At 45.4% G+C, this 1,114,355-nt stretch overlaps 21 protein-coding genes and 2 pseudogenes across 21 annotated transcripts; 16 read left to right on the top strand and 7 right to left on the bottom strand.

Moving 5' to 3' along the window:
• Positions 1 to 9,565: 9,565 nt before the first annotated feature.
• Positions 9,566 to 652,756, bottom strand: LOC148515423 (3',5'-cyclic-AMP phosphodiesterase 4B-like; the record flags this gene model as incomplete). The annotated part of the gene is made up of 7 exons (XM_088479880.1): positions 652,683 to 652,756; positions 521,465 to 521,694; positions 26,993 to 27,178; positions 21,604 to 21,640; positions 15,238 to 15,308; positions 10,637 to 10,686; positions 9,566 to 9,678 (listed from the first exon to the last, which is right to left on the bottom strand). Coding segments are annotated over exons 1-7 (732 nt in total), but the record flags the coding sequence as incomplete, so codon positions are not given.
• A 243,485-nt stretch (positions 652,757 to 896,241) lies between these two features.
• On the top strand, positions 896,242 to 933,437 carry CDC37 (cell division cycle 37, HSP90 cochaperone). Its single transcript, XM_088479903.1, has 9 exons — positions 896,242 to 896,515; positions 901,557 to 901,678; positions 906,054 to 906,329; positions 914,353 to 914,458; positions 915,812 to 915,927; positions 916,447 to 916,569; positions 927,418 to 927,600; positions 930,572 to 930,643; positions 932,745 to 933,437. The coding sequence occupies exons 2-9, from the start codon at positions 901,577 to 901,579 to the stop codon at positions 932,874 to 932,876; spliced, it is 1,110 nt and encodes a 369-aa protein (XP_088336029.1). The 5' UTR covers positions 896,242 to 896,515; positions 901,557 to 901,576; the 3' UTR covers positions 932,877 to 933,437.
• A 24,271-nt stretch (positions 933,438 to 957,708) lies between these two features.
• On the top strand, positions 957,709 to 1,031,083 carry TYK2 (tyrosine kinase 2). The gene is made up of 25 exons (XM_088479859.1): positions 957,709 to 957,897; positions 969,955 to 970,134; positions 970,711 to 970,834; positions 973,879 to 974,032; positions 985,539 to 985,702; positions 986,213 to 986,588; positions 987,779 to 987,976; positions 989,269 to 989,426; positions 989,989 to 990,106; positions 990,490 to 990,670; positions 998,727 to 998,845; positions 999,273 to 999,443; positions 1,007,261 to 1,007,348; positions 1,007,453 to 1,007,580; positions 1,008,809 to 1,008,944; positions 1,009,039 to 1,009,190; positions 1,009,559 to 1,009,709; positions 1,009,929 to 1,010,026; positions 1,010,406 to 1,010,598; positions 1,010,694 to 1,010,812; positions 1,010,905 to 1,011,077; positions 1,011,540 to 1,011,657; positions 1,011,957 to 1,012,067; positions 1,019,895 to 1,020,036; positions 1,030,241 to 1,031,083. The coding sequence occupies exons 2-24, from the start codon at positions 969,957 to 969,959 to the stop codon at positions 1,020,027 to 1,020,029; spliced, it is 3,543 nt and encodes a 1,180-aa protein (XP_088335985.1). The 5' UTR covers positions 957,709 to 957,897; positions 969,955 to 969,956; the 3' UTR covers positions 1,020,030 to 1,020,036; positions 1,030,241 to 1,031,083.
• Positions 1,031,084 to 1,041,542: 10,459 nt separating this feature from the next.
• On the top strand, positions 1,041,543 to 1,041,940 carry LOC148515426 (histone H4). The gene has a single exon (XM_088479904.1). The coding sequence runs from the start codon at positions 1,041,572 to 1,041,574 to the stop codon at positions 1,041,881 to 1,041,883; it is 312 nt and encodes a 103-aa protein (XP_088336030.1). The 5' UTR covers positions 1,041,543 to 1,041,571; the 3' UTR covers positions 1,041,884 to 1,041,940.
• A 2,067-nt stretch (positions 1,041,941 to 1,044,007) lies between these two features.
• Positions 1,044,008 to 1,044,530, top strand: LOC148515427 (histone H3). Its single transcript, XM_088479905.1, has one exon. The coding sequence runs from the start codon at positions 1,044,017 to 1,044,019 to the stop codon at positions 1,044,425 to 1,044,427; it is 411 nt and encodes a 136-aa protein (XP_088336031.1). The 5' UTR covers positions 1,044,008 to 1,044,016; the 3' UTR covers positions 1,044,428 to 1,044,530.
• Positions 1,044,531 to 1,044,598: 68 nt separating this feature from the next.
• Positions 1,044,599 to 1,045,417, bottom strand: LOC148515428 (histone H2A type 1-like). Its single transcript, XM_088479906.1, has one exon. It carries the CDS (start codon positions 1,045,408 to 1,045,410, stop codon positions 1,045,018 to 1,045,020), a length of 393 nt encoding a protein of 130 aa, XP_088336032.1. The 5' UTR covers positions 1,045,411 to 1,045,417; the 3' UTR covers positions 1,044,599 to 1,045,017.
• Positions 1,045,418 to 1,045,735: 318 nt separating this feature from the next.
• LOC148515429 (histone H2B 1.1-like) lies at positions 1,045,736 to 1,046,220 on the top strand. The gene has a single exon (XM_088479907.1). It carries the CDS (start codon positions 1,045,750 to 1,045,752, stop codon positions 1,046,128 to 1,046,130), a length of 381 nt encoding a protein of 126 aa, XP_088336033.1. The 5' UTR covers positions 1,045,736 to 1,045,749; the 3' UTR covers positions 1,046,131 to 1,046,220.
• Positions 1,046,221 to 1,058,480: 12,260 nt separating this feature from the next.
• Positions 1,058,481 to 1,059,198, top strand: LOC148515430 (histone H4). Its single transcript, XM_088479908.1, has one exon. The coding sequence runs from the start codon at positions 1,058,605 to 1,058,607 to the stop codon at positions 1,058,914 to 1,058,916; it is 312 nt and encodes a 103-aa protein (XP_088336034.1). The 5' UTR covers positions 1,058,481 to 1,058,604; the 3' UTR covers positions 1,058,917 to 1,059,198.
• Positions 1,059,199 to 1,061,034: 1,836 nt separating this feature from the next.
• LOC148515431 (histone H3) lies at positions 1,061,035 to 1,061,521 on the top strand. Its single transcript, XM_088479909.1, has one exon. It carries the CDS (start codon positions 1,061,051 to 1,061,053, stop codon positions 1,061,459 to 1,061,461), a length of 411 nt encoding a protein of 136 aa, XP_088336035.1. The 5' UTR covers positions 1,061,035 to 1,061,050; the 3' UTR covers positions 1,061,462 to 1,061,521.
• Positions 1,061,522 to 1,063,488: 1,967 nt separating this feature from the next.
• LOC148515432 (histone H4) lies at positions 1,063,489 to 1,063,878 on the top strand. The gene has a single exon (XM_088479910.1). The coding sequence runs from the start codon at positions 1,063,508 to 1,063,510 to the stop codon at positions 1,063,817 to 1,063,819; it is 312 nt and encodes a 103-aa protein (XP_088336036.1). The 5' UTR covers positions 1,063,489 to 1,063,507; the 3' UTR covers positions 1,063,820 to 1,063,878.
• Positions 1,063,879 to 1,064,289: 411 nt separating this feature from the next.
• LOC148515433 (histone H1-like) lies at positions 1,064,290 to 1,065,332 on the bottom strand. The gene has a single exon (XM_088479911.1). The coding sequence runs from the start codon at positions 1,065,314 to 1,065,316 to the stop codon at positions 1,064,684 to 1,064,686; it is 633 nt and encodes a 210-aa protein (XP_088336037.1). The 5' UTR covers positions 1,065,317 to 1,065,332; the 3' UTR covers positions 1,064,290 to 1,064,683.
• Positions 1,065,333 to 1,067,907: 2,575 nt separating this feature from the next.
• On the top strand, positions 1,067,908 to 1,068,380 carry LOC148515434 (histone H3). The gene has a single exon (XM_088479912.1). The coding sequence runs from the start codon at positions 1,067,935 to 1,067,937 to the stop codon at positions 1,068,343 to 1,068,345; it is 411 nt and encodes a 136-aa protein (XP_088336038.1). The 5' UTR covers positions 1,067,908 to 1,067,934; the 3' UTR covers positions 1,068,346 to 1,068,380.
• Positions 1,068,381 to 1,068,516: 136 nt separating this feature from the next.
• On the bottom strand, positions 1,068,517 to 1,069,364 carry LOC148515435 (histone H2A type 1-like). Its single transcript, XM_088479913.1, has one exon. The coding sequence runs from the start codon at positions 1,069,326 to 1,069,328 to the stop codon at positions 1,068,936 to 1,068,938; it is 393 nt and encodes a 130-aa protein (XP_088336039.1). The 5' UTR covers positions 1,069,329 to 1,069,364; the 3' UTR covers positions 1,068,517 to 1,068,935.
• A 289-nt stretch (positions 1,069,365 to 1,069,653) lies between these two features.
• LOC148515436 (histone H2B 1.1-like) lies at positions 1,069,654 to 1,070,063 on the top strand. The gene has a single exon (XM_088479914.1). It carries the CDS (start codon positions 1,069,668 to 1,069,670, stop codon positions 1,070,046 to 1,070,048), a length of 381 nt encoding a protein of 126 aa, XP_088336040.1. The 5' UTR covers positions 1,069,654 to 1,069,667; the 3' UTR covers positions 1,070,049 to 1,070,063.
• Positions 1,070,064 to 1,082,525: 12,462 nt separating this feature from the next.
• On the top strand, positions 1,082,526 to 1,083,105 carry LOC148515437 (histone H4). The gene has a single exon (XM_088479915.1). It carries the CDS (start codon positions 1,082,554 to 1,082,556, stop codon positions 1,082,863 to 1,082,865), a length of 312 nt encoding a protein of 103 aa, XP_088336041.1. The 5' UTR covers positions 1,082,526 to 1,082,553; the 3' UTR covers positions 1,082,866 to 1,083,105.
• A 1,896-nt stretch (positions 1,083,106 to 1,085,001) lies between these two features.
• LOC148515438 (histone H3) lies at positions 1,085,002 to 1,085,412 on the top strand. Its single transcript, XM_088479916.1, has one exon. The coding sequence runs from the start codon at positions 1,085,002 to 1,085,004 to the stop codon at positions 1,085,410 to 1,085,412; it is 411 nt and encodes a 136-aa protein (XP_088336042.1).
• A 1,051-nt stretch (positions 1,085,413 to 1,086,463) lies between these two features.
• On the bottom strand, positions 1,086,464 to 1,086,966 carry LOC148515439 (histone H2A type 1-like). The gene has a single exon (XM_088479917.1). It carries the CDS (start codon positions 1,086,925 to 1,086,927, stop codon positions 1,086,535 to 1,086,537), a length of 393 nt encoding a protein of 130 aa, XP_088336043.1. The 5' UTR covers positions 1,086,928 to 1,086,966; the 3' UTR covers positions 1,086,464 to 1,086,534.
• A 260-nt stretch (positions 1,086,967 to 1,087,226) lies between these two features.
• Positions 1,087,227 to 1,087,665, top strand: LOC148515440 (histone H2B 1.1-like). The gene has a single exon (XM_088479918.1). It carries the CDS (start codon positions 1,087,256 to 1,087,258, stop codon positions 1,087,634 to 1,087,636), a length of 381 nt encoding a protein of 126 aa, XP_088336044.1. The 5' UTR covers positions 1,087,227 to 1,087,255; the 3' UTR covers positions 1,087,637 to 1,087,665.
• Positions 1,087,666 to 1,088,963: 1,298 nt separating this feature from the next.
• On the top strand, positions 1,088,964 to 1,089,370 carry LOC148515441 (histone H4). Its single transcript, XM_088479919.1, has one exon. The coding sequence runs from the start codon at positions 1,088,979 to 1,088,981 to the stop codon at positions 1,089,288 to 1,089,290; it is 312 nt and encodes a 103-aa protein (XP_088336045.1). The 5' UTR covers positions 1,088,964 to 1,088,978; the 3' UTR covers positions 1,089,291 to 1,089,370.
• A 746-nt stretch (positions 1,089,371 to 1,090,116) lies between these two features.
• On the bottom strand, positions 1,090,117 to 1,090,836 carry LOC148515442 (histone H1 pseudogene; annotated as a pseudogene).
• Positions 1,090,837 to 1,093,470: 2,634 nt separating this feature from the next.
• Positions 1,093,471 to 1,093,850, top strand: LOC148515443 (histone H3-like; annotated as a pseudogene).
• Positions 1,093,851 to 1,094,224: 374 nt separating this feature from the next.
• Positions 1,094,225 to 1,094,869, bottom strand: LOC148515444 (histone H2A type 1-like). Its single transcript, XM_088479920.1, has one exon. The coding sequence runs from the start codon at positions 1,094,831 to 1,094,833 to the stop codon at positions 1,094,441 to 1,094,443; it is 393 nt and encodes a 130-aa protein (XP_088336046.1). The 5' UTR covers positions 1,094,834 to 1,094,869; the 3' UTR covers positions 1,094,225 to 1,094,440.
• Positions 1,094,870 to 1,095,156: 287 nt separating this feature from the next.
• LOC148515445 (histone H2B 1.1-like) lies at positions 1,095,157 to 1,095,553 on the top strand. Its single transcript, XM_088479921.1, has one exon. The coding sequence runs from the start codon at positions 1,095,173 to 1,095,175 to the stop codon at positions 1,095,551 to 1,095,553; it is 381 nt and encodes a 126-aa protein (XP_088336047.1). The 5' UTR covers positions 1,095,157 to 1,095,172.
• Positions 1,095,554 to 1,114,355: the final 18,802 nt, after the last annotated feature.

The raw sequence follows: 1,114,355 nt of genomic DNA on the forward strand, positions 1-1,114,355 counted from the left end.
CCCAGTAATAACTGTGTATTATACACCTCCTCTCTATACAGTATACACAGCACAGACACCTCTGGGGGGAGATCCCAGTAATATCTGTGTATTATACAGCTCCTCTCTATTACACTATACACAGTGCAGGCACCTCTAGGGGAAGATCCCGGTAATATCTGTATATTATACATCTCCTCTCTATTACACCATACACAGCACAGACACCTCTGGGGGGGGGGGAGATCCCAGTAATATCTTTGTATTATACATCTCCTCTCTATTACATTATACACAGCGCAGACACCTCTGGGGGGAGATCCCAGTAATATCTGTGTATTATACAGCTCCTCTCTATACAGTATACACAGTGCAGACACCTCTGGGGGAGATCCCAGTAATATCTGTGTATTATACATCTCCTCTCTATTATACTATACACAGCACAGACACCTCTGGGGGGAGATCCCAGTAATATCTGTGTATTATACAGCTCCTCTCTATTACACTATACACAGCGCAGGCACCTCTGGGGGGAGATCCCGGTAATATCTGTGTATTATACAGCTACTCTCTATTACACTATAGACAGCGCAGACACCTCTGGGGGAGATCCCAGTAATATCTGTGTATTATACACCTCCTCTCTATACAGTATACACAGCGCAGACACCTCTGGGGGGAGATCCCAGTAATATCTGCGTATTATACATCTCCTCTCTATTACAGTATACACAGCACAGACACCTCTGGGGGGAGATCCCAGTAATATCTGCGTATTATATATCTCCTCTCTATTACACAGCGCAGACACCTCTCTGGGGGGAGATCCCGGTAATATCTGTGTATTATACGGCTCCTCTCTATTACACTATACACAGCGCAGACACCTCTGGGGGAGATCCCAGTAATATCTGTGTATTATACAGCTCCTCTCTATTACACTATACACAGCGCAGACACCTCTGGGCGGAGATCCCAGTAATATCTGTGTATTATACAGCTCCCCTCTATTACACTATACACAGCGCAGACACCTCTGGGGGAGATCCTGGTAATATCTGTGTATTATACAGCTCCTCTCTATTACACTATACACAGCACAGACACCTCTGGGGGAGATCCCAGTAATATCTGTGTATTATACAGCTCCCCTCTATTACACTATACACAGCACAGACACCTCTGGGGGAGATTCTGATAATATCTGTGTATTATACAGCTCCTCTCTATTACACTATACACACCGCAGGCACCTCTGGGAGGGGGGGGGGGGGAGGTCCCGGTAATATCTGTGTATTATACAGCTCCTCTCTATTACACTATACACAGCGCAGACACCTCTGGGGGGAGATCCTGGTAATATCTGTGTATTATACAGCTCCTCTCTATTACACTATACACAGCGCAGACACCTCTGGGGGGAGATCCTGGTAATATCTGTGTATTATACAGCTCCTCTCTATTACACTATACACAGCGCAGACACCTCTGGGGGGAGATCCTGGTAATATCTGTGTATTATACGGCTCCTCTCTATTACATTATACACAGTGCAGACACCTCTGGGGGGAAAATCTCTGTAGAATCTGAGTATTGCTGTATATGCACCCGTTCATGTGTATATTATTTTTGCTTCTCAGTGCTGGAGAAAGCAGCAGTAGAAACAGGTCAGCGCTCAGAGTAAGTGACATATTGAGGAACGTGTGGGAATTTTCAGGCTTTTGTGGCCTCTCTGACGTATCATAGAATGAATCAGCCCCTGACAAGTTTTGTTTGGCTGAAATATGTCTGGATAGGGGGAAAAGTGAGGAAATTGGAGAGAAAAAGATGTGAAAAATCAAGTTTTGTATCCAACTGTCTGCAGCCCCCAGGCCCTCAGGTGCTTGTACCTTTGTGGAGATGCTGCTGGATATTCGGGAACTGCATGTTACACCACTCTCTTACTGGAAGGGCATGCTAGGTCATGCAAATCACAATAGTAAGAGAAAACCGAAATCAAGGATCTCTGACTGATCTCTCCCCAACTCACAGCTTCAATAAATAATACATTTCTATGAGTTGCATCATAGTAACACACATACCGGTTTTCAGCACTACAATTGCTATTCTACGCCTCTTAGATTGTAAGCTCACTTGCTCAGGTCCACATGTAACTTCTGTTTTATGTCATTCTATTTATTGGTACCATGATCCCATCATCATACAGATATTAGGTGGAGATTGGGCTATTTAGGCTACCCTAATGCTTTAAATGGGCTATTGAGACAGATGAGAAGAACTGTGCCGCTTGCGTTGGAAGACACTTTTACGCGGGTGTGGATGTGACCAGCGCATACAAATGGCCAAGAGACCAACACTGGAAAAGAGATTTCATTTAATCAGTAGTTTTGCCAAGGTCACTAGACCATGACGCTGATTTTGGCGGAAGACATTAATCGGAAGTAGTTGCTTTTACTTTTAAGGCTTTTATTTAATAACTAAAAGTTTTTTTTTATTATTTTCTTATTGTAATAAAATATACCTGAATTATGAACTAAGAGCTTTTATCTGTCTTTTTATTTTTTTATACAGCCCTGGCCGGTCTGAGGGGCATTCTATACGGATGCGGAATAATCCTATAGGGTAAAGCTTGTGGGCGGTATGTGTCAACCCTAACAATCATACTTGATGACTTTGTAAATCTCCTCTATGGAAGAAGCCGGGAGAGGAGACGCATTTGGCCACTTCGAGGGTGGCTCCTATGTCATTAGGTCCCACTCCATCAAGGCAAATTGCTGCGAATAACTGGACGTGTAGGGGTTGGGGCTAAATGACGTGTGTTTGCCGAGAATACCGGCAATTATCTCCCTATCCTGTCCACTTTACTAGGAAGTGGATGGTATGCGGGAGATTTGGACATTCTTCCGGGTGGCAACCCGAAAATTTGGGAGCCTCCTGCAACTTCCGGGAGAGTAGGTAAATATGCAAAAAATGCAGTCAAACCTCCGAAAACTGGCACTTTTGGAGGTTTGCCGTAAATCCTATATGCATAAACGTGGTCCACTGGCTCTACTGTCCCCATAGAATGCTCTGGGGTTGTGATGTGCTGGTATGCACCAAGCTCCAGAAGTGAAACTTTCCAGAGCTTGTTTGCAATAGGCAACGCCATCTTTAGATGGCATTGCCTATAATAGCCTATGGGGCCTGTTGATGATTAAAGTAATCATCTCGCTGCGAGGGATACCTAAGTATCTAACTCGAAGCGGGGGAAACGTGATACCGGAGCAATTCATCAATTCTCCGGTGTGGAGACAGCGGCTCCGAAAAGCAGATGTAGCTGCGTTACTTACCTCCTCCCAGTCGACCTGGCTACGCATGCGTGTCCTCGGATCACGTATGCGCACAGCCGCCGGGGACGTACTGAGGAGGCGGCGGAGGATCCCTCTTTGCATCCCCGAATCCAAGAACAAGTGGTGTCTGAAGATGGCGCTTGTTCTCGCAAGCAAAGTCCGAAAACTTTCAGTTGATGAATATGCCCCTATGTGTATTTTACTGCAGAATTCCCCAGAGGGAACCCCGCGGCTTGCACACGTGCAATAGGACTCCCGGGTCATAAATCCGGAAGTCCTCACAACGCAAAAAACATCTGTTATTGGGAGAGCTGTCCTTTTACGTTTGTAATCTCATTTACTCATGCATACGGTGTTAATAAACGCTGCTATGCATGCGACAAGTGGCTATATGATTGTGTGCAATATGTGACGTATGATACATCCTGCCCTGAGCATTTAGCGTACTGGATGAGGAAAAATACTGTAGGAAGCAATAGCAGAACTGTGGGTTTAGCTACATCTGTCTTGCCTGCTGTTATGCTTATAGAGAATAAGGGCCACATGGCATGTATTGTGAGAAGGGAAGGAGGCGTGTCCAGTGCTGTGTGGGTGTGGCCAGTGCCATGTGTGCGTGTACACCCCTACACTATCAGCCCTAATGTTTCCATAAATATGTGAAAGTAGTAAAATAGCATAATTTTGTGAGAAAAATAGAAATACAATTTTAACATTAATATTTACAGCCGACCGAGAGTTGACTGGTCATCACCATACGGTCATCATGATGGGCCAATTTTATGTGGAGGCCTGGGGCTGTAGTCCCTTCCGTCTGATTGTTAATCTGGGCCCGATAAGCCGCCTGCCAGAGGGATGTAGTTATCATACCCACAGCCGGCATCCTGGCTGACAAAATCCTGGCGCCGGAATGCCAATGCACGGCCAGAAGACCGGTGCCAGAATACCGACAGTAGTGGACATCCCGACGCCGGAATCCCAACAGCCGGGATGCCGACCGTAAATATAGCGGGGCTTGTTAGGTCTTAACTGCGGGGGAGGGGGGTGAGATTAGGTTTAGGCATCACAAGGGGGGGTTAGGCTAGGGGAGGGGGAAGTTATGGATAGGCATTAATGGGGAGGGTTCAGTTTAGGCTCTAACGGGGAGGGTTAGTGTTAGGATGCAGGAAATGAGGATTAGGGGGAGAAGAGGGGAGGGTTACTATACTTACTCGACCCTTGTCGGGATCCTGAGCATCGGGATGCCGCTGACGTTATATTGACAACAGGCATCCTGATTCCCTACCAGATGCCTTGTGTCCAGAACAGTATATAATCAATGGACAGAGGAGAATAATGTTTATCGCAGGTCACACCAACTTTGTGACTAAGATTTGACAGTAGAGGACCCAGACATTAAAAGCACGACACCACCCGATGTTGTACCATCTTCCATAGCTACAAGCACATATACACCCACACACACACACACACACACACACACACACACACACACACACACACACACACACAATACAGTATACAATGTCTAAAGGCATTCATAAGGTCAACAAGGGCACAATAATCTGGCACAAACTACAAGACTGGGAAGTTCATGGGTAGTAACAGAATTATAATCACATAGCCAAGGCCAGGGATCAGAGATAGGGGCTGAGGAGGGCCTCCCCTTACATGAGATACCATGGACTGTGGCTGATACAGCCGTGTAAATCATTATAGTGACATTACACAGGAATAGACGAACGACTAATGCCGACTTGCAGCAATTCTTTAGCCACCCTTTTCTGGAGTTGTCAGGATGCCCTCTATGATAATAGCAATGTTCTTGTCCGGTAAACACATAGAGACACAGGTAAACTAACATTATCTACTACTAACAATGCAGCTGATTTTCTCATCAACCACTTTCAAGACAGACTTTTTACAGAAATATGGCAGTGTGCAGAGAACAACTTCTAAAACGATTTCCTGTCATGAAAGAAGAGGCATGTTCCCACAAATTCACTTTTTACAACAAAGACAATTAATAGGCTAAGGCATTTAGGAGCCAGACATCATGTTGTAATTATGGACAGCTGGCACTTAGAATTTGCCCATGTCTCTCCAAACAAAATATGTGATGACAGGACACAGCTAAAAATGAAAGACAACACCATACTACAGCCTCCACTACACAAGGTGGTGGCAGTCATTTTGTGGGATGAGCCACTGTTCACCTCATGCCTCAGTGAAGTCACTGGTTCCCAGTGAAGCGATTAGTTACATTCCCATGAACATTGGTTCACCCACAATATGGCCGCCTCCGCTGTGTGCAGGTGGGAGGCCTGCTTTCAGAAATGTGACAGTTATCTTTATGCGTAACATTCACCTGGTCCCACCATCCAACCAGCCAAGGTCTGGAGCATGTCTCACAAAAGAAGTCGACTAAGGGCATTTTTCAATCCTAGCTGGATATATCCAAAGGAATCCAGTCCGCGGGGCGACGATGGAAAAGACAAACACAGCTGCAAAATGTTCCAGAAATTGTTGCGATATCCTTAGTAACTTGGAGACCAAAACCTTTGTTTCCACTGTAACATTTTGGGGGAAAAATAAATCTTCAGACCAGGAGCGAAAAATAAATATTTTTGAAAAAATATACCATGCCTCAAACTTTTGCAATCCACAAAAAAAAGGAGGGAAAAACCATGTGTGGGTGGCAGTAGTGGGGGGGGGGGGGGGGGAGTTGGGGGGGCTTTAACGTTATCCTTTAGAGTTTCCAGTACAATAAATCGGTGGACTCGGGTGATGTTTTCAGTCCATAAAGTTATGAGCAAAGTTCATGAGATTCTGAGGATCAGTTATCGGTTTACACGTGACAAGAAATGGCTACCGGACTCCGAGCGTCGTCCCCAGGCGAGGGGTTAGCTGCGGATGTAAGGTGGTGCAGGATGCCCCAAATTGTTAGAGGTGACCAGATGTCCATCGCTGGATACAGGAAAGCATACAGCCATGAGACTTGCTATCTGCCTACTCCTCCTCCACAGGATTATACACACAGGCCCCCAATCCTAGTCATTTTCCTGGGCCCTGCAGACATAAAAGGAGGTTTCCCCCATGGCAGAATCTCCCCAAAATAATCATGTAAACAGCAAAAAAATGCAGCTAGGCCATTGCTTTTAACCCATCATGAACAGAATGTAAATATTGCAGGTTAGCAGATATTTCGGGGGGTGTTACATCTTTAAAGCTTTTACTTAATCCCCTGTGCAACCCTTCCCTCCCCCCCTCCCCCCCACCCTGACCCCTTGTCGTCCTCTTCTTCCCCCTCCGTGTCTCGATGTGGGGGGAAGAAAACAAGTCAGGGTTGCGGAGGGCCTAAGAAACTGCAAGATAAGGCCTCTTCCTGCATCCTTAAGGGGAGAAGAGGAGGAGGTAGCAATATCACAGCAGCATCCTTCCTGGGTACCAGATCGTACATGCAGCCTGGGCGGAAAGAAGGCGATCAGCTGCTAGCACATGGATAGAATAACTGGGGTGAGAGATGAATGTGAATCTGTTATCCGGGCAGCCGAAGCTGCCTCCTGTAGGGCTGTTTGTCTGCTAATATCCTCCGTTATTCCTACATCTAGCATACTGCAGTAGGGGAGAGTGTGATGTAAAATGGGGAGGGGAGGAAAGAGAGTCACAGGGAGGAGGGGATGAGGGAGGGAGGAGAGCAGCCGTGCTTCTAGGCATGAGAACCAGCCAGTGTAGGCTCCTTGTCCTAATTTATATATGCTTAAAATGATTATTTTCACTATGTGTTATTTCACCATTTACACGTTCCTACTGCCTCGGAGATAAAAAGCTGCGCTCGTTTTCCAATCACTGATAATGAACAATACCATCTTTTTTTTTTGTCATTGTAGCTGGCTCAGAAAGCAAGGACATAGGTGTTTGTTTACCTGGTATAAATAAAAGGATTATGGTTTAACCCCAAACCTTCTGAGGACTTAGATAATAATATGTAGCAATTCTCCAAATCCTCTTTAATGGCAATAATTCTGATAATTAGGTGATTAGGGGCTGAAGAGATTAGAAATATGCTTTGTATATAGAAAGTTTGACTTTAATGACACAGGCTCTCCCAACATATTACTAAAGGGTATTTGAATTAACAACCAGTAAATGCCGCTGATATGGGCATATATGGACAATCTCAAACTGGGTGCCATCTGTGACAAAGACCCATAGACTCCAGTTTGAATCCTAGTGTCAGCTATATGTGACCTTGGAAACGCTACTGTTCCATGTACCATTCTATTACATAGACTACACACGCACATACCTTGGACAAAGAAAATACAACCAGGGGTCATGACCTATTCTGCATTCTATATCACTGTGGTGTGTACTTCTCAGCAAGGATTATTAATCCCTATGCCGGAGGATGCTGCTGCTGTATCCACCACGAAGATGAATGCAGCTCGGACACACAGGTACCCCATACAGGTATGAATGCAGCATAGATGTATTGCATCATGTGACTTTGGCTGAGTTGAGTGAGGCTGTGTTTACCTTGTTAGTAAATACTGAACACTATAGATCAGGGTCCAGACTGCCTTGGGCTCAAGTTTTGGAGCACATCCACGGACCACCATACAACAATGAGTGAATGGTTTACAGGCACTGCACACCGCTCAAGTCCCTGCTCCAAGTCTGCATGGGAATCATGTCATGGGCCTGTAGACACGCAATTCCAGGAACAAAGTACTATTACATGTTGCTTCCATGTTCTGTCTATGGGGTAAATGTAATAGGCTGCGGCTTTGTGTCACACAATGAACATCTTCTTCTATCTGTACGGACAGCGGTAAATCACTATGTGCACATGCTCTGATGACACCGCCAGGAAAGCCACCAATAGGAAACTAGAATTTTTCCTTTCCTAAAAGGTCACATACAGATAACCAAATGCTTAATGCAATACTGTGATGTTTGTCATACACTGATCTACCCCCAGCAGTGCATTTATTTCACATTTACACCCTCATCTGTCACATCACATAAGTCTAAACAATGCACATTGCTATTACAGACCTCATCAAACTCTATAAACAAATCATGACCCCTCCAATCGCAATAAAACTTCTCTTATAAATCTCTGTCTCACTACACTATGAGGAAGGGGCTCAGCTTGTCCTATCAGCAGTTACCTGCTAACTGGCAAAAAAGAATAACGCATTTCGCCATTCTGCGGAGATTGAAATGAGAGAGGCTGTGAGGTAAAGGGGGGAGAGGCAGGATTGGTAAAACGAGTGATAGTAGTTGGGAGGGTGAAGGGGAGGACTAGAAGTTATCGGTAAGGGAACTCCATGAGTGTGCACTCACCAGCTGTCATGCAGAAGGACACACAGTAAGCTTGCACCAGGATGCAGTATAACATGCTTTGAATCATACAGCTGTTATTTGACGACACATAATTCCCACTTCCGCCGCCATTGGAGTTTCAGCATATAGCTAATGAAACTCTATAAGACTAATAATCCACTTATTGATCCACATCTCAGCTTCAAATGAGATTTATTCTCCACATGATGTTTTTATTTTTCACCTCCCTGTGATAGCTCTTACACCATTCCTGTTGGATCTTCGCTGTTAACTTAATAGAACATGGCCCTGGGTCCTGGGGACATCTGCTGGCCAGCTGATGTATTCACTTCTGGATGCTGGGGGAGGGAGGGATCCAATTTAGGGCTAGAAATGATGGTCAGCTCCTGATTTGTTCAGCACTCCGGCCATCTACTCCAGGGGCAGGTAATTAAATCTAGTCCTACACCAGATCCTCCAGGGACCACTGTGCAGACTGGCCAGCTCAGGCTTCCACTAAGCACCAGACCCTACTGAACTGAGGAAACAATGTTTGTGACAGGGGAGTGGATCCGACCAAAGAACAAGTGTGTGGCATGGTGCAAGTGTTCTAAAGTATATTCTAGGAAGGTTTCACTTCCTTACTCTTGGCTACAAGGATTGTGTTTGATTATAGCAGTGATGGAATTTAGGTACCTGTATAAAATGATACTGAACCATATTCATACTGTCACTTACAGTGGCAGTGACCATTTTGTGAGCAGGACCAATAGACATGAGAATACGACCTACCACATTTTCACCAGTTCCTAGTGAATGGGTCAGCTACATCCTCATGGACATTGCTCTGGCCCATAGAATGGTCACAGACTGGGATACGATGAACCCCAATAAAAGACAAAGGCAGAGAGGTCCAAAGGTCCTACCTTGGTGGAAGCCATATCACTGACAGAGCGATACGTCTGTACGGTCTCCAGTTGATCTAGACACCAGTCCAACTCCTCTAAGGTCTCTTTGGCTAGCTGCTGATACGTCTCCTCTGTGGGCACAAGACATGACAAGAATGAGGTAAGGAATCTGGAAATATACCAAAATATTAAGAGGAAATGGAGAAAACCTCCTTGTGCTAGTAAGAAACACTGTGTCACACATCCCTGCACAACTCCCGTCTACCCAACGCTCCTCACTGGCTCACAAGCTACTCCCGACCAGCACAGGGCAGGTGATGATCACATGAGTGAGCAGCAGGATGCTGTCTAAACATTTCCTTGTCATATTATAAGTGAACATTACTATAGTTTGTCATTTCGATTTGTACAGATGTGTCCACATACATCTACCCTTGGTGCGCTACACATAACGCAGGAGCTCCGTGTGACTCGGTAACACTGTCTTTTCCACTTCAAATATGTCTTATTCGCACAGCGATGCGAATATGACGTGCAAGCAGCTTCTGCTGATTAAAATGATATGCGGCATTCCTATGTTCTATGTGAGACTGCGGCTGTATCTGCATGTGAAACACTATATTACAGGGTCAGCAGCTGTGACACTGTAACATAGCGTTGTGCATGCAGACACAGCCGCAGTTGCACACAGAACAGGCATGCCGCATATCATTTTAATCAGCAGAAGCTGCTTGCGTGTCCTATTTGAAAAGACGATCGGCGCTACAGAGTCACGCCGCGGCATGGCACAACTAGAAGGGTTGCATAACACGCAGAGAGGACACATCTGTATATTATTATATTTGTGTATGGTGTTACTTAAAAGTATTTGCGCATCTATTCAATGAGCTTAGATGCTTATAGTCTTTAAAAAAAAAAAATGGTCATCACTCAACAGCCTCAGTGAGATACTAACGATAAATTAAGAGGTGAGAAATCCTAGAAAATGACAGAATCTGATTGGTTACTACGGGCAACAGCGCCGCTTTTCATTTTAGAAGCTTTAATAAAACTACCCCCTAGTCTTTGTATAACGGAACACACACTTACCTGAGAGAGTTGCTTTACAGACTGTCTGCTGAGGCATGACTGGGGAACGTCTAATCAAAGAGAGGGGTAACATAGGTCATAAACAAATATATATATATATACATATACAAAAGATCAATACAATAACACAGAGTAAAACACATCAACAGATTCCCAACATATGACTCCGGTGTAACCCTGCTAATTCTATGTAATAGAAACTTGGCGAAGTCATGTACATACAAAGGGCCTGATGCAGACCCGCTCGCTAGATGCGTATGGAAATTCAGCCAAGTGACGTCACGGCAGCCGCTCGCACAACAAAGCATAAGCATGCCCACTATGTCTTGGCGAGCGATCACTTTGTGTTGACAGCCGCCCACCAGTGTACGTCATCTCCAGGAAGTATATACAACCATCGGTACATCGGGAAGCATCGTAACTGACTGCAGCGCTTGCGGTTGACTGTACCCTACCGCAAGCACTTCGAGCAGTTCAGTGTAAAAATCAACCAGGTGACGTGTACTATGACGCTGCCTGTTAATTATGCATGCCTCTGAAATGGCGTTGAAACACTCTGGCACGCCTGCGTCTGCAACTCCACTCCCCCGTTACAACTGCCCTGCCCCTGTTACCACCCACAAACGGCCTCTTCTGTCACTCATTCCACTGGGCTGTCATTGCAGGGCGAGAGAGCACATTCCGATCGTTTGTTCTAGTTTGTGCACGCGCACTGCAAACTACACGCATGCGCACATTAGTGAACATCGTCTGCAACGAGCGGCCGCTTGCTAGCGAGCGTGTCTGAATCAGGCCCAAAGTGTCAAGTTATATACATTAGAGTTAATAATAATTATTTTATTTATATATCGCTTTTCTCCCGTAGGACTCAAAGTCGCTTTACAGACATCAGAAAACATGGTACATTGTACAAGGATTTGGAATTGCAGAAAATAGAAAACTACACAGAGATAATTATAAACAACCGAAACCCAGAAAGCACAATAAGCATATTGCAGGGTTGGTGCAGACATTTTGGGAGATAAGAATTGGCGATATTTAATTATTAGATGCAATAGGTAACTTATGGCAGTCTGGGGACACTAGGCCTGATTCAGCAGTCTGCTGCCATTTGCGGGCGAGGAGGGGGCGGGTCGCCGCTGTTGCGGGGGAGGGAAGAAGCCAGGATCTCAGTCGGCTGACAGAGATTTCCTGGTCTCTTCCTCTAAACTGCGGCGGTGGCTGCGGGTCCCCTTGGGTCACCACAGCCGGCCGATGTTACGCAGATTATCCGATGCTGCGTTGTACAATGCAGCTCGGATACGTAATGCAACAGGATTAGTGATGCCTCCTGCTGCATTAACATAACTGCAAGGATCGCAATTGCAAAGCTGCCTGCGTGCACTACACACTACAGTATAAGCCTGCGTGCCCTACACACTACAGTATATGCCTGCGTGCCCTACACACTACAGTATATGCCTGCGTGCCCTACACACTACAGTATATGCCAGCGTGCCCTACACACTACAGTATATGCCTGCGAGCACTACACACTACAGTATATGCCTGCGTGCACTACACACTGCAGTATATGCCTGCGTGCACTACACACTGCAGTATATGCCTGCGTGCACTACACACTACAGTATATGTCTGCGTGCCCTACACACTACAGTATATGCCTGCGTGCACTACACACTACAGTATATGTCTGCGTGCACTACACACTACAGTATATGCCTGCGTGCCCTACACACTACAGTATATGCCTGCGTGCACTACACACTACAGTATAAGCCTGCGTGCCCTACACACTACAGTATATGCCTGCGTGCCCTACACACTACAGTATATGCCTGCGTGCCCTACACACTACAGTATATGCCTGCGTGCACTACACACTACAGTATATGCCAGCGTGCCCTACACACTACAGTATATGCCTGCGTGCCCTACACACTACAGTATATGCCTGCGTGCACTACACACTGCAGTATATGCCTGCGTGCACTACACACTGCAGTATATGCCTGCGTGCACTACACACTACAGTATATGCCTGCGTGCACTACACACTACAGTATATGCCTGCGTGCACTACACACTACAGTATTTGAAAAAAAACATGTGTGATGCCCTGTGGATGGTCCTTGGCTGGAATTTTTTGGGGTACCTTGCTTCTCGGACGTGAACCCCTTAATGTTAGGGACGCCAGTATAGAGGAGCCTTGACAATTGGCCTGGCGCTTATTCAAATATTTGTAAATGTATTTAACTAATACCTCTGAATCTCTATTATTATGTAGGATTTAAGTATTTTTTTATTTTGCTACAGTGTGCTGGAGGGCAAATCCCTTTTTACTGTGTTCAGTGTAAACCTCGCCCTTCACAAGCACCTGTGCTATGTCATTAAGCTGATCTGAGCAACCACCATATTTTTTTGCAGTCTGGAGAAGCATGAAGGAAGTCAGCATCAGGAGGATGTGCTGGTCCTTATAGTGCCATGTGGAGATTTCTGGGGTACCTCCAAGGTGAGTTAGCTCTCAGCTTATACATGTGCTGTTATCATGCAGTACACTCATTTGTAATTATATGACCCAGAGTGGGTGCTACTATTATGTATCAATAATTATTTTGGGATGAGCATTTGGGAGTGGGGCCTCCGGAGTTGTTCTGGCTGGACCTTTTTCAGGGCATCACCACTTAATGCACATAGAATATTTTCATCAGTTTTCTAATTGTTTGTTTATTATTTGTCATTTTAATTCTTTCACATTTCATTAACACTTATTGATTTATCCTTACACATCTATCCTTTTCACTTCATTATCACCTTTTTTCCCCTTTTCGTGTGATGCCCTGGGGATGGTCCTTGGCTGGAATTTTTTGGGGTACCCTCCTTCTCGGACGTGAACCCCTTAATGTTAGGGACTACAGTATAGGAGGAGCCTTGACGATTGGCCTGGCGCTTATTCATATATTTGCAAATGTATGTAACTAATACCTCTGAATCTCTATTATTATGTAGGATTTAAGTATTTTTTTGATTTTGCTACAGTGTGCTGGAGGGAAAAATCCCTTTTTTTCTGTGTACACTACAGTATATGCCTGCGTGCCCTACACACTACAGTATATGCCTGCGTGCCCTACACACTACAGTATATGCCTGCGTGCCCTACACACTACAGTATATGCCTGCGTGCCCTACATACTACAGTATATGCCTGCGTGCCCTACACACTACAGTATATGCCTGCGTGCACTACACACTACAGTATATGTCTGCGTGCACTACACACTACAGTATATGTCTGCACTACACACTACAGTATATGCCTGCGTGCCCTACACACTACAGTATATGCGTGCGTGCCCTACACACTACAGTATATGCCTGCGTGCCCTACACACTACAGTATATGCGTGCGTGCCCTACACACTACAGTATATGCCTGCGTGCCCTACACACTACAGTATATGCCTGCGTGCCCTACACACTACAGTATATGCCTGCGTGCCCTACATACTACAGTATATGCCTGCGTGCCCTACACACTACAGTATATGCCTGCGTGCACTACACACTACAGTATATGTCTGCGTGCCCTACACACTACAGTATATGCGTGCGTGCAGCTTTGAAATTACGATCCTTGCAGAATCAGGCCCACAATGCAAGACAATGGAAGGGCATTTGTTAGTCTATTCAGCCATTATATATATATGTGTATGATATCTCGTGATACAACTGGATAAAATGGAGAACAATTGGCTATTGCCCGTGCTCTATGTACACTTGTTATAGAAGCGTATAATGCAGAATCCCATTGTCCAAACACAGTTCAGAGTGATTAAGTGGCATCGGGGAACCCTCAGACTCCAGAATGCCCCAATAAACGAGTCATTGACCCCTGAGGAAGCCTATATTGGTGAAACGCGTAGGGCATTGATGACCCTCTGCTACAACTACCACTACTTACCTGCTGTGTTCCTACAGGTCCCTCCTGCAAGACCAGCCACCACCCCTTTCAGATAAGCAAATTTTTAAATTTTAAACCGTATGTAATATTTGTGTTTCACATTTATATGAATAAAACTGGCTGCTAATTACATCACGTTGTGGACACCATTCACTCATAAGGGTGCTGTCCATGGGAAGATGTGGGGCGTCCTGGAGTCTGAGAGTCCCCCGAGGCCGCTTCGTCACTCTGAACTGTGTTTGGATAATGGGATTGTGCATTATATGCTTATATAGCAAGCATACATAGGGTACAGGCAAGAGCCTATTGTTCTCCATTTTATCCAATTGTATCACGAGATACCACACTATTGGGCGCTTGTCCTTTCTTTGTTACTTTATCCCCGGATTATACCGCCCAACCTACCGGTGACTAGGACTGAGCTGCCACTTCTGATAAGAAGGATTCTAATGTGAAATACTAATTGTATTGGAATACGAAACCGGAATATATTATAATATATATATATATATATATATATATATATATATATATATAAAAATTTTTAATAAATCTAATGAATTTTTACCAATCCCTCCTCCCTACAAGTGGCAGGCCCGCGATGGTGTATATTCTAGCGCTAGGTGAGGCCGATACTCACTTGTTGGTAGGCGTGGTGACGTTGGCGAGGATGGTGAAATTGTTCCGGACACTGCGCAGGCTGGCCAGCACCTAGGGGAACACATATAGGGTTATGGACGGCTGAGGAACAACGCTCTAACATCTATGGTCCATTCTGCCATTACATTTCCCCTTCCTGTACATGACGCAAACCTTTATTCAAATCAGCACTGTCTGTGGCAGAGTGTAAATCAAGTGAACCGCCATGTGTATAAGATTGTACTCCTTTGCCATAAATGCCATCACTGCATATTGGGAAGAGTAAATTCATTAGAAGGTGGTCTGGTAGTTACAGCATCCAGCCAGCTGGTGTCACTGTTCCCATGCACTACAAGGTGGTAAGATCATTTCCTACAAGCCTGTGACTCATGCAGCCGCCCACCTCCAGCCCTGACCTCCTCTCCCCTCTCCACACCCTCTCAATGCACTGGGGATCCTGCACCCCAAGTGTGTAGATCGTATGGAAGCCTGTTTATATGTCAGCTTAAAGCATATGCACTATTGTATATTTCAGATATACATGCCAGGCACAGCCAGGATAGGCAACCAACCAATGGTCACTGATGGGTCCAGATCACTTTAACCCAGGATTTTTTTTCTTACCATTGGAGGGGGTAAGTGGATACAGTATGTTATCCAGGTATTATAAGCCCTTTATCCGTTTTAACGGCAGGTAAAATTGTACACGTTTTATTCTTTTCTCAATGTCTGGCATTACGGTATGTGCTAAATTTCCACTGTTACACAAGGGCGGAAGGAATAAATACATTTGTCCTGGCTTCCTATTGGCTAAAGGAACAAATGTGATGCAACTGATTAAGACCAATTGAATCCCAGCATTAAGTGGGTAAAGGTGCATACACGCTGGGCGATAAAGTGGACGACTGAACGATAACGATATCGTTATCGTTCAGTCGTCCACTTTGTCGTCCATTTTTAAGCCCAAAACGATGAACGATAACGACGACGCGTGTTCCCGCGGGTCGTTCGTCATCATCGTTCATCGGGCTGACATGCAGGCCAACCTGACGATCTCGTCAGGTTGCTGCATGTCAGGGAATGGGGGAGAGAGCCCGGCGCTGAACGATATCGTTAATGATATCGTTCAGCAGCTGTGCTCAATGTCATGAACGACATTGAGCACAGCCTGCCGGGGACACACTACACGATATCGCTCAGGGAGCATATCGTCTAGTGTGTATGCACCTTTACTGTCGATGGGTTCTCCCGGAGTTATCCGGCTATTTGTAAACAGATCCCCATCTTTGAACCACCTGCTCGCTATAACATAGGTTTGACCTATAATTACAGATGTGTCATAAAGCTGGAGCACTACACATACATATTTTAGCTCATACCTTGCTATGATTAGAATTGGGGGCCATATACAAACAAAAAAAAATGATTGTATCAATACACACCTGTAACACAATTAAAGGGAAACACAGAACTGTGACAGATGGCGCCAGCCTTCATGCCCCATTCTGCACTGTCTTACAGAACATGTATTTATATGACACGAGCAGTATTTTATGAAAAAGAAAAGTTAAAACTAAGGTTTTGGGCCAAATGAGTTATAACTTTTACAGCAGTGCCCATTTCAGTAAGGGGCTAAAAATCCATGAGATGCTGCGCAGAGCGTCAGCTGAAATAGACCAACGCAGGAAGGGTATTGGCGCATATACAGATGCGCCCACATTCATCGGCACCAACGTGCCCGCGAATCGCGCTGCGCTCTGGCGTGTCCCCGTCAAGGACGTGCGTCTCCATTCAATCCTATGGAGACGTGAAAGCGCGTCCCCGATCGTGGGTGTGCATCTCCCATTATATCCTATGGGGACGCAAATGCGTGTCTCCGATATAGCGGGAGTCCGTCTCGCGCCACGCAGAGCGTGATTCGCTGCGCTATGGACAACAATGTAGCTGGGCAGATCTGTATGTGTGTGTTGTGCACAGGTGGTAATGCATCTGGAGAAAAACAATACTTTGCGCCCCTATTTTTTTTCTTGGTCATAAATAACAACCAGGGTCTCTACACATCTCTGCAATATGTAATGTAATAAGCATCAGAGACAAAACACAGGTGTCTCCTAGTGTTTGCTACATAGTAAAAGCCTTTGGGGCCCATTTATTAATGATCGCATTTTGCAATGCGATCAGGGCTACCGCTCATGATCGCATTGCAAAATGCGATCATAGCGGCCGAATGTATCATCCGGCACATGCGATGTGGCCGGAGGCTGCTGCGCATTCGCAGTCCTGCGGACTGCACATGAGCAGCGCCCATTGCTGGCGGAGGGATCTGGAAGATCCCTCCGCCGGCTGACATGCGGTAAGTCCCCATAGGCTACAGCGGCCAACTCTATATTGATACATTTGGCAGCATTGTATCCCCCATAGAAACCTATGGGGGAGGCGGCAGCCAGCGGCAATGGAGGGATCGCAGCAGGTATCCCAGGGATACTTAGTATTTGAGGTAAACCCCCCAAAACAGGTGTTTTCTGGGAATTTACCTCAAATTCCCTTTGATAAATGGGCCCCTTTGTGTTTTATTAGTAGTAAGTGGACAGCATTACCCATAGCTCAGGTAGCCTGAGCCGCTGTGCAGGGCTCTTGTGGAGACACTGTGGAGCTACACAGTAATTCAAATTGAATAAAACATGAAAATACAACTGTGAAGTTTGCATAGACACTACCTGATTACGTGGGACACTACCTGATTTAATTGGAATTTAAAATATACATGTAATCCTATGCCCCTTAAAATGCTGTATTTTTTTAAGACAGCGATTCAATATAAATTAAAGTACTATCATAATATATATATATATATATATATATATATATATAGCCATTCCGTGTCAAACCAGCACTTTTTGTTAAAATTTTACCTCACCAGGTCAGATTTTGTTCAAATTTTGTATATGGAGGACATATACAGTATGTAGTCTAAGAAAAATACTAAATTTTATTTAATTATCTCATGCCGCTTCCAAAATGTAAAGTTTTCAAAAATAGTTCAAAACATTTCTGGAAATAGTCTATAATAAATAGTCTATACGAATCTTAAATGGTGTCAAAATTATTAAAAGATATTATATATTCTCACATGTAGAGATTGTCAAAAACTAATTTAGAGAATTTACAAAAATTCAAATATTTTAGGCCAAATTATAAAAGTTCCTATATGACTAACTAAAAACAATGAATAATGCTTGCAAGAAAATAAATAATTATCTTCAATAATGTTAATGCATTGTTTATGAATCATGCTCATGAATCATTGTTCTCATGAATCAATGGTCAGGAATCATGCTCAGTATTGCAGGCCACCGCGGATGGAAAAGGCACCTGTGATGGAGTTGGTGGCACAGTCAAGAGACTGGCAGCTAGAGGCAGCCTACAACGTACATATGAGAACCAAGTCCTCACGCCTCTCCAACTTTATCAATGGGCAGTAGAAAATATATCTGGAATTATATTGAGTCTGAAACATTTTTGAATGATCGTTTCAGCCAGTCAGTAACTATTCAGGGAACACAACAGCATCATGCTTTTATACCTGTTGATTTAAATTTCATCTCCCTTTACTCTCCTGTCTGCCCTCTTCGTTCAACAAATGCACACCGCCTCTCATGCCAACTGATTACTACCACCCACTCCCGCCTCCAAGACTTTGCCCGTGTTGCTCCCCACCTCTGGAACTCTCTCCCTCTCCCCACCAGACTCTCCACCTCCCTACCATCCTTCAAACGGGCTCTCAAGACTCACTACTTCATCAATGCTTTCCAGCTCTCATCCTAACTTGCTACTACATGCTCCCTCCTCCCTGTCTTCCCCATCTCTATCATGCCCGTCTATCTGCCTCTCCCCTTGAGAATGTAAGCTCTTGCGAGCAGGGCCCTCTGCCCTCTTGTGCTTCTCCTTACTTTATGTTCATCTACTTCTTACTCACAACTAGGACACCTAACACTTGGTGCCTATGCTTTGTTGCTTAATTGGGTGTTATGGCCACCTATGTATCAATATATATTATCTATGTCCTTGTCCTTCATTGTACTGTATTTTACTGTAAGTCACTTTTTGGTTATGTACCTTGTAAGGCGCTGTGGAACATTTGTGGCGCCATATAAACAAATGATAATAATAATTTCAATATCAAAAATATCTGTGAAAACCTTATCTAAGGCTACAACATCATCTACAGTAATTGTTACAAAATCTCTAGACGAACTCCAGTTGACACACAAAAATGGCTATATATCCGTTGTGTATAACAAGAAATGGAGGCTTGCTTATGTAACGGACAAGAATGAAGATGAAGACGAATTACAAGTGACCTTCTTTCACCCATCTAGACCTTCTCCATCATTCTTCTATCCAAGGAAGCCTGATGCACTATGGATACCTCTAATAGATGTCTTATGCAAAATCGCCCCTATAACTCCAACTGGAAGAATTTATGTCATGTCTGCTGATGACACTTTAAAAACCACTGAGACATTGTCAAACTACAGTATCTTCAGCTAACATTGTTGACTGACTAATACAATGTCAAGTATTCTATTCAACTTAATTTATATAATTAAACTAATGAAGCCATCAAATCTATTATTATTACCTATTACAGATTGAGTCTCCCATATCCAAAATGCTTGGGACCAGGGATATTTTGGATAACGGAATATTCCGTATTTTGGAATATTTGCATATCATAATGAGATATCTTGGGAATGGGACCCAAATATACACACAGAATACATTTATGTGTTATATACACCTTATACACATAGCCTGCAGGTAATTTTATAAATTATTTTCAATAATTTTGTGGATCAAGCAAACTTTGTGTACAGAAGTGAAATTAATTTATGTTTCATATACACCTTATACACACAGCCTGAAGGTACATTTTATACAATATTTTTAATAATTTGTGCCTTATGGAGCATACACACGGTCAGATTTGTCAGATGAACGATTTGAACGATTTTACCAAAGTTTTGAACGATTGAACGATTTTTGACTGCATTAAAATGAATGGAATCGTCCAAGTCTGACTGCAAACACATCAGATGTCAGATATCGTTATCTGACAAACGGGAACGCGCATTGTAAATCGTCCATCGTTCAGGCATGTCAGATATGTCAGATTTTCCTTCAGATATGAACGACTGAACGATTTTAAATCGTTATCGTTCATATCTGAAGGAAAAATCTGACCGTGTGTATGCACCAATAGACAAAGTTTGTGTGCATTGAAACATCAAAAATCAAAGGTTTCATTATCTCAGTCATGCCAAAATAATTCTGTATTTCGGAATATTTGGATATGGGAGACTCAACCTGTACTACTTGTAATACACCCTGCTTTTTTTTAATAAACTACCTTGCTTTAAAATTATTTTTAACTGTGAACCTGTTATCCTTCCACTTTAAAATTTTGACAAAACTTTAGCATTAGTATAGACTATTTCCAGAAATTTTTTTTACTTTTTTGTTGACGCACTTTTTTAGATAATGATTAAAAATTTCAGTTAGAATTTCACAAAGCCTATTGTGTTGTACAGTATATCATAGGAAAGGGCATACAAAACACAGTACAATGGCACCACTCCCACCTCTCTCTCTAGCTTAATTAGGAGAGCTGCTATGGTGATTTGAAAATATGCTGGTTGTGCTTTTGTGACAGATTTTTTAAACTTTGCATAGCCATACTTTGGAAACTGCATGATATATTTAAATAATATTTTGTATTTTTCTTAGACTACATATATACTCTCCATATACCACATTTGATCAAAATCTGTGCTGGGGAGGTAAAATCAGTGTGTTGATTTGACACGGAATGACCCTATATACACATATACATACATATACACACACACACACACACACACATAGTTACATTCACTGTTTATATCTATTTTAAACATAAGTAAACTTTTCCCATTGGCTAAACCCATCCATGATAATAAAAAAATGATGTCAAACTATAAGTATGTAATTCTATGATAAGTATGACATTCTAATACAACAATTAATAAAGTAAGTAAGTAAAACTAAAAAGTATATATCATGAGTAAGTATAACTTTTGTAAATTACACAGCCATATAGCAGAGACTGCAGTACATTCAGTGAAATTCTATAGATGAATATGTCAGAGAGAGTACATCAGATCACAGGGAACACTGCATGGCTGACCTTACAGGTTCCAGATGTATGAGATCTGCCCATGGGAGCCTTGTATCAGAATATCTACACAGATGTCAGCACAATGCCTGTGTTATTACAGTCCCCAGTACACTGTACTGGTGCACAGGTACGAACACTTCACATACGTACCTGAGCAAACGGCGTAACAATGAGGTCTTCAGCGTGCCTGTAATACAACAATAGAAGACTTATTAGAGTAGGAATACAAAGTTAAGGTGTTTTAAGAATGAACGTTCTATGCTTGATATAATTATAACTTGCCGTGTATAGGTACTAGGGCTCAGGGATAGATTTACAAAGCCCAGTGTGTTTTGCACTTATTATTAGTGCCGCTTCAATGTTTGAGGTCAAACCGCCGCTTCATAAATATACACCCATCAATATCATTATACAGAGCTGTGTAATGATTATCAGTATATAGATACCCTGTAACATTATACAGCCTAGTGTGATCACTATCAGTGTATAGATACTCAGTGATCACACTGCGCTGTATAATTATACTATCAGTGTATAGATACTCATTTATCATTATACAGTGCAGTGTGCTCACTATCAGTGTATAGATACTCAGTATCATTATACAGTGCAGTGTGCTCACTATCAGTGTATAGTTATACTCAGTATCATTATACAGCGCAGTGTGATCACTATCAGTGTATAGTTATACTCGGTATCATTATACAGTGCAGTGTGATCACTATCAGTGTATACATACTCAGTATCATTATACAGTGCAGTGTGATCACTATCAGTGTATAGTTATACTCAGTATCATTATACAGTGCAGTGTGATCACTATCAGTGTATAGATACTCAGTATCATTATACAGTGCAGTGTGATCACTATCAGTGTATAGATACTCAGTATCATTATACAGTGCAGTGTGCTCACTATCAGTGTATAGTTATACTCAGTATCATTATACAGCGCAGTGTGATCACTATCAGTGTATAGTTATACTCGGTATCATTATACAGTGCAGTGTGATCACTATCAGTGTATACATACTCAGTATCATTATACAGTGCAGTGTGATCACTATCAGTGTATACATACTCAGTAACATTATACAGTGCAGTGTGATCACTATCAGTGTATATATACTCAGTATCATTATACAGTGCAGTGTGATCACTATCAGTGTATACATACTCAGTAACATTATACAGTGCAGTGTGATCATTATCAGTGTATATATACTCAGTATTATTATACAGTGCAGTGTTATCACTATCAGTGTATAGATACTCAGTATCATTATACAGTGCAGTGTGATCACTATCAGTGTATAGATACTCGGTATCATTATACAGTGCAGTGTGATCACTATCAGTGTATACATACTCAGTATCATTATACAGTGCAGTGTGATCACTATCAGTGTATACATACTCAGTAACATTATACAGTGCAGTGTGATCATTATCAGTGTATATATACTCAGTATTATTATACAGTGCAGTGTGATCACTATCAGTGTATAGATACTCAGTATCATTATACAGTGCAGTGTGATCACTATCAGTGTATAGATACTCGGTATCATTATACAGTGCAGTGTGATCACTATCAGTGTATACATACTCAGTATCATTATACAGTGCAGTGTGATCACTATCAGTGTATAGATACTCAGTATCATTATACAGTGCAGTGTGATCACTATCAGTGTATAGTTATACTCAGTATCATTATACAGTGCAGTGTGATCACTATCAGTGTATAGATACTCAGTATCATTATACAGTGCAGTGTGATCACTATCAGTGTATAGTTATACTCAATGATCACACTGCGCTGTATAATGATACTGAGTATAACTATACACTGATAGTATCATTATACAGTGCAGTGTGATCACTATCAGTGTATAGTTATACTCAGTATCATTATACAGTGCAGTGTGATCACTGAGTATCTATACACTGATAGTGATCACACTGCACTGTATAATGATACTGAGTATAACTATGCACAGGTAATGATCACACTGCACTGTATAATGATACTGAGTATAACTATACACTGATAGTATTATTATACAGTGCAGTGTGATTACTATCAGTGTATAGTTATACTCAGTATTATTATACAGTGCAGTGTGATCACTATCAGTGTATATATACTCAGTATTATTATACAGTGCAGTGTGATCACTATCAGTGTATATATACTCAGTATTATTATACAGTGCAGTGTGATCACTATCGGTGTATAGATACTCAGTATTATTATACAGTGCAGTGTGATTACTGAGTATCTATATACCGATAGTGATCACACTGCACTGTATAATGATACTGAGTATCTATACACTGATAGTGATCACACTGCACTGTATAATGATACTGAGTATCTATACACTGATAGTGATCACACTGCACTGTATAATGATACTGAGTATATATACACTAATAGTGATCACACTGCACTGTATAATGATACCGAGTATAACTATACACTGATAGTGATCACACTGCGCTGTATAATGATACCGAGTATAACTATACACTGATAGTGATCACACTGCACTGTATAATGTTACTGAGTATAACTATACACTGATAGTGATCACACTGCACTGTATAATGATACTGAGTATCTATACACTGATAGTGATCACACTGCACTGTATAATAATACTGAGTATGTATACACTGATAATGATCACACTGCGCTGTATAATGATACTATCAGTGTATACATACTCAGTATTATACAGTGCAGTGTGATCACTATCAGTGTATAGATACTCAGTATCATTATACAGTGCAGTGTGATCACTATCAGTGTATAGTTATACTCAGTAACATTATACAGTGCAGTGTGATCACTATCAGTGTATAGTTATACTCGGTATCATTATACAGTGCAGTGTGATCACTATCAGTGTATAGTTATACTCAGTATCATTATACAGTGCAGTGTGATCACTATCAGTGTATATATACTCAGTATCATTATACAGTGCAGTGTGATCACTATCAGTGTATACATACTCAGTAACATTATACAGTGCAGTGTGATCATTATCAGTGTATATATACTCAGTATTATTATACAGTGCAGTGTGATCACTATCAGTGTATAGATACTCAGTATCATTATACAGTGCAGTGTGATCACTATCAGTGTATAGATACTCGGTATCATTATACAGTGCAGTGTGATCACTATCAGTGTATACATACTCAGTATCATTATACAGTGCAGTGTGATCACTATCAGTGTATAGATACTCAGTATCATTATACAGTGCAGTGTGATCACTATCAGTGTATAGTTATACTCAGTATCATTATACAGTGCAGTGTGATCACTATCAGTGTATAGATACTCAGTATCATTATACAGTGCAGTGTGATCACTATCAGTGTATAGTTATACTCAATGATCACACTGCGCTGTATAATGATACTGAGTATAACTATACACTGATAGTGATCACACTGCACTGTATAATGATACTGAGTATCTATACACTGATAGTGATCACACTGCACTGTATAATGATACTGAGTATAACTATGCACAGGTAATGATCACACTGCACTGTATAATGATACTGAGTATAACTATACACTGATAGTATTATTATACAGTGCAGTGTGATTACTATCAGTGTATAGTTATACTCAGTATCATTATACAGTGCAGTGTGATCACTATCAGTGTATATATACTCAGTATTATTATACAGTGCAGTGTGATCACTATCAGTGTATATATACTCAGTATTATTATACAGTGCAGTGTGATCACTATCAGTGTATATATACTCAGTATTATTATACAGTGCAGTGTGATCACTATCGGTGTATAGATACTCAGTATTATTATACAGTGCAGTGTGATTACTGAGTATCTATACACCGATAGTGATCACACTGCACTGTATAATGATACTGAGTATCTATACACTGATAGTGATCACACTGCACTGTATAATGATACTGAGTATATATACACTAATAGTGATCACACTGCACTGTATAATGATACCGAGTATAACTATACACTGATAGTGATCACACTGCGCTGTATAATGATACCGAGTATAACTATACACTGATAGTGATCACACTGCACTGTATAATGTTACTGAGTATAACTATACACTGATAGTGATCACACTGCACTGTATAATGATACTGAGTATCTATACACTGATAGTGATCACACTGCACTGTATAATAATACTGAGTATGTATACACTGATAATGATCACACTGCGCTGTATAATGATACTATCAGTGTATACATACTCAGTATTATTATACAGTGCAGTGTGATCACTATCAGTGTATAGATACTCAGTATCATTATACAGTGCAGTGTGATCACTATCAGTGTATAGTTATACTCAGTAACATTATACAGTGCAGTGTGATCACTATCAGTGTATAGTTATACTCGGTATCATTATACAGCGCAGTGTGATCACTATCAGTGTATAGTTATACTCGGTATCATTATACAGTGCAGTGTGATCACTATTAGTGTATATATACTCAGTATCATTATACAGTGCAGTGTGATCACTATCAGTGTATAGATACTCAGTATCATTATACAGTGCAGTGTGATCACTATCAGTGTATAGATACTCAGTATCATTATACAGTGCAGTGTGATCACTATCAGTGTATATATACTCAGTATTATTATACAGTGCAGTGTGATCACTATCGGTGTATAGATACTCAGTAATCACACTGCACTGTATAATAATACTGAGTATCTATACACCGATAGTGATCACACTGCACTGTATAATAATACTGAGTATATATACACTGATAGTGATCACACTGCACTGTATAATAATACTGAGTATATATACACTGATAGTGATCACACTGCACTGTATAATAATACTGAGTATATATACACTGATAGTGATCACACTGCACTGTATAATGATACTGAGTATAACTATACACTGATAGTATTATTATACAGTGCAGTGTGATTACTATCAGTGTATAGTTATACTCAGTATCATTATACAGTGCAGTGTGATCATTACCTGTGCATAGTTATACTCAGTATCATTATACAGTGCAGTGTGATCACTATCAGTGTATAGATACTCAGTATTATTATACAGTGCAGTGTGATCACTATCAGTGTATAGATACTCAGTATTATTATACAGTGCAGTGTGATCACTATCAGTGTATAGATACTCAGTATTATAATACAGTGCAGTGTGATCATTACAGTAGCACAGCATCACAGATTTTCCTGTGTACCTGTATGGGGTGAGAGGAAAGATCTGTGATGATGCTGGCAACTCGCTGTCATTGTTCCGAATTGAATATCCTCCTTAATGTCTAATAAAGTGCTGATGGTATTGATGGGGCAGTTATAGAGCCCCTGACTACAATTGGGGACACAGACAGTAATATGGGGCAGACATTGCAATGTGCATGGCAGTGTAACAGAGAAACATTCGGCATCGCTATGCAGACCCTCCCTATGTAATACGCCAGTAAGATTAGTGACACTCACGCTTCGCTGGTGACAGAGGAGTTTCGGGACATGGTTTTGGGGGACATGTCGTAATCGCTGTCAGAGCGGTACAGGAACGACTCCCTCCTCTGGCTCTGTGGGAAGCTGGGGTGCAGCACCAGCCCTGGACTCGCCTGCGAATCGATCGGGCTGCGACCTGGAGAAGGCCCATTTTCCACATCGAAGCTGTAGAGAAGACAAAACAGAGATCCAGTTACTGGTTGCTGCCAAAGTACGTCATCGTCAGAGCACCCAGGGGAATACATACAAACTCTGCACAGTGCTGTGAGGCAGCAATACTAACCACTCCACCACACGTCAGCAAGGCTTACAGTAGAATTCATTACACTGACGTATTCCTCAGAGTAACTGCTCATCAGACCTATAGGTCTCTTATTGAACACTAATCCTAAACACAGCTTTGTCGGGATAAATGCACAAGTTCACTGCTCTCCCTATGTACCGGCTATTTGGGTAATGAGATCAGGGACCCCTAACTTCAGGCGAAGCAGCTTTACTAAATTACAGTTGCAACATCTGGAGCGTGTGCTCACGTCATAGGGGCAGCTGTGTTGAGAAGGGGGATTAAGCGGAAAAGAAGGGACAAAAGGTCAAAGGAGGGAAAGGCGAAGGAATAATAGGGGATTCATTCATTATGCTGATGGGTTTTCTTTTATAAGTGAGCTGTGCGTCCGCTCATTGCTTGTAGGTCAGGTTCATGCAACACACTGGCTTTCCACCTTATTTGGGACTGTATGGCTGGGCCTATAACTAGGGTCACTTACCTCTGCCTCCTTGGCTGTAGATGCCGGACCGGGAACATAAATATTACACAGAGGCACACGTCTCCCTGTTAGTGTTTGTTCTGTGTGTGGAAATCTCCTGCCTGTCAAGGGGCCAGATTGCGGGTGATAAGAAGTGACAGATTACTGTCACATGGGTAGGGAGAGGGGGGGGGGCACACTACAGCGGTGACATAACAAAACGCCCAATACGCAGCAGCACCCACTCTGTGCATTGCTATGAAAGTGACCTACTGTATGTTACAGGTATCCTAGATATGAGGAGTTCCCTGACCAAGAGCAGGTAGAGTACATTACTGTGCATGGTTACAGGAGAGCTGCTATTAAAAAACAATATGGCACATGCCTCGTAAAATTAAATGCTGTCAAACACAGCTATATATTTAATTATTCATTTATTGCAAGGCTTGGATGAAATTTAGGGGCAGATGTATCAAACACTGTAAAGACTGGAGAAGAAGAGGGCAAGTGCAGAAGTTGCCCATAGCAACCAACATTTTATAGCATGCACTTAATCAATGCTACCTTGTAGCTGATTGGTTGCTATGGCACCTCTTAAAGCTGGGCACACACAGGAGCGGTGTCGGCCGATTTGTTGTTACATCGCTCAGTGTGTACCGGCAGTTGTGTGCTCCCGCGGTCGCTAGCGACAGTTGCTAAGTTTAATGTGCTGCACATCAAGCCTAGCGATATTGCTAGCGACCTGTAGGAAGTAAATGAAGGACGGAACAGTGATCGTTTCATCGTTCATTAACTCGTTCCAGTGTGTACGGGCAGTCCCCGATCAAGGGCATTCATTCTAGTGTCGGAACGAATGGCCATCGCTCCAGTGTGTACCCAGCTTTACACTGCTTGATACATCTCCTCCTTAGTACTTAACTTGCTAAAATGTTTTCAAAAAGTCTCAGAAATTGTTGTTTTTTATGTTTGAATTATGCCAACAACATCTATTTAGAACACTAAAGGTGCCTACACACTTGGCGATTTTTTAGACGATTTGCCCAATTCCGACAAATCGTGACGAAAAATCACGATGCCGATGCCCAAATCACGATGCTGATGCCCAAATCACGATGCTGATGCGCGTACCCCCTGGTCGTACATCGCATCTTCAGATCTGCCGTGCTGTAGGGCAGATCTGACAATCTCAGTCAGGATGCACTGGAATAGTTAGGAGGCACGATATATCATTTGTCACATTGGACAGTTTTTTAACACCAAATCGTGCCGACGACTGCCGGGGGGCTGGGGAGAGTTCAAGGGGAAATCGGACATATCGTCGGATCGTGAGCACATTGCCAAGTGTGTAGGCACCTTAACAGTCCAGGTTTTAAAGGATAGTTATACTTGAGCACAGGTGTGTTAATTAGAACCTTACTTATTTTGATTTAACCATCTGTGCTCAAGCATGGATAACACTAAAACCTGAATTGTTAGTGTGCCTTGAGCAGGGCCGTAACTAGGGTGGTGAGACCTGTTCCATGGCACAGGGCACCGCAGGGCAGGGGGCGCTGTTTGGGCCTGTCAATTTTCCTGTTTATTATCATTATCAGTTGCAGCTTCCTCTTAATTTATCCCCAGCATCTCCTGGTCTCCCTATCTCTTCCCTGGCCCTTCCCCATGAGGCATTGGCCCCGTTTTGGGTGCACTATCTTATGTCCCTATTTGAAAAATGAGGGGGGGTGCTAATGCTCTTTCTGGAACGGGGCACCAAAAAGTCTAGTTACGGCTCTGGCCTTGGGGACCGGGGTTGGGAAACACTTATTTAGAAGTTATCCAACAATATTTTATTAAAAATATATTTTTTCAGTCACAGTGTACCATAGACAGACATTTTTATGGTTTACTGCACATGAACTTGATACTATTTAACCATCCCTAATCGGCGTTCCCATATCAATATTCTTGACTGATACCGGATCGTCATAATCAAAAGACACAAGAAATCAGTCATAGGGCCATATTCAATTAGGGAGCGAAAAGTCCGTGCTGGACTTTTCGCTCCACATCAGAGCATTCTGGGGATAAAGTATTGGGCGCGTACCCGCTTTATCCCCGTATTCAATTAGGAAGCTACGAAAACGGGAGCCGGCGGAAAGGTAAGTATCGCAAAAAATTGGGGAATTTTCGGGAAATGTCCCTGGGTTCCCCCCTAAAGATGTCCAGACATGGGGGTTCACTATGGGTACCCCCATTCAAGCCTGCTGAAGGAAGTCGGGGATTGTAATAGCTGCGGCTATTGAAGAATTGGTGAGGAATAGCACTTAGGTTTTTTGGGGGGGGGAAATAACTTGTCCCATCATATTTGGGGTACATGAAAATGGGTGCAAGCATATTTTAAAGTCCCTAAAATGATTTTTAAAAATTCTTCAAAAATGCACCTGCCGCTACTCCTGCAATGAAGAAAACACCTGCCGCATATAAGGGAGCCCCTCTGGATTTAATTTGGCTTTTTTATAAGTGTGTTCTGTATATTTTTTTTTTCACCCCAAATTTAAAGTTCATTTTTTGGGGTGTCCTGATTTATTTTTTTTTACACATCTTTTTTAGGGGACATTCCCAGGGGTGCAGGCTATTTTTTCTTAAGCCTGCACTCCTAAACCCCAATTCTGCACTTTTTTTCGCCAGCAAAAGGCTGGTGAAAACTTATCCCCGTTTTTTACATTGACTTTTCGCACCGGCGAAAAGTCAATGTAATTGAATACGGGGATAATTGAAATAGGTGAAAAGGACGCCATCGGCGGTAAATCATCGCCGATTCCGGCATTTCGCCTCAAATTGAATACGGCCCATAGTATTAAAAGAAATGTTTATGAATATTAATATTTTCCAATATATCATTAAAACGATATATGGGAGATTGTGACGCGCAGGACAGTAGATGCTCCGCTATATTTATATGTCCCCAGGGGCTGCTCCTCTCTGCATCCGTCTGGTATACACTGAGGGGCTGAGGGCTGCTGCATATACATTGCCCTGGCGGCTGCAGAGCTAAGGAGCCATCGGGGAAATGTAAATGCAGCTGCCCTCAGTGGCAGGTGCCAATGGGCTGGCGTGGTTTCATCTGATGCACCCTCTCCTAGTTACATCTTTGACTTAAACTCGCTTAGCACTCCTGCCTGCTCACTTCGCTCCACAAATGAACGCTGCCTATCCTCCAAACTGATTACTTCCTCCTTCTCCAGCCTCCAACATGTTGCCCGTGTTGCTCCCTACCACTGGAACTTTATCCCTCTCCCCATCAGACTCTCCACCTCTACAAAGCTTCAAATGGGCTCTCAAGGCACACTACTTTACCAAAGCCTTCCCGCTCTCATTCTAACCCACTGCTCCATTCCCCCCTCCTCACTGTCTGCCCCATCTGTGTCACCCCTGTCTGTCTGCCCCTACCCTTTGGATTGTAAGCTCTCACAAGAAGGGGCTTTCTTCCCTCATGTGCTTCCCTCCCTTATATCATAATCTCCTCCCACTGTCACCAACGGAACCAAACCTTTGTGTTCAGCTGTCCTGCTGCCTTTTTGGGTATTAGAACTGCTGAGGTAGTAATGGTTATATACTTTGTACATGTCCTGCAGTGTTTTGTACAGTAAGTAACTTTTTATTTGTTTTGTTCATACCATTTCTGTACTTTTTAAAGCGCGGCGAACCCCTTGTGGCGCCATATAGTTAAAGTATAATTCCTTTGCCACAAAATACTAATTCTAAGTACCTAGCACACTATAAGCAAAGTAAGATGCAAAGTTGTGAAAAAAATAACAAGAGTATGTAGCATGGGAATGGCTACCAAATGGTCGTGCCAGGCGTCTTGCACCATATAGTGCAAAAAGGATACCTCTGTAGGCATGTCTTTCATCATGAGTAATGAAGTAGATCACAGGGACTGTCACCAATTTCGTGGTCGTAGATCGGTGAACACGTGTTTGATGAGATGCACGGGTTTTACCTTACAATGTATGTCTATAAAGCATGTATGCATGAACAAATTTATATATGTATGCCAGTGGGTGATTGTGATACATGTATAGGGAATTATTATGGTGGCCGGAAGGAACCGGTTCTACACTCTTATAAATAGAAAGTCAGGTGAGGTAACGTCTGTATACCTTATTTCACAGTCTGATGAATATTGTGACAACGCATGACGCTACTATAATATGCACCTAAATAAGTCATGTTATCAAGCAGTGATAAGGACTCATTAGACATCTCTATGTGATTAGGTCGTACAACTTCCCAAGCTGGATTTATACACATAATCCATTAAACACGTCAGTAAGGTCGAGCATCTACCAAATGTCACCTGACAACTCGCCCTCCTCGCTACGCCAGGCTTGTTGTGTTTACTGTCCAGCCCCTCGTGTCTCCATAGCTCTACGACTATACATACATGGCAAACACTTACATTGATTAATTAACAAGGAGTAGAATTATTAACTTTGTAATACATTACTCTCTCCCATTCACATGTGTTTACACAAGAACACGGCGTCCTTGCTGGTGAGATAGTCATCTACAGACATCAATACCGGAAAATGTCCACAACTGATTGTAGAGGGGGAATTGCTTTCCTGTCTGGAGATATCAGAAGTCTCCAATAGGTTCTGTGGTCAACTGGATGCATAAAGCTTGTATCGTACGCCGATGGACACCTACTGCCCCTGATGCCTAGTTGGATGTTTGGATTATACATATATAACATAACATTTCCTAAGGTTCCTTATTGTACACGTGTGTCCACATACATCTATCCTCTTTGCGCTACAAGTTACATTACGCATAATGTGTGAGTGCAGTGTGACTCGGTAGCGCTGAGCTTCTGTTTGTGGACTTTTTACCTTCAGATGAGTCTTATTCACACAGTGATGGTGATGCAATTAGAATACACAAGCAGCTTCTGCTGATTAAAATGATATGCGACTTGCCTATGTTCCATGTGCAACTGCGGGTGTATCTGCATGCAAAATGCTACGTTACAGTGTCAGCAGCTGTGACACTGTAACATAGAACATAGCATTTCGCATGAAGAAACACCAGCAGTTGCACACAGAACATAGGCATGTCGCATATCATTTTAATCAGCAGAAGCTGCTTGTGCGTTCTAAACACGCTCGGCGCTACAGTCATGCCAAGGTATGGCGCGACTAGAAGGGCTGTTTAATGCGCAAGGAGTCTAGATCTATGTGGACACATCTTTAGCTAGAAAGCTTTCCCTTTGGAGATCAGCAACAAAAGTAGCAGCAATAAATAAAACCGTCAGTACCCAGTTCAGGTCATGCCAGCAATTTGTTTTTATTTTTCAAAAAGTGTCAATTGTCTCAAAATGTACCGAGACTATTATACAATATAAAAGTGTCATAATAAATACAGAAAGCGTGCTTGTAATACAATCGCTGAGCCATAATAGCCAACATAAACACAATGATGTAACGCGACTTATTGCCAAAAAAAAAATTGCTGTAATAAGCAACATGTGCTCAGACCCTAAAAATCAATGGTTGAGTCACGGGCTGCGAAACCACAGAAAGTGCTGGTGCAAATAGATGTAAACCAGAAACCTCCCCTCCTGAACGTCAATAAAACTGTAACAGGAGATAAATCTAATGCAAATAGTGCAAATGCATCTAATGCAAAGCGCAACCTTAAAGAACGTTAGCATCAGAATGGGCGGTCTAAATTATATTCCTGTAGGTGAAATGTTGTAATAAAATCCACTCACTGCAGTGATCAGGCAGGACAAAGTGCCGACACACAGCACGGGCAGGAAATGGTTACAGGTGCCGGACACCCTGCAACAAGGTTAACAACGAGACACATAATTGACTGTAACAGCTGAACACACAGGCCTGCGTCATTGGGAAGGGATTTCGGGGAGGGAAAAGATCCCTCTTACGTTTCAGTGACATAATAAAATTACGAAGGTAATAGGATTGGCTGGTTGTCCTGCATAAATCTTATAGGATTCCCCTAACACACAAGTCTCCTCCCACTTGAGATTGCTTTGTAAAGGTAATGCCAAGTAGGACCGCAGCCTCATCCCTGTACAAACTGAGATTAATCAGGTCCTGCGTTACATACGATGAAAACATCCATTATGCAAATGTTTAAACTGGAAGTAAATGGCGAAAAATAAATAAATCACAAAAAACAAACAACACACATCCACTATATATTTATTACTCACTGTAAACAGCATTCACACCTGTAAAACAAATAAACAAGGATTTTACACTGATTTAGGGGTCTATTCAGCAATGATTTTTATTACATAAAAAATACGGAAGCTATAATTTCCGCATTTTTTAGTAAATCCCCTACTCAGCAATGGGATAATGGAGAAGATAATGCAATTATCTTCTCCATTAATTCCCTGCTCGCAGAATACCACACTGTAGGGATCAGCCATTGATCTCTACAGTGGTTTAACACTTTATATAACGTATACTTGCCGACATTGGAGTGTTCTTCCCTGGGAGAAGCCCGGGGAGGAGAAGCAGGTGGGAGGTGTTGGGGGCATAGGCAAACGCAGGGGGGGTTTCCACTTGCCTCGGGGCCAGGCAGGTTGCAATATTAACCCTGTTCCCTTGTGACAATTTGACGTGAACAGCACTTATCTAAATAAGGGACGGGGCCAAAATGACACGATTCTCATACAATCGTGTCTTTAGGCCGTGCCCCCTACTCGCGGACCCGCCGGTCTTCAAGAAAATTCTCCCCACTTTACTAGGAAGTGGGCAGAATGCGGGAGAAGTGCCTACCCTTCCTGGGGTGCGGGGGGGTTACCCGAAAAATCGGGAGCTTCCCGCAACTTCCGGGAGGGTAGGCATGTATGATAGAATGCAATCAGAATGGCGTTGTGACCGGACGCCTTTCGCCTAGGCAGTCACTGGTCACGGGTTAGCGCTTTTGGACTCCCACTCACCGTCAGTGACCGCCTGTCACTGACCCCGCCCACTGCGCCGTGGGCGTTTAACGATGCTGCCACCACCAAACTCTACCATCGGCGTTTGGAACCGCTTATTAGGTACACTCAGGCTCCTGCCTCGGAACCTGGAACCGCTTCTGCTGCGTATGCGTTTGACTAACTGCAGACACACCTCCTGGTTGGTGTCGGCTGTTCCCACCTGATCCCTCGCAATGGACCAGGTCTGCACGGTAGCTTGGCAGAGGGCTTGAACTTGGAGACACGGAGCTCTTACCCAGAACAGCAGGAGAACGGAATAGCGTTTTGGCGCAATTCTGTTGGTCGCAAGATTGAGGCAATTGGTAAAGGCAAACAGTGTTTATTTGCTCAATGTCTTAAAGAAGACCTTCCCTTCCGTCTGAAGGGGATATCACACAGAAATCAAACAGCAATTCTCCACAAAGGATTTTCAAAGATGTACCACATACAGGAATCTTATCAGCAGGTCTCCTCCACACAGAAGTTACAGGGTTGTACACATACAGGGCTCACAGTCCCTCTTTTTATGTCATTCTTACACACAACATCACAGGGGGGCAAATCCACCCTGTGTTCCCTCTAGCCAATCAGGCTATTTCAGAAAACATAAATTAACAACATATTACATTTCAAAGGAGTCTCTCAATATCCTCCTTCCTAATCCACCAACACAAACTGATTTATCATACATTATACTGTCTCCTATAATGTTGGTATAACATGTCACAGGAAATGGTAAATGACATTGATCCTTATCAGTGTGGCATTTCCAACCATAACACATTCAGCTTTTAGAAGTGGCATCCACAAGGATCTTCTTAAAAACAAATTAATTGTCTTCTCAAAAGTAAGTTCTGTATGTGAAGTGTTTGGCTATATGACACCATTCACACAGTAACCTTCCAGCCAGAGGTCACTTGGAATGCACTTCAAAGAAAGCTTTGTTACACAATGGGTCTGACCACTATCATACTGTAGGTCAGGATGATTAACATATCACTTCCTATGTCAGGAGGTGAGAAGGTCTCATAACCATTTCACTTAACTGTTACAGCCTTCTAACACAAACAACTTATACATTCCTTATAAGTGCATTTTCTCTACAAAATATACATTTAAACCATATAGTGCATAGCCTATTAAATATACTCTGCATCATGCACTAATGCATTGCAGATCAGCTGCAGTGCATTACAGCAATACATATATACTTTAATACAGTTTATTATAAACCATGTGCAGTGTGCTTTTACACTGTCCTTTTAAAAATGACGGCACAGCACGGGGGTTAACCCCTTCACTGCTGTGGCAGCCATTAACCCCGTGTGGCCTGCCTCCGGCCACAGGCGCTATATGAGAAAATACTTAATATCCTGAAAACTGCAGGGGCAGAGGGAATTTTCCCATAAGTCCCTGCAGCATCTTGTAAGTACGCCCAATCTCTGTCCCTGCTTTCTGGTGACCGCCGACAAGTAAGTCCACCTAGAGCATGTCAGACCTGCCTAAATTGATTGACATGTGTATACAGGTTTTATACTAGCCTGTATACATTTATATTTATGTGCGATTATATTTAACATTTATATATAAACGTTAAATATAAAAATCACATAAATATACATGTATACAGACTAATATAAAGCCTTTATACACATGTCAATTTGGACAGGCTGCAGATGTACTTACCCCGTCGGCGGTCACCGCAAGTAGAACAAACAGAAGGTATTGTTTTCAGAATCCCCAAAACAATGCCTTCTGTGACATCGCAGGGACAGCGTGTTACCGCATCCGTTGTCCCTGCAGAAAATATTGTTGAATAGCAGCAATAAATTATCATAATTGATAAAAAACTCGTGACGATGTTGCCCGATAATATTCTGGGCAACATTGTTACTCTTGCTGGATAGACCCCTTAATAATGATTTTATTATATTGTGCTTCTGAAAAGGACTCAAGGTTGTATGGTTCATTACAGGATGGAAAGCTCTGCTTTATGCTTCTCCTGTGTGTTCAGATTCGCCATCTCAGGATACCGTAATCTGACCACCGTCACGAAGCTGGCAGGGAAGTTACTTGCCTCCCTGTCTTCTGCCCGCAGTGCCCGGCACCAGGTGCTAGCTCTGCCCCCTTGATGTCTCAGCAGCCACTGCTGCCTCCCCTGAGCTCAGCCGCCACATGCGCAGGAAGGACCTGCCATCGCCTTCTGGCTACTCACCCTGCCGCCGAAGGCAGGACCGCCAGACCCCTGGATTGCATTGCCGGAAAGGTAAGCATAGTATACATGAATAGCTACTTAACAAAGCTATATATCGCATCGAAACAATGATATATAGGAGTCTATTCATGTAGCAGAGAAGAACCCTGTCTAGCTGAAATCAGGGCTCTTCTCTGCTTTGTGCTATTCATGGGGCAAGTTTACTGTGGAGTAGTGTATTGCTCATCCAGCAGCCCCCTTGCTCCATGCCTGCATCACATCACCATACTATTGTATGGTGAGTGCGATTCATGAAGGAACAGAAAGCTCAGCTTTCCGCTCCTCTCCTGCGGTATAGATTAGTCAGCTGAGGATGGCTTATCTGTACCGCAAGCCAAACAGAGCAGGGAAGCTGCATACATCCCTGCTGTCTATCCTGCACCTGTTGCTGGCTCCACCCCCTTTTCCTAGTGTCATTTGCCGCAGGTCTGACGTGACCCGCTGCTCTCAGACACCAGCGCATGCACAGTAAGAATACAAGCATCAGGATATGTCTGTCTTCTCACTGCATACAGGGATCGCGGAGGGGCCGGACAGCGCCCGAAGACGCCGGATAAGTAAGTGTACATGAATGGCTACTTCACTATATATCGCATCGATGTGATGCGATATATAGTGATATCTTTTAGTAGCCACTTCATGTTCTACATGAATAGATCCAATAGTGATAACAATTCAGTTTTCATTTTCTTTAAGAATAGACCCCTTGTTTCGAAACTCACTGTAAGAGGTACGAATTCATGCGATGCCTACACTCAAGCTCAAGAATAGTAAGCTATGCACACTTACTAATCGGCTGCTCGATGTGTCTGGGCTGATATCACAACTGGGTGAGCATTTAAATTTGCCTAGCCAGTTGAGATGTCAGTGTCAGCGGTCCCTGCGGAAAGTGTATGTACAGTCGGCGGGTTGGCATTACACACAGCCACCTGTGCCGATATATCTGCAAGATTTATTGTCATCAGCTGTGCTGATATGTCTGTGAACTCTGTCTTTCACAGACATATCGGGTGTACACACTGGCCGATCCACTACTAATATGTTTGTTCGTTGAAGGAACGAGCGGTCTATCCACTAGTGTGTACAGTCATGGCCAAAAGTATTGAGAATTACACAAATATTGATTTTCACAAAGTTTACTGCTTCAGCCAAGGTTGCTTCTCAGCCAAGGGAGTGGGATCACTCACAATTTTGAAGAACACAGCCATGAATAAAGAATGGTACCAAAACATCCTCCAGGAGCAACTTCTCCCAACCATCCAAAAACAGTTTGGTGATGAACAATGCCTTTTCCAGCATGGAGCACCTTGCCATAAGGCAACAGTGATAACTAAGTGGCTCGGGGAACAAAACATCAACATTTTGGGTCCATGGCAAACTCCCCAGACCTTAATCCCATCGAGAACTTGTGGTCAATCCTCAAGAGGCGGATGGACAAACAAAAACCCACAAATTCTGACAAACTCCAAGCATTTGGCCCAGAAGATGATTGACAGCATGCCAGGGAGAGTTGCAGAGGTCTTGAAAAAAAAAAAAAACTGCAAATATTGACTCTGCATAAACTTAATGTAATTGTCAATAAAAGCCTTTAACACTTATTAAATGCTTGTAATGTTACTTCAGTATATCATAGTGACATCTGACAAAAAGGTCTAAAACACTGAAGCAGCAAACTTTGTGAAAACCAATACTTATGTCATTCTCAAAACTTTTGGCCATGGCTGTACTCCGGCCTTAGGGGCATATTCAATTAGGTGCGAAAAGTCCTGGACTTTTCGCATGCCACACTTTTCACCGACTTCGCGAGTTTTTGCAACTTTTCGTTTGCGTGCCCCTGCTATTCGCCGTATTCAATCCCAAAGGATGCGAAAACGCGTCCCGTCGAATCTCAAACAGGCGAAAAGTGCTGCCAGTTTTGGGGAAATCAGCCTGACAGCCCCCAAAAGCTGCACTAACATTGGAGATCAGTATAGATGTCCCCGATTAGCCCCCCTGGAGCTATCTGGGGTACTTAAGTGCTTTCAATTGCCTGTATATAGCATCTTTGCACAAGTGGTGAAGAATAGCATTTAGCAGGTTTTTTTTGGAGAAAATAACTAGTTCCAGCAAATTTGGGGTACATGAAAATGGGTGCAAGCATGGTTAAAAAACGCAAAAGTGAAGTCTTAAAAAGCGTTAAAAACGCACCTGCAATAATAATAAAAAGAAAAAACCACCTCCCCCATACTTGCAGATCCCCCAAAAGCTTATTTCACTAGTTTTTAAGTTTGTACCCCAACTTTGTACTTTTTCACCTCGATTTTCAAAATGTTTTTTTGGGGTGTCCCTCTTTTTTTTTTTTGCGGTTTTTTGAGACAGTTTTCCTTTGGGGGTCTGTCCTTTATTCCGCCGGGTATTCATAGGCGAAACTTTTTTGCCTATTACATTGCATTGACTTTCCGTGTACGTGAAAAGTCTTTGCAATTGAATACGGCGAAAAGTTTCCACCTGGAGAAATGATGTCACCTGCAAAGCTTTTTAGCAGATTACGGCTTTTCGACGCTAATTGAATACGGCCCTTAGACTTATTTTTCTGGCACTAGTGTCCGGACACTGAACAAAATGAATTGTAAAAAGAAGTGTACAAGCGTCTCAACACCTTGGGAAATTTACTAAGCTCTGGAAAGTGATAAATTGGAGAGTGATAAACTACCAGCCATTCTGCTCCTAACTGTTAAATGTTACAGGCTGTGTTTGAAAAATTACAGTTAGGTGCTGATTAGTACATCTGCCCCTGAGTATGGACAGTTTGACTGAGGCTGTGGCACCTTACAGTCATCATGCTTCCTTGCCTGCTTGTCTATCTGTCATCAATCAGATCTTCAGAATGTCCTCAGCAGCACCAAGTGTGGCAGAGAGCTGTATACTAGTTGGCCTACTGCAAACGAAATACTTCGCACTACGGAATGATAATTGTCACATTTGCAGAGAGCGAGCGAAAACATTGACGGTAACGGATAATTCTCTCATTATGTTCCCGTCCCAGAAATCACCTACAGTAACAGGCTCAAGAACAAAATATCCATAGGAAGCAGAGACCAGCAGCTACAGGGGAATAGGAACTAAGTAACACAGCAACAGAGAGACACTTGGACATCACCCTTGTGGTGCACAGAGAAGGGATGACGTCTGTCCCCATGGGGTGGCCTGTCACATCCTGGTCCCCGCGGGCTCCCTCCCACTGATGGTGACAGTATTGACGTAAGGTGTGCAGGCCAGGACAAACACTTCATTGTAAAAGTGAGGACTGGGAGCAGCAGGGCAACGGTAATTGTAGTCCACAACCCCCCATAGGGATATCCAGCAACAAACACTGGCAGGGACGGTGCTTATATGTATAACATATGGTAATGAGAGCGTACAAAGTCCAAATGAATAGCGAGACTGCTCAGCTGTGCAACACTTTATATAACAATAGCAGCAATAAGAAGAACTATAGGTTTTCTATTTAAATTTAATGGAACAGAAGACAAATATATTTCAGACAAAGCATAAAAATGGTCAGAAAATCCCAAAAGAACATGTAATTTATCATATTAACAAACAGAAATTGTGACAATGAAAGTCTTAACTGTGTTAACCGACAAGAAATTCACCATTATCATAATCACTTGTTTCATAGCAGGAGCATATGCAGCAGCGCTGTACAGTCACAGAATGAAACACTGTCACATCACTTCCTGCCCCAGTGGAGCTTGCAATCTAATTTACCTGATGCTAGGACACTCACACAGCAGGGTAAAAGTAAGTCAGAAGCCATCGGTGACGGCACATGCCAGCTCAGTCCAAGGCTCTGGTATGGCGCTATATCAGGGAACTGGGGACCTCCAGCTGTTGTGGAACTATGCATGCCATGCTGTGACCTGCTGTTCCACAAACGTTAGTTCTAAGTTACAATATTGCATTGATTTTAAAATAAGGCAAAGTGTTAAAGCCTATTTTAACAGAGGATATGAAATTTGCCAAAAAAATTGATAACTTTAAAATAAAATAAACAGAAATGTAGATTCAATAGCGATAAAATGAGTGTGGATGGGAATCTAAACTTTCATCCCTTCCAGCACAGATTTCTGTGAAGGACACAGCTACAAGCCACAATAAGCAGACATTTCAAATTCCTCTCGTCTAGTTAGCAAGGTTAACGTTGCTATGGGCTTACACGTTCCACTTAAGATTTCATTTATTCCGTCATCCTGCAACTGTCTATAACTGTACTCTGGAGAACAAGATTCCCTTCACTTACTAGTTTGTCTCTGTATTACATCAGTGGCCTCTGCAACTCTTCTCTATCGCTCTCTTGTATTTGTGTCCCCTGTTTATTAAAGTGTAAGCTTTGCAGGGAAAGGGTCCCATGTAACTCAGCAGATAGTCCTCATTCTGTCCTTTGTATATATTTCTGTGTGAAAAATAGTTCATGCTCTCCGTGTTGTAGCTCTGTACATTGCATATTGGAGTGCAAGCTCTGCAGGTCAGGATTCCCCTCTTTCAATACTTACTGCTCTCTGTATTGTAGCTCTGTACAATGCAAACTACAGTACATGCTCTGCAGGGCAGGAATCCTTTTTATAAATAATTACTGCTCTATGTATGCACTTTGTATATTAAAGTGCAAGCTCTTCAGGATTCCTTTCCATCAATAGGTACGCTCTCTGTATTGGGATTCTACACACTGTTTAGGAGTGCAAGCTCTTTGGGTCAGGATTATTTTTAATATTTACTGCCCTCTTTAATGCATCTCTACACATTGCATATTAGAGTGCAAACTCTGCTGTGGAGGATTACTTTCAATGGTTGCTGGTCTCTGTATTGTAGCTCAGCATGCTGTATATTAGAGTGCAAGTTCTACAGGGCAGGATTTCTTCGGCCAGCAGTTCCTTGTGTCCCTTATTGTACCAGTGTCCTTTGTGTATTTTAGTGTCAGCATTGCACAACTTGAATTTCTTCCTGCAACAATCTGTGATCTCTATGTAGCATGGTGTAAATACATATTTATTTATATACATACACATACACACATTAAATAGAGTGTACTTCCATCTCTGTATAACATATAATCTGCTTCTCCTACATATGCAGTTTCAGTTACCTCTCAGTGACATCTCCCTGCCCAATAGACCCCCCCATGGTTTGCAATAGTCTGTGTTTGGCAAAGGATTCCCAGTCACTCTGCATCACTCACCTCCCTCCCAGTTATAATCAATGTTTATTGTCAAATGTCCTTTGCCACCATTGATCTAATTACATCATAAGCGTTAATCAGGGCACAGCACACGGTGGATGCACACAGCCTGTGGTGAAGAGACCAAGCAGCATGTACACAGCACTATGGTATTACTGTACATGTGTATGGGCTACTGCAGGGCTGGCCAATCATTCAGAGGCAAAGATACCAAAAATATCTGCAGATATGTGATAGAGCCGAGATGGGCGTGACCTTGTGCCAGCTAGGCCACACCCCTGGCATGACGTTTGTAGGAGTGTCTACAATAAAGTCATCGTGGTTCTTTGCGCTCCCTGGGGTATTTCTCGTGTTATTTTCCAATTATGTGCGTTCGAAATCCAAATCCTTTATTAATGTCCGTGGGATGGGATTTTATAATGCAAATATAACCGTACTCTTACTTTCTGATGTTATACTTTCAATAATTCTCCATTAAACGGTTGATATATATAAAAAAGGAAAGAAATGGGGTATATATAGTGAAGTACCATTTTATTCAATCCAAAATACACATTAAGACATGGACACAAAATGATATATGCAGTCCCATATCAGATAATGTGGGGTACCTGTTTAGCGCACCCAAATTTGCCTCTGTATGATTATAGCAATAGCCCGGGTTCAAATGCTAGAACATCAGATACTTATCAGAGTGCAATAAGGACCTGCACAAATTCCTCTGCTGGACTCTTTGCCCCCATAGATTTCACCACCAACGCGTTTCTGCGTTTTTATCCTAATTCCTTAAATGATACTTATATGAGTTTCTTCCAGATGTTCAGGACTACCCATAGTGATCCTCTCCATCCATGATATATCCTAAAAGGTCCTAAAATAGCGAGGAATAGCCGCGTTTACTTATGTATTCCACACATGGAACGCATGGCGCTTCCGGTTTGCGTCATCACTTACTTTCCGCAAACCCGGAAGTCACCTCACGGACCTCCATATGCGTTCCAACTCTACTCTACGTGGAACACATCCACTTCCTCCAATGCTTTAAGTAGAAGGGCGCTTCCCGCTGGTAGCGGTAATCCTCATGGATGCGTTCCACGTAGAGTAGAGTTGGAACGTATATGGAGGTCTTACCTAGCTGCAGGTTCAGTCTCCCGTTTGACGTCACACCGCTGCTGTACATGCCTCCGGAGCGTAGCTGACTGCTACAAAGGAGGAGCCTCCTCTGAACAGCTGTCCTATCAGAGGAGGCAGTCTGTGTCAGCCAGGGGAGCCCCATCAGAAGAATGGAGCCGCATGCGGCTCAAGAGCCATGGGTTGGCCACAGCTGGTCTCAGTGGCGGAACTCCCGGAGACAATGGAGTCAGTTGCCGCCGGGCGCCAGCCCTGAAGGGGGCATCTGGCTCCATAGTCTCCAGGGTCCCGGCTGTTCCACCTGCACCTACCGCTGGTTTCATTCTAACTATGGTAAAAAGAAAGCCAGAGGAGCCGCTGAGCGCCAATCAGCATCAGCGGCGCTCCTCCTCTGGCTCCAGTCCACTCTGTGGGCTTGGCGCCGGCGTCACGTATCATGTGACCGCCCACGACCTCACCCTGTGCCTGCGCCTTCTGTCTGATGAGCCTTCGACGACACTGCACCTGCGGCTGAATCCGGACCAGAGTGGAGAGTGGCCGGGACCGGGAGAGAGAGGATGCCGCTAGCCAAGGGGAGCGGTACTCACGCAGCACTGCAGCTTCCCAACTCACACCGCCAGGGATCTCATGGCCTGGATGAAGTTGTTCCAACAATAGGCGGGGGCTGGACCTGGGGTTTCTTCATTGAGCCCGACCAAAACAGCTGCTATCTGAACAGCCACATACAGGTGAGCCACCTCTCTCTAAATGCTGTGTGTGCGCTGCTGTGCTTGCCACCCCTGGCCTCCCTGTGTCTGTATGTCACTCCTTGTGTGTGATCCTTCCCTGCTGCCTTGTGTGTGCTGTGCTGTATGTAGTGTGTGTGATCCTTCCCTGCTGCCATGTGTGGTGTGCTGTATGTAGTGTGTGCGCTCCCTGCTGCCTTGTGTGTGCTGTGCTGTATGTAGTGTGTGTGATCCTTCCCTGCTGCCATGTGTGTGCTGTGCTGTATGTAGTGTGTGTGATCCTTCCCTGCTGCCATGTGTGTGCTGTGCTGTATGTAGTGTGTGTGATCCTTCCCTGCTGCCATGTGTGTGCTGTGCTGTATGTAGTGTGTGTGATCCTTCCTTGCTGCCATGTGTGTGCTGTGCTGTATGTAGTGTGTGCGCTCCCTGCTGCCTTGTGTGCGCTGTGCTGTATGTAGTGTGTGCGCTCCCTGCTGCCTTGTGTGTGCTGTGCTGTATGTAGTGTGTGTGATCCTTCCCTGCTGCCATGTGTGTGCTGTGCTATATGTAGTGTGTGCGCTCCCTGCTGCCTTGTGTGCGCTGTGCTGTATGTAGTGTGTGCGCTCCCTGCTGCCTTGTGTGTGCTGTGCTGTATGTAGTGTGTGTGATCCTTACCTGCTGCCATGTGTGTGCTGTGCTGTATGTAGTGTGTGCGCTCCCTGCTGCCTTGTGTGCGCTGTGCTGTATGTAGTGTGTGCGCTCCCTGCTGCCTTGTGTGTGCTGTGGGGTTCTGGCTAGAGAGAAACTCAGGGATGGCTGGAGCTAGATACACACGGGGGCTGGAGCAAGCCAAAGCCTACGGGGGGAGGGGGGGGCACCACCACTTATTTTGCCTCCGGGCACCTGGCATAAACTTACGCCACTGGCTGGTCTACTGAATGAATCCTGCATGTATGCAGCAAAGGGTGAATAATCCAGAAATGTCTATAAAAAATAACTACTACTAACATTTACAAATATGTATGTAAAAGTTTTGTAGTTTATCAGAAGTAATGAAAATAAAGCATAAGGTGTAAAACTGGGTACACGCTCTGCGTTTCTCAGCCCACCGCAGCTAGATCTGCCAGCTCGGCCCCAGGAATTGTGCAGTGTGTGGGTCTGATCGGCTCCTGACATATTGTACACTGATCTTGGACCAGGCAGTCGGATCAGCTGCTGCACACGCTATGTCGATCCTGTCGTTTTGGTATCGTTCAGAAAGTGCAGTGTGTACGGACTTCGGCCCGATGTTTATCGTAAATCAGCTAAGTGACGTCCCGCAGCTCGTCAGCAGACAAACAAACGTTATGGCAATAGCGCTGGGGAATGCAGTGTGCGCCACCCCATTTGCTGTGGCATGTGTAATTCCACGGCAGATGAAGTGCAGCATGTGGTCAACTCCTGTTGCAGCCCTTGCAGGTGGCAGGAGTGATAATGTGCCATCTACATCACTCACCTGTGTCCAAGTATTGCTGTCATTAGCTCATGCTTGCCTACTTTTGAAAAAGCATTTCAGGGAGATTGTGAAAGCAGCACCTATGAGCGTGGCGGTAAAGTGGGCGTGTACTGCTACATCTGAGAGGCGTGTCATAAAATTGATTTACATCCACATGTAAATGAGCCCCAAAGCAGTTAGTAAGATCTACTTGTTGATGAAAACACACTGATACTTCTCAGAAAATACATGTAACCATAGGGATCATTGTGCCTTATAACCAATGCAGGGAAATGATACTAATGATCCCATTTGAATGTATATATCTCTGATTTTTTCTTTTATATAACAGTGTCATAAGGGGGTATGGTGAAATGAGGGAGATTGCTAGACTCTTCAGGGAGACAGGGAGATTGCTGCTATTTCAGGGAGTCTCCCTGACAATGAGGGAGAGTTGGCAAGTATGCATTAGCTTCACCTGGCATCAGTAGCATCCCTCTTCTCTTCACCTGTGTTCAAGTATGCTTGTCATTTGCTTCACCAGGCACATTTAGCATTCGCCTTCTCTTCACCTGTGTTCAAGTATGCCTGTCACTTGTTTCACAACAGTGGCAAACGCAGGATTTCTAGAGGGGGGTTTCCAAATTCCTGATTTTAGAGTGTTGCCAGTCCATGAAGAGGACATAATTACCACTTATCCAGCTTTAATACGCATCATACAAAGTGTATTGTGTATCATAATTCCAGCATATATAGGATCAGTGATCATAATAAGTCATTAAATGCGGCAGTAGGGCCATCCTGTCTGAGCTGAATGTATATATTTTAGATGTGGGCACCATTCTAGAGTATTAGAGCAAGTCCGGGAGTCTGGGGGAGCAGCAGAAGAACCTAGCACTGCCCTGGACACATATTGGTCTCTATAGCAGCACATTCCTGACAGTGAATGTTTTCCAGATCTCCTAGTTGGTGCACAGGTTATTTATTACTGACTGATACATGTTAAAAGATCCACAGGTGGTGCTAATTATTTAATTTGTGATACTGTGAAGAACATGCAGCACTAGTAAAATTCTATTTCATTACTATTTCTATTGTGGTCATGGTGTGGGCTGGGGAGGGGGGTTTCCAGGCAGACGGAACCCCCCCCCTGCGTTTGCCTATGCACAATGCACATTTAGCATTCCCCTTCTCTTCACCTGTGTTCAAGTATGCCTTGCGTTTGCTTAACTAGGCACATGTAGCATTCCCCTTCTCTCCTCCTTCTCCCTGTGATAGTGTGCCTACTCCAGCCCCCATATGAGTGCAGACCCCTGTGCACAAGTATTAGTGTCATTTGCTCTTCCTGTGTTGTCTGTTCAGTTCTGCCCATTATTATTATTAGAGTTTTACAGCCTGAAAGCACAATTATACGACAGGGTGTACTGAGACACTAAATCAGCGAGACAATTTGGAATCAAAAGGATCTTTTGGAACTAAACAGTTATTGAGCAGTGTGCACGCTGTATGTCGGACGTTTTCTGGGTCGTTTTGGTCAGTGAGAATCGTTCGAATCGTTAGCATCATCGGGAAATAACTTATAGTGTGTACCCAGCTTCAGAGGAAGAATTACTTTTAAGGAACATCAAAAGCCTGACAAACTGATCATACATCTGTTGACATTGGTCTGCAGGGGTGTATCTAAGGGTCCGAGCGCCCCTGGCAAACTAAGGGATTGGCGCCCCCCTCCAATGACTGCTTCTACTAAAAAGAAAAAAAAAAACACTGGGAGTAGTTTAATTCACACATGTGAAGAAATAGGGAGAGTATAATTTTTATTTCTCTTTGTAATATATATATATATATATCTTTTATAGAACTTACTCCATTGCAAACCACTATATATAAATTTATTTATGCAAAACAAAACACAGGAACAGCTTAAATACATTGAATCAAAAACAAACAAAATGCGTTATGGGTAACATAATTTACATATATTCAAATTGGGATATCTATACTGCATTACGCTTTTTAACAATTGATACCTACACTCCACCTTTAATTTACTGGGATGATTGCTCTTTCATATTTTCCCACATAAGAATGAAGAGAGTCCATTAGTGAGTGGTGATTGTTATGTGTTGGGTATTGTGGGGGATGAAATATATTAGGGATAAAAATAAAAAAAATTTACTCTTCCTAATTTTAAATGTTTCTGATATAAAGGGACATATAAGAAGGCTAATATATAGTAGCAATGAATGGAGAACACTTGTAAGAGCAGAGGAGACAGAAGGAGAACAGTGATCTTTGCTGCAGCTGACTGCAGGACACTGCTAAGAGCAGAGGAGACAGGAGATCATGTGATAGTGATGTCGGGCTGAAACAGCGCCCCCCCTCGGCCGGCGCCCCTGGCAAGGGCCATCCAGGCCAATAGGAAGATACGCCCCTGTTGGTCTGTCAAACTGGTCAGAGTGTGGTATAAAATGTCGACAGTACAAAGTTAGACATTCAGACGGTCGATTGGTTCTGAATGTCAACAATGTTAAATTGGTCAGAACATTAAAAGGGTTGACATTTTACATGTTGACACAAAAGTTTTGACTGTTTTTGGTTATTTTAGCCTAACGATAACAATCATGTCTACATTTTACTGTCAACATGTTAAATGTCTACCTTTTGAATGTGTCGACCATTTTACCATGTCGAACTAAATACATGTCTACAGAATGATGGTCAACATAATGACTATGTCGACCTTTTGACTGTACATTCTGAATGTCAACCTTTTTATTGTCAACCTAATGATCGGTCTTCACCTTTCATACATCTGTTGATATCGGTCTGACAAACTGGTAGCACAGCTATTGATATCGGTCTGACAAACTGGTACAGGTTGAGTCTCCCATATTCAAATATTCCGAAATACGGAATATTCCGAATTACGGAATAATTTTGGCATGACTGAGATAATAAAACCTTTGATTTTTGATGGTTCAATGTACACAAACTTTGTCTAAGGCACAAATTATTAAAAATATGGTATAAAATTACCTTCAGGCTGTGTGTATAGGGTGTAAATGAAACATAAATTTATTTCATGTATGTACACAAACTTTGCTTGAGCCACAAAATTATTGAAAATATTGTATAAAATGAGCTGCAGGCTATGTGTATAAGGTGCATATAACACATATATACATTCTGTGTGTATATTGGGGTCCCATTCCCAAGATATTTCATTATGATATGCAATTATTCCAAAATACGGAATATTCCGTTATCCAAAATACCCCTGGTCCCAAGCATTTTGGATATGAGAGACTCAACCTGTAGTACATCTGTTGATATCGGTCTGACAAACTGGTAGCACAGCTATTGATATCGGTCTGACAAACTGGTAGTACATCTGTTGATATCTGTGAATCCTTGGGATTTTGCTTCTACGGGGGAACACACCAGAAGTTGTGCAGCTGCAATACTCCAAGAGGTAGTAGACACGAACTACCCTGAGGTGTTTAACACAGTAGGCACATATGCCAAAAGGTACAGTTGAGTACACAAAGTGTGGGATTGTGGTAGTGTGCCACATGTTACATTGATAAGTTGGCACAGTTTGTACAGTGTATACTATGCAATAGGGTACACGGTGGTAATAGTGCTGGTTGATCAGTGTGTAGCATGCAACAAGGTACACAGAAGTGTTGGCGCTGTTTGTACAACGCATAAGGGCGCGTAGTGCTCCACCGGACTTCACCAGGAATGCTCGCAAGAGGATACAGACTTTACTCAGTGAAGACCCAGGTCGCGACCCAGTATATTTATGTCCCAGCGTGAAGGCAACAGAGCTGGTACGAGGACTCTGGGCTTGATTCAGCAGTGCACTAGGAACGCAGATTCCCAATGATCGGGAATCTGCGCAGGTGCCTGACTTGTTCTGCAGGAGGATTCAAGGAGAGGCCAGGATCTTCCCTCCTGGCCTCTCTCTCTCTCATCTGCAGGGGCTGGCTTGCGTGACCACATGGGTCACTTAGACACCCGATGTTCCCGCAGATTATCCAATGCAGAGTTGTACAACGCAGCTCGGATATGTAATGCATGCAGGATGCGTGATGCCACCCGCTGCATCACCATAATTGCAAGGACGGAATTGCAAAATTGCTTGCGTGCAGCTTTGGAATTTCATCCTAAGCTGAATCAGGTCGCCTGCCTGGAAACACCGCCAATGGAAATGCTGGTATGGATGTGCTACTGTCGAGGAAATCGAACAGCTGAGTTTAAAACAACACTGGAAGAAAACTATACTGGAGAGTGTAGTTCTGGAGCTGGAGCATCTATGTAGAACACAATTGATACTCAGACACTGGAGGAGCGCACTGGGAAAGTTCTTATAATGGCAGGCTAATGGGTAATTCCCCAAAATGAGTCATCGGTGCTGGAGGTTAGTGATAACACATGAGAGAATTGTTATGTCATCTCTAGCCTGAGGCTGAGACCAGCTGTGTTCTGTTAAGGATTCTAATTGGGAAGGCAATCAGTGACCCGGTGAGTGTTAGAGCAGGTCAGCGGTATACATGACTGCGGGTACAGGCAATGTCAACCTGACAAACTGGCCATACATCTGTTGATATCAGTCTGACAAATTGATCATATATCTCTTGATACTTGATACTGGTCTGAAAAACTTGGCTTCCACTGATTACCAGAGACAGCCTAGAATGACAATTTTTCCTCTCCCCTTCCCTCGTGTACTCTTCCTTTCCATACCTACGCCATCATTTCCTCCCCATGGTATTCTATATGCAATCAGTGACACTGAACTCATCTGCTGCATCCATTAATTACAGTACAGGTTCATATAGCGACGATATTCAATGTTCTAGGGACTATGGGCCTCATACAGCAAGGAATGCAGTTCCTTATATGCATGCAATCGGCCGATTGTTGCGTTCTGCCCATGCATCGCAGTGTGCGAACCAGTCATTGCGATCGGGACTGTAGTGACTACGCAGACCCATTGCAGAGTGATTGACAGGAAGTGCAGTTTGTGGGTGGTTAGGCAAATGCAGGCGTGCCAGTGCGTTTCTACGCCGTTGCATGGGCGTGCAGAAGTTATCCACTGCGATACCATACGCAGCCTGAGACCTCATAGCCTGCACTGAAGTGACAAATTCCTGAGTAAGGTCTGACCTGCCTTAACTGTGCGTATGGGTCCGATGGTACTCGATTGTACCAATGTTTTTTCAGTCTTGCTAAACACTACGGATGTGCGTGTAGGTGAAGTGGGCATCCTTATGTAGTGGTGCAGCGGCATAGTGATCGCTATGAATTAGCATATATTTGTAGTAAAACTGCGTGTGTACGCTATATTGCGATCCTTGCTGAATCAGGCCCTGTAACTGCATTAGTTATTGACGGTTTATGATGTACGGTTTAAATAATTTTTCTTCCATTATGTGTGTATTGTACCTTTGTATGCTGCTGATCCCTTGAGGTGCCCTATGAAAAAAAAGAGTAGTAATAATAATAATACTTTGTGATTAAGGCGATAGGTATGCTTAAAATCGGAAGGCAATTGTGGTCCTTCTGTTATGGTTAGAGACCAATCCAACAACATTCAGTCACTTTGGATACGGCAAACAGAGCAGCCCATTAAGCCACCGGGACAATGTACGGAGAGTAATTCTATACCCCTAGTTCCCTCCTCTCAGTACAATAGCGCTTATTCTACGCTTCTTTCATAAGTACGTCAATTATTTGTGACATTAATGTTTCAATAACAGTATTTATTGCCATTAATAGGAGCATGCAGAAAATCACTTTCTGCATGACCCTATAAGTTGGAATAAACACACTCTGTTAAATACCAATTGTTTAGAAAAAAAAAATGTCCCTGTGACAGAGCCAGCAAAAGCATAAAAAAGAAATAATACAAATCTCCAAGGCTAGCATAAAATATGACCTTTGGCGTACAGACTTCACATTTTTCCAAGGCATTAACACACCTCCCCCGACCCCAATAATAATAATAATAATATAAATGAAATACCTATAATACCTAATATACAGGATTTATACCACCATGCTCCATACATATAGTAAGTATGTCACATTAGCCCCCCTACATCCAAAGAGACTTATTACGTCATTCCTAATACAAAAGACACAGACTTGGGTTTGGTACATTTTGTTGAAATTGACCATTGTCGACACTGATAAATTGTCAACATGATTAGAATGTCGACAAAACGTTTCTGATGGTCCTGCCGTGACTTACCTTGTTCGTTTGCTCCAGCTGTGTCTTCTGGGTCTGGCAGTCAGCCGACGGTGAGTTCTGGCTGATTTTCTGATGGTTCCGGCGGTAACACTAACCCCTAACACTCTCGCAGGCCTGGCCAACCTGTGGCTCTCTAGCTGCTGTGAAACTACAAGTCCCAGCATGATTTACCAAGTGATCGGTGGAAGGGTATGCTGGGACTTGTAGTTTCACAACAGCTGGGAGAGCCACAGGTTGGCCAGGCATGGGCTAGTGCCCAATCCTAACCTCCCCTTCCACAGCCTAACACTAACCTCCCCTCGTGCAACCTAAAGATGGGTACACTTGCCGATGTGTACCCCGACGGGCTAACATATCGTACCGCATGTACACATTGAGCGATATGAAGAACGACAGAACAATCCCTCATTCCGTCCTTCATTACCTGCAATGGCGCTGCATGCGATATGGTTCCACGTCCCTGTGCAGTACAGCCGACTGGTCAATACTGCATGTGACCGCAGGAGCGCACAGATAGTCCATACACACTACGTGATCCGCACGAACTGTCGTTCCGATCCGCATCAGAATGATAGATCGTTCAATGGATCGCATGGCGTGTACCCAGCACAACCCTGTCAGCATTCTGAGAACATCAGCGCTTCAGATGTCAACATTGTAAATATTCCTACATCATAACTATCGACATGAGGACTGTGGACGTTATTCAGAGTCGGTCGCGAGCACCTACCTTTTGTGGGCGGCCGCACTGACATCATCAGTGATGTCAGTGGGGAGCTTCCTGCTCCATAAGAGCAGGAAGCTCCCTGGGGCTTACGAGTGCCCAGACCCAACCTTAGGGTCTGGTCGTAAGCCCCGATGGTCACCATCAACCTGGTCGGTCGTTAAGCTGTGGGTGGCAACCCACAGCTTAACGATCGACAAGGAGGCAGCCGTTCAGGATGCAAGCGGTCGCCCTGATTCTGTGCGACCACTTGCATCTAACGACCGCCTCTGAATGAGGTCCTGTATCCCCACAGATCTCACAAGTCCCGTCCTCATAGTGCACCAGAAACGCCATCATATCTATCAAATTGCAAAAAAGCCCTATGGCCAGGGATACATAATGCGGGTAAGAGGACACGTAATGCTGGTAGTTACCAGTCAGCCAGTATCACAGCAGCACAACTCTGTACGGGCTGCAAGCAGGACCCCCCTGGCCCCCAAATGTATCCAGCATCACAATAATCAAATGTTTCTACTGTAAATGTTAATCCACTCACATTTTTATTTAGTAACACTGTTTTACATACTGTAACACTTCCATATTACGCAGCGCTTTATAGAGAATATTCATTCTCTGTGAATATGGGGAGGAGACAGGTCTGTGTACTGATGTCTGTGTATTAGACCTCTCTCCTCCTCCTACACAGACATCAGGACACACTGACCTCTTCCCTCTTCCTAATACACAGACATCTTTGCACATACCTCTATCCTTAAACACAGGCCACAGACCGCTCTTCTCCTCCTCATACACAGACATCAGGACACACAGACCTCTCCCCACCTCCTAATACACAGACATTAGGGCACAGACCTCTCTCCTAATACACAGACATCAGGACACACTGGGGGTCATTCAGACCCACTTGCGAGCGGCAGTACGCTCGCAAGTGGGTCGATGTTCCCCACTGCGCATGGGTACGACGGAGGGAGCTCCATCGTGCGCATGCGCGAGACCCAGGGAGCGACGAGTGGCCATGAGGCAGCATGCGCGAGACCCACAGCTATGCGAGCGGCCAGGCGGCCGCTCCATTTTCATGGTCGAGGGTCCTGATTCAGAGCGAGCGCTCTGGTCAGAGCGTCCAGCTCTGAATCAGGCCCACTGACCTCTCCCCACCTCTTAATACACAGACATCAGGGCACAGACCGCTCTCCTAATACACAGATATCAGGGCACAGACCTCTCTCCTAATACACAGACATCAGGACACGGACCTCTTTCCTAATACACAGACATCAGGACACACTGACCTCTCCCCACCTCTTAATACACAGATATCAGGGCACAGACCGCTCTCCTAATACACAGATATCAGGGCACAGACCTCTCTCCTAATACACAGACATCAGGGCACGGACCTCTCCTCTCATAGCATTTACAGATTGGTCAGGCGATTTCATTGTCACAGTGCAATAAAACACAGAAAGACAAACAGTTGTTAAAGTTAACAAACCATACAGGTGTCAGGAAAGTGTGGAAAACGTATTCAACAAGCAAAGCGTGTGCTATACTGGTCATACATGCTGTCCTATAGCGCGTGTATGACTTGAAAATGACAGTAATGCCTAGCAACGTTCCTATCCGATCTATAGGATGATTATCGGGCATGTCTGTAAAGGAGATGGAAAGGGGACTATGGCCGACCTCTTTGGGCATTGACTATGGAATCAGCGTTGCTTCTTACTGGGTATGAATCAGACACATGTCTACCTATTTATACACCCATGTGCAAAATCCAAATTATGTCAATTAGTCTTCATTCTAGCACCCTGCACCTGTCACAACCCTTGCAGTTCCCCTTTCCTGTCTGGGGTGTCACTCTATGCTCTGTTGCCTCTTGCCTGAGCGCTTGCAACCGGGTCGATATTAAGGCCCAGCGCGTGCAATGGCCGCACTGTGCGTGCGCAAGCTCCGGATCGAGAGAGAAATTCTCTCGCTCCGGAGCTCACTGCAAAAGGACCGGCCGTCGATGTTGATCGACAGCTCGGTCCGTTTTGTTGGCGTGGCGGGAGGGGTGGTTTCACAAACGGAACGTCTTCCGTTTTGTGGGCGACCGCACTGACAGCAGTGATGTCAGTGGGGAGCTTCCTGCTCGATCAGAGCAAGTAGCTCCCTGGGGCTTGCGGTTGCCGAGACCAAACGTTAGGGTCTCGTCACAAGCCCCGATGGTTGTGATGGTCTTGACCATCGCGACCATCAACCTGGTCGGTCGCTAAAGCTGTGGGTGGTAACCCACAGCTTAGTTAGCAACCAGGAGGCCGCACTTAAATATACAAGCGGCCGCCCTCATTCAGAACAAGCGCTCGCTTCTTGCGAACGCCTCTGAATGAGGGCCATTGTCCTATATATGGGATGCCCTGTGCACTCCTATGCGTTTTATAGGGAACACATGTTTTTAGGCCAACTCCAAGCATTGCTATAAAATCACTGGAATGTAGAAAAGGGACATATATAATGGGCCGTATTCAATTGCCGGTGAAAAGTCGTTCTCGGCAAAAAGTTTTCGCCGATGACGTCATTTCGCCTGTTAGAAACTTTCCGGCCAATTCAAATGCAATGACTTTTCGCCTAAGCGGAAAGTCAATGCATTCAGATAGGCAGAAAAGATTTGTCTCTGAAAGGAGGCGGAAAAAAGTGCAGTTTTGGGGTGCAAAGTTACGGGAACCCACGTGCAGTGCTAGGACAGTCCCCCAAAGGTGAGAGTCTTGCAGCAGGTGGTTTTTCCATGTTTTTAAAACTTCACTGTAGCAACTTTTAAATATGCTAGCCCACATTTTCAAGTACCCCAGATTTGCTGGGACTAGTTATTTTGATAAAAAAAAATATTGCTAAATGCTATTCTGCACCCCATATGCAAATAGCACCTATTGAGACCATTTAAGTACCCCAAATACCTTCAGCAGGGCTATTCGGGGGTATCCATAGTGATCCCCCATGTCAGTGCATTTTTTGGGGGGTGTCAGGCTGATTTCTCAAAAACTGACAGGACTTTTCGCTGATCTAAGTTTCGTCAGGACGCGTTCTCGCGTCCTTTGCAATTGAATAGGGCGAATCGCGGGGACGCAATACTTTTCCGGAGGCAAAACTGGCGATGATGGCGAAAAGTCAGGCATGCGAAAAGTCCGGGACTTTTCGCCGGCAATTGAATACGGGCCAATAAAGAGAAGCAGATTGTCCCCTCATTCATTAGTAATTTATGCTATAGCGGTTACCTTAGGAGAAAAGTGGAAGAGTTTCTAATATTAATGGGGACTGTCCTAAATACATTAGACTGGACCACACAGCGCATTTGACAATATGTTACAGGCGTGCCTATGTGCACAGGAATGTAAACTATTTGGGAAGATGCCGTCTTCATCCTATAAAAGACTGGGAAAGTATAATAAAACTATACCAGACAAGAGGACAAACACTTCACATTGTATTAATATGACAGTTCAAACCTTGCTAACAATGTTCCAGATGTTTTATCTAAATGGTAAATAATAGTTTTGTATAAACAGGAACCTCAGGGCAATGTATCTCTCCATTTCCTTCCTTAAGGAACCGTGTTATTACATGATATCACCGCTGCAATTAGCTGCAGGTGCTGCAATACGAGGGCTTCTATCGGCGCACTAGCACAGACCTTTACTCATTCCTATGTTGTTAATGGAGGTTCTATAAAAAAAATCAGACTGGCTGAGACTCCTTTAGAATGTGCAAAGATCATGGGCTTGCAATGTCTTATTAGTATTACTGATGTACAGCGGGATGCCGAAACACGCGTCCTGTTATAAATATGGAGATAAGGTTGAGTTTTCAACAGAGAACACAATAATGACTGTGGGAAGGAAAAAAGTTGTATGGTTCCTCCATAAACGTGCCATCTCTGTGCCCACCAACACATTACAATTATCCCACTCTGCAATATGACATTTATTTTTTCTGTGTTGGTTACATTTTCTGCACCCTCAGAGCCACAGGCAATGCCATCATGGTATAACCAGAATAAATGCCATAGTATGGCAGAAGGGAAGGCAGGCAAATTCTAAAAGGTGTCTATAATGGAGGCAGCCGTTTGTAACTTAAGCCACCATTCATGACAATGCAATTCACTCAGAACCAGTGACACCACTGAGACATGTTTTTGCCTTGTGTCTCAGTGACGTCTCTAGTTTTGGCCACGAGCTGGCTAGCTCCAGTGTCCGCAGGTGACAGATGCTCTAAAAGTGGTAAAGGTTATTGCGCCTTTGTGCAGTGTACATGTGGTGTGGAAGTTGAGAGTAGAAGTGTGTTTGGTGTTGATCTCTAATGTCTAAACGTGCATACACACGTAACGATTTCTTTAACGATTTGTCGATAACGACGTTGTTATCGTTAAATCGTTCAAAAAAATCGTTCAGTTTATGAGTTATAACGATGAACGATAATCACATATGCGCACCCCTGTTTGTAGTTATCGTCCATTTCAGACTGTCCAATGATTTTCATTAATGGAAGGAACGTTCATCGTTCAAAAAATCGTTCATTACACTTCAAAAAATCGTTCACTTTTTCAAGGGAAAATCTGACAGAAAATCGTTGGTTACAAAATCGTTACGTGTGTATGCAGCTTAATGAAGGTGACAATACCGGATATAATGCAGTCTCTATATTCGCTATACTACTATGGTAAATAAAACACTGGATGGAAGATCAAGCAGCCTTTGAGCGCTGTCACCATAGGCCTAGTATGATCGTTCTATATGTCAAATAATAATCTGCCGATTTGTAATTCATCACTGCTAAAGTGTCAGATGCAGATTCATTCATGAGGGAGGACACATGCGCGGCTGCTTCATTAACCCTCGAGGAATGTAAATGAGACATTGGGTGTAGATAGCCGAGGGTACTGTACCAACAGTTCCACACAAAACCTCATCTACTGTCTAATCAGGTCAATGGGCATGATCGGCTGTAGATACACTATCTGCTACTCAGGAGGGAGACACAGGGCTGGGGGCTACAGACCAAATGACATGACCTCCCTGGAGCCAAGAAACTGCAGTTCCCAGAGAACTACCGGGGAAAGTTTGTTAGTTACTTTCCAGGGAACGCTATGCCTCAGCCTGGGAACTGCAGATTACATTTCTAAATTTAAGCAACTGACCAGTATATACAGAGGTCTATTGTGCAAAGTATGTAAGTCATCTGACCGGCCAGGTGATAGAAGCACAATATGAGAAAAGGAAGCAGCTAGAACGTACAAGCGACAACATCGGTGGAAATGAGATGAGTGATATCTATGCAGTGGTCAGCATCACTTGGCGACAGGTAGATGTCACTGCAGCGCAATATCATAAATAATGCTTTATTAAAGCCATATGGCTATAATAAAATAGTGAGAACACGCTCAGTGAAACAAAATGAGCACTGTAGGATAGAACCATCTCAGCTGAGATGTTTTATCACAAGATGACAGAGCACACATATGACAGGTGTAGATTGCCCTTACTAATGGCTGACAGTGGGTATGAGAGATACAGGTCCTTACTAATGACTGACAGTGAGTACAGTATGTGAGGTACATATTGCCTTAACTAATGGCTGACAGTGGGTATGAGAGATACAGGTCCTTACTAATGACAGTGGGTATGAGAGATACAGGTCCTTACTAATGGCTGACAGTGGGTATGAGAGATACAGGTCCTTACTAATGGCTGACAGTGAGTACAGTATGTGAGGTACATATTGCCTTAACTAATGGCTGACAGTGGGTATGAGAGATACAGGTCCTTACTAATGGCTGACAGTGAGTACAGTATGTGAGGTACATATTGCCTTAACTAATGGCTGACAGTGGGTATGAGAGATACAGGTCCTTACTAATGGCTGACAGTGGGTACAGTATGTGAGGTACATATTGCCTTAACTAATGGCTGACAGTGGGTATGAGAGATACAGGTCCTTACTAATGGCTGACAGTGGGTATGAGAGATACAGGTCCTTACTAATGACTGACAGTGAGTACAGTATGTGAGGTACATATTGCCTTAACTAATGGCTGACAGTGGGTATGAGAGATACAGGTCCTTACTAATGGCTGACAGTGGGTATGAGAGATACAGGTCCTTACTAATGACTGACAGTGGGTATGAGAGATACAGGTCCTTACTAATGGCTGACAGTGGGTACAGTATGTGAGGTACATATTGCCTTAACTAATGGATGACAGTGGGTATGAAAGGTACAGGTTACTCCTACTAATGTTTGAGAGAGAGTATGAGAGATACATTTTACCTTTACTAATGGCTGATAATGATTATGAGAGGTACAGGTTGCCCTTACTAATGACTGACAGAATGAGTATACTTATTCTGACAGTCATTAATAAGGGCAACCTGTACCTCTCATAAGCTCTATGTCAGTCATTTGTAAGGAAAACCTGCACCTTTCATTAGAGGCAGGGCCACCATCAGGAGGGGACTGCTGGTACTGGAGTCCCAGGCCGAGACAGATAATGGGGACCACCCCTGGCTCCTACCACCCAGGGCCATGGGGAGCTCGAGATGGCTGGTGACATAAAAGGGGGTCTGGCTGGTGACATAATGGGGTTGCTGGCTGGGGAGACAGAAGGGGGTGCCGGCTGGAGAGACAGAAGGGGGTGCTGGCTGGAGAGACAGAAAGGGGGTGCTTGCTGGAGAGACAGAAAGGGGGTGCTGGCTGGAGAGACAGAAAGGGGGTGCTGGCTGGAGAGACAGAAAGGGGGTGCTGGCTGGAGAGACAGAAAGGGGGTGCTGGCTGGAGAGACAGAAGGGAGTGCTGGCTGGAGAGACAGAAAGGGGGTGCCGGCTGGAGAGACAGAAGGGGGTGCCGGCTGGAGAGACAGAAAGGGGGTGCTGGCTGGAGAGACAGAAGGGGGTGCTGGCTGGAGAGACAGAAGGGGGTGCTGGCTGGAGAGACAGAAGGGGGTGCTGGCTGGAGAGACAGAAGGGGGTGCTGGCTGGAGACAGAAAGGGGGTGCTGGCTGGAGAGACAGAAGGGAGTGCTGGCTGGAGAGACAGAAAGGGGGTGCTGGCTGGAGAGACAGAAGGGAGTGCTGGCTGGAGAGACAGAAGGGGGTGCTGGCTGGAGAGGCAGAAGGTGCTGCTAGCTGGGGAGACAGAATGGGGATGGCTTGAGAAAGTGCAGGGCTGGAGTTGCCGAAACACGGGTGGGTTTAGGGGCCCTGCCTATTTGTCAGTCCGGGGCCTCACGATTTCTGATGGCAGTCCTGATTAGAGATACTGGTTGCGTCTAATAATGGCTGACCTAGAGGGTATGGGAGGTACATGTTGATCTGACTGACAGAGGGTATGAGAGGTATAGGTGGCCTTTACTAATGGCTGACAAGAGTTGGCATGACTGCTACATACTGCCATTATGGATAACAGAGCAGGTATGATGAGCACTGATTTCCCCTACATATGGCTGACAGAATGGGTATCTTCCCCTAAACCAAGGATTCTCCTTCTGTGCCAAGTGCCACCTCAGAAGGCAAATTCACATGATACTTTGGGGTGTTAAATATAACTAGACATAGCAGAGTACTGTATTTAATAATAATTAAAACACAATAAATCATAGAGGGCATTCATTAAACACGTATAGCTGTACTATGTAAACATTTAGAGACACTAGCGGGGCAGTCTGTTAACATTTAGAGACATAAGTAAACATTTATGTTATATAAGTGCTCATACACACTTTGCCTGCAGTGTTATATGCGTGTTGAATATACTAGTAAGCTCTATGGTAAGCCATTTGTATAGGAATAGGAACGCTGCATGTTTTTTTTTAAATCTATGCTGTTTACCTAGTGTTCATTTAAAATGCCCATATGCATCTGTATGACATAGTGGGCATGCTGCCCTATTGTCGATGGATCCTCTATACAGGTTCTGTGGCACAGTGGATAAGTGCTCCTTTATGGGTTAAATCTTGGCACGGGGAAGCAGTCCCCTGATTGGGCCAGCTGAAGTCACACTCTCCCTGTGAGACAGTGTCAGACATGAAGGTTGTTTAAAGGTTCTTAAATCAAGAATTGATCTAGGTTATGTACTGTGCAAATACTACTGGTTTACTACATAAATGTACTTAATCCTTATACACACAGTGTATAACAACGATCTCACATACAATGAATAAAAAATATCTGCAAAGTCACAAAAACCTGCCTATCCACCCCGAGATAAAGACATTTCTAGACTAAATGTATACAAGAGTCGCCTGGAGAACCATGTATACACGCCTCTGTGTGCGACTGAAAATAAATATATTTAGCTGGGTTTATTTGCACCGTCACCTTTCCACACTCAGAATGAAAAGTGTATATACATACTGTACCCAAAATCCCTATTAACAAGCAGTCACCCTTTTGTATATATATACATAGCAAAGCACAGATCCTCCTTGGAATATATTAACCCCTTCTTTCCAATCCCTATTTTTGCTTTCATAAATTATTGAGCCTATTACAACAGTATTGATCCAGACAATCTCAGTCTGCTAGAGTGCAAGCTCTGCTGGGCATAACATGTAATTATACAAAGTTAAGGTGCCCACACACTAGGCAATATTTTACACGATCAGCCCGATTCCGACGCATCGGGACGACAGATCGTGTAAAATATGTCCTAATCGTGAGTCTCTACTCACGATTACGATGCGGATGCGCGTACCCGCTGGTCGTACATCGCATCTCCAGATCTTGCCTGCTGCAGGCAAGATCTGACAATCTAATTACAATGCACTGGAATAGTATTGGATGCACTATAGATTGTGGGTCAATTTGGATTGTTTTTAACACAAAATCGTGCCCACGACTGCAGGGGGCGAAATCGGACGCGATATCGGATCGTGACCTGAACGCCTAGTGTGTGGGCACCTTTACACACAGGGCAGAGGATATTCGGATGTAACATTGCCTCCTACCTCTGTAATAGTGGTACATGGTAAATACACATTATGACTGACTGCTCCAGCGAATGGGCTGTGTGTCCTCACTGGGTGCTCTTGTCACAGGAGGGGAAACATATCATTAGAATGGAGACAGCAGATCCACCCCGTCTGTTACTATGCCCACCTGTGGTGCCAACACACAGACCCTGGGCAACTCTCCCTGGGCTTTGACACAATCCTCATTCCATCACTTAACCACAAGCTGCCAGCGACACTTTCACACAGTCACCGTGACAGTTGTACACGTCTCCCCTGGCACACAAACCCAGAGACAGGCACTATCCCCTGTAATTACAGCACTCCAGACTCTGCTCAGACTACTCCTTGCACTAATTTGGAGTCACACCAAGTGGACAGCACTAACCTCACAGACTTCACCAACCGGTGTTTCTTGATGTCCTCCTCACTGAAGGAAAAATGCATTCTGGGTGTCCTTGGAACCCGCAGGGTACCCCGGCTTCTGGAGGGCATAGAGGGTATAGGGTCCTCCGCGGGATCCCCGGGGACAGAGGTATAAATGAAGGGAGAAAGTTGTTTCTCCTGCAGTCACACAGATTGTACTGGCAAAGTCCTAGCAGTGGGAGGCATGCACACACACACACCCGGGCTGTACACACCCACTCCGGACAGTAGGGGATAGAAGTCCTGGAAATGGATTAGGCTGGAGGGCGGAGGTCCTATTACATAAGAAAGTTACTCCAGAATGATTAACCCCTTGGCTACGGCGGGAGGTCGGGTGTGTTTCACTGCCAGAGGATTATAAAACATATCAAGAATATTGTAATGTTCTGTGATGTGAGACGTGCAGGCACCTGCACAACATCCATGCAGCTGGGTACACATCATACGATGGTGCGATGTAGTCTAACGATACATCGAGTGCATAATCCGACGTACAACCGCACAATGTATTGTTAGATGCTTCATGTAACTAACATACAATGCATCGCCCCATCTGACGTACAGGACAGCTGATGGGATAATATATAGTACGATGGAACGTATAGTGTGAACGATGTAACAAACGATGTGACGGTCATTCTAATTTCACTGATCCCAGAACGCACGATACCTAGTGCACACACTATGCAATCTTCTAAACGACGGCACAATATATTGTGTCGGGGGATTGTATACAATTAATCGTTGCTCCTGTACACTATGAGCCTGATTCAGAGATGTACGCTATGCCGATGTTTTTGTAGTTGAACGATTATCGGTAAACTGTGTATGCTTCTAAGTTGGACTGCGCAATCATCGAAACTTTACCATAGTCGCTTGCTGCAACTTTTTACCAGAGCTTCTGCACTGCGGGCTTGATTCAGAGATGTACGCTATGCCGATGTTTTTGCAGTTGAGTGATAATCGGCAATCTGCGCATGCGTCCCAGTCGCACTGTGCATGATTCAAGGTACATGACTGTAGTCGCTTGCAGCGACTTTTTACTTGCAGTGTCAGTCTGCGCAATCATAGGGGTACTCAGGAGGCCGATTATTGGAGGACGTGCGACAACGGGTGCATCTTTGTATGCAGATGCTTGGATTTGCCTAGCGCCGGTGGGCGTCTCAATACAATTCTAGGTGTTTGCGACATTTGCATATTTTCACACATTCACTGTGTACACAGACGCGGCAGCGGCCGCGGCATTTCACATACAACTCATTCCATCCACCCATCTGACGTGCAGCAACAATGCGATGAGCCACCTGTATAAATGACAGACTGGGTGTACACGCTATACGATGGTCGTGCATATTGGCAGTACGCTCGCAAGTGGGTCGATGGTCCCCACTGCGCATGCGCATGCGCGAGACCCGGCGAGCGAAGGACTTTCCATCGCTCCGGGTCTCGCACCAAAGGGGGCGTGCTGTCGATGTTGATTGACAGCACGCCCCCTTTGGTGGGCGTGCCGGGGGCATGCCTGCCAAACGGAGGCGTTCCCATGGGAACGCCTACCGTCTCAAGCCGGCCCCACTGATAGAGCCAAAATCACTCCAGGGCTTGTGGTTGAGAAACCCGACCACAGGGTTTCACTCGCAAGTCCGATGGTCGCGATGGTCAAGACCATCGCGACCATCTTGTTGCACGCTCGTATATGCTGTGGGTGGTGACCCACAGCTATACGAGCGTCCAGGAGGATGCTCCATATTAATGGAGGAGGGCCCTGATTCAGAGCGAGCGCTCTGGTCAGAGCGTCCGGCTCTGAATCAAGGCCAAAGTATGGTGTACAGTATATCGTATATTGTGTGTAACCAGCTTAAGATATGCAATAGCCACCCGACCAATGCAGGTGCACATTACTTATGTATATTTACACAGCGGTGAGGAAATCTGGTCAAAATTATGCACCATAAGTACCTCACTGCAATGCTGGGCACGTAACTCTGGGCCTGATTCATCATGGATCGCAATTACAACCGTGCACGCAGATCAGCCAATGGTGCGAACTGCGCATGCATCCCATCAAAGCCATTGACGACAGAGGGACGGGACGTCAGCATTTGGGGGTGGTGACGGGGGAGTGGTTGGAGAAACACAGGCGTGTCTGTCCGTTTAAACGCCATTTCCTGGGTGTGGATACATTATCCATTGCGACAGCACACACAGGTTGTGTACTCACTGTGTGCGACGAGGTTAGCAATTTCTGAGTAAGGTCAGACCTGTTGTAATTGTGTGTGAGGGGCCGATGTTACTCAATGTTCCCGATGTATACACAGGATTGAAAGGTACTACAGACGTGCAAAAGCGGTATTGGGCGTCTCTATAATAGTTTTGTGATTGCAGTCATTAGCATACTTTCGCAACAGACCTGCGTGTTTGATCGCAGCTGTGATCACAATAGCGATCCGTAGTGAATCAGGCCCTCCGTTCCTTAAACACCTCTATCACACACCTCAGACAGGCCTGCAACCTTAATAGAGGCAGATACAACACAACCACCATAATAAAATAAAACTGACGCCATCGCAGCAAACAAACAGCCAAATTCCATTCACTCTCCCAGGCTACACACTGTTTTGCTTCCTACGGGACCATTTTGTTATAGGAGTCCAATACGCACATTGGGCCCCATTACTTTCCCATTAGTCATTGCTTTTATATTGGTTATGACCAGTGCTTAAAGTGGTCCTAGAGAAGTGGTGGAACTCACTCCACCCCCCTTCTTCCCTCAGCGCTTTTTGGAAAAAAAAGGGAACGTGGTCTCAAAAGAAAGAGGGTGGTCACACAATAGTATTCCCAATTCAAATTACACAACACAGTAGCACAATCTTGATTCACCTGATTCACATTACAACAAATAGTAGTGTCCCTTATTAATGTATGACACACAGCAGTCCCCCTTTTACACAATGCCCACAGTAGTAGTGCCCCTTATGCAAATGCAATGTCCATTGTAGTGGTGCCCCTGATGCAATGCCCACAGTAGTGGTAGTGCCCCTTATGCAGTGGCCCCAGTAGTGGTAGAGCCCCTTATGCAGTGGCCCCAGTAGTGGTAGTGCCCCTTATGCAGTGCCCCCAGTAGTGGTAGAGCCCCTTATGCAGTGGCCCCAGTAGTTGTAGTGCCCCTTATGCAGTGCCCCTAGTAGTGGTAGAGCCCCTTATGCAGTGGCCCCAGTAGTGGTAGTGCCCCTTATGCAGTGGCCCCAGTAGTGGTAGTGCCCCTTATGCACTGGCCCTAGTAGTGGTAGTTCCCCTTATGCAGTGCCCTCAGTAGTGGTAGTGCCCCCATTAGTGGTAGTGCCCCTTATGCATTGCCCCCAGTAGTGGTAGAGCCCCTTATGCAGTGCCCACAGTGATAGTGCCCCTTATACAGTGCCCCCAGTAGTGTGAACCTTATGCAGTGGCCAGGGCTCAAGAGTGAACTCCAGCCCCCGGATGCCGCTGCGGGGAAGGAGTCGGGCACCCGCTGGTAACAAAACCTCAGCGGCCGCCCGGCAAATGGAGCCTCCCTGTTGTGCTGGGCTATGGTGGATCGGAGAAGGCAGAACGCTGTTCTGCCCCGTTCCGGCCCACTTTAACCCCTGGTTATGACAGTTTTATTAACTTTTTAAACTTTTTGAAGTCATTTGAAACTTTTAATTTGGCATAATATTCCTGTGGAAAAATACTAGGCAGTGACTTTACGCTGTTGTTAATTCCTCTATATAATAATATTCAGTCTCTGTACAAGTGGATGCTTCCTGGCAAGTTTGGCTTTTTGTAAGTGGGTGGCATGAAGATTTGTGTTAGCAAAGCAGTATGTGGCGTAAGTAACTACCAGGTTAATGGGAGATAGAGATACGCTGATAAGAAAGGTGAGCAAACAGCCTCATTGATAGTAACAGTCGCTCCCCGCTCCCAGTCTGTGCAGTAATGCAGAGTACCACATTAGGTAGTGCCATGCACAAAGCACAGGTGTGGCCAGCTATTGAGCTCAGCGTTTATGTATCAGCTGTCGGACACTTATTTTGTAATGGGATCCACACATCAGAATGTAAGATTCACTGATTCTGTGTTTTCACCCCAAATTGAACAATTCTCCAATCCACCAATATGTGCCAATACATTGCTGATATTTTTCATTGATTTGCAGTATTTTCATCCAAAGATTGGATGTGCAAATTATGAAAGTGCCCATATATCATCTCAAAGGGTAATCAATTTACATTGGCGAAAAGGTCGGCAAATCGGCTGATTGTTACCATACACTAGCAATCTACAGCCCCGATTGGTCACCGAAATCCAACATGTTGAACAACTGGATTCACCGATTCCGATCACTTTATGGTCGGAATCAGTAATCGGAGAACTCCATACATTGGAGATATTTTAACACAATAATCTGAAAAATGCAGAATTGCCCCAATTTATACCTGATGTATGGGCCAGCTAATAATGTACTTGCATAGTGTTTTTCAGGCTAGTTTGTGACAGTGGCATCAGCGATGAGGAACTTTATTCAACATGCATAAAAAATAGGTGGCCTGCTTGGCAGTCCCTTCTGTGATAGGTGAACTGTCAATGGGTCACACTTAGGGGTCAATTCATTTAGGTACGAGTTGTGTCTTGCGAGCCTTGCCCATGGTGAACTCGCACCACGAAATTTAATTCCAAAGTCGCATAGCTTTCGCTGAGGACATTTACGTTTCTTTCGTGAGCATCCCTCTGAGCAGGAGAAAAGGGAGGACAAATCTTGATTTTGAGGTAAAAATGTAGGGACACATGGCCTGATTCAGTTGTACACTAATGTCACCGCTGCTGTGAATGTGTATGTAGCTGCGATGTGAAAATATGCAAATGTCGCAGGTAACGGCAGAGGTATGGAGACGCCCACCTGTGGCTTTTCAAATCCAAGTATCTGCATAAGATGTCACAGCATCTGTGTACAAAGACGCAGCATCGGTCGCAGATCATTCGATTGTGGTAGTCCTGAATACGTCTATGGTCCTGCAGAATTTCAGTGGGAACTGAGGGCCCGATTCAGACCCGCTCGCTAGATGCATTCCCACACTGCCAAATTGTGCGATCCCGTTTGGTCATCAGCCGCATCCTCAGGTCTATACATACAGCTTAACCTGAAGATGCGGCTGGTGACCCCATGCAGCGGGATGCAGCAGGGGCCGACATATTGGGCAGTCGGGCACTGGATCATCTAGTGCAGTGGTTCTCAAATTCGGTCCTCAGGACCCACACAGGTCACGTTTTGCAGGTCACCTAGGATCGATGGTTACACACGTTGTCTAACGTGTACCCAGCTTTAGACTAACGTACAGGTGTGTCCTCATACACTGTGGCTTCAGTCGTGCCAAACAGTCCTTCTCGGCGTGCCAGCTCTCAGACGAATCTGCTGCGTCAAGCATCTTTTTTCGCTCAAAATGTGCATATCATTCGCACAAATAAAACAGCTGGAAGCTGTAAAACTACTTTGCTAGATTGCACCGATCAATTGATGTGTGACACTTGTACACCTGTGTGTGACTGAGTCTGTATCTGTGTAAGAAGTGCTACAATGCAGCACCTGTGGCTTTTTCTCACTCCAAATTACCTTGTGCTTCATCTGCAATTTTGTATGTGTTTAAAACTAATTCCTGTGCAGTTAAAGTAGCAGCGTCTCTAGTTTCAAGAAAAAGGACAGTACTCTGCACGTCTGGGAGCGGCTCATTCGCGCCAGAAGTCTTGTGTCTGTATGGCATATAGACGCTAAGTGTAGGATTGAATCCATTAACAATCCGACAGTCCCCACAAACAGGACCACCATGACTGTAATGTCCTGCAAATGATTCCTCAAGATTTGGGTTGAAAATTATTTTTTTAACCCAAAAAAGCAATACTTCCTTAGTGTAAACGCATTGCATGTGTGTGTTTGTTACATGTATACAACATAAGGGCATTATTGTCTATAGTATATTTCCATTGCATGAATAATAGATAATCAAACCCGTCACTTCCAGGTTGCTTCCTTATCACTTCCAGGTAAGTTCCTATGTAGGCCGTTAGGTGGCTGTACTATATCACAATGATATCATCACTGGCATAATGGTTGGGTCCAAGACACTTTCTCTATGTAAATGGAAAAAATGCAGTGTAGAGGAGAAGGACAACACTACACTTAATCTGATACATTCCGATATGGCTGCCAGCTCCTTCCTGCTCCTGTCAGGTATGGTACAGGAAGGTGAGTAGCATTATACTCCATACCTCCCAACATGACCCTCTCCAGGAGGGACACAATGCTCTGGTCCTGGACTTAGATGGTAATTTATGATTGGTGGAGGCTCCAGAGGTGGGGCCGCAGAACATTCCAAAATTCAAATAGGGGAGTCACACCAACTGCCAGTGAGTCCCAGCCAGTGATGTTGGGCAGTGTGTGAGATGACAGTTGGTGTGGCTCCCCTATTTGACTTTTGAACTGTGCTGCAGCCCCGCCTCTTACCAGGGAAGTCCAGGACCAGAGCATTGTGTCCCTCCTGGAGAGGGTCATGTTGGGAGGTATGATACTCTGTGGACTTGGGGCCTGATTCAGACCCGCTCGAGAGTGCGTAGCGCTCGCAAGCGGGTTGATGTTTGGCCCCTGTGCATGTGCCACCTCCGGTGTATGCATGCGCGAGCCCCAGCGAACGACGGCAGCTCCGTTGCTCCGGGGCTCACTACAAGACGGGGCGGCTGTCGATGTTGATTGACAGCTTGCCCCGTTTTGTAGGCGGGGAGGGGGGGTGGCTGTACAAACGCATGCATTCCCTTAGGAACGCCTGACATTTGTGGGCGGCCCTACTGACATCACTTGTGATGTCAGTAGTGGACTTCCTGCTCTATTAGAGCAGGAAGTCCACTCGGGCTTGCGGGAGCCGAGACCCTCCCGCAGGGTCTCGCCACAAGCCCGATGGTTGCGATAATCCCGACCATCGGTAGGCCGCTCACACAAGTTGCGAGCGGCCTGGAGGCGGTAACTAAAAAAAAACGCAAAAACACCTTGATTCAGAGCGAGCGCACGCAAATAGCGTGCGCCTCTGAATCATGCCCTTGGTCCTGGTAAGCGGATAAGCAGCACTGGAGTGGTGAAAATATAAAGATCCTCAGGATGGATCGTGATTCATAAAGCCAAAATCCCTAGGTGAAATATATGGGGCAGTACATAAGGATACAAATGTCCCTGTAGGTGTGACTGAGCAGCTGTACCCCAGCCAAGCTACAGTAAAAGCACAATCCTGCTGGGCAGGCAGGCACCATGGGTATTGGTTCTCGAGCAGGAGCCGCACCACAAGAATATAACAGGAATAAAACTAGGATGGGTGTAGCTAGAACCAGCCACTGTAGTGAGAAGTGCAGAGGGTCTATGCGTTGGCCTGGTCAGTTTCCGAGAAATGCCTCAACTGAGTGGAGTTCACGGCATCCGCTGCCATGGGTATCACTCCAGACCTCAACAGGGAAGGTGTCACCTATCTCGGGGTAAAGGCTGTACCTCCGGATATTTTGCATTGCATTTTTAAAAATTTGCCAAATAAATACGAAATAACCCCAGGCAACGCCGGCCACATTAGCTTTACAGAGTATGGTGAGAAAACACTGATAGAATAAGAACACAGGGCCTGATTAAGCTGCGGACGCAGCACAGTTTTTTTACGCAGAATGACAGTCTGCTGCAGTTTCGGGGAAGGGTCGTCAATGGTCTGTTTCTCAAAATGGAGTCATGTTGCCACCATTGGGGAGAGTGGAGAGGCCAGGATCTCTGTTGGCTGATGGAGATTTCCTGGCCTCTTTTCAGCATCTGTGGCGGTCGGCTTGATTGACCCCATGGGTTTCTTAGCCGGCCAATATGATCACAAATGATCTGATGTTGCGTTCTAGGACACAACTCAGATCAGTAATACATGCAGGAGGTGTGACGCCTCCTGCTACATTACCATATTACAGCTATCGCAGCTGCTACCATTTTATCAGCTGTGACAGCTAGTGCGTCCGCAGCTGATCAGGCCCACAGACACTATTATCGATGTGTATTCAAAGAACCTTTCTGGTACAATGCTTTTTTTGTAAAAAAAATTTTTTTGAAATCACAGAGGCCTCTTCATTCAGGTGAACAGGTCTGTTACATATGCTAAAACATTAGTTCATTATTAGTAGCCGAGATGGCCACTGCTATGGCCGAAGGCCCAGCCCACATGGTAAAGATGGCGGCTACGGCACCGAAGGGGTTAATTCCTTGTGCTGCAGCGCCATTTTCATATGAATTATCGGTGCTAGGTACCATGTATTGTACATGTATATGTAATAATATGTTTTAACATGTTATATATTAATGCGCTGTGTGCGGCTGTAAAAAAATGCATTTTTCTTACATTTTTAGACCATGCGCTTGTAGCAATGTGTTTCCAGAGTATTTAGTTGTATAAGGAATTTCCATCCCGACATAGGAAGTGATATGGTAATTACCCTTGCCTAGCAGTGGGGTTTGGTGTTGACTCACTAGACATCAAGCAATAAAGATCTTGCCTTTAAGATGACTCATCCGCTGTATCCTGTGACCAACAGAATGGCGTTCTCTGGCTGTTCTGGATTGAGCCCAGTGTCTCCAAACTAAAGCCCTCTGCCAGCTACCCTGCAGCGACTCGTCCATGGTGAGGGACCGGTGGGAATTTGTCAATACCAACCAGCAGGTGTTTCAGTAGCGTGTCCGCGCATACCCAAAAGTAGCAGTTCTAAGTGTTGGTGTAGGAGTTTGGTGGTGGAGGCAAGTTACCCGCTCAATGCGCAGTGAATGAAGTAAGTAACAGGCGTTTATAGATGTCATCAGGGAATTCATAATACTCCAAGTCAGTAGATCAAAAATATCTCACCTGGCGAAGTCATCCAATCACAACGCATATTCATCAAGCTCCGAAAATGTAACGTTTTTGGAGTTTGATTAAGAGAACTGAAGCATGGGTTCCTGGACTCCCGCTACTTCTTTCCATTCGGACCATCTCACCTCCTCCGGCCCTTTTTGTGTGCAGGTGTGAGCTTAGGGGGTCATTCAGACCCGCTCGTGAGCGGCAGTACTCTCGCAAGCGGGTCGATGTTCCCCCACTGCGCATGCGCACGACAGAGGGAGCTCCATCGTGCGCATGCGTGAGACCCGGCGAGCGACGGGCTCTCCATCGCTCCGGGTCTCGCACCAAAGGGGGCATGCTGTCGATGTTGATTGACAGCACGCCCTCTTTGGTGGGCGTGCCGGGGGCGTGCCTGCCAGACGGAGGCGTTCCCATGGGAACGCCTACCGTCTCAAGCCGACCCCACTGACATCACTAGTGATGTCAGTGGGAGTGATTTTGGCTCTGATAGAGCCAAAATCACTCCAGGGCTTGCGGCAGCGAGACCCTACCGCAGGGTCTCCGTCGCAAGCCCGATGGTCGCGATGGTCAAGACCATCGCGACCATCATCATGGACGCTCGCTATAGCTGTGGGTGGTAACCTTGCTACCTGCTACCTTCAACACCCTAAAAGCCTTTTCTGCCCCAGGATTCCTCTTATCCATTACTGATTGTTTACTCTAGGTAAGGTCAGTCAAAGGCGTTTCCCAAGGTTCTGTTCTTGGACCGCTCCTATTCTCCCTATATACATCCTCTTTAGGTGAACTCATCAACTCTTTGACCTCCAATATCATCTCTATGCTGATGATACTCAGATCTACCTTTCCTCCCCTGACCTCTCCCTCTCTCTACCTCCGCATCTCCAACTGTCTCTCTGCTATCTCTCCCTGGACATCCCATTGCTTTCTTAAACTTAACATGTCTAAGACTGAGCTGATCGTCTTCCCACCCTCCCACATAACCTAACTTCCCCCAATTTCATTATCTATGGATGGCACAACTATCCCCTCTAGCCCCAAAGTGCGCTGTCTTGGAGTTATCATGGACTCCTCCCTCTCCTTTAAACCACACATTCAGCACCTCTCACAGTCCTGCCGTTTTCATCTCAAAAATATTTCTAGGATTAGACCGATTTTCTCACCTTGGATGCTACTAAAACCCTCATCCACTCATTGGTCATCTCCAGATTGGACTACTGTAACCTCCTCCTATCTGGCCTCCCCAAATCCCATCTCTCTCCATTTAAATCTGTCCTCAAAGCTGCTGCTCGGCTCATCTTCCTCTCAAACGTTCTACATCTGCCTCCCCTCTCTTTCAAGCCCGAATGCAGCATGGCACCCGCCATGGCAATGTTGCTCCCGATACCACCGCTGGTCCCATCACTAACTAGACTGTGCTCGTTAAATGTGTACCCAGCATTAACGCTACAAATGCTGCAATACTGCTTGGTGCACCTTTAGATGCCACCATTGCTTATGCCATCAAAACTTGCACCAACCATATGCAAGTTGCATTTCATCAGTATGGCCTTCAACTTAATCGATTCAGAATCTCTGTATGCAACTATATATATATATATATATATATATATATATATACACAGGCATACACATACACAGTATTTAGCAAGTAGATGGGCAGCACTTAGGTTGTATGTGTGTGTATATATATATATATATACATACATATAGTATACACACACACAGTATATATATATGTATATATATATATATATATATACACACAGTGTGTGTAAACAGTATATATATATATATATATATATATATATATATTCAGGCAGGCAGACATATATTAGATATAAATCATATAGATTACTTACTGACTGTAACAATTGGTCTGTAGGCTGTCGGCACCTGTGTGCAGGATGTTCCGTGCGTGTGTGTACATTGATTGCACTGCCGGCGTGTACATAGATTGTCCTTGGGGCGCCGAGGTAAGCCGCAGACAGCCTGGAGGCGGTGCTGTCAGAAGTGACAGGCATCCACAAAGGTTTATGGGGGAGTTGCAGCATCTGGGCATGCGCAGCAGCTCCCGGTCTGCCATTTTTGTTAAAGTTCAGACAGTTGTAACACTGAACTCAGATCGTGGCAGATGGGCTGTTAAAGCAGAAGGGTGGGTGAGGAATGGGCGGTTGCCGGCATGTGCGGAAGCTGTAATGCTGCACGATCGGAGCTGAGATCCGATCGCGGCAACTGGAAGCTGGGCCAAGAGAGGGGTGGGTGAGGGAAGGGCTGCCGCCAGCCCCTAAAGATATAATAAAAGACCGACCCAGAGGGAAACGGCCCGGCTTCCCGGTGGCCCAATCCCCCCCTGTAAAAGACTTTAGGGTTCATTGACTGTTTAAAATAAAAAGAACCATAACTTAATTGTTGTACAGTCAGAGTCAAGTGTTACATGCTGGGGGTGCTGACAAAGTGCATTATGGGCCATATTCAGACCCGGTCGCAAGCGCTGAGTGCTCGCAACCAGGTCAATGGTGGCCCAAAGCGCATGCGCATGACTGTGCCGGCTCCGTCGTGCACATGCGCGAGACCCGGATAGCAACGGGCAATCCGTCACTCCGGGTCTCATACCAAAGGGGGCGTGCTGTCGATGTTGAGTGACAGCACTCCCCCTTTGGTGGGCGGGCCGGGGGGGTGGCTGCCCAGACAGAGGCGTTCCCATGAGAACGCCTACAGTCTGGGGGTGGCCCCACTGACATCACAAGTGATGTCAGTGGAGAGCTTCCGGCTCAGTTTGAGCCGACCTCTCTGGGGCTTGCGGCCACGAGACCCTACCACAAGGGTCTCGTCGCAAGCCCAATGGTCACGATGGTCTTGACCATCATCATGGCCGCTCGCTATAGCTGTGGGTGGTCACCCACAGCTATGCGGGCGGCCAGGAGGCTGTTCTAAAAAAAAAAAAAGACTGGCCCTGATTCAGAGCGGGCGCTCTCTGTCAGAGTGTCCGGCTCTGAATCAGGGCCTGTGTTACTAGATCCAGGCTCCCAGCTCGCCACATGCACAGACATGGCATAGCTCGAAGGATGGTAAGTAGTGTGCTGGCTGCAGGTGGTTCTAGTGTGTGTGAGTGTGTGACAAAAGTGTGTGTATAAGTACAAGTTTATGTAAGTAACACATAAGCATTAAGTGTATAATAAGTGTAATAAAAGTGTATGAGCCTGTAACAAGTGTACCTGTGCAAGTGTATGCAAATAACACATGTGTAACAAATGGTTTGTATCAAGTAAATGCGTGTGTTACAATTGTATGTGTGTAAGTGTACATGTATATATAAATAACGTGTAACACATTAATGTCTAACAAACGTAAGACTGTTTATTAATGTGTAACAAACTTATGAGTGTGTAAGAAGTCTATTAATGAGTGTACCAGGTTTATAAATGTTTAAGAAGTGTATAAGGGCCTGATTCATTACGGATCGCAGCTGCGATTACGCACGCAGACCCACTGTAAAAAAATATGCTAATGTTTGAAATCGCAATGCCGTCGCAGCCCAACATAAATACACCCACATTCCCCTTACTCACATTTGTAATAACGTGCAAGTGTGCGAAACCATCGGTAACATCAAGTAACATCGGAGCTTCACTCACAATTACACCAGGTCTCACCTTACTCAGAAATTACTAACCTCATCACATGCAGTGACAGCCCAAGCTGTGTATGGCATCGGCTAATTTATGCACGCCCCTGTACACACCTGCGTTTCCCCAACCACCCCCCCATCAGCACCCCTGAATGCTCACTCTGTTATGGGTCTGCATTGTCGCTGCGATCGCAGTGATGCCTACGCGCACGCGCACTGTGATGCATACGCATGCACAGTACGCAACAATAGCAATCCTTGCTGCATCAGGCCCTAAGTGTGTAACAAGTGTATACAGAACTGCTATGTATTGCCGGCGGACTAAATACTGACGCTGGAAGCCTGAACCGCCAAGATCCCGACTGGGGTTGGTAAGTACCTCAACCCTCCCCTCGCCCCCCCAACCCTCCCTTAGTGGTGCCTAACCCTAAACTCCCCCTGGTGGTGCCTAACCCTAACCTCCCCCCCCCTGGTGACGCCTAAACCTAACCCCCCTTCCCGAACCCTAAACCTCCCAGGTGGTGCCTAACCCTAACCTCCCCCAGTGGTGCCTAACCCTAACCCCCCTCCCCACACCCTAAACCTAATCCTCCTGGGGTGGTGCCTACCCCTAAACCCCCCCCCCCCGCTCCCCACACCCTAAACCTAACCCTCCCGGGGTGGTGCCTACCCCTAAACCCCCCCACCTCCCCGCAACCTAAACCTAGCTCTCCCAGGGTGGTACCTAACCCTAAGCCCCCCCCCCTCCCCGCAACCTAAACCTAGCCCTCCAGGGGTGGTGCCTAACCCTAACCCCCCTCCCAACACCCTAAACCTAACCCTCCCGGGATGGTGCCTACCCCTAAGCCCCCCCACCTCCCCGCAACCTAAACCTAGCTCTCCTGGGGTGGTGCCTAACCCTAAGCCCCCCACCTTCCAGCCCCCTAAACCTAACCCTCCCAGGGTGGTGCCTAACCCTACGCCCCCCACCCTCACCACACCCTAAACCTAACCCTTTCGGGGTGTTGCCTACCCCTAAGCCCTACCCCCCTCCCCGCGACCTAAACCTAACCCTCCCGGGGTGGTGCCTAACCCTAATTCCGTCCGGGGGTTTCCCAACCTAACTCTCCCCCCTGCGGCTAAGCGCTAACCTTCGTTCGGGAAGCAGACTGACTATATTTTGACACCGGGATTTAGTCAGACGGCGTTCTGGCCATCAGTATTTTTACTGCATCCCGTGTATACAAAGGATATTCATTTGTAACGAGTGTATGAGTGTCTAAAAAGTATACAAGTGTATAACAAGTGTATAAGTGTGTAATAAGTGTACTGGTATAAAAGGTTTATTAATGTGTAACAAGTGTACATATGTGTATAAGTGAATATAAATAACTTGAATGACAGGTTTACTAATGTACCAAATATTAATGTGTAACAGGTGTATCGGTGTGCAAAAAGTGTATAAATGTAGCAGGCATATGTGTAACATGTATTAATATGTACAAGTGTATCAGTGTGCAACAAGTGTATGATTCTAACAACAGTATTAATATGTACAAGTGTATGATTCTATCAACAGTATTAATATGTACAAATGTATCAGTGTGCAACAAGTGTATGATTCTAACAACAGTATTAATATGTACAAGTGTATCAGTGTGCAATAAGTGTATGATTCTAACAACAGTATTAATATGTACAAGTGTATCAGTGTGCAACAAGTGTATGATTCTAACAACAGTATTAATATGTACAAGTGTATGATTCTATCAACAGTATTAATATGTACAAATGTATCAGTGTGCAACAAGTGTATGATTCTAACAACAGTATTAATATGTACAAGTGTATCAGTGTGCAACAAGTGTATGATTCGAACAACAGTATTAATATGTACAAATGTATCAGTGTGCAACAAGTGTATGATTCTAACAGTATTAATATGTACAAGTGTATCCGTGTGCAACAAGTGTATGATTCTAACAACAGTATTAATATGTACAAGTGTATCAGTGTGCAACAAGTGTATGATTCTATCAACAGTATTAATATGTATAAGTGTATCAGTGTGCAATAAGTGTATGATTCTAACAGTATTAATATGTAAAGTGTATCAGTGTGCAACAAGTGTATGATTCTAACAGTATTAATATGTACAAATGTATCAGTGTGCAACAAGTGTATGATTCTAACAACCGTATTAATATGTACAAGTGTATCAGTGTGCAACAAGTGTATGATTCTAACAACAGTATTAATATGTACAAGTGTATCAGTGTGCAACAAGCGTATGATTCTAACAACAGTATTAATATGTACAAGTGTATCAGTGTGCAACAAGTGTATGATTCTAACAACCGTATTAATATGTACAAGTGTATCAGTGTGCAACAAGTGTATGATTCTAACAACAGTATTAATATGTACAAGTGTATCAGTGTGCAACAAGTGTATGATTCTAACAACAGTATTAATATGTACAAGTGTATCAGTGTGCAACAAGTGTATGATTCTAACAGTATTAATATGTACAAATGTATCAGTGTGCAACAAGTGTATGATTCTAACAACCGTATTAATATGTACAAGTGTATCAGTGTGCAACAAGTGTATGATTCTAACAACAGTATTAATATGTACAAGTGTATCAGTGTGCAACAAGTGTATGATTCTAACAACAGTATTAATATGTACAAGTGTATCAGTGTGCAACAAGTGTATGATTCTATCAACAGTATTAATATGTACAAATGTATCAGTGTGCAACAAGTGTATGATTCTAACAACAGTATTAATATGTACAAGTGTATCAGTGTGCAACAAGTGTATGATTCTAACAACAGTATTAATATGTACAAATGTATCAGTGTGCAACAAGTGTATGATTCTATCAACAGTATTAATATGTACAAATGTATCAGTGTGCAACAAGTGTATGATTCTAACAACAGTATTAATATGTACAAGTGTATCAGTGTGCAACAAGTGTATGATTCTAACAACAGTATTAATATGTACAAATGTATCAGTGTGCAACAAGTGTATGATTCTAACAACCGTATTAATATGTACAAGTGTATCAGTGTGCAACAAGTGTATGATTCTAACAACAGTATTAATATGTACAAGTGTATCAGTGTGCAACAAGCGTATGATTCTAACAGTATTAATATTTACAAGTGTATCAGTGTGCAACAAGTGTATGATTCTAACAACAGTATTAATATGTACAAGTGTATCAGTGTGCAACAAGTGTATGAATCTAACAACAGTATTAATATGTACAAGTGTATCAGTGTGCAACAAGTGTATGATTCTAACAACAGTATTAATATGTACAAGTGTATCAGTGTGCAACAAGTGTATGATTCTAACAGTATTAATATGTACAAGTGTATCAGTATGCAACAAGTGTATGATTCTAACAACAGTATTAATATGTACAAGTGTATCAGTGTGCAACAAGTGTATGATTCTAACAACAGTATTAATATGTACAAATGTATCAGTGTGCAACAAGTGTATGATTCTGTCAACAGTATTAATATGTACAAATGTATCAGTGTGCAACAAGTGTATGATTCTATCAACAGTATTAATATGTACAAATGTATCAGTGTGCAACAAGTGTATGATTCTATCAACAGTATTAATATGTACAAGTGTATCAGTGTGCAATAAGTGTATGATTCTAACAACAGTATTAATATGTACAAGTGTATCAGTGTGCAACAAGTGTATGATTCTAACAACAGTATTAATATGTACAAGTGTATCAGTGTGCAACAAGTGTATGATTCTAACAACAGTATTAATATGTACAAGTGTATCAGTGTGCAACAAGTGTATGATTCTAACAACAGTATTAATATGTACAAATGTATCAGTGTGCAACAAGTGTATGATTCTAACAACAGTATTAATATGTACAAGTGTATCAGTGTGCAACAAGCGTATGATTCTAACAGTATTAATATGTACAAGTGTATCAGTGTGCAACAAGTGTATGATTCTAACAGTATTAATATGTACAAGTGTATCAGTGTGCAACAAGTGTATGATTCTAACAACAGTATTAATATGTACAAGTGTATCAGTGTGCAACAAGTGTATGATTCTAACAACAGTATTAATATGTACAAGTGTATCAGTGTGCAACAAGTGTTTGAGTGTACAAAAAGTAATTGATATGTAAAAAGTACGTGTGTAATGAGTGTAATACATGTATGATTGTGAAGCAAGGGTATTAATGTACAAAGTATATTAGTGTGTAACAAGTGTGGCAGTATGTAACAAGTTTACGAGTGTATAACAAGTATGTAATTGATGAACAAGTGTGTAGCAACTGCAAGTGTATTAATGTGTAAGAAGTATATGAATATGTAACAAGTATGAGTGTGTAAGAAGAGTGTGAATGTATAATGAGTATATCCTATATATATCTTTGTTGTAACACGTCTATTAGTGTGTAATGCATGTATGGGTGTGTAAGGAGCATGTGAAACTACAGTACATATTGCAGAGGTTCCCAAACTTGGCCCTCAAGGCACCCTAGCATTCCAGGTTTTTAAGGGTATCCATGGTTGACCACAGGTGACTTATTAGTACTAAGTCAATTTGATTTAACACCTGTGCTCAACCATGGATATCTCTAAAACCTGAGCTGTTGGGGAGCCTTGAGGAACGCATTTGGGAACCTCTGGGCTATTGTGAAAGCACAACAAGACGTGCAGGCTCCTGCCTCGTGCATGTTCCTGGCTTGCTGCAAGACTCCAGTGTCCAAGTTTTACTCCCAGCCAGAGATTGGGTGGGGTTTATATGCTGTGGCTCCGCCCATAGTCACACGGTGCATTGGAAGTGTGGAGCGCAGCTGTCAGAAGAGTTGAGAGAAAGCTTAGCTTGTAGCTACAGAACGGGAATACACCTACAATAAATAAAACACTACACTTCTAGTGTGTAAATCGCTGCTAGACATAAATGTACGCTCCTCTACTCCAAAAACTTACTGGTAGGTTAGCTGGAGTCTGACAAAATGAATACTAATATGTATGTGGGTGGTATGATAGACTTTAGACTGTAAGCTCCAAAGAGGTAGGAACCAAAATAAATGGCATATATTCTCACAGTACCATGCTGCGTAAATTAGTGGCCGTATATAAACAATAATTATAATGTACTAAAGGGTCTATTCACTAAGCCTGGGAGAGAGATAAATTGGAGAAAGACAAGTACCAGCCAATCAGCTCCAAACTGTTTACAGGCTGTGTTTAAAAAATGAGTTAGGAGCTGATTGGCTGGGACATATCTTTCTTCATTTTATCTCTCTCCAAGGCTTAGTGAATAGACCCTAAGGCGCTATAGTATAGACCAGTGACAGGCAACCTAAGCGGTCCTCTAACATTCAAAGGGGCCGCACATTTCTCTTATTCTCACCAGCAAGTTAAATTGAAACCTTTAATCAATGTAAGAGACACCTATCTGTAATAGCATATCAGTAGGCATTTTATACAAGCTTTATATACCGATCAGCCGTAACATTGTTTATCTCGTTACATTGGCACCTTTCAATGGGTGGGCTTTATTAGGCAGCAAGTGAACAATCAGTTATTGAAGCTGATGTGTTGTGATGGCTAGACGTATGGGTCAGAGCATCTCCAAAACAGCAGGTCTAGTGGAGTGTATTTTCTTTTATATCATGTGGATGGCCGGGTGCGTCGTTTACCTGGGGAAGAGATGGCACCAGGATACACTATGGAAGAAGACAAGCTGGCAGAGGCAGTGTGATGCTCTGGGCAATGTTCTGCTGGAAAACCTTGGGGCCTGGCATTCACAAGTGGATGCTACTTTGACACGTACCACCTACCTAAACATTACTGCAGACCAAGTACACCCCTTCATGGCAACGGTGTGCCCTGCCACACTGCAAAGATTGTTCAGGAATGGTTTGAGGAACATGACAAAGAGTTCAAGGTGTTGACTTGGCCTCCAAATTCCCCAAATTTCAATCTGATGGAGCATCTATGGGATGTGCTAGAAAAACAAGGCCGAGCAACTTACAGGACTTAAAGGATCTGCTACGAACTTCTTGGTGCCAGATATCACAGGACACCTACAGAGGTTTTGTGGAGTCCATGCCTCAATGGGTCAGAGCTGTTTTGACGACACAAGGGAGATCTAAACAAAATTAGGTGGGTGGCTTTAATGTTATGGCTGATCCGTGTAAGTAATAACAATTTTGACAACAAAGTAAGGAGCTGGAGGCTGCTAGTGAACATCTGGAGGGCCACTTGCGGACCCAGGGCTGCCTTTTGCCCATCACTAGTATAGACAGAGCAGTCAGCACATTACATGTCTGTGTTACTGAATGATTCAACTACTGCAACATTTGTGCTTTAAATCTGGTACATGATCATTTGAAATAGAATGCAAGTGACTGGACAGTACACACACACTTTCTGACAAGCTGTCACTTCTCATTATGTTAAAGCTCGTTATCATGCACTGTAGCTATATGGGAGCGCTCATTAAGCACATGCTACACTCTGCAGGATAGAGGCTTTGAGAATGCGCCTCTAACATTCTGCAAAACGTGAGCACATAGTACGCCGTCCACGTGTATGAGCCCTACCTGAAAACAAAATCATGCTGGAAATACAGAGAGAATGAACCTTTTTAAAAGCAATTTGCAAACTGATGAAATAGAAAGAGTACAATGGCACCATCTAGTGGAGAAATTAGATATAGCTTATTTTCACTTCGGTAACTTTCAACACTTATCAAGGGGAGAAAAGTCATACTGCTTGCAAAAAAGTGATAGGGGTTTTTCTTGCGTTATAAATGTATTAATATGTGCTACACAGCAGTGACTGAAAGTACAATACACAACCCTATAATACAGATTCTGGCACACACTTTAAGCACTAATAGCATTATTGTACTCAATGTAATAAATTATTACACTCAATGTAATAAAAATTTCCAAACACGCAAATCCGGCTTAATAACATTATGGGGCACGTGATGTGTGTATTGTTCTAGACATTATATTCCTTAACATCTGTCGGTAAATTTGGAAATTAACACAACACTATAAAGATGTCATCACAAAGATGTTTATGCTGAATTTTGTAGCTAGGTAAGATATATTGTGATGCATATCAATCCAGATGAGGAGTTTCGAGATGAAAAGTCCATCCGGCCTGCATGTTTACAGAAGATGCTCAGACACGGATGGAGGAGGTGCAGCTGTGAGACAACGGAAGGTGAGAGCTTATAGTTTAGAGCCGTGGTTCTCAAGCTGAGGCACTGGTACACCCAGAGGTACTCGCTGTGACAGTCAGGAGAACTTGTCACATTTTCCTTAATGTTGGGGCAGGAAATCCCGGTGATAGAGGTCCCAGGGATCTCTAGCCCAATGCAGCACAGTAGGACCCTGATCACAGAGTGATAGAGTCTATCCCTGTGTCCGTGTAATGGGAGCTGTAGTTTTATTGTCAAATTAAACATTAATATTAAATCGTAATATGTGAGAATTACATATGTACAATTCATTCTGACCTTGTATATATTTTTTTTCCTGTTTATAGAAACTAGCTGCTGCCCGCGGCTTCGCTCACAATGAAATCGCTTCTGACATTTTCCTTAGTTGATGCGTTCCAGTTGTATTGCTTTGCATAGGGGCCCTGTCACAGCAGTGACCAAGTAATCAGAAGCGCTATACTGACTGGTGGCAGCAGCACCATCACCCACTACTGACACTAATGTCACTGTGTGCCCTGTGCACAGACAAGTGAACACAGGCCCAAAGAGCCTTCCCCCCGCCCCTTGCACATGGTGCCACACCTATCTCTTGCATTGATGATGACAATACATTTTGTTTCTGTTATTGCTCAGCTTTAACTTAACAGATCGAGATGAAACAAAGTGCAGATAATTTCTAGGAGTTTCCGCTACAAAATGAAAATTGGTTCAGTAGTTTTTGTGCCAATGCGGAACAGAGAAGACAGACACAACGTTCATATATATATATATATATATATATATATATATATATTTATATATATGGCTTTTACATATAGTACTCCCTTAAATGTAATTAATAAATGATGGAGGTACCAATAATGCAAATGGGTTGCCAAGGGGTAAGTACATGGAAAATCATTGAGAAACACTGGCTTAGAGGATGAGGGCAATGGGTGATCAGTGTAGAGTTTGTATGATCTCCCAATGTTTGCGTTGTCACAGCCGCCGACACTGTAACGTAGCATTTTGCATGCAGATACACCCGCAGTCACACATAGAATATAGGCATGCCACATATCATTTTAATTTTAATCACTTTGCGAATAAGACACATTTGAAGGTTAAAGATCACATGAAAAAGAAGCTCTGTGCTACCGAGTCGCACAGATCTCACGTATTAAGTTTAATGTGACTTGTAGCGCACAGAGGTAAGATGTATGTGGACACATCTCTATATTATCAATAAGGAGAACAATAAAAGTGTACTTATAAAGCAAGCTACACTCCTACAAATGTTCACGCCCCCCTCCCCCGTGTTCTCCTGATTGGTTAGGGAATACTGTGTTCCTAGGTCTCTTGTTTACATCTGTCATTTGCAACATAAATCTTACAGCAGAATGTGGTTCTCACACAAACACGCTCAAACATAATGTATTAAATTAGCATGCACAGAATGGCAATGTTCCGTGTGGCTTCTACCTCTGTGTGTAACTTAGAAAAGACTATTGTCAAAGATTCTTAATAAACTGAGAGACTTTTATCAGCCTTTGTCAGGATGTATGATTATTTCAGGCTGCAAAACATGTTATTAAATAGCATTTTAGCTAAAAGCACTCTGAATCAAAACATATTTGTAAATGTTGAAGAACATCGTCACTGTACTGCATTGACTTTCCTATAAGACTGCTATTTATCCAGAAATACATTCAGAGGTTGCTCAATGCTTGCTGACATATTAATGGGAATGTCCACATCCCTAGCAACTAGCTTAGACCATTAACCTTCCCTGATAGCAGCAAAGCTAGAGTACTGCCCCAGTTTTGTAGGTGTCCCAAGGCCAGGGTCTGTGTCTTCCGATGCAGATTTCCTGGCCCATGCAAAGGAGTCCCAGGGGACATCCTGAGTAAGTTTAGGCTACTCAAATGGCTGAGACCATCGCGACCGTCTTCGGACGCAGCACTCGGATCTGCAATGCCGACAGGAGGCGTCTTCAGGCGCTTCCTGCAACATTACTATACTTTCGCAGTGCTGCTGCATCTAAAGACTCGGCAGCAATGCGATCAGCGTACAGCTCTTAATCACCCCCTACGTTTGATACCAATTAAAATTTGACGGGATCCGTGTCTATCTGTGAGGGGAGAAAACCAGTTGTCATTGGTTCCTTTGAGCCCTGTGTGTTTGGGCCACCCACAGAAGAACCATATCTGTACAATTTGGTTGCTATGGTTATATGACAATTATATAAAAGTTGTGATCTGTTACTTACAACCTTGGCCTAAGCGACGCATTCATCACAAAGGCACATATTTGTGTTGTATATTACAGTATGTATGGGGTATAAAGTATCCTAATGCTGTCACACTCACTAGAGCAGGAATTCAGTCTAATAACCCTCTCAGTATAACAGAAACTGAATACAGAAAGATGCCTCACTCATTATAGAAGATAACCACCCATGTGTAACGGCAGCAAGCTTCATGCAAGCCATTTCCTGCTGATAGTACAGCAAGACATACCATGTAAATACCTCTGCCATTATTTTTTCCTTGTACTGCACAGGGTCATTAATATCGGCATCTTTGCGTAACGATCTTCACACTACGGCATCACATTACACCTAATAGTGTGCCCCTGAGACAGGCCTGCTATACAGCGCGCAGCAGCAGAGGACGGGAGTGATATACTAACCTGGTAATAATTCTCTGCTGCCTGAAGAATTTTTCAGCATACACTAAAGAAGTGGTAAATTGATGGAAGCCAACAAAGTGCAGAAGAACTAGCAATCAAATCTTGAATCTTGTAAAATAACCACTAAACCACTACAAAACACATACATACATACATACATGTGGTTATGCATGCATAGCGGTGAGTGGGTGCATAAATAAACACTACTCAAGTCCACACGGCAAATGAGTAGGTAATTTTCCTCTCTGGGGGTGTAAGTAATGCACTAACACACCGTGCAAACTAGAATAACTTAAGCACAAAATCTGCATCAGAAGATAGATCAACTACTGTATGACGGACACAGACCTTACCCTGCAGCATGTCCTGCTAGGACCACCATACAGAGGGACAGAATGGGGAACAATGCTCTGCAGAGCTTACAATCTAGTATACAGGGAACATAAACATATGGAAAGGAGAACTGCTACATGGTGCGTTCAACGGGCATCTAGGTGCACGCCTACCCACCAGCCCTCGGGGACGTCTTCTGCTAATAAAAGCGGAGGATGCCATAATGGCGCTGCAGCCCTGTAAGGGGGAGGGGCGCGAGGTGGCCCGCGGGCCAGCGGCGCAAAAACGGTGGGGACGGGCTAGTTTAACACATAGCAAGGCATACTGACCAGTAGGGGCAGCGTGGTCAGGTTAGGGGGTGGGGAGACAACAGGAGCAATATAAAGGCAGGTAGAAGGGGAGGGGGCAGTGTACTTGTGGGAAGAAGTTACCCACCCACCCAGGCCGAAGGTGAGTTGCAAGGTTTGCGAGGGCAGGCTACATTGTAATTTAGAGATGTTGTGTACCGTTTCTTTTTCGTAGGTGAAAGTATATGGTTGTTAGTGTGAAATTGAAGGAAAAAATAAATAAATATATAAAAAAATTAAAATATATATAAATAAATGATTCATAAATACAGAAAGAAAACGAAAAAAATAAATAAAATAAAAACATAAATAAATAAAAGGTCAATGTGTGGCCAAGGAAAGAAATAGCTTTAAGGCTGAAGCGGCGGGATAGCCAGTTCAGCCATTGTCACAGTCAATGTAAGGTCGTATGGTGGAAGGAGATGGTGAGCAAGGTATGTAGGGGGATTTCAGAGGGCCAGGCATACTCGCCAGTAAATAGGCCGCACACCTGGCGCCAGCTTGAGACGGCTGGGCCATACGGGAGGCGTGCCAAGCAAAAGGGGGTATGCGCATGGTAGCTGGTACCCAGGTTGAGAAAGGGGATGCGGCTTGATGCGGCCTCCAAGGTGGGGCCGAGCACGCCCCCCGTGAGAAGGGTGTGCGGTTTGTTTCGGCGTAAAAGGTTGGGCCGAACACGCCCCCCATGTGGTGGAAAGGAGGTGCGGCTTGCTGCTGCCTCCAAGGTGGGGCCGAGCACGCCCCCCGTGAGAAGGGGGTGCGGTTTGTTCAGGCGTAAAAGGTCGGGCCGGACACGCCCCCGGTGCACGTACGGACGTGCAATTTTTAGGCCTTGCTCATCAACTCTCCATGTCCAGTGATATTTGTTGTGTGTTTTAAGTGTGCTGTGATTTAATAAAAACTGTGACCGTTTGCCCAAAACAAATGCTTGGTCTAAGTTATTGCGTAGCGCAAGGTAAAAGCGGGGCCACCGGATAGTCGGCCTCTCCCCCTTACAGGCGCATGGAGGGAAGAAAAACTCTCAAGAGGTGACAGATGGGAATGTCCTACTGTATCTAAGCCTCCATCACAGAGAATCAAACATGAGTACAAAACAGCATTTATATAACATACTCTAGATTCATGGAGTAATAGGAGGAGATATAGGGAGAGGTTATATGGAGTAATAGGAGGAGATATAGGGAGAGGTTATATGGAGTAATAGGAGGAGATATAGGGAGATGTTATATGGAGTAATAGGAGATATAGGGAGAGGTTATGTGGAGTAATAGGAGGAGATATAGGGAGAGGTTATATGGAGTAATAGGAGGAGATATAGGGAGAGGGTATATGGAGTAATAGGAGGAGATATAGGGAGAGATTATATGGAGTAATAGGAGGAGATATAGGGAGAGGGTATATGGAGTAATAGGAGGAGATATCGGGAGAGGTTATATGGAGTAATAGGAGGAGATACAGTCAGGTGCATAAATATTGGGACATTGACAGAATTTTCATATTTTGGCCTCTATTCACCACCACAATGGCTTTGAAATGAAAAAATCAAGATGTACTTTAACTGCAGACTTTCAGATTTAATTTGAGGGTAATTACATCCAAATCAGGTGAACGGTGTAGGAATTACAACGGTTTCTATATGTGCCTCCCACTTTTTAAGGGGCCAAAAGTAATGGGACTATCAACTCAAAAGCTATTTCATGGACAGGTGTGGGCTATTCCCTCGTTATTTCATTATCAATTAAGCAGGTAAAAGGTCTGGAGTTGATTCTAGGTGTGACATTTGCATTTGGAATCAGTTGCAGTTGACTCTCAACATGAGATCCAAAGAGCTGTCACTATCAGTGAAGCAAGCCATCATTAGGATGAAAAATCAAAACAAACCCATCAGAGCGATAGCAAAAACATTAGCTGTGGCCAAATCAACTGTTTGGAACATTCTTAAAAAGAAAGAACGCACAGGAGAGCTCAGCAACATCAAAAGACCCGGAAGACCACGGAAAACAACTGTGGTGGATGACAGAAGAATTATTTCCCTGGTGAAGAAAAACCCCTTCACAACAGTTGGCCAAATCAAAAACACTCTCCAGGAGGTAGGTGTATATGTGTCAAAGTCAACAATCAAGAGAAGACTTCACAAGAGTGAATATAGAGGGTTCACCACTAGATGTAAACCATTGGTGAGCCACAAAAACAGGAAGACCAGATTAGAGTTTGCCATACAACATCTAAAAAAGCTATTACAGTTCTGGAACAACATCCTATGGACAGATGAGACAAAGATCAACTTGTACCAGAGTGATGGGAAGAGAAGAGTATGGAGAAGGAAAGGAACTGCTCATGATCCAAAACATACCACCTCATCAATGAAGCATGGTGGTGGTAGTGTCATGGCGTGGGCATGTATGGCTGCCAATGGAACTGGTTCCCTTGTATTTATTGATGATGTGACTGCTGACAAAAGCAGCAGAATGAATTCTGAAGTATTTCGGGCAATATTATATGCTCATATTCAGTCAAATGCTTCAGAACTCATTGGACGGCGCTTCACAGTGCAGATGGACAATGACCCGAAGCATAATGCAAAAGCAACCAGAGTTTTTTTAAGGCTAAAAAGTGGAATGTTAAGCAATGGCCAAGTCAATCCCCTGACCTGAATCCGATTGAGCATGCATTTCACTTGATGAAGACAAAACTGAAGGGAAAATGCCCCAAGAACAAGCAGGAACTGAAGACATTTGCAGTAGAGGCCTGGCAGAGCATCACCAGGGATGAAACCCAGCATCTGGTGATGTCTATGCGTTCCAGACTTCAGGCTGTAATTGCCTGCAAAGGATTTGCAACAAAGTATTAAAAAGTGAAAGTTAGATTTAGGATTGTTTAGTTTGTCCCATTACTTTTGGCCCCTTAAAAAGCGGGAGACACATATAGAAATCGTTGTAATTCCTACACCGTTCACCTGATTTGGATGTAATTACCCTCAAATTAAATCTGAAAGTCTGCAGTTAAAGCACATCTTGTTTGTTTCATTTCAAAGCCATTGTGGTGGTGAATAGAGGAAAAAATATGAAAATTCTGTCAATGTCCCAATATTTATGCACCTGACTGTATAGGGAGAGGTTATATGGAGTAATAGGAGGAGATATATGGAGAGGTTATATGGAGTAATAGGAGGAGTTATAGGGAGAGGTTATATGGAGTAATATGAGGAGTTATAGGGAGAGGTTATATGGAGTAATAGGAGGAGTTATAGGGAGAGGTTATATGGAGTAATAGAAGGAGATATAGGGAGAAGTTATATGGAGTAATAGGAGGAGATATAGGGAAAGGTTATATGGAGTGATAGGAGGAGGTATAGGGAGAGGTCATATGGAGTAATAGAAGGAGTTATAGGGAGAGGTTATATGGAGTAATAGGAGGAGTTATAGGGAGAGGTTATATGGAGTAATAGGAGGAGTTATAGGGAGTAATAGGAGGAGATATAGGGAGAGGTTACATGGAGTAATAGGAGGAGATTTAGGGAGAGGTTATATGGAGTATTAGGAGTTGATTTAGGGAGAGGTTATATGGAGTAATAGGAGGAGATATAGGGAGAGGTTATATGGAGTAATAGGAGGAGATATAGGGAGAGGTTATAAGGAGTAATGGGAAGGGTTACATGGAGTATTGGCTGCAGTTACAGCTAGGGGTTATATGTAGTAACTGGAAGCTATATAGAAATTACATACAGCAACAAGAAGAAACATAATGTAACAAGAGGCGCTATTAGGATGAGTGGAATGGTTAGCACAATATTCTCACCAGAACTGGAGACTCCGGTGTTTGCGGAATTCCCGAATACTCCTATTTACTCTTAGTTTCTTCAGGTAACTTGGGGAGGAACAGGGGAAAAAGATGGGGGATTGGGGATTTCTCTCTTGGAGCTTTGATCTCTGCACTAGGGGTTCCACACTTGCTGGGAGAAAGGCATCATCCTCATGTATTTTCAGTCTGGATCCCAGCTCTGGGATAGTGGGTAATACCCCTGCATTCTGCCCCGGGGCAGGCTTTAGCTCTGGCTTCTCCATAAAAGGGTAAAAGAGGAAATAATTACCTAGCTGTTTGTATATATGTAAACATACACACAACTCAGGAGATACTGCGGACGATTAAATGAAGCTTTTGAGTGAAATCAGACGGTTGTGGCAAAGACAAGACTGTACTGTTTGTATCCAACAGGCCCCTGTTAAGAAAATCTGACTCCTATTCCTCCGCAGGTTAAATCCTTTGAGTTCAGGGACTAAGGAACATACTGCTGCTCCCTAGGCAAACCGGCACATAAATAGCTGTGGAAAATTGCTAGGAAGAGAACGTGATCAGAAGCGGGAGAAGTGCTATTAAGGCATCTTGCAAGATAAATATATTCTTCCCTGTTTTCTGTGTCTCCCTCTTTTTCCACTTCTTCTGCTCCTGGAGCTATCCGTGGGATGTGGTGGGTTAAGTGAAGCTCGTTCTCCGCTCTACTCTGCAAGACTCAACAGGTAACCCAGGCAGTAGAGCGGGCTCTAATTCCTCACTGGGCACACTCTGCGTGAGATGACAGCAAACTTTGTGTTCTATTTAATTAGAAAACTATAGGAAGTCAGTGTGCTTATAATCCTAGATTGAAGGAAGATTAAAAAAGTTATTGGTCGGTTACTCATTCGTCGTCTGTCTGACCACGCTTCTTCCGTCTGCGAAAAAGCAGAAGCTATAGGAGAGACAGATAAGTGAGAGCTGAGAGGGAGGGGGAAGGGGATACAGAAAGAGAGAATGAGGAAGGAGAGAGAGAAGTGAGAGAGGGAAGAGAGGGAGAGTGGTCACACAAAAAGTGAGAGCTGGAAGGAGAGAATGGTGTCAGGAAGAAAGAGAGTGAGCGAAAGGAGAGTAGATAGAGTGGGAGAGAGAGAAAAGAGTGTCAGAGAGATGTAAAGAGAAAAAGGAGAGTCAGGCTGAATTGGAGAGGAGAGAAAGGAGAGGCAGGGAGAAACAGAGAAAAAGAGAGAGAGGGAGAGTCAGGGATTGAGAGGGAGAGGAGGATCCAGAGAGAGGAAGTGGAAGAAAGTAGAGCCAGAGAGGAGAGAAGCAGTCAGAGACAGTGCATATGTACAAAAAAAGAACTTTTTTGTGTATAAACTGGTCCTGTAAATGTGTGCAACTACATATGTGCATTTCAAAACAAAACAAGTGATACAATTGCTGACAAGGACAGTGGAACATGCTATTGTGGTACTGTAGAGCATTTAGCCTATAAAGAAGCACAGGGAGATGTTGGAGCTGAGATAAAAACAGACAAGAAAAGGTAGGTTATAGAAGACGAATCTATCTATCTATCTATCTATCTATCTATCTATCTATCTATCTATCTATCTATCGATCTGTATATTTTCCTCAGAGCTTCTCTAGAATTAGAATGAGTGACTCATATCTGATAACAGTTCATCAGAAAAGCTCATTCTTGGTCAGACTTCCTTTGGGGCACACATTGCAACATGAGAAAACACAGAGCAGCGCTGCCGACATCTGGCAGTGGCCAGACTATTCTGACAGGTGACAGATGCAGTACACTCTCTGATATACAAATCAGACAAAATATACACTGGGAGGAATGGTCCCATAATTGTTTACAACCACTGCTAATGTGTCACCCTGTGGTAGGAGGGACAGACCCCATGTCACATAGCTCCCTCCTGTCTGTGTCACCCTGTGGTGGGAGGGACAGACCCCATGTCACATAGCTCCCTCCTGTCTGTGTCACCCTGTGGTGGGAGGGACAGACTCCATGTCACATAGCTCCCTCCTGTCTGTGTCGCCCTGTGGTGGGAGGGACAGACCCCATGTCACATAGCTCCCTCCTGTCTGTGTCACCCTGTGGTGGGAGGGACAGATCCCATGTCACATAGCTCCCTCCTGTCTGTCACCCTGCGGTGGGAGGGACATACTCTGTCACATAGCTCCCTCCTGTCTGTGTCACCCTGTGGTGGGAGGGACAGACTCCATGTCATATAGCTCCCTCCTGTCTGTGTCACCCTGTGGTGGGAGGGACAGACTCCATGTCACATAGCTCCATCCTGTCTGTGTCACCCTGTGGTGGGAGGGACAGACCCCATGTCACATGGCTCCATCCTGTCTGTGTCACCCTGTGGTGGGAGGGACAGACCCCATGTCACATAGCTCCCTCCTGTGTGTGTCACCCTGTGGTGGGAGGGACAGACTCCATGTCACATAGCTGCCTCCTGTCTGTGTCACCCTGTGGTGGGAGGGACAGACCCCATGTCACTTAGCTGCCTCCTGTCTGTGTCACCCTGTGGTGAGAGGGACAGACCCCATGTCACATAGCTCCCTCCTGTCTGTGTCACCCTGTGGTGGGAGGGACAGACCCCATGTCACATAGTTCCATCCTGTCTGTGTCACCCTGTGGTGGGAGGGACAGACTCCATGTCACATAGCTCCCTCCTGTCTGTGTCACCCTGTGGTGGGAGGGACAGACTCCATGTCACATAGCTCCCTCCTGTCTGTGTCACCCTGTGGTGGGAGGGACAGACTCCATGTCACATAGCTCCCTCCTGTCTGTGTCACCCTGTGGTGGGAGGGACAGACTCCATGTCACATAGCTCCCTCCTGTCTGTGTCACCCTGTGGTGGGAGGGACAGACTCCATGTCACATAGCTCCCTCCTGTCTGTGTCACCCTGTGGTGGGAGGGACAGACTCCATGTCACATAGCTCCCTCCTGTCTGTGTCACCCTGTGGTGGGAGGGACAGACTCCATGTCACATAGCTCCCTCCTGTCTGTGTCACCCTGTGGTGGGAGGGACAGACTCCATGTCACATAGCTCCCTCCTGTCTGTGTCACCCTGTGGTGGGAGGGACAGACTCCATGTCACATAGCTCCCTCCTGTCTGTGTCACCCTGTGGTGGGAGGGACAGACTCCATGTCACATAGCTCCCTCCTGTCTGTGTCACCCTGTGGTGGGAGGGACAGACTCCATGTCACATAGCTCCCTCCTGTCTGTGTCACCCTGTGGTGGGAGGGACAGACTCCATGTCATATAGCTCCCTCCTGTCTGTGTCACCCTGTGGTGATAGGGACAGACTCCATGGAAATTTAACTGGGAGAATACAAGGGATAACCTGTTTGCTGGATCATACGAATGGTGGAACTATACGGAACATTAGGCTGTTTTGGCATTACAGACTTAAGACAATAAGGGCTGAATTACAGTATATTTGGGGTGCAGTGAGTGCGGCTAAACAGCCCATCCCCCTATATGGATTATTATTTATTACTTTTTTATTTTAGAACACATTTTTTTCTGATTAATTTGAATTTATATTTATTATTTTATCCTGCATTTGTATTATCTCTGTTTGTGCTTAGTGTTTCCCACTTATTTGTTCTTTAAAATGTTTCAGAAAGCTATTTAGGGACTACCCTCTTACACTTATTAGCAGCAACTGCTTTGACGCGCAGGTTCCTAAATCTTTTTTGTCTAGATATTTACTTGTTCCTCCTGTATTTGCTCCAGGCCTAACATTTACTCTATTAGTGCATATGTGTTATTGGATGCTTTCAGTTCTTTAGACACAATATAATAAGAGAGAAAGGGAACCAAAGTGAACAAGTAACACTTTCTCTGCTAATTTAATGTAAAAGAATTTTAGTCAATACAAATTAGCACGGTGTGAAAATGAACTACCCCTTGGGTTCGGTATGACTTACCGCTGGCCGGGTGGAATAAGGCAGCTGAACGTTAGCTGGGCACAATTGTTCATCTCAAGTTAAGACCAAAAGAGAGCAAAATTGTATGTAAAATGTGGAGACAGTGCATTTATAGGGACATTGCCTGGTATTTAGGCAGACACAGAGCAAGAGAGTACACGCTGGACTAACCCCCTGTGCTAAATGCTGCCATACAGTCTGTGGATCTCTGCCATATAGCTCTATCCACTCTATGTCACCCTATGGTGAGAAGGGCAAAATCAATTAATGGTTTTGCAACCATTTGCCATACTGCCTCCTATTGCCCCTTAAATAGGGTCAATTAATCTTATGCGGGCCATGCATGTAAGTGGCAATTCCCCAATTCCCTAATGTAGACCTGATGAGCGTCGTTCCAATGGTCGTCGGAATCCGATGGACTAAATTCAACACATTCAAAAATTCCGGCTCGCCGATTCTGATCATATTTAGGTCGGAATAGGCAAAGTGAGATTAACCTACACAGTTGTGAGAGGCTCACAAATTTCCGGGTAGCCCCCAAGCGCTCCCAGGAGAGTGTCTGGATTTTCCGCATCCCGCACACTTCCTATTGAAGTGGGCAGGTTGGGAAGATGCTTGCCGGGAATCGGCGCTCCGTATGAAGGGGGCGGGGCTAAATGGCACAAAGATAGGGCCTAATGACATAGGAGCCCCGAAGTGGCCAGCTGCGTCTCCTCTCAGAGCTTCTCCCGGAGAGGAGATATAAAAAGTCATTAAGTATGCACCCAATCCAGGCAACGTCTGAACGTGAAATTGCCCCCAATTATTTGTTGTTGTATGGGCCCCATAAGTCATAATTAGATTAAAACCGGATTTGAAAGCAGAACTTGTAAAGAAGGCACAGTGACAGAAACATTATGCAATACAAGCCAACTGTGGGAATGAAGAACATAAAACACAGCTCTCCCTCCCTTTCAGGGCTGTGTTTTGGCAACAGAGAAAAATTACTACTGAGTTAACTCCTATTGGTGATACAGGGTGAGCACAGCACTACCTGACACAAACATCTAATACAGCACTGGGCATCAAGTGCTGTAATCCAACATTTCAAAACTCTTTTTAGAGCATGATGCTGCACACCTTATTATATATTCTATATTTAAGACTAGCATTCCCGCTAGGCTGTTTTAGCGGGGCACGGCGCCCTGCCGTCCTTCTGGAGGGCAAAAAGTGCCCTGCCCTCACAGCCTGCGGGTGGGGAAATGTGCGGTGACCCAGTCACCGCCGGAGAATAGACGCCGGGCGCATGCGTCCAGCATCTATTCTCCCTGTCTACAGCGCTTGGGGGCTGCCCGGCGTGTCCATAAGTGCCGGGCACGCCCCTAAGAGTGACGAAAAGGGGACACGTCTTATAGACACGCCCCCTTTTCAATGGCCACACCCCCTTTTCGGGCGGACGTGCTTGGAAGTGCCCTCTATAGCTCCGGGACCCTGCCTGCCGCCGGAGCTAGAGTGAACACTATAAGTCTATAAGGCACCACTGTCCAACTGGCAACCAGGGGCGTATCTAACCCTTGGCCAGAATGGCATTCGCCAGGGGCGCTGGCCAAGGGGGGGCGGCGCTGCCCAGCGGTGCCAGTTAGAGAAACATGCACCTACGGCGGCAGCTAAACTTTCCCCGACACTGGCTGAGCTTAACAGCTGCACAGGGAGGAGATTCTGGCCCCGTCCCATTCCACGGGTAACACACACTGCCATCGGTTTGCGGCATGGCTCAAACTACAGGGAGCGATGTGTGATTGGCTTCCTGCCCTAGGCTCTTCTGTGCAGGGCCAGTGGCCCGTTCCAGCTGAGAGGCCGAGGACCGACTGACAGGCCTTGTTGAATCCTCAACTCCATCCGCCAGCAGTGAGTAGATGTAAGTGCCTCCGCGTCATTTATTGCCTTGCCCTGCACAGCAATAGCTGGACCCAGGCACCTCTGTTATCGTTGTGAGGCCATCATATAGAAATGCAGAAGTGTGAGTGGACTTCAGTGTGCAGGGTAAGCGGGTGCCTTTCACCTGGCTGGGAAGGTAGGAGGAGGAGGCATCTGTACTTGGGCATCCGGTAGGAGGAGTGGGCATTCGTACTTGGGCATCTCATTCTATGTTGTTCTATTGGCTGGCAGGCAGGAGAGGATAGCGGCACTAGCGGTGGGGAGGGGAGAGGGATGATATATGTCTGGGCTATTGTTATTATAGGAGGTCGGTATCATTGTGTGATGGCACATAATCTTGAGGGACCCTGCTCAACTAGGCTGGCTGCTCTCAGAGTGGGGCCACTCATGTATGCTGGGCATGTACCTGTCTCCATATGGGTGACATCTAGCACTGGGCTGCTCATGCATATAATATAATAGTGTTCTGCAGTGATTAAGGGCCTGATTCAGGGATGTACTCTAACCCGATGGTCAGCGCACATCTCTGATGATGGGAGGACTGTGCATGTGCACAATGTGTACAGTGCACGTGCAGCCCTCCATCTTCAAGCCTGATTGACAGTCTGCAGCATTTGGGAGGCGGAGGTGGGGCGTTCCTGGGTATTGCCCCCATTTTCCCGGAAGGGATGAGGCCAAGGTCTGCGTTCATGGACACAGGCTACATGGCATCGCAAGCCGCCAGGGCCCGGTCAGGTTGCAGCAAGCTTCAGCTACCGCAGCCTGGCTAGAGGGACAACAATCGTGACCGATGCTCGCGATTGTTCCGATGGTGATCCCAGGCTGCAACCTCGGTCGCAGCACTGGGATCACACATATCCAGCAAGGAGGTGTCTGTGCAATTCTGTACATCTCTGAATCAGACCCAAGTCACTGAGGCTGCAGCATTTTCACAGTTGAGGGCGAGGAAGTATCTGGGAGCTCCTCGCGCTCTCTTCTGCTAAAGAGCAGGTCAGGTCAATTAATGTGTGTTTTATATGTTTTATATTTTTTCTGTGTGTGCCAATGTGTTTGTTTTTTATTACCTGTGGAAGCCAATATGTACATAGGTAATTGTATAATGCTCGCCTCTGGAAAGCAATCAGGCACACGGGAGGGGGGGCAGCAACATGGAGGTGCTGGAGTTCCACAGGGTAGCCTGGACTGACATGAGGGGGTGCCAGTTCCTTACTTTGCCAGGGGCGCTCGGACCCCTAGATACACCCCTGCTGACAACTCCTCTAAGTGGACTATATACCAATGCCCTTGTAAACGGGAACACATTTTTTATATTGTTCTCTCCATAATTAGGCTGCAACATATCATTTCTGCATCTCAATGGCATGCTGGGTAGCGACGCTCTTGGTACCTTTGACAACAAAGCAAGTGCATCTACAGTACACCTATGCTGACATGGAAATCTAATGTGCCAAGCCAAAATAAGGTGGAAAAATTTATTGGTTATTTTTTTTTACTTTGACAATTACTGTGCCGAAAATCCCCTACGCCTTCCCTATGCCCATTGGGTTCTCGTCATTGTATTTAGCCTGATTTTGGCATCACCCATCACCAATGCCTCCACCAGTCGCTCATCGTGTTTCTCCGCGGCAAGGGAGAATAGACGCAGCTGCTGTGGCTGCGCGGCGACTGTTCAGTGGAGGACTGGTCACAAAGCAAAAGCTCCTTTACTGCTGTACAGCACATAGGCGGCTCCTTCTATAGCAAACTCTATGTAATGAGATCTCGCTTTAGGCTATAGAGAGTTTCAGTATAGGTAGTGCAACTGTAGCACTGCAACCAATCACAAGCCGATTACTAATAAGCAATATCATCATGGAGTCAGCAGGGGGCAGTATTGTCTGGATATGGAGCCATGGTGGCACTATGGGTATATATGTTGCATTATAGGGCAATATCCAATCTTTGCCAATTCATTGTGCCTTCCATTCTGCAGTACAAGTTATACTAATCCTATATTTAAGCAGATTTTAATAGTCATGACATCATAGGGGGAGATTCTCACTCGCGGCTGTGAGTCATGTGTGCCTGATGGAGCATTCAATTACTGCTCCGTTCGGATACGAATGCAGCGGGTGGACACATTTCTGCTCGCACCCTCCTGAGCTGGCAAGCAGCAAATGTGCTAAAAGTCCCAGGTTTGGGGCCCAAACTGCTGTTTGGGCATGCTAACCAGGACTTTAGATGGGTTTAGCCATTTTTACGCCAGTCTATTTTAGAGCGATAGTAACCCAGAAAGATGTCCATTGTGTATATATCTATATGCATATATTGTTTTTAATCAGGTACAGATATTTAATTGAATACATTTTAATTTGAGTCATGTACTGCCCCCTTTCTTTATATTTATCCCATTCATTTATTTACCTTCTCTTTTTACTGGTTTGCCTCCTTTCTTCCGAGTTTATCTCACAATCTCCTTCAATTACTTTATTCACTCCCTAAGTATTCAGGTGCACCCCTCTAATCCCAAATTTTTCTCTATCCAATCACATAGTCCTCTCTCCCTCGCCAATCTCATCGCCCCACTGACAACAAATGGTCACATTGGGGCCGATTCTGAAAAGGATGGGTCTCTGGTCACAGACGCATGCAGTGAGTTTTTGCAAACTGAGGATTCGCATTAACCACTGTTTCGTATCCTGTGACGGACGGAACCTGGCTGGATCTGTGAAATTGGTAGTTCCTGGGCGGCAACAATGGGAGTACACAGAGCCGCCCTGTTTTGTGGGAGTGTAGCCAACGCTCGGTGTGATTATGCGTCACAGAAGGGAAGCCTGTTTTTGGCGGATCTCTTGCATGGGGCTTGTGGAAGTGCCAATAGGGATGGTGAGAGGTGCAGCGGTTGGCACACAATGCATGAGTGGCCCGGAATTTTTGCTTGCAGATGCACAGACCCCGGCATTAGCCCTACGGATGTTTACATTAGCACGAGGTAGTATATCAGGCTTCCACCACATTGCATGCAACTCAGAACCAGCCCCATTGTTTTGATGATATACCATGATGAACACAAACAGTTACTGGGGCGAGATAAAGTATATTCTAGTGTGAGAGGACAAAGAAGAGACGGATTCCCAAGAGAAACATCTGACAGAAGCAGAATGGGCCGTTTCAGTGGAAATTTGGGTGATCAAAGTCTAGTTTTTCCATTTCGCAAAACATGAAGGTGTGATTACAAGGTTTGGTGGAAGTCACATTTCACAGAATTAAATTACAGAAATAAATCACAAGCGTAGTTCTGGACTGACAGAATAGATGCTAAATATAGAGGGATAAACATAATTCAATACATACACACTGAGCAATAAGCTACAAGAATGTTTTTTTTTTCCAAAATATCATCTGAATTGTTTCTTTTTTAAAGTAATTAAGTTATGATATTTGAAACAATTGTATTTAAATGTACAATCTCTCACGCTAACCCAACAGCTACAATTACTGTTTAATTTACAATCCCCACAGTATCGGTAAAGAGTATCCATAATCTACACCAGTGGTTCCCAAACTGTGTGCCGTGGCACCCTGGGGTGCCTAAGGACACTTACAGGGGTGCCTCAGGACACTTACTGGGGTACCTCAGGACACTTACAGGGGTGCCTCAGGACACTTACTGGGGTGCCTCAGGACACTTACTGGGGTGCCTCAGGACACTTACAGGGGTGCCTCAGGACACTTACTGGGGTGCCTCAGGACACTTACAGGGGTGCCTCAGGACACTTACTGGGGTGCCTCAGGACACTTACAGGGGTGCCTCAGGACACTTACTGGGGTGCCTCAGGACACTTACTGGGGTGCCTCAGGACACTTACAGGGGTGCCTCAGGACACTTACTGGGGTGCCTCAGGACACTTACAGGGGTGCCTCAGGACACTTACAGGGGTGCCTCAGGACACTTACTGGGGTGCCTCAGGACACTTACAGGAGTGCCTCAGGACACTTACAGGGTTGCCTCAGGACACTTACAGGAATGCCTCAGGACACTTACAGGGGTGCCTCAGGACACTTACAGGGGTGCCTCAGGACACTTACTGGGGTGCCTCCGGACACTTACTGGGGTGCCTCCGGACACTTACTGGGGTGCCTCAGGACACTTACTGGGGTGCCTCCGGACACTTACAGGAGTGCCTCAGGACACTTACAGGGGTGCCTCAGGACACTTACAGAGGTGCCTAAGGACACTTACAGGGGTGCCTCAGGACACTTACAGGAGTGCCTCAGGACACTTACAGGGGTGCCTCAGGACACTTACAGGGGTGCCTCAGGACACTTACAGGGGTGCCTCAGGACACTTACAGGAGTGCCTCAGGACACTTACAGGGCTGCCTCAGGACACTTACAGGGGTGCCTCAGGACACTTACAGGGGTGCCTCAGGACACTTACAAGGATGCCTCAGGACACTTACAGGAATGCCTCAGGACACTTATAGGGGTGCCTCAGGACACTTATAGGGGTGCCTCAGGACACTTATAGGGGTGCCTCAGGACACTTATAGGGGTGCCTCAGGACACTTATAAGGGTGCCGTTTCAATATTATTGTGTACTAGAGGCAGACAATATATACAGCAAAATAATTAAAATGTTATGGAAAAAGGTAGATTTCTGGTGTTTTCATATATATATGTCTCATTAAATAGCAGTTTTATTAGTATCAAACTGCACTCCCAGGTCCTTTTTCATACCAATAAGGTCTGTCTGACCTGAGGCCCGTTAGCTGATGTGAAACTACAAGTATCAGAATGGCTGGCTAGCCTGGACCTTGTAAATCCCTGTATAGCCATCTCTAATTAAGTGTATGTTATCCCAGCAGCATTACACATTCATGGCAATCAAACTATGTAGTAAAAATCTGATTTCCAACTGTGCAGCGTTCCAGAAATGCTGACATCTGTATCGCTGTGGTATAATTGGTATTTATGAAGAGCTGGTCACCAATTAGCAGCCTTGGAGTTATGCGTCTATAAAGTGTGGAATAAATCTGTATCTTGCTGGCCATAGGCCAACAATGCATTGTTGTTATGAAATGTGATTGCAAAACTGTAGTTGGGGGGTGGGGGGCTGATAACCCAGTAACATTCTTTGTCTGTTAATTAGAATTAATTAACATTGGGAGACGACGAATCTCCATGGGGTGAGGAGTATAATCTGACAGGCTTTGATTACTTTGCAGGTGTGGGGAGAATTTGTGCGTCTAATAATTGTATTTTCTCCATGTAATGAAGGCAGCAGCAGGTGGGGAAGGTCACCTTGGGGAACTAGGACTATCCAATAAAGATATGCAAGTGGAACTTGGTTTTCTGCACATTTATATAAGGCTAGAAGAGGAAGAGGCCTGTGAGCGCTTTTCACGTGGCAGAGCTGGACACGTCTTACTGGGACAACGGTAAAGGTGCCCAAGGAGAGAATAATTACCTTAGAATACAGCAGCTGTAGCCAGGGCTGCACTGTAAGTGTAATTTACCTTTATGAATAAATACAGGAGAAAATAGTAAATATACAGCCAACAACATCTCACATTTCTATCTTCTCTGCCATGGCTGTAAAGAAAAGTATAGTTAATCAGAAAACAACACTTTCGCCCCAATATAGTGCAGCCTCAGGCTGGTACCTCATGGACTCTGAATGCCAACGTCAGACCTGGCTAAGGCAGGGATACCAAGGCTGAATACTGCTACTTATTCTCCACAATTACAGGTAATAAACTCTACAAGGATTTGACACTGTGACATGTCATCTCCCCTGGGAGAAGCCTCAGCCAGACCGGCTTACATTTACCCTCACCGACAGGAAGCCTGAGCAGTGCTGGGAGAAACCACACCAGGAGGAATAAAGGTGCCTGCTGAGGTTATATCTATACACTGGCTTACAGTAGGCAGCAAATACAGTATACACCGCTCTGATAAAACACCGTCATGCTGAATGGCAACTAAACTTGTTAATCTACTGGTAAGTGCACTCATTGTGCCGCCCATTTCCTCTGGGCACAATGGCCCCCATTCAGAGGCGGTCGCAAGAAGCCAGCGCTCGTTCTGAATGAGGGCGGCCACTAATATTTTTTAGTGCGGCCTCCTGGTTGCTAGCTAAGCTGTGGGTTACCACCCACAGCTTTAGCGACCGACCAGGTTGATGGACGCGATGGTCAAGACAATCACGACCATCGGGGCTTGCGACGAGACACTAAGGTTGGTTCTCGGCAACCGCGAGCCCCAGGGAGCTTCCTGCTCTGATCGAGCAGGAAGCTCCCCACTGACATCATTGCTGATGTCAGTGCGGCTGCCCACAAAACGTTTGTGTAGCCACCCCCCGCCCCGCCTACAAAACGGGGCGAACTGTCGATCAACATCGACAGCCGTCCCTTTTGTAGTGAGCTCTGGAGGGAGAGAATTTCTCTCTCGCTCCAAGGCTTGCGCACGCGCAGTGCGGCCGCTGCGTGTGCGCAGGGCCTTAACATCAACCCGATTGCGAGCGCTCAGCGCTTGCAACCGGGTTTGAATAAGGCCCAATAAGTGCAGTCAGTTAATGACCACAGAAATGCAGGACTGGAGGTTGCTGTTTGTGAGTCGTAAAGGGAACAACTGCAGCCAGACAACCTCAGGGAGCACTACAGACAGTAGGGAAGATGGACAGAGGAACATGACAAAAAGCATTACGTGTGCATAAGTGAACTACATACTGTATGTAGTTATATGTCTTAAGGCCCCCATACATCAGAGATTGATTGCAGCAATCGTGCAATTCGCAATCGATTGTGTATAAAAATCTTTCCCTTTTTCAATCGACTGCAGATTGCAGAATTGCCACAATCGATTGAAAACGGGCAAGATTTTTATACACAATCGATTGCAAATTGCACGATTGCTGCAATCAATCTCTGATGTATGGGGGCCTTTAGAGCAAGTCACACATGGATCAAACCTTCTGCAGAAGACAAGTGGAAAATCTACCCATAGCAGCCAATCAGCTTCTACCTATCATTTAGCAAGTCCATTCTTTAAAATGAGAGCTAATCTGATTGGTTTGCTACGGGCAACGTCTCCACCTGTCCTCTTTAGAAGATTTGACACAACTCCCCCTAAAGATCATTACTGGTGTTGGATGATAGACAATCCCATATCAATGACAATCAGGTGGTATGGCTGGGACTGGCATAGCAGCATATGAAGCAAATGGGTGTAGTAGGTATTACCGCCGGCCGCATGGGATGGTTCAAATCCCGACAGCGGCAGCCCGACAAGGGTGAAAACCCCGATCGTCCTAAAGGTAAGTATAAACTAACCTAATTTAACCCCTGTGACCGGACGCCTTTCGTCTAGGCCGTCACTGGTCACGGGTTAGCTCTTTTGGACTCCCACTCACTGTCAGTGACCGCCTGTCACTGACTCCGCCCACTGCGCCGTGGGCGTGTAACGATGCTGCCACCACCAAACTCTACCATCGGTGTTTGGAACCGCTTTTTAGGTACCCTCAGGCTCCTGCCTAGGCACCTGGTACCACTTCTGCTGCGTATGCATTTGACCAACTGCGGACACACCTCCTGTTTGGTGTTGGCTGTTCCCACCTGATCCCTTGCAATGGACCAGGTCTGCATGGTAGCTTGGTCAGGGGGCTTGAACTTGGAGACGCTGAGCTCTTACCCAGAACAGCAGGAGAACGGAATAGCGTTTTGCGCAATTCTGTTGGCCGCAGGATTGAGATACAATTGAATTCAGGCAAGATGTTTATTGCTCAAAGTCTTAAAGAAGACCTTCCCTTCCGTCTGAAGGGGATATCACACGGAAATCAAACAGCAATTCTCCACAAAGGATTTTCAAAGATGTACCACATACAGGAATCTTATCAGCAGCTCTTCTCCTCAAAGAAGTTACAGGGTTGTACACATACAGGGCTCACAGTCCCTCTTTTTATGTCATTCTTACACACAACATCACAGGAGGGCAAATCCACCCTGTGTTCCTTCTAGCCAATCAGGCTATTTCAGAAAACATCAATTAACAACATATAAAATTTCAAAGGAGTCTCTCAATATCCTCCTTCCTAATCCACCATCCAAACTTTAGACACAAACTGATTTATCATACATTATACTGTCTCCTAAAATGTTGATATAACATGTCACAGGAAATGGTAAATGACATTCATCCTTATCAATCAGTTTGGCATTTCCAACCTTAACACATTCAGTTTTTAGAAGTGGCATCCAAAAGGATCTTCTTAAAAACAAATTGTCTTTTCAAAAGGAAGTTCTGTATCTGAAGTGTTTGGCTATATTACACCATTCACACCTTCACACAGTAACCTCCCAGCCAGAGGTCACTGACCACAACAGGTCTTCCTATTCATCAGACCTCCTGCTAGTTTCTGCAGCCACAGAGGCTGGTCATGTCATATTCAGGCATATATTCAAGAAGTGCATTTTCTCTACAAAATATACATTTAAACCATATAGTGCATAGCCTATTAAACATACGTTGCTTCATGCACTAATGCATTGCAGATCAGCTGCAGTGCATTACAGCAATACTTTAATGGTTTATAATAAACTTTAATACAGTTTATTATAAACCATATGCAGTGTGCTTTTACACTGTCCTTTTAAAAATGGCGCAACGGCATGAGGGTTAATCCCCTCAATGCCTTGGCAGCCATTTTAATCACGTGTGGTCGGCCTCCGGCCACAACCCCCTAATCCTAACCCTCCTTTAGGGTGCCTAACCCTAACCCCCCATTCCCCTAGCCTAAACCTAACTATCCCGGGGGGGTGCCTAACCCAAATCCCCCCGGGAGCCCTAAACCTACTCCCCCCCCCGCGGCGGTCCGCGCCCGGCTTACCTTCATTCGGTATGCCGGGCGTCAGTCTTCCGGCGTCTGGTTAATGACAGGCGTTGAGTTTTCGATGCCTGTCATTAGTACCACACCGGGATTAAAAAGTCTGGAAGCCAGCGGGCGGCATTTAGACCGTCGGCTTCCAAACTACATTCCGAAGCAAATACATTAGTTGCTCAGAAACAAACAGAAACTGAGGGCCTGATTCATTACGGATCGCAGCTGCGATTACGCTCGCAGGCTGACTGCGAAAATATGCTAATGATTGCTATCGCAATGTCGTCGAAGCCAAACATAAGGACGCCCACTTTACCTTACACACAGCCGTAATACTGTGCAAGTCTGCAAAACCATCGGTAACATCGAGTATCATCGGAGCCTCACACACACTTATACAAGGTCTGACCTTACTCAGAAATTACTAACCTCATCACACGCAGTGACAGCCTAAGCTGCGTTTGGCATCGCAGTGGCTAATTTATTCACGCCCCTGTAACGGTGTTCAAACGCACTGGCACACCTGTGTTTCGCAGACCACCCCCCGTCACCACCCCAAACGGTCACTTCCTGTCAATCACTCTGCGATGGGTCTGTGTAGTCACTGCGATCGCAGTCCAATTGCAGTGGAGCCTTCGTGCATGCACACAGCGATGCATACACATGCGCAGTACACAACAATCGGCCGATTGTGTGCGTAATCACAGCTGCAATCAGTAATGAATCAGGCCCTGAGTTTGCAGCAAGCAATGGCCCACTCCCCAACATTTACAACGGAAAAACGAGGGACAATGTACTGGGGCAAAATAAAACCCGACCCGACTGACCGAACCCATACTTGCCGACATTCAGCTCCCTGCATACAGCGAGGGGCGCCTCCTCTTCACACTGCCTAAATCAACGGCATTGTGAAGCAGCTGAATCGCATCACCACCTCCCCCGCTGCATGGGTTCTCTATCATTATTGTAGAGGGGGCCGGAGGTGCCGCCGGTAGGCTTGCCTACCTTTCCTGGGGTCCGGAAGCGGCACACGATATTTGGGAGGCTCCCGGCCAGATCGGGAGGGTAGGCAAGCCTGACCGAACAATGCTATAACCCACCTCAACCATACCCACATTTAATTGAGGCCACTATTAGGGAACAAATCGCTCGCTGGTTAGTCTCCTGCAAAGGCTTTCAACAAGGAGGAGGACTATATTTCAGTGCACACACCAGACTTCCTGTCAGTAACACCAATGAGCAGCACTACAGTCATTTACTGCTGACAATTCTTCCCACCACTAGAAGCTATTACCCAAGGACCTGCCAGTGGCCTGAACACTGTTAAGGGCAGAGAGGTTTTGACAGAGTAAAAATAGTATATGTCACTGATTCACCTAAACCTGACGCTGCGTTACTACACACATGTCCAATACAATATCATATGCTCTAACTCCTGTCATAGCCATATCTGTGACTACTGCAGCTGCTGTATATAAGATTACTTTACACTTTGTCCATCAAATGTCCAGTAAAGAGATGAAGCAGTGACTTTCATAGTTCCTTCCTACAGGCCCCTGGGGTAAAGCACACCCACAGAACACTTGCTGCATCTGCAAGTCTGGGTCTGGCTTATTTCAACATCATCCAGCCAAATTCATCAGGCACATTTTGACACGTTCCACAACACGTATAGAACATTACATAATCTTTCTTCTTGTATAAATAGATTCTGCTGCAGTATTAGAACAGAGGATATCTTCCAAATATATCTGACAATTTGGCTGTACGCAAAACACAAGCCATATACTGTAAGTCTCCAACTATGTCTGTAGGAAGAATAGGGGCAACGCAGTGTAATCATTTACTGTCACAGTCGTCACAGATATATCTCTTTCCTCAGCTCTATTTACCCCCAGCTCCCTCTATTTACCTCCTGCTCTATTTACCCCCAGCTCCCTCTATTTACCTCCTGCTCTATTTACCCCCAGCTCCCTCTATTTCTCTCCTGCACTATTTACCCCCAGCTCCCTCTATTTACCTCCTGCTCTATTTACCCCCAGCTCCCTCTATTTACCTCCTGCTCTATTTACCCCTAGCTCCCTCTATTTACCCCCAGCTCCCTCTATTTATCTCCTACTCTATTTACCCCCAGCTCCCTCTACTTACCCCCAGCTCCCTCTATTTACCTCCTGCTCTATTTACCCCTAGCTCCCTCTATTTCTCTCCTGCTCTATTTACCCCCAGCTCCCTCTATTTACCTCCTGCTCTATTTACCCCCAGCTCCCTCTATTTATCTCCTACTCTATTTACCCCCAGCTCCCTCTACTTACCCCAGCTCCCTCTATTTACCTCCTGCTCTATTTACCCCTAGCTCCCTCTATTTCTCTCCTGCTCTATTTACCCCCAGCTCCCTCTATTTACCTCCTGCTCTATTAACCCCCAGCTCCCTCTATTTACCTCCTGCTCTATTTACCCCCAGCTCCCTCTATTTACCTCCTGCTCTATTTACCCCCAGCTCCCTCTATTTACCTCCTGCTCTATTTACCCCCAGCTCCCTCTATTTACCTCTGCTCTATTTACCCCCAGCTCCCTCTATTTACCTTCTGCTCTATTTACCCCCAGCTCTCTCTATTTACCCCAGCTCCCTCTATTTACCTCCTTCTCTATTTACCCCCAGCTCCCTCTATTTACCTTTGCTCTATTTACCCCCAGCTCCCTCTATTTACCCCCAGCTCCCTCTATTTCTCCCCAGCTCTACAGGGTTGAGTATGGAATCCCGGCGGTCGGGATGCTGCTGGTCAAAATACTGCATACTTGCCGACATTCAGTTCCCTCCCGGAAGCCTGTGTATAGCGGGGGTCATGGGCGGACAATGACTAAGTATGCCAAAATTAAAGGCATTGTGAAGCAGGGGGCAGTGCCACGATGACGTGATTCAGCGCGGAGGCTTGTCTGCCTTTCCCGATATTCGGGAGGCTCCCTGCCAAATGGCAAGGGTAGGCAAGCTTGAAATACCGACAGCGGTATCCCGACAGTGAGAATCCAAACAGCACAAGGTAAGAGAACCTAACACATGGCCTGATTCAGCAAGGACCGCAATTGCTAAGCTGCACGTAGATATATACTGTAGTGTGTAGTGCACGCAGGCTGGGACCCACGTAGAGGAGCCGCTCATTGGCTAAGCCCAGGTGGGTTACAGCCAATGAGCGGACGCTAATATTAGCCACCGCTGATTGGACGGCGGCCCAACGAGCAGACAGCAGCGCAGTGTAACAGCATGCAGTAACATGCTGCTACACTGTATTCGGGGCCCGTCTTGGATTTCTGCGGAGAACATTGTGGGACATAAAGGTGAGTATTGGATTTTTTTTACAGGTAAATCGTGGGGATACTTTACGTTGACAAGTGGACGTGAACATCTGGAAACAGGTGAGTATGTATGTGTATGTATGTATGCATTAAAGCTTTATTATCACGGTGTGTTGTGTTTTTTTAACCATTTCTGAACTACAGGTACCAGTGGGCCCTTAATGCCCCGCATGCTGGTACTTGTGATTCTCCAAGTACCAGCATGCGGGGGAGGCTTGCTGGGACCTGTAGTTCCACTATAAAGACAATGTTGAAAAACCTATTTTTTACACTAGATCTAACACAATCAACCCGCCACCCACCACCCAGGGGTGGCGGGGATAGCCCCGCGCTATCAGCCTAGGCCAGGAGTGCCATGGAGAGGGTGACCCCTTTATTGGGGGGTCACCAACTGACTAGCCTGGGCTGACTAACGGTCAGGGCTGATGCTGCGGCTGGGGGGCCTGGTGAAAGGGTACCTCTGGCTGTGGCATCAGTCCCCCGTTAGAAAGGGTCCAGGGCTAATTTTAAATATACGGTGGAACTCACATCATTTTTTTTTTCCGTCTATTTAAAACCAGCTCTGTCCCTGCAGCCTTGTGCTGGTTCTTACATTACAGGGGATACCTACACATTTTTTTCCCTATAATGTTAAGAACCTGGACAGGCTAGCAAGCCCGGGGCTGGTTAGTGTTTTGGGGGGAGACCTCACGTAATTTTTTTTAAAGACATTTTTCTAATTTTTACAAGGGGAAACAAACAAGCAGCAAGCACATATCTCACTGATATGTGCTGGCTGCTAGCTCGGGAGAGATTTGCAGAGAGAAAACACTGCAATCTTGGTGAGTAATATCCTGCAAAACGAGTTACTCGGGAGAGATATCTCGTTCTGCTTCACCATCGGCAAACTCGTTTAGCCTCAAATCGCCTGTTGGTAAAACAAAAGGGATTAAATCACCCTAATTTTGGCGAATTCCAGCGAGATAAATCACTTTGAAAATCGGGACCATCTCGAATCTTAGTAAATTTACTCCTCAGTATCATTATAAAGCGCAGTGTGATCACTATCAGTGTATAGATACTCAGTATCATTATACAGTGCAGTGTGATCAGTATCAGTGTATAGATACTCAGTATCATTATACAGTGCAGTGTGATCACTATCAGTGTATAGATACTCAGGATCTCATTTAGAGTCGGTCGAAGCAGCCGCACGGTCGTACGGAAAAAGGGTCCGGATATTCAAATGATTCCCTCGCAAGTTGCGTCCCTAAGTTCGGATCGGTAGTTGGCCGACCAAGGGGAGGAAGCGGTCGGAAGCCAAAAAAATACGCCCCCTTCTCGTACGCATTGCACGTCATCTCCGGGCATATAAGGATTAATCGAGACCATTGGGAACCATCGGCACTGGTCATAGAGCTTAAGTTTGACCATACCCTCTCTTAAGCTCTACGATCATGTCAGTGTAAAAACCTCCCATGTCACATGTGCCATGACGCTATTTTGTTAATTATGCACTCCCATAATCCGTATGCACTCCCATAAAACACTGTTGGCATAATTAGGCACGCCTGCGTTCGGATTTCCACTCCCCCGTTTTCAAGCACCTTCCGCTGTTACCACCCACAAACGCCTCAATCTGTCACTCAAAGAACCGACCTGGCTGTGTTCAAGGAGAGAGAAATTTCTGATCATAGCGGCTAGTTTGCGCACGCGCATTGCAAACTTTACGCATGCGCAGTCTAGCGAACATCGGTGGCGTACGACCGTGCGGCCGCTTCGACCGACTCTGAATGAGGTCCTCAGTATCATTAGACAGTGCAGTGTGATCACTATCAGTGTATAGATACTCAGTATTATTATACAGCGCACTGTGATCACTATCAGTGTATAGATACTCAGTTTCATTATACAGTGCAGTGTGATCATTATCAGTGAATATACACTAAGTAACATTAAACAGTGCAGTGTGATCACTATCAGTGTATAGATACTTAGTATTACTTAGTATTACTCTGAACTTTATTCATTCATCATATTTAAATGTATGTGATCTCCACCCTCCTGCAATCATACTCTGAACTTTATTCATTCATCATATTTAAATGTATGTGATATTTTAAATTGTTGCAATAGTCATTTCCTATTTTTGTGATGTTGTTGTTAGTGAAGCATAGTTTATGATGGCAAACTGGGCTGTTGTTTACATAGTCAAACACAAGGCAATTTAACACCTTAGGTCAGCTGGACATGTCTCAGATGTAGCCTATGTTAATCAGCCACAATATATCTTACTAGTCAAATCTAGAGAGCTGGGCTTGATTGAGCTGGGCATCCTATGCATGAAGTATCAAAATGAACAGTTAAAAAACAGTTGAACAAACATTGAAAAACATCATAAAGCAGGTAATTTCTAAATGCAAACAATAAGTATTTGTATTCTACGGATTTTCTCTTTTTATTCTAAACCATCATGTACCAAACATTATTCATTCTTATTTCACTCCATGGCATGTTCTCTAAGGCTATTGCATCCTTTATTCTCCCTGCAGCTCACCCCTCTGTACACATTGCAGCCTCAATAATCTACTCCCCTCTTATGAACACACATGAGCTATTTACTTATCTTTCTAAATTGACCATAACATCCACAACCTGTTGCCATAAAAAACTTTCATACAAAACACAGAACTATATTTATGTCTCTCTCCTTCTACTTCTCTTAGCTGGTGACATATCACCAAATCCAGGCCCTACACACATGCCCTACTCACGGAATATAAATCCAGCAAACCTCAGACACATCACATGCCTCCCATCACCCTCCAAAACACTGAAATGTGCCTTATGGAATGCACGCTCTGTCTGCAACAAACTAACATCCATCCATGACCTCTTTATTTCTAATAACCTCAATCTTCTGGCATTAACAGAAACATGGCTCACACAAACAGACACTGCCTCCCCTGCAGCGCTCCCACATGGTGGTCTACACTTCACACACACCTCCAGGCCTGGTAATAGTAAAGGAGGTGGAGTAGGAATACTACTGTCCCAATCTTTTACATACACAGTTATTCCACAGGTACTATCCCTTACATTTACATCATTTGAAGTACATTCTATTAGGACTTTCACTCCTTTCTCTCTGCGCATTGCTGCTATCTATCGTCCACCTGGACCACCCAATCAATTTCTGGAACATTTTTCTGCCTGGCTCCCTCACTTCCTATCCTCTGACATCTCCACCATCATCATGGGTGATTTCAATATCCCCATTGACAGTCCACAATCCCCTCATGCCTCCAAACTTCTCTCCTTAACATCCTCTCTTGGCCTCTCCCAATGGACTGACTCCTCTACTCATCAAGATGGCCACTGCCTTGATCTTGTATTTACCAGACTATGCTCAGTCTCTGATTTCACTAATTCTCCTTTCCCTCTCTCAGATCATAACCTTATCACCTGCACACTCTCCTCCATTACATCAGCCTCAATGCCAAGCAAATCAACCAAACCTCCTCAAACCCGCAGAGATATTAATGCTATTAATTTTGAACAACTATCCACCTCTCTGCAACAATCACTCTTACCTATTTCTACTTTCACTTCTCCTGAGACTGCTGTATCACACCTGAACCAGACCCTAGAACTAGCCCTTGATGAAGTAGCTCCAGCTACCCATCACATTCCGCGTAGACTTAGACGTCAGCCGTGGCATTCCAAATTCACAAGACACCTACAAAAACTCTCACGTAAAGTAGAACGTCAGTGGCGAAAGTCTCATACTCCAAGTGACTTCCTCACATATAAGACAATCTACCACTCTTATCGTAATGCACTGGATAATGCCAAACAGATATATTTCCAATCTGTTATCTCTGCCCAAGGCTCTAACCCCAAGCGACTTTTTAATACATTTAAATCACTTCTTAACCCTCCATCACCCAACCCACCTGCTACTATCAGTGCGCAAGATCTTGCTTCCTATTTCAAAAACAAGATTGATAATATCCGAAATGAAATGGTATGCACTTCCTCAGCCAGGGTCTTGTTCAATTCCCTACCTGAACCCAATGGCACGTTCTCATCATTTGACCCCACTAATGAAGATGAAGTAGCTACACTCTTCTCATCCTCCTACTCTACTACCTCTCCTCTTGATCCTATACCCTCACAAATCAGTAAAGCTCTGTCTCCTGTGCTCATTCCACACTTAACTAAAATCTGTAATCTCTCTTTCTCTACTGGTATCTTTCCATCACTGTTCAAGCATGCAGTGATCACTCCCATTTTGAAAAAACAAAATTCTGACCCTAACTCTCTCTCAAATTACCGTCCTATCTCCCAGCTACCTTGCCCCTCCAAGCTACTGGAGAGACTTGCCTACACTCGCCTCACACACTTTCTTAACACCCACAACTTATTGGATCCACTTCAGTCAGGCTTTCGTTCCCAACACTCCACTGAGACAGCACTGGCTAAGGTAGTAAATGATCTGGTCACTGCCAAGGCTAAAGGCCATTATTCACTTCTAATTTTTCTAGATCTCTCAGCTGCCTTTGACACTGTTGACCACTCTCTTCTCATACAAACACTACAATCCATAGGTCTTCAAGACACAGCCCTTTCTTGGTTCTCATCTTACCTATCTAATCGCTCTTTCACTGTTCGCTTTTCTGATTCTACCTCCACTTCGCTACCTCTATCAGTTGGAGTACCACAAGGTTCAGTATTAGGTCCTCTGCTTTTCTCAATATATACCACCTCTCTTGGCAAACTAATCAGCTCTTTTGGTTTTCAGTATCATCTGTACGCGGACGATACTCAAATTTACCTATCCTCCCCAGATTTGTCACCATCTGTGCTGGTCCGTGTCACTGAATGTCTCTCTGCCATTTCATCTTGGATGTCATCTCGCCACCTCAAACTTAATATATCCAAAACAGAATTAATTATATTTCCACCAGCCAATAGCAGTTACCAACCTGAAATCTCTATTACTGTTGACAACTCGACAATCTACCCCACCCCACAAGCTCGCTGCCTAGGTGTCATCCTTGACTCTGAACTGTCTTTTGTTCCTCACATTCAATCTGTCTCTAAATCCTGTTACATACATCTAAGAAACATAGCCAAAATTCGATCATATCTTACGCAAGACACTGCAAAAACTCTTATACACGCACTCATAATTTCCCGCATTGACTATTGCAATAGTCTCCTTATTGGTCTTCCCAAAAACAGGCTCTCCCCACTACAATCCATTTTGAATGCAGCTGCGAGGTTGATCTTTCTCACCAAACGTTCAGTGTCTGCTGATCCACTCTGTCAGTCCCTCCATTGGCTGCCGGTCTTCTACCATATTCAATTTAAAATACTTACACTCACACATAAAGCTATTAACCAAACCACACCAACATACATCTCCTCACTTATCTCAAAATATCTTCCAACCCAACATCTCCGTTCTGCACAAGATCTGCGTCTCTCATCCCCGCGCATTACTTGTTCCCATGCACGGTTACAGGACTTTTTTCGGGCTGCACCCACCCTGTGGAATGCCCTCCCATGCACAATAATACTTTCCACTAGTTTCCAAACATTCAAGCGTTCTCTGAAAACTCACCTCTTTAGACAAGCTTATCAGATTCCAGGACCGCCCACCTAACCTTTTATAGCTCCCTATCTAACTCTCTTCTTATAGTAAACACCTATCACATCTTCTCTTTCTTCAATTGAACATCCTCCTAACCCTAGGCCAACTTTCCAGTGTGACTGGATTATACAGCCCACCAAGAATATCTGCAATTTGGCTGGACCAATTTGCAATAGCACCTCTCCTTGTGTATCAACACATATTTCCCTATAGATTGTAAGCTTGTGAGCAGGGCCCTCTTACCCTTATGTATGTCATGTATGTATGTCTTTTACAACCCAGTATAATGTTAATCTTGATTCAAATTGTAAAGCGCAACGGAATTTGCTGCGCTATATAAGAAACTGTTAATAAATAAATAAATACATAATTATTCTACAGCACAGTGTGATCACTATCAGTGTATAGATACTCAGTATCATTATACAGTGCAGTGTGATCACTATCAGTGTATAGTTATACTCAGTATCATTATACAGCACAGTGTGATCACTATCAGTGTATAGATACTCAGTATCATTATACAGTGCAGTGTGATCACTATCAGTGTATAGTTATACTCAGTATCATTATACAGCACAGTGTGATCACTATCAGTGTATAGATACTCAGTATCATTATACAGTGCAGTGTGATCACTATCAGTGTATATATACTCAGTATCATTATACAGTGCAGTGTGATCATTATTAGTGTATAGACACTGAGAGGGGAATTCAATTAGACGCGATAAAACGAAAAAGTTAACGTTGGAGAAGTTTTCGCACACTAGGGGATAAATTTACTAAAGTGAGAGTTTTTAGAAGTGAGTTTTAAAAGTGATGTTGCCCATAGCTACCAATCAGATTCTATTTAACTAGCACCTTCTAGAAGTTAATAGATAGAATCTGATTGGTTGCTATGGGCAACATCACTTTTAAAACTCACTTCTAAAACTCACTTTAGTAAATTTACCCCTTTGTCTGTTTTGGTGTAATATTTCCCTGTCTTTTCTCTATGCGTTCTCCCGTTTTTCGCACTATCCAATTACAAAAGATGCAAAAAAACATTTGCGCAAAAACTGTTGGAGTAACCTGCAAAAAGTACAGGTGAATTTGGGGAAGTCTGTCTGTACCCTTTTAAAATAGGTAACTGACATAGGAAAACAATAGTGTATTAGTGGCCCTAATGAAAGTATTTGGGATTCTAAAATTGTGTCAAATGGCTGTTATATGCATATTTGTATAAGTGTAGGAAAATGATAAAAAGCCAAGACATTTTGTTTGGAGAAAATAATTGCTGCGGTTACATTAGGGGTCCATTAAAATGGGTGCAAGAATATTTTTAAGTCCAAAAAGTGCACTTTTAAATATTTTTATAAATACACCAGATGCAGCCATCTGCAATGTCCCATTGATACAGCCCCCCAAAAATACCTGACCCACTACTTTAAACCCACTTTCTAACACTTTTCATGTTTTTCACCCCAAAAATGACATGTCATTATTGGTCAAATTAAAATAATAAAAAACTTATTTTTGCCTAATTTGTCATTCGGGGAGGTGTCCAGTGGGGTCTGCACCAAACCTCCAAATATTTTCACCTGCTCTGAGATGATGAAAACAGTTCACCGAATTTTGTCTATGGATGATTTGCACGTGTGGCAACGTTGACAATAGGATTGCATGTGGGCAAAGTTGGCATGTGTGAATACTCATCATCACAATATATAGCAGGTACTAAGCATTACTGTACAGTGTGGCAGAGCTATGTCTCAGAAGCTGGCGGGTGTCCTACAAGTGTAGACTGTGCACAGTTAGAACAACAATTAAAGAAGCAGCAATTAGTGTAATGAAGACAGATTTACATGCTCCGCTTAGTAGGAGGTGAATTTTAGATTGCAGACTTATAATTCACACAGGAGCCATCTCCTGACCACACTGCACTGTATAATGATACTGAGTATAACTATGCACAGGTAATGACCACACTGCACTATATAATGATACTGAGTATAACTATGCACAGGTAATGACCACACTGCACTATATAATGATACTGAGTATAACTATGCACAGCTAATGATCACACTGTACTGTATAATGATACTGAGTATAACTATGCACAGGTAATAATCGCACTGTACTGTATAATGATACTGAGTATAACTATGCACAGGTAATGACCACACTGCACTATATAATGATACTGAGTATAACTATGCACAGGTAATGATCGCACTGCACTATATAATGATACTGAGTATAACTATACACAGGTAATGACCACACTGCACTATATAATGATACTGAGTATAACTATGCACAGGTAATGATCGCACTGCGCTGTATAATGATACTGAGTATAACTATGCACAGGTAATGATCGCACTGTACTGTATAATGATACTGAGTATAACTATGCACAGGTAATGATCGCACTGTACTGTATAATGATACTGAGTATAACTATGCACAGGTAATGACCACACTGCACTATATAATGATACTGAGTATAACTATACACAGGTAATGACCACACTGCACTATATAATGATACTGAGTATAACTATGCACAGGTAATGATCGCACTGCGCTGTATAATGATACTGAGTATAACTATGCACAGGTAATGACCACACTGCACTATATAATGATACTGAGTATAACTATGCACAGGTAATGATCACACTGTACTGTATAATGATACTGAGTATAACTATGCACAGGTAATGACCACACTGCACTATATAATGATACTGAGTATAACTATGCACAGGTAATGATCGCACTGCACTATATAATGATACTGAGTATAACTATACAAAGGAAATGACCACACTGCACTATATAATGATACTGAGTATAACTATGCACAGGTAATGATCGCACTGCGCTGTATAATGATACTGAGTATAACTATGCACAGGTAATGATCGCACTGTACTGTATAATGATACTGAGTATAACTATGCACAGGTAATGATCACACTGTACTGTATAATGATACTGAGTATAACTATGCACAGGTAATGATCGCACTGCACTGTATAATGATACTGAGTATAATTATGCACAGGTAATGATCGCACTGCGCTGTATAATGATACTGAGTATAACTATGCACAGGTAATGATCGCACTGTACTGTATAATGATACTGAGTATAACTATGCACAGGTAATGATCGCACTGCACTGTATAATGATACTGAGTATAACTATGCACAGGTAATGATCGCACTGTACTGTATAATGATACTGAGTATAACTATGCACAGGTAATGACCACACTGCACTGTATAATGATACTGAGTATAACTATGCTCAGGTAATGATCGCACTGCACTGTATAATGATACTGAGTATAATTATGCACAGGTAATGATCGCACTGCGCTGTATAATGATACTGAGTATAACTATGCACAGGTAATGATCGCACTGTACTGTATAATGATACTAAGTATAACTATGCACAGGTAATGATCGCACTGCACTGTATAATGATACTGAGTATAACTATGCACAGGTAAAGATCGCACTGTACTGTATAATGATACTGAGTATAACTATGCACAGGTAATGATCACACTGTACTGTATAATGATACTGAGTATAACTATGCACAGGTAATGATCGCACTGCACTATATAATGATACTGAGTAAAACTATGCACAGGTAATGATCACACAGGTAATGATCGCACTGCACTATATAATGATACTGAGTATAACTATGCACAGGTAATGATCGCACTGCACTATATAATGATACTGAGTATAACTATGCACAGGTAATGATCACACTATACTGTATAATAATACTGAGTATAACTATGCACAGGTAATGATCGCACTGTACTGTATAATAATACTGAGTATAACTATGCACAGGTAATTATCGCACTGCACTGTATAATGATACTGAGTATAACTATACACAGGTAATGATTGCACTGCGCTGTATAATGATACTGAGTATAACTATGCACAGGTAATGATCGCACTGCACTGTATAATAATACTGAGTATAACTATGCACAGGTAATGATCGCACTGTACTGTATAATGATACTGAGTATAATTATGCACAGGTAATGATTGCAATGTACTGTATAATGATACTGAGTATAATTATACACAGGTAATGATCGCACTGCACTATATAATGATACTGAGTATAACTATGCACAGGTAATGATCGCACTGCACTGTATAATGATACTGAGTATAACTATGCACAGGTAATGATCGCACTGCACTATATAATGATACTGAGTATAACTATGCACAGGTAATGATCGCACTGTATAATGATACTGAGTATAACTATGCACAGGTAAAGATCGCACTGTACTGTATAATGATACTGAGTATAACTATGCACAGGTAATGATCGCACTGTACTATATAATGATACTGAGTAAAACTATGCACAGGTAATGATCACACAGGTAATGATCGCACTGCACTATATAATGATACTGAGTATAACTATGCACAGGTAATGATCGCACTGCACTATATAATGATACTGAGTATAACTATGAACAGGTAATGATCGCACTGCACTATATAATGATACTGAGTATAACTATGCACAGGTAATGATCACACTGTACTGTATAATAATACTGAGTATAACTATGCACAGGTAATGATCGCACTGTACTGTATAATAATACAGAGTATAACTATGCACAGGTAATGATCGCACTGCACTGTATAATGATACTGAGTATAACTATACACAGGTAATGATCGCACTGCGCTGTATAATGATACTGAGTATAACTATGCACAGGTAATGATCGCACTGCACTGTATAATAATACTGAGTATAACTATGCACAGGTAATAATCGCACTGTACTGTATAATGATACTGAGTATAACTATGCACAGGTAATGATCGCACTGTACTGTATAATGATACTGAGTATAACTATACACAGGTAATGATCGCACTGCACTATATAATGATACTGAGTATAACTATGCACAGGTAATGATCACACTGTACTGTATAATGATACTGAGTATAACTATGCACAGGTAATAATCGCAATGGACTGTATAATGATACTGAGTAAAACTATGCACAGGTAATGATCGCACTGTACTGTATAATGATACTAAGTATAACTATACACAGGTAATGACCACACTGCACTATATAATGATACTGAGTATAACTATGCACAGGTAATGATCACACTGTACTGTATAATGATACTGAGTATAACTATGCACAGGTAATAATCGCACTGTACTGTATAATGATACTGAGTATAACTATGCACAGGTAATGACCACACTGCACTATATAATGATACTGAGTATAACTATGCACAGGTAATGATCGCACTGCACTATATAATGATACTGAGTATAACTATACACAGGTAATGACCACACTGCACTATATAATGATACTGAGTATAACTATGCACAGGTAATGATCGCACTGCGCTGTATAATGATACTGAGTATAACTATGCACAGGTAATGATCGCACTGTACTGTATAATGATACTGAGTATAACTATGCACAGGTAATGATCACACTGTACTGTATAATGATACTGAGTATAACTATACACAGGTAATGATCGCACTGCACTATATAATGATACTGAGTATAACTATGCACAGGTAATGATCGCACTGTACTGTATAATGATACTGAGAATAACTATGCACAGGTAAAGATCGCACTGTACTGTATAATGATACTGAGTATAACTATGCACAGGTAATGATCGCACTGTACTATATAATGATACTGAGTATAACTATGCACAGGTAATGATCGCACTGCACTATATAATGATACTGAGTATAACTATGCACAGGTAATGATCGCACTGTACTGTATAATAATACAGAGTATAACTATGCACAGGTAATGATCGCACTGCACTGTATAATGATACTGAGTATAACTATACACAGGTAATGATCGCACTGCGCTGTATAATGATACTGAGTATAACTATGCACAGGTAATGATCGCACTGCACTGTATAATAATACTGAGTATAACTATGCACAGGTAATAATCGCACTGTACTGTATAATGATACTGAGTATAACTATGCACAGGTAATGATCGCACTGTACTGTATAATGATACTGAGTATAACTATACACAGGTAATGATCGCACTGCACTATATAATGATACTGAGTATAACTATGCACAGGTATTGATCGCACTGCACTGTATAATGATACTGAGTATAAGTATGCACAGGTAATGATCGCACTGCACTATATAATGATACTGAGTATAACTATGCACAGGTAATGACCACACTGCACTGTATAATGATACTGAGTATAACTATGCACAGGTAATGACCACACTGCACTGTATAATGATACTGAGTATAACTATGCACAGGTAATGATCGCACTGCACTGTATAATGATACTGAGTATAATTATGCACAGGTAATGATCGCACTGCACTGTATAATGATACTGAGTATAACTATACACAGGTAATGACCACACTGCACTATATAATGATACTGAGTATAACTATGCACAGGTAATGATCGCACTGCGCTGTATAATGATACTGAGTATAACTATGCACAGGTAATGATCGCACTGTACTGTATAATGATACTGAGTATAACTATGCACAGGTAATGATCACACTGTACTGTATAATGATACTGAGTATAACTATGCACAGGTAATGATCGCACTGCACTGTATAATGATACTGAGTATAATTATGCACAGGTAATGATTGCACTGCGCTGTATAATGATACTGAGTATAACTATGCACAGGTAGTGATCGCACTGTACTGTATAATGATACTGAGTATAACTATGCACAGGTAATGATCGCACTGCACTGTATAATGATACTGAGTATAACTATGCACAGGTAATGATCGCACTGTACTGTATAATGATACTGAGTATAACTATGCACAGGTAATGATCGCACTGCACTATATAATGATACTGAGTATAACTATACACAGGTAATGACCACACTGCACTATATAATGATACTGAGTATAACTATGCACAGGTAATGATCGCACTGCGCTGTATAATGATACTGAGTATAACTATGCACAGGTAATGATCGCACTGTACTGTATAATGATACTGAGTATAACTATGCACAGGTAATGATCACACTGTACTGTATAATGATACTGAGTATAACTATACACAGGTAATGATCGCACTGCGCTGTATAATGATACTGAGTATAACTATGCACAGGTAATAATCGCACTGTACTGTATAATGATACTGAGTATAACTATGCACAGGTAATGATCGCACTGTACTGTATAATGATACTGAGTATAACTATACACAGGTAATGATCGCACTGCACTATATAATGATACTGAGTATAACTATGCACAGGTAATGATCACACTGTACTGTATAATGATACTGAGTATAACTATGCACAGGTAATAATCGCAATGGACTGTATAATGATACTGAGTAAAACTATGCACAGGTAATGATCGCACTGTACTGTATAATGATACTAAGTATAACTATACACAGGTAATGACCACACTGCACTATATAATGATACTGAGTATAACTATGCACAGGTAATGATCACACTGTACTGTATAATGATACTGAGTATAACTATGCACAGGTAATAATCGCACTGTACTGTATAATGATACTGAGTATAACTATGCACAGGTAATGACCACACTGCACTATATAATGATACTGAGTATAACTATGCACAGGTAATGATCGCACTGCACTATATAATGATACTGAGTATAACTATACACAGGTAATGACCACACTGCACTATATAATGATACTGAGTATAACTATGCACAGGTAATGATCGCACTGCGCTGTATAATGATACTGAGTATAACTATGCACAGGTAATGATCGCACTGTACTGTATAATGATACTGAGTATAACTATGCACAGGTAATGATCACACTGTACTGTATAATGATACTGAGTATAACTATACACAGGTAATGATCGCACTGCACTATATAATGATACTGAGTATAACTATGCACAGGTAATGATCGCACTGTACTGTATAATGATACTGAGAATAACTATGCACAGGTAAAGATCGCACTGTACTGTATAATGATACTGAGTATAACTATGCACAGGTAATGATCGCACTGTACTATATAATGATACTGAGTATAACTATGCACAGGTAATGATCGCACTGCACTATATAATGATACTGAGTATAACTATGCACAGGTAATGATCGCACTGTACTGTATAATAATACAGAGTATAACTATGCACAGGTAATGATCGCACTGCACTGTATAATGATACTGAGTATAACTATACACAGGTAATGATCGCACTGCGCTGTATAATGATACTGAGTATAACTATGCACAGGTAATGATCGCACTGCACTGTATAATAATACTGAGTATAACTATGCACAGGTAATAATCGCACTGTACTGTATAATGATACTGAGTATAACTATGCACAGGTAATGATCGCACTGTACTGTATAATGATACTGAGTATAACTATACACAGGTAATGATCGCACTGCACTATATAATGATACTGAGTATAACTATGCACAGGTATTGATCGCACTGCACTGTATAATGATACTGAGTATAAGTATGCACAGGTAATGATCGCACTGCACTATATAATGATACTGAGTATAACTATGCACAGGTAATGACCACACTGCACTGTATAATGATACTGAGTATAACTATGCACAGGTAATGACCACACTGCACTGTATAATGATACTGAGTATAACTATGCACAGGTAATGATCGCACTGCACTGTATAATGATACTGAGTATAATTATGCACAGATAATGATCGCACTGCACTGTATAATGATACTGAGTATAACTATGCACAGGTAATGACCACACTGCACTATATAATGATACTGAGTATAACTATGCACAGGTAATGATCGCACTGCACTGTATAATGATACTGAGTATAATTATGCACAGGTAATGATCGCACTGCACTGTATAATGATACTGAGTATAACTATACACAGGTAATGACCACACTGCACTATATAATGATACTGAGTATAACTATGCACAGGTAATGATCGCACTGCGCTGTATAATGATACTGAGTATAACTATGCACAGGTAATGATCGCACTGTACTGTATAATGATACTGAGTATAACTATGCACAGGTAATGATCACACTGTACTGTATAATGATACTGAGTATAACTATGCACAGGTAATGATCGCACTGCACTGTATAATGATACTGAGTATAATTATGCACAGGTAATGATTGCACTGCGCTGTATAATGATACTGAGTATAACTATGCACAGGTAGTGATCGCACTGTACTGTATAATGATACTGAGTATAACTATGCACAGGTAATGATCGCACTGCACTGTATAATGATACTGAGTATAACTATGCACAGGTAATGATCGCACTGTACTGTATAATGATACTGAGTATAACTATGCACAGGTAATGATCGCACTGCACTATATAATGATACTGAGTATAACTATACACAGGTAATGACCACACTGCACTATATAATGATACTGAGTATAACTATGCACAGGTAATGATCGCACTGCGCTGTATAATGATACTGAGTATAACTATGCACAGGTAATGATCGCACTGTACTGTATAATGATACTGAGTATAACTATGCACAGGTAATGATCACACTGTACTGTATAATGATACTGAGTATAACTATACACAGGTAATGATCGCACTGCACTATATAATGATACTGAGTATAACTATGCACAGGTAATGATCGCACTGCACTGTATAATGATACTGAGTATAACTATGCACAGGTAAAGATCGCACTGTACTGTATAATGATACTGAGTATAACTATGCACAGGTAATGATCGCACTGTACTATATAATGATACTGAGTAAAACTATGCACAGGTAATGATCACACAGGTAATGATCGCACTGCACTATATAATGATACTGAGTATAACTATGCACAGGTAATGATCGCACTGCACTATATAATGATACTGAGTATAACTATGCACAGGTAATGATCGCACTGTACTGTATAATAATACAGAGTATAACTATGCACAGGTAATGATCGCACTGCACTGTATAATGATACTGAGTATAACTATACACAGGTAATGATCGCACTGCGCTGTATAATGATACTGAGTATAACTATGCACAGGTAATGATCGCACTGCACTGTATAATAATACTGAGTATAACTATGCACAGGTAATAATCGCACTGTACTGTATAATGATACTGAGTATAACTATGCACAGGTAATGATCGCACTGTACTGTATAATGATACTGAGTATAACTATACACAGGTAATGATAACACTGCACTATATAATGATACTGAGTATAACTATGCACAGGTATTGATCGCACTGCACTGTATAATGATACTGAGTATAAGTATGCACAGGTAATGATCGCACTGCACTATATAATGATACTGAGTATAACTATGCACAGGTAATGACCACACTGCACTGTATAATGATACTGAGTATAACTATGCACAGGTAGTGACCACACTGCACTGTATAATGATACTGAGTATAACTATGCACAGGTAATGATCGCACTGCACTGTATAATGATACTGAGTATAATTATGCACAGGTAATGATCGCACTGCACTGTATAATGATACTGAGTATAACTATGCACAGGTAATGACCACACTGCACTATATAATGATACTGAGTATAACTATGCACAGGTAATGATCGCACTGCACTGTATAATGATACTGAGTATAATTATGCACAGGTAATAATCGCACTGCACTGTATAATGATACTGAGTATAACTATACACAGGTAATGACCACACTGCACTATATAATGATACTGAGTATAACTATGCACAGGTAATGATCGCACTGCGCTGTATAATGATACTGAGTATAACTATGCACAGGTAATGATCGCACTGTACTGTATAATGATACTGAGTATAACTATGCACAGGTAATGATCACACTGTACTGTATAATGATACTGAGTATAACTATGCACAGGTAATGATCGCACTGCACTGTATAATGATACTGAGTATAATTATGCACAGGTAATGATCGCACTGCGCTGTATAATGATACTGAGTATAACTATGCACAGGTAGTGATCGCACTGTACTGTATAATGATACTGAGTATAACTATGCACAGGTAATGATCGCACTGCACTGTATAATGATACTGAGTATAACTATGCACAGGTAATGATCGCACTGTACTGTATAATGATACTGAGTATAACTATGCACAGGTAATGACCACACTGCACTGTATAATGATACTGAGTATAACTATGCACAGGTAATGATCGCACTGCACTGTATAATGATACTGAGTATAATTATGCACAGGTAATGATCGCACTGCGCTGTATAATGATACTGAGTATAACTATGCACAGGTAATGATCGCACTGTACTGTATAATGATACTGAGTATAACTATGCACAGGTAATGATCGCACTGCACTGTATAATGATACTGAGTATAACTATGCACAGGTAATGATCGCACTGTACTGTATAATGATACTGAGTATAACTATGCACAGGTAATGATCACACTGTACTGTATAATGATACTGAGTATAACTATGCACAGGTAATGATCGCACTGCACTATATAATGATACTGAGTATAACTATGCACAGGTAATGATCGCACTGCACTATATAATGATACTGAGTATAACTATGCACAGGTAATGATCGCACTGCACTATATAATGATACTGAGTATAACTATGCACAGGTAAGGATCGCACTGCACTATATAATGATACTGAGTATAACTATGCACAGGTAATGATCACACTGTACTGTATAATAATACTGAGTATAACTATGCACAGGTAATGATCGCACTGTACTGTATAATAATACTGAGTATAACTATGCACAGGTAATGATCGCACTGCACTGTATAATGATACTGAGTATAACTATACACAGGTAATGATCGCACTGCGCTGTATAATGATACTGAGTATAACTATGCACAGGTAATGATCGCACTGCACTGTATAATAATACTGAGTATAACTATGCACAGGTAATGATCGCACTGTACTGTATAATGATACTGAGTATAACTATGCACAGGTAATGATTGCACTGTACTGGATAATGATACTGAGTATAACTATACACAGGTAATGATCGCACTGCACTATATAATGATACTGAGTATAACTATGCACAGGTAATGATCGCACTGCACTGTATAATGATACTGAGTATAACTATGCACAGGTAATGATCGCACTGCACTATATAATGATACTGAGTATAACTATGCACAGGTAATGATCGCACTGCACTGTATAATGATACTGAGTATAACTATGCACAGCTAATGATCGCACTGTACTGTATAATGATACTGAGTATAACTATGCACAGGTAATGATCGCACTGCACTATATAATGATACTGAGTAAAACTATGCACAGGTAATGATCACACAGGTAATGATCGCACTGCACTATATAATGATACTGAGTATAACTATGCACAGGTAATAATCGCACTGCACTGTATAATGATACTGAGTATAACTATGAACAGGTAATGATCGCACTGTACTGTATAATGATACTGAGTATAACTATACACAGGTAATGATCGCACTGCACTATATAATGATACTGAGTATAACTATGCACAGGTATTGATCGCACTGCACTGTATAATGATACTGAGTATAAGTATGCACAGGTAATGATCGCACTGCACTATATAATGATACTGAGTATAACTATGCACAGGTAATGATCGCACTGCACTGTATAATAATACTGAGTATAACTATACACAGGTAATGATCGCACTGCACTGTATAATGATACTGAGTATAACTATGCACAGGTAATAATCGCACTGCACTGTATAATGATACTGAGTATAACTATGCACAGGTAATGATTGTACTGTACTGTATAATGATACTGAGTATAACTATGCACAGGTAATGATCGGACTGTACTGTATAATGATACTGAGTATAACGATACACAGGTAATGATAACACTGCACTATATAATGATACTGAGTATAACTATGCACAGGTAATGATCGCACTGCACTATATAATGATACTGAGTATAACTATGCACAGGTAATGATCGCACTGTACTGTATAATGATACTGAGTATAACTATGCACAGGTAATGATCGCACTGCACTGTATAATGATACTGAGTATAACTATGCACAGGTAATGATCGCACTGCACTGTATAATGATACTGAGTATAACTATGCACAGGTAATGATCGCACTGCACTGTATAATGATACTGAGTATAACTATGCACAGGTAATGATCGCACTGCACTGTATAATGATACTGAGTATAACTATGCACAGGTAATGATCACACTGTACTGTATAAGGATACTGAGTATAACTATGCACAGGTAATGATCGCAACGCACTGTATAATGATACTGAGTATAACTATGCACAGGTAATGATCGCACTGCACTGTATAATGATACTGAGTATAACTATGCACAGGTAATGATCGCACTGTACTGTATAATGATACTGGGTATAACTATGCACAGGTAATGATCACACTGCACTGTATAACGATACTGAGTATAACTATGCACAGGTAATGATCGCACTGTACTGTATAATGATACTGAGTATAACTATGCACAGGTAATGATCGCACTGCACTATATAATGATACTGAGTAAAACTATGCACAGGTAATGATCGCACAGGTAATGATCGCACTGCACTATATAATAATACTGAGTATAACTATGCACAGGTAATGATCGCACTGCACAATATAATGATACTGAGTATAACTATGCACAGGTAATGATCAAACTGTACTGTATAATAATACTGAGTATAACTATGCACAGGTAATGATCGCACTGTACTGTATAATAATACTGAGTATAACTATGCACAGGTAATGATCGCACTGCACTGAATAATTATACTGAGTATAACTATACACAGGTAATGATCGCACTGCGCTGTATAATGATACTGAGTATAACTATGCACAGGTAATGATCGCACTGCACTGTATAATAATACTGAGTATAACTATGCACAGGTAATGATCGCACTGTACTGTATAATGATACTGAGTATAACTATACACAGGTAATGATCGCACTGCACTATATAATGATACTTAGTATAACTATGCACAGGTAATGATCGCACTGCACTATATAATGATACTGAGTATAACTATGCACAGGTAATGATCGCACAGTACTGTATAATGATACGGAGTATAACTATGCACAGGTAATGATCGCACTGCACTGTATAATGATACTGAGTATAACTATGCACAGGTCATGATCGCACTGCACTGTATAATGATACTGAGTATAACTATGCTCAGGTAATGATCGCACTGCACTGTATAATGATACTGAGTATAACTATGCACAGGTAATGATCGCACTGCACTATATAATAATACTGAGTATAACTATGCACAGGTAATGATCGCACTGCACTATATAATGATACTGAGTATAACTATGCACAGGTAATGATCACACTGTACTGTATAATAATACTGAGTATAACTAAGCACAGGTAATGATCACACTGCACTGTATAATGATACTGAGTATAACTATGCACAGGTAATGATCGCACTGTACTGTATAATGATACTGAGTATAACTATACACAGGTAATGATCGCACTGCACTATATAATGATACTGAGTATAACTATGCACAGGTAATGATCGCACTGCAGTATATAATGATACTGAGTATAACTATGCACAGGTAATGATCGCACAGTACTGTATAATGATACGGAGTATAACTATGCATAGGTAATGATCGCACTGCACTGTATAATGATACTGAGTATAACTATGCACAGGTCATGATCGCACTGCACTGTATAATGATACTGAGTATAACTATGCTCAGGTAATGATCGCACTGCACTGTATAATGATACTGAGTATAACTATGCACAGGTAATAATCGCACAGGTAATGATCGCACTGCACTATATAATGATACTGAGTATAACTATGCACTGGTAATGATCACACTGTACTGTATAATAAAACTGAGTATAACCATGCACAGGTAATGATCGCACTGCACTGTATAATGATACTGAGTAGAACGATACACTGATAGTGATCACACTGTACTGTATAATAATACTGAGTATAACTATGCACTGATAGTGATCACACTGTACTGTATAATGATACTGAGTATAACTATACACAGGTAATGATCACACTGCGCTGTATAATGATATTGAGTATAACTATGCACAGGTAATGATCACACTGTACTGTATAATGATACTGAGTATAACTATGCACAGGTAATGATCGCACTGTACTGTATAATGATACTGAGTATAACTATGCACAGGTAATGATCACACTGCACTGTATAATGATACTGAGTATAACTATGCACAGGTAATGATCACACTGTACTGTATAATGATACTGAGTATAACTATGCACAGGTAATGATCGCATTGCACTGTATAATGATACTGAGTATAACAATGCACAGGTAATGATTACAATGCACTGTATAATGATACTGAGTATAACTAAGCACAGGTAATGATCGCACTGTACTGTATAATGATACTGAGTATAACTATGCACAGGTAATGATCGCACTGCACTGTATAATGATACTGAGTATAACTATGCACAGGTAATGATCGCACTGCTCTGTATAATGATACTGAGTATAACTATGCACAGGTAATGATCACAATGCACTGTATAATGATACTGAGTATAACTATGCACAGGTAATGATCACACTGTACTGTATAATGATACTGAGTATAACTATGCACAGGTAATGATCACACTGTACTGTATAATGATACTGAGTATAACTATGCACAGGTAATGATCGCACTGCACTGTATAATGATACTGAGTATAACTATGCACAGGTAATGATCACAATGCACTGTATAATGACACTGAGTATAACTATGCACAGGTAATGATCGCACTGCACTATATAATGATACTGAGTATAACTATGCACAGGTAATGATCGCACTGCAGTATATAATGATACTGAGTATAACTATGCACAGGTAATGATCGCACAGTACTGTATAATGATACGGAGTATAACTATGCATAGGTAATGATCGCACTGCACTGTATAATGATACTGAGTATAACTATGCACAGGTCATGATCGCACTGCACTGTATAATGATACTGAGTATAACTATGCTCAGGTAATGATCGCACTGCACTGTATAATGATACTGAGTATAACTATGCACAGGTAATAATCGCACAGGTAATGATCGCACTGCACTATATAATGATACTGAGTATAACTATGCACTGGTAATGATCACACTGTACTGTATAATAAAACTGAGTATAACCATGCACAGGTAATGATCGCACTGCACTGTATAATGATACTGAGTAGAACGATACACTGATAGTGATCACACTGTACTGTATAATAATACTGAGTATAACTATGCACTGATAGTGATCACACTGTACTGTATAATGATACTGAGTATAACTATACACAGGTAATGATCACACTGCGCTGTATAATGATATTGAGTATAACTATGCACAGGTAATGATCACACTGTACTGTATAATGATACTGAGTATAACTATGCACAGGTAATGATCGCACTGTACTGTATAATGATACTGAGTATAACTATGCACAGGTAATGATCACACTGCACTGTATAATGATACTGAGTATAACTATGCACAGGTAATGATCACACTGTACTGTATAATGATACTGAGTATAACTATGCACAGGTAATGATCGCATTGCACTGTATAATGATACTGAGTATAACAATGCACAGGTAATGATTACAATGCACTGTATAATGATACTGAGTATAACTAAGCACAGGTAATGATCGCACTGTACTGTATAATGATACTGAGTATAACTATGCACAGGTAATGATCGCACTGCACTGTATAATGATACTGAGTATAACTATGCACAGGTAATGATCGCACTGCTCTGTATAATGATACTGAGTATAACTATGCACAGGTAATGATCACAATGCACTGTATAATGATACTGAGTATAACTATGCACAGGTAATGATCACACTGTACTGTATAATGATACTGAGTATAACTATGCACAGGTAATGATCACACTGTACTGTATAATGATACTGAGTATAACTATGCACAGGTAATGATCGCACTGCACTGTATAATGATACTGAGTATAACTATGCACAGGTAATGATCACAATGCACTGTATAATGACACTGAGTATAACTATGCACAGGTAATGATCACACTGTACTGTATAATGATACTGAGTATAACTATGCACAGGTAATGATCACACTGTACTGTATAATGATACTGAGTATAACTATGCACAGGTAATGATCGCACTGCACTCTATAATGATACTGAGTATAACTATGCACAGGTAATGATCACACTGTACTGTATGATACTGAGTATAATTATGCACAGGTAATGATCACACTGCACTATATAATGATACTGAGTATAACTATGCACAGGTAATGATCGCACTGCGCTGTATAATGATACTGAGTATAACTATGCACAGGTAATGATCGCACTGCACTGTATAATAATACTGAGTATAACTATGCACAGGTAATGATCGCACTGTACTGTATAATGATACTGAGTATAACTATGCACAGGTAATGATTGCACTGTACTGGATAATGATACTGAGTATAACTATACACAGGTAATGATCGCACTGCACTATATAATGATACTGAGTATAACTATGCACAGGTAATGATCGCACTGCACTGTATAATGATACTGAGTATAACTATGCACAGGTAATGATCGCACTGCACTATATAATGATACTGAGTATAACTATGCACAGGTAATGATCGCACTGCACTGTATAATGATACTGAGTATAACTATGCACAGCTAATGATCGCACTGTACTGTATAATGATACTGAGTATAACTATGCACAGGTAATGATCGCACTGCACTATATAATGATACTGAGTAAAACTATGCACAGGTAATGATCACACAGGTAATGATCGCACTGCACTATATAATGATACTGAGTATAACTATGCACAGGTAATAATCGCACTGCACTGTATAATGATACTGAGTATAACTATGAACAGGTAATGATCGCACTGTACTGTATAATGATACTGAGTATAACTATACACAGGTAATGATCGCACTGCACTATATAATGATACTGAGTATAACTATGCACAGGTATTGATCGCACTGCACTGTATAATGATACTGAGTATAAGTATGCACAGGTAATGATCGCACTGCACTATATAATGATACTGAGTATAACTATGCACAGGTAATGATCGCACTGCACTGTATAATAATACTGAGTATAACTATACACAGGTAATGATCGCACTGCACTGTATAATGATACTGAGTATAACTATGCACAGGTAATAATCGCACTGCACTGTATAATGATACTGAGTATAACTATGCACAGGTAATGATTGTACTGTACTGTATAATGATACTGAGTATAACTATGCACAGGTAATGATCGCACTGTACTGTATAATGATACTGAGTATAACTATACACAGGTAATGATAACACTGCACTATATAATGATACTGAGTATAACTATGCACAGGTAATGATCGCACTGCACTATATAATGATACTGAGTATAACTATGCACAGGTAATGATCGCACTGTACTGTATAATGATACTGAGTATAACTATGCACAGGTAATGATCGCACTGCACTGTATAATGATACTGAGTATAACTATGCACAGGTAATGATCGCACTGCACTGTATAATGATACTGAGTATAACTATGCACAGGTAATGATCGCACTGCACTGTATAATGATACTGAGTATAACTATGCACAGGTAATGATCGCACTGCACTGTATAATGATACTGAGTATAACTATGCACAGGTAATGATCACACTGTACTGTATAATGATACTGAGTATAACTATGCACAGGTAATGATCGCAACGCACTGTATAATGATACTGAGTATAACTATGCACAGGTAATGATCGCACTGCACTGTATAATGATACTGAGTATAACTATGCACAGGTAATGATCGCACTGTACTGTATAATGATACTGGGTATAACTATGCACAGGTAATGATCACACTGCACTGTATAACGATACTGAGTATAACTATGCACAGGTAATGATCGCACTGTACTGTATAATGATACTGAGTATAACTATGCACAGGTAATGATCGCACTGCACTATATAATGATACTGAGTAAAACTATGCACAGGTAATGATCGCACAGGTAATGATCGCACTGCACTATATAATAATACTGAGTATAACTATGCACAGGTAATGATCGCACTGCACTATATAATGATACTGAGTATAACTATGCACAGGTAATGATCAAACTGTACTGTATAATAATACTGAGTATAACTATGCACAGGTAATGATCGCACTGTACTGTATAATAATACTGAGTATAACTATGCACAGGTAATGATCGCACTGCACTGTATAATTATACTGAGTATAACTATACACAGGTAATGATCGCACTGCGCTGTATAATGATACTGAGTATAACTATGCACAGGTAATGATCGCACTGCACTGTATAATAATACTGAGTATAACTATGCACAGGTAATGATCGCACTGTACTGTATAATGATACTGAGTATAACTATACACAGGTAATGATCGCACTGCACTATATAATGATACTGAGTATAACTATGCACAGGTAATGATCGCACTGCACTATATAAAGATACTGAGTATAACTATGCACAGGTAATGATCGCACAGTACTGTATAATGATACGGAGTATAGCTATGCACAGGTAATGATCGCACTGCACTGTATAATGATACTGAGTATAACTATGCACAGGTCATGATCGCACTGCACTGTATAATGATACTGAGTATAACTATGCTCAGGTAATGATCGCACTGCACTGTATAATGATACTGAGTATAACTATGCACAGGTAATGATCGCACTGCACTATATAATAATACTGAGTATAACTATGCACAGGTAATGATCGCACTGCACTATATAATGATACTGAGTATAACTATGCACAGGTAATGATCACACTGTACTGTATAATAATACTGAGTATAACTATGCACAGGTAATGATCGCACTGTACTGTATAATAATACTGAGTATAACTATGCACAGGTAATGATCACACTGCACTGTATAATGATACTGAGTATAACTATGCACAGGTAATGATCGCACTGTACTGTATAATGATACTGAGTATAACTATACACAGGTAATGATCGCACTGCACTATATAATGATACTGAGTATAACTATGCACAGGTAATGATCGCACTGCAGTATATAATGATACTGAGTATAACTATGCACAGGTAATGATCGCACAGTACTGTATAATGATACGGAGTATAACTATGCACAGGTAATGATCGCACTGCACTGTATAATGATGCTGAGTATAACTATGCACAGGTCATGATCGCACTGCACTGTATAATGATACTGAGTATAACTATGCTCAGGTAATGATCGCACTGCACTGTATAATGATACTGAGTATAACTATGCACAGGTAATGATCGCACAGGTAATGATCGCACTGCACTATATAATGATACTGAGTATAACTATGCACAGGTAATGATCACACTGTACTGTATAATAAAACTGAGTATAACCATGCACAGGTAATGATCGCACTGCACTGTATAATGATACTGAGTAGAACGATACACTGATAGTGATCACACTGTACTGTATAATAATACTGAGTATAACTATGCACTGATAGTGATCACACTGTACTGTATAATGATACTGAGTATAACTATACACAGGTAATGATCACACTGCGCTGTATAATGATATTGAGTATAACTATGCACAGGTAATGATCACACTGTACTGTATAATGATACTGAGTATAACTATGCACAGGTAATGATCGCACTGTACTGTATAATGATACTGAGTATAACTATGCACAGGTAATGATCACACTGCACTGTATAATGATACTGAGTATAACTATGCACAGGTAATGATCACACTGTACTGTATAATGATACTGAGTATAACTATGCACAGGTAATGATCGCATTGCACTGTATAATGATACTGAGTATAACAATGCACAGGTAATGATTACAATGCACTGTATAATGATACTGAGTATAACTAAGCACAGGTAATGATCGCACTGTACTGTATAATGATACTGAGTATAACTATGCACAGGTAATGATCGCACTGCACTGTATAATGATACTGAGTATAACTATGCACAGGTAATGATCGCACTGCTCTGTATAATGATACTGAGTATAACTATGCACAGGTAATGATCACAATGCACTGTATAATGATACTGAGTATAACTATGCACAGGTAATGATCACAATGTACTGTATAATGATACTGAGTATAACTATGCACAGGTAATGATCACACTGTACTGTATAATGATACTGAGTATAACTATGCACAGGTAATGATCGCACTGCACTGTATAATGATACTGAGTATAACTATGCACAGGTAATGATCACAATGCACTGTATAATGACACTGAGTATAACTATGCACAGGTAATGATCACACTGTACTGTATAATGATACTGAGTATAACTATGCACAGGTAATGATCACACTGTACTGTATAATGATACTGAGTATAACTATGCACAGGTAATGATCGCACTGCACTCTATAATGATACTGAGTATAACTATGCACAGGTAATGATCACACTGTACTGTATGATACTGAGTATAATTATGCACAGGTAATGATCACACTGCACTATATAATGATACTGAGTATAACTATGCACAGGTAATGATCGCACTACACTGTATAATGATACTGAGTATAACTATGCACAGGTAATGATCACAATGCACTGTATAATGACACTGAGTATAACTATGCACAGGTAATGATCACACTGTACTGTATAATGATACTGAGTATAACTATACACAGGTAATGATCGCACTGCACTATATAATGATACTGAGTATAACTATGCACAGGTATTGATCGCACTGCACTGTATAATGATACTGAGTATAAGTATGCACAGGTAATGATCGCACTGCACTATATAATGATACTGAGTATAACTATGCACAGGTAATGATCGCACTGCACTGTATAATAATACTGAGTATAACTATACACAGGTAATGATCGCACTGCACTGTATAATGATACTGAGTATAACTATGCACAGGTAATGATCGCACTGCACTGTATAATGATACTGAGTATAACTATGCACAGGTAATGATTGTACTGTACTGTATAATGATACTGAGTATAACTATGCACAGGTAATGATCGCACTGTACTGTATAATGATACTGAGTATAACTATACACAGGTAATGATAACACTGCACTATATAATGATACTGAGTATAACTATGCACAGGTAATGATCGCACTGCACTATATAATGATACTGAGTATAACTATGCACAGGTAATGATCGCACTGTACTGTATAATGATACTGAGTATAACTATGCACAGGTAATGATCGCACTGCACTGTATAATGATACTGAGTATAACTATGCACAGGTAATGATCGCACTGCACTGTATAATGATACTGAGTATAACTATGCACAGGTAATGATCGCACTGCACTGTATAATGATACTGAGTATAACTATGCACAGGTAATGATCGCACTGCACTGTATAATGATACTGAGTATAACTATGCACAGGTAATGATCACACTGTACTGTATAATGATACTGAGTATAACTATGCACAGGTAATGATCGCAACGCACTGTATAATGATACTGAGTATAACTATGCACAGGTAATGATCGCACTGCACTGTATAATGATACTGAGTATAACTATGCACAGGTAATGATCGCACTGTACTGTATAATGATACTGGGTATAACTATGCACAGGTAATGATCACACTGCACTGTATAACGATACTGAGTATAACTATGCACAGGTAATGATCGCACTGTACTGTATAATGATACTGAGTATAACTATGCACAGGTAATGATCGCACTGCACTATATAATAATACTGAGTATAACTATGCACAGGTAATGATCGCACTGCACTATATAATGATACTGAGTATAACTATGCACAGGTAATGATCAAACTGTACTGTATAATAATACTGAGTATAACTATGCACAGGTAATGATCGCACTGTACTGTATAATAATACTGAGTATAACTATGCACAGGTAATGATCGCACTGCACTGTATAATTATACGGAGTATAACTATACACAGGTAATGATCGCACTGCGCTGTATAATGATACTGAGTATAACTATGCACAGGTAATGATCGCACTGCACTGTATAATAATACTGAGTATAACTATGCACAGGTAATGATCGCACTGTACTGTATAATGATACTGAGTATAACTATACACAGGTAATGATCGCACTGCACTATATAATGATACTGAGTATTACTATGCACAGGTAATGATCGCACTGCACAGTATAATGATACTGAGTATAACTATGCACAGGTAATGATCGCACTGCACTATATAATGATACTGAGTATAACTATGCACAGGTAATGATCGCACTGCACTGTATAATGATACTGAGTATAACTATACACAGGTAATGATCGCACTGCACTGTATAATGACACTGAGTATAACTATGCACAGGTAATGATCGCACTGCACTGTATAATGATACTGAGTATAACTATGCACAGGTAATGATCGCACTGTACTGTATAATGATACAGAGTATAACTATGCACAGGTAATGATCGCACTGTACTGTATAATGATACTGAGTATAACTATACACAGGGAATGATCGCACTGCACTATATAATGATACTGAGTATAACTATGCACAGGTAATGATCGCACTGCACTATATAATGATACTGAGTATAACTATGCACAGGTAATGATCGCACAGTACTGTATAATGATACGGAGTATAACTATGCACAGGTAATGATCGCACTGCACTGTATAATGATACTGAGTATAACTATGCACAGGTCATGATCGCACTGCACTGTATAATGATACTGAGTATAACTATGCTCAGGTAATGATCGCACTGCACTGTATAATGATACTGAGTATAACTATGCACAGGTAATGATCGCACTGTACTGTATAATGATACTGAGTATAACTATACACAGGTAATGATAACACTGCACTATATAATGATACTGAGTATAACTATGCACAGGTAATGATCGCACTGCACTATATAATGATACTGAGTATAACTATGCACAGGTAATGATCGCACTGTACTGTATAATGATACTGAGTATAACTATGCACAGGTAATGATCGCACTGCACTGTATAATGATACTGAGTATAACTATGCACAGGTAATGATCGCACTGCACTGTATAATGATACTGAGTATAACTATGCACAGGTAATGATCGCACTGCACTGTATAATGATACTGAGTATAACTATGCACAGGTAATGATCGCACTGCACTGTATAATGATACTGAGTATAACTATGCACAGGTAATGATCACACTGTACTGTATAATGATACTGAGTATAACTATGGACAGGTAATGATCGCAACGCACTGTATAATGATACTGAGTATAACTATGCACAGGTAATGTTCGCACTGCACTGTATAATGATACTGAGTATAACTATGCACAGGTAATGATCGCACTGTACTGTATAATGATACTGGGTATAACTATGCACAGGTAATGATCACACTGCACTGTATAACGATACTGAGTATAACTATGCACAGGTAATGATCGCACTGTACTGTATAATGATACTGAGTATAACTATGCACAGGTAATGATCGCACTGCACTATATAATGATACTGAGTAAAACTATGCACAGGTAATGATCGCACTGCACTATATAATAATACTGAGTATAACTATGCACAGGTAATGATCGCACTGCACTATATAATGATACTGAGTATAACTATGCACAGGTAATGATCAAACTGTACTGTATAATAATACTGAGTATAACTATGCACAGGTAATGATCGCACTGTACTGTATAATAATACTGAGTATAACTATGCACAGGTAATGATCGCACTGCACTGTATAATGATACTGAGTATAACTATACACAGGTAATGATCGCACTGCGCTGTATAATGATACTGAGTATAACTATGCACAGGTAATGATCGCACTGCACTGTATAATAATACTGAGTATAACTATGCACAGGTAATGATCGCACTGTACTGTATAATGATACTGAGTATAACTATACACAGGTAATGATCGCACTGCACTATATAATGATACTGAGTATAACTATGCACAGGTAATGATCGCACTGCACAGTATAATGATACTGAGTATAACTATGCACAGGTAATGATCGCACTGCACTATATAATGATACTGAGTATAACTATGCACAGGTAATGATCGCACTGCACTGTATAATGATACTGAGTATAACTATACACAGGTAATGATCGCACTGCACTGTATAATGACACTGAGTATAACTATGCACAGGTAATGATCGCACTGCACTGTATAATGATACTGAGTATAACTATGCACAGGTAATGATCGCACTGTACTGTATAATGATACAGAGTATAACTATGCACAGGTAATGATCGCACTGTACTGTATAATGATACTGAGTATAACTATACACAGGGAATGATCGCACTGCACTATATAATGATACTGAGTATAACTATGCACAGGTAATGATCGCACTGCACTATATAATGATACTGAGTATAACTATGCACAGGTAATGATCGCACAGTACTGTATAATGATACGGAGTATAACTATGCACAGGTAATGATCGCACTGCACTGTATAATGATACTGAGTATAACTATGCACAGGTCATGATCGCACTGCACTGTATAATGATACTGAGTATAACTATGCTCAGGTAATGATCGCACTGCACTGTATAATGATACTGAGTATAACTATGCACAGGTAATGATCGCACTGCACTATATAATAATACTGAGTATAACTATGCACAGGTAATGATCGCACTGCACTATATAATGATACTGAGTATAACTATGCACAGGTAATGATCACACTGTACTGTATAATAATACTGAGTATAACTATGCACAGGTAATGATCGCACTGTACTGTATAATAATACTGAGTATAACTATGCACAGGTAATGATCACACTGCACTGTATAATGATACTGAGTATAACTATGGACAGGTAATGATCGCACTGTACTGTATAATGATACTGAGTATAACTATACACAGGTAATGATCGCACTGCACTATATAATGATACTGAGTATAACTATGCACAGGTAATGATCGCACTGCAGTATATAATGATACTGAGTATAACTATGCACAGGTAATGATCGCACAGTACTGTATAATGATACGGAGTATAACTATGCACAGGTAATGATCGCACTGCACTGTATAATGATACTGAGTATAACTATGCACAGGTCATGATCGCACTGCACTGTATAATGATACTGAGTATAACTATGCTCAGGTAATGATCGCACTGCACTGTATAATGATACTGAGTATAACTATGCACAGGTAATGATCGCACAGGTAATGATCGCACTGCACTATATAATGATACTGAGTATAACTATGCACAGGTAATGATCACACTGTACTGTATAATAAAACTGAGTATAACCATGCACAGGTAATGATCGCACTGCACTGTATAATGATACTGAGTAGAACGATACACTGATAGTGATCACACTGTACTGTATAATAATACTGAGTATAACTATGCACTGATAGTGATCACACTGTACTGTATAATGATACTGAGTATAACTATACACAGGTAATGATCACACTGCGCTGTATAATGATATTGAGTATAACTATGCACAGGTAATGATCACACTGTACTGTATAATGATACTGAGTATAACTATGCACAGGTAATGATCGCACTGTACTGTATAATGATACTGAGTATAACTATGCACAGGTAATGATCACACTGCACTGTATAATGATACTGAGTATAACTATGCACAGGTAATGATCACACTGTACTGTATAATGATACTGAGTATAACTATGCACAGGTAATGATCGCATTGCACTGTATAATGATACTGAGTATAACAATGCACAGGTAATGATTACAATGCACTGTATAATGATACTGAGTATAACTAAGCACAGGTAATGATCGCACTGTACTGTATAATGATACTGAGTATAACTATGCACAGGTAATGATCGCACTGCACTGTATAATGATACTGAGTATAACTATGCACAGGTAATGATCGCACTGCTCTGTATAATGATACTGAGTATAACTATGCACAGGTAATGATCACAATGCACTGTATAATGATACTGAGTATAACTATGCACAGGTAATGATCACACTGTACTGTATAATGATACTGAGTATAACTATGCACAGGTAATGATCACACTGTACTGTATAATGATACTGAGTATAACTATGCACAGGTAATGATCGCACTGCACTGTATAATGATACTGAGTATAACTATGCACAGGTAATGATCACAATGCACTGTATAATGACACTGAGTATAACTATGCACAGGTAATGATCACACTGTACTGTATAATGATACTGAGTATAACTATGCACAGGTAATGATCACACTGTACTGTATAATGATACTGAGTATAACTATGCACAGGTAATGATCGCACTGCACTCTATAATGATACTGAGTATAACTATGCACAGGTAATGATCACACTGTACTGTATGATACTGAGTATAATTATGCACAGGTAATGATCACACTGCACTATATAATGATACTGAGTATAACTATGCACAGGTAATGATCGCACTACACTGTATAATGATACTGAGTATAACTATGCACAGGCAATGATCGCACTGCACTGTGTAATGATACTGAGTATAACTATGCACAGGTAATGATCACACTGTACTGTATAATGATACTGAGTATAACTATGCACAGGTAATGATCGCACTGCACTGTATAATGATACTGAGTATAACTATACACTGATAGTGATCACACTGTACTGTATAATAATACTGAGTATAACTATACACTGATAGTGATCACACTGTACTGTATAATAAAACTGAGTATAACCATGCACAGGTAATGATCGCACTGCACTGTAAAATGATACTGAGTATAACGATACACTGATAGTGATCACACTGTACTGTATAATAATACTGAGTATAACTATGCACAGGTAATTATCACACTGTACTGTATAATAATACTGAGTATAACTATACACTGATAGTGATCACACTGCACTGTATAATAATACTGAGTATATATACACTGATAGTGATCACACTGTACTGTATAATGATACTGAGTATAACTATACACAGGTAATGATCACACTGCGCTGTATAATGATACTGAGTATAACTATGCACAGGTAATGATCACACTGTACTGTATAATGATACTGAGTATAACTATGCACAGGTAATGATCGCACTGTACTGTATAATGATAATGAGTATAACTATGCACAGGTAATGATCACACTGCACTGTATAATGATACTGAGTATAACTATGCACAGGTAATGATCACACTGTACTGTATAATGATACTGAGTATAACTATGCACAGGTAATGATCGCACTGCACTGTATAATGATACTGAGTATAACTATGCACAGGTAATGATTACAATGCACTGTATAATGATACTGAGTATAACTATACACAGGTAATGATCACACTGTACTGTATAATGATACTGAGTATAACTATGCACAGGTAATGATCGCACTGCACTGTGTAATGATACTGAGTATAACTATGCACAGGTAATGATCGCACTGTACTGTATAATGATACTGAGTATAACTATGCACAGGTAATGATCACACTGTACTGTATAATGATACTGAGTATAACTATGCACAGGTAATGATCGCACTGCACTGTATAATGATACTGAGTATAACTATGCACAGGTAATGATCACACTGTACTGTATAATGATACTGAGTATAACTATGCACAGGTAATGATCGCACTGCACTGTATAATGATACTGAGTATAACTATGCACAGGTAATGATCGCACTGCACTGTATAATGATACTGAGTATAACTATGCACAGGTAATGATCGCACTGCACTGTATAATGATACTGAGTATAACTATGCACAGGTAATGATCACACTGTACTGTATAATGATACTGAGTATAACTATGCACAGGTAATGATCACACTGTACTGTATAATGATACTGAGTATAACTATGCACAGGTAATGATCGCACTGCACTGTATAATGATACTGAGTATAACTATGCACAGGTAATGATCGCACTGCACTGTATAATGATACTGAGTATAACTATGCACAGGTAATGATCGCACTGCACTGTATAATGATACTGAGTATAACTATGCACAGGTAATGATCACACTGTACTGTATAATGATACTGAGTATAACTATGCACAGGTAATGATCACACTGTACTGTATAATGATACTGAGTATAACTATGCACAGGTAATGATCGCACTGCACTGTATAATGATACTGAGTATAACTATGCACAGGTAATGATCGCACTGCACTGTATAATGATACTGAGTATAACTATGCACAGGTAATGATCACAATGCTCTGTATAATGATACTGAGTATAACTATGCACAGGTAATGATCACACTGTACTGTATAATGATACTGAGTATAACTATGCACAGGTAAGTATTATAATGAACATCATATTTCTGTAGCAATGTAATGTGCTGATAGTGTTGGTAAAACAGTATAATTGATGCTCTCATTGTGTTATGTCAGCTTGTGACTGAGTCATCCTGACCTTTCTCTAGGACAGAAGTGTCAGCTCAATGGAGTAGCCATGATATAGGCTCAGTGCAGTCATTTCTGTACATGACTGAGGACTTATATTGGGTAGCTCTTTATGGAGCTGGATAAACACACAGTGATGATTATGGCCAAGCCAGGGGGCATCGCTTACCCAGTGTCCTTCAGTGTTTGCATGTATGTGCCAACTTGTATATGTGCAGTGGACATAAAAAAGACCAGATTGAGGCAGTCAATAGGACAGTGGTACAACGTCTCCTTTCACCGATGAAAACCGCTATCTTCGACCTTTGATAATTCAGTGTCTCTCTGCATGATTGTCATTCCAGATGGAAGCTGCTCACTTCCCAAATTCTATTATCCATTTTCCCCTGCAGTAAAAGTGGTGCACCACTAGAGGGCAACATTTATGTTTAATAGTTATTTGACTTTATTATTGAAATGTCACTAGTTCTTTACTTAAGTGACCCGAGTTGTCCTAGAATTGACCTTAAGCAAAGGAACAGAAATGATCGTAAAAGACTTTTTTCTACCATACAAATTCCTTATTTCGATCCGCTCTTACTTTATGTATTAACCTAACCTTTTATAGCTCCCTATCTAACTCTTTTCTAATAGTAAACACCTATCACATCTTCTCTTTCTTCAATTTAACATCCTCCTAACCCTAGGCCAACTTTCCAGTGTAATTGGATTATACAGCCCACCAAGAACATCTGCAAGCTTGCCGACATTTAGCTCCCTCCTTCCGGGAGGGAGCTGTCGGGCTTACAGGGCTGGGGGCGTGACGCAGCCAAAGGGGGCGGGGCCCGGCACATGACGCGGCATTTGGGGTGGACCATGGGGGCGTGACAGCACGATCGCGTCATCGTGGCTCCGCCCCCTCTTCACAATGCCGTGATTAATGGCATTGTGCAGCCGGGGGCTGAGCCACGATGACGCGATTCAGCGCGAATCGCGTCACCGGCCCCCTGCTGCCGGAGTTTGTACTTAAAAGCGCGGGGGGGTGCGGACACATCGCCGGGGGCCGGGAGGATTTCCTGCCTTCCCGGGAGGTCGGGAGCGGCACCCGATTTTCGGGAGGCTCCCGACCAAATCGGGAGGGTGGGCAAGTATGCATCTGCAATCGGGCTGGACCAATTTGCAATATGTAGCACCTCTCCATGTGTACCAACACCTATTTCCCTATAGATTGTAAGCTTGCGAGCAGGGCCCTCTTACCCTTATGTATGTCTTTTATGTATGTATGTATGTATGTCTTTTACAACCCAGTATAATGTTAATGTTGATTCAAATTGTAAAGCGCGACGGAATTTGCTGCGCTATATAAGAAACTGTTAATAAATAAAAAAATAATAATTTGCAGGTACTAGTTTACTAATAATAATAATAAAAATGCTATTTATATAGCACTTTTCTCCCAATAGGACTCAATGTGCTATACAATTTTACTTAAAATACACAAGATACAAAATAGGCTTAACAGGAAATAGAACTAGCACGTCTACAGATATATGCAGAGCATTGCTCCGTTTCATCTACTCCTTGGTTGATACATATTCATCCATTTTGCAGAACATCTCGTACTTGTCCATGACACACGTAGGACCGGCAGCCATTCCACAATAATTACAATTGTCACAGCTAATTGATCATATTTCATGATGTAGAAGAACCAATTAAAAGTCATTGTATTAGTACAACATTAGCATATGCACTGAAATCCTAATTAATGTGCCCCATCTACCAGCCTGTGCATGATGCCAAGTAATTGTGTTATTCAGTAAGCCAAAAGCGGGGACTGATGCGGGACTGCTTTTCCCAGCAGTGACTGACACAGCGTTAGCAAGGACGCCGAGAGGGGGGACAAGTGGGTACAATGTACCCGTCCTCTGCCTGTCTGGGAACTCAGGCTGCCAATGAGACACAGCCACACCAACCAAGATGTTGCAACCACACCCCCTTCAGCAAGCAGCAATGAGGGCCCCAGTATTCACACTGGGCTGTGGTCATGCCCCCAAACTTGGCCACACCCCCTAGTACTGGGGCTCAATAGCCTGTAGACTCATCAGCTGCACCTTCATTTCACTTTTGTACCGTATACAACTGTGGATACGCACGCAATCTGCCGATTGTTTCACACTGCGCATGTGTATGCACCACAGTGCGCGAACCGGCCGCTGCGATGACCCATGGCAGAGTGATTGACAGGAAGTGCCATTTGTGGGTGGTAACGGGGGGGGGGGGGAGGGTAGTCAGGGAAATGCAGGTGTGCCAATGCGTTCGCAAGCCTTTGCAGGGGCGTGCACAAAGTAGCCACAGTGATGCCATACGCAGTGAGGTCTCATAGCATGCGTGGGAGTTAGCAATTTCTGAGTAAGGTCTGGGCTTGTGCAAGTGTGCGCATGGGTCCGATGATACTCAATATTACCGATTATTTTGTTATGTAGCTAAAGTATACGGATGTGAGTAAGGGGACGTGGGCGTCCTCATGTCAGGCTGCGAATGCAATAATTTGCATATCACCGCTGATATTAGCATCTGCGTTGCGTGCGTATTAGCAGAATAGCGATCCGTAGTGAATCACGCCCTTTGTCTGTTAATGCACAATATTAAAGTGTTTTGTTCCCAATTGTAAAGCGCGTCTTGAGCAAGCTGTCACTATACAAGTGAAGGGTAACAACTGTAGTAATGATACTGCAAATACAGAATTTCTGCAAATTTACAATGCATACAATACCTAGATCTGAGCTTATCTATAATCGTATCCAATGGTGACTAAGATAACACCTGTATGGAAGATGAAGTTGTCAGAATGTGTATTACCCCTTTAATAAGCCAAGTCAAAAAAAGATGCATCTTGTTACCATTCGTGCTTCTTGGTATTGTCACATGCTGCTGCTCCGTATGTCTGGTATGTTATGCCATGTCTGTTCTGGGAAATGTCTTATGCTGTAATGCCATGTACAGTCACACGATGCCATGTACAGTCACACAATGCCATGTACAGTCACACGATGCCATGTACAGTCACAATGCATGTACAGTCACACGATGCCATGTACAGTCACACGATGCCATGTACAGTCACACGATGCCATGTACAGTCACAATGCATGTACAGTCACACGATGCCATGTACAGTCACACAATGCATGTACAGTCACACGATGCCATGTACAGTCACACTGCCATGTACAGTCACACAATGCCATGTACAGTCACATGATGCCATGTACAGTCACACAATGCCATGTACAGACACTGCCATGTACAGTCACACAATGCCATGTACAGTCACACAATGCATGTACAGTCACACAATGCCATGTACAGTCACACGATGCCATGTACAGTCACACAATGCATGTACAGTCACACGATGCCATGTACAGTCACACTGCCATGTACAGTCACACAATGCCATGTACAGTTACATGATGCCATGTACAGTCACACAATGCCATGTACAGACACTGCCATGTACAGTCACAATGCATGTACAGTCACACAATGCCATGTACAGTCACACAATGCATGTACAGTCACACGATGCCATGTACAGTCACAATGCATGTACAGTCACACAATGCCATGTACAGTCACACAATGCCATGTAGTCACACGATGCCATGTACAGTCACACTGCCATGTACAGTCACACAATGCCATGTACAGTCACATGATGCCATGTACAGTCACACAATGCCATGTACAGACACTGCCATGTACAGTCACAATGCATGTACAGTCACACAATGCCATGTACAGACACACGATGCCATGTACAGTCACAATGCATGTACAGTCACACAATGCCATGTACAGTCACACGATGCCATGTACAGTCACACAATGCCATGTACAGTCACACTGCCATGTACAGTCACACAATGCCATGTACAGTCACACTGCCATGTACAGTCACACAATGCATGTACAGTCACACGATGCCATGTACAGTCACACGATGCCATGTACAGTCACACAATGCATGTACAGTCACACAATGCCATATACAGTCACACAATGCCATGTACAGTCACACAATGCATGTACAGTCACACAATGCCATGTACAGTCACACGATGCCATGTACAGTCACAATGCATGTACAGTCACACAATGCCATGTACAGTCACACAATGCATGTACAGTCACACAATGCCATGTACAGTCACACGATGCCATGTACAGTCACACAATGCCATGTACAGTCACACGATGCCATGTACAGTCACAGGCCATGTACAGTCACACAATGCCATATACAGTCACACAATGCCATGTACAGTCACACAATGCATGTACAGTCACACAATGCCATGTACAGTCACACGATGCCATGTACAGTCACACAATGCCATGTACAGTCACACAATGCATGTACAGTCACACAATGCCATGTACAGTCACACAATGCATGTACAGTCACACAATGCCATGTACAGTCACACAATGCATGTACAGTCACACAATGCATGTACAGTCACACAATGCCATATACAGTCACACAATGTGACTGTACACGATGCCATGTACAGTGACACAATGCCATATACTGTCACACAATGCCATGTACAGTCACACAATGCCATGTACCATAGCCCTTGAAGTTGGTTAAATTGGACAAGGTGCGCTCACAAGAAGGGTATGTGACCAGTGGGACTTGGGCACAAGTAAAGCTCCACTAGGGCTGTGTCTAGTGCCTGGGCACCTCTAGCCCCCTCCACAACACTTATACAATTCTGTGCACCAGAGGCAGGTGGTGTAGCCCCCGGTCACTGCTGCTATGCTGTGCGGATACCCTCTCTCATCAGCGGTGCCACTCAATAGTCTGGCGTGGTTACGTGCGACGCTGACAGTGCCACTACACTACAGCAAAATACACTGCACCAGCACACTTGAAGAATTAAATATAAATAATAATTAACAAAACCTCTGGCTACTCAGCACTGTATGGAGTTACGGAGACACAATGTGGTAGAGGCATGAAACACCTGGTTACTACGCAATGTTGTCATCTCTGGTAACCACTGTGCATTCCAGCCCTGGCTGCTAAAGAAACTAATGGAAGGCAGATTACTGACCAGCAGGTTGTCAGTCACCGATCATCAGCAGCTTTGAACCATAAATGAAGAATGGCAACAGATATATACAGTATGCTAAGTCAGGCTGGGAGGGCATTTATTTCTGTTTCCATTTTAAGACTATTACAGGAGGGAACGATGACCAGCCCAAAGTGCAGGCTCAGGACAGGGGTGACAAATGGCGCAGAAGGTATTAAACACAGGCGCAATACTATGCAAGTAGGGTGAGCGCTGTAGAGTTGTGTTTCTGGTTCCTTACCTCTCATTACGTTTTATAGTACATTCTGAGTAATGCAATGCTAAGATACTAAGGGCATCTTTGTGCTAATGTGCGGTGGGCCCCCGGATATTAACAATCCTTATTGACACATATCACGGCAATAAAGATTCCTTTTCCGCTCAAATGTATCCATTTAAATTGGCAGGACGCCAAAAGGATCCCGTCCCGCCGTCCAGAAGGTAAAATGATCCCATATGCAATCACTTTCGGATCCATGGCTACTGCTCATGCACAGCTTTCCTGCTACACATGCAGAAAGGGCCCTGATGTGCTTAGAGAATTCATGCAGGCCACTGGAGAGGTATTGGAGGAAGATCCCTCTCCGGCAGGGCTGCCCCATTGCAGTCATTGAGCTAACAACATCAGAAGATGGCATTAGTCCACACAGGTAAGATCTGTAAAATTAAATACTGTCCCACCAGAAAACTATGGGTACAGCTGAGCTGATGCGAGAGCTGGCGGACAGAAAGCAGGAGAGATCACCAATATCACCTATTGTTACATATGAGTGACACTTCATTTGGACATTAAACATGCGGAAACAGCAGTTTCTGCATATTTGAAGGGCAGAATTGATGAATACATAGGCCCCCAAAGCAGAATTGTCCCCTACAAGCTGAACACTAAATAGAACAGTATCTGAGCAGACAGCCTCAATCAGCATATGTCACAATTACTGTTTGTATTTAGTGTTGAATATAGACCGACGATACCATATGCAACATCCACTAAATATGAGCTACCTGTTCAGATATGTTTATGTGGGTTGGGAACACAATCCCGGCGGTCAGAATCTCAACGCGGCATCCCAAGTGGGTTACATGGCTGCCACCTGCAAGTATACCAACACCAAGCCTTAAAGCTGGCCACACACTAGACCAACTTACATCCAAATAGTTGATTGGTTGGAATGAAAATCTGGTAAGGGATGAAAGCAAATGACAATCAGCAATTTGTCCCAAACACCGGAAAATGGACAAAAACTTTTGTTTGAACAAATTGTTTAAATCAAACATTTAACAAACTTGTCTGACCGACTATTTTCATCTGTTTTCTGGCATTTAGGAGCAAATTGCTGATCATCAGTTACTCCCATACGTTACCAGATTTTCATTCCAACCAATCAACTAGTTGGCTGGTTGGACAGATAATCTTTAGATGTGTGGCCAGCTTTAGTCTACCGCTAAACTTAACCTTCCCACTCCACAGCCTAAACCTAACCCTCCCCCCACAGCCTAAACCTAACCCACCCCCTAGTGCCTAACCCTAACCCTCCCCCTAGTGCCTAACCCTAACCCTACCCGTCTCGGGATGACAGCGATCAGGATGTTGGCACCGGGATTCTGACTGGTGTCGGGATTCCGGCTCCAGCACTCTGAGCGTCGACATACCAACAGCCGGGATATGACCTACATCCCATTTGAGGTGATTTGCTCAGGCCTGAAAAAAAAAAAAAGAGCCACCACACTCCATCATGATGTGGCGACATCCCGTACATGCACAGTATGGATCGGCCATGCTCCCTTCATACCAGGGCCCGACCCCTCTCTCAGCATCCCTGACACTTGTTTGTACAGTAGGTTACATCCACTGACAATTTTTTTGTTTGACTATCTAAAATAACGTAAAAATCCCCCCTAGAAACATATTAACCTTTTAATGTGCTTTATGACAAAGAGGCAGGGACCTGTCCAATCATCTGACTATGTTGGGGAGGATGGTGCTGCCATGTGTGTTGTGAGGAGGGGAACGGAAGCCATAGGAATCCTCAGACTGTAAATTTGATATTTGAAATAGAAGCCTCCCCCCACCAACATGCAGTAGGTGTGATCTGATGTCCTTGTACAACTAATGTGAGAACATTGCGGCATCAAACACAATTGTGTATGAAGCTAGTTCTTACTGTACATACAACTTGTATTTTAAACATTGCACAGCAACTTCCTTCACTAGAGCAGGAGAACAGTTATCCACAATGGCCACTAGATGGCTCTGCGAGCACAGACTGTAAGCCTACTGAAAGTTTAGTTATATGGAAAATTAACCACATTCTAAATTGTTATTTTATTCCCCCCCCTTTCCGTTCAGTGCGTGTTTTGGTTTGCATTTCTCTATGTGTTACAGCAGATGTGCAGTGGGCTGTATCGTCATTTTGTCTCACTGGGAGATTCTTTGTGCATGATTTTTCCTGTTTCATGGACTTTGTTTATGACTGGGAAGCTGAAAGCCATATGTGCGGCATCCGTACTGTCTGCACCAATGCACAGCGGGATCCCCTTCACCCACACCATGAATACATGAGATAGCGCAGCACTGACCAAACATACTGTAATCACCAGATCCCTCGGCCAATGTGCATGCAGGATTTTACTTTCATTTCCAGGGTTACTTTGCTGATGCAGTGTTCTCCCCAAGCTGTTTTTTGCGGGTGCACCACCCGGCACTTTGGGAGCCTGCAAGTGGGGACAGTATCTGGGAGCTGTATAAAGAACCAGATCCTACAGACTTTGCAGTTTTTTCATAATCAGACTGGGCCTCTAATAAGAGGAGAATATAGAAAATGTTATTTCAAATCATTATAAAGTCAAAATTTAAAACCAGTTGTTGCCAAGGCCCCCACCCGGCTACTTCTTGATGCCACCCGGCTGTAAAAATTTTCTGGGGAGAACACTGTGATGGGAAGGTCCACACAGGGACAGTTGGTAACGCATGCAAAATATGAGCCCCAAAACCATGCAATACCATGCCTGCAAGCTAGAACGTAACGGAGTTACTTCCATCTCTGGTACTTTACCATCACTGCATTTTCTAATATAAATATTATGCATAATGAATAAAGCATGGCAAAGGCCACACACGGGGCTTATTCTGAGGTGCAAGCAAAGTGGCTGTAGTGACGGGCAACTGCGTCTTATGCTAATGCGAGAGTCCGTAGGGCTAAGGCGGAGGTCCATTCGCCTGCAAAGGGAAAGCCGTGCTGCGCACTGTTTTACGCCAGCCGCCATCATTAGTATCTGCACTTGCACCAGCCTCATGCTAGGCGAAAGAGAAACAGGCCTCCCTTCTGCGTGCGCACGACTCAGAATCACCCATGACAGTCCCAAAAGAAAGGGTGGTTTCGTGCGCTCGCACTGTCGGCGCCCTGATATACACAATGTCACAGACAGACAGATCCGCCCATCTCAGAATAGGGCAAACCAGGGAAGTCAGCCAGCTCTGCCTGATGTGAGCAGATACAAAATACAAACAAGTCACTTTCTTTGCACAGAATGACTAATGCGCTGATAAAGTAATAGTGCGTTTTACTGACAGGAATGTATATGTTTTACCGTAATTCTCTAACCTGAATATAAGACACACACAAAGGAAATAGAACCACTTTCTAATATTCCTTAAAGCAGAGCTTCTCAAACTCCGTCATTACAGTCCAGGTGTTAAGGATATTAAGTGACTTAGGGCCTGATTCAGAGCCGCTCGTAAGCGGCCGCTCGTTCGCTCCGAGCGATGTTTGCCCAACTGCACATGCGTATGGATCGTTATACGCATGCGCGAAACAGTCAGTGCGGTCGAAATTCATGTGCTCGCAAAATAGCGAATGCCTGATAATTTGAGTGACAGAGGCGTATGTGGGTGGTAACAGGGGAAGGTGCTTGAAAACGGGGAGTGGAGATCCGATCGCAGGCGTGCTTAAAGGTCAAAACGGGCGTTTTATGGGTGTGCATAATTAAAACAGCAGCGTCATTGACCACGTCACTGGGTTATTTTATAGCCAGAACTGCTCGCAAAATTGTGGTAGCAAAAACCAACCACAAGAATAGCGAGCAGCTCATACCCTGGTCGATGTACTTGATTAATCTAATAAATAGCGGACATGACGTAGGATGCGAGCGGCCAGGGGGCGTAGTTTCCCCAAAAAAACGACCGCAAGTTTTGTTCGCTCGTTCAGACCTAGAGGCGTGAACAGACCGCAAACAGCGAACAGTTCATTTGAATAGCCACCCCTATTTTCGGGACGAGCGAGCGCTAATTGCGTCTGGCTCTGAATCAGGCCCTTAATTACTAAACATCTGCACTCCAAGCATGGATTTCCTTAAAACCTGGACTGTAACAGCGGAACGCTGTTGTAATTACACCCACTCTGTGTGTCCCCCTGCTATATTGTCAACACCCATCTGGTTCAGCCTAGAGTTGGTTATTGGTTTTTATCCCCTATTAGAGGCCCGGGCTGGTATAGATTTGGGAGGAGGACCCCACACATTTTTTTAATCTATTTTGAATTATTTATAAATATTTTCAGCAAACAAAACCTGCACAGATCTTAGTGATCTGTGCAAGGCTTCCAGTCTACAGATGATGGTCATAGCCGAGCCATAGTACATGATGGTTTTTAAGACTGCAATCTGACATTGATAACAGTCTGTTTCAATCTGATGGCAGATCCGATCTTTAGTAAATGTCTAGAATTGATCATTTTTAATAGAACAGGATGGGTATGCCGATTATAAATTTACATACCGACAATCAGCTCACCCGCCAGTACTGAGGATGTGTGACGTTAACAGAGACTCCTTTTGAAATGATAAATGTACAAACATTGAGATGGCTGCACAGATGTCAGAGAGCTGAGCATTTTCATTTTATTACAGTAATGTTATAATCCGATAAGTGGGCACAAGAAGATTATACGCAAATGAAGGGAGCAGGCTCTGTAAATGGCTACTTTTATAAACACAGAGTCAGTCGAGTAATAGGATTAACACATACCACCGCGGACTCCGTGAAGACCCCCATATTCTGTTTAGTGGTCATGGGGAGTGGAAACAAATTTAACCAAATGCAGGAGAATTGGGAAACAGTGGCAGAGAATACTGGCAGGGGGAATGCCAGGAGTCGGGCTGCTGGTTCACTGCGGAGGGTCCGGACAGCCGGACCAGGACCATGTGCACTGTGCGCCGTGCCTGCTTTCCCTGCAGCCATGAGCGGCATCCGCCGCACGGTACTCTCTAGCTCTGCTGGGGAGATCAATGCTCAGTCCCGCTACCAGCTACTGGCTCCTGCTTCACTTACCTGCACTTGTCCTCACAGATTGGCGCTGCTTCACGGTGTCAACGCTAGCTTCTCCAGTCCATGGGTGCAGCCATCTTGGTCTGGTCACCTGATCCTGCCAATCCTGTTCATCTCTTGGGTCAGCTGAGTGTAATTGTCCAACCAGCAACAGACACTGGGTATATAAATCCTCCTTGGACTCTCAATCAGTGTTTGTGCAACGTCTCCTAAAGGATTCCTTTTGGCTCCTGACGGATCCACGTTTGTTCCTGACCTAGTACACCTAGTTGTCTATTTACTGAACCCGGTTCAGTACTTCAAAGCCAGCTTTCAAGCCATCGTTTTACTAAGCTTGCTCAGCACCATTGCTCTAAGAACTTTGCTATCATTTAACAGAGTCTGTCTCAGTAAGGACTTTGCCTTCATACCTGGGCTCAACCCAGTGCTCCAGTAAACAGTCCTCAGTCTCCAGTACCATTCGCAGATCAATATTCCCAGCATCTATCTAGTACAGTGGTTCTTAAACTCGGTCCTCAGGACCCCACACAGTTCACTTTTTCCAGGTAGCCTAGCAGGTGCACAGGTGTATTTGTTACTCACCAACATGTTTTAAAAGATCAACAAGTGCAGCTAACTATTTCACTTGTAACTATGTGAGGAGACCTGCAAAACATGCACTGTTTGGGGTCATGAGGACTGAGGGCCTGATTCAGAGCCGGACGCTCTGACCAGAGCGCTCGCTCTGAATCAGGGCCCTCCTACCTAAACTTGGAGCGGCCTCTTGGACGCTCGCATAGCTGTGGGTTACCACCCACAGCTTATGCGAGCGTCCCTGCGGTAGGGTCTCGGTGACCGCAAGCCCTGGAGTGATTTTGGCTCTATCAGAGCAAAAATCACTCCCACTGACATCACTAGTGATGTCAGTGGGAGCCGGACCCAGACGGTTCCCATCATGGGAACGCCTCCGTCTGGCAGCCACGCCCCCGGCACGCCCACCAAAGGGGGCGTTTTGTCAGTCACCATCGACAGCACGCCCCCTTTGGTGCGAGACCCGGAGCGACAGCTTGGCTGTCGCTGTCCGGGTCTCGCGCATGCGCACGACGGAGCTCCCTCCGTCGTGCGCATGCGCACTGGGGTAACATCGACCCGCTTGCGAGCGTCCTGCGCTCGCGAGCGGGTCTGAATGACCCCCTCAGACAGATAGTATCCTACATCGATGTCCCCCACTAATCTCACAGACAGATAGTACCCTACATCAATATCTCCCACTAATCTCAGACAGATAGTACCCTACATCAATATCCCCCATTAATCTCACACAGATAGTATCCTACATCAATATCCCCCATTAATCTCATAGACAGATAGTATCCTACATCAATACCCCCCACTAATCTCACAGACAGATAGTATCCTACATCACTATCCCCCACTAATCTCACAGACAGATAGTACCCTACATCAATATCTTCCACTAATCTCAGACAGATAGTACCCTACATCAATATCCCCCATTAATCTCACAGACAGATAGTACCCTACATCAATATCCCCCACTAATCTCACAGACAGTTAGTACCCTACATCAATATCCCCCACTAATCTCACACACATGATACCCTACATCAATATCCCCCACTAATCTCACTTACAGATAGTACCCTACATCACTATCCCCCACTAATCTCACAGATAGTATCCTACATCAATATCCCCCACTAATCTCAGACAGAGAGTACCCTACATCAATATCCCCCACTAAACTCAGACAGACAGTATCCTACATCAATACCCCCCATAAATCTCACAGACAGATAGTATCCTACATTAATACCCCCCACTAATCTCACAGACAGACAGATAGTATCCTACATCAATACCCACCAATAATCTCACAGACAGATAGAATCCTACATCGATATCCCCCACTAATCTCACAGACAGATAGTACCCTACATCAATATCTACCACTAATCTCAGACAGCTAGTACCCTACATCAATATCCCCCATTAATGTCACAGACAGATAGTATCCTACATCAATATCACCCACTAATCTCACAGACAGATAGTATCCTACATCACTATCCCCCACTAATCTCACAGATAGTATCCTACATCAATATCCCCCACTAATCTCAGACAGAGAGTACCCTACATCAATATCCCCCACTAATCTCAGACAGAGAGTACCCTACATCAATATCCCACACTAATCTCAGACAGACAGTATCCTACATCAATACCCCCCATAAATCTCACAGACAGATAGTATCCTACATTAATACCCCCCACTAATCTCACAGACAGACAGATAGTATCCTACATCAATACCCACCAATAATCTCAGACAGATAGTATCCTACATCGATATCCCCCACTAATCTCACAGACAGATAGTACCCTACATCAATAACTCCCAATGATCTCAGACAGATAGTACCCTACATCAATATCCCCCATTAATGTCACAGACAGATAGTATCCTAAATCAATATCACCCACTAATCTCACAGACAGATAGTATCCTACACCACTATCCCCCACTAATCTCACAGACAGATAGTACACTACATCAATATCTCCCACTAATCTTACAGACAGATAGTACCCTACATAAATATCCCCCACTAATCTCACTTACAGATAGTATCCTACATCACTATCCCCCACTAATCTCACAGACAGATAGGACCCTACATCAATATCCCCCATTAATCTCACAGAGACAAGTCAGCACTCTATAGAAAGACCGTCATTACACTAATAAATTAAAAAAAAAAAATAAAACTCATTAATTTAAGGTTTCAACTTCCCGTTCCATTATAAATAGAATTGTTATACTATATCTACTACTCCTCCCCATATATTTTTCCTGCTCATTGTGCAATAGCAATAGATCCAGCATATCTAACATTTCATCTTTATAAACTATCACTATCAGCGAAAAAGCATTTCACACCTTGAACTGTCTATCTGATAGATTCTTCCACTAAGTCCCAACAGCCCCATTGACTAGAACGCTCCTCTGCTCGCCAGCCCGCCTCCAGGCCGTTCACCATGCTTATGTACATCTTTGGAATATTCACAAATGACTGGAGTCTGCTGTATAAATCTTATGGAACAACTACCTCTAAGCTCCCTGCTCATTGCAATGTACATATATTATACTGCCTACTGCCAGCTAAATCCATGATACTTTGCTCTGTGAAAGTTGTAATTCTTCCTTATCATGGTTCATGATAAATGGATAAAACACCTTTCTGCTTTTTGCCCCTCTACCTTTGAAAGTTAGGGGAATTCCTAATTCTCTGTTCCTTCCCTTTATTTGGATATTTTATCTTAATAGAGTAGCACATGGATTTTCCTGCAGAGACGCTGGCGCCTGCGAGAGCAGAAAAGATTGTGCCCTCAGCTGGGAGGAGACTGGCACATTCCTTGCAGTGTAGTCACAAAAATTACATTTTATTTTTAGGGACAGCATAATTTTTATGAGCTAAAGGGATAGAGAGAGCATGTTTACATGGACATGACCTGATTTGCTGGAGGGCAAAACAGCCTTTTCAATTAGCGCAGCATGTGAATTTTCTGGTACCTATGAGGTGAGGATATCGTTTTTAACCCCTATACTTACAGTATAATAGGACACATTCTGCACCTGTCAGTCCAGGACACTACATTTCTTGGTGCTCTCCAAGTGATATAATATAACGCACCAAATACACAAAAATTATACATGTACTAAGATCATTTCTAATAAAAAAAAAATGAGGATAAAACTATTGCAATTAATATAATCATCTTTCCATCTCCCAACAACAACAAAATATGTTGCTGGATTTTCTAGAACCCCTCACTGATTCTGAAAAAGCTCTGCCTCAGTTATGACAAAGCCCAGCTTCCCTTACTCTAACACCCCTTCTACGTCGCAAAAATAACCCGGGATATTGCCGGGGTCAACCCGGATCGAGGCGCAGTGTGAACACGCCACTTGAAAAATTCCCGAGTCGATCAACCCGGCATTTCAACCCTGCAATCGAGCAGGGTTAAACTTGGAAACAAGCCGGGTTGAAGTGCAGTGTGAACGGGCCCTACAAAAGCTCAACCTCTCTTGTTCTGAAAAAGCTTAGCCTCCCTTACAGTGGAACAGCTCAGGCATCCTGTTCTTAAAAATCTCAGACCTCCTTTGCTCTGTAAAAGCTCATTCTCCCTTGCTGTATAAAAGTCAGTGTCCCTTGTGCTCAGAGCCTCCATTGCTCTGAAAAAGATCCGCCTCTTTTGCCCTGAAAAAGCTCAGTCCACATATTATGAAAAAGCTCATTGCCCATTGTGCTGAAAAAGCTCAGCCTCTCTTGCATTGAAAAAGCTTAGATTCCCATGCGCTGGAAAATCTCAGCTTCCTTTCGGTCTGGAAACACTCTGCCTCCCTTGTGCAGGAAAAGCTTACACCCCTTTGCTCTGAAAAAGCTCAGTCTGCCTTGCTCTGAAAAAGCTTGGCACGGCTTAAGAACAGAAATGTCTTGTACTACCTTTTATTCTTGCATGGCTAAGTAACCAAAACATTTTCTTTGTGAGTTGACATTATAAGAACCACATCACAGGAATAGATCCAGCAAGATGAACTCTAGAATTTCATATTGCTGTCATACACTGAGCGGCCTCTCCTGTGAAATATACTCACTCGACGCTTGACTTTAATCTGATGGATCTTTTTCTTGCTGCTCCCCATGGATTCACATGAGTGTCATGAAATCAATAGAGTGAAGAGGAATGCACATCAGATGGCTTTAAATCAAATGCTCCGGAGCAGACCATACATTTGTGAGCACGGATCTGTCTGTGATCAATAAATATATTATCTATTGTTTTTATTTTAGGGCTGATCGCTCATTTATCCCTCTCGGCACATATGAATCATGAATGGGGAAAGTACATTTCTTTTGGTGGATCAAACATGCACCTCTATTATAGGAAGTGGCGCGTGCGTGAAAAATTCAACAGTTCCTCAGGAACATATCTAAGGGGCCTGAAGCACTGGAACAAGCACATGTGCTAACGGTAAGCAGGGTATTGAAGGGGCATCTCTGAGTGGTACCTATGGGATGTACCTCCCTTCTGTCCTGGAATAGGAACAAATCTCCTGCTTCCTGGGGGTCTGGACCAGTCTCCTGCAATTGGGACTGCTCTGCCTAACCTGGGACAATTGGGAGGAACGTAATACAGGTTGAGTCTCCCATATCCGTTATTCCAAAAAACGAAATATTCCAAAAACCGGAATATTTCGGTGCATATGTGACGTCATGACGTGACCTGACGTCATGCCGTCACTAGTATCAGCGGCCAATGACTAGCGGCCTGAGCGTGGTCCACAAGCCAGGCCACTCCCCGCATCACCCTCCGGATCCCCAACGGCAGCCGCAGCACCCGCCGGACCCTTCCACCTTACCTGCCGGACCCTTCTGCCTCAGTCACCGGACCCCTCACGAAACCCGCCGGACACCTGTAGCACTCGCCGGACCACCGCAACACCCGCGCGACACCTTCCGGACCCACCCGCCGGGCCCTCCCCAGGTATTCCGAAAACCGGAATAATCCAAAATCCGAAATGCTCCTGGTCCCGAGCATTTCGGATATGGGAGACTCAACCTGTAGGTCATCTAGAGGGTTTTATGTAAGACAGTGTAGGCAATTTAGGAGAACAAAAAAGACACATGAAATGAATATAGCAGGAGATCCTTAATAGGCAGCAGGCAGTACTACTGACATTTAGAATTTTAAAAGCCTTCCTACAGCATTTTTATTTGGGCACTTGCAGATTGGGAAGGAGGGGGTCACTTGTGTATGCACTCGGTGGGCAGATTACCCCCCAAATGAAATGTGCGGCTCTTCTGCATATTCAGCAATCAGTAAATGAGTTTTACTATCGTCCTCAGACAACTGCAGCAGTTAATGGTTTCCACTGTGATAAACAAATAAATTTCTACACTATAGGCATCATCTTTCCAACGTTTTACACCGTGGAAATTAGAGATAAGACGCCGACGTCCAGGGGATCTGTACATGCTGCAATCATGCCTACATGGATATAGATTTAGACAAGTCATGTATCTGAGCTACTCTGCACTCTCTATATATACTGTACATGTCTATATATATCATCACCCAGAGCTCATCCTCAGGACAGCTATATACAGAGGAGTAATCTGACAGAGCCCTATAATCATTGCGCACAACTCTGTCATTATCAAGGCAGGGGATGGGGTTCGGCAGTGGTATAGCTTTAACCCCTACATCACTGCTCCCGTGCATTATACACGTTATTAATCTGCCAGTACAGAGACAAGATGTACACAGCAAAATTGTAAGTGTTTAATCCCATTTGTCATTGATTTATTAGGGGCCGCAGGATCCTGTAGGGTGACCGGTCATCATTGATATCCACTGCCGGAATCCCACAACCTCAGCCTTTGTGGGTACAGGAAGCTGGAGAGAGGGTTAACCCCTATATAACACTCCTTTTGTATAGGTTGTATTCTTTGCTAATAAGTGCAATGTTATTTTGAGTCATATCTAACAGACTGAAGCCCCTTAATTTGTCACTAAACCTCTTTGATCATTATCCCACACAATGCCTAGCTGGCTAATTATCTGGGATAGAGGGATGACTGAGCGGGCATGCGGAAGGCAGGAATGATTTGTAGAACTTTCCCAGAAATGAAAATTGATGTCAGGCGTCCGTGCTGTGATGGTGGGAAGTTGAGATGTAAAAAGTATTTTGGAGAGCAGAGGGAAGTTATTCAGCCATGTCACATCGCGGCAATTTGCAGAGCAGACGTAACTGACAGATCCTTCTCGGTGGCTCCTGTCATGCTCTCTCCATCTGTCACCGGTAAGTAACCCGCTGATGCTTGAAATCCCCAGGCGGAAAGAGGGGGGTTGGGGGGGGACGCACTAAGGAATATACAGGATGAAAAGTTCAAGGGCGACAGAAGGGCATTGCGTACGGTTTACTGATGGCGTAGGACACTAAGTGGCCCCATGCCACAGACAGGTCAATGGGTCCTCAATAGACCTGTCTAATTCTTGGCCACCCTCCCTCATATAAGTTCTGCAAGTCATTTATTCTCCTCTTTATTTTTGAAAGGAATTTCATATACGTGAGACTAGCAAGCCCGGACCTGTCAGAGGAAATCATGGCAGGGGCCTTTGACGGCAATAACCGGTGCCACAATTACCAAGGCACTATGGGGTCTATTTACTAAGCAGTGTTAGGAGACAGAGTAAAAAGTGATAAGAAAGTGATAAGGTGCCAGCCAATCAGCTCCCAACTGCCATCTCACAGGCTGTGTTTGAAAAATGACAGTTGGGAGCTGACTGGCTGGCACCTTATCACCTTCTTAATGCACAACACAAGGAAAACCATATATGGGTTTGGACTCTCTTGGAGCAAAGGACTTTTAGGGGGAAATTCAATTTGGTGCGAGCTGGGTACTGTGAGCCGTTGTCGTGGAGAATTGGACTGTGAATATCAGGTACAATTCAACTAAAAAACTCACATTTCGGTTTCAGAAGAAATTCACGTTTTTCTGTGCTTATCTCCCTGAGCAGGAGGAAAATCTGTATCTTGTCAGGACACAGTGCACATCATCTCGTACAACCCACCCAATGCTAAGTCACACGGTGGGGAATAAATAGCATTATGGGGCCGATAGAGACATCTCAGCTTTCAGGTCAATTTCTTCCAAAAGCTCAATAATGGGTAAAATGATGTACCACAGGTATGTGGAGGTGTAAGTGATGGCGGACAGGTATGTGGAGGTGTAAGTGATGGGGGACAGCCAAGTGGAGGTGTAAATGATGGGGGACAGGTACATGGAGGTGTAAGTGATGTGGGACAAATATGTGGAGGTGAAAATTATGTAGGACAGGTATGGGGAGGTGTAAATGTAGTGGGACAGGTACGTGGAATTGTAACTGATGTGGGACAGGTACGTAAAGGTGTTAATGATGTAGGACAGGTATGTGGAGGTGGAAATGATGTTGGACAGGTATGAGGTGTAAATGATGTAGGACAGGTATGTGGAGGTGTAAATGATGTAGGACAGGTGTGTGGAGGTGTAAATGATGTGGGACAGGTACGTAAAGGTGTAAATGATGTGGGACAGATATGGGAGGTGTTAATGATGTGGGACAGATATGGGGAGGTGTAAATGATGTAGGACAGGTATGGGGAGGTGTAAATGATGTAGACAGGTATGGGGATGTGTAAGTGATGTAGGACAGGTATGTGGAGGTGTTAATGATGTAGGACAGGTATGGGGAGGTGTAAATGATGTGGGACAGGTATGGGGAGGTGTAAGTGATGTAGGACAGGTATGTGGAGGTGTAAATGATGTGGGACAGGTATGAGGAGGTGTAAATGATGTGGGACAGGTATGAGGTGTAAATGATGTGGGATAGGTATGCGGAGGTGTAAATGATGTGGGACAGGTATGGGGAGGTGTAAGTGATGTAGGACAGGTATGTGGAGGTGTAAATGATGTGGGACAGGTATGGGGAGGTGTAAATGATGTGGGACAGGTATGGGGAGGTATAAATGATGGGGGACAGGTATGTGGAGGTATAAATGATGTGGGACAGGTATGAGGAGGTGTAAATGATGTAGGACAGGTATGTGGAGGTGTAAATGATGCGGGACAGGTATGGGGAGGTGTAAATGATGTGGGACAGGTATGGGGAGGTATAAATGATGGGGGACAGGTATGTGGAGGTATAAATGATGTGGGACAGGTATGAGGAGGTGTAAATGATGTGGGACAGGTATGAGGAGGTGTTGTATTGATGGAAGAGGGGTTTATTGCCACTCATTACAAACTTGTAAAAAAATAATGCAAAATCAGTGTACAAGCATTTCCTGTAACCCAAATCCTGGAAAGACTATAATTTGATGAAAAACACATCCTTTGTATAATTTATCAATCATTAATAAATAGTGCAAAAATCATCCATTTGACACCATTTAAGAGCCTCCAGTATTTTCCTTATGGCCACCAGCAGTCTCTATATGGTCCTGTTGGCTCAGTTGTCACATTTTTGGTTCCTCTCCTCTTTCATGTACTTCTCCCAGTTTGCTTTCTGTACAAAATTTGCGCACGATCGAGAATTGGCACGTTTAATTGGAATGCGCGTTTCGCGGGTAATCGCATTAGCACGGAGTGTGCGATTTCATAGAACAAACCTCGGATTCTCAGACTCGCACCTAAATGAATTCCCCCCTTAGTGTCCTATCTGTTTATATACGTTTAAAGAAAACAATTGAAATTACTCAACACACATCAAAAGTGGTGATATATACTTAAAGAAATGTAGTGTCAGGAGCTGAGCCATTGAAGCAGGTGGGCACAACGGAAAACACAAAGCCTTTCTTTGTGTGTGTGTGTGTCTTCCTCAACATAAGTGTAAGCTTTGCAGGTTGTTCTTAATATTCTTTTGAACATGTACTTGGTGCATTATATCAGGGATGGGGAACCTCAGGCCCGGAGGCTGTACAAGGCCCTCAGAATCATTTGCTCTGGCCCTCTGAGCTTTTTTCTGCTAGCCACATTTGGCTAGCAGGGTTTCTAGAATGGCTCCCTGCAGCCAGAACCTATGCAGCAGTGCCACCTGGAGCATCCTTAGGACGCTTCAGATGGTCACACCGGTGCCCTTACAGCTCCCCGGAGCATCCTCAGGATGCTCTGGGCATTGCTGTAATCACTGCCGATTGTGGCCCCGTCCTCGTGTGACATCACACAGAGGGGGCGTGGCCTGCACCAGGCTCGCAAATAATGTTATATATATCAAAATGGCCCTCGGCAGAAAAAAGGTTCCCCACCCCTGCATTATATTGTCATTTAGTAGAACATCACTTTTCCCTAATCTTTCATCCTCTCCCTGTACTATATTCAGTACGTCCCTTGTGTATAGTACAGAGATCCCTTCTCCCATAAGTTTATTGTTTCCTACACTGGATCTGAGTATGGCAAAGTGCTGGGTCTCAGTCTCTGCCTAGCAACTTTATCATAGTCTACCAGGGATAGCTATGCCCTTCATACAGGATACAGGAATATGAGCTCTATAGTCAGATTATGTTTATCCCACTCCTATTATTACATGCTGGCCCCTTACTGTATTGGAGTGTAAGCTCTGTTGCAGAGGATTAGTATAGCCTCTGTCTGTACTCTGACTGACACTAACTCTATGCTTGCATTGTAAAGCATTGCTTATTTAAGGATATAAAGGATTTGCTTCTCTCCCCAGCGAGTAGGGGATTTGTTATATGACAATGACAGTGCGAGAAGAACTAAAATGAAGAATGGGGCACATCATAAATGCAGAGGAATACGAGGGTGATGGCGACAAGCAGGAGTGGAGATAAATCCGGGAAGGTTGGTGGATCGGGGAAATGGGAAGGAGAATGAATGTCGGCGAAAAGATAAGAATAAGGGTAAGAATAATTGGATAAGGGAAAGAGAGAGAACAGACTGGAGAGGAGGGAGGGTGAGTGAGAGGAGAAGCTGAAGAGAGTGGGAGGAAGACGGGAGCAGTGATCTAAGGAGAAAGAGAGAGAGAGAGAGAGTGTGTAAGAGAGATCCAGGATGGCTAAGATACCCAGCTGAGGGGCTGAGTCACCAGGATTAATTTTAGAATCTACTAAAAAACATATTCTTCACCATTCCTGCAAAGCCCATGCCCCCTCCCAAATAGAAACAAGCATAGAACATGTCAGTATGTGTGTGTGTATGTATGAATATATATATATTAGGGATGAGCGGGTTCGGTTCCCTGAGAACCGAACCCACCCGAACTTCGGGGATCCGGGGCGATCCGAGCCCAAGCTCGGATCTCCCTGTCTGCCCCGGATCCCTCTCCCGAGGCAAAACCTCGAGATCTGCTGTCGGATCTCGAGGTTTTGCCTCGAGCGGCCATTTAAAAAAAAATGCCTTTGCCTTTAATGGGCAAAGTGCTGATTGGCTGACAGAGCCGTCTGTCACGGCTCTCAGCCAATCAGCATTATGGTGCTCATTTGCATGTAGCACGGACTCGTGAGATCCGTGCTACATGCATCTGTGTGATTGACAGTGACACAGAGCACAGATGGGTCAGTGAGACCCGTCTGTGCTGCTGTGTATTTCAATGACACAGATGCACGCACGGACCAGGAGATCCGTGCTACTTGCATCTGTGTCATTGACACAGAGCACTAACGGGTCCGTGAGACCCGTCTGTGCTGCTGTGGTAAATAAAAAAAAAAAAACCTGTGTAAAAAGAGAAAAAAATGGCGTCCTCCCCCCCCAAAAAAGAGCAACCAGCCCCGGGCATTAGTGACCCAGTGCTGGGTGTGCTTAAATACAGGGGACAAACGACATAGGGGTCCCCTGTACTTAAACACAACCAGCACCGGGCTAGTCAGAACCAGAGCTGGTTGCCAAAATACGGGGGACAAACGACGTAGGGGTCCCCCGTATTCTGCGCAACCAGCTCTGGGCTCTGATCCGGTCCTGGTTCTGGAAATACAGGGGAAAAAAATGAGTAGGGTTCCCCTGTATGTTCCAGAACCAGCACTGGACTTTTTCTAGCGGGGGGCTGATGCCACAGCCAGGGGAGCCCTTTCACCGGGCCCCCCAGCCGCAGCATCAGCCCTGACCGCTAGTCAGCCCAGGCCGGGGATCCCTGGAGAGCTGGGGACCCCCCCAATAAAGGGGTCACCCTCTCCAGGGCACCCCAGGCCCAGGCTGATAGCCCGGGGCTATCCCCGCCACCCCTGGTGGCGGTGGGTGGCGGGTTGATTGTGTGGTGTGGTGTAAATAAAGAATATCAAACATTGTCTTTACAAGTAGAACTGCAAGTCCCAGCAAGCCTGCCCCGCATGCTGGTACTTGGAGAACCACAAGTACCAGCATGCAGGGCATTAAGGGCCCACTAGTACCTGTAGTTCACCTGTAAAAAAATGTTTAAAAAAAACACAGGACACACACACCGTGACAGTATAAGTTTATTAAACATACACACACACACATGTACACATACTCACCTATGTAACCCTGTAGCATCGGTCCACTTGTCCGGTAAAGTATCCCTAGGGGACCTGTGAAAAAAAACATACTCACCATCTCCTATGCGAGGTTCTGTCCTCTTCGTTCCAAAGTAGGCATCCCCGGACTTGGCAAAAAAAAAAAACGAAAACGCGATCCACGAACTTAGTACCGTTCTATAGAACGGTACTTCCCGAATGAGAGCTTAGCGGCGGGGTATCACCATGGAAACCCCGCTGCTAAGCGTTCATTGGCTGAGAGAGGTCATCTCCCGTCTCTCAGCCAATGAACGGCTCCCTCCATTGTAGTCAATGCTGGGAGCCGCAAGGTTATTAAAGTTTACCCTGCGGTTCCCACCATTGACTACAATGGAGGGAGCCGTTCATTGGCTGAGAGACGGGAGATGACCTCTCTCAGCCAATGAACGCTTAGCAGCGGGGTTTCCATGGTGATACCCCGCCGCTAAGCTCTCATTCGGGAAGTACCGTTCTATAGAACGGTACTAAGTTCGTGGATCGCTTTTTCGTTTTTTTTTTTTGCCAAGTCCGGGGATGCCTACTTTGGAACGAAGAGGACAGAACCTCGCATAGGAGATGGTGAGTATGTTTTTTTTCACAGGTCCCCTAGGGATACTTTACCGGACAAGTGGACCGATGCTACAGGTTACATAGGTGAGTATGTGTACATGTGTGTGTGTGTATGTATGTTTAATAAACTTATACTGTCACGGTGTGTGTGTCCTGTGTTTTTTTAAACATTTTTTTTACAGGTGAACTACAGGTACTAGTGGGCCCTTAATGCCCTGCATGCTGGTACTTGTGGTTCTCCAAGTACCAGCATGCGGGGCAGGCTAGCTGGGACTTGCAGTTCTACTTGTAAAGACAATGTTTGATATTCTTTATTTACACCACACCACACAATCAACCCGCCACCCACCGCCACCAGGGGTGGCGGGGATAGCCCCGGGCTATCAGCCTGGGCCTGGGGTGCCCTGGAGAGGGTGACCCCTTTATTGGGGGGGTCCCCAGCTCTCCAGGGATCCCCGGCCTGGGCTGACTAGCGGTCAGGGTTGATGCTGCGGCTGGGGGGCCCGGTGAAAGGGCTCCCCTGGCTGTGGCATCAGCCCCCCGCTAGAAAAAGTCCAGTGCTGGTTCTGGAACATACAGGGGAACCCTACTCATTTTTTGTCCCCTATATTTCCAGAACCAGGACCGGATCAGAGCCCAGAGCTGGTTGCGCAGAATACAGGGGACCCCTACGTCGTTTGTCCCCCGTATTTTGGCAACCAGCGCTGGTTCTGACTAGCCCGGTGCTGGTTGTGCTTAAGTACAGGGGACCCCTACGTCGTTTGTCCCCTGTATTTAAGCACACCCAGCACTGGGTTACTAATGCCCGGGGCTGGTTGCTCTTTTTTGGGGGGGTGCACGCCATTTTTTTCTTTTTTTACACAGGTTTTTTTTTTTTACCACAGCAGCACAGACGGGTCTCACGGACCTGTCATTGCTCTGTGCCAATCACACAGATGCATGTAGCACGGATCTCCCGGGTTCGTGCTACATGCAAATGGGCACCATAACGCTGATTGGCTTCCTGTCTGCCACTGCAGTGCCACTCCTAGATGGGCCACGTGTTTGTGCCGCCCCCTTGTGTCGCTTAGCATAGTCATCCAGCTTCCTCGGTACAACCTTTTGGCCTAAAAACAATATTGTGAGGTGTGAGGTGTTCAGAATAGAGTGGAAATGAGTGGAAATTAATGTTATTGGGGTTATTAATAGCGTAGGAACAAAAAAAGGCCCATTTATGTGATTTTAGCGGGTTTTTTTTATTTTTTAAGAAAAAATCCAGATCCAAAACACAAAACCCAGAACCCAAAACACGGAAGGGTGGTTTTGGCAAAACCAATCCAGATCCAAAACACGAAGAAAGATCCAGATCCAAAACCAAAACACAAAACACGAAAAGTGTCCGGTGCACACCCCTAATATATATATATATATATATATATAGTTATATACACACACACACACACAGTATACACATGATATATGATTACTTCTGAAATGGCTTCAAATTCACATCATGCATCTCTCTATTGAAGCTCATTGTCAGAATATGCCCTGCAACGGTCTTAGGGAAAGGAAAGGGAGACGCAGGCTGACAGTATACTACCAATATTGCTACCAAGGTCCAGGAGAGCATGGAGGCTATGGAGATGTATCAAAGCTTGGAGAGATAAAATACCACCCAATCAGCTCCTGTCATTTTGACAGTTAGGAGCTGATTGGTTGGCTCCAATTTATCTCTCTCCAAAAAACAACACTTACCTGTATCCAGGGACCGGTGATCCGGTGATGTCCTCTGTGACCCCAGTCAGCTGCTCTATGCCGGCATCTCAGGTTTACAGCATAGAGCAGCTGACCGGGGACACAGTGCAGGAGCCCGGAGACAAGGTGACCGGAGTCCCAGAGGACTTCACCAGAGACCGATCACCGGGCAGGTAAGTGTAAGCTGAGCGAGGGGGATCGTGGGGAGGGGGGCCGTTGGGGGCCTGTGGTCGAGGAGGGGTTGCACATGCTGGGTATCCGCAAAAATACCCTGAAAAGTGTGGATAGGGGGATTCGCAGAGACAGAGCTTTCTTATAAGCTCTGGGCCTGATTCAGAGCCGGACCCTATTTGCGCTCGCTCGTTCAGAAAAAGGGGCCGGCTATTTAAATTAAGCGCTCGCTCTTTGCCGGCTGTTGACGCCTCTATGTCTGAGCGAGCGAACAAAACATGCGCTTGCTATTTTGTAAAGACGCCCCCTGGCCGCTCGCATCATACGTCATCTCCGCTATTTATTAGATTAATCGAGTACGTCGAAAGGCATCTGAACTACTCGCAGTGCTTGTGGTTGGACTTTCCTACCGCAATCATGCGAACAGTTCAGGCTAAGAAACAACCAAGTGACGTGGTCGATAACGCTGCTTTGTTAATTATGCACACCCTTAAAACACCCGTTTTGACCGTTTGGCACGCCTGCGTTCGGATCTCCACTCCCCGTTTTCAAGCACCTTCCCCTGTTACCACCCACAAACGCCTCATCCTGTCACTCAAATTAGCAGGCACTCGCAATTTTGCGAACACACGTTTTCCGACCGCACTGACTGGTTGGCGCATGCGCATTACGACCCATACGCATGCACAGATGTGCGAACATCGCTCGGAGCGAACGAGCTGCCACTTATGAGCGGCTCTGAATCAGGCCCTCTGTCCTTTTATGCGATATCTGATACATCCTGTGATATATCAGATATGGCAATGCAAATTTGGTTGATATCACAACCTATCCACATCTTAGATGCAGATTGTGATAAATAGAGCCCCAAGGCTTTGTACATCTAACCTTTTATTTCTCTCCACTTTATCTTTTTCTTTAATGTATCTCCCTCCATGTTTAATGAGTACAAAGCTTCCCTGTGTTCCAATCTCGGAATAGGAGAGCATTGTTGCCAGGTCATTTAGACTTACAGCCAAATTTATTGATGGAATCTATATAGGTTCAAAGCCATTAATGTAAGTGATACATTCTGCATCCTGCTACTTTTTTTGTGGCAGAGCTCTTACTACAGTACCTACTTGCGCTCTACCAAGTGGTGCTGAAAACTGGGACTAACCATTCAACGCTAACCAATCACAAGTGGTTTCCTACAATGGCTGCTTGTAATTGGCTGGTAGCGGGGTGGAGTCCTTGGACCCCCAAGTGTTGATCATTTTGTTTTGGTCATGTGTAGCATATGGACTGTAATATTTTTGGGTTGTGTGAATTGTTTTTATTTTCCCCATTTGGACTATGGTGGGTCAAGAAAGGATAAAATAAAATTTTATATTTAATAACGATGTGAATAAGGGATTTTGTTTTAATAGGTATATAATAGCATCGACCCTCCACCTCCCCACTCACACGACCAGAAGCCCCAGCACAGAACTAACCAGATGTAGAGCCAAACGTAATAGCCAGCGATTTGCATGAGACAGAGCGATTCCGGCAAGATAGTCACTAAATTTATAGTGCTAATTAGAACCCTCTAAACTAATTGCCGCTTTAAATCCATTGACTGACTATCACTGTGTTTTATAACTCATATCACAGGTAATACAAATATTCTTGATGCATGGTTGCACAGCAGTTTCCATTGCTGCATCACAGCACTGGGGTCATAAATTCAATTCCTGGCCAGGACCCAATCTGTGTGGAGTTTATATGTTCACCTCGGTTGAAATAGGTTTCCTCTAGATCAGAGGTTCTCAAACTGGGTCCTCAGGACCCCATTCAGGTCACGTTTTTCATTTCACCTAGCAGTTGCACAGGTGTTTTCATTACTCACTGACACATTTTAAAAGTCTCACAGGTGAACCTAATTATTTAACTTGTGATTCTGTGAGGAGATTTGGAAAACATGACCTGTTTGGGGTCCTGAGGACCGAGTTTGAGAACCTGTGCTCTAGATGTTCCGATTTCCAAAAAAAATAAAAATTCTGCTAAATTAACTGGATGACAAATGAATCCTAGAACATGTGGTAGAGAATTTAGGGGGCGATTCAATTCAGCGGGTGTTGAATAGCACCAGGAAGTTGGTCCTGGAGCTATTCAATTCATGTTTAGACTGACACAAGTTAAGTTGGATAATGCCGGCTCTCGCAATTTAACCTGTGTGTTTAGTCGCGAGAACGACATTCTCCGACTAAAGTGCTGGTCCTCGAGGCTGTTAGCGTCGCGCTAAGCTGGTAAACAGCCTTGCGGCCGGCACTTTAGTCGGTTTTCTCCTTAATGGTAGGGTGGTTGTAATGTAGTAGGAGGGTAGACATTGATGTGACTTTCGCACAATGAACCTCTTGATATTCTAGTTTGCACAGACTGGTCCCAGAGATTAGTCATGGACTTTGGTGTGCGCTGGCTGGACTACCAAGGCCCTCTGGTCCAAACCCAAGGTGAGCTTCATACATGAGTTTACAGTCAGTCTGAATGGAAAGACGCTGGGCAAAATAATTGCAACTTCCTTTATTTAATGCAGTCATTTGGTCATCAGGGTTATTCCGTCCCCACTCCCCAAACATATCAGTGCATGCAAATTGCTTTAAGAAGACTATAATCTGCACGTGTGTTGCCAGAATTTGAAATAAAAATAAAAAATATAAAAATACTGTATAGAAGGAAATATAAATCAGAGAACCCGCTAACAGTATCGATGTATACAAACTTATTTCCTATATGTCACTGTTACATCTTTTAACTCCTTCACGCAATGGGGTTAGATTACAGCTTCATCAATCTTTAATTTATGGCACTGACAATACCTCGGAATGTCACAGGGAGGTCACACAGGAACATGCCTCTGAGCCTCCTTATCTAAATGAAGATAGAGGGATGATCCCATGCCAGCCACTTTACCCAGAGATGAATGCCGCTGCCTCTGTCTTAATTACTGTATCGGCTTTCTCCGATCTGCACACCAATCCGTGTGGATCCTCTGGTGGCATTATACAGTATGCCTGGAAATAAACAGTTTTTGAAACCTAAAGATTTTGCCGTGCAACAGGGGAGAGAGATGTTAATCCGAGAAAGAATACAAAAAGGATAAAAATAAGCATTTAGCTTGACGTCACTTTGCTGCCAACAGACCTATGAATAGAAAGGACAGGAGGGAGGTAATAGGAAGCTATGTATCAGGACATACATGAGCACTGCATGCACAAACTGTACAGTTTATGTACACGGTGGTCACCACCATCAGCAACACCAAACCACTCACCAATACCACAGTTCTACATTACTGCCTGCTAAAGGCTAAGGTCACATTTATCTACATTTAAAAGGATAGGTATATATTTTATAATATAATGATATAATATTTTTCTATGTCAGTTATCTGACAGCCACTGATGATTCAAATCTAGTAGTAGTATATAGGTTTCCTCATAGATATGTGTAACATGGACCAGTGGCTTTCTGCAGTCACATAAATCTTTGTTGTTTAGTCTAATAGGACCAAGTAGGGTATAGTAGTATCTCCAATTATCGTCCACTTGCTGATACTTTCCATTTGGGTCACTGGAGCCATTACGCACCCACAGTAAACAAACGAGCAAGAGAGGGACTTTACCGGGATCCGGGTACATTCCTCCAGCCGACAAGCCTGGGTGGATTAGTCCAAACTTCTAGGAAGACACTAGACCCCCAGCTTTATTGGGAGGACTTTTTCTTTGATATGAACATACAGTTGATGGTCACTTTAAACCACAGAAAACTTAAAAAAAGAACAACATCAGCCGTACACTGGCCTAAGATCTAATTATTCACTTTTACATAACATTAAACACACAAACTGCAGCGCACAATCTAAACTTTCAGCTTCCTCCTTCAGTTCAAAAACACACGGGCGAATTAATAGGCCTCTAACATATTTCAACCATAGGGTGCGTGTGGGGTAAAGAACTTTGGCTGTGAGCTCCACTGAATGACTACATATGCTCTGCATAATATGATTGGCATTAAATACATAATAAGAATAAGAATAATAATACTCTGAAAACTACAGAAAACGAAACATTTAAACATGAGGTGCATGACACTTTCATAGAGCTTTGCGGAAATCCCTCTTAATGACATAAAAAAAAAAAAAAAAAAATTTGGTGGATAATGGTCTGAGTGGGGTCATGGACAAAGTCAAACAATATAAGCACCTGGAGTGACCAGCTACATACATATGCATAGAGATGCTCTAAATAATGGTCTACATGTATTAGCTGAGTACTCATAACCTGGACATACAACATAAATATCTGATTATTCTGTGCTGAATAAATGCGGAGCGCTGCTGACAGCTTATTGCTGAATCCTCTCCATGTTGATATCATACAAACTGAGCTTATAGAGGTTATCAGGGAAAAGCCCTGATGGGCCTCAGTCATATATTTACCAGTGACCTGGCTGAGGCCATTCTAGCTACCGATAGTACATAAGCCATGTTGGGACAGGGCTAGCTGGCGCCTCCAAGCGATGCTCATATAGCTCGGTGCATAATAGGTGACGTGAAGCCAAACAGACTAATAGGGCTTCCAGCAGGGTGCACAAATGCTGTCACTGTGCACATATCACATGTTCATTTTTTGTTTCTATGTTTCCCAGACAGAGAGAGCCATGTACTCAAGGACAGGCATAGGCACTGAGCATCCAGGGGCATCTATCAGCACTATGGAGCTGATTCAGAGCCGCGCGCTAGATGCGATCCCTCGCACGATGTGTATGCAAATTGTGTAGGCACAGCTACCGCACAGCAATGCATTAGCACGCTCAGCATTTCTTAGAGAGCGATCACATAGTGTATGCAGGCACCCACCAGCCTGTTTTAAGACGACCACTTGTGCACGTCATGTCCAGGAAGTGTATGCAACCATCGGTACATCGGATGCTATTGCAGCGCTTGAAGTTGACCATACCCTACCGCAAGCACTGCGAGCACTTCAGTGTAAAAACCAGCCAGGTGACATGTACTATGATGCTGTCTTATATTATGCACACCTCTAACACACCGCTGAGATGCTCAGGCACGCCTGCGTTTGCACCTCCACTCCCCGTTTTTAATGGCCAGCCCGTTACCACCTACAAACGGCTTCCCGTCACTCACTCTGCTGGGCTGTCTATGCGCAGCGAGCGAATACATTGTGAACTTTCGCTAAGGTATGCGCATGCACACTGGAATTCATACACATGCGCACAAAGCATACACACTGCATACCATCCGCAATAGCGAGCGTTTGCATCTTATCGAGCGGGTCTGAATGAGCTTCTATGTTCCCAGGGGCAGCTATCACTATTGGGCTACTTAGCATTGACCACCGAAGTGCCATTATCAGCACTATGTACCCAGGTGCAGATATCCGTATTGGGCACCCAGTAGTAGTTTTCAGCTCTGTAAACCTAGCGACAACGATCAGCACTGGGCACCCAGGGGCAGCGACCAGCACTGGGCACCCAGGGGCAGTGATCAGCACTGGGCACCCAGGGGCAGCGATCAGCACTGGGCACCAAGGGGCAGGGATCAGCACTGGGCACCCAGGGGGTACATTTACTAAAGTGAGAGTTTTAGAAGTGGTGATGTTGCCCATAGCAACCAATCAGAATCTAGCTATTATCTTCTAGAAGGTGCTAGATAGATGTTAAGTAGAATCTGATTGGTTGCTATGGGCAACATCTCCACTTAAAAAAATTCTCACTTTAGTAAATATACCCCCTAGTGTCAGTGATCAGCACTGAGCACCCAAGAAGCTACCAGCACAAGCAAGTCAGCCAGAAGCAGCTAATAGCACTGGGCACTCAGGGGCAGCTATCAGTGCTGGGCTCACAGGGGCAGCTATCAGTGCTGGGCTCACAGGGGCAGCTATCAGTGCTGGGCTCACAGGGGCAGCTATCAGTGCTGGGCTCACAGGGGCAGCTATCAGTGCTGGGCTCCCAGGGGCAGCTATAGCTTCTGAGCACTCAGGGGCAACAACAAGCACTAATCACTCAGGGCAGATAAGGACTAGGCACCCAGGGGCGGCAAACAGCACTGAACAACTAGTAGCACTGGGCAACCAGGGGCAGTTATCAGCACTGGGTACCCAGAGACCGTTCTCAGCACTGGGTACCTAGAAAGCGATCAGCACTGGGCACTATTCATACAGAGTACCAAGGAGCAGCTATCAGCACTGAGCACACAGACAGTATTAACTATTATTCTCAGCAACATACATTCAGTCCTGAAAATGAACGAGTAAATAATGTGCGTGCAGTAGATTATATATATTGTACATAAATTCAGTGCAAGGGCCTAGACCTGGGACATGATCAGAAAGTGAATACTCCGCACACTGGCTGATAAGTGATGAGGTGTCTCCTGGCTGAGTCTTAGTGAGAATACTAAACAGGATGAGGGAGATGTGCTAAAGCAGAGCCGGGCTATCCCTCACACACTGCTCACATACACAGTACACACGAAGGATGGATATAATACCCCATATACATATACAGGCACAGAGCAGGGCTATCCCTCACACACTGCTCACATACACAGTACACACGAAGGATGGATATAATACCCCATATACATATACAGGCACAGAGCAGGGCTATCCCTCACACACTGCTCACATACACAGTACACACTGAGGATGGATATAATACCCCATATACATATACAGGCACAGAGCAGGGCTATCCCTCACACACTACTCACATACACAGTACACACTGAGGATGGATATATTACCCCATATACATATACAGGGCATAGAGCAGGACTATCCCTCACATGCTACTCACATACACAGTACACACTGAGGATGGATATAATACCCCATATACATATACAGGGCACAGAGCAGGACTATCCCTCACATGCTACTCACATACACAGTACACACTGAGGATGGATATAATACCCCATATACATATACAGGCACAGAGCAGGGCTATCCCTCACACACTACTCACATACACAGTACACACTGAGGATGGATATATTACCCCATATACATATACAGGGCATAGAGCAGGACTATCCCTCACATGCTACTCACATACACAGTACACACTGAGGATGGATATAATACCCCATATACATATACAGGGCACAGAGCAGGACTATCCCTCACACACTACTCACATACACAGTACACACTGAGGATGGATATATTACCCCATATACATATACAGGGCATAGAGCAGGACTATCCCTCACACACTACTCACATACACAGTACACACTGAGGATGGATATATTACCCCATATACATATACAGGGCATAGAGCCGGGCTATCCCTCACATGCTACTCACATACACAGTACACACTGAGGATGGATATAATACCCCATATATATATACAGGGCACAGAGCAGGACTATCCCTCACACACTGCTCACATACACAGTACACACTGAGGATGGATATAATACCCCATATACATATACAGGCACAGAGCAGGACTATCCCTCACACACTGCTCACATACACAGTACACACTGAGGATGGATATATTACCCCATATACATATACAGGGCACACTGAGGATGGATATAATACCCCATATACATATACAGGCACAGAGCAGGACTATCCCTCACACACTGCTCACATACACAGTACACACTGAGGATGGATATATTACCCCATATACATATACAGGGCATAGAGCAGGACTATCCCTCACATGCTACTCACATAAACAATACACACACTGTGGATGGATATATTACCCCATATACATATACAGGGCACAGAGCAGGACTATCCCTCACATGCTACTCACATAAACAATACACACACTGTGGATGGATATAATACCTAATATAACAGATAAACCACACAAACCGTTAAACTACGGATAATGTGTAAGAGTAGCAATTATCGTTGCAAACTATTGCCCACTCCCCTTCAATGCCACCATCATGGCTCACAAATCCACACTGCAGATTTTTATGTTTGCAGTCTGTAAAGATCCCTTATTATATATACAGTACACTAATGCACAGTACTGCACCCCACCAATCAGCATACAGCACACATGTAGTGTATCGTTATATAAGGTGCATACACACGGTCAGATTTTTCCTTCAGATCTGAACGATAACGATTTAAAAATCTTTCAGTCGTTCATATCTGAGGGAAAATCTGACATATCTGACATGCCTGAACGATGGACGATGAACGATGCGCGTTCCAGTTTGTCAGATAACGATATCTGACATCTGATGGGTTTGCAGTCAGACTTGGACGATTCCATTCATTTTAATGCAGGCAAAAATCGTTCAATCGTTCAAAACTTTGGTAAAATCGTTCAAATCGTTCATCTGACAAATCTGACCGTGTGTATGCTCCAATAGTGTATGGTTATTGGTATACCCTTCTAAGACTCGAGTGCATCTATGTGAGGAATATACAGTATGAGCAATCTGTTGCAAGGCAGGATACAGGGAGAAAATAGCTCCAGAATTTATGCAGTAGCTTCTGGGAAATAGGAGGGAGGAGGCGATTAGAGGGGTATCGATCACTGGGACCCCCTCTCATGAGGAAGAATGTCCCCGAAGTGTTCTTAGATGTTGGCACAAGGCGTTTGTGTTGTTAAACGGTATATGTAGTCTCTGAATAAGCTATAGTCATCCTGGAGAGTTTGGCCCTGACTCAGACCAGCTCGCAGCCGCTGGCCGCTCGCTGGGTCTGTGGGCGTTTTTTTTTTTCTCCGGCCACTCGCAAAGCTGTGGGAGACCACCCACAGCTTGTGCGAGCGGCCAGGAGACCATCATGATAATCGCGACCATCGGCCTTGCGAAGAGACCCTGCGGTAGGGTCTAGGCTGCCGCAAGGCCGAGTGGACTCCCTGCTCTAATAGAGTAGGAAGTCCACTACTGACATCAGTAGTGATGTCAGTAACCCCTCCCAACAAACGCCAGGCGTTCCTAAGGGAACGCCTGCGTTAATCCAGCCACCCCCCCCTACCCACCCACAAAACGGTGCGAGCTGTCACTCACCATCAATAGCCACCCCATCTTGTGGCGAGCCCCATAGCGACTGAACTTCAGTCGCTCAGCGGGGCTCGCGCACGCTGGACGCGGCAAATGCACAGTGCTGCAGCATCAGGCCGCTGGCGAGCGTGCAGCGCTCGCGAGCGGCTCTGAATGAGCTCCTTTGTACACTAGGGACTTTAATGGAGCAACTTTATTCTAGATGTGACTTTCTGCCTTGCTGACCCCGAACCTAAATTAACCACTACGATGCCATACGCAGCTTGAGCTCTTACTGCATACAGGAAGGTTAGCAATTTCTGAATAAGGTCTGACCTTGTGTAATTGTGCGTGAGGCTCCGATGTTACTTTATGGTACCGATGTTTCATAGACTTGCAAGGTATTACAGATGTGAGTAAGGGGAAGTGGGTGTCTTTATGTTTGCCGGCGACGGCATTGAGATTGCAAACATTTGCATATTTTCACAGCGGGTTTGCGTGCGTAATCGCAGCTGCGATCACAATAGCGATCCGTAATGAATCATGGTCATTGTCCACTGACAGCAGTGTGACATTTGGGCTTCATTACTGCCTGGCTCGGAGAGATCACTTGCTGCTGAATCTGAGAACTTGTGCCTATAAATGTATGCACAGGGTGGTATAATATATTCATTTCATGTGATAATATAATGTACAGAAATGTATATTCTCTCTTTTCAAATGTTGGGTGGTATGTACGTGGTATGTACAATTGTCAGTGTATTTACCCTGAAGGGTTCTGGGCACTAGAAGCGAGTCCAGTAGGGAACTAGATGTAATGTTAGATGATGTGGTGCTGTTATTTATATACAAGTATCCTTCTGCGCTCTATGGACATGAGGAGGTCTGATACACAGTGTACTGTACAGTAAGTGGAGAGCAAGTGCAGAATGACAGAATCAATGATATAAAGAGTGCAGGGGGGAAACCTTATCAAGAAGAATGTTTGTACACAGAGCACATAGAAATGATATACACCTCATGCTCCCTACTCCTGCCGGCCGAAACTTATTACACAGTCATTAGTCAGCAGGGAAATAATACACTTCCCAATACACACTTCAGGACCGCTCATTACTGTCACGTATCGTTCTCCTGTCTCCTATCTGTTTCTGTCGCACATGCTTAGATTTTCCCTTCCTCGAACCAATGATGTAAAATGTTATGCAAAATGCAGGACAATTCTGCTTGTCGGGTTGAAGCTCCAATAATCCCTGGAGTATTTTTAGCCGGGCCATTGAAAATGAGATCCATTACTAAGTGACAATAGTGTAAGCGGAGACACAGCTCAGATTTCAATAGCATCGGACTGGGAAATCCGGACTCGTGTCATCAACAGCGTGTTGTGCTGTACAGGCATGCTGACCTTATCCTTGGCCACCGCTGCTATACAGACACGCTGACCTTGTGGCTGGCTGTGACTGCTAGGGGTCTATGTACTAAGCAGTGTTAGGAGACAGAGTGATAAGGTGCCAGTCAATCAGCTCCTAACTGTCATCTCACAGGCTGTGTTTGAAAAATGACAGTTAGGAGCTGATTGGCCGGTACCTTATCACTTTTCACTCTGTCTCCTAACACTGCTTAGTAACTAGACCCCTAGAGAGATAAGAGGAGATGTACCGTGTAATGACCACTCTGCACAGTGTGATTGGGTAGTGTATACACTGATAATTACCACCGTACCATGATATAGTTTTATGTGGACAGCTTACCTTTTCTACAGAGGCATCTATTTATGGTCTTTACTTTATATACGTCAAAGATTTACTATATTGACAGACATTATTAAGATCACCATGCCGACCAACTTTGAATCCCCAGGAATCAGGACAGGTGGATATGGTGATCATGTCGCAGTGGGGTGTACCTAGCACTCTTGAAGTGTTAAGCTGGCCCGGACCCCCATCCCCCCTAAACACCCATTTAATTGCCCTATGTATCAACACCCCATTCACCGCTACTCTACAGAGCAACAATTGAGATAATTTCCAACTTTCACAAACTTTCCAGCCGGCAAGGCTCATTGGGACAGCAGCACGGACACCTCAGGTAGTAATGTGACCTCTCGTGAGCAGGACAGTTCAGCCTCCTGTTTTTTTTTTCCACCATATAAATTGTGGCTGTAATTATGTATTTATACAAAATCTCCACCACTGCCATTTGGTTATATAATTGTGTTAATGGTTATCCTACACGCTTTTGCCAAGTTTATATAATTTTGTTATCACTGCATAGAGGACACCTTGTAGCGCCCTATAAACAAAAGTTCATAATATAAATGAGAGATAATAAAATTGTGGAACCATTGAATAATAATAATTACCAGCTTAGTCCACGATGCGATTTATATTTACAGGGCAATTGGCATGTTGTTGCAATTAAAAACTACTGTGAGCCCATATATGTTGTCGTAAATAAATAACCCTAAAAACATGAGACTACAGTCACTTGAGCTGCTGTTACATCACTGAGCTGTGCTTGAACCCACTAATTCATTCTGTTCATCCCGCAGTACAAGTCTCAAAGATGGCCAGTCACTGTCTGCCTGGCTAGTCAGACAAGCACCTACCTAACCTTTGGCTGAGGAATGAGATATGGCATGAGGGACACATTTAGTTAATTATAAAAAACCTTTGATAAAGGGTAGTGTCAAATAATGGCATTATTTATTCTTATAGTCACATGTACAGATTATATATTTGTGCTTTCCGTGTCTATGGTAGCATCACATAAACCAGATGACAGATTTATAAGGTGGAGGAGCACCCGTAAAGCCATTGTCATGATTTAGTACTGCGGACCATGACAGGTTTCAGTTGTGACATACCTCAATTCATTGTTTTGTCTGCTATGAGTCTGCCTAATGTTTATGAGAACACTGACATTTTGACATCTCATCTAACCCCCCACTTCTTGTAACACATCAAACTTAGATCTGCAACAACACGCAACTGTGTGATAAGACCACGGCCATAAATCAGGGCTCAGCCTGACATCTATGAGGTTTGGTAACTACCTCCCAGGAACTGGGATTAGATGGGACTTTTGATCCTCACTGAAGAAGCTGAGGCACCCTGGCCTGGCAGCACATGCAGTACTTAGAATACAATGGTCCATTTTGATAAATGTCTAATTAGGAATATTTGATTTACCAACTGTTTTGGCTACAATAATTCTTTGTGATCACAATGGAAGACGACATGAATGCAAAAAGTCCTATTGACAATACAAACAGTAAAGCTGGCCACACATCTAAAGATTATCTGTCCAACCAGCCAACTAGTTGATTGGTTGGAATGAAAATCTGGTAAGGAATACAATCAACAATTTGCTCCCAAACGCTGGAAAATGGACCAAAACTGTTGTTTGAACAAATAGTTTAGATCAAACATTTAACAAACTTGTCTGAAGTCCATTTTCATCTGTTTTCTGGCATTTAGGAGCAAATTGCTGATCATCAGTTACTCCCATACTTTACCAGATTTTCATTCCAACCAATCAACAAGTTGGCTGGTTGGATGTAAGTTGGTCTAGTGTGTGGCCATCTTAAGAGGTACTGGACACACAGCTTCACCCGAGGGATTGCCAACTGCTGATGATTAATAAAGATGTGCGCGGCCTACAGGTGAGCTGGAGATGGAGAGAGATAGGCGGGCCTGTTTAATAGTACTTGTCTGAGAACAATGTAGAATAATACTGCTGTAACAAATATTTGAGCCATGTAGAACAGACCACAAAGGTAGAATTTTCAGGCCCCATTTTCCGGTGGCATGAGGAGTAGTTCGGCCATGTCAGTGATGGGCTGCTTGCATCATAATGCCATACTTGCCTACTTTGAAAAAGTATTTCAGGGAGATTGTGAAAGCAACATCTATGAACGTGGCGGCATACTTACCAACATTTGGCCAGCCCCATCCGAAAAGGGGCTGCCAGATTGATGCAAAAGGGCGGGTGGGGATGGTTTAGGCAGGCGGAGCGGGGTTACGATGATGCAATTCAGCATGAATCGTGTCACCGCAACCCCGGACCGCCAACTTTCGCAGGAATCGCAGGGGGGGGGGGGGGCATGGGGACTGGCCGCCATTCCGGGGGACTTGTCTACTCTTGCGGGGGTTCCCGACAGTCCCGGGAGCGTAGGCAAGTATGCATGGCGGTAAAGTGGGCGTGTACTGCTACATCTGAGGGGCGTCATACATGTGATAGGTGTGTACTGCTACATCTGAAGGGAATCATACATGTGATAGGTATGTACTGCTACATCTAAGAGGCGTGTCATAACATAAAATTGTCTTTCATCCAAATGTAAATGAGCCCCAAAGCAGTTACTAAGATCTAATTGGTGATGAAAACTCACTGATACTTTTCAGAAAATACATGTAGCTATAAGGATCATTGTGCCTTATACCCAATGCAGGGAAATTATACTAATGATCCCATTTGAATGTATACATCTCTTTTTATATGTATAACAGTGTCATAATGGGGGTAAGGTGCAATCAGGGAGATTGCTAGACTCTACATGGAGAGAGGGAGATTGCTATTATTTCAGAAAGTCTCCCTGACAATCAGGGAGAGTTGGCAAGTAATTCACCACCAACCAAAGTGCAAACCGCGTCATCACGTTGGGTCCTTAGCATGTCAGAATCTCTTAGGAATATTGGGGGGGGGAGGGGGAATAGATAAAATCATTCAATATTTTGGGAGTTTCTTAAACATTCTGCAAAACACGGAACAGACTATACTATATAAGGCTTGTGACAATGATAGGAATGCTAGTTTATTGAGCAAGCAGAATTACAAGCACGTTAAATCAGATTTCAAATTTAGCCAAGTCCAGAACCTGTAGGTTGGAGAACTGTAAGTCTCACCATTCCCTACTGGCCACTGTAATATACAGACCATCAGGTACTGGATCAATACATTCCCAAACAGCATTAAAAATAAACATCATGGAAGTATAGTCAATAATTTCAATATAACCATAACCACCCATCATGATCGGAAGACATAAAGCCTTCCAGTACGCTCATATGTGCATCTCCTTATTTTGGACATAGGGCAATTATTTATTTATTAACAGTTTCTTATATAGCGCAGCATATTCCGTTCAGGAGCGGATCTAGACTCTTGCTTTAGGGGGGCAGTGTGTGTGTGTATATGCAGTGGTGGCAAGGATGTGCTTACCACCACGTCGGCAATCTGTCCATCATCATGGATCCCAATGGGGGCCCAGGGAATGAGGTACGTGTCGCCTGGGTCCTCAGACTCCTCATTAATCCGGTTTTAGTCACCTGTAGAAGGGGGACCTTGAGTGTCATAACAGAGACAGGCTAGACCAAGTAGAGCCCCGGGGCGAAAATTCGTTTTGGTGCCCCACTTAAAAGGACTAAAAAATGTATACTGTATTTGTGTGTACTAAATAAAAACTCACCTTACCTATATGGTGGTTTCTTGGCAATGGGGAACCTCAGAAAAAATTGATCCTCTGTGGGCAGACAATGGGTCTCATTCAGACCCGGTCGCAAGCGCTGAGCGCTCGCAACCGGGTCGATGTTAAGGCCCCGCGCACACGCAGCGGCCAAGCCCCGGAGCGAGAGAGAAACTCTCTTGCTCTGGAGCTCACTACAAAAGGGGCGGCTGTCGATGGTGATACAAAAGGCGGGGTGTGGGAGTGGCTACACAAACGGAGGCTTCCCAAGCGAACGCCTGCCGTTTTGTGGGAGGCCACACTGACATCAGCAGTGATGTCAGTGGGGAGCTTCCTGCTCGATCAGCCGAGACCCAACCTTAGGGTCTCGTCGCAAGCCCCGATGGTCGCATGGTCTTGACCATCGCGACCATCACCCTGGTTGGTCGCTAAGCTGTGGGTGGTAACCCACAGCTTAGCTAGCGACCAGGAGGCCGCACTTAAACAAACAAGCGGCCATCCTCATTCAGAGAGAGCGATCGCTTCTTGCGACTGCCTCTGAACTCTGAATGAGGGCCAATGTCCTCAATCAGTAGTCACTATTCACGTTGAAGATCACTTGGTCTGGAAGATGCCTGTTTGTGTAGGAATATAACCAATGTCATCATCGTACAACAGAAGTTCAACCAGAAATGTGCCCCCTGTGTCCCCTCCAGCCTCCTGCCCCATGTTCCATCCAGCTTCCAGCCCTCTATGTCCCCTCCAGTCCCCTGTCATTCCAGCCTCCAGTCCTCTGTGTACCCTCTAGACCCCCATTCTTCCAGCCTCCAACCACTTGTCATTCCAGCCTTCAGCCATGTGTCCCCTCCAGCCTCCTGTCCCCTTCAGTCCCTCATCATTCAAGCCTTCAGCCCTCTGTGTCCCCTCCTGCCACATGTCATTCCAGCCTCCTGTCCCCTCATCATTCCAGCCTTGAGTCCTCTGTGTCCCCTCCAGCCCCCTGTCATTCAGGTTTCAGCCAGCTGTAACCCCTCCAGCCACCTGTCACTCCAGCCTCCAGCCCCGTGTCCCTTGCAGTCTCACATCATTCCGGCTTCCTGTCTCCCCTCCAGGCCCCTGTCATTCCAGCCTCCAGCCCCGAGTAACCTCAACAACCAACCAGCTCCCCGGCCTCCTCCAACTTACTTTCATTTCGACAGCTGGACTGCTCCTTTTTGTTTGAGTTCGGCGTCCTGCTGCTCCAACCACAGCAGAAAGTGTAGTGTGTGCTGCCTGCTCCTCAGGCTCTTCCTCTTCCTGAGCACTTGTCCCTGCAGAGAGCCGGCTGGATCGAGGGGGCGTGGCCTAATCGCGGTCCGTGGCCACGCCCCCTTATGGGGAATTTTTTTTTTTTTAAGTAGTGTTACAGGGGGCGAACGCCCGGATGCCCCCCCCTGGATCCGCCACTGATTCCGTTATGCTTTACAATTTGAATCAACATTAATAGAACAAGACTGGGTTGTAAAAGACAGACATAAAGGTAAGAGGGCCCTGCTCGCAAGTTTACAATCTATAGGGAATTAGGTGTTGATACACAAGGATAGGTGCTACATATTGCAAATTGGTCCAGCCAGATTGCAGAGGTTATTGGTGGCCTGTATAATCCAGTCACACTGGAAAGATGGTCTAGGGTCAGGAGGATGTGAAACTGAAGAGAGAGAAAATGTGATATGTGAAAACTATAAGAAGGGAGTTAGATAGGGAAGCTATAAAAGGTTACGTGGGCGGTTCTGGAATAAGCTTGTCTGAAGAGGTGAGTTTTCAGAGACCACTTAACGGATCCAATTAACGGATATTGGAACAAACACTTTTTTACGATGGCTTTGGATTCTGAATGGTCGTTTCATCACTACGCATATAACAAATAAATGTCCAATTAGAGATGAAAATGACTGTACAGATAAATTACATCTATGTTTCTCCTTTCTCTACAGCTTCAGGCCACTCAAAGAACCAATCAGGTTGGGAACTTTGGGCCTGATTCAGAGCCGGACGCTATTTGTGCTCGCTCGTCCAGAAAAAGGGGCCGGCTATTTAAATTGACCGTTCGCTCTTTGCGGTCTGTTGACGCCTCTATGTCTGAATGAGCGAACAAAACATGCGGACGTTTTTATGTAAATAACGCCCCCTGGTCGCTCGCATCATACGTCATCTCCGCTATTTATTAGATTAATCGAGTACATCGAAAGGCGAATGAACTGCTCGCAGTGCTTGTGGTTGGATTTTCCTACCGCAAACATGCGAGCAGTTCTGGCTAAAAGACACCCAACTGACGTGGTCGATGACGCTGCTTTGTTAATTATGCACACCCTTAAAGCGCCCGTTTTGACCGTTTGGCACGCCTGCGTTCAGATCGCCACTCCCCGTTTTCAAGCACCTTCCCCTGTTACCACCTACAAACGCCTCATCCTGTCACTCAAATTACCAGGCATTCGCTATTTTGCGACCACACAAATTTCGACCGCACTGACTGGTTCGCGCATGCATACTAAAACCCATACGCATGCGCAGATGTGCGAACATCGCTCGGAGCGAACGAGCGGCCGCTTACGAGCGGCTCTGAATCAGGCCCTTTGGTCACAATCTACTGTCGTTATCACTTGTGTAGGACCAAAACATTCCAGAACAATGACAATCTGATAAGGACGTTTATCAGACATGTTGGAACTGATAGCCGAGGTGCAGATTGTTCTTAGTATGGAAATAAAACAGCGGACTGGGGCGTTGTTTGCCAAATGCAGGCTGGGAAGTGCCTTACTCTGTGCCCACATGCTAAAGAAGATGGTGAAATGAGCTTAATGGGGTGGAAATTAACATTTAGTGAGGTGGCCGAAGAGCGTTTCCCTCAAGGAAAAAAAAAAACAACCTAATTCTTAGACATCTCAGAGACGGAAGAGATGAAGCGTGACCACATGGCACCCTCTGCACCCCAGGTCCTGGAAAGCACACTTCTTTCTGTTCCAATATTGCTAGAATACAGACATTGAAGCGTACAAATGGAATCCATGGAAAAAGGACACAATGGCCCTCATTCAGAGCCGTACGCTCTGAGCAGAGCGCACGCTCTGAATGAGGGCCGGGCTCCATTTTCATGGAGCGTCCTCCTGGACGCTCGTATAGCTGTGGGTCACCACCCACAGGCTATACGAGCGTGCATTTTGATGGCCGCGATGGTCGTGACCATCGCGACCATCGAAATTGCGAGCCGGAGCCTGCGGTTGAGGTTTTCAACCGCAAGCTCCGGAGTGATTTTGGCTCTATCAGAGCCAAAATCACTCCCACTGACATCACTAGTGATGTCAGTGGGCCGGCTTCTGACGGGAGGCGTTCCCGTGGGAACGCCCCCGTCAGGGAGGCACGCCCCCGGCACGCCCACCAAAGGGGGCGGGCTGTCAATCAACATTGACAGCACGCCCCCTTTGATCGGACACAACGAGCGAAGGAAAGTCCTTCGCTCGTCGTGTCTGGCGCATGCGCACGACGGAGCTCCCTCCGTCGTGCGCATGCTCAGTGCAGACCATCGACCCACTTGCGAGCGGACAGCCGCTCGCGAGTGGGTCTGAATCAGGCCCAATGTCCCCTCATATTCTATCATCCCACAGGCAGGAGCTTTAACGTGAGGCTGTTTTTTCTGCCAGAATGTGTATTCCTATCTCAGACCACATTCCTGCAAATGGCCACACAAAAAGCTTTTGCACAGGGGCACTTCCGAAAAGCTAATGTGGGTGTGCACAGAGGGCCTGATTCAGACCGGCTCGCAAGCGGGTCGATGGTGGCCCAGTGCGCATGCGCGGCGTGAGTGAGCGCTAAAAGCACTCGCTCCATGGCTCACTACAAAAGAGGCGGCTGTCGATGTTGATTGACAGCTCACCCCGTTTTGTAGGCGTGGCGGAGCGGTGGCTTCACAAACGGAGGCGTTCCCAAGCGAACGCCTGCCATTTGTGGGCAGCCCCACTGACATCACCAGTGATGTCAGTTGGAGAGCTTCCGGCTCTATTAGAGCCAGTAGCTCTCTGGGCTTGCGGCCACGAGACCCTACCACAAGGGTCTCGTCGCAAGCCCGATGGTCACCAACAGCTATGCGAGCAGCCAGGAGGCTGCTCAAAAAAAAACCCCGCCCTGATTCAGAGCGAGCGTTCTTTCAGAGCGTCCGGCTCTGAATCAGGCCCAGAGTACAACCTGGTGCAATTGTACAAAATAAGAAAAATAAAACTAAACGTGCACTTGGCGTCTACATTTTTAAGCTTTTTTGAATGATTCTCAGTGACCACTATCTGTGCCCTGTCTGATCGGCTAGGCAAATGTTGTTCGGCTACCATACATGGCCCTATTGGATGCACATTGAGCCATTTGAAAATTAAGCTGTCATCTAACCATGTAGGATCCACATTTCACAGTGGACTAGGGAATCTGTGATCAGCAGTGAACTTGCGTTCACTGTTGAATCAGGCCCTGATTATCGGGAACCTGCGCATGCCCAGGACCCATTCTGCGAGTGTGCAGAATAGGTCCTGCAAAGTCGCACGCAAAATGCCTCTGCCTGATTGCCAGGCAGAGGCATTTAAGGGGCGGGGCGGAGGCGGAAGCCATTCCCGGAAACAGGAGCGTGTACGCCCCATTTTCCGGGAGTGGCTAGCCCAGGAACTGCGTTAATCAACGCAGTGTTCTGGGCTCGCAAGCCAGCCAGCCTGAGTAAGCTGAGACTTACTCAGCTGGCCGGAGGCCCGGCCCCGTCCACCATCGCGACCATCAACCAGCCTGCGACCTCCGTTGCAGTGCTGGGATCGCAAATGCAGCAGGGGGTGTTATACGTATATGTGTATATGCCTACGTGCAGCTTTGTAATTGCGGTCCTTGCTGAATCAGGCCCTAAAATACATACAAGAAACAGATCCAAAAATTAAAACCTTCGATAAAACGTCTAGAAAATTAGAAAGAGCGGAACAAAGCCTGGGAGTAATATTTTGTGCAATATCCAAAAAAGATACAATATATTTCTGTGTTCATTATTTGGCTGCAAGGACATCCAGACTTCAGAACTGACCTCCGTCCTACACCAATGTGATGACCAGTAACCCTGTAATCCGCCTCCCTCCTTGAGATGACCTCGCGCACAGTCCCTGAACTGCTTATTACAGGTCCTACATTAACACCAAATTACTGCAGGCCGCAGTGGGAGCAAAGCATGTAATCCGGTAATTACTCACTACCACAATATATGTGTAACCATACTTAACTAAAATTCACTGCAAACCTTAACCCCTTCACTTACTGCAAAGTACTTCTCCATCTGCTGGGAGTAGAACAGTGTATATATTGTGCTCAGCGCCCCTCTGCTAACTCTACGTCTGCTCCTGAAAATTAGAAGCCGTTAGCACTGTTGGGTTGGCATCAGCAGCCCAACTACAGCTACAGGCAGGTAGTAGACCCCTAACATTAATATAACGCAGATGCATGGGAAACTGAATCAGAAAATCCTGTTCCTCCAAAGAGTAATTAAACAAAACTCCTGTGTTCACACTAAAATAAACCGTTTTATCCAACCTTGAAAAAAAAAACCTTCCAGGCGGCTGTAACCTGCAATCCGCTTCTCCGTGCAACTGTGCTTGGGAGATCGTGCATTAATGGGTTCTTTGTTTTATGTTTTTAGCTTTTTTTTAAATTTAAAGGCTTAAATTCCTCTCCTTGCTTAGCGAGAGGTTTCTATTCATGTTCCTCAGCCAAGCATAAAGCCCTAAGCTGGCGGAAAATGTCTCCGTTATCATGTTAGTTACTAGCAGGGTGCACTCGGAAATGTGCCAAAATAACGCCTCCTGCTATCTTGCAGTGGGTTCGCGGATAAGAAAACACTATACCCAGTAACAGACATCCCACATTATGACTTGTGCCAGTGCCAATCATCAACATAAAGATATAGAATAGCACAGCTGGGCGACGCATAGCAGCGCTCCCTTCAATCACAGTCCTTTCTCCATCCAAATCCCAATGTTTTACAGTCATAATAACTGAATAGACTGGAAGCTTGTTCTAAGCATCTGTTAGAAGTAAAAGTACAGTAAAGAAAGCAGAGGCATGAGGCACACTAAGAGGCACGTCATTAATAGATGAGTTGAATGTTTTTTCAACTCACAAAGAACTGCCTTTGCCATCTTAGAGGTAAATTGATTAGAGTTTTGTCGATATGACAATCTCGGGTGAGTTTAGCCATGTTTTGCATCTCGCAAATTTACTAAAGATAAACTTTGATGAGTTTGGAAGCGATTTCTTTATTCTTACTCGTAAAACTCGGGCGAGATCGCAAACTCAAAACAAGTCGCCATGGGGCAAACTCAGAAGTACTTTTCATGTAAGAAATACAACTCGCAAATTTACAAAGAATCCAGATTAAAATCATGTGTGAGATTGTAGCAAACTCGCAGAGAAAATGAAGTTTCAAACACTCCACCTCCTGAGCTGTGAGTTTGCCAGATACATACACAGATCAGTGTGATTTGTGTATGTTTCTACATGTGTAATTAATGTAAAGTGTCCCCGCCCCCCCCCCCAAAGCATAACCAGCCAGCCAGCCAGTCCCGGTTCCAAAAATGACGGGGAACAAAACGAGTATAGTTCCACCGTAATTTAGTAACCAGCACCTGGCTGTGGGGCCAGTACTGGATTTAAATATAGGGGGTAAAAAATTGAGTAGTGGTCCCCCTATATTTAAAACCATCACCGGACCCAAACCGACCAGGGTGTAATGCCACAGCCAGGAGACCCTATTACCAGGTCTCCATGGCCAAAGCATTCGCACCCCAAACCGGACAGCCCAAGCCGGGGTTCTCAGGGGAGGTGGGGACCCCCACAAGAAGGGGTCTCCATTCTCCCGAAACCCCAGGCTTGGTCTGAAGCCCGGGGCTCTTCCCCGCACCCCTGGGCTGTGGATAATGTGTTAAATAGTTATAAACTATTGTATTTTACAGTGGAACTACAGGTGGCAGCATGCCTGCCTTTTTGCACTTGTGGAACTACAAGTGCCAACAGGCGGCCAGCATCCATACCTCCACTGTAAAATAGTTAAAAAAAGACAGTACACAGACCGTCTAAAGTAAAAATTTTTTACACACCTACCTCACTCACACATACTTACCATAGCTGGACCCGTTTTTGCGGCCGATTTCGCCAACGACGGCGAAAAACCACTTTTTCGCCTGAAAACTGGAGAAATCTTTTCTCCAGCCAAGGGCAGGTGAAAAAATTAGCAAAATCCCTATTTTTGGGTAAAAATGTGGGGATTTCTTACAGTACCCTTTGGACAGCCCCCTAATGACAATTTAGCGGAAAAAAAATCCTAAGTGGTGGTGAAAAACTGAAAAATGCGTCTAACGTATTGGGGCTGGTATTTCGGAGGTCCACAAGGATGTGCCAATTGTTTTAAACATCGCACGTTGCTGGCGCAGGTGGTTTATTATAACCACTAAGAAAACGCCTGCGCCAGCCACGTGCGATGTTTAGAACACTTAACACATCCTTATGGCTCTCTGAAATACCAGCCCCGATACGTTAAAAACATTTTTCACGAAAAAAAAATAAAAATTTGACCGAAATTTCAGCGGTTGTTTTTCGCCAAAGTACGCAACTTACGATTTTTTTTTCAATAAAGTATCATTAGGGGTGGTGTCCAATTGCGTTTTCGCCTGATTTTTGGTGAAAATCGTCCGTTTTTAAAAAACGTCCGTTTTCGCTGCTAATTGAATACGACCCATAGTGTCAGAGGGTCACAAAATTCAGTGTTATGTGATTTAATCTTTGTGACCAACCAGCAAGTTACATGTCATAGATAAATGACAGTAACAATTCCATTAAAGATTAGACAAGCACAGTGGGACTGCTCCTTTGAAGTCAGGGCCTATTTACAGTCACACCTCGTTGCCCACATTGTAAATAGCGACCTCTGTTTACTAAAGCTTTGTCATTAGTCACAGGCCGACAGAAGAAACAAGAGTGCTATTTGCAAGATGGGGAGGTGCACATTGGAACATTCCGTCTTGGGATGCATGTAAATACTGCGTCCTTCAAACTTAACCAACGTCCTCCAACGAGAGTCTCATAACTCAAACTGGTCAGACAACAAAACAGATGAGCTCCAGTGACTGGTGCAACATTGAAAAAGGGGCTGCATGTGATAAACCCTTTCTCCTTATAATTGTCCTTCACCCAGTATCATTGGGGTTGCACAGCTTGATGTCAGCACTGTGGGTCAGTCTGGTCCGGACTTTTAAATATGCTGGGAATGCACCTGCTCAGGCTAGAGCCATGACTATCCGATCTAGTGCCCAATCCATGACAATCATCCCCTTATAATTGCCTATGTTATGTAGGATGGGTCCTGCCCTACAACACTCTCGCCCCTATCTACTTATCACAGTGGTCGGAACAGGTGAACAGAGGCAGAACTACCTGAAAGGAGCTATGTAATGGGAAATGTGGGTACCCCAAAGTTGATGACCCCCCTTTAAAATACATTTGTGTTTAATCCAGTATCCTGAAGAAAGCCCCAGGACCATTGTCACAGGGGAAAGGGTTAAGCTGACACTATGTTTTCATAATTCAATCAATCAAAACTATACAAAAAATATATATATTACACTAGGTCTATTCAGTTCAAAAAAGCCACCGGTTCCCTCTGTCCCTGTAATGTAGGTACCAGGGATTTGTGCTGTAGAAAAATAATCGCTCTGAATTAACCTTCGGTGAAATATGTGGGGTGTCATGTACCCCAGCAAGATTTAAACTTTTATAACTTTTTAAAGAATATTGTGCGGACATCTCATATCCCACCTGGTTCGGCATCTGCCTTGATGTCAACTTAAGTTTTACTAACAATTCAAACGTGTTCCAAAGATATTTTGAAAAACGTTGTTACTAGAAGCTCGGAAAAAAATTGTTTTATTTTCTTGTTTTAATAGATTGACAAGTTTTTTCCCTCTTTATTATTTTGTTTTATTTTTAGACTTTAAGGGACAAGAAGGTTAAATGTGTTTTGAACCTTCAAATTACTGTTCTGTACATATTTATATGTGCCCTCCTGCGACTTTTATGAAAAGAAAATCCAGTAAACACACAAAAGTGACACAGGTAATAAAGCCAGACCATAGGGCCTGATTCAGACCCACTCGCGAGCGGCTGTCCGCTCGCAAGTGGGTCGATGGTGTGCACTGCGCATGCGCACGACGGCGGGAGCTCCGTCGTGCGCATGCGCCAGACGCGACGATCGAAGGACTTTCCTTCGCTCGTTGTGTCTGATCAAAGGGGGCTTGCTGTCGATGTTGATTGACAGCACGCCCCCTTTGGTGGGCGTGCCTCCCAGACGGGAGGCAAGGGAACGCCTACCGTCAGAAGCCGGCCCACTGACATCACTAGTGATGTCAGTGGGAGTGATTTTGGCTCTGATAGAGCCAAAATCACTCCGGGCCCTGCAGTTGAGAAACTCAACCGCAGGCTCCGGCTCGCAGTGGCGATGGTCGCGATGGTCAAGACCATCGCGGCATCAACCTGCACGCTCGTATAGGCTGTGGGTGGTGACCCACAGCTATACGAGCGTCCAGGAGGACGCTCCATAATTATGGAGGACGGCCCTCATTCAGAGCGTGCGCTCTGCTCAGAGCGTACGGCTCTGAATGAGGCCCATAGTCTCCTCATTCACAATTAGTTTAAGACGTAAATGAGCAGAAGTTTAGGAGAGGTACAAATACAGGTTGAATCTCCCATATCCAAATATTCCAAAATACGGAATTTTTTTAGCATGACTGAGATAGTGAAACCTTTGCTTTTTGATGGTTCTATGTACACAAACTTTATTTGAGGCACAAAATTCTTAAAAATAAAGTATAAAGTTACCTTCAGGCTTTAAGTATAAGGTGTATATGAAACATAAATGAATTAAATGTATGTGCACAAACTTTGTTTGAGCCACAAAATTATTAATAAAATGATCTGCCGGCTGTGTGTAAGGTATATATAAAATATAAATGCATTCTGTGTTTAGATTTGGGTCCCATTCCCAAGATATTTCATTATTATATGCAAATATTCCAAAATACGGAATATTCCGATATCCAAAATACCCCTGGTCCCAAGCATTTTGGATATGGGAGACTCAATTGTATATATGAATAAAGGGGCATTTCCTGGAGTGGTACTAGGTTGGTCTTTAATGGGACATTTCACCTGTTTCCATCATACGCCTTTTCTACCCGAGTAAAACGTGTAGGTGGAAACTGATTTTTACAGGAGGGTGTTTTCCATGGACATTCAGAAAGATGGGGGCCCGTGTTTTCTGTGTGACATAAAGGAGTCTTATAGTATCAATCTTTTTGCCAATTCAAAGACCATTAAAATGAAATGACCCTTTATGATATAAAAATAGAACTACAAAAGCAAATGGAAAATATAAATAAAAAGCAATTTATTTAGTAAAAGTTACCAGAGGGCACATAAAAGCCAATACATTAAAGTAAGAAAAAAAATTTCTGCAAGTGGCCCTGGATTGCTCCTAGGCCGGTAGTGCTGTATACAGTAAGTAAGGACGGGATGTAATCATAATATCGACAGTTATGATGTCATCATGATGTCACCGCTGGACAATACAAGTTATTTACTAGACCACCAGGGAAGTTTTAGCAACATTCTAATAATGATGACATGATCAATTTGACATGCTCCATTATGAATGCCAATGTGATGAATTTCAAGTTTATGTACCACACACGGGTAGGACATGCCCCCGTTATTTGCACCTTTCTCCTGTCCGTCTGTGCTCCATCCCATCAGTACTCAGAGGTAACACACAAGCCTGCCCTGTGTTTTATTCCAGCTATGACAGATGCTGCAGAGTTCAGCTTCTCCTGAACGAGCCCCAGACGGCAGAAATCTCCGACGTGCAGTGAGTGAACAGATCCTCGTTGCACCAGTCTAGACCAATTTCCAATTCACTTAGAGGCCCCTCGCAACAGATTCCAGTGATAATAACATGCAGACAAATTGCCTATTATTATATCGGGAGAAGGGAGAATTATTACAGAAAGAAAACTGAAGGGGAATTTATCATTTCCACCAGATAGAAACTGTATGTGCAATGTTCTAGCTTAGCCTTTTCTCATGGGGGGGCTACACAATGGGGAGTGTTCTCATTACGATGAAACAATAGGACTTGGAAATAGCATCAATTTATCACTTCAAGCCAGACATTAAACTACACTTCCCTTGAAGGATTTTTAGCTCAAGTGCTCAGGATCTCTCCACACATAGGAGGTTCCTGTAAGAAAAACAAGAATAATTGCAGGAATAAGACCTGCAGACGTCCAGCAAGGAAACTGACCAAAATAAATGCAGCTTTGGGTCTCTTACTGGTTCGGAAGTAGGAAAAACATTGTTATATCACAGGGACACTGAGAAAGTTACAGAAGCTCAGCAGAGCACAATAATTCATTGACTATTAGTACAAGAAGTTAATGGGTTCTCTGCTAAAGTGTAATTATACAGTCTTGGAAAGTTCACAGCTATAGGCCAGTCCTAAATTCTACAAGTTCACATGTCGGCCGGGGATGGTACAAGTTTATAGTCAGCCGGGGGTGGTACAAGTTTAAAAGTTGCCCAAGGATGGAACAATTTTACAGGTTGGGCAGGGCTGGCATAAATTTACAGATCAGCCGGGGTTGGCACAAGTTCACAGGTCATCCAGGGGTGGCACAAGTTTACAGGTTATCCAGGGGTGGCACAAGTTTACAGATAAGCCAGGGGTGGCACAAGTTTACAGGTCAGCCAGGGTTGGAACAAGTTTACAGGTGAGCCAGGGGTGACACAAGTGTACAGGTCAGCCAGGGGTGGCACAAGTGTACAGGTCAGCCAGGGTTGACACAAGTTCACACTTCAGCCAGGAGAGGTACAAGTTTATAGGCCAGCAAGGAGTGGCACAAATCTAGGAGCTGGTGGGCGATGGTACAAGTTTAGGGGTCAGCTGAGGATGGATGTCATCATTTACGGCCAATAATGGCACAAGATTAAAAGTTTGAAGAGGATGGTACAAATTTAGAAGTCGACCAGGAATTGTTCGAGTTTACAAGTTAGCCGAGGATGGAACAAGTTTACATTTTAGCTGGCGAAAGCACAAGTTTATAAGGTGTAGTACAAGTTTACAAGTTGGCCAAGGATAGTACAAAGTTATATATTGGCCAGGGTTGGTACAAGTTGGTCGGGGATGGCACTAGTATATGGGTCAGTTGGGGGTGGCATGAGTTTAGGGGTGTGCTGGGACAAATTTTAGGGGTCAGACTTGAATGGCGCAAGTTAGAGGTCAGTTGACATCATCATTTGAAATTTTGGGAACACTTTCTGATAGTAAATCTTCAGTATATCTAATGTAAACTAAATATTCAATTGTACTTTGTTCTTTGCATAATGCTGTCCCCATACACGTGACATGTTAGAAAATCCTCCTGTAACACAAGCCAGTTTATCTTCTCAATGGCAATGGTACTACAAGTTCTAAGAACAGAGCACATGATGTCCAGCCCATCACGATGAAATAAATAGTCCAATAAAGATTCACGATAAGTAAAAGAATGTGAGGACTAAACCAGGGCACCATGAAGTATACACCAAAACAAATACATGGGATCCATGCCCAGAAAAGTATATGCCCAAACTTGAAGGTGGAGGTCAGCCAGCAGCCACAAATGGTAATCTGACTGGTCCATCTATTTGTTAGAACAAAGCATATTTCCTGGTGGGGAAATCTGGATATGTTTATTAAAGCTCTGGGTCGTAAATCTAAAAACCTACAGCTTGAATAATTCTGCCTAATAAATCATCATCTACAGTACCTGGAATCAGGAAGTGTCCAATGTCGAAATACATACAGTAGTGCACCAACATTGTAGAAAATCTGTAGATCAAACATGGAACCTCCCAAAACATGAGATTTAGCCACTGAGCCAGAATGATTCCCTGTGAACAACCAAGTTGAACAGAGGATTATAAATCACACTAATACATACAAACAAGGTAGACTCTTAAGCACAGAGAAGGAATAAACTGCTATAGCTAAAACAGGTACCCAAACATCTACTGCAGATTACATATGGAACTTAACACTATGGAATCTTCTGGAGATTGTATCAGTAATGTCCCACAACAAGAGTAAAGCATAGAAGAAGGATGATACATCTCTCTGACCTGGGAACATTTATTATCAAGGGATGGAAAAAAACACAAACATCAAATCCACGGCTGAGATCAATTCAGGAACAAACTGGGACTTGCACACAAGTTACACTGCTGTACACAGGCCAGCACTCCAGAACATACGGGCACCAGTCCAGCACTCCAGAGCATATGGGCTACAGCCCAGCACTACAGGTCAGTGGGCAACACGCCAGCACTCCAAAGCATACAGGCTACAGGCCAGCACTAAAGGACAATGGGCAACAGACCAGCACTCCGAAGCATACGGGCAACATGCCAGCACTACATGACAATGGGCAACAGACCAGCACTCCAAAACATCCTGGCAACAGGCTAGCACTCCAGAGCATACTGGCAACAGGCAAACACTCCAGAGCATACAGGCTACAGGCCAGCACTCCGAAATCCAGAGCATATGGGCTACAGGCCAATGGGCAACAGACCAGCACTCCAAAGCATACTGGCAGTGCTGCCGAAAGCGCTGCCAGGCCCCGTTACTGGGAGGGGGCATGGCCAACTTGCGGAGGTGTGGCCAGCCCTCCTCCTTACAAGGACTGAAAAATAAAAAAGGATTTGCATAGGGAGAGAGCACTGACTGCTGCTGCAGAAGCCTCTCTCCCCAGCCCAGCGCATACTGTAGCTGTGTGGGCCTCCCATTCTGATGGCCCTGATTATTCTCACCGTTATTGCATATGGGGCTTGTGCATTGTGAGAAGCTCACACTGTGAATAAGGCCCTGTCTGCGACATTAATGCAAGCAATAATATACTGTACTGTAAGCCGTTAGGGGATATGTTAGCATTTAACTAGAGTACAAGTCTCATCATGAAAATCTAATTTTATTAAAAACTGCCCGTGTATCATATTAGCATCCACGTTTGTGACTTTTTTTTTATTATAATTATTTAATTTTTTTATTTGAACATCACATCAATATACAATAATCAAACATGATATAATACAATAAAGGATATATAAGTGCGCAAATATATATGTCCACAATCACACACAATAGAATACAAAATTACATAGATACATATTGGTATGAATAACTAAACAGCAGTTCTCCTGGAGACATAGGAACAGGCCTAACAATTCAGTAAATGTTCTAAAAATGTATTTTATCCAGGATCACCTTAGAGACAGGGTAAGCCATGGAGAATTCAAGATCAATAAATAAGTATCTTATGAAATAAAAGCTAGTTCTCTAGCAATATGGGAGGGTCATCCAATAGAGTTCTGGTTATGTACCATTCTGGGTGGTGGAGTGAAGGCTTGCAGAAACAAACCCTATGCACTGCTGCAATGGTGGTTTGCCACACTCTATATCTGCAACTGTATAGTGGCTACGTCCACGAGCAGTATGCCTGTCAGGGCTTGCCATCCACAGCTATTGTATTCCGTTCTGTAGTTGTAATCAGTGGAGCACTGGCCACCCAGCGGTTAAGGTGTGTATTGCATGCCATGGATTCAGTCGCGTCTCACTGCGCTCTTCCACAGTGCCAGACGGCAGTGAAATATTGTCGGGCGGACTAGCCAGAAATATACCATGGGGAGAACACTGCATTGCTTAAATATTTATTACTGGCTCAATTTCTATGGGGTAACTCTTAGAGATCCTATTGGGTTTACCCATTTCCTGACCATTTAAAAGTGAATTCCGCATGTTGCGCACCTGGAATTAGTCACATGACTGAGGCCCAAGTGATCGCACTAGATGATAGTAACTTTATAGGCGGAGTTCAATAACAGTAGAACAGCCCAAAGAATGGCTGCTTCTACCACTGAAAGGTGCACTGTAATAGGTCAAGCTGATAACAGGAATATATGTATGCATAAATCTATCATTATAAAATTGTTCCTTGATCTAAATTAGGTCATCACACACATTTGTGTGATGACCTAATTGCAGCTGTGGCATGTGCACGTCCTCCTAATGCACACAGCCCGTACCCCAGCTCCTACTGCTCGTGCCGAAGCCACAAGTGAGAAGAGGAACGGGAGGTGGTAAGTATTACAGGTTGGGAGGGACAGATTTAGGTGTGTATTGCATGCCGTGGATTCAGTCGCGTCTCACTGCGCTCTTCCACAATATTTTCATAACGCGACTAAGACATCTGTATGACGCAGTCTGATCAACAACGAGGAAGGACACATCTGTACTTTATTTTATAATGTGCTTGTTCCCATTATTGTAAAGTGCTACTTACATTCTACAAATTTTATTTCCATACACCAGGAATTCCAAATATATGTGTTTCGGAACACTGATCAGCACAACGCGAAACACCCCGTGATACTGAAAAGGCGGCCACTGTAGGGTGTTTTCTTAACTACAAATAAAAAAAAAAACCAGACAATATGAGATATGGTAAGAACTTACCCTTGTTATCTCTATTTCTACGAAGTCCATAGGGTTCCACAGGATACCTTGGGGTATAGGTGTGACGTCAGTCGCAGGGCACCAAAGAGTTAAGCTTTCAGCCTCCCAGGATGCACTAGGTCCCCCTCCTATACCCCGCTCCCGGGCCAAGGCACCTCAGTTAGTTACCAAGCCATAGGCCGGAGGAGGAGAAGGAAGAGAGAGAACAAAGATCTGGACACATATAAGAATCACATTCTCACCAGAGGGAGACGGAAAACCGGTGACCAGAGCAAAGCCCATCTGCAGCACAGGTGCTACAGGGCGGGAGTCCTGTGGAACCCTATGGACTTCGTAGAAATAGAGATAACAAGGGTAAGTTCTTACCATATCTCATATTTTCTACTTCAGGGTCCATAGGGTATCCACAGGATACCTTGGGGATGTCCCAAAGCAGTATCCTTTAAGGGTGGGGACGCTCCTGTGCAGAAAGGAGAATCCGCCGCCCGAAGGAAGCATCCTGAGAGGCGAAGGTGTCAAACCTGTAATACCTCACGAAGGTATGGACAGAAGACCACGTAGCAGCCTTGCAGATCTGAACTGCCGAGGCACCACGTCGAGCTGCCCACGAAGGACCCACAGACCTAGTGGAATGAGCCTTCAGAGAAGGAGGGACCGGTAGGCCTTCATGAAGATAAGCTTCAGAAATAGCCATACGGATCCAGGCTGCCAAAGTTTGCTTTGAAGCAGGCCAACCCTTTTTACAGAAGCCATAGAGGACAACAAAGCGTCCGACTTCCTAAACAAAGAAGTGCGGTCAACATAAGTCCTTAAGGCCCGCACAACATCCAAAGAGGCCTCACCCACGGAAAGACCCGGTGAGTTAAAGGCCGGAACAACTATTTCCTCGTTAACATGAAACTGGGAAACAACTTTGGGAAGAAACTCGGGCCAAGTGCGGAGCACTGCCCTGTTCCCATGAAAAACCAAGAAAGGGGGTCTACAAGAAAGAGCCCCTAACTCAGAAACACGTCTGGCTGAAGCAACGGCCAGAAGGAAAACAGTCTTAGCTGTTAGCCATTTAATATCCACTGAGCCCAGTGGTTCAAACGGCGGTCCTTGGAGAGCCCTCAGGACCACAGCCAAATCCCAAGGCGCCACAGGTGGAACAAAGGGCGGCTGAATACGGAGAACACCTTGCATAAAGGTGCGCACATCCGGGATTGTAGCAATCCTACGGTGAAACCAGACAGATAGGGCCGAAACCTGTACCTTCAAAGAAGCAAGGCGAAGCCCATGATCTAGTCCCGCTTGTAGGAAGGCGAGAATCCGAGACAGACGAAACTCCCGCGGTGCATAACCTCTCGGTCGACACCACTGGAAGAACGTATGCCACACGCGATGGTATATCCTCGCGGAAGACGGTTTCCGAGCTCGTAACATGGTACGCACCACAGAGCTGGAAAACCCCCAGGACCTCAGCATGGCCGTCTCAACAGCCACGCCGCCAAAGACAGCCGAGTCAGGTCCGGGTGAAGACAAGGACCCTGAGACAGAAGGTCCAGTCGTAGCGGCAACCGCAGAGGACTGTCCACGGACAGACCCTGAAGGTCTGAGAACCAATGCCGTCTGGGCCACGCGGGAGCTATCAACAGGAGCGTCCCTCCTTCCTGTTTGAATTTCCGGATTACCCGTGGAAGAAGGGAGACCGGAGGGAACAGGTATGCGAACCTGAACGTCCACCGGACGGACAGAGCATCCACCAGAGACGCCCCTTCGTCTCTTGTGCGAGACCCGTACACCGGCAACTTGTTGTTGTGCCGGGACGCCATGAGGTCGATTTCTGGAAGACCCCACCTGTCCACCAGTAGTTGAAAAACGTCCGGGTGCAGGGACCATTCCCCTGGATGAACGTCCTGGCGACTTAGAAAGTCCGCCTCCCAATTTAGCACTCCCGGGATGAAGACCGCTGATATGGCCGGAAGATTGCGCTCCGCCCAAACCAGGATCCGAGAGACCTCTACGAGAGCCGCCCGACTGCGAGTTCCTCCTTGCCTGTTTATGTAGGCCACGGTGGTAGCATTGTCCGACTGGACCTGCACCGGGTGACCCTGGAGAAACCGCTGTGCCTGCAGGAGAGCATTGAAGACCGCACGGAGTTCCAAGATATTTATTGGAAGCTCCGCTTCTGTCGGCGTCCACCTGCCCTGGAACAAGTGTGGACCCGAAACTGCTCCCCAGCCCCGAAGACTGGCGTCCATTGTCAACAGGACCCAATTTGGAACCCAGAACGGACGTCCCTTGTTGAGGTGGGTCGTCTTTAACCACCACGCAAGGGACAGGCGAACCTCCGGGGTGAGCACAATCATCTGGAACTTCAGAGACTGAGGCAGCCCGTTCCACTTGGACAGGATCAGGTGCTGCAGAGGTCTGGAGTGAAACTGGGCGTATTCCACCATGTCGAACACCGACACCATGGAGCCCAGTAACCTCATCGCCGAGTGTAAGGACACCCGGCGGCTGTGCAGACAACTGCGCACCCTTGACTGTAAAGCAGAGATCTTGTCCTCCGTCACGAAGATCCTTTGCTGTCCCGAGTCCAATAAGGCTCCAAGATGCAGAATCCTCCGAGACGGGATTAGAGTGGACTTCTGCCAGTTGATTAGCCAGCCGTGCCGTTGCAGCAGTGCAATGGTCAGGTCCAAGTGGTGTAACAGGAGCTCTGGAGATCCTGCCACCAATAACAGGTCGTCCAAGTACGGCAACATGCGGACTCCTTGCAGCCGCAGAGAAGCCGCCATGACCGCCATAGCGTCCTGTATGTCCAATGACACCATGTAGTCCCCAGGTTCCAGCGCCAGAATGATGGACCGTAGGGTCTCCATCCGAAACTTCGGGACCCGCAAAGACTTGTTGAGTGCTTTGAGGTTGAGAATCGGACGATATGACCCATTGGGTTTCTGTACCAAAAATAGATTTGAATAGAAACCCTGGCCCCTCTGGGAGAATGGAACAGGCACTATAACTCCAGCCTGGAGCATAGTGTGCAATACCTTCCGCAGCTCCGTAGCCTTGTTCCGGTCTGATGGTAGACCCGTGGTGAAGAATCGAGCCGGGGGTCTGTGCCGGAAGGAGAGGGCGTACCCGTGAGAGACCACCTCCAGAACCCAAGTGTCTGTCGTAGTGAACGACCAACACCGGGAGAACTGCAGCAGGCGGCCTCCCACCCTGGGATCCCCCAAGGGGAGACCCGGACCGTCAGGCCGCAGGCTTGTCATGTGGCTTGGGGGCCGGACGTCTGGTACTCCATGCCTGTTTCCGGGGCTTGACCGATTTCTTAGGGCCAGCCTGTCGAGGAAACGACTGTGGTTTGGGCCTGCCCTGGGCCCTAGATGACCGAAAGGACGATGGTCCAGAACCAGAAGGAGCAGCGGCCGACGGGAGACAAGCAGATTTGGCTGCCGCCAGCGTGGCCACAATCTTATCCAGATCCGGACCGAAGAGAACTTCTCCGGTAAACGGCAACGCTTCCAGACCTTTCTTGGATCTGCGTCCGCCTTCCAGGATCGCAGCCACAAGGTGCGACGAGCAGCTACCGCTGCTGAAGAAATTCTAGACACCAGAGTACTAATGTCTAGAGCCGCCTCGTTGATGTAGGTGGCCGAATCACGGAGATTGCCAATCAACTCCGCCTGTTCGGCCGGACAGTCGGATTCAAAAGAAGCCTCTAATGAATCCGCCCAGCGCTCCATCGCTCTGGCAACCCAGCAAATGGCCATAGCCGGCCGTGCTGCCCCCCCTGCAAGGGAATAAGTGGACTTCAGGCAGATTTCTACCTTGCGGTCCGTAGCATCCTTAAGGGAGGACATGGATGGCATCGGCAATGTGGCACTACGGACAAGACGGGTCACGTGAGAATCCACCTGTGGAGGGGATTCCCACTTAGCAAAATAATTATCCGCGAACGGATAAGCCACCGCCAGGCGTCTCTGCGGCTGGTATCTTTTGCCAGGTTGTTTCCACGCCTCCTCTAAATGGTCCACCAACTGACCCGAAAGAGGAAAGACTGTGGCATCGCCCTTCACATCTTTGAAAAAGGCATACTTAGATTTAGCCGCTGGGGGAACTTCGTCCTCAATCACCAAGGCTGTGCGGACCGCCCGAATAAGTCCAGGAATATATACTTTGGACTTAGCATCAGCGTCCTTAGTATGGAGAGGTTCCTGATCGTAAGGATCCAGAATCTCCCCATCATCAGACGTCCCTTCGTCATCCTCATAAGGAGCGGACAGAGACGCCACCGGCCTTTTATGAGGCCGCATCACAGACTCCCCTTGCAACACATCCGACAAGTGCTGTACAGAACTCGTCAGGGAGTTAACCCACGCTGGCTCCTGAGAACCCGGGAGCGGGGAAATAGGGAGACTGTGGGGTACCACCAATTGTCGTGGGAACCCCTGCATGGGTGACGACACCACAGACTGCTGGGACAAACCCATCGGAGTAAACGCGGGCTGCGGAGCTAACTGGCCCACTAAAGCTGTTAACGCCTGAGCGAAACAAGCCCAGGGCGGCTCCTGTACCGGTGCTGTAACCGTAATAGGCCGCGCCATGGACAAACACTGCCGGCAAAGGCCCTCCGCGCTACCCTCCCCCTCCGCTAACGGTACTTTGCACGTGGTACACTGTAGCCGGAGGGGAAAATCACTTTCAGACATGATGGCACCATGTATGTGACCTCTCTCACCAATTAAGTATTAAATAGGCGAGAGACCACCCTGCAGCACCGCACCGCAAGGGCTTTAGCAGAAAGAACAGGGACAGTAATAAAGCTGACAGTTTAGAGAAGAAAAGTTACAGGCAGCGCTAGCACAGTCACATACAATGCAGAGAAATAACAATTCCTGCACTAACAGCGCTGATCACTCAACTACACAGACACAGGGCCTGGTAGGACACAGCGCTGCATACACAGACCTGAGCCACAGCGGAGGAGAGGTATGCGGGGGGACCCAGACCACGATGCTTCCTTCCAGACTTCCAGCAGCGTTCACCATGCGTTGCAGAGAAGATGGCCGCCGAGGAGCAGAGAGAAGCTGGCCTGGGGGAGGAGCGCTGACACAGGACCAGTCAGCACAGTGCAGAGAGGGCTGTGTGCAGCGGGGGAGGCGCCGGCTGTGAGACAGGGAAGGCGCGCTCCCCTGGCATGCATTTAACCCCTGGGACGCCGCAGCGCTACCGCTCTGCTACGGTCCGCTGTCCCAGGGGGTAGTGGAAGCGCAGGTTGGTCGCCTGGCTCCACGCTGCAGCCAGTCCCCAGGGAGCCCCCTGCCTGGGGACTTAGGACCATGTGATCAGCGGGGACCCACCGCGGGACCCCGCTGCTTACCTCTGTCCCCCTTGAATCCGGCCATGGTCCGGAGCATCTGGGGTCACCGCTAGCTGTGACCCCAGACGCCCACCAGCATCCCCGGATCAGTACCGGCGTTCTGGTACCGGCGGGGTGTAGGGAAGACAGCATGGACGTCAGGACTGACTGTCCATGCTGTTCATCCAGATGTGCAGCCACCGCTGCATGAAGAAAAAGCTTCAGGGGCTCTTCTAGCCCCCACTCCAACAGGTGCACCCGACTCCGGCCGGGCACCAAACTAAACTGAGGTGCCTTGGCCCGGGGGCGGGGTATAGGAGGGGGACCTAGTGCATCCTGGGAGGCTGAAAGCTTAACTCTTTGGTGCCCTGCGACTGACGTCACACCTATACCCCAAGGTATCCTGTGGATACCCTATGGACCCTGAAGTAGAAAATAAGAATTTCCCGAATGTTGGCAAGAGACACCTAAAAAAAAAAAAACTGCTGCAATCAGCTGTCTTTACAGTTCACGGAATTAATTGGAGTTCACCTCTGCACGGATAATATGAGATATGGTAAGAACTTACCCTTGTTATCTCTATTTCTACGAAGTCCATAGGGTTCCACAGGATACCTTGGGGTATAGGTGTGACGTCAGTCGCAGGGCACCAAAGAGTTAAGCTTTCAGCCTCCCAGGATGCACTAGGTCCCCCTCCTATACCCCGCCCCCGGGCCAAGGCACCTCAGTTAGTTACCAAGCCATAGGCCGGAGGAGGAGAAGGAAGAGAGAGAACAAAGATCTGGACACATACAAGAATCACATTCTCACCAGAGGGAGACGGAAAACCGGTGACCAGAGCAAAGCCCATCTGCAGCACAGGTGCGACAGGGCGGGAGTCCTGTGGAACCCTATGGACTTCGTAGAAATAGAGATAACAAGGGTAAGTTCTTACCATATCTCATATTTTCTACTTCAGGGTCCATAGGGTATCCACAGGATACCTTGGGGATGTCCCAAAGCAGTATCCTTTAAGGGTGGGGACGCTCCTGTGCAGAAAGGAGAATCCGCCGCCCGAAGGAAGCATCCTGAGAGGCGAAGGTGTCAAACCTGTAATACCTCACGAAGGTATGGACAGAAGACCACGTAGCAGCCTTGCAGATCTGAACTGCCGAGGCACCACGTCGAGCTGCCCACGAAGGACCCACAGACCTAGTGGAATGAGCCTTCAGAGAAGGAGGGACCGGTAGGCCTTCATGAAGATAAGCTTCAGAAATAGCCATACGGATCCAGGCTGCCAAAGTTTGCTTTGAAGCAGGCCAACCCTTTTTACGGAAGCCAAAGAGGACAAACAAAGCGTCCGACTTCCTAAACGAAGAAGTGCGGTCAACATAAGTCCTTAAGGCCCGCACAACATCCAAAGAGGCCTCACCCACGGAAAGACCCGGTGAGTTAAAGGCCGGAACAACTATTTCCTCGTTAATATGAAACTGGGAAATAACTTTGGGAAGAAACTCGGGCCGAGTGCGGAGCACTGCCCTGTTCCCATAAAAAACCAAGAAAGGGGGTCTACAAGAAAGAGCCCCTAACTCAGAAACACGTCTGGCCGAAGCAATGGCCAGAAGGAAAACAGTCTTAGCTGTTAGCCATTTAAGATCCACTGAGCCCAGTGGTTCAAACGGCGGTCCTTGGAGAGCCCTCAGGACCACAGCCAAATCCCAAGGCGCCACAGGTGGAACAAAGGGCGGCTGAATGCGGAGAACACCCTGCATAAAGGTGCGCACATCCGGGATTGTAGCAATCCTACGGTGAAACCAGACAGATAGGGCCGAAACCTGTACCTTCAAAGAAGCAAGGCGAAGCCCATGATCTAGTCCCGCTTGCAGGAAGGCGAGAATCCGAGACAGACGAAACTCCCGCGGTGCATAACCTCTCGGTCGACACCACTGGAAGAACGTATGCCACACGCGATGGTATATCCTCGCGGAAGACGGTTTCCGAGCTCGTAACATGGTACGCACCACAGAGCTGGAAAACCCCCGGGACCTCAGCATGGCCGTCTCAACAGCCACGCCGTCAAAGACAGCCGAGTCAGGTCCGGGTGAAGGCAAGGACCCTGAGACAGAAGGTCCGGTCGTAGCGGCAACCGCAGAGGAATGTCCACGGACAGACCCTGAAGGTCTGAGAACCAGTGCCGTCTGGGCCACGCGGGAGCTATCAACAGGAGCGTCCCTCCTTCCTGTTTGAATTTCCGGATTACCCGTGGAAGAAGGGAGACCGGAGGGAACAGGTATGCGAACCGGAACGTCCACCGGACGGACAGAGCATCCACCAGAGACGCCCCTTCGTCTCTTGTGCGAGACCCGTACACCGGCAACTTGTTGTTGTGCCGGGACGCCATGAGGTCGATTTCTGGAAGACCCCACCTGTCCACCAGTAGTTGAAAAACGTCCGGGTGCAGGGACCATTCCCCCGGATGAACGTCCTGGCGACTTAGAAAGTCCGCCTCCCAATTGAGCACTCCCGGGATGAAGACCGCTGATATGGCCGGAAGATTGCGCTCCGCCCAAACCAGGATCCGAGAGACCTCTACGAGAGCCGCCCGACTGCGAGTTCCTCCTTGCCTGTTTATGTAGGCCACGGTGGTAGCGTTGTCCGACTGGACCTGCACCGGGCGACCCTGGAGAAACCGCTGTGCCTGCTGGAGAGCATTGAAGACCGCACGGAGTTCCAAGATATTTATTGGAAGCTCCGCTTCTGTCGGCGTCCACCTGCCCTGGAACAAGTGTGGACCCGAAACTGCTCCCCAGCCCCGAAGACTGGCGTCCGTTGTCAACAGGACCCAATTTGGAACCCAGAACGGACGTCCCTTGTTGAGGTGGGTCGTCTGTAACCACCACGTAAGGGACAGGCGAACCTCCTGGGTGAGCACAATCGTCTGGGACTTCAGAGACTGAGTCAGCCCGTTCCACTTGGACAGGATCAGGTGCTGCAGAGGTCTGGAGTGAAACTGGGCGTATTCCACCATGTCGAACACCGACACCATGGAGCCCAGTAACCTCATCGCCGAGTGTAAGGACACCCGGCGGCTGTGCAGACAACTGCGCACCCTTGACTGTAAAGCAGAGATCTTGTCCTCCGTTACGAAGATCCTTTGCTGTCCCGAGTCCAATAAGGCTCCAAGATGCAGAATCCTCCGAGACGGGATTAGAGTGGACTTCTGCCAGTTGATTAGCCAGCCGTGCCGTTGCAGCAGTGCAATGGTCAGGTCCAAGTGGCGTAACAGGAGCTCTGGAGATCCTGCCACCAATAACAGGTCGTCCAAATACGGCAACATGCGGACTCCCTGCAGCCGCAGAGAAGCCGCCATGACCGCCATCACCTTGGTGAAAACACGTGGTGCTGTTGCCAGGCCAAAAGGTAACGCCCGAAACTGGAAGTGGTCGCTGCTGATTGCAAACCTGAGGAACTGTTGATGGCGCCAAAGAATAGGGACATGCAGGTAAGCGTCCTGTATGTCCAATGACACCAAGTAGTCCCCAGGTTCCAGCGCCAGAATGATGGACCGTAGGGTCTCCATCCGAAACTTCGGGACCCGCAAAGACTTGTTGAGTGCTTTGAGGTTGAGAATCGGACGATATGACCCATTGGGTTTCTGTACCAAAAATAGATTTGAATAGAAACCCTGGCCCCTCTGGGAGAATGGAACCGCCACTATAACTCCAGCCTGGAGCATAGTGTGCAATACCTTCCGCAGCTCCGTAGCCTTGTTCCGGTCTGATGGGAGACCCGTGGTGAAGAAGCGAGCCGGGGGTCTGTGCCGGAAGGAGAGGGCGTATCCGTGGGAAACCACCTCCAGAACCCAAGTGTCTGTCGTAGTGGTCGACCAACACTGGGCGAACTGTAGCAGGCGGCCTCCCACCCTGGGATCCCCCAAAGGGAGGCCCGGACCGTCAGGCCGCAGGCTTGCCATCTGGCTTGGGGGCCGGACGTCTGGTACTCCATGCCTGCTTCCGGGGCTTGACCGATTTCTTAGGGCCAGCCTGTCGAGGAAACGACTGTGGTTTGGGCCTGCCCTGGGCCCTAGATGACCGAAAGGACGATGGTCCCGAACCAGAAGGAGCAGCGGCCGACGGGAGACAGGCAGATTTGGCTGCCGCCAGCGTGGCCACAATCTTATCCAGATCCGGACCGAAGAGAACTTCTCCGGTAAACGGCAACGCTTCCAGACCTTTCTTGGAATCTGCGTCCGCCTTCCAGGATCGCAGCCACAAGGTGCGACGAGCAGCTACCGCTGCTGAAGAAATTCTAGACACCAGAGTACTAATGTCTAGAGCCGCCTCGTTGATGTAGGTGGCCGAATCACGGAGATTGCCAATCAACTCCGCCTGATCGGCCGGACAGTCGGATTCAAAAGAAGCCTCTAATGAATCCGCCCAGCGCTCCATCGCTCTGGCAACCCAGCAAATGGCCATAGCCGGCCGTGCTGCCCCCCCAGCAAGGGAATAAGCGGACTTCAGGCAGATTTCTACCTTGCGGTCCGTAGCATCCTTAAGGGAGGACATGGATGGCATCGGCAATGTGGCACTACGGACAAGACGGGTGACGTGAGAATCCACCTGTGGAGGGGATTCCCACTTCGCAAAATAATTATCCGCGAACGGATAAGCCACCGCCAGGCGTCTCTGCGGCTGGTATCTTTTGCCAGGTTGTTTCCACGCCTCCTCTAAATGGTCCACCAACTGACCCGAAAGAGGAAAGACTGTGGCATCGCCCTTCACATCTTTGAAAAAGGCATACTTAGATTTAGCCGCTGGGGGAACTTCGTCCTCAATCACCAAGGCTGTGCGGACCGCCCGAATAAGTCCAGGAATATATACTTTGGACTTAGCATCAGCGTCCTTAGTATGGAGAGGTTCCTGATCGTAAGGATCTAGAATCTCCCCATCATCAGACGTCCCTTCGTCATCCTCATAAGGAGCGGACAGAGACGCCACCGGCCTTTTATGAGACCGCATCACAGACTCCCCTTGCAACACATCCGACAAGTGCTGTACAGAACTCGTCAGGGAGTTAACCCACGCTGGCTCCTGAGAACCCGGGAGCGGGGAAATAGGGAGACTGTGGGGTACCACCAATTGTCGTGGGAACCCCTGCATGGGTGACGACACCACAGACTGCTGGGACAAACCCATCGGAGTAAACGCGGGCTGCGGAGCTAACTGGCCCACTAAAGCTGTTAACGCCTGAGCGAAACAAGCCCAGGGCGGCTCCTGTACCGGTGCTGTAACCGTAATAGGCCGCGCCATGGACAAACACTGCCGGCAAAGGCCCTCCGCGCTACCCTCCCCCTCCGCTAACGGTACTTTGCACGTGGTACACTGTAGCCGGAGGGGAAAATCACTTTCAGACATGATGGCACCACGTATGTGACCTCTCTCACCAATTAAGTATTAAATAGGCGAGAGACCACCCTGCAGCACCGCACCGCAAGGGCTTTAGCAGAAAGAACAGGGACAGTAATAAAGCTGACAGTTTAGAGAAGAAAAGATTACAGGCAGCAGCGCTAGCACAGTCACATACAATGCAGAAAAATAACAATTCCTGCACTAACAGCGCTGATCACTCAACTACACAGACACAGGGCCTGGTAGGACACAGCGCTGCATACACAGACCTGACCACAGCGGAGGAGAGGTATGCGGGGGGACCCAGACCACGATGCTTCCGTCCAGCGCTTCCAGCAGCGTTCACCATGCGTTCTGGAGAAGATGGCCGCCGAGGAGCAGAGAGGAGGCTGGCCTGGGGGAGGAGCGCTGCCACAGGACCAGTCGGCAGCATGCAGAGAGGGCTGTGTGCAGCGGGGGAGGCGCCGGCTGTGAGACAGGGAAGGCGCGCTCCCCTGGCATGCATTTAACCCCTGGGACGCCGCAGCGCTACCGCTCTGCTGCGGTCCGCTGTCCCAGGGGGTAGTGGAAGCGCAGGTTGGTCGCCTGGCTCCACGCTGCAGCCAGTCCCCAGGGAGCCCCCTGCCTGGGGACTTAGGACCATGTGATCAGCGGGGACCCACCGCGGGACCCCGCTGCTTACCTCTGTCCCCCTTGAATCCGGCCATGGTCCGGAGCATCTGGGGTCACCGCTAGCTGTGACCCCAGACGCCCACCAGCATCCCCGGATCAGTACCGGCGTTCTGGTACCGGCGGGGTGTAGGGAAGACAGCATGGACGTCAGGACTGACTGTCCATGCTGTTCATCCAGATGTGCAGCCACAGCTGCATGAAGAATAAGCTTCAGGGGCTCTTCTAGCCCCCACTCCAACAGGTGCACCCGACTCCGGCCGGGCACCAAACTAAACTGGGGTGCCTTGGCCCGGGGGCGGGGTATAGGAGGGGGACCTAGTGCATCCTGGGAGGCTGAAAGCTTAACTCTTTGGTGCCCTGCGACTGACGTCACACCTATACCCCAAGGTATCCTGTGGATACCCTATGGACCCTGAAGTAGAAAAATGTATTTAAATATAAATGCACCTGTCTAAGAGAGGTTCAAAGCAGATCTAAGAAAAAATTGTTGAAATGCGCCAGCGAAGGGACGATGATATTATTTCAAAGACTTTAGATGTATCCTCTGGAGCACTGTCAAGTCCATCATACAGAAAGGGGGGAAGTTCATCTGGACTAGGCCATTCTCCATATCTGAGAACCCAGAGTGAGGACTAAAGAGGCCACCACGAGGACTACAGGAACTCTGATGAGTGACTGTCTTCTATGGTAGAGATGGGACAACAGCAGCCTCCACTTCACAAATCTCTGCTTTACAAGAGGGCAGCAAGAAGAAAAGAGGTTGATAAATTAAACCACTGGGAAATGTTTGTAAGCAGGCAGGGGGGAGGCCGACATAGCAAGAGGAGGTAGATTCCATGGTTTGAACAAGTCAACGTTTAGGCCTCGACTGCAGAAAGAACATTAGAGATATGAGAGGCAGACAGACAGATAGAAAGGCAGACGGACAGCTAATTAATGCTGGTAAGTAGGCTGGCAGCTGGGGGCATGGCCTGCAGTAGCTGTGGTCTCCTCGTGGCTGTGTGCTGGTAAGCTCTGGTGGTGTGCTAGCCACCATCATCTTGCCACTGATTTCCCTCCTGGCTGCTACTCAGGTTTTCCTGCCTTGCTGAGACTATTATACCTGTGGCTACGTACCTCAAAGACGGCTAGTTCTATGCAGCAAATTATCCAGGCTATTCATGCCTTTACTTTAGGGCTTCTTACCAAGCTTGAAGATGTGATGATTATGTCGCTGAGTTCTGCAGCTGCTGTCAGCATGTCTCCTGCAACCGAGCTGGATGTACCCTGTCCAAGGTCTGTGTTTACTTCTGATTCTGATGCCCTCTCTTATTACAGAGATCCGTTCTTCACTTCCACCAGACAAGTTGAAGTTCCAGGACTTATCCTTAAAGTACTTCATGACCCTTTTTATTTACTCTCAGATGGCAGAAAGCTTACAGAAGTTATTGCTTCCATACTCTATGGCAGGGATGGGGAACCTCAGGCCTAGGGGCCGTATAAGGTCAAAGGAATCATTTGGTCTGGCCCTCGGAGCTTTTCTCTGCTAGCCTCATCTGGCTAGAAAGCTGCCTAGAATGTCACCCTGCAGCCAGAATCTATGCAGCAGTGCCGCCTGGAGCATCCTTAGGACACTTAAGACGGTTACACCGCCGCCCTTACATCTCCCCAGAACATCTTCAGGATGCACCAGGCATTGCTGTAATCACCGGCGATTGTGGCCCCGCCCCATGTGACATCACACGGAGTGGCATAGCCTGCGCCAGGCCCGCGAATAATGTTATATATATCAGAGTGGCCCTTGGCAGAAAAAAGGTTCCCCACCCCTGCTCTATGGTGTGTCCTTGGGGAGATGGAGATGGGACTATTTCTGTAATCCTACAAGTGGCTGAGGCCTGGCTACATCAAGATTAATATTTTGAAACCTAATATTTTGTTCAAAAGTCTTTGGACATTTCCTTTTTGTTTATTAGTACTATCCAGTTGTCTGAAATATTTAATTAATTTGTTTATTCGGTTATTATATACAGTATACTATATAAGTATAATGCAAAGTATTTTATATGGAAGAAACACCATTTCTTTATAATGTGGGAGAGCTGGGCTGGACCTAGCTTAGGGTCATTAGTCTGTTGCTCTCATCAGATACATGGGTTTCTGTTATCCTATATTTATGTGGATGGAGGGAGGTGAAGTTTAGGTAGTTTAGTGTAGAATGGGGAAGGGAATTAGGGATCTAGGTATACCCAGGTTGGGGTTAGGTTATACAGGGTGGGGGGATTATGGGGTGGATTGTTTTGTTTTTGTTTTCTTTTCATTCTTTATCTTTTGTGAGTAGTTTTGATATCCGGGGAGATCTGGGAGTTTTTCCCCTTTTTCCTCTTATATTTGACACTCTATAATGTTAGATATGCAATCATTATATCTAGAATGTGAGCCTGAAAGGCGCCTTCGGGATCTTACTATCTTCTGCATATGGGTTGTAGACTATGATGTATATTCTGTTTCTGATATAATGCCAGTTGCTTGTGTAAAATGTCCTATGCTAATATATATTGTGTATCGTGTCCGTTTTCTCACATCTGCCATGTTATATATGTCATCTTGTAATTTTTTACTATGTTGCATCCAATTTTAAAATCAATAAAAAATTATTGAATTAAAAAAAAAAAAAGTAGGCTGACAGCTCTAATCACAGCTACAGGTGGATAATTAATCATTAGTTTAAGGCAGCTATTTGTAATTACAAAAAAGTATTGGTGTATTTGTGTTGAATACTGAATAAATCCCTATTGAATCCATGACGTATGAAAAGAGTGAAAAATTCCAAAAGGTGGGGAATATTTTTTATATTTTGTTTTATATATAGATGTGCGTGTGTTTTCCATATCCCCTGCAGTTCTGAGAGGGCGACGGATGAAGCTGGGCACAAACGCAATCCCTGTAATTGGAGGCATTAATAAATGATAAGAAATGCAAATACAGACATTAAGAGGTAGGTGTTTTCCAGTGTCACATCAGTTACAGATGCGTGGGCTGATAGAAACATGTTTAATATTCTGCAAGGATTGCCCCTTTGACAGAAGTGAACCTGCGTCTGGAATATAATATTAGTGTCTATTATCTGCCTGGAAGTATTACAAAACACAGCAAAAAAGATGTAACCTCGGTGTATCCGGAAATAGGGCATATGAAAGAGGGGTATGGTGGTCAATATTACATTTTGAGGGTCCGCCGTGTGGGCTCCCAATATCTCCATAGGGACGCACAATCTGTTATACTATATCTATATACACGTGCAAATATCTATCTATATTATCTATATTATGTGTTTGATCACATTGTATGTACTGTATTGTGGGTAAGCCGTGCTTAAACATGGGGATAAAACATTGTGTATTTTACAACGTGCAGCCTCTCTACTCCCGAAGTTCTGTGGTAAGCAATTCCTGACTGACTTACAGTACTGCCGATACCTGTGCATCCCTACTAATCCCTATCCCTACTTATCTCCATATTCAATTGCAAACACTTTTCGCTTACAAGAAAACACAATGTAATGTAATAGGTGAAAAAGAGTCGCCTATGAACAGGTGGAGAAAAAAAGTGCAAAATCGCTGTTTTGGGGTGCAAAGGTGGGGAAACCACTGTGCACCCTTGGAACAGCCGCCGCAAAGGATAACTGTGTCAAAAAAAAAACTAAAAGAAATTGGGGAACACCCCAAAAAAGCACTTTGAAAATGGGTGCAAAAAAGTGCAAAGTGGGGGTATAAACACTAGTGAAATAGACTTTTGGGGGGTCTGCAAGTAGGGGGGAGGTGTTTCTTGATTGCAGGTAATTGCTGAAGGTGCATTTTTTACGTTTCTTATAACTTCATTTTAGCAACTTTTAAATATGCTTACACCCATTTTCAGATACCCCAAATATGACAGGACTACTTATTTTCTCATAAAAATACAGCTTTATGCCATTCTTCACCACTTGTGCAAAGACGGTAATTAGTGGCAATTGTGCGAACTTAAGTACCTCAGACTGTTTCATTAGGGCTAATCTGGCACTACTACATTGATCCCCAAAGTTTCCACATCTTTTGGGGGAGTTCAGCATGATTTCCCAGATTCAGACACCACTTTTCGCCTGTTCTGACTTTGCGTGTCTCCGTTTTCGCGTCTTTTGGAACTGAATAGGGCGAATCACGGGTATGCGCCCGATAATTTTCCGCGGCTAAAATATGCGTTGTAGGCCAAAACTCCGGCAGGCGAAACTTTATCGCGTACACGAAACTAATTGAATACGGGCCTTAATATATAAAAATGAAATGTATGCTTGTTTCTCAATCTCGGCCAAACCTTTGAAACGACTGACTCGACAATTCGCATAGGAATAGTTTACAGGCCAGCTTAGAACATACGCTATGTGGTTTCCATACCTCCCACTCACATTCACTTTTATTAGGTACTGACATACTAACGCCTATGCACATGCATGGCATGGAACTCGCCATGCAGAGCACATAATAGGGATACTCCATTCCAAGTTCTGTTGTAAGCATATTTTGTTATGTATATGTATTTAATTGTATCTTGTATATGTAGGATTAAATGTGCATTATATGTCAAATGAGCTATTTGGGGAGAACTACAGATCTCCCTATTATGTGCTCTGCATGGTGGGCTCCTGGCCGTGATTGTGCAACTACGTTTCATTTTTCTATATTAGCAGGCAGATACACAGTATATATACAGGTTGAGTCTTCCATATCCAAATAATCCGAAATACGGATGTTTTTTTAGCATGACTGAGAAAGGCACAAAATTACTACAATAATTGTATAAATGTACCTTCAGGCTGTGTATAAGGTGTATATGAAATGTGATCGCACTGCGATTACGGATGCAATCAGGAAGTCATCGCAGAGTGAGTGACAGGCTGTGAGCGTTTGGGGGTGGTGACGGGGAAGTGGTCATAAAAACACAGGTGTGCCTGTCCATTTAACGCCGTGGCATGAGCGTGCATAAATTAGCCACCACGATTGCATACACAGCTTGAGTACTCGCTGCGTGCGATAAGACTTGCAGTTTCTGTGGCTGGTCAGACCTGCTGTAAATGTACGTGACTGGCCCATGTGCCTCGATGGTACCGATGTTTATGCTTTGGCAGGCATTAGCATATTTTTAGCGATCCTTACTGAGTCAGGCCTTTAATCCGTATTTCAGCTCTCACTGTGCAGATACTGTTGGTGAGTGAATCCCAGTGAACAGACCACAGGAAGGGGATGTGAGAGGACCAAACAGGAGAGTGTGAGCCGTGGGGGGGACAGCCTACCGAGCAGTGTGTGTGGTAGACAATAGGGGCAGGATGATATGATGAGGGGGACAGGAGAGCAATAGTGACGAAAGGGGGACAGTAGGATGGAGAGGGCAACTGATTCTGAGGTAGGGGGTGAAAAGGAGCACAGAGAATGGACTTGATAGGGGGAGTAATAGAGGCGTGAAATTAAGAAGATTGTGGTGGAGGTAGAAGGGAATAGGGTACAGTCGGGTTGGGTATGATATATCCCGATGGTCATAATCCTGGCACCATAATCCCAACACGGACTAAATACCGACAATCAGCATACCGACAGTCAGCATACCTACAGTCAGCATACCGACAGTCAGCATACCGACAGTCAGCATACCGACAGTCAGCATACCGACAATCAGCATACCTACAGTCGGCATACCGACAGTCGGCATACCGACAGTCAGCACACCGACAGTCAGCATACCGACAGTCAGCACACCGACAGTCAGCACACCGACAGTAAGCACACCGACAGTCAGCATACCTACAGTGAGTATACCTACAGTCAGCATACCGACAGTCAGCATACCGACAGTCAGCATACCTACAGTCAGCATACCGACAATCAGCATACCTACAGTCAGCATACCGACAATCAGCATACCGACAGTCAGCATACCGACAGTCAAAATACTGTTAGGGACATAAGCTAGAAATTGATAAAATCCTGAAAATCAAAATACAGACATGTCACATACCGACATGGACAAAATCCCAACATGTTCCAAATCCTGATACATCAAAGTCCCGGCAAGGACAAAAGCCTGACAATCAAAATCCCAACAACGTATTTACACTCCATATGGGTGGCAATGGTGCAACAAAAGAAATAAAAATACCTACAGATGTGTCCTTATAATGGCATATTTCAGCAGATAGCGTCAATTACTGTGAATATGGGTGTATATAAAAAGGTTTGCAAATTTGCCTGGTTCCTGATACTTATATATCAGTTTATGCCATAATAGAGGTACAAGGGATAGAACCAACTAACAGCAAGGCATAATAAAATAAACAAAATAAAATAAAAATCTATTTTACTCTGGGTTCAGTTGAACTAATTACAGCCATAACTTCCGACCTGATGTCAGCTAAGTAAGCTTCGGCAGCGACAGTACTGGGCTCTCGGACATGAAGTCTTGTCATGGGGCAAATACCTGCTCTGTGTCAATGCTATGACCCGCACTGCCCCGCAAGTAGTAGGTTTTATTCCTGTCCCTGCCCGCTGCTAGATGTGACCTGCTGCGATGATACACTCTGCACTTTTATCTACACATATGAATCGTTAAACATTTCATACTCTGAATAATGATTAATGCATGGCGCAGTACCACTCTGAGGTTCGGTGTGGTCAGTGTATGTATTTGGAGCAACATTATAAAGGAGGGAAGGCCGATGGTGAGCGGCGGAGATGTCTCTATTGATCCATTGGCATCTCGATGATCTGTAGCCTCAGCTGCTGGAGATCCCCTACTCCGTCACAAGCCGACTGAATAATCCAAGCTGAATCAGTGTTCAGAAGCCCGTGCTGCTGGTAAGCGCCCTGTGGGGGAGAACGTATAAACCATGTCTGGGGAGCCCCGAATGTTAACCCTTCAACAGACAGAATATCTTCTATTAACAGCCTATAGTAATCCAACATTGCTGTCATGATAAACAACAGATTATTATAGGGCTGAAGCAGAAATCAATGTGTACCTGTTTATGGATCGTATCTTATGTATTACTGCACTGCACGTGCCAGATGTGTCCTGCACATAGCCTAATATCTACACTAGTTATAGTACATATGTAAGAGTCATCGATTATCAATAGTCTATCTATACAAATAAACGTTGACTGTCTTACACAATGCAATATTGTCTGACAGCCTGTTTCGCTGTAGGAAATACAGGACCTCATACACAAAGTGACTAGGATGAGCCCCGTAAAACACTAGGGTACTGCAATGAGGAACATAGGGGGTCATTCAGACCCACTCGCGAGCGGCAGTACGCTCGCAAGTGGGTCGATGTTCCCCACTGCGCATGACGGAGGGAGCTCCGTCGTGCGCATGCGCGAGACCCGGCGAGTGACGGGCTTTCCATCACTCGGGGTCTCGCACCAAAGGGGGCGTTCTGTCGATGTTGATTGACAGCACGCCCCCTTTGGTGGGCGTGCCTGCCAGACGGAGGCGGCCCCACTGACATCACTAGTGATGTCAGTGGGAGTGATTTTGGCTCTGATAGAGCCAAAATCACTCCAGGGCTTGTGGCTGGGAAACCCGACCGCAGGGTTTCCCTCGCAAGTCCGATGGTCGCGATGGTCAAGACCATCGCGACCATCTTTTTGCACGCTCGTATATGCTGTGGGTGGTAACCCACAGCTATACGAGCGTCCAGGAGGACGCTCCATTTTAATGGAGGAGGGCCCTGATTCAGAGCGAGCGCTCTGGTCAGAGCGTCCGGCTCTGAATCAGGCCCATAATGGGCACATAGAGCATATCGGTACACACCTTCCCTCCACGCTCAAAAGATGGCTGAAATGTATCATCAGATTGAGGTGAAATTAGTATCATGAGGATGTAAAGTGTACCCCAAAAATTGCTACACCCCTCTGCACATTAAGGGATACCTCCTGACAATGGGCCTGATTCAGAGCCGTTCGCTATTTGCGGTCGTTCGTTCAAAAACAAGGGGTGGCTATTCAAATGATCAGTTCGCAAATTGCAGTCTGTTCACACCTCTAAGTCTGAATGAGCGAGCAAAACATACGCTCGTTTATTTGTTAAAAACGCCCCCTGGCCGCACGCACCATACGTCATGTCCGCTATTTATTAGATTAATCGAGTACATCAACCAGCGTATGAACTGCTCGCTATTCTTGTGGTTGGTTTTTGCTACCACAATCTTGCGAGCAGTTCTGGCTATAAAATAACCCAGTGACGTGGTCAATGACGCTGCTGTATTAATTATGCACACCCATAAAACGCCTGTTTTGACCTTTAAGCACGCCTGCGTTCGGATCTCCACTCCCCATTTTCAAGCACCTTCCCCTGTTACCACCCACATACGCCTCATTCTGTCACTCAAAATAGCAGGCATTCGCTATATTGCGAGCACATGAATTTCGGCCGCACTGACTGGTTCGCGCATGCGTATAACGATCCGTACGCATGCGCAGATGTGCAAACATCGCTCGGAACGAGCGTACTGCCGCTAGCGAGTGGCTCTGAATGAGGGCCAATGTGCCTATTTCCTTGTCTGAGTGATCTTGTTCTGGAAAATCAAATCTCATTTCTTGCACTGCTCTCGTCTTAGAACACTGTCATCTGCTTTGAAGTTGCTTTTGAATATGCAAGCCAGGTGCAGCAATTTAACACCAATGGGTAACTGGCCTGACGGTAAGTTGGTAAGCTGGCAGTAAGGCGGGGCAACATCAGGTGATGATTGGACATTTTGTTTTCCTCATCAATAGTCATTAATCCCAGTAAAGTGACACATTAAGCATAAGAACATCACTAATTGGGCATGCAGGGAGGTCAATCACAACGACTTGTTGTCAAGGTGATATTTTCAGAGAAGCTTGACCTTAAGATGTGAAAGGTGCTCCAGTGAGAGTTCAGCCACTTCAGTCCACGCAGACACTTAAGTCCCTGAACTAACGCTGGGAAGAACAGACGTCTAAAGCCTTAGGCACAACCCTGCATCTTAATTCTATTTTATTTTTGTAATAATACTGGTAATATTTATCCGTATAAAAGTACAGACAATTGTATACAGAATAGTCTATTCATGGTGTTGCTGCCCACCTCAGAAGCTGGTACCTGGAGATAAAGTGATCTCAGGACCGCTGTGAGTCTCCAATCGGAATAGTTTTATTAATGGTGCTTTTAATGGGACATTCCAATGTAACAACGCCTCGTGCAAACAGCTTTTCTTCTTAAGTAAATTAACGTAACTCATATCTGACAGATATTTTGTTCCAAAGTCACTGCATGTTACATACAACTGACCACACTGACATGGAACATTAGAGAATGATTCTCAGCAAGGTAAGATAACGAGAGAAGGCAATCTGTACATGAGACCTGTACCCCTCCGCCTGGCACCCGGGTTTCAGTAAATGTTCACGAAAGTGGGGAAAAAAAAATGTCATATGCAAAATAAACCCTGGACTGTTTAATGCATTGGCAGCTATGATCTGACATCAAATATAAAGCTGGTGAAGGATCTGACACCTCTTTATGTGGATGTGATTTATCTTCTACATCCCTGTTCTCTTGCTCTGAAATGCATGGGCGATTGGGGATAATATGAATAGGGGTTATTGCCACCAGCATGGTGCGATGAGGGGATGAGGAGAGGAGAGAGAGACGTGGCTAGAGAGAGAAAAAGAGATGGGGCGAGAGAGAGAGAGAGAGAGAGAGAGAGAGAGAAAAAAGGGAAGAGAGAAAAAGGGGGAGGAAAAAAAGCGGAGAGTGGGCAAGACAGGGGAGAGAGAGAGAAGGAGAGAAAAGAGGGGGAGAGGAAGGGGGGAGAGAGAAGAGACAAAGAGAGGGAGTGGAGGATGGGACAGAGAGGAAGACAGAGGAGAGAGAGAAGAGACAGAAGAGAAAGAGGAGAGAGGCAGAGCTCGAGAGAATTCAAAACGCAAGAGACCGGCAGAGAGCAAAATGCAGGGAGAGCGCAAGAGAAAGGGAGAGGAAGACAGGGAGAGAGAAAGAGGCAGAGAGAGAGAGAGAGAGGATAAAGAGTGAAATAAAGAAAGACGGGATGTATAAAGCGGTATGCGGTCAGGAAGCCGGTAGTCAAAATGCCAACTGCCGGCTTCCTAACTGTGAAATACCGGCATGGGACTAATTATAGGTGTCGAAATCCCGACGCCTATCATTATTCACCGGCCGAAATCCCGACGCCCAGCATACCGAACGAAGGTAAGCTGGGTGTTGGGAGCGGATAGCTGCAGCGGGGAGGGTTAGGATTAGGGGCTCCCGGGGGGACTTAGGGTTAGGCACCCCCTCGGGAAGGTTAGGGTTAGGCTAGGGGAAGGGGGGGATAGGGTTAGGCACCCCCGGGGGGAATGTTAGGAGTTAGGCATCCCCCCTGAGAGGGTTAGGTTTAGGGTTCGGGGAGGGGGTGCTAGGTTTAGGCACCACTGAGGGGAGCTTAGGGTTAGGCACTGGGGGGGTGGGGAGGTTAGGGTTAGGAACCCCTAAATGAGGGTTAGGGGTAGTTAAAATACTTACTGTCGGGATCTTCAGTCTTCTGCCTTCTGCATCGTAATTACATCCGCTGGGCATAAGCAACTCATACCGATTCCGTACTAAGCATCCCATCTGCGATGCAATCCATCCCGTCTGGTCCTTCGCGGTATTCTAGGTACATACCGCGGCAATCAACCACGGTATGTACCCGAAGACACTTTCCCTATAAGAGCCGTCTTTGCAATGGTTTCGCATAATGGTTTGCAAAAGTCCCTCTGGCGTCTTTCTGTGCATGCGCATAAGGAATGGGACCGTGGAGGGTGATGGGAGGGACAAGATTGGATCACTCTCATGAGAGGTGACCCAAAAAGAAGTCCATAAGCTTCTACTGGGAAATGCCACCTGAAGATGGTGCTATCCATCGGGACAAAGAGATGCATTCCGGTGCTTTGTACATATGGGGAATGCGGTAAAACCCCCCGAAAACTGCATTTTCCCTTTTAGTACATTCTGTTCAAAGTGAGGAGAGAGAGAGAAGAGAAAGAAGACAGAGCAAGAAGAGAGAAGAGAGAGAGAAAGGCAGAGCGAGAAACATTCATAGAAGCAGAGGGAAAGCAGAAGGGTGATTGGAAATCAGAGAGTTAAGCAAGGTACACACGTAAAGACATACGAGAGACGATAGGAGGTCGGGAATGCAGGACCCTCTGAGTAAATTACGGATTCTCTATCAGCTAAAAGAGCATTTGAATGTACGGGTTTATTTATGTAATGCCACAGAATGTACACAGCGTCGTATGACATACCACAAATCAGTAGCAGTTTCATACACAACCAGAGATTATAAAAAGCAGAAGCAGAAATATGTATATTGCTCTGTGATGTCACTGGCCTATTTCCACATTACCATGCTAGGGTGATAAGTAAGCGTCTGGCTAAACACACGTGTGCAGGGTAGGCAGTCATGTAGCCTGCTTAAGACATGTTACAGTGATGTTCCCTGACACATTTATCTGACAACCTGACATTTAGCACCAGTGTTACCATAATACGCCTTCATTACAGACATGACTCTGGGTCGTTCATGTGACCTGGCCGACTGATGCTTCCTCTTTATAACGTCACCCTTCCTTATGTCTTATGGGGTCTTCTCTTAATGCCATCTCAGTGTGGCGTTAGAAGAAGGGACCACTGACCAAAAGCATTTGTTAATAAATTAAATTATTTTTTCTTTAAAATGAATGAGGCGATTGCACAGCCACCAGGAAAATAATTGCAATAACGTCTCTGTGGAAGACAATCAAATAGTAATAAATTAGGACCAGTGGCAGCTCCAGAGCTGCAGTACAGTCCACAATTCAGATAGAGGATGGCACACCTCCTGCCAGTGAGTCCCGGCTGGCGATGTTTGGCAGTGTTGGGGTGGCAGCCCCACCTTTGGAGCCACCACTGAGTAGGACACTAGCAGATCATGGATGATCAGAGCACTGGGGCGAGAAGTGCAAATCAATTACTGGCACAAAACTGGGAGGCAAAAGACAAGTAGTGTCTCGTCCTACTGAGGATATAACGAGAACAAGGCGTAAAGGGAGTGGTCTGCTTAAGACTGTGGGGTCTATTTACTAAGCAGTTTTAGGAGACAGAGTGAAAAGTAATAAGAAAGTGATAAGGTGTCAGCCAATCAGCTCCCATCTGTCATTTTTCAAACACAGCCTATGAGAGGGCAGTTAGGAGCTGATTGGCTGGCACCTTATCACTTTCTTATCACTTTTCACTCTGTCTCCTAACACTGCTTAGTAAATAGACCCCTGTGCTACAAAGCATCAGTGCTGTGTGGCACCAAGTACACCTGCACCTCATTCACAATTAGCATGGACTAAAAAAAAAAAGCGCGCACACACCTGTGCTTGGAGCCAGATTTACCATGCAAATTCTCCCTAATGCATTCATGGCTACATAGCCCCAGAGATGAAAGAGAAACTGAGAGGAGAGACAGGATTAAGGCAGAGAGACAGAGGAATGGAGGGACTGCAGAAAAGGGTGGGGAATTGCAATGCCCGCTCTTGTGATGAGAGCAGGGGGCAATGACTGGAAGGCCAGAGAACTATCCTGCTCAGCTGTGACCCCAGAGGCAGCGTGTATGGGGAATACCAGGGCTGAGTAAAGATAAGCTGCAGAGACACTGGGAAACACAGGGGACCAGGGAGAGATGGGGAGAGGGGATACAACTAGTTGTGGAGAGAAGGAAAGGAGGAGGGAGCTCTTCCCAGCTCAGCGTGTTCACAGCCGGCTCCCTGCTAATCCCAGCACTGGGAGCAGTGGGTGAGCCGAGTACTGGGCAACAGAGCAGCGTCCTGTGGACTGAGAGCAGGCAGAGGAGGGAGGAGGCTGTCAGACACATAACAGCACAAACTACAAAGAGCTGATGGCAGGGATAGACTTAACTCCTCATAGGAAAAGTATTATACAGGTGTCTATCACTGTGTTATTAACGCACTATAATGTAACGTATGGTGCTATATAGATGCGTCACTGTACTATCACTATGCTATGAGGGAACGTATAGGGGCCCATTTTCTCAACAATCGCATTTGCAATGCGATCTAGGTGCATTATTTTGAATGCCCATGATCACATTGCAGGATGCGATCTTAGCGATGGCATGTATCAAACAGCCCCCGCAGGCACTGGGGCTCTGAAAGGAGCCCGTCCCTGCGAGGTGCTCGGAGTGAAGAGACCGTCTCCTGTGCCAGGCTCCTGTGCATGCGTGGTCTATACACCATGCATAAGCGGTGGCCATTGCCTGGGAAGAACCCTCTCATGGTTAGTTGAGCTCCCGCGGCCTATGGGCTACACATTGCAAAACACCATCTTCAGATACAAAGCATTCCAGAGCTTGGGAAATCTGACAGAATTGCATCCTCTATAGAAACCTATGGGGTTTGTGGCTGCTATAGAAAAAAAGAGAGACCGCAGCATATATCGGAGATACACTTTGCAGGGTTACTAAATATTTGTGGACATCCCCCGAAAGTGGGTATTTTCTGAGAGTATGCCGCAAATAGTTAAAGATAAATGGGCCCCATAGTGCTATATACTGTAGGTGTGTCTCACTGGGAATCAGTATGATTTACCAGACAGCGGAAACCCAGCAGGGGTGAAAATCCCGAAGCTACAAAAGGTAAGTATTAACTAACCTTTTTTTTACCCCCTAACCCTCCTTTAGGGGTGCCTAATCCTAACCCCCCTTCCCCGCAGCCTAAACCTAAGTCTCCCGGGGGGGTGCCTAACCCTAACCCTCCCTTCCCCTAGCCTAACCCTAACCTCCCGGGGCCTCACATTCTGAGGGAACATATAGTGCTCAGTAGGTGAGTGTCACTGTACTATTACTGCACTATGAGGGAACATATAGTGCTCTATAGGTGAGTGTCACTGTACTATTACTGCACTATGAGGAACATATAGTGCTCTCTAGGTGAGTGTCACTGTACTATTACTGCACTATGAGGAACATATAGTGCTCTATAGGTGAGTGTCACTGTACTATTACTGCACTATGAGGGAACATATAGTGCTCTATAGGGGAGTGTCACTGAACTATTACAGCACTATGAGGGAACATATAGTGCTCTATAGGTGAGTGTCACTGTACTATCACCGCACTATGAGGGAACATATAGTGCTCTATAGGTGAGTGTCACTGTACTATTGCCACATTCTGAGGGAACATATAGTGCTCTATAGGTGAGTGTCACTGTACTATCACTGCACTATGAGGGAACATATAGTGCTCTATAGGTGAGTGTCACTGTACTATTACTGCACTATGAGGGAACATATAGTGCTCAGTAGGTGAGAGTCACTATACTATTACCACACTATGAGGGAACATATACTGCTCTATAGGTGAGTGTCACTGTACTATCACCGCACTATGAGGGAACATACTGTATACTGCTCTATAGGTGAGTGTCACTGTACTATCACCACTATGAGGGAACATATAGTGCTCAGTAGGTGAGTGTCACTGTACTATTACCACACTATGAGGGAACATATAGTGCTCTATAGGTGAGTGTCACTGTACTATCACCGCACTATGAGGAACATATAGTGCTCTCTAGGTGTCACTGTACTATTGCCACATTCTGAGGGAACATATAGTGCTCTATAGGTGAGTGTCACTGTACTATTACTGCACTATGAGGGAACATATAGTGCTCTATAGGTGAGTGTCGCTGTACTATTACTGCACTATGAGGGAACATATAGTGCTCAGTAGGTGAGTGTCACTGTACTATTACTGCACTATGAGGGAACATATAGTGCTCTATAGGTGAGTGTCACTGTACTATTACTGCACTATGAGGGAACATATAGTGCTCAGTAGGTGAGTGTCACTGTACTATTACTGCACTATGAGGGAACATATAGTGCTCTATAGGTGAGTGTCACTGTACTATTACTGCACTATGAGGAACATATAGTGCTCTATAGGTGAGTGTCACTGTACTATTACTGCACTATGAGGAACATATAGTGATCTCTAGGTGAGTGTCACTGTACTATTACTGCACTATGAGGGAACATATAGTGCTCTATAGGTGAGTGTCACTGTACTATTACTGCACTATGAGGGAACATATAGTGCTCTATAGGTGAGTGTCGCTGTACTATTACTGCACTATGAGGGAACATATACTGCTCTATAGGTGAGTGTCACCGTACTATCACCGCACTATGAGGGAACATACTGTATACTGCTCTATAGGTGAGTGTCACTGTACTATCACCACACTATGAGGTAACATATAGTGCTCTATAGGTGTGTGTCACTGTACTATCACCACACTATGAGGGAACATATAGTGCTCTATAGGTGAGTGTCACTGTACTATTACTGCACTATGAGGGAACATATAGTGCTCTATAGGTGAGTGTCACTGTACTATTACTGCACTATGAGGGAACATATAGTGCTCTATAGGTGAGTGTCACTGTACTATTACTGCACTATGAGGGAACATATAGTGCTCTATAGGTGAGTGTCACTGTACTATCACCACACTATGAGGGAACATATACTGCTCTATAGGTGAGTGTCACTGTAGTATCATCGCACTATGAGTGAACATACTGTATACTGCTCTATAGGTGAGAGTCACTGTACTATCACCGCACTATGAGGTAACATATAGTGCTCTATAGGTGTGTGTCACTGTACTATCACCACACTATGAGGGAACATATAGTGCTCTATAGGTGAGTGTCACTGTACTATTGCCGCACTATGAGGGAACATATAGTGCTCTATAGGTGAGTGTCACTGTACTATTGCCACATTATGAGGGAACATATAGTGCTCTATAGGTGAGTGTCACTGTACTATCACCACACTATGAGGAAACATATAGTGCTCCATAGGCGAGTGTCACTGTACTATTACCGCACTATGGGCCTGAATCAGAGATGGACGCAGCTACTGTACTAAAATATGCTAATGTCTGCAGGAGGCGTCTGAAGGTAAAAGATGCCTCCAGCCGATATCGCAGATCTAATGCGGTGTCTTTGGATGCAACACTTGGATCAACATCGCAACCATCTTAATCAGACTGGTCGCCTTCTGCCACTAGCAAGGCTAGGAAATCTGCCTGCTCTGACCCTGGCCTCGTTTCCAGGAACACAAGCTGGTGACACCGACCCCAAACGGTGCCTGCGGCTGGGGGGCAACTGTGTGCCAACATATAAGACTTGTTCTATACACGTGCAGAACGAGTCTGGAAATGTACATATACCATTGGGCTTACGTACACCTCTGAATCAGGCCGTATGAGGGAACACAGTACTCTATGCGTGTGTCACTATACTATTACCGTACTGTGGAGCATATAGTGATATATGGGTGCTACTACAGTGCTATGATGTAATGTATAGTGCACTATGGTGTGTACTATTACGGTAATATGTTGTGTAGTGATTTATACAGTAGGTGCCACTGTACCATTACTGTGCCATGATGTGTCATATAGTGATATATAGGTGCCCCTGTACCATTACTGTGCCATGATGTGTCATATAGGGGCTACTGTACCATTACCGTGCTACTATGTATCGTATAGTGATGTTTAGGTGCCACTGTACCATTACCGTGCCATCATGTGTTATATAGTGATATATAGGTGCCACTTTACCAGTACCATGCTACTATGTATCGTATAGTGATGTTTAGGTGCCACTGTACCATTACCATGCTGTGATGTGACGCTTTATATATTGTTACTGCTATTTTCCTTATTTTAGGCAGGATGGGATAGCTAAAGGTAACAGCAGTATGATGTCATTGTGCAATGTTTAATTTATTTTATTTGCAATAAACTATCAGAAATCAGATCCTGACCCAGCCACCATAGGTAACCCTCTCCTGCCCTCACCAGTCTCATCAGATATCAGTAACTGGTTAGTCCACATTGCTTGAACATTTAATAAGAATAATGTACTTTATTTCAGGGCGTCACAGCTTATTAAGTGAGAATAGCAGCTTCAATACTGGCCACGTTTTTCCCAGGCCATTGCAAACCACTGCAAAGGCTGCTGCAAGATATAGCAACAGTGACCTAGAAAAACGTGTGTGATCATGGAACATGTGTGACTAAAATAACACAAGCACACCCCCATAAATAAGTTGTGTTACTGAAAAGTTTTGGTTTCCTCACTCATTTATTACTACTACTATCAGTGAGGACTCAATTAAGGTAAAAGTCACCTTCACACCTCAAAAACAGCTGGAATATCATTCATTAGAAAGCAGCATTTGTGCCTCGTGCCTCAGTGACATTGCCGAATGCTTGAACACTGTTCAGCCCACAAAGTGTGTCAATTTAAATGTATTTTTGAGTATTTAACCTGAATAATGTCAGTCTGGATAGTTGTGCCTAGTACTGGGGTAATACTCCTGGCAGCGGACCTCATGTGTCCGTCATTCATAGATATCTCTGTAGTACAGTACAGATGGTGATGGTCCAGGAATACGCTGAGTCATTTCCATAGGACTGACAAGGCTCACTATAATTTAATGGTTAATGCAGGTCTGTTACACTTTTTTATTATGTTTATATCATTTATCTCCGGATTGGCGTTTAATTAATTCTCCTCCTTACAGCTTCACATTCCTGGTAATTAAATTCTCACTTTCTAGGCCTTAATTTTTTTTTGTTTCAGGGGAAACACAGGACAGATATGATACTATACGTCTTCACTGGAGCTGCGATGGCATGAATATTTATTACTGTATATTACTCTCCTTGTAATGAGAAAAACTTGAAATATTTCCCATGCCGAGTTTCATAGGCAAAAAGTGCAATTCTACTAGAAGATACAGAAATAATTTGCAAATACAGAGCCAGATATATCCATTGCCGGAGTAAATTTCCAGCTCTCTCAGGTGAGCTGGGAGTATAATAAGCATCTTGTCTGTAGTGTGGTATGATGTGGAGGTGGGAGAAAGGTTGCTATAACAATGCAGATAGGAAAGGTCGAGAACTCACAAAACTACCAATACTGTGACTGTCGGGATCATGTATTTGGGGGCGATTCACTTCATAAACGGGAATTTAGCTATCAGGCTATGTAGTTCCCACGACTAGCCCGAGGCTGCACTTATAGCGGTTAAAAAGCGTTGATCGGATAGAGAATGGCAAACTTATGGTCATCCCTGGTAGGCTTCTCCCAGGACATGAAAACTCATAAGTCATATTAAACCTCAGACCTGTGAACCTTTATGATGATGACCTGGAGACTGTCACAACTCTCTAATTGCTGGGTACACACTATACGTTCCATTGAACGATCTATCATTTCGGCATGGATCGCAACGGCAGATCGTGCGAATAGCATAGTTTCTACGTGCTGTCTGCACACTCCTGCGGGCGCTTTCGATATCGACCGGTCGGCCATGCTGCATGGCCAACCGAGCGATATTACTGGCGGCGCTGTTGCAGGCAATGAATGACGGAACAAGGGATCCTTCAGTCGTTCATTACATCGCTCAATGTGCATCCGTGGTACGATATGTCGGCCTGTCGGCAAGTGCGTACCCAGCTTAACTGCAGTGACAGGTTGCACCCCCCACCCCACCCATAGGAATCTTGCATTCCTGCAAATGCAATTTTTATTAACTACACATTTAGGTAAAGTATTATGTGATTTCATATCTAGAGTCTCGATTGATGGACTATGGACTGATATTAATTTAGAAAAGAAATCCCACTTTTGTGTCATAAACGGGCGAAGGATTATGATTTCAAGTACTAGGCTCTCTATTTTATGAGAAGGCCAGTCAATTGAACCAGCCAGTGAATGGCAGAGAAAGGGGCCAATGAGGCGCGATGCTCTTGCATAATATCCCATATCAGACACACAGGACCAGCCTGTTATATCTGGGCGAGGGGTCAGCAATCACTGCAATGCAGAACAGTTTTTAGGTGGCACAGCAAAGGTTCAATAGGTTTGCCAGCTAGGACCAATATGTAAATTCCAGACTTAATTTTAGCCTTATTATAATTAAAAGAGCAATTTCTTTATTTATTCAATCAATTGCAGGTAGATAACAATATTAATAAGCCTAAACCATATAATTAACCTATAAATGTTGGTTGGCGTATTGGTCTTGCTGGCTGCCACCAACTGTTTGACCTACTGCTCTCACTACTTATTTTACTTTATAGCCATGTAGTTTGGAATGTATAACATATTTCTATCATTCAAAATGTGTAATGTTAATTAGTTGGTAAGTTTGTTAATTTGGGGATACTATTATAATTAATGAATCATTACACATATACAGTATATAATATATATTCTAAATGTAGCACACTGATAGCAATAGATTGCCGTCCCCTGTTGTAAAGGTGCCTACACACTTGGCGATGTGCTCACGATCCAACATTGTGTCGGATTTCCCCTTGAACTCTCCCCAGCAGCTCCCCGACAGTCGTGGGCACAATTTGGTGTTAAAAACTGTCCAATGTGACAAACGATCTAACGTGCCTCCTAACTATTCCAGTGCATCATGACTGAGATTGTCAGATCTGCCCTACAGCACGGCAGATTTGAAGATGCGATGTACGACCTGCGGGGACACGCATCGGCATCATGATCGTGAGTGGACACTCACGAACTGGGCATATTTTACACGACCTGTTGTCACGATGTGTCGAAATCAGGCAAATCGTGTAAATTATCGCTAAGTGTGTAGGCACCTTAAGAGGTCAAATGAATATTGAGTTTTGATCATCCCATTCTGGTAGCAACTTATTATTATCCTTTATTTATATGGCGCCACAAGGGGTTTGCAGCACCTTAAAAAGTACAAAAACAGTATGAACAAAAAGAGGAACAAAAGTGAAATATAAATCAGAACATGATCATTGTTTATAAATATTGCTGCATCAGCATTCATAATGGGTGCCGTTGTAGGTAGTGGGCAGGATATGGTGGAAGAGAGGAAAGGAAAAGCATATGCGGTACGAGGCCCTGCTTAAGGTCTAAAGGAGGGGGGCAGTCAGACAGGGGTGACAAAGATGGGGGGAGACAATGAGCAAGAAACATGGGGCAGTGGGTTAGGATGAGAACTGGATGGCTTTAATGAAGAAGTGGGTCTCGAGAGCCAGTTAGTAGACAGGTGGAGAGTCTTATGGGGAGAGGTAGAGAGTTCCAGAGGTAGGGAGCAGCAAGGGCAAAATCTTGAAAGTGGGAGGAAGTAATGTATGTAAAGTATAGTGCTGTATAGGTGTGTGTCATAGTACTATTACTATTATATGATGTAACGTATAGTGCTGTATAGGTGTGTGTCATAGTACTATTACTATTATATGATGTAACGTATAGTGCTGTATAGGTCTGTGTCATAGTACTATTACTATTATATGATGTAACGTATAGTGCTGTATAGGTGTGTGTCATAGTACTATTACTATGCTATGATGTAACGTATAGTGCTGTATAGGTCTGTGTCATAGTACTATTACTATTATATGATGGAACGTATAGTGCTGTATAGGTGTGTGTCATAGTACTATTACTATTATATGATGTAACGTATAGTGCTGTATAGGTGTGTGTCATAGTACTATTACTATTATATGATGTAACGTATAGTGCTGTATAGGTGTGTGTCATAGTACTATTACTATGCTATGATGTTATATATAGTGCTGTATAGGTGTGTGTCATAGTACTATTACTATGCTATGATGTAACGTATAGTGCTGTATAGGTGTGTGTCATAGTACTATTACTATGCTATGATGTGACGTATAGTGCTGTATAGGTGTGTGTCATAGTACTATTACTATTATATGATGTAACGTATAGTGCTGTATAGGTCTGTGTCATAGTACTATTACTATTATATGATGTAACGTATAGTGCTGTATAGGTGTGTGTCATAGTACTATTACTATGCTATGATGTAACGTATAGTGCTGTATAGGTGTGTGTCATAGTACTATTACTATGCTATGATGTAACGTATAGTGCTGTATAGGTGTGTGTCATAGTACTATTACTATTATATGATGTAACGTATAGTGCTGTATAGGTGTGTGTCATAGTACTATTACTATGCTGTGATGTAACGTATAGTGCTGTATAGGTGTGTGTCATAGTACTATTACTATGCTATGATGTAACGTATAGTGCTGTATAGGTGTGTGTCATAGTACTATTACTATTATATGATGTGATGTATAGTGCTGTATATGTGTGTGTCATAGTACTATTACTATGCTATGATGTAACGTATAGTGCTGTATAGGTGTGTGTCATAGTACTATTACTATGCTATGATGTGACGTATAGTGCTGTATAGGTGTGTGTCATAGTACTATTACTATTATATGATGTGACGTATAGTGCTGTATAGGTGTGTGTCATAGTACTATTACTATGCTATGATGTTATATATAGTGCTGTATAGGTGTGTGTCATAGTACTATTACTATGCTATGATGTGACGTATAGTGCTGTATAGGTGTGTGTCATAGTACTATTACTATGCTATGATGTAACGTATAGTGCTGTATAGGTGTGTGTCATAGTACTATTACTATTATATGATGTAACGTATAGTGCTGTATAGGTCTGTGTCATAGTACTATTACTATTATATGATGTAACGTATAGTGCTGTATAGGTCTGTGTCATAGTACTATTACTATTATATGATGGAACGTATAGTGCTGTATAGGTGTGTGTCATAGTACTATTACTATTATATGATGTACCGTATAGTGCTGTATAGGTCTGTGTCATAGTACTATTACTATTATATGATGTAACGTATAGTGCTGTATAGGTGTGTGTCATAGTACTATTACTATTATATGATGTAACGTATAGTGCTGTATAGGTCTGTGTCATAGTACTATTACTATTATATGATGTAATGTATAGTGCTGTATAGGTGTGTGTCATAGTACTATTACTATGCTATGATGTAACGTATAGTGCTGTATAGGTGTGTTATAGTACTATTACTATGCTATGATGTAACGTATAGTGCTGTATAGGTGTGTGTCATAGTACTATTACTATGCTGTGATGTAACGTATAGTGCTGTATAGGTGTGTGTCATAGTACTATTACTATGCTATGATGTAACGTATAGTGCTGTATAGGTGTGTGTCATAGTACTATTACTATTATATGATGTGACGTATAGTGCTGTATATGTGTGTGTCATAGTACTATTACTATGCTATGATGTAACGTATAGTGCTGTATAGGTGTGTGTCATAGTACTATTACTATGCTATGATGTAACGTATAGTGCTGTATAGGTGTGTGTCATAGTACTATTACTATGCTATGATGTGACGTATAGTGCTGTATAGGTGTGTGTCATAGTACTATTACTATTATATGATGTAACGTATAGTGCTGTATATGTGTGTGTCATAGTACTATTACTATTATATGATGTAACGTATAGTGCTGTATAGGTGTGTGTCATAGTACTATTACTATGCTATGATGTTATATATAGTGCTGTATAGGTGTGTGTCATAGTACTATTACTATGCTATGATGTGACGTATAGTGCTGTATAGGTGTGTGTCATAGTACTATTACTATGCTATGATGTAACGTATAGTGCTGTATAGGTGTGTGTCATAGTACTATTACTATTATATGATGTAACGTATAGTGCTGTATAGGTGTGTGTCATAGTACTATTACTATTATATGATGTAACGTATAGTGCTGTATAGGTGTGTGTCATAGTACTATTACTATGCTATGATGTAACGTATAGTGCTGTATAGGTGTGTGTCATAGTACTATTACTATGCTATGATGTAACGTATAGTGCTGTATAGGTGTGTGTCATAGTACTATTACTATTATATGATGTGACGTATAGTGCTGTATATGTGTGTGTCATAGTACTATTACTATGCTATGATGTAACGTATAGTGCTGTATAGGTGTGTGTCATAGTACTATTACTATGCTATGATGTAACGTATAGTGCTGTATAGGTGTGTGTCATAGTACTATTACTATGCTATGATGTGACGTATAGTGCTGTATAGGTGTGTGTCATAGTACTATTACTATTATATGATGTGACGTATAGTGCTGTATATGTGTGTGTCATAGTACTATTACTATGCTATGATGTTATATATAGTGCTGTATAGGTGTGTGTCATAGTACTATTACTATGCTATGATGTGACGTATAGTGCTGTATAGGTGTGTGTCATAGTACTATTACTATGCTATGATGTAACGTATAGTGCTGTATAGGTGTGTGTCATAGTACTATTACTATTATATGATGTAACGTATAGTGCTGTATAGGTCTGTGTCATAGTACTATTACTATTATATGATGTAACGTATAGTGCTGTATAGGTCTGTGTCATAGTACTATTACTATGCTGTGATGTAACGTATAGTGCTGTATAGGTGTGTGTCATAGTACTATTACTATGCTATGATGTAACGTATAGTGCTGTATAGGTGTGTTATAGTACTATTACTATGCTATGATGTAACGTATAGTGCTGTATAGGTGTGTGTCATAGTACTATTACTATGCTGTGATGTAACGTATAGTGCTGTATAGGTGTGTGTCATAGTACTATTACTATGCTATGATGTAACGTATAGTGCTGTATAGGTGTGTGTCATAGTACTATTACTATGCTATGATGTAACGTATAGTGCTGTATAGGTGTGTGTCATAGTACTATTACTATTATATGATGTAACGTATAGTGCTGTATAGGTCTGTGTCATAGTACTATTACTATTATATGATGTAACGTATAGTGCTGTATATGTGTGTGTCATAGTACTATTACTATTATATGATGTAACGTATAGTGCTGTATAGGTGTGTGTCATAGTACTATTACTATGCTATGATGTTATATATAGTGCTGTATAGGTGTGTGTCATAGTACTATTACTATGCTATGATGTGACGTATAGTGCTGTATAGGTGTGTGTCATAGTACTATTACTATGCTATGATGTAACGTATAGTGCTGTATAGGTGTGTGTCATAGTACTATTACTATGCTATGATGTAACATATAGTGCTGTATAGGTGTGTGTCATAGTACTATTACTATGCTATGATGTGACGTATAGTGCTGTATAGGTGTGTGTCATAGTACTATTACTATTATATGATGTGACGTATAGTGCTGTATATGTGTGTGTCATAGTACTATTACTATTATATGATGTAACGTATAGTGCTGTATAGGTGTGTGTCATAGTACTATTACTATGCTATGATGTTATATATAGTGCTGTATAGGTGTGTGTCATAGTACTATTACTATGCTATGATGTGACGTATAGTGCTGTATAGGTGTGTGTCATAGTACTATTACTATGCTATGATGTGACGTATAGTGCTGTATAGGTGTGTGTCATAGTACTATTACTATTATATGATGTGACGTTAAGTGCTGTATAGGTGTGTGTCATAGTACTATTACTATTATATGATGTAACGTATAGTGCTGTATAGGTGTGTGTCATAGTACTATTACTATGCTATGATGTTATATATAGTGCTGTATAGGTGTGTGTCATAGTACTATTACTATGCTATGATGTGACGTATAGTGCTGTATAGGTGTGTGTCATAGTACTATTACTATGCTATGATGTAACGTATAGTGCTGTATAGGTGTGTTATAGTACTATTACTATGCTATGATGTAACGTATAGTGCTGTATAGGTGTGTTATAGTACTATTACTATGCTATGATGTAACGTATAGTGCTGTATAGGTGTGTGTCATAGTACTATTACTATGCTGTGATGTAACGTATAGTGCTGTATAGGTGTGTGTCATAGTACTATTACTATGCTATGATGTAACGTATAGTGCTGTATAGGTGTGTGTCATAGTACTATTACTATGCTATGATGTAACGTATAGTGCTGTATAGGTGTGTGTCATAGTACTATTACTATTATATGATGTAACGTATAGTGCTGTATAGGTCTGTGTCATAGTACTATTACTATTATATGATGTAACGTATAGTGCTGTATATGTGTGTGTCATAGTACTATTACTATTATATGATGTAACGTATAGTGCTGTATAGGTGTGTGTCATAGTACTATTACTATGCTATGATGTTATATATAGTGCTGTATAGGTGTGTGTCATAGTACTATTACTATGCTATGATGTGACGTATAGTGCTGTATAGGTGTGTGTCATAGTACTATTACTATGCTATGATGTAACGTATAGTGCTGTATAGGTGTGTGTCATAGTACTATTACTATGCTATGATGTAACATATAGTGCTGTATAGGTGTGTGTCATAGTACTATTACTATGCTATGATGTGACGTATAGTGCTGTATAGGTGTGTGTCATAGTACTATTACTATTATATGATGTGACGTATAGTGCTGTATATGTGTGTGTCATAGTACTATTACTATTATATGATGTAACGTATAGTGCTGTATAGGTGTGTGTCATAGTACTATGTACTATTACTATGCTATGATGTTATATATAGTGCTGTATAGGTGTGTGTCATAGTACTATTACTATGCTATGATGTTATATATAGTGCTGTATAGGTGTGTGTCATAGTACTATTACTATGCTATGATGTGACGTATAGTGCTGTATAGGTGTGTGTCATAGTACTATTACTATGCTATGATGTGACGTATAGTGCTGTATAGGTGTGTGTCATAGTACTATTACTATTATATGATGTGACGTTAAGTGCTGTATAGGTGTGTGTCATAGTACTATTACTATTATATGATGTAACGTATAGTGCTGTATAGGTGTGTGTCATAGTACTATTACTATGCTATGATGTTATATATAGTGCTGTATAGGTGTGTGTCATAGTACTATTACTATGCTATGATGTGACGTATAGTGCTGTATAGGTGTGTGTCATAGTACTATTACTATGCTATGATGTGACGTATAGTGCTGTATAGGTGTGTGTCATAGTACTATTACTATGCTATGATGTAACGTATAGTGCTGTATAGGTGTGTGTCATAGTACTATTACTATTATATGATGTAACGTATAGTGCTGTATAGGTGTGTGTCATAGTACTATTACTATTATATGATGTAACGTATAGTGCTGTATAGGTCTGTGTCATAGTACTATTACTATTATATGATGTAACGTATAGTGCTGTATAGGTGTGTGTCATAGTACTATTACTATGCTATGATGTAACGTATAGTGCTGTATAGGTGTGTGTCATAGTACTATTACTATGCTATGATGTAACGTATAGTGCTGTATAGGTGTGTGTCATAGTACTATTACTATTATATGATGTAACATATAGTGCTGTATAGGTGTGTGTCATAGTACTATTACTATGCTATGATGTAACGTATAGTGCTGTATAGGTGTGTGTCATAGTACTATTACTATGCTATGATGTGACGTATAGTGCTGTATAGGTGTGTGTCATAGTACTATTACTATTATATGATGTAACGTATAGTGCTGTATATGTGTGTGTCATAGTACTATTACTATTATATGATGTAACGTATAGTGCTGTATAGGTGTGTGTCATAGTACTATTACTATGCTATGATGTTATATATAGTGCTGTATAGGTGTGTGTCATAGTACTATTACTATGCTATGATGTGACGTATAGTGCTGTATAGGTGTGTGTCATAGTACTATTACTATGCTATGATGTAACGTATAGTGCTGTATAGGTGTGTGTCATAGTACTATTACTATTATATGATGTAACGTATAGTGCTGTATAGGTGTGTGTCATAGTACTATTACTATTATATGATGTAACGTATAGTGCTGTATAGGTGTGTGTCATAGTACTATTACTATGCTATGATGTAACGTATAGTGCTGTATAGGTGTGTGTCATAGTACTATTACTATGCTGTGATGTAACGTATAGTGCTGTATAGGTGTGTGTCATAGTACTATTACTATGCTATGATGTAACGTATAGTGCTGTATAGGTGTGTGTCATAGTACTATTACTATTATATGATGTGACGTATAGTGCTGTATATGTGTGTGTCATAGTACTATTACTATGCTATGATGTAACGTATAGTGCTGTATAGGTGTGTGTCATAGTACTATTACTATGCTATGATGTAACGTATAGTGCTGTATAGGTGTGTGTCATAGTACTATTACTATGCTATGATGTGACGTATAGTGCTGTATAGGTGTGTGTCATAGTACTATTACTATTATATGATGTGACGTATAGTGCTGTATATGTGTGTGTCATAGTACTATTACTATGCTATGATGTAACGTATAGTGCTGTATAGGTGTGTGTCATAGTACTATTACTATGCTATGATGTAACGTATAGTGCTGTATAGGTGTGTGTCATAGTACTATTACTATTATATGATGTAACATATAGTGCTGTATAGGTGTGTGTCATAGTACTATTACTATTATATGATGTAACGTATAGTGCTGTATAGGTGTGTGTCATAGTACTATTACTATGCTATGATGTAACGTATAGTGCTGTATAGGTCTGTGTCATAGTACTATTACTATTATATGATGGAACGTATAGTGCTGTATAGGTGTGTGTCATAGTACTATTACTATTATATGATGTAACGTATAGTGCTGTATAGGTCTGTGTCATAGTACTATTACTATTATATGATGTAACGTATAGTGCTGTATAGGTGTGTGTCATAGTACTATTACTATTATATGATGTAACGTATAGTGCTGTATAGGTCTGTGTCATAGTACTATTACTATTATATGATGTAATGTATAGTGCTGTATAGGTGTGTGTCATAGTACTATTACTATGCTATGATGTAACGTATAGTGCTGTATAGGTGTGTTATAGTACTATTACTATGCTATGATGTAACGTATAGTGCTGTATAGGTGTGTGTCATAGTACTATTACTATGCTGTGATGTAACGTATAGTGCTGTATAGGTGTGTGTCATAGTACTATTACTATGCTATGATGTAACGTATAGTGCTGTATAGGTGTGTGTCATAGTACTATTACTATTATATGATGTGACGTATAGTGCTGTATATGTGTGTGTCATAGTACTATTACTATGCTATGATGTAACGTATAGTGCTGTATAGGTGTGTGTCATAGTACTATTACTATGCTATGATGTAACGTATAGTGCTGTATAGGTGTGTGTCATAGTACTATTACTATGCTATGATGTGACGTATAGTGCTGTATAGGTGTGTGTCATAGTACTATTACTATTATATGATGTAACGTATAGTGCTGTATATGTGTGTGTCATAGTACTATTACTATTATATGATGTAACGTATAGTGCTGTATAGGTGTGTGTCATAGTACTATTACTATGCTATGATGTTATATATAGTGCTGTATAGGTGTGTGTCATAGTACTATTACTATGCTATGATGTGACGTATAGTGCTGTATAGGTGTGTGTCATAGTACTATTACTATGCTATGATGTAACGTATAGTGCTGTATAGGTGTGTGTCATAGTACTATTACTATTATATGATGTAACGTATAGTGCTGTATAGGTGTGTGTCATAGTACTATTACTATTATATGATGTAACGTATAGTGCTGTATAGGTGTGTGTCATAGTACTATTACTATGCTATGATGTAACGTATAGTGCTGTATAGGTGTGTGTCATAGTACTATTACTATGCTATGATGTAACGTATAGTGCTGTATAGGTGTGTGTCATAGTACTATTACTATTATATGATGTGACGTATAGTGCTGTATATGTGTGTGTCATAGTACTATTACTATGCTATGATGTAACGTATAGTGCTGTATAGGTGTGTGTCATAGTACTATTACTATGCTATGATGTAACGTATAGTGCTGTATAGGTGTGTGTCATAGTACTATTACTATGCTATGATGTGACGTATAGTGCTGTATAGGTGTGTGTCATAGTACTATTACTATTATATGATGTGACGTATAGTGCTGTATATGTGTGTGTCATAGTACTATTACTATGCTATGATGTTATATATAGTGCTGTATAGGTGTGTGTCATAGTACTATTACTATGCTATGATGTGACGTATAGTGCTGTATAGGTGTGTGTCATAGTACTATTACTATGCTATGATGTAACGTATAGTGCTGTATAGGTGTGTGTCATAGTACTATTACTATTATATGATGTAACGTATAGTGCTGTATAGGTCTGTGTCATAGTACTATTACTATTATATGATGTAACGTATAGTGCTGTATAGGTCTGTGTCATAGTACTATTACTATGCTGTGATGTAACGTATAGTGCTGTATAGGTGTGTGTCATAGTACTATTACTATGCTATGATGTAACGTATAGTGCTGTATAGGTGTGTTATAGTACTATTACTATGCTATGATGTAACGTATAGTGCTGTATAGGTGTGTGTCATAGTACTATTACTATGCTGTGATGTAACGTATAGTGCTGTATAGGTGTGTGTCATAGTACTATTACTATGCTATGATGTAACGTATAGTGCTGTATAGGTGTGTGTCATAGTACTATTACTATGCTATGATGTAACGTATAGTGCTGTATAGGTGTGTGTCATAGTACTATTACTATTATATGATGTAACGTATAGTGCTGTATAGGTCTGTGTCATAGTACTATTACTATTATATGATGTAACGTATAGTGCTGTATATGTGTGTGTCATAGTACTATTACTATTATATGATGTAACGTATAGTGCTGTATAGGTGTGTGTCATAGTACTATTACTATGCTATGATGTTATATATAGTGCTGTATAGGTGTGTGTCATAGTACTATTACTATGCTATGATGTGACGTATAGTGCTGTATAGGTGTGTGTCATAGTACTATTACTATGCTATGATGTAACGTATAGTGCTGTATAGGTGTGTGTCATAGTACTATTACTATGCTATGATGTAACATATAGTGCTGTATAGGTGTGTGTCATAGTACTATTACTATGCTATGATGTGACGTATAGTGCTGTATAGGTGTGTGTCATAGTACTATTACTATTATATGATGTGACGTATAGTGCTGTATATGTGTGTGTCATAGTACTATTACTATTATATGATGTAACGTATAGTGCTGTATAGGTGTGTGTCATAGTACTATTACTATGCTATGATGTTATATATAGTGCTGTATAGGTGTGTGTCATAGTACTATTACTATGCTATGATGTGACGTATAGTGCTGTATAGGTGTGTGTCATAGTACTATTACTATGCTATGATGTGACGTATAGTGCTGTATAGGTGTGTGTCATAGTACTATTACTATTATATGATGTGACGTTAAGTGCTGTATAGGTGTGTGTCATAGTACTATTACTATTATATGATGTAACGTATAGTGCTGTATAGGTGTGTGTCATAGTACTATTACTATGCTATGATGTTATATATAGTGCTGTATAGGTGTGTGTCATAGTACTATTACTATGCTATGATGTGACGTATAGTGCTGTATAGGTGTGTGTCATAGTACTATTACTATGCTATGATGTGACGTATAGTGCTGTATAGGTGTGTGTCATAGTACTATTACTATGCTATGATGTAACGTATAGTGCTGTATAGGTGTGTGTCATAGTACTATTACTATTATATGATGTAACGTATAGTGCTGTATAGGTGTGTGTCATAGTACTATTACTATTATATGATGTAACGTATAGTGCTGTATAGGTCTGTGTCATAGTACTATTACTATTATATGATGTAACGTATAGTGCTGTATAGGTGTGTGTCATAGTACTATTACTATGCTATGATGTAACGTATAGTGCTGTATAGGTGTGTGTCATAGTACTATTACTATGCTATGATGTAACGTATAGTGCTGTATAGGTGTGTGTCATAGTACTATTACTATTATATGATGTAACATATAGTGCTGTATAGGTGTGTGTCATAGTACTATTACTATTATATGATGTAACGTATAGTGCTGTATAGGTGTGTGTCATAGTACTATTACTATGCTATGATGTTATATATAGTGCTGTATAGGTGTGTGTCATAGTACTATTACTATGCTATGATGTGACGTATAGTGCTGTATAGGTGTGTGTCATAGTACTATTACTATGCTATGATGTAACGTATAGTGCTGTATAGGTGTGTGTCATAGTACTATTACTATGCTATGATGTAACATATAGTGCTGTATAGGTGTGTGTCATAGTACTATTACTATGCTATGATGTGACGTATAGTGCTGTATAGGTGTGTGTCATAGTACTATTACTATTATATGATGTGACGAATAGTGCTGTATATGTGTGTGTCATAGTACTATTACTATTATATGATGTAACGTATAGTGCTGTATAGGTGTGTGTCATAGTACTATTACTATGCTATGATGTTATATATAGTGCTGTATAGGTGTGTGTCATAGTACTATTACTATGCTATGATGTAACGTATAGTGCTGTATAGGTGTGTGTCATAGTACTATTACTATTATATGATGTAACGTATAGTGCTGTATAGGTGTGTGTCATAGTACTATTACTATTATATGATGTAACGTATAGTGCTGTATAGGTGTGTGTCATAGTACTATTACTATGCTATAACGTATAGTGCTGTATAGGTGTGTGTCATAGTACTATTACTATGCAATGAAGTAATGTATAGTGCTGTATAGGTGTGTGTCATAGTACTATTACTATGCTATGATGTAACATATAGTGCTGTATAAGTGTGTGTCATAGTACTATTACTATGCTATGAAGTAACATATAGTGCTGTATAGGTGTGTGTCATAGTACTATTACTATGCTATGAAGTAATGTATAGTGCTGTATAGGTGTGTGTCATAGTACTATTACTATGCTATGAAGTAATGTATAGTGCTGTATAGGTGTGTGTCATAGTACTATTACTAAGCTATGATGTAACATATAGTGCTGTATAGGTGTGTGTCATAGTACTATTACTATGCTATGAAGTAACGTATAGTGCTGTATAGGTGTGTGTCATAGTACTATTACTATGCTATGAAGTAATGTATAGTGCTGTATAGGTGTGTGTCATAGTACTATTACTATGCTATGATGTAACGTATAGTGCTGTATAGGTGTGTGTCATAGTACTATTACTATGCTATGAAGTAACGTATAGTGCTGTATAGGTGTGTGTCATAGTACTATTACTATGCTATGAAGTAACGTATAGTGCTGTATAGGTGTGTGTCATAGTACTATTACTATGCTATGATGTAACGTATAGTGCTGTATAGGTGTGTGTCATAGTACTATTACTATGCTATGAAGTAACATATAGTGCTGTATAGGTGTGTGTCATAGTACTATTACTATGCTATGAAGTAACATATAGTGCTGTATAGGTGTGTGTCATAGTACTATTACTATGCTATGATGTAACATATAGTGCTGTATAGGTGTGTGTCATAGTACTATTACTATGCTATGAAGTAACATATAGTGCTGTATAGGTGTGTGTCATAGTACTATTACTATGCTATGAAGTAATGTATAGTGCTGTATAGGTGTGTGTCATAGACTATTACTATGCTATGATGTAACGTATAGTGCTGTATTACTATGATATGAATAAACTTATAAAAGCTGTACATATATATCAGTAGAAACCAAATATTGTTATGCTGAACTGTAGATGGCGAGTAACATTGTACTTTATATCAAGTAAAACTACAACCAACACAAAAAAAGTGGTTATGTATTACAAGCAATCTGACTGCCATTGTCAGGATGTAAAGTGGAATTATGTATTTAATACTTAATGAGGGGGGGGGGGGCGCAGCACTGACACAGTAAGCAAATTAGGCAAATAAGCCACAATTAATCGGCAGCATGCATCTGGATAATGCCATTTACATGAAATTGCCTGGAGACAATGTGTATTGCAGTATGCAAATAAAGCAATGAAAAGAATAATAGATTTCCGGGTAATGCCTTCACCCCCTGGTTCAGAATATCAACTACATTATGAAGTGTGGCATGATGGTGGTGAAGGAAGGGGGGGGGGTGTTGCTTTTAAATGAGACATAATATTTTTACAGCTTAAAACTTTTGTTCCGTTCCCAACATTTACTTTATTCCTTCTCGTTCCACCTCAGTGCAAACAATAATTAACACAACAACCAATACAGACAAATTAAAGCTGAATCTTGTATCCAGAAAACAAACCCAGACATGAGCTCCCAAGGGAAACACGTGACTGGTTCTCAACTCCGCTAGAACCCCAGGAGCTTCGCTTCTAATTGCGGCGGGTGCCTGGTATAAATGTTGTTCAAACACACAGCGAGGATCTTCACCATGTCCCCACTCTTTCATCATCGCATATCAAAGCGGAGTTAAGCTGAGAAATTATCTCCCATTTATTTTTTTTTATAATACTTTATATAATTGATTTAACTCTTCTGCAGATCTGTCCCACTTTCACTGTCCTAAATATCTTCCCCTGCTTCTGTAACACTTTATATTATACACAAATTCTATAACATTGCAATGTGACAACTGCACGTATGAAGAAACAAAATGTTCCCTTGGAAGCCTTACATGATGCCAGCAGCTGTCTCACACCATATAAGAAAATACCGGGAACGCAGATGTTACGGATCTGGTATTACAGAATGAATACAGTTGCCAGAATGGACTGTACCGGGAAAAGCCTAACGTCAGGGAAGGCAGAAGTGGAGGGTAGTTAAACGGGATGCAGTCATATTGCCGGCGGACAGAATGCCGGGCATCGATATACCGCCGCCCGAATCCTGTCGACTGGCAATATGCTGATGCCGATATCCCAAAGGTGAACAGGATACCAACGTCGGCATCTCGAAGCGCTGCAATCCCGATCGCCTGGACGGTTAAGTAACAGCTGTGTCCCCAGGAAAGGGGAGGGTTAGGTTTAGCCACCCCTAGGGGGAGATTAGGGTTAGGCACCCACCAGGGAGGGTTAGGTTAGGGGATGGGGGGGGGTTAGGATTAGGCATCCCGGGGGGGAGGTTAGGGTTAGGCACTTGGGGGGGGAAGGTTAAGGTTAGCCACCCCTAAGGGAGGGTTAAGGAGAAGGGGTAGGTTAGAGTACTTACCATCCGCTGTCGGCATTTTGTACCATACGGGTTTCTACTGGCGGGATTTCAGCCACCGGCATATAATACCGATTCCAGTTAAACAAGAAGGAAGTCTGTACACAGGTAGGCGGACAGAGACATAGGGCCGTATTCAATTAGTTTTGCATCAGCGAGAAAATTCCGCCTGCCTGACTTTTCGCCGCCTTCGCGTGTTTTGGATGCAAAAAGTTTTCGTGCGCACTCCCGATTTACTCTATTCAATTGCCAAACAGGCGAAATCGGAACCCGGCAAATGTGAAACAGGCGAAAAGTACAAGTCGAATTGAGGGAATAACTCTGTACCCCTGAAAAAGATGGGCTGACTTCGGAAATCATTATGGTAGTTTAGTATTAGCCCTAATTGAATAGTTAGGGTACGTAAGTGGTGGTAATTGCTTGCTATTAGCGTCTTGGTAAAAGTGGTAAAGAATGGCATAAAGCAGTGTTTTCTGGAGCAAATAAGTAGTTCCATCAAATTTGGGGAGCTTGAAAATGGGTACAGTACTAGCATATTTTATAGTCTCTAACAGTGAAGTTTTAAAAAAAAATGTAATTCCTCCGTCATACAAGCACCTGCAATCCCCAAAACACTTGGCCCCTTCTTACAGCACCTCCAGAAGCTTATTTCGCTAATTTTTTAAGTTGTCCCCCCACTTTTTCCATTTTCGACCCAAATTTCAAATGCATTTTTTGGGGTGTTACTGGAATTTTTTAATTCTTTTTTTTGGATGAATTGTCCTTTAGGGGGGTGTACCAAGAGTTCTGAGTGGTTTCCCAACATCTGCACCCCAAAACATAGATTTTGCACTTCTTTTCTCCTGCTATTCTGTGGAGAAAAAGTTCCGCCTATATCAGTGCACTTGACTTTTCGCACAGGCGAAAACGGACTGGAATTGAATATGGAGATAAATTTTGAGGCAAAATTTTCACCAAAAACCATACGAAAACGGCTTTTCGCTCCGAATTCAATATTGCCCGTAGTCGAGGAGAAGCTGAATCCGCATGCAGATAGCATAACAAAGAACAACAGCAAATAAAAAAGGAACATCAAATTAATATAACTGGTAAAAACCACAACGGTCAGACAGGGGACACAGAAGGATTATGGGTAAACATATCCCAGTGTTTTCTGATTGGCTGTTTAAGAATGAGTGAAATAATTAAACCCTGGGAACAGTCTTAAACTGCTGATTAAAATAATGTGGCGGAATATAAACCTCAAGGCTGGGACAGGTTGTGTGCTGAAAATGTCATTACTTTGGTTACTTATTATAGGATTGTGGCATGGTGCCAGATTGTTCAGCCTATAGCTGTGTGCTAGGCGGAGACTGGTTGTGTCTAAACATGTGATCTCTTTTTTTGTTCCTGGATTTCCCTCACTTACAATTTTTCTGGGATGTCTTTTGCCGGCTTTTGAGTTGTTGGCAGGAAAGAACAGCAGTTAAGTAGCCATCTTGCTGCACTGGTGAGGTGCGCTCCCCTTCAATACATAGGGTGGGCTGATTTCATCCTACTGGGGTCAGCAGCTCACCTCTACGGGTGGGCTTTGGGTGTGTATATGGTATGGGAGTCGAAGCCCTCTCACTTTTCTGCCGTTGTTGTTAGAGCGATTGGCCCGTGTAGACGTTTGAAGTGAACCTGCATTAAGTCAAGTGGCTCCACTGATTATCTGGCCATTCTTTCTTCCGACACCATACTGTTTTTATGTTAATGAAGTAAAAAGGTGACCGATTGCACCTCACTTATGCCTCATGTCATTATTTATAATTATATATGTTTATATAATGTTTATGGTTATGCACTATGACTTTGGAGCAGAAGCTGTCATCAGTCGCTGTAGCGTTTATAGATAACGGTCGGAGTGGGTGGCGAGAAAAGCAATGTGGTGAGAAACTGCACGATCAGGGCCAGAGATTCGGAATGAGATAACAAATGTAATGAGGAATACAGTGCTATCCTCCCTTTGCACCTGTTCAAACAAATGCATCACGTTGGTACACTTAAGGCAAAACATTTGTGCTGGCTTGGCATCAAACAGGGAATTCAGGTTCATGGAGCATCTAAGGAGTCTGTAGCTGGGGATCCCCATTCCTTCTGCTGTAATGCACCATACAAGAAATAGTTATACAGTACATACAACTGCCAAATGACAGCACTGTCCCACAGCCACAGTAGAGCTCACCATTGAGTCTCATTTTATAAGCATCATAACTCACCCTAGCCCAACTGGCTGGGATTTCACCAATCTCACCTGCCAGAAGCATCTCCTTTCTATCAGAGGTTTTCACTTGATAAAGTTGGTGGTTTGTCTTCTTGATATGTAAAACATTTGGAGGGGCGAAGAAGCCTCATGGAGCCTTCTAAACTGGTAGTTTGGCCTTTAATAAATGCAGCGGTTGAAAAATTGCTGGCAAAAACAAAAAGGGGTAGCTTTACTAAGACTTTTAAAAATGAAAAACGGTGGTGTTTCCCATACTAACCAATCAGATTCTGCCTATGATTTCCTAGGATGCAATAGAGAAATGATAGCTACAATCTGATTGGGTGCTGTGGGCAACACCATCAGTTTTCTTTTTAGAAGCTTTAGAAAATCTACCCCCAAAAGCTGTCAAATTACACAAACCACCCTTTAGTGAATTTACCCCATGAGTATATGTGGCAAACTTTGTCAAGGTATGGAATACAGAGACAATTTAGCCGTTGGCCAAAGACTATATGTAAGTAGGCTGAGAGCTTTTATCAGATTAATGGCTGACAGGCTGATACTTTCATGGCGGAAGCACGGTAACCCTTTGAGTCCACTGCTGTATGTTGTTACTGTAGACCTACTCTCAGGTCAATATAAGATAATGGATTAAGGCTGGGTACACACTAGACGTTGTGTACCTAGACCGACACCTCCAGTGACGAGACCCGGCGGGGGAGTCGGCATTGGCAAGAGCAAACACACTCGTCGATGTGGGCAGCGACCGCGGGGGTCATACTGCATTCGGCAGCATGGCCTTCGCTAACGCGATACCCCGTTGGCCTTACATGTAGGGCCGACGGAGAATGTCGCCGACGACCCACGGGAGCGCACATTGTCAGTAAATAGCGAGTACACATTAGACAATGTGCCCGATATGTCGATCCGATGAATCAGATGGCATATCGTCTAGTGTGTACCCAGCATAACGCCTCTCGAAACTGCGTCCCACAAAATCCCTCTGTCTGTAGTCACGTGTGAGGAAGGTGTAATTGTAGTAGTGCGAGAATCACATGGGCTGCCCGACAAAGGAGGAAAACCTGATCGTATTAAAGGTAAGTATAAACTAATCTAATTCTACCCCCTAACCCTAACACTCCTTTAGGGTGCCTAACCTTAACCTCCCCCCCGTGCCTAACCCTAACCCCCCCTCTAAGTGCCTAAACCTAACCCCGCCTTCCCCGCTGCCTAAAACTAAGTCCCCCAGGGGGTGCCTAACCCTGACCTCCTCCCAGGGGGGTGCCTAACCCTAAGTCCCCCCCGGGAGCCCTAAACCTAACCCCCCCGCCTGCGTCTGTCCGCTGCGGTGCCCAGCATCCGCTCGATCAGGATGCCGGGCGCCGGTCTCCCGACGTCGGTCACATGACATGCGTCTACATTTAGATGACTGTCATTCGTCCCTAGTCGGGATTACAGTGCCTGGAAGCCGGCGGTCGGCATTTAGACCATCAGCTTCCGGACTACATCCCTCGCATGGGGGAAAATATTATGTGTTACCATTACAGTGTATTCAGAGGCCTCCAGGTCTATCGAAAAGAGTGACGTTTCCTAGATATTGCAAGTTCACCCGGATATTGAACTGCTCGAAGTTTGCAGAAGCCGCCTGTACAGGTGGACAGGACAATGAGCAGAGGGTCTTTTGTAAGAACACAGGTGCTAAAGCTGGAAAGTAAGATACTGCCATATGAAATTGTGAGGAACGTTGGGAATCAAAAGCCTAAAGATTCAGCGTTGGAAGAAGTGGAGGCGGATGTACAAAGAAAGGATTAAAATGATACATACTTAACTAGTGTGTGAGTCTTTAGTACAGTATGCTGCTGTAATATTTCCTTTGCCAGAATATTTTACAGCTAGGCTGTTTCATCTGAATCTAATAAAGAGAGGGATATCACGTACCCACAAAGAAAACAATGTGGTTTGGTTATTTTTAATACAAGGGTTGGATTTCACTCCTTTTATCTAAGAATAGGTTTTGGGCACATGGACTGAAACAATGGCTCCCCGTAGTTATATGCATCAGGAGTTGGATAGTGCCTTTTGCAAAATCCTGGCTGCGAGCTACGTAGTACTCTCTATAGCGGGAGTGCTGATATCAGCTGCAGGAAAGTGTAACAGCTCCTGTATGGGCCAATGTTTCCAGCAAGATTTATCTCAAAGGTGAATTCAAATTCTTATGGAGCGTACACACGGTCAGATTTGTCAGACTTGTCAGATGAACGACTGAACGATTAAACGATTTGAACGATTTGGACGATTTGACCAAAGTTTTGAACGATTTGAACGATTTGAACGATTGAACGATTTTTGACTGCATTAAAATGAATGGAATCGTCCAAGTCTGACTGCAAACCCATCAGATGTCAGATATCGTTATCTGACAAACGGGAACGCGCATCGTTGATCGTCCATCGTTCAGGCATGTCAGATATGAACGATTTTCCTTCAGATATGAACGACTGAACGATTTTTAAATCGTTATCGTCCATATCTGAAGAAAAAATCTGATCGTGTGTATGCACCATTAAGTGTGTCGACAGGAAAGGTTCTCCTGGTTGGTGGAGGAAACGGTCAAATGTTTTAAAAGTGATAAATGTTAGGGAAGCAAAAAAAATTAAAAAGCTGAAAAAGGTTAAAGTTTCACAAATACTCAGATATAACTATAATATGTTTTTTTTACGTGTAATGTTAACTGGTACACACCTTCTTATATCTCTTCCTATTACTCCATATAATCTCTCTATATAATGCCTCTTATTACATATGGCTTATATTTTTCTGTGGGGGGCCATCCAATGTTTTTTTTTTTTTTGTGGGGAGCAATGTGGTTTAGATTTACTCTGTGTGGCTTGCCAATGTGATTATTATTCCTGAGGGGAGCAATGTGTTTTTTGTTTTGTTTTTCCTGTGGGGGCCAGCCAATGTTATTTTTTTCTGTGGGGGCCAATGTATGTGCATTTTATTACTCTATATAACCTCTCCCTATATCCCCTACTATTACTCCATATAACCTCTCCCTATATCTCCTCCTATTACTCCATATAACCTCTCCTTATATCTCCTCCTATTACTCCATATAACCTCTCCCTATAGCTCCTCCTATTACTCCATTTAACCTCTCCCTATACCTCCTCCTATTACTCCATATAACCTCTCCCTATATCCCCTCCTATTACTCCATATAACCTCTCCCTATATCTCCTCCTATTACTCCATATAACCTCTCCCTATATCTCCTCCTGTTACTCCATATAACTTCTCCTTATATCTCCTCCTGTTACTCCATATAACCTCTCCCTATATATCCTCCTATTACTCCATATAGCCTCTCCCTATATCTCCTCCTGTTACTCCATATAACCTCTCCCTATATATCCTCCTATTACTCCATATAACCTCTCCCCTATAACTCCTCCTATCACTCCATATAACCTCTCCCTATATATCCTCCTATCACCATATAACCTCTCCCTATATATCCTCCTATTACTCCATATAACCTCTCCCCTATAACTCTTCCTATTACTCCATATAACCTCTCCCTATATCTCCTCCCATTACTCCATCTAACCTCTCCCTATATCTCCTCCTATCACTCGATATAACCTCTCCCTATATCTCCTCCTATTACTCATATAACCTCTCCCTATATCATCTCTTATTACTCCGCTGTGAACTATGTATGAACCATTGCTTGATATTTCAGTATCACGTCAACCACAAAAATTCACAAAGCTGCTAAAAACAGTAATAAAATGAATATAGAGAAGTGTGAGCAGCAATGTGACAAATACACTGTATTTTGAATTAGTCATACATCCTTTATCTAGTGAGACATTACGCAGTGCTGAACAATGACTCTGCTTCCAAGAGCTTACAACCTAAATACTCCCTAATCACAGATGACAAGTAGAATTCAGGCAATGAAGGAGGTAAGCTTTCCCTATCCACTTTCATTGGGAAATCACCTGTAGACTAGGTGACCCATTCATGGAGCACGCTGTTCACACAGGGACACAGGATGTGACATGTGTGTAACCCAGGCATGAGCCTATAATGGGCCAACTTGAGGCAGCTGTCTTAGGCTTCAAGATTTTGGGGATGCAAAATGGAATGGAATTAAGAAATACAAATGTTCATGCTACAAAAGTCTATGGAGGCAGTTTATAACCTCGTCCGCCATTAACAGTCTTGAATGTACTGTGAGGCGATGTATCTTCAATCGTTTTTCCTGGCACCCATGCCAGAGGTGGACAGGACAATGAGCAAAGAGTCTTTTTGCATTGCTGATAGATGTAACCACCATCCCATCCCCAACTGAATGGCGGGCATCCGAGGATGGTCACTGCTCATAGAAACTACAGTAAGTTATGCTCCTTTGGTTTACAAAGTGCACGCCACTGCCCTGCAGTGCCACAGGCTCTATAACCCATTGCACATGAGACTGTCTGACGCTACCCTCGTTCTTACACTGCACGGATCACATCTCCACAGCTAACAAGCTAATTAGTCTTCACCTACACTGTGTGTCTCCTCACCTCTCCCCTCACAGGCTGCTACCTTACTCATTGTCTCTTGGCTGTAATCAGTGTAGAGAGTGGAGAGTGCAGCCAGCCTCCTCTCCGGCATTGTCATTACATGGCCTGGGTGCAGAGAACGGATATGGAAAACAGATCGCGTAAGCAGCATATCTGCCAAAATAATTGGTGCCTCTACCGCTAATTAACTAAGATGGCCACACTTAAAATAAAATTATTAGCTTTGTTATTTATTTCTAAAATAAAATTATTAGCTTTGTTATTTATTTCTAAAATAAAATTATTAGCTTTGTTATTTATTTCTAAAATAAAATTACAGGTTGAGTCTCCCATATCCAAAATGCTTGGGACCAGGGGTATTTTGGATAACGGAATATTCCATATTTTGGAATATATGCATATCATAATGAGGTATCTTGGGAATGGGACCCAAATCTAAACACAGAATGCATTTATGTGTTATATACACCTTATACACATAGCCTGCAGGTCATTCTATACAATATTTTCAATATTTTTGTGGCTCAAGCAAAGTTTGTGTACATACATGAAATTCATTTATGTTTCATATACACCTTATGCACACAGCCTGAAGGTAATTTCATTCAATATTTTTAAGAATTTGTGCCTTAGACAAAGTTTGTGTACATTGAACCATCAAAAATCAAAGGTTTCATTATCTCAGTCATGCCAAAATTATTCCGTATTTCGGAATATTCCGTATTTCGGAATATTTGGATATGGGAGACTCAACCTGTATTAGCTTTGTTATTTATTTCTAAAATAAAATTATTAGCTTTGTTATTTATTTCATAAATAATATTGGCTACTCAACATTCATCAACATTATATTGCCTGGAAAACTACATTAAAAATACTACTACTAATAATAATGTATTAATTATTTGGCACAATATTACATTAATTTAATATGAATATATTGGGGGGGGATTCAATTAGAAACAAGGGGATGTAGTTCCCAGGACGAGTGCCCAGAGTTATTCAACTGTAAACCTACTTAAGTCAGACGATGCAGACTGCCGCAATTAATGGCTGGGTTTAGTGTCAGACGCGATGGTGATACTGCTCACGGTAACACCTACGACTAGTCAGAGCTCAGGAGGGTGCAAGCACAAGTCAGTTAGTTGATGGATAACAGAGCGGGCAATTCAAATAGTTCTGGGCACTCATCCTCTCGCTTCTAATTGATTTTCTCCCATTTAATCATTGTTTGGAACCCTTGTTAATTAGTGACAGTTAAATACATGTTTAATGTGCCTCTGTATTATGTACATCGCTCATGTAGAGGGCTGAACCAATATTCACCAGAAAGCAGCCTGTCATTGGCCAGTGACCTCACTGATGCAAGAGGCTGCATTCTCTGGAAACAATGTGAGTGTATAAACTACTTGATTTTGGTCCTGAACTGTTACAGATCGCAACTGCGATTACGCACGCAGACGGTCAATTGTTGCGTACTGCACATGCATTGCAGTGCGCCTGCGCAAAGGAACCACTGCAATCGCAGAGACCACGCAGACCCATCGGAGAGAGATTGACAAGAAGTGAGCGTTTGGAGGTGTTGGGGTCAGTGAAATGCAGGCGTGCCAGTGCGATTGAATGGCGTTACAGGGGCGTGCATAAATTATCCACTGTGATGGCATCAATGCTTGAGCTCTCACTGCGTACAGGAAGGTTAGCAATTTCAGAGTAAGGTCTGACCTGTGACCCTGTAACTGTGCGTGAGGCTCCGATATTAGTTGATGGTACCAATGTTTTCAGATAGTTGCAAGGTATTACAGATGTGAGTAAGGGGAAGTGGGCGTCTTTTTATTGTGCCTCAACATCATTGCGATTGCAAACATTAGCATATTTTCAGAGCGGGTCTGCGTGCGTAATCGCAGCTGTGATCCGTAATGAATCAGGTCCTTTATTCGGAGCATGAAATAGCAACGTTTCGGGTCTGCTCAGGACCATTTAGCGAGCTATACAATATAGCTCTATCCATTTTTATTTTTTTTGCATGAAGGCACGATGTATTGTACTGTTCAAAAAATATCTGTGCCTGATTCAGAGTTAGGCGCAAATATATAAAATAAAAAAAAACATGGAGGAGGAAACCAGGTGCAATTTGCTCCTGGAAGAGACCACACTACAATGCAGTGGGCAGCTTTGTTTCTACACCAGGGATGGGGAATCTCAGGCCCAGGGGCCGTATAAGGCCCGTGGAATCATTTGGTCTGGCCCTCTGAGCTTTTTTCTGCTAGCCTCATCTCTCTAGCAGGATGCTTAGAATGGCACCCTGCAGCTAGAATCTATGCAGCAGGGCTACCTGGAGCGTCTGTAGGATGCTTCAGATGGTCACACCGCTGCCCTTACTGCTCCCCTGAGCTCTGGGGATTGCTGTAATCACAGGCTATTGTGGGCCCACCCCATGTGATGTCACACTGAGGGGGCGTGGCCTGCACCAGGCCCGCAAATAATGTTATATATATCAGAAATGGCCCTGTTCTACACTGACATTGAGAATTAACCTAAGACAAACCTTTTCCCAACTGGTAATGTCTTTGCGCTTTTAAATCTACCCCACCTGTAGTGCAACAATGTTTTTACTAAGGTGCATATTGCTGTGTTTTTTTATATTTGCTCCTAGCTCTGAATCAGGCCCTAGGTGCCTTAAAAATAGTCCAGATCAGCCGCTACTTGTCTTGGCCGTATTTAAAGAAACTTGGGAGAAGTGTGCTGTGAGTCATAAAGGCCACTCTCACCCCGGTTATAACATGTGAGAGTGGCACAATAAGCCGAAATGAATGAGTGCCAATATTTCCCGGCCCCAGACTGTGAAGGCCGTGCTCGAATGTATTAACAGCAGAGCTGTGTAAAAATACTCTTCTGATCCTTTATAAGATGTCGCTGTAACGCACTTCAGAGCAATGTGTGTGTGGGATCAAAAACCGAACACGCTGAGCAATCTATTTGGAGATTTCTAAGTCCAATTTTACACCTCCTGCTATTTTCCAAATTTAGATAACCCCTTCACTAAACAATACTGCTTTACATGTTATTATTATAAAGGTCTTGAATAGAACATGCGTACTTAATAATGGTACTGAGTAATTATAGAATTATAATAACACTGCACTGTATAATGATACTGAGTATCTACAGACTGCTAATGACCATGATGTGTTCTATTTGTTATCTACATAATGATCACAAAGCACTTGATAATGATGACACGAGTTATACACGTCACTATACACACTAAGTATGGTGAGGTTTCCCACACTACGTAAGGTGAGGGTTCCCGCAATACGTATGGTGAGGTTTCCCACACTACGTAAGGTGAGGTTTCCCGCAATACATAAGGAGAGATTTCCCACGCTACGTAAGGAGAGGTTTCCCGCACTACGTATGGTGGGAATTCCTACAATACATAAGGAGAGGTTTCCCGCACTACGTATGGTGGGGTTTCTCACACTGGAATTGGTATTATTCCCGGCAGCGGCAGCCCGACATCAGCAGAGATTCCGGCAGCGGAAGCCCGACAGCGCTGGAAATCCTGATCGTGGATAGGTGAGTATCTACTAACCTAACCCCCCTAACCCTCCTTAGGGGTGCCTAACCCTAACCTCCCCCCCAAGTGCCTAACCCTAATCCCCCCTCAAAGTGCCTAACCCTAACCACCCCCTTCCCCGCTGCCTAAACCTAAGTCCCCCGGGGGGGTGCCTAACGCTAAGTCCCCCCCGGGGGTGCCTAACCCTCCCTCCCCCTAGCCTAACCCTAACCCTCCCGGGGGGGTGCCTAAGCCTAAGTCCCCCCCGGGAGCCCTAAACCTAACCCTCCCCCACGCAGCTGTCCGCTCGCGGCGCCCGGCATCACTACGATCGGGATGCCGGGCGTCTACATCTAGACGCCCGGTATTTCACCCTTGCCGGGATATGACAGTCGGGAAGCCGCCTGCCGGTATTTAGGCAGTCGGCTTCCCGATTGCATACCCTCACACTAGTTTCCCACAATACATAAGGAGAGGTTTCCCACGCTACGTAAGGTGAGATTTCCCGCACTACGTATGGTGAGGTTTCTCACACTAGTTTCCCACAATACATAAGGAGGGGTTTCCCACGCTACGTAAGGTGAGGTTTCCCACACTATGTATGGTGAGGTTTCCCACACTACGTATGGTGGGAATTCCTACAATACATAAGGAGAGGTTTCCCACGCTACGTAAGGTGAGATTTCCCGCACTACGTATGGTGAGGTTTCTCACACTAGTTCCCACAATACATAAGGAGGGGTTTCCCATGCTACGTAAGGTGAGGTTTCCCGCACTACGTATGGTGAGGTTTCCCACACTACGTATGGTGAGCTTTCCCACACTACGTATGGTGAGGTTTCTCACACTAGTTTCCCACAATACATAAGGAGGAGTTTCCCACGCTATGTAAGGTGAGGTTTCCCGCACTATGTATGGTGAGGTTTCCCACACTACATAAGGTGATGTGTCCCACGCTACGTAAGGTGAGGTTTCCCGCACTATGTATGGTGAGGTTTCCCACACTACGTAAGGTGATGTGTCCCACGCTACGTAAGGAGAGGTTTCCCACACTATGTAAGGTGGGGTTTCTCACACTACGTAAGGTGGGGTTTCTCACACTAAGTAAGGTGGAGCTTCTCACACTACGTAAGGTGATGTTTCCCGCGCTACGCAAGGTGGTTTCCCACGCTAAGTAAGGTTTACTGCACTACGTAAGGGTGGTTTCCCGTGCTACGTAAGGTGGTTTCCCATGCTACATAAAGTAGTTTCCCACGCTACGTAATGTAAGGTTTCCCGTGCTACTTAAGGTAAGATTTTGTACGCTATGTAAGGTGGGGTTTCCCACGCTATGTAAAGTGGGGTTTTCTGCGTTACGTCAGGTGGGGTTTCCCGTGCTACGTAAGGTGGGGTTCCCGCACTACTTCTAGTTGATAGGATAAAAGCTACGATGTGGCTACATGTGGAGCAGCCATACTGGACATGATCTACCTGCTCACCGGTCAGGGTTATGTGGCGGTAACATTTACAGCATGACTGCAGGTTTGTACGGTCACATGAATATTAACCACATATTTCATTATATAACCGCAGGGTGACTTTAAACCATGCCTCAACACATGACGACCATAATACAGCCTAATGTACATGAGGCTGATAAAGGCCCCCATCTCTGAACTACTGCTAGATTACAGCTGTAACACTTGGCAAAACCTGCTTTTATGATGTTATGTAGTCTCTATCTCTGATTAAATGTATTTTTTTAACATGTTACTGAGATTAAGGGTAACGTGTGGCCCTCTTGAAGGCTGACAATGTCAAGATCATCGCTTGTGTGGCATCAGCAACAACCTTACAGAGCAATTTCTGAGCTAAGTAGTAAAACTAAACACGTTGCCTGTTTTGCTGGGTGTATCTAATTTTTATTCACAGCCAGCAAGCAGGCGCTGACAGAGGTAACAACTATTTGTTGTCTCTCCCCGCTGCCGCTGGCTGACATAATGGCTATGCTCACGCTGTGATATGATTTCAGGAGATAAATAAATGACTGTAAAGTGAGGCATAAATGCAGAGAGTGCGGAACAGGTTGTCGTGCCCCAAACGCAATCTACCCTCCTGGTCTCTGTAGTGCGATCACATTTCTGTACTACTGTACTAAAGTGATCACATATGGTGGGGCCCATACATCAGCAAAAAATGATTCAATGATTCTGGGTTACTGGGCGCATCACTTTACTAGTAACGGTCTGCAAATCAGCTGATTGTTACCATACACTAGAAAACTACAGCCCCGGTTGGTCGGTGAAATGCAACTTGTTGGAGAACCTGATTTATCGATTGCAATCACATTTTGGTCGGAATTGGCAATCGGTGAACCCCATACGTTGCAGATATTTTCACACAATCATCTGCAAAAAGGGAACTGTCCCAAATGATTGCTGATGTATGCAATCCATAAGCCTGTATCACTCTACATTCCCAAACAGACTGCCAACGGAGGTGGCTTCCTGTGACTTCTTTCATTTAGAAGTCACCCAGACCCCCCTCCCACAAGTCAGTGATTCAGGTCCAACATTCACTTCACCTGCACTACAGTGGCGACCTAGTGGCCACAAACTCGGAACATGAAAGCCCTCTAGAGTTGGAAAACACATTTTAAAATGGAGGAATATTCAAAAAAATAAATAAAAAAACGCACTTACAGGGTATATTTACTAAAGGGAGAATTTTTAGAAATGGAGATGTTGCCCATAGCAACCAATCAGATTCTAGCTATTATCTTCTAGAAGGTGCTAGTGAAATGTTAGGTAGAATCTGATTGGTTGCTATGGGCAACATCTCCATTTCTAAAAACTCTCACTTCAGTAAATATACCCCACAAGATCTGTTCATATGCTTGAAAGCGACAAACAGGTGTTTTGCATTGACTTATTTTAGTCTTTGTTGACTGGGATGGCATGTTCAGAGTAAGTGTTGTGCATTGCTAGCCTGCTTATTAATTAAAGTCAAAGCCTTAAATGCAGAATGGACTTTCGCCGGAAATACGACAAGGTGGAATGAACAACTTTTTTTTCTCCCAAACAACCAGAATTGTTCTGACATTTGTAAATTCCTCTATAAATGCTGAGGTCAGACTGCACGAACACCATTTAGAGGCTTCAAGAAGCTACAAAAGGCCTGTTAATTTATTTAACATAATCTTTGTCTCTCGTCTGGACCAGGGCTCATCGTTAGGGAGGATGCAGAGAGGGATCCTGGCTGACATTTTGCGTCCTTGCTGTTTCTATACAAAACACAGATTTCCTCTTTGATGTAAAAAAAATGCTGATTAGCGGTTCTAGACCTGGGGCATCGCACAGAGTAATGTCACCAATACGACCAGAGAGCCTGGAGCCAGCTCGGGGAACAAATCAGTAAGGGAATAGTAGGTGAATGCAAAGGAGGAATGGGATGGTGATTATGGAGATTGGCAGTGTGTACCAGTTTGTCATTTACTGGAGCAGATATTAAAATGCTTCATCATAGTCTTTACGTTCTGCAGATTCTGGCTTCTAAATGTACCCACATGCCATGATCTCAGGAACCCTGCTTCAGCCTGGAATACACAGCCCATAGCTCCTGTGTCACATAAAGAAAATAAATAAAAGAAGAAGGATAATGACTGACTGGAGTCTGTAACATGTGAAGTTGTGCATGTAACTTTGATCCTTCTGCCAATGCACCATGGCATGGCGGCTTTTAGACTAGATGGGGCACTCAGACAATAATACCTGTGGAAAGGATTAAAAATGTTTGTATATTATTTACTTGGTATTTAAACACTGATATCTGCCATTATTGAGCATCAAATATCATGCTAATAACTATTGAACCTTTACTAGTATACTAGTATTATTAGGGCACTGCAAGCCGATATGATATTTTGGCAATTTTTCTGTGTATTATTTTATTTCATATAGCACACAGGATTAGTGTATCTATAAGATTGTGGGTACAATAACCCCGCACACAACCATTATATATACAGTATATGATATAGCTGTATGTCTGAATTAACAATATCTGTACTATTTTAATTGTATTATATTAAAAGTTATATTTTAAGTATCCTTTTTAAGAGAAGTGTGCCTCCAGCAAAGAGTACTTTTTTCTTTAATTTACGGTCTCCTACTTACTCTAGGGGAGTGCCTTCTCTATGTATCATTAGGGATTCCAGTCATTCACTTCCCCCTTATATAGGGAATACTATATTATGAATACATCTATATATCATTACATTTGTTTAAATACTCCAATGCAGCCTCTCCCCTGACTTCCCCCTTTCCCCATGACCTATGACCTACACACCTTCTAAGCAAAAAAAAGACACCCAAAGCTAGCAGAGAAGCATGTGACCTGGGGCCTCAATCACGCCAGGCAAGTCGCGCTACGTGGCGTATGGAGGCTAGAAGTATGAGGACACATCTGTAATCTCAGATATATTATGATACAAGGGTTATCTTGCCAAATACTGTATATAGGTAGGGGGTTACATTAGAAAAATATAGATATTGGCCATACCCATCTAACCAAACTTTCATAATCTTTTATGGATATATCCCATTACTCTTGTAATCAGTTGAGGAATTGGTATCCTAAAAAATTAATTGTTCAGCCACATCGGGACCTTTTCTAAAGGGTGTGGGAATAGAAGAAAGGTGGGTCTCCCCAGTTGGTGTTAAAAAAAATTAAAAAACTTATATTATCTGTGCATTTGGGCAACTATGCCCAGCCAGCAGTAAGCAATGACGGCTCTCATCCAACTAGTTTCTTCATGAAGAGATGCCAACATTTTTTAATACCCCCCACCGCCAGTAGATGCCCCAATTTCGGCATACAGGGTCATGAGTATACTGTAAGAATAGGCACAGTTGTACAAAAATAGGTGATTGACATTCCGAAATACTTGCAATATATGGGCACACAATTATAAATGACCATGGTGGATGTTTTATTTCACTTTCAAACATTTTTCCAATCATGTCTCATCCAGGGTCTTGTATCTTGATATGTTCCTAAGTAAACAGAAATGAATAAATAAATGTTTTCTTCTATTTCTTTGTGGTACTGAAGTGAAAGGTGGGGGCGGGCCTGATCCTAAATCGCATGCAAAGCCTATGTTTACCGAGCAGAGCGACTTCTTGCTACTGCAGGTGTGCAAAGAAACGTAAACACGTAGCAAAGTGAAGGCAGAGAGGCGCAGTGGCAATTGAGATGCACAGTATCAGAAATGTATTGGTAAGGTGCTGCGCGCTCCTGGGCAGTGGCTATTCATACGCTGGAAAAATGGTATATGGGCATGTAATGGTAGTGTCACGGGCGTGTCGCTGAAGTGAATGCGTACGCAGAAGCCTAATCGCTCACATTGTAGGCCGTACTCAGATGGAAAATCTGCACCTAGAACAGATATGGGGCAAGTTTTGATGGCGTGATCGATGGTGGTGTAGCAAGCGGTATTACAGCGTGTAAGTTGGCATCTCAGGCCTTGCACAGTAGGTCGGACACTTGTACACCAGGGAAGGGCTGATACTAGCACTAGTATAAAGTCGCAGGCGCGGCCATGGCAAAAGACGCCAAAGCGGTCGCAACAGCTTGTGACTCCGAATTAGCCCCCTTAAGTCTTTCGTCTGCACTCCAAACACGTCCATCTGGATCCAGCTACAGAAAACTGCGTTACGGCTGGGAAGGTTCAATAATAGAGAAAATAACAAACCATAAACAGAGGAAATAAGAGAAAGCCTGGTGAGGGAAAACTATCAGAGGGACGCTGATGGGAACATTAAATTAGTCAGTAACAAGTACAGAAAGAACGTAGAACAGTGCAAGACAAATGTGATAACAAGGTGTGTGTGTGTGTGTGTGTGTGTGTGTGTGTGTGTGTGTGTGTGTGTGTGTGTGTGTGTGTGTGTGTGTGAGAGAGAGAGAGAGAGAGAGAGAGAGACACAGAGAGAACACGACAGAAAGGATTAGGAAAAACATGAGATGTGAGAGCATTAGAGTGCGATAGAGGGATAGACAGAGAGAGAATATGAGAGGATAGAAAGAATAAGGAGAATACGAGAATGAAAGAGATAGAGTGATGATAAATGAATGAGAGTTGAAGCGAAAAACGGGAATAAATTAGAGAAAATTTATGAAAAAGAGAGAAAAAATTAAAGAACAAATGAGAGCGAGTGAGGAGACGAAAGAGAGAGAGAGAAGATGAAAGAGAGGAGACAAAAGAGAGAGAGAGAAGACAAAAGAGAGAGAGAGGGAGAGAGAAGACGAAAGAGAGAGAACGAGAGAGAGAAGGAGAGAGAGAGAGGAAAGAGAGAGGAGACAGAATGAGAGAGAAGACGAAAGAGAGAGAGAAGACGAGAGAGAGAGAGAGGACGAGAGAGAGAGAGAGAAGACGAGAGAGAAGACGAGAGAGAGAGAGAAGACGAGAGAGAGAAGACGAGAGAGCGAGAGAAGACGAGAGAGAGAGAAGACGAGAGAGCGAGAGAGAGAAGACGAGAGAGCGAGAGAGAGAGAAGACGAGAGAGCGAGAGAGAGAAGACGAGAGAGAGAGAAGACTAGAGAGAGAGAGAAGACGAGAAAGAGAGAGAAGACGAGAGAGCGAGAGAAGACGAGAGAGCGAGAGAGAGAAGACGAGAGAGCGAGAGAGAGAAGACGAGAGAGAGAGCGCGAGAGAGAGAAGATGAGAGCGAGGGAAGACGAGAGAGAGAAGACGAGAGAGCGAGAGAAGACGAGAGAGCGAGAGAGAGAAGACGAGAGAGAGAGAAGACGAGAGAGCGAGAGAGAGAAGACGAGAGAGAGAGAGAGAGAGAGAAAACGAGAGAGAGAGAGAGAGAGAGAGAGAGGCAAAGTGAATGAAAGGGGAACATGACAAAAAGGAACACAGGAAATGGCAAAACTACAGCCACAGGACATTGAGGGGACAAGGTAAAGAAAGATGAATAAAGGCACATATGAGATCAAGAACAAGATTTACTAAGCGGCAGCTTGTGCTACATAGAGGTTTTGCTTTTAATATTATTGCGGTTTTAAATTTCAGGACAAAGAATCTGCCTCTTGCAATTGCTTCTGCTCATCACTTAACCTTAAGAGTGTAGAGGAAGAGTGATGAGGAGAACATGATTATGGTGACGGGGAAACAATATCATGTAGACAAATAAGAGAAAGGAACATGACAGATGACAGACAGGTGTCCATATACTAAACGAAGAAGGAATAGGAACATGGAGTGATACATTTCAGTGGGGAAAGGAGGGGTCGGGGATGGGGGAGAAGACAACAGTGCGGACATTTACCCATGTACTTTGAGCTGAAAGTTGTGTAGAACACGAGGCTGCTGAGACATATGTAGAAGGGGCGAGAGAGCGATGGCCATGGAGGAATGCACTAAGAGGAACAACACAGATCATGCAACAAAACAGATTTCAGTCTTGACAAAGAGAAGAGATGGAGACAGAAGTACAGTATCTCATAGAAGACGTCAGAGGGGAACACAATACCCATTAGAAGTAAAAACAGCGTGACTGAGAAGTGAGGCGGAGGAACATGAGAAGGAGGGATGAGACAATCCGGAGAGAGAATGGAGGATGGCACTGTGTTAGAAGACCCTGAGAAGAGCATAATCAATACCAACACAGCAATTCATATAACATTATAACAAATCCACCGCTAATCCAGCAAGCCTTCCAATTAATCTGCCATGTATGAATACACATCATGTCTCCTGATTGCATATAATCTGCCTGCATAAAACATGCCGCAGGGATGGATTTCCAAACAGCAAAGGAAACTGTAAACCTCACACTACAGAGCTGCAGGGTTTATGTGAAATAAAGGAACGTTCCGTCAGGCGCCGGCTGATTAAACGTCTTTCCTTGCGAGGGAGGAAATAAAAAGCAACTAATTCAAACAACTCCTGCCAGCGGCACCAGGCGACAGTGTGTGTGCTGGCCGCCGGTGCCCGCTGATTGTATCACACCAGGTTCATGGGAGCGGGCTGGCTGTGCGTGCTCATATCAATTCACATGCACACAGGATAGGAACACGTCACACACGTTTGTGCTCCTACACGGTGTTGTATGTCTTGGGAAAAGTACAGTGTATAGGAACTTGTGTACTAAACATAGTCATTTGTGATGTGTACACAGGTGTGTTAGCAGGACGAACAATACCTATGCAGCTAATTCAGTATGTAAACAGACACCAAGGGTGAGGTATTATATACACACTGTCAGAGTCACATTCTAATATAGATCTATAATTAGCCTATAATGTTTTGAGATAGCGGTACTGGAGAAGTTTCATAACTATTATACACACACGCAGAAGTTTCCATTAAAGCCAACCTGCTTTCTGAACACAATGCCAATTCCTCATATTACACACTAGTGCAGTGGCTCCCAAACCCGGTCCTCAAAACAGGATTTAAGGATATACATTCTTGAGCACAGCGGACTAAGGGCCTGATTCAGCACGGATCACAAGATTGCACATGCATGCACTCGGGCTTGCGACGAGACCCTTGTGGTAGGGTCTAGTGGCCGCAAGCCCCAGAGAACTTCTGGCTCAAATAGAGCCAGAAGCTCTCTCACTGACATCACTGGTGATGTCAGTGGGGCCGCCCACAAACGGCAGGCGTTCGCATGGGAACGCCTCCGTTTGTGAAGCCAGCCCCCCGCCACACCTACAAAATGGGGCGAGCTGTCGATCAACATCGACAGCCGCCCCTTTTGTAGTGAGTCCCGGAGCGAGCGCTTTTTGCATTAGTTGATATAAATGGTCATTCTGATACACATAAGGTGCATGCCTACTCTCTGATCTCAGAGGAGGAAAGGGGATGTCCGGACCTGTGACATCAGAAAAGGTGCACAGTGTCAAAATGTGCACACACACACACAGAGGCCCACCCTCTGTACTACACACAGAAGTCCACCCTCCTACCACTTTACAGCCACCACTTTCATAATATGTTCATTTTAAATTGATCATGAGAAGGAATCAGGGTCACTTTTCCTATTTGTCACTTTTGTGTCTAATCTCTTTTTTTGCCATTTGTTTTCTTTTCTTTTTTTATACTGACTTAAATGCACTAAAGAAACACATTTTTCTCCCACATTAGCATTTTAGATGGACGTAATTGCACAGCCACTTGTGTGCGACTCTGAAACTCCGTCCATCTCTGAATCAAGCATTTATTTGGCATTGATTAAAGTATGATGACGTTTAATCTGTGCACTGATAGGGCCTGATTCAGGAGACGGACGGAACTGCACAGGCGCACACAAGCAGCTGGGCAATTCCATCCATTTAAAATGCAAATGCAGAAGTAGGTGTCACACACCTCCTTACTGCATCTGCGTGATCCCAGCGCTGCGAGCCAGGTTTCAGCCTGGGGTCACCATCGAAGCAATAGTGACCAATGTCAATGTTCCATTGGCCAGGCTGCGGGAGCTAAAGCTTCCCGCAGCCTGGCCAGGTCCTGGCAGATTGCGAGACCAGGAGGTCTCCGACACGCCCCCATTTCCGGGAACGCTGCCAGGGAACGCCCCCGCACCGCCTTCCAAAACTCTGCAGCCTGTCAATCAGGCTGTGGCTGGGACACACTGCGAGCGGACTCGCAGTCGGAGGGCTGCATATGCGCAGTACACCTGCTGCGCATGTGCAGTCCTCCAAACATCGGAGATGTGCGCTAACCATCGGGTTAGCGTACATCTCTGAATCAGGCCCATTATATTCAGCACTTCTACCCCACATAATCCATGGACATCAGAGCTAGAAAGATTTACAGGCACAAAACATTGCCATTATGTGTAATATAAATGTGGCATGGGCAGTTTTCGCTGTGCGGATTTTACTGCAAATTGACAAAGCGCAGACTAGGAGTGAGCGCTGGCTGCTCCATATTTATAGCACATAAGCACACAGTCTGACACAACGGGCCTGACCCAGAGGGGAACACTAATCCCGCTGCAACTGCGTTATTATACGCAGAGGTACCGAGAATTTATGCTAATGCCGCAGCTGCTGTAAATTGTCAGAGACGTTTCACCGACTGGGTCTCTAAGACGACGCTTGCGTACTAGGGCGCAGCCCTATGGCTGCTCAGAATGTACGAGAGAACTAAGTCACCGGGGCCAGTGAAATTGAGTGCAAAGATGCAGTCGCTGGCTGTGCCACACAACCGCATTTGATTAGCCCCTCCAATCACTCTGCGTCCAAATTCTCACTACAGCCGCCATCAGTAAACCATTGTGACGCAGTGGGTCTAAACGCAGGCGCAGTATAAAAACCATCGCCCAACTGTGCACATATCTGCATAGCTTCCGGCTCTGAATCGGGCCATAGTCATGCACACTGCTATAGATTGTGTTATACAATTGCTTCTATTTTTAGAATTTTCTTTTTCAAACTTTGCATTTCATTAGAAATCAGTGTCTGCTTGTTCGTGGGGTTAATACGTTCTGAGTCCTGAGCTGCAAGGGTGCTCGGTAGTGGCATAAATGCCTTTTACCGCACAATACAGGAGGCGCTCTCTACATACAGTCTCCGATATCCTGTTGCAGCAGATGACAAAACATTCCTGCCCATCCACCTCTGGATACATATACTGTACACTCCAGAGAATGCATTAAGCCGCCTACATAGATGGATACAACCTCTAGTTTGTTTTCAAGGTTAAAAATCCCAGAGAATCCCAAACAGAAAGTGCCTGAGGGACAACAGAGCTTTAGCGGCACTTACAATGCACTTAATTCTAGCTGACGCCAAACAGTACTGAATACAACCCAGCAAACAAGGTGTTAAACCCAAACAAAGTAACCCAGGGGATGCGGTTAAATTACTGACGGCCGGGATGCTGGCTGCCGAAATCCCTGCGCCGGAATCCCGATCAGCGTGAGAAGACCGACATTGTAAGTATAGTAGGGCCGGGTGGGTCTTAGCCGCAGAGGGGGGGGGAGAGTTAGGTTTAGGCACCCCAGGGGGACTTAGGGTTAGGCTGCGAGAGGGGGAAGGTTAGTTAGGCTCCAGACAGGGGGGGTTAGGGTGAGGCACTAAGGGGGGAGGGTTAGGGTGCGATGTAGGGAGGGTTAGTGTTAGGGTACAGGAAAGGAGAGTTAGGGGGTGAAAAGGGCAGGGGAGCAGTACTTACCGTTCCCGTCGGGATTGTAGGCATCGGGATGCCGCTGTCAGTCTACTGACAGCCAGCATTCCAACTGACGGGATATCATACCAATTCCGTAACTCAGCTGCAATGAAAACCTGCATGCTGGGCACAAACAGATATTGGTGTATGAGATACAGGATAAGCATTTACATTATATTTGGAGGGATGGTGGAAAAGCCAGGGCGTCCTTACAGGGGCAGTAAAGATTACTGAAAGTGGTTTGAAATGGCAGATTACATAGGTCAGTAACGCAGCAAGCTGACCACTTAGCATGACTGTCTGAGAAAGATAATAAAGGTACCTGTACTCCCATCTCTTAGTTGTTTTACCTCACTGGCAACATCAAACAATAATTCTACTGGGTATACAGCATGAATGGTGAAGGGTAGATGGGCCAGAATAGGTGATTGGAAATGACTTTTCAATGTCATAATTTTTTTTTTAAGAAGTATCAAAGTGCCTTTATTAGGCTTTAACAATATGCATCATTCACTGAACAGGCCTTACTGCTCATACAGGAACAGCAGGAGACAGCGTTATAATTGGGACTTATGAGGCTCCCTGCAGTAACTTTCGCCACTGTCAATTCCATGTTGTATAGCGGTCAGGACGCTTGTGCTCACAGGGATCCGTTCAAATTACAGACAGTCGGGATAGTAGCTCTTGGAATGTCGGAATCCCAACACTTGTCAGAATCCTGGAGGCGGTATCCCGATGGTAAGTATTAGTTAGGGTTAGGCACTAGGGGGAGGGTTAGGTTTAGGCACTAGGGGGGAGGTTACGTTTAGGCACTGAGGAGGAAGGGTTAGAATACTGACCTACCAGTGTTGGTATCCTAACCCTGTCGTGATGCCAGCATCGGGATTTTGAGCGCCTGCATCCCGTACCCAACCAGTGCTCACATGCCCCTTATAAGCTTATCTAGAGGCTGGTCTCACACAGTGCCCTGATTGGCATCAGCTGTTCCTTCAGCAAGAGACATTCCCCAGTTTATGGGTGCCCGAGCTCATAGTGTCTGCTGCTGCTGCTGAGCTCCTATTCTGACCTCTGTTTGTGATCCTGACTCAGCTACTGACAGCTGCCTGGACCACTGCTCTGACTGACCTCTGCCTGTGACCCCAACTCTGATACAGAATGCTGCCAGGACCGACCAATGCTTGTACCCTGATTCTACTATTGAACACTACCTGGACTGACCTATGCTTGTTATCTTGACTCTGCTTTTCCGGTTGCTTACCTCAAATATTGCCAAATAAAAGTTGATTCATTCACCAGGTCCCTGTCGTGTTGCTTCAGCTGACTTGGGCCATAGTTGTAGCTTATCTAGGTTTTTTTTTTTTATTCAATAATTTTTTTATTGATTTTAAAATTAAATATAACATAGTAAAATAATACAAGATGACATAACACGACAGATGTGAGAAAACAAACACAGTACACAATGTATATTATGCTGGGCATACACGGCAAAATAAAATGTCTGTCAGACCGACAGACATTTTATCTGGCCGGCTGCCAGCCGCAGATGTCCGCGGCATAAACTGTGAGAGAAATCTCACAGTGTATAGCCCGACATCTTCGCTCCACCCCCGGGGGAGGAGACATTTCCCTGTTCCTTCCGTAGGAAGGAACACAGGAAATGTCTATCTGTCGGCCGCGCTGGGCATACACTGCCCGATGCGGCCGACAGTTACTGGGTAAATATCGCATCTGACGGGTATGTTGGACAATCCAGCATGCCCGACCGAGCAATATTTAACCCTCGGTCGCCCCCCCACGCTACAATTATCGCGGCGATCCGCCGATATCGGGCGGATCGTCCCGATAATTGCAGCGTGTATGGCCAGCATTAGTACGGGACATTTTATACAAGCGACTGGCCTTATATCAGAAACAAAATATACATCATAGTCTACATCATATATGTAAAAAAATATTAAGATCCCGAAGGCGCCTTTCAGGCTCACGTATCCGGATAGAAATATATGAAAAAAAACCTTGCCACTTCTAGATATAATGATTGCATATCTAACATTATAGAGTGTCAAATATAAGAGAAAAAAGGGGCAAAAAACTCCCAGACTGCCCAGATATCAAAACTACACAGAATAGAAAATAAAAAAATTTAAAGAAAACAAACAAAACAACCCACCTCATAACCCCCCACCCTGTATAACCTAACCCCAACCTAGGTATCCCTAATTCCCTTCCCCATTCTAAACTACCTAAACTCCACCTCCCTCCATCCACATAAATATAGGATAACAGAAACCCATGTATCTGATGAGTGCAATAGACTACTGACCCTAAACTAGGTCCAGCCCAGCTCTCTCACATTATAAAGAAATGGTGTTTCTTCCATATAAAATACTTAGCATTATATATATATAAACTGAATAAACAAAATAATTAAGTATTGCAGACAACTGGATAATAATAAACAAAAAGATAATATGCAAAAGTCTTTTGAACAAAATATTAGGTTTCAAAATATTAATATTAATCTGGCCAAGCCCCAGCCTCTTGTAGGATTATAGAAATAGTCCCGTCTCCATCTCCCCAAGGACACATTATAGCGTATGGAAGCAATAAATTCTGTAAGCTTTCTGCCATCGGAGAGTAAATAAAAAGGGTCATGGAGTACTTTAAGGTTAAGTCCTGGAACTTCAACTTGTCTGGTGGAAGTGAAGAACGGATCTCTGTAAGAACCTCAGCAAAATTGAGACAACCATAATCTGAGAGGGCATCAGAATCAGAAGTAAACACAGGGTACATCCAGATATTGCTCGGTTGCAGGAGACATGCGGACAGCAGCTGCAGAACTCAGGGACATAATCATCACATCTTCAAGCTTGGTAAGCAGCCCTAAAGTAAAGGCATTAATAGCCTGGATAATTTGCTGCATAGAACTAGCCATCTTTGAGGTACGTAGCCACAGGTATAATAGTCTCAGCAAGGCAGGAAAACCTGAGTAGCAGCCAGGAGGGAAATCAGTGGCAAGATGATGGTGGCTAGCACACCACCAGAGCTTACCAGCACACAGCCACGAGGAGACAGTCAGCTGGGAGGTAGCAGGCAGCAGATATAAAGGAGAAATCCCAGGAGAAATATTCAGATGACCGCTGAAACTGGGAACAACAGAGCAGGTCAGCCGCAGCAGCAGAGGTGTTGGGGTGCAGGGAAACTCGCAGCCACCGCCCAAGAAAACAAGATGGCTGACGTCCGCATCCAATACTCCCCAACCGATACAGATAAGAGCTGGCAGGAGTCACACACCGGATCCCACAGGACGCAGTTAGGCACCAGGATAGAGTCCTCAGGTAAGTATAATAACAGGAGTCAGCTCCATGAGCTGGAGACAGGAAAACAAGCCCCAGTGAGAGAGGACCTGGCCGCTGCAGACTCCAGGAAATAAACTGACAGGCACTGCGTGCAAACTCCCACCTCAAAGCCCCAGGTAGTCTGGTAAAGGTAACACACGGGAATATCCAGTCTGGGGGAGAAACAGCCAGGAAAAACAGGATATTTGAAGGATATATGAAAGAGAGCTTGCAAACTGCTTCCCTCTCCTAGCTACTCCAGGCTATGACCCAAGCTTATCTAGACTTTAGTAAGGCTTTTGACAGGGTCCCACATCACAGACTGATAAATAATCTTGAAAACTTGCGACTGGATTCTAAAAGTGCGTACCCACGGTACGATATCTATGAACGATAATGATATCGTTCATTTTTATGCAGCGAATGGCCAACGAACGACCAACGATGCGAGTTTCCGCATGGACGATAACAATATCTATAGTCATCCGTACATGCAGGCCAAACTGGACGATATCATCAAGAATTGGCTGTTCAGAGACGTGGCAGGATGACTTCACTGAAAGATATCAATCATAGATAATCTGTCAGTGTGTACACCCAATATCGTTTGTCCTGCACTACAGAAAGTTGAAGGGAAATCGTTCAACAATATAGTTCATTGAACAGATTGTACCGTGTGCATGCAGCTTATGACAGTTAAATAGATAATAACTTGGTCGCAGGATAGGAAACAGAGGAGTTGTAGTAAATGGAGTGCAATCTCAAGAGGGAAAGGTTACCAGCGGAGTATCCCAAGGTTCTGTACTTGGACCAGTGCTTTTTAATATCTTTGTTGGTGACATTGCAAATGGTATTAAAGGGAAAGTATGCCTTTTTGCAGATGACACAAAAATATGCAACAGAGTAGACACACCTGGAGGGTAAGACAAATGATGGAGGATTTAGGTAGACTAGAGGAATTGTCAAGAACATGTATACTACAGTTTAATGCTAAAAAATGCAAAATCATGCACTTGGGTCTGTCTCAAGAACCCAAAAGCTAAATATAGTATTGAGGGTACTGTAATGGAAACTACAGAGGAGGAAAGGGATCTAGGAGTCACTACTTTAAGGCAGGTAAGCATTGTAACAAAGCAATAATAAAGGTAAGTCAGATGCTCGGTGCATAGGGAGAGGAATCAGTAGCAGGAAGACAGAAGTAATAATGCCCCTGTATAGGTCATTGGTACGGCCTCATCTAGAATACGGTGTTCAGTTCTGGAGGCCAAATCTCCACAAGGATATAAATACAATTAGAGATACAAAGAAGGGCAACTAAAATGGTGCATGGCCTACAGCACAGAACTTACCAGGAAAGACTAAAAGATCTTAATATGTATAGTCTGGAGCAGAGCAGGGAAAGTGGGGACATGATAGAAACTTTCAAATATATCATGGGTTTTAACAAGGTGCAGGAGGGAGACATTCTTCAAATGAAGAGAAGTAGATTCAAAGGAAATCTGAGGAAAAATTACTTCACAGAAAGGGTAATAGATAAGTGGAATAGCCTCCCATCAGATGTGGTAGAGGCTAAGACAGTAGAGCAATTTAAACATGCTTGGGATAAGCATAAGGATATCCTTACTAAGATCACATACGGTTGAGGTTACCAAAAGGTAAAAAAGGGCAGACTAGATGGGCCAAGTGGTTCTTGTCTGCCGTCACATTCTGTTTCTATCCTGCTCTCTACTGCTGAACTATACCTGCTGGTTACCTTTGGTACTACACCCTTCATCCACAAAATCCCATCTGGATTATCTCTGCTGAGGCTGTCATTGCTGCTCTCTACTGCTGAACTGAACCCGCTGGTTACCATTGGTACTATACTCTGCATTCCTCATCTGCTACTTTGGTCTGGTACTTAGTGAAACTGCATTTGATAAGCTACTGTAGCATTACATTCAGTCCAGTCTGGGGTCAAACAAGTACTGGTGAACGCATAGCCTTCCATGCATAAGAATAGGGTTGTAAAGGTGATGTCCTCGCCAAGATCAGATCTATAATTATTTAGCACCACTGTGTGTAGTTTAAATTTATTTTGCCAATTATGGAAGACAAGCCATGTACCATTCTCATGTCACCGCCACTGACTTACCACCAGATTGCCCAATAAGTACTCCCCTCCTCCTCTGCCACAATGTGAATTGAATGGACATTTAATTTATTTTTTTATTACTCTGTATTTTTGAATAATTGCATTGCTCTTCCTCTCTGATGACTAATCTGCTGCATTTTTATTACGGTTTCTTTTTATTTCTCTGGTATCGCTAAAACCCTCCCTCCCCTTTTCCAGCAGTTGTCTGTTAATCCAAACATAGGAAATACCATGGTCGTTAAGTGCTTCCTGTTGTTTAATACCAGTGTTTACATGAACCTTGTCGATAAATGACACAAACATAACATGTTATTCCTTACACTGGGAGAGCTGCAGGTGATACTGTAGCTCTTTACCTGTAACAAGACGGATACTGCAGTCACCGTACACGACAGCTCTGTAAATGTGACAGACGGACGATACAAGTAAATGACTTGTATACTATTGGTGGACAGTCCTGCTCTATAAATGTATTAGAAAGATACAGGGCACGTTTACACCAGTGTGAGCCACTCTGCCCCATCAACGTGCGATTTGTTAAATCCACACACTCCGATACTGCGGAGTTTTGTGGCATTTTGCAAATAAGCATACATGGTCAGTACATGACAGGTCTAATCTCATTAGGTGGACTATTATGTAGACCAGGTTATGGCAGATCAGGAACTGACTCATCCATAGTGTACATGCTGGGATATGCGGTTCTACAATCCGTAACAAGCCAGAGATGACTTCTGCAGATCACCTGTCTATCTGTATGCCACGCCCTACAGGAAGAGTGTAAATAAATATAATAGTATGTGCAGGTCGCACACTCTTTCCCACATATCCTCCTATAAGGACTTTGATTTAATGGGTTCTATTGCCCATTGTGTACATCACTTCTGAAAGCATGTGGTCACTCAGAGCCTGATTCAGAGATGGACGCTATTAGCAACACTGCTGCGTCTTTGGATGCAGCTCCATGCTAACATATGCTAATGTCGCAGGAAGCATCTGATGGTAAAAGACGCCTACTGCCAGCATCGCAGATCCGAGTGCTGCATCTTCCAACGGAGCATCAGATCACCATCGCGGGACGCCGTTAGACTAGGCAATGGAACTGCTCAATCTTGGGCCAGGAAATCTGCATCGGAAGACGCAGCCCCGTTTTGTAAAAGGGCCTCCATTGCCGCCCTCTCCTCGAAACGCAAGCGAACTCGCAGATGGAGGCCTGCACATGCACAATGAACATCCTCCGCATGCTCAGTCCTCCCACCATCGGAGATGTACACAAACCATCGGGTTTGCGTACATCTCTGATTGAGGCTGAGATCGGTTCCTTCCCATTGATCCCATTTCACATAACACATGTATCAACAGAACTAGAAAAAAATGACATTATAAATATATATATATATGCAAATGCAGCACATATTTTAAATTGAGACTATAACCTAGCATGTAATAATATAAAATAATGCGCTTAGCACTAAATTGTCACACACAGCACTAAATCATGTGTACATTGCACCATATTATCGTCCATTGTGAGACCAGTTAATTTGTTTTTCCCCACCTATTGCCGTACCTGACTGACAGCAGAGGATACAAGATCTGACAGTGTTCCGTCTGTTGGGCACTAATAGCTAAAACTATACATACTTTTATCAGTTTAAAAACACAGCAAAATCTATTCCCTCTACCCCTGCTCTCAGCATACGCAGACCACTTACCAACATGTCAGCTTCTATTCGCCCAAGTCTGACATTAAAGATATACAAGTCAGGACGTATTACCCTTTTATTACTCTCCACACTGACACAACTGGCATGTCTCACATTTACGTGTTAAGCTACATTTTATAGTGAACTTGACATCTACCAAGGTGGAAGCCAATTTGTGGGTTGGGCTAGGCGCTAGCACGCTCCCCTGATGTACTAAGTGCCTCAAGTCCCAGTATTTTGTCCTGGTTAGCAGCAACAGTGGTCCACAAATGGCTGTCTCCACCATATACAGACAACACACCCCAATACTAAAAAAAAAAAACAATTGAAGAGAAGGTGGGGGAAGAGTAAGGGACACAAGGCAAACCGTGACCACTGAGGTTAATGAAAACTATGAATTCGAAATGAGGAAAAAAATTATAATTTAACACTTAATCTTATTGGCAGAAACAAAGTAATTACAGAATATTGATTTCAGTGGCTGTAGAACACAGGGCCTGATTCAGACGCGCTCGCAAGCGGGTCGATGTTGGCCCAGTGCGCATGCGCACGACCGAGCCGGCTTCGTCGGGCGCATGCACGAGACCCGGATAGCGACGGACAAGCCGGGTCTCGTACCAAAGGGGGCGTGCTGTCGATGTTGAGTGACAGCACGCCCCCTTTGGTGGGCGGGGCGGGGGCGTGGCTGGCCAGACGGAGGTCGTTCTCATGGGAACGCCTAAAGTCTGGGGCCAGCCCCAATGACATCACAAGTGATGTCAGTGGGAGTGCTTTCAGCTCTGTTTGAGCCGAAAGCACTCCTGGGCTTGCGGAAACGAGACCCTACCAAAAGGGTCTCGTCGCAAGCCCCATCATCATGGCCGCTCGCTATAGCTGTGGGTGGTCACCCACAGCTATGCGAGCGGCCAGGAGGCCGCTCAAAAAAACCAGAGCGCCGGCCCTGATTCAGAGCGAGCGCTCTGTCAGAGGGTCCGGCTCTGAATCAGGCCCACAGTTCCCACACAGAGTACTGCCCAGCAGTATGGAGGCGTTTATAGGACATGGCCTATGACCTCATGTAGGAAGTGGCTGCTTTGGTGGGAAGCTGTTGGAGAGATCATTAATACAACCTTTCATGTACGTATCAGACTATCCAGCTTATCTATACGTGTTATAAAACTAAAGTGTTGCATGTCATGTTCTACTGTGCACCACAACAAAACCATGAGCTATGAGCTGTGGGCCAACTAAAATTGTGCGGACACGTGATAGAGGAGACGTCCAGGATCAACTCAAAATCGCTGTATTTAAATAAAGGTACCTGGTATTTAAAAATAGTTATATTTGAATCCAATGCATCACAATGATAATTGCCCCTTTGCACCCTTTAGTTGGATTTATTCTGAACGCCAAATGAGGTCCAACCAGGAGAAAACAATAAGATGCAGACAAAAGGTCTGCTATACACCAATCAGCCATAACATTAAAACCATTGACAGTTGAAGTGAATACCATTTAATTATAACGTTACAATGGTATCTGTCAAGGGATGGGATAGATTGGGCAGCAAGTGAACACTCAGTTCTTGAAGTTGATGTGTTGGAATAATGAAAAATAGGCAAGTATAAAGAGCGGATTTGACAAGGACCTAATTGTGATGGCTAGATGACTGGGTCAGAGTATCTCCAAAACGGCAGGTCATATGGGGTGTTCCTGGCATGCAGTGGTCAGTACTTACCAAAAGTGGCCCAAGGATGGAAAATCTGTGAACCAACTACCAGAATCATAAGCGCCCAAGGCTCATGTGCGTGGGGAGTGAAGGCTAACTCATATGGTCTGATCCCACAGAAGAGCTACTATAGCACAAACTGCTGAACAAGTTAATGCTGGCTGTGATAGAAAGGTGCAGAACACAGAGTGCATCGCAGCTTGCTGCATATTAGGCTGCGTAGCCGCAGACCAGCCAGAGCGCCCATGCTGACCCCAGTCCACCATCGAAAGCGCCAGCAATGGGCAAGGGAGCGTCAGAACTGTACCATGGAAGAAGGTGGCCTGGTCTGATGTAACACGTTTTCTTAAACATCATGGCATCGTGTGCTTCATTTACCTGGGGAAGAGATGGCACCAGGATGTCCTAAGGCGGAGGCAGTGTGATGCTGAGTGAAATGTAGCGTTCCCGCTAGGCTGTTTTAGCGGGGCGCGGCGCCCTGCCCTCCTTCTGGAAGACAAAAAGCACCCTGCCCTCCAGGAGGAGGGCAAAAAGCGCCCTGCCCTAACAGCCTGCGGGAGCCGTTCTCACCGCGGGACGCAGTGTCCCGCGGGTGGACAAATATGCGGTGACCCGGTAACCGCCGGAAAATAGATGCCGGGCGCATGCGCCCGGCATCTATTCTCCCTTTCTGCAGCGCTTGGGGGCTGCCCGGCATGTCCGTAAGCGCCGGGCACGCCCCCAAGTATGACAAAAAGGGGACGCGTCTTATAGACACGCCCCATTTTCAGAACCACGCCCCCTTTTCGGGCGCGCGCGACTTAGGCGCGCGCACAAGATTGCCCTCTCTAGCTCCGGCGCCCTGCCTGCCGCCGGAGCTAGAGGGAACACTAGAAATGTGCTGGGAAACCTTGGGTCCTGGCATTCATGTGGGTGTTACTTTGACACGTACCACCTACTTTACCTAAACATTGTTGCAGACCACGTACATCTCTTCAAGGCAATGGTATTGCCTCATGGCAGTGATCTCTTTCAGCAGGATAATGCTCCCTGCCACACTGCAAACACTGTTCAGGAATGGTTTGATAAACATGACAAAAAGTTCAAGGTGATGACCTGGCCTCCAAATCCTCAGATCTCAATCCGATCGAGCATCTATGGAATGTGCTGGAAAAATAAGTCCAAACTATGGAGGCCTAACTCCACAATTTATAGGTCTTAAAGGAGTTGTTGCTAACGCCTTGGTGCCAGATACCACAGGACACCTTCAGAGGTTTTGTGGAGTCCATGCCTCAACGGGCAAGAGCAGTGTGCGGCACGAGGGGAACCTACACAATATTAGGCAGGTGGTTTTAATGTTACGGCTGTTCGGTGTATACTGAAGTATTGTTGTGCACTGGCACTATGGATGGTTTAATGAATCGACTGAGCCCTGTCTCTATTATATTACAGATAAGACGGGTGTGTGACAGGGAGCGAAGAGTTTCAGTGATGCAGCTACCTACAGTGAGATCTTCAACATACAGCTGGAGCGGCCATCACTATATAGGCATTTACACTGTAACTGAAACATATGTATAAAAACAATGTTACATAAATTTGTCAATGAGTGATGTTCTCTGGCTGGTTTATTAATTACAATAATATGAAGTGCTTCCTGCAGCCAATCAGATCGTTAGGAGCGAGTAACATTCTAGAGGCATTAACTGATTGTTATGATTGTGGAAACTGGTTAAGACAGCAGAACAGCCCATGAGGTTCCATCAATCACCTCATATCACTGGTAAAAGTGAAAATAGGTATGTTGCAGTCTTACCGTAACCGCATTTTGCACGTACCGTTGTTTATGGCTTGCATGGCTGTTGCTGGTGGTCCCATGGAAAGACGAGGGCCAGGACATTCTAGACTTCCGCAGGCCAGGGCGGTCACTGGTGTCCATGGCATTGGCTCGTTCCATCTGTCTGTGGGGGTGGCGGTCTGTGTCCGAGTAACCCCGGTGTTTTATTCTGATGGGCGTCCGTGGTTGCCTCCATAAATGCTGTGGAGGCTTGAGGGTGGCTTGCCCCTCCCGTGGTACAGGCAGAGACAGCGACAGACTTTTTTTCGTGTAAGTCGGTACTTCCATCATTGTTGCAATAGAAACCAAAAACTCCCAGGGAAAGAAAAAAAAAGGCAAAAAAAATAAATGCTATCTCCAAAAAAATAAAATCTGTGCCAGTTATTATTAAATTAAAATCTCTATAATCCAATCAATCAGCAATGTGCATTTGTGACATTCAAAAATAAAAGTATTCTTACAAAACATCACGTTTAGTGATCTGATCCGTTGATTATCATTTCTCTCGTGTATATATTTATATATAAAAGGCAAATTAAGAGTTAATTGGTTTAATCGTGTCCAAATCCTATAAAATAAGTTATAAAAATAAAGAAATTCTGGATTTAAATTATATTTATAGCACAGCTTTTAATGGAAAAAAAAGAAACAAAAACTGTATTTCCTTTCAAGAGCCGAAAAAAATAATACAAAATTAAAGGCAGGTAGTGATTATTGATAATAAGCTTCTAGCAATCATATATATTCAAAGAGGAATAAAATATTTTTCAAAACTAAGAATGATTTTTTTTATATATAAATAAATTATATACATACGTATATATGTATGTGATGGCTGTCTATTTTGGATAGGTCCACAAAAAGGCTAAATATTCTTTAAAGCAACCCCCCCAGAAAAAAAATTATCTTGCAAGTTAAAATCTGTATTACAGCAATTTAGGAGGCTTCTATCTAGACCGTAAATAGACCCTTTGTGGCGTCTGTCAATCTCCATCCACTGTCTCTTGAAATATAAATATATAGAAGTATATATGGAATGCATCAAAAAGACTGTGATCTGCTTTTCCGTATAGAGCTTGTGTCGCCAACAACTAATTTCAAAGTCTGTTCGTCTCCTCTTCTCCCCAGAAATTATTGCTTATGTTATTGCCAAGGAAGGAATAAAAGACACCGGAGATTATATCTTTGTTGAAAGGGGGGGGGGGGGCAGGAATGTGGGTACAGTGCTGGAAGGGGTGGGGGGGGGGGGGGCTTTATAGTATGTTGCACAGTTTTATTGCACACAAGGAGCAGAGATGGAAGAAAGGTCCAGCCTGAGCCCGGTCAGCAGGTGGGAAATGCAAACTATCATTTATTAGTGCAAAAATAAAAATAAGTCAGAGGATGGATCAGGAAAGCTGTGCCCACTATGCACTGCCCAGAGCACTCACATCGTGTTTAAGGTGATTTTCCTCATTGCAATGCAGCTTAGCTGCTAAATAAAATGAGTATTTCATTAGGCTGTGCATTACCAAAAAAAAAAAAAAATGTTACAACATCAGCAACACTGGTAAAAGCAGCTTGCAGGCAGATCACAGGGGCAGCTGTCACTCACACAGCCCCCATCCAGCATTGGGATGCAGCAGTGCACAAAGGTGGGTTGCAAGAAACAAGAAAATGTGTGATTTTTGGTTCTCCTCGCACAGGGTTTGCATGGCAGATAGTAGAAGATAGCAGTGGAACTCGTTATGTCCTGGCAGTTATTGCTGTCTCTGGGCGACATGTACCTGCTTCGGTGTCCTTCATAACTGCCCCGGCAATATGGGGTCTCGCTGGCTGGAGGCTGCAGTGGACAGGAAAGCTGCACTGTCCATCTTTGAGCACCAGTGGCTGTCAAAGCGTCTGTCCCATGTTCCGAGAGACCGAAGCAGCGTTCCTCCCTTCCTCTCTCCTCAGCCCAGACTGCTGCTGCTGGGCGACTGACGGGACTCTGCCAGGTGTCTCCCGCCTACCCTCAGCCTCCGCTGTTTCGTCACGGGCTCCTCCCCGCCCCTCTCAACTCATTGGGCGGCAGAAAGATGAGACAAGGAAATACAGCCAATGGGTGTCGGAGAAATGTGTCTAGACCCGCCCCAGGAAAGTTCTCTGACTTGAAAAGTATGCTGTGTTTTGTGTGTGCGCAAGATAAGTGTGGGGAATGAGACTCGAAGCGACCTACCACTGACCAGAGGGGTACATTTACTAACGTGAGAGTTTTTAGAAGTGGAGTTGTTGCCCATAACAACCAGATTCTAATCTGATTGGTTGCTATGGGCAACATATTAAATTCTAAAACCTCACTTTAGTAAATATACTCTAGAGGAACAGATGAGACTCACATGTATATATAATATATATATATATATATATATATATATACACACACACACACACACTCTCTCTCTCTCTTTAGGATATATACACCCTCCTCTCTATTTTTAGCATACCACCTCCCTCTATTTCTCCTGCTCTCTCTCCCCCCTTGCTCCATTTCTCTCTTCCCCTTCATCTGTCTGTTCCAGCACTTGATCTTGTTATATAAATATCATTAGTATGACCTTTTTCTGTACATTTTCAGTGGTACGTTTTGGGATTTCCCCACTTCTCTGCAGAGTGTTTGTGACACCTCTCCCATAGTTCCGAGGAGCGGCCAACCGGACGGACGCAGACGTGGGAGCGGGACTTAAGGTAAGTATAGTGTTTTTTTATTATTTTTTCTTCAGTATAAGCGGCTTCACTACTAGGGGCACTACATCTGGGGGCACTACTACTGGAGGCACTACTGCTGGGGCATTACTATAGGGAGCACTACATCTGGGGGGCACTACTGCTGGGGCATTACTATTGGGAGCACTGCTACTGGTGGCACTACAGCTGGGGGCACTACTGCTGGGACATTACTACTGGAGGCACTACTGCTGGGGCATTACTATTGGGAGCACTACATCTGGGGGCATTACTACTGGGGGCACTACTGCTGGGAGCAATGCTACAGGGGGCACTACTATATCGTCCATATTTAATCGGAGCCCCCACATGTTTGTTGCCCAGGGGCCCCCACAGACCTTAACCCGGCCCTAGTGATACTATATGTTATGAGCAAGTTTGGGAAGTAACAGAATTGTTTGTAGACTGTAGGGCAGTGGTCTCCAACCGGTAGCTCGTGGTCATAATTTCGGTAGCTCACCTAGCTGCAGCGCTTTACCGAGTAAACTAAGAGGAAGTGACCTCTGACGCGTGCTCCCCCATGGTGGTGACGCCATGGTTGTAGCCACAGGGAAGCACGTCAGGTGATTGCCGCAATTGTGGTTCCACCCACAGCACCTACACTACGGCAGAGCGAGTGACTCCCACCCAGCCCTGCCGGAAAATCACACAGCAGCCCTGTCTATACAGTATATTTTGCTCCTCTACTGCACGTACCTCCTTGGAGCCGGTAATTAACAGTGAAATGTGCTCATTTACATTTGGATGTAAATCAATGTAGCGTTCCCGCTAGGCTGTTTTAGCGGGGCGCGGCGCCCTGCCCTCTTTCTGGAAGGCAAAAAGCGCCCTGCCCTCCAGAAGGAGGGCAAAAAGCCTGCGGGAACTGTCTTCACCCACGGGTCGCAGTGTCCCGCGGGTGAAGAAATGTGCGGTGACCCGGTCACCGCCGGAGAATAGACGCCTCCCTATTCTCCCTGTCTGCAGGGCTTGGGGGCTGCCCGGCGTGACGAAAAGGGGATGCGTCTTATAGACACGCCCCCTTTTCGATGACCACGCCCCCTTCTCGGACACCCACAGCTTTGTGAGTGGCCTGGACACAAAAAAAAAACACCCACAGACCCTGCGAGCGGGTCTGAATCAGGGCCCATGTACTGGTGTCTGCTCCTCCTCTTGCTGCCTGTTAGTAGTTCAAGTGAGAGAGAGACAGCGGCATTTCATTCGGCGTGCATGCAATGATGTCATTTTGACATTTTGATCAGTAATCAGTTTTATTTTAGATAGATAGATTAGATAGATATGAGATAGACAGATAGATATATATGAGATAGATATGAGATAGATAGATAGATAGATAGATAGATATGGGATAGATAGATAGATAGATATGGGATAGATAGATAGGGAATGGGTATGAAATACGGTTCGATTCCCGTCAGCGGCAGCCCGACAAGAGCAGAGTTAGAAGCAGCGGAAGCCCGACAGCGCTGGAAATCCCGATCGTGGATAGGTAAGTATCTACTAACCTAACCCCCCTAACCCTAACCCTCCTTAGGGGTGCCTAACCCTAACTTCCCCCCCAAGTGCCTAACCCTAATCCCCCCTCTAAGTGCCTAACCCTAACCACCCCCTTCCCCGCTGCCTAAACCTAAGTCCCCCGGGGGGGTGCCTAACCCTAAATCCCCCCCGGGGGTGCCTAACCCTCCCTCCCCCTTGCCTAACCCTCCCGGGGGGGTGCCTAACCCTAAGTCCCCCCCCGGGAGACCTAAACCTAACCCTCCCTCCCGCGGCTGTCCGCTCGCGGCGCCCGGCATCACTACGATCGGGCTGCCGGGCGCCAGTCTCCCAGCGTCGGGGAAATGCGGGCGTCTGCATCTAGACGCCCGGCATTTCACCCTTGCCTGGATATGACAGTCAGGAAGCCGGCTGCCGGTATTTAGGCAGTCGGCTTCCCGATTGCTTCCCATTAGATAGATAGATAGATAGATAGATAGATATGGGATAGAGAGATAGATAGAGATAGACAGATAGATATATATGAGATAGATAGATAGATATGAGATAGATAGATAGATAGATAGATAGATAGATAGATAGATAGATAGATGATAGATAGATTAGATAGATAAGATAAATAGATGATAGATATGAGATAGATAGATAGATAGATATGAGATAGATGATAGATAGATAGATAGATAGATAGATAGATAGATAGATTAGATATATAGATAAGATAAATAGATGATAGATATTAGATAGATAGATATGGGATAGATAGATAGATAGATATGGGATAGATAGGTAGATAGATAGATAGATAAATGCTCACCACTTCCAGACTCATCAATAGGGTGCATTTAAAGGGCCATAGGTCACTCCAATATATACACTCTCCAATTTATTTTCTCTTTAGCCAACATTTTGGTCCCACAAACTTCATTCAAGGACATAACAAATAGTGCTCTGACAAGGAACTAAGGGCCTGATTCAGAGCCGGACGCTGTGAAAGAGTGAAAGAGCGCTTGCTCTGAATCAAGGCGTTTTTTGTTTTTCTTTGGAGCGGCCTCCTGGCCGCTCGCATAGCTGTGGGTGATCACCAACAGCTATTGCGAGCGGCCAAGTGATGGTCGCGATGGTCGAGACCATCGCGACCATTGGGGCTTGCGACGAGACCCTTGCGGTAGGGTCTCGTTCCCGCAAGCCCCAGTGAGCTTCCGCTCTTAATAGAGCCGGAAGCTCACCACTGACATCACAGGCGCTCCGTTTGGCCAGCCACCCCCGCTGCCCGCCTCCAAAACGTTGCGAGCTGTCGATCAAAATCGACAGCCGTCCCCTTTTGATGCGAGACCCGGAGCGACGGAGTGCCCGCCGCTAGCCGGGTCTCGCTCATGCGCACGTCGGACCCCGCTCCGGTGTGCGCATGCGCAGTGCTAAACATCGACCCACTCGCGACCGGGTCTGAATCAGGCCCTAAATACCCACAACCACTTAGTCATTAAGTACCTGGGGTTATGCCCAGGTCAATAACAAAAGACAAACCACATGACAGTGATTATCAAAACCAAAGTACTTTTAACATCATATACATAATATACATTAATGCATAATCACCGTAGCTGTAAAAACATAGTTCATATTACCTTTTAACATAAGGTTACAGGGACACATCAGTAGAAATGGAGGTACAGAACATGTCGCAAAGCAACACAATAATCATCACAGCAATATCATTGAATCCATTAGCCTATAAACACAAAGAAGAGCACCATTATACAGTAGTGTGACCTAACTTAAACTATTAAGATAAACATGCGGCTATAGCCTCTTAGTAAGAAATGACACTGCGTGTTAACGCCTGTTTCCATAGTGACCTATGTAAACCGCGCACTGTACAATTAGAAACATCACGCATCCAGCGACTCTCACAGTGAATACACACCATTGCCCCTTTATTACTTCCCTGTCCATCGTCACAGTGATATATTACCACCAATGGTGCATGTTTACATCTCTGTTTTATACAGCATGACAACTCATATTTATTCATCAATATTTGCAGGATATCCCCAAAAACTTCAGTACCCGGGAAATATTAAGGATCTCCAAAATGATCCACGGAGGGACTGCAACAGATATCTCCGATACCTGCCATGAACCTTCCATTTTCAACAGCAAATCCTCTGGATCCCTCCCTGTCTGCCCCCAATTACGCACAGGGGTGCCGAGAGGGAGGGGAGTGGGTACAATTTACCTGGGCTTCCAGAAGGGCCCGGCGGGGGCCCGGGTCCAGCGCCGCCCCCCCCCCTCAGCAGCCACAGCAATCTCCTATGCCTGAGGGGAGGAGCGATAACACTGATCGCACCCCCCCTGGCTTTGCGCCAGGCTTAGGGGCTCACAGCGCCCCCTCCCCGGCACGCAGCGGTAGCGGCGCTGCAAAATAATGTTTTTGAGGGGGGTTTTGCTCAAGGCGGCGTGGCCTAACCTCCCGCTATTAGGCCACACCCCCTCCTTACCTGGGCCCGGCGGCGTTCTCTACGCCCCTGATGACGCACAGGCCAATGCCCATGCATGCACATTGACTGTGGCAGACTCAGACCAGGAAGCAGACGCATCAGCTCTTCGCAGGGACAAGCTCCTATCAGAGCCTGTATCCTGGGAAGAGACACATGGTAAATTTGCATGAAAATATACATTTTCACAATGTGAAATTAGGCGAAAGAAAAATTTCATATCCGCATTAAAAATGCAAATTGTGATAAATATGCCCCTAGGTTATTCCAGGTTAAAGCTGGATACACATCAGGACGGCGGATCTGACTATTTGTAAGTGCATACTCACTTACCAAAACGACATCGTTCACAGACATATCGTCTGTACACACTGGCCGATGCACACACAATATATCGGCCATTCAATTGAACGGCCAATATGTAGGCCAGTGTATAATCAGCATAAGACTACAGTTCTTCAGCAATTGGCCAGTCATACAGCATTAGAACTAATAAGAGATCTATGGACTACTATCCATACCACTGTATATAGGTAGTGTGTTTAAATCTCAATCATGCATAAATATTGTCAAAATTAGCAAATTCCTTCAAAGTCAGTACACGGGCAATCAAGCAGAGCTGTAGACAAAAATGATACAGTTTGGTACATAGGTAACAATAAATTGGTGTAGTAAGGCCAGATCACAGATATAAACCCCAATAGTCAGGCATTGGAAATAGGAAGCTGTTGTAATATTATGGCCGGAAACCGGCCACACGTGGGTAAAATGGCCACTGCAGTACTGAAGGGGTTAACTCCCATGCTGCGGTGCCATATCTGAAATATACATATATATATATATATATATATATATATATATATATATGTATATATATATATCTGCCGCATACTTGGGGAGCTCCCCTGAGTTAGTTTTTAAGTTTGTAGCCCAACTTTTTTTTTTCGGCCCAAAACGAAACCACTCATTTTTAAGGGTGTCCTATGCTAATTTTTTGAAAATTTTTGACACAGATTATTTTAAGAGGACATTCCAAAGGCTGCAGGTACTTTTTTTAAATCTGCACCCTAAAACCCCAATTCTGCACTTTTCTTTGCCACCAATGCAGTGGTGAAAACTTACCCCCGTTTGTTTACAAAGACTTTTCGCACCTGCGAAAAGTCTTTGAAATTGAATACGGGGATAAGTGAAAATGGCGAAAATGACATCATTGGCGATAAATTATCGCCGATAACGGACTTTTTGTTCCAAATTTAATTTGGCCCTATATATACAAAGCCTGCGAGCCTGATTTGTGTGTATCTTTTTGAACATCAAGGACTGCTGTAACATCTTTGTATGATGACTCCCTTAAGCTGAGGGAAGAGTCTTTTTTAAGACTATTGAGCAATAAACATCTTTGTCTTTACAACGACTGCATCTGAGTCCTGCGACAATCGAATTGCGCTAAGTGCTATTCCATTCTCCGGCTGTTCTGGATTGAGCCCAGGCATCTCCAAGCTCAAGCCCTCTGCCAGCTACCTTGCAGAGCCTGGTCCATTGCGAGGGATCAGTGGGTATCAGCCAACACCAATCAGGAGGTGGGGCCGCAGCTAGTCAACACATACACAGCAGTAAGCGGTTACAAACGCCGATTGAAGGAGTTTGGTGGTGGCAGCGATGTTACACGCCCATGGCGCAGTGGGCAGAGTCAGTAACAGGCGGTTACTAGCGGTAAGAGGGAATCCCTGATACCCCAAGATCCAGTGGGGATCGTAACCCAATCTGTGATCGGCCGGCAAGCGAGGTCATCTGGTCACAGATATAATAGCCCAGATACCCTGATTTCCCATCAATGAGGAACAGGTGAAGCAAATGGAGTAATTAGAACTCTCTTGGAATGTACAGTATCGAGCCTTGGAGAAAGATAAAGTGGAGAAGTTGCCCGTAGCAACCAATCATCTTCTAACTGTCATTTAACTGTTAACAGGTTTTGCTCAAGAATATCCCTGTATTTAGCACCATCCATCTTTCCCTCAACTCAAATCAGTTTCCCAGTCCCTGCTGCTAAAAAACATCCTCACAGCATGATGCTGCCACCACCATGTGTCACTGTGGGGATGGTGTTCTTGTGGTGATGGGATGAGTTAGGTTTGCACCAGACATAGCGTTTTCTTTGGTGGACAAAAAGTTCAATATTAGTCTCATCTGACCAGAGCACCTTCCTCCATACATTTGGGGAGTCGCCCACATGCCTTTTGGCAAACTCAAATTGTGTCTACTTATTAAAGTAATGTTTTTTTTCTGGCCACTCTTCCATAAAGCCCAGCTCTATGGAGTGTACGCCTTATTGTGGTCACATGCACAGATACACCAGTCTCTGCTGTGGAACTCTGCAGCTCCTTCAGGGTTACCTTTGGTGTCTGTGGTGCCTCTCTGATTAATGCCCTCCTTGCCCGGTCTGTGAGTTTTGGTGGGTGGCCCTCTCTTGGCAGGTTTGTTATGGTACCATGTTCTTTCCATTTGATGATGATGGATTTGATGGTGCTCCAGGGAATCATCAAAGATTTGGATATTTTTTTATAACCCAACCCAGAATTGTACTTCTCAACAACTTTGTCCCTGACTTGTTTGGAGAGCTCCTTGGTCTTCATGGTGTGATGCCTCTTGCTTAGTGGTGTTGCAGCCTCTGGGGCCTCTCAGAAAAGGTGTGTTTATACTGACAGATCATGTGACACTTAGATTACACACAGGTGGACTTATTATGCGACTTCTGAAGGAAATTGGTTGCACCAGAACTTTTGAGGGGCTTCATAGCAAAGGGGGTGATTACATATGCACATGCCAATTTTCAGAATTTTATTTATAAATATTATTTTTTATATGTATTTTTCTCATTTCACTTCACCAAATTATACTATTTTGTGCAGATCCATCACATAAAATTCAGATTAAAAAAATAAATAAATTACAGGTCGTAATGTAACAAAAAAGTTAAAAAGCCAAGGGGGTGAATACTTTTGCAAGTCGCTGTATATATATATATATAAAACAAGCAGTTGTTTTTTTTTGTTGATTTTTTTTTTTGAGGGTGTGAGAGATCCATTTGTTTTAAAAAGATTTTTGCTGAAAAAAAAATACTGTAGCCAATAAATGTACTTTTTCAATGGCCTCCGTCTGTTAATGTTTGTGTCCTCAATAAACCTTTTCATCCCAATATATAAATCTGCTAATGATGTGGGATTCCAGGCACCTGTAATCCCCCTATGCACTTGCTCTTGGCAGCGTTGATGGGTGCCCTTACATAGCCATACAGATTGCTAATCAAACCTGCTGTTTTGCTGACATAAAATGTATTTATTTTAAAAACACACAACTATATGCTGTAATTTCATGCCAAAGCAAAATAAAGAAATCTACATAATATGGTATTAAGTTACATAGGCTTACAGTAGGTGATGGGTACACTTTATTGTAAATATTATTGCAATTGCTCAAAGAGATTTTTCAATTCAACGCAACAAACTAATACAACAATAGAATTACAAATAACAAAAATCAGAGTTAACATTAAAGGAAATTATTCTTAAAAGTTGACTGAAAATAAAATCCGTTTTGTCAAAGATGACTGAGAATAAATTACATTTTAGTCATTTGTCCTTCTGGAATAAATGTCACGCATTTAGAAGATGCTTTTTAAATAAATTTATATATAATAAAGGCAATTGTTTATTCTGCCACTAGGAGCAGTGTTCCACTGAAGTCTTTGGAAGAAATGTATGTTTAGTTCCCATTAAAAGCTGTTAAAGAGTGTTGACTTTCAGATTACTTTAAAGGGTGTGGCATAAAAGATCGACAGTCTCTAGATAGACAGTCAAAAGGTCAATAGGTCAAAAGGGTAAAATTGTTGACAGGGTCAATTAGTCGACAGTTAAAAGGTCGACATGGGCTAAGGTCGATAGGGTCAAATGGTCGACACAGACAAGGTTGACACATTTTCTATAAAATAAATATTTTTACCGTATTCCTCACCGTAACCCTCCCCCTAGTGCCTAATCCTAACCTTCCCTCTGGTGCCTAACCCTAACTGCCCCTATCCGCAGCCTAACCCTACCCTACCTCCAACTGCTTAACTAGGGGTGGGCAATAAGCGTACCTCTAGCTGTTGAACTACTAATCCCTGCATGCCTTGCAACAGTTTTAGCATGGCCTAATAGCAAAACTGTGGCCGGGCATGCTGGGATGTGTAGTTCTACAGCCGCTGGGGGGGGCGATTTTTGCCCACCCCTAGCCTAAAACTAACCCTCGTCCTTACCCTAACCCTGAATATCATGATAAATCATGAAAAACTGGTGTCAACATTTTCTGTGTCGACCATTTGTGTGTCAACCATTTGACCGTCGACCTGCTGCCTGATAGCCATATGGTGTTAATATATTGACTGTCTATCTAGACACTGTAGATCTTCCATTTGGATACCACATTAGATTATTGATTTATACATACCTTCCAGTAACCTTATCAAAAATGCTTACCTCCGTGTTTTTCACTAAAGTCTTTATGCCATCTCTGCAGAAGTGTGTATGTTTATTGGCCATGCACAATGAACACAGCTCTGAACTGTGTCACACCCTCGGGGATGGAAAAGGAGTACACATGTTTGGGAGATGCTACATAGGCTTTAATGAGGGACATAATACTAAGTCACAAAGATAAAGCAATTTACGCAGTAAAGGCGTCAGGATGATAAAACCGCCTTTTATACTCAGATTAGAAGCAATGATTTTCATTTTAATTGTTTGGTGGAAGAGGAAAAACTTGCAGAGAAATCAAATAGCACATTTACATGGCAACACTGCAATCTGCCGGGTTTAGCTGGTGTGGTTCTGAACCGTTACAACATGATTTGAATGGAACGTATGTCTCTTCCCTACGCCAGCCAATTCCTCTCGGTGGCAGGAAATATAGTGACACCTGGTAACGGGATAATTAGAGGGATTTTTGCCAGCAGATATGATGCCTTGTAATGGAGAGAGAGCGTGTGGCAGTCGTCTCACTGTTTATGTTTTCTTTGTAATATTTGTTTCCTTTTCAAACATTAACAGACGGAAAGTTAAAATTATAATAACTGAGCTAGAATAAGAATAGAAGCTCTGTAATGTACCTAGAGATGTCCTCGTGATTCCAGCTCTCTGCTCAGCCCACCGAAAAGGGCTCTTTCATTACTTGGGACAGATTTTTTAAATTTTATTTTGTTTTATGTATTTAAATATTATAGACTTGTAGGTGCAATTCATTCCTGTACTGGACTATAATAATTGGTAAGATGCACTGCACTAGAGAGAGTATCTAGCATTATTTGAAACATGCAGAAACCCTCCTGTCCTGGTGGAGCACTGCTACATGGGAACCCACTGTCAAGTCATTTGGTTGAGAGAAATGGATTTCAATTGTCTGAAAACCACTAATGCGTTGACTGGAGAGGCTGATAAATTAAAGAGAAAATAAAGGAGCTGTTAGGATTTCACTTCAGAGTGGAATAGTCAGATCATGATCCGCAGGACGGATCCACACCGCATCCCACTCACTATGTAGATAATTCCTCTTACCACAAAGGAGCAGGGAACTTACAGCAAGCTGGACGCCTCTGATCGGCCTAGAGTTCAGTTACTTTGCAGTCTTGCTGCAGATGTTTCCCCTGGATAATTAGCTATAGATGTGCTTTGGCTCCATGTGGTCACTGAGGGCAGGGGACAATGTTTTCCTTCCAATACTACATCATGCACAGTCTGTATAAGGAATGTCACCACTGAATGGAAAAAGTCTCAGGTCAGAGCTCCTTATTGTCAGATTGATCATAGATCAGCATATGTAGGAATAGATCAGAGCCATCAGCGGCTCCTATCCTCTTACATGAGTGGGGCTGCCACTGCTGGTCCGGCCTGTGCGAGTGGACCGCAGGTAGTGATGGAGATTTGCTGCGGTAGGGCTGCACTAGATGGTAGGAGTCACAGGTTTGAATGGGAACCACTGACTTGTTCACAACTGGGCCACAGGAAGGAACAGCAGCTGGCTACAGATGGTGCAGCTGAACTGTAGACTGATGTGGATGATAACGCGGCTAGGCCGCAGGCTGGTAACACGGCTGGACCGCAGGCTGGTAACATGGCTGGACCGCAGGATGGTAACACGATCATAGCAGACTGGGAGATACTCAGCAGGAACACAGATGAACTAGCACAGGTAAATGGCTCTAACGAGACAGGAGACCGGGAGCAGGATGGAACCCAACAGACGGGACAATAGGCACAGACTATCACCAGCAGGGAATGCTGGGACTGACTGCAATTTAACAGAAAAAGAAACCAATGCAAACCAGCTTCCTTGATTGGAGATTAATTTGCAGCTGAGCTGCACACATACTAAGAGCTTGATTACAGGCTGGCTGCAGCTGAATGCTTCCACAATACTGACAGCTTTAGTGTTGCTTAGCAACAGCCAAGACTGGAAACTACTAAAGCTGGCCACACATCTAAAAATTATCTATCCAACCAGCCAACTAGTAGATTGGTTGGAATGAAAATCTGGTAAGGAATACAATCAGCAACTTGCTGAAAAACGGACCAAAACTGTTGTATGAACAAATAGTTTAGATCAAACATTTAACAAACTTGTCTGACCGACTATTTTCATCTGTTTTCTGGCATTTAGGAGTAAATTGCTGATCATCATTTACTCCCATTCCTTACCAGATTTTCATTTCAACCAATCAACAAGTTGGCTGGTTGGATGTAAGTTGTTCTAGTGTGTGGCCAGCTTAAGGCTCTCAGAAATCCGGGCAGCGGATCGTAACAAGACCAGTATATGTAGGAATAGACCAGAGCTGTGTGTACCTGGATAATCATAGATCAGTATATGTAGGAATAGATCAGTACTGTGTGTACTCACATAAGTCACAGATCAGTATATATAGGAGTAGATCAGAGCTGTGTGTACCCAGACAGTGGCGCCGAGAGGTGGTGTGTGTACTAATTACTCGGACTCTGAATTGATGGAGGGCCCCCATCCCCTGGATCTGCCCCTGGCTGGGGGGCACAACAGCACAAATACTGTTTTTTTTTGTTTCTTTTGTAATGAGGCATGGTCATGCCTCTTTACATTAGGCCATGCCCCCTTACTACGACCCTGTAACCAAATAGATTATAGATCAGTATATGTCGGAATAGATCAAAGCTATGTGTACCCAGATAAATTATAGATCTATATATGCAAACATGGCCAGGCCTGGGCATAGGAGACCTAAGCACTTGCCTAGGGTGACCTAGCTCCAGAGGGGGTGCTTAAGGTTATCCCCCATCTGGGATGACTATGGACAGTTGTGAATTCCTCCAGACTGCCCAGAGTGCAGATTGGTGAAGAGATAAATCCCGCTTGGGACACATCTACTGTATGTCCGGCACTGGGACGAGGCATTGTATCCTAGCACCAACTGAGGTGCCAAAATCTAAAATTTGGCGCTATCAATGAGGCAATCGCAGCTCGCGGATCAACAACTTATCAGGAGAGGCCACTTTTATTAACTTGTGCGAGCGGCGCAATGTCAATACGACGGTGTCATAAAGCACAAATACATGGGTGGGGCTGCAATTACTGTACCCGGGATGTTTGCTAAATAAATAACAATTTCAGTATTTGATATACAAGTATGTCCATAATCTCCTTACTACATTGAGGATTTTTACAGCAATGGCCAAGTGAATGAGAAATCTTAATGGTTAACTCTCCGGATCATATGGGGTCCCATGCGATTTAGCCACCCACGCCCCTCTCCATGTAAAATTACACTTGAGTCTTCCTCTGCCGACACTTTCATCATTATATGCACTTGGTGCCGACAATTTGCAGGGGATAATGATTATATTATTATTATTACTAGAGCAATGTAAATTCCCTAACATACAAGTCATGCACACACATGGTAATTTTCAGAACCCAACTAACCCAACAGTAAAAAAGCAGGACACAACAAAAGAGAAAGGTAAAAGTGTGCCAAAGCATAAAACAGCCATGATCTAGTCATTAGAGAATATATACGTGTCTCTTACCATAGCGTATTCATAAAACACATCCAAATCTGCTCCTTAAGTGAGTGTGAAAGGGTACTGTATGTATGTAACTCTCCCATGATTCAAAAAATCTTTCAGTAAACCTCTCTTTTTGTAATGAGGCCTCCAAGACTCCAACCGTTCTAAATACATGAAAAAGTTTTTCCAAAAAGAGGTAGCATGTTGTATCCACGCTTGGAGAATACACTTTTTAGCTATTGCTGATATGGCTATCAATAATTTCCATGCCCCCTGTGCTGCATGAGTTCCGTCTGGTAAGATACCAAAAATTGCCTAATCAGCAGTTAACTCAATTTGGATTGACATAACCCCATACCTGAGTCCAATATCTCTGTATTACTGGACACTCCCAGAGGCTGTGTAGTAATTCAGCCCTTTGAGAACCGCATCTAGGACATGAATGATCCTCCGACATCCCCATGAGGTGTCTACAGTAAGGAGAAAGATATGTTCTGTGGAATACGTTCAAGAATAGTTCCACATAGGATGCTGCAGCTATTCGTTTAATGGATGTCTCAAGTGTTCGCAACATTTACCTATAGGTAGAGATGGGAATTGGTCTCTCCATTGTGCCAATCCAGTCGTCTGTTTGTCATACTGTATACGAGTATGAAGGAAAGAATAATGGATCGAGATGGGGGTTTTCCTTCATTTACAAGGCATCCAATGAACTGTTGCAATTGTCTGGCTTGAGCACCTTGGAGAGACCAGCCACATAATGTTGGGCCTGTAAGTAAGTTAGGGGGAAAGGCCTAAGCATCGGATATTAGTCGTACAAACAATAGTACGCTTGGGACACACAATTCATAAGTTGTCAGACACAAGTAATACCCTGCCTGTCCCGTAAAGTAAAAGGATAACGTGCAGTCCCATTTGAAAATTCGGATTATGAATTCATGAAAGAAAAGGGGATACATATGTGTTTAACAAACGCTTATGGGGCAAAATATGTTGATTATTGAGAAGGACTTTTTAACATCACATCGAACGATTATTTGTGTGTGAGACTTTTTATTCTTGTGATTATGTAATACACAATTTTGCACTATTAAGGTTATGAAATCCTGTATCATTAAGGTGGTATCAAAGTAGTGCCCTGAGATCCTCCTCTTTATTTTATTACTCACAGTTTATCATGCGCTCCCGGTGTGGTGTAAGCAGCTTTCTATTTAATATGGTCAGTGCACCAACCAATTAAGCGAATGAAGAATGTATTAATAGAAGCGCTTGTAAATAAATAACCTAGGATGCTTTGCATTGGTGTGATAAATGTGTCAGCAAATATGTAAATGAAAATAGTATGGCACTTATAATATGTATTAAATTGGTGTGATGAATGAGCGCTGAAGGACCAGCAATGTTGAAACACAGACAAACACTCAATACAGATAACACAAATAATGTTTAAAGAGATCTCCGTGAATGACACATTTGACGAAACGCGTTGGAGTACTGACCCTGTCTGACGTCACCGCTGAGTGAGCGCGAGGATCGGGACTTGCAAACTAAGTGGCATCCGAAGCAAGGCTGAACAGGAGCACGCAGACCCGGTGGGCTGTCATTTCAACAGGCGGCAGACGGAGACAGCGTGCGGCTGACATACCCAGAAACAGCAGCTTATAAGGAGCCCACCTTACACGGAGCAAGACCGACCATAGGGAAAGGTAGGGCCAGATTAACACACACTGTACCCTAAATCCATCTCAACGGCTGACACAGGGAACTCTTTTTTATACCATTCCACTCATTCACAGAGAGCGCTTTAAACATTATTTGTCTTATATGTATTGAGTGTTTGTCTGTGTTTCAACATTGCTGGTCCTTCAACGCTCATTCATCACACCAATTTAATACATCATTATAGGTGCCATACTATTTTCATTGACATATTTGCTGACACATTTATCACACCAATACAAAGCATCCTAGGTTTTTATTTACAAGCTCTTCTATTAATACATTCTTCATTTATTTTATTACTGTCAAATTGATGTTGTATTAGGGTACAACTGGGAGTTTATCGAGCAGCATAGCTAGGAGCGCCAGTAGGGTTTTCATCTTGTTTAATATAATAGAAAGAGACTGAAGAGTGTAAAGGATTCTGGGAAATAAGATCATCTTCACCAAGTTAGCTCGGCCTAAATATGAGAGATTAAGATGCATCCTCCCTTACACTATGCATAAAAGATTTCAAATTAAGTGCATATAGGTTACTGAGATTTGGGGGAATTTGCACCCCTAAATACGTAATGGATTTGGTCATCCATCCAATGAGAATCTCCATAAACCATGCCGGACGTGCATACCCCAGTCTTAGGTATAGCGCAGTAAACTTTTCAAAATTAACCTCAAATCCTGACACAGATCCAAATTCTTTGATTCGCTCCCTCAGTGGTCCAAGGGTCCCCCTCAACTCCGAATTTAAATAAGAGAACATGGGATCCAGGGCCAAATTGAAAAGTAATGGTGAGAGGGGACAAACCTGTCTTATTCCCCTGGTCATCACTAGACCTTCTCCCACAGTTCCATTAACTAATGCCAAAGTGGTAGGAAGAGTGTAAAAAAAAAATAAAGCTTAAACGTTAGGTCCGAATCCCCATCTATTTAAGATTTAAAAAATAGGGAAACAATACCATATAAAATATATTTATGGTGCCAAGGCACAAAAGAAAACCCGAGAAATCACCCCAGTGACTAGCTGCCAACACTGCGGCAATAGCTCCGCGAATGCCCTTCACAGTATTGCTGCCCATCCACTAGGTGATCATACCTAGCGATGGAGCGATAACGACGGTCGTTATAGCTCCATCGCTTGGTAATCGCCTGCAAATCGGGCAGTAAAAGATTAAAAATGACCAGCGATGCGCGCTCCTGCTGGTTGTTTTTAACATCAATCATCGTCCGAACATGACGGTCAACCTGACGACCGCCATCAGGTTGCCATGTTCGGGGATGATTGACTGATACACTGAACGTCTGAATGTTCCCCGCGGGAGACGACGGCGTCGTAATTGTGCCGTCGGACCCCGCATCGCCTAGTGGATGGGCAGCTTATGTCTACCTCTGACAAAATCCAACTGATGGGCCGTAAGTATAGAGGCAAGGAAAAGCTGCAATCTGTCTGCCAGTATTTAGCCATTATTTTAAAGTTGAAATTTAGCAAAGTGATTGGGCGGTGTGAGGAAGGGAGAGTCGGATCTTTATTTGGTTTTGGAATAAGGGTGGTAAATACTTGATTAAAACTAGGGTAAGATCCGTCTTAATATTATGGATAAGTGCATGAAGAGTTGGCTGTTATTTAAGGGTGGGAGAAAACCAGGGCCGGATTAAAGGGGGGGCGACAGGGGCGATCGTCCCTGGGCCCCCACACCTGAAGGGCCCTCACACCCAGCCATCGGGGTTAAAGTGAACCCGAGGAGACGGAACCAGTTCCGCCTCCTCCGGAACCTAACCCCGGTGCCGCACGGAGACACCAGGCGCCCGCTGAGATTGTAACCAGCGGGCGCCCGACTCCCTCCCCGCAGCGGCAACCAGAGCCGGAGACTAGAGCTCACTCGTGAGCTCCGGCTTCCGGCTCAGGCAGTGAACTATGGTGCAGAGGAGCAGCGCCAGCCGAGCGGATCAGAAGGCAGCGGGGCTTAAGGTAAGTATGATTTTTTTTCCTCTTTAGCGCAAGCGGCTTTTCCACTGCTGGGGGGGACATTACTCGGGGGGGACATTACTACTGGGGGCATTACTAAAGGGGGCATTACTCGGGGGGGATATTACTACTGGGGGCATTACTCGGGGGGGGCATTACTACTGGGGGCATTACTCGGGGGGGGCATTACTACTGGGGGCATTACTCGAGGGGGACATTACTACAGGGGACATTACTGGGGGGGACATTACTACAGGGGTCATTACTCGGAGGGGCACTACCACAGGGGCATTACTGGTGCCACTACCACAGGGGGCATTACTACTGGTGCCACTACCACAGGGGGCACAACTACAGGGGTATTACTACTGAGGGCATTACTATTGGGCACACACAGGGGGCATGACTACTGGGGGCACAACTACAGGGGTATTACTACTGGGGGTATTTATACAGGGGGCATTACTATTGGGAACACTACTACTGGGGGTATAACTACAGGGGGCACTGCATAAGGGGCAACACTCCTGGGGGCACTGCATAAAGGGCACGTAATAGGGGCCCCCACATGTTTGTTGTCCAGGGGCCCCCACAGACCTTAATTCGGCCCTGGAGAAAACTAGAGCACCAAGAGGAAATTCATGATAATGTCAGAAAAACATACACACTCAACACAGATGCGACATGACCGGGAATTTAATTCATATCCTTAGTGCTGTGAGGCATCAATGCTAACCACTATGCCACTGTGCTGCATGCTTATAGCATGGCTGAGCAGCACCTTACTGGACAGAAGCCATGGAGAACTCATTCATCTGTTGTATACAAAGTCAAAATGGCTGAAGCTTGTAATTTTGCACAAAGCGAGCTTTGTGGCGGAATGTGCTGTTTCAGTGAGATGCGAGGTATCAGTAATTTAATTTACATAACCCAATCCAAACTACGCAGTCTCTTTATTAATATACGGCTTGTTACTATACAAGACAATCACCTATTTTATCATTAAACAAATGTAAAGAAACTGCTGAGCAATACAGGACTATAGGGCCTCATTTATTAACGAGTTTTATCATTCACAATGAGTGATAAAACTCGTCAACAAACACCTGATGCCTGCATAACCAGGACATGCAACACTGAACTCCTTGTCTGGTCATTGCAAAGACATTATCTCACTTGCTATCATCACTCATTATCTCACTTATCTCATTTGTGCTGCCTCTTTTTTCAGTAAAAACTAAGGCACTGATTCACAGCCGGATGCTCTGACCAGAGCGCTCGCTCTGAATCAGGGCCCACCTCCATTAATTTGGAGCGTCCTCCCGGACGCTCGTATAACTGTGGGTCACCACCCACAGCATATACGAGCGTGCAGGATGATGGTCGCGATGGTCTTGACCATCGAAACTGCGAGCAACAGCCTGCGGTTGAGGTTTTCAACCGCAAGGCCAGGAGTGATTTTGGCTCTATCAGAGCCAAAATCACTCCCACTGACATCACTAGTGATGTCAGTGGGGCCGGCTTCAGACGGTAGGCGTTCCCATGGGAACGCCTCCATCTGGCAGGCACGCCCACCAAAGGGGGCGTGCTGTCAGTCAACATCGACAGCACGCCCCCTTTGATGAGACACTCCGAGCGAAGGAAAGTCCTTCGCTCGGCGCGTCTCGCGCATGCGCACGACGGAGCTCCCTCCGTCGTGCGCATGCGCAGTGCAGACCATCGACCCACTTGCGAGCGGACAGCCGCTCGCGAGTGGGTCTGAATGAGGGCCTAAAATCTTATTTAAACCAATGCAAAGTAACCTCTACACCTTGCATATATGGTCTGATTTACCATTGCCTTTGCCTAGCCTCACAACTTTGAACTTCTTTTTTTATTACTCATTTTTAAAACCCTTTAAAACACGTATATTCCCCTAAATAATAAAAAAAAAAAAACTTTTGTCATTAAGCATACGCATTCACCAACTGTGTTCTTTCACCAGCATTTTTGAAAAACCTTCAACACTATCGTACACATACACTATTCTTACCTCAGCCTACACACCGTGACCATGTTTTCTTCAAGTTCTCCCTTTACTCAGTGCCTACCTAATCATTTATTCTGCCCCCTGTTCCCACCTCTATCATTCCCCCCTAGTCTCCTCCCCTTCTTCCCCCCCTCCTCTGTCTGTATTCCTCCCCTCTGCTTCCCTCCTTCTCCTCTCCTGTTACTCCTCTTTCATTCTTTTCTCCCCCACAATGGTCCTACTACACAACCACTAATCTCAGCACCCTCCTCTCGCTATCACTTCACCACACCTTCATCTGCATCACACTAATCTCCCTCCCTCCCCTACAAATGCATCCAACCTCTCTTGCCTATTGGTCACTTCCTTCCACTCCTGCCTCCAAGATCTCGCCCATGCTGCTCCCTTCCTCTGGAACTCTCTCCCTCTCCGACTGTCCACCTCTCTACAAATCTTCAAACGGGCTCTCAAGACTCACTACTTCAAAGCCTTCCAGCTCTCATCCTAACCTGCTGCTCACATGCTTCTTCCTGACTATCTACCCCATCTGTGTCACCCCTGTCTGTCTCCCCCCCTATAGAATGTAAGCTCTCACGAGCAGGGCCCTCTTCCCTTATGTACTTTTCCTTCCCTCACTCATACGATCATCTACTCAAAACTCTCCACAAGGGCACTTAACACTCGGTAGCTGACGCCCTGCTGGTTTTTTGAGTGTTATGATCGCTGCAGCAATGTATATATACCATGTTCTTATTCTGTATTGTCTTGTACTGTAAGTCGCTGTTTTACGAGCTTGCTCATTTGTTAATGTATGTACTTTGTGAGGCGCTGCGGAACCCTTGTGGCGCCATATAAATAAAGGATAATAATAATAATAATACAGTTGTGTCTGATAATGGTGCTCCAGCCAATCAGCTCCTAACTATCATCTGTTTGAAAAATGACAATTGGGAGCTGATTGGCTGGAGCATCATTTAACATATGGAATGAGTTTTATCGCTCGTGAATGATAAAACTTGTTGATAAATGAGGCCGTATAGTAGTAAGGGTTAACTAACGCCTTTGCTAGTCCAGTCTGAGGGGATATGTGCATGCGTGAGCTGGCTAGCTACAGATGTGTCCTCATCTAGCGCCTATATGTCAGATAAGCAAGATGCCCGGCGTGACTAAAGGTGCATACACACACGGTATGATATTGTGAATGATAACGATATTGTTATCGTTCATACCGTTCAATATCGTTCCATGTGTATGCAAGACACCGTTAACGCTGTGCACTCCCTCGGATCGTTAACAATGTCTGCCGTCGCCCGAACATGCAGTCCAACCTGATGATATCGTCAGGCCCTGCATGTTTGGGGACTGTGGCCGGTGACATCACTGAACGATATCGTTAACGATATTGTTCAGTGTGTATGCTCAATGTCGGGAACGACACTGAGCATATCGTTCTGTGTGTACCTGGCTTAAGAGGAGTAGCATACCGGAGTTTTCTTTACATTTTGCATCTTATACGCATTGCAGAATCAGTAAACAGCAGCTCATATTGTACTAGAAACACTAGGCTGTGACATTACATGCACAAGAATAGGATTTACACATGTATGAAGTAAGCACAACGGCATGAGGAAAAGCCGCAACTTCTCGCAATCTGAGCTTTTTTTTTACCTGAATTAAGACTTAGGAGCCTATTCATCATGAGGAAAAATTATAAGGTGATAATTATGTTTTGAACTCGCATTGAATTCAGGGCAAATTTCGGAGGCATTCATCATGCCACCTCCACAAAATTATCACTTTCGAAAAGCTGCTCTTTCTGCGCAGACAGCTTTTCGGAAGTGCAAGATATTTCCTCAATATCCTCTTCACAGAGTCCACGCTCCCTCCCGCATCTTCTCTCTCCCGGTGTATCCTCTCCATCCTTGCATCCTCAACTTCGTTGTCTGCTCCCTCTCTTCAACGCATTCTCTCCCGAGGTGCCTGCTCCCTCCCCGCATCACATCCTTTCACTCGGTACCTGCTCCCTCTCTGCAGTGCATCCTCGCCCTTGGTACCGACTCCCTCCCTGCAGCACATCCTGTTCCCCAGTACCGGCTGCAGGCTCTCCAGTTGCCTGCTCACTCCCTGCCTTCTCCTTCTCTGCAGCTCATCCTGTCCCCCAGTACCTGCTACGGGTTTCCCAGGTGCCTGCTCCCTCTCCGCAGCACATCTTCTCTCCCGGTGCCTGGCTGTTCCCTCCCCATAGCCTCTCCCGCGGTGCCTGCCCCTCACCCATGGCGCATCCTCTCCCCATTGTCTCCTCTGCATCCTCTCCTCCGGTGTGTGCTCACTCCTCACAGCACATTGCCTCCCCCATAATCTCCCAGGTGTCTCCCAACCTGCACCATCACCCCTTGTGTGTGCTCTCCTGCCCGTTCAATTCTATAGTCACTCTGCCTAATGACAGCAGGAAGGGTCCGGGACGCCAGCACCACTCAGGTTGCTGGAACAGAAGACAGGGGGCAGAAGACTTTTGGAGGAGCCGGCAGCTACAGCAAGGTAAGTAACAGCTGGGAGGGATCTAAATTGATCCCTCTGCTGCACAATCTTCCGTGTATACGGCAGCTTGTGCATGGTATCGGATGCTGTACGCCATCTCAGAGTGGCGTATAGTATCACTCACAAGTTCAAAAAAAAAAAGCTTTTTCGTAACTTGATGAATTGCATCATTTCTACATCCCATACTAAAGAATGAGGAGTGTGGAAATGAACAGAGACTGACTTAACAAGGAGATATTAGTCATATTTCCTGCATTAAGGCCCTGATTCAGAGCCGGACGCTCTGACAGAGTGCTCGCTCTGAATCAGGGCCGTCCCTGCTCCTTTTTGGAGCGGCCTCCTGGCCGCTCGCATAGCTAGCGACCATCAAGACCATCGAGACCATCGGGCTTGCGACGAGACCCTTGCGGTAGGGTCTCGCTGCCGCAAGCCCTGGAGTGCTTTTGGCTCTATCAGAGCCAAAAGCACTCCCACTGACATCACTAGTGATGTCAGTGGGGCCGGCCCCAGATGGTAGGCATTCCCATGGGAACGCCCCCGTCTGGGCAGCCACGCCCCCGGCACGCCCACCAAAGGGGGCGTGCTGTCAATCACCATCGACAGCACGCCCCCTTTAGTGCGAGACCCATAATGACGGCTTGGCCGTCTTTATTCGCGTCTTGCGCATGCGCACGACGGAGCAGCCTCCGTCGTGCGCATGCGCACTTGGGCAACATCGACCCGCTTGCGAGCGCTCACGAGCGGGTCTGAATCAGGCCCTAAGTCTTTTAATGAATACTACTGTTACTTAAATATGTAAAATATTACCTAAAAACCGAAACTTTAGGTTTGATGAATAGGCCCCTCAGGGCCTGATTCAGCAGCGATCGCAAATGCAGCTATGTATGCAGATCGAGCGGTTTTGTGCATGCGTATAAGCCGCACTGCGTGTGCGCGGCAATCTTTCTGTGACTACGGATGCACAGAGGAATCCATTGCAGAGTGAGTGACGGGCTGTGAGCTTTTGGGGGTGGTGACGTGGGAGTGAGTGTAAAAATGCAGGCGTGTCTGTCCATTTGATCGCCGTTGCTTTCAAAATTAGCCATAGCGATTGCATATGCGGCTTGAGCGCGCATTGCGTGCGAGGAGACATGCAGTTTCTGGAATTGGTCGGCCCTGGTGTAAATGCGGCATACCTGTGCGATGTGCGTCGATGGTACAGATGTTTACGCAGAAGAGCGGCATTGGCCAGATGTGAGAAAGCAGTAGTGGGAGTCTTTATGCCGGCTGAGCTTTGGGAACATTAACAAGTTTTCGAGGCCGCGTTTCGTGTGAAACCGCTGCTGCGATCGCATTAGCGATCGCTGCAGAATCAGGCCCTCAGTCCCACACAGATGTACAAATGTCGCACATCACATTAAGCAGTGCAAGCTAGCAATGTAGTTTTGTCACATCCAATGGTTTTATTTATAAGAATAAGACTTATGGTGGGTACACACTACACGATATGCTCCCTGAGCGATATCGTGTAGTGTGTCCCCGGCAGGCTGTGCTCAATGTCGTTCATGACATTGAGCACAGCTGCTGAACGATATCATTAACGATATCGTTCAGCGCCGGGCTCTCTCCCCCATTCCCTGACATGCAGCAACCTGACGAGGTCGTCAGGTTGTGCTGCATGTTCAGTCGATGGACAGTGTCGGAAACGACCAGCGGGAGTGCGCATCGCTGGTCGTTTCCGACATAAGAGTGCACGATTTGTGCACGATTACTGAGCGATTGCACGATTACGATGTCATAATCGTGCAGTCGCTCAGTAATATCGCCCAGTGTGTACCCACCATTACATTTTGAGCTCGGCACAGCAGAGTCACCTGGGACCTGGCCCGCCAAGAGGAGCTATTTGGGGTGATTGAAGCCACAGTGTAAAAGGCCGTATCCATATATCACGCATGCGCAGAGGAATTGAGAACTTAGACTTGGTGGTTCAGTTCCAATTTTGTAAATAAGTAAATATATAATTACATTATAAAGAGTTTAGAATAGACTAAAAATATTAAAAAAAATAAAAAATAATTTTCGTTATGGCAATTTTTAGACGCTGCAGTCCTGCCTTTGCCGGCTATGGGGCTTTTTGTCTTTTAATAAAAATTATTATAATTTTTTTTCATTTTGCTGAATTTCTATACTATGAAAGAAGCTGGCATGATAAAGGTCGATCTGAATCCTTATGACCCATTTCAATACCACATTTGAACAGACTCCCTTTTCTCCTCATATGTACTTACCTATTTTTTTACTATACTCCTACTTGCAATCCCTAATTGGAAGTCCAGGGGGCAGACGTGGGAGTGTTGGTGTTGCAAAATGCCATGTCTATTGGGGTTAGGTACGGAATGCAGACGCTCGGGATCTCAGCGGTCAGAATTCCAATGTACTAACCCGAAAGGGTTAGTACATTGGGCTTGAATCACTACCAATCACAACTGCGAATGCAATAGCGATTACGCACGCAGTTCAACTGCGATAGTATACTAATCCATTGCGATCGCTATGCCGCTGCCGCACTATAAAAGGACGCCCACGTCACCTTACACACATCCGCAATGTTTAGCAAGACTGCAAAAACATTGGTACAATCGAGTACCATCGCAGCCTCAAGCACACTTTCACAAGCTCTGACCTTACTCAGATATTGCTAACTTCATCACATCCTATGAGGCCTCAGGCTGCGTACAGCATCGCAATGGATAATATATGCACGCTGGCACGCCTGAGTTTTGCCGACCACCTCCCCGTCACCACCCACAAACGGCACTTCCTGTCAACCACTCTGCGATGAGTCTGCGTGGTCTCTGCGATCGCAGTCCCGATCACAGTGGCTGGTTCACCCACGCGCACTGCAATGCATGCGCAGTACGCAACAATCGGCCGATTACGTGCGTATTAGCAACTGCGATCCTTGCTGAATCAGGCCCACTGGCACCTGTAAGTCAGTATCCTAACCCTCCCTCCCTGCTGCCTACACCTAACCCTCCCTCCCTGCTGCCTACACCTAACCTCCCCCTTAGTGCCTAAATCTAACCCGCCGGCAGCCTACACTTAACCCTCCCCCCTTAGTGCCAAACCCTCCCCCTAACCCCAATACTTCTGACAGGTGTCGGCATTCTAAGCGCCAGCATTACAACCGTCTGTATTATGACCGCATCCCGTCTTTCGTATCATTGTGCCCTTTATACCATGCACTTCATCTGGGAAGTGGGCAGGATTCAGGAAGGGGAGTTACTGTCCTGTGAGTCCGAGAGAACTTACTGGGAGTGGTCTTATATCCTCACCCTTGATCTACATTGTATTGCTGGTAAGTGCACTTATGTGAATGGTCATGCAGGTAGCTTTGCATTAGGTATGAAAATAAAAACAAATCACCTTGCTCTGCATTTGGTCGCAAATTTTTTCCAACAGAATTTGGCCTCGTCTGTATCCAGTCCTACAGCAAATAAAAACAAAACAAAACAGATTTACCTTCATCATGCCAGCTTCCTTGAATCTCACTTTATGCCTTAAGTCTCTTATGTAACCAGTTTTTAGTAAATTGCTAGAGTAAATATTGGTTCAGCCCATCACCTACAACCCTGAAATTTCTCCACTCCTCATCTCTGCTCCCCTCTCACCCGTGTGTCCACCTACATCTCCTCTAAGGGCTGATTTAACAATATACGCATTTTTGTCCAGATAATTTTCACTTCTTATTGACACATATCATGAAAAATAAAAAATATCAGTGCAACTTTTTGAAAAAAATTAAATAAAAAATCTTGCCAGGCCATGGTCTCTGAAAAGAGCCCATACTGGCGAAGGATAAAAAGTAAATTGATTGGTGATGAGATCACTTTACTTCTGAATTCGGACCCAGCTCACAATCTGCGCAAGCACCGGCACTGAAAAACATTGTGATGTGAAGCTGATAGGCTACAATGGGCTTACACCATCAAAAAATAGGGCCAGAAAAAATTAAGTTTTCGTAGCTTAGTAAATAGTGTATTTTCACAGACCTTATAGGACTGCATTTGTTATCAGATGCTCAAAAATTCTAATTTACCAAACTTTTGCTCTTAATAAATAAGCCCCAAAGAATGTAATCTGCAGCGAGCAGGGCCCTCTGTCTCTGTCCATTGCCTTCTCTACATAATTCTGTAACCTAAATTGGCTCACTATAAATACTATATATATATATATATATATAAATATATATATATATATATATATATATAAATATATATATTAGGGGTGAGCAGGTTCGGATTTCTGAAATCCGAGCCGCCACCGATCCGAGTCAGGCTCGACTTTTCCCGCCTGACTCGGATCTGAAATCGAGGCAAAACTTCATCATCCCGCCTTACGGGTATCGCGGGTTTTGGATTCTATATAAGGTACCCGCGTCGGCGCCATTTTCTCACTCAGCTGTGGACAGTGAAGAGGGAGGGTGGGAGTTAGGGCTGGCTGGGCTGTGTAGTGTGGTGTAATGTAGTGTAGTGTTGTGCTGTGCTGCGCTGCTGTTGTCCATAGGGGCTGTATCCACTCCTCCAAAGTCCATAGGGGCTGGCTGTGTTGTGCTGTTGTCCATAGGGGCTGTGTCCACTCCTCCAAAGTCCATAGGGGCTGGCTGTGTTGTGCTGCTGTTGTCCATAGGGGCTGTGTCCACCTCGAAAGTCCATAGGGGCTGGCTGTGTTGTGCTGTGCTGCTGTTGTCCATAGGGGCTGTGTCCACTCCTCGAAAGTCCATAGGGGCTGGCTGGACTGTGTTGTGCAGTCAGTTGTCCATAGGGGCTGTGTCCACTCCGAAGTCCTGTGCAGTGTCCCAGTCCTAAAAGGGTGCTGTAGTGTTGTCCAGGGGGTGCTCTGTCCATCAGGGGTGCTCCCCCAAAGTGCAAAAATAATAAATATTTTTTCTGTGTTTGTAAATTGTGTGCGCAGTAGCCGCTCGTGCATCAACAAAGTAGCGCCAAGCGTGCGCCTGTGTCATAAGTAAAGGGCCGGCTGGCTCGTCCATTAAAGGGTTCTGTAACCCCCAAAGTGCACTCCAAATAATTATAATATATTGTTTTTTCTGTACTTGTGAATTGTGTATGCAGTAGCCGCACGTACATCAACAAAGTAGCGCCAAGCGTGCGCCTGTATCATAAGTAAAGGGCCGGCTGGCTTGACCGTTAAAAGGGGCTGTAACCCCCAAAGTGCACTCCAAACAAAATAAAAAAATATTTTCTGTGTTTGTGAATTGTGTGCACTGTGGCCGCACGGTTATCAACAAAGTAGCGCCAAGCGTGCCCCTGTGTCTCCGTAAAGGGCCAGCTGGCTTGTCCGTTAAAGGGTGCTGTAACCCCCAAAGTGCACTCCAAAAAAATAAAAAAGCAGCCTCAAAGCAGCAGCGACAAGCGTGCGTCTGTCTGTTAAAGGGTGGTGTAACCCTCAAAGTGCGCTCCACAAAAAATAAAAAATTCCTTTATTTTCTGTCTTTGTGAATTGTGTGGGCTGTAGCCGCATCTGCATCCTCAAAGCAGCAGCAACAAGCGTGCGTCTGTCTGTTAAAGGGTGGTGTAACCCCCAAAGTGCACTCCAACGAAAATAAAATAATCTTTTTTTCTGTGTTTGTGTGTGAAATGTATGCTCAGTAGCCGCACCTGCATCCTCAAAGCAGCAGCGACAAGCTTGCGTCTGTCTGTTAAAGGGTGGTGTAACCCTCAAAGTGCGCTCCACAAAAAATTAAAAATTCTTCTTTTTTTTCTGTCTTTGTGAATTGTGTGGGCTGTAGCCACACCTGCATCCTCAAAGCAGCAGCGACAAGCGTGCGTCTGTCTGTTAAAGGATTACATCGGTGACAGCATCCAAGTAGGCATGTCAGACAGTCCGTACCTGTACTGGCAGGAAAAAGAGGCAATTTGGAGGCTCCTGTTCAAACTGGTTCTATTTTACCTGAGTTGCCCCCCCTCCAGTGTGTACTCCGAAAGAGTGTTTAGTGCAGCCGGGAACCTTGTCAGCGAAAGGCGTAGGAGGTTGCTTCCACAAAATGTGGAGATGATGTTCATAAAAATCAATTATCAACTCTTCCAGGGAGACCAGCCTCCAGAACGTACAGAGGGACCTGTGGTGGTGGATTCCAGCGGGGACGAATTAATACTCTGTGAGGATGAGGATGTACACAACACTGAAGAGGGTGAGGAATCGGTGGATGAGGACGACATCCTGCCTCCGTAGAGCCAGTTTGTGCAGGGACAGATTAATTGCCAGCTTGTTTTGTGGGGGCCCAAACGAACCAATCATTTCAGCCACAGTCGTGTGGCAGACCCTGGCGCTGAAATGATTGGTTTGCTAAAGTGTGCATGTCCTGTTTATACAACATAAGGGTGGGTGGGAGGGCCCAAGGACAATTCCATCTTGCACCTCTTTTTTTTCTTTGCATTATGTACTGTTTGGGGCCTAGTTTTTCAAACTGCCATCCTGTCTGCCACTGCAGTGTCACTCCTAGATGGGCCACGTGTTTGTGCTGCCCACTCGTGTCGCTTAGCATAGTCATCCAGCTACCTCGGTGCAACCTTTTGGACATAAAAACACTATTGTGAGGTGTTCAGAATAGACTGGAAATTAGTGGAAATTAAGGTTATTGAGGTTAATAATAGCATAGGAGCAGAAAAACCCACAAATTCTGTGATTTTAGCTGTTTTTATGCTTTTTTTCAAAAAATTACAGATCCAAAACACAAAACCCAGAACCCAAAACACGGAAGGGTGGTTTTGGCAAAACCAATCCAGATCCAAAACACAAAGAAAGATCCAGATCCAAAACCAAAACACGAAAAGTGGCTGGTGCACACCCCTAATATATATATATATATATATATATATATATATATAAATTATTTATTTATTACCAGCTTATATGGTGCACACATGCTTGTTGTAAGTCTGCATAACAAAGTGACTTATTTGTAATAACAAAGTGGACATAGAAGTATATTACCCTGCTACAATACATCAGCCGGGCCTCCGCAACTGCGGTTATTAATGCTGTGGATGAATGGGGAGCTGTGGAGTGAGTGAGCCGTGAGTAGTGATGGAGTGTGTGGGATATTTCAGTTCCGTGGGTAAAACATCCATTGAGGAGCTGCTGATTATAGCATATTTGTTTCATTGGCACGGCTATTTATAACTCTCATTTAGGATTCGTTTTTTTTCTCATCGCTTTCAGCTGCAAACAGATTGTTAGAGCTAAGAAGCGAAAATGAATCTGCATTTCCACTCCTCCTCCTTTCCTTTCTGAATCACCTGTCAGCAGCGTTCCCTGACATGCCATCGCATTAAATGCCACTGAGTATGACTGGGAAGATTTACAAGACATGCCATTGCTATTACAATGGAGTGAGATATATCATATACCGCATACACTGTATAATGCAATCAAGAAATCTATGTATATCATGTTACAGCTCGTTCTATCAGACAGTCCACACAATGTACAGATATGAGAGGACAGTGGGAGTTTCATCAAAGGAATCAGCTACCTGAGGATGAGGTAAGTTGTCTGAGGGACAAGGGTACAAGCTATTGCTCCTTAGCTCATAGCTTCCAATTGTGCACTGAAATCCCACTGTCCATATTTGTGACCAATTGTCTCAATATTGGAATTCAGATATACATATTATTGTACAGTTTTGCCATTCAATTCGTCCCAAAAACATATTTCTGGCATCTCTGTGTATTGTTATAGCACATACCATCTGTAATGTATATATGTGGATATTAGTATGCTGTGTTGTTGTACAATGTGAGATATAATGTATGGTAATGCATGTGTATTAGGTATGCACTCAGGATGCCGACGGACTAAATGCCGACCGTCAGCATCCTGACTGTCTAATCCCGGCAAGAGTCTAAGGCATCTAAATCCCGATGCCTGTCATTTTACCTATGCCGGGAGCCCGACGCCCGGCAACCCGATCGAAGGTAAGCTGGAGGCGGACAGCTGCAGGGGGGGGAGGGTTAGGTTAGAGGCTACCGGTGGGGACTTAGGGCTAGGCAACCCAACCCCCCCGGAGGGTTAGGCTAGGGGAAGGGGGGTTAGGGTTAGGCACCCCCGGGGAGGTTAGGGTTAGGCACCCCCCCGGGAAACTTAGGTTTAGGCTGCGTGGAAGGGGGGTTTGGTTTAGGCACTTAAAAGGGGGTTAGGCATTTGGGGGGGAGGTTAGGGTTAGGCACAGCGAAGGGAGGGTTAGGGTTGGGGAGGGGGGGTTAGGTTAGTTTGTACTTACCTTAGCTGCTGTTGGGATCTTCACCACTGTCGGGATTTGAACCGCCGACCATGCGATCCCGTGTATTAATGTGTGTGTCCCTATAACTTCTCTAACTACTTCACCTCCTATTATTCCAAATAACCTCTCCCTATATCTCCTCCTATTACTCCATGTAACTCCCTATAACTCACCCTATTACTTCATATAACCTCTCCCTATATCTCCTATTACGCCATATAACCTCTCCCTATATCTCCTATTACTCCGTATAACCTCTCCCTATAACTCCTCCTATTACTCCATATAACCTCTCCCTATATCTCCTCCTATTACTCCATATAACCTCTCCCTATAACTCATCCTATTACTCCATATAACCTCTCCCTATATCTCCTATTACTCCATACAACCTCTCCCTATATCTCCTCCTATTACTCCATATAACCTCTCCCTATATCTCCTATTACTCCATATAACCTCTCCCTATATCTCCTATTACTCCATATAACCTCTCCCTGTAACTCCTCCTATTACTCCATATAACCTCTCCCTATATCTCCTCCTATTACTCCATATAACTCCCCCTATTACTCCATATAACCTCTCCCTATATCTCCTATTACTCCATATATCTCCTCCTATTACTCCATATATCTCCTCCTATTACTCCATATAACCTCTCCCTATAACTCCTCCTATTACTCCATATATCCTCTCCTTATATCTCCTATTACTCCATATAACTCCCTATAACTCCCCCATTACTCCATATAACCTCTCCCTATATTTCCTATTACTCCATATAACCTCTCCCTATAACTCCTCCTATTACTCCATATAACCTCTCCCTATATCTCCTCCTATTACTCCATATAACTCCCCCTATTACTCCATATAACCTCTCCCTATATCTCCTATTACTCCATATAACCTCTCCCTATATCTACTCCTATTACTCCATATAACCTCTCCCTATAACTCCTCCTATTACTCCATATATCCTCTCCTTATATCTCCTCCTATTACTCCATATAACTCCCCCTATTACTCCATATAACCTCTCCCTATATCTCCTATTACTCCATATAACCTCTCCCTATATCTCCTATTACTCCATATAACCTCTCCCTATAACTCCTCCTATTACTCCATATAACCTCTCCCTATATTTCCTCCTATTACTCCATATAACCTCTCCCTATTTCTCCTCCTATTACTCCATATAACCTCTCCATATATCTCCTCCTATTACTCCATATAACCTCTCCCTATATCTCCTCCTATTACTCCATATAACCTCTCCCTATATCTCCTCCTATTACTCCATATAACCTCTCCCTATATTTCCTCCTATTACTCCATATAACCTCTCCCTATATATCCTCCTATTACTCCATATAACATCTCCCTATATCTCCTCCTATTACTCCATATAACCTCTCCCTATATCTCCTCCTATTACTCCATATAACCTCTCCCTATATCTCCTCCTATTACTCCATATAACCTCTCCCTATATCTCCTCCTATTACTCCATATAACCTCTCCCTATATCTCCTCCTATTACTCCATATAACCTCTCCCTATATTTCCTCCTATTACTCCATATAACCTCTCCCTATATATCCTCCTATTACTCCATATAACATCTCCCTATATCTCCTCCTATTACTCCATATAACCTCTCCCTATATCTCCTCCTATTACTCCATATAACCTCTCCCTATATCTCCTCCTATTACTCCATATAACCTCTCCCTATATCTCCTCCTATTACTCCATATAACCTCTCCCTATATTTCCTCCTATTACTCCATATAACCTCTCCCTATATCTCCTCCTATTACTCCATATAACCTCTCCCTATATCTCCTCCTATTACTCCATATATCCTCGTAATGGAGCTGTAATTCAGCCCTGGCATCTCTGTGTGCGCATGCATGAAAAGGGGAATGTCACGAGTCACAGGGCATGGCCTCACAGCACACCCCAGTTTCTCTGGATGCATTAACTCCTCCTGGTAATTCTTGCAACCTCTCCCTACTATATAACCATGTAGTATTATTTCTTACTAAACTATATCCCTATCACTGCAGCTTTCCTGTGTCTTATTGTTACATATGCAGGCACAGAAAATTCTACCTCATATGGATCTCTGGGCACTTCGCAGTCCCATTACAGTTATTGGTCATTCTCTGCACTCAACCACCGCAGAGTTATGACAGCCAGGATACGGCCGTTGTACTTTTCAGGTGGGTGACAGATAACTCAATTTGCTCCTTTCAAAGCCACCATTTATTGCTGGAAAATAATGCTACACTTTCGCTTTCACTGAGGCAATTTTAAGTGCTATATTTAGACACGAAATCATTTTTTAACTGTCTTTTGTCAGTACAATAATTGAATTTCCTCCGTAATATGTAGGAAGTATTTCAGTAGCTTATAAATCATTGCTAAATATCTACCTATACTATTGGTATTTTAATGACATTAATCGATAGACTGTTGATAGAGTGGTATGTGAGATCTCAATGTATTGTATTTCTTACTGGAGGACCGGTGAGCTATACTAGCCTCCAGACATTTACAAATACTGAAGTATTCAAGCTACAATTATGTTACATATTCTGCAGAGCTGGCTCAATGTTCTGTGCTGTTTGAAGGCCTTCAAGACTGTCAGGAGGGTGGGAGTGGGCCATATACCCAGTACACCTCTCTTTGGGACCAGTCTAGCCAGTGAGGTGTAACCATGCCCCCAAAATTGCGTAGCCTCTGCCTTGGACACCTGATGGGTTTTGGCAGGGCTATAACTAGAGTAGTGTGAACAGTGCCATGGCACAGGGCACCGCAGGACAGGGGGCGCTGTTTGGGTCTGTCATTCACACTTGTAGCTTCCTCATCTTTTATCCCCAGCATCTCCTGGCCTTCCCTATCTCTTCCCTGGCCCTTCCCCATGAGGCCATTGCCCTTTTTTAGGTGTACTATCTTATGTCTCTATTTAAAAAACTCGGAGGGGGGGGGGGCTATGCTCTCTCTGGCACAGGGTACCAAAATGTCTAGTTACGGCTCTGGATTTTGGAACCCAACCCCCATGCTAGGCTACACCCCTTTAGTTATAGGATCCAATTAATCTCCAGACATCCTTCTCCTTCAACTGTAAAAACGTTATGTCTGTGACTTATTGCTTACCTCTGTGCCCTCCTCATATTACTATTCGGTGCTGTTGGTAGTCCTGCTGCTTCTACTATATAACTGTTAGTTTCTGGCTACCAGCACAGTGTGTTCAGGCTGGGGGTGGCGGTGGTGGGGTCCTGAGAGATGATGGCCTGGAGCACAGTGCACCCTGCCCCTGATCCCGGCTCTCAATATCACTACTCTGTGCTGTTGGGGATCCTGCTCCTTTTACTACATAACTCTGTCTGTGGCTTCCTGCTGCCTCTATTCCCCTCATATCACTACTGTGTGCTGTTGGGGATCCTGCTCCAGCTACTATATAACTCTCAGTCTGTGGCTTCCTGCTGCCTCTATTCTGTCATGACCTGACACTGGGGATCCTCAGTCAGGAGACTGAGAGCTGGGGTACTAGGGTGAATAGGAAGCAGTAAGTGGGGCGGTTGGATGTACGTCTGCCTCATAAGCTAAATCCTGGTGTTGGCGAGATCTGACCAGAGGCGCGGAGTCTAACCCACTGGTGGTCTTCACCAGTGACCCCTCCAATTGGGATGTGGGTTTCGCTGCAACCAGTGAGCAGGTCGCGACCCTCTGGTCAGGTACCTGGGAATTAGCGAGGAGACTGAGTGACAGGAACAAGATAATGAGACTGGCACTGGTGGAAAATCACCGAAGGAAATAATGGAGAATGTTGCTAAGGAAAAAGAAACTGAATAATAACTCTGGAGGATAATACTCACAATGTACAATGATGGAGGTCCAGACGCAGGATAGCAATGGTGTATAACGTTGGGGATCCAGACGCAGGGTAGCTCTGGGAGGTATTACTTGGAGATCCGAGCCCAGGCTGCATCCTGACAGTATCCCCCCTTTCAGGGTGGACTCGGGACACCTTGAAGGTTTACCAGGAAATTTCCTATTAAAAGCACGTATAAGCTGTGGAGCATGTATGCCAGATGCTTTGATACATGCTCGTTCCCCTGGGCCATAGCCTTTCCAATCTATTAAGTATTGAAGATGACCCAACCGATGTCTAGAGTCAAGCATTCGTTCACCCTCGAAATCAACTCCGCGTTGGGTATGAACTTGGGGAGTCTTAGGTAGGGTGAGATGGTACTGACTGAGGACCAATGGATGAAGCAAGGAAACATGAAAAGAATTAGGTATCCTTAATTGAGGAGGTAATTCCAATTTATAGGCTACCGGGTTAATGACCTTTAGAATCCGATAGGGACCAATGGAGCAAACATCATACTTGGAACTCTTAACGTTATGTAAAGTCAGGTGCATAAATATTGGGACATTGACAGAATTTTCATATTTTGGCCTATATTCACCACCACAATGGCTTTGAAATTAAACAAACAAGATGTGCTTTAACTGCAGACTTTCAGATTTAATTTGAGGGTAATTACATCCAAATCAGGTGAACGGTGTAGGAATTACAACGGTTTCTGTATGTGCTTCCCACTTTTTAAGCGGCCAAAAGTAATGGGACTATCAACTCAAAAGCTATTTCATGGACAGGTGTGAGCTATGCCCTCGTTATTTCATTATCAATTAAGCAGGTAAAAGGTATGGAGTTGATTCTAGGTGTGACATTTGCATTTGGAATCAGTTGCTGTCGACTCTCAATATGAGATCCAAAGAGCTGTCACTATCAGTGAAGCAAGCCATCATTAGGCTGAAAAATCAAAACAAACTCATCAGAGAGATAGCAAAAACATTAGTCAACAGTCTTAAAAAGAAAGAACGCACTGGAGAGCTCAGCAACACCAAAAGACCCGGAAGACCACGGAAAACAACTGTGGTGGATGACAGAAGAATTATTTCCCTGGTGAAGAAAAACCCCTTCACAACAGTTGGCCAAATCAAGAACACTCTCCAGGAGGTAGGTGTATATGTGTCAAAGTCAACAATAAAGAGAAAACTTCACAAGAGTGAACATAGAGGGTTCACCACAAGATGTAAGCCATTGGTGAGCCACAAAAACAGGAACACCAGATTAGAGTTTGCCAAACAACATCTAAAAAAGCCATTAACTTGTTCCAGAGTGATGGGAAGAGAAGAGTATGGAGAAGGAAAGGAACTGCTCATGATCCAAAACATACCACCTCACCAGTGAAGCATGGTGGTGGTAGTGTCATGGCGTGGGCATGTATGGCTGCCAATGGAACTGGTTCCCTTGTATTTATTGATGATGTGACTGCTGACAAAAGCAGCAGAATGAATTCTGAAGTGTTTCGGGCAATATTATATGCTCATATTCAGTCAAATACTTCAGAACTCATTGGACGGCGCTTCACAGTGCAGATGGACAATGACCCGAAGCATACTGCAAAAGCAACCAAAGAGTTTTTTAAGGCTAAAAAGTGGAATGTTATGCAATGGCCAAGTCAATCCCCAGACCTGAATCCGATTGAGCATACATTTCACTTGATGAAGACAAAACTGAAGGGAAAATGCCCCAAGAACAAGCAGGAACTGAAGACATTTGCAGTAGAGGCCTGGCAGAGCATCACCAGGGATGAAACCCAGCGTCTGGTGATGTCTATGCGTTCCAGACTTCAGGCTGTAATTGCCTGCAAAGGATTTACAACAAAGTATTAAAAAGTGAAAGTTAGATTTAGGATTGTTTAGTTTGTCCCATTACTTTTGGCCCCTTAAAAAGTGGGAGGCACATATAGAAACAGTTGTAATTCCTACACCGTTCACCTGATTTGGATGTAATTACCCTCAAATTAAATCTGAAAGTCTGCAATTAAAACACATATTGTTTGTTTCATTTCAAAACCACTGTGGTAGTGAATAGAGGCCAAAATATGAAAATTCTGTCAATGTCCCAATATTTATGCACCTTATGTACCTTGTGGAGAGCCTGACTTTGTCACTAGGCTTAAGAAGAGGGACGGCCACACATCTTCGATCAGCAAACTTCTTATAATTGCTGGAGGTTCTTTTTAAAGAAGAATTAATCTTGTTCCAGATGTCCAAAAGACTGGCAATGGCGGTTACATCAATTGGAGGTAAGGCTTGGAATTCAGGAAGACTAGGATGTCTACCGAAAACAGCGAAAAAAGGAGTGGAATCTGTAGAAGTATATCTGTAATTATGAGCAAGGATGTGCATGGTGGCCAGTCTATGGTAAGATTATGAGCCTGCAGCCTGGGCAAATCTAACACCAGAGCATGAGTAGGTAATATTAGTAATTCACTCTTCTCTTGATGTAAAGCCCTTATGTGAAGGGAAGCTGGTAAAGAAACAGAGGAAATGACTCCGGCTTGAAGAGGCCGACCATCAACTCCTCAGAGAGCCAATACTCGCTGACGGGGCCTAACTGGAATTTAAGGTCATGCATTAAGAACTCAGAAATGAAGTTTCCCACTGCACCAGAATCCACTAAAGTTTCAAGACTCTTAATATGGGACCCTACTTGAATCTCAACAGGTATTAACAGATTTATTAGATGGGAGGATTTAACTAGGACTCCCAACCAGACAGTCCTGTCACCGGTTAGGGTCTCTTGTTTCCCGAGAGAAGAGGACAGGATTTCAAGAAATGACCAGGTGCTGCACAATAAACACAAAGCTGATTTACAAGGCGACGAGTTCGTTCAGCAGGAGACAACCGGGATCTGCTCACTTGCATAGGCTCATCTGTGGGTGGTGAAGGAGAAGAAAAAGTTGTGCGGGTAGGAGGAGGATGACTCTTAATATGATCTTCTCACCACTTACTCACCAATCTTTCCCTATGATGCAAATCAATTTTAATACACAAATTTAATTCTGAAAGGGAGTCTGGTAAATCCCAAAAGGTCAGTTCAACCTTTAATGTGTCTGATAAACTGTGCAAAAAATGTTGCCCGAAGAGCTCCGTCATTCCAATATTGAGGCAATGGTTTGAAATTGAACCACGTGCCCCACAGGACGTGATCCAAGTTGAAGTTGAAGAATGTCCGAAGAAGCAGACGCAGATCTGCCAGGCTCATCAAAAATTCTTTTAAATGTACAGATGAAGTATTCATAGTTGTAAACCAAAGGATCTGCTCGTTCCCATAAAGGTGAAACCCAATCCACGCCCGTACCAGTGAGTAATGAGATGATATATGGTACTTTCGACCTCTGAGTAGGGAAATTCTGTGGAAGACATTCAAATTGAATTTTGCATTGGTTTACAAAGTCACAACAGAGTTTGGGATTTCCATCAAAATGATTGGGAGGAGCGAACTGGAGAAAGGACTTTGGAGGAGCAGAGGCAGAGGGAGGATTCACGGGTAAGAATGGAGAGGGAGCTGAGGTCAATGAGGCAAGAGTGGACTGAATAGCAAGTATTTGAGTGGATACGTCCTGGAGATATTGTGCAACACGTTGCTGAGCTGCTTCCTGGTTCTCCATACGCGAGGCAAGATTTTTCTATAGCCCCTTCACCCTGAGAACCGGCGGCTTCCATTTGGCCTGAACAAACTGTCATGACCTGGCACTGGGGATCCTCAGTCAGGGGACTGAGGACTGGGGTACTAGGGTGAATAGGAAGCAGTAAGTGGGATGGTTGGATATAAGTCTTCCTCATAAGCTAAATTCAGGTGTTGGCGAGACCTGACCAGAGGAACGGAGTCTAACCCACTGGTAGTCTTCACCAGTGATCCCTCCAATTGGGATGTGAGTTTCGCTGCAACCAGTGAGCAGGTCGCAACCCTCTGGTCAGGTACCTGGGAATTAGCGAGGAGACTGACTGACAGGTATAGTTCTGGTGATGAACACAGGAGAAAGAAATTGAAGAATAAACTCTGGAGGATAATACTCAGATGAGCACTATGTAAAATGCTGGAGGCCCAGACGCACGATAGCACTGGTGTACAATGCTGGGGATCCAGACGCAGGGTAGCTCTGGGTGGTATTACTTGGAGATCCAGACGCAGGATAGTACTGGGAAGTAACACTGTCAGAGTTCAGCCGGGGGTCGTCCGTCCCTTACCGTCCCGCCGGCTTCCTCTGACTTCCCGGGCAGTCGGGCGGCTCGTGCGGCGACGTGGGAGGTGCTGAACATTCTCCCTGATGCTGTGTCCCAGGCGGCCTGGTGCACGGGGATCGGAGTCCTTGTCATGGGCGCCGCCATGATACTTCCTGCTCTGACTGCTTTTCCTCCACTGACAGTCTGGCTGGTCAGCTGACGCTGTGGACCAATCAGTGGATTTCCGGCTCCTGTGTATCAGGTAGTTGCCTGAACAACCATTGTCGCTGCTAGTGTTACTAGTGGTCTCTCGTTCCAGGTTCCCTAGCTTTCAGTGATCTACTGCTGTGTACAGCTATATCGTCCAATTCACCAGTGCTTTACCATCTCAGCCTGTGTGCAGCTACATCATTCATCTCACCAGTGCTTTACCACCTCAGCCTGTGTGCAGCTATATCATTCATCTCACCAGTGCTTTACCACCTCAGCCTGTGTGCAGCTATATCATTCATCTTACCAGTGCTTTACCACCTCTGCCTGTGTGCAGCTATATTGTCAGTGCGTTATCACCTCGCCTGTGTGCAGTATACCTCTATTCCACCAGTGCGTTACCACCGCCACCTATGTGCCGTATACTATCCATTTCACCAGTGCTTTACCATCACAGCCTGAGTGTAGTTATACGTACCGACCTCTCCAGCGTTGTAATCTCTGGCTGGCTCCGGTGCCACTACCTACCTCGTTACTGGACTCTGTAGTCTCTACCTACATGTTACAGTATTGCATCGTGGTGCACTCTTTCTGACCGGCAACCCGGTAGAGTGTGTCCGCAGTGCACACTTCCTTGTACCTCAAGTACAGTGTCCCTACGTGCCCCTTACTGGCACCGACCCTTTGGGCCACGAGTGTTCGTTTCTAGAAAGTAACGCAGGAGACAAACAGTGGCGAGAGTCACTGAGAGAGAACACAGTGTGGAGCCTGGAAATATGCCACAACAAACAGTCACTGGAGTAGGGAAGTTGTTCAGGCAACTTTCTGTTCATGGAGTCCAACTCTTATACCCTTAGGTAGCTGGATCATTGGAGAAAGGAATCAGCTGAGTGACCGCTGGACTACCATTGGAGGTAGATACAGTCAGGTGATACAGACAACATGGCTGCACCCATGACCGCAGCCATGGGATATTCCGCAATGGAGCATCGCATAGAAGTCTAGCAGACCCTGGGGAGAATAGGAGATCGGGGAAGCTACTATATAATTCACAGTCTGTGGCCTCCTGCTGCATCTATTCACCTCATCATGGGGTCTATTCACAAACCATGAAAACAGGGCTCTTCTCTGCTTCATGCGATTCACAGAGCAAAATATAGTCGGAGAAGTCTATTAATTCTCCAGTGGGCACCCGCTCCTGTATATATCGCATCACCATACATTTGTATAGTGAGTGCCAATCAGAGGAGCCCAGGGTATATGCATATGCATATCCCGAGTCACCTCCTAACTGCTGGCTGCCCCCGCTAACCCAATGCCCCCCTGTTCCTATCCCTGCTGCCACTGTAGGAAGGTGTCCCAGCATATGCTGGGTCACATCCATCCAGGCTGTCCACTTCCCTCGCACATCCCCCTCCTCGTTCCTACCCCTGCTGCCACTGTAGTAAGTTCACCGGGTCGCCTCCATTCTAACCTCCATCCTTCTCCAGCCACCGCCACATTGACCTGGCGCATGCGCAAGTCCAGTATCCACACAGAAGCCAAAACATAAAGAAAACTCCGAAGACACAGAGAAGAAGAAGAGCAGACCGGACCGCTGAACCTGGATATACGGCTTCGCTTCGGTAAACGGGTAAGTGTACATGAATTGCTACTTATCAAAACTTTAGATTTTATCGAATTGATGCGATCTATATTGATAAGTAACAATTCTATAATGCACCTCTTCATGAATAGACCCCATATCACTACTCTGTGCTATTGGGGACTCATGTTCCTTCAACTATATAACTATCAGTCTGTGACTTCCTGCTGCCTCTATTCCCCTCCATGTATCAATACTTTGCTGTTGGTGACTCTGTCCCTTCTACTATATAAATCTCACCTTGTGGTTTACTATACTCAAATCAGTGCTGTGTGCTGTTGAGGACTATGGGCCTGATTCATTGCGATCACAGCTGCGATTAAGTACGCAGTTCTGCTGTGAAAATATTCTGTTTGCAACTGCACCCGGCATAGAGACGCCAACTACCACTTTCGCACATCTGTAAAACCTCACAGTCCTGTGTATACATCGGTAACATCTGCCCCTCACGCAGAATTACAGTAGGTCTGACCTGTCTCAGAAATTGCAACTCTTGTCACACGCAGCGAGTACTCAAGCAATACTGGCCGGCACACTGCGATGCATACTCATGTACATTACGCACCATTGGCCGAACTGCTTATGGTGTTGCAATTGCGATCCATGCTGAATCAGGCCCTCTGCTCCTTTTCAGTGGCGTATCTATAATGGGTGCAGGGTGTGCGTTGCACACAAGCCAGGGGGGGGCAACACTGCACACCCAGCAATCATTTAGTATACCTCCCTCTCCAGAGTCCCATGTCAATGGTGCGCAAATTACCAGGAAACTGTTGCAGCCGCCATTTTCATGGAGATTTGTACATACGCAGTACAGAAATCACTGGAAGCATGGCGCGGACGCCATGTTCCTAGAGTCCCGCGCAAGCACAGTAGACTCTCAGTGGCACAGGGCTAGAGTCTACTTGCATATGTACTGCGGAGAGAGGAGGGGGCCCTTCTGGAGGCTCCCTCCTCTATTAACAACAAATATCAGTCTTTGGTTTCCTGCTGCCTCCATACCCCTCCTCATATCACTGCTCTGTGCTGTTGGGTATCCTACACCTTCTATTATATAAATCTCAGTCTATGGCCTTCTGCTGCCTCTATTCCCCTCCTCATACGGTATCACTACTTTGTGCTGCTGTGGATCCTCCCCCTTCTGTTATATAACTCTCATTCTATGGCCTCCTGCTGAGTCTGCTCTCTCTCATGCATCTATATGATTTTGCGGGCTTACTGTTGAATTTAAGAGGTGTTTGTTTTCAAATTTATTCAAGCATATTATCAGATGCATATTTTGTTTTATAAAAATAAAATTAAGCAGAATGGCATTGTACTGACTGAGGGGACATGATGATCGGTATGGTACGAAGAACAACCTGGTCAGGGGCAGTTTAAGGGGAAGGCTGAGAAGGCTATTGCCCGGGGAGTAGTGGTCTGTGGGCGCAGCCACAGTCACCTCACCAGCGATGCCAACGTCTTTGAAGACTGCCGGCTTACAGCCACTGGGCGCTAGGACACAGCGGCTCTCCACAGAGGGGCGTCCTCTGACATGCGCCTTCTGCACATGCGTGGCTCGCTGCCACGTCTCTTCTCCAAGCTGCATTGCTGTGGTAGGGGAGCATGCAGGCTGTCCAAGAAGAGGTTAAGTTGAAGGGGCCGGGGAAGAGGTTGGAGTGATGGAGGGCAGGAAGGTGAAGTAACAGGAGGCTGGAGTAACAGGGGCCCAGGAGGATGGAGTGACAGGAGACTGGAGTGATAGTGCAGGAGAATTGAGTGACAGGAGGCTGGAGTGTTGGGGCATGAGGATGGAGTGACAAAAGACAGAGGCTGATGTGACAGGGAGTAGGAGGCTGGAGTGCCGGGACAGGAGGCTGGAGTGATAAGGGACATAAAGCTGGAGTGTTGGGGCAGAAGGCTGGAGTGATGGGGCAGGAGGATGGAGTGCCGGGACAGGAGGCTGGAGTGATAGGGGACATAAAGCTGGAGTGATGGGGCAGGAGGCTGGAATGACATGGATCAGGAGGATGGAGTGACAGGGGGCAGGAGGCTGGAATGACATGGATCAGGAGGATGGAGTGACAGGAGGCAGGAGGCTGGAATGACGGGGCAGGAGGCTGGAGTGTCAGGAGGATGGAGTGACAGGGGGAGGATTATGGAGTGATGGGCAGAAGGCTGGACAGGAAGCTAGAAGGACAGGAGGCTGGAGTTACAGTGGGCAGCACGACGGAGTGACAGGTGGCAGGAGACTGGAGTGACGGGAAGCTAGAAAGACAGGAGGCTGGAGTGATAGTGGGCAGGACAATGGTGTGACAGTTGACAGGAGTGCCAGGGCAGAAAGCTGGAGTGACAGGAAGCTAAAAAGACAGGAGCTTGGAGTGACAGGTGGCAGGAGTGAGGGGGCAGGAGGCTGGAGTGACAGTGGGAAGGAGCATGGAGTGACGAGGGCAAGAGGCTGGAAAGACATGGGGCAGGAGCAAGGAGAGACAGGAGGCTTGACAGACATGAGGCTAGTGAGACACAGGGGCAGGAGGCTGGAGGGGATACAGGGGGCAGGAGGTGACACAGGGGGAGCACAAGTCTGGTTGAACTTCTGTTGTATGATGACGGCATTGATTACATTCCTACACAAACAGGCAACTTCCGGATCATGTGATCTCCTACATGAGTAATGAGTACCAACTGAAGACGCTGCCCGTCCAGGGAGGATCAATTTTTTTCAGAAGGTCCCTGGTCGCAGAGAAACCATCACATAGGTAAGGTGTATTTCTATTTAGTAAACACAAAAAAACTATAAATAATCCACAGTAGGTTAGCACACACACACACACACACACACACACACACACACACACACAAACACACACACACACACACACACACACACACACACACACACACACACACACACACACACACACAACAACAGTCTCAATGCCTAGAGTACAAACCCAATGTCACCCCTTGGGGATTCACAATCATAATCCAAAAGAAGGTACAGTAAAAGTGCACTCACCAGGGACTTTTCTAAACAGATATTATTCTCCTTATTTGATGTTGCTCCTTATTTCATATAAGCTTTGTCCTGAGGAAGTCCAGGTTACTGGTGAGTGCACTCTATTACTTTCTTTTGGATTACACATACACATAATTCCTTTTTTTTTAAGGGAGCCACCAAAGGGATATTTTGCCCTTGGTCTAGAACTGGTCCTGCACCTGGTACTTCTACATATGATACTATTATAATTATTGTATTGTGTTGTGCTTTGTGCAGTAAAAATATGTTACTTTAAACAGTTACTTGTTTAGGTAATGTTTCTACCCACATTGATTACCTATGGGCAAACCAAGCAGTTTGTGTGGTATTAGCCCGGATTACTCACAACAGGTTGTCAGAGATTCCAAAGAGGGACCAGGCAATGGGGCATTGCATTGCACAAGAAACATGTACAAAATAGACAGAGATCCACAAAAAGTGCTTGCAATGCTTCGTTATGTCACATCAAAGTCCAAACTAATTTCCCTTTAGGACAAACCCTTCATGAAATGTAACATGTTAATTTTCTGATAACATACTGCTCAATTTGACACTTTTGAGACTCATAAATGACATTATTGACTCTTCATATATCAATTTTTATACTTTCTACATCTGGCTAATGACTAGATATATTTTCTAGAAGAGTGTATCTAACATGGACCTTTTACTGCAACTTCTTGATAAAAAGTGGGCTGGGTGTATGCAGTCTGACCCCCAACACAACACATCACATGTTAAAGTGGTTAGCGTCAACAGCTGTTTGCTCTATTCAGCTGAAACCAGGCCAGTGGAGAAAGAGGAAGGCATATAACCGGCCTGCTGTATGTTCAGTATCTTCAGGGAGAGTTGTATTAGACACAGGCCGCTAATCAACACATAGAAGATGGGTTATACAGTGTCTGTTAAATAGGCCTTCTAGGTAATTTTGTACATTTAACAAAATAAAATAGTCCACAAAGGTAGACTATAGGCATGAATATCGACCATTAATCGTTAGCAAACATTGAGGATTTGCCTCTGATGGTTGATGTTTTGCTATTGATGGCTGAGCTCCGATGTTTCTCTGCCACAGATGGATGAGCTCCGATGATGACGCAATTATGTTTTTTTTCCACCATTGCATGTCACTGAGCCCCACCCCCCCATCATCCGTCCTCTAGCGCTACATTCCTTCTCTGGTTGTGTCTGCACCTGTGCTGCCTACGATTGATAGTTTTCCATCTATGGTTTCCTGTTATCTAAGAAAATGGATGGAGACCATCATTCGATGTCCTTCACTAGTAGACTGTTGCTTTTTACATTTGTCCCTGGAAGTATCTCTATTTATGAATATTGACCAACGTTACAGTATCACTTTTCTCCTTTGTATTATATGATATAGTTCTCATTACCAATCTCACTTCTCCAGGCTTCACAAATTAATCATTAATAAATATGAATTTTAATTAATAAAAAAAAAAAAATCAATTCATATTCAGTGAGCATGTTGTGTTGGTATTGTATAGCACCAATATCCGTGTAGACTGCATCCAGTGTGCCTACAGGAAAGTGTCTATTCATCTGCTGGCACTCTCCTTACCCCCACCGCATTCTTCCTGTTGGGTCACAAATACAGCAAAAGGTTAATAGGAATGTATTACCCACTAACACTGTAATGAGATATCCGGTGACAAAACATAGACTGACCGGGAAGCCGTAAGTGACCAGTCACACCGGTCATTCATTTACAGTAAACAACGTGCACATGAGTGTTTAGTAAATAAACTGTCTTTTCACCCCACACATCTTATCTACAGCCTGTTTACCTGGGTACAATAGACCTTCTGTCCCAACTTAGAATCGATGTCCAAATGGAAGTTTACATTTTACTGCATGTGCCTTCTCTATTTTCAGTATTTTTTTATAAATGTTTATAGTTTTTAAACAGTAATATTAGAGCCCCTTTTCTATACAATAAATAGAGCAGAAGGGTTAAAGTTGAGTAACACGTGCACATGATTACAGAGTGATAGGGCGTGATTCACACTCACATGTGATGCAGATGTTCGCAGAATTGAGCAATATTTTCCTACTGCGCATGTGCAAACTCCCTGAAAACTTGCACAGTGCAGGCGTCCCACGGTGTGTATGCACAGAGGCGCCATTGCGATTGATACGCCATACTCAGACGGAGACACTGTACCTGCCATAGGGCAAGTGCAAGTTTCAATGCAACCAATGGTGGTGTCTAAAGACGCAACAACGCTATTACACCGAAAGTAGACATCTCAGTCCTTAAACAATCAGACACACGCACAATCAGACACACACACAATCAGACACACACGCTCAGACACACACACTCAGACACACACAATCAGACACACACACTCAGACACACACACTCAGACACACACAGTCAGACACACACACAGTCAGACACACACACAATCAGACACACACGCTCAGACACACACACTCAGACACACACAATCAGACACACACGCTCAGACACACACACTCAGACACACACAATCAGACACAAGGGAAGAGCTTTAAAGTCGCAGACACGAGTCCACCAAAAGACTTGTCCGACTCACAATCAGGCCCATGAACTCAATACAATTAATAAGGTTCCAAAGTGTTGATTTGCATGATTCCCTTAGGGAATAGAACAAGGTGTTCAATGGGGTCTATCATGCAACATACTGTAAAACCTGAAGAAAGGTGGGATCCTGAAAACAAAGCCCTGTAACCTGCCTCTAATCAGCTAACATTGATACACTTGTAGAGAGTTCTAATAAGTGGAAATAATCCTTCCTGCCAGGGGATCCTGGGCACGTCTTCAAAGGATGTCATGGAATTTATATCCCATAGGCATGATAAAGACCTTCAGAGATTGCAGAAAATGACTGATTTGTAAATAATGCAAATCTGCGACTGCTGGGAAAATATTGTAATGTATGTGTAAAGATGCCAAATGGGCTAAATGATAGATCTATCTATCTATCTATCTATCTAATATCTATCTATCTCATATCTACCTATCTCATATCTATTTATCTATCTATCTATCTATCTAATATCTATCTCATATCTACCTATCTCATATCTATTTATCTATCTATCTATCTATCACATATCTATCTATCTATCTATCTATCTATCTCATATCTATCTATCTCATATCTATCTATTTATCTATCTTTCTCATATCTATCTATCTATCTATCTATCTATCAATCTATATATCTATCTCATATCTAACTATCTATTTCATAACTGTCGAAGCTGGATTATTGGCTGAGACAAGATCAGTTTAAAATTGAATCGCAGCGACGCCATCTTGGAAATGAAATCGCAAGATGCCATTTTGCGAATGGCCGCCCAAGCGCCATTTTAGATAAACTCACACTTTAGTACATGTGGCGATATTACTATTAGCATCATGCGATTGCATCTTACACCATTTCTCATACACACATTAATACGCACAATTGCGCAGTTAACTAGTCGCATATTAGCGAATGCATAAGATCCTGTATGAAAACGCCAAATATTAGCTTCATGCACACGCATCTGCCCCAAGTTAACTAGCGTCTTTACATCAAACCCCACATACTCACACATTACATATCCACATACAAGGTTCCATAAGCTTTAAGGTATAAGATTCAAGTATGCACATTTACTATAATTGCTATGAAATAAAGATTATTTTGTAACTAAGGTTTTATATGTGATAAGTAAGCCATGTTTGGTATTGTACTGATGCGTACTCTCTCACTAGTATTCCGGTAACATCGATGTAGAGATCGCAACATGCATTCTCAACTTATGGACCGCAGAGACTTCAAGCAACAAAATGTACTGTTAGGATTTGCATGAGGCGGGAAACCAGAGACCACCAGTTGTTAGAGGCTGGACTGTGTCTATTTGAACCAACCTGTTAGATGCCTTGTAACATATACCCTCTCCTTTAGGACCAATGGTATTAGCAACAAACTTCTCTATTGTGTTGTCTATTTCTGGGGGGGTATAAATATGTGTGCTCTGACCCTGGGTTTCTAGTCTTGCTGATTGACGAGGGGTTTCTTGCTGATGCCTACATCTGGTCCAGAGCGCTGTGTATGTATAACTGTACTTGGGTCTGTATAATTCCTTTGCGCTAAATTGTACTTATAACTAGCGTGTAACTGACTGTACTTTTGCTTGAATAATACTTTGTGCTTTGGAACCACAGGTTCTAGGTCTGGAGTCTTTATTTACTGTATAACTGCGTACGCAAAATAGCGTCATCCTTAGAGGTTTATAGGCAGGATATCAGAAGGTATAGGCAGGGGTGTATAGAGGTTCAAAGGCAGTATCATTATATCTATCTATTTATCTATCTTTCTCATATCTATCTATCTATTTATTTATCTCATATCTATCTATCTATATATCTATCTCATATCTATCTATCTATCTCACATCTATCTATCTATCTCATATCTATCTATCTATCTATATATCTATCTCATATCTATCTATCTATCTATCTTAAATCTACCTATCTCATATCTATCTATCTATATATCTCATATCTATCTATCTATCTATCTATCTCATATCTATATATCTATCTCATATCTATCTATCTATCTTAAATCTACCTATCTCATATCTATCTATCTCATATTTATCTAATATCTATCTCATATCTACCTATCTCATATCTATCGATCTATTTATCTTTCTCATATCTATCTATCTCATATCTATCTATCTAATATCTATTTATCTCATATCTATATATCTCATATCTATCTATCTAATATCTATTTCATATCTATCTATCTAATATCTATCTATCTCATATCTATCTAATATCTATCCCATATCTATCTATCTAATATCTATATATCTCATATCTATCTATCTATCTATCATCTATCTGTCTGTCTAGAATTTACAGCAGCCTGCACCCTCCCTGCAATCTGTAGTCCTGTACACAATATAATCATGTCACAATGGTGAAGAATATAATTGTACAGTTGACCTGACTGCAAACAAGGTGTTGTACAGAAAACACATACACGGGAATCACCGTCTGTAGCATGGTTTGGTAAGCTTCTTAACTTACCACATTTAATTTAAATAACATGTAACACAATTAGATTTTCCTTATAATCCCTGACAGTATATATCAATGTGCACATGACTATGGGCTCTATTTACTACAATCCGCATATTGAATGCGGATTGTAGTGTGATATTACCGAGTGAATTCTCATTGCGAATTGAGGCAATATCACAGGGATTTACTATAAATCCCTTGCAGGGACAGAGCTTGTGATAAAGCTCTGTCCCTGCAGATCCCATCCGCACTCTAGTCGCTAAGAGCCCGCACATGTGCCGACCCACCGTCGCTGCTACCCCCCACCGACACTAAGCCCCGCCCCCGCGATCGCGGACCCCCACGACCACCCCTCCCCCCCGCGACCCCCCCTCCTCCCTTCATTACACTTACCTGCATCCTCCTGGCCTCCGGTGATCTTCTCCGGGCTTCCCGATCAGGTGATCTCCCATACTGCACTGGGGCCCGATCACCTGATGACCGGGCAGCAGGGCACTATGGGAGACCAGGTGACCAGAGAGGAGCCATCACCGGAGGCCCAATCACCGGTCCCTGGATTCAGGTAAGTAAAAAAAAAATGTTTCAATTTTTTTTTTCTTTTTTTTACAGCAATCAGCTTGTGGTCTGTTTAGACCACATAGCTGATTACTGGTACCGGCTCCCGCCTCTGCTCTCCCCGTTAGAGCAGAGTGGGAGCCCGGTAACCAGGGGAGACCCTGGATAACGCCACCTCCAGGTGGCGTTATTATCACAGGGCTTCCCTCTGTATTTTTTAACAATTTATTTTTAGTAACTATGGTCGGATCACATTTCCCATTACAATTATGGGAAATGCGATCTGCTTTACTAAAAATAAGTGATAATTAGGGGTTGGAGTAGAATTTTACTAATTCTACTCCAATTGCCCTGTAATAACTACAGGTGAAACTAAAATAATGTGAAAAGGGTGTGAAAACACCCTTTTTCACTTTATTTTAGTAAAAATAATGTTAATAAATAGAGCCCTATTTGCTACCAAGTCTTAGAACTGATAATAGGAATATACACACAGACATGACCACAGGGGAAATGTAATTATCAGTTCACACCTGGAGTGTTAGGGGCAAGGTGACCCTCTGCTAGCTTATTGATCATGTGATTTGGTATTTAATTGCTCACTTGTTTCTGACTCAAGTCACAGCAGCTGAAATGACTGCATTCTCAGCCTTTTGACCTGCATCAAATACCATTATGATGATGTAAACTCGAGGGAGGGGCAACAGGTATCTGTAATGGAGAGGGTACAAAATAATTAACTTTTTTTTAACAGAGCTGTAGTAAAACGTCAGATTAGAACCGAACACTCTATTTTACTTTGATTCATTTAAATTTTGAGATATCGTCATCCCTTAAGTTATCAGAGGTTGTTACTGGCAGAAATGCAATAATTAGATTATTTTTATTTTCTGGAATTTCATTATTGATGATACAGACCGCGCAGTGTTCCTAAAGATCTATTGATCATCACCATTCTGTGCTTTGTTTATTCTGTGGAGAGCAGGGTAATACTTGATGCATGGGCAGTTGGACACACAACTGCCCATTATTACATTTATCAATGGGAAGTGTGGTGGAAGTTTCTCACTTATTATTGTCCTTTTCACTTTTCAAAAAGCTTTTAGTTACTCTCTTCTTAGAACTATAGTGATATTGTGATGCTGGGTACACACGGGACGATCTGTTCAGCGAACGATATCGCTGAACGATATCCTTTTAAATTCATGGTGTGCTGGATGAACGATATTGTTCATCCACACACCAAATATATCACCAATCGATGAACGACCAACGATCGTTCTCCCAAATGGAAAATGAACAATATCGTCCAGATTGGCCTGCATGCATGCCCGATGGACGATATCGTTATCGTCTAGCGGGAGCGCGCATCGTTGGTCGTTCATTGCATACACACAGAACGATGTGAACGATATATTGTTGAACGATATCGTTATCGTTCATATCGTAACGATAGATTGTTCCGTGTGTATGCACCTTAAGATCCTCCTCCATACAGCTAGCAGAACCGCGAGGATATATTGTCTGTCACTCTCGCCATTTCTGAAATACCCTCCCACCCCCAAATCTCCTGATGGAGGAGGAAGGAGAGTTGTGAATACAGGACTCTGACACCTATCCTGTCCAGAGCTCTGATTGGACAGCTGCTATGAAGCACTAGGGTGTCAGCAACACTTGAGATTCAACACACTTTTGCTGGCGCTTTGCTCCAATTGGAAACTAAAGTTCGGCGCTAAAGCTCATAATCCAAGCAGGTAAATATGTAAACAGTAGACACACAAAAATAAACTGTACTTTAATGTGTACATCACTTCATACTAGTTATTTGCATTTCAATCTGATTATACTATCTTTTTCCACTAATATTCTAAGAAAATAAAAAAAAAAGGAGACAGATTGAGGAGTCGTTAATGTAGTTTAGGCAGACAAATAGTCCCTGCCACTGTGCCTAGTGGGAGATAAATAAAAGGTAGGGATGGATATTGATTGTCGATGATTTACAACCATTCACACTCACTTACAAAGCCCTCACCCATTCCTCTCCCATTTACATCTCTGATCTTATCTCCCTTCACTCTTTTGTCCGCCCTCTTCGTTCACTTAATACACGCCGTCTTTCATGCCAATTGATTACTTCCTCCCACTCCCGCCTCCAAGACTTTGCCCGTGCTGCTCCTCACCTTTGGAACTCCCTCCCTCTCCCTATCAGACTCTGCACCTCTCTACCATCTTTCAAACGAGCTCTTAAGACCCACTACTTCACTAAAGCCTTCCAGCTCTCATCCTAACTTGCTGCTACATCTTCCTTTCTCCAAGCCCACCCCATTCTGTGTCACTCCTGTTTGTCTTCCCTTCCCTTAAAGAATGTAAGCTCTTTCGAGCAGGGCCCTCTACCCTCTTGTGCTTCTCCCTACTGTATTTTAATTTATCTCTTACTAGCCACTAGGGCAACTAACACTTGGCTGCTTATGCGGGCGTTAATGTCACTAATATAGCAATGTTTATCCATGTCCTGCATTGTATTGTATTGTATTGTATTGTAAGTCAATTGTCACTTTTTTGTCAATGTACTTTGTAAGGCGCTACGGAACACTTGTGGCGCCATATAAACAAATGATAATAATTATAATAATAATAATAATAATAGATGTATTATTTTTCCGATGCTAGTGTTGTTTACATTCGATGGTGGCTTTCTAATGTACACCACCATCGATTTGCATGGAAGCAATGGTTTTCCAATGATAAATTACATCTGAGTGCAGTTGTTAAAATTCTGGCCCAGCCGTGGCACAACCGAGGTCTCTACTGCGCACGCTCAAACCAGGACTGTTGCACATGGAACGGTTGTGATGCGGTGGTTAGTCACCATTGCACTGCAAGAGTTGGATGTTGGAAACCTGTCCACCATTCAATGACGGCCTCTCAGTATCCATCCCTAATAAAAGGGTCTTTAAGAGCATGGGTGCGGAGAGAGTTGAGGGCCTGCCGAGAAGGTGCAGCCATGCCCCATGATGCTGTGACCACACCCTTTCAACGCACCATAGACATAGGGGGCCAGATATTCTCAACTGGGCATGGTCACGTTCTCTACACGTTTGGCCATGCCCCCCTCATCCCAGTATTGTGGTCAGCAATTTCTTATGTCGGCCCTGATTACAAAGCCCAATACACTGGCACAAGGGGCTATATATACTAAGGATCAATTTTGATTGCTTTAAAATTGATGAAATCCATCAACATCGATGTTGTGTTTCTGGGGCTAAATCACACATTTGCTAACAGACTATTGCTGATTTGATTATTTTAGGTATGATGTGTGATTTAGCACCAGAATCAACCTTTAGTAAATATACTGCCTGGAACCTATTTGGATCACGTGGGTATGACAGGTCCACAGAAATGAACATACTTGAAATAGTCCTAAAGCCTCCTCCCTGGCTGCTCTCTCTCCTGGTAACAGTTCAGCAGTCATTTATTTATATGTTATAATGTTAGCTATTGATGGAGTTTCGGATCTTTCTGCCCTAATTTGCCTGCCGTTTTCAGACCTGCTTTGCTAAGAATTTTTTGCTGTTAATTAGCAGAACAAATTCTCTCCTTCATCCCATTACATCTCCCGAGTGCAACAATGAGGTCCTTCCAGACGACGGTAACTATAAAAAGGGTTATCTGTAAGTTCTGTGGAATTTCTCATTTGTGTTTCCTCCAAGAAAAAAATATTTTGATTTTCAAAAATCTCCTTTTTTTCAACGTAATCATAAAGCCCCTGCAGCGATCTTCAATTTTTAAAAAGCACTGCCTTTAAATAATTGAATTTTAAGACATTTTACACAGCTTGAAGTAGTTTTACACCAAAATCACAGACTGAAATGAAAAGAAGAAAAGTCTTTATTGGTAACACACAGTAATAGATAGCTAGGCAGAATATTGTGGGGGCATTGTTTATACAAGTGATTGGTGACCTGATACCCTTCGAGGAACGCTTGTACTGCTTTCTAACGTGGAACAGCAGCACATTGCCCTTAATCACAGTAATAAATATAAGTAGCACATTTAATCAGGGAAATACATGCCCTTAGAATAGATCCTTCATGCCTTTTAAAATATAAAGATTTCCGCACATGATGCTCGGATTGTAGTCACTATCCCAGCGGTCGGGAGGCTGGCGCTCAGCATACCGGCGCTGGAATCCTGACAGCAGTCGGAATCCCGGCTCCAAAATCCCGACCACCTGCATCCCAACAGTATTAGGTTAGAGGGAGGGTTAGGAGTTTGGCACTATAGGGAGGGTTAGGCGGGTGGGGGTTTAGGGTTAGGCTGCAGGGGGGGAGGGTTAGAGATAGACTGTGGGAGAGGAGGGTTAGACTGCGGGAAAGGTGGGTTAGGGGAGGGTTACGGTACTTACCTTCAGGCATTGGAATTTTTAATGTCTGGGTGCCGTTGTAGGTATTCTGACAGCTGGCATCCCGACCACCGTTCTCCTGTACCCAACCCTGATTCTCAATACCCTAACCAGCACAGACCAGCATGATGCTCACTGAACCAAAACACCTCATATGCCCTACGCCTCCAACATAGCAAGATCGTGCATCCCACATGGTAAGGCATAGTTACCACCGGGACATCATGGAAGGTGTAAAGAGCAATGATGATGCGATTTGCAGCAATCATGTCATCAAGTACCCAGACCACCCACCTCACTGTGGAAGAGGGCGGCATCCTGGATCCAGAAGGTTTAGGAAAATAGGTAGCTATGTGGAAAGGCCAAGCCCAAACTTTAATCATGGGCTAGCTGGGCGTGATAAAAAACCCTCCAAGTGTGGTTTAAATAGCCAATGAAATATCTGAAAAATTGTTACATCAGAGACCATTGTAGATACCTATATACAATAACGAGAGCAGTGCAGTGGGGATGCAGTGAGGAAATCTACAGTTACTGTTTTCGACTGTGACTATGTAGACGCGAGAAAGCTGACGCCTGGTTCCCAACACAATTGTAATGCTACCTAACGCATTCTAACCATGCTGGTATTATAACTTTTACCATGCTTATACAGAATATGCTACAGGGACTGCAATATAATAGAGGACTCATTCTAGTAACCTATATTTAATACAGAGAACATTCTAGTGACTGATATACAATACTAGGAGCATTGTAATCAGCAGTACAACACATGGAACAATCTAGTGACTGATATATAATACAGGGATCATTCTAATGACTGACATACAATATAGGAAGCATTCTAGTAATTCATATACAATATAAAAGTAGCATTTTAGAGACTGATATATAATATAATTCAGATATACAGAAATTGCTTTAGTGACCTACAAATTATATATCATACAGAGATATGGACATATGAAGCGGGCAATGACAGATTTGGAGGGGCGGTGACAGATAAGGTGGGGGCAGTGACAGATATGGAAAGGCATTTACAGATTTGGAGAGGGCAGTGACAGATTTGGAGGGGGCAGTGAGAGATTTGGAGAGGGCAGTGACAGATTTGGAGGGGGCAGTGAGAGAGCTATGGCGAGGGCAATGAGGGAGATACTGAGGATCAATGAGAGCGCTAAGGAAGGGGACAAGGATAGAGATATGGAGAGGACAATGAGACAGAAATGGAAGGGGCAATGAGAGATATGGACTGAAAGAGCTTTAAGAGTGAAATGAGAGAGATATTAAGGGAGGGTGTAGTGAGAGAGATATAAAGAGAGGGGCAGTGAGAGAGATATGAATGGAGGGTGTAGTGAGAGATATGGAGGGAGGGGGTAGTGAGAGAGATATGGAGGGAGGGGGCACTGAGAAAGATATTGAGGAAGGAGTGATAGCAATATGGAGGGAGGGGTAGTGAGACAAATATGGAGGGAGGGGCAGTGAGAAAGATTGGGGGAGGGACAGTGAGAGGGATATGGAGGAGAGGGTAGTGACAGATATGGAGGAAGGGGTAATGAGAGGAGTTAGGTACGAGATGACGGCGCTCGGGATTCCGGCAGTCAGAGTCCTGACACCGACATCCCAACCAGGTTAGAATGCCGATGCCCCTAGGTAAGTAAGCCTAACCTAACCCCTAACAATCCCTCTCCGGTGCCTAAATCTAACCCTCCCCATGTGCCTAAATCTAACCCTCACTTCCGGCAGCCTAAACCTAACCTCCCCACCCCCCTTAGCCTAACCCTCCCCCTAACTCCAGTGTATACCTTCGAGATTCCGGCGGTCGGGATGCTGGCGCTGGTATTCTGACAAGTGTCGGGATTCCAGCGTTGGCATTCTGACCGCTGTAATCCCAGTGGTCGGCATTCTGACCGCATCCCCAGTGAGAGATATATAAAAGAGAGGGGCAGTGAGAGAGATATGGAATGGAGGGAGGGACAGTGAGAGAGATATGGAGGGAGGAATAGTGGTCTATTCTCTATGTTAATTATCAGGTCTGAGCAGTCCTGATAATTAACGTTCTTACTTATCATTGCTCCAGCGCGGAGACAGTTGATACAAACCTAACCTCTCCCCTAGTGCCTAAACCTAACTTGCCCTTCGATGCACCCTAATCCTAACACTCCCTCCCTGGTGCCTAACCCTAACTCTCCCCTAATGCCTAACCCTGCTACCTAACCCTAAGCTCCCCCTAACACCCTGATACTTACCTTCGGGATGCCAGGGATCAGTATACTGGTGTCGGGCTCCTGACCTGTCGGGATTTCTGCGCCTGTATTCAGACCGTCGGCATCCCACACGCCAACTACATTAGGGCTGCCATCAGGAATTGAGGGGCAGATAGCTCCATGTGAAAGGAGTCTGACTGCCATGTGAGAGGTGATAGGTTTGAGTCTTGGGTATGTCAGAATTTTTAAATGATGTTAAATAAAACAGGATGTGACTGAAGGTGCTTGGGGTGGCCAGATGGAGAGGAGAAGATGCTGGGGATGGAAGAGGAAGCTACTGTACAAGTAAGAATAATTATAAACAGAAAATTGACAGGCCCAAACAGTGCCCCCTGCCCTGCGGTGCCCTATGCTATGGCATATGTCGCACAACCCTAGTTACAGCACTGGGGCAGTGGGCCACATGAGGAGAGAAAGGTAAGCAGGAGATATCTGTTTGATAAATGGCCCCAAAACTTAATTTCTACAAGAGCAGGTCAAAATATAAATTTTCCCCTGCTTTTGTAGAAATTAAGTGATAATGAATAGATTCCCCCCCAGTGAAAGAGATATGAAGGGAGGGGGCAGTGAGAGAGATATGAAGGGTCAGTTACAGTCCCGTGCATACTAATGCTTTATATTGGTTGGTCACCAAAAGGGGTTACCATGAATTTTATTGTGTAAGACCAATGTGTCTACAAAACAAACCAAAAAAACATTTGTAATACCAATGTGTCATAATATTATTATTACATGTCTATTAGGGTATGCTCAGCCTCAGCCACCTTCTTTTTCACAAACAATATTACAAATATATATATATATTTGTATCAGCTACTCTACCAACTTATTTATACTGTTTTTGTCTAAAGCAGAATCATACTTAAAAAAAAAAAAGATGTTCTGCAGTTACCCAATACGTGTGCGCTTGATGATTACTTTTTCAGCGTTTCAGTAAATGAGGGTTTATCAAGAGTGTCTTTTCTTTTTTTTAAAAAAATAAAAAAATAATTTTAAGGCAGATGTAATTGTTGTGTATTCTGGGCCTGATTCAGACCTGGTCGCAAGCGCTGAGCACTCGCAACCAGGTCGATGTTTGCCCACTGGCGAAGGGTGCTCCGTTGCTCCGGGTCTTGCACCAAAGAGAGCGAGCTGTCGATGGTGATTGACAGCTCGCCCCGTTTGGTAGGCGTGGCCGGGGGGTGGCTTCACAAACGGAGGCGTTCCCAAGCGAACGCCTGCCGTTTGTGGGTGGCCCCACTGACATCACCAGCCAGAAGCTCTCTGGGGCTTGCGGCCACGAGACCCTACCACAAGGGTCTCGTCGCAAGCCCGATGGTCGCGATGGTCTTGACCATCGCGACCATCATCATGGACGCTCGCATAAGCTGTGGGTGGTAACCCACAGCTATGCGAGCGTCCAGGAGGACGCTCCAAAAAAAACCAAAAACGCCCTGATTCAGAGCGGGCGCTCGTTCAGAGCGTCCGGCTCTGAATCAGGCCCATAGTACCAAGCCTTATACGTGATCAGATCCACGCACTCTTTTAAGAAGGACGGTAAGAAACAGCTGCAGTAAAACACCCACAGATCTAATCTCAGCTTCAGAAGTCCTGTCACAGCCCCAGCTGATTGCAAAATAGTTTATTGTTCAAGAGAAACAAACACATAGAGAAATGATTGTTCGGGAAAGGATGTTTTTTTCCTGCTTCTTCCCAAACAAAAGTTCTCCCTTGGGGACACAGATACTAGTACAACAAAAAGCAGATATGCTAATTTCAGTCACTCTTCATGAAATCAGTGGTCCGGCACCCCGTGTTAGGTAGCACGCAGCGGTGTGCCTGGCAATGCCAAATTTAGGTGCACATGAGTCACTGTTGTGCAAGAAAGAATTTGAAATGACTGCAGGAGGTGTGTCTCATCGCATTGCCGTGCCTGCAGTTTGTACCATGTATAATGTGAGCACACCGAGAAACCTAGAGAAATTTCTGACATGAGGGAAGAGTGGAGAGGGAGAGGACTGAGGGGGAGGGAACGCTGACAGGGAAAGTGGAGAATGTGGAAAAGCAGCAGGTAAAAGCTACTTAAGCTATAAATACTCACATCCTACATAATCATTGCCCTTCTGTTATTTATAGTTTAAATAGCTTCATTGGCATATTTACTTCTGGCTATCCAGAGTGTGGAACAACATGTCTCAGCATATTACCGTATGTACCTCTAATTGTCCTGACCATTACGCAGCTTATAAACTGAGTTACATATTACAAAACTCATCAAATGCTCAGTAGATTACTCAGCCCTCATTGGGCCAGCACATCACATCGGTCTCCCTATTGTTCGCCAAATGATATAGCCCATTAAAATACCCAGCACATTAGATAGCTCATCAACAGACCCATATATTACAGAGTCTATCAACTACCCCATATATTACAAAGTCTATCAACTACCCCATATATTATAGAGTCCATCAACTATCCCATATATTACACCAGGGGTGGGAACCGTTTTTCTGCTGAGGGACATTTTTATATGAATAACATTATTTGCGGGCCCGATGCAGACCACATCCCCTCCGTGTGATGTCAGACGGGGTGGGCCACAATCGACTGTGAATACAGCTATGCCCGGATCATCCTCAGGATGCTCCGGGAGCTGTAAGGGCAGCGGTGTGACCGTCTGCAGCGTCCTAAGGATGCTCCAGGTGGCACTGCTGCATAGATTCTGACTGCAGGATGCCATTCTAGGCACCCTGCTAGCCAGATGAGCTAACGTTTGGTCAGAGGGCCAGACCAAATGAATCCGGGGCCTTATACGGCCCCCGAGCCTAAGGTTCCCCATCCCTGTATTACAGAGTCCATCAACTACCCCATATATTACAGTCCATCAACTACTCCATATATTTAGAGACCATCAACTACCCTATATATTACAGAGTCCATCAACTACTGCATATATTACATATTTCATCAACTACCCCATATATTACATAGTTCATCAACTACCCCATATATTACATAGTTCATCAACTACCCCATATATTACATAGTTCAACTACCCCATATATTACATAGTTCATCAACTACTCCACACCTCACATAACTTATTAACTAGCCCACACATTACATAGCTTAACAAATGTCCAGCATATGACATATCTCATCAACTGCTCCACACATTACATAGCTCATCAATTACCCAGAACATTACATAACTCATCAATTACCCAGAACATTACATAGCTCATCAATTACCCAGAACATTACATAGCTCATCAATTACCCAGAACATTACATAACTCATCAATTGCTCCACACATTGCATAGCTCATCAGAGGCTCCACACATCACACAGCTCAACTACCCCACACATCAAATAGCTTATTAACTATCCAGCACATTACATTGTTCATCATCTACCCAGCAAACCACATAGATGTAACCAATCAACTCTCTGGCACTTACATAGCTCATCAACTAACCAGCACATTTAATACCTCATTAACTACCCAGCACATCACACAGCCCTGCCAATTGTTCAACAAATTATATAGTCCATCAACTACCCAGCACATTACATAGCTCATCATTTACCCCGCACATTACATAGCTCATCATTTACCCCGCACATTACATAGCTCATCAACTACCCCACACATTATATAACTTATCAATTACTCCATATATTACATAGTTCATCAACTGCCCCGCACTGTAAGGAAATTGGACCAGGGGTGGAGACAGGTGGTGACCGTAGAACGGGTGTTTGGTATTGAAACGAGGCTGGCCTTAGAGGGGTGTTATTCATGAATAAAAGATGAAATGAAGGAAGCTTGAAAGTAGAACGCTGTCGAATTCGTGGAGTATGTCAGACTTAGAGGCTGTAACACTGGAAGCGACACCAGCACCACGGGAATGACAGATTCTCCAGCTGGGGAGGCAAGCAGGATGGTGCACACAGTTATCAGGAGTCCGAGGAACTTGAGCAAAGCTGAGTGGTAACTGATTGCAGCTGGAACTAAAGCAGGCTGAGCAGTGACTGAATACAGCTGGAACTGCAGGATACAGCAATAACACAAGGGAGCACAGAGAACTAGCACACAGCTTGCGCTGTGTATAACGTTGCACTGGCAACTACAGGACTTCCAAGCAGCCTTAAAGTACCCTGGGACCGTGGAGGATTGGTTGCTAGGACTCCCAGGATGATACTGAGATCGGATTGGTCAGAATCCAAGATGGCCGTCTGCACTGCTGGAACGCTGTCTGTCACCACATCAGTCAGCAGTCCAGCCACCTTGCCTCAAGGACTCCTCTGCACTAGTGTTACCTCCTGAAGCCATTACCCCTGCGGAAGGGACCCTGCCAGAGCGCCCGGACAGGTAAGGTCCGCGATCTCCGATGCAACACAGCCCTGGTTGTGACACACACATTATATAGCTCATCAACTACCCTGCACATTACATAGCTCATCAACTACCCTGTACATTACATAGCTAATCAACTACCCCACACATTACATAGCTCATCAACTATCCTGCACAAATTAAATTCAACTATAATAAGTGACATTAAATACAAACATCTGTTATTTTCCAATTTAATTTTTTTTTCCTGCCGCAGTCCAAATGGAATTGGAAATGAAGTATTGTGAATAGATGACCGCGGCTTCACGTAATATAGCTGCCTCAATAATTAATTATTTACTACTAGCTAGAGGGGTCAACCCACAACCAGCCAATCAGAAGTGGCTAGAAGTGGTGCTATTATCAGCATTGCGTCTCATTGCACCAGTATCTGCAGAGGGCATACGGCTTCTAACAGTTGTATACCCATCTGCATCCACATCTACCTCAGTGAACATGTCCATCTGCACCCTGCATACATTCCTTGGCCCCCTTTTCTCACCCTATCACTGATTAGTTTAGGAATAAAGTATGTTTTGTAATGTGACCACCATCCAGAGATGCCAATGCCAGAAGACGTATCACAAGTACCACTGAAACACTTGACATATAGGGGTACACTTACTAAAGAATATTTTTCTGGGGATGCATGCAAAAATTAAGGATCCCCTAACTGTAACAACGAGGGTCCACAGCATATATCTCCGACACCTGCCACGGTCCCTCCATTTTCAACCACAATAAAATCCCCATAGGTTTCTATGGGGCTGCTATGCTGTAGGATTTGCCATTTACTGAAGATGACGTTAGCACATTGCAGCCTAAGGGCTACTGTATTGCATATTTTCTCGAAAAGGGATTACCCAGATCCTTCCCCTTCAGCCCCCGCTGACACAAGTGCAGCCCTCTAGCTGGTCATGCACATCAGGCCCACAACCTCTGGACTCGTGCAGATCTCAGGGAAAGTGACATGGGTGTGATTTTCCCAGTGATAATCCTTCTATCCATGCACGGGTCTTCAAGAAAATGGCACCCACTCCATTTACAGCACATGCAGTGGAGAAGCAAATATTTGCATAGGTGCAGGGTATGTAATGTGGGCCCCATGGGGTCATTGTGCACCGTGCACTCTGCACCTATTATAAGTATGCCCATGCACCAGCATTACTTGCCAACAATCTGAGTGCCTCCTCCAGGAGGAGGCATCCAGATCGGCATAGCAGGGGGTCATGACGCTAATTTGGGGGAAGATCGGGGGCGCGACTGCTGGGCGATCGCATCATCGTGACCACGCCCCCGCCACACAATGCAGAGACTACCGGCATTGTGCAGCCAGGGGTGGGACAAAGATGACGCGATTCAGCGCTAATTGCGTTATAGGCTCCTCTGGACCGTCCACTTACAAGGGAGAAGCGGACGCTGAAGAGGGGGGGGGGGGTTGCGGGATGGCCCGGGAGCCTTGCCCAATCTTCCGGGGTGCCGGGAGCACCACATGATTCGTGGGAGGCTTCTGGCCGTCCCTGGAGAGTAGGCAAGTATGGCATTAACCCCTTTATTGTATTCTTATACTTTGCTATATCTGCCTCCTAGCCTTTTAAAAATTGACCTTGTGAAGCAAAGGCATTAGGAAGCTGTACATAGTATGTCTCACTCGCAGTATACACAACAGATTACAGAAGGTGTCCTGCAAATATTTTCATTCTAGCTGGATCGATTTATGCTTGGGGGCAGGGCCGGATTAACAATGGGGCGGGTGGAGCTACAGCTCCAGGCCACCCCATGAAAATAGGCCCACGGGACCAACTGCAGTGCAGGTGGTGGTGACATGAAAAAAAAATATTTCCTGTCACCACCCCAGCATTCCGAAGCCCTGTCCTTCCTATCTAACCTAACGGCCACCAGAATTATTGTTCATTATACCCTCCTGCCGCCCGAAGCCGCGCCTACCGAGTCAACTCTGCTCAAAACTCCTCCCCCAGACTGTCCAAGACTCTGCCTTCGGACCGTCCTGATTAGCGCTAAGCCCCGCCCCTAATTCGAGCTAGGCTCCGCCCCCAAAGCGCTATTTCTGGGATGACTGAAACTGAGCACCCGGGTCTTCTAAAGTTCCACCCACTCACCCCTCCATCAGTACTGCAGCCGGGCACTAACCAGAGGTGGGTGTAATGCTGGCATCTGTATATATGTGTGTGTGAGTGTTGCCACAACACAAGTATGACCCCTGCTGACAGCTCCCTCCTTACACTCCCCCATACAGTAGAATGTCCTGCAAAGAGTCCTGTGAGAAATAAAACATGCAATGCCAAATAAAAACAAAAACAAAAAAAAACATTTAAATCATTGAGACAGGTAACCCCAAACACACAAGCTTTTCCATCACAATTATGTATAGTGCAGGAAAGTAAAAATATTTTTTATTCTGATTTTATTTTGTTTGTGCACCAATATGTATTTTATTTCACTGATTTTAGATATTAAAGATAATAGAATATTGGGCCTGATTCAGAGCCGTTCGCTATTTGTGGTCGTTCGTTCAAAAACAAGGGGTGGCTATTCAAATGATCCGTTTGCAAATTGCAGTCTGTTCCCACCTCTAAGTCTGAACGAGCGAGCAAAACATACGCTCGTTTATTTGATAAAAACGCCCCCTGGCCGCACGCACCATACGTCATGTCCGCTATTTATTAGATTAATCGAGTACATCGTACAGCGTATGAACTGCTCGCTATTCTTGTGGTTGGTGTTTTCAACCGCTATTTTGCGAGCAGTTCTGAGTTAAAAAAAACAAGTGACGTGGTCAATGACGCTGCTGTATTAATTATGCACTCCCTTAAAACGCCCGTTTTGACCTTTAAGCACGCCTGCGTTCGGATCTCCACTCCCCGTTTTCAAGCACCTTCCCCTGTTACCACCCACATACGCATCATTCTGTCACTCAAAATAGCAGGCCCTCGCTATATTGCGTACCAACGATTTTCGGCCGCACTGACTGGTTCGCGCATGCGTACTAAAAACCGTACGCATGCGCAGATGTGCGAACATCGCTCGGAACGAGCGTACTGCCGCTAGCGAGTGGCTCTGAATGAGGGCCATTGTTCCTAATTGGAGGTGCACCATAATTTTTCTTTGCCTTGTGCACCATTAACTGTTGATAGGCCTCTGTATGTGACGTCACATACTGTAGGTACCACCACTCTCTGAAGCAGCTGTGCCCGACCAGTGAGCACAGCCACTGATCTGTGAAGGTGGCCCGGCTTGGTGACTGATACTCCCTTGCTGGCTGCCTGGCTTCTGCTAACAATGATCACTGCACTGGTATGCAGGCACTGACAAGATTTTAATTTTATATATATATATCAAACAAAGGACCCTGATTCAGACCCGATCACAGCTGCGGACGCTCGCAAAAGGGACCGGGTATGCAAATCAAGTGATCGCTCTTTGCGGTGTAAGGATGCCTCTGTATCTTAGTGAGTGACGGGAGTGAGCGTACGCAGGACTATAAAACCTCCCACCTGTCACTCGCTGCACACGTCATCTCCAGGAAGTGTGTGTTTAATTGGGAACATCGAGGGCCATCGGAGCTGCTCGCAGCGCTTGAGGTAGACCATACCATCCCGCAAGCACTGCGAGCAGTTCAGGATACAAACAACCAAGTGACGTGTTCAATGACGCTACTTTGCTGCTAATTATGCACACCAGGGGCAGAACTATGGGAGACAATGGAGGTGCCTGCCGCCGGGCTCCAGCACTGAAGGGGCATCTCCTTCATTGTCCACAACATATTCACCCCACTTAGGGCTGTAGCTATGTACCCGGAGTGTACCATCATGGCTGCCCAATACATGGCACCTCTTCCCAGCACCTGAGAAGCCACCATACACTAGTGGAGAGCTCCATGTCAGACCATCAGCTGCCACCTCCGTCTGTCTATAACCTGTGCCCACTCATTAGTGTCGCCGCTCCTCATCAGTTCCTTTTATCAGTGCGACACATCCGGTACCCTCCTCACCCACCACTCCCTGTCTCACTCCTCCCTGGCGGCTGTATAGGCATGCAAAATGCTACATTACAGTGTCAGCGGCTGTGACAGGGGGCACCAAATTATAACTTGCCTCCGGGCATCTGGGATGAACTTACGCCACTGATGCACACCCATTAAACTCCGTTTTGGCACCCAGACACGCCTGCGTTCGCACATCCACACCCCCGTTCACAAGCGCCTTCCCCTGTTACCACCCACAAACGGTGCAATCTGTCACTCAAAGTAGCGGCCAGGCTGTGTAGAATGAGCGCTCGTTTCCCGATCGCTAAGACTGGCTTGCACACGCGCATTGCAAACCATACACATGCGCATATGTGCGATTATCGGCAAGAACGAGTGAGCGCAGCTTATCGATCGGTTCTGAATGAGCTCCAAAGAACGAAGGCGCAGGCACTTAAAAATAACAATACCAGTGAAATAAATAACTCAAAATTCAAAGATAGCGTTGCACAGGACTGAGGCTCTACTTGTCCAGAGTGTAAAAAAAACCAACAAGACGCACCCCAATGGTGCAGTATTTTCTGATTCCACCTGTGTGCTCAAAATTAATAATATGATGTAAGGCATAAGCCCATTTATTTTATCTCTGGTATGACGCCTTATTGTACATCATATTATTAAGTTTGAGTACACAGAAGTGGAATCAGAAAATACTACACCATTGGGGCGCATCGTGTTGGTTTTGATATATATCTGTGTATTTTAGAGTCTTTTGATGCAGCTGCATCCTTATGCTAATGCTGCGGCCAATTTTATTAATAGTGAGACGCCCACTTGCAGCGTCTTGCGGCCTTGCAGTGCGATCTCTGTGCGTCTTTAGACCATCTGTGCACCAATGGATGCATCCGATACTGTTCTGCATCTCTAAGCGCTAACAATGGGAACGCATGCACTGTGCGACTGGGACTCATGCACAGAATTAAAAACATTGGCCAACTGCATGCGGTATCAGACCCTATGTGACTTTGTTTTGGATCTCACTATGGTGTCTAGATCTAACAACTTCTCAGTATAACTATTAATAGGATAAGGTATCTTTATAGAGAAAGATGTCACATTCATTACATCACTAAGTGACCCGTGTGCTCTTTAATAGAGACATTTTCAGATTTACAGTATGTCATCACTATGTGCCATTTTAACAAGGAGTGTTCTTCTTTGTAGACTCAAGCATTACACTACTGATATAAGCAAAAAGGGAAGAGAGATTCTGGGGTCTATTCACTAAGCAGTGATAGGAGACAGAGTGAAAAGTGATAAGGTGCCAGCCAATCAGCTCCCAACTGTCATCTCACAGGCTGTGTTTGAAAAATGACAGTTGGGAGCTGATTGACTGGCACCTTACCACATACTTATCACTTTTCACTCTGTCTCATAACACTGCTTAGTAAATAGACCACTTAGGCTTTTAAAGGTAGGGACTAGTCACATCACACAACACAGGCCACAACTGCTGTGCAGACGGGATGTAGTCAGGATACCTGCTGGCACTATCCCGCTCGCCAATATCCCGACACCGACATCCCGAAATGGGACTAAAGATATCTTTAGCCTATCTTTAGCCCCACTACAGAATCCCAACACCCGGCTTACCGATAGTAGGTAAGCCGGGCGTCAGCAGCGGATAGCCGTGGGTGGGGGGAGGGTTAGGTTTAGGGCTCCCGGGGGGACTTAATGTTAGGCACCTCCCCGGGAGGGTTAGGGTAGGGGAAGGGGGTTAGGGTTAGGCACCCCTCCGGGTGGGTAAGGATTAGGGGGCGGGGGGTTAGCTTTAGGCACTAACGGGGGGAGGTTAGGCACCCCTAAGGGAGGTTTAGGGGGGGGGAGGGTTTACTTACCTGGCGATGTTGGGATCTCCTCCGTTGGGCTGATGCCGCTGGCATTTCAATCCAATTCCGTGCAGACAACACCCCCACATCACTAGTCAACCCCCCAAGCACTGGACACACCACGTGCGGTGCACACAATAGGCCCTTTATAAATTTCAGCTCCAGGCCCATGTGGGCCTTAATCTGGCACTGCTTGGGGGCACATCGATCAATCCCCTGGTAACTTGCACTGAGTGCCTGCACACTTGCAGGGTTGTAATGGAAGTAATGTGATACAATGTCGGGAGAATAGTTTTGTGCTGCTAGGTCTGAGTTCAGGTTGTACACCGCAAACACTCTGGCAATGCACGACGGCACTGGATTTGTTACCTCTACATTCTTAAATTGCTTGAAGCACACAATGGCCGGGATGCAAGAATCTGTCACTTCACTGTGTTTTGTAGTCTTGGAGTGATCGGCAGGAAGGAGCACCTGGCAGTTACTGGAAATGAAGTGCAGAGATTGCAATCAACATACAGGTATAAATTCTGTTATCTGTAACGCTTGGGATTCTCCAGGTTCTGCAAATAATGAATTTGCCGTAATCTGGAGCACCATACCTAAACACTAGTAAATCCTATTTTAATATTATCTCAGTTCTTTCCCATACTGTTCCTGGATTTCCCCTCCAAAATAAGTTGTTTAATCAGAGCTCCTTACTGTGCCTGTAGGAAGAAATTGTGGGTGCCCATGTCTGTGTTCATGACATTATTATGGAAAACTAGTAATTATTTACGGTGTTACCATTAGGTGATCTGAGATGGCTGTCTATGGCGTCAGGATATACGGGGTCTAATACACTAGATTAATAGCATCATTTAGGTTGTAGGTCGTTATCCTAATTTGCAGGAGTTATTCTTGCATTGCTTTCTGTTTTGGAACAGAGAGAAAAAGCTCCTCATACAGAGGAAAAAGCTCTCATGTGGAAAAACAAGATCCCATATAGAGGAAAAATCTCTCATAAGGTTCAAAAAAATCCCGTTTTAAGGAAAATCTCCCATGTGGAGGAAAAATCTCTCATCTATAAAAGCTCTCTCTATATACTGTATATATATATATATATATATGTATACAAACGCGCGTATAAGTAATAGGGAATCTACATGATATACCACAGCGGCATCCTGAACTTCAACATCCAGACAGGGGCCAATAAGTACCCTAACCCTTCCCCTCTCCCCCCCTAACCCTCCCCCGGAGGTGCCTAACCTTAACCTCCCCCCGGTGGTGCCTAACCCTAACCATCCCCCTTCCCGCACCCTAAACCTAACCCTACCGGGGTAGTACCTAAACCTAACCTCCCCCCGGTGGTGCCTAACCCTAACCACCCCCCTTCCCGCACCCTAAAACTAACCCTCCCGGGGTAGTGCCTAACCCTAACCTCCCCCCAGTGGTGCCTAACCCTAACCACCCCTCTTCCCGCACCCTAAAACTAACCCTCCCGGGGTAGTGCCTAACCCTAACCTCCCCCCAGTGGTGCCTAACCCTAACCACCCCTCTTCCCGCACCCTAAACCTAACCTTCCCGGGGTAGTGCCTAACCCTAACCTCCCCCTGGTGGTGCCTAACCCTATTCTCCCTTCCCGCAGCCTAACCCTAACTCTCCCCAAACCCAACTCGGGGGGTCCCTAATCCAAACTCCCCCTTCCCTGGGCTAACGCTAGAATACTTACCTTCAGGATGCAGGCGTTCAGGATGCCGACGTCAGTATCTTGATCCCTTCGGGATCACAGTGTCGGCTTCCTGACGAGCTTCGGAATTTCGGCATCGGTATACTGATCTCTGGCATCCCGTCAGCCGGCATTGTGACCGCAGCCCAAGTAAAAGAAGGGGGCGTGGCCTAAAAGGGGGCGTGTTCGGACGGGTGACTGACGCTTGAAGGCGTCACGGGGTGGGGTCACGCGATCGCGTCATTTTGGCCCCGCCCCCACTACACAATGCCGATAATACAGGCATTGTGAGGCAGGGGGCGGGCCAAAATGATGCGAATCGCGTCACTGGCTGCCCTCGCAGCGGGGGCTAGGACTAAATTGTGGTTGATGTTGGGAGGATCGGCGGCCGCCGGGAGGCTTGCCTGCCTTTCCGGGGGGGCGGGAGCTGCACCCAATTATCGGGAGGCTCCCGCCCAAATCGGGAGGGTAGGCAACCCTGATAGTATTAGTTTGTAAAACGGAATAACCAATAAACAGGTGCAGCAGGGAGCGTGGCAGGAGAGAAGGCAAGTGTACACTTTAGCCATCACTGACCCCTCTGAGTGCAAGTTCTCTGTAACATCAGCATTAGTTCAGACAATTATAGTTGCGTAAGAAATGGTACACACTCACCTAATTATTAAATAATAAATTAAAAAAAGGCATTTAGCGCCGCTTCTAGCACTCACACGATCTAGGCCGCACCATCTGTGGGTGTCCTCCTGCCGCCTGGCCGCAGTTTTCCACTGTTTGCTTTTGGAATTCATTTGTAAAAAGTCTGGTCATCTACATTTTATGCCAGTAAAGTAGGTTTAAATAAGTTGTTCTGATTCATGTAATAAAATGGTCAAGAGCTGGTTTTTATGTTTTTAGTAGAACACTGGTATATGATCTCACATGAAGGCTGCCATCTTGGATGTATTGGCATAATCAATGCATTTTTTATATATAATACCAATAGAGATAAATACTGTTCAATGCCAGCAAGTAAAACTAGCAATTAGCATGTAATTATGAATGTATGTATGTATGTATGTATGTATGTATGCCGTCTGTGAGCTGAACTACACCTCCATGCATCTGACACAACAGCAGCCTGTGAATATCACAAGACTTCCCAGTGTCATGCTGGGCCGCTTAATGTATAATGGTGCCGGGGAAAAGGATTACATTAATGAATTACAAACATGCAGGGAGGGGGGAAGGTGTATATCCCACTACTCAAGTCTCCAGTGAATTAATGCTAATGCATTGTAGAATAATGGATGCGGATGGGAAAAGTTTGAGGTGCGTGGTCCCTGAGGAAGTGTATATAACACTTGCTCCTCTCTTAGCCATTTTACCAGAACTGTGAACATTTTCTTTAACACAGTATATACAGTATCGTTCCTTAAAATAATGTGGGGTTGTTGTTTTGTTTAATTAATATTAATACCTTCAATTTTGGTTACTGTCAAAATGGCCCACTTTAATGTTCTTGTGGCCTAATGACTTCCTCACAAAAACCCTGTGCCTACAGTGTGCTTTATTTGGTGGAGTGCTTACCAAAACCCTGTGCCTACAGTGTGCTTTATTTGGTGGAGTGCTTACCAAAAAAACCTGTGCCTATAGTGTGATCTATTTGGTGGAGTGCTTACCAAAACCCTGTGCCTACAGTGTGCTTTATTTGGTGGAGTGCTCACCAAAACCCTGTGCCTACAGTGTGCTTTATTTGGTGGAGTGCTCACCAAAACCCTGTGCCTACAGTGTGCTTTATTTGGTGGAGTGCTCACCAAAACCCTGTGCCTACAGTGTGCTTTATTTGGTGGAGTGCTTACCAAAAAAACCTGTGCCTATAGTGTGATCTATTTGGTGGAGTGCTTACCAGAACCCTGTGCCTACAGTGTGCTTTATTTGGTGGAGTGCTTACCAAAACCCTGTGCCTACAGTGTGCTTTATTTGGTGGAGTGCTTACCAAAACCCTGTGCCTACAGTGTGCTTTATTTGGTGGAGTGCTTACCAAAAAACCCTGTGCCTATAGTGTGATCTATTTGGTGGAGTGCTTACCAAAACCCTGTGCCTACAGTGTGCTTTATTTGGTGGAGTGCCCACCAAAACCCTGTGCCTACAGTGTGCTTTATTTGGTGGAGTGCTCACCAAAAACCTGTACCCACAGTCTACTTTCTACCTATAGCCCAGCGGTTTTCAACCACTGTGCCGCAGCACACTAATGTGCCGTGGGCGGTTGTTAGGTGTGCCGCAGCGTGACAGCCCACCGCCGGTCACATTATAGGACGGACCGGGCAGCGCTGCCGCTGAGCTCCTCAGGGAGGCTTAGACGTGCCCGGACCATGCGTAGACACGGCGGCGTGACATCACATGTCACGCACGCTGCGTTGCCTGTCTGCGAGACCATTCACCCAGCCCTTAGAAGATCTGCGGAGAGTGCCTGTCGTGGAGGAGGAGCTGAGAAGATGGGGATGTGAAGAAGCTGGTAAGGTAAGTGAATGGGGTGGGGGACAAACAATAATGGACACCGATGGGGAGGAGGGGGGGAGCATAATAACACAGATTTGGAGAAGGTGATGTGTACAATAGCACAGAAGAGGAAGGGGGGAGCACAATCACACAGATGGGGAGAAAGGGGGACAATCACACAGATAGGGAGAAAGGGGGACAATAACACAGATGGGGAGAAAGGGGGACAATAACACAGATGGAGAGAAAGGGGGACAATAACACAGATGGGGAGAAAGGGGGACAATAACACAGATGGGGAGGAGGGGGACACAATAACAATGATGAGGGGGGAGCACAATAACACAGATGGGGAAGTGAACCCAGTGACCCCTTCACACTGTGTAATTCTGAAAAGATTGGGGGGGGGGGCGCGGCAGTCCCTTAGTTTTCCAGGGGTGCTCGGACCCTAGATAAACCCCTGGGGCCAATGTACGTGCATTTTATTTCTCTCGGGCCAATGGATGTGCGTTTTATTCCTGTGGAGGCCAATGTATGTGTTTTTTTATGTGGGAGCCAATGTGTATGTTTTTTACAGGTTGCACACGCCATATTGCCAGATAGTGTGCCTTGGCAATTTTAAAATCTTCGTAGCGTGCCTCGAGTTGAAAAAGGTTGAAAATCACTGCTATAGCCCTTTCCCCAAATTTCAGCAGTGTGCACAGATATAGGGCAGGTGCTGTGGATACACCCCATCGACATCATAGACAAGGTGTTCAGGCCATTAATCACCCATCTGACGGGTGTTGCAAAATGTGGGATGAAACTTTCCCTACCCTCCATGTACTTCATTTCCCACAGTGAATGGTCCATGGACACATAGGCGAAACTGGGGGGCGGTCTGGGGGTGCACAGGGCAACGCATTAGCCCAGTTCGCTTAAAAAAAAAAAAAAAGGCCACCGGGGGAGCTGCTGCGCATGCCCAGCAGCAGCTCTTCACACAAGCAGCAAAACAGACGAGCAGCAGGTAAGTGCTGGCGGCGACTGCGGGGAGGGGTAATTGTAGCTGTGCACAGTGCTAAGGGGGGAGGGGGGATTGTTGGAGCTGTGCACAGTACTGAGGGGGGATTGGAGCTGTGCACAGTGAGGGGGGATTGTTGGAACTGTGCACAGAGCTGAGGGGATTGTTGGAACTGTGCACAGTGCTGAGGGGGGGATTATTGAAGCTGTGCACAGTGCTGAGAGGGGGGTGGATTGAATCTGTGCACAGTGCTGAGGGAGGATTGGAGCTGACTGCACAGGGGGCTGGGGAGGAAGGTTGGAGCTAACTGCACAGGGCTGGTGGAGGATTGGAGCTGACTGCACAGTGGGTTGGGGGATATGGTTGGAGCTGACTGCACAGTGGGTTGGGGGGTATGGTTGGAGCTGACTGCACAGTGGGTTGGGGGGTATGGTTGGAGCTGACTGCACAGGGCTGTGGGAGATTGGAGCTGACTGCATAGGGGGCTGGGGGGGAGGTTGGAGCTGACTGCAAAGGGCTGGGGGGGGTTGGAGTTAACACAGGGCTGTGGAATGACGCTGATGCACACTGTGGCTGGGGGAATGGGGTAGAGAGACGCACACTGTGGCCGGGGGAATGTGGCTGAGAGACACACACTGGGGCCAGGGGAAAGGGGCTGAGAGATGCACTGGGACAGAGAGACACACACTGGGGCTAAGAGAGACGCACACTGGCGTCGGGGAAATGGGGCTTAGAGACACACTGGGGCAGAGAGACACACACTGGGGTTGGGGCTTGGAGATAGAGAGACATGGAGGCCTGGAGAACCACAGGGGGGGCCGTGGGACGGAGACATTGGGGGGGTCTGGAGTAACACAGGGGAGCCTGGAGAGACACAGAAGATTGATCAGGGAAATTCACAGTTTTCCTGCACAAAAGCTTCTGTCACTACAGTATATATTATCTGGTTATGATGATGACATGGGTTATATTTCTACCTAAACAGGCATCTTCCAGACATTGTGATCTCCTACATGAATAGTGAATACTGGCTGAAGAAGCTGCCCAGTGAGGCTCAAATTCTTCAGAGGTTCCCCGTTGCAGAGAACCACCATATAGCTAAGAAAAGACTTTCAAACTGACTTGGGCCCCAAAAATCCACCTAGGGATGACACCAAGGTGACAGGAGTCGGGTGCTGCACTGTAGCATTAAATGAAGCACTCGGCTCCTGACAGTGTGAGGGAGCCGGCACTGCACAGTGCTCACCCGTAATTCTTTCACACACCAGACCACTGGGGTTCGTGCTGCGAGGCCATTCCCACTTCTCAAGTGACCACGCCCGCTGTTCATGAGGCCACGCCCCCTTACCTCCCTGCTCCTGGTGACACCATGGGGAAGGTGTTTTTTTTTCAATATCTGACATGGTGCTAAAACTAGGACCACCCATTACCAGATCTCTAGTTTCGCCTATGGGTGGCCAGACTACTTTTTATCTCTTTATGTACTCCAGTACTCACCCACAGCCCCACAGACAAAATAAGGTAGGTACTGGGCATGTCCAAAAAGGGATAAACCCACCCAGGACTCTCCAATTAGGTAGCCAATGATGTCCTTACAATGTATAAGTGTAATACGGTAACAGGAACACTGAAAGAGCAATTGCCAAACACTCATTATAGCTTATGCACAAAGAACTGGCTTGTCCCTCAGACACCACTGGGACTATGGGCCTGATTCAGAATTGTATGCTGTTGCACAGTCACTGCGACTTTGTACTGCATGCACAGATATCCTAACACCGGAGTTGTACGCAAACGATCTCAGGCGAGATAGGAGCTCTAGATCTGCAAGGAATTAATTCAGTGAGACTTCCAAATAAAAGTGTAATATTTTTCGATTCGATTTTTTTTTATTGAGAACCATTGTGAGAGTCTATTTTCTCCAGACCTCTATGGAGTAGGTGCCAGAAGGGGGCACAGGAGTGAGATGGTCCTGTCCCACTGGGCTGCCAATCCTTCCTGTACCCAGAAGCCAAGTGCGAGACAGAGCCTGGATAAAGTGCTGTGCCTGAAAAGCAAAGGAAAAACTCCATTGTAAAATTATAGTTGAGATCTTGAAGATTGGAGACTTGGGGATATATTTGGATCTAAATCGATCTACATCGATGTTGTGTTTCTGGGGCTAAATCACACATTTGTTAATACTATAAAAAAAAAAATGTCTGTTAGAAAATGTGTGATGTAGGCCCAGAAGTACGACATTAATTTAGAGTGATTTAATCAATTAAAAAATCAACATTTAGTAAATATACCCCACAAAGTCAGGAATGGTTGTAAGTTATGGTTCCCACTTGAATGCTGAGAATCAGAGGCTAAGATGAAGGAGTAAAAGGGTCGGATAGCCAAAAGACTGAACTCTGCGAGAGCCAGTGGAAGCGGGATGAACAGAGCGTCTGCCATGCTATCAGTAAGAGTATGCTAAGCTTTGCTCCATTGGACTAAAGGATAATCCCAGGTGTTGGCTTGGAGATAGTTCCTTGTTTATTATGTGTTCCCCTTTATGTTTGATTACCATGTTTTTGTTTACTTGTTCCTAAATGTTCTTTGCGAACATTGATAAATAAATCCAATCCATATACATATACTATGAAAATACTGTAGCACATGCAGAGTATTGGAGCAGGCAATAGACTGATAGGCATCCCGGTAATCTCGGACTCATGGGAGTCATCTCCGGGTAACTCCAGTGAGACTCTCTGCAAGTTGGTATATGTAGATAGCCGCTGTTAGGTGCTGCAATATTATGACACCTGGTTATATTGGGGCCAGTAAAGTGATTAGTATACTGAGAAAGGACACAGTTTTAATGCCACTTTATATTTTAACCCAAAAACGTCACATAGAGCACAATTGTCATAATACAAAATCACAAGTTAAAATGCTTTGAAGATTCTGAATAGAGAGTGACAGGCACTACTAATCTAGACTATTATTATACAGGTCTTATGTTGTATAGTTCCTTTGTGCTATTTAAATATGAAAGAGGCTGTGATGCCAAGGAAATAACAAAGATAAATATGTGCTATGTTTATTGGTACGATCCATCGGGTACCTCCCTGTGCATTAGGCATCAAGGGCTTTATTCAGAGTCCAATCGCATAGTGATTGACAGGAAGTAACCGTTTGGGAGTGGAGAGGGGGGGGTGGTCGGCGGAATGCAGGCGTGCATTTGAACGCCGTTACAGGGGTGTGCAAAATTAAGCCCCTGCGATTGTATACGCTGGCAGAGGTCTAGATGGCGACAGGAAGTTTAGCAGTTTGAGAGGTAGGGTCAGGTCAACCACAACTGTGCGAATGGTTCTGATGTTACTTAACGTTTCCGATGTTTTCGCTACACTTACTCTAACCCTCCAGTCGTGCTCCAGCCATCCGGGCTGTGACTCGCAGCTACTGACTTGCATATACAACTGACTAGGAATAGGTCGCAATAATTAAACTTTTTTGGGGGATGCATTTTCCGACACCGTTTGAGCCCCACTCTGAAATAAGGCCCTAAATTCCCATTTTAGCTATTGACCCACACATGGACCAAACCCACTATTCATCAAAATAATTGGGCGACAGTATTAGTGAGTAATAAGACAGCACAAGTAGGCCATTGTCATTGCCAGTCTCATTATCGGGGTCAGTGTGATCAAAGCTAGTCCCACATACAGCATTATAGGACTGCCTGCGGTCACCTTGTTAAAAAGCCCAGTAATGATCCAACTGATTTTAATTTTGCAAACTGCAATACTGAGCCAACAATGTGCATGGGCATTCCTCACAATCGTCCTGATTTTGCTAGGAAGGTAGGGATGGCCATTGACCATCGGTGATTCTAAACCATCAATGGTCTATGGCCGATGTCAAATACTTTTACTACGGTTGGTGGAGCCCAATGTTTTTTTTATGGTTTTTTTTTGCCACTTAGGCTGTGAACCAGCAGCCCTGCACAGCCCCCGGCTTTGGTAGTGTCTAAATCCCCTTCACGGAGAGGACCCTGACGTCATCAGCCAGTGTCCAGCATCATTCCCAGTGTCCAGCGTCATTTCCTACCATCCAAGTGGGCATAGAGGGGGAATATAACCCCTTGGCGAGCGTAGCGAGCCACCGAGCCCGAAGCGTGGCGAGCCTGTGAGGGGACAACTTTCTTCTTTAGGAGGGGACAACTTTCGGTTCTTGTGTACGTAAAGTACCATTTAAAACATTCATTGGGTTCTCTCTGCAATGTCTCCGTAAAGTACACAAGTACCCACACATTGTTTCGTTCCGGGAATGGGAAGGCCCGTCTCCTTGGCAGGCGAAGCTGCCAGTCATTCCCCAGCCCCGCCTCCAGCTCTTGCACAGAAGCTGCAGCACCAGCCTCTTTTCTGTGCATGCTCAAAAACACAGATGATAAAACCATTAATGGCACATACAGCATTATAGGGCTGTCTGCGGTCACCTTATTAACAAGCTCAGGCTGCAATACTGAGCCAATAATGTGCATGGGCATACCTCACAATCATCCTGATTTCGCTGGGAAGGTAGGGATGGCCATTTAATACACAGAATAGTTAGCTACCATCAATGGTATGTGCCGCCATCGATGGTAACCAATTTCGTGTGGCTATGCCCACCGCGGGCATGGTCACACAATATATGACGCCGTCACATCCCACGTTCTGCCGGTGTTGGTAGTCATTGCAATTCTACCTTGTGACTAAACCAGTGACAAAAAAATTATCACTACCTGGAGAATTCTTAACTGAAAGCTAAACAAAGGAATATATATTTAAGGCACATGAAGGGAATCCTTTGGGCACATATTCCACCTTGTATCCACGTCTTTGCTATGTCACTGGTTATGTACATTATATTTATTCATCAGCTTTTAGTTATATAGTGACAGCATGCTCCCCGGTGCTTTATACGTACACAGTAATAAAACTAGACCGGCTATTCACAGACAGACAAAGCAGCAAGAGAGCCCTGATTGCAAGGAGGAAGCACACATTAATTGTATGGACTGTTATAAACAAGGTAAGCATTGAGGAGTATTGTGCTGAGGAGGACGGCCCCAGAAGTCACCAGTGAGATCAGGGAAGCATTAGAGGTACACAGCCCCCGTTTAATAACTACTCACAGCCATCAGCAGCCTGTCAGTGTGCTTCTCATAAGGCTACAATAATAAAAGCTATATTTAAAACGCGCTGGGATAGGAGTGAGCAGACAGGAAAATCACAGTCTTTTTGCCAAAGATATAAACAAGTCATGTATTACCTGAGTGACATAGGAGAAAAGTGCTATATAAGTGTTGTCGCGGTATCATTATAACCGGCAGGTTTGTCAGATGAGGCTGGAGGGTGTTTTATTACGCTACATCAAGGTGTTTCTCGAAGGCGACGTAATCACAGGCGACCTGACTACTCTAGACGGACCACGAGAAGCAACTCACACTGTGACCAGAGGTTGTTTAACTACTGTGAGTAGAGAAACAGTGAAATAAATAGATCATTGTTTTCACAGCACCGTGACAGACATAGGGAACACCCTCTGGGCCTGATGCAGTGGCGTAACTAGGGTATTTGGAGCCCAGGGCAAATTTGAAAATGGAGCCCCCCACCTCACTATGTGCGCGCGCCGCAGGCGAAAGATGGGCGTGGCCACTGAAAAATGGGGCGTGTCAACATGACACACACCCCTTTCTTGTCACTGGGAACATTTCTTTCCATTTGCACCTTAATGCAGTGCCCCTTATAGAGTCCCCCCTATGCAGTGCCCCTAGTAGTGGTCCCCCTTATGCAGGCCCCGATTAGTTCCCCTTATACAGGCCTCCAGTAGTGGTCCCCCATATGCAGTGCCCCCTGTAGTGATCCCTCATATGCAGGCCCCCCCAAGTAGTTGTCCCCAGTAGTGGTACCCCCCCGATGCAGTGCCCCCAGTAGTATCCCCCACCCAGTAGTAGTCCCCAGTACTGGTCCACCCCCACCTGAAGCAGTGCCCTCAGTAGTATCCCCCCCAGTAGTATCCCCCCAGTAGTGGTCCCCCCCCGAGGCAGTGCCCCAGTAGTATCCCATCCCCAGTAGTTGTCCCCAGTAGTGGTCCCCCCCGAAGCAGTGCCCCTAGTAGTATCCCCCACCAACTAGTAGTCCCCAGTCATGGTCCCCCCCCACCTGAAGCAGTGCCCACAGTAGTATCCCCCCCAGTAGTGCCCCCAGTAGTCCCCTTCTTTGTAATAGAGTGCGCCCCCCCCCCGAAATACACACTAAAATTAAACAAAATAACAACACTTACCTGTATCCACGCTCCTGCTCCCGCCGCCGTCCGCACATCTATCCTCCCGGGACGCTCTGCATTATGGGAGAGACGTCATGACATCATGACGTTTCTCCCATTACCACTGCAGGAGCCGGACGGAAGCCCGGCTCTTGCAGTGGGCGCACAGCAGTCAATGAGAGTCTATCTGACTCTCATTGGCTGCTGATTCACACACACATCACTGCCGCTCGGCAGTGATGTGTGTGCAGCAGCAGAAGCCAATGAGAGTCTATCTGACTCTCATTGGCTGCTGATTCACACACACATCACTGCCGCTCGGCAGTGATGTGTGTGCAGCAGCAGAAGCCAATGAGAGTCTGTCTGACTCTCATTGGCTGCTGATTAACACACACATCACTGCCGCTCGGCAGTGATGTGTGTGCAGCAGCAGAAGCCAATGAGAGTCTGTCTGACTCTCATTGGCTGCTGATTAACACACACATCACCGCCAGTGCTGGTGGTGATGTGTGTGTTATGCACAGTCTGAGCCCGCCTGCCAATCTCCTCCTGGCGCTATTGGGCAAGCGCTCAGGGGGAGGGAACGGGCTCAGCTGTGCAGCACAGGACCGTCGCTGGAAGCCTAGCACCGGTCCTGTGTAAATGTGTAGCGCTGACCACACTCACTGCGGTCGGCGCTACACTGGCTAACTAGGGCGGGCCAGTACCGTGGCCGGCGGCGCCCCCCGCGCCGCCGGTCCCACGGCGCCCAGGGCATGCACCCCGCTCGCCCTGCCCTAGTTACGCCACTGGCCTGATGCAAATATGACATACGTCTGTTTGTGAAGCGTTTCTTGTTTTACTAGAGACTGTGCTACTAAGGGGGAGAGGCCGACTAACCGGTGGCCCCGCTTTTACCTTGCGCTACGCAATAACTTAGACCAAGCATTTGTTTTGGGCAAACGGTCACAGTTTTTATTAAATCACAGCACACTTAAACACACAACAGAGATCACTGGACATGAAGAGTTGATGAGCAAGGCCTACAAGTTGCACGTCCGAACGTGCACGGGGGGCGTGTCTGGCCCAACCTTATAGGCCGTGACAAACTGCACCCCTTTCCACCACATGGGGGCGTGTTGGGCCCAAGCTTTTACGCCGCAACAAACCCCACCCCCTTCACACGGGGGAACGTGCTCGGCCCCACCTTGGAGGCCGCAGCAAACCGCACCCCCTTTCTCAACCTGGGGACCAGCTGCCATACGCATACCCCCTTTTGCTTGGCACGCCTACTGTATGGCCCAGCCGTCTCCAGCTGGCGCCAGGTGTGCGGCCTATTTACTGGCGAGTATGCATGGCCCTCTGAAACCCCCTACATACCTTGCTCAGCATCTCCTCCCGCCACACGAGGTCACCTGCTAGCTGGGAACCGAAGCCCCACCCAGCGACCTCTACCAACTGATACGCTCCAATGCCTCCTGCAACGCATTGTTAAACAAATCTAAACCCACATCTGACAGGTGCACCCCGTCATTCCTGTAAAACCCCTTGCAATCCCACCACTAGCGGCTACTATCTTTGCCATTGCCGCGTTCACCTTTTTTCTGGCCCTCTCGATAATAGCCCTGCTCCTTGCCTCCCTCCATGCCAACCTTGGAATGATGTTTGACCAAATAATGTGAGTGTCTCCCCATCCCCTCTTAAGTTAGGCTTAAATCTTCCCTCATGCTCAAGAGGTCTAGGAACTTTATTTTACCCAAATCGTTGCCCCCAGGTGTAACACCAATGCATCCGGGGCCTTCCTTGCTCCTTTTTCCCCTTTCAATAAAACCTTCCCCACCTGGCTCCACAACATTCCCCTGTTACCGAACCAGTAAACTGATCCTGCCTCCGGCGTCAAAACCAATCCCCGCCCAAATGACCTAGCGGCCGCGCGGACCTCCGTCCAATGGATATAAGAATGTCCCACAATCCACACTTGCTTGGAACCCGCCATGCCTGTGGAAAATAAAACAAATTAACACCATTGGAATAGGGATCGGAGTGAGGGGAGGGGCATGGGTTATTTTAGCACAAATTCCTGGCCCGTAGCGCCTTCAGTGACCTCAGGCCTGATATCTCTCTTGTAGCAGCCCGATCTCCAACCCCCTAATATTTTTAATCTCTGCCACTGAGCTCCCCTCGCGGGCAGCATATGTTGCCGCCACCCTATTCTAAAGGAATGCGTTCCAAACTTGCTGGGGTTCCAACCTAGAGCATAGTACACTTTTTGAAAACAGCTGCAAATTGATATTTTGTTAAAACAGCCCTGTCAGTGTGTATGATGAAGTTTACTCCGCCTGGCGGCCTAATCCGCACAAAACTCTGAGCTGCCACCACTGGACACACACTCCTGGTCGCAGACTTCTTAAGCTGTACCCACATGCCTTTTCCTTCCTGGTTGGTCTTGGACCTGTGTATCTTGTAAATCACTGCATCTTCCTCCAACACTACATTACTGCGAAGCAAACCTGTACCTTCTGCCCTGCTGGATGCCGCATGAAAAAGCAAAGCCTCACTTTCATTGCTACACACCGCCGGCAATATGCGTACTATCCTCACAAGCCGGTCTAACGTAATAGGCTGCCGCTTGTCCGGCTTTCTGCCCTCACTCCTAGCCCAACCCTTCATCATCGTGCGCACCAAGAATACCTTAGTGTGGTTGCATCTCCCCTTTACCTTTGAGAAGAGATCCCTGCCATTATGGTGTTGACTGAAGCTTTTGATGCCCCCTCGTTTCTCAGCTTACCCATAAATGCTAACAGCTGCTGCAGGGTATCCTTACCCTTATCCGGCCTTACTGCCAGAAACTCGATCCACCTCCTCCATGCTACCGAATAGGATGTCCATGTCTTTGGCGTCAGGGATTTCGCCACTAGATCACTTAAATCGGCTCCACTATCTGTCAAAGATAAGATGGGCAAGTTAGGACCTGCGCTAATGGCGCTGCATCCCTAAACACATCCCATTTCTGCCGTGAAAGCACGTCAATAATGACGTTTTGCACCCCTGGCACGTGTTTTGCCCTGAATGTGACATTATGCTGTAAGCACTTTGCTACTAGCAACCTGAGTAATCTAATCACTGGTAAGGAAGACACACTCTGCCTGTTTATGGCCTCCACCCCCAAAATTATCACACCAAAACTGTATGTGTTTGTTAGCCAGCTTCAAACCCCAAATGTCCACTGCCACTATTATTGGGCACATCTCCAAAGCCGCCAAGTTTTTCGTTAAACCTCTGATCTTCCACCTCTCTGGCCACGTCTGCGCACACCACTCTCCCTGCAAATAAGCTCCAAAACCAATTGCTCCCGCTGCATCCATGAAAAGTTGCAGCGTATGGTTCGGCTGCTGCGCACTAGGCCACATTCGCACTCCGTTAAACTGTTCCAAAAAACTCTCCCACACCCTCAAATCTTCCTTCAATGACTAGCCTATCCGGATAAAATGGTGTCTTTCTACTTCAGGGTCCATAGGGTTCCACAGGATACCTTGGGGTATAGGTGTGACGTCAGTCGCAGGGCACCAAAGAGTTAAGCTTTCAGCCTCCCAGGATGCACTAGGTCCCCCTCCTATACCCCGCCCCCGGGCCAAGGCACCTCAGTTTAGTTTGGTGCCCGGCCGGCGTCGGGTGCACCAGTCGGAGTGGGGGCTAGAAGAGCCCCTGAAGCTTTCTTCAGTGCAGCTGTGGCTGCACATCTGGATGTACAGCATGGACAGTCAGTCCTGACGTCCATGCTGTCTTCCCTACACCCCCGCCGGTACCAGAACGCCGGTACCGATCCAGGGATGCTGGTGAGCATCTGGGGTCACAGCTAGCGGTGACCCCAGATGTTCCGGACCATGGCCGGATCCAAGGGGGACAAAGGTAAGCAGCGGGGTCCCGCGGTGGGTTCCCCGCTGGTCACATGGTCCTAAGTCCCCAGGCAGGGGGCTCCCTGGGGACTGGCTGCAGCGTGGAGCCAGGTACTGAACCTGCGCTTTCCACTACCCCCTGGGACAGCGGACCGCAGCAGAGCGGTAGCGCTGCGGCGTCCCAGGGGTTAAATGCATGCCAGGGGAGCGCGCCTTCCCTGTCTCACAGCCGGCGCCTCCCCCGCTGCACACAGCCCTCTCTGCACTGTGCTGACGGGCCCTGTGTCAGCCCTCCTCCCCCAGGCCAGCTTCTCTCTGCTCCTCGGCGGCCATCTTCTCTGCAACGCATGGTGAACGCTGCTGGAAGTCTGGAAGGAAGCATCGTGGTCTGGGTCCCCCCGCATACCTCTCCTCCGCTGTGGCTCAGGTCTGTGTATGCAGCGCTGTGTCCTACCAGGCCCTGTGTCTGTGTAGTTGAGTGATCAGCGCTGTTAGTGCAGGAATTGTTATTTCTCTGCATTGTATGTGACTGTGCTAGCGCTGCCTGTAACTTTTCTTCTCTAAACTGTCAGCTTTATTACTGTCCCTGTTCTTTCTGCTAAAGCCCTTGCGGTGCGGTGCTGCAGGGTGGTCTCTCGCCTATTTAATACTTAATTGGTGAGAGAGGTCACATACGTGGTGCCATCATGTCTGAAAGTGATTTTCCCCTCCGGCTACAGTGTACCACGTGCAAAGTACCGTTAGCGGAGGGGGAGGGTAGCGCGGAGGGCCTTTGCCGGCAGTGTTTGTCCATGGCGCGGCCTATTACGGTTACAGCACCGGTGCAGGAGCCGCCCTGGGCTTGTTTCGCTCAGGCGTTAACAGCTTTAGTGGGCCAGTTAGCTCCACAGCCCGCGTTTACTCCGATGGGTTTGTCCCAGCAGTCTGTGGTGTCATCACCCATGCAGGGGTTCCCACGACAATTGGTGGTTCCCCACAGTCTCCCTATTTCCCCGCTCCCGGGTTCTCAGGAGCCAGCGTGGGTTAACTCCCTGACGAGTTCTGTACAGCACTTATCGGATGTGTTGCAAGGGGAGTCTGTGATGCGGCCTCATAAAAGGCCGGTGGCGTCTCTGTCCGCTCCTTATGAGGATGACGAAGGGACGTCTGATGATGGGGAGATTCTGGATCCTTACGATCAGGAACCTCTCCATACTAAGGACGCTGATGCTAAGTCCAAAGTATATATTCCTGGACTTATTCGGGCGGTCCGCACAGCCTTGGTGATTGAGGACAAAGTTCCCCCAGCGGCTAAATCTAAGTATGCCTTTTTCAAAGATGTGAAGGGCGATGCCACAGTCTTTCCTCTTTCGGGTCAGTTGGTGGACCATTTAGAGGAGGCGTGGAAACAACCTGGCAAAAGATACCAGCCACAGAGACGCCTGGCGGTGGCTTATCCGTTCGCGGATAATTATTTTGCTAAGTGGGAATCCCCTCCACAGGTGGATTCTCACGTGACCCGTCTTGTCCGTAGTGCCACATTGCTGATGCCATCCATGTCCTCCCTTAAGGATGCTACGGACCGCAAGGTAGAAATCTGCCTGAAGTCCGCTTATTCCCTTGCAGGGGGGGCAGCACGGCCGGCTATGGCCATTTGCTGGGTTGCCAGAGCGATGGAGCGCTGGGCGGATTCATTAGAGGCTTCTTTTGAATCCGACTGTCCGGCCGAACAGGCGGAGTTGATTGGCAATCTCCGTGATTCGGCCACCTACATCAACGAGGCGGCTCTAGACATTAGTACTCTGGTGTCTAGAATTTCTTCAGCAGTGGTAGCTGCTCGTCGCACCTTGTGGCTGCGATCCTGGAAGGCGGACGCAGATTCCAAGAAAGGTCTGGAAGCGTTGCCGTTTACCGGAGAAGTTCTCTTCGGTCCGGATCTGGATAAGATTGTGGCCACGCTGGCGGCAGCCAAATCTGCTTGTCTTCCGTAGGCCGCTGCTCCTTCTGGTTCTGGACCATCGTCCTTTCGGTCATCTAGGGCCCAGGGCAGGCCCAAACCACAGTCGTTTCCTCGACAGGCTGGCCCTAAGAAATCGGTCAAGCCCCGGAAACAGGCATGGAGTACCAGACGTCCGGCCCCCAGGCCAGATGACAAGCCTGCGGCCTGACGGTCCGGGTCTCCCCTTGGGGGATCCCAGGGTGGGAGGCCGCCTGCTGCAGTTCTCCCGGTGTTGGTCGTTCACTACGACAGACACTTGGGTTCTGGAGGTGGTCTCCCATGGGTACACCCTCTCCTTCCGGCACAGACCCCCGGCTCGATTCTTCACCACGGGTCTACCATCAGACCGGAACAAGGCTACGGAGCTGCGGAAGGTATTGCACACTATGCTCCAGGCTGGAGTTATAGTGTCTGTTCCATTCTCCCAGAGGGGCCAGGGTTTCTATTCAAATCTATTTTTGGTACAGAAACCCAATGGGTCATATCGTCCGATTCTCAACCTCAAAGCACTCAACAAGTCTTTGCGGGTCCCGAAGTTTCGGATGGAGACCCTACGGTCCATCATTCTGGCGCTGGAACCTGGGGACTACATGGTGTCATTGGACATACAGGACGCTTACCTGCATGTCCCTATTCTTTTGCGCCATCAAGAGTTCCTTCGGTTTGCAATCCGCAGCGACCACTTCCAGTTTCGGGCGTTACCTTTTGGCCTGGCGACAGCACCACTTGTTTTCACCAAGGTGATGGCGGTCATGGCGGCTTCTCTGCGGCTGCAGGGAGTCCGCATGTTGCCGTACTTGGACGACCTGTTATTGGTGGCAGGATCTCCAGAGCTCCTGTTACACCACTTGGACCTGACCATTGCACTGCTGCAACGGCACGGCTGGCTAATCAACTGGCAGAAGTCCACTCTAATCCCGTCTCGGAGGATTCTGCATCTTGGAGCCTTATTGGACTCGGGACAGCAAAGGATCTTCGTGACGGAGGACAAGATCTCTGCTTTACAGTCAAGGGTGCGCAGTTGTCTGCACAGCCGCCGGGTGTCCTTACACTCGGCGATGAGGTTACTGGGCTCCATGGTGTCGGTGTTCGACATGGTGGAATACGCCCAGTTTCACTCCATACCTCTGCAGCACCTGATCCTGTCCAAGTGGAACGGGCTGCCTCAGTCTCTGAAGTTCCAGACGATTGTGCCCACCCCGGAGGTTCGCCTGTCCCTTGCGTGGTGGTTAAAGACGACCCACCTCAACAAGGGACGTCCGTTCTGGGTTTAATTGGGTCCTGTTGACAACGGACGCCAGTCTTCGGGGCTGGGGAGCAGTTTCGGGTCCACACTTGTTCCAGGGCAGGTGGACGCCGACAGAAGCGGAGCTTCCAATAAATATCTTGGAACTCCGTGCGGTCTTCAATGCTCTCCTGCAGGCACAGCGGTTTCTCCAGGGTCACCCGGTGCAGGTCCAGTCAGACAACGCTACCACCGTGGCCTACATAAACAGGCAAGGAGGAACTCGCAGTCGGGCGGCTCTCGTAGAGGTCTCTCGGATCCTGGTTTGGGCGGAGAGCAATCTTCCGGCCATATCAGCGGTCTTCATCCCGGGAGTGCTAAATTGGGTGGCGGACTTTCTAAGTCGCCAGGACGTTCATCCAGGGGAATGGTCCCTGCACCCGGACGTTTTTCAACTACTGGTGGACAGGTGGGGTCTTCCAGAAATCGACCTCATGGCGTCCCGGCACAACAACAAGTTGCCGGTGTACGGGTCTCGCACAAGAGACGAAGGGGCGTCTCTGGTGGATGCTCTGTCCGTCCGGTGGACGTTCAGGTTCGCATACCTGTTCCCTCCGGTCTCCCTTCTTCCACGGGTAATCCGGAAATTCAAACAGGAAGGAGGGACGCTCCTGTTGATAGCTCCCGCGTGGCCCAGACGGCACTGGTTCTCAGACCTTCAGGGTCTGTCCGTGGACAGTCCTCTGCGGTTGCCGCTACGACCGGACCTTCTGTCTCAGGGTCCTTGTCTTCACCCGGACCTGACTCGGCTGTCTTTGACGGCGTGGCTGTTGAGACGGCCATGCTGAGGTCCAGGGGGTTTTCCAGCTCTGTGGTGCGTACCATGTTACGAGCTCGGAAACCGTCTTCCGCGAGGATATACCATCGCGTGTGGCATACGTTCTTCCAGTGGTGTCGACCGAGAGGTTATGCACCGTGGGAGTTTCGTCTGTCTCGGATTCTCGCCTTCCTGCAAGCGGGACTAGATCATGGGCTTCGCCTTGCTTCTTTGAAGGTACAGGTTTCGGCCCTATCTGTCTGGTTTCACCGTAGGATTGCTACAATCCCGGATGTGCGCACCTTTATGCAAGGTGTTCTCCGTATTCAGCCGCCATTTGTTCCACCTGTGGCGCCTTGGGATTTGGCTGTGGTCCTGAGGGCTCTCCAAGGACCGCCATTTGAACCACTGGGCTCAGTGGATATTAAATGGCTAACAGGTAAGACTGTTTTCCTTCTGGCCATTGCTTCGGCCAGACGTGTTTCTGAGTTAGGGGCTCTTTCTTGTAGACCCCCTTTCTTGATTTTTCATGGGAACAGGGCAGTGCTCCGCACTCGGCCCGAGTTTCTTCCCAAAGTTGTTTCCCAGTTTCATGTTAACGAGGAAATAGTTGTTCCAGCCTTTAACTCACCGGGTCTTTCCGTGGGTGAGGCCTCTTTGGATGTTGTGCGGGCCTTAAGGACTTATGTTGACCGCACTTCTTCGTTTAGGAAGTCGGACGCTTTGTTTGTCCTCTATGGCTTCCGTAAAAAGGGTTGGCCTGCTTCAAAGCAAACTTTGGCAGCCTGGATCCGTATGGCTATTTCTGAAGCTTATCTTCATGAAGGCCTACCGGTCCCTCCTTCTCTGAAGGCTCATTCCACTAGGTCTGTGGGTCCTTCGTGGGCAGCTCGACGTGGTGCCTCGGCAGTTCAGATCTGCAAGGCTGCTACGTGGTCTTCTGTCCATACCTTCGTGAGGTATTACAGGTTTGACACCTTCGCCTCTCAGGATGCTTCCTTCGGGCGGCGGATTCTCCTTTCTGCACAGGAGCGTCCCCACCCTTAAAGGATACTGCTTTGGGACATCCCCAAGGTATCCTGTGGATACCCTATGGACCCTGAAGTAGAAAATATGAGATATGGTAAGAACTTACCCTTGTTATCTCTATTTTTACGAAGTCCATAGGGTTCCACAGGACTCCCGCCCTGTCGCACCTGTGCTGCAGATGGGCTTTGCTCTGGTCACCGGTTTTCCGTCTCCCTCTGGTGAGAATGTGATTCTTGTATGTGTCCAGATCTTTGTTCTCTCTCTTCCTTCTCCTCCTTCGGCCTATGGCTTGGTAACTAACTGAGGTGCCTTGGCCCGGGGGCGGGGTATAGGAGGGGGACCTAGTGCATCCTGGGAGGCTGAAAGCTTAACTCTTTGGTGCCCTGCGACTGACGTCACACCTATACCCCAAGGTATCCTGTGGAACCCTATGGACTTCGTAGAAATAGAGATAACAAGGGTAAGTTCTTACCATATCTCATATTTTTCTTCATCCCCGCTGTTGCTCTTTCCAAACGCCTTCTAAAAATTCGGCCCATGTGGATTACTCTGCACGCAAAATTTAGCAATCCCAGCAATGACTGCATCTGCCTGAGGGTGACCTTTCTCGCTTCTGCGCACACTCTGACCCCTGCGCTTAGCTTTACCACCTTGTCAGTAGGCAGTCTGCACTCCATCAATTCTGTGTCTAACTCAATGCCTAGGTAAGAAATTACTGTCTTGGGGCCTTCTGTCTTATCCCTAGCAATGAGGACGCCAAACTCTGTGAACATAGCCTCAAGCTCCAGCAACAACCGTCCGCAATGGTCGGATTGTGTTGGCCCTGCCATCAAGAAATCGTCCAAGTAATGTGCTACTTCCTTGAACCCAGTTCTCATATCCAAGCACCACTGCAAAAAGGTACTAAATGTTTCAAATAATGCGCATGAAATAGCGCAGCCCATTGGCAAGCACTTGTCAAAGAACACAAGGCCGTCAAAACAGAAACCCATGAGACTGAAACTATCGGGGTGAAGAGGAAGAAGCCTAAATGCCGACTCCACATCCAGTTTCGCCATCAAGGCACCCCTCCCTTGCTTCCTGACCATTTTGATCGCCTGATCAAATGACTGATAGTGCACTGAACATTGTCCTTCATCCAAGGCGTCATTTACTGACGCCCCTTCCGGGAAAGATAGGTGCTGGATTAGCCTGAATTTTCCTGGGGTTTTCTTTAGTAATAAACCTAGAGGTGAGATCACCAAATTTAGTAGCCGGGGGCCGTAAAAGGTCCCGCCATCCTGCCCAAGGCCACCTCCTTCGCAATTTTTCCCTTGCTGCCCTGGTCTCGCCTTAATTGATTTCAAGTTACTGCCACACACTGTAGGTTGTACGTTCTTATTTACGGGGATCCTAAACCCTTCCCGAAAACCCTCCCGCCGTAATTGGGCTTCCTGCCGCCTTGGATACCTGGCCAGCCACTCCAGCATCCCGGGTGGGCCTCAATGGACTAGTCGCTTTTGCTAGGGACAAGTGCTGCAGGAAGTTTTTGCTTTTGGCCTTCCCTTCTCCTGACAACTCTTTGAAGGGTGATTCCCGTTGCAGACCAAACAGGTGTGACTAAATTTACAAATTGCTCGGGTGCACTGTGAGTCATTAAAGGCATAGCATTTGTACTTATCTTGTCTAAGCGTGCTAGGCCTCCCTGCGTTCCACTTAGGCGACCCACTACCCCTATCCACAATGCTGCTTGCTTGCGACCTAAGCCAAACATCGATATCCCTAGTGCCAAACTTAATGGGCTTATTCCCTTGCGACTTTGCTCTAAAGGTTTCATCATACACGCGCCAAATGGACCCCCCGTACTCCTTATATACTGAGTGTATGAACTTCATGTATTTCATCATGTTAACAGCCATATCTGGATAAGCGTCTATGTAACACCAAGCATGAACGAACATGCCCTCAGTCCAATTATCAACTGTCTTGTAATCCTCCGCATGCGCCTTACCCCGTTCGCTGCATCTCTCTTTGTGTTTCAGCCCTGCCTCCGTCAGCGTGCAAATATCGACGAACGCCCCCTTCTCAATCTTCTTCCTAATCTGCTTGGGTAACTGCTCTGCCATTGCTCCTAACTCGTGATCTACTGCTCCCCCTTGAGGCAAGAACCCCCCTGATTTTTCTTGTGCTACCATCCCTAGCTGACTACTAATCGTGTCTACACCTGGCCTGTTTACTTTCCTCTTCCTATTAGTGACCCTAGCTGCACAAAGTTGCTCCCTAAGCACCTTGCACACTGCTTCATCCTCTGAATCAGAGGAGCTGTGACCATCCCTGCTATGTGAACGAGTAGCCTGTGTATTATGATTCCCGGCAATACTACCTAATGCTTCCCCTCATTTATTTGCACCCTCCCAACATTCCCCTCAATAACATTATCATGCTCACCATTTTTGCGTTCCTCTGAAGTATGTCCCTGGGCTGCGCTGGACGTGGCGACACCCGGCTGCACAATTCTGTCTGTTCTGGCTGCGCTGGACGTGGCGCCACCCGGCTGCACAATTCTGGCTTTCCAGCTGCGCTGGACGTGGCGACACTCGGCTGCACAATTCTGGCTGTTCCGGCTGCGCTGGACGTGGCGACAGCCAACTGCCGAATTGCCGCTATTCTGGCTGCGCTGGACGTGGCAACAGCCCCTGCTGGGCTGGGCATGGCAACAGCTATAGCTAATTCTTCTGCTGCATTGACTGTGTTAACCCATACCGGCTCGATTTCCCCTGTTGCACTGGGTGATGCGAATACCCTCGGAGAAGCTCCACCCTGTGCCTCCCTTGAGAAGTGGGATTGCGGCGGTGCAATCTCCGAGCAATCCGCTCGCCCCTCCCGCCTGCGTTCCACCCTTGCCATGGCCTGTACTTCAACCAACTCCTGCCTCCTCCGCGCTGATGCGCCGGGCATGGCTTGCCGCTCGCTGATACCCCAGGTGAAGTGTTGCCATCCGGCCCCCCCCCCCCCAGGCGAGGCCATTTGAACTTGCCGTCGTGGTGGTGATGTAAACTGTGGGGTGCGGCCCACGCGGTCTTGCAGTGTCCTTGTAAAGTGTCCATCCATCTCAAGTGCCCCTCCCCCATCCTGCCTTCTAGGGGTAAACCTGGGCTGCTGATATGGGCTGCTATAATGTTGTGTTGCCGCTATAAACACCCATGATCCTTGCGGCTCCTGGTTCTCCTGTTCTGCGGGCCTATCTGGGGTGGATTGGGTCCCTAGTGATGTCCTGGCTAGCACTGGGGGTGGGTTCTTTGTCCCAACATGGCACTGCTGGCCCCTGCTCCTCCTTTCCCGATTCTTGCCCATCTGACTCAGTGGCCTCTGCTATACAGCCCCATAACAAACTTGCTCTGAACTCACCCCCAGCCCTCTGGCCCCATCTTCTGTTCTCTCTGCACGCTGAGATTTTTTCTAACTTCTTACTGCAAGCACCCTGCCCCCTCCATTCCTACCTTCCTTTATATCGCCCCTGTTGTCTCCCCCCCCCCTGACCTGACTGCGCTGCCCTCACTGGCCAGAAAGCCTCCCTAGGTGTTAAACTAGGGACGGGCATCCCGCAGGCCACCTCGCGCCCCTCCCCCTTACAGGGCTCCAGCGCCATTATGGCTACCTCCGCTTTTATCGGCGGAGGCACTACAACCTCACTGTGTCACCACCCAGAGCCGTAACTAGACATTTTGGTGCCTGCCTGGTGACAGAGAGAACATTGGTACCTCCCCCCTACCCATATTTTAAATAGGGACAGCATGCGCCAAAAAAGGGGCATGGTCTTGTGGTGAAGGGCATGGCCCCACAATAGTACTCCCAATTCAAATTACGCCATACAGTAGTGCAACTTTATTCACATTACACCGCACAGTAGTGCCCCTTATTATGTTATCTGCTGCGTGAACCGACCATCACACACAGCTAACACCTATCAACATCATAGGTTCTGCCAATAGATGAGCACTGCGCATGCTTCAAATATGGGTGCACACAAGTGTGAGCAGTGCAGCCTTGCACGTATTTCAATCATATCTAGATGTATGTAGGCTTCTCACATAGGCAAAGTTCAAGGACGTGCTCATGCAAATGCGGGCTAAATAGAGCTGGATGTAATAGAAAATATGCCTGTTTGGAAGGGAAAACAACATTTTCAAGCATGCTGCTTTATTATCAGCCCATTGGCAGAATCAGCCCTTATAGTGAGGCACTATCATTATAATTATGACGATATGGCTATTCTGCCTAGCATGTAGTGCAATAACACCTGCTGGAACCACAGCTTACTTGCACCTTAGCTAGGTTATATCAGCTCACCCAGTGTGATGGAGCCAGAGCACAGATAGCAGCACTGCGTGGCCAGGGACTGTAATCTATAGACATGGAAGACAGGAGCTTATTCTCCACAGTTTAGAAACTCTCGACCTCTGCTGTGACTTATGCAGCGCGTTGTCCACAGGGGGCCAGACACCTCCCCCGACTCTGCTCTGCCGATCATGCTGTGTCACTCATATAGGAGGCAACTGGGGGTGAGGAGGGTAAACAAACCTGAGTTGTTGGGTAAGGGTATCTCTTCCGCACAGCACCAAGGCTGTTACATCTGGAATCTGTTTTTTCCTCTACAGGGTACCTTGGGGTGCTGAAAGGTTGAGGCCACATCATCATACACAGGTTGGGACTTTATTTTATAACCATTTTGTGGTGTAACAATAGAAAAGCTGAGACTGGCTGCAGCTGGATGTGTTCAGTTTACCTCTGAACACAGGTAAAATAAAAAAAGTTTCAAATTATATGTGCAAAGAAATACCTGGTTCTGAAACGAATATGCAGATCCAGACCTGGTACCCTGTTGACATTTAGATATTTAGGTAATTATTCATAATTTTGAAATATTAGGGTTAAAAGGAAATTGTTTAAATCAAAATGTCATTAATGGTTATTGTGTATATATATATATGGGAGAAGTGAATGATACAGCGACAGGCGTCACTTAGAAAGTGCACAGTGCAATAAATATATAAAAAAGATTTTTAATCAAAAGTTCAAAAGGACACACTGACAAGAATACATGAAATAAAAATTCACATATTACATATGACTTTAAATGTCAAGCTAATATCTAAAAAAAAAAAAAAAATTTAAGGAGCAAAGATATTAATAGTATTAAATGACTGAGTTAAAAAGCAGATGAAGAATTTTCAACACCACCGTATTGGAATAAAGTGCAAATTTAAAAATGGTAAGTATTGCACAGGCCCAATAATATAAATAAAAAACAAAAGAACTGAGAATAAGGTTCTAAAAGCAGAAATGAGTTCAAAGGTGCTTATCTTAGTAACTCAAAGGCAAGAGTGCAGCTTCACCTGTATATATATATATTTTAAAGTGATAAATAGATTAAATAGGTTTGAATATACTGTATAAGTTAAATGTTTAGTAGCAGGTATTCAGATATATGCTTTAATTGTAAGGTTTATTAATTGTGTAAGAAACAGGTTTTTAGTGCTTAGACCAACAGTCACTGGTATGCACAGGTGTGTAGGCGATACTTATAATAAAGATCAGAATCAAAATATAGCATTCCTTGGGTAATTATAAACCAGCTCATCTATGTCCAGGCCTGGGGGCAAGAGGTCACATCTATTGATACTAGCACCTTTGGCAAAACAGATCTATTTGCACATCAAATAATCAAAGGTAAATTGTTCGATGAACAAACGAATACCAAATTTTATAATCCCAAAACACATTCCCTGCTGGCCACCAAGGGGTGGAATTGAGCTGACACTTTTACAACACTTCAGAATCTGGTTTTAGGGAAACCCGTAATTATCTGCCACATTGGATAGAGTGGGAGATGGCAAAATTCAACCTGCAGATTTGGGATAAAAGACAGCACTGGAAGTACAGCTTAGTTAGTTGAAGGAGGACAGGCAAAGGACAGAGGAGAACAGAGAGGTCAGCACAATGTAACACAGTGTCCAGAAGAACATAAAGTTTGTGCAGGAGGAAGTACGGTAACTATAAATACTTGCATGTATAGAATTTCTGTTGTCTAAAGTTTGTTAATTGTTTGTTAAGTTTTATGTCTTAGGAAGCATAAATATACTAGTATATATGTCAATACTGTGTATATCTCATACTGTATAATTTGATTTTCCTGTAAATAAATATCAGAAATCAGAGCTTGAACTTCACGTCTGAACTCACTGGAATCATAATTAATTAATTCATACGTATGCATGTATTTGCAAATATATATATAACGTATATTAATTGAACTTTATCTATATTTATAATATCTTTATAAATATAGTAAAGAAACAATATTATTGGAGTCTCATCTTCAATGATTGGCACCCATGGTATAAATATATAAAATATAGAAACGATTCCTCTACAACCCAGACTAAAGCTAGGTACAGTACACACTAGACAGATAAGAGGAATGATCCACAATTTTTTCTGACAGCTGAAACGATCATATGAGCATCCGATATCCTGTATACACACTATTATACGTTACACAATGATCACTCCTATCTGAATGACAGATGCCGTTGAGGTGACATTTTTAAATGGACTTTGGCAGGCTGATCATGTACACACTGCATTTGTGTCACGATATCGGCTCATAGGGACAGACAAATGTCATGTAGCACTCCTGGAGCCAAATGTAATAGGGTGAGAGTTTACTCACACTTTTTAAACTCAGCCAATGTAATAGAGTACGAGAACAGGCAAACTCGCATGTTTTTCAAAAAAACTCTCACGATTTAAACTCTCATCCAGATGTTTTTCCATTTTGAAGATAAAACTCGACCAATGTAATAGTGTGAGAGTTTTACTGCTAAATTCTCACATTTTCAAAACTCTCACCCTATTACATTTGGCCCCTGAAGTCAGGAACCGATCACACTGGTTTGTGAATGACTGTCAGCCCCTTGAGTGTTGAACCCACTGGGCCTGATTCACAGATGTATGCTAATGCAATCACAGCTGCGATTCCGCACGGAACGCAGCTCTGAATATATGCTAATGTCTTCAAAGCTTCCCAGAGCATAGGGACGCCCACTGCTGTCTTTCTCATATCCGTTCAACGTCATGAACCAACGTAAACATCGGTAACATCGACACAGATCAGGCTGCCACGCAGCAAGTCTGAATTGTCTCAAACACAGACACGCACATGAGATCGAAATGGTTAATTTATGCACGCCCATGAATCGTCGTTTAATCGGTCAGACACGCCTGCGTCTGCGTAGCCGCCCCCGTTACCTCCCCCAAATGCTGACTACTTGTCACTCACTTTGCAATTGAATCCTCTGTGCGAGAGTAATCACAAAACAATCACGCATGCACAATGGCAAATAATCGCTCGATCTATGCAGCGTCATATCAGGTGAATGATTTGCTTTATCAATTGTTTCTAAATTACAAACTGCAGATAAAATGGAGGGAGGTGTCTGAAGGGGTGACAGGCCAAAGTTTGTTATAAAGTCCATACCTGTATATGTTATTAAGATTCTATTTCTAAGATGTTGCCATTTAGTTCCTTGTTGAAGGATGTAATCCAAAGTCCATATCAGTAGTAGTTATCCAAAGTCTCTTAAATAAAGCAGGAACTACTCAGAGAGTATCAATGTAGGACAAAATGTCACCACAATATGGCTGCCAGTAGCTGGGCATTCTTTATATAGGGCTGTGACCTGCACTGTGACATCACAATGCATGCAGGCAGCAGTTAGAGATGGCTGTAGCTTAGATCAGCTCTGAGCCCAGATGCCCTGCAGCAGCACTCTGGTGAGAATAGAAAAGCCGGGGCTCAGGAGATGACAGTGTAACTCAGTGCAGGGAGGGGGTCGGGCCCCAGAAGCAGCCTGGGCCCCATAGCAGCCACACTCTCTGCACCTACTATAGCTATGCCCTTGTGGAGAGCCATATCTTATGCCAAGACTATTAAGCAGAGTCAGGAGGGCTAGAAAATATATTCTATATATGTCTAATGGTGCCTATCCACTAGACGATTTAATGAGCGGTTGAACGATAACGATATCATTATCGTTCAATAATCATTTGAAAATCGTTTGCAGATTGTTTAAAAAATGTCTAAAACGACCAGCGATGCGCCTGCCTGCTGGTCTTTAAGACATCTATCATCGGGCAAACATGATGGACAACCTGACGATGACGCCAGGTTCAGCATGTTTGCAGATTATTGATGAGCTTACACTGAGCGACTGCTCGTTAACTGCAGGCTCATCACAGACTGACAAACGGCTGCACGATTACAATGTCGGAATCGTGCAGTCTTTTGCCTGTCTTCGAGTGGATAGGCACCTTAGATTGATTACAGTTTGTTTCTGAAGGTTAAGCTTATACTTCAAGTTCTCAGCAAGAGTGTTAGGTTATCTAGTCGCACAAGAACTCTCTGTTCACCTCACGCAGATCCGGGGTAGCTCCATTAATTGAATATTTAGTATTTTGTCTATATGTGTTGTGAAGTGTTTTATAAAACATTTTTCTTGTCCTAAAAAGTTTAAGTATCAATTATATGTACAAGGACCAAGATCGATTGATTTATATTGTGATATGCTATATGTCTGGCTTACCCCTTTTCCCTTCTGTATCCCCATTTCTTTGTATTAAACTTTCAATAAAAACTATTATGAAAAAAAAAAAAAAAGAACAGTGTTACCCCCTAAATATTCCAATGGGGGGTGCTACCACGGACATATATTATGTACAAATAGAAGGAACAAAAGAAAGAGAGTGAAATGTCCAAAGCAGTGCACTGAAAATAAATTAAAATATAACTTTTACTATCATATTAATAACACATTATGAAAAAAATCTATAGCGAATTATTAAAAAGACAGAAAGAATGTGAATAGATAGAAAGGTGTAATAAAAATTCTCTTTTAGGCAGCGCCCCTATATTATCATCAAAATAGATGTGAGTTATACTGTTATTAGACCTATATCAAATGTATAGGCAAAAATAAGATGTGTAATATATTATAAACTTTGTAGTATTAATATCTTCTTATTTTTAGATCATAGTTACAAACCATCAGTTATTACACTGGTATGCCTATTATCATTAGGTAATGAATTAGTTGACAGTTATGTTTAAACAGCTATATCACACATAAGTGATAATTTGTCATAGAGATTGATGTTTAATGAAATAAAGGAAGAATTTCCAGTTGAAGTATATTTGTATTCATACACATTTTATAATAATCCCTATATTGCTTATATTTTGTGATCACAGATTTAAAGTAATGGAAGTTAATTTCCTCTATCCTCTTTTGTCTAAAGCTGATTAAAATGGATATTCTTATGTATGATTAATCTCCTCTATCTTTGCACATTGAACCAAACTCCCTCATAAATAGATAGTTCTTTAAAGTTGCTTTTATAATTTTGGCAACCTAACTACACCTGGGACTGTTTATGTCTGCCCAGATTATCCTCATGTTAAAGGTTGTTGAATGTGGCTGGGAACTGTTTATGGTTCCAATATTTATTCACAGAGATAATCTCCACACATTCATTCATTTATTCTCCAAATTCCTACTCAGGGTGCTTATGGGATTGTAATATGCAGATTCCATAGGTCGTCATTCAAAACTCCACATATACCATGTGTGATCTTAGCTGTATCTGAGCTTTTACAGTTTATACAGCTCCCACCGATCACAGTTCCTTAAACAACACAATATCACAATCACGTTTGTTTTGAATTACATGTTGTCAGCTAAAAACGTATAACTTGGTTATATCGACACATCATAGGATAATAGGGCGCGCCACTATCCAAGGCAGCATTCCGCTTTACAGCTTTATCAAGGTAAGACGAGCCACACTTAGGATCCGACTTAGAAATCCCCAAACTCAACAAATGACCAATCATATGCAAACCTGTGAAAATGAGCCAATTAGGTTATCCCACGTAGCTACGTTCCGCCCCTTTGGTCAAGATTGACAGAACCAGGCTGTCGAGGAAATGGATAATATCCATCCAGTGTTACTCAATAGATCTTTGATTGTCTGGATTTATTCAGCCCAGGACAATCAATTGTCGATATCTATTCGTAGTTTCTATTATAAAACATGTTATATTCCTCTATGAATATATCATTTGTTACTTTCCTACTTCTATTCTCATTATGTAGATATTATTTCTGATGTCTCTGTATGTGAGAATTAGTAAGTAGCACTCCTCGGTAGGGTCACATGATCGCCTTGTAATGTTAAGTATAGGGTATATTCAGATTATTCCAATGGATACCTAATTCAGGGATTCCATTCTCAAGATGAAATTAATCAAATTAATCAATTACCTATATCAAAGTACATATTTTATCATGTAGATCCATCTTATGTTATAAAGAAAATGATACTATATCCTCTTATAATGGTGTATAGTGATCAATTATATTTTAATGATAAAAATATGTTCTGATCAAATATATTAAGTATCAAAAGATCCAAAAGAGGAAAGTAATTCCTTAGTGGGGCACTCATGGACTTATTACTGAAACATTTCAGCAAATTATTTATCAACTGTTACAATGAAATAATTGTCAGTTAAAATATAACCTTTATTGTATTTTAATTAAAATATTTGTCCGCGAAATATAGAAAAACAAGATCTAATGTCAAAATAATAAACAACGTAATATTAAAATTCAATTAAACAGATCCAACCACTACGAGTCTCCTGTGTTTAATGTTCTTTAATTAATTATATAATAATCAACATAAATCATTCGGGTGTCTGTAGACCTGAGGACATCTCATTTAGATATATGTATGAAAAAATTAATATATCAATGAAAGAAGAATATCCTGTGTTTTAGTAAGCCATCACTATCAAATTCTATCCATCAATAGGAAGGTATGTATTCCAGACATGGAGGGTGTAAATGTCATAGTCTGTTGAAATGAGATGTCCTCAGGTCTACAGACACCCGAATGATTTATGATGATTATTATATCATTAATTAAAGAACATTAAACACAGGAGACTCGTCGTGGTTGGATCTGAGAGAAGAAAAAATTATTAATTAAAAATATTGTAAAAAATAAGAATTGTGTGATGTGATTGTAAAGTTTAGTGTGGAAAATAATAATATTATATCATATAATAATTTAAGGACATGATACATTAGGAAAGTAGAGTTTTAATTCAACTGGTGATATTATTGATTTTTCTCTGGAGAGAGAGATCAAATTATATTCCTAAAGGCAATGGAACATTGTTTTTGTCTATAAGGACACTAATTGGCTGCCCCCTAAATTGGGGTTAAATTAGATGGAGTTTATTCCTAAATCAGCACGTTTTTCTATTGATTATCATTGAAAACACAAATACTATGTTTTCAAGTGCATTAATACATACTGTGCAATCTGTTGAACCATTTTTTATGGATGTGTTTATGGATTTATTTTATATATTAAAAATTGTCTGATATTTTTATATCTTTATGCGCTCCTTGTTGTTGAAAAATAACAGTTCTTTGTATAAATATAACAAACTAGATGATGTAAATTAGAGTGATGTGAAAAATTAATTAAGGGAATAATGCCTTTCCTTTAAAAGTGCACTCTAAATCTTATATAGTGTGTGAATATCGATATACAAACATCTTTGTGTATGTAGTGTGGAGAAGTAATTATATCATGTAAACCATAAATCAAAGTAATCTGGATCAAGGTGATGTGAAAATTTACAATATAAAAGAGTAGTCCCTCATTATACTGCACTGTGAACCTTATATAATGTGTTTGATATCGATATATAATATAAAATAAATATCCATATTTGCACACATACATAATTTACACCTAAATCGAGGAGCTACATAATAGTATTGATACTATTAATATATCAATATAATTTTTTAACCTAGATGTATTCACATATATATCTAATGTATGTATGTGGGAATGCGTACGTATATATATTTACATATAGAGGAATTGTAAATCTCATCTGTGTCCTGAACTGTGTATATTATTCCTAGTGTGACAAATATGATATAGTTGAGATAATAATAATGATGAAGTCCGAAACGATCTCTCCAATTGTATGTTTTACTACATAAATATAAACATACTTATATATACAATTTGTTAAAGAAAGGCCAGATAATTATTTTCCTCATTTAGGCCTTTACGGGTTAATGAATCCATGAGGAAAATGAATTTGGTCTCTTGTTTTAGGAGTTCAGTATCCATATCTCCACATATGATGTTCATGCTTACTCTTTGCATTCCAAATGCTTTAAGGTCCCTTGGATTACTATCATGATACCTCAGGAAATGTCTAGCTATTGGAGTCAATGATCTGAAATGATCTCATTTCGCAATTCTGATGTTCCTACATGTTCGAGAATCCTCTTTTTGAGGGATCTTTTAGTTTTCCCTATGTATACTTTATTACAAGGGCACTGTAGATTATATACTACTCCTATGGAGTCACAATTTATATGTTCCTTTATAGTCCAGATCTTGTTGTATCTATCACGGTAAGTGTTGGTGGTAATAATATTCGGACATGCTTTGCATGTACCACATTTTCTGGAACCCTTTTTGAAAAAGAGTGTTTTTTTAGGGGTTTCAAAATGACTCCGAACCAGAATATCTTTAAGATTTTTGGAGCGCCTCCAGCTCATCTGTATCCTGTCACCCACAATTTTTGATAGATCTTGATCCATTCGTAGTACATCCATATGTTTATGTAGAATTTTCTGTATGCTTTTCCATTCGTGACAGAAAGTTCCCACGAATCTTAAACATTGTTTTTGCTTTTCTTTCCTTTTGGGTATCAGGAGTTGATCTCTAGTGTAAGTTTCTGTACTCTTATATGCATCTTTGATCATTCTTTTGCTATATCCACGTACTAAATTGTTCTGATCTCTTTCTGAACGTGTGTTCTTCCGAGCAATTTCATTTTCATACGTAGCAACTCCCCTTTTGGTAATCCTCTCAGCAGGAGGAAAGTGTGAACTTTCCTTATGTAGAATGCTGTTTGTGGATGTTTTTTTCTGGAACAGATCTGATGAGATGTATTCATCTTCTTCCACTGTAAGTGAAACATCAAGAAAGTTCACTCCTTTTTTACTGGCTTCATGAGTTAGTTTTAGATTAAGATTGTTTGATTTGAGTTCAGATAGAAATTCCTCAAAGGTTCTTATCTCCCCTTCCCAAATAATTAGGAGATCATCAATATATCTAAGCCATAATAAGATATGATCCGTATATGATTCATATCTCTCATTAAAGACACACTCCCTCTCCCACCACCCCAGGTAGAGGTTTGCATAAGTGGGGTCACATGTGGTCCCCATAGCAGTACCTCATACCTGGAGATAGTAGTTGTTATTGCAGACAAAGTAATTCTTAGTCAGTACAAACCTTAGTAGTGAGATGAGGAAGTTGTTAGAATCGTTGTTCCGGTCCATACTTAGGAAGTAGTCTACTGCCTTTATTCCATATTTGTGACTGATGCTCATATATAAACTTTCTATATCACTTGTAATAAGCCAGGTGTTAGCATTGATACTTATGTCTTGAAGTTTACTTAAGATATCAGGAGAATCTCTTACAAATGATGGTAGTCCCCAGACATATTTTCTCAAATGAGAATCAAGATACTTACTCGCATTCTCAGTGAGACTGCCCATTCCTGAAACAATTGGTCTTCTGGGTGGATTTTCATCCTTGTGAATCTCCAGAAGCAAATATAGGGTAGAAGTCTTTGGATTTTCAGGTTTAAGGAAGTCGTGGTCTCTCTTAATTATTATGCCTTCTTCTTTGGCTTTTTCAATGATGTTATTGTAACCTTCTAAGAAGTCCATTGTAGGATTAAAGGTAAATTTTCTATAACAGGATTTGTCCTCTAATTGTCGATTAAGTTCTTCCAAATATCGATCACGGGGCCACAGAACTACATTCCCCCTTTTGTCTGAGGGTTTGACTATCTATTTTGGCGATAATATAGGGGCGCTGCCTAAAAGAGAATTTTTATTACACCTTTCTATCCATATTTTTTCTGTCTTTTTAATATTTCGCTATATTTTTTTTTCAGAATGTGTTATTAATATGATAATAAAAGTTATATTTTAATTTATTGTCAGTGCACCACTTTGGACATTTCACTCTCTTTCTTTTGTTCCTTATATTTGTACTTCAAGTTCTCTCCAATCCAAATGACAATGGTATAAATCTACAGCTCTATATTTGTACATTTTGAATTCTTCACTTCTGATGCAGCATAACATCAAGTTGCTCAAAGAAGGAATTTTAAAAACTCTTATTCAAAATTCCCAAGTGTTACCCTTAGATGGTACAGAGAATATCCAGAGCACCACATTTGCCAATATGTTACTTGTGTTAGTAATGCACTATTGCGCAGTCTCCAACAAAATGGCTTCTCCAGGGAAGCATTGTTCCCTAACCAAGATGGCCACTGGTAGTGTATCTGCGCATGTGCAGCACCATCTTGCTTGTGTATGAGCGACATGGCTCCAGAGACCTGTGTAATTACCCCACTGTATCCATCGTTCCAGACCCTGCACCATTTACCTCAGAAAGGAGAGTCCCACGGCTGGTGAGCTTTCTGCACACCTGTTCCACTCCATTGCTGATTAGATACTGCAGTGAGTATGGCTGTACATTCACTCTCTACCAATAAACCACAGAGTCTGGTTATGTTACCTGACTATACAAATAACTGATGGTGTGTACAGTATTCTGCTTATCATCAAAGCTGCACACACATCCCCAAAATATGATTAAAAGGAGAGTTATGGTAAAACTTACCCTTGTTAACTCTCTTTCTTCGAAGTCCATATGGTCCACAGGGAGATAACGGGGTGTAGGTGGTACTTGGAGGACAGGACACCAAAAGCAAAGATTTTTTCAATCCCAGGATGCTCCGGTCCTTTCCCCTATACCCCGCCCACAGCCTTAAGGCTTGTTAACAAGCCCAAGGCAAGAAAAGGACAGGAGAGAAGGAAGACTGGTACACTAACGAATCAAACTCTCACACAGAGATGGAAACAAGTGACCAAGAGAAGAAACCCCTAGAAGCCAGGTGTGTCAGGGCAGGTGCCCTGTGGACCCTATGGACTTCGAAGAAAGAGAGGTAACAAGGGTAAATTTTACTATAACTCTTCTTTTCTTCTTCAGGGTCCAGGGAGAAAATGGGGATGTCCCAAAGCAGTTTTTCAAGGGCGGGGATGCTCCTGAGCTGAGAGAAGAACCATGCGCCCAAAGGAAGCATCCTGAAAGGCAACTGTTTCAAAGGCATAGAACCTAAGAAAGACGTGGACAGACGACCACGTGGCCACCTTGCATAGTTGTTCGGCAGATGCGCCACGGCGGGCTGCCCACGAGGGACCCACAGAGCAAATAGAATGAAAAAAAACTACCCAGCACAGGAAGGCCAGTATGCATGTAAGCTGTGAGATAGTCTTGTGAAGCCATCTGACCAGAGTCTGTTTGTTAGCTGGCCACCCCTTCTTGTGGAATATATAGGACAAAGAGGGAGTTGGATTTCCTGATGGCACTAGTATGGTCTACGTAGATCCTCAGAGCACGGACCACATCCAAACAGGCCTCACCTGCCGAGAGGTCTGGTGATTGAAAGGCTGGAACCACATATTCCTCATTGAGGTGGAAACGAGAGACCACATTGGGAAGGAAGCCAGGGCACATTCGATGAAGAGCCCTGTCCAGATGAAAGATTAGAAATGGGGAGCGGCAGGAAAGCACCCCCTAAATCTGATACCTTATGGGCAGATGCTATAGCTAGAAGAAACAGAGACTTTGCAGTGAACCATTTGACATCTACTGAATCCAGGGGTTTGAATGGAAATTACTGAAGTGCGTGGAGAACCACTGACAAATCCCACGGAGCCACAGGAAGGACAAAGGGAAGTTGTATATGTTGAACTCTTTGCAGGAAGGTGTGAACATCTGGTAGAGGAGCAATTCTGCGCTGGAACCAGATGGACAGAGCAGAGACATGCACTTTCAGAGAGGCTAGGCGGAGTTCGAGATCCAATCCAGCTTGAAGAAAAGCAAGGATTCTAGAAACCCTAAAAACTTGAGGGTCATAGTGTCTAGTAGCACACCACAGGGAATATGTATGCCACACCCAGTGATAAATCTTGGCAGAGGCCAGTTTACGCTCTCTGAGCATGGTCTGGACTACAGAGCTAGAAAATCCTTTAGATCTTAGGAGGGATGTCTCAAGAGCCAAGCCGTTAGACAGACGGATGTAGACAGGGACCCTGAAACAACAGGTCTGGTCGTAGAGGAAGTTGGAGAGGAACGTCTATGGAGAGACTTTGAAGATCGGAGTACCAATGGTGTCTGGGCCAAGCCGGAGCTACCAACAGGCTACCCCTTCTTGCTTGAACTTCCGAAGAACTTGAGGCAGAAGGAAGACTGGAGGAAAGAGGTACGCCAAATGGAGGGTCCACTTCACAGATAATGCATCCATGATGACTGTGTTGGGGTCCCTCGTCTTGGCCCTGTGCACTGGAAGCTTGTGGTTGTGTCTTGAGGCCATGAGGTCCACGTCCGTCTGGCCCCATTTGTCCACCAGGAGCTAAAAGACTTCTGGATTGAGAGACCACTCCCCTGCAAACATGTCATGACAGCTGAGGAAATCCGCCTCCCAAATGAGAATCCCCGAGATGAACACTGCAGAGATGGCTGGGAGATGGCGTTCGGCCCATGTGAGAATGCGAGACACTTCTGCCATTGCTGACCGACTTTGAAGGCCTCCTTGGTGATTACGGTAGGCCACTGCCGTGGCATTGTCGGACTGTACTTGTACTGGCTTGCCCTGAAAAATATCCTGAGCCAGAGTGAGGGCTTTGTAAATGGCTCGGAGTTCCAGGTCATTGATTGGTAAGATCGTCTCGGCTGGAGTTCAGTGGCCTTGGAAGAAGTGCTGGCCGGTCCAAACCCCACCAGCGAAGGCTTGTGTGCATGGTGAGGAGTGTCCAGTCCTGGATCCAAAAGGGGCGACCCTTGTTTAGGTGGGACATCTGTAGCCACCAGGATAGGGAGAGGCAAATCTCCTGAGAGAGGCCCATCATCTGGGATCTGAGCAGATGAGGCAGCCCATTCCACCTGGAGAGGATCAGGTGTTGTAGGGGGCTGGAGTGAAACTTAGCGAACTCCACCATGTCGAAGGTGGACACCATGGATCCCAAGGTCTGCATTGCAGAATGAATTGACTCTCTGCAACTGTGGAGTAATCTGCACACTTGGTGCTGTAATACAGAGATTTTGTCTGCTGTCAGGAAGATTATCTAAGCCTCTAAGAGAGTCCAGGAAGGCTCCCAGATGTACCACTCTTTGAGAAGGGGTCAGGGAAGACTTCTTCCAGTTGATCAACCAACCGTGTGTTTGTAGAAGGGCAATGGTTACTTGTAGATGGTGGTGAAGAATTTCTGGGAAGCTTGCTAAGAGAAAGAGATTGTCCAAGTATGGGAGCAGTCTGATCCCCTGACGATGAAGATAGGTCGCCATAACTGCCATGATCCTGGTAAAGACCCGAGAAGCTGTAGAGAGCCCAAAAGATAGTGCTTGAAATTGGTAATGTTGCTGTAGGACAGCAAACCGGAGATACTGCTGATGAGAAGGCGCTATAGGTAGATGTAGGTGAGCGTCCTGAATGTCCAGATACACCATAAAGTCCCCAGGCTCCATGATCAGGACAATAGAGCGTAGGGTTCCCATAAGAAACCTGGGCACCCTGATAAACTTGTTCAGAGGCTTGAGGTTGAGAATAGGCCGATTGAACCAAGAAAAGGGTAGAATAGTCCTTTCCTCTCTGTGATGAGGGGACCAGAATTATTACCCCCAAGAGCAGTAAGGACTCAATGGCCTTCTAGAGGAGCAGGGCTTTGCTTGGGTCCGATGGAGGTCCTGTGGAAAAGAACTGTTGAGGAGGCCACCTCAGGAATGAGAGGGCGTATCTGTGGGAGACCACTTATTATACCCAGTTGTCTGAGGTGGTCTGATGCCACAACTGGGTGAACTGAAAAAGTCGGCCTCCCACCCTTGGAGCCCCCAAGGAGAGGCCCTTCCCGTCAGGCTGAAGGCTTGTCCTCAGATTTGGTAGGTGGACGTCTTGTAGCCCAGGTCTGTTTGGTCCTAGGCTTGAAGGCCTTAGTGGATGCCGACTGCCATTGAAAGGACTTACCTTTAGCTTTTCCCTGGGGACAAAAGGACCGAAATGATGACATCCTAGGCTCCGTAACAGATGCAGAGGGTAAGAATGCCATTTTTTTTAAGTTGCCAAGGCAATCACAATCTTGTCTAATTCTGGGCCAAACAGGATCTCCCCAGAATAAGGCAGAGACTCCAAAGCCATTTTAGAGTCCGATTCTGCTTTCCATGAGTGAAGCCAAACAATACAGCGGGCAACCACGGAAGTAGCAGATGTCTTGGAAGCTAGGAAACAAGTATCCAAAGCCCCCTTTCCTAAATTAGAGGCTGCATGTCTAATGTGAGATATGTAGTATAGCTGTTCCCTCGAAGCATCAGAGGGAAATGTATCTTCTAGTGTCTCTGCCCAACTCTCAATGGCTTTTGTCACCCAGGCTGTAGCCCCGGCAGGGCGAGTAATAGCTCCTGTAAGAGAGAATATAGACTTCAGGTAAGCTTCCATCTTCTATCCGTAGTCTCCTCTAAGGAGGTTGCAGTGTGGGTAGGTAAAGTAGTGATCTTAACTAGACGTGTCACATGGGAATCCACTGCAGGGGAAACTTCTCATTTAGTGCAATCAGTAGCTGGAAGAGGGTAAAATTAAATCAAGTGTTTAGGCAGCTGAAACTTTTTACTAGGCATATTCCATGCTTCACACATATGATCAGATAGCTCATCCAAGTGAGGAAACTGGCAAAACTACCTTCTGTCGCTTAAATAGTGGCTGTTTTGCCCTAGGAGTGGGTTCTGCCTCTTCTATTTGAAGAATAGATTTTACAGTTCTTACAAGAGCAGGTATATTCAATTTAGAGTACCTGCTTTGTCCATCCCATAGGGGGAGCTACCAAAGGGTCAGCTAGATGGTCCCTAATTTTTGCCAACATGGTGAAAAAGAAGCCCAGGGGGGATCCTGAGGAGAGGGGACATAGTTGCCTACCTTTAATTTCCCCTCCCCGGGAGATGTCCAGGGAAGAGAAGCAAATGAGTCGTGACGGGAGCGGGGCCAGATGGTTTGCATCATTAAGCCCCGCCCCTTCACAATAAATAGCCGCGATTGGTTTACATTTACATAGGAGACGGGGCTAATTGATGCGATTCATGAAGAATCACATCATTAAGCCCCGTCCCCTGCATGGGGACCCACGATCGCCACAGAAATTCTCCCCATTCTGCCCACTTCACTAGGAAGTGGGCAGAATGCGGGAGAAGTGCCTACCTTTCCGGGGGTGCGGAGGGTTACCCGAAAAATCGGAAGCCTCCTGCAAAAACCGAGAGGGTAGGCATGTATGTGCAGGGGCTGAGGAGTCATGTGCTGTATAACAAGCTGCACATAGACCATCTTGAATGAGATGCTCTGAAGCTAAGCCTGCTAAACAGGACTTGCAGGACCCAGAGTGGGAGCAGCAGGCTGCTTGTTATTCTTGCCTTTACTAGACATACAGTAACTGCAAGGATAATTCTAACACACAATCTGACACAGTGCAGTGAGCAACCCAGATATATGTACAATATGGCACAGTGTAGTGTGCAACACAGATATACAGTATGTGATAGCCCTCACAAATATAGGTAGATGTGAGGTACAATGAACCCCCTACACCTCAGTATGCCAGGGTTATAATGAAAGAAAGGGAAAGGTGTAAGCTGGCAGTTGTAGTAAAAATGAACAGACAGCAGCGCTAGCACAAGTCACATACAATGCAGAGCATACAATATAACTGCAGTGGGCACTAAATTCAACTACACAGACCGCAGTGGCTGGTAGGAAATAGCGCTGAATAACCTGGCTCCTGGGAGGGAATCGGTATGAATTACTGCTGGACCCCTGGCCGGCGGTTCAAATCCCGACAGTGCCTGGCCGACAGAGGAAGAAATCCCAATCGTCCCTAGGTAAGTGTTCACTAACCTAATCTGCCCCCTAACCGTCCTTTAGGGTGCCTAACCCTAACCTTCCCCCCCCGTGCCTAACTCTAATCCCCCCTCTAAGTGCCTAAACCTAACCCTCCCCTCTCCGCCACCTAAACCTAAGTCCCCCCGGGGGGGGGGGGGGGTGTCTAACCCTAACACCCCTTCCCCTAGCCTAGCCCTAACCCTCCCGGGGGGTGCCTAACCCTAACTCCCCCCCGGGAGCCCTAAACCTTACCCCCCCTCCACGGCTGTCCGCTTCGGCGCCCGGCATCTGCTCGATCGGGATGCCGGGCGCCGGTCTCCCTACATTGGTCAAATGACAGGCGTCTAGATTTAGACGCCTGTCACTCGTCCCTAGTCGGGATAACAATGACCGGACCCATCGTTCCCGGTGACCTGAGGCTGGTGCAGAAAATGCCATGAGTCTCTGAGGTGGCGGAGGTTGAGGGAGGAGCAGCTCAGGGGCGGCAAGACCACAGTGGAAGGGTGCCCTGAGCTGGGGGAGGGGCATACTTGCCAACTCTCCCTGATTGTCAGGGAGACTCCCTGAAATAGTAGCAATCTCCCTGACTCCCTGAAGAGTCTAGCAATCTCCTGATTGCACCTTATCCCCATTATATGGCTGCTGTATAAAAGAAAAACATAGATATATATACATTCAATTGGGATCATTAGTATAATTTCCCTGCATTGGTTATAAGGCACAATGATTCCTATGGCTACATGTATTTTCTTAAAAGTATCAGTGTGTTTTCATCACCAAGTAGATCTTACTAACTGCTTTGGGGCTCATTTACATTTGTATGTAAGTCAATCTTATGACACGCCTCTCAGATGTAGCAGCACACGCCCACTTTAACAAGCGCTCATAGGTGTTACTTTCACTATCTCCCTGAAATGCTTTTTCAAAAGTAGGTAAGTATGGGGAGGGGCCACAGGGAGAGGGCCTTCTCCCCTATGCTGACATCAACCACCAGGTCCCTGGCCTTAGTATTCTGTCCCCTGCATCAGTATATTAAACCTTGGTGGTCTAGTGGAGTCCTGGACAAATCGATGTCCACATCAGCGCCTCCGCTCTGTCTCCTGAGACCGGAGGTAAGACCGCGCATACGGGGACCCACCTTACCTTTCTTCTTGCGTCCTGGCTGCAGTCTGGGCCGTGGAGCCCTGCTAGCTAGGTCGCCGAGAGTACCTAGCCGAGGGCTGGAGTCACACCGCCGCGGAGGGGTGGTGGAGCAGCAGTGCAGACGTCCAGAGGACTGTCTAGCGCTGCTTACTCTATTATAAAAAGAAAAAAATAAAGCTTGGGCTGCTTATAGCAGCTCCACTGTTCTAACGGTGATCCAGCTCCTGCCAGACACCAACGACACTGAGTTGCTTTCAGGCTGTTGGAAGGGTATAGGGGGAAGGACCGGAGCATCTTGGGATTGAAAAAAGCTTTGCTGTCGGTGTCCGGATCTCCAAGTACCACCTACACCTCATAGTCTCCCTGTGGAGCCCTATGGACCCGAAGAAGAAATACTGTTTTTCATCATCATCATGATGCAGTGTCAGCTGAGTACTTTGCAGTTGCCCTATGATAGTTTCTGTATCTGATGAAACAGTGTGCACTTACAGTATTATATTGAGTTATTGATGTTGTGCAGACATATTTGCATGCACTTATAATTTTATGGATATAGTTAATTTAAAAAGTTTTATGTGATCCAGCATTATCTTAGGAGTTTTTACTAATTTAGCAGAGATTTTCTAGTCAGTATTTTCGCACTTCTGGCTTGTTCGTATTTGTATTTTTTATGCAAAATAGTAATAATCTTTTCCAGGAGCAGCCGAGTGTGTATTTGGATCAGTGGCCACAGCTGTAGCGCTCAGATCCTTGTGAGGTTTCTGGTTTGGAATGTCCACCTTTCTTTCTGTATTACTATTCAGAGTCATATCTACTGGCAAAACTCATCAATGGAGCCTTATATTTTGCTAAGTCTAATGTGACAAACCCATATCTAATTCTAATGCCAAAGCATTGTGCCCTGCCATGTCTGTTGCAGAACCGTATTTGGAGCCAAAAGTAATGTGCAGAGCCTAACAAGTTGCAAAGTGATCCACAGTTACCTCCCACAACCGGTCCCAAAATGTCAGTCACACTGCGGCCAAATCCTTGCTGTAACCCACCACCAATGGTAATGAAACTGGCCCATGCGCAGTGTGAATCATATGCATGCCCAGACCACTGATAATTGCTCAACTGCGTAAACATCAGCATTAATCAGACACAACAGTATATCAGGTGTTAAGATTAATGTGCAGGGCCCCATCTGATGCCAACTATACTCACCCCTTTCACTGATTAATGTCACTTTCCCATGTTTCATAGATGATTCTATCGACCGCCCTGGTGGCTGCTCGCAACTGGTCTCAGCACTGTGATAATGCTGTTCGCACCCAACATTGAACACCGACAGCCAATCAAAGTTCATTGTAGGAACATGTATTTGGTGGGGGTTAACCCTTCTATTGCAAATACAACACTGAGGTGAAAAAAACTGGTCCAGTTCAAGAAGATCTCCAGCTTTGACCTCGTACAAAACCCAAAGTCCTTTTGCAGAGTAAAAACGGCGGAGGGCTCCTCCACACAGCAAGCAACACCCTTACAAATCCGCCTCCAATCATTTTATCTATTTTCTTTAAGTTAGCTTTACTAACTTAAATCTCACATTTACACTAGTCCACAAAACTGGGCACACTGCTATGCCCATATAGCTAACAGCAGCACCTTCTAACTTGTAGGGACAACCTGCCCATATAGCTAGCAGCATCACCTACTAACTTGTAGGGACAACCCGCACATATAGCTAGCAGCATCACCTTCTAACTTGTAAGGACAACCCGCCCATATAGCTAGCCGCATCACCTCATACATGCCTACCCACCCGGCTTTCGCAGGAGGCTCCCGATTTTTCGGGTAACCCCCCGCTCCCCCGGAAGGGTAGGCATTTCTCCCGCATTCTGCCCACTCCCTAGTGAAGAGGGCAGAATGGGGAGAATTTCCGCAGCGATCGCGGGTCCCTATGTAAGGGGCGGGGCTTAATGACGCAATTCTCCATGAATTGTGTCATTTAGCCCCGTCCCCTATTTAAATTTCAGCCAATTGTGGTAATTTCCCGTGAAGGTGGTGGGGCTTAATGATGTGGCCCATCAGGCACCGCCCCCATCACAGCCCACTTGCTTGTCCTCCCCAGGCTTCTCCCGGGGAGGACAGGCTAAAAGTCGGCAAGTATGCATCACCTTCTAACTTGTAAGGACAACCCGCCCATATAGCTAACAGCATCACCTTCTAACTTGTAAGGACAACCCGCCCATATAGCTAACAGCATCACCTTCTAACTTGTAAGGACAACCTGCCCATATAGCTAACAGCATCACCTTCTAACTTGTAAGGACAACCCGCCCATATAGATAACAGCATCACCTTCTAACTTGTAAGGACAACCGCCCATATAGATAACAGCATCACCTTCTAATTTGTAAGGACAACCCGCCCATATAGCTAACAGCATTAGCTTCTAACTTGTAAGGACAACCCGCCCATATAGCTAACAGCATCAACTTCTAACTTGTAAGGACAACCCGCCCATATAGCTAACAGCATCAGCTTCTAACTTTTAAGGACAACCCGCCCATATAGATAACAGCATCACCTTCTAATCTGTAAGGACAACCCGCCCATATAGCTAACAGCATCACCTTCTAACATGTAAGGACAACCCGCCCATATAGCTAACAGCATCACCTTCTAACTTGTAAGGACAACCCGCCCATATAGGTAACAGCATCACCTTCTAACCTGTAAGGACAACCCGCCCATATAGGTAACAGCATCACCTTCTAACTTGTAAGGACAACCCGCACATACAGGTAACAGCATCACCTTCTAACTTGTAAGGACAACCCGCAAAACTCATCCCTGAGTCATATTTCCAGTGAAGTTCACTATAAAGTGGTTTTGGATAAACTCACATAATGAAATGCACTAGGATTCAACATTTTGTTACAGCTGGTAAATGACCCCCGAGGGGATAACCGTGATTCCCGATATAAACTCCTGAGTCGGAGAATGGAAAAAGACAAAGATGAAAGGGTTTGTGTGTGTACATTTGTCAAAGCATTTCCCGGGGGACATTGTGCATTCAGGTAGTACACAGAATTGTTTGCAACAAACAATTTAAACCAAGTACCTGACAGAGACAAACTGACCAAACTTCTATACGGGGGTCTATTTATCATAGACGGCCTCTGGACGGCAGTAACTCTCACATCAATACATAATGAAGAACCACTGCTTTTACTTCTGCTGGGGTGACTCTGAGCCGCGGCCAAAACACTTTTCCTCAGTCATGATGATTTCCCTTTTACCTAGCACTGCTCTGCTATGTGCATGCTCCCCCAAGGACGGGACAGGCGCATATTGCTACAGAACTTTAACATGGAGACAAAGGGGCATATTTAATAATTATCGGGTTTTAGACCTGAAAATTATAATTTCTTATTGTCACTTATTGTGACAATAAGAAATTAAGTTTCCCGCAGATGTATTTAAAAACACATTCAGGGACAGGGGCTCCGATAGCAGTCCGGCCCTACAATGTGCTAAAGTAAAGGAATTGTTGACATAGGGCCCTATTCATCATAACTAAACTTTCCCTGGAGGTAATTAGGTGTAGAACTGGCATGGAGTTCTACCTAATTACTGGAGGAATTCATCATTCCTCCGCTCCATAACTATCTATTCCGAAAAGCTGTCATTTTTGTGATGACAGCTTTTTGGGAAACAGATACTTTTCCCTCTCTACACTGCATTACCGCAGCTGTAATCAATGCTGCACATGCGCTGTTACATTCGTTAAAGCAGCGCATGCGTAGCACTGCCTACAGCTGTGGTAATTCTGTGTGCCCCCTCCGCTCACCTCCCCAACTTACCTGCCCGCTACAGCCACCTCCGGCTCTGTCTGCTGTTCTTACACTGTGCTCTCCAGGCAGAACACAGTAAAGTTTAGACCCCTCTCCCAGGGGCCTATTCATCAACACTAAAATAACGGTTTTAAGGACATTTTCCTTAATTACCGTTATTTTAGTATTCATGAACACACTTAACATAGGAGATATCACTGATATCTCCTGGTTAAGTCCGCCTGCGTTAATTTCCACACTCCCCATACATTAGTACATTAGTATGGGTATATGGAAATTCTGCTATTCATCAAATTCCGAAAATTATGTATTTTTTGCGGAATTTGATGGTGTTACTATCCGCCACTGTGAGGTGGTGTATAGCAGGTGACACTTACCTGCTGTCAGCTGGGCAGGTCCTCTGCCGGCTCCCTCCGTCATTCTGGTCACTTCTCAGGGTCCTGCTGCTTCTCTGACACTGTGTTCTCCCAGAAGAACACAGTAAAGTTTTCAACTTTACTGTGTTCATCCTGGAGAACACAGTGTCAGCACAGCAGACAGAGGCGGCTGCAGCGGCCAGGTAGGTGGGGGACAGGGGGGTGAGCAAATGGGGGAGGGGGAGACAGAATTACCGAAGCTGTAGGCAGCGCTGCGCATGCGCTGCTTTTACCGATGAAAAGCTGTCATCGCAAAAATGACAGCTTTTCGGAATAGAGAGCTATGGAGAGGAGGAATGATGAATTCCTCCGGTAATTAGGTAGAACTCCATGCCAGTTCTAAACCTAATTACCTCCAGAAAATATTTAGGTATGATGAATAGGTCCCCAAGTAACAATTGCCATCCACAGCCCATAAGCTACAATGGCTACCGTCCATCTGAAGATGGAGTTACCTACCGGGGCCAAGCTTATGTTGAGAATGAAAATCTATGGCAGCAGATATCTCCAGTATCTGTTGCAGTCCCCCATACATATATACAGGGGATCCATAATATTTGTGTGGGTATCCAATCGAAACAACATGTTTTCTTATTAATAGGCTTTAATATGCGTTACGTGTTTGGAAATAAACGCAGATCTTTGCCTGTGTGTGTGATACTGTATTGAATTATGCCTGCTGTCTGTAAAATAAAAATTACATTTCCCAGAAGCCATTTCAGTAGGTTGACTTCTGCACATGCCCAGTAAGGTTATGACATCTATCTCAATTCCCCCTTCCAAAAGAGTCCCAGAGAAGGGCAAAGCCTCACCGATGGCCGGGTGGTGTGGTGCCCCATTCACGTCCCATAGAGGGGCAAATCCTCACTGATGGCCGGGTGGTGTGGTGCTCCATTCACATAATTGTGGCCATGCCCCCACTATTTAAAACTGCAATATGCTGCATTGTACAATGGGGATACATGTCATCGTAGCCCCGCCCCCGCTCTTCAAAGCCACAATTTGTGGCATTTGATGATGGGGGTGAGCCTAGATGACGTGAGTTGCATGGTGTTGCGTCATCTGACTTCTCAGCTGCCCATTTTAGTCAGCAAGTGGGCGGAATCGGGAGATTGGCCAACTCTGTTGGGAGGCTGGGAGAAATTCTGGATTCTCCCGGACTCCTGTCCTTAGTGCATGAGATATGTCTGAAATCTGACAGATCTCAGCGTATACTCACCTCTAGACTCGGTGTACATGCCCACAAGGTTGCCCACAGAACACTTAGTCTATGTGTGAGCACCCATTCAGCAGCAGATAGAGATGCAGCAGGAGACACGATTCTGAATTGTCCATAGTTTATTGTCCATAGTTGCTTACTAGCATATGATCAGCTACAGAGCATACACAGAGCTACAAATCACACAATCCATCTACAAAACGGACTTGCTTGCAACACTGTATCAGCTCCTGTATGATATAACTAACGTTTTCTCAGGGGGAATCTCTACGCATCAGTCTCAACTCCAAGAATGTTCTGACCAGAGGACATAGGAAATTCCAGACATGACTAGGGACTTATGGCCCAGAGACATGTTGTTTCAGCTATAAAGGATGAACTTGTTCTTTAAACCCAACCATGTTTATGTATATATTAGGGTGCCAGAGAAGTCAATAGTAAACACACACATATATATATATATATATATATATATATATATATATATAATAGAACAGAGGAGGCACTCATGTTAATGAAATGATCTGCACCCGGTGCCCTCCATGGACAGAGCCAGCAATTACTATAGACATATGAGGCAGCACTCGGAATAAAATAAATCAGAAACACTGCAGGATTATTCCACTGTTTCCATGTATTATTACATCATCTTCAGTTATATGTTCTGACAGAAATCTTTTCGGAAAACAAAGCCTGAAAACATGGAACAAGCTTTCCATTGCCTGCTTGCTGGACGCTGTGTTTGTTTCCATTGTACCACGGTAGATACATATATTACTGTGTATGAGATAAGCACAATTTTGGCTAATTATTGTTAAAAATTTAGGGCCTGATTCAGAGCCGGTCGCTATTTGCGCTCGCTCATCCAGAAAATAGGGGTGGTATTCAAATGAACCATTCGCTGTTTGCGGTCTGTTCACGCCTCTAGGTCTGAACGAGCGACCAAAACTTGCGGTCGTTTTTTGGGAAACTACGCCCCCTGTCCGCTCGCATCCTACGTCATGTCCGCTATTTATTAGATTAATCGAGTACATTGAACAGGGTATGAGCTGTTCGCTATTCTTGTGGTTGGTTTTTGCTACCACAATTTTGCGAGCAGTTCTGGCTATAAAATAACCCAGTGACATGGTCAATGACGCTGCTGTTTTAAATATGCACACCCATAAAACGCCCGTTTTGACCTTTAAGCACGCCTGCGATCGGATCTCCACTCCCCGTTTTCAAGCACCTTCCCCTGTTACCACCCACATACGCCTCATCCTGTCACTCAAATTAGTAGGCATTCGCACATGAATTTCGGCCGCACTGACTGGTTCGCGCATGCGTATAACGATCCGTACGCATGCGCAGTTGGGCAAACATCGCTCGGAGCGAACGAGCTGCCACTTACGAGTGGCTCTGAATCAGGCCCTTAGTTTTTTGCTTAAAAAACCCCCACCTGTATTGCAGAGGTGTTAGGTCCTGACAGTAGGAGCTTTCCATCCCACACTACATTCTAATTCTAATGTCAATTAACTTTCAGTACTGTATGAATTAAAGGGACCACATTACCTCAATGAACCACCTGCCAACTGTCTATTCTTCCTCAAGGTCAGTTGACTGGTTAGCTGACCCCATCCTTAATGCTGAATATCCGATTCCCAGAATTGTTTTGCAGATGAAACAGATCAACATTGCTCATGTTCTTGCACCATAGGAATTTGGCAAAGCATTAGGTCAGGCGGTGTCATGTTGTCATGTTGCGGCCTAGGATAGGCCATTACTCACCTCAGCGCCAGCTTCCCCTAATCTCTAGAGCAGTCAGACGCCAGGTGTGGTGGCGAGTGACGCGCTGAGGATTATACATGGGGTCCGCTAGGACATCCATGTGCTTGCTCCGTGATGTGGTTTCTGTGGTTACTGTCATGGACGCAGCCATGACAGTCTGTTTTCATCTGACTAACCATTTACCCAATGGCAGTGTTGGTTGTGGTCTGCTGACAGTGTCCTCCAGTGGACTGCTACCTTATAGGATATATAACCGGGCTCTGGACAAAAGGAAGTTGCCTGTACAACGTTGTTACTTCCAGTGTTACTTGCTGTTGCAGCGTTCCAGGTCCCAAGCTCCGTTCCTTCTAGTGACTTGTTCCTAGTGTTTTCCACGTCTTCTGAGTTCAATCTACTAAGAGTCATCTCCTGTGCTAGCTCCGCAGCTGAATCCTCAGCATATGTACTGAGTTCATCATTCAAGTACCATCTTGTGATACCATTCTCCTGTGTCAGTGCTGCGTCTAAAGCCACAGTGTGTGTACGTAGTACATCATCCAAGTACACGCTCATCATACCATCGCCTGTGCCAGCACTGGGTCCACGTCTTCTACTCCCGTGGTAGTAGCCGCCATTCCCTTGGTGTACAAGTGTGTGTCTGACTGTGCAAGTCCTGAGGCTCCCACTTTGTTCATCTTTAGGCACAATAATCCCGCTTGGGGTATCTTTAGATGCAGCCATCAGTCGTACCATCAAAACTTACACCAGCCCTGGGTAAATGATAGAGCCTTCAGCTTTACAACATTCACTAGAGCTTTGGAACTTCTATCTGGTACTTCTGCCAAGAATATGTCACCTGTTTCCCCATATATATCACCAAACACCCAATTTTGTCTAAGAACCCTCCTAGCGTTGTGGAAGAACCCTACTAGCATTGTGGAAGAATCCTCCTAGTGTTGTGGAAGAATCCTTCTAGCGTTGTGGAAGAATCCTCCTAGCGTTGTGGAAGAAGCCTCCTAACGTTGTGGAACAATCCTCCTAGCATTGTGGAAGAACCCTCCAAGCATTGTGGAAGAATCCTCCTAGAGTTGTGGAAGAATCCTCCTAGCGTTGTGGACCAATCCTCCTAGCGTTGTGGAAGAATCCTCCTAGCGTTGTGGAAGAATCCTCCTGGCATTGTGGAACAATCCTCATAGCGTTGTGAAAGAATCCTCCTAGCGTTGTGGAAGAACCCTACTAGCATTGTGGAAGAATCCTCCTAGTGTTGTGGAAGAATCCTTCTAGCGTTGTGGAAGAATCCTCCTAGCATTGTGGAAGAACCCTCCAAGCATTGTGGAAGAATCCTCCTAGAGTTGTGGAAGAATCCTCCTAGCGTTGTGGACCAATCCTCCTAGCGTTGTGGAAGAACCCTACTAGCATTGTGGAAGAATCCTCCTAGTGTTGTGGAAGAATCCTTCTAGCGTTGTGGAAGAATCCTCCTAGCGTTGTGGAAGAAGCCTCCTAACGTTGTGGAACAATCCTCCTAGCATTGTGGAAGAACCCTCCAAGCATTGTGGAAGAATCCTCCTAGAGTTGTGGAAGAATCCTCCTAGCGTTGTGGACCAATCCTCCTAGCGTTGTGGAAGAATCCTCCTAGCGTTGTGGAAGAATCCTCCTGGCATTGTGGAACAATCCTCATAGCGTTGTGAAAGAATCCTCCTAGCGTTGTGGAACAATCCTCCTAGCATTGTGGAAGAATCCTCCTAAAGTTGTGGAAGAACCCTCCTAGCGTTGTGGAAGAACCCTCCTAGCGTTGTGGAAGAACCCTCCTAGTGTTGTGGAAGAATCCTCCTAGCGTTGTGGACCAATCCTCCCAGCGTTGTGGACCAATCCTCATAGTGTTGTGGAAGAATCATCTTAGGGCTGTGGAAGAATTCTCCTAGCGTGGTGGAAGAATCCTCCTAGAGTTGTGGAAGAATCCTCCTAGTGTTGTGGAACAATCCTCCTAGGGTTGAGGAAGAATCCTCCTAGAGTTGTGGAAGTCTCTTAGCGTTGTGGAAGAACCCTCCTAGCGTTGTAGAAGAACCCTCCTAGCGTTTTGGAAGAACTCTCCTAGCGTTGTGGAAGAGTCCTCTTAGCATTGCCTTTACGCTTCATAAACAGGCTTTTGTCAACCTTGACGAGTTGATCTATGCAGATTTTCTGCAGTGGCAGGTTCACCATAACTGCGGTACCAACTTCCCTGAGGTAACTGTTCCAGTCAGTGACGGTTTTATTACTTAATTGGATTGATGTTGGAACCACTTATTGATGTCAGCTTCTCAGACCAACAGTAAATGATCTCACTGCAGTCACAAAAGTAATGTTAGTCCCTTCAAACCTATCTGCTAGTTGACGTAATCCTGACAGTTCTTCACATTACGTTTCCAGAAACATTTAGAGCCAAAATCCAAATTCGCAGAATGGTAATTTCCTCACTTTCTTGCAGTCACCAAAATGCTTTATTTCTGCAAAAAGAAAAGAAAAGATATGGCTGTGTGCTGTGGTCGTGATAGTACTAGGGACACTTCAGCCCAACTTGCACTGATGAAAGGGGCAAAATGTCACTAAGAAATCGGAACTCAGCAAATATATTGTGGAAAATTTAGTTATTCTAACAGTGTGTTTGACATATGTAAGTCTGTTTATGCATATAATATATGCTGTCAGTACAGTATATATGAAGAGCAATGTGGTGGTTTATATTTAAAAGAACTGTAACCTAAAAATTTTAATTGTTTCTTCTATATTCACCATTTTACCCCTTTACATGAAGGTAGCCATTTCGGGGTAAGTATGAAGATTCATGAGTATTAATGAGTGTACCTCTCATGTACTGACAGGAGCGTGCTCACTGTGCCCCTGAGAAACACCTTATGACGCTAATACACTGGCGGAAGTTTGAAACTTTCATGAGAGGCTCTGAAAGCACAGGTGACATTAGTGTCAGCTCCCACACAAGCAGTCAATGTAAATAATGGTAACAAAACTGACTTGGGTGGAGATTTATCAAAGCTTGGAGAGAGATAAGGTAGCAACCAATCAGCTTACAGGCTGTTTGAAAACTGACAGAAGCTGATTGGTTGGAACTTTGGGAGTGATGTATCAAGTCTTGGGGAGAGATACAGTGGAGAGACATAAAGTACCAACCATGTAGCTCATAACTGTCACTTTACAGGTTGTGTTAGAAAAATGACAGTTAGGAGCTGATTGGTTGGTAGTTTTTCTATCTCCATTTTATATTTCTCCAAGCTTTTGCTAAATCTCCCCTGATCACACTAGTGATGGCAAATCGGCAGCCCCTTATAGATCTTTCGTATTGATACAGAATCGTCATGTCTGTATTTAATAAAGAAAATAATATTGATCTATCTTGAGATTTAAATTATTTTTGCGCATGCGTGGTTAGCGCAGCCATTGAAATCGAGCATGAGCAGTTAAAAAATGAACAGTGGAGCGGGGGATGCCGTGGAACAGCTTTATCACTGCTGTAGCATCGTGATTTTTGGATCGATTGTATCAATCGATGCCTTTAGAATGGATCCAAAGTCACAATGTATTTGGGAGACGAACATCGTTCTTTAGGAAAAATTTGGTGATCGATGCGCATCCCTAGATAACACAGGCTATGTGCACTAATAACTACACCTAACAATTAGGCTTTTACTTAGTCTGTGCAATTGATTTTAGATTTATCACAACTACATGACAGGCTCACTGTGACAAAGGAAAAAGATTCTGCCCTCCTCTCCTGACAACTCTGATTAAACTGCCCCTAAATTACCCAGCGTGCTCAGCTCCCAGGCAGTCCCATACACAGTGGGTGAAGCTGAACGCTGCCGTCACAAAGCGGAGAACGCCAGCGACACGCGTGCCCGCTCCTGTCTATCCATACTTTGTGAGCTGAGGCAATTTCTATGTCAGCAAATAGCTCCCTGCAGCTTCTGTGCTGACATTTTCCTTGTGACAGTAACAAATAATAATGATAATAACAAGTGAAGGAACCCACTATGCCCCTGCTGTATCCATGCAAGGCTCATACAGAGCCAGAAAGTCTCATTCTTTATTTACTCATTATTACATGTGTGTAATAGGTGATTTTCAAGTCACTGTGTTTCCACTTTCCATACGGCCATTTTACACCTTACCATTCTCTAGGGTCTATTTATCAAGCAGTGATAGCCCCTTTTTCAGGTGTGATTGCAGGATTTCTCCTGCGCCCCCTTTTATTTCTAACAGTATCGCACCCCCATAGTATAAGCTCTGCCTATTGTAGATTCTGATAACAACATAACGTCATATCAGAATAGTATAATGTATCATTTCTGCACAGCTGGACTCTTCAGATAAACTCACACTAACCTGCTCTCCTAGAACTTGCAGGAGGCTCACAATTTTTCGGGTAGCCCACCGCACCCCTGGAAGAGTGTCCAGATGTCCTCACCCACTCACTTCCTAGTGAAGTGGGCAGAATGGGGGAAATAAAGATGAGAATCCCGTGTCTGTGGGGGAGGAGCTAAATGACGTGAAAACTCATCATTTAGCCCCTCCGCACAGACCCACGAATCGCGCCAATTTGCAGCGTCGGTGCCTAATGATGTTGGCTGTATGTTTGGGGGTTATTGCCCTGCTGCAAAATAAATTTGGAGCTAAGCAGACGCCTCTCCGGTGGTATTGCATGATGGATAAGTACCTGCCTGTATTGCGGTACATTGAGTAGAAGACCAAAAGTGGACATCTCCTTTAATAAAAGTATTTTTTGGGATACACATTAAATTAAAAGTCTAGCTGCTATATATCTATTCCATAAGTGGAGACCAGATGGATAACCTGCATTTACTGTATATGTCTATATTAGCATAGCACACAAATATTTATTTTACTACCCTACCACTGGTGCAAATGATGCTGTTTGAAGAGTTTTTTGTACTTTTAGAATACGATGACAAGAATGTTTCCTTTGGGCATGGTATAATGGGGCCTATTCATCAACACTAAAATAACGTTTTTAAGGACATTTTCCTTAATAAACGTTATTTTAGTATTCATGAAGAGACAACACGGGAGATATCATTCATATCTCCTGGTTAAGTCCCTCTGCGTAAATTTCCACCTTCCCAATACATTTAGTATGGGGATGTGGAAATGATGATATTCATCAAATTCCTAAAATTATGTATTTTCGGAATTAAAACTTGCCTGTGTCAGCGTGGGCAGGTCCCCCGGCGTTTTCCTCCGGCGCTCTGGTCCGTCCTCTGGCTCCGGAGGCTGATCGGACACTGTGTTCTCCCAGCACAACACAATAAAGTTTAGAAGAAAAAAAAAAAACGCTTTTTTTTATTTTCTAAACTGTACAGTGTGCTGCTGGGAGACCACGTGTCAGCACAGCCACCGGAGCCGGAGGCGCTGCAGCGGGCAGGTAAGTACAGAGACGGGGGGAGGTGAGCGGAGGGGGGCACAAAATTACTGCAGCTGTAGGTAGTGCTGCGCATGCGCTGGTTTTACAGATGTAACGGCGCATGCGCAGCACTGATTACAGCTGGGATAAGGTAGTGTAGAGAGGGAAAATTATCTATTTCCCGAAAAGCTGTCATCGCAAAAATTACTGCTTTTTCTAAATAGATAGTTATGGAGAGGAGGAATGATGAATTCCTCCGGTAATTAGGTAGAACTCCATATGAGTTCTAAACCTAATTATCTCCATCAAATTTTTAGGTATGATGAAAAAGCCCCATAGTCTGATGCTTGTTGAGTTTACAGTGACCTATGGATCATCGATTCCCTTGGAAAGCGCACTTCTCCTGTTCACACAATAGTACTTGCTGAAGACCATTCTACCATGAATGCTTCTAGGAGCGCTTCTGGGGCTACATTTACATGTGTGGTTTGACCTCGAAATTTAAAGTGGCAGTAAAATAAAATGTAAAACTCACCTAGTTTAATATTAGTGCTGCTTTAAATTTGGAGGTCAAATTTGTCGCTTAGTAAATCTAACCCCAGGTGTAGTTCTTTTTACTGTGCCCAATGGTGTAATAATGGAAGGCATGATGACCATAGGAAAACAAGGTCACTGTACTAGTGGAACTCACACACTGCATCTGACAGCACTACTTGCAAAACTAATATTAGAAGTTAATGTGAACGAGTCTAGGATTAATAGCACAGCACAGTCATGCACAACTTGTTGCCATGCAGCGCTCATCCTCACTATACTATCTGTCACGCTTTTTGCAGTATACATGCTACCACTGGGGGAAATACAGTAATCAGACATCATGGCCTGGTCTACCACACCTATGCAGATGATACACAACTGTATCTGTCCTTTGCTCCGGGTACTGAGGACCTCATTCAGAGTCGGTCGAAGCGGCCGCACGGTCGTACGCTACCGATGTTCGCTATACTGCGCATGCGTAAAGTTCGCGATGCCCGTGCGCAAACTAGCTGCTACGATCAGAAATTTCTCTCTCCTTGAACACAGCCAGGTCGGTAGTTTGAGTGACAGATGGAGGCGTTTGTGGGTGGTAACTGGGGAAGGTGCTTGAAAACGGGGGAGTGGAGATCCGAACGCAGGCGTGCCTAATTATGCGAACGGCGTTTTATGGGAGTGCATACGTTTAATGGGAGTGCATAATTAACAAAGTAGCTTCATGGCACATGTGACATGGGAGGTTTTTACACTGACATGATCGTAGTGCTTAAGAGACGGTATGGTCAACCTTAAGCTCTACGACCAGTTCCGATGGTTCCCGATGGTCTCGATTAATCCTTATATGCCCGGAGATGACGTGTAATGCGTACGAGAAGGGGGCGTATTTTTTTGTCTTCCGGCCGCTTCCTCCCCTTGGTCGGCCAGCTACCGATCCGAACTTAGGGACGCAACTTGCGAGGGAATCATTTGCATATAAGGCCCCTTTTCCCGTACGACCGTGCGGCCGCTTCGACCGACTCTGAATGAGGTCCCGAGAGCCCATAACAACACTAAATAGGTGTCTAGCTGAGCTCCAGGAGTAGATGAGTGCCAGTTGGCTCTGACTGAATCCTGATAAAACAGAGGTCCTTATGATAGGAGCTCCTCATTAAAGTACAGGACTGCAGCACAGCCAACCAACTGGACATATACTGAACATGTGTGGAATCTTGGTGCTGTCCTGGATAGTGGCCTGACACCTAAGCATCAGGTATCAGCCACAATCAAATCCTCATTCTTTCATCTGAGGAACATAGCCAGAATTAAGCACTTAATTCCCTCAGATCATACATGCATTTATATCATCACACCTAGACTACTGCAATTGCCTCTAACTTGGTCTCCCAGGAAATAATTTCACCACTTGCAGATAGTACAAAATGCAGCTGCCAGGCTATTAACCAACCAACCCCGTTCCAGCAACAGAACACTCATTCTCTACTCCCTCCACTGGCTGCTTGTAAGATGGCAAATCTATTTCATGACTGGCATACTGAATTTCAAATCCCTACATGACCAGGCCCCGAGGTATCTGAAGATACTTATGATTCCTTACTGTCCCACTCGCTTACTGCAATCTATAGATGAAAGACTATTGGCAGTACCTACAATCTCCCGGAATTCCTATGGGGGCCAAGCTTTCAGCTTTATAGCTCCGTCTCTATGGAACTCGCTTCCCCACACAGTTCAAGAGGCCTCCACTCTAGAATCCTTCAAAATAAGACTCAAGCCTTACTATACTAGTTTACTCAGCATTTCACTAATGTCCCTTCACAAATGTTTCTATTTTCTATTAAGCTTATTTTGTATTTTAAATGCAATTGTAAAACACTTTGAGTTGTGCACTCCTGGTAAAGCAGCATACTGTATTCAGGTTGAAAGAAGAGAAACTACTCTAGCTACTCCCTAGGAAAACATTGGGTTAACTAGAACCTTTTTTCAAAGGAGGCCATATTATCATAAACTCTACTGGTGTGTCCCAGATCTGGGAGGTGTCAGCCATTTTGTTTCTTCGTTAACCAGCATGGTTCATGTTACCATGTATCACAGCACTGTACGGTACTCCTCTTTACGTATTGTTATCACTTTATCATCTCATAATATGCCACTTGTATTTTATGCTAATTAGAAGGAGGTGTCAGTGTAATTAGTCTTTCTGTTAGTAGCACTATGGTCATTGCACTGTCGCTGTGGGATAGGAGTGAAAATAAGATGGTTAAAGGCCATTTGAATTGAAAACTGTAGATTATGTAAAGTTGTCAGACTCACATTAATTACTTAAAAATGTACAGATCTCCTTCATTTCTTGATTTCTATGCGGTTGACAATAATATTCGGTAATGATTGTCCGCAACCTTGACAGGCTCCATAGAGCTGTTCAACCGTAGCTAAATACTTCTTTTTGTATGCAAATTACAATTTTCTCATAGAATTGTCCTTGAGATGTGCAAACGAGAATTATGAGAAAGAAGAAGGACGGTGGTTTTCTGTTGAAGTAAACTGGGAAGTTCTGGAGAGATCACAAAAAATTAACAGAAAATACACATCGTAAAGGGTCTAACATGTATCCTTAAACCGCCCCGACAGGGGCAAAACCATAGATTCTGCCCCACTGCTGACCTACGAAGTTTGTCATCTCTTTTGGCTTCACACATATTGGTCCACATTGTGCTAGTCTGTGGCATAGCGCAGGCTGAGAAGAGCGAGGAGGGCATGTTCACATAACGTAGACCCTTAGACCTGGAAGCATCAGAAGGGAGGGTGCTGGAGGTCTGGTTGTGCAATGATACGCAATGATAATTATGATGACTATATGTGCAGCACTATTTAGTCGCTTCAATGTAGCAGTTGCATCATCTATTTGTATTATTTTATAGACATTTTCATTCGAACTACTGCAGTGAGAAAAAAAAAAGATCCAGAGCTCTAATAGCTGGCAATTGGGGGACATCCATTTATAAATTATCCCCTTTTAGATTTACAGTTGTTTCTAAAGTACTACTCCCAGAATACTGTGCCAACCACATGCTGAGTATTGTAGTTCACAAACAGCTGGAAAGCCATTACACATACAGCCAGCCTCATATTAATGTTTAATGCCTGCAGAGTAGAGTATGGATATATGAGCTACATTGTTAGGGGTTCTATTCTGTCTACCCCACATGGTCTGTGTGTTTCATTTTAGCCTCATTCTGTGCAGCGATATTGATCCTCAGACGTTGTACCTGCCATGTCACAAAATCTATATGATGTGACCATGGAAAGCATTGGTCATTAAACTATAAATAGGTATTTCCATATATCTGCTGCCCCCTTCCAACATCAATTCATGCACAACAAATTAAATCAATGACTTTCCTCGTTGTTCAGCTTATTTACCCTCCAAGTCCTCCAGCTTTTCCTTTCTAAATACTTCTTCTACTAAAGATTGGTGCATCTGATAATTACAATACTCTTTCCCCCTTTCACTTATTCACTGTTTGTTTCATACTTCTGTGCTTATCCCAACCCTAACTAAAATCTGTAATCTCTCTCTCTACTGGCAACTTTCCATCACTGTTCAAGCATGCAGTGATTACTCCTATTCTGAAAAAACAAAACTCTTAATCCAACACTCTCTCAAATTACCGTCCTATCTCCCAGCTCCCATGCCCCTCTAAGCTACTTGAGAGACTTGTCTGCACCCGCTTCACACACTTTCTTAACTCACATAACTTATTGGACTCACTTCAGTCCAGCTTCCGTTACCAACACTCCACAGAGACAGCTTTGACTAAGGTAGTAAATGATCTGGTCACTGCCAAGGCTAAAGGCCATTACTCACTCCTAATTCTTCTAGATCTCTCTGCTGCTTTTGACACTGTTGACCACTCTCTTCTCATACAAACACTACAATCCCTAGGTCTTAAGGGCACAGCTCTGTCTTGGTTCTCTTCCTACCTATCTGATCGCTCTTTTAGTGTTTGTTTTTCTGATTCTGCTTCCTCTTCACTACCTCTATCAGTTGGAGTACCGCAAGGCTCTGTCTTAGGACCTCTGTTATTCTCAATCTATACCACCTCTCTTGGCAAACTAATCAGCTCTTTTGGATTTCAGTACCATCCGTATGCAGATGATACTCAAATCTACCTATCTTCCCCAGATTTATCACCATCTGTACTGGTCCGTGTCACTGAATGTCTTTCTGCAATTTCATCTTGGATGTCATCTCGCCACCTGAAACTTAATATTTCTAAAACAGAATTAATTATATTTCCACCAGCCAATAACGGTTACCAAATGATCTCTCTATCACTGTTGACAACTCGACAATCCATCCTGCCCCACAAGCTCGCTGCCTTGGTGTCATCCTTGACTCTGAACTGTCCTTTGTTCCCCACATTCAATCTGTCTCAAAATCATGTTACATACATCTAAAAAACATATCCAAAATTCAACCATATCTCACACAAGACACTGCAAAAACTCTAATTCAAGCACTTATTATTTCCCGTATTGACTATTGCAATAGCCTCCTTACTGGTCTTCTCCATTACAATCAATTGTGAATGCAGCTGCAAGGCTTATCTTCCTTGCCAAACGTTCATCGTCTGCTGCCCCGCTCTGTCAGTCCCTCCACTGGTTGCCGGTTTTCTACCGTATTCAATACAAAATACTCTTACTTACACATAAGGCTATTAACCAAACCACACCAACATACATCTCTTCACTCATTTCTAAATATCTCCCTACCCGACCTCTCCGCTCAGCACAAGATCTGCGTCTCTCATCCCCACGCATTACTTGCTCCCATTCACGGTTACAGGACTTTCTTCGGGGCTGCACTCACCCTATGGAATGCCTTACCTCGCACAATACGACTTTCCTCTAGTCTCCAATCCTTCAAGCGATCCCTGAAAACTCACCTCTTCAGGCAAGCTTATCAGATCCCAAAACCACCCACATAACCTTAATAGCCTCCATATTTAATTACATCCCCTTTCACAGTCCACACACAACCTCACACATCGTCTTTCTCTCACATCCTCATGACATTTGGCCGACATTCCGGTGTAAATGGGTCATGCAACTGTGCATTCTAGCTGGACCAAAATGCAATATATAGCACCTATCCTTGTGTATCAATGCCTATTTCCCTATAGATTGTAAGCTTGCGAGCAGGGCCTTCCTACCTATATATTTGTCTGTTATTGCCCAGTTTTGTTCTATTAATGTTTACAATTGTAAAGCGCAACGGAATATGCTGCGCTATATAAGAAACTATAAATAAATAAATACTTCTGTAAAACTCTTTTCCTGTTCCCTTCAATCCTATCTGCTTTACCAACCAGACCTTCTACAATCCTCAAAATATTGTGTCCATCTTTCACGCCAGTTTCATCTATATCTCATGCACTTCCAGCAAGGTGTCCATCTAACCAGTCTCAAGCCCCAATGCAGCCACTTCTTGTGGGACACCTAGGCTGTACACGAAGCCTATAAAGTGTGATTGGGCGCCCCCAAAAAGTGTGGCAGGTTCAGCAAAAGCAGTTGGTGCATGCACTATTGGTCTGTGTAGTCACTTTCCACAGTCTACATAGGGTGGATTATCCAAGTGCCCCATTTGAAACATAGATATTTTCTGATGCGTGTCGGCTGTGCTTAGTGAATGACCTTCAGTATGCGGGAACATTGTGGGGCTCATACTGATCTAGGCATATGCCCCTTTGCTTAGTGTAAAGTACGCACATTTGGATTGCTCGTGAACACACAAAAAAGCAGGTGGCTACATCTGTATGCAGATCTGATACATGCACCTCCTTTCACCATACTTACCTACTCTCCCGAAATGAGTGGTCTAGGGGTCTATGTACTAAGTCTTGGAGAAAGATAAAGTGGATGGAGATAAAGTACCAACCAATCACTTTTCAAACACAGCCAGTTAAGTGACAGTTAGGAGCTGGGTGGTTGGTACTTTATCTCCATCTCTCTCTAAGGGGTCTACATACTAAGCAGTGTTAGGCGACAGAGTGAAAAGTGATAAGGTGCCAGCCAATCAGCTCCCAACCAATGACAGTTGGGAGCTGATTGGCTGGCACCTTATCTCATTTCTCTCTGTCTCCTAACACTGCTTAGTAAATAGACCCCTAATACTTAGTATCCTTAGTCCGCCGGATGCTGTCCGCTTCCCTGGTTAGGTAGATGGTCTGTGCACTTGATGATGTGGCCCATGTACAATCACTAATAGCGACATTGTACAATGAGGGGCAGGACAACAATAATGAGATCACGGTGCCACAACCCCGTACCACACACCTGGGTGCCTACTCCCCTGAGCCCTCCCAAAGAGCTTTGCGGTGAAGTTGGCTTGGAGAAGCGGAATGGAGGGTGCAAACACAGACCAAGTACAGTACGGGTGTGTTCTTGTTATTGTAGACTGAAGCAGACTTACAAGGGTCAGATAGCCTATTAGTAGCATTATCACTTACGCTGCTGATGGGGGTGATGACAACCACCTGCACTAGCTAGCCGCTTCTGATTGGCCCCATGTACACATCGAATCTACTGTACCTAAGGGGTGCATGTACAGTACTATTTATCCTGTCACATCATGTAAGCCTTTGAAGTTGTCTGAAACATGCAATACACTTAAAATGATCAATAAGTATAATCTTAGGGTAAATTGCTAGATTGCATTGTATAATCCCACTATAGTAATCTCCGGCTAGGAGTCCAGCTGCCTTCTGATGAGCTGGCTGTTAGACTTGACAAGAAATCAAAAAATGCAAAGAGCGCCCATTACAATGACTGGGATTGCTCACTTATGTGAGATCAGGTAACGACTGGAGCCAGGAATCAATGTACGCACCTCTCTGTGGCCCTCCACTTAAATGACTGACCAGTTTAGTAATGATTACTGACTTACTCCCCTCGCAGTAACCTGATCCCATGCTTGAAAACATTTACTGTGAATCAGGTTTAGTCTAGGAAATACAGTGCCACACTATACTGTATAATGACATTTCATGCTGGAAGACACAAACCTGATCCAAAACCTTAACACTAACCTGATGTCACCGTGACAGAGAGGAAGCGGCCTCAGAAATAGAAGACCTTCATTACACAAGTTACAGGAGCAGAGGAAATAAAGAAGGGTCTATAATAACAGAAAAAGCTATTACAGTATATACAGTACTTACACATGTGACCCTCATTTACCAAACGGACAAGGAAACATATGGACAAGTACAAGCGGAAAATGACAGCACATTTTGATAAATATCCATAATTGCGCTATCTGTATTTTTCCTGTTCGTCCTTTATTTTTCTACTGTTATCTTTTAAGTGTTTCGGGGTCTGAGGTTGTGATGCACTCGTGCTTGGAATCTACAATGCACTTATGGGAGAGCATAATTATTCCCAGCACCCTTTGTCACAGGCTGATGGTGTTAGATATTACCGCGCTGAAGACGTATGGCACTGGCATCAGGCAGTTTTAATCTGTCGGCCATGAAAAATGTATTCAATAAAAATAGATGAAAAAAAACCTGCATGGCATATGCTTTTTTATGTGACCGCTGTTAAGATAATGTTAATATATATGGGCACTTGTATGCATCGGCACAGACACCAGATTGAAGAATACTAGCTGAAGATATTCTTTGTATAATCACGGACCACAGTCAGCCAAACATATATCTTAGACTTAGGAGAAATACGTCTTAAGAAAGTTAAACATAGGCCCAGAAAATGAAATAGAAGCCATCACAAGCAGTTTCTTCATATATTTTAGGATCTATTGTTACAATCGAGTATGTCACTGTCTAATATAAGACTGTTCCATCGAAAGAAATCAGATAACTGAGTTGGCGGTCTGTAGGACCAGCCGGAGCTTAGTGGGGGGCCTGACCTCTGACATGCGCTACTGCACATGTGAGCCTTGTCCGCGCATCTTTCCTCCCTGGCATTCTCCGTTAATGGATGCACCTCTGATACTCTCCTGTGACAACAGCCCTACAGTGCCTACTAGGAGCCCGCAATTACACTTTTACACCACTATATTAGAGGGACATAGCGCTACCTTACACCAGAGCACATACCACCCTGACGCCCGGAGCCCTACAACACCCAGCGGTACCCTAACTCTCCAGGCTCCGACTTACAGAGCCAAAGTGAGTAGCTGTTGACGCGATTCTTGGTGAATCGCATCATCTGCCCCCCCCCCATGGTAATCGTGGCATTGTGCAGCGCCATAGAGTGGGCAGTCAGGAAGTCGGCAAGCATGCACTATTCATGTTAGTCCTGGGGCATTAGGGATTGGATCCTAGAATAACAAATATTTTTCTTCTCCTAATAACATAAATGCTCTCTATGGGGGGATTATAATTCGAATTTGCACCTAATTTGGCCCTAAAAAAAATAAGCTGCAATGGCATATACCAGGGGTCAGGGAATTTTTTTACCCATTACCCCAAAATATATTTAGATATGCCGATGTTACCCACTTGATTTAAAAGGAAGGAAATCATATAGTAGTACCCCCATATAATGCCCCTATAGTAGTGCCCCCATAGTTATGACCCTGTAGCACTGCCCCCATATAGTGCCCCTGTAGTATAGCCCCATATAATGCTCCTGTATCAGTACCCCATATAATGCCCCTGTAGCAGTGCCCCATAGAGTGCCCCTGTAGTAGAGCCCCCATATAATGCCCCTGTAGCAGTGCCCCCAGATAATGCCCCTGTAGCAGAGACCTCATATAATGCCCCTTTAGTAGTGCCCCCATATAATGCCCCTTTAGTAGTGCCCCCATATAGTGCCCCTGTGTTAGTGTCCCCATATAGTGCCCCTGTAGTGCCGCTTGTAGAAAGGAAAAATAAAAAAAACACTTACCGCTCCTGCATCCGCCGCCATCCTGTCTGCCCAGCTGCTCCTCTGAACTATGGGAAAGACGTCATGACGTATCTCCCATAGTGCGCATGGGGAGAGCCGGAAGCTGGAGTTCAGAAGAGAACTCCAGCCTCCGGCTAACGCGGCGCTGCATGGAAGGAGCCGGGCACCCGCTGGTAATAACATCTCAGCTGGCGTCCGGCTTAGAGCCTCCCTGCGGCACCGGGCTGGAGGTTGCGCCAGTGACCTCCATTCCTGGGGCTAATGGACGGACAGCCGGGCATGCAATGATTAATATACATGCCCGGCTGTCTGTCCATTATCCCCAGGAATTTAATTTTTACCCCATTTGGGGTAATTTACCCACTGTTCCCCATCCAGTGGCATATACAGTATAAGCAAGCTGCAACTATTGCATAATGGAGCTGATTCTGAGTTGGGAGCAGTGCAAAAAAAAAGAGCAAGTAACTTTGCACATTGACAAAACCATGTTGCACTGCAGGTGGTGCAGAGAATTAGATCTGAGAGGGTTGTGCCCTAGCTCAAACTTAAATTGCAGTGCAAAAATAAAGCATACTTACCTACTCTCTCAGAAGGTGCGGAAGACTCCCAATTTTTTGGGTAGTCCCACAGATCGTAAGAGTGGCCAGATCTTCCACATTCCGCCCATTTCCTAGTGAAGTGGACAGATTGGGCAGATAATACCAGGAATAGCATCTCCGTAGAGAAGGGCAGGGTTAAAATGAAGCAAATCGCCTAATTTTAGCCCTGCCCCAGTAGCACTGCTGCAGAAACACCCGCAGCATGTGGAGCTGCCAGGCGGTCCTTTGGATGCACCAGGCAGTGCTCTACTTCCTACAGCCGTTGGCCTCACCCCCTAAGCATGACGTCATGTGTTATGGGGGCAGAGTCGGCACAGGGTGGCATTTAGCCCTGCTCTATCCCTGTCTGTACAAATGACACTGACTGGCATAGTACTCACTGTGCCAAAGGGGGTCATTCAGACCCGCTCGCGAGCGGCAGTACGCTCGCAAACGGGTCGATGTTCCCCACTGCGCATGCGCACGACAGAGGGAGCTCCGTCGTGCGCATGCGCGAGACTCGGGGAGCGACGGGCTTTCCATCGCTCCGGGTCTCGCACCAAAGGGGGCTTGCTGTCGATGTTGATTGACAGCACGCCCCCTTTGGTGGGCGTGCCGGGGGCGTGGTGGCCAGATGGAGACGTTCCCATGGGAACGCCTACCGTCTGGAGCCGGCCCAACTGACATCACTAGTGATGTCAGTGGGAGTGATTTTGGCTCTGATAGAGCCAAAATCACTCCAGGGCTTGTGGCAGGGAGACTCTACCACAGAGTCTCCGTCGCAAGTCCAATGGTCAAGACCATCACTACCATCTTTTTGGCCGCTCGCTTATGCTGTGGGTGGTCACCCACAGCTTTGCGAGCGGCCAGGAGGCCGCTCCATTTTCATGGAGGAGGGCCCTGATTCAGAGCGAGCGCTCTGGTCAGAGCGTCCGGCTCTGAATCAGGCCCAAAGGCCCTAAGACCACTACTAGTAATGCACAGATGTCATGATGACCACCCAGAATGCAGAAGAAAACAGGATTGCACTGAACTAAGACTGGCCTCAGAAATGGGAGATGATTACAGTATGCGCTCTTAACAGATCACACCTAGATCTGTGTGTTACAGTACTGCCACAGCTAATGTCATTGAGTTCACAAGGGAGTTTGTGGCATTATATTTCAACACAAAAATAAACTGATTTAAGTACGATGTCTCCTTTCCATTCTCAGCTAAATATTTTGTTTTGCCCCAAGAGGGATATTGCCATCAAATTCTGAGATAACTAAAATCTTATGGAAACTCAGGCTCAGCAGCAGTAATTGAAGACGATACGAGCAGTCAGCAGAACAGAGGATACCAGCAGAAGGCATTGTCACGAGTACAGGCAAAAATTTGGCTGTGAAGCGGTTAATATCCTTGTTGTGTCCTCGCCTGATATAAACAGACTAATATGGGAATTTAAATTGTGTGGTTGAGTCTTAATATAGAAGCAGAAAGGTAAAATAGGCAGCCCCAGGGTAAAGAGACATGTGTATGCCTAATATAGTAGCTACAAATTGGGATAGATAGATGGCTGTGTGTACGCTTTCCTAATATGAGACTAGCAGCTAATAAATGAGACTGTCTTCCAATGAATGAGGCTTCTCCTGCTTCAGAGCATGAAACTGTCCTCTAATGACAGACATCGCTGTTATAGATGATTGGATGGAGCACAGCCATAGAGCTGATTTTCCTCTGTTAGGGCTGACCTGAGTTTTAGCATTTGTGAAGGAAAATACAGCAATGACTGGAATCTGTCATTGCCAGACCACACCGATTACACACAAATGATCTTGTTGGCGTACATAGCCAACTACAGATTGGCTGCATCTATCCGATTTGGTCAAGCACATGTGTTGGCCAGATTAGCAGATTAGACATAGGTCTTTTCACTTGACAATCAAGCTGAAAAAGCAGGTTGTGCAGTATAAGGCCAGACAGAAAAAAACATTACCTCCTTATAAGAACAACACTTCTGGTTACGTGACACCACCTTGTAATGGGAACAACACTTCCCAATAAGTGATATTATCCTCCAGTGAAAGACACAACCTTTCAATGACTAATATTACCTTCCAATAAGGTCCACCACCTTCCAATGACTAACATTGCCTTCCAATGAGGTCCACCACTTTCCAATGACTAACATTGCCTTCCAATGAGGTCCACCACTTTCCAATGACCCACTAAAGGGGTTATTTGTCGTCCTGTGGCGCCATCTTTAAAGGGACAATGCAGGCACGGGGTGCCATGTACTGTAAATGCATAGGTATTGTATTTTACTGTTATATTTAAAGCGCTGTGCGCAGCTATGGAGTTGGGGAACCACGTTTGAATGTACAGACTATGCACTTATGAGGAATGTATAAGTTATTTTGTTCTAAAAGGCATTGACATTTGGAGACATATTGCTCTTTAGACATCCTCACATAGGAATTGATATGGTAATGGTAAACTGGACAAGCCTTTCTTTGAATTGCAAATTAAGGGTTGTCCTGTATGCATTGTTGTAAATTGTACCAACAGGTTTGGAGAAAAGACGTGTTGTTTTTCAGAATCTCCTATGTGGTGGAACTTCCTTAAGCTGGGCACACACTGAACGATGTGTACCCAGCCCGCCTATCTGTTGGCCCAACAGGTCGATATATCAGATCCTGGGTACACATCAGAACGAGGTAATGAACGACAGAACGATTCCTCGTTCCGTCCTTCATTACCTGCAACGGGGCCCCATGCAATACCATCCGGTTAGACGTGCAGCACATCCAACCGAATGATACTGCATGCTACCGCGGGAGTGCGCATACCGGTCGTACACACTGAGCGATGCGCCGATATGTCGTACCGATTCGGCCTAAAACAACGTATCGTGCCGACATCGTTTCAGTGTGTACCCAGCTTAAGAATGTAGAAGGTGTTAAGATTGTAAATAAGTCAAACTGGTTTTAGTCATAGATGTAAAAAAGGACGAATGCAATTGAATTTTGAGTTATATTTACCTTTTGAGTACAGCCATGGTCAAATGTTTGAGAATGACACAAGTAATGGTTTTCACAAAGTTTGCTGCTTCAGTGTTTTTAGACCTATTTGTCAGATGTTAAGATGGTTACTGAAGTAAAATTACAAGCATTTCATAAGTATCAAAGGCTTTTATTGACAATTACATTAAGTTTATGCAAAGTCAATATTTGCAGTGTTGACCCTTCTTTTTCAAGACCTCTGCAATTCGCCCTAGCATGCTGTCAATCAACTTCTGGGCCACATACTGACTGATGGGCGCCCATTCCTGCCTAATCAATGCTTGGAGTTTGTCAGAATTTGTGGGTTTTTGTTTGTCCACCCGCCTCTTGAGGATTGACCACAAGTTCTCAATGTGATTAAGGTCTGGGGAGTTGACATAAACATGCAATAAACATGCAATAAAAAGCATTACCTTTCAATGGCAGCCATTAACTTTCAATAGAATGACATGCCTTCCAGTAAGTATAATTATCTTGCAATTACTGATTATTCCTTCCCATGAGCAAATGTACCTTCCAGTAACAGGTAACCAGTAGATGTGTCATCCTGCAACTGTTGACTGTTTTTTTTAAATATTTTCACTGTATGAGAGTTGTGTGGCTTAACCTCCATAATGTACTAGCTCCCAGGGTCACTGGCCTCTGGGTAACAGTGGAACTGTGCTTATGGGCTTTCCCCAATCCAGACAACTATTCCAACACATAAATCAGGAAGTGGATAAAAAGAACAAGACAAAAGAATTCCTCCAGTGCATTAAATACTTATGAAGAATAAAAGAACTTCCTGTTATGTCCTGAACTCCCTGAGGGAGTGCTCAGTGGAAGTACGTTCCACTGATGTATACAGTGATATCCACTGATATACACAGAACTAGGTGGATAATAGATGATAACTGTCTATTTTCAGATACTTTGTTGTTTCAAACACGTGAGATGATCTTGGTATTTGGAATATAAAACAGAAATGTCTTTATCCTCCAAAAGCCTAGTGTCAAAGAAGAGTATGCAGAGCCAATGAAACAATCCAATTACAAGTAGCCAATACACAGCACAATAGATATATCTTATGGAGCAAATATATTTTATTCCGTAAATATACAATAATGCATACTTGCCTACTTTTGAAAGAGCATTTCAGGGAGATTGTGCAGGCAACACCTATGAGCGCGGCGGTAAAGTGGGCATGTACTGCTACATCTGAGGGGCGTGTCATAATACTGACTTACACCCACATGCAAATGAGCCCCAAAGCAGTTAGTAAGATCTACTTGTTGATGAAAACACACTGATACTTTTCAGAAAATACATGTAGCCATAGGGATCATTGTGCCTTATAGCCAATGCACGGAATTTATACTAATGATCCTATTTGAATGTATATATCTCTCTCTCTTACTTTGGATACATCAGGATAGTGAAGTCATTCCTTGTATCTGACATGCTGTAAGGAAAGACCAGAGGTAACTCTGGCAATATTAATAGTAAGTCCAAGCCCCAGAGTGCAGCCTTTCAGTTTTTCCTTACAGCAGAACATTTAGTTGATTGACAACTCTTAGTTGATCATTATTCCAATCTCTGATGACTTCCGACACATAAGACGGGTTACATGATAAGGAAAAACCAAGTGCCAGCAACTCGTGCTTAACTCTACAATATACAATATATTTACAGCAGTTGGACTGGATGGACAAACATTACTATAATGATCATTAGAGCCGCTATTCATTTAATCTAGTAATAACATTTACTTTTTAGAAATTGCATTCCAGCATTACACTGCCGGAGACAGCTGCCTAACTATCATTTTACATCAACAGCCGGTACACATACAAGGTCCAAGGATCTGTCAGAGGTACAGTAGATACAGTAATTCCCTTCTCAGGATACCAACGTTCTGCGGCCAATGAAACACACATTTATCTTGATGATATGATTCCATGTAGTTATCCCTTTATTTAGGCAATATTTGATAAAAATAAGTCCCCCTGTATATCCCAATGCCTAAAAACCTAAGCCAGGCTTCTGAAAAATAGGGGACCCTGGAACCAACATGGACCTTAAGCATCTCCCCTTCAAGCAGATGAGATTCTGAGCACAATTATGTTTCTGAAACTAGAATGGACCAGTGTCAAATTATATTTGGGAGATGCAGGGATTCAGCCCCCCCTCCCCTAGTAAAATCAACTACCATCCCCAGTAAGCCCCCAGTCTGTGCACTGGCAGTGACTTCCCATTGGAAGCATTGTTAGCTGCATACTGGACTCTCAGTTTGACAGCATTTCTCACATTGCTACATCCTGCCCCAGATCTCTGTAGCAAATGATGACGCAATCGTGCCTCCATGACTCCAGCACAGCCCACCATTACGCCCACCACACCCCCTCTGTGCCGACTTGGCTTTTCCCTCCACTGGAAACGCTGGCCTCTAAAGCGATCAGAGGCTTCCTTGGCCTCTGATCACTTCAGAGGCAAGCGTTCACAGTTGCAGTGGCGAAGCAATGTCCCCCGGCGCTCCAAAGCCAACGCGGGGGCTGCTGTAGTTATGCCACTGTCTGTGGGGGAAATCATTGAATCAATGTGTTTTATTTTTTCCTTGTCGGGACCAAAGTGTGTTTTTTATTCCTTGAGGCCAAACAGTTTTTGGTATCCTGTGGTGGCCAATGTGTGTGTTTTTTCCCCTTGTGGGGGTCAATCTGTTTTTATGTGGGGGTCAATGTATTTTTTTTTCCTTGTGTGAGAAAATGTGATTTTTTTGTGGTTAATAAAAGTATTAATTGTGGACATTGTTGGATCGGGAGAAGGCACTTCAAAATCTCGCCATGGTCCTATCCTGCTGCAGTGCAGACGCCTCTTTCCAGTACACTTAGGGCTACTCGCCATTATAGTGATGTATTTAGTTTGCAGTGGATACCATTTCATGTCCATGTACAGTTTGTAAAAAATAAATACACGGCCCAGAATTGCAATTTTGTGACATCACACCAGCAGGACTTACACCGTGAGACTGCTTCCTAGTAGTACCCCTTTTACACTTGCAGCAATAACCCTGGTTATTGCACGTGAATGCGCTTCAACCCGGGTCACGTGTAGGGTAGAACGCGTGTTCAACCAGGCTTGTGATGCAATGTGAACGGGTAGCCCGGTCACTGCACAGGAAGAGCCGGTGCCTGGAGATGATCTCACCGGCTCATCGCGTAATGCCAATAATGTCATCGACTCAGCATTAGTGACAGACCAGGTCATCTGTCTGAAAGGGGTCTCAGCCAAGTTGCACCTGGGATCAGGGCCGAATTATAGGCAGGGCAACAGGGGCAGTCGTCAGGGCCGGCTCTAGAGTTCGGAGCACCCTGTGCCAGCTCTTCAATGTGCAAAGAGAGGGTGTCTGGGTGCTGATAGTGTAGGACAGGGATGGTGCCTGAGTGCTGGTTGTGTAGGAGGGGGGTGCCTGGGTGCTGGTAGTGCAGTAGGGATGTGCCTGGGTGCTGGTAGTGCAGTAAGGGGATGCCTGGGTGCTGGTAGTATAGTAGGGGGTACCTAGGTGCTGGTAGTGTAGGAGGGGGTGTCTGGGTGCTGGTAGTGTAGTAGGGAGGTGTCTAGGGGCTGGTAGTGTAGGGCAGGGGTGGTGCCTGGGTGCTGGTAGTGTAGGAGGGGGTGTCTGGGTGCTGTTAGTGTAGTAGGGAGGTGTCTGGGTGCTGGTAGTGTAGAGCAGGGATGGTGCCTGGGTGCTGGTTGTGTAGGAGGGGGGTGTCTGGGTGTTGGTAGTGCAGTAGGGGGGTGCCTGGGTGCTGGTAGTGTAGCAGGGGGGTGTCTGGGTGCTGGTAGTGTAGGAGGGGGTGTCTGGGTGCTGGTATTGTAGTAGGGAGGTGTCTGGGGGCTGGTAGTGTACGGCAGGGGTGGTGTCTAGACTGTGTTGGTGATGAATGTAAGAGGGTGTTTGGGTGCTGCTGGGGTGTCATTGGTGAATGACAGAGGAGTATATATGTGTATGTTAATATATATATATTATATATATATATACGCGCATGTGTGTGTGTATATATATATAAATATATATATATATATGAGGCCCCTCACACTTTGTTGCCCAGGGGCCCCCACAGACCTTAATCTGGCCCTGCCCGGTTAACATAATGCCGGGTGCGACCCGGCCTTCAGATCTAAAAGAGGTATTACTAAGACAGCTACAGGTGAGTTATACCTCTTTTCCACCAAAAACCCAGGTTCGACCTGGGTTTTTGGACATGGTTCCAACCCTGGTCAGACTCAGGTCTGACCCATTTACACTGCACCTTCGATCTGGGTTACTCTCAGGTCAGCCCTGTTCACACTGAACTCAGGTCTGCCCTGCTAAACCTGTGAGGTCATAAAAAGTTGGAGGTGAATGCCCCACAACCACCAATCAGCTCATTTTAGGCATGACCCAGGTCAGATAACCCAGGCTGCACCGTTTACACTGCACCATTACCTGGGTCCATCCTGGGTCCAACCCTGGTAGCTACCTGGGTTGGATTGCTGGGTCACTTGACCTGGGTTATTTTTCAGGGACCCTTTTACACTGAGCTGCGACCCGGGTGGACCCAGCAAAAACCCAGATTTTTGCTCTGGTGTAAAAGGGGTATAAGATTGTCCAGTAAAGAGAGAGACTGTTTGAGAATTAAGAACAGTGATGTCTGGACAATTTAGATTATTATAAAGAGTGAGTGATACCGCTTTTCAGCGAGACTACCCAGCATCTAGTGACTGATGGTTAGACAGCTTGAGTGAGGCTGCTGGCTACTGAGCACAAACACATGCAGCCAGTGAGACTGCTAGCTATTCAGTGAGACGATCTATCAATGAGTGAGGCTGTCAGCGAGTGACGTAATGGGTTAAATTCAGACTGCTGGTGTTATTAAAGTCATTTCCTGAGCTGTTATCCATTATTTAAACACTAATTAGTATTCCTGTTACCTAATTACAGTTCAGCAGCCACAGACACAGAAAGTTAAACTGCAGCCTGGCCCACGGGGCTCCGAGCATCAGCTATTATAGAAATCATTTAACCCACTCACCCGGGACCTCCAAATTGGAAGTAGCGCTGTCTGGAGAGCCGACCGCTAGGGCTAGTTAGATTCAGCTCAGCATATCCCCAATTATTCAACCTATACGTGTGGAATCTTTCAAGCCCTGTAGTACCTGTGTGTGTGTAACCTGTTCCTTGCCAGCAGTAGATTCCTTGCAGTATATATATATCATAGCATTCCTATGTGCAGGTGCCTGCCCCTTGTAAAATGGTTTTGCTTATCAGAAAGGATATGAACATCAATCAGATCATTCTTATTAATGTCCATCTGTGTGTTTCCATGTTCTTCCAGCTGACGAGCTGTCATCTCTTCTGATGCCATTTCTGGTCCTCTCTGTGACAGGCGCCATTTGGTGACAGCAGGGATAGGATTTGAAAAAGGGCAGAATTTTAATATGAATACAAAATTTGTCCTGTTCCTTCTTCTTTATATTCTGAGCACCCTCGTACTGAATATGTAGCTGGGTGTAAGCCACCTGACATAGATGTTATTTCACCGCTAGATAATGGGGGTAAGGTACAAATGCAAGAGGAAGCTGTGCTTTGATCTAAGTATTTAAGTTTTGCAAACCATGCAGTTATCACAAATGGTCATAGGAAGAGCCTGTTATACCTCTTATCCACCAAAAACTCAGGTCCGACCTGGGTTTTCAGACATGGTTCCAACCCAGGTCAGACACCGTTTACACAGCACCATCAATCTGAGTAATTCTCAGGTCAGCCCCATTCACAATGAACCTGGGTCTGCCCTGCTAAACTTGTGAGGTCATACAAAGTGGGTGGTAACTGCTCCACAACCACCAATCAGCTCATTTTAGGTATGACCCAGGTCGGATAACCCAGGTTGTGCCGTTTACACTGCACCATTACCCAGGTCCATCCTGGGTCCGACCCTGGTAGCTACCTGGATTGGATTGACGCGTCACTTGACCCGGGTTGTTTTTCAGGGACTCTTTTACACTGAACTGCGACCCGGGTAGACCCAGCAATAACCTAAGTTTTTGCTCTGGTGTAAAAGGGGTATAAGTCTGCTCTTTAGCCCATAAGCCCACTAACATGAGATGCTGCACTCTAGTTTTTTCTTGCATTTTAATTGACCCCCTCTAAGGCTGGGTACACACCTAAAGATTTTCTGTCCAACCATCCAACTAGTTGATTGGTTGGAATGAAAATCTGGTAAGGTATGAAAGCAAATGACAATCAGCAATTTGCTCCCAAACGCCAGAAAATGGACAAAAACTGTTGTTTGAATAAACTGTTTTGATCAAACATTTAACAAACTTGTCTGACCGACCATTTTCATCTGTTTTCTGCCATTTAGGAGCAAATTGCTGATCATCAGTTACTCCCATACGTTACCAGATTTTCATTCCAACCAATCAACTAGTTGGATGGTTGCACAGAAAATTTTATGTGTGTACCAAGCCTTAGAACCCCCATACACCTACGCGATTTCTGGACGATTACACGATTTTCGACTCGCCGTACGTTCAGTCTTGTAGAAATCGTGCATTTTTTGAGCTGATGCGCGCTCCCGTGGGTCCTTCAATCAGATCTTATGATCATACGTGCAGCACATTTGATCCATCTTATCGTGTGCAGATCGTGCTGTTTTTTTGGTTCATGCGATCCATTGTGTGGTAATTCAAGTCATTTCAATGACTGTTTGTCCCTATTCTCTAATGAGTACATGAGGCACAGGATCGATCTTACGACAGATCCTGTGCTAAGAAAAAAAAGAAGAAATGGCAACGACGGGACTGCAGGGCAATCCGATGTGAATGGGATCGGATGCTGATCGAGTAGGTGTATGGGCCACTTAACATCCTTCCACCAGCTTCTTGCAATTCAGCACACATCCTCTAAATGCCGCACACATCCATGGGCAAAGACCCTTAAATGCAGCACCTCCCTCCCCTTCCTCCCCTGTAATGCCGCACACTTGCCCTGTACTGACAGCACACTTCCTTGAGCACAAATCACTTGTAATTCAAAACACATTTTTGTGCACAGAGGCCCTGATTCAGAGCCGGACGCTCTGACAGAGCGCTCGCTCTGAATCAGGGCTGGTTTTTTCTTTTTTTAGAATGGCGTCCTGGCCGCTAGCATAGCTGTGGGTGACATTTGTAACCATGGAAAGGACCAGCGCTGACCACAGTTTATTTCCACAGCTATAGCGAGCGGCCAGGAAGATGGTTGCAATGGTCAAGACCATCGCGGCCATCGGGCTTGCGACGAGACCCTTGTGGTAGGGTCTCGTGGCCGCAAGCCCCAGAGAGATTTCGGCTCTAACAGAGCCGAAATCTCTCCCACTGACATCACACGTGATGTCAGTGGGGTCGCCCCCAAACGTAGGCGTTCACATGGGAACGCCTCCGTTTGGGCAGCCACTCCCCCGGTCCGCCCACCAAAGGGAGTGAGCTGTCACTAAACATCGACAGCTCGCCCCCTTTCTTGCGAGACCCGGAGCGACGGAGTGCCCATCGCTATCCGGATCTCGCGCATGCGCAAGATGGAGCCACCATCGACCCGGTTGCGAGCGCTCAGCGCTTGCAACCGGGTCTGAATCAGGCCCAGAGCCACCCATGTAGACATCAGTTTGCTGGAAAGCGGCATACTTACTTATTGTACTCTAATTATTATTATTATCCTTTATTTATATGGCGCCACAAGGGTTCCGCAGCGCCTTATAAAGTACAGAAACAAATGAGCACACAAGGCAACAGTTATTAACAGTACAAACAATGCAGGACAAGTACATGATTTATAAACAATGCTGCATAACATCTAAATAAGCAGCAGGGTGTCAGTAAGCAGTTTTAGGTGACATTGTAAATGAAAGTAAAAGTAAGGCAAGAAGAAGCACGTGAGGGAAAAGGGCCCTGCTCGCGAGAGCTTACATTTGAGGGGAGGGTCAGACAAACAGGGGTGACACAGATGGGCTAGATAGTGAGGAAGGAGCATAGAGTCGTGGGTTAGGATGAGCTCTGGAGAGCAATGAGGAAGAAATGGGACTTGAGGGCCCTTTTGAAGAATAAGAGCCAGGAAACCAAGTGATGGAGGAATTTTGCTGGAGCAGTGGTGTCAGAGGGGTAAATCCAGGGTTTGGTGATTGCAAGGAGAATCAAGGTATTGCAGATGAAGTGCTCATGAACGGAGACCAGTTTATTATAGACAAAACTGGCTTTCCAGAAGGAACAGGAGAGAGGGACAGAGTTAAGAGGAGAGAGGAGAATGAGATTATTAGGGTTGATGTAGTGCGGAGGTGATATTGATCTAGAGAAGGGGGATAAGGAGTGTGGGGTTATGTGACTGGTTTCTGAATGAGGAAGGGTGACAGCAGGTGGTGGGTAAGGTGGAGGTTTAGTGTGGTGTGGGGGGGGAAAGGATAGGTAACTTGGAGAAAAGAGAGGGTGCAGGGTTTAGTGGTGGTACAGCAGGACCATGGTGGAAGAGAAGTGAATAATACTGGAGTTGTGGGAGATGCAGTGGAGAGACTTATATGTGATGAAGAGAGACAGAGGAGGGGAAGGAGAGGGAGAACGTAGAGGGGACTATGGATGGAGAAATGAGGTGAAAACTGGTGGTAGAGGAGAAAATAATGTAGCAGCTGAGTGAGGGAGGAGTAGAAGAAAAGAGACATTGTGTAGATGAGGCAGTTGGGGGGGAAAAAGTCAGTAGTAGTAGTAGTAATGAGTGTGAGATGAGGGAGCAGTACAGGTCAAAGGTCAAAATCAGATAAAAGGAAGAACAGTGCTGGAAGATGTAAAGGCACAACTACAATAGTATATTATAACCAAAAAAGGAGTATAGAGCTGTTAAAGTAGCAAGACTTGAGAATTGAATGGAAGGTGCTGGAGACTCCTATTTTTCATGTAGTACCAGGAATCACAGATTCATTTGGAGGGAGGGGATAAATTGACGCAATTCTAAGAATCGTGTCATTTTAGTTGCTCCCCGTGGACCTGTGAATTGCAACATTTTGCCGTGATGGGGCCAAGGCATAATGACATCAAGAGCCTGGCCCTGCCTCCGTAGTGGTCATCTGCATATATTCTCTCCCGGATTCTCCTGGAGAGGCAAAAAGTGAAGGGCCTGTTTCAGCTTTGGGAATAGAGTAATGCTGGGTACACATTTAACCATGTGTACCAGCACGATCTCTTTAGCGACGAGACCAGCGGGGGTCCCGGCAACGGCAAGTGCATGCACACTTGCCGATGTCGGGAGCGACATCGCGTTGGCAGGGGCCACTGTTAACTATGTCGCCTGTCGGACCACGGGCGATGTCGCTGACAAAACGCAGGAGCACGCATCGTCAGTGACATTGAGTGTACACACTGGACGATGTTGCCAACACGCTGTCTGACCCATATGTTTAGTATGTACCGGCCATAAGAGATAGCAAGTAACTATGAACCTGGACAAACCATGTTGCAAATACATACACTTATTTTGCATGCAGGATAAATACTGGCTGCTTTTGCATGTAGCCCACAAATGCTGGACAGGTTTGTTTTTACACTGCAATTTAGATGTCAGTTTGGATACGCCCCTCCCAAATCTAAATCCTTCTGCACATTTTAAATCTGCCCCATCAGCAGTGCAGCATGGTTTCACCAAGAGGCACAGTTACTGTACTTGCTATATCTTATATCTTACTCTATTCCCAGAGCTGAATCAGGCGCTAAGTCAGCAGGTATGGCATGCCGTCTTCTTATTTGTCTCCCCAATATTTCCTTCATGGTGTGGCGAAGAGTGATGATGTCATCATTGTGCTGCCCCCCAATCATCACAGCCTCAGGGAGATTGCTAGACTCTCCATGGAGTCAGGGAGATCACCACTATTTGAGGGAGACTCCGTGTCCATTGGCAAGTATGGTTTATGAGACTCTTATCATAATGCAAAAATGACATATGACAAATTTAAAACCCTTCACAGCGTCAATTCCTAGAACGCATGTACCCATGGCAGACATATGTGCAAGTGAAAATCACTTTAAAGTAACATGGCTCAGCCCTTCACATGGTGATTCCCAATGTAAGAGAAGGAAATCTGTACTTATATAATGAGAGGAGCTTTCCTTTCTAGGCCGCTCCTTACAGAGTACCTTACGCTGAGGGCTCTCACTATTATACTGGCGTCTTTGTTGTCATTAGCCCTAGCTGCAGGTCAGTAGATGTAGCACTCATCCATACAAAGGACCCAGTTATCACATTATTCTGAGGGAGATAACACAGAAAGAAAAAAAGGTAATTGAAATAAACCTTATAAAGAACTCACACAATGCTCTTTGTATTCTTTCGTCCTTATGAATGGATTTACAGCTCACAGCCCGCCTGAGAAGGAACATCTCTCAATTATTCCTCATTCTCAGAAGAGCCCATACAGAAGCCACAGGTCATATGATCAGGGATTGGATATGAACAGCAATGACAAATAAAGTCATCGACACTTCACAGTTCAAGGGGCATATTTATCAAAATAAATTTGTGGGATATCTACTGAAAATACCTGTTTTCAGTGTTATCCATAAATTTCAATCATCAGTTTTTATGGGCGCTGCCATTGGTAAGATTTACCAAGCCCAGGTAGGAAATGCCATCTCCAGATGGCATTAGCCATTGTAGCCTATTGGCTACTTACTGCACAATTTACTGGGAGAGGGATCCGTAGGCTCTTTCCCTGGTAGTGTTCTTCCAAGGGCATTTTTCCCAAACTGCTCAGCTAACAGCCAGGAAGTTGCGGCATCAGGCAACCTGGGATGGCCCAACCTATGCAAGAGTACATCGGCTGTAGAGTGCCAGCCATCAGAGGGAGCCGTGAGCAACAGAAAAGCTCACTTCACAGAGCTGCCCCCAACAGAAGAAGGATCCTGGGGGCTCTGTCTCTGCTCTGCCTCGACCCTGGTCCACCCCGCACTGGAGGCCCGCCAAACAGGAAGTGAGATGCCGAGGGGTGGGGGCGCACAATGTGCTGTTGCTTATCTACTGTGATAGGGGCGGACCGACCCTGAGTTCTCACTTATCCTCCCAGGATACGTCATAATGTCACCCGTCTCTGGGGGGAGTGCTGCCTTGCAATATCTGCTCGTGTGTATGTGGTCTGATGACCACAATCATTTTAATTTTAGACATCACAGAGAGGAAGAGGGTAGAAGCCGGAAACATAGTAAATGCATTGAAAAAGCCGGAAATCCATAGTAAGTGTATTAGAAAAGCCGGAAATCATATTACATGTATTAGAAAAGCCGAAAAATCACATACCTCCCAACTGTCCCGAATTTAGCGGGGCGGTCCCGTTTTTATGGGACTGTCCTGCTGTCCCACCCGCGGGCCGCAGTGTCCAGCGGTGGGGGGGAAGTTGGGGGAAGCATACAACGCTGCATAGCAGAGCAGCGAATATGCAGCGTTTATTCACAGTACGGGGGGAAGCCCGGGGGCACGCCCCTTAGCGATGTAGACGCCGCTAGACCACACCCCTTTACGTATAGGCCACGCCCCCTTTCGGGAGCGCACGCCTTCGGCGCGCAGATGTCCCGACTGGTAATGAAAAGCCGGAAATCATATTACATGTATTAAAAAAGCCAAAAATCATAGTCAATGTATTAGAAAAGCCGGAAATCATATTACATGTATTGAAAAAGTCGGAAATCCATAGTAAATGTATTAGAAAAGCTGGAAATCCATAGTAAATGTATTAGAAAAGCCGTAAATCCATAGTAAGTGTATTAGAAAAACCGGATATTCATAGTAAATGTATTAGAAAAGACAGAAATCATAGTAAATTTATTAGAAAAGCTGGAAATCATATTACATGTATTGAAAAAGCCGGAAATCCATAGTAAATATATTACAACAGCCAGAAATCATGTAAAATGTATTGAAAAAGGAGGAAATCCATAGTAAATGTATTAGAAAAGCCAGAAATCATGTAAAATGTATTGAAAAAGCCGGAAATCATAGTCAATTTATTAGAAAAGCCGGAAATCATAGTCAATGTATAAGAAAAGCCGGAAATCATATTACATGTATTAAAAAAGCCAAAAATCATAGTCAATGTATTAGAAAAGCCGGAAATCATATTACATGCATTGAAAAAGCCGGAAATCATAGTAAATGTATTAGAAAAGCTGGAAATCATAAAAAAATGTATTGAAAAAGTCGTAAATCCATAGTAAATGCATTGAAAAAGACGGCAATCATGTAAAGTGTAACTTGGTAAATCTGACAGCAAGGCATTACCCATATAAACCTATCAGGGCTGTTGCTGCTGTTGGAAATGGAGGGAGCCCTCCTTCCTACATTGGGGTGATACCTGGTATTCTCTAACATCCCCCGAAAACAAGTGTTTCAGGGAATATGTCGCATATATTTAATTATAAATGGGCTCCTAATTGACACTCACAAAGAACAATAGCAAAATCAGAATCCAAGGAGAATGGTCAGAGGAGCCAGCCAAAGTCACCACCAGGAATCCATCTATTTAGTAAATTATTGGGTCGTGAGTTTGCATTGTAACATGTTTCACCATATATTTGCCTATATTTAAAAAAAAAAGATTGTAGGTGTAATAACTCAAAACTTTGGCCTCTGTCTATTAAAAACATAAAAAAAACCAAAGCTGAATAGGCTACATGACCATCACTTTTACTATGCATTTACTATGTTTTGGCTTTTTTTTGTGAATCTACTGTACTGTAGATCTGGGTGTTTCGTGTGAATTCAGTGTCTACATGGAAAAGTGTGTGTGCATCTGGCTTTGGTGTGGATTTTTCAATACATTTACTATTATTTCCTGCCTTTTCAAAATGTATTTATTATGATTTCCAGCTTTTTCAATACACTTAGGGGCGCCGAGAGGGGGTGAGTACTAATTACCTGGGTCTGGGCTTGTTGGAGGGGCTCGGCGGGGGCCTGGGTCTAACACGCCACCCTTCCTTCTTACCTGTCAGCAGCTCAGCACACACTGCTGTGTGCTGGGCTGCAGTGGGAGACTGCTGCTGACACTGTGGAGGGGAGTGATCACAATGATCGGGCCCCCACTGGATGTGCGCTGGGTTGAGGGGCTCACAGCCATACAAATAGTTTATTTATTTTATTCCAAGGGGGTTTGGCTATGCCTCCCGCGATTATGCCAAGCCCCCTCGTCAGTAATGGAGCTTGGGCTGGGTCTTAACGGCCCTAAATACACTTTACATGATTTCCGGCTTTTCCAATACACTTACTATGATTTCCGGCTTTTCCAATACACTTACTATGATTTCCAATACATTTACTACATTTACATTTACTATACATTTACTATGATTTCCGTCTTTTTCAATACACTTAATATGATTTCCGGCTTTTTCAATACATTTACTATGATTTCCGGCTTTTTCAATACATTTAATATGATTTCCGTCTTTTTCAATACACTTACTATGATTTCTGGCTTTTTCAATACATTTAATATGATTTCCGACTTTTTCAATACACTTTACATTGTTTCCGGCTTTTCCAATACATTTACTATGATTTCCGGCTTTTTCAATACATTTAATATGATTTCCGTCTTTTTCAATACACTTACTATGATTTCTGGCTTTTTCAATACATTTAATATGATTTCCGGCTTTTTCAATACACTTTACATTGTTTCCAGCTTTTTCAATGCAGTTACTATGTTTCCGGCTTTTACCCACACCCTCACAGAGACAAGCTCCTGTTCATTTTAATACATTCCGGTGATAAATACTTTTTTACTGCAATAAGATGCAATTGAAGGCCATCAGCATTGCAAAGATACAGTAACTACTCATGACAACCACCAGGTGAGGGATATTCTACCCAACAGCCACTGGTATATGCCAAGCCTTACTGAATGGTATATGCCAAGCCTTACTGAATGGTATATGCCAAGCCTTACTGAATGGTATACGCCAAGCCTTACTGAATGGTATATGCCAAGCCTTACTGAATGGTATATGCCAAGCCTTACTGAATGGTATATGCCAAGCCTTACTGAATGGTATACGCCAAGCCTTACTGAATGGTATATGCCAAGCCTTACTGAATGGTATATGCCAAGCCTTACTGAATGGTATATGCCAAGCCTTACTGAATGGTATACGCCAAGCCTTACTGAATGGTATATGCCAAGCCTTACTGAATGGTATATGCCAAGCCTTACTGAATGGTATATGCCAAGCCTTACTGAATGGTATTCGCCAAGCCTTACTGAATGGTATATGCCAAGCCTTACTGAATGGTATATGCCAAGCCTTACTGAATGGTATATGCCAAGCCTTACTGGATGGTATATGCCAAGCCTTACTGGATGGTATATGCCAAGTGTTACCGAAGCACAAAAGAGATATCTGCAAGAATTTATGATTTTTAAACCTATTTAACAATCCATAAATTCTGTGAAAACACCAACTTTTACAAGATTTGGTCAAAATGAAGTAAATGTCCTATTTATACTAGCAATGACACAGTATCACAGATATCTACGGCATTTTACTAAACTTTCACTAACTACAGTCGTCCCCATACAAGGACAGTGCTGTGGGGCTGATTAACAAGCATAGCTTTTATGAGCTTGTCTTTGTCAGCTTACACAATACTAAGATGCCATCCGTCAGCTTTCCCAATGGTAAAAGCCCATTCAGAGACAGATCTTACAACATGTGGGTGGAAGCCAACGTGAGAAACATAGGGAGGAATGTTAACAAAATACCAGTTTACTGTATATTACAAAATAAAAACAGCATAATCCGAAATGTGGATGGTACAAGAGTTAGAAGTTGTGAATGTTTACTTACATGGGGATGTAGAAATAAAATCCCCCAAGGATCTCGTTAATTGAATAAAAGAAAGAATGACTATTTCGGTTTACAGAATGTTTGACATGTGGAACCCTTTAGAAATGACCTTAAAAACATCCTGTTTTCTCAGTCATTCATATGGTGCAGAGACACACAAAGATTTAAATCAAAGAACATAATGGGAGCCAAGAAAAACATTGTACAGAGGGCTACTCACATATCCAAGTAAAACTATTTAAGTAGCTGACAGGTTTGTAGTAGAAAATAATGAATTGTGTAGAAAATGTATCATCGACTGCTGTATGCTGCTTATTATCTTTGTGCAACTGACATGTTCCTGATTTCTTCTAGGAATGGTCCTGGTTTTTATAGATTTGCCTCTAGCCCAAACGATATTATTAGCTGCATAGCAATTCAATATTGGTTCCAGTTGCTAGACCCTAGAACCACTGTGCTGACATTTCATGCAGGGTAATTATATTCACTGAAACTGAAATTGCTCCTTTCTCTGTATTATATACGTATGAGGCCTTCTGTGCCAATTCCGAGGATCTCTTTCACTGGGTTCAATGTTTCCTGGCTGTTTCCAATAACCTTCCCGCATGACTCCATCAAGATCTTGATCAATTAGACAAAACAAGGGCCCTGATTCAGGGCCGGACGCTCTTTCAGAGTGCTCGCTCTGAATCAGGGCGGCATTTTTTTTTTTGAGCCGGCCTTCTGGCCGCTCGCTAAGCTGTGGGTGACCACCCACAGCTTTAGCGAGCGGCCAAGTGATGGTCGCGATGGTCCCAACCATCGCGGCTTACGACGAGACCCCTGTGGTACGGTATCATCTGCCGCAAGCCCCAGTGAGCTTCCGGGTCTCTAATAGAGTGGGGCCATCCCCAAATGGCAGGCGTTCCTTCGGGAACGCCTCCGTTTGGCAAGCCACCCCCCCGAACCGCCTACAAAACGGGGCAAGCTGTCAATCAATATCGACAGCCGCCCTGTCTTGTAGTGAGCCCAGGAGCGACGGAGCTGCCGTCGCTCGCTGGGGCTCGTGCATGCACACGCCAGAGCCGGCTCCGGCGTGCGCAGTGGGGGACCATTGACAAGCTTGCGAGCGCTGTGCGCTCGTGAGCGGGTCTGAATCAGGCCCAAGGTGTCAACAGTTCTGATTTTATTTCAAATCTCCTATTTTATAAAAAGGTAGGTATGTATGTATAATTTTATATTGCATATTATTTTAATATTGAAATACAATTTTTGGAGTAGAAAGCACAAAAAGAAAGAGCTTACACTCTAAATAGGAGACAGACCGCAGTGATAAATGCTAACTCATGCTCACAGTTGTAATTCTGGTGGGCCGCCATGATACCCTGAGGAGCTGCAGGAGCACAGAATGCATTACAGCTATAACCGCAACATCTTCCATAGAGGACGCAGATCAGGCATTGACACAGATGGCACCCACAGCATAGAGACACTATAGGACATGGGGTAGTCAACCCTGGTCCTCGAGAGCTACCAACAGTGCATGTTTTCCAGGTCTCCTCACAAAATCACAAGAGAAATAATTAGCTCAACCTGTGTTTTTTTTTCAAATGTGTTAGTGAGTAATGAATACACCTGTGCACCTGCTAGGTGGTCTGGAAAAAGTGAACTGTTAGTAGCTCTCGAGGACCGAGGTTGGCTACCCCTGCTGTAGGAAATGAGAAGGGCTACAGACACGCCATTAGACAGAGCTGCCAATCTATAATGAAAAGCTGTCAGATTACTGTAGGGGACTATTTATTATTGACAGTGGGGTCCCCCAAAAAATAAACATTCTTTATATTGCAATGACTATGAATGCTCTTTTGGACTATTTCAAAATGTAGTCATACTGCTACATATGATCTGATGAACAGCTGTCTCATCCAATTCAAAACTATGTACTTTCACCTTTGAGCAGGGGCGTATCTACCTATTGGCTAGGATGGCACTCGCCAGGGGCGCCGACCAAAGTGGGGGGCGCCATCCGGCAGTGCCACCAGCAGCCAAGGGGTGGACTACCACCGCTTGTCCCCCAGCCCCACAAGTGTAGGGCAGACCACAGTGAGAGCGGTCTGCCCTACACAGCGCGGCTGGGTGTTTGTTATAGCAGCCAGCCAATGAGAGTCAGACAGACTCTCATTGGCTGTTGCATCATCCATGGAGGGAGCCAGCTGGAGCTCACATATGAGCTCTGTCTTCCAGCTCCCCCCACAGCGGGTGATGGGAGAGATGTCATGATGTCTCTCCCATAGTGCAAGAGAAGAGCCGGGACTCGGAGCCGACAACGGCGGTCGCATCAGGAGCGGGGATCAGGTAATTTGTATAGGGGGAGCCACTACTGGGGGCACTTTAGGGGGGACCACTACTGTGGGTACTATATAGGGGGGGCACTATAGGAGGCACTCTAGGGGGTGGCCGCTACTGGGGGCACTGTATAGGGGGGACTACTACTGGAGGCAATACAGCATAGGGGGGATTACTACTGGGGCACTGTATAGGGGGGACTACTACTGGGGCAATGTATAGGGGGGACTACTACTGGGGGCAATGCAGCATAGGGGGGACTACTACTGGGGGGCATTGTATAGGGGGGACTACTACTGGGGGAAATACAGCATAAGGGGGATTACTGCTGGGGAGGAGCGTCAGTCCATTACATTGCCAGGGGCGCTTGGATCCCTAGATACACCCCTTCCTTTGAGTACGCTTTCTTTATAGATTTGTGGCCCTATTTATAGTTCAGGATTTGCATTTAGCAGGTGTAGGCCCTCCACTTCATCCATGTCATCTGCACTCAGGGCCTAATTCAGACCCGCTCGCGAGCGTTCGCAAGCGGGTTGATGTTGGCCCAGTGCGCATGCGCACGACGGACCCGGCTCCGTCGTGCGCATGCGCGAGACCCGGATATCGATGGCCAAGGGGGGCGTGCTGTCGATGTTGAGTGACAGCACGCCCCCTTTGGTGGCGTGCCTGCCCAGACGTCTGGGGCCGGCCCCACTGACATCACAAGTGATGTCAGATGTCAATGGGAGTGCCTTCGGCTCTGATAGAAAGCACTCCAGGGCTTGCGGCAACGAGACCCTACCACAAGGGTCTCGTCGAAAGCCCGATGGTCGCAGGCCGCTCTAAAAATGAAGAAGGACGGCCCTGAATCAGAGCGAGCGCTCTGTCAGAGCCTCCGGCTCTGAATCAGGGCCTCAGTCTCTTACAGTATATTTCAATGAGTAAGCCCATAGTTAAAAGTACTGTAAGTGACATTCACCTTTGATCTTAGCAATGTATGTAACTATTGAACTGGTACTGATAGTCTGCTTCCTTCTAGACCAGAGCTGCCAGTCAGATCTGCCGTTTTGCAGACTGGGCAGCGTTGAGCTCTTCTGGGAGTCTCAGGCGCGCCCGCGTCATCAACTATGCAGAGACGGCGGCGTGACATCACAGGTCACGCACGCCACGTTTCCAGTCAGACTGCCCGCCAGCCAGCTCCGCGGTCCCTGGAGATGACCTGCATGAAGGCCACCAGCACCCCCAGTCATCCTGCCTGTCTGACCAGTCAGCTCCACGGCCACCAGCACCCCCAACGCGACCACCAGTCAGCCCCGCGGCCACAAGCACCACCGGCATGCCTGCCTGCCTCACCATCCAGCCAGCCCCACCAGCTCTACCTGCACGCCCAGCCATCCAGCCCAGTGGCCACCAGCCAGCCTGCCTGCACTCTGCTGACAGTTTGTCCTGTATATTAGGAACAGGTAGGGACAAAAAAATGTATATTAATATTTTATGTGGGAGCCAGTGTACTTTGTTTTTTTTGGTGGGGAGCAATGTGTGGGGGGGGGTTCTTTGGGGGCCAACAATGTCTTTTTTTTTGTTTATGTGGGGGCCAGCCAATGTTAATTTTTATTGTGGGGGCCAAAGTATTGCCTTTTATTCCTGTGAGGGCCAATGTATGTGTTTTTTTTATGTGGGAGCCAATATGTATGTTTTTTAAAAGGTCGAGCACGCCGTATCGCCGGATAACTCGCCTTGTCAATGATAAGATCTTGTGTAGCCTGCCTCCAGTTAAAAAAGGTTGAAAATCACTGTTCTAGATGAACTTAGGGCCTCATTCTGAGAAGTACAGCAATGGCATAGCGGCTGCGACTGCGTACACAGCTGCTGTGCAAAAATATACAAATGTCACAGCCGCCGCTGAGAGAGGGATGGAGACGCCCACCTGTGGCTCTGCAAATCCAAGCACCTGTGTAAAAGTCACAGCATCGGTCACAGTCCTCAGAAAGTCTATGGTCCTGCAGCATGGCCGTGGGAAGTGAGACAAGCGGAACCATGTCTCCTACGTGTGGGATCGCAGACGCAGGCTGTGACACTCCCCGAAAATGGTCCTTCCCACCACATCCAGTTGTAGTAGATCCCCGTGTCCCTAGCTCTCCCTGTGCCATTGCCCTCACACTCTAGTGTCCAAAGATCCTTATTGAAGCACCCTCCCCCCAAGTGGCAATAAATTCTGCATCAATGCAACGGAATCGGTATGAAATACCGACAGGTGGGATCCTGGTGGTCAGAATCCCGACGCCGGGATCCCAACAGGGTTAACATATCGACACTTGTAGGTTGGTATGCTAACCCTCCCCCTCTCCCTACCCTAACCCTCCGTCTTTGGTGCCTAACTCTAATCCCCCCCCCCAGTGCCTGAACTTAACCTCACCTTCCGCACCCTAAACCTAACCCTGTCCCTTAGTGCCTAACCCTAACCCTCCCCCTAATACCTACCCCTTAACCTAACCCTCCCCCCAACCCAGTTACTTACCTTCAGCATCCCGGCGGTCGGGATGCGGGCTCTGGGATTCTGACCAGCTCTGAAGAGCTATTAGCACCAATTATTTGAATCAATGGAAAACAGCAGACTTTGCCTTTCTTTTTTTTAAAGTCTCCAACTCCTCAAACAGCAGACTTAAGGTACATACACACTAGACGATATTTTGCCCGATTTGCCAGATGTCGCGAAAAATATTGTAAACTACATGCAAATTGTGAGTGTCTACCGATGCGTGTCCCCGCGGGTCATACATCGCATCTTCAGATATTGCCAACAGCAAGCAAGATCTGCCAATCTCGTTAACAAGATTATTATTATTGTTTATTTATATAGCGCCACAAGTGGTCCGCAGCTCCTTACAAAGTACATAACCAAAAAAGTGACTTACTGTACAATACAATACAATACAGGACGAGGACATTGATACATAGGTGGCCATAACACCCAAATAAGTAACAGAGCATAAGCAACCAAGTGTTAGGTGTCCTAGTGGGGAGTAAGAAGTAGATGAAAATAAAGTAAGGAGAAGCACAAGAGGGTAGGGGCAGGGCCAGCTCTAGCGTTTGGAGCACCCGGTGCCAGCTCTACAAAGTGCGCCATTGCCACGCGCGACTAAAAATGGGGGCATGGCCGAATTGCAATAGGCCACGTCCCCAATGTGATGTTATTTGGAGGCGTGCCCGCATGGCACGCCTCCAAATAATGTCAGGCTGGGGGGAGCCTCACCCAGCCCTCTCCCGTCACTGAATGGATGCTGCGCGCATGCAGACTCCGAAGTTCAGCACAGCTGCGGCGTTGGGGGTCCCCAACCTCCCGATTTCACCACCCGTGGGCCACTTCGGCCCATGGGTGGAACAGCGGGTTGTTGGGGAGGGATGCGCCCTCTATGGGTGTCGCCCCTGTTCGACCGCACTGGTCAAACACCCCTAGAGCCGGCCCTGGGTAGAGGGCGCTGCTCGCAAGAGCTTGCATTCTCAAGATTAAGGTCGTTGGTCAGATTGGACAGTTTATGCATGATATTTTGTGTCTGGGATTGCATGGGAGTTGCCGGGGGAGTTCAAGGGAAATTGTTGACAACATCGCATCTTTTGCCAGTCATCTTGTGTGTACGCACCTTAAGAGAAAAATATATTCTGCCGGTACAGTGTTAGCAAAAAGGACAGTGCGGGAGAAATGAGTCCAGTCTGCAGGTGACTTCCATGTGTGTGAACTATAAACACAAGCATCCTTGGAAGGTTTTTCAGATTTTGCCACAAAACATGTATAAGCAAATTAGTGGATTAAGAAGTACATTCTTATATTGCATGTCCAGGAGGTCTCCCATACTCCCGGAAATGCAGGCCACTCTCTCACACCCTTGTCCCTGTCAACAGTGAAGTGGATGAGGCTTGATGCCTTATGATCTATCACTATGCCCCGTGTACTTAACTAATATTTGGCGACTTTCTGGCTGCCCCCTATTGAAGATCCTGGATAGGAGCAGGGCCATAGCAGGGTGATAGTCTGCCCTGTGCCGACCCTGCCTTCCGAACATGTGACATTATGATGTCTTGACAAGGAATTGGGGATTCCTATGGTATCTCTCTAGGTTGCAGGATGCCAATTTAGGCACCATGCAAACTAAATGCTGGTGAAGTGGTGCCGCTCCCTAAGCTCTGCCTATCCCTGGAGGGGAGGTCAAAAACATTGGCAGGCATGTTCTAAAGACATTTGAGCACAATCTAAATTATTAAGGGTTAAGCCTCGTACCAGGGTGCCAGTTTCAAACAGACCAATCGGTGATGGTGGCAGCGAGTTACCTTCCCACTATGCAGTGGAAGGAGTCAGTCTCAGGCTGTTACTGACAGTGAGGGGGAATCTCTAGGAGTGGTGAAACAAGGCCAAGCAGGTCACTCAGGCACAAGTAACCTCCCTTTATTCTATCAGTGACAAATAAAATATCTGTGACGGCCTGGCGGTGCGAGGTCATCCGGTCACATTTATCGTTTAACCTGTTTTCATTTAATGAAATACTGCTAATTACTTGTCAATTATACATACACTACTGTAGCTCTCCATTGACCCTAGGCAAGGGAAGAAAATATTAATAAAGCAGTTTATGTTGGAGAAGCGGCACAGTGCTGATGTGCCCGAGTAGTGTCCTTATAATGTCAAATCACACATGACTGATATATGCCTGTGAAGGAGCTTTTCGTTCAAAGCCCCAAGTCAGAAGGACCCAAGACTATTGCGTTCTTCATCATCTATTTTAGCACCTTCAACAGTTCACCACAAACAAAAGGCAATTACACTATCCAGCAAGTGCAACACTGCAAAACCCAACAGCACCTCCAGTTTTTTCACTTTGAAACTGTAGAATTGTTTTGAATTTTGGCTTCAACTTTCATTCTGGAACAACAGCAAATAAGGGCCTGAGGTGCATCACAAAGCATTGTATGTACATTGTATGTATTTTAGAATTGTACATATTCCCCTCTTTCAACGTTTAACTGCCCCATACTCCACACACTCTTCCAATGACCACCATACAAAACATGGAGAATTCCAGTGATGGCAACACCATACAGAGAGCATCCTATGATCCCAGTGACAGCTACACTATACAGAGAGCATCCCATGATCTCAGTAACCACCGTATAATACAGTGTGGGTCTCACGCCTCCTAGAAGGAGGAGGGGTCACAATAGAGGAGATAGGGGGCCCGGCCCTGTGGCTATAACCTGCACGCCACCTACCTGCTTCTCTAAATATCGATCACAGACTGTCCATCTGTAACTACACACTCACCCCTTCACCTCTGTTCTAGCCTCACACTAGCAGTAAATAATGCGGATGCACTGGATGCTCATATGCATGTCGTCTCATCTAAAAATACATGGTCGGACAAATTCCGGTGGCCCAAAGTATTCATCAAGTGTCCAGCTGGGTAGCATAATCTTCCTACCATCCGGCCCAGTCCGCCCCTGATTAGGAGCAGCTGCAAAATGTCAAGACCAGTTTACAGTTCAATTCCCTATAGTAATACTTTATTCTATAAGATGAGAGGCATTAAAAACAGCTTTAATGCACTTTTCTATGGGAATTCTATGTATCTATACAGCAGATAAACCACAAATATGAGGGTGCAGCACAATCAAACAGTTTGCTATAGATATGTCTCCTACAGTATGTATCTATTCAGTCAAATTTATCTCATCACAATAGCATTATAATTGTGGATTGTGATAAATAGGCCTCATAGTGCTGTCACTACAAAAATTCCTTTTTTTCTGTTGCTCAGAGGGGATAGAAATCCCTCAGATTGATAGCTGTTATTATGAAGATTTTGGTAATACCTAATTCATAATCTTTTAATTACTATAAAATTGCACATTTAATAGATCTGAGTGGGCAAACACGAAAGAGCTTTGGCTTCTATACAAGGAGTTCATTAATCAAAAACCAGCGGTGGCAATGGAAGGTCATAAGTTATCCCGAAGGCTGACAATTTAAGCATTAGGGGCATTAAACTACGAAAGTTTTTAGTGCTGCCACTTTAATAATGTGCTGGTAGTTGCCCCTTTAAGTTTAGTCTGTTTAGGCAGCCAATGACTGGACGTAGGGTTTTCGAGTGGAGGCAAAGAATGGCTGAGTTATTTAATGTTAATAGGTTTATGCTTAGTGGGTGCGCTCTCCTTGAAGTGGGGTAAGGCGACAACCAATTGTCCTGAATGGGAAATGTCTACACCACTGGAACAGGTGGGTTGAAGTAAAAGGAGAGTTGACCGCCAATGCTTGGTTTTGTGTGTATTTGTTTGATTGTCCAGTTCATTCTTTAGGTGCCACCACCATTATTAACTATAGTCATCATTTAATACTTGTCAACAATAAAATTGTTAACATTTTAAACACCAGCACTGTTGTCCATGTTTTTATTGTTAGAAGTTTAAGTTGCATAAGTTTATATTTAAGAAAGGTATATTAGATGGCAACACGAAAATACACTCTTAGTGAGTTTAATGTCATAGGAGCCTGTTCATCATCCTTTATGGGGGCCGTTACACATGCGGAAATGCTAGTCTCTGCTTGTGTAAGTAATAGGCCCAATCATTATTATTATCATGGGGTCACCTAGAACTCAGCAAACTCTGAAAACTGAGAGTTTTCAGAGTTTGCCTGCGGTAACCAATGCCATCTTTCTACGGTATGCAGTCGGGATGCCGATGGTCTAAATGCCGACCGTCGTCATCTCGGCTGTCTAATACTGGCAAGGGTCTAATGACAGGCGTCAAAATCCCGACGGATGTCATTTTATCTACGCCGGGAGCCCGGCATCCCGATCGAAGGTAAGCTGGGCGCGGACAGCCGCAAGGGGTGGGGGGGAAGGGGGTTAGGTTAGGGTCTCTCGGGGGGTCTTAGGGTTAGGCACCCCCCCCCAGAGGGTTAGGCTAGGGGAAGGGGGGGGATCAGGCTTAGGCACCCCCGGGGAGGAGGTTAGGGTTAGGCACCCCTAAGGGAGGGTTAGGGTTAAGGGGTTAGGTTAGTTTATACTTACCTTTAGAGCAGTCAGGATCTTCACTGGTGCCGGTATCCAGATTTGAACCGCCTGGTAAATCATACCGATCCCCTTCTATAGATAGGAAATCTTTTATGTGCTATCTACTGTATATACTTATAGGGTCAGTAGCATACCCCTCTTTGTGGTTGGCAGCTTTTAAGCTATTTTGTGTTTGCCTGTTATCACTTTACTTTTATTATCACTACAACTGGCCTCTGCTTGCAGTGCTGTATTGGCTATGAGAAAAGGTGAAGTCTGTGTCTGTCACAAGGTACAGTACCTATTGTGTAACCTCCGAGGCTGCTATGGACAAATTGCTGAGAATATACTGCACTGCCCTATTACTACATATATCACACTGACAATTACTAGCCGGCACCATCTGAGCAGCATCACAGCGCTACAAGAGGACTCATGTGACAATATATAAGAACTGCCCAGGCAACTTCTAATGATTTTTCACTACTAGAACATGCGATTGGTTTATTACAGTGGTTCTCAAACTCGATCCTCAGGACCCCACACAGGTGATGTTTTCCAGGTCACCCAGCAGGAGCACAGGTGTATTCATCATTTACTGACACATTTTAAAAAATCCACAGGTGGAGCTAATTATTTCACTTGCAATTCTGTGAGGAGACCTCGAAAAGATGCACTGTGTGGGGTCCTGAGGACCGAGTTTGAGAACCTGTGGTCTATTAGATTAAGGCACATGTCCCTAGTTAAGGAAATCATAAAAGCATAGCAGGGTTTGAGGTCTAGGGTCTGATGCAGAGATGTACGCTATAGCATTCGCAGCTGTGATTTCACACGGAACGCAGATGCAAAAATATGCTAATGTCTCCCTCACTGTCCAGGGCTTAGAGACGTCTCACATCCGCAGCTCATGCACAAAACCGGAAACATTGAACGCAGAGTAAGTCTAAAACTGGGTACACATCATCCGAGCAACGGGACCCGGCATGCGGCAAGTGCATTTCAACTTGTCGATGCCGAGTCCGACGAGGGCAGGGACGCGCCATGCTGCATTCCGCAACATGGCATTGTTAGTAACGTTCCCATCGGCCCTGCTGTAGGGCCGACGGGGGATGGCGCTTATGACCCGTAGGAGTGCACATATCATGGATCCCATATCCGTGGGATCAGACTACATATTGTCTAGTGTGTACCCAGCTTAAGATGCCCCAGACATGCCAGGTCTCCAGACACGCAGAGCGCTCTTCTGCTGTGTGCAAGGACGCAGTGGCTACTTTATGCACGCCTTGAAGACAGTGTTTAAACGGTTGGACACGCCTGCGTTTTTCTAACCACCACCCATAACATCCCCTAAATGCTGACTACCTGTCTCTCACTTTGCGAGTGATTCCTCAGTGCGATCGTAATCGCAAATCAATCGCTGCGTGTGCACAGTGTGGCTTACACTCATACGCAATCGCTAATAGTAGCTCGATCTTCATAAACATCGGCATTGCAGACATCTCTGAATCAATCCCTAGATATGATAGCGGAATACAATACATAAGCACTGTGTATGATTTACCAAGGCTCCCTCACTTCCATTTATATTCTGCGCTGCGCCGTCCATAATTCTGGGTGTAGAATCTCCTCTGGTGTCAGTCAGCCCAGCCTGCAGCCCCTAAGAATCTAGGAGGAGGATGCAGTGATCGCTCTTCCTCTGCTAGAAAGGGGCAATTTACACAAACAAGAACAATTTCAGCACATTTGACCGTGAAGTATAATTCAGCAGAAGATTACAGAGAAAGCAATTTCTCAGGGTTTCTGTGGTGAGACAATGAGGAAAAAGAATTGAGAACCTTATACTTTACAGGAAATAAAAGAAATAAAGAGGAAAGCAAGAGAAGAAACATTAACACAGGAAGGAGAAGAGAAAAGGTAACTAATGAACAGACTAATAAATACACAACAATTAAAGTATTGTAATAAAAATAAAAGGATAACTATGTTTCACATGAGATGGAAAAACAAATACAAAAAAGAAAAAAATAAGACAGGTTGGTTGTATGAACTTTGTTTTGTAAAGGGGCCTATCCATTAGACGACTATTTAAACAATCCGAAGAAAACCAGGAGGTTTTAAAAGCATCGTTCAGAAAGTCGTCTAATGGATAGCCGGCAAGGACCAGCGATGCGCGTGCATGCTGGGTCCTTCCCGACCTCGACTATCTGCCTAACATGCTGGTCAACCTCGTTGTCACGGCCAGGGTTTCTCGGCATGGTGGTCACCGGGTATTACCTGTGAGGTCATTGTGGCGAGGGGTCTCTGGCAGCGGTGCTGGTGTTTGGCGAGGGGCATTGGCTGCACGTGGTTCTGTGCGGGCACATTGTTACTGAGGCCTGGTGGTGTTTCCGTTCCGTTTGGCATGGGCGCCGCCATCATTGCCTCAGGTCATGTGATTCAAGCTGTCCAATCCTGGTGGGTCATGTGCTCTTTTCAGCCAGTCACAGCGCGGCACCTGGTATTTAGGAAGGTCCAGAGCCTTCATTCATTGCCAGTGCAACGTGTTTCTCAGCTGCGGCTGAGAGAGAGTACCTGTGCCTTACCTGTCTGCCTGGAAGCGCTACTAGCCTGTTACCTTGCCTGCTCCAAACCTTCTGGACTCACCCTGCACCCCCCATCTACCTTTCCCCTGCCTGAGTACCTGAACCTGCTGTTTCCCTGCATCTTGCCTCACACTCTAACTCCCAGCTGGACTTCATTACTTCTGCCTGCACTCCGTTACAGCTCATCAAACCTGCATACTGGACATTTCCTGCCTGTCCCTAATCTGGTCATTCTCCCATTTGCTTCACCACAGTTATCAAGTGCACTTTAGTGCTAAACTTGGACTTTTTCTTTTGCCATTCCCATGTCTGCTAAATCACTTATTAAAAACTCCACCTTTTTATTTAAATCTGCTTCTGTGTCTGCTCCTGTCACCACCCCGGGTCCACAACAAACCCAGACCTTCACACTTGTTAGGTTCCACATGTTCGCAGATAGGAGTCTCCTACACTCAATCCGTTCAGTGCGGGCACCGCACCCGCTGACCTGAAGGACTGAACGCTAGATGTTCAGTTTTTCAGGTCGCGATATGGATAGGCTCTTAACACCGCAATCTATAGAACCTGCATAAGTTTGTGCAGACCTTGCATAAATACCCTATGCAACTGGAGATCCTACCATTACTGTGACTAAATTCCCCCTGGGCAGCAATAGATATGCCCCATGGGTGGAGATAGACACTGCCCTTGGACTGAGCATGTGACACATTCTCTTCACTAAGTCGTGCCAGGGATTGTTCTCCGAGTGAGTTCCTGTGCGCTATACTCTGCGGCTGACCCACGTGTCAGTGCTAACTATATTCCCCGAGTCCTTGATGCATGCAGCTGGTGCTTAGAGGTTCCCTTGAGGGAACAATAAAATGTGTTCTGTGGGGGATGGAAGTTTTTCAGTGGGCCCTTACCACTGCGTTCTGCTGGTGGGCCCTTCATGTCCCAGTCTGACACTGCCCAGCTCCTTCTACTTTATACAGATGTGTCCTAAGTCATCATTGCGCAGTACGCCAAGCTTGCCGTATCTGATAGGCCACACCTGGGGGCATCATGGCGTACTCAGTCACAGTATAACATACTGAGGCTCTGGGGAGTGTAACACTATTTTCCGGCCAGCAGAGTTTGCCTTTCTTAAACTTCAGAGTGCATGCGTCATATAACCAATGTAGGGAAATGACAGTATGTTATAATACGCTACCTCTTTTGTGTTCTGCCTAGTGATTGGCTGACGTCTATTACATCGGAAAACTAATAGTTGTTCTCATCATTGTGCCTGTTATTAGTAATTTGTCGCCATGCTCATCAGTAACTCTCAGTCTGTGGCTTCCTGCTGCTTCTATTCCCATCCTCATATAACTACTCCGTGCTGTCGGGGATCCTGCGCATTCTATTACATAACTCTGGGGTAAATGTAATAGACTACACAATGCAGGCATCTGTGAGTTCCCAGCGAGTCTGCCTGAGTTTTTAAAGGGGTAACCATGTATGAAGCATAGCCAGGTTGGTTTTGCCTTATGAAGGATTGCACCTTTAAAACATTGGCAAACTCGCCAGGAAGTCACTGATGCCTGCATCACGCAGGCTATTACGTTTACCCTTCAGTCTGAGGCCTCCTACAGCCTGTATTGCCCTCCCCTCCTCATATCACTACCCTATGTTAGTGATCCTGCTTCTTCTACACTAATGGTGCATACACACGATCAGATTTTTCCTTCAGATATGAACGATAACGATTTAAAAATCGTTCAGTCGTTCATATCTGAAGGAAAATCGTTCATATCTGACATGCCTGAACGATGGACGATCAACGATGCGCGTTCCCGTTTGTCAGATAACGATATCTGACATCTGATGGGTTTGCAGTCAGACTTGGACGATTCCATTCATTTTAATGCAGTCAAAAATCGTTCAATCGTTCAAATCGTTCAAATCGTTCAAAACTTTGTTAAAATCGTTCAAATCGTTCAGATCGTTTAATCGTTCAATCGTTCATCTGACAAATCTGACAAGTCTGACAAATCTGACCGTGTGTACGCTCCATAAGACACACCTGCTGCCTTTCGCTTCTCATAACCCTGCTCAGCCCCATTACATACATGGTCATTGAGAGATCAGGTACAGGGGTCTGTCGTCATATCCAGGAAACCGGGCCACACACCCTCCTCCAAAAAAACCCTGAAAAATACTATTGATGTGCTCCAAAGGGCCACAGCATCGGTCCCGGGCCCCCACCGGGCACCTCCACAGACCAAGGGCACTGTGGGAGGAAGGGTAGGCTTTACCCGGTCTCAGGCTTGTTGGACGGGACCCAGGTTAAGTTGCACATCAGACATGGAAAGAAAAAAGACTGCTGCTGCTCAGCTGAAGCAGCCTCTCTCCCCAGCAGAGAGGGTGCAGGGAGGCTGCCCTCCCCCCCTGGTCCAGTCCTGGCTGAGTTGCGCCATGCCCCTCCAGTACACAGGCCCATTCTTGCTCTTGACGGCCCTGGGCCCGGGTAGTCATTACCAGTGGCGGGCTGGGCCGGGGGGCAGGGTGCCATGTGCCCCCCGGGCCGCAGCGCCATGTGGGCCGCGGACAGTCTGTGTCACTGTGACACAGCTGCTCCGCGCATGTAGCGCTGACCGGATGGAGTTCGGTCAGCGCTACACAGTGACAAACACACAGCCGCCAGCGCCGGCAGCTGTGTTTGTTTTAGCAGCTGATGATAGTCTGTCAGACTCTCATCGGCTGCTGCTGCTCCCACTGCGGGAGCCATCTTCCGGCTCCCGCAGTGGGTAATGGGAGAGACGACATGACATCATGACGTCTCTCCCATAATGCAAAGTGGCCCGGGAGGACGGATGGAGGAGCTGATAGCAGGGTTGTGATCTGACATGAAAGGGGGAGGGGCGGGGATGCTAACGGGGGACCAAAAGTGTCCCCTCGCGGGCTCGCTACGCTCGCCACGCTTCGGGCATGGTGGCTCGCTGCGCTCGCCACAAACATTTATTACCCCTCTATGCCCTCGTGGATGGTAACACAGGTGCGGTCCAGCCTCCTGCAGCGGTCACGTGGTTGATACGTCACAGAGGTCCTTTAGCCACATAGGATCTAGCATCAACCCTGACAGCAACGGCGGGACCAGGAGCGGGGTTTCAGGTAAGTGTTTTTTTTTTTTTATTACGTGTCTCTCTACTGCGGGGGGGGCTACTACTGGGGGCACTACAAGGGGGATTACTACTGGTGGCACAACAATGGGGGGGATTACTACTGGGGGCATTACAAGGGGGGGACTACTACTGGGGGCACTACAAGGGGGGCTACTACTGGGGGCACTACTGCGGGGGGGGCTACTACTGGGGGCACTACAAGGGGGGGACTACTACTGGGGGAATTACAAGGGGGGGACTACTACTGGGGGCACTACAAGGGGGGGACTACTACTGGGGGCATTACAAGGGGGGGACTACTGCTGGGGGCACTACAAGGGGGATTACTACTGGGGGCACTGCAAGGGGGGGGGGACTACTACTGGGGGAACTACAAGGGGGGACTACTACTGGGGGCACTACAAGGGGGGGACTACTACTGGGGGCACTACAAGCTACAAGGGGGGGACTACTACTGGGGGCACTGCATAGGGGGTACCACTACTGGGGGCACAACAATGGGGGGGGATAACTACTGGGGGCATTACAAGAGTGGGACTACAACTGGGGGCACTACAAGGGGGGGCTACTACTGGGGGCACTACAAGGGGGGGCTACTACCTGGGGGCACTACAAGGGGGGACTACTACTGGGGGCATTACAAGGGGGGGACTACTTCTGGGGGCACTACAAGGGGGATTACTACTGGCGGCACTGCAAGGGAGGGGACTACTACTGAGGGAACTACAAGGGGGGACTACTACTGGGGGCACTACAAGGGGGGACTACTACTGGGGGCACTACAAGCTACAAGGGGGGGACTACTACTGGGGGCACTGCATAGGGGTACCACTACTGGGGGCACAACAATGGGGGGGATAACTACTGGGGGCATTACAAGAGTGGGACTACAACTGGAGGCACTACAAGGGGGGGCTACTACTGGCGGCACTACAAGGGGGGGCTACTACTGGGGGCACTACAAGGGGGGGACTACTACTGGGGGAATTACAAGGGGGGGACTACTACTGGGGGCACTACAAGGGGGGGACTACTAATGGGGGCATTACAAGGGGGGGACTACTACTGGGGGAATTTTCAAGGGGGGGACTACTACTGGGGGCACAACAAGGGGGGGACTACTACTGGGGGCATTACAAGGGGGGGACTACTACTGGGGGCACTACAAGGGGAGAGCACTACTGGGGGCACTGCAAGGGGGGGACTACTACTGGAGGAACTACAAGGGGGGACTACTACTGGGGGCACTACAAGGGGGGGGACTACTACTGGGGGCACTACAAGCTACAAGGGGGGGACTACTACTGAGGGCACTGCATAGGGGGTACCACTATTGGGGGCACTATATAAAGGGCTTACAACTGGGGGCACAAGGGGCACTGCACAGGGAGGACCACTACTGGGGGCACTGTATAAGGGGCACTGCATAGGAGGATCACTACTAGGGGCACTACTGGTGGCCTGCATAAGGGGGTCCTCTCCTGGGGCACAGGGGGCACTGCATATTGGCACCACTACAGGGGGCTGCCCCATATCTTTATTTTTACTTTACATTAATTCCATATGGAGCCGCCTCCTCCCTGGAACACTTGAGGGGGGGGGGGTGCCTAAGCACGCATGTGCGCCGGGCACCCTGGCTACACGCTACTCCTCTGCCAGGGCCACCTGCATGCATTTGCCCCCCAGGCTAAAAGTTGCCAGCCAGCCCCTGGTCATTACCCATCCTCCCCTCTTGGCACACACAACCCTGTCCTCTCTCAAATACTGTAATCATATAAATGGACAGGTCACTGCTGCTTTGACCATTCCTATGTTATGGTTGAATAATAAACAGAATATACAAGAAAAAACCAGATGAAGACTGATTACAAAAAGACGTTCTTACCATAGTCACATGCATCAGAATAATCAGCCTGCAAAGGATAATAATCCAGTATAGAAGTCTATTAAAATGAAGGATCATACTTGTGGCTTCCAAGGTTTGTACATTTGCTTTCAAGAGTACATAGGGCTAAATGTAATAGAATGTGAGGGCTCGCACTCTATTACATTTAGCCCATGGTGTCTTGTACTAATTAGTAATAATTACAAAGCAAGTGAAACCGCCACTGTGCCTCACTGCTTGCCTCTAAATGGGTGGCTTTTGTCAAGATAGCCTTGGTTGCAGATGAGCAGAAAACAGGATGTACGAGGGCTGATCTGAGGCAGGACGCTGAGTATTGCTATCTTGTCTTTAGCATGTCACTGTTTATGATAAAAACAAACAAACCATTTATTAGGCACATTTGATGTTCTCTAAAACCACTCTAAAAAGGAACTAGCTTTACAAACAGGGACTGTAGATCCCATACATAGCAATGTGTGCCAATTATTGTCAGATCCTACACACAACCGCAATGGATGCAATCATATTATTATTGCAGAGGGGATGAGTCTGTCCTGCACATAGCTTTTAATGTCAAGTACTCTACAAGCATCAGCTGCATTTACTGAACAACAAGGCTGCAATTATTTTGAATTTGTGACTGAATGAAATGTAGGAACTGCCGGGGTACCTAACGTACATTGCAATATATTGAACCAACAATCCTATTGTATTCTGAAAACAGTTTAAGTTGCTATATAGCTTCTAAATCATACTTGCCTACTCCACCCAAAAGTTGTGGGAGGCTCCTGCATTTTCGGGTAGCCCTCTGCACCCCTGCATACCTCCCAACATGACCCTCTCCAGGAGGGACACAATGCTCTGGTCCTGGACTTCCCTGGTAATTTATGATTAGTGGAGGCTCCAGAGGTGGGGCTGCAGTACAGTCCAAAATTCAAATAGGGGAGTCACACCAACTGCCAGTGAGTCCCAGCCAGTGATGTTTGGCAGCGTGTGAAATGACAGTTGGTGTGACTCCCCTAGTTGGATTTTGAACTGTGCTGCAGCCCCGCCTCTTACCAGGGAAGACCAGGACCAGAGCATTGTGTCCCTCCTGGAGTGGGTCATGTTGGGAGGTATGCCCCTGGAAGAGTAGGCAGATCTCCAGTATCCCATCCACTTCCTAGTGATGTGGGCAGGATATGGCGATTTTATGGGGAATTTGCGGGTCCGTATGGAGGGGATAGGGCTAAAATGACGCAAATTGCGTAACTTAGTCCCGTCCCTTCTTGCAGCCCCGCAAATTGCAACCTTATCCCGTGAAGGGATGGGGTCTAATGACATCTACAGTCTGGCCCCGCCCCCCGAACCTGTCTGCATCTCCTCTCCGGGCTGCTCCCTATAGGAGATTTGTAAAGTCGGTAAGTATGATCTAAAATAGCACTCCCATCTTTCCCCATTTTCCCTACATAGCTACGTAGCCCTCTTTTTTTTCCTCTAGAACAGGGATGGGGAACCTCAGGCCCGGGGGCCGTATAAGGCCCGCGGAATCATTTGGTCTAACCCTCTGAGCTTTTTTCTGCTAGCCTCATCTGGCTAGCAGGGTGCCTAGAATGGCACCCTGCAGTCAGAATCTATGCAGCAGTGCTGCCTGGAGGGTCCTTAGGATGCTTCAGACGGTCACACCACTGCCCTTACAGCTCTCGGCATTGCTGTAATCACCAGCGATTGTGGTGCCACCCTCGTGTGATGTCACACGGAGGAGGCGTGGCCTACACCGGCCCACGAATAATGTTATATATATCAAAATGTCCCTCGGCAGGAAAAAGGTTCCCCACCCCTGCTCTAGAAGGTTTTACCTCTCAAAAATTCTGCCTCCTAGGCGTATATTTACTAAAGTGCTGGTTTTTAGAAGTTGCCCATAGCAACCAATCAGATTCTAGCTATTATCTTCTAGAAGGTGCTGGATACATGTTAAGTAGAATCTGGTTGCTATGGGCAACATCTCCACTTCTAAAAACCCGCACTTTAGTAAATATACCCCTAGTCACACCGATTTAAATATATTAACTTGGGATTATGTTATGACTGTTTTACCCTTTTGACTCTAGAAAGAATTATTGGGTAGATGTTTGATCCATACTTGCCTACCCTCCTGATTTGGTCGGGAGCCTCCTGAAATCGGGTGCCGCTCCCGACCTCCCGGGATGGCAGGCAAGTCTCCCGGCTGCCGCCGACCCTCCTGTCCCACCGCCGACCCCTCCTGTCCCACCGCAAGTCTCCCGGCAGAGAAGGGGGAGGTGACGCGATTCGCGTCATTTTGGCACCGCCCCCCGCTTCACACTGCCTGTAATATCGTCAGTGTGTAGCGGGGGCGGGGCCAAAATGACGCGCTCGCGTGGCTCCGTCCCCGCCCCACCCACAAAACCTTTTCATCTTGCCGTCCCCGTCCCCGTCTGCTGGCCACGCCCTCCAGTAATGCCGATCTGGCTGCTCCCTCCCGGAAGGGGCAGCCAGATAGTCGGCATGTATGGTTTGATCACATGGGTGCACTGCTTTGTGTTTCAGAGTTATAGGCTCTGTATGTTTTTGTGTCTTTTTCTGTTTATTGCACGAGTGCTTGGCCTGCAATCCTCGCCTGCTTCTTAAGCATGTCATCTAAAACCTGGAGATAGAACCAATAAGCAGTGATGTCAGTGGTGAGCTTCCTGCTCGATCACAGCAGGAAGCTCCCTGGGGCTTGCGGTTGCCAAGACCCAACCTTAGGGTCTCGACGCAAGCCCCGATGGTCGCGGTGGTCTTGACCATCGCGACCATCAACCTGGTCGGTCGCTAAAGCTGTGGGTGGTAACCCACAGCTTAGTTAGCGACTAGGAGGCCGCACTAAAAAAAACAAGCGGCCTCCCTCATTCAGAACGAGCGGTCGCTTCTTGAGACCGCCTCTGAATGAGGGCAACAATCTGCAGGTTTTTTAAATCAATTGTACAATGTGTATCGCTGATATCGGGTGCTTCCATTTGCAGAAAAATTGTGCCGTTTGTCAGTTCGACAAAAAAAAAAACCTAGTGTACCTGTGTACCTAGCTTTACTAGTAGGTGATATACCAGTGTACCTGTGTACCTAGCTTTACTAGTAGGTGATAAACCAGTATACCTGTGTACCTAGCTTTACTAGTAGGTGATATACCAGTGTACCTGTGTACCTAGCTTTACTAGTAGGTGATATACCAGTGTACCTGTGTACCTAGCTTTACTAGTAGGTGATAAACCAGTATACCTGTGTACCTAGCTTTACTAGTAGGTGATATACCAGTGTACCTGTGTACCTAGCTTTACTAGTAAGTGATAAACCAGTGTACCTGTGTACCTAGCTTTACTAGTAGGTGATAAACCAGTGTACCTGTGTACCTAGCTTTACTAGTAGGTGATAAACCAGTGTACCTGTGTACCTAGCTTTACTAGTAGGTGATAAACCAGTGTACCTGTGTACCTAGCTTTACTAGTAGGTGATAAACCAGTGTACCTGTGTACCTAGCTTTACTAGTAGGTTATATACCAGTGTACCTGTGTACCTAGCTTTACTAGTAGGTGATAAACCAGTGTACAGTACCTGTGTACCTAGCTTTACTAGTAGGTGATAAACCAGTATACCTGTGTACCTAGCTTTACTAGTAAGTGATAAACCAGTGTACCTGTGTACCTAGCTTTACTAGTAGGTGATAAACCAGTGTACCTGTGTACCTAGCTTTACTAGTAGGTGATAAACCAGTGTACCTGTGTACCTAGCTTTACTAGTAGGTGATAAACCAGTGTACCTGTGTACCTAGCTTTACTAGTAGGTTATATACCAGTGTACCTGTGTACCTAGCTTTACTAGTAGGTGATAAACCAGTGTACAGTACCTGTGTACCTAGCTTTACTAGTAGGTGATAAACCAGTGTACCTGTGTACCTAGCTTTACTAGTAGGTGATAAACCAGTGTACCTGTGTACCTAGCTTTACTAGTAGGTTATAAACCAGTGTACCTGTGTACCTAGCTTTACTAGTAGGTGATAAACCAGTGTACAGTACCTGTGTACCTAGCTTTACTAGTAGGTGATAAACCAGTGTACCTGTGTACCTAGCTTTACTAGTAGGTGATAAACCAGTGTACCTGTGTACCTAGCTTTACTAGTAGGTGATAAACCAGTGTACAGTACCTGTGTACCTAGCTTTACTAGTAGGTGATAAACCAGTGTACAGTACCTGTGTACCTAGCTTTACTAGTAGGTGATAAACCAGTGTACAGTACCTGTGTACCTAGCTTTACTAGTAGGTGATAAACCAGTGTACAGTACCTGTGTACCTAGCTTTACTAGTAGGTGATAAACCAGTGTACAGTACCTGTGTACCTAGCTTTACTAGTAGGTGATAAACCAGTGTACAGTACCTGTGTACCTAGCTTTACTAGTAGGTGATAAATATTAAAGAGAATGTCAGACCAATTCCATAACAGCATAAATATATTTTCTGACACGAATACAAATACAAAAGAGCAAAGGAAACTTTTTTTAAAATGTTGCTTTTACACTATTATTACTGTGCACGGGCGCAGTAGGTATCAAATCCTGACAGCGGCAGCCCGGCAAGGGTGAAACTCCCGATCGTCCCTAAGGTAAGTATCGCTAACCTAATTCTACCCCCTAACCCTCCCTTAGGGGTGCCTAACCCTATCCCCCCTGTAAGTGCCTAAACCTAACCCCCCCTTCCCTGCTGCCTAAACCTAAGACCCCCGGGTGGGTGCCTAACCCTAACCGCCCCCCGGGAGTGCCTAACACCAACCTCCCCTTCCCCTAGCCTAAACCTAACCCTCCCGGGGGGGTGCCTAACCCCAAGTCCCCCCGGGAGACCTAAACCTAACCCGTCCCCCGCGGCTGCCCACGCCCGGCGCCTGGCTTACCTTCGTTCGGTATGCCGGGCATCAGTCTTCCGGTGTCTGGTTAAGGACAGGCGTTGAGTTTTCGGCGCCTGTCATTAGTACCACGCTGGGATTAGAAAGGCTGGAAGCCGGCGGTCGGCATTTAGACCGTCGGTTTCCAAACTGCATCCCCTGTGCACAGATGGGCGGGATGAACTAGACTGTAAAATGTGGTAAAAACCCTGAAAATGCAGTTTTCCACAGCATGCTACGGGCTTCTTTTTGGGACACCCCCTGAGAGAGATTCAAATAGATCCCTCACATCTCCCCATGCGGCGGAATGACTCCAGAGGGACTTCTCCCCATGCGCAGAAGGACGCCAGAGGGATTTCTGGGTGTTAAACCCAGAAGTCCCTCTATCCAAAAGTATTGCAAAGGACGGCTCTTAGGAGCTCTTATCGGGAGAGCCGTCCTTTGCAATTTAAATTGCATTTCTGGGTACATACCATGGTAATCAACCCCGGTATGTACCCGATAAGGGGACGGATGTATTGCATCACGGATGCAATGCTTAGTACATCCTGTCCGTATTATCCGTCCTGCAGGTCTGTGTGTGACACTGACAGGCATGCAGGAATATCAAACAGGTTACAGGCCGACAGGTAGGGTCAGCACCCGCTGATGAGAACGAGAGTATCTGGTCCAGAGACTAGCTGGTAATTTTTAATCTGGATTGAAAGTCAACACAAGTGGGCCAGGGTGTGCCACCATAAAGAACATTGACAAGTCACGAAAGGGGCACGATTATCACTAGATCCCACACCAACCCCTTTCCTCTCCATTCTTCTTGGAAGTGCAGTGCAAATATACGCATACACTCACCCAGGGGCAAAGCCAAAGCTTTTTGTGGGCTTCATAGCAACATTTTGTTCCTAGAGACGCCTTTCTCTGTTCCTAGAGACGCCTTTCTCTGGGCCTGATTCAGAGCCGGACGCTCTGACTAGAGCGCTCGCTCTGAATCAGGGCCGGCCTACCTAAAATTGGAGCGGCCTCCTGGCCGATCGCTTAGCTGTGGGTGACCACCCACAGCTTATGCGAGCGGCCAAAAAGATGGTCGTGATGGTCAAGACTATCGCGACCATCGGGCTTGCAACGAGACCCTTGTGGTAGGGTCTCGTCTGCCACAAGCCCGGAGTGCTTTTGGCTCTATCAGAGCCAAAAACACTCCCACTGACATCACTAGTGATGTCAGTGGGGCCGGACCCAGACGGTAGGCGTTCCCATGGGAATGCCTCCGTCTGGGCAGTCATGCCCCCGGCACGCCCACCAAAGGGGGCGTGTTGTCACTAACCATCGACAGCACGCCCCCTTTGGTGCGAGACCCATAACGACGGCTACCCAGTCGTTATTCGGGTCTCGCGCATGCGCACGACGGAGGTGCCTCCGTCGTGCGCATGCGCATTTGGGTAACATCGACCCATTTGCAAGCGTACAGCGCTCGCAAGCGGGTCTGAATGAGACCCTCTGTTCCTAGAGACGCCTTTCTCTGTTCCTAGAGACGCCTTTCTCTGTTCCTAGAGACACCTTTCTCTGTTCCTAGAGACACCTTTCTGTTTCTAGAGACACCTTTCTCTGTTCCTAGAGACACCTTTCTGTTCCTAGAGACGCCTTTCTCTGTTCCTAGAGACACCTTTCTGTTTCTAGAGACACCTTTCTCTGTTCCTAGAGACACCTTTCTCTGTTCCTAGAGACGCCTTTCTCTGTTCCTAGAGACGCCTTTCTTTGGTCCTAGAGACGTCTTTCTCTGTTCCTAGATACGCCTTTCTCTGTTCCTAGAGACGTCTTTCTCTGTTCCTAGAGACGCCTTTCTCTGTTCCTAGAGACCCCTTTCTGTTCCTAGAGACGTCTTTCTCTGTTCCTAGAGACACCTTTCTGTTCCTAGAGACGTCTTTCTCTGTTCCTAGAGACGCCTTTCTCTGTTCCTAGAGACGCCTTTCTGTTTCTAGAGACACCTTTCTCTGTTCCTAAAATTGCCTTTCTCTGTTCCTAGAGACACCTTTCTCTGTTCCTAGAGACGCCTTTCTGTTTCTAGAGACACCTTTCTCTGTTCCTAGAGACGCCTTTCTCTGTTCCTAGAGACACCTTTCTCTGTTACAGTTGTTCATTGTATGCCCCTTAGTTATGCTCTAGTTATTTGTATGCCCAATAGTAGTATCCTAGTTAATGTTATGTCCCATAATTGTGCCCTAGTTAATTTTAGGTCCCATTGTAGCACCCTTATTCGTTATATGCCCCATAGTAGTAGCCTAGTTCACAATATGCTACATTGCAATGCTGCCAGTACACATTATGCCATACATTAACCCCAGTACATATTATTATTCCCAATGTAGTGTCCTCAGGGCCTGATTCAGACCCGGACGCTATCCGCAGTGCGCTCGCTATTGCCGATGGTTGCTAATCTGCGCATGCATATGCATCGCAGTGCACATGCGCAAACTACACAGTGCGTTTGCAGATCCCTCGCTTGTACAGCAAAGCCAGCCAAGCAGAGTGAGTGACAGGAGAGGCCGTTTGTGGATGGTAACGGGCAGTCCAGAAAAAACGGGGGCGTGGAGGTGCAAACGCAGGCGTGCCTGAGTGTTCCCACGCCGTTTTAGAGGCGTGCTTAATTAACAGGCAGCGTCATAGTACACGTCACCAGCCATTTTTTTGCTCTGTTTTCCTCGCAATGCTTGTGGTAGAAAAAAGCTACCACAAGCACTGCGTTCACATCCGATAGTGGTCGATGTACCAATGTTTTCATAAACTTCCAGGAGATGACGTGGGGCAGTGGGCGTCTCTGCATTCGCTAAGGGGAGTCTACATACTGTGATAGGATCACTGGTAAAGTGGTCAGTAGTAGATACATTTGTCCTAGGTTTTTGACCTATGTGTTCTAAAACCCCCAGGAGAAAGTCTGCAGTGAAGCAGATTTGAGTGTCAGCTTTTAAAAAAGCCGGTTTGTGACCTGGGGGTGTGGATGTTATGAGAGGGTGGGCTCCGTCCAAAGGCCACTCCGGGTTTTGGCCTTTTTGGCCTGTTAGCAGGCTCGTTAAGGTCTGCACCTGGAACTGGCTGATATAGGCTGTGTGTGATAGTAAAGCTGGCCACACACTAGACCAACTTACATCCAACCAGCCAACTTGTTGATTGGTTGGAATGAAAATCTGGTAATGTATGGGAGTAAATGATGATCAGCAATTTGCTCCTAAATGCCAAAAACAGATGACAATGGTCGTTCAGACAAGATTGTTAAATGTTTGATCTAAACTATTTGTTCAAACAACAGTTTTGGTCCATTTTCCAGTGTTTGGGAGCAAATTGCAGATTGTATTCCTTACCAGATTTTTATTCCAACCAATCAACTAGTTGGCTGGTTGGACAGATAATCTTTAGATGTGTGGCCAGCTTTAGCTAGTGTCTCATACCTGGTAGAGCAAGCAGACTGACTGGCTCAGAGACACTTGCTGAAAACTACCTGTAAGTCTTGTGCATACGCTTGTGTTGATGGTGGAGGCAGTAGACCCCACTATATCTTTAGAGAGGGAACCTCTTGTCTAGTTAGCGCCCGGACAGGGCTAGGATTTACTTTTATGTTTTGTTTTCCTTTTTTTGTTGCACAATAAAGACTGGTACCGACCAGCTAGTACGAGACCCCAGACTGTACTATTTTCCCGGCTGCCGTGTGTGTGAAAAGGGAGTCCATCTACCCCAGGAGAGGGACTCCTAATCTGGTCCTGTTACAATACACAAAGCGAACGCTCGTACAGGTAAGATGGGCGTGCTTATGCCTTGGTGAGCGATCGCTCCCCCCCCTTTCAAATATTTGCATACACATCGTGCGAGCGTACACTCAAAGCGACCAGGTTTGAATTAGGCCCTCAGTTCATAATGCCAAATTGTAGTGCCTCCAGTTCATACTATGCCACACTGTATTCACCCTAGTTCATTTTATGCCACATTGTAGTGTCCTGAATTCATATTATGCCAGATTATAGTGCCCCCATTTCATATCATGCCACACTGTAGTGCCCACAGTTCATACAGTGCAAATATTCTGTACCCCAATTTATATTATACCACAATACAGTACTCCCAGTTCATATAATGCCACATTACAGTGCCCCCAGTTCATATTATGCCACATTACACTGTTCCCAGTTCATATTATGCCACATTACAGTGACCCACAGTTGATATTAGGCCACATTACAGTGCCCCCAGTTTATATTAAGCCACACTATAGTGCCTCCAGTTCATATTGTGCCACAGTTTGTATTATGTAACATAGCAGTGCCTCCAGTTCATATTATACCATATTACAGTGTCCAGTACAGAGTATGCCACCTTACAGGCCTCCTTTACTCTTATAAAATCCACTACACACATCATTCACTAAAAATGGAATGTCACCCAATTTGGCCTGGCAACTGGTCAGATACAATTGCTTAGCAGACAATTCTGGGAACTTGGTAGACAACTATATGACCTGTGTCCAGGGCCACCTAAGTCTATAGACCCCATAGCAATGCCACCCCCTGCACCCACTGTAGTTACGCCCATGCACACACCACAAGTCAAACTGATATTCCAACATAAATGCCTGCCTGCATTATCCTGATGGACTTGCTCCAACAGCTTAGCCTGGGTCAAAATACGAAGCAGGGTAATAACCAGTAAACTATGATCTTCTCACCCACATTCAGCCAGGTAACAGACAGGTATCCTGAATTTAATGGAGGTGGCATTAAGTTAGGCAAGCTATCAGCAGCATCCTGCTCGCACTCCACTCACTCTCTCAGTTCTCCTCATCTACAGGGAGTCAAGTTCTGCCACTGCAAATAATGGTGAAAGACGGGATCCCGGTCATGTGCCCTCCTCTTAATTTAGCTCTGGGACTATCCAAGCATGTCCGTCAGCTTCTGTTGTGCAAAGTAATGTACATAGTTTACAAGATGGCTGCACTGTGACTCATATCCTGGCCCCAATGCTACATTAAATGTATGATAGAAATGTGTTACTAAAGGAGTGCTCTACTGTACACACTTCATCTTGTTCCCCCAGGGAGACTTCATTCCATGTTCCAAGATGGCCACTGAAGTTAATACTGAGCTTGTGCGGGCCATCTTGTCTTACTCTTTAGTCTATTAGAAAGTGACACAGTGGGGGACGGAGACCTGTCATATTAGCATATTATCCTGCAATTACCGCTGTTCCAGCACCCTGCACCGCAAGCTATATACAGTCACCGGCTGGTGAGCTGTATCACACCCTGTTCCTCTCAAACTCCGCTCCATCATAACCAGTGTATAACAGTGGCTGTACATCACATACTGTATCTTGCAATAAATCAACATTTGTATCACAGTGGCTGTACATCACATATCTTGCAATAATATGAGATATGGTAAGAACTTACCTTTGTTATCTCTATTTCTACGAAGTCCATAGGGTTCCACAGGATACCTTGGGGGTATAGGTGTGACGTCAGTCATCGGGCACCATAGAGTTAAGCTTTCAGCCTCCTAGGATGCACTAGGGTCCCCCTCCTATACCCCGCCCCCGAGCCAAGGCACCTCAGTTAGTTACCAAGCCATAGGCCGGAGGAGGAGAAGGAAAAGAGAGAAAAAAGATTTGGACACACACAAGAATCACATTCTCACCAGAGGGAGATGGAAAAACCGGTGACCAGAGCAAAGCCCATCTGCAGCACAGGTGCGACAGGGCGGGAGTCCTGTGGAACCCTATGGACTTCGTAGAAATAGAGATAACAAAGGTAAGTTCTTACCATATCTCATATTTTCTACTTCAGGGTCCATAGGGTATCCACAGGATACCTTGGGGATGTCCCAAAGCAGTATCCTTTAAGGGTGGGGACGATCCTGTGCTGAAAGGAGAATCCGCCGCCCGAAGGAAGCATCCTGAGAGGCGAAGGTGTCAAAGCTGTAATACCTCACGAAGGTATGGACAGAAGACCACGTAGCAGCCTTGCAGATCTGGACTGCAGAGGCACCACGTCGAGCTGCCCACGAAGGACCCACAGACCTAGTGGAATGAGCCTTCACAGAAGGAGGAACCGGCAGGCCTTCAAGAAGATAAGCTTCAGAAATAGCCATACGGATCCAGGCTGCCAAAGTTTGCTTTGAAGCAGGCCAACCCTTTTTACGGAAGCCATAGAGGACAAACAAGGCGTCCGACTTCCTAAACGAAGAAGTGCGGTCAACATAAGTCCTTAAGGCCCGCACAACATCCAAAGTGGTCTCACCCACTGAAAGACCAGGTGAGTTAAAGGCCGGAACAACTATTTCCTCGTTAACATGAAACTGGGAAACAACTTTGGGAAGAAATTCAGGTCGAGTGCGGAGCACTGCCCTATTCCCATGAAAAATCAAGAAAGGGGGTCTACAAGAGAGAGCCCCTAAATCAGAAACACGTCTGGCCGAAGCTATGGCCAGAAGGAAAACAGTCTTAGCTGTTAGCCATTTAAGATCCACTGAGCCCAGTGGTTCAAACGGCGGTCCCTGGAGAGCCCTCAGGACCACAGCCAAATCCCAAGGCGCCACAGGTGGAACAAAGGGCGGCTGAATGCAGAGAACACCTTGCATAAAGGTGCGCACATCCGGGATTGTAGCAATCCTACGGTGAAACCAGACAGACAGGGCCGAAACCTGTACCTTCAAAGAAGCAAGGCGAAGCCCATGATCTAGTCCCGCTTGTAGGAAGGCGAGTATCCGAGACAGACGAAATTCCCGCGGTGCATAACCTCTCGGTCGACACCACTGGAAGAATGTATGCCACACGCGATGGTATATCCTCGCGGAAGACGGCTTCCGAGCTCGCAACATGGTACGCACCACAGAGCTGGAAAACCCCCTGGACCTCAGCATGGCTGTCTCAACAGCCACGCCGTCAAAGACAGCCGAGTCAGGTCCGGGTGAAGACAGGGACCCTGTGACAGAAGGTCCGGTCGTAGCGGCAACCGCAGAGGACTGTCCACGGACAGACCCTGAAGGTCTGAGAACCAGTGCTGTCTGGGCCACGCGGGAGCTATCAACAGGAGCGTCCCTCCTTCCTGTTTGAATTTCCGGATTACCCGTGGAAGAAGGGAAATCGGAGGAAACAGGTATGCGAACCGGAACGTCCACCGGACGGACAGAGCATCCACCAGAGACGCCCCTTCGTCTCTTGTGCGAGTCCCGTACACCGGCAACTTGTTGTTGTGCCGGGACGCCATGAGGTCGATCTCTGGAAGACCCCATCTGTCCACCAGCAGTTGAAAAACGTCCAGGTGCAGGGACCATTCCCCCGGATGAACGTCCTGGCAACTTAGAAAGTCCGCCTCCCAATTTAGCACTCCCGGGATGAAGACCGCTGATATGGCTGGAAGATTGCGCTCCGCCCATACCAGGATCCGAGAGACCTCCACGAGAGCCGCCCGACTTCGGGTTCCTCCTTGCCTGTTTATGTAGGCCACGGTGGTAGCATTGTCCGACTGGACCTGTACCGGACGACCCTGGAGAACCCGATGTGCCTGCCGGAGAGCATTGAAGACCGCACGGAGTTCCAAGATATTGATTGGAAGCTCCGCTTCTGTCGGCGTCCACCTGCCCTGGAACAAGTGTGGACCCGAAACTGCTCCCCAGCCCCGAAGACTGGCGTCCGTTGTCAACAGGACCCAATTTGGAACCCAGAACGGACGTCCCTTGCTGAGATGGGTCGTCTGTAACCACCAGGCAAGGGACAGGCGAACCGCCGGGGTGAGCACAATCGTTTGGGACTTCAGAGACTGAGGCAGCCCATTCCACTTGGACAGGATCAGGTGCTGCAGAGGTCTGGAGTGAAACTGGGCATATTCCACCATGTCGAACACCGACACCATGGAGCCCAGTAACCTCATCGCCGAGTGTAGAGACACCCGGCGGCTGTGCAGACAACTGCGCACCCTCGACTGTAAAGCAGAGATCTTTTCCCCCGTCACAAAGATCCTTTGCTGTCCTGAGTCCAATAAGGCTCCGAGGTGCAGAATCCGCCAAGACGGGATTAGAGTGGACTTCTGCCAGTTGATTAACCAGCCGTGCCGTTGCAGTAGTGCAATGGTCAGGTCCAAGTGGCGTAGAAGGAGCTCGGGAGATCCTGCCACTAATAAAAGGTCGTCCAAGTACGGCAACATACGGACTCCCTGCAGCCGCAGAGAAGCCGCCATGACCGCCATCACCTTGGTGAACACACGTGGTGCTGTCGCCAGGCCAAAAGATAACGCCCGAAACTGGAAGTGGTCGCTGCGGATTGCAAACCTGAGGAACTGTTGATGGCGCGAAAGAATAGGGACATGCAGGTAAGCGTCCTGTATGTCCAATGACACCATGTAGTCCCCAGGTTCCAGCACCAGAATGATGGACCGTTGGGTCTCCATCCGAAACTTCGGCACCCGCAAAGACTTGTAGAGAGCTTTGAGGTTTAGAACCGGACGATACGACCCATTGGGTTTCTGCACCAAAAAAAGATTTGAATAGAAACCCTGGCCCCTCTGGGAGAATGGAACGGGCACTATAACTCCAGCCTGGAGCATAGTGTGCAAGACCTTCCGCAGCTCCGTGGCCTTGTTCCGGTCTGATGGTAGACCCGTGGTGAAGAATCGAGCCGGGGGTCTGTGCTGGAAAGAGAGGGCGTACCCTTGGGAGACCACCTCGAGAACCCAAGTGTCTGTCGTGGTAACCGACCAACACCGGGCGAACTGCAGCAGGCGGCCTCCCACTTTGGGATCCCCCAAAGGGAGGCCCGGACCGTCAGGCCGCAGGCTTGTCATCTGGCTTAGGGGCCGGACGTCTGGTACGTCATGCCTGCTTCCGGGGCTTGGCCGATTTCTTAGGACCAGCCTGTCGAGGAAAAGACTGTGGTTTGGGCCTGCCCTGGGCCCTATAAGACCGAAAGGACGATGGTCCAGAACCAGAAGGAGCAGCGGCCGACGGGAGACATGCCGATTTGGCTTGCGCCAGCGTGGCCACAATCTTGTCCAGATCCGGATCGAAGAGAACTTATCTGGTAAATGGCAACGCCAGCAAACCCTTTTTGGAATCAGCGTCCGCCTTCCGGGATCGCAACTACAAGGTGCGACGAGCAGCCACCGCTGCTGAAGAAATTCGAGACACCAGGGTACTAATGTCTAAGGCCGCCTCGTTGATATAAGTGGCCGAATCACGGAGATTACCAATCAACTCCGCCTGATCGGCCGGACAGTCGGAATCAAAAGACGCCTCTAATGAATCCGCCCAGTGCTCCATTGCTCTGGCAACCCAGCAAATGGCCATAGCCGGCCGTGCTGCCCCCCCCGCAAGGGAATAAGCGGACTTCAGGCAGATCTCCACCTTGCGGTCCGTAGCATCCTTAAGGGAGGACATGGATGGCATCGGCAATGTGGCACTACGGACAAGACGGGTCACGTGAGAATCCACCTGTGGAGGGGATTCCCACTTTGCAAAATAATTATCCGCGAACGGATAAGCCACCGCCAGGCGCCTTTGCGGCTGGTAACGTTTGCCAGGCTGTTTCCACGCCTCCTCTAAATGGTCCACTAACTGACCCGAAAGAGGAAAGACTGTGGCATCGCCCTTCACATCTTTAAAAAAGGCATACTTGGATTTAGCCGCTGGGGGAACTTCGTCCTCAATCACCAAGGCTGTGCGGACTGCCCGAATAAGTCCAGGAATATATACTTTGGACTTAGCGTAAGCGTCCTTAGTATGGAGAGGTTCCTGATCGTAAGGATCCAGAATCTCCCCATCATCAGACGTCCCTTCGTCATCCTCATATGGAGCCGACAGAGACGCCACCGGCCGTTTATGTGACCGCATCACAGACTCCCCTTGCAACACATCCGACAAGTGCTGTATAGAACTCGTCAGGGAGTTAACCCACGCCGGCTCCTGAGAAACCAGGAGCGGGGAAATAGGGAGACTGTGGGGTACCACCAATTGTCGTGGGAAACCCTGCATGGGTGACGACACCACTGACTGCTGGGACAAACCCATCTGCGTAAACACGGGCTGCGGAGATAACTGGCCCACTAAGGTCATAAGCGCAGGAGCGAAACAAGCCCAGGGCGGCTCCTGTACCGGTGCTGTAACCGTAATAGGCCGCGTCATTGACAAATACTGCCGGCAGAGGCCCTCCGCGCTACCATCCCCCTCTGCTAACGGTACTTTACACGTAGTACACTGTAGCCGGAGAGGAAAATCACTTTCAGACATGATGGCACCAAGTATGTGACCCCTCTCACCAATTATATATTAAATAGGCGAGAGACCACCCTGCAGCACCGCACCGCAAGGGCTTAGCAGAAAGGACAGGGACAGTAATAAAGCTGACAGTCAGAAGAAAAGTTACAGGCAGCAGCGCTAGCACAGTCACATACAATGCAAAGAAAAATCAATTCCCGCACTAACAGCGCTGATCACTCAACTACGCAGACACAGGGCCTGGTAGGACACAGCGCTGCATACACAGACCTGCCACAGCGGAAGAGAGGTATGCGGGGGGACCCAGACCACGATGCTTCCGTCCAGTGCTTCCAGCAGCGTTCACCATGCGTTCAGGAAAGATGGCCGCCGAGGAGCAGAGAGGAGGCTGGCCTGGGGGAGGAGCGCTGCTACAGGATCAGTTGGCAGTGTGCAGAGAGGGCTGTGTGCAGCGGGGGAGGCGCCGGCTGTGAGACAGGGAAGGCGCGCTCCCCTGGCATGCATTTAACCCCCGGGATGCCGCAGCGCTACCGCTCTGCTGCGGTCCGTTGTCCCAGGGGGGTAGTGGAAGCGCAGGTTCTTACCTGGCTCCACGCTGCAGCCAGTCCCCAGGGAGCCCCCTGCCTGGGGACTGGTGCACCGCGGGACCCCGCTGCTTACCTTGCTGTCCCCCTTGAATCCGGCCATGGTCCGGAACATCTGGGGTCACCGCTAGCTGTGACCCCAGATGCTCACCAGCATCCCCGGATCGGTACCGGCGTTCTGGTACCGGCGGGGGTGTAGGGAAGACAGCATGGACGTCAGGACTGACTGTCCATGCTGTACATCCAGATGTGCAGCCACAGCTGCATGAAGAAAAGCTTCAGGGGCTCTTCTAGCCCCCACTCCAACAGGTGCACCCGACTCCGGCTGGGCACCAAACGAAACTGAGGTGCCTTGGCTCGGGGGCGGGGTATAGGAGGGGGACCCTAGTGCATCCTGGGAGGCTGAAAGCTTAACTCTATAATGCCCGATGACTGACGTCACACCTATACCCCCAAGGTATCCTGTGGATACCCTATGGACCCTGAAGTAGAAAAACCATCCTACTTGTTAAGCAACTGGGCTGTCTGTAGTGATAAGGCACCTGCTGGTGTGTACATAACTCTGCCATACCACCCCACTTGTACACACGCATTTCCAACAAAATGTATAGTAGCTGTACTGTCCACATACATCTATCCCATACATGCCGACATTCAGTTCCCTCCTTCCGGGAGGGAGCTGAATGTCTGTGCACAGCGGGGGGCGTGGCTGGGCAATGATACGGTTTTAGGGGCGGAGGCATGATGACACGATTCAGCGCGAATCACGTCATCGGGCCCCCCGCTGCGGGGGTTTCTTGTAGTAGTTGGGGGGGGGGGTCAGGCGGCAGCCGGGAGGCTTGCATGCCTTTCCGGGGGGTCGGGAGCGGCACCCGATATTCGGGAGGCTCCCGACCAAATCGGGAGGGTAGGCAAGCCTGATCTATCCTCCGTGCACTACAAGTCGCGTTACACATAACGCGTGAGAGCCGTGTGTCTTGATAGCGATGAGCGTCTTTTCGTGCAACTTTTTACCTTCAAATTAGTCTTATTCGCACATAGATGTGAATATGATGCACAAGCAGCTTCTGCTGATTAAAATGACATGCAGCATTCCTATGTTCTGTGTGTGACAGCGGGTGCATCTGCACTGCTACGTTACAGTGTCAGCGGCTGTGACACTGTAAGGTAACATTTCGCATGCAGATACACCCGCAGTTGCAAAAGAGTATAGGCATGCTGCATATCATTTTAATCAGCAGAACGAAAAGACACTCGGTGCTACCGAGTCACGCCACAGCATGGCATGACTAGAAGGGCTGTTTAAACGCGCAAGGAGGTTAGATGTACGAGGACACATCTGTACTTGCAGTGATACTGTGTCTGCACAATCCAATATATATCATAAATAATAAAAGCCAGAAAGTCAATTGCAGACGCTTGCTTACCACAGAACAGTAAAGGAATAAAAGCAGTTTAAAAGTAGTTTTCCATTTCCAGTGTCCACTATCTTTCAGGACATAAAATTATAGCTAAACTCTAATTGTTTGTTATCGGTTGCTCTGGGCTACACCTGTATTGCGATCACAATGCAATTATTTCACTAACACTGCTGCCTGGTGTATTACTGTACATCCACTTGACTGTATATCACATATCTAGGCATTAAACAGCATAATGGCAGACTAACAATAAAAGCTTAGAGAACTTCTGCGCAGTCCAAAGGATGCAGAAGAGAAGGTTAAGGTTGGGTCATCAACTACCAATGAACATGAAATGTAAAAAGAAATAAACCAACTCCTACTGTGCTCTTTCTATCACATACAACAACGTAAATATAGATGTGAATATTTTGTATTCAAAACCTTATGATATTACACTTTACATGAAAAATTCAAGACCACTAAAACCGGTGGGCCATAACAAAAAGTCAAAAGATTATAACTAGGACACAATAGGGATGAGAGGGGGTCATTCAGACCCGCTCGCGAGCGAAGGTCGCTCGCAAGCGGGTCGATGTTGGGTGAATGCGCATGCGCACAACGGAGGGAGCTCCGTTGTGTGCATGCGCGAGACCCGGCGAGCGACGAGAAATACGTCGCTCAGGGTCTCGCACCAAAGGGGACGTGCTGTCGATGGTGACTGACAGCACACCCCCTTTGGTGGGCGTGCCGGGGACGTGGCTGCCAGACGGAGGCGTTCCCATGGGAACGCCTACCCATCTGGGTCCGGCCCCACTGACATCACTAGTGATGTCAGTGGGAGTGATTTTGGCTCTGATAGAGCCAAAATCACTCCAGGGCTTGCGGTCACCGAGACCCTACCACAGGGTCTCGTCGCAAGCCTGATGGTGGCGATGGTCTTGACCATCATCATGGACGCTCACATAAGCTGTGGGTGGTAACCCACAGCTATGCGAGCGTCCAAGAGGCCGCTCCATTTTCATGTAGGAGGGCCCTGATTCAGAGCGAACGCTCTGGTCAGAGCGTTCAGCTCTGAATCAGGCCCTCAGTCTCTATACTTAGGATAAATCTCAGCAATGTGGAAAAATGTCCAGGTCCGTAAATGATGGAATGTAGAAAACAGTCTTAATCCCCGGACCTTCTCATACTCGCCTGGTCTTTGAATAAGGATCCTCAGGAAAGGGTGACAAGAAAAACAAAAAGGGGGGAAGCTGATAGTGTAGTAGGTTTTAGGCAAATAACTTCTCCCAACAATATGTCCAGTTCTAGAAAGATATTCGTACCGTACTCACTCTGTACTACAGAGAAAGACTCCCATAAAGGTATCTTTAAGTGATTGAGCTTATACCAAGCTGACAGTAAAAAATTAAACTCCCATGTGCAGACGAAGCTTCATAGACGAGAGGGGGGCGAATCCTATTCACAATCAAATACACGATGGTATTTCCATAAAGGTATCTTTGGGTTTCTCCAGGGGACCTTTCGTCTAATTTTTTCTTTGTGTGTGTGTGTGCGCATTAGCCACAAATATTATCAGCAACGTAGCTCTGTGCAAGGGTGCCACCTGTGTCATTTATCAAGGGGCTGCTGCCTCGTACAGGAGTGCTCTCCCCCCAAGTGCCCCCCCAAAAATAAATAAATCAAAGTGCTTAGTTTTTTCTTTGTGTGTGTGTTAGCCACACTTATTATCAGCAACGTAGCTGCGCGGGGGTGCTGCCTGTGTCGTTTACCAAGGGGCTGCTGCCTTGTTCAGGGGTGCTCTCGCCTGAAAAAAGGCCCCCCGAAAATATAAATAAATCAAAGTGTTTATTTTTTTCTTTGTGTGTGTGTGCTGCCTTGTTCAGGGGTGCTCTCCCCCCAAGTGCCCCCCAAAAATTATAAATAAATCAAAGTGTTTATTTTTTTCTTTGTGTGTGCGTTAGCCACACTTAGGCCCTCATTCAGAGTCGGTCGTTGCGGCCGCACGGTCGCAAGGTAAAAGGGGCCGGATATGCAAATGATGCACTCGCAAGTTGCGTCGTTAAGATGGGATCGTTAGCTGGACGAGCAAAGGTAGGATGCGGCCGTAAGACTAAAAAAACACCCCCATCTCGTTCGCAATACACATCATCTCCGGGCATATAAGGATTAATCGAGACCATCGGAAGCCATCGGAGCTGGTCGTAGAGCTTAAGGTTGACCATACCCTCTCTTAAGCACTACGATCAAGTCAGTGTAAAAACCTCCCATGTCACGTGTGCTATGACACTACTTTGTTAATTATGCACTCCGATAAAACGCCGTTTGCATAGTCAGGCATGTCTGCGTTTGGATCTCCACTCCCCCGTTCACAAGCACCTTCCCCTGTTACCACCCACAAACGCCTCATCCTGTCACTGAAACCAACGACCTGGCCAAGTTCAAGGAGAGAGATATTTCCAATCGTAACAGCTAGTTTGCGCACGCGCATTGCGAATTTTACGCATGCGCAGTTTAGCGAACATCGGTGGCGTACGACCGTGCGGCCGCAACGACCGACTCTGAATGAGGTCCTTATTATCAGCAATGTAGCTACGCAGGGGTTCTGCCTGTGTTGTTTCTCAAGGGGTTGCTGCCTCATTCGGAGGTGCTCTCCCCCCCCCCCAAGTGCCCCCCCAAAAAATGAATCAAACTGTTTTTTTTCTGTGTGTGTATGCGCGTTAGGCATGACATCACAAACGCATCAGCTGAGATTTGCATAAACATTTTCAAAAAGTGAAAATAGAGGATATGGTTTAAAAAATGGAATAAAGCAGCTAAAACTGCGTTCTCTGATTATAGTGTCCCTACGCCCTACCCATGGCCCCTCTACCTGAATTTCAGCGAGTCAGAGGGGCAACTCCATGCAACTGAATTCCAGAGTGCAGCTGCTCCTCCTATAGCCCAGGTCAGAAGATGTGTATGGGGTGTGGTGATATGGAGTAAAACAAAGCTCACATCCACTAAAAAGGACAATGAATCCCCAATCTAACAGGGAGCGCAGCTCTAATTTATACACAACACAGGATGGGATGACGATACAGGCTTGGGTGATGGTATAATCTGGGGTGATGTATAGATCATTTTCTTCACACAATATTAATTTGTCTCCGCTGGAATCCACCATTACAGGTGCCTCTGCAATTTTTGCACGTAACTGACGGTAAAGGTCTTTCTCGTAGAATTTGTAGTTCATTTTGATGGACATCATCTTTTCCACATCTTGGGGAAGTAGTCTCAGGCTGATCACTGACAAGGTTCCCGGCTGTGCTGAAAACTCTTTCTGAGTACACACTGGAAGGCGGGCAGCTCAAGTAAAGCAAAGGCAGTTTTGTGTAAGGGCCTACAAATTGCCACTTTTTCCTGCCAGTAGTTCTTTACATCTCTTCAGATCTGTGGGCCTGATTCAGAGCTGAATGCTCTGAACGAGCGCCCGCTCTGAATCAGGGCCGGCCCTCTTACTTTTCGAAGCGGCCTTCCTTGCCGCTCGCATAGCTGTGGGTGACCACCCACAGCTATAGCGAGCGGCCAAAATGATGGTCGCGATGGTCAAGACCATCGCGACCATCGGGCTTGCGACGAGACCCTTGCGGTAGGGTCTCGTCTGCCGCAAGCCCTGGAGTGCTTTTGGCTCTATCAGAGCCAAAAACACTCCCACTGACATCACTAGTGATGTCAGTGGGGCCGGCCCCAGACGGTAGGCGTTCCCATGGGAACGCCTCCGTCTGGGCAGCCACACCCCCGGCACACTCACCAAAGGGGGCGTGCTGTCAATCACCATCGACAGCACTCCCCCTTTGGTGCGAGACCCATAACGACGGCTTGGCCGTCTTTATTCGAGTCTCGTGCATGCGCACAATGGAGCAGCCGCCGTCGTGCGCATGCGCACTTGCGCAACATCGACCCGTTTGCAAGCGCTCGCGAGCGGGTCTGAATCATCCCCTGTGTCCGTTGGGAAGACGAAACAATGTCTTCATCCCTTCTGGGATGAAAATCCACTTCCAGCAGCAGGAATGGTGCTCAAGAATTTTCAAGAAAGATACAACGTAAGACTTAAGGTGCGTACACACTAGACGATATGCTCCCTGAGTGATATCATCTAGTGTGTCCCCGGCAGGGTGTGCTCAACGTCGTTCATGACATTGAGCACACCCGCTGAACGATATCATTAACAATATCGTTCAGCGCTGGGCTCTCTCCCCCACATGCAGCAACCTGACGACATCATCAGATTGTGCTGCATGTTCAGGTGAGGGACAATGTCAGAAACGACCAGCGGGAGTGCGCATCGCTGGTCATCTCCGACATGAAAGTGCATGATTTGTGCACGATTACTGAGCGATTGCATGATTACGATGTCGTAATCGTGCAGTCGCTCAGTAATATCACCCAGTGTCTACCCACCAATAAACCTTAAATCTTAAATGTTGCATTTGCTGCTCTGTTCCGCTTGTCCACATATCTGCTCTGGTTAAGTGGACAGTGGGTACAACGGCAGTTTGAAGGCCACTAACTAACTAACTAACCATGCTTTTTTTATGTCCCTGTACAGGTTGGAAATGCTTTTCATGTGGAAGCTTTGCAAAGGATTATTTAACAGTCAATTGTTTTGGAAAGCAGCAGCACTCTTCCTGGTCCCATTCTGGGATGAAAATCCACTCCTAACAGCAGAAGCAGGCGCAGGATTCTCAAGAAAGACACAACGTAAGACCTTAATGGTCATATTCAATTAGAAGCGAAAAGTCTGAGGTCGTACTTTTCGCCGTCATCGCATCTTTTCCTGGGGATAAAGTATCGGACACGTGCCCGCTTATCCCCATATTCAATTAGGAATCGGCGAAAACCAGACCGGCGAAAAGGTAAGTATCGAAAGTCTTGTTACTTTTCGGGAAATCAGCCTGTCACCACCCAAAAGATGGTCTGACATGGGGGATCACTATGGGTACCCCCAAATTGGCCTGCTAAAGGTATTTGAGGTTTTTAAACGACAGGTGCTTTTATGCGACTTTGGAAATGTGGTGGAGAATAGCATTTTGCAACTTTTTGGGGGAAAATAACTAGTCCCATCAAATTTGGGGTACATGAAAATGGGTGCAAGCATATTTAAAAGTCCCTAAAGTGAACTTTAAAAAATTCTTAAAAAATCCACCTGCCGCAACCGGAATCGGCAGAACGACATCAGCAGAGTTCCCGGCAGCGGAAGCCCGACAGCGCTGGAAATCCCGATCGTGGATAGGTAAGTATTGTCTAACCTAACCTAACCCTCCTTAGGGGTGCCTAACCCTAACCTCCCCCCAAGCGCCTAACCCTAATCCTCCCTCTAAGTGCCTAACCCTAACCACCCCCTTCCCCGCTGCCTAAACCTAAGGCCCCCGGGGGAGAGCCTAACCCTAAGTCCCCCCCAGGGGTGCCTAACCCTAACCCTCCCTCCCCCTAACCCTCCCGGGGGGGTGCCTAACCCTAAGTCCCCCCCGGGAGCCCCTAACCTAACCCTCCCCCCCGCGGCTGTCCACTGGCGGCGCCCGGCATCACTACGATCGGGATGCCGGGCGCCGGTCTCCCGGCGTTGGGGAAATGCCGGGCGTCTACATCTAGACGCCCGGCATTTCACCCTCGCCGGGATATGACAGTCGGGAAGTCGGATGCCGGTATTAAGGCAGTCGGCTTCCCAATTGCATACCCCGCAACCAACCGCATTCCAAAAAACACCTGCCACATACTTGGGGACCCCCTTGAGTCTATTTAGCTAGTTTTTAAGTTTGTCCCCCAACGAAACCACTTTTTTGGGGGTGTCATCGTACTTTTTAAAAAAAATTTTACACAGATTACTTTTGGGGAACATTCCAAAGGCTTCAGGGTACTTTTTTAAAGTCTGCACCCCAAAACCCTAATTCTGCACTTTTTTTCTCCACCTATTCATAGGTGAAAAGTTATCCCCAGTTTTTGACACAGACTATTCGCACCTGCGAAAAGCCTTTGGAATTGAATATGGGGAAAAGTCAAAACGGCAAAAAGTACGTCATCGCCGATAAATTATCGCCGATAACAAGTTTTCACAGCCTAATTGAATATGGCCCTAAATCTTAAATCTTGCGCTTGTCCACATATCTGTGCTGGTTAAGTTGCAGTTTGGAGACCACTAAGTCTTTTTTAATGTCCCTGTACAGGTTGGGAAATTCTTTTTCATGTGGAAGCTGTGCAAAGGATTATTTAATTGTTTTGGAAAGCACTACTAGAAGTCTTCCTGGTCCCCTTCTGGGATGAAAAAAAAATCCACTCCCAGCTGCAGGCATGGCGCTCAAGGATTCCCCGGGGGCAAGGTGAATGTGTCAAATTTTTATCTGTAAATGCCTCCCCTCCTCCCTCATAAATTTACTTCGGAATCAAAAAATTAAATTTAATTTACTACCAATCAATCCTTCTTGTCCTTGCCTTCAACTACATTCATACTCTAACTTCCTCAGGCCTCTCTTGAATAATAAAAACATTTGTTTCCTGATATGCCATGTTGGAAGTTGAACTGCCACGTTTGTGCCGTCCGCTGCTGCTGCTTAGCTTAGTCAGCCAGCTAGCTTGGTGCAAATGTTGGGCCTAAACTGGATGAAAACAATATTGTGAGCTGTGAGGTGGTGAAAATTGACTGGAAACGAGTGGAAATAAATGTTATTGAGGTTAATGATACTGTAGGAACAAAAACAGGCCCATTTTATGTGATTTTAGCTGTTTTTATGATTTTTTAAAGAAAAAAAACCAAATAACCAAAACCAAATAACAAAACAGGGAAGGGAGGTTTTGGCAAAACTAATCCAGATCCAAAACCAGGGGAGATACTGATCCAAAACCCAAAAAAAGGGGGTTGGCGCACATCTCTAGTATTTGATTGTGAATAGGGTACGCCCCAATCTCTTGTCTATGAAGCTTCGTCTGCACATGGGTGTTTCATTTTTTACTGTCAGCTTGATATAAGCTAAATCACTTAAATATACCTTTATGGGAGTCTTCCTCTGTAGTACAGAGTGAGTACGGTACGAACATCTTTCTAGAACTGGACATATTGTGGGGAGAAGTTATTTGCCTTAAACCTACTACACTATCAGCTTCCCCCATTTTTGTTTTTCTTGTCACTTTTTCCTGAGGATCCTAGGGGGGGGGGTAGGAGAAGTTCCGGGAATTAAGACGGTTTTCTCCATTCCATCATTTACGGACCTGGACATTGTTCCACATTGCTGAGATTTATCCTAAGTATAGAGACTATCATCCCTATTGTGTCCTGGTTATAACCTTTTGACTTTTTGTTATGGCCCACCGGTTTTAGTGGTCTTGGATTTTTCATGTAAAGTGCAATGTCATAAGGTTTTGAATAGAAAATCTTCACATCTATATCTATATTTACTTTGTTGTATGTGATAGCAAGAGCGCAGTTGGAGTTGGTTGATTTTTTTTTTCATTACGCAGCATAACACCCTAATAACTGTATACAACACTGTATTGTGTAGGAAAGAGAAATTGATTATGTAGTTGAAAAGGTTCCAAAACTGTCATCTTGCCTCAGCCCAGCTGTGTTTGTTTGGCTATCGCCATTAGTTATATGGTTCCCCAAAGAGGGTTAATGGTTGAACTGTTTGGTCGGAAACACAGAGCTGATGTTAATTATTGCTCATATGCCTAATTATCATTCTCCTTGCGGTTCTAGTCCTTCGCTCAATCTCTTTAAAAGCAGTAATTGGATCTATAGTCCCGTCTGCACAGCTGCTGCCTCTGAGAACACACTGCAGGACAAGTATCGGGGTGATTTGCTAAAGCCCTAGACCAGTGGTTCTCAAACTCGGTCATCAGGTCCCCAAACAGTGCATGTTTTCCAGGTCTCCTCACAGAATCACAAATGAAATAATTAGCTCCACCTGTGGATCTTTTAAAATGTGTCAGTGAGTGATGACTACACCTGTGCGCCTGCTGGGTGACCTGGGAAACGTGACCTGTGTAGGGTCCTGAGGACCGAGTTTGAGAACCTCTGCACTAGACTGATGCAGGCTTTCCTGTACCACCTCCTTGTATCTAATCAGACAGGATGTGAAGAAACTCAGCCAGCAAAACAGCAAAGAGCTATTGTAAATGGCCTCATTAAACAGACCCAATTTTTTGCACCCCAATGTCACACCGGGATCGGTATGAATGACCGCCGGACCTATGGCCGGCGGTTCAAATCCCGATGCCGGAAGTCCGGCACTAGAAGATCCCGACAGGGTAAGTATTTGTACTATACCTAACCCTCTCCCCCCCCCCCAACCCTCCCTTAGGGGTGCCTAACCCTAACCTCCCCCCTAGTGCCTAACTCTAACCCCCCCGTAAGTGTCTAAACTTAACCCTCCCCCCCCCACGTCCCGTCCCTGCAGTCTAAACCTAACCCCCCCTTACCCTAGCCTAACCCTCCCAGGGCGGTGCCTAAACCTAAGTCCCCCCGGGAGCCCTTATGTCAGAGTTTAGCCGGGGATCGGCCGTCCCTTACCGTCCCGCCGGCTTCCTCTGACTTCCCGGGCAGCTGGTGTGGCGACGTGGGTGGTGCTGAGCATTCTCCCTGATGCTGGTGTCTCGGGCGGCCTGGTGCGCAGGGATCGGAGTCCCTGTCATGGGCGCCGCCATGACACTTCCTTTTCTGACTGTCCTTCCTTCCCTGACAGTCTGGCCGGTCAGCTGACGCTGTGGACCAATCAGGGGTATATATCCGGCTCCTGTGTATCAGATAGTTGCCTGAACAACCATTGTCGCTGCTAGTGTTACTAGTGGTCTCTCGTTCCAGGTTCCCTTGCTTCCAGTGATCTATTCCTGTGTGCAGCTATATCGTCCATTTCACCAGTGCTTTACCACCTCAGCCTGTGTGCAGCTATACCATTCATCTCATCAGTGCTTTACCATCTCAGCCTGTGTGCAGCTATATCATTCATCTCATCAGTGCTTTACCATCTCAGCCTGTGTGCAGCTATATCGTCCATCTCACCAGTGCTTTACCACCTCAGCCTGTGTGCAGCTATATCATTCATCTCACCAGTGCTTTACCACCTCAGCCTGTGTGCAGCTATATCATTCATCTCATCAGTGCGTTACCACCTCAGCCTGTGTGCAGCTATATCATTCATCTCACCAGTGCTTTACCACCTCAGCCTGTGTGCAGCTATATCATTCATCTCACCAGTGCTTTACCATCTCAGCCTGTGAGCAGCTATATCATCCATCTCACCAGTGCTTTACCACCTCAGCCTGTGAGCAGCTATATCATCCATCTCACCAGTGCTTTACCACCTCAGCCTGTGTGCAGCTATATCATTCATCTCATCAGTGCTTTACCATCTCAGCCTGTGTGCAGTATACCTCCATTCCACCAGTGCGTTACCACCGCCGCCTGTGTGCAGTATACTATCCATTTCACCAGTGCTTTACCATCACAGCCTGAGTGTAGTTATACGTACCAAAATCTCCAGCGTTATAATCTCTGGCTGGCTCCAGTACTACTACCCACCTCGTTACTGGACTCTGTGGTCCCTACCTACGTGTTACAGTATTGCACCGTGGTGCACTCTTTGTGACCGGCAACCCGGTAGAGTGTGTCCGCAGTGCACACTTCCTTGTACCTCAAGTACAGTGTCCCTACGTGCCCCTTACTGGCACCGACCCTTTGGGCCACGAGTGTTCGTCTCTCCTTTTTTCCTGCAGGCTTTGGTCACCTAGTCAAAGGAACGCGACCTGCTTACGAGGTGCAGCTCAAGCCCATATCCCGATTGGTGGGGTCACTGGCGAACACCATCTCGTGGGTTAGATTCCGCACCTTTGACTAGGTCTCGCCAACGACCAAGACCCATGGATGCGGAGGTCGTACATTCAGGCTCCTCGCCTCCGTTTCCTCCCGCAGCCTCAGGCCTCAGCTTCCAGAAAACCGCCTCCCAGCGTGACAGTTTGTTCAGGCCCAATGGAAGCTACAGGCTCCCCAGGTACTGGGAATCTCCAGGAGCTAACGGCTCGCATGGATAACCAAGAGGCGGCACAGCAACATGTGGCCCAGTACCTACAGGAATTATCTGGTCAGCTCCTGTCTATTCAGAACACTCTGGCAGCTATGTCTCATGCTCCACCTTCTGTCGCTCCTATGGTTTCTCCTGTATTACCTTCGGGGTTCGTTCCTCAAAAATCCCGTTTGCATTTGGCTACTCCCGAGAGGTTCGATGGTACTCCAACGATGTCGTGGTTTCATAAACCAGTGTGAGATCCAGTTCGAATGCCTACCCCAGAATTTCCCTACCTCCCGCTCTAAGGTGGCCTATGTAATCTCATTACTAACTGGGGCAGCTCTGGATTGGGTCTCCCCCTTGTGGGAACGAGCAGATCCGCTCGTATCTAGATATGAAGAGTTCGTGGCAGCTTTCAAAAGGATCTTCGATGAACCCGGGAGATCTGTCTCTGCTTCTTCAGATTTGCTTCGTGTCCGTCAGGGTACCCGGTCCGTCGGGCAATATGTAGTACAATTTCAAACCCTGGCGTCCGAACTAAAATGGAACGAGGAAGCACTTAAGGCAGCCTTCCTACATGGCTTATCTGAGAGGATGAAGGATGAATTAGCATCTAGGGATTTACCTCCCACCTTCTCGGATGTTATATCCCTCTGTATTAAAATTGACCTTCACCATAGAGAGCGGTGGGGAAATAGGGGGCATGGAGATCGTCCTCGGGATCACCCATCCTTGGGAGGTCATTCCTCTCCTTCCTTCTCTAGCAGTGAGGAACCGATGCAAATTAACAGATCCCGGTTAAGTACCGTCGAACGGAACCGGCGTTTTCAAAATAAATTGTGCTTGTATTGTGCTGCTCAGGAGCACATATTAAGGAATTGTCCTGTATTGGCGGGAAACGCGAAACCCTAATTGATGTTGGAAGCATGCAATTGGGGGTTATTTCTGACTCCTCTCAAATAAATGACAGTATATTGCCTGTGTCGCTCTCCTACCAGTCCATGACAAGGATGGTTAAAGCCCTTGTGGATTCTGGGGCGGCCGGCAGTTTTATTTCTAAGTCACTGGTTCAGACCCTAAGCATTCCGGTGGTTCCATTGCCAAACAGATTACTGCTCTCTGGTGTAGATGGCAAGACCTTGCTAGGGAGATCTATTTCCTCAAAAACCCTGCCAGTGTTCCTCCAGATTGGATGTCTGCACCAGGAGACAATTGAATTTTTTGTTCTTCCCGACTCAGCCTAGGAACTAGTTCTAGGCCTCCCCTGGCTACAAAAGCACAATCCTACGTTTGAGTGGTCCAGTATGCAGATTTTATCGTGGGGTCCAAGTTGTTTCCATGGATGTCTCATCCAAGTACTCCTTGTCCGCACTAACGCGGTGTCCACCAGTGGAAATATAAGCTTCCCCCCGTCTGACAAATCCAAGTATTCCTCTGTTCCCGGTCTACCAGCAGCTTATCAAAATTTTGCCGATCAATTTTGCGAACAGGCTGCCGATAAACTTCCACCTCATCGTTCCTGGGACTGTGGTATTGAGCTCCTGCCAGGGAAGAACCCTCCTCGGGGTCGAACCTACCCATTATCAGTTCCTGAAACAGCCGCTATGGCGGCATATATAAAACAAAATCTAGCTCAGGGGTTTATCCGGCCCTCCACTTCTCCAGCAGGGGCAGGGGTTTTTTTTGTTAGCAAGAAGGACGGCGGGATTCGGCCTTGTATTGACTACCGTGGTCTCAACCAGATTACTGTAAAGAATCGATATCCTCTGCCTCTGATTCCGGAGCTTTTGATAAAGTTTGCGGGGCCTCTTTGTTCACCAAACTTGATCTGTGGGGTGCGTATAATTTAATACGTATTAAAGCTGGAGATGAGTGGAAGACCGCTTTAAACACCAGAGACGGCCACTTCGAATATCTCGTAATGCCCTTTGGACTCTGCAACGCCCCAGCGAAATTTCAGGGTTATGTGAACGAGATCTTCCGGGATGTCCTCTACAGTTTTGTTATAGTCTATTTGGATGATATTCTAATTTTTTCCAAAAATTTGCAAGATCATCGCCAGCATGTCCGCGAAGTCTTGTCACGCCTCCGGAAGCATCATCTTTATGGAAAAATATCCAAGTGCCTTTTCAAACAAACCTCGGTACCCTTCCTAGGGCACATAATTTCTGGAAAGACCCTCCGGATGGATCCGGAGAAGATAAAAGCCATTTCTGACTGGCCGTTACCAAAATCCTTGAAGGCTACTCAACGCTTCTTGGGTTTTTCAAATTATTACCGGAGGTTTATACCAAATTTTTCCACACTGGTGTCACCTATCACAAATCTCACAAAGAAGGGTGCCAATCCCATTCGCTGGCCAGATACTGCCATCCAAGCCTTCCAAATATTAAAAGAAGCCTTCTCCACTGCACCTATCCTGTGCCAACCCCAATTGGACAAACCGTTCACAGTTGAGGTAGATGCTTCTTCAGTAGGGGTGGGGGCAGTACTGTCTCAAATCTCAAGTGATGGAAAGTGCCATCCCTGTGGGTATTTTTCTCGTAAGTTTTCCATTGCAGAAAAGAACTACGGAATTGGTGACCATGAACTACTAGCAATGCGGTTAGCTTTAATGGAATGGCGGCATTTGTTGGAAGGAGCCAACTTTCCAGTTACCGTGATCACGGATCATAAAAACTTAATCTACCTCCAAACGGCTCACCGTCTAAATGCTAGACAGGCCCGTTGGTCCTTGTTCTTTTCAAGATTTAATTTAAAACTTCAATTTCGTCCTGGCAGTCTAAATAGAAAAGCTGACGCCCTCTCACGGTCTTTCTTGTCCAGCACTCAGGAAGAGGATCATCAACGTTCCCGACCAATTTTTTGTTCCTGTAGTCTTCGCCTCTACTCAAATTTTGACTCCTCCCCCAGGGAAAATTTTTGTGACCCCAGAACTACAGGGAAAATTACTAACTTGGGCTCATAGCTCTCTGTTTGCTGGCCATTCTGGTATCCTCAAGACTTACAAGTTCCTTCAGCGTTCCTATTGGTGGCCCACAATGAAAAGGGATATTCATTTGTAAAATGCGCTCAGCAAGAAGGCAGCAGGTCTCCTGCGACCCCTGTCCATTCCTAATACTCCTTGGACCAATATATCCATGGATTTCATCTCTGAACTACCATGCTCCCAAGGATACAATACCATATGGGTAGTGGTGGATCGCTTTGCTAAGATGGCACACTTTATTCCATTGATGGGTCTCCCTTCTGCTCCTCAGTTGGCAAGAGTCTTTGTTAAGGAAATATTCAGGTTGCATGGACTTCCTAAAGAGATCATTTCCGACCGCGGAGTTCAATTCATAGCTAATTCGTAGCACTTGTGGAACCAAGTTAAAATTTTCTTCAGCCTACCATCCACAAACTAATGGGCAAACCGAAAGAGTTAACCAAGAGCTGGAGACTTTCATAAGACTCTTCGTTTCCTCCTCACAAGATAACTGCCTGGATCTATTACATTGGGCAGAATTTTCACACAACTTCAAATATCACACTTCCTCCAAAGCCACTCCTTTCTTTACGGTGTTTGGGAGACATCCTCGAGTCCCAGATTTTCAAAATTTACCTACAGTAGAGGTCCCTGCAGTTTCTAAATTGGTGGAGTCTTTCGCAACCATTTGGAAGAGGGTTCATTCTTCTCTGAAGCAGTTGTCTAAGAACTACAAAAAATTTGCAGATAGACGACGTGTCGCTGTTCCACTGCTGATGGTTGGAGATAAAGTCTGGGTATCCTCCAGGAACATCCGATTGAAAGTACCCAGTATGAAGCTAGCCCCGCGCTTCATTGGTCCTTACCGTGTTCGCAAGGTCATCAACCCAGTCGCGTATAAGTTGGAACTCCCTCTTCAACTAAGAATATCCAATACCTTTCATATTTCTTTGCTGCGTCCTCTAGTGCTGAATCGTTTTCAAACTTCTGCTCCCAAGTTACCTCAAGTGCAAACTTCTCAAGGTACAGAGTTCGAGGTAGGGAGGATCTTGGACTCTCGATTTACCAAATCTAACAACCTCCAATATCTCATTGACTGGAAAGGGTACGGTCCGGAAGAAAGGGTATGGATCAGAGCCACAGATGTTCACGCGCCTCAAATGTTTCGAGCCTTCCATATTAGATTTCCTGATAAACCTGGTGGGTGTCCGGTGTCCACCCTGACAGGGGGGGTACTGTCAGAGTTCAAACGGGGATCGGCCGTCCCTTACCGTCCCGCCGGCTTCCTCTGACTTCCCGGGCAGTCGGGCGGCTGGTGCGGCGACGTGGGAGGTGCTGAGCATTCTCCCTGATGCTGGTGTCTCGGGCGGCCTGGTGCGCAGGGATCGGAGTCCCTGTCATGGGCGCCGCCATGACACTTCCTTTTCTGACTGTCCTTCCTTCCCTGACAGTCTGGCCGGTCAGCTGACGCTGTGGACCAATCAGTGGGCTTCCAGGGGTATATATCCGGCTCCTGTGTATCAGATAGTTGCCTGAACAACCATTGTTGCTGCTAGTGTTACTAGTGGTCTCTCGTTCCAGGTTCCCTTGCTTCCAGTGATCTATTCCTGTGTGCAGCTATATCGTCCATTTCACCAGTGCTTTACCACCTCAGCCTGTGTGCAGCTATATCGTCCATTTCACCAGTGCTTAACCACCTCAGCCTGTGTGCAGCTATATCATCAGTGCTTAACCACCTCAGCCTGTGTGCAGCTATATCATCAGTGCTTTACCACCTCAGCCTGTGTGCAGCTATATCATTCATCTCACCAGTGCTTTACCACCCCAGCCTGTGTGCAGCTATATCATTCATCTCATCAGTGCGTTACCACCTCCCCTGTGTGCAGTATACCTCCATTCCACCAGTGCGTTACCACTGCCGCCTGTATGCAGTATACTATCCATTTCACCAGTGCTTTACCATCACAGCCTTAGTGTAGTTATACGTACCAAAATCTCCAGCGTTATAATCTCTGGCTGGCTCCGGTGCCACTACCTACCTCGTTACTGGACTCTGTGGTCCCTACCTACGTCTACAGTATTGCACCATGGTGCACTCTTTCTGACCGGCAACCCAGTAGAGTGTGTCCGCAGTGCACACTTCCTTGTACCTCATGTACAGTGTCCCTACGTGCCCCTTACTGGCACCGACCCTTTGGGCCACGAGTGTTCGTCTCTCCTTTTTCCCGCAGGCTTTGGTCACCTAGTCAAAGGAACGTGACCTGCTTACGAGGTGCAGCTCAAGCCCATATCCCGATTGGTGGGGTCACTGGCGAACACCATCTTGTGGGTTAGACTCCGCACCTTTGACTAGGTCTCGCCAACGACCAAGACCCGTGGATGCGGAGGTCGTACATTCAGGCCTCTTGCCTCCGTTTCCTCCCGCAGCCTCAGGCCTCAGCTTCCAGAAAACTGCCTCCCAGCGTGACAGTTTGTTCAGGCCCAATGGAAGCTACAGGCTCCCCAGGTACTGGGAATCTCCAGGCTCGCATGGATAACCAAGAGGCGGCACAGCAACATGTGGCCCAGTACCTACAGGAATTATCTGGTCAGCTCCTGTCTATTCAGAACACTCTGGCAGCTATGTCTCATGCTCCACCTTCTGTCGCTCCTATGGTTTCTCCTGTATTACCTTCGGGGTTCGTTCCTCAAAAATCCCGTTTGCATTTGGCTACTCCCGAGAGGTTCGATGGTACTCCAACGATGTCGTGGTTTCATAAACCAGTGTGAGATCCAGTTCGACCTGCTTACAAGGTGCAGCTCAAGCCCATATCCCGATTGGTGGGGTCACTGGCGAACACCATCTCGTGGGTTAGATTCCGCACCTTTGACTAGGTCTCGCCAACGACCAAGACCCGTGGATGCGGAGGTCGTACATTCAGGCCCCTCGCCTCCGTTTCCTCCCGCAGACTCAGGCCTCAGCTTCCAGAAAACTGCCTCCCAGCGTGACACCTTAGTTAGGTATGCTGGGCGTCGGGCTCCCGGCGTAGTGATAATGATTGGCGTTGGGATTTCAACGCTATCATTAGTCTGATGTCGGGATTGCACAGTCGGAAGCTGGCAGTCGGCATTTCGACCGTCGGCTTCCTGACTGCATACCGTCACACCTGCTAGGTCTGGTCATAGGCTCAGGGGTAAAGACACAGTGGAAAGGGTTGCCTTCTGAGCAGATCAGGGTGTGGTCAATTTTTTTACTTTGAAATCCATGAAGGTTTGCTAAAGGATCATCCAACTAATAGAACAACTCATAAGGCAGTCTTCTGAGGGACAGACTACAGACATTGCATGTGCTCCATCAGGAATTATAGTCTTTCTATAGCTGGCCATCCACTATACAATTATCTGTCAGATATTTGTCCATTCTGGCTGGTTGGAATGAAAATCTGGTAATGTATGGGGGCAAATGACAGTCGTCCATCTGCTCACAAATACTGGAAAACAGACAAAAATGGTCGTTCAGACAAATTGGTTAGAACACACAAATGTAACCAATTCGAACAATTTTTTTTGTCCTTTTTCAGTGTTTAAAACCATATATGGACTGTCATTTGCTCCCATACATTACCAGGTTTTCATTCCAACCAGCCAGATTGGACAGATATCTGACAGATAATTGTATAGTGTATGCCCAGCATTAATCAGAAACTGATCGTGGATTCTATTTCCAGGAACAGTCTTAGTAGGAAAATGTATACTGTACCTTTAAATATAGGGGGTGAGATTGGGTACTCATGTAATAGCAAGCATAGAGAATAGCCAGGGGTCCAGAGCCAGAAAGAGTAGATGTCACAGCCAGGGTTAAACGCAGGAGCATAGCCAGGAAAGTACAGGGTACAGACTGTTGGTTCACATCTACAAGTTCAATAAATTGGCCATGTGCTGCTCACAGGATGCTGCTTATATAGGCTTATATTTGTGGTAGCAAGACCCCTGTGCTGGCATCTGTGAGACCCTTTACTGATACCCCTTTTCCACTAGCAGCAATAATTCTGCCTATTGCACGTGAACACACAGCAACTTGGACAGGGTTGAACTAAGATGTGTCAAGCGACCTGGCATTTCAGCCCTGGTCACGAGAAGGGTTGAACTCGGGTTCAACCCTGCTCGTGATGCAGTGTGAAAGGATAACCCTGGTCGAGGCGACCTGGGTCCCATTCTCTGCATAGGAAGAGCCAACGCTTGGAGATGAGATCAAATCCAAGCGCCGGCTCATCACGTCGCCTGTCTGTATGGGGTCTCAGCTGGGTCGCACCCAGGATGGGTGCGTGAACATAATCCTGGGCGCAGCCAGGCATTTAGATGGAAAAGGGGTATGTCAGTCCTTTAATATTAGTTTCTTTAAAGCTCTTACCGAGTGTCTCATATGCTATCAAAGCCACTTTCTATGCATGAAGGGTTAAAGTTCCAATATCATGCCAAAATGGAGAATTACTCCATGACCTGCTGCCAGTTATACCCCTTTCAGACATACAGCAAAAACCTGGGTTTTTGGTCGTGAACATGCATCAACCCGGGTTTTCGCTATGTGTGAACAGAAACGACCTGGGTCGAAGTCCCGGGTCCATGACCCTGCTTTATTCCAGGGTTTTTCCCGGGTACAACCCAGGTACAGTAGCCTCTAGTGTGAATGCATCCAACCCAGTTTTTAGATGTGGGTTGTTAGAAAACCTTCTCATTGGCTGTTCCACGCACCTGCTGATGACATCAACTGCAGTCACCCAGACCACATGACGGGGGAAGCAAACAAATTTAAGTGTGTATTAGTTTTTGCTTAACTTTTTTATGTGAAACTTTTGTCTTTGTATAGACCGCAACTTTCTACAGGCTATATTCATAATTTTCTTATATTGTAATGTAAACATTTATTGGTTTCAATAAAAAAAACATTAAAGTAAACAAACTTTGTGGTATTTACTATAAAAATCCAAATGTTTATATTATGTCTTTACTGTTAACAAAAAAAAATTATGTATCCCCTTTAAATCCACACCAAATTCCAGGGCAGACCCAGGTTTAGTGTGAACGTATCCGACCCTGGAATTTCCCGCGTGTCAGGTGTAGTGTGAAAGGGGGTCTCAAGCAAAAACCCGGGTCTGAGCAGGGAAATTCCTGGGTCGTATGTCTGAAAGTGGTATAATTTAGATGCCAGAACCTGAGACTTGTTTCAGGGAGCTTTCCATTAACCATATTGCTTTAATGCAGAGGTTCCCAAACTCAGGCCTCAAATCTAACAGTTCAGGTTTTAAGGATATCCATGCTTGATCACAGGTGACTTATACCCCTTTTCCACCTAAATTCCGGGTCTGACCCGGAGTTGGAACAAAGTTCCTATCCGGATCAGACCCGGAATTTTGCCGGCGCTGACTCGGGACATTCCCGAGTCAGCGCCGCTCACACCGCAGTCGGGTCTGCCTAGACCCGGCTTTTGCGGAGTGAAAGTGGATGCTTGGAGATGACGTCATCTCCAAGCGCCACTGAAGCCGGACCAATCGGCTGGCTAGCAGCGCACTCCAGGTCATCGTGACCCGGAGTGCGCTGTTCCCATAGCAGGGTTTCACGGGCTACGCCCGTGTTAAACCCTGCTAGTTGCCTGGGTTGGATTGTTGGGTCACTCGACCCGGCGATCCAACCCTCTGCCCTTTTACACCAGGGAGCTGCCCGGGTTAACCCTTCAAAAACCCAGGTTTTAGCTCCGGTGTAAAAGGGGTATAAATTAGTATCTCATTCAATTTAATTTAACCACCTCTGCTCAACCATGGATATCTCTTAAACATGAACTGTTGGGGTGCATTGAGGACCGCGTTTGGGAACCTCTGCTTTAATGAGTTTTGTGCCTGTGAACCAGCAGTGATTTCTAAACCCTGTTGTCAAGGCACCCTAACAGTCCAGATTTTAAGAATATCCAAGCTTAAGTATAGATGGTTAAATCAAATTGACTGAGATACTAATTAAGTCACCTGTGATCAAGCATGGATATCTTTAAAACCTGAACTGTTAGGGTGCCTTGAGGACCGGGTTTGGGTACCACTGATATATAGGTTTGCCATATCATCCCTTTAATTCGTGACACGTGAATTACACAGGTTCTATGGCTGATTAAAACCAGGTGAAATGGAGTCTTGAAGTCAGCCAGACACAGAGGGGCCTATTCATCAATACTAAAATAAAAATTTTAAGGACATTTTCCTTAATTACCGTTATTTTAGTGTTCATTAACACAGGAGATATCACTGATATCTCCTCGTTAAGTCCGCCTGCGTTCATTTCCACACTCCCCATACATTAGTACAGTAGTATAGGGATGTAGAAATTAGGCTATTCATCAAATTCCGAAAATTATGTATTTTTGGAATTTGATGGTGTAACTATCCGCCACTGTCAGGTGGGCAGGTCCTCCTCTGGCTGCCTACATCACTCCGTCTTCCCTCCTCCGGCTCTGGCTGCTGCTCCGACTGTGTTCTCCCGGCAGAACACAGTAAAGTTTTTTGTTTTTTTAAATATACAGTATATATATTTTTTTAACTTAACTGTGTTCTCCTCTTCAGACGGGAGGTCGGGGTCCGTGGCTGCAGCGGCCAGGTAGGTGGGGGACAGAGAGGTGAGAGGGGGGAGGTGTTGGGGGGACACGGATATAACCGTAGCTGTAGGCAGTGCTGCGCATGCGCTGCTTCTGTGAATGTAACGGTGCATGTGCAGCACTGATTACAGTTGCGGTAAGTTAGTGTAGAGAGGGATAACTATCTATTTCCTGAAAAGCTGTCATCGCAAAAATGACAGCTTTTCGGAATAGACACTTATGGAGAACAGGAATGATGAATTCCTCTGGTAATTAAGTAGAACTCCATGCCAGTTCTAATCCTAATTACCGCCATCTAATTTTTAGTTATGATGAATAGGCCCCAGAATCTGTGTGATTCATATGTGTCCCAAATTAAAGGGAGGCAAGCCTAAGCATATATATGAACCTTTGCTCCTGACTCTGTTGGATCATCACCATTGTTCATTACTTTGGCTTTGTACGACTACTCTTTCAGCTCTGAACCACATTGGCTCTGGGTGATGACCATGCCAGCTCTTATCCCCAGGTGATGCTTTGGTCTGCGTTGTCTCTTATATGGAGAAAACATCTTGCTCACTAAAGACTGCGCATTTTCTGCCGCTACTTAAATCCACCAGTAAAGCTCTATAAACCTAACAACAGCTCATTACTAGCAGCAGGCCTTTAATAATGCATCATTTTAGCTCCCGCCATTCCCCATGCACAAGTGATTAGCTGCATTTTGCTGCAACAGGTGCAGGGCCGAATGGCGTGAGAGCCTGGCCCCGCCCTCTAAGTGGTCAGCTGTATTACTGGGCTTCTCCCAGGGAGTTTTAGCTATTTTAAACTCATTGTGAATGTTAATTTTAGCTGCAGCTATTTATCATTACTGATAGCGCTGTTGTAATGCAGAGCTATTTAGTTTTCTTATGTACATTAGAAATTACAGGGTTCTGATATTTACGAGCGATATTTGTAACTTACCGATCGTTGTCTTATGTTCAATTCTCCAGGATCCAGCGTGTGTAAAACAGCGTTCACAAGCGCTGCGGCCCCGGTCAGACAGCCCCAGCATACAGGTCTATACCATACATGTCTACACTCCCAGAAGTCATGGGAGACTCCCGTTTTTTTGGGTAGCCGTCCGCACCCCCGGAAGTGTAGGCAGATCTCCCGCATCCTGCCCACTTCTTAGTGAAGTGGTCAGGATGGGGAGATTTAAAGGGGAATTTGCAGATCCGTAGGGTGGGGCGGAGCTAAATGACACAAATCACACCGTTTAGCCTTGCCCCCTCCTCGCAGGCCCACAAATCGCAGACTTTTACGTGAAAGGGATGGGGCCTATTTACGTCAACAGTCCAGCCCCGCCCTCCGATCCGGCCTGCAGCAGCAGCTCTCCAGGCTCCTCCCGAAAAGTATTTAAGCAAAGTTGGTAAGTATGATCTATACCCATTGTGGCTTAGTCCCGGCCAGCAAGACAGCCCCATGGTGGCCGCCTCGGTGATTGGTTCTCTCACTGATGTCCCCTATCTGGGGAGATTTAAATTTAGTGCTTTGGCCCTGAGGCTCGGAGCTCCCTCCCCCGGCCCCTGCCTATCGCTTACTTCTGCTGCTGGCAGTCTGGCACCAAGATGGGGCCAGAGCAGGACAGCTCTCAGCGCTGTCTCTTGCCTATAGCTATAGCCGGCTGCATGGACCGCCATGTGCCATTATTTATGCACAGACCCAGTGTGTGGCTGGTGCCACACGTACTCCGCAGCCTGCACCTCCTGTCCCAGCCCTGGGGAGGTCGCCCCTGCCACCAGCAGCCACGTCCTGGCTCTACCACTTCATTTACTTTCAATGTGTTGCAATTCTTTGCAGCTGCTCCGTCTCCTGGCAACAGCCTCAAGACAGGAAGAAACCTGTTGTCATAGTCTGTAGATGCGTAATTCTTGGCGTAGAGTCAGATACCCTGCGCATGCGCTGGGTAGCCAGACATATAGTGCATGCGACAAAATCAGGAAAAAAAGAGACAGGTTCATTCGTCAGCGCAGCTAGGAAATGGGAAACAACGCTGCCGGGTTGATTTCCACTACCGATCGCTGGCAAGCGAGTCATTGATTAAATCAGGTAAAAAAAATAAAAAAACCTGCGGTAACACTAAGTAACATTAGGTAAAACATTTGTTGATAAATAAAGCGCAGTCAGGAAGGATAGTTTACAGTTTTGTACAAAGCTTCTTTATAGAAGTGATGCAGTGAGATGGAGCAGTAGACGGGGAGGCCCAAATACTGGGGGTATCAGAGTCCCCTGTTGGATGGTCTGTCACCCATTTCTTCTGCTGTTTACCAGACACCCGCGTTCTGTCTGTGAGCTGCTCTGCATCTGGGGAATTTCTGTTCTGCCTCTCGTTTACCACCCACGCACAGTTTTATTTATGAATTAAATATCGTGGGCTTGCAATAGTATAATTACAGAACAGGGTGAGCTACAACCAAACAATGCAGCGTGTCACTAACAGAGAGACCTGGAGCCTGCTGATGGGACATATTTTTCGAGATGTATGTTTGGTTTCCTATTGTGGGGGTTCGGAGAAGTTCTGTGACCTCTGGGGCCTGTGTTGCTGATGGACGCTTTTTATACATTACATTACATTCTATTAGCTGCTAATGGCTGTTTTCAGGTTTACAATGCAATTAGTTAATTCATTATAAGTGCTAATAACAATTAGAGTGAAATGGTAAAAGCATTAAGATGAGGTGGCTGCCAGCATGCTCCTGTTCAGCCATCATCTGTTTTAATCAGTAATCAGGGTTACTCATCGCCTTTCCGCTGACCTCCTCTATCTGCCGTTAGTGGAGATATAGGACCTGCAGGCTGGAACAGCTTATTCCTCAGTTTCTGTAGTATAGCACCCGCAAATGTTTATGGTGAAACAGGAAGCTACACGCTCCAGGCAAGGGCCACGACGAGGAATATCAGGCCCCAGTACATGGCGCCCTCCTCCCCCCCTCCCTGTACTGAACTGTGCCAGTGGGGTATGGCCAGCCTGCGGGGGAATACTGAAGTGAAGAGAAAAACAGCACACAGTGGCAGTATAATACTGGGCATGTGAGGCACTATCTGACATTAAGGAGTAGCTCCTTTATTTATGTATAGCAACTAGGATCTGACTTTTATCTCCTTTGAATCATTGTTATTAGTCAATAGAGCAGATTGTATTATAATATTCTGATCATTTAACTTAAATTGACAGAATACATGTGCTAGAGTGAGATTCCACAGCATGCACAGCTTATTACTGCAATTACTGCCCCAAGCAGCGATCACTGGAGGGGGGACACTCTGGGAAGCTCCCTTCTCAGCGATGCTCCTACTTCACATGTCCTGTTCTGTCTACCACCATTATTATTATTTCAGGTCGCCCAATATTTTTTTTAAAAACTTTCAAATAACACTGGCCGTCATTCAGAGGCACTCGCAAAATGCGAGCGCTCATTCTGAATGTGGGCGGCCGCTTGTATTTTAAAGTGAGGCCTCCTGGTCGCCAGTTAAGCTGTGGGTTACCACCCACAGCTTTAGTGACCGACCAGGTTGATGGTCACGATGGTCAAGACCATCGCGACCATCGGGCTTGCAACGAGACCCTAAGTTTGGGTCTCGGCAACCGCAAGCCCCAGGGAGCTTCCTGCTCTGAACGAGCAGGAAGCTCCCCACTGACATCACTGCTGATGTCAGTGCGGCCGCCCACAAAACGGCCTCCGTTTGTGAAACCACCCCCCCGCCACGCCTACAAAATGGGCCGAGCTGTCGATCAACATCACTTTTGTAGTGAGCTCCGGAGCAAGAGAATTTCTCTCTCGCTCCGGGGCTTGCGCACGCGCAGTGCGGCTGTTGTGCGTGCGTAGGGCCTAAACATCGACCCACTTGCGAGCGCTCAGCGCTTGCGAGGGGTCTGAATGAGGTCCTCTGTGTGGTCATGCCTGGGAACACCTCCATTAGTTTACATAGCAAAGCGGTAACTCTTTTTAAACTCATACCATATAATTTAAGTTTAGGATTTTACCTCAGATTTGTCACTTTTAAGCCCATTGAAGCACGGAATGATGAGAGAAGGAGGGAGGGGATCAAAGGTGAGAGGGGAGAGGAAAGTGACGATCAGTGAGAGGAGGTGACTGGGGCCAATAAGAAATGAGTGGGCAGGGGCAAAGAGCAGATCACAGGGTTCAGAGGGAATTAAAGAGGTGAGAAGTGAATGTAATCAATGTGACAGGAAAGGGGAGGTGACAGAAGATGATCACAGAGGAGGGAGGGCCGGAGGGGAGGTGACAGAAGATGATCACAGAGGAGGGAGGGCCGGAGGGGAGGCGACAGAAGATGATCACAGAGGAGGGAGGGCCGGAGGGGAGGTGCCAGAAGATGATCACAGAGGAGGGAGGGCCGGAGGGGAGGTGCCAGAAGATGATCACAGAGGAAGGAGGGCCGGAGGGGAGGTGACAGAAGATGATCACAGAGGAGGGAGGGCCGGAGGGGAGGCGACAGAAGATGATCACAGAGGAATGAGGGCCGGAGGGGAGGTGACAGAAGATGATCACAGAGGAATGAGGGCCGGAGGGGAGGTGACAGAAGATGATCACAGAGGAGGGAAGGCCGGAGGGGAGGTGACAAAAGATGATCACAGAGGAGGGAGGGCCGGAGGGGAGGTGACAGGTAATGATCACAGAGGAGGGAGGGCCGGAGGGGAGGTGACAGAAGATGATCACAGAGGAGGGAGGGCCGGAGGGGAGGTGACAGAAGATGATCACAGAGGAGGTGGGGCCGGAGGGGAGGTGACAGAAGATGATCACAGAGGAGGGAGGGCCGGAGGGGAGGTGACAGAAGATGATCACAGAGGAGGGAGGGCCGGAGGGGAGGTGACAGGTAATGATCACAGAGGAGGGAAGGCCGGAGGGGAGGTGACAGAAGATGATCACAGAGGAGGGAGGGCCAGAGGGGAGGTGACAGAAGATGATCACAGAGGAGGGAGGGCCGGAGGGGAGGTGACAGAAGATGATCACAGAGGAGGGAGGGCCGGAGGGGAGGTGACAGAAGATGATCACAGAGGAGGGAGGGCCGGAGGGGAGGAGACAGAAGATGATCACAAGGGAGGGAAGGCCGGAGGGGAGGTGACAGAAGATGATCACAGAGTAGGGAGAGCCGGAGGGGAGGTGGCAGAAGATGATCACAGAGGAGGGAGAGCCAGAGGGGAGGTGACAGAAGATGATCACAGAGGAAGGAGGGCCGGAGGGGAGGTGACAGAAGATGATCACAGAGGAGGGAGGGCCGGAGGGGAGACAATCTGGGCAGCTTGAGGGAGCATGAAATGTAGAAACGGATCTCAGATCCATAACTTATTTAAGATATAGAGCAAACAAACCGAGATAAAACTACCAGGCGGCCGTCATACTGTGCAGCGCCCCATGAATTCCGGGACCCTCTGTCCATTTTGGCACCCGGAGCTCGTGCTCCACTGGAACCACCCTCGCTACTCCCCTGCCAGTAGAGTAACTTCTGTCTGTCCCGCCAGAGACCTACAGGTCAGTGGGCCTGATTCAGTGTTGTACGCAAACCTGATTGTGAGAGACCAGCGCAGGATCTGTATTGTGCATGTGCAGGTCTCCTGCAAGATCGCTCACAGTTTCAGCAAGCCGCAGCCTGTAGTATGGGGGCGGGGAGTAGGCAGGGCCCAGGGCCCAGGGCCGGTGCTAGGGTGTCCGCGCACCCCCTCCCTGCAAACTATAAATTTTCGCCCTCCCTCCCATATTCTTTATAGGGACTCAGGTCTCTATTTATCAACATTATTTTGACAAAAATAAAGTGAAAAAGGATGTTTTCACACCCTTTTCACATTATTTTAGTGTCACCTATAGTTATTAGAGGGCAATTGGAGTAGAATTCGTAAAATTCAACTCCAACCCCTAAGTATCACTTATTTTTAGTAATCAGATCGCATTTCCCATGATTGTAATGGGAAATGTGATCTGTCTGGTAGTTACTAAAAATAAATTGGGAACAAAATACCTGGAGGTGGCGTTATCCAGGGTCTCCCCCTGGTTACCGGCCTCCTACTCTACTCTAACGGGGAGAGCAGAGCCGTGATCAGCTGTGTGGTCTAAACAGACCGCAAGCTGATTCACTGCAAAAAAAAAGTAAATAAAGAATGAACTTACCTGACTCCAGGGACCGGTGGTCGGGGCTCCGGGTGATATCCTCTCTCCGGTCAGCTGGTCTCCCATGCTGCACTGTGGGCCGGTCATCAGGTGATCGGGTCCCAGTGCAGTATGGGATATCACCTGACCGGAGGCATGGAGGACATCACCGGAGGCCCGGATCATGCAGGTCGTGGGGGGCGGGGCTTAGCGCCGGGGGGGTAGCAGCGGCGGCCAGTCGGGTAAATCCCTGTGATAATACCACACTACAATCTGCATTCAATATGCGGATTGTAGTAAATAGAGCCCATAGTGCGACGAAGGCCACAAAAAAGGGGTATGGTCTCACAAGGAAGGGGCTTGAGAACACATTAGTACTCCCGATTCAAATTGCCCCACACAGTAGCACAATCTTATTCACATTACACCCCACGTAGTGTCCCATATTCAAATTACAACACACAGTAGTGTCCCTTATTTATGTTATACTACACAGTAGTACCCCTTATACACATAATGCCACACAGTAGTGCCTCTTACACACAATGTCCACTGTAGTGCCACTTATACACAATGCCCACAGTAGTAGTGTCCCTGAAACGCATAATACCCACAGTAGTAGTGTCCCTTATACACATAATGCACATAGTTGTACTGCCCCTTATACACATAATGCCCACAGTAATAGTGTCCCTTACACACATGATGCCCACAGTAGTAGTGTCCCTTATACACATAATGCCCATAGTAGTACTGCTCCTTACACACATAATGCCCACAGTAGTAGTGCCCCTTATACACATAATGCCCATAGTAGCACTGCTCCTTACACACATAATTCCCACAGTAGTAGTGCCCCTTATACACATAAGCAGTACTGCCCCTTAAACATATAATGCCCACAGTAGTAGCGTCCTTTATACACATAATGCCCATAATAGTACTGCTCCTTACACACATACAGGGGGTGTATGGGTGCGATAACATCGTTTTTTGCGTTAATATCGCACTTTTTAACTTTTTTGCGTTAATATCACTGGTTTTAGTTTTACACCGTATTCAATTTCAAAGACTAATCGCAGTTTTGAAAAGTCTTTGATAAAAAACGGTGATAACTTTTCACCGTTGAATAGGTGTCAAAAAAAAGTGCAGAATTGGGGTTTAGGGGTGCAGGCTTAAAAAAAATAGCCTGCACCCCTGAGATTGACATTTAAAAAAGAACTGTGTCAAAAAAAAGTTTTAAAAAAAAATACGGACACCCCAAAAAATTAATTTAAAAATTGGGGTGCAAAAAAAAAAAAAATGGGAAAAAATTGTTAAACAATAGGGAAATAGGTTCAGGGCTATTCTGCAAGTATGCGGCAGGTGTTTTCTAGAATAGAATTATAGCGGCAGGTGCACAAATGCAGAATTTTTAAAAACTGACTTTAGGGACTTAAAAATATGCTAGTACCCATTTTCATGTGCCCCAAATTTGATGGGACCACTTAAAAAAACGAAAAAAATAACCTAAGTGCTCTTCTGCATCACTTCTTCAATGTCGAAAAAAAACCACCTGCTGCGGCTATTTAAATCTCCGACTTTCAATTAAAGGCTAAAACGGGGGTACCCATAGTGTTCCCCCATGTTTTTACAACTTTAGGGGGGTCTTACAATTATTTTAAGGAAAAATTCGTAACTTTACACAAATCCAACTTCGGAGTTTCCCGTTTTTGTTAATTTTATTTTGAATACGGGGATAAGCGGGAGCGCGCACCATACCTTTACGCAGAAAAAAACTCCGATATGAAACGTTAACTTCGCCAGGGAAGTTAACCTTTCATATTGAATACCCCTCTTAATGTCCACAGTAGTAGTGCCCCTTATACACATAATGCCCATAGTAGTACACAAAATTCTATTGCCCCCACATTATGCCACAGTGTACTCACAGGAAGCAGAATCAGGCACCCAGCAGAGCAGAATGAATCTCTCTCAAGGGGCTGCTGCTGTTGGTGATTTCCACAGGTCAGAGGAGCATGTGATGGGCTCCTCAAATCAGAGCTCAGCACATGCTCCTCTCACCCCTCAGCACAGTCTCATGGGAATTATTTCCCAGTAGTGCACTGCATCAGTCCGGCTCATGGAATCAGCAACAGTGGAGTTGGACTGAGACTGAAGAGCCGCGCTTCAGAGGGCCCGCTGCCTGTCATACAATTTGACAGGCGCAGCGGCAGCCGGCAGCAACAGTGGACTCAGCAGGCTTGTGGAGCGGGGAGAGCGCCTCTCCTGCCCTGTGCCTGTCTACTTTGCAGGGCCGTCTTCCATTCCAGAAATCGGGGGCGTGACCCCCCCCCCATTTTCTGGAAGTACAGAGCCAAGGGTCTCCGTCTCCGATGTAGACTTCCTGGCCTCAGCTATGGAGCATTGAGGGGCAATCTGAGTAACCTCAGGGTCTTAGGATGCAGCACTCGGATCTGCGATGTCAGGAAGCGTTTATTACACCAGATGCCTCCTGCTTCATTAGCATATTAGGGGTATTGTTTTTCCTGCGGCTGTGCAATACCATAAACTCTGAATCAGGCTCAGTGCGCGACAACAGTAACTATTATGTATCGTTGCATATTGCCGCAGTACATACCGTACTGTCGCTAATTACCACCCCTTCTTGGTTAAACTTAAATGCCTTTCACAGCAGCCTAACGCTTCTTGTAAAAGGAGGAAGTAAGCATTCACTTCCTGGTTACGTTACACGCACGTGTGTTAAAGTCAGCAACGGGTTTAGCGATAGTGTGCTGGAGAAGAATCCTGTAAAGCATCTCGGGCGGCGCGACCCTGAGACCCTGCATCAAAAAGCTTGATATAATATATTGCAGAACTTCTCCACCCTCACAGGGGTCTGGTATGTTAGGTCGACATTTATTATGTCGACATGCATGAGAATGTTGACATGCTTAAAATGCAGACATGCAGCACACGACATGCTTAGCATGTTAACATTCCTTATGTCTACAGGATGACATATCGACATTATATACTGTAGTCAAGCCGGCGTCTTCCAGTTTCGTCTTCCGGGTCCCATCGGTCATGTGAGGAGAAGTTCCGGCAGAGATGTCTGAGGAGCGTCGTTCTGGTGAGCATTCTACCCCTATCCCAAACCTTAACCCTCTGCCTAATCACAAGTGTGCTGTCCTGGGGACACGCAGGCTACTGCCGCTGACATGTAAGGGGGGGGAACAGGAAAACCGGGCCCCTCCTTCAGGAATGTTGACATTTCGCATAGCGACATTTCGGATATCGACAGTTTAAATGTGTCGACGTTCTGATGATGTTGAACCATGTCGACATTGTGGTGTCTATATTATTAGTGTAGACATGGCAACTGTTGCCAATGTGGCCAGATCCCCTCACAGACTCGCAGAGGCCTTTGGGTGAGCACCAGTAAATAGGATAAGGATGGAGAAATCTGAGTTCTCCAGAGTGAAACCTACTGTATTGTATAGTAATCTGGAGAAAGTGCTGAGATATCCATTCCCCGGAGGGAAGTATTGTTTTCTCTAGAGTTTTGGCTGATTACAGAGTGATAAATAAACAAGATGAACTTCTAAGAATGTCCTCATTTCTGAATATTTGGGGATGTCATGTCACTTATGAAGGCTATTATAATTTATCAACTTTTTTTTTAGTGCAGTAGCCATTATTTTTTCTTAAGAGGAACTCTAAAGCTAAGTGGCCCATACACCAGGCGACAGATATTCTTATCAGATCGGAAACAAAAATGGCTGTGTAACCCTTTAATGTCACTTTTCCTTCTATCCACCTTGTGTCTGGATGACTATTTTTGGTGTTGTTACTACAATCACTGTTTCCTGCTCTGCTGGAAGTTCTGTAGAACCAATCGTTTTCTATTGAAGACAAGTCACCAAAGGCCACTAGGACAGTTATCACAGTTCAGCATCAGATCTGCTTTTTCCTGACAAACAAGTGACACATTTATACCTCATGGGTCGGGATCTACAGAGAAAGGGCCTGATTCAGAGATGGACACTAATGCGATCGCGGCTGCCATTTTGTAAGCAACGCAGCTTCGAAAATATGCTAATGGTTTAAAAAATCACCCGAGCATAAGGACGTCCACTGCTGTCTTCTTATCTGCGTACGATGTTGTTTACATGCGTAAATATCGGTAACATCGACGCACATCCAGCAGCCACCTTGCCCTTGCGGCAGGTCTGACCAGCCACAAACACTGCAGCTTTCCTTGCACGCTGAGAGCTCTCATACTGCGAATGCAATCACAATGGCTAATTTATGCATAGTCAAAGGATCAGACACAGTTGCATTTTTCTGACCCCCCCCATTACCATCCCCAAACGCTGACTATCTGTCACTCACTTTGCAAGTGGACCCTCTGTGTGTACGTAAATGCATAGCAATCGCAAATTTAACTCAATGATTACAAGCTTGCAGACATGGTCAAGAGGTTCAGTTGTTGCTCAAACCAAAAAAACAAAATGGGATAGAAATGTGATCTAAACGAGTACTTGTGGAAAAATTGCCAGAAGCTACTGATCCACTGAGATTTTCATACACAACAAGTCTATTGCTTCCTGAGAATTGTGCACAAAGTAATAAACACCCAGTGAGCAACAGTTCTGTGGGCACAAATGCCTTGATAATGTGAGAGGAGAATAGGCAGAGTGGTTTAAGCTGACAGGAAGGTGACAGTAACCCAAGCAGCCATGCACAACAGTGATATACATCTCTGAGCACACAGCACTTGGCGTAAACATTAACCTATGTGTATTACAGGGTATTCAGTGTGGTCCAATGACCTCGCAGTCACCAGATCCAACAGAGCTCCTGTGCGATGTGGTATAACGGGAGGTATGCAGAATACACTGCTGATTCAGCGTAGCACGCAAGTCAATTTCGTGGACGTATCTCGCAAGCATCTAGACCAGGCATACAGAACTTTTAGCAATTGCGGGCGATTCAGAATCATTTCACTTGCATTTCCATTTGCAGCTAAATGGGTGTAAATGGACAGCAACTGGGCATTTACGTATAGGCTAAGTGTTCCAAGGAAGTGTAGGTGGTGAGCGTACGCAGAGATCCATCTGAAATCAATGATCTGTTAGTGAGGACAGGGCTATTGTCATGATGACTGAGGGGAATGGGGGTACCTGAACCTGAGGATTGAACATTATATAATAATGAAGGAGCAGCAGGGGTGCAGTTGGGGGGGGGTGCAGGCATTGCAAGTGGGGAGCAAGCAGGGGAGCCAGAGCCGTGATATTAAGTGAAATCTAGTATTTTACTCAAATACAGCAGCAGGGAACCAGGTCCCCTAGAATGGGCTATGGCAAGTCATCGAAAAATGTGCAGTGGGTTACATAAGCTTACATCCTTCCACTTTCTTCCTTTCCTGTCAGGGGCGTGAGAGTGCCAAGGCGGCCACGGAGCTCTTAGACTCTGTAGTTATCCCCTCCCAGGGGAAGCAGTCTGTGGCAATAGGCTGCATGGCCCCTGTCTCTCTTCTGATGGCTCCTCCTTAATCACTACCTTGGCCGGACCAGATATTAAAATTAAGGAGGTATGGGGTAAATGCTTTATTGGGATTAATTAAGGTGACTTTTTTTTAATGAGACAGAGGGAGCTAATTAGGGAGTTTATGTACATAAATGCAATTTTTTGATGATGTTGGTGCTATTTCATATAGGGGATTATAAAGATAATGATTGTAAAGGGGTTAACTATATTAATTATATTGAATTGGGTGGTTATGATATAGTTAATAGGATTTAAGGATGATCTCTGTATTATATGGCGGTCACAACTACACAACTGCAAAAATGTTTTGTTTTTTTAAGGGGGCATGGCCACACCTCCCCGCTATTAGGCTACGCCCCCTTTACCCGGGCCCGCCACGGCTATCGGCGGACCTGTGGATTGCAGATCAGATGGTTTTGCAGAGAGATCTACGATCTTTTGAGTACAATGTTATACACTTCTATGCATCTTATCCTATGATCATAGCTATCAATTGTACACCATTTGACCACATCTTATGAAGAATTTCAAGGGAAGAATTTCAAGGGCATTCGTACAACACATCTTACCAACTTTGAATTGCACAGTGTATGGGGGCCTTAAACCTTACTGTAGCTCTAGCCTTACATCTAACTTAATCACTAGCTATCCAGACCTAAGAATAAAATAGAAGTTATTAACCTTTATGGAGATTACATTTGAGAGTTAGCTTTAGGTCAGATAGTTACATTTGGGAATTTATAATGTAATTTCTTCTATTATATTACTGCTGGTTAAATGTTAAATATGCATGTTTTGCATTAAAATAAAAGTATATAACTTACTACATATGCAAATTAAATGTCATGAATAATTGGTACAAAATAATTAATGTATCCTGTTATGTGCTTCAAAACCTATGAGAATTCCACACAGTATATACATATTAACTCCCGGTAATACGCCCCCATCCTGACCCTGACGTGTAGGATCTGGGGCTATATTGTTTTAAACTTCAACATCCTGCTTCCAGCTAAATACATTGTAAGTGCAGTGTAACAGGAAAGCCAAGCGCCATTCCCTGATCACGTCCTTCTGCTGCTTCATCTACTGACTCAGTCTTCAGCCTCAGTCACCACAGAGGTCTCCAACACCTGAAAATCTGGTGTACTCCATTGCTATAGATACCAGCATGTGGCAGAATAGACATCGCTGTAAATGGAGCATGGCAAACAAAGCATGAATCATTTGGTGTATTAATTAGCAAAGTTCGGAGGGGAATCAGATAAACTTTAGCGCAAGTAAAATAGGTCCTCGCATAGTAGTGATGTCACCAGCTTTGGCTGCTGTCACGTAGGAAACCATAATGATTCATAGGGAAGATGATCGCCAAGAAATTACTTTACCAATGAGCTAAGAGGTCGAATTAATCAAAACTTCTAAAAGGGAACAAGTGGATGTGTTGACCATAGCAACCAATCAGATTATTTAGCTATACATGCATTCTATAAAATGCTGAAATCTGATTGGCTGCCATAGGTAACACCAACTGATGGCTATTTACAATTGAGCTAGGCACTTTCATCTCCAAGCTGTACTCCCATCATTGAGAAACTTTGAATCGGGACAGACTGCTATAGTGATTGTGACATTTGTACACACCCAAGGGGCGTGCAAAGTATACCTACGTTACGCTGCCTCTAACGCCTCAACTCCAAACAACTTTTAATTTCCGCTGCTCTGCTAACAGGACACACCTAACATTCAGACGGGCAGGACACAGCCCTGAAATCAGGTTTGTCCCGCTTAAATCTGGACAGTTACTAGTTATTTTTCTTTGGATGATAATGCATTATAGTGAATTTGTAGATTATTTATTCTCTCAGTTTTACAGGATATTACAGGCAGTGCTGCATTTCATGCAGTTTGCTCTACATACTACGCTGCTAATGTGTATATATCGCGTCATGTGATATGAACAGCCCCATTTTATGTGGCTCTGATGGTAAACCACTGTCCCAAAGGGAAAATGCTAAATACTCCTTTATTAAAAGTGTTGTTTCTTGATAGACTGGGTTATTCTTTCTATTACAAATATACAGTATTCAACCCTTAACTGACTCATTTATCTTTATATGTATGTATATCGGTAATTTTACTTATTGCCTCACTGTGGGAGCATTTATGCTAAAAAGACAAAAAAAACACTTTCTATGGCACCCCGATTTTCCATTTGGAGATCAAATTCTGCCAGGTTAGGTTATTCCCCAGGTGCTCATTAACCACTTAACTGTCTAAAAAAAAATTTCAGAAGCCGCTCAGAAATTGTCGGGGTTTTTTTTATAATTGAATCAGGTCAATAACATTTATTAATGAATTATCCAACACAATTTTAGAAAAAAAATATTATTATTTTTTTAAATCACAATATACCATAAAAATAGCCATGTTTATGGTATACTGTGCATCAACTTGAATTTTACACTATTTAACCCTATAGAAAAAGATTAATGAAACCATCAATACTAATATTGATTACCCCAAAATGATTTTTTTCCGATATATTGAAAAATGTATATATCGGAAAATCATTGCACACAGGGGGAGCAGAGGCATTGCTATGTTGGGATGGCCATCGATAAGTTAACTATCTGTGGTCATCATCGATGATACCATTGATGGCTAGCCTCGATGGTATGAAACCATCAACAGGGAACCATCAATGGTTTCGCCCACCGATGGTCATCCATGCTCTCAAGGGACGGTGGACCAATCAGTCAAGGGCAGGGCATCGCAGGTTGCGTTGGGGTGGAGCTATCTCCGTGTACTACTGGTGTAGGGACTGACCAGAAGGGGACACAGTGCCTTGGTTGGTCAGCTTGACAAATTATTGCAATATTTTGGAAATAACGTTCCCTGAATTTAAATATATTACATTTTGGAAGGTGAGTGCTGAGTTTGCATGAAATATATATAAATATACAGTACTGTGCAAAGTTTTAGTCAGGTGAGGAAAAAATGCTGCAAAGTAAGAATGCTTTCAAAAATAGAAGTGTTAATAGTTTATTTTTATCAATTAAAGTGAATGAACAGAAGAGAAATCAAATCAATATTTGGTGTGACCACCCTTTGCCTTCAAAACAGCATATTTAAATATACTAACATCGTCTGCATCCCTTCCCCATCCATTTTTTTTATTCTGTGTCCTTTTATTTTGGAAAAATTCAATATTTTTTCCTTTCTATATTTTTGGAACATTTTGAATAACAAATTTCAGGATCAGATACCCATAACTGTATTACATTTTTTATGTTATTATAAAATAAAATGTTTTTTAGTCAATTTAAAATGTGAATCAGGAATCCATCAATTATCTAATATAATAATATCTGTATCAAAATAAGTGGTACCCAAAATGATGTTAATTGGAAATCTATATGTCACTTTATCAACAACTTAGGATAGAGTTGAAAGTGATCCTCAGCAAATATATCATTAATATACCTTAACCAAACAGATTGTATATATTTGAAAATTGGGTCAGTATAACTTAAAAACTCTCCTTATAAATAAAATAATGGTGGAAAGGGGCCATATTTAACCCCATTTAACCCCGTTGTGGTTCCCTGGATCTGTACATTATAAGAGCTTCCAGAAACAGAAAGCAGCTATGATGCCAGGCTAAACTTAAGAGGTCACAACAAACACTTCATTTATTTCAGCATCATAAAAAAAATGAATCCAGAGGACCAGATCATGAACACTCTGGCTATAGCGCAAATCTTATATGCCCATATATTATCTGGGGACATATGTAACTATATGGGCGTATTGGCTATTTGGAGGCATGTAAGGCTACAGTTTATGGCATACTGGCTGTAATCTGGCATGTGTGGCTAAATGGAAGCATTTTGTTATATATACGTGAGGTTATAGGAGATATTTTGAAGCTTCTGCCACTTAATTTAACTGCCTTAATACATAAATGTCACGGTATGTAGCACCAAAGTGCATTATTGTTGCGGCATGACATTTTCACCTCTTACTCCCAATGATCTCTCTGCAAACAAAGTTTTCAGGTCTGATAGTGAATGACTGAGATATAATGTACTACCAGCAATAATTTCTGGCTGCCCTTGCTGGTAAGGAGGAGTTAAACAAAACTGAAATAGTTGTTTATACAGCAATATTGCACTTGTCAACTGTCTTTTGTCATTTCTGTATTGATCTAAAATTAGTTATTCTGTGCCTCAGCCATTAATTATTGAATGTATTTGAAACCTTTGTCACTTGCTCTGTGTCTGAACTGGGAAACAGGCCAGATATGCAGATCAATGGAAAGCTTCCAGATGTCAGATACTGCAATACTGGCTATTTCTTCAGTTGCACCAAATAGCTATCACAGGTAGGCAATCCTTTATTCTCATGTATTCTGTCCTGTACTGCTAGATCTCAGGCAGCTAAGCTACAGAGATACAGGTCCTCCTGTTGGTGTCTTAGACGTGGTTTCGGCAGTCTATTGTTTAGCTCAGGAATAGGCAACCTTTGATACGGTGGTTGTTGTCTATATCTATCAAACTTGTGGTCAACTAGCCACAATTCCCACCTCTGTGCATACTAATACCACTCTGCAAATATGTCCAGTTTGCTCCATGAAACAATGCACCCTAGTGAGACTGTCGGCCAACTTGCACAATTCAGGCGCGCAGGGCTCTACGGCTGATTATGCACTGTAGAGCAGCTCTTTTGTACTTCCTAATTGATCTGCACTGTGTTTAAACATTACCCACACTTCTCTCCTACATTCCTTGCTTCATCCATCTTAGTTTCTTCATGCAGGTGTAACCCCCCCTTTTTATCACTAAAGGGTCACCAGGTTACTACCACCTTTGTTACTCCTAATGTACCCACCCTTAGCATTCCTCTAAGTGGTGTACATCCCCATTGTCAGTGCCTCCACCCAGGTGAATTATTTTAATTTCAAATGGGCTCACCTGGGATAACCCAGTGATAGAATATATAGTGTGGTGTATAGATAATGTGTAATCACAGTACAATACTGTATCATTTCACTTCACATTTACCACCAATGTCTTTTCCTTCCATGGATTCCGCAGAAATGGAATTCCCACTGTAATCACTCCATGTAAACACAATAGTTAAAAAAGTATTAAAGTTACTTTTATGAGGAATATAAGTAAAGGATCTTCACTTGTACTTAGCATATAATCTGCTGTTAATATACAGAGGATAAACAAAACTCCACCTATTACATCAATATAATACTTAATATACAAAACCCTTAAACTTAAACAATGTTATAACATTAGTTAGGAGACTATATTTATAAATAGTTCCAATCCAGAGTTTATAGTTCCAGTTCAGTTTCTGAAGTGTAGATATTGTCTTTGTTTATTATCCATGAGGCTTTTCCTCTAGCAAACCTTCACTTTTCCTTAGTCGTATTATAGACTTTGTCATGCCATAAATTAGTATAACTGGACTCCCCTCCACAATATAGGTAAGTGCATATAATGTGCTTATGCTGGTACCTTGGTAGGTATATAAGCCTTACAATGTCAACAGATATAGGGCCTCAGTCAGACCCACTCGCAAGCGGCTGTCCGGTCGCAAGTGGGTCGATGGTGTGCACTGCGCATGCGCACGACGGAGGGAGCTCCGTCGTGCGCATGCGCCAGACGCGACGAGCGAAGGACTTTCCTTCGCTCGTTGTGTCTGATCAAAGGGGGCATGCTGTCGATGTTGATTGACAGCACGCCCCCTTTGGTGGGCGTGCCGGGGGCGTGCCTGCCAGACGGAGGCGTTTCCAAGGGAACGCCTACCGTCAGAAGCCGGCCCCACTGACATCACTAGTGATGTCAGTGGGAATGATTTTGGCTCTGATAGAGCCAAAATCACTCCAGGGCTTGTGGTCGAAAAACCCGACCACAGGCTTCTGGTTGCACTGGCGATGGTCAAGACCATCGCGACCATCATCCTGCACGCTCGTATGTGCTGTGGGTGGTGACCCACAGCTATACAAGCGTCCAGGAGGACACTCCATTTTTATGGAGGACGGCCCTCATTCAGAACGAGCGCTCTGCTCAGAGCGTCCGGCTCTGAATGAGGGCCATAGTCCTGTGGGGTTGTCCTTGCAAAAGCCTAAGTACTGTATAAGGCTGTGTGCCTGCTTTTATATAGTGTTTCACCTTGCTGCTGTAGATGTTAAATTAGACAATTTGTTCCAGACTGTAGTAATTAGATGAATATCTTCCCTATGTTATAGAATGTTACACTGCGACTCCTTTCTAAATTGGGATCCCTTGCACAGAGTATCTAAACCAGGGGTTCCCAACCACGGTCCTCAAGGCACGCTAACAGTCCAGGTTTTAAGGCTAGCCATAGTTGAGCACAGGTGACTTAATTAGAACCTTAGATATTTTGATTAAACCATCTGTGCTTTAGCATGGATATCACCAAAACCAGGATTGTTAGTGTGCCTTGAGGACCGAGGTTGGGAATCACTGATCTAAACTGCAGCAATACTCGCTTTATTATGCAGCCTGGCTGGAATTGAATCAAGTTATACTGAAAGTTATTAATTCAACGCTGTGCAGTTTATTTTCTCATCAGGCTTTATATGTAGGTTGCTTATTATTTTAGATATGAGCTGAGTCTCCTTAAATGTAGTAACTTTATACTTGTTAGGGTACTGAATCTATCCCTAGCTGATTATACACACAGGGAACGATATGGCTGACCTACAGTGAGTGTCAGGGATTGAATTACTCACTATAGGCTCAGCGCTACTGCTGCAGCCTACACACCTGGCCACTTTTGCCCCTCCTTCAGGCTGCTTGTTCCTTACTGGCTCTGGACCCTCTCGGCTGCTCACGGCTATGGAAGGCTCCACCTCCGGTCAGGCTGTAGCCACCTGCTCCATGATGCCGGCAGTCTCCCTTCCACCATTGGCCCCAGTCTGAGCCAGACGCTTCCTCCCACAGGGAATGCCCCGATCAGTGCGGGTCCCTCTGCTCCTCCCCACCGCCGGGACCACCTCCCGCGACGCTGCCTCTCCGGCATCTCCAGCAAGACGCGGTGAGTACCACCGTCCCTCCTGCTTCCCCAGCTCCAGCTGGGCTCCCTCTCCGTCTCTGCCCCCCTGCGTCTGGCAGCTCATCGCTGCTCACTGGCTGCCCAGGTCACAGGAGGGCAGGTACTGGAGGGAGGGAACAGCAGACTCACTCTCAGCTGCTGCTAACAGCTGTTATATCTCCTCCCCCTCACCGGATCCTTTTTTCCTGACAGGAACCAATTCACTCCCACCTATATTACTCCGCCCCTTTTCCTCCAGTGCATCCAACACACTGTAGCACATCCTGCCACAGAGATAAAAAAGTACCACATAAATTGATGTTAATACATTAAATACATATATCATGAATTGTGACTATGCATATATATATTTTACCACATAAATTGTACATTTATAAATATTACATCGATTTATAAGTACAGTTCTTATTTTAACCCTTAACCAGGGTTACACAGGCGCTGATCATAATACTCTCAGCCAGTAATGTCACTAGGAGGGTGCAGACCACACCGGGTGTCAGCCTCCGAGGGGGTGACACCAAAATGCCTGCTCCTCCAAAGTGATGAAACCGGGGGTGTTCCATGAGGCCATGCTCCTTCTCGGTGATACCATGCCTCCTTTTCGGCCGCACAATCCTTCTGTGCGCACAGGGAGTTTACTTGCCACACTGGGTGTCATCTACCCCAGTGCCGCCTCTGCTCTCAGCGCCACCCTTACTCATGGCTACACTCCTGCCCCTTCCATGAGCAGCAGAGTGTTACAGATAGAATCCTGTCACAAACTGCTGGGTACTTTTTTATATAACAAAAAAAACATGTAAAAAAATACAGTTTAAAAAGTAAGTACTGTATAACTAAATTAATTTTATAATAAAAAACACCTGTTAAATAGTAAACTGGTTACTGAACAGAGGGCCTGATTCAGAGCCGCTTGCAAAAAGCGTGCGCTCGCTCTGAATCAGGGCGTGTGGTTTTTTTTTTGTTGTGGCATCTTGGCCGCTCACATAGCTGTGGGTTACCACCCACAGCTTATGCGAGCGGCCATGATGATGGTCGCGATGGTCAAGACCATCGCGACCATCGGGCTTGCGACGAGACCCTTGCGGTAGGGTCTCATTGCCGCAAGCCCCAGTGGACTTCCTGCACTATTAGAGCAGGAAGTCCACCTACTGACATCACTAGTGATGTCAGTAGGGCCGCCCACAAACGGAGGCGGTCCTGCAAGAACACCTCCGTTTGCTCAGCCACCCCCCTTCCCCGCCTTCCAAACAGGGCAGCTGTCAATCAACATCGACAGCTGCCCCTTTTGGATGCGAGCGCCGGAGCGAGTGCTTTTTGCACTCGCTCTGGGGCTCGCGCACACCGCGCGTGCGCACTGGGCCACCATCGACCCGCTTGTGAGCTCACAGCGCTTGCGAGCGGGTCTGAATCAGGCCCAGAGTTTTTACAGCAACATTTTACAGTTTATTTTAAGGTACTGCAAAATTGTGTACATTGTACACTGTATAATGACAAGGTAGACACAACTAAATCACACTGGACCTCGTATTGCAATCAAGTTCAAGGCCCTTGCAGTGTCCAAATTGAACATATCTGACATCAGCTACACAGTGGATTCAGCAATTATCAGATACTGCAGCTTGTAAACTAAGAACCAGTGAATACACGGGCTGAGTTCTCATGAATATCGATTAAGCTGGCAAACCAGCTGCCTCCATTGTGTTGGTAACAACAGGTGCCCTTTAAAGTATCTTTCTGTAACTAGTCATATTGGTTTCAACATGTAACATTTACTATGGCGGCTTCCGCACTTTCATGTAGCCTTCCCTTAGCCCTCCTAACATTGCTATATATGACTGCTTGCCCTGCGTTTGTGATGTGATTAGATTATTGTTGGTTTTCCATTTGAAGATGTAGAGAAATAATTTTCTGTTTATTGTTTTGGCATTTCAGTCTGGACAGAGAGAGTCAGTAATTTAGAGACTCCTTTAAAAGCCTTTATTGTACTCATAAAATTGTCCACATGATGTCCTTTGTATTAGCTCCTCCATACCGCCACCAATGAACTGAACATAGGTCTTCTTTATAACCACTATTAAAGAACAGTCAGACAAAGCCGAAAATAAATAATATCTATATTTGTTCCTTGGAGAAAGGTGATAAAAACAGATGTCTGCGAATTGTATAAAACGAGTTGTGTCTTTGCCCTGATGTCAGTGTATTAAATGAAGGAGAGAGGTCTGTGTATTCCTTATGTCTGTGTATTAGGAGGGGAGAGGTCTGTGTCGTCCTGATGTCTGTGTATGAGGAGGGGAGAGGTCTGTGTCGTCCTGATGTCTGTGTATGAGGAGGGGAGAGGTCTGTGTCGTCCTGATGTCTGTGTATGAGGAGGAGGGGAGAGGTCTGATAGCCTGATTCAGAGGCGCTCGCTGTTTGCGAGTGCTCGCTCTGAATCAGGGCGGGGTTTTTTGTTTGATTTTTTTCGGCCTCCAGGCCGCTCGCTAAGCTGTGGGTGACCACCCACAGCTTTTGCAGGCGGCCTAGTGATGGTCGTGATTATCGCGACCATCGGGCTTGCGAGGAGACCCTGTGGGAGGGCCTCTGCACTCGCAAGCCCGAGTGGACTTCCTGCTCTAATACAGCAGGAAGTCCACTACTGGCATCACAAGTGATGTCAGTAGGGCCACCCACAAATGCCAGGCAAGCTGTCAATCAACATCGACAGCCGCCCCGTCTTGTAGCGAGACCCGTTGCGACGGAGCTGCCGTCACAGTAAGGGTCTCGCGCATGCGTACGCCGTAGGCGGCACATGCGCAGTCGGGGACCATCAATCCCCTTGCAAGTGCACAGTGCGAGCGGGTCTGAATCAGGCCCTGAGTCCTGATGTCTGTGTATTAGGAGGGGAGAGGTCTGTGTCGTCCTGATGCCTGTGTATTAGGAGGAGGGGAGAGGTCTGAGTACTGATGTCTGTGTATTAGGAGGAGGGAAGAGGTCAGTGTGTCCTGATGTCTGTGTATTAGGAGGAGGGAAGAGGTCAGTGTGTCCTGATGTCTGTGTATTAGGAGGAGGGGAGAGGTCAGTGTGTCCTGATGTCTGTGTATTAGGTGGAGGAGAGAGGTCAGTGTGTCCTGATGTCTGTGTATTAGGAGGAGGGGAGAGGTCAGTGTGTCCTGATGTCTGTGTATTAAGTGGAGGAGAGAGGTCAGTGGGCCTGATTCAGAACTGCTCGCGAGCGCTGAGCGCTCGCAAGTGGGTCGATGGTGCCCTAGTGTGCATGCGCACGACGGAGGGAGCTCCGTCGTGCGCATGCGTAAGACCCGGGGAGCGACAGGGAAGCCGTCGCTCCAGGTCTCGCACCAAAGGGGGCGTGCTGTCGATGTTGAGTGACAGCATGCCCCCTTTGGTGAGTGTGCCGGGGGCATGGCAGCCAGACGGAGGCGTTCCCATGAGAACGCCTACCGTCTGGGTCCGGCCCCACTGACATCACTAGTGATGTCAGTGGGAGTGCTTTTGGCTCTGATAGAGCCAAAAGCACTCCTGGGTTTGCGGCAGCGAGACCCTACCGCAGGGTCTCATCGCAAGCCCGATGGTCGCGATGGTCTTGACCATCGCGACCATCTTTTTGGCCGCTCGCATAAGCTGTGGGTGGTCACCCACAGCTATGCGAGCGGCCAGGAGGCCGCTCCATTTTTAGGTAGGAGAGCCCTGATTCAGAGCGAGCGCTCTGGTCAGAACGTCCGGCTCTGAATCAGGCCCTGTGTGTCCTGATGTCTGTGTATTAGGAGGAGGGGAGAGGTCAGTGTGTGCTGATGTCTGTGTATTACGAGGAGGAGAGAGGTCAGTGTGTCCTGATGTCTGTGTATTAGGTGGAGGGGAGAGGTCTGCATCCTTATGTCTGTGTATTAGGTGGAGGGGAGAGGTCTGCATCCTGATGTCTGTGGATTAGGTGGCGGGGAGAGGTCAGTGTGTCCTGATGTCTGTGGATTAGGTGGCGGGGAGAGGTGTGTGTCCTGATGTCTGTGTATTAGAACGAGGAGAGAGGTCAGTGTCCTGATGGTAGAGCTTATTTCCCCTTCATGCTAGGGATCTGGAAGTGATGTGAGTGAGGGCGGAAGTGCAGTTCATGCCCATTAAGGCCAGCTAAAGAAATAAGTTGTCCCCACCTAAAAGAGAAAGTTGTCCCCTTGCGGGCTCACTGGCTGCTGACGTCATGGTCCTCTCCAGGAAGGGGATTTAGACATTACTGTGTCCTGATGTCTGTGTATTAGGGGGAGGGGAGAGGTCAGTGGGCTTGCTGTCTGTATATTAGGAGGGGGAGTGGGAATCAGTGTGTCTTGATGTCTGTGTATTAGGAATAGAGTTATGTTTATGAACATTAATTAAAGTTTTTTAACAACTTTTTGTCTGTATATATTAATTTCTAATTTTTAATACAAGTTTTTTGTTTAGAAGGTAGTGTGTATTGTGGAATATGCTCCTCTTCTAGCATTTACATGCTGGGATATTTGTAGGATAAACAGTACTGTGACCTGACCAGTACACAAAACTTTGGAGCCCATTTATCAATAATCACATAATCAATGCAATCTGGGTGCGATATTGGCGCCCAAAATCACATTTCAGTATGTAATACCACTCGAATGTATTAAATAGCACACACAGGGACGGGAGAGCGCTACTGTGCAAAATGACCACCATCTGTAGTTCTGTTTATGTGCAGCGCCAACTTGTGGTTCCTATATGTATTGTAGTGTTGCGGTGGTATACGGATGTCCTACTTAGCTACAGAGAGATCCTGCTAAATCCATACTGTTACAGACAATGATACCCCTTACAACCTGCACAGCTACTCACACACAGTCATTGGCTGGTGACCTGTATCTGCTCAAGCTCCGCTCCATGCTAGAAAGTGTGTGTATGCATAACAGTGAGTACTGCCGTACCAATCACATTACTGCTGAATAAACGGGAAGCAGTCGGGAAGGCGATGGACGGAATCCCGACCGTCGGCTTCCCGACTGTATAATCCCGGAAAGGGTTAAATGACAGGCGTCAAAATTCCGGGGGGGGACTTAGGTATAGGCACCCCCCCGGGGAGGTTAGGTTTAGGCTAGGGGAAGGGAGGGTTAGGGTTAGGCACCCCTGGGGGGAGGTTAGGGTTAGGCACCCCCCCGGGGGACTTAGGTTTAGGCGGTGGGGAAGGGGGGGTTAGGTTTAGGCACTTAGAGGAGGGTTAAGATTTAGGCCCTTGGGGGGGAGGTTAGGGTTAGGTACCCCTAAAGGAGGGTTAGGGGGTTAGAATTAGGTTAGTACATGGATGCCGCTGTCAGGATTACAATCATACTGAATCCGAATAAACTACCTAAACCCACTGGCTAAGTACTGGGCTGTCCACTGGCTCAGGGCATCCACTGGTTTGTACAACTACTGTAGTCTGCCATACCACAGCCACTTGTACATACATATTCCAACAAACGTAACGTGTTAAAGTTCAACATGCCGGAATATAAAGTTGTTGTATTATTGAAATGAAATGCTTGCTAAAATATGGATGGGGAAATGGGGCCCAGTGAACATGAAGTCACCCAAGTGCTGAACACTCACTGTCTGCCACTTCCCTAAAATATGTCGCCTCGGGGGGAGGGCAGGGGTGTGTGGCCATCAGTGTGGGACTGGACAGCTTACACTGCATTTGTGGGGGCATGGCCACGCGATCGCGTCACTTTGACCCCACACACACTACACAACGGCGAGATTACCGGCATTGTGAAGCAGGGGTCGGGGCCAAAATGACACGATTCAGAGTGAATCGCGTCATAGACCACCCTCCCTGCAGGGGTTTCTCTTGTCCCTGCGGGGGGGCCGGAGGATTCGGCGACCACCAAAAGGCTTGCCTGCCTTTCCGGGGGGCCGGAAGCGACACCCAATTTTCAGGAGGCTCCCGGCCGAATCATGAGGGTAGGCCAGTGTGAGTTAGAGACATCTGTATAAGGAGGAGACAAATTCTAATAAACATACTGTATACATTCTAACATCACTGTATTAGGATGTAATCTAAAATGTTAGATTATTTTCTGCCCTGTACATTATGGTACAAATGATTATTGGGGACAGTGTTCTGTGGACAGTCTAGCTGCAGGCACCCACCGCTTTTATCACAAGCCTTTATAATATAGTTATACATGGATATTTTGGCCCAGTATTGGCAAGGTTTAGGAGACTTCAGTGGGGAGCAGTGGCTGCCAATTTGTGAGGTTATTTTCACAGTGTCCTCCAAATCTTTTACAAAAATTAGGAAAAAAAACGACAAATATCTAAACCCATCAGAGGCTCCAGTGTATTATATGGGATAGAACAGGCTGCAGAGTAAGCAAAACCTATAATCCCCAAATCTTTGGGCAAACATCAGGAGATGTAAGACGCAGAGAAAGGGAGAATCGGGGTAATTTCTAGTAGAGATGTTCTTAGACTCCCGGGTTTTGTTTTTGGTTATAAATCATGACTGGGTTTTGGTTTTGGTTCGGTTTCGGATTTCTTTAAAAAATTGATAAAGCAGCTAAAATCATGTAACTTGAACCTGTCTTTTGTTCTTATAGTATTATTAACATCGATAACATTCATTTTCCAGTCAATTTTAACCAATTTTGGCACCTGCAATCACAAGGGAGGGACTTACATCAAAAACAGGTGAGATACATTTCTTAAATCCGAGTTGCAGGAAGGAGATGGCTGCTTCTGTCTCCGCACAGTGCGGAGGGGGGGATATGGCTTCTGCTGCCCTGAGAACTAATCATTAAATTGCCCCTCCTAAAAAAACAGTCTAGATAAGCCCCTGTCCAGGCAGTGCTGTACTTTCCTGTGTTAGTGCTCTACCCCCTCGGCGCAACATCATCCGTTCAGGGGGCGGGGCAGCACAGGGCTCACTGCCGCCCTGTTCATGCACTGAGGCTGGGTGTTCTGATGGCATGTCGTGGGGGTGTAGTCGGAATTGCGGCCTACTCAGAGGTAATCGTACTCAGAGATCCATCTGATTTCAGATATTTCCTGCACCATTAAATAGCTGGTGGAAATGTACAATGGTAGTGATAACAGCTACTTTCACAAGTGGAGCTCTAGGGGCAGAGCAGCCCCATAGTTGCAGACAACTCTGAACACAGACAAGGTTCTGCATTTTTTTCCGAGCCCGCAATTTGCGGTCAACTTCCTTGCAACTCTGGATTAACTACTATAAATGAAAAATCCATGAAATCAGGTAGCCAATATGACTAAATAACAGCAATACATATTAATTGTACAGTCACCACTGACCTGCAATGGCAGTTGGCTTGGCTCCTCCGCCTGTATGGTCTTCTCTAGTACCTCCTGAGAAACCGTCTGTCCTTTCCTCCTGTACTTGCTGATCATACGTGCGCCAGACATCACTAGAATGAAGGAGCTGCTCTGACGTGAACTCCGCCACCTGTCATTCCAGAACTGCTAGGCCCGGTTTTGTCTAAGTGGTTCTGGATCCAGTGGGGATTATTATTACTTACTGTTCCAGGCTCAGCTTATCCCAGCACAGTTCTTCTGTGGAGCCACTTGTTCAATTAACAAGTACAAAAATGACTGTTGGCACCTAACTGTTGGCTTTCGGCTCTGCCGATGTCAAGAAACTCACACATACCCTGGCTCTTTATCAAATTTGCTCTGCTTAACTAACTTGAAGCTAAATTCAAGAGAATGCAGCCGATCCAGGAATGAAACTATAGCCAGTGCTGATCAGTCAGGGGCCTCCATGCCCAACATTCATTTTCAATATTTTTTTAGAAAGCTTTCCCCAGCCACAGTCGACGACCAAAATTACAATAGACCACACAGCTCCCAATGCATCTGTCTGGTCAACAGGTCATATCTCTCACCATTCCGACAATACAAGAAAAAGATGCAGCCGGTGCAGGAGTTGGGACAGATCCCTTGCAATGTATACGCACACATCACCTCCCGCCTTCCGCTTTTATGCCATTTAAAGGTGGTTAACAATAATTTTGCCACTTCTGTATTAGTAAACTAGTAGAACCCTGGGAAATCCACCTGTGCCTTGTACCAGCTTCATCATCAACCTAAATAAACAATACACTAATATACTGTGTGTGTGTATATATATATATATATATATATATATATATACATATATATATATTATTTTTTTTATAGAATCTTAGCGTAAAATGCATGTGGCAGCAGGAGATGTAATGGTGGTCTCTGAGTATGTATGTATGTATATATATATATATATTATTTTTCATTTAGGACTACATAGCAGTAAAGTTTAACAAACAACAGATAGTTAGCAGCCAGAGTGCAGTCAGGTTACAGTGATGGACGGAGAATACTTGGGCGGTGAGATATACTGAAGTTACGCATTTTCTTTCTGTTGTCCGTAACATATTCCCTCTCTGATTACCTAACACTGAGTATACAGGTTTCTTGGAAAATTTTGACCTTTGCCGAAACAAGTAAAGTCATTGGGGAATTAATACATATAAAAAAAACCTGTGTATTGCTGAGCTATACAGTTTATCTAATAAACTGATCATTTATAAATCAGTAATACTGTCTAGATTGTTGGCTCCTCTGTCAGACTTCTTTAGGAGGGTGGTAAGCATCGGCAGAGCCAGAGTTTTTGACTTCCTTCTACAAAGCATGCAGTATTGCAGATTGATGATTTCATTCTCGGGGGCAGTGACAGTTATGAATTGGCAAGCAAACCTGACATGCAATGCTATATCTATCTATCTATCTATCTATCAATCTATCTATCGATCGATCTATCTATCTATCATTGCAAAAACACTGGGAAAGTTGTCGAGGGGAGATATATATGCCCCAGGTTCTAGCTCATGTATGTTAGACAGTTAGCTAATTAGCAACCTTGATTCATACTTGCATAGTCTCTTGGAAGTTGCAGGAGATTCCCAAATCGGCGGGCAGTCCCCTGGAACTCCAGAAGAGTAAGCGGCCTTCTGGCAACCTGCCCACTTTCTAGGATATTGCCTTAAATCATGGGTAAACAGGGAAGGTGCGGGGTCAATATGAAGTGTTTCTATGAAAATCACATCATTTTGGCCTCTGCCACCACCAGCGAATTGCGGCATTCCCATGGGGGGGGACGGGGTATATTAACCCGTAGTCCTGAGCCTAGACCCCAGCTCCAGTCAGCTGCATCTCTACTCTGGGCTTCTCCCGGAGGAGAGAGTGCAAAAGTAGGCAAGTATATTTTGATTTCCAGACTATCTGTAGGGCTGATAAAAGGTGAGTCGATTTCTCTAGCCTGTCTCTCACTGCCTGGGGAGCAAGTGGAGAGAGAGAGAGAGAGAGAGAGAGAGAGAGACCATTGTGATTGTAAGTGCTGCCCTAAATGCTGTTTTGTGAGTTGGAGACAGGGGTCTATTTACTAAGCAGTGTTAGGAGACAGAGTGAAAAGTGATAAGGTGCCAGCCAATCAGCTCCTAACTGTCATCTCACAGGCTGTGTTTGAAAAATGACAGATGGGAACTGATTGGCTGGCACCTTATTACTTTTCATTCTGTCTCATAACACTACTTAGTAAATAGACCCCTAGGTCCTCGAGAGAGGTAATTCTATGTTAGTTAGAGCCTGACAGGCTAGGACTTAAGGTTACGTTTTATTTATTTTGTGTTCTGGCAGCTGAGACCTGGAAGATGCTGCTTGGGCAGCTGCAGCCGTCAGGAGCAGGTAAGTCACGGCTGGGCCACCAGGGGCAATATGTCAACATTCTAACATGTCAACATGTCATCACTGTCAGCATGATGAATTTGATAATGTTGACATGATTATTGTTGACAAATCATATCATACCCAATAAAAGTAGCAGTGGATACTTGTACCAAGGAATTCTCTATTTCCTATTGATATACTATATCTATCAGAAATATTGTTTCAACCCGTAAAATGGCTGCAACACCTTATGCCATACTTACCTACTCTCCCAAACTGTCCAGGAGACTCATTTTGACCCCACCCCTCATCATAGACCCACGGCATTATGCTACGATGGGGCATGGCTTAATGACATGAAATGGCCAGATGCAACTCTTTTCCGGGCTTCTGTAGGAATGGAGTTTAAAAAAAGTTGACAAGTACGCCTTATGAGTATGTACTAAATATGTGACAGGCAACATGACACATTTTGGGGCCGCATTGAGTGGCCCTATAACCATTATAAGAGCTGCACACTACTCTTGATCAGATACACATATCTGTAGTTACATATCAGCAAGCATTTAAACAAGTGTTACAAGCTATAACAAATACATATAACAACAAAGCATGAGGGATCTGAAGATGGTAGAGTCACAATTGACAAGAAATTCAATTAGCCACTGGCTGCTAGATTCCCAGGGCTCGGGACTTTTCGGTGGCGTGGCCTAATCGCGGGAGGCATGGTCTCGCTCCCCCCCCCTCCCGTAGAAAGAAGAAAATGAAAAAAAATGGCCGCGCTGAGGAGAGGGGCTCTATGAGCTCATCAGCCAGGGGTAGATCCATCGGGGCAGCGATCAGTGTGATCGCAGCCCCCCACCCCCACAGAGGAGAGGAGACTGCTGCTTAGCGGCAGCAGTCTCCGTCGTCCCACTTGCAGACCAGCACACAGCAGCGTGTGCTGGGCTGCTGATAGGAAGCCGGCACCATCAGGATTTTTTTTCACCTGCCCGGAGGCAGGTGAAACAAATCCTCGATAAGTGCCGTTTTTATTCGCAGCAGCAATCATGAAAATACATGGATCCGGGAACTTATCCTGGATCCTCTGTGTTTTTTCCTGAAAAGCGGCATTTTTTTGTGCGGTAAAAACGGTGGGTAGTTGAATTGTCTGGAAATAAAAATCGTTATCGCATAAAAAATTATCGTGGGCAACAGAATTCCCCCCTAGGAGGGCTGCATGTGGCCCTAGGGCTGCCTGCTGACCGTCATTGCATTCAAAAAGTTGAAGAAAATTGTATGTACAAACCATGAAATGCAGGAAGAAATGTGGGTGCAAACCTTATTTTACAATTGAATTGACCCTCTGTACATACACTGTACACAATTATTTTATTCATTTGGATTATATATATATACTGTGTGTGTATTATAAAAGATGTACGCCCCTTAGCAGACTGTATCAAAAATGAGTAAAATATTTTGGGATTAATCCTTTTGTGAGGTCAATCGTGCAGGGCTTTGTGATTATAAACTGTGCTTCATTCCGTTACATGAATGTGTTTATTCAGACTTGCTGTTTATTCCTTATAAAGTTTCAAAACATCCTTATTGCTTCATAATACGTTCAATCTTCTTGGTTTTTACAGTCCGCATGCAATTAGCGTTCTGCAAATAACACAAGTGAGTCCTTTATTACCATTTTTAATTTCTTCTTTCCGACTAACTAAGCTACTGTATGTTCAGCAATGTTCTCCAGAGCCTGTAATGCATCAAGAACACAGTAGGAAGGGGCAAACTGTGGGTTGTTGCCTATGAAAGTGTCTATTTTCCGAATGCAGGATAAAGCAGTGTCTTGTTAGCTGAAATTAATGAGGACTCGGGAGGTGGAGAGGGGACCCCAGGAGAGTCTATTTTAAAATAAAGAAGCACTATTGCTATTGCCTATGTATAACAATAACCACATGCAGAAGAAAGCCATGTTCTCTTACGGCGGAGGGGATTTAAGTACCTAGAGCACGGGCTCACTTTATTTTAAAGGAAGGAGTGGGTTAGTGCATAAAGGAGAACTATTAATATTATTTTTAAGTGTTAGGTGCAATTAAATATAATTAAACATTACAATTTATTTCTATAGAAAAATGTACATTACATTTAGTTTTGTTTTGATACTCCCATAGTCCCCAAAAGTCTATTTTTTTCGTGCCACAGACAAAATGGGTGGGATTGAACACAGTTAGGGCACAGATTAGTGACATCACTCAAGACCCAGTGGGATGTGGCTGTTGCCAGTGGAATGTCAGGACATTTTTCTGCTGTCTATTGGGCTATAGAGTGCATCTGGAAAGTATTCACAGCGCTTCACTTTTTCCACATTTTGTTATGTTACAGCCTTATTCCAAAATGGAATAAATTCATTTTTGTCCTCAAAATTCTACACACAATACCCCATAATGACAACGTGTAAAAAGTTTTTTTGCGATTTTTGCAAATTTCATTAAAAAACTAAGAAATCACATGTACATAAGTATTCACAGCCTTTGCTCAATACTTTGTTGATGCACCTTTGACAGCAATTACAGCCTCAAGTCTTTTTGAATATGATGCCACAAGCTTGGCACACCTATGTTTGGGCAGTTTCGCCCATTCCTCTTTGCAGCACCTCTCAAGCTCCATCAGGTTGGATGGGAAGCGTCGGTGCACAGACATTTTCAGATCTCTCCAGAGATATTCAATCGGATTCAAGTCTGGGCTCTGGCTGGGTTACTCAAAGACATTCACAAAGTTGTCCTGAAGCCACTCCTTTGATATCTTGGATGTGTGCTTAGGGTCGTTGTCCTGCTGAAAGATGAATCCGTCGCCCCAGTTTGAGGTCAAGAGCGCTCTGGAGCAGGTTTTCATCCAGGATGTCTCTGTACATTGCTGCATTCATCTTTCCCTCTATCCTGACTAGTCTCCCAGTTCCTGCCACTGAAAAACATCCCCACAGCATGATGCTGCCACCACCATGCTTCACTGTAGGGATGGTATTGGCCTGGTGATGAGCGGTGCCTGGTTTCCCCCAAACATAACGCCTGGCATTCACACCAAAGAGTTCAATCTTTGTCTCATCAGACCAGAGAATTTTTGTTTCTCATGGATGGTCTGAGAGTCCTTCAGGTGCATTTTGGCAAACTCCAGGCAGGCTGCCATGTGCTTTTTACTAAGGAGTGACTTCCTTCTGGCCACTCTACCATACAGGCCTGATTGGTGGATTGCTGCTGAAATGGTTGTCCTTCTGGAAGGTTCTCCTCTCTCCACAGAGGAATGCTGTAGCTCTGACAGAAGTTGAGTCAATGAATGAGAAGAAGTTGCGTCACTAAATTAGAATCATTTTCGTCAATGAATGAGAATAAGTTGCGGCAATTAATAAGAATTGGTTTGCATCAAAAATAAGGATATCAAGTAATTCATAGCGTGCGCCTCTGAATCAGGCCCTAAGTTTCGACAATGAATGAGTATAAGTTGTGTCAATGAATGAGAATCGGTTGCATCAAGTTATGAGAATAGGTTGCAGCAATGAATGAGAAGTTGCAACAACGAATTAGAATAAATTGCGCAAATAAATGGGAATATAAATTGCTGCAATGAATGAGAATAAATTGTTTCAATGAATGAGAAGAAGTTGCGTCAATGAATGAGAAGAAGTTGCGTCAATAAATTCGAATAATTTTCATCAATTAATGAGAATAGGGTGCGGCAATTAATAAGAATTGGTTGCAGCTAAAATAAGGATATCAAGTAATTCATACTTGGTGTCTTACAATGCTTTTTCACAAATATGTACAATGTTACAGTACTTACATGTGAATCTTCTGTATTTGAAAATCGTAGTGATGTATCATACATGAATGTGCATATATTGTGTATTCAATAGCATTTCAAACAACTTCTAGTTCTTTGATAAGATGAATATGAACTGCTGGACACTTTGCTGATTTAAATAATTACTCTTTAGTATAAGACTCATTGCTTTGATAAAAACAATTAAAAACAAAAAGTTGCAGCAATGAATGAGATTTGGTTGTGGCCTGGCAATGAATGAGAAGAAGTTGCGGCAATGAATGAGGTGAAGTTGCGGCAATGAATGAGGTGAAGTTGCGGCAATGAATGAGAAGAAGTTGCAGCAATGAATGAGAAGAAGTTGTGGCAATGAATGAGGAGAAGTTGTGGCAATGAATGAGGAGAAGTTGCAGCAATGAATGAGAAGAAGTTGTGGCAATGAATGAGGAGAAGTTGTGGCAATGAATGAGATTTGGTTGTGGCCTGGCAATGAATGAGGTGAAGTTGCGGCAATGAATGAGGTGAAGTTGCGGCAATGAATGAGAAGAAGTTGCAGCAATGAATGAGAAGAAGTTGTGGCAATGAATGAGGAGAAGTTGCAGCAATGAATGAGAAGAAGTTGTGGCAATGAATGAGGAGAAGTTGTGGCAATGAATGAGGAGAAGTTGTGGCAATGAATGAGAAGAACTTGCAGCAATGAATGAGAAGAAGTTGTGGCAATGAATGAGGAGAAGTTGCGGCAATGAATGAGGAGAAGTTGTGGCAATGAATGAGGAGAAGTTGCAGCAATGAATGAGAAGAAGTTGTGGCAATGAATGAGGAGAAGTTGTGGCAATGAATGAGGAGAAGTTGCGGCAATGAATGAGAAGTTGCGGCAATGAATGAGAAGAACTTGCAGCAATGAATGAGAAGAAGTTGTGGCAATGAATGAGCATAAATTGCAGCATTAACATTTTGGAATGCAGGCCTATATCACCTTAGCAGCTTTCTGGTGCAATGAAGTCCTGAACAACAAGGTGTAAAGAGGATACAAAACTATCTGACTAGCAAGGCAAAAGCAATGCAACTGCGTATGAGTGAACATTTCTGAAAACCCCTACAGCGCATGCGTTACACTGAGTGTATGCTCAAAGGTTGCAATTGATTCAGAAGGTATCAGAAAGTTGACGAAAAAGTGATGGGCGTTCCTGTGCTGTGACTAGGAGGTGGTGAGTAGTGCACGCAAACATGGGTCGTTCAGTGGGCGAATTATGATTGACTGTTGCGGGCGTGTTAATGCAAGCAGCTGCATTCACAGGCACAAGCATAGGAGGCCATAGACAGGTGCAGATACTGCACCTGCCACAGGGCTGGTGCAATTTTCGATGGTGCGACCGATGGTGGCTTATCAGGATGCACCAATCAGTATTACTGCGTGCACAGACGCTGATAGTGGGCGTTTCAGTCCTTTACATTCAGCCGCACGGATGTACACCAGGGAACAGGTTTGTAGCAGCATTTGCATAAAGTTACAAACGGGTGACCACCAATAAACGCTGCTGCTTGTAACTCAGAACCAGGCCCGTTTTATATTAAGAACTGCACATGATACAAACAGGGGTGTGAATAGGTAGAGAGGAGTGGGTACTAATTACCCAAGCCCAGGATTATCTAAGGGGTCCAGCAGGAGCTCAGGCCAACTTTTTAGGGAAGAATGCTGTAGGCTTCTATAGGGGCAGCAAGCTGTCAGATTTACCAAGCTCCAGAATGCTCCAGAATGCTTGATAAAACCTCTGGTACCCTTCCTGGCAATAGCCACTGCACATGTGTGGTCAGCAGACCGCGTATGCTCATAACAACCCAGGAAAAGAGAGACAATTGCTTTTGCGATCATTTCACTTTTTACACATTGCAGGGACGGCTCATTTCGGAGCTCCAGGCTCATTTCGGAGCTCCAGTCCTTACATGTGATTAATAGTACATCCGGACAATCTCTAATGTCTTATTGCCGCAAATAGCGTTGATAAGGGGTAGCCGCACCCTGTGCAGCATAAGTAACAGTCACCCCGTAGTTGCGCGCGCCTGAAAATGGGGATGTGGCCTAATTATCATAGGCCACACCCTCTGAATGATGTTATTTGGGGGCATGCCCACATAGCACTTCTCATGTGTAATGTCAGGCTTGGGGCGAGCCCAGCACTCCGTCACTAGCTGGGTTTCCCCCAGCCCTCTCCCTGCACTGAATGGATGCAGCGCGCATGCACGCAGAATCCTTTCAGCTTCTCCGGGGCCCGGCACCACCATACAGATGTGGCAGTGGGGGTGCCCAACCTCCCAACCACCCGCAGGACACTTCGGCCCACGGGTCGAACAGTGGGACAGTGCCCGAAAAGTGGGAGTGTCCCGATGAAATCGGGATGTTGGGAGGGGTGCGCCCTCTATGGGGTGGTGCCCCTGTTTCACCTCGCTGATAGAACATGCCTTGAGACGGTCCTGGTACCAATACCAATTAGTAAATATGCCCCACAATGGCATAATTCCAAATATCAGCCTGTTTATGACATATGGTTACGATGGTTGTTATGACTTATGAAAACGTAACTTTCTTGGCACTGCTGTAAAACCTCAGTATACAGCTCTGTGTAAGCAGGTTCCACTATGGACACTATCTAAATAGGTTTGATATCGACATGCTGCATGTTGACATGTTGCTATTAACCATGTTGACCATTCATATTTTTTACACTGCGAAATGTCGTCATGATTAGAATGTCAACAAAATGTTCCTGGTGGTCACTCGGTGACTTGTCTGGTGTGCCAGGTCCGACGGCTACAATGGTACAACAGCTGATGGTGACTTCTGGCTGTTACGACTGTTGCAAAGTAACCCAAAACCCCCCTGCCGCAGCCTAACGCTCCCCCTATTGTCCAACCCTCCCCACTCGTAGCCTAACCCTAACCCTCTACTAATGCAGCATAACCCTAATCTCCCATAGCCTAACCCTAACCCTCTACTAATGCAGCATAACCCTAATCTCCCATAGCATAACCCTAACCCTATACTAATGCAGCATAACCCTAATCTCCCATAGCATAACCCTAACCCTCCGCTGATGCAGCCTATCCCTAATCTCCCATAGCATAACCCTAACCCTCCGCTGATGCAGCCTATCCCTAATCTCCCATAGCATAACCCTAAAACTCAGTTGATGCATTCTAACCCTAAATCTCTGGTCCCTGCAGAATGTTGACATTTAACACGTCAATATTTCAACAATGTTGACATATTAACTGTCGACATAAAGACTACATCCTATCTAAATAAATTGTGCAACACAAATGGAGGAGACAGTTCAAGCACATGGATGACAAATGGTTTGGGAGAGTGCAAAAAGAGATTCTTGTTTGCTAAAAAAAGGAACATAAGTATAAGGAGGATCAATACTTTTACTTATTTAGGATTAATATGCTGTGTAAGATAACTTGATTTTCCTTTAAAATGGAAAATATAATATGAAAAATATTGAAGTTCCATTGTTTAATAATAAGAGCACAATGGATATGTGGGAGATGCAGTTATGAAAGGAGTTACTATAGGATGTGAGTCTGAGCTTTTGGGAACTGGCTGTATAACAAGGATGGTCTGCGTCATCAGTGGTGTCTAATGTCGGCAGCAGCAGCATCTGGCAGCAGCTGGAACCCACGGGCAGATGTGGATGACGCAGCCTGTTTCAGGCAGCCACCAGTGGAAAGGTAACAGGGAGGGAGATGGAGTTTTCACAAAGGATGTTGGACACTCAAAGAGCTACTAATAGAATTCACACATTTTATATATATATATATATATATATATACACAGAACTGGAAACAAACAGCGGCACTCAAGGACTTGTGAAAAAATACAAAGGTGTATTGCACTAAATACATGATCCGACGTTTCGGGACTCACATGTCCCTTAATCAAGGTGTAAACATATAAAACTAATGACTGACCTTAAATAGGAAGAAGCCACCGCAGCGTGCACGCATCGGAGGAGAAACAGGAAGTCATTCACTAATTGCCAGAACGGCCTGTGTAGATGACGTCACCACGTACCCGGCGTCCGGTCACTATGGTGAACGGATCGCCTGTGAAAAAAATAGTAAAACTCGTGATAGATGATATAGAAAGTGACAGGAATGACTAACCACCAGAGGAAGGTGTGTTGCAGAGCCGTTAAATCAAACAGTGAACAAAATATGTAAAAGAAATAGACGTCTGTAAATTGCTGAACATAAAATGCATTACTATCAATATAAAAAACTATATATAAGACTTGATAATATACGGTAGCATAGAACGAAATGAATATAGCGAGCTATCACAAGAAGACTGTACATATAAATGTAAACATGAAGTATTAAATGTAGAAATAAATCGGATGACCATGAAAAGTGAAGTAGGAGTAGGAATAATGGTGTTAAATATATGTGTATAATTATGTGCTAGTGCATGGAGAGTGAACTAAGACACTGAAAAACATGAGTGAAAAAAATAGAAATAAAACGGATAAGTGTGTCGAACTAAGAAAAATGTAACAATGTGAATGTGTATGAAAATGAAAAAGAAAATAAAAAATAAAAGTAAAAAATAAAATAAAAGTGAAAAGTGACGTTATTTCACTTTTCACTTTTATTTTATTTTTTACTTTTACATTTTGTTGACATTCTAATCATGACGACATTTCGCAGTGTAAAAAATATGAATGGTCAACATGGTTAATAGCAACATGTCAACATGCAGCATGTCGATATCAAACCTATTTAGATAGTGTCCATAGTGGAACCTGCTTACACAGAGCTGTATACTGAGGTTTTACAGCAGTGCCAAGAAAGTTACGTTTTCATAAGTCATTATTTCTACATTTAATACTTCATGTTTACATTTATATGTACAGTCTTCTTGTGATAGCTCGCTATATTCATTTCGTTCTATGCTACCGTATATTATCAAGTCTTATATATAGTTTTTTATATTGATAGTAATGCATTTTATGTTCAGCAATTTACAGACGTCTATTTCTTTTACATATTTTGTTCACTGTTTGATTTAACGGCTCTGCAACACACCTTCCTCTGGTGGTTAGTCATTCCTGTCACTTTCTATATCATCTATCACGAGTTTTACTATTTTTTTCACAGGCGATCCGATCACCATAGTGACCGGACGCTGGGTACGTGGTGACGTCATCTACACACGCCGTTCTGGCAATTAGTGAATGACTTCCTGTTTCTCCTCCGATGCGTGCACGCTGCGGTGGCTTCTTCCTATTTAAGGTCAGTCATTAGTTTTATATGTTTACACCTTGATTAAGGGACATTTGAGTCCCGAAACGTCGGATCATGTATTGAGTGCAATACACCTTTGTATTTTTTCACAAGTCCTTGAGTGCCGCTGTTTGTTTCCAGTTCTGTGTATCCATTTCTATTCCAGAAGGCACCAGGGCCACCTATCTCAGTTGGATTGAGTGCCGATCCGAATACCCGTTTATATATATATATATATATATATAATATATATATATACCTACAGGAGATTTTACCACATCTGAAGATATCTGAGATAAAGTTGTGATTGTGGAGGGAGTTATTTTCCTACGCACAGGAGACTACCTATCTGTTGTCAGATTGCACATACACAGCAGTCAGACTATTTTGACAGTAACCCACGTGGGACTGAGCATGACAGTTATTTTGCCAAGCTAAAGTGCATTCTGGCCATCTGCTCAACTGGGAATGCCCCCTAATTGTGCACTCTCCACTCCTTGTAGCTTATCCTGCAAAACAAAATCTCACTTTGGCATTGGCGATGAGCATGACTCATACTTGCCGACATCGGCATGTCCCTGTCTGGGAAGTCCATGTAGGGGTAGGTCCAGGTGGGGGGAACGCTATGAATTGCATCTTTACGGCCCCAGCCCTATGACTTTTTGCCAATGACATGTATATACTAAGGAATCAGTATGATTTAATACCGACAGCGCAAGCCCGGCAGGGGTGAAGATCCCGAAGCTAGAAAGGTAAGTATTACCTAACCTATTTTTACCCCCTTACCCTAACCTTCCCCCCAAGTGCCTAATCCCCCTCGAAGTGCCTAAACCTAACCCCCCTTTCCTCGCAGTCTTACCCTAAGTCTCCCGGGGGGGTGCCTAACCCTAACCTCCCCCCCCGGGAGTGCCTAACCCTAACCTCCCCTTCCCCTAGCCTAACCCTAACCTCCCGGGGGGTGCCTAACCCTAAGTCCCCCCTGGGAGACCCTAACCTAACCCTCCCCCCCGGGCAGCTGTCCACGCCAGACGCCAGGCTTACCTTTGACCAGTAAGCCGGGAGTCGGGCTCCCGGTGTAGTTCTAATGACAGGCGTCAGGATTTCAACGCCTGTCATTTGTACCTTGCCGGGATTAGACAGTCGGGAAGCCGGCGGTCGGGATTTCATCCGTTGGCTTCCCAACTGATTCCCTATACTAAACCTTGGGGCCGGCTGTATAAATGAAGAAAATGTGGTAAAATTAAATTTTCGGGAGTTTTACCGCATTCCCCATATGTACAAAGTAACTGAATGCCAGGTGGCGTGGTGTTACCCAATAGAAGCCTATGGGCTTCTTATCGGGACGCTCCCCCTTGGCAGGAATACTATCGGATACTCCCATGACCCCCGCGGCCCTTGGATTCTGCGCATACGCAGAAGTACACCAGAGGGACTTCTGGGTGATAAACCTAGATGTCCCTCTGTTGGGAGAGCTGTCCTTTGCGATATTTTATGTGCATACTGCGGTAATGAACCGCGGTATGTACCCGAAGACAGGCGGGATCTACCGCATCGCGGATGCAATGTTTAGTACATCCCACCCGTGGAGAGAGATAAAGTACCAACCAAACAACTCCTAAGTTCCATTTTTCAAACACAGCCTGTAAAATGACAGAAGCTGAATTTTTGATACTTTATCTCTCTCTAAGGCTTAGTACATAGACCCCTCATAGCAAACTGATTCATTATGTCCCTTGCCCCTAATACCTAAGAAGCAGTGACGGCCAGCAGGATGCGATGCAGGAGAGTTGCTCAATTTTCCAGGGACCAGGAGACTCTCCAAAATTCAGGAGCCTCTCGGCAGTTCAGAGAAAGTGGGTAAGTATGGCATTACTGCAGCTAGCCTTCATTAGGCAGGGGACACACAGCTCTGCCCTGCTCTAGCCATTGTCAGCTGGATACACAAATCCCTGCCCTGTATACTGAAAGGAGCAGAGACACGCAGGTGACATAAACAGATAGAACATTGCAGCGGCGGAACGCGCAAGCCATTACAGCTTGGTAAATTACCCTAAAAGAGATTTTGTTGTGTAACTCTCACCACAGTGAACTTCTGCCTATGTTAATAGTATGGTGAAGAACCTAAACCCAGTGTTTTTTGTCAGCAGGAACGCTGTTCCTGACCCTCTCATTAACTATGTACCTGTCATGAGCCAAAATGTGTATAAACCTTTGTCGACATGGACATAATAGATATGTCGACATGATCATAATGTCATTGTGAATGTCAACGTGTCATTTTTTACTATTTTAGTCTAACCTAGACCTAGTGCTAACCCTAAATGTACAGTCAGCATTCTGACTGTATACTGATAGAGAAATACAGAGGAATCAGTACCTGGTTATATGTAGGATGTATATTCAGGATTATTAAGACGAGAATACAAGGAACGGAGGGCCTTCTCTATATACACAGGAGAGACGGGCGCAGGACACAGGCTGTGCCTGTCACATCCACAATGATTTGTGTTAACAGCGCCACAGGGAACAGCGTTCCATACTTGGGGCAACACTGTGCTGAGACTGTATTTCTTCCCCACGGGTCCCGTCTGAGCTGAAGAATTTAAAAGTAATAAGTTTCTTCTGCAGTTTTGTAGTTTTATGAAAATCTCATTCAGCAAACAGAGATCAGTCCAGGTTAATATAATCACATAATATATTAATAATGAAATGCAATTAGCTTCCATCTGACTGTAGCACAATTACATTATCGCACTGGTGGCTCCTTGCTTATGCTAAGCTGTGCAGGGAGAGCAGAGATATCCTCTGTACACGGTATTGTGGTTTATTCCATGTTAATGATGTTTTCCTGCCAGGCTTGGAGCTGAATGCTGGCGCTACTTTCCTGTGCTGTAAGAGTGTTTATGATCTGGTGGCATTTGCACAGAGAGTATGTCTTTAATGCAGTGTGCTTGGAAATCAATTGCAAATAGGCCTGGGGCTGGAAAGGGCCATGCTTGACTGTTAATGGTATGGACTGGCCCACGATGAGTAACATTGATGAGTATTGAGCACCGAATGACAGTAAACAGAAGAGGTGAGATGAGACTACTGACTGGCGGATGATGCGTCCCTCTGTATCTCAGCCTCTGTCCCAAAGTTGTAGTGTAAACACTCTTACGGTATACACTGTATTTGAATACAAAGTTATTTCTCCTCCAAGCACAGTAATCATTCCCGAGCTAGATCCCCAGCCTTCATCACTCACTAACATCAAAGATTAAGCGACCTGTTTATTAAAATCACACTTATTCCTGCAGTAAGAATTTATCCACGCCAGACACAGTCCCACTCATTTTAACCAGATCGCTACAGAAAAGTACATATATTTTTTCAGTTCTGTCTCTGCTAAAGCCGTCCTTGATAGCATTAGCATATCTAGGGGCTAAGGAGCACTAGCAAAGTGAAGGACTTGTTTAGCTGTGGCACGCACGCTGCGCTTCTGGGCTACAACATCATGGAGGCTTCATGGCAGAGCAAAAGGCAAGGCTGGGGAAATTTGTAGAGAAACTTCCCAGGCAACAAGCAGCCGCAGACCCCTCCCCACACGGTTAAAGTTCCTGGGCAAGTGAGCTGTGTGGCACCCCAACCCCCCTCGACCGATACCCTGATGAGTGCCATTTTGGCCAAGTGGTAGTTACGGCTCTGCTGGATAGACATGGCAATTAAAAAAATTCCTACTGCTGGTGAAAATACTCTCTTTTTGCCTGTAATGGAGCTAAGGTTCCTTGATAGATCCCATATCCCGGTCACTCCTACATTTCCATGCTCCTGAAACTTTTACCTTTTTCCATCTCGATTTAAAATTTTAACCCAATCTCCTATGTTGCCCAATTTTCGGTTATTATTTTAATTTTGGGGTCTTCCTTACTGTTAGGCGAGTTATTTCTGGTAACAGGAATCTTTAAAGCCAAATGATGCAATTCAATTTGCAATTTCATGGTCATATACGTAACGCTGCGAATATTTCTGATAACTGTTTTGACAAAAGTCCCTCATCTCTACTAAGGTTGCAATGGGTGGGCCATGAAGGAGGTTCTTGCAGTAGACAATGTCATGGGCAGTGAGAAAAAAAAAAGAAAGACGGCCCCAGAAATGAAAGTGAATTGCTTGCATGGACCATTCCAGGGATCGTGGACACTGACGTTTCTGCTGAGGGGCTTTACTCCTGCCAGTGGACCACCTCATATGATGTATGGGATGTGTATTACAGTGACAGCAATATTGTGTATTTGCCCCACTGACCCTGCTTTGATATAAAGGTTGGAATAATAGATATAACCCTCAAATCAAAATAAATCTTATGTGTAATGCCTGACACACCATGTCTATGTCTCAGGCTATTTGTACAGGAGACCCCAGCAACATTATGTTGAGTACTGGACCATTAGCTCTTCAGGCTACAATTGCATTTAGAAGAAGCATTAAGCATGAAAGGCAGGTATTGTACAACGTGTGATCAGATCACATACACACTGTACAGCTATGAGATGGATCAGCCCCATTAAATCCTGCCTGCCTTGAAACAGAACAAATGCCTGTTTTCCTGCTCCTGCCCTCCCTCCCATCTCTTGTCCTTACTACAACTCTGATATCTGATATCATCATATGATTATATCTCACTGGAGCCAAATCTGCACAAAGGACCTCATTCAGACCCAGTCGCAAGCGCTGAGCACTCGCAACTGGGTCGATGGTTAGGCCCTGCGCACGCACAGCGGCCGCACTGCACGTGCGCAAGCCCCGGAGCAAGAGTGAAACTCTCTCGCTCCGGAGCCCACTACAAAAGGGCTGGCTGTTGATGTTGATCGACAGCTCGGCCCGTTTTGTAGGTGGGGCGGGGGTGTGGCTACACAAACGGAGGTGTTCCCCAGCGAACGCCTGCCGTTTTATGGGTGGCCGCACTGACATCAGCTGTGATGTCAGTGGGGAGCTTCCTGCTCGATCAGAGCAGGAAGCTCCCTGGGGCTTGCGCCTGCCGAGACCCAACCTTAGGGTCTTGTCGCAAGCCTATCGCGACCATCACCCTGGTCGGTCGCTAAGCTGTGGGTGGTAACCCATAGCTTAGCTAGCGACCAGGAGGCCGCACTAAAAAATAGAAGCGTCCGCCCTCATTCAGAGAGAGATCGCTTCTTGCGACCGCCTGTGAATGAAGGCCAAAGTCTTATCCTCACTTTCTCATAATATCACTGTTGCATGCGGAGGTGGCCAAACTTGCACAGGTTTGGACAGCCCAATTCAGTTGATTGATTATTATTGCGCAGTAAGTGGTGCCATCCTGGCAGATCACAAAACAAGCAGATCACAATTGATCTGCCCGCACTGTAAATGGCCTCTTCCAATGAGCTCCATCTCCAAGTTTGTAAGGTCACTGGCCGATCTCATGGGAGAGGGGAGACTGAGCAGCCGGCTACACAATGGGATCCGTTAGTTTGTCAGCCCTCCTGATTAGCTAGGTCTGTGATATTTAGTCAATCAAGTTTGCGGCAAGCTTAACATCTACATTATAATATAATGCCTCCTCATGTTCATTAACTAAAAATGTAACACTATAGTTCTTTTTACATTTGATATAACACAGTAGAACAGGTCATCATGAGTACAGGACACTCTCAATAGACATTCTTACTGAAAAATAGAAAATAAAAGCTGATTTGAGTCCCCTACCCGTCAGAATCGACATGAGTGATGGAGATCCGAGGGGGAATCCTCAATGGGAGGGTGGTTGGTCTCTGCATGCTGTCATAGTCAGGAGAGCGAGCCCTCTCACCGGGTCTCCATGGTGGGACCTGGAGGGTAGAGGAGAGTCGCCTCCGTCCCCTGCGGAGATCTGCACCCAGGGTGCTGGATGACGTGTAGGATCTGCTGTACCTCCCTGGTTCATCCCTGGATTTCTGCTGGAAGGGAAAAAACATGATTATTTAGGGTGGGGGAAGGAGGATTACAAGATTTCCCAATTTTAACAATGTGTTGATCTCAGGTCAGGTGTCCATATTTATAAAAATATATATTAAATTCCACTTTAGATGTGTTCATTCGTGCATTTGAAAGTGATAAATTACTAATGCATAGTAATTTCCAACTTTGCTGACTTGGAGACTACCACATTCTAAAGCTGATAATATATTCACCATACAACAATTTACAGGACCTATGTAATTGCATTTTAAATACAGTGCTATGTATATTGCCCACTCAAAAACGTAGATCAAAGCTGGAGTTATAGCAAGGTGACATTATGGTAAGCTGACATTATGGTAAGGTGGGCAATTGGTGTAATTAATACTTTTTAAAAGAAAAAAAAATATTTAAATGTTCAAAAACTCATACAGGTAAACGTAGAGGAATAACGGCTGTGCAAGTGCAGCCATGTTTTTCTTTAATGGAACATCATTGCGGAGAGTAATATAGTTGGGTTCCAAGGTTAAAAAGTGGGAAGTGTGGGTACGACACATGGTGGGAGAGGGATGGAAAAGTAAAGGAGGGGAGGGTATGCTGCAGGACATAGGATCTGATTCAGAGATGTACGCTATGCCGATGTTTCCGCAGAAGAGCGATAATCGGCAATCTGCCCCTGCGTCAAGGTACATTTCCATAGTCGCTTGCAGTGACTATTTGCTGGTAGTGTGATTGACAGGGAGCATTTGTGGGAGGTAACAGGGAGTGGTGGCAAAGAACACAAGCGTGTCGCAACCGGTTTCCGTTTTCGAGCGCGCATCACATCTTGTGTCTGCGATCCCATATGCAAGAAAATTAGCTTTGGCGTCTCAGTTCCCGCGTCCACTCTTTGCGACCATAGGGTTACTCAGAACTGTGATGATCCAATGAGCTGCGACCGATGCTGCATCTTTGTACGCAGATGCTTGGATTTACAAAGCCACAGGGGGGTGTCTCAATACATTCCTCAGCGCCTGCGACATTTGCATATTTCCGCACATCCACAGCAGCGGCATTAGCATACAACTCTGAATCAGGCCCATAGTCACATCGGTTAGGATATATAAGAAGGTTCATATTAAGTTCGGAACTTGAAAAGCTCTAAGAGTGAATTTTTAGCAGCACAATGTAGGAAATTGCCAAGACAAACTTTTGTGTATAACAATGAGTCTGGGGGGGCCTATTTTTCATCGAAGGCCGTATGGCCTCCGATGATGAAGTATCCAACTCGCAGCGGGGGGAAACGTGGCTCCGGTGAATGGACAACTGCTCCGAAATGTAGTTGTCCCCATGGTTAGTAGTTACTCCCGTCATCCCGGCTACGCATGTGTGACCTCGGGTCACGCATGCGCACAGCCGCCAGGGAGGTAGTGAGGAGGCGGCAGAGGGATCCACTAGGATCCCTCTTTGCATCCCCGGAACTCCTTCCCATAAGAACCCCTACAAGAACCAGCGCCGTCTGAAGATGGCTCTTGTTCGCTGCAGCAAACTCCGAAAACTTTCAGTTTTTGAAGTTTGCTAAATACCAAGTGAGTCCTATCGGACCCCTCATGATGAATGGCCCAGTAACTTAAATATGCAGAAACTAGCGTTTACGTGTGTGTACCGGGCCATTTATCGTTTGATGAATAGACCCCTGGGTCTATTACCCCTTTCACAGCTTAGGGTTTTCTCACACCTCTGCTGATGCCATATAATTTTCAACATTAGTGCTCATCACACTTCAATATCAATAGAATAAAAAAAAAATTTTTATGTGTTACCCTCACAAATTATACCTTGAGAAGACTTCTGAAATATTATTAGTCTTTTTGCTCATTCTACAGGGTCAGTCCAGTTAGGTGCGAGTTGCGAGTTTATTTCATGAAACTCGCAGACTTTTCACGAATGTAAATTCTCCAATTCAATAAAAAATGCCTATTTGCGGTACTTGCAGCAGGGGTTTGCAAATTGTCTGCAAAATGTGATGTTAGAGAAGTGCATGAAAGAGTGGGGTGACCTTCCTGGACCTCGAAAAAGTGAATCATACAAAAGGCTGTTAGTGGGCATAAGGAAAGTGCTGGAACTTTTTAAATGGCGTTAAATGGCTGATCTGTGCATTTTTTTTTTTAAAGTAATAAAAATTATAAAAACTTTCGTTCATATAAAAAAAAGGAAAAATGCAAGAAAAGTAGGAAAAAAGGATGCTTTTATGGTACTTTTGAGATTACTTTAAAAAAATTAAATAAAAAATATTATTTTTCCAAAAACAAATACTCTAATTAAATTTGGGGTGCATGAAGCAAAAAAAAAAGCTGACTTTGTGGTAATTGCAGGCCATTTTTTTTAATCCCCCCCAATGGTGGCATGTAATTATTGGACTTATTAAGCTAATAGGAAACCTCCACTTGCCTAATTAGCCATTAGGATGGGGTGTCCAAGAGGTTCTGTACAGTTTCCCAACATTTTAACCTTAAAATAAAGATTTACCCTACCTTCTTTTACCCCCAGGCAGGTGTGAACGGAAAAATGCAAGTTTACTCTCACTGGATCAATGTGAGTTTCTAATTGGATTGCAAAATCAATTTGAATTTGCTGAGAATACGGCAACTCACAATTCGCACCAAAATGGATTTAACCCCTAAAGGGGCCCACACACTAGGAGACAGATTGCGTGAACCTGCAATCGGATTGGAAGTGCTGATCTGCTGGTCGGGAATGCAATGTTCTGTGATCCGCCAGAGGATCGTTGAAATTATACATGCTAAATTTCACTGATATGCAAATCACAATCGTACTGTATGTTGATCGTGATAGGTAAATCAGTGAAATCCAACATGTCGGATTTCACCGATCCTCCAACCCGGCATCTCTGTATCGCGACATACTGGCGCTAGTGTATGGGGGCCATTAGACATCAAATAAGATTAAACCAAAGTGGGCAAAAAAGTGCTGTTTTTTAATGAAAGTTCAATAAACTGAACCAAAAGAAAACATGATTTTTTTTTGTTTTCTCTAAACACCACAAATAAATACTTTTTTATTTTTTTATCTACACTAATATGCCTTTCCAAAATAGCTAAAAAAAATAAACAGGCTTCTACTGTATGTGCGGGTTCACACCAAACAACCTGCACTTGAAAATGGTAATGTCTTTTTTTTGTTTGCAAATTTTTACTGTCTCTTACTATATGTATGAATAATATGGCAGTCTAACAAGGCCAACCATTTTTTTAATAGACAATCTACAGCATTAATCACCTGGCTAATCTTATTTCCAAAAATGTTCCCAAAATTGTAGATTTGTTTTATTATAAATTATAAAATATAATAATAGCTATTTAAAGCTAATTTAGTAAACTTTTATGAACAAATATGCTTATTTGTCAATAAAAGTATAGTTAGTTAGGTTTAAATAGCTATAATTTACACGATTTGATTTATAAAAAAAAAAATCAACAATTTTTGGGATAATACCTCTATACAGTAAAAAAAAAAGACTATGTGATGTATTCTATATATACACATTATATATAAATATGCACACAATATATAAATATATATATATATATATATATAATCCACTCGAGCGGTACTCCCATTAAAGCATACAACAACACCGGTGCCCTCCGATCAGGACCAACTTCAGTCGATCCAAATACAAACATCCAGTTCGGCGGCATTCCGGATAAATCACAGCCAAAGCAGAGGTATAAATCACCGATGTTTCGGAGCCCTTAATGATGGGGCAATAAAGGGCTCCAAAACGTCGGTGATTTATACCTGTGCTGTGGCTGTTATTTAACCGGAGTGCCGCTGAACCGGATGTTTATATATATATATATGTATTTATGAATATATACTGTATATTTATAAATATATACTGTATATATTAGCTGAAGTAGCCTGAAGTACTAGCTGAAGTATCCGACGTTGCCCAGGTTTAAATCTTGAAGTTGTTAAGTTTTATTATGTCATCTAAATCCATCCAGTGGAAGGCCAAGAACAGGTTCCCTGGGTTCCTGGGTCAAAGTTCTGCCCGGTGCACTCTGCTGTCCGACGGGACCCCAACCACTCCATTATGCATTCCAGTCCAATTGTCACCCCTCTGTGAAGTTTTCATCCAAATTCTGAGAGGCATCGATGGGACCAGCATTGGAAGAGTGTGCTGGTTCCTGTAGTGCTATTTGGAGGATTGTGGGATACCTCCAGGCAGGGCCATAACTAGGGTGGTGTGACCTGTGCCATGGCACAGGGCACCGCAGGGCAGGGGGCGCTGTTAGGGCCTGTCAATTTTCCTGTTTATTATCATACTCACTTGTAGCTTCCTCTTCTTTTATCCCCAGCATCTCCCGGCCTCCCCTATCTCTTCTCTGGCCTTTCCCCATGAGGCCATGGACTTTTTCCAAATGCACTATCTTATGTCCCTATTTAAAAAATGGGGGGGCACAGGGCACCAAAAAGTCTAGGTAAGTTGGCCCTCAACTTAGATATAAAAATGTATGTGCTGTTATCATGTGGCATGCAATTATATGACCCAAAGTGTAGCATTAGGGCCACCGTTACAGAGACACCTTGACGTAGCTTAAACATATCTTTGCAAATACAGTATATGCAACAAAGATCTCTGGATTTCTATTATCATGTAGTATTCAAATCTTATTGCTGGTCTTTTGCAGAGTACTGGGTGAAATTTTTTTCTTTTACCTTTTTTCAGGGTGCCACTATATGTGCGCGGGCCAGCATGTTTTTACGTAGTGCTGGCGATATTATCTGGTGATCAGTAAGCACCAGACAATAGCTGCTAAAAGGGTCACATAATATAAAAGAGGGGACTCCCATTTACCATATGCTGTGCCCCAACATTTACAGATGTAATTATGGGCATGATAGAGTGCCCACCTGCCAATATAAGGAAAACGTTTATTTTCACTACTGCAGGCTAATGTTGTCTGGCAAACACAGGTGATTATTAGACAATAGCTAGTAGTGGGACACAATGTTTAAAAGAGGGGACTCTGGACCTCATTCAGAGCCGGTCGCACAGAGCGTGCGGTCGGTCTGAATGAGGGGAGGACGTCTTGAATTTTCAAGACGTCCTCCTTTGCGGTGGTAAGGCTGTGGGTTAACACCCACAGCCTTACGACCGCCTAAGGTGATGGTCGCGATGGTCAAGACCATCGCGACCATTGGGGCTTACGACGAGACCCTAGGGTAGGGTCTCCCTTGTCGTAAGCCCCGGAGGGTTTCGGCTCTGTCTGAGCCAGAAGCTCTCCACTGACATCACTAGTGATGTCAGTGGGGCCGCCCCCAAACGGTAGGCGTTCCCATGGGAACGCCCCCTTTTGGGCTGCCACCCCCCCGGCCCGCCTTCCAAATGGGGCGAGCTGTCAATCAACATCAACAGCTCGCCCCCTTTGGATCGGCGCTGTCGGTCGTAGCGGGTCTCACGCATGTGCACGACGGCGCCGTCGCCGTCGTGCGCATGCTCTGTGGGGGGCCATCGACCCGGTCAGAGCGCATCGGCGCTAACGACCGGGCCTGAATGACCCTCTCTGTGTGATTTGTTAAAAGTCCTGCACTATGCTGATATGAACAAAGTTGGCCACTGCACATACTTCCCGATTCTTATCGCACAGAGACACAGCACAAATTTGATTGCAGGGATTGTGGATATTAACTCTATTGTACGTATTTGCTTATATGTTAGAGAATTTATACTGTAAGCTCCAACGTGCCAGGGACTGAAACGATCGACAAATATTCTCAATGTGAGGAAAATTTGTTTCACTATATAAATAAATGTATATAATCACTTTTTTTTCACAATTACAATTAATGTTATCAAATATAAATTGATAGGGAAGGAGTGGGGGAGGGGGGCAGTAGTGATGCTTGCACCAGGCACCGTACCATCACAGATCTGTAAGTGAACATTGGGCCTGATACAAAGACGCAAGCTAATGCAGCTGCGATTTGGGACGCGTTGCAGCTGCGAGAATATGCGAACGGTTGCAAAGCTTACCCGAGCATAAGGACGCCCACTGCAGCCTTCACATATGCGCACGACGTTGCTTACCTGCGGAAATATCGGTAACATCGACGCACATCGAGCAGCCATCTTGCCCTTGCGGCAGGTCTGACCTGCTGCATCCTTGGGAGCTCTTCTGACACACAGAGCTACGTATGCAATCACAGTGGCTAATTTATGCACGCCCAGGAAATGGTGTTCAAATGGACAGACACACCTGCATTTTTTAGACCACCCCCTGTCACCAACCCCCAACGCTGACACTCAATCTGCAATGGATACCTCTGTGCGTCCGTAGTTGCAATGCGATCGCTGCGCATGTGCAGTGCGTCTTATATGATGGCCAACAATCGCTCGATCTGCGTGCGTAATCTCCTTTGCGTCCAGCTCTGAATCAGGCCCATTATACTGTAGTGCTATTTGCCTCTCTATGATTCTCAGTCTCCTTTTTTTTTTAATGAATAACTATGGACGTTAGCTGCGGTCCAGCCTGGGCTTTATTCATTTCCCAAACAGAACAACTTATTTCCGCCCCCTCAGCTTAAGTTGTGTAGGCAGTAAATTTCTGGCAGTGGACTGAATCAGCGATTACATGGTATATAGAAATCCGGTGATAAAGCCGTAACAGCCAGTAATTGTGTGCGTCCCCTGAAGTGCGCTATCGCCGGTGTGCTTCTCAGAATGACTTGTGCAGTGATTGAAGTTTAATTAGAAGCAAGTTACGGGAATACAGAAACACTCACTGAGGTGGAAAATGAAGTACTTGTTTAAGTAAAAGGCCAATCCTTTGTGTTCACTATTATTTAATTACAAAAGCACAGTCAGGAGCCCAGATACAGCCCACATTCACACATAACAATGATCACATGTACTGTAAGTGCTCTCTTACTAGAGGCACCATCAATAAAGCAGTGCTTTTGTAGGCAGGGAGGTGGCCTAGCACTGAGATTTACTAAGCTCACTGAATGGTATATTTCCCCTTCAGATTGATTATCTGGAAGTGACGTGGAGTGAGGGTGGAAGTGAGTTCCCATGCCTATACAGTCCACCAAAAAAAAAACTTGTCCCCTCGTGGGCTCGCTTCGCTTCGGACACGGTGGCTCGCCACAGGCTTATATTCCCCCTCTATATCCACGTGGATAGTAGGGAATGACGTTGGACAGTAACTGACGACGTAAAGATACAAAAATTGAAGGGGATCTATCCACTTCCCTAAGTACACCCTCCAGGAGAGTGGCCATACTTGTTCGTACGTAGTTGTTACCACACCCACAATGATGCAACTATGCTCTAGAAAGACACAGCCACGCCCTCTGGCTACGATTACAGAATTCCAAGTGCTGGGATGTTATGGTTGTAGGCAGCATTGCTTTATAGTATGAGACTGTGTATCAGCCACACTGCCGGTCTTTCCCATTAATGTCAATGGGGAAAGCGCTAATTGGCTGAGAGATCTCTGGTTGATCCTCTGGAGGGGGAATCCCATTTTATTTTGGGGCCCAACCTTTTCGGGGATTGCTAGCCTTGGGCTGACCAGTTTGGGGCTGGTTTTACATTATCACAGGGGATCTTTACCCTGTGTGTCTCCCTGCTAAGGTGTAAGCCTCCCGGCTGGTTCAGCCCGGTGCTTGTTACTGGAAAAACTCCGGTTTTCCCCTGATTTTCCAGTACCAGACCGGGATCAGACGTCCGGGGATGGATACGTGTTTTTTATGCTTTAACTCAACAAAGCCTACAGAGATCATACTGACCTATGCAGTGCTTTGAATCCGCTGCTGACTGTCAGCAGATTCATAATTCTGTTTGGCCGCGGAGTCTATCGGAAAGGGGGCAATCCAACTGAAATCGCACACGGAAGAAACAGATGAGTATCACCATCGAAGTTCAATAGACAGTCATATACGCTGCCTACTAAATTTGTGATTTTGACCTTCTAAACTACGCCAATGTCCCGGCAAAAGGAATAAAACATCAAATCAAGGTATCTGCCTATTATTATTACTTGAGGACCTCTCCTGGTTTATTCATTTCCCATTTTTCTCCCAGAATAAATAAATAATGATAAATTATGAGAACATTTATACATTCTAATCTTGCAATTACATATCTGCTCACATATAAGTGCTCTACCCTGTATGAAGTGTGCCTGGGTGGTACAGATGTCACAAAAAAGACCAGTCTGCTGGTTAGCACATAAGGCTTATTATAACGGCCCAGTAGAAAAGCGACCCCTAGTGGTCAATTTATCACAGACAATATTACAATACTTGTTTGGATTTGCAGGGTAAAAATGTCATAGAGTTTTGCTTCAGGTTTCTAATTGTGACGTAACAAATTAAAGTGATAACTAAGGGCCTGATTCAGCAAGGAACGCAATAGCGATTACGCACGCAGTTCAACTGCGATAGTATGATAATCCATTGCGGTCGCAATGCCGCCACTGCACTACATAAGGACGCCCACTTTACCTTGCTAAACATTACGGATGTGTGTAAGACTGCGAAAACATCAGTACCATTGAGTACCATCGCAGCCTCACGCACACGTGCACAAGCCCTGACCTTACTCAGAAATTGCTAACTTACACACACGCTATCAGGCCTCAGGCTGCGTAGGGCATCGCAGTGCATAATTTATGCACGCCCCTGCAACGGCGTTGAAGCGCACTGGCACGCCTGCGTTTCCCAGACCACTCCCCTGTCCCCACCACAAATGGCACTTCCTGTCAATCTCTCTGCGAAGCGTCTGCATAGCCGCTGCGATCGCAGTACCTTTCTATTACATCATTGAAACTGATCCATAAACTACCAAAGCAACAGTGACATCTGGGTGATCGCAGCACTTTCATGGTTTCCCCCCCCAAAAATCAAGCAAGTTCTAAATACAAACACCCTGTTCTGGTATGTTATTGCTTTCATAATACACTGGTGGCCAAAATTGCGGACACATTTTGAAATTTGAATGTTTTTCAACTTTTTGAATGCTTATAAAAACTGTTTCACTTCATGCAGTGCAATGATTCATATATCAAATGAAATGTAATGCTGAATTCAACACAATAAACAAAGGTCAAATATTTGCATTACAAGGGAAGTTATGCTACTTTCAGTCAGACAAAGAAGCATAGATGCGTGAGATTCAAGAAGCGGATTGTAGTAACAGCTACTACCAGCCAATCGGAGTCGTCATTCTGAGGACCAATCAGCTGTCGTTTATGAGCAGGTGCGAGGTCATGTTCAAAGGTGGGAAAGGTCAGTTTGGCTGTTTCATTTTGCAGAATAAAGTTGGTTACTGAAGTGCAATTACGGTTGGATGTTTGTGTGTATTGTTTAGTGCTATTGACGGTGTAAAACATAAATACAACAATGTTGTCCAGGCAAAGTGGTGACTGGTCACCCAGGAAGAGATCCAGGATTGTCGTGTTACGTGAAAATGGTCTTTCGTATGCAGCAATTGCGAGAGAAGTTGGTGGGAATGTGACAACATCAGGAGTACGAAAGTTTTGTTTACGCTATCAGGAAACACAATCTATACAAAGCAAAGAAGGAAAAGGCCAGAAAAAGTGCACAACAGCTTTTGATGATAGGAGAATAAAACAAGTTTGCGTCAGGGACAGATGGATGCCATCTGCGGCCATTAGCAGTGACCTGAGTGCAACTAGTGTTTTTGTCAGTGCAAGAACAGTATGAAGAAGACTAACGGAGGTTGGCCTAAAAGGTACAATTCCCCGAAAAAAGCCATTGGTGAATAAAAAGCAGTGGCAGAAACTAATACAGAGGGCAAAAGAACACATTGCATGGACAGGTCAGTGGAAACAAGTGATATGGAGTGATGAAACTAAGATATCGATATTTGGTAGTGATGGGAGAAAATGTGAGATATCGCCTTGGGGAAGAGGTACATCCAGATTGCATTCAAGCGACAGCAAAGAGTCCTACAAGTGTTATGATCTGGGCATGTATGACAGCAGATGCTGTAGGCCGCCTTTATGTCATAGATGGCACACTGAACAGCAGAAAGTACATTGACACCATCCTACAACCAAAACTTCTACCTTCTATCAGGGATCTTTTTCCAGATATTGACCCATTTTTTTTCCAGCAGGATTCAGCTCCCTGCCACACTGCACAGATATGCAAACAGTGGTTCACGGAGAATGACATACAGGTGCTGGGATGGCCAGGAAACAGCCCAGACCTGAACCCCATAGAACATTTGTGGTTCCATTTGAAAAAACTGGTACATCTGAGGGGTCCATCCAATAAAAGACAATTAATTGAGGCTATAGTTGTCTCATGGCACCACATAATAAAGAAAGAAGAGCTCCAAACATTGGTTGGCTCAATGCCACGTCGCTGTGCTGCTGTCTTGAAAAATAAAGGATACCCAACGAAACACTGATAGGACAGTAACATCAAGTACACAGGGATTTTCACCCTAAGTGTTGTTTTCACTGCATAATTTCCCTTGTAATGCAAATATTTGACCTCTGTTTATTGTGTTGAATTCAGCATAAAATTTCCTTTCATTTGATATATGAATCATTGCACTGCATGAAGTGTAACAGTTTTTATAAGCATTCGAAGTTGAAAAACATTACAATTTCAAAAAGTGTCCGCAATTTTGGCCACCACTGTACTGTATGTTTTAGTTCTTTTAAAGGAAACAAATTGTTACATGACATGGTCGTTATGTTGGATTATTATTCCTCAACCTAATGCCAAGCATCGGTCATGGAACAGGTTTTCTCAGGAGATGCACACAAGCAGAATTATTGGGTGAGTAGATATTTCTGTCTTTTATCAAATCAACAATATCCATGATATTGTAGCAGAATATTATTTACCAACTGTTACAGTCTGAGTAGAGGTTAGGAACAGAGATGGCCATTGATGGACAACAACCATCAATATTTTGCCACAGAAGCTTGATGATTTTGCCATCGATGCTGGAGATCTTATGGTACTCTACAATCTATGGGTATCTGTAAGCAATTTTTTTTTTTTTTACCGATGCGGGGCATGGACCCGGCCCTCGTGTTGTACGTTTAAGCCTCGCTCCCCAAAAAACGTATTGGCCAGCCATATCCTCCAGCAGAGATGGCCATCGATGGGTGCAAACTATTGATAGCTTCATGCCATTTATGTTAAGCACCGATGATACTATCAATAGTCAACCCGATGGCCATCCCCAGTTAGAAAGAGAGACACGACCGTTACTTCTCTAATGAATCCTGTAAGGAGAACTCCATGGGGTAAATGTAATAACCTGCGAGATGCAGAAATCGTCGAGATCCAGATGAGTCTGGCCAAAGAATTAAAGTAGCAATCCTTTAAAAGCCAAAACCAGGTTGGTTTTGCCTTTTAAATGATTGCTACTTTAAAACATCGGCCAGACTCAACAGGATCTCGCCAATGCCTGCATCTCGCAGGAATTACATTTACCCCATGTTTTTGTTTATGGATTAATTGGTTACGTTTTGGATGGAAGAAGGTGACAATTCCACTCTACACCAGAAGATGCAGGAGATATCTCTACACAACGTTAAACGTCCGTTGTGCAAGGTAAACCCGGCATTGGTCCCGTCATGCTCCACAGTGTGCCCAGTGTTGCCAAATTTCATAGGTTTGTGGAGCAAAATGGAAGTGTTTATGGTAAAGCAGATTTATGGATGGGCGGAGTAGACGGGTTGACTGATGGTATAAGCCCAGTGTAGTGGAGCCGGGATTTGCTTTTGAATGCAAGATTATTGAAACAAAATAGATGGGTGGGGTGGGGGGATTTCTATTTACGTTACTTGTGCACATGGTAATTTCCAGTCTACAATAGGACCCGTGTTGCACCACTATAAAGCATATTTCTAGCAATGTAATAAAATGGCCACTTGTAATAAAAAGACTCCACTTACACTCAGGGTTATATAAGGGAAAATGAGGCTAAGATTAATAATAATAATAATAATAATAATAATAATAATAATAATAATAATAAGTTTAATATAAAGAAGGAGGTGGGGTGGTACTAAGGACATATCTGCTGAATATCCAAAATTTGGCAGGACAGTCCAGAATCAAAGACCTTAAAAGAGATGATTCTGGCATGCAAATGGATGGAGTTTTACTAATAAATGGATTTTTTTGTGAGAGGATCTGGGCATAGTTTTGGTGGATTGGGGGGAGGGGGCTTATTGAGTCCTGATTCTGCATGTCTGAAAGTATGTTGGAAGGAGGGAGGAGGTTGGACTTTTATATGCACATCTCCTGATTTTCCTGCCTTTCTGCACTCCCAGGTTCTAGAACACAGAGCATGTGTGCACCATGTCGTGCTTTCTGCAGATCAGCAATGGTTTGCGTTGTGCACAGAGTGCCCTCCATAAATGGCCTTTTGCTAGTGAGCATACAGCCCTCTGTCATTTCCATTAATATAAAATGTTACATCAATCAGCTAAACATCAACCACATAAATGATTTCACACCAAACAGAGGCAGCAACAATGTTTAAACAAAGAATAAAAACTTAACAAAATGTACATTTTATTTATACAGTATACAGGCTACATTACTCCATGATGCAAGAGATGGCATTTAAACTTTACAGTATATCAATGAATATCAAAGGTACTTAAAATAAACCAGACCTCTGGCTGTGCTGCAAGCTGCACGTATAACATGTCCCTGGCAGTAAGTAATCCTTTTGCTCATGTTATTGTAACACAAATATTTCACAGTTATTTCCAGAGACACAGTGCTTCTAGGCACGTCATCATGCATGGCACTAGATCAATGTCGGACTGGAGCATGAAGGGCCCACCGGGGGAATGCAATGGTAGGGGCCCATGCTTTGGGGTGTGGTCAGTTTCTACAGGGGATGAGGCCAGCCCCCACAGAGGTTTGGACAAACATTAGAGACCATGTAACTGATCTTCTAAAAGAGTAACAATGTTTAATTGAAGTGCACAGTCTGGAACCTGACATTAGAGCAAGTGGTGGGGTCCTCAGGCAGTGGGGCCCACCGGGGATTTCCCCTGTACCCCTGTGAGCCAGTCCAACCCTGCACTAGATAGTTGGACTATGTTGCACAACAGTGCCCAGCATGCCATGTTTGCTGAACGTAATCATTGTATCTTCAATACTCGTTTTAAATAGATGTCAACTAACAAAACTCTGGAGAATAAAAACAGAGTAACAGGAATTGTACCGTGCTGTTGGTCAATTAACAAATCTACAAATAGGGATGGAAATTGGCATCTCCCATGGAAACATGTGGGAATGCCCTGTGATGTCAGCTTACTCCCTTGAGACCTCTGATCTGCTCTTCAATGGACATGCAGAGATCTGAGCATACTAAAACATGGCTTGGTAGGGTGGGTCGACATTGATTGGCTGCCCACCACTTCCAGAACCCGTTGGGGCTGTTATCCATGTCGCAATGACCAGGGCTCTAGGAAAAGATCACATTATATCAAGTTCACTATACAGGTTTTGATTAGGATTATAGGTCCTAATTCAGACTTGTACGCAAACCTTATGGTTTGCATAAAAGACCAATGGCATAGGGACTGCGCATGTTCAGAACAGGTCCTGCAAGACTGACAGGCTTCGGACATTTGGGGGTGGGGTGTGGGCGCTCTCCCCCCTATTTTCTGTGAGTGCCAATGCCAGGATCTGCATCTTCCAACGCAGATTTCCAGGCCTCAGCTATGGTCCTGAGACAGCCATCTGAGTAGCCTGAGGGTTACTCAGATGGCCGATGGTCTCGCAAGCGATCCGATGGCTGTGTCCTCCGATGTAGCTGCGGATCACACAAGCGTGCAAGAGGTGGCTATTTACACCAGGCGCCTCCTGTGGCATGAGCAGCTATGCTGACAGCGTAGAGCTCTGAAGCAGGCCCATAGTGCATCAATGTCCAGCTAGACAGCAGCACATGTGGCACTGTATCCTTACTGTATCTAGTCAACATTAAAGCACACTGCAGTGTTTCTCCATGTGGTGACTATGTCGCAGACATTAATGGAGCAGACTGCCTTAGCATTTAACGGGGCAGAGGAGGCCAATAAATAAAATATATTGATATATCATTATTTTTCAGGTCAGTACTGGACTGTTTACTGAATAGATCACATTACCAGAATGTCAGTCATTGCAAGGCCAGAACAAGGGGTCTGTAAAATGTTTATTACATTAGGGAGAAAATGTTCTGTAAGAGGAGAGAGAGAGACTTATTACTAACCTATTAATGTATTTGTACAGCCAGGAGTTCCAAGGTTCTGCAGTAATCTATACCAGTGTCTTCCTGTGACTGTGTAACTGGGTGTAATAAGGGGAGAGGGTCGGGGGGAGTGGGCAGAGCAAGAGACCGTGTTATCCTATAGATTGTGTGTAATAGGGGGAGATTTATATAAGACATTGGGGCTTATGTAATAGGATGCGAGCTGCAGTTGCAGCGAGAACTCCTGAGAGTCTTCCCGTATTTTTAAAGCGACAATCATTTTAAAAGCAAAACCAAGCTGGTTATAATAATATGATTGCCGGTTTAAAAATCCGGGAAGACTTGCAGGAGTAACCGCATCGGCTGACATAAGCCCCATAATGAGGATAAATAGAGCTTTATGGATTAATTTTGGATTATATCTCCCAATAAGGTCCTGAATAGCAACATTTTTAGAAAAATTATCTGAATAACATCTTAAAGTAAGGACTTTATAATACATTTTGGCCTGTCACCCTTACCCCTCCCTCCATTTACCTGCGGTTTTTAATTTAGAAACAATGGATAAAGCTAATTATTTATCTGATATGACACTGCATGACTTAAGATGGAAAAACACTTAGAGGGGTATTCAACATGAAACGTTAACTTCACTGTCGAAGTTAACGTTTCATATCGGAGTTTTTTTCTGCGTTAAGTCTGGTGCGCGCTCCCGCTTATCCCCGTATTCAATATAAAATTAACGAAAACGGGAAACTCCGAAGTTGGATTTGCGTAAAGTTACGAGTTTTTCCTTAAAATAATTGTAAGACCCCCCTAAAGTTGTAAAAACATGGGGGAACACTATGGGTACCCCCATTTTAGCCTTTAATTGAAAGTCGGGGATTTAAATAGCCGCAGCAGGTGTTTTTTTCCCGACATTGAAGAAGTGATGCAGAAGAGCACTTAGGTTATTTTTTTCGTTTTTTTAAGTGGTCCCATCAAATCTGGGGTACATGAAAATGGGTACTAGCATAGTTGATGTCCCTAAAGTAAGTTTTTAAAAATTCTGCATTTGTGCACCTGCCGCTATAATTCTATTCTTCAAAACACCTGCCGCATACTTGCAGAATAGCCCTGAACCTATTTCCCTATTGTTTAACAATTTTTCCCCATTTTTTTTTTGCACCCCAACTTTTAAGTACATTTTTTGGGGTGTCCCTATTTTTTTAAAAAAACTTTTTTTGACACCGTTCTTTTTTAAATGTCATTCTCAGGGGTGCAGGCTATTATTTTTAAGCCTGCACCCCTCAACCCCAATTCTGCACTTTTTTTCAACACCTATTCAATGGTGAAAACTTATCACCATTTTTTATCAAAGACTTTTCAAAACTGCGATAAGTCTTTGAAATTGAATAGGGTGTAAAAGTAAAACCTGCGATAATGACGTCATAATTGCGATATTAACGCAAAAACATTAATTTGAGCATCCTAGTGACAATACAGCACAAACAGCTACCACCGTACAGCAAAGGCTATATCCCATCATCACCATACAGCATCCCAGTGACTGCCATAATGTACAGACAGCACTCCATTGAATGTCATACAGTACATTGAGCATCAAAGTGATGCCATACAGTACATCATAATGTACATAGCACCCAGACTTGTAGCTTGATCACTTCTGGATGACAAACTCATGAAACAGCACTCTGGCCATAGCCCGTGTCCAACAGACTGTGTGGAGAGCAGCATGGGAGATCACCATACTTCAGTGACCCTTGTTGCCCAATTACTGTTACATGTTGAACAAAACAAATTACAAACATCTACCAGTGAATCCTACAACCAATCCGCCCTGCTGTTTAGGTGCTCATAGTTATTCTAGTCTACATCAGTATTCTAAGTAATTGTTTCCTATAGTTTAATAAAATTAATAATGTGTGTTTCTGTTAGTGTGATAAAGGGATCTTCCTATGTGCACTGTGTGTTTGGACGATTATTTAATATTTCCCTCACCCCATTTATGAGAGAGGAGGAGTCAATTAAATGATGAGGAGGGGAGGTCTTGTTGGCTGGGACCCACTCTGTTACTCCCCAGAGGTGAATCCTCAGGCTCATTGGTAACCGAGTAGACAGGACTTTCCTCTCTGTGAGGGAGTTTCCCAACTGCTGGACTAGGGTGTTTGTTCTCCTCCTATAAGCAGGGCCAGATTAACAAATGAGCCGATGGAGCTATGGCCTCCACATAAAAATAGGCCTATCATCATGGAAGCATAATGGTGATCAGCTGCATGAAATAGTCGTCCATAAATCTTAACTGTTAAAATGGTATTTCTATTTTTTTCACCAAATTCTGCAACTTTTCTCTTTTTATGTATTTAGGGAGATAGTGGGACTGAGAGTGTATGGGGTGGCCACACCCACACAGCACTGGCCACACCCACACAGCACTGGTCACACCAACACAGCACTGACCACACCCACACAGCACTGGTCACACCCACAACACTGGTCACACCCACACAGCACTGGCCACACCCACACAGCACTGGTCACACCCACAACACTGGTCACACCCACACAGCACTGGTCACATCCACACAACAATAGCCACACCACACTGCACTAGCCACACCCACACAGCACTGGTCACAGATTCTCCCCTTCTCAATATAAGCCATTGTACATTTACAGCCCCAGACCCATGTAGCCCTTAATGCAACCCTGTCTGTCAGCCATGGTTAGGAGAAGCAAGGCTGCTTATTCTTCAAAGGGGTAAGACAAGTGGTGGAATTTCAGCTGGGGGCAGAGACATCTTTACATCCATAAAAGCAGCGCATACGCAGCACTGCCTACAGCTGCGGTAATTCTGCCCCCCCCCCGACAAACTTCTATATATATAATACATATATATGTATATACAGTATTTGAATGGAAACCCAACCTAAAAATCCTGCGTTTGCCCCTGATATAGGCTGCAGTGTCCATGTCTGGAGTGCTCAGAGGACACTGCACTGAAGCACTGAGACACTCACTTTCAGCATCTCTGCACGCTGTAACACCGCCGGGGATTCATGACATGCCACCATCGCATGCACTACTGACACTTGCACCAGCCTTGCATTCACTTCAGAGCACCTGGAGGAGCAGCTGCTTGGCCTGATTGGCCCATCAGCCCTTCTGGCGTTTGCCAGAAGAACCAGATGATCTGTCCGGCCCTAATTAATTGGAGGACAGAGGCTCCAGTGCCACTCAAAAACATCCTCACGTCATCCTGCCAATGCCTGCCATTGACTGTGCTTTAACAACACGCCACTGAATTCATTTCTCTCCTTATGTCCTGTATAACAGTCTGTGATATTACTATGTGGTGTCTTATGCTACTCTATACTGCGACAGCCACTGTGGGCCAAGACAAGAAGAGCAATGGTCTAAATGCTCTTCCCAAAATAGAGTGTCCATATGGCTTCATTATAATTACAGATCTCAGTTGGCTGATGTGCAGATATCCTGTGATGTCTGTACAAACAGAATTACTGCTCACGAGGAACTGACATGTGATCATCCTGTGTTCTCCAGAAATCAATTATAGGAATCTCATGGGGAAATCTAACAGATGTAATGTGCTGGGATCTGAAAGAGCATCTAGTGCCGCTATTTCATATCATTCTGTATCAAAGGTTGTATGTCACTGAGCTTAATAATATACATGCTATGGCTGGAGTGTGTTTGTTCATGACTAAACAAATCCATCTGGTTTTCTTTGTCCCTTTACAGCAGGCTTCTAGGAGTAAGGTCTTTCACTATCTGAGCCAGCAAAGTATGAGTGACAGGCTTGCACATACGGTATGCTTTGCAGAAATGTACCGTGTGGATTTGTAGATTCAAATGCAGGAGCAGGCAGGGTCATATCTGGATTATAGCATGCTGTGCCATTTAATTGTCCACTTTAGAAACAACAGTCCAAATTATAGGGGAATGTCACTATTGAAACTGACCAGATATTTGCCCCTACAGCTGGTATTTTCGAAAGTGTCTCCCACTGTCTACCGGTAATGCCGATCTAGTTTCAGGGGACGTCACGGTCAGTGGCGTAACTTCATCCCAGGTGCCCTGAGACAAGAAAAATGTTGGTGCCCCCCCTCCCACCCCCCAAATAAAAATTTACCACCCCTCAGCACCTATGCCAGCCCTAGCTGCTGCCACCCCCTATGCAGTTCCTTTTATACAATGCCCACAGTAGTCGTCCCCCTATGCAGTGCCCTCAGTAGAGGTCCCCCTAGGCAGTGCCCACCTATGTAGTTCCCCCCAGTAATGGTCCCCCTTTGCAGTGCCTCCAGTAGTGGTCTCACTATGCAGTACCTCCAGTTGTAATGCCCTTGTAGTGCCCCCAGTAGTAACACTCCCTGCAATGCCCCCAGTTGTAATGCTCCCAATAGTAAGGCCCCTGTAGTGCCCCCATTAGTAAGGGCCCCTGTAGTGCCCCCATATGATGCCCCCAGTAGAAATGCCACTGTAGTGCCCCTATATGATGCCCCCAGTAGTAAGGCCCCTGTAGTGCCCCCATTTGATGCCCCAGTAGAAAGGCCCCTGTAGTGCCCCCAGTAATAAGCCCCCTGTAGTGCCCCCAGTAGTAAGTCCCCTGTAATGCTCTCAGTAGTAAGCCCCCTATAATGCCCCCAGTAGTAAGTCCCCAGTAGTGCCCCCTGTAGTTAGCCCCCTGCAATGCCCCCAGTAGTTAGCCCCCTGTAATGCCCCCAGTAGTTAGCTCCCAGTAGTCAGCCCCCTGTAATGCCCCTAATAGTGCCCCCTCTAATGCCCCCAGTAGTAAGCCCCCTGCAATGCCCCCAGTAGTTAGCTCCCTGTAATGCCCCAGTAGTTAGCCCCCGGTAGTAAGCCCCCCCGCCCCTGCGCACACACATACAATAAAAAGAAAAAAACAATACTTACCTTAAACCCCGCTCCAGTGCTGCTACCATCTGTCCGGCTCCGGCGCCCGCTCCTCGGAACTATGGGAGTGACGTCATGACGTCACTCCCATAGTGCACTGCAGGACCTGGAAGCCATAGGGAGCGCATCGAATGCATGCTACGGTAGGTGTAGAAATTCCGTCAGAGCATGGCCTCCGATCAGGGGCGTATTAACAGAGGAGGTGTGCAGTCTCTGTACTGGGCCCCCTCCTCTCTACCCACCGGCCGACAGTGCACTGGTCACAGCAGTAGACTCTGGGCACTAGTTTGTGCCAGATTTTACTGTGCATGCGCAGGTTACCTGGGAAATGGTGTGTCAACCACTTTCCTGGCGATTTCCCTACTGCACATGTGCAAAATGCCAGAAAAATGTCTATGGCGGCCATTTTCTAGGTGATTTGCACAGCGCTAATACCACAGACGTGGGACTCTGGAGAGATAAGTACTGAATAAATGGGTGCCGGGTGTGCGGCCCCTCTTGACCCAGGGGCCCATGTACACTGCACCCATCATACATATGCCCCTACCTCCAATATAAGAGATTATAGGGTCTATTTACTAAGCAGTATTAGGAGACAGACTGAAAAGTGATAAGAAAGTGATAAGGTGCCAGCCAATCAGCTCCCAACTGTCATTTTTCAAACACAGCCTGTGAGAAGGAGTTAGGAGCTGATTGGCTGGCACCTTATCACTTTTCACTCTGTCTCCTAACACTGCTTAGTAAATAGACCCCTAAGCGTCTGAGTTTGCAACTAGTTGTGTGACACGCCCCCAACACTCCCATAACACGCCCATCAGACAGTGCAGCTCTGTGCGTCTAAATAGCCACTGCCCAGGAATGCACAATACATTTCTGAGACTGAGCGTCTCATTCGTTACTGCAACTCTGTGCCAGACATGCTCACATTCTGGCTGCCCCTTCCGGGAGGGGGCAGCCAGATCGGCAAAAACGGGGGGCGTGGCTGGCTGTTGTGGGTGGAGCAGGGCGTGGCCACACACGTGTAATTTTGGCCCCGCCCCTGCTACACAATGCCGATAATTTTGACATTGTGAAGCAGGGGGCGGGGCCAAAATGACGCAATTCGGCGTGAATCGTGTCACAGGCCCCCCCCCGCTGCTGGGGATTTTCACTCATCGCAGGGGGGGACCAGGAGGGGTCGGCAGCTTGCGGGAGGCTTGCCTACCTTCCTGGGAGGCCGGGAGTGGCACCCGATTTTCGGGAGGCTCCCGACCAAATCGGGAGGGTAGGCAAGTATGCTCTGTGCGCACACAGAGAGTTGGGTTGAAAACCCATGGGGCCCTGACGAGTTCCTGGTTTGGGGGCCCCTTCTCTTTCAATTCGTCCCTGCAAAAATATTTTTTTAATTTAAACCCCAGTAACGTGCAGACATGTGCTGGATAATGATGCAGCAGGGGCAGGCCATATTACAGTGTACGCTGCAGTCCATGACCAGGGTCTTCCACCAATATACCCTCCACACTCTTCTCTGCAGCAATTAGTGTCGCACAATCAGCCATAGACCAAACTAGGGGTGTGCACCGGCCACTTTTCGTGTTTTGTGTTTTGGTTTTGGCTCTGGATCTTTCTTCGTGTTTTGGATCTGGATTGGTTTTGCCAAAACCACCCTTCCGTGTTTTGGGTTCTGGATTTTGTGTTTTGGATCTGTATTTTTTTAAAAAAAGCATAAAAACAGCTAAAATCACAGAATTTGTGTGTTTTTCTGCTCCTATGCTATTATTAACCTTAATAACCTTAATTTCCACTCATTTCCAGTCTATTCTGAACACCTCACACCTCACAATAGTGTTTTTATGTCCAAAAGGTTGCACCGAGGTAGCTGGATGACTATGCTAAGCGACACGAGTGGGCGGCACAAACACGTGGCCCATCTAGGAGTGACACTGCAGTGGCAGACAGGATGGCAGTTTGAAAAACTAGGCCCCAAACAGTACATAATGCAAAGAAAAAAAAGAGGTGCAAGATGGAATTGTCCTCCCACCCACCCTTATGTTGTATAAACAGGACATGTACACTTTAACAAACCAAACATTTCAGCGCCAGGGTCTGCCACACGACTGTGGCTGAAATGATTGGTTCGTTTGGGCCCCCACAAAACAAGCTGGCAATTAATCTGTCCCTGCACAAACTGGCTCTACGGAGGCAAGATGTCGTCCTCATCCTCCGATTCCTCACCCTCTTCAGTGTTGTGTACATCCTCATCCTCACAGAGTATTAATTCGTCCCCGCTGGAATCCACAACCACAGGTCCCTCTGTACGATCTGGAGGCTGGTCTCCCTGGAAGAGTTGATAATTCATTTTATGAACATCATCTTCTCCACATTTTGTGGAAGCAACCTCCTACGCCTTTTGCTGACAAGGTTCCCGGCTGCACTAAACACTCTTTCGGAGTACACACTGGAGGGGGGGCAACTCAGGTAAAATAGAGCCAGTTTGTACAGGGACCTCCAAATTGCTTCTTTTTCCTGCCAGTACAGGTACGGACTGTCTGACATGCCTACTTGGATGCTGTCACCGATGTAATCCTTTAACAGACAGACGCACGCTTGTCGCTGCTGCTTTAAGGAAGCAGGTGCGGCTACAGCCCACACATTTCACAAAGACAGAAAAAAAAGAAGAATATTTTTATTGTTTGTGGAGCGCACTTTGAGGGTGTCACCACCCTTTAACAGACAGACGCACGCTTGTCGCTGCTGCTTTGAGGATGCAGGTGCGGCTACAGCCCACACAATTCACAAAGACAGAAAAAAAAAGAATATTTTTATTGTTTGTGGAGCGCACTTTGAGGGTTACACCACCCTTTTACAGATAGACACACGCTTGTCGCTGCTGCTTTAAGGATGCAGGTGCGGCTACAGCCCACACATTTCACAAAGACAGAAAAAAAAATAAGAATTTTTTTATTGTTTGTGGAGCGCACTTTCAGGGTTACACCATCCTTTAACAGACAGACGCACGCTTGTCGCTGCTGCTTTGAGGATGCAGGTGGAATCTAGACGGGATTTGGAACCGGGGACACACTACCTCCATCAATTGTCTAAATCCCACTACACTAATGGCGGATACCAGACCCACGTCTAACACCAACATAGCAGTCAAGGCCTCAGTTATACGTTTTGCTTCAGGATGACTGCTGTCGTACTTCATCCTCATCGCTAGGGATTGTTGGAGGGTCAATTGTTTAGTAAAAGTGGTGGTGTTCCTACTTCCTCTCTGGGATGATGAACAACTCCCAGCAGCAGCAACAGCACTAGGAGGAAGTGGTTCTTGATCTTTCCCTATTTTATTTTTATCGGAGAAAGTTTGGTCCTCCATTTATGTTATATTGATATATACGTGCGGCTAAAGCGCACACAAACACAGAAAATATTTTTTTATTTTTGCTGGAGAGTAGTGCACTTTGTGGGTTACACCACCCTTTAAGAAATGAGCCAGCCGGCTCTTTACTTATGGGACACAGGCGCACGCTTGGCGCTGCTCCTTTGTTGATGCACATGCAGCCACAGTGCACACAATTCACAAACACAGAAAATATATATTTTTTTGGTTTGGACTGGAGTGTACTTTGGGGGTTACAGCACCCTTTAACGGTCAAGCCAGCCGGCCCTTTACTTATGACACAGGCGCACGCTTGGCACTACTTTGTTGATGCACATGCGGCTACTGCGCACACAATTCACAAACACAGAAAATATTTTGTTATTTGGTTTAGAGTGTACTTTGGGGGTTACAGCACCCTTTAACGGTCAAGCCAGCCGGCCCTTTACTTATGACACAGGCGCACGCTTGGCACTACTTTGTTGATGCACGTGCGGCTACTGCGCACACAATTCACAAACACAGAAAATATTTTGTTATTTGGTTTAGAGTGTACTTTGGGGGTTACAGCACCCTTTAACGGTCAAGCCAGCCGGCCCTTTACTTATGACACAGGCGCACGCTTGGCACTACTTTGTTGATGCACGTGCGGCTACTGCGCACACAATTCACAAACAGAAAAAAAATTTTGTTATTTGGTTTGGAGTGTACTTTGGGGGTTACAGCACCCTTTAACGGTCAAGCCAGCCGGCCCTTTACTTATGACACAGGCGCACGCTTGGCACTACTTTGTTGATGCACGTGCGGCTACTGCGCACACAATTCACAAACACAGAAAATATAATTTTTTTTGGTTTGGACTGGAGTGTACTTTGGGGGTTACAGCACCCTTTAACGGTCAAGCCAGCCGGCCCTTTACTTATGACACAGGCGCACGCTTGGCACTACTTTGTTGATGCACGTGCGGCTACTGCGCACACAATTCACAAACACAGAAAATATTTTTTTGGGGGGTTTGGACTGGAGTGTACTTTAGGGGTTACAGCACCCTTTAACGGTCAAGCCAGCCGGCCCTTTACTTATGACACAGGCGCACGCTTGGCACTACTTTGTTGATGCACATGCGGCTACTGCGCACACAATTCACAAACACAGAAAAAATATTATTTTTTTAGCACTTGGGGGAGCACCCCTGATGGACAGAGCACCCCCTGGACAACACTACAGCACCCCTTTAGGACTGGGACACTGCACAGGACTTTGGAGTGGACACAGCCCCTATGGAGAACTGACTGCACAACACAGTCCAGCCAGCCCCTATGGACTTTGAAGTAGTGGACACAGCCCCTATTAACAACAGCAGCACAGCACAACACAGCCAGCCCCTATGGACTTTGAAGTAGTGGACAACAGCAGCACAGCGCAGCACAACACTACTCTGCACTACACTACACTACACAGCCCAGCCAGCCCTAACTCCCACCCTCCCTCTTCACTGTCCACAGCCGAGTGAGAAAATGGCGCCGACGCGGGTATATAGGATCCAAAACCCGCGAGACCCGGAAGGCGGGATGATGACGTTTTGCCTCGATTTCAGATCCGAGTCAGGCGGGAAAAGTCGAGCCTGACTCGGATCGTCCTCGGATCGGGGGGGCTCGGGGGGGTTCGGATTTCAGAAATCCGAACCCGCTCACCCCTAGACCAAACACAGTGTATACACCCTGCTATTCCCCTTACACACATTGCTGCAAATATTCTGTACTGTAGGTATAAATCAAGAAAGAATTCAATGATGAAAAAATATATACATATAATATACACATCAAACGGCGCAAACTCTGCTCCATATTGCTGCCCTATGTACAGACATGAACACATTTTAAATGCAGATTGTAGTAATTAGAGCCCTATAGGAGGTGTGATTGTGAGTTGGCAACATGGTCAAAAATATACAAAGTCAGTTTCCCTAAACTTTATCCTCTAATATGTCAGACATATTATATACAGCTGTGTATGTGTATACTACAGAGTAAATACCTCACTGCTTCTGTTCATTATGGGGGATCCATTCTTTCAAAACAATAACAGCCATAAGCATTCAGCAAAGGTTACACAGGCCCAGCATACTCTGCTGCCTCGCTCTGATGCATCCCTCCCATGAGGCTATTGTTATTCTCCTCCATGGATCAGAAAAGCATGTGATGAGCTCCACCAATCAGAGCTCAGCACATGCATCTATGAACTTTTGTGCTAAGTTTCATGGAACTTACTCATTCCCAGCAATGCGTGCCCTGATGCTCAGTCCCTACATGAACCTGCCGGTCCCACTGAGGCATAGGCAGCCTTTTCAAGCTGCAGCACTGTACTGTGGGCGCCCAGCCCCCTAGAACCACAAGGCCTTAAGTGCCTGCCTGTACCGACTTGTCAGTAATTTGGCTCTGCACCATATACGCCTACCCTCCTGGGAGGGCTGGGAGCCCCCATGGAAAAGCAGGCAAATCTCCCGGCTACCACCATCCCCCTACATTGCCCCAACCCCCCCTCCCCCCACTTCTCCATACATACACCCCTGCTTCACATTGCCATTAATCACTGCATTGTGAAGAGGGAGCGGGGCCACAGTGACGCAATCTCACAGTCACGCCCACTGCCCCACCCTCAATGTTACACCATCACTGCATCACGCCCCCTTCTGTGATGTCACCCCCCCTTCCCGCAGTAGAAGCATAGAAACAGACCCGGGAGGAGGGAGCTGAATATCGGTAAGTATGCTCTGCACACACCCCATGGGACACATGCGCTGTGAGACTTTTTAGCTATTTAGAGCCGTATTCAATATGAGCTGAGCCGTGATACTTTTTCGCGTCCCGGACTTTTCGCCTACTTTGCCTGTTCTGTAGGCGGAAAAGTATCGCGTGCGTGCCCGGTTTAGCCCATATTCAATTTGAAAGTAGGCGAAAACGGGACCCAGCGAAACTTGAACAGGTGGAAAGTACTGTCAGTTTTGGGGAAATCAGCCTGACACCCCCCAAAAGATGCACTGACATGGGTGTTCCCTATGGCACCCCCTGATTTGGCTTGCTGAAGGTATTTGGGGATTTTAAACGAGCTGAATGGCTGTATAGCTGCTAAATAGCGTTTTTCTATACGTGGTAAAGAATAGTATTCAGGAGTATTATTTCAAGATAATAAGTTATTCCAGCAAATTTGGGGTACTTGAAAATGGGGGCCAGCATATTTAAAAGTTGCTAAAGTTGAAAAAATCATGAAAAATCCACCTTCCGCAAGCCGCTACAATCAAAAAAACACCTGGGGCATACTTGGGGACCCCCCCAGAGTCAAGCTCGCTAGTTTTTAACTTTGTCCGCCAACCTTCCTTTTTTTCGCCCCCAAAATGAAAGTGATTTTTTGGGGTGTTCTTAAGTGTTTTTTAAAAAAAATGATGACACAGTTTACCTTTGGGGGACTGTCTGAAGGCTGCAAGAGGGTTCCCGCAACGTTGCACCCCAAACCCCCAATTCTGCACTTTTTTCCGCCTGCTATTCTTAGGCGAAACTTTTTCGCCTATTACATTGCATTGACTTTCCTCCTAGGCGGAAAGTCTTTCAAATTGAATACGGGGTAAAAGCCAAACAGGCGAAAATGACGTCATCGGTGAAAAAGTATCGCGTATCCGGACTTTTCGCCTAAAATTGAATATGGGCCTAATGTATGTGCAGTTAAAAAACATTGGCCGCGCGAATATCTGCATTACATGTGACTCTGAATCAGCTCCCTATTGTCTATAGAAATGCTGCACTACTAATATATATCAAAAATGAATAAACCAAAGCTACTGCTGCTAATTTGCACTTTTTGAGACATAAGTACTTGTATATTTTTAATTGTAATGATTTATAATTTGCCCTTTCTGATTTTGTGGACCATTTGCATGTATGTGGAGTTCCACTCAATAAATTTATATCTGAAGCGCTGGGTTATTTTCTGTACATTACTGTCCTAAACCTATCAAGATTGTAAATGTGCCACAAAGATCTCGCACTGGACACACTTGGACCTCCAACGTCCTGAGGTGACAGTGGAGATGGCCTCACTGACTGAGCGGAAATTGTTCTTGGTCATTCCCTACTTTTATTGTGTCAGTTACGGTATGCAGTCGGGAAGCCGGCGGACGTAATCCTGACAGCTGGCTTCCCGGCTGCTTTATCCCGGCGAGGGTTAAATGACCGGCGTCTACATCTAGACGCCTTTCATTTTACCGACACCGGGAGACCGGCGCCCGGCATCCAGATTGAAAGTGATGCCGGGCGCCGCTGCGGACAGCTGCGGGGGTGGGGGGGGGAGTGTTAGGTTTAGGGCTCCCGGGGGGGACTTAGGGTTAGGCACCTCCCCCGGGAGGTTAGGTTAGGCTAGGGGGAGAGAGGGTTAGGGTTAGGTACCCTCGGGGGGGATTTAGAGTTAGGCACCCCCACGGGGGACTTAGGTTTAGACGGCGGGGAAGGGGGGGTTAGGTTTAGGCAATTAGACGGGGAATTAGGGTTAGGCACTGGGGGGGGAGGTTCGGGTTAGGCACCCATAAGGAGGGTTAGGGGGGGAGGTTAGGTTAGTAAATACTTACCTGGGGACGATCAGGATTTTCACCCATGTCGGGCAGTTGCTGTCGGGATTTGAACCGGCGGTAATTCATACCGATTCCGTCAGTTACCCATGTCTTGTGTAGGACTGCCCGTTTTTTTTTTTTTTATTAAATAAAAACCTCTATATTGCTTGCCGTCCAGACAACTGGACAAAAAGGGCTTTTCTGTTGTTTTATTGGCTGGTCTGCCTCTCAGTTGTAAGATGCCTGCATAGCACCCTGCCAGCTAAGATGTGGTATATGCCAGTGTTCTACTCACAGTGTTTGTGGCCTGAAGCTGCTGCTAAGAGAACCACGGCACTTTGGCAATGCATGAATTTCATTTATTAAATTAGTTGTGGGAAGGGCGGAGGATGCAGAGCTGAGTCTGTGCCCCGGGTGGCAGAAAGCCTAGCTCTGCATATGTCTGATAGTGCATATTTTGTTGTTATTTTGGCATGTTGTTTGCGTGTTTTATTATAGCATTACGGCACAGCCTTGTTCCTGCTCTCAAGCAGGGTCCAGAATGCTCGCAGACAGGAACACACATGACCCTGGTCATTTAAGTATCAGGGTTTCCCAGCAGATATATTACACGTTCCTGGACACAGTCACCCTCCTCTAGAAAACAAATTAGATTCCAGTAATTTACTCAGCTGTGGCAATGTGGCTTAGATTAGTGCTGTGAGAGTGAACTGACAGGCTGCAGAGTGGATTATCTCCGGCAGAGAATCCTGTAACATCCTGGTATTTTACAGAACGTTTGCACAGACACGGCAGCATTTCCCAGTGCTATATACTGTACACCTTTAGGGAAAATATGATATGATTGCCAGCGATAAGTTGACGACGAGTCTTTTTGAAGGTGATAGGTTTTTCTACGCTTGACCCTATTATCCTGATTCAGAGGTGATTGCATTTCTATATTGCAGAGTGGTAGCGGTGATAATATGTAAATGCTAGTTTCAGCCTTCCCCTTGTGTACTAGTGTGTGCTGGAAGGTACAAGGCCTGAGATTCCCACTTTCAATGCCTGTAGACGGTGCAACTCCGCCGATGTTTCTGGACACTCCACCGTAAGCTCACCAACGCCTGCACCATTCGCACTTGCACTAGCCTATGGCAGGTGCAGTTTCTCCGCCTGACCATGGCCTCTGTGTCTGCGGCTCTGCATCTGAGAACGCAGCTACTGACACGCCTGTGACACTCCCACGACACACCCATAAGACGGACTTTTCACCTCAGGTTACCACTCTGCCACCACCTAGGAACACCCGTGGTTTTGCCTCGCCATCTCTGATACCAGCTACTCCGTATGCACAGTGGCCTCATAAGGGGGGTGCGGGCCGCACCAGGGTGCCACCTGCCAAGGGGTGACACCAAAGTGCAGCATTACGTGCAACACTCGGCTCCTGACACAGTGAGGGAGCCGGCACTGCACGCAGACTGGTCCCCGAGGGCAGTCCACATCTCCAAGACCCCCTGAGTGCTAAAACGGGGGTTTGGGCCTGTGGGGCCATGCCCCCTAACCATGAGGCCATGCCCTACCCGTGACGCCACACCCTCTTTTGCCGCCATGCAGCTTCGTCAGACACATTACATTCCTGCCCGCACCGGGTGCCACCACAGGGTTGGACGCCACTGTATACGCAACAGCACATTTGTGCATACACTTTAGCGCCGTAGGGTCTTTTAGAATATGAGCAGTAGCAAATAATCTGTCAACAGCACAGATATCGACATAGCATGCTGTAAACATTCATCTCTGAATCAGGTCCTATAAATTAAAAATGTCTACGGGTTTTCTGAGGGGTTTTTTTGTATTTTTTTTAAACTATTTTTAAACCTTTTTTTTTTTTTTTAAAGAAATCTGTGATTTCTGTTCTATTGGTACATCCACATAAACCAACACAAATATAAGGCAATGGTTTTAAAACACTAAAATGTGTAACTTCCTTTGTCATAAAAAACATTACTTATGTAGTATACTGTATAAGGAATAATGCATCGAGACTTATGCACTCTCCCTGACAGTGTGGTAGCCCATATATTTCCTTTCGACTGTGAAGTTTGTTGAGATGCACTGTGCCTTTAAATAGAAACTTAATGCTAAGTGCATTTGTACAACATTAATAATTAGCAGCGTGCAGGTACTTAGAGTTATTGTGTAGCAAATCCTTTGAATTCACCAATGATACTAATCTCCTTCCCTAATTGAAGCCAAAGGGAGTGTAGATACCATTGAGATACTTGTAAATGTCTCTGTGATGTCATAAGCTGCCTTGTGAAAGTTCCAGCCATGTCCCTGCAATGGCGAAATGCTGTTTTGTGCCAGGGCCCTAACTAATACTCCTTTTACACCGGAGCTAAAACCCGGGTTTTTGAAGGGTTAACCCGGGCAGCTCCCTGGTGTAAAAGGGGAGAGAGTTGGATCGCCGGGTCGAGTGACCCGGCAATCCAACCCAGGTAACTAGCAGGGTTTAAAACGGGCGTAGCCCGTGAAACCCTGCTGTGAGAACAGCGCACTCCGGGTCACGATGACCTGGAGTGCGCTGCTAGACGGCCGATTCACTCCGAGCGACCACTTTCACTCCGCAAAAGCCGGGTCTATGCAAACACGACTACGGTGTGAGCGGCGCTGACTCGGGAATATCCCGAGTCGGCGCCAGCAAAATTCTGGGTCTGATCCGGATAGGAACTCTGTTCCAACTCCGGGTCAGACCCGGAATTTAGGTGGAAAAGGGGTATAAGGTGGTGCGACCTGTTCCAATGACACAGGGCACCGCAGGGCAGGGGGTGCTGTTTGGGCCTGTCAATTTTTTGTTTATAAACATTCTCACATAGTTTCCTTTACTTTTGTCAGCAGCATGTCCTGCCCACCCCTATCTCCTCCCTGGTTGACTCCCCCCTCCATCTGGCAACCTCCCCAATCATCTTCTGTAAGATTCTCTTATTTAACACACACATTTCAAAATACTATCATACCCTGGACTCAAACCTAACACCTCTTTCATGGCAGTCCGACACCTTACACATGGAGCTATCTGCCCCACAATTTGTGATGGCAGCCCTGAACACAGCCACTGAGTATCTTTGCCAGTGAGTTCAGCTGCTGGCGCAGGGTACATCCATGGAGCTCCCCGCCGTCTGCATCTACATTACAAGTAGCACTCTATACCTTCAGTTGGTGATCTACACTGTCGGCTCCAGGCTTGTGCACGGCTGTTCTGATGGACAAATCCTGCTGCAGATGCAGCTTCACCAGCGCTCTCCTACATCTAGAGCTGGTGAGTTATACTGCATAACTATTGTGTATCATCACTGCAGCCATTGGATTCACACTGTATTTAGCAGCGGCCGCTCCAGGTGGAGCAGCACCCTGTTCTTGCATGGCTCCGCGGACTCTACCACCTAAAAAGGGATGTGGCGTAATTTCCATTAATAAAGTTAAAGTACCAACCAATCAGCTCTTAACTGTCATTTTCAAAACACAAGGGTCTATGGGCCTGATTCAGAGCCGGACGCTATTTGCGCTCGCTCGTTCAGAAAAAGGGGCCGGCTATTTAAATTGAGCGCTCGCTCTTTGCGGTCTGTTGACGCCTCTATGTCTGAGCGAGCGAACGAAACATGCGCTCGCTATTTTGTAAAGACGACCCCCTGGCCGCTCGCATCCTACGTCATCTCTGCTATTTATTTGATTAATCGAGTACATCGAAAGGCATCTGAACTGCTCGCAGTGCTTATGGTTGGATTTTCCTACCGCAATCATGCAAACAGTTCAGGCTAAGAAACAACCAAGTGACGTGGTCGATGACGCTGCTTTGTTAATTATGCACACCCTTAAAACGCCCATTTTGACCTTTTGGCACGCCTGCGTTCGGATCACCACTCCCCGTTTTCAAGCACCTTCCCCTGTTACCACCCACAAACGCCTCATCCTGTCACTCAAATTAGCAGGCACTCGCTATTTTGCGAGCACTCGATTTCCGACCGCAATGACTGGTTCGCGCATGCGCATTACGACCCATACGCATGCGCAGATGTGCAAACATCGCTCGGAGCGAACGAGCGGCCGCTTACGAGCGGCTCTGAATCAGGCCCTATGTACTAAGGGCCTGATTCAGACCCGCTCGCAAATTGCGACCGTTCGCTGGCAAAAAGGGGCCGGATATTTAAATTAAGCGCAAGGACGCCCTCTATGTCTTAGCTAGCCCCGGCAATAAGCGCTCGCTAGTGTATAAAGACGCCCCCTTGCTGCTCGTAACACACGTCATCTCAGGTATTTGTAGAATTAATCGGTAACATCGATAGCCATCGGCGCTGTTCGCAGCACTTGAGGTAAACCTTACCCTCCCGCAAGCACTGCGAGCAGTTCAGGGTAAAAAACAACCAAGTGACGTGTTCAATGACGCTACTTTGCTAATTATGCACACCCATTAAACTCCGTTCTGACGGTCAGACACGCCTGCGTTCGCAGCACCACTCCCCCGTTCACAAGCACCTTCCCCTGTTACCACCCACAAACGGCGCTATCTGTCACTCATTCCACCGGGCAGTATTTTCAGGGCGAGCGAGCAAAATCCGATCGCTCGTACTAGTTTGCGCACGCGCACTGCGACTTATTTGCATTCGCAGACAGTCGACCATCGTTCAGAGCGAGCGAGCGCAACTTAGCGTCCGGGTCTGAATCAGGCCCTAAGCCTTGGAGAGAGATAAAGTGGATGGAGATAAATGATCAACCAATCAGCTCCTAACTGTCATGTTACAGGCTGCGTTTGAAAAGTGACAGTTGGTACTTTATCTCTGTCCACTTTATCTCTCTCCAATGCTTCGTACATTGACCCCACAGCCTGTAAAGTGACAGGAGCTGACTGGTTGGTACTTTATCACTCTCCCCGTATGTGATATGAGGCTATAAGAAATTATACTTTTCGGGTCCCGCTGCCTGAATGATAAATTGACCCCCCAAAATATAACACTGTCCACAAATTGAGTGAATGTTTCATATTAGCAGCAGTTCCTGCATTTTTAAATAACATTCCCACTTCTATGAAACTGGTTCCTATCAATCCCCATAGACCGTAACGCAGCACAGAGATTATTAGGGACTAATTATCCGCTGGGATAGCATCCAATCACAGGGTCACATGACCTGAGTCACCTCATTATAATAAGGTCACTGCGCATCTGACTGGACATCTACATCGCATTACTAGAGATAATAACCCGTCCAATTTATGTGTCAAGTTTATTTTGACACATTTATATACTATTAGCGCCTTCAAAGTACAGTGTTATATGGAGACAAATGAGATAATTGTGTATGATTTACAATGCTGCTGGCTATAGATGTGATTGTTTACTTACCACTGAGAGATTATTAGCAGCATGTATGTACACGGAGGGTTGAAACACTTTATGCATTGATGATTCATACTCCCTGCGGGATCTTGTTTTTAGACTTGGCATGATTACCGTATGTGATCTTGCATTTAGTTTGCAGTAATCAGTTCTCAATAAAATATGTACTTTTATTTTTTCTAATCTATTTATTATTCTTCACTGAATAGTAAATTACCCGCAGTCACTCTAGAGAAGCCTCATTTTGATCCCTAAGTTATAGACTAAAACCGGGGGCATATCTATAATGGGTGCAGGGTGTGCGGTGCACTATAGTCTTTATACTTACCTGTCCGTTGTCTCCAGAGTGCTGCTCTGCAGTGCCGGACCAGCAATGGAGAGCAGCAAAAATCACTGGGCAAATGGCGGCGGACGTTTTCCCGGTGAATCGCGCATGCACAGTACTGCCAGAATCTACTGTACCCGCGGCCGCATCGGCACCGCCGAAGAGTGGAGGGGGCCCGCACTAAGCCTGCACATGGGCCCCTCCTCTCTTAAAAGCCCCTGACTAAAACCCTCTCTTCCCAACTAGAGAATGAGAGGGGTCTGGTGTCCGGGACCCCTGCCGTCCTTCAGATTCAAAACCCAACTCTCCTCTATGTTATTCAAATGAATTGCAGGAAAAGGCAGGATTTTTAACCTCTCAGTTCTACACAAACTGTCCAGTCAGCACTCACTATTGGCCCATTTATTAATTATCGGGACCTAGACCTGATAATTAGAATTTCTTATGGCCCAGTTAGCATTACTGTAAAACTTTTTTTATTTTTGGAAACTTAAGCTGTATGTAATTAATGGTTAGGAAAACTTTCCATTCCATTAAAAAAAATGGAGGGTGAATGGCCACAGTGGAGCTGATTCTGAGTTGGATGCACAGAGGCTGTTTTTGTGCGATGCCCCAAAAGTACCAGCCAATCAGCTCCTGACTGCTATTTTTTAAACACAGAAGTCTACCTGTATGTACTAAGCCCTGGGGGTCTATTCATCATTACATAATTATCATAAGTGATAATTATGTTTTGAACTCGCTGCGAGTTCAAAGAATCATTCAGAGGCGTTCATCATCATGCCTCACTAACTAAAGTATCACTTCCGAAATGCTGCTCTTTCTGCGGAGTCAGCAGTTCGGAATTGTGATACTTTTCTCCTTTATCTAAGCCCTCTCCACTTCCAGCCCACAGCTTCTGCCTGTATCCCCTCTCACTGCCCGCAGCCCCTGCTCAGTGTCTCCCTCTCCCTGCCCACAGCCTCTGCCTGTATCCCCTCTCCCTGCCTGCAGCCTCTGCCTGTATCCACTCTCAGCCCACAACCTCTGCCTGTATCCCCTCTCCTTGCCCGCAGCCCCTGCTCAGTGTCTCCCTCTCCCTGCCCACAGCCTCTGCCTGTATCCCCTCTCCCTGCCCGCAGCCCCTGCTCAGTGTCTCCCTCTCCCTGCCCGCAGCCCCTGCTCAGTGTCTCCCTCTCCCTGCCCACAGCCTCTGCCTGTATCCCCTCTCCCTGCCCGCAGCCCCTGCTCAGTGTCTCCCTCTCCCTGCCCACAGCCTCTGCCTGTATCCCCTCTCCCTGCACACAGCCTCTGCTCAGTGTCTCCCTCTCCATGCCCATAGCCTCTGCCTGTATCCCCTCTCCCTGCCCGCAGCCTCTGCTCAGTGTCTCCCTCTCCCTGCACACAGCCCCTGCTCAGTGTCTCCCTCTCCCTGCCCACAGCCTCTGCCTGTATCCCCTCTCCCTGCCCGCAGCCCCTGCTCAGTGTCTCCCTCTCCCTGCCCACAGCCTCTGCCTGTATCCCCTCTCCCTGCCCGCAGCCCCTGCTCAGTGTCTCCCTCTCCCTGCCTGCAGCCCCTGCTCAGTGTCTCCCTCTCCCTGCCCACAGCCTCTGCCTGTATCCCCTCTCCCTGCCCGCAGCCCCTGCTCAGTGTCTCCCTCTCCCTGCCCGCAGCCCCTGCTCAGTGTCTCCCTCTCCCTGCCCACAGCCTCTGCCTGTATCCCCTCTCCCTGCACACAGCCTCTGCTCAGTGTCTCCCTCTCCATGCCCATAGCCTCTGCCTGTATCCCCTCTCCCTGCCCGCAGCCTCTGCTCAGTGTCTCCCTCTCCCTGCACACAGCCCCTGCTCAGTGTCTCCCTCTCCCTGCCCACAGCCTCTGCCTGTATCCCCTCTCCCTGCACACAGCCCCTGCTCAGTGTCTCCCTCTCCCTGCCCGCAGCCCCTGCTCAGTGTCTCCCTCTCCCTGCCCACAGCCTCTGCCTGTATCCCCTCTCCCTGCACACAGCCCCTGCTCAGTGTCTCCCTCTCCCTGCCCACAGCCTCTGCCTGTATCCCCTCTCCCTGCCCGCAGCCCCTGCTCAGTGTCTCCCTCTCCCTGCACACAGCCTCTGCTCAGCGTCTCCCTCTCCCTGCCCATAGCCCCTGCTCAGTGTCTCCCTCTCCCTGCCCACAGCCTCTGCCTGTATCCCCTCTCCCTGCCCACAGCCTCTGGTCAGTGTCTCCCTCTCCCTGCCCGCAGCCCCTGCTCAGTGTCTCCCTCTCCCTGCCCACAGCCTCTACCTGTATCCCCTCTCCCTGCACACAGCCTCTGCTCAGTGTCTCCCTCTCCATGCCCATAGCCTCTGCCTGTATCCCCTCTCCCTGCCCGCAGCCCCTGCTCAGTGTCTCCCTCTCCCTGCCCACAGCCTCTGCTCAGTGTCTCCCTCCCCCTGCCCACAGCCTCTGCCTGTATCCCCTCTCCCTGCCCGCAGCCCCTGCTCAGTGTCTCCCTCTCCCTGCCCACAGCCTCTGCCTGTATCCCCTCTCCCTGCCCGCAGCCCCTGCTTCGTGCCTCCACTCTGTCTGTCCACAGCCCCTGCTCCGTGTCTCCCTCTCCCTGCCCACAGCCTCTGCCTGTATCCCCTCTCCCTGCCCGCAGCCCCTGCTCAGTGTCTCCCTCTCCCTGCGCGCAGCCCCTGCTCAGTGTCTCCCTCTCCCTGCCCACAGCCTCTGCCTGTATCCCCTCTCCCTGCACACAGCCTCTGCTCAGTGTCTCCCTCTCCATGCCCATAGCCTCTGTCTGTATCCCCTCTCCCTGCCCGCAGCCTCTGCTCAGTGTCTCCCTCTCCCTGCCCACAGCCTCTGCCTGTATCCCCTCTCCCTGCCCGCAGCCCCTGCTCTGTGTCTCCCTCTCCCTGCACACAGCCTCTGCTCAGCGTCTCCCTCTCCCTGCCCATAGCCCCTGCTCAGTGTCTCCCTCTCCCTGCCCACAGCCTCTGCCTGTATCCCCTCTCCCTGCCCACAGCCTCTGGTCAGTGTCTCCCTCTCCCTGCCCGCAGCCCCTGCTCAGTGTCTCCCTCTCCCTGCCCACAGCCTCTGCCTGTATCCCCTCTCCCTGCACACAGCCTCTGCTCAGTGTCTCCCTCTCCATGCCCATAGCCTCTGCCTGTATCCCCTCTCCCTGCCTGCAGCCCCTGCTCAGTGTCTCCCTCTCCCTGCCCGCAGCCTCTGCTCAGTGTCTCCCTCTCCCTGCCCACAGCCTCTGCCTGTATCCCCTCTCCCTGCCCGCAGCCCCTGCTCAGTGTCTCCCTCTCCCTGCCCACAGCCTCTGCCTGTATCCCCTCTCCCTGCCCGCAGCCCCTGCTTCGTGCCTCCACTCTGCCTGTCCGCAGCCCCTGCTCCGTGTCTCCCCCCCCACTGGTGTCTGTGACAGAGCAATAATGATCTTAGTGGCAAATGTGGGTGTTGACATATTATAACATTATATATTACACCTTTATGATCAGAGAAGCCTCTCGGCATAGTATTCACAGGTGATGAATGCCATTAAAGAATCCTAAGTATAAATGTATTTAGCTGCCATTATGATAAACAGGAGTGATCGCCTGTCTGCACACATGCAGTATAAAAATCTGTGTAGGCTTCTCCCAGGCTGCTGTCAGCTCAATACAGTATATTGAACGTGCCAGTGATTAAGTGTAGGAAGATCTTCTCTACTGTAAGTGATGGACACAAGGATGTATACATTTCATGTTTGTCAATGCTATGTCAAGGATATTATCAGCATAGTTACTAAGTGTCTGCTCTAAATTATTGAGCAGTTCCGACACAGCCATTTATAAAAGAATGAAAAGTGGGAACTAAGGAAATCCCAATTAGAGCGTTAAGTCCTTCCTCTGTAATTAATGCTCACTTACACCCGTCCTCCTGGTACATTTGCATTTCTTACTTCCAGACTTGCTAAAATGTTTTCACAATGTGATAAATATTTCACACGATCAATGTGTTCATTTAGAACATTTAGATCAGTGTTTTCCAACTCCAGTCCATGGGGACTGTACACACCTATAGATATATCTATCCAATCTGTCTGGTGGGAAGGAAAATCTGGTAATGTATGGGAGCAAATAACAATAGAAATTTGCTCTCAAACACTGGTAAAAGGACCAGATTTTCCTTCCCACCAGACAGATTGGACAGATATATCTATAGGTATGTACGCAGCAGTGCATGTTTTCCAGATCTCTTAGTGGGTGCACAGGTGTTCCCATTACTGGCTGACATGTTTTAAAAGTTCCACAACTGGTACTAATTATTTCAATTATGATAGTGAGGAGATCTGTAACACATGCACCGTTAGGGGTCCCTGAGGACTGGTGTTGGGAAACACTGATTTAGATGAACTTAGGGCCGGATTCAGACCTGCTCGCGAGCTCCGGGGCTCATTACAAGACAGGGCGGCTGTCAATGTTGATCGACAGCTCGCCCCGTTTTGTAGGCGGGTCGGGGGGGGTGGCTACACAAACGGCGTTCCCGAAGGAACGCCTGCGTTTGTGGGCGGCCCTACTGACATCACATGTGATGTCATTAGTGAACTTCCTGCTCTATTAGAGCAGGAAGTTCACTCGGGCTTGCGGTGGATGAGACTCTACCACAAGGGTCTCGTCGCAAGCCCGATGGTCGCGATAATCACGACCATCGCCAGGCCGCCCGCACAAGCTGTAGGTGGTCACCCACAGCTATGCAAGCGGCCTGGAGGCCAGGGTAAAAAAAAAAAACGGCCCGCCCTGATTCAGAGCAAGCGCTCGCAAATAGCGAGCGCCTCTGATCCGGGCCTTAGAGTTTTCCAACACCAGTCCTCAGGGACGTCTCACAACAGAAAAGGAATAGAAGCTATTTCTGAGTTGGACCCATCTGCGTCCGCTTTTCCTTTTGGCTATCTGCTTACGGCATTATGGTGATGTAAGAGTTCACTCATGTATCCTAAAAATCTGTGCGACTGCAGGTGGGAGCCTATCCCGCCCACTGTTCTTACGTCCACGGCCACAGCTGCTATCTTTAATATCGGGACTTACACCAGCCCTCATGGTGATGTCACAGCTCTAAGGATGGCACTGTCATAGGGTGGATTATTGCCCTACTTTGGACCTGGTCCTGGTTGCCAGCAGCTGATTTCTACAAAGCCTAATACACCTTTCATGACTCTTATCTTCCAGTGTCTCACCTCATTGTCACTGTTGGGCATATTTATTGAAGTATATTCATGGGTTATTCCCCGTAAACCCTCCCCCCCTTTTTTTTTGAGTGGAATACCCACAAATATTATGGAACCCCAGGATGTAAGAAGGAGAGATCATAGCAAATATCTCCAATATCTACTGCCATGTCTCCATTTCCGACAGGAACAGGTTTGTCTGGGGACTGCCGGATAATCCAAACAAGCTAGGCCCTAGCAGCTGACCCTCTTCAGATGGAGTTCGCATATACTGCAGTACCCTATGGGCATACCTTTCAACATTTTTATTTTTTTGGACGAGCGATCCGAAGGACCCCTCACCGGTGCTTCCTGCTTGCACCTGTGCCGAGAGACATTGGCGCAATTGTAGTAGCACAACTAAGGGGAAAAGCAAGAATTGCAATGCGATAATTTTACTTCTTACAGATCACTAGGGCTGGCTTCTATCAGAGCCTTTGTCCTGGCGACTCAGTAATGGCACATTTGGGCGAATAAGGATTCCTTACTGTCGCAATTTACCGCTATAAGGAATCTTTATTTTAGGGGCTGGCCACAAAAAATAATAAATATGCCCCTGTACCACACCTCCTAAAAGCAGCACAAAATGCCAATGCTCACAGTATGCTACATTATGCATCTGCTTACCACATCTCTTAGACTGTAAGCTCTGTTGGTCAGGGTCATCTATACCTTCTGCTTTATACCATCGCATGTAACTTGTTTGCATCATGATCCCCTCAATGTACAGTGCTATGTAATACGTCAGGGGAAACAGTCAGGAAGCCGGCGGACCCAATGCCGACCACCGGCTTCCCGACTGCTAAATCCCGGCAAGGGTTAAATGACAGGCGTCGACATCTCGACGCCTGTCATTTTACCTACGCTGGGAGACTGGCGCCCGGCATCCCGATCGAAGGGATGCTGGGCGCCGGGTGCGGACAGCCGCGGGGGGGAGGGTTAGGTTTAGGGCTCCCGGGGGGGGACTTAGGGTTAGACACCCCCCCAGGAGGTTAGGGTCAGGCTAGGGGAAGGGGGAGGTTAGGGTTAGTCACCCCCGGGGGGAGGTTAGGGTTAGGCACCCCCAAGTGGGACTTAGGTTTAGGCGGCGGGGAAGGGTGGTTAGGTTTAGGCACTTAGAGGGGGGATTAGGGTTAGGCAGTTGGGGGGGGAGGTTAGGGTTAGGCACCCCTAAGGGAGGGTTAGGGTGTAGAATAGGTTAATTTATACTTACCTTCCGACGTTCGGGATTTCTACCTGTGTCAGGTTAGCGGTATACCATACCGAATCCTACGTCTGTGCTTTATAAAGGATAATAATAAAAATAAAATACTGCTCGGTGCAAATGGTCTGTGCCCCTGGTATTTAATGGTCACGTTGAATGAACAGAAGGCTCCATCAGGCAGGCCTGCACCTCACCCTGCAGATCAGACATTAGCAGTGCTCAACTCCGAATGATGCGTCACAATTGAGTTGCTGATATTATTATTCCTATCTTCCCATACCCATCCTTTTCCTACGACTGCAAAAATAATCCGTCTTATTTCTTAAGTCATTGTTTAGGTGTCACAACTAAGTCTGTCTTTCCGTCTCCCAGCACATCCACACCTCTGTTACTTCTTTCCTAATAGCGTTTCCCTGGAACAATCTGCCCTCCCCTGTACCTCTCTCTCACGCAGAGTCTCATCTTTATAACTTCCTCCTCGCAGGTCTCCTGGCTTCCAAGCTTCATACTCTTGAATTTATTTCAATACAGCTGCAGGGAGAACATAATTGTGTCCTCAATTCATGGCCTTCACTAGAGATGAAATCTCTCTCTATTGGCTCATGATAAACTCCAATGCCTGGTCTCTTTCCAATATTTCAGATATGTTTAATGACATTCTAGAAAGAAGATCACTTGTAATATTCCACTGTATTGTAAACTGAATTTGCAGCATTATTTCTGCTTGTAACGTGATTATTTAGGAACCAAAGTGAAATAGATCTGTAGTAAAAAGTGATCTTCTACCTAAGGGAACTTGGCATACAGGCAGTGGCGTCACTAGGGGAGTGCGGGCCGCACCCGGGTGTCACCCGCCGAGGGGTGACACCAAGGTGCAGACTCGCCCTCAGTGACAGGAGCCGGTGCTGCTCTGTAAAATAAGTGCAGGACTCGGCTCCTGACACTGTGAGGGAGCCGGCCGGCACTGTACAATCCGCACCTCTCGCACCCCACCCCCTGCCTCCCAGTGATAAGCAGCATGAGCACGGTGACGGGAGTGGGACCAAGGGGGTTTGGCAGGCCACGCCCCTTCCCGCATGACCACACCCCTTTCGGTGGCGCACGGCTTTGCCGCGGGCACAGCATTCTTCCCCACACCCGGGTGACACCGCGGGGAGGGACACCACTGCATACAGGCACTAGTTTCTAGGCATATCATTTTCATCAAGTATAGGCTAGTGTAAATTAGCACTGACGATGATGGTGGGTAGCATACTAAGGCCCGTATTCAATTTGAAGCGTTAAGTCTGGATCCGCGTTAAGTTACCGCCCATGACGTCATTATCGCCTGTTTTGGTTTTACCCCGTATTAAATTTGAAAGACTTTCCGCCTAGGCAGAAAGTCAATGTAATGTAATAGGCGGTAAAGTATCGCCTATGAATGGCAGGCGGAAAAAAGTGCAGAATTGAGGTTTTGGAGTGCAACATTTCGGGAACCCCTGTGCAGCCTTCAGACAGTCCCCTAAAGGTAATCTGTGTCAAAAAATGAAAAAAAAAACACTTAAGGACACCCCAAAAAATTACTTTCAAAAAGGGGGCAAAAAAAAAAAAGTTGGGGTACAAAGTTAAAAACTAGCGAACTTGACTCTAGGGGGGTCCCCAAGTATGCCCCAAGTGTTTTTTTCATTGAAGGTGCTTGCGGCAGGTGGATTTTTCACGATTTTTTCAACTTTAAATATGCTGCCCCCCATTTTCAAGTACCCCAAATTTGCTGGGATAACTTATTTTCTGGAAAAAATACTCCTAAATATTATTCTGCATCAGGTATAGAAAAACGCTATTTAGCAGCTATTGAGCCTGTTTAAAAACACCAAATACCTTCAGCAAGCCAAATCGGGGGGTAAAGTGAACCCCCATGTCAGAGCATCATTTGGGAGGTGACAGGCTGATTTCCCCAAATCTGACAGTACTTTCCGCTTGTTACAGTATCGCTGGGTCCCGTTTACACGTACTTTCAAATTGAATACGGGGTAAAGCGTGCACGCGCGCGATAATTTGACACCTACCAAACAGGCGAAGTCGGCGTTTAAGTCCGGATGGATAGGGGGCGGCCGCAACTAAAGATGTGTACAACTGTGCATATAGGCGAATTTAAAAGAAGTAATAATCATGGGAGACTTTAATCTCCCCAATGTACTGTAACTGGGAGGGGTATATTGCAAGTTCCAATAGAAGTGAGTACGTTCTAAATGCCTTGCAGGAAGCCTCCATCAAGCAACTGGTGACTCGGCCCACTCACAAAGACGCAATGTTAGACTTAATACTCACAAATGGTGACAGAATATCAGATGTAAATGTGGTTGAGGACCTAGGGTCCAGTGACCATCAAACAGTATGGTTTTAGTATAAACACACAGACAGACATCAGGGGTTAAAGTGGGCAGGAACGGGGTGGAATGGAGTTCCGTCACCTCAAATGTTAGATGGAACTAGTTCCACCTCCACCAAGTCCCTGCAAATAAATCCCACAGAGAGTCACTCACTGTCTGCCTGTGTGTGTGTGTATAAAGAACTGTTTTCACACTTGTTGCGAGTCTTTTCACTGCTCCTGTCAGAACAGTGACGGGACTGCGCCTGCGTGGCCTACAGGTCACGCATGCGCACAAGTGCCCCGATGTCCGGCGGAAGGAGCCGGACAGGGGCTCATCGCAACTCGGACCTCCTTCCGAGCGGGTTGCGATGACGGAGCGAATGCTCCTGCAGTCGAGCTCCGAAAATATTATATTGATGCGGGCAAAAGGAAGGTAAGTAGGAGATATCTGTGATACTAGTGTATGGGAACAGCGGGCCATTCTGCAAAAGGAAGGTAAGTAGGACATATCTGTGATACTAGTGTATGGGGACAGCGGGTCATTCCGCAAGAGGAAAGTAAGTAGGAGATATCTGTGATACTAGTGTATGGGGACAGCGGGTCATTCTGCCAGAGGAAGGTAAGTAGGAGATCTCTGTGATACTAGTGTATGGGGACAGCGGGCCATTCCTGCAAGAGGAAGGTAAGTAGGAGATATCTGTGATATCTCCTGCTTTACCTTCTTGATGAATGGCCCGATAACTTAATTTTTACAATTGCAGGTGAAAATGTGCATTTACATCTGCTATTGTGAAAGTTAAGTGATGTTGAATAGGCCCCTCATTGGCAGATTGGAGGAACTTGGAAGAAGTGCAGGAGAGGTCGGAAAAATTAAAAAGAGCAAAAATAAAGGCAACAGAACTTTGTATCAAAAAGGTTAGGAAAAGCACAAGGAAAAGGAGGCCAGTATGGTTTACAAAAGAAATGGCAAAGTATTGTGAAAGCAAAAAGATGACATTTAGGAAATATAAGCAGACTCAGAATAATGAAGACAAGTGAGGGGCCAATTCATCAACAGTAAAATAAAGTTTTTTTAGGACATGTTCCTTAAATATCGTTATTTTAGTATTCATGAAGTATCTTAACATAGGAGATATCACTGATATCTCCTGGTTAAGTCCCCCTTGCGTTAATTTCCACACTCCCCATACATTAGTATGGGAATATGAAAATTATGGTATTCGTCAAATTCCGAAAATTATGTATTTTCGGAATTTGATGGAGTTACTATTCGCCACTGTGAGGTGGCAAATAGCAGGTAACACTTACCTGCTTCCAGCTGGTGAGGTCCCCCGGCGTCTTCCTCCGGCGCTCTGGTCCGTCCTCTGTCTCCGGTGGCTGCTTGGACACTGTGTTCTCCCAGCAGAACACAATAAAGTTCAGAAGAAAAAAAAATATATATAGATTTTTTTCTAAACTGTACTGTGGTCTGCTGGGAGAACACGTGTCAGAGCAGCCACTGGTGCCGGAGGTGCTGCAGCGGGCAGGTAAGTGTGGGACAGGGGGGAAGTTTTCGAAGGGGGTAGGGGGAGGGCGGGGTTTGGGGGACACACAAAATTAACGCAGCTGTAGGTAGTGCTGCGCATGCGCTGGTTTTACAAATGTAACAGCGCATGCGCAGCACAGATTCCAGCTGCGGTAAGGTAGTGTAGTGAGGGATAACTATCTATTTCAAGAAAAGCTGTCATCACAAAAATGACCACTTTTTGGAATAGATAGTTATGGGGAGGAAGAATGATGAATTCCTCCGGTAATTAGGTAGAACTCCATGCCAGTTCTAAACCTAATTACCTCCAGAGAATTTTAAGTTATGATGAATAGGCCCCTGTATCTTGTCAGACAGAAGGAGGCTGAGGGGGGAATCCAATTAGTCACACGGCTAATTACCCATGCCGGGAATTTCACGCAGCAGGGTTTGCCCCCGCGTTAAACTACTGAGGTGGACTTTTCCTTACAGCTTCAGGAGAAGTGAGAAAAGGCACGCACGGGGTAAACCCATTGATTCCGAAGTTCATGCGGAATCAGTGGGATAGCGTGCATTTACCTTGCAGGGAAAATGCTGTTTAATTGAATTGTATTTCCCCACATGTCACTGGTAATTAACCCAGGATTCCCCCCATAGGAGTTAATCAGATGCACAAAGACACAAGCTGATGAGAAAATGGCCCAGACAGTAGGTAAAGGGGGCAAAATGTTTTTTAGGTATATAAGTGAAAGGAGAAAATAAGAATAATAAGACTTAAGACAGATAGTGACGGTCTGGTAGAGGAAGACAAGGCAATAGCAGATCATCTCAATAATTATTTTTGCTCAGTATTTACTACAGAAGGAGATGGGAAGGGGCCACAGTTAAGTTGCAAATACATACAAAATAATGAGGTACATACAAATACATTTACAGAGGAGAAGGTCCTAAAATAACTATCAAAACTGAAAGTGGATAAATCAATGGGGTCAGATGGGATACATCCAAGTATACTAAAATAGCTTAAAAAGGTGCTGGTAACACCATTAACAGAATTATTCAACCAATCACTAGATACAGGAGTAATTCCAGAGGACTGGAAAAGTGTGAATGTTATCCCACTGCACAAAAGTGGAAGCAAGGAAGAGGCAAGCAACTACCGACCAGTGAGCCTTACATCAGTAGTTGGGACATTGATGGAAACATTATTAAAAGAGTTGTGGAATATCTCAAATCCAGCAATTTATAGGACCCCAAACAGCATGGTTTTACTAGGGGGAGATCATGTCAAACAATTCTTATTGAAATTTTTGACAGGGTGTCTAAAGTAATAGATCAAGGGAGAGCAAGATCAAGATTAAGAGAGAGCCGTAGATGTAGCTTATCTAGACTTTAGTAAGGCTTTTGACACATCGCAGACTGTTAAATTAATTTGAAAGCTTAGGATGGATTCTGAGATGGTTGAATGGATAAGATCTTGGCTGCAAATGTAAATGGAGAGTATTCACAGGAGGGAAAGCTCACCAGTTGAGTACCCCGGGGATCTGTACTTGGTCCTGTGCTATTTAATATCTTTGTTGGTGACATTGCAAATGGTATTGAAGGGAACGTATTTATTTATTACCAGTTATTTATATAGTGCACACATATTCCGCAGCTCTTTACAGAGCATATTTGGCCACTCACATCAGTCCCTGCCCCAGTGGTGCTTACAATCTATATTCCCTACCACATGTACACGCACACACATACAAAAACTAGGGTTAATTTTTGGTAGGAGCCAGTTAACCTATCAGTATATTTTTGGAGTAAAAAAGTATGCCTTTTTGAAGATGACACAAAGGCATGCAACAGGATAGACACATCACGGAAGGCTAAAACAAATTATTGAGGATCTATGTAGACTAGAGGAATGGTCAAGAATGTGGCAACTTCAGTTTAATGCCAAAAATTGCAAAATCATGCACTTGGGCCTCAAAATTCCAAAGGCTAAATATAGTATCAAGGGTACTCTAATGGAAACTACAGAGGAGGAAAGGGATCTAGGAGTCACTATTTCAGGTGACTAAAAGACAGGAAAACAATGTAACAAAGCAATGATAAAGGCAGGAAGAAAGAAGTAATAATGCCCCTGTATGGGTCACTGGTACGGCCTCATCTAGAATACTGTTCAGTTCTGGAAGCTAAACCTCCAATAGGATATAAATACATTACAGACTGTACAAAGATGGGCAAATAAAATGGTTCAGGGCCTACGTCACAAAATTTACTAGGAAAGACTAAAAGATCTTAATAGGTATAGTTTGGAGCAGAGAATGATATGGGGGACAATACAGAAACTTTAAAATATATAAAGGGTTTAACAAGGTACAGAAGAGAAACATTCTTCAAAGGAAGAGAGGTATTAGAACACAAGGACATGCACTGAGACTGGAGGGAGGTAGATTAAAAGAAAATTTGAGGAAAAAGTACTTCACAAAAAGGTAGAAGCTAAGACAGTGAGCAATTTAAACATGCTTGGGATAGGCATAATGTTATCCTTACAAAGGACTAAGGATCATATAGGGTTGAGGTTACCAAAAGGGCAGACTAGATGGGCTAAGTGGTTCTTATCTGCTGCCAAATTCTATATTTCTATATGCATTTATTTCTGTATATGTATCATGCCATCTGTGTCCAATACAAAACAAATTTAATTTAATATTTCCATTCCCTTGAGCTAAAAGAATTGTGGGTGTTCATGACAGGAACTCCCCCTCAGATCCTTTGTTGGCTTTCCGGGATATGGGTACCTGCAGTGATATTTCAGTTTCCCCTCCAGACCAGTCTCCTTACTGGGTTCTATCTCGCAGTGGGCCGCCCCTGGCAGTATTTGATCAGTAACAGTGAGTGCTGCAGCATTGATCATCCGGGTATGGGTGTCTGGCAATGCATCCACTCTGTGGCTATTTCCTTTCTGGCATTGGCTTGTGAGTTCCCCTGGCACGGCACCCTCCAAAATGCTATTTGGGCACCATCTGTTCATCCTCCAATTTAGACAGCCTATCTTTGAGTACCACATTCAATATCCACTGAAGGCATTGATAAGGTTTTCCTGGTTCCATGCAATGCAAGGAAGTTTGTGGCAGAGGATGCCCATAACTGGCATTGAGTGACCATATGCTCCATTTCCATCTCCTGGAGTATATCTTCTAGTTCAATCACCGTTTCTCTTCCTCCTTTTCCACTACTATTCCAGCAGTAGTCACATTGGTTGTTTGGTTGGGTTGCTAAGGATGTTGGCAGTCAGTTTTGAAATATGTGTGCATGACTAGCGGTGGTATGGCAGAGAGTAAGTACACATCAGTGGATGCCCTGAGTCAACGAACAGCCCAGTACTTAATTAGTATGAGTATTGCATCTGCAACAATGCGAATTATACAGCCATACTCACAGTTATGCAGACACAGTAGTGCTCTCCAGAATCAACAGTCAGCACTTCTGGACTCTCCTTTGCCAAATACTTTTGCTTGTTCTGGTGATCAGGAATATGATTTGGTGCAAGATGATCAGTTTTTCAGGCGATCTGATCAGCGAACTCTTTCCTTCAGGCTTGTTATGCAGGTTTTGGTATGCAGTTAATTTTCTCTCTGTTGTTAGCCCCCTTCCAGTTGCTGATTTAATCCCAAACAGAAAATAAGTACTCCCATGGGTATATTTGCTTCATGGAGCAGAGTTGGCATCATCAACTCTAGATACTGAAAGCAAATCAGGGCTCCAGTATACAGGACTCCATCTCTTTGCGACAGCTGTGGTGCTTAGTTGCCATAATTCTAGGCATCTTTATGGTGGGTTGGAATCACTACTCACAGTAGGATTGGGACCCACTCTAACGAGAGTGGGGCAGAGTCTCACTATTCTCAGCTCACATGGCTTTTGAGAACCAAGTGCTCTTTTTGGTTGGGCTTTGAATTCCTGCATTGCATTTGCCAAGACTACCTCACTATGTTTCCCCTCTTTCAGGACCCTGCCCAATAATATGTGCAGCTTGTATGGCGAAGACGCCCCTGTCAAGCTCGTACCACAGACTGAGAATTATATAATAGAAGGAGCAGGATCCCCAACAGCACAGAGTAGTGATATGAGGAGGGGAATAGACGCAGCCATATATAGGGCAGCACAGACGTGTAATGGTTAGCATTGCTTCTTCACAGCACTAAGGTTATGGGTTTGATTTCCCAGTACGGCCCTAACTGTGTGGAGTTTGTATAATATCCTTGTACTTGCGTGGGTTTCCTCTGGGTGCTCCGGTTTCCTCCCACACTCCAAAAATATACTGGTAGGTTAATTGGCTCCCAACATAAAAATTAACCCTAGTGTGTAAGTATGTGTGTATACATGTGGTAGAGAATATAGATTGTAAGCCCCACTGGGGCAGGGACTGATGTGAATGGCCAAACATTCTCTGTAAATTGCTGCAGAATATGTGTGCGCTATGTATAAATTACTGGAAATAAATAAAATAAATATATAGGTTCAGGAACTGGAGGTGGAGCTACTGGAGTTGGAGCTATAGAAAAACAATTATATATATATATATATTTATCCACTGATATGAATGCACACCTCCATTAAATGTCCATCAGCGAGGTGCTTACTCCAAGGGCTCACAGTCCTCATGCGGCCAATAATGTAAATCCAGTAATAGAGTGCACACTCCTAAAAAAAAAACGAACTCTCATAGAAGAAATATAATCCTTTTAATTATCCATCTTCATCACCACCCAGTAAGAGGAATATATGAATCTAGCACATGTTGATAAAGTGCCAATCAGAAAACAACAGCGTAATGAAATATCATTAATAAATATACTGGCTGTTAAATCAGCAACAAGTCCCATGTATACTCATGTGGTCATATACTCATGTAGTCCGTCGACTTCGGTCCCATCCAGGGCCGTTAGAGACCTGCAACAATCACTCCACATGCCGCTCCAGGTATAATTAATGAGAACATCTCTATGATCACATTGCTGCTGAAAGACATAACTCTGGAACATCTTACTTAGTTCCCGCAATTCACTGTTTGTCCGCTGCTCATCACACAAGACACTCTGTACTGGTAGCATATCACTCTGCGTGCCAGCCTTTTCAGGATCAATCTGTAACAATTGCTGCTTGTGTTTATGTACTTCTTCCACACTGGGTTCAGCGAAGACATCGGACGCCATTTTAGGTACAGAATTCAACTTCAGAATGTTATTTAACTTCTTTTTCTCTTGTGATTTTCCCACTACAATGTGGAACTTTTTCTGAGCCATAGACAGCTGCTCATCCAGCTGGGCAATTTTCGCCATGGCGCTTTTCAACTTGCTCTCATATTGCAGCAGATTGCGCTCCACAACATCATGTTCAGCAAGTCTCAACTTTTGTACATTTATTTCAGACTCTGCCACGTTTAATTCACTTTGCAACTCCAGTTCTTTGGGATTCCTCTTCACTTGGAATCTTTGCAACTGGTTCTGTGTACTTAGCAGACACTTCTCTAGGAATACATTTCTTTCTGTCAGACATTCTGAAACTGCTCTAGCTGCAGCTAAATTGGATTGGAGAGTTTGTACTTGCTCCTTACAGCTGACTTTAAGACGGACCATCTCCATCTCTTTTCCTTCACGGTCAGTTTCCCACTGAGAGCGAGTCTGCAGCATCTGGAGATACTTCTCTTTTACTTCACAAAACTTTTTAGCTAGAGAATTTTTCTCCAGTTCACAATCTTTAAGCTTTACTTGAGTGAACACAATTAAAGAGTCTTTTCCTTTTAACAGCAGAGTCAGATCCGCCACTTTCACTTGCGTGCGCTCTACATCACTCTGATGTCTCTGGACACATTCTTTCAACTCTTCTACTTCCTGCTGAAGTACCACACACTTTTGCTGCACTTCAACAATATCTTGCTCCAATACATCATTCTTTGCTAGGAGCACATCATTCTCATACTTTGTAACACACTGGAACATTTTAGTCTCCTCAAAGCGTTCAGACATAACCGCTAATTTGAGGTCTGTCCCTTTAAGAACTTCAAGTCTTTTTTCTTCTTCTTGCACCAATGCTATTTTCAAAGATGACAACTCACTCTGTAACGTCTTTTCAATTTGCGCATGCAAAAGCTTCTCTTTTGTAGACTTGTCCTCCAAGTCGTTGATCTGGGCGCAATAGCGCATAAGTGTTTCACGCCAAACTTCATACAGAGAGTCAACTTTTTCCATGCTGACATAGTCCTCTCCTAGTGAACCTTGCACCATACACTGACCATGCACACTGACATCTTTACATTCAGACTGTAAACTCCAGCCCTGGTTTTCCATCTCTCTAGACTGAGAATGAAGCTTTGTAGCAAGAATTCTGCCTTTAGAATTTTTCTTTTTATTTCCCATGATTCTTGGCACAAAATACACAGGAACGACTTGTTTTTGTTTTCACTGTATCACACTTTGTCTTCAAAAGTATTTTCAAGCACAGCAAAACATTTTTCGTCATGTGGCACTACAATTACCAGCATGTATCAAACACTCTCAGTAGCCTTTCAATAGGAACCTCTGCTCCCTCAGTATCACACCTTGACTTAATGAGCATGAGCAATTCACCAGGATAAACCACACAATTTCTTTTAACCCTTCCAAAGCTGAGGAAGTGCACATTTCTCTTCACAGACAATATACTTGCACTTTTCACTTTTGCAAAACACTTGAATACTGTACTTCTGTTTCTGGCAAACTTTGTCTCTCCCATAAGCAAACAATTCTCCAGCAACTTGTGTAACACTTATTTCTCTTCCTTTCCAAGGAAACGATGTACACTGCCGGAATTGTGCACACTTGCAGACAATTTTTTTGTTTAAACAACACTTCACAACAGACTTATCTTCACTCACCACCTTGATGAGCATTCCACCATGTAGGTGCAGTGAGCCTCCTTACGTCCATTTACTTGGTGTAATCCACTTTTTTAATCGCAGAGCTGTCTTGCGTAGACCTTTGTGCGTAGAATCTTTGTGCCCACATTCTCTACCATATGTGATATTTTGGGGGTAATTAGCTTGGCAGAGGGTGGATTGGTGCAGTGTTTAGGTGCTTAATGAGGGTCCACACACAGCTTTCAAGTAAAATAAATGAGAGGTGCTTTACTTCCAGCAGGGAAAATAGGTACAACACAAAGGAACAGAAAACAATAAACAACCTAGCCCCTGTTTAGGGCATCTAACTCACTTCTTGAGCCCTCTCTATCGTGGTGCAGCTAGTCTGCCTACAAAGTCTCTGCCTGCTTCTTGCAGGTCTATCGCCGGCTCCAGCCTGGCTTGGCTGCCACAGCTACACAAATACAGTCTTGGCGGCCTTCCCTGTATACTACAGATTTAGGCCCTGGCTTCCACAGCCTGCAGCTTCACTGCTTTCTTGTCACACAGTCTGAGAGTTTGTGGTCCCACCTTGCCTCCTGCAAGGTCCAGACACAGGCCTCCTAGCCCCCAATGGCTCGCTTAGCTTCACTGGGCTCTCTGACTGGTCTCATCAGCCCACACCTGAGCTCTACCCACAAGGCCTTCAGTTAGGCATCTTCTCACAATGCTTTTCTATCTGTGTGGGCGGATCTCCCCTGCCCCACACAGAATCTGCTGCTCACCAGTGCCACCTCTGGTGATACTGCCACAATATATAGTATTTAGAATAGAAGGCACTCAAAAGGGGCTTTAATATAAAACTTATGGAAAATACATTTTGGCACAGGACATAACGTCATAGTTAATGCAAAATTTGTCCACATTAGCATGAATCCAAGAATAAAAATATATTTTAAATGAGAGGAGGTATAATTATTATTAGATATATTTTGTATTAATGTTTTTATGTTAATATGTAAATAAACACACACACACACATACATATATATCCCTGCATTGGTTATAAGGTACAATGATATATCAGTGTATTTTCATCAACAAGTAGATCTTACTGAGCAACGATTGCTGCTTTGGATCTCGTTTGGTTGTAAGTCAACTTTAGGATGCGCCTCTCAGGCAAAATAGTAAATGTCCATTATAACACAAGCACTCATAGTTGTAGTTTTTATAATCTCTCTGAAGTATTTGGCAGGGCCCACGACCAGCACATGCGCCCAAAAGCTGTCTTAAAGGGACTGCATAGGCTGCAGCCCACTAGAAGCCGGTTAGGCAGGCAGAAAGGCTAGGGAGTGGCTTCCCATTAGAAGTGCGTTCTCTGCTAATCGCAGTCTGGACTGGCAGTCTCAGGGGGAGAAAACACCTGCCTGTCTGGCTGTGATTAGCAGATAGTGCTTCTAATGGGAGGCCACTGCCAGAAGATTCACTGTCTCACCAGGGGTGGAAAATTTTACGGATTTGGGAGCTATCTATCTACCTTCTAAAAAATTGACACTCCAGGTCCATTACGAGTTTGAAAGCTGTATTTAGACAAACATGCGCTTTTTCATTAGGATTTTCATTTACCAGAAGTGTCTGCATTTTTTGGACTGTGTGTTTGTGTATATATATATATATCACAGTCTGCCGGCACTCCCCAAAATAGAAATAACCTGAGTTCAATGCAATCCACAGAATGAATGGCACTTGGAGGCAACATTTCCTTATAAATCCATATGTATTCAATCAAACGTTTTCAGGGTCTCAGCCCCGTCATCATGTGTATTGTCCTGATGACGGGGCTGAGACCCTGAAATGGTTTGATTGAATACATATGGATTTATAAGGAAATGTTGCCTCCAAGTGCCATTCATTCCATGGATTATATATGTACAGTATATATTATATATATATATATATATATATACACATATATATATATATATAAGGGATGTGCAGGCTCAAATAGGTTCGAGTTTGCACGCTGAGTTCAGATTTTTCCCTAAAAAAAACGGAACTCAGAACGAGGCAAAACGTCATCTTGCATGGACAAACATCATCATTCCTGGACACCGCACACCCTGCACCCATTATAGATACACTCCTGTATATATAATATCTTGCACTGGGATCTTTATCATCAGTAGCCCCTTGCCTGTTTCTCCCACTTTCCTTACTGTGTATACCTCATATATTAAGATGTATTATTAGCCCCCAGTCTCCACTATACACTTTTGAAAATATAACGTGAGACAAAAATTTGTTTTCTTTAATATGAATTATTTGTGAATTAGGGAGGAATGAGGAGCATGCTGATTTGATGAGTTAAACAGTAGCCATAAATCATAAGTGCATACTATTTGACTGCCATGGATTTAGTGACAGTCAGTCCATTAAGTAGAAAAATTACTTTTGGTTATTCTTTTATATTATTAATGCTATTACTTTTGGTCATTTATTTTTTTGTATGCCTCCTGGAGCAGGGGAAGATTGTCTCTCCTCATCCAGGCCAGCAGCTGTAGCAATCAATGATGGTGATTTTCCCTATGCAGGCAGGATCATTAATAGTGACATGACAGCCTCTGATATGCATGTGTTGGTCAAACTGTGCAGACAGGCGTTCTTTAGGTATCCTAGCCCCATCTTCACCTGTAAACTCTTAAGGAGGTAAGGGCAGGGCCGGCTCCAGGGGTCCGAGCACCCTGCCAGCCCTCTACAGTGCGCCCCAACGTTGCACGCATCTGAAAATGGGCTAATTACCATAGGCCATGCCCCCAACGTGACGTTATTTGGGGGTGTGCCCGCATGGTACACCTCCAAATAACGTCAGGCTGGGGGGAGCCTCACTAGCTGGGCTTCCCCCAGCTCTCTCCCTTCACTTAATGGATGCCACGAGCATGCACGCAGCATCCATTCAGACTCCGGGGTCTGGCACCGTGGCACAGCTGCGGCGGTGGGGGTCCCCAGCATCCCGATTTGACCACCCGCGGGCCACTTCGGCCCACAGGTGGAACAGCGGGACAGAACTGTCCCGCTGAAATCGGGATGTTGGGGAGGGGTGCGCCCTCTATGGGTGGCGTCCCTATTCCACCGCACTAGTCGAACACCCCTAGAGCCGGCCCTGGGTAAGGGGTTTTACTGTGAGTCATCCACGCGTCATGGCCCCCAGATTAAGAGCAGTTATTTGACCAATATGGTTAATGAACAGTGCAAAAAAGTGCTAACCAAAAGTGCCTATATCAGTGTGTATGGAGATCTGAGATGGTGCATAAGCAGCGCGAGTTGACACCTTCAATTGACACCCAGAACAAACACAACTGAGGTTTACTTAGTAAGTTAATATATGTGATTATTGTGCACAAATTGTGTCCATTAAAGCAAATGTACCAGCTATCTTGATGTACAAACAGCTCATGCGGGCCTGATTCCCCGTTCTGCCGACGCTGATCTGATCCTCTAATTGGCAATCCATTGGGGAATCAGTGAAATTTAATATATTAAAGATCCACAACTCGACGATTCCGACCATTGTTGGGAATTGCCTCATTACAGGCTTTATGAATGGGCCCCATAAGTTTGATGATCTGATTGACCTTTTTTTTCGTCTGCCCATTACTGTATGTTGGTGTATAGCAGGGACGGGGAACCTCAGGCCTGGGGGCCGTATAAAGCCCCTGGGACGATTTGGTCTGGCCCTCGGAGCTTTTTTCTGCTAGCCTTATCTGGCTAGCAGGGTGCCTAGAATGGCACCTTGCAGCCAGAATCTATGCAGCAGTGCCATCTGGAACTCTCTTAGGACGCTTCAGACAGTCACACCGCTGCCCTTACAGCTCCCCGGAGGATCCTCAGGATGATCCGGGCATTGCTGTAATCACTGGCGATTGTGGCCTAGCCCCTGTGTGACTTTACACAGATGGGGTGTGGCCTGCACCAGGCCTGCGAGTAATGTTATATATATCAAAATGGCCCTCGGCAGAAAAAAGGTTCCCCACCCCTGGTGTATAGCAACCGCTGTAGGAACAGAATTACTAGAGAAGCTGTACTGGAGGGTCAGTAGGTAGCACTGAGACCTAATCTATCACTTTGTAGTTTCTCTCTTTGGTCTGTTGGTGTAAATATTTCTGAACTTCCAGAATTGTTTAGCAAATGCCACAAAACATTGTGTAGATTGTTACTGTGTGTGCCTAAGCACCATAGATATTTGTGCTGCTTCTAGCAATGTCACCATGGAGTGGGGGGGTTTGGGCAGTGGTGTAACTTGGAGGGGTCGAGTGAGGCACGTGCCTTGGGCATCGTCGGACCCGGCGCTGCCGCTGACCACCGACCGCATTCCAGGGCAGTGCTGTTTTAGCACTGCAACCAATAAGAGTCAGACAGACTTTTATTGGCTCCTGCACCCAGGGCCGGAGCCGGGCTGGAGCTCACTCATGATCTCCGCCTTTCGGCTCCCACAGTGGGTGAAGGGAGAGACGTCATGACATCTCTCCAATAGTGCCGGGCGGGACCGGAGGAGCAGACAGCGGTGGGTGCAGGAGCGGGGATTCGGGCAAGAAAATTTTTGTGTGTTTGTTTTTATGTGTACGGAGCAGAAATGGAGGCACTGTATAATGGGCACTACTGTTGGCACTGTATAAGGGGCACTACTAGAGGCAGTGCATAAGGGTCAATACTGGGGACACTATAAGGGGCAATACTGGGGGCACTATATAATGGGCACAACTGGGGGCACTGCATAAGAGTCACTAATGGAGGCTCTGCATAAGGGGCACTGTATAATGGGCACTAGTGGGGCACTGCATAAGGGGCACTTATGGAGGCACTGCATAGGGGGCACTACTCGGGGCACTGCATAAGGGGAACTGCTACTAAGGGCACTGCTATAGGGGTCTTTGCATAATGGGCACTGCTACAGCGGGCATTGCATAAGGGGCACGTCTACTGGGGGCATTGAACAGGGGGCATTGCATAAGGGGCACTGCTACTGGGGGCATTGCATAAGGAGCACTACTCCTGGAGACATTAAGGTGCATATGGAATGGAAAGGAATGTTCCCAGAGTGACGAAAAACGGTGGTGTGTCATGATGACATGCCCCAATTTTTCAGTGGCCACGCCCACCTTATATGTTGTGGGGGGCTCCGTTTTTAATCTTGCCCTGAGTTCCAAAGACACTAGTTACACCACTGGGTTTGGGGGCAACTTAAGTACCCCAACCATTGGCTGCATTCTCAGAGGCCATTTGAAAGCCAGATTAAGATTAATCTAATTTGTGAATGAAAACCTTTGATTGTTTGCTTTGCATACATGTTTGTTAAGTTTGAAATACAATGTGAATGATTACATGGTGAAGTTACATCCGAATAATGAATAAAAATGTGAACAAGGTAGACATTATCTAATTGATACAGATAATGTTGTAGGAGTTTAAGGACAAGATTTAGGTATTTTAAGGTTACATAAGAAGAATGAATTACAGTATGCAGGACCCCATTATGTAATTTAACAAGATCATTGTTGAGCTAAATACATTAGATCCTCTACAAATATAATTTCCATTAATAACTGTGATGTGAAGATCCAGTGGAGTCAGATACTTTTAGGATTAAATTGGGGGACAAGGTAAATCCCTGGTGGGCCCCAGTGCCTTAGAGAACCTCCCTAATGGGTCAGGTTCCAGACAGTGCAGTCGACTACATTGTTACTCTATTAGAGGGTCAGTTACTTGGAGGAGCAGGATATGGACTGGTGGCTGGCCTCACCCCTTATGCATGGGTTCCTACTGCTGCAGTCTCTCGGTGGGCCCTTTGTGCCCCAGTCCGACACTGGATACTTTAGCCCAAAGTTACCAGTAATCACCAAACACGAGAAACCCATGGTAGTATATTTTATGTAAAGTCAAAACTAGTTCCGTATTGATCTGATCGAAGAATAGTCAACACTGCTTAAGATAATCTTTCTAAGACCACCTAAGCTTTGGGCACTGGCTGGTAATGTGGTTCCTGATTCACAGTACATGCAAACACCAAGAGATCATACGTAAAAGTGTCCCTCTTCAGAGAGGTTACAAAGTTCCACCAGCAAAGGTTCCTCAGAGGTCTCTGGAAGTTGCTAACCGTGATGTTTTTTAGGCAAGTTCCCTTCCTTGCAACAGTTCCCTGAAATAAATACAATTTTTATTACAAAGGATGTTGATGTCTTCAAGGTATGCTGGAATCAGCCTCTCATCTTGTCCTTAATTTTCTGTAAAAGACTTTGCCAGAAGCCTGTTGCCAATGTTCAATATTTCAGCCAAACACAAAAGCCAAGTAGAGCGTCACAGTACTTACACAGCGAATGCACAGTACTTAGCGACTGATTCAGAGTTGTATGTTATGCCAATGTTTTTGAAGTTGAGTGATTATTGCCCATCTGCACAAGTGTCTGAGTCTCACTCAGGGGTGGTAACAGGGAGTGTCTGATAAGGGTATTCTGGGAGACGAAGGGACTGAACCTCATGGCAGCGCCATCACATTTCTGCCTGTAATGGTGGCGCCGCGGCAGACAAGAGCGGGCGCCATCAGATTGGAGGGCGCCGGCGGGATGACTGCGGCCGCAGCACCCCGGGCAAAAGCCCTGCTTGCCCGCCTCCTAGAACCGCCACTGACCAGCACTTACACACATCTGGTGGGAGCAGGCTATTATGTGGCTGAACCTCAAACCACTCTATACTGTTATGAAAACGGGCATTATGTGGCCGTTGAGGGTGTGTCACATCCTGTGTCTGAGATCCCGTGCGCAGAAAACATGGCTCCTGCGTTTCATTTCCCGCAGCCATTCTTAATGACCATAGAGTTACTCAGGACTGCTGGCATCGAATGATATGTGATCGATGCTGCGTCTTTGTACGCAGGTGCTTGGATTTGCAAAGACGCCGGTGGGCGTCTCAATAAATAATCCCGGGCGGCTGTGACATTTGCATATTTTGGCACGGAAGCAACGTACAGGATTGCAGCTTTTGTGGCCGTTGCATCCAACTCTGAATCAGGTTCTCAGCTCCTGAGATGAGACACCTAAATACCGTTGTTAACCCCTGCAATACCACTATTCTGCTTTCCACTGATACCGCTGTGTTACCCCTGTTACCCTGTTGTATAAATAGACCCAGCATCCTGGTGAAGGACTCTCTGCTTGGCCTAACAGTCACTTTTACATTCCATCTAACACCTATTATGACCTCCACCCCAATAGGTGATATTAATATAAAGAAGTCCTAGTTAAACTCCATAGGCTTTAATTCAGGGGCAATGGGAATTTATTTTTTATTATGGCTTAAAGTTAGCAGAATCAATTGCTGGATTCCCTCACACTGCCCTCTCCTGACGTTTTGGCAATATGCATGTCAGTCCCCATAGGCCTCCACGGATCTCTCACTGACAACAAGGCTGAGAGGAGGCGGCCATCTGATCTGCTTGTCAGTGCTGAGTATAACGTTCCCCAGAGATGTGGCCTGAGTGAGCTTTTTTTATTTGTGCTCGGCTCCAGTTTCACATTTCAGCTTTGTATGCAAACAAAAATTCATTTATCCGGTTCAATTGTTTCCTCGCCTCTCCTAGTTTGCAAAAGAATGGCTTGTACTGAGAATTACTTGGCATGGAGTAGAGCGGATATTGCTGGGGCAGATCCAGATTTCATCCAGTGCTCACAGACTGGAGTCTCTTTGCCAAATCAATATCTCATTGTTATGTAAAGGACTTGGTTCACCGAAACGCTTTTAAAATTGTGCAAACCATTATAAAGCTTGATCTCATTGTTTTAACATACAGAATACAGTGTGTGTGTGTGCGCGCTCGTAACTCTATCTTTCTGAGGGCTTGGGTCAGACAACACACCAACACGGTGGGGACTTGAAATGAGGTCCCCACAAGTCGGACCCTGGGAGGCGATAGAGGAGGCATGCCCCCATTGCCCAGCATAGCAATTGGGGAAGTCCCTGGGAATCCCGTTTCCTAGACTGTTATGGGTGTCCGTGTATATGCCATGTTGAGTGTGTGTGTTTGTGTGAGTAGTGACCTACCCTTCCAAGGTGGGTGGCATCCCGGCGGGTCCCCCCAGACCCTCTTACCCCCAAGTCGGGGAGCCCTAAAACGGACAGATCTGTGTCCTGCAGCCTCGTCGGTCCAGGAGAAACTGATTGGGTCCTCAGCAGCCGGCACAGGGAGTGGTGGTTCAGTCGGCAGGGGCCTGGGCAGACTCCCTGGGGGAGCTTAATAGTCGGTTCTATCTACCCAACTTCTGCACAGAGCCAGGAGGTCCACCAGAAGCCAGGACACCCAGCTGGCCCGGCATCCCCGGCAGGCATTTCTCGCCCCCCCCCCCCGCCTTTCCGGTTCCCCATCCGGGCAGACCTGTGTCCCACAGCCCGGCCAGTCCCGAAGAACTTGGCTGGATTCAGGGGTGCCTGCACAGAGGGCAGCGCCAAGGTGAGTTATGCAGTGTGGAGAGGTGGTGGTTCAGTTGGTGGGAGGGGGGCTTGGTTGGCTCCTTGAGGGGCTTAATAGTTGGTTCCTTCCCCTCTTCTGTGTGGAGCCAGGAGATCCACCAGAAGTCGGGGTCTCCTTCCAAGCAGCTGGTCCGACATCCCCGGTGGGCATCCCTTGCTTTCCCCCCTCCCTTCCCAGGTCCCCATGTGGGCAGACCTGTGTCCCACAGCCCAGCCAGTCCCTGAGAAATTGCCCGGATCCAGGGGTGCATGCAGTGGTGTAACTAGGGTACTTAGAGCCCAGGGCAAGATGAAAAATCCCCCCCCCCTTTATGTGCCCACGTCAATAAAGTGGGCCTGGTCACATGCTTCAAGGGGCATGGCCACTGAAAAACGGGGGCGTGTCAAAATGGCACACCACCGTTTCTCATCACTCTGGGATATATAGTCCCTCAGCAGCTGGATGGCCACGAATTTGACACCCCTGAGACTAGATCGTTAGCCCAGGAGTTCAAGGGAAATCATTGACGACATTGCATTGTTGACAAGTCGTCTAGTGTGTACCTCCCTCCTCCCCCTTCCTGATTTTTACCATCAGGTGCCACATAATCAGTGTAGGAGTACCTGTAATATTTTATTACTAAACTAAGCATGGGGCTCTTTTATAAACTAAAACATGCCTAACTTAACAAATCTAGTCCAGGGAATTGAGGGCAGGCAAGCAGGCCTATGGAAAGTGGGCACTTCAGCAGTCACTCTTGAGACTTCTTCCATAAATAGACAGAAACAGTTTCAATAGCTGCATACAGAAGGCAGAGAACTGAAAGCAGGCAAAGATGAAACCCTCCAGGACAGCTCCAACCTACTCCTTAGCAGTGGGTAACATCAGACGCCAGTTTTGGCGCACATGGACACTACATGCGCCAGCCTCGCCCACTATGCTGATTCATCACTGCAGTGCATTAGGAACCTATAAGACGGCTTCCCCAATCTTCCCCATTCCTCGCCCACCCAATGACATGGCCGCTGCTTCCCCATCTGAATCCTCTTTGCCCACCCTGTGTGACCATCTGTGAGTCATCAGACAGTGCCAGTCCGGAGGAGGTAGCTTAGTGCAGTGCACTACACATTAAATAAACATGATGGGCATCCCTTGCTCCCTCCTTCCCTACCTGTCCAGTCCCGGATCCCGCAGAGGGGTCAGGGGGTATTTAAAAAATTTCCTGTAGGCACTGCAGTGTAGCCAAGTGGCCACCAGGGGGCACCACAATGGGTGGAGAGAGTGTCCTGCTACATCCTACATGTGACAGCCAAGAGGGACCTTACAAAGGTGCAAGGAGAATTTTTTTAATTTTCCCCAGGCATTGCAGTGTCACCTGGTGGCCACCGGGAGGCACTGCAGCAAGTAGGAGTGGGGGGAGAGTGGCCCACTACAGCCCACATGTGACAGCTGCGAGGGAGCCCACAGAGGAGTCAGGGGAATTTTCTGGGTGGAGCTGCGGTGTGTGTGTGGGGGTAGAGTGGCCCATTACAGCCCGCATGCGACAGCCATGAGGGAGCCCACAGAGGGGCCAGGGGGCTTTAAAAAATGTTTCCCAGATGCTGCAGTACCAATTTCCGGCCTACAGGGGGCTACTTAGCACCGGGGAGTGTTGTCCACCACCTTACCATGTCCCTGGTACCTATATCTTCAGCCCTGTGTCCATCTCTATGGAGCCCGATCCTGGCCCTAAGACGTGGCTGAGTCCTCTTGGAACTGCACCAATGGAAGTTGGGTAAACTTTACCCTGTGTAGTTTGCGTAGGTGTCCCTAGTGCACATACTGCAGTACCAGTTGTGTGACCCAGGAAGCAATTCCTCCGGTAGATTTATAGAATAGGGCGACAGTCAATAGCATTTGAGGTGTCCGACCTGGGAATTGAAGCACTACAAGTCCCGATGAGGTTGTAGTGGGACCCCATTGCATAGGGCAAGCTTCCAGGAGCCCGGTGAAAAATCAGTGTGCATGCTGCAGATGTGGCTGTGCAGTGGCAGTAGCGTGATGTCCGAGATAATTCCCCTGTGAGAATGATAGGAGGCAAGGAACAGGGGGCAGAAAAGGCTGCCTCCAATACCCCGATTGATGTGGCAACCCCACGCCCCGGCAGGGAGGGTTGATTGTTTGGACAGAACCTAGGGGTCTTTCTCACCGGTTCCACGCAGCTGCCTCGGCATCCCTGGTGGATTTCCCTTGCTCCCTCCTGCCAGCCTGATTCCCAATGCGGGCAGGCCTGTCTCCCGAAATCTGGCCAGTCCAGAGAACTTGGCTGGATCACCAGGTGCCTGCAGAGAGGTCAGTGCCAAGGTGAGTTGGGCAGTGGGGAGAGGAGGTGGTTCAGTCAGCGGTGGGGCCGGGCCAGCATCCTCTGCAGGCATCCTCTCGTCCCCCGCTTCCCCATACGGGCAGACCTATGCCCCGCAGCCCGGCTTTAGAGAACTTGGCCAGGTCCCCAGTTGTCAGCACAGAGAGCCTCTCCTAAAGCCCGGGGTGAGCCCCTCTCCTAACCGAGGTTGTCCCTTGCTTCCCGCTCACCGTACTCTCCTCCACCAAGGAGCAGCAACCCTGGTGGACAGCCTTGGAACTGCCACCCTGGAAGTGCCGATGAGGATGGAGTGGGACCCCATTGGCTGGAGCATGCTCTCGGGAGCCCAGGGAATGTGTCTGCGCAGCGGCAGTGGTGTGACATCTGAGGGAATTCCTCTGTGAGAATGATAGGAGGCAAGGAACAGGGCGGCAGAAAACGCTGACTCCGGTACCCCAATCGATGTGGCTGTAACTATGACAAGGAAGATGGCCCCCCCATAGCCCTTGCAGCTATGGTACTTACGCCCACGCTTTTGAACTTGACTGCGGTAGGCAAGTTAGATGGAGTTATCTGGCTTGCAAGGCTCAGGTCCTGAAAGAAAAGGGATAGCATCTGTTAATTAATTGGCTTCTTACTGATGACTGGGATGGGCTCTTATTAGAGCTGGTGTCCCGGCTACTTCACATTGGTCATACCTCCAAACATCCTGATTTTGGCTGGACAATCCCGATTTTCGGGCACTGTCCCGCTGTCCTACCCATGGGCTGCAGTGTCCCGCAGTGGGGGTGAGGTTGGTAGGCCCACCTCACCCGTTACTCTGCTTAGCAGAGCAAAGGTTGAATAGATGGAGAGCACATGCGCATGTGTTATTGACAAACAGCTTTATCGAACATGAAGAAAATTACACACAGGGCAGTCTCAGCTCTGATGTACAAGGTTCATATGAGACAGAACATCAATATAAAATAACTAGGGATGTGCAGGCTCGGATAGGTTCGAGTTTGCACGCCGAGTTCGGATTTTTCCCTCCAAACAAACAGAACTCAGAAAGAGGCAAAACGTCATCTTGCATGGACAAACATCATCATTCCTGGAGTCCAGGAATGATGATGTTTGTCCATGCAAGATGACGTTTTGCCTCTTTCTGAGTTCCGTTTTTTTGGAGGGAAAAATCCGAACTCGGCATGCAAACTCGAACCTATCCGAGCCTGCACATCCCTAAAAATAACTGACCAGACAATCATAGCTACAGTACATTCAAATCTAAGTTGCGTCCCTATATCAGCTGAGAGTCTTTCCCTAGGGACCAGGAACCAAAACTTTTTTTTTTTGGGCAGTGAAACTTGGCCTGACAAATAGTCTACAATTCCGGAATGTGCTATGTAAAAATAAATACATAGAACAATTTTGATGTAAACTTTAGGGTCCTGTGGAAGGGCTGATGCTGATTATTAATAATTAATGGTTTAGTTACTTGTGAGAAATCTATACAGTAGACTGAGTAAAAGACCGACGGGCCTGTTTATTTATTAACGGGTTTTTGGTGGGTTGCTGCATTATTTAGTATTAGGGCTGTGTGACATACTGTGAGGGTACCACCGCAGATATCAGTGATTGGCAATGCTGCCTCACAACACTGGGGTCAGAACTTATTCTATATGTGTGCAGTCTGTACTCCCCATGATTGCGTAGGTTTCTGCTCACAATCCAAAAACATAATGGAGGGTAATTGGCTTCTGGCAAATAAATGAACCCTATTTTGTGTATGTCTGCGTGTGTATATATAGCGTAGAAATGAGGCGGCACTAGGAGCCTTATATCCCCACCCAATGACCAGCTCAGGTGTGCAGCGGCATGAACACCACAAACAAGCTTCCGGTGACGTTGTGGCATTCACGCTGCTGCACACCTGAGCTGGTCATTTGGTGAGGATATAAGTCTCCGAGCGCCGCCTCATTTCTATGATGGGTTATTGGGGGCAGTGTTACCTCCTAAAGAGGGCACCAGAGCAAGTACACTTAATACAAGTGGATAGCGCCGGACTCTGTAGAAATTATGTTTTTGGAGGTTTGGCCGCTCACAGCATATGCACCAAGCTTTGGAATGTGATACATTCTGGGGCTTGGTTGCGGCGGGCAGCGTCATCTTTAGATGGCGTTACCCAATAGAAGCCTATGGGCTTCTATTTGCAACTCCCCCTGAGAGGGTTCCATTCGGAACCCTCCCAGCAACCCATGTGGCGCGTGCGTCACTCGACACAGAAGGACACCTGGATCCTAAACCTGGAAGTCCTTCTGTCGCAAAGGACAGCTCTTACCGGGAGAGCGGTCCATTGTGATTTTATTCATACATACCAGAGTTATTTACGTCGGCATGCATGCGTTATGTATCCCGCCCAGTGACTTGTAAAACTGTGAGTAAATGAAAGTACTGCTTAGCATTATTCCTTACAATACACATACTTAAAAAAAAACCTACCAAAAAACAAAAAGGAAGCAGTACACTGCATACTTGCCTATCCTCCCGTGACCTGCAAGAAGCTCACGATATTTCGGGTAATCCCCCGCACCCCCAAAAGTATAGGCACTTCTCCCGCATTCCGCCCACTTCCTAGTGAAGTGGGCAGAATGGGGGGAATATTCCCGGTGATCGTCAGGTCCAGAGGTAGGGGGCGGGCTCTAATTACGCAATTCTATGAGAATGCGTCATTTGGCCCCGCCCCCTATAAAATACGGCTTTCGAGGCAAATGTCCGCGAGGGGGCAGGGCTTAATTACGCAAACCATCTGGCCCCGCCCCCAACACTGCCCTCTTGCTTCTCCTCTCCGGGCTTCTCCCAGGGATGAAAATATAGAAGCATACTTACCAACTTTTAGGCTCCCTCAGGGAAGGGGCAACCAGCTCGGCCCTCTCATCACCAGGGCCGACGAGAGCCGCGCCGGGCCCCCTGTTACAGAGGGCATGGTATAATCACAGGAGGTGTGGCCACGCTCCCTTAGAATAAAAAAGAAAAAATATGCTTTGCGGCGCTGCGTGCTGGGGAAGGGGGCGCTGTGTGCCCCTCAGCCCGGTGCACAGCCAATGGGGGGCAAGTGCCTAACCCTAATCCCCCCTCTAAGTGCCTATCCCTAACCCCCTCTTCCCATGGCCTAAACCTGACCCTCCCGGGGGGGTGCCTAACCCTAAATCCCCTCGGGAGCCCTATACCTAAAGCGACTGTCCGTGCCCGGCGCCTGGCTTACCTTCGTTCAGTATGCCGGGTGTTGGTCTTCCGGCATATGGTTAATAACAGGCGTCGAGCTTTCAACGCCTGTCATTAGTACCATGCCGGGATTAGAAAGTCTGGAAGCCGGCGGTCGGCATTTAGCTTCCAGACTACATCCCTGCTGGCACTGTGCTAAGCAGTGGAACAGTCCCCTCTGCCTGAACTCGATGTATAATTGTGGCACCACGGTGCCACAATTGCTAAGTTTTTAGAGGGGACGACCCCATAGGCTGCGGCCTCTCCCCTCTTAGAGGCAGCATCCTTGGCTCATCAGATGGAGCAGCAGCTTGCAGTTTCTCATACTGGCTGCTTCTTCTTGATATCAGCAGCTGACCACTCAGTCGCCATGCTGCTCCAAGTGGGTGTGCTTAATAGTATTGGCAGCACTTGTCGAAGCCGAATAATTGGCTGAGACAGGATCGGTTTAAAATTAAATCTGCATGACGCCATTTTGCGAATGGCAATGAGACGCCATTTTGCAACTGGCCGCCCAGAGCCATTTTAGTGAATCTCACCCATTATAAGTAAATACGGCGATGCTATTATTTAGCGTTGTGCGATTCCCACGCAATAGAAAGAAGTTAAAAGTCCTCATCACATAAATACAGACAGTCACTAAAACATATAAAATGATCAACCCTGCAAAACACGTACCATGGTGTACTCCACAAACACGTAGTCGCACAACGCTAACTAGTGTCTTTTCCCAAAACCCCAATACTTACACACTGCACACTTACATCAAAGGTTCCCTAGCATTAAAGTGTAATATTCAAGGTTTATTCAGTATTATTAATGTTGTGAAATAAATGTAATTTGATATCTAAGGTTTAGTACATGGTAAGCAGACCGTGTTTGGTGTTGTACTGATACACTGTGTCTTTGCAGATTTCCGGTATCATCGGTGAGAAGATCGCAATATGTGTCTGCAAACTATGTACAATAGAGAGTTAAATATTAAAATGTACTCTGTAATGTAGCCAGCTTAGATTTATTATGCAGCGGGAAACAGGACACAAAGAGCTGTTGGAGGCTGGATTGTGTCCATATGAACTGACCTATGAACTATACTGTAGCAGAAGAACCAGGAAGAAGAACCAATGGAATCATACCAAACTGTTCTATTGTATTGCCTATCCCTGTAACAGTATATATGTGGGCTCTCTAAACCTGGATGCTAGTCTGCTTGCTTTGCTGCTGTCTGTATTTTGACAGGAGGCATCCCGACAGCCGGCATTACATACCCATTCGCTATTTTTATGTGGAGGCCTGAAGCTGTAGCTCCATCTGCCCCATTGTTAATCTGGCCCTTAAGTGGTTCCATACCCAGAGAAATTCATGTTGCTGCTCTGCATAATTACCGACATTCTGGCAGCCCCCTCCAGGAGGGGGCTGCCAGGTCAATGCAGCATGGGTTGTGGAGGCGGCTTTAGTGGGCGGTGCTGGGTCATGCCGGCGCAATCGCGTCATCATGGCCCCGCCCCATTTTATAATGTCGATATTACCGCCATTGTAAAGCGGGGGCGGAGCTACGTTGACGCAATTCGGCATGAATCACGTCATTGCCCCCCGGACCGCCCACTCTTGCATGCGGGAGACTTGCCTACTTTTGCGGGGGGGCAAGGAGCGGCACCCAATTTTCTGTAGTCTCCCAGCAGTCCCGGGAGAGTAGGCAAGTGTAGATCTGTCCAGCTTCATTGTTGCTCATAGGGCAGCGAATCGCGCTATGCGTGGTTCGAGACGTCCTCCTGCAATTGGGGCACGCAAGTGCATCTCCATAGGATTGAATGGAGATGAACTCCCGCGAACGGGTATGCGCCATATCGTAGCGAGGCGCATAGCATGATTCGCAGGTACATTTGTACCGCAATCGGCAACAATGAGCCTGGGCGTTGCTCTGATCTCAAAGTGGTATCTGGTATGTTTGTGAAAAGGTTACTGTATGTGCAGCACACGGACCACACGCCACGTGCATGCAGTACATGGAATTTTTTGAAGTATAGCATATAGCACTACCCATATTACACTGTTCTGAACAAAGAACATTCAGAACCATGTTTATCACCAAATGTATTGTTAATGTGTTTGGGTCATAATAATTACTCCCCAACTCGCAATGCGGTAATGAAAATGTCAGCTTTCTTTTCTTATTAATAGGGCACGGGTCCCCCCAAAATATCTGTTTTCAGGGAATTTACCTCAAATTAGCTTTGGTAAATATGCCCTGTAATCAGTGGCGTAGCTAGGGTATTTGGAGCCCAGGGCAAGATGAAAAATAGACCCACCCTAAATTTGGCGTTGCCACAAGCAACAAGGGGCGTGGCCACTGAAAAAAATTTTTTCCAATCCATATGCACCTTAATGATCTCAGTAGTAGTGCCCCTCTTGCAATGCCCATTGTAGTAGTGCCCCTTATGCAATGTCCCCAGTAACAGTGCCCATTATCCAGTGCCCTCAGTAGTTTACCCTTATACAGTGCACCCAGTAGTGGTCCCCCCTATGCAGTGCCCCTTATACAGTGCTCCTTATAGAGTGCCCCAGTAATGCCACTTATACAGTGCCCCCAGTAGGGGTTCTCCTATGCAGTACCCCTTATACAGTGCCCCCAGTAGTGGTTCCCTCTATGCAGTGTCCCTTATACAGTGCCCCCAGTAGTGGTCCCCCTATGCAGTGCCCCTTATAGTGTGCCCCCAGTAGTGGCCCTCCGTATGCAGTGCCCTCCACTAGTGGTTCTCCTTATACAGTGCCCCCAGTAGTGTGCCCTATACAGTGCCCATCAGTAGTGCTCCTTATACAGTGCCCCCAGCAGTGGTCCCCCTATGCAGTGCCCCCAGTAGTGCCCCTTATACAGTGCCCCCAGTAGTGGTCCCCTCTATGCAGTGCCCCAGTGCTTAAAGTGGTCCTAGAGAAGTGGTGGAACTCAGTGCTTTTTCAATAAAGGGACAGTGGGCCTGATTCAGACCCGCTTGCAAGCGAGTCGATTGTGGGCCAGCGCGCACGCGTGAGCCCTGGAGCGAGCGCAAAAAGCACTCGCTCCCTGCTCGCAACAAATGGGGCGGCTGTCGATGTTGATCGACAGCTCGCCCCGTTCTGTAGGCGGGGTGGGGGGGTGGCTGGGGAAACGGAGGCGTTCCTGCAGGAACGCCTACCATTTGTGGGCGGCCCTACTGACATCACTCGTGATGTCAGTAGGTGGACTTCCTGCTCTATTAGAGCAGGAAGTCCACTGGGGCTTGTGGCAATGAGACCCTACCACAAGGGTCTCGTCTCAAACCTGATGGTCGCGATGGTCTTGACCATCGCGACCATCACCTGGCCGCTCGCATAAGTTGTGGGTGGTCACCCACAGCTATGCGAGCGGCCAGGAGGCCGCAACTAAAAAAACAAGCGGCCGCCCTGATTCAGAGCTAGCGGCTCTGAATCAGGCCCAGTGCGTGACGCAAAAAGGGGAGTGGTCTTAAAAGAAAGGGGCGTGGTCACACAATAGTATATGCAATTAAAATTATGCCACACAGTAGCACAATCTTGATTCACATTACACCACATAGTGTCCCTTATTCATGTATGACACAGCAGTGCCCCTTTACACAATGCCCACATTTGTGCCCCTTATACACAATTCCCACAGTAATATAGTGTTCATTCTAGGTCCGGGAGCAGGCAGGGCGCCGGATCTAGAGACAGGTCACTTCTGCGCATGCTTCTGAATAGGGGGCATGGCCAAAGAAAAGGGGGAGTGTCTTTATGATGCACCCCCTTTTCGTCACTCTTGGGGGAGTGCCCGGAACTTGCGGAAATGCCGGGCAGCCCTCAAGCACTGCGGTCACACTGAATGGATGCCTGGCGCATGCGCCCGGCATCCATTCGCTGGTGGTGACCGCTACGCCGACGTTTTGACCACCCGCGAGACACTGTGACCCGTGGGTGGAGACAGAATCTGCAGGCTGTCTCAGCGGGGCGCCGCGATGGAGGGCAGGGTGCTTTCTGCCTTCAGAAATAGGGCAGGGGGCGGTGCCCCGCTAAAACAGCCTAGCAGGAACGCCCCTTATACAATGCCCACAGCAGTAGTGCCCCTTATACATAATGCCCACTGTAGTGGTGCCCCTTATGCAATGCCCATTGTAGTGGTGCCCCTTATGCAGTGCCCTCAGTAGTGGTGCCCCTTATGCAGTGCCCCCAGTGGTAGTGCGCCTTATGCAGAGCCCACAGTGGTAGTGCGCCTTATGCAGAGCCCCCCTTATGCAGTGCCCCCAGGAGTGGTGCCCACTATGCAATGCCCCCATTAGTAATCCCTCTGTAATAGTGCCCCCAATAGTAGTGCCCCTAGTAGTAGTGCCCCCAATAGTAATGCCCCAATAGTAGTGCCACCTAAGTAATGCCCCAATAGTAATGCCCCCAGTAGTAGTGCCCCCTGAGTAATGCCCGCAATAGTAATGTCCCCTAAGTAATGCCCCCAGAAGTAGTGACCCAATAGTAATGCCCGCTGTAGTAGTGCCCCCAATATTAATGCCCCCAGTAGTAGTGCCCCCTGAGTAATGCCCCCAATAGTAATGTCCCCTGAGTAATGCCCCCAGTAATAGTGTCCACTAGGTAATGACCCCTTTAGTAGTGCCCCCAATAGTAATGCCCCAATAGTAGTGCCCCCTGAGTAATGTCCCCAGTAGTAGTACCCTCTGAGTAATGCCCCCAATAGTAATGCCTTCTATAGTGAAGCCGCTGACACAAAAATAACCCCTGAATACTTAGCTTAAGCCCCGCTCCCGCGTCCGCTGCCGTCTGGTCCACCTGGCTGCTCCTCTGAACTATGGGAGAGACGTCATGACAGACTGTGGGAGCCAGAATCCGGAGCTAAGGAGTGAGCTCCAGCCTCCGGCTGCTGCTTGGTGCAGTATGGAGGGAGTCTGGCGCCCGCTGGTAAAAAAATCTCAGCGGGTGTCCGGCAAATGGAGCCTCCCTGCAGCGCCGGGCTGAGGTGGGTCGGAGTAGACAGAACTGGTTCCGTCTCCAAATAGAAGTGACGGAACGCAGTTCTTCCTCGTTCAGGCCCACTTTAACCCCTGCAATGCCCCTTATACAGTGCCCCCAGTAGTGGTCCCCCCTATGCAGTGCCCCCAGTAGTGGTCCCCCCTATGCAGTGCCCCTTATACAGTGCCCCCAGTAGTGGTCCCCTCTATATGGTGCTCCTTATGCAATGGCCACTGTAGTGGTGCCCCTTATGCTGTGCCCCCAGTAGTGGTAGTGCCTCTTATGCAGTGCCCACAGTGGTAGTGCTCCAGTAGTGGTCCCCCCTATGGCCCTATGAGGGCCCTATGCTGTGCCCTCAGTAGTGGTCCCCCATATGTAGCACTCACAGTGGTAGTGCCCTAGTAGTGGTTCCCCTATGCAGTGCCCCCAGAAGTGCCCATTACATATATCACAAAGACACACACAAAACAAAACACTTACCTGAATTCCCACTCCTGCGCCCACCGCTGTCCGCTCCTCCGTCCTCCCGCACGACACTACGTCTCTCCCTTCACCTACTGCGGGAGCCGGAAGGCGGAGCTCATGAGTGAGCTCCAGCCCAGCTCCAGCGGTGGGTGCAGCAGCCAATGAGAGTCTGTCTGACTCTCATTGGCTGCTAAAACAAACACACCGCCGCCGGGTAGTACGAGTGTACTACCAGGCGCCGGCGGCGGTGTGTCTGTTTTACTGTGTAGTGCGTACCGCACTCACTGTGGTCCGCACTACACTGACTGAAATGAACCACGGACCTGGGCCGTGGCCAGCACCTTCCCTCCCCGCGCCGCAGATCTGATCGCGCCCAGGTCATGAGCCCCGGCCGACCCCCTTTAGTTACCCCACTGTCTGTATTCATTCATATGAATACCTGCTGTATTGGATCTTAAAGACTAAGGCCCTCATTCAGAGCCGTACGCTCTGAGCAGAGCGCACGCTCTGAATGAGGGCCGCCCTCCATAAAAATGGAGCGTCCTCCTGGACGCTCGTATAGCTGTGGGTCACCACCACAGCCTATACGAGCGTGCAGTTTGATGGCCGCGATGGTCGTGGCCTAAATTCTCTACCGCACCCATACTGTGTATACTAAGCTTATATACTAGTGTGCATTTAGGAAGCAGCCAATTAATCTACCAGTATTTTTTTAGACTGAGCACACGGAGGAAACCCCCACAAACATTGGGATAGCAACAAATAGGGCCCTGTGGAGTTAAAGGTAAAAGTTCTGCAAGGCGTGCAAATGTAATATATCTCACAAGGTACAAAGGCCCTCATTCAGAGCCACTCGCTAGCGGCAGTACGCTCGTTCCGAGCGATGTTCGCACATTTGCGCATGTGTACGGTTTTTAGTACGCATGCGCGAACCAGTCAGTGCGGCCGAAAATCATTTGTACGCAATATAGCGAGTGCCTGCTATTTTGAGTGACAGAATGAGGCGTATGTGGGTGGTAACAGGGGAAGGTGCTTGAAAACGGGGAGTGGAGATCCGATCGCAGGCGTGCTTAAAGGTCAAAACGGGCGTTTTATGGGTGTGCATAATTAATACAGCAGCGTCAATGACCACGTCACTTGGTTTTTTTAAACTCAGAACTGCTCGCAAAATAGCGGTTGAAAAAAACAACCACAAGAATAGCGAGCAGTTCATATCCTGTTCGATGTACTCGATTAATCTAATAAATAGCGGACATGACGTATGGTGCGAGCGGCCAGGGGGCGTTTTTATCAAATAAACGAGCGTATGTTTTGCTCGCTCGTTCAGACTTAGAGGTGAGAACAGACTGCAATGTGCAAACGGATCATTTGCATAGCCGCCCCTTGTTTTTGAACGAACGAACGCAAATAGCGAACGGCTCTGAATGAGGGCCAAAATCCTGTTTCACACCAAAGAGATGTTAAGTTTCCTCATTGCAGCCTGTGGAGAAGTTAATATGCTGGATGGGAGGGCGTGGGAGGATCAGACATAGGATTTGCATGCCATTTCCATACTTTGCATGTTTGGGGTCCCCCTGGGCGGTAGGAGTGTGTGCACTGACATTTACAGTAGATCTCTGCAGTACGTGCAGTAAGCATTGGACATTTATGTAAAAGCCGAGCTGACGTCTGACCTCAAGAACAGCTCCAGACTCACGTAGCAGAGCCCTGTGGTGCTGACCTGTAAGGTTCACGCATCTAGAAATCTGTATGATACAAATTGGGCCGGAGTGTGGCCTGACATGAACAGAAATCTGCACAGCAACAGAAATATTATACCCCAAATACACACAGTGGATAGACAGTGATAGTGCAGTGGGAGGGTATGCGCCTCTCACATCTCCTTCTTTCATTTACTATTGCATTTGCTTTTTTTGTTTGTTGAGATCATTAGTACCGTATAGTGGACCTCATTCAGAGCCGCTCGCTCTGAATGAGGGCGGCCGCATCTCTAAAATGAGCCGGCCTCCTGGCCGCTCACTAAGCTGTGGGTGACCACCCACAGCTTTAGTGAGCGGCCAGGTTGATGGTCGCGATAGTCAAGACCATCGCGACCATCGGGGCTTGCGACGAGACCCTTGTGGTAGGGTCTCGTCTGCCGCAAGCCCCAGTGAGCACTCGTGATGTCAGTGGGGCCGCCCCCAAACGGCAGGCGTTCCATCGGGAACGCCTCCGTTTGGCTAGCCACCCCCACACCGCCTACATACGGTGCGAGCTGTTGATCACCATCGACAGCCACCCCTTTTGTAGTAAGCCCCGGAGTGAGAGAATTTCTCTCTCGCTCTGGGGCTTGCACACGCACAATGCGGCCGTTGCGCGTGCGCAGGGACTCTACATCGACCCGCTTGCGAGCGGGTCTGAATGAGACCCAGTCTGTCTGGCTGTACCATGTACAGGTGTGTAACTGGGGGCCTGGTCCAGAGATGGACGCAGGACTGATCGCTGCTGCATCTTCGGCTGCAGCGCATCTGAAACGTTATGTTAATGCAGCAGGAGGCGTCTTTTGACGCAGCATCGGATCACAATCGCGACCATCGGCCAGACCATCGTACACTGCACAACCCTAAGGTTGCTCCGAATTCCAGCTGCTGAGGCTAGTGAAGCTGCGTCTGAGGACACAGTCGCTGGCTTCGGCACGTTCTAGAAATGGAGATGAAGCACCTCCATTTTCAGAAATGTGTCCCCTTCCGACCCCCCAAACGAAGCCACAGCAGTATCGCGGCACACGTACACTGCGGCTCTGGCACATCGCAGTCCCAAAAACATTGGTCTATAGCGACCAAATCGGGACAGCGTGCAGGGCTGAGTCAGCCCATGTCCACTGGCAGAGAAGATCGTATTAATCCCACATGCCAGTGGGATTTAGATGAGGGTAAAAAGTCCTAAACTCTTAGCCTGTCCGCAAGATAAAAATCGAGGTCAGTAAATTTCTGACACCCCGTGATGCTAATAAGTTATACATCGCCACATAACCATCACCACCTTTGCATTTGGACTGAAGTGAGTTCAATTTAACCCCATTTGTCCTGTCTTTAACCTCTTTACCTATTGATGCTACCATTACCAGCGTCTCTTACTTGCAATCAGCTATCATTTTTGAAACCAGTTGTGCTGTGCGCCAAAGGCTGGAACCCACCACCCCAACCCCATCCCCGGCACATATGACATCACAGTGTTACGGCCCTGCCTACTCAATAATGATTTGTACCCCAGCTACACAGCACAATTCATTTACTTTATTCATCGACTATAACGCCTGTGATGCTTGAATAGACCAATACAGGGCAGAATGATATTTTGCAGAAAGGTGAAGCAAACGAATAACTAGAAGTATGTATTACCTGTATTTCCACTAAATTATGCCATAACTTTCATTGTCTCTACTTTGGGAACATCTGCCTATGTCAATAAACACAAACATACAAAAGAGTTAGGTTCCCTCAGCAGAGGAACCTGGTTCTACATTTATAGAAAAGTAAACTGAACCCCCCCCCCCCTCCCTACCATACATATAGGGGCTAATGTGGAGTTAAAACTTAAAGTATGTTGTTTTTTTTTGCACCAACTGCGTTTTTGCACTGCACATGTGTACAGAAAGTAGTACTCATCTATCTGTAAGTCGATTTGGTTGCATTTTGCACATTAACATCCTTATACTTTGAGAGGCGTAAATGGGTAGGGAGGAGATGTGCAAGTGTAGGCCGAGTACAGCAAGTGCATCCTTTGGATGCTCCATGCAACACTGATGCACCATTGCTTTCCGCAGGGTGCCGTTCCAGGCACCCGGCTAGCTAGATGCAGGGACCGTGGGGCAGAGATGGTGCTGCCAGAGGGCCCTGTGCCCTGGATGATGGCATCACTTGCTCACACCTCATACAGCCATAAGCAGCCACCCTCCAGTCAGTAGTGCTGTTGCAGTCCTGCTCAGAGCATCCAAGGGATGCTCTGGGTATGCACCCTGCTGTGTGTATAGCCTCTCGGAGTGTCTGGGTAGCTCTACACTTTCTCCTGCCAGTGGCCTCGACCCCTTCCATGACCTCATGGGTTTGGTCCGGCACAGGGTGGCCGTGTGTATTTTCCCGATGCACATTCTTCAGAAAGATGGCTGCATGTCTTCAGAAAGATGGTGCATGTCTCCACAAACATGGCGCATGTCTTCACAAAGATGGCGCATGTCATCAGAATATTGGTGCATGTCTTCAGAAAGATGGCACATGTCATCAGAATGATGGTGCATGTCTTCAGAAAGATGGCGCATGTCATCAGAATGATGGTGCATGTCTTCACAAAGATGGCGCATGTAATCAGAATGATGGTGCATGTCTTCAGAAAGATTGAGCATGCTAAGAGGATAGCAAAGACTCACGGAATAGTGGAAGAGTCTTTTTTAGGGTCTGTGTGAACTGCATACCCTATCCTGTGTTTCCCTACCTTTACCCCTGTTAATCTGTCCAACTCGGCCTGATTCAGCAAAGAACGTTATTGCTTATACGCACGCAATCGGCTTGCGCTCATTATACATTGATTGATAGAAAGTGACCGTTCAGAGGTCTGATAGGGGGTGGTCAGTGAAACGCAGACGTGCCAGTGCGTTCAAATGCCATTACATAGGCATGCATAATTAAGCCACTGCGACGGAAGACGCAGCTTGAGCTCTAGATACACACAGGAAGTTTAGCAATTTCTGAGTGAGGTCTGGTCAGTCACTATTGTGCGTATGGGTCCGATGGTTCTCTATGTTACCGATGTTTTCGCTTTCTTGCTAACTATTGAGGCTGTGAGTAAAGGTAAGGGGCGGCATTATTTAGTGCGGGCGTCTGCATCTTGTGCTGCGGTGGCATTGTGAATGCATTCATTAGCATATTTTCGCAGCGGCCGGGTGCGTGCAGACTTGCAATCCGTGCTGAATCAGGCCCTCAGTCTGTAGTGGTTTTTTTAGTTTGTTACTTATGCTATGTACCATTGTGTATTGAATTTATGCTCTGATACCCTGTTACAATTTTATATATTTACCCTGTATGGCGCTGTGTACACTTTGTGGCGCCTTTCTAAATAAAACTTAATAATAATAATAATAGAGTACGCGCTTTTGGTCACCTCGGGGGGCAGGGGCCGGGCTCCTATGTCATTAGGCCCCATCCCCATTACGGCAAGCTGTCATGAATCTCGGGACCGAGAGAAGGGGACAGAGCTACAGGACGCAGTTACGCATCATTTAGTCTCGCCCTCTCCATACAGAGCCGTGATTCCCCATCCTGCCCACTTCACTATTAAGTGGTGGGGATGTGGGAGATGGGGACACTCTTCTGGGGGTGCAGGGGGCTACCCAAATATTCGGGAGCATCCCTCAACTTTCGGGAGAGTAGGTTAGTATGTATATAATACACAGAGGGACTGATTCAGAGTTGGGAATATAGTAAGAAAGAGCAAGTAACTGTGCATCTTGGTAAAACCATGCTGCATTGCAGGTGGCGCAGATTAAAACTGTGGAGAGATATTTATATTTGGGAGGAGTATGTCCAAACTGACATCTGCAGTGCAAAAATAAAGCTGTTCAGCATTTGTGAGATACATGCAAAAGCAGCCAGTATTTACCCCACATGCAAAAAAATTTAATGTATGTGTATTTTAACCCCTTGCATTGCAACATGGTTTGCCCAGGGCCACAGTTACTTGCTCTATCTTACTCTATTCCCAAACATGAATCAGGCCCAGAGCATTCTAGCGATCAGTATATAATACACAGAACATTCTAGTGACCAATACATAATACACAGAGCATGCTAGTGGCCAACACATAATACACAGAGCATTCTAGTGACCAATGCATAATACACAGAGCATTCTAGTGTCAAATATATAATACACAGAGCATTCTAGTGGCCAACACATAATACACAGAGCATTCTAGTGGCCAATACATAATACACAGAGCATTCTAGTGACCAACACATAATACACAGAGCATTCTAGTGACAAATATATCACATAGAGCATTTTAGTGATCAATATATAATACACTGAGCATTCTAGTGACCAATACATAATACACCGAGCATTCTAGTGACCAATACAAAATGCACAGAGCATTCTAGTGAAATATATTTAATACACAGAGCATTTTAGCGATCAGTATATAATACACAGAACATTCTAGTGACCAATACATAATACACAGAGCATGCTAGTGGCCAACACATAATACACAGAGCATTCTAGTGACCAATGCATAATACACAGAGCATTCTAGTGTCAAATATATAATACACAGAGCATTCTAGTGGCCAACACATAATACACAGAGCATTCTAGTGACCAATGCATAATACACAGAGCATTCTAGTGTCCAATACATAATACACAGAGCATTCTAGTGACAAATATATCACACACAGAACATTCTAGTGATCAATATATAATACACAGAGCATTCTAGTGAAATATATTCAATACACAGATAATCCTAGTGATTAATATATTATGCACAAAGAATTTTAGTGACCAATATATAATACACAGAATTTTCTAGTGACCAATATATATTATACAGAGCATTCTAGTGAAAGATATTTAATCCACAGACCATCTTAGTGACTGGTATACAGTGCAGATATGCAGCATGTTGATGTGAATGTGATGACCTTCCCTAAAGTCTCCCTTTTTCACACATTACATGTCCCCCCAAACCATCCCCTCTACTCACATTGTGCCCCCCTACTTACCCCTTGTCACACATCCAGCTTCTCACCCAGCTCTTGTCACACATACAGTACTAACCCCCTCTATTCTTTCACATATGGAGGGAAGGAGACTGTGACAGCAGGAAACTCCCTTTGACTACAGTATGTCACCGTGACCAACACTTGCACCCACCTGGAGATGTGTGAGTGTCCGAGAAGCAGCTCTTTGGCCCTCTCCTTAGATGTACACAAAAACAAGGCAATAGCTAGTGGGCGAAGGCAGGTACGATATCAAGACCTGTTCAGGCAGCCTAGCATGGTACAGAGGGCCTGATTCAGACCCTCTCGCAAGTGGCCGCTCGCTCGTACGCGGCCGATGTTATGCATTTGCGCATGTGTATGCATTGCAGTGCGTGTGCGCAAACTAGTCCGAGCGATCGGGAAGCGCTCGCTCGCCCTGCAAAGACAGCCCAGTGGAATGAGTGACAAGAGAGGCCATGTGGGTGGTAACAGAGGCAGGGCAGTAGTAACGGGGGAGTGGAGGTGTGGATGCTGGCGTGCCTGAGTGTTTCAACGCCATTTCAGAGGCGTGCATAATTACCAGGCAGCATCATAGTACACGTCATCTGGTTGAATTATACACTGAAGTGCTCGCAGTGCTTGCGGTAGGGTACAGTCAACCGCAAGCGCTGTGGTCAGATCCGATGGAACCTGATGTACCGATTGTTGTATATACTTACTGGAGATGACGTACGCAAGTTGGCGGCTAAAGACAGGCTGGTGGGCGTCTATAAACACAAAGTGATCGCTCGCCAAGACATAGTGGGCGTGCTTATGCCTTGCCGTGCGATCGCATGCCTTGACAACACTTAGCTGAATTTCCATACGCTGGGAGCGAGCAGCCGCATCTAGCGAGAGGACAGGAGAGTAGCGAGGGTGGTTCCAGTGGAGCACGAGCTCCGGGCACCAATATGGACAGAGGGCGCCATCCAGGGTTACGGAATTCATGGAGCGCTACATAGTATGACGGCCGCCTGTTAGTTTTATCTTGGTTAGTTTGCTCTATGTTCAAAATAAGTTATGGATCTGAGATCTGTTTCTACATTTCATGCTCCCTCAAGCTGCCGAGATTGTCTCCCCTCTGCCCCTCCCCTCCTCTGTGATCATCTTCTGTCACCTCCCCTTTTCTGTCACATTGATTACATTCACTTATCACGTCTTTAATTCCCTCCCCTCTCTACCCTGTGATCGGTTCTATGCCCCTGTCCACTCCTCTCTTATTGGCTTCTGTCACCACCACTCTCTGATCGACTCTTTGCCCCTCCCCTTTCTTATTGGCCTCTGTCAACTCCCCTCTCTGATCGGCACTTTTCTCTCCCCTCTCCTCTTTGATCCCCTCCCTCCTTCTCTCCTCATTCATTGTGCTCCAATGGACTTAAAAGTGACACATCTGAGGTAAAATCCTAAACTTCAATTATAAGGTATGAGTTTAAAAAGAGTCACTGATTTTCTATATAAAGTAATGGAGGTGTTCCCAGGTATGACCAGACAGTGTTATTTGAAAGGTCTTTTAAAAAATATTAGGAGACCTGAAATAATAATAATGGTGGTAGACAGAACATGATTAGTAGTAATACTCACATTAATATAGGTGCAATATATATTTGTGAAGTAGGAGCATAGCTGAGAATGGAGCTTCCCATAGGTCAGTGTTGGCTAACCTTGACACTCCAGCTGTTGTGGAACTATATATCCCAGCATGCCCTGCCACAGTTTTAGCATGCCCTAATAGCAAAACTGTAGCAGTGCATGCTGGGTTATGTAGTTCCATAACAGCTGGAGTGTCAAGGTTAGCCAACACTGCCATAGGTGTTCCCACTCCAGTGATAGCTGCTTGGGGCAGTAATTACAGTAATAAGCTGTGCACATATACTCTGTCACTTTAAGTTAAATGATCAGAATAAAGAATACAATCTCCTCTATTGACTAATAACTATGATTTAAAGGAGATAAAAGTCAGATCCTAGGTGCTATACATAAATAACGCAGTACCAAAGCAGCTACCCCTTAATGTCAGATAATGCATCACCAAAATATTCTATTCCCCCAACGGTACCTCCATGCCCAGCGTGGTACTGCCACTGTTTGCTGTTTTTCTCTTCACTTCAGTATTCCCCCGCAGGCTGGCCATACCCCACTGGCACAGTTCAGTACAAGGAGGGGGCGCTATGACATGCACTTTCTCCGGGCGCCATGGATCCACGCTACTCCTCTGCGAGAGGGTCTGAATCAGGCCCAGAGTCTCTCCAACCACTGGCCTATCCAGGTCTCGTGGAAAACTATGCCCCCAAATGGCAATATCATAAATCTAAATTGTGTATGCGCGCCTCGACTATGAAAATCTGGTCCATCGTCCAAAATCAGTATACGGCATACCTGCCTACATTTGAAAAGGCATTTCAGGGAGATTGTGAAAGCAACACCTATGAGCAACATCGCTGGTGGTACAGTGGACGTGAGGTGCTATATCTGAGAGTCGTGTCATAAAACTGATTTACATCTAAATGTAAATGAACCCCAAAGCAGTTAGTAAGATCTATGTGTTGATGAAAACACACTGATACTTTTTAGAAAATGCATGTATCCATAGGGATCATTGTGCTTTATCCCATTTGAATGTCCATTTCTTTTATATAACAGCTTCATAAAGGGGGTAAGGTGCAATCAGGGAGATTGCTGGACTCTTCAGGGAGACAGGGAGATTGCTGCTATTTCAGGGAGTCTACCTGACAATGAGGGAGGGATGGCAAGTGTGGTATACGGTCATTTTTAATAGATTGCTTTTCACTATGGTGCGATAGCTCATAATTAATATGTACAAATAATGTTGTAATCACAGAGCATGATATATAAATATATAATTAAAGTTGTAGGCTCGAAACAGTAATTTGTTTTAGTTGTCATAACTTTTCCAGCTAGCCAGATACATAAATCACTGGGATGCTCCTTGTGCTTGACTAATGGTGCGTACACACTGGGCGATAAAGTGGACGACTGAACGATAACGATATCGTTATCGTTCAGTCGTCCACTTTATCGTCTATTTTTTACCCCAAAAAGATGAACGATAACGACGACGCACGTTCCCGCGGGTCGTTCGTCATTATCGTTCATCGGGCTGACATGCAGGCCAACCTGACGATCTTGTCAGGTTGCTGCATGTTGGGGAATGGGGGAGAGAGCCCGGCGCTGAACGATGCTCAGGGAGCATATCGTGTAGTGTGTACCCACCATAATGTGACCCACAGAGCAGCTTTCTCCCTTGTGCAGCCCTTTCTGTGTCTTATGAGATGTAATGAGTAAGCTGGGACTGTGTGGGCCACTCATCCCAGTTTTATTACTAGTGCTGTTTATTCAGCCTGTAATCACTGCTTTAATGCATCAGGCTCTGGAGCCTCTTACTGTTACCCAAATGGGTATGTTATTTATTGTGTTATTTGATCATTGATCCTAAGGATCTGCAATATGCTGGAAAGTGATCTGTGTCCATAACCCTGCAATTCCAGTGACCAGTTACGCTGTTAAAAACCAAATTGGCTACAAATCACGGAATGTATAGGCCAGAAAACATGCTCTCAGATTTGTTGTGGCTTTTCATCTTCTTGGAGAGCGATATATTGTGATGCTGTTTTGTTAATAAGAAGGTGATGCAATACCAAGTGGAGCAATTTAATTTGAGGAAAAATCTAAATAAAATAACTAACATAACATAATAACTAATATAAAGTAGGAATATAAAAATAAATAAATTAATACATAAATTGTAGAAATCCTAGATGTAAAGGGGGCAAGTTCCCGTTAGGTGGTTCTTCACCTCTTTCCTAGTCCAGGAATCCTAGTCCGGATGCGTGTTGCCGCCGTCGGGGGGGAGGGATGGGATCTCGGTCGGCTGACGGAGATTTCCTGGCCTCTTCCTCTCAATTGCGGTGGCCGGCTGCGTAACCCCATGGGTCACCTTAGCCGGCCGATGTGACTCAGATTATCCGATGCTGCGTTGGACAGCGCAGCTCGGATAAGTAATGCACAAGAGGCGTGTTGCACCCTCCTGCATTACCATATCTGCAAGGATCACAATTGCAAAGCTGCCTGCGTGCATACATCATATCTATAGCCTGCGTGCATACCTCATATATCTATAGCCTGCGTGCATACATCATATCTATAGCCTGCGTGCATACCTCATATATCTATAGCCTCCGTGCATACCTCATATATCTATAGCCTGCGGGCATACATCATATATCTATAGCCTGCGTGCATACCTCATATATCTATAGCCTGCGGGCATACATCATATATCTATAGCCTGCGTGCATATATCATATATCTATAGCCTGCAAGCATACATCATATATCTATAGCCTGCGTGCATATATCTATAGCCTGTGTGTATATATCATATATCTATAGCCTGCATGCATACATCATATATCTATAGCCTACATGCATACATCATATATCTATAGCCTGCATGCATACATCATATATCTATAGCCTGTGTGCATATATCATATATCTATAGCCTGCGTGCATCCATCAGGAGAGGGTGTGTGTTGCGGCAGCTCCTGGTGATCGTGGGTGACCGTGTGGGAGGGGGCATTCCCCTGCAAGCTTCCCCAGGCAGGCTACCTCTGCCTGGGGGAAGTGTGACCACTACTCTGGGGCGGCTTATTTGGCTTATAACTAGGGGTGTGCACCGGCCACTTTTCGTGTTTTGTGTTTTGGTTTTGGATCTGGATCTTTCTTCGTGTTTTGGATCTGGATTGGTTTTGCCAAAACCACCCTTCCGTGTTTTGGGTTCTGGGTTTTGTGTTTTGGATCTGTATTTTTTTTAAAAAAAGCATAAAAACAGCTAAAATCACAGAATTTGTAGGTTTTTCTGCTCCTATGCTATTATTAACCTCAATAACCTTAATTTCCACTCATTTCCAGTCTATTCTGAACACCTCACACCTCACAATAGTGTTTTTATGTCCAAAAGGTTGCACCGAGGCAGCTGGATGACTATGCTAAGCGACACGAGTGGGCGGCACAAACACGTGACCCATCTAGGAGTGACACTGCAGTGGCAGACAGGATGGCAGTTAGAAAAACTAGGCCCCAAACTGTACATAATGCAAAGAAAAAAAAGAAGTGCAAGATGGAATTGTCCTTGGACCCTCCCACCCACCCTTATGTTGTATAAACAGGACATGCACACTTTAACAAATCAATCATTTCAGCGCCAGGGTCTGCCACACAACTGTAGCTGAAATTATTGGTTCGTTTGGGCCCCCACAAAACAAGCTGGCAATTAATGTGTCCCTGCACAAACTGGCTCTACGGAGGCAAGATGTCATCCTCATCCTCCTCATCCACCGATTCCTCACCCTCTTCAGTGTGTACATCCTCATCCTCACAAAGTATTAACTCGTCCCCACTTGAATCCACCACCACAGGTCCCTCTGTACCTTCTGGAGGCTGGTCTCCCTGGAAGAGCTGATAATTCATTTTGATGAACATCATCTTCTCCACATTCTGTGGAAGCAACCTCCTACGCCTTTCGCTGACAAGGTTCCCGGCTGCACTAAACACTCTTTCGGAGTACACACTGGAGGGGGGGCAACTCAGGTAAAATAGAGCCAGTTTGTACAGGGGCCTCCAAATTGCCTCTTTTTCCTGCCAGTACAGGTATGGACTGTCTGACATGCCTACTTGGATGCTGTCACCGATGTAATCCTCCACCATTCTGTCAATGGTGACAGTATCATATGCAGTGACAGTAGACATGTCAGAAATTGTTGCCAGGTCCTTCAGTCCGGACCAGATGTCCAAACTTGGTCCTGCCTGCCCTGCATCACCGCCAGCGGGTTGCTTAGGATACCTAAGTTTTTTCCTGGCAGCCCCAGTAGCGGGAGAAAATGAAGAAGGAGCCGTTGACGTGTCACGTTCCGCTTCAGCTGACAGTGTGTTCACCAGCAGGTCTTTGCACCTCTGCAGGCTTGTGTCGGCCGGAAAGAGAGACACCACATAGGCTTTAAACCTAGGATCAAGCACGGTGGCCAAAATGTAGTGGTCTGATTTCAACAGATTGACCACCCTGGAATCCTGGCAAAGCGAATGAAGGGCTTCATCCACAAGTCCCACATGCCGAGCGGAATCGCTCCGTCTTAGCTCCTCCTTCACTTTCTCCAGCTGCTTCTGCAAAAGCCTGATGAGGGGAATGACCTGACTCAAGCTGGCAGTGTCTGAACTGACTTCACGTGTGGCAAGTTCGAAGGGCTGGAGAACCTTGCACAACACGGAAATCATTCTCCACTGCGCTTGAGTCAGGTGCATACCCCCTCCTTTGCCTATGTCATAGGTGGATGTATAGGCTTGTATGGCCTTTTGCTGCTCCTCCATCCTCTGAAGCATATAGAGGGTTGAGTTCCACCGCGTCACAACCTCTTGCTACAGGTGATGGCGGGGCAGGTTCAAGAGTGTTTGCTGGCACTCCAGTCTTCGGCACGCAGTCGCTGAATGGCGAAAGTGGCCAGAAATTTTTCGGGCCACCCAAAGCGTCTCCTGCACGCCCGTGTCGCTTTTCAGAAAATTCTGCACCACCAATTTTATTGTGTGAGCAAAACATGGGACGTGCTGGAATTTGCCCAGATGTAATGCCCGCACAATATTGGTGGCGTTGTCAGATATCACAAATCCCCAGGAGAGTCTAAGTGGGGTAAGCCACTGGGCGATGATTTCCCTCAGTTTCTCTAAGAGATTGTCGGCGGTGTGCCTCTTACTGAAACCGGTGATACACAGCGTAGCCTGCCTTGTAACGAGCTGGCGTTTCTGAGATGCTGCTACTGGTGACGCTGCTGCTGTTGCTGCGTAAGGTGATACATCTACCCAGTGGGCTGTCACAGTCATATAGTCCTTAGTCTGCCCTGTTCCACTTGTCCACATGTCCGTGGTTAAGTGTACATTGTGTACAACGGCATTTTTCAGGACACTGAGGACACTTTTTCTAACGTTTCTGTACAGTCTCGGTATCGCCTGCCTAGTGAAGTGGAATCTAGACGGGATTTGGAACCGGGGACACACTACCTCCATCAATTGTCTAAATCCCACTGCACTAATGGCGGATACCGGACGCACGTCTAACACCAACATAGCAGTCAAGGCCTCAGTTATACGTTTTGCTTCAGGATGACTGCTGTCGTACTTCATCCTCCTCGCTAAGGACTGTTGGAGGGTCAATTGTTTAGTAAAAGTAGTGGTGTTCCTACTTCCTCTCTGGGATGATGAACGACTCCCAGCAGCAGCAACAGCAGCAGCGGCAGCAGTAGGCGTAGCAATGCAGGATCCTCCGGAGGAATCCCGGATAGGAGAGTCAGTCATGCCAGTGACATGGCCTGCAGGACTACTTCCGATCCTGACTAAGGAGGAAATTGACGAGGAGGGGTTTGCAGGCGCTTGGATACAACAGGACAACGGGATTTAGGTGTCCCTGGACTGCTTACGGTCTTAGCCAAAGTTTCTGAACTTGACAGTAACTTTTTATGAACGCGCTGCAGGTGCCGTATAAGGGAGGATGTTCCTAGGTGGTTGACGTCCCTACCCCTACTTATTTCACCTTTACATATGGTAAATATGGCAAGACAGCTGTTGTCCGGATTTGGATAGAAATATTGCCAGACCAAAGAGGTGGAATGTTTGGTCTTCTGCCCAGGCATGACCGTGATGGGCTTTTTCATCCCACGGACAACAACTGTCTCCCCCGGAGCCTGATTTAAACAAACCACATCACCATCAGAATCCTCCTCGCCAACTTCCTCCTCAGCGCCAGCTACACCAGTATCCTCATCCTGTTGTACTTCAACAGTGACATCTTCAATTTGCATATCAGCAAGTGGACTGTGGGTGCTCCTTTCAGCACTTGCAGGGGGCGTGCAAATGGTGGAAAGAGCCACCTCTTCCCGTCCAGTGCTGGGAAGGTCAGGCATCGCAACCACCACCACACTTGGACTCTCCTTGGGGATTTGTGATATCTTCTTAGAAAGCACAGTTCTTCGCTGTGCTTTTGCCAGCTTAACTCTTTTGATTTTTTTAGTGGGAGGAGGGCTTCCATCGTCATGTGAAGCTGAACCACTAGTCATGAACATACTAGGGATCGACCTTAGCCGTTCCTTGCCACTCCGTGTCATAAATGGCATATTGGCAAGTTTACGTTTCTCTTCAGCTGATTTAAATGTGTTTTTCAAGGTCATTTTCCTGAACTTTGCCATTTGGGATTGTATGTGCCCTCTACTATGACATTGGGCATCGGCCTTGGCAGACGACGTTGATGGCATGTTATCGTCTATGTCATGACTAGTGGCAGCAGCTTCAGCACTAGGAGGAAGTGGTTCTTGATCTTTCTCTATTTTATTTTTATCGGAGAAAGTTTGGTCCTCCATTTATGTTATATCGATTTGATATATACGTGCGGCTAAACACAGAAAATAATTTTTTTTTTGGTTTGGACTGGAGTGTACTTTCGGGGGTTACAGCACCCTTAACGGTCAAGCCAGCCGGCCCTTTACTTATGACACAGGCGCACGCTTGGCACTACTTTGTTGATGCACGTGCGGCTACTGTGCACACAATTCACAAACACAGAAAATAATTTTTTTTTTGGTTTGGACTGGAGTGTACTTTCGGGGGTTACAGCACCCTTTAACGGTCAAGCCAGCCGGCCCTTTACTTATGACACAGGCGCACGCTTGGCACTACTTTGTTGATGCACGTGCGGCTACTGCGCACACAATTCACAAACACAGAAAATAAATTTTTTTTGGTTTGGACTGGAGTGTACTTTGGGGGTTACAGCACCCTTTAACGGTCAAGCCAGCCGGCCCTTTACTTATGACACAGGCGCACGCTTGGCACTACTTTGTTGATGCACGTGCGGCTACTGCGCACACAATTCACAAACACAGAAAATAATTTTTTTTTTGGTTTGGACTGGAGTGTACTTTCGGGGGTTACAGCACCCTTAACGGTCAAGCCAGCCGGCCCTTTACTTATGACACAGGCGCACGCTTGGCACTACTTTGTTGATGCACGTGAGGCTACTGCGCACACAATTCACAAACACAGAAAATAATTTTTTTTTGGTTTGGACTGGAGTGTACTTTCGGGGGTTACAGCACCCTTTAACGGTCAAGCCAGCCGGCCCTTTACTTATGACACAGGCGCACGCTTGGCACTACTTTGTTGATGCACGTGCGGCTACTGCGCACACAATTCACAAACACAGAAAATAATTTTTTTTTGGTTTGGACTGGAGTGTACTTTCGGGGGTTACAGCACCCTTAACGGTCAAGCCAGCCGGCCCTTTACTTATGACACAGGCGCACGCTTGGCACTACTTTGTTGATGCACGTGCGGCTACTGCGCACACAATTCACAAACACAGAAAATTATTTTTTTTTTGGTTTGGACTGGAGTGTACTTTCGGGGGTTACAGCACCCTTAACGGTCAAGCCAGCCGGCCCTTTACTTATGACACAGGCGCACGCTTGGCACTACTTTGTTGATGCACGTGCGGCTACTGCGCACACAATTCACAAACACAGAAAATAATTTTTTTTTTGGTTTGGACTGGAGTGTACTTTCGGGGGTTACAGCACCCTTTAACGGTCAAGCCAGCCGGCCCTTTACTTATGACACAGGCGCACGCTTGGCACTACTTTGTTGATGCACGTGCGGCTACTGCGCACACAATTCACAAACACAGAAAATAATTTTTTTTTTGGTTTGGACTGGAGTGTACTTTGGGGGTTACAGCACCCTTTAACGGTCAAGCCAGCCGGCCCTTTACTTATGACACAGGCGCACGCTTGGCACTACTTTGTTGATGCACGTGCGGCTACTGCGCACACAATTCACAAACACAGAAAATAATTTTTTTTTGGTTTGGACTGGAGTGTACTTTCAGGGGTTACAGCACCCTTTAACGGTCAAGCCAGCCGTCCCTTTACTTATGACACAGGCGCACGCTTGGCACTACTTTGTTGATGCACGTGCGGCTACTGCGCACACAATTAACAAACACAGAAAATAATTTTTTTTTTGGTTTGGACTGGAGTGTACTTTGGGGGTTACAGCACCCTTTAACGGTCAAGCCAGCCGGCCCTTTACTTATGACACAGGCGCACGCTTGGCACTACTTTGTTGATGCACGTGCGGCTACTGCGCACACAATTCACAAACACAGAAAATAATTTTTTTTTTGGTTTGGACTGGAGTGTACTTTCGGGGGTTACAGCACCCTTAACGGTCAAGCCAGCCGGCCCTTTACTTATGACACAGGCGCACGCTTGGCACTACTTTGTTGATGCACGTGCGGCTACTGCGCACACAATTCACAAACACAGAAAATAATTTTTTTTTTGGTTTGGACTGGAGTGTACTTTCGGGGGTTACAGCACCCTTAACGGTCAAGCCAGCCGGCCCTTTACTTATGACACAGGCGCACGCTTGGCACTACTTTGTTGATGCACGTGCGGCTACTGCGCACACAATTCACAAACACAGAAAATAATTTTTTTTTTGGTTTGGACTGGAGTGTACTTTGGGGGTTACAGCACCCTTTAACGGTCAAGCCAGCCGGCCCTTTACTTATGACACAGGCGCACGCTTGGCACTACTTTGTTGATGCACGTGCGGCTACTGCGCACACAATTCACAAACACAGAAAATATATAATTTTTTTAGCACTTGGGGGGATCACCCCTGATGGACAGAGCACCCCCTGGACAACACTACAGCACCCCTTTAGGACTGGGACACTGCACAGGACTTTGGAGTGGACACAGCCCCTATGGAGAACTGACTGCACAACACAGTCCAGCCAGCCCCTATGGACTTTGAAGTAGTGGACACAGCCCCTATTAACAACAGCAGCACAGCACAACACAGCCAGCCCCTATGGACTTTGAAGTAGTGGACAACAGCAGCACTACACTACACTACACTACACTACACAGCCCTAACTCCCATCCTCCCTCTTCACTGTCCACAGCCGAGTGAGAAAATGGCGCCGACACGGGTACCTTATATAGGATCCAAAACCCGCGAGACTCGGAAGGCGGGATGATGACGTTTTGCCTCGATTTCAGATCCGAGTCTGGCGGGAAAAGTCGAGCCTGACTCGGATCGGACTCGGATCGGGGGGGCTCGGGGGGGTTCGGATTTCAGAAATCCGAACCCGCTCACCCCTACTTATAACTGCCATTTATTCCTGGAAAAAGTGGGGATTTCTTTGCCCTGTGTGGCCTGGTGGATATACTTGGCTGAGGAGGCATAAGGAAAATGCCAAAAGCTCCTAAGTAGGCAAAAACCCAGGTGCATTGGCTGCAGGACAGCCCAGTGAAATGGAGGGAGCCGGAGGATCAGCTATAGCCGAATCCAAACAGCAACTGCCAGTGAAGGATCTCGCGGTACTGACGGTGCCGGCTATGGGAGACTCGGTAGGTAAATCTTACCTTGTGGCACCCGAGGAGAACGGAGAGCGGGGAGACGTGTCTTCTGCCTTGCGGTATGCGGCGGAAGTGTCTCCGGCAGCGTGTGACCCGGCAGCATGTGATCCGGCAGCAGAGGGCTTGGAGGTACGTGAATTGGAAGACGCAGGTCAGGTGGCTCCTGCATCGGCGGTCCTGTTCCCGGCGGTGAGTGTTCAGGTCGGAGGGGTCCCGGTGGCTTCAGCAGGTTTGCTGCATATTCCAGCGGATGCTGGCAGAGGGTCTCCGGTTCCTGCGTCTCCTGCCCAGGCTGGTCTATTCATAGCCATGGGGGTCCCGGCAGATGCTGGGTCGGTGGCTCCGTTATTAGCTGCTGGGGACCCGGTGAAACAAGAGATGGATGTCTCAGCAGGCACAGTCTTAGTCGCCTGTGACCCAGGAACCTCAGACATGTCAGATCCCTCTAAACTGCTGGGGGATGAATCCCTGAGTGGTGTAACTCAGGAGGAGATGCTGGACCCCACCAGTAGTGTGGCAGAGGGAAACCTGTTATTGGAGATGGAGGAGAGTGGGGAGGAATCCTCTGAAGGTGGTGAGAACGATGTCTATGCACCATACAACACTGAAGAAATGCAGAGGGAAATAAGGAGGATAAATGCAAAGATACGGTAAACGGAACAAGAAAAGAAAAATAAATTCCTGCTTTAAATGGGAGCGGCAGGGATTGAAAGCTGAAATTGCAGCTTTGTATGATACACTGGAAAATGCCAGAAAGAAATTGGTTCTACTGAGAGAAATTAAAAAGGAGGCTGAGGGGAAAGACTTACTCCCAGTTGGTGTAAAGAATACACAAAAGAAGGTGGAACAATTACAAAAGAGAGAATTGAATACAGTATCTGGCCGTGAATCTGTGGTATCATCGGAGCAAGTGGAACCAGCAGTGAGAGTGACGGAGCCTCAGATGATGGAGCAGGAGACGGTGTGCGGTGGAAAGAGTGTTCGTGGTGCCGACTGGTTGGTGAGTGACGATGCATGGGGTGCTCGGAAGGTGAAGGGTATAGGTGCTTCATCTGTTGTCCTGATTCACATGCGGCCTGCATGTGAATCAATCCCGCAATCAGGAAAGGCAGGTGGCATAGGAGAGCAGGCGGGTGCCGGTTCTAAAGGGCAAATGGAAGCCATGGATATGGAGTTAGTACAGGCGGTTGTACTAGCGGAGAGTAGCATGGAGGGGGGCCCCAAAGATAAGTCGGACGCTGTTTGTGGTTTGCAGGCAGCTGGGGAGACGTCAGGGGCCGGTCCCTGAGAAGTGCAGGGCGCTATCGATATAGGTCGGAGGTTGATAGGTACAGAGGAAAGGGCGCAAGATATGCCAGTATTAAACATGGACAAGGTATGGTGATAAGATGTCTGTCCCGGTAACGGCGAAGAGTGCAGCAGAAGTAATTGCAAAGGACATTGCATCCAGGACATTGAGATCAGCTAGTGGAATAATGCAGTAAATAAAGCAGTACCGAGTGGGATATCCTATGCTAATATGGTGTCTAGACAGAATATTAATGTGCAACCAATTGTGAATGTGTGGTCTGGAAATGTGGTTAAAAGGCGGAATCTCATCCAGTTTAAATGGGTGGGGGAGGGCCCAAATACTGAAGGGTTTTGAAGATGTTTTTTGGTATGGGTTTTACTGCTGGTGATCTGTATGCCTGTATACACCCAATAAAATCCCCAGATTATGATTTGAGTTTTTTTATCATATCAGGGTTTACAAGCTTTTTGGGAGGTGTGGCAGGCATACAGATACAGGAGTCCTTATAAGAATTTTGTTGCAAGTTTGGTTACTCGTCAAGATAGAGTAAAAATTACCGTTTTGGTAAGAAATGAGTCCTTACACCCGGAAGATATATATTTTTGGTTATCAAGGTATTGCGAATTACAATCAACTTTGGTAAAGTCTGGTCATACGTTAGGGGTATGGGGAGGAGCTTGGGAGCTCATGGCTAAACTACGGTTGTCAGACTCTGGCATTGTGCATGTTCCATCGGCTGCCTATATAGGACGTAATAGAGTACAGTGCTTTTATCCTGGGCAGCCGAGGACATGTTTCAAGTGTGGGGAGTTTAGGCACCTCAGAAAAGATTGTAACGTGACTAAATGCTCTTTATGTGGGAAAATTGGGCATGTGTCAAGATCTTGTAATATGGTTAGATGTAACCTGTGTGGTGAGGAAGGACACCCGTATAAGAGGTGTCCTAAGGCTAATCATAATACAGAATCCAGGCAGTCCGGACAAGAAGAGGAGGTAGTAAGTGAGGATGATAATCCAAGTGAGATAGTTAAGGAGGTAGTAAAGGAAAAACAAGATAATCTGGGTGGTGGGGTGAGTAATGTGAATGCAGAAGATGAACCCTATTCAGGTAGTGAGGGGAAAAAAAAAAAAGGAAGAATAATGAGGGACAAATAGTCTTATCCAATAAACTTGATGTCTTTTCATCAGATGAGGAAGGGGAGGTGGTTAAGGATGGAAATGAGTTAGTGCTAATTTCAGGAAAAAGTAGAAGGAAAGCAAAAAGGAGGGCCAAATTAGGGGATGTGCAAAATAGTGATCAAGGGAAAAAGAGAAAAGAAGTAGCGCAAGAAGTAGAGGGATTTAGTGTAGAGGATCCAATGAGCTCTTTTTTGGACCAAAAAGGGACAGATATGACGGATAGTAAAGGGGTTCGGGAGGGAGAAAGGAAGGAAGTAGATATGGTGGAAGAGACCCAGATGGAGGAGTTGGAGGAAAGGTGTGGTGGTTCTTCTCAAGATTCAGTAGTAAGTCCCAGTGAGGTAAGGGGTGAAGTGGTAGTTGAGGCTAGGTATCAAAATAATAAGTGTGCAGCTAAGCCCCCAGAACCTAAACGTTTAGTGGTGGGTGTTCCGTCCCAGGAATGGACAGAGGGGGTGGTTGTGGTGTCAGCTGGCCCGCAGGGGGCCGGGTTGTAGGGTTAAGTATTTGCTGTGGTTTTTGGATTTGTGATTTTTGGTACAAAGGAAAAAAAAGCAAGGTTTTGTTTTTTATAACATAGAAACATGGATCCCCATCCTATACGATGTGCCACGATTAATGTGGCTTCCGTAATTTCCGAATGTGCTCGTAAGTTAGCCTTTGAATTTTTCAACACAGTTGATGTTGATTTTTTATTTTTGCAAGAGACCTGGATTGGTAAGTTGTATCTCCTCCACAGGGCGAAGCAGGAGTGGAGAAGAGGTCCTTCTTACTGGTCTCTTGCGGCTGAGCCATACGGTGGGTTGGCAGTACATTTTACTGATATGGTAACTGTGCACAAGGTTACAGAGTTACAAGTAGGCAGATGTATGATTTTGGATGTCAACATGAAGGGACAGGATCTTAGGTTAATTAATATTTATGGTCCTCAGTCACAATGGGAGAGGAAATGTCTCTTCATGGAGATAAAATCTTATCCTTTTACGGCCCAACAGGTTATCTTTGGTGGTGATTTTAATACCATAATTAGGCCAAAAGACAGAGGGGGCTCAAGGAGACCTCTGGGCTATGACTCTAATTTTTTAGTTAGTATGGTTAGACAGGCAGGTCTGGCGGATGTGCATATTCGTCACACCCCAGACCTCACTGGTTTCACTTTCTTTAGTGGTAGCCATAGGTCTAGAATAGATAGGTTTTTTGTTAAGGAGACTTCTGAAACTTCACCCCTTGGGGTGAGGTTGGTGGAATTCTCCAACCACTGTTTTCTCTCAGCAACTGAGAGTTAGGCAGTCTTTCAGGGTCTTCTTTCAATCTAAGGAGACACTTCTGGAGGCTGGTTGGAGTAGGTCGGAGTGGTGGGAGGTAATAAAAAGGAGAATCTGTAAGTTATTCTTTGGCCTTGTAGCCAAGAGAAACTTATTAAAGTGTAATGTCTACTATAGACTGAGAAAGAAGTTGGATTTCCTGATTTCTGAGGAGGGAGATTGTGGGGAAATCTCCTGAGTGAAAGCTCAGATGAGAGAATTTCAATATAACCGATTGGCGTCTGTGGTTTTGGAGAGGGATTATGGTTCATACCACTCACCAGATCCTTATCAGTGCTGTAAGTCGTCAGTTGATGCCAAACATGTTAGAAAACTGGTTGACAGACAGCATGCTCTTCGTAAGGATAAAGAAGGCATTCTGGATGTAGTGATGTCCCATTATTCCGATCTGTTGTCTGAGTAGCCACTTATTAGAGAGAGGATGGAGACATTTCTGAGGGGGACTCCTGGTCTGAATCCTCAGGGTACATCTCTTGACTCTTTGGCTTGTGATATAACTGCAGAGGAGGTTAGGAAAGCGATAGTGGGATTGAACCCAAAAAAATCACCAGGACCAGATGGTTTAACATCTGAGTTTTATAAAACCTTTTCAGACCTCCTAACTCCTCGCCTTGTGGAAGTATTTAATGAGAGGCTGGATGAGGGAATTCTCCCTCCTTCCATGAGGTTGGCTGCACTTATTTTATTATCCAAAGGAAAGGATCCGTCTCATATTGAGAATTGGCGCCCCATAGCTCTTCTTAATGCAGACAGAAAGATTTTGGCAAAAGTACTTTTCAATAGGCTTTCAGAATTTTCTGAGCTTCTGCTTTCATCTTCTCAGCACTGCACTGTAAAGGGTCGTAGCACATTTAGTGCTGTCCTTGGTGTCCGGAAGGCCATTGAGCGGTGTAGGGCTGAGAAGTGGTGAAAGTGTCTACTGGCATTGGATCAGTCTAAGGCTTTTGACTGGGTAAACCACAAGTACCTTTGGGCTTTACTGGAATGGTATGGTCTTCCAGGGCGGGTGGTTAATTGGTTGAAGATTCTATATCGACTGGCTAAAAGCTTCCCACTTGTGAATGGTTGGGTGAGTCTTGCCTTTGAGGTATGCTCTGGGATTCGTCAGGGTTGTCCCCTGAGCCCCCTTTTATATGTGTTTGCTATTGATCCCTTTATCAGAAGGGTAGAGAGTGGAACTGTAGGAGTCTGGGGTGTCTCTTGAAGGTAGTAGCCAATGCAGATGATGTCACAGTTCTGTCTTCTCAGGCAGAGGTCTGTGACATGGAACATCTCATTTGTGAGTATTCTGAAGCTTTGTGTTCCAGAGCAAATCGGGAAAAGTGTGAAGTTTTTTGGATGGGGGAGGAAGGCGAGGAGTTTTCCCTTCCGGACAGCTTCCCCCAGGTCAGCAATCAGACTAAAATCCTAGGCATCAAATTTGATCATGGTGATTATGCCTCTCTAAACTGGGTTAAAAGACTGGAAGTTGCTACCAAGAAAGTAGAGTGTTGGAAAAGATGGAAGTTGTCTTTTAGGGAAAACGTTGACCTGTGCAAAACTTACCTGGTCCCTATATTTTTGTATGTCAGTTATGTGCGCTTTTTGCCTCAATCTATGTGGGCTAGATTGAACTCCTTATTCTTCCTGCTGTTGTGGGGGAATAGGACCAATATAGTGAAGAGAAGTATTACCTACAAACCGAGGAAAGACGGGGGTTTAGATATGGTAAACCCTGTGATCTTTTTTGTGATAGCCTTTATAAAATTTAACGTATGGAGTATGTTTTTAGATACTCCCCCTTGGTGGGTAGAGGGATTCAGACTATGGGTGTCTCCCTTCCTCAGTTTATGGATGGATGGTGGCCAAGTGAAAAGTTTTCAGATTCGGCATGGTTACCTCCCGATCTATGTCGTCCAGAGCTTGAAGGTGATGAAGCGATATGGTGTGAAGGTGAGTAAAGTCAAAAACTGTTCCAGGAGGGAGTTGGGGAGCAGAATTTTGCAAACTCACTTTCATGTCCCGCTGTCACTGAGGGACTGCCCGGGTAATACTGCTTCAGACGGGTTAGCTCTGTTAAAGCCACAGTGGATACTGCCAACGTTTAAAGATATTGCCCTGCTCTCTTTTCATGGAAAGCTTTATGTTGGAGGGAACCTCAAGTGGAGGAGTGCCAGTGAACGTGGTTGTCTATGGGAGGAATGTCCAGGGGTGTAGGAGACAATGGACCACTTCCTGCTTGAGTGACCCTTTAATGTAAAAGTTTATGAGGAGGTTTCAAGGTCATTGGAATCCTGTGCCTTTCGGGTCTTAGTTACCCTGAGTGGGTTTATGGGGTGGTCAGAAGGTACGGTGGTTTTGATTTGATCACAATTTTTTTAGTTAGTTTAGCGGTTAGGTACCACACGTGGGGTGCACGGTGTCATGTCTCCATATGGACAAAAGTCCTAATCTGTGAAGTGGTGGTGGGTTCGATTCTGCAAGAGGTGAAGAGGATGATGGATCTGAATAAGGGGAGGCTAGACGCTGTCAGCTGGTTCCGTCTCTCTTTGTCCAGCTGGGAGTCTTTTCTTCTTACACGCCCGGAAGATTTTGTTACGGTTATTATTTTTATGAGTAGGTTTTGAATACATCTGCCTAGAGGTGGTAGGTAATGGTGGTGAGTAGTGTTAAGCTTGTTAGTTAGTTGTGTGATCTAGACTAGGTGGTGAGTGTTACAAATCCTTGCTTAGTTTTCCTTTGTACGGATTAGTTGATGTATAATTAAGCTAGGTGTTATTTGTTTGGGGGGGCACAATATGTAGTAATATTGTGAGTGACTTAGTTTTAGTTGTGGTTATGTTTATTATATTATTTATATTTTATTATATATATTTTATTTATGCTATTTATGTATTTTGTGTTGCAAGTTTTAATAAATGAAGTATTATCATATCTATAGCCTGCGTGCATACATCATATATCTATAGCCTGCGTTCATACATCATATATCCTATAGCCTACATGCATACATCATATATCTATAGCCTGCGTGCATACATCATATATCTATAGCCTGCGTGCATACATCATATATCTATTGCCTGCGTGCATACATCTTATATCTATAGCCTACGTGCAGCTTTGCAATTGCGATCCTTGCTGAATCAGGCCCACAGTGCCTCGGACTGACTCTTGGACAATAACAGGAACCATAGAGCTGGAATCAGGATCATTACCCCTTTTTTGTGTCTGGAACGGGACAGAGGTGAACAGTGAATTCAGGAAGCAGAATCCATTGTACATCTTGATTTTTTTACATTTATATTGATTTAGTTTAAATTCCAAGTTCTTTATTTAAATGTTCCTTCAGATTTAATTGCTCCACTTCTTCATTTTACATCACCTTCTAATGGTCATAAAAGAAATACCCCGCATATTCCGCACTCCAACACATAGAGGATAACACACAACCTTAACATAGACGCCCAGTGACGGAGACTCCAGTTGCAGTGAAATATCACCAACTATCATTACCTCCACCCCTATCATCTCCACTAGCTTCCTTGCCCTTCCTGAATGTTAGCTGTAATGAGCATTGGCCCTACTACCTGCCTTATGTCTCCTCAGCCCATGGAAAGGTCTCCTTTGTACTAGTTGTGTTTTCTAACGTGCTTGCATTGTCTATTATCTCATCATGCAATGACACTATTGTTTCTCTTGCCCCTTACTTAGCTGTATTTTGTCCTGTCTACATTTTGTTGAATGTAGGGCAGAGAAAGTACCATAAACATCTAATATAATATATCTGAAGGTGATCAGGATTAGTGACATACTGTATGTCAGGGATGGGGAACCTCAGGCCCGGGCTGTATAAGACCCCCGGAATCATTTGGTCTGCTTTTTTCTGCTAGCCTCATCTGGCTAGCAAGGTGCCTAGAATGGCACCCGGCAGCCAGAATGTATGCAGCAGTGCTGCCTGGAGCGTCCTTAGGAAGCTTCAGATGGTCACACCACTGCCCTTACAGCTCCCCGGAGCATCCTCAGGATGCTCCAAGCATTGCTGTAATCACATAATCATAATGTTATATATATATATATATATATATATATATATATATCAAAATGGCCCTCGGCAGTATAAAGGTTCCCCACCCCTGCTGTATGCAGTGAGATGGTGACTTTGGGCCTATTTATTAACATTTATGTTATAGCCCTGAAAAGTTACATCCTTTAATGGTTACATTCCTTTTATGAGATCACTTTACTACTGGGTTTGGAGCCACCTGAGCTAATGCACATGCGGTAATTACTGGTAATCAATACAAAATGTCCCTTTTTTTTCTTTTTAACCATAACTTAAGTAACTGATACTTAACAACAGCAAAGCACTACTATTTCTCCAGCTGGAAGATTCTGTAGGGCTCTGCATTGGTTTCTTAAACATCACCTTCCACCCAATCACTCTTTTATGCCATAACTCAGCACACAGAGGGCCCGATTCAGACCCGGACGCTAAGAAACGTTCACTTGTAGCTGCCGATGGTTCGCATTGTGCACATGCCTATGAATCGCAATGCGTGTGCGTGAACCAGTGCGAAAGATCAAGAAGCTTTCGCTCGCTGCGCATAGACAGCCCAGCAGAGTGAGTGACAAGAGAAGCCGTTTGTGGGTGGTCACAGGGGCTGGCCACTAGAAACGGGAAGTGGTGATGCAAAACCAGGCGTGTCTGAGCGTCTTAACACCGTTTCAGCGGCATGCATAATTAACAGGCAGCGTCATTGTACATGTCACCTGGTTGCATTTTACACTGAAGTGCTCGCAGTGCTTGAGGTAGGGTATAGTCAACCTCAAGCACTATGCTCGCTTCCGATGGTACCCAATGTACCGATGGTTGAATACACTTCCAAGAGATGATGTGCGCAAGTGGGCGTCTTACGAAAGACTGGTGGGCGTCTTACATACACAAAGTGATCACACGCCAAGACATAGTGGGAGTGCTTATGCCTTGCCGTGCATTCGCCTGCCATGCTGTCACTTAGCCGAATCTGCATACGCTGAGAACGAGCCAACGCAACTAGTCTGAATCAGCTCCAGAGTTCTATTTGCTGTACTGATAATTTTTTCCCTATTACAAGTAGTTCAGCTGCAGGTTTAGGTTTATGAAAGATAATGATCACCATCTGGTGGGGAAACTAGAAATTGCAGTAGTTTTTAGTTACAGATTGAAAAAAACACAAGCTATAATTAACATTAACACTATACCTACCAACTTTGTAGCAATATGATTCAGGGGGCATGCCTAGCACTTTTATTGCCTAACAGCACTGGAGTCATGGATTCAAATCCAATCAGATCCCTACTTGTGTGTAGTTTGTATTTGATGCCCTGTGCAGGACCCGCCACTAAACCTATGATGTCATGATGTCACGCCTAGGGGGCAGGTGCGTCGGTTCTGGTGAGCACAGCCAGGGCCGGCTTTAGGCACGTTCCACATGAGCAGCTGCACAAGGACGCCACCCACTGTGGGCGCACTGATTTCGATGTAATTCCATCTCATCCCTGGTACTGTACTTGGTATTCCTGTTTTGACTGGTTTCACTTCCAGTAGTCCAGGGTACAGTGAATCGTTTTCTCAATATTTGGAGAGATATAAAGAGGAATTTGTGCAAGGTCTCTTCTAGGTAAAAACTGTTTGCTGACAGGAAGAGGAAGAAGGGTCTTTTATTAAATCCTGGTGACAGAGTCTGGTTGTCAATCAAACATCTGCGATGGAAGGTGCCCAAAATGAAGTTTGCTTGCAGGTTCATTGGACCTTTTCAGATTTTCCAAGTGATCAACCCGGTGGCATACCGTCTGAGACTGCCTGCACGGTTAAAATACCCAATGTTTTCCATATTTCTCTCCTGAAACCGCTCGTTCTCAATTGGTTTTCGACACCCTGCGATCCTCCTTTGGCTATTCCGATGGACCATCAGGAGAAGTATGAGGTGAAACAAATTCTGGACTCCAGAATCTCTCGAGGTACGGTCCAATTCCTGGTGGACATGGAAGGATATGGTCCTGAAGAACGCCATTGGGTCAAGGTCTCGGATATTAACACACCTCAACTTTGTCGGAAATTCCACTAGAAGTTGCCTGGCAGGCCATTTGTGGGGTGTTCGGTGCCCACCCCTAGAGGAGGGAGTGGGCACCGGTAGCGCTGCTCAGCAGCAGGGCAGCGAGTGTGGAGTCCCCTGTGCTCGCTGCTCTGTCATTCGGCTTCTTCCCCCCTGGTATCCAGCATCAGTGTGCAGGCGGCTGCGGCTCCCCTGGGTGGGCACGCATGCCGACCTGTGACAAATTTAAAGGGCCAAGCACACCACTAGGTGTCGACACAGGAGGCGCCAAATTCAAGCCTCCTACTATATAAGGAAGTTCCTGAGGGCATTTCTGTGTATAGGCTCCCAAACCATACTCCAGCATTCCTAGCGACCTGTACTGCTAGTTCCTAAACTTGGCTTTGTTTGTGACCGGATTCCGTCTCATCCCTGGTATTGCGATTGGTATTTCGGTTTTGACCTGGGCTATTCTCTGTGACCTGTTTATGTCTGATCCCTGGTATCGTATTGTCCGTTTGCTTCTGACCCGGCTTGTCGACTGGCGTATGCCTTCATCATACACCGCTCCTATCCAGAGTTCCACCAGCACCTGTATTAGAGAATAGAGATGGCTAGTGAGTGAGTGTCTCAACACAATGACTCGAATCAGTCAGATGTTCGAATGATTCGAGTACTCAGCGTTTGGTGTGTGGAGACACCGACCTCTCTAGCCTCTCCGTCAGTGGGAGCCAGAGTGAGTGGCAGCTCCGCCCCCCTACACTGTTGATCCGTCCTGATCATACCTCAGCACTGAGTCAGATCTGCAGTGTAGGGGGTGGAGCTGATAGTGACTCACTCTGAGTCGCGCTGCTACTGCCAGGGCTCGGGGGAGTGCACTGACTCAGTTGAGTCAGTGCAGAACCTTGAGCTGTAGTGCTGGGCTGCGGGGGCGGAGCTGTCAGCGGCTCACTCAGAGTCGCCGGCACCTCAGCTTTCTACAGTTCTAAGGAGCCGTGTCCCGAGACACTGTCTTGAGACACACCACTGCGTTGAGCCATGTGGCTCAACTCAGTACAGTGAATCGTTCTGCCAATCCCTATTAGAGAACCAAGTCTGAGGGCTGCGACTTGCGTGTCGGACGGAGCTAAGGGCCTGATTCAGAGCTGAATGCTCTGACCAGAGCGCTCGCTCTGAATCAGGGCCCTCCTACCTTTTTTTGGAGCGTCCTCATGGACGCTCGCATAGCTGTGGGTTACCACCCACAGCTATAGCGAGCGTCCATGATGATGGTCAAGACCATCGCGACAATCGGGCTTGCGACGGAGACCCTGCGGTAGGGTCTCGCTGCCGCAAGCCCAGGAGTGATTTTGGCTCTATCAGAGCCAAAATCACTCCCACTGACATCACTAGTGATGTCAGTGGGGCCGGCTTGAGACGGTAGGCGTTCCCATGGGAACGCCTCCGTCTGGCAGGCACGCCCCCGGCACGCCCACCAAAGGGGATGTGCTGTCAATCAACATCGACAGCACATCCCCTTTGGTGCGAGACCCGGAGCGATGGAGAGCCCGTCGCTCGCCGGGTCTCGCGCATGCGCACGATGGAGCATGCGCAGTGGGGGAACATCGACACGCTTGCGAGCGTACTGCCGCTCACTAGCAGGTCTGAATGACCCCCTAAGTCCAAACCTCCTTGCGGGGGTTTCAGGTGAATGCCGCCGGCACTTTAGACTACGTGCCTCGCTAATCCTGAAATATGGGTTAGCCTCCATTATCCATCTGTGAGTTGTGACAGTGTGTTTGGTTTTATCCTGTGGGGACCAATGTGTAGTTTTTTTGTCCTGTTGAGGTTGATGTGTGTTTTTTAATAATGTGGGGACCTATGTGTGGTGTTTTATTGTCCTGCCTGGGCCAGTGTGTGTCTTTTTTATAGCATGTGGGGACCAATGTGTGTTTGTTTTTATCCTGTGTAGTTTATTTGTCCTGTCGGGGGCATATGTGTGTGTTTTCTTTGTCCTGTTGGGGTCAATGTGTGTGTGTTTTTTGCATTGAGAGGTCAGGGGCACACAATTCCCTGGGTCCAGGGGGACCCACATCGCACACCCGGTACTCATATAGTCATATACTTACCTGTCCGTAGTCTCCAAAATGCAGCCGGTCCAGCGCTGCAGAGCAGCAAAAATCACTGGCAAAATGTCGAAGGGCATTTTCCCAGTGACTCGCGCTTGCGCAGTACTGCTGTCTCTGGAAAAAAAAGCACGGGCGCCATTTTCCTAGAGACCCGTGCATGCGCTGTAGATCCTGGCACTAAGCCAGAATCTACTGCACTGCTTCACTGCCCTAGAGAGGGGGGGGCTCACACTGAGTCTGCACACGGGCCCCCTCCTCTCTTAAAACACCCCTGTGTGGTGGCCATTGTGTGTCTAAAAATTGTATACATTTTTGCCTCATTTATTTTATTGCAGTGTTGTCGCTTTTTGTGGAAAATACGGAAGCACAGCTGAGGCAGGAAGGTTGCCCGCCAGATGTACACAGCTAAACTGCAGCCGCATCTCATTCTATCGCAGGCGGTTCTGCCAAGTCTCTCAGGTATGTGCCAATCTGATTTTGCTGTTGTATTCTTTAGAAATAGAGTATATAATGGATCAATGCCAAGAACACTGAGAACAGTATTTACTTCGCTTACTCATGCATGTTGTATTCTTGAGAAATGGAGTATGTAATGGATCAATAAATGGCATTTTAAAATTTTGCTTAAATTGACTCTTTTGTATTATTTTTGTTTCCTGTGGATTAATTCCTTTAATTAAAACACAGGAATATTTTATTTTTGCTCAGTTAACAAAAGTATTACCGGATGGGGGCACTGCAACATTTCTCGCACAAGGTGCTAGTAGACCTGAGTACAGCCCTGAGTACAGCACTGCCCGGAGCATCCTAAGGACGCTCTGGTGCCTGTCCGGAGCGTCCCTTGGATGCTTGGGGAGGCTCTGCAGTAGCGCTAGTGACCGCGGGGTGCGGTGCCACTACTCGCACACCCCTAATTAAGGTCCTGACTCCCTTTGTGTGTGGGGGTTTCCTATGGTTGCTCTGGTTTCCTCCAATGGTCCAAAGACATAATGGTAGGTTAATGGCGGCCTCTGATACAGTACATCTATCCTACTGTGCGTCTATGTTGTAGGGAATATAGCTTATAGCTCCACTGTGGCAGGGACTAATAAGAGTGACCAATGGTACTGTATAAGTAACTGTTAATAAATAATAATAGGCTGCCCCTTTCCAATTATTACGTGTAATAGTAGACTCCTGCTTTTGGGGTATTCCTCTGCCGGTGCGCCAGCATCTCACAGTGAGACACCAGACGTTAAATGCCTGGAACTAGGATGCTGGAGGTAGGAGCGAAACCAAATTTTCTGGCACCGCTGCACGCCTGCCCCAAGTGGAGCCACTGGCAAGAGAACCATGAAGCAGAGCCCAGGGAGAGGAAGAGACAACGGTAACCCTGCAATGTGTGGCTGGTCCCCAGACTAAAGCAATGGTCCTGTTAGTTTATGATTGCTTCATGACTGTGTAGAACTGCTTGCATCAGCTCTTTGCGGGTTATTCTGGTTTATTTCACCCAACACCTCACGTTATATCAGGGCTCCTGGGGAGGAGGCAGAGCACTTAGTCAGGAAGCGAATATAATACAGGGTAGCCTGTATATGGATAAGAGTAAGCATGAAGTTAGCAGCATCAAGTTTATTGCTCAAATAGCTTAAATCAGAGGAGCCATTACACTAAATGGCAGTGATGATACACCCAGACACAAATATTGGGCTACAAGCCCCCTTATACGGACACAAACATTTTCTTTCTCTGTTACAAATACCAACAGGCAATTGATTAGGTGACCTACAGTATGTAGTGCATTGAGTGTAGTAGATCTGGGCCATTGTGGTGCTCAGCACATGGACAGCCTACTGCAGACATTTGGATTTTTGGGTATTCTTCTCATAAGCTTTTTTTTTTTTTTTTTTAAATTGAGTTTATTTATGAAACTTTTTTGGGTTCCATAATAAAACACTGTACCAATACACAAAAACATAATCCCCCACCCCCCATAAACCTTAAAAAGAAAAGAAAAAAAACCCAAACATTTGCATTATACATCTATTGTCATATAATCTCATGAGAATAAAATCATAATTAAAATATCTGCGCAATACCTCTGAACCATAGAAAACAGCAGAAGGACTACAAATACAGATGCAGAATGCCAAATCATCATTGTGCCACCCCGCCGGGTGCCAATCCATCAGCGTCTGAATTCTCGCCCCCCACCCAGCAACATAATGGGAAGAAGCAATCCTCATAAGCTTTTTGAAAGGTGTGTGGATGAGCCTGCTTAGGCAGTAGGTGGGGGTCTATGGTCTAAAGCTGCCCATACATCAGCAACTGTTTGTCGTGATCCGGCGATGTGATGGGAAATGCCGGCGTTTCCGGGTGGAGACGCCAACCGCCCACCATCGATATTCAGCGATCCGTCGCAGGATCGCTGAATTTTTACATGTTAAATGTCCCCAATTAGACAATCACGATCATTTTTTGATCGCGATCGTCAAATTGGGAAAATGCAACATGTTGGATTTCTTCGATCCTGCGTAACTTGGATTTAAATGTTAGGTGGAAATTGGACTATCACTAAGCATAACATCTATGTTACTGTGGAAAGGATAGGATTAATTAACCTCTCCTAGGTGTGATACACGACGGGATGCCAGAGAGTTGTATAAAACATGTCTTTATTTCAAGAACGACATAACTAACATGGCCGACAGGGCACTTGCTAACCACACATAGCATACATTTACTGTACAACCATTTTCTAGTGTTATGTATAGTAGTTATTGTTCAGGGTGAAGCTCCCAATAGGGCACTTTGGTGAAAAGAAACAAAGACTGGGTACATACACGATTAGATACAGAATCAGGAAGTGGGACACGACTGAAAGTTCCGTCACTGCTCTCTGCTAGATGTTCAAGGATGTTTGGTGGTTCAAACAGGAGGATCCCTCTTCTGAATGGTTGCATATACGAGTGGCCAATTGTTAGTTGGTGGATAGTCGTGAGGGGAAAAGCAGTGTGAAAGCCTGATGTTAGAGAGAGATCGGTAGTGCTACCCCCCTTCCTTCCTATTAGCTGTCTTATATGGAGGCAATCCCACATTTCACACGTTTGTTGCATGTTGTAGTTGAGAGGGCAACATGTTGTAGAATGTGTAGCTTGCATCGTTTGTCTTAGCTAACTTATATAAATAAGCAGCCAGTTAACCTACCAGCATAGTTTTGAAGTGTTGCAGAAAGCCCACTGAAACAGTGGGAGAACATACATACTCCACATTATACAGGGCCCTGGTCAGAATCTCAGAGCTGTGATGCATCAATGCTGACCACTGTGTCACCTTGCAATTATTGGTCCTGATTGAGCTTAGGACGGAATTGCAAAGCTGCACGCAAGCAGGTTGCAATTCCATCCTTGCAATTATGGTAACGCCTCCTGCTTGGATTACTTATCCCAGCTGCGTTGTACAACGCAGAATCGGATAATCTGCGGGAACATCGGCCGGCTAAGTGACCCAGATGAGAGAAAGAGGCCAGGAAATCTCCGACAGCCGACGAAGATCCTGGGCTCTTCCCTCCCCCCAACGGTGGCCACACGCCTCCATTTCAGGAAATTGGGGCCATTGCCGCCACCTCCCTGCTCACAACCAGCAGCTTACTGTCAATCAATGACAATCTGCTGCCAGTCTGCGTGCGGGATCGCAGACCCATTCTGAACATGCACAAAACGGGTCAGGCGCCTGCGCAGATTCCCGACCATCGCCAATCTGCGTTTAGCAGTACACTAGCGTACACTGCTGAATCAGGCTCACAGTCATCAAGGGGTTGGGTTGGGGATAAATGCATATACCATGAAACCTCTTTTGGGGAATTGTGGTAACACTGCAGTAATGCTGTTTACTCTTATTGAGACATAGTTAACAGATGGATAACGCTAGGTACAGTACATGTATATATCTTTTATCAGCTCTATGATATTGTGTAAGTCTATACACCCATTTCAGATGACTAAATTATAGTACATTCAATTACAAATCATACATAATGTTAAAGCATGGAGATGGCACTACAGCAATTGTTTCAGGTGATCATCATTACTTATCAGTTAACTTTTCAGGTGATCATCATTACTCATCAGTTAACTTGCTATTAGAGACTGATTAGCATAAAAATGTGACATGATGACAAATCTGGGCTGCAACATCTTAGCATATTATAGACTTTTTGTCAGTGCATATGGTCACCCTCTACCTATATGACTGTAATATGTGGAGAACATCACAATGATCACCATACAATACATAGAGCATCACAATCTGCATCGCAGTGACTGCAATATAATGACGAGAACATCACAGTGACCACCATATAATTCAGAGAGCATCAGTGACCATCATATAATAAAGTGTACTCTAGCTTACCGGTCGGGCAGGTCACTGATCATGAAAGAGTGTACCACTGAACCTGCCTTCAGCCCCATGAAAAGGGGGTCTGACCTCTCAGGGAAGGGCATGGCTTTGCAGCACGTCCCCTATAACATCACTCTAGGGGTCGTGTCCAGCACTCATGGATAAGCATGAATTAATGTCATTCTAAGATGTCTGCTGAAAATGGATATGAGCATAAGGAGCAATAGGAAATGCAAATGTTTTTGCCTAGGTTTGTCCATTAAGGCACATGCCTTCGATGGTCAATGGGTATTAACCATCAACAGGAAACCATTAATGGTTGAACCATCAAAGGATGGGCACTGCGTATACGCAGACTGCAGCCACACATGTGCAGATCTCCGCCATTGGACCTCCACTGCTGATGAGCGGCATCGGATTTTTGCCATCAATGGGGAAACCATCGACCATTGGCGGCAAACCATCAATAGTTGCTAACCATTGTTGGTCAATGGCCTTCCTTAACACAGTTGCACATGGCACCATTGGCTGCCAGACAGCATTACATTTACAACGATGCCCGGGGCTAAAAACTATTGCTCCCCTTTGAAGATTGCTAACAAAAAAGTTCTTTGACTCTAGTCAAATGCACCTTATATATTGATGGAGGGATATTGTAGCATTGTGGAATCTATTCTTCAAAAATGCTTTCAACATTTTTAAACTGTCAGAAAACATTTAATCAATCAGTTCTATGAAGGTTGATAACATAATAAGACATACTGTATCATTTACATGACAGCAAAGACTTTTTTTTCATCCTCTTGAGGCAGTAGTAATCCCAGTCAGACCAGCAGAATCTAGAAGCAGGGGCGTATTTACCCAGTGGCCAGGATGCCACCTGCCGCAAGTGGGTAGATGCACCCCTGACTATGACACCACATTGCCTCACTGCAATTAACTGAGACATGACAAAATCTGCTTTGGGGGTAAAAGGAGGCGAGTGATCAGCAGCAGCCGGTCACTTTGAGAAAGTCCCACTTAAGGGATGAAAGATGCGATAGTGACTCTGCCCCCAGAGCGATTTCACGTTCAGCATCAGGCGTGTGATTGCAGCAGTAGCCGAGAACATGTCACACATTCCAGATCACAAGGTGGCCACCCGCATGCTGCTAAAATTTTCCATTTCTATGCCAATTAGCTACATAACTATGTGATGGGGGGAGCTGTGTGAGGGGTGGAGCTGTGTGAGGGGGGAGCTGTGTGAGGGGTGGAGCTGTGTGAGGGGTGGAGCTGTGTGAGGGGGGGAGCTGTGTGAGGGGTGGAGCTGTGTGAGGGGGGAGCTGTATGAGGGGTGGAGCTGTGTGAGGGGGGAGTTGTGTGAGGGGTGGAGCTGTGTGAGGGAGCTGTGTGAGGGGGGAGCTGTGTGAGGGGGGGGCTGTGAGGGAGGAGAGTTGGGGGGGCCCTCCCTTTTTTTGTGAGATTCGCTCGAACCCCTAGATACACCTGGTAATTAGAGTACCTATTGCTTATTCTCTACTCTGGGAACACATCTGCAGACTGCACCTAGAGTCGCAGGAATACAGCGTTTCCATTCATAAGGAAACAACAACATCCTCGAGGCAGCTATTTTGGGCCTAATTCTGAGGTGCAAGTAATCGTGATGTTCACAGAGTACAGCAATTTTCTGCTACTGCGTGTGTGCTAAAAACAGTAAAAACTCTTAAGGCACATGCGTTACACTGTGTGTATGCACAGAGGCTCAGTTGCGACTGAGACTCACGGTATCAGAAACTGGGCGGTGAGTGGGAGATGGCTACTCAGAAGAACTCGTCTTATAGGAGTGTTATGGGAGTGTCATGGGCGTGATTGTGTACACAGACGCTTAATCAACCACATTGGAAACCATACTTGAATGTAAAATCTGCACCTACCATGGGGCTGGTCAGGGTCGGACTGGCCATCTGGCTCTACTGGCAAAAGGCAGGAGCAGAGCAGATGACCTGATAGGCCTGTCTGTCTCGAAAGCCTGTCCGAACAGCTCCATCTCCTGGAGCTCGGCCGGCATGCAGAGAGACATGGGCATGCCACAAGAACACGCGTCCAAGACTCGCTACACGCCTCTGTGAGGCACGGCCACACCACTTTTCTGTGTGAGCACATCTACGGAGCTCGCTCAGGGGGATGCCAGAATTGAAATACAGTCCCTGTCACTGGGGCCGGTGCAAGTTTCGATGGTTGTGTCTACAGATGCACAAAGTGGGTGTCCGAGTCCTTGCACAGTCAGTCACACACTTGTACACCAGAGGAAGGACTGGTACAAGCATTAGTATAAATTAGCAGATGGAACTATAGCAAAATGCGCTAAAGCAGACGCAGCAGCGTGTGACTCAGAATCAGCTCCTGTGTGTGCTGAAACACGCCTCATGGTTCACTGATATCACAGTGTTTGTGGTGTATGGATAGGCTGGTTTACCATGGCTAGGGCTCAGTGACCAATATGGTTGAGTGTAGATGAGATCATGGGCACAGAGAGGGGAGGGGGTACAGTTTACCTGGGCCCGGGCTAGCTGGAGGGGCTCAGCAGGGCCCGGGTACGGCGTCGCCCCCCCCCTCCCTCACAGCAGCTCAGCACACAGCTTGTGCTGGACTGCAGTGCGAGACTGCTCGCAGCTGCTGCAGCAGCCGGAGCAGTCTCCTATGGCTGTGGGGGGGAGCGATCACACTGATCGCGCCCCCCCCTGCTTAGCGCCAGGCTGGGGGGCTTTTTTTCTAAGGGGCGAGGCCACACCTACCGCAATTAGGCCACACCCCCTCCTTTACCTGGGCCCGGCCAGGTTCTCTACGGCCCTGGATGAGATATCACAAATAAATTTATTTTCTCATAAAATATTCTCAAAATATGTTTGTGTTCTAAAACTATGAAAAGTGAATGTAATCATACTCATCTAGGAATCCTACTCACCTAGGAATCCTACTCATCTAAGAATCATACTCACCTAGGAATCCTACTCATCTAAGAATCATACTCACCTAGGAATCATACTCATCTAAGAATCATACTCACCTAGGAATCATACTCATCTAGGAATCAAACTCACCTAGGAATCATACTCATCTAGGAATCATACTCACCTAGGAATCCTACTCATCTAAGAATCATACTCACCTAGGAATCCTACTCATCTAAGAATCATACTCACCTAGGAATCATACTCATCTAGGAATCATACTCACCTAGGAATCATACTCATCTAGGAATCATACTCACCTAGGAATCATACTCATCTAAGAATCATACTCATCTAGGAATCATACTCACCTAGGAATCATACTCATCTAGGAATCATACTCACCTAGGAATCATACTCATCTAGGAATCATACTCACCTAGGAATCATACTCATCTAAGAATCATACTCACCTAGGAATCATACTCACCTAGGAATCATACTCATCTAAGAATCATACTCACCTAGGAATCATACTCATCTAAGAATCATACTCACCTAGGAATCATACTCATCTAGGAATCATACTCATCTAAGAATCATACTCATCTAGGAATCATACTCACCTAGGAATCATACTCATCTAGGAATCATACTCACCTAGGAATCATACTCATCTAGGAATCATACTCACCTAGGAATCATACTCATCTAAGAATCATACTCACCTAGGAATCATACTCACCTAGGAATCATACTCATCTAAGAATCATACTCACCTAGGAATCATACTCATCTAAGAATCATACTCACCTAGGAATCATACTCATCTAGGAATCATACTCACCTAGGAATCATACTCACCTAGGAATCATACTCATCTAGGAATCATACTCATCTAGGAAGATTACTATTCTCAATTAAATGGGCGTCAGGCGGGACTATTTGTGATCTTGCTGAGATGCTTCAATAAATTGCAACATTATATATATCAACGGAACGGTGAGTGCAGCTCCTGTTTATCTCCACTAAGAGGTGGAAAACGACACTCCAAGTAGTGAATCGAACACCAAAGTGTTTATTTACATCATTTCAAATATACAGCAACATTTCAGGCAGTGAATCATCCCGTTCTCCATCTCTTACACAGCATCTACTATATCCCGGCACCCTTGATAAACATTGGACACTGGAGTGTCATGTTGCACATGTTTAGCTTGTTTCACGCACTGCAGGAACATATATGACCAATGAGATGAGGTATTTAAGTAAGATTGCTAGAGAGATAAGGATGCTATCTTACGAATACTTGGGGGAAGGGGGGGGGTCCCAGTTGCCCACAAAACCCCTCTGTGCTCGGTCACTTGAGGCCGCCAGGAGATTTTTAAAAAAACACATTTAAAAAGTGTGGCCAGTCGCTTTAACTCTCCCCGTTCTGTTACCGCATTAAGGGCCTGATTAATGGTGCATACACACGTAATGATTTTCGTTCAGATTTTCTGTCAGATTTTCCCTTGAATAAGTGAACGATTGAAGTGTAATGAACGATTTTTACAACATGAACGAAAAATGTTCCTTCCCTTAATGAAAGTACTTTCCTTCGCTCGGAGTGTCTCATCAAAGGGGGCGTGCTGTCGATGGTGACTGACAGCACGCCCCCTTTGGTGGGCGTGCCGGGGGCGTGCCTGCCAGACGGAGGCGTTCCCAAGAGAACGCCTACCGTCTGAAGCCGGCCCCACTGACATCACTAGTGATGTCAGTGGGAGTGATTTTGGCTCTGATAGAGCCAAAATCACTCCTTGCCTTGCGGTTGAAAAACCCAACCGCAGGCTTTTACTCGCAGTTCCGATGGTCGCGATGGTCAAGACCATCGCGGCCATCATTTTGCACGCTCGTATATGCTGTGGGTGGTGACCCACAGCTATACGAGCGTCCAGGAGGACGCTCCATATTAATGGAGGTGGGCCCTGATTCAGAGCGAGCGCTCTGGTCAGAGCGTCCGGCTCTAAATCAGGGCCAAGGTGTCCTTGGTTGCCTAAATAGCCATTAGCCAAACAACAATTATGCTGGTTGTATCCTTATGGCAGAAAAATTATGTCCAGCCCAATAATAGCTTCACTTAAAGCTCATCAACATCATTCCCATAATCTCTTAAACTGCATACACACACAAAGATTTTGTTACCAATGATTTTATGAACGATTTTATGACCGATTTTCTGTCAGATTATCTGTCAGATATTTTAAAGTGTAATGAACGATTTTTTGAACTACAAATGATTTTTGTAACTTCCCTTAATGAAAATCGTTCAGTTGGTCAGTTAGAATGAACTACAAACGGGAACCCACATGAACGATAATCGTTATAACTCAGAAACTGAACGAGTTTTTCAATGATTGAATGATAACGACGTTGTTATAGTTAAATCGTTATGTGTGTATGCACCTTCACTGTGGTAATGCATCTCCATGCACTTCAAATGCTTCAAGCAAACCACTCTTTTATCAATCACTGTGTTGCTGGGATATCTCCATAGTTAGTCCAGCCACTCTAATGCCTCTGTGACAGTCTAAGCAATCCGGATGTTATTTGCTGACGGATCTTTTGATTGATTAAGAACTAGATGTGAATCTTGAACGGTCCAGGATGGGGACCAAGGTCGACTGACAACAGCACAAGTATTATTTATGTGTCTGATGGATGCTAAGTGAGCCATTACTATTTACACTGCTGGAACAGCAAGCATAACAGTGGAATGCTTAGACTGTCACAGAGGCATTAGAGTGGCTGGACTAACTATGGAGATATCCCAGCAATACAGTGACTGATAATAAGAGTGGTTTGCTTGAAGCATTTGAAGTGCATGGAGATGCATTACCACTGAGAGATTATGGGAATGATGTTGATGAGCTTTAAGTGAAGCTATTATTGGGCTGGACATCATTTTTCTGCCATAAGGATACAACCAGCATAATTGTTGTTTGGCTAATGGCTATTTAGGCAACCAAGGACACATATATACTTGAGAAATGATATGCTGATCAAATTTATGACATGTCAGTGTTTTAAATCAGTGCGCATTCACTGGGTGGATCGCTATTTCCATCAAAAAATGTATAGTGATACATCAAATTGACATGTATATTTTGGAGAGTGCCATCTTTGGACTGTTAATATATATATATTTTATATATATATATATATATTGTGGTGAGAGGGGTTGTCTCTCACCTGAATTGCCCACCTTATGGTGGAATCAGGCTGGAGTAAAACCTGTGCGTTCTGCATTAGCAGTGGTGTTGAGGAATTCCAGGTTTTCACATTTACACAGACTCAGCTGAAATAATCACTGGAGCACAGGAAGGGTTTAAAACCCTCACAAACCTTATGCTCATTGCCCTGATGCTGAGTAGCAGCCAGGAAGTAGGGACACAGTGTTGTAGTGCCAGGGTCCAAGGGCTATGCTGGGAGAGCATACCCAAATTGAGGCTGTCTGCTGACTGATTAGCTCAAGGAGTGCTGGGACTTTTATGTTTGTTTGTTTATTTTCTGTTACGTGCCTGTATGTGTGCAGACCTAAACTCACGTATGCTAAAATGCAGTGTCTGGTGCCAATAAAAGACACTGCTTTACCGAGTGCCTGCCTGTCTGGATTCCTCATTTCTATACCCGTTGTTACATGTGGTGGCCCATACGGGACTCTGTACTGCTGTGTTGCAGCGCAATCGCTAGATGCCTACAACATAGCGAAGGATCTGACCAGACAAACGTTCAGTATACGTGAGTAAGGTTGGCGAACCAGAAAGAACGCAGTTATATTAAGGGCATTGTATAACTTATTGTGCAAAAGCTGATTGCGTGTATACTGAAGTCAAATTAAGGACTGCAGTGCTGAAAAAGGAAAAAAAAGTTTGTGTTCTGTTTAACCCCTGCATTGCTGAAGAAAAAAAAAGGCAGTGTTTTCTTTTTCTGTGTTAAGCTTGATTTACAGTTGCTTTGCTGGAAGAGAGATATTTATTTGTGTAAACTGGCATGTTATCTAAAAGCACCTACACTTGTACATATACCTCCCACTATAATAATGGAGGAAGTTTTTCTTACTATAGTAAATTTGTTGGCCTCTCACCAAAAGACAGAGGAACACATGTTGCAATTGCCAATTGCTGACCCAGTCAGTGGGTACGACAAGTGCTGGGCATCTGAAGAAAATGTCTGCCTCAGATGACCCAGAGGTGTATTTGCTGATATTTGAGAGGGTCGCACAGTGTTTAAAGTGGCCAGCAGATACTTGGGCTGATAGACTTGCCCCCTATCTTACTTGTGAGGCTCAGAAAGCCTAAGCTGATTTGTCCCCTGCTGATGCAGAGAAATATGACCTACTCAAAAGTGCCATTCTGGCCAGGCCAGGTCTCACTCCTTCTGGGAAAGGGCAGCGCTTCCCTGAATGGACCCTATTACCAGGGGTCCCTATTCTGAAGCAGGTTGCAGAACTTGTCAGACAGGGGCAGAGTTGACTCCAGCCAGAAGACTGCTGCTCAGATTGTAGAGATGGCGGTTGTTGGCCAAAATTTAAGAACCCTAGGGTGGAATATGCAGCGCTGGGTCCTACACGCTGATCCTCAAAATCTAGGGGAATTAAGTACAGTGTTGGAACGGTATGAGACCACAGGAAATATGACAAAATGCCAGATTAGAATCCAGGGAATGAGTGACCCATTAAGATGGCACCCTATTGGCCTGTGACCCCGACTGTCACCCCTCATCAAGGAAGCACCGCTGGATATGCCATGGTTGTTTTCTATGAGTATGGAGAGCCAGGTCATGTAAGGTGGGACTGTCATAGGAAAACAGAGCCTATGGAGCATGGGGTTTCTAGTGTAGGTGCTTTGTACCCTGCTTTTTGCACAATGGTATCCCTGGATTCCAGACCCCAGTTAATGTGGGACACTGTGTTGCTGTCAGGTTGCGGCCAGGGATCGGCCGCTGTTCATTCGCTGGGAGTGGAGGTGAGTGGTGGCTGAGTATTCTCCCCAGGGTCTGTTAGGGCTTCCGTGCGTATGTCCTGGTTCCCGGGGTGCCGGGCGTGGGCACGGCCATGTTGGTCCATATCACCTGACTAGTCTCTCCCAATGGTAGGCCTGTGGTCACTCAGCTGATCCTCTGATCCAATGACCAGCTACCCAGGGGTAGCTGGGTAGTCTGACTCCAGGAACAGGGAATTGCTGTTCAACTTCGCTGTTCCAGTGACTGTGATACTCAACAGTGTTTCTCTGTGTTAATCCCTCAGTGTGTTGCTTCAGCCTTCTCGTTGTTCTCCAGTGTTAAAGGTCCCCATACATCAGCAATCGATTGTGGCAATTCTGCAATCGATTGAAAAAGGGAAAGATTTTTATAAACAATCAATTGCAAATTGCATAAATGCCGCAATCAATTGCTGATGTATGGGGGCCTTTACTTGTATTAGCTCCCATGCTAATTCTCAGCATGTTACTTTAGCTCTCACAGAACTCCAGTGTTTCATGTAACAGCTCCTGTATTGTTATTATTGTGCTGTTCGGTTCCCCAGCTCCCTTCCTGTGTTACTGTGGTGTCAGCTTTCATACTAATTACTAGTTAGCTCTCAACTGGATCTCTAGCAATTCCCAGAACATGCCTGTATCCACATTTCTCTGTGTTTCTTTGTGCAATCTCTAGCAATTCCCAGTACATGCTGATCTCCTGTGTTCAAGTATTCAGTTCATATGTTGATCTCCTGTGTTCAAGTATTCAGTTGATACGCTGTCCTCCTGTGTTCAAGTATTCAGTTTATACCCTGACCACCTGCGTTTAAGTATTCAGTTCATATGTTGATCTCCTGTGTTCAAACTATATAAGTCCACCGAGTGCCGCACCTGGAGGTGTTTGTATTGCTATGCAGCGGGCACTGTGGCATCTACTTATATTGGAAGAGGAGTGCTGGGCTATTCATTATATATATATATAAATAATATGTATATGTGTGTGTATATTTTGTGGTGAGAGCGACTGTCTCTCACTTGAATTACCCACATTCTGGTGGAATCCGCTCCCTCCAAGGGAGCCTGGAGTGAAACCTGTGTGGTGTGGAATTCCAAGTTTTCACATTTACACAGACCCAGCTGGAATAATCACTGGAGCACAGGAAGGGTTTAAAACTCTCACACACCTGATGCTCGTTGCCCTGATACTGAGTAGCAGCCAGGAAGTAGGGACACAGTGTTGTAGTGCCAGGGTCCAAGGGCTGTGCTGGGAGAGCATACAAAATTGTGTGTATGTGTGCAGGCCTAAACTCACGTATGCCAAAGAGCAGTGTCTGGTGCAAAAAAAAGACACTGCTTTACAGAGTACCTGCCTGTCTGGATTCCTCATTTCAATACCCCGTGTTACTATATATATATATATATATATATATATATATATATATATATATATATATATATATATATATATACAAATAAAAAGCAGCTTCCCCCGATGCTCTTCCTAAAAAGTCAATATACAGCCATGGCCAAAAGTTTTGAGTATGACACAAGTATTGGTTTTCACAAAGTTCGCTGCTTAGGTGTTCTAGACCTTTTTGTCAGATGTTACTATGGTATAATTACAAGCATTTCATAAGTGTCAAAGGTTTTATTGACAATTACATTAAGTTTATGCAAACAGTCAATATTTGCAGTGTTGACCCTTCCTTTTCAAGAGCTCTGCAATTCGCCCTGGCAAGCTGTCAATCAAATTCTGGGCCACATACTGACTGATGGCCGCCCATTCTTGCCTAATCAATGCTTGGAGTTTGTCCGAATTTGTGGGTTTTTGTTTGTCCACCCGTCTCTCGAGGATTGACCACAAATTCTCAATGGGATTAAAGTCTGGGGAGTTTCCTGGCCATGGACTCAAAATTCCGATGTTTTGTTCCCCGAGCCACTTAATTATCACTTTTGCCTTATGGCAAAACTAAGACTTTGTGGTCCGTAATGATATTACACCTTTAAAGAGTCAGTACCCATCTCACTTCCTTACTCGCAAGCCAGGTAATTACAAGTGCTTAGGTTGCATTACCTGTAGTTCTCTGGAAATAGGGGACTCTTTTGCACACCCACACTCAGGCAAAAGATTTCTGATTAAATACCCTCTGACCTGCTCCAGCAACTATGCGGTCTACTGTATTAGATGCCCCTGTGATTAGTTATACATGGGCAAGACCACCCGCCAATTTAAAGAGCAGATAGCACTCCAGAGATCTGCCATCCTGGCAGCAATTGAAGGGAAAGAGTGCAACCAGCCAGTCACTAGACACTTCAGCGACTATAAACATGGATTATCTACAATCAAATACAAAATTATTGACTATGTGCCAGTACAACGCAGAGGGAGAGATTGTGGTCACCTATTATTACAACGGGAGTCAAGATGGATCCACACTTTAAATACTGTTCAACCACATGGGTTGAATGAGATGCTCTCCATGTCGTGCTTTTTATGAATTTATCCATTAGTTTGTGTTACCAACTGCATTTTGGCCTCTTAAATAGTGCCCAGACAGGATGGGGTTAATCCAGTGTTTTCCCATGCCAGGACAATCAGGCACGCCCCAGGAAGTAAGGTCATGATTGCACCAGCTGATTGATTTGTGCTCCTGGATATTTAAACCCATTTGGATCCATGCTGCCTTGCCGACTATATTGGATTCCTGATCGCATCGGCTGCTGCATGGTCAGCGCTCCATTTACCTGCTTCCTGACACGCTGCTGTTCTGCCGTCTCCACGCTCCATTGTATCCGGACCGACTTCAGCCGCATCTCAGCTGATTCCCCATCTCGAACCAGCTTCCCCGACTCTCCATGCTGCCGGTGGCTCTCCGCAGCAGCAGCTGACTCCAGGCGCTGGGCGCTCCCTCGTCGCAGACCTGTTTCCCCTGTCAGCTCTGAGCTGCCTCCGGCTCGCCTAGCCACAGCACCATCGGATACCATCTACATCGGCTCGTTAGCCGCAACATCGGCCCCTTGGCTGCTCCATCGGCCAATTGGCTATCTACATCTACATGTTAGCCACAACATCGGCCAATTGGCTATCTACATCGGCTTGTTAGCCGCAACATCAGCCCCTTAGCCGCTCCATCGGCCTATTGGCTATCTACATCGGCTCGTTAGCCGCAACATCGGCCCCTTTGCCACTCCATCGGCCTATTGGCTATATACATCGGCTTGTTTATCCGCAACATCGGCCCCTTGGTTGCTCCATCGGCCTATTGGCTATCTACACCGGCTCGTCAGCCACAAAATCGGCCCCATGGCCGCTCCATCAGCCTGTTGGTGATCTACATTGGCTCATTAGCCGCAACATCGGTCCCTTGGCCGCTCCATTGGCCATCTACATCGGCTCCTTGGCCTCAACATCGGCCTGTTGGCCATCAATACCGGCTCAGTAGCCGCACCATCGGCCCCTTAGCCGCACCATCAGCCTGTTAACCATCAATACCGGCTCATTAGCCGCAGAACTAACTCGCAGGTCGCATTATCGGCCACACCATCGACTTATGTGTCACTTTAAACTGTATTAGCAGTTCCTGCTCCACAAACAGGATATTCAGCTATCAAGGCTCCTTCCGGCCGAACCATCGGCTTCCTGGCACCTTAGATTCTACACCTGCTTTTCGTAACTCCCTGTCTATCCGGATTCCAGACGGTTCCCTTAAGAGGCATCTCCGAAGACTGTAACAGTTTGAAATTTTTTGATCTCCCTATTTCTTATTTTAGTGAGTTTATACTTGTCAGATTAATTGTCTATTTTTCCTTAATTTTTATGACAATTTAGTAAATTCCCCCTGGTGTGCTAAGTTAGTATTCAGTAGACATTTTTTAGGTATCTGCCATTTAGATTTATCCATATACTGCTACTGTTCTGTGGGTCTCATTCAGACCCGCTCGCGAGCGCAGGACACACGCAAGCGGGTCGATGGTACCCAAATGCGCATGCGCACGACGGATGGAGCTCCGTCGTGCGCATGCGCGAGACCCGGCGAGTGACGGGGTAACCGTCGCTCGGGGTCTCGCACCAAAGGGGGCGTGCTGTCGATGGTGACAGCACGCCCCCTTTGGTGGGCATGCCGGCGGCGTGGCTGCCAGACGGAGGCGTTCCCATGGGAACGCCTACCGTCTGGGTCCGGCCCCACTGACATCACTAGTGATGTCAGTGGGAGTGATTTTGGCTCTGATAGAGCCAAAATCACTCCTGGGCTTGCGGCAGCGAGACCCTACCGCAGGGTCTCGTCGCAAGCCCGATGGTCGCGATGGTCTTGACCATCGCGACCATCATCATGGACGCTCGCATAAGCTGTGGGTGGTAACCCACAGCTATGCGAGCGTCCAAGAGGCCGCTCCAATGTTAGGTAGGAGGGCCCTGATTCAGAGCGAGCGCTCTGGTCAGAGCGTCCGGCTCTGAATCAGGCCCTGTGTCTGTTGAACTAGTAGGATTCTATGTTCCTGTTACAGGTCCTCAATCTGTTCAGCAACTGACTGATTGATTGTATATTTACATTTTATAATTTTGTTTACACCGTATGTTGCTGTGGTGATGGGTCACATGATCAGTGGGTACCCCAGTGGTTGCTTTGACGCCGGGTGCCGCTGGATGACATCATCGGGTCTGCTGGGGTCCGCGCTGATGGAGGTTTGCACATTGGGTGAGTGTATTATAAATGTATGTGTTGTGCTTTATATCCATGGCTTGATAAAAGAGTTCTCTGAAACGTTGACATCTAAATTGGAGTGAGCATATTCTTCTTTGCTGCTGTGAGCCGGGAGTGCTGTCCAAACATTGTGCTATATATATATATATATATATATATATATATATATATATATATATATTCAACCTTCATCAATTCTTGGCACCTGGGCAAGTATCGTGTTTAAATTGGAGTGCCGGCCTTTTTATATATATATATATATATATATATATATATATATATATACACATATCCAGAGTCCAGCACTCACATCAGGCACGGTCCATACACGTCAAAGGGGTGCACATCAGCTGCAATACCATAATCCCAGGATCTCCAGCAATTTATGTGTTTTAAAGGATGGCACTCACCACTCGACGCCCGGCATCCTGATCGAAGTGATGCCGGGCACGGACGGCCGTGTTTAGGGCTCCCGGGGGGGACTTAGGGTTAGGCACCTCCCCGGGAGGTTAGGTTAGGCTAGGGGAAGGCGGGGTTAGGGTTATGCACCCCCGGGGGGAGGTTAGGGTTAGGCACCGCCTCGGGGGACTTAGGTTTAGGCGGCGGGGAAGGGGGGGTTGGGTTTAGGCACTTAGAGTGGGGATTAAGGTTAGGCACTTGGGGAGGAGGTTAGGGTTAGGCACCCCTAAGGGAGGGTTAGGGGGAGGAATTAGGTTAGCGATACTTACCTTAGGGACTATCAGGATTTTCACTCTTGCCAGGCTGCAGCTTTCTGCATTTGAACCGCCGGACATGCGGCCGGCGGTAATACCTACTACACCCCACTGCGCGACCACTGATCCAAGTGTGCGGCCTACCCACACATATCCTCTCTCCTTCTCCATTGAGACAGGACGTACCCCTGAGCGTCTCACTGCACCGGAGACTGGATCATACATAGGTACCATAGGTGCCACTGGGGGCATGATTCAGGGGTGGACGCTAACTGCACACAATGCTGATATGCACGCAGTTGGCTGATGTTAGCACTGTGCACGCATCCCAATGGTTACCGCAGGGAGACACAGAACGAATTTGCTGTGGATTTCAGTAGGCGTTCCTGGCAGGTAACATGGGGTGACTAACCAGACGCGGGCATCTTGCTGACTGCGGCTTCATCTAAAGAGTATGCATCCTGTATCAGTAGCGCAGTATCAGTAGCGCTGATACAGGATGCCATGTTCAGAGGGAGATATTGCACCTGCCATAGGGCTGGGGCAAGCTTCGATTGTGCGACCGATGGGGCACAGATGATGCGTCTAAAGACAGACTAGTGCCGCTGCAAGTGGACGTCCCAGTATGACCTGAGTTGGCCTCGGCATTAGCATAAAGACCCAAACACGCCTGCGGCCACCTCTGATTCAGGCCCTGTGTCACCACTACTTACAGGGCCACCAGCGAATGTACAATACAGGTGTGTGCTACCCTAAAACACCACTGTACTAATCACATAAGCTTCTGTCTGGATCTGTTAGTCCTAGTTATATGTGCATACCTGCAGTATCCCTGTGTTATCCTGCACCCTACTATCTGCCAGTTAATAAGCCTGGTAAAGTTATCTGTCCTGTGGACCGACCTCCATCACACACAGCTGACACCTATCAACACCATATGACAGGGGCGGGACTTAGCGCCGGGGGGTAGCAGCGGCGGCCGGGCGGCGCATGTGCGGGGCACTAGTCACGGTATTTTTTGCGAAAATACTGTGACTAGTATGCAGATGGGATTCGCAGGGACAGAGCTTTCTCGCAAGTTCTGTCCCTGCAAGGGATTTGTAGTAAATCCCTGTGATATTGCCTGAATTCGCAATGCGAATTCAGTCGATAATATCACACTACAATCTGCATTACAAATGCGGATTGTAGTAAATAGAGCCCTTAGTCACCGTAGCTTGAATGAATATATTTTGAAATGTTTGTATTGCAGTACAAGTATGGACAGTAGAGGGCGGGTGTCTATAGGATTCATTTTTGAACAACCACTGTGTAATACCATTAACCTATTATGGCTTCCAATATGGATTAAACAGTGTTCCGGGGGCAGATAACTTGATATAGCTACTGTAAATCACACACCGGGAATTAAAGTGCTAACAGAGCTGAGCAAGTCAAACAGCAAATGGCACATTGGAGAATCCCCTTGCTTAGTTTTTCAGTCAACAGTTTCCAGCTGTCTCACTGCAATCTCCAACACCTTGTCTGCAGCCGGGAAGAATGTCTAGTGGGACAGACAAGGGCAGGTTTCCTAATTCACAATTCCAAATTTTAAAGGTATAGAGGAGTAAGTACATTGCACAATAAAGATGCATGATAACGAAACTAAACTAATAAACAGAAATTCATTATATGAAAAATAATAACTTACTGGATACATCTACATCGTAGCATATATTATTGAGAATTTCGTAGGTTTTTTCAGTTGCAATCACTAACTAGAATGTCAGAGGGGCAAGCTATTAATGAGGACATACTTAGAGAACACACTTAGGTCTGCCCCTGTGATCAGTATGGATTCCAGACCAGTGATATCAAGTCATCTCCATAATTCTAGAGCCTAATTCATCCAGTATCAGTCCAATAATCAGCCTGTGACAGCCTCAGCTTGATTTTGTGTCCGTACCAGTGGGACATTTGCTGTGGATAGGCATTAAAATGTAAGTTGCTGTTTTCTTGGGATAGCCTCATCTCAAACGATGCTGCACAAGATGGCGGAGGGGCGTGTCCAGGCTCCTGTCAGTCAAATTTCGCGTTGTACGATGAATTGTACGATTCATCGTGAGTAAAAAAAAACCTCACGATCGCCACCCATCATGTCCCGGATTGGCAAATCTGGCCTACAGCACACCAGATCAGAAGATACGAGGTACGACGAGCGGGGCCGCGCATCGGCATCGTGATCGTGAGTAGAAATCACGATTTGTTGGTTTTTTTTGCACGATTCATCTGCGTAATTCATCGAAATCGGACAAACTGGGTGAAAAATCGCTATGTTTGTGGGCAGCTTTAGTGTGGAGACTCTTCCATAATGGGCAACTTAAGATCTTGAAAGACTGACCTGCAGCTGACACCAAAATCAGAATGAAAACAAAAATACCAAGATCTTCAGCTGCCAAAGCAGGTGCCTGAATTACACCTAGACCAATCCATGGATTTCTTTACCTAAACAAGGTTATACCGTATTGTGGAGTTTTTACACTTGATGATATCTTCATGGCTCTTTCTGGTGTAGTATGTGAGCAATTGGCACCACAATGTCATTCTCCCCAAAGCAAAGAAGACTGGCAAACTGAGATGTAACTATACACTAGTATAAAATCCAAAGGTAGGGATCTTCCCAGCTTATTTATCTCCCCAGGAGACTGTGCTGAGTAATCTTTCTTTGAAGACAGATGCTCCACCTCATAATTTCTGAGGGTATTTAGAATTGCTATTCCAGCTTAAACATCACTGACATATATTCATATACTGCAGGAATGCTCATGCTAACCCTTGGGCTTCCAGAAACTAGATATCAAGTTAGGAGCTTCGTATTTAATGTTACATTGCATTTGCATCCAGGATTCCAGGACTATACAAGTTTTCATTGGGATATAAAACAATGTGGAGGTTACGTTTCTGGAAGCTGTAGGGTATGTTTTTGAGGTTATCATTTTCAGTTCATCAGTTTGATTGACTACAGCCCCCTCTCCACCCACTGGGACAATTACACCAAGAGCTCATGCTATGCCCATACATTTATTTTTGTCTTTTATTGTTAATTGTGTTTTACTAGACTGTAAAGCGTGACCGACTTCAAGGTGATCCCTTTGAACATCAGAGGTCTAATCTATAAATTCAACAGAGCCGTGATGTTCCATTATTCAATGAAGCTTAAATCTTCCATCTTAACCTCTGAAGAGACACCATTAATAGCAAGCAAGTTCTTTCATTTGAAATGTGCTTGGGTCAGGAGGACCATTATCACCCTCTCATGGAAATACTATTTTGCATAGAACTTCCAGGTACTTTTATTGCCAGAGACATTGGAGCCTATTCATCATAACTAAAATTTCTCTGGAGGTAATTAGGTTTAGAACTGGCATGGAGTTCTACCTAATTACCGGAGGAATTAATCATTCCTCCTCTCCATAACTATCTATTCCGAAAAGCTGTTATTTTTGCGATGACAGCTTTTCAGGAAATAGATAGTTTTCCCTCTCTACACTAACTTACCGCAGCTGGAGTCTGTGCTGCGCATGCACCGTTACAACCGTAAAAGCAGCGCATGCGCAGCACTGCTTACAGCTGCGATAATTCTGTGTGTCCCCCCCAACCCCCCATCCTCCCTCTGCTCACCTTCCCCCCATCCCCGACTTACCTGCCCACTGCAGCCGCCTCCGGCTCCGCCTGCTGTTCTGACACTGTGTTCTCCAGGCAGAACACAGTAAAGTTAAGAAAAAAAACAAAACTTTGTTTTTCTTTTTTCAAAACTTTAAGCTGGCCACACACATAGCGATATTTTACCCGATCTGGCCGATTCCAGCACATTGGAACGACAGAACGTGTAAACCATTGGCCAAATTGAGAGTAAATCGTGAGTCCCCACTCACGATCACGATGCGATGCGCATCCCAGCCGGTCGCACATCGCATCGTCAGATCTGCCGTGCTGTAGGGCAGATCTGACAATCTGGGACACAATGCACTGAAATAAAAAAAAAAAGTTAAGATGCAAGATAGATCTTAAGTCAGACTGGATGCTTTTTACTCCAAATCGTGTGTAGAGCTGCCGGGAGAGAGTTCAGGGGAAATCGCACATATCATGGGATCGTGTGCAGATCGCTATGTGTTTGGGCACCTTAACTGTGTTCTGCCTAGAGAACATGTGTCAGAACAGCCACCGGAGCCAGAGGAGAGACCAGGGAGCGCCAGAGGGAGCTGAGGAGGACCTGCCCACGCTGACACAGGTAAGTGTCACCTGCTATACGCCACCTCACAGTGGCGGATAGTAACTCCATCAAATAACGAAAATACCTGATTTTCAGAATTTGCTGAATAACCTAATTTCCCCATATTAATGTACTATTATATGGGGAGTGTGGAAATTAACGCAGGCGGACTTAACCAGGAGATATCAGTGATATCTCCTGTGTTAAGTGTGTTCATGAATACTAAAATAACGGTAATTAAAGAAAATGTCCTTAAAAACTTTATTTTAGTGTTGATGAATAGGCCCCATTGTCTTTACTGAATAAAAACATAACATTTTATTTCTCAGTTCTCCAACAGAACATGGAATTTGGAGGTAGATAATATAGATTTCACCTTGCCTAAAGTCACTTATAGCAGTCCTGAGGTAGAGAGACCAGTCCTGTGCTGACCAGTTTGGGGTTGAGTTTCAGTATTGCAGGGGGACTGCACACACTGGATCTATAGTGGGATCTAGCCCTGACTATCTAGTGCAAGGTTTGGCTGATGTTTTGGAGGGCTACATGGTCCTCAGTGTTTTTACTTTCTTTTAAACACTGCACTGTACGTGAAGTTTTTATGGCATTACACAGAATGCTGCAGGATCTCATTAAAAGTAAAGGAAAAGACTGGCTCTTCACACGTTGCAGAATCACATCCTTCAGCAGAGTGGGAATGAGTTTGCACAGCATGGATGTCCAAAATAAAATGAGGTGTAACAGTGCTCTTACTTTGTACCCCACTAGGAACACCTTCATTCAGTCCAATTAATGTGTTATCTTCTCTTATGCCTATGCAAACTGCTGCTCCTCTGCAAATATGGTCTAGCTCCAAAATATCCTATATGACCTGGTGGACATCTAGGGGTAAATTTACTAAGAATCGAGATAGGTCGAGATGACCATCTCGGGTGATTTATTGATTTTTTCCCTGCTTGCAAATTTACTAAAGGCGAAGTCGGGAGAGTTAGAGAGAGATTTTTCTCATCTCACTCGTAAAACTCGGGTGAGATAGCAATCTCGAATCTTATCATCATCGGGCCAAATCGGAAGTACTTTTCACCTAAAACATACATCTACCAAATTTATCAAAAATCGGGATGACAAGCTCGGGTGAGATATGAGCAAACTCTGTCAAAATCACTTTTCAAACTCTCAACCCCCTGAGCTGCGAGATGGTCATAAACATACACAAATCATTGTGATTTGTGTATGTTTATTTCTGTAACTGGAAAAAATAAGGATAATTTGTAAAAAAAAAAAGACGTGAGGTCCCCCCCCCCAAAACACTAACCAGCCTCGGGCTTGCCAGCCTGTTCAGGTTCTTAACATTACAGGGAAAAAAATGTGTAGGGATCCCCTGTAATGTAAGAACAAGCACAAGGCAGCAGGGACACAGCTGGTTTTAAATATACGGAGAAAAAAATGACGTGAGTTCCACCGTATATTTAAAACCAGCCCTGGACCCTTTCTAATGGAGGGCTGATGCCACAGCCAGGGGTGCCCTTTCAACGGGCCCCCCAGCCGCAGCATCAGCCCTGACTGTTAGTCAGCCCAGACCAGGGATCCCTGGGCAGTTGGTGACCCCCCAATAAAGGGGTCACCCTCTCCAGGGCACCCCTGGCCTAGGCTGATAGCCCGGGGCTATCCCCGCCACCCCTGGGTGGTGGGTTAATTGTGTTAGGTGTAGTGTAAAAAAATAGATTTTTCAACATTGTCTTTACTGTGGAACTACAGGTCACAGCAAGCCTCCCCCGCATGCTGGTACTTGGAGAACCACAGCATGCGGGGCACTAAGGGCCCACTGGTACCTGTAGTTCCACTGTAAAGACAATGATGATACATCTATTTTTTACACTTCACCTAACACAATCAACCCGCCACCCACCACCCACTATCAGCCTAGGCCAGGGGTGCCCTGGAGAGGGTGACCCCTTTATTGGGGTCCAGGGCTGATTTTAAATATACGGTTGAACTCACGTCATTTTTTGTCGCCGTATATTTAAAACCAGCTCTGTTCCTGCAGCCTTGTGCTGGTTCTTACATTACAGGGGATCCCTACACATTTTTTTCCCTGTAATGTTAAGAACCTGGACAGGATGGCAAGCCCGGGGCTGGTTAGTGTTTTGGGAGGGGGCCTCACGTAATTTTTTTAAAAAACATTTCTAATTTTTACAAGGGTTAAAACACAAGCAGCAAGCACATATCTCACAGATATGTGCTGGCTGCTTGCTCGGGAGAGATTTGCAGAGAGAAAACACTGCAATCTCGGGTAACTAATCTCCTGCAAAATGAGTTACTCGGTAGAGATATCTCGTTCTGCTTTACCATCGGCAAATTTGTTTAGCCTCAAATCGCCTGTTGGTAAATTTGGTAAAAGAAAAGGGATTAAATCACCCGAATTTGGGCGAATTCCAGCGAGATAAATCACTTTGAAAATCGGGACCATCTCGAATCTTAGTAAATTTACCCCCAGGCCTCAGCTCTGCTTCTTCAGCTCATTTCTGCATATCTCAGGGTGAATGTACCACTGGCAAGTATTCCATTGAATTTCACACCCTTGCTCTTGAGACTGGCTGGCACACTAAAGTCTTAATGGCTGCTTTTTGATGAGGACCTTCTGAATATCTTAAAGATGAGTTGCCCTTTCCAGATTTATCTATGTGCCAGCTGCTCTGAGCTGGTGATTGACCACAGGACTGCTCATGCAGGAGAAATATGAAATCCTATTCCAGAACAGGACATATTTTCTGTTGAGGAGAATGGTGGAGGATAATCTTGGTGGCCAGCAGCTGGCTGTTTTGATGGTTCATTTCTCATATCTCCACCTTCTACTCCCTTGCAGCAGCTACACAGATCTTCCCCATCACTAGCCACAGTTGTTAATCCACTACGTTATGCGTCAATTGTTCCCCACACCCCTTGGTTTGTATTTCAGCAGGGTCAGCTTTACCTTCTGTTTCATGTTATTGTGTTATTTAATTGTATCTAGATTCCCATAATGTACAGAGCATTACAGATGAACAATAAATTAGGGAGAATGGCAGAGAGACTTGCGGCCCCTACCAGGGGATGATGATTACAGGAGACCATCAGAGAAGAGGTGGCTTCCAGCTCAATATCCACTCTAATCAAAGTGGTCTACCATAGATTTTATCCCAGTCTCTACCTGCTGGCATGGATGTGGGCACATAGGAAAATTCTTTATTTTTACATGCCTGGTGGACCTGCACTAATATTTTCTCCTTCTGGGACAGGATTTCAGTCCTCCCCTCCTTGTGCCTTCCATGCCGTTTGCAAAAGGACCCCTGGTCTCTCCTCCTCTGCCACCCACTCCAAGATGCAGACGACCGCTGTAATGGGAGTTCAGAAAATGGCTGCTGAAAGTCATGTTGTGTGCAGTGCTTTTATGAATGTATCAGGCATTAGATAGTGGTCAGCATTAGGTGGTGGTCAGGCATTGCATTAGGTGGTATTGGAATGTGGAAACTAGACAAGCCCTAAATCCTCAAGGCGTTGTCTTTAGGTTTATACGCATGCGTAGCTTTCTTATCAGTATTTAACCAATAGAGTAGCTTGAAACAGATTTCTACCCATATTTGTAAGTGGTGTATGGAGCCTGATGGCAGGCTGGTATAAAAAGTTCATGACAAAGGAGATTCATCAGCCTTAGCCTTTAACTTTCTCTTGATGTGCGAGATTCCAGCTCCAAGGTGTTGGAGGGGGCTCCTGGAAATGAAACCATTCATGTCCTAAGTAGATGAGCTGACAGGCAAGTTAAGTGTTTATAATATATTTTCTTTTACTTTGTAATAAATGTCTTTTTAACTGATATTTGTTTGTGTGGCTTGATTAACATCTTTGTATCCAGGAATCTGGTTCCACCAAGAACAACCACTCTGCAAAACTGGCCTCCTACATTCTTGTCAATGCCTCTAATAGCCATCCTTAACTTGGTACGATGGTTTTTAAACTTTTTTCTGCAGTGACACACTGAAGAGTGACATCCAAATACGTGATGCCAAATTTTAAGATATAAATATTAATGTAATGAACTTTATTGTACCCATAGCACACATCTTCACACATGTTCTTTACATACCAAACATCTCCCCATTACCTTAGGGCACCTTTCTTCTTCATTCCCTCTTAGTCTTCTGTCCTATTGAGTCTGCGGCTGCCTGCTCCAGCTCTTCTCCATGACAGCCGTCATGATGCTAGACGTCTGCACTGTTGCGGCTGCCTGTCTGGTGCCGGTTCCTCCCTGATGCTGCAGGAAGGCAGGGGGTGGATGGGACTTTGTTTTGACAAGTCCACACAGTATCCAGTGGGGCAGGTGGTAAAGATGGAAAGCATGGTCTCCTCTCCCTGCTATGCTTATTGGCCAGAGCTGGTCAGAGATGAAGCCCATGCTAGGGTGAAACCGGTCAGAACGTCCGTTAGGACGCTGGAAGTGAGTAAAAAAGGCTGGGACAGCGCAGGGGATAGAGGGGGCACCGAACAGGGCACTCCCACCATCACTGCGTGTGATGTACCTACCTCTCTTCAACCTTATTAGTTCCTGTTTCATAATAAATCTACATTTGTCTCAGTCAAGGAGAGGGGTGGCAGGTGGTGGCTCTTCTTTTTGTGTTATTATTATCCTTTATTTATATAGCACCACAAGAGTTCTGCAGCGCCGTACAAAGTACTGTACATAAACAAATAAGTGAACAATAAACCAGTGACATACAGTACAATACAATGCAGGACAAGGACTTGGTTTATACACAATGCTGCATTAGTGATCATAACACTCAAATAAGCAACAAGGCATAAGCAACCAAGTGTTAGATGCCCTTGTGGGGAGGAAGGAGTAGATGAAAGTGTAAGTAAGGTGAAGCACAAAAGGGTAGAGTGCCCTGCTCATGAGAGCTTACATTCTAAAGGGGAGGGGCATACAAACAGGCATGACAGATGTGGTAGACAGGGAGGAAGGAGCATGTAGCAGTGGTTAGGATGAGAGCTGGAAGGCTTTGATGAAGTAGTGGGTCTTGAGAGCCCATATGAAGATTTGTAGAGAGATGAAGAGCCTGAGAGGGAGAGAGTTCCAGAGGTTGGGAGCAGCACGGGCAAAATCTTGGAAGTGGGAGTGGGAGGAAGTAATCAGTTGGCAGGATAGGTGGCATGCATTTGTTGAGTGAAGAGGGTGGATGGGAGTGTGAAGGGAGATGAGGTCAGATATGTAAATGGGAGAGAAATGAGTGAGGGCTGTAAGTGAGTATAAGATCCTTAAATTGGGTCCTAAAGGATAAGGGGATCCAGTGTAGGGCTTGAAGGAGAGGGGAAGCAGATGTAGTACGTCTGGAGAGGAAGATGAGCTGAGCAGCAGCAGCACTGAAGACAGATTGGAGTGGAGAGAGGTGGGAGTCTGGGAGGCCAGATAGGAGGAGGTTACAGTAGTCCAATCTGGAGATGAACAGTGAGTGGATGAGGGTCTTAGTAACATCCTGGGTGAGAAAGGGTCTGATCCTGAAAATATTTTTGAGATGGAAATGGCAGGACTGCGTTACCGTATTGTACTATATTTTTTAGCTTTATATGAGGTAAATGTATCAAACCTACCAAGTAGACAGGTGGACATGTTGCCCATAACATCTAATCAGTTTATAGCTAGCAATTATCGAGTTCATTCTAAAAAATTATAGGTGCAGCGCCCAACTACCGATCACTGAGGAGGAGCCGGCAGTACGAGGAGAGTCCCTGGGGGCAGCCTGGCCCCTCTATTTAGTGCACTGAGTGATAATGACCCCAGTGTCACTGCCACTGTCAACACTCTTATTTGTGCTATGCAAGGAACTGTATGCAGTCATCATATGGACATTTACTATGTCGACACTTATAAGGTTGACACCAGAATGTGGAATGTTATGGTGTCGACATGGTTAAAATGCCGACATTTAACAATGACATCTGCAAACTGTTGACACACTTAAAATGCCAACATATGGCATGTCAACATGTCGACATTAGAAATCTCAGGGTCAAGGTTAGCATTAATGTTAGCATTACGGTTACAATTGCTTGTCGACATGCTGCATTTCATCAGTGTCGACATGCTGCAAGTTGACCATGTTGATGATGACATGCTGAACATGTCAACATGTCTGTCGACAAGATATACCATATACATTATGCAAGTGTTGCTTTTCCTGATACACCAGATATGGCAGCTGGTTGCATCCAATGTTAGGCAATGGATTAGGTACTTATAAAGAAATGATACATAACTACTGTACATGATGTTGATAAATTTTATTGTATTTACACAAAAACACATTTTCAAAAATGTACTTCACACCCACATATTGTTACAGGTCCCATAGAAGACCCATAGTTACTGAACAACAGATACAACCTTTCTACTACATGGAGAAAATAAAAAAAAACAGGGCTGTTAAAGACACAGGGGAGATGTATTAAGCTTTGGGGGTAAATTGCTTCTTAAAATAAAAAGTGGTGGTGTTACCCATCGCAACCAATCAGATACTTGCAATCATTTCTCTATTGCATCCTAGTAAATGATAGGCAGAAACTCATTGGTTGCTCTGAGCAACACCACTACTTTTTGTTGTTAGATGCTTTAGTAAATCTATTCCTTGGAGAGAGACAAAGTGGAGGTGTCCATAGCAACCAGTCAGTAACTGTCATAGACTGTGCTAGATACATGACAGTTAGAAGCTGATTGAGTGCTTGGACAACTTCTCCACTTTGTCTCTCCTCAAGGCAAGATGCATGTCTCCCACAATGTATTGAAAGATTAATTAAGGTAACAATATTCATCTATCGTAGCCCCTGAATCGGAGGTGCATGCATTCGCAGCTGCGTCTTTTACCGGAGTCACGGCTGTTATAATATGCAAATGCTAGCTGCAGCCTTCTCCTGGTGTAGTAGGCAGTGTCTTAAAGAGCAAGCACTGAAAAGCCAAATTTGAAGTTCCTCTGAACGCTGTAAAGGTGCGCATCCACTACTCCACAATGAAGGTGCGCATCCACTACTCCACAATGAAGGACTGTACAATAACGATATCGTTATCGTACAGTCCTTCATTGTACTGTGCAGTGCCACACACTGAATGATATGTCCTTCAGTGCAGACACCCTCCCTCATCCCCGAACATGCCCAATCTGTCATTATCGGCAGATTGACCAGCATGTTCAGGCAATGATTGATGTCCGACATTAAACTGCCTGATTTATGCACGATTAATGAGCGATTGAAAGATAACGATACAGGTTCTGCTGTCTGCTTATGCCCCTAACTCTGACTTCTTACTAGTTCTGCTGTCTGCTTATGCCCCTAACTCTGACTTCTTACTGGTTTCTGCTGTCTGCTTATGCCCCTAACTCTGACTTCTTACTGGTTTCTGCTGTCTGCTTATGCCCCTAACTCTGACTTCTTACTGGTTCTGCTGTCTGTTTATGCCCCTAACTCTGACTTCTTACTGGTTTCTGCTGCCTGCTTATGCCTCTAACACTGACTTTTTACTGGTTTCTGCTGTCTGCTTATGCCCCTAACTCTGACTTCTTACTGGTTCTGCTGTCTGTTTATGCCCCTAACTCTGACTTCTTACTGGTTTCTGCTGTCTGCTTATGCCCCTAACTCTGACTTCTTACTGGTTTCTGCTGTCTGCTTATGCCCCTAACTCTGACTTCTTACTGGTTTCTGCTGCCTGCTTATGCCCCTAACTCTGACTTCTTACTGGCTTCTGCTGTCTGCTTATGCCCCTAACTCTGACTTCATACTGGTTCTACCGTCTGCTTATGCCCCTAACTCTGACTTCTTACTGGTTCTGCTGTCTGCTTATGCCCCTAACTCTGACTTCTTACTGGTTTCTGCTGCCTGCTTATGCCTCTAACACTGACTTTTTACTGGTTTCTGCTGCCTGCTTATGCCCCTAACTCTGACTTCTTACTGGTTTCTGCTGCCTGCTTATGCCCCTAACTCTGACTTCTTACTGGTTTCTGCTGCCTGCTTATGCCTCTAACACTGACTTTTTACTGGTTTCTGCTGTCTGCTTATGCCCCTAACTCTGACTTCTTACTGGTTTCTGCTGCCTGCTTATGCCTCTAACACTGACTTTTTACTGGTTTCTGCTGTCTGCTTATGCCCCTAACTCTGACTTCTTACTGGTTCTGCTGTCTGTTTATGCCCCTAACTCTGACTTCTTACTGGTTTCTGCTGCCTGCTTATGCCCCTAACTCTGACTTCTTACTGGTTTCTGCTGCCTGCTTATGCCCCTAACTCTGACTTCATACTGGTTCTACTGTCTGCTTATGCCTCTAACTCTGACTTCTTACTGGTTTCTGCTGTCTGCTTATGCTCCTAACTCTGACTTCTTACTGGTTCTGCTGTCTGCTTATGCCCCTAACTCTGACTTCATACTGGTTTCTGCTGCCTGCTTATGCCCCTAACTCTGACTTCATACTGGTTTCTGCTGCCTGCTTATGCCTCTAACTCTGACTTCTTACTGGTTTCTGCTGCCTGCTTATGCCCCTAACTCTGACTTCTTACTGGTTCTGCTGTCTGCTTATGCTCCTAACTCTGACTTCTTACTGGTTCTGCTGTCTGCTTATGCCCCTAACTCTGACTTCATACTGGTTTCTGCTGCCTGCTTATGCCCCTAACTCTGACTTCATACTGGTTCTACTGTCTGCTTATGCCTCTAACTCTGACTTCTTACTGGTTTCTGCTGCCTGCTTATGCCCCTAACTCTGACTTCTTACTGGTTCTGCTGCCTGCTTATGCCCCTAACTCTGACTTCTTACTAGTTTCTGCTGCCTGCTTATGCCCCTAACTCTGACTTCTTACTGGTTCTACTGTCTGCTTATGCCCCTAACTCTGACTTCTTACTGGTTCTGCTGCCTGCTTATGCCCCTAACTCTGACTTCTTACTGGTTCTGCTGTCTGCTTATGCCCCTAACTCTATTTTTGTCATTTGCTTATGCCCCTATCTCTGAGTTACTGGATTCTGCTATGTGTTCATGCCTTTAACTCTGCTAATTACTCACCACAGACTTTGATTTCTTACTAGTTTCTGCTGACTGCACATGGTGTATGCTTACATGATCTAATAACTCTAATAATAATAGTAATAGAATAAAATATACATAAATCATACGTATGAGTAAGAAATGTTCCCTTTAGAATCTATGTAGCCCCCCCAGCACACGCCCTCAGGAATCCCGCCTGATGCCTTACCTCATCTCCAGACACAGTCAGCACACTTCTGCTTTTCTTCATCATGATGCTACGTGCAGGGGGTCACACCGGCACCCCTCTCAGCTCCAAGGCATATGTTTCTCCGTATTTACCTCCAATATAAGTGCTTTGCAATCCAAATATAAAGCCAAGTACAAGTATTGCTGTGGGCTCTTCTCTGTGACCAAGTAAGCGTGTAATCTGTTTTTGCAAACAGCCAATGTCTTGCTTTTGAGAATCTAATCCACATGTAAATCTGGTATCATATTTCTCCAGCCTGACACTTATCATTATTTTCCATCTGTGAGGACACTGATAGAGACATCGCAACTCACAAAGGTTTTATTCTGAAGCTTAAATCTGTAATCCCAGCTCTCCTTTATAAATGATGCATCTGATTTCGTTTGCTGTCAGATAAGAAAACATGTCTGTCTGCAAATAAACAAGAGAAGTGACAGGTCAGTCTTTTCATCCCAGTTATCTGATTTTCAAAACAAATTAAATGCATTGGTGGTAACTGTATTACTAGAGAGAGTTCGGTTCTACTCGGTTACGTTCTGATCTGAAAAACTGCATCTTATTGGCTGTATTGCTCTCACAGGTTTTGAATAGCCAAAGAAATAAATCCAAATTTTGCGCTAATTTGGTGAAAAGAACCGAGTAGAACCGAACTGCTCATCTCTAGTCTTATTACCAATACAGGGTCACCCAACAGTAAGAATTGTTGCAAGATGATGTCTATCAGCCAAAAAGGGTTGAGTTTTACCATTTTGGGGACACGGGGATCTATGTATTAAGGGGTCTATTTACTAAGCATTGGACGAATATAAAGTGCGAGCCAACCAGCTCCTGTAATTTTTCAAACACAGCCTGTGACATGGCAGCTTGGAACTGATTGGCTGGAACTTTATCTCCTTTCACTTTATCTCCATCCAAGGCTTAGTACAGTACATAGACCCTATGGTCTTGGTAAAACAATGGTTTGGTTTGGTAGATCATTGGCATTGTTGATTATATAGAGAGGTATTGTTATAACATTAGTGGAGTAATTGTTCTATGCATATTATGTATATTTAATGGGATCTCATTCATAAGACTTTTAGACTGTTAGAAGATCAGACTTACTAACCACACAGTAACAGTACATCTAATAGCAGTCACTACATTAGTATAGTGATAGTCTACACAAATAAGGGTAAGGGGGAATGGAAGAAAGGTCGCACCAAGGACTGATATTCAAAACATCATAAATTCTCAAATAACCCTTAATTTCCTATTGCTATTATAAATGAATGATCAGGTAAGGGGTGCTACTCAGGGACATTATACATTATTTCAAAAAAGGAGAGAAGGGAAGAATCCCTATATGAGTGCACTATTACTTATAATAAAAATAAAATATAACCTTTATTATAATAAATTTCTATCATAACATTCAAATTATAGGTACAACAGTATTATTAACATTTAGGACTGGCAAGGCCTTTTGAGAAAGCACAAGCAAAACACGTGTCTAGGCATTCACTGTGCCAGTCCTACATGTTAATACCTGTTGTACCTATAATTTGAATGTTATGACAGAAATTGAAGCTCCACTGAATTGATAGTAATTCTAGCTGTAGCTTTTGCACGGCGCTGCAGAGCCAGTGCAAATAGTGCAGCTTTTACTCTCAGAGCAGGAGATATACCAGGCTAATACCCCTTTACCACCAAAATTCCGGGTCTGACCTGGAGTTGGAACACGGTTCCTATCCGGATCAGACTTGGAATTTAGCCGGCGCCGACTCTGGATATTCCCGAGTCGGCGCCGCTCACACCGCAGTCGGGTCTGCATAGACCCGGCTTTCCCGGCGTGAAAGTGGTCGCTTGGAGATGATGTCATCTCCAAGCACCACTGAAGCCGGACCAATCGGCCGGCTTGCCGAGCACTGCAGGTCATCAAGACCCGGAGTGCACCGTACACACAGCAGGGTTTCACGGGTTACTCCAGTGTTAAACCCTGCTATTTACCTGGGTTCGATTGCCGGGGCACTCGACCCGGCGATCCAACCCTCACCCCTTTTACACCAAGGAGCTGCCCGGGTTAACCCTGCAATAACCCGGGTTTTAGCTTCGGTGTAAAAGGGGTATAACTGAGAGGAGACATGTGGCCAGACTCAAAGCACTGCTGTGTATATTAAGTGAGCGATCTGAGAAAGATATGCGGCCACTGTAAGCAGCGCTGCCTTATGCGATAACTCGGCTGAATGAGAGAGATATACGGCAAGAGTCAGCAGTGCCGCTTTATATTATACTATTACCCCGTGTGTATGAACCAAGCTATTAATTAGTGACGAATGGGAACAAACACCTGTAAATTAGAGGAATTACTGGCAGGCTGGATACTCTGTAATGATCTGTTTGTTATCCACTATTAAACCACACTCTTGAGACTGATACAGTGTTGCTGTTCTGGAATCAATGTGGTGTTGTGGAAACACAATTACAAACAGAAAAATGGTCTATAATGTGTTACATCATAATATAACACCCTAGTAAGGGGATTCATTTGGTTGATATATTAAATTTGTAAGCACACATGATTATAACTGGATCTTCTCAAATGAGACGTACACACGTGGGTTAAACTAATTGCTGATACTCTCTATTAAGCAGCCAATAATTTGAGAACATCTCAAACTGTCATTGAATTTAGGAGCATTATAAATTTAATAGGTACACAAAGGGACACTATCAAGTGTATATGTGACAAATATATAGGACTGAGCACACATTCTTTAATATGTTCTGTTATATGTAATATTGTATGTTTTGTATTTTGCTGTTTTTGTTCACCCAATGGTGTATTTTAAGAATTATAATAAAGGTTATATTTTATTTTTATTATAAGTAATAGTGCACTCATATAGGGATTCTTCCCTTTTGATATAGTGATAGTCTATTCCAGTGGTTCTCAAACTCGGTCCTCAGGATCCCACACAGTTCACGTTTTGCAGGTCACCCAGCAGGTGCACAGGTGTAGTCATTACTCACTGACACATTTTAAAAGGTCCACAGGTGGAGCTAATTATTTCACTTGATTCGGTGTGGAGACATGGAAAACATGCACTGTTTGGGGTCCTGAGGACTGAGTTTGAAAACCTGTGGTCTATTCCTTGTGGAATACAAAGAACAAATGTAGTTACTGTATATCGGTTTTTAAGTTATGTTATACTGCAGCATACAGTAGATTAGTAACCTTAAGAAATTTGATTTTGCCCAAATGTATTAAACACCCGCAGGGAAAGTGGCTCTGTAAGAGGCAGGGTTTTTACCCGCAGGGAAAGGGGCTCTGTAGGGGGCCCATCCCTGCCATGTGTTATAAGAAAACTTTCAAAAATACATCAAGAGTTTTAACAAGGGACAGGAGGGAATCATTCGTCAAAGGAAGAGATGTACAAGAACACAAGGACATGCACTGACACTGGACGGAGGTACGCTAAGAGGAAATTTGAGGAAAAATTACTCCACAGAGAGGGTAGTGGATAAGTGGAATAGCCTCCCATCAGATGTGGTTGAAGCTAAAACGGTTGAACAATTTAAACACGCTTGGGATAAGCATATGAATATCCTTACGCGAGACCTAAGGAGCAGATAGGGTTGAAGTTATCAAAAGGATAAATGAAAAGGGGCAGACTAGATGGGCCAAGTGGTTCTTATCTGCCGTCACATTCTTTGTTTCTATATTAAGTAAAGTGATCGCTACTGTGATCACTTTACTTCTCCTTTGGGATACTACAGCGCAGGCGCGGTCTGCTGGTCAGACATATGTGTGCACCCATGACCGAGGATGGTCCCTATGGAACCGTCTCCCAGTAATATCTGCAAAGTGTAGGGTACAGCGGCTAATTCCAATTGTAGATAGCGTTAGCTGCTTAGGCCAAGCTTTACATTCTGGATCAATCCAACAGCCTTCACATAAATAACACAACTGGAAGCTACTAAATGACTTTGCTAGGTGCGACATTTGTACCTCTGTGTGTGAATGAGTCTGTTTCTGAATACAAAGTGCTACAGTGCTGTGGCTGCGGCATTCTCTCACCCCACATCCCGTTGCGCTTCATCTGCGACTTTGTACATGGTTAGCACTAATTTCTGTGCGCTTAACGTCGCAGCCCAGCGTCTCGATTATACTTTGAGTGGTGTTTTGCTGCGCCTACGATTCGAATAAGATGCCAATGAAAAGAAAAAGATGGCATGCTACACCTCTCGGAGCAGCTCAGTCGCGCCGGGCATCTCACTCTGTATGGCGTATTGATGCTGGGTGTATGAGGCCACATCTGTATTACAAAAAAAGATCGTTTCTTCTAACAATATTCTTAATATGACAATATGAATTACAATATTTAAAAATATATGCAAATTCCAGATCTTTAATATTTGACTTGTTTTTTTTTTTTTGGTCTAAATGACTATTGGACTAGCCTGCACGATGCAGACATTGGAGAGAGTCCAGCAAGTCTGCATGTTGTTTTAAAGGGGCAATCATATAAAAGGCAAAACCAGCTTGCCTTTTAAATGATTGCCCCTTTAAAACATTGGGCACATTCGAAATAAACTCAGTGATGCCTGCATCGACCCAGGCTATTACATTTACCCCTGTCTATGTCGATATTTGGCATTCTCTTTATTTTACTCTCTGTTCTATTACAAATATTATGAAGCATAGCAATTATATTTCACGGAACAATGGTGTATATTATTACATTTGTTATATAAAAATAATCCCTTGAAAGATATGTATATGTTTGCGATTTTGGAAATGTACTGTATATAACTGAAAAATCAGCTATATACTCTTAGCTTAGTTTTACATGACACCACTTTGTATAAATTAGCTATCTGACTACCCAGTGGGTTCATGTGTTACTTGTCTCATCACTCTTCTGTGCACGCATATACATACAGGTTTTTTTTAGTTTCAGATATTTTTTATTTAATTTATTGTGTTTCTTAATTCTTTTTATCATGATGTTCCTCCAATACAAGTATTTTATAAGGCTTATTATATATCAAGGTTTAATATTAATACTTTATATTCAAATGAAGACACACATCGGCTTTTCTAGGTGTGGGTCAATTAATAAATGCACATGCTAATAAATTCCAGTGTAGTCCCCTCTGAAGAAATCGCTTAAAGTGAAGAAACGCATTAGAAACTGAATAAAAAACTTTTCCCAGCTCACTGAGATATCTGGGTCTGATTCAGAGCCGAATGCTATTTGCTCTCGCTCGTCCAGAAAAATGGGCTGGCTATTTAAATTGACCGTTCGCTCTTTGCGGTCTGTTGACGCCTCTAGGTCTGAACGAGCGAACAAAACATGCAGATGTTTTTTTCTAAAAAACGCCCCCTGGCCGCTCGCATCATACGTCATCTCCGCTATTTATTAGATTAATCGAGTAAATCGAAAGGCGAATGAACTGCTCGCTATTCTTGTGGTAGCATTTTCTTAAAGCAATCATGCGAGCAGTTCTGGCTAAAAGACACCCAACTGACGTGGTCGATAACGCTGCTTTGTTAATTATGCACACCCTTAAAACGCCCGTTTTGACCGTTTGGCACGCCTGCGTTCTGATCTCCACTCCCTGTTTTCAAGCACCTTCCCCTGTTACCACCCACATACGCCTCATTCTGTCACTCAAAATAGCAGGCATTCGCTATATTGCGAGCACACGATTTTCGACCGCACTGACTGGTTCGCGCATGCGTATTAAAACCCATACGCATGCGCAGATGTGCGAACATCGCTCAGAACGAACGAGCGGCCGCTTACGAGCGGCTCTGAATGAGACCCTCTGTCAGCAAATGGTTTACCCACAGCATAGGACTAAGCGGACAAACAATAAGGAGGTCCGCCCACAGAAACATCTAGCTAGTTCACAAGAGCTTCTCACTAGGGATGGGCACTAATCATCGATGATTCAAAATCATCTATGGTTTATTACCGAAGTGGAATGCTTCTACCATCGATGTCAGGGAGCCAATGGTTCTTAGCCATCGATGGACAAGTGGGTGCAATGTTTTTTTTTTTGTGGTGGGATGGAGCTTAGCCCCGACTCTGGTGCTTGCAAAGCCCCGTCCCCGTTTTTGAATACCTCGCAGCCTGCCACTACCCCAGCAGCAGTGGCCATCAAGGGGTACAAACTATCGATGGTTCACCATAGATGGTTTGTGTACCATTGATGGTAATCACCGATGGACCCATCGATGGTAACCATTGATGGACACCCCACCAATGGCCATCGATACTTCTCACTGCAATTGAAACAGCAGGTTCTGGGCCTGATTCAGACCCGCTCGCAAGCGGGTCGATATTTCCCAAGTGTGCATGCGCACGACGGAGGCGGCTCCATCATGCGCATGCGTGAGATCCGAATAACGACAACCAAAAAAGCCAAAAGCACTCCAGGGCTTGCGGCAGCGAGACCCTACCGCAAGGGTCTCGTCGCAAGCCCGATGGTCGCGACCAGCCTTGACCATCGCGACCAACATTTTGTCCGCTCGCTATAGCTGTGGGTGGTAACCCACAGCTATGCGAGCGGCCAGGAGGCCGCTCTTAAATTCAGAGGGACGGCCCTGATTCAGAGCGAGCGCTCTGTCAGAGCGTCCGGCTCTGAATCAGGGCCTCTGTGTCGTCATTAGCACAAGTATACTGGAGAACACTGACCTTGATACCCTAGTGGTCTGGGCACACAGTGCTTAGCACGGCATGCCCTTGACCCATTATAGATGCACCCATTGCTGATGATGGTAATGATGGTAACATATAGACTCCCCTTGTTATCAGTGCACGGCTCAAAGAACTGCTGTGCTTATGTCCCTGTAAAGAAATATGAGCATGATTCTGCATTTTGGGACCAGAATTTTGCATGTTTTATTTCTGGCAGAATTGTCCTTCATTGCATGGAATTCTCTCTACCGCTTTGTGGCACCGGAACATCTCCATTATTAACCGCAGAGCAAAATTAGCCCTAAAATCTATAGATTGAACCCGAGAAAGCAGAATTGACAAATGCAGTAGAGAATGCCATTCCATAATATGGAAACCCAGGCAATGTGGCCAGGTCTGCGGCAAAATTCAATTTGTGCAAATCTTTGCTGAAATTTCGCTCTTTTTACCTGCAAATAAATATATAATAACCAAAGCAACTAAGTAATATCACAAAAAGGGCTAAAGTGATACTGAAATGAGTGTTTTAATTATAGTACCGAATGGAAAGCCCCCTAGTGGCTTGCCCCATGGAAACTATTGACATTTGTAGCCCTTGACATGTTTTTTAAAGGTTAGATGAAAAGATTCCTACTGCGTGGACCTGTTCTAGAGTCTAGAGAGCAGTATATAAATGATCTCATCCCCGCTAAGTTGTACATGTCTCACTGACTGTGCAGCCGTAGCCTGGTGTAGGGGCACTTACATCCGTCTAGTATAAATACAATAATCATCTCTCTGTTATCTGGCACTCACTGTAGGACACATGTCTGATGTATTTGAGCAGTTAATAAGAGGGCAGTGCTGCACTGTACAAGATCTGATTTTATCACTGTCCCATTACTTTGAGTATTATTACTATGTTAGCTTGCTGTGCTCTGCTTTACATCTGGTTAGTGACGTCATACCGCAAGATCTGTTATCCTGGAGTGTTTGACTTAACAGCCAATTCTTACCATTGCTACCAGTTATATTTGTCATTGGATTACAGTATCAAGATGTTTCTTAGAAATTGGATAGAGTGAGGCAGAAAGGTTACATAAGGAGGAACTGTGTGGCAGAAAGGGTGATACATTCATGGATTAGTCTCCCAGCAGTTGTGGTGGGGACTCGTGTAGTAAAAGAATTCATGGGATAAGTATACTACTATTGTGAAGACGAAGACATCTATCTATCTATCTATCTATCTATCTATCTATCTATCTATCTATCTATCTATCTATCTATCTATCTATCTATCTATCTAGTGTTAACTTGGGGTAATTAGCTCAGTAGAGTGGTCAGTGGCACAGTGAGCAGGTGCATAACAAAGATCCACATGCAGCTTTGCAGGTTAATATGAAAATAAATGGTGCATTACTGTAGGCATTTGAGGAACAAAATAATAAACAACCTAGCCTCCATGCAGCTAGTCTGCAAATGTTTCAGTCTCATTCTTTTTGTCCTGTCTCTCACAGGTAAAGATACTGGTCTCCTGACCTGGCTTGCCTGCCACAAAGTCTCTCTTGTGGAATTCTCTGCCTGACTACATGCAGGCTTGCCTACTCTCCCGATTTGACCGGGAGCCTCCCGATTTTCGGGTGCCGCTCACGGCCCCCCGGAAAGGTAGGCAAGCCTCCCGGAAGCCTCCGACCCTCCCGTCCTCCCCCCTGAAAAGACAAGAAACCCCCGCAGCGGGGTGACGCGATTTGCGCTGAATCGCGTCATCGCGGCTCCACCCCCTGCTTCACAATGCCGAAAATAACGGCATTGTGAAGAGGGGCGGAGTCATGATGATGCGATCGTGCGGCCCCGCCCCCGGCTCCACCTCCAATGTGCCACCAATTGGCTGGCCCGCCCCCAGGTCCGCCACCAATGACCGCCACCGCCCCCCGCTGTTAGCCGACAATCAGCTCCCTCCCGGAAGGCTGGAGCTGATTGTCGGCAAGTATCCTACATGTCTGGACACGGCTTCGTGGCCTGTGCCTAGGCTGATACAACTTCACATATGGTCATTGCATGCCAAATCGTCACAGCTTCCAACCCAACCATCTCAGATTTTCATGAAATTTGGTAGGATGATAGACCGCATAAAGTAACTTTCGTATGTAAAATTTTAGCCCTCAGTGATACACGGTGTTCATTAAACAGGATTACAAACATGACAAAAAACAGGGTTGCCTACCCTCCCGATTTGGCCGGGAGCCTCCCGGCCCCCCGGGAAGGCAGGCAAACCTCTCGCCGATTCCCCCAACACCCCCCCGCAAATTACTGTTCAACCCCCGCTGCGGCCAGTGACGCGATTCACGCTGAATTGCGTCATTTTGGCCCCGCGGGGCCAAAATTACGTGATTGTGTGACCCCGCCCCCGTCACGCCTACAAGTGTCAGGCACCTGCCCCCCCACACCCCCCCCGCTGCCCTGCCAATTTGGCTGCTACCTCCCGGAAGGAACAGCCAGAAAGTCGGCAACTATGCAAAAAATTTTAAATGTATACTTGCGAGGTTAACTAAAACGAATCATACCTTTGCTTCTAAATGTGGTAGAGCTTTCATGTTGGTCTTGTTTTGAAACTAAGGGACCATATTTTTCATTAAAAAATTGTTTTATATTTAAATATTGACTTTTAAATTTCAAGGTCACATGATGTCACCTTTGACCTTGAATATCTAAAAAAGTGTTCATTTTTTGTACATAAAGTATGTTATACACTTAAATACAATCTCTCTTTGGTATAAGTTTCATTTCTGGAAGCCTTTGGGAACAGGAGTAAAAATTATTAAGTACGGCAGTTGAACTCTTCTTGCATTAACAATGTAACTGGCAAGTTCAGACTTGTCTTGTAGTCAGGGGCATATTTATAATGGGTGCAGGGTGTGTGGTGCACCCATATTGTACTTACCCATACTTGCCTACTTTTGAAAAAGCATTTCAGGGAGATTGTAAAAGCATCACCTATGAGTGTGGAGGTAAAGTGGGCGTGTCCTGCTACATCTGAGGGGCGTGTCATAAAAGTGATTTACATCCAAATGTAAACGAGCCCCAAAGCAGTTAATAAGATCAAGTTTCGATGAAAACACCCTGATACTATTCAGGGTTTGATGTATTGTGTTTTACAAGTGGTTCCACATAAGTGGCCATGAGAAACATTATATTAAAATACATGTAGCCATAGTGAATGTATATATCTCTGATTTTTTATCTTTTTTTTCCCAAGTATATAACAACTACATAATGGGGGTAAGGTGCAATCAGGGAGATTGCTGGACTCGTCAGGGAGATGGCTTCTATTTCAGGGAGTCTCCCTGACAATCAGGGAGAGTTGGCAAGTATGTACTTACCTCTCCGGAGTCCCACGTTGGCGGCAATTTTCCCGGTGACCTGCGCATGAGCTATAGACTCTGGGCACACTCTAGTGCCCAGAGTCTATCAGTGCTGCGCTGCCGGCCACTGGACTGAGAGGAGGGTGCCCGTGACGGTGACTGCACACAGGTCCCTCCTCTCTTAAAACGCCCCTGCTTGTAGTGTCTCTCTCTGTGCTCTAGGGATGCTATTGAAATGTAAAAGTCAATAATTTAATATAAAATATGTTTTTATGAAAACTATGGTCCCTTAGCTTCAAAACAAGACCAACATGAAAGTTCTACCACAATTAGAAGCAAAGTTATGATTTGTTTTAGTTGAGAGCCTCCAGCGACTTCCAGGAAAGTAGCATGTATGGCTTTCAAGCGTAAATTTTAAATTTATTGTCATGTTTGCAACCATGTTGCATGAGCACTGTGTATTACTGAGGGCTACAATTTTACATATGAAAGTTACTTGATGCCGTCTATTAGTCTACCAAATTTCACGAAAATCTAAGCTGGTCGGGTTGAAAAGTTATACTTTTTTTGTGATGATTTGGCATGGAATGACCCCTACACAGTCTTAGAGATGTGCAGATGTATATATTCTACATACAAAGGAATATAGTCTCAGGTGAGTGCAGATGTATATATTCTACATACAAAGGAATATAGTCTCAGGTGAGTGCAGATGTATATATTCTACATACAAAGGAATATAGTCTCAGGTGAGTGCAGATGTATATATTCTACATACAAAGGAATATATACATCTGCACTCACCTGAAATATCTGTTAAAGATAGCCCTGCTTTAATATTATAAGTCAATTACAATTTTATTCAGGGGTGCTGCCAAGGACAAGAGATGAACATCACGACAAGAATACAAGAGAGAAAAAAGGTTATTATGTCCTTTGAGTGGCGCACACAGAGATTATCGTATTAGACGTAGTAAAAACTTAACATTTATTGGATATACTTTAAAATGTCCTTTTATGTTTAGGACAGAAGCCAGCGAAAATAATGGTTTAAAAATAGAGAGATAGTGATAAAGAATATAATGAGGAATGTGCAATAAAATAAAAAATAATAATAACTCTGCTGTGTCTGTATGTTTGTGGGCTACATAGTATATAGGGGCATATTAGGGTTAGACTCTAAATTGCATGGAAAAGGTGGTGGAAAGGATATATGTCTTCTCCACTTATTAGAGATGTCGCTATTGAATTGAATTGAACTGAGCAGAGGAAGAGTTTAACAGGGGTATTCAATATGGGAGCGAAAACATCGTTTTTGCGTTAATATCGGAGCTATGATGTAATTATCGGAGGTTTTACTTTTACACTGTATTCAATTTCAAAGACTTTTCGCAGTTTTGAAAAGTCTTTGATAAAAAACGGGGATAACTTTTCACCATTGAATAGGTGTCGAAAAAAAGTGCAGAATTGGGGTTTAGGGGTGCAGGCTTAAAAAAAATCGCTTGCACCCCTGGGAATGACATTTTAAAAAAGAACTGTGTCAAAAAAAATTTTTTAAAAAAAATAGGGACACCCCAAAAAATGTATTTAAAAATTGGGGTGAAAAAAAAAAAAGGGAAAAAATTGTTTAACAATAGGGAAATAGGTTCAGGGCTATTCTGCATGTATGCGGCAGGTGTTTTGTAGAATAGATTGGTGCACAAATGCAGAATTTTTAAAAACTTACTTTAGGGACTTAAAAATATGCTAGTACCCATTTTCATGTACCCCAAAATTGATGGCACCACTAAAAAAAAGGAAGAAAAAAAACCTAAGTGCTCTTCTGCAACACTTCTTCAATGTCGGGAAAAACACACCTGCTGCGGCTATTTAAATCCCCGACTTTCATTTAAAGGCTAAAACGGGGGTACCCATAGTGATCCCCCATGTTTTTACAACTTTAGAGGGGTCCTACAATTTTTTTAAGGAAAAATTCGTAACTTTACGCAAATCCAACTTCAGAGGATCCCGTTTTCGTTAATTTCATATTGAATACGGGGATAAGCGGGAGCGCGCCCGATACTTTAATGCAGGTAAAAACTCCGATATGAAACGTTAACTTCGACAGTGAAGTTAACGTTTCATATTGAATACTCCTCTAAGACTCTCACACACCTGATACTCTTTGCCCTGATGCTGTCTAGCGATCTGGTAGTAGGCCTTAGTGTTGTAAAGCTAGGGACCAAGGGCTATGCTGGAAGAGCATGGCCAATTGAGGCTGCAAGCCACTGCTGAATGTTAAGCACAAGGAGTGCTGGGGTATTTACGTTATTTGTTTATTTGTGTTATGCCAGTGTGTGTCCAGGCCTAAGCTCAAGTATGCTAAAGTGCAGTGTCTGCTGCCATTAAAAGACACTGCTTTATCGAATACCAGTCTGAATTCTCATTTTTACACCCCGTCACAAAACAAAAAAATAAATATATATATATATATATATATATATATATGAGCTGGTATATAAATATTATTTTTCAATAGACTAAGCATGTAGGTAAAGTATACTTACCCTAACTTTTATCTGTAGCTCACTTAAATAAACATTGCAAATGACTCTACCTCCTCATTGCAGACAACTGAGGCCATAATGTTCCATATCTTAACTGTATTGACCTAATTGGATGTTGTATAGGACAAGACAGGTATAATACAGAACATACAGTAGCATGCCAACAATGTCTGCTGTTACATCACTGTCAGATCCCTGTGTATGAATTAACCACCTAGAATTCTTACAAAGAGTTTCTGTTACCATGGACACTCATACAATGTAACAAGCTCTTGCTTTGCCCTTCTCAAACACAGAGCTGCACCTGCACCACCAGGTTAGAATAAAAGTATAATGGACAGCTTTAGTAGGGAGCAATTCAATAGTTTAATATTATTAGTAATGAAGCTAATGTTTACTCAATAAATGCAGCCATGTGGCTATTTTTACCTTTTGACCCCATAATGACCTATTTGCATGTGCTTAGGTGAATTGCAGAGACTGCTTTCTGTGCAATTATTGCATCGGAAAACTATAACTTCTCCCATCATGCATTGCGCTCATGCCAACAGCACTAAATACTATATATGGCAAAATCACCAAGCTGCCTGGTGCCTGACTGACCAGTGTGTGTTTGAACTGCCTGCAAAGAGTGAACAATTGTATAGAAGGTAGCACAGAAGGATTTTTGCAGTGGGGCAGGACATGCTTGCTGACATTCTGGCAGGGGGCAGCCAGGTTGGTCAAGCAAGGGGGCGTGGAGCTGTATAGGTCATGGCCAGGCATATTACATGGTAATGGGGGCTAAACCACAGAATAGTGTCATTTTGGCCCCACTGCACAATGCTGATATTATTGGCATCGTGAAGCAGGGGCAGGGTCATGATGAAGCTATTCAGCGCGAATCGCGTCATCGACCATTCCGCTGTGGGGGTTTGTCTAGAAATTGCAGGGGGGGGTGTACGGGCGGTAGCGGCCGGCCGGGAGGCTTGCCTACCGTCCCGGAGCAGCACCCGATTTGCGCGAGGCTCTCGGCCGAATTGGGTGAGTAGGTAAGTATTGGGCAGGATGATGTGGAGCTGACAATGGGCCTGATCCAGAGATGGGTGCAATGTCAATATTGGACGCAGTGAAGTAATTTTTGCCACTGCACACGCGCCAAAGCCACACGTGTGGCGATTGAATAGCGACGGCGGTCACGGAAAGGATTTATTTGCAAAGTGAGTGACAGGTAGTCAGTATGTGGGGGCTGTAACAGGGGGTGGTTAGAAGAACATGTTGGTACCACTTTCTGGGTGTGCTATAGTGAGGCTCGGCATATTTGTTTGCAGCTGGAGAGGACTCGGCATCTTAGGGGAGCCACTCTGCCTGAGACAGCATAGACTTACTCTGAAGTTCAATATGCAACTAATGTTTCCACATTTGTACGTAAGCGGTGGATGTGAGAAGCCAGAGGTGGGCGTCTCAGTGCACAAGACATCAGCTAAGTCATTAGCATATTATACCACGTCTGCTGTGTACGGAATCACAGTCACGAACACGATTTGAGTCCATCTCTGAATCAGGCCCAATGCTAAATCTGCACAAAACAATCTGTTCCCCAACCAAACTAAATAAAATTACTTCACAGACAGCCAGTGGTGACATGAGGAGGGTGCAGGCTGCACCCGGATGTCACACTCGGAGGGGGTGACACCAAAATGTCGGCTCCTCTGCAGTGACAGGTGCCGGGTGCTATCATAGAAGAGGAGCCGACAGTGCTGACAACCCAGTCTCCGGGGGCAGTCCAGCATCTCCGGGGATGCTGGGCTGCCCCCCGGAGTGAGGTCATCGGAATCTCCTGTGAGGCCACGCCCCTTCATTTAATTGTCAGTTCTCCCTAATGAGGACAGTCCTGCAACCTTATAGCTTGATACAGGTATGCTCTTTATGCATCTCTTCCTTTCGCTATAAAGTTCTAAACTGTGTTTATGTTTTACCACAATTATCAAACTGCTAAACTCAAAATGATAAATTCACAGTGAATGTTGGATGGGATGTAGTTATGAGACCAATACCGACAGGGGGATCCCGATAAGAGACTCAAGATAATCTACCTTCCGGGACGAGATTAGTGAAATTCTCTCCCATGTTAGATCACTACCTACGAAACAAGACTTCAGTCTACTGTTCACCAAGAAGTGGCCACTATTCAATCGGATATAGCCGAATTGGCGACCAGAATTGACAATCTGGAAGACTACAAAGAGGTATCTGCGGACGCATTCCACCAATTCACAGATATACTCTCTCACCAACAATCTGAGATCCGCCATCTTAAATCAAGTATGGATGACCTAGATAATCGCGGCAGACGCAACAATATCAGGATACGTGGTCTACCTGAAGATGTAACGCAACCCAATCTCACAGATGCCCTCACGAAGATATTTGGTGAAATCCTTGGCCTAGACCCCAATATGAAATCCTGTTTGATAGGGCACATCGTGCTCTCCGTCCAAGAGGTCTGCCTACTGACAAACCCCGAGATGTTATATGTCGCCTTCATTACCACACCCAAAAAGAAGCTATCCTGCAGAAGGTTCGACAACTTGAAGAGGTCGATTTTAACGGTGACAAAATTCAACTCTTTTCCGACCTATCATGGTATACCTTGCAACAAAGGAAAGCCCTGAGACCACTCACAGAACAACTTCGTAAACATTCTCTGAGATATCGGTGGGGTTTTCCATTTAATCTACAAGTAACTCATAATGGGAAAAATGTTGTTCTCCATACGCCCGATGACCTTCCTTCCTTCTTCACAGCTTTGGGTATAGAATCAGTGGCACTTCCGGATTGGGAAAACCTTCACAGCCCTTTAACGATTCCTTCCCTTCATTCTGACGGAGATAGTTGGCAACGAGTTTCAAGCTCCAAGCGGAAGACAAGACGTCTATCTCTCCCAGCGCCCGCGGAAGATACTTGATTACTTCATTTCATATACAAAATTGGTGAGACTGTTCCAGTTTTCCCTATCTACATAAGACCTCGGTCTTAACCTTATATTTAAATGTTTTGATGCCAACGTTCATTTTGAAGCACTTTTAGTGCACCTTAACTAATTTTTGCAGTAATATCCGTGATGTTATATCATAACATGTCTGTAAATTTCATATTGTAAAGTTATCTGTAAGATTCTCTTAGTAGAAATTAACTTAATTTCACAATTGCAAGTTTGGGTTGTTGTTGTTACTGTCCCTCCGAACCCCTCCAATGTTGCATTCTTTTTTTCACATCCTGGACATGGAGCTGATTTTTGCCTCCTGGTTGTCCAGATGCAGCATTTCGATGTTTCAATCTCTACCTACATTCAATATTTCAATTATATGTTTAATATTTGCGATTATGTTATTTTCTTTATTTTTTCTTTTTCTCTTCCCTTTTTTCCATCCCTTTTCCCTGTGACATATATAGTTGGGTAATTTACACTCTATCTCGAGGGGCAGATTGTTACGCTATTTCTACACTAGGAATCTATGTCTAGTTGTAAACCTGTGTTGCAGATTGTCACCATTAATGCAAAAGGATTGAATATCCCTGAAAAGAGATCCCAAATACTTTGGTCCTTTCGTGCTGATAAAGTAGATATAGCTCTTGTGCAGGAAATGCATTTTAAGAAATGACACGCCCCCCCCTTGAAAAATTACTATTACCCACATACATTTTCTAGTGATAATTCAGTTAGTAAAACTTTAGGTGTTGCCGTCTTGTTTGCTCGTCACTTACCAATATCTGACGTTTCCATACATAGCCTTGTAGAAGGTAGGGGTATTTTGGTTAAATGTACTTTATACCGTCAGCGTTTTTCCTTTTTGAATGTGTACACGCCTAATTCTGGTCAACTCTCCTTTATTGCTACTGTGTTAGATAAAGTCGAGACTTTGTTGAAGGGGATCACAGTTGTAGGAGGTGATTTAAATTGGCCTCTTGATCCTCTTCATGACACTTCTAATAAAACATCTCATAGGCCGGGAAAGGAGTTTAGGCGAGTGAGACGCACCCTTCACGACCATCAACTTGCTGACACCTGGCGGATCGCTCATCCAGCTGAATCTGACTTCACCTTCTTTTCTCGCCACCACCACACTTACTCGAGAATCGATTATCTTTTTTTGAGTCACCGACATTTACATCTCATATCAAACACCTCAGTAGGACCTATCACGTGGTCTGACCACGCTCCAGTTTTCCTTACACTTTCTCTGTCACAGCGCTCGCTCAACCCTTGGTCATGGCGCTTTAACAACCTCTTTTTACAAGATGCCTATTGCAAATCCCAAATCGAGTTCTCTCTAGACTCTTACATTGAACAAAACGACCAGGACGACATTTCCAAGGTAACGGTGTGGGAGGCACATAAATGTGTCCTACGGGGCACTTGCATACAATTAGGTTCCTACTTAAAAAAACAGAAAACGCAGCAAAGGGATGCCCTTTTAGCTGCGATTGAGTCTCTGGAAACTTCCCATAAAGCTTCCTTGTCCCCACATTTTTACTCTAAATTGGAGGAAGCTAGAGCTGCCCTTCATAAACTCTCCATGGATATAATTAAGCTATCCTACCATAAGTGCCGTAGTCGCTTCTACCAATGGGGAAATAGACCGGGTAAGATGTTGGCTAGGGCATTGCGGGAACAACGTGCTATTACATTTATTCAAGCCATAAAAGACTAACATGGTCAGACCCATAATGAAACTAAACGAATCGCTGAGTCCTTCTGATCTTATTATGCCAAACTTTATAATCTTAAGAATCCAGGTCAGGACTCGGATATTATTACCCATCGAGAGGCAATTTCGTCTTATTTACGATCACTTAATTACCCTCAGCTTTCTTCAGAAGAGGTTGATATTCTTGAGATGCCCTTTTCTTTTGAAGAGGTGGATCAGGCAATCACCTCCTCTCCAGCTGGCAAAAGCCCTGGTCCGGATGGATTTTCTACAGCCTACTACAAGGCTTTTAAGGATAGATTGGCTCCCCTCATGACTCGTGCTTTTAATTCGATCTCAGGTAGAACTAGTTTCTCCAAACAATCACTAGAGGCACACATTACCGTCATACCTAAGGAGGGTAAAGATCCTACCTTATGCCCTAGTTATAGGCCAATCTCACTCCTAAACATTGATTTGAATATTTTTGCTAAGCTCCTAGCCAACCAGTTGAAGATATTCAATTGATCCATGATGACCAAGTTGGTTTTGTCTTAGGTCGCGAGGCCAGAGACAACACAACTAAGGTTATCAATTTAATACACCAAGCCTCTCTCTCGTCCGCCCAGTCCATTATTTTATCGACTGACGCAGAGAAGGCTTTCGACAGGGTTGACTGGGAGTTTATGTCGGGTCTTTTACGGCATTTGGGATTAGGGCCTACATGTCTGCAGAGAATTTTGGCTTTATATGATGCTCCCACAGCAAGAATTAGGATAAACGGGTCTCTCTCTGACTAATTTGCTATCTCAAATGGTACGAGACAGGGGAGCCCACTCTCCCCAGTTTTATTCGTTCTTTGTATGGAAGCTCTAGCTAGGGCCATATGGAGTAATGTAAATATTTCTGGTATCCACATAGGTGGTCAGGAATATAAATTAGCACTCTTTGCGGATGACCTTCTTGCATTGCTTACTAAACCAGCTATTTCTCTCCCGAACCTTATATCAGAATTCCAAAAATTTGGTATGTTTTCAAATTTTAAAATTAATTATTCCAAATCTGTGGCAATGAGCCTGACTGCACCCCCGTCCTTGGTAAATTCCTTGAAATAATCCTTCTCCTTTGTTTGAAATCCCACTAGACTTAAATATCTAGGAGTCTATCTGACTAAAGACCTGTCCCAATTGTTCTCAAATAAGTTTATGCCATTATTGCAAGCTATCCATTCTGATCTGACTAGATGGCGCACCACTCGTTTATCGTCAGGATTAATGTGATAAAAATGAATTCACTATCCAAAAATTTTATACCTAATGCAAACCCTTCCAATCCATATCCCTCCAACATGGTTTACGGAAATGGAACAACTTATTCGTAGGTTTGTCTGGAACAATTCCACACCACATTTTAAACATGCTATCCTATACCGCCGTAAACAAGATGGAGGTTTGCAGCTCCCTCACATCACTAGCTATTATCATGCGATAATGCTTAATCGTGTTCTCGAGTTGACCCGAGCAGGGGGTTCCAGGAGGTGGATCATGTTGGAGGAAAGCAGTCTGGCTCAGCCTATAGAAATTGTTCCATGGCTTCCTAAACTACCAACTGTTAGATATCCCACTATAACACCTACATTACGCTCTTGGCAGAAACTACGACGTCTCTCCCATATTTCATCTATTGTTTCCCCTCTCACTTCCTTTCTTGGGAATCTGGACTTTCCCCCTGGGCTCTCCACACTGTCCTTTAAACTCTGGTCGAGCGAAGGCCACTTTAGACTGGGTCAGATGGTTTGTTCGTCAGGGGTGCGTCCGTTTACAGAACTCCAGGAATTATGGCATTTTCCCCAATCCGAATTCTGGAAATACCTCCAAGTACGGCATTTTATTACCTCCTCATATAAGCTGTCTGATCTCACTACGGCACTCACTCTGTTTGAATCCTTATGTTCCATTTCTCAAACTCCATCTCATACTATATCCATATTATACTCACTAATTATTAGAAACTTGTTTAAACTACCCCCTCAATTTACTACAGTGTGGGAAAGAGAACTCCAGGATAAGGTCCAGGACATTGACTGGGAGATTGTTTTTAATAACACCTTTGCTAGTTCTTCTTGTATAGCTACTCTTGAAACTCTTTACAAAGTTATATCACGTTGGTATAGATATCCAGTACTTTTAAATAAAATGTTTCCTCAGGTCCCAAAAATCTGCTGGAGATGTACCCCAGGTAGCCTTCTCCATATATGGTGGGACTTTCTGGTAGTCTCCTGTCATTCTCCACCCACATAGCTCCATATTTAACCAAGATCTTCTCTCCCTCCAGGCATCCATTACTTCAGGCCTCGTACCAGCATCCATAAAACCAGACAGTCCTCGTACCAGCCTCCATCAAGGCAGACAGTCCTCATCCCAGCATCCGAACTCTCAGGTAAGCCACTTTCTGGTAGTCTCCTGTCATTCTCCACCCACATAGCTCCATATTTAACCAAGATCTTCTCTCCCTCCAGGCATCCATTACTTCAGGCCTCGTACCAGCACCATAAAACCAGACAGTCCTCGTACCAGCCTCCATCAAGGCAGATAGTCCTCATCCCAGCATCCGAACTCTCAGGTAAGCCACTTTCTGGTAGTCAGGAGACTAAGGCTGGGTTCACACAACGGATTTTGACACAAAATTGGCTGTGGAATTCTGCATCAAAATCCAATTGCATTCCACTTCCCATTAATTTGAAAGGGAAATCTGTAACATAATGCACATAGTAATCACATTGATTATTAAACCATGCTTTCTAAAAGTCCTTTTTTTTTACATTCCAGCATGGCTTCTGAAATGTCAAAAAATAAAAACAAACACAAAAAAAGAAAAATTAAAGATGAAGGAAGAGTGTTCCAAGAAAAGTGGACAGATGAATACTTTTTTGTTGAGTCCAATAGTAAGGCAATCTGCTTAATTTGCAAAGAATTAGTGCCAGTTTTCAAAGACTACAATTTGAAAAGGCATTACATGACAAGACATGCTGAGAAATTTGCTGTGTATGAAGGAATGTGTCTCCATTTTCAGTGGACATTAATATATTACCTGCCAATTTGCAAATGGAATGCATAGAGCTCCAATCTGACATTCAACTGAAAGAAAAATTTGACCATGTCTCTTTAATGGACTTCTATAAGATATATGTTCAGAGAGAAAAATATCCTTCACTTCACAATCATGCCTTATTCATGTCATCGCTATTTGGAAACACCTACATTTGTGAGCAGCTATTTTCAAGGACGAAGCACACAAAGAATAAAACTAGAACCAAAATATCTGATGAGCACCTTGAGCACTCACTGTGAATTGCAACAAGTTCCATCGAAGCAAATATGGATGCATTGGTGGCTGAGAAACAATGTCAAACATCTCACTAACTTCATTTCTAAGTAAGTTTAATATGTTAACTATGTTTTCTATGGTTTTTTTGGATGATCAGGTATCGTTACTGTTATTTTATTTTATGTGCGGCCCAAACCAAATTTTCATCTTCTAATGTGGTCCAGGGAAGGTGAAAGGTTGGACACCCCAGCTCTACGGCTTCCTACAGGAGTTCCTTACTGAGGCACTTAAATAATGCTGCTAAAGCGGTCATTCCTGTCTTGTGGAAATCCACCTCTCCTCCCTCCATTAAAGACTGGTTTAGGAGGATAGATTGTTACATGGACATGGAGGACATAGTATCTTTTTCTAAAGGTAGACCTACCGACTTTACTGCTTTGTGGTCCCCTTGGCTGCTGTTCAAGGGCTTTACACAATATTCCATGTTTAATGGCTCAAACTCTACACCCGTATCTTTTTCTTTTTGATCCCAATATAATCTATTTGAGGCTATGATAAACTGTCCCCCTCGATCACACTTCAATCTAACTGCTCAGTGTCCTTTTTCCCCTCTGACTTTCCTTTCCCCGAACTTCCCCCTATATTGTTTCTTTTTTTATTGTTTATTTTATTATATTGTATGTTTTTCATGTGATTGAATATCTATATTATATTATGATTTTGATTGTATTTTTTGTGATGGAAACACCATCTGTCAACATTTGTATTTACATGTTTTTTCCGCTGTATTTCATCTAAAATGTCTGAGCTTTTTTCAATAAATACAATTTGCATAAAAAAAGAGACTCAAGATAGGCTTCGAAATACCGACGCCTATGTTAATCCCGACGCTGACGCCAGCCCGATGAGGTTAGTCCGGGGTGCCCTTAGTGTTAGCCGCGGGTTTGGGTTAGGTTTAGGGAGTGTAGCGTTGTTAGTATTAGGTTTTAGGGGAGGTTAGGGTTAGGCACCCTTAAGGGGGAGGGTTAGGCAATAAGGGGGAAGGGTTAGATTAGGCACGAAGGGGAGAGATAGGTTTAGGCACTAACGGGGAGGGTTAGGGTGCTGGGTGGGGAAGGTTAGGGTTAGGTTACAAAAAGGGAGGGTTAGGGGGAAGGGGAAGCATTCTTACCCAACCCCTGTCGGCATAGCAAACATCGGGATGCCGCTGTCAGTATTCTTACAGGAGGCATCCCGACAGCCGACATTACATTGGATAATGAGCTGCCTTCTGCTGTATAAATCTGTCCACGGGATTCATTTGTTGCCCGACTTAGTCATTGCACACCAATTCGCTACGGCATTACTGCATATAATCAGCAAGATAATCAGATCCTCTGAGTTATTGTCTAATAATCTAAATGTGCAGCTATACAGCGGCTCTAGTTAGCAGATTGTTGTGTGTGTGACCAGGTGCCGACCAGAATGCACCTGGGGCCTCGCACAGTTCAGTGATCATTGTGTGAGTGTGTATGCATCACAGTAGCTGCAATGCGCACACACAGTGCTTGAATTGCGAATACGCAGAGGATTTATTAGCAAGTGATTGATAGACAGGGGCCGTTTGTGAGCTATAATGGGGAGTCGGGAGAAAAACATCGGTGTGTCAGGGTGTGTTCCAGCCACCGACTGTGATCCTGTATGCAGGAAACATGACTCCGGTGTCTCAGTTACGGCGGCCATTCTGAGAGACCATAGACTCACTCACGATGCTACATTCGATGCTGCATATGTGTATGCAGTTGCAGACAGCTGCGATGACTTAGGTGTATTAGTACAAGTCCCGGCCGCTGTTGCATTAGCATATAATTCACACATCCACAGCTGCGAAGATAGCAACTGCAGCGGCATTAGCGTACAGCTCTGAATCAGGCCCCAGCCGTATGATATCCCTTGTCTGGCTCAGCCTCTGTATGGCAGGATCTGTGCGATATGATACTAAATGTTTGAAGCAATACTGCCCACAGTTCCATCTTGTTCAGTTATTGGGCCAGCTTGTCAATTCTGAGTATATAGGCCAATACTTATCGATATGTGATAATATCAATTACTACTGATGCTTATTGCAGCAATAGAAAATCTGTTATCAGTGCATTTACTAAGAAAGTATCGCTGGAGCAGCTGATTGATATTCTTAACGGTTTTACAGAGCCAGTCTAGTACAGATATCCATATGCATGACCTAGCTTTGCCGGTTCACCTTCACACGCAGTGGAACTGGAAATCCTGACATGGGCTTTCAGGTACAGTTGTTAAGGAAAAAATATTATGGTTAATATATATATATATATATATATATATATATATATAAAATATAGTGACAAAAGCACTGGTAAGGTTGTACACAGGAGATATATTTGTCCCAGGTTTCCGACCTATATGTATTAAACCTCTAGGAAAATGTCTGTGATTACAAAACAGACTTGATAGATGTTTGGGTTTTAGTAAAAGCCAGTTAAGGGTTCCAGGAGTTATGGATTGAGCGTGAGGACGGGCTAATTAGTACTTGCACCTGTAAGAGGCTGATAAAGGTTTGCCAGAGGTTTTACTCAGGGTCTCACTACCTGGGGAAACAGCCTGTGCAGGCTTGCTAAGAGACACTGGGCCTGATTCAGAGCCGTTCGCTATTTGCGGTCGTTCGTTTAAAAACAAGGGGTGGCTATTCAAATGAACCGTACGCACATTGCAGTCTGTTCACACCTCTAAGTCTGAACGAGCGAGCAAAACATACGCTCGTTTATTTGTTAAAAACGCCCCCTGGCCGCTCGCACCATACGTCATGTCCGCTATTTATTAGATTAATCGAGTACATCGACCAGTGTATGAACTGCTCGCTATTCTTGTGGTTGGTGTTTGCTACCACAAATTTGCGAGCAGTTCTGGCTCTAAAATAACCAAGTGACGTGGTCACTGACGCTGCTGTTTTAAATATACACACCCATAAAACGCCCGTTTTGACCTTTAAGCACGCCTGCGTTCGGTTCTCCACTCCCCATTTTCAAGCACCTTCCCCTGTTACCACCCACATACGCCTCATTCTGTCACTCAAAATAGCAGGCACTCGCTATATAGCGTACAAACGATTTTCGGCCGCACTGACTGGTTCGCGCATGCGTACTAAAAACCGTACGCATGCGCAGATGTGCAAACATCGCTCGGAACGAGCGTACTGCCGCTAACGAGCGGCTCTGAATGAGGGCCACTGATTTTCTGACTGTGAGTACTGTACTAATGCCTATGTTTGTAGTAGGTCCAAATTATGTTTTCATCAACAAGTAGCTCTTACTAACTGCTTTCTGGCTAATTTAAATTTGGATGTAAGTCAGTTTTATGGCACGCCTCTCAGATGTAGCAGTACACGTCCACTTTAATGGTGCGCTCATAGGTGCTGCTTTCACAATCTCCCTGAAATGCTTTTTTAAAAGTAGGCAAGTAGGGGTAAACCTTGACAGATAGAGAGAAGCCCTATCTCACACATTTTTGCTGGAGAAGGGTCTTCCATAAATAGACACCAGGGACATGTGAAAACACAAAATTAAATGTATGAGTCAAGACCATCACGACCATCGGGCTTGCGACGAGACCCTTGTGGTAGGGTCTCGTTGCCACAAGCCCTGGAGTGCTTTCGGCTCTGTTAGCACTCCCACTGACATCACTTGTGATGTCAGTGGGGCCGGCCCCAGACGGTAGGCGTTCCCATAGGAACGCCTCCATCTGGCCAGCCACGCCCCCGCCCCGCCCACCAAAGGGGACGTGCTGTCACTCAACATCGACAGCACGCCCCCTTTGGTACGAGACCCGGAGCCAAATTTACATTTACAATGGAGCAAGTGTTGTACTGCGTTACCACTACCGGAACCAATAGAAGGTAGAAGTAAGTTAACAGCAATATATCTTGAACCGCAAGAATAAGGAAAAGAAATAACAAAGCCATAAACCATTTGATTGTTTTTGCCTCTCATACTGTTTATGTAGATCAGCGGTGGGCAATAAGCAGCCGTCCAGCTGTAGTCCTCAGAGCACAAATATTCAGAGAGTACCAGGTGTTATACAGAATCTGCTCCTCTATGAATCAGATGGCAATGCAATATCACATCTGGTCTGCTGGATAAATATGAATACACAGTGTGCAGGGGAGAATACATATGTGATTATACTAGAGTCCATCACTGCAAAAAGTTGATGTGCATATCATAATGTACATTATGGGTCAGGGCAATCACTACAAATGCTTACATTCTGGACTGAGGGCCTGATTCAGCAAGGAACGCATGGATGCAGATGCACACAATCGGTTGATGGTTTTGCTCTGCTCATGCATCGCAGTGCGCATGCGCGAACCGGCCAGTGCGATGAGTCCTCAGCCCCAGGGACAAGTGATTGACAGGAAGTGCCGTTTGTAGGTGGTGGCGGGGGAGAGGTCGGGCAAACGCAGACGCGCCTGTGCGTTTGGACGGCGTTTCAGGGGCGTGCATAATTGAGCCATTGTGGCAGCGGATGCAGCCTGAGGTCTAGTTGCACACAGGATGTCTAGCTATGTCTGCAGGAGGGTCAGGGCAATCACTATTGTGCATATGGGTCCGATGGTTCTCGATGTTTCTGCTGTCTTGCCAGGTATAGGGGACGCAAGTAAAGGGAAGTGGGTGGTATTATGTAGTGCTGGGCGTCTGCTTATTCTGCTGCGATTGCCATGCGTATGCATTCATTAGCATATTCTCACAGCAGCCAGGTGCGTGCGTCTGCATCTGTGCATTCCTTGCTGAATCTGGGCCTGATTCAGACACGCTCGCGAGCGGGTCCATGGTGGCCCAGTGCGCATGTGCACGACGGAGCCGGCTCTGTCGTGCGCATGCGGGAGACCCGGATAGCAACGGGCAAACCGTTGCTCCGGGTCTCGTACCAAAGGTGGCGTACTGTCGATGTTGAGTGACAGTACGCCCCCTTTGGTGGGCATGCCAGGGGGCGTGGCTGCCCATGGGAATGCCTACCGTCTGGGGCCGGCCCCACTGACATCACAAGTGATGTCAGTGGCAGTGCTTTCGGCTCTGTTTGAGCCAAAAGCACTCCAGGGCTTGCGGCAACGAGACCCTACCACAAGGGTCTCGTCGCAAGCCCGATGGTCGCGATGGTCTTGACCATCACGACCATCTTCCTGGCCACTCGCTATAGCTGTGGGTGGTCACCCACAGCTATACGAGCGGCCAGGAGGCTGCTCTAAAACTCAAGAAGGACGGCCCTGATTCAGAGCGAGCGCTCTGTCAGAGCGTCCGGCTCTGAATCAGGGTATCAGGCCCTGAGACAACACTGAGGATATCTCTGTAGTTTGTATTTTAATGTATTTGTAACCTCTGCAGCCTGACATTGACCCCAAATGCAATGGAGGGGTTAATACAAAGTGGCTGTACGCACTATTGGGGTATATTTACTAAAGTGCAGGTTTTTAGAAGAGGAGATGTTGCCCATAGCAACCAATCAGATTCTAGCTATTATCTTCTAGAAGGTGCCAGATAAATGTTAAGTAGAATCTGATTGGTTGCTATGGGCAACAAACATCTCCACTTCTATAAACCCGCACTTTAGTAAATATACCCCTAAGAGCTGCACAAGAGGGGAACATTATGAGAATCATCGATGCATTCCTGGGAAGCTACAGGGGCAGGAGGATGGAGATATAAAAGGAACTTTAACTCAGAGTTGTAGTCAGTATGTTGGAAGCATTTGGTGTCAGTGCTGAGTAGGGGGCGGGCTGCAACAGCTGACCAGTCCTGTCAGTGATCCCCATGTCTTTGCCAGGGCTTGGGGGCCGTGTCACAGAGAAGGTGCGGTGCCTGTCAGGGGCAGTTTCTGAGGTGGACGCAGACTCGGCCCGCATCTTTATGCTAATTCTGTGGCCGGTCTGAGGTGATGCCCACTTGCAGTGTCGCTAATGCGTCACGGAGCGTCTTTAGACGCATCATCGAAACTTGCACCAGCCCTATGCCAAGTGCAGTGTTACCGCCTGAACATGGCTTCCTGTCTCAGAGCCACTGCGTCTTTAGTCCGCGACATGTCCGCGTCTGGCTAGCCACCCCCGTTGCCTCCCAGGTGCACACACTGAAATCCAGAGCATCCAAATTCATTATGTGTCTCCATGCGGTAACCACAGGGAGCATGCACAGTGCGACTCCAACGCATGCACAGTACTTAGGGGGAGATTTAATAAAGCTTGGAGAGAGATAAAATTGGAGATAAATAGCACCAACCAATCAGCTCCTACCTGTCACGTTACAGGCTGTTTGAAAAATGACAGTTAGGAGCTGATTGGTTGGTGCTATTTATCTCCAATTTTATCTCTCTCCAAGCTTTATTAAATCTCCCCCTTACATCAGCCAACTGTGCATATTGGCATTGTGTGAAGTTCCCGAGCACCTCTGAATCAGACTCAAAGAGACGGCCAGTGATACCTACTGTCAGCTAGTTTTTAGTCATTGCTGAAGTGAGCAATTCCTGAGTAAGGTCTGACTTGCCTTAACTGTGTGTATGGGCCTGATGGTACTCGATTTTACAGATGTTTTCGCAGTCTTGCTAAACATTACGGATGTACGTGTAGGTCATACTTACCTACTATTGAAAAAGCATTTCAGGGAGATTGTGAAAGCAACACCTATGAGCGCGGCAGTAAAGTGGGCGTGTACTGCTACATCTGAGAGGCGTGTCATAATACTGACTTACATCCAAATGTAACCGAGCACCAAAGCAGTTAGTAAGATCTACTTGTTGATGAAAACATGCTGATACTTTTAGACAATACATGTAGCCATAGGGATCATTGTGCCTTACACCCAATGCAGGGAAATTATACTAATGATCCCATTTGAATATATAAAGCGCTGTTTATTTTTTTAATATAACAGCTACATAATGGGGGTAAGGTGCAATCAGGGAGATTGCTACTATTTCAAGAAGGCTCCCTGATAATGAGGGAGAGTTGGCAAGTATGGTGTAGGTGAAGTGGGCGTCCTTATGTAGTGGATCACTATGGATTAGCATATACAGTGCCTTGCCAAAGTATTCACCCCCCTTTGCATTTTTCATGTTTTGTTGCTTCACAACCTGGAATTCAAATGGATTATTGGAAGGTGTGCATCATTTCATTCACAGAACATGCCTACAACTGTGAAGTTGTGTTTTTTTTAATATTGTGAATCAAACAACATTTAGGACAACATAACAGAAAACTTCAGCGTGCATAACTATTCATCCCCCTAAAGTCAGTACTTTGTCGGGCCACCTTTTGCGGCAATTACAGCTGCAAGTCGCTTTGGATAAGTCTCTATGAGCTTGCCACATCTTACCCCTGGGATTTGTGACCATTCATCAAGGAAAAACTGCTCCAGCTCCATCATGTTGGATGGTTTCCGCTTGTGAACAGCAATCTTCAAGTCTGACCACAGATTCTCAATTGGATTGAGATCTGGGCTTTGACTAGGCCATTCCACATTTAAATGTTTCCACTTAAGCCACTCGAGTGTTGCTTTAGCAGTATGCTTCGGGTCATTGTCCTGCTGGAAGGTGATCCTCCGTCCCAGTCTCAAATCACAGGCAGACTGAAACAGATTTTGTTCAAGAATATACCTGTATTTAGCACCATCCATCTTTCCCTCGACTCTAATTAGTCTCCCAGTCCCTGCTGCTGAAAAACATCCCCACAGCATGATGCTGCCACCACCATGTTTCACTGTGGGGATGATGTTCTTGAGGTGATGGGATGTGTTGGGTTTGCGCCAGACATAGCGTTTTCCTTGGTGGCCGAAAAGTAAAATTTTAGTCTCGTCTGACCAGAGCACCTTCCTCCATACATTTGGGGAGTTGCCCACATGCCTTTTGTCAAACTCAAATCATGTCTTCTTATTTTTATCATTAAGTAATAGCTTTTTTCTGGCCACTCTTCCATAAAGACAAGCTCTATGGAGTGTACAGCTTATTGTGGTCACATGCACAGATACACCAGTCTCTGCTGTGGAACTCTGCAGCTCCTTCAGGGTTACCTTTGGTCTCTATGCTGCCTCTCTGATTAATGCCCTCCTTGCCTGGTCTGTGAGTTTTGGTGGGCGGCCCTCTCTTGGCAGGTTTGTTGTCGTACCATGTTCTTCCCATTTGATGATAATGGATTTGATGGTGCTCTGGGGGATCATCAAAGAGTTGGATATTTTTTTATAACCCAACCCAGAATTGTACTTCTCAACAACTTTTTCCCTGACTTGTTTGGAGAGCTCCTTGGTCTTCATGGTGTGATGCCTCTTGCTTACTGGTGTTGCAGCCTCTGGGGCCTTTCAGAAAAGGTGTGTTTATACTGACAGATCATGTGACACTTAGATGTCACACAGGTGGACTTCATTTCACTAATTATGTGACTTCTGAAGGTAATTGGTTGTACCAGAACTTTTGAGGGGCTTCATAGCAAAGGGGGGATTACATATGCACATGCCAATTTTCAGAATTTGATTTATAAAGAGTCTTTTTTATATATTTTTTTCTCATTTCACTTCACCAAATTAGACTATTTTGTGCAGATCCATCACATAAAATTCAGATTAAAAAAATAAATAAATTACAGGGTGTAATGTAACAAAAAAAAAGTAAAAAGCCAAGGGTGTGAATACTTTGGCAAGACACTGTATTTGTAGTAAAACTGCGCGCGTACGCTATATTGCGATCCTTGCTGAATCAGGCCCTGTATGCTAGAGATGTGCGGTTTGGTTTTCCAGAAATCTGAATCCACCCGAATTTCATGAATCTGGACAGATCCGTGGCATGGTTCTGACCCCCCCCACAGTTTGGAGTTTGGATTTTAAATCTAAAAACAGCTAAAATCATGTAATTTTTGCAATACAAAACATGAAATTCAAAGACTTTTTAATTTTTTTTTTTAAATCCAGATCCAAAACCAAAACTTGAGGGTAATTTTGCAAAACTAAAACACAGAGATTAATCCATATCCAGAACCAAAACATGGTGGTCAGCGCACATCTCTACTGTATACTTCTGAGGAGACACTAGTTAGATTCACTTGGAGTGTTACATTACCGAAAGTCAGAGACCTTGTATACGGAATAGTTTCTTTACAGTTAAAGGCTATAGGAGAAATAGAGAGACTTTTGTATCAGAGGAGCCAATTAGTAAATCATCTACAAATTAATTTTAGCAGGAACTTGGCAAGTGTCATCAGCTGTTGGCAGCACCTATCAGGGCTAGGGATGGCCATCGGAGGGTAAAGTCTTGATGGTCTCCATCAATTGTACCATTGGTGCCTAGCATCAATAGCATGAAACCATCGATAGGAAACCATCAATGGTTTCACTCATTAGTGGATCCTACTTGTGATGCACATGGGTAGTGGACTAATCAGGGAGGCAGGGCAGATTGCCAGGGGCTGGGCTAAGCTACATGCCCCGTGTGCTGGCTAAATCCATGCGTGCACTTGTGCCACCAGTGGCAGAGTGCTATCCAATCTCTGCTATTGGTGGCAAAACCATAGAGTATTGGTGGCTAACCATCGATGGTTACTAACTATAGGCGGATGCTAAAAATTGATCTGATTGTAAATTACACCTCAGCTTTTTCGCTGGTGTGCTGGTGACAGCAATTAGGCCAGCATCAGATAGCTGCAAATATGTATTCCAGGAGTATCTCTAGCTGTTCTGCTAGCAAGACAGGTTTGTTACAGCAATGTGGAATGGAAACCTGAAAATATAAGCACATTAGCTCTCCTGCTGATGAAGTAGGGTACAAGGAGGGTGAGTTATGCCAGTGAAAGTGGGAAGCATGTGAGGAATAAATTGCATTGAATGTTTAGTGGTGTTTTACCATACAGGTCACAGAGCTGATAATAGGGTTTATAGGACACAATTATAAATCCTGCCCAGGAGCCATTTATTATTATTTATTACCAGTTATTTATATAGCGCACACATATTCCGCAGCGCTTTACAGAGAATAGTTGGCAATTCACATCAGTCCCTGCCCCAGTGGAGCTTACAATCTATATTCCCTATCACATGCGCACACACACACACACACTACGGTTAATTTTATGTTTGGAGCCAATTAACCTACCAGTATATTTTTGGAGTGTGGGAGGAAACCGGAGTACCCGGAGGAAACCCACGCAAGCACAGTGAGAATATACAAACTCCACACAGTTAGGGTCGTGGTGGGAATCGAGCCCACGACTTCAGTGCTGTGAGGTAGTAACGCTAACCATTACACCATCTGTGTTGCCATATAACTCTTGGTTCATCGCTGTTATACAGAATATTAAGGAAGTATTTTGGGCCTAGTAAGTAGAACAGCTAATCAGCAATGGCTTCTGCTTTTTATCAGTGCTATATTGACCCAGTACCTAGAACAGGTTTGAATAATGCAGCATATTAGTTTGTCTCACAAGTAAAATAAAAGGGCTAAGAATGTTCACATAGATACGGACATGTTTTACATAGAGTTACAGTAAGTACTGTAGGATTATACAGTATATACAGTATACCTGTAAGATTATATATATATATATACCTGCTGACTGCACACAGTATATCACTCGTCAGAGGATTTATGACACGCTAACGTTTAACATTAACAAAGTAAAATGTTGCTGTACCTGTCCTGTACATTATGGGAAAATACATAAACTCGCCCGGGGGAAAAGAAATGTCAAGGATGACCTATCAATCTTGCAGCTCTCCTCATTTCTGAAGCACACAATTCTGTACATTGAGGGAAAAGACAATAGAACTGTACTGAGCATAGCTGCACACTATGAAAGCAGAGCTATCCATAGTGGGCAGTGCAAACAAAGTATCTGTTCTCAGCATGCAAGGCTTAACATACCAGAACTAGAATGTATACAATTTCCCCAGAGCTACTACAACAAAACAAAAACACAAACTGCACCGTATTATTGCAACAAATCAAAAACACATACCATATTATTACAACAAATCAAAAACACATACCATATTATTACAACAAATCAAACACACATACCATATTATTACAACAAATCAAACACACATACCATATTATTACAACAAAACAAATAGAAATACCATTTTCAGACCATAAAATTTGTTTTTGCCCCTAAAACATGGCCAACATAAGAACATAAAACACCTGTTACATTATTAGCTGAATAATATCTTTCTCTCCTCCCTTTATCTGATGATGGTCTAATTCTATGTTTTCGATAGTATGTAGCCATTATGTTGATATTCAGAATGTCGACACTAGAATGTCCACACAGTCCAACATGGACATAATGTCCAACATGGACATAATGGGCCTGATTCAGAGCTGTATGCAAACCTGATGGTCAGTGATGTAGTATAGGGTACAGAGGGGTCAGTGATGTAGTGTATGGTATAGAGGGGTCCGTGATGTAGTGTAGGGTACAGAGTGGTCACTAATGTAGAGTAGGATATAGAGGGGTCAGTAATGTAGTGGATGGAATAGAGGGGTCTGTGATGTAGTTTAGGATATAGAGGGGTCAGTGATGTAGGATAGAGTAAAGAGGGGTCAGTGATGTAGTTTAGGGTACAGATGGGTCAGTGATGTAGTTTAGGGTACAGAGGGGTCAGTGATGTAGTGTAGGGTATAGAGGGGTCAGTGATGTAATGTAGGATATAGAGGGGTCAGTAATGTAGTGGATGGTAAAGAGGGGTCAGTGATGTAATGTAGGATATAGAGGGGTCAGTAATGTAGTGGATGGTAAAGAGGGGTCAGTGATGTAGTGTAGGGTATAGAGGGGTCAGTGATGTAGTGTAGGGTATAGAGGGGTCAGTGATGTAGTGTAGGGTATAGAGGGGTCAGTGATGTAGTGTAGGGAATAGAGGGGTCAGTGATGTAGTGTAGGATATAGAGGGGTCAGTGATGTAGTGTAGGGTATAGAGGGGTCAGTGATGTAGTCTAGGGTATAGAGGGATCAGTGATGTAGTTGTGGGCAAAGAGGGATCTGTAATTTAGTGTAGGATATGAAGGAGTCGGTGATGTAGTGTAGGGTATAGTGGGTCAGTGATGTAGTGTATAGAGGGGTCAGTGATGTAGTGTAATGTATATAGGGGTCAGTGATGTAGTGTAGGGTATAGATGGGTCAGTGATTTAGTGTAGGGTATAGAGGGGTCAGTAATGTAGTGTAGGGTATAGAGGGGTCAGTTACGTAGTCTAGGGTATAGAGGGATCAGTGATGCAGTGGTGGGTATAGAGGGGTCTGTAATTTAGTGTAGGATATGAAGGAGTCGGTGATGTAGTGTAAGGTATAGAGGGGTCAGTGATGTAGTGTAGGGTATAGAGGGGTCAGTGATGTAGTGTAGAATATAGAGGGGTCAGTGATGTAGTGTAAGGTATAGAGGGGTGAGTAATGTAGTGTAGGGTATAGTAGGGCCAGTGATGTAATTTAGAGTATAGAGGGATCAGTGATGTAGTGTAGGGTATACAGGGGTCAGTGATGTAGTGTAGGATATAGAGGGGTCAGTGATGTAGTAGTGGGTATAGAGGGATCTGTAATTTAGTGTAGCCTATGAAGGAGTCTGTGATGTGGTGTGGTGTATAGAGGGGTCAGTAATGTAGTGTAGGGTATACAGGGGTCAGTGATGTAGTGTATTATATAGAGGGGTCAGTGATGTAGTGTAGGGTATAGAGGAGTCAGTGATTTAGTGTAGGGTATAGAGGGGACTGTAATGTAGTGGTAGGTATAGAGGAGTAAGTAATGTAGTGTAGTGTATAGAGGAGTCACTGATGTAGTGTAGTGTATAGAGAGGTCAGTGGTGTAGTGCATAGAGGGGTCAATGATGTAGTGTAGGGTATAGAGGGGTCAGTGATGTAGTGTACGGTATAGAGGGGCCAGTGATGTAATTTAGAGTATAGAGGGATCAGTGATGTAGTAGTGGGTATGGAGGGGTCTGTAATTTATTGTAGGCTATGAAGGAGTCGGTGATGTAGTGTAGCGTATAGAGGGGTCAGTTATGTAGTGTAGGGTATAGAGGGGTCAGTGATGTAGTGTAGGGTATAGAGGGGTCAGTGATGTAGTGTAGAATATAGAGGGGTCAGTGATGTAGTGTAAGGTATAGAGGGGTGAGTAATGTAGTGTAGGGTATAGAAGGGCCAGTGATGTAATTTAGAGTATAGAGGGATCAGTGATGTAGTGTAGGGTATACAGGGGTCAGTGATGTAGTGTAGGATATAGAGGGGTCAGTGATGTAGTAGTGGGTATAGAGGGATCTGTAATTTAGTGTAGCCTATGAAGGAGTCTGTGATGTGGTGTGGTGTATAGAGGGGTCAGTAATGTAGTGTAGGGTATACAGGGGTCAGTGATGTAGTGTATTATATGGAGGGGTCAGTGATGTAGTGTAGGGTATAGAGGAGTCAGTGATTTAGTGTAGGGTATAGAGGGGACTGTAATGTAGTGGTAGGTATAGAGGAGTAAGTAATGTAGTGTAGTGTATAGAGGAGTCAGTGATGTAGTGTAGTGTATAGAGAGGTCAGTGGTGTAGTGCATAGAGGGGTCAATGATGTAGTGTAGGGTATAGAGGGGTCAGTGATGTAGTGTAGGGTATAGAGGGGCCAGTGATGTAATTTAGAGTATAGAGGGATCAGTGATGTAGTAGTGGGTATGGAGGGGTCTGTAATTTATTGTAGGCTATGAAGGAGTCGGTGATGTAGTGTAGCGTATAGAGGGGTCAGTTATGTAGTGTAGGGTATAGAGGTGTCAGTTATGTAGTGTAGGGTATAGAGGGGACAGTAATGTAGTGATGGGTATAGAGTGGTCAGTAATGTAGTGATGGGTATAGAGGGGTCAGTTATGTAGTGTAGGGTATAGAGGGGTCAGTGATGTAGTGTAGGGTATAGAGGGGTCAGTGATGTAGTGTAGAATATAGAGGGGTCAGTGATGTAGTGTAAGGTATAGAGGGGTGAGTAATGTAGTGTAGGGTATAGAAGGGCCAGTGATGTAATTTAGAGTATAGAGGGATCAGTGATGTAGTGTAGGGTATACAGGGGTCAGTGATGTAGTGTAGGATATAGAGGGGTCAGTGATGTAGTAGTGGGTATAGAGGGATCTGTAATTTAATGTAGCCTATGAAGGAGTCTGTGATGTGGTGTGGTGTATAGAGGGGTCAGTAATGTAGTGTAGGGTATACAGGGGTCAGTGATGTAGTGTATTATATAGAGGGGTCAGTGATGTAGTGTAGGGTATAGAGGAGTCAGTGATTTAGTGTAGGGTATAGAGGGGACTGTAATGTAGTGGTAGGTATAGAGGAGTAAGTAATGTAGTGTAGTGTATAGAGGAGTCAGTGATGTAGTGTAGTGTATAGAGAGGTCAGTGGTGTAGTGCATAGAGGGGTCAATGATGTAGTGTAGGGTATAGAGGGGTCAGTGATGTAGTGTAGGGTATAGAGGGGCCAGTGATGTAATTTAGAGTATAGAGGGATCAGTGATGTAGTAGTGGGTATGGAAGGGTCTGTAATTTATTGTAGGCTATGAAGGAGTCGGTGATGTAGTGTAGAGTATAGAGGGGTCAGTTATGTAGTATAGTGTATAGAGGGGTCAGTGATGTAGAGGAGGCTATACAGGGGTCAGTGATGTAGTGTAGAATATAGAGGGGTCAGTTATTTAGTATAGTGTATAGAGGGGTCAGTGATGTAGAGGAGGCTATACAGGGGTCAGTGATGTAGTGTAGAATATAGAGGGGTCAGTGATGTAGTGTAGGGTATAGAGCAGTCAGTGATGTAGTGTAGGGTATAGAGGAGTCAGTAATGTAGTGTAGTGTATAGAGGGGCCAATGATGTAGTTTAGAGTATAGAGGGATCAGTGATGTAGTAGTGGGTATAGAGGGGTCTGTAATTTAGTGTAGGCTATGAAGGAGTCGGTGATGTGGTGTGGTGTTTAGAGGGGTCAGTGATGTTGTGTAGTGTACACAGGGGTCAGTGATGTAGTGTAGGGTATAGAGGTGTCAGTGATGCAGTGTAGGGTATAGAGAGGTCAGTGATTTAGTGTAGGGTATAGAGGGGACTGTAATGTAGTGGTAGGTATAGAGGGGTCAATAATGTAGTGACGGGTATAGAGGGGTCAATAATGTAGTGTAGGATATAGAGGGGCCAGTGATGTAGTGTAGAGTATGAAGAGGTTGGTTATATAGTGGTGGATATAGAGGGGTCAGTAATGTAGTGACAGGTATAGAGGGGTCAGTGATGTAGTGTAGGGTATAGAGGGGTCAGTAATGTAGTGATGGGTATAGAGGGGTCAGTAATGTAGTGATGGGTATAGAGGGGTCAGTAATGTAGTGAGGGGTATAGAGGGGTCAGTAATGTAGTGATGGGTATAGAGGGGTCAGTAATGTAGTGACGGGTATAGAGGGGTCAGTAATGTAGTGTAAGGTATAGAGTGTTCAGTAATGTAGTGATGGGTATAGAGGGGTCAGTAATGTAGTGTAGGGTATAGAGGGGTCAGTAATGTAGTGATGGGTATAGAGGGATCAGTAATGTAGTGTAGGGCATAGAGGGGTCAGTAATGTAGTGTAGGGCATAGAGGGGTCAGTAAGGTAGTGTAGGGTATAGAGGGGTCAGTAATGTAGTGATGGGTATAGAGGGGTCAGTAATGTAGTGATGGGTATAGAGGGGTCAGTAATGTAGTGATGGGTATTGAGGGGACAGTAATGTAGTGATGGGTATTGAGGGGTCAGTAATGTAGTGATGGGTATAGAGGGGTCAGTAATGTAGTGTAGGGTATTGAGGGGCAGTAATGTAGTGTAGGGTATAGAGGGGTCAGTAATGTAGTGACGGGTATAGAGGGGTCAGTAATGTAGTGACGGGTATAGAGGGGTCAGTGATGTAGTGTAGGGTATAGAGGGGTCAGTAATGTAGTGACAGGTATAGAGGTGTCAGTAATGTAGTGTAGGGTATAGAGGGGTCAGTAATGTAGTGACGGGTATAGAGGGGTCAGTAATGTAGTGACGGGTATAGAGGGGTCAGTGATGTAGAGTAGGGTATAGAGGGGTCAGTAATGTAGTGATGGGTATAGAGGGGTCAGTAATGTAGTGACAGGTATAGAGGGGTCAGTGATGTAGTGTAGGGTATAGAGAGGTCAGTAATGTAGTGTAGAGTATAGAGGTGTCAGTGCTGTAGTGACGGGTATAGACGGGTCAGTAATGTAGTGATGGGTATAGAGGGGTCAGTGATGTAGTGTAGGGTATAGAGGGGTCAGTAATGTAGTGATGGGTATTGAGGGGACAGTAATGTAGTGATGGGTATTGAGGGGTCAGTAATGTAGTGATGGGTATAGAGGGGTCAGTAATGTAGTGTAGGGTATTGAGGGGTCAGTAATGTAGTGTAGGGTATAGAGGGGTCAGTAATGTAGTGACGGGTATAGAGGGGTCAGTGATGTAGTGTAGGGTATAGAGGGGTCAGTAATGTAGTGACAGGTATAGAGGTGTCAGTAATGTAGTGTAGGGTATAGAGGGGTCAGTAATGTAGTGATGGGTATAGAGGGGTCAGTAATGTAGTGATGGGTATAGAGGGGTCAGTGATGTAGTGTAGGGTATAGAGGGGTCAGTGATGTAGTGTAGGGTATAGAGGGGTCAGTGATGTAGTGTAGGGTATAGAGGGGTCAGTGATGTAGTGTAGGGTATAGAGGAGTCAGTAATGTAGTGATGGGTATAGAGGGGTCAGTGATGTAGTGTAGGGTATAGAGGGGTCAGTGATGTAGTGTAGGGTATAGAGGGGTCAGTGATGTAGTGTAGGGTATAGAGGAGTCAGTAATGTAGTGATGGGTATAGAGGGGTCAGTAATGTAGTGTAGGGTATAGAGAGGTCAGTAATGTAGTGATGGGTATAGAGGGGTCAGTAATGTAGTGTAGGTATAGAGGGGGAAGTAGTGTAGGGTATGGAGGAGTGAGGAGTCAGTGATGTAGTGCAGGGTATAGAGGTCAGTAAAAATACTAATCCCAAGTACTTAAGGGCTGAACGCTCTGACCAGAGCGCTCGCTCTGAATCAGGGCCTTCCTACCTGTTTTTGGAGCGTCCTCATGGACGCTCGCATAGCTATGGGTTACCACCCACAGCTTATGCGAGCGTCCATGATAATGGTCGCGATGGTCAAAGACCATCGCGACCATCGGGCTTGCGACGAGACCCTGCGGTATGGTCTCGCGTTCAGCAAGCCCAGGAGTGATTTTGGCTCTATCAGAGCCAAAGTCACTCCCACTGACATCATTACTGATGTCGGTGGGGCCGGACTCAGACGGTAGGCGTTCCCATGGGAGCGCCTCCGTCTGGCCGCCAAGCCCTCGGCACGCCCACCAAAGGGGGCGTGCTGTCAGTCACCATCAACAGCACGCCTCCTTTGGTGCGAGACCCGGAGCGACAGCTTGGCTGTCGCAGTCCGGGTCTCGCGCATGCGCACGACGGAGCTCCCTCCGTCGTACGCATACGCATTAGGGTAACATCGACCCGCTAGTGAGCGACCTTCGCTCGCGAGCGGGTCTGAATGACCCCCTTAGTACACTATTATTAAATGAAGACACAAAATGCAGAAAAAACTGCACAATCGATGAGTAACCTGTGCCATGCCTTGCACCACGTATTGTTATGCTTACACTAAGATATGTTCATATTTTGTATGGAGAGGCGCCAAAGGACATTTTTGCTCTGAGGGCCTGATTCAGAGCCGGACGCTCTGAACGAGCGCCCGCTCTGAATCAGGGCGTTTTTTTTTTATTAGTGCGGCCTCTTGGACGCTCGCATAGCTGTGGGTTACCACCCACAGCTTATGCAAGCGTCCATGATGATGGTCGTGATGGTCAAGACCATTGTGACCATCGGGCTTGCGACGAGACCCTTGCGGTAGGGTCTCGTGGCCGCAAGCCCTGGAGTGATTTTGGCTCTATCAGAGCCAAAATCACTCCCACTGACATCACTAGTGATGTCAGTGGGGCCGGACCCAGACGGTAGGCGTTCCCATGGGAACGCCTCCGTCTGGCAGCCACGCCCCCGGCACGCCCACCAAAGGGGGCATGCTGTCACTCACCATCGACAGCACGCCCCCTTTGGTGCGAGACCTGGAGCGACGGCTTCCCCGTCGCTCGCCGGGTCTCACGCATGCGTACGACAGAGCTCCCTCCTTCGTGCGCATGCGCACTTGGGCACCATCGACATGCTTGCGAGTGTACAGCGCTCGCGAGCGGGTCTGAATGAGACCCTGAGCTCCTATAGTCTAGAACCTTCCATATCTTCAGTCTCATAAACACACACGCACACACATGATATTAACCTGACACTATGTACACTGTGTGTGTGAATGGCATAGAATATTGGCCCTCATTCAGAGCCGCACGTTAACAACAGTACGCTCGTTGCGTTCCGATGTTGACTAACCGCGCATGCGTCGGTGTTACACTGCGCATGTGCGTACGGCAGATTGCGAGCTTTTTTTCTCTCGTTCCTAAAATAGCGTACAGGAAGTGACATGTCAAATGTGATTGACAGAACAGGGCGTTTTTGGGTGTTGACGGGGGTGGAGATGAAAAAACGCAGGCGTGGCGAGGCGTTTTTGGGGCGTACATACATTAGCAGATGCGAACGTCAAATGTGTTCGGACCGTCTCATACGTCACTGAAACATCCGCTTTCCCTTCAAAATGCTCGCACAGCTTAGGGTCAGGATTACTCGACCACATTGGCGATGGCCTTCTCCTCCGTCCCGGGACTCCACGATGGTGCAGCGATTAATCGCGGCTGGTCAGTAAAGTAATTAGTGTTGGATTGAAATCCGGCTTGGTATGTGTTTGGAAAGCAGTTTATTGGGATAGCACAAAAGCGTACGCAGGTGGAAATCAGAGCTGCTAATGTCATGATTACACAATCAATTAGCGTACATTTTTGGGGTTTTATTTTGGCCACAATTTGGTGGTTATGGCCTATTGTAACAATAATGTCATCATCTTTTAATTAGCTCCCCTTTTTTTTGGTTTACTGTGGAATTTGCATCGCTATGTGATTTTTTAAACGTTCCTTAAAGAGGCCTTTTATTTTTTTAAAGAGGGTCAGTTTTTGCGTTTAAGGCCAGGATTAAATGTAACCCATTTGTACAATAATGTCACAATACAATGTCAGTGTTTTGTTTTTAATTTATTGTTTACACACAAACAAATTGGCCTAATATTGTATTGCCTTTTTTTGTGGCCAAGATATTTGATCCAAAAAAAAATATAACATAACTACTAACATAAGCGTAAATACAAAATTTAAAAACATTTCACAAGAAAGGAGAGGGAAGTTTTGACCAGAAAGGAATATGAGCCAAGCACAGAAGGAGTGTGGGAAAAGTCGCCATTGCTGTCACCGTTTTCTCGCCCGTTTGGCTGGGTGAGGGTGGGCGCCAGACCGGGTCCGGGATGCCATCGGGCTGGCCTGTCCAGAGGCAGATGTTGTGGCCTCTGGACTAGGCACAGGGCTAGGCACATTTGGAGGATTGCCTGATGTTGTGCCAGAGGTGGAGGATCCGGATGTTCCGGCAGGAAGGGAGGTCGGCTCCACCATGTGCTGGCGAACGAGCTGCTCCAGGGCATCGGCGATGCGGATGTTGGCCCTGGTATTTTCCGCCAGGGCCTGACCAATGGTCACGTTGGCCGCAGCATTTTGCTCCAGGGCCTCAGCCACCCGTATCAGACTGGCGTCCATCCTCTGCAGAATCTCCGTATGGCAATCCGATTTAAAATTGAGTTCTGTGAGGAGGCCCACTGCCTGCGAGGGGGCACGCCCTGGACTGGCTTCTGCAGGGTCCTCAGCCGGATGTACTGGTTCCTCCCCTGCAGAGTCAGCAGAAATTCTGCGGCCAAGGCTCCCCTCTGGAGCAGACTCATCCGCCTCTGTCTCTGTTAGGAAATTGGAGAAAAGACTCACATTAGAATCTACATATTGGCACAATAGCATTTCTGAGTTGGTGACATCACAAGACTTACCTTGGCCAACATGAGGAGCCGCAAAGTCTGGCATGTCCGTATCCATGTTGGACACGCCAAACACCTCCACAGCCTGCACACACCCCTGTGCCATCTCTTCTAAGTCTGTCAACTCCAATGACACAGGGGTGGGACCCCCACCTGTCCCCCTTGCATGCCTAGCCCTGTCGGCAAGTTTTTGTTTGAGACGATATTTGAAGTCTGCCCATCTGTGGAATGAATTTGGAACCATTGTCCTTTTTTTTACAATGGGGTTTGTTTATAGGATGGGAAAGTGTTTACTTACCGCCGTTTGACATCCCGGGCTAGACGGACATAATCACCCACCCTATTGACAGCAACGGCGACTTCCTCCCACATTCTCCACTTCTGGCTTTGGCTCATATTCCTGGCTGCCTGGGGCAGGATGTCAACGCACTTCTGGATCAAAACCTCCATCTCCTTGCTTGTGAAATGTGGCTGCCTTTTTTTTTTGGCAGCTTTGGCGGGTTGACTGGGGCCAGCAGTCTCTTCCATGTCATCCTCCTCACCTATTTGGGTAAATATGCAGATTTAGCCACTTCACAACTTGCACAATATTATGTTTTAAAAGAATCATTGACACAAAATGCATGAAGGCCTTACCGCCGCAATTTTGACCATTGTTTCCCTGGTTTGAAGCCATGTCTCTGCTTCCAGCATGAAATCATCCAGAAATTCTATGTGATTTCGTGACGTATTTATACATGCGTCCTTAGTTTGCGGCCGCATCATTGATTGTGCGTCCCTATGATTCATCCTTAATTTGTGCGGGAAAATAAACACTATTTATGGCTTGGTGTGTGTGGATTCGAGGTGGGGTTGTTGGAGTGTTGTCGGTTAAGTGGTTTGGATTTGGTTGGTTGCGTTTGGAGGATTTGGCAGAGTTGTTTTTTTGTTTGTTTTTGCTACATTTCTTTGGTTTTTCCGTTCGCATTTTTTTCATTTTTTCAACATCCTTTCCTGATTTGGTAAGTTTTGTGCATTCAAATTTGTGGCCAATTGGTGTATTCTTCTGTTTTGTGGTTCGTTAATTTGTTTAACACTCATTTCATCTTTTTTAGTTTTTTTTTGTTTTCGGACCCAAAGAAGTTTTTTGTGGAAATCTTATATATTCGAGTTGGGTAAGTCCATTTTTTGTCTTGCATTTGCGAATTAATTACCGCATTTTTGACTGTTGGTGTAGCGACTTGCATTTGCGAATTAATTACCGCATTTTTGACAGTTGGTGTAGTGACTTGCATTTGCGAATTAATTACCGCATTTTTGACTGTTGGTGTAGCGACTTGCATTTGCGAATTAATTACCGCATTTTTGACTGTTGGTGTAGTGACTTGCATTTGCGAATTAATTACCGCATTTTTGACTGTTGGTGTAGTGACTTGCATTTGCGAATTAATTACCGCATTTTTGACTGTTGGTGTAGTGACTTGCATTTGCGAATTAATTACCGCATTTTTGACTGTTGGTGTAGTGACTTGCATTTGCGAATTATTTACCGCATTTTTGACTGTTGGTGTAGTGACTTGCATTTGCGAATTATTTACCGCATTTTTGACTGTTGGTGTAGTGACTTGCATTTGCGAATTATTTACCGCATTTTTGACTGTTGGTGTAGTGACTTGCATTTGCGAATTATTTACCGCATTTTGACGGCTTATTCATCATATAATCCAGTTTTGCTTTTCCCTTTTCCATTTTTTGGGTCCATTTGAACCCTATTTGACGTACGGTGTGCAATGTAGTTTTCATCGATGGCCAAATGTGTTTTTACGCTATTTTCTGTGTTGGCTTGCAACAATTTTTAAACAAAAAAAACACCCTCTAAATTTTTGAAGTCTCATTGTTGGCTTTTTTACAGTTTATACGTATCATGACAATACCCCGGCATGTAAGCAGCTATGGATGGTATCAGAAAGCTAAGTTGTTTTTTCTTACTTTTGGGGTGGGTCAAAAGCCTTACATTGTAAACTTTGAATTTCAGGTAGATCTGGGGCGAATTGTTCTGGCCCTGCTCCCGGAAGACGACCAACCTCAAACTCGTCCCAGGCGTAGGCATCGTAGGCATGCAAGGCCCCAGATATTTCGAACACGTGTCACCCTTTTTGGAATGCCCGATGATGAGGTTTTAAGACGCTACCGTCTACCTCCCAAAATCATCATAGACACTCTCTCATTAATAGAAAGTGATCTTGAGCGGCAAATTGACAGTCCAACAGCAATACCACCACTGACGCAATTTATGGCGGTGTTACATTTCTGTGCCTCAGGATCATTTCAAACAACGGTGGGAATAGTGGCGGGCATCTCCCAATCCTCCTTTTCCAGGATCCTGAGGGCAGTGATGGAGGCACTTTTCAAGCACCTCCATCATTTTATTAAAATGCCTTTGGATATGGGTGCCCTTAGTGTGGCCAAGGCCAATTTTTACCAAATAGCTGGCTTCCCACACATCATAGGGGTTGTGGATGGTACTCACATACCACTTCAGCCTCCAGCACGGCTGGAGGCAATATTTAGAAACAGGAAACACTATCACTCCCTGAATGTAATGGTGGTATGTGATGCCTCCCTCCAGATCCTGTCCCTGAATGCTAAATTACCCGGAAGTGCTCATGACTCCTTCGTCATCCGGCAATCAGGGATATGGCAGAAATTAACCAACCTACAAGCTGGTGATGCATGGCTTCTGGGTAAGTGGAGACCTTTAGTACATAACAATGTTAAGCTTGATACACAGTGTTCCTGATGTGGTCTATTTTTGTTCACAGGAGACAGTGGATACCCTTGCATGTCCTGGCTGCTCACTCCTTATTTGGCTCCCACACCAGGGCCACAAAGTGCGTATAATTCCGCACTTACAGCCACCAGGCAAGTGGTGGAGCGCTGTATCGGCCTTTTAAAAGGCCGATTCAGATGCCTCCACCGCTCTGGTGGCGAGCTCATGTATGTGCCGGATATGGTGTCGAAAATTGTGGTCCTGTGTGGGATATTTCACAACATTGCCATAAGGAGTGGTGTCCCAATGCAGCCAGAGGATGCCTTACCTGAGGATGGCCCCCCCGAGGTTGGTCGAAGGTCAGTATGTGGGGGGGCCATACGCGATGATGTGGTGGCCAGATTTTTTAGGTAAGTTTGAACAAAACTCCAGTGTTTATACCTAATGTGTTTGTGTTTTTTGGCGAACATCTAATTTATTTTTAATTTTCTCACCATCTTCTGTTTGTTCACATAATCTTTGGCACTCCAACGCTCACTACTTCCTGCTACCCTTACCAAACCTGGATCTGGTCCTTTTGGGCATATATTCTTGAACCCATATCGCAACGCCATGTTTGTGGAATCATGTTGGCATGGTCCTTCGTCAACCAGTTCTTGATTTTGTGTTTTTATTTAATTATTTCTTGGTATGTGTTGTATTTGAATTTATCACTGTGTATTTTTTTTGGGAGTGACCACTTTGTTTTCTCTGTTATGTTGTCAATAAATGTTTGAAGAGTGAAATGGTCTTCCTTTTTTGGGACGTTAACAGCAAGTGTAACCAGGTTAACACAAGTTACATTTGACTAAGGGGTAAACCAGTACTGACGCCAGTTGAGCAAAACTGAAATATGTTTTCAGTTTCCAATCCACACCAAAAGGAAGCCTGGCCCAACCTTGGGATTTGTAAGATTGGCCTAAGCAGCTTGCGCACCAAGTAGGAACCTGGAAAATGTAGAAATCTGAAATTGACACTACACCCAAAAAGGGAAATGACATTGTTATGTGTTTCTGGTGTCTGTTTGACATACAAAGACAAAACACAATCTAACTTTTAAAAAAGGGAAATCCTTGCAGGAACTTATGTCAGGCTAAACTATCTTGGTTTTGGTTTTTAAAAATGAGCCACAACGTATATTTGTCTTAATAAATTTATTTGGAAAATAGAACCAAAAAAAAAAAATCTAATGCCGAAGGAGGCCAGACAGCCGGTCGAGGGCCACCAGAAGGCCGATTACATGGTGGCGCATCTGCCCCACAACATCCGCCACCTCTTGCCGACGCCTCTGTTCCTCTGTGGGTGAGAAAAGTGTGTGGGTTAATACAACAATAGGGAATCCACAGAAAAACATTAAAAAAAAAACAAATCACTCCTAAACCCAAAAACAGAAATAAAAAGGGTGGGCTGGCAAAAATACAAGGCCTAGGTACAAATTCCCACAGGTATGATATGTGTATGCTTAAATCACCAGGAAGAGGTAAAGGCAAACCTTCACAATCAACAAAAGTCAAGCCACAAAAACACGAAGAAAGGCACGACACATGATTACATACAGTTTGTGCTTTAAAAAAAAAAATTAAAAAACATACCGGGAAACAAATCGGGAGCTCCGGCCAAACCTCCATGATCCTCCTCGGAGGATCCGTCATTCCCCAAAGAATGGGGCGGAGTTATGCTGGACTCCGGGGAGGGGGTAATTGGAAGAGGGGTGGGTGGAGGAGAGGGGGAAGTGGGACGGAGGGGAAGGAGGCCCGACATTTCCGGGAGAGGGTCTGGGAAGGATGGGGAGGAGTGGGGAATAGGGGAAAGATTTGGGGTGGAGTGTTGGCTGGGGGTTGGGGAGAGTGGGCGGGAACGCCGACGTTGACGGCGGAGTCTTGGCTGTCCCCCTAAAATATGTCAAATAAATTGCGTTTAGTTTATGGACAAATCCGGGCAAACAAACAGAAAAAAAAAAAATAATAAAAAATAAAACCAAAAAAAATAGCAGTAGAATTAAAAATTCAGAAAAAGAGGGGAAACATGCAGACGCAGATATGAGTACCAATAATAAATAGAACAGACAGGAAAACATGCAGACGCAGATATGAGTACAAATAATAAATAGAACAGACAGGAAAACATGCAGACGCAAATATGAGTACAAATAATAAATAGAACAGACAGGAAAACATGCACACGCAGATATGAGTACAAATAATAAATAGAACAGACAGGAAAACATGCAGACGCAGATATGAGTACCAATAATAAATAGAACAGACAGGAAAACATGCAGACGCAGATATGAGTACAAATAATAAATAGAACAGACAGGAAAACATGCAGACGCAGATATGAGTACAAATAATAAATAGAACAGACAGGAAAACATGCAGACGCAGATATGAGTACAAATAATAAATAGAACAGACAGGAAAACATGCACACGCAGATATGAGTACAAATAATAAATAGAACAGACAGGAAAACATGCACACGCAGTTTGCCCCACAAACACAAACATTAAAACCACAATACATAACACTTACTTGCCAGGATCTGCATGCGAAAGCATGCCAGCAAGCGGGGCGTTCGCCGTTGCAGGTCGGACCACCTGCGCTCCAGCTGCCCGATGTTGCGGCGTGAGCCGAAGGACCGCAGGCGGGACCGTACCTCCGCATACGCGGAGCGCTTCTGCCGGTTGGTCATGGGTTGAGGCTGGCTGGTGATCCGGCGATCCATGACCTCCGTAAGCACCAGCAGCTCACGCCTGGTGAATGCGGAGGCTCTCATGATGGCAATGGTGTTTTTCTTAAAAATCATTTTTGATAAAGTGTGTAAAAATTTTCTGATTGGCTAATGTATTTTGGAAATTAACAGGAGCAATTTTATTGGTTAGTGTATGAGTCATGTGTTCGACAGGGCCAGAAATCTCTGGAGAGTTAGGATAGGCTTGATGCAGTGACATGCGTAAGCAAATTTAAATAAAGAAATGAACCCAGGGAAATATGCGGGGATCCACAGCAATAGTACAATTGTTTAATTGTGGTTCACATGTTTTTTGAACAATAAAAGCGAATGTTTAAGCCGTACGTATTCTGCGGGAAAACACAAACACGGACAAGAGTAAAGTTTCTTGCATTGTGTTGAAAAAAACAAACAATTAAGCTAATTGATACATTGATTGGCATGATACGATTGATGGAGGTAGGCAGAATAAAGGAGCAGGTAATCGACATCTGACAAGGCCACTTCCGGTTTATACGTGTGCGTGCGTTCCTTTCAAGCCATTTCGGGGATGTACGCTCGCTATTTCGTACGCTCGTTAGTTAGAGGAGGGGTCGTCAGAGTTTAGGGGGGAATTTTAGATGCGAACGAAAATACGAGCGAGCCATTGAATTTAAATATTTTTGTACGTACGCCTAACGTACGTGCGCCCGCTTGCGAGTGGGTCTGAATGAGGGCCATTGTCTGGATTACTCATTTTACATGAGTCACACAAATGACATAAAGCCCCCTTGTTGTCTTTATGTCACTATTGACCTTGGTAATGTCTGTAATATATATTGAGATAAAATGAGAAATAAAGGGACGGGAGTGAGCTGCGTGCTGTATAGAAGCAGCCGTCACCATAACAATTACATAAAAAAATATACAAGGAGAACATGGTGAGATCAGGGGGAGTCATCCCGAGTTATGTAAAAAGGTATAATCATCGCTGACAATTATCGGAGGGAGTGAGAAGCTAAGTGGGTATTATTATATGTCCTCTTAACCAGAGGCAGCGTGCTCAGTAATAAATACAGCCTCCCCTCTATATTTACATGTAGAGAGGCAGATCCCGATAATGCTTTTTACATTAATTCACGCTGTCTGTGAATTGGGCCACAAATTATCCTTTTAGATGGATGTACAAAAAAATACATATAAAGACAAGGGTTGACACACGCAGGTGGAACAGAACAAGTGGATCTGGGACTCATTATTAGAATTAGCTCTCATCTATATGGTGGCACAAAGGCTTCCACAGCACCGTACACTGGAGAGTGAGCAATATACAAACTTTCACATTTACATAAAGCACAAACAGCCACCACATACATAGTATGAAGTATGGTAACACAACTGCAGATTACGCAGTGAGCATAAGGTGATGAGATGTATAGTACATGGAGATAGGGACAACACCGGGGAGGGTACCATTGTGAAGCAAGTCTGTGCCTGCGTGTGTGTGGGTGGAAAAACAGGGGTAGAGATGCTGAGGTATAAAGCTTAGAAGCTTAGGACTCATTCAGAGTCTCTCGCAAGCGGCCGCTCGATCGCATCCAGCATATGCAAATTTTTCAAAGTGACGCCATGGGAAGCGATCACTCGCCAAGGCATAAGCACACCCACTTTGGCTGTGCGAGCGATCGCTCTGTGTATGCAGACACCCATTAGCCTATGTTGAGACACTCACTTGCACACATCATCTCCAGGAAGTGTATTAAATAAAACATTGGTAAATCGAGCACCATCGGTAGCGATCGCAGCACTTGTGGTTGCCTTACCCTGCCGCAAGCACTGCGAGGACTTTAGTGTAAAACACATGCATGTGACGTGTACTATGACGCTGCCTGTTAATTATGCACGTCTTAAAAACGGCGTTGAAACACTCAGGCACGCCTGCGTTCGCACCTCCACACCCCCGTTATTAGTGTCCTGCTCCTGTTACCGCCCACAAATGGCCTCTCCTGTCACTCATTTCACTGGGCTGTCTTTGCTGGGCGAGCAAGCTAGCAGGCTGCACTCGCAGAGTAGTTCGCGCACACGCAGAACGAAGCGTTTGCATACGCGTTCGCAAACCATCGTGCCGCTTGCGAGCGAACAACGCTTGCGAGAGACTCTGAATGAGGTCCTTAGTCCCTTCACTGCTGAGGGTTGTTTCAGTCCTGTGCTGAGCCCCTTTTTCTACCTTTGCGCAGGTCACATTCCAACTTCAATATCGTCATTTTTTATTTACACACTTAAGACATTGCATCTTCAGAAAATGCCATTAATCACGTCAATTAAATGTGGCCTTTTTTGGTATTACAAACCACAATGAAACAATGAAATACTTTGTGTTATTTGTGCTTCTCGGTTCAGCAATAATCCTCCTTTCCAAAACTGCAAACAGCAGGATTCTACGTGTAAGTTTTTGTAACAAAATCTGCACTAAAAAACAAGAATGCCTTTTTTTCTTTACATTTTCGACATCTTGGCCGCGTCATCAGGGGTCGACGGAGAAGGATTCGGGGGCCTGTAAAGAAAAAGCAGCCAACAATAACATGCCAAGCTTAATTGCATGTCACCTGCCGATCCACATTTCCTGACACTGAACACCCACGCTTTCTTCTCTGAACGAGAGATGATATTTTTACTGACAACCAGGGCATTGGCACCCACTGGATAGGGCCGCCAAGAGCACTGACGGGCCCAGGTATTGCGAAAGATGAGGCACTGCTTGCTCAGCACAGTGGCGCACTCCAGGGAAGGGGGGCACGACCAGTGCAATTACCCCACCTGTAGAACTTTTCCTCTGTCCGCTACCCATGGCCGCTGTATAGCAGCAGCAGCACATCAGGCACGGAGAGTAGACTGGATCCGCCCCTGCCTCAGCAGTGCTGCAAAGGGGGACTATGGCCTTCATTCAGAGGCGGCCGTACGGTCTACGACCGCACGGCCGCCTCGATGTTTGTCCAGTGCGCATGCGCACGAGGGAAGAAATACCACAAATGATAATAAATTACCAAATAGGAGCGCTGCAATGGGTGAATTTCAGTTAATTGAGAGCAGCTAGAAAATAGGGATCGTTAGTCCCTTAAACAAGGAAAAACATGCAAATAGTACCAGCGCTCAAATATAATGACATAAAATAGTAAATCGTTATTTAATCAAAAAATAATAAAATGTACACATAAAATACAGATTAAAAAACCAATGCACTATAGGAAATTGATAGAAGAAAAATTAGCATGCTGAGCAATAAATGGACTAGGAGTTGGTCCACCACAAAGGCTGTAAATATTCCGTTAGGTGAGTATAATTAGCAATATAATTTGCCACAATGTCTCACTACAGCCGTGTTGTTAAAGTCTGGTGCCGCAATAGTCTTGAAATAACGTCAAGTCCCAAATGTTGGTATGGTGAGAAAAGGTGTATATTCTCCGTAGGAGATATATTTACCAGTATCAATGTCCTCAATCAAACGGGGTCTTGATTTTTAGCAATGCTCTCAGAGCTCTCGCAGATAAATAATCCCCCTGGGCATGAATCCTGGTGCAAAATCCGGAATCTCCAATATAGGGTAATCCCACCAAAGTTGACGGAAACGAGTGAATGTCAAGTGGTATGGGTGGTCTCCCGGCTCCTTCATGCGCATGCGTGAGGCCCACTACGACAAAGGGGGCGAGCTGTCGATGTTGATTGACAGCTCGCCCCTTTGGAAGGCGGGCCGGGGGGGTGGCAGCCCAAACGGAGGCGTTCCCATGGGAACGCCTACCGTTTGGGGGAGGCCCCACTGACATCACTAGTGATGTCAGTGGAGAGCTTCCGGCTCTGACAGAGCCAGAAGCTCTCCGGGGCTTGCGACAAGTGAGACCCTACCCTAGGGTCTCGTCGTAAGCCCCGATGGTCGCGATGGTCTCTGACCATCGCGACCATCACCCTAGCGGTCGTTAGAGCTATGGGTGTAAACCCACAGCCTAACGACCGAAACAGAGGCGGCCGGTCAGGATGCAAGCGGCCGCCCAGTTTCTGAGCGACCGTTTGCATCCTCCGACCGCCTCTGAATGAGGGCCAATGTCCCCATTAGCAGATGACCCAGTCATCTGCCGATTCCCTCCAACCGGCCCAGGCCCGGGTAAGTAGTACTGCCCCCCCTCCCCCCCTTTCTTCTCGGCACCCCTGCCTCTGTCATCATCGGAATTGTGCATTTGTTCCAGTTCTTTAGCAGATGCACAAAATCTGCCTCCTAGCAGGTGTATATGTGTGTTTCTGTAGGTCTGCATCAGTCGCATATTCATAGCCTTACTGTTATTCAGACTGTTCTATACTGTCCCTATTCTGCCTCAACATATGGAGTGCCAGATACACATGTCTGAAAACACAGAAATGATTTCACTTTTGTCATGCTCTGCAAACCTAGCTAGGTACTCAGCCTGCATCAGTCAATTTGTCGTTTCTTTATTGGGGAATGGATCAGAACCCCTTGACCCCTTTTGCTGAGAGACCTGATGTCTCACTGGATGCTGATCTCCCTGTATGTGGGATCATGTGGTGACTCCCTGATTCTAACTTTGCCTGATTCATCAACAAAATGTCAGTCAGATTAGGGAAATATCCTCAGACTGGCAGCTGGCACTGGCAGACCTCCAGCTACATGCTCACCTAGCCCCACTGGGGCCACATTGAGGGGGCAGAGGTCTCTCCTGCAGACCTTGCTTCCTCCTCCCCTTCTGACAATGCAAGCCTAGGGGGACCTGACAGCATACATGCCTACTCTCCCGATTTGGCCGGGAGCCTCCCGAAAATCAGGTGCCGCTACCAGCCCCCCGGAAAAGTAGGCAGGCCTCCCGACTTCTCCAGTCCCCCCCGCAATGTAGTTCCAAACCAGCGCTGCAGAGGGGCTGATGACACGATTCGCGCAGAATTGCGTCATCATAAACCCGCCCCCTGCATCGCAATGCCGGAAATATCAGCATTGTGTAGCGGGGGCGGAGCCTAAATGAAGTGATCGTGTGGCTCCACCCCCAGTCCCGCCCCTAAATGACTGGTAATGTGTCTGGCCACGCCCCTCTATACAGGTCCCGCCCCCCTGCTAAACCGACCTGGCTGCTCCCTCCCGGAGGAAGCAGCTAGGATGTAGGCAAGTATGCCTGACAGGCTCCCCACATCGGTCATCACTCTCCTGTTTGACTCCAATCGGGTGAATAAATTAACATTTCAGTAAAGTGTGTGCCATGAAATCCTCCAGTCGTGTTCAGTGACGTGAGGTAAATGGCTGGGGAGGCACTGGCTAGTATCAGAGCCAGATATACAGATACATATATGAACCTGAGGGTACATTTGGGCATTATACAAAGGTGCAGCAGTATATAGTGCTGGAAATTTGGTGTGTTTTGATCAGGGATATGCAGAAAAGGTAGACAGGGGAGGCAGTGCCTCACCTGCCATAAACTTTATACTCCAGAGTTTTGACTATAAAATGATTAGAATAATACAAAGAAGATATTTATAAATTATTTAAATGTTTCTTTTAATTTTACTAGTCAAAACTCTGGAGTCTACCTAAGTATGACAAGAAAGGCTCTGCCTCACCCCACCACACATCACTGTGTGCCCCATGTCTCTTATTAATATGTCCAACAAATCAGATTTCATTTCATTTTCTGTTTGGCGCAAGTGAGATTTATTGAAATAGAAAGTCTCATTCTTCTTTATATTTATTAACAGAATGGATTGCTTTTCTTACGTGCCGTGCATGTCAATACATTAGTGTCTAATCCTATCACTGTTTACAGCACCGCAACGGTAGAGGCAGGCAATAAGTTATTACTTTATAGTATCAAGTGATTTATTTTTCCAATGGACTAGGTGACACACTGTGAAAGGAACAGCGGGAATGGTTGTGATGTTCAGATTTCTTGTGAAGGAGAAAATAAACAGATACAATACTGAGACACAAGCATCCAGAAGGAGCGCGCCTCATCAGAGCAAACCCCCTAATATAACAGTGACACCAAAATACAGGTAAGTTTCCTTTTGGAAAAGCCGATTTGGGTTCTGGGGGTGTGGATGTGAGGAGAGGGAGGGCTCCATCCACAGGCCACTCCAGGTTTTGGGCCTTTCAGCCTGGTAGCAGGCTTATTAGGGCTTACAGCTGGAACTGGCTGATATAAGCTGTGTTCAGTTGTAGCTGAGTGTCTCACACCTGGGGAAGTAGGCATGCAGGCTAGCATGTCCAGAGACACTGTTATGACAACCCTGTAAGTACTGTGCACATGCTGTTGTTGACAGTGTGGGCAGTAGGCCCTACCATCCTGGTAGTGAGGGTACCTGCTGTTTAGTTATTGCCCAGACGGGCTAGGATTTTGGTTTATGATTTGTTATATTCATTTGGCACAATAAAGACTGGCGCCGACCATTTTTTTGCGAGAACCCCAGACTTGTGTCCTGTTTCTACGGCTGCTGTGTGTGTAAAGAGTCCATCTACCCCAGGTGAGAGACCCCTATCCCGACTGTGTCACAATATATATAAAATAGGTTACCATAACATCAATAATAAGGATAACAAGCCCATTAACAGTATTAGCATTGGGTTGAAGAGAACTTCTTGCTCCAGCATGAGCCGTGTCTCTGCCCAATACTCACTCCACCCAAACCATCTCATCAGTGGATTGTTAGTTGAGCGGTAATAAAAGGGCAAACCACTGTTTCAAATTCACAGTGAGTTTGTACTTTGGGCTCAATAGTATGTATGTATGTACGGTACAACCACTGAACGCCAATGATAAGTTATTAATGGTTTACTCGCTATAAAAATAAGCCCTATTACATATCTATCACCTGAAGAGACATCCTTCTGATACAAATTAAAGAGATCCGGAGCTACCCTAATCCCAGGGACTCTGGCGATTAAGGTAAAGATATTGGGCCTGATTCACTATGGATCGCTATTGTGATCGCAGTTATGATTACGCACACAGACCCGCTGCGAAAATATGCTATAATTCATCTTCCATGCATACTTATAGGCAAGGCGCAGGGCTTTTAACCTTTCTAATGAAATATTGTGTGGGAGAGCTTCCGTCTTGGAGGTATTAAGTTTACAAAACCGTGCTGTTAGATATAGGAAAAATAGAGAAGACTGTTAGCAAAAATTCAAGCAGATGGGTTGTAGTAGAGAGCTAATATAGAGGTTAATGACCGATCGCAGAACCCAAAGCGTCTGAAGACGCAAGTATCTGTGAAATAACCCCAATGCAGTCTGTAGAATGCCTTTTCGGCATCTAGAGAGATCAGTAGCAACAGATCCCGAGACGCAGCGAATGACTCCACAATATTAAAGATGCAGCAGGTGTTGTCTGGAGCTTGTCTACCAAGAACAAACAATGGGTTATACCTATTTACTATCAATTTGGCGTAAACCTTAATGTCTATATTCTTCAAAGCTATTGGACAATAATTGCTAACCAGGGAAGGATTTTTCCTAGGTTTAGGCAATGCCACTATCTGTGCCTCCAGCATTTCCTGGGAGAAAAAACCTTTGTCTGAGGCCTTGTTATACAACAGCGTAAGAACTGGAACCAGGTCTTCCTTAAATGTTTTATAAAAATGATTAATGTAACCGTCAAGGCCAGATGCCTTGTCCAAGGGCAAACAATCTATAGCCCTTTCCACCTCCTCACTCAACTAAGGGCTACTCAGATACTGTTTGAACGCAGGCTCTAAGGATGGGAGATGGATCAAATCTAAAAAAAAAATCTATTTCTTCATAAATTGGTTCATGAACTTGTGGGTCTCCATCCAAAGTATACAGCTGAGCGTGATAATTCGAAAAAGCATTTGCAACATCCATAGGAACCATCACTTTAGCTCCAACATAATTAAAAACAGCTTGATTTCTCTCCTTAACCAGTTCCCCCGTTAAAAATTCCTTTCCAGCATCCTACCTGCCCGATCTCCATTAACATAAAATTTCTGTTTCAGTTTGAACACATTTTTATGTACCTCCTGTAAAGCGAACACATTCCATTCTGCCCTGGCTCAAACTAATTATTTAAAAAGTTTAGCATCTGAGGAGAAGCGTTTATGTCGAGCTTCTCAGCTAGATGAGTTTCTAAAGCCAATTGGTGTTGTAGGTTAACACTCCTAATACGAGCAGCATAACAGCCTTCGTTCGAAGAGCACCAAAAATTAAAAGTAGAGGTTTCTTCAAGCTTATTAGTCGCCAGGAAGATACTTAGGGTACAGGAGAGGGCCTGTTTAGATTTGAGACAATAAGTAATCGCCCAAATGACAAGGTCTAGATGGTAAGCGGTTGGATCCCATCTTCCAATCTAAACTAAGGGGGTGCATTATCCGACCATGCCATAGGCAAGATAAAAGCCCTCTTAATTTACTGTAATCTGCCCATACCTTTGACAAACAAATCTAGACTGTATTCCCTTCAATTCTCATTACCATTTGTATGGAAGAATAGCTGGTCCCACTTGTACTTAATAAACATAACTAATAGCTTTATGTTTCAGTATTTGTCTCCTGAACAGATGTTTCCTTTCCTCACTAGTACAGTATGTGTCACCAGGCCCCCACCTGTCCGTAAGGCTCATTCATGATGTCACTGGTCTTTGTATTTGTCATGCAATCGCTGCACTTTCTAAAGATGCCTTTTCAGGAAACTGCACATCTATACTGGTATATCTGCCTCCCTAGTCCCTAAAAGTAGAATAGGCATGTAAGAAACAGGAATAGATTTGCTGCAAAATTTTCCATGATTGACATAAACATCTTTAGAAAAGGATTATATGTGACAATGAGTACTGTATTGTCTAAAAGTCGATTGAAAAGAAGAACTGGCAAAAAAAAAACAACCTGCCTTATGAGCAGGTTACTTAACCAGATAACTGGCTAATATCTTTAACAAAACTTTATTACAAAATATATATTTTTCTCTATGATATACTTTGAAACATGGTACAGCACAAAGTCCAACATCAAACTCTTCTTCTTACTATTATTATTAGGGATGTGCGCCTACCCCCTTGTTTTGGTTTTGGATCTGTATCTCCTTCTTGTTTTGGATCTGAATTAGGTTTTGGAAAAACCGCCCTTGCGTGTTTTGGTTTTGAATCTGTATTTTTTCTAAAAAATCATAAAAACAGCTAAAATCACATAATTTGTGCCTGTTTTTGTTCCTACAGTATTATTAACCTCAATAACATTAATTTCCACGCGTTTCCAGTCAATTTTGACCACCTCACCAATATTATATTGTTTGCATCCAGTTTAGGCCCATAACTTGCACCAAGCTAGCTGGCTGACTAAGCTAAGTGGCAGCAGTGGGTGGCACAAACACATGGCAGTTCAACTTCAAACATGGCACATAAGGAAACAAATGTTTTCAATAAATAAAGAGGTATGATGGAGATGGAGTATGTATGTAGTTGAAGGCAGGGAAAGGAAGGGCTGATTCATTGTAAATGTAATTTATGTTTTGGATTCCAAAGCAAATTTATGAGGAAGAGAGGTGGGGAGTCATTTTCAAAGAATATTTGACTTATTCACATCAGTCCTTGCTCCAGTTGAGCTCTTGTGGTGGTCCAGTATAATTTTTAAAAAATGAAAGGGGCATGCAGGAGATGCTGTATGTGGCAGCACACAAAACGGAAGCTCTGAACAGGAAGGGGGCAGATTGATTTTTAAAATCTGGTACTAAACATCTGTTATCATTATGCTTCTGGGATTATGGGTGGGAAGGCTGGAAGGGGAGGAGATAGAACATCTCCAGATACCATCACAAAATAGCCTTTCCATTTGGTGTTTGAGTTGTATTTAACCAACCAAGCCCACCAGGTTGGTATCTACAAATCAAGGTTGAAAAATGGCATAAGAGTATTTTGCAAGTATACCTATTTGTAATTTTAGATGAAATAAATACAGTATGAAACTATAAAATAAAAGTAAGCAGCGGTACAAAAACGCGGCAGTTTAAAAAAATATAGGACATCTATTAAACTTTTGCAACACAGTAGTGGTAGACAGGATGTCAGTTTCATAAACTATAAAATGAAAAATGTCAGGCAGCAATGCCCTAAACAGCACATAATGCAAAGAAAAGAGGTGCAAGATGGAATTATCCATGGGCCCTTCCACCCACCCTTATGTTGTATATAGGACATGCACAGTTTAACAAACCAATCACTTCAGCAACAGGGACAGCCAATTGTGGCTGAAGCAATTGGTTAGTTTGGGCCCCCACAAAACAAGCTACCAACGGGCAGTTGACATTGCTGGCAAAGAACTCTCCATGCACAAACTGGCTTTACAGAGGCAAGATGTTGTCGCCATCATCATCGGATTCCTCACCCTCATCAGTGTATACAGCATCTTCACACAATATTAATTTGTCCCCACTGGAATCCACCATTACAGCCTCAGGTGCCTCTGTATATTTGGATGTAATTGGCGATAAAGGTCTTCTTTGTGAAATATGTAGTTCAATTTGATGAATATCATCTTTTCCACATTTGGAGGAAGTAGGTTCCTACGCCGATCGCTGACAAGGTTCCTGGCTGTGTTGAAAACTCTTTCTGAGTACACACTGGAGGGTGGGCAGCTCAAGTAAAGCAAAGCCAGTTTGTGCAAGGGCCTCCAAATTGCCTTTTTTTTCCTGCCAGTAGTGAAACAGACTATCTGACATGCCTATTTGGATGCTATCATTAAAATAGTCCTCAACCATTCTTTGAATGGTGACCGTATCAGATGGAGTCACGGTAGAGGTCTCATTAATTGTAGGCAATTCTTTTAGACCCGACCAGATGTCAAAACATGTTTGTGTTGACTCATCTGTATCACAAGTGGGTCTAATTTTGGGAAAGTTTAGTTTTTTACTGGCAGCCGCACATGCTGGAGAAACTGAAAGAGGAGCCATCACTGCATCTTGTGCACCTTGAGCTGACAATTTGCTTACCAACAGCTCTTTGCATCTCTTCAGATCTGTGTCTGTTGGGAAGAAAGACATGACGTATGACTTAAACCTGGGATCGAACACGTTCACCAAAATGTATTGCTCCGATTGGACGATCCTGACAACCCTTGCATCCTGGCGAAGCGAATAAAGGACTTGATCTACAAGTCCAACAAACTTAGCGGAATCGCTTCGTTTAAACTCCTTCAGTTTCTCAAGCTGGCAGTGTCTGAACTCACTTCACAGGTGACTACTTCGTAGGGTTTCAGAACTTCTGCACAACACGGAAAGTATTTTCCATTGAGCGTGACTAAGGTACAGTCCCCCTCCTCTTCCTATGTGATACTTCGTTGTGTAGCTTTGGATGGCTTTTTGCTGGTCCTCCATCCGCTCAAGCATATAAAGGGTGGAGTTCCACCTCGTAACTACCTCTTGCTTCAGTTGGTGACAGGACAAATTCAACATTTCTTGCAGGTGCTGCAATCTTCTACATGCACCTGCTGAATAGTGAAAAAGCCCAGAGATTTTGCGGGCCACAGAGAGCATCTACTGCATGGCCCTGTCATTTAAAAAAAAAAATTGCACCACCAAGTTAATAGTGTGAGAAAAACATGGAACGTGTTGGAATTCACCCAGCTTTAATGCTCTCACAATATTGGTGACGTTTTCAGGAGAGTCCAAGCGGGGAAAGCCATTTTGCAGTGAATTCCCTAAGTTTTTCTAAGAGGTTGTCAGCAGTATGCCTCTTAGTGAAACCAGTTATACACAGAGTAGCCTGCCTCTAAATAAGCAGCTTTTTCTTAGATGATGATGCTGCTGCTTTTGGTGCAGCTGAAGGCAATACACCCACCCAGTGGGCTGTTAGAGTCAGGTAATCTTGCGTTTGCTCTGTTTCACTTGTCCACACATCTGTGGTTAAGTGGACAGTGGGTACAACGGCATTTTGGAGGACACAAAGTTTTTTTTAACGTCCCTGTAGGGATTTGGTAGTGGGAACAGAGGACCTTAATTAACTGTCGGATATTGGAGGCACATCTAATACCAGCATAGATGATAAATTGTCAGTGATCCGCTGTGCAACTGGGTGACTGCTGTCATACTTGCTCCCCCTTGTAAAAGATTTGTTTAACAGTCAATTGTTTTTTAGAACTATTACTAGTAGTCTTCCTGGTCCCCTTCTTGGATGAAGATCCACTCCCATCAGCAGCAGCAGGCATAGCGCTCAAGGATTCTTCTAAGGAATCCAGGATAGGGGAGGAATGAGTTAGCCTTATTAAATTTGATGCAGGACTACTTCCGATCATGATTGAAGATATTGTTGATGAAAGTGTTGGTGGTGAAGATGCCAGGTGCTTGGATCAAGCAGAGAGAAGGGAGCTAGCTGATGCTGGACTGCTTGTCGTTACTTTTGGATGCGCTGTAGATGACGTAACAGGGAGGAGGTTCCTAGATGTCCCTACCTCTACTTACTCTGGCATGACAATGGGTACAGACGGCTTGACAATTGTTGTCCAGATTTGGGTAGAAATGATTCCACACATAAGAAGTGGATTTTTTTTGTTTTATGCCCAGGCATGACAATGAGCTGTTCCTTATCATGGGCAACAACTGTTTCCACTGGGGCCTGATTTACACAAACAAACAACATCCTCATCATCAGCATCCTGATCATCAACATCCTTATTAGCGTCAGCTACACAAATATCCTCCTCATGCTTCTGCACTTCCACAGAAGCATCCTCAATTTCTATGTCAGCATGTTGACTTCTACTGCTCATCCCCACTTTTGCAGAGGATGCACAAGGGTGGAAGGAGGCTCCTTGTTGAGTACAGTTTTGGAAAGATCAGGCTCACACATGGCACCCGCCGACACACTTAGACTCTCCTCAGGGATTCGTGACATTTCTGAGCGCACAACTGGTTCCTGTGCCTTAATGATTTTCATTACATCATCATAAGAGGCAGAACCACCAGTCATAAATACAGGACAAGGCCTTAGCCTTTCCTTGCCACTTTTGTGTGGTGAAAGGCATATTGTCATTTTTATGTCTTTCTACAGCTCTCCCTTTGATGTTTTTTCTTTACAACTGTAAAAGATTGGTTCTTTGATTTTAGATGTCCTGACTTAAGCCCTGTATACTCTTTGGCATCAGCTTTAGTAGATGACGTAGACAGACTAGTATTGTCATGACTGGTGGCACTGGCAGCAGCTCCAGCCCTAGTATGTGGTTCCTGCTCTCCTCTCAACTGATCACTCTCCATATCAACAAACACAAATGAAGTGGGGTACAACACATACGTCAATTTGTACCAATTTTAAATATTACACTGCGGTATCAATAACCTACAGTGTCACAATATTTTTTAAGAATAAAAAAAGAATAACACACTGCGCTACCACTTACAGTGTCACAAGATTTTTTATGAGTAAAACACTGCCCTACCTCTTACAATGTCACAATATGTTTTATGAATAAGAATAACACACTGCGCTATGACTTATAGTGTCACAATACGTGGATGATAAACTGTGGTCTGGTCGGCAGTGTTACCAAACGATAATAGCGTAGCTAGCACACACACAAAAAAACTGAAAAAAATATATTTTGAAAAAAAAATTGGTGGAATGCTAATTTTATTTAACTTTTATTTTTTTTTACACTGGGGAAGAGCACCCCTGGATGAGGCAGCAGCCCTTTGATGAACAACACAGCACCCCTTTATGGACAACAAAGCACCCCTGCAGAGTGCAGACAGACCACCTGCAGAGTCGCAAATACGTGAATGATAAACTGCGGTCTGTCTGGCAGTGTCACCAAACACATCTGTTCTGTACTCTCTCCACAGTTGGAGTGAAGATGGCGCTGATCACCGGGACCTTTATAGGGTCCAAACCCACAAGAATCCGACAGCGGGATGATGACATTTTGCCTCGTTTTGCATTCCGAGTTACGCAGGAAAACCCGAGCCAGATTCAGATCCTTCTTGGATCCCCTTTGTTCAGGTTCATCTCTAATTATTATTATAATTATTATTATTTATATGGCACCACAACGGTTCTGCAGCACCTTACAAAGTACATAAGCAAATGATCACACAAGAAAACAGTTACTAACAGTACACAACTATGCAGGACAAGGACATGGTTTGTACATTTTGCTGCATTAGCAATCATAACACTTAAATAAGCAGCAGGACGTCTTCAACCAAGTGTTAGGTGCCGTTGTTGGGAGTTAGGAGTAAGTGATAGTGTAGTAAAGGAATGAGAAGCACATGAGGGAAGAGGGCCCAGCTTGTGAGAGCTTACATTCAAAAGGGAAGACAGACAGGGGTGACACAGATGGAACAGCGAGGAAGGATCATGGTGCAGTGGGTTAGGATGGGAGCTGGAAAGATTTGAGAAGTGGGTGCCCGTTTGAAGGTTAGTAGAGAGGTGGAGAGTCTGATAGAGAGTGGGAGAGAATTCCAGAGGAAGGGAGCAGCACGAGCAAAATCTTGGAGATGGAAGTGGGAGGAATAATCAGGTGGCAGGAGAGACGGCATGCATTTGTGGAGTGAAGTCAGAGGGCATGCAGGTTGATGAGGGTAGAGATGTAAATGGGAGAGGATTGGATGATGGCTTTGTAGGCGAGATTGAGAAGCTTGAATTGGTTTCTAAAGCGGAGGGGAAGCCAGTATATAGCTTGTAGAAGAGGGAAGGCAGATGTAGAACGTTTGGAGAGGAAGATGAGCTGAGCAACAGCATTGAGGACAGATTGGAGCGGAGATTGGAGTCAGGGAGGCCAGATAGGAGGATGTTACATTAGTTCAATCTGGAGATGACCAGTGAGTGGATGAGGATCTTAGTAGCATCCAGGGTAAGAAAGGATCTGGTCCTGGAAATATTTTTGAGATGGAAACGTCAGAACTGCAAAAAGTACTGAATGTGTGGTTTGAAGGAGAGGGAAGAGTTAAGGATACCTAAAAGACAGCGCACTTTGGGATTAGAGGAGATAGTTGTGCCATCAATAGATAATGAAATTGTGCAAAGATTATCAGTTCAGTCTTAGATATGTTAAGTTTAAGAAAGTGCTGGGACATCCAGGAAGAGATAGCAGATGATTTGAGGGAGGAGAGAGGGGGAGAGGTCAGGGGAAGAAAGGTAGATCTGAGTGTCATCAGCATAGAGATGACATTGGAGGCCAAAAGAGCTGATGAGTTCACCTAAAGTGGGCATATAGAGGGAGAATAGGAGAGGTCCAAGAACAGAACCTGGGAGCACCTACTGTTAGTGGAAGTGTGGGGTCAGAGGAGTCATTAGAGGAGACAGAGAAGGAACGGTCAGAGAGGTAGGAGGACAGCCAGGAGAGAACAGTGTCACATTTGCAGAAGTGCAGCACTTTTTCTTGCTCCAATCTCTGTTGGGAGGAACAAATTCTGGGATGTGCATCTCGGTTAGCCACAATGGGTTCGACCTGGCAGACCCTGTTTTGATGTTGTCACCTCTTTTGAATGGTTATTTTCAATCAGCAAATCCACCAACCTGCAGATGGTTTTCGTCACTTTTATTTTTTTGTATAAAAGCGTTTCATATTGCTTGGCCCAATGCTTCTCTTTTGGTGCTTGGTAAATCTGACAGCTTTACAGCACCTATAGTAAGCTATGGGGGCTGAGACTGCTGCCGTAAATGCAGGGACCGCCGCATATATGGTAAATTCAGGGTATACTTAATATTTGCAGGTATCCTCAAAAATACTGGTGTTTTGGGCAATATCCTGAAATATTATTTCATTGATGGGCCCTTATTGTGTACACTTGTTACACTTTTATACACTGTTATGTTTGTAACTTAATTTTTTTTGTTGTTTTGTATGCAATTCTAATTTAGATATTATTTGCAATAGGGCTTTTTCACTTCTGTGGGGCTTTCTACAAGACACAATGCTCGGCAACCTCATGGAGTTTCGCCAAGCTTCTCTTCCATTCACAATGAAGCCGCGCGAGAAGCCATTAACTGCTGGTGGCATTCCTATCACGTCATCTGAGATGCCACCCGATGTCCTGTATTCAGTTTTATCCACAACTATTGTCACGACCTGGAACAAAGGCGCATAATCTAATGCACCATTGGTCTTTGGAAAAGACTCAAGTTAGTCTAAACTGTGCTGTGCCAGATACCCCAGTCACGAGGGCGGTACAGCAGGCTGGGTACAGCAGGCTGCCCCTCCACCCTTCTGCATCAAAGTAGCTGCTGATCCACGCACACATACTTGGGAGTTATGGAGCATGTCTAGTGTGAAAACACACAGAATATGCACAGCCAATTGTACGTTCAACTGCTCACCAGGCCCCTAATCAGCAATGGCCAGGTTTATCCTGATAACCATATTTCACCAAGTTTGTAATAGTGACAATCTTCAGCTGAGAAAACATACATGTCTTAACCTCACTATGTCAATATACTGTATAGTAACCCGCTGCAGTAATGACCTTTTAGTGACATCTTGGACCCTAACATGAAACTATGAGAGTCCTTGAAATATTCTGATATCTCTCTATGGTTTCCCTGGAAAGAGATATTAGTGGTCATACAAGAGACTGTTGAAAGACCTTATTTTGTAAACAGGAGGAGCAAAGTGTGATTAGGAATAAGGGGTAAATTTACTAAAGTGAGAATTTTTAGAAGTGAGTTTTAAAAGTGATGTTGCCCATAGCAACCAATCAGATTCTACTTAACATTTAACTAGCACCTTCTAGAAGATAATAGCTAGAATCTGATTGGTTGCTATGGGCTGCTGCAAGTGGGTAGATCGTGGGTCTCAAATTGAATAGCTAGTTACACTTTACCCGGGTAAAAAGAACCGCGAGACACAACCCCTGCCTAGCTAAATCTGCCCTATAGAGCCTATGATCCAGCACAGGAATAAAATCTGATGAAAGCTCTTAATCAGAGCCGTTACTGTGAAATGGACTAGAAAGAAGATCAGCTGCCACTCTTTAAAAATCAATACGGAATGTCAATGGAATATAGAACAAAAATGCTGCCCCCACTCTGATGGCCCAAATTTTCCCGGCTTCTGATGGCAGAATTTTCCCTGCAGAGAAAAATCTTTTAGAAATGAAAAAACAAAGTTGACTTTATCCAGCATTGTTGTCCTGGGATAATATAATGTAAACAAAATGAGGAAGCGTCCATCTGTAACAAAATGTGTCAAAAAGAATATGGGGGCTGTAGTAGCATAACACATTAAGGCAGGGGCGGCAGAGGTGGCAGAGAGGTAAAGGGCAGCAGTCCTCTAAATACAGTAGCTTATAATGAATTGGTAATAATAACTGACCAGGCTGAGAAATCACTGAGTGGCATTTATTTATTTTTTGAATCCTATAATGAGCCAAACAGATACAAAAGGATATGCAACAGAAAAATGATTTCAGAATGATGTAATGTTTATGTTTCAAATGGATTCATAGTTTTGAAGGTATATTTCCAATACAGAAGAGGGCATGGCACGTACTCCGTTCTATAATACAATCATGGGGCCAAGAATCACATGTAACATTTGAAATGACCGGCTGTCATTAGTGGAAGTGCAGAGATAGCAATGTATTCAGCAGAGCCTGGCTGTCATCTATAATAATAATAATAGCTGAATATGAGTGGATATTCACATAAAGGGCTAGGACATCTAGTATGACGGCTTTACAGAAAATTCCAGCCAGATTAGTTTTTCTTAAACTTCCCTCTCCCTAAACTATGGGGTAGTATATTACACTGATCATCCAGAATAGTATACAGCTTCCCTTGGTCAATTATATTACACAGCCCACAGCATTACACAGACCCTCCTGGTACTCAACAGTTTAGATGCATTCACAGGAACTACAGTAATACTGTAGCAAGACATAGATCAAATCTAAGTTCAGTTTGGATTCCAGCCAGAGATGTAATCAAAGTTTCCTTTGGGTCAAATCCATAACCGTAGCATTATCAGGCCAATATATAGGCGGTTTCCTACAGTGCAGTCAGCGTTGTTATACTCAGCAAGTAAGCAGTTTTGTTTCCAGTGACGGAGATTGCGGCATGATGATTATCATGAGACAGAGGGGCCTATTTACAAATTAATACTGCATATGGAGGATATCCCCCGAAAATGTTTATCCTCAAATATTAAGTACAGTATCTCCAGAATGTATCAATAGGGCCCCCCCTGATCTCCCATTTACAAAGAAAAAGCACCCCCCGTAGAAATCTTCCTTTGGCTACAGTCTGCAAAAAGTACCGGGAGAGGGGTCTGTAGGATGCCTATATCTCCTCCATATAGACCCTGACAATAACTGAATGTTGCTCCTCTGTGGCCATGTTCATCTTCTCATTATGCTAAACAAAAATAAACAGTTTTCTGGAGAATTGTTTCAGCAGCTGGAGCTATTAATGTAGTGCTGCAGTTAATGTGTGTTATGTTAGCGTGGATGGGAATCAGTCATTGTAAGAGCGGGCTCTGTTAAACAGATTAATTAATTATTAAGGCTAAAATTGGCCAATGCAGACATCAAATTGATTGTTCCACAGTCAGGTTTTTTCCCGTATTATTGTCTAATAATAGGTCCTCTTCTGTTTGCGCAGAATGAGCATTTCTTAAATGTTGTCAAATAAAAATGTGTTGCTAAAATGTTATTAGGTAAGACCATGGGGTAAATTTACTAAGAATCGTGTTTGGGCGAGATTACATGCTCACGCGAGTTTAGCCCTTTTTTTTTCAACTCGCAAATTTACTAAGGGCAAACACGTGTGAACTTGTAGGAAACGAACATCAAAACTCACACGAGTTTACAAAACACAACCAAACACACCATCGGCCAAACTCGCAAGTACTTTCCATAGGAAACCATACAACACGCAAATTTACCAAGAATCGAGTTTTGAAACTCGCATGAGAAATGACCAAACTCTCAACAAAATAGACTTTTAAAATAGACTACCTCCTGAGGTGAGTGTTTGGATGTGTTCACAGGTGTTTCAAGTTTCATTTAGTCGGAAAACAATGATGATGCCTATTAAAGGGGCTACATGAGCTGCATTGATTTGTGTGAAGCAAAAATGTTAGAATATACTACCAGTGCTATTCACTGCATGTGGCTGGGATTTCTGAGGCTCTACCACCAGGCTGGAAAAACCCAGGAGCAAAAAACCGAGCAGGCTCATGAGGTAATGCGGGTATCACAAAAGCTGCTCAGGCCATGTTTTTTTAGGGGGGCATTTGAACCAGAACGCATTGGCCGAGGTCATACAGATGTTCTGTCTGAACCGTAAAAACATATTCTATCTGTATGACCAAGTCAAACTTGACCTAGACCCTGACATAGCATGGTCCCACTGCCTCAGGCCTGCATAAGCTTCTGGCTGTGTTGCACTTTCTGGCTACTGGTAATATTCAGTCTGTGACCGGTAGAGTTCTCGGGATAGCCTAGTCAACTTCCTCACGGTATCTAACTCAGGTAATGGTGGTATTTCACCCACTAATGGATATCTGCATCTGCTTCCCTAGCCAGGAGTCACAGTGGCATGCAATTAGTGTAGCTTTTTTTTTAAGCATGCCTAATGTTCTGGGTGATATGGCATTCTTGTGGTGGTTCAATGTGCTGGCAGCCTTTCTTCCAAATAGCACGTGGTAAGATTCCATGACCTCCTGCACAAGGACCATGTTCTCATCCACAGAAAAATTCACATTGTGCCCCATCTTGGTCTTGCCCCTCTGCCCATACTGCTCAATAGGAACTTTTGAGATGCAACCTCCTCCACCTCACTCTCTCCCTACCTCAATGGACAGATTGCTGTCCCCCTCCCTATACAAATACAAAACACACAGAATAAAAGACAAACTAATACCCCTTTTCCACCAAAATTCCAGGTCTGACCCGGAGTTGGAACAGAGTTCCTATCCGGATCAGACCCGAAATTTAGCCGACGCAGACTCGGGATACTCCCGAGTTGGCGCCGCTCACACCGGAGTCGGGTCTGCATAGACCCGGCTTTCCCGGCGTGAAATTGGATGCTTCGAGATGACGCCATCTCCAAGCGCCACTGAAGCCGGACCAATCGGCCGGCTTGCAGCGCACTCCAGGTCATCGTGACCCGGAGTGCACTGTTCTCTCAGCAGGGCTTCACGGGCTACGCCCATGTTAAACCCTGCTGTTTACCTGGGTTGGATTGCCGGGTCACTCGACCCGGCGATCCAACCCTCTCCCCTTTTACACCTGGGTTAACCCTGCAAAATCCCGGGTTTTAGCTCCGGTGTAAAAGGGGTATAACACAAACCTCCTCTCCTACTACCCACGCACACACAGACAAAAAAAACACTGACAGGACAAAAGAAAAAAACACAATCAAGAAAGACAGAAAAATTGGACAAAAAGATATATGACAAGACAATAAATAAGCACAAAACAATTTCCACATACCAAGCAGCAATCAATTCCAGTAGCCAAAAACTCTCCTACACCACACGACATTAAACATGTTGGCGTGTGCAGAATGTCAACTTGTTCATGCAGCAGTCTCAGTACTTCACAATATCTAATGGAGAGACTTAAGGGCCCCATACACTAGCGACAAATTGCCGCAGAGCCGGGGACGGGCACTGATTTGCCAATCCCGATTAAAATATGATCATGAAAAGCAAATTGGGTTTTTTTAACATGTAGAATATCCCCGGTCCGACTGGGCGATCAGTGAATCAGCAGACAGATGTATGGGACCCTTAGGAATGTGGGCCTCCTACTTGCCTCGATTTGTTATGTGTGAGTTCTCCGCAGGGGCGTTTCTAGAGAGGAGGGAACCCATTTGCAGTCTCCGACACGGGCCCCCTCCTCTCTGTCTGGCGGCCGACAGCGCATAGAGCTATGTGCGGCCAACGCCGGAGTTATAGACTCCGGGCACTAGAGTACGCCCAGAGTCTATAGAGTATGCCCAGGTCACCGGGAAAATGGCCACGGCAGCCATTTTCCAGTCGTCTTTCCAACGCCGGACCTCCGTGCCGACGTGGGACTCCGGAGAGGTAAGTAATACTATGGATACAGGGTGTGCGGTGCCCCCCTGGACCCAGGGGCCCGTGTGCCCCACACACCCTGCACCCATTATAGATACGCCCCTGGTTCGCCAGAAGTGCACGGGTGTTCACAGGCTGAGGGAGGAGTTGGGTGAGTAAGGGGAGGCCTTGCTAAGTGCGGAGTAGTCATGTCAGACATACCCCTTTCACACCAAAATCTCCGGGTCTGACCCGGGATTTGGAACACGTTTCCAACCCGGATCAGACCCGGGGCAAACCCCTTTTACACTGCGGCGCCGACCCGGGCTATGCCCGAGTCGGCACCGTTCACACCTGGCCCGGGTCAGAACTGACCCGGCTGCCCGGTGATGGTGAGCAGCGCTTTTCCCCTCCCTCCCCCCTCCGCGACCTACTTACCTTATCCTGCAGCGGTCCATAGGCAGGGAGAGCGGGTGGGGTGCGCTGCTTCGTGCCGCTCGGCCAGGCGCTGCTTGCAGTGGCCGCTTGGAGATGATGTCATCTCCAAGCGCCACTGAAGCCGGCCAATCAGGCGGCATGCGGCGCGACCCGGGTCATCGTGAGCCGCGCCGCGCCGTTTACATTGCAGGGTGACACGGGAATAACCCGCGCTCAACCCTGCAATTGAGCAGGGTCGGATCCCCGGGTCACTGGACCCGGGTTGATCCGTTCACACCGACGAAATTCCAGGGATTATGCGCGTTCACGTGCATCAACCCGGGATATTTCAGTCGGTGTAAAATGTTACAGAGCAAAGTTATTGACATGGGAAAAGGGTGGAAGGGGATGCCTGCAGTACTGGGGAAGTGATGCATCATGCAGAGTTTATTTATTTTGCCACAGAAAAATAGTAAATGTTTTAATTAGATCTTATACTTCTGTGTGCTCAGGAAGCAGCGGTATAGGACATGTAAGGGATAACAGTCTCACAAAGGAAATCTAATAAGGTAAAGGGAAAATATACCAACTTGCCCAGGGCAATCCCTCCTCATGTGCCCCTTCCCAAGCAACAGATCTTCATTATTAGCTGAGAAACCAAAGATGTTCAGATACTGAAACCTATTCTCACCCTGCTCTGTATCACAATAATGTTTTCATTTGTTGTTTAGGGTCAGGTTTGGCCCAATGCATTGAGGCCAGAGATATCAAATGTCCTTATGCCTGTGCAAATTACCTTTAATACTGCAGGCTGTCTTTGCTCCTCCACGGTGTGCAAGTAAAAATGAGCAAAGATACTGGTCGCAGAGACCCTTCGCCTGACTGATCCGGCGGCGCTTTGCGCACATCAGAGTGGATTGAATTTCCCCCTTATAATTATATATATTTCTATTGTATATTTTTAATGGACATTAGCCATACTCCAAACAATGTAAAGATACAGTAAGCTTCAGGCAAATGAAAGTACCTTGGCCAGGCACTTAGACAGCAGTGCAAAACCAAGGGTTCCAGGTGCACAATACTGGTCCAAAAGTACACAGAGTACAGAGGCCCTGATTCAGAGCCGGACGCTCTGACAGACCGCTCGCTCTGAATCAGGGCCGTCCCTCCTCCTATTTGATGATGGTCGCGATGGTCAAGACCATCGGGCTTGCGATGAGACCCTTGTGATAGGGTCTCGTCTGCCGCAAGCCCTGGAGTGCTTTCGGCTCTATCAGAGCCGAGAGCACTCCCACTGACATCACTTGTGATGTCAGTGGGGCCGGCCCCAGACGGTAGGCATTCCCATGGGAACGCCTCCGTCTGGCCAGCCACACCCCCGGCATGCCCACCAAAAGGGGCGTGCTGTCACTCACCATCGACAGCACACCCCCTTTGTAGCGAGACCCATAGCGACGGCTTGGCCGTCGCTATCCGGGTCTCGCGCATGCGCACGATGGAGCCGGCTCCCTCATGCGCATGCGCACTGGGCCAACATCGAACCGCTGGCGAGCGCTCAGCGCTCGCGAGCCTGAATCAGGCCCAGAGTACAGAACAAGACTGGAAAGTCACGATCTCTGAGCTGGTAAAAAACTTTAAACCTTTTTATGGGTAGAAATGGGAATATCTCCCTCTCCATAACAAGAAACAACTCTTAAAATAATACAAATATTCACTTTATATAATTGAAATCCCAATACGTAAAATAAGATGAGTTGGTGTGGCTACTGTGCTATGATAGGAATGGTTGCCCTCCACCCAACTCATTCCTTCTGCCTGTGCATTCTTTACCTCCTCCACAAAGCCACCACCTTATGCCGCGTATCCACTAGACGATTAAATTGAGCGATGATTGAACAATAATCGCTCATTAATCGTTCACAAATCGGGCATGAAAATGTCGAGAACGACCAGCGATGCGCGCTCCCAATTGCTGTTTTTGACATCAATCATCGCCTGAACATGCCAGTCAATCTGCCGATAACGACATACTGGCCATGTTCAGGGATGAGGGAGGGTGCCTGCACTGGACGACAGATCGCTCAGTGTAGGCACTACAGGGGATGATGAACGACTGTACGATTCCAATGTTGCTAGTGGATACGCACCTTTACACAGTAAGACAGATACCTGGGCACAGGTTGTGAAAATCTAGGTGAATGGCAGGTCTACAGCAGATCCCATTAGGGATGCGGGGGGAGTTGTGACGCAAAGCTGGCATCGTGCCTTGGGATGAGGGTTATGATGACACAATACTCAGCGAATCGTCTAAACAAAGCCCAGCCCTGCTACGCCAACAACACTCCCATAACATGCCCACTGAAAGGACCATGTTTGCGTGCACTACTAGCCACCTCCCAGTCACCATCCATCACTTTTCCACAACATTCTGATACCGTCCATCTTAATTGCAACAGCGTCTTTGTGCGTACACTCTGTGTAATGCATGTGCCATAGGGTTTTGCAGAAATTTTTCCGCATGATCAGTTGCAAAAAAATCGCTAAACTACAGTATGTGAACATTGGCATTGTGTGTGGCTCTGAATCAGGCCCTTAATGTGTGAATACTCCCAGCACCACAAATGTGTTAAACGTAGTGCCCTCAGTTCACATTATGCCACAATGCCCCCAGTGGCAAACGCAGGATTTCTTGAGGGGGTTTCCAAATGCTGGATTTTAGAGTGAGTGTGGCCAGTCCATGAAGAGGGTATAATTAGCACTTATTCAGCTTTGCATCATGCAAAGTGTATTGTGTGTCATAATCCCAGCATATATAGGACCAGCGATCACAGTGAGCCATTAGATGCGGCAGTAGGGCCATCCTGCCTGAGCTGAATGTTTTTATTTCAGATGTGGGCACCATTCCAGAGCATTAGAGCAAGTCCATGTGTCTGGGGGAGCAGCAGAAGAACATAGCACTGCCCTGGACATATATGTACATATTGGTCTCGTTATGCACTGGATAGTGTATTATTATACAGTATTAATAATTAACCCTATTGATGGTCTATAGCAGTGCACTCCTAACAGTGCATGTTTTCCAGATCTCCTAGTTGGTGCATAGGTGCATTTATAACTGGCTGACATGTTAAAAGATCCACAGGTGGCACTAATTATTTCATTTGTGATTCTGAGAAGAACATGCAGCATTAAGCTGCGTGCACACATAACGATGATAGTAACCAACGATGTTTAGTGAACGATTTTCGTCCAGATTTTCATAAACGATGAACGATTTTTTAATCATGCATACAGTGAATGGGCATTGTTCATCGGTCAATCATTCAAAAAATCGTTATGTGTGTACGCACCTTTAGTAATATTCTATTATATTACTATTTCTATTGTGGTCATGATGTAGCTTGGGGAGTGGGGTTTCCAGGCAACCGGAACCCCCCCAAGCTGTGATGTAGCTATGGGCCTGATTCTGAGTCACATGTTTAGCTGATATTCATGCAGTTGGCCAATGTTTTTTCTTGTGCACCTGTGGCGTAGTCGCACGGCATATTCGTCCCCGATTGTTACCACATGGAGATGCAGAAAGTATTTGGAAGCAGCGATTGTGGCTTTAAGTGTGCGTATCTGGGAGGTAACCGGGGGGGTAGTTAGGCAGACGTGGGCATGTCATGTTGCTGATAGCGGCTGCGCAAAGCTGCTTACACAGGAGTCCATGCTTGGAGTCCAAGTCCTAGATGGATTAGCACAGGTGCATGGCACTGCAAGTGGACACTTCAGTTTTGAAGAAATCTAAACTGCATCTCAGAATCAGTCCCTATGTGTGGGAAGCCCCCAGTGCGTGGGCCCCTGGTCGACCACCTCGATTGCCCAGTTTTTAATCTGACTCTGGTTTAATGTGCTCTTGTGTGTAGGATACAAGTTAACGTTGAGCTAAATCCAGAGAATATATGGGAAGCTTCACCACGTTTGTATGGTTTATACGCTTTACACTACAAAGCATTATGTACGCAGGGAATAAGCGAAGCTGAAGTACTTCTTCTTAGACAACAAGACACATTGATTTTATAAGCTGAGATTGCTATGCACCAAGAAAAGTAATGATAGATTGCTATTAAGTACAAAGGCAGATGCATTTGTGGAAACATCAAGGTTGTCCTTCGTGTCCATTAGTTAATATAGCTATAGAGCTCTTAACATAAAAAAGGCACAACATGCAGGAAAGGTAATTAAGAAAAGTGCAAAAGTGTGATCTCTGCTGCTTAAGCAGGTTTGTGCCCAATCTTATGTTGGGCATCCTATATTATTCAGTGCACAAGGAATTTGTTCATTACAATGGGTCGCACATAAATTGGCTGTAGCTGCCAGCAGACGCGATAGCTGGATTTACCATCTTATGCTAATGCAAGTATATGTGGAGCTAATGGCGGCGTTTGTGCATCTGCTAGTGAAAACCCGCGCCGCTTATTAGTTTTACGCCAACTGTCATCATTAGTAGGCTTCACCTCGCCATGCGCGCTACTCAGACACGCACAGCGCTTTAGCTACACACTCATGGCACTCCTGCAAGTCAGGGCGGTTCCCTGCACTTGCATTATTGGTGCACCAGTTGCCAGTGCCACTCAAAGTGCCCAATTTTATGGAAAAACAGATCTGACAGAGGGCCTGATTCAGACCCGGCCGCAAGCGCCCAGCGCTTGCAACCGGGTCGATGGTGGCCCAGAGCGCATGCGCACGACGGAGCCGGCTCCGTCGTGCGCATGCGCGAGACCCGGATAGCGACGGGCAATCCGTCGCTCCGGGTCTCGTACCAAAGGGGGCGTGCTGTTGATGTTGAGTGACAGCACGCCCCCTTTGGTGAGTGGGCCGGGGGAGTGGCTGCCCAAACGGAGGCGTTCCCATGTGAACGCCTCAGTTTGGGGGCGGCCCCACTGACATCACGAGTGATGTAAGTGGGAGAGATTTCGGCTCTGTTAGAGCCGAAATCTCTCTGGGGCTTGCGGAAACGAGACTCTACCACAAGGGTCTCGTCGCAAGCCCGATGGTCGCGATGGTCTTGACCATCGCGACCATCTTCCTGGCCGCTCGCTATAGCTGTGGGTGGTCACCCACAGCTATGCAAGCGGCCAGGAGGCCGTTCTAAAAAAAAAAAAATAGCCCGGCCCTGATTCAGAGCGAGCGCTCTGTCAGAGCGTCCGGCTCTGAATCAGGGCCAGAGTTTCATCTCGGAATAGGACGGAGATACGCAAAAGCTTGCTGTTTGCTGTCTTAGAATCAGCCCCAATGTATGGTGCAATATTTTGTTTGTTCTGAATGGGGGAGCAAGGGAAGGGGGTTAATAAATAAGGGTCTGGGAACATTTATGAGTATTTGATCACTCGTAAAATAATTACAATTAATTTTGACAGAGGTTTTGAAACTGATGCACATGGCCAGTGATTTCTTTCCCCCATGCCTCAGAATCCACTATCCAGCATTTTGGATGGTGAAAACACAAACCATTAGCAATGTATGGTGGTTTCAACTAGAGATGTGCGGTTTGGTTCTCCTGAAAACCGAACACACCCAGACTTAGTGGTTCTAAGTTGAATTGAGTCCAATTTGGAATCACCTTGGGGTTTCTGAGTAGAACCGAGTCCTGGCTCGGGTCGGCTATAAGTTCGGAACTCCGATTTTAAAACGGAACTCTGGATATGCTTACATTTACATGCAATCGAAACCTAACATGTCCAAATTACATGATTTTAGCTGTTTTTATTGATTTTTTAGCGATTTTTATGGGAATCCAAATACAAACCAAAACTGAATCCAAACCAAAACACTTGAGGGTGGTCTTGCCAAAACCAAAACACAATGAAGAATTAGAACCAATAATAAAAAATGGGATTCCATTCACATCTGTAGTAATATCAGGTTTACCTTGCATTATGTAACAGTTGTGCTGCTAAGCTTGGCAATCTAGGGAGCCCCAGAACAAATGATTGGGCCCTGACAACTAAAGGGCCTCACACAGTGCTGTGCAGCACTGGGTCCCTCCTGGTATCCCTAACCGGTGGGTACCAGGGTTGCCTACCCTCCCGATTTGGCCGGGAGCCTCCCGATAATCGTGTGAAGCTCCCGGCCCCCCGGAAAGGCAGGCAAACCTACTGGCGGCCACCGATCCCACCGACACCCCCCCTGCAATTTACTGTTAACCCCCGCTGCGAGGGCGGCCAGTGACGCCTGTATTACCGGCATTGTGTAGCGGGGGCGGGGCCAAAATGACACAATCGCATGACCGCGCCCCCGTGACACCTCCAAACGTCAGGCACCCGTCCGGACCTGCCCCCTTTTCCAGCCACGCCCCCCGCTACCTTGCCGATCTGGCTGCTCCCTCCCGGAAGGAGCAGCCAGAAAGTCGGCAGCTATGGTGGGTACTAGTAGAGAAGGTATACAATCGGGAAGCCGGCTGCCTTAATACCGGCAGCCGGCTTCTCGACTGTCATATCCCGGCGAGGGTGAAATGCTGGGCATCTAGATGTAGACGCCTGCCATTTTCCCGACGCCGGGCGCCGCGAGCAGACAGCCGCGGGGGGGAGGGTTAGGTTTAGGGTACCCGGGGGGGACTTAGGCTTAGGCACCCTCCCCGAGAGGGTTAGGCTAGGGGGAGGGAGGGTTAGGCACCCCCGGGGGGGACTTAGGGTTAGGCAGCTGGGAAGGGGGGTATTAGGGTTAGGCACTTGGGGGGGAGGTTAGGGTTCGGTACCCCTAAGGAGGGTTAGGGTGTTAGGTTAGTCAGTACTTACCTATCGACGATCAGGATTTCCAGCGCTGTTGGGCTTCCGCTGCCTGGAACTCTGCTTTGGTCGGCCAGGCGCTGCCTGGAATCGAATGCAGCCGGCGGTATTTCATACCAATTCCCTAGAGAAATAGTAAATACTAGTAACATGTCTCCTAAATAATAAATAAAGTATAGAGCATACAATACCTGCTGGCATGTGAATTCTCCGCTCCAGGAGAAGCCCAGAGAGGAGATACAGTTGACCATTTAGGGGGTGGGAACAGGCTCTTTACGTCATTAGGCCTCTCCCCTGTCGCAGCAAAATGCCTCTATTCATACGATTCCTGGCAATTATCTCCCCATCCTGCCCACTTCACTATGAAGTAGGCGGGATGTGGCAGATACACCCACTCTTCCGGGGTTGGGACTCTGCAGTCTCCCATCATTTCTGGGAGAGTAGGTAAGTATGGTATAGTGTCCCTATTAGTAAATAACTGTCTGATTGTGCCATCATTTAACAACTAAATAAATCATATTGGCTCCGCTAGGGAAGATATAAATCATATGGGGAGATGTAAAAGGTGATAAGCAGGGGCTGAATGACAACTTTTAGCCTGGGGGACAAATGTAGTCAAGTGGCCTCGGATTTCCCACCAGTGCACGGCAACAGCAAAATGGATGTGGCAGTAAAACCTGTAGGTGTGCTTTATGTAATAGGGATGCGGTTTATATATGTAATGACATATATTTAAAATCATTATGTCTAGGAACTATAATCAAATACATCACCTATCAGCCCTGTCTGACAAACAGACAATTCTAATGACTGATATAAAATATAGGAAGCAATATACAATAACCACCTCACAGCACCCTCCTTCAATGTCCACCTTACAGCGCCACGTACTGCCCCGTCATATACTGTCTTTATTATGGTCTCATAAAGCCCGGCTGCCTATACTGACCTTATACTTTTCATTCTGTCCACATTTTCTGCTGCTGGTTGTTAGAATTACTAACTGTGCACAAAGGCAGAACCACATTACATTACTAACATTGTGATATTTGAGAAATTAGCCTTGATAATGGTCTCTAGGGCATGTCAGAAGGGGAAATATATGTAATTGACTACAATGCTGCCAGGAGTCACAGCACACCAGTCATTGAAGCCAGGTTATTGGGTTGTGCTCAGTGCTGCACAGTACTATGGTGTTCCCAGTGCTGCACGGTACTATGGTATGCCAAGTACAGATGTGCCCAGCTAGATTGTTGCTCCATACACTATGTAGCGCGCCATGCATCTCGCGCCACACACTACGCCTTGAGTTGAGCTACACACAATGTTTCGTAATGTTCTGGTAGTGTAGCACTGGAAAAAAGTCATAAAGTGTAATACAACTTCTTATCCACCAGGTGTCACTTTTCCTAAACTACACAGCGCATGCGCGTCAGATTTCCAATGCATTTTCTGTATCACCGCCCGATGATTGACTGACAGAAGCTGTGATTCGGTACACTATAGTACAGCGTTTTCCACATGGAATCAGAGCTGTAGAAGAATTTCTAATAAAGTTTTAAATCATTACATTAAGTGTGAGTCCTATACTTTTTTATAAAAATTTGAAAACGCACGCACAACTCACTTGTCGGCGCTTTCCCAGACTTAGACACTATAGTGATTTCCTAACTTTAGAAACTAGTAGTGGGCTCTGTTTGAAAGTGGGGTCTTTGTATCACAAACTGACTGTCAATGTCGGCACTGTCGGCGCTATCCCAGACTTAGACTCTATAGTGATTTCATGAGTTTAGAAAGTAGTAGTGGGCTCTGTTTGAAAGTGGGGTCTCTGTATTACAAACTGACTGTGCATTTTAAGATGCACACCTGCATCACTGTCGGCGCTGTCCCAGACTTAGACACTATAGTGATTTCCTGACTTTAGAAACTAATAGTGGGGGCTTTTTGAAAGTGCCGTCTCTGTATTACAAACTGACTGTCAATGTCGGCGCTGTCCCAGACTTAGACACTATAGTGATTTCCTGACTTTAGAAACTAATAGTGGGGTCTGTTTGAAAGTGGGGTCTCTGTATTACAAAGTTTGAAGCTGCACACTTGTGTCAATGTCGGCACTGTCCCAGATTTAGACACTATAGTGATTTCCTGACTTTAGAAACTAGTAGTGAGCTCTGTTTGAAAGTGTATCACAAACTGACTGTCAATGTCAGCACTGTCGGCGCTATCCCAGACTTAGACTCTATAGTGATTTCATGCTTGTGCCACAAGCATAGCGCGCCTAGCAGGGAGCTACATGGCGTATGGAGCGGCTCCACTGGGCAAGCACCAGAGATCCCATTTGCAACCCCCTGGAGCTAGCAGCCACCACAGCGCAGATGTACCGACAGTGCTGCAAGTGTGCGTTTTAAAACGCACAGTCAGTTTGTAATACATAGACACCACTTTCAAACAGAGGCCCTGATTCAGAGCCGGATGCTCTGACAGAGCGCTCGCTCTGAATCAGGGCCGGCCTTCTGGTTTTTTAGAGCGGCCTCCTGGCCGCACGCATAGCTGTGGGTGACCACCCACAGCTATAGCGAGCGGCCAAAAAGATGGTCGCGATGGTCAAGACCATCATGACCATCGGGCTTGCGACGAGACCCTTGTGGTAGGGTCTCGTTGCCGCAAGCCCCAGAGAGATTTCGGCTCTCACAGAGCCGAAATCTCTCCCACTGGCATTACTCGGGACATGGGACCGCCTCCGTTTGGGCAGCCACTACCACAGCCTGCCCACCAAAGGGGGCGTACTGTCACTCAACATCGACAGCACGGCCACTTTGGTACGAGACCCGGAGCGATGGTTTGCCCTTCGCTATCCGGGGCTCACGCATGCGCATGACAGAGCCGGCTCCGTCGTGCGTATGCACACTGGGCCACCATCGACCTGCTTGCGAGTGCACAGCGCTCGAGACCGGGTCTGAATCAGGCTCAGAGCCCACCACTAGTTTCTAAGACATGCATTCTCTACGGTATCCAAGTCTGGGACAGTGCCGCAAGTGTGTGCTTTAAAACACACAGTCAGCATGTAATATAGAGACACGTCTTTCTGGGTTGACTTCTAGTTCAGTGATAGTTTTATGCACCACTGTTAAGACAATATTACAAATTGCTAAAACATGCCATCATGTATTCTGCAGTTCCGCAGCGACTGACACATTCATAGCGGCACATTAGTTGTCCTAGCAGATGGGGGATGGTGTCCTTGGCAATGGTCACCATTCCTCGCCTTTTCAGGACACAAGGGCAGACCTTGAGGTGACTGCTTAAATGGCTAACAAAGCGCCCTTTATTATGGTAATGAAAGGCTTTTGCTTGCTTTGGGGGAAGGGACCTGATGCAGTGTGTGTGACTCCCGACCGGCTCCACTGGCCATGCGCAGTACTATGAGACTCCATAGCCACAACAAAGCATGACTAGCAGGGCGCTACATGGCATATGGAGTGGCTCCACTGGGCATGTGCTGAAGATCCCATGTGCAAGCCCCAGAGCTGGCAGCCACCACAATGCAGACGTGCTGACAGTGCTGCAAGTGTGTGCTTTAAAACGCAGTTTGTAATACAGAGACCCCACTTTCAAACAGAGCCCACTACTAGTTTCTAAAGTCAGGAAATGGCTATAGTGTCTAAGTTTGGGATGCAGTGTGTGCGACTCCTGACCCACTGGGCATGACAGTACTGTGAGCCTCCATACGCCAAAGCATAGCGCGACTAGCAGGGCACGACATGGCGTATAGGGCAGCTCCACTGGGCATGCGCCAGAGATTTAAAACGCACAGTTAGTTTGTAATACAGAGACCCCACTTTCAAACAGAGCCCACTACTAGTTTCTAAAGTCAGGAAATCACTATAGTGTCTAAGTCTGGGACAGCACCGACATTGACGCAGGTGTGCATCTTAAAACGCACAGTCAGTTTGTAATACAGAGACCCCACTTTTAAACAGAGTCCTCTACTAGTTTCTAAAGTCATGAAATCACTATAGTGTCTAAGTCTGGGATGTACTGTGTGTGACTCCCAACCCACTGGGCATGCGCAGTACTATGAGCCTCATTAAGCCGCAGCACAGCATGACTAGCAGGGTGCTAAATGGCGTATACAGCGCCGCACACCACTTACTTGTGCACACAGTGCATCAGCAATACAGTGGCATAAAGTAGCATAGAAATGCCAGGTGGTGGGAAGTTGTGGATAATGTTGCAAGGCGATCACCTAACCTTAAGCCCACACACCATCCATTTCAAGAACTGCACCTGTCGTGTATGTGATGTGACGTCTGCGAATTACAGCAGGCAATGTGTACAATGTCAATAGCGGGCTCATCCTTGTGCACTCCACCCACCCGCTGCTGTTTTTAATAATAAAAAAAGTGTCTTCCTTTCAAAATATTATACTAGTACATATATACACAGTACCCCACCATTAGAGAATATTTCATCCCGTCTCATTGATAGCTGTGCGTGCATCTCATTAATCTATAGTATCAGTTATACCGTCATAAGAACACGGCAATTAAACTACTGTACATTTATATACAGTATGTGTACTGATTTGCATCCTGTTCTAAGAGCTTATGTGATATTAAAAAGATTAGTTATGCGAACATGCAATATGCAAATACACTGTGTGAATGTGATATCCATCCAATATAACAGTATGGTATTCAGTACAAAGTACATCAGTAGAGCACTCGCCACCCAGCGGTTAAGTGGTGTATTACATGTTGTCGCGTATCTTTCTTTGGAGAATACCACGGTACGCCAAAGTACAGCCATCACGTAACGTTCCATGGCGTGACACAGAGGCCTGAATGGTGCGCTATGAGCAACAAACTAGCTGGGCCCATCTGTACTATGTTGTACCCAGTGCTGCACAATTCTATGGTGTGTCCAGTGCTGCACACAGGGGCATAAATAGATATTTTAAGTACCCATAGCAAATGTTTGTAGTTACGCCCATGGCTGCACAGTACTATGGTGTGCCCAATGCTGCACACAGGGACATTATTAGGTATTTTAAGGCCCCATATGAAAACTTTGTAGTTACGCCCATGGCTGTACAGTACTATAGTGTGCACAGTGCTGAATCTTACCTGCTGCAAGTGTACCTCTACTCCTCATGGCTTCTCAGAGCAAGTGGCAGCACATAATGCTGGTAGCTGGGTCTGATGTCCACTATGAGCAATGGCTGCTGAGAGTGGACCCAACAGGATGAAACATCCCTCTCCTTTACCTTCATAATGCAGCAGAAGCAATCGATATGAGGAAGCATCATCAGCAATAGTCCTGACAGGTACCTAGCCTACTAATTACAGCGTTATTCCCGTCACACAGCCTCCTAATCCCATCACACAGCCTCCTCATTCCCATTACGCTGCCTTCTATTTCCCATCACACAGCCTCCTATTTCTCATTACCCATCATCCTGCTTCCTGTCAACAGCCTCTTCATTCCCGTCACCCAGCCTCCTCATTCCAGTCATACAGACTCATAATTCTGACTGCATCCTCTCAAATTCCCATCTTACAGACCTATAATGCTCTCACTACAGTCCCCACATGACACTCAAACAGCAGGAGAGCACCCAAAATACAGCTGCATGGGACTGTGTGAGGATGCTGTGTGATACTGAACAGTGATGACTGTGCCAGCCTATAGGTTAATTCTATGCCACATCTCTTAACTCACATAGACATAGCACTAGAAGAACTAGCATTCCACACTACTTACAGAACGGGCACACATAGACATAGCACTAGAAGTGCCGGCATTCCACACTACTTACAGAACGGGCGCACATAGACATAGCATTAAACGTATCAGTATTCCCCACCACTTACAAAGCGGGCGCACATAGACACAAAAAATATGCAAACAGGTTGGAACAGACTACCCTGATAAGCCCTGCACCCTTTTTTAAACTCCAGCCCCTTGGGTTCCTGTTTAAGGAAACCTGGCTCCCCATAGCTACCTGCACAAGGTGTCAGCAATTGCACACATACTTGTTACACAGCACTGTTACATTATGATGACAACTGAGTCACAGTCACTGGAACTCTGGCACAGATGTTTTGGTCACCTTGGATACGATAGTGTTCAGAAGCAACACAGCGGGATGGTCACAGGAATGTTGGTGACTAACACAGAAAGTGTTGTGGGGAAACAAAGTCGTCACCCGTTTCCAAATTAAAAAAACAGAGCTACAAAACCACCTGAAGTAGTGTACTTCATTAGAGAAAAATCTGAAGTGGCAAAAAAGATTGATTTTCTACAAGTCTCTTGTAATCTGCAAACAGGTTACAGACTTTGGACCCTGAGATCTGATAACAGCGGAGAATATTTCAAAAGAGAGGTTGAACAATTCTTAAGAAAATATGAAATTAGAGCATCAATTGACCATTACCTGAGCAAAATGGTGTCAGTGAATGAGCAAACCATACACTAGTAGAGAGAGGAAGATGTATGCTAAAGGACGCAGGCCTAGACAAGCAGTTTTGGGCGAAAGCCATGTCCACACCAGAACTATTCTCCTACAGTTGCCCTAAAGGACATAACATTTATAGAAGTGTGGTCAAAGAGAAAACCAAGTGTAAAACATTTCAGAACTTTTGTATGTATAGCCTATGTGCATATACCAAAGGAGAAAATACCTGGATTCAAAGTCAGTAAAGAGCATCATGCTTGGCTATTGTCATGAGAGCAAAAGTTACAGATTGTGGATTTCAAATACCAGAAAGATTGTTAAGCCACAAGATGTTATCTTTAAAAATATAGTGCCCCATTAGTGATTATGTGATATAAACCATAATGCACTATTAGTAATTACCTAAATCATAGTGCCCCATTGTCAATATATAAATCATCGTGCCCCATTAGTCAATATATACATCATAGTGCCCCATTAGTGAATATATAAATCATAGTGCCCCATTAGTCAATATATAGATCATAGTGCTCTTTAGTCAATATATAAATCATAGTGCCCCATTAGTGATGCTATAAATCATAGTGCCCCATTCGTGATGATGTAAATCATAGTGCCCCGTTAGTGATGCTATAAATCATAGTGCCCCATTAGTGATGCTATAAATCATAGTGCTCCGTTAGTGCTGCTATAAATCATAGTGCCCCATTAGTGATGCTATAAATCAAAGTGCCCCATTAGTGCTGCTATAAATCATAGTGCCCCATTAGTGATGCTATAAATCAAAGTGCCCCATTAGTGATGCTATAAATCATAGTGCCCCATTAGTGATGATATGAATCAAAGCACTCCATTGGTCAAGATATAAATCATAGTGCCCCATTAGTGGTGATATAAATCATAGTGCCTGATTAATGAATATATAATATACAGTCATAGTGCCCCATTTAATAAATAAATAATATTGAAATGGTATATAACTGACTTAATTGTAGCCCATATGTTTCTATAGTGCAGTGTGATTAATGTCCACTTCCTGAGATCTTTTGTCCTTGATCCATATGAATGAATGATAAAAAAAAAACCTCATAAAAGACAAGGACTGCTCCCGGTCATTTGATTGAGCCCCTCTAGAGGACCGGCCCACTGCTGTGTAGCACTAGGCTTCTGAACAAATAGAATAAAGGATTTTGTTGCACACAGACAAGATATCTCAAACAGCATGCAGCTTTAGCTATCTGGCCGCTCACAACCACCTGTTTGTTTTCTGAAACTGTCCCTGGTGGGTTTTCACGCACTTTATAAGTCTTTTCTATTCTTTTTGGAATGGCAATGTGTAATGTGGTACTTTTTAAAACACATTTTTGTCTTTAGTAAATACAATAAATTGCTGAAAAATGTGCAGCTGTCCTAATCCACACTGTAGTAAATGTCCCCCAAGGTATACAAACAAGATTTAGAAGGTTGATGTGATGAAACTAGGGGCTGACTTTGCCCCACCATTAATGCAATAATAATAACTGACAAGAGTGAACAGACTCAGGGCCTGTCAGGGCTGCTGTAATTCTGCATAAGGGGCCGATGGTACTCGATGTTACAATGTTTATGGAGGGGTTTGCAAAGTATTACCGGTGAGATAGCGGCAGTGGGAGTCTCTATGCTGCAATTGCAATCATTAGCGTATTTTCGCAGCAGACCTGCGTGCGATTACGGAGCTGCGTTCGCAGTAGCGATCCTTTATGAATCAGGCCCCCAGAACATATTGATAAATTATAGCATTAAAAAAGTCCTCTACATCTAAGCCAAATAGACATAATTTGGGATCTGCAGGTGACAACTCTCTTGTGGAGTTCGTGTGTGTGTGTGTATAGTGACAAAAGCACTGGGGAAGTTGTTGACGGGTGGTATATATGTGGCAGGTTCTTATCTTCTGTGTGGTAATTATCCAGTTAATGAGCAGCCTTGATTGCCAGACCACTGGCTGATAGTGTCAGTTTCTCTGGGCAGTCTCTAACTACCTGGGGAGCAGACTGATAGACACTGTAAGGCTTTATGTAAGTGCTGTATTTAAATGCTGTTTTGTGTGAGTTGGACATTAGGCCATCCCTTTAGGGGTAAATTTACTAAGAATCGTATCTGGCCCATGTTTGTCCGAGGTTAAACACGGGTACGAAAAATCATACACAGGTTTTTTTCTTAAAGAAAATTGGAGATTTACGAAGGTCCCGTGTTTGACAGGATCGTGTTTTCTGATGGTGTATGTGATCGTGCTTGTGTGTAATAATGTAGTAAAGAAATGGTTAATAAAAACAAACGGCATGAGGTTCCCCGCAAAACGCATAACCAGTTTAGGGCACCAGGAGCCAGTCCTAGTTCTAAAAATACGGGGGGGGAAATGTATAGGTGTCCCGGTATTTTATGAACCAGCCCTGGGCTCTGTTAACCAGTCCTGGTTTTAATAAAAGGGGGTAAAAATAAACTTAAAATGTATGAGCAGCAAAATAATTAGCATCTTCATGCCTTCAGGCCTGGTGAGACACAAAGGATGCCTGGAGTGACACAGATTTACCCGTTTCTATTTTCTGATGCATTTCTTCATTGGTGCAAGAATTGAAGGCTTTTCCCTATTTACATGGGAAGGTTTTGCCGTTTGTGCAATTGGGGCACTGCCAAAATATGTTATCTTTTATATTGCTTCACAAAGTCTCACTGTAAAGGATTCATTTTCACAGAAGGAACATGCTGGTAATTACCACTGACATAGTAAATTGCGCGGATTCATTTTTAATTGTAATTTACTTCAAAATGGAAAAGTCCTTTTGCTGTTTCCTTTATTTGTTGCGGTAAGAGCAGGGTGTTTAGTCCTGCTTGGCCCTCCTCCAGGTTGGTTCCTTTATGTACCACTATATTTCCCCGGCCCCTGTGATGTTTCAAACCTGTGCATTTATTGTATATATTTAAACCAATATATTATTGTAAATGCAGTAACTCTATTTATATTTTCTTTACTTATATAAAAATTATATATATATTTTTCATATCCTTATATATCACATAATTACATTATATTATGTCAAACATTCACAAGGACAGCCATATTCTTTACTTCCACAGTGTTAGAGCTTTGTTCTCCTCACAAGCATTAATATTTATCTCATGCATTCCTAACCTTATTCCATTATCTTTATAGGCCCCTGATACATTGTTACTCTTTTAAACCAACTGATGCTTTGATACATGTATTTATAGCATTATTATAGGGCTAATATCTTATGTCACTAACTGGATTCCTGTGAGTGCTGTATAATTTCTGTTTCATATTGTGGAGAGAGAGGGGTTCTGGGCCCATTTAGGAACTATGCATAAGACCACTTGACATTCCTCTCTCGCCACTAGTTTTATGAAACTGCATAAAATGTAATATGTTAAATATGTAATACGTTGTTCTTCAATGTTCCCTGGTGGGAACATTTAACCACTAGATTCCCTATCATGTTCCCCAAAGCAGCTACTGTCACTGGAGGACAAAAAGACACCCATCTGGCCAGCGTTAAGTGTGCCAGCTGCTAGCATCAAACATTGTGGGACTTGCAACACTATAGGCCGGCTGATCAGAAGGACGGGTCAGGCCATAGACAATTCTCCCTTGGAAACACTGCTAATGATTGACTTGGCATAGGGTCAGGATGTCCAGCTCATAATTCAATGATGCGTTTATTGTTGTGCCTAATGGTAACTCCTCTGATTTTGACTGGAGACCACCACCAAAAGGGATCTCCAAACCTCGAAGGACCTTGTTACCTTGTGAAGCTGCCAAAGTAGCAGGACTGGCTGGAAGAGGAGTGACCCGGTGAATGTGACATCGATCCGGGGGAATTGGTGCTATAGCACCTTTAGAATCACTGTATATGGTGAATCCTTTGGCAATTTTTATTTGTAGGATTGCTGTCCTGTGTGTTTGTGTATAAAGAAATAAAAAAAAATTGGCTCAAAATGACAAATTTCTTTCTTTGTCTCTGCTGCAATCAACTTACTGTCATGCTCTTTCCAGGGCAGTCTCTTTTGCTGTTTCGCATTCCACAGTGCCCTTACATGACAGCCAGTTGTATGGCTGTCTCTCTAAAGCAGCGACAGCTGCCTCTTTCTCTTGTTCATATGAGCTTTTTAATGCCTATAGGGACTGATTCAGAGATGTATGCTAATGCCGCCGCTGCTTGGTCTGTGCCCGCAGCTGCTCTGGGATAATATGCAAATGTCACTAATGCTGAAAGATGTACTAAGTCACCCACTAGCGGCTATGCAAATCCAAGTAACTGTGTGCAAAGACGCAGCATCGGTGGCAGGTCATTCCATGAATGCACTTCTGAGTAACTCTATGGTCCCGTACAACTGACGCAGCAACGGAGACGCCGGAGCGAGATTTCTTGTCTACAGGATCGCAGACACAGGCTGTGACACGTCTCCGATATGGTTGCGACATGCCTGCGCTTTTTGACACCACTCCCCATAACATCACTCAATCACACTGCGAGTATAAAGTTGCTGCTAGCGACTATGGTAATGTATCTTGGCGCATGCGCAGCACGACTCAAACACACGCGCAGATTACAGGTGATTGCTCAACTGCGAGAAAAGTCTTTCCAGCTACGTAAAGCGTGCGGGTCTGAATCAGCTCCCTGATGAAATCACACTTATAGATACTTCCAGTGATAGGACAGCAGCCACACTAACCCAGCCCTCTGCTTGGGGACCAGCCATCATCACTGTCATCAGAATTTGCACCAGTCCCATCCTTTGTACACGATATCCAACTAAAATCAAACTGATCTCTCTATATGGTCACCTTAAAGGAGCCTGTAACTGTTTATACACGGCCATGGGGATTTTCTTCTACTTTAAACCAATCGTTTCCACCCAGTAATGCCCATTCAGCAGTGAGAAGTGGTGACTATACTATTTTGCATATGCATGCCACAATGCAGTTTGCTAAGGATTCATCTGTAATTCAGAATCAGGCCCGTAGTCCATCAATGCAGAGGATCCCAGCCCTTCTGCACTGGCCAGAATCTTTTGGGATATAATTTTGCTTTTGTACCTGAAATGTCTCTTTCTTTGAAACACAATCTGCAAGTCAGCATATTGCAAAGGGTCATCCTCTATCGTAGACCACAGAAGCTTCATAAATGTTACATTTCCGTGTTGCAACCAATTTCCCTGCTGCAGACTCCAGCACTGGTTGTGTAGATTTGAGTACTGAGCGGAGGTCCTGACACACTTGTGCACAATATAGGGGTCAAGCCAATGAGCCGCGAATCCATCGCGGATGCGTGTCAGCGCGACAACAGCCGTGATTTATGGCACCCTGAATGTGCTCAAAACTATGGAGCTGCAAGCAAAAATGAGGGAAATTGGGCTGAGAGCGAGATGCGGTACTGTTGCCATCGTTTTACCGTTCATGGCTAATTGTATTGACACCTAAGTCTCTCTCTGTCTTTAAACTATTAAACTTCTGAGGTTCTTTGGCCCCACAGACTGCACCATAGTCTCTTAGGGGCCTATTCAATATCACTAATTATTATTATTATTGCCAGTTATTTATATAGCGCACACATACTCCGCAGCACTTTACACAGAATATTTGCCCATTCACATCAGTTCCTGTCCCAGTGGAGCTTACACTCTATGGGCCTGATTCAGAGCCGCTCGTAAGCGGCCGCTCGTTCGCTATGAGCGATGTTCGCACAACTGCGCATGCGTATGGGTCGTAATGCGCATGCGCAAACTAGTCATTGCGGTCGGAAATCGAGCACTCGCAAAACAGCGAGGGGCTGCTAATTTGATTGACAGAATGTACCGTTTGTGGGTGGTAAAAGGGGAAGGTGCTTGAAAACGGGGGAGTGGAGATCCGAACGCAGGCGTGCCTAACGGTAAAAATGGCATTTAATGGGAGTGCATAATTAGTAAAGGAGCGTCATCGACCACGTCACTTGGTTGTCTTTTAGCCTGAACTAGCGGTAGGATAAACCTACCACAAGCACTGCGAGCAGTTCAGATGCCTTTCGATGTACCCGATTAATCAAATAAATACCGGAGATGACGTGTGATGCGAACGCAAAGGGGTGTCTTTACAAAATAGCGAGCGCATTTTTCGTTTGCTCAGACATAGAGGCGTCAACAAACCGCAGTGAGCGAGCGCTCAATTTAAATAGCCGGCCCCTTTTTAGGAACGACCGTCCGCAAATAGCGTCCGGCTCTGAATCAGGCAAAATATTCCCTATCACGTGCACACACACACACACGAGGGTTAATTTTTGTTGGGAGCCTATTAACCTACCAGTATATTTTTGGAGTGTGGGAGGAAACTGGAGCACCCATAGGAAACCCATGTAAGCACAGGGAGAATATACAAACTCCACACAGTTAGGGCCAAAGTGGGAATCGAACCCACGACCTCAGTGCTATGAGGCAGTAATGCTAACCACTACACCGTCTGTGCTGCCCACTACACATCTGCAAATGCTCGGTTCTGCATTTTTCTAGTAACAGGTTTATTCATTATTAGGGGCCCAAAGCATACTTACCTACTTTTAAAAAAACATTTCAGGGAGATTGTGAAAGCAGCACCTATGAGCGCATGTTACAGTGGGCATGTACTGATAAATCTGAGAGGTGTGTCCTAAACCTGACTTACATCCACATGTAAACTAGCCCAAAAGCAGTTAGTAAGATCTGTTTGTTGATGAAAACACACTAATAATTTGCAGAAATTCATAGGGATCATTGTGCCTTATAATAACCAATGCAAGGAAATGACACTAATGATCCCATTTGAATGTATATATCTCTGTTTTTTAATATAACAGCTTCATAGTGGGGGTAAGGATGAAATGAGGGAGATTGGTAGACTCTTCAGGGAGACAGGGAGATTGCTACTATTTCAGAGAGTCTCCCTGACAATGAGGGAGACCGCTTAATATTTAGTAAACTCCGAAAATGAAAATGTTTGGAGTTTGCCTATGGTAATCTATTCCATCTTTACATGGTGTGGTTCCCCACAGCGCCGTTCCTTCCTATGGCAATGGAGTGCCGTCTTGCAAAGAGGAATCCCTCCACCACCTCCGCACTGCGTATGTCTGCATGCCAGGACCCAGGTCACATATGCGCAATGGACCTGAATGACGGGGGTAAGTATAAATGCTACTTTGGGGGCAGTATTAGGGATTGCGGGGGGTTGATTTTCAGATGTGCACGCAACCGAGCAATGCTGAACTGCTCCGATAGTTACATATCCACCACCGCAACTTGCAGCGAGTTAGATGCTTAGTTATCAGGGACCGATAGGCCCCTTAATACCTCTGTTTTCACAGAACCCAGATTTCCAGTATTAACCCAGTTCAGTCCATGAAATACTTCCACTTGTGTGAACCATGTGCTTTCTCTACAGCCAAATATCACACATTCAGTACATCTGGAACTTGAACAACACAACATATGTCCAGCTCTCTGTTTGTCTGGGTAGAAAGAAGTGGTCTTTAGCTTTCATAAAGATCCCACAAAGACACAAATGGCACCTTCCAGATGGCTATCACTGCATAATTCTTGTTCAGCAGCCGCCTGCTTTATGCTCAGGACAGCAGACAACTTACACACAAGACACACAATTTCTTCTTGGTGTAAGTTCTGCCCATATTGTTGCTACTGACAGCAACATATCCAGCTGCATCTTGTTTCTGCATTAAACAGTACTGCATGCACCGGATAGTTGCTAATGTTAACAACCAGTGTTGCCACAAAGCAGTCGACTGTGGCCTGAACTACTTATTTATTTATAAATCATTTTACAAGCAATGAACTTATAAAATCTACAATGCAACAAAAAGCCATCTCCCACCCGACTTATTATATTGAATTATAAATAAATATTCAAGGCCATATCTAGACTATTCAGTGCTCAGTAAGAACCCCGAGGACGACTTTATCACAATTGCTTAATTTAGATTGATGTCGAGAGCCTTCATATATTAATGTCTGTAATCTCTATTGGCAGGAGCAATAGACTACTTGAATCTGTAAATTACAGTATTAAATAGAGTTTAATAGCCAATGTTCGGTGGCAGACTGAAATGCCATTAATGCTGGGCAGATGTGGTTGCATTGTGCAAGACTGTAGAATATGGACTATCCCAATGTTAGGAAACCTGACAAACCTCGGAGGCTGCATTGATCTCTGAGCTGCTAAAATGGCCGTACATTATTACTCTTAATCAAAATAATAAACATCATCAATACATTTAGTCAGTGAAAGAGACACCTATGTGCAAATGACATATCAGCAGACACTCTAAACAAAAAATATAAGCTCTAAATAAACAAATAAGGCAGAAAGGAATTAGGACTGCAAGTAAAGGCTTGGAGGGCTGTCTGATGCCCATCACTGGTCTATCCATTCTATTCTATACAATGCAGTACAAGGCCCAATGTTACTAGAGTACCAGTCAGATAATGGGGCAGATGTATGAGGCTCTGGAAAGTGATAAATTGCAGAGTGATAAACGACCAGCCACTCAGCTCCCAACTGTCATGTGTACAGTATATGGGCCCCACTTATAAACGAACGAAAATACCAGTGGCAATTTTCATTTAGTATCACTGTGATACAACGGAAATGCTGCTAGTATTTATTAATACTTATCCCTACGGCGAGGTCCCACAAAGTCCTCGGCGAGGTCCTCTAACGCTGCCAATAACAGGGCTCCAGTGTTATGCGCATGCGCGACGGTCCATCTGCGCATGTGCATGACACGGGGACCCGGCAGTGCCTGCAACATTGGCAAAACTTAGAGAATGTTCAAGGAACGCATGGCCCCTCATAGAAGTGCCATTAGGTTGGCACTCGAGAAGGGTCATGCCGAATAACCTGTGGCTAAACATTTCTTAGAGGCTAGACATAATCTAGCTTCCTTGAAATATGGAATCATTGATTTTATACCTCCATTAACCAGAGGCGGAGATAGATCTCTTAATCTTCTCCAAATACAATCTCGATGGATCCACAGGTTGGATACTTTGGCCCCTAAAGGGCTAAATAAACAGCTTGGGTTGCTTTGTTTTTTTGTAAATTATAACATTTTTCATTTTTACTTTACAATGCTCAAGATTACCCTTGAATATTACATTAATGTTTGGATCTGCATTCTAGCCAGACATTTATTAGTCTAACATTTTCATTCCGGCTTCTATCTTTATTTATATTCTATCTTTAGGTCTACTTTACTTGTCTTTAATATATTGTCTTTAAAATTAATATATTTTCTAATTATGATTTCGATAATTCATCTTGCTATGACATTCTATATTTATGCAGTTGGCAAATTTTTGGAACCTTACAGGCTTCCGTACTTGTAGTCTTGTGGTGGTGGGTGTCTCACATGTTTGATGTAGCAGGACCCACGCTTTCAGCGGGATCCGAACGTCCGGTGCACTGGGTGATATTGTGTATAAAGGTAAGATACTTTTTCATGTATCTTTTGTATCCTGATGAAAATGCGTTGGCATTGAAACGTCAATTTCACAAAGTGGTGTCAGTCTAATTTGTTCAAGCCGTTCCGAGTGCCGCCAGCTTGCTATATATATATATATATATATATATATATATATATATATATATATACATACACACACACACACAGTATGTATATATATATATATATATATATATATATATATATATGCATAGTGTGTGTGTATATATATATATATATATATATATATGTGTGTGTGTATATTACATACAGTATATGTGTATATACTGTATATAATATATATGTGTATATATATATATATAATTGTGAATATATATATATATATTTGTGTGTATATATATATATATATATATATATATACACACTATATATGTATATGTATTTACGTGTGTGTGTATGTAGAGAGAGAAAGGACATCGGGGACAGGCTGCAGGAACGGAGCAGAGGGACAGGAGACATCGAGGATAGAGGCTGCATGTGCAGGGAGAGGAGACACAGCGGACAGAGGCAACGGGCACAGAGAGGAGACACCGGGGACAGAGACTGGAGATACAGGGAGAGGAGACACTGGGGGTAGACGCTGCGGATGCAGGGAGAGGATACAGCAGAGGCTGCTTCCAGGGAAAGAAGGCACTAGGCAGAGGATTTAACAACTATGGCAATATAGAATCTTATGCCGAGAATGGCCCATATATATAAATATATATATATATATATATCTTTTGCCGTCCGCGTATAAACACTAAGATTGGTGGTGAGATTAAATGTTAGGGGGCACCAGCCAAAATCCTGCCTAGGGCACCAAAATGGCTAGGGCCGGCTCTGCATTAGAGAGACATGAGAAGGAGGGATGGGGTGGTTGAGAATCTGCTGAACAGCCGTGATCTCAGAATTGGACTGCTTCATTGAGTCAGTGGCGTAACTAGGGTATTTGGAGCCCAGGGCAAGTCTAAAAATGGAGCCCCCTCCTATGTGCATGCACCAAAAAATTGGGTGTTGTCATAAGGGGCGTGGCCACTTAAAAATGGGGAATGTCAAAATGTCAACATGACACACACCCCTTTCTCGTCACTCTGAACATTCCTTTCCATTCCATATGCACCTTAATGCAGTGCCCCTTATACAGTCCCCCTATGCAGTGCCTCAAGTAGTGGTACCTCTTATGCAGGTCCCCAGTAGTGCCCCTTATACAGTACCTCCAGTATGTAATGTCCCCAGTAGTGGTCCCTCTTATGCAGGCCACCAGTAGTGCCTCCAGTAGTGGTCCCCCTTATGCAGCCCCCCATTAGTTCGATTTACACAAACATCATTCTCATAAACAACATCCTCATCATCAGCATCCTCATCATCAACATCCTTATTAGCGTCAGCTACACAAATATCCTCCTCATCCTGGTGCACTTCCACAGAAGCATCCTCAATTTCGATGTCAGCATGTTGACTTGCACTGCTCATCTCCACATTTGCAGAGGATGCACAAGTTGTGGAAGGAGGCTCCTCTTTGAGTACATTTTTGGAAAGGTCAGGCTCACACATGGCACCTCTCTTGAAGTAGTCCCAGAACCACTGCCCGCTGCCCAGATGCTAGCTTTTTTGAAGACATTAACCAGAAGCAAAATGGATTACATATCATATATGTAATAGTAGTAAGGAATAGATGTAATCTGGCATAAATGATGGCAAAACAACCTAAAGAACAATTATTTCAAACAGTATATACATATAATAAAATGCCTTGAGCCGCAATGTCAGAGGTCACACAGTTAATCCATGGGTACATGACATTTGTTTAGTCTGTGTTATTTCATGTGTATTGTCACACAAAATAGGGATATTCTTCAATTATTGCATTTAACTCACCCAAAATAGGCAACATTTTTATTTTTGTTGACAAATAACAAAAACAAGTCACTAACTCACCGGGTGAATTGTGTCTATGGTGTATCTGACCCCTTAACCCATTAAACAGTAAAACCACTCGCCTTCATCTTTTAGCTTTCTCCCTTGGGGAGATTAAAATGGATTGAGAAGGAGAGATGGGTTATAAATATTACTGTGGTAGTGCTGCGAGCTGGGAATGCATTAGGATTCTGAGAGTGTACTGTAGCACAAATACAGTCATGATGGAAAGAGAAAAAGTAGCCAAACTGTATGCTGCTCTCTCCTGTCTCCCGGGGAGCACGGGCAGAATTAATAAGGGATAATAATAATGATTATCTTAAATCTGCTACGATAAATTCACATCCCGTAAAAGAACCAGATTTAGTTTAGTCTTACATTGTCTTTGCTTCCCACACAATCAAAAGTGGAGATTAGATGCTGATAGGAATCGCACATTAATTATTAGGCACTGTAGAAGCATCACACATTACATTAGGCTATGAAAGGTTCATAATGCATCAGCCAACCTCCTGTGCCCATTTGTTATATTGCTTGATCATGATCAGCAATCATTATCTGCCATACAGTATCTCCAAGCCACAGCAATCCACTCAGAAGATGGGCCATCCCAGGTACGAGATGAAGTGGCCTGAGCTCTCCACTGCCCATTCATCCAGTCCAGTGCTTAAAGTGGTCCTAGAGAAGTGGTGGAACTCAACCCCCCCCTATACTTTTTCAACAAAGGGACAGCCGGAAAAAAAGGGTGTGGTCTCAAAAGAAAGGGGCGTGGTCACACAATAGTATTCCTAATTCAAATTATGCCACATAGTAGCACAATCTTATTCACATTACAGCGCACATAGTGCACCTGATTCACATTACACCACATAGTAGTGTCCCTTATGTTATGACACACAGCAGTGCCCCTTTTACACAATGCCCAAATTTGTGCCCCTTATACACAATGCCCACAGTAGTATTGCCCTTAATACACAAACAGCCCACAGTAGTAGTGCCCCTTATACAATACCCACAGCAGTAGTGCCACTTACACATAATGCCCACAGCAGTAGTGCCCCTTATGCAGTGCCCCCCAGTAGTGGTGCCCCTTATGCAGTGTCCTCAGTAGTGGTGCCCCTTATGCAGTGCCCAAAGTGGTAGTGCCCCTTATGTAGTGCCCACAGTGGTAGTACCCCTTCTGCAAAGCCCACAGTAGTGGTGACCCTTATGCAGTGCTCCTAGGAGTGGTGCCCCTTATGCAGTGCCCTTTATGCAAAGCCCCCTGTACAGGGGCGTCTTAAGAAAGGAGGGGACTCATGTGCATTCCCCGTGCAGGGCCCCCTCCTCTCTCCCTGGTGGACGGCATTTTCCGGTATTCTGTGCAGCGCTGACACCCCACACGGGACCACGGACAGGTGAGTTTTAAATAATATGGGTGCAGGGTGTGCGGTGAGGGGCCCCCCCTGAACCTGTGTGCCCAAGTGCCCCGCACACCTTGGACCCATTATAGATACGCCGCTGCCCGTGTAGTAGTAATGCCCCACTCCTGCGTCATGATGTCTTTCCCATAGTGCAGACGTTGTGATTTGGAAGCCGGAGCTCAGGAGTGAACTCCAGCCTCTGGCTGGCGCTGTGGAGGAGCCGGGCTCGGCAACTGGAGTCTCCCTGCGGCGCCAGGCTGAGGTGGGCCGGAGGAAGCGGAATTGGTTCAGTCTCCAAATAGAAGTGACGGAACGCAATTCTGCCCCATTCTTTAACCACTGATCCAGTCTCACCATCCAACATATATGGAGAATGAATCCATACATTGTTCTTAAAGTTTACCCGGTGATGGACCTGATCATGAGCACTCGCAGTGCCGATATTGACAGAGTTCAGCGATTTTTTTGTCCCCAAAAACTCCCACGGCTCGTGTGTTCCACAGAGTGTGCGTACAAAGGCGCTGATGCGATTCAGACAGATATCAGAGATGTCTTGTAAACTGCTGGGAGTCCCAGACTGTTGACTAACAGATGCACAGAGATATTATGGTATTATGGGCGTGTTATGAGAGTGTTGCAGGCGTGTCGCTGCAATGTTTGCGCGCTCAGATGCTCATTTATTCACTTGCACTCTGATGGGAAATTTGAACCTGCCATAGGGCTGGTGCAAATTTCGATGGTTACGACCGATGGTGGTATCTAAAGGCGCACCGACACGGATTACAGAGTGTGCAGATGCTGACAGTAGGCGTCTCAGGCCTTGCACAATCATACACACGGATGTACACCAGGGAAGGGCTTTGTAGCGGCTTTTACATGAAGGCCCAGGCGGACGGCCGCCAAAACACGTCTGCCTCCATCTCTAAATCAGGCCCAATATGTGCAACAACTACTCCATGTTATTTAGAAGTATAAAGGTATTTACATAGCTATGTCTCTAGATGGTTTCTTGACAGACATGACACATTGCTAAGAGCTAGTACATTAATGAGATGATGTAAGGTAAAGTTCTTGCTCTCTAAGGCCCTGTATACACAGGCATTGAAATCAGCCATTTAAAGAGCACTAACAAAGACAAATAAACGCTCTCTAATATTGGGACTTAAAGTAATGACGTGAGTTAACTGACCTGTACACACACATGTTCAGGGTTACTCCAAAACCCTATTTGTCTTCCAATCTCTATCATCCCACACTTGGATGGGCAAGTGTCCCATAATTCTTATTTGTGGGCCTGCTCACAGTTATAGATTCAATCACTTCAACGTGCTATCTCCTGGATTTTTGTATGAATCTGGGGGTATGCCACTGCTAGATCAGACCGACCTTAAGTCAACTTCTCTAATACAGTATGTGAGCGATATTCCAGCTACAACATAGACTCCTCTGACATCATAGACATCTCTATGAGCCACTCACGATGATGTAATAATGAGAGATTCCATGACCGGTAGCAATGTGGTGTCACAGCGACTCTGCTGTAAGTGTGGCAGAAAGTGGCAGATTGTTTTGCTCTACAGCTGGAATGTAATCAGATTTATTAAACACTTCTGACTTGAATTTCACACCGCAAATATGCACAGCCCATCTAATTACATGCAGGGCCGGATTAAGGCTTGTGGGGACCCCTGCCAATAACATTGTCAATAAGATATGCTGGCATTGTTGTTAAAATGTATAATGTGTAAATACACTGTAGTGCTCTCAGTTCACATTATGCCACAGTGCCCCCCATATTGGTGATGTAGCTTTGAGTGGGGGCCTCCCAGTGTGGGGGACCTGCTGTTACATATTTGGGATCTGTCTTGTAATCCCCTATCCATATCAGTCATAGGGCCAATAGTTTTATTGCAACGATAAAACAAATCTCGTATCATTGCAATTTATAAATAAAGTCCCTCTGAGACAGCTGAGAGACAGAGACTCAGGGCCTGATACAGAAGTGGTCACTATGCAGCCATGACTGCATCTTTATGCTAATGCCGCAGCTGAAGGTATTCATACAGAGAAGCCCACCACTGTGCTTATTAAGACACACCATCGGACGCATTGGCCACACCATCAAACATTGCACCAGCCCTATGGAGATGCAGATAATCCATCTGAACTTGGCTGTCTGTGTATTAAGACGCAATCGCTGAGCACGACACGCCTACCACTGGCTAACCCAGTTACCACCTAGAAATGCCCGTCAAAATTGCCTCTCTGCAAAGTAGAGCGGTGACCATCGGAATGCATGCCCAGTACAACTCATACACGTGCACACTGAATACATCGCCCACTTGTGTGCAGCATCCACACTGCGTAACCTCTGACTTAGGCCCTCCGTTCCCCAGCAAAATCTGTCTGGGATCAGTAAGGGTTATCTTATTGCTTTGCATGGTCAGCCCCAGGTATAATCACCTATTTTTAGGAGGGGATGGCCAAGGGGCAGGAGTGGGAGTGTGGAGATGTCAGAACATTGAAATTTAACTGGGGAAGTGAGGTGGAATTGGTGAGGATGGTCTATTCTCCTGGAGTCCAGGAGACCTCACTGCAATGTGGGGGACTCAATGACATTCCGGGAGAGTAGGCATGTAGGGTCTGGGGAGATATGGACATGTATTATTTTAATAGTTGACCCGTGTAGCCCCACCCCCACCTCTGATTGGTCCACCCTCCTGGTGAGTAATACAGCAGGAATGAGTAGAAACCAATGATGTTCTCCATCAATGGTTTGATACCTTAGAGGCTAACCACTAATAGTACCATTGATGGGCGAAACCAACTATGGCCATACCTAGAATACAGAGGATGTTCTGTCTTTATGAATAAATTGTCTTTATAAAGGCAATTTAACAATTATATCATTCTCTGCACAGATCTAGCCCCTTTTATTTGCATTTAACAGTTCTTCAGCCAAATCTAGGCACAGAGGGCCTGATTCAGAGGTGCACGCTAATGTAGCCGCTACTGCATTATTTTCCGTAGCGCGATTGTGTCTTTATGCTAAAGCTGCAGCCATTAGGATACGCATAGAGATATGCCCACCAGCTGCTGACGTATTAAGATGAACCAATAGCCACCCACTGACATTTCCTCTCTTTGCAACCAAATTGTTGTGAGGCATTTGGTGATAACCATCAGGACACATGTGCAGGGCAGCTCGGACACATGTGCAGACTGAGAACATTGGGCGCTTGCATGCGGCATTGGCATAGCGTGCTCCTCTGAATCAGGCGCAGATCTTACAAATCACGCAGAATTTCCCTTTTATGCAAGCAACGTGATGGTCGCCGTCAGGTGGATGATGAGAATCACCACTAAACCTCCCATCGTCTGAGGAATGACCCGCGAGTTAATCAGTGACAATAAAACATACTCAATTGAAATAAAGACACATTTGGCAGAATTTGTGAGCTATTTTATCTAAATAACAGATAATTAATAAGTTACTAAAATTAATTCAATTAATTTAAATATGGTGGCAAAGAAAGAACGGCTAACAACAGCCCAAGCCTAACACTATAAACACTCTAACCACAACACATAAACTCAAGCCTTCTACCGCGACTACCCACCCGGTAAGGTAGTGATGCTGCCCCCGGCGGGGTGGTCCAGCAGACATTAAAAGCCAACGAAGGTGAGCGAAACAAAGAGTAAACCAATATTCACAGCGCTAATAGGTAACCTGCCGTTCTTTCCCGCCTAAAATAGCCAACGAAGACATCACCAAACCAAATCAAAGAGAGCAAATAAAGTAAAATTTAGGGAGGGAGGGTGGGAGGACAGGAACAAAAGAGGCTGACTCCACCTCCAACAACCTCTAATGTCCCTGCTAAAACCTACAATCCTCAAGACCCATAGGCCCTAATTATCACATGATTCCCCCACACAGGTCCGCCCCCAGCCTAGGAGGTTTAACTCTCTCCATTCCTATACAGTCATTTTGTTTATCTTACACTTGTTCCATTCGAAAAAGTATGTGAGATGAGGATAAACCAAATACTGGGCGATGGGCGATAAAGGACAAATGTGCTGAGAGAACCACCCAAAATGATCAAGTACATTGTACACAAAACTGTTGATTATGATATAAAGGAAAGTGTTGCTGATGGATCCTCAAACATACAGTATAATGCAAAAACCGTAATTAGTGGAAAACATTTGTCAGCTGTAGATAATACAAGTGATCTGTGTTGGCAGATTCTGGTGATACATCCTCACATAATAACATTAAATTAGACAACCAACTTTCAGTGCTTGCCAGGTTGTATCAAGTAGTGATGAAGAAGAGGAAACAGTCTCAGAAGTAGTTGCAGCTCCTATTCAGCAGGTGCAGGATAAGCTTCAAGTTCACCTGACTCATGTACCACATTTCACCACCAATGAGAGTGGGGTACAGGTCTTTTAATAAAGCTTTAGCCAATCTGGGACCTCTCTTGTCATCTTAAATGTCTTAATGCTGCACAAATGAAATATATATATTGTTATACTGTGTAAAATGTCTTGAAAGAGCAACAACTACTCAGTTCCTTTAACAGGGAACTGCTCAAACCCTAAATGAAGGGACTTTGGGCCTGATTCACCATGGACCGCTATTGATTGCAGCTGCAATGACGAAAGCAGGTCTGCTGCGAAAATATGCTAATGAAAGCAATCGCAAAGCCAACGCACAGCAAGCATAGAAACGCCTACTACCGCTATCTCACATTGTAATGCCTTGCAGTCCTGCGTATACATCGGGAACATCGAGTAACATCGGCCCCTCATGGAGAATTACAGCAGCTCTAACATTACTCAGAAATTGCTAACCTCGTTGCACACAATGAGTACTCAAGCTACCTATGCCGTTGCAGTGGCTAATTTATGCACGCTCATGCAACGGCGTTCAAACGGACAGGCACACCTGCATTTCTCCGTCCACTCTGTCGTCACAACCCCCCAAACACTGACCTCCCATCACTCACTCTGCGATGGCTTTGTATCTACGTTGGTGATCTCAGTACTATCGCAATGCTAACTCACGCACGTGTACTGTGATGCGCAGTAGGCACCATAAGCCGATCTGCGTACCCTCTTGCAATTATGATACGTGATGAATCAAGCTCTTTGTGCTTAGTGTTCCACCAAGGTGGACCGTAAATACCAGTTATTACAATGCTCCAACAGACTCAAAATTATTCTAAAGATTTAAGCCAAGGGTCTACACCATTAATTATTATCATCTAGGACTAAGGTTGGTGCCTTTGGAGTGGCTCTTAACCACCCCAAGAAAGAATCTCCATTCCTGACTCCCTCCAGATACCTAGCATCCACTACTGTGTGAGACGAAGGGGGACATAAAAAACGGTGGCCAGTGACCAGAGAGACTTGGAGGAAGCACTGGCTGGGTGTGGTACAAAAATTTTTACATCCACAATGTTGACACTGACATAATGTTGACATTGCGAGAATTTCGAGAGTCAGCATGTCAACAATGCCTTAACCCTATAATCGACTAAAGTCAGCTGTTAACACTATCTTATCGTAACTTGGTTGAAAGTGTATGTTTTCATATGTTTATGTTTGACTTTCATGTTAGGATTCAATGTTATAGTGCAGTGGTTCTCACCACATAACAGTGGTTCTCAATATATAATATGCCACATATTTGTGCCCCCAATACAATATATGCCACACATTTGTGGTCCCAATACATAATATGCCACATGTTTGTGCCCTAATACACAATATGCCAAACATTTGTGCCCCAATAAACAATATGCCACACATTTGTGCCCCCAATATATAATATGCCACACACTTTTGCCCCCAATACATAATATAAGTAGGGGCTCTAGACTGCACACCCTAATAGTAATGAAAGGTGCCATCATGCTGAGATTTTAAAGTGACATATACAAAAAACAGAGTTGCAGATGCACTATGCGATCATTACTGTATACATTTAAATTTATTATATAGAATTTCAGAGTTAGTTTGCATATCAATGGCCACTGATACGGGCCTGCCCACCAGCATCAAGGTCACCTCATTGAGCAGGTCCCTAACACTCTGGGGTTCACATCTGGGACGCAGGGTACCTCAAAAGTCAGCCCAGCCAAAGACCTCCCCAGGGCATCACACGAAAAAAACGGTGACAGTGAAGTGTTAAAGTATCAGGTGTGTAAAGTAATTAACAAGTGTTATAATAATGATAAGGGTAGAATATGTGTGAAAAAATACATAAATAATAAACAAACATGAAAGTGATATACAAAGTGACTATATGTATTAAATGGTGATGCCCTGGAGAGGTCCAGCCGGAACAGCTCAGGGGGCCCCACACCCAAACGCTCACCCCAAATAAACTGACACTAACACTGGCCGACCACTGCGTTTACAATCCTCAACGTTGCCTGTTTCTTTGTGCTTCTTCAAAAGAGCCTTCCAGGTTTACAACTTAGCACACCGTCACCAGTGTCATCCCGGCAACACTGGTAGCCACTCTGCATTCCAGGTGCGTAAATTAGCACACCGTTGCCAGTGTCATCCTGGCGGCACTGGTAGCAACTCTGCGTTCCAGGTGCGCTATTAAGCACACCATCGCCAGTGTCATCCCAGCGGCACTGGTAGCAGCCCCACATTCTTGTTGCATACCTCACCTGAGTCTCATCAGCCCAAAGTCTGCAACAGTCCTGGGGCCCTAGGTCACTATCAGCCCTCAAGGCTGCTGCAACAGCCCAAAAGCTGCTTCACACCATCAGTCCCTTGGTCACGACTATAAAGGCCACAATCAGCCCTCAAGGCTGCTCCTACAGCCCACAGGCTGCATCACACCTCTTGCCCTCGGTACAACTAGTCAAAGCAAACCAGCCCCAAGGCAGCATCGACAGTCCACGGCTGCAACCAAATTAAATCCTTAACCCTTGGCCACGACTAGTACAATACATTCCAGCCCTCAAGGCTGTCATCAGTTGGCTCTACATTAACACCGTCGATTCTCTCCAGGAATCATAACACCTACAAAATCCCTGACTTATGCAAGTGTACCTAGAAGAATTGATGCCATTTTGAAGGCAAAGACTGGTCACTCTTCTGTCCATTCACTTTGCATTTTGTTAATTGATACAAATAAACTATTAACACTTCTATTTTTGAAAGCATTCTTACTTGCAGCATTTTTTCCACACCTGCCTAAAACGTTAGAACACTATTGTATGTCTGCACCCATTAACCCCAACCCACACACACACACTGCCACAACTCATTAATGCTCACACACACATTGTCAGCACATACACTCACTCTGCCAGCACTCATTAGTCCACACACTCTCACCCTGCCATGACTCATCAAAAAGTAAGAACAGTTACATATGCCTTACCAGGCTCCATTCAGCAGCCACAGCAGCTCCTCAGGTTGTCTAGGGTGGCAGAACTTCTTATGTTAGTGACAGGCTGGCATCCAGGGGAAAGAGAGGACTGGAGGAGAGGGAAGGGGGCGGCCACCACTTTTGCTGATTCTACAGAACTGACAGTTCAGTACCAGGGGAGTTCTGGAGGCTTGCCACCTCGGCAGCGTCAGCCCTGGTCATCAGTAGTCCCGGTCGTAATTGAAAGAGATATCCTTCATTTAAAAAAAAATGTGGACGCCAGTGGCCTGCCCCATTAAGCAGCTGCCTAATGGTAGCGCCAGTCCTGCTTTAACCACATACTTTTTCCACCTACCCCCTCTAATTTTCTCCTCTACTTTGCCTCCCAGCGACATTTATACAAATGCCCATCTAACTTTCTCTTCTTTCATTCATTTCCAAACTTGTTACAATGTTTCTTTTACTTCCAACATTCCAGTGAGTCTGCCCTCACATAAGTGGTCAACAATCTTTTTACAGCAAAGCCACTTCCCTTTACTCCTCCTGCTGGATGTCTCTGCTGCTTTCAACTTATTGAATACCTTCTTCTCCTGCATCCCTTTCTCTCCATTGTCCTTCGTGACGCAGTTATTTTCTAGTTCACTTCCTAACATTTAAATCGCTCCTTCAGTGTCTCTCTTTCTCTCCCACTATCGGGTTTGGCCCACGAGGCTCTGTTCTCTGCCCTCTGCATTTCTCACTGTATACTGTCAGAGTTCAGCCGGGGATCGGCCGTCCCTTACCGTCCCGCCGGCTTCCTCTGACTTCCCGGGCAGTCAGGCGGCTGGTGCGGCAACGTGGGAGGTGCTGAGCATTCTCCCTGATGCTGGTGTCTCGGGCGGCCTGGTGCGCGGGGATCGGAGTTCCTGTCATGGGCGCCGCCATGACACTTCCTTCTCTGACTATCCTTCCTTCCCTGACAGTCTGGCCGGTCAGCTGATTCTGTGGACCAATCAGTGGGCTTCCAGGGGTATATATCCGGCTCCTGTGTATCAGGTAGTTGCCTGAACAACCATTGTCGCTGCTAGTGTTACTAGTGGTCTCTCGTTCCAGGTTCCCTTGCTTCCAGTGATCTATTCCTGTGTGCAGCTATACCATTCATCTCACCAGTGCTTTACCACCTCAGCCTGTGTGCAGCTATATCGTCCATCTCACCAGTGCTTTACCACCTCAGCCTGTGTGCAGCTATATCATTCATCTCATCAGTGCTTTACCACCTCAGCCTGTGTGCAGCTATACCATTCATCTCACCAGTGCTTTACCATCTCAGCCTGTGTGCAGCTATATCGTCCATCTCACCAGTGCTTTACCACCTCAGCCTGTGTGCAGCTATATCATCCATCTCACCAGTGCTTTGCCATCTCAGCCTGTGTACAGCTATACCATTCATCTCATCAGTGCTTTACCACCTCAGCCTGTGTGCAGCTATATCGTTCATCTCATCAGTGCGTTACCACCTCGCCTGTGTGCAGCTATATCATTCATCTCACCAGTGCTTTACCATCTCAGCCTGTGTGCAGCTATATCATCCATCTCACTAGTGGTTTTCCACCCCAGCCTGTGTGCAGCTATATCGTTCATCTCATCAGTGCGTTACCACCTCGCCTGTGTGCAGCTATATCATTCATCTCACCAGTGCTTTACCATCTCAGCCTGTGTACAGCTATATCATTCATCTCACCAGTGCTTTACCACCCCAGCCTGTGTGCAGCTATATCGTTCATCTCATCAGTGCGTTACCACCTCGCCTGTGTGCAGTATACCTCCATTCCACCAGTGCGTTACCACCGCCGCCTATGTGCAGTATACTATCCATTTCACCAGTGCTTTACCATTACAGCCTGAGTGTAGTTATACGTACCCACCTCTCCAGCGTCATAATCTCTGGCTGGCTCCAGTACCACTACCCACCTCGTTACTGGACTCTGTGGTCCCTACCTACGTGTTACAGTATTGCACCGTGGTGCACTCTTTCTAACCGGCAACCCGGTAGAATGTGTTCGCAGTGCACACTTCCTTGTACCTCAAGTACAGTGTCCCTACGTGCCCCTTACTGGCACAGACCCTTTGGGCCCCGAGTGTTTGTCTCTCCTTTTTCCCGCAGGCTTTGGTCACCTAGTCAAAGGAACGCGACCTGCTTACGAGGTGCAGCTCAAGCCCATATCCCGATTGGTGGGGTCACTGGCGAACACCATCTCGTGGGTTAGATTCCGCACCTTTGACTAGGTCTCGCCAACGACCAAGACCCGTGGATGCGGAGGTCGTACATTCAGGCCCCCCGCCTCCGTTTCCTCCCGCAGCCTCAGGCCTCAGCTTCCAGAAAACCGCCTCCCAGTGTGACATATACCTCCTCAACTGGTAAACTAATTTCCTCACTCAGCCTCCAGAACCACCTATACGATAACAACAAAGTCAACCCCTCCTGCCCTGACCTCTCCTCTTCTATACTATCTTGTGCAAAAAGCTATCCATCTGTTATCTCAACATGGATGCCCAACACTACCTAAAGCTCTTTATGTCCAAAACAGATGATGATATCATTATCTTTCCACAGTCACCACTTCATTTCAAACCTCCCTCACAGTCAACAACATCACCATTTCCTCAATCTCCCAAGTCCAATGCCTTGGTGTCACACTTACCTCTGCCCTCTGCTTTATTCTCCACATCAGGGGCGTATCTATAATGTGTGCAGGGAACATGGGCCATGCACTGCACACCCTGCACCCATAATATTACTTACCTCTCTGGAGTCCCACGTCGGCGCGCGGGGTCCGCGGTGGCCATTTTCCCGTCGTTTGCGCATGCGCAGTACAGGGAAAATGGCTGCCGCGGCCATTTCCCCGGTGACCTGTGCATACATTATAGACTCTGGGCACACTCCAGTGCCCAGAGTCTATAACTCCGGCGCTGGCCGCGCATAGCTCAGTGCGCTGCCGGCCGCCGTCAGAGAGGAGGGGGCCTGTGTCGGAGACTGCACACGGCCCCCCCTCTCTATAAACGCCACTGCTCCGCATCCAGTCTCTCAAGCAGTCCTGTCACCTCCACCACTGAAATAGAGTACTGCTAGGATTCACCATTTTATTACCTAAGACAAAATCATTTTTTTTTCTATTCTCTCATCATTTCTTGCCTCAACCACTGCAACCTCCTTTTATCTGTAATTCGTGTTACACGATTATCTTTGCTTCAAATTGCCTTAAATGTCAAAGCTGATCCGCCCCTCTTATTCCTCTCATCATCATCATATCTCATATCACCCTGCCGCAGGACTTGAAAGATTCCTGCACACAGAGAGGCGCCCGGCTGCATGCGGTACCGCTGAGATTAATTTATGCACGCCCCTGTAATGGCGTGTGAACGCACAGGCACGCCTGCGTTCGGCCAACCACCCCCCTGTCACCACCCACACATTGCACTTCCTGTCAGTCAACATCGAAGGTCTCTGCGGGCTCCCTGTGTACTCTGAGAGAGCCCTTACCGTACTCAGCAACCTGTTTGCGCACGCGCAATGCGATGCATACGTAGATCGCAAACATCAGCTCGCACTGTGCATTCTCTCACTTGCGTTGCTTGCTCTATTCCATCTCTGACAGGTGTCTGACTCATCTCGCCCACCTTAAAGAGTTCTACCACGTCCTACAAAGTCCAAACAGACAAAGGCTAGAAATCGCCTAATGCTCTGAAAACCCATAGCTTTATTAGGCCTACTCCCATCTATACTTGTCACCCTGGTACACACTCACCAGTGTCCCAGTCTCCACTGTGAGCCACACTCTCTCCTCTGCTGTCAGCTGTGTACTTTTCTCTTCACATTATAGAATCTATTATGAACAGAGAGCCTGATTCAGACCTGCTCGTAAGCGCATTGCGCTCGCAAGCGGGTTGATGGTGGCCCAGTGCGCACGCGCAGCGTGTGCACTGCGTGTGCACGAGCCCCGGGGCAAGCGCAAAAAGCGCTCGCTCCGGAACTCACTACAAAAGGGGCGGCTGTCGATGCCCCGTTTTGTAGGCGTGGTGGGGGGGTGGCTGCCCAAAGGAAGGCGTTCCCGAAGGAACGCATGCCATTTGTGGGCGGCCCCACTGACATCACCAGTGATGTCAGGGCCTGATTCAGAGCCGGACGCTATTTGCGCTCTCTCGTTCAGAAAAAGGGGCCGGCTATTTAAATTGAGCGCTCGCTCTTTGCGGTCTGTTGACGCCTCTATGTCTGAGCGAGCGAACGAAACATGCGCTCGCTATTTTGTAAAGACGCCCCCTGGCCGCTCGCATCACACGGATTTTCCTACCGCAATCATGCGAACAGTTCAGGCTAAGAAACAACCAAGTGACGTGGCCGATGACGCTGCTTTGTTAATTATGTACACCCTTAAAACGCCCGTTTTGACTGTTTGGCACGCCTGCGTTCGGATCACCACTCCCCGTTTTCAAGCACCTTCCCCTGTTACCACCCACAAACACCTCATCCTGTCACTCAAATTAGCAGGCACTCGCTATTTAGCGAGCGCTCGATTTCCGACCGCAATGACTGGTTGGCGCATGCTCATTACGACCCATACGCATGCGCAGATGTGTGAACATCGCTCGGAGCGAACGAGCGGCCGCTTACGAGCAGCTCTGAATCAGGCCCTCAGTGAGAGAGCTTCCGGCTCTATTTGAGCCCAAAGCTTTCTGGGGCTTGCGGCCACGAGACCCTACCACAAGGGTCTCGTCGCAAGCCCGATGGTCGCGATGATCTTGACCATCGCGACCATCATCATGGCCGCTCGCTATAGCTGTGGGTGGTAACCCACAGCTATGCGAGCGGCCAAGAGGCCGCAACTAAAAAAACCTGCGTCTGCCCTGATTCACAGCGAGCGCTTGCTTTTTGCGAGCGCCTCTGAATCAGGCCCAGAGTCCTCCCAATCATTTATTGTCATTTCTGCATTTATTTTGCCTACCTTGTATGCACCAGTTTTCTGTATGCCCTATTTTCACTAGTATATGGTGATGCAGGGCACTACTATGTCTTGCAATCAGTGACGACAACAACAATAATAATAATAATAATAATAATAATAATAATAATAGCCCCAGTATTGTGACAGTCATATTTCAGTAGATATGTAGTCAATTAACACCACTCAGCTCCAGAATCTAGAATTCCTATAAGATTAAGACACACGTTATACACCATTACACCACCAGCGCCATTGTCTTCCACATTGTTATATAAAAAAAAAATGTGAAGAGTTGCCATATAACATTATGTTAACTGAACTCACAAATGACTTACAGCAGGGCCGCAACCAGGGGTGGGGCTAAAGGGGCACGTGACCCGGGCGCCGGACTTGAGGGGGTGATGGGGAGAGGCTGCCGGGAGGCTAGGTTGCTGCTCTTGTGGGTTTGTAGCTGATCCCGGCCTTGAGAGGCACAGAGACACCGTCAGTCTAATGTGGTGCCGGTCGCAAGCCAATCAGTGCTCGCGGCCTGGCAGCCAATCAGCAGAGGCTGCCGGTCCGTGAGCGGCGCCACATTACAATGACGGCAGTACTAAGTTCCCCAGTGTGTGGCAGCCCCGTCCCGCGCCACCATGAGCTCAACCACCGCACAGCCCTGGCAGGTAAGAGAAGGGAGATGGGGCCTTACTGTGGGAGTAATGTAAAAGAGGCCTTACTGTAGCATAATGTGTAAGGGGCCTTACTGTGGCATAATGTGTAAGGGGCCTTACTCCGGCATAATGTAAAAGGAGCCTTACTGTGGCAGAATGTAAAAGAGGCCTTACTGTAGCATAATGTAAAAGAGGCCTTACTGTAGCATAATGTGTAAGAGGCCTTACTGTAGAATAATGTAAAAGAGGCCTTACTGTAGCATAATGTGTAAGGGGCCTTACTGTGGCATAATGTAAAAGGAGCCTTACTGTGGCATAATGTAAAAGAGGCCTTACTGTGGCATAATGTGTAAGGGGCCTTACTGTGGCATAATGTGTAAGGGGCATTACTGTGGCATAATGTAAAAGAGGCCTTACTGTGGCATAATGTAAAAGGGGCCTTACTGTGGCATAATGTGTAAGGAGCCTTACTGTGGCATAATGTAAAAGTGGCCTTACTGTGGCATAATGTGTAAGGGGCCTTACTGTGGCATAATGTGTAAGGGGCATTACTGTGGCATAATGTGTAAGGGGCATTACTGTGGCATAATGTAAAAGAGGCCTTACTGTGGCATAATGTAAAAGGGGCCTTACTGTGGCATAATGTGTAAGGAGCCTTACTGTGGCATAATGTAAAAGTGGCCTTACTGTGGCATAATGTAAAAGAGGCCTTACTGTGGCATAATGTAAAAGGGGCCTTACTGTGGCATAATGTGTAAGGAGCCTTACTGTGGCATAATGTAAAAGTGGCCTTACTGTGGCATAATGTAAAAGAGGCTTTTGTAAGGAGCCTTACTGTGGCATAATGTAAAAGTGGCCTTACTGTGGCATAATGTAAAAGGGGCCTTACTGTGGCATAATGTGTAAGGAGCCTTACTGTGGCATAATGTAAAAGTGGCCTTACTGTGGCATAATGTAAAAGAGGCTTTACTGTGGCATAATGTGTAAGGAGCCTTACTGTGGCATAATGTAAAAGTGGCCTTACTGTGGCATAATGTAAAAGAGGCCTTACTGTGGCATAATGTGTTGTAAGGGGCCTTATTGTGGCATAATGTGTTGTAAGGGGCATTACTGTGCCAGAATGTGTTGTAAGGGGCATTACAGTGTTGCATAATGTGTTGTAAGGGACATTACTGTGTGGCATATGTGATATAAAGGTCATTAATGTGAGGCATAATATGTTATAAGTGGAATTAAAGTGTCACAAAACCACATACCCTTTTCGTCCTCTATGTTGTATTTTTTTTTTTTTTGGGGGGGGGGTGGGTTTCCCAAATTATGGCCTAGCCCCGGGTGACAAAAAAATCCTAGTTCCAGCCCTGCTTACAGCAAAAATAATCTTGGTGTGCATCAGTCACAAAACGATAGCTGGATAACGACAGATTAGAAGAGTGACATACTGTACAGTATGACAATGATTCAAAAACCACTGCTGCTTTATTCACTGGGCTAATATAAGACATCCCAGGTTTTGCTCATTTGCTTAACCTTCTAGCACCATGTTTCATGCACACTTAAGAAACATAAAGCATATTAGCAAACCATCTCAATTAAGATCCGCTATGCCTATAATAGATCGGGTTCTGCAAGATAGCCCCTCACTACCGTATAAGTGGCCTGATTCAGAGATGGACGCTTTTGTGTCAGCCATCTTTGTACTATGTACTCCTGGAGGCTTTACTGTTCTGCTGCTGCATCCGAAGATCAACTGTGTGACCATCAGACATCTAGTTACTGAGGATGTCCTGTGAAATCACGCTGCCAGGGAAAGTGAAGCTGCGTCCGAGGATGCAGCCACTGGCTTTGGCATGTCCAGCCAACTGGGCCAACCCTCCCCCCATTTTCTGGAATGCTGGCTTTAGCCACCCCCCAGATGCCAGCAGCATGTCAAATAAGCTGCAGCTTTTAGGGCACTGCGAGCAACATTGCAGAAACAGATCTGCAAACATCGGCGATGTACGTAAACATCGAATTTACGTACGGTACATCTCTGAATTAGGCCTTAAATTTGTTAGCAAGGATTATTGTGACATCAGCAATATTTCACCTGCCATTTTCCTGTTAGAGTAAATGTTGATATATACTGTATGCGGCAGGATAATGAGGATGAATCGCGCAAGAAGCTGCTGCCCTCGTCAAGGCAACGACCACAAACGTATACATCTTCAAGCAGTATGTGTTCTCGTGGCTAACAGGCAACTCATAATGATGATGACGCAGGGCAAATAATTATTCATGATAGGAGTCAAGAACTAATTAATTGTTGAGGACTGCACACAGGAAGAATGCATGGGATTAGGCGGTAATGAGAATTGGCAGCCATGGTACACGGTATGTTGTTCTGAAGGCAAAATGAAAAGCGGAGTGAAATATCAAAGAAAGAAAAAGAAGAAAATTAATATCAACAAGAGAAAAATACAAGAAAACAAACATTTAATCACAACCCTGCTCGGTCTGCCAGTTATAATGGTTTAACATTACACAGACTTGTAACAAAGAAATATTCTGCAAGCATAAACTACAGTGATTACATCAAGAAAGCTCCTGTGATTCAACCTTCCAGTTCCACTCTTGTATTACCATCCTGCACTGTATTTGTAAACTCGTTTTTTGGCAGAATGTAAGTCTATTAATAAAGCTGTGATGATGGTCAATTCATTTTGCTGTGTGGTATGGCTGGGGTAGGACTGGGAACAAACGTTCCTCATCTCATGTTGGTACTTGGGTGAACCATTACAATAGAGTTTTGACAAAGTAACTCAGTTAGCGGACTGTCACAATCTATACAAACATTGCTGCCAAAGAACGTGTTTATGTTGGGCTAACCGAAATCTCTGCAGCCAATTGAAATACTGCATTTTAAAATACGATACATGTAAGGCAGAACCATCAGCTCTCCCAGGTATGAATGAAATCGACGAACAGAAAAGTCCAGATAGCCATGTTCATATTGATTGTATTATAATGCTAAACTGTCTATGACATGCATGGGGAGAGCCATATAATGGCACATTTGCACCCACGTGCCTCCCACTCACAGACTTCTCTAACCAATGACATAACTCCTCCTCCGCCACCACCACCACCACACAAGGCCATCTTGAGAGCAGGTTCCACACCCAACTTGCCACAAACTTACACTACCATTTGGCCATGGTAGGTGAAGCATGTGCCTGCACACCAGTGGTGCAGGCATATCTACGATAACACAGGTCTGCGATGAAAAAGCTTTTTTAACGAATTTATGTGATACTCATAGATTTTTGGCTTCTGAACACAAAAATGACTCCCGATTGTGCATATCACATCACGTTTTTCTGCAAAATGTGTATTTATGAATGTCATTTTTTTCATATTCTTTAAAGTAATAAATGTATTCTGCCTACATTTTGTCACGACCCTGTCTAGTTTTCACCTTTTTGCCTGTAGACTTACCCCTGCCGACTGTCTCATGGATCTATGTGTGTAATTTGCCTGGAAGATATGCTCTGATCATGCTGGGAATGCATTCCTTTCCACAGTGATTATTCACCTGGGCCTCCTCTGTCTGTGAACACTGCTAGCCTTGATTGGAATCGCAGGTGTGGTTCTGACTCTCAGTACTGCAGAGAAGATCTCTCCAGCTGCATGTTGTGCCCTCCACCACTCAGAGAGCTACTACCAGACCACCTGTCCGTATCCACCAACTGCTGCCAGATCCAGGGTATAAACATCCTCCTCTGATAGCATTCTGGGCCTGAACATCTCGTTACTTCCCATGGTGTTAGTTTGTGCTACTTCAGAGTACAAGGGTATCCCAGGCTCCTGCTCCTACTGGTTCCTAGACCAGTTCAATCTGTAATCCTGCTTTCAGCAATATCTGGCAATCCAGAATCCTACTTACAGCAATACCTGGCAATCCAGAAGTCCTGCTTACAGCAATAACAGGCAAATCCAGAAGACCTGCTTACAGCAATACCTGGCAAATCCAGAAGTCCTGCTTACAGCAATACCTGGCAAATCCAGAAGTCATGCTTACAGCAATACCTGGCAAATCCAGAAGTCCTGCTTACAGCAATACCTGGCAAATCCAGAAGTCCTGCTAATAGCAATACCTGGCAAATCCAGAAGTCCTGCTTACAGCAAAACCTGGAGCATCCAGTAATCCTGCTAGTTCCCAGGCCAGTGCAACTCGTGTGTTTCAGCATCAGCTATAAGTGAGTTCCTGCGCCCCTGACCTTAGTCTTGTGCTCCGCTGCTTGCCCTACTCCTGGTTGGTACCTGGCTCCCTGCAAACCTGCACCGTGTTACCCTGCCTTGCTTCCTGCTGTGGATCAACTCCTGCTCCTTCTACCAACCCACTCCTACCTGAACCTTATATTCCCACACCTACCTATTCCTTTCTGAACCTGTTATTGCCAATCACCCAATCCAGCCTGCACCTGAGTTCCAGCTTTTGTCACAGCATTTCCGGATTACCCTGATTAGCCCTCGTCTCAGCATTACCTGATTTCCCTTCAGCAATTGTCACATTACTCCAGTCCAGAGTCAAGTTCCAAGTTCATCAGTTCAATCCACGTTACTCCAGTCCGGAGTCAAGTTCCAAGTTCACCAGTTCAACTCTGCAATTCTTCCTGCCGGTCCCAGTCCGGTTCCTCCAAGTTTCCTACTGGTTCCAAGTTCCTGTCATTTATCATCAAAGGCAGTTCTCACTGCCACATAACTCTTGCAATAGAGCTATTTACGTCAACTGTGGTTCCAGTCATGCCAGTCTCCGTTGAATCCAGCTCATCACCTGACACAGGTAACTCACAGACACCAATCGTGACACATTTATTATAAAACATTTTCTTAAATGAATTCAGTCGGTAGTACAGAACGTTGCAATTCAGTTCTCGTCATAAAACTTCCCCCCGCCCAGTGCCAGATTAAGTTCCACATGGTCCTGGAGCTGAAATTTACAAAGGGCCTAAACCCCATACTGTCTAAAGGAAAATTGCACACACACAACAACTACAACTACAAGGTGAGCTGGCGAAGGTGGGACCAAATACAACAGATGCAACACAGTTTTGCCCTGTACCAGCTCATTTTAACCCCTGCCTACCACCACATACACACACAGTACACACTACACACAAACAGTACATATACAGTACATACCACTCATACAGTACTAGTGATTTCAAAATATTTAGGCAATGTCAAGGATCCAAACTACAAAGAAACTGTCAGGGAAATGCTTAATAATTACAGAAACCTTGGCTGCAATGTGAGTTTAAAGGTACATTTTTTGAATTCCCATATGGAGCATTTCCCAAATAATCTCGGAGACTACAGTGAAGAACAGGGTGAACGGTTCCACCAAGACGTTAAAGATTTAGAAAGAAGATACCAGGGTCGTTGGGACGTCAGCATGATGGCTGACTACTGCTGGATGATACACAGAGACGACACAGAAAAAGCTTATAAGCAAAAAGCGACAAAACAACGTTTGAAGACTAAAAAAACAAGATATTAACGATTTTTCAATAATTATGGTTTTGTTTCTATTGTTTGATTTTATTGTTATTTTATTATGTGATTAAAACAAAAACACAGTGATATCATCTTCACTTCTTCGTATTTCACAATAAATATGTCAAAAACAATTAAAATTCTTGTTTTTTTCTTAAAAATGTATGTAACCCCCTTATAGGTAAATGTGATGTGGTAATTTTTTTTAATATACTACAGTAATTCTTGATGTACATAGGAGTATAATTAAGAATATAAAGGTATTATTAAAAAAAGCTTTCAATGCCTTAAATTTCGCAGACCTGTGTAATCTGCAATGTGCACGATTGTTTCACTATTACAGAGAAAAAAAAATGTAAACAGACAGAAAAGAGGAGGAACAAAGAAAAAAAGGGTAAAAATTAGAGGGGACAAAAATGGGAGAGAGCAAAGATGGGGAGAAAGAAAGAAAAGAAGGGAAGACAGAAAAAAGAGTAAGAGAGAGAGAGAAATGTTTAAAGAGACAAAAGAAAATGAAGAGATGTAAAGGATGAGAAGCAAGAGGGGAAAAAGCCTGACAACGTCGAACACAAAAACTATTAGATTATATAAATATGTTGACTACACAGCTCATCCAGGCAAGACAGTTTAAATTGAGCTCTGAATTGTCCGCAGACCGAACAGTACGCCACCACATATTTTGAGATGTCAGCAGTCAAAATGAAGGTGCTCAACGGGAGAGACAGAAAACGCCCAACAGTAATCTTATTCAAAGCAAATACAAAAATATGAAAAAATATGCACTTATGATGACAAACGTAAACAAGTTCCACACCTAGTCCATTTATTAACTGGTGCCGTATTACAAACCTCTAAAATAAATATATATATATATATATATATATATATACTTACACACCAACAATTGTGTGTTTATAATTTATAATTAATTGTTGGTTTTTGCACAATTCACAATCTGTATTTATAATGTTCCGTTCCATGCTGTCATTTTCTCTTATGGAGCAAAGTCCAAATACCTTCCACAGAAGGCATATACTCTAGACATAGAAAGAAAAGAAGTAGGGCACACAATTGTGCAGCATGTAAGGTATAAAAGATTTCACTCCTGAATTACAGTAAGTGCACATACACCAAAGTTAAAATCAAAACACATATAACAAGTCTTTAAAAGGTCACCACAATCACACATCTCTGGACCATGCTATGAGCCGCAGATATCCTGAATCCACTTCAATTTTAGCCAATGGAACCGACAGGTGATGTCACATTGTCTTACATCATTAGGCCCAGTGGCGGGCTGGGCTGGGCGGCAGGGTGCCATGTGCCCCCCGGGCCGCTCTATCACTGAGCGATGCGGGCCGCCTTCTCCTACAGCACAGGGGCCCTGGTGGTCATGACACTAGCCCACCAGGGCCCCTGTGCTGTAGGAGAATGTGGCCCGCGTCGCTGCTTCACCCGCGGCTGCGTTCCGACTTTGACTGTCGGCGGCAGCCACGGTCACATGGCTCCTCACTGTGTGTCCTACAGGGCTACGGAAGCCCTGTAGGTCCACAATTAACAACCAGGCAAATCTGTGATACGGCCACCCTACCGCGCATAGGCGGCCCTATCACACTGGGATGGAATGCCTGGACTCCTGTTGCCAGCTTGCTTGTGTGCACAGCAGGCGCGGTGGGAGGGGGGTGGTGGGTAGCAGCAGTCAGTAGTATATGAGTGACACGGCTGTCCTGCTGCTAGCAGCTGTGTCATCCAGGACCCCCTGCCTTCACCTTTTAATTTGGTGCCCCTGCTGCCCATTAATACCCACTCCCCCCAAAAAAAGACAATAAGATGGGAGCCTCATACTTAATAGAAGGCTCCATAATAATGTTAAAATAAAGTGGCCCTTTAGATGTGGGACTACACATCCCAGCATGCCCTGCCACAGTTTTTCTCTCAGGGCATGCTGAAATGTGTTAGGCATGCTGGGATGTGTAGTTTAACAGCAGCTAATGAACAGCTTATTATTGCCCACCCCTAGTGGGAGCCTGTGTCAATAGGCAACTCCCATATAGGAAGGGCCATGGAAAGCCCACCCCTGGCTGCACCCCGATGTCTGAAAGGTAGTGGAGAGAAAAATAAGCAGGGGGAGAGCTGAAGGAAAGAAGAACCCAGTTAAAGGAAATGAAAGTGGAGAGAGAGAAAAGCAGAGAAAAATAGTAACAAAAGAAATCAAGATACGTGTATGTTTATTTTCTGTTTCTGTTGAAAACAAAATATGGTGGGAGGCAGGGGCGTTTTAAGAGAGGAGGGGGCACTTGTGCAGCCTCCGTTTGGGCCCCCTCCTCTCTGTCAGCAGCTCATCACTGTAGATTCTGGCTTCATACCAGAATCTACAGCGCATGTGCGGGTCTCTGGGAAAATGGCGCCCTCGCCTACTTTCCCGGGGACATCTTTTCTGCGCATGCGCAGATCACTGGGAAAATGGCCGCCGCCATTTTCCCAGTGAGAGTTTACTGCTCTGCAGCACCGGCAAGTATACTTTTAACTATGTGTGCAGGGTGTGCGATGTGGGCCTCCTGGACCCAGGGGCCCGTGTGCATCGCACACCCTGCACCCATTATAAAGACGCATATGGTGGGAGGAAGTTCCTGTATGTAATATCTCTACTGACATTTGGGGGATATGTGCAAGGTGCTAAGTGTCAAATGTGCTTTAATCAGTGTTATTTTAGTCTTACATTGAACATCTGTATGTATGTTAGATAACGTAGAGAAAATCACTTTTCTCTATGATATCTGCAAACATCTAATGATTTCGCCGTCACCATGCTATTATATGGCGAAGTTAATCATGCAGATGTTGCTAGAAAACAATGAGCACTTTTGTGGCTTATCGTCTTTTATATATCAGCAGGCTTACCTGCTGGCATGTATTCTGTGCGGTGGCAGTGTCCGTCCCAGTACATGTGCTTAATGTTTGTGAGAAAATAATGTATTTTTGAGATAATTAACACCAGGCCTATTTTTTTATTTTATTAATAAATATTTATTATACCAAAAACCTCCATTTAAGGATGCGCCGTTACTTATGGGCCAGTGCTCTGGACTTGCCCCCCAGGCTAAAAGTTGCCAGCCAGCCCCTGATTAGGCCACACCCTACATGTTTTGTCACTCAAATGGACTTCATCAGGGGATGTGATATATTTGTGCATGATATAAATATAATGTTCCTTCTAGGGTGGGCAGGGGGGCTGTCGCTGAAGGGCACTGCTCAGCGCACGCATGCCTGAAAAAGGTGCATGGTCAGTAGAAAAGAGGGCATACCCTTGAGACGCACCCCTTTTAATCACTATAAGGGGCGTGCCCAGCAGTCACAGAGATACCGGGCTGCCCACAAGCCCTCACCATAGTGTGAATAGATGATGTGCGTTTCACCGGAACTTTCCCCATGTGGGACACTGCGGCCCACGGGTGGGGACGGCTGTTTCAGTAGGGACCGCCATAAGGGCAGGGCTCATTTCAGTTTCTTCAAATCGGGCAAGGCACAGTGCCCTGCTGAAACAGCCTAGCGGGAACGCTACATGTATACATCTATTATATATATATATATATATATATATATATACACACACACACACACACACACAGGATAGAATTGCCGGCACTTCCTGGCGTGGGATCACACGAGGTGTGACCTTTATAAGGTAAGATGTTTTATTATACATTTGTAACCTGAAAAGAGAACAAACAATAATAGAGTTGAATTATTTACAAGTTATCCAGAGTGCTGCCGTTTTTCTACTCTCTCCCTCTCTCTCTTTCTATAGAAATGATGACGACTTTATAAAAGTTATCTATAATTTATAATTAATACTTTTATTAACAAATCTGTTAATTAAAAGTTGAGCTTTTATGTCCTAATATTCTTGTGTGATACAATAAAGTTTAACCTTTGTCAATATATATATTATAATTTACTTAAATTGTTGCCCTACAATTGTGTCCAAGAGGTCACCCAACTGAGCCCTGGGCCATAATGGATTGTATGCATTATAATGGACTATAATAATTATGGCCCTGGGTTTAATTTAGAGGTGCGCGCTAATACTGCGTCTTTTTTCGCAGCACGTTTGCGTCTTTTTGCTAATGCCGCAGCCAATAGGATTCGTACAGAAACGCTTACTGGCTATGATCGCCCATGCAGCGCCTGTGCATACACATGCAAATGTCTCAGCTGCTGGGATGTATATTTAGACGCCCACTAGCGGCGTATCAAGTCTGCCGCTTGCGTACACAAACGCACCATCGGTTACAGCACTGATGTTCTGGGCAACCTCATTGTCGCTCAGAATGTCCGTATCAAGTAAGCTGCTACAGCCTTATCCACTGCGTAACTATCTGCAGTCGCAGGCACAGACACGTCCACAAACACAGTTGCGAAATGACTGCGTTTGAGTCTCCACCCCCTGTTATCTCCAGCTAATGCTCCCTGACTGTCAATCACTCTGCTTCCAAATCCACACTGTGACCGCCATCGGTAATGACACTCATACGCATGAGAGTATAAAAATAATCACTCAACACCACAAACATCATTATTGCGTCCACCTCTGAATCACGCCCACTGTATCTTGGTGTAAGAGGCGGCATTCATTGTCAGGACAGACAACTTACACAACCAAAACAGTCTCTTCAATGTTATGCTGATAGTTATCATGTCGACATGCATAAGGCTGACATGAGAATGTTGACGTGGGCGAAATGTAGACATTCTTGCTGCATGCACAGAGGAGCATAACTGCGACGCACAAGATCAGAAATGTACTGGAAATGTCCTGGGCGGTGACTGGGGGTAACTCTAGCCCTCCCCCCCTAGTGCCTAACTCTAACCCTCCCCCACTAGTGCCTAACTCTAACCCTCACCCCAATGTGCCTAACTCTAACCCTCACACCAATGTGCCTAACTCTAACCCTCCCCCACTAGTGCCTAACTCTAACCCTCCCCCACTAGTGCCTAACTCTAACCCTCCCCCCCTAGTGCCTAACTCTAACCCTCCCCCACTAGTGCCTAACTCTAACCCTCCCCCACTAGTGCCTAACTCTAACCCTCACCCCAATGTGCCTAACTCTAACCCTCCCCCCTAGTGCCTAACTCTAACCCTCCCCCACTAGTGCCTAACTGTAACCCTCACCCCAATGTGCCTAACTGTGCCTCACCCCCTAGTGCCTAACTCTCACCCTCCCCCACTAGTGCCTAACTCTAACACTCCCCCACTAGTGCCTAACTAACACTCCCCCACTAGTGCCTAACTCTAACCCTCACCCCCTAGTGCCTAAGTCTAACCCTCCCCCACTAGTGCCTAACTCTAACACTCCCCCACTAGTGCCTAAGTCTAACACTCCCCCACTAGTGCCTAACTCTAACACTCCCCCACTAGTGCCTAATTCTAACCCTCCCCCACTAGTGCCTAACTCTAACACTCCCCCACTAGTGCCTAACTAACACTCCCCCACTAGTGCCTAACTCTAACCCTCACCCCCTAGTACCTAATTCTAACCCTCCCCCACTAGTGCCTCACTATAACCCTCCCCCACTAGTGCCTAACTCTAACCCTCACCCCCTAGTGCCTAACTTTAACCCTCATCCCCAGTGCCTAACTTTAACCCTCCCCCACTAGTGCCTAACTCTAACCCTCCCCCACTAGTGCCTAACTCTAACCCTCACCCCCTAGTGCCTAACTCTAACCCTCCCCCACTAGTGCCTAACTCTAACCCTCACCCTCTAGTGCCTAACTCTAACCCTCCCCCACTAGTGCCTAACTCTAACCCTCACCCCCTAGTGCCTAACTCTAACCCTCCCCCACTAGTGCCTTACTCTAACCCTCACCCCCTAGTGCCTAACTCTAACCCTCCCCCACTAGTGCCTAACTCTAACCCTCCCCCACTAGTGCCTAACTCTAACCCTCACCCCCTAGTGCCTAACTCTAACCCTCCCCCACTAGTGCCTAACTCTAACCCTCACCCCCTAGTGCCTGACGCTAATCCTCCCCCTACTGCATAACTCTAACCCTCCCCTAACCCCACTACTTATCATCAGGATGCCAGCGCCGATTTTTTGACTGGTGTAGGGATTCCGGTGCCGGCATCCCGAGCGCCGGCATCCCGACAGCCGTGATTTCAACTACATCCCATTACAGCATCTACAGAGGCACAAAGTGGGTGCCTCAGGCCTTTCACAGTCAGACACACACTTGTACACCAGGAGATGGGCTGATATAGGCAATAACATAAAGTCGCAGACGCAACTACGGAAAAAGATACCAAAACAGCAGCGTGCGACTCAGAATTAGGCCCAGAGAGTGCTAAGAATTGTCAACAATACACAAATTTCCACAAATATATAAAAATAAAAATGTGTGTACAGCATCTATAGCAGATAATAATATGGTACACTCCATAAACAAGAGGCTTCGCTGGTTCCCTGCCTGACTAAACAATACATGGATACATGGACGTCAGTCACGCATCACATATCAGCGCTTCCTGTCACCAGCAACATTTAGCTGTTGGTAATCAATCACAATGTTTTTTTTGCCAAGCCCCGGCACAGTAATTTGTCACTGTGGCAATAGTTGAGTAGGTATCATGTGACACTTATGCAGTGCCCCCTGCATTTATGCCCCATATGCAGTGCCCCCTGTAGTTTTGACCCATATGCAGGTTCCCCTAAAGTAGTGCCCGTTATGCAGTGCCCCTTGTAGTTTTGCCCTATATGCAGGTCCCCCTAAAGTAGTGCCCCTTATGCAGTGCCCCCTGTAGTTTTGCCCCATATACAGGTCCCCCTAAAGTAGCACCCGTTATGTAATGCCCCCTGTAGTTTTGCTCCATATGCAGGGCCCCCTAAAGTAGTGCCCGTTATGCAGTCCCCATATGCAGGGCTCCCTAAAGTAGTTCCCATTATGCAGTGACCCATAAGCAAGGCCCCCTAAAGTAGTGCCCATAAAGTAGTGCCCCTTATACAGTCCCCATATACAGGGCCCCCTAAAGTAGTGCCCCTTATACAATCCCCATATGCAAGGCCCCTAAAGTAGTGCCCCTTATACAGTCCCCATATACAGGGCCCCCTAAAGTAGTGCCCCTTATACAGTCCCCATATGCAAGGCCCCTAAAGTAGTGCCCCTTATACAGTCCCCAAATGCAGGGCCCCCTAAAGTAGTGCCCCTTATGCAATCCCCATATGAAGGGTCCCCTAAAGTAGTGCCCCTTATGCAGTCCCCATATGCAGGGCCCCCTAAAGTAGTGCCCCTTATGCAGTCCCCTTATGCAGGGCTCCCTAAAGTAGTGCCCCTTATGCAGTCCCCATATGCAGGGCTCCCTAAAGTAGTGCCCCTTATGCAATCCCCATATGAAGGGCCCCCTAAAGTAGTGCCCCTTATGCAGTCCCCATATGCAGGGCTCCCTAAAGTAGTGCCCCTTATGCAGTCCCCATATGCAGGGCCCCCTAAAGTAGTTCCCATTATGCAGTGACCCATAAGCAAGGCCCCCTAAAGTAGTGCCCGTTATGTAGTGCACCCTAAAGTAGTGCCCGTTATGCAGGGCCCCCTAAAGTAGTGCCCGTTATGTAGTGCCCCCTGTAGTTTTGCCCCATATGCAGGGTCCATTAAAGTAGTGCCCGTTATACAGTGACCCATATGCAAGGCCCCCTAAAGTAGTGCCCGTTATGCAAGGCCCCCTAAAGTAGTGCCCCGTACTTACCTCACCACGCTGGCTGCTACTCCGGCTGGCTCCCGCTGCGCCGCTGCCTCTGACTGGATCTGTCTAGATCCAGCAGGCTCCTCACATAGCGGATGACGTCACCCGCGCAGTGCATCACTGGGAACGCTGGCCTCTGAAGCGATCGGAGGATTATTTATCCTCCGATTGCTTCAGTGGCCAGTGTTCGCAGTGCAGGGAGCCGCATTGTATAGCAGAGGTCGGAGACGGAGCGCTGTATCCGTCTCTGAAAAAAAAATAATTGGATCGTTAGGGGGGGTTTCTGAGTACTCAGAAACCCCCTCTGTGTGCGCAGGTGATGTCCATTTATTCACTGCACTCAATGAGCAACACATGGCAAATACAATCACATTTCACATGCAGTGTTACTGGTGTTTAAGGCTTGGCCAGTGAGAAAAGGCACAAAGGTATCAAAATGGAAATGCCGTGCCATAACCCTGGCCCTTAGCTGCATATGGTAAGCTGTGCTTACTGATGCTTATATCTAATATGTGTGACGTTGTGGATAGTGTACAGTATAACCATGAATAAAGAAATAAACATTTGTTTAAAAAAATGTTGTGTTCTCTATTGACCATTTGTCACACGCCGGCCTGGAGACCCCAGAATCAGACCCCGTCGCTTACCTGTGCGGGCGCTGACCCGCGCTGTCTTCCGGCTCCCACGCTGTACGCTCCTTCCTCTTCTCCCAAGGCAGTCTCCGCTGTTGTCCTCTGGAGGGTTCCGCTGCTGTGCTGCTCCCACGCCGGCTCCTGCTCACCGCTGGTCCCCGCTGACTACCTCCAGGAAGCGCTGTCCTCCGGTCCATGGGCGCGGCCATCTTGGATTGCCCATGTGACCCCACTTCCACCAATGAGGAGCCTTCTCCTTCTCTCTCAGCCTGTCAGCTCCCAGTGTCCACTATAAAAGGATCCCCAATGCTCACACAAGTTGCCAGTGCAACTAGTTTCTTAGTTTAGCTAAGTAGCCTTCCCACTGCGCTCCAGCCGCTCCACGTAGCCACTCAGCTACCAACGTCTACCCACGGCTATCCAGCCGCTCCACGTAGCCGCTCAGCTACCAACGTCTACCCACGGCTATCCAGCCGCTTCACGTAGCCGCTCAGCTACCAACGTCTACCCACGGCTATCCAGCCGCTCCACGTAGCCTCTCAGCTACCAACGTCTACCCACGGCTATCCAGCCGCTCCACGTAGCCACTCAGCTACCAACGTCTACCCACGGCTATCCAGCCGCTCCACGTAGCCACTCAGCTACCAACGTCTACCCACGGCTATCCAGCCGCTCCACATAGCCACTCAGCTACCAACGTCTACCCTAGGCTATCCAGCAGCTCCACGTAGCTTCCTAGCTATCTCGTTACTGCCGCATTCCTCAAACTCCTGTCAGTTCGCTGCACCCTCTCATGCGGAGAAACTTCATTAAGCCAAGCCTCCTCCAGCGAGCGTTTGCGCCAAATAATACAGATCCAAGGCCCAGTCCGGGAACACAGCTCCTAAATTCCACGCTTGTGACAGTTTGCACTGGCCAGATGGACTCGGCAAGTGGTCAAGGATCTGGGATAGAAGCCTCGCAGGATGTACTATCCCGTCTGGAAAGACAGGAGACCTCTCAGGCTCAGCTGATCCAATTTATCCAAGATATGTCGTCACGCCTGGACAACATTCAGTCCTTACTGGCTCATCCCGCTCCCGCTGGCTCCCAAGCCGCCTCTCCTCCTGTGGTGTCACCTGCTCCTCCGGTTCTACCTCCTGCTCGTCTTCAGCTCTCCCCTCCGAGCAAGTTCGATGGCAACCCCAAATTATGCAGGGGTTTTTTAAATCAATGCGAAATCCAATTCGAGCTACAATCCGCCAACTTTCCGACGGCCAGAACCAGGGTGGCATATATCATCTCTCTACTCTCTGGCCAAGCACTCGATTGGGTCTCGCCCCTTTGGGAGAAGTCGGATCCCCTGCTCTCCAACTACCCCGAATTTGTTGCTACATTTCGCAAAATCTTTGATGAACCCGGAAGAACCACCTCCGCATCAGCTGATATTCTACGCCTCCGTCAGGGCAGCAGGACTGTCGGCCAATACGTAGTCCAGTTCCAGACTCTGGCTTCAGAACTCAATTGGAACGAGGATGCCCTCATCGCTGCCTTCTGGAGTGGCCTTTCTGAAAGGCTCAAAAGACGACCTAGCTTCCCGTGACCTTCCAACCAGTTTGGATGGGTTAATCTCCCTCTGCAACAAGGTGGATCTCCGTCACAGGGAGCGTGCCTTGGAAAGAGGCAGATTTGATCGTGGAAGGCCACGTCCAGTTTCCCGCTTACCCTCTCCTCCTCTGGGCGAAGAACCCATGCAGGTCAACCGCTCTCATTTATCGGCTGAGGAGCGTCAGAAAAGGCGGAGGCAGAACCTCTGTATGTACTGCGGATCTCCTCAACATTTAGTTAAAACTTGTCCCATTCGTCCGGGAAACGCCTCCTCCTAACTTATGAAAGAGGTTAAGTTAGGAGTTGCCATTGAATCACAAAGGAAGTCTGATTCCACCATCCAGGCTCATTTAAAGTGTCCTCGAGGTTCCAAAGCTGTATTAGCTCTCCTGGATTCCGGAGCGGCAGAGAACTTTGTAACTACTGAATTTGTCCAGAAGCATCAAATCCCCATGGAAGCGTTGCCTCGAGTCATCACTTTAACCGCCATCGATGGTAGTCGCATTTCTAGTGGAACCATCACCCATCGTACAACACCATTTAAACTTACCATTGGGGTGCTCCATTCCGAACAACTATCCTTCCTAGTGATTCCCAAAGCCTCTCATTCTTTAGTCCTCGGATTACCCTGGCTACAGAGACATTCACCTCAAATCAATTGGACCACCATGCAAATAATCTCCTGGGGTTCCAATTGCTTCAAAGGTTGCCTTCAGCGGGTAATACCTATCAGATCTTCCGTTGTACGGGATTCTACAGACCTGCCCAAAGCCTACGATGGGTTTCAGGACGTCTTTAGCAAACAGAGCGCAGACCTGTTACCTCCCCATCGTGATTGGGACTGTCCCATAGATCTGATTCCCGGGAAGAATCCTCCTAGGGGCCGAACCTATCCTCTATCTCTCCCTGAGACTCAGGCCATGTCGGAGTACATTACGGAAAACTTAAATAAAGGCTTCATTCGACCTTCCACGTCTCCAGCAGGGGCTGGATTTTTCTTCGTAAAAAAAAAAGATGGTGGCTTGCGCCCGTGTATTGACTACCGGGGTCTTAATGAAATAACTATTAAGAATCGATACCGTCTTCCTCTCATTACTGAGCTATTTGATAGAGTCAAGGGAGCCACAGTTTTTTCCAAACTCGACCTAAGAGGAGCCTATAATTTAATTCGTATCCGTCCAGGCGATGAATGGAAAACGGCCTTCAACACCAGGGATGGGCACTACGAGTATCTCGTTATGCCCTTCGGCCTCTGTAATGCTCCGGCCGTCTTCCAGTTTTTCGTCAATGAAATCTTCCGGGACCTCTTGTACAAGTGTGTGGTCGTTTACTTAGACGACATTTTGATTTTTTCTCAAGACCTCCAAACTCATCGAGACCAGGTCAAACAAGTCCTTCTGAGGTTGCGGTCCAATCAACTGTTTTGCAAATTAGAGAAGTGTCTGTTTGAGGTCTCAAGTGTACCATTCCTGGGATACATTATCTCCGGAACAGGCCTTCAAATGGATTCGTCAAAACTACAAGCCATTCTTGATTGGTCTCTTCCTTCTTCCTTAAAATCCATACAAAGATTCCTAGGATTTGCCAATTACTATCGCAAGTTTGTAAAAGTTTTCTCGACTCTGGTAGCTCCGATTACAGCCCTCACCCGCAAGGGAGCAGATCCAACTATATGGCCCGTCGAAGCTACCTCTGCATTTCAACTTCTTAAGCAAGCCTTCATCTCCGCTCCCATCTTAAAGCAACCAGACTCCACCCGGCCCTTTATCCTGGAGGTGGACGCATCCTCTGAAGGTGTCGGTGCAGTGCTCTCCCAGCGATTTAAAGATGAAAAACTTCATCCCTGTGGTTTCTTTTCCCGGAAGTTTTTGCCTGCAGAGAAGAACTACACCATTGGAGATCAAGAGTTACTCGCCATGAAACTAGCCCTCGAAGAATGGCGATATCTTCTAGAAGGAGCTCATTACCCCATTACCATTTTTACTGACCATAAGAACCTCCTTTATCTTAAATCTGTAAATTGCTTGAACCCTCGTCAAGCCCGGTGGGCAATGTTTTTCTCCAGATTTAATTTCAAAGTCTCCTATCGCCCCGGTTCACAAAACCTCAAAGCCGACGCACTCTCCCGTTCCATGACGAGCAACCCTGATCTACCCATGGAGTAGCCCCAACCAATCTTGAATTCCGCTTCCTTCGCCTCTACCCAACTATCTTCTATACCCCCGGTTGGGAAGACTTTCGTCGCTCCGGAACTCCGCAAGAGGTTACTGCATTGGGCTCATGCTTCCCGGTTCTCTGGTCACCTGGGTATGGATAAAACCCTAGAATTTATCCAGCGGTCCTATTGGTGGTCTTCGATGAAAAAGGACGTCAGGTCTTATGTGTCTTCATGCATCAAATGTGCCCAACACAAGATACCTCGGCGGGTTCCACACGGTCAACTCCAACCTCTTGCAATTCCATCTAAGCCATGGACTCACCTATCTATGGATTTCATCTCTGATCTTCCTCCATCTCGGGGCCACAACACAATTTGGGTTATCGTGGATCGTTTTTCTAAAATGGCTCATTTCGTACCACTTACTGGGCTTCCGTCTGCACCTCTACTCGCCCAGAGCTTTATAAAAGAGATCTTCAAGCTCCACGGCCTTCCTCAAGAGATCATCTCCGACAGGGGAGTACAGTTCGTAGCGAAGTTCTGGAGGTCACTCTGCTCAGCCCTTCAGGTAAAACTCAAATTTTCTACCGCTTATCATCCCCAGACCAACGGTCAGACCGAAAGGGTCAATCAAGACCTGGAACAGTTCCTGCGCACTTTTGTCTCCTCCTCCCAAGATGACTGGATTGAACTTCTTCCTTGGGCCGAATTTGCCCACAATAATCATTATCACATATCCACCAGCTCAACTCCTTTTTTTACAGTTTTTGGTCAACATCCTCGAGTGCCAGATTTCCCTCTTCTTCCCACATTAGATGTGCCTGCGGCCAAAATGTCCCTTCAACGATTCTCCAACATCTGGGAAAAGGTTCGTTCCTCTCTGACTAAAACGTCAGCCCGGTACAAGAGATTTGCTGACCGCCAAAGACGAGCGATTCCAAATTTCCGACCTGGGGATATGGTCTGGCTCTCTACCCGAAACCTAAGACTCCGAGTACCCTCGATGAAATTTGCTCCGCGATTCATTGGTCCATTCCCAATCATCAAAGTCCTGAATCCTGTGGCTTACAAGTTAAAGCTTCCTCCATTTCTTCGCATTCCAAGTTCCTTCCATATTTCTCTTTTAAAACCACTAGTCTTAAACCGATTTCAGAAGGTCCTGCCTAAAGCTTCTAGTGTTCAAACACAGCAGGGAGAGGAGTTCGAAGTTGACAGAATCTTAGATTCCCGTTGTCGATACAACCGTCTTCAATACCTTATCGACTGGAAGAATTATGGTCCGGAGGAACGAATCTGGATAAATGCCTCCGATGTCCATGCACCCCGTCTGGTCAAAGCGTTCCATGTGAAATTTCCTCATAAACCAAGGAAGTGTCCGGTGGCCACTCTTGAAGAAGGGGGTACTGTCACACGCCGGCCTGGAGACCCCAGAATCAGACCCCGTCGCTTACCTGTGCGGGCGCTGACCCGCGCTGTCTTCCGGCTCCCGCGCTGTACGCTCCTTCCTCTTCTCCCAAGGCAGTCTCCGCTGTTGTCCTCTGGAGGGTTCCGCTGCTGTGCTGCTCCCACGCCGGCTCCTGCTCACCGCTAGTCCCCGCTGACTACCTCCAGGAAGCGCTGTCCTCCTGTCCATGGGCGCGGCCATCTTGGATTGCCCATGTGACCCCACTTCCACCAATGAGGAGCCTTCTCCTTCTCTCTCAGCCTGTCAGCTCCCAGTGTCCACTATAAAAGGATCCCCAATGCTCACACAAGTTGCCAGTGCAACTAGTTTCTTAGTTTAGCTAAGTAGCCTTCCCACTGCGCTCCAGCCGCTCCACGTAGCCACTCAGCTACCAACGTCTACACACGGCTATCCAGCCGCTCCACGTAGCCACTCAGCTACCAACGTCTACACACGGCTATCCAGCCGCTCCACGTAGCCACTCAGCTACCAACGTCTACCCACGGCTATCCAGCCGCTCCACGTAGCCACTCAGCTACCAACGTCTACCCAGGGCTATCCAGCCGCTCCACGTAGCCACTCAGCTACCAACGTCTACCCACGGCTATCCAGCCGCTCCACGTAGCCACTCAGCTACCAACGTCTACCCACGGCTATCCAGCCGCTCCACGTAGCCACTCAGCTACCAACGTCTACCCACGGCTATCCAGCCACTCCACGTAGCCACTCAGCTACCAACATCTACCCACGGCTATCCAGCCGCTCCACGTAGCCACTCAGCTACCAACGTCTACCCACGGCTAACCAGCCACTCAGCTACCAACGTCTACCCACGGCTATCCAGCCGCTCCACATAGCCATTCAGCTACCAACGTCTACCCTAGGCTATCCAGCCGCTCCACGTAGCTTCCTAGCTATCTCGTTACTGCCGCATTCCTCAAACTCCTGTCAGTTCGCTGCACCCTCTCATGCGGAGAAACTTCATTAAGCCAAGCCTCCTCCAGCGAGCGTCTGCGCCAAATAATACAGATCCAAGGCCCAGTCCGGGAACACAGCTCCTAAATTCCACGCTTGTGACACCATTTGCTCAAGTACCAACTTTTTAAAACATTTTCCAGGGACAATTACTGTATATAATCATGTTACATGCAGCTTAGGTAGAATTGGATGACCTACAACTAGTGGCGGATTTTACCTCGGGGCAGCAGAAATGTAGCCCCCCAGTAAATATCCACCAGTGATCTCCAGTTCCAGTCCTGCTGCTCCCCCTCCTCCCGATCCTGTACCCTGTGTAGACCTGCCCTGAATGAGTAGGAGTTGGCTGTGCAGTGGCTATTTATTGGAATCTCACACAGCAGTCTCAGGGGGAGGAAACTCCTCCCCCTGTGAGACTGCCAATCCGGAGTGTAATCAGCAGTGAGAGCCTCCAGCAGGAAGCCCATTCTAAAGCTTGGTACACACTGGAGCGGACAATATAGTATGAAGATAGAACACTGCACAGGCTCTGGGCCTGATTCAGAGCCGGACGCTCTGACAAGAGCGCTCGCTCTGAATCAGGGCCGGCCTACCTAAAATTGGAGCCGCCTCTTGGACGCTCGCATAGCTGTGGGTTACCACACACAGCTTATACGAGCGTCCATGATGATGGTCGCGATGGTCAAGACCATCGGGCTTGCGACGAGACCCTTGCGGTAGGGTCTCATTTCCGCAAGCCCTGGAGTGATTTTGGCTCTATCATGTGCACGACGGAGCTCCCTCCGTGGTGCGCATGCGCACTTGGGCACCATCGACCCGCTTGCGAGCGTACAGCATGCCTCCCTGACGGGGGCGTTCCCACGGGAACGCCTCCTGTCAAAAGCCGGCCCACTGACATCACTAGTGATGTCAGTGGGAGTGATTTTGGCTCTGATAGAGCCAAAATCACTCCGGAGCTTGCGGTTGAAAACCTCAACCGCAGGCTCCGGCTCGCAATTTCGATGGTCGCGATGGTCTCGACCATCGCGGCCATCAAAATGCACGCTCGTATAGCCTGTGGGTGGTGACCCACAGCTATACGAGCGTCCAGAAGGACGCTCCATTTTCATGGAGGCCGGCCCTCATTCAGAGCGTGCGCTCTGCTCAGAGCGTACGGCTCTGAATGAGGGCCTTTATCTTTTAAACACTATAAAAGGCCTAATTATATCATTAAGCCTTTGATAGTATTTAATAGATAAGGCTTTGTCTCAGATGCTGACAGCTGGAAAATTAAACCTATAACATTAGTAAGGAAAAAATATTTTAGAATACTAAGGGCCCTATTTACTACAATCCGCATTTAAAATGTGGTTGTAGTGTGAAATGTCCGACTAAATTCGCATTGCGAATTTAGGAAATATCACTGGAATTTATCAAAAATCCCTTGCAGGGACAGAGCTTGCTATAAAGCTCGGGGCCTGATTCAGGGCCGGACGCTCTGATCAGAGCGCTCACTCTGAATCAGGGCCCTCCTACCTAAACTTGGAGCGGCCTTTTGGACGCCCGCATAGCTGTGGGTTACCACCCACAGCTTATGCGAGCGTCCATGATGATGGTCGCAATTGGTCAAGGTCATCGCGACCATCGGGCTTGCGAAGAGACCCTGCGGTAGGGTCTCGCTGCCGCAAGCCCTGGAGTGATTTTGGCTCTATCAGAGCCAAAAGCACTCCCACTGACATCACTAGTGATGTCAGTGGGGCCGGCCCCAGACGGTAGGCGTTCCCATGGGAACGCCTCCGTCTGTCAGCCACGCCCCCGGCACGCCCACCAAAGGGGGCGTGCTGTCAATCAACATCGACAGTACGCCCCCTTTGGTGCGAGACCCGGTGCGACGGCTTCCCCGTCGCTAGCCGGGTCTCGCGCATGCGCACGTCGGAGCAGCCTCCATCATGTGCATGCGCACTAGGGCACCATCGACCCGCTTGCGAGTGTACAGCGCTCGCGAGCGGGTCAGAATCAGGCCCTTTGTCCCTGCAAATCCCGTTCGCACACTTCTCCCTGTATTTTTGGGAAAAAATACAGGGAGAATGTGTCTGCGAATGCGCCACCGCCGGCTACCGCAACTTCACCCATCCGCGCAATATACAGTACCCTGCTTAGCTTACACTTACCTCCAGTGATCGGTGCTCCGGTGATGTCCTCTGGGGCTCCAGTCAGCTGCTCTCCCGGCTCTTGCACCGTGACCCCGGTGGTCAGCTGTTCTATGCAGCAGCTGATCAAGGCCACAGTGCAGGAGCCGGGATGACCGGAGGCCCAGAGGACATCACTGGAGCAGCGAGCACCAGTCCCTGGATGCCGCCACTGTAAGTTTTTTTTTTTTTTTGCAGTGATCAGCTAGTGGTCTATTTAGACCAAACAGCTGATCACTGGGGCCTCGCTCCAGGCTCTGTCTGTTAGAGGAGGAGTCGGGGAACTGGGGTAACCCTGGATAATGCCATCTCCAGGTGGTGTTATTATCAGAGGGCTTCACCCGGTATTTTTTCACATTTTATTTTTAGTAAATCTGGCCAGATCACAGTTCCCATTACAATTATGTGAAATGTGATCTGCTTACTAAAAATATGTGATATGTAGGGTTTGGAGTAGAATTTTACACAGCCTGCAAAGTGACATGAGCTGATTGGTTGGTACTTTATTTGCATCCACTTTATCAATCTCCAAATCTTAGTACATAGACCGCTAAGTCACTAAAAAGTTGCACAGCGCCTGTGTCCCAAGGTGTGTATGCACAGAAGTGCAATAGCGATTGAGACGCACAATTTCAGAAATATATTGGAAATGTTAAGAGAGTGCTCTGTTAGTTATTATAACTATTATGCTATGTATTAAGGTGATTTAAAGTAGGTTATATGTATGTGGTGCACTCTGTGCAACTAGCAGAAGCTAGGCAATTTCCTACAACTCTTATCGGATTCGGTATGAAATACCGGTAGTCGGGATGCCAGCTGTCAATATACCAACAGCAGCATCCCGATGCTCAGTATACCGACAGGGATACGTAACTATGCTAACTCTCCCCCCTTCTCACTCTAACCCTCCTTTCTTGCACCCTAACCCTCCCTGTTAGTCCTAAATCTAACCCTCCCTCCTTAGTGCCTGAACCTAACCCTCAACCTTAGTGCTTAACCCTAAACCCCCCCAGTGGTGCCTAACCCTCTCTGTCCGTAGCCGTAACCTAACCTCCCCCCCACCCAGGAGCCTAACCCTAACCCCCCCAGTGGTGCCTAACCCTCTCTGTCCGTAGCCGTAACCTAACCTCCCCCCCACCCCGGAGCCTAACCCTAAACCCCCCCAGTGGTGCCACTCCTACCCCCGCAGCTAACACCTAACCTGGCCCCACTATATCTGCATTCGGGATGCCGGCTGTCGTGATTCCGGCGTCGGTATCTAAATTGGCGTCAGGATTTAGGCGCCTATGTTTAGTCCCGGGTTGGGATTCCGATGCTGGGATTCACCAGCCGGCATCCCGTACATCGACAAGGTAACTTCATCCCCCCTTATCATAGCTTGTTCAATGGACATAGCTATAAACTCACGTATAGCCTTTCAAATACTCATCTTACTGTATATAAACTTAGAATCATGAAAATTATTTACTGAAAAATACAAAGCTACGCGAACATGGGAAGAACACAATTATTACCCTGGACACATAGGGCCTGATTCAGAGGAGCATGCTATCTGCGTGCGCTCGCTCTGAATCAGGGCGTTCCTATTTTTTTTAATTCCGGCCTCTAGGCCGCTTGCACAGCTGTGGGTGACCACCCTCAACTTGTGCGAGAGGCCTGGCGATGGTCACGATTATCGCGACCACCGGCATTGCGAGGAGACCGTTGTGGTAGGGTCTCAGCACTCGCAATGTCAAGTGGACTTCCAGCTCTAATAGAGCCGGAAGTCCACTACTGACATCACGAGTGATGTCAGTAGGGCCGCCCACTAACAGCAGGCGTTCCTTCGGGAACGCCTCCCCGCCTACAAAACGGGGCGAGCTGTCGATCAACATCGACAGCCGCCCCGTTTTGCTGCGAGCTCCGGAGCGAGTGAAGGTCTCACTCGCTTCGGGGCTTGCACACGCGCGTTTAGCACTGGGCCACCATCGACCCACTCGCGAGCGCTATGTGCGTGCGAGTGGGTCTGAATCAGGCCCATATTGCATAAATGTTTTTTAACTGCTCATGTGCGTAAGTAGCTAAAAAGTTGCACAGTGCATGCATCCCACGGTGTGTGCACACAGAGACGCACTAGCGATTGTGATGCATGATATCGGAAGTCTACTGGAAATGTATTAAGTGTGTCTGGGCGGTGACAATTCAGACGCACCAAGATGCACCGTCTTATGGACACGTTACGAGAGTGTCACATAACTGGTTGCAGACTCAGGGCCTGATTCAGCAAGGCTCGCAGTTGCTAATACGCATGCAATCGGCCGATTGTTGTGTCTGCGCATGCATCGCAGTGCGCAAACTGGTCACTGCGATCGGGACTTCGATCGCAGTGACTATGCAGACCCATCACAGAGTGATTGATAGGAAGCACTGTTTGTGGGTGGTGACGTGGGTGGGTGGTCGGAGAAATGGAGACGTGTTAGTGCGTGTGAACGCCGTTGCATGGGCCTGCATACATTAGCCATTGCGATAGGATACGCAGCTCGATTTCCCACTTTGTGCAATGAAGTTAGCAATTTGTAAGTAAGGTTAGCAAATTCTGCGTGAGGGACCGATGGTACTCAATGGTTTCACTATTTAGCTAAGTATTGGAAAACAGGGGTCGCAAGAGGGGGGTACTTATTACTAGGGCTGCCATCAGGGGGGGACTGACAGGAGTGGAGTCCTGGTCCGGCACACTTGGACAGCAGGACGGGAGGCCCACTCCTACCGCAGTATATTTAAGTGAGAGGGGGGGAGCATGTCTGCTGCCACCACATGCTGCTCTGACAGTAACTAGTCTGTGCAATAAAAAGCCAGAAGGGGCTGCATCTACTGCCCAACCGTTCCTACCGCCAGGCCGGCGCATTCACAGTGCAATAAAGTAGTTTTTTTTGTTTGAAAGCCGGTGCATGTGACGTCACTCTGCGCTGCAGATCCTCTCTTACCTTATTGCCCTGCGGCTGCGCTGGTCCGGCGGTAGGAGCAGGAAGGCGGTAGGAGCGAGGTGAGGATCAGCCTCAAGAGAAGATAGTAAGTCTAAATGGGATGTGGGGTCTGGCTAGGGCTGGAGAGACAGAAGGGGACTGGATGGGCTCAGGAGACAGCACAGGGTTGGAGACACAGAAGGGGTGCTGGCTGGGGAGATAGAAGGGGTGCCGGAGAGACATAAGGGGGCTGGCTGGACCTGGAGAGACACTGCAGGGCTGGAGTTGCAAAAAACCCTAGGGGAGGGGGGAGGTGCCTATATTTTAAGTCCTGGGCCCCACAATTTCTGATGGCAGCCCTGCTTATTACCCAGGCCCGATGTCAGCGTACTCTGGTAGCAGACTGTGTCACTGTTGTGTGCTGGGCTGCAGTGGGACAAGGGAGGCTGCTGCTGATCAGCAGCAGCATTCTCCTCTAGCTGTGTGGAGGGAGCAATCACACTGATTGCCCCCCCCCCCTCGGATTTGCCCTTGGCTGAGGGACACACGTAGCCCCCCTGTAGGGGCGTGCATGTTAGCAATTTTGTTTTAAATATGTGGCCACGCCAACTTACATTAGGTCATGCCCCCATATTACTGGGGTCTGGCAAACTTACTACGGCCCTGTTGGTAAATAGGGGGGGAAATGGTGTCGAGATCCCCCAGTTTTCAAATAACCAGCACTTCTGCCGGGGCCCTGGATTGATCTAGACTGGCAGGCCTGGTGGCAGCCGCAGCAACACCAGTTCTATCTTAGGGCCCAGGAAGCTCTGGGCTCTTCAGGGCGACTCAGAAACAGTACAGCCCATGACCTACGTAGACGCAGGGGCATGACATTCTTGGTCACGCAGGCGCATGCTGTATCGCCAGCACAGTGCTCTGTCTAAATTATTGTGGTCATTATTTATAAAGGTAACCTTTCAGTCCTGTCCTGGCCCACTGTCCCCATGCCATCGGGGACCAAAAGTCATCAAGCTCTGAAAATACCAAATTTTCAGGGCTTGAGAGTGGGAACCTTTGCTACCTTTAGATGGTGTTACCCCCCCCCGGCTTCTTACTATGGGAAGGAGGTCCAAGGTTGCAAAGAGGGATCCACCCCTTTTTGGCTCCTAAATCTAAGTTACTATAATGTCACTGAGGCTGCAGCCACTAGTTTAGTGCCTGTGCCCCCCACACCTGAGGAGCAGGGAGGGACTGGAGACTCCTCCTTCTCATCTGCTACCGACAGGTCTGGTGAGTCTTCTGTGGGGGGCTAGGGCAATAATTAATGTGTTTTATTTTTTCTGTGTAGGCCAATGTGTTTTTTTATTTCATTTTTTTACTGTGTGGGACAAAATGTTTGTTTGTTTTTCTGTGGGGGAACCTGACTGTGCTATTTCCCAGCCAATGATTCTGTGCTGGGACCTGCTATTATCCTGCTACTGATAATGTGCCTATACCCGACTATGTGCCTATACCCGACTATGGGCCTGATTCAGAGATGGACCCTGCTGCATCTATTACCATGACTATAGAGACAGGCTGGGACTGGAGAGCTGGGAGGGGGGGGGGGGGGCTGCCGGTTATGTCAGTCCTGGGCCCCACAATTTCTGATGGCAGCCCTGTATGTCTCACTGCCACTGACCCTTTGCATGGACCTGATTATGCTATATCTTACTGCCACAGATCTTCTGTCTGGACATGACTATGCTATTAACCTGCCACTGACCCTGTACGTGGACTTGACCTCTGACACCATGCCTGGACCGTACTATGTTAATTGCCTATTGACTGCCACTGATCCTATAACTGAACCTGACTATGCTATTACACTGCCACTGACACTGTGCCTGAACTGAACTATGCTATTTGCCTGCCACTGATTCTGTGCCTGGACCTGACCATGCTTTACCCAACCACTGACACTCTGTGGTCCTGACTAAGCTATTACCCAGTCACTGATGCTCTGCCTGGATATGACTATGCTATGACCATACTTGCTGACTTTATAAATTTAGGAAATGCATGTGAGCAGTGATGGGACGGGCCGGGCTATCTGAGTCATTAGGCCCCCACCTCCCCTTACTCACGGACCACCAATTCCCAGTAAGATTCTCCCCATTCTGCCCACTTTACTAGGAAGTGGGAGAAGTGCCTACTCTTCCGGGGGTGTGGGGGCCCTACCCCAAAAATTGTGTGCCTCCCGCAGGTTCTATTAGAGTAGGCAAGTATTGCTATGACCCTGCCACTGACCCTGTGCATGGACCTGACTGTGCTATATCCCATTGCTACTGACCCTGTGTCTGACTATGCTATTTCCCCAGGGCCGTAATCAGGATAGACTGCCAGCACTGGAGTCCCGGGCCCGGACAGAGAGGGGGCCCATCTTGGCTCCTTCTGCCAGGAGAAGATTGGCCCACTGGGAGCTCAGGATAGGTCCCGCTGGGCCGGGCCCTGTCTCCCATCAGTGGCACCCCGGTTTCCCCCTGTGCCAGGCCTGTGAATTCACAGGCCTGGTGAAAGCGACATGTACAGGGTCCTGGGAGCCCGGTTACTTGGTCCCTCTCCTTCCAGCGAGCAGTGCAATAAAGTTATTTTTCTTTATTGCGGCGCAGCGTGTGATGTCATGCTGTGCCGCTTACAGGAGCCACGAAGTGAAGAACAGCTGGAAGACAGAATAAGGCAAGTGAATGACACTGGCCTGGAATCGGAGAGGAAGAAAGGGGCTGGAAAGACACACTAGGGCACAGAGACAGAAGGGGGCCTGAGAGACACGCTGGGGGTATAGACCCAGAAGGGGGCCGGAGAGAAATACTGGGGCTATAGAGAGAGAAGGGGGCTGGAGAGACAGTAGAGGAGTGAGATGCTGGATCTTTAAAGACAAAAGGGGGCCTGAGAAACATGCTGGGGCTATAGAAACTGAAGGGGGCTGGAGAGACATGCTTTGGCTATAAAGATAGAAGGGGGCTGGGGAGACACGGGAGCTGCGTTGGAGACACAGAAGATGGCTGGAGAGACAAAAGGGGGCCACAATTTCTGATGGCAGCCCTGTATGTCCCACTGCCATTGACCCTTTGCATGGACCTAACTATGCTATATCTCACTGCATCTAAAGGTGCGTACACACTGGGCGATCAGGAAAGACAGTACGATTACGACATCATAATCGTACCGTCATTCCTGTTCCCCTGTAGTGCCTAAACTGAACGATCAGTCTTTCAGTGCAGACACCCTCCTTCATTCCTGAACATGGCCAATCTGTCGTTATCAGGCGATGGACAATGCCGGAAACGACCAGCGGGAGCGCGCATCGCTGGTCGTTCCCGACACTATAGTGCACGATTACTGAGAGATTTCACGATTACGTTGTTATAATCATGCAATCGCTCAGTAAAATCTCCCAGTGTTTACGCACCTTTACCCTGTGCTTGGACCTGACTATGCTATATCCCCTTGCCACTGACCCTGTGCATGGACCTGACTATGTATATTCTGATGCCACTGACCCTCTGCATGGAGCTGACTATGCTATATCCCCCTGCCACTGACCCTGTGTCTGGTCCTGATAATGCTATTACCCTGCATCTGACCCTGTGCCTAGACTGAACTATGCTATTTTGAACTAAAAAATTGATTGAAAAACTGACACAAGCGCTACCTCTTTAACCAAAAAAGTTCATGATAGATGATGATAAAGATGGTAGAATTACTTATGTAACTATGTCTGGTACATTGAAAACAATCATAGGGTGTACACTATTTATTGACATGGAACATATAAGTATAAAACACAATACATATGACACATAAAAACTTCAGCTTGGTAACTCTGATGTAAATAACTATGTCACCAAGAAATCACAGATGCATGACATATATAATACATATAAGTCCAATCCCGGTGTTTATAATATAAGGTGGCTGCTTTACCAGAATTATGCAGGTCATGGGCATAGGTGTAAAAAATTGCGGAGAGGTAGTCCGGGTCCCTCAAATCCACAGGTCCATTGATTCTCCACAATCCTGGTGCTGCAGTGGTTCTAACTCCCTCCTGCCAACACGTTTCGGTACTCCGTGTACCTTTATCAAGGCCTGGAGGTGTAGATGATTGGGCTCTCTTAAATACCCCTTTTGATGATGACTTCCGGTTATCGCGGACCGGAAGTGGTCGTCCGTTTCTAATTGCAGTCCCTCTAAAACATTCTGTATATCCTCCCAGCTTGAAAGCAGCATGTAGACATGTTCTTGTTTATTCCGAAGATTCCCTTTATTTATTTTCTATGAACGCTTGTTTATAGCGTCAAACCGGAAGTTCGAGTCGTCAAACCGGAAGTGACGTCATCGAGGGTTACGGAAAAACATGTCCCAGGAAATATGGAGCGTGAAATTAGTTCCACATCATAATAGGCTGAGACAGCAGCTCACTTGATCTTGACCAGATCTGGACATTCCACATTTACCTCATCTGGAATTCTGCTGACCCTGTCAAAAGTAAATAACAAAATTCTCCATTTCACATAGATACAGAGGCGATGCTACATAGAGCATGCTCTCTGATTGCATGCTGAACAGATGTCTCCCATGAATTTGTCTTGACAAAGACCCTCTGGGGCCGAAACGTTGACTATATTCCTTGAATGTTGGATTAATAAAAAGTGGATTTCTCTATATACACAAGTGAGCTGCTGTCCCAGCCTATTATGATGTGGAACTAATTTCACGCTCCATATTTCCTGGGACATGTTTTTCCGTAACCCTCGATGACGTCACTTCCGGTTTGACGACTCGAACTTCCGGTTTGACGCTATAAACAAGCGTTCATAGAAAATAAATAAAGGGAATCTTCGGAATAAACAAGAACATGTCTACATGCTGCTTTCAAGCTGGGAGGATATACAGAATGTTTTAGAGGGACTGCAATTAGAAACGGACGACCACTTCCGGTCCGCGATAACCGGAAGTCATCATCAAAAGGGGTATTTAAGAGAGCCCAATCATCTACACCTCCAGGCCTTGATAAAGGTACACGGAGTACCGAAACGCGTTGGTAGGAGGGAGTTAGAACCACTGCAGCACCAGGATTGTGGAGAATCAATGGACCTGTGGATTTGAGGGACCCGGACTACCTCTCCGCAATTTTTTACACCTATGCCCATGACCTGCATAATTCTGGTAAAGCAGCCACCTTATATTATAAACACCGGGATTGGACTTATATGTATTATATATGTCATGCATCTGTGATTTCTTGGTGACATAGTTATTTACATCAGAGTTACCAAGCTGAAGTTTTTATGTGTCATATGTATTGTGTTTTATACTTATATGTTCCATGTCAATAAATAGTGTACACCCTATGATTGTTTTCAATGTACCAGACATAGTTACATAAGTAATTCTACCATCTTTATCATCATCTATCATGAACTTTTTTGGTTAAAGAGGTAGCGCTTGTGTCAGTTTTTCAATCAATTTTTTAGTTCAAAGTTTATTAGTCCTTGGGGGGACTGAGATCTGACTGTTAGCTGCTCACTTTCAGGTGTAGCGCTGTATAAGAATTCCCGTTTTTCTTGCTACTGAACTATGCTATTTGCCTACTGCCTGCCTCATTAAATGCAGAAATACATTCAACAAGTTAGAGATTTGGACCAAAAATGCTTAATACAGTAGATTCATAACAGCTTTATTACTCCAAAGTAAAGAAGAAAAGACAATATGTGCAGATACTATGGGGAACATTTAATAAAGTGAGTTTTTAGAAGTGGAGATGTCTAATATTTAACTAGCACCTTATAGAAGATAATAGTTAGAATCTGATTGGTTTCTATTATTTATTTACTACCAGCTTTTGTATAGCACACACATATTCCGCAGCGCTTTACATAGTATATTTGGACACTCACATCACTCCCTGCCCCAGCAGAGTTTACACTCTATGGGCCTGATTCAGAGCCGTTCGCTATTTGCGGTCGTTCGTTCAAAAACAAGGGGTGGCTATTCAAATGATCCGTTCGCAAATTGCAGTCTGTTCACACCTCTAAGTCTGAACGAGCGAGCAAAACATACGCTCGTTTATTTGTTAAAAACGCCCCCTGGCCGCTCGCACCATACGTCATGTCCGCTATTTATTAGATTAATCGAGTACATCGACCAGTGTATGAACTGCTCGCTATTCTTGTGGTTGGTTTTTGCTACCACAATTTTGCGAGCAGTTCTGGCTAAAAAAAAACCCAGTGACGTGGTCAATGACGCTGCTGTTTTAAATATGCACACCCATAAAACGCCCGTTTTGACCTTTAAGCACGCTTGCGTTCTGATTTCCACTCCCCGTTTTCAAGCACCTTCCCCTGTTACCACCCACATACGCCTCATCCTGTCACTCAAATTATCAGGCATTCGCTATTTTGCGAGCACATGAATTTCGGCCGCACTGACTGGTTCGCGCATGCGTATAACGATCCGTACGCAAGCGCAGATGTGCGAACATCGCTCGGAACGAGCGTACTGCCGCTAGCGAGTGGCTCTGAATGAGGGCCTATATTCCCTACCACATGCTTACACGCATACACGCTAGGGTTAATTTTTGTTGGGAGCCAATTAACCTACCGGTATATTTTTGGAGTGCCGGAGGAAACCAGAGCACCAGGAGGAAACCCACGCAAGCACAAAGAGAATATATACGAACTCCACACAGTTAGGGCCGTAGTTGGCAGGGGCTGGCTGGCAACTTCTAGCCTGGGGGGCAAGTCCAAGGCACTGGCCCATAAATAACGGAGCATCCTTAAATGGAGGTGTACGTGTAAAATAGCGCTGCTAACATACATAAGTGTACATGTAAAACAACGCTGCTAACATACATATGTGTAAGTGTAAAATAGGCTATTTTACACTTACACATGTATGTCACCAGCGCTATTTTACACGTACACTTATGTATTTTAGCAGCGCTATTTTACACTTACAGTACACTTATGTATGTTAGCAGCGTTGTTATACATGTACACTTATGTATGTTAGCAGCGTTGTTATACATGTACACTTATGTATGTTAGCAGCGTTGTTATACATGTACACTTATGTATGTTAGCAGCGTTGTTTTACATGTACACTTATGTTAGCAGCGCTATTTTACACATACACTTATGTATGTTAGCAGTGCTATATATTAAATAGCACTGCTAACATACATAAGTATAAGTGTAAAATAGCGCTGCTAACATGTATAAGTGTAAAATAGCGCTGCTAACATACATAAGTTTATTTATTTATTTTATTTATTACCAGTTATTTATATAGCGCACATATATTCCGCAGCGCTTTTACAGAGAATATTCGGCCATACACATTCCAGTCCCGGCCCCAGTGGAGCTTACAATCTATGGGGGTCATTCAGACCCACTCGCAAGCGGCAGTACGCTCGCAAGTGGGTCGATGTTCCCCACTGCGCATGCGCACGACGGAGGGAGCTCCGTCGTGCGCATGCGCGAGACCCGGACTGCGACAGCCAAGCTGTCGCTCCGGGTCTCGCAACAAAGGGGGCGTGCTGTCGATGGTGACTGACAGCACGCCCCTTTTGGTGGGCGTGCCGGGGGCGTGCCTGCCAGACGGAGGCGTTCCCATGGGAATGCCTACCGTCTGAAGCCGGCCCCACTGACATCACTAGCGGTGTCAGTGGGAGTGATTTTGGCTCTGATAGAGCCAAAATCACTCCAGGGCTTGTGGCTGGGAAACCCTACCGCAGGGTTTCCGTCGCAAGTCCGATGGTCGCGATGGTCAAGACCATCGCGACCATCTTTTTGGACGCTCGTATATGCTGTGGGTGGTCACCCACAGCTATACGAGCATCCAGGAGGACTCTCCATTTTAATGGAGTAGGGCCCTGATTCAGAGCGAGCGCTCTGGTCAGAGCGTCCGGCTCTGAATCAGGCCCTATATTCCCTACCACATGCACACACATACACACATTTACATAAGTGTAAAATAGCGCTGGTTAAAGCGCATTTGTCACTTAACAGCACCTTGTACATATTCCCCAAAGGTCAGTGTAGAGAAATATTACATACAGGAACTCCTACCATATTTTGTTTCTTCAAAAGAAAAATAAGAGTATAAAATCCATACTAAACATACACTTACCTTTATTTCTTCTCTGCTTTTCTCTTCCTCCACTTTCTGTTCTTTTAACTGGGTTCTTCTCCTTCTTTCCTTCAGCTCCTCTTCCCCTGCTTTTTTCCCTCCACTTCCCGTCATACTCAGGGTGCAGCCAAGGGTGGACTTTCCATGGCCCGGCCTATTTATCAGTCACATGTCCTACCAGGGGTGGGCTATAATAAGCTGCCCTTTAGCTGCTGGTAAACTACACATCCCAGCATGCCTTGTCAGGATGCTCTTGTAGAAAAACTGTGGCAGGCATGTTGGGATGTGCAGTCCCAAAGCTGAAGGACCGCTTATTTATTAATATATTTTTAAATCACTAATCATGGGAGCCTCTTATTAAGAATAAGGCTCCCATTTTTCCAACACACCACTTTTATTTGGGCTGCAAATATATCTGTGGGGGCGGGAGGAGGGGTCCTGGGTGACACGGCCAATAGCAGCAGGTTGGCCGTGTCACTCATATACTGAATAATTAACCAGTGCTGCTGATGCCCTGTGACCCCACAGCAGGATACCCCATAGCAGTGACCCCATAGCCGCTGCCCCCCCCAGCCGCCCCCGCTCGTTGTGAACGGCCGCCTGTGCGCGACACCGACGGGACGGCTGGGGTTGTGCCTTGTTGATTATGTACCTACAGGGCTTCCGTAGCCCTGTAGTACAAACAAGAACAGCATGTGACCGCGGCTGCCTCCGTCAGTCAAAGTCGGAACGCAGCCGCGGCGGAGGCAGCAGAGCTGCACACTGGTCCACCTCCACAGCCCTTTGCAAGGAGGAGGTGGGCGGCCCACAATGCTTAGTAATAGAGCGGCCCGGGGGGCACCACGTGGCACCCTGCCCCCCGGCCCAGCCCGCCACTGGTAGTTGGAATAGAACCAACAACCTCAGCCATACTTGCCTACTTTTGAAAAAGCATTTCAGGGAGATTGTGAAAGCAGCACCTATGGGCGCGTGTTACAGTGGGCACAGAGGTGTGTCCTAAACCTGACTTACATCCACATGTAAACCAGCCCAAAAGCAGTTAGTAAGATCTGTTTGTTGGTGAAAACTCACTAATACTTTTCAGAAATTCATAGGGATCATTGTGCCTTATAATAACCAATGCAAGGAAATGACACTAATGATCCCATTTGAATGTATATATCTCTGTTTTTTAATATAACAGCTTCATAATGGGGGTAAGAATGAAATGAGGGAGATTGCTAGACTCTTCAGGGAGACAGGGAGATTGCTACTATTTCAGGGAGTCTCCCTGACAATGAGGGAGAGTTGACAAGTATGACCTCAGCGCTGTGAGGAAGTAATGCTAACCTTTACACCGTCTGTGCTGCCCATGGGCAACGGGCAACATCTACACTTCTAAAAACTCTCACCTTAGTAAATTGACTCCTATATGTGAGAATATAAATGCTAGACCATATTTTGACTAAAAGTATATAAATTAGAATAATTGTGAGTAAAGTAAAAGACAGTGTGTGTATATAACTATATAATAAAACTGACCACTAATAGAAATGACATGGAAATCAATGTAGTCACGGCACAATGCTTGCATGTCACACCGAGCTTGCACGATGCATGCCTCCGTACTCACTGCATGTGCCATGGTGGAGGGACAGACCACGACCCGGAGAAGAGGTGTGGTAACAGGGGCTAAGAATAATGGGATGGGAGTGGGAGCTGCTGAAGTAATATTATTAATTATAATAATTATATAGAACGATAGAAAATCTGATCATAATATATAACTATATAAATTATGATAAAAGGAGGGATATCACTCAATAATAGGGGCTGTGGAATCGGTATGAAATACTGGCTGACGCATGGCCGGCAGTTCGATTCCCGGCAGCGTCAGTCCAACAGATGCAGAGATCCCGGCAGCGGCAGCCCGACAGTGCTGGAAATCCTGATCGTCCCTAGGTAAGTACAAACTAACCTAACCTAACCCCCCTAACCCTAACCCTCCTTAGGGGTGCCTAACCCTAACCTCCTCCCCTGTGCCTAACCCTAATTCTCCCCTCTAAGTGCCTAAACCTAACCCCCCCTTCCCCACTGCCTAAACCTAAGTCCTCCGGGGGGTGCCTAACCCTAACCTCCCCCCGGGGATGCCTAACCCTAACCCTCCCTTCCCCTAGCCTAACCCTAACCCTCCCGGGGTGGTGCCTAACCCTAAGTCCCCCCCGGGTGCCCTAAACCTAACTCTCCCCCCCCCCGCTTTGATTGTAATTCACAACCCTGTGGGGAAAGAGTTTAAATGTTCTGAACAGCTCTCGTTGTGGTAATTTAGTTTGCAGATCCTCCCAATTTGACATGTTCTATTGCTTTGAAAGAAAGATGTTCTTGGTTATGAGCATAAGACAAGTCTTGGAACTGAATGATTAATCTTAGGAATGATTAATGTTACTATAGACATATTGTACTGAGCAAGAGTTTGGTTCTTCCATTCAGTGCTCACTGCCAGAGCTGATCGTGCTGCTGACTACGATGGGAAGATATAGAGGGATAACCCCTTTATTATTTTGGGGACCAATAATGACAGCAACAATAGCCGTCATCACTATCACCGCACGTTTGCAGCACTATCCTTGGTCCTCAAGTCAGACGGATCTCTGCGTAAACAGCCAGTAATTCCGTCTACACGCTCTCAACAAGACCTCAGAACACTTATCCTACATGTGAACTCCCAGTTGCTGCCCAGTTACACACACTCAGCCGCAAGTGGAAATGCAGCCAAGATGCGATTGACTGGCCCGAAAACGATCAAAGTTGAAAATGCTCAGTTACTGGGCGTGCGCAGTCTGAAGAATCAGAGGCTCTGTTCGCATAAAAGTATTACATGCAACTCTGAATAAGCCCCTGTGGCTCTGGCTCACCACACAGTATTCCATTCCCTGAGTAATATAATGGTCACTATAGGAGTACAAGAAAGCAGCTCCAGGTAACAGTTGGGGTTGCAGTGGATGGACCCCACATGAATATAGTACATGTAGTGTGAAGGTTGCTTACAGTTAGAGGGTTTCTGAACATCTGGGACATCCCCTTTACACAATATATAATTATAGCATTTAGGAGTCTATTTACTAAGCAGTGTTAGGAGACAGAGTGAAAAATGATAAGGTGCCAGCCAATCAGCTCCTAACTGTCATTTTTCAAACACAGCCTGTGAGATGGCAGTTAGGAGCTGATTGGCTGGTACCTTATCACTTTTCACTCTGTCTCCTAACACTGCTTAGTAAATAGACCCCTAAGACACCTAAAGGACCAGATGCTGCCAAAATGAGACTGAAGAGCCTCAAATCTCTGCACTGAAAATAAAATCAAACTCTTTACCACATCTAAGTCTGTGAGACCAAGAGGGAAAATGTATTGCCCCTTTAAATCATCAAGCAGACTCATCGGGACTTCACCAATGCCTGCATCATGCAGGTCATTACATTTACCCTCCCATATATTTGTCAATGACCAAAGTTAAAATAATAAACCTGTGACAGTAGCTAAATATAAATTAATTACAAAAGCAAATATAATATAAATAAATTAGATATAAACAAAAAATAATAATTTTTTAAAGACTAACATTAACAATAATTCCCAAACCTAACCTAAGCGAGATTGGGAGACAGGGAGTAAAGATCAGCCAAGATGTTCCTTTGCCAGAACAGAACCACGGTTAGCACAGGCCCCATCTCTAGCCCCTTACAGGTTGAAATTCTAGCAATTTACGTTACCTACATTACAGTGACCAGGGCCGCAATGGGATGAAAAAGCAGCCCCGGCATGCAAAGCTTATGTGCCCACATTTGTGTATTGATTCGAAATAAGAAAAAATTAAATATGTTTCATTATTCTGCTGAAAGCAGTATCATTCGCTGAGTGGTATGCGGTTATCTGTATGTAGCGCTGCCACGGCCATCTCTGTACATTAGTAGATGCTGAGTGGTATGCGGTTATCTGTATGTACCGCTGCCACGGCCATCTCTGTACATTAGTAGATGCTGAGTGGCATGCGGTTATCTGTATATACCGCTGCCACGGCCATCTCTGTACATTAGTAGATGCTGAGTGGTATGCGGTTATCTGTATGTACCGCTGCCACGGCCATCTCTGTACATTAGTAGATGCTGAGTGGCATGCCGTTATCTTTATGTACCGCTGCCACGGCCATCTCTGTACATTAGTAGATGCTGAGTGGCATGCGGTTATCTGTATGTAGCACTGCCACGGCCATCTCTGTACATTAGTAGATGCTGAGTGGCATGCCGTTATCTGTATGTACCGCTGCCACGGCCATCTCTGTACATTAGTAGATGCTGAGTGGTATGCAGTTATCTGTATGTACCGCTGCCACGGCCATCTCTGTACATTAGTAGATGCTGAGTGGCATGCGGTTATCTGTATGTACCGCTGCCATGGCTATCTCTGTACATTAGTAGATGCTGAGAGGCATGCGGTTATCTGTATATAACGCTGCCACGGCCATCTCTGTACATTAGTAGATGCTGAGTGGCATGCCGTTATCTGTATGTACCGCTGCCACGGCCATCTCTGTACATTAGTAGATGCTGAGTGGTATGCAGTTATCTGTATGTACCGCTGCCACGGCCATCTCTGTACATTAGTAGATGCTGAGTGGCATGCCGTTATCTGTATGTACCGCTGCCACAGCCATCTCTGTACATTAGTAGATGCTGAGTGGCATGCGGTTATCTGTATATAACGCTGCCACGGCCATCTCTGTACATTAGTAGATGCTGAGTGGCATGCGGTTATCTGTATGTACCGCTGCCATGGCCATCTCTGTACATTAGTAGATGCTGAGTGGCATGCGGTTATCTGTATATAACGCTGCCACGGCCATCTCTGTACATTAGTAGATGCTGAGTGGTATGCCGTTATCTGTATGTACCGCTGCCACAGCCATCTCTGTACATTAGTAGATGCTGAGTGGTATGCGGTTATCTGTATATACCGCTGCCACGGCCATCTCTGTACATTAGTAGATGCTGAGTGGTATGCGGTTATCTGTATATACCGCTGCCACGGCCATCTCTGTACATTAGTAGATGCTGAGTGAGGAAATATAGGTGGAACTACCTTATTAGATACAGTTAGTACAAGTATTTTACACCTTTGGTTAATACATGGAAGCCCTGGTTATGGGGCTCACAACTGTTTTGTTACACCCGTTTGCAGCACACAATTATTCTACTAAAAACAGGACTGGGAGCATAAATGAGACTGATTAATGCAACATTTGGGAGCTCTGATCACGGCAACCATACTTCTAGCCACAGCGGCCCCTCTAGCAAATTCCACAGTTGCCCACCTAGGCCTGGATGAATCTAGTCTGGAGCAGTTACTGCAAGCAAGAAAATGCATTGAAACACAGTTGTATGACTTACTAAACAGGGAAAATATTCTTTTGGAATCATTTAACATTACAAAACCCCAATATAATTATTATAAAACACAAAATTATCATAGAAACCCAGAAAACAAATTCCCTATCATCAGGTATGATTTGACGGTAATGTCTGGGTTAATTAGAGAACAGCCAATCTTGTCTCACACAGTAAATCCATGCTGTCTCAGGTCTTCAAAATCAATGCCTGGGAAGCGTAACACTATGTTCTTGCACTAAGCGTTACCAATAACTGTCAAACTATCGTCAACTTGGGTCCAAGGAATCAAGGATAGTATACTGCAAGGTAGGGGGTTCCCTGTATCTCAGGGTTGTGCATTCTTTGAATATATTATTGATGACAGCAAGGTGGTTGATTATTATAGGTCTGTCCCAAAAGGGTAGGATCGGCTAGAAGAGGAAAGAATGCATGTTTACAGTATCTAATGAAAGTCCTGACATCTTCTCCCCTGAGAGAAGTGTATCAATGGCAAGCAATAAATAAACCTAGTACTAAATAAATAACATATGCAATAGCACTAGAAAAGACAATACTTGTGTTATCTACCTCTCCCAAGCACTCACTCTGTGTACTGAATTGTTAGTGATAGGCATACAGTGACACAGTAATGGAAACAAACAGCTGAGCCTCTGTCTCCTGGCACTAAGCTGTGTGCAGATTTTATTGGGGTACAAGTGGCTATTCTAGTTGTAATCAACAGGTAAAACAGGCCCACATGACATAATTTGCTTTTCGATAGTGTTCTAGGTGGCTCTAACTCACACTTACCGACATTTGAAATGTGCTCTCCGGGAGAAGACTGGAGAGTCGATGCAGGTGGCCAGTGAGGGGGGTGGGGCCTAATGATGCGAAAATCGGCCCCACACCCCTCCCCTAGCAACGAAATGCCATAAATCATGCACTTTTGACTAGGGGGCGGAGCCAAATGACACATTTATCATATAATCACACCATTAATCCCGCCCCTCCCGATGGACCGCCGACTCCTGGTAAGATGCTCCCCATTTAGCCCACTTCACTGGGTAGTGGCCGGGAACGCGAAAGAAGTGCTACCCGAAAAAGTGAGAGCCTCCTGCAGATTCTGGGAGAGTAGGCAGCTATGCTCTAACTCGTATCAGAGTGTTCTATGTGAATTGTGATGTCAGAGCGTGGGTGCAGCACAATCACACAATCTATGTATGTATCAGGTTTGTGTGCGAATTAATTGTGTTGTCAGAGTGAGAGGAGTGCATTCACACAGTGTATGCATGTATTATGTTTGTGTGTGACTGAATAGTGATGTCACAGTAAGAGCAGTGCATTCACACAGTCTATGTACAGTGGGCCTGATTCAGACCCGCTCGCGAGCGCTGAGCGCTTGCAAGCGGGTCGATGTTGGGCCAGTGCGCACGACGGACCCAGCTCCGTCGTGCGCATGCGCGAGACCCGGATAGCGACGGGCAAGCCGTCGCTCCGGGTCTCATACCAAAGGGGGCGTGCTGTCGATGGTGAGTGACACCACACCCCCTTTGGTGGGCGTGTCGGGGGCGTGGCTGGCGAGACGGAGGCGTTCCCATGGGAACGCCTACCGCCAGGGGCCGGCCCCACTGACATCACTTGTGATGTCAGTGGGAGTGCTTTTGGCTCTGATAGAGCCAAAAGCACTCCAGGGCTTGCGGCAGACAGACCCTACCACAAGGGTCTCGTCACAAGCCCGATGGTCGCGATGGTCTTGACAATCACGACCCACAGCTATGCGAGCGGCCAGGAGGCCGCTCTAATATCAGGAAGGACGGCCCTGATTCAGAGCGAGCGCTCTGTCAGAGTGTCCGGCTCTGAATCAGGGCCAGTATGTATCAGGTTTGTGTGTGACTGAATTGTGATGTCACAGTAAGAGCAGTGCATTCACACATTCTATGTATGTATCAGGTTTGTGTGTGACTGAATTGTGTTATCAGAGTGAGAGCAGTGCATTCACACAGTCTATACAACTATTAGGTTAGTGTGTGACTGAATTGTGATGTCAGAGAGTGGGTGCAGCACATTCACACAGTCTATGTATGTACAGTGGCGTAAACAGGGGAGGTCGTCTGGCGGTCGTGCCCTGGGCGCCGTCGGACCTGCAGTGCGGGGAGGTGGATTTTTTTTGGGGGGGGGGGTTTGGTAGGGCGCCGCCAGCTGCAGTCCGTTAATGTCAAAGTAGTGCAGACAGCAGTGAGTGCGGTCTGCACTACACAGTAAATACGCCGGCGCTGGGTAGTACACTTGTACTACCCGGCGGCAGTGTGTTTATTTTAGCAGCCAATGAGAGTCACACAGACTCTCATTGGCTGCTGCACCCATGGCCGGTGCCGGGCTGGAGCTCACTCATGAACTCTGCCTTCCGGCTCCCGCTGTGGGTGGTGGGAGAGACGCCATGATGTCTATCCCATAGTACCTAGCAGGAGGACGGAGGAGTGGACAGCGGCAGGCGGGAGTGGAGATTCAAGTAAGTGTTTTGTATGTCATATACGTAAGGTGCACTACTGGCCAGGGGCACTGTATCACTACTGGGGGCACTGCATAGAACGGACCACTACTGGGGGCACTGTATAAGAGGCACTGCATAGGGGGACCACTACTAGGGGCACTGTATAAGGGGTACTACTTGGGGCACTGTATAAGGGGCACTACATAAGGGGGACCACCACTGGAGGCACTGCATAGGGGGGACCACTACTGGGGGCACTGTATAAGGGTCACTACTGGGCGCACTGTGTAAGGGGCACTGCATAGGGGGGACCACTACTGGGGCCTGCATAAGAGGAACCACTACTGGGGGCACTGTGGACCTGATTCAGACCCGTTCGCTAGATGCGGCCGCTCGCTCCCTGCGTATGCAAATTTGGCTAAGTGACGGCATGGCAGTCTATCGCTCGGCAAGGCATAAGCACGCCCACTATGTCTTGGCGAGCGATCACTTTGTGTATGTAGACGCCCATTAGCCTATGTTGAGACGCCCACTAGCGCACATCATCTCCAGGAAATGTATTAAAACATTGGAACATTGAGGACCATCGGAAGCGATCGCAGCGCTTGTGGTTGCCACTACCCTATCGCAAGTACTGCGAGGATTTCAGTGTTAAAAAAGGCTGGTGACGTGTACTATGACGCTGCCTCTTAATTATGCACGCATCTGACACGGCATTGAAACACTGAGTCACGCTTGCGTTCGCACCTCCACTCCCCCGTTTTTACTGGCCTGCCCCTGTTACCAACCACAAACGGCCTCTCCTGTCACTCACTCCACTGGGCTGTCTTTATAGGGCAAGCGAGCGGTTCCCGATCACTATGAGTAGTTTGCGCACGCGTATTGCGATACATACGCATGCGCAGATTAGCGAACATCGGCAGCAACGAGCAGACACTTGCTAGCAAATGGGTCTGAATGAGCTCCTGTATAAGGACCACTACTGGGGAACTGCATAAGGGGGACCACTACTGGGGGCACTGTATAAGGGGTACAACTGGGGGCACTGCATAGGGGGACCACTACTGTGGGGACTGCATAGGGGTGCACTGTATAAGGAACACTACTGGGGGCACTGTATAAGGGATACGACTGGGGGCACTGCATAAGGGGGACCACCACTGGTGCACTGCATAGAGGGACCACTACTGGGGGCACTGTATAAGGGGCACTGTATTAAGGGCAGTACTGGGGACACTATAAGGGTGCACTACTGGGGACACTTTATAAGGGTGCACTACGGGGGGCGTTGTATAAGGGGCACTACTTGGGGCACTGTATAAGGGGCACTACTGGGGGCACTGTATAAGGGGCACTACTGGGGGCACTGTATAAGGGGCACTACTGGGGGCACTGTATAAGGGGCACTACTGGGGGCACTGTATAAGGGGCACTACTGGGGGCACTGTATAAGGGTGCACTACAGGGGGCGTTGTATAAGGGGCACTGTATAAGGAGCACTACTACATGAGGCACTGCTACTGGGGACATTGCATAAGGGGCACTACTACAGAGGGCATTGCAAGAGGGGTACTACTACTGGGGGCATTAAGGTGCATATGGAATGGAAAGGAATGTTCCCAGAGTGACGAGAAACGGTGGTGTATCATGTTGACATGCCCCCATTTTTCAGTGGCCACACCCCTTGCGCATACCCCTTGTGCACACTTTTCGGCACGTGCACATAGAGGGGAAAGCTCCATTTTTCTTCTTGCCCTGGGCTCCAAATACCCTAGTTACGCCACTGTGCATGTATCAGTTTTGTATGCGACTGAATTGTGATGTCAGAGTAAGAGCACTGTATTCACACAGTCAATGCATGTATTAGGTGTGTGACTGAATTGTGATGTCAGAGAATGGGCCTATGTATCATTATAGTGTGCGGCTGAATTGTGATGTCAGAGAGTGGGTGCAGCACATTCACACAGTCTATATGTGTAACAGGTTAGTGTGTGACTGAATTTTGATGTGAGAGAGTGGGTACAGCACATTCAACAGTCTATGTATATATAAAGTTAGTATGTAACTGAATTGTGAAGCCAGAGAGTGGGTGCAGCGCATTCAGACAGTCTATGTATGTATCTATCAGGTTAATGTGTGACTGAATTGTGAAGCCAGAGAGAGGGTGCAGTGTATTCAGACAGTCTATGTATGTATCTATCAGGTTAGTGTGTGACTGAATTTTGATGTGAGAGAGTGGGTACAGCACATTCAACAGTCTATGTATATATTAAGTTAGTGTGTAACTGAATTGTGAAGCCAGAGAGAGGGTGCAGCGCATTCAGACAGTCTATGTATGTATCTATCAGGTTAATGTGTGACTAAATTGTGACACCAGAGAGTGGGTGCAGCGCATTCAGACAGTCTATGTATGTATCTATCAGGTTAATGTGTGACTAAATTGTGACACCAGAGAGTGGGTGCAGCGCATTCAGACAGTCTATGTATGTATCTATCAGGTTAGTGTGTGACTGAATTGTGACATCAGAGAGTGGGTGCAGCGCATTCACACAGTCTATGTATGTATCTATCAGGTTAGTGTGTAACTGAATTGTGAAGCCAGAAAGAGGGTGCAGCGCAATTCACACAGTCTATGTATGTATCTATCAGGTTAGTGTGTGACTAAATTGTGCCATCAGAGAGTGAGGGCAGCGCATTCACACAGTCTATGTATGTATGTATCTATCAGGTTAGTGTGTGACTAAATTGTGACATCAGAGAGTGGGTGCAGCGCATTCACACAGTCTATGTATGTCATACATGTCTACTTTTGCACTCTCTCCCCTGGAAAGAACCCCATAGGAGAGATGCAGTAGGGATGGCCATCAACCGTCAATAGTTAACAATCACAGATGGTTAACTACCGATGGTTGATGGTTTTGCCATAGATGGCAGAGGTCCAAAAGTTCTCTTCCGATGGTTTTTTCCTCTATCGGCAAGGAGCTTTGCCCCGACCCAGGTGGCCTGCTAAGTGCTGATTGGCCCGTAGCCTGCCGTGTCCCCCTCTCAGCGGTGGCCATTAAAGGGTGCAATCCATCGATGGTTCACCATCAATGGTTTAGTGCCATAAACGGTAATCACCAGTGGAACCATTGATTGACAGCCCAACGGTGACCATCCGTAAGATGCAGCTGACTGGAGGTGGGTCGATCAAGAGCCCCCTCGCCAGTATGACATGTTTTTATAGAAACAAGTCATATTGGACCCACCCTTTCCAAGTTTACCCACAATTTGCGACCGTTTACTTGGGAGTCTCCCACAACTTCAAGGAGAGTTGCCAAGTATGAGGTATGTATAAGGTTAGTGTGTTATTTGAATTGTTATGTCAGCGTACTCTATATAACTCTTGTGATTTCGTAAACTGATCTAATAATTCTCTACAAAGGAAACTACAGCCCCCCTGTTGGGACCACTTCTGAGACCACTGAATAATATCCTGTTTTAACTGATTTACCCTGAATCCTGTTATAGCAATTCAAAGAATTATGGAGAAACCACAAAACCATTATGTAAATTTTTTTAAAGAACAGTAAATCCCCAATTAATAAAAAATAATTACAATTTATTACATTATCTGTTGTAGATGTGTGCACTGTATTCTGTGTTCTCCCTCCTTCCGCTGCATGCTCTGGACCTAAGTATAACTGTGCGGAGGTCTGATTAGAATGTGGTTGAGTTCTGGATTACATGTGGGATTTGATGGATTTTGGGAGTTCTGAGGGCATGTGAGGACATTTTGTGGCAAGTTACTGTCTGAAGACATATGGAGGAATCATGGCGCAGGAGGGAGGTCTGAGTTGCAAGCAGTGGAAATTTGGGGCAATTTGGGAAAAGTAATGCAAAAGGCTATTTTCTTAATTCTTGAAATTAAGAGTTTGGGGTGCCTACTTTGTTTGGCCCTTGAAATGTCAGGTGCCATTCACTAGTCTAGACTGACACTGTACCCAGGAGTGGTTTAGGGGAGGATGGTGCCCTTGTGCACTCTCCGTGCAGGCCTCCTCCTGTCTCACGGTGCACTAGAGTCTGGCATTGTGCCAGATTCTACTGCTCATAAGCAGATCTCCAGGAACATGGCGCCAGTGCCATGTTCCCGGTGACTTCTCTACTGTGCCTGCCCAAATCTCTGGGAAAATGTCTGCCACACCGTTTTCCCAATGACTTCTGTAGAAATATATGGGACTCTACAAGAGGGGAGTGTGGTTTGGGGCCCCCTGGACCTGTGTGCACCGCACACCGTGCACCCATAATATATATGCCACTGACCCTTTTTTTATCACTGTTTAAATGGAACTTAGGACACAGCGAAGACTAATGTTTCTTGTTTAAGATTATAGAAACAATATTTCTGTGCTCTGTAAAACAGTTAAATTGCTACAAAGAACTGAAAACTAAATCGTGAATTTAGCCACCAGGCTGTCGAAAACTGTATACCAATATTTGTACAAATTGGTATAAATTGGTTATTCTTGGTTGTGGCTATGGGGTCTATTTACTAAGCAGTGTTAGGAGACAGAGTGAAAAGTGATAAGTCTGTGATAAGGTGCCAGCCAATCAGCTCCCAACTGTCATCTCACAGGCTGTGTTTGAAAAATGACAGTTAGGAGCTGATTGGCTGTAACCTTATCACTTTTCACTCTGGCTCCTAACACTGCTTAGTACATAGACTCCTATGTCATTGATGTGGCTGCATCTTCCTTTCACTGATTTTTGGAAACCTTAACATAAAAGCAAGCAGATGTTTATAATTCCATTTGGCTGCTCAGCATGTTCCCCTCCACTGGTGCAAATCATCCATCTCTCAGGAAATGGTCACAATAACCTACTTGTGTGCTGTTTTACTTTCAGTGCCACCACTATTAGGTTCCCTTTTTAGGTACTTTACAATTTATTTATTTTTTACAAAGCAGCATACAAAGTGCAAAGTACAATCCAGATATTGTACAGATAAGGCTGTCACTATACTGACCACAGCATGGCCCCAGCAGTACTTCCCTGTAGTTGACACATCCAGCTGATACTGTGACACTTGTAGGAAGACCTCACAGATTACATTGCTTGATACATCCTCTGTGCACCCATTACAACACTGTATTCTGCCTCTCTACATCAGCCCCAACATTCTGTAATGCCATCTTCCCTGTAATATTCATCAATTAATAAATCTGTGAGTTGTAAAATATTGGTGCTCTGCATACAGATGAGTCAGATTAGCATAAAAAAATCAGTCTACAAATAAGCATATTTGCACATATAAAACATAAGCACACATAAGAAAGGAAAAGAAATAAAAACTAGACGTGTAAACATTCCATAGAGATGTGCATAAAATGTGTACTACAAAGCTGGGAAAGGCAGCCTCTGGCACAAAAACAGACTACAATTCCCATCTTCCTCAGGTGGGGGTCACAGTGATGCAGGAAGTTGTGGATTAGTAGCAGCTGAGGATGCCAGATGTTGTTTTAGCCCTATTATAAGTATAAGTAATATAAAGGTGTATGTTTTATGTACCATAGTGTCCAATATCACACGATTAACCCCGTGGACCTGAAACGTGACAAATTATAGGAAGCTACAAACAACATTGTGAGTATGCGAGACCAGCAGACTATGTGAAATAGATTGTGAGTTCTGCAGCATAGAAATAGCAAGCACTGTATAAATGGTGCAGTGTGATCATCCATTCTATATGGGTACAGAATAATGTATAGACCTGGGAGAATGTATGCAAATGACAGGTTCTTCCCAATCACATTCGGCAACTTCTCTCTAATCCGCCAAGTACAATAAATGAACTGTGGGATTCACCTGTGGTAAACAAGTCTAAATACAGAAAATAGTAAGAGAAAAGAAGAAATTAGCTGCGGCAGGATGCTCTCTGGATACAAACACATCCTGCTAGCACGCTGCTCTATTCCTCCTTGTATGCATCTTATTAGTATAGGCACAAGGCTTCTAAATGTTTTGCCTTTGTCTCTAAAACAGGGCAATTGAGGAAAGCAGAGGGTCCTACCTTGCAGGGGCAGATGTCAGCATACAGGCTGCATCTGTGACACTGCCTGTTTCCCGGAGAAAGCCAGTTGACAGGGAATCCTTTGTTGACTGTCTGTTATCTGTGGTGTGTGTGCGTGTGGCATCTCCTTATAGGGGAGAGACAGTAGCAGCAGTGGTTGCTGAGAGCAAGGAGGTGTATAAGGGGTATATCTTATTAAAGCCCATTCATTGCTAGGAGAGGGGCCTGAGATGTAATTAGGGGAGGTTATATGAGCGAATGGTTATAAGAAAGGAATATACTCAGCAATAGGAGGAGTTATGGAAAGGGGTTACATGGGGCTATAGTAACAGATACACTGTAATAGGAGGAGATATAGGGAGGTTTATGGAGTAATAGGAGGAGATATAGGGAGAGGTTATATGGAGTAATAGGAGGAGATATAGGGAAAGGTTATATGGAGTAATAGGAGGAGATATTGGGAGATGTTATATGGAGTAATAGGAGGAGATATATGGAGAGGTTATATGGAGTAATAGGAGGGGATATAGGGAGAGGTTATATGGAGTAATAGGAGGAGATATAAGGAGAGGTTATATGGAGTAATAGGAGGAGATATAGGGAGAGGTTATATGGAGTAATAGGAGGAGATATAGGGAGAGGTTATATGGAGTAATAGGAGGAGATATAGGGAGAGGTTATATGGAGTAATAGGAGGAGATAGAGGGAGAGGTTATATGGAGTAATAGGGGGCAATATAAGGAGAGGTTATATGGAGTCAAAGGAGGAGATATAGGGAGTGGTTATACGGAGTATTAGGAGGAGATATTGGGAGAGGTTATATGGAGTAATAGGAGGAGATACAGGGAGAGGTTATATGGAGTAATAGGAGGAGATATAGGGAGAGGTTATATGGAGTAATAGGAGGAGATATAGGGAGATGTTATATGGAGTAATAGGAGTAGATATAGGGAGAGGTTATATGGTGTAATAGGAGGATATATAGGGAGAGGTTATATGGAGTATTAGGAGGAAGATACATTATATGGAGGAATAGAAGGAGTTATAGAAAAAGATTATATATATTATTTGAGGATATTCTTGTCTATAACAATGCGAAATACAATGGGGCAACTATAATCAGCTCATATATACAATAAACAGTCAATATAAAGACATTAGTCACCCAAACAAATTAGTTAGCTCCCTGCAATGTCAAATACAACATAATAACATAAATAACTGTAAATAAAATTACTGTAAGAGTCCATAGCTGTTGGGGAAAATATAAGTGATAAACATTAATGTTAATCATTCAAATGAATAAATTCCTTGCAATTTTCCTTTTATCTTCTGTACTGCTAAAAACTTAAGCCACTTTAGTTCAGACAAATTGAGATTTACTGCCTTCATATATATGAAAGGCTCATGGTTAATCGATAATCTCGTTCTTGTATGCTACTGGTTATATTTCACAATAGTTAGTTATAATCAGATACATCGACACTATGTCAGTACCATAATACTATACCATTTATTCTTGTTGGCACTTCATAGATTGCACAGTATCTGACTATGGCCCTCATTCAGAGCCACTCGCTAGCGGCAGTACGCTCGTTCCGAGCGATGTTCGCACATCTGCGCATGCGTACGGTTTTTAGTACGCATGCGCGAACCAGTCAGTGCGGCCGAAAATCGTTGGTACGCAATATAGCGAGGGCCTGCTATTTTGAGTGACAGAATGAGGCGTATGTGGGTGGTAACAGGGGAAGGTGCTTGAAAACGGGGAGTGGAGATCCGAACGCAGGCGTGCTTAAAGGTCAAAACGGGCGTTTTAAGGGAGTGCATAATTAATACAGCAGCGTCATTGACCACGTCACTTGGTTTTTTTTAACTCAGAACTGCTCGCAAAATAGCGGTTGAAAACACCAACCACAAGAATAGCGAGCAGTTCATACGCTGTACGATGTACTCGATTAATCTAATAAATAGCGGACATGACGTATGGTGCGTGCGGCCAGGGGGCGTTTTTATCAAAAAAACGAGCGTATGTTTTGCTCGCTCGTTCAGACTTAGAGGTGGGAACAGACTGCAATTTGCGAACGGATCATTTGAATAGCCACCCCTTGTTTTTGAACGAACTACCACAAATAGCGAACGGCTCTGAATCAGGCCCTATGTTAGAAACTGTGAGCTCCTGATCCTAATGCTGGTCATACACTATGCAATAATCGACTCGATCATCCGATAATCATCTGATTGGACCAATAACTAAACAGTGTTTTGCTGCGAACAATTAGTAATTATCAGTCTTTCAGACATATAAATTGTCCATCATATCTGATAGATCTGATAATTGATTGCCCCCACCTGTCAGTGTACTGTATGTGCTGTTGTGTACGATTGCCCAACATTTCCCCTGTTCCTGATATATGTCCAGCATACTTGTAAAACTATCAGCATGCTTTCTTTCTATAAGTCTCTGCGCCACTTATATTTGCAGTCAACTATAAAATGTTGCACATTTTCCTTCCTTATGCTAACATATATGACAACAACAAGTGTGAGTGCAACCCTAAGAGTGAGTAAACTTTTGTTTTCTATCAGGGATGGATTGGGATGGAAAACAAGCCCTGGAATATCAGCATTTGGGATCCCGGTGGTCAAAATCCCGATGCCGGCATCCCGACAGGGTTAGTATACCAACACTTGTCGGTCAGTATCCTAACCCTCCCTCCCCGGTGCCTGAACCTAACCTCCCCCTCCCAGCAGCCTAAACCTAACCCTCCCTCCTTAGTGCCTATCCCTAAGGGTTAGGTTTAGGCGTCACGGGGTGGGGGTTAGGGCTAGACTAGGGAAGGGGGAGATTAGGGTTAGGTACCCGTGGGGGTGGGCTAGGCACCACTGGTGGGGTTAGGGACTAAGGCGGGAGGTTTAGGTTTAGGCATCAAGGGGGGTTAGGTTTAGGCACTATCAGGGAGGGTTAGGGTGGGGGGGATGGTTTGCGTTAGGATACAGAAAAGGAGGTTTAGGGGGAGAAGGGGGGACGGTTAACATACTTACCGTACCCTTGTCGGGATCCTGAGCATTGAGATACTGCTGTCGGTATATTGACAGCAGGCATCCTGAGTTCTGGGATTTCATGCCTATTCCCTTTTCATGTACTACACTATCCGCGTCCCTATTTCTTTTCGTCTTTGATATATATATATATATATATATATATATATAGAGAGAAAGAAAATAGGGTAGCACTCACTTTATAGAAAATGCATCAGCTGGGGTGCAAATACTTAAGCCAGTCCAAGGGGAAAAGCCATAATATTCAGAAAAAAAGTGCACTCACCAGGCTCTTTAAAAATTTTAAAAATATACTCATCATTTTATTGTAACATCCATGTAGATAGCGATAGCCTTTGCTCGACGTTTCAGTCCATACACAGACTTTTCTCAAGACCAGCTCCTGCCATATCACCAGACAACAGATAAAGATATGTGCTCCCAGGAAACCACCAGCTACTAAATAGCCATTGCAATCAATCATAATACAACTCAGCAGTGACACTCCAAACAAGCATCAGCATTGCTATAGCACAAACCAGCAAATCCTCCTCATATACAAATCTATAGATCACTGTTCTAGGGATTACATTGCAAGATCGCAAAAATATATTAAACAATATAGTACCTGCCTCCTACATGTACATACTGTCCCATGTTGCTTCATAAAGGCATCACCTAAAGGGCACTTCCGGTACGCTCAGAGAGTCCGGAACGCCTCACCTAACAACTGGGTGATCGTTTGTATTCCACTGCAGAATTACATTGCAAGATCACAAAAATGTATTAAACAATACAGTACCTGCCTCACACGTGCGGGCAAAGGCCCTGATTCAGACCCACTCGCGAGCGGCTGTCTGCTCGCAGGTGGGTCGATGTTCTGCACTGAGCATGCGCACGACGGAGGGAGTCCTTCGCTCATTGTGTCTGATCAAAGGGGGCGTGCTGTCGATGTTGATTGACAGCACGCCCTTTTTGGTGGGTGTGCCGGGGGCGTGCCTCCCTGACGGGGGCGTTCCCACGGGAACGCCTCCCGTCAGAGGCCGGCCCACTGACATCACTATTGATGTCAGTGGGAGTGATTTTGGCTCCGATTGAGCCAAAATCACTCCGGAGCTTGCGGTTGAAAACCTCAACCGCAGGCTCCGGCTTGCAGTTTCGATGGTCGCGATGGTCAAGACCATCGCGGCCATCAAACTGCACGCTCGTATAGGCTGTGGGTGGTGACCCACAGCTATACGAGCGTCCAGGAGGACGCTCAATTTTTATGGAGGGCGGCCCTCATTCAGAGCGTACGGCTCTGAATGAGGGCCAAAGTCCCATGTTGCTTCATAAAAGCATCGCCTACAGGAGCATTTCCGGTATGTTCATAGAGCCTGGAATGCATCACCTAGCAACCGGGTGATCGTTTGCGTTCCACTGCAGATGCTGTTAGTAGACTGCTAGTATTTCAACGAGCAGGCTATCATTACCATCATCGGACGTGATGTCAAAAGAACACTCACCAACATATGTGGCAATGTTTTCAATAATCAAATGTGCCAGCATTTTTTATAAATGGAAATATCACGATATATACGCTTAGTGCAAGCGGGTACCTAGGAGCACATTAGCAACATTTAAGAAATAAACAATCTATACTATAGAACAATTGCATAAATCACTCACTAATAAAGCAGTAGACCCAATCACCAGCTATCGAAAAAAATAGTAATAAAAAAGAAAAAGAAAAAAAGAAAAATGAAAAACTACTAATATGGAACCTACATGAACACTCAATATTCATACAAAAATAGAAAGTGAGTTCATCTCATTTAGGCCTCTAGGGGCCACTGTATCCAAATGATATATCCACCATGCTTCTTTCTTCAGTAGCTTCAAGCCACGATCCCCCCCTCTTTGTAAGGGTGGTGTCCAATCTATAATCATACAGCGTAATGTTGAGAGCTGATATCTTGCTTTCAAAAGATGGGTAGCCACCGGTTCGTCAGAGGTTCCAGTTTTGAATGGCAACCATATGGAGGACCTATGTTGGTTCATCCTCTCACGAAAGGTACGTATAGTTTTTCCGATATATGTGAGACCGCAAACTTGTTGTCCATTGTGCAAGTTAAACAATACCGCAAAAAGATCTTCTTCCCAGTATGTGGGTGACAGAAGAATTTGCCAGTGACCATTCCTCGGCACGTCGTGCATCCAAGGCACCTATAGCAACCATTTTGTTGTGATAACCAGTTCCCATCAGTTGGAATTGTTGGTTGCATATTAGGTCTCAGAAGAGTATCCTTCAAGTTAGGGAACCTTCTTACACTTAGAAGGGGCTTCTGGTCACGTAACCTTTTAAAGGCTGAATCACTGGTTATCAAAGACCAATGTTTCTTGACTGTCTTCTGTACCGTCCTTAAACTGGTATTACATCGGGTGTTCAAAATCATTCTGTTGCATGTTCTATCCGCAGGTGTCACATTCTTTAATCGGTCATCAAAAATTCTTTTTGGCCTGGTGAGGCACTTCATTATTACCTTTGTTTTATAACCCCTTTCAACAAACCTCCGTTTACATTAATCCAATTGGAGTTGTGCTCTAGCACTATCAGAATTATTTCTTAATATCCTCAAAAATTGTGAAATTGGTAGATTTGATTTGAGGGAATCGGGGTGGTGGCTCGAAGCTCTTAACAAGGTGTTCCTATCTGTGGGTTTCCTATATAGAGTGTGTTCAAGTGTGCACCCACTCTTCATAATCGTCACATCTAAAAAATTAATTGATTCAGCATCAATCGATGCTGTAACCCGAATTGGACTATCCAGAGTGTTCAACTGTAAGACCATAGCATCAAAAAGCTCAACATCATTGCCCCATATTAGAAAAACATCGTCTATAGATCTACGATAATATATTTTTTGAATATTTCTCCAGAATATGTTCATGTTCATATTTATTCATGTAAATATTCGCGTATGCTGGCGCAATATTAGATCCCATTGCCGTCCCAGCGATCTGGATATAGTACTCGCCCAGATACATAAAATGATTACACATCAGTACTTTGGTTAAGAGGAGGACCTTCATTAGGACCCTGCAACAAAGCTTCTTTAACCGCGATAATCCCATCAACATGCGGGATAGTTGTATACAAGGATACAACATCCATAGTTGCCAGTAAGGCATCAGGGGTTAAACAATCGATGTTTTTTAATTCATTCAAAAAGTGACTAGTGTCACGAAGAAAACTCTTAGTTGTTCTCACAAAAGGTTGCAGATAAAAGTCAAGATACTGCACTATAGCTTGTAAGATAGATCCCCTGGCACAAATAATCGGTCTGCCAGGGGGATCTACCAGTGACTTATGTATCTTGGGGAGGGTGTATAATACAGGGCAAATTGGATTGTCCACATGCAGAAATTCTGCAGTGCCCTCGTCAATCCAGCCCTGTAAAAGTGCCATATCAATCAGCTCATCAACCTCCTTCTTAATACGGACCATAGGGTTAAACTCCATTTTACGATAGGTCGATGTATCGGCCAATTGTCTCTTAATTTCGGCATCATAGCGATGAAAATCTTGTACAACAACAGCCCCTCCCTTATCAGCATTCCTAATTACTATAGAGGTGTTATTACGTAATGACTTTAAGGCTAGTCTTTCTGCAGATCTTAAATTATCAAAACCTTTTTTATTCTTGGTGACATTAGCTTTTACATCATGATCTATCATCCTTAAGAAAGTTCTCAAACTAGGGTTTGTAGAGATTGGATCAAAAGTACTCGGTTTAGAAAATGTCTTGTTAACTCTTTTATCCAAGACACCCTCTTTCTTATCAAAGTATTCCCTGAGTCTGAGCTTTCTACCCATTTTAAATACGTCAACTGACCATTGAAACTCATCAAAATAATGGGTAGGGATGAAAGAAAGGCCTTTAGATAACAGAGAATGTTCGGCGGGGTTTAACGTATATTCCGATAAATTAAAAATTAATTCTTCACCCCCTTCCTTCCTCTGCCCTTGCCTTTTCCAACCCCCTCTTCTTGTGTGCGGCCTCCCCTGTTTATATTTTGTGCCCCCCTCTTTGACCTTGTACTTGGGCCTAAAAAAGAGGACCCCGATGGTGGGAGTTCGTCAGTAGCTTCAGACTCAGATGAAGATTGAGTAGTGTAATTATCAAAACCACTTTCCCTATTGCCACGTCTAAATCTTCTGTTATGCATAAAACATGTACGTTTATCATCCCCAGAGAGCCATCGATAGACCGTGTGTCTCTGATAGTCTATTTCCACGCTCTCAAGTTTCTTTCTCTTAAATGTTACCAAATCGGTTTTAAATTTATCAAGCTGGGTCTGCATCCGCACTAACCAATCATCCGATTTATCGGTTGTTAATATCGGTATCGTTTCTCTTTCAAAGTCTTTAATGTCAGACCTGATTTTCTGTAATTCTTGACTCACTTCCTCAATCACTAGTGCTATCAAATCAATTGAGCACTTATTTAGAATGCCACACCACTTCACACAAAATGAAGGATTCCTTCGACCAATAGTCGGTACATTGGTCATTCTAAACCTTCTCGGGATACGTTTTTTTCTAACATATTCAGATAAGAACTGACCATGCAATACCAGTTCAATCTCCCTTCTTTTTAATAGATATATATATATATTCCAAATTTTGGCTAGCACTCCAATATCCATGTTATAAATACCTGGGTACCCTCCCGGGGATAGCAATAGCCTCCAAAATAACAGCGGTATATATGGACAGCACTCCTCTGCTTTTTTCAAAGATCACCACTCTGGGTCATAAATACTGCAATCATTTCAAATGTTTAATTACATTTTTCGTCAGGTCCCTGACGAAAAATGTAATTAAACATTTGAAATGTTGGCAGTATTTATGACCCAGAGTGATTTTTGAAAAAAGCAGAGGAGTGCTGCCCGTATATACCGCTGTTATTTTGGAGGCTATTGCTAACCCCGGGAGGGCACCCAGGTATTTATAACATGGATATTGGAGTGCTGGTCAAAATTTGGATTATAAATATATTATATGTATACTAGATTATATAATTTTTACTGAATTGTGCCACTAATTAACCAGCTGCCCATAATCTCCTGTGTTGCTGCTAGAGAAGTGAGGAGCAAAGTCTCAAGGGAGGAGCTGCTGCTGGGCATACACAGCAGCTCCCCCTCGGATATTTCACTCTTACTATACAAAGAGCTTCTGCGCATGCTTAGAAGCTCCGAAAGTTGCCCAATTGAAGATGAGGTCAGAGCGCAGCAATTATGACAGGTACGGACCAGTCGGCTTGAGAGTCTTCCTTACATAAATGGTGGTTTCTCTGATGAAATAAGTCCTGCCTAGGCAGATAGTGACTTCAGTCGGTATTCACTATTCACGTAACGTAGGTGGTCACATGGTGCAAAAGATGTGTGAGGTTCTGAATTTGTTGTGGACCGGGGGTGGTGATAGGAGCAGACACAGAAGCAGACTTAAATGAAAAAGTGGAGTTTTTAATAAGTGATTTAGAAGACATGGGAATGGCAAATGAAAAAGACCTGGTATAGCACTAAAGTGCACTTGATAACTGTAGTGGGGGTTAATGAGAAAATGTCCAGATAGTGACAGGCAGGAACAGTCCAGTATACAAGTATGGTGAGCTGTAACTGAATGCAGGTTTGGTGAGCTGTAACTGATGCAGGCAGAGGTAGTGAAGTCCAGCTGGGAGTGAATTGAAGCAAGGTGCAGGGAACAGCAGGTTCAGGTACTCAGGCAGGTAAGAAGGTATATGGAGGGTGCAGGGTAAGTCCAGCAGGTTGCAGCAGGCAAGGTTCTGGCTAGGAGCATATTACAAGCAGGCAGATAAGGCACAGGTACTCTCTCTCAGCTGCAGCTGAGAAACACATTGCACTGGCAAAGGACGGAAGGCTCTGGACCTTCCTAAATACTCAGTGCCGCGCTGTGACTGGCTGGAATGAGCACATGACCTATTAGGATTGGACAGCCGGAATCACAAGGCCGCAGGCAAGATGGCGGCGCCCATGCCAACGGAACGGAAACATCGCCAGACCTCACCAGGCCTAGTGACAATGTGCCCGCACAGAACCATACGCAGCCAATGCCCCTCGCCAAATACCAGCACCGCTGCCAGAGACCCCCAGCCATAACGACCTCACAGGTAATACCCGGTGACTACCATGCCGAGAAACCCTGGCCGTGACAAGATGCCTGTTTGCGTAGGAACATAACAAATGTCATCATCATATAACAAAGGTTCAACCAGCTAATACATACTAACAGAAGTTTTGGTGCAAAGTTAAATATGAACTTCCATGATAAAACAATTTTATATTATTAAACTGTATTTGCTAATTTGGTAAATCATTGGTATCAGTAATATGGTTTCCTTGGAATTTGAGCCGTAATGAAGTTTACTGTCCTCCATCCTTTTCCTTCTAATCCTGCCCGTCGTGGATAATCTCCAGCCACATCCCTCAGTTCACTTCAACCTTGTCACTCTAGCCTCATCCCCAGTATCCCTCTAGCCTCATTTCTCTGGATCTCTACAGCTCTATCCATCTCCCTAATGTCTCCCCAGCCACCCAGTTTCTCGCCAGTCCCCAGTCTCTCAATATCCAGCCTCCTTCTATCTCTCCAGTCCCTCATTGTCTCTCCAGCCCCAGTGTCTCCTCAGATCCAGCCCCCCTTTGACTCTCCAGTCCCCCAGTGTCTCTCTAGCTACATCCTTCTTGTGTCTCTCCAGCTTCCTAGAGTCTCTGTTTGCACTTGAAATATGTTTGATATGCCGTGGCTCGGACCCGCTTCAGCGGCTGCAGCAACAAAGGATGTTAACCTCCAATGTGTTGCACCGGGGGACTAGGAGAAAGGAGCCACTGAGTGCTCCATGCTGGGGACCAGAAGCCTGTCTCCTGGTGCCCAGGGCTCCACAGGGGGACAAGGAGACACTGCAGCCAGGACACTTGTATATCAAGGAAAGGGGAAAAGGGAAAAACCACTGCACTAGAAAAAGTATTAACAAGGAAACCCCATTTGTAATATTGCTGATAATAAGTCTTATATTGGGGGTGTTGCCAAGGACAAGAACCAAAATCGATTATACAAATTCCTCGAAAGGAGAAAGAAAGTCCTATATAGGTGCACATATGTGCGCCTATATAGGACTTTCTTTCTCCTTTCGAGAAATTTGTATAATCGAGCCGGGACACTTGTCCTGGGCTGCAGGGCAGGAAATTCACTCGGGCTTGTGGGAACTGAGACCCTACCACAAGGGTCTTGTCTCAAGCCCGATAGTCGCGATAATCGCGACCATCGCCAGGCCGCTCGCAAAAGCTATGGGTGGTCACCCACAGCTATGCGAGCATCCTGAAGGCGGATTTTTAAAAAAAAAATCCGCCCTGATTCAGAGCGAGCGCTCGCAAATAGCGAGCGCTTTTGAATCAGGCCCTATATCAGCAATAAACACCTTGCCTTTACAATGACCATGTGTATCCTGCGACAACAGAATTGCGCCAAACGTTATTCTGTTCTCCAGCTGATCTGGATTGAGCCCATTGTCTCCCAGCACAAGCCCTCTGACAGCTACCGTGCAGGGCCTGGTAAAGGATCAGTGAGTAGAAGCGGTTCTAGGTGTCGATGGTAGGAGCCTACAAGAAGTGGTTTCAGGTGCCAGTGTAGGAGCCTTGGTGTATGTAAGCGGTTCCAAGTGCCAATTGTAGGAGTTTGCTGATTGCAGCAATGTTACACACCCACGGCGCAGTGGGCAGATACAGTAACAGGCAGTTACTGATGGTAAGAGGGAATCCCTATAGTCCAATGAGATGAAAAAGTGATCTGTGGACCTTTGGCGGAGGCTAGGTCATCCGGTCACAATAGTTCTCTCCTGTGTAGGGGGAAGCTGCTCGCAATGCCAACATTAACATAGTTGAGCAATTTATTGTTACTGTGCAAAAATCCCTATAAACTCGTACAGCACATGAGTCCCATGGTGTGTATGCACAGAGGTGCAGTTGCAATTGAGACATATGGTATCAGAAATGTATTGGATATATATTGGACAGTCCTGGGCTGTGACTGGAAGGTGGCTATTCAGATGCACAACATGGTCCGTCTTATGGGGGTGTTATGAAAGTGTAGTGGGCATGTGGCGGAACTCACTGTGACCTTAGATGCTTAATCGCTGACATTGGAGGCCATACTCCAATGGAGAAACTGCACCTAGAATGTGGCTGGTGCAAGTGTTGATGGAGCGACCAATGGTGGCCTCTAAACACGCACAAAGAGGTATTACAGTGTCTAAAGAAGGTAAAAGTGGCTGTCTTAGTCCTTGCACGTAATTGGAAAACCAGACTACCCGCACAGATATATATATATATATATATCTATATATATATATATAGATATATATATATGGTCTAAACAATGAATTGGAGTCATAACATAGCATAAAATCTTAAAATGTTATGTTGTGACATTATTTTATGATATTAGATTGTATGTTATGTTATGACTCCAATTAATTGTGTATAGATTCAAAAGTATGAATGCTTTCAGAGGCAGCCAATATACATGGAGACTGCAACAGGAATACAGGGTCTCATTCAGACCCGCTCGCGAGTGCAGGACGCTCGCAAGCGGGTCGATGGTACCCAAATGCGCATGCGCACAACAGAGGCTGCTCCGTCATGCGGGGTCTCGCACAAGAACGGGTCATGCTGTCGATGGTGAGTGACAGCACGCCCCCTTTGGTGGGCGTGCCGGGGCGTGGCAGCCCAGACGGAGGCGTTCCCATGGGAACGCCTACCGTCTGGGTCCGGCCCCATTGACATCACTAGTGATGTCAGTGGGAGTGATTTTGGCTCTGATAGAGCCAAAATCACTCCAGGGCTAACGCAGGGTCTCATCGCAAGCCCGATGGTCGCGATGGTCTTGACCATCGCGACCATCATCATGGACGCTCGCATAAGCTATGCGAGCGTCCAGGAGGACGCACCAAAAAAAAAATACGCCCTGATTCAGAGCGGGCGCTCGTTATGGAGCGTCCGGCTCAGACTCAGGCCCACAGAGCGGTAGATGAATGAACACTACAGAGACACAATATAACTGTGTATTTTAGGTCATGTGATATTAAATTGATTTTACACTAAGATATGGGGACACAAGACATACGTCACCTACTTTGTTTTGTGTTCATGATATGACTCCGGAGCACCATGCATGAATCTAAAAGTATGCTCAGTGATAAATAATACAATACCGCTATATGCAGGGGGATATATGGAAATTATATATCTCAAAAGTTCTGAGACCAATTTGTGACTCCTAATTTTTTATACATGGACTTATGTTATGAAAAGTCGCAGTGAGAATTAATACATACAATGATTATATGTGCTCTATTAAAATATCAAACAAGATTGTAGCATAAGAGGTTATCCATGTTTTTTTAGGTAGTTTAATATTGATTACTGTGTTAGGTATATGACATTAATGCAGACCATAACTATAAGAGGCCCTTGAATATATCACTTACCAGTGTTTAACAATGCTGAGAAACACCAAGGGTGCCCATATACGGTGCAATTTTTTTACACTATTTGTCCGTTTTCGATCGATCATAACAACCAATCATGTAAAAAGTGACGTTTTCCTGGACGATTATGATGCCAATGCATGTCTCCGACGTCGTGTATCGTAGATCAACTGAACCTGCAGTAAGATTTTGACCTATCGTGCAAACATCGTTCTGTGTTTGTGCACACAGAGATGCATGTAGTACGGACCAGGGAGATCCGTGCTACATGCATCTGTGTCATTGACACAGAAGCACGGACGGGATCAGTGAGACCTGTCTGTGCGGCTGTGTATTTCAATGACACAGATGCATGCACGGACCAGGAGATCCGTGCTACTGTACATGCATCTGTGTCATTGACACAGAGCACGGACGTGATCAGCACCGGACTTTTTCTAGCGGGGTGCTAATGCCACAGCCAGGGGAACCTTTTCACCGGGTCCCCCCAGCAAAAGCATTAACCCTGACCGCTAGTCAGCCCAGCCGGGGATCCCTGGGGAGCTGGGGACCCCACCAATAAAGGGGTCCCCCTCTCCAGGGCACCCCAGGCATAGGCTGATAGCCCAGGGCTATCCCCAGGACCCCTGGGCGGTGGGTGCCGGGTTGATTATGTAGTGAAAGTGTTGAAAATATTGTCTTTTGCTGTTGAACTGCAGGTCTCAGCAAGCCTCTCCTGCATGCTGGTACTTGGAGAACCACAAGTACCAGCATGCGGGGCATTACGGGCCCGCTGGTACCTTTAGTTCCACAGCAAAAGCAATATTAAACTAAGCACAGGACACACACACACCGTACAAAGTATAAGTTTATTTATTATACATACTGTACATGCACTCACACATGTACATACAGACGTACACATACTCACCTATGTATATATAGCCATCGGTCCTCTTCTCCATGTAGAAAATCCATAGAGTACCTATAAAAAAAATATCCATACTCATCTTCTCCTATGCGAAGTTTGGGTCCTCTTCATTCCAAAGTAGGCATCCCCAGACTTGGCAAAATAAAAACACGCATTTTGCGGACCCACGGAATTTAGTACCATCCTATAAGTACGGTACTTCCCGAATGAGAGCTCAGCGGCAAGATTTCACTATGGAAACCCCGCCATTGAGCGCCCATTGGCTAAGAGAGGCGAGCCTTCCACCTCTCAGTCAATGAATGGTTCCCACCATTGAAGTCAATGGTGAGTACTGCGAAAGTAAAGTTAAGTTCCACAGTAAAAGACAATATTTTCAACACTTTCAAATGCACTACACTACATAATCAACCCGGCACCCACCGCCCAGGGGTGTTGGGGATAGCCCCGGTCTATCAGCCTAGACCTGGGGTGCCCTCGAGAGGGGGACCTTTTTATTGGGAGGGGGTCCCCAGCTCCCCAGGGATCCCCGGCCTGGGCTGACTAGTGGTCAGGGTTAATGCTTTGGCTGGGGAGCCCAGTGAAAGGGCTTTGCATGGGTACGCTATCAATCACCTATTTAGCAAGGATGGTGGTGGCATAAGTGCTGCCGCAGTCTTCTAATCACTATCGCCATCTCAGGATAGGGATAGAAGGGAATGGTAAAGGAAAAATGCTTTAATATTAGTACTACACCTAAGACAGGTTATATATAGTAATAGGAGGAGATATAGGGAGAGGTTATATGGAGTAATAGGAGGAGATACAGAGAGGATATAAGGAGTAATAGGAGGAGATATACTGTAGGGAGAGGTTATATGGAGTAATAGAGGAGGTATAGGGAGAGATTATATGGAGTAATAGGAGGAGGTATAGGGAGAGGTTATATGGAGTAATATTTGGAGATATAAGGATAGGTTATATGGAGTAATAGGAAAATATATAGGGAGAGGTTATATGGAATAATAGGAGGAGATATAGGGAGAGGTTATATGGAGTAATATTTGGAGATATACAGAGATTATATGGAGTAATAGGAGGAGATATATGGAGATGTTATATTGAGTAATAGGATGAAATATAGGGAGAGGTTATATAGAGTAAATAGGAGGAAATATAGAGAAAGTTTATATTAAGTAATAGGAGGAGATATAAGGAAAGTTTATATGGAGTAATAGGAGGAGATATAGAGAGAGATTATATGGAGTAATAGGAGGAGATATAGGGAGAGGTTATATGGAGTAATAGGAGATATAAGGAGAGGTTATATGGAGTAATAGGAGGAGATATAGGGAGAGGTTATATGGTGTAATAGGAGGAGATATAGAGACATGTTATATGGAATAATAGGAGATATAAGGAGAGGTTATATGGAGTACTACTAGGAAGAGATACTGTATAAGGAAGGGTTATATAGAGTAATAGGAGGTTATATAGTGTAGGTTATATGGTGTAATAGGAGTAGATAGTGGGACAGAATATATGTAGTAAAAGGATGAGATATAGGGAGAGGTTATATGGAGTAATAGGAGGAGATATAGGTAGAGGTTATAAGAAGTAATAGGAGGAGATATAGGGAGAGGTTATATGGAGTAATAGGATTAGTTATAGGGAGAGGTTATATGAGGAAATAGGAGGAGATATAAGGAGAGGTTATATGAGGAAATAGGAGGAGATATAGGGAGAGGTTATACAGAGGTAATAGGAGGATATACAGAGAGAGGTTATAGGGAGTGATAGAAGGAGATATAGGGATAGTTTATATGAGGTAATAGGAGGATATAGGGAGAGGTTATATAGAGTAAATAGGAGGATATATAGAGAGGTTATATGGAGTAATAGGAGGAGATAGAGGTAGAGGCTACAATATATGGAGTAATAGGAGATATAGGTAGAGGTCATAAGGAGTAATAGGAGGAGTTTATAGGCAATCAAAAAATCTTCCAAAGATAACGTACCTTGATGTCACAAGGCTCTATACCTAGGAGCAACAGAGTTTACAATGAAGGACCACATGATGATAATAAGAAACTCATATCTCACTTATCATATTTCTGTTAAGAGTCACAAGAACTAAACCTAATCTACTGTATCCTCATCCCAAGAGTGAGTGAAGCCTGATATTCTATGATCTGGTTCAAATATAAGAGCAGGACCCTCCTTACCCTTTGTTCTCATGCCTACATTTATTCTTTACAAATCACATCAATAAAAATAATATTACATTAGACTGACTGCAAAGTAATTCTCAGGACCTTGGAGTCTCTATTCACCATTATGCCAGAAGATCTGTCACTTTGTGTCCTAGCAACGTTGAAATCCTCTGCCATAGCCACTGGAACAGATGTAAAGAGATATTGCTTTACTTCATGGAACGAAATTATGTCTGTCATTGTCTGCAGGCCATAAATATTGATAAGCCTGAGTGTCAGGAATTGAAAATTAGATATAATGGATCCAATGCGATTAGTCTAGCTTGACATTACCCATAGCGGCGGCGCAGAGTGTAACATGGTGCAGCTGTTCACCAGGGATTCCCACAAGGAGGTATGGGCCTCACTGATAACGCCATGCAGAATGTGAATCCCCACCTTCCAGAGATAGAAGGCCCAGCGGACCTAGGACCGCAGGTGACGGCTGACACCAAGGAATATCTAGATGCTGATGGCCAAAGTATCTAAGCTTAAATATACTAAATATCTGGCAACTAACAGGTGCACTGAATAGGTTTTCATAACCTGCAGCATTGATGATTAGGAGGGCCATTGAGAATTGTGGTCACATGACCGAAACTTTAATATGTGAGTCAGGGGACGGATTGGCCATAGACCTCACAGAGAGTTTTCCCAGTGGGCTGGACAGTTTTGGGGCCACTGTAAACAATTAATTTTTCTGATTTTTTTTTTTCTTTAAATATGTGAATACTTTATTTGAAATACCTACCCAATGAGAGTCGGCCCTGGCATATTAATGGCTGAAGCTGACATGATTTGTTCATGGTGGCTGACCCCTCCCCAGGGACCAGCCACCTATGGCTGTGCTCAGTGCCAGATTAAGGTCCATATGGGCCTGGAGCTGAAATTTATGAATGGCCTATTGTGTGGCGCTGCAGGGGAGTGTGATAACTTCTGTGGCAGTGTGACCAGTGATGTGGTCTACACAGGGGGCATGGCTATGTCCATGGGGGCAAAACTTGCGCCTACCTTTAACAAATTTATAGTGGAGCTATAACAAAAAAGTTTTGTTTCTTTTGTGAAAGTGCAAACACAGCTGCCATCCGCGGCCTGCGGCACCTCTGGAGGTTATGATTGATCATAATCACCCCTCATAGATGCAGCAGCTCCCTATATGCATACACAAAGAGACATATATATATATATATATATACACACTGTATATAAACACTAATATATATATCAATGGGTTGGGTATGGGTTTCCAGCGCCGGCATCCCGCCAGGGTTAGGATAACAACACTTGCTGGTCAGTATCCTGACCCTCCCCCCTAGTGCCTAATCCTATAGTGCCTAATCCTAACCTCTCCTCTCTGCACCCGTAAACCTAACCCTCTCTACTTAGTGTCCAACCCTCCCCCTAATGCTTAACCCTAAGCCCGGTACTTAGTCAGAATGCCGGCGGTCAGGATGCCGGGACCAGGATTCTGACAGGTATCAGGATTCCAGCGCTGGCATTGTAAGCACCGGAATCCCGACTGTCGGTATAATGACCGCATCCAATACCAGTGAAGGCGACACTCTGACTGCAATTGTGGATCACACAAGACCCCCAAGATGCTTTCAATGTTTCAGAATTCTTTACTTAGGTTCTTTAATCATGAAAGAACCTAAAGCCAGATACACACTAGGTCGATGTTGGACTGACCCGCGACCTGCTGATTTTTAAGTGTATACACACTTGCCAATCATCTGCCCGATGACCCGGCCTTGACAGCTGCACAGCAGATCGGATATGTCTGTGAACCATGTCGTTCACAGACATATCCGCTGTACACACACGGTGATGCACTATGGATATATCGCCTGTTCAGTGAAATGGGGGATATATCTATCAGTGTGTACCCAGCTTAAGTAAAGAGTTATTGTATTTTGAAAGCAATTGGGTGTCCTGTGTGGTCCATAATCACCATCAGGGTCGCATTTATTGGCATAATTGTGTGGATGCCAACCTATTGCAGAAGTTGGCAATTAAGGAGGACACTGGCGCAAATTCTATTTACGAGCATGCAGGGGCGTTTTAAGAGAGGAGGGGGCCCGTGTGCACTCCTCGTACGGGGCCCCCTCCTCTCTCCCTGGTGGCTGGCCGCCGACTGACGCGGCTGGCTAGCCACTGGAGCATTAGTCTACTCCGGGCACTAGAGTGTGCCCGGAGTCTACTACAAATGCGCAGAACGCCGGAAAATGGGCGGGGCAGCCATTTTTCCGGTGTTCTGAGCAGCAGTGACCCCCGATGCGGGACCTCGGACAGGTAAGTTTAAAAAAAATATGGGTCTAGTGTGTGCGGTGCGGGGCCCCCCTGGACCCGGGGGCCCCACACCGCACACACTGCACTCATTATAGATACACCACTGCGAGTATGGGAGTGCCAGGTTCAACAACTGATCTATATATATATATATATATACCCACACATATACAAAAACATATACATATATATATATTTACATACATGTGCACACATATACAAAAACATATACATATATATATACACACACACACATTTATATATATATATATATATATATATACATACACACACACATTTGTGTATATATACACATATATACATACACACACATACACACACTTAATAGATGCCAGACATTACACTGACCTGTGGGAAGGAACGCTGGTTAAGCATGCTGGCTTCTTCTCACAGCAGCTCAGCCTCTGCACTCTGCTCAAAAGGCTAACCTTATAGTTTAATTTCATTGCGCAGGGAGGAGGGGAGTAGTGGCCCCTTGGGTGAAACGGCTGGGCTTCAGATGACCCAGGGAACCGGAGCCAATTTCACATGGCCAGGGAAGCTAGTACGACCGGGGGAGCGGAGCTTCGGGCGGCAGGGGGGCGGAGCTTCGGGCGGCATGGGGGGGGAGCCTCAGACTGCAGGGCCAGGGAGAGAAATTGGACAGTCAGTGACGGAGCTTCGGACTGCCGATGCGCGGAGGGGGGTGAATGGACCAGACTTCGAATCCTCCATCACTGCAATGTCGGATTCAAAGTAGTGCAGACAGTGTTCACAGGGATTTTTTTTTCCTGTCTGCACTGCGTTGGGCCTATTTGAATGGTTGGCCTGGAGCTGGAGCTCCACCCGGCCCATTAGTAATCCGACCCTGGCTGTGCTTCACAGATCAGTCCACCCCTTCCTGATCCACTACTCACCCTCCCTTGGTTTCCCGCTATTGGCGTCAGGTGCTGGAAAGTAGGGATGTGAAGTGGGCAGCACAGGCAGCGTCTCAAAGCCAGGGTCACACATATACACTGACTGCCTGTCGATCTATTCTGTGGATGTTGGTATTAGCGGCTGCAGCAGAGGTCACCTGTCACTTCCACTCCCCTGCCTGCAGACCCCCGGAGATCATCTTCTCTTTCATCACCGGGCATGAGTTAGCCAGCAGTGGACACCAAGCAATGCCTGCCACTGGATGAATTCCGGAGTGTGCATGCACCTGGGGGCTGCTGTCTGGGGCGCTGCTGGGAGTTTACCCATCTGGTTGTCTGTGAGGGCTGCAGCATATTTCATTGCATTGTATTACAGGCCCTTGGAAGTATGCCAGGGTATATAGCCAGGCAGACTGGAAGTATGGTAGGGTATAGGCTGGCAGTTTATGTGTTCCCCTCTCTGCCCTTACAGGACCCGGTAAAACTTTGAGGCTCTGGAGCTGGGTGCCCTCTACTCCTGGTAATCCAACTCATGTGGTGTCTGCAAAAATGTGAACAAGTTGTGACTCTTGTTAGTGTAGTTGGGGACAGCCCCATGGGTACTCACTGCTAAAGATAGTACCTACAATGGGGCCAGCCCCTTGGGCACCCACTGCTGAAGGTGTATCTACACTGGGCCCAACACACTGGACTAACTGCTGAGAGGACACCTACACTGCGGTTAGCACTCTGGGCACTCACTGCTGAGGGGACACATATTCTGGGGGCAGCCATGAGCACTCACTTCTGAGGGGGCACCTACACTGGGGCCAGCCCCCTGAACACTCACTGCTGAGGGGGTAACTACACTGGGGCCAGCCCCAGAACACTCACTTCTGAGGGGGTAACTACACTAGGGTTAGGCCCTGTATACTCACTTCTCAGGGCATGGGTGGATTGGCCATAGCTTCTCCAGTAATTCCCAGTGTACTGTTTTGTGTTTTTATTTTGTATATAATGAAATAATATTTTTACGTTACCAGTGGTGTAACTTCCCTATGTGCAGCCATTCAAATAGGCTACATAATACAGTCTGCACTTACTGTGCTCTGTGCAAATGTCTCTGCCCCCAGCTGAAATTCCACAACTTATCCTGCCCCCTTTAAAGAATAAGCAGCCTTGCTTCTCCTAACGATGGATGACAGACAGGGTTGCATTAAGGGCTACATGGGTCTGGGGCTGTAAATGTACAATGGTTTATATTGAGAAGGGGAGAATCTGTGACCAGTGCTGTGTGGGTGTGACCAGTGTTGCGGGTGTGACCAGAGCTGTGTGGGTGTGACCAGTGCTGTGTGGGTGTGGCCAGTGCTGTGTGGGTGTGGACACCCCTACACTCTCAGTCCCACTGCCTCCCTAAATATATAAAAAGAGAAGTTGCAGAATTTGTGAAAAAAATAGAGACTATTTTAATAGTTAAGATTTATGGCTGACTATTTGATGCAGCTGGTCACTATCATGCTTCCATGATGATGGGCCTATTTTTATGTGGATGCCTTAGGTCCATCGGCTCATTTGTTAATCTGGCCCTGCTGACAGTGACAGGAGGAGAACAAACGCCCCATGTCCAGCAGCTGGGAAACTCCCTCACAAAGAGGAAAGTCCTGTCTACTTGGTTACTAATGAGCTTGAGGATTCACCTCTGGGGAGTAACAGAGTGAGTCCCAGCCAACAAGACCTCCCCTGCTCATCATTTAATTGACTCCTCCTCTCTCATAAATGGGGTGAGGGAAATATTACATAATCGTCCAAACACACAGTGCACATAGGAAGATCCCTTTATCATAATAACAGAAACACACATTATTTACATTGCCAGCAATCAAAATACAATTGTGATTAAACCAGCTCAGGGATACATAATTTGGCATTCTCGTACTATAGTCTGCAGAATACTAACTTTAACTAGTGGCAGGTTATGAGAAAACATACCTCTATATAAGAAATAATTACACCAAATTACTGGATAATTTTACTAAACTATAGGAAACAATTACTTAAAATACTGATGTAAACTAGAATAACTATGAGCACCTATACAGCAGGGCGGATTGGTCATAGGCGTCACTGGTAGATGTTTGTAATTTGTTTTGTTCAACATGTAACAGTATTTGGGCAACAAGGGTCACTGAAGTATGGTGATCTCCCATGCTGGTCTCCACACAGTCTGTTGGACACGGGCTATGGCCAGAGTGCTGTTTCATGAGTTTTTCATCCAGAAGTGATTAAGCTACAAGTCTGGGTGCTATGTACATTATGATGTACTGTATGGCATCACCTTCATGCTCAATGTACTGTATGACATTCAATGGAGTGCTGTCTGTACATTATGGCAGTCACTAGGATGCTGTATGGTGATGATGGGATATAGCCTTTGCTGTACGGTGGTAGCTGTTTGTGCTGTATTGTCACTAGGATGCTCAATTTAATGTGTGCCAGTCCCTGGAATGATCTATGTACTTTATGGTGGTAACCAAGCTCGTAGTTGTTATTGAGATGCTCTCTGTACTGTATGATGTTTACTGGGATCGCAAGCAAGACCTGTCACGGACCGACATGATGACTCTTCCCAGATACTCCAATCTGAGAGTCGCCGCCATGACCTTACACCAATACCTCAGTGCGAGTGGTTATTAACTCCGGTATCTGCCACGAGCAGGAGACCAATATAATGATAAAGCATTAGGCAAGCTTCTGCTCTCACCTGTACACACAACTTATCAATATTTAAACATAGGTAACATGCCAAACATGAGGCGTTTGGGTCATAAAAACACAGATTCCAAGAACTAAAATTAGTTTAGATTAATTCAAGAAATATATTCAAAGCTTATGTACACAAATTACAAAGGATATAATGATGTTAAAAAAAGTCACAAACACAGTTAATCACAATTTCATGAAAACCTAAGAAAATAATAAAATTGGAGAAAACAGAACATTCAGATCACGACGGATAGTACAGCTTTGGGATAAGGCCTTCCCAATGATGAGTTCAGGTGCCCTGTGTCTCGTCGACAGCCTCAAGCAGAGAATCACCTCTTCTGTCCAGTGAGCCTGTATTTTATCCCTGTGTGCCCAGCTATTTCCCCCTCACCTCCCCCTGGAGGGGGGAAACTAACCCTCCCTGCAGAGAGTGGCTGATTGGCTCACCCAATCTGTTTGTAGTTGTAGGTCAGCAAACTGATACCACTTATATAGGTCAAAAGTAAGATTCCTTTTTATACTCAGCTGCACATCCTGACTCCAGGGTCTATAGACCTGGCCCCCTGGGGCTATGAACAGACCATGTACTTTGTGTTCAATACCCACAACCACAGATTTTAACAGCTGACCAAGTTTTATGATGCTATGGGAAGGAAAGCCCTTCTAACATTCATCCCAGCTTCAATGAACTACACTAAGGGTTTTGACACCTCACATTAGACATTATACATGACATTATACAGATACACCTTCCTACAGAGAGACACATATTTATTGACATTATATTCTGTATCAGGCCCCACTTCTTTAAGAAAAAATTGACTTTTGCCTAACAAGACCTATGGGGCCCAATAGCAACATTTCCAAAGTCCCCCACTCTGGGCAAATTTTGATTGTAAATTACCTAATATCTACCCACTTAGCTGACATGTAGGATTAATTAAATTGTAATGAGCATATAGTGAGCATTATAAACGAAAAACATAAATAATATATATATATATATATATATATATATATATATATATATATATATAGTCTGCCTAATCATAATTGTTTCTGAAACAACATGTTATATAAGAAGGCAATGATTCACTAATAAATCAGTTAATGAAGAGAGATGGAGGCAGAGACGACTGGGCCAGTGGCAGCGGATGCCCTGTAGCAACACTCAAAGGCCGTCTGGGCCCAATAGCAGCCCCACTCTCTGTACCTACTGTCTGAGATTTGCTGCAAAATTGGACTGGTGTGTATGCATATACTGAATGATGAATCTGCGTCCAGGTCTCCAGTAGGATCGTGTTAACAGTCTGGCTTGTAGTTGAATCCTCCACTTGGACAAGTGTGTATCCATCTTAAGTCATGCAGTGTCATATCAGATAAATAAAAATAAAATGGAGGGAAGGGTAAGGGTGACAGGCCAAAATATATTATAAAGTCCTTACCTTAAGATGTTATTCAGATTCTTTTTCTAAAAATGTTGCTGTTCAGGACCTTATTGGGAGATATAATCCAAAGTTCATATCAGTAGTCGTTATCCAAAGTCGCCTACATAAAAAAGGAACTACTCAGAGAGTATCCATGTAGGACAAAATGTCACCACAATATGGCTGCCAGTAGCTGGGCATCCTTTATATAGGGCTGTGACCTGCATTGTGACATCATAATGCATGCAGGCAGCAGCTAGTGATAGCTGTAGCTTGGATCACCTCTGGGCCCAGATACCCTGCAGCAGCACTCTGGTGAGAATAGAAAAGCTGGGGCTCAGGAGATGGCGTATTACTCAGTGCAGGAAGAGGGTGTCCATAGCAGCCGTACTCTCTGCCCCTACTATAGCTACGCCCTTAGCTGGGATGCTGTTTGTGCTGTATGGAAGACACAAAGCTACTCTGTATTGTATGGCTGTCAAGTTGACTGTTTGCTAGCACAACTTATGATTGTTTTGGGGTGACAAATTTGAATGAGGCCACTCTCAGAATTTTTTCCAGGGCCACTTCAAGTTCCCAATCCGCCCCTGATGTGAGTACACTCCAGCTGAAACAACATGGCTACCAGGACAATCAGGATGCCTCTGTATCAACTCCATGCACCAACCTAAAATTATCACCAGCCTAAAATAGGTTTGAGGACGATCTTAGGTACTCTATTAGCAGATCATAAATTACAACAGATTGTAAAATACTTGACCTTCAGTTTATAGGTCCGGGAAGCATATCTTCAAGTTACATCCTATATAGAACCAAAGATGCATCTTCCTCAGTTCTTTGGTGATAGAGGTTCTTTTGCAGTTTTAAGAATAGCTGTAAACTATATGCGTTCCCTCTATTCGTTCACACTCTTCTGGAGTTCAATCACAGCAAGTGGTTATCAACTTGTTCTTGCAAGGTGATCCACAATCATGGCCATTTTCCTTGGCACCACAGGAATCCGCTCTTTGGATAGTTCAAACCTTTCTCTCTGCTCTTGTCCTACTGTATGATGATCCAGACAAAAAAATCATATGCTGAGGACTCATTATGAGCTTTAAGACAGACCATCTGGCATGTTGAATTTATTGTTTCTAGTTTTGTATAAACTCTTGGAATTATTCTGCAATTTGTAGCCAATTCAATGTTGGACTGTCTGACACAATTAAAGATGATCACCTTCAGTATCCTCCTGTAGACTCTTATGAATGTATCCATTAAAATTGATCAAAGGATTAGAGAAAGGCAACATGAGAAAATTAATATTATCCCTACACTTTCTCTCACTTTACTTTGGCCTCCGTTTATCCAGAACCTATACAACTAGGGGTCTCTCATCTGTTAAGTGAAAAAATTAATTGGCGCAGGGCCATGAAGTTATATTTGTATTGTGGTCATTATTCATCTTGCCCTAACAAGCAGAAAAGCCTTAGGAGACAAGGAAGTTTAAAAACTCACTAAAGTTCCTGCTTCTCTCAACTTTGCTTCTTATGGTCAACATTTCGGCCCTTTTAGATAGTGGAGAAGCTATGTGTATGCGATCCTGTGCTCAGTGAAAGTGGCTCCTACATTGCAGTGTAAAAACAAAGGTGCTCAGTATTTGTGGGCTACATGTAAAAGCAGCCCATATCACTGTACAACAAATTAATACTTTTAATTTGTTTCCTTTCTAAAAATAGTCATACATTACTAATTTGAGGTCAATAAAAACTAAAATGATTTCAGAATGTTTTTACTAGCTCTATTTTTTGAGCTACACTTCTTGCACTATACTGTATGTACATTGGTAATATAGTCATAGTGAAAAAGCTATTTTAAAATAATCTGATCTCTTCTTGATAGAAAATAAATAACAGTTGTTTTAATTCAATCGATCACAAATAATAACACAAAACAAAATAAACATACAGCATATGAAACAAACATACAGCATACAAAAGTCCTATCTAATATAGGGGCCCATTTATCAAAGTTCATTTGAGATAAATTCCCCGAAAACACCTGTTTTCGTGGGTTTACCTCAAATACTTAGTATCCCCCGGATGTATGAAGGAGGGATCGCAGCAGGTATCTCCAATACCTGCTGTGATCCCTCCATTGCCGCCGGCAGCCGCCTCCCCCATTGGTTTCTATGAGGGATGCGATGCTGCCAAATGTATCAATATCGGGAATAGGAAACATTCCCGATATTGACCCCAGCAGCTAACGCTATCTGAAGATAGCGTTAGCCGCTGTGTCCTATGGGCACTTACCCGCATTTCAGCCGGCGGAGGGATCTTCCAGATCCCTCCACCGGCAATGGGCGCCGCTCATGTGCAGACCACGGGACTGCGCATGCGCAGCAGCCCGGAATGCGCTCCGGCCACATCACAGGGACGGGCTCTTTTCGGAGCCCGTCTCCCTGCATGTGCCGGGTCATACATTCGGCTGGTATGATCGCATTTTGCAATGCGATCATGGGCGGTACTGCATGCCCTGATCGCATTGCAAAATGCAATTATAATAAATGGGTCCCATAGTGGCCTATTCATGGTGGTGCTTTCTCTTTGCTTGTCGCTTGTACTCCTCTTCTGGGGCATCTCTTGTCACTGTCTAACAGTAGTGATTCACCTACCCCGATATCTTTGTTCCATTGCTGAAATGTCTTGTTGGAATCGCTCACTATGCTTGTCACTCAGTGCACCACAGTTATCTTGTGTGGGTAATCCCGTGAATCACATATATTTGTATAGGGGAGGGGACAAATAACTGATTCATGTAATTGGGTGATTAGGCCCCGCCCCCTCTGCGCGGAATGCAGATTGCTGGTAAGATTCTCTCCATTCTGCCCACTTCACTAGGAATACCCCTACATCCTCATAAATGGGCTATATCTCGGAACTCAGAGCTAACTGAGAGTTTTACATGTCATATTCATTTTTTGCATGCTGACATCAATTAGAAGTAACTATTTTCACATTGGAAACATTTTCATTGTTGTGCTTACCCTGCAATATTCAATGGAGATGTAATTGTATTAGAGAGAATCCAGATTCTTCTTCATTGTTTGAATATAAAAGCAGCCGGTGTGTCAGGGGGTGAATACAATGTAACAAGGTTCGTTATCTTTATAAAAATAATTTTTATTGTATTAAAAAATGAGTGAATAAATTCAATTGACATAAACCCCTAATTACACAAGCATCATAGATAAAAAACAATGTAACATGAATAGTACATGTAGTCCTGTGACCCGCACAGACAAAGTCCGCCAAATGGTTAATAATGGATTTTATGTCCAATAATGTTCAGAGATATTGGTATACTTGCCAACCGTGAGCAAGTCAGTGGAATGATTAGGTTCCCTGAGTTGCAAATGAAAAAAGCAGTGTCAGCCAAGGTTGCCTGAGATGGAGATGAGCCGTCTAATTCACAGTGTCCCGATGGAAAGCTCTGACCTGTTTAAAGGGAGCCTGGATCTCCGTGTGACAGCTCTGTACAGCGGCGGTGCTCCTTGCTGTTTGGAGGAAATTTCAAATCTCCATATAGCAACTCTTCTCAGTGGCAGCAGGAAGAGCACAGTTCTGAATCATAGTTCTCCTTATAGCAGAAAGTAGCACATTAAGTTTAGTGCAGGTGAGTTGCTAAAGCTGCATAAAGGTCAGCTGTACCCAAAGGAAGGGAGCTGGTAATTTATCCTGTGCGGCTGGGCTGGCAGTATTATCTGGTTTGGTGTCGGTTGTAGGACGGACCAAAGCGGGTATTGAGGTGATCAATGGTATTTTGATGTGTCCATATACAATGCAGCAGGTGTCTAGGACAATCAAAGTTCCTGGCAAAAAGTCACCTACGCGTTTCAATGCTTCTCCTGCGTCTTTATCAAGGTATATATGTAGACTGCTTCATGCTCTATTTAAGTAGCCATGTTTGTCACTTTAGGACACTGTCACTGTCGAATACCCTTTTTAGACAAAGAAAAGGACCCGATAATTTGCCTGGTCATTTGCCGACCTTTTCACACAGAAGAAGGACCCAGGTTGACCCTGCAAATGACTGGGTCCAAATTCTTGACCCGCTCAATTCCATCTTCTGTCTGAGAGGGTTACTGGCTTGGGCCCGGGAACCGACCTGTGCTCCAAGAGCTGGGTGAAAGCCAGGTCGAAGCCTCAGCTTCTTTGTGAACGTGGTATAAGTGATAAATGACTTGGCTTGCTAAAAAACTATTGGTCTGATTCTTAGATTTCAAACTGATTGTATTCAACATGCTAATAACCAGTGGCGTAACTAGGGGGGGTCGAGCGGGGCTTGTGCCCTGGGCGACCTGGCAGGTCCAGCAGAGGGGGGCGCCCGCGCCAGCCAGGGCATTGTTACACGCACCGCCCACTCTCCGCTACCCCCCCCGCACCGCCCGCTCTCTACTTCCCCCCGCACCGCCTGCTCTCCGCTCCACCCCCCGTACCGCCCGCTCTCTGCTTCCCCCCCGCACCGCCTGCTCTCCGCTTCCCCCCGCACCGCCCGCTCTCCGCTTCCCCTGACAAAATCTACTACTGTACACAGTACAGTGTAGTGAGAGCCTGCAAGCTGCTGGTGCTGACTGTAGGGGGAGCTGCAGCAGAGACGCGCAGCCCCTCCAAGGCAGTCCTCCTGGCACTCTGCAGCATGCTGATCCTGAGAGGCTGAGAGCTGCTGCCGGCGCCGGGTGACACGTGCATAGTGAAAGTTCTCCATCCCCAGCGCTCTGCAGCTTCACCACTGGTAAGTATTGGGGGGGGGGGTGTATATATGTGTCAGCGTGTATATCTGTTTCAGCATGTGCATGTGTGTGTATCTGTGTCAGCATGTGTGTGCATGTGTCAGCATGTGTGTATCTGTGTCAGCATGTGTGTATCTGTGTCAGCATGTATGTATACGTGTCAGCATTTGTGTATCTGTGTTACTGTCAGCATGTATGTATCTGTGTCAGCATGTGTGTGCATGTGTCAGCATGTATGTATATGTGTCAGCATGTATGTATATGTGTCAGCATGTATGTATATGTGTCAGCATGTGTGTATATATGTGTCAGCATGTATGTATCTGTGTCAGCATGTGTGTATCTGTGTCAGCATGTGTGTATCTGTGTTACTGTAAGCATGTATGTATCTGTGTAAGCATGTGTGTATATATGCATCAGCATGTGTATATATGTGTCAGTGTGTGTATCTGTGTCAACATGTATGTATCAGTGTCAGCATGTGTGTATCTGTGTCAGCATGTATGTATCTGTGTCAGCAAGTGTGTGCATGTGTCAGCATGTGTGTATCTGTGTCAGCATGTATGTATATGTGTCAGCATGTGTGTATATATGTGTCAGCATGTATGTATCTGTGTCAGCATGTGTGTATCTGTGTCAGCATGTGTGTATCTGTGTTACTGTCAGCATGTATGTATCTGTGTAAGCATGTGTGTATATATGCATCAGCGTGTGTATATATGTGTCAGTGTGTGTATCTGTGTCAACATGTATGTATCTGTGTCAGCATGTGTGTATCTGTTACTATCAGCATGTATGTACCTGTGTCAGCATGTGTGTATATATGTGTCAGTGTGTGTATCGGTGTCAGCATGTGTGTATCTGTGTCAGTATGTGTGTATCTGTGTCAGCATGTGTGTATATATGCATCAGCGTGTGTATCGGTGTCAGCATGTATGTATCTGTGTCAGCATGTGTGTATCTGTGTCAGCATGTATGTATCTGTGTCAGTGTGTGTGTATCTGTGTCAGCGTGGGTGTAATTGTGTCACCGTGTGTGTGTATCTGTGTCAGTGTGTGTGTATCTGTGTCAGTGTGTGTGTATCTGTGTCAGCGTGTGTGTATCTGTGTTAATATGTGTCTGTATGCGTCTGTATCAGCATGTGCGTGTGCGTATCTGTGTTAGTGTGTGTCTGTGTGTGTCTGTCTGTGTGTGTCTGTGTGTGTCTGTGTCAGTGTGTGTATATGTCAGTATGTACTGTATGTGTATATGTCAGTGTGTATGTAGCGTTCCCGCTAGGCTGTTTTAGCGGGGCGCGGCGCCCTGCCCTCCAGGAGGAGGGCAAAAAGCGCCCTGCCCTCACAGCCTGCGGGAGCCGTTCTCACCCGCGGGACGCAGTGTCCTGCGGGTGGAGAAACATGCGGTGACCCGGTCACCGCCGGAGAATAGACGCCGGGCGCATCTATTCTCCCTGTCTGCAGGGCTTTGGGGGCTGCCCGGCGTGTCTGTAAGTGCCGGGCACGCCCCCAAGAGTGACGAAATGGGGACGCGTCTTATAGACACGCCCCCTTTTCCGATGACCACGCCCCCTTCGGCGCGCGCACGGGCATGCCCTCTCTAGCTCCGGCGCCCTGCCTCCCGCCGGAGCTAGAGGGAACACTATGTATGTATGTGTATATGTCAGTGTGTATGTATGTGTATATGTCCGTGTGTATGTTTGTGTATATGTCAGTGTGTGTGTGTATATATGTCAGTGTGTGTATATGTGTCAGTATGTACTGTATGTGTACATGTCAGTGTGTATATGTCAGTGTGTGTGTGTGTATATGTGTCAGTGTGAATATATGTCAGTGTGTGTATGTGTATATGTCAGTGTGTGCAGCGCCGTAGCAGGACGGCAGTGCGCCCTGTGCTGCACTTCAGCCCCTCTCGCTCACCCCCACCCCCGTCCTCCCCCTGAGCGCTTACCTTTTCCTCTCGGAGGTGGGTGGAGGACGGGGATCTTCGACGGCATCGCTGGTGTACGCCGCGCAGCACTGCAGGTCACTTTCTGCAGACCTCTCCGGAGTCGGGCAGTTCGTGGCTGTGTGGAGGCACCGGCCGCACCACCCTCCCTATGGCCCTGAGTGTGTGTTTATGTGTCAGTATGTACTGTATGTGTATATGTCAGTGTATATGTATTTGTGTATGTCAGTGTGTGTGTATATGTGTCATTGTGAATATATGTCAGTGTGTGTGTGTATATATATACATATATATATATATATATATATATATATATATATATAGTGTGTGTATACATGTGTCAGTGTGTGTGTGTATCTGTGTCAGTGTGTCTGTGCTGAGAGAGAACGCGGGGGGAAGATGATGGTGTGACTGAGAGACGACGCAGGGGGGAGCTGATCGCCTGACTGAGAGACGACGCAGGGGGGAGCTGATCGCCTGACTGAGAGATGACGCAGGGGGGGGGAGGTGACGGTATGTTGAGAGATGTGGCAGGGGGGAGATGATGGTGTGCTGAGAGTTGACACAGGGTGGCGGTGATGGTGTGCTGTGAGACGACACAGGGGGGAGGCTTTGGTGTGGCTGACGGATGATGCAGTGGGATGATGGTGTGGCTGAGAGATGCAGGGGAAAGGAAGTTACACAGGAGGCACGAGGCTGGTTGAACCGCTGTTGTATGATGATGACTTTGTTATTATTCCCACACGAACAGACATCTTCCGGACGATGTGACCTACATGAATAGTGAATACTGACTGAAGACGCCATTGTCCCAGGGAGGATACATTTCTTCAGAGGTTCCACGTTGTGAGAAACCACCGCAGAGGTAAGGTGCATATGGAATGTAAAGGAATGTGCCAAAATATGGGTGTCGTGTCATGTTGTCACGCCCCATATTCAGTAGCCACACCCATATTTTTGACACGCGCCTTTGGCGCGCAAGATATGTTTGTAGTATGTGTGGGGGGGCGCCAATCTGAAACTTGCCCTGGGCTCCGCAGACCCTAGTTACGCCACTGCTAATAACATGTAGTACATCTCTTTGTATAATAAGTTAGTTCAGTGTTTCCCAGACTCCTCATGCTCTAATAGTTCTGGTATTAAGGATATCCATACTTGAAGCGTGACAAGCATGGATATCCTTAATAGCTGGACTGTAATGAAGCAACAAGGTTGGGAAACACTGAAGGGCTGTTTTTGAGTGGCTATAGTGATGGGCAGCCGCGGAAGCCTGATTTACTACCTTATGCTAATGGGGGGTTTGCATGTCTGCAAGCATGAAACCGCACCATTGAATTAACGCAGCTGCTGCAATCGTCATTATTATTATTGTCACTTGCTGGGTGCAAGAGATCCATCAGTAAAAAACTTTCCTTCCCCCTATGCAACTCTTAGGGCTATATTTACTAAAGTGTGGGTGTTTAGAAGTGGAGATGTTGCCCATAGCAACCAATCAGATTCTACTTAACATTTATCTAGCACCTTCTAGAAGATAATAGCTAGAATCTGATTGGTTGCTATGGGCAACATCTCCACTTCTAAAAACCAGCACTTAAGTAAATATACCCCTTAGACTCACTCAGAGCTTTTGATACAAGCCCATTACACTCTCATGACACCCCCACAAGACAGAGCAGTTCTGTGCACAGGCAGTGTTGACGCCCCGAAATGCTGAACTTCACGGGAAATCAGAATCAGCCGAGTTCGAATAGACTCAGAATAGGACATACGTAACATTGCGTAAATTAGCATTTGCCCATGTGCCGTACGCAGAAACTAGCCGCCTGCGCCTGTGAGATCCGACCCAGAATCAACCCCAGAGTTAGTTAACTAGAGATATTTCAAGGAATATATGTGCAGAAAGAGAAAAGAGCCATCAACGAAAAGACTAAGGCCCTCATTCAGAGCCGCTCGTTAGCGGCAGTACGCTCGTTCCGAGCGATGTTTGCACATCTGCGCATGCGTACGGTTTTTAGTACGCATGCGCGAACCAGTCAGTGCGGCCGAAAATCGTTGGTACGCAATATAGCGAGTGCCTGCTATTTTGAGTGACAGAATGAGGCGTATGTGGGTGGTAACAGGGGAAGGTGCTTGAAAATGGGGAGTGGAGATCCGAACGCAGGCGTGCTTAAAGGTCAAAACGGGCGTTTTATGGGTGTGTATATTTAAAACAGCAGCGTCATTGTTCACGTCACTGGGTTATTTTATAGCCAGAACTGCTCGCAAATTTGTGGTAGCAAACACCAACCACAAGAATAGCGAGCAGTTCATACGCTGGTCGATGTACTCGATTAATCTAATAAATAGCGGACATGACGTAGGATGCGAGCGGCCAGGGGGCGTTTTTAACAAATAAACGAGCGTATGTTTTGCTCGCTCGTTCAGACTTAGAGGTGTGAACAGACTGCAATGTGTGTACGGATCATTTGAATAGCCACCCCTTGTTTTTAAACGAACGACCACAAATAGCGAACGGCTCTGAATCAGGCCCTAAATGCTATATGACTATAATGTAATGAAATTGGAAGCTATAGATGGTGTGGAATAGAATCAATAAGAGTAGATGTAAAGAGGCCTGTCAGTATACCATACAGAATGCATTGATCTGGCAGCTATAACCCCAGGACTCTAGACTTTGAAGATGGTGTGTGAGGCTATAAGGATTCAAAATATCTGTTTGCAGTTCGGCTAATTGAATCCCAAGAGTCTGTGGCGCGGCCTCTGCATTAGTAATCAGGTTTAATCATCAAAATTTGTAATGATTAGAGAGACGGTTTGTTGAGATGACAGGAGTCAGTAAGTAGGAATTTGGCAGCAGGAAAGAAAACGTAATAACAACCTACACTGCTCAGGCTCCTGTCTAAAAGCTTGTTCAGGGCTACACCGCTCACTTTTCTTTATGTGTAAATTGAAAGATAATACCTTAGAAGCATACACTGTATAAAAATAGAATCCGATAAATACTCTCGTGGGTCCTGGGCAATCTCTAGGCCCCCAATATTCCATTTGCCTTCGCAGACTTACTCACACGGTCAGGATGCGATATTGCCGGTATTTTGCTCGTCTGCAGAGTTGCCTTAGATGGATTATTAGGCGAGAGAGAACAAAAGTTAATATAATTGTGCAAAACTAATTTCACTGCCTCTAAATATATCCCTGTACTAAGCACCCAGGATGGTGTCTAATGTGCTGAAGATGACGCTGGTTGTGTCTGCCCAGAATGGAGGATGTGCCATTGTTATATGGAAAGAGTATGGTACAAATGTACTGTACATCAGATATCTGTACAAGAAAACATATAGCTACGGTATATGATACCTTTACTGAATGTTACAGCCATATGTGTTCATCTGTATTCACACTTTAACATCTTCTGGGCTGATATAATAATTCATGGGTATGAAAATGCCATTTACAGCTAAAAGCATGCCAGAAACATGTCCTAATATAAGCACCCTATTGCCACTGATAAGCGTAGTCATCTCTGCAGATAATAATGAAGATGTCCTGAAGATTCCTGAAGTTCTCTGGGAGGGGATGTAGTGGGCATCTTGGCGGTCAGAATGCTGATGCCGGAATCCTGACAGCAGTTGGAGTCCCAGCCCCAGAATCCTGACTCTGACATACGGAGAGTAAGTATTAAGCTTGTGGTTAGGGTAGGCGCTAGGCACTAGGGGGAGGGTTAAGCTTAGGCTGTAGGTGGGGGGGTGTTAAGCTGCAGGGTTAGACTGTTGGAAAGGTGGGTTAGGGTTTGGGGCATGGTCATAGAGAGACGGCCCGGGCCTGGTCTTATCTAGGGTGGCGTGGCCACGTCCCCTTAGGGAAAGACAAAGACCTGCACACTTGGGAGGGGGCGCTGTGAGCTCCTCAGCCCGGTGTGATCGCTCCCGACTACAGGAAGAGGAGACGGCTCAGCAGCTAGCACAGTGGAGTAACTTCATCCCAGGTGCCTTGAGGCAAGATAAATGTTTGTGCCCCTACCCCCCAAATTAAAATGTACCACCCCCCAGCACCTATGCCAGTTCCTCTTATACAGTGCCCCCAGTAGTGGGTCCCCGCTATGCAGTGCTCCTTTATGTAGTGCCCCCAGTAGTGCGTCCCCCCTATGCAGTGCCCCTTACAGATATAACACTTAACACAAACACACACAGATTACTTACCTAAATCCCGTTCCTGCGCCCGCCACCGTCCGCTCCTCTGTCCTCCCGCTCGGCACTATGGGAGAAACGCCATGACGTCTCTCCCATCACCACTGCAGGAGCCGGAAGGCGGAGCTCATGAGTGAGCTTCGCCCCGGCTTCCTCCGCGAATAAAGCAGCTAATGAGAGTCTATCTGACTCATTGGCAGCTAAAACAAACACAACGCCAGTGGCGATGTGCTTCTCACTGATCGGCGGGCAGGGGGGGTTTCTGTTTACTCAGACAATGGAGCCATGTGCCCCCTTCAGGGCTAGCACCCGGTGGCATATTCACTCTATTGTCACCGGGAGTTCCGCCACTGAGGTAGAAGTCTCCTACTGCAGCCCAGTGTGCTGTATGGTGACAGATAAGAGGGGGGGTGGCGTCGGACCCTAGTCCCTCCAACAAGCCCGGGCAATTAGTACCCACCCACCACTCTCGGTACCACTGGTTAGGGGGAGGGTTAGGGTACTTACCTGCAAGCGTTGGTATTCTGACCACCGGTATCCTGTACCCAACCTCTCTGGGAGAATATGTTGTGTGGCTGTAGTAGTGGAACAGCTGGACCCAATAATCTGGCAGACAGGTGCCATACAGGGCATGGTATAAAAAGTCAACACTCAGCATGTCAACCTGAACATGATTTACCTGTAAAAGTAGGAGGACTATGGGAAAATTGCCCTCCCGTCCATTTTGGCCTTCCCTCCTGCCCACCTGTGGTTATACATAGAGGTGCATAACAGAGAAGTAACGAGGCACATACACACATATCTAATACTTGAAAGAGACACATTGACTTTTACCTGCTTTTATATACTGTATAATGTAGAATCCCAGGATAAAGGCCAATTAATTAGGAGGAAGGGGTGTAAATGGAAAAGTACTGAGACATGCTGCTGATGGCATCATTGTCACAAGGCGCCACACTGCGAATGCAGGGTGAGGCGAACGCCGGGTGAACGTTCACTGAAGCTCCTCCTGCCTCCTGTCCAACATCTCGGGATCTTTCTGGATTGGCTACAGCATCTATTTCCTCCTGGTGCGAACGCTGCTCTGATGCCGGTGATAGAGTTTTCGTGTTTCTGGTTCCGGCATTGTCTCCTGTTATCCAGTCGAGCACCAATTCTCCTGTCTGAGATTGTTATACTGCCATTTGCAGTGGCGTAACTAGGGCAGGGCGAGCGGGGTGCGTGCCCTGGGCGCCGTTGGACCGGCGGCGCGGGGGGGCACCGCCGGCCACGGTACCGGCCCGCCCGCCCTAGTTAGCCAGTGTAGCGCCGACCGCAATGAGTGCGGCCAGCGCTACACATTTACACAGGACCGGCGCTAGGCTTCCAGCGCCGGTCCTGTGCTGCACGCCTGAGTCTGTTCCCTCCCCATGAGCGCTTGCCCAATAGTGCTAGGAGGTGGGCTCAGGCTGTGCATGACACACGCATCGCCGACAGAGCTGGCGGCGATGCGTGTGTTAAACAGCAGCCAATGAGAGTCAGATAGACTCTCATTGACTGCTGCAGCACCCACTGCAAGAGCCGGGCTTCCGTCTTGCTCCTGCAGTGGGTAATGGGACAGACATCAGGACGTCTGTCCCATAATGCTGAGAGCGCCAGCCCGGGAGCGGCATCGCGGACCGGAGCAGCAGCAGCGTGGATTCAGGTAAGTATATTTTTATATATATATTTTTTTAACCTATCTACACTACTGGGGGCACAACGGGGGAGGGGGGTGGCTACTACTGGGGGGACCTCTACTGGGGGGTGGGGGCACAACGGGGGAGGGGTGGCTACTACTGGGGGCACCATTATTGGGAGGATCTCTACTGGGGGGGCTACTACTGGGGGCACTTAATCGGGAGGGGGAACCTCTACTGGGGACTACTACTTGGGGGGGGAACAACCAATGGGGGCATTATAAAAGGGGCCTACTACTAGAGGCACTGCACTCGGGGGACCACTACTGGGGACAATAATAGGAAGGGCCACTACAGGGGGCACTGGGTAGGGGGCATCACTACTGGGTGCCTGCATAACGGGACCACTACTGGGAAAACTGCATGGGGGGGGACTACTGCTGGGGGCACTATATAAAGGGCACTGCATGGGGGGGGACTACTACTGGGGGCACAATATAAAGGGCACTGCATAAGGGGATACCGCTACTGGGCGCACTGCATTGTGGAGACTGCTACTGGGGGCACTGCATAAGGGGGAACACTACATGGGGCACTGCATTTGGGGGGGCATTACTGGGGGTACTGAGTAAGGGGAACTAATTGAGGGCTGTATAAGGGGGACCACTACTCGGGATACTGTATAAGGGGCACTACTATGGGCCTGCATAAGAGGGACCACAACTGCATACTGGGGGTACTGTATAAGGGGTACTACTGGGGTTAAGGTGCATATGGATAGGAATGTTCAGTGTGAAAATAAAGGGGTGTGTCATTTTTAAGTGACCAGGCCCATTTTTTTTGCCGCGCGCGCCTTCGGAGCGTGCACATCGGGGGTGGGGTGGGGCAGCTCCCTTTTCAAATTTGCCCTGGGCTCCAAATACCCTAGTTACGCCACTGGCCATTTGTGTCATCCAGGTGGCACAGTTTGCATTCCATCTTCCTGCCGTTTGAGTCATCTAGGCGGCGCGGACTGCACTCAGTGTCCAAGAGTGTGCAGTCCTGCGTATACTCCAGCATCAGCTGCTTGTGTCAATCCAGCGGCACAGGCCGTACTCAGCGTCAGCTGCTTGTGTCAACCCGGCGGCACAGACCGCACTCCAGTGTCAGCTGCTTGTTTGAACCCGGCAGCACAGGCCGCACTACAGTGTCCAAAGTACACAATCCTGTGTATCAACACCTGTCTCTCCCCAGTGGCACTAGTCCTTCATTTGCCACATCTAGGGCGTAGTACCCAGCCCTCAAGGCTGCTACTCAGCCCAAAGGCCGCTTCACTGCTCAAAAGCTGCATCTTGTTCTTTGGCCCATAGGGCACGACTTGTCGAGGATTCCAGCCCTCAAGGCTGTTGCTGGACTCAGTTTGTGAAAACAACCCTTACAGACTCTAAACAAATACCTCAGTTCCTAACAATCATAGGGCCTGATTCAGAGCCGGACGCAATTAGCGCTCGCTCGTCCTGAAAATAGGGGTGGCTATTCAAATGAACCGTTCGCTGTTTGCGGTCTGTTCACACCTCTAGGTCTGAACGAGCGAACAAAACTTGCGGTCGTTTTTTGGGAAACTACGCCCCCTGGCCGCTCGCATCCTACGTCATGTCCGCTATTTATTAGATTAATCGAGTACATCGAACAGGGTATGAGCTGCTCGCTATTCTTGTGGTTGGTTTTTGCTACCACAATTTTGCGAGCAGTTCTGACTAAAAAAAAACCCAGTGACGTGGTCAATGACGCTGCTGTTTTAAATATGCACACCCATAAAACGCCTGTTTTGACCTTTAAGCACGCCTGCGATCGGATCTCCACTCCCCGTTTACAAGCACCTTCCCCTGTTACCACCCACATACGCCTCATCCTGTCACTCAAATTAGCAGGCATTCGCTATTTTGCGAGCACATGAATTTCGGCCGCACTGACTGGTTCGCGCATGCGTGTAATGATCCGTACGCATGCGCAGTTGGGCAAACATCGCTCGGAGCGAACAAGCTGCCGCTTACGAGTAGCTCTGAATAAGGCCCATAATCCGGCTGGATATATAGAACACACATGGATTACTGCTCTTTCATCAAAGGTGACACGTGGGTGAGATGAGTGTCCCAGATTCAAATGGCAAATCACAAAAGAAGGTGGTATTGGATAAAGTATTATTTGATGTTGTTGGATTACTCATTTATACAAATATTATTTACAAAAACATAACAAAATGGACGCACATAGAGTATAGCAGCTTGCCTTTGTTGCATGTATATAATATACATATATATATAGGAAATAAGTATGAAAAGGTAATCGTAGGTAGCGTCACCATACACTGACGTTTTGCAAATGCACAGAGTTGTAATCTGACTGTATGATAAACTAAAGATTGGAATACTGTATGGTAAACTCAAGATTTTGGCTGGTTAGTGTGAAATGAACATGGATGAGGATTGTAACGGTCTTGTTATTTTGTAGGTCTGGTTTGGGACCCTTCGGTCTGACCGACGTGCATAGGCAAATTAGGTGGATTGATGAAACTCTGGCTCATGGGTATGAACAGGAGTTAGGAACACTAGTGCCAGTGTAGGAACCACAGACTTGTATGCAAGGATACTGGACTGGAACCGGGGTGAACAGACCAGGTCCACTGGGCAACCCCTCGTCTAGTGACCTGTGAAGGCCAGAAAGACCAGGAATATACTTCGGCGACAAGGGTGACCCCCGGAACGCATAATAGTATATTACTGGAAGATAGGAATTAGAACTCAGGACAGGAATCTGAGTCTTACGTAGTATAGTATAGTACAACTTGCGACTGTTGCAACTCTGGTACAGCTCCGACACAAGACCTGGAACTGGAACCAGTGATGAACTCAGAAACTGTGATTCAGGATAGTAATACAGCTACTGACCACCTCAGTGCACAGTCTGTATACTGCGCACTGAACCCTAGCCCTGGAACCAGCACCCTTCTCTGAACCAGCCCAAGACAATAGCACACAGTAAAGGGAAGCCAATACAAGTCAGCACAATAGTATAACCTGATAATCTGGACAACCACTGAGCATATAGTATAACAGCATAAGTAACTTGCATGCACTGTCCCTGCGGTATGATGGAATAAGACAGTGGCTGAACTCGCTGGCTCAGTACTAATAGGTGACGATATGCAGGTAGATGAAAGTGACATACTTGCTGGCTGAGATGAAATGGTTAGTGCAGGTTTGTATGCAGCGTGGACACAGTGGCGCTTATAGGTAATGGAACACAGTGGCAGATGAAACACAGGTCTGTATGCAGCGTGGAAGCTGTGATGCTGGTAGGTGAATGATACTTAGCGTAGATGGTAAATAGGGAGAACCTATGAAGTAGCAGATGAAGTCACAGAGGACATGATCACAGGATACAAGAGTAAGCCTGGAGCCTTGAACTATCCGGGGTAGGAATACGTTGTTCAGACAATGGGTTGCTCACAGAAACTTGTTTAAATAGGGGGTGGTCAATAGCCATTGGTCTAACTGACCAGTAGCTCTATTTACTACAATCCGCATATTGAATGCGGATTGTAGTGTGATATTACCGAGTGAATTCGCATTGCGAATTCAGGCAATATCACAGGGATTTACTATAAATCGTTTGCAGGGACAGAGCTTGTGATAAAGCTCTGTCCCTGCGGATCCCATCCGCACTCTAGTCGCGGTATTTTCTGAAAAAATACCGCGACTAAGTGCCCGCGCATGCACTGACCCACCGTCGCTGCTACCCCCCACCGACGCTAAGCGCCGCCCCCCGCGATCGCGCCCCCCCTCACTCTCCGCGACCCCACCCTCCCTTCATTACACTTACCTGCATCCTCCTGGCCTCCGGTGATCTTCTCCGGGCTTCCCGATCAGGTGATCTCCCATACTGCACTGGGACCCGATCACCTGATGACAGGGCCGCAGTGCACTATGGGAGACCAGCTGACCGGAGAGGAGCCATCACCGGAGGCCCAATCACCGGTCCCTGGATTCAGGTAAGTAAAAAAAAAATGTTTAAATTTTTTGTTTCTTGTTTTTACAGCAATCAGCTTGCAGTCTGTTTAGACCACATAGCTGATTACTGGTACCGGCTTCCTGCTCTGCTCTCCCCGTTAGAGCAGAGTGGGAGCCCGGTAGCCGGGGGAGACCCTGGATAACGCCACCTCCAGGTGGCGTTATTATCACAGGACTTCCCCCAGTATTTTTTGACAATTTATTTTTAGTAACTCTGGTGGGATCACATTTCCCATTACAATTATGGGAAATGCGATCGATCTGCTTTACTAAAAATAAGTGATACTAGGGGTTGGAGTAGAATTTTACTAATTCTACTCCAATTGCCCTGTAATAACTACAGGTGAAACTAAAATAATGTGAAAAGGGTGTGAAAACACCCTTTTTCACTTTATTTTAGTAAAAATAATGTTAATAAATAGAGCTGCAGGTGAGCACACAGCATACTTGCCAACTCTCCCTGATTGTCAGGTAGACTCCCTGAAATAGTAGCAATCTCGCTGTCTTCCTGAAGAGTCTAGCAATCCCCCTTATTGCACCTAACCCCCATTATGAAGCTGTTATATATATAAAATATATATACATTCAAATGGGATCATTAGTATTATTTCCCTGCATTGGGTATAAGGCACAATGATCCCTATGGCTACATGCATGCAGAACAGTGAAAACATTAGGAAGGGAAATCAGTGGCTGGGTTAGGGAAAGAAGAATATCGTCCGCAAAGAGAGAAATCTTGGAATGAGTGTGCCCCACCTGCACCCCCCATACATCCGGGTGGGATCTAACCTGAGAGGCAAGCGGCTCTATCACAAGGGCGAAAATAAGGGGGGATAGGGGGCAGCCCTGCCGGGTACCATTGGTGATGGAAAATGAATTAGAGGGGGTACCATTGATAAGAATCGTAGCAGAGGGAGCAGAATACAAAGCTAATACTCCCATGAGAAAATCGCCTGTGAAGCCAAACGCCTCAAGGGCGACTTTCATGAAACCCCAGGAGATCCTATCAAATGCTTTTTCGGCATCGAGAGAGAGCATAATAGTAGGGGATCTCCTGGAGTTCGTTATATGACACAGAAACAGACAAATCTCAGGTGCACAACTCCAAATTATTAATGATATATATATAAATGCAATAAAATTTTGCAATCAATAGAGGTTTTTAGCATAATCATGGCCAAGCTTATGGGCCTACCCACCATATCCAGGTAACCTCTTTCGGGTAGGTCCCTAACATACCAAGGTTCAAATCCAGAGCGCAGGACCCCCCCAAAAATGCCCCAGCCAAGCTGCCCCAGGGCACCAGCATAGTAAGAAAAGTGCAGTGTAAAGAGATAGTTAAGAGCAGCTACAGCTGCATATAAGGAATGAAAATAAAAAAAGGTGAAGTACATATATATTAAACACACAGTGAAGGGTTAAAATGTGTTATATTGGAAAATGTGTTATAATGCAGTGCCCTGAGACAAACCAGCCAATGCAATCCAAACAGATAAAGAAAGAGTTGTCTTTTTAGATGCACAGTTAATATTAACTGTGCATCTAAAAAGACAACTCTTTCTTTATCTGTTTGGACTTTGCTATAACTGTTGTCAATGATAGCACCCCCTACTAAGAATAAATGAGAATAGTCTATATGTAACACTAGGGGTTCATAGGAATAATTTCTATCTACGATTGACCTGTGCGGAACATATTTCCTCTATCCTTTTATGCATAACTATCTCTTTACACTGCACTTTTCTTACTATGCTGGTGCCCTGGGGCAGCTTGGCTGGGGCATTTTTTGGGGGGTCCTGCGCTCTGGATTTGAACCTTGGTATGTTAGGGACCTACCCTACAGAGGTTACCTGGATATTGGTGGGTAGGCCCATAAGCTTGGCCATGATTATGCTAAAAACCTCTATTAATTGCAAAATTTTATTGCATTTATATATATATCATTAATAATTTGGAGTTGTGCACCTGAGATTTGTCTGTTTCTGTGTCTGCAATTAGTCTCATCAGGTAGCACCTCCCTTAATATATAGAGTCAGGTTGTGCAGCCCAGAAATCTTTCCCATATGTTCGTTATATGAATAAGGTCAATGGCACGTCTAGTGTTGTCCCTAGCTTGGCGACCAGGGACAAACCCAACCTGGTCGTAATGGATCAGGGAGGGAAGGAAGGTGTTCAGTCTATTTGCCAGAATCTTAGGTCTAGATTTAGGTCTAGATTAAGGAGGGAGATGGGTCTATAGCTGGCGCAATTAAGCGGGTCTTTGCTCTCCTTGGGGATCACAATTATTCTGGCTTCCAGCATTTCAGTAGGGAAATAGGTACCTCGGAAAGCATTATTAAAGAGGGTGGGGGGCAAGCAAATCCAAGAAGCTCTTATAATATGCTGCCGTGAAGCCGTCTGGGCTGGGGGATTTGCCGGATGTTTGGGAACGTATAGCTTCTTCAATCTCATCAGATGAGATCTCAGCATTAAGATGCTCGAGAGCACTAGTAAACAAGCGTGGAAATTGGGATTTAGCAAGAAAATCAGAGATTAGCTGGGAAGTACAGATGCTTGGCGGTATATCTGAGCGGGCCGCGAGGTTGTAGAGATTTGAGTAGTAGGATTGGAAGGCAGCTCGAATATTTACTGGGTCGTGAATCAATTGACCGTGGGAGTTACGTATAGAAATGATATTTTTGTGGGTTGTAGTCATACGAAGACGAGCCGCAAAAGTTATATATGTACCTCACTTTTTATTTTCATTCTTTATATGCAGCAGTAGCTGCTCCTAACTATCTCTTTCACACTGCACTTTTCTTATTATGGCGGTGCCCTGGGGTGGCTTAGCTGGGCTAGTTTGGGGGTGTCCTGCGCTCTGGATTTGAATCGTAGTATGTTAGGGACCTACCCTACAGAGGTTACCTGGATATGGTGGGTAGGCCCATAACCTTGACCAAGATTATGCTAAAAACCTCTATTGATTGCAAGATTGTATTGCATTTATATATTATTAATAATTTGGAGTTGTGCACCTGAGATTTGTCTGTTTTTGTGCCTGCAATTTGTCTCATCAGGTAGCACCTCCCATCATATATATATTCAGGGTGTGCAGTCCAGAAATCTTTCCCATATACTCTATTTAATGTGCTTTATTGCACACCTGAGGGAAAGGAGACGCCCTCAGTCTGGATTAGCACCCCTACTTTATTGGTTTAAAAGCATGGAGTCTTGTAATGAATATACACACAAGTAATAGGCACAATTCTAGGTAAGTCCTACAAGTTTTATATACTGTAGTGCAACTTTGGTTCATTTTTGGGGCGTGGGTCCCCCTGGATTGCCTTTGTTGATCTGTTTCAAGGCACCGCATTATAACACATTTTTCTTTTATAACACATTTTAACCCTTCACTGTTTGTTTATTATATATGTACCTCACTTTTTATTTTCATTCTTTATATGCAGCAGTAGCTGCTCCTAACTATCTCTTTCACACTGCACTTTTCTTATTATGGCGGTGCTCTGGGGTGGCTTAGCTGGGCTAGTTTGGGGGTGTCCTGCGCTCTGGATTTGAATCGTAGTATGTTAGGGACCTACCCTACAGAGGTTACCTGGATATGGTGGGTAGGCCCATAACCTTGGCCAAGATTATGCTAAAAACCTCTATTGATTGCAAAATTGTATTGCATTTATATATTATTAATAATTTGGAGTTGTGCACCTGAGATTTGTCTGTTTTTGTGAAGAGAATCAAGTCCCAGAGGCTGAAGTTGGAGGCGAGGATGATGCGGGGACGGTTATCCATTCAGAGCGTGGGGGTTGACGGGAGTCCACTCTGGGCGACCTCTGTGGTAGCGGAGGTAAGACCGTGTCCACGGTTCCATCGGAAGTGATGCCCAGAGTAGAGAGCAGGGATTGAGCTTCAGGAAGCGATTTAGCTGTGAGCAGTTTACTTTGGTGCCAGACCATTAAATGAAATGGAAAGCCCCAGCGGTATTTGATATCCTTTTGACGGAGCATAGTGGTGACGGGTTTGAAGTCTCTACGTTTAGCCAGGGTAATCGGAGAGAGGTCCTGGAAAACTTGCAAGGAAGAATTGTCGTAGGTTATTGTAGGAAGTTTACGGACTTCTTTCATTATGGCTTCCTTGGCAGTGAAATAGTGCATCCTGAGACTTACATCCCTTGGTTGGGATTGGGCTTGTGAGCGAGGACATAGTGCACGGTGAGCCCGGTCAAGAAGAAGATGATCTTCAGGGGTCCCCGGGGAGAGCTGTGTAAAGAGTTTTTTGAGATAGAGTTCAAGATGGGTAGACTCAACCTCTTCAGGGATTCCCCGGATTCTAATGTTGTTTCTCCGTGCTCTGTTGTCTTAATCTTCTTGTAATTGAGTGATATCCTGACGTACATGACGGAAGTTCGTTTCCATGGTTTGTTGGAATGACACTACTTCTTCCATGCGGCGTTCCAGCTGATCAGTTCTATCCCCTATCTCCGCGACATCAGTCTTCAGTGAATGGAGGGCTTGAACAGAGGCCTTGGCGTCTTTCATTTCTTTTAAAAGGGAAAGAAAGTCTCGACGTGTAAGAGGGCCAAGATCATCTTCCTCTGAGTCAGAGTCGGAGCGTTCATGAGAAGAGTCAGGTTTATTACGTTTGGGTTTAGATGGAGTTTTCTGCCGAGAGAGATAGGGAAGGAGGTCACCTCCAGAGGATTTCTTCCCGGTTCTAGGCATGTTAGAGAGAAGATGTGGAAGGTGGAAGGGAAGCGTGGAGGAGAGGAGGAGTCAGTGTTCCGCAGGTGTATCTCAGGGTCAAGAGGGGCAGGTAGACCGAAGTTAGAAGGGAGACATCTTAGCAGTGGTGTCCTTCATCAGGGGGACCAAGAGTACCGAGGTCACAGTGCTCCCAGGAGGGAGAATATCAAATGTGTGGATCCAGGTGTGCAAGGAGAGAGCAGGAAGGATCCAGGGATAATGGAGGAGCTGGGTACTTTCAGTGCAAAGGAGAAGGTAGCTGAAGGATGCAGGCAGATAGCTCAGTAGGTGGGCTTGGACAGTTCAGCTGAGGGATATCTGTGGTTAGAGATTAAAGAAAACCCCCAAGATGGTGGCTGGCTGGGAGAGGAGTAAAAGACAGAGGCCCTGTAAGAGGCTGTGGTGGTAATGCTCAGCGGGAGTTATGTGAGCCGAATGATGCTGGGGGGTGGCTCACCTTGGGCCCCGTGGGGCTGTCAAACACGGCCAGGCGGAGTTGGAGAAGCGCCAGCCAGGCACGAGTAGCGCGTCTGCCGGGAGCTCAGTCCGCGGCACCTCTCTGCAGGATCCGATGGGTGCTGGGGGTTGATGGCGCCGCGATGTCCGTAGGGCGGACTCTGGAGGTAGGGGAGAGGTAAAGGGGGCGAAGCGGTCCGGCCGCATGGCACTGGAGGTGTTGGGTGTGCACACGCGGCACGCCAGCCGGTAATTGAGTCCGCGGCTGCAGGGCGGGAAGGCCTCCTCGGACAGCGGCAGCTGGTGGCGTCAGAGGCCCCATGTGGAATTGTCTGCCTCAGGCCGGGGTCGCACAGCCCCAAGAGAGGACCTCCAAATGGACCAGAGCGGAAGCCGGGGGTTAAAGGTAGGGCCGCGTTGTAGCCGACGGCAGCGGCTCGCCAGGGATCAGGGTGTAATTGAGGCCGAGGCTTCCCATCCAATGTAGGCCTTTGCGGTAGTCAGGCAGCGGGGGTCCCGCAAACAATACAGCAGGGTCTCTGGGAGCTGGGAAATCAAAGGGTTCCCCTCAGGGAGGGTCAGCATGGGGAAGGGGCTAGAATAAGTGCCTTTTTTATGACTTTCAGACGGAGCCCACGTGAAGCACGTCCACTATAGTGCTCAGCGAGGCCACGCCCCCCTGGAGCTGGTTTTAAATATAGGGGGAACCTCATTTTGTTCCCCGTAATTTTAAGAACCAGGACAGGCTGGCAAGTCTGGGGCTGGTTAGCCTTTTGCGGGGGGTACCTCACGTCAATTTTTAAGGATAAATTAACCCTTACATCACGCTTAGCATTGACAGAGTCGTGGTTAATGCGACCGCTTTACAAATATTACTGACGAATCTGATAATGATTTTTGAATGTTTGCCAGCTATGGAAGTGGGAGTGATTTGCCTCTGACATTTAAAGATGCCCCAAACAGCCCAGACCTCGTGGCTGGAGTTAGTGGAGCAGGGAGACTGCAGTGTTTTGTGAGTCTTGGTGACTTTTGGTGGGTTGGTGAGTAGTGTGCAGTGATTTCTGAGTGTAGTTTTGTGTTGAAAGTAGTCTCTTGTCTTTTGTATTGTTGTTTTTTTATTTGTTTGTATTTAATTTGATTATTGTAGTCTCTTGTCTTTGTGTGTGTGTGTGTTGAAAGTGTGGGAGTCTGTTTGTCGGATTTTTCATTTATTTGTTCTTTGTTAAGTGCCTGATGTCAGGGACAGAGGTTGGTCAGGTGGAAGAGGTGGGTGGGCATGATGTGCAGTCCTCAGAGTCCGAGAGTGTGGGGGAGGACAGGCCCCATACTAGGACCAGGTCAGGGCGCAATGTCTTCTTCTCTCTTGCGGAGAATATGGCCCTGGTGACTGAAGTTATGCTGCACCATCGACAATTGTTTGGCCGTGAGGGTTAGCCTTCAGCGTAAAAATGCCATATGGTTGAATGTGGTGGCATCGGTGAATGCAGAGGGTCCAGTGAGGCGGACCATGGACATCTGTAAAAAAAAGACTCTGACATCAAAAGGAGAGTCAAGCTGAAGATGTTTGACGAGGCAAAATCTGCTGCTGGTACAGGTGGTGGGTCACCCTATATTGCCACCTAACTGGAAATAGTTAAGACCATCGCGACCATCGGGCTTGCGACGAGACGCTTGTGGTAGGGTCTCGTTGTCGCAAGCCCCAGAGAGATTTTGGCTCTAACAGAGCTGAAATCTCTCCCACTGACATCACTCATGATGTCAGTGGAGCCACCCCCAAACGGAGGCGTTCACATGGGAACGCCTCCGTTTGGGCAGCCACTCCCCGGCCCGCCCACCGAAGGGGGCGTGCTGTCACTCAACATCGACAGCACGCCCCCTTTGGTATGAGATTGCCCGTCGCTATACGGGTCTCGCGCATGCACACGACGGAGCCGGCTCCGTCGTGCGCATGCGCTCTGGGCCACCATCGACCCGGTTGCGAGCGCTCAGCGCTTGCGACCCCGTCTGAATCAGGCCCATACTACCTTGATTGTTGTGTTACATTAAAAGTGCCATTAAAGTTTTTTGGCCAAATAAAATGTACTTGACCTCTAATTAATGTTGTTTCGTTATTTTCAAAAACAATTATGTTTGCTATTTTATAGTGTAAAATGGACAGGATCAACACTTGTGTTAAGCAGCTTTCTGCTACAAAATGACACTGGTGAGGTCATTTGGTCGTTGAAAAGTTATCCCCTTATTCCTTTTGTAATTGTTTAAAGCATCAACTGGTGAATTGTGAGATTGCATTAAAAATGACTAAGATGGGGGAAACTGTATGTAGCCCCCCAAAAGATCAAAAAACATAGGGGGTCATTATATGTGTGTATTGGTACAGCTAAAAAAACAACTGGGTATTTAAGTTTACTGAATTGCTTGCTGTTAGTGTATAGGCCAAAGTTGTTTTGTATGGTAGATTGCAGGATTGGAGGTACAAAAATAATAGTATTTTTCAATTTGGGCCACATGAAAATGTGTGTTAGCATATAATAAAGTTTCAAGAGTGAATTTGTTCACATCGTCTTTAAGCCACCTGCCGCAAGCACCTGCAGACCCCAAATCTCCAGGCGCATACTTGTGGATCCCCCAGAAGTCTATTTTGGCTGTTTTAAAGTGTGTCCCCCAACTTTGTTTTTCTTTAACCCCTTTTTCAAACTTTATTTTGGGTGTGTACTTAAGTTTGTAACTAAATTTTATTCTTTACAGTTTACCTTGGAGGAACTGTCTCATGGGTGCAGGGTGCTTTTCCAAAAGTAGCACCACAAAACAGTTTTTGAAGGCTGCTATTCCTAGGCGAAGCTTTGCAGAAAGGTTCATAGGGTAGACTTTTTGGGGACCCCAAAATCCTATTATTTTTAAAACTTGCCCGAATTTGTACAAGGCAAAATGACGCCACATTGCTAGATTAACACCACAATGGGTCTTTAAGCATGGAATGGAGTAGGGACCATAATTGGGTGCAGAGGTTTGTCAAGTAGTTACACCTGTTGAAGCCGATGGACTGAAGCTTATTTTTATTTTCCTAACATTGTATTTTTAAAAGTTACAAGCACCTAAACAATTTCCAAACAGCACAATGTTTAGGTGGTTGTTCTTTTTATTTTTTTTTACATAAAAAAAACAAAACGTAGCCCCCCCCCCCCCCCCGAAAGGCTAACCAGCCCCGGACTTGCCAGCCAGTCCTGGTTGTTTACTATACGGGGAACAAAATTAATAGGGTTCCACTGCATTTTAAGAACCGGCACCAGGGGTGGCGGGGATGGCCACCGCTATCAGCCTAGGCCAGGGGTGCCCTGGAGAGGGGCCTGGGCTGACTAGTGGTCAGGACTGATTCTGCGGCTGAGGGGCCCGGTAAAGGGGCTCACCTGGCTGTGGTATCAGCCCCCCGCTAGAAAGGGTCCGGTGCTGGTTTTTATTATAGAGGGACCCCTACGCAATTTTTTTACCCCCTATAATTAAAACCAGGACTGGCCCTGCAGCCAGGTGCTGGTACCTGTATTACGGTGGAACCCTACACGTTTTGTACCCCGTAATTTTAGCTGGTTAGCCTTTTGGGGGGGGGGACCTTATGTCATTTTTAAAAAAAAATAAACCTTAGAACACACTTGCCATTCAGAAACACACACAAATGACACTGATTTGTGTATGTTTGATGGCAACTCGCAGCTCTCTCGGTGTTGCATTAAAAACTTCTATTGAGTCCCCGATTTGAGTGTAAAATGGGCGACTTTAGCAAAACGATTAATGGTACTTCCGATCCGATTTGAGCCGATGGTGATATCATTTCTATTTTTCAAAATGGCCGAATTTGCGGCATTAAACCACCCGATTTCAACCTGAAAAAATCACCCTACTTTTATGATAGTACATTCCCAATTTGCAAAAAAGTGATATTATCACCCAAAAATGCAAATCAGGACAAACACGGATCTTAGTAAATTTACCACCTAGAGCATGAGCGGTGAGTGAGGTTTATTTTACTAGAATTTCCACTAAGATTGTTGTTCAGCTGCATTGACGTCACTTCTGTTGGCGTCACATGTGCACCGCATTCAGGTGAGTGGTGAGGGTATTTAAGGCTTGTTTGTTCACAGGGGTGGTATGTGCAATTTGGCTGATTATCTTATCTTGAGAAAGATCACGGAGAAGAACTAAATGTCAATTTGGATTTGGACATTGTCATGAATTGGGATAGTGCTGCAGATCTCACCTACCCGCCGGTATGCATGCCTGCACAGGTCATCTATCCAGGCTGGCTGTCCATTCCCCAGCCCGCACTGCTGCTCGCAGTGTACCCCATCTCCCTCCATCTGTGGTGCCCCGCAAGTATTCCCGCCATCTCCGGGCCTGGGCGCCGCCACGACCCCCACGGTCAACTGAACACTGTTCCTCCAGTCCCTGTCTCAGTAGCGGTCACATGATTCCTTGCTCCACTCAGCGCTGGTTCCCTTTCCACCTATCATGTACCCTACTGCGGACACCTGATCCTGGTAGCCAATCATGTCAGGGGGATAAAAGGATTCAAACAACACGTCTCACTCCTATGCTATGTATCCAGGCTCCAGATTCCTCTCTCATTTGCAAGTGTGGAAGTCTTTTCCTACAATCGATTCCTATCCGATAACCAATACAATCGGTTCCTAATAGATAACCAGTACAATCGGTTCCTATCCTATAACCAGCACAATCAGTACCTATCCGATAACCAGCACAATCAGTCCCTATCCGATAATCAGAACAAGGCAATAAGGATTAATAACCTATTTTAATCACAATAAAAATACAAAATACACATATCCTTGAAAAACCATTCACATGTACATATTAACCACTTAACTTGCGATTTTTTTCCCCAAAAACCAGTCCAAAATTGTCGTTTTTTTTAATGAGTGAATTAGGTGAGCAACATCCATTTTAACTTATCCAAAATAGTTTCATAAGAAAAAAAAAAAAATAAAAAATAATATATATATATATACTGCAAAAGATGGCCGGCACTCCACAAAAAAGCTGATACTTGCCCGGGTGCCCTTCAATGGAAAAATTGCCAAACATGTATGGAAATAACGGCGGCACTCACAGGACTTGTGTAAAGAAGACTCACGACTCAGGAAGGTCAAAGTTCAACGTTTCAGTCTGGCGACTTTTATCAAGAACTACAAACAAAAGATACAGTGCATACCTTTATACCCAGTGACATCCCATAGTGACAATGTACACCTGCTCACCACACTGCTGCTGGCGTCATCAACTTGAGACAGAGCGCTTGCGCAATGATGCAATCGCGCACAGCGTGGTTACCATGGTAAGTAACCAGGACGACTACATGTAAATACACAGAACAGGCTCTGCAACGAATGCGTGCTAAAATCCCCCCCGCTTGCGCAGTGGGGAGCGAGCACGCTGTCGCTGTAACAAGGCAGACACATAGCAATGCTGTGTGATGATTCCTGGTGAGGTGGCAAAGCAAGCGGTGACATACAAATTAAACAATGCGAATACAGAAACACCAATATGATACATGCGGGTAATAACAACACAATTACAATGTAATAAAGAGTCATATTATCGATCTTGCTACATAAGCAAGCATGTACCATGTAACATACATGATACCAACAGGTAAGTGGCATATGTCTTGGGTAATATTGAAAATCAGAACCCCCAGGCCAAACATGTTATCCAACTCTTAAACGAGTGTGAAGCCAAGCAATGCATGTATACAAATATGTGTATATGGATAATCAATGTATGAACTTGTGAGGATGGAATGACCTCCACATGACCAAAACTGAACAGATAAAACCTTTAGGCTTAAAATGGAATGGTTCTGACCCTGCCAAACAGGAAAAAATGTGACATATAAAGCTGATATGAAACAAATGGCAGGTCATAAGGCTCTGAAAGGTCCACCATGTAATATAGATTGGTGGATCCTAAAGGGGATTCCGCAGTGCACATTACAAATAATAAATAATCAAAACACTGCCCGGCTGGATGTATCTGCCAAGAGTCCATCCACTGTGTGTAATAAGGAAAAGTAGCGGCAAATGCAACCGGATGAACCTCAGCAGGGCCCAAAAGATGGCCTCTATATTCTGATTCCACAAAGTACTAAACAAATTGGTGCAAGTGTTGTTTCAAATAATTGAAAGTTGATATTTATGTAGCCACAATGATTCTATAATGTAGCAGACAATGAGGGGTATTCAATATGGGAGCGAAAAGTCCGTGCTGGACTTTCGCTCCACATCGGAGCTTTTCTGGGGATAAAGTATCGGGTGCGCGCCCCCTTTATCCCGTATTCAATTAAAAAGCTTCGAAAACGGGACTCGGCGAAATAGGATCGACGTAAAAAAAAAACGTGATGTAACTGGAATAAATTGTAAGACCCCCCTAAAGCTGTCAAAACATGGGGGATCACTATGGGTACCCACATTTTAGGCGGCAAGTGTTTTTTTTCCGACATTGAAGAAGTGATACAGAAGAGCACTTAGGTTATTTTTTTCGTTTTTTTAAGTGGTCCCATCAAATTTGGGGTACATGAGTATGGGTACTAGCATATTTTTATGTCCCTAAAGTAATTTTTAAAAAATTCAGCAAAAATGCACCTGCTGCTAATAGCCTATTCTAGAATACATATGCCCTGAACCTATTTCCCTATTTTTAAACATTTTTTTCACCCCAATTTTTAAATAAATTTTTTTGGGTGCCCCTATTTTTTTGTAAACTTTTTTTGATACAGTTATTTTTAAAATGTCATTCCCAGGAGTGCAGGCTATTTCTTTTAAGCCTGCACCCCTAAACCCCAATTCTGCACTTTATTTCGCCACCTATTCAGTAGTGAAAAGTTATCCCCGTTTTATTTCAAAGACTTTTCGAACCTGTGAAAAGACTTTGAAATTGAATACGGGGATAATTGAAATCTGCGAAAATGACGTCATCAGCGATAATTTCTCGCCAATTCTGAAATTTTCGCTCCAAATTGAATACCCCTGAATGTTGCAGTAAAGTTAATACGTTACTGTATTAAAGTTCTAGTGACACGCTTCTAAAAGATCCTTTTCATAGAATGTCCTGAGTGGATCTCATATACTCACAATCCTGGATTAGTATAATGTAGGAAATGATCCAGCTCCTCACTAATTGGGCTGTATGTGTGAGTGAGCTGACGTGTCCAGATCATCCGTATGCACCAAACTGTGCGGCTCTCTGTCAGGAGACCCAGCGTATTCCAGCAGTTGCCCAGCGTCTCCAACAAAGTTGCCTTTTTGAGAAAGCCTCCATGTGAGGAGAAACATGTTAATATATTAACTTTACTGCAACATTGTCTGGTACATTATAGAATCATTGTGGCTACATAAATATCATCATTCAATTATTTGAAACAACACAGGCACCAATTTGTTTAGTACCATGTGGAATCAGGATATATAGGCCATCTTTTAGGCCCCTGCTGAGATTCATTTTACTGTTTGGATATTTAATATGTACATGTGAATGTTTTTTTTTAGGATATGTGTATTTTGTATTTTTATTGTGATTAAAATAGGTTATTAATCCTTATTGCCTTGTGTCTGATAAGCGCCACCTCACACCATTCCTTTGTTCTGTTTTGATTGAGAGAAGATTGGCATTGCTTCTTGTGTAGGTGTGCAGCATTGTGACACTTTTTTGCAATACACCACTGCTAGAGCCGGGTCCAATATTACTGTTTCCTATCCGATAATCAGCCCAGTTGGTTCTCATTCAACCATCAGCTGTAACCGGAATCATCAGATCCATAACCATCAGCTGTAACCAGAATCATTGGATCCTTAACCATCAGATTAACCGGAATCATAGGATCTCTAACCATCGGCTCCTACTACATTACCCACAGTTATCTTTGTCCATGGATCTGGGGCTTAGGTCTCAGCATTCTCTGAGAGGACTAGATAGTGTAATTGAGAGACCCTACCAGCGGGCCGTGACCTGCATACCAGACGCAGCAAATCCAATTCTCCTTGGGGGGTTACCTGGAGAAGACCGCTGATGTGTTTAGACTCCGTGCCCTGGTTAAGGTATTAGCCATCTCCTTGTGCCTGTCTAGTTCTCAGTCCCCCGAGTCCAGTTGCCTGTGCAATCTCCTGAGTCCAGTTCCCTGTGCAATCTCCTGAGTCCAGTTGCCTGTGCCATCTCCAGGGTCCAGTCCCCTTGTGTTCCCTCTCCAGAGTCCAGGCTATTGCCAAATTCCAGCACCTGAGTTTATTCCTTGAATTCTATCTACATATTACTTTGTTGCCTCACTATCTTCAGCTTCCGTGTCTGCACATGTGCAGAAACTATATCAGACCCACCAGTCTTCAGATCTCGTGTCCCACCACTGAGCCACTAGCATCACGGTCAGGAACACAAAACACCCCAGTCCTGACAGACATGTTGTAATGGATGAATGCATTTTCTTCTTTTCTAAAGAAACCCTGGTGAGTGCACTCTTATCAATACTTTGGACTATGTAGATAAGGAGGTCCCTGAGTTTGAGCACCCCAGTTGTTGTGGACGGATAGTGAGAGTGCTGACCGCATTGTGCAATAATAGAAGCTGTTGCAATTACCCTCGGTCTGGGAATATGTGTACAGTCCAAAAACCCACATAGGTCTTATTTGGATCACTGGAGCCTGTAGACACACAGGGCCTGATCCTGAGTTGCATGCAAGGTGATTCTTAGCAAACTGTACACACATCAGGGCTGCATATGCATCTTCGTGAGCGCATGCATGATAGAGTCACACGGATCTCAGATGTTTGACTGCAGTCACTAAATAGGCGTTTGTGGGAGGTAAGTAGAGGGCAACAATGTGAACGCAGGCAAGAAAACTGTTTTGGGAATGTGCCGTGGGCATGTAGCCAGAGGGTCTCACTATTCCAAATTGTGCATATGCATTCTGGTCATCAAATTCAGTTGCATCTCCTGCCCCTTAGTATGGAGTAAGTACAAGTGTCAGTGATAATGCTGATGGCTGCTATCGCATGAGGACGAGTGAGGTGGTGCAATTGTGTGGGGTTAATAATCAGTTATAAAGAAACAGAATTAATATTCTTCCTTACTGGCATACTAAAGGTCAAAGCTAGCCATGCCATGCCCAATTTTAAGGACTTTCAGAACATGTTGGCACTTGGAGAACTACTAGTACCAGCATGTGCTTGTAGACAGGGCCTGCTCACACCTGTAAAGAAAATATTACAATAAACACAGGAGACACACCCTATTTCAAAATCATTTATTAAAAAAAAATACCTCCCTGAGACCCCTCATTCACCCATTTGTTCCTCACTTAATTCCTTTGGGAACGGTCTCTTTGCTCCATGTAGTTAGAGATATATCTTGTGGGCACACGTGTACCTGTGGAATTCAAATTACTGAAAACCAGGGGTCAAAGTGGGCAGGAACAAGGTGGAACTGGGTTCTGACAACTCTAATAATATGCAGAACTAGTTCTGCCTCCGCCAAGCCTCTGCACAGAAGTCCCACAGACAGAGAGCCACTCTGTTTGGTGGCAACCGCATTCCCCACTTCGGTTTCCGGCTCCATGTTCCTCCTCCACCCACCCTCCTGTCATTCACTTTGTGGACCTGCGTCCTGTCGGCTCCTTTTGCGTCACAGAGTATGTGATGTCATGCCGAAGAGGAGCAGCGGCCAGGGAAGGCACGAAGGTGAGCAGCTGCTAGAGGTACACGGTAGTGGGGGAATAAGCTGTTGGTGGGAGAGGAGACACAGGGGCAGGGCGCTGCTGCTAGAGGGACTCGTGGGGGTGCATAAGCTGCTGGTGGGAGAGGAGACACAGAGGCAGGAAGCTGATCGTGAGGGACGCAGGGGGAGGGAGCTGCTGGAAGGACACAAGGCGGTAAGCTGGAGAGACACGGGGATGGTGTTGGAGTGAAGACATGGGAATGGCGCTGGTGAGATTCGGGGGGGGCTAATGCTTGTGAAACACAGGAAGATGGTGCTGAAGAGACGTGGGGGATAGCATTGGAGAGACGCAGGACCTCATGCAGAGTTTCTCGCTAGGGCACACTCGCTCGCTGGGAACGATATTCGCACATCTGCGCATGTGTATAATTCGCACGTGCACAAGTCATTCGATCTGATTATGGTAGCTCGCAAGCCACTTTCAGGTCGCTGCTTTGAGTGACAGATAGTGCCATTTGTGGGTGGTAACAGGGAAAGGTGCTTGTAAACAGGGGAGGGGTTGTACGAACGCAGGCGTGTCTGACCGTCAGAACGGCGTTTAATGGGTGTGCATAATTAGCAAAGTAGCGTCACATGTGACTTAATTGTTTTTAGCCTGAACTGCTTGCAGTGCTTGGGGTAGGTTAGGTCAACCCTAAGCGCTGCGAGCAGCTCCGATGGCCCTCGATGTTCACGATTAATCAAACTCTTCCTGGAGATGACGTGTGCTGCGAGTGACAGGTGGGAGGTTTTATAGTCCAGCGTACGCTAACTTCCGTCGCTCACTAAGACATAGAGGGCGTCCTTACAGCGCAAAGAGCGATCGCTTGATTTGCATACCCGGCCCCTTTTTGCAAGCGAGCGATCACATCTTGCGAGCGGCTCTGAATGAGGTCCGCTGTGCAGATGAAGCTGGTGAGACACAGGGGGGATGGCGCTGGTGAGTAGCAAGGTGGGTGGTACTGTAGAGATGCAGGGGGATGATGTTGGAGAGACGTAGGAGGATGTTGTCTCTCCAGGATGTTTGATCAGGAAAATTCACATTTTGCCTTACCCCAAAACATATATTACTACTTATTATCTGGTTGAACCTCTTGTATGAAGATGAAATAGTCACTGTCTGCCTAGGGAGGCTCAATTTCTTTGGGGTCCCTCATTGCATAGTAACCAGCATACAGAAATATGTGGAAAATGGGTATGGGCACCCACCCCTCGATGGTTGAACACAACTAATAGATCTGGGACAGTTCAACATTTTCCACATGCATAGGATACTTTGTTTTTTGTTGTGTGAACTAACAGACACACAGTAACACTTTTTGCAAACAGAGCACACAGCTGGTGCTTTTTATTTCATTAGGTTTTCTAGGTGTCCGTTTAGGATATTCATCCTTGTATGTGCAGATCTACTGTATTGTATTGTTTTTGTATTAATAGTGGTGTCATCCTATATGTTCATTTTATATGCAAATTTTTAATACATCTGACCATTGAATTTATTAAAACATTATTGGGATTATCTGAATTGTGTCTTTTGGTCTGGGACAGACACTGTGGCGCTATCCATCACTTATCTAACCAGCCTACAGGTAGGAAAAGACTCAAGCAATACATGGGGCACCCAAGTAACATAGACTTGTTTGCGTGGAGCCCATAAAAAAACCTCAGAGGCACGGCAGAAAAATAACTAAGAGTTACACTGATGATATAGAACATTTTTTTCTCTTTTTAAGTGACCTAACTTTGTAGACTCAGCTGATGGCTCTCCAGGACCACTTTAAGCCCTGCTGAAAACCTAAATGAAGATCCCGGATCCCTATTGGAACATCGCTAAAGAGCACAAAACACAAAGTGCTTTTTATATGAACTCCCGGATACAGAAGGTCGCATGTCATGGATTCTGGTGGTATTTAGGTTCCAGTAAGAAGATGAGGCTCCCCTGCATCACCCAACACAATTTAAATTAATTATTTTTCAAGATCTTCAAAAATCCTCCAGTTGGGGATTGGTTTTAACGTTATATGTGAAAAGCAAGTTTTTCTATGTGAGAGCTTTTAACCCCTTAATTAAATAAAAATGGTGGAGGATACCGCACTAATATTTGGAGTGGACTGTATTGAGAATAAACCACGTGATTTCACCTCACTGTGCTTCACTATTGTGATTTTCTCTTTTTCCATTTTTTATGCAAATCCCAAATCCATAAGAATATAAAGTAATTATGTGTTATTGTGTCATTAATCCCGATTCTTAGCACATCTACACACTCACTAGTGCAAGTATATGTGCTGAATGCAGGCTGGTGACAGGATGCATGCAGATTGATAAATTCAATGTAAATTACACATTTGTTTTTTATTCTTTCTTTTTATTTTTGTTTTATGACTATGTGTCACCATGAAGAATCATTGTCTCAGAACAAAGAAAAGGGCCAAAAATTGATTATTTTTAAGGATTTCAATTGGAATATTGTATATTATTGTGTATTATAATTAAAGGAAGTGTAAGCGCTAGTGACTTGAACGCTATGTTTGTAGTATATCTGATTTGGGAGCCTGGTGACTGCTGACTTGGTATTGGCAGGGATGTAACCATTGAGTGCAGGGGGTACCATTGTTATGGGGTCCAAAGGCTTAGGGAGTCCGCCCCTGAGTTGCCATGCACTGAGCTGCCATCGAGATCAGTGCTGAACAACTTGGCAAGAACTGGTGCCACTGTATCAAATACAAAAACGAACAAACTGCTGCCCACGATACTGGAGTATGGAATATAGTGTATTCAATACACTAGACCAGGGATGGGGAACCTCAGGCCCGGGGGCCATATAAGGCCCCTAGAATCATTTGGTCTGGTCCTCTGAGCTTATTTCTGCTAGCCTCATCTGGCTAGCAGTGTGCCTAGAATGTGTGCCAAAATCTATGCAGCAGTGCTTCCCTTAGGACGCTTCAGATGGTTACACCGCTGGCCTTACAGCTTCCCGGAGCATCCTCAGGATACTCCAGGCATTTCTGTAATAACCGGTGATGGTGGCCCCACCCCTGTGTGACATCACACGGAGGGGGCGTGGCCTGCAACAGATAATAATAATATATATATCAAAATGGTCCTTGGCTGAAAAAGGTTCCCCACCCCTGCACTAGACTGTGGCAAGTAGTTTGTAGACTGTCCCTTTCTATAAGACTACCACTTCGCAGGAGATCATGGAGGATTTGGTGCAGAACACAAGGTAAACAAGAAAGCGGCGACCTCCTTTGGGATAATTTGTATAATCCCTTTGTGAAGTGTGTTAGCTAGACCAATTTATTTTGTTTTAAATTTTCTGTGTGTTTATAATAAATTAGGTACAGATATTTTACTACTGTTCATAGTAACATCCTTCTTTGTACACACTGATAGTCATTGGAATATGTGTCATTATATTTGATCACACACCATCTTATTAAATGTGATTTGGTACAGCAGAGTTAGCGCCGTATACTGTGATATACCACTATCTCTTCAACATATCTGTATGGTTTATTCTTAATGTATCAATATAATCTGCAGTCTTAAGCCAGGTAGACACTAGACGATATGTCGTCCACATCGGGCAGTGTGTACCCGCTATGTCGCTGAAGATGCGCGCACCCGTAGCATGCAGATCCGACGGGCGATATCGTCTGCGGGGGCCATGCTGCCGAATGCAGCATAGCCCTCGCCGTCGCTCAAGGCATCGGCAAGTGTGTACGCATCATTATCATTTCAATATCCAATGCAGAAAACAGAAATCAGGTGAAATAAGCATTTTTTTTGTTATATCATCAAACATTTCCATTAGTTTCTCTCTCCTACAAAGATGAGAGATTCTTTTCCAGGCTGAGGGCAATGCAGCCACTCAGAGACCACTAGGCTACTTGCTGCGGGTCATTATTCCTATGCAGAAAACCTAAAGCCACATCATAATTTACATTTTTCAGACTTTGCAAACCATCAACAATGAGATCTAAATATTCAGTGGGATATATCTGCCCTACTTTCCAACACATGGGCTTTCATGTCAGCAGAATGAATGTATAAACATATCTGTACAGCTGTTTCAAGAGCTACACTTATAACTTTTACAACTGTAAATCCATTTTTGTAACATTGCAGATAAGAGATCATAGAGGAAATGCTAAATGCACAGTATGACGCCACACCGCTGTCTCTCTCTTCTTATCTGACAAGTGATCTGCTTGTCCAGACGCTCATCACCAATATGCTTAAGGGTAAGAGCATTATCCGGGCTGCTTTACACAAAATATCACGTGACACTCTAATAACGCTTTCCAGTTTTAACCATTGTTGGGTCTGAAGGCTAAATTTACTATGCAGAGCTTTTCAAAGCCACAGAGTCTTCGACCTTTGGATTTATATGGGAAATTATAGTAAATACAAAACAGGCATGTTTCATATGGAATATAATTGCCCCTTTAGAACCAGTGGGCGGAACCTCTGCAGACACAGCAGCTTTGAAAAGCGCTGCATAGTAAATTTAGCCTTCTGTTTTTTTATTCATTTATATATATTAGATTTTGGTTAGATATCAGGTTTCTAACCTTTTTAGTAGTTAACATTACTACTATAATATAACTTCATTAAAGAAATGTGGATTTCAGATGAATACAGATGTGTCCTTGCCTGGCGTGAGTGAGCCGCCAGCTCCTGTGCTACTCTGCTAGCGTCAGGCATCTTTTTTTGCCAAAAATGTGTCTACTGTAAGTTGCAATGCGAAGCGACTAGCGCCACTTGTATATCTGTGCAGGGGCGCCGAGAGGGGGGGGGGGAGCGGGTACAATTTACCCGGGCCCGGCGGGGGCCCGTGTCCGGCGCCGCCCCCCCTCCCTCCCAATCAGCAGCCCAGCACGTGGGAGATTGCTTCACGGCGCTGCAACATTGTGTTTTTTTTCCCTTCTTCTTCAAGGGGGCGTGGCCACGCATCCCACGATTAGGCCACGCCCCCTCTTTACCAGGGCCCGATGCTGCTCTCTACGGCCCTGTATCTGTGTGCACCTGAGTCTGTATATGAAGCACGGAAACAGAACTTGGAATGAAAAAACATGCGGCCTCTACATTGTAGCACTTCATATACAGAGTCAGGGATTTATGCACACAAATATACAAGTGTCACATATGGAATTAATCATCACAGTCTACTGGTGCGTCCTAGTCACATCACATTGCAACGTAGAAGCATTTGCAGCAAAAAAAGACGTCATGGGACCTGATGCGCCCTAGAGGGGCTGGGTGTGAATGCAACAAGCATGTGTAAGGACACATCTATATGAAATAAAAGGGCCTGAGTCTGAGTAGCACGCAAGTCACATTCAGCAGCGTCTATTGAGGTCGTCTGTCTGCAGGTTTCTGCAAATGCTGCTTCAAACTCCTTCCCTTGTGTACATCCGTGCGTAAGTAAGGACTGAGGTGCAAACTTTTAGCACCAGTACACGCTGTAATACCAATTGGTGCGTCCTTATACACCACCATCGAAACTTGCAACAAAACTTGGAAGGTGCAATTTCTCCATTGCATCCATACTTGCAGCTGTGCATCTGTGACACGCCCACAATACTCCCATAACACGCCCACTGAATGGGCCATTTTGCGTGCACTAGTAGGCACCTCCCAGTCACCGCTCAGGAACGTCCCTCAACACTTTTCTGATACCGTCTGATCTGATTTCAACAGCACCTTTGTGCGTACACCAGAGGTTCCCAAAGTCTGCCATTACAGTCCACGTTTTACGGATATCCATGCTTGAGCACAGGTGACTTAATTAGTACCTCAATCCATTTGATTTAACCATATGGACTCAAGCTTGGATATCCCTAAAATGTGGACTGTATTGGCGGACTTTGGGAACCTCTGGCGTACACAAATTTGAGAATGCGCAGTTGCAAATAATCGCTCAACTACGTAAACATCGGCACTGTATGTGGATTGCGTGCAGCTCAGGAAGAGGCCCAAAAACTACAGAGTACAGAATATCACCTTTCACTCCCATGTTTATATGCTGGTTCACTTTGTAGCAGAGGTCCCCAAACTCCGCCATTACAGTCCAGGTTTTAATTATATCCATGCTTGAGTCCAGATGGTTAAATCAATTTGACTGAGGTACTAAGTAAAAAAAAAAAAGGGGCCTGGGCTGCACATCCTAATTTAAACATAATGAGAGGTGCTACCATGCTGCCCGGTGTGTCCGTAAGTGCTGGGCACGCTCCCAGGAGTGACGAAAAGGGGACACGTCTTATAGGCATGCCCCCTTTTCAATGGCCACACCCCCTTTTCGGGAGCGCGCGCGCCTTCAGTGTGCGCACGGAAGTGCCCTCTCTAGCTCCAGCGCCCTACCTGCCGCCGGAGCTAGAGTGAACACTAAATATGTGCAGGGAAATGTGCAAAAATACATTAAAACTAATGTGTGTTTTAGTAATGCATTTTTAAAAACCTTTCCATGCACTGTGCCATTAAAATCTTGCACCATTCACTCTGAGCTGAGCTATTGTAATGCAAATTGCACACATTTATAAGCACGTTAATGGTAAATGAGCCCTAAGAATGTGGCTACAAAATGGGAGAGAATATATAATAATGGAAAATATATCTAGGGGTAAATTTACTAAAGTGAGAGTTTTTAAAAGTGAGTTTTAGAAGAGATGTTGCCCATGGCAACCAATCAGATTCTATTTAACATTTAACTAGCACCTTCTAGAAAGATAATAGTTAGAATCTGATTGGTTGCTATGGGCAACATCTCTTCTAAAACTCCCTTCTAAAAACTCTCACTTTAGTAAATTTAATCCCTAGGCTGATTTAAGAGTGCAATTAGCAGCTGTAGTAATTGTGCAGCATACTGTATGTAAACAGGTCTGGTAATTCTACCCAGCAAAGAGATTGGCTAGTGTGTGCCGGGCACTTCCCATCAGTCAAACTCACCTAAACCTTGAAGCTTTTATTAATGAAAATATTACGGGATACATAATGAAGAAGCAAAAATCATGTTAAAAATACAGATGGAACAGAAAATGATGTACATTATAAGCAGCGTCTCTCAAGAAATGATGAGCTATAACGGTATTGCATTAAGACTAACCAGATTCTAAAAGCCTTAGTAATGCATTATGGCAGCTTTTAGCTTTCCATAGAAGAGACTCATGATGCTGACGTTTTAATACTTATCAGCAGCTCACGCTCTAAATTTCTCATCTAGACATCTAGATGAAGCCTACTCTGCAGTGACCCTGGGGAGTAAAGAGACTATCTATTTTCTATGTGGGCCATTCATGCTATCTGGCAGCCACACAAGCAGTTTGTAAGGATCTGTAGAGACACCTTGAACTTAGGTCAACATAAATGGAGGATTGTTTGAAATTCCATTTTTCTGAATTGTTCCACGGGCAATTCGTTACCATGCCTTCAAATAACTTACTTGTGGAGAATAGGGCACTGGAGAATTCCATACAGCAACTCAGGTGGATACAGTATCTCGGCAAATAAAACATTTTCATCTCTTCTGACATATCTTTTCACATTGTTTGATATTATGACTTTTAGGCATCATAGTACATCACTAATAGCAATAATCATAATAATAACAAGAGAAATTCACTTGATAAATATTTTTTAAAATAAATAATTTTAAATTGTTTCTATAGTGATTGACAAAGTATGGAATTATTATTTAGGGGTCTATTTACTAAGCAGTGTTAGGAGACAGAGTGAAAAGTGATAAGGTGCCAGCCAATCAGCTCCTAACTGTCAGCTCACAGGCTGTGTTTGAAAAATGACAGTTGGGAGCTGATTGGCTGGCACCTTATCACTTTTCACTCTTCACTTTTCACTTCACCTAACACTGCTTAGTAAATAGACCCCTTAGCTTTGTATTTTTTTATAAAACAACAGATCTCACAATTAGGGGCTATTTCAGAATTGGAAGCAAAACAAAAAATTACTGTATAGGTGCATTCACACACAACAATTTTTTGAACGATTATCGATAACGATATCATTTATTGTTCAATCGTTGAAAAAATCGTTCACTTTCTGAGTTAAAATGATGAACGATTATCGTTCATGCGCGTTCACGTTTGTAGTTTGTAGTTCAGTCAGACTGACCAACTCAACGATTTTCAGTAAGGGAATATGCAAAAATTGTTTGTAGTTCAAAGAAATCGTACATTACATTTAGTAAATGTACGATTTTAGTAAACGATTTTCGTTCATTTTTCCATTGAAAAAATGAACGAAAATCGTTTACTAAAATCGTTCATTTACTAAATCGTTGTGTGTGTATGCAGCTTAAGTAACTTTGCACCTCAGCCAAACCATGCTGCACTGCAGGTGGGGAGGTGTAAAGTGTGCAGAGAGTTTTAGATTTGGGGAAGGGCGTGTCTAAACTCAAATCCTAAATTGCAGTGTAATAATGTGCAGAACAGATTTCCTCTTGCAGCTCTGGTCCCCAGACATTGATGTAGCAGTGTTACTGCCAACATTGCTCCCCATAATGCTGTATGAACTGCACTCTAGGGTGCATGCCTTGCTGTTTTGTATGTGTGTGTGTTTGTGTAAATATAGTAATGCATGGTGGAGTGGAGTACCCCAGCCTATAGACACTGGTGGGGCAGGGGGCAAAACCACTGGGAATCTATTACCACTAGTGGGTGTGGGGGTAATTCCACTGGGGATCTATTGCAACTGGGGGATCTGATTAGCCATCAAAGTATTAGAAGTAAATAGCTAAATGGTTACCTGTTAAAGTATCAAGATCTGTCGAAATTGGATGTTTACGTACCTGAGGTAAAAAATGACAAAATGAAGGTCATCAGCTGTATTTAAGTGAAAAGTAAAAAACCTAGAAAATAAAAAATAATCAGAATTGAGAAAACGACAGGAACTATTATAACACCAATAAATGTCCGACATTATAGTTAATGGCATATGGTAGTAACAAATATTGATAACCACTACATATGGTATGTGCAGTAAATCTGTAGGCAGGGACGTATAATTAAGACTACTATCTGTAATAACGAGATATAGGGGAGAAATGTAATAGCCTGGGAAAGACAAGCACTGGTGCAATTCCTGCGAGTCAGGCCCAATGTTTTAAAGTGCCAATAATTTTAAATTCAATGCCAGGCTGGTTTTGCCTTTTAAATTATTGCTACTTTAAAACATCGGGCAGACTCGCTGGAATTGTGCCGATGCCAGCATTTCACAGGCTATTTCATTTCTCCCCGAGAGTCTAACATCCTAATTGGCATACAATGCGGTGAGACCTATGATAAAGAGAACTAAACTACTGGCATATACAATACGATACACCAGGCAAAGCAAGGTATGTTACTAATGTAATGGACAACTGTGGCTCTGGCCCGCTCACCTTCTGACCATCTTCTGGGAAACCTTTCCATAGTAAAAATGTCCCAATGCACCACTGCATAAAATGTATTTACAATGATTTTACAGTTGCCCTGGTTTCCACTGATGACTAAACATGGAACACGTAATACTGCCCTCTCCTGGCTGTCCTCCTACAGTACCTCTCTGACCGCTCCTTCTCTGTTTTCTCTCATGACTCCACTCCCTTTCCCCCCACTTCCACTACCGGAAGGTGTCCCCCAAGGCTCTATTCTTGGAACTCTCCTATTCTGCCTCTATACGTCATCCTTACATGAGCTCCTCAGCTCTTTTGGCCTCCAATATCATCTCTATGCTGATGATCTACCTTTCCTTCCTGACCATGGATATCTCTAAAACCTGAACTGTTGGGGTGCCCTGTGGACCATGTTTGGGATTCTCTGCTACACACAATACAGCTGAAAAGCATATATCTGTGCACTACAAAAACAAGGGAATATAGTAGCGCTTTGATGATGAGTAGTCACAAACAATTTTTCATAGTTTCATAAAGAACATATGTTACTTTAATAAGATAAAATCCACTAAAATCAATTAGAATACAAATATAATTGCAAGCCAATGTTTCACCCTATTATGAGTTCACATAAACACAATCCCTGTTCCTATAATACTTCCGGATAATTGGTTTACCATAAAAGGCAATAATTATCACTTGAACAGATAGAAATCAGACTGTCCAGTATGTAATTACCAGATATCAGTAAATGATAATTGCACCAATCTTGCACTGGACTGTCCAAAATATAGTTACCAGATCCTTGTACCGATAGGGGGAATACTCCTATTGACATATAGAATCCATATGCTGCACTTGGAGTCCTCCACATTTCATGGTGTGGCCCTCTGTTTAAGATCCAGGATATGGAAAACAATATAGTTCCAAGATAGTCCCAGTACTGGGTTAAAACCAGTAAGTTGGTCCAGGGTGGTTTGTGAAGCGGTTCGCTGTGTATGGAGTCACTTGGCAAGTGAAGATGATGTCTTGGTGGTCTTCTAACGCATTTTGCTGTACCAAATGACAGCTTTTTCAAAGGTACCATTGAAAAATGGAGCAACCAGCCCCGGGCTTTTAGTGACCCATTGGTTGTGCTTAAATAGAGGGGACAAATGACGTAGGGGTCCCCTGTACTTTAGCACAACCAGCACCGGGCTAGTCAGAATCATCCCTGGTTGCCAAAATATGGGGGGACAAAAGACGTAGGGGTCCCCCGAACTTTGCGCAACCATCACTGGGCTCTGATCCGGTCCTGGAAATACAGGGGGAAAAAATGAGTAAGGTCCCCCTGTATTATCTAGAACCAGCACCTGACTTTCTAGCGGGGGGCTAATGCCACAGCCAGGGGAGCCCTTTAACCATGCCCCCAGCCGAAGCATTAACCCTCACCGCTAGCCAGGCCGGGGATCCATGGGGAGCTGGGGACCCTCCAATAAAGGGGTCCTCCTCTCCAGGGCACCACAGGCCTAGCTGATAGCCCGGAGCTATCTCCGGCACCCCTGGGGCTGTGGGTGCCGGGTTGATAGTGTAGTGCATTTCAAATAGTTAAAAATATTGTCTTTTATACACAAACCTGGGAAGGATCCTAATGTTTGCTCAAGTTATAGGCCTATATCCCTTCTCAATAATGATATTAAGTTCTCCAAAATTTTGGCGACTAGACTTGGTAAGGTACTACCACAGCTTATCCACCCTGATCAGGTGGGTTTCATCCCGGGTCTACAAGCCCGGGATAATACAAGAAGAACAGTTGATCTTATCCATATCATAAATAAAAGAAAGATGCCTTCTCTGCTTCTTTCACTAGATGCTGAAAAGGCATTTGATAAAATCTTATGGCCTTTTATGTTTGCTACTCTTCAGAGTTTTGGTCTGGGAGGGAATCTTCTGAGAGGTATAAGGATTTTGTATTCCAACTCGACGGCAAGGGTTCGAGTGAATGGAAGGGACTCTGATCTCTTTGGAATTAGTAATGGCACCAGGCAGGGCTGTCCCCTTTCCCCTTTAATCTTTGCCTTAACTCTATAACCTCTTGCTTGTTTAATACAATCTTCCCTTAATATTAAAGGAATTCAAGTTGGTGAGAGGGAATATAAAATGTCACTCTTTGCGGATGACGTATTACTTACACTTTCTTCCCCTCACATCTCTGTCCCTATCCTTTTTCAAACTCTATCTTCTTATTCTACCATTGCTGGATACCGAATGAATCATTCTAAATGGGAGGCCCCCCATTACATGTATTCCCAGACACCCGTAAACTATTAGAACACAATTTTCAATTTGCTTGGCGTTCCAAAAAGATAAAATACCTTGGGATGTATATCACTAGTTCCTATAGTTCTCTATATAAGGAAAATTTACCATCTCTTTTTGCTAATGTGGAATCAGATTTTTAAACTTGGAGGGGCCAGATAATCTCTTGGTTTGGTAGGATGACAGCAGTTAAAATGAATGTGCTGCCCAGAATTCTTTATTTTATGCAGACTATACCAGTAAGAATTCCCAGTGAGGTTTTGAGTTGGGTGCAAGGGGCAATAATTAAATTTATCTGGCTAGGTAATCCGCCTAGAGTGAAACTCTCTACTCTTATTAGGAGTCCCATAGAAGGTGGACGTGGTCTTCCTGATGTGCAAAAATATTATTTTGCTACTCATTTAGGGCAAGCACTCACCTGGTTTATACCTATAATCAATTTACCGTGGGTACAAATTGAAACTGCTGAATCCTTATTGTATTCTCTGTCCTCCATTCTCACTCCCTCTATTACTAAATGGAGGGCTCTGGGGCTTGGTCCGACCACTAAACTGACCCATTCTATATGGCTTTTATGCACTAGGCAATTTAACCTTTCATCCTATTAATCCCCCCTGACTCCCATTTGGGATAACCCGGATTTTTTTCCTGGATTATATACCAATTGGTCACATTCGTGGTTTAATTTACCATCACGTCCTAGGTTTCTGTATGATTTTATACAGGGCACTACCTGGTATTCATTGGAGGATTTGGTACAGAAATATCAAATTTCTCACACAATTCTTAATTATCTCCCTAAAGATTCTATCTGTAGACCATTTACGCCTTTTGAGAGGCTTTGTTACTATACACCTACGAGACAGGGTATAATTTCTATTCTATATCGCCTACTCTGCTCCTTAGTTTCTGCAAAAACACTTCCCCATGAAGTGGCGTGGGAAGCCGATTTGGGTCCTCCTCCTAGTGAGGAATCGTGGGAAATCATTAGAAGTAATGTGGCAAAATCTTCCATCTCCACTCTGATAAAAGAAAACTCTTAGAAAATCTATACAAGATAGTACTTGGTTCCCACTAGATTGTGTAGGATTTTCCTATCCTCTTCCCCACTGTGCTGGCGGAATTGCGGTCAGCGCGGTGATTTTATACATATCTGGTGGATGTGTCCCAAAATCACTAATTACTGGAATGAGATAAAATCCTTATTGAACAATGTACTTCATATATCGGTCCCTTTAAGCCCATGGACTGCCCTATTGGGGCTACCTGTATCTGGGCTGAATTCCCTCTCAAATAAAGTGGTTCTCCAAATATTACATGCTGCAAGGTGTACTTTGGCCAAGTCTTGGAAACAACCATGCGCCCCTGGATTACATTTATTGCACTCCAAGAGTTGGTTTATTGCTAATATGGAGAAAATCACCTTTGCTCTTAGGGATCAGTCAGATAAATTTAATAAGATATAGGTCCCATGGTTTAATTACTCAACTACTACTGTCTCTAGGATTTGATGCCTTGTCTGTCCAATACTATAATTTAGAAATGCTATGGTGGTACTATATGTATAGGATGAGTTCTAATACGATATTATTATATGCTGGCCCCTCCCCCTCTATCCCGCTATTTTTGTTTTCTTCTGGTTTTTTTTTTCACTTTTTGTTTCATTTTTTTAATTTTATTCATTTAAAAATTTATATGAAAATGTAAGGTGAATATTTATGTTGTTTAATATTATATGTATATGACTTCAATTATATTGATGTTCTTATATCTTTAACAATTTGTTGTTGATGACATTGTATTCTCCTTTTCTTTGAATAAACAAAATTGGTTAAAAAAAAAATAGTTTTTTTGCTGTGGAAATACAGATCTCAGCAAGCCTTCCCCGTATGCTGGTACTTGGAAAACCACAAGTACTAGCATGCGGGGCATAACAGGCCCACTTGTACCTGTAGTTCCATAGCAAAAGCAATATATTAAAATAAACACAGGACACACCCCATACTAAGTACAAGTTTATTTCCGGAACCAGGACCGGATCAGAGCCTAGTGCTGGTTGCACAAAGCTCCTGGCTGTGGCATTAGCCCCCCGCTAGAAAAAGTCTGGTGCTGGTTCTGAATAATACAGGGGGACCCTACTCATTTTTTTCCCCCTGTATTTCCTGAACCAGGACCGGATCCGAGCCCAGTGCTGGTCCGTAGTTTGTCCCCTGTATTTTGGCAACCAGGGCTGGTTCTGCACTTAAGTACTGGGGACTCCTACATCATTTGTCTCCTGTATTTAAGCACAACCAGCACTGGGTCAATAAAAGCCCAGAGCTGGTTGCTCTTTTTTAAGGGGGGGGCACGCCATTTTTTTTCTTTTTTCTTTTTTTTTACCGCAGCAGCACAGACGAGTCTCACTGACCCGTCCGTGCTCATGTCAATGACACAGATGCATGTAGCATGGATCTCCTGGTCTGTACTACATGTATCTGTGTCATATCGCACTCAAACTAATGATTATGCAAATCATTAGATTGTGCACAATAGATTGGGTGAACATTGTGCAGGTTTTGCTGCACATCGTTCACCTCAGCTGCCGAAAAGAGTTCAAGGGCGATTGTATACGAGATCGCATCGTATGCAAATCGCACCGTGTATGGGGCCCTTAATAAGAGATAATTCTGTGCAATAAATAACACAAAGACTAAAGGCACGATTTGGATACATCAAAACAACAAATTGTGTAATATATGTCCAAATCGTGAGTGTCCACTCACAATCACGATGCGGATCCCCGCGGGTCGTACATCGCATCTTCAGACCTTGCCTACAGCTGGCAAGATCTGCCAAGCTCCTACACGATCTGGTGGCATATCGTTCAGTGCTTATGCCTGAATGATATGTCGTTCAGATCCGTATATGATGCTGTTATATAAAAATGAATACAAAGTGGAAAAAAAACTGCATGCCCCCACCAAAGCACTACCAGCACTATGCTTTTGAGACCCAGTACTGGTTGTGCTATTTACAGGGGACAGACTACGTAGGGGTAACCCTAACCCTGTAGCGCAACCAGCACTGGGCTCTGATCCGGTCCTGGTTTTGGAAATACAGGGGGAAAAAACAAGTAGGGTTCCCCTGTATTTACCAGAACCAGCACTGAACTTTTTCTAGCGGGGGGGGGGGGGGTAATGCCACAGCCAGGGAAACCCTTTCACCGAGTGCCCCGGCCAAAGCATTACCCCTGACCGCTAGTCAGCCCAGGCCGGAGATCCCTGGGGAGTTGGGGACCCACCCAATAAAGGTCTAGGCTGATACCCTGGGGGCTATCCCTGGGTGGTGGGTGCCGGGTTGATTATATAGTGTGGTGCTTTGATATAGTTAAAAATATTGTCTTTTGTTGTGGAACTACAGGTCCCAGCAAACCTCTCCCGCATGCTGGTACTTGGAGAACCACAAGCACCAGTATGTGGGGCATTACGGGCCCACTGGTACCTGTAGTTCCAAAGCAAAATGAAAAAACCACAGAATACACACACCTTAGAAAGTAAAACTATATTAAAACATACATGCACACACACTATTTCACATACTCAACCTATGTATCCCTGTAGCCTGTTGCATCCTCTTCACCAGTAGAATATCCATAGGGTACCTGTAAAAAAAAAAAATCCACACTCACCTGCTCCTATGCGTGGATCATGTCCTCTTCTGTCCATATAGGCAATCCCCGGTCTTGTCTTTACAAAAAAACGGAAATACCCGGACCAGCGAACTGAGTACTTCACTATGGAAATCCTGGTGCTGAGCGCTCATTGGATGAGAGAGGAGAGCCTTCCACCTCTCAGCCAATGAGCGGTTCCCACCATTGAAGTCAATGGTGAGAACCGCAAAGGTAACCGTAAGTAATACAAAATATTATTTCAGAGAAGATAGAATATAAAATGTAAGATCTGGTGCACATTCATGGATTTAATATGCCCGTATTATGGTTTCTGAATTGTTAAAAAACTTTAATTTTTATTGATATTTCTTTAAAATAAGATGTAGAGATATATGACGAAATAAATAAAATCTAGAAATTAGAATGTGAAAAAGAATATAGAAAAAGTGATTATAACATTTCCTGTTGCTGTCGGTCTGTTGGATCTCTTTATCTTTCAATAAGTTCTCTAGTGACAAAGCTGTCAGATTTGCAGCGCTGTTGAGTGTATATAATGTATCTTTTGAATGTCCTCTTTAAGGTATTTATCTTCAACCAAGAGAATTTGTTATAATGGATACTTAGTAACCTGTATAGCTGCAGCGGTAGCAGTGTTTCTTTGTAAATATTGTTACCATAAATAATGTCTGGACACTTAATAGCCTATGCTGCTGTAAACGTCTCAGTGTTCCTTTGTGAGCTTCTCATTCATCAGTAATATCTTGGGATATATTGATAGTGAGGAAACAATTCATTTTGGTGACTTTCATAATAGATACATATCACTTAATTGTTAAATGTTTTGTTATGTAAATATAACATTCATTATAAAGTGCTGTGTCAGTTTCACACATGAGTGGGGTTTGCCGTTATAAAGATCGTGGGTCTAGGCAATTTCCCTGAAATATAATGATCGCAGAGTATTCTGCAAGTATTGTAACAGGCTTAATGGGTTCACTAAGGCTCTGTCTCGACTCAGAGACTCTGAGTAAAGTAAAGCAGCCCCAGGTGAAATGCGCATCGGCGATCCCTGAGTGCTGCCGGTCACTGCACAATTAAATGCGGAATCTAGGGTCTAATATTATATATATGATGTTGTGATATCTATGACAATTGTGTATTCATACATGAGGGAGAGTCTCTGAGTCGAGACAGAGCATTAGTGAACCCATTAAGCCTGTTACTATACTTGCAATACTCTGCGATCATTATATTTCAGGGAAATTGCCTAGATCCACGATCTTTATAATGGCAAACCCCACTCATGTGTGAAACTGACACAGCACTTTATAATGAATGTTATATTTACATAACAAAACATTTAACAATTAAGTGATATGTATCTATTATGAAAGTCACCAAAATTAATTGTTTCCTCACTATTATTATTATTATCCTTTATTTATATGGTGCCACAAGGGTTCCACAGCGCCTTATAAAGTACAGAAACAAATGAGCACACAAGGCAACAGTTATTAACAGTAAAAACAATGCAGGACAAGTACATGATTTATAAACAATGCTGCATAACACCTAGATAATAAGCAGCAGGGTGTCAGTAAGCAGTTTTAGGTGCCATTGTAAATTAAAGTAAAAGTAAGGCAAGAAGAAGCACGTGAGGGAAAAGGGCCCTGCTCACGAGAGCTTACATTCTAAGGGGAGGGTAAGACACACAGGGGTGACACAGATGGGCTAGATAGTGAGGAAGGAGCATAGAGTAGTGGGTTAGGATGAGCTCTGGAAAGCATTGAGGAAGAAATGGGACTTGATCAATATATCCCCAGATATTACTGATGAATGAGATCCTCACAAAGGAACACAGACTTTTACAGTAGGCTTTTAAGGCTATTAAGGCTTTAGGCTATTAAGTGTCCAGACATTATTTATGGTAACAATATTTACAAAGAAACACTGCTACCGCTGCAGCTATACAGGTTACTAAGTATCCATTATAACAAATTCTCTTGGTTGAAGATATATACCTTAAAGAGGACATTCAAAAGATACATTAAATACACTCAACAGCGCTGCAAATCTGACAGCAACAGGAAATGTTATAATCACTTTTTCTATATTCTTTTTCACATTCTAATTTCTATATTTTATATATTTTTCGCCATATATCTGTACATCTTATTTTAAAGAAATATCAATAAAAGTGAAATTTTATTAACAATTCAGAAACCATAATACGGGCATATTAAACCCATGAATGTGCACCAGACCAGACATCTTATCTTCTTTCTTCTCTGAACTATTTTGTAGTATCTATACAAGACGGCCTGGTAGCACCTCCATATGTGGACTACTTACTAGATGTTTCTAGGGATATAAATTAAATGGAGCTCCATGTAAAAGAGATATTTAATGAATCTCTGAATATAACAATGAATGCATATAAATAATAATGTTGGTGCGGCATCATTACTGTTTTTTCCTGGTAACCTTAAGTAACCTGGGGATTCTCACCATTGAAGTTCGAAAATCAGCTGTCTCGCGAGCGGCTTCACTGCTACTTTTCAGTGCTCATGCGTGACCTACAGGTCATGCATGCGCACAGTAGCCGTCCGGCGGAAGGATCCCTCTTCGCCACCAGGACCTCCTTCCCATGGGAAGGAGCGTGTCGAGATACACAAGCGGATGGCGAAGATGAAGATGGCGAATGCTCCCGCTGTCAAACTCTGAAAATATTGTATTTTTGGAGTTTGATGAATTCTGTCCCCATACTAGTGTATGGTGGCAGCAGGACATTCCGAGAGAGAAAGGTAAGTAGGAGATATCTGTGATACTAGTGTATGGGGACAGCGGGCCATTCCGGCAGAGAAGGTAAGTAGGAGATATCTGTGATACTAGTGTATGGTGACAGCAGGACATTCCGGCAGAGAAAGGTAAGTAGGAGATACCTGTGATACTAGTGTATGGTGACAGCAGGACATTCCGGCAGAGAAGGTAAGTAGGAGATATCTGTGATACTAGTGTATGGTGACAGCAGGACATTCCGGCAGAGAAGGTAAGTAGGAGATATCTGTGATACTAGTGTATAATGACAGGAGGACATTCCGGCAGAGAAAGGTAAGTAGGAGATATCTGTGATACTAGTGTATGGTGACAGCAGGACATTCCGGCAGAGAAAGGTAAGTAGTAGATATCTGTGATACTAGTGTATGGTGACAGCAGGACATTCCGGCAGAGAAAGGTAAGTAGGAGATACCTGTGATACTAGTGTATGGTGACAGCAGGACATTCCGGCAGAGAAAGGTAAGCAGGAGATATCTGTGATACTAGTGTATAATGACAGCAGGACATTCCGGCAGAGAAAGGTAAGTAGGAGATATCTGTGATACTAGTGTATGGTGACAGCAGGACATTCCGGCAGAGAAAGGTAAGCAGGAGATATCTGTGATACTAGTGTATAATGACAGCAGGACATTCCGGCAGAGAAAGGTAAGTAGGAGATATCTGTGATACTAGTGTATGGTGACAGCAGGACATTCCGGCAGAGAAAGGTAAGTAGGAGATATCTGTGATACTAGTGTATGGTGGCAGCAGGACATTCCGAGAGAGAAAGGTAAGTAGGAGATATCTGTGATACTAGTGTATAATGACAGCAGGACATTCCGGCAGAGAAAGGTAAGTAGGAGATATCTGTGATACTAGTGTATGGTGACAGCAGGACATTCCGGCAGAGAAAGGTAAGCAGGAGATATCTGTGATACTAGTGTATAATGACAGCAGGACATTCCGGCAGAGAAAGGTAAGCAGGAGATATCTGTGATACTAGTGTATGGTGACAGCAGGACATTCCGGCAGAGAAAGGTAAGTAGGAGATATCTGTGATACTAGTGTATGGTGACAGCAGGACATTACGGCAGAGAAAGGTAAGCAGGAGATATCTGTGATACTAGTGTATGGTGACAGCAGGACATTCCGGCAGAGAAAGGTAAGTAGGAGATACCTGTGATACTAGTGTATGGTGCCAGCAGGACATTCCGGCAGAGAAAGGTAAGTAGGAGATACCTGTGATACTAGTGTATGGTGCCAGCAGGACATTCCGGCAGAGAAAGGTAAGTAGGAGATATCTGTGATACTAGTGTATGGTGACAGCAGGACATTAAGGCAGAGAAAGGTAAGTAGGAGATATCTGTGATACTAGTGTATGGTGACAGCAGGACATTCCGGCAGAGAAGGTAAGTAGGAGATATCTGTGATACTAGTGTATAATGACAGCAGGACATTCCGGCAGAGAAAGGTAAGCAGGAGATATCTGTGATACTAGTGTATGGTGACAGCAGGAGATTCCGGCAGAGAAGGTAAGTAGGAGATATCTGTGATACTAGTGTATGGTGACAGCAGGACATTCCGGCAGAGAAGGTAAGTAGGAGATATCTGTGATACTAGTGTATAGTGACAGCAGGACATTCATGCAGAGAAAGGTAAGTAGGAGATATCTGTGATACTAGGGTATGGTGACAGCAGGACATTAAGGCAGAGAAAGGTAAGTAGGAGATATCTGTGATACTAGTGTATGGTGACAGCAGGACATTCCGGCAGAGAAAGGTAAGTAGGAGATATCTGTGATACTAGTGTATAATGACAGCAGGACATTCCGGCAGAGAAAGGTAAGTAGGAGATATCTGTGATACTAGTGTATGGTGACAGCAGGAGATTCCGGCAGAGAAGGTAAGTAGGAGATATCTGTGATACTAGTGTATAATGACAGCAGGACATTCCGGCAGAGAAAGGTAAGTAGGAGATATCTGTGATACTAGTGTATGGTGACAGCAGGACATTCCGGCAGAGAAAGGTAAGTAGGAGATATCTGTGATACTAGTGTATGGGGACAGCGGGCCATTCTGCAAACAGAAGGTAAGTAGGAGATATCTGTGATACTAGTGTATAATGACAGCAGGACATTCCAGCAGAGGAAGGTAAGTAGGAGATATCTGTGATACTAGTGTATGGTGACAGCAGGAGATTCCGGCAGAGAAAGGTAAGTAGGAGATATCTGTGATACTAGTGTATGGTGACAGCAGGAGATTCCGGCAGAGAAGGTAAGTAGGAGATATCTGTGATACTAGTGTATGGTGACAGCAGGACATTCCGGCAGAGAAGGTAAGTAGGAGATATCTGTGATACTAGTGTATAGTGACAGCAGGACATTCATGCAGAGAAAGGTAAGTAGGAGATATCTGTGATACTAGGGTATGGTGACAGCAGGACATTAAGGCAGAGAAAGGTAAGTAGGAGATATCTGTGATACTAGTGTATGGTGACAGCAGGACATTCCGGCAGAGAAAGGTAAGTAGAAGATATCTGTGATACTAGTGTATAATGACAGCAGGACATTCCGGCAGAGAAAGGTAAGTAGGAGATATCTGTGATACTAGTGTATGGTGACAGCAGGAGATTCCGGCAGAGAAGGTAAGTAGGAGATATCTGTGATACTAGTGTATAATGACAGCAGGACATTCCGGCAGAGAAAGGTAAGTAGGAGATATCTGTGATACTAGTGTATGGTGACAGCAGGACATTCCGGCAGAGAAAGGTAAGTAGGAGATATCTGTGATACTAGTGTATGGGGACAGCGGGCCATTCTGCAAACAGAAGGTAAGTAGGAGATATCTGTGATACTAGTGTATAATGACAGCAGGTCATTCCAGCAGAGGAAGGTAAGTAGGAGATATCTGTGATACTAGTGTATGGTGACAGCAGGAGATTCCGGCAGAGAAGGTAAGTAGGAGATATCTGTGATACTAGTGTATAATGACAGCAGGACATTCCGGCAGAGAAAGGTAAGTAGGAGATATCTGTGATACTAGTGTATGGGGACAGCAGGACATTCCGGCAGAGAAAGGTAAGTAGGAGATATCTGTGATACTAGTGTATGGGGACAGCGGGCCATTCCGGCAGAGAAAGGTAAGTAGGAGATATCTGTGATACTAGTGTATGGGGACAGCGGGCCATTCTGCAAACAGAAGGTAAGTAGGAGATATCTGTGATACTAGTGTATGGTGACAGCAGGACATTCCGGCAGAGAAAGGTAAGTAGGAGATACCTGTGATACTAGTGTATGGTGACAGCAGGACATTCCGGGAGAGAAGGTAAGTAGGAGATATCTGTGATACTAGTGTATGGTGAGAGCAGGACATTCCGGCAGAGAAGGTAAGTAGGAGATATCTGTGATACTAGTGTATAATGACAGCAGGACATTCCAGCAGAGAAAGGTAAGTAGGAGATATCTGTGATACTAGTGTATGGTGACAGCAGGACATTCCGGCAGAGAAAGGTAAGTAGGAGATACCTGTGATACTAGTGTATGGTGACAGCAGGACATTCCGGCAGAGAAGGTAAGTAGGAGATATCTGTGATACTAGTATATGGTGACAGCAGGACATTTCGGCAGAGAAGGTAAGTAGGAGATATCTGTGATACTAGTGTATGGTGACAGCAGGACATTCCGGCAGAGAAAGGTAAGTAGGAGATATCTGTGATACTAGTGTATAATGACAGCAGGACATTCCAGCAGAGGAAGGTAAGTAGGAGATATCTGTGATACTAGTGTATGGTGACAGCAGGACATTCCGGCAGAGAAAGGTAAGTAGGAGATATCTGTGATACTAGTGTATGGTGACAGCAGGACATTCCGGCAGAGAAAGGTAAGTAGGAGGTACCTGTGATACTAGTGTATGGTGACAGCAGGACATTCCGGCAGAGAAGGTAAGTAGGAGATATCTGTGATACTAGTGTATGGTGACAGCAGGACATTCCGGCAGAGAAGGTAAGTAGGAGATATCTGTGATACTAGTGTATGGTGACAGCAGGACATTCCGGCAGAGAAAGGTAAGTAGGAGATATCTGTGATACTAGTGTATGGTGACAGCAGGAGATTCCGGCAGAGAAGGTAAGTAGGAGATATCTGTGATACTAGTGTATAATGACAGCAGGAGATTCCGGCAGAGAAAGGTAAGTAGGAGATATCTGTGATACTAGTGTATGGTGACAGCAGGACATTCCGGCAGAGAAAGGTAAGTAGGAGATATCTGTGATACTAGTGTATGGGGACAGCGGGCCATTCCGGCAGAGAAAGGTAAGTAGGAGATATCTGTGATACTAGTGTATGGGGACAGCGGGACATTCTGCAAACAGAAGGTAAGTAGGAGATATCTGTGATACTAGTGTATAATGACAGCAGGACATTCCAGCAGAGGAAGGTAAGTAGGAGATATCTGTGATACTAGTGTATGGTGACAGCAGGACATTCCGGCAGAGAAAGGTAAGTAGGAGATATCTGTGATACTAGTGTATGGTGACAGCAGGAGATTCCGGCAGAGAAGGTAAGTAGGAGATATCTGTGATACTAGTGTATGGTGACAGCAGGAGATTCCGGCAGAGAAGGTAAGTAGGAGATATCTGTGATACTAGTGTATAATGACAGCAGGAGATTCCGGCAGAGAAAGGTAAGTAGGAGATATCTGTGATACTAGTGTATGGTGACAGCAGGACATTCCGGCAGAGAAAGGTAAGTAGGAGATATCTGTGATACTAGTGTATGGGGACAGCGGGCCATTCCGGCAGAGAAAGGTAAGTAGGAGATATCTGTGATACTAGTGTATGGGGACAGCGGGACATTCTGCAAACAGAAGGTAAGTAGGAGATATCTGTGATACTAGTGTATAATGACAGCAGGACATTCCAGCAGAGGAAGGTAAGTAGGAGATATCTGTGATACTAGTGTATGGTGACAGCAGGACATTCCGGCAGAGAAAGGTAAGTAGGAGATATCTGTGATACTAGTGTATGGGGACAGCGGGCCATTCCGGCAGAGAAAGGTAAGTAGGAGATATCTGTGATACTAGTGTATGGGGACAGCGGGCCATTCTGCAAACAGAAGGTAAGTAGGAGATATCTGTGATACTAGTGTATGGTGACAGCAGGACATTCCGGCAGAGAAAGGTAAGTAGGAGATACCTGTGATACTAGTGTATGGTGACAGCAGGACATTCCGGGAGAGAAGGTAAGTAGGAGATATCTGTGATACTAGTGTATGGTGACAGCAGGACATTCCGGCAGAGAAGGTAAGTAGGAGATATCTGTGATACTAGTGTATAATGACAGCAGGACATTCCGGCAGAGAAAGGTAAGTAGGAGATATCTGTGATACTAGTGTATGGTGACAGCAGGACATTCCGGCAGAGAAAGGTAAGTAGGAGATACCTGTGATACTAGTGTATGGTGACAGCAGGACATTCCGGCAGAGAAGGTAAGTAGGAGATAATTGTGATACTAGTATATGGTGACAGCAGGTCATTTCGGCAGAGAAGGTAAGTAGGAGATATCTGTGATACTAGTGTATGGTGACAGCAGGACATTCCGGCAGAGAAAGGTAAGTAGGAGATATCTGTGATACTAGTGTATAATGACAGCAGGACATTCCAGCAGAGGAAGGTAAGTAGGAGATATCTGTGATACTAGTGTATGGTGACAGCAGGACATTCCGGCAGAGAAAGGTAAGTAGGAGATATCTGTGATACTAGTGTATGGTGACAGCAGGACATTCCGGCAGAGAAAGGTAAGTAGGAGATACCTGTGATACTAGTGTATGGTGACAGCAGGACATTCCGGCAGAGAAGGTAAGTAGGAGATATCTGTGATACTAGTGTATGGTGACAGCAGGACATTCCGGCAGAGAAGGTAAGTAGGAGATATCTGTGATACTAGTGTATGGTGACAGCAGGACATTCCGGCAGAGAAAGGTAAGTAGGAGATATCTGTGATACTAGTGTATGGTGACAGCAGGAGATTCCGGCAGAGAAGGTAAGTAGGAGATATCTGTGATACTAGTGTATAATGACAGCAGGAGATTCCGGCAGAGAAAGGTAAGTAGGAGATATCTGTGATACTAGTGTATGGTGACAGCAGGACATTCCGGCAGAGAAAGGTAAGTAGGAGATATCTGTGATACTAGTGTATGGGGACAGCGGGCCATTCCGGCAGAGAAAGGTAAGTAGGAGATATCTGTGATACTAGTGTATGGGGACAGCGGGACATTCTGCAAACAGAAGGTAAGTAGGAGATATCTGTGATACTAGTGTATAATGACAGCAGGACATTCCAGCAGAGGAAGGTAAGTAGGAGATATCTGTGATACTAGTGTATGGTGACAGCAGGACATTCCGGCAGAGAAAGGTAAGTAGGAGATATCTGTGATACTAGTGTATGGGGACAGCGGGCCATTCTGCAAACAGAAGGTAAGTAGGAGATATCTGTGATACTAGTGTATAATGACAGCAGGACATTCCAGCAGAGGAAGGTAAGTAGGAGATATCTGTGATACTAGTGTATGGTGACAGCAGGAGATTCCGGCAGAGAAAGGTAAGTAGGAGATATCTGTGATACTAGTGTATGGTGACAGCAGGACATTCCGGCAGAGAAAGGTAAGTAGGAGATATCTGTGATACTAGTGTATGGGGACAGCGGGCCATTCCGGCAGAGAAAGGTAAGTAGGAGATATCTGTGATACTAGTGTATGGGGACAGCGGGCCATTCTGCAAACAGAAGGTAAGTAGGAGATATCTGTGATACTAGTGTATAATGACAGCAGGACATTCCAGCAGAGGAAGGTAAGTAGGAGATATCTGTGATACTAGTGTATGGTGACAGCAGGACATTCCGGCAGAGAAAGGTAAGTAGGAGATATCTGTGATACTAGTGTATGGTGACAGCAGGACATTCCGGCAGAGAAAGGTAAGTAGGAGATATCTGTGATACTAGTGTATGGGGACAGCGGGCCATTCCGGCAGAGAAAGGTAAGTAGGAGATATCTGTGATACTAGTGTATGGGGACAGCGGGCCATTCTGCAAACAGAAGGTAAGTAGGAGATATCTGTGATACTAGTGTATGGTGACAGCAGGACATTCCGGCAGAGAAAGGTAAGTAGGAGATACCTGTGATACTAGTGTATGGTGACAGCAGGACATTCCGGGAGAGAAGGTAAGTAGGAGATATCTGTGATACTAGTGTATGGTGACAGCAGGACATTCCGGCAGAGAAGGTAAGTAGGAGATATCTGTGATACTAGTGTATAATGACAGCAGGACATTCCGGCAGAGAAAGGTAAGTAGGAGATATCTGTGATACTAGTGTATGGTGACAGCAGGACATTCCGGCAGAGAAAGGTGAATAGGAGATACCTGTGATACTAGTGTATGGTGACAGCAGGACATTCCGGCAGAGAAGGTAAGTAGGAGATATCTGTGATACTAGTATATGGTGACAGCAGGACATTTCGGCAGAGAAGGTAAGTAGGAGATATCTGTGATACTAGTGTATGGTGACAGCAGGACATTCCGGCAGAGAAAGGTAAGTAGGAGATATCTGTGATACTAGTGTATAATGACAGCAGGACATTCCAGCAGAGGAAGGTAAGTAGGAGATATCTGTGATACTAGTGTATGGTGACAGCAGGACATTCCGGCAGAGAAAGGTAAGTAGGAGATATCTGTGATACTAGTGTATGGTGACAGCAGGACATTCCGGCAGAGAAAGGTAAGTAGGAGATACCTGTGATACTAGTGTATGGTGACAGCAGGACATTCCGGCAGAGAAGGTAAGTAGGAGATATCTGTGATACTAGTGTATGGTGACAGCAGGACATTCCGGCAGAGAAGGTAAGTAGGAGATATCTGTGATACTAGTGTATGGTGACAGCAGGACATTCCGGCAGAGAAAAGTAAGTAGGAGATATCTGTGATACTAGTGTATGGTGACAGCAGGAGATTCCGGCAGAGAAGGTAAGTAGGAGATATCTGTGATACTAGTGTATAATGACAGCAGGAGATTCCGGCAGAGAAAGGTAAGTAGGAGATATCTGTGATACTAGTGTATGGTGACAGCAGGACATTCCGGCAGAGAAAGGTAAGTAGGAGATATCTGTGATACTAGTGTATGGGGACAGCGGGCCATTCCGGCAGAGAAAGGTAAGTAGGAGATATCTGTGATACTAGTGTATGGGGACAGCGGGACATTCTGCAAACAAAAGGTAAGTAGGAGATATCTGTGATACTAGTGTATAATGACAGCAGGACATTCCAGCAGAGGAAGGTAAGTAGGAGATATCTGTGATACTAGTGTATGGTGACAGCAGGACATTCCGGCAGAGAAAGGTAAGTAGGAGATATCTGTGATACTAGTGTATGGTGACAGCAGGAGATTCCGGCAGAGAAGGTAAGTAGGAGATATCTGTGATACTAGTGTATGGTGACAGCAGGAGATTCCGGCAGAGAAGGTAAGTAGGAGATATCTGTGATACTAGTGTATAATGACAGCAGGAGATTCCGGCAGAGAAAGGTAAGTAGGAGATATCTGTGATACTAGTGTATGGTGACAGCAGGACATTCCGGCAGAGAAAGGTAAGTAGGAGATATCTGTGATACTAGTGTATGGGGACAGCGGGCCATTCCGGCAGAGAAAGGTAAGTAGGAGATATCTGTGATACTAGTGTATGGGGACAGCGGGACATTCTGCAAACAGAAGGTAAGTAGGAGATATCTGTGATACTAGTGTATAATGACAGCAGGACATTCCAGCAGAGGAAGGTAAGTAGGAGATATCTGTGATACTAGTGTATGGTGACAGCAGGACATTCCAGCAGAGAAAGGTAAGCAGGAGATATCTGTGATACTAGTGTATGGTGACAGCAGGAGATTCCGGCAGAGAAGGTAAGTAGGAGATATCTGTGATACTAGTGTATAATGACAGCAGGAGATTCCGGCAGAGAAAGGTAAGTAGGAGATATCTGTGATACTAGTGTATGGTGACAGCAGGACATTCCGGCAGAGAAAGGTAAGTAGGAGATATCTGTGATACTAGTGTATGGTGACAGCAGGACATTCCGGCAGAGAAAGGTAAGTAGGAGATATCTGTGATACTAGTGTATGGGGACAGCGGGCCATTCCGGCAGAGAAAGGTAAGTAGGAGATATCTGTGATACTAGTGTATGGGGACAGCGTGCCATTCTGCAAACAGAAGGTAAGTAGGAGATATCTGTGATACTAGTGTATAATGACAGCAGGACATTCCAGCAGAGGAAGGCAAGTAGGAGATATCTGTGATACTAGTGTATGGTGACAGCAGGACATTCCGGCAGAGAAACGTAAGTAGGAGATATCTGTGATACTAGTGTATGGTGACAGCAGGACATTCCGGCAGAGAAAGGTAAGTAGGAGATATCTGTGATACTAGTGTATGGTGACAGCAGGACATTCCGGCAGAGAAGGTAAGTAGGAGATATCTGTGATACTAGTGTATGGTGACAGCAGGACATTCCGGCAGAGAAAGGTAAGTAGGAGATATCTGTGATACTAGTGTATGGTGACAGCAGGACATTCCGGCAGAGAAGGTAAGTAGGAGATATCTGTGATACTAGTGTATGGTGACAGCAGGACATTCCGGCAGAGAAGGTAAGTAGGAGATATCTGTGATACTAGTGTATGGTGACAGCAGGACATTCCGGCAGAGAAGGTAAGTAGGAGATATCTGTGATACTAGTGTATGGTGACAGCAGGACATTCCGGCAGAGAAGGTAAGTAGGAGATATCTGTGATACTAGTGTATAATGACAGCAGGACATTCCGGCAGAGAAAGGTAAGTAGGAGATATCTGTGATACTAGTGTATGGTGACAGCAGGACATTCCGGCAGAGAAAGGTGAATAGGAGATACCTGTGATACTAGTGTATGGTGACAGCAGGACATTCCGGCAGAGAAGGTAAGTAGGAGATATCTGTGATACTAGTATATGGTGACAGCAGGACATTTCGGCAGAGAAGGTAAGTAGGAGATATCTGTGATACTAGTGTATGGTGACAGCAGGACATTCCGGCAGAGAAAGGTAAGTAGGAGATATCTGTGATACTAGTGTATAATGACAGCAGGACATTCCAGCAGAGGAAGGTAAGTAGGAGATATCTGTGATACTAGTGTATGGTGACAGCAGGACATTCCGGCAGAGAAAGGTAAGTAGGAGATATCTGTGATACTAGTGTATGGTGACAGCAGGACATTCCGGCAGAGAAAGGTAAGTAGGAGATACCTGTGATACTAGTGTATGGTGACAGCAGGACATTCCGGCAGAGAAGGTAAGTAGGAGATATCTGTGATACTAGTGTATGGTGACAGCAGGACATTCCGGCAGAGAAGGTAAGTAGGAGATATCTGTGATACTAGTGTATGGTGACAGCAGGACATTCCGGCAGAGAAAGGTAAGTAGGAGATATCTGTGATACTAGTGTATGGTGACAGCAGGAGATTCCGGCAGAGAAGGTAAGTAGGAGATATCTGTGATACTAGTGTATAATGACAGCAGGAGATTCCGGCAGAGAAAGGTAAGTAGGAGATATCTGTGATACTAGTGTATGGTGACAGCAGGACATTCCGGCAGAGAAAGGTAAGTAGGAGATATCTGTGATACTAGTGTATGGGGACAGCGGGCCATTCCGGCAGAGAAAGGTAAGTAGGAGATATCTGTGATACTAGTGTATGGGGACAGCGGGACATTCTGCAAACAGAAGGTAAGTAGGAGATATCTGTGATACTAGTGTATAATGACAGCAGGACATTCCAGCAGAGGAAGGTAAGTAGGAGATATCTGTGATACTAGTGTATGGTGACAGCAGGACATTCCGGCAGAGAAAGGTAAGTAGGAGATATCTGTGATACTAGTGTATGGTGACAGCAGGAGATTCCGGCAGAGAAGGTAAGTAGGAGATATCTGTGATACTAGTGTATGGTGACAGCAGGAGATTCCGGCAGAGAAGGTAAGTAGGAGATATCTGTGATACTAGTGTATAATGACAGCAGGAGATTCCGGCAGAGAAAGGTAAGTAGGAGATATCTGTGATACTAGTGTATGGTGACAGCAGGACATTCCGGCAGAGAAAGGTAAGTAGGAGATATCTGTGATACTAGTGTATGGGGACAGCGGGCCATTCCGGCAGAGAAAGGTAAGTAGGAGATATCTGTGATACTAGTGTATGGGGACAGCGGGACATTCTGCAAACAGAAGGTAAGTAGGAGATATCTGTGATACTAGTGTATAATGACAGCAGGACATTCCAGCAGAGGAAGGTAAGTAGGAGATATCTGTGATACTAGTGTATGGTGACAGCAGGACATTCCAGCAGAGAAAGGTAAGCAGGAGATATCTGTGATACTAGTGTATGGTGACAGCAGGAGATTCCGGCAGAGAAGGTAAGTAGGAGATATCTGTGATACTAGTGTATAATGACAGCAGGACATTCCGGCAGAGAAAGGTAAGTAGGAGATATCTGTGATACTAGTGTATGGTGACAGCAGGACATTCCGGCAGAGAAAGGTAAGTAGGAGATATCTGTGATACTAGTGTATGGTGACAGCAGGACATTCCGGCAGAGAAAGGTAAGTAGGAGATATCTGTGATACTAGTGTATGGGGACAGCGGGCCATTCCGGCAGAGAAAGGTAAGTAGGAGATATCTGTGATACTAGTGTATGGGGACAGCGTGCCATTCTGCAAACAGAAGGTAAGTAGGAGATATCTGTGATACTAGTGTATAATGACAGCAGGACATTCCAGCAGAGGAAGGCAAGTAGGAGATATCTGTGATACTAGTGTATGGTGACAGCAGGACATTCCGGCAGAGAAAGGTAAGTAGGAGATATCTGTGATACTAGTGTATGGTGACAGCAGGACATTCCGGCAGAGAAAGGTAAGTAGGAGATATCTGTGATACTAGTGTATGGTGACAGCAGGAGATTCCGGCAGAGAAGGTAAGTAGGAGATATCTGTGATACTAGTGTATAATGACAGCAGGACATTCCGGCAGAGAAAGGTAAGTAGGAGATATCTGTGATACTAGTGTATGGTGACAGCAGGACATTCCGGCAGAGAAAGGTAAGTAGGAGATATCTGTGATACTAGTGTATGGTGACAGCAGGACATTCCGGCAGAGAAAGGTAAGTAGGAGATATCTGTGATACTAGTGTATGGGGACAGCAGGACATTCCGGCAGAGAAAGGTAAGTAGGAGATATCTGTGATACTAGTGTATGGGGACAGCGGGCCATTCCGGCAGAGAAAGGTAAGTAGGAGATATCTGTGATACTAGTGTATGGTGACAGCAGGACATTCCGGCAGAGAAAGGTAAGTAGGAGATATCTGTGATACTAGTGTATGGTGACAGCAGGACATTCCGGCAGAGAAAGGTAAGTAGGAGATATCTGTGATACTAGTGTATGGTGACAGCAGGACATTCCGGCAGAGAAGGTAAGTAGGAGATATCTGTGATACTAGTGTATGGTGACAGCAGGACATTCCGGCAGAGAAAGGTAAGTAGGAGATATCTGTGATACTAGTGTATGGTGACAGCAGGACATTCCGGCAGAGAAGGTAAGTAGGAGATATCTGTGATACTAGTGTATGGTGACAGCAGGACATTCCGGCAGAGAAGGTAAGTAGGAGATATCTGTGATACTAGTGTATGGTGACAGCAGGACATTCCGGCAGAGAAGGTAAGTAGGAGATATCTGTGATACTAGTGTATGGTGACAGCAGGACATTCCGGCAGAGAAAGGTAAGTAGGAGATATCTGTGATACTAGTGTATGGTGACAGCAGGACATTCCGGCAGAGAAAGGTAAGTAGGAGATATCTGTGATACTAGTGTATGGTGACAGCAGGACATTCCGGCAGAGAAGGTAAGTAGGAGATATCTGTGATACTAGTGTATGGTGACAGCAGGACATTCCGGCAGAGAAAGGTAAGTAGGAGATATCTGTGATACTAGTGTATGGTGACAGCAGGACATTCCGGCAGAGAAGGTAAGTAGGAGATATCTGTGATACTAGTGTATGGTGACAGCAGGACATTCCGGCAGAGAAAGGTAAGTAGGAGATATCTGTGATACTAGTGTATGGTGACAGCAGGACATTCCGGCAGAGAAGGTAAGTAGGAGATATCTGTGATACTAGTGTATGGTGACAGCAGGACATTCCGGCAGAGAAGGTAAGTAGGAGATATCTGTGATACTAGTGTATGGTGACAGCAGGACATTCCGGCAGAGAAAGGTAAGTAGGAGATATCTGTGATACTAGTGTATGGTGACAGCAGGAGATTCCGGCAGAGAAAGGTAAGTAGGAGATATCTGTGATACTAGTGTATGGGGACAGCGGGCCATTCCGGCAGAGAAAGGTAAGTAGGAGATATCTGTGATACTAGTGTATGGGGACAGCGGGACATTCTGCAAACAGAAGGTAAGTAGGAGATATCTGTGATACTAGTGTATAATGACAGCAGGACATTCCAGCAGAGGAAGGTAAGTAGGAGATATCTGTGATACTAGTGTATGGTGACAGCAGGACATTCCGGCAGAGAAAGGTAAGTAGGAGATATCTGTGATACTAGTGTATGGTGACAGCAGGAGATTCCGGCAGAGAAGGTAAGTAGGAGATATCTGTGATACTAGTGTATGGTGACAGCAGGAGATTCCGGCAGAGAAGGTAAGTAGGAGATATCTGTGATACTAGTGTATAATGACAGCAGGAGATTCCGGCAGAGAAAGGTAAGTAGGAGATATCTGTGATACTAGTGTATGGTGACAGCAGGACATTCCGGCAGAGAAAGGTAAGTAGGAGATATCTGTGATACTAGTGTATGGGGACAGCGGGCCATTCCGGCAGAGAAAGGTAAGTAGGAGATATCTGTGATACTAGTGTATGGGGACAGCGGGACATTCTGCAAACAGAAGGTAAGTAGGAGATATCTGTGATACTAGTGTATAATGACAGCAGGACATTCCAGCAGAGGAAGGTAAGTAGGAGATATCTGTGATACTAGTGTATGGTGACAGCAGGACATTCCAGCAGAGAAAGGTAAGCAGGAGATATCTGTGATACTAGTGTATGGTGACAGCAGGAGATTCCGGCAGAGAAGGTAAGTAGGAGATATCTGTGATACTAGTGTATAATGACAGCAGGACATTCCGGCAGAGAAAGGTAAGTAGGAGATATCTGTGATACTAGTGTATGGTGACAGCAGGACATTCCGGCAGAGAAAGGTAAGTAGGAGATATCTGTGATACTAGTGTATGGTGACAGCAGGACATTCCGGCAGAGAAAGGTAAGTAGGAGATATCTGTGATACTAGTGTATGGGGACAGCGGGCCATTCCGGCAGAGAAAGGTAAGTAGGAGATATCTGTGATACTAGTGTATGGGGACAGCGTGCCATTCTGCAAACAGAAGGTAAGTAGGAGATATCTGTGATACTAGTGTATAATGACAGCAGGACATTCCAGCAGAGGAAGGCAAGTAGGAGATATCTGTGATACTAGTGTATGGTGACAGCAGGACATTCCGGCAGAGAAAGGTAAGTAGGAGATATCTGTGATACTAGTGTATGGTGACAGCAGGACATTCCGGCAGAGAAAGGTAAGTAGGAGATATCTGTGATACTAGTGTATGGTGACAGCAGGACATTCCGGCAGAGAAGGTAAGTAGGAGATATCTGTGATACTAGTGTATGGTGACAGCAGGACATTCCGGCAGAGAAAGGTAAGTAGGAGATATCTGTGATACTAGTGTATGGTGACAGCAGGACATTCCGGCAGAGAAGGTAAGTAGGAGATATCTGTGATACTAGTGTATGGTGACAGCAGGACATTCCGGCAGAGAAGGTAAGTAGGAGATATCTGTGATACTAGTGTATGGTGACAGCAGGACATTCCGGCAGAGAAGGTAAGTAGGAGATATCTGTGATACTAGTGTATGGTGACAGCAGGACATTCCGGCAGAGAAAGGTAAGTAGGAGATATCTGTGATACTAGTGTATGGTGACAGCAGGACATTCCGGCAGAGAAGGTAAGTAGGAGATATCTGTGATACTAGTGTATGGTGACAGCAGGACATTCCGGCAGAGAAAGGTAAGTAGGAGATATCTGTGATACTAGTGTATGGTGACAGCAGGACATTCCGGCAGAGAAAGGTAAGTAGGAGATATCTGTGATACTAGTGTATGGTGACAGCAGGACATTCCGGCAGAGAAGGTAAGTAGGAGATATCTGTGATTTCTCCTGCTTTACCTTCTTGATGAATGTCCTGAAAATTTACTTTTTACTTGCTTTTGTAAACATTAGGTGATGAATAGGCCACTTAATGCTATTACACATACCAAACCCAAACACATTTTTCTAAATTATTATAACTACAGTTTAGGAGCTCAATGGCTTCCACAATTGCATGTAACTGCAAAAAACACTGAAGCACTGCAACCCAAATAAAGTGTTACTTCAGTGCCAGAGGCAGTGGGTACAGAGCCCTAATAAACTACACCCATGTATAGATGAGTTTAGATCACAAAACTACAGACCATAATGCATCATTTATTCCAAAATGGTAAAGGAATAACCACCCACTCATTTTACTGTAGTACCAGATACCTGCGCTGAAATAATTCATGTCGATCCAGCTTAGGTTGCAACCATTTGAAAACAAGTGGGAAAATCAGGAGCCTTGGGTCTTATTGGAAGGTCAGTGTCCTAAACTATTAATAAACTAATAATATTTATTTTTTCATGGCAGTGGTTTCTACATTCGATGGCGGCATGTAGAAGTTTACCACCATAAAATGGTGCACAAGCGATGATCTACTTATTTTCCCAGGTGTCTGAGCTGTTGTGCTGTTTAGCAGCTTGTTAGTGGGAGGACCCGCAGACCCTCCAACATGACCCCTGCCATACGGTACAAATTGCTCTGCTCCTGGACTTCCTTCTTAATTGATGATTGCAGACACCTGTAGTGAAACACCTGTCTCATCTATTAACTAGTTCAACACAGGTTTCTGCAATCATTAATTAAGAAGGAAGTCCAGGAGCGGAGCATTTTGTACTGGATGGAAGGGGTCATGTTGGAGGGTAGGGACCCCGACAATTCTTGCTTTTGACTCCTGCAATCATACAAGTGCAAGTGTGTAGTTTTTCACATTACGTGGACAGCCATAGTACACACAGCAGATTAGTTGACTCTTGAAAGCTACAGGCTTGATTATACAATACTTGGAACACGCAGTTGTAGACTTTAATATGTTACTCGTTTTTTTTTTATGCCTAGCATTTGTGGCGCTGGTAACATGAGCGCAAGACATAGGATTTGCTTGTAGAGCACCACAGCCTGGCCGTGACACACTTGTGGATCTCTTGCACACGCACAGACCCCTGAATGGTTCGGATACGATAGTAGCTAGCCAGCACATTGCATGATTCCTTGTAGGAAGCCCGACCACCATTCTATGCCGCCTTTCAAAGTCCATCCCTATGTAACACACAAAAGACAAGCAGATGGAGCTGGGGAGGTGCTTACTTTGTCCCGATTTTCACTTGTAAAAAGTTGAGAGGTGCGATTACCTATTCTCAATATACAGTAGTGCAGAGGTAATCCCAAACTCAGTCCTTAAGGACAGTCCAGGTTTTAAGGATATCCATGCTTGACCACAGGTGACTTAATTAGTACTTCAGTCAATTTGATTTAACCACCTGTGCTCAACCATGGCTATCTCTAAAACATGAGCTGTTGGGGAGCCTTGAGGACCACGCTTGGGAGCCTCTGATATAGGTTCGCCTCCCCCTAAGGGAAGTGAATAGATCCCCTTCTATTTCACCTAAGTTCCAATCATCATATCTCAGCAACGTGTACGTCATCACGGCGCTGACTGAGGCGCCGTAACTGACGTCAGAGAGACGATAGGACGACGGATGAGAACCGGGGAAGTGATGTCAGAGAGAGGGCAGGCCGGCGGGCTGAGGCCGGGGAAGTGACGTCAGAGAGAGGGCAGTGGGTGGAATAGAGGCTGCCAGAGCCTTCCAGAAACGGGCTGATCCTCCCAGACAGGCTCTTGCTCATTTCGCCGGAGTTAGGTAGGTATTGCAGGATGTTCACGCATCTCCTATAGTCCTGGCGAGCTTCCTTTATGTATATTGCTGCTTAGGAGCACATGTTATGGAGTGTGCATCACAGTTCACTCTAGTTGGTCACCCACAACGTTGTGTGTGTGAACCTATGGTGTTGTCTAGTTATATACCTGATATGGGTAGACTGTGGCTTCCCCCAGCTGTTGTGGAACTACATGTCCCAGCATGCACCGTTTTGCAGAGCAATCAAGCATGCTGGGACCTGTAGTTCCACTCAGCAGGAGTCACATTACATAAGCCTTGTAAATAGGATTTAGTTTTGCACCCTGATTGTGCTGAGATTTATTGCTCTATGTCTGCAGAGTGTATACAGCAGTGTGTCTCTTTGACTAAGGGGTCTATTTACTAAGCTATGTTAGGAGATACAGTGAATGATGATAAGGTACCAGGCAATCAGCTCCTAACTGCCATGTCATAGGCTGTTTTTGAAAAATGGCAGTTAGGAGATGATTGGCTGGTCCGTACCTTTATCACTGTTCACTTTATCTCCTAACACAGCAAGGTAAATAGACCCCTCAATGTGTGAGGCATCATACGTGTGTGAGCTCCTCAGCCCACTGGGGAAGTTATCATAAAGTTTCATGGTTTGTGATCAGGTTGTGTTTGGTATAGCGGTGCACCATCAGATAGGTGTGTTTTGACTCATCACATTCTGGCGCCGGTATTTTGACCATTGGCATCCCGTTCTCACAGATATATGTTCAGTCTACTTCCAGTGGACGGAGGTGATCGGTCCGGTTTAAGCTCCATTATGGAACCTTTGCATTAACTTATTTTGGCTGTGCTGTGAACTATTCCTGCTAAATTGTAGTCTCTCAATACCGCTTGTTTTCATTCTCCCATCAATATTGTCTACCTCATACGTTTCTATTTTATGTACGCCCTGTTCTCCATGCTGCTCCATTCTGCGGAGCACACTGGAGCCACACTCCACTACAAAAGAGATTATCAGTTACCAGTGATGGCAAATCCCTGTTCAGCGGCACCTTCTGCCACCTTCCTACGGTTTGATGGTCTTATCTGCTTGTTAGATTATTGAGGGATTATTTTCTATTATAACCCAGTGGTTCCCTAAGTGGGTGCCGTGGGACACATGCAGGAGTACAGCTAAACAGCATGCCCTCAGCCATCCCTACCCATGGGTTGGAAAAGTTGCGGTGACCGACCACCGCTGGGAGAATAGATGCTGTGCGTACGAAGGCGGCATCTATTCACCGTGAGGGGCGAGCTTAGGGGAAGCCCAGCACCTCTGTAAGTGCTGGGAACGCCCCCAAGCATATCAACTTGGAGGTGTCCCAAGGACACGCCCCCTCCCCTCCCAGCCCCCTGCCATTCCCGCAGCCTAGCAGGAACACTACTATAAATTTGTTGTAAAAAGAGTCACAGAAGGAAGTCAGAAAACTAATGTTGTTAGTACAGTGGTTCCCACTCTCTGCCATTAGAGCCCATGTTTTAAGGGTATCCATGCTTAAGCACAGGTGACTTTGCTTAAGCAAATCAATTTGATTTAACAATCTGGACTCGAGCATGGATATCCTTAAAATCTTGACTGTAATGGTGGAATTTGGATAACCTCTTGGTTAGTGTAAGTTGTAGGAAGACGAATAGATGCTAATAAATTGAAATCATATAATGTTGTGTTTTTTTTTTTTTTTTTCTTTACCTAGTTGATTCATTCCCCTCTCCACACACTGTATTGTTGATTACATATTTTGGATGGAGATTTCCTTTCATTTACATATTTTTGAAAAAAGCTCCTTTAAGAAAATTCCCACTGAATCAAGCCCTATTGAAGATCCTTCTTGTCAGGTCAAAACAGCCATGTTTAGCGTCCTGTGTGGTTTCAACTGATGGGCCGAACATATTTTTTTCATTTCACAAATGTGGTAACTGCTTGTATGGACAGAAATATATTTCTAGACACCTTCTCTCTACACTGGGTGCCAGCCGATCATCAAGAGATGATGAATATTAATAGAAGAAGGTGTCTACCAAGGTGGAGTATTTTAGTAAATATGGACAGTGTACTCCCCACGCTATATTTCTCAGGTGGTCTGCCCAGCACTGTGATGCTGCCAAAAATCGCTCTGCACTGACGTTTCTCGTTACAGTGCAGCTCATTACTCGGAGTCACTCCCATCAGAAGGTGGATCCCGGCCACTTCCTCCACCTCAATCCAGGCCCACTTTATCATAGTCACCCTCGCCTGGCGGAGGATGCCGGCTGTACCCTTCACTTTAACCCCCGTCCCATACATTGCAACCTCACAGCTTTTCCTTCCTGGTGCCCAACAAACTGTAAAGCTGAGTACTCGCTTATCGATATATAATTTGTTCAAATGATATATCACGAGTGCATTCGCGGGTGTGCACCCGATATGTCCGTGAATGACGTTGTTCACAGATATGAGGATGGCCCTACAGCACAGCCTATGCCAATATATTGGTATGTCTGGCTGTGTGTACGGCTGACCGCCCATACACTGGCTGCAGGGACCGCCAAAACTGACATCACAACTGGGAGGTTACAAATCAGCTATCGTTTAAGTGTGTACTCAGCATAAGTGAGATGCCGGATGGGAGAGGGAGGATGTAAGATGGGCTGCTGGTTACCTCCTGTAATAAGGTTTGGTCCGGTCAATGCTCTGCCCCATCTGTCTAATAAAGACAACTGGCAAAAAAGAATATTCTGTATGGATCAGTGCACAAGTTTCTGTACCAAACTTAGGGCCTGATTCAGTACAGATCGCAGTTGCGATCATAGCTGCGAATCCATACGGAACGCAGCTACTAAAACATGCAAATGCTTGCCAAAGCTTAGCTGGCCTGAAGATGCCCACAGCTGCTTTCTCATATCCATCCAAACTTGCTTTTCTGCCTAAACATCGCTACCATCGACGCTCATCGGCCACTCGCGCAGCATTTACAGAAGGTCTGACCAGCCGCAGACACTGCAAGTCTCCTTGCATGCAGAGGGCTCTCAAGCTGCGTATGCAATAGCAGTAACTAATTTAGCGTTCCCGCTAGGCTGTTTTAGCGGGGCGCGGCACCCTGCCCTCTTTCTGGAAGGCAAAAAGCGCCCTGCCCACCAGAAGGAGGGCAAAAAGCACCCTGCCCTAACAGCCTGCGGGAACTGTCTTCACACGCGGGTCGCAGTGTCCCGCGGGTGAAGAAATGTGCGGCGCCCCAGTCACCGCCAAAGAATAGACGCCGGGCGCATGCGCCCGGCGTCTATTCTCCCTGTCTGCAGGGCTTGGGGGCTGCCCGGCGTGTTCGTAAGTGCCGGGCACAACCCCAAGAGTGACGAAAAGGGGACGTGTCTTATAGACACGCCCCATTTTCGATCACCACGCCCCCTTCTCGGGCGCGCGCACGAACGTGCCCTCTCTAGCTCCGGCGCCCTGCCTCGCGCCGGAGCTAGATTGAACACTATAATTTATGCACGCCTAGGAAACTGCGTTCAGACGGAAAGACGTTTCTCCGAACACTCCCCCCCCCCCCCCCCCCCCCCCCATCACCACCCCCAAACGCTGACAGCCTGTCACTCACTCTGCGATGGGTTACTCTGTGCGTCTGTAATTGCAGTGCGATCGCTTTGCGGCTTGTACACATGTGCAATGGCAAACAGTCACTCGATGTGCGTCCGTAGTTGCACTTGCGATAGGTGCTGAATCGGGCCCTTAATTGCCAATAATGTGGGCATTACAATTATCCTCCCTCATTTGTTTATTGTTGCCTTAGTGATGCATGGTCCTGACACGTGGGTGGATGTTTGTCACTCCCACTTTTCACGATTATGGCGCGTAAACCCTTTATGTTGATGCCTATCCCCCTTGACACCTCTCTAAACTTTTGAGACTTCTACCCTGCCATATGAATTGTCTTTTGGTGTTAAGTAAATTGGATATTGTACACCATTGGTGATTCTATTTACATATGAACATGTTTTGTTGGGAAGTTCATAAACTTTTAGGGGTAAATGTAAATAGTTTCTGGCGAGTCTGCCCGATGTTTTAAAGGGGCTTTCATTTAAAAGACAAAACCAGCCTGGTTTTGCCTTTTATATGATTGTCCCTATGAAACATCAGGGAAACTAGCAGATGCCTGCATCGCACAGGTTATTACATTTTCCCCTAATGGTTGGTATGCTTCACGTAAGTCCACATTGATGTAGATGAAAAACAGATTTAAAGGTAAACATATATTGTTTTATTTCCACTACAAATAAACATATTTACGTGCACTAAATCCAATTTATTAAATTGCTTCACCTAAGTCCTCCATAGACTCTGACAGGAGGTGGATCACACCGACGATCAGAAACACTGTTCCCGGTCATCGGTGATCGCCGATCCTTTATGGAATTGCTGAAATTCTTCATTTTAAAAATCCCCAATTTGCTGATCACGATTGTATTTTGGTCGGGATCTGGAAATCGGGGAATCCAGCATGTTGGATTTCACTGATGCACCGACCCCAGAGTCTAGGGATTGGGTAATTGCAATAATTCGCCGCTGATGTATTCCATCATGTGTGGCGGTGTTCTGTATAACATGATGCCATGCGTTTGTCCCCACTGTATATTTATTAGCTAAGCCTTTAAATATGTATTTTTATTTACTTTTTAGTATTCAGAGATGTTTGCTTACATTTGTGTCTACTGTATGAAAGTTATGGGGGCAGTCCAGTTAGCCGCTAGGGGTGCGAATCGGGTGTGTATTGTCGCTGCCACGGCTTTCAAGTGCACCACATCTCGCGGCCCTCTTTCTGCCTGAACTCGCTGAATTTTGTATGCAGCCCTATGGGGCTGCGCACAGTTTTAAGCGAGATCTGGCTGCCGTCAAATGCGCCCATTGTTGCGATGACTCGCACCCGTGATTGCATCTCATAAAATTGGATTGACCCCTTTATGTAATTAACTTTTTTCTGTTTTTCTTTATTTTTTTATTTTCATACTATTCAATATTTATTTTTTCTTCTTTTTGCAGATTCCTCGGCTACTTGCAAGATGGTAGATTACAGCGTGTGGGATCACATTGAAGTGTCAGACGATGAAGACGACACTCATCCTAACATCGATACCGCTAGTTTGTTCCGATGGCGTCACCAAGTAAGTTACTTTTTGACTTGAAGCAGCTTTGTTTAAAGTGCATCTCAGTGGATGAGGCTGTTTCCTGATAAATTCATTAAGAGCTAGTAACAATGGGCCTAAGTCCGAGGTGGACACTGTACCGATGTTTGCACAGTTGGCCAATGTTTTTTGTTCTGCGCATGCGTCTGAGTTGCACGGCGAATGCATCACAGTGATTTAGAGATGGCGATCGCAGTGAGGATTTGAATACAGAGTGAGGTCAGGGACCGTTTGTGGGAGGTAATGAGGGGTGGCGACTCAAACGCAGGTGTGTCCTAACCGTTTTGGGCGGGTATCTGTGCTTGCGACTCTGAATTTGTACGCTGGGGTTAAGGCTCCGGCGGCTTGCTTGAGACTTACATTCTGAGCAACTATATAGTTGCTCAGAAGATCGATGTTTCGACCGATGTGTGACTAATGGTGCGTCTTTGAACACAAGCAGCAGACTTGAGCTGCAGTTAATGGGCATCTCAATATATATCCCAGTGGCTACGTACTTTGGGCATCTGAGCCACAGCGGGACTTGTGCCCACCTCTGAATCAGGCCCATTGGTCCTTAGTGATATCCGCGGTCCCTAAGAAGTGATGGGCAACATTCACATGAATCAAATGCCTGTATCTGCTATGTGTAGGCTACTGGTGCGCTCTGACCGTCTGACTGGTGGCCAGTTTAATGGAGGTGGTTTTCCATAACTTCAGTGGCCTCCATCTGATGAGGATGTGCTCTTCATTATTTGGGTGTGGTTTTTTTTATATCGTGGGTGTAGATCGTGAGCGTGTATCCAAAACAAATTGTCATGGACCCAATTCATGGTTTCCATTTGATGGATATATTAGAGCTCTTATTCTTCTGACCAGCACTGTCATGGACAAGAAATTGATTATAAGAGGAACCGAGAATGTCTATTTTAATTATGAACTGTTTAGAAACTGCTCTAACAAAGCTTCAGTTTGGGACAGATTATTAATAGAGGTAATCACAGAGGTGTCCGTGATTGGGGTAAAAGAAATGCATAAAGATTTATAGAGATTAGATGAATGAATTTTGTGGAAGCTGTAAAACATTGCATATGTCAGAGCAGGATACAGAATGGTGATGTAATGTCTGCAGCGACAGAGGGATGCGACCTTGGAGTTAGTGTCTGATGACATGAAGGTCAGTAATGCAGTGTAGACCAGAAGTTGGAGAAGCCAGTACAATACTTGATATGGTGACACCGACAATGACATGGACCTGTAGGCTTTTTTTCTGCCAGCAAATTTTGTCATTCACTGTCTAATTACCCACAATCTGATCCAAAACAAGCTGCGAGTTTTGAAAGACCACAAAATCAAAGATTTAAGACATGAATCATGAGGGTGAAACACATTGTTTAGTGTTACCTAACCATCCCACCTGCCCACAGACATTTGAAGCTCCTGGAACTTCTTTAGGGACCTAGAGGGATCTGGTACACATAAAAAAGCTGCAGGCATGTGAGTTACTCTGATATCACTGGCCCTACCACTGTGTTTAAATCTACCAATTCACATTATGCAAGACTGACGAACTGTCAGTCACTCTTTGTCTGATTAGCAAGAGAAGCATTGAATAGAGTGGACAGATGTAATTATAAACATTTCAGCAGCCTAATGTATATTCTTCAGTTCACAGCCTTTGCCCACAATGAAAGTGCTTCTGCCAACATTTATTTATTTTTTTTAATTTGAGGTGTTCTAGTTGTATTGCTTTGCATAGGGGCCCTGTTGTGGGGGTGGCCAACGTGACCAGCAACGCTATACAGACTGGTGGCAGCAGCCTTCACCCACCACTCACACTAATGTCACTGTGTGCCCTGTGCAGACTGCTATGTAACCTATCCTATTCACCTACCACTCACATCTATGTCACTGTGTGCCCTGTGCACAGACTGCTATGTAGCCTATCCTATTCACCCACCACTCACACCAATGTCACTGTGTGCCCTGTGCACAGACTGCTATGTAGCCTATCCTATTCACCCACCTCTCACATCAATGTTACTGTGTGTCCTGTGCACAGACTGCTATGTAGCCTATCCTATTCACCCACCTCTCACACCAATGTCACTGTGTGCCCTGTGCACAGACTGCTATGTAACCTATCCTATTCACCCACCACTCACACCTATGTCACTGTGTGCCCTGTGCACAGACTATGTAGCCTTTCCTATTTAAGTTTCCACTACAAAATGAAGCAGTTTTCATGAAAATCATGAAAACTGTGAATCAGGGCGTTTTTTTTTTTTTTTTTTTACCACCCACAGCTTATGCGAGCGTCCATGATGATGGTCGCGATGGTCAAGACCATCGCGACCATCGGGCTTGCGACGAGACCCTGCGGTAGGGTCTCGGTGACCGCAAGCCCTGGAGTGATTTTGGCTCTATCAGAGCCAAAATCACTCCCACTGATATCACTAGTGATGTCAGTGGGGCCGGACCCAGACAGTAGGCGTTCCCATTCGAACGCCTCTGTCTGGCAGCCACGCCCCCGGCACGCCCACCAAAGGGGGCGTGCTGTCACTCAACATTGACAGCACGCCCCCTTTGGTGCGAGACCCGGAGCGACAGCTGTCGCTATCTGGGTCTCGCGCATGCACACGACGGAGCCCCCTCTGTCGTGCGCATGCGCACTAGGGCACCATCGACCCGCTTGCGAGCGCTCAGCGCTCGCGAGCGGGTCTGTATCAGGCCCATTGTTCCTATTATATTAGTGTGTGTGTGTGTATATGTGTGTATATATATATATATATATATATATATATATCTCTATCTATATCTATCACGTGTGTGTGTGTGTATGTAAACTATGTATATGTATGTGAGTACTGCGTGCAAATCAAAACTCCCTAAAAACTAGAATGAAAGGTAAACCACCAGTGAATAATATTAGTTCTGTACAAGTAATTATAAAGAAAGTCAGTAATCCTTTGAAGTGGAAGGTGGCCACAGTCTTTTTTTATTTTTGTTTTAATAAAAATTTGCTATAAAGAGAGCATGGGCCTAATAGTGTAGTATTTGACATAAAAGCTGTGCTCAAAATAAATTGTGGGTACCAAATAAAAGTGATTTCAAGCGCTTATCTGACATCCAAACGTATTCCTTATTAGGGGTAGATGAAACACATGAGAATATATATATATATATATATATATATATATATATATATATATGTGTGTGTATGCCAAAAGTCATGGGATAGATGCCTCATGTAGGACCCCCTCTAGCCCCAGCAAAGTGCAGCAACTTGACGTGGCCATGTTGACAACTGAGTCCATGGCCTCATGGGGTCTGCGCCACTTCCAAACCCTACCATCAGCCCAAAACAACTGGGATTGTGACTCATCGGACCAGGCCACATGTTGCCAGTCCTCCAGGGTCCAATTAGCGATGTCACAAGCCCAGGTGAGGAGCTGTGTCGTAGTGTTAACAGGGGCACTCTGGTAGGTTTTCTGCTCCCATATTCCATGGAAGCTAAAGAACGCTGCACTGACCTGCTGGATATGCGTCTGGTACCTCCTGCATTGGATGTGATTTGAGCCGGTGTCGCTTGTCTGTTACCACAGACCATTCTGGCCAGATGCTGCTGGTCACAATCATTAAGCACTCGTGGTTGGCCACTGCGCTGTCCACAATGGGTGGTAATGCTTTCTAAGAGGTATTCCTGGTACACACATGACACCGTAGATCGAGAAATATTGAATGCCTGCACAACTTTGGAAATGGAATGTCCCATCCGTTGGGCACCCACTATCATGCCCCCTTCAGACTCTGATAATTCACGTCTCGTTGCCATGAGCAGCCTGGCTGGTGTTCAAACTAACTCACAAGATGTCAAATTACAACTGGTGCAGGTCTGGGCATTTCCAAAATGTGTCCGTACAGTGATGCCACATACCATTAATTTTACATACTGCTATCCCATTACTTTTATACACATAAATACATATATAATAGCTTCTCTTGTATATTGTGCTCATATTTATGAGAATCATTTATAGTATAATATATGAAGACAAACTTGGTTTTCTGTGTTAAATACAATATCCCATATCATTACTAATCCAGTTTACAAATACACACTGAAAAGTTTCATACTTGTTAGAATTCTAGGACTGAGCCGCCATCTAGCGAATGGGTACACACAATATTCAACGGTGTCGCTGTAACTGTGAATATTGTCTGATTCGCTTTCTTAGTGAACCAACCTCTCCTTACGGTTACTGACCCAGTGGAACTTTGTGTTGTCTGTCACCTCTCCAGTGTGTAACAGTTGGGGACGGTAGGAAGTTTTGCGTATAATCTGTGCTACCACTTTGTGCCTTGTTTCTTACAGGCCCGCGTAGAGCGGATGGAGCAGTATGAAAAGGAGAAAGATGATCTGCAGAAGGGCGAGAATGACTGCAAGAAGAAGCTGGCCGAGTGTCAGAAGAAGCTGAAGGATATGGAGATCCAGGAGAGCGCTCAAGCCGAGGCTGAGAGGCTGAAACGAGAGCTGGAACAGCTGAAGAAAGAGGAGAAGAACTGGCGGAAGAAGGAAGAGGAACTGAAGAAAAAAGAGAAGACCATGCCATGGAACGTGGATACCCTCAGCAAAGAGGGGTTCAGCAAGGTATGTTACTGGTACATAAATGGCCTAGGGTTTGCCCTTCATCCACATGCATGCCTTACTGGTGTTACTGGTCCATAGTGACCTGATGAACTGCTACTTCTGGTGTACTGCCTCTCACATAAGGGGCCCCAGGATGGATAGTTTAGAGATTCTTGTTTGAGCAGTTCTCCATCCACATGAAGCTTGGTATAGTGATCTCTCCAGTGCTGTGCAATACACTATTGTGGTGTCTTGTATCCTGTGCAATGCTCCATCCACATGAAGCTTGGTACTGTGGTCTCTCCAATGCTGTGCAATTCTCCATCCATATAAAGCGTGTTATTGTGGTGTCTTGTATGCTGTTCAATACTCCATCCAAATGAAGTGTGTTACTATGGTCTCTTGCAGGACCAAATTAACAATGGGGCGCTTGGGGCTGCAGCTCCAGGCCCCCCATGAAAATAGACCCACAGGAGACTGACAGACAGGAAAAAAAAACCTAATAATCTAATAAGCCTGCTACGGCCCACGGCACTGTACTTGCGCTACGGATGGACATCAAGTTGATGATTTAACACCATCAATGTTCTTGTTATGGTAGTACTTTTACCATTTGATGATGGCTTTCCGATGGTAGCCATCGGATGGTGTGGAAGTGGTGGCCACTTGATGTTAAAATACAGCTGAATTCAATTGTTTAACATCGAGAATGGCCGTGGGTCGCTATTGCGCATGTGCAAACTTAACTTTTTGCACATGTATATACTGTACCATTGCAATGGTTTTCTATCTAATTCTTTTGATGTGATAGTTGGTTTCGATGGTGGGAGCCCAGTCATTTGATAGCAGGTTTCCAATGTCCATCCCTACAGGATCCTTCTACAGGTGTTGTAACTCCACCTACCATGTTGCATTGGCCTTGCTTAATACCATTGTGACTAATGCTAACTCCGTCTATTTCTGCTTTAGGCACCGCCTATAGTTGATTTGGTCCAACCTATATGAGGCCAGTTTTCATATTTTGCCAGGGCCACTTTAAGTGCCCAATCCTCCTCTGTCTGGCAAAGCAGAAGCTTGAATCATAAAGCAAAGTTATCTGAAGATGGAAACCCCTCTTTAAGCACCTTGAGACCTATTGGAGAACAGCACTATATAAATAAATTATTTTTATTATTATTTATACTGAGAATTTCTTAGCCTATTTACCAAGACAAAAACATTGCGGTTAATAATAATTGAACTTGCTAATTAAGGGGGACCTAAAACTGTCAGGGAGTTGTATCAAGCCTTGGAGAGAGATAAAATGGAGAAGTTGTCCAAAGCAACCAATCAGTTTTTAACTGTCATTTCAAATATTGTGCTGGATAAATGACAGAAGCTGATTGGTTGCTTTGGACAACTTTTCCACTTTATCTCTCTCCGAGGGGTTATTTACGAAGTGTCGGGTTGTAAAACCCAACACGTCGGTTCCTAAAAGGGCTGTGCTTTTACTACTTGTGTCTTGCTAGTAAATGCACTGATCTTTTAAATATCGGGTATAAGCACGAATTGAAGTGTTGGGTTTTACAACCCGACACTTATTAAATAAACCCCCAAGGCTGCTAAATATAAAATTATAATTGTATCTGGCTGTTTTATAGCTGCTCAGGAGCACCAGCAGCACAGCTGAGTAACAATCATGTCAGTAATTTGTAGACTCTGAAAGTAGTAGTCAGTAAAAAATGAAGACTCTGCCAATGAATACATAAAACATTTTTTATTATATGTTAAACTATAAAAACTATTATGCGGAATGACGCAGGGGACTGAGCTGGAGAGATGCAGGGGTGTGCGCTTAAAAGATGCGGTGCTGAAAGCTGGAGAGACGCTGGGTGCTGCGAGACCAGCTAGTCTCGCAGCACCCAGAGTGGCCGCACCCTGCCTGGGACTTGCCAGGATGTGAGCTGGAGAGACGCAGGGGTGTGAGCTGGAGAGACGCAGGGGTGTGAGCTGGAGAGACGCAGGGGTGTGAGCTGGAGAGACGCAGGGGTGTGTTTTGAAGAACTGCAGGGGTGTACGGTGGCAAGACTCGATGTTGAAAGCGCAGCACCCAGAATGTCCGCACCCTGCCTGGAACGCGCCGGCCCTTGCTAGTCACGCAGCACCCAGAGTGGCCGCACCTTGCCTGGGACACGTTGGGATGCGAGCTGGAGAGACAGGTGAATGATGGGTGAGCATAATGGAATAACAGCCACATACCTGGGCAACCTCTAGACTCTCAAAGAGTCATCCTTCAGCACTCAAGAGAGGAAAAAAACCCCTGTGGAGGAAACCTCTGGGGAACCATGGCTTCAGGATCCCCCTTCCCTCTGGGCATTAAGAGGTATACTAATCGATAAAGGGAGAGGTTCAAAACTTACCAATCATCATCAGCTGCTGTGTAGACTAAGGGGAAAGGGAGGAGAAGACGTTGTTAGTGTAAGAACAAGCAGAGTGATAAACTGTAAATATTGGTGTGGTTGTGAAGAGGAAAAATCTCTACATAAATACAGTAGGTTAATCTGACTTTCTAACTATTGAGGACATTGGGCAATTGTTCATATTTTAGGCATTTTCAAAGGTTCTATTTTATTACACCTAATATGTGGATTATAGAAATGAGTTATTTTATAATAACAAGTGGGTACATTCTGAAAATAAATAAGGGATGGGGGCATACAGTGCATGTGGTGATAAAATAAAAAATCCGCTTAATCATTGCAGTTGGGGCTCAGTTGATTAATATGCCCCTAAGCTTCTATATGTACAGCCATTGTTATCACATGCGAAGCACAGTTACCTCAAACTAATACAAATGAATTTATATGACGCTGACTGTCTCTCACTCCATCATCCTGTCCCTCCTCACAGCCCATTATATTACTAATGATCCCTGTGCCAGCCTTCCTCACTCTGCACTGTCCTCTGTTACTGTCTCACGTAGTCTCCTGTCTTTTCCTTGTCCATGTTATAGGTCTGTCTGTTCTTCCAGCTTCTTAGTGTGTTTATCATCCATACTGCCCTCTTCATTTCTCTAATACTCCATTATGAATTTTTGTTCCTAAATGTAATTCCTTCCTGTACTTCTCCTAATTGAGTCCTTGTACATATATTCCCTGTTCTATATTGTCCTGTCTTTCACCCTAATATACCACACTCTGCTTTCCTTACCCCCCTCCATCATACCCTGCTATCTAGGACTTACCTTCCTCCTTCCTGGCCAGTAACTGTAAACTGCAGCAACTGTAGGCAGGATGTTACAGGATGAAGCACTGTGATGTCACAGGATAGGTGTATGATGTCATAGCAACCATAGCAATGCTGCTGAGTTACAGCTATCCTACATATACATCAATTATAACTGGATTTACATAAACTTGCAGTAAAACAGAGAATAATATAGAAAAAGAACTATAAGGCAAGGTTGTACAGAGTGCCCCAATATGTAAGTGAAGGGAAAATCTAAGTGATGGTAAAATATAGACTAGATCATCATTTATGTTTTAGAAATTAACAAGATTTATGGTACCTTCCAGTTAAATCTCTTTATCTGGGGGACACTTCATTACACTTTGTTAATGTGGGATAGAGACGTCCGCACTTAGTGGAGTAGATGTATGAAGCTCCGAAGCGGTTTCAGCGCACGTTATGTGCGCTGATACCGCTTCTCCCCCATGTATGATTGGGGGTCTGCGCCCCTGTTATCTGCGCTGCTATCTAAAAGATAGCAGCGCCGATAGCCTGGGCCATGTATGAACGGTCAGTTCACCTGACCGTTCCGCCTGCTGCAGCTGTCGCTATCCTCCTCCCCTCTAACCTCTCTTCAGTTTCAACTTAAAGTGCCTGAAGGGTAAGTTAAAGAACAACTAATTTTCATTCTACTCATATATTCAACGAATGAGGGATAGCTCAGTGTCCCCCAGATGATGTCAGATATAGATTTAACTGGTAAGTACCATACATTTTGTTTTCCCTTTCTTCATCTGGAGGGCACTTCATTACACTTGGGGATGTACAAAAGCTGTCCCATGGGGAGAGAGTGTCTGAGCTAATACTTCACATTTGACATCTGATTCACTGGGAGCAAAGTCATGAAAACTGTAAAAATTTGGTGAATGTATGTACTGAGAACCATGTATTTGTTTCTACATAACTGATCTGCAGATGCCCCATTCCCAGCTGCCCATGAAGAACCTACTGAGCGGGTCGAATGAGCAGAAATTTAACTGGAACAGATCAGTCAGCCCCAGTATATGATCTCTTAATCTAATTTATTAGTGGGTCAACGTTTCGTTGTAGACGACCAGGATAAAGCTCCTAATTCTAACACCCTTCTGGCTGACGTAATGGCCAGGAGAAAAACCAATTCCCCAGTTAACTATGTAAGATGTACCTCCTATTCCATCCGATTGGATCCGACCCAGGGGGTAGTCGCAAACAGAAGCTCTTGGGCTTCTCATTGGACATCTGAGTAACTGTTCGCCCCTTACCTGCCACAAACTCTACCTATCTGTGAATCACTGCCAGGGCCAGTGAAGCCTCGATGCCCAGAAAATGGGACCGACACTTCCCTGCTCCCCGTCATCTTCCCCAAACGCCAGCAGCTTGTCAATCATGCTGCGCATTTGGGGCACTGTGACATCGCAGGACCATATCTGTATTTGTGCAGTGTGGCTCCTGTGCATGCGCAGAACATTGCACATGGGAGATTTGGGTAAACATCAGATTTACGTAAATCTCTGAATCAGGCCTTTAATTAGCAATTTTAGACGCTCATGTGGAGTGGTTTGTCGGGTGTGGTTGTGTGGTTGTGTGTGTGTGTGTGTGTGTGTGTGTGTATGTAAGTATAAGCTTCACTTAGTGACTATGTGGTCTAGATCTAATATCTTAGTATAGCTATTAACCGGTCGCATCTCATGAGTCAGTGCTGCATGTCCAGATCCCCCTTGTGTATTAGAAAAAATATATATTCTGCGCATATGCAGAATGGATTTCCTCCTCCTCCTCAGGCCCCCTAGGAGTGATGCGGGGAGGTCTGTGACCGCCAACATCACTCCCAGTATTGCGCTCCATAATGCCGTGCAAACGACACGCTGGTGCATGCACCTAAAGTAAAAGTGCACCGAGCACCAGTAAGCTGATCTCTGCGTGTGTGTATAGATCAGCATGCAACAGGGGGGGATTGATCAGTTACCCCTACACCATGCAGGAAGGAGGAGAGGGGGCGGGGCTAGACACGTGGGGTTCAGTTGGCACTAGGGGGGAAGGGGGGTCGTGATAATGAAGAAAACCCCATGGCACAACCACGGAGCTGCAAGAAATACTGGCCATCATACAAGAAGTAGTTCCTAGAAAGAGTTAATTTAATAGAGACATAAATAAATCTGTGTCCAGGATACTAGGATCTAAATATTGGGTCACAAACTTTCTCATGGCTTCCAAACCACCCACATGGGGAATTGAGGTGTATAAGCTGCAGATGCCCATGCAGCACAGGAGAGCACCAGCTGGGACGACTTAAACATCCAACAGTAATTTAACAAAAGTGTGGTATCTTTTTAAGAATGAGGGTTGCAGTGGTAACAGAGGTAGTGACAGAAAATCTAAGAACCGCACAATCGGTTGGTGCAGTGATTCTTAAGCAGAGATAATCGGCTTTATGTAGTTTCGGCAGGGTGGTTGCTAGGCACCACAGGTAAGCGGGACCTGGAAGCGTGTCTCCTGTGGGCGTCCTCTTACTCATGGCTGGACGCTGGCGGCTGTGGCATGTACTTTAGGGTATTTATGGTGGGTAAGTGTTTACATCCTTGTCTGTTTGTTTGTGCAAGTGTGTCCTGACAAAAGGGCTTCTGCCCTGAAACGTTGACAAAGCTTTAATACACTTGGATTTTATGCATTATAATCGTGCCTCCTGAGTACCTGTCTTGTCTTTGGATTTCTTTACTGTGTGTGTGTGTGTGTGTGTGTGTGTGTGTGTGTGTGTGTGTGTGATATATATAAACTGATTTGGGGACCCATTGTCCCTGGGGGTGAGGGTGGGTGGCACTTCCACAGGGACATAACTACTAGAGTGGCCCATATTGCTGGGGATTTTGTTACACTGGGGGGGGGGGCTATTATTGATGGGGGGTGGGAAATTAAATTTCAATGGGGGCCTATGGACACAGGGGTTGGGGGTGCATAACACGCCCAAGCTATATATTTTTTATATAAAATATTTAAATATATTTTAAAAATCCTAAATAATCTAAATAATAATTAAAAGGAAAAAAACTATTTCTGTGTGGTTAATAAGGTTAGGTCCCTTTTATATAGGGAGGTGTCACATTCATGACATCAGTAAGTGACCCATATGCTCTTTAGTAGAGAGGTTTCAAATTTATGTGATCACTAATGCTGGGCATACACAGCCAGATAAAATGTCTGTCAGACCGACAGACATTTTATCTGGCCGGCTGCCAGCCGCAGATGTCGCCGGCATACACTGAGAGAAATCTCACAGTGTATAGCCTGACATCCGCGCTCCGCCTTCGGGGGAGGGGACATTTCCACAGGAAATGTCTGTCTGTCGGCCGCGCTGGGCATACACTGCCCGATGCGGCCGACAGTTACCAGGTAAATATCGCATCGGACGGGCATGCTGGATAATCCTGCATGCCCGACCGAGCAATATTTAACCCTCGGTCGCCTGCACACACACTACAATTATCGGGGCGATCCGCCGATATCGACGGATCGCCCCGATAATTGTAGCGTGTATGGCCAGCATAAGAGACATTTATTTATTTTTTGTCATGTTAACAAAGGAGGTTTCTCATTACATTGTTGACATAGGCAAAGTGAGGAGGGCAATTGAGGTGATGGAAGGAAGGCGCTAACCTCAGCCCACACTCCCTCTGTAGCTTATACTCCCACAGCACTGGTCGTACCGCCCTACATCACTAGTCACTCTCCCTCTGTAGTTTATACTCCCACAGCACTGGTCGTACCGCCCTACATCACTAGTCACTCTCCCTCTGTAGTTTATACTCCCACAGCACTGGTCGTACCGCCCTACATCACTAGTCACTCTCCCTCTGTAGCTTATACTCCCACAGCACTGGTCGTACCGCCCTACATCACTAGTCACTCTCCCTCTGTATATCATACTCCCCCAAAACTGGTCGTACCGCCCTACATCACTAGTCACTCTCCCTCTGTAGCTTATACTCCCACAGCACTGGTCGTACCGCCCTACATCACTAGTCACTCTCCCTCTGTATATCATACTCCCACAGCACTGGTCGTACCGCCCTACATCACTAGTCACTCTCCCTCTGTATATCATACTCCCACAGCACTGGTCGTACCGCCCTACATCACTAGTCACTCTCCCTCTGTAGCTTATACTCCCACAGCACTGGTCGTACCGCCCTACATCACTAGTCACTCTCCCTCTGTATATCATACTCCCCCAGCACTGGTCGTACCGCCCTACATCACTGGTCACTCTCCCTGTGTATATCATACTCCCACAGCACTGGTCACTCTCCCTGTGGCAGTGCGCAATAGGCTCTTGGGAAATTTCAGCTCCAGGCCCATGTGGACATTAATCTGGAACTGTCTCTTGTATGCTGTGCAATTCCTCACCACATGATGCGTGTTATTGCCAGTCTCTAGTATGCTGTGCAATTCTCCATCCACATGAAGTGCGTTACTGCGGTCTCTAGTATGCTGTGCAATTCTCCATCCACATGAAGCGCGTTACTGCGGTCTCTAGTATGCTGTGCAATTCTCCATCCACATGAAGCGCGTTACTGCGGTCTCTAGTATGCTGTGAAATTTTCCATCCACATGAAGCGCGTTACTGCGGTCTCTAGTATGCTGTGCAATTCTCCATCCACATGAAGCGCGTTACTGCGGTCTCTAGTATGCTGTGCAATTCTCCATCCACATGAAGCGCGTTACTGCGGTCTCTTGTGTGCCGGCCAGATCTCTGCCCATTTAAAGTATGTCACTGTAAACCCCACTTTGTTTGTTCCAACAGAGCGTTTTCAATGTAAAACCTGAGAGTAAAGAAGACACAGAGGAGCAGAAGGAGCAAAAACACAAAACCTTTGTAGAAAAGAACCTGAAGCAGCTAAAACACTTCGGTAAGTGACAAATCCCTGATCACACATTTAGGGCCATATTCAATATGGGGCGAAAAGGCCGTTACAGATCACCGCAAATTTCCTGCCTGCGGGATACTGCGGAACGCAGGTAGGGACGGCAAAGGGCAGACTGTATTAGCAGGGTGCCGCTAAAAGGCAGGGTGCATTTCGCCCTCTTAGACTTGGGCAGGGCGCAGCGCCCCACTAAACCAGCCTAGCGAGAACACTACACATTACTACTACATTGTTAGCTTTGGGTGGAGTTCGAGGAAAATCTTTTTTTTAGTCCAATGCTGGCCAAACCGTGGAAGTGGAACATTTTGGACCGTTTGGATAATTCCACGTAATTTTCGCCTATTTCCATTATCTCCGTATTCAATTTCATTGACTTTTCGCCTGTGCGAAAAAGTCTATGTAAAAAAACGGGGATAATTTTTCGCTTGCTTTTAGCAGGCGAAAAAAAGTGCAGAATTGGGGTTTAGGGGTGCAGGCTTAAAAAAAAAAAAAAAATAGCCTGCACCCCTGGGAATGGTCCCTAAAAATCTGTGTTAAAAAAAAAAAAATATGGACACCCCAAAAGATTTATTCAAATTCAACTAGCGAACACACTTCTAAACTAGTGGAATGGAGTCCAGAGGGGTTCCCTTATAGGCGGCAGGTGTTTTCTTCATTGCGGGAGTAGTGGCAGGTGCATTTTTGCAGAATTGAAAAAAATATTTTAAGGGACTTAAACATATACTTGCACCCATTTTCATGTTCCCCAAATTTGATGGGCATAGTTATTTTTCCCCCAAAAAATCCTCTAAATACTCTTCTGCATCACCTTCTTCGAAGCCGCATTTGTGCACCTACTGCGGCTATTTAAAAACCTGACTTCTGCAGGCAAAAACGGGGGTAACCAAAGTGATCCCCCATATCTGGACATCTTTAGGGGGGGTCCTAGGATTATTTATCAAAAATTCATGTTTTTTTTTTTCGCAGATCCAAGTTTCGCCTGTTCCCAATTTCTCCTACTTTGAAATTTGATACGGGGAATATCTGGCACGCTCGCGATACTTTTCCACCTGGAAAACAGGCGAAAAGTCTGGACTTTTCGCCTCAAATTGAATACAGGCCTTAGTGTTCCCGCTAGAAAGCGGGCAGGGCAGGACGCTGGGGTTGCCGGCTGTGACCTTCAGGCTGCAACTAGTGAGGGCCGTTTTTATTAGTTAGACGGGAACAAACCTCAATGGTTTATGTATGTAACCCTTGCCTCTCTGTACCTCCTGGAGTTGTGCATAGTGCACTCCCTAGCTGGGCTTTGTTATATATTATATGATGTATGTAATGCTCTCTTCTGTTTCCCTCTACAAGGAATGCTGCACCGCTGGGACGACAGCCAGAAATACTTGTCCGATAACCCCCATCTGGTGATTGAGGAGACGGCCAACTACCTGGTTATCTGGTGCATTGATCTGGAGGTGGAAGAGGTGAGGAGACTCCATCTTCCAATTCTTCTTATCATTTTCTGAAGCACCTTAGTACATGTCTATTGATTATGTTTTGCACTATTGATTATGTTTTGCACTATTGATTATATTATGTGATTGCAGGATTTTGATAAACAATAACTGATTATTCTCTAGAATTACAACCACCGTGCAATTTTTTTGTTTATGTGGCTTTGATTCGAGTCATACTTGATTGTGTATATAAATTGCAATAATCCCTCTTTGGCAATGCCTTTTTATACCTGCTGCTAAACAACAATAGGGTACTTGGTCTCCGCTACTAGGCGGCAGATCTTGTTATCCAAAGCATGAGGGACTGAAGACAGGATAGTACTACGTTTGTTATCCGGTCGGTTTCAATAAATCCTGCGCCGCTGCCCTAATGCCAAGTGTAGGTTTTGTTACTGCTGAATGCACTGTATAAGTGCCCTGTGCCAGTCAGCTGAGTGAAGACTCGTTCTCCTTCCTAATATAACTCCCTCTGCTTGCTTGCTGTAGAAACACGCCCTGATGGAGCAAGTCGCCCACCAGACCATCGTCATGCAGTTTATTCTGGAGCTGGCCAAAAGCCTGAAGGTTGATCCCAGGGCCTGTTTCCGCCAGTTCTTCACCAAGATTAAGGTTAGTGGCAGGGTGCTAATCCTGGGTGTTTATTAATGTGCTGTTTTTTATAAATATGATTTATGGACGTAGATGATGTGTTTTGAGTTTGGGCATGTTGGCTTAGAAGTGATACCTGGAAAACCCCCCAAGCAATCTGAAATGAAATAGAGGAAGCATTACTAGTGGTATAAGCTGCACTACTTGTAATCGTACTAATAAAACCCTAATTATAAAGATTTTTTTGTAATATTTCTCTGGGGACACTGAGGCAGCAGGCAGTCAGGGTTACATGACAGACCCCTGCAGGCTTACGCCGTTCACCTAAGCGAGTACTATGGAAGGGGCAGCGGAAAAAATGTTTTTTTTATTTTCCCTCTATATTTCTCCCCTCCAGGGCTGCATGATTCAAATACTTTTTATAATTAGATCTGTTGGTCTCTTGCCAACAGGATATTTTTTTTCTTCATCTCCAGTTGAATAATTCATAGACTAGTGTTTGTTATGTACATTGAGCAACTTGCAGGGTGCAGCCCTACTCATAATAAATACAGCTGAGTGGCATTCAAGCAAAATATTTCTAAACATATCGGTGATGTAGATGTCCTGTTTTTAATTAATATCTGTCAAATTGTAATCGGGTGATTTACAGTAAAATATTTTTAGGCTTAAGTTTTTATTTTTTAAATAATACTAATGAAAAAATGTGATGATCTTTATCAGCAGTAAGGGACAGATTTAATTAGGTTGTGTTGTGCAGTCTCTTCTGTCTGTAAAGTGCTCAGGCCTTACCCCTGGGGGGAAGCAATCGGGAAGCCGACTGCCTAAATACCGCTTCCCGACTGTCATATCCCGGCAAGGATGAAATGCTGGGCGTCTAGATATAGACGCCGGGAGACCGGCGCCCGGCATCCCGATCGTAGTGATGTCGGGCGCCGCGAGCGGACAGCCGCGGGGGGGGAGGGCTAGGTTTAGGGCTCCCGGGGGGGACTTAGGGTTAGGCACCCCCCCCGGGAGGGTTAGGGTTAGGCTAGGGGGAGGGAGGGTTAGGGTTAGGCACCCCCGGGGGGGACTTAGGGTTAGGCAGCGGGGAAGGGGGTGGTTAGGGTTAGGCACTTGGGGGGGAAGTTAGGGTTAGGCACCCCCCCCGGGAGGGTTAGGGTTAGGCTAGGGGGAGGGAGGGTTAGGGTTAGGCACCCCCCGGGGGACTTAGGTTTAGGCAGCGGGGAAGGGGGTGGTTAGGGTTAGGCACTTGGGGGGGAAGTTAGGGTTAGGCACCCCTAAGGAGGGTTAGGGTTAGGGGGGTTAGGTTAGTAGATACTCACCTATCCACGATCGGGCTTTTCCAGCGCTGTCGGGCTTCCGCTGCTCCGAACTCTGCTGATGTCGGCCTGCCGCTGACGGGAATCGAACCGCCGGCCATGCCACCTGGTTTACTGTGTGCTGCTACCAATGAGCTGCCATGGCCTTACACCTGGTGTACTATGTGCTGATATCAATGAGCTGCCATGGCCTTACACCTGGTGTACTATGTGCTGATATCAATGAGCTGCCATAGCCTTACATCTGGTGTACTGTGTGCTGATACCAATAAGAGCTGCCATGGCCTTACACCTGGTGTACTGATAACAATAAGAGCTGCCATGGCCTTACACCTGGTGTACTGTGTGCTGCTACCAATAAGAGCTGCCATAGCCTTACACCTGGTGTACTGATAACAATAAGAGCTGCCATGGCCTTACACCTGGTGTACTGATAACAATAAGAGCTGCCATGGCCTTACACCTGGTGTACTGTGTGCTAATGCCAACGAGCGCTAGCATGGCCTTACACCTGGTGTACCGTGTGCTGCTACCAATAAGAGCTGCCATGAGTTTACACCTTTTGTATCACGTGCTGCTAACAATTAAAGCTGTCATGTCTTCACACCTGGCGGATTGTGGTCCGTATTCCAAGATGGATTCTTTTGCTCAGTAACAGCATTGTTGGATGCAGCTGCTGTGCAAAAATATGCTAATGCCTGCAGGAGGCTTCTGATGGCATCTCAGGTCTGATGCCTACGTCCAAAGGCGCAGAATCTGACCCACATTGCGATCATCGATCGCTATGTTTGCAGCATTGGCCATCTGAGAAAGCCTAAGCTTACTCAGTCTGGTCACCTCCTGCCCACTTGTGAGGCCAGTAAATCTGCGTTGGCAGATGCAGACACTGGCCTCGGCACTCCTAGAAAATGGGGCCGACAAGCCCCCGTTTTCTGGAAACACTGCACCGCTGCGGCTTAGGGTGGACTCCGCCATCGTAGTCAGTTATCAGCGCGTGTGCTGATCATTAAACATCAACAAAATATTTATTACCAGTTATTTGTACAGCGCACACATATTCCGCAGCGCTTTACAGAGAATAGTTGGCCATTCACATCAGTCCCTGCCCCAGTGGAGCTTACAATCTAAGTTTCCTACCACACACACCCACTAGGGTTAATTTTTGTTGGGAGCCAATTAACCTACCAATATATTTTTGGAGTGTGGGAGGAAACCAGAGTACCCAGAGGAAACCCACACAAGCACAGGGAGAATATACAAACTCTACATAGGTAGGGCTGTGGTGGGAATCGAACCTACTACCTCAGTGCTGTGAGGCGGTAATTACACTTCTGTGCTGCCCCATATCAGTGTTGTACATAAACAATCGGGGTTACGTACAACTCTAAATTATGCCCTGTGTACTTGTAACTGCCCTGACACGTTTTGTCAAAGGCTTCATCAGTAATGTTAAGAAAAAATGCAACCAGTCCTGCACTAGAATAGTTATTATGTTTGTCAATCAGTCCCCAAATCCAATCGGAGATCGTGGTTAGGTAGGGGATTGTTTTGTTGTTATGATAATGATAATGACCACTAGGGTGAGCTACTGTCTAGACTTTATAGAAGACAAGTATTGAAGATAAAAAGAAAAAAATAAGGTTTTATACTGGCAGTGCACCTGGGACTACTAGGTTTAATATTGTTTAAATAAAACCTAAATGTTTATGGATTAAAAAATATAGGGGGGAATTCAATTCAACGCGAATTGAATAGCGCCGGGAGAGCGCTCCCGGAGCCATTCAATTGCGACTTAACAAGGGTGTTGACTAAAGTGCCAGGCGCGCGGCTGTTAGCCCGCCCCAAACAGCCCGCTGCATTGAATAGCTTCGGGAACTCCCTCCCGCGGCTATTCAACATCGAATTCCCCACATAGCGGCTAATGTCATATTAGCAGCAGCAGCTATCTGGATATTTACCTGCAAGCTGTATTTACTGGATCTTATTACTGATTCTGATGGAGGATTCACCCCGTATTCCTCATATCAATATAACTGTGATACAGTTTAACATTTGTAGGAAAGCACAGCCTTGTTATTACACACACTACCTGCATTCTTTTCTTTCTCACATCTGAATTTTGTTTAACAAATATTCACTTTAGATAATATTTAAGGTCTCAAGTTTCCATTTGTAGGGATTATGGCCCTGATTCAGAGCCGGACGCTCTGACCAGAGCGCTCGCTCTGAATCAGGGCCCACCTCCATAATTATGGAGCGTCCTCCTGGACGCTCGTATAGCTGTGGGTCACCACCCACAGCATATACGAGCGTGCAGGATGATGGTCGCGATGGTCTTGACCATTGCGACCATCGCCACTGCGAGCCGAAGCCTGCGGTTGAGTTTCTCAACCGCAAGGCCTGGAGTGATTTTGGCTCTATCAGAGCCAAAATCACTCCCACTGACATCACTAGTGATGTCAGTGGGGCCGGCTTCTGACGGCAGGCGTTCCCTTGGGAACGCCCCCGTCTGGGAGGCACGCCGGGCGTGCTGTCAATCAACATCGACAGCACGCCCCCTTTGATCAGACACAACGAGCGAAGGAAAGTCCTTCGCTCGTCGCGTCTCGCGCATGCGCAGTGCAGACCATCGACCCACTTGCGAGCGGACAGCCGCTCGCGAGTGGGTCTGAATCAGGCCCTATATCCCATGTTATAATCAATGAAGATTTGTTTTAATTGAACAAAATTAAACCTCTGTGTCCCAAGTGCACTGTCAGTATTAGACTTTGTTTTTTGTTTTTTATTCTGCTCAATACATAATCAGGAAGGTTGTGGGGAGTGAGTAGCGGATGTTTTCTCTGTGGGATAATTTCCCCTACTACCAATACATCTAATTAACACTTATCCCTCACATGGAATTGGCTGCAAAGAAATAGATAATTTGTAGCTTATAATTATTACATCAAACTATTCACTTTATATAATGTGTCCGCTTAACTCCTCTATTGGTGCGTCAGGAAGTTCTTAGTGCTACTGTGGGTCTGAATCAGAGGTGCATACAGTCGCCGCCACAGCTGTCTTTTTGCAGTACAGCAGCGGCAATAATATGCAAATGCTAGTTTCAGCCTTCCCTTTTTGTGCTAGTGTGCACCTGAATGTGCAAGCCTTTAGACACCCACTTCCATTGCCCGTGCATGCTGCGACAGCACCGGTGGTTCTAGAAAATCCACAATCGGCACACAATTGGCACTTATTCTATCCCTATGGCAGATGCAGAGTCTATATCTGAACATGGCCTCTGTGAGGTGTGTGTGTGTGTGTGTGTGTGTGTACTATGATCCTGAGTCTGCAGAATTAATTTGCCGAATGCTTCACGTATAACAACCCCCTTTACTGGAACTACTATCGTTCACTGATACACGGTTGCCGCCAGGGCTTAAACACTGAATAGTGCAGGCTGGAGATCACAGACCTAGATTTAAAGGGAACAAGACACTTAAAGACTAAATGGCATAAGAAGCTAAAGCAGTAGCTAGATATACCATTTAACTAGATGGCACAAGGAACTAAGGGCCTGATTCAGACCCACTCGCAAGTGGGTCGATGTTGTGCACTGCGCATGCGCACGACGGCGGGAGCTCCGTCGTGCGCATGCACCAGACGCGACGAGTGAAGGACTTTCCTTCGCTCGTTGTGTCTGATCAAAGGGGGCGTGCTGTCGATGTCACTAGTGATGTCAGTGGGAGTGATTTTGGCTCTTATAGAGCCAAAATCACTCCGGGCCTTGCGGTTGAAAAACTCAACCGCAGGCTTCGGCTCGCAGTGGCGATGGTCAAGACCATCGTGGCCATCAAACTGCACGCTCGTATAGGCTGTGGGTGGTGACCCACAGCTATACGAGCGTCCAGGAGGACGCTCCATAATTTTGAAGGGCGGCCCTCATTCAGAGCGTGCGCTCTGCTCAGAGCGTACGGCTCTGAATGAGGGCCTAAATGCATTCGCTGAAATACCAACTGAACAAGGATAACAAGATACTAAAACTATATATAGAAAATGGCTGGCTAAATCTTCAGGATAGCACTAGTAATTACACTGAAGAATATGTTAGCCGGTTTTCTATCACAGATAATTGCACTTCAGGAGAATACTTAACAGATCTTATTGAACAGGTAATTTGCACAGTGGAGAAATGGTAACAGGTTTTCTGCATAGCACAGATAATTGCACTGTAGAAAAATGCTGGCCAGATCTTCCAAATAGAATAGATAATCTGCACAGTCGAGAAATGCTAGACTGATCTTCCAAGTAGCACAATTAATTTGCGTATAAGAGGACTACTGACCAGAATTTTTTGCTTACACAGATAATAGCACTGTGAAGAAATGTTAGTCAAATCTTTTAAATAGTACAGATGGTTTACACAGTAAAGAGTTGCTGGGCAGGTTTTCTGAATAACCCAGATTAATTGCACTGTATAGAAAATGCTGGCAGATCTTCCAAATAGCACACATCATTTGTATAATAGAGAAATACTGACAGGCAGAAAACCTGCAACCTATCACAAGTAACGGCTCTGTAAAGAAAATTTTAGTCATATCTTTCAAATAGCACATATGAGCAAACTGTAAAGAGATGCTTGCAGAACTTCCAAGCAGCACAGACAAATGACCTCCACTAAGCAGCGGGTATCCAGGACTGACTGGATCAGCCTGATCACAACCCACAAAGGAGCGTGAGAGGGAAAACCCTTAAAAGGCTGAACAGCCAATCGTCACTGTCCATAAACCAACAAGGCTCCGAACTCTGCTGCAGCAGTCATGATTCAGAACACAGCCCAGCACAAAGACTCCTGGGTGTATATTTACCAAAGTGCTGATTTTTAGAAGTGTAATTGTTGTCCATAGCAACCAATCAGATTGACTTATTTATCCCTTCTAGAAGATAATAGCTAGAACAACATCTCCACTTCTAAAAACCCACACTGTAGTAAATATACCCCCTGATCTGCACACCTGACTGGTTGCTGAAGCCCTAGAGCTAACCTCACCAGGAGCTGCTGAATCGTGCTCCTTCCAGATTCTAACATGTCTGTGGCTGTGCGTCTGATAACACAGCTGCCTTCACTGACACTTCTATAACACACTCACCCAACAGATTTTTTTTTTTTGCATTCATGTCAAGCCACCTCTGATGAACGCTCATGGTTTTCTCTCGCTAACGCTCTATTTCTGATACCAGCGTCCCCACGCACAGCCGCGCAATTGTGCGTACACCCAGGTTAATGCATGCACCGTAGGGGTTTTCGCAGTAGCAAAATCTTTGAGCTAGGTGAACATCTGCATTGTGTGCACTTAGCGTGCACCTCTGAATCAGGCCCTGTATGTTTTCTTTTAAATACAGGAATAGTGCAGTGGTAACTATTTAAAATAAAAATGTATAAATATTATATTTGTTGTATAAATATGTAAGCGAATATGAAAATATTTAAAAAAAAAAAAAAAAAAACGCCTAATTGGATGACAATTTAACCCACTCTGAAGCTGAAACTAATATACAGTAAAAGTATTTACATTGCAGAATAATTAAAATTGTCACTTACCAACTTTTACTTAATTCCACTAACTGCACTTTTCCCTAGCACAAAATAAAGGGGAATACGACTCTTAAGAGAAATGAGCAAATATAGCGAAAGAGCTCTATCTGGCTTAATGTGAAGTATAAGTGTTTAATCATAAAACCGGTGGGTTCCAATCAATAGATCTACAGCCAAATGGTCGACTGTGTCCAGATAAACACTAGCTGTTACACAGGCAATAAGTCGACAGGGGCAAAAGGTCGACACAAAAGTTTGACATGGGTGAAGGTCGTTGATCAACTGGTCGACACAAAAACTTTCAACTTTTTTTTTTTTCTTTTTTTAATGGGTTCGGTACTTACACGGAGGGTTAGGGTTAGGATGTAGGAGGAACCGTTATGGTTAGGCACATATACCCCAATGGTTAGGGTTAGGATGTAGGAGGGACCGTTCTGGTTAGGCATATATACCCCGATGGTTAGGGTTAGGCACTAGTAGGGACGGTTAGGCACTTACCGGAGGGTTAGGGTTTAGGGTAGGGGTGTACAATAAGCTCCCCCCCCCCCCCCAGCTGTTGTAGAACTACACATCCCAGCATGCCCTCCAACAGTTTTTCTATTTGACCATGCTTAAATTGTTGCAAGGCATGCTGGGATGTGTAGTTCAATAGCAGCTGGAGGGACACTTATTTTCCACCTCCTGGTTGAGGCACTAGGAGGGACGGTTAGGGTTTAGGCTGTTACTCCAACAGTTAGGCACCAGGAGAAAGGGTTAGGCACCAAGGGGAAGGTTGGGATGAAGATTAAGGTTAGAAAACAAAACAAAAAACCCACTTGTCAACCTTTTTTTTTTTTTTTTTTTTTTTTCTCTTCCCTGTCGACCTTTGTTGCCTATCTAGACAGTTTCTATGGTTTTCTTGTAGATCTTTCGTGCCAAATCCAAAACTGGTATAGTGGGTGTGAAATGTAAAAAAAACATTGCTAATGCTTCAATGATTTAATATAGCAAATAAAAGTGTAAATATGCTGACATTTATGAATGTTCACTAAAAATTGGGTGATTTTGCAGTAGCAATAAATGTATTAAGGTCAAAGGAAGTTTGAAAAATATTTTGTCCCTTTTTTTTTTTCTTTGGCTTAATTTGTTTACAGATTTTTTTTTTTTAGTTTATTTTGCATATAAACTTTATTACTTTGTAACTTCTCTTATATATAAAATTAATTGGCCTGTTTGGTTATGCATTCTGAAACCCCTGCACCGATTGGGATGAAACCAACGCGAGGTGATCCAGTTGGATCCTGGCCAGGTTTTAGGGGGGGGGGGGGGTTAGGATCCCGGTCAGACCTCCTGTTGATGTGCGCTGGGCAGAACTGTGACCCAGGGAGCCTGTTCTGGGCCCTCCATTGGATGGATTTGGGCGACATCATATAAATTGAAACTTTACAGAGGTGACATTGGTTCCCTGGAGACATACTAGGGGGGGGTTGAGGTCCTAGTCTGTCCTCTTGTTGGTGTACTCTGGGCAGAACTTTGGCCCGGGGGGCCTGTTCTGAGCCTTCCACTGGATGGATTTGGACGACATCACATAATTAAACTTAAAAACTTGAAGTTTTAAACCTGGGCAATGACAGGTACTTCAGCTAACATATTATAAGAGATGTATTAAAAGCAGCAAAGTAGTAAACTTATATTTAATACTTTGAAGAATTGCTGTTCTGTTTAATTTAATTCATACAACAGCTTGATTAATTTTTGAGCCATGCTTATAAGAGTTAAGTTGATATGTTATATAGAATCAATAATTTGATACCCTGCATTTCTTTATGATGATTACCTTTGCAGTTATTACATACTATGTTGTATCAATTAAATGAATTCCTAGGATGAGTTGGAATTGGTAAAAGGAGGAAGCTTTCTGATATATAAGTCCTCATAGTCAGTCGTTTCCTGATGAAGCCCGTGACTAAAGGTAGGTACACACTGGGCGATATTACTGAGCGACTGCACGATTATGACATCGTAATCATGCAGTCGCTCAGTAATCGTGCACAAATCGTGCACTTTTATGTCGGAAACGACCAGCGATGCGCACTCCCGCTGGTTGTTTCCGACATTGTCCATCGCCTGAACATGCAGCACAATCTGACGACCTCGTCAGGTTGCTGCATGTTGGGGAATGGGGGGGAGAGAGAGCCCGGCGCTGAACAATATCGTTAATGATATCGTTCAGCGGCTGTGCTCAATGTCATGAACGACATTGAGCACAGCCTGCCGGGGACACACTACACGATATCGCTCAGGGAGCATATCGTGTAGTGTGTACGCACCTTAAATGCGTTGTGGGATGGTTTGATGTGAATACAGGTAGCCTAACCATTGTTGTGTATAGATCGGAGTTGGAGTCACTTTTCTTGGTGAAGGTGTGGTTGGGGCTAGCATTTCATACTGACAACAGCTGATTGAAGTTGTTTCTATTATCTATGTAGATATTGCGAGATAAGCATTCTATAGGGTCATTTTAATTGGCGTGTTTGCAAAACCGTGTTTATTTAGTGAAACTTGCATATATATGGCGATTCATTTAGAAATCTCTATTTGTGGTACTTTTCTACTAAAAGCGACCTGGGAGAAGTCCTTGGAAAGGCGGGGAAACCCTCATGGTCCCCAAAAAAGTGACAACTGAGATAGCAGGACCATACAGAAGGCTGTTAGTGGCCATAAGGGAGGAGGAGGTTCTTAAAAGGGTTTTTTTTTTTTTTTTTTTGGGGGGGTACAGAAATATGTCTGTAATTTTTCATTATACAACTTTGTAAAAAGTTGGAATGAACCTCTCATCTGCAAGTTCAAAAACCCATCTCCTGTCAATACAACACCTCCTTACACCTGAGCCTCAGAATTTTCACCTTTACAGACATGACCCACATAATTTACACCTCCACATACTGTACCTGTCCCACATAATTTACACCTCCACACACCGTACCTGTCCCACATCATTTACACCTCCACATAACTGTACATGTCCCACATCATTTACACCTCCACATACTGTACATGTCCCACATAATTTACACCTCCACATACTGTACATGTCCCACATCATTTACACCTCCACATACTGTACATGTCCCACATCATTTACACCACATAACTGTACATGTCCCACATCATTTACACCTCCACATACTGTACCTGTCCCACATCATTTACACCTCCCCATACCTGTCCTACATCATTTACACCTCCACATATCTGTGCCCCATCATTTAACATATTTATGATTTGGATGTAATTACCTTCAAATTTAATCTGAAAGTCTGCAGTTAAAGCACATTTTGTTTGTTTCATTTCAAAGCCATTGTGGTGGTGAATAGAGGCCAAAATATGAAAATTCTGTCAATGTCCCAATATTTATGCACCTGACTGTATTTAAACCACTGCAAGTGCATGATTATTCATTGGGGGTAGGAGGCGTTCTGCACTGTGTTTTGACAAATTTCGGGAACTGAATTGCAAATGAGATTCACTGTGCAAGTTTGCTGTGAAAACAGCTTGCAGGTCCCAACTTGCACCTGATTGAATTGACCCCATATACCATGTACACTATCTATGGCCTGTTATCATGCCCAAGAAACATCATGTAATGAAACGTTTTATACTGGTGAGCTATAATAAGCTTTAGGTGGTAGTCTATGTTTGACAACAAGGAGCAATTTTCCATTGAAGCCTCTTGATAATATCACACTACAAATACATGTTAATATTCAGTGCGATTATGCTTGAATTAATTGCATGCAAATCCTATACATCATCCTCTAATTATTGTATGTTTAGTCTGGTGCGTTCTCTGGGTCCTGCCCACCTGCTTCCATTTTGCCATTGATTATTTGGTAGGGAAGGTTGACTTAATGTCATCTGATTTTTGCATTGTAACTGGCAGGCGGCGGAGACATATATAATCTGTCATCTTCTGTGTATGTCCTCCTACAGACCGCTGACCAACAATACCTGGATGCTTTCACAGATGAGCTGGAATCTTTCAAGGACAGAGTGAGGGAACGAGCCAAGGTCCGGATAGAAAAGGCCTTGAAAGAGTATGAGGAGGAGGAACGGAAGAAGAGGCTGGGCCCCGGAGGGCTGGATCCGGTTGAAGTTTATGAGTCTCTCCCACCTGTAAGCTAGTCACAACCTCACACATTTTTCCTCCGTGTTTCCTAACCTTCTGTATCCTGTCTGGGGAGGTGATAGCTGTACATCAGTCTGTAGCACAGAGGCCACAGTTTTCTGTCCGATTTACAAGCATAGAGCTCCGTGGTATATGCTATACAGTGGAGACAGCCATTTTGGAACCTCAACCAATGTCTATGGGAATGCGGCCTAGCCTTATCCATTCTATATGAACTGGTCTTGAATCCTTTTATGAGAGTACGTAATGCAGACATTTGATGACTAAAAGGTATAATTATGCTTATGTTCTCTATAGTACACCAAATACAATCAGATGATATTTATTAGTTGTAATTCATTAGTTATATAATACACGGAACTAAATAAGGATGTAACATGTAAATTAGGTAGTTTAAGGAACTGATTTTCATAGAACACAGAACAAATTATAACAATATATACTTCTATGTGATCTTGAATGTTTTGTTCTATCTCTGTACTTTAGTTTTCCCAACTATACTGCCCACACGAATGCACCCTTACACCTACCCTATTCTCACCTATACTACCTGCACTAGTGCACCCTCACACCTACCCTATTCTCACCTATACTACCTGCAGTAGGGCACCCTCACACCTACCCTATTCTCACCTATACTACCTGCACTAGGGCACCCTCACACCTACCCTATTCTCACCTATACTACCTGCACTAGGGCACCCTCACACCTACCCTATTCTCACCTATACTACCTGCACTAGGGCACCCTCACACCTACCCTATTCTCATGTATACTGCCTGTACTAGTGCACCCTCACACCTACCCTATTCTCACCTATACTGCCTGTACTAGTGCACCCTCACACCTACCCTATTCTCACCTATACTGCCTGTACTAGTGCACCCTCACACCTACCCTATTCTATACTGCCTGTACTAGTGCACCGTCACACCTACCCTATTCTCACCTATACTGCCTGTACTAGTGCACCCTCACACCTACCCTATGCTCATCTATACTGCCTGTACTAGTGCACCCTCACACCTACCCTATTCTCACCTATACTACCTGTACTAGTGCACCCTCACACCTACCCTATTCTCACCTATACTGCCTGTACTAGTGCACTCTCACACCTACCCTATTCTCACCTATACTACCTGCACTAGTGCACCCTCACACCTACCCTATTCTCACCTATACTACCTGCACTAGGGCACCCTCACACCTACCCTATTCTCACCTATACTACCTGCACTAGGGCACCCTCACACCTACCCTATTCTATACTGCCTGTACTAGTGCACCCTCACACACCTACCCTATTCTCACCTATACTACCTGCACTAGTGCACCCTCACACCTACCCTATTCTCACCTATACTGCCTGTACTAGTGCACCCTCACACCTACCCTATTCTCACCTATACTGCCTGTACTAGTGCACCCTCACACCTACCCTATTCTCACCTATACTGCCTGTACTAGTGCACCCTCACACCTACCCTATTCTATACTGCCTGTACTAGTGCACCCTCACACCTACCCTATTCTCACCTATACTGCCTGTACTAGTGCACCCTCACACCTACCCTATTCTCACCTATACTACCTGTACTAGTGCAACCTTACACCTACCCTATTCTCACCTATACTGCCTGCACTAGTGCACCCTCACACCTACCCTATTCTCACCTATGCTACCTGCACTAGTGCACCCTCACACTTACCCTATTCTCACCTATACTGCCTGTACTAGTGCACCCTCACACCTACCCTATTCTCACCTATGCTACCTGCACTAGTGCACCCTCACACCTACCCTATTCTCACCTATACTACCTGCACTAGTGCACCCTCACACCTACCCTATTCTCACCTATACTGCCTGTACTAGTGCACCCTCACACCTACCCTATTCTCACCTATACTACCTGCACTAGGGCACCCTTACACCTACCTTATTCTCACCTATACTACCTGCACTAGTGCACCCTTACACCTACCCTATTCTCACCTATACTGCCTGCACTAGTGCACCCTCACACCTACCCTATTCTATACTGCCTGTACTAGTGCACCCTCACACCTACCCTATTCTATACTGCCTGTACTAGTGCACCCTCACACCTACCCTATTCTCACCTATACTGCCTGTACTAGTGCACCCTCACACCTACCCTATTCTCACCTATACTGCCTGTACTAGTGCACCCTTACACCTACCCTATTCTCACCTATACTACCTGCACTAGTGCACCCTTACACCTACCCTATTCTCACCTATACTGCCTGCACTAGTGCACCCTCACACCTACCCTATTCTCACCTATACTGCCTGTACTAGTGCACCCTCACACCTACCCTATTCTATACTGCCTGTACTAGTGCACCTCACACCTACCCTATTCCCACCTATACTACCCACACTTATACATTCTTACAGCTGTAATAAGTGTAAATAAATTGTAAAATGATGTTTCCTAATTAAAATATTATGCAATGTACTAGATTTAAGGATTGATGCTTGAAATTCAACATTGCCTGAAACTGCCTACCTAAACTAAGAAACAGACTTGCTGCCATTCTACAGAATGCTTTCTAAGGGCTAACACTCATAAGTAACATCTGTGATATGCAATTAAACTATGGACTACCCTGAGTTTTTTTGTGGATTGCAGAATAGAATAAGGAGTCAGACTATAAGAACCTACCAGCCAAATTACAGCAACAGTGTGTTTCTGAGTTTAAGTATGCAGATTTCAAGCTGATGTTTTGTACATTTTAGCAAATGGATTAATTTAAGTCAAGCAAAATCATTTTTGAGGAGTTGGCCTTTTATGTATAGGACAACAATCATCTATAGCATTTAAGAGTTAAAGTTGTAAAATCAGGGAGGCCCTAGGCTTCTATTATATACTGAACACTGTCATCCTCTCATTAAGCAATCTCCATAATTCTGTCTATTTGCATAGGAATTACAGAAATGTTTTGATTCAAAAGACATTCAGATGTTGCAGGACGCCATCAGCAAAATGGAGCCTAATGTAAGTTGAACTTTCTTTGATACTATGTTCAATTTGGCAATAGTAAATGGGGTGATAGAGGGTTAGACCTGCAGTGGAACCTTTCCTCGATATGATACCTTGCTCCCTCACTTAGCCACGTTCTCTAGCTCCTCATTTTCTATATAGGAAAACTTTTTCCATTTTAAAATACGAGGGCAGACTGAAAAGTAATGAGACTAAGTTTTTTGTTCAGAATCAGATGGTTCCACAGGATCTGAAAATTGAAAGACGTGCAGTAGACTATTCTGTGACCACACTTAGTGTTGCAGTTGGGACATTTTTCACTTCATCATCTGTTAAGAAATTCTTTCCGGTAAATAGTTTTTTCAAGGTTGGGAATGCCCAGAAATCACAGGGCACTAAGTCCGGGCTATATGGAGGGTGTTCCAGTGCTGTCCCACTAATCAGTCAGTGCTGCCAATGTAACAGCAGCAACATGTGGTCGGGCATTGTCTTGGAGCAAAAGCTACTGTTTCTTCAGCAAATATGGTCTTTTCTGCCTCATGGCTCCACGCAAATGGGTTTTCAGGGCGTTTGCATAGTAGTCACCATTAATTCTGTCCACGGGGAACCCAGTGCTGTAGGATCATACTGTGCACATCCAAGAACAGCAGAATCCTGACTTTACACGCCAAAGGGATCGCACAGAATTTTTTTGGGTGAAGACGAATACAAGGGCATATTAAGAGAGGAGGGGGCCCGTGTTCACTCCCTGTCTGGGGCCCCCTCCTCTCTCCCCGGCTGCCTAGTGTGCCCGGAGTCTACTGCGCATGTTCACCTGGAAAATGGCGCGGCAGGCATTTTCACGGTGATTTCCTATTGTGCATGCGCAAAACACGGGGAAAATGGCTGCGGCTGACATTTTCCAGTCGTTTTCAGCAGCGCTACTCCGTGGGACATCGGAGAGGTAAGTATGAAAAAGAAAAAAAAAGTATGGGTGAAGAGTGCGTTGCCCATGTGCACCGCACACCCTGCACACATTATAAATACGTACGGAGATCTTCCACAATCTGTGACCTAAACAAAGAAGACTACGGCAGTCCAACCGCAGGTTCAGACACATCGATGTATGAGCTTCACAATAACCAGCATAGAGTTGCCACGTCTACCTATGGGACAGAAAAACACTGACAGTCTCATTACTTGTCAATCGGCCCTCGTACATTATAGTTGAAATATTCTGTTCTAATCTAGTTTAGAGGTGATAAATAGGGATTATAGGGATGAGACCGGAATCGTAAAGGTAACTACTGCTAGGAGGTTTAGTTAACTTTATAACTGCTACATAAAGTTCTGCCACATGAATATTCGTATACATTCCTCAGTGTGCCCACCCCCTGCTTTACCGTCTGAACGTTTAGACCTTTTATAAACAAAACTGAAAACATTCGTTTTCCTTTTTAAAACTTTTTCTTTCTACATGTAACCATAGTGTATTATTTTAAAATATCACATGTGCATGAACCAAGAGCAAATGAAATGATATATAATTGGCTTCTTACAGTATTCATCTATCCCTACTTGCCCAGAAAATCTACAGGAACCTCCTGTGCCAATTAAGTCTGATGAAAGTGATCGCATCTTCTTGCAGATTTGTATTAAACGAAAATGTTTTTTTTTTTTTTACTTGACAATACATTATTCCATCAGACAAACCATATATATGGTATTATTGCTTAGATGAGAATATTTCCTAAAATCTGCTAATGCCTCTCAGTATTTCTATTTGATATGTTCCATTCCCATGTTAACCACTAGATGGCCTCTCAACAGTATCCTAACCATGCTAGAGACTTCTCCTTGACCACTTCAAGGGGGCCAATGCCGTTCTATTGCCAAGAATTACGGTACCAAACTTCGCACATTTTCCTGCACACCTATATGTGGTGCAATGTAAATTGAGGCCACTAGGGGCCGGCGCCCCGATCGTTTCTCTGGCACGAAGAGCGCATTGCATCTAATGGAATTTCCCTCTTTTATTTGAGATCTCTCTTTGCAATTTATCATTTTAATCAATGTATTGCAATAAATGTGAGTACACTAAAGCACATCCTCCTGTGTTTCCCCTTCCATCCTGTAGGAGGCCAGGTTTTATATGAAGCAATGTATTGATTCAGGACTTTGGGTACCAAACGCCAAAGGAGATGGTCCCGATCTGGAGGGTCCGGATGCAGAACCAGTATATGAAGAGGCCCAGAACGCGTCATCTTAAGTCTGAACATGGGAGGAAAACAGCATCTCTCAATGCAGCTCTCAATCCGGTGCAATAAATAGATTCGCTCCTCAGCGCTCTAGATCACCATCCATCATAACCCATAAAAGGTGCAGCAGCCATGATTGCAAATTAAGGAACCAATAAACGGGCTGATCGGAAAAATATTGAAGTGCACCAACAATACACATTTGTGACCCTGGGAACACACAATGAGTGTTTAATAACTGAAATAAAATTCTGATATTGCTTATATTCCCAAACTCCATGATTTATAGTGGAGAAAGGGATTTTAAAGCTTTTTTTTTTTTTTTTTTAACCCCTCAGGGCTACATGGGTTAAACAGCGAGTTACACTGAACAGATGAACTCCCTATAGCGCAGAAGCATGCAGTTCAGGTGTTGCTAATTAGGAAGAAATAATGTTAGTATGTTGTGCCTATACCGAGACACGTATAGCGCCAGTCTTATGTCCTGTGTGGCTGTGAATCTTTTCTTTATTACGCTTCCATGTTAATACTAAAGCAATGAGAAGAAAATAAAATCACTTTTTTTTTTTCAATACTAGAGTGCATTGTATTTTTATTTATCGGTAGTGCAATCCACTATATCCTCCAGTTCCTATGCTCCAATAGAGAACAAGCCCATTCAGTTCAGTTGAAGAATTGGATTAAAAGAGAATATTATTGGGAAGGGGGCATTTCTCCATCTTGGTAGAACTGTGGGAGTCCATTAGCCAGAGGCCTGTAGTTTGGGAAATGCCTGTGTTGGTGTTTGGAGGAGTAAATGCATTAGCGGCTCTATGTAGGGACTATAGATACAGGCCAATCAATGTCAAGACCTCTTCCAATCAAATTTCATGCAACAACACTGCATAGAGCAGTGTGATCAACTGTGGGCTGCGAGTCTGGAGGATCGTGGATGTTGTGCTGCCGGCGACTGAAGGGGGTCAGGTGTCTGCTCATTATGGGAGCCATTACCTAGATAGTTGTGGCTTTGCAGCATGGCCAAACCACAAAATTAGTGAAACTGTGATCTCTGGCAAACGGTTCTTGTTTCACAGTCTGTTAATTTTCAGAGTATAGGTGATGCTGAAGGTGGGTTAGTGTTCTACGTTGCAGTGGTAGTTTAGGTAGTCACTTTGTATACACAATGCTGTTAGTCCCAGTGAAAAAAAAATAAAAAAAATTATATATATATATATATATATATATATTTAATGTGTGGCGCAGGTGGGATAGGCAGCCTGCTAAGCTGTAAGTGAATAATGGGACCACAATAGTTGGGAAGCCACGGATTGCCTATGCCTGGCGTACAGCGCATGTAGACTCCCTGATAATAATTGGGTGAAGCAGTTGAGCACTGTGGGGCCGGTGAAGAATTGATAGCAAAATGGTTGGAAATTGCTCAACAAAAAAAAAAAGTACACGCAAATTGCGTATTTTTGCATATATGAGCGCTGTATACATTTTGAGACGCACATGCTACGGACGCTGAGGTGAATGTATCTGCAAAACATAATCTCCATCCCTGTAGCAAGTTTTCCTAACAGACATTTATATGCCAAATGGCTGGCCTCCATGAGCCGAATCTGCATGAATCTGCCTTTGTGATGACCTCCCATGCCGCACTTATTTTGCCTCTACAGTCTTGACGCGCTGGACTCTGCAATCATGCAATTAGTTTGTGGGAATGCTCGGTGTGGGGTGAAAAAGGCAAAATGCATCATGTTAGTTGTTGAGGTGCTCACTCTACATCTCCTGTATTTACTACCTAAGCCATAAAAACATAGGTTATGACTTATGACCCTTTCATACTTACTACTGTAATTTCATTGCTACAGTGGAACATATGAGGGGGCAGATGCCCTTTTTAAGTAACATTGAACCACAACTACAACGTCTTCATATAGTGCTGATGTATTGTCTAGCCTTGTTTTCAACAGTTCTTGCTAATAAGTAAGATGACTCGGAAGTTACTCACTACATGAAAGTCATTGATCTTCTATCTGCTCATTAATCTTATATCCCTGCTAACTGATTAGCAGCAGTGTACAGAACATATGATAGCAAAGATAATGGCTGCAAGACTGATTTAGGCCCTCATTCAGAGCCGTACGCTCTGAATGGTGGCCGGTCTCCATGAAAATGGAGCGTCCTCCTGGACGCTCGTATAGCTGTGGGTCACCAGCTCGTATAGCTGTGGGTCGTGACCATCGCGACCATCGAAACTGCGAGCCGGAGCCTGCGGTTGAGGTTTTCAACCGCAAGCTCCGGAGTGATTTTGGCTCTATCAGAGCCAAAATCACTCCCACTGACATCACTAGTGATGTCAGTGGGCCGGCTTTTGACGGGAGGCGTTCCCGTGGGAACGCCCCCGTCAGGGAGGCACGCCTACCAAAGGGGGCGTGCTGTCAATCAACATCGACAGCACGCCCCCTTTGATGAGACACAATGAGCGAAGGACTTTCCTTCGCTCGTCGCGTCTGGCGCATGCGCACGACGGAGCTCCCTCCGTCATGCGCATGCTCAGTCCAGAACATCGACCCACTTGCGAGCGGACAGCCGCTCGCGAGTGGGTCTGAATCAGGCCCTTAAACCGGAATAAAGTGAAACCAATGTTTCAAGTTCACTGGTATTACAGGTTTATAGCACATGCTTGTAATTTTATGTGGCCCCACTTTAAAATGTATATTCCAGATAACTTTTGGAAACCTAATTGCAATGAGAGAGTAGACGTGAACCCATGAGGATGAGGGGGATCTTCTTATATCCACAGAGCCAGCTGCAGCTCCATCCCCATGAATTGTGTGTGCTTTGCACATATATATTTCAGATTATTATTATCATTTATTTATATGGCGCCACAAGTGTTCCGCAGCGCCTTACAAAGTACATAGACAAATAAGTAACCATTGACTTACAATACAATACAGGACATGGATAATAAACATTGCTATATTAGCGACCTTTATGCCCACATAGGCAGCCAAGTGTTAGTTGCCCTAGTGGGGAATAAGATAAATTAAATGACAGTAGGGAGAAGCACAAGAGGGTAGAGGGCCCTGCTCGAAAGAGCTTACATTCTTTAAGGGAGGGGTACACAAACAGGAGTGTTACAGAATGGGGTAGGCGGGGAGAAAGGAAGATGTAGCAGCAAGTTAGGATGAGAGCTGGAAGGCTTTAATGAAGTAGTGGGTCTTAAGAGCTCGTTTGAAAGATGGTAGAGAGGTGCAGAGTCTGAGGGGCAGATTGATGCATGTCGCCCTGTACTCAGGAGAAGGTTGCAGCCCACACCTCACACTGACCTGTATATGTACATAGTGCTAAATATGTGCGAAATAGGTTACAGGTACAATAGGGTCTCAAGATTTCTATGATTATAACTAGGCTTACCATACTAACCCCCTTAAACCAGGACACTCATGAATTACACAGGTTCTAGGGTTGTCTGAAGTCAAGCCTGGATTCCACTTGGTTTTAACAAGCCACAGAACCTGTGTAATTCATGAGTGTTTCAGTTTAAAGGGATAGTATAGTAAGCCTAATTATGAATGAATAGTAAGATTAGCATTGATCTGTGATTAACTTGGTAAAGCCATACAGCACCTATAGGATGACTCATCTAAAAAAGGGCCTTTAAAGTGTAGTTTTGAAAAGAGTAGCATTAATAGTACAAGCTGAGTGTAAGTCTAATTCCTAATTTCTGTTATAAATGCCTTTTAGGCATTATTTTAATTATCTATTGATAATATGGCAGACTCTCTTGTGATCACTTAGACCCAATGTGAGTGATGAGAATTATACTGTTATGGGTTACCACACATCCAGGCAAGTTTGTTAATAACACTGTTGTCTCCCTACCCTGCCTACAGCTGGCTCTCTGTGTTATTAATAATTAACTGATTGTGTTCTCTTTTGTCTGCCTAGCATGGTCCCAGGCTACATGAGTGAATGGAAGAGAGAACGTCAGCCTTGTTTTCACTATAATGGGAGAAATGCTCAGCCCTACAAGAGAGAGTGCTATATATGGGGCCAGCAGTAGTTTTGTTATGGTAGTGTGGGTTTAGGAACAGTAGGACTGTGCGCACAGCAATTCTGAATCATTACAGTTTTAAAAAAATGTTAGTTTGAAATCTGTGTGGTCTGTATATAAAAATAGCATTTAATTATGTTATTGACCCACAGTGCTGCCTTCTTCCTCATTAAACAGTCTTATTTCAAGACCCTTATCTCCTCCCAGTCCTCCAACCTTTGTCATCTCTTCCACTTTCAACTCCCTCCTTTACTCCTGCCTCCTCCTCTCTCTCTCTGTCCTTGACTTCGCATCCCACCACTCTCGTAATCCCATCCTTTTCTTTCCCAGCCAATCACCCAATCCACTCCTATTAACATCTCTGATCTCTTCTCTGTTTACACTCCTGCCCACCCTCTTCGCTCCACAAATGCATGTCGCCTCTCCTGCCAACTGATTGCTTCCTCCCAATCCCTCCCCCAAGATTTTGCCAGTACTGTTGAATATCTAATTCTTACCCACTGCTCCATGCTCCTAGTACATTGTCTGTCTTCTCTATCACCCCTGTCTGTCTCCTACTCCCCTTTAGATTGTAAGTTCTCACGAGCAGGACCCTCTTCCCTCATTTGCTTTTCTTCCTCTCACTTATAGCATCATCTTCTTTCCTTACAGCAGCACCAAACCTCTGGGTTTGGCTGCCCTGCTGCTCATTTGGCTATTTTGACTGCAATGTATATAAATCTTGTCCATGACCTGCAATGTTCTGTACTGTAAGTCAATATAACGGTAAGTGTAGCACAAAGGAGGATTATTATTATAGCTGCATTGAAAACCTGCCGTTCAGTGCAAACTTCCACAATTGACGTTTATGGATATTTATTCTTCGAACACATATCTGGAGGGCAGTGTAGAGGAAACATAATGGTTAACTTCTAAACAGAACATTCAGTAATGATATCAGTAGAAATAAAATAGAGAGAGACTTAAGTGCTATATGAATCAAAAACCCCTTTTCACAGGTGATTGTTTTATTGAAGAAGATTATTATTATTATTACATTTTATTTATAGGGCGCCTCAAGTTGTCTGCAGTGCCGTACATACAGCAAAGTGTACAGAGAGCATTACATTACAATACAGGTACCAAAATATAAACAGAACACAAGTAACAATTAGCAATACAATTCTCCATACACAGTGCAGCTCTGAAGGGGAAGGCTGTCATAGAAGTGCTAGAGAAGAAGGCTGTGAGACAGTGGGGAGGGGTGCCGGACTGTAGATAGACAGTAATTAGTTAGACAATGTCTAGATCGACCCCAGTTGTTAGACAGTCAATAGATCGACAGGTACAAAAGGTCGACAGGGTCAAAAGGTCGACACAAAAATGATCTACTTTTTTTTTTTAAGTTTAGGGTTAGGCAAGATGAGCCAGTGTCCAACGTCATTCCCTACCATCCAAGTGGGCATGGAGGGGGAATAAATCCATGTGGCGAGCGAAGCGAGCCACCGTGCCCGCAAGGGTCCGAATGGTATTTACGCAAAAAAAAAAAAAAAAAAAAAAAAGTGTTGACCTTTTCCATGTCGACCTTTTGACCCTGTCGACCATTTGTACCCGTCGACCTTTTGTACCTGTCGATCTATTGACTGTCTAACAACTGGGGTAGATCTAGACATTGTCTAACTAATTTTTGTCTATCTCTTATACCACACCCGTGGGGAGGAGGGACCTGCTCCTAGGAGCTTACAATCTAGGGGAGAGGGGAGACAGACAGATGACATGAGGCATGAGTGTGTAGAGGGGACCTGAGTGCAGGAAGTAAGCAAGGTAGAAAATGCTGAGGCGGGAGGGACAGAGACCTGGTAACATGGTTATGTGGTGGAAGAGTATGCTTTGGTGAACAGGTGGGATTTCAGTGCACGTTTGAAGCTCTGCAAGGTCGGAGAGAGCCTGATCAAGCGAGGAAGCTCATTCCAGTGGAGGGGGGCTGCACAGGCAAAATCTTGGACACGAGCATGAGATGAAGTAACCAGGGTGGAGGAGAGGTAACAGTCATTGACAGACCAGAGTGAGTGGGAGGGAGTATGTAAGGAGATGCGGTTGGAGATGTAGGGAGCAGTAGCGTTAGAGAGGGCCTTGTATGTGAAGGTGAGGAGTTTGAAGAGGATACTGTAGGGGAATGGGAGCCAGTGAAGGTTTTGGCAGAGGGGGGCAGCAGAAGAGGAAGATAAGTCTAGCTGCAGCATTGCATTGAGAACAGACTGGAGGGGGGCAAGATGGCAATGTGGGAGGCCAGTAAGAAGATTTTATAGGTCTAAATCCCCCCCCCCCCCCCCATTTCCACTAACCGTAGGTGTTCCCAAAGGCTCTGTTCTTGGATTTCTCCTATTCTTCCTCTATACATCATCTTTAGGTGAACTCATCAGCTCTTTTGGCCTCCATTATCTCTATTCTGATAATACTCGGATCTACCTTTCCTACACTGATCTCTCCTTCTCTCTCCTCACTCATATCTCCAAATGTGTGTCTCTGCTATCTCTCCCCGGGTGTCCCAGCGCTTTCTTAAACTTAACATGTCTAAGACTGAGCTGATCATTTTCCCACCCTCCCACAACTATCTCCTCTAGCCCCCAAGTGCGCTGTCTTGGAGTTATCAATGACTCCTCTCTCTCCTCTAAACCACACATTCAGTACCTCTCACAGTCCTGCTGCTTCCATCTCAAAAATATTTCCAGGATCAGACCCTTTCTCACCCTGGAGGCAACTAAGGTCCTCATACACTCACTGATCATCTCCAGATTGGACTTTTGTAACTTCCTCTTATCTGGCCTCCCTGACTCCCACCTCTCTCCACTACAATCTGTCTTCAATGCTGCTGCTCGGCTCATCTTCCTCTCCAAACGTTCTACATCCGCCTCCCCTCTCCTACAAGCCCACACTGGCTTCCCAGCCCCTTCAGATCCCAATTCACTGTTCTTACACTCACTTACAAAGCCCTCACCCAAACATCCCCCATGTACATCTCAGATCTCATCTCACTTCACACTCCAGCCCACCCACTTCGCTCAACAAATGCATGTCATTTCTCTTACCTACTGATTACTTCCTCCCACTCCCACCTCCAAGATTTTGCCCGTGCTGCTCCCTACCTCTGGAACTCTCTCCCTCTCCCTATCAGACTCTCCACCTCTACAAATCTTCAAACGGGCTCCTGAGACTCACTACTTAATCAAAGCCTTCCAGCACTCATCTTGCTCCATGCTTCTTCCTCACTGTCTACCCCATCTGTATCACCCCTGTCTGTCTGCCCAACCCCTTTAGAATGTAAGCTCTCACGAGCAGGACCCTCTTCTCTCATGTGCTTCTCCTTCCCTTACTCATACAATCGTCTACACCAAACTCCCCACAAGGGCATCTAACACTTTGTGGCTGACGCCCTGCTGCTTTTTTGAGTGTTATGATCGCTGTTGCAGCAATGTTTATAAACTATGTCCTTGTCCTGCATTGTTTTGTACTGTAAGTTGCTGTTTTCTTGTTTGCTCATTTGTTTATGTACTTTGTGAGTGCTGTGAAACCCTTGTGGCACTATATAAATAAAGGATAATAATAATAAATACACGCATCAGGATGCTCTGCACCTGATAAATATGTTTTCTTCTTCCTCTATAGGGCACACATGCTTTATGTTGGGTATAGGTTGGTGCAAAGGAGTCTGGGCACCACACATTTAACTTTGTCAGGCACAGCCCTGGTCCTTCTTCCCCCTGTACCCCACCCCCAGCCACAGGCCACCTCCAGTTTTTTGTGTTGGTGCCTGTGATGAGGCACACTGTGGAAGCTGTACTAACCGCTTCATAGGTTTTACTTCAGTTTTTTTTTTTGCTATTGAGTAAGCAGCGCTAAGTGTCCTACAGGACGCCCACGCTGCTGCTTCATCACCCCAGTGCTGGCAACGTGCCAGGGTCCTCAGCCGGATGCTCCAGTCTCGGTGGAGCTCCAAGCCGCAGCCGGGAGAAGGTAAGTGCAGCTCCCTGTTTACAGGAAGCCGTGGGATCATGGCTAATCACTGCCTGGGAGACACCAGCGGTGCAGGCAGAGGGTACCCTGATTGTTTCTGCATTCTTAGACCACCAGGGCTGCGGGGCGCTAAGGCAGCCATTGCTGGGATCTATGCCTGACGGTGGAGGTAGGCTCTCCCCGCTGGCTCCTCCCCCTGCTACTATTTTCTTCTTAAGAGGAAGTTGTTTCAGGGTCATTGTTCCACCTCTCTCCTCATAGATGCTGGGCAGCCATTATTGCAGTGTCTGCAGTTCAGTTGGTCTTTGGAGAGTACAGGCTCGCGGTCTCCCTGTATTCCTCACCCTCACTGGTCAGGTTATACATATTGCTCCTGCCTCCCCTGTTAGTGTTGGTTTTTTGAGCGTTTATTGCCTTAAATTGTCTATATTGCATTGAATGTTCTGTATGTTTGACTGTTAATGTATTTTGCATAGCCCCACTTATGTGTTATCTGTGGTGCATTTAGATTCTCTGCTCTAACCTATATTTGCACATTTCAGTTCTTGCTTTTGTCGTGTGGGGTTTTCCTGGGGTTCTGTGTTATATCTTCCGGGAGTAAAGCTCCCGAGGAGGTAGGTGCTTCTAAGCGAAGTAATTGTAAAGCTTGTGCTGCTGTGGTTTCTACACAGGTTCCGGGCCAGGATGGTCCCAGTGCCAGTTGCTTCCTGCTGCTGTGGGACCTCCTTGGATATAGTCCTTTACGCAGTCAATTCAGGGATTGGCACAGGTGTCTGAGTCCTGTAAACAGATGCTGGATAGGGAGCGCGCTATTATGCATAGGCCTGCTAAGAGGGACAGGTTTACACCATTGTCTGACATTGAATCTGATTCCTATGTTCCTTCCGATCTGGAGGAAGATCTATCAGTGGTTTCTGATGGGGAATCTTTGTCTATCCCCAGCATCAGGTGGATGGTGGTTTCCTTGATTAAAGCAGTTAAATCTGTTTTACTAATCAAGAATGCGGAACCAGTACCTGTATCTAATGCTCCAGTATTTAAACGGCAAAGTAAAGCTGGCCATACATTAGACCAACTTACATCCAACCAGCCAACTAGTTGATTGGTTGGAATGAAAATCTGGTAAGGTATGAAAGCAAATGAAAATCAGCAATTTGCTCCCAAACGCCGGAAAATTGACAAAAACTGTTGTTTGAACAAATTTTTAGATCAAACATTTAATAAACTTGTCTGAACTACCATTTTCATCTGTTTTCTGGCATTTAGGAGCAAATTGCTGATCATCATTTACTCCCATTCCTTACCAGATTTTCATTCCAACCAATCAACTAGTTGGCTGGTTGGATGTAAGTTGGTCTAGTGTGTGGCCAGCTTAAGGCAGTGTCAGAATTTCCTTGATCAGCGCAGCTTGAGGATCTTTTGGCGGAAGCTTGGTCTCACCCTAATAAGCGTTTCCCAGTTTCCAAGCGTATTAATACTTTTTATCCTCTGCTGGCTGCCATTCGGACTAGATGGGAATCTCCTCCCCTGGTTGATGTGCATTTTGTCCGCTTGGTTAAGAATACTACTCTTCCTCCTCTTAATGCGGCATCACTTAAGGATCCGACAGATTGGAAGTTAGAGAATTATCTGAAGTCCATTTAGTCCAATGTGGCGCAGTAGCTCGCCCAGCCCTTGCTTCTGCCTGTGTTGCTAAAGCCATCAGTAGCTGGGTTGATGCCCTGGAGGTTGACCTTACGTCTGGTGCCCACAGGAATGATCTGTTGTCTCGTAGAGCATGTCCGAGAGGTGGCTTTTTATATTGGGGAGGCTGCCATAGACACTGGTATATTAAAGTCCAAGGTGTCAGCCTCTTCAGGCCCTCCTGCCAGGAGGGCCTTCTGGCTTAATTCCTGGCCGGCAGATTCTGAGTCTAAGAAGGCCCTTGAGGCTCTCCCCTTTTCTGGGTATGTTCTCTTTGGTCCAGAATTGGACAACATAGTGGTTAAGTGGAGGCATCTAGGACAGCCTTTCTGCCTTCTGGGGCAGCTCCTAGGTCGCGATATTCTAATTTTTGGTCCTTTTGTCTGCAGGGTAAGGCCAAGAGGTGGTCGGTCTCTAGGTCCCAGGGTTCCTCGGCCAAAGGTTTTAAACCAGTAGGTAAACGGCCCTAAGTCTCCAGACGGCCCGTTGCTAAGCCAGCCAACAAGCCTTCTGCATGACGGGTCAAGTTTGGAAAGCGACCCCGAAGGACGTCCGGGTAAGAGGGGTAGTCTACCATGGGTACGCATTGACCTCTCGGGAGCCTCCTCCAGCACCGGTTTTTCTCCACGGGTCTTCCTGGGGATCGGGAGAAAGCAGGAGATTTGAGGGAGTCCATTCCCTCTCTTCTGGCCTCCAGAGTCATTGTTCTTGTCTCTCAGCGGGGCTCTGGGTTCTATGCCAATCTGTGTTTGGTCTAGAAGCCCAACTGGTCATTCCGACCAATTCTCAGCGTGAAGTCTCTCAACAGGTACTTGAGGATTCCCAAGTACCGAATGGAATCGCTCCACTATATTATTCTAGCCATGGATCCAGTGGACTTCATGGCTTCCCTGGACATCCAGGATGTTCCCATCCATCTGTAATCAGCGATTCCTCAGGTTTGCGATCCTGGAGGATCATTTCCAGTTTTGTGCTTTACCATTTGGATTTCCCATGGCTCCTCGTGTGTTCACAGTCATGGCGGTCATGGCAGCTAATGTTCTGATCAGGGGAATCCAAATTTTTCCATATCTGGATGACTTGCTTCTCCTGGCCCAGTCCTTGGAGATGTTCAGGGAGCATGTCCAAATCACTGTGGATCTTCTCCAGGCTCGCAGTTAGGTTATTAATTGGAAGAAATCTTCTCTGACTCCCTCTGAAGGGATGGTGCACTTGGGGGCCTTGCTGAACTCCAGCGATTCAGCCGGTGTTCCTCCTAGCAGATAAGGTTCCGAACTTGCAGTCCAGGTCACCTGTCTTCCTCCTGGCCATAGCTTCTGCCCGATGGATGTCGGACTTGAGCACTTAATCCTGTCACTCTCCGTCTCTAATCTTTCACGAGGACAAAGCTGTTTTCAAACGCGACTAAGATACCTTTATAAGGTTGTTTCCAGGTTTCACATCAATCAAGAGATTGTAATTCAGGCTTTCAAGGTTGCGGATTCTTCTCCGGAGAAGGCCTCTCTGGATGTTGAGCGGGCCCTCCAGATTTCTGTAGATAGGATAAAGGACCTGCTTAGGACAGATGCTCTCTTTGTCCTGTATGACTTTCGCAAACGGGCTGGCCAGCGACTATGCAGATGCTGGTCAGATGAATCAGTTTGACTATTCGCCGCGCTTATGGTGTGGCGGATCTTCCTGCACGTCCGTGGGGAGGGCTCATTCAACCAGGACGGTGGGTAATTTGTGGACAGTACGACGTGGTGCTTCTGCAGAGCAGCTGTGTAGGGCAGCCACGTGGTCTTCTGCCAATACGTTACTGAAATTTTATTCCTTTGATACCTTCACCACACCTGATGCAGCTTTTGGGCAAAGAGTTCTTAGTACAGCCCAGGAGCATCCCCTCCCTTAGAGGATTAGCTTTGGTACGTCCCAGCGTAAAGTCTGTGTCCCCTATGGAGGAAGAAGAAAATAAGATTTACAGTATGTGCTTACATGTTAAATCCTTTTCTTTGATTCCATAGGGGACACAGTGCTCCTACCCTGACGCCAGTGGCGTAACTAGGGTATTTGGAGCCCAGGGCAAATTTGAAAAAGGAGCCCACGCCCCCATGTGCGCGCGCCAAAGTTGCGCGCGTCATAAAATGGGCGTGGTCACTTAAAAATGGGGCGTGTCAACATGACACACCCCTTTATTTTCAAACTGAACATTCCTATCCATATGCACCTTAACCCCAGTAGTACCCCCAGTATGCAGTTGTGGTCCCTCTCATGCAGGCCCATAGTAGTGCCCCTTATACAGTATCCCCAGTAGTGGTCCCTCTTATACAGCCCCCAATTAGTTCCCCTTACTCAGTACCCCCAGTAGTGGCCCCCCCAAATGCAGTGCCCCACGTAGTGTTCCCCCTTATGCAGTACCCCCAGTAGCAGTCCCCACAATGTAGTGCGCCCAGTAGCGGTATCCCCTTATGCAGTGCCCTTTTATATAGTGCCCCCAGCAGTAGTCCCCCCCCATGCAGTTTTCCCAGTAGTGGTCCCCTTATGCAGGCACCCTGTAGTGATCCCCCTATCTAGTGCCCCCTGTAGTGGTCCCCGCAGTGCCCCTAGCAGTAAGCCCCTTATATAGTGCCCCCAGCAGTAGTGTCCCCCCCTCCCATGCAGTGACCCCAGTAGTGGTCCCCCTGATGCAGGCTCCCAGTAGTGACCCCCCCCCCCATCCAGTGGTCCCTGTAGTGGCCCTTCCTATTATTGCCCCCATTAGTGGTCCCCCGAGTGCAGTGCCTCTAGTAATACTAGGCCCCTTTTAGAATGCCCCCAGTGGTAGTCCCCCCCTCAAGTAGTAGTCCCCAGTAGAGTAGTCCCCCCAGTAGAGGTCCTCCCAATGTCCCCCCCAGTAGATGTCCCCCCCAGTAGTAGCCAACCCCTCCCCCGTGCATATAGGTTTAAAAATGAATAAATATATATAAAAATATACTTACCTGATTCCACGCTGCTCCTGTCCGCGATGCCGCTCCCGCCCTCCAGTCCGCCCGGGCTGGCGCGCTCAGCACTATGGGACTGACGTCATGACGTCAGTCCCATTACCCACTGCAGGAGCTGGACGGAAGTCCGGCTCTTGCAGTGGGTGCTGCAGCAGTCAATGAGAGTCTATCTGACTCTCATTGGCTGCTGTTTAACACACGCCAGCGCTGGCGGCGATGCGTGTGTTATGCACAGCCTGAGACTTTAGTACATGTCCTCTTTAGAAAGTTTTGGGTCTATGTACTAAGCCTTGGATGGAGATAAAGTACCAGCCAAACAGCTCCTAACTGTCATTTTTCAAACACAGCCTGTGACATGACAGTTAGGAGCTGATACTTTTATCTCCATTCACTTTATCTACATCCAAGGCTTAGTACATAGACCCGAAACTTTATAAAGAGGACGTGTGGAGAAGTTTCTCATAGCAACCAACTAACTAATTGGCTTCTAGCTATCATTGGTTGTGATTGGACACTTCTCCACCTGTCCTCTTTAAAAAATTTGATACATCTCCCCAAAATCTCATGTACACCACACCCAATCCAAGTATTGTAAGCTTTCATCAAATAGTATCACCCACAAAGAAAACCCAATTATCTGTATTGTAACACAATTATTACCCAAAGAGAGTCTACAAAGATTAGACGTGTGGCGTTTTCAGACTTATGATAATATTGCATTTACAATATAATGCATTATGGGATATGCTGGCGTTACATAATGAAGCCTATCAATTCACTCTAAACCAGTACCATATGAATATCAGGTATAGAATAAGTCAAGCCTCATAAATCTTAGTCAGGCAGATCTCAGTGATGTCACTCTTTCAATGTGTGTCTTAGCTGTAATGTAATAGGTGACAAATCTACTAGGACAGTGGTTCCCCAACTCGGTCCTTAAAGCACACTAACAATCAGATTTTTGGGATATCAATGCTTAAGCACAAGTAACTTAGTGGGAGATTTATCAGATGTTAAGGCCCCTCCACACGGTACGATTTTTTAAACGATTTAGTCGTTTTTGACCAATTGGAACGACATGTCGTTTAAAAATGTGCCTTGTGTAGGAACGACTGCGATGCGTGCTCTCGTAGCACAAACATCACCAACCTGTCTTTCACGATTTGCCACATATTGTTCCGTGTGTATGCGCGATGAACGATGTCATGGCTGACAGATGCACGCACGGATCAGGGAGATCCGTGATGCATGCCTCTGTAAAAATCAGACACAGATACATTAGACGGATAATTGAGAAATGTAAACCTGTGTTAAAATTTAAAATAAAACCGGTGTGGCCCCCCCAAAAAGTACAACCAACCCCAGGCTTTGGAGACCCAGTACTGGTTGTGCTAAGTACAGGGGACAAACTATGTAGGGGGTCCCCTGTATTAAGCACAACCAGCACTGGGCTATTCTATTGCAGTGGAACTACTGGTACCAGTGGCCCTGTAATGCCCTGCATGCTGTTACTTGTGGTTCTCCAAGTACCAGCATGTGGGGGAGGCTTGCAGGGGTGCTGGGGATAGACCTGGGCTATCAGTCTAGGCTTGGAGTGCCCTGCAGAGGGGGACCTCTTTATGGGGGAGGGGGTCCCCCAACTCCCCAGGGATTCCCAGCCTGGTCTGACCAGCAGTCAGGCATAATGGTTTGGCCGGGGGACTCGGTAAAAAGGGTTCCCCTGGCGATGACATTACCCCCCTGCTAAAAATAGTTTGTGTTGTTTATGGAAAATACAGGGGACCCCCTATGCTTTTTGTCCCCTGTGTTTCCATAACCAGGACCGGCTCAGAACCCAGTGCTGGTTGCACTAAATAGAGGGGACCCCTAAGTTGTTTGTCCCCTGTATTTAGCACAACCAGTACTGGGTCTCCAAAGCCCAGGACTGGTTGTGCTTTTGGGTGGGGGCGGGGCACAGCATTTTTTTAAAGGAATTTTTAAACAGGTTTACATTTTTTTTTTTTAACACAGAAGCATAGATGGATCTCACTGATCCATCTAATGCATCTGTGTCTGATTTTTTTTTTTTTACATACAGAAGCATGCATCACGGATCTCCCTGATCCGTGCAAGCATCTGTCTGCTATCGTTCACGATCTAATGATATGCAAATCATTAGATCGTGCACGATAGATCTTGTGACACATCATGCAGCTTTTGCTGCACATCATATCCTGGAGCTGCCTGGGAGAGTTCTAGGGAGATCGTTGATGAGATTGGATCGGTGCCTACATTGTACCGTGTGTAACCAACTTTAGAGAGAGAAAGCGGAGAAGTTGTTCATAGCAACCAATCAGCTTCTGTAATTTTTCTAGCAAAGAATTTCAAAATTTTACAGTTAAAATGATTGGTTGGTACCTCAGTCAGTTTGATTATACCATCTGTGATTGAATATTCATGAAACCTGGACTGTTAGGGTACCTTGAGGACCGAGTTTGGGCTACATGGAACTACGCTGTTAAGGGTGCATTTTGAATATCTGATACTAAAATGACTGAGAGAGACAATAAAAAGCCAATACTGTCACTGTGTACCACTATAAAATCATGTAAATAAATCTCCCCAATCCACTCCGGCAGAGAGATGTGAAGAAAGTGAGGTAAGTATAGCAAAGGCAGCGCTCTGTACCTCCATGCCTCATTTCATCGCTTCTCCCTGTTCCAGAGTGATGTTGTTCCCAAACATCTCTACAGTATGTCACTATTTCCCCTTTGTATTTTCCTAATATGAATATCAAGTAATAAATATATAAAATTATTCTTGCGATTAGCATACTAGCCAGGCTGATTTGCTTTCTATACAGTCATATTAGCATACTAAGTGCCTGACACACTGGAGTCTCTATTGAAAGGGGAAGTTGATTGCGATTTTTTTAATTTTATATATATAATATTAGCTAGTTACATATCTTGCAGTTGTCATGCATGTTTCTGCAGAGTTGTTACCCGATGAAAGGCATTATAAAGAAATGCCTTTCATTGGGTAAGAATTAGGGGTGTGCACCGGCCACTTTTCGTGTTTTGGTTTTGGATCTGGATCTTTCTTCGTGTTTTGGATCTGGATTGGTTTTGCCAAAACCACCCTTCCGTGTTTTGGGTTCTGGGTTTTGTGTTTTGGATCTGTATTTTTTTTTAAAAAAGCATAAAAACAGCTAAAATCACAGAATTTGTTGGTTTCTCTGCTCCTATGCTATTATTAACCTCAATAACCTTAATTTCCACTCATTTCCAGTCTATTCTGAACACCTCACAATAGTGTTTTCATGTCCAAAAGGTTGCACCGAGGTAGCTGGATGACTATGCTAAGCGACACGAGTGGGCGGCACAAACACGTGACCCATCTAGGAGTGACACTGCAGTGGCAGACAGGATGGCAGTTAGAAAAACTAGGCCCCAAACTGTACATAATGCAAAGAAAAAAAAGAAGTGCAAGATGGAATTGTCCTTGGGCCCTCCCACCCACCCTTATGTTGTATAAACAGGACATGCACACTTTAACAAATCAATCATTTCAGCGCCAGGGTCTGCCACACAACTGTGGCTGAAATGATTGGTTCGTTTGGGCCCCCACAAAACAAGCTGGCAATTAATGTGTCCCTGCACAAACTGGCTCTACGGAGGCAAGATGTCATCCTCATCCTCCTCATCCACCGATTCCTCACCCTCTTCAGTGTGTACATCCTCATCCTCACAGAGTATTAATTCGTCCCTGCTGGAACCACAGGTCCCTCTGTACGTTCTGGAGGCTGGTCTCCCTGGAAGAGTTGATAATTCATTTTATGAACATCATCTTCTCCACATTTTGTGGAAGCAACCTCCTACGCCTTTCGCTGACAAGGTTCCCGGCTGCACTAAACACTCTTTCGGAGTACACACTGGAGGGGGGGCAACTCAGGTAAAATAGAGCCAGTTTGTACAGGGACCTCCAAATTGCTTCTTTTTCCTGCCAGTACAGGTACGGACTGTCTGACATGCCTACTTGGATGCTGTCACCGATGTAATCCTTTAACAGACAGACGCACGCTTGTCGCTGCTGCTTTGAGGATTCAAGTGCGGCTACAGCCCACACAATTCACAAAGACAGAAAAAAAAAAAGAATATTTTTATTGTTTGTGGAGCACACTTTGAGGGTTACACCACCCTTTAACAGACAGACGCACGCTTGTCGCTGCTGCTTTGAGGATGCAAGTGCGGCTACAGCCCACACAATTCACAAAGACAGAAAAAAGAAGAAGAATATTTTAATTGTTTGTGTAGAACACTTTGAGGGTGTCACCACCCTTTAACAGACAGACGCACGCTTGTCGCTGCTGCTTTAAGGATGCAGGTGCGGCTACATCGCACACAAGTCACAAACACATTAAAAAAATAGTTTTTTATTTTTTGGAGCACTTTGAGAGTTACACCACCCTTTAACAGACAGACGCACGCTTGTCGCTGCTGCTTTAAGGATGCAGGTGCGGCTACAGCCCACACATTTCACAAAGACCAAAAAAAAAAGAACAATATTTTAATTGTTTGTGTAGCACACTTTGAGGGTGTCACCACCCTTTAACAGACAGACGCACGCTTGTCGCTGCTGCTTTGAGGATGCAAGTGTGGCTACATCGCACACAAGTCACAAACACATTAAAAAAATAGTTTTTTATTTTTTGGAACACTTTGAGAGTTACACCACCCTTTAACAGACAGACGCACGCTTGTCGCTGCTGCTTTAAGGATGCAGGTGCGGCTACAGCCCACACATTTCACAAAGACCGAAAAAAAAAGAACAATATTTTAATTGTTTGTGTAGAACACTTTGAGGGTGTCACCACCCTTTAACAGACAGACGCACGCTTGTCGCTGCTGCTTTAAGGATGCAGGTGCGGCTACAGCCCACACATTTCACAAAGACCAAAAAAAAAAGAACAATATTTTAATTGTTTGTGTAGCACACTTTGAGGGTGTCACCACCCTTTAACAGACAGACGCACGCTTGTCGCTGCTGCTTTAAGGATGCAGGTGCGGCTACAGCCCACACAATTCACAAAGACAGAAAAAAGAACAATATTTTAATTGTTTGTGTAGCACACTTTGAGGGTGTCACCACCCTTTAACAGACAGACGCACGCTTGTCGCTGCTGCTTTAAGGATGCAGGTGCGGCTACAGCCCACACAATTCACAAAGACAGAAAAAAGAACAATATTTTAATTGTGTGTGTAGCACACTTTGAGGGTGTCACCACCCTTTAACAGACAGACGCACGCTTGTCACTGCTGCTTTAAGGATGCAGGTGCGGCTACAGCCCACACAATTCACAAAGACAGAAAAAAAAGAACAATATTTTAATTGTTTGTGTAGCACACTTTGAGGGTGTCACCACCCTTTAACAGACAGACGCACGCTTGTCGCTGCTGCTTTGAGGATGCAGGTGGAATCTAGACGGGATTTGGAACCGAGGACACACTACCTCCATCAATTGTCTAAATCCCACTGCACTAATGTCGGATACCGGACGCAAGTCTAACACCAACATAGCAGTCAAGGCCTCAGTTATACGTTTTGCTTCAGGATGACTGCTGTCGTACTTCATCCTCATCGCTAGGGACTGTTGGAGGGTCAATTGTTTAGTAAAAGTAGTGATGTTCCTACTTCCTCTCTGGGATGATGAACAACTCCCAGCAGCAGCAACAGCACTAGGAGGAAGAGGTTCTTGATCTTTCCCTATTTTATTTTTATCGGAGAAAGTTTGGTCCTCCATTTATGTTATATTGATATATATACGTGCGGCTAAAGCGCACACAAACACAGAAAATATTATTTTATTTTTGCTGGAGAGTAGTGCACTTTGTGGGTTACACCACCCTTTAAGAAATGAGCCAGCCGGCTCTTTACTTATGGGACACAGGCGCACGCTTGGCGCTGCTCCTTTGTTGATGCACGTGCAGCCACAGTGCACACAATTCACAAACACAGAAAATAATTTTTTTTTTGGTTTGGACTGGAGTGTACTTTCGGGGGTTACAGCACCCTTAACGGTCAAGCCAGCCGGCCCTTTACTTATGACACAGGCGCACGCTTGGCACTACTTTGTTGATGCACGTGCGGCTACTGCGCACACAATTCACAAACACAGAAAATAATTTTTTTTTAGGTTTGGACTGGAGTGTACTTTCGGGGGTTACAGCACCCTTAACGGTCAAGCCAGCCGGCCCTTTACTTATGACACAGGCGCACGTTTGGCACTACTTTGTTGATGCACGTGCGGCTACTGCGCACACAATTCACAAACACAGAAAATAATTTTTTTTTTGGTTTGGACTGGAGTGTACTTTTGGGGGTTACAGCACCCTTAACGGTCAAGCCAGCCGGCCCTTTACTTATGACACAGGCGCACGTTTGGCACTACTTTGTTGATGCACGTGCGGCTACTGCGCACACAATTCACAAACACAGAAAATAATTTTTTTTTTGGTTTGGACTGGAGTGTACTTTGGGGGTTACAGCACCCTTTAACGGTCAAGCCAGTTGGCCCTTTACTTATGACACAGGCGCACGCTTGGCACTACTTTGTTGATGCACGTGCGGCTACTGCGCACACAATTCACAAACACAGAAAATAATTTTTTTTTTGGTTTGGACTGGAGTGTACTTTCGGGGGTTACAGCACCCTTAACGGTCAAGCCAGCCGGCCCTTTACTTATGACACAGGCGCACGCTTGGCACTACTTTGTTGATGCACGTGCGGCTACTGCGCACACAATTCACAAACAGAAAATAATTTTTTTTTTGGTTTGGACTGGAGTGTACTTTCGGGGGTTACAGCACCCTTAACGGTCAAGCCAGCCGGCCCTTTACTTATGACACAGGCGCACGCTTGGCACTACTTTGTTGATGCACGTGCGGCTACTGCGCACACAATTCACAAACACAGAAAATAATTTTTTTTTTGGTTTGGACTGGAGTGTTCTTTCGGGGGTTACAGCACCCTTAACGGTCAAGCCAGCCGGCCCTTTACTTATGACACAGGCGCACGCTTGGCACTACTTTGTTGATGCACGTGCGGCTACTGCGCACACAATTCACAAACACAGAAAATAATTTTTTTTTGGTTTGGACTGGAGTGTACTTTCAGGGGTTACAGCACCCTTTAACGGTCAAGCCAGCCGGCCCTTTACTTATGACACAGGCGCACGCTTGGCACTACTTTGTTGATGCACGTGCGGCTACTGCGCACACAATTCACAAACACAGAAAATATATTATTTTTTTAGCACTTGGGGGGAGCACCCCTGATGGACAGAGCACCCCCTGGACAACACTACAGCACTCCTTTAGGACTGGGACACTGCACAGGACTTTGGAGTGGACACAGCCCCTATGGAGAACTGACTGCACAACACAGTCCAGCCAGCCCCTATGGACTTTGAAGTAGTGGACACAGCCCCTATTAACAACAGCAGCACAGCACAACACAGCCAGCCCCTATGGACTTTGAAGTAGTGGACAACAGCAGCACTACACTACACTACACTACACAGCCCTAACTCCCACCCTCCCTCTTCACTGTCCACAGCCGAGTGAGAAAATGGCGCCGACGCGGGTACCTTATATAGGATCCAAAACCCGCGAGACTCGGAAGGCGGGATGATGACGTTTTGCCTCGATTTCAGATCCGAGTCAGGCGGGAAAAGTCGAGCCTGACTCGGATCGGACTCGGATCGGGGGGGCTCGGGGGGGTTCGGATTTCAGAAATCCGAACCCGCTCACCCCTAGTAAGAATAAATCCCAGCTATTTTCTGTATTGCCCCTATGTGTATAATAGCATCCCTCTTGTATATTATTAGCCAGTTTATTGTCCCTTTTTTCCCTATTTGAATTATTGAAAGGTACTGTATCATAACTCACACGGATGTTATGACATTAGAAAATGTAACTTAAGTACCCTACAAGCATTTCTACCCCTTCTTAAATTTAGAAAAAAATAAAAAAAAAGAATTTAACCCAGAATGTCACATGGGAGAAAAGGAGCAGAACAAAGGGTTTATTTGTTGGTACAGCATTGTAATTAAAGTACTCAGAGATTACATTGGGCAATGGCTGGTCTGTGTATTCAACACTATGCACACACTCTCCCGCTAACCATTGCAAATATGTTACTTAGTAATCTATGAAACACCACTCTCCAGATAACTGCTGTCTGACCTGTCCAGGGTGCTAAGGTTCCCAGGTGCAGCCCTTTTTCCAACGGTTCTGATTGTAGTCCGACAGTACCAACAACAGCACCTAGCTTCTCCATTAGGGGAGGGGGGCCTACAAAACAACCTGGTTTCTAGGGACTACATCGGCTGTAGCCCATAGAAGCCAGGCAAAGTTGTTGGAATAGTATGGGAGTTGTTTCCCATTAGAACAGCTTTTTGCTAATCACAGTCCAGACTGGACAGGGACAAGAAAATAACGCCTGAGACTGCTTGTCTGGCATCCGATTAGCAGAAAGCGATCCAATGTGAAGCTATTGTCAGTGCACTCACTGGTGGTGGCGGCTTATTTTAGTGGTGAGGACGGGGGCCTAGCAGCAGCGGATCTAGAGAGTGGTGGGCCCAGGTGCAAGAATATGCTTTGGGCCCCCCTATGCAGTGCCCCCAGTAGTGGCCCCCCCATGCAGTGCCCCCAGAAGTGGTCCCCCTTATGTAGTCCCCCCTATGCATTGCCCCCAGTAGTGGTCCCCCCTATGCAGTGCCCCCAGTAGTACTCCCCCCAGTTGTAACCCCCCCTATGCAGTGCCTCCAGTAGTAGCCCCCATGCAGTGCCCCCAGTAGTAATCCCCCTACGCAGTGCCCCCAGTAGTAATCCCCCTACGCAGTGCCCCCAGTTGTAGTCCCCCCTGTGCAGTTCCCCCAGTTGTAATTCCCCCTATGCAGTGCCCCCAGTAGTATTCCCCCCTATACAGTTACCACAGTAGTGGCCAGCCCCTCCATACAATGCCCCCAGTAGCGCCATCCCCATATACAGTGGCCATAGTAGTGCCCTCCCACCCTATAAAGTGCCCCCAGTAGCTCATATGCTGTGCCAATGCCCCATAATAGCAACCCCTCCCCTTATGCTGTGCAAGTGCCCCCTTACACAAACAAACAAACAAACAAAAAAGACACACAACTTACCTGATCCCTGCTCCTGCCAACGACCGCCGCTGTCTGGACGCTTCTCCCGGCCCGCTCTCGCTCTGCACCATGGGATGAAAGAGACGTCATGACGTGACATCTCTCCCATCACCCGCTGCACAGGGAGCCGGAAGACGGATCTCATGATTGAGCTCCAGCCGGCTCCCTCCATGGATGACGCAGCAGCCAATGAGAGTCTGTCTGACTCTCATCGGCTGCTATTACAAACACACAGCTGCCGCTGGCAGCTGTGTGTTTGTAAACTGTGTAGGGCAGACCGCTCTCACTGCGGTCTGCCCTACACTTGGGGGACCCGGGGAACTAGTGGCGGTGCAGGATTGACTATGGGCCCCTGCACCACAGCGGGCCCCGGTGCAATGCATCGGCTGCACCGCCGCTAGTTCCGCCCCTGGGGCCTAGGTAAAATCCTCTGACATAGAACGAGATGGATATAGCGTCTTAGAGCATGCAGGAGAAGGGGAGTCCGGCTAGAGAAGGGATTAGAATGTGATTGGAGGAGTGAGGTGTTTGGAAATTTTGTTTTGGAGGGAGGAACATAAGTTGATAGTGGGTATGTGAGATGGCACAAGCTGATGCCACCAGCAGCCAGGAGGAGTATGGTGAGGTAGAGTGAGGGCAGGGCATGTTGGTGACTGAGTACAATCAGTGAGTGTAAATGTTCGTGATATATAAATTGATGCTTAGCAAAGGTAGGGAGCAAACTTGAGGAGGGGCGCTGAATGGATCAGGGTAACTGAATAGCAGTGAGGGGAGGGTATGGCCAGTTTGTGGTACAGGTTACCCATTACAATGGACAGAGGCCCTCATTCAGAGCCACTCGCTATTTGCGGTCGTTCGTTCTAAAACAAATATATACACATATATACAACACACATAGATGGCGGGATGTACAGCATCGCGAATGCATTCACGATGCTGTACATCCCGCCTCTCATCGGGTACATACCGTTGTTGATTGCTGCGGTATGTACTTAAAAATGCGCTGAAAATCACAAAGGACAGCTCTCCGGATAAGAACTGTCCTTTGCCATGTCCTAGCATAGAGGGATTCCAGGTTTAACACCCAGAAGTCCTTCTGGTGACCTGCGCATGCACAGAAGGCCACAGGCTGCGGGGGAGGGGGGAGATGGGAGGGATCTGACTGGATACCTCTCAGGGGAGGTGTCCCGATAAAAAGGCCATAGCTTTCTACTGGGTAACGCCACCTGAAGATGGCGTTACCCACCGCAACGAAGCACCCATCGCATTCTGCTTAGTACATATTGAAAATGTGGTAAACCCTCCAAAAACAGCATTTTCGGGGTTTTACTGCATTTTGAACTTTAGTACATCCCGCCCAGGAACAGTTTACAGGGCCATGTAAGTAACTTCCCACTACAGTCCTAACTGTGTGGAGGCATACATGCCTACCCTCCCGGTTTTCGCGGGAGGCTCCCGATTTTTCGGGTAACCCCCCGCACCCCCGGAAGGGTAGGCATTTATCCCGCATTCTGCCCACTTCCTAGTGAAGTGGGCAGAATTAGGAGAATACCCGCGGCAATCGCGGGACTCCGTGAAGGGGGCGGGGCTTAAGCTGTGATTCTGCATGAATCACAGCATTTGGCCCCAGCCCCTATGTAAATTGTGCCCAATCGCGGCAATTTTATCGCGAGGGGGTGGGGCTTAATGACGCAAATCATCAAGCCCCGCCCCCGTCGGCCCCCTGCTGCTTCTCTTACCCGGGCTTCTCCCGGGAAGAGAATATTAAAGGTAGGCAACCCTGTGTGGAGGTTGTATATTCTCTCTGTGCTTGCGTGGATTTCCTCCGGTCTCCTCCCACACTCCAAAAATATACTGGTAGGTTAATTGGCTCCCAACAAAAATTAACCCTGTGTGATCATGTGGTAGGGAATATAGATTGTAAGCTCCACTGGGGCAGGAACTGATGTGAATGGCCAAATATTCTCTCAAATGGCTGCAGAATATGTGTGCGTTATTTAAATAGCTGGTAATAAATAAATGTAACTGGGCTTATATCATACTTGCCTACATTTGAAAAAGCATTTCAGGCAGATTGTAAAAACAGCACCTATGAGCATGCGGTAAAGTGGGCGTGTACTGCTACATCTGAGAGGCATGTCATAAAATTTATTTACATCCAAATGTAAATTAGCCCCATAGCTGTTAGTAAGATCTATTTGGTGATGAAAACTCACTGATACTTTTTAGAAAATGCATGTAGCCATAGGGATCATTGGGTGGAATTCAATTGTTTTCGCGGCCCGCGTTTCCCGTCTAAAGTGACAGGAGTTCGCGGGCCGCTACGCAATTGTTCCAGATTTTCGTGCTGATCGCGCCCATAGAGGTCAGGTTTAGCCGCGTAAAGCAGCTAAACCCAACCAAAGGGCTGGGCGCGATCGCGAAGTGATGTTTGGGCGCCCAAACATGTCACTTTTCGCACATTTCAGCTCCCACCCCCCTGTCAGCTGATCGTGCCCGACAGGAGCAAGAATTGAATAGCTCCGTCGGGCGCGAAAGGGGCTGGAATCAATTGAATTCCGCCCATTGTGCCTTATACCCAATGCAGGGAACTGGCACTAATGATCCAATTTGAAAGTATATATGTTTCTTTTTGTATAGAACAGCTTCATAATGGGGGTAAGGTGCAATCAGGGAGATTGCTGCACTCCTAAGGGAGTCAGAGAGATGGCTACTATGTCAGGGAGTCTAATTGACAATCGGGGAGAGTTGGCAAGTATGGCTTATATAGTATACACATACAGACCGTACACTCCTGTACAGCTATATGTGTGTACACATACTCACTACATTCAAATTGCATACACATTATATAGTACACAGCCATAACAGCGTGTATGTGCATAAGGTATCCTGCGGCGGCCTGTCACAGAGACAGTCACTGGTATATAGGGCAGGAAGCTATAAGCATCTCAGAGGGACTCAGACCTGCTCCTATCTTGGGGGCCAATGACCATGCACTGAGTAACGGAAGTGGGCGGGACCGGTAAAGTAGGCTCCGCCCATGTGCGAAAGCTAGGTGATGTCACATCTTATGTACAGATCCGAGTGTGCGTTTGAGTTCCGGGGCCCCGCACAGAGGGGTCATGTGAGTCGGGACAGGGTGAGGGACCCTGTGCAGGGCTAGGTGGTATGTATCGTTATCTGTCATCTTCCCGTGTGCCTTCCTCTGTCCTTCCTGTTATTATTATGTCTTACAGACACGCCTCTTCCCCTATCTACATGTATTATATTACATTTATGCTCTTATACCTTATTATTATTATATACCCTCAATTACATGTTTCATTATATTCCCTATATACATGTGTTCTATTCCATTTATGCTCTTATACCTTATTATATACCCTCATTTACATGTTTCATTATATCTCCCATCTACATGTATTCTCATCTGCATGTATTATAGTGTTAATTGTTCTGTTATACTGTCTCATATCCTCTCATTTCATCCTCTCTGTTACATGTCTTTCTATTGCCTATATACATGTATTATCTCACCTACATGTTTTTATATTGTCCTCTTTTATAGCTTCTTATTTTATCCTCTAATGTACGTTATTATAGCCACTTATCTACATGTATTATCTCACCTACATATTATGGGGGTTTAGTTTGACTATTGCAAGTTAAGTTGGAGAATGCCAGTTCTTGCGACTTAGGAGTCTATTTATCAAGCAGTGAAAAGTGTGGAGAAGTTGTCTATAGCAACCAATCAGCTTTGAAGTAGCAATTATCAAGTACAGTCTATAAAATAATAGCCGCTGATTGGTTGCTATGGGCAACTACCCCACTGGTCCACTTCTCCACACTTTTCACTGCTTGATGAATAGACCCCTTAGGCCCGTATTCAATGTGAGGCGAAAAGTCCGGACTTTTCGCCGTCATCGGAGATTCTGCCGGCGAAAAAGTATTGCGCGTATCCCCGAATACATTTTGAAAACGGGACCTGGCGAAACTGAAATCAGCGAAAAGTTCTGTCACTTTTGGGGAAATCAGCCTGACCAAACCCCCCCCCCCCCTAAAAAAAAGATGCTCTGATTTGGGGAATCACCCTGGATACCCCCGATAGCCCAGCTGAAGGTATTCGGGTTTTTTAATGGCCTCAATCGGAGCTATATATCGTTTTTAATATAGGAGTTTTTTTTGGCAAAATAAGTAGCCCCATCAAATTTGGGGTACGTGAAAATGGGTGCTAGCATATTTTAGAGTTGCTAATTTGAAGGTTTAAAAATCAACATGCCGCAACTACTTACAATAAAAAAAACACCTGCCGTATACTTGGGAACCTCCCCTGAGTCAAATTTCGCTAGTTTAAAAGTTTGTCCCCCTACTTTCTTTTTTTTTCGCCCCCAAAACGAAATGAACTTTTTCGGGGTCTCCTAAGGTGCTTTTTAATTTATTTATTTTTTTGACACAGATTACCTTTAGGGGACTGTCCAAGGGGTGCAGGGTGGTTTTTTGGAAGTCTGCACCCCAAAACCCAAATTCTGCACTTTTTCTCGCGACCTATTCATTGGGGATCGCGGGGTCTGATGCATTGACTTTTTGTACTGGCGAAAAGTTGGCCAAATTAAATACGGTGATAAGTGGGAAAATGACTTCATCGATGAAAAAGTTTAGCCGAAAACGGCTTTTCGCTCCAAATTGAATATGGCCCTTAACCTGGGTGTTTAGTCCCTAGAACCGTCATCCTCTGACTAAAATGCCCCGGCCGCGAGGTTGTTATGCCGGCCATACACGGTGCAATGCGACAGGGGTCCTGCGTCCGACATATTGGGTGGTCCGCACACACGATGCGATCGGGTGGCCGACCGCCCGATATGCCGACTCATCCCTCCCTCACCTGCATAGTAATGCATGGGATCGCACATCGCATCCCCTGATCGACTGATCCTGCAGTAAGATCGAAGGGTGCGATGTACGACCCCAGGGTCTGTGAGCTGAAATGTATGCTCCCACGACTACATTCCCTATAAGTTGTGTAGGTGGGTTAATAATATATATGTAGATAGTAGGTATAAGATGACAACGTAACACTAAGATATGTGGGTGAGATAATCTATCTAGATAAGGGATATAATCAAAGTGTCCTAAAACATCTATGTTTTCTTGCTCCATATATCGGAAGACACTTGGCATTTAGACACTCTGTAACACGTAGTGTTTCCCGTACTTTAAGTACTTATTCGCTTCGTAGTCGCACACAAATTAGTTTATAGGGTACTAGATATTTTTTTGCTAAGGAATTGGTATAAAGTCACATATTAAGCTTTGCAATGTGTGGCACGAGGCATGGTGCAGTCTACCTAAGTCTGGCCTCCATCTTTTGCATTTTCACCCAGATTTGCGAGCAAGTCGTTCACAGAAGCTACATGAAATGCCAGCGCCAGCCTTCAGGGTACCCTAGCAAAGTACTTTTGTTGTATTAGTGATGCACATAAGATGCGTATTTTGTGAAAAAATTAGTCTGGACGATTGGTGAGTTGCAAGTCGCAAAGTCTGTGGTGTGCTAAACGGGTCTGTATGGCATGATTTGAGGATTGTTGTATGAGCATGCTCCCCCCTCTGTAGCGTCGCTCCCTGTGCGCGCTCCCCGCTCTGTAGCATCGCTCCCTGTGCGCGCTCCCCCCTCTGTAGCGTCGCTCCCTGTGCGCGCTCCCCCCTCTGTAGCGTCGCTCCCGGTGCGCGCTCCCCCCTCTGTAGCGTCGCTCCCGGTGCGCGCTCCCCGCTCTGTAGCGTCGCTCCCGGTGCGCGCTCCCCGCTCTGTAGCGTCGCTCCCGGTGCGCGCTCCCCGCTCTGTAGCGTCGCTCCCTGTGCGCGCTCCCCGCTCTGTAGCGTCGCTCCCTGTGCGCGCTCCCCGCTCTGTAGCGTCGCTCCCTGTGCGCGCTCCCCGCTCTGTAGCGTCGCTCCCTGTGCGCGCTCCCCGCTCTGTAGCGTCGCTCCCTGTGCACGCTCCCCGCTCTGTAGCGTCGCTCCCTGTGCTCCACTCTCCGCTCTGTAGCGTCGCTCCCTGTGCGCCGCTCTGTAGCGTCGCTCCCTGTGCGCCACTCCCCGCTCTGTAGCGTCGCTCCCTGTGCGCCACTCCCCGCTCTGTAGCGTCGCTCCCTGTGCGCCACTCCCCGCTCTGTAGCGTCGCTCCCTGTGCGCCACTCCCCGCTCTGTAGCGTCGCTCCCTGTGCGCCACTCCCCGCTCTGTAGCGTCGCTCCCTGTGCGCCACTCCCCGCTCTGTAGCGTCGCTCCCTGTGCGCCACTCCCCGCTCTGTAGCGTCGCTCCCTGTGCGCCACGCGCCGCTCTGTAGCGTCGCTCCCTGTGCGCCACTCCCCGCTCTGTAGCGTCGCTCCCTGTGCGCGCTCCCCGCTCTGTAGCGTCGCTCCCTGTGCTCCACTCCCCGCTCTGTAGCGTCGCTCCCTGTGCGCCGCTCTGTAGCGTCGCTCCCTGTGCGCCACTCCCCGCTCTGTAGCGTCGCTCCCTGTGCGCCACTCCCCGCTCTGTAGCGTCGCTCCCTGTGCGCCACTCCCCGCTCTGTAGCGTCGCTCCCTGTGCGCCACTCCCCGCTCTGTAGCGTCGCTCCCTGTGCGCCACTCCCCGCTCTGTAGCGTCGCTCCCTGTGCGCCACTCCCCGCTCTGTAGCGTCGCTCCCTGTGCGCCACTCCCCGCTCTGTAGCGTCGCTCCCTGTGCGCCACTCCCCGCTCTGTAGCGTCTGTCCTGCCTGGACTTTATTCACCTCCCTGTCTCGATGACCAGTTGATGGTCGCTCAATCTGATAAGGAGCCTCTTTGTAATGTCATTTCAGAGAGCTCAGAGAGTTTTTTGTTGGATAGAGAGCCATTGAGTTGTCTTGGGGCGTATGGTGTCTACTGGGGCTCGTGGCTGAGAATTGCTTTACGGTGGGTAACACCCACAGCATAACGACCGACCAGGTTGATGGTCGCGATGGTCATCACCATCGCGACCATCGAGGCTTAAGACCAGACCCTAAGGTTGGGTCTGGGCACTCGTAAACCCCAGGGAACTTTCTGCTCTGATGATGCGGGAAGCTCCCCACTGACATCACTGATGATGTCAGTGCGGCTGCCCACAAAACTGTAGGGATTTGTTAAGGAACGCCTCTGTTTTGGAAACCACCCCCCCGGCCCGCCTACCAAACGGGGCGAGCTGGCGATCAACATCGACAGGCGCCCCTTTGGTAGCGAGCTCCGGAGCGACAGAGTTGCGCAGGACTAACCATCGAGTCGGTTACGAGCGCATCGGCGCTTGCGACCGACTCTGAATAAGGTCCAGTTTCTCACTGATGGTGGCACAGATGCCCTTTTTTGGCATAGAGAGGTCTGCATGGTTTTCCTGCAGAGTCGCTGTAGTAGATTTATTTTAGAAAATATGACCACGCTACTTCCTCCAGCACAGAGCCTTGTCATTTCCCCAAAAATGTTTTGTTTTTGGATATATATCGTTGGAACACCATTACTATAGATTCCTTTCAGTTGATAGCTAGTGGCCAGCCTTGGATATACGTTCCTCAGGCAGCCTGGCTGTCTTGGAGCCTTATTTCTCTGTGTGGTTATCCGCTTACAGCAGGTGATTGACCTGCAGTAATGTGTAGGGAAAGTGTTGGATGGAGGAGGCGTCTTGGGCTGTTGAAAATGAATTGGTATATAAGTTGATAGGAGTTGGATCCACATCGTAACCCTGTTTAACTACTTGGCCCTGCCGGAGGTCTGCTCTTACTTTACCATTTTGGTGAATGAACGTTTGATGACATCGTATTTTTCCTACTTTTTAACCTTTCCGGGATATTATGGACCTGGCCTGGGTCCGGCACTGAATTACATGTCTTTTTACGCTCCACAAATTATGCATATATATTTGCATTGTTTCCATTTTGGACATGACTTTGAAGCAGGTTGTGAAGGGTGTCAATATGAACCAAGGGGCGATGGTTTGGCATGAACCCAACTTGGCATTTACTCAACCATTATATTTAGTAAGACAGGTAGTGATTGAATTGTTCAAGATACCGTTTGCCCATTGTGCTGCGGACACTCCTGTATATTTGTGCTACGAGGCCTGGGTTTCACTATTTCAGGTAGGATTCCATCTATTCCTCTGACCTTTCTACCTCGTACTAGTTGTGTCTCTCTGTTACTTACCCGGCTGCAATAGGAATGTTCGGAGGTTGTGATGTGTTTGCTGGCTGACTAAAGGCATTGATGCTTCCTAGGTTAATATCTGTAATGGCATGGAACACTTCAGCACATAGATAAATATCCAACTCACATCTAGATAACTATCAGAGATGCCTCTTGTGGTCTACAGGTGCGTACATACTGGGCGATATTACTGAGCGATTGCACGATTACAACATCGTAATCGTGCAATCGCTCAGTAACCGTGCACAAATCATCCACTTTTATGTCGGAAACTACCATCGATGCGTGCTCCCGCTGGTCGTTTCCGACATTGTCCATCGTCTGAACATGCAGGCCAATCTGGCGATAACGACAGATTGGCCAAGTTCAGGAATGATGGAGTGTGCCTGCACTGAACGACTGATCGTTCAGTGCAGGCACTACAGGGCTCAGGAACGACTGTACGATTACTATGTCTTAATCGTACTGTCTTTCCTGATCGCCCATTGTGTAGGCACCTTGCCTGTACTGAATACACAAACCGTTTTCTTCTTCCTCCACTAGGGGGCACAAGGAGGATGATGGGTATAGCCTGGAGAGGAGAGTCTCGGCACCAAACAGTTATTTTAATTAACCAGCCCAGGGCTCCCTCTCCCCTATATCCCACTTCCAGCTCACGGCCAGCCTGTTTTCAGTTTGGTGCCGGCAGGAGCGGGCACCATTTGCAATGGGGACTGCTTGTAAGTGGTCTGTGTAATCTATCTAAATATAATATAAATATATATAATATATTTGTTTACAGCAGGGCAGTGAAAGGTGTCCTATGGATCCCTCACTACCGATCCAGCTACCCCAGTGCCAGGGCGGCAGCATCGGCAACTGGGAGCCGACTTCCTCTGCGGGCTTCAGAGAGGATTGCACTCACCTTCCGGAACCCGCAGCCAGACACGAGGGGCAGGTAACCATGGCTCCCTGCTAACAGGGAGCTGCATACTCGTGGCTTTAAACCACCATTATGGAGACCACCGGCGGCGCTAGTAGTGTTGGTCCAGGGGTCCCTGCTCTGTACACTAGACAACCAGGGCGTTTAGAATGGGAACACTGCATGTAGCAGTAACGTCCACTGCCCTGGTGTCCATACCAATTACCCATATGTTAGCATTCTTCCCATGGGGTTATAGTGAGCATGCCATACTGTATGACCATCTGTCTGTAAGGGCTGAGATAGAGGGGATTCTAGTGAGGGAATATATGCTCCACAGAGATAAATGCCAGGTGGAGAGGTTATTATACAGCTGTTTATTTTTATCCACATATGGATATTTAATTTCTTGGCTCCTTTAATATCCTCATTTAAAGTCATCATTGTAAAATATTAATATTTGTTCTCACCCCACTTCCTGCTTTCTTACTAGAAAACACTTGTGATATAATCACATCATGCTAATATGATGCATACATTGTGGTAATGTTCATCGTGCCCAAGGATTATCTACTGCTATCATGTTACCACTTGGCAGTACTGCTTTGTTAGAATCTCCCCCTATTACTCCATATAACCTCTCCCTATATCTCCTCCTATTACTCCATATAACCTCTCCCTATATCTCCTCCTATTACTCCATATAACCTCTCCCTATATCTCCTCCTATTACTCCATATAACCTCTCCCTATATCTCCTCCTACTCCATATAACCTCTCCCTATATCTCCTCCTATTACTCCATATAACCTCTCCCTATATCTCCTCCTATTACTCCATATAACCTCTCCCTATATCTCCTCCTAGTGTGTGTGTGTGTGTGTGTGTGTGTGTTTACGATAACCCTCTAAAATGTTAATTGAGTCAAAGTTACAGTGGGGTGTTGGAAGATTGTTCTCCTACGTATGTCACACTTCCTGGCAGTAGTTCCATTGAAGGAGGCTGTAACTAGACTTCCTTTTCCACAAAATAGTTGATAGAGAAAAATAGCTGCAAATGCACATTGAAGTTCAAACATCTCAGGTGTTGTAAATGTTTCTATTTGTGATTCTCATTAGTAGGCCTTTTATGTAAGACAAACCTGTATTTTAGGTGAAGTGGTTGTTAGACTAGCCCTTGGAGTTGGCTATTCATTACTGGCCCTGGGGCATGCAGTGTAGATGACAGGTGAACCTGCTGAATCTTGCATTCCTCTCATTACATTCAGTGCCAGTGGCATCAGGGAGAGTCTTCTATAGAATGATAAAAATGTCTAGGAGCAAAGAAAAATGAAATGGATGGATAATCTAATAAGGTATTGTCCTATGCGTTTACTACTGTCTGCAGATTGTGTTACACTGGCAGTGGTGTTTTGTTTGCATTGTCTTCAGCTATTATTAATAATTATTTTGGCACACACTTCTTCTGTTTGCCGAGTAACAGGTTTGATCTGCTAGTACCGGCAATATATGCTACAACACGGCTCTTTGTTTGGAAGCGCTCCTTGCTATGAATGTCAGTGCTTGTGTAAAGACGGGGGCTCTCCTGAGAAGCGTCAAAAGGATGTGGTTAGGCAAAAGGTGACAGTGAGCAAGAGCGCTCTGGCTGAGAGGTTGAACAACAGGTGGAAATAGTCTCTTCTGTATTGTGAGTCTACACACTGGGTGTGATATTTATGTTCTCCGGCCGCAGTGGGGCTTGTGTTCCAGCCTTTAGTATGCATGGCAAAGGACATGTAACTGACCCCTTTTCTCCCTTTATAATGCACTGTCCCTACCCAGGATTTTAAATGCCCTGCGGAGGTGGTGAGTATGTGGCTAGGTGTCATTTATATTAATGTTAGTTTATTTTATCATAGTGTGACACTCTGCAGTCTGGTAACGGGGTTCTCTGTGGTAATGGGGTTCACTGCAGCCCCAGCAATATCCTGCCTCTGTGGGGCTCTGGAATTGTTCCTTTATCCTTGGCTGCAGCTGCAGATTCTGAGAAGATTTCCATCAGCCCTTGGCCACAGCCACCCAGTGCCCCAGCTGCAGGAGAGACACAACGGCATTGGAAAGTTCTTTGGGTGATCAGTACTTTAGCCTTGTGGATGACCACTTGGGGACATGGCTAGTGTGACTGCAGAGGTTTCACTGGATAACAATTGTATAGGAGGAGCTGACGTAGGCGGTATCAGCATGCACATTTAGGGGCATAACAGGGTTAAATAATATCCGTCTATCATCTGGGTATTTGTTCCTGTGTATTATCATTTACTCATCCGTTCTGTTAGTTTCCTAGCATGAACTTCCGCTGACTTTACACCCTAATACTGTTATTTCCATGGTGACTGTGGCCTCCTATTGACCTTTTTGGTACCTTTCCCTTATTATTTTCTTCCAATTGTCCACATTTCTTTCCATCCCTGTATTCATGTTAACCCCCTGGTCACCATGACCCTTTATCCCATAGTCCTCGCTCTGCCTTTTTTAAGCTTATTACTGTGAAACCCTTTACCCAAGAAGCTTTTTTTTTTTTTTCTCCGCATAGGTCTGGCAACACTTATTACTGTTTTTGCTTTGTCTGTTTTTGTGGTTTCTTCGGCAGCTGTGCAGTAATGTTGAGGGAGACTGGTACATAGTACTGCACTCACCTGTGGAGCAGCAGCTAGTTGGATAGGCCACAGGCTGGTGTAGTGTAGGTGGTATGTTTGGAACATACTGTGTATAAGATGATGGTTGTTTGGGTCTGTATTATCTATCAGTCGATCACTTGAACGTTTTGGTTAAATATAACGTCTTCTGCCAAACGCCAACCCTTACCATTTCTGCTTTGGTCACTCATTTGTATTTCAACAAAAAAAAAGCCTGTCACTGACTTTTGGGTACTTTTGGCCACTTTTGGCCAGGCCTGATATATAGTACTGTACTGGTAACAGTGACCATTGTATAATTTAGCATATACCTGTTATTTCTTGTGATTGTATCGATGTAAATGAATACTAGTGCAGTGTCTCTTTAGTATGCCGACATGAATGGTAGAATAATAGCAGTAACTCTGTAGACAGAATCTCTGCTGAGTCACTATATCTCTTGCTGCGTAACAGGATATACAGTGTATCTCAACATCTGTAAGCAGTTAAGTATTTCTTGTTGCTTTCTCAAGAACTGGCTGACACAGTCTGCTTAATTCTAAAGGCGGGTATCCAGTAGATCAGAGCTTGACACATTTTTGTAAAATCTAGGAGCCGGCTTAAATGTTTGGGAGCCAGACTATCATCCAGGACCGAAATATATAAGAACTTGTATAAACCACCACACGTGACCCTTTAATGCTCCTCAACCTCCCCACATGCCATCAGACCACCACACATGCCCCTTCAATGGTTATCAGATTTTGCCACATGCCCATACCTGCCTCCAATTCCTATTATGCCACACCCTAGTGCTCAAATACATAGTTTGCCACACAGTATGACCCAAATACATAGTATGTCACACAGTATGACCCAAATACATTGTACGCCACGCAGTTTGACCCAAAGACATAGAATGCCATAGAGTATGACCACATTCATACACATGTGGGATGATGAGTTATATAAGTACATAGGATGATACATGTGTAACTTGGGGAGGGATGATGGGAGAGGAACAATTGGGGCAGCATTTTTCAACCGCTGTGCCGCGAGCGGTTCCCAAGTGTGCCGCGATGATCCGATCCCAAGTGCTGCTGCTGCAATCATTATTACCGCTATATCGGCTTTGGGCAGCACTGCGTTTTTTCAGGTACCCAGACGTGACGAGACGCGACCCATAACCTATGACTCAAAGGTCACGCATGTCACGTCGCCCAGGGCTGCTCCTTGTCTTGTCACCTGCCCAGGCTAGTGCTGCTCCTGCTCCAATGCTCCGTAACCAAGAAAGACAGGCACTCTGACCCTCCCTCTGCATAAACTCCTTCCGCTGAAGGAGGGAGAGGAAAACAGAGTTCCTTCAAAGTAGGGGCCAGTGCATTTTAATTTATTTTATTACTGTGGGGGACAATGTGTGTGTAATTACTATGGGGGCCAAAGTGTTTGTTTTATTACTGTGGGGGCCAACATGTGTGTAATTACTGTTCTGTGGGGGCCAACATGTGTGTTATTACTGTACTGTGGAGGCCAACATGTGTGTAATTACTGTGTGGGCCAATTTTGTTATTACAATGGGGGCCAATGTGAGTGTAATTACTGTTTGGGACAATTACAGTAGGGGACAATTCTTTATTACTGCAGGGGCCATTTTTTTGCTGTAGGGGGGGCAATGTATCTGCTTGTCTTTCTGTGGGGGCCAATATGTGAGTATTTTTTTCCCGTCAGGGCCAACGTGTGTGTGTTTTTTCTTATGGGGGACAATGGGTGTGTTTTTATCCCGTTTTTATCCCCGTGGAGGACTGATGGTGTGCCCCAGCAATTTTAAAATCTTGTTCGGTGTGCCGCCAGTTGATAAAGGTTGAAAATCACTGACTTATGGAGTTTTATCTGACAAAGGAGCAAGGTGCAGTAGTTTTTTGATATTACAGTGGGGCAGTACTGGGGGCAAGGAGGGGGTTAGAGGCACGCAGGGCCGTATTTACCTCCTTCCTGCTGCGAGCTTAGCATGAGCTGCAGCCTTAGCTTCTCCTTCAGCACCAGGGTGTAGAGCTTCCAGCTCCTTCCTGGTCTGGGCAGTGTCCACCTCTGGCTTTCTGTGTGTGCAGCGCAGACAGTTGGAGGGTCCTGCCACCAACAACATGATGGGGGCAACAACGCCAATGCTGCAGCCGGGAGACTCGTAGGGTGGCTGAAAGGGAAGGTGTGCAGAGCCTGATGAGGAGGATGCACAGGTGCTGCTGAAGAGCTGTTGGATTTAAATAGCAGAGAGGGAGGGAGACACTGCAGGCGGCATAACAATTGGCTGGGGAGACCATGCAAGTGGTGATTGGCTGCGGTGTGGGCACCCAGCACAGTGCGCACAGTTAGATCATAGCACCTCCTGTGGGACGGACCTGCTCATTAACTAAAAGTGGGTCCGGCCTCCCTGGATAAATCTGGTCGCCAGGCAGCAAAATGTGGTCGCCACAGTGACCTGGCCTCTGGGATTTGTCGAGCCCTGCATTAGATGATATGCTCCATGAGCGATATCGTCTAGTGTTTTCCCTGCAGTGCTGGACCCAATGTCGTTAACTACATTGAGTGTCCCCACACAACGATATCGTTCACGATATTGTTCAGTGACGTCACCCTCCCTTATCCCCGTACTTGCAGAACCTGATGATATCCAGGTTGCCCTGCAAGTATGGGTGATGAAAGATGTCATCAACGACCCGCGGGAGCGCGTGTCGCTGATCGTTGACTGCATACCCACTGGACGATATTGCGGACGATAAACAACGTTATCGTTCAAATCGTCCAATTTATCGTCTAGTGGATACGCGCCTTAATTCATAAGAAAGTACAGAAAAAATATCTTCCCTGTTTAAATGGTTAACACAGTCAAAAGAGATGTGTGCAGAAAAAATGTGTATGCTAGCCCTCATCTACGTGTGCGCCTGGTTTCCTTCTAGTTATCATCAGTGCAGCCTTGTAGCGACCCCGTACTAGGTGAAAAATAAGCCCAGCTCTGTTTAGCTTGCAGCTGCGTCAGCGTGCCCCAGCTGAACCTTACCTACATGAGAACATTTCAACCCAGTTACATCTCTTCTTTCGTAAGGTCTAGATGCGATCAATGTGCACAAGACTCTGCAGCGTCCATACTTGCATGTGCCCATTTCTGAGTTTGCGGAAGTTACACACTGCAAATTGCTCAACTCTGCATCAATCTTATTTTCAGAAGATCTAGTGGTGTCTGGTTATGATATTACTTTTAATACTTATTGTCATCACGTAGGCATGTTATGAGCAGTGATTAGCAGTGATTTTATTTGTGAGGGAGGTTCACACAATAAATGTCTGTTATGTAATACTGCAAACTGTTGGGTAGATCCTGTACGTGTGCGGAAATAATATATTAGTGTATGTATAGACCATGTGTCCTGTGTTCATCTGTCACTGATTTGTAATAACAGATTATTCTCTGCTTCTGCCCCCTAGTGATGGCTCTGTGTCACTGCACAGTAAAACACAGTGAATCTGACATGGAGGGCTGTACCTTCACCGGAGCTGGGCTCAGGGTCTATCTATATTGGAGCAACGGAAAAGAGCATTATGTCAGCTTTACCCAAAAGATCACCACTGCTGAAGAGATCTGTGTTCATGTGGCAGAGAGGCTTGGTAAGAAACAGAAGGATACAGACCTTGGAAACAAGATATGGAAAGGACAAAGGCAGTAGGGAGCTATGTGACTTGGGGACTGTCCCTCCCACCACTGGGTGACCCAGACAGGAGGGAGCCATGTGACATGGGGTCTGTCCCCTCCCACCGCAGGGTGACACAGACAGGAGGGAGCTATATGTAGCAACTAGCAAGGCAAAAATATAAAATCTATAGAACCAAATGGAATGGGGTGAGAATTTAGAAAATGTGAGAGTTTAGCAGTAACCTCTCACATTGGTCGAGTTTTATTTTCAAAATGGGAAAACATCTGAATGAGAGTTTAAATCGTGAGTTTTTTGAGTCTGAAAAACATACGAGTTTGCCTGTTCTCTGACGCTATTACAATGGCCGACTTTAAAAAGTGTGAGAGCTTACTGCTAAACGCTCACATTTTCTAACTCTCACCCGTAATCTTTATTCCTGTACTTGTTTCTGCTTTATGTTTACCGAGAGCACTGTATTTGGACATGTAAGGTTATATGTGATACTGTATATGCTATATAATGTTGAGTTTGCACTATATCTGTATTGCAGGTATTACTCCTCTCTGTTATACTTTGTTTGCCCTGTATGATGTACAAGCAAAATACTGGTATCCGCCTAATCATGAGTTTAAAATCACAAATGATATGAAACTGCTTCTCCACTTTCGAATGAGGTAAGTTGTGCAATTACTATTTTTTTCTCTTTATATAACTTATTATTCCTCCTATTAGTCCATAAAACTTCTACCTATATTACTCCATATAACCTCTCCCTATAACTCCTCCTATTACTCCATATAACCATATAACCTCTCCCTATATCTCCTCCTATTACTCCATATAACCTCTCCCTATATATACTCCTATTACTGCACATAACCTCTCCCTATACCTCCTCCTATTACTATATATAACCTCTCCCTATACTTCCTCCTATTACTATATATAACCTCTCCCTATACCTCCTCCTATTACTATATATATATATAATCTCTCCCTATATCTTCTCTTATTAGTCCATATAACCTCTCCCTATACCTCCTCCTATTACTATATATATATAACCTCTCCATATATCTCCTACTTTCTAATTATGGGTTATAGGGAATCCTCCAGGACTCTGGTATTTAAATTCTTTGCTTCTCCCTCCTCCTATATAAATCCAGAAGTAAACAACGGGTACTTTTTTCTGAGCAGCCTGTATTTTTTATTTTGTATGTTTGTTTATTTTATTTATTTATTTTTTTAATTTGCCACCTTTTCCTCTTGTGTTACCGCTATGGTGGCTGGCTGAGGATGTGCTATTACCGGTGCCGCCTCCTGCAACATCCTGATTCTGGTGAGGTACTACTTCTGAGGTTGGAGGGGAAACCTTAGACCGTCAGACGAGCCAACTCCCTCTCATGGTCCCTGTGTTGTACCACCCATCATCAGATTCCTTGACCATTGGTGGTTAGGAGGCGGTGGTCAGATGAGGGCGAACCTGACATAGGCAGTCCACAGTCAGCCATAACTGGGTCGGCAAGGCCCTAGGGCAAGATTGTTGTATGTTGCTATGTGAAAGCAGTAACCTTATGCCTGCTTTGCTGGCTAGTGCAAGGGTTAGATGAGTTTATCTGGGCAAAAGTCCTTTCTAGGTTGGTGTAGGGTCTAAATAAAGTTTCTCCTTCTTGGGATAGCAGTCTGGAGAAATCTACTCAAGCTAGTGTTCTGCATTGGCCATGTCCAAAGGAGCATCTATTTCTCAGTACTCCTTGCAAGAAGTGGGTGAGTTAGCCGAGGGATCAGGCATTGAAAAGGCTGAATATTTTGACAAGGATTCAGGACCTCATTCAGAGGTGGTCGCAAGAAGCGATCGCTCTCTCTGAATGAGGGCGGCCGCTTCATTTTTGAAGTGCGGCCTCCTGGTCGTTAGTTAAGCTGTGGGTTACCATCGCGGCTTACGACGAGACCCTAAGGTTGGGTCTCGCACTCGTAAGCCCCAGGGAGCTTCCTGCTCTATTTGAGCAGGAAACTTCCCACTGACATCACTGATGGTTGCGCAGGACTAACCATCGCCTGCGACCGAGTCTGGATGAGGTCCTCAATGTGGTGGATGCGATGAGCACTACACATTCAGGACAGGGGAATCAGCTGACTCTGGTAATTCGCTGATTAAGAGGAATAAGAATCTGTTGCTTTCTTTTGCTCTGTCTCTACAAGTAAAGGCCCCCATACATCAGCAATTGATTGCAGCAATTTGCAATCGATTGTGTATAAAAATCTTTCCCTTTTTCAATCGATTGTGGCAATTCTGCAATAGATTGAAAAAAGAGAGATTTTTTTATACACAATCGATTGCTGATGTATGGGGGCCTTAAGTAGTTTTTTTTTTTTTTTTTTTGTGTGCGGTGTGGACTAAACCCTAATAGAAATTTCAGGTTACACAAAGATTATTAACCCTTTTTCTTCTTGCCCATACAGTAGGTTATTCAGATAAGTGGGAAAATCTACTTTAGATGGATGTGCCTATTGCAAGATTGTCCAAGGACTCAGCTGTTCCATTTCTAAGTGTTGCTGCACTTAGGGATGACACATCTATGATAATCTAGACTATATGGTATTTAAATCTAATTATATAGCGACAAGTGCCTCACTGAAATACATTCCTACTCCTCCTTGTGTCATTGAGGGTGTAACTAAAAGTGGATTGGAGCAATTGAGAGGGTTTGAAGTCTTGGTTTGGAATTGTAATCTGGGAGGCAGCAGAATATCCGAGTTGCAGCTCTGGATTCAGGTCCCTTGAGGTTAAAGCTTTGTCTCCTGTGGTATCTGCTCACTGTATTCTATGCAACCGTACAATAAGTTATTTTCTGCAGATTAATGTGCAAAAACACGGCAGTCTCAGTAATACCCTTTTCACACCATTGCTTAAGTTGAGGCTCTGGTGTCGAGAGCCCAATGTGTAACTGTGGCGAGAGCCCATCTGTTTAACTTTTGGGATTAGTTATTCAGTTTCACTTTTAGGTTCCTGGGTGAGAAGTGTTATCGATTGGGGACCCTTCATCAGTCTCCTCAAAACTCCATTTTCTATCACGGACTCCCAATGGTACTGGGTAAAGTGCCAGGCTTTTGAGAAGTCATTCATGCTTTCCTCAAAGCGGGTGTAATTACCCCAGTGCCTTCAGTTTTTACTCAAACTTGTTTTGGGATCAAAAAGCCAATTGGTTGTATTTTACCCATCTTGAACCTGGAGTCCAGTGGTTGGATTATCAGGTGTCCGTAATCTAATTTGGTCCCTACAGAGAGGCTTGTTTTTCTGAGTCTGCTGTACGAAACACATCAACATAATGTGTTTCTATTAGGGGACAAGATTGACACAATACACATACTAGTAAGGTCTCTGTTAGCTCGTAGGTGGATTTTAGTTGTGTCCTCCAAAAGGGAAAGCTTTGGGATGTCTCCATGGTTTCTGTGTCCCTCAGGATGAAAGAGAAAACAGGATTTTGTTTAAGGTTAAAATAGTTTAATATTTTTTTCAGGGATGTTGTTTCTTTCTCTCTTTAAAGTGATAGAATACTGGAGGATCCTCTATACCCCATGGTCTGAGTGTCCCCCTATAAATTCAGTTTCAATTATTTAACATGAGAAAAAAAAAACCATAATTATTCAGTGTAACCCCTCATTATATCACCTACAGTTACTCTAGATAACTACTTCTGTTCATTGGCTCTTTCAGGTATTATTTCAGGAACTGGCATGGCATGAATGAGACAGAGCCAGTTGTCTGTCGCAATGTCCCTAAAATAAATGACAGCAGTGAGGACAAGAGCCGTGCTGAGCAGGCCGGGGCCATCCTGGACTTGGCATCCTTTGAGTACCTGTTTGAACAGGTATAGTTTATTACAGGATGATTATGACCAGTGGCAGGAGGAGGAGGTTGTTTAAGTGACCTTAAATATCTCGGGCAAACAAACTGATCCCAATAGAGTTATGTAACATTAATAGTAATTGTGTGCAATTTGTTTTTTTAGTTTCATTAAAAATGTGCTTTCCACTCGCTGATTAATTTACTGAAATGCACATGCCTTCTTGTTACTTCTGTGATGCACAATGCTTTTTCCATCTGCATCCAGTCGATTTGTCAACATTTAGTAGGTCGCCAATCAATATATAGACATGTATTTAAGTCAACATGGTTAAAATGTTGACGCATTCTGAATGTCGATGCCAAAATGTCAAAATATATATATATATATATATATATATATATATAAAAGCAACTATTTTATATAGCGCACACATATTCCGCAGCGCTTTGCAGAGACTATTTGGCCATTCACATCATTCCCTGCCCCAATGGCGCTTACAATCTATATTCCCTACCACATGCTCTCACACATACACACTAGGGTTAATTTTTTTGTTGGGAGCCAATTAACCTACCAGTATATTTTTGGAGTATAGGAGGAAACCGGAGTACCCGGAGGAAACCCACGCAAGCACAGGGAGAATATACAAACTCCACACAGTATGCTAAATGTTGCCACTTTTATGTCAACCTTTAATACGTGTCTACATATTGATTGTCAACATTCTGAATGTTGACAAGTCATGCCACACCCTTTTTCTCCTTCATCCACTAGGGGACACTGGAGACTTCATGACAGTGGGGTATAGACGTGTGCTAAGTGGGAGCTGGCACTTTAAATTTTAAAAATGTGACTAGCTCCTCCCCCTCTATACCCCCCTCCAAGCTCAGTCTTCATTTGTGCCCAGGGGGGAGCTAGTAGTGTTCTACACTTCTCCTAAGGGTTTTGTTTTAGTTTTATTAATAGCGCTGCTGCGGTGAAGTAATGAAGATTACAAATGAGGAGAGGACAGGCAGCGGCTGCCACTGCCTGTCTGCATCGTTGGATCTGGCGGGGGGACCCACTCGCAACTGTTCACAGTTCGCCTGGGGTCCCCGACTATAGAGACCACTGTCTCTTAAAAGAGGTTCCGCATGGCACTGCGTGCAGCACAGGACCCCCACTAGTAAAGCCGCCACCGTCAGCAGAGGCAGCTTTATGAGTATAGCCTGGCTCCCGGGGCAGCCAAGCGGCATCTCTGTGTGAGGTCTCCCCCCCCACAGCATGCTTCCATCTTCGGGTTAAGCAACATTACGGGGGGGAGCGGAGCCTAGCTCCAGAGTCCTGCTCCTTCCTCCCAGCGGCCTCAGCGCTGGCGGCCATTATACGGAGGACACTGACTGCTGCAATAGAAAAAGCTGCTGCATGAAGCCAGATAGCCTGACCTAATCCTGTAAGTGAACAGTGGGGTTTAGGCTTGTCAGGAGAGCATTTATGGCAGAAAGTAACTACTTTCACTTTCAGTGGTTACTTGTTATTAATGCCTAGCGTATTTTAGCACTGCTAGGAGCACTTTTAGGGCAAGTGTGATCTAAGCCCTACTCTCCTGCCTCTCTATATCTGTCTCTACCTGTTGACCTTTTTCACTAAACTGTACTGTTATTTTTGTGGAGTTTGTATGTACCATGGATGGAAGGGGCTCTAAGGCGTCTCCAGTCATTTACCTGCACAAAGTGTGCTAAGAAGTTTACACAGGGGCAGTCCTTTAACTCCCTATTGTGTGACAATTGTGATTCTGAACTACAATCTTCACGGATGTCAGATCCTCCGTCTTGGTCGGTGCAGTTTGCATCTGTTATGTCGCATCTCTCTGCTGAGCTGGAGACTTCTCGGAAGGAGAGCGAAGCTTCCAGGTCAGCTGCTCTAGAGGAACCGGCATGGGCGCGGTCCTTAGCTAAATCGATGAAATGGATCACAAAAGCCATGGCTCCTTCTCGTGCCACAGCAATGGGACCCTCTCCAGAGGTCTCAAAAAAGAGACTGTTACCCTCAGTCCTCCAGTCGGACAACTCTGATGAGAAGGATATGCCAGTTTTAGAAGAGGACGAATATGTTCGAGATTCGCCTGAAGAGCTCCAGGAGAAGCCTGCCTGAGCTTGTGTCCGAAGGGATAGAGGCGTTAATTTCTGCAATCCACTAGGTATTGCAGATAAAGGAGGAGGACAAGGGTCCTGCACGGCAGTCTTTCTTTGTAAAGAAACAAAGACAAGCTACTTCTTTTCCAATATTTTTCAACTGGATTCTCTTCTGATTTCAGCTTGGGAACATCCGGATAAAAAATTTCAGATTTCCCTGCGGTTATTATCTTCTTATCCTTTTCCTGCAGATAGCAGAAAATCTTGTGAGACTCCTCCTACGGTAGATCCTTCGGTCTCGCGTTTGTCTAAGAAGACTACGCTACCGGTTCCTGGAGCCAAGTATTTGAAGGAGACTACGGACAGGAGATTAGAGAATACTCTCGAGTCCATTTATACAGCTGCAGGTGTGACTCTGCGTCCTGCGATTGTAAGCTGCTGTACTAACAAAGCTATTGCCAAGGCAATTGGCTGACGGGATGAGAGACCAGCTACTGGTGGAGGAACTTTAGCAGAGCATATAGGTGAAGCTGCGGCTTACCTTGGAGAGGCGTCCAAAGAAGTTTGCAATCTTGCCTCCAGAACTTCAGCTCTGGCAGTTTCAGCACGAAAATCGCTTTAGCTTAAAAAATGTCAAGCGAATGCAGAATCAAAGCTGTGGAAGCTCTTCTCTTCACGGGAAGTGTCTTATTTGGAGCGGTACTAGATAAATGGATTTCTCAGGCTACTGGGGGTAAATCCACTTCTCCTCCGTCTGCGGCTCCGCCTCCTAGAAGTTCTTACTCTGGACCCTCGTTTTGTGCCCCAGGACGTTTCCGTGGTTGCTTTAGAGGAGGACCTACAACTTCCCGTGGTTTCAGAGGACGTGGCAGAACCGCAACAACATCTACTCAACAGCAGGTTAAGTCCACTAACAAACCTACTGCATGACTGGCTTTCCTCTCACCTGGGGGACCCTAGGGTGTAAGCACGTCTTCGGGACTTCAGAGAAGTATGGATAAATTCTTGTACAGACGCTTTGGTTCGAGACCTCATCAGCCACGGATACAAGCTCAAGTTTCAGTTTCAGCCTCCCCCACAGGTTTTTACCACCGGTTTGCCTGTTTCCTACCACAGGAGTGTTGTATTACAAGAGGCGATAGACAAACTTCTATCTGCGCGGGTTTTGGTCCACGTTCCCAAGTCTCAGACGTACACCAGTTTTTTGTTTGTGGTTCCAAAGTCGGGCTTGGTCAGACCTATTCTGAACATGAAGGAACTCAATCCCTACTCGAGGATATTTAAGTTCAAGATGGAATCCCTTCAGACCGTTATTGCAGGGCTGGAGGAAGCTGAATTCATGGTAGCTCTATATATCAAGGACTCCTACCTTCACATACCTATCTGGCCACCTCATCAGCCGTTTCTGAGGTTCGCCTTTCGGAACTCACATTTCCAGTTTCAGGCCTTACCCTTCGGGCTGTCATCAACCCCCAGGGTATTCATGAAGGTCATGGAAGTGATGATGGGTCTCCTTTGGCAACAAGGGATTACGATTATCCCTTACCTGGACAATCTCCTGCTGAAGGCTCACTCCAGAGAACAATTCTTGCTGAACATCGCTGTGACTCACAAACTTCTCGTAAGTCACGGATGCATCTTGAATTTTCCCCAAGTCTCATCTGCAACCGACAGAGAGACTCCAGTTTCTGGGAATGGTCCTGGACACACTATGTCAGCGGGTTTTCCTATCTAAGGAAAAGGCAGACTCCATTCAGGAGATGGTGATGACGGTTCTTCGACATCGTCAGGTATCTGTGCATGTCTGCATTCGACTTCTGGGAAAGATAGTGGCGGAATTCAAGGCGATTCTTTACAGACGTTTTCACTCCATACCGTTTGAACTCGACCTCCTCTCCCGGTGGTCAGGATCCCATCTTTTCCTTCACCAACGCGTGAGATTATGTCCCAGAACTCTGATTTCCCTTCTCTGGTGGCTAAACTCAGTGCACCTATTGGAGGGCAAGAGATTTGGATTGGACTCTCCCCACCACGGACGTGAGTCTGAGAGGTTGGGTGGCTTTGATTCAGGAACACCACTTCCAGGGCCGCTGGACCTCACAGGAAGCGAGTCTGCCAATAAATATCTTGGAATTACGGGCAGTGTTCTATGCTTTTCATGTAGCACATCACCTGTTGCGGGGCCGAGCAGTCAGAGTTCAGTTGGCGTACATAAATCGACAAGGCGGCACCCGAAGTTGGGCGGCAATGGAAGAAGTAAGCCGAATCCTGATCTTGGCAGAAAAGTTTGCAGTAGCGATTTCGGCAATCTTCATACCAGGCATCGACAATTGGGAGGCAGATTACCTCAGCCAACAGGACATGCACCCAGGCGAATGGGCTCGCCATCCTCAGGTGTTTCAACAACTTGTCCACCGGTGGGGTCTTCCACAAGTCAACCTCATGGCGTCCAGACAAAATCTTATATTTAATGTCTCTGATCGAAAAATAAACATTCCGATTTTTCAAATAGTCTCTATCGATAGACTATTTGAAGAATCTGAATGTTTATTTCGGTTATCAGAGACTTTATACGAGGGTTATTCAAAAAGTAATGCCTAAATGCTCATAACTCTGAAATAATACGCAACATTTATTTGAAACTTTGTCAGTTTGTAGTTTAATATGCCTGCTAACTATGGCCCTCATTCAGACCCACTCGCGAGCGGCTGTCCGCTCGCAAGTCGGTCGATGGTCCCCGTTGGAGGGAGTTCCGTCGTGTGCATGCGCGAGTGTCTCATCAAAGGGGGCGTGCTGTCGATGGTGAGTGACAGCACGCCCCCTTTGGTGGGCGTGCCGGGGGCGTGCCTGCCAGACGGAGGCGTTCCCAAGGGAACGCCTACCGTCTGAAGCCGGCCCCACTGACATCACTAGTGATGTCAGTGGGAGTGATTTTGGCTCTGATAGAGCCAAAATCACTCCTGGCCTTGCGGTTGAAAAACTGAACCGCAGGCTTTTGCTCGCAGTTTCGATGGTCGCGATGGTCAAGACCATCGCGACCATCATCCTGCACGCTCGTATATGCTGTGGATGGTGACCCACAGCTATACAAGCGTCCAGGAGGACGCTCCATATTAATGGAGGTGGGCCCTGATTCAGAGCGAGCACTCTGGTCAGAGCGTCCGGCTCTGAATCAGGGCCAATATATGTAGTTTTGTTTAGGTAGTCCAAGAAATACCATGGTATCCAAGATGAAAGCAAGAGCCGTCATTGAATTTCTGGAAAAAGAAGGCTGCAGTGCTACAGAAATCCACAGAAGACTGAAAAAAGTGTATGGTGAGCGTACAATTGACTATAGCAATGTCAGAAGGTGGAGGAAGCGTTTTCAATAAGGAGAATCGTCCGTGTGCGACAAACCTCGTGGTGACAGCAGAGAACCGACACAAAGTTGATGCCATGATTCAGAAAGACCATTGTGTGACCATCAGAGATATCAGTGATGAACTGGAATGTAGCCATGGCACTGTAGAAACACTAATCAATGATTTGGGATACCGTAAACTGTGTGCTAAATGGGTTCCAAAGCAATTAACCAGGGTTCATAAGGCCCAGAGGGTGGAAGTGTGCAATGACCTTTGGACCAACTTTGAAGCCAACCCTGAGATGTTTTTGGAAAATGTCATTACAGGAGATGAGACCTTGGTATTCCTTTATGACCCAGAAACAAAGGCCCAATCAAAGTAATGGAAACACCCGAGTTCACCTAGGCTAAAAAAGTTTAAATCACAGCGATCCGTAAACAAAGTCATGGCCACATTCTTCTGGGATTGCAGAGGTGTTGTTATTCTCATCGATTACTTGGAACCAAACCAATCAATCAACAGTGATCGATACATTATTACACTTAAGAAGCTGAAAGAAGCCATCCGCAAAAAAAATTCAACAATTCCACTGTCAAATGTCCTCTTACACCACGACAATTCCAGACCTCACACTTCGATGGCAACATCTGCGGCCATTTCCAAAATGGGGTGGGCAATAATGCCACATCCACCATACAGTCCTGATTTGGCCCCTTCTGACTTTCATCTGTTTGGCCCTCTCAAATACTGTCTCCATGGTCAACATTTTGAAGACATAAAGGTTGTTAAAAACGCCATATATTCCTGGGTCAAACACAAACCACTGGAATATTTCCAAAGTGGATTCACAGCTTAGGTAGAGAGGTGGAGAAAATGTTTGAGGGTAGATGGCGAATATTTTGAGTAGAGTCTTTCTGTTACTAAGACTTCAAAGTATTTTGCCGCAATTTTCAAATCTGTATCTATAATAAAATTTGAGTTGTGAGCATTTAGGCAACCTCGTATATAAGATTAGCGCTCCACTAAAAATTCAGTTTGTTGTGTATTTATTTGTTTTCAGGGTGAGGGTGATGCCCCAGGAATTTTATGAAGAGAGCAGCTAATCAGTTGCGCAGAAGTGTGCTTCACATCATTGGTAGAGGTCCAGACAAAATCATCAACTACCTCTGTACTGCTCTAGGATGAGAGACCCCGAGGCAGTGGCAGTGGACGCACTGTCAACACCTCGGAGGTTCCAATTTGTCTATCTGTTCCCACCTTTTCCCCTTCTCCCTCGGTTTCTACAGTGCATCAAAAAGGGAGAGGTGCAAGGTTCTCTTAGTGGCTTCGGATTGGCCTTGCAGAGCTTGGTATTCCAACCAACCTACGTCCTCTACTGAATTACGATCCGTGGCTCCTACCTCCTGAGAGACGTTCTTTTACTATAGGGTCCGTTAGTCTATCCAGTCTTAAAGCGGCTACGTTTGACTGCATGGCTGTTGAAAGGGCCATCATACGTTGGAAAGGGATCCCATCCAGGGTAATCCCTACTATGCTTACAGTAGAGCTTGGAAAGAAGTTACTTCAAACCACTACCACCGTATTTGGAAAGCCTACGTTTCATGGTGTGAACGGCAGGGGTCGTCTCCTATAGTTTTCAAATTGGCCAAGCTCCTACTATTTCTACAAGCAGGTTCTCAGCCGGTCTACGTCTGGGTTCTCTCAGAGTTCAAATATCGGCTCTGTCTGTATCTCTCTAGTAGAAGCTGGCCTTAATTCCGGAAGTTCAGACATTTTTACAGAGGGTTGTCCGTTTACAGCCTTCCTTTGTTCCTCCTACGGCTCCATGGGATCTGGGTCTGGTCCTTTCCTTTTTTTAGTCTTCTCGGTTCGAACCTCTGGAGACTGTGGTGCTAAAATAGATTTCATGGAAGGTGGTACTACTTGCGCTGGCCTCAGCCAGCCCAGTGTCTGATCTTGGGCTCTATCCTGTTGTCCTCCATACTTGGTTTTTCATTCAGATAGGGCTGAACTCGTACGATAATGGACTTCCTTCCCAAAGTGGTTTCGGCTTTCCATATCAACCAACCTTTTGTACCGGTTCTTCCTCAAGATTCACCGGCTTCAAGATTCTTAAGATGATGTTCGACCTCTTCTGATCTAGGTGGAAAGGACTGCAGCTATACGTAAGACTAGGACGCTGCCAGTCCTGGTTGCCCAGCCTCCAAGCAGACGCTTGCACGTTGGAATCGTCTATCAGTCAGGCATATGTGGCTTCCTCAAGGGAGCCTCCTGTCTCTATTACAGCGCACTCCTTTCGCTCAGTGAGTGCCTCGTGGGTGGCTGCTCGCGTAGTTTCCATGCAGTTACTTTGCCGAGCGGTCACTAGGTCAGGCCGGCATACTTTAATTCACTTTTACAAATTTGAGACATTTGCGGCCTCTGCAGCGCAGTATGGCCGTGCTGTTTTGTAGGATACTAAGCGCTCTCCCGCCTGCGATGGGAGCTCTGGGACAGCCCCACTGTCATGAAGTCTCCAGTGTCCCCTAGTGGATGAAGGCGAAAACAGGATTTTGGTACTTACCGATGAATCAATTTCTCAGATTCCATAGGGGACACTGGGCCTGATTCAGACCCGCTCGTGAGCGCTGAGCGCTTGCAAGCGGGTCAATGGTGCCCAAGTGCGCATGCGCACGACGGAGCCGCCTCCGTCGTGCGCATGCGCGAGACCCGAATAACGACGGCCAAGTCGTCAAGGGTCTCGCACCAAAGGGGGTGTGCTGTCGATGGTGATTGACAGCACGCCCCCTTTGGTGGGCGTGCCGGGGGCGTGGCTGCCCAGACGGAGGCGTTCCCATGGGAACGCCTACCGTCTGGGGCCGGCCCCAGTGGGAGTGGTTTTGGCTCTGGTAGAGCCAAAAGCACTCCTGGGCTTGTGGCAGCGAGACCCTACCGCAGGGTCTCGTCGCAAGCTCGATGGTCGCGATGGTCTTGACCATCGCGACCATCATTTTGGCCTCTCGCTATAGCTGTGGGTGGTCACCCACAGCTATGCGAGCGGCCAGGAGGCCGCTCCAAAATGAAGGAGGGACAGCCCTGATTCAGAGCGAGGGCTCTGTCAGAGCGTCTGGCTCTGAATCAGGGCCACTGGCCGCCCACCCTGCGCTGTTCCTTCCTGCCATGGTTGTATCATTATCTGTTATGACTGCTTTTAAGGTTTTCCTTGTTTTACGTTTATTCCAACCTTTCTACACTTCCGTATTGTGATTTATTATGTGCACTCGTGTCACCTCCTCCTCTTTCGTTTTTTTCCAGCTCTCCTCGGGCACAGTTTCCTAAGACTGTGCTTGGAGGGGGGTATAGAGGGGGAGGAGCTAGTCACATTTTTAAAATTTAATGTGCCAGCTCCCACTTAGCACAAGTCTGTACCCCACTGTCATGAAGTCTCCAGTGTCCCCTATGGAATCGGAGAAAGGGATTTATAGGTAAGTACTAAAATCCAGCTTTTTCCTGGCTTTCTCTTAGCTATGTGTTGGTATCAACTGGCAAACTTGCCTTTTTGTGGTGCCCTGAGCTTACAGCACAGATCTGGAGGAAACAACTCTGTGTTATGTCCAGGGGCAGCAGAAATAAATAAGTTTGCAGTCCGAGATAAATCCCTTGCTGAAAAGCTCTGATGCCACATGAAAAGTTAAAGCACTGCATTTAGTAAACCGCGTAACATTGTGCGATTAATGTCCCTGTGGTTTTATAGACTGAGTAGTTCAGAAATCTTGCAGAACAATTGGATTGCAGTCTGGGTGCACAGTGTAACAGCTGCTCAATAACATAGAAAACATTTATATTAAATCTAAAATATTGACAATTCTATATACAACAGTGGTTCAATAAATAAGGTAACAAGACCTCTCTTTGCGTAAATTTATTTAACTCGTACATATATGTACAATCAATAGTATGGCCTTGGTACAGACCCATACTTGTCTAAGCATTTGTTTCAGCGGTACACCAAGGCATCTATCCCGGCATAGAAGAAATCGGTGTCAAGCGCCTGAAGCCAGGACATGATGGCTTGCTGAACTTCACCGCCAGTTGTGAATTGCCTTCTACCCAGGTGCTTCTTCAATGGTCCAAAGAGATAGAAATCACTCTGTGCCAGGTCAGGGCTGTTTTCTTGCTTAGCGTGGCGCTGCCAGCCTCACGGCCGGCACTTTAGTCGTGAGAACCGGCATTCTCTGACTTAATTGCCCACTGTCGGCCCAAACATCGCAGTGAATTGAATAGCTTCGGGAGCTCCCTCACGGGGCTATTCAGCATTGCTCTGAATTGAATCGAGCCCAATGTGTCTTAATAGCGGACAGCATTCACAGTGTCTCCCTTGGTGAGGAAATCAACAAGAAGCACGCCGTTGTGGTCCCAAAACAGTCGCCATGACCTTCTTTGTTGATGGAGTTGTTTTGAATTTTTATAAAGGTGGAGACGGTGCGTGTCTCCATGTCATGGATGCTCGCTTCATCTTTGTCACATGATGCACCTGTTTCATCGCCTGTAACAATACGCTGCACTTGTGGTTCCGCGCCAAGTGCATGAAAGACAATCTCATCCTGTTGGTTTAGTGAACTCCTGCGAGTTGCTTCTGTTACCCAGCGTGAACACTATTTCCTGTACCCCAGTTCACATGAACCATGTTGTGCACAGCACCCACTGAGATGTTCAGTTTGTCAGTAATATCCTTAACTCAAATATGTCTGTCCTCCTGATTCAGACCTTCAGTGTGGCACAAATGGTCATCTGTGGTGGACGTGCTATGTTGGCCGGATCGCTGCTCATACTAAACATCTGTCCTGCCATTAGCAAAGGCAGTGCACCAAAACCAAACCGGTTTCCGTGACATGATGTTATCACCTTACACCTCGACAAGTTGGCGATGCAATTCAGCTGCTGATGCGCCCATTAGATGCAGAAAACTGATCACACAATGCACATCAATGTCTGACCATGTTTTCCGCTAGCCTCCGCCGCCTTACATCTGATGTTGGGACAGTATGACTGATATGAGGTGTAGTCTAATGGCCGTGAGGGGAAGCAGAGATCTACCTGCTCTGGCCTGGTGGGAAATAGAGAACATTACACAGGCGAAAGATCTTGTTACCTTACTTACTGAACCACCCTCGTGTATAGTCTGTTTGTATAGAAATGTGTTGCATACATTACATACATAGTTCAGTGAATAGGAGACATAGGCCCTCATTCAGAGCCGTACGCTCTGAGCAGAGCGCACGCTCTGAATGAGGGCCGGACTCCATGAAAATGGAGCGTCCTCCTGGACGCTCGTATAGCTGTGGGTCACCACCCGCAGGCTATACGAGCGTGCATTTTGATGGCCGCGATGGTCGTGACCATCGCGACCATCGAAACTGCGAGCCGGAGCCTGCGGTTGAGGTTTTCAACCGCAAGCTCCGGAGTGATTTTGGCTTTATCAGAGCCAAAATCACTCCCACTGACATCACTAGTGATGTCAGTGGGCCGGCTTCTGACGGGAGGCGTTCCCGTGGGAACGCCCCCGTCAGGGAGGCACGCCCCCGGCACGCCTACCAAAGGGGGCGTGCTGTCAATCAACATCGACAGCACGCCCCCTTTGATCAGACACAACGAGCGAAGGACTTTCCTTCGCTCGTCGCGTCTGGCGCATGCGCACGACGGAGCTCCCTCCATCGTGCGCATGCTCAGTCCAGAACATCGACCCACTTGCGAGCGGACAGCCGCTCGCGAGTGGGTCTGAATCAGGCCCATAGTTCAGTGAATAGGAGCTGCAGTTGTTTTTCCAAGACTAGGGGGGTCAATTTACTAAAGGTTTATTTGAATCCATTTTTAAAGCAATCTAAGTTGATGCTGTGTTTCAGGGGCTAAATTGCACATTTACTAATATTTAAAAATCAATATAAAAAGATGTCTGTTAGTAAATGTGCAATTTAGCCCCTGAAACACAACATCGATTTAAAATCGATCAAAATCTTTTAAAATTGACCTTTAGTAAATTTACTCCTAGTCCCCTTCTTCCGTGATTCCAGGCTTCTCTTTTCTCTCCTGCAGGGCAAATTTGACTTTGTGAATGATGTAGTATCACTGAAGGACTTTCACACTGAGCCTGACATCCACAAGTTTAAGAATGAGAGCCTGGGTATGGCTGTGTTGCATCTATCACACATTGCAATCAAAAAGAAAGTGTCTTTGGAAGAGGTGGGCAAGAATATTAGGTAAGTGCTGCTTTTATTCAGTTATTTGGGACTTTAAAGTCTGTTTTAAACGTTTCTTTGATAGCTGTTGGTATTAAAGTAAACATTTTTTTATTGGATTACCTAAAATAAAATACAAACCTCGCCCCTGTGAATTTCTCATCCACATTTTGTTACCTATGGTTATTTGTACTTAAATCACCAGCTGGGAGATCAGTAGTAATGTTGGATCTCATTACATCATTAACAATTCTTTAGTCACGTTACTCATGCTATAGGGACTTGAGTGCTTCTGGGTAACGTTGGGGTGAGCAATATAATTTCATGGCACTCCCGTCCCTGTGAAACTGAAAAGATTCTTAATTGAAATCTAATTGCAAATGTTATTGTATTTCTGTGATATTTGTGCAGGGTGAGACACTTTAACCCATTCCTATAAATGCCTAGTCAGTAAATGAGGTAATTGTGGCACTGTATTTTCATGACATGGGTTTTCTTGTTACCTGCGTCTTATGTTGACGGTTTCCACAGCTTTAAGGAATGCATTCCCAAGTCGTTTTGCCGGCAGATTCAGCAGAACAACTACCTTACGAAGTTCCGCATCAAGAACGTTTTCAAGAAGTTTGTCCGTCATTTCCACCTCCACACCGTGAGCCCTGGCAAGCTGAGCGAGGAGGACGTTATGTACAAATACCTGTCAACTCTGGAAAATCTGGCTCCAAAATTTGGCTGCGAGGCGTTCAGGGCTCTGTCATTGCAGCTCCCGACAGAGGGAGAGAATCTGCCTTTATATATCAATGGGGGCTACGTGGATCACACAGACTGTGCGAGCGGGGACTTGACTGCCACACATCAGGTCATGGTTTGCGGCGTGTCGGGAATGATGTACAGGACTATGAAGCAGGAGGTGAGCTTTTCATTGAACAACTTATTTATGTTTGCCAATTCTGCATGCTAGTTGGTGGGTGAGCTAAGTGCAAGCCACACCCACTCACATGATTGGACCCTTCTGTTTGTGTGATGGCATTCTATTGATTGAGTCTAGACGTAATGCATCCTATGCTCTACTATGATGGGGTGGAGGCCCACAGTGAGATTGGTATAGAAAGGTTACATTGAATATGCAGAACAAAATTCTTAAGCTTTGCTTTCTGTCTATTTCATGTCCTTTGGGGCGGAGAAAAATACTGAAGTCCCAGGCAGGGGAGGGGCTTAACTTTTGGAGTTAAATTTAAATGCGTCCAAACTATTGTCACCACACTATATGCCCCAATCTTCCATTCTCTGCCACTAGATTCAGAAAAGAATACATTAGAAGTACAAAAATCCAATTTTTGCACTGCTGTTACTTCTAATACCCACAATATTGAACTCACTTATTCTTACTGAGAGACCCAAGGGATCTTAGGCACCGCTCCTTTAAGTTCCATCGACAGGGTCTGGGCAAGCCCGTAGACGTTCGGCGCAATGTAATGGTCTCAGGGCTGATATAGCACTTAGGGATCTATTCACTAAGCCTTGGAGAGAGATAAAGTGTAGAGAGAGAAGGTACCAGCCAATCCATTCCTACCTATCACTTTACAGGCTGTGTTTGAAAAATTACAGGAGCTGATTGGTTGGTACTTTTATCTCTCTCCACTTTATCAGCTTTGAACAGTCATTTCATAGACTCTGTTAGATGATGGGCATTTAGAAACTAATTGGTTGCTTTGGGCAACTTCTCCACTTTACCTCTCTCCATGGCTTGATACATCTCCCCGTAAAACAGTTAAAGTGTTGCAGATGGTGTATACATGTGAATGCTGATTTATATCAGTCCCGTAGTGGCGACTTATGAGATGCTTTTTCTTTTGCCAGCATTTGTTGGCAAAATATATATTTCTAGTTTATTAGATCTTGTAGAATGCCTGTTTTATATTGCTTTATTTTACTGTACTATTCTATATTAGTGAAGTCTGTGCACACATTCAAGGATAGAAAAATGCGGAATTGTGTACAAAATGAAAACTCCTAAATAATTACCAGTATATGAAAATAACGTATGTTTAATGTGCAAAAACGTTACATCCTGCTAAGTAAGGTTGGTTTGTGCTTTAGGAACGGTCAGGAAGCGGCAATCCAAGAAACTACTTCAGCAAGAAAAGCCGCGTGAAAGGACAGAAGGCCGGAAAGTCAGTGCTTGGGGCGGAAGCAAGTGACCAGAAATGGGAGCAGTTCTGTGATTTCCAGGATATCACTCATATTGTTATCAGCAAGAGTAAAGTCAGCATCAACTGCCAGGACAACCGCTGCCTGGTGCGTGGTTATTACATTCCATCATCCACTCCTCCCTGCTCTTCTTCTTCTTTTTTAAACCTCCCTTCCCCCTACTCACACACCTTGCTCCATCTGTCTCTTCCTCATGTTCCCTTTCTTTCTCCTCTCACTGCCTTTTCCCCCTTCTCCTATCTTTCTTTCTCCTCTCACTGCCTCTTCCCCCTTATCCTATCTTTCTTTCTCCTCTCACTGCCTCTTCCCCCTTCTCCTATCTTTCTCTCTCCTCTCACTGCCTCTTCCCCCTTCTCCTATCTTTCTCTCTCCTCCCACTGCCTATTCCCCCTTCTCCTATCTTTCTCACTCCTCTCACTGCCTCTTCCCCCTTCTCCTATCTTTCTCACTCCTCTCACTGCCTCTTCCCCCTTCTCCTATCTTTCTCTCTCCTCTCACTGCCTCTTCCCCCTTCTCCTATCTTTCTCTCTCCTCTCACTACCTCTTCCCCCTTCTCCTATCTTTCTCTCTCCTCTCACTACCTCTTCCCCCTTCTCCTATCTTTCTCTCTCCTCTCACTGCCTCTTCCCCCTTCTCCTATCTTTCTCTCTCCTCTCACTGCCTCTTCCCCCTTCTCCTATCTTTCTCTCTCCTCTCACTGCCTCTTCCCCCTTCTCCTATCTTTCTCTCTCCTCTCATTATAGAAAAAAGGTGTATTTCACCTCCTAGCGCTTTTTTCTATTGTGTATGATCTTTTGAGTAGTGGGTGTTTACCCGATTGTATTTTCACCCTTGCTGCATCCCTGATTTTATTGCGCACTTACCATCAATATTGTTTTCTATAAAATCTCTCCTCTCACTGCCTCTTCCCCCTTCTCCCATCTTTCGCTCTCCTCTCACTGCCTCTTCCCTCTTCTTTTCCTTCTCACCCTCCTCTCACTGTTTCTTCCCCCTTCTCCCTCTGTCTCTCCTCTTACTGCCCCCCCTCCCCCTTCTCCCTCTGTCTACTCTTTAGCTCTTCTCCAATTTCACTCTGTTTCTCCCCTCTTCAGCTCTGTCTTTTTTCCCCCAACTTGCTTTTTCCCATCTCACTTACTCTTCTCCTTCGCTTACCCCTAATCTCCCTCCTTTGTACCCAGGTCTTTTCATTCTGATCTATTTTCTTATTGCCCCCCCCCTTCTACATTCTTATTCCCATCTCTTCCTTTGCTTACTTTTGCCCCATCTCCCTCTATAAACCCTGCCTGCTGGTTCAGTTTTTGCACCTGACTTGCTTCTTGCCTTATTTTGTTTTACTTTCATTGCCTGCCATAAGCCTATGTCTTCTCTGTCTTCTACAGGAGATAGTCCTGCCATCATATGAAGAGGCTTTGTCTTTTGTAGCGCTGGTGGATGGATATTTCAGGCTCACGACTGATTCCAACCACTACCTGTGTCATGAAGTGGCCCCGCCACGCTTAGTGATGAGTGTCCTAAATGGGATTCATGGGCCCCTACAGTACGTGCACAGTATACCTCTCCCTCTCTCCCTCCCTCCCCCTCTCTCCTTCCCTCGTATTGTTGACACTGAAGTGGAAACACAATTCTCCCTCTCTCATATCCCAAACATTATGTGACAAGCCGAGCCTACATTCAATCCTTGTGCCAGATCCGATAATGCACAGGGGTGAAGTTCGCTAGTTCGCTGTTCGATCTGTCTGTTGTCGAAGCACACTAACCGTGAAATAGGTGTAAGTGGGTGGTGACCATGCGAGCGCACAGAACTCTTCTGTCTTGTGGTAGTGTTATGGGCATGTTTGCCGGCTTCCGTGCTCCATCGTAGCCTGGGGTGGGGGAGTGTGCAGACAAGTGGATTTTTAGTAGATTCTGGCATTAACATAAGGAAGTACGTAGGCTGCTGCGGATGTGTCCCGCCTAAGGCCCTGTATGTGCAGTTCCTGCTTATGTTAGTGCGTGTGTATGACTAGTCACCCATCCTGTTTTGTCATTAGAGCTAGTAGCATCACTTCTGGTCTCTGTAATACTGTCCCTTTATAGCCATGACACCTGTTATCCTGCAGGGAGCAGTACGTGGTACAGAAGCTGAAGCGGGAAGAGCAGACGGATGGGTTGTACATTATCCGCTGGAGCGCTTTTAACTATGACAGACTCATCATGACTGTGAAAGGAGTAAACCAGGTCGGTGATGGGTTAACTGGTGGTGTGGATTGTCATGTAAAGTTATTATACAGTCTCTAAATCTTTGTGTCATTTGCTGACTTTATTGGACTGTTGCTGTAAAGACATAAACCTTTGTGGAGGCATGCCTGCTATCAGAACTGGACTGTAATTCCTTTCTGCGCCCCGTCTCTTCCACATTAGATCTAGCTGGATTATTCACTGGTACGAAGCATGAGAACTCCCCCAGTTGGGACTTTTTATCTTCATTTTTAAAATGAGCTAAACATGTAGAATGAATAGGTGTTCATTATGGGTAAATGTCATCCTCTGTTTAGAGCTGAATTATTGATTTCTTTTGCATTTCACTAGAACTTCCTAGTTTCTGTTCTATTGTTCCACAGAGTAAAGGCTGCAGCTACAAGCAGTTCAGGATAGATAAGGTGGGCAATTTGTATACACTGGAGCAGTGGGACCGAGGGTTTCCCAGCATCAAAGAACTAACGGAGAACCTGCGGGGCTGCACCCTGAAATCTGGGCAGGAGGTCTTCCACGTGAAGCAGTGTATCCTGCCAAAGTCTGGAGGTACAGGCACTGCTCTGATTTATTATTATATCCTGCTAACATTGAGATTATAGAATCAATGTACAACCAAAGGAATTATGTTACAGCTATAACCTTCTTTTGTCTGTAAGCAGTTGGTGCATATACTCTCCAGTAATGTGTATATAGCACAAACCTATCCTACAGCTCCTGCCATCTTCCATGTGCTGGTTGCATTGTTTTCTATTTATGGCTGACTCGCATCCATGTATCCTCTTGTTCACGCTACTCAATGTAAAACCAACTACGCTGGCTCCTTGTGGTGGTGGGGGTAGACAGTGTACTCTCTCTGACTGACACCCCTAAAAATGACAGGAGCCCCAGCACAGATATAGTAAGTGCTATATATACCACACTAGAGAATGTATATAACCTCATATAGGGGTTATATGTGCAAAATTGAGCTTATATAACATTGTTAACCTTTCAAAAATAAACAGGCGTTCTTGTGTAACGCCTGGTCACATGATCTCAGTTCTATGATTATTAATTACTACCTTTGACTTTTGGGAGGTGCAGAAAGTGAGTTACATTTTAGTCGTAGACGGCAAGGCGCTGCAAACAAAACAAAACAAAAAATAACACTACCCTAAAGGAGATACAAAGTCATTGATTCTTTTGGAGGGATACCCCGGACACTGAGACACACTGTTGACTCCTGTGCCAGCCAGTCCGATGTGCAGCAGGTAACAAGGTCCACGGGGACTTGAAGATCTAGAACTGATCCCTGACTCGACATTAGACCAGCCCGACTCCTAGTCTTTGCTGTCCTCCAGAAGCGCTATGGACCCTTAGGCTTTATAACTATACTTTGTTCTTCAGGGTCCATAGGGATCCACAGGGATACCATGGGGATAATGTTGTTGGAGTGATCCAGGCACCAAACCGTTAAGCTTTCAGCACTCTGGATGCCCCAGACACTTCTGCTGCCATGAGGCCAGCGTACCCGGCCAGTTGACGTAGCTTAGGGGAGGTAGGCTCTCCCCCGGCAGCTCCTCACCCAGACGCAGATCCATCAAAGGTTTTCCCGCGTCTGGGTTGCTCCTCTTACCCTCCCCGTGTATATGAGACACTCACAGTCCACTATCTGTGCTCTACTGAAGCTGTTTGGTCTCAGGAGAGTTTGGGTCAGTCTCCCTGTGTATTTCTCCTTCGTGTCAGGTATATAGTGCTCTATAGCCTACCAAGTTTGAGTAGTTGATTCAGGGTCCATTGCAACTAATTTACATATGCATTGTATGTGACTGTGTGCTAGCTGCTGTGTTGATACTGCCTTTTATTTCTGACTGTCAGTTATAACTATCACTGTTTATTCTCCTCATCTCTCTGTTACAGGTGTATGGGGGTTTTCCTTGGTCTCCCTGTATACCTCTCCCACGGGTCAGGTATACAGTGCGAAAAGAACATAGACAGCGCTAATTTATAAGAAATGTTGTATATATTATTTTGTAAAAAGTCTAATCTAATACACCGGCACGTGTGACCACTAACATATTAGGATTATTAATACATCAATAGGATATACACGTGCGGCAATAATAATAAATATATGTCATATTTTAGATCTAATATAAGTTCAAGTCTAAGTACTTAGTGAACCCTTTTTCATCCTAAATAAGGACATTCATGCATTCCTCTCCTATAACTGTTATGAATCCATTTTCACTAGTACATGACAAATAAGATGTAAAAGTCAGCTGAAGTTGGAACTGAGGACAGCTTGTGATTATTTTTAAATAGTTCAGTTTCTATAGCATATGATCAGTCAAGCATATTCATAAAGCAGTCAGCTGAAATTATTATTGCCGATGGTAAGGTAAACTTCGAGTCTTTAAGCAAGCAAGGAGAAAGCAGTTTGTTTGGCAGAAACAGAGATATTTTCAGATCTTGGTTAGTATGTATATAAAGCCATGCAGAAAGTTCCTAGCATTTGTTCAGCGTCTTTAGCATGCATGCATAGTTAGATAGGAAGCATAGCAAACGTCAAGATTAGAGGATCCTCTCTCTCAAGTTTCCAATAAAAGCCATCCACTGCCTTTAATCAAGTTTATTACTCACGATTCTCCTCGTCAGCGGCTTCCTCAGAAGGAAGCTGCTGACAAACTACACAAGCGGAGAAACGCGTAAAGGACTGTGATTCATAAGACACCAGCTGGTAAATACCACCTTTTTGCAAAGGAGAACCCAGTTCCTTTGGTTCAACATGGAAGGGGTTATTCCAATCTGTTGTTGGTTCAGAAACCAAATGGGTCTCATCACCATATTGTAAATTTGAAAACCCTCAACAAGTTTATCTGTGTTCCCAAGTTCCGTATGGAGACTCTTCGATCAATTATTTTGGCAATGGAACCTGAGGATTTTATGGCTTCCCTGGACATTCAGGATGCGTATCTGCATGTACCTATTACGCCATCCCACCAATAATTTCTACGGTTTGCTGTCCTGCAACAACATTACCAATTTCAGGCCCTGCCCTTTTGGTCTATAAACGGCCCCTCGGGTCTTCACCAAAATAATGGTGGTTATGACAGCTTCTATTCCTGGACGACCTTCTGATATTGGCACAGTCTCCAGCTGTTTTACAACACCATCTTCAACTGACCGTTGTCTGTCTACAGACGCACGGCATCCTCTCTTTCTCCAACACAGCGGATGGTACATCTGGGGAAAATTCTGGATTCTCATGCACAAATGTTGTTTCTGCCAAGAGACAAGATTGCGGCCCCATCATTGCGAGTACGCAAATTGATCAATCAGCGATTCAGGTTTTTGGGTCAATGGTATCCACCTTCGACATGGTGGAATATGTTCAGTTCCACTTCAGACCTTTGCAGCAATTGATTCTCTCCCATTGGAATGGACAGTATAACCTAATACGGTCCTTCTAACTCCGGAGGTTCGTCTCTCTCTTGTGGTGGCTACAAAAAGATCATCTAGGACAAAGGTCTTCCATTCTGGATTCCAAATAGGGTGCTTCTCACCACGGACGCCAGTCTTCGCTGATGGGGGGTGGTGACAGCCGCCTTTCAGGGAAGATGGACAGGGCCATCATACCTTTCTGGGAAGATGGACAGATCAGGAAAGTCATCTGCCCATAAACGTTCTGGAGTTTCGAGCAGTATACAGAGCACTTGTCATTGCACAGGACCTGCTCCAGGGCAGGCCGGTCCAGATCCAGTCACGACAATGCGACCACAGTAGTCTATCTCAGTCGTCAGGGAGGCACACAGTCACGCAGCCATGTGGGAAGTGACAAACATTCTGATCTGGGCAGAACGTCATCTTCCGACTATCTCTGCAATATTCATCCCGGGAGTCCTCAACAGGGAAGCGGATTTCCAAAGTCATCAGGACATACACACCTGAGAATGGGCTCTCCACCCGGGGGATTTTCAACTCCTGGTGAACAAATGGGGCCTACCAGACGTAGACCTCATGGCCTCGCGTCACAATCACAGGGTCCTCAGGTACGGGTCCATGAACAGAGACCCCTCAGCCGCATTCGTAGACGCACTGGCAGTGAGATGGGACTTAAAGCTGGCGTATTTCTTTCCTCCAATTTCCCTCCAAAGCGTCCTCAGGAAATTCAAGCAGGAAGGTGGAACAGTGATACTAGTAGCTCCTGCTTGGCCCAGACGCCATTGGTTCACCGGCATACGGAATCTATCCATAGACATTCCGTTTCCTCTTCCTCTATGTCCGGATCTGTTACTGCAGGTAGTGTCCCGTTACTGCAGGTAGTGTCCCGTTTTCATGTGATTGAAGAGATTGTGGTTCGTTTTTCAGTCTTCAGACCTTTCTGTAGGTGAAGCCTCCCTAGATGTGGTTCGTGCTCTCCGTATCTATGTGGATCGTACAAACTTTTAGAAAATCAGACGCTCTTTTTGTGTTATATGGTTTTCACAAATGAGGTTGGCCAGCTAACAAACAGACTCTGGCTTGATGGTTATGTATGACGATCTCTCAGGCTTACATGCAGGCTGATATTCTTGTTCCAATCACGGCGACAGCACATTCTACCCGGTCTGTGGGACCATTTTTGGCGTTTCATCATGATGCCTCTGCTGAGCAATTGTGCAAGGTAGCCACGTGGTCTTCTGTCCACACTTTTCTTAGGTTCCTACACCTTTGATACTTTTGTCTCTCAGGATTCTTCCTTTGGGTGGCAGGTTCTCCTTTCTGATCAGGAGCGTCCCCACCCTTAGGGAACTGCTTTAGGACATCCCCATGGTATCCCTGTGGATCCCTATGGATCCTGAAGAAGAAAATAAAAGTTATGGTAGTCTTACCTTTGTTAACTCTTTACTTCGAAGTCCATATGGTCCACAGGGCATTCACCCGGACGCACCTGGCTGCATTGGGTAATTTTTCTTTCTGTCATGGATTCCCTCTTTATCTATGTTAGAGTTTTCTGGTGTACGATTGTTCTTCCTTCTCCTCTTTCCTTCTCCTTTCTTGGGCTTGTTTACAAAACTGAATGCCTGTGGCCAGGGGCGGGGCATACGTGGAGGAGGACCTGGGGCATCCTGGGAGCTAAAAGCTTAACTGTTTGGTGCCTGGATCACTCCACCCACATTATTACCATGGTATCCCTGTGGACCCTATGGACTTTGAAGAAAAAAACTTAACCAAGGTAAGTCTACCATAACCCTTATTATTCCTTACACAGCGCTGAAAAACCCCAGAGGCTCAGGGTTAGATTGTCCTCTGAAATGGCTGTTTCCCACCTCCTGCTTTTGTGCTAAAGTCATCCTTCACAGCTGCTTGTGTGGCTAAAATGTCTTTTACTTAGGAAGCACACACCAGATGGAGCTTCGGACGTATCATCCTACATGGAGAAAGCGGCCAGATCCTTGGCTAATTTGATGGTGTCTCAAATGATTGACAGATGATGCTTGTCTGTGCTGCCTTTTTCAGAGAATACCTTCCTCAGACTGAATTGGTAAAGATGGTTAAAGATGCTCATGGCAGGAAGAGTTCTTTCCTTCCTCAGAATCAGCCAAAAAGGGTTACATTCTATTACATGAGCTCCTTTTTCTCCGGCACCATACAGTTATCGGGACACACTCTGTGGCCCATGGAAACCCCACAAAAAAGTAATTTTTTACTTTAAAACTAAAAGACACTGAGAGGCAACTTAAGTAAGCAAGCCACCACTTCTCGACTCTTTTAAGCCAGAAGTTTAAAACGACAATCAAAGCAAATCACACCTAAGATGTCCTGATGAGTATGCTGAATTGATTGGTGCTCACCTACTCCAGTTTTGCATTTCATGGTTGTCCCCTGGGAACTCTCTGTTCTCATTCATGCTTTCCGGAGCTCGTTCCAGTGTTCTTGCCTCTTGTACGTTCCCAAAAGTTCAAGAATGCTTTATACTTGAACAGTCAGGTGCTAGAGTCTGTGGTCTTCTGCCTTGTCCTGAATCGTCAGTGAGGTTCAATTTTTATTTTATTCTCTTCCTAATACAAAAGGGGATGGCTCTTTTTTTATCCTCAACAACAAATTCCTTCTGCGGGAACAATTCAAAATGGAGTTGGTCATAACATAAGTAGAGTTACTAGCATCCCTGTATATCAGAGATGCTTACCTTTGGGAGGACATGCACACCAACCTCTGATACTTACGTGAGATCAATGGTGACCAGTGGCAGCTCCAAAGGTGTGGCTCCAGCACAGTTCAAAATTTAAATAGGGGAGCCACACCAACTCATTTCAAACAAAGCCAAACATCACTGGCTGGGACTCACTGGCAGTTGGTGTGACTCCCCTATTTGAATTTTGAACTGTGCTGCAGCCCCACCTCTGGAGCCGCCACTGATGGTGACTATGATTTACCCATGGAAGTGGTGCCATGTGTATAATTCACATGCTATTCAAAATACACTGTCTTGTCTCGTGGCATCTTATGAGCCCATCTGTCTAACTCACAGGTTGGTTGCTTCTCCAAGGAGTTGGATAGATCAATCCATTCTGATAACGGGAACACGCTCGTCTGTTCCATTGTAGCATGATAAATTACAGTATCCTGGGTGGTTTTGCTTCATATACGCACTCATGGAGTCCATCTTGCTGGACAGTCTCCTGGAACTCGAGACCATATATCAGGTCTTTAAGGTCAGACAAACACTGCTGCAGCAATGGGTAATGTGAAACATCAGGACTGCACTCGCAGCCCAAATCCATGAGAGAGGTTAAGATCTTTTATGACTTCTATCTCAGACACAGCTGAGACACTTCAGGTGCAGGTGATTTGGTCCTTCCATCCTTTACATTTTGCATGATTTTCTCAATGTCTGGGTTCTTCAGAAAACAGTAGGGGGCACGTATCGTGGATTTTCTACCAGTTCCATTGGGTAGTAGTTGGTTTATCAGCAATTATAACTTTGAACATGATTGTAAAGCATCATGTTTAGAAGTTATAATGCCTATACAGTTACAATGCTTTAAATAACATAAGTGTTGCCATTGTCCCATCAATATAATGCTGTTGACCTATTGACTGTTGACAGCATGAAGATCATCAATACATATGTATGTCATTCCTTGGCTAATGTACTTTGTGGTTCATCCCCCAAGCTCCCACTAATTCCTCCAATCCTATGGAAGGTCATGTTACTAGTTAGACCTGTGCACTGTGGTTACTTCAGAACAGGAGAAGTGCAGGCAGTGTCCATCTCCCCCTAGTGGACCATATAGTCCTAGTAAGCAGATCTGGTTATCTTCTCTTGTTCAGTTAACCTTTGTATCTTCCCTTCTGCTAGACCTTCTTTCTCAGAGCTGCTACTTTGACGGGACCTGATGGAACTTGCTTTAATGGATGCCACTCAAAGCCATCATAATTGTTTACCCTATTACTCGCGCTATACTGTGGGCACTCTGGTTTCTGCTTTCCCTAGCTACCTGAGGGATTAATTTTTAACAATCCTACCTTTCGCAAAGAAAGGCATGTTCTACCTGACTTGTTTTGTCTTTTACCTCTTGTTGTTGCTTTTCCTATATAGGGGGCTGGAAATTCTCTCAAAAGTACTGATTTCTGTTGTCGGTGGTTTATCCGTGCCAGCTTCCTGCAGCTGAGTGGCTTCACAATGAACGTCCTTTACCACCATGGAACCTGACCCTTGCTCTGATTTTCGTGCAGGGTGCCCCTTTTGAAGTGCCTATGTTGTTTTCCCTTGTGATATTTTTTTTACTTTTTGCAAGAGTTATTGGGGTGTCATCCATGTGGCCGGGCAACTCCAAGACACCAGTGCTGCACTTTTTTGGATGTGGTGCATTGTATAAGGATCTAACTGTCCAGACTGTGCGTCTTATGTCACCCTTATGCACGCTCCCACTAGAAATGCAAAGTCTTCGTTACCTCTTTCCCTCATCATTTAATTACCCTGTCTGTTCTGCAGTCAACTACCAACAATTGCTGTTAGTATGATCAGTCCATTGTAACGGATGACGGTGACAGGCAGTCAGATTTGTAGTACATCGTTCTTGGTGTTGCCTGTCTCAGTAAACGTGTATCACAAATGCTATGTCTCTGTATATGTGAGATAATGCGCTCCCTAGTGTAAATGATATGGATATCAGGTGTCTATTAGCAGTTATGTGACTATACAGTATATAGTCACAAGGACATAAACTCAGTGCTTTTACATAGGCCACAGAAATGCCGTCTAAATTCCATTATGACTTGCAGTAGGATTATGTTAACATATAGGTCACAAGTTTCCCTGATGAACTCTCAAGTTATCCGTTGTTTAAATAAATGTATACACATATTCAGTATAATAACATAACGTGTTTGTTACATATGGAATGAGGCGCTCACTGCTGCCGTTTGTGTGTATAATAGAAGTCACCAAGCAGTGCTATAGGTGGCTGTAGCCCAAGAAGCCTCCTGGTTGGAGTAATAATGTACAGTAGTGGATGCAATCTTTATTCCTAGTCAGCACTGATGTGATGATATCAGAGCTATCACTATACAGAACTTATTTGTATCTAGTGCCAAACAAATGTGTGTAACTGAACCACTTCTTGTTCCATTTCAGAAGTTTCCAACTTAACCATCTGCCGGAAAGGGAAAAACAGCAAAGAGGGCTCAGTGTCCCGAAATCTGAACTTGAGTCAACTTAGCTTCCACCAGATCCGCAAGCATGAGATCTCACAGGTCTGTGTTCAAAGCGAGCATTATTGTGGCATCCGTAATATCTATACCGGCACTCTTTTCACTCTGCATTGTTTACCCGGGGACAGGTGTCATTATAGCTCCCTTTTTATCCTGTCGAATATCACACTCAACAATGTCAACTTACAGTGTGATGAGGGGTTTAATATCACACCACCAGTTATCTTTGGCCTTTTCTAAAGTATTGCTTGTCGCCATAGGATGTACGAGATGATCAAATGCTATCACACAAAAGTACATCCATGGCATTATTACAATAAGGGTGACAGATCCAAACCCATAAGAGAGGGGTCTACCTTAAGGAGCTTGCAGTCTATCAGTGCCAGCACTTCCTATTCCCCAGCCCTAATAACACACCTGTCACCAGACTTCTGGTCATGCTCAGAAATAATCTGTATCCGCTTCACAGAAATCCCACTTGGGTCAGGGGACCAGATCGAATATCTATGAAGGAGTTCTCATGGTGAGTGGGGGTGGCGAGTCTGATTCAGATAACGAGTCCAGTGAGCTGAACAATAACTCCAATGATCTACGAGTAGTCCTGAAAGTGCTGGATCCCAGTCATCAAGACATAGCGCTGGTGAGTGCTGTATGCACAGTGGAGCCTGTGTGATTATAGCACTAGTGAGCCTGTGTGATGATGGCACTGGTGAGTGCGGTATGCATAGTGGAGCCTGTGTGATTATAGCACTGGTGAATGCTGTATGCATAGTGGAGCCTGTGTGATAACACTGATGAGTGCGGTATGCATAGTGGAGCCTGTGTGATTATGGTGCAGTGTGCAGAGAGTCTGTGTGATTATAGCACTGGTGAGTTTGTGTAGTGAATCTATGTCTACTATCTGTTCATGTAAACTTTACTGCAGCATCTTGTTTAGTCCTGTTAATCAATTCACCACCTCCTACGTGCCCTTCTCCAATTACTACTCCCTTACCTGCATCTTCCTTTCAAAAACACATACTGGGCACTATTTGTTCACCTCCTCTTATCTGTGCTCCCAGGTATTATCCAACTAATTTTACTGTTCTCTCCACACCTTATACTGACCTTATCCAGCTAACAGATGTGTCCACATTAACTTTACATTGATATTATCCTGGTCACAGATGTGCCACCTTCACCCCCTATCCTGCTCATAGATGTCACCTTACACTGACCTTATCCTGCTCACAGATGTCACCTTAAGCTGGCCACACATCTAAAGATCATCTGTCCAACCAGCCAACTAGTTGATTGGTTGGAATGAAAACCTGGGAAGGTATGAAAGCAAATGACAATCAGAAATTTGCTCCCAAACGCCGGAAAATAGACAAAAACTATTGTTTGAACAAATTGTTTAGATCAAACATTTAACAAACTTGTCTGAACGACCATTTTCATCTGTTTCTGGCATTTAGGAGCAAATTGCTGATCATTATTTACTCCCATACGTTACCAGATTTTCATTCCAACCAATCAACTAGTTGGCTGGTTGGACAGATAATCTTTAGATGTGTGGCCAGCTTTAGACTGATCCTGCTCACAGATGTCACCTTACACTGACCCTATCCTGCTCACAGATGTCACCTGCACCTTATCCTGCTCACAGATGTCACCTGCACCTTATACTGACCTTATACTGACCTTATCCTGCTCACAGATGTCACCTTCACCTTACATTGACCCTATCCTGCTCACAGATGTCACCTTCACCTTACACTGACTCTATCCTGCTCACAGATGTGCCACTTGCACCTTACACTGACCCTATCCTGCTCACAGATGTCACCTTCACCTTAGACTGACCCTATCCTGCTCACAGATGTCACCTTCACCTTACACTGACTCTATCCTGCTCACAGATGTGCTACCTGCACCTTACACTGACCCTATCCTGCTCACAGATGTTACCTGCATCTTACACTGACCCTATCCTTCTCACAGATGTCACCTTCACCTCAAACTGACCCTATCCTGCTCACAGATGTCACCTGCACCTTACACTGACCCTAGTCCTGCTCACAGATGTCACCTGCACTTTATACTGACCTTATCCTGCTCATCATTCACCTTATACTGACCTTATCCTGCTCACAGATGTCACCTGCACCTTACACTGACCCTATCCTGCTCACAGATGTCACCTGCACCTTATACTGACCTTATCCTGCTCATCATTCACCTTATACTGACCTTATCCTGCTCACAGATGTCACCTGCACCTTACACTGACCCTATCCTGCTCACAGATGTCACCGTCACCTTACACTGACTCTATCCTGCTCACAGATGTCACCTGCACCTTACACTGACCCTATCCTGCTCACAGATGTCACATTCACCTCAAACTGACCCTATCCTGCTCACAGATGTCACCTGCACCTTACACTGACCCTAATCCTGCTCACAGATGTCACCTGCACTTTATACTGACCTTATCCTGCTCATCATTCAACTTATACTGACCTTATCCTGCTCACAGATGTCACCTGCACCTTACACTGATCCTATCCTGCTCACATATGTCACCTGCACCTTACACTGACCCTATCCTGCTAACAGATGTCACCTTCACCTTATACTGACCTTATCCTGCTCATCATTCACCTTATACTGACCCTGTCTTGCTCACATGTCACCTGCACCTTATACTGACCTTATCCTGCTCACAGATGTCACCTGCACCTTATACTGACCTTATCCTGCTCATCATTCACCTTATACTGACCCTGTCTTGCTCACAGATGTCACCTTCACCTCACACTGACCCTATCCTGCTCACAGATGTCACCTGCACCTTACACTGACCTTATCCTGCTCACAGATGTCACCTGCACCTTATACTGACCTTATCCTGCTCACAGATGTCACCTGCACCTTATACTGACCTTATCCTGCTCATCATTCACCTTATACTGACCCTATCCTGCTCACAGATGTCACCTGCACCTTACACTGACCTTATCCTGCTCACAGATGTGCCACTTGCACCTTACACTGACCCTATCCTGCTCACAGATGTCACCTTCACCTTACACTGACTCTATCCTGCTCACAGATGTGCCACCTGCACCTTACACTGACCTTATCCTGCTCACAGATGTGCCACTTGCACCTTACACTGACCTTATCCTGCTCACAGATGTCACCTTCACCTTACACTGACTGTATCCTGCTCACAGATGTGCCACCTGCACCTTACACTGACCCTATCCTGCTCACAGATGTGCCACTTGCACCTTACACTGACCCTATCCTGCTCACAGATGTCACCTTCACCTTACACTGACTCTATCCTGCTCACAGATGTCACCTTCACCTTACACTGACCTTATCCTGCTCACAGATGTCACCTTCACCTCACACTGACCCTATCCTTCTCACAGATGTGCCACCTGCACCTTACACTGACCCTATCCTGCTCACAGATGTCACCTTCACCTTACACTGACTCTATCCTGCTCACAGATGTGCCACCTGCACCTTACACTGACCCTATCCTGCTCACAGATGTGCCACCTGCACCTTACACTGACCCTATCCTGCTCACAGATGTCACCTGCACCTTACACTGACCCTATCCTGCTCACAGATGTGCCACCTGCACCTTACACTGACCCTATCCTGCTCACAGATGTCACCTGCACCTTACACTGACCCTATCCTGCTCACAGATGTCACCTGCACCTTACACTGACACTATCCTGCTCACAGATGTCACCTGCACCTTACACTGACACTATCCTGCTCACAGCTGTCACCTGCACCTTGCTGTAATGAATAGTGTGATTATACACTATGTATCTTGGTAACTCCCACAGGGATGTGCAGTGCCAATGAGATCTTGTGCACATGACCGCAGCAAGTGAACGGATGGTACCCCAGCTTTTCTTCTGCAGTGTCTTCCATTAATAGCCTGCTTTTGTACATGAAACAGCATGTGCCTCCCACCTGCTTCTGGCCAACATTCCACCATGGGCAGGAACAGTAGACCCAATTGCTAAGTCTGTCGATTTGTCTTTTTTTTTTTTTTTAGGGAGGTACCTACAGTTCTGAATATTCCATACCCTGAGGATCAGAAGCAGTATCCACGTTTCCATCTCATTTACCAGCTGTTTTTCTCTCCTCTCTTCCTCTTGAGAGAAGATCTTGTCTTAGGAAGTGACTGTTTCTCTTGCAGCAAGGCTGGGGAGCACTGAACCATGGGATTCAAGGTTGGGGCTTGAGCTGGCACTTAAATTAAACTGTAGCTTTAAACCTAAGCTCCTCCCCCCTGCAATCCCGCAATTCCAGTGGTCTTTGTGCTTCACGGAGTAGGGCGCGTTGTAGAGGGCTTTTGTTTTCATTTGTAATATATATATATTTTTAAATATGCTTAGGTTACGTCAAACGTAGCGGCCGCCCTCAGACTGTGCGCTGCTACAAGCTGCACAGTCTGCGGCTGGCCGCTGCGTGTGTTTGGGGGGGGGAGGTGCACATCACGGTGACCCCAACAGCACTCTGGTCCCGAGGACTGGTGCACGTGGTCACCCTTTTAATGGGCGCTGTCCCAGATGGCGGCCGCCATTTTACAAGCGGGCTTGTGTGGCGCTCCCTTCTCATACAAGAGGGAGTGTGCGTGGAAAGGCTTCCCATCAACTGGGCTTACTCCCAGTCTCCGGAGCATGGAGAAGGGGGTGGAGCTTCCGACGCTGCACTCACCTTCCTGCAGCAGCACAGCATGCCGGCTCTGCCATCAGCAGGTGCACGGAGCGTCATCCCTCTACAGGGCCTGCTGGTTTTTCCTGCATGACACAGGAAGGCTTTAATCTTCTCACCTGCAGCTCCTGGAAGGCTAAGTACTCTACATTTGTACTTGTCTTACCTGCCTACTGTATGTTGGGCATAATGGTCTCCACTTCGGGACCATCCTGGGGACCCGGTTCTACTCACGGGAGTGCCAGGGGTTAATTTTCCAAACTTGAAAGGGTTGTTTGGCATCCCTCTCATCTTGGTCTCCCTTTTCTATCTGACAGCACTTGTCACTTTCCATTGGTGGAGGGTTTATATGTTCTCCTCCAAGTCCAAACCTTGGTCCTTTGGGATTGGTTCATTGTGACCACGTGCCAGTCTCCTGGGCTGAGGTGCTATGAAATTGTCTTTCGGCTTCAGGACCTTGATTCATCGTCCACGACTGCTCGGCTGTTCGATGGACTCGAGCTACAGGCCATAGCCCTAGTTCTATTGAATGGCCCTGTCTGACCTCGCTGGTCAGTCGCAGTCGCTCGGGCAAATGACCTGGCAATGGCATAGGTATGTCTTCAGGCAGACACGAGTGCGGCACATATGCCGCAGTCTTTCCGGTGCAGAGACCTTTGTTCTCTCTCTAAGCGGTGGTCATACCGGTAGAGGGAAATCTGACAGTGATCTTCCTCAGCAGAACCACATTTTTTCCCAGGACAATGGGCTCTCTCTCCAGTGGTCTGCCTACTTTTCGGTCATTAAGTCTTCAGCGGGGGATCTCATGTCCTCTCTGCTCATTTGCAAGGTGCCACAGTTTGATATGTGATCCGGGTATCCGCTGGCTATTGCCAGTGCCTGCCTTGGCTGTTCCGTGGAATATTCATCCAGATTTTCCGCCGTCCACACTGTTCCCTCAGGTCTCCAGGGGCATTGAGGCTTCCTGAGTGAGGGTACTCCTAGTGGCTCCAGGTTGGCTATGCTAGTCATGGTACGCGGACGTTCTTCCAAGGTCGGCAGGTCCGGGGTAGTGTACTCCACTTCATCCATGCTACTAGGCCCGTTTCTACAAGGGCACTACCTTTATTGGTTTTTCGTGCCTGGCCTTCTGTGCCCGGGAGTGATAAAGCTAGAGGTCTTCCTCTCTCATGGTCCGTAGTTGGCTGCAAGCCCAAACTCTGTTTCCATCTCGCAGTTATCTCCAGGCTTGTAAACTTTATCTCTGGTGGTGTAACCGTTACGTGTTTCGCCTCTTACATTTCTTGGCCTTCCTTCTGGAGGGTTTGGAGGCCGGTTGACGACTTTGTTTTGTGACGATACAGGCTTTGGCTTTTTCTTTCTATTTTTCAGCAGCGTTTGGCCCTTCTTCCGAGGGTCCAAACCGTTTTTACAAGGTGTCCTGCATATTTGGCCACAGTTTCATCCGCAGGTGGAGACGTGGCATTTTAATTTAGTCTTATCGGCTCTCGCCTAGGCCCCATTGGCGTTGTTGCATTCAATGGATCTTCGGTTTGTTGCTTAAAAGTTGGTCTTCCTTAGGGCTATTGCCTTCACTATGCATAGTTCATTGTTCGATATTGGCAAGCCGCCTTTTCTTGTCTTTCATGAGGTTTGTGCAGTTGCTCCGTACAGGTTTTAGGTTCCAGCTGACACTTGCTTCAGCCTGTACTTGCACAGGATATTGTCCTTCCGATGCTTCCTTCTTCGGCAACTTCCCGGGTCTGGGATAATATGGCTCTGCTATTTGGGCTGAGCTTTGCTTGTACACGTCATCTTTGGTACGCCGCACTGTATGCTACAGGTTCTTTATGACGCATGGGAACATAGTTGGCCGGCTACTCGGCAGATCCTTGTGCATTGGATCTACTTGATCATTACTCAAGCCCATTCTGGTGTGGGGCGACCGCCACCAGACCGAGTGTCAACGCCTTTCCCTAAGGCGATGGCGATCTTATGTGTAGCGCAACATCTGGTCCCCTGTCCTCACGTTGGCAAATTTTTTTACATTTCAGGACTTTGCCTCCGGCGGCACCCACTATGGGCGTATAGTTCTCTTGTCAGGCAGCCTGAGCATTCCCTCCCCTGGGGGGCGGCTTTGGTACGTCCCATGGTCCAGCATTCCCCAGCCTTGCTGCAAGAGAAAATAAGATTTTTGGTTAACTTACTGTTCAATCCTTTTTTCTTAAGCAGGCTGGGGAGCACTGCGTTCCCTCCCTCACGCTCAGTCCTGCGAGGTGTTTGGGTCTTGACCGGTCTTTTCCCTACTGGTTTGTTTGGTTGCTCTAACAGTTTCACTGGGTTCCTGCTCCTCCTCTCCGGACTCTTTGAAAGAAGTACTGGAATTGTGGGATTGCAGGGGGGAGGAGCTTAGGTTTTAAAGCTACAGTTTAATTGAAGTGTCAGCTCCAGCCCCAACCTACAATCTCATGGTCCAGTGTTCCAAAGCCTGCTTTAGAGAAATGGATTCAACGGTAAGATGACCAAAAGTCCTATTACACTGTGTGTAAGAGGAATCCCAAAGATAACTATGACAAATTGGCCTGTTTATAATCTAGCTACAACTATCCAGGAACTGAATGGCCAACTTGAGTTGTTGAAATGCCTGCTCCCTGACCGGGCCTTCTCACAAGCATTTTATCCAAATGAAGAAGACCCTGAACATCAATATAGGTGTACACCTGCCTGGCCATGACCTTGATAAAGCACATCCTCTATTCTGTCTTTGAATTCTCTGGAAGGAAGTATGGAGGAAATGCCTGACAAGAAATGTCTTGGAACAAAGGCCAATTTATCTATCCCGAGGTGCTGGGATATCACCAGGGTCCAGATGGCACTAATTTGTTCTCAGACAAATTTGGAAGCATACTAGCCGCAATTCCATTCAATGCGGTGTTGACTATCCCCGGGTGGGAGTTCCCAGGGCTATTCAATTCAGCGCGCTGTTAAGTTGGAGAAAGCTGGCTCTCACGACTTAATCTGGGTGTTTAGTCACGAAAACCGGCATTCTCCAAAGTGCCTGCAGTGCGGCTGTTAGCGCCACGCTAAGCCGGAAAACAGCTGCGCGGCCGGCACTGTTGTCTAAATTCTTCTCTCAGTCCAATAGGGTGCGAGAAGAAATCCTTTTGCATTGAAATGAATAGCTTTGGGAGCTCCCTCCCGGGGCTATTCAACATTGCATTGCATTGAATTGAATCCTGCCCACTGAATTCTATGCTGGGTATAATGGTTTGTTCCAACCATCTCTGCAATCTACATCCTGGGAAAAGGTAACTTGAATGCAAATCCTAAAAAAATTCTTGGACGATCAGACAGGAAGATCTCCAGGTGTTGGTCATAGGCTCTGACTAGTCCAGACACTTCTTGTCCTCCGATCTAGTTTACTTCATTGTGAACTAGCCACAACATTTACCTCTTCAACTAGACCTTCTTTCCCAAGGCCCCTTTCATCATCAGACTAAAAGGAGCTTTATACTGGACACATACTGCTAATCCCCACCATAATTTTAACTGCTCCGACTCATCACCTTCCTCTGTTACATTTTTTTTTTTATGTATGTATGTATGTATGACTGCTGGTCTCTGTGCTGGCCCTGCTTATACTATAGTATGATACTGCTGTTTTACCACTCTTCCACCATCTTTCATTTCCACTCCCTCCTCCTCCCCTCTTATTGTCCCTCTCCTTCTCTTACACCTCAGGCTTTCTTCGAGACTGCAAGTCTGATGAGCCAAGTCTCTCATATCCACCTAGTATTCGTCCATGGCGTTTGTGTCCGGGAATCAGAAAGTGAGTGAGCAGTTAGCAGAAAAGCAGCGGGTGTTAGAAAGTGTCCTATTTGTCACATACATCCCTCTTTTTTTTATTTTATTTTGTTTGTTCTCTCTCATAAGACATCATGGTGGAGGAGTTTGTTGAACACGGCCCGCTGGACGTATGCTTGCGCAAGGATAAAATGCAGATCTCTGCTGGGTGGAAATTCACAGTGGCCAGGCAACTGGCGAGCGCCTTAAACTATCTGGTATGAGTATTATTCACATAGAAATGGGGGCTTACGTAATAGGGTGCGACCTGCAGTTGCTGCGGGAACTCCTGCGAGTCTTCCCGTATGTTTAAAGTAGGGGTGAGCGGGTTCGGTTTTACTCGGATTTACTCGGATTTTTAAACGGCATTTTATTGGCTATCGCCTATCATGTGTTTTGGATAGCCAATATAATAAATCCGAATTTGCAGTAAAGTGGCGATAAGAACCGAGTAAATCCGAGTAAAACCGAGCCTGCACATCCCTAGTTTAAAACGTCAAGCAAGCCAGTTTTTCCTTTAAAATGATTGCCACTTTAAAAATACGGGAAGACTTGCAGGAGTTCCCGGAGCGGCTGCAAGTCTCACCCTATTACATAAGCCCTAAGGTGTCTGAAATAATGTCAGTTTAGCGAGCATACCGCTGGGTCTATGAGGTTATTAGTGGCTAATATGTGCAGGTATGTTGAGTATTTAGTTAAATAGAAAGAATAAATGATATTGTGTTCCTACCTATTCCCAATACAACACTGTTTGTTTTCTCATGTGTATTTTCTAGTTTAAGCATTTAGCAAAATCTCCTGTATTAATTGCTCATTGAGGTAAAATCACTGTAGTACTATGAATGCAGTTAGACATGTTCTATGCTCATGGAAACACCTGGAATACAGCATGTTTTATTGGGGAGGTAGTCAGCATCCCGGCGTGGGGATTTCGGCTCCAGTATCCCGACCGCCGGCATCCAGAAGGTAAGTATCTGGAGATAGGGATAGGGTCAGGCACTGTCGGGAGGGGTAGGGTCAGGTACTTGGGGGTTAGGTTTAGGGTGCCGGGAGGTTAGGTTAATGCGTAAGGGGGGAGGTTAGGTTCAGGCACGAGGGAGGGGTAGGGGTAAGGGTTAGGGTACTTACTTGATAGTGTTGGGATTCTGACTGTCGGGATGCCGCTGTCTGTATTCTGGCCGTCGGCATCCCGACCGCCGGGTTCCCATACCCAACCCGTTTTTTTTGTTACTGTGTCCTGTGTTACTGTGAGAAGATGCATTTATCACGGGGATCAGTGATCCCTATAATGATGGTTGTTCTAGCTTCTTCCATCATAGAGTAAATGCAGCTCACTGGAGGTAAATCATGATGGTTCTTTTTACAGTGTAAGTGCTCTGCATCTTTGCAAGGAGACTTAGGGCTATAGTATAACTGATGTGACTAAGTAACACCTTGTTTCTTCAGGAAGATAAATGTTTGGTCCACGGAAATGTTTGTGCAAAGAATATTCTACTGGCCAAGAAAGGTTTAGAAGACAAATCTTCTCCTTTCATCAAGCTGAGCGACCCAGGAGTGTCCTTCACCGTGCTCTCCCAAGAAGGTATTGAATGATGCAGCTTCTGTAGCATGGTTACTGACTGGTGGAAGAGTAACTAGCTGTGCAGTGAATTCTGAGTATGTTGGTCGTCTTGCAGAGCGGTTAGACAGGATCCCCTGGATTGCACCGGAGTGTGTCCGCAATGTCTCTGGTGTCAGTACGGCTGCCGACAAGTGGAGCTTTGGGACAACTTTACTGGAAATCTGCTTTAACGGGGATGTTCCCTTAAAGGAGCGAACTCCATCTGAGGTAACTGAGCAGGATGGACCTTTTACACATTGAACAATATACATTTGTTAGCAAGTAGTTAACGGAGCTGTGGTAATTATCTGATTAAGTACAATTACATATCAAACTGGATGTGCAAAACATATTGTAAATGTTCTTGAACATATGAAAAGTTTTTCAGCTCAATAAATTTTAACCATGGCCATGTCAATAGTCTTGTAACTTTCCCCCCACTGTGTCTACTGCACAAACTATACTTGCATTGGGCACTGCGGCTTTCTTTTGTTCATAGTTCAGGATACATTAGACTGGTAAGGTCGTCCACTGCGATCATGTTTTTCTATTGTATTAGTGATTGTTATCATTATTCTCCTTTTTAAACTCTGCAGAAAGAGCGCTTTTATGAAAAGCAGCTGGGTCTCCCCGAACCCTCCTGCAAAGAACTTGCTGATTTGATCAGCCAATGCCATAATTACAACCCCTCCGGAAGGCCCTCTTTCCGAACTATCCTTCGAGATCTGACCCAACTCCAGCCCCACGGTAAGAGGAGAGAGCGTCATTAGTCACTTGGTTTTCATCAGTTCAATAGACTGTGAAAGTATAGCCATGTTGTTGTCAGTTTGTGTTCATTTTAATGAGGAGCTATATTCATAGAGCATGTACTTTGGTGGCTGTCTCTTTTTGTTCTTTTTTAGGTGTTGGTTTCAGTTTGTGTCCTATTACTTCCATTTAATATTATTTAATGTATGTCGCACACAGATCTGTACGATATTGCCTCCATCAGTCCTGATTACTCCATCACAGACCCAACAGTGTTCCAAAAACGATACTTGAAGAAGATCCGAGAGTTGGGAGAGGTATCCTGTTCCATCCCTCTTCTCTGTACTCCTGCTGTCTATTAACATGTGATTTTCACCTATATTCAGTGGTCGCACCCCTGTTTGTGGGAGGGGACAATATTTATGAGAATGCAGCTAGCTGTTGGTTCACTAGGAATTGGTGACATTAACAAATTTGTGAGGCACAAAATACTATGCCTCACTGACTCCATATATTCCCATCGATATTGGTTTACACCACAAAGTGACTGCTACATTGATGTCACTGGTTCCTAGTTATTTCATAGGCTGCATTGATCTGAACATCTAGGATAAAAAAAAATGGCTGCTTGCACTTGGACTAGATAGTGGGTATGCTTTAACCCTTAAACTGATATTGAGGTATCTTCCTCTGTAGGGACACTTTGGAAAAGTGAGCCTGTACTGCTATGACCCAAATAATGATGGGACGGGGGAGATGGTGGCTGTGAAATCCCTGAAGTCGGGGTGCAATCAGCAGCTGGAGACCAGCTGGAAAGGAGAGATCAAAATCCTGAAAACACTTTACCATGAGAACATAGTGAAGTACAAAGGCTGCTGCAGCGAGCAAGGTCGGCTCTCCGTACTGAAGACTCGTCTTATGGTTTATTAGAATTGGCGTCTTCAGGCTTCATTTCCCCAACCGTCTTGGTCTTTTTGTTCACAGGCGATAAGATTGTCCAGCTGATTATGGAGTATGTCCCTCTGGGGAGTCTGCGGGATTATTTGCCCAAACACAACGTGGGCCTGGCTCAGATCTTACTATTTGCCCAACAGATCTGTGAGGTGAGTCTGTGCTCCACTGGGTTCTATAGGGGGTAATGTAGCGGCTTTAGCCAACACTGTAAAAAAAAAATCTCTCTCCCTCGCGCACACAGGGTATGGCGTACCTCCACTCTCAGCATTATATTCATAGGGACCTTGCAGCACGCAACGTCCTCGTGGAAAATGAGAATGTGGTGAAGATTGGTGATTTTGGACTCGCCAAAGCTGTGCCTGAAGGTCATGAATATTACAGAGTAAGAGAGGACGGGGACAGCCCAGTGTTTTGGTAAGGAACTGGGAATATCTTATTGCCTCTTCTTTCACATTCTCCTGTGTGTACTTAGGGCTGCGTACACACACACCTATAGATATCTGTCCAATCTGTCTGGTGGAAAGGAAAATCTGGTCCATGTTCCAGTGTTTGGTAGCAAATTTCTATTATTACTTGCTCCCATACATTACCAGATTTCCTTCCCACCAGACAGATTGGACAGATATATCTATAGGTGTGTAAGCAGCCTTATTAGTCTTTGATGTGAAGACCCATATAATGTGCTCTTACAAAGGTGGTGGCTCTTATTAGGTCTGCCTAATGTAAGCTAAGGCATTGTAGTGAGTCAGCTAGAAGAATAGCCTATCAGTAATAACTATATGTACAATTGGCACCAGGTTGGGCTTTTTTGCTAGTCGCCCATGTTTCTGTGGACAAATAGCTGACGTCCATCGCTGCTGTTTTTGTCTGATGTAGGTATGCCACAGAATGTCTTAAGGAATGTAAATTCTTCTATGCCTCCGATGTCTGGTCATTTGGTGTTACCCTGTATGAACTCGTGACTCGATGTGACTCCTACCTCAGCCCCCCTGCTGTGAGTACAGATATCTCCCATTGTTGTTTTCAATTATCAGCCTCATAATATTTGTTATCCTGACTCTATCTTGTCTTCCAATATATAACGTACAGACCTGAGTGTGTACCCAGGCACCTGCACTCTTTAGAAGTGATTGTTGTGTGGGCTAAACCAACGTTCAGCCCACCAGTCCATGAGAAACTAGTTCCTAATGTATTCCTAGGCTGAGATGTAGGCTAGGCCCACAATGGGCCACCTTCACTATGTGACCAGGACTAGCAAATGTCAATAAATTGTCTTCCTTTCCCTCTGTTTAGAAATTCATAGAGATGATTGGAGTCACCCAAGGACAGATGACGGTGGTGCGGCTGATTGATTTGCTGGAACGAGGTCAGAGGCTTACGTGTCCAAGCGATTGTCCTATGGAGGTAAGCAGAGACTTACACTACATGCTGGTCTGACAGTAGTTTTGTTGTATCAACTCTCTACATTGTGGTGGTACCCCATGTGCTAGTTGAAGGGGACTTATAGGGCTTCCCCCCTTCTGTTACTGGATGCCAGGAGCTGTTTGGCACAGTGTGCACCATCCAATTCTCCTCAGTAACACCTAATAGCACCTTCAGTACTGTTGATTCAGTCCTCCCATACTATATGAGCTCATGGTGCAGATTGCACCCCAACCCAAAACATGGATAGCCTCTCTAACTGAAAGCAAGTTAAAACCTAAAGTATTAAATATCTAGAATTAAATAAAATCTGCACAAGCAAGAGACTAACCGATGTCTTGAGTAATGATCTCAGAGGGTGTCTGTACAGACTTTTCTGTATGATGCTGTGTGTCAGATACTCTTATTTAGATTTCTGTACACAACCACAGCAATATCATCTGCAGCAGTCATGGGGAAGCGGACCAATTCCGTTTCCCCACCAAGAAGCAGAGCACTGGCCCTGTAAACCCCCTGGGTCTCCACCTCCTTAATTTTTCCACTGACCAGCTTAGGAGGTGATCACTTGGAACTTGCTCTTATCTAATATTGTTTTTGTTCTTAAACCTTTTTGAGTGACCTGTTCAGCAGTTTGTTGTAGCGTGGCTGGGTGTTCTTTATGCCCTCTGTATTGCAGAAGTCCACCTCTGCCCCCCCTCTTAACTGCACTCAGATGGTCTTATGGCCACCCACGGTGTGGAGTATGTATAACCACTGCAGCATCCTTGCCCCCCCATCCCCCATGCCTGTCGCCTCTTTCTACTTCAGGGTCCATAGGGGTCCACAGGGTGACCTTGGGGTATAGCTGGATCCTGGATCCTCGGGCACCACGGAGTTAAAGCTTTCAGCTGCTCCCAGGATGCACTTGGGTCCAACCTCCCCTATACCCCGCCCCCGAGCCACAGGCACCTCAGTTTTAGATGGTGCCCGGCCGGAGTCGGGTCACCCTGCGGGGTGGGCTGCTGGAGCAGCCCCCTAAAGCTTTTAATTTTTTATTTAACTTAGTTAAATTTATTTATTTATTTTTTACTACAGTTTTTCTACAGAGCGGCAGCGCTGGGCTGTCTGTACAGACTCCCACGCTGCCGCTCCTTCTCCCTGCTGGCACCGCGACGCCAGCACTGAACTGGGGATCGCGGCGGGGGAAGCCAGAGTCTGTACTAGCCGGACTCTGGTTTCCCCCGGGACTGCTGCCGGAAGACGCCGGGGAGATCAGGTAAGCCGCGCACCGCTGATTAGCGGCGGTGCGCGGGTTCCTTTCAAATGCAGTCCCATGCCCCCGGTTCTAGGGGACAGACCGGGGGCGCTAGCGGTGGCGGCGGGCCCCCCCTCCAGCGGAGGCATACCCCGCCAGACCACTAGACCACCAGGGTAAATTAAGCGGCAAGCGGGATGCCGGCAACCCGGGGGTTAATATGCTAGCCAGGGGAGGAAGCCTTCCCTGTCTAGCGGCTCCTCCCCTCAGCTCAGCGCGCCTTTCAGCTCGTAGTCTGGCGTCGCTGAGCTGCAGCTACTCGGCCACTCCTCCTCTGAGGTCTCCAGCGGCCATTTTCTCTGTGGCAGCGTGGATACTCTCAGGGAGCACGCGGACCGGTCCCCCTGTGTACCTCTCCCCTGCAGAAGGACAGTGTACACAGCACTATAGCCCTCCCAGACACTGAATCTGGGCAGGTTGATTGTAGTGGAAAGGTGCAGTGAGTATATCTTCCTGCATGGTATGTGACTTTTGCTAGTGCTGCCTGTCTGTGTCTTTTTTCTACTGTCAGCCTATACCTATCCCTTTCCTTCTCCTACAAGCCCTACAGGTGTGCGGGGGAAGGGTGTTTCTACAGACCTCACCTATATAAATCACGTATTTGTGAGGTCCGTCACATACAGTTGTGTGCTACACGGTGCCATATTGTGGGCTGTTGTCCAGCACACGGGTGAGTGCGCACGTTTTCTTCCAACGTCATGTCCGAGGAGGAGATTGAGCACTCCGGGGCTCCGGTATTGTTCTCCTGCAGGCGCTGTTCTGCAGGAGTTGATAGGGAGGATTTGTCACAGGACGGCCTGTGCGGACAGTGCCAGGCGCTCCCTGGTATGTCTAAACCTCCCATGTCGCAGGAGCCACCGTGGGCGATGTTTACCCAGGTGCTGGTGTCCATCGCGGACCGTCTGTCGGTCCCGACTGCCGCCCCTACTAGGGCGTTGCCCCAGCCTGCCATCCCCCATTCCCCGGGTGTCCCACAATTATTGCAGACTCCCCCGGGGTCTCAGCCTGTTGGTCCCTATGCAGGGTTGCCAATGTATATTCAGTCCACCCCTGTGGCACAGCAGGCTGTGGTGCCGTTTCAGGCTCCTGTGGCAACTCCTCCACCCTGGGTGGATGCGCTTTCCCACACTGTCCAAGATTTGGCGGCAACATCTTCGGCCTTTCAGTCGATGTTGCGCAGTGACGTGCCCTCCAGGGCGTCTAAACGCTCAGTCATGGCGCAGGTTGCGCATCTTCCGGATTCTGAGGGGTCCTCGGACGATGGTGAGGTGCAGGATGACTCAGCCTCAGATGCCTCAGTCCAGGAGGTAGACAGTAAGTCTTCCATCAATGTGCGGGCTCTGGTTAAGGCGGTGCGGGCCATTCTTCTGATTGAGGATGAGGCACCCGCTCCCAAGTCGAGGTATCCTAGTTTTAAAAGAGCTAAGGTTACTTCTGCAGTGTTCCCCTTGTCTGATCAGTTGACTGATCACATGGCGGTGGCCTGGCAGACACCCAGTAAGCGTTTCCTGCCACAGAAACGCTTGGCGTCCAATTATCCATTCCCGGAGGCGCATTGTAAGAAATGGGAAACTCCGCCTGCAGTCGATTCCCATGTAACACGCCTCATCAGGAGTGCTACTTTGCCATTGCCGTCTATATCCTCGCTGAAGGATCCTACGGACAGGAAGGTGGAGACTTGTTTAAAGTCTATTTATTCTCTCTCAGGGGCGGTAGCCCGGCCGTCCATGGCCATCTCCTGGGTGGCCAAGGCCATTGAGGGGTGGGCCAACGCCTTGGAGGACGCGTTTACGGATGAAGCTCCGGACGTCCAGAGGGCGTTGTTAGGACAGATGAGAGATGCCGCCTCCTACATTGGAGAAGCATCTTTGGATGCTAGCCTGTTGACCTCTAGGGTTTCGGCGGCAGCAGTGTCTGCTCGTAGATCCTTGTGGTTGCGGTCTTGGAGAGCAGACGCGGATTCAAAGAAAGGCTTGGAGGCCTTACCTTTTAATGGAGAATTACTATTTGGTCCGGACCTGGACAAAATAGTAGATACCCTGGCGAAATCCAAGTCAGCCTTCCTCCCTTCAGCTACTACAACTGCTAAGGTCCGGAGCTCGGCCTTTCGTTCCTTTCGGGTTCAGGGCAGGGCAAAGGGTCAGTCCTTCCCGAGGCAGTCCGCACCCAAGACCGCCTCAAAGCCAAAGAAGCAAGCCTGGAGTGCTAGGCGCCCTTCTTCCAAGCCAGAAGATAAGCTTTCTGCGTGATGGGACGAGCCTCCCTCTGGGGGACCCCAGAGTGGGAGGCCGACTTCTTCAATTCGCCCAGTGCTGGCACAATACCACCACGGATGCCTGGGTGCGAGAAGTGGTCTCCCAGGGGTACGCCCTGTCTTTTCGGCACAGGCCGCCTTGCCAGTTTTTTTGCACAAGTCCTTCTCAGGACAAAACCAAGGCCTTGCAGGTTCAGGAAGCCATAGAGGCCTTGCTGACGGCGGGGGTCATTATACCCGTACCACAGTCTCAACGTGGGATGGGGTATTACTCTACGCTGTTTCTGGTGCAGAAACCCAATGGCTCTCATCGCCCCATACTCAATTTGAAGTCCCTGAACAGGTTTCTCAGGGTTCCCAAATTCAGGATGGAAACTTTGCGTTCCATCATTCTGGCGTTGGAACCGGGGGATTATATGGTCTCCCTGGATATCCAGGACGCCTACCTCCATGTGCCTATAGCAACATCGCACCAACAGTTTCTGCGGTTTGCTATTCTCCACAACCACTACCAATTCAGGGCTCTACCCTTTGGTCTCTCCACGGCACCAAGGGTATTTACCAAGGTGATGGCGGTCATGGCGGCTCACCTTCGGAGCCAGGGGATACGGTTGCTACCGTATCTAGATGACCTCCTCTTGCTGGCAAGCTCCCCGGAGGTACTGATCCAGCATCTCCACCTGACGGTCGCTTGTCTACAGGCGCACGGCTGGTTGATCAACTGGAAGAAGTCCTCCCTCATCCCATCACAGCGGATGGTTCATTTGGGGGCCCTGCTGGACTCTCGTCAGCAACGGATTTTTCTGACTCCAGAGAAGGTCTCCTCCTTACAGCTGCGGATTCACGGCTGTCTGAGCAGTGGCAGAGTGTCGGTGCACTCAGCGATGAGTGTTTTGGGGTCCATGGTGTCGGCATTCGACATGGTGGAGTTTGCCCAGTTCCATTCCAGGCCCCTGCAGGGGCTGATTCTTTCGGAATGGAATGGATTGCCACACAGGATCCGCTCTCAGATGCTGGTGTTGTCCTCGGAGGTGCGTCTGTCTCTAGCCTGGTGGCTGCAGACAGCTCATCTCCTAGAGGGGTGCCCCTTTTGGATCCCGGAATGGGTTCTGCTCACGACAGATGCCAGTCTCCGGGGTTGGGGGGCGGTGACAGGCTCCTTGTCACTTCAGGGTCGTTGGTCGGCGGAGGAAGCGATTCTTCCCATCAACATCCTGGAACTGAGGGCAGTATACAGAGCCCTGCAGTCGTCCGGCACCGCTCTTCACGGAAGGGCTGTTCAGGTGCAGTCAGACAACGCCACCACGGTGGCGTACATCAATCACCAGGGAGGGACTCGCAGTCGAGCTGCGATGTCGGAGGTGTCCCGCGTCCTGGCTTGGGCGGAGCGCTATCTTCCAGCTCTCTCTGCAGTTTTCATCCCAGGAGTCCTCAATTGGGAGGCAGACTTCCTCAGCCGTTACGACGTGCATCCCGGGGAATGGTCGATTCATCCAGAGGTATTCCAACTACTCGTGGACAAGTGGGGGCTGCCAGAGCTGGACCTGATGGCGTCCCGTCACAATCACAGGCTGCCCATGTACGGGTCAAGGACAAGGGACGCAGGCGCAAGTCTGATAGACGCACTGTCGGTGAGATGGCTGTTTCAACTGGCTTACTTGTTCCCTCCGATATCTCTGCTGCCTCGGGTCCTGCGCAAGTTCAAACAGGACGGAGGCACACTGATCCTGGTGGCCCCAGCGTGGCCCAGAAGGCCGTGGTACTCCGATCTGCGGAGCTTGTCCATCGACGCTCCGTTCCTCCTACCTCAACGGCGGGACCTGTTGTCTCAGGGGCCCTGTCTTCACCCGGATCTGGGTCGACTATCTTTGACGGCGTGGCTCTTGAGACAGCCGTCCTGAGGTCTCGGGGCTTTTCTAGCTCCGTTATTACCACCATGCTGAGGGCGCGCAAGCCTGCTTCCGCGAGGATCTATCACAGAGTGTGGCACACTTACTTTCAGTGGTGTGAGGCCAGAAAATATGATCCCCAGGTGTTCCGGGTTTCGCGTATTTTGGCTTTCCTTCAGTCGGGTTTCGACTTAGGATTACGTCTTTCCTCACTGAAGGTGCACGTGTCTGCTCTGTCGGTGTGGTTCCAGCGCAGGATCGCTGCTATGCCGGACGTACACACCTTTTTTCAGGGAGTTTTAAGAATCCAGCCTCCCTTTGTGCCACCTGTGGCCCCATGGGATTTGGCGGTGGTTCTTCGGGCCTTACAGGGTCCGCCTTTTGAGCCCTTGGAGTCAGTGGAGCTCAAGTGGCTAACTTTTAAGACTGTTTTCCTCTTGGCAATTGCTTCTGCCAGGAGGGTTTCAGATTTGGGGGCGCTTTCTTGTCGTCCCCCTTTTCTGATTTTTCATCAGGACAGAGCGGTGCTTCGCACTCGTCCTGATTTCCTGCCTAAGGTGGTTTCCAGGTTCCACATTAATCAGGAAATTGTTGTACCAGCCTTTCAGTCGCCTGATCTTTCGGCTGGGGAGACTTCCTTAGACGTTGTCCGTGCACTCCAGGTTTATGTGGACCGGACTAGTTCTGTGAGGAAGTTGGATTCTTTGTTTATCCTCTTTGGTTTTCACAAGAGGGGTTGGCCTGCCAACAAACAGACTCTAGCCCGTTGGCTTCGTTCTGTTATTATTGAGGCTTATATACAGGAGGGTTTACCTGTTCCAGCCTCTGTTAAGGCTCATTCCACTCGGTCTGTGCGTCCCTCTTGGGCTGCTAGACGTGGCGCCTCTGCTGTTCAGCTCTGTAAGGCGGCCACCTGGTCTTCCATTCAGACCTTTTTGAGGTTCTATGCGTTTGACACCTTTGCCTCTCAGGATGCATCCTTTGGGCGCCGGGTTCTCCTATCAGCACAGGAGCCCTTAGTTGGACTGCTTTGGGACATCCCCAAGGTCACCCTGTGGACCCCTATGGACCCTGAAGTAGAAAACAAGAGATATGGTAAGAACTTACCTTTGTTATCTCTGTTTCTACGAAGTCCATAGGGTCCACAGGGCACCCGCCCTGACGCACCTGGCTTCATATGGGCTGTGTGACTGGTCACCGGTTTTCCGTCTCCCATTTCTGTGAGTATGGTTCTTGTGTGTCCAGTCTTCCTTCTCTCTGTTTCGTCTCCTCCTCCGGCCTGGGCTGCTTACCAACTGAGGTGCCTGTGGCTCGGGGGCGGGGTATAGGGGAGGTTGGACCCAAGTGCATCCTGGGAGCAGCTGAAAGCTTTAACTCCGTGGTGCCCGAGGATCCAGGATCCAGCTATACCCCAAGGTCACCCTGTGGACCCTATGGACTTCGTAGAAACAGAGATAACAAAGGTAAGTTCTTACCATATCTCTTGTTTTTTCTGTCCTGGGCCGAGTCACTTTGCATAGTGTTTTATAAGCAATAGCAGCAGACTTGTTCAGAAGACAATCCTTATTGATTTGTTAAACATACTACATGCTGACTCTCATATCATCATGAAGCTACATCAGTTCTGATGCAGCAGCTGCAGATGTAGCTGATTGGTCAGAACGTACTTTCTGATAAGAAGTACAGGTGTAACTAGCAGTGTAGCTCATATGCACAGGGCTACCATGTGATGAATTGAGAGTCCCTCTTCCAGTGATATCCTTTCTAGATGCAGCATAGACCATTATCATCTCATCTCCCAGGTCCCCAGCCTGCCCCTGCCCATTCACCACCTCCAAGGACACCAAGCTTACGGATTAAAAGATGAAGCTCTTTGTGACCCCAATCACCAAGTCTTCCTCCTAAAATAACTGCATTATCAGAGCCATGTCTGGCAGTGTAAGTAGTGTTACTCTGCCAGTCACCCACTCTTCCTCCTGCAGTTGTGGCTTTATAATAGCCGTGTCTGGCAATGTGAGTAGTGTTACTCTGCTATTATAAAGCTATAAGAGCAGGAGGAAGAGTGGGTGACTGGCAGAGTAACATTGCTTGCATTATAATAGCAGTGCCTGTCAATGTGAGCACTGTTACTCTGCCAGTCACCCACTCTTCCTCCTGCTCTTATGGCTTTATAATAGCAGAGTAACACTACTCACATTGCCAGACACGGCTATTATAAAGCCACAACTGCAGGAGGAAGAGTGGGTGACTGGTAATGTGAGTCTATAATGGGTGCAGGGTAGTTGGCAAGAGCCAGAATTGGTTATGTTTCAGTCATTTATGTGTTTCGGCTATAACCCTCTTTTTATATTTAATTTTTTTTATTTTGTTAGATCTACAAACTGATGAAAGACTGCTGGGAAACAGAGGCAAATTTCCGGCCCTCATTTCCTACCCTCATCCCCATCCTGAAATCCTTTCATAATACATACAGCACACAGGCACCATCTGTGTTCAGCGTGTGCTAACCCACTGGTGTGTATCTCAGAGACTTTGGTTTGTGGTTTAATGTGGTATTTCTATAATCCTCCTAGATCTAAAGACATAATGACCCATATGTATCAGCCTGCAAGTTACAGGAACCGACGTCTTTCTGACGGCAATCATTTAAAAGGCAAAACCAGGTTGGTTTTTTGATTTAAATGATTGCCGCTTTAAAACTATGGGCTAACTCACAGGAGCTGCACCTGTTCCGGTAACTCGCAGGCTATTACGTATGGGCCTATAAGTTCTAGCACAAGGTATCTATTCTTACATGTAAAAGTGATAAATGGCCACAAATTACTAACTTACACAAGTTTTGCAGTCTTTGAGTCTGCTGACTGGGAGCTGTAATGAGGAGCGCTCGCAATGCGAGTGACATTGGTCCTTATATGCGGAGAGTAGAGTTAGTTGTATATCTGCTTTTGGCTGTGACTAGGTGTTCATCTGCCTTTACCAATGGGGGTAAAGTTACACCATTCAGGTGATTAAATGTCTCTTTTCTTCCTCTATTCAGGCCGGGGTGCATAGCAATGCTAATTTCCCTTCAGGCACTTGTTTATAATATTTTTCTTTTGTTTCATCTGCACTTTTTTTTTTGCGTGTTTTTTTTTTTTTATGGTTTTGTACTAATTTTTTATTTTTTTTTCTTTGCTCTGAGATCTAGGAGAAGCAGTGTTGTCCTTTTATGACTCATATTGTCTACACTTTACAATTATTCTTTTATGGGAGCTAAAGATTTATTTGCTGAGTGAAGGATTGCAACGCACCTTGGACTTCTGATTAAAAAAAGAAATAAATAAACCAGCAAAGGAATGAAGTTGCGTGTCTTTTTATTAGTGCTACAAGCCACTTCAGGAGTGCTTTGGAGCATGACAGTGGAGGAATGTTTCTACATTAACTGCATCCGTCTGCTCCCATGGCAAGCAGTGTTCCGGGCCCTGGTTGACCGCAGTGGGAGGCGATCATACTCTGATGTGGGCCCCTGCAGCAACGTTGGGTGCAGTTTCCTGTATAGAACTATATAGCGGCTCCCCTTGTCCCTACACTCTTTGGGAATATAGCAGCCCCAAATTGGAATCTGAGATGGTGTCCAGTATGAGTGGCACTTACATTATGGTGAAGGGATTTGCCAAGGCGCAAGTATCCTGCTTTTTAATTATTTGGTGTCCGGTAAATGAGTGGTCCCAACAATGATTTTCCCTACTCTCTCTGGTTTGGAATACTTCATATGGAGTCTCCAACTGTGGGGATTCTAATTGCACAGCTATTGGATCACAAATCCTTCTCCAGGGTTGGTGTCCTTCAGGGAACCCTTGTACAGGACATTTGGTCTTTTAAATCGCTTATTTTCAAACAGCGTTTTGCCCTTAGGCCAATATTTTCAGTTTTTTGAATGCTGAAGACAACTTTCAAATGGGCGGAACAACTTTTACCGGGGTTGCAAAATGGCGCTCCCAATATGAAGACTTGTTGCATCTTGCCTCTAATACCAAACACATGGTCTCCTGCACTGTTTATACGGCCCTAACAGCCAGAACCTCTGCCAATTCTGTGGTTGTGTGGAGAGTCCTCTGGGTGAAATCCTGGTCTGTAGACAATACTTCCAAAAAGTCCTGATTTGAGTGGAAATGACCATGCTTCTTCCATACAGTAAGGGACTGCCCTAAAATGTGCCACCTTCACCTATTTTCACTCTACAGATGTGCTCTGTATTTTAAAAAGGAATGCCTTCTGTATGACCAATTTCTCCCTTCCGTCCTACGTCTCCCTCAGGCTGCGCAAGATACTACAGGCAATATAGTACCTTACAAATTAATGTAGAAGCTTTACTATTCATCAAGAGCTCATTCCATTCTTTGGGGAAATAATCACCATGGAACCATTTCTAAAAGTCCCATACTGTCTCTTCATGGAAAACTAAGTCCTTGTGGACTCCTGAAAGGTCAGACACAAAGACTTTTAATCACAATACATCCTGACTTGCCTCTTGGACCTGCTCCCTGTCCTACCACTTTGGCATCGCTTGCAGATAATGCATATTACAAAGATACCAGATGGTTTGGAGCAGGATTACATTCTATTCAACCACCTAGATGCTGCTGGGCCCATTGGTCATTTGCCATTTACCAGATCAGCAGAGGTGCTTGAGTTTTAAATGACCTTTTGAATTTAAAGGCCTCCAAATTCCTTCCACTGGAGCAAGGTTCTGTTGATGATGGAGGTACTGAGGAAAGTTGAGTGATCGGTGTCCGGGGAAATTAAGAATGCATACATTCTGGAAGGACTTTCTGTATGCTGCCTTCTAGGAGGAGTGCTTACAGGATTGTGTGCTTACCTTTGGCCGGCTTATCAGAAGACCTACCACTGGATTATAAAACATCCCAAATTGTTGTTACTTCTACAGGACTTCTGTTAGAAGGGGCTTATTTCTCTACTTCTGACCAACCTGCCCCCACTACTGTTCTGCATTGCATGATGGTGGAAAGCATTCTCTCCAGTTTGGACACTAGTGCTTTATGGGCCACTCCACCTGCAGCCCATTTGAGAGAGACTTCTACGCTCATGGTTTTTTTTCTTCCCCTCAATCACCTTAGTAGTACCGTGAGATGGTTATGAGAGTGGTTACATCCCTGGATCAGTCAGTCACATCTGACAGGAGCGGCAGATAGTCTCTACAAACGTGGGATGGAGGTGTTTTTTGCGCTAAGGGCACCACCTCTCTTACCTAGACAGTCTTGAAAGGGAGATATGGCTGATCAGCCACAGTGTCTTCCTCTTCAGCAAATTCTGATAAACCTTTTCATTTCTACTTCAGGGTCCATAGGGGGTCCACAGGGTTGACCTTGGGGTATAGCTGGATTTGGATCCACGGACACCACGCAGTTAAAGCTTTGCTGCTCCCAGGATGCACTTGGGTCCGTCCTCCTCTATACCCCGCCCCCGAGCCACAGCACCTCAGTTTTAGTTGGTGCCCGGCCGGAGTCGGGTCACCCTGCGCAGTGGGGCTGCATAAGCAGCCCCTAAGCTTTATTTTTTTAAAAGAAAAGAAGATTTTATTTTATTTTTACTGTCTTTAGAGCGGCAGCATCAGACTGTCCTTCTGGACGTCCACGCTGCCGCTCCAACAGCCCCGCTGGCGCTGCGACGCCGGTACTGATCCGGGGATCGCAGCGGGGACCTCGGGAGTCAGTGCTAGCGTGGCTCCGGGAGCTCCCACTGACTGCTGCCGGACTCAAGGGGCCAGGTAAGCCACGTGCAGCGCTGCGCGCAGGGAAACATAATGCAGTCTTCATGCCGCCGGTCTCTGGGGACAGACCGGCGGCGCTAGTAGCGGCGGCGGGCTCCCCCACTGTGTGGCATACCCCGCGTGTCTGCTGACCTCCAGGGTGTAAGACCGGCGGGGAACCGGCTTCCCTGGGGGTTTTCATACTAGCAGGGGAGGCAGCCTTCCCTGCTTCAGTGCTCCTCCCCTCAGCCCAGCGCGCCTTCTCTCATGCGTGCTGACGTCGCTGGGCTGTTGTCTCCTGGCCACTCCTCCTCAGTGCTCTCCGGCGGCCATCTTCAGGCAGCATCGCAGAGCTCCCAGGCAGGCTTCCAGTGGACCAGTCCCCCTGCGTACCTCTCCCCTGATCAGGACAGTGTTCGCAGCGCTATAGCCCTCCCAGACACTGAATCTGGGAGGTTGATTGTAGCGGAAGGTGCAGTGAGTATAACTTCTCTGCATGGTATGTGACTATTGCTAGTGCTGCTGTCTGTGCTTTTTTTCTACTTACTGTCAGCTTTTTCCCTATCCCTTTCCTTCTCCTACGGCCCGCAGGTGCGTGGGGGAGGGGTGTTCTTTCTGCGTAACCTCACTTATATAAATCTACGTATTTGTGAGGTCCGTCACATACTGCGGTGTGCTCCTCAGTACCAGTTTGTGGGCTGTTCGGGTTGCATACTTGGGAGTGCGTGGGTGTTATACGCCTTACCTCGTTTCGGTGAGACACTTTTATTGCAAAAAAGTTTGTGTCATGTCTGATGAGGAGAATGAGCGCTCTGTGGCTCCTGTGTTGTTTTCCTGCCGACGCTGTTCGGCAGGAGTTGACGGGGCGGATTTGTCTCAGGACGGTCTGTGTGGGCGGTGCCAGTTGGTACCTGGACCTTCTAAACCCCCGGTGGCGCAGGATCCTCCGTGGGCGATCTTTACGCAAGTGCTGGCGTCGATCGCGGACCGACTTGCGGTCCCGACTGCAGCCCCTTCTAGGGCGTTGCCCCAGCCTACCATCCCCCGGGTGTGACGCGTCTGGTGCAGTCTCCTCCCGGGTCTCAGACTGTGGGTCCTTATGCGGGTTTGCCGGTATACGTGTAATCCCCCACGGTGCCGCAGCAGTCGATGGTACCTTTTCAGGGCTATCCTCAGGCAGTACCCCCGCCTTGGGTGGACGTCCTCTCCAGCTCTGTTCAGAGCCTGGTGGCTTCGTCATCGGCTTTTCAATCTATGTTGCACAGTGATTTGCCCCCTCGGGCGTCCAAGCGTTCCGTTCCGGCTTCACTGGCGGCTCAGTTAACGGACACGGACGTGTCTTCGGATGACGGGGAGATCCATGAAGACTCTGACTCGGATGCCGGGGCCCAGGAGGTGGAGGCTAAGTCTTCCATTAATGTGCCGGCATTGGTTAGGGTGGTGCGGGCCATCCTTCACATTGAGGAGGATGTGCCGGCCCCCAGGTCAAAGAACCCAAATTTTAAAAAGGCCAAAGTAGCTTCGATGGTTTTTCCCCTGTCCGATCAGTTGACGGATCATATGGCAGGGGCCTGGCAGTTGTCCAGCAAGAGGTTCCAACCGCAGAAGCGGTTGGCTTCGAACTATCCGTTTCCGGAGGCTCATTGCAGGAAGTGGGAAACTCCTCCTGCGGTGGATTCCCACATTACCCGCTTAATTAAAAGCGCTACGCTGCCTTTGCCGTCAATCTCCTCCCTGAAAGATCCCACGGACAGGAAGGTGGAGACTTGTTTGAAGTCTATCTACTCTCTCTCGGGGGCGGTGGCCCGTCCGTCCATGGCCATCTCTTGGGTGGCTAAGGCCATCGAGAGCTGGGCCAATGCTTTGGATCTCCGGAGCATCTTCCGGAAAGGTATCCTCCAGAGAGCGTTGAAAGATCAAATGAGGGATGCGGCTTCCTACATTGGGGAAGCATCGTTAGATGCAAGCCTGCTGACCTCTCGGGTGTCGGCTGCAGCTGTGTCGGCGCGTCGGTCCTTGTGGCTGAGGTCTTGGAGAGCTGACGCTGACTCCAAAAAGGGGCTGGAGGCCTTACCTTTTAATAGGGAGTTGCTTTTTGGTCCAGACTTGGACAAAATTGTGGACACTCTGGCTAAATCTAAATCAGCCTTCCTCCCTTCGGCTTCTGCACCTACCAAGGTTCGCAGCTCTGCTTTTCGGTCCTTTCGGGTTCAGGGCAAGGCCAAAGGTCAGTCCTTCCCGAGGCAGTCGACGACCAAGGCCGCTTCTAAGCCCAAGAAACAGGCGCCCTTCTTCCAAACAGGAAGATAAACCTTCTGCCTGATGGGACGGGCCTCCCTCTGGGGGACCCCAGAGTAGGAGGCCGACTTCTTCTATTTGCCCAGTGCTGGCACAATACCACCACGGATGCCTGGGTTCGAGAAGTTGTCTCCCAGGGGTACGCCCTGTCTTTTCGGCACAGACCGCCCCACCAGTTTTTCTGCACGAGTCCTTCTCAGGATACAACCAAGTCCTTACAGATTCAGGAAGCTATAGAGTCCTTGCTGACAGCAGGGGTCATTGTTCCCGTTCCTCAATTACAACGAGGGACGGGGTACTATTCTTCTCTGCTCCTGGTGCAGAAACCCAATGGTTCTCATCGCCCTATCCTCAACTTGAAGTCTCTGAACAAATTCCTCAGAGTTCCCAAGTTCAGGATGGAAACGTTACGTTCCATCATTCTGGCGATGGAACCGGGGGATTACATGGTGTCCCTGGATATCCAGGACGCCTACCTCCATGTTCCGATAGCACCTTCGCACCAGCGGTATCTGAGGTTCGCTATCCTTCAACACCATTATCAGTTCCGGGCGCTACCCTTTGGTCTCTCCACGGCACCGAGGGTGTTCACGAAGATTATGGCGGTCATGGCCGCACATCTTCGGAACCAGAATGTACGGCTGCTGCCATATCTGGACAACCTCCTGTTGCTGGCGAGCTCCCCGGAGGTACTGCTTCAACATCTCCACCTGACTATCGCTTGCCTGCAAGCGCACGGGTGGCTGATAAATTGGAAAAAGTCCTCCCTGATTCCATCTCAGCGGATGGTTCATTTGGGAGCCCTGCTGGATTCTCGTCAGCAAAGGATCTTCCTGACCCCGGAGAAGGTCTCCTCCCTGCAGCTGAGGATACACAGTTGCCTGAGCAGTTGCCGCCTGTCGGTCCATTCGGCTATGAGAGTTCTGGGCTCCATGGTGTCAACATTCGACATGGTGGAATTTGCCCAGTTCCATTCCCGGCCCCTGCAGGGGCTGATTCTATCGGAATGGAACGGGTTACCTCACCGGATCCGCTCTCAGTTGCTGGTGTTGTCCCCGGAGGTTCGGCAGTCTTTGGCTTGGTGGCTTCAAACAGCTCATCTGGTCGAGAGGCGCCCCTTTTGGATCCCGGACTGGGTCCTGCTCACGACGGATGCCAGTCTTCGGGGTTGGGGGGCAGTGATCGGCTCGTTGTCACTTCAGGGTCGTTGGTCTGTGGAAGAAGCTCTTCTTCCCATCAACATTCTGGAACTGCGGGCAGTATACCGGGCCCTGCAGTCGTCCGGTCCCGCTCTTCACGGAAGGGCGGTTCAGGTGCAGTCCGGCGTATATCAACCACCAAGGAGGAACTCGCAGTCGGGCAGCGATGTCGGAGGTGTCTCGCATCCTTGCTTGGGCGGAGTTTCATATTCCAGCGATCTCGGCAGTCTTCATTCCCGGAGTCCTCAATTGGGAGGCGGACTTCCTCAGCCGTCACGACGTGCATCCCGGGGAATGGTCGCTTCACCCAGAGGTGTTTCAGCTACTCGTGGACAGGTGGGGGCTGCCGGATCTGGACTTGATGGCCTCCCGTCACAATCACAAGTTGCCCGTTTACGGGTCGAGGACAAGAGACGCAGGCGCCAGTCTGGTAGACGCGCTGTCGGTGAAATGGACGTTTCACCTGGCGTATCTGTTTCCTCAGATATCCTTACTTCCTCGGGTTCTGCGGAAATTCAAGCAGGACGGTGGCACGCTCGTGCTGGTGGCGCCGGCGTGGCCCAGACGTCCTTGGTACTCCGATCTGAGGTGTCTCTCCATCGACGCTCCGTACCTTCTTCCTCAGCGTCGGGATCTGTTGTCTCAGGGGCCCTACCTTTACCTGGATCTGGGTCCGGCTGTCTTTGACGGCGTGGCTCTTGAGACAGCCGTCTTGAGGTCTCGGGGTTTCTCCAGTTCGGTCATTGGTACCATGCTTAGGGCCCGCAAGCCTGCCTCCGCACGGATTTACCACAGGGTGTGGCGCACTTACTTTCAGTGGTGTGAATCCAGAAACTATAATCCTCAGGTGTTCCGGGTTTCCAGAATCTTGGAGTTCCTTCAATCAGGTTTGGACCTCGGCTTACGCCTGGCCTCTCTGAAGGTTCATGTGTCTGCTTTGTCCGTGTGGTTTCAGCGACGGATTGCTACACTACCGGATGTTCACACCTTTTTCCAGGGTGTTCTCAGGATCCAGCCTCCCTTCGTGCCTCCTGTGGCTCCTTGGGACTTGGCGGTGGTGCTACGGGTCTTGCAGGGTCCTCCTTTTGAGCCTCTTGAGTCGGTGGACCTCAAGTGGCTGACGTTCAAGACCGTTTTTCTCCTGGCAATTGCTTCTGCCAGGAGGGTGTCAGAGTTGGGGGCGCTTTCCTGTCGCCCCCCTTTTCTGATTTTTCACCAGGACAGAGCGGTGCTCCGCACTCGTCCTGAGTTTTTGCCCAAAGTGGTCTCCAAGTTCCACATTAATCAGGAGCTTGTCGTGCCAGCTTTTCAGTCGCCTGATCTTTCCTTGGTGAGGCTTCCTTAGATGTAGTCCGGGCACTTAGAATCTACGTGGACCGGACTGCTTCGGTTAGGAAGTCGGATTCTTTGTTTGTCCTCTTCGGTTTTCACAAGAGGGGTTGGCCTGCCAACAAGCAGACGTTAGCCCGTTGGCTTCGTTCAGTTATTTGTGAGGCTTATGCACAGGAGGGTTTACCTGTGCCAGCCTCTGTTAAGGCTCATTCCACTCGTTCTGTGGGTCCTTCTTGGGCTGCTAGACGTGGCGCCTCCGCTGTTCAGCTGTGTAAGGCGGCCACTTGGTCTTCCATTCAAACGTTTTTGAGGTTCTATGCGTTTGACACCTTCGCCTCTCAGGATGCATCCTTCGGGTGCCGGGTACTCCTTTCAGCACAGGAGCGTCCCCACCCTTAGTTGAACTGCTTTGGGACATCCCCATGGTCAACCCTGTGGACCCCCTATGGACCCTGAAGTAGAAAACAAGAGATATGGTAAGAATTTACCTTTGTTATCTCTGTTACTACGAAGTCCATAGGGTCCACAGGGCGCCCGCCCTGACGCACCTGGCTTCATATGGGCTGTGTGGCTGGTCACCGGTTTTCCGTCTCCCATTTCTGTGAGTATGGTTTCTTGTGTGTTCCAGTCTTCCTTCTCTCTCGTTAGTCTCCTCCTCCGGCCTTGGCTGCTTACCAACTGAGGTGCTGTGGCTCGGGGGCGGGGTATAGAGGAGGACGGACCCAAGTGCATCCTGAGAGCAGCAAAGCTTTAACTGCGTGGTGCCCGTGGATCCAGATCCAGCTATACCCCAAGGTCAACCCTGTGGACCGTATGGACTTCGTAGAAACAGAGATAACAAAGGTAAGTTCTTACCATATCTCTTGTTGTATGTGGCCTTCACAGCAGCTTATGCCTTCTTCATACCTCTGATAGATATTCCAAGATAACCTTATATGCAGTTATATATATATATATATATATATATATAAATATAAATATAAATAAATATGCCATGTTCATCCTTCCTTTATACAGTCTGTGTTGTACCTGAACTTGACTCTGGACGTCATACATCTGCCCCACTGTCTGTTTGAAACTCTGGAAAGTGATAAAGTGCAGAGTGATAAATGACCAACCACTCAGCTCCCAACTGTCCTGTTACAGGCTGATCGTGCTGTGTTTGAAAAATGACAGGAGCTGATTGGTTGGTCGTTTATCACTTTGCACTTTATCACTTCCCAGAGCTTCATGCATCTGCCCCAGGGATAGCAAGCGAGTTGAGGGTAGGTACAAATCACCTGAGCACTAGCCTCTGTATGGACCCGTGAGTAACAGGGGTGGCTTAATAATGCCTCTCTGCGATTGCTTTGACCAGACTCCCCGTGGTGTGTAGTATGGGAATGTACACCAGGGCAGGGTTTAGCCACTCCCTCCTTGCACCTGAGCTCGCCCAATGTCTAGGCAGCACTAGTCACAGGATGCTGTCTGAGTCTTTCAGTTCTACTGTGCTTTCTTACCAGCAAGGTGGATGTTCACCAAGCTTTTGGGCCGGCAGATCTCTCCCCTCACTATCTTCTGTCCATGTCCTACTGCAGCCTCAGAAAAAGGATTTCCAGTAGATAAAAAAAATTTCCTTTTTCTAATTAACCAGGATTCTTCTCATGTGTAAGGAAATGCCAGGCTGTATTATTCACTGACCTGCACATTATAATAGTGTATTGTTTCTGGTCCATGTCAGATTTAAGAGCTGGATTCACTTTAGTATTATATATATATATTTTCAATTTCTTTACAATGTTCAGAATAGCATTAACAGAAATGAACCTGTAGATGTAACTTCATTTCAGTATATGAGAAAAAGGGTTAGTTATAGGTGCCAATACGCCGTGCCCCATGACACTGACACCTTATTAACATATAGAAATTAATATTTTTCATTTAAAGTTTGCAAGAAATAATTTATATGCAAAATATGGTTTACTGTAATTTTATATAAAAGTATATTGTATACTGGTCATAGTAGCATAATGTATTTGACATCAACATTTTTTTTGTCTTTTTGTGACGAGATTCCAGTATCCATAAGTAATTATTAAGAAACGTGTAGCATAGGGAGAGCGGTCATCTGATGGGATAACTAAGTCTCATTTGTTTCTAGAAAGGGTCTACCAACGTCACGGAGCACAAAATGACAGAGCCAGCACACGCTACCTGACATGCTGTGTACGAGTTATGGCGGCATCTGACACACGTATGACCAATGGAACGGACAATGACCCCCTCCCCTGGAGCCTTTTTATGAAGACCACATTTGGGAGCTGGAGATGCCTGGAATTTTTTTCTTTTTCTATCACTGGAGCAGTGTTAGCCACATCAGGAGTGCAAAGCCAAAAATACACTGTATTAAAACTGTTTTAAATAGGGAATTGTGATCCAATGATGGCTCAGTCCCCATGAAGTATATAGGGTATGTCTGTTACCAAACGCAAAGTTTGAAACTGTGAACTTTTTGAACTCCCATGAAGTGCTTTACTGTCAGCCCGGACAGCATTGTATAGATGTTCAGTATTTCCTCCCCCTGGCTGTGATGTGCAGGAATATATGGGATGCAAAATATATGCAAACGGCTGGTGCAATACTGCAGTATTTTATATGTATGTATATATATATATATATATATATATATATATATATATATATATGTGTAAAATATCCCCCTCTTTCCCGCACTCAGGCAAGCAAACAATGGCTCTCCAACTGGCTGACAGTTGGGGACCCACACGTTTCCGAACTGTGCCCCAAACTTTACTACCCACAAGAAGCCTTCAAGTCTGTGAATTAAGTGGTTTGCTTTTAACTGTGCCTGTTTGCTGCAAGAGGAGGATTGAATAAAACAGAATTACACATCAAGCAAACTTTTATGCAGTTACATTGTTTCACTAAACAGGTATTTTAGTCTCTCTTCCCAATCAGGTGTCTATTATTAAACTGCTTAAACAGAGCTTGGAAGACATGTCTGAGTTTTGTATGGTATCACTGCCATTGCCCAGGTAGTTACAGCAGTACAGATGCACTTGGGGCATGTAGCACAAACTGTCCCCACAGCTACATGTATTCCTCGGACACTAATCCAGTGCATTTCTACGTTAGGCTGAGCTTATGGTCTTCCACTATGCTTAGAGCTTTAAAGGGAATTTCTTTCTTTAGAAATGTATCTGTATCCAGGTGCAGTCAGCCTGCACACACCAAATGCTAAGGATTCAGATGAACATCACTCCATAGACCAGAACATTAGTAAGGCCAACTTGTAGCATCAAATAAATATTTGTCATGTTAATGTGCAAGAATGAGTAGTTATCCGGAGCAACAGCTATATATGCTTTTATCAGTAGCGTGTTATTGGAGTGATGAAAGCACATAGCTGTCTGCTGCTAAAATGTAAAAATACACGGGAGTGCCAAGATGGTGGGCAATTGTGCCTTGGTGGGCAGCACGCAGCTTTTGCGGGGAGAGACATGTAATTCACAACGAGATGTGGCTCTCTGCCCTGGGCCCCAGTCCACGGTTTCTCTAATTGGTGGGGCCCATGGAAAAACTCATTGCAGTCTGGGTAGCCACAGGTCCCTTAGTCCACAGGGGCCCTGGTGCACTGCCCATAGTTGGGTTACTGAATCGGCTGCTGCCCCTAGAAGCTGGGTTGGGCAGACAGAATGGCAGAGGAGTGGCTTCCCATTGAAAGCTCTATCTGCTAATCACAACCAGACAGGCAGCCCCAGGGGGCGGTGCTTTCGCCCACTGGGACTGCCAGTCTGGCCTGCTATAAGCAGAGAGCATTTCCAATGGGAAGCTGCTTCTCTGCATTTCTGTCTGGCCTATCTGGCTTCTAGGGGCTGCAGCTGATGCAGTACGTTGAAGCAGGTGTTTGTGTGCTGGTCATGGGCGCTATCAGATGCATTGTGCATGCACAATACACGTGGCATGCGTCAAAGAGTACAGGGGTTGGACCACTGCTCGGATTGCAGCACATGGGCAGCCCCCCTGATATAAGAAGGTACGATCCATCACTGGTTGTTTCTCATCTTGGCCTGCAAGCTGGTGGGCCTACCTGCAAAGGTTTTCTTCTAAAAAGATGCCTGCCTCACCTGAAGTCCAGCTCTCAGTATCTCATGTCTTGCTCTCTGGACCACCTGTCTCATATCAGGCAAACTCCTGCACCAACCTCCTTTTGCTTCTTTCATTTCTCATCTTGAATTTGTTTTTTATGTTTTTTGAACATGCTGTATTATTTCATTTTATTTTGCATAACTGTTGTGTGCGTGTCTCACTGTCATCCACATCTTATGCCGTTTTCATCTTCCATTAGATTTTTTTGATCCCATTTTATTTTTACTATGCTTTTTTTTTTAGAATTGTCATGTATGTAAATTTGTCATGTTATATGCCCATTATTTACCTACCGTGCCATGTTTTAAAAATGCCATGTTTGTACCTATGCCATAGTTATCTATGGTGTACTGTGATTTTGTGTCTTACCCCTTACACAGTGCTGTGGGAAGATTATGGAGCTAATAACGATGATGATCATATTATACAGTGCCGGGGAGGGGGGATGATGATATTATACAGTGCTGGGGAGGGGGGATGATGATATTATACAGTGCTGGGGAGGGGGGATGATGATATTATACAGTGCTGGGGAGGGGGGATGATGATATTATACAGTGCTGGGGAGGGGGGATGATGATATTATACAGTGCTGGGGAGGGGGGATGATGATATTATACAGTGCCGGGGAGGGGGGGGATGATGATGATATACAGTGCTGGGGAGTGGGGATGATATGAGAGATACAACCCTATTATGACACTAGTATGTTAGACTCTTTGTTCACTGACTAGACAGGTTCAGTGCAGACCACTCCCCCCCAATCTCTTCCACCTCTCTCCTGTCTTCCCTTATCTCCCTATTCCTCACACTGGTCCTCCCATCTCCCCCTATTCTTCTGCCTGTTCCTTCCATCATCCTTTATTCTTTCTCATATTTCTCCACCCGGCCCATTTCTCCCATCTTCCCATTATTGCTTCCAAGCTGCATTTCTTACCATATCCTCCTATCTGACCCCTGTTCATCTCTTCTCCCCCTACATGTTTCTCCTGTTTCCCCCAATCACCCATATTCTTCACCTTATTTCTCCCTTCCCCACTTCTCCCCCTCATCCCATTCTTCCCATTTTCTCTCACTCCCCTATTCCTACTGCCTCCCTATTGTCCCCCTACCAGAGCCGTAACTAGACTTTTTGGTGCCCTGTGCTATGGCACCGGCCGCACTACCCTAGCTACGGCCCTGCCCCCTACTATCCAAAGATTTCCCCACAATTCTTTGTTTCTCCCTTACGCTACACTGTTACTCTTATCTCCTTTATTGCTGTTGCATCAGCCTTTTCAAAATCTCTCTCCAATTCAATCTTTGTTTCTACCACACGCCCCCCACACTCTCTCACACACCTCACTCTTCCTCTCAGTCATCCTTTGTCCTGTCCAGTGGGTGGCTGTAGTTGACTTAGCCTGATTCACTACTGTACGCAGCTGCGAATACACATGCAGTAAGCCAATTATTTCCCACTGCGCATGCATCGCAGTGCGCGAACCGGCCGCTGCGGTCAGGGCTGTGATTGAAGAGGCTACGCAGACCCATCACAGAGTGATTGACAAGAAGTGCCTTTTGTGGGTGGTTACGGGGGTGGCCGGGGAAACACAGGCATGCCAGTGCATTTGCATGCCGTTTCAGGGTCGTGCATAAATTAGCCACTGCGATGCCGTACGCAGCCTGCGGTCTCATAGCGTGCGTGGAAATTAGCAATTTCTGAGTAAGGTCAGGGCTTGTGCAAGTGTGCGTGAGGCTGCGATTGTACCAATGTTTCATAGTCTTGCTGAACAGTACGTATGTGTGTGAGTAAAGTGGGCGTCCTTGTGCTGTGCTGCGAGGGAATTGCAATGGATTAGCATATTATCGCAGTTGAACTGTGTGCGTAATCGCAATTGCATATGCAGTTGCGTGTGATAGTGAATCAGGCCCTGTGCTATGTAACTTTTTTTCTTGTCAGCATAACTACAGTTCTCAGTAGGGATGGAAATTTTTTGAGGTTTCATCAGAACCCTCTGTCAGATATTTGGATCTTCAGTATCACTGAGTTAAACATCAATGTTCCCAATGTTTTCTAATGAAGATCTATTTTATATTTTTCAAACTTTTCTTTAATTACATAAAAAAAAAAGTCTTGATGTCTAGTAATTTCATTTTGATGAGAAACGGGCGCTGGCAGCTGCACTCACTGTGTGGTGCTTTGGGCTGCAGGCTGGCTCTCTGGTCTTCGCAACTTAAGAGACTGGGGGCATGGATGGCATGCCAATGTTTATGAAGTTGAGTGACTATTGTTGGTCTGTGCATGTGCCTGAGTCGCACTGCGTGTGTGTCATGTTTCATTACTGATGTCGCTCGCAGTGAGTATTCGCAAAGGGATTTACAGGAAGGGACAGTTTGTGGGGGGGTTGGTATGAGAACGCAGGTGTCGCGACCAATTTCAGGGCGTGTCTCAGACTGCAATCCTGTACACAGAATAAATGGCTGCTCTGTCAGAGTTACTGGGGCCATTCTGTGTGACCATGGGGGAGCTGAGAAGTCTGATGATCATCGACTGATCTGTGACCCATGCGTCTTTGTACGTCAATACAAATCCCGGCAGCTGGGACATTTGTGTATTTGCGCACAGCCCATGCATACAAATCATAGCTGGGGCTTCACTAGCGCACATACAGTGGCGGAGCTAGTAAGTGGTGGCCCCAGGTGCAAAAATATGCTTTAAGCCACCCCTCCCCGTCTGCTAAGGAAAAACAAGAGGCGGTTAGCACCTAGTTGCAATGAGTGCTTGTGCCCCCTCCACAGCTGTGTTTTCCCCACATGCCCCTAATGTCCCCCTGACATGCCCCCTCCACAGCATCTCTCTTATCACATGCCCTCCCTGAGCCATGACATGCACCCCTCATCCCTCTATCACTGTCGCATGCCTTCCCTGAGCTATAACATGTCATTAGCCAACAACATTAGCACAACTATCTCCTCTAGCCCCAATCTGCGCTGTCTTGGAGTTATCCTGGAATCCTCCCTCTCCTTTAAACCGCACATTCAGCACCTCTCGCAGTCCTGCCACTTCCACCTAAAAAATATCTCCAGGATTAGACCCTTCCTCACCCAGGACGTCACTAAAACCCTCATCCACTCACTGGACATCTCCAGATTGGACTACTGTAACCTTCTCCTAGCTGGCCTCCCAGTATCTCACCTCTCTCCACTACAATCAGTTCTCAATGCTGCTGCTCGGCTCATCTTCCTCTCCAGACGTTCTACATCTGCTTCCCCTCTCCTTCAAGCCCTACACTGGCTCCCTTTCAGATGCCAATTCAAGGTTCTTACATTCGCCTACAAAGCCCTCACCAAATCCTCTCCCGCATACATTTCTGACCTTCTCTCCCTTCACACTACGCCTGCCCACTTCACTCAAATGTATGCCGCCTCTCCTGCCAACTGATTCCTTCCTCACACAAGGTTTTGGGCATGAAAAAGCCTGGCAAAGTGGACACAGGTACAACTTGTATTGATTTGAATAATTAGCTGTAGTTATGTAAGGGTTAGATTGAATTGGACCATAAAAATTATACTTGAAACAAACACAGCGGAATCATTTACTTATGACACACTTGTTTTTTACCTGATAGGTTTTGGGCATGAAAAAGGCTGGCAAAGTGGGCACATGAACCACATTATACCATTTTGAACAAGTAGCTGTAGTGATGCAAGGGTTAAATAACTTTGGGCCCCAAATTTGACACTACCAACCAATAGCATGAGGTCACTTTCTTATGACCCACTTTTATTTTGCCTGGTCCAACAAGGCTTTGGGCATGAAATACTGTAGGCTGGCAAAGTGGGCACAGGTACAGATTGTATTGATTTGTATAAGTAGCTGTAGTTTTGCAAGGGTTAAATAGCATTGGACCACAAAAATTACACTTTAAACAAACAAACGGCTGTCACATACATATGACTCCCTTGTATTTTGCCTGACCCATCAAAGTTTTGGGCATGAAATAGGCTGGAAAAGTTGGCACAGATACCATATTTTACAATTTTGAATAAGTATCTGTAGCTTTGAAAGGGTTAAATAGCATTGGGCCACTAATTTGACACTTAAAACCAACAGAGGAGGTCAGTAACACATAAACCACTTGTATTTTGCCTGGCCCAAAAAAGGTTTGTGCATGAAATACAGCAGGCTGCTTAATTTGGGCACAGGTAGAGATTATTTTGATTTGAAAAAGTAGCTATAGTTTTGCAAGGGTTGAATAGCCTTGGGCCACAAATTTGAACTTTGCAACCTACAAAAGGGGGGTCACTTACATTATTTTATTTTATTTATTTATTAACAGTTTCTTATATAGAGCAGCATATTCCGTTGTGCTTTACAATTGCAAACATTAATAGAACAAAACTGGGTAATAACAGACCAATATAAAGGTAGGAAGGCCCTGCTCGCAAGCTTACAATCTATAGGGAAATAGGCATTGATACACAAGGATAGGTGCTATATATTGCATTTTGGTCCAGCCAGAATGCACAGTTTCTTGGTGGGCTGCATGATCCATTCACACCGGAATGTCGGCCAAATGTCATGAGGATGTGAGAGAAAGAGGATGTGTGAGGTTTTGTGTGGACTGCGAAAGGGGATGTAATTAGATATGGAAGCTATGAAGGTTATGTGGGTGGTTCTGGGATCTGATAAGCTTGCCTGAAGAGGTGCGTTTTTGGGGATCTAGAGGAAAGTCGTATTGTGCGTGGTATGGCATTCGATAGAGTGGGTGCAGCCCGAAGAAAGTCCTGTAACCGTGAGTGGGAGCAAGTAATGCGTGGGGATGAGAGAGCAAATCTTGTGCTGAGCGGAGAGGTCGGGCAGGGAGATATTTTGAGATGAGTGAAGAGATGTATGTTGGTGTGGTTTGGTTAATAGCCTTATGTGTAAGTAAGATTATTTTGTTTTGAATACAGTAGAAAACCGGCAACCAATGGAGGGACTGACAGAGCAGGGCAGCAGACGAACGTTTGGCAAGGAAGATAAGCCTCGCAGCTGCATTCATAATTGATTGTAATGGCGATAGCCTGTTTTTGGGAAAACCAGTAAGGAGGCCATAGCAATAGTCAATGCTGGAAATAATAAGTTCATGGATTAGAGTTTTTGCAGTGTCTTGTGTGAGAAATGGTCGAATTTTGAATATGTTGTTTAGATGTATGTAACATGATTTTGAGACAGATTGAATGTGGGGAACAAAGGACAGTTCAAAGTCAAGGATGACACCAAGGCAGCGAGCTTGCGGGGCAGGGTGGATTGTTGAGTTATCAACAGTGATAGAGAGATCAGGTTGGTAACTGCTATTGGCTGGTGGAAATATAATTAATTCTGTTTTAGAAATATTAAGTTTCAGGTGGCGAGATGACATCCAAAATGAAATGGCAGAAAGACATTATTCAGTGACACGGACCAATACAGATGGTGATAAATCTGGGGAAGATAGGTAGATTGAGTATCATCCGCATACAGATGGTACTGAAATCCAAAAGAGTTGATTAGTTTGCCAAGAGAGGTGGTATAGATTGAGAATAACAGAGGCCCTAAGACAGAGTCTTGAAGTACTCCAACTGATGGAGGTAGCGAAGAGGAGGCAGAATCAGAAAAATGAACAGTAAAAGAGCGACCAGATAGGTAGGAAGAGAACCAAGAAAGAGCCGTGTCCTTAAGACCTAGGGATTGTAGTGTTTGAGAAGAGAGTAGTCAACAGTGTCAAAAGCAGCAGCGAGATCTAGAAGAATTAGGAGTAAGTAATGGCCTTTAGCCTTGGCCGTGACCAGATCATTTACTACCTTAGTCAGTGCTGTCTCTGTGGAGTGTTGGGAACGGAAGCTGGACTGAAGTGGGACCAATAAATTGTGTGTGTTAAGAAAGTGTGTGAAGTGGGTGTAGACAAGTCTCTCAAGTAGCTTGGAGGGGCATGGGAGCTGGGAGATAGGATGGTAATTTGAGAGAGTGTTGGGGTCAGAGTTTTGTTTTTTCAGAATAGGCGTAATCACTGCATGCTTGAACAGTGATGGAAAGTTGCCAGTCGAGAGAGAGATTACAGATTTTAGTTAGGGTTGGGATAAGCACAGGAGACAGAGCTTTACTGATTTGTGAGGGTATAGGATCTAGAGGAATGGTAATAGAGTAGGAGGATGAGAAGAGTGTAGATACTTCATCTTCGTTTGTGAGACCAAATGAAGAGATTGTGCCACAGGATTCAGGTAGTGAATTGAGCAGGTCACTAGCTGAGGAAGAACATACCATTTCATTTCGGATCTCATCAATCTTGTCCCTAAAATAGAAAGCAAAATCTTGTGCACAGATAGTAGGAGGTGGTTTGGGTGAGGGAGGGGTAAGAAGCAGTTTAAATGTATTAAAAAGTCGCTTGGGGTTAGAGGCTTGAGCAGAGATAAGAGATTGGAAATATGTTTGTTTGGCAGTGTCCAGAGCAGTACGATAAGAGTTGTATATAGTCTTGTATGTGAGGAAGTCAGTATGAAGCTATCGCCAATAACGTTCTTGTATTTTGCCTTGCCCAATAAGTTTTGAACATGTAATAGGCTTGTAAAGTGAGCAGAGGCACCAAATTATACCATTTTGAATAAGTAACTGTAGTGTTTCAAGGGTTAAATAGCCTTGGACAACAAAAATGACACTTGAAACAAACAGAGTGGGGTCACTTACATATGATCCACTTGTATTTTGCTTGGCCCAAAAGGGTTTTGGGCATGAAACAGACTGGCACCAAATTATATATTTTTTAATAAGCTGTAGTGTTGCAAGGGTTAAATAGCCTTTTGCCACAAATTTGACAATTCCAACCAACAGCAGGAGGTCACTTACTTGTGACTCTCTAGTATTTCACCTGGCCTAACAAGGTTTCAGGCATGAAATAGGCTGGTAAAGTGGGCACAGGTACAGATTGTATTAATTTGAACAAGTAGCTGTAGATTTACATGGGTTAAATACCCTTGGGCCACAAATTTGACACTTGCAACCAACGGAGCACTTACATAAATAGCGGGACCCAGCACCAGCAGGTGAGAGTAGAAATCTACCTGTGCTGCACAGAATGTTGAAGACACTCACAATGCACTGTTTTTTATGCAGAAGAAGTTAGAATGCCCCATATGATTTACACAAAGGAGAAGAAAATGGATTAACTCTATCACTTTTCCTAATGAGAGAATATCCTCCATCATAAACAGTATTCTGGCAACTACAATAAAGACACTTTCAGGCCCCCATTTATCAACATAGTATATTTCCTTTAGGGCTCGCTAGGGGTTATGACTTCCTTTCTGCATTTAACAAACAGCGGTAATCAAAGATGGCGAGAGCACCAAAGTCCCCACTGACGGCAATGGGCACCAGTCGCGGCCCTTCTGGCTTCAGCAAAGCCTTCCAGCCACTGCTGGGTCCCCGTGTCGCACATGCGTATTACACAAGACCCTGTCGCTACCAGCGTGAGGTTGCCAGCAGCCCAGCGGAGGACATCGCAGAGGAGGAGGAATTCGCGGGTCCTCGCTGGAGGGGTAAGTATTGGTAAATAACAGTGAATTTTTTGTTTGTATCACAGTGTTCCTAAATTAAAAATTGTGCTGGTGTTTACCTTCATTGATAAATGGGGGCCTCAGTTTCCACAACAAAATCGCAAGCCTAGGGAAAATATATTCAGAGACAAAGTTTCCCTGCATCCGGGCCGCCCGAGGACGTCACTTCCGGCCACGTTCGGAAAAGATAAACAGAAGGAAAAGACTGCAACTCATGTCAGATCCGAGGGACCACCATTAGGTGTACATGACAGAGCGTATGACACATCAGGGAATACGCAAAGCTACAGTCTCTTCCCACACCGGATCTCTTCAAACCGGTACCGGAAGGGACTGGCTGCACGGCTATTTAAAGTGAATTCATTTCTCATTACCACCGAGAAAGGGACAAATGGTCCCAAAACGCATTGAAAGGATAGGTGATGGAGCAACTACTACTGTGCTGTTTCTCTGAGGACTTACATAGGGCCCCCGGAGCCACTCCCGTGCTGAGATTACAGTTCCGCATATTATAATTTTAAGGGCATGCGTGTGGCATCCATTCAGTGCTGGTAGATGGCTGGGGCAGCCCAGCTGCTGACAGAAAACTGGGCTTGTCCCCAGCCTGACATGAAATGGGAGGCGTGCCATACGGGCATGCCCCCAAGTAACGTCATCTAGGAATCGTTGCATATGGAAAGTAGGCCATGCCCCTTTATCGATGGCGCCCAGCTTTGCCAAGCGAGCAGAGTAACAGGCACGGTCCCTTTCTTGCATAGGGCCCTGGACTCAGACCTATGCGAGTGGGTCGGCTCTAAAGTCTCATGGTGCATACACACGGTCAAATTTCCTGTCAGATCTGAACGATAACGATTTTAAAAATCATTCAAATCTGACAGAAAATCTGACATGAGCCTTCAACGATGAACGATGCGCGTTCCCGCTTGTCAGATAACGATATCTGAATCTGATGTGTTTGCAGTCAGATTTGGACGATTCCATTTATTTTAATGCAGTCAGAAATCGTTCAAATCGTTGCTCAAATCCTTCATCTGATACATCTGACCGTGTGTATGCACCATCAGTCTGCAGCAGCAGCCCTGAGCAGCATCATTCAATGAGGGGTGAGAGGAATGGAGGGATGAAGTAGAGTCAGGTAAAGGTGAACAGGCAGGGAATGACGTTTGAAAAGAGAGAGGTGGTAAAAATATAACTGCTGGTGTAGAGGCAGGAGAATAGCAATATAGGCAGATAATGAGAGTGGTGAGGGGAAAGAGGTGGGTAAGAAGGATGAGTATGGGGCAGCTAAAGTGGGATGAGAAGTTTCAATATTTAGGTTAGTGTCTCCAGCGGAGACTGCAGGAGATCACAGGTAAGACTACAAAAGACCCAGAAAAGTGAGATTTCAAAATGAGAGAGGGCGGGAGAGACAGTTTGGGAAGGGGCAGAACACGCCAGTGCATAGGAACAGTAATGTCATAATCACCATCTAATAGAGACACATAACTCATTAGACACATACACCGTCTCAGTTCAGTCTGAATGGAGGATGAGTTCTTGTATAAAGTAAAATATCAATAACTGCATTGGTAGGAATCCCGAAACTGATATTGTCCCTATATTAGGAGCGTCACAAGCAGCAGGATGTGACGCCTTGGAGGACTCCTCCCTCATAGACCAGAGGTTTCCCATTTGGTCCGCTCGCACTGTATAAGAGGAGGACTTTGCTGTAATTGTAACAGTATTGTTCTCTTTACAGCGAGTGATACAATACAAGTGATTAAAAAGCAACATGTCTGGCAGAGGCAAAGGCGGAAAGGGGCTCGGAAAAGGAGGAGCCAAGCGCCACAGGAAAGTGCTGCGGGATAACATCCAGGGCATCACCAAGCCTGCTATTCGCCGTCTCGCCCGGAGAGGAGGCGTGAAGCGCATTTCTGGTCTCATTTATGAGGAGACCCGCGGGGTGCTGAAGGTCTTCCTGGAGAACGTTATCCGGGACGCCGTCACCTACACCGAACACGCCAAGAGGAAAACAGTCACCGCTATGGATGTGGTGTACGCTCTGAAACGCCAGGGCCGCACTCTCTATGGATTCGGGGGCTGAACACTGATGTACATTGAATACTATCACCCACACAAAGGCCCTTTTCAGGGCCGCCTATTTCTTCTATGAGAGCGCTATAATTATTCCCTTGTACTATTATATGTATCTTGTCCTGGCTGACGCCAGACCTTATACAGAGTCCTAATATAAGCATGTTTGCTGGTTTATATTTAGATCGTTGCTAGTAAATTATGGGGAAACGACAGCTTATAGGTGAAATCTGCACGTAGTCACTCGCTGTCGGTCTTGTAAATGTATCGAGTGAGTACATTAAAGCATTGTCCTATGGGTGTCCCTATGTTAGATTATTACGGCCTCTGTTTCTATGATGGCACAAATCAGTGTATGTGGCTGACTAGTTCTAGACTGATAATTACACTGTTTATAAAGAAACAACCGCAATGGTCAGTGCTTCTTTAAACGTTAACTGTAGGAAATCCCTTTTAAAAGAAAAGTATTGACAAACCCCTTTCTGCCTGGGAAGGGCTCCTGCTCTATTTTGTGTAAAGAATTACACATTGCATACATTTAAATCAGCATTAAGATCCATTTTCAGACATACCCTCCTTTAAAAGTAATTTGTCAAATGTCAGAGCATTACACTGGTTTAAGACAGAGTTTTATCTTCTAGAGCAGTAAATGTGAATAACATTGGTGGTATGTCATGTTTGCAACTGAATGTAAATGTAGCAATGAACGTGCTTTATACAGTTACAATATGGGCTATGGAAGCCTTAGCCTTTATTGTAACAGTATCATATGTATCAGAAGATAGAACCACTAAACCACACTGGAATTACAACACACTGCACAAAGGAATAGAGATATTGAGTGTTTTGAAGACATATTAGTAAATGAGTCAGTCAGTCTATCTGACAATTATTAAAATAGCCAGATTGTTTTCAGTCGTCTAGCGACAATCAGAAGCCAAACTAACGCTGCTCCTGGTTTGGTAGAAGACTGTTTAGGCTTTCTTACCCACACAGACACGTTCCTAGAGCGGTGACTCGGACTCCTGCTGGAAAAATACAAGAGTGAGACAGGGCTATACAGCCCATTCATCCGGTTCCCACGGTGGGGTGGCATTTGATGAGGCTGATAATAGATTGGGTAACTGCTTCTCGGAGATGGCTATTGCCCCAGCCACCCCCGAAAATATCTGGTGGCTAAAGTTACCCTGCGGAGGAAGTCTCTGAAAAGTTTTGCTAAAGCCCCGGGGGGAAGAACAACATATTATTCTAATGGTCATTACAAATGCATGTTCATTCCCAGAGACACCCCAAAATAATCTATTATGATATTTGTCTGGATGTGAAAAGATTTCCTTATGTCCAGCGTATTTGAGGAGAGTGGTAGGTAGGCTGGAATATAGCCCTGTAAACGCTGTGCGAGAGTCGCCTCTGGTTGGTGCGTGGGGTTAGGTCCGGGACCTAGACTATGGGTGATGGGGCGACCTGAGTTAGCTGCCGGCTATAACTTCTTACAGTGCTCCAATAGGTCTTGCACCTCTGATAATGTAAAGCTGACTGCTACAGACTACAGTATGTATTCCGGGAATACATACTATTGCAGTCCGCCTCCCAATCACATTACTATTGCCGACTGTAATGAGGGTAATTGAAATGTATGGGACTCCTTATGTATCAATTTCAATATACATTTAAATATATCTACCTAGGGTAAGTGTCATCAGCATTTTTTCCAAGAAGTGGAGTTTTTAAGGGGGATTTATTTTTTTTATCACTTCTGCTTGATACCAAGAAGAAACGTTCACTCGCTTGTACTAGGATTAGGCAATTTATGGCATTATAACTGATGGTGACCTTCACATGCCAGGCTGCCACAGATGTAACATGCCCTAACAGAACACCTTTAGGCTGGGATGTGTAGTTTGTACAATGGTGAGCAAAAACTCAGCAACCCTTCCTGCATTCACTTCCAGAATCTGGAAAAGTAGGCTGGACGTTTAAACGGCGGGATTTTTGAAAAAGCGGTTTTATTTTTATTTTTTAAAGCCAATCGGTGGAGAGGGCAGGACTACTTCTATCCAATCAGCGTGAAGCACTCTTTATATATAGGTTTGCTAAACGCTGTTGTGTCACTGTCTGTGTATTTAGTCACTTTGGAAGAATAATGGCCAGGACAAAGCAGACTGCCCGCAAATCTACAGGAGGGAAAGCTCCCCGTAAGCAGCTGGCAACCAAGGCTGCCCGGAAGAGCGCCCCAGCTACCGGCGGCGTGAAGAAGCCTCACCGCTACCGACCCGGGACTGTTGCTCTCCGAGAGATCCGTCGCTACCAGAAATCCACTGAGCTGCTGATCCGTAAGCTGCCCTTCCAGCGACTGGTGAGAGAGATCGCCCAGGATTTCAAGACCGACCTGCGCTTCCAGAGCTCTGCTGTCATGGCCCTACAAGAGGCCAGCGAGGCTTATCTGGTCGGGCTCTTCGAGGACACCAACCTGTGCGCCATCCACGCCAAGAGGGTGACCATCATGCCCAAAGACATCCAGCTGGCCCGCAGGATCCGAGGGGAGAGGGCATAGATAGTACTCGGCACTCCTATACACACAAAAAACACAAAGGCTCTTTTCAGAGCCACCAAATCTTTCTAAAAGAGCTGAAGCATAAACTACATATTAATTTAAGTGGCAGAACGTTGTTAAAATCTCAGCTCCGTTTACCCCCGCCGTGGAGGCTACATGACCAGTCTCCTTATTTAGTTGCCACACTCTGTAGTACCCCGCTCCTTCCTGCCAGCCTGTCGCTGCCATCGTTAAAGGCTGAAGTCTCATCTATCCAGCGTTGGCAAAGGGAACTAGGCTAACAAGTCACAAGTAGTCGTTGCAAATCAAGTTAAAAACCTTTAATGTTTATATCAGAATGTTGGGTTTCCCTGTACAGTCCTTTACAGAGCCATCCCCACGTTCTATACACAGAGCTATAAACTTCCCCTTTAGGTGTCTGCACTATTACAAGTTCTCTAATTCTAGAAGGCGCACAATGGCTCTACCGCTAAATCGGGCTCGTTTACTAGCACTGGTATATTTGAAGCCATGAACCAGCTCTTTAGGGACGGGGTGGGTGGCTCTGAAAAGAGCCTTTGTGTTATGGGGACATGTATCTAAAAGCAACTTTACTTGCTTTTAGCTGCCTTGTGGCTCTCGGTCTTCTTGGGTAGTAGTACAGCCTGGATGTTGGGCAGGACGCCTCCCTGAGCGATAGTCACCCCACCGAGCAGCTTGTTTAGCTCCTCATCATTACGCACAGCCAACTGCAGGTGGCGGGGGATAATGCGGGTCTTCTTGTTGTCACGGGCGGCATTTCCGGCAAGCTCCAGAATCTCAGCCGTCAAGTACTCGAGAACTGCGGCCAGGTACACCGGTGCCCCGGCTCCAACACGCTCTGCATAGTTTCCCTTCCTCAGCAGACGGTGAACGCGACCGACTGGAAACTGGAGCCCAGCTCGAGATGAGCGGGTCTTTGCCTTAGCCCGGGTCTTGCCGCCTTGTTTTCCTCTTCCAGACATTCTTGAGTCCGACTCACAAAGATACAATATAATAAATCTGGCTGAAACAAGTTTGCGATCTTGACCTGCTTGTTATATATACACTCAGATGGGACCTACAACCTGCTCTGTGATTGGTCTGCTTAAAAAGCAACCAATGCAATACATGTTCATGCACGAACCAATCGGCAAATGAATAATGGGTTTTTGAGGCGGAGTACATCACATGACACGTCTACCCAATAGTGCATTCAGCACGGGTAAAGCCTTATTTGCATGAGCTGACTATAAATGAAGCAGGTCTGGGAGATTTCAGTTATATGTTTTTTTTTCTGTGTGTGAAAATCTGTTATATCGATAATGCCTGACCCAGCCAAGTCTGCGCCAGCGCCCAAGAAAGGCTCAAAAAAAGCGGTGACTAAGACCCAGAAGAAAGATGGGAAGAAGCGTAGGAAGACCCGGAAGGAGAGTTACGCCATTTACGTGTACAAGGTGCTGAAGCAGGTGCACCCAGATACCGGCATCTCCTCCAAGGCTATGGGCATCATGAACTCCTTTGTGAATGATATCTTTGAGCGCATTGCAGGGGAAGCTTCCCGTCTGGCTCATTACAACAAGCGCTCCACCATCACCTCCCGGGAGATCCAGACCGCCGTACGCCTGCTACTGCCGGGAGAGCTGGCCAAGCACGCCGTGTCCGAGGGCACCAAGGCCGTCACCAAGTACACCAGCGCCAAGTGATCTGCTTTCCTTCTCCCTCCCACATGAACACAAAGGCTCTTCTAAGAGCCACCCACCTCCTCTCTAATTGGGCTATAACTATAGCTGTGACCTGGGCTAATATACAGTGATCTAGGCTGTATTGTCTGACTCCTGTTTTACTGAGTTTTTGTTGTAATTGCACCATGTTCCTAAATCACACAGATCTCCTAGGTACACTGGGCCTGATTCAGAGCCGCTCGTAAGCGGCCGCTCCGAGCGATGTTCGCACATCTGCGCATGCGTATGGGTTTTAGTACGCATGCACGAACCAGTCAGTGTGGTCGAAAATCGTGTGCTCGCAAAATAGCTAATGCCAGTGTCATCGACCACGTCACTTGGTTGTTTTTTAGCCTGAACTGCTCGCATGATTGCGGTAGGAAAATCCAACCACAAGCACTGCGAGCAGTTCATACACCTTTCGATGTACTTGATTAATCAAATAAATAGCGGAGATGACGTATGATGCCAGCGGCCAGGGGGCGTTTTTTCCAAAATAGTGAGCGCATGTTTCGTTCGCTCGTTCAGACATAGAGGCGTCAACAGACTGCAAAGAGCGAGCACTTAATTTAAATAGCCAGCCCATTTTTCGGAACGAGCGGCTGCAATTAGCGTCCGGCTCTGAATCAGGCCCTCTGGTCAGAGCGAGCTCATCCCCCGTAGCCAAACCTCTACCAGTTTCCTGTCTCTCTTACCATCTTCTTAAAAACAACTGTGATGTTACTGTCCGTGGATGGATTGTTTTAGTGCTTAAAACCATATGATCGACTGGCATTTGCTCCCATACATTACTAAGTTTTTATTCCAACCAGCCAGATTGGACAGAAACGGACAAAAAATTGTATAGTGGATGGCCAGCTTAAGTAGCTATAGTTGTGCAAGGGTTAAATAGCCTTGGGCAACAAATTTGATACTTGGAACTCACACAGTGGGGTCACTTACATATGGCCTTGCCCAACAAGCTTTTTGGGCATGCAATTAGGTGGTAAAGTGGGCACAGGCACCAATTTATATATTGATATAAGTAGTTGTGCAAGGTTTAAAGAGCCTTGGGCAACAAATTTGACACTTGGAATCCACAGAGGAAGGTCACTTGCAAATGACCCACTTTCAATTGGCCTTGCCCAACAAGGTTTTGGCATGAACTAGGGTGGTAAATTGGGCATCAGCACCATATTTTATTCATTTGAATAAGTAGCTGTAGTTGTGTGAGGGTTAAATAGCCTTGGGAAACAAATTTGACACTTGAAATCCACAGAGGGGCGTCAATTACATTTATTTAAAATGCAATTGGCTTTCACCAACAAAGTTTTGGGCTTGAAATAGGGCATTAAAGTGGGCACAGACACCAATTTATAAATTTGACTAAGTTGCTGTAGTTGTGTGAGGGTTAAATAGCCTTGGGCAACAAATTTGACCCTTGGAATCCAGACAGAAAGGTCTTTTACATTTAACCCTCATGCAATTGGCCTTGCCCAACAAGGTTTTAGGCATGAAATAGGTTGGTAAAGTGGGCACATTGACTAATTTATATATTTGAATAAGTAGCTGAAGTTGTGCAAGGGTTAAATTGCCTTGAGCAACAAATTTGACACTTGGAATCCACAGAGGGGGGGTCACTTACATATGACCAACTTGCAATTTGCCTTGCCCAACAAGTTTTTGGGCATGAAATTAGGTGTAAAGTGGGCACAGGGACTAGATTTTCTATATTTGAATAAGTAGCTGTAGTTGTGCAAGGGTTAAAGAGCCTTGAGCAACAAATTTGACATTCGGAATCCACAGACGGAGGTCACTTACATGTGACGCACTTGTAATTGGCCTTGCTCAATAAGGTTTTGGAGATTAAATAGGGTGGTAAAGTGGGCACAGTCACCAATTAACACATTTGAATAAGTAGCTGTGTTGTGCAATGGTCAAATACTGTAGCCTTGGTCAACAAATGTGACACTTGGAACTCACACAGTGGGGTCACTTACATATGACCCATTTGCAATTGGCCAAGCCCAACAAGGTTTTGGGCATGAACTAGGGTGGTAAATTGAGGTTAAGGTTTTTGGCATGAAATAAGTGGTAAAGTGGGTAAAGGTCCCAGATTTTCTATAATTGAATAAGTATCTGTAGTTGTACAAGGGTTAAATAGCCTTGGGCACCGCTTTGACACGTGACATCCACACAGGGTGGTCACTTACATATGAGCCACTTGCAATTGACCTTGCCCAACAAGTTTTTGGGTATGAAATATGGTGGTAAAGTGGGCACAATCACTATATTCACTCTAAACAGTCATATTTCAAGAATCTCATCTCCTCCCTGTCCTATTATCACCAGTGTCTCTTTTCCACCTTTAACTCCCTCCTCTGCCCACCCCCTCCTTGTCTCCCCTCCTTGCTCTCTGCCACTGACTTTGCTACCTATTTCACATCTAAAATGATTCTATACGTCAGGGCATCATATCCGACCAGTCCCCCAGCTCCCCATCTCCTCCTTTCCTGGATCACCCCTCTCCATCCATTTAACCGACTCTGACATCCTTCTCCCCTGTGACTGGAGAGGAAGTTAAGGCCCTTATCCAGTCCTCCCCCCCTTCCACCTCTCCCCTCCTCCGCTACCTCTCTCCTTCTGCCTGCTAACATCTTGCCCACCTCCTTAATCTCTCCCTATCTTCTGGCACTGTTCCTTCTGCATTTAAGCATGCCCTTGTCTCCCCCATTCTTAAATAAACCTAACCTTGGGCCTGATTCAGACCCACTCGCGAGCGGCTGTACGCTCGCAAGTGGGTCGATGGTCTGCACTGAGCATGCGCACGACGGAGGGAGCTCCGTCGTGCGCATGCGCCAGACACGACGAGCGAAGGACTTTCCTTCGCTCGTTGTGTCCGATCAAAGGGGGCGTGCTGTCAATGTTGATTGACAGCACGCCCCCTTTGGTGGGCGTGCCGGGGGCGTGCCTCCCTGACGGGGGCGTTCCCACGGGAACGCCTCCCGTCAGAAGCCGGCCCACTGACATCACTAGTGATGTCAGTGGGAGTGATTTTGGCTCTGATAGAGCCAAAATCACTCCGGAGCTTGCGGTTGAAAACCTCAACCGCAGGCTCCGGCTCGCAATTTCGATGGTCGCGATGGTCACGACCATCGCGGCCATCAAAATGCACGCTCGTATAGCCTGTGGGTGGTGACCCACAGCTATACGAGCGTCCAGGAGGACGCTCCATGAAAAAGGAGCCCGGCCCTCATGCAGAGCGTGCGCTCTGCTCAGAGCGTACGGCTCTGAATGAGGGCCCTTGATCCTAACATTTTCTCTAACTACCGACCAATCTCTCTCCTCCCTTTTGCCTCCAAACTCCTTGAGCGTATTGTTTACAACAGCCTCACCACATTTCTTTCCTCCCACTCCCTCCTTGACCCTTTTCAGTCTGGCTTCCGTTCTCTCCACTCCACTGAAACCGCCTTCACAGATGTCAGCAACGACCTCCTTGCTGCCAAATCCAAGGGCCACTACCCCCTGCTCATTCTCCTTGACCTCTCTGCTGCTTTTCACACTGTGGACCACCCTCTACTGCTGCATATCCTTCACTCCCTTGGTCTACGTGACACTGCTCTCTCCTGGCTGTCCTCCTACCTCTCTGACCGTTCCTTCTCTTTTTCCTCTCACGACGACTCCTCCACGCCACAGCCTCTTACAGTAGGTGTTCCCCAAGGTTCTGTTCTTGGATCTCTCCTATTCTCTCTCTATACATCTTATCTAGGTAAACTCATCAGCTCTTTTGATGTCCATTATCATCTCTATGCTGATGATACTCAGATCTACCTTTCCTCACCTGATCTTTCCCCCTCTCTACTGACTTGTATATCCAACTGTCTCTCTGCTATCTCTTCCTGGATGTCCCAGCGATTTCTCAAACTTAATATGTCTAAGACTGAGCTGATAGTCTTCCCACCCTCCCACATAACATCATGTCCCACTATTTCTCTATTAATAGATGGCATAACTATCTCATCTAGTCCCAAAGTACGTTGTCTTGGAGACATCTTGGACTCTTCCCTCTCCTTCAAACCACACATTCAGAACCTCTCGCAGTCCTGTCGTTTCCATCTCAAGAATATTTCCAAGATCAGCCCCTTTCTCAGCAAGGATGCTACCAAAACCCTCATACATTCACTGGTCACGTCCAGATTGGACTACTGTAACCTTCTCCTAGCTGGCCTCCCCAAATCCCATCTCTCTCCTCTCCAGTCTGTGCTCAATGCTGCTGCTCGGCTCATCTTCCTCTCCAAACGCTCTACTACATCTGCCTCCCCTCTTTTGCAAGCCCTCCACTGGCTCCCATTCCCTTTCAGAAAACAATTCAGGGTTCTCACACTCACTTACAAAGCGCTCACCCCTTCCTCTCCCATTTACATCTCTGATCTCATCTCCCTTCACTCTTCTGTACGCCCTCTTTGTTCACTTAATACGCGCCGCCTTTCATGCCAATTGATTACTTCCTCCCACTTCCGCCTCCAAGATTTTACCCGTGCTGCTCCCACCTTTGGAATTCCCTCCCTCTCCCCATCAGACTCTGCACCTCTCTACAATCTTTGAAACAAGCTCTCAAGACCCACTACTTCATTAAAGCCTTCCAGCTCTCATTCTAACTTGCTGCTACATCTTCCTTTCTCCCCGCCTACCCCATTCTGTGTCACTTCTGTTTGTGTACCCCTCCCTTTAAGAATGTAAGCTCTTTCGAGCAGGGCCCTCTACCCTCTTGTGCTTCTCCCTACTGTCATTTAATTTATCTTACTCCCCACTAGGGCAACTGACACTTGGCTGCTTATGTGGGCGTAAAGGTCGCTAATATAGCAATGTTTATTATCCATGTACTGTATTGTAATGTATTGTATTGTAATGTAAGTCACTGGTTACTTATTTGTCTATATAGTTTGTAAGGTGCTACGGAACACTTGTGGCGCCATATAAATAAATGATGATAATAATAAAAATAATAAGTAGCTATAGTTGTGCAAGGGTTAAATAGCCTTGGGCAACAAATATGACACTTGGAAACCACAGAGGGCGGTCACTTACATATAACCCTCATGCAATTGGCTTTGTCCAATAAGGTTTTAGGCATGAAATAGGGTGGTAAAGTGGGCATGGAAACCAGATATTATACACATGAATAAGTAGCTGTAGTTGTGTGAGGGTTAAATAGCCGTGGGCAACAAAATTTGACACTTGGAGTTCACAGAGGAAGGTCACATACATATAACCTTAATGCAATTGGGCTGGCCTAACAATGTTTTAGGCATGAAATAGGGTGGTAAAGTGGGCACAATACCTATATATGTGAATAAGTAGCTGTAGTTGTGCAATGGTTAAATAGCCTTGGGCAACAAACTTGTATTTTGCCTGGTACAGCTAGGCTTTGGGCATGTAATAGGCTGGCAAAGTGGGCACAGGAACCACATTATACCATTTTGAACAAGTATTGTAGCTGTAGTGATGCAAGGGTTAAATAGCCTTGGGCCCCAAGTTTGACACTACCAACCAGTAGCATGAGGTCACTTTCTCGTGACCCACTTGTATTTTGCATGGCCCAATAAGGCTTTGGGTATGAAATAGGCTGGCAAAGGGTATCGGTATGATTTACCGCTGGACCCATGCCCGGCAGTTGGAATCCTGACAGCGGCATCTCGGCAGAAAAGGAAATCCCGATCATTAAAGGTAAGTATATACTAACCTATTTCGACCCCCATAACCCTTCCTTCGCGGTGCCTTACCCTAACCTTCCCCCCAGTGCCTAACCCTAATCCCCTCTCTAAGTGCCTAAACCTAACCACCCTTCCCCGCCGCCTAAACCTAAGTCCCCTGAGGGGGTGCCTAATGCTGACTCCCCCTTCCCATAGCCTACACCTAAACTCCCAGGGGGGGTGTTTAACCCTAAGTCCCCCCCCGGGAACCCTAAACCTAACTCTCCCCCCCTGTGGCTATCCGCGCTCGGCGTCCCTTCGATCGGGATGCCGGGCGTCGGGCTCCGAGTGTATGTCTAATGACAGGCGTCGGCATATCGACGCCTGCCTTTAGACCCTTGCCGGGATATGACAGTCAGGAAGCCGGCTATAGGGATTAGGTCCGCCGGCTTCCCGACTGAATACCTGGCAAAAAGTGAGCACACGTACAGATTGTATTGATTTGAATAAGTAGCTGTAGTTTTTAAAGGGTTAAATAGCCTTGGACCACAAAAATTACACTTGTATCAAACAGATGGGGGTCACTTACATATGACCCACTTGTATTTTGCATGGCCAACAAATGTTTTGGCCATAAAATAGGCTGTCGAAGTAGGCAAAGGCACCATATTTTACCATTTTGAATAAATAGCTGTAGTGTTTCAAGGATTAAATATCTTGAGCCATTAATATGACATTTGATACCAACAGATACCAACACCTACATATGAACCACTCAATCAACAGATACCAACACCTACATATGAACCACTCATATTTTGCCTGGCCCAATTAGGTTTTGGGCATGAAATAGGCTGCCACATTTAGGCACAGGTACAGATTGTATTGATTTCAATAAGTAACTGTAGTTTTGCAAGGGTTAAACAGACTTGGGCCACAAATTTGACCTATGCAACCAACAGAGGGAGGTCACTTACTTGTCACACACTTGTATTTTGCCTGGCCCAACAAGGTTTTGGACATTGAATAGGCTGGCAAAGTGGGCACAGATTGTATTGATTTGATTATGTAGTGTAGCTGTAGTTTTGCAAGGGTTCAATAGCCTTGGGCCACTAATTTGACACTTGAAACCAACAGAGGGGGTCACTTACACATGACTCAATTGTATTTTGCCTGGCCCAACAAGGTTTTAGGCATGAAATAGGCTGGCAAAGTGGGCACAGCACCATAATTTACCATTTTGGATAAATGGCTGTAGTGTTGCAAGGGTTAAAAAACCTTGGGTCACTAATTTGACACTTCCAACCAACAGTAGGAGGTGACTTACTCGTGATCCACTTGTATTTTACCTGGTACAACTAGGTTTTGGGCATGAAAAAGGCTGGCAAAGTGGGCACAGGTACCCCATTATACTATTTTGAATAAGTATTTGTAGTGATGCAAGGGTTAAATAGCATTGGGACACTAATTTGACACTTAAAACCAACAGAGGAGGTCACTAACACATAAACCACTTGTATTTTGCCTGGCCCAAAAAAGGTTTGTGCATGAAATACAGCAGGCTGCTTAATTTGGGCACAGGTAGAGATTATTTTGATTTGAAAAAGTAGCTATAGTTTTGCAAGGGTTGAATAGCCTTGGGCCACAAATTTGAACTTTGCAACCTACAAAAGGGGGGTCACTTACATTATTTTATTTTATTTATTTATTAACAGTTTCTTATATAGAGCAGCATATTCCGTTGTGCTTTACAATTGCAAACATTAATAGAACAAAACTGGGTAATAACAGACCAATATAAAGGTAGGAAGGCCCTGCTCGCAAGCTTACAATCTATAGGGAAATAGGCATTGATACACAAGGACAGGTGCTATATATTGCATTTTGGTCCAACCAGAATGCACAGTTTCTTGGTGGGCTGCATGATCCATTCACACCGGAATGTCGGCCAAATGTCATGAGGATGTGAGAGAAAGAGGATGTGTGAGGTTTTGTGTGGACTGCGAAAGGGGATGTAATTAGATATGGAAGCTATGAAGGTTATGTGGGCCGTTCTGGGATTTGATAAGCTTGCCTGAAGAGGTGAGTTTTCAGGGATCGCTTGAAGGATTGGAGACTAGAGGAAAGTTGTATTGTGCGTGGTATGGCATTCCATAGAGTGGGTGCAGCCTGAAGAAAGTCCTGTAACCGTGAGTGAGTGGGAGCAAGTAATGCGTGGGGATGAGAGAGCAAATCTTGTGCTGAGCGGAGAGGTCGGGTAGGGAGATATTTTGAGATGAGTGAAGAAATGTATGTTGGTGTGGTTTGGTTAATAGCTTTATGTGTAAGTAAGATTATTTTGTTTTGAATACAGTAGAAAACCGGCAACCAATGGAGGGACTGACAGAGCAGGGCAGCAGACGATGAACGTTTGGCAAGGAAGATAAGCCATGCTGCTGCATTCATAATTGATTGTAATGGCGATAGCCTGTTTTTGGGAAGACCAGTAAGAAGGCCATTGCAATAGTCAATGCGGGAAATAATGAGTGCATGGATTAGAGTTTTTGCAGCGTTTTGTATGAGATATGGTCAAATTTTGGATATGTCTTTTAGATGTATGTAACATGATTTTGAGACAGATTGAATGTGGGGAACAAAGGACAGTTCAGAGTCAAGGATGACTCCTAGGCAGCAAGCTTGTGGGGCAGGGTGGATTGTCGAGTTATCAACAGTGATAGAGAGATCAGGTTGGTAACTGTTATTGGCTGGTGGAAATATAATTAATTCTGTTTTAGAAATATTAAGTTTCAGGTGGCGAGATGACATCCAAGATGAAATGGCAGAAAGACATTCAGTGACACGGACGAGTACAGATGGTGATAAATCTGGGGAAGATAGGTAGATTTGAGTATCCTCCGCATACAGATGGTACTGAAATCCAAAAGAGCTGATTAGTGGTATAGATTGAGAATAACAGAGGCCCTAAGACAGAGCCTTGCAGTACTCCAACTGATAGAGGTAGCGAAGAGGAGGCAGAATCAGCAAATGAACAGTAAAAGAGCGACCAGATAGGTAGGAAGAGAACCAAGAAAGAGCCGTGTCCTTAAGACCTAGGGATTGTAGTGTTTGTATGAGAAGAGAGTGGTCAACAGTGTCAAAAGCAGCAGAGAGATCTAGAAGAATTAGGAGTGAGTAATGGCTTTTAGCCTTGGCAGTGACCAGATCATTTACTACCTTAGTCAGTGCTGTCTCTGTGGAGTGTTGGGAATGGAAACTGGACTGAAGTGTGACCAATAAGTTGTGTGGGTTAAGAAAGTGTGTGAAGCTGGTGTAGACAAGTCTCTCAAGTAGCTTGGAGGGGCATGGGAGCTGGGAGATAGGACAGTAATTTGAGAGAGTGTTGGATTCAGAGTTTTGTTTTTTCAGAATAGGAGTAATCATTGCATGCTTGAACAGTGATGGAAAGTTGCCAGTAGAGAGAGAGAGAGATTACAGATTTTAGATACGGTTGGGATAAGCACAGGAGACAGAGCTTTACTGATTTGTGAGAGTATAGGATCTAGAGAAGAGGTAATAGAGTAGGAGGATAAGACGAGTGTTGATACTTCATCTTCATTTGTGAGATCAAATGAAGAGAATGTGCCATAGGATTCAGGTAGGGAATTGAGCAGGTCACTAGCTGAGGAAGAACATACCATTTCATTTCGGATCTCATCAATCTTGTCCCTAAAATAGGAAGCAAAATCTTGTGCACAGATAGTAGGAGGTGGTTTGGGTGAGGGAGGGGTAAGAAGCAGTTTAAATGTATTAAAAAGTCGCTTGGGGTTAGAGGCTTGAGCAGAGATAAGAGACTGGAAATATGTTTGTTTGGCAGTATCCAGAGCAGTACGATAAGAGTTGTAGATAGTCTTATATGTGAGCAAGTCAGTTGGAGTATGAGACTTTCGCCACTGACTTTCTTGTATTTTGCCTTGCCCAAAAAGATTTTGAGCATGTAATTGGCTTGTAAAGTGAGCAGAGGCACCAAATTATACCATTTTGAATAAGTAGCTGTAGTGTTTCAAGGGTTAAATAGCCTTGGACAACAAAAATGACACTTGAAACAAACAGAGTGGGGTCACTTACATATGATCCACTTGTATTTTGCTTGGCCCAAAAGGGTTTTGGGCATGAAATAGGCTGGCAAAGTGGACATAAGGCACCAAATTATATATTTTTTAATAAGTAGCTGTAGTGTTGCAAGGGTTAAATAGCCTTTTGCCACAAATTTGACAATTCCAACCAACAGCAGGAGGTCACTTACTTATGACTCACTAGTATTTCACCTGGCCTAACAAGGTTTCAGGCATGAAATGGGCTGGTAAAGTGGGCACAGGTACAGATTGTATTAATTTGAACAAGTAGCTGTAGATTTACATGGGTTAAATACCCTTGGGCCACAAATTTGACACTTGCAACCAACGGAGCACTTACATAAATAGCGGGACCCAGCACCAGCAGGTGAGAGTAGAAATCTACCTGTGCTGCACAGAATGTTGAAGACACTCACAATGCACTGTTTGTTATGCAGAAGAAGTTAGAATGCCCCATATGATTTACACAAAGGAGAAGAAAATGGATTAACTCTATCACTTTTCCTAATGAGAGAATATCCTCCATCATAAACAGTATTCTGGCAACTACAATAAAGACACTTTCAGGCCCCCATTTATCAACATAGTATATTTCCTTTAGCGCTCGCTTGGGGTTATGACTTCTTTTTTGCATTTAACAAACAGCGGTAATCAAAGATGGCGAGAGCACTGAAGTCCCCATTGACGGCAATGGGCACCAGTCGCGGCCCTTCTGGCTTCAGCAAAGCCTTCCAGCCACTGCTGGGTCCCCGTGTCGCACATGCGTATTACACAAGACCCTGTCGCTACCAGCGTGAGGTTGCCAGCAGCCCAGCGGAGGACATCGCAGAGGAGGAGGAATTCGCGGGTCCTCGCTGGAGGGGTAAGTATTGGTAAATAACAGTGAATTTTTTGTTTGTATCACAGTGTTCCTAAATTAAAAATTGTGCTGGTGTTTACCTTCATTGATAAATGGGGGCCTCAGTTTCCACAACAACATCGCAAGCCTAGGGACAATATATTCAGAGACAAAGTTTCCCTGCATCCGGGCCGCCCGAGGACGTCACTTCCGGCCACGTTCGGAAAAGATAAACAGAAGGAAAAGACTGCAACTCATGTCAGATCCGAGGGACCACCATTAGGTGTACATGACAGAGCGTATGACACATCAGGGAATACGCAAAGCTACAGTCTCTTCCCACACCGGATCTCTTCAAACCGGTACCGGAAGGGACTGGCTGCACGGCTATTTAAAGTGAATTCATTTCTCATTACCACCGAGAAAGGGACAAATGGTCCCAAAACGCATTGAAAGGATAGGTGATGGAGCAACTACTACTGTGCTGTTTCTCTGAGGACTTACATAGGGCCCCCGGAGCCACTCCCGTGCTGAGATTACAGTTCTGCATATTATAATTTTAAGGGCATGCGTGTGGCATCCATTCAGTGCTGGTAGATGGCTGGGGCAGCCCAGCTGCTGACAGAAAACTGGGCTTGTCCCCAGCCTGACATGAAATGGGAGGCGTGCCATACGGGCATGCCCCCAAGTAACGTCATCTAGGAATCGTTGCATATGGAAAGTAGGCCATGCCCCTTTATCGATGGCGCCCAGCTTTGCCAAGCGAGCAGAGTAACAGGCACGGTCCCTTTCTTGCATAGGGCCCTGGACTCAGACCTATGCGAGTGGGTCGGCTCTAAAGTCTCATGGTGCATACACACGGTCAAATTTCCTGTCAGATCTGAACGATAACGATTTTAAAAATCATTCAAATCTGACAGAAAATCTGACATGAGCCTTCAACGATGAACGATGCGCGTTCCCGCTTGTCAGATAACGATATCTGAATCTGATGTGTTTGCAGTCAGATTTGGACGATTCCATTTATTTTAATGCAGTCAGAAATCGTTCAAACTGTTCGTAGAATCGTTCAAATTGTTGCTCAAATCCTTCATCTGATACATCTGACCGTGTGTATGCACCATCAGTCTGCAGCAGCAGCCCTGAGCAGCATCATTCAATGAGGGGTGAGAGGAATGGAGGGATGAAGTAGAGTCAGGTAAAGATGAACAGGCAGGGAATGACGTATGAAAAGAGAGAGGTGGTAAAAATATAACTGCTGGTGTAGAGGCAGGAGAATAGCAATATAGGCAGATAATGAGAGTGGTGAGGGGAATGAGGTGGGTAAGAAGGATGAGTATGGGGCAGCTAAAGTGGGATGAGAAGTTTCAATATTTAGGTTAGTGTCTCCAGCGGAGACTGCAGGAGATCACAGGTAAGACTACAAAAGACCCAGAAAAGTGAGATTTCAAAATGAGAGAGGGCGGGAGAGACAGTTTGGGAAGGGGCAGAACACGCCAGTGCATAGGAACAGTAATGTCATAATCACCATCTAATAGAGACACATAACTCATTAGACACATACACCGTCTCAGTTCAGTCTGAATGGAGGATGAGTTCTTGTATAAAGTAAAATATCAATAACTGCATTGGTAGGAATCCCGAAACTGATATTGTCCCTATATTAGGAGCGTCACAAGCAGCAGGATGTGACGCCTTGGAGGACTCCTCCCTCATAGACCAGAGGTTTCCCATTTGGTCCGCTCGCACTGTATAAGAGGAGGACTTTGCTGTAATTGTAACAGTATTGTTCTCTTTACAGCGAGTGATACAATACAAGTGATTAAAAAGCAACATGTCTGGCAGAGGTAAAGGCGGAAAGGGGCTCGGAAAAGGAGGAGCCAAGCGCCACAGGAAAGTGCTGCGGGATAACATCCAGGGCATCACCAAGCCTGCCATTCGCCGTCTCGCCCGGAGAGGAGGCGTGAAGCGCATTTCTGGTCTCATTTATGAGGAGACCCGCGGGGTGCTGAAGGTCTTCCTGGAGAACGTTATCCGGGACGCCGTCACCTACACCGAACACGCCAAGAGGAAAACAGTCACCGCTATGGATGTGGTGTACGCTCTGAAACGCCAGGGCCGCACTCTCTATGGATTCGGGGGCTGAACACTGATGTATATTGAATACTATCACCCACACAAAGGCCCTTTTCAGGGCCGCCTATTTCTTCTATGAGAGCGCTATAATTATTCCCTTGTACTATTATATGTATCTTGTCCTGGCTGACGCCAGACCTTATACAGAGTCCTAATATAAGCCTGTTTGCTGGTTTATATTTAGATCGTTACTAGTAAATTATGGGGAAACGACAGCTTATAGGTGAAATCTGCACGTAGTCACTCTCTGTCGGTCTTGTAAATGTATCGAGTGAGTACATTAAAGCATTGTCCTATGGGTGTCCCTATGTTAGATTATTACGGCCTCTGTTTCTATGATGGCACAAATCAGTGTATGTGGCTGACTAGTTCTAGACTGATAATTACACTGTTTATAAAGAAACAACCGCAATGGTCAGTGCTTCTTTAAACGTTAACTGTAGGAAATCCCTTTTAAAAGAAAAGTATTGACAAACCCCTTTCTGCCTGGGAAGGGCTCCTGCTCTATTTTGTGTAAAGAATTACACATTGCATACATTTAAATCAGCATTAAGATCCATTTTCAGACATACCCTCCTTTAAAAGTAATTTGTCAAATGTCAGAGCATTACACTGGTTTAAGACAGAGTTTTATCTTCTAGAGCAGTAAATGTGAATAACATTGGTGGTATGTCATGTTTGCAACTGAATGTAAATGTAGCAATGAACGTGCTTTATACAGTTACAATATGGGCTATGGAAGCCTTAGCCTTTATTGTAACAGTATCATATGTATCAGAAGATAGAACCACTAAACCACACTGGAATTACAACACACTGCACAAAGGAATAGAGATATTGAGTGTTTTGAAGACATATTAGTAAATGAGTCAGTCAGTCTATTTGACAATTATTAAAATAGCCAGATTGTTTTCAGTCGTCTAGCGACAATCAGAAGCCAAACTAACGCTGCTCCTGGTTTGGTAGAAGACTGTTTAGGCTTTCTTACCCACACAGACACGTTCCTAGAGCGGTGACTCGGACTCCTGCTGGAAAAATACAAGAGTGAGACAGGGCTATACAGCCCATTCATCCGGTTCCCACGGTGGGGTGGCATTTGATGAGGCTGATAATAGATTGGGTAACTGCTTCTCGGAGATGGCTATTGCCCCAGCCACCCCCGAAAATATCTGGTGGCTAAAGTTACCCTGCGGAGGAAGTCTCTGAAAAGTTTTGCTAAAGCCCCGGGGGGAAGAACAACATATTATTCTAATGGTCATTACAAATGCATGTTCATTCCCAGAGACACCCCAAAATAATCTATTATGATATTTGTCTGGATGTGAAAAGATTTCCTTATGTCCAGCGTATTTGAGGAGAGTGGTAGGTAGGCTGGAATATAGCCCTGTAAACGCTGTGCGAGAGTCGCCTCTGGTTGGTGCGTGGGGTTAGGTCCGGGACCTAGACTATGGGTGATGGGGCGACCTGAGTTAGCTGCCGGCTATAACTTCTTACAGTGCTCCAATAGGTCTTGCACCTCTGATAATGTAAAGCTGACTGCTACAGACTACAGTATGTATTCCGGGAATACATACTATTGCAGTCCGCCTCCCAATCACATTACTATTGCCGACTGTAATGAGGGTAATTGAAATGTATGGGACTCCTTATGTATCAATTTCAATATACATTTAAATATATCTACCTAGGGTAAGTGTCATCAGCATTTTTTCCAAGAAGTGGAGTTTTTAAGGGGAATTTATTTTTTTTATCACTTCTGCTTGATACCAAGAAGAAACGTTCACTCGCTTGTACTAGGAATAGGCAATTTATGGCATTATAACTGATGGTGACCTTCACATGCCAGGCTGCCACAGATGTAACATGCCCTAACAGAACACCTTTAGGCTGGGATGTGTAGTTTGTACAATGGTGAGCAAAAACTCAGCAACGCCTTCCTGCATTCACTTCCAGAATCTGGAAAAGTAGGCTGGACGTTTAAACGGCGGGATTTTTGAAAAAGCGGTTTTATTTTTATTTTTTAAAGCCAATCGGTGGAGAGGGCAGGACTACTTCTATCCAATCAGCGTGAAGCACTCTTTATATATAGGTTTGCTAAACGCTGTTGTGTCACTGTCTGTGTATTTAGTCACTTTGGAGGAATAATGGCCAGGACAAAGCAGACCGCCCGCAAATCTACAGGAGGGAAAGCTCCCCGTAAGCAGCTGGCAACCAAGGCTGCCCGGAAGAGCGCCCCAGCTACCGGCGGCGTGAAGAAGCCTCACCGCTACCGACCCGGGACTGTTGCTCTCCGAGAGATCCGTCGCTACCAGAAATCCACTGAGCTGCTGATCCGTAAGCTGCCCTTCCAGCGACTGGTGAGAGAGATCGCCCAGGATTTCAAGACCGACCTGCGCTTCCAGAGTTCTGCTGTCATGGCCCTACAAGAGGCCAGCGAGGCTTATCTGGTCGGGCTCTTCGAGGACACCAACCTGTGCGCCATCCACGCCAAGAGGGTGACCATCATGCCCAAAGACATCCAGCTGGCCCGCAGGATCCGAGGGGAGAGGGCATAGGTGGTACTCGGCACTCCTATACACACAAAAAAACCACAAAGGCTCTTTTCAGAGCCACCACATCTTTCTAAGCGAGCTGAAGCATAAACTACATATTAGTTTGAGCAACAGGATACTAGGTAATCCTCAACTCCGCTCTCCAACTAGGTGGGTAAGAAAGTACAAAACTCCCATTAAAAGTCGGAGCTCAAAGCGCATTATCTGTCTTCCCCGTCTCCTTCCTGGCAGCCTGTCGCTGTTTTGGATGGCGACAGGAGCCTCTTTATGGGGGGAAAATAAAATGCGGTGCACCAACAAAACCCGCAGTCACTTGCATGAAAACAACCCTGCGCCAGCGCCCAAGAAAGGCTCAAAGAAAGCGGTGACCAAGACCCAGAAGAAAGATGGGAAGAAACGTAGGAAGACCAGGAAGGAGAGTTACGCCATTTACGTGTACAAAGTGCTGAAGCAGGTGCACCCAGATACCGGCATCTCCTCCAAGGCTATGGGCATCATGAACTCCTTTGTGAATGATATCTTTGAGCGCATTGCAGGGGAAGCTTCCCGCCTGGCTCATTACAACAAGCGCTCCACCATCACCTCCCGGGAGATCCAGACCGCTGTACGCCTGCTGCTGCCGGGAGAGCTGGCTAAACACGCCGTGTCCGAGGGCACCAAGGCCGTCACCAAGTACACCAGCGCCAAGTGATCTGCTTTCCTTCTCCCTCCCACATGAACACAGGCTCTTCTAAGAGCCACCCACCTCCTCTCTTAACGGGCTGTAACTATCATGGTTTGTGCTGTGACCCTACTTATATACTTGGCTGAATCGCAGAAACCGAGGCTGTATAGCCTGAATCTCTTACATGCATAGTTTTCTTTGCACTCTGCTGGTTGCAAAAAAAATAGTTTCTTTCAGGGGAAACTATTTTTGAAGAGCTAAAATGTATCCAGAATAAAAACCATCCCTTATTTAGATAATAAAGTACGCCCTGATCTGCATTTTCCATGATTGTTAACGTAGGGAGTACAGAAAGACAGCCGGCCTTAGATATATCTATTACAGTGATTATATAAGGTGATCCTGTGCTTAGCTTGTAGCACACTTGGATGCAGGCAACATCCGAACAACTCACAGGACACGTCAGTGGCATCGTGTCTGTGAGATAAAATAGAGAGATGGTATAATACAAGCACCATAGGTCTGACTCCAACAATATAATACCAGATCTATACTGATAACATTAATTTACTAATCATTTTGGAGTAAAGCTGCATAGTAACTAGTGAGGTGCCGGCAAAATTGTGCATGATATTGATACATGCTACCTGTGAGACAGTGAATGACCGTCTATTGGAAATGACTATAATATAAAGCACTAATTACATGGAAGAGTGGGTCAGGCTTGGAGAAAGAAACCTAAATTAGGTACATAACAGCAAATGTTTTCATACACATACCCACCAAGATTAATTACATTTAATGTAGATTAGAGCTATCGCTATGTGTGATAAAAATTACAAGTGCTATTTAAACGAGCACAAATATGTGATCACAACCTTTGTTGATAAGAATCTGGATAAAATAATAACCGCACATTATCCACATCGTGCTGTAGACTAGAAATCACTATATTGCTATAATAGACTTACAATGATAATTTTATCATGAGTGCTGTTTTCACTGGCAGCGGAATTTGTAGGATAATTGTGGGACAGCTGCTGAGTTTGAAAGACAATAGAAAAAGCTACATGTTTCTGAATTTGAAATAGTATTCATAGTAAAAAAGAACTTGCAACACTATCCATTACAGTCTCAGGCAGCTGAAATGATACAATTAATGTTACTCTGCGGCTGATTTTCAGAGACTGCAATGTAATGGTAGTAAGTAGTTTCAAAGAGAGCTATGTCCTGTCTTTAGAAAAGAAAGGGAGGGATACAGATGGCTCCTCCTCTCAAAAATTGAAGGCTTCAATCAGGTCCGCCCTTTGTCTTAATAAAGGGCAGCTGGCAGCTGTGCTGCTTATACGGTTTCGTTTTTGTTACTGATTTGAACAGGTTTTAAGATGTCAGGAAGAGGCAAAGGCGGTAAAGGACTCGGGAAAGGAGGAGCCAAGCGCCACAGGAAGGTGCTGCGGGATAACATCCAGGGCATCACAAAGCCTGCCATCCGCCGTCTAGCCCGGAGAGGGGGCGTGAAGCGCATTTCTGGTCTCATTTATGAGGAGACCCGCGGGGTGCTGAAAGTGTTCCTGGAGAACGTGATCCGGGACGCCGTCACCTACACCGAGCACGCCAAGAGGAAGACTGTGACCGCTATGGATGTGGTCTATGCTCTCAAGCGCCAGGGCCGCACTCTGTATGGTTTTGGAGGTTAACTAGGTCCGGCTGATCTCGTTTTCAGAAACACAAAGGCCCTTTTAAGGGCCACCTACAACACTCCTGAAATGAGCTTGATGAACATACTGCTTTTGTTTGATTTATTTTTTTTCCACGGTAAGCAGCATCATCAACGCATGATCTATAATGAACAGAATAACTTATTTGCTACAAATAAAGAATCCTGTTGCTTTTCGGCTAACCTGCAGTTTGTTCATTTATATATGATCATATGTATATGGCGCCACAAGTGTTCCGCATCACCTTTCACAGTGCATAAACAAATTAGTGAACAAGAAACCAGTGACTTCCTAGACAAGGACATGGTTTACAGACATTGCTGCATAAACGATCATAACACTAAGCAGCTGGGCGTCACTTCGGTGGAGATTAATGTTTACAATTGTAAAGCGCAACGGAATATGCTGCGCTATATAAGAAACGTAATAAATAAATGTGTTAGGTGCCCTTGAGGGTAGTAAATAATATTAGATAAAAGTATAAGGGAATGTTGTGCAGATGGCGCGCTGCTGCTTTCCCCAGCACTAGTCTTTAGCTCCGAGTAGTCGGCTAAAAGTAGAAACCAGCGCATCCGATATACCTTTCCCCAGCTGTCCTGCTGCAGCATCAGCTCTATTCTAGAACACTGCGTTACCACACAGAAATCACAAGCTTAAGGTAGTGACTGCTGCTCAGTAAGCCCAGGAGATTTCATTTCTATTTTACTGTATCTAATGACTCAATTGTACAGGGCGCCCCTTCCAGACCGTCATCTGCCTACAGCTCTGCCACGAGAGGGTGGGTGGCTCTGAAAAGAGCCTTTGGTGTGATAATAAGGAAGCGAGGCTGCGGCGATTGATCCATTACTTCTTTGTCGCAGCTTTCTTGGGCTTACCTGCCTTCTTTGCAGGACTCTTGGCAGCTTTGGGCTTCACTGCTTTCTTAGCCGGACTCTTGGCAGTTTTGGGCTTCGCTGCCTTCTTGGCAGCCTTCTTAGGGCTTTTGGCAGCAGCCGCCTTTGCTGGTTTCTTGACCTTCTTCGGGCTCTTGGCTGCACTCGGAGCTTTCTTGGGCTTCTTCGGGGATTTGGCCACTTTCTTTGCCGCAGGCTTCTTGGGCTTCAGAGATTTCTGGGCGGGCTTCTTGCTTTCAACCTGCTTCTTATCGAGCTTGAAGGAGCCGGAAGCGCCGGTGCCTTTCACCTGGGTGAGGATTCCTTTGGTCACCAAAGCTTTCACGCCCAGTTTGACGCGGCTGTTATTCTTCTCCACATCATAGCCTCCGGCAGCCAGAGCCTTCTTCAAGGCGGAAAGAGAAACCCCACTGCGCTCTTGAGAGGCAGCCACGGCTCTCACAATCAGCTCGGAGACACTGGGACCAGAAGACTTGGGGCTCTTCTTGGATGATCCTCCTGCAGCTTTCTTCGTCTGTCTTTTCTTTTTGGCTGCGTCCTCTGATGGAGCAGGGACGGCGGCAGCTGGTGCAGTTTCTGCCATTTTACGGAATGCTTCTGAGTATAACAACTAATAACAATACAACTATGATTTTGCTTATATACCCATCTGGCTGTGCTGTGATTGGCTGCTGAGCGTGGGGCGTTCTGTGTTCCCATTGGCAGAATATGTAGCCGTGTAAACCCTTCAATGTCTGTGTGTAAGGGACATTCTGGTGTCAACTTGTGTTTCCCTAGCGCAGAAAAATAGTCATTTATACGGCATGAGAAGAGAAACGAGCTGGCTATCTGCACCACACTTGTGCTCCATGGTCTCTCCTGGCCCTTTATGGTCAATGCTGGCTTTGATGTTGCGAAGGAAAACAGGAATAGCCACTGGCAGGTCACCCACACCAGGCTGCACATGCCCGGCATGTATCACATTTCTCCTTTTTTCTGCTGCTAAAATGTTCCATCGGGGCTTTTTTCTCTCCTTCTGGCCCTGGAGATAATGAAGGTGCTCTGCGGCACAATCTGTACAGAGCAGGGCACATATTGAAAGACAGAAATGTGATGTGTGGGCTCTTCATGATAAGGACAGATAGCACAGTCAGCTACAGATTAATCTTGCCTGGGATTCTCCGGGATGTGGAGAATGCTGGGGGCATTTTACCAAAATGTTCCTCTAGTGATCCACGTTGCTTGTCATTTCTGTGTATTTAATAAGATAAATGTGTCTGTAAAAAGAATGATGGCGGCCTGATCCCATTACTTTATGATTTGAAAAGGGAGAGATGGGAGCAATATGGGGAGACAAGAAGAACAGACGGTAGACTGGACAAATACAAAGCGGAATGATGGGAGAGTGTAGAAGGAAGAGGGAAAGACAGCCCTGCACAGCAGATAGCGAGCCAGCGAATGACGGGTCCAAATAAATACTAATGTTGTAATCCGGCCTAACATCCCTACTCACCCAGTATTGCATCAAGTGACCTGTATGAGCATATTAACATATACAATGTATCTGTCACCTCAGAGTCGTTGGTGTAAGATTCTGAGCTATCAATAAGGTGGTTATAGCTCGATTTGGGTATATGGCACCTAGCAGAGGAAATTGTGACCTGATGGATGGAAGATCAACAGAACAGGCAAAGAAGTGACATGAGTTCCTGGCTCATTATGTGCTAAAACTGTCTCCAGAATTCCTAGAGTGGGTGGCCGGCCGCAAACCATCCTTCTCATGCGTGGTGACTGAGTGTCCCAGATCCTTGCTAGGTTCTATAGACCCTGAACCATTAAGCAAACTACCGGGTGCGGTTTGTAGCTTCGAGTTATGGACGTCAAATGATAATGACACATCTCCGCCGGTGCAGAGCATCTGGGACAGATCAGCCTGTGTTACCCCAAAGAGGAAGGATAGGAGCTTAGAAATGGATGAGTGTGGGGGGAGATGTTGTAGTAACAGGAGGATGGGGGAGATCTGATAACTGGATTTGATGTGATGATTATTATGCTATGTATTCTTCTACTGGGTATTAACTAACTTGATGGGGAAAATAATGGAAACAACATAAACGAATATATTTTCCTTTGGTCGCATGTTTAAGTTATATCATATGTTGGATAACCATTTCTCTTGTCTCCTTTTTTCTCATATCATATGATATTTTATTCCCTATTACTAATTATATCTCAGTAATAACTAAGTATTTGCATGTTCAGGAGTCATGGACAGTAGAAATAGAACAGCCGAAAAATAATAAATAAGAATATTGAATGTGCAGATAGAAAAATTCAGGGATTATTATAGCCATAAAAAGGGTTTTATTTTCTATACTAAAGCTTTAGTACAATGGTTCTGAATTGTATTTCCACCGAGTACAGTATTTTGTGAACCCTTATATATTATCCAGAGGTAGCCCTGTATTTCTTCCTGTAGTTTCTCCGATTTATGAAGTTTAACTTGTGGACTAATGTGCCACAGATTGTATCCACTAATGTTTCATAGGATTGTAACAAAAGCAACTGTTTCTCATTAGTATCGTATTGTATCCACTGCATGCAAAACTTCTGAGTATACTCAGTTCAAATGCTATTTACAATATGACAAATTGACAACTGATACCTACTATAATATAAATGTATTCCTAATGCTTTATTAGTAAAATGGTTATAATTATATTGTGAATTTTGCTGATACATTGAGCTAGGCTGCTTTTACTGCAGTTACAGTATATACTATGATCTCCCGGAGTGTAGCTTGAAGGTATCATATTGTTTAAACACAAAACTGTTCCCGCTCAGGGCAGCTATTCAGTACTGTATGTGATTATGTCATTTATTTCAAGAGACTTTACACCCGAACAGAGTCCACAATTGTAGTGTATCACCGTCCGTATGTTTCTCGTTGTTTATTCTGGCTGGAATAGAAGGAAACAAAAACAAACGAAAAACACCATTTATTGTAATTTCCGCGCTGGCGTGTAATCTTACATTCTGTACATAATCAACTGATGAGGAAACAAAGTCGTTGTAACTTTGAAAAAGCCCGCCAAGAATTTCTCTCAGCCAATCAGGATCAAGGGCGCTCTAAATTGATTAAATCACAGCGCATAAATAGAGTTGTTGCCGGCTATTTTAGTCATATTCATTCTACTTCCAACAGTACTAGCGTATAGCACGATGGCCAGAACCAAGCAGACCGCCCGCAAATCTACAGGAGGGAAAGCTCCCCGCAAGCAGCTGGCAACCAAGGCTGCGCGGAAGAGCGCCCCAGCTACCGGCGGTGTGAAGAAGCCTCATCGCTACCGACCAGGGACTGTTGCCCTCCGAGAGATCCGTCGCTACCAGAAATCCACTGAGCTGCTGATCCGTAAGCTACCCTTCCAGCGTCTGGTGAGAGAGATTGCCCAGGACTTCAAGACCGACCTGCGCTTCCAGAGCTCTGCTGTCATGGCCCTACAAGAGGCCAGCGAGGCTTATCTGGTCGGGCTCTTCGAGGACACCAACCTGTGCGCCATCCACGCCAAGCGGGTGACCATCATGCCCAAAGACATCCAGCTGGCCCGCAGGATCCGAGGGGAGAGGGCATAGATAGTACTCGGCACTCCTATACACACAAAAAACACAAAGGCTCTTTTCAGAGCCACCAAATCTTTCTAAAAGAGCTGAAGCATAAACTACATATTAATTTAAGTGGCAGAACGTTGTTAAAATCTCAGCTCCGTTTACCCCCGCCGTGGAGGCTACATGACCAGTCTCCTTATTTAGTTGCCACACTCTGTAGTACCCCGCTCCTTCCTGCCAGCCTGTCGCTGCCATCGTTAAAGGCTGAAGTCTCATCTATCCAGCGTTGGCAAAGGGAACTAGGCTAACAAGTCACAAGTAGTCGTTGCAAATCAAGTTAAAAACCTTTAATGTTTATATCAGAATGTTGGGTTTCCCTGTACAGTCCTTTACAGAGCCATCCCCACGTTCTATACACAGAGCTATAAACTTCCCCTTTAGGTGTCTGCACTATTACAAGTTCTCTAATTCTAGAAGGCGCACAATGGCTCTACCGCTAAATCGGGCTCGTTTACTAGCACTGGTATATTTGAAGCCATGAACCAGCTCTTTAGGGACGGGGTGGGTGGCTCTGAAAAGAGCCTTTGTGTTATGGGGACATGTATCTAAAAGCAACTTTACTTGCTTTTAGCTGCCTTGTGGCTCTCGGTCTTCTTGGGTAGTAGTACAGCCTGGATGTTGGGCAGGACGCCTCCCTGAGCGATAGTCACCCCACCGAGCAGCTTGTTTAGCTCCTCATCATTACGCACAGCCAACTGCAGGTGGCGGGGGATAATGCGGGTCTTCTTGTTGTCACGGGCGGCATTTCCGGCAAGCTCCAGAATCTCAGCCGTCAAGTACTCGAGAACTGCGGCCAGGTACACCGGTGCCCCGGCTCCAACACGCTCTGCATAGTTTCCCTTCCTCAGCAGACGGTGAACGCGACCGACTGGAAACTGGAGCCCAGCTCGAGATGAGCGGGTCTTTGCCTTAGCCCGGGTCTTGCCGCCTTGTTTCCCTCTTCCAGACATTCTTGAGTCCGACTCACAAAGATACAATATAATAAATCTGGCTGAAACAAGTTTGCGATCTTGACCTGCTTGTTATATATACACTCAGATGGGACCTACAACCTGCTCTGTGATTGGTCTGCTTAAAAAGCAACCAATGCAATACATGTTCATGCACGAACCAATCGGCAAATGAATAATGGGTTTTTGAGGCGGAGTACATCACATGACACGTCTACCCAATAGTGCATTCAGCACGGGTAAAGCCTTATTTGCATGAGCTGACTATAAATGAAGCAGGTCTGGGAGATTTCAGTTATATGTTTTTTTTTCTGTGTGTGAAAATCTGTTATATCGATAATGCCTGACCCAGCCAAGTCTGCGCCAGCGCCCAAGAAAGGCTCAAAAAAAGCGGTGACTAAGACCCAGAAGAAAGATGGGAAGAAGCGTAGGAAGACCCGGAAGGAGAGTTACGCCATTTACGTGTACAAGGTGCTGAAGCAGGTGCACCCAGATACCGGCATCTCCTCCAAGGCTATGGGCATCATGAACTCCTTTGTGAATGATATCTTTGAGCGCATTGCAGGGGAAGCTTCCCGTCTGGCTCATTACAACAAGCGCTCCACCATCACCTCCCGGGAGATCCAGACCGCCGTACGCCTGCTACTGCCGGGAGAGCTGGCCAAGCACGCCGTGTCCGAGGGCACCAAGGCCGTCACCAAGTACACCAGCGCCAAGTGATCTGCTTTCCTTCTCCCTCCCACATGAACGCAAAGGCTCTTCTAAGAGCCACCCACCTTCTCTCTAATTGGGCTATAACTATTGCTGTGACCTGGGCTAATATACAGTGATCTAGGCTGTATTGTCTGACTCCTGTTTTACTGAGTTTTTGTTGTAATTGCACCATGTTCCTAAATCACACAGATCTCCTAGGTACACTGGGCCTGATTCAGAGCCGCTCGTAAGCGGCTGCTCCGAGCGATGTTCGCACATCTGCGCATGCGTATGGGTTTTAGTACGCATGCACGAACCAGTCAGTGTGGTCGAAAATCTTGTGCTCGCAAAATAGCTAATGCCAGTGTCATCGACCACGTCACTTGGTTGTTTTTTAGCCTGAACTGCTCGCATGATTGCGGTAGGAAAATCCAACCACAAGCACTGCGAGCAGTTCATACACCTTTCGATGTACTTGATTAATCAAATAAATAGCGGAGATGACGTATGATGCCAGCGGCCAGGGGGCGTTTTTTCCAAAATAGTGAGCGCATGTTTCGTTCGCTCGTTCAGACATAGAGGCGTCAACAGACTGCAAAGAGCGAGCACTTAATTTAAATAGCCAGCCCATTTTTCGGAACGAGCGGCTGCAATTAGCGTCCGGCTCTGAATCAGGCCCTCTGGTCAGAGCGAGCTCATCCCCCGTAGCCAAACCTCTACCAGTTTCCTGTCTCTCTTACCATCTTCTTAAAAACAACTGTGATGTTACTGTCCGTGGATGGATTGTTTTAGTGCTTAAAACCATATGATCGACTGGCATTTGCTCCCATACATTACTAAGTTTTTATTCCAACCAGCCAGATTGGACAGAAACGGACAAAAAATTGTATAGTGGATGGCCAGCTTAAGTAGCTATAGTTGTGCAAGGGTTAAATAGCCTTGGGCAACAAATTTGATACTTGGAACTCACACAGTGGGGTCACTTACATATGGCCTTGCCCAACAAGCTTTTTGGGCATGCAATTAGGTGGTAAAGTGGGCACAGGCACCAATTTATATATTGATATAAGTAGTTGTGCAAGGTTTAAAGAGCCTTGGGCAACAAATTTGACACTTGGAATCCACAGAGGAAGGTCACTTGCAAATGACCCACTTTCAATTGGCCTTGCCCAACAAGGTTTTGGCATGAACTAGGGTGGTAAATTGGGCATCAGCACCATATTTTATTCATTTGAATAAGTAGCTGTAGTTGTGTGAGGGTTAAATAGCCTTGGGAAACAAATTTGACACTTGAAATCCACAGAGGGGCGTCAATTACATTTATTTAAAATGCAATTGGCTTTCACCAACAAAGTTTTGGGCTTGAAATAGGGCATTAAAGTGGGCACAGACACCAATTTATAAATTTGACTAAGTTGCTGTAGTTGTGTGAGGGTTAAATAGCCTTGGGCAACAAATTTGACCCTTGGAATCCAGACAGAAAGGTCTTTTACATTTAACCCTCATGCAATTGGCCTTGCCCAACAAGGTTTTAGGCATGAAATAGGTTGGTAAAGTGGGCACATTGACTAATTTATATATTTGAATAAGTAGCTGAAGTTGTGCAAGGGTTAAATTGCCTTGAGCAACAAATTTGACACTTGGAATCCACAGAGGGGGGGTCACTTACATATGACCAACTTGCAATTTGCCTTGCCCAACAAGTTTTTGGGCATGAAATTAGGTGTAAAGTGGGCACAGGGACTAGATTTTCTATATTTGAATAAGTAGCTGTAGTTGTGCAAGGGTTAAAGAGCCTTGAGCAACAAATTTGACATTCGGAATCCACAGACGGAGGTCACTTACATGTGACGCACTTGCAATTGGCCTTGCTCAATAAGGTTTTGGAGATTAAATAGGGTGGTAAAGTGGGCACAGTCACCAATTAACACATTTGAATAAGTAGCTGTGTTGTGCAATGGTCAAATACTGTAGCCTTGGTCAACAAATGTGACACTTGGAACTCACACAGTGGGGTCACTTACATATGACCCATTTGCAATTGGCCAAGCCCAACAAGGTTTTGGGCATGAACTAGGGTGGTAAATTGAGGTTAAGGTTTTTGGCATGAAATAAGTGGTAAAGTGGGTAAAGGTCCCAGATTTTCTATAATTGAATAAGTATCTGTAGTTGTACAAGGGTTAAATAGCCTTGGGCACCGCTTTGACACGTGACATCCACACAGGGTGGTCACTTACATATGAGCCACTTGCAATTGACCTTGCCCAACAAGTTTTTGGGTATGAAATATGGTGGTAAAGTGGGCACAATCACTATATTCACTCTAAACAGTCATATTTCAAGAATCTCATCTCCTCCCTGTCCTATTATCACCAGTGTCTCTTTTCCACCTTTAACTCCCTCCTCTGCCCACCCCCTCCTTGTCTCCCCTCCTTGCTCTCTGCCACTGACTTTGCTACCTATTTCACATCTAAAATGATTCTATACGTCAGGGCATCATATCCGACCAGTCCCCCAGCTCCCCACCTCCTCCTTTCCTGGATCACCCCTCTCCATCCATTTAACCGACTCTGACATCCTTCTCCCCTGTGACTGGAGAGGAAGTTAAGGCCCTTATCCAGTCCTCCCCCCCTTCCACCTCTCCCCTCCTCCGCTACCTCTCTCCTTCTGCCTGCTAACATCTTGCCCACCTCCTTAATCTCTCCCTATCTTCTGGCACTGTTCCTTCTGCATTTAAGCATGCCCTTGTCTCCCCCATTCTTAAATAAACCTAACCTTGGGCCTGATTCAGACCCACTCGCGAGCGGCTGTACGCTCGCAAGTGGGTCGATGGTCTGCACTGAGCATGCGCACGACGGAGGGAGCTCCGTCGTGCGCATGCGCCAGACACGACGAGCGAAGGACTTTCCTTCGCTCGTTGTGTCCGATCAAAGGGGGCGTGCTGTCAATGTTGATTGACAGCACGCCCCCTTTGGTGGGCGTGCCGGGGGCGTGCCTCCCTGACGGGGGCGTTCCCACGGGAACGCCTCCCGTCAGAAGCCGGCCCACTGACATCACTAGTGATGTCAGTGGGAGTGATTTTGGCTCTGATAGAGCCAAAATCACTCCGGAGCTTGCGGTTGAAAACCTCAACCGCAGGCTCCGGCTCGCAATTTCGATGGTCGCGATGGTCACGACCATCGCGGCCATCAAAATGCACGCTCGTATAGCCTGTGGGTGGTGACCCACAGCTATACGAGCGTCCAGGAGGACGCTCCATGAAAAAGGAGCCCGGCCCTCATGCAGAGCGTGCGCTCTGCTCAGAGCGTACGGCTCTGAATGAGGGCCCTTGATCCTAACATTTTCTCTAACTACCGACCAATCTCTCTCCTCCCTTTTGCCTCCAAACTCCTTGAGCGTATTGTTTACAACAGCCTCACCACATTTCTTTCCTCCCACTCCCTCCTTGACCCTTTTCAGTCTGGCTTCCGTTCTCTCCACTCCACTGAAACCGCCTTCACAGATGTCAGCAACGACCTCCTTGCTGCCAAATCCAAGGGCCACTACCCCCTGCTCATTCTCCTTGACCTCTCTGCTGCTTTTCACACTGTGGACCACCCTCTACTGCTGCATATCCTTCACTCCCTTGGTCTACGTGACACTGCTCTCTCCTGGCTGTCCTCCTACCTCTCTGACCGTTCCTTCTCTTTTTCCTCTCACGACGACTCCTCCACGCCACAGCCTCTTACAGTAGGTGTTCCCCAAGGTTCTGTTCTTGGATCTCTCCTATTCTCTCTCTATACATCTTATCTAGGTAAACTCATCAGCTCTTTTGATGTCCATTATCATCTCTATGCTGATGATACTCAGATCTACCTTTCCTCACCTGATCTTTCCCCCTCTCTACTGACTTGTATATCCAACTGTCTCTCTGCTATCTCTTCCTGGATGTCCCAGCGATTTCTCAAACTTAATATGTCTAAGACTGAGCTGATAGTCTTCCCACCCTCCCACATAACATCATGTCCCACTATTTCTCTATTAATAGATGGCATAACTATCTCATCTAGTCCCAAAGTACGTTGTCTTGGAGACATCTTGGACTCTTCCCTCTCCTTCAAACCACACATTCAGAACCTCTCGCAGTCCTGTCGTTTCCATCTCAAGAATATTTCCAAGATCAGCCCCTTTCTCAGCAAGGATGCTACCAAAACCCTCATACATTCACTGGTCACGTCCAGATTGGACTACTGTAACCTTCTCCTAGCTGGCCTCCCCAAATCCCATCTCTCTCCTCTCCAGTCTGTGCTCAATGCTGCTGCTCGGCTCATCTTCCTCTCCAAACGCTCTACTACATCTGCCTCCCCTCTTTTGCAAGCCCTCCACTGGCTCCCATTCCCTTTCAGAAAACAATTCAGGGTTCTCACACTCACTTACAAAGCGCTCACCCCTTCCTCTCCCATTTACATCTCTGATCTCATCTCCCTTCACTCTTCTGTACGCCCTCTTTGTTCACTTAATACGCGCCGCCTTTCATGCCAATTGATTACTTCCTCCCACTTCCGCCTCCAAGATTTTACCCGTGCTGCTCCCACCTTTGGAATTCCCTCCCTCTCCCCATCAGACTCTGCACCTCTCTACAATCTTTGAAACAAGCTCTCAAGACCCACTACTTCATTAAAGCCTTCCAGCTCTCATTCTAACTTGCTGCTACATCTTCCTTTCTCCCCGCCTACCCCATTCTGTGTCAGTTCTGTTTGTGTACCCCTCCCTTTAAGAATGTAAGCTCTTTCGAGCAGGGCCCTCTACCCTCTTGTGCTTCTCCCTACTGTCATTTAATTTATCTTACTCCCCACTAGGGCAACTGACACTTGGCTGCTTATGTGGGCGTAAAGGTCGCTAATATAGCAATGTTTATTATCCATGTACTGTATTGTAATGTATTGTATTGTAATGTAAGTCACTGGTTACTTATTTGTCTATATAGTTTGTAAGGTGCTACGGAACACTTGTGGCGCCATATAAATAAATGATGATAATAATAAAAATAATAAGTAGCTATAGTTGTGCAAGGGTTAAATAGCCTTGGGCAACAAATATGACACTTGGAAACCACAGAGGGCGGTCACTTACATATAACCCTCATGCAATTGGCTTTGTCCAATAAGGTTTTAGGCATGAAATAGGGTGGTAAAGTGGGCATGGAAACCAGATATTATACACATGAATAAGTAGCTGTAGTTGTGTGAGGGTTAAATAGCCGTGGGCAACAAAATTTGACACTTGGAGTTCACAGAGGAAGGTCACATACATATAACATTAATGCAATTGGGCTGGCCTAACAATGTTTTAGGCATGAAATAGGGTGGTAAAGTGGGCACAATACCTATATATGTGAATAAGTAGCTGTAGTTGTGCAATGGTTAAATAGCCTTGGGCAACAAACTTGTATTTTGCCTGGTACAGCTAGGCTTTGGGCATGTAATAGGCTGGCAAAGTGGGCACAGGAACCACATTATACCATTTTGAACAAGTATTGTAGCTGTAGTGATGCAAGGGTTAAATAGCCTTGGGCCCCAAGTTTGACACTACCAACCAGTAGCATGAGGTCACTTTCTCGTGACCCACTTGTATTTTGCCAGGCCCAATAAGGCTTTGGGTATGAAATAGGCTGGCAAAGGGTATCGGTATGATTTACCGCTGGACCCATGCCCGGCAGTTGGAATCCTGACAGCGGCATCTCGGCAGAAAAGGAAATCCCGATCATTAAAGGTAAGTATATACTAACCTATTTCGACCCCCATAACCCTTCCTTCGCGGTGCCTTACCCTAACCTTCCCCCCAGTGCCTAACCCTAATCCCCTCTCTAAGTGCCTAAACGTAACCACCCTTCCCCGCCGCCTAAACCTAAGTCCCCTGAGGGGGTGCCTAATGCTGACTCCCCCTTCCCATAGCCTACACCTAAACTCCCAGGGGGGGTGTTTAACCCTAAGTCCCCCCCCGGGAACCCTAAACCTAACTCTCCCCCCCTGTGGCTATCCGCGCTCGGCGTCCCTTCGATCGGGATGCCGGGCGTCGGGCTCCGAGTGTATGTCTAATGACAGGCGTCGGCATATCGACGCCTGCCTTTAGACCCTTGCCGGGATATGACAGTCAGGAAGCCGGCTATCGGGATTAGGTCCGCCGGCTTCCCGACTGAATACCTGGCAAAAAGTGAGCACACGTACAGATTGTATTGATTTGAATAAGTAGCTGTAGTTTTGCAAGGGTTAAATAGCCTTGGACCACAAAAATTACACTTGTATCAAACAGATGGGGGTCACTTACATATGACCCACTTGTATTTTGCATGGCCAACAAATGTTTTGGCCATAAAATAGGCTGTCGAAGTAGGCAAAGGCACCATATTTTACCATTTTGAATAAATAGCTGTAGTGTTTCAAGGATTAAATATCTTGAGCCATTAATATGACATTTGATACCAACAGATACCAACACCTACATATGAACCACTCAAACAACAGATACCAACACCTACATATGAACCACTCAATCAACAGATACCAACACCTACATATGAACCACTCATATTTTGCCTGGCCCAATTAGGTTTTGGGCATGAAATAGGCTGCCACATTTAGGCACAGGTACAGATTGTATTGATTTCAATAAGTAACTGTAGTTTTGCAAGGGTTAAACAGACTTGGGCCACAAATTTGACCTATGCAACCAACAGAGGGAGGTCACTTACTTGTCACACACTTGTATTTTGCCTGGCCCAACAAGGTTTTGGACATTGAATAGGCTGGCAAAGTGGGCACAGATTGTATTGATTTGATTATGTAGTGTAGCTGTAGTTTTGCAAGGGTTCAATAGCCTTGGGCCACTAATTTGACACTTGAAACCAACAGAGGGGGTCACTTACACATGACTCAATTGTATTTTGCCTGGCCCAACAAGGTTTTAGGCATGAAATAGGCTGGCAAAGTGGGCACAGCACCATAATTTACCATTTTGGATAAATGGCTGTAGTGTTGCAAGGGTTAAAAAACCTTGGGTCACTAATTTGACACTTCCAACCAACAGTAGGAGGTGACTTACTCGTGATCCACTTGTATTTTACCTGGTACAACTAGGTTTTGGGCATGAAAAAGGCTGGCAAAGTGGGCACAGGTACCCCATTATACTATTTTGAATAAGTATTTGTAGTGATGCAAGGGTTAAATAGCATTGGGCCACTAATTTGACACTTAAAACCAACAGAGGAGGTCAGTAACACATAAACCACTTGTATTTTGCCTGGCCCAAAAAAGGTTTGTGCATGAAATACAGCAGGCTGCTTAATTTGGGCACAGGTAGAGATTATTTTGATTTGAAAAAGTAGCTATAGTTTTGCAAGGGTTGAATAGCCTTGGGCCACAAATTTGAACTTTGCAACCTACAAAAGGGGGGTCACTTACATTATTTTATTTATTTATTAACAGTTTCTTATATAGAGCAGCATATTCCGTTGTGCTTTACAATTGCAAACATTAATAGACCAAAACTGGGTAATAACAGACCAATATAAAGGTAGGAAGGCCCTGCTCGCAAGCTTACAATCTATAGGGAAATAGGCATTGATACACAAGGACAGGTGCTATATATTGCATTTTGGTCCAACCAGAATGCACAGTTTCTTGGTGGGCTGCATGATCCATTCACACCGGAATGTCGGCCAAATGTCATGAGGATGTGAGAGAAAGAGGATGTGTGAGGTTTTGTGTGGACTGCGAAAGGGGATGTAATTAGATATGGAAGCTATGAAGGTTATGTGGGCCGTTCTGGGATTTGATAAGCTTGCCTGAAGAGGTGAGTTTTCAGGGATCGCTTGAAGGATTGGAGACTAGAGGAAAGTTGTATTGTGCGTGGTATGGCATTCCATAGAGTGGGTGCAGCCTGAAGAAAGTCCTGTAACCGTGAGTGAGTGGGAGCAAGTAATGCGTGGGGATGAGAGAGCAAATCTTGTGCTGAGCGGAGAGGTCGGGTAGGGAGATATTTTGAGATGAGTGAAGAAATGTATGTTGGTGTGGTTTGGTTAATAGCTTTATGTGTAAGTAAGATTATTTTGTTTTGAATACAGTAGAAAACCGGCAACCAATGGAGGGACTGACAGAGCAGGGCAGCAGACGATGAACGTTTGGCAAGGAAGATAAGCCATGCTGCTGCATTCATAATTGATTGTAATGGCGATAGCCTGTTTTTGGGAAGACCAGTAAGAAGGCCATTGCAATAGTCAATGCGGGAAATAATGAGTGCATGGATTAGAGTTTTTGCAGCGTTTTGTATGAGATATGGTCAAATTTTGGATATGTCTTTTAGATGTATGTAACATGATTTTGAGACAGATTGAATGTGGGGAACAAAGGACAGTTCAGAGTCAAGTATGACTCCTAGGCAGCAAGCTTGTGGGGCAGGGTGGATTGTCGAGTTATCAACAGTGATAGAGAGATCAGGTTGGTAACTGTTATTGGCTGGTGGAAATATAATTAATTCTGTTTTAGAAATATTAAGTTTCAGGTGGCGAGATGACATCCAAGATGAAATGGCAGAAAGACATTCAGTGACACGGACGAGTACAGATGGTGATAAATCTGGGGAAGATAGGTAGATTTGAGTATCCTCCGCATACAGATGGTACTGAAATCCAAAAGAGCTGATTAGTGGTATAGATTGAGAATAACAGAGGCCCTAAGACAGAGCCTTGCAGTACTCCAACTGATAGAGGTAGCGAAGAGGAGGCAGAATCAGCAAATGAACAGTAAAAGAGCGACCAGATAGGTAGGAAGAGAACCAAGAAAGAGCCGTGTCCTTAAGACCTAGGGATTGTAGTGTTTGTATGAGAAGAGAGTGGTCAACAGTGTCAAAAGCAGCAGAGAGATCTAGAAGAATTAGGAGTGAGTAATGGCTTTTAGCCTTGGCAGTGACCAGATCATTTACTACCTTAGTCAGTGCTGTCTCTGTGGAGTGTTGGGAATGGAAGCTGGACTGAAGTGGGACCAATAAGTTGTGTGAGTTAAGAAAGTGTGTGAAGCTGGTGTAGACAAGTCTCTCAAGTAGCTTGGAGGGGCATGGGAGCTGGGAGATAGGACAGTAATTTGAGAGAGTGTTGGATTCAGAGTTTTGTTTTTTCAGAATAGGAGTAATCATTGCATGCTTGAACAGTGATGGAAAGTTGCCAGTAGAGAGAGAGAGAGATTACAGATTTTAGATACGGTTGGGATAAGCACAGGAGACAGAGCTTTACTGATTTGTGAGAGTATAGGATCTAGAGAAGAGGTAATAGAGTAGGAGGATAAGACGAGTGTTGATACTTCATCTTCATTTGTGAGATCAAATGAAGAGAATGTGCCATAGGATTCAGGTAGGGAATTGAGCAGGTCACTAGCTGAGGAAGAACATACCATTTCATTTCGGATCTCATCAATCTTGTCCCTAAAATAGGAAGCAAAATCTTGTGCACAGATAGTAGGAGGTGGTTTGGGTGAGGGAGGGGTAAGAAGCAGTTTAAATGTATTAAAAAGTCGCTTGGGGTTAGAGGCTTGAGCAGAGATAAGAGACTGGAAATATGTTTGTTTGGCAGTATCCAGAGCAGTACGATAAGAGTTGTAGATAGTCTTATATGTGAGCAAGTTAGTTGGAGTATGAGACTTTCGCCACTGACTTTCTTGTATTTTGCCTTGCCCAAAAAGATTTTGAGCATGTAATTGGCTTGTAAAGTGAGCAGAGGCACCAAATTATACCATTTTGAATAAGTAGCTGTAGTGTTTCAAGGGTTAAATAGCCTTGGACAACAAAAATGACACTTGAAACAAACAGAGTGGGGTCACTTACATATGATCCACTTGTATTTTGCTTGGCCCAAAAGGGTTTTGGGCATGAAATAGGCTGGCAAAGTGGACATAAGGTACCAAATTATATATTTTTTAATAAGTAGCTGTAGTGTTGCAAGGGTTAAATAGCCTTTTGCCACAAATTTGACAATTCCAACCAACAGCAGGAGGTCACTTACTTATGACTCACTAGTATTTCACCTGGCCTAACAAGGTTTCAGGCATGAAATGGGCTGGTAAAGTGGGCACAGGTACAGATTGTATTAATTTGAACAAGTAGCTGTAGATTTACATGGGTTAAATACCCTTGGGCCACAAATTTAACACTTGCAACCAACGGAGCACTTACATAAATAGCGGGACCCAGCACCAGCAGGTGAGAGTAGAAATCTACCTGTGCTGCACAGAATGTTGAAGACACTCACAATGCACTGTTTGTTATGCAGAAGAAGTTAGAATGCCCCATATGATTTACACAAAGGAGAAGAAAATGGATTAACTCTATCACTTTTCCTAATGAGAGAATATCCTCCATCATAAACAGTATTCTGGCAACTACAATAAAGACACTTTCAGGCCCCCATTTATCAACATAGTATATTTCCTTTAGCGCTCGCTTGGGGTTATGACTTCTTTTTTGCATTTAACAAACAGCGGTAATCAAAGATGGCGAGAGCACTGAAGTCCCCATTGACGGCAATGGGCACCAGTCGCGGCCCTTCTGGCTTCAGCAAAGCCTTCCAGCCACTGCTGGGTCCCCGTGTCGCACATGCGTATTACACAAGACCCTGTCGCTACCAGCGTGAGGTTGCCAGCAGCCCAGCGGAGGACATCGCAGAGGAGGAGGAATTCGCGGGTCCTCGCTGGAGGGGTAAGTATTGGTAAATAACAGTGAATTTTTTGTTTGTATCACAGTGTTCCTAAATTAAAAATTGTGCTGGTGTTTACCTTCATTGATAAATGGGGGCCTCAGTTTCCACAACAACATCGCAAGCCTAGGGACAATATATTCAGAGACAAAGTTTCCCTGCATCCGGGCCGCCCGAGGACGTCACTTCCGGCCACGTTCGGAAAAGATAAACAGAAGGAAAAGACTGCAACTCATGTCAGATCCGAGGGACCACCATTAGGTGTACATGACAGAGCGTATGACACATCAGGGAATACGCAAAGCTACAGTCTCTTCCCACACCGGATCTCTTCAAACCGGTACCGGAAGGGACTGGCTGCACGGCTATTTAAAGTGAATTCATTTCTCATTACCACCGAGAAAGGGACAAATGGTCCCAAAACGCATTGAAAGGATAGGTGATGGAGCAACTACTACTGTGCTGTTTCTCTGAGGACTTACATAGGGCCCCCGGAGCCACTCCCGTGCTGAGATTACAGTTCTGCATATTATAATTTTAAGGGCATGCGTGTGGCATCCATTCAGTGCTGGTAGATGGCTGGGGCAGCCCAGCTGCTGACAGAAAACTGGGCTTGTCCCCAGCCTGACATGAAATGGGAGGCGTGCCATACGGGCATGCCCCCAAGTAACGTCATCTAGGAATCGTTGCATATGGAAAGTAGGCCATGCCCCTTTATCGATGGCGCCCAGCTTTGCCAAGCGAGCAGAGTAACAGGCACGGTCCCTTTCTTGCATAGGGCCCTGGACTCAGACCTATGCGAGTGGGTCGGCTCTAAAGTCTCATGGTGCATACACACGGTCAAATTTCCTGTCAGATCTGAACGATAACGATTTTAAAAATCATTCAAATCTGACAGAAAATCTGACATGAGCCTTCAACGATGAACGATGCGCGTTCCCGCTTGTCAGATAACGATATCTGAATCTGATGTGTTTGCAGTCAGATTTGGACGATTCCATTTATTTTAATGCAGTCAGAAATCGTTCAAACTGTTCGTAGAATCGTTCAAATTGTTGCTCAAATCCTTCATCTGATACATCTGACCGTGTGTATGCACCATCAGTCTGCAGCAGCAGCCCTGAGCAGCATCATTCAATGAGGGGTGAGAGGAATGGAGGGATGAAGTAGAGTCAGGTAAAGGTGAACAGGCAGGGAATGACGTATGAAAAGAGAGAGGTGGTAAAAATATAACTGCTGGTGTAGAGGCAGGAGAATAGCAATATAGGCAGATAATGAGAGTGGTGAGGGGAATGAGGTGGGTAAGAAGGATGAGTATGGGGCAGCTAAAGTGGGATGAGAAGTTTCAATATTTAGGTTAGTGTCTCCAGCGGAGACTGCAGGAGATCACAGGTAAGACTACAAAAGACCCAGAAAAGTGAGATTTCAAAATGAGAGAGGGCGGGAGAGACAGTTTGGGAAGGGGCAGAACACGCCAGTGCATAGGAACAGTAATGTCATAATCACCATCTAATAGAGACACATAACTCATTAGACACATACACCGTCTCAGTTCAGTCTGAATGGAGGATGAGTTCTTGTATAAAGTAAAATATCAATAACTGCATTGGTAGGAATCCCGAAACTGATATTGTCCCTATATTAGGAGCGTCACAAGCAGCAGGATGTGACGCCTTGGAGGACTCCTCCCTCATAGACCAGAGGTTTCCCATTTGGTCCGCTCGCACTGTATAAGAGGAGGACTTTGCTGTAATTGTAACAGTTTTGTTCTCTTTACAGCGAGTGATACAATACAAGTGATTAAAAAGCAACATGTCTGGCAGAGGCAAAGGCGGAAAGGGGCTCGGAAAAGGAGGAGCCAAGCGCCACAGGAAAGTGCTGCGGGATAACATCCAGGGCATCACCAAGCCTGCTATTCGCCGTCTCGCCCGGAGAGGAGGCGTGAAGCGCATTTCTGGTCTCATTTATGAGGAGACCCGCGGGGTGCTGAAGGTCTTCCTGGAGAACGTTATCCGGGACGCCGTCACCTACACCGAACACGCCAAGAGGAAGACAGTCACCGCTATGGATGTGGTGTACGCTCTGAAACGCCAGGGCCGCACTCTCTATGGATTCGGGGGCTGAACACTGATGTACATTGAATACTATCACCCACACAAAGGCCCTTTTCAGGGCCGCCTATTTCTTCTATGAGAGCGCTATAATTATTCCCTTGTACTATTATATGTATCTTGTCCTGGCTGACGCCAGACCTTATACAGAGTCCTAATATAAGCCTGTTTGCTGGTTTATATTTAGATCGTTACTAGTAAATTATGGGGAAACGACAGCTTATAGGTGAAATCTGCACGTAGTCACTCTCTGTCGGTCTTGTAAATGTATTGAGTGAGTACATTAAAGCATTGTCCTATGGGTGTCCCTATGTTAGATTATTACGGCCTCTGTTTCTATGATGGCACAAATCAGTGTATGTGGCTGACTAGTTCTAGACTGATAATTACACTGTTTATAAAGAAACAACCGCAATGGTCAGTGCTTCTTTAAGCGTTAACTGTAGGAAATCCCTTTTAAAAGAAAAGTATTGACAAACCCCTTTCTGCCTGGGAAGGGCTCCTGCTCTATTTTGTGGAAAGAATTACACATTGCATACATTTAAATCAGCATTAAGATCCATTTTCAGACATACCCTCCTTTAAAAGTAATTTGTCAAATGTCAGAGCATTACACTGGTTTAAGACAGATTTTTATCTTCTAGAGCAGTAAATGTGAATAACATTGGTGGTATGTCATGTTTGCAACTGAATGTAAATGTAGCAATGAACGAGCTTTATACAGTTACAATATGGGCTATGGAAGCCTTAGCCTCTATTGTAACAGTATCATATATATCAGAAGATAGAACCACTAAACCACACTGGAATTACAACACACTGCACAAAGGAATAGAGATATTGAGTGTTTTGAAGACATATTAGTAAATGAGTCAGTCAGTCTATCTGACAATTATTAAAATAGCCAGATTGTTTTCAGTCGTCTAGCGACAATCAGAAGCCAAACTAACGCTGCTCCTGGTTTGGCAGAAGACTGTTTAGGCTTTCTTACCCACACAGACACGTTCCTAGAGCGGTGACTCGGACTCCTGCTGGAAAAATACAAGAGTGAGACAGGGCTATACAGCCCATTCATCCGGTTCCCACGGTGGGGTGGCATTTGATGAGGCTGATAATAGATTGGGTAACTGCTTCTCGGAGATGGCTATTGCCCCAGCCACCCCCGAAAATATCTGGTGGCTAAAGTTACCCTGCGGAGGAGTCTCTGAAAAGTTTTGCTAAAGCCCCGGGGGGAATAACAACATATTATTCTAATGGTCATTACAAATGCATGTTCATTCCCAGAGACACCCCAAAATGATCTATTATGATATTTGTCTGGATGTGAAAAGATTTCCTTATGTCCAGCGTAATTGAGGAGAGTGGTAGGTAGGCTGGAATGTAGCCCTGTAAACACTGTGCGAGAGTCGCCTCTGGTTGGTGCGTGGGGTTAGGTCCGGGACCTAGACTATGGGTGATGGGGCGCCCTGAGCTAGCTGCCGGCTTTAACTTCTTACAGTGCTCCGATAGGTCTTGCACCTCTGATAATGTAAAGCTGACTGCTACAGACTACAGTATGTATTCCGGGAATACATACTATTGCAGTCTGCCTCCCAATCACATTACTATTGCCGACTGTAATGAGGGTAATTGAAATGTATGGGACTCCTTATGTATCAATTTCAATATACATTTAAATATTTCTACCTAGGGTAAGTGTCATCAGCATTTTTTGCAAGAAGTGGGGTTTTTAAAGGGGACTTATTTTTTTTTATCACTTCTGCTTGATACCTAGAAGAAACGTTCACTCGCTTGTACTAGGAATAGGCAATTTATGGCATTATAACTGATGGTGACCTTCACATGCCAGGCTGCCACAGATGTAACATGCCCTAACAGAACACCTTTAGGCTGGGATGTGTAGTTTGTACAATGGTGAGCAAAAACTCAGCAACGCCTTCCTGCATTCACTTCCAGAATCTGGAAAAGTAGGCTGGACGTTTAAACGGCGGGATTTTTGAAAAAGCGTTTTTATTTTTATTTTTTTTAAAGCCAATCGGTGGAGAGGGCAGGACTACTTCTATCCAATCAGCGTGAAGCACTCTTTATATATAGGTTTGCTAAACGCTGTTGTGTCACTGTCTGTGTATTTAGTCACTTTGGAGGAATAATGGCCAGGACCAAGCAGACCGCCCGCAAATCTACAGGAGGGAAAGCTCCCCGCAAGCAGCTGGCAACCAAGGCTGCCCGGAAGAGTGCCCCAGCTACCGGCGGCGTGAAGAAGCCTCACCGCTACCGACCCGGGACTGTTGCGCTCCGAGAGATCCGTCGCTACCAGAAATCCACTGAGTTGCTGATCCGTAAGCTGCCCTTCCAGCGACTGGTGAGAGAGATCGCCCAGGATTTCAAGACCGACCTACGCTTCCAGAGCTCTGCTGTCATGGCCCTACAAGAGGCCAGCGAGGCTTATCTGGTCGGGCTCTTCGAGGACACCAACCTGTGCGCCATCCACGCCAAGAGGGTGACCATCATGCCCAAAGACATCCAGCTGGCCCGCAGGATCCGAGGGGAGAGGGCTTAGGTGGTACTCGGCACTCCTATACACACAAAAAAACCACAAAGGCTCTTTTCAGAGCCACCACATCTTTCTAAGCGAGCTGAAGCATAAACTACATATTAGTTTGAGCAACAGGATACTAGGTAATCCTCAACTCTGCTCTCCAACTCGGTCGGTAAGAAAGTACAAAACTCCCATTTAAAGTCGGAGCTCAAAGCGCAATTTGTCTTCCCCCGTCTCCTTTCTGGCAGCCTGTCGCTGTTTTGGATGGCGACAGGAGCCTCTTTATGGGGGGGAAATAAAATGCGGTGCACCAACAAAACCCGCAGTCACTTGCATGAAAATAACCCCCCATCCCTGTTCCACAGCACAGGGATTGTTTTTCCCTTTGGACTCACTCTCCGCGATATTTTGATAGTCAAAAAAAACAAATATTATATACTACACTGTGGATCATACAAATTATAGGTGCGCCAGATTCCAGACCCCTTCTGTACAAACTATTTGGAAATGTGAGGTTGTCTTTAAATAATCTCAATTGTGAGGTCAGCAACAACCCTAGTGGTATTGTATTTACTTGATTTTAACTTGCCAGAAAGCCCGTCTATATTTCCTTTCAGTGGTTACACCACAATTCCATCATGTTAAATTAATCTTCTCACGTTCATGACAAAAAAATAAAAAAAGGGAAACCGAGTGCAATTTATTTTACACTAGCAACTTTATTAATTTGAAATCCGTATGCACTTACACTATGAGCATGTATATAAATCCGCCTACCAGATATAAGATACAGTAGATAAAGGTCTTTTGTGAGAAGAGGTGATGGTAAAGAAAAAAAAGACTATTACTAGACTTGTGCCATAACAGATCAGAGCTTCTATACATGAGGGAGCGTTTTAGCAGCAGTAGTCTTTAATGGACGTGTGTATAGAGCAGAGCCTCCTCTGCACAGCTGCTATCCCCAATCTGGATGGAATGTTGGGGATGGGGTAAAACAAAGCGCTGCTGAGCAGCCAGGCGTCACTACAATAAGAAACAATGGCCGTGTTCCAGGCTCTCGTAGGAAGACGTGGGTGGCTCTTAAAAGAGCCTTTGTTCTATTACAGAGACATCGGTTTTGTAGTGGAAGTTGCCAGGACTACATTACTTGCTCTTGGCCGACTTGTGACTCTCCGTCTTCTTAGGCAGTAGCACGGCCTGGATGTTGGGCAGGACCCCTCCCTGAGCGATGGTCACTCCACCGAGTAGTTTGTTTAGCTCCTCATCATTGCGTACGGCGAGCTGGAGGTGGCGGGGGATGATGCGGGTCTTCTTGTTGTCGCGGGCAGCGTTGCCTGCAAGCTCCAGTATCTCAGCCGTCAGGTATTCGAGAACTGCGGCCAGGTAGACTGGTGCCCCGGCTCCCACACGCTGTGCATAGTTTCCCTTCCTCAACAGCCGGTGAACGCGGCCAACAGGAAACTGGAGACCGGCCCGAGAAGAACGAGTCTTTGCCTTAGCCCGGGTCTTGCCGCCCTGTTTCCCTCTTCCAGACATGATCGATTTACAAGTGCAAATAAAATCTAAATGAATTATAAGCCAGCCATACTCCTTATATTCTAAACAGGAAATCCAGTGCTTACTCTGTGATTGGTCCCCTTTACACAATGTCCAATGCAGCTTAGGGTCATGCACAAACCAATCAGCATTTATAGGGTGGAGTTATGTTGCCGTTCGACATTTGAAAAAGAAAAGTCTACCCAATAGTACATCCAGAAGGGCTTAGGCCTCATTTGCATGGACTGACTATAAATGGAGCAGAACTGGGCCATGTCAGCAACACATTTTCTGCATTGTCGAAAGAGATTTTGTCTGTTGCTTCGAAATGCCTGAGCCTGCGAAGTCTGCGCCAGCGCCCAAGAAAGGCTCAAAGAAAGCCGTGGCTAAGACCCAGAAGAAAGATGGGAAGAAGCGTAGGAAGACCAGGAAGGAGAGTTACGCCATTTATGTCTACAAGGTGCTGAAGCAGGTGCACCCAGATACCGGCATCTCCTCCAAGGCTATGGGCATCATGAACTCCTTTGTGAATGATATCTTTGAGCGCATTGCAGGGGAAGCTTCCCGTCTGGCTCATTACAACAAGCGCTCCACCATCACCTCCCGGGAGATCCAGACCGCCGTACGCCTGCTACTGCCGGGAGAGCTGGCTAAGCACGCCGTGTCCGAGGGCACTAAGGCCGTCACCAAGTACACCAGCGCCAAGTGATCTGCTTTCCTTCTCCCTCCCACATGAACACAAAGGCTCTTCTAAGAGCCACCCACCTCCTCTCTTAACGGGCTGTAACTATCATGGTTTGTGCTGTGACCCTACTTCTATACTTGGCTGAATCGCAGTAACCGAGGCTGTATAGCCTGAATCTCTTACATGCATAGTTTTCTTTGCACTCTGCTGGTTGCAAAAAAAGTTTCTTTCAGAGGAAACTATTTTTGAAGAGCTAAAATGTATCCAGAATAAAAACCATCCTTTAAGATAATAAAGTACGCCCTGATCTGCATTTTCCATGATTGTTAACGTAGGGAGTACAGCAAGACAGCCGGCCTTAAATATATCAATTACAGTGATTATATAAGGTGATCCTGTGCTTCGCTTGTAGCACACTTGGATGCAGGCAACATCCGAACAACTCACAGGACACGTCAGTGGCATCGTGTCTGTGAGACAAAATAGGGAGATGGTATAATACAAGCACCATAGGTCTGACTCCAACAATATAATACCAGATCTATACCGATAACATTAATTTACTAATCATTTTGGAGTAAAGCTGCTTAGTAACTAGTGAGGTGCCGGCAAAATTGTGTATGATGATACATGCTACCAGTGAGACAGTGAATGACCGTCTATTGGAAATGACTATAATATAAAGCACTAATTACATGGAAGAGTAGGTCAGGCTTGGAAAAAGAAACCTAAATTAGGTACATAACAGCAAATGTTTTCATACACATACCCACCAAGATTAATTACATTTAATGTAGATTAGAGCTATCGCTATGTGTGATAAAAATTACAAGTGCTATTTAAACGAGCACAAATATGTGATCACAACCTTTGTTGATAAGAATCTGGATAAAAGAATATCCGCACATTATCCACATCGTGCTGTAGACTAGAAATCACTATATTGCTATAATAGACTTACAATGATAATTTTATCATGAGTGCTGTTTTCACTGGCAGCGGAATTTGTAGGATAATTGTGTTTGCTGCTGAGTTTCAAAGACAATAGAAAAAGCTACATGTTTCTAAATTTGAAATAGTATTCATAGTAAAAAAGAACTTGCAACACTATCCATTACAGTCTCAGGCAGCTGAAATGATACAATTAAAGTTACTCTGCGGCTGATTTTCAGAGACTGCATTGTAATGGTAGTAAGTAGTTTCAAAAAGAGCTATGTCCTGTCTTTAGAAAAGAAAGGGAGGGATACAGATGGCTCCTCCTCGCAAAAATTTAAGGCTTCCATCAGGTCCGCCCTTTGTCTTAATAAAGGGCAGCTGTGCTGCTTATACGGTTTCTTTTTTGTAACTGATTTGAACAGGTTTCAAGATGTCAGGAAGAGGCAAAGGCGGTAAAGGACTCGGGAAAGGAGGAGCCAAGCGCCACAGGAAGGTGCTGCGGGATAACATCCAGGGCATCACCAAGCCTGCTATCCGCCGTCTAGCCCGGAGAGGGGGCGTGAAGCGCATTTCTGGTCTCATTTATGAGGAGACCCGCGGGGTGCTGAAAGTGTTCCTGGAGAACGTGATCCGGGACGCCGTCACCTACACCGAGCACGCCAAGAGGAAGACTGTGACCGCTATGGATGTGGTCTATGCTCTCAAGCGCCAGGGCCGCACTCTGTATGGTTTTGGAGGTTAACTAGCTCCGGCTGATCTCGTTTTCAGAAACAAAAAGGCCCTTTTAAGGGCCACCTACAACACTCCTGAAATGAGCTTGATGAACATACTGCTTTTGTTTGATTTTTTTCCCCACGGTAAGCAGCATCATAAACGCCTGATCTATAATGAACAGAATAACTTATTTGCTACAATAAAAAAAGAATCCTGTTGCTTTTCAGCTAACCTGCAGTTTGTTAATTTATATATGATCATATTTATATGACGCCACAAGTGTTCCGCATCACCTTTCACAGTGCATAAACAAATTAGTGAACAAGAAACCAGTGACTTGCTAGACAAGGACATGGTTTACAGACATTGCTGCATAAGCGATCATAACACTAAGCAGCTGGGCGTCACTTCGGTGGAGATTAATGTTTACAATTGTAAAGCGCAACGGAATATGCTGCGCTATATAAGAAACTTAATAAATAAATGTGTTCGGTGCCCTTGAGGGTAGTAAATAATATTAGATAAAAGTATAAGGGAATGTTGTGCAGATGGCGCGCTGCTGCTTTCCCCAGCACTAGTCTTTAGCTCCGAGTAGTCGGCTAAAAGTAGAAACCAGCGCATCCGATATACCTTTCCCCAGCTGTTCTGCTGCAGAATCAGCTCTATTCTAGAACACTGCGTTACCACACAGAAATCACAAGCTTAAGGTAGTGACTGCTGCTCAGTAAGCCCAGGAGATTTCATTTCTATTTTACTGTATCTAATGACTCAATTGTACAGGGCGCCCCTTCCAGGCCGTCATCTGCCTACAGCTCTGCCACGAGAGGGTGGGTGGCTCTGAAAAGAGCCTTTGGTGTGATAATAAGGAAGCGAGGCTGCGGCGATTGATCCATTACTTCTTTGCCGCAGCTTTCTTGGGCTTAGCTGCCTTCTTTGCAGGACTCTTGGCAGCTTTGGGCTTCACTGCTTTCTTAGCCGGACTCTTGGCAGTTTTGGGCTTCGCTGCCTTCTTGGCGGGGCTCTTGGCAGCCTTCTTAGGCTTGACGCCTTTAGGCTTCTTTGGGCTTTTGGCAGCAGCCGCCTTTGCTGGTTTCTTGACCTTCTTCGGGCTCTTGGCTGCACTCGGAGCTTTCTTGGGCTTCTTCGGGGATTTGGCCACTTTCTTTGCCGCAGGCTTCTTGGGCTTCAGAGATTTCTGGGCGGGCTTCTTGCTTTCAACCTGCTTCTTATCGAGCTTGAAGGAGCCGGAAGCGCCGGTGCCTTTCACCTGGGTGAGGATTCCTTTGGTCACCAAAGCTTTCACGCCCAGTTTGACGCGGCTGTTATTCTTCTCCACATCATAGCCTCCGGCAGCCAGAGCCTTCTTCAAGGCGGAAAGAGAAACCCCACTGCGCTCTTGAGAGGCAGCCACGGCTCTCACGATCAGCTCGGAGACACTGGGACCAGAAGACTTGGGGCTCTTCTTGGATGATCCTCCTGCAGCTTTCTTCGTCTGTCTTTTCTTTTTGGCTGCGTCCTCTGATGGAGCAGGGACGGCGGTAGCTGGTGCAGTTTCTGCCATTCTACAGAATACTTCTGAGTATAACAACTAATAATAATAATAATACAACTATGATTTCGCTTATATACCCATCTGGCTGTGCTGCGATTGGCTGCTGAGCGTGGGGCGTTCTGTGTTCCCATTGGCAGAATATGTAGCCGTGTAAACCCTTCAATGTCTTTGTGTAAGGGACATTCTGGTGTCAACTTGTGTTTCCCTAGCGCAGAAAAATAGTCATTTATACGGCATGAGAAGAGAAACGAGCACCACACTTGTGCTCCATGGTCTCTCCTGGCCCTTTATGGTCAATGCTGGTTTTGACGTTGCGAAGGAAAACAGGAATAGCCACTGGCAGCTCACCCACACCAGGCTGCACATGCCCGGCATGTATCACATTTCTCCTTTTTTCTGCTGCTAAAATGTTCCATCGGGGCTTTTTTCTCTCCTTCTGGCCCTGGAGATAATGAAGGTGCTCTGCGGCACAATCTTTACAGAGCAGGGCACATATTGAAAGACAGAAATGTGATGTGTGTGCTCTTCATGATAAGGACAGATAGCACAGTCAGCTACAGATTAATCTTGCCTGGGATTCTCCGGGATGTGGAGAATGCTGGGGGCATTTTACCAAAATGTTCCTCTAGTGATCCACGTTGCTTGTCATTTCTGTGTATTTAATAAGATAAATGTGTCTGTAAAAAGAATGATGGCGGCCTGATCCCATTACTTTATGATTTGAAAAGGGAGAGATGGGAGCAATATGGGGAGACAAGAAGAACAGACGGTAGACTGGACAAATACAAAGCGGAATGATGGGAGAGTGTAGAAGGAAGAGGGAAAGACAGCCCTGCACAGCAGATAGCGAGCCAGCGAATGACGGGTCAAAATAAATACTAATGTTGTAACCCGGCCTAACATCCCTACTCACCCAGTATTGCATCAAGTGACCTGTATGAGCATATTAACATATACAATGTATCTGTCACCTCAGAGTCGTTGGTGTAAGATTCTGAGCTATCAATAAGGTGGTTATAGCTCGATTTGGGTATATGGCACCTAGCAGAGGAAATTGTGACCTGATGGATGGAAGATCAACAGAACAGGCAAAGAAGTGACATGAGTTCCTGGCTCATTATCTGCTAAAACTGTCTCCAGAATTCCTAGAGTGGGTGGCCGGCCGCAAACCATCCTTCTCATGCGTGGTGACTGAGTGACCCAGATCCATGCTAGGTTCTATAGACCCTGAACCATTAAGCAAACTACCGGGTGCGGTTTGTAGCTTCGAGTTATGGACGTCAAATGATAGACACATCTCCGCCGGTGCAGAGCATCTGGGACAGAGCAGCCTGTGTTACCCCAAAGAGGAAGGATAGGAGCTTAGAAATGGATGAGTGTGGGGGGAGATGTTGTAGTAACAGGAGGATGGGGGAGATCTGATAACTGGATTTGATGTGATGATTATTATGCTATGTATTCTTCTACTGGGTACTAACTAACTAGATGGGGAAAATAATGGAAACAACATAAACGAATGTATTTTCCTTTGGTCGCATGTTTAAGTTATATCATATGTTGGATAACCATTTCTCTTGTCTCCTTTTTTCTCATATCATATGATATTTTATTCCCTATTACTAATTATATCTCAGTAATAACTAAGTATTTGCATGTTCAGGAGTCATGGACAGTAGAAAAAGAACAACCGAAAAATAATAAATAAGAATATTGAATGTGCAGATAGAAAAATTCAGGGATTATTATAGCCATAAAAAGGGTTTTATTTTCTATACTAAAGCTTTAGTACAATGGTTCTGAATTGTATTTCCACCGAGTACAGTATTTTGTGAACCCTTATATATTATCCAGAGGTAGCCCTGTATTTCTTCCTGTAGTTTCTCCGATTTATGAAGTTTAACTTGTGGACTAATGTGCCACAGATTGTATCCACTAATGTTTCATAGGATTGTAACAAAAGCAACTGTTTCTCATTAGTATCGTATTGTATCCACTGCATGCAAAACTTCTGAGTATACTCAGTTCAAATACTATTTACAATATGACAAATTGACAACTGATACCTACTATAATATAAATGTATTCCTAATGCTTTATTAGTAAAATGGTTATAATTATATTGTGAATTTTGCTGATACATTGAGCTAGGCTGCTTTTACTGCAGTTACAGTATATACTATGATCTCCCGGAGTGTAGCTTGAAGGTATCATATTGTTTAAACACAAAACTGTTCCCGCTCAGGGCAGCTATTCAGTACTGTATGTGATTATGTCATTTATTTCAAGAGACTTTACACCCGAACAGAGTCCACAATTGTAGTGTATCTCCGTCCGTATGTTTCTCGTTGTTTATTCTTGCTGGAATAGAAGGAAATGGTTCCCGGTTAAATTACAAAGACTGGAATTGAAAAAAAAAACAAAAAAAACAAACGAAAAACACCATTTATTGTAATTTCCGCGCTGGCGTGTAATCTTACATTCTGTACATAATCAACTGATGAGGAAACAAAGTCGTTGTAACTTTGAAAGAGCCCGCCAAAAATTTCCCTCAGCCAATCAGGAAGAAGGGCGCTCTAAATTTATTAAATCACAGCGCATAAATAGAGATGTTGCCGACTATTTTAGTCATATTCATTCTACTTCCAACAGTACTAGCGTATAGCACGATGGCCAGAACCAAGCAAACCGCCCGCAAATCTACAGGAGGGAAAGCTCCCCGCAAGCAGCTGGCAACCAAGGCTGCGCGGAAGAGCGCCCCAGCTACCGGCGGTGTGAAGAAGCCTCATCGCTACCGACCAGGGACTGTTGCCCTCCGAGAGATCCGCCGCTACCAGAAATCCACCGAGCTGCTGATCCGTAAGCTACCCTTCCAGCGTCTGGTGAGAGAGATCGCCCAGGATTTCAAGACCGACCTGCGCTTCCAGAGCTCTGCTGTCATGGCCCTACAAGAGGCCAGCGAGGCTTATCTGGTCGAGGGTGACCATCATGCCCAAAGACATCCAGCTGGCCCGCAGGATCCGAGGGGAGAGGGCATAGATGGTACTCGGCACTCCTATACACACAACGGCTCTTTTTAGAGCCACCAAATCTTTCTAAAAGAGCTGAAGCATAAACTACATATTAATTTAAGTGGCAGAACGTTGTTAAAACCTCAGCTCCGTTTACCCCCGCGGTGGAGGCTACATGAACAGTCTCCTTATTTAGTTGCCACACAGCCCACACTCTGTAGTACCCCGCTCCTTCCTGCCAGCCTGTCGCTGCCATCGTCAATGGCTGAAGTCTCATCTGTCCAGCGTTGGCAAAGGGAACTAGGCTAACAAGTCACAAGTAGTCGTTGCAAATCAAGTTAAAAACCTTTAATGTTTATATCAGAATGTTGGGTTTCCCTGTACAGTCCTTTACAGAGCCATCCCCACGTTCTATACACAGAGCTATAAACTTCCCCTTTAGGTGTCTGCACTATTACAAGTTCTCTAATTCTAGAAGGCGCACAATGGCTCTACCGCTAAATCGGGCTCGTTTACTCGCACTGGTATATTTGAAGCCATGAATCAGCTCTTTAGGGACGGGGTGGGTGGCTCTGAAAAGAGCCTTTGTGTTATGGGGACATGTATCTAAAAGCAACTTTACTTGCTTTTAGCTGCCTTGTGGCTCTCGGTCTTCTTGGGTAGTAGTACAGCCTGGATGTTGGGCAGGACGCCTCCCTGAGCGATAGTCACCCCACCGAGCAGCTTGTTTAGCTCCTCATCATTACGCACAGCCAACTGCAGGTGGCGGGGGATAATGCGGGTCTTCTTGTTGTCACGGGCGGCATTTCCGGCAAGCTCCAGAATCTCAGCCGTCAAGTACTCGAGAACTGCGGCCAGGTACACCGGTGCCCCGGCTCCAACACGCTGTGCATAGTTTCCCTTCCTCAGCAGACGGTGAACGCGACCGACTGGAAACTGGAGCCCAGCTCGAGATGAGCGGGTCTTTGCCTTAGCCCGGGTCTTGCCGCCTTGTTTCCCTCTTCCAGACATTCTTGAGTCCGACTCACAAAGATACAATATAATAAATCTGGCTGAAACAAGTTTGCGATCTTGACCTGCTTGTTATATATACACTCAGATGGGACCTACAACCTGCTCTGTGATTGGTCTGCTTAAAAAGCAACCAATGCAATACATGTTCATGCACGAACCAATCGGCAAATGAATAATGGGTTTTTGAGGCGGAGTACATCACATGACACGTCTACCCAATAGTGCATTCAGCACGGGTAAAGCCTTATTTGCATGAGCTGACTATAAATGAAGCAGGTCTGGGAGATTTCAGTTACATGTTTTTTTTTCTGTGTGTGAAAACCTGTCATATCGATAATGCCTGACCCAGCCAAGTCTGCGCCAGCGCCCAAGAAAGGCTCAAAAAAAGCGGTGACTAAGACCCAGAAGAAAGATGGGAAGAAGCGTAGGAAGACCCGGAAGGAGAGTTACGCCATTTACGTGTACAAGGTGCTGAAGCAGGTGCACCCAGATACCGGCATCTCCTCCAAGGCTATGGGCATCATGAACTCCTTTGTGAATGATATCTTTGAGCGCATTGCAGGGGAAGCTTCCCGTCTGGCTCATTACAACAAGCGCTCCACCATCACCTCCCGGGAGATCCAGACCGCTGTACGCCTGCTACTGCCGGGAGAGCTGGCCAAGCACGCCGTGTCCGAGGGCACTAAGGCCGTCACCAAGTACACCAGCGCCAAGTGATCTGCTTTCCTTCTCCCTCCCACATGAACACAAAGGCTCTTCTAAGAGCCACCCACCTTCTCTCTAATTGGGCTATAACTATTGCTGTGACCTGGGCTAATATACAGTGACCTAGGCTGTATTGTCTGACTCCTGTTTTACTGAGTTTTTGTTGTAATTGCACCATGTTCCTAAATCACACAGATCTCCTAGGTACACTGGACCTGATTCAGAGCCGCTCGTAAGCGGCCGCTCATTCGCTCCGAGCGATGTTCGCACATCTGCGCATGCGTATGGGTTTTAGTACGCATGCACGAACCAGTCAGTGTGGTCGAAAATCGTGTGCTCGCAAAATAGCTAATGCCAGTGTCATCGACCACGTCACTTGGTTGTTTTTTAGCCTGAACTGCTCGCATGATTGCGGTAGGAAAATCCAACCACAAGCACTGCGAGCAGTTCATACGCCTTTCGATGTACTTGATTAATCAAATAAATAGCGGAGATGACGTATGATGCCAGCGGCCAGGGGGCGTTTTTTCCAAAATAGTGAGCGCATGTTTCGTTCGCTCGTTCAGACATAGAGGCGTCAACAGACTGCAAAGAGCGAGCACTTAATTTAAATAGCCAGCCCATTTTTCGGAACGAGCGGCTGCAATTAGCGTCCGGCTCTGAATCAGGCCCTCTGGTCAGAGCGAGCTCATCCCCCGTAGCCAAACCTCTACCAGTTTCCTGTCTCTCTTACCATCTTCTTAAAAACAACTGTGATGTTACTGTCCGTGGATGGATTGTTTTAGTGCTTAAAACCATATGATCGACTGGCATTTGCTCCCATACATTACTAAGTTTTTATTCCAACCAGCCAGATTGGACAGAATCTGACAAAAAATTGTATAGTGGATGGCCAGCTTAAGTAGCTATAGTTGTGCAAGGGTTAAATAGCCTTGGGCAACAAATTTGATACTTGGAACTCACACAGTGGGGTCACTTACATATGGCCTTGCCCAACAAGCTTTTTGGGCATGCAATTAGGTGGTAAAGTGGGCACAGGCACCAATTTAAATATTGATATAAGTAGTTGTGCAAGGTTTAAAGAGCCTTGGGCAACAAATTTGACACTTGGAATCCACAGAGGAAGGTCACTTGCAAATGACCCACTTTCAATTGGCCTTGCCCAACAAGGTTTTGGCATGAACTAGGGTGGTAAATTGGGCATCAGCACCATATTTTATTCATTTGAATAAGTAGCTGTAGTTGTGTGAGGGTTAAATAGCCTTGGGAAACAAATTTGACACTTGAAATCCACAGAGGGGCGTCAATTACATTTATTTAAAATGCAATTGGCTTTCACCAACAAAGTTTTGGGCTTGAAATAGGGCATTAAAGTGGGCACAGACACCAATTTATAAATTTGACTAAGTTGCTGTAGTTGTGTGAGGGTTAAATAGCCTTGGGCAACAAATTTGACCCTTGGAATCCAGACAGAAAGGTCTTTTACATTTAACCCTCATGCAATTGGCCTTGCCCAACAAGGTTTTAGGCATGAAATAGGTTGGTAAAGTGGGCACATTGACTAATTTATATATTTGAATAAGTAGCTGAAGTTGTGCAAGGGTTAAATTGCCTTGAGCAACAAATTTGACACTTGGAATCCACAGAGGGGGGGTCACTTACATATGACCAACTTGCAATTTGCCTTGCCCAACAAGTTTTTGGGCATGAAATTAGGTGTAAAGTGGGCACAGGGACTAGATTTTCTATATTTGAATAAGTAGCTGTAGTTGTGCAAGGGTTAAAGAGCCTTGAGCAACAAATTTGACATTCGGAATCCACAGACGGGGGTCACTTACATGTGACGCACTTGCAATTGGCCTTGCTCAATAAGGTTTTGGAGATTAAATAGGGTGGTAAAGTGGGCACAGTCACCAATTAACACATTTGAATAAGTAGCTGTGTTGTGCAATGGTCAAATACTGTAGCCTTGGTCAACAAATGTGACACTTGGAACTCACACAGTGGGGTCACTTACATATGACCCATTTGCAATTGGCCAAGCCCAACAAGGTTTTGGGCATGAACTAGGGTGGTAAATTGAGGTTAAGGTTTTTGGCATGAAATAAGTGGTAAAGTGGGCATAGGTCCCAGATTTTCTATAATTGAATAAGTATCTGTAGTTGTACAAGGGTTAAATAGCCTTGGGCACCGCTTTGACACGTGACTTCCACACAGGGTGGTCACTTACATATGAGCCACTTGCAATTGACCTTGCCCAACAAGTTTTTGGGTATGAAATAGGGTGGTAAAGTGGGCACAATCACTATATTCACTCTAAACAGTCATATTTCAAGAATCTCATCTCCTCCCTGTCCTATTATCACCAGTGTCTCTTTTCCACCTTTAACTCCCTCCTCTGCCCACCCCCTCCTTGTCTCCCCTCCTTGCTCTCTGCCACTGACTTTGCTACCTATTTCACATCTAAAATGATTCTATACGTCAGGGCATCATATCCGACCAGTCCCCCAGCTCCCCACCTCCTCCTTTCCTGGATCACCCCTCTCCATCCATTTAACCGACTCTGACATCCTTCTCCCCTGTGACTGGAGAGGAAGTTAAGGCCCTTATCCAGTCCTCCCCCCCTTCCACCTCTCCCCTCCTCCGCTACCTCTCTCCTTCTGCCTGCTAACATCTTGCCCACCTCCTTAATATCTCCCTATCTTCTGGCACTGTTCCTTCTGCATTTAAGCATGCCCTTGTCTCCCCCATTCTTAAATAAACCTAACCTTGATCCTAACATTCTCTCTAACTACCGACCAATCTCTCTCCTCCCTTTTGCCTCCAAACTCCTTGAGCGTATTGTTTACAACAGCCTCACCACATTTCTTTCCTCCCACTCCCTCCTTGACCCTTTTCAGTCTGGCTTCCGTTCTCTCCACTCCACTGAAACCGCCTTCACAGATGTCAGCAACGACCTCCTTGCTGCCAAATCCAAGGGCCACTACTCCCTGCTCATTCTCCTTGACCTCTCTGCTGCTTTTCACACTGTGGACCACCCTCTACTGCTGCATATCCTTCACTCCCTTGGTCTACGTGACACTGCTCTCTCCTGGCTGTCCTCCTACCTCTCTGACCGTTCCTTCTCTTTTTCCTCTCACGACGACTCCTCCACGCCACAGCCTCTTACAGTAGGTGTTCCCCAAGGTTCTGTTCTTGGATCTCTCCTATTCTCTCTCTATACATCTTATCTAGGTAAACTCATCAGCTCTTTTGACCTCCATTATCATCTCTATGCTGATGATACTCAGATCTACCTTTCCTCACCTGATCTTTCCCCCTCTCTACTGACTTGTATATCCAACTGTCTCTCTGCTATCTCTTCCTGGATGTCCCAGCGATTTCTCAAACTTAATATGTCTAAGACTGAGCTGATAGTCTTCCCACCCTCCCACATAACATCATGTCCCACTATTTCTTTATTAATAGATGGCATAACTATCTCATCTAGTCCCAAAGTACGTTGTCTTGGAGACATCTTGGACTCTTCCCTCTCCTTCAAACCACACATTCAGAACCTCTCGCAGTCCTGTCGTTTCCATCTCAAGACTATTTCCAAGATCAGCCCCTTTCTCAGCAAGGATGCTACCAAAACCCTCGTACATTCACTGGTCATGTCCAGATTGGACTACTGTAACCTTCTCCTAGCTGGCCTCCCCAAATCCCATCTCTCTCCTCTCCAGTCTGTGCTCAATGCTGCTGCTCGGCTCATCTTCCTCTCCAAACGCTCTACTACATCTGCCTCCCCTCTTTTGCAAGCCCTCCACTGGCTCCCATTCCCTTTCAGAAAACAATTCAGGGTTCTCACACTCACTTACAAAGCGCTCACCCCTTCCTCTCCCATTTACATCTCTGATCTCATCTCCCTTCACTCTTCTGTATGCCCTCTTTGTTCACTTAATACGCGCCGCCTATCATGCCAATTGATTACTTCCTCCCTCTCCCGCCTCCAAGATTTTACCCGTGCTGCTCCCACCTTTGGAATTCCCTCCCTCTCCCCATCAGACTCTGCACCTCTCTACAATCTTTGAAATAAGCTCTCAAGACCCACTACTTCATTAAAGCCTTCCAGCTCTCATTCTAACTTGCTGCAACATCTTCCTTTCTCCCCGCCTACCCCATTCTGTGTCACTTCTGTTTGTGTACCCCTCCCTTTAAGAATGTAAGCTCTTTCGAGCAGGGCCCTCTACCCTCTTGTGCTTCTCCCTACTGTCATTTAATTTATCTTACTCCCCACTAGGGCAACTGACACTTGGCTGCTTATGTGGGCGTAAAGTTCGCTAATATAGCAATGTTTATTATCCATGTCCTGTATTGTAATGTATTGTATTGTAATGTAAGTCACTGGTTACTTATTTGTCTATATAGTTTGTAAGGTGCTACGGAACACTTGTGGCGCCATATAAATAAATGATGATAATAATAAAAATAATAAGTAGCTATAGTTGTGCAAGGGTTAAATAGCCTTGGGCAACAAATATGACACTTGGAAACCACAGAGGGCGGTCACTTACATATAACCCTCATGCAATTGGCTTTGTCCAATAAGGTTTTAGGCATGAAATAGGGTGGTAAAGTGGGCATGGAAACCAGATATTATACACATGAATAAGTAGCTGTAGTTGTGTGAGGGTTAAATAGCCGTGGGCAACAAAATTTGACACTTGGAGTTCACAGAGGAAGGTCACATACATATAACCTTAATGCAATTGGGCTGGCCTAACAATGTTTTAGGCATGAAATAGGGTGGTAAAGTGGGCACAATACCTATATATGTGAATAAGTAGCTGTAGTTGTGCAATGGTTAAATAGCCTTGGGCAACAAACTTGTATTTTGCCTGGTACAGCTAGACTTTGGGCATGTAATAGGCTGGCAAAGTGGGCACAGGAACCACATTATACCATTTTGAACAAGTATTGTAGCTGTAGTGATGCAAGGGTTAAATAGCCTTGGGCCCCAAGTTTGACACTACCAACCAGTAGCATGAGGTCACTTTCTCGTGACCCACTTGTATTTTGCATGGCCCAATAAGGCTTTGGGTATGAAATAGGCTGGCAAAGGGTATCGGTATGATTTACCGCTGGACCCATGCCCGGCAGTTGGAATCCTGACAGCGGCATCTCGGCAGAAAAGGAAATCCCGATCATTAAAGGTAAGTATATACTAACCTATTTCGACCCCCATAACCCTTCCTTCGCGGTGCCTTACCCTAACCTTCCCCCCAGTGCCTAACCCTAATCCCCTCTCTAAGTGCCTAAACCTAACCACCCTTCCCCGCCGCCTAAACCTAAGTCCCCTGAGGGGGTGCCTAATGCTGACTCCCCCTTCCCATAGCCTACACCTAAACTCCCAGGGGGGGTGTTTAACCCTAAGTCCCCCCCCGGGAACCCTAAACCTAACTCTCCCCCCCTGTGGCTATCCGCGCTCAGCGTCCCTTCGATCGGGATGCCGGGCGTCGGGCTCCGAGTGTATGTCTAATGACAGGCGTCGGCATATCGACGCCTGCCTTTAGACCCTTGCCGGGATATGACAGTCAGGAAGCCGGCTATCGGGATTAGGTCCGCCGGCTTCCCGACTGAATACCTGGCAAAAAGTGAGCACACGTACAGATTGTATTGATTTGAATAAGTAGCTGTAGTTTTTAAAGGGTTAAATAGCCTCGAGCCACAAAAATTACACTTGAAACATACAGAGGGAGATCACTTACATATGACCCGCATGTATTTTGCCAGGGCCAAAAGGGTTTTGGGCATGAAATAGGCTGGAAAGCATGAAATAAGCTGGCAATGTGGGCACAAATACAGATTGTATTGATTTGAATAAGTAGCTGTAGTTTTGCAAGGGTTAAATAGCCATGGACCACAAAATTTGCACTTGAAACAAACAGAGTGGGGTGAACTTAAATAAATAGCGGGACCCAGCACCAGCAGGTGAGAGTAGAAATCTACTTGTGCTGCACAGAATGTTGAAGGCACTCACAATGCACTGTTTGTTATGCAGAAGAAGTTAGAATGCCCCATATGATTTACACAAAGGAGAAGAAAATGGATTAACTCCATCATCATCATCATCATCATCATTTATTTACATGGTGCCACAAGTGTTCCGCAGCGCCTTACAAAGTACATAGACAAAAAAGTAACCATTGACTTACAATACAATGCAATACAGGACATGGATAAACATTGCTATATTAGTGACATTAACGCCCGCATAAGCAGCCAAGTGTTAGTTGCCCTAGTGGCTAGTAAGAGATAAAATAAATTACAGTAGGGAGAAGCAGAAGAGGGTAGAGGGCCCTGCTCGAAAGAGCTTACATTCTTTAAGGGAGGGGAAGACAAACAGGAGTGACACAGAATGGGGTGGGCCGGGAGAAAGGAAGATGTAGCAGCAAGTTAGGATGAGAGCTGGAAGGCTTTAATGAAGTAGTGGGTCTTAAGAGCTTGTTTGAAAGATGGTAGAGAGGTGCAGAGTCTGATAGGGAGAGGGAGGGAGTTCCAAAGGTGAGGAGCAGCATGGGCAAAGTCTTGGAGGCGGGAGTGGGAAGAAATAATCAATTGGCATGAAAGGCGGCGTGTATTAAGTGAACGAAGAGGGCGGACAGAAGAGTGAAGGGAGATGAAATCAGAGATGTAAATGGGAGAGGAACGGGTGAGGGCTTTGTAAGTGAGTGTAAGAGACTTGAATTGGGTTCTGAAAGGGAATGGGAGCCAGTGGAGGGCTTGCAAAAGAGTGGAGGCAGATGTAGAGCGTTTGGAGAGGAAGATGAGCCGAGCAGCAGCATTGAGCACAGACTGGAGAGGAGAGAGATGGGATTTGGGGAGGCCAGCTAGGAGAAGGTTACAGTAGTCCAGTCTGGACATGACCAGTGAATGTACAAGGGTTTTGGTAGCATCCTGGGTGAGAAAGGGGCTGATCTTGGAAATATTCTTGAGATGGAAACGACAGGACTGCGAGAGGTTCTGAATGTGTGGTTTGAAGGAGAGGGAAGAGTCCAAGATGTCTCCAAGACAACGCACTTTGGGGCTAGATGAAATAGTAATGCCATCTATTAATAAAGAAATAGTGGGACATGATGTTATGTGGGAGGGTGGGAAGACTATCAGCTCAGTCTTAGACATATTAAGTTTGAGAAATCGCTGGGACATCCAGGAAGAGATAGCAGAGAGACAGTTGGATATACAAGTCAGTAGAGAGGGGGAAAGATCAGGTGAGGAAAGGTAGATCTGAGTATCATCAGCATAGAGATGATAATGGAGGTCAAAAGAGCTGATGAGTTTACCTAGATAAGATGTATAGAGAGAGAATAGGAGAGGTCCAAGAACAGAACCTTGGGGAACACCTACTGTAAGAGGCTGTGGGGGGGAGGAGTCGCTATGAGAGGAAACAGAGAAGGAATGGTCAGAGAGGTAGGAGGACAGCCAGGAGAGAGCAGTGTCACGTAGACCAAGGGAGTGAAGGATATGCAGCAGTAGAGGGTGTTCCACAGTGTCAAAAGCAGCAGAGAGATAAAGGAGAATGAGCAGTGAGTAGTGGCCCTTGGATTTGCCAGCAAGGAGGTCATTGCTGACTTTTGTGAGGGCAGTTTCAGTGGAGTGGAGAGAACGGAAGCCAGACTGAAAAGGGTCAAGGAGGGAGTGGGAGGAAAAAAATGTGGTGAGGCTGTTGTAAACAATACGCTCAAGGAGTTTGGAGGCAAAAGGGAGGAGAGAGATTGGACGGTAGTTAGAGAGAATGTTAGGATCAAGGTTAGATTTTTTAAGAATGGGGGAAACACGGGCATGCTTGAATGCAGAAGGAACAGTGCCAGATGAGAGGGAGAGATTAAGGAGATAGGCAAGATGGGAGCAGGCAGAAGGAGAGAGGTAGCGGAGGAGGTGGGAGGGGATAGGGTCGAGGGGAGAGGTGGAAGGGGGGGAGGACTGGATAAGGGCCTTAACTTCCTCTCCAGTCACAGGGGAGAAGGATGGCAGAGTCTGTAAAATGGATGGGGAGCGGTGATCCGGGAAATGAGGAGGTGGAGAGCTGGGGGACTGGTTGGATATGATGTCTTGACGTATGGAATCAATTTTAGATGTGAACTAGGTAGCAAAGTCAGTGGCAGAGAGCAAGGAGGGGAGACGAGGAGGGGGTGGGCAGAGGAGGGAGTTGAAGGTGGAAAAGAGACGCTGGGGATTTGAGGACAGGGAGGAGATGAGATTCTTGAAATATGACTGTTTAGAGAGGGAAAGGGCAGCACTGTAGGATGACAGCATGAATTTGAAATGGAGAAAATCTGCCTGAGAGGGTGATCTTCTCCACTGTCGCTCGGCGGTTCGTGAACATTTTTGCAGGTATCTGGTGCATTTGGAATGCCAGGGTTGAGGTGTGGATTTGCGAGGGTGAGTAGTGATTGCCGGAGCAACAGAGTCAAGAGCAGAAGTAAGGGAGGCATTGTATAGGGAAGCAGCTTGTTCAGCGCAGGAGAAAGAGAGGATAGGGGAGAGAAGTGAGTCAAGTAGGGAAGAAAAGAAAGCAGTGTCGATGGCTTCAATGTTACGCTTAGTGATGGTGGCTTTCGGAGGTAGTGGAGGGGAAGGAGAGAGGGATAGGTTAAAAGAGAGGAGGTGATGGTCAGAGAGGGGGAATGGGGAATTGGAGTAAGCAGAAATATCACAACGGTGAGTGAATACCAGATCAAGCAAATGCCCACTCGCATGGGAGGGTGAGGAGGTCCATTGGGAGAGTCCAAATGAGGAAGTGAGGGTGAGTAGTTTGGAGGCAGCAGATTCTGTGGGGATATCAATAGGAATATTGAAGTCACCGAGGATAATAGAGGTAAGGTCTGAGGAGAGAAAGTGAGTGAGCCTGGAAGCAAAGTTGTCAAGGAACTTGTAGGGAGGGCCAGGGGGACGGTAGATGACAGCTACTCTGAGGTGTACTGGTTGGAAGAGGCGTATAGCATGAACTTCAAATGTGGAGAATGTAATGGATGGTTCTGATGGTATATGTTGGTATGAGTAACCAGGTGATCGAAGGACCCCAACACCACCACCATGGCGACCCCCAGGCCTGGGGGTGTGGGAGAAGGTGAGGCCCCCATAAAAGAGAGCTGCAGGAGAAGTGGTGTCAGAGGGTAAAATCCAGGTTTCAGTAATGGCCAGGAGATTCAGGGAGTTGGAGATGAAAAGATCATGGGTGGGGGCCAGTTTGTTACAGACTGATCTGGCATTCCAGAGGGCACAGGATAGAGTGACAGAGTTGATAGGAGAGATGTGAATGAGATTATCAGGGTTGCAATAGCGTGGAGATGAGAATACTTTGGGAGACCGAGATGAATAGAATGTAAGGATCATGCGTGCTCCTGTGCTAGGAGGGGACCCTGTAGGAAGTGGGCAGGGAGGGAAGTTAAGGAGACGTGAATGAAAGTGGGGCAAAGTGACAGGGAGATAAGTAAGGGAGGAAAGATTACCAGTGGGGTAGTAGGATCCTTGGGGGGTATAAGAGAAAGAAAATGGAGTAATGGGAGAAAAGGGGGAGGAAGGAAGAGAGAGAAGGGGAGATAGGAGGAGGTGGAGGAGAGAAGGGGGAAAGGATAGAGGTGGAGTCAGAGGGCAGAACAAAAGATTAGTTAGAAACTGAGTGAAGGGAGGAGACAACATGGTCATGGTAAGGATGAGGTAAAGTGTCAGCACAACAAAAATAAATTATAGAGTTTAGAAAAAGTGGAGATAAGATGGGTGCAGAATTTGAATATTAGAGTAGAGAGTAGCAGTAGCTAGATCATGTAAGACTAGACCAAAGTGCTAATGTAAAAATACATTATTACAGAGTTAAGCTGATATTAACAGTTTTCAGTAAGATTATCAGTTAAGCACAGAGACAGCACAAATAGTAAGAAGTGATGGCCAGAGTTTTTATAGCAACCAGAGTTCAGTGTTGAAAGTCCAGGTTATGCAGTCAGCAGGAGTTTATAGCAGTGAGATTTTAAAATCACCTTTGTTGATGGTTTTCCTCCAAATCTAGATTAGGTTTTTAGTAGTGTAGATGGGTTGTTTCCCTTCTGTTCCACTTTGGTTCAATGCTGGTGTAACACCAGTATTAATCTTAAAATGCACTTCTGAATGGGGCAATTCCAGCCATTCTATTCCAGCCTACTAATGACCAATATGTAGGAGACCTGGCATGTTAAATTACTGATGGCTTACAAGCCCAGCACCCTCCCACTAATATAGCTAGCAATAAATTGAGTTAAACAAACACACAGCACATACCACTAGGCTAATAACAGGCTCAATGAGCTAACTAACAATGAAACTAAAAACATCAAACTAATATACTATGCAGTGTTATGCTAAATAACATTGCTTATCAGCAAGAGTCTGAGACTTGTAGTCCGTTACCTAAGTTCTCAGCCTGGCCAATATATATTCAGTATATTCAGTATAGCAAAAGTCTGAGACTTGTAGTCCGTTACCTAAGTTCTCAGCCTGGCCAATATATATTCAGTATATTCAGTATAGCAAAAGTCTGAGACTTGTAGTCCGTTACCTAAGTTCTCAGCCTGGCCAATATATATTCAGTATAGCAAAAGTCTGAGACTTGTATCACTTTTCCTAATGAGAGAATATCCTCCATCATAAACAGTATTCTGGCAACTACAATAAAGACACTTTCAGGCCCCCATTTATCAACATAGTATATTTCCTTTAGCGCTCGCTAGGGGTATGACTTCTTTTCAGCATTTAACAAACAGCGGTAATCAAAGATGGTGAGAGCACTGAAGTCCCAATAGACGGCAATGGGCACCAGTCACGGCCCTTCTGGCTTCAGCAAAGCCTTCCAGCCACTGCTGGGTCCCCGTGTTGCGCATGCGTATTACAAAAGACCCTGTTGCTACCAGCGTTTGGTTGCCAGCAGCCCAACGGAGGACCTTGAAGAGGAGGAGGACTTTGTGGGTCCTCGCTGGAGGGGTAAGTATTGGTAAATAACATTGGATTTTTTGTTTGTAGCACAGTGATGCTAAATTAAAAATTGTGCTGATGTTTACCTTCATTTCCACAACAAAATCGCAAGCCTAGGAACAATATATTCAGAGACAAAGTTTCCCTGCATTCGGCCCGCCCGAAGACATCACTTCCGGCCACGTTCGGAAAAGATATAAAGAAGGAAAGACTACAACTCACTTCAGATCAGAGGGACCACCATTAGGTGTACATGACAGAGCATATGACACATCAGGGAATACGCTAAGCTACAGTCTCTTCCCACACCGCAACTTTTGGATCTCTTCAAACCGGTACCGGAAGGGACTGGCTGCGCGGCTATTTAAAGTGAATCCAGTTCTCATCACCACCGTGAAAGGGACAAACGGTCCCAAAACACTTTGAAAGGATAGGTGGTGCAGCAACTATTACTGTGCTGTTTATCTGAGGGCTTACATAGGGCCCCCTGAGCCACTCCCGTGCTGAGATTACAGTTCTGCGTATTATAATTTTAAGGGCATGCGTGTGGCATCCATTCAGTGCTGGTAGACGGCTGGGGCAGCCAAACTGCTGACAGAAAACTGGGCTTGTCCCCAGCCTGACATGAAACGGGAGGCGTGCCATACAGGTATTCCTCCAATTAATATCATCTTTGATGCATTGCCTATGGAAAGTAGGCCATGCCCCTTTATCGATGGCGCACAGCTTTGCCAAGCGAGAAGAGTAACTGTGGAAGGCTGTGCTGGGATCACGTGTTTGATCCCAGCATCAGCCGAGGTGCAGGGGCAGGCAGGAGGGATGTGTCCTCTGCGGGACACATCCGTTGCCGGCGCTGGGACAGTAATGTCCCTAGCGTCGGTGCAGACACCGCGGGCACCTGGTGAAGGGACCGCCTGGTCCCTTTCACCAGTGCCGGCGGTAAAGTGGCGCCGGGAGAAGCTTCGCTCCGGGCGCAAGCTCAGCGGAGCTTGGCGCCCGGCAGCCAAGAAGCGGCGGGTAGCCGGCGCTGGGAGAGAGTACCTGCTCCCAGCGCCGGTCAGGCGTTGGGCGCTGCGGGCATTTGGCTCTGGCCGCGAGCCAAACCTGGCTCGCGGGCCAGCAGCCAATCAGAGGCGGACGCGACGAGCCAATCGCGGCTCGCCGCGTCATAGCCCCACCCACTCGCGCCGTCTTGTATTAGACGGCGCCGAGCGGGAAAGTTCAGTTCGGCGGCGGAGAGGGAGGAGAGAAGACCTCCCGAAGAGCGGAAGATCGGCGCGGCAACAGGGGCGGCGGCCGCGGAAGAGGCCAGAAGACGCCGCTGTCAACAAAGAAGAAGAAGACAGGTGGTGCCGGCTGGAAGAAAGGAAGAAGAGGCGCCGCCGCTGGCCAGGACGGGCCAGCGGCCGAAGAATGCGGCTGAGGACCGGAGAGGACTGTGGGGGAGGAAAGTAAAAGAGCGTCACGAAGCTCCCCCCGCAGCCTCTTCCAACGTAGCAGGTAGGCCCTCCGTGAGGCCCACCATATACCCCCCTCCCTAGACCGCCAGGATTGTCGGGCGCTAGGCCCGTGGAGTATTGTCGGGCACTAGGCCCGTGGGCAATTAGTCGGGCACAAGGCCCGGGGGACAGTAGCGGGCATTAGGCCCCATGAAAGGATTGCCCCATTAGTAGGTGTAAGTGGCCTGGGTACTAGGCCCAGGTCACTATATAATAAAGTAGGCGGGCAACTGCCCGAGCCACCCACCATATAAAGTGGTCTGGGCATTAGGCTCAGACCACTACCAGAGCCCACAGATAGGCAGGCAAATAGGCCCGAGCCCCATAAAAAGTGGTCTGGGCATTAGGCTCAGGCCACTACCAGAGCCCACCATTAGGCAGGCCACTAGGCCTGAGCTGCAAAATAGAGCGGGACTCTGGGCAGTAGGCCCAAGTCCCTTGAGTACCCTGCAGTAGGCAGGCATAAACCCTGAGCCGCTGGTAAGACCCTGGGCGTTAGGTCCAGGGCCCTGAGCCAATTAGGTAGCCCCCGCATAGATGATTAGAGGTGTGAGCAGTGGTGGAGAGCTGTACGGCTTCCACCCATGAGGTAGTGGTTTCCCCAGTCACCGAGAAGAGGAGCTGGCCAGCTCTGGATAGGTAGCAGACATTTAAAGGGAGAGCACTGTGTTTTGATCTTGTGTATTTAGTCTGTTTGGTGTTCCGTGCAGGGCAAAAGTTTAGTTGTTGTTATATCTGTCGCACTACACACACTGTAGGTTGAGGGTGATGCCATTTTAGTATGTGTAGTTGCTTGACATAGGTTTAGGCCCTGCACGGCTGTGTTGTGTATCTCCTTACAGGGACCTGTAGGCGAGTGAGCGGACGAAGAGCAAGAGTGGACACGGTGAGAAATTTCTGTGTGTACTGTCTCTCCCTGTTTGTTTGTCACTATCTATCTCTCCTTCCTTCTGGGCGGATGGTGAACCTTGCAACCCGGTGCAAGGACGGATCTTCACCTGGTGCGTGAGTACCGATAGGTGAAAATTCGGGATCTGAGGCCAAAAGTGACAATGATGATCTTCACTTAAAACCTGAATTTATCCCCCGGTTCGGTAGGGCGCGTCGGTCGACGTGAGGAAGGATGGTACTCACCTCGTCTCCTTCCTCCTAGGTCATCGTGTCCGTGTTCTATTTGGAGGTTCCAGGACCGTCTGTTCAACACACGGCCTGAAGGTGAGAGGGTGCGACGCAAGGTAAGTAACAGACGTACACCTGCACGGCAGCAGGCATTGCACCGCACCCACCCCTCACATAACGGGTGCCGTCCCATTCTTGCACAGGAATAGGAGCTTGACTCCTCCTGGAGCCGGCCCTGGACTTAGACCTCTGCAAGTGGGTCGGCTCTAAAGTACATTCTTTAAGAATGTAAGCTCTTACGAGCAGGGCCCTCTGCCCTCTTGTGCTTCTCTCTACTTTAGTTTCATCTGCATCTTACTCACCACTAGGGCATCTAACACTTGGTTGCTTATGCTCTGTTTCTTGTCTGGGTGTTATGGTCGCTAATGTAGCAATATATATTATCCATGTCCTTGTCCTGTATTGTATTGTTCTGTAAGTCGCTTGTCAACAATTTGTTTATGTACTTTGTAAGAAGCTGTGGAACACTTGTGGTGCCATATAAATAAATAATAATAATAATAATAATAATAATAATAATAATAATGTCTCAGTCTGCAGCAGCATCATTCACTGCTCCTTCCCAGAGAGGTGTCACCCCGAAGTGCCGCCGTCCAATCACAATGTGGCTGTGAGAGACTAGCGAGGTGGCTGTCTCCACACACCAAACTTTAAGTGACTGGAATCATTCGTACATCTAAATGATTTGAGTCATTGTGTCGAGATATTTACTCACCAGCCATCTCTATGCCGAAAGCGCGCCCTGGAAGTAAGTGAATGTGTGAGTGAGTTAGGGATTAAGTTATAGGAGGGGAGGAAAGAGGGAGAGGTAAAATTGATGAAGGAAATGAGGTAGGTACCTGGGGACGGGGAGTAAAAACTACTAACGCTGTTAAAGAGAGGGGATATCGGAATTAGGCAGGTGAATAATAGGGGTGAGAGGAATGGAGGGATGAAGTAGAGTCAGGTAAAGGTGAACAGGCAGGGGAATGAGGTATGACAAGAGAGAGGTGGTAAAACTATAACAGAGGGAGGTCACTTACTTGTGACACACTTGTATTTTGCCTGGCCCAACAAGGTTTTGGGCATTGAATAGGCTGGCAAAGTGGGCATAGGCACATATTGTATTGATTTGATTATGTAGTGCAGCTGCAGTTTTGCAAGGGTTAAATAGCCTTGGACCACAAAAATTACATTTTAAATAAACAGAAGGGGGGTCAACTACATTTGACCCACTTTTATTTTGCATGGCCAAAAAAAGGTTTTGGGCATGAAATAGGTTGGCAAAGTAGGCACAGGCACCATATTTTACCATTTTTAATAAGTAGCTGTAGTGATGCAAGGGTTAAATAGCTTTGGGCACCAAATTTGACACTACCAACCAATAGCATGAGGTCACTTTCTCTTGACCCATTTGTATTTTGCCTGGCCCAACAAGGTTTTAGGCATGAAATAGGCTAGCAAATTGGGCACAGGCACCGGATTTTACCATTTTGAATAAATGGCTGTAGTGTTGCAAGAGTTAAAGAGTCTTGGGCAACAAATTTGACATTTGGATTCCACAGAAGGGGGTCACTTACATATGACCAACTAATTTATTTATTTATTTACAGTTTCTTATATACCGCAGCATATTCCGTTGCGCTTTACAATTGTCAACATTGATAGAACAAAACTGGGTAATAACAGACAGATATATAGGTAGGAAGGCCCTGCTCGCAAGCTTACAATCTATATTATTATTATTATTATTATTATTATTATCCTTTATTTATATGGCACCACAAGGGTTCCGCAGCGCCTTACATAGTACAGAAACATAGTACATAAACAGTTGAACAGAACAAGAAAACAGTGTCATACAGTTTAAGACACTACAAGACAAGTACATGGTATATAAACACTGCTGCAACAGAAGCAGGATGGCAAAAGTCACGGGTTAGGTGCTTTTGAGTATAGAGCAGATAGTATAAGTAAAGAAAGGATAAGCACAAGAGGATAGAGGGCCCTGCTCATGAGAGCTTACATTCTAAAGGGGATGGGCAGACAGACAGGGGTGACACAGATGTGGTAGACAGTGAGCGTGGGACAGAGGGTTAGGATGACAGATGGCTGGATTCCTATTTTAGAGTATGTGTGGAAGTCATTTGAATTAAGATTTACGCCACTGACATTCTACTTTAAGAGGCAGTTTTTGTAGGTGTTTGTGGAGAGCCATGGCTGTTATATCAGTTTACGTGAAGTCTGACGGGTGGCAGAAGCCACTTCATGTGGGGCTATTTAGAGAGTGTGGTTAACGTGTGAACCAGCAGTCTCAGGTAAATGTCGAAATTGGTGAAAGCAGTTATTGTAAAGAGATGTTCAGATGTAAAATAATAAGTTGTGATCAAGTGTGAATTCTATAAGGCACATTTATTGATTTGGAGGGTGATGGGAGACATGTGAGGTTTGCAGGATATATATTCCATAGTAATCCGCTGTATGTGTGAGGGGCCTGGATTTGGTGATATGTCACCAGATAATAAAAGCAGAAGGATGGAGAAGTAGATATAGTTGTAGGTGTGTAAAAGTTTTTTATAGTGACACAATGAGGCTGTAATTGTCAATTTTTGATGAAAAGAAATCTCATTAGTTTTTAGAGGAGGTGAGTGACTCAATAGGGCGGCAGTGTGCCCAGAGAGGGGAGAAGCAGGGAAAGTTAGGGATGTTATATCCTTAGAGAAAATACAAAGGAGAGAGTTGATAAAAAGAAATGTGTAGTACATGGTGAGTTTTAGGTTTGTTATTTTTAGTCAAATTTTAAAGCAATCAGTTTCTTAATCTGAAATTACCTTAGATGTTGGTCAATGTTTGTTCAACTGTTTGATTAACTGTTATGTAATCACGCTTTGTGCCTTTAACACTTGGTGCTTTTAACCCCAGCTGCAAACAGCCCCAGCTGCCCCTAGACTGAATATAAAGGAGTGGTATCCTTGATTAAGACAGGCTACAACTGACTCAATTGCTCTGCTGATCAAAGGAGATAACTTGATCTGAGTTGGAGCAAAAGCCAGGCCAGATATATACCATAAACTATGCTTCACTGAACAATATAGACTATACATGTAAAAACAATTCTATGCAAGAGATGAAATATCACATTCATTTAAAAACTGCACATGATTGCATGAAGGTCTATGCAGAGTATATATGCAGTAGGCAGGATGAGAGATGAAATATCACATACCTGAGGGATGAAATGAAATAGGGAAATAGCCATTGATACACAAGGATAGGTGCTATATATTGCATCTTGGTCCAGTAAAGGTTGGCTGCATGATCCAGTCACACAGGAATGTCAGCCAAATGTCATGAGGATGTGAGAGAAAGACAATGTGTGAGGATATGTGTGGACTGTAAAAGGGGATGTAATTAGATATGGTAACTATGAAGGTTGTGAGGGCGGTTCTGGGATCTGATAAGCTTGCCTGAAGAGGTGAGTTTTCAGGGATCGCTTGAAGGATTGGAGACTAGAGGAAAGTCGTATTTTGCGTGGTAAGGCATTCCATAGAGTGGGTGCAGCCCTAAGAAAGTCCTGTAACCGTGACTGGGAGCAAGTAATGCATGGGGATGAGAGACGCAGATCTTGTGCTGAGCGGAGAGGTCGGGTAGGGCGATATTTTGAGATGAGTGAAGAGATGTATGTTGGTGTGGTTTGGTTAATAGCCTTATGTGTAAGTAAGAGTATTTTGTATTGAATACGGTAGAAAACCGGCAACCAATGGAGGGACTGACAGAGCGGGGCAGCAGACAATGAACGTTTGGCAAGGAAGATAAGCCTTGCAGCTGCATTCATAATTGATTGTAATGGCGATAGCCTGTTTTTGGGAAGACCAGTAAGGAGACTATTGCAATAGTCAAGGCGGGAAATAATAAGTGCATGAATTAGAGTTTTTGCAGTGTCTTGTGTGAGATATGGTCGCATTTTGGATATGTTTTTTAGATGTATGTAACATGATTTAGAGACAGATTGAATGTGGGGAACAAAGGACAGTTCAGAGTCAAGGATGACACCAAGGCAGCGAGCTTGTGGGGCAGGGTGGATTGTCGACTTATCAACTGTGATAGAGAGATCATGTTGGTAACTGTTGTTGGCTGGTGGAAATATAATTAATTCTGTTTTAGAAATATTAAGTTTCAGGTGGCGAGATGACATCCAAGATGAAATTGCAGAAAGACATTCAGTGACACGGACTAGTACAGTTGGTGATAAATCTGGGGAAGATAGGTAGATTTGAGTATCATCCGCATACAGATGGTACTGAAATCCAAAAGAGCTGATTAGTTTGCCAAGAGAGGAGGTATAGATTGAGAATAACAGAGGCCCTAACACAGAGCCTTGAAGTACTCCAACTGATAGAGGTAGCGAAGAGGAGGCAGAGTCAGAAAAACGAACAGTGAAAGAGCGATCAGATAGGTAGGAAGAGAACCAAGAAAGAGCAGTGTTCTTAAAACCCAGGGATTGTAGTGTTTGTATGAGAAGAGAGTGGTCAACAGTGTCAAAAGCAGCAGAGAGATCTAGAAGAATTAGGAGTGAGTAATGGCCTTTAGCCTTGGCAGTGACCAGATCATTTACTACCTTAGTCAGTGCTGTCTCTGTGGAGTGTTGGGAACGGAAGCCAGACTGAAGTGGGTCCAATAGGTTGTGTGAGTTAAGAAAGTGTGTGAGGCGAGTGTAGACAAGTCTCTCAAGTAGCTTGGAGGGGCATGGGAGCTGGGAGATAGGACGGTAATTTGAGAGAGTGTTGGGGTCAGAGTTTTGTTTTTTCAGAATAGGAGTAATCACTGCATGCTTGAACAGTGATGGAAAGATGCCAGTAGAGAGAGAGAGATTACAGATTTTAGTTAGGGTTGGGATAAGCACAGGAGACAGAGCTTTACTGATTTGTGAGGGTATAGGATCTAGAGAAGAGGTAATAGAGTAGGAGGATGAGAAGAGGGAAGATACTTCATCTTCATTTGTGAGATCAAATGAAGAGAATATGCCAGAGGATACAGGTAGCGAATTGAGCAGGTCACTAGCTGAGGAAGAGCATACCATTTCATTTCGTATCTCATCAATCTTGTCCCTAAAATAGGATGCCAAATCTTGTGCACAGATAGTAGCAGGTGGTTTGGGTGAGGGAGGGGTAAGA

Source organism: Taudactylus pleione, unplaced genomic scaffold, assembly GCF_031769625.1.
Source record: "Taudactylus pleione unplaced genomic scaffold, aTauple2 ptg000248l, whole genome shotgun sequence".
NCBI lineage: Eukaryota > Metazoa > Chordata > Amphibia > Anura > Myobatrachidae > Taudactylus > Taudactylus pleione.

Excerpts from the sequence above, each read along its gene's own strand:
- CDC37 (XM_088479903.1), top strand. The coding sequence starts at position 901,577 with ATGGTAGATTACAGCGTGTGGGATCACATTGAAGTGTCAGACGATGAA. Across the intron at positions 915,928-916,446 it reads TTGATCTGGAGGTGGAAGAG|AAACACGCCCTGATGGAGCA; the intron begins GTGAGGAGACTC and ends TGCTTGCTGTAG. Across the intron at positions 927,601-930,571 it reads TTTATGAGTCTCTCCCACCT|GAATTACAGAAATGTTTTGA; the intron begins GTAAGCTAGTCA and ends CTATTTGCATAG.
- TYK2 (XM_088479859.1), top strand. The coding sequence starts at position 969,957 with ATGGCTCTGTGTCACTGCACAGTAAAACACAGTGAATCTGACATGGAG. Across the intron at positions 970,135-970,710 it reads TCATGTGGCAGAGAGGCTTG|GTATTACTCCTCTCTGTTAT; the intron begins GTAAGAAACAGA and ends TCTGTATTGCAG. Across the intron at positions 1,010,599-1,010,693 it reads AGGCTGCTGCAGCGAGCAAG|GCGATAAGATTGTCCAGCTG; the intron begins GTCGGCTCTCCG and ends TTTTGTTCACAG.
- LOC148515426 (XM_088479904.1), top strand. The coding sequence starts at position 1,041,572 with ATGTCTGGCAGAGGCAAAGGCGGAAAGGGGCTCGGAAAAGGAGGAGCC.
- LOC148515427 (XM_088479905.1), top strand. The coding sequence starts at position 1,044,017 with ATGGCCAGGACAAAGCAGACTGCCCGCAAATCTACAGGAGGGAAAGCT.
- LOC148515428 (XM_088479906.1), bottom strand. The coding sequence starts at position 1,045,410 with ATGTCTGGAAGAGGAAAACAAGGCGGCAAGACCCGGGCTAAGGCAAAG.
- LOC148515429 (XM_088479907.1), top strand. The coding sequence starts at position 1,045,750 with ATGCCTGACCCAGCCAAGTCTGCGCCAGCGCCCAAGAAAGGCTCAAAA.
- LOC148515430 (XM_088479908.1), top strand. The coding sequence starts at position 1,058,605 with ATGTCTGGCAGAGGTAAAGGCGGAAAGGGGCTCGGAAAAGGAGGAGCC.
- LOC148515431 (XM_088479909.1), top strand. The coding sequence starts at position 1,061,051 with ATGGCCAGGACAAAGCAGACCGCCCGCAAATCTACAGGAGGGAAAGCT.
- LOC148515432 (XM_088479910.1), top strand. The coding sequence starts at position 1,063,508 with ATGTCAGGAAGAGGCAAAGGCGGTAAAGGACTCGGGAAAGGAGGAGCC.
- LOC148515433 (XM_088479911.1), bottom strand. The coding sequence starts at position 1,065,316 with ATGGCAGAAACTGCACCAGCTGCCGCCGTCCCTGCTCCATCAGAGGAC.
- LOC148515434 (XM_088479912.1), top strand. The coding sequence starts at position 1,067,935 with ATGGCCAGAACCAAGCAGACCGCCCGCAAATCTACAGGAGGGAAAGCT.
- LOC148515435 (XM_088479913.1), bottom strand. The coding sequence starts at position 1,069,328 with ATGTCTGGAAGAGGGAAACAAGGCGGCAAGACCCGGGCTAAGGCAAAG.
- LOC148515436 (XM_088479914.1), top strand. The coding sequence starts at position 1,069,668 with ATGCCTGACCCAGCCAAGTCTGCGCCAGCGCCCAAGAAAGGCTCAAAA.
- LOC148515437 (XM_088479915.1), top strand. The coding sequence starts at position 1,082,554 with ATGTCTGGCAGAGGCAAAGGCGGAAAGGGGCTCGGAAAAGGAGGAGCC.
- LOC148515438 (XM_088479916.1), top strand. The coding sequence starts at position 1,085,002 with ATGGCCAGGACCAAGCAGACCGCCCGCAAATCTACAGGAGGGAAAGCT.
- LOC148515439 (XM_088479917.1), bottom strand. The coding sequence starts at position 1,086,927 with ATGTCTGGAAGAGGGAAACAGGGCGGCAAGACCCGGGCTAAGGCAAAG.
- LOC148515440 (XM_088479918.1), top strand. The coding sequence starts at position 1,087,256 with ATGCCTGAGCCTGCGAAGTCTGCGCCAGCGCCCAAGAAAGGCTCAAAG.
- LOC148515441 (XM_088479919.1), top strand. The coding sequence starts at position 1,088,979 with ATGTCAGGAAGAGGCAAAGGCGGTAAAGGACTCGGGAAAGGAGGAGCC.
- LOC148515444 (XM_088479920.1), bottom strand. The coding sequence starts at position 1,094,833 with ATGTCTGGAAGAGGGAAACAAGGCGGCAAGACCCGGGCTAAGGCAAAG.
- LOC148515445 (XM_088479921.1), top strand. The coding sequence starts at position 1,095,173 with ATGCCTGACCCAGCCAAGTCTGCGCCAGCGCCCAAGAAAGGCTCAAAA.